The sequence below is a fragment of the Homo sapiens genome, chromosome 13 (genome assembly GCF_000001405.40).
Source record: "Homo sapiens chromosome 13, GRCh38.p14 Primary Assembly".
Taxonomy (NCBI): domain Eukaryota; kingdom Metazoa; phylum Chordata; class Mammalia; order Primates; family Hominidae; genus Homo; species Homo sapiens.
The window spans coordinates 107,151,485-108,261,008 of NC_000013.11; the positions used below are offsets into that span (position 1 = coordinate 107,151,485).

The 1,109,524-nt window shown below is 37.4% G+C and overlaps 4 protein-coding genes, 3 long non-coding RNA genes and 2 other non-coding genes across 21 annotated transcripts, besides 29 other annotated features; 2 read left to right on the forward strand and 7 right to left on the reverse strand.

Moving 5' to 3' along the window:
• Positions 1-12,025: 12,025 nt before the first annotated feature.
• Positions 12,026-716,012, reverse strand: NALF1 (NALCN channel auxiliary factor 1). The gene is made up of 3 exons (NM_001080396.3): positions 714,198-716,012; positions 59,100-59,271; positions 12,026-19,302 (listed from the first exon to the last, which is right to left on the reverse strand). Exons 1-3 carry the CDS (start codon positions 715,110-715,112, stop codon positions 19,013-19,015), a joined length of 1,377 nt encoding a protein of 458 aa, NP_001073865.1. The 5' UTR covers positions 715,113-716,012; the 3' UTR covers positions 12,026-19,012.
• Positions 40,738-41,312: an enhancer, noted in NCBI's record as "OCT4-NANOG hESC enhancer chr13:107844570-107845144 (GRCh37/hg19 assembly coordinates)". NCBI's record gives its function as "activates a minimal SCP1, AML or CMV promoter by ChIP-STARR-seq in naive H9 embryonic stem cells {active_cell/tissue: H9 hESC(naive)}" and the evidence as "EXISTENCE:reporter gene assay evidence [ECO:0000049][PMID:30033119]".
• Positions 107,278-108,477: an enhancer, noted in NCBI's record as "CDK7 strongly-dependent group 2 enhancer chr13:107911110-107912309 (GRCh37/hg19 assembly coordinates)". NCBI's record gives its function as "activates an origin of replication core promoter dependent on BRD2, BRD4, P300/CBP, MED14 and CDK7 cofactors, with strong dependence on CDK7, by STARR-seq in HCT116 cells {active_cell/tissue: HCT116}" and the evidence as "EXISTENCE:reporter gene assay evidence [ECO:0000049][PMID:35650434]".
• On the reverse strand, positions 169,411-169,479 carry SNORD31B (small nucleolar RNA, C/D box 31B). The gene has a single exon (NR_145739.1). It is a non-coding gene; the product is annotated as a small nucleolar RNA, C/D box 31B (small nucleolar RNA).
• Positions 284,097-284,391: a silencer, noted in NCBI's record as "tiled region #7214; HepG2 Repressive non-DNase unmatched - State 24:Quies". NCBI's record gives its function as "represses a minimal TATA promoter and a strong SV40 promoter by Sharpr-MPRA in HepG2 cells {active_cell/tissue: HepG2}" and the evidence as "EXISTENCE:reporter gene assay evidence [ECO:0000049][PMID:27701403]".
• Positions 306,545-307,046: an enhancer, noted in NCBI's record as "H3K27ac hESC enhancer chr13:108110377-108110878 (GRCh37/hg19 assembly coordinates)". NCBI's record gives its function as "activates a minimal SCP1, AML or CMV promoter by ChIP-STARR-seq in naive H9 embryonic stem cells {active_cell/tissue: H9 hESC(naive)}" and the evidence as "EXISTENCE:reporter gene assay evidence [ECO:0000049][PMID:30033119]".
• On the reverse strand, positions 314,500-318,316 carry LOC105370353 (uncharacterized). The gene is made up of 2 exons (XR_931714.3): positions 316,926-318,316; positions 314,500-315,766 (listed from the first exon to the last, which is right to left on the reverse strand). It is a non-coding gene; the product is annotated as an uncharacterized LOC105370353 (long non-coding RNA).
• Positions 372,018-403,832, reverse strand: LOC112268110 (uncharacterized). Its single transcript, XR_002957493.2, has 3 exons — positions 375,784-403,832; positions 372,494-372,552; positions 372,018-372,221 (listed from the first exon to the last, which is right to left on the reverse strand). It is a non-coding gene; the product is annotated as an uncharacterized LOC112268110 (long non-coding RNA).
• Positions 379,687-379,764, reverse strand: MIR1267 (microRNA 1267). Its single transcript, NR_031671.1, has one exon. It is a non-coding gene; the product is annotated as a microRNA 1267 (primary transcript).
• Positions 422,769-423,432: an enhancer, noted in NCBI's record as "OCT4-NANOG hESC enhancer chr13:108226601-108227264 (GRCh37/hg19 assembly coordinates)". NCBI's record gives its function as "activates a minimal SCP1, AML or CMV promoter by ChIP-STARR-seq in naive and primed H9 embryonic stem cells {active_cell/tissue: H9 hESC(naive and primed)}" and the evidence as "EXISTENCE:reporter gene assay evidence [ECO:0000049][PMID:30033119]".
• Positions 450,420-450,589: an enhancer, noted in NCBI's record as "experimental_31732 CRE fragment used in MPRA reporter constructs". NCBI's record gives its function as "activates a minimal promoter by MPRAs in K562 erythroleukemia cells, with activity observed for both the introgressed and non-introgressed 13:108254337 variant alleles {active_cell/tissue: K562}" and the evidence as "EXISTENCE:reporter gene assay evidence [ECO:0000049][PMID:34662402]".
• Positions 467,143-467,312: an enhancer, noted in NCBI's record as "experimental_31763 CRE fragment used in MPRA reporter constructs". NCBI's record gives its function as "activates a minimal promoter by MPRAs in K562 erythroleukemia cells, with activity observed for both the introgressed and non-introgressed 13:108271060 variant alleles {active_cell/tissue: K562}" and the evidence as "EXISTENCE:reporter gene assay evidence [ECO:0000049][PMID:34662402]".
• Positions 505,026-505,195: an enhancer, noted in NCBI's record as "experimental_31780 CRE fragment used in MPRA reporter constructs". NCBI's record gives its function as "activates a minimal promoter by MPRAs in K562 erythroleukemia cells, with activity observed for both the introgressed and non-introgressed 13:108308943 variant alleles {active_cell/tissue: K562}" and the evidence as "EXISTENCE:reporter gene assay evidence [ECO:0000049][PMID:34662402]".
• Positions 511,995-512,164: an enhancer, noted in NCBI's record as "experimental_31790 CRE fragment used in MPRA reporter constructs". NCBI's record gives its function as "activates a minimal promoter by MPRAs in K562 erythroleukemia cells, with activity observed for the non-introgressed 13:108315912 variant allele {active_cell/tissue: K562}" and the evidence as "EXISTENCE:reporter gene assay evidence [ECO:0000049][PMID:34662402]".
• Positions 570,397-570,691: a silencer, noted in NCBI's record as "tiled region #14817; HepG2 Repressive non-DNase unmatched - State 24:Quies". NCBI's record gives its function as "represses a minimal TATA promoter and a strong SV40 promoter by Sharpr-MPRA in HepG2 cells {active_cell/tissue: HepG2}" and the evidence as "EXISTENCE:reporter gene assay evidence [ECO:0000049][PMID:27701403]".
• Positions 570,410-570,579: an enhancer, noted in NCBI's record as "experimental_31889 CRE fragment used in MPRA reporter constructs". NCBI's record gives its function as "activates a minimal promoter by MPRAs in K562 erythroleukemia cells, with activity observed for the introgressed 13:108374327 variant allele {active_cell/tissue: K562}" and the evidence as "EXISTENCE:reporter gene assay evidence [ECO:0000049][PMID:34662402]".
• Positions 581,402-581,571: an enhancer, noted in NCBI's record as "experimental_31927 CRE fragment used in MPRA reporter constructs". NCBI's record gives its function as "activates a minimal promoter by MPRAs in K562 erythroleukemia cells, with activity observed for both the introgressed and non-introgressed 13:108385319 variant alleles {active_cell/tissue: K562}" and the evidence as "EXISTENCE:reporter gene assay evidence [ECO:0000049][PMID:34662402]".
• Positions 618,968-619,521: an enhancer, noted in NCBI's record as "OCT4-NANOG hESC enhancer chr13:108422800-108423353 (GRCh37/hg19 assembly coordinates)". NCBI's record gives its function as "activates a minimal SCP1, AML or CMV promoter by ChIP-STARR-seq in primed H9 embryonic stem cells {active_cell/tissue: H9 hESC(primed)}" and the evidence as "EXISTENCE:reporter gene assay evidence [ECO:0000049][PMID:30033119]".
• On the reverse strand, positions 635,877-683,974 carry NALF1-IT1 (NALF1 intronic transcript 1). Its single transcript, NR_046848.1, has 2 exons — positions 683,918-683,974; positions 635,877-637,626 (listed from the first exon to the last, which is right to left on the reverse strand). It is a non-coding gene; the product is annotated as an NALF1 intronic transcript 1 (long non-coding RNA).
• Positions 638,879-639,048: an enhancer, noted in NCBI's record as "experimental_31956 CRE fragment used in MPRA reporter constructs". NCBI's record gives its function as "activates a minimal promoter by MPRAs in K562 erythroleukemia cells, with activity observed for the introgressed 13:108442796 variant allele {active_cell/tissue: K562}" and the evidence as "EXISTENCE:reporter gene assay evidence [ECO:0000049][PMID:34662402]".
• On the forward strand, positions 715,189-721,888 carry LOC124903206 (heparan sulfate glucosamine 3-O-sulfotransferase 4-like). Its single transcript, XM_047430833.1, has one exon. It carries the CDS (start codon positions 715,413-715,415, stop codon positions 715,974-715,976), a length of 564 nt encoding a protein of 187 aa, XP_047286789.1. The 5' UTR covers positions 715,189-715,412; the 3' UTR covers positions 715,977-721,888.
• Positions 716,480-717,048: an enhancer, noted in NCBI's record as "H3K4me1 hESC enhancer chr13:108520312-108520880 (GRCh37/hg19 assembly coordinates)". NCBI's record gives its function as "activates a minimal SCP1, AML or CMV promoter by ChIP-STARR-seq in naive H9 embryonic stem cells {active_cell/tissue: H9 hESC(naive)}" and the evidence as "EXISTENCE:reporter gene assay evidence [ECO:0000049][PMID:30033119]".
• Positions 723,521-724,022: an enhancer, noted in NCBI's record as "H3K4me1 hESC enhancer chr13:108527353-108527854 (GRCh37/hg19 assembly coordinates)". NCBI's record gives its function as "activates a minimal SCP1, AML or CMV promoter by ChIP-STARR-seq in primed H9 embryonic stem cells {active_cell/tissue: H9 hESC(primed)}" and the evidence as "EXISTENCE:reporter gene assay evidence [ECO:0000049][PMID:30033119]".
• Positions 724,023-724,522: an enhancer, noted in NCBI's record as "H3K4me1 hESC enhancer chr13:108527855-108528354 (GRCh37/hg19 assembly coordinates)". NCBI's record gives its function as "activates a minimal SCP1, AML or CMV promoter by ChIP-STARR-seq in primed H9 embryonic stem cells {active_cell/tissue: H9 hESC(primed)}" and the evidence as "EXISTENCE:reporter gene assay evidence [ECO:0000049][PMID:30033119]".
• Positions 744,379-744,548: an enhancer, noted in NCBI's record as "experimental_32038 CRE fragment used in MPRA reporter constructs". NCBI's record gives its function as "activates a minimal promoter by MPRAs in K562 erythroleukemia cells, with activity observed for both the introgressed and non-introgressed 13:108548296 variant alleles {active_cell/tissue: K562}" and the evidence as "EXISTENCE:reporter gene assay evidence [ECO:0000049][PMID:34662402]".
• Positions 764,159-764,328: an enhancer, noted in NCBI's record as "experimental_32053 CRE fragment used in MPRA reporter constructs". NCBI's record gives its function as "activates a minimal promoter by MPRAs in K562 erythroleukemia cells, with activity observed for both the introgressed and non-introgressed 13:108568076 variant alleles {active_cell/tissue: K562}" and the evidence as "EXISTENCE:reporter gene assay evidence [ECO:0000049][PMID:34662402]".
• Positions 774,374-774,968: an enhancer, noted in NCBI's record as "H3K27ac-H3K4me1 hESC enhancer chr13:108578206-108578800 (GRCh37/hg19 assembly coordinates)". NCBI's record gives its function as "activates a minimal SCP1, AML or CMV promoter by ChIP-STARR-seq in naive and primed H9 embryonic stem cells {active_cell/tissue: H9 hESC(naive and primed)}" and the evidence as "EXISTENCE:reporter gene assay evidence [ECO:0000049][PMID:30033119]".
• Positions 890,257-890,426: an enhancer, noted in NCBI's record as "experimental_32153 CRE fragment used in MPRA reporter constructs". NCBI's record gives its function as "activates a minimal promoter by MPRAs in K562 erythroleukemia cells, with activity observed for both the introgressed and non-introgressed 13:108694174 variant alleles {active_cell/tissue: K562}" and the evidence as "EXISTENCE:reporter gene assay evidence [ECO:0000049][PMID:34662402]".
• Positions 894,207-894,376: an enhancer, noted in NCBI's record as "experimental_32158 CRE fragment used in MPRA reporter constructs". NCBI's record gives its function as "activates a minimal promoter by MPRAs in K562 erythroleukemia cells, with activity observed for both the introgressed and non-introgressed 13:108698124 variant alleles {active_cell/tissue: K562}" and the evidence as "EXISTENCE:reporter gene assay evidence [ECO:0000049][PMID:34662402]".
• Positions 947,837-947,999: a silencer, noted in NCBI's record as "fragment chr13:108751669-108751831 (GRCh37/hg19 assembly coordinates)". NCBI's record gives its function as "represses an EF-1alpha promoter that drives an FKBP-Casp9 reporter gene in an ReSE screen in HepG2 liver carcinoma cells {active_cell/tissue: HepG2}" and the evidence as "EXISTENCE:reporter gene assay evidence [ECO:0000049][PMID:32094911]".
• Positions 1,027,086-1,027,208: a silencer, noted in NCBI's record as "fragment chr13:108830918-108831040 (GRCh37/hg19 assembly coordinates)". NCBI's record gives its function as "represses an EF-1alpha promoter that drives an FKBP-Casp9 reporter gene in an ReSE screen in phorbol 12-myristate 13-acetate-treated (for megakaryocytic differentiation) K562 erythroleukemia cells {active_cell/tissue: K562(+PMA)}" and the evidence as "EXISTENCE:reporter gene assay evidence [ECO:0000049][PMID:32094911]".
• Positions 1,043,075-1,043,575: an enhancer, noted in NCBI's record as "H3K4me1 hESC enhancer chr13:108846907-108847407 (GRCh37/hg19 assembly coordinates)". NCBI's record gives its function as "activates a minimal SCP1, AML or CMV promoter by ChIP-STARR-seq in naive H9 embryonic stem cells {active_cell/tissue: H9 hESC(naive)}" and the evidence as "EXISTENCE:reporter gene assay evidence [ECO:0000049][PMID:30033119]".
• LIG4 (DNA ligase 4) lies at positions 1,055,958-1,066,865 on the reverse strand. 12 transcript variants are annotated; one of them, NM_001352600.2, is made up of 4 exons: positions 1,066,678-1,066,865; positions 1,064,000-1,064,259; positions 1,063,054-1,063,126; positions 1,055,958-1,059,812 (listed from the first exon to the last, which is right to left on the reverse strand). In NM_001352600.2, exon 4 carries the CDS (start codon positions 1,059,782-1,059,784, stop codon positions 1,057,049-1,057,051), a length of 2,736 nt encoding a protein of 911 aa, NP_001339529.1. In that variant the 5' UTR covers positions 1,059,785-1,059,812; positions 1,063,054-1,063,126; positions 1,064,000-1,064,259; positions 1,066,678-1,066,865; the 3' UTR covers positions 1,055,958-1,057,048. The 12 variants fall into 12 exon arrangements, with proteins under 12 accessions (NP_001339529.1, NP_001339527.1, NP_001339528.1 ...); NM_001352598.2 differs by having other exon boundaries at positions 1,063,078-1,063,234; NM_001352599.2 differs by having other exon boundaries at positions 1,063,054-1,063,234.
• Positions 1,063,977-1,064,271: an enhancer, noted in NCBI's record as "tiled region #13792; HepG2 Activating DNase unmatched - State 1:Tss, and K562 Activating DNase unmatched - State 1:Tss". NCBI's record gives its function as "activates a minimal TATA promoter and a strong SV40 promoter by Sharpr-MPRA in HepG2 and K562 cells {active_cell/tissue: HepG2 | K562}" and the evidence as "EXISTENCE:reporter gene assay evidence [ECO:0000049][PMID:27701403]".
• Positions 1,064,115-1,064,254: a silencer, noted in NCBI's record as "silent region_5494". NCBI's record gives its function as "represses an Ori minimal core promoter by ATAC-STARR-seq in GM12878 lymphoblastoid cells {active_cell/tissue: GM12878}" and the evidence as "EXISTENCE:reporter gene assay evidence [ECO:0000049][PMID:35858748]".
• Positions 1,066,581-1,066,910: an enhancer, noted in NCBI's record as "active region_7987". NCBI's record gives its function as "activates an Ori minimal core promoter by ATAC-STARR-seq in GM12878 lymphoblastoid cells {active_cell/tissue: GM12878}" and the evidence as "EXISTENCE:reporter gene assay evidence [ECO:0000049][PMID:35858748]".
• ABHD13 (abhydrolase domain containing 13) lies at positions 1,066,908-1,082,759 on the forward strand. 2 transcript variants are annotated; one of them, NM_032859.3, is made up of 2 exons: positions 1,066,908-1,067,175; positions 1,077,715-1,082,759. In NM_032859.3, exon 2 carries the CDS (start codon positions 1,077,735-1,077,737, stop codon positions 1,078,746-1,078,748), a length of 1,014 nt encoding a protein of 337 aa, NP_116248.2. In that variant the 5' UTR covers positions 1,066,908-1,067,175; positions 1,077,715-1,077,734; the 3' UTR covers positions 1,078,749-1,082,759. The 2 variants fall into 2 exon arrangements, with proteins under 2 accessions (NP_116248.2, XP_011519430.1); XM_011521128.4 differs by lacking the exon at positions 1,066,908-1,067,175 and adding an exon at positions 1,067,256-1,067,463.
• Positions 1,067,191-1,067,430: a silencer, noted in NCBI's record as "silent region_5495". NCBI's record gives its function as "represses an Ori minimal core promoter by ATAC-STARR-seq in GM12878 lymphoblastoid cells {active_cell/tissue: GM12878}" and the evidence as "EXISTENCE:reporter gene assay evidence [ECO:0000049][PMID:35858748]".
• Positions 1,082,760-1,109,524: the final 26,765 nt, after the last annotated feature.

Consider the following 1,109,524-nt stretch of genomic DNA (forward strand, 5'->3'; position numbering starts at 1 on the left):
TATATGTATTTTTACCTCTTTAGTTTACCTAACATATTTTATTGTTTTTGATGCTATTGTAAATGGGATTGTCTTCTTAATTTCCTATTTGGATTATTAATTGTTAGTGTATAAAAACAGGACTGATTTTTGTGCATTGATTATTATATTATCTTGCAACTTTGATGAATTTATTAGTTCTAACAGTGTGCGTGTATCAGTGTGTGTATTGTTTAGGGTTTTCTACATATAAGATCATGTCATCTGCAGAGATAATTTACCTTCTTTCCAATTTGGATGCTGTTTATTTCTTTTTCTTGCCTAATTTTTCTAGTTGGCACTTCCAGTAGTATGTTGAATAGAAATGTTGAGAATGGGCATCCTTGTCTTGTCTTCATGATCTTAGAGGAAACGCTTTTAGCTTTACACCATTGAGTGCAATGTTAGTTGTGGGATTCTCATATATGACCTTTATTATGTCAAGGTATTTTTTTCTATTCTAGTTAGTTATTATCATAAAACATGTATTTATCATCAAAATACATTGAATTGTGTCAAATGTTTCCTCTGCATCAATTGAGGTGATCATATGGTTTCTGTCTTTCATTCTGTTAATGTGGTGTATTACATGGATCTATTTTCATATATTGAAACATCCTTGCATTCCAGGAATACATCCCACTTGGTCCTGATGGCTAATCTTTTTAATATGCTGCTGAATTTGCTTTGCTAGTATTTTGTTGAGGATTTTTGCATTAATATTCATCAGGATTATTGATGTATGTTTTCTATTCTTATATTGTCTTTATCAGATTTTACTATCAGGGTAATGCTGGCCTCATAAAATGAGCTTGAAAAATGTTTCTCTTCAATTTTTTTGGAAGAGTTTGAGAAGTATTTGTGTTATTTCTTTAAATCTTTGGTGAAATTCTTCAGGGACACCATCAGGTCCTGATATTTATGTTGTTGGAAGCTTTTTGATGACTAATTCAATCATCTTACTAGTTATAGATCTATTCAAGTTTTTAATGTCTTCATGACTCAGTATTGATGGGTGGTATGTTTCTAGAAATTAATCCATTTTTTTTTAAGTTACCCAATTTGTTGACATGTAGTTGTCTATGATCATTTTTATTTCTGTGGCATAATCTGTAATGTCTCTTCTTCCACTTCTGATTTTAATTATTTGAGTCTTTTCTCTTTTTCTCTTAGTCTAGCTAAAGATTTGACCGTTTATTGATCTTTTCCAAGTACTAACTCTCAATTTCATTGATTTTTAAATTATTTTTCTATTTTCTATTTCATTTACTTTTGCTCAAATCTTTATTATTTCCCTTTACTTCTGCTTACTTTAGATTTACTTTGTTCTTCTTTCTCTAGATCCTTGAAATGTAAAGTTAGGTTGTTGATTTGTAATCTTTCTTCTTTTCAATGTATGCATTTAACTTCTTTCTTAGTACTGCTTTTGCTGCATCCCATATGTCTTGGTATGCTATATGTTCATTTTCATTTGCCTCAAAATATTTTCTAATTTCCCTTGTAATTTCCTCTTTGACCCATTGGTTGTTCAAGAGTGTGTTGTTTAGTTTCCATATATTTGTGAATTTTTCATTTGTCCTACTGCTGTTTTTAGTTTTATTACATTGTGATCAGAAATGATACTTGGTATGTTTCCATCTTAAATTTGACAAGATCTGTTTTGTGGCCTAACATGTGATCTGGAAGAATGTTCCATGTGTGCCTGAAAAATGTGTATTCTGCTGCTGTTGGTGGGCTGTTAGTTTCAATTTGTCTATAGGGTTGTTTTAGTTCTTTGTTTCCTTATTGATCTTTTGTCTGGTTGTTCTATTCCTTGTTGAGAGCAACATATTGTAGTTTCCTACTGTGATTTATATTACTGCCAGTTTCTCCCTTCAATTCTGTCAAAGTTTGCTTCATATATTTTGGTGCTCTGATGTTAGGAGTATATGTATTTATAATTATTATATCTGCTTAGTGAATTCATCCTTTTATTACTACATAATGTTCTTCTATTTCTCTTATGACACCTTTTGACCTAAAGTCTATTTCATCTGATGCAAGTCTGACCATTTCTGCTCTCTTTTTTGGTAGCCATTTACATGGAATATCTTTTTACTTTCTTTCATATTCAGCCTATGTGTATCCTTAAATTTAAACTGAATCTCTTGTAGGCAGCAGATAATTGGAACTTTCGGGTTTTTGTTGTTATTAAGTCAGTTTAGCCATTTTATGTCATTTGATTGGGTATCTTAATTCATTTACATTAAATTACTAATTTACATTTAGTTATTAACATTGAAGGACTTACTCTTGCTGTTTTATATTTTGTAATCATTAACATAGTTTTATAGTTATATTTTATGTTTTATCTTTTAAATTCCATTCCAAAATTAAAAGTGATTTATGAACCATCAGTACAGTATTACAAGATTCTGTAACTTTTAATAGATTTATCTTTATATAAGAGCTGTGTATTTTTATATGCTTTCACTCTCTTTGTATTTTTATATGCTTTCACTCGTTTTACTCTTGAGCATCCTTTCATTTAAACTTCCAAGACTTTCATTACATTTTTTTAAAACAGGTGTAGTGGTGATGAACTCTCAGATTTTCTTTATCTGGGTAGCTTTTGTTTTACTGGAAAAGTCTCTATTTCTCCTTTATTTTGAGGGTCAGTTTTGCTGAACATAGTATTACTGATTTGTTTGAGAAACCTCCCAAAACAGTGTTATACTTTTTGTTTTCAACAGTAATATTTATTTGAAATAAACTAAGAAAAAATATCTTTTACCTATTCCAATGCTCCTCACTAATTTCTGAAGATTTCCATTTCCCTCTGGTACCATTTTTCTTCAGTCTAAAAAACTTACTTTCACATGTTTTTGTTGTTGTGCAGGTCTGAATTGTGTAAATTCTCTAGACTTCCACTGAAAATGTTTTTGTTTCACTTTAATTCTTGAAACATATTTTTACTGGTTATAGAATTTTTAAGGGGCACGGTTTGTTTTTTTGTCAGAATTTTGAAGGTATTGTTTTGGTGCCCATAGTTTTCAACAAGCTGTTCTCTGTTCTTTGCATGATTGTCCTCTGTATATAATGGGTTGTTTTGCTCTTGTCTCTGGCTGCTCTCAAGACTATTTTCTTCATTTGGTGTTATTTTGGTTTTTCTGTGTGTGTGTGTGTGTGTGTGTGTGTGTGTGTGTGTGTGTGTGTGTGGTATCCCCAGGCATGAGGCTACCACTTCATTCATGCAATTAAAGTGAAGGTCATCATTACTGGAACAGGGTAAAATAATGTTTTACATGATAGGGTAAACATTTCTGATATTTTAGCAAAGATGTGTAACCTCAAGCTAATAATATGGAAATATCAGACAAGCCAAATCAGGAGGCTTTCTAAAATGTAACTGGCCTGTAACCATCCAAAGTTTCAAGGCTATTAAAGTAAAATACACACTGAGGAACTGTTTCAGACTGAAGGAGACAGAAGAGACAAGGCAACTCAATGCAACATGTAATTATAAATTGGGTTCTTTTGCTCTCAAGGTTATTTTTTGGGATAATGAGTGAAAGTTGGATAGGATCTGAGGACTAGATGGTAGTAATATCAGTATAACTTTCTGTTTTTTAATACTGTATCATCGATATAAAGGAGAATGCTTTTATTTTATGAAATGTATACTTAAGATATTCTGAATGATCAGGCTTCAGGTTGACAATTTATTATAATATGGTTTGGGAAAACAGGAAAAAGTCTATTATACTGTTCTTGAAGCTATTCCGTAAGTTAATAATTATTTTGAAGTAACATAAAATAAAAAATAAAAAGTTTTCCATTATCAATAAATAAATTTCATTAAAATAACTAGTACTCTAAATAAAAATGATTGTAATTGGCTCATATTTCTCTCTATATTATTGTATTTAGAAGTATCACACTACATATTTGGGTGAATTCTGATAATTTTGACTAGTAAACAAGTGACCTGATTTTCTCTCCTTTCTGTTTTATGACAAATGAGAATTTTAATTCATTTATTGTGTAGATATCAATTTTCCTTTTGTTATCTAAAATTAGGCAATGTTTTACTTTCCATAAAAATGTGATATATGTCTACACTCTTTTATAGTATATGTTTTACATGGGTTTATTTAGCTGTAGTGCCAATGTAATTTTTGGATACCCTCTGGGCAGGGACATGGTAACTGTAAACATTTTGTGCTCATGCTGTTGTGTGACTGCTGTGGTAGGCAGCAGTTAGCTACTGATATAGTAGGTAGGTAAGATTGCTTTAAACAATTAAGTCTCTAATGCTAATAAAAAATTGTTATTAATTTCAAAATGTAAACCTCACTATATAAATTTAAATTACCATCAGCAAAATCCCTGGTCTCTTAAGTGTATATAGAAATAGAGACATTTTATTAAGTGGGAATAGATTAATATTAATCTGGAAATTGAGTTTGACCTTATATAGATAATCTTAGACAATCTAAATATAAGTTTATTCAACACTTTCTTTCTTCTTTGTTCCTTCCTTCCTTCCTTCCTTCCTTCCTTCCTTCCTTCCTTCCTTCCTTCTTTCTTTCTTTCTTTCCTTCTCTTTCTTTCTCTCTCTCTCTTTTCATTTTTGAGATAGAGTCTCACTCTGTCACCTAGGCTGGAGCACAACGATGCCATCTCAGCTCACTGCAACCTCCACCTCCCAGTTTCAAGCAATTCTCCAGCCTCAGTCTCCCGAACAGCTGGAACTACAGGCACCTGCCACTGTGTTCAGCTAATTTTTTTTTTTTATTTTCAGCAGCGATGGGGTTTTGCCATGTTGGCCAGGCTGGTCTCGAACTCCTGACCTCACATGATCCACCCACCTTGGCCTCCCCAAATGCTGGGATTACAGTCGTGAGCCACCATGCCCGGCCTCTCCTTACTATATTTCATAATGAAAATTATTTAGAATTTCTGCACATAAAACCTAGCAGGCCTTATAAAGATACTTATTTTTGGCTTATTTCCAGAAAGCAGGCTAAAAGCCAGGATAGCCCATGATATCCAGAATCCTCTGTATGCTGGCAGGATGCAGTTTTATCCCTTACTGCCATCTCACAGAAAGTGAGCACAATGCCTAAAGCCAGTTGGTCATGGAGAGGCCAACTACCCAGTGTGCCTAAGTTTAAAACAGTTCAAACCAGAATATTATTATTCAAACTACATATCTTGCTAAAAAGCAGACTGAGGGTTCCTTAAATTAAATGTTTTCTTGAGAAATGAGTGTTTATGACATTGGGTCGAGTTCATGGAGAATCGCTAACCTCCTCCACAAATTACCATTGTTGACACTGAGCTGGATATAATACTATGTTTATAATGAGGCATTCCTTACATTTATAAGTTCTCATTACATCACTGATATTCTCTCTCTTGAAATATTTTTTTCTGGAGAACAGTAATTTTCTTTATCAAGTTTAAGAGAATGATTTCCCATCACTAAATCACTGGACACAAAGATAATTTGTTATTTGCCAACAACAGAATGAGAACATGGGATGAAAAGTGTGCTGCCAATTGTCTTTAAGCCATGTGCCTGTATCCTTAACTAATTTATAAACTTGTCAAAATAGGAGTTAGTGTCTATTATTCATCTTGACCATTGCCCTGAACACCATTTTTCAGTTAATATTGACTGATTTTGTTAGCGATTTTATATAAATGTGATATGATCATCCTTAACCAATACGGAACCTAACCCTTTATTCTGAGGCCAAAGGTTTGAGGAATATAAACCTAAACAATGTTATTGCATTTCTTCCACATTTCTGACAATTAAATTTGCAATTTCTTTTTACTAATTAAGGCTAAATCTTGAATTTTAAGTGATTTCATAGACCCTTGTGTCTTTCCTGATTAGGAGAGCAGGACTGTATTAAGTGTGTTGTTATCGAAAGAACATGGTCCTGGCATGGGGTTTGAGACCAAGAACAGATGTTCCCGATTTATGGGACTCTGACTCATTTTCATACTCTCTCAGAGATTTGTATCTCCTCCAAAAATTTAGGATTAAAAAACCTTTTATGCAAGTTTGTTGTGAGAGCCAGAAATAATTTATCCAAAGTTCTTGGCTCTGACAGATGCCTGAAAAATAAGTTGTCTCTCTTTCACCTTCTTTTCCTTCTCAGTAATATATCCCAATATTATTCCTTTCTCCCCAGATATTTTATTTTGTAAAGTTTTAATCATTGTCATGTTCTCATAGCTCATATCTTTTAAAATATGAAGTCTGAAATTGAACATAAATCTTCAAAAATCTGATGTCATTACTGGATTAATGGCAAGCTTATGGTTACTACCATTTTAATGTTTCCACTGAAATGTTAACATAATTGAGGAACTAATTTTCAACCTTTGGATGGTATTTAGATGATATTTGGAGTAGGCAGACAATGACCTAATTTCTAGGGGTCTACACTATGTGAAATGAAATATATGTACATATATTGTTAAATATGTGTGGATACTATTTCGATTCATATGTAAATTCATTTTATATAATTGAAGTATTATATGATACATAAATATGTAATGTAATGTTTCATATTACAGATTAGAGATGGTCCTCGACTATAATGGTTTGACAGATTATGTTTGACTTAATGATTTTAAACTTTTCGATGGTTTAAAAGTGATATACACTCAGTAGAACATCAATAAATTAAATGAGATATTCGACACTTCACTATAAAATAGGTTTTGTCTGACAAACACGGTGAAACCCCATCTCTACTAAAAATACAGAATTAGCTGGGTGTGGTGGCACATGCCTGTAATCCCAGCTATTTGGGAGGTTGAGGCAGGAGAATCACTTGAACTCAGGAGGCAGAGGTTGCAGGGAGCTGAGATTGTGCCACTGCACTCTAGCCTGGGCAACAAGAGTGAAACTACATCTCAAAAAAAAAAATTGGTTTTGTGTGAGATGATTTTGCTCAACTGTAGGCTAATGTAAGTGTTCCAAGCACGTTTCAGGTAGGCAGGACTAACTATGATGTTCAGTAGGTTAGGTGTACTTGTACCAAATGCACGTTTTACTTGGAATATTTTCAACTTATTATGGGTTTATCAGGATGGCGCCTCATTGTAAGTCAAAGAGCATCTGTATATATATTTCTTGATCAACAGAAACGAATGCTAACTGGTGTCCTAAGGTGTGAACAGGGCCTTTGGATATTTTACATCAAGAAGAGATCCTCATAGAAAAGACGACTAAGATCATTCAAGTTGACCAGTTTTTTTTTTGATTGCTGATAAAGTTATATTAAACGTAGATTTTAAAAATTACCTGATATTTTAAAAAAACACAGCACTTGAAAATGACTGTCCCCTTCCGGTTTAGCTATATTTGCCAATTCTGTGGTTTGGAGACCTGAAGTTGCCTATTCTTGTTTGTCATCTCTTTCCTCAAGAACCCACTCCCAAAGAAAACCAAGAACATAACTACCCACATTTTTACTCTCCTGACGTGAAATCCACAGTTCAGAGAACTGAGTAAAAGGTATGTTTTCATGGTAGAAAGAACTTTCTATGAAAATGCAGCAGGCATGCATGTGTACAGCTGGATTGCTCTGTGCCTTTTGCAGAAATGTTGGTAGGGAAAATTGGAAATATATACCCAAAACAATTAAAGCTCTATTAACCCATAAACTTTCCTTAGAAAAATGTATCTCAAGAAGCCCTCAAACATGTTTATCTGAGAATGGTTATTGCAGCGTTAAATACAAAACAAATCATGGAGCTCTTTAAATACCTCATGATTGGAGAGTGTTAAAAAGCCTGGTTTGCTGACTGCAGAATCCTGGGATAAGGATGATGGGGATTCTTGGGTAAATACTGGGTAAATCCTATTTCTCTCTTACTTTGAGGTCAGTGGGTTATTAATACACATACATACATGTGTGGGTGAACTCACATACACACGTATACAAATACCTACATACATCTATAAAAATGAACCCTTTTTCAAATCTCTTCTGCCCATCTCTGCTGAAAGGCAAAATAGCATTGAGGCATTCCCCACTGTTACTCCCTCTGTTCCTCAACAGATCCTATACCGACATTTGTCTGTCTGTTTTCAATAGGGGTCATGACTTTCTTTCAATCTAAAGGTAATCATTTGTTTTATAAAGTGACTCTTCCCCCAACTTTCTATTTTGATATTTCCCATCTTTGCACATGACAAAATTTCTGTGTCTTTTGCTGGCTGAATTTAGATCTGATTATTAAATTTAAAATGCCACTCTATTTGTGCAACTAACTTCTGTCAATAGGAGTTAAATGCTTCCAGTGTACTCTAACTTTGCCATATTTTTTACATAACATGCATTGTAATCGTATGCCCTTTTTCCACAGTGGTCTAAGAACCCCTGGAAGTCCAAAAATAGGTCTTTTGTATCTATTTCTCCAATGCCTTGCCCAGTCCCAGGAACATAGAGGCTGCTCAGTAAGTTTATTCAGATAAATGAATGAAAGCCATGAATGCAGGTAATTTATATGTCTATTTTATACAAACTAAAATATAGTTGTGCAAGATGTACATACTGTTCTCAAGATGAAAAGCATTAGATATTAATTTTAAGCTTTAGTACATTCCCCCTTCCTGAAACTTTCAATAAAATGAAGAGGAAAAGCTATATAATACTACTTTGAATAACAAAAGACACGTTACTACTATTCAGAAATTTTATTGGTGTTTATTATATGATTTTAGAAAGAAACATCATTCTGCTTTTCTGCCTCTTGTTCCAATTCAGACCTGGTTCCCAGTGCTCTCAATAGCACAGCTTCTCTGATGAAGAAAGGTGCTCTTTGGTCAAGATGAGGTGTGCTGTGTACCAGGTGATGAATGGCCAGCTCACCTGCAACTTTGTGACAGGGAGACAAATGACGTTGTGCCCAGGCTTCATCAATTTCTCTCTAGTATCACAAAAACAAGTTTTCCCTTCATACCCACCTTTGAGAAAAGTTTGAGGGAAAAATAGAAAATTAATTAGCCAAGTTCATGGGTAAAAGAAGGGAGAAAACTAGTCTTTTATTTCTATAAATGAAATCACATGCTGATTTGATACATTAAATATTTTGCAAGATTTTAGCTATTTGTAATTAATTGCACAGGGATACACATTCTGAATAGATTATTCTTAAAATTAAAAAAACTGCTGAATATGTTTTTGTTAGCCTTAGATCATTTAAAACATATCTGCACATTTATAGCAGCAGTGCTACAATTGTATATACAGATAGTCCTTGAAAAATCTGGGAGTTAGGGGCTCTGACCTCTGAACAGTTGAAAATTCATGTATAATTTTGACTCCCCCAAAACTTAACCACTAATAGCCTGCTGTTGACTAGATGCCTTACTGATAACAGAAATAATCAATGAAGACATACGGTCACCTAGGCTGGAGTGCAGTGGTGCCATCACTGCAATCTCAGACTTCTGGGCTCAAGGAATCTTCCCACCTCAGCCTCTCTGTTAGCTGGGACCACAAGTGCCTGCCCCTCTGCCAAGCTAATTTTTTTTTTAATATTTGTTTTTAGAGATGGGATCTTGCTATACTGCCTTTTATATGCTTATAAATTGTGTTCTCACAATAAAGTAAGCTAGAGAAGAGAAAATGGTATAAAAAAACATAAGGAAGGAAAAGTATATTTACTATTTATTAAGGGAAAGTCATATGAAGTCATCATGAAGGCCTTCGTCTTCATCATCTTCAAATGTTGAGTAGGCTTTGAAGGAGGAAGATGAGGAGGGGTTGGTTTTGCTGTCTCAGGGATGGCAGAGGTAAAGAAAATCTTCATAGAAGAGAACTCATGCAGTTCAAACCCATGTTATTCAAGGATCAGCTGTCGTTTGAAAGTATTCAGGTAAACACAAACTCAGTGGCATTGTGGGGGACGTTGTGTCTTGGAAAAGGGGGCTAGACTTGTATTAAGGTGTTAGTTCTCCATAGAAATAGAAAGGTAACAATTTCTTAAGAATTATTTTAAACAATATATGCAACAAAATGGACTTTTGCAGATAATAAATATCCATTTCAGTTGAAACATGATTTTTTTTTTTTTTTTTTTTGAGACGTAGTCTCGCTCTGTTGCCCAGGCTGGAGTGCAGTGGCGCGATCTCGGCTCACTGCAAGCTCTGCCTCCCAGGCTCACGCCATTCTCCTGCCTCAGCCTCCCGAGTAGCTGGGACTACAGGCGCCCGCCACCACGCCCAGCTAATTTTTTGTATTTTTAGTAAAGACGGGGTTTCACCGTGTTAGCCAGGATGGTCTCAGTCTCCTGACCTTGGGATCCGCCCTCCTCAGCCTCCCAAAGTGCTGGGATTACAGGCATGAGCCACCGCGCCCGGCCTGAAACACGATTTTTTTTTAAAGCCAAGATTTGAAAGTAAATTTTTTATATTTTGTTAAAATACATGTAAATCCAAACTGCTAATCTTGAAAAATTCAAAGTCATTGTTTGCAGCTTTACATTTGTTCTTAGGAAAGTATTACCTTAGCATTTTTCCCACAAACTCTGATAGCTTCCCGAAGTCATTTTGAAAAGAATATTTCTTTTTGGGTCATTGTAATACATTACTGCATCAGTTTTTAGTTGAAATTAAAGGTCTTTGTTGCACAACTAAACTTTTTCTAATAATATATTTAATGTGTTTTGTGTATTGTAAGATATTTTTCTGACACAAGCGTTTAAGCTTCTCTTCAATTCTAAGCATCATGAGATAGTTTACATGGTTAAACAACCATGCTGACACCAGTGCAGCTCATTTCAAATGAGATCCATTCCTGCAAGCTGAGTTGAAAGGAAAAGAGATCAGAGAGAAAGTGAGAGAGAGAGAGTGAGAGTGAGACAGACGGTGGGGCGGGGAGAGAGAGAGAGAGAGACCCAAATAAATAAAGGGAGATAATCAAATCTACATCTAACAACATAAGTTTTTTGTTTGATACGTGTTGGGACTAACAAAACAAATGGGTAGGGTTTTAATTGCATGTCTTCCTTAACATAAATATGACTCTGCATAGTTTCATGTGAAATTTGATGAGACCCAGAAAGCTATAGAAAAACCACATGAATTAAATAAAAAACTACGTTTTCTGAAGGGGAAAGGAAAAATGCACACACAAAAAATCTAACAAATATTAGACTCTAAATATGGTGAAGATATGATAATATTTTACATATATTTTACTTATGTAAGTATAATAATCATCCTGATGTGTTTGTACATATTCAAAACCTGATTTTACTGTATCACATTTCAGAAGAAAGAAAATTGAATTAAATAAAAATGCTTTAGCTCAACTTGACTTGCATAGAATTGTAAGAACAATAAGATTTGCATCAAGAATAAATCATGTTTAAAAATTTTGAAAATGATTTTGTTCCTGATAGATTTTATTTACTGACAGCCTCTGAATGCCTTTCAGCTTAAAGAAAGAAAAGAAAAATAATAGATAGAAATGTTAATTCTGCTTTTTCTAAATAATGAAATTCTTGGCAAGTGCTTCAGCAAATGATATCATGAACGGATCCCGTGGCATTGTGGAGTAGATGTTCAACTTCCAAGCTAAGATTCCAGCAAGAGTAAGCCATGTCATTTCAGTTGCCTTCAGTTCCTAATGGTGGCCCACTGGTCTTTTTGTCAAACTGATGAATTATCAAGTCAGCAGAAATTATTAGCTTAACTTTCTGCCCTGTTACTTCAAACCGTATAGAGATATAGTCAAGAGTAAGAAATAAAAATCACACAAGCGAAAAAGAAATTAAGTAAAGCAATGAAAACTTCGCAGTCCTCTAGATAATTTTTTGAAACTCAATGAGCAAAATAATCAGCCCTAATATAAATATGTGCATAAAGGAGTTTAGCCAATTCCGTTTTGGATGAATCAGTTGGGTTAACATAACCACGGTGACAGAAAAAGCAAATTCACCTAAAACGAATAATCTAGGCAACCGAAGAAATAAGGCGTAAACAAACTTTAGCAGTGGCCTCTATATCTTTTTAATATTTGTATTTTAATAATTTTAGAAGTTGAAATTTAAGATCCAAGGCATTTCTTTAGCTACTAATATACTCCGGAATGTTCCTTTCCACATTCTTAGTCTCTCATAATTAACTGGTTTTAGTACTTTTATTCCGTGTTCATATTCACATAAAAAAGTACTTGAGTACATTCAGAAAAACAATTTAAAAATAATACATGAGTTTATACAGTCCTTCCTACTTTTAATATGCCACACAACATCAACAAATCTAAGAAAAATAGAAATAAGGAAAATTAAGTGCAAACATGAGAATGCTTATCATGATATGAAAATAAATGCCATATGCAGAAAAAGGTAGAAAAAGAAAACAAGAGAAAAAGGAAGAAAAAGAAAGCAAGAGGTTTTCTTTTAACGTCCATATAGAGCTTTAACTTTTGCTGTAGTTTATATTTCCTATTGTTTTATCCATTTTGCAGTGAAATGGTCAGTAGAAAATGGCCATAAGTTGAAATTTGCGTTTCGGTAAAAATGACCTTCTACTTGGCTAGCACGCCAATAACTGGAATCTTGAAGCAGCAGTGCTGCGGTGAGCTGGGAGTTTTAGGGGAAATAGTCACTGAAGAAAGTCTGTATTCATAGATCAATGCTCATTACCTGGTCTTCACTGAAGTTGTAAATTTATTTCACTGATCCTTCTCGCCACTGATTCTATGCAACTCTCACCTACCTAAATAGATACAAATCAATGAAATAATTTACTCAAGAGCCCTGCTTAATCTATTTCCATATACTTTATCAAAAACTGAACAGGTTTTCTAACTTTTTCACTGTTATTTCATTCTATAATAATTATAGTGTTAATTAAAATATATATTAATTCAGTTTAATTAATTTTCATAATAAATGTTCCAATTTAAACATTTTCATGTTTAAAATTACTATAGTTTTTTTAAGGAATTCAGAGGCATCAAATATTTATATATATTTTTTGATCTATGAGTGCCTTAAACAACCACTTTGAAGTTGCATCATTATTTCTACTACCACTGTTGATCAATTTACACTTGCTTGTAGAACCACTTCAATTTGTGTAGATGCCTTTAACTTTTGCTTGTCAGTAGTAGCCTTTTGGGAGTGGAAATCGAAAATAGCCAATGCTGTTTATATTAAAAGTCATCAGAGCTCACTTTAGTTCTGTAATATATGTTAAGACTTTCAAACTGTATTGAAAATCTATTGATGGTCAGTCTGCTAGCTTAAGGATGTGAGGTGTTGTTAAAAAAAAAATGTAATTAAGAGATAAGCCAAAGAAATTCAGAAACTCTGAACAACTTCCAGGAGCAGTCCCTATGAGCAAGCCAATCCAGTTTCACTTTGTGAATGAATAGTCATGATAACTAACTACTACTGAGCACCTGTTTTGTCCAGGCACATTTATATTACTTATCTCTTTTAAGCCTCCAATGTTGCCACGAAGTATTCTTCTTGCATGAGGTGTCACGTACAAATACATCATTGACCTCCCTGTGTCACCTGGAGCCAAAGCTCATCCCTAAACCATGGCTTTGCCCTAAGATCCTGTGCCTTTTCTCCACATTAAAAATAAAAATTAAAAATCTATATTTTATTAAAATATTCCCATAGACCCTCTTCTCCTTTACCTCCAAAATATTGAATAACACAGCAAAGTCATGGAACAAAATGTAACATGACAAACGAACTCTGAGACATTCGCTAGATCTTCCTGATCATTTTGATTTTTTCATTTAAGATTGAGTGATTCTACAAATATCTTGGAGTATGAAGAAAATCCATTCAACTCTTCAAGTGTGTCTGAGACCTAGGGATCCCACTGTGCCTCGGAGCCAGCTTGTGTAATTTGTAATCAGAAGATGCTTGAGTTCCATCATTTGCATTACCTACCTGTGTGACCCAGGACAAAATAACCAGGTGATTTTCTTCTGAGTTTAATCTGAATGTCTTGTCTGTGGTAAACATAGCCCTGAAGTACAGTATCTCAAGAATAAAAACCATAGTTCATATTTTGTTTCATGCCTTAAGTTTTATTCCAAGGCTAAGAAGATTATCTATACATTTTCTCATTATTTGGAGAATTTCTAGAATTTGTAGCTGTTTGATAGTTCTTATAAATGTCATGAAGACATTGCTTGAAAACTATACTTAGTTATTTTCCTTCCCCCCCACTGAAAGTCTTTTTATTCATTGTCACCCAATACCTACCTGCTATATTAGGTTTTTTATAAACATTGTTAAAGCTTGGAAGATGGAGATTCTGCCTGTTTCAAAATTGTGATTTATTCATTAATGGAGATATTTTGAGAGTCTGTTTCCCTTGTCAAAGTAGATATGGTTTTTAAATGACCATGCTGCTCTAACTTTGACAAACAAGTAGGATCATTCATCATTATGGTATACATGTGCTGTTATGGACTACATAATGTTTTGGTTGAAGTTTTATTTGCAAGCGATGTGTGTGTGTGTGTGTGTGTGTGTGTGTGTGTGTATGTATATATATCTTTATATCTCTCTAAAGATATGCCATAGTATATAACCCTAACGCCTCATATATGCATATGCACACTTATGAAATTAAATACCTGGCTGGGTGTGGTATCTCACGCCTGTAATCCCAACACTTTGGGAGGCCTAATCGGCGGATCTCCCAAGGTCAGGAGTTCAAGACTAGCCTGGCCAACATGGCGACACCACGTCTCTACTAAAAATACACAAATTAGCCAGGCGTGGTGGCACAAGCCTGTAGTCCCAGCTACTCGAGAGGCTTGAGGCAGGAGAATCGCTTGAACCCAGGAAGTGGAGGTTGCAGTGAGCAGAGATCTTGCCGCTGCATTCCAGCTTGAGCAACAGAGCAAGATGCCATCTCAAAAAACAAACAAACACACAGAAAAGAAATTAAATACCTGACTGCAGTTCTAAATAAATAAAACAAAATGCAGCTTTCAGTTCTGTGTTGATTTAATGCTTTGAGTAGCAGGAAAATTGTAAATGTCTTTGTTACTGAGAAAGAATGTAAATCATGCTTCAGACTGGTTAACGTTTTTGATGTTGTTCAGATATCAAATACCATATGCCAATTCAGGTATTTGGCACATGGGTCTGGCATCCAATTGCTTATTTCATTTATGTTTTTTTCCCCCGGAAAAAAGTATGTACTTATTCATTCATATGAAACCTCCTTTCCCCCTCATTCCCCGACTCTATCCCTCCCTTCTTCCCTCCCTCCCTCACTCCCCTCTTTCCTTCCTTCTTTCCTGTCATTCTTTTGTTTCTGCTATCTGCCTATTTTCTTTTGTTTTAATGACTACAGGTTCTAGTACCTAAGGTACCAATTTATTGGTAAGAAACCAAATTACTTTTTGTAATGATGCCATTTAAAAGAACAACTTTCACTTACTGCCTTGTGAGAGAGGGGAAAAATACTATCTTTTTAATGCAAGAAAAGTTCAATATAACGTATCACCAAATGTAAATGCAATAAAGAATGACATTGAACTCTATGTTATTTGCCATTTAGCTTAGCAGTACCAACATATTCCAGAAACTGAAATTTCTCTATTGCAGATAAAAAGAATAATAAACAGGGAAATCTATGCCATACATTTATGAAACAAATATTGTTTTCTTGGTTTTCAACTTGCTTGCAGAAATAATTATTTTAATATTGTAGTTCATTAGCCAGTATACGGTAGACATCCTCTACAGGAAAAACTAAACAAGATGATGATTACAAAGGAGCAGGGGCTGAACTTATTTGTTCAAAATGAACATATGCACAACCTTAAGCATGCTCAAGTGTGTGCCAGGAAAACTACTACAAAGAATCAACGGATGTAGTGAAATCTGCATCATCAGTGATTGTTTCTGAGCTTGGGAAAGGAGTCGTTGCCTATTTGGATCCTCTGCCTGACCCCAGAAGAAGCTGCTTTGCTTCAACATGTCCAGTGGAAATATTGCGGGAAAGTGGTTACACACTTACACTAATAAATACTAGGCACTGAAATCATTCTCCTGTAATAAGAATAGATGAACATGACAAAGAAAATATTCCGCCAGAATTAGAGACTATTCCAATGCTGGCTGACTTGATGGGGAGAAAGGACTCATTCCCCTTCCCTCCTTACCGTTCCTTCCTCACCTAAATTATCACTTTATATTTACAATGAAGACTGCAGTGTTTCTCCCAACTTTCAAAGCTGTGTTTTTTTTTGGGGGGTGGGGGGCAGTGTGTACCTCTTATGTAAAGCAATGGTGGTTTTAGTTTTCCACCTTTTGGTTGGCATTATCTCCAAACAAACGCTAAAACACGGGTAAGTGGAACCTTCTGATCCTCTTGTCTTTGTAAAGAACTTTAGTCAGTTCAAAATATATTGAGAAAATGAAAACCTATATTTTAAGGAATACTGCTTTTCGTCATTTTGCTAAGTGTTTAGAAAGAATAATTTATTGTCATACCAATAAAAGTGAGTGGAATTTGCACTTGCATTGTCATTTTCCTGCAAGAATGGAAACGCCTATGGCACGGGGAGAAGCAGCATGAGGAACGCTGAAGAGATGGTGAGATGGCACATGGAGTGGCCTTACCACAGCAGAGGTAGATAAAGGTCAGAACAGACTCCTTCCTAGCCATTCCCTTAGAGGTCATCTGAATAAAATCACCCTGTGAGCTCTTCCTCAGGAATCACTTGCAGCCTCAATTCCTCTGCTTCTCGTCCCCCCAGCGCCATTGAAATCTGTATTCCACCATTGGTTGGGATACCAAAGTGCTCATTTCTACAAGTGTTTCACAGTCAACAATTCCATGCAATTAATGTGTCTCCCCCGAGCCATTCACTTCCTCAGCTTGTGTCCCCAGAAAAGCACCATGTTTCCATACACTAAAATATGATGCCTATGTGTATGTATCTGTCCACATGTGAATGTATTTGCATTTGCAGAAAAAAAAATTTTAAAAAAGGAACAAAAACGGGAGAATTTTGCATTTTTGGTGTTTTCTTTTTTTTTGTATTTGCGCAGACCATTTTAAGATTTTCAGTCTCAACAAAACACTATTAAAACAAAGAATCTAGTAAAATATTGTGCATGTACTGCTAAACAATTCTAGCAATTTTATTAAGCAATACCTTTATTATTTTTGAATATTCTTAACAGACTGGAACGAAACATTTTTTTTCAAAACAAAATATGCATACTGTACGCATGTCGCAGGGTTAAGTATGATGCAGAGGTTAAAGTCTGTTTGAACAAAAACAAATGCCCGGGGAAATTTCATAGCTATAAAGTTAATAACTAAATTTTGTTCACTAAGAGGACCTTTTCTATGGATTTCCTTCATCTCTCAGTCACACTGCAAACTTATCTGAAGTGCACTTCCCAAGTGTAGTTAGAGAATAGGAAGGAATGTAAAATTTTTTTTTTAATTATTTGTTTTGTTTGTTTGTTTGTTTTTTTAAAAACAGCCCTTATTAACTCTTCCTTCCACTGATTCTACTGTAAACTCATAAAAGCCTTTTATAGAAAGCAAATTCATGTACACTCAGCAGGTGAAATGTTCCCACAAAGAAAATAAAATACAAACAGTGATCAGACCTCTTTTCCTCAACTACCTAGAGCATGTTAGAGTGATAAAGTTTTTGCACGTTAATAAAAATGGCTGACCTATTTATTTTTTAAAAAAGAAGTTGTTCCTCTGTGATAATGCAGAATTGCATACACTGTATACCTGGAATAATTTTAAACCATATGTTAGGGAAATACTGGAATAAAATTGTGTATATTCTGTATATTGCAGGTGTTTGAGCATTTCTAGTGTCTCTTCCACAACAATAAGGGAGGAAAAGAAGTCCAGATATGTGTCCGCAATCCCTTTGTTTGTTCCCTGTAATTACAATGGCCAAAATGTGCTCCTATATTACTGCAACAGAACAAAAATCACAATGAAAGCCCACCTTCATTGTCAAAAGAAAAACTTCCTCACTCCCCGCATCCTGATTCTAGATAGCTGCTCCTGTCCAACTGGACCAGCAAGAAAGGGCTGGGCCACTTGGGGATGGGAACTGGAGCAATACAGTTCATGATAGTTTTTTTTAATTTTTTCCTTTTATTTTGTTTTCAACATAAAAATGTGTTAACTGTCTGATTCCACCTATTATGGAGAGCACTTGTTTGTTCAGCTAAAAAGGAACTCTTGTCAGGCCCCCTTGGCTCCGCTCTGTTTCTGGTTTGTGCAACAGGGGCTCAGAGGCCCACCAAGCGTGCACACCCATTCACTGTGGTTACACAGACAGAAGCAAGCGGATGTTGTTTGCTTAGGGGACGAGAAGAGGGCGAGGGAAAGGAAAGGCCGGGAAGGGTGTTGTTGGTTCTGTGGGTAGAAGGGAGACTTAGGGATTTTTTTTATTTTTATTTTTTTGTTGTTTTCTTTTTTTTGTCTTTTTTATTTTTTATTCTTTTTTTGTTGTTGTTTTTTGCTATACCATGAGGTCATAGCAATCATTCCTCTAATAGAAGCTGACAGGACATAAAGACAGAACTATCTGATGAACACACACAATGACTAGAAATATATAGAGAGATAGAGACAGTGAAAAGACTTAGTTTACCTCTGAGAAACCATCCCCCAAAATAAATCCTGTATTAACAAGTGCAAAAAATAAACAAACAAATAAACCCAAACCAAAACGAAAGCAAATAAAACCTCCAAACATTAAAACACAGTGTATAAAATGGTGTGAGAAATTTAAAGTCACTTTCCAGCCTTTTAGTCAATAAAAAGCTGTGGTTGTGTCCTTGTTTGGATTCAGGCCCATCTGTTTAAATTTTACCCTAAAGGCCTTGCAATAAGTAATTCGAGGGTAAAAGCACCCAGTTTCTGTTACATGAGACAGCAGTTGCCATTTTTCACGGCGGGCCAGCTGCTGCTGTGGTGACACTCGTCCTTCCGTTACTCCTCATTGGTTGAGTTTTCTTCCAGCGTGTTGATGCCTCCAAAGCTCAGTCCGGCTGTGTTCTGTGCTGCCGAGGCTGTGAGCACTGTGTGTAAGAGAATCAGTACAAGAACACACAGCTTGAGTCTGCTGTTGCACAGTCTTGTTGCTGATGACACTGTGAGCGATGTCCTGTGACAGGAGCCACTTTTCTCTACGGTCCCTTTGGATGGGTTATTTGATTTTTCTTCTCTCCTGACGTCACAGCATTCTGGTTCATCATTGGTTAGAAAGGTTTCATAAAGCCCTGTAGGAAGAAGGAAGTAGAGTGTCAGCAGGAAGGAAATACATTTGCGACATAGTAGAGTGAAGCTGTTGCTTTAACATTCTAACCCACAAAATCTTACAGGCAATTAGACATTTATTTAAAGGAAAATCAAGTCAATGCAATTGGATAAAGAGTCACCCATGGTCTCAAACCAGTATTGTTAGATTCCTCAAGTTGTTCTTTTATATTCCTGCCAGTCATACCATGAAAGTTCTGGGTTGTTGGGAATACAGAATAGAAGATTTCATTAAGTCAAAATCAGAACTTGAGGTTCCGGATCAACTTGGATATCAAGTACATGCAGTCATCCTTTCTTCTTTCACAGGAATGTGACCAATTGATGCACTGCGTAAACTGACATTAGCTAGTTATGCTGAGTGAAATAAGCAACAGATCATAACGTCATAGCTCTAGGAACCATGTTATCATCGTTTCCTCTCAGAAGCCTCATCAAGTCTTCTCTCCCCCTCTCTGGGAGAATGGGCAAAACCATCTATATGTCCAGTGGGTGATCGGGTCATTTTGATTTATTTTCTAAACATTTCTCTTATTTTTCTCCATTTTCTCCATTTGCTTTCTACAGAAGTCTGCCTCAGTTGAGGCTTCATTATCTTTTGCTGGGACCATCACAGAAGGAGTCTCTCTGCTGTTCATCTTCTCATTTGATCTGTCCTCCAATTGTGCCTATCAGGAATTGTCTGTCTCTCTCCGCTTCTCTTGTTCTCTCTTCACTTTCTTCCTCCTTGCTGAAACTCTTCCTTCCCTTTTTGTCTTCTTCCTCTGATAACACACATTGTTCTTATTTTAAAATTGACAGATGCATATTTTAAAACTTTGGAAGTGGTGAAAAGAATAAAACAACTGTGTATCTACAATCTTTCCAATCCTTTACCTTGCTGTATTACATAGAATATTTTTATGCAAGCTATATAAGTCATAGTGTATTTTTTTTCTACTTGACTGAACCATTTATCCATGGGTGTTAGAATGAACTTTCTACACAAATTTTGTCATATTAATGTCATGCATGAAAAACTTAAAAATGGGGATAATAGTAGAGTTGTTGTAAGGATTACATGAGATTTTTCATGTCACATGCTTGGTTCAGTGCCTAGCACATAGAAATAACATGAAAATTTGGGCTGCTGTGAAAAACAATAGTTATCAATGGTATCTCATTGCTTCAACCTAAACAATAAAATCTAAAGGTCTCTCCTCTCTCTCCAGGCTCACTGCTCAATGTTCCCGCAATCCTGAAGCATTGGCTCTTCCCAGAGCACCCAAGCCTGTATCACTCGCCAAGCTACTGTTTCTTCCTAAAATGTCCTCCACCAATTCCTCTACATACTTCTCATTTATCCTTCAAATGCGGTTCAAGTGAAACTCCCTGTATGAAGCTTGTACTCATACCCCTGGGCTATTAGCATTTTGCTTAACTCTTAATTATAGCAATTATTCTTATTTTTCTTGTAATCACAATTGCTCATTTTAATTTCAATTTTCTTACTTATCTGTCAATTTAAAAGCATAAACTATACATTCTTAGTTTTGTATTCCCAATATGTAGCAGAATGCCTGAGCAGAATACTTAATAAGCATTTATTGCATGAATAAACTCAGTATACCTATTTATTTAATTAAAAATAATCTCAAATAATATACACTTCAATCTTCATTTTCTTTTAAAGAAATGAACAAGATATCCTTATAATGATGCTTACAATATTCATTTCTTCTTAGGCATTCAAAGGTAAACTTCACCTTCGCCTAGGTAGAATATAAAAAAAAACTGAATTAATGAGGTCTTCAGCTCTGACATTTTTATTGTATGATATTTTCTTTTTTCATATAAGATATCTCACTGCTAGACTAATCATTTATTGAAATATACGTTTCCAATACTACATTCTACAACAAAAGGAGTTTACAATAAGATTATAAAAATAGAAATCTAGAAGTCCTTTAGATCAACATTTTAGAATGCTAATAATCAGAATATATTTAACAATGTTAGGTAAATAAGAAGCTCTTCCAAACTTGCTCAGAAACTGGTTTGCTGATCTACAACTACAGTCATCGCAGAAAAAAAAATGGAAGCAGTTCATTCAGGCCAATAAATGAACCCTTCTTTTTGTCTGGCACAATTAATATTCTTTCTTTTTTCTCTCCTGTCCATCTTTTTAACAAGTTTTTACTCAAATTTATGAATAACATGCATCTATATTAAGATAAAATAATTCCACAGAGTATTTTACAAAATAACAAAAAAAATCCTCCACCTCCCACATCTCAAATTCTTCTTTCTCAAAGGCAAATATTTGCATATCTTTCAGCTGCTTTGTATTTAGCTGCATTTCTGAGAATAACATGTTTTATGCTCTTCTTGATTTTTCATTTTTAGCATTATCTGTAGATTCCCCTCAGGAAGTGTGGAGATAAAACATTTATTCTCCTCCTCCCTCCAGCAAACATGCTTCCCCCCAAACCCTCACCCATTCCTCCATAAATAGTAACTTTGATACCTGCTGTTCCATTTACAGTATAAGGATGACATAAATGTAATTCTTAGCTCAACCATGTAGTAAAGTCCAATTTTCTATCCCTATACCACTTCGTTTTTTTTTCTACAGATAATACTTGTCTTGTTATTTTCCCTCTTCTAACTCATTCAACCCAAATGCATTGCCAGTTCTTTCAGCTGCATGAAGTGTTCTATCAGTTCTTTTCTGAAGAAATATCTCCTGCAGCCTCCCACCATCTGGACTGGTTGCCGTCATGCCTGATGAGTCTCCACTGCTCCGTGCACTGCAGTGCTGGATCCCCTGTTCCCTGTATCCTGTGCCTCGTCCCCTTCTTTCTCCTTTTGAGGGTTTACAACCTCTAGTGTCTTCAGTAGGAAAAGCTCATGAGGGCGAATTTCCAAGATGCCATATGCCTTAAAGTGTGTTTATTCTACCTCATATTTAATTGATTGTTTGGCTGGGTATGGAATTCTAATTTAGAAATGATCGTTCTTCAGATTTATTCAAGCACTGGTCCTATGTTTGGCTGTTGGACCTTCAGAACTTGTCCTTTAATTTTCTTACCTCTGCTGTTAATATTTCATATTACTTCATCCCTTAACTCTGCTTTCAGGGAATTTGGTGAGTTTTCACGTGACATAATTTCACTGAATTTTGCTTTTTTCCCTAGGATCAAGTTCCAAGAGCTCCTTTGTGTTATCCGAATGTTGCTTTTCGAAGCAACTGTTCTTATTTTATGGTTACCATGTTTATGTTTTTCTCACTCTGAGATATTTGGGGTACGCTTATTTGTTGTGTTTCATTCCCTCCCTGAATAAATTCCCTCCATTTTCTCTGTGTTGCCACCCTTTTGTGTTTGTTTGTCCCTTGTTCTTCTCATGGAAACACCATGCATTCCTAGTTGTCTGCACAAAATAACAAGCACAGGAAGTCTGGGCACCTAAGGAGGGCTGCGGCCTGTGAGCTGCACGTGAGATGACATGCCTGAACTGTTAGAATGGAGAAACTTTTATTTTTATTTATTTATTTATTTATTTTTTTTTTTGAGACAGAGTCTCGCTCTGTCGCCAGGCTGGAGCTCGGTGGTGCAATCTCAGCTCACTGCAAGCTCTGCCTCCCGGGTTCAAGTGATTCACCTGCCTCAGCCTCCCCAGTAGCTGGAACTACAGGCTCCCGCCAACACACCTGGCTAATTTTTTGTATTTTTAGTAGAGACAGGGTTTCACCATGTTGGCCAGGATGGTCTTGATCTCTTGACCTCGTGATCCACCCGCCTCGGCCTCCCAGAGTGCTGGGAATACAGGCTTGAGCCACCGTGCCCGGCCAGGATGGAGGAACTTTTGAAATTCTGTCTTTAGGTTGATCAGACTTCCCAGAAAAGTCTATCCAATATCCATCCAGGAAGCAGAAGGCCAGGGAGCAGGAGGGAGAAGCAGGATGTGGCTGGGGGAGTCTCAGCTTCAGGGTGGAGTTGTGCATGGAATCCTGGTGGTCAGAGTGGTCCCCCGCCCTGAACTCCTCCTACTGTTGCTCAGATCAACAATCTTTTCTTTTTCTTTTTCTTTTTTTTTTGAGACGGAGTCTCGCTCTGTCGCCCAGGCTGGAGTGCAGCGGCGCGATCTCGGCTCACTGCAAGCTCCGCCTCCCGGGTTCACGCCATTCTCCTGCCTCAGCCTCCCGAGTAGCTGGGACTACAGGCGCCCGCCACGACGCCCGGCTAACTTTTTTTTTTTGTATTTTTAGTAGAGACGGGGTTTCATCGTGTTAGCCAGGATGTTCTCGATCTCCTGACCTCGTGATCTGCCCGCCTCGGCCTCCCAAAGTGCTGGGATTACAGGCGTGAGCCATCGCGCCCGGCCCAACCTTTTCTTTATCATCTCAAAAAGAAAAAGTTCCCTCCAGGAAGAAATATGCCCCCAGTCTCTGGGATGGGAGTAGGGAATGGGATTTGGGGACCTGACTGCCTCTTAAAACTGACTTCCACCCAGTCTTCCTTATTTTGCTCTTTCTTCCATTGCATCTCGTGTTGTCAATACCTGACTCTGGATGTAAATCGAACTGACTCTGTTTCCTCTCTGCTACTTCATATTACTTTTTCTAAGTTTCAGCAAATCTGTTAGCATGCATCAACTTTCTAATTTCTAAGAGGTTTTGATTATTGTCTCCTTACCTATTCTTTGATTCTTTTGGATTTATGCCATAAAACAATGTCTTTTTGGTTGGGACTGCCTAGAAAATTTTCCAGCTCTTTTTTCTACATCATTCTTCTCTGACTTGAATTCTGACAGATGCCTTTTTCTCTGTCAAATGCATTTCTGAATAAGCAAGGACATGCAGCCTTCTAAGGCCATTATTTCTTTGCCTTATATAGAGTCAGTAGGTCACATAAGCAGATCAATGACACCCTTGGGACCTGGGGGCACAGACTCCTCCAGTTGGCAGTGCTACCTACAGATGGTTTCACCCTGCATTCCTCCCGGACACTGCCCTTGGTTGAAGTTAGCAGTCTTGACCTATTTCTCAGGCCCTAGGCAGCCTCCTAACGATGTACAGGTCCCAAGGCTGGGTCCACTTGACTCAAGTCAAGGCATCTCTCAAGGGCCATCCCAGCTTCAGATTTTTTTCCCTCTACCAAATTTCTCCTTCTTCACCCCCTCATAGGTAGCATGCCTGAGAGTTCTCCCGCAAAAACCACCTGCACACAACCTGCTGGGACAAATTTCCTAGGAAAGCCTACCTACAGAAATGACCTTTTCCTCAGCATTGAAGAAATTATAAAAACATATTTCCAAACAAAAATAATTTCTCAAACAAGAACCTCCTTGCACAAACAAGTACAATTGCACTAATTAGCATTAGGAAAAAACAAAAGCAAATTTTCCGGGTAGTGAAATGTTGTTCTGATATATTTTGCTTATAAGCTGTTCTATTTGAAATCTCTAGTGAATCATTACCTGCTGTTTGACATTACAGTACCAACCTCACAGTTTTTTTTTTTTTTTTTTTTTTTGAGAATTAAATAATACACATGGGCTGGATGCGGTGGCTCATGCCTGTAATCCCAGCACTTTGGGAGGTCGAGGCAGGCAGATCACGAGGTCAGGAGATCGAGACCATCCTGGCTAACACGGTGAAACCCCATCTCTACTAAAAATACAAAAAATTAGCCAGGCGTGGTGGCGGGCGCCTGTAGTCCCAGCTGCTCAGGAGGCTGAGGCAGGAGAATGGCGTGAACCCGGGAGGCGGAGCTTGCAGTGAGCCGAGATGGCGCCACTGCACTCCAGCCTGGGCAACAGAGTGAGACTCCATCTCAAAAAAAAATTAAAAAAAAATAATAATACGCATAAATTGTTTAGACCAGTGCATGGCAGGTAAGAAAATCTCAAATAATATTAATTACTCATGTTGTAAGTAGAGATAAATACTAAAATCAGAATTCATTATCAGGGGAATTCCTACCTAGAGGAATCAGGCAAGAGAAAGAAGAGCATTCAATTTGACTTATTGGAAAAGAATAAGTCAAATTATTCTTTGCTGCAGATGATATAATTTTGTTTGTTTTTAAATTTATTTAAATTTATTTTTATTTTTCTTATATTAATTATCATCCAGCCCCAAATGTCATAATTTCATATATGGGAAAAACTAAAAACTCCACCAAAAAACTGTTAGAACTAATAAACAAATTCAGTAAAGTTACAGGATACAACATCAACATACAAAAATCGGTAACATTTCTATATGTCAACAGTGAAAAATCTGAAAAAGAAATAAAGAAAGTTATCCCATTTATGATAGCTACAAATAAAAGAAAATATCTATGACTTAACTAAAAAAGTGAAAGATCTCTACAGTAAAAACTATGCAACATTGATGAAAGAAAGAGGACACAAAAAAATGGAAAGATATTCCATGTTCATGGATTGGAAGAATCAGTATTGTTAAAATGTCCATACTACCCAAAGCAAGCTACAGATTCAATGCAATCCCTATAAAAAAATTAGGTTGGTGCAGAAGTAATTGCAGTAATACCAATAATGTTCTTCACAGAAATAGAACAAATAATTCTAAAATTTATATGGAACCACAAAAGGCCCAGAATAGCCAAAGTTATCCTTAGCAAAAAGAACAAAACTAGAGGAATAACATTATCTGACTTCAAATTGTACTGCAGAGGTACAGTCACCAAAACAGCATGATATTAACATACAAAGACACATAGACCAATGGAACAGAATAGAGAACCCAAAAACAAATCCACACATCTACAGTGAAGTCATTTTCGACAAAGGTGGCAAATACATATGTTGGGGGAAAGGACAGACTCTTCAATAAATGGTGCCAGGAAAACTAGATATCCATATGCAGAAGAATGAAACTAGACTCCTATTTCTTGCCATATACGAAAATCAAATCAAAGTGTTTTAAAGACTTAAGGGGCCAGGTGCTATGGATCACACTTGTAACCCTAGCACTTTGGGAGTCCAAGGCAGATGGATCATTTGAGGCCAGGAGTGTGAGACCACCCTGGCCAACATGGTGAAACCTCATCTCTACTAAAAATGCAAAAATTAGCTGTGCATGGTGGCAAGCCTGTAATCCCAGCTATGGGGAGCCTGAGGCAGGAGAATCGCTTGAACCCAGGAGGCAGAGGTTGCAGTGAGTCGAGATTGTGCCACTGCACTCCAGCCTGGGCGACAGAGCAAGACTGTCTCAAAAAAAAAAAGATGACTTAAAGACTTAAATCTAATATCTCAAACTACGAAATTACTAAAAGAAAACACTAGGGAAAGTCTCCAGGATGTTGCTCTAGGCAAAAATTTCTTGAGTAATACTCTACAAGCACAGGCAACCAAAGCAAAAATGGACAAATGAGATCACACCAAGTTAAAACGTTTCTGCATAGCAAAGAAAATAATCAACAAAACGAAGAGACAGCCCACAGAATGGAAGAAAACATTTGAAGAATACTCATTTGGAAAGGGCTTAATAAGCAGAATACATAAGGGGCTGAAACAATTCCACAGGAAAACATCTAATAATTCAATTTAAAAATTGGCAAAAGATCTGAATAGACATTTCTCAAAAGGAGACATACAAATGGCAAACAGGTATATGAAGAAGTGCTCAACACAATTGATCATCAGAGAAATGCAAATCAAAGCTACAATGAAATATCATCTCACCACAGTTAAAATGGCTTTTATCCAAAACACAGGCAATAACAAATGCTGGTGAGGTTGTGGGGAAAAGGGAACACTGTTTGTGGGAATGAAAAGTAGTACAGTCACTATGGAGAAAAGTATGGAGGTTCCTCAGAAAACTAAAAATAGGCCAGGCACGGTGGCTCACGCACCTAATCCCAGCACTTTGGCAGGCCAAGGCGGGCGGATCACGAGGTCAGGAGATCAAGACCATTCTGGTTTACACCGTGAAACCCCGTCTCTACTAAAAATACAAAAAAAATTAGCCGGGCGTGGTGGCGGGTGCCTGTAGTCGCAGCTACTCGGGAGGCTGAGTCAGGAGAATGGCGTGAACCCAGGAGGCGGAGCTTGCAGTGAGCCGCGATCCCGCCACTGCACTCCAGCCTGGGTCACAGAGTGAGACTCTGTCTCAAAAAACAAACAAAAAAAAAAAACAAAAAATAGAGCTACCATATGATCCATCAATCCTAGTGCTAGTTTTATGTCCACAGAAAGGAGATCAGGATACGGAAGAGATACCTGCACTCCCACGTTTATTGTGGCACTATTCGCAATAGCCAAGATTTGGAAGCAACCTAAGCATCCATTGACAGATAAATGGGTAGAGAAAATGTGGTACATATACTTCATGGAGTACTATTCAGCCATAAAAAGGAATGAGATCCTGGTCATTTACAACAATATAGATGGAAATGGAGGTCATTATGTTAAGTGAAATAAGCCAGGCACAGAAAGAAAAACTTTGTATGTTCTCGCCTACTTGTGAGACCTAAAAAATTAAAACGATTGAACTCATGGAGATAGAAAATAGAATAATGTTTACTATAGGCTGGGAAGGGTAGTGGGGGGTTGGTAGTGGGGATGGCTAATGAGTGCAAAAATATAGTTAGATAGAATGAGTATGATCTAGTATTTGTTAATACAACAGGGTAACTACAGTCAACAATGATGTATTGTACAGTTTAACTAAAAGAGTATAATTGGATTGTTTGTAACATAAAGAAAGAATAAATACTTGAGGGGGTGGGTACCCCATTTACCCTGATGTGTTTATTACACATCTTATGCCTGTATCAAGATATCTCAATAATGTTATACCTATTATGTACCCACAAAAGTTAAAAATGTTTTGAAAACTAAAAAAAAAAAAAAACCACAGCAGAATATTTTCTGAGTTCTAGAGGCTGGAAGTCTGAGATCAAGGTGTGGGCAGGGCTATGCTCCCTCTGGGGCTCAAGGGGAGGATTCTTCCTGGGCCCTTCCCAGTCACTGGTGGCTACCACCTATTCCTGGAGCTTCTTGGCTGGCAGGCATCATTCCAGCTGCTGCTTCTGTCCCCACGTGGCCTTCCCTACATGTCTCGGTGTCTTTGCTGTTCTTATAACGCACCAGCATATTGGATCCCAGGCCCACCGCAATCTAGTATGGCCTCATTTTAACTTAATGAATTCCATGTACAAAGACTCTATTTTCAAATAAGCTCATATTTTGAGGATACCCCATTTAGCCTGATGAGATTATTATGCATTATATGCTTGTATCAAAATATCTCATGTACCCCATAAATATACAGACCTACTATGTATCCACAAAACTTTAAAAATAAAATATAGAACAGAATTTAAAGAACATCTATTTTAAATCATTTTTTTGTTTTCCAATTAGTCAAAGCCACTTACCAAAAAGTCCTCATTTTTCACAGCTCAAAACAATTATTCAAGTATAGGCATTACAAATACTATGTAAGCACAAGAAAGTCAATAAAGTTCCTTTATTCTAAGGAAATCTTAAGGAATCTGAGGGATAAATATTTTCGTTATATCTAAGGAATAAATATTTTCTAAGGAAATCCTTAGAATAAAACATGGCATTATTTAAGTACGATCTTTATCTCAGTAATTTACATTTTGACATAGAGTCCAAGAATATATGAGACAAAATTTTCAAATGTTTAAATTAGTAATGCACTTTAAAATTATAAAATAATTCTGATTGCTGAAGCTTAGAAAACAGTAACATAGTCTTTTTCATCTGAAAAAAGAAGAAACTACTGCAATTTGTTTTCTCAATCTTTTTTATTAATGTGAAGATGCATATATATACACACACACTACATGCATATAATTTGTGAATCTCATATATAAAAATATATTTAATGTGAAATTGTAGCTACTTTGCTGTTCTTTGACTTTCCAGTATTTATTTTACATCTGGCATGTTTATTATCAAGTGAGATTATATAAAAATATATATAGTGATAGTTTTAGAAAGAGCAATTTTTAAGTATTTTAACCGTCTAGGATAGTTTATATGGCGTGAAATTTATAAAGCATTGTGGATAATGTTTCCTAAAGGTAATTTTCAAACTTTTTCAATTTCTTTCATGTTTATTTATCTGTCATGGTTACTTTGCGTCAATTTTGATAGTTCATATTCTCTAAAAATAGCTTGTTTATAGGATTAGATTATTATAGAGTTGTGTATAATATTGTCTCATTTTAAAACCCTTAATTTGTCTAGATTCTCTTCCTCATTGTTAACATTTTATTTCTATTTTATCTTTATTTTCATCCTTGATTAGACTTGAAAGGTTTCTTAGTTTTATTTGTATTATCAAAGATACAACTCTTGAACATATCAGTACCTATTCTGTTTGTTAGTGAATTGGTATCTTTATTTATGTGAATTCTTCATCTTTCGTTTAATTTTCTTTTACTATTCTCTTTGTAACAATATTGAATTGAATGCCACTTTACTCAGTTAAATTGAGTAAAATATTCTTAAAAATAAAACACTTACTGCTCTAAATGTATTCTTAAAAATAAAACACTTACTGATCTAAATTTCCATTTGATAATAGCTTTAGCCAATTCTCTTATGTACGTATTTTGTAATTGTATTTTATATTATCTTTTGTACTTAAATTACTTGAGTGCTTTTTTGCTGTGTTTTGTTTTAGTTTTGTTTGATACATTTTATAGAGTACTTTTATAACTTATTTTTCATTATATTAAGTTCAACAATGTGATCTTTAGAAAGTTTTTTTTTCAATTGTTTTCCTTGTGTCTTACTATATAGACTTTTTTTTTTTTTGCAAATGTTAGTATTGGATAACCATGCTTAATCGCTATTTTAATGTATTTTTCCCTATTTAAAAGTCATCAAATGAGACATGTATGTTTTACAAATGTTTCTAATTATTTTGCTTTAAATATTTTGTTATTATGTCTGTAGGCACAGAAAGTTCATAAACACATTTCACTAGACATTCATCACTAAACTAGGAAAAATATGACATTCTTTGTCGTTATAAAGTGCAATTATTGGTTTATATTTGTTGAGGTTTTTGTTATTGTTTTATTGTGATTTTGAATGTATTTTGTTTGGCTTTCTAGTAATCTCTATACATACTAGCATGCTTGTCTGATATATCTTTGTCCATTATTTTAATTTTTTAAATTTTTTTCCATAATTTTTCTTTATACTTTTCTCTGTATCACATTCTTTATCTAAGAGTTTCACAATGATTGAAAAGGACAACCCAACTCACTTGCTCTTACTGTCAGCTCTGAGTGCTTGTCCCTACTTTCGTCATCGCCTAATCACATTTTTAAATATCTGAAAATGTTTCTTTACCATTCCTTTTGTTTTCTGTCATTTGCAATATGAGCATATTTATTTATTTATTTATGCTGTGTGTGTGTGTGTGTGTGTGTGTCCGTGTGTGTGTGTGTGTGTGTTGGTTTGTTTGTTTTGAGACAGGGTCTGGCTCTGTCACTCAGGCTGGAGTGCAGTGGCATGATCTTGGCTCACACTGCAGCCTTTAGCTTCCAGGCCCAAGTGATCCTCCTGCCTCAGCCTCTCTCAAGTAGCTGGGCCTACAGGTGAATGCCACCACGCCTGGCTAATTTTGTATTTTTTGTAGAAGTGGGGTCTACGTTGCCCAGGCTGGTCTCAAACTTCCGGGCTCAAGTGATCTGCCCACCTTGGCCTCACAAAGTGCTGGGATTACAGGTGTAAGTCACCACACTCGGCCCTATGTGACCATACTTAAATGTATATTTTTTCATAATTTGTGAAATTCATGCTGTTATTAATTCTATTAGAACTTATCCTTTAAAAAATCGCACACACTTGAACTTATATTTGTCTACTTAATGAAGATCATTAATGAGAAAATTGACGAAGTTTTACTTTCTTCAACAAATCCCTCACCACTTTTTGGCTACAATCAGATGTTTCAAATCTATTTATTTTCAAATTATTAACATTTCATATATTCCCTCCATCCCATTTTGTTTTATTTCTGTCTTATTTGGGGGTGATTGGGTTGTATTGAACAGAAATTCACTGGAGCTAATTTAGGCAAACAAAATAAAAACGGGGGATGGCAGGAATATTAGAAACATCCAAGTCTATTTTATGAAATCCAAGGGCAGAGTTATTTTTGCTCCAACATGAAGAGCAAAATTAAGGTATTGTATGGCCATGAGAAAGGAGTGCTCCACCTCGGTGGAGAGGTGTGATTCATCCCTGCTTCCTGCCACGTGCCTCCCTCGCCATCTCCCACTTGGCAGGCAAGGCCTTGCTGCTTTCCATCCATATCCGCCATACAGCAGGGAAGACTGGAATTGTGGATTTGCTGGGTCCCAGCGACACACCCCTGGGGGAACAAGTCCAGTTGGCTTGCTTCTCTTGTCCATGCCAGTCCAACCCTCCATGCCAGGGAGGGATTCTCACAGCTGGCAGTGCACACGTTGGTCTACTCTCCTTGAAAGAAAAATCTGAACATTAAAAAGTTAGGAAACAACAGATGCTAGAGAGGATGTGGGGAAATAGGAACACTTTTATACTGTTGGCGGGAATGTAAATTAGTTCACCCATTGTGAAAGATAGTGTGGCTATTCCTTAAGGATCTAGAACTAGAAATACCATTTGACTCAGCAATCCCATTACTGGGTATATACCCAAAGGATCATAAATCATTCTACTATAAAGACACATGCACATGTATGTTTATTGCGGCACTGTTCACAATAGCAAAGATGTGGAACCAACCCAAATGGCCCTCAGTGATAGGCTGGATAAAGAAAATGTCGCACATATACACCATGGAATACTATGCAGCCATAAAAAAGGATGAGTTCATGTCCTTTGCAGGGACATGGATGAAGCTGGAAACCATCATTCACAGCAAACTAACACAGGACCAGAAAACCAAACAACGCATGTTCTCACTCATAAGTGGAAGTTGAACAATGAGAACACATGGGCACAGAGAGGGTAGCTTCACACACCAGGGCCTGTCGAGGGGAGGAGGGCTGGGGGAGGGATAGCATTAGGAGAAATACCTAATGTAGATGACGTTTTTCCAACAAATTTTTCCAACTTTACCACTGTCTGGTTTCAACACCACTTGCATATTTTCTATTTTCTTTTTCTTTTTTTTTTTATTTTCTTTTTGAGACAGAGTCTCACTCTGTTGCCGGGCTGGAGTGCAGTGGCATGATCATGGCTCACGGCAACCTCTGCCTCTCAGGTTCAAGGTTCAGGTGGTTGATGGGTGCAGCAAACCACCATGGCACGTATATATCTATGTAACAAACCTGCACGTTCTGCACATGTACCCCAGAACTTAAAAGTGTAATAAAAAAAAAAAAGAGAAATCTGACATCCGTGTTTTTCTTCTCAGACAAATATATTTCTCCCTGTTGTAGCTGGTAGGATATTTTATTTATTCACAAAATTCAAGAATGTTAGAAGTTGATCTAATTTCTTTAATTTTGCCTGAACGGAGAAAACCATTTTAATGCGCCGATGGAAAGGTAGTCCCTATTGCTTTATTTCCTCCTTCAGTTTTGCTTTGTGTGTTTCAGTTTATTACATTCCCTCTGATCATTTTTATATTCTTAGTCTCTGCCTTGGACTTAGTCTCTGTTTTCCGGAGAGCTCTTCAAGACTGTCCTCCACTTTGCTTTTCTAGGTCCCTATGATTGAAACTGTATGTGTATAACATATTTGCATGTTTTCCTTTTGCAATTTTTCCCCATTGCATTGCAATATTTTCTTTTTCTATCTAAATTCATTTTCATGTTTTCCTGCATCCTAGCTAAATTCCGTTTCACTCTTCTTCCCTAGTTTAAAGGGCCTTTTTGTCCTCAAATTGTATTGAGAGCTGATGCTATCTAAAACTACTCCTGTAGTAATTTGTCTCAAATATATGCTATTATTTTGTTTCTGAATTCCTGTTTTCCTTTTTTATGTCAAGTATATTTTATTAGCATCCATATTTAATTTTCTGTGTTTTATAGGTTACACTGAGTCTCCAAAACGATATGTTAAAGTCTCAACCCCGAATACCTCAGAATGGGACCTTATTTGGAAATAGGGTCTTTACAGAGATAACCAAGTAAGAATGAGGTCATTAGGGGTTCCTTAATCCAGTAAGACATATGTCCTAATAAAAAAGAAAAGATGTGGACACAAAGACAGGGAAACACAGAGGGAAGATGATGTCAGAGACATACAGAGAAGGCCGTGTGACAGCAGAGGATTAGAGCAGCGCAACTACAGGTCAAGGAGTGCCAAAGATTGCTGACCACCTCCAGAGGCTGAGAGGCCTCCAGAACAGATGCCCCGCATAGCCTCAGGGGAACCTATCCTGCTGACATCTTGACCTCAGGCTTCTAGCCCTCCAGAACTATAAGAAAATACATGTCTACTTGGTTAATCTATCTAGTTTGTGGTACTTTGTTACAATGGTGCTGGGAAACGAATATACTGCATATTCATCTTAGAACAGAGATGTTTATCTATTTGCCTCCAGAACAGTGCGTGTTATTCCCCCCACCCCCGCCCCTCCCTGCATGCCTCTCTCTCTCTCTTTCTATTTTTGACACCTCACTTCCCCTGTGGATACTATTCAGAGTGCTAAGAGATCTAGTGTTCTGGGTTATCCTACTCCAGTTAGTTCTCTTCCTCTGAGTTTCTGTCTGTGTTACATTTCATATTAGAGATGATGGGGTCTTATTTGTACCCATCAATATCACCAATATTGAGGTCCTATGTTGCCCTCTTTCTCCAATAACTCTTTTGTTTGACTAGCATAAAACTTTAAATACTTTTTCAGATGGGATATATGAAACATAAACTTTCCACCATGTATATATTTATTTATTTTTTTAAATTAGCTTTTAAAAAACTTAGTTCTCTTATTCAAAAGATATTTTGCCTAGGTATAGGATTCCAGATTCACAATCTCCTTTTGCATTTCACTATAAGCAGCAAGAATCAATCAGGTTATACCTTCAACACTTTGCTGAGCAGTCTCCTCAGCTAAGTAGCTGAGTTTATCACTTACAATGTCCACTTCTTTCTGGAGTTTCATTTACCTGTGGCCAACCACAGTCCAAAAATGTTAGATGCAAAATTCCAGAAATAAACAATCCATGAATTCTAAATTACATGCTGTTCTGAGTAGTGCGAAAAAAGATCTTATGCCATCCTGCTCCATTTTGGCCAGGAAGTGAATCATCCATTAGTCCAGCATGTCCACACTGTATATACCAACCTCCTGTTAGTCACTTAGTAGCTGTTTTGGTTATCAGACTGAAAAAATATAGTATACAAAGGGCTTGGTACTAACTATACATAGCGTTTGACGGGGTTTAGTATCCACCGGGGGATGCTGTAATGTATCCCACACAGATGAGAGGGGACTACTGTATCTGTGAACTGCCTGTTCAAGGTGATCTGGACTTTTTCTATCATGCTCCACTAAATTTTTCCAACTTTACCACTGTCTGGTTTCAACACCACTTGCATATTTTCTATTTATTTATTTATTTATTTTTGAGACAGAGTCTCGCTCTGTCGCCAGGCTGGAATGCAGTGGCATGATCGCGGCTCACGGCAACCTCTGCCTCCCGGGTTCAAGCGATTCTCTTGCCTCAGCCTCCTGAGCAGCTGGGACTACAGGTGCGTGCCACCACGCCCAGCTAATTTTTGTAATTTTAGTAGAGATGGGGTTTCACCATGTTGGCGAGGATGGTCTCGATCTCCTGACCTTGTGATCTGCCCACCTCGGCCTCCCAAAGTATTGGGATTATAGGTGTGAGCCACCATGCCCGGCCCATTTGCATATTTTCTAGGCAATTTTTACAACAGCACTCTGCTTTTAGCATCACAATCTGTATTCATTTTCCCTTGCTGTTATAAAAAATTGTTACAGACATAGTAGCTTTAAATGATCCTTTTGTTATCTCATAGTTCTGTAAGTCAGAAGTCTGGGATGATTTAACTGGTTTATCTACTCTGGGTTTCATGAGACTGAAATCAAGGTATGGGATTTGATTTTCCAAGCCCATTCAGGAAATCAGCAGGATTTAATTCCATGTGGTTGCTATACTGATGTCCCCATTTTCTTGTCGGCCATTGGTTGGAAATTCTCAGCTTCTAGAGGTCACCTGCATTTCCTGGCTCATGTCTCCTTCCTCCATCTTAAAATCCAGCAACTGTGGGCTGAGTGCTTCTCATGCTTCCCATCTCTCTGATCTCTTCTTCTGTCTCGTCTCTTTGACTGATTCTTCTGTCCTCTTCTTTCATGATTACATTGGGATCACCTGAATAATCCTGGGTAATCTCTTCATTTTAAAGTCATCTGATGAGCAATCTTAGTTCCATGTGCAATGTCCCTTCTGCCACGTAATGTAGCATATTTACAGGCATAAACCAGAGAGAAGGTCACTGGGGTCAAACTCCTTCCACCACTTCAGGCCTTCCACCACTTCTACCTTTGTGTTCTTTTCTGTTGTGTCTTATTTTCTTCAAAATGCTTATATAGGATGGATCCTGGCTCTTCTACATAATACTCTTCTCTCATCACCTTTAATTGTCAAGTCTCTCCAACAGGCAGAATTATCTGCAGGGTGAGGGGATGGGAAACAAGTAGGCCCATTGCAGCAACCTTCCCAGTACTACCCAAAGGAGGTAAGATGAAGACTGATCCTGAGGCTCCTGACTTCCACCCCACACACTCATTCAATGTTTGTTGAAAGAAGAACCCTGGTTTTATGGAGTGAACAACACCACGCATACGTGGGAATGGAGACAGCCGGGCAGCTCAGATGCCTGCTTATCATTTTAATCTATCAGGTAATTCCTGGCCCTTTTTGTTCTCTTTCTCTCAGTAATTCCCCCAAACAAATCCTGATCACCCATGGGTCCTATGGGAAGAATGGTTCCCATTTCCTCTGCTCTTTTTAGAGCTTACTCTGAAGATTCTCAACTCTGGCCTCTGTCTTTTCTCTCATATACTTTTTTATTTTTATTTTTTAAAGTATCAATTCAGTTCTATTAGGTTGGTGCAAAAGTAATTGTGGTTTCTGCCATTAAAAGTTATAATAGCATCCCACTTTCCAGGCTTTATGGCTTCTGTGAGTATATCTCATTTTATGGTTTTTCATTCAATCATAATAAGATTTACAGAGAGACGGGAGGTAAAATTTTGGCTTCAGATCATCAGCTTGAACCAGAATCTGCCACATCCATAACTTAAATGCAATGATTTACTCATCACCAAGACAATTTATTTTTTTGCCATCATGTAAATCCAAATTTAGTGTTGCAGAAAATGATCTTTGAAGTTAGTATGTTGACTTTAATATCTCTTCATTTTATATTTGCTATGATAGTGATTTCACATGAATGTTATCTATAATTTACTTAAAAATAACTTACAAAAAATTAAAAACATCATCAGGATCCAAATTTTGTCTATTATTTTTCTCAAAGGTAAAAAATTGTAAAATAATCTCTAGAGAATTTGCTAATTTTCTAGGGTTATTTATAATTTGGCAGGTAAAACAATAAGAGAGGCCAATCTAAGAAACCTAGAAAAAAAAAGTTCAAATTATAGTGACCATCTGCAGAAAGAATTCTGCAAATTTTGGATATCTATACATTTATAATTTTTATCATATCTTTTTAAAGTCAGGGCAAATTTTAAGTAATTAAGGAATACATTTATAAACAAGTAGTTTTTGGGAGTAATGGAGACAGATGTATCAGATCTGTAATGATGAATAAAGGCTAGCATCATTACATCTAATATTAATAGAATTATATTACTCTTCTTCCAGTTGACATTAGTGAGAGTAAGGATGAGTCCTCCACTCTCTCCTATTCTCAATACCCAGCTGTATGTGGACAAGAAGCTCTACAAATGAACAATATATATTTGTTTAATGAGGGAAGGAAGCAAGGAATAATGAATGCGCTAATTCACTGAGTTATTAGAGGATGCTGCAATGAATTGAATGTAGTAGAACACAAAGCACCTAGATGTAGCCTAAGAGTAAAATGTAATGCAAGTACAAATAACAGGAAGGGAAGTGACACAAACTCTTAAGAAAAGGCCATACTGACCTGATTATGCAAAAGCCATTCAGAGCTGAAAGCTAACTGCACATTAGATGGAATATAGATTGCTCTAAAGACTGAAAAACGATACTAAATGAAATGAAAATCAAAGGCCCACATTAAAATGGCAAAGAAGTTAAACAGAGAATTTACTCATTCATTAAGATCATAAGCTAAGTTGAGGAATAAATTGGGCATTTGAAATGTCTTGAAGCTAAGCAGACAATTTCCTCAAGCAATATTCCTAAAGTTTTCCAGTATTTCACCAGGAGAACAAAGACTGTCTGCAGCCAAAGAGAATATAGTCTAAACAGAAATCTAACACACACTGCAAAATATCACATTTCACATTGTTATTTTCCCCAAAATGGTCACACAGTAATTTTTTTAATTATGAAAAATGTATTCTAAGAAAACAGAGAAGAAAAAAATGGACAAAGAAATGTACACTCACCAAATATATCATTTAATTTTCCTCCCCCTCTAATGAACCCTTAGAGGGTTGTCTTAGTGATCGTTGGACTTTATAGGATGGGGTACAGGAAAGTCACATGGATTCCCGGAGAAGAGGTCCGTGCTCTGTAGCTCAGTTGTTTGCATCTGCACCAACCATCCAAGCAAAGCAGGACTCAAAGCAGTGGGCATTGTCAGGATTGAATGACTTGTGTCTTTCCTTCCTACTCTGATAAGTTACCAAGTACCAGGGACTCCGAGTGGAGACTGGCAGTCACCTGGGAAAGGAATAAAAATTGCAACTCCTTTCTCTTTTATCACTATGAACTAACCAGTATGGCAAAATGCTTTTACTTTTCAGGTTAGATTACTCTCATAAATGGGAAGGGTGCCTAAGGAGTTTCATGAAGCACATTTAGGAATTTGGAATAATTTAAGTGTTCCACATGAATTTACGTTACAGGAGGGTGTAAACAAGTCGGATCTCTCATAGATGTCTGTGTGTCTTCGTGTTGAGTGCTAGCTACCTCAGCACTGGTTTTATTCACATCATTGCTCAAGAAGCCATGTGAGGGGATTTGTGTGTTCCTTGTTGAGAACATTACCTATTATGTTCTCCTTATATTTATTTTTGTTATTTTCCTCTGTGAAATGGCACTGAGGGGTCCACATTTTGTAAATCAGTGTTACTGTTTAGTATATTGCCCACAGTTATTTTTACATTGGAAATCCTTGGTAACTACAACTCTGCAAAGGAAATATTCTAGAACACAGGAAACTATAGAAATAATTCTGTGGCTGCAGTATCTCAACCCATAGGTTGTAATTGAAGAGACAGTATTGCTAATGCTTTGATCCATCAATGTATTTAGAGTACAAAGACCATTTCCTGCTTTTCTTTGTAAAAAGAAAACCAGACTTTCTGTGTAATGACAGAATGCATACAAAACTACCCCAATGTCTGTGTACACTCACGCATACACAGAACAAGCTAATGGCTTCAAGGCATGTAAACACCTCATAAATAGAGTTGACTTCCAAAATATGCCTTATTTTCAATACTTAGGGGAAAACTATTTTCCCAATTTGATCTGCCAGTTTTTAAAATGTTAAATATTAAAATTAAAAGTTGTGATTTTAATCAAAATGTTTTTACTCAAAACAAATGCTAAAACTTAAATGAGTAATCCTCTGGCTCTGAAGAAACACAATGATATTTTAAAGCAAATGTATTAGAAAATGTTATAGAACAGATAAGAAAATCATTCTCAATATTATAAAGTCAATATTAAAATTTGCAAAAGGAATATTAGTTAGAATAATCTGTTACCTTTATTTTTCAGACTTGAATTGAATGGACTTCCAGTAATTTTAATATTTCCAGTAGAAAATCAAATGAAAATAAAGTACTATAGCAATTTTCAAAAAGAAATTACGAAAGCATTGGAAACAGGGACATCTCTGAGAGCAGAAAGGTAGAGTTTGGGGGATGGGGTGTAGCTTCATTTGAAGAGGATACTATTCATTAGAATTGCAGCATTCCATTGAAAAGAAAGCTGTAGTTATGCATATTTTTCACTGATTGATGGAAAATAGGTATTTAGTTCAGATTCTGGCATGTCAGTTGCCAAACAGAATAATGTCTCAGGTAGTATATTGTTTCTTCCCCTAGTTACAGGGCCAGGTAGAGTGGCATCATTATGATTTACTTCATCTGACGGCTCCTTGGATTATTTCTCTGTTTTGATTTCCAATTGTTGACCTCAGAGGTCATTGGTTTGCACCTATTTTTGAAGACACAAGAACCTATAAGGTTTCGACATAATGGAAAGGACTCTGATAATGCTCACTAAATAGTAAAAAAAAAAAATGAGTTTGAAATGATAAAGATAAAATAACAAAATTAGTGATTTTTTTGAAAAATAACAGAATTTAACACTCAGTTGCAACTCTTACTTGAAAGACCTAGAAAATATTTATAATAAGAAAAGCAGTCATTCTTGTGATAGTTTAGATATTTCCTGTCTTGATGCAGATTACATTTTATTTCAAAAAATATATCTGAAAGTCTTGGAAGACCTATTAAACTGAGAAAATTTTTAAAAAATGTAAAAATCAGTTTTTGAAGTACATGTTTCCTAGAGGCGATGAAGAAGCTGATATGTTAGAAGCCGGGGTCCTAGGAGCTTCTCCACGACTTTCACAGTGTTGGCTGCATCAGTCACTCTACGCCATGTGAGTAGAACACATTCTTAAAATTCTTAATTTTTTTTTTTTTTTGAGATGCAGTCTCACTCTGTTGCCCAGGCTGGAGTGCAGTGAGTGGTGCACTGTTGGCTCACTGCAACCTCTGCCTCCTGGGTTTAGGCAATTCTCTTGCCTCAGCCTCCAGAGTAGCTGGGATTACAGGCTTGTGCCACTATGCCTATTTTTTTTTTTTTTTTTTTTGTATTTTTAGTAGAGACGGGGTTTCACCATATTGGCCAGGCTGGTCTTGAACTCCTGACCTCAGGTGTTCTGCCCACCTTGGCTTCCCAAAGTGCTGGGATTACAGGCATAAGCCACTGTATCCAGCCAATTCTGTGTTCTTATAAGAAATACAGATGCAGGAAAAGAAGAATGTGCATGACCGATGATGAGAGAGAGAGAGAGACAGAAAGGATTATGTATTGAATGAACAATTAGACATTAAGAAGCAACATAAAAGAGAAATAAGAAGGACCATGTAAAAAGTTTAAACACAAATATTTAAATAATTGACAAAATGATGTGAAACATTTTACTTATAAAAAGGAAATATTAATTATAATAACCTGTGGTAGCGCTCCTGACACGGGGCACCAGCTGTGGGGGTCTGACCCAAAGACCCTGACCCAAACGACGGATGAATAACATGCACTGACACACAGATATTCTGCTTTGCCAGTCCAGCTGAGTGTGTCTGGGCCGCTTACAGACTCCCTGGAGAGTACTGTAAACAGTTGCGACCGCGGCCCTGACCAGCTAGTGAGACTCACATTAATTTGGTAAAGATTAATTGACAAAGGCTTGAGTCAACACCACTAGAGGGTAATTGACATTGTGGACTTCCCGAGAATAAAGCGCTTAAGCACCCGTGGTACATCAAAGGTTAGTCTTAGGACCACATGAGTAAACAAGCTAGCTAGCTAACTTCCTCACATTCCTTTGTTACTACTCTAATTTATTTAACTAAAGGTAAAGATCAGGTTGCCTTTAACCATATCTATTACTGAAGTTATGCAAACTCTCAGGCCTTCCAAGAGGGTTTGTGGCTATCATAACTAATATTTTTCCCATCAGCCTGACTGAACCCCAACAATAACCTATGACTACAAAGGAGTAAGAAAATGAGCCATATAATATACTTCTGGTGAGAATCCATGTAGTTATAAACTTTTTGAATTTTTGGCAATAAATATCAAAAGGCTTAAGCTTTTGCATACCCTCTGACCTTTCCACTCCAATTCAAGTTTGTTTTAATGAAATCAATAGTAAGTACATGGAAATAAGTATGTTTATATATGTTCTTAGTAACATTTTTTATGTAGCAAAAAATAAAAAAGAAAAAATCCTATAATTAGTAAAACATTTGTGCAATTTACATTATGCTTATATGCTGTACTGTTAGTCATTAAACTAGGCTGTGAAAGCATATTTAATGGTTTGAAACACTATTTATGGTATAAGATGACATTTTCCTCTTGGTGGTAGCTGAAGGTTTTCCTTATCTTCTTTTGGCTTATCTGCACTTACTAAATATTTTTAAATGATTAAGCATAGATGTTTCAGTATAAATAATACAATAAATATGACTTTGCAGAAAGAATGCTTTGGCTTTTTAGGATATGTGAACAAAACGGCTAGAATTTTCAGAGACCGTTTTTTACTGTCTAGAATAGGCAGCACATGAACAGTAAGCAGGGTGTTAAACATGCGGATGGTTTGCAGTGCATCCTTATTACTAACAACAACAACAAAGCAAGGATGGTTTGGGCTTTACTTAGCCACTTTCCAGAGGAGACCTGTAAGGAGATTCATGTAGGCATTGTTGGTCTCATTAATGGCAACACATGTAGGGTAGTGGGCAGCTTTTGTTTAATTACCCCTTCTGGGAAAAGCACCCAGATGTGGTTTTGGGGAGCAGTCCTCCCCAGTTCAATGGATGCAGTTCAGGTGGGGCTAATCTAACCCCTCCCACATGCAGGAGGGGCCCCTGACTAACCCGACCGACCAGAGAATTCCATTCCTGGGTTACATGATTGCCCAAGTGTGGGCATGCAGCCCAAGTCAAGACATGAGACTCTAGCGCCACGTGTCTATGAAAATTAATGGAAATGAGGTGATAGCTTCCTGCTGCAATTTCTAAACAGAGAAGTTAAGACCTGTATCCCCTGCTGAAATAATCTAACAAACAGAAAAGTGGAGCTCAGAGATAGGGAGAAAGAGAGCTAAAGCTAGAGTTGGAGCTGGCACTAGAGAGAGAGAGAGCTGTATTTATAAATCCATATTTATATTGAATCTCTCCATGTACATCTACCACCAATACATCTTTATATATCTCAACTTATATACCTATCTATCTTATCTATCTATCTATCTATCTATCTATCTATCTATCTATCTATCTATCTATATATCAATCTATCGTTTTAATGAATAATATACCTTGATGTTTATCTCTGGATTTTTCAGTTATATAAGCCAATGGAGTCTGTTTTTGTTTAACACAGTTTTTGTTTGATTTTTGCCACTTGCAAGAGTCCTGACCCACATGCATACTTTCCTCACATAGACATTGTGAAGATGTAATGAGATCATTCATCTTGAGCGCTTGGCTGATTGTCTTATACATAAAAAGTATTCAAAATTGGAGACATCATATTACCCAACTTCAAATTATACTACAAGGTTATAGTTACCAAAACAGCATGGTATGCATAGAAATAGGCATGTAGATCAGCAAACAGAACAGAGAACCCAGAAATAAAGCCAAATACTTACAGCCAACTGATCTTTGACAAAGCATACGAAAATATAAATTGGGGAAAGGACATCCTATTCAATAACTGGTGTTGAGAAAACTGATGGGCCACATATAGAAGAATAAAACTGGAGCCCCATCTCTCACCTTATACAAAAATCAACTCAAGATGGATCAAAGACTTAAATCTAAAACCTGAAACCACAAAAATTCTAAAAGATAACATCAGAAAAACTCTTCTAGACATTGGCTTAGGCAAAGAATTCATTACTAAGACCCAAAAAGCAAATGCAACAAAGATAAGTAGATGGGACATAATTAAACTAAAAGCCTTCTGCACAGCAAAAGAAACAATCAGCAGAGTTAACAGATAACTCACAGAATGGGAGAAGATCTTCACATTCTATACATCTGACAAAGGACTAATATCCAGAATCTACAAAGAACTCAAATACATCAGCAAGAAAAAATAAAAAATCCCATCACAAAGTGGGCTAAGGACATGAATAGACAATTGCCAAAGGAAGATGTACAAATGGCCAACAAAGATAAGAAAACCTGCTCAACATCACTAATCATCAGGGAAATGCAAATTAAAACCACAATGAGTTAGCATCTTACTCCTGCAAGAATGGCCATATTCAAAAAGTCAAAAAACAATAGATGTTGGCATAGACGTGTTGAACAGCAAACACTTTTGCACGCTGTTGGGAATGTAAATTAGTACAACCACCATGTAAAAGAGTGTGGAGGTTCCTTAAAGAACTAAAAGTAGAACTCAAGTGACGGGTGCAGTAAAATCTCAGAAATCACCAGTTAAGAACTTATCCATGTAACCAAAACCCACATGTACCCTAAAACTATTAAGATTAAAATTTAGAAAATTGTCTTTCCAGGACTCTGCTTTCTCTCAAACAGACAAAAATTAGTGGCTAGTAATAATGCTAGTTACATTTGTAATGGCGGTAACATACTCAAGGGAGCCCAGAAGCTATGAATTAAACCTTCACCATGGATTTCATTCTTCCTTTGCGGAATAAGCTGTTTAAACTCAAGGAAATTTCATTTCTCTGTATCGCCTTTTCACGTCTGTAAGTTTGTGATAATCACACTCTCCACACTTACTTTCAAGGTTGCTCTCTGCCTCCTCTATACTTTCTTAATAGTTATGTATAAAGCCTGCAGGCTAGCATCTGTTTAATTTGCCTACTTCTGCAGATGAATATGCATTTCTTAGTTTATGAACCAACTGAGTTTGTGGCAATTTGTTAAGGCAGGAATAGAAAACTAATACAATCGGTTCTTAGTAAATGTTTGTTGACTGAGTAAATTTCAAGAGAAAATTCTCAGAAGAAAAGAAGGCAGAATATACTTCTTAGTAGGAAAAATATTATACAAGAGAAAGAATATAAACTTACACATATTCACCACATTTATTCTTACAATGTCTCCCTAGAACAGCAAGTCTAGCAAAGTATTTTATAATAACAGCAGGGAAATCATCAATGGTAGGCTAGATGAAGAAAACGTGGTACATATACACTATGGAATAGTATGCAGCCATAAAAAAGAACAAGATTATGTCCTTTGCAGAGACATGGATGGAGCTGGAGGCCATTATCTTTAGTAAACTAACACAGGAAAAGAAAACCAAATACTGCATGTTCACGCTTATAAGTGGGAGCTAAATGATGAGAACACATGGACACAGAGGGGAACAACACACATTGATGTCTTTTGGAGTGGAGAAGGTGGAAGAAGGGAGAGGATCAGGAAAAATAACTAATGGGTACTAGGCTTAATGCCTGGGTGATGAAATAATCTGTACAAGAAACCCCCATGACATGACTTTACCTATATAACAAACCCATGCATGTACCCCTGAACTTAAAATAAAAGTTTACAAAAATCAGGGAAATCATTTATAAGTCTCTAGAATCAAGCTAGTAATGAGAAAGTTACTCCAATTCCAAAATAAAGTTCAGGTGAAAAGAAAAAGCATTCTCAACAGCCAAGATGTAGAAACAATTAGAGTGTTCATCAATGGACAAATGGAAAAATAAACTGATATATAAGAATATAACATAGAATATTTTTCAGCCTTAAAAAAGGTAGAGATCCTGCCACTTGCCACAATGTGGATGAACCTAGGGGACATTATGTTAAGTGAAATAAGCCAGACACAGAAATAAAAATATTACATGATGGCACTTACATGTGGAATCTAAAAAACCAAAAAAGTTCAAATATAGAGAGATGATAAAACAGTGGTCTCCATGGTGGGGGAGATGGGGAGATGTAGGTCAAAGGATGCAAAGTAGCAAATATGGAGGATGAACAGGTTGAAGGATCTAATGTAGAACATGAGGACTAATAATAGCGTATTGTATTCAGGATTTTTGTTAAATGAGTAAATTATGGCTGCTCTTGCCACAGGGGTTGGGGGGAGGTGACCAAGTGAGAGGATAGACATGATAAATTTGTTCCACTATTAACCATTCTCCTATATATATGTTTGCTATGGTTTGAATGTGTCCCCTGAATCTCATGTGTTGGAAACTTAATCCTCAAATTTATATGTTGATTGGAGGTGGGGCCTTTGGAAGGGACTTAAGATCACATAAGGTCATCAGAGTGGGGCCCGCTGGTAGAACCTGTGGCTTTGTAAGAAGAGGAAGAGATGCCTGAGCTGGCAGGTATGCTCTTGTGCTCTGGGCAAATGATGTCCTCCACCACACTACAACACAGCTGGAAGACCCTCACTAGAGGTGTCGCTAAACCTTGGACCTCCCAGCCTCCAAAACTGTCAGAAATAAATATCTTTTCTTTATACATTACCTAGTCTTTGGTATTCTGTCATAGCCACATAAAATGGACCAAGACAATGTATCTTATAACATCATATTGTATATCTTAATGTACCCTAAATACGCAAAATACAATTTATTTATTTTTTAAAAAGAGCATAGAAAAGCAATGGACCAAGCTAAGTGGGAAGTCAGATGTGCTGGCTTTTCCTGTGGGCTTTCCTGTGAACTTGGGAAAGCTACTGAATTTCTCTATTCTTCAAATTTATTTATTTGCTAAATTTAATTGTTGAGCTACCGTGTTAGACAAATATGACCAAGAAAGTCCCTGCCTGCTTCTTCATGTGTGGCTGATGTTCCTAGCCGTTCACTGCATCCACTCTCGTGTCTGCATTCTCCCTTCAGGCTGAGGCTAGCAGTCCACAGTAAACAACATGGCACTCACCTGCTGGAGTGGGGCAGCAGCTTGGCCCCTTCCAGCTCTACAGCTCTGTGATTTTACGTGAGGAATTTCTTTAATCATTTGTCCACACTTGCTTTTGTGTGTGTGCGCAAATTGATGGAGCTCTTGATTTTTTAATAAATTTGAAGTTTCCTCATGGAAATTTTTATATCCTTTAAAATGTTATTCATCCCTTTGTGGAAATAATGACGGAAATGAAGGGAGATAGAAACCAATTTTCCTGGTAAGGATTAAGGCTGAGAATTTGAAAGCTGTCCAGAAATTAAATAAAACAGTTATATAAAAGTATTAGTCTATATTTCCTTTCAGAACCTTAAATATGAACCCATAAAATAAGGCTGGGAATGACAGAACAAATATACTTTCAAATGGAAGAAAATTTTCCTAGAGATAGAAAGTTTATCTGGCTAGTTTTGAGATTTTCTTACTCTTTCTTTTTCTTTTTAAATAGGTTTAATTTTTAGTGCAGTTTTAAATTTTCAGCAATATTGAGCAGAAACTACAGAGAGTGGCTTGATTTTTCAGAGGAAAAATTCCCTAACTGCAGTTTCCTGAGCTGATGGGTTTTCAGATTTAGGTCTAAAGTCTTCCAATTATTAAACCATGATTAATGGGACATAGCACACACAGCAGCATTGCAAATTGATTGTGCTTCTAAATTCCTTCAAAAGGAGATTCATAAAATTTACAAAAATAATTTTACTTTACAATTAAAGACTATCTGCAATGTTAATACCCTTTCTTCGTTACTACTCTCTGCGTAATTATCATCCTCTAAATCCTGCTGGCTGAGCTCCCTCGATGCCTTTGTAATTCCTTTTTATTTCTTCCTGTCCTCTAATCCTCCAGAACTTCTGAAGCATGCAGAATTCGCCTTCATACAAGAGTTGGAATTTGTTCTTTGCTTGAACAAATAACATTGAATATGTCTGTTTTACTCCAAAACTTAAAGGCATTGCTCAGCGTATTCCTCTGCTAGGGGAGTCATCACAAAATCCCACATACTAGGGGGCTTAAACAACACAATTCAGCTTCTCTCATTTCTGGGGCTAGATGTCCAAAATCAATGTGTTGGCAGGGTTGGCTCCTTCCGGGGGGTTTTCAGGAAAGCTCTGGTATGGGCCTTTCTTCTTGGCTTGTAGACGATCATCTTCTTCCTACATCTATTCACATTGTTTTATCTCTATGTGTCTATATCCAAATTTCCCCTTTTTATACGCTGTTATGGGAAGAATTGCATACTCCAAAAACGTACCTGTTGAGGCCCTAACTCCCAGTACGCTAACATGTAAATGTATTTCACAATATGTGTGTGTAAGGCCTTCAAAGGGGTGCCATGAGGCTTTTAGGGTGGGTCCTAGTTCAATAGGACAGATGTCATTATTGGGGTGCCATGAGGCTTTTAGGGTGGGTCCTAGTTCAATAGGACAGATGTCATTATTGGGGTGCCATGAGGCTTTTAGGGTGGGTCCTAGTTCAATAGGACAGATGTCATTATTGGACACAGAGAGGAAATTTGGACACACAGAGAGACCCTAAAGATGTGCTGGCATGGAGGCAAGACCATGTGAAGACACAGCGAGAAGGCAGTGTCTACAGGCCAAGGAGAGAGGCCTCAGAAGAAACAAAACCTTGATCTCAGATGTCTAGTCTTCAGAAGGGCGAGAAAATTCATTTTTGTTGCTGAAGCCCTGTAGCATGTGGTATTTTGTCACGGCAGCCCTAGTGGACTAACACATACACTAATTACATTGGACTAGGGCTCATCCTAATGACCCATTTTAACTTGAAGAGCTCCATAACCAAGTTATTTCCATATACGGTCACATTCTGGGGTGCTGGGGGTTAGGATGTCAACATCTGAATTTGGAGAACAGGGGATACAATTGAACACATGACACTGAGTTTGGGGTACCTATTCAAAATGTAAGTTCCATAAGCTTAGATGCCACATCACTTTTCAGCCTTTGTTTTAAGTTCCAGCATTCCAGGTAGCGGAGGTGTGTGGCGGCGGTGTGAACTCCATTCAGCAGAAGCCTCCATACTGCATTGACAGGAGGGTGGGATACAAGGACAAAAAACAGCTTTGACATGAAATACTGAGATGCTTCTTTCTGACTCCCAATGGAGGACACTTTGTTAAAGTGCATCCAACCATCAGCCCCCTTGCCCCTTCACAGCATTGCCACAGACACCCGTGGGCGGGAGCATTGCAGGCTGTGCAGAGCATGGCTGACCTTCGCTGCTTGTCCTGAGTGACACCTCCCACCACAGAGCTTCTTCTTGCTCAAAGGACGGAGTTGCTACTCACTAATGAACTCATCCAATGTTTGCTTATTGAACACAAACAATGTGTCTGGCACTTTTTTGGTGTCCTGTGGACACACCAGAGGACATAAGTTCTTACCTTAACCCAACTCACCAAAACGAGAAGGAGAGAGGAAAGTGTCCTGTGATTAAAATGCAGCCCAGTGAGCACCACAGCAGCAGAAGCACAGGGTGCTCTGGGCACACTTGCTCTAAACTCCCCCTTGGGGGTCAGGGAGGACCTCCTCCTGGGAGCCACAGTTACTTCAGGATTAGCCAGAGGAAGCTTTGACAGACGGGCATCCCAGGCAGTGGGGCTTCACATGCTGGGTGGCTATATCTGGGGTGTTGGGTCCCAAAGAGGAAGTGATGATGAATGAGCTCGGGGGGCGGTGGGAAACAGGTCAAATCAAGCCAGGTTAAGGAGCTTGCAGACTCTCCTAAGGGAATTAGGACTTCGAGCGAGGGGCATGATCTGTGCCAAAAATGGGTTACATGGCAAGCATCTCCCACACGATGAATGCACAGACTCTTTCATCCGTCTCTACTTCTTGGTAGACATTTATTTTACAGTAAAATTCATAAGCTGTGGTAAATGATACAGCAACAAAAATATGCCTTGCAGAACTGCATTTAATAACAGATGGCTAGGAATAACTCAAATGGCCATTAGTCAGGAACTGAGTAAACTGAGTAAATAAACAATAACAAGTCTGTAACCCATGACATCAGTCGCCAGTTGGCTGGAGGAGGTGACTTGATCTTGCCTGTTTTGGGTCTTTTGGATGTTGTGTCATGAGCACCACTTATCAATTCAAACATAAGCATGCACACTTTATTTCAATATTTCGAAAGTATGTAATATCAACTGCTGTAGTCCCGGTGACTTTAGTGCGGCCACAGGACCTGTTCCTACTCATTGGTGGCATCAGACGTAACTCTGAGGTTGAACCTTAAGGACCCTGGAGCTGCGGGGCCAGGGGGACCGAGTGAAAATGAACACTCATCCAGTGAAATTGCCTATTTACCACATCGGCAGACACGCCACTGCAATGAAGAGATGGCGACTGAGAACTATTTTGGCTTTTGTCTCCAGTTCTCAAAAACTGGCCTTTCCATGTGATCCCTTCCAAGGTCTATGATATGTGCATGTACGTTGATATCTATCTATCTATCTATCTATCATCTATCTATCTATCTATCTATCTATCTACCCATCCATAAGTTGATAAGTTGATAGATATCTCTCAATGTATAGGCACATATCATAGGCCTTGGAAGAGATCAGAAGGAAGTTTCTCTAGCTCTTCACAGTTCACAATGAAATGCTACATCTTAAAATTCCCTCTGGGGAGGCCCAGGTGGGCAGATCACGAGGTCAGGAGATCGAGACCAGCCTGGCTAACACGGCGAAATGCCATCTCTACTAAAAATACCAAAAAACCAGCCGGACGTGGTGGCGGGCGCCTGTAGTCCCAGCTACTCGGGAGGCTGAGGCAGGAGAATGGTGTGAACCCGCGAGGGGGAGCTTCCAGTGAGTCGAGATCGTGCCACTGCACTCCAGCCTGGGTGACAGAGCGAAATTCTGTCTCAAAAAAGGAAAAAAAGAAAGAAAAAAAAATGACCTCTATGAGAAGAATTTACTATGCAGCGAGCAACAGGTCCTATCTTGGGACAATTATTTCCCTTGTGATTGAAATTATTTTCATTTCCCTTGCAATGTTTGTTCCCGCGTACTTGAAGGTGGACTTCCTGGGGCTTTCTCAGCCCACTTACACACAAAAAAAGACTAAAACATGGCAAATGTCCCTAAGACAAGCCCAAAAAGACATCTCCCTCACTCCCTCAGGTAATGACATATTCCGTAAAGGAGGAGCTATTAGTGAAGGTTGCCATGAGCCTTACTTTCTGGCAGGAGTGAGTTTCGGTGGCGAGGTCGGCATTTTCAGACTCTCTATGCCTGGGTTCGTCACTCTTTTGACCCCATAAATTGGTTAATAAAGGTACAACATACCATATTTAGGACTGAACCAGTAGTGTCAGATGATAACATAATAACCGGAGAACCATCATCTTAAAATAGCATTCTAGAAGTTTTATTCCTAACTGAACTTTTTATTTTCAAGTTTTCTTCTTGGAGAATTTACACATTTATTCCATCAGTGCTGCTATGCCTAAATTAAATTCACTCTTTCTTTTTTTAATTTGGAATTAACTTTAAAACTAATTTTAAAGTTCTGCTTACAAATTGGTCTTCAGTTTTTAAACCTAAGGTATTTCTTACTTATTACCTACATTATCTGGAAATTTAGCTATTTTGATTGTATCTATATATAAATTGGATATTTGAATGATGTATAAATTATATAAATATATGTTGATATGGTATAGATATTATATATTATATATACAATCTATTATATATTATAAAATAGCTATAACACAAGGATAAGGTGATTTGGATTCATAATAATATTCACACAGACATTTTAGAAACTTTAGCTCTGTTCTTACCCTTTATACTAATTTATTTGTGTGTGTGTGTATTCATCCTAAGAATCTCACTAACCAATCTGACAAAATTAGCCATCTAAGCAAAAAATTTTCCTGAGAACAATGACCTAGACAGTCTTCTTTTCTTTATTTAACCAGAAAAATGTCTATGTTCCAAAGTGCTTGTAACATTCATTTTTAATGTGACGTGTGATGTTGAGAAATCAGGACATGTTTGTTGAACAATGAGATTTGCAATGCAAAGACAGCAGGCTGTGGGCGTGATCACCTTCCGTTAACCTACTGACTGACTTTTTCCAGCTGTACATAGCAAGGAAACAATGGCTTACACATGAATTTCAGGATGGGCTGGCTGGTCGTTTCCTGTTCCACTACAAATGCTGGACTAAGAGCCAGGAAATGTGGAGCTATTCTTGTTTCTGCAATTGCTTGTTTTGAGGGAGTGGTTAATCCTCAAGGCATCAAACTAGATGACTTCAGTAATTTTGGTTTGTCTAAGATTGACTGAATCTATAATTGCACAGGATAATTTCATTGTTCAAATTAGTCCAGTATCCAGAACAGCTACCAAGTGGGCATAAATTCTTACAAAGAATTCGCGAATTCTTCACATCTTCACAAAGATGTCTTACTTGCAGACAAGATAGGTAAATACTCTCATTGAATAAGATTTCACCTGTTCTGGGAAATCTCACTTGGCCATATTCTTCCTAAACTGACATTCCAGAATTCAAATCTTTCCTTTGGCTTCCCGCTTTGACAGCCACTGTGTGGTCAGTAGTTCTAAGTTCACTCAGTCACGTTGAATGCAGGGAAACCTTTGTCACGGGTGTGTGTTATCGCCTCCTGGCTGTAGAGGAGATCACTACATGCTTTGATTCAGCTTCCATCTAAGAAGAGACTCACCAGCTCAGCAGTGCAGGCGCTGGCACTGCCTCTCTGAGGGCAGTGCGCATAGTCTGGCTTGAGCAAAGGGTGACTTTCCTTCCAGAGGGTTCAGAGGGCCTGAAAATATTTGCCAGACACGGTGTCACTTCTGTGCAAGGTCAGCGAGTGACATCTTCCCTCAATGGCATCAAAAAGGACAGCCATCAGGTGCTGTGCTCCATCCCCGTGGTGCCCCCTGACATCGTGATGGGCCCTGACATGGCTCAGGCTGGGCCCTCAGTGGTTCCCTGGGGCAGCTGGCTCAGGACCCACCACTGAAGCACAGACACTTCTCAGGGCTGATTGAACTCCCGTCCCTGCAAGTGCTCCTGGCTTGGTTTTCTCCACTCTCCCTGGTCTGATGCATTTCATTTCTCCTCTTAGACCAGGCAAGGTGTAGCAATGAGAAGCAGAAGGATAACTTGAACTACGTTAGAATTTTCCCCAAAGGCTGTCGAGGTGAGCAAGCTCATGCAGGGCCTGCCCAGTTGTCAGCATGCCTGGAGGCAGAGGGGGGCAGAGGGAGGCAGAGCTCTCCCTGCTCTCCAACAAGTGTCACCCAGGTGAGCTGGAGGCAGAGAGGGGCGCCCACAAGCTCTCCCTGCTCTCCAGGTGAGCTGGAGGCAGAGAGGGGCGCCCACAAGCTCTCCCTGCTCTCCAGGTGAGCTGGAGGCAGAGAGGGGCGCCCACAAGCTCTCCCTGCTCTCCAACGAGCATCACCCAGGTGAGCTGGAGGCAGAGAGGGGCGCCCACAAGCTCTCCCTGCTCTCCAACAAGTGTCACCCAGGTGAGCTGGAGGCAGGTTGTCTTCCTCTCCCCACACAGACAAGCGTAAAACCTCATTCTCCTCTGCAGCTGCGCCTGCCGCTCCGCAAGCACCACCAGGCTGGACTACATGGGGTCCCATCTAGCTCGGGCCTCTGCTGTCAGCAGGCCTGGGCACTGTGTTCTGGCACTGGGCTCAGTACTCTTAGCCACTTGTGGAGGTGAGGCAATGAGACCTTACAGTGGGGGCGATTTTCCAAAATTCATAGCTACTGGCAGAATCCAGACATCCTAATTCCTCCTCTATTCCCTACATACATTCTCTTGCCAAAGGCAAACTTGACCTGCTGGGATCTTTATGAATATAGAATTCAGAAAAAGTAATCTTAAGTAGGAATGATCTGAACTCAAACCTAAAGATATTAACTGAAATAAACCTCAAAAAGTACAATGTTTTAATGGAAGAAGATGTCACGAACATATGAAGTTACTACATTTTACTTGGTTTTATAATCTACTCTCATTTTTTAAATTTTATTCTGGGCATACCATCTCCCTTCCCGTTTCTTTTTTGCCTTAAACTTTGACATATTTATTAAAATATTTTGTATGAGATTAAATGATGCTATAACTACACTGGTCTTTTTATTATTCTGTTTTCAGAGAAAAAAAAACCTGATTTTAAAAAATTAAATGAACATACGCATACGCAGGGGAAAATAAATAAATTGAAACGGCATAAATGTTCAAATTAAAATCTATAGAGGTATTTTTTTTTTCTACTGAAATTTTCCTCTAATGAGAACATCTTTTTTTTTTCTTTTATTATTATACTTTAAGTTTTAGGGTACATGTGCACATTGTGCAGGTTAGTTACATATGTATACATGTGCCACGCTGGTGGAGCTGCACCCACTAACTCGTCATCTAGCATTAGGTATATCTCCCAATGCTATCCCTCCCCCTTTCCCCCCACCCCACAACAGTCCCCAGAGTGTGATGTTCCCCTTCCTGTGTCCATGTGATCTCATTGTTCAATTCCCACCTATGAGAACATCTTTGTCTTTTAAAAATCTTTCTCAACTCACTGGTCATGTGAGGACTGGATTTTTGCAAATGTTTTTTCTTTTGCAGTTGTGAAGTCACTCACAAGTAAACCGTGAGATGCCAAACATTTAAAAAAAAAATCCTTCGAATGTGATCAATATGTAGATCAATGCATTTCCTCCCCTCAGGTTATTCCCTTCCGTTGCCTGCAGGCAGTGAACGTCCTTTCAGACTCTCTGCAGGCGCGCAGAGTCGCCACCAGGGGGCGCCCATCTCCCATTGCAGCCTCAACCGCCTGTCAAGTAAGGAACAACAGCAGCCCACAGTATTTTCCCCAGAGACAGAAACATAACCTTATTCCTGTCACAGCTCAAAAAGAAAGAAAAAGAAAAAAAATGGAATGCAGAATTTACATAGAATTCTTAAAATATGTTTTATCTCCATTGTCAGTAACCCCCAGCAGACCAACTTTTACTTTTATTCCTTCAATAATTTCCCTCTGTAAGAGAGCAGTAAATCATGGCTGGTCTATTTTATCTATCAATCAAATGATAATTTTCTTAATGTTTGTTACCATAGCACCCACAGCCTGTGCTCCTCTGCTGCCTCTGTTTTCTTCAGCTTGGTTCACTGTTAAAGGTAAGCAATCAAGGATTTCTCCAGGGGACTCTGGAATGAGGCGAGGGAGTGTGGAGAGGGAAGCCCACGTAATTACCACGATGACGGGTTGACATCGTAGAATCCAAAAACGACTTCCACCCCCTCACTTTAAAGATGAAGCAACTGAGTTTCTAAAATAGCACTGCATTATGCGAACTGAGCTTGCAAACCCAACAGAACCCACCTTGACAAATTTTAGCTCAATAATGCCTAACATTAAATGACATGTTTCACCCTGACAGCACCTCAGAATTTCTTTCCAATTAATTTTTAAAACATTTCTTTAGTCACGTGTCAGTTTTATTCTTTAATAGAAAAAAATTCAAGAGAAATCTCAGGCAAAGTGTCTTTCCTTTTATCTCCTAAGACAGAATTGGAATTAAACATATGCACGGGGATGCGCTTGTCATCAAGATCCGTGGTTAGAACATTTGGTCATGACCTTCTGTAACATCCTCAATCAAAAGCATTCTATAGTAATGGACATGCATTCTCAGATATTTCATTTTTTAAAGTAAGTTCCTGGCTTACTAAAGGATCATAGGTAGCAGATGATCAAAAATATATACATTTAAAACTTTCAAATTTGGTACATGGTGATGTGAGCACCATAAAGAAATGATGCACGAGATACTGAATTTAGTAAGTGTGACCAAAATGGTAAATAACTCCTGATCATTTACAGAAATTGTTCATTGATTCCAAGGGGTGATATTCCCTTTTTTGTGAATAATAGGAATCCTAGGTATCAGTATATAGCCAATAGGACAATGACAGGAAGAACTTGAGATCTCTAAGATTCTGGGTACAGAGAACGCTAAGAAAAGGAATCACCATGCCACTGGTTTGTCACTAAGGAGAAGCACCTTGAAGAAAACTGATGCTCACATGGACAGTATCTGTCATCAGGCCATGTGCAGTTACGTGCTTACAGAATACTTTTTTTTGAGGTCAATAAGAAAAGTAAGTGAAGAATCCTCGATATCCTAGAGGGAATTCTCCGTCCTTCTGGAAGCTGTGAATTGGATGCAGTTCAAATAGTAGGAAAACCATTATAATTAAATCTGTTGAATTTGAAGGAAACTCCACCTATTCCTTTAATTCTTAGTGAGAAATGATTGCATTTTAACATCTAGAGTGGAAATCAAATGCTTGATGATTTTTTTCAAAAAGAAAAATTGCTGGAGGCAAGAGGAAGGTCACCTTACTTGGTGAATTCTTTTTGATGAAGTTACTGCATTTTACTTGGTTTCATAACCTACTCTCATTTTTTTATTTTATTCTGGGCATACCATCTCCCTTCCCATTTCTTTTTTCCCTTAAACTTTGATATATTTATTAAAATATTTTGTATGAGATTAAATGATGCTATAACTACACTGGTCTTTTTATTATTCTGTTTTCAGAGAAAAAAAACAGAATGTAAATGGCTCACATTTACTTGCAAACTTATTTATAATGTAAACTATTTAAAAATCCGTGTACATTTGTAGGAGACGGACATCCAAAAATGTGCAACTTAAAATCTGGGAACAAATTATATGCACATATGTCTTACTAGTTTCCTTAGACGCATGACAAGCCACTCCACAGTTTAGCCAGTGGTCCTCTGGGAGCTGTCCTCTATTCTAACATCATCCAAGATGAAACCCATTCTGGGGCCCATGTCTGGGACTCTTATAAGCAACGGGCAGGCAGCTGTGATGGACAGGAGTAGAAATCTCCTTGCTCAGGTCCAGCAGTGCACTCTTTCATTTTCTTTTTCATTTGAGACAGGGTCTCGCTATGCTGCCCAGGCTGGAGTGCAGTGGCAGGATCACAGCTCACTGCAATCTCCAGCACCTGAGCTCAAGCAATCCTGTCTCTGCCTTCCAAATAGCTGCGACTACAGGTGCACATAACTGTGTCTGGCTAGTTCTTTTATTTTTAATTTTTTGTAGAGGCAGGGTCTTGCTACGTTGTCCAGACTGTCCTCAAACCCCTGGCTTCAAGCAATTCTCCTATCTCAGCCTACCAAAATTGTGTGGATTACAGGCATGAGCCACTGCATCTGGCCTCAGCAGTGCACTCTTAAGGGACACCTGTAACCGATGATGGGAAATGATGGCTGCTAGTTATCAACATGAATGAGAATTCTTCAAAGAGGCACAGGTCACACCTTAGAAAAGAAGATCAATATGAAAATTATTATCTTTTTCTGTCAGATTGTTTTACAGAACTTCAGGGTGAAATAACCTCAGAATTTATTCCATATATTTTCGAGCAATTTAAACATAAAATGAACATTAACCCAACTGAAAGTGACATAAGAACTACTGTTCTTAGGTTTCCAAATGTTCAGTGATGAGATTATCCTAGGGGGCCTCTCACGGAGATGGCACTTTTCTCTGGATCTGATAAATCTCTCTTTTCCTGCCACTTTTCCTTAATGACGTAGCTATGTCTATGAAGAAGCTGTTTTTACCAAACTCGAAAACAATTAAAACTGCAGACTGGATTCTCTGCCCATGTTGTGAAGTGAGAGATTTAATTCTACCCTGGCATTCTGAATGTGTATGGAGGAAGTGGGTGAACATTCAAACATATATTTCAGATTCACAAATACAGATACATGTAGGAAAAAGAAGATAAACGCAAACACCTCGCCCTTCATTTGGGTTTTTTGTCTACTTTGAGAACTTGGTTCAAAAACTATTGTTCTTCTCTAGGACAAAAGCCAATGTGAGTGTAAATGCATAAACACAACCTGTACATAAAAATCGAATAGCTTCTCTGAAGTCCTCATGTCACAGACACCTCATTGTCCCACAAGAAAAAAAAAATGAAGGCCTTATCTTCATGGTTATTTGTGGAATGTTGTATGCAAAATTCAATATGAATTAATAGCCTGTGTCTGGTGAATTTTGTCTCAAACTCAAAGCAAGAAGATATTGATATCCTCCTTCCCTCCTTCCCTTATTCCTTCTTTCCCTCTTCCCTCCTTCCTCCCCCTCCTCCCCCTCCAGCAGAGAGGAGCTACATAAAAAATGACTTGAGCATCAAGTCAGTAGAATAACACACAGGCCTGTGAAATCATTCTGCATTTCACTTTCTCGTGTGCAACGGCTATGGCTGGTCAATGACATAACTTGCCCTTCTCTCTTATCTGTAATCCTTGCAGCATATCCACATGGGGGAGGGTTTGGCCATTGCACTTTCTAATTTACTAGTGAAGGGGTGGTGCCTCTGAGAGAATGTACAATAGAAACAGGATGAAGGCCAATGCTCCTGACCTTCAGTCACGTGTTCTTTCCACAAGCTTGGGCAGCATAAGAAATACTAATCCAGGCTGGGCACAGTGGCTCACGCCTGTAATTCCAACACTTTTGGGAGGCCAAGGAGGGTGGATCACTTGAGGTCAGGAGTTGGAGACCAGCCTGGCCAACACGGTGAAACACCGTCTCTACTAAAAATACAAAAATTAGCCAGGTGTGGTGGTGCACGCCTGTAATCTCAGCTACTCGGGAGGCTGAGGCATGAGAATCACTTGAACCCCGGAGGCGGAGCTTAAAGTGAGCCGAGATCACACCAGCCTGGGTGACACAGAGCGAGACTCCATCTCAAAAAAAAAAAAAGAAAGAAATACTCATCCAGTTCTTAGGGCGAGCTTTGGCAGACTATCTCTTGATAGCTTATCACTTAGAACACTGTGGCTAATGAATACGTATGTAAATAAGCGATGCTGAAATAATTTGATAAATTCTCATGTTGAGCATCTTAATATGCTACTCTGTTTTAGAGGAGTTTGGCAAGTCTAATGTCAGAAGAGCATTTTCATGTGTCTCTACACATATGATGGTGTTTTATCCTTACACTTGAAAACAAAACGTGCTACAGCTTGAGCCACGTAATTCCAGGGACGCCTTATAGCATTATTGTTATAGAAGAGAATGCAGAGCCACCACTCGGATTATCACACCACCCTGGCAAAGTATCTTGTTCTCACCATTTAATTATCTTTTTATTTTTTAAAAAAAGGCTCTTGCTCTTTATATCTTATTCTGTCTAAATTATGTAATGCTTATAAATATCCAGAAAAGGAGTGCTGATATTGGTGTTTTGCCCAGTCTGACTCATTTGCTGAAAGAAGTAAACATCGTTTAATGGATAGACTTGTTGTGTGGCTCTAATAGACACACACACACACACACGTACAATTTAGGCAGATATTTTTAATGCTCTTAATACTTTTTACAGATAAAGTAACATAAAAATTCTCAGAAAATAAAATAAAAGAAAATAGGCAAGAGAACATAAACTTCTGACTAATTTGAAAAGCATTATTTCACTGGCCTTAGCACATCTCCTGTTCTTATGGAATTCAAAGGCAATGCAGGCTGAATCTAACCTATACTAGGTCACATGTAAGTATATCTAATGATTGCTAATATTTTGCCATCAGATTTCTTCTTTCACACAGTGAATAACTGTGGTCTCAGTTACAGATAGACCATGTGGTACAGAAGCTGAATCATTTCCAGACCTGTTGAGGGGAGCTTTCGGTGCTTCTATTAGTGAAAGTGCGGAAAACTACCAGCCGCATCTTCAAGGTTATATCAGTGAAAGGAAACAGCAAAGCAAACAAACATCACACAAGAAAGCAAAACCACCGGAGACTGGTGTACAGACTCCCACCCGGCACTGTACCTGTACAGATGAAACTGGAGAGGCCTCCGTAGATGACTTCATCATTGTCGGGCAATATAAATGGACACCTCGTCTGAACCTCCAAACAGTATTGCTTGCAAGGAATTGTCTTTCTGCAGTTAAACTGTGTGACTTCAAAATACTGGGAACAGAGCCAGGCTTTGTAGACAATCTGAAAAAAAGAGAAGAATGAAAAATATAGAGGCGTGACAACAGTTACAGTGATAGAGGCACTGTGAGAAGCGTGCAAGCGTGCTGTGGTTTCAAGTGGATCCTAAGAGAGCCCTCATTGTGAGAAAGCGTATTTACACAACGACAGCTGCAAGTGATAAAAACACAGCAACGAAAGTCTCCGCAATAAAAGCAAAACAGTATTTGATTGCATCCCTAATAGAATGTAAAAGGTATTTTGACCTTTAATTTTATGTGGCTTATTTGAAAATCAGTGGATTTAAGCAGGAAGTTAATTTTTCAAAATTCAGCGATATCTAAAGTAAAATAAATAATTGACTCTATTGCTCTTCTGTGCTGTAGTTACTTGCAACGTGGCTGATGAGCCAGTTCCCTCCACACGGAGTCCCACGTCTATGCCTCCATAGGACGCTAGATGGCGCGAAGCACTTTATAAAGATGGCCCAGCAGGGGTTGGGAAACTGCTGTTTAGATCTTGGACTTTGAGAGGCAGAGAACAGGCAGATATGGACATTTACATTCATGACTCACACCAAATGCATTAAAAATCTCACTGTCTGAAAGCCCAGAAACACCCGACATAGAGCAGACATCATATGCTGTGGTGTGGTTGGGAGTAGGAGGGAAGCCTCATCAGAGCCACAGCTTCAACCTTCTGGATGATGTGCAAGCCACATCAATGTTTGCTACGTATTTATGTAATTTCATCAAATGTGAAAGGACTGGGACTTCATTCATCTCTTTGTTTTGGTGGCTATTTGGGAAAACAAACATTGAAAAAATTGCCTTTTTCTGACACGAAGGAATAAGCTGATCTTAAATTCAAATACAACAATGGCAGATGTACCAATTTGCAGTACAGGTTACTGAAATTCAGTTATTCTCCAGGTCCTTGGCACTAATGGCTTTTACTTATCTATTTCTAGGGTTAATATTATCCAAGTAACATTTTGCCGGTTATATTTTACCTAGAAAAATGGAGGCGCAGCAGTTAAAGGTAGCCTAAGAGATTATAAATACCTAATAATAACAAGAATAATAGCTGGTATTTATCAACTTTATACTCTTTTCTAAGTAAGCTGTAAACTTTTTTTTCCATGTGATTCTCAGCATGCACTTTTGACCATAACTATTACTCACATTTTGAACAGGAATAATATTAAGTAATAGTACTATTAGGTAATGGAAATGGAAAATCCAGACTTCAAACCCATGTTCTGTAGGGCTCCAAAGACTGTGTTCCTAATAGTTATCCTATATTTAATCTGAAAACTACTTTTAAAGCACTTATGAAATCACAAGGGAGTTTGCAGATGAACCTAAAATCAGCATGGCCTTCCATGCCCCGGGTCAATATCTATTTGGTAGAAGGAGGATTGTATTTTTTTATTCATAACATTAGGTTGATCAAAATGACGCTTTATTCTGTGATCAAGGTGACTTGGTAGAGGTAAAATGAGATAAATATCAAAGTGAGATACACTTTTAAATGGCCAAAAGTAATTTTTCTTTGCCAGTCATCAATGGCTCACAATCACCATGTAACTTGTTAGTAAAACCTACAAATAATTAGAATTCTTATAGGTCTTTTGAATGAGTCTTCTCGTAACAGTGTACACTGAAAAACTGCACTAGAAGAAAACGTTACAATAGCCGAAGAAACCTCTAAGAATTCTTATGCCAACTGGGAAACGGAGGTGGGCTGTGGCTGTGTGCCCCAGGAGGACAGCAAGAGGCTGCCTCAGGGGGACAGGTGAAGGTGGAGGTGGTGCCGGCAGCAAGAGGCTGGAAGCACCAGCTTCAGAAGAAAAAGTGAAATGATTTCTTAACCAAACCATGGGGAAGTTGAAAACGTTTGTCAAAATGCCATAGACATTGACGTTTGTGTAATATGACATGATACGTAATATGACATGACATTTATTATGTAAACTAAGCTGTAGTATAGGAATGAGCCATGTATCCTCTGATTCCTGGGCTTAATAACCTTTCTCAGGTACTAGAGGAAGCAGGATAGGCTTATACCTGCAGTTCAAAAAATAACATTCCATTATGAGGACAGCTTGCTTTCCGCACATTTCTGGGATTCTAAAGTCTAGAGTTGCCTGTTTTTCTTTAAGGAGTGCCCTATGTAATGCCAGAAAGTGGCTCATGTTTTCATTGGCCAAATTGGGGTCCCCATTCCCACCGCTCCCTCACACGTTGCCTTTCCACCGTTATTCCAGTTAAAATGGGTTCTGAATAGGGAATCGCATCCTGCAGCCATAAAGTCTTAAGAAACAACGTCTCCTCTCTCGCAGACGGTGGGGCGTCCAGTATTGGAGTCTCTTCAGATCTAGCCATCCTCTTTGCAACCACTTTCCTCAGCATTGCCCGATGGGAACATATCCATTTTTATTCTGGCTCCTTAAATTCTATTTCCGCTATATTTCCTTTGCAGATTTTTTTTTAACTCAAAAAAAAAAAAAAAAAAAAGAAAAGAAAAAGAAACTAGTAAGAGATCACAGCATTTTTTTTTAAGTATCAGGTAGTAGTTAGTTATGAAGAAAAGTGATCGAGCATCATTTGCAAAGCCGCCGGCAGAATCCCAGACCTTATACACTGAGCTATGACGACCTCTCCGGCCAGGCTCCACGGTGGCATCCGTTATGAGCTACCTCCTGGGCTTTGAGTGTGCAATGAATATTCCTCATTTGAGTATTAAATATTTTCTAAAATTTTAGCTCTAGGGGTAAGATACATCAGAAAACAAGTGGGGGAAACCATGTGAGCTGAATCGAAATCCGAAGGACGGAGGAGAAATATTTTATTGCTACTTAAGAGATTAAGGATGAGAAGCAGATGTTACATAACTAAAGTCTTTATCTTCTCTGTGTAGATGTGTTTACAATAAAAGAGGCAAAGCATACAGCACATTTGCTAAAAATATTTCAGAATAAACTGGTAAAAGTTCGCATGGGAAGTAAACAAAAATTCTTCTAGAATCTTGAAAATGATTACTTGAAAAGTGAAATAGCACGTTAGTAAACACCTGAAAACTGTGTTATGTGAAGAACGGAGAATACCTGAGAATATACTGCGGCTAAGAGCAAACGAGGGGTGAGGTTCTTACAGTTATCTCGTGTCTGAGAAACGGCCAGGTGCCAATGACGATGGATTTAAACAATAAATTGTGGAATCACAAAACAAAGACAAGAGAAAAAACAAACAGGTAGCTACCAGCGTGATATAAAGACGAGCTTTCCTGCCAGAAGAGATGCATAGAAATACAATGAGCTATCTTCAAATGTGCCGAGTTCTCTAGAGCTAGAAAAATTCCAATAGACTTTCAATACCTCTTGTCAAAACACGATGAGGAAGATTCCTATGTTAGGAAGGTGAGAGAAGGCCATGGCTCCAAGACACTTCCCAACGTCTTTCTAGAAGTTTTTGCAGGAAGGGGTTGAAAAGGATGTTTTGTGGTGGCACCGGGCTAGAAGAACAAATTGACTAAATCTTAAAAGTAATAAAGAACTTCAAACAAAAGCACATCATGAAAAATGAGTATATTTGTCTTATTTCATAAGAACTATGGAGTACAAAGAAGTCTAGAAATCTTTTTTATAATGGCTTGGCCTTCTCCTATAGAGAGAAATATTAGGTAAATTGCTTTTCTATGTGTCACTGCAGAGTATAAATAATTATATGAAACGAAAGAATAACTGTGGGAAGGAATAAAAATGTGTGCGAGGTCTCTGGTGACAGAGTAATGGCTCGCCGACATCCACCCACTCTTCCCCTTGATGGCCAGTGCCTCCATCTACCCAAGAAGCAGCTTGATTTGTCAGGAAATTATGCTCTGAAAGGGTATTTCAAATGGCCCACCGCCCCCACGCTCCTCCACTGTGTCCTCTGGAAATGACTTATTGACTGTCACAATCTTTGCTGGACAGCTGCCCACCATACAGTGTTCTCAAGGTGCTGTCTGCAAGAGGAGCAGACTACACTAGAAAAATGGTCCAAATGACAGCATCATTTTTACTTAATACTTGAATCGATTTTTCTCTTTTTCCCCTGAAGCATTTTCTCTCTTGCTATCTTTCCTCATAAAGCCCTTGAGACTTGTTTGGGAAATGTTTTACAAATAAGGAAACGTATACAGGGAAATTAGGCATCAAATAAGTGGAATTCAACTCTCTCCACAGCCCAGTCCATAGTTTTTTTCAGTGGGAACTCTTGTAACAGGAACTCTTCTGAGAGGACAGAAAGTGAAGGGAGCATTGGATACGTCGGGGTCTCTGGAGTCACTAAGGTGAGACATTCCAGGGTGGAAAGCCTTAGAGACCACCTAGCTGAGCCTCTGTTAACGTCGGAAGTGGGGTCTAGAAAGATGCAGATGACAGCTGAGCAAGGTAGGGCCCCTGGGCGGCTGTTGAAATTACACTCCATGTTATTCGGAAGGTATCACTTGAGTATTATTCATTCCGAACATATCCTTTTTCTTTTTTTCTTTTTTGCAAGTCACTTCATTTTGAAACTCACTTGCAGTTCTGCAGAGTGGGCTGTATGAGCCCCCACCCTCTACCTCCAGACCTACGTCCACATCTACCCTGTGTTTGGATTCTCAGCTGAGAATCCCTTGGTCACACAGGCCTGTTTGAAGAGGTGATCAGGGAGAGCAAAGGCTGAAGAGACCAAGGAGAACCCAAGAGAGCTCATCTAGCAAACTCATTTTCACACTCTTAATGAAGATTTTTTTTTTTTAAAGCTTTGGTTATAACGGCACAGCCTCCGGAGACAGACCGAGGGGGAGTACTTTGCTTCCTGATTACGGGGAGTGATGTGAAGCCACGAACTCTAGAAAGAAATGCGTTACATGCAAATCTGGACAATCCTGAAGTAGCCCATGCATTTGTGAATAGAAATACTACACGGGACCAGGATCACCATGGTTAACAATGGTGCCATATAGACAGCTGGCAGGTGTGCTTGTGTGGTGTCCTCATGTCCTCTCTTGGTTCTGGGCATTCCATTTGAAGATAGCTAATCTGTGCAGAACCTTTCAAAAAATGCCCTATGATTAATATTTTTCCAGCAGAAGGTCAGCTTCTCATTACTTTTTAAATATATATTACCCCCATCTCCAAAATCCATCTCTCTATTTTAGAGCAAGGTAGAAGATTGCTAATGTAAATATATGTTAGCCTGCTGAAAAAATATCATGTTGGCTATATATTTTATCACAAAGAAAAATGTCAGATATTAAAAATGGTTGTCAGCTTCAAATCAAGAGGCTAAGCAGCTGCTCTCCCTTTTCCCCCACTTATTAGTAAGGACTAACTTTCCTTTCACATTTGTAGCATTTGTTGATACATTTTATTAGATCCATTTCTGCCAGCTCTAACCCCGCTAGCGGCCTGAGTTTTGGGTATGTGTGGGTGAAATAATTGGTTATGTAAGCATTAGTCTGCGACAGCAACCGCCTCAGGCTAATGCACTTTGACGCATAACGCATGTTGCTACAGTTTTAAGTGAGGGTGAAACTCAAAATAAATTTTCACGTTCCTATGTCTGAATGTCTGCTTTCTGCTATGTCTGTGTCAGTGTCTGGTGAAAGCACATTGCACCTAGAAATTGGAAATCGTGATATATTCTGAAAGGGAAACAAGAAAGGCCCCACTGCTTGAGGCTGAGCTGAGTCTGTGAAGTAAGCTTAAGGATGGGCGGTAAGCAGCGCTCTGAGCTTCTTGATCCCTTGTGGGGGGTCTTATGACATCAGCACCCCTTGCCTTCTAGGGCTTTGTCTTGGCTCCATTTCCTGAAGTAAAACGCAAATGTCTTCCTGTTTTCTGGTGGTGACCCACTTTTTGAATCCTGTCATCACACTTGGTCTATTCCCTTGCATTTCAGGGCCTCCTGAGCTTGTTGGCTCTGTCCCACATTTCCCAGTCCACCCAAACCATTCTCAACACCAAAATGAGGCTCCTGCAGTGCCCATCCACGCCAGCATCCCAGACTCCATTTATACAGGAGAGGGAATCAGTCTGAACATCACAGGGCCAACGCAAGCCCAGTTGGCCAATCAGGGTATGGCACCACGGAGCTGCCCAGACATATGATTGTACAGAAGGTGAAAAGCAGATCAACTCGGCTGTGCTTTCGCAAATAGAGAATGTGCCCATCCAGAGATAATCTGCACAGGGCTTAGGAAAAAAGGGAAACCTAAGAAGCATTTGTCAATATGTCTCCAGCGTTATGCAAAGGAAAACGTGTCCTAACTATGACACAGAGGCAACTTAGTTTTCTCTTTTTCTCTCTTCCTCATTAATAAACGTCTCATGTAACAGTCAATATCTTCCTTGTTTTATCTTTCACTTCATCTCACTATGATTTGGCCTCAGCTCGAACCACTCCACTGAGATTGTTCTTTCCAAGCTCCTTGGCCCCTCTGCTGACAAATCCAGCTGGAAAATCAGTTGTTGTCTTATTTGACCTCTTGCCAGCCCTGATCATGGTTGATTGAACAGCTTCCGGAAATGCCACTGGGACTTGTTTTATCCTGGTGTCCCTCTTAGTCCTCTGCCCCTCCTTCTCCATCTTCATTTGTTTGCTGTTGCTGTTGTTTGTTTGTTTTCCCTGCCATTCCCCAAAATGTTAGTATCCCTCCGGCTTCTGTTCCAAGCTTGTTTCTACACATTCTTTCTGGGCAACCGTCCATCCTCGTGATTCAATTGTAGTCTTTAAAATAGTGAAGCCTAAATCTTCATTACCAATGCTGATCTCTCTCTCTCTTTCTCTGTCTCTCTCTTTCTCTCCCTCTCTCACTCTGTTTCAATACCTCAAGCACTACAAACTCTAAAGTGGAATTCGGCCTCTTCTTTTCGGAGGGAAGCAGGTGAGAAACCTGGGGGTCATCCGGGTGCCTCTTCCACGCTCCACAGCTCTTCAATCACCACGCCCTGTGAGCCTGCTTCCTCAATAGCTCTATGTCTGCCCAAATCTCTTGATTTCTACTGACACCAGTGCTGCTCGCGCCATCAGCATCTCTCACTTGGATTTCTGCCTTGGATATACCCCGTGGAGCCTACCCTTGTGCCTTCAGTTGTGAACTCCTGCTTCATGCTGCAGTTAGAGCAATCTATAGAAAATTAATTTGATTATTCCAGATTATTCCACTACTTCATTTTTAATAATTCAGCACCCCACCCCATCCCACAGCAACACCCAGGAGAATGTTCAAAGCTCCTAACCGATTCACAGCTCTGCGACCTTGCCCTGCTGAGCAGTCGAGACTCATCTCTGCCCACTCCCACCCGGCACTCTGCTCTCTGGCCACAGGAGTGACAAGCAGGTCACTCGATGTGCAGCGTGCCCTCGGTGGCTCTGCACCAGGCTCTTCCTTCCACCTCCCTCACGAATCCCTCAGCCTATTAATTCCTGTCCATCCTGTGTGACCTCACTTGGAAGCCTTTCCTGCATTCCCTCTAGACCCTGCAATGAGCTCTTCTTCGGCAGTTCAGTACATGTGATGCTGTCTTCTCGTCTGCCTCCTTCCCAGACCCTATGCTCTTGGAATGAAGGCCAAGCTTTGTGCCTTCTTGTATCCCCAGTGCCCTGGATGTATCTGGCAGAAATTTACCGTCAGTGGAATGCCCACTGGAAACTAGTAACATGGCCTTTGGGCTTGCATAATGATGCCCCGCGATTGGTTAGCGTGAGAGCCAGTCCACCTGGCCCTGAGATCCTGCCCAGAGCAGAGACTCAAACCAGGAACCCTGATGAGCCCCCAACATATTAAATCCTAAGAATCCCTTTTCATATGACCAACCCAGTGGCCGTTATTGAAGGCCGAAAACAAAAACAAACAAAACAAACAAACAAACAAAAACTAAAGAAATAAATTTTTAAAAGTCCACTTCATGAAGTGAACCTCTCCTTCCAAAAAGACCCCATGGTTCAGGTCCTAAAGCACAATATGGGATTGGGTTGCAAGCTGAGAAAGATTGTCACACAAAGATGGGGAATGGTGTGGTTTATTGTTCTGAGCTCATGGAAGGCCACAGAGCTTCAGAGGGCAAAGTATATTTTATAGCTGTTATTTAAACGGACACACTACTTTGGCTGGGATTGTGGCAAAAAGTGTTGAGCAGAGAGGTTATACTAATTCATACCTTTCCAGAACAGTTCTATTATATATCCAGAAATGAATATTAACGATGATAATAACCAGTGAATTAACTTCACAGTAAATAAGGAAGCGTTTCCTTTGGTGTGAAGGAAGATCTCTTTTAACAAGCTGCCTTCACCGGATTATCATGTTAGTGACGAAGATGGTGGGAGCTCTGCTGTGGGCATCAAAAAAGAAGAAAGTCACTCCATAAGACTACTTCTGAGTGTTGGCCGTGGATGGATATAACTCAATAGCCTTATCTAGAGTCGGAATGGGCCCGTAGTAAATGAAAGCACCTTTTGTGGACTCTCAGCCAACAAGCAATGCCTTAGAAGTGCAGAGTATTACATGTCCTCTAAACATACCACTTATTTAACCTGGCCTGTATGGACTGTCACAAAAGTGCCAGTGATCCTATTAAAATTTATATCTCTAAAAAGGCAGCAAGTGAACACTTCAATATAAATTCAATTTTGGGCTCCACATCTTGAGTGAGTTGAGAATGTTGAAAAGGGTTTAAAAAGTGGGAAATCAGTCTTCTAAAGAAAGGGAAATGGAATTGAGTCTTAAATAAGAAATCTGAAACTAATCTAAGGATATAAAGGGATAATATATTCACCAAGGATAGGAGAAGAGAGAATGTGTTAGGCTTTCCTTCTTTTCCAGAACTCATATAAGATTTCATGGAGCACTTGATGATTAATAAATGAATGTTATCTTCCATAATCTACAATCTATTTAGAAAATACCAATAATACCAACGCACTGAGTAGAGCTATAATAAGTAATCAGTAAATTCACTATAAAATGCAGATGTATTCGTTTCTTCATAAAACCAAAGAGAAAGGAACTTACTGTAACAGCCTCACTTAGTAGAAATGGGCAAAAAAAAGAGTCTGAAGAAAGTTAATGCATAACTTTGTCATATAATCCAAAGTAAAGGATGGAAAATGTGACATAATAAACTATAGTTAGTTATCTAAGAATCTGATACTTTTACATAGCTGTGCACATTATAGAACTAGAATATATAATGCTTTTGGTATGTATCTAAAAGTTTTACTTCTTGGCCATATTGTCAGGTCACTTGTGTACCAAGAGTGCATGATTGCCACCCTACTTTACCAATGTCACAGTCACAAAAATTATAATTGAAACAAGAATAATCTGCTTTTGCTCAAAGAAAATCTGCTGTTCCTCAGTGGAGCAGGCTCTTTGCATTCTTTGTTTTTCCCACAGATGCCAGCATTTCTGATTTTGTCATTGCATTTGCTCCTCAAGAAACAGCAGCTAACACCACACTATCTTTGTTGTTTTCTGCATTATCTTAATGTGTCCTGCTAGTGAGAAGCTGGGAAAGGTATGAATGCAAACCCCTTTTGTAAATTAAGAGCCAACCGGCACCCTGGGAATGGAGTAGAATTGTGTCACGTGGTTCTTTAAACATGTTGCCTATTTAAACCTGGTCTGCATTACTGTCAGAAAAATGCCAGTGATTCTATTAGAATTTACATATTTAAAAAGTCAGAGTGAACACTTCAGTATTCTAATTGAAATACAGACTTGTAGCCTGTTACCATGAAACAGAGGACTGGCTGCCTAGGTACCATCCAATCTGTCTGTTAATCCCACATTTTTCACTGAGAGCCAACTTTGGAGTCTGACAGTAGATAGGTGCCTTGGGGAGCAGAGGTGTAGGGCAGGTTAAAAATTTCATCATAAGACATTTTCCCTGGCATCAGAAATAGTGCTGTAAAATTTGAGGAGCCAGGGTAAGATGAATCCCACTGTGAATGCTCCCGTCAGTGCACCTCCGTGTGGAGGGAGCAGAAGTCAATGGGGGCTGAGGGTTTCTGGAGAAGAGAAGAGGACGGCATGTGAGGGAGTGAGATGGGCATGTCAGAGAGAGGAGTGGGGTGGAGGTTAGTGTGCTTCTGATATGAGAAAGAGAGGGAGGAAGGGCAGAGCATGGGAGGAAGACAGCAAGGGAAGGAAGGAGATAATGAAATGTATATAATATAAACACCATAGAATACTAGTCAGCCATAAAAAAAAGAACAAAATTTCTTTTGCAGCAAGTTTGCATTGAAGTAACTCAGGAATGAAAAACCAAATACTGCATATTCTCATTTATAAGTGGGAGCTAACCTATGGGGTATGCAAAGGTACACAGGGTGATACAACAGACAGTGGAGACTCAGAATGGGGGAGTTTGTGAAGGGGGTGAGAGATAGAAAACTACCTGTAGGGTACAATGTACACTACTCAGGTGACCGGTGCACTAAAATCACAGACTTCACCATTATACAACTCATCCATGTGACCAAAAACCACTTGCACCACTAAAGCTATTGAAATTTAAAAAATTCAAGGCCAGGCATGGTGGCTCATGCCTGTAAGCCTAGTACTTTGGGAGGCCGAGGTGGGTGGAGCACCTGAGCTCAGGAGTTCAAGACCAGCCTGGCCAACCTGGCAAAACTCTGTCTCTACTAAAAAATTACAAAAATTAGCTGGGCGTGGCGGTGCATGCCTGTAATTCCAGCTACTTGGGAGGCTGAGGCAGGAGAATCACTTGAACTCAGGAGTCAGAAACTGCAGGGAGCCAAGACTGCACCATTGCACTCCAGCCTGGGTGACAGAGTGAGACTCTGTCTCAAAAAATAAAAAGTAAAAAAATAAAAAAGAACTATTTACTATCAGTTATTTTGCCAGGTGTTTTCAATGCACGGTATCTGTGATGTGAGTGATATTATTCTAATTTATGAATATGAAAACCGAGACTCAGAGAATGTAAGCAATATGGACAAAGTCCCACAGCAAAATGTAACAGAGACAGGGTGGGCTTTTAGGTCATTTTACCCTACACCCCGCCACCCCACATCAAACTGTGTTTTATTCTATACCAGTTATGCAGAGGTAAATATTAACTCATGATACTGTAAGTGTAGAGTTGTTTGTGGCTTGCAAGAAATATCTTTTCTGGGGTTAAGCTTTGGGGATTCAAACATGTTCTATGCTGCTCTCCATAGCTCAAAGAAAATGCGGCTGTTTTCAAAGAAGCTCAAAGAAGGCACTTCGGCAACTGTTATGTGCGTTTTGCTTTAGAGTGAAAGATTTTAAAGATGGCAAAGGCTCACAATGTTTGTGATCTTATTAACACAAGCTTGAAACCCTGCAAATTGGTGACATGAGTAACACTAATCTTAATTAGGAAGGAGCCAGAATTATATCTGGAAAAAACAATCGCCTATCACTAGAAGTAACCGCCGCCTCCAATTAAGAAGCTTATTTTTCTGGTCCCGGTCTTAAGACCTTCTTTCTCTCTGTGGCTTACTATTCCCCATAGAAACAACTATTTAACTATTAAATTATACAGAAGTGACACTAACTTGTATATGTTTTAATTGTACTTGCTAAACATTTTTAGTAGTTATTCCACCCATTTAAGATTTTTAGCATATTTCCCTTACATAAATATTCATTTATATACACATGAACTGTTATATAATGTGTACATTATACAACACACACAGAGCACAAGTGATTGCAAAGGTTAGGATAAAATTATAACTGCAAGTAGAATTTATTATTTTCTTGTCATACTTTAACAGATTATCTTGTGCATGTCCTGTGTGTGTTCGCCCCGCTTAGGAGAAGCCCGACTGAAGTTAAACAGCGATTGTCAACTTCTTTAGCACTGAAATAAATTATGTAAATTGTCAAATTGTGTGGCACAGACATTTAAAACTGAGCACTTGCTTGAATTATGTAAGCAAATTTTAATGAACTTTATATAACTGACTAGGCAAGACCCGAATATTAACATAAGGGCAAGAACCTGGTCTGTCTTTAGGCAGCAGTGAACTCTCCGCAGGAGGGGCCTAGCCTCTGGCATGACTCAGCCATTAGTGCCTGAATGAATGAATGAATGAATGAAAGAATGCCTCTAAACACAAGCTCAGGGTGAATCCAAATGGCCTTGGTCTTAGCAACACATTCCTGTTCTATTTAGTGGGATTTGTTTACTTGATCAAGGTTTTGCCATTATTATTATCAGTTTAATCTACAGACTAAACTAATGGCATCCATTTTCTCCGATACATTTTTTTAAGGCAAGCAATAGAAATTGGGCTAATAAGTACAATTTTGTATAAGCTGTAATGATGCTGAATTTTATTAGCAGTGACAGTAGTGAAAGCTACTATTTCTTTGTTCTGGTTGGCATAGCATCAGTTTCTAGAGCCAAAGAAAGATTTAGATATGTAAATGCTCATACTAAATTTATTGGCATCTTGTGAAAGTGTTGTTACATATAAATATTTATAGTTGTTAAATATATATGTATACATACACACACATATATATAAGAAAGTCAGAGCATCTGTTGAATTCAATCAAAACAGTGTTAATAACTCATTTTTTTTTGCAGTCATAAATGTTCCACCAACTTTTGTGGACAGCAGAAAAAGGAAACATTTTTCTTCCTAACTTTTGCCATGTTTCTGTATTTCCTCAGTAAATACTGAGATTCAGCAGAATGTATTATTTTGACATTTTAGATCATGTTATTGTCTAAAAGCTGAGAAAACATATGTCTTTAAATGGGAAGATTCAGAACATAAAAATAGATTTCACTCATGAACAATGGTTCCATAATTCAAATGAAGATACACAGTTAAGTTGAAAGGCAAGACTTTAGAATTCCTCCCTAAAACATTTTCAAGGACAGTTTCTCGTTGGGTGCTCCCTGTGTTCCATTGACTTGCTGCGGTCTAACCCCTGTGAAGTTAGTATAATACAGTGCATTTTCTGTTCTCTAAGTGTGTTGTGTGTATCTTAGAGAAAAATGAGCATCCTCCTACTTATAGAGTTAAGAATATAAGTACACACTCTGCAAGTCTTTGAACCCATCCCTGCAAATGTGCTTAGGGCACAAAACTCTAGGAAAGAAGACTTTTCTCTGCTACTTTGGCAGAAACAGAGGGCCTATCTTAGCCCATGTCTTCTTTATCCTGAGCTAAACATACCATCAGAAATATGTTTTTAGTATACAATAATGGATTATGAATAATCATAACATTATTGTTTAATTGATTAATTAATTAATTATTGATTATCAGTTGATTATTGATTAATGAATAATATTATTCATTATTATTGAAAACTATAATCAATGGAATTAACAATCCTTAATAATAAAATTGGTGGTAACATTGGAAGGTGCAGCTTTGGAGCAGACAGTTGATCATTATATATTTGGAATTAAATGGCAGCACCCAGTTTTATGCTCAGAGTAAAGCCTGGCAAAAAATGTAGAATAATACTGAAATATGCAAAAATCAAATTAATAAAGCACATATATCATGATGCAAAACATGTAATAAAATCTGGTCATTTAATTTTAATAATTTTCTGTCTTGAGAATGCATGTTTACATTCATCAATAAGATATGTCATTGTATATACAAATGATACCTCCATTTTTGAATTATGTATATAATATAAATATAATACAAATTATATATAATATAAATATAATACAAATTACATATATTTATATTTTCAGCCCCAAATTGGCAATTGGTAAAAAAGGTAAAAAATTGGTTAACTGGTTAAAAAAGCTAATAAATTTTATGTCCGTAGCAATGTCTTAAAATTTAAAACTAACCATTTACTTTCCTAGCATGTGTTTTGCCGTGCTGACTGCCATGGATCCTGAAATAAGCACCTTAACAAATTATTTTCATTCAATTGCAAATATATCAAGGCTCAAAGATAATTTTAAATCAATAACAATGATAAAGATTTATGGCTTAGTACTGATTGTGATACAAATTGCACTTTTTAATACACAAATCTCACACTGAACTTTGGTTTAAAAATTAGAAAAGAAATTAGTTATTAGATTATTCTTAGGTAAATGAGAGTCTCCACAGCTAATAATTTGATATTTTTAATGATTCCTCACTGAAAAACAACAATAACAACAGAAAGAACAAATGGAAATAAAACAAAGCAAGCACATCAATTTCATACCTAAGTGGGAATATTCAGGTAACATTTATTTTTATTTTATTTTATTTTATTTTGTTTTGTTTTTTGAGATGGAGTCTCACTCTTGTCACCCAGGCTGGAGTGCAGTGGCACAATCTCGGCTCACTGCAACCTCCGCCTCCAGGGCTCAAGTGATTCTCCTGCCTCAGCCTCCCAAGTAGCTGGGATTACAGGCACGCACCACCACACCTGGCTAATTTTTGTATTTTAAGCAGAGACGGGGTTTCACCATGTTGGCCAGGCTGGTCTTGGACTCCTGACCTCAGGTGATCCACCCGCCTCGGCCTCCCAAAGTACTAGGATTACAGGAGTGAGCTACTTACTGTGCCTGGCCTTATTTTTTATTTTTTGTTTTTGTTATTGTTTTTATTCTCACTGTAGCCTCAGCCTCCCTGGCTCAAGATCTTTCTGCCTCAGCCTCCTGAGTAACTGGGACAACAGGTGCATGCCACCATGCCTAGCTAATTTTTAAATTTTTAATAGAGATAGGATCTCACTGTGTTGCCCAGGGTGGTCTTGAATTCCTGGCCTCAGGTAATCCTCCTGCATCAGCTTCCCAAAGTACTGGCATTACAGGCGTGAACCACAGAACCTGGCCTCAGGTGACATTTAAACTTAAATTTCAACCAACGAAATGGTGGGGGATGGGGATGGGGATGGGGTGGGACCCAGACAATCAACAGTGTGTATGGAATAGATCTTTAAATGCTCACTCTGAAAGCTCAAATAACAAAGTAAACTTAGCAATCAACCTGCTCTTTCCATAGAGATACTGAACACACAAACCAAAGGAGCATCACATCCCCTGAATTCTGATTGCCATACTCTCGCCATATGCACACACACGCACGCACACACACACGCATGCGCACAGACGCACTTTCCATACATTAGGTCAGATGTCGTTAGCTTATCAAGGAATGAAACACCTTCTGCTTGTTTCCCTTACATTGGAACTGGACCTGAGCTATTCCTTACACATTAAAACAAACAAACAAAAACTTTCTACTTGCCACACACGTGGACGTTTCTAACTTTTTTTTAGAACTATGGCTTCAATAGTCTTTACAGAATTTAGTCCCCTGCATAAAGGTCGTTTTCTTAAGAGTCAGTGAGCTGGAAGGAAAACTATTGACCTTGGTATGTTCCTGGGGTTTAAACACACACCACTACCTAAACAGCAGAGCCTCCAGAGAGCAGGCTGCATTGGATGAAGACCTTGGATAAGGCAGACAGAAAGGGAAGCCAATTGTATGTTATGGAAGGAGGCGGTCAGAAAACCCCGGCAAAAATACGGTTTTATTTTATTCCTTAGAATTTAAGATACTCACTATTATTTAAAATCAGGTCAAGCCAGAAAATATCTTTTACATTTTTCAGCGTAAGCACAAAATAACGTTAACTATACATTTATTAGAATGTGTAAATGCTTAGATGGAAATTGTTTCTTTTACAATGAAAAATTATCCAATAATCTGTTTCTTTCACATGGTATAAATGCAAAAGTTCATTTGAAACAGATTCTTATTCACTGTGGAACAAAATGAGTACATGACAAAACATAAAATCCTGTTGCTCGAATTTCATAGACTATAATGTAAAACATACTTAGCATCGGGTTTCTGACTTTTTATAACCACTATCAACGCACAGCAATATAAATGATCATAGTGAATTTGAAACGGTGATTTCAAATCTCACCAATGCAACATATTTACAAAAGCAGAAGATAACTACTGATGCTGGCATAGCACTCACTGCATGCCAGCAACTAGATAAAGGTCTTACATGTAGTAACTCATTTAATTCTTACACAAACCTCTGAGGTAGACAGTAATATTTTTCCTCTATTCCATGGGTTTGAAAATACGAGGCCCAGAAAGTTTAAGTCCCTGACTGAAGTGAAGCCAGAGTTCATCTCCCAGAACTGATGCGCCCAGACATTGGGCCACATGACTTCTATAATGACTGCTAGATATTTGTATTAACAAAAGTATGCACTTCATTTGTTGCTATACATATTGTATCCAGACATTCTTGCACTATCTTATTTCAAGAGATTTCTTTTGACAAAACAGAAGAAAAGTATAGACTGAGCAATTCGGCACACCATCAGAATAGCACAGAAAATTCTTCTGCAATCCTTAGCCTAATGCAAGCATTACCGAAGCTTCTAAAACCTGCCATTCTGTTTGTGCATCATGCACCATTTCATGATACCCGCATTTCGGCTGCCTTGATTTCTCTTTTGAAATGAAATAAAGTTAAGGCAGTTTTTTACCTATGAGATTCTTCCTTAGAATAACCCTCGATACTTCCAGAGAGCCCTCTGTGTCTAGCATTGAGTGTGCCTATATCTGCACTAGTAGTAACTTTGATTACTCCAAGCTGCCACAAATGTTTAAGACACAAAGTGTGCACAACTCCTTCTTTAAAAAATGTGTGGTAAACACCAGGTCTATAGAAGGGCTTTTAAAGCATCCAAACAGTGATTAAGAATGAACTTGAACTTTCTGATCAAATATTCTTGATAACTGCATAAGGTTAAAAGTTTAGCAAACTGCTTTTCTGAAATATCTTTGTCGCACAAGTCAAGATCGTGTAATACTGGTGATTTTTATGCCTTGATAGACAAGAAAGTACTTGTGGTTAAAGCAGTCAACATCCCTCCCCCATTCATGCCAGTTTTACATGGTGAGATTGACAATGAAGTGGAAAAGAACATACCTGAAGAGGTAAGAGTCCTTCAAGTGAGAAAGCCTTCAGCATTTATTATTTGTGATGTGCTGGAGAAGAGAATGTATTTGCACTTAGCTTATTTATTTGAGCTTCAGTTAGTAACCGAATCTCATAGGATTTTAGGAAGTATGAAGTAACTATATACATATCAGAAAAAGTAAAATATAATCAAGTCTAACAAGACTTTGCTAATAATAAAGTCGGCAAAGAGCAATATTTCAAAATATGAGCTCTTCATATGTAACATATAAGGAACCAATGAAATCGCTATTTAATTAACTTATTCATTCCACCAACACTTACTAAATATGTTATGTAAAGAGCATACACCAGATATATTGCAAGGAGTGGTGCCATTATTGATCATTTATATTCATTGGTTAATTTCGATTAACAATTGTATCAATGGAGGTTAATCTCAAAGAAGGTTAATGGCAGCTACCATCTCTTATAGGCTATTTGGAAAAATATACAATGAAAGGTAATGAAGCAGCATGGAATTATGACCCTAGTTCCTGTCATTCTACTGACATAGTCATCTTATTGCCAAATTGACAGTCTAATTCAGTGAAATCAGGCCATGAAACATCTTTTGAATAATGTTAGACAATCCTGCATATCAAAGAAGTAGAGGGTGGAAAGAACTCAGTTATAGGAAAGTAGTGAAATTGGAAAAACAAGCAAGAAAAGGTAATCCCATTATCAAAGAGAAAAGGCACCTAGAAGTTCAATGTAAACCTCTGCCTGCAGGGTCGGGAGGGGTGAATCAATGACATCAACCACTCACAATGCTCCGTTGTCACATGTATCTCAAACATATGCCAAGAAATAATTCAGTCCCTTTGCATTATTGATATTATTATTCGAAACAACATCAAACCCATAGATAAATCTAAGGGTGCCGGTAATTCTTTTTTTTGGAGACAGAGTCTCGCTCTGTTGCCTAGGGTGGAGTACAATGGCCCGATCTCTGCTCACTGCAACCTCCGCCTCCCGGGCTCAAGCGATTCTCCTGCCTCAGCCTCATGAGTAGCTGGGATTAACAGGCATGCGCCACCACACCCGGCTAATTTTTGTATTTTTAGTTAAGACGGGATTTCACCATGTTGGCCAGGCTGGTCTTGAACTCCTGATCTCAGGTAATCCACCCGCCTTGGCCTCCCAAAGTGCTGGGATTACAGGCATGAGCCACCACGCCCGCCTGGGTGCTGGTACCTCTTGATTGATGATGCTTCTGCTTGTCTGCATGAAAAACCCTCCATTTCAATCATTATGGTTCTCTTCGTAAAACCGATTATCCTCTGTGGTTTAAGCCAACCAGCTTCTTAGAAGCTATGTCGTCTGAATGTTTTATGGTATTTACTAATATTGTTGTGCTTATAGCTTCCAGCGTAATAATACTTGAACTAGCAGTATCTCAGATAAAATATAAACCACATTTTAGACACACACACTCAAATATTTTGAAGTAATAATACATTTAGGTGAGCATATTCATTTTGGATTTCATTTAAAAAATTTTAATGAGGAAATCTATTATGAGAAATACATGTTCATCTACAATCAATACCAATCATGATGATGGGACTACGTGGGGCTGGAGAAAGGCACTTTTGGGCAGGCATTCTCTCTCTGAGCATAAGGAAGTTTCATTATGTCAGTCTTGTGATAAAGAGAGTGTCAGGATCATTTCTCATGCTGGGGGACGTGCAACACCTGCAGCATAATTAGGTACTCAAAATCTGTTTGTATTTTAAAAGTGCTTTATATAACTGTTATTATGCATCAGGGGACGCCTTCGGCTCAGCTGCTAACCTTTCCATAGCTGAGTTCAAGAGAGCAGGGTAAGGAGTCCACAGGAGATTCAAAGTGGGTGAGGAATTTGGAGGAAGGCTGGTTTATCGAGAGAAAGCAGCACCCCACACCCATGAACATTTATATTTTTATCCCTGGTGTTAAATCAATTCCCCTCTCTCCACCCTGACTCAGGGAGCAGAGATCATTAAGAACACATTTAAGTGCTTAATTGGGTTTTGAAGGAGGTTTCTCCATTAACATTAATTAAAGTCTCCCTGGGCTCATGAAAGCTCATTTGCCAGGTAGGGGTTTCCCAGGTTCACTCCTCTTTCCATTGCTGCCTCAGCAGAACTATTTTTCTTGCCTGGATTCCATAGGAAGCTTCCAGTGCAAGAGGTAAGAAAAACAGGGTAAAGCGAAGGGACACCATTGCATTCTGCGATGGAAGATTGGGCCAAGTAGAGAGAAGTCCTGTTGCATATGATTTTACCCTTGAGGGGAAGGATAATTAGTATTTTGGTGAAATCACGGGTCAGCTACTGCCAGGTGACTATGGGAAAGGCACCCAGAGATGCCTCATGCAGATTCGGCCTCCTCTCTTTATGGATAGAAACACTTTTGAATGAAAATTAATATTATGTCATGAGTACATTAACTTTATTAAGTTGAGCCATATGAAATTTCTGATATGCAACCATTTTTGGTCCATAAAAATGGCAATTTCATATGGTTTAATCTAGTAAACTAGAAATTCTAGATTTTAAACAGGAAGAAAAAAATGTATTCTACTCATAAAAGGTAGGGCACCTTTATTTTTCTCTCCCTCATCTCTATACTCCCTTAAATTTCAAAAGTAACTCTATATCTATGCATAGGAGCTAAAAGCATAGAATAAGGTCAGCATTATCTGTGGTTGCATGTTGAAGTGAAAAAGCCTATATTGATTGTGAATATATTGACGTTGTATTTATCTCCATCCATCCTCATTATTATTATTATTATTTTTATTTTGCCTTTCAAGATGTAAGAAATAGAATTATGGGGGGAAAATTACAAACTTCAAGATAATAAATAAAGATAATAAAAATTTATTACTTGCCTAGTAGGTATTGTGAGAAATACAAAGAAGATGTGCCAAGAGAAAATAGAAGCACAGAAAGCACTAAAGAAAGAGGAAGAGAGAGAAGAGAAGATAGCTGGGCCAGGAAGAGATAACACGAACGACTGGGGACACTTTGATAAACATTGAAAAAAGCAGTGTTAAGCCAGGTTTAGTGGCTCATGGCTGTAATCCCAGCACGTTGGGAGGCCAAGGTGGGAGGGTCACTTGAGACCAGGAATTCAAGACCAGCTTGGGGAACATAGTGAGACCCCATCTCCACAAAGAATTCAAAAATTAGCCAGACATTGGGGTGTATGCCTATAATCCCAGCTACTCAGGAGGCTGAGGTGGGAGGATTGCTTGAGCCTGGGAGGTTGAGGTTGCAGTGAGCCCATGGTTGTGTCTCTGCACTCCAGCCTGAGCAACAGAGCAAGACCCGGCCAAAAAAAAAAAAAAAAAAAAAGGAAGAAAAGAAAAAACAAAAAGGCAGCTATAGCTGTGGTTCTAGATACAAGCGCTTATAATTTACCAAAGGAAAGTAAGTAGAATTTGCTTTGAAATGAAAAATTGGCAAATATAGGTTTTGTAAAAATATTTACCCCACTGGAGTAAAGATGGGAATAGAAGAAAGATGTTCATGTGAGACAAAAACTTTTAAATAAAAAACTTCGTATTTCCTCAGTTATTTGCATATTTTTGCCAGTTTTATCTCAAATATCTTTTACAATATTAATGATTTTAAACATTATATAGGTATAATTTATTGGACAGTGGAGCCTTCAGATCGTGGTTCTCTTCATGGTTTATAATACTGGTATATTTCCCCCAACCCGTGCTGTGAATAATTGTAACTATTTGAAGTTGCATTACCTTCAGACTAGGAAAAAAACGTCTTTACATGGAAGAGTTTCACACAACAAATCTATGTCCCATATTTTTCACCTCTCGAATTTCAGCATCTCTATGAACCAACTACATTTTGGTTTTACTAGCAGCTCTTCTTCAAGGTCTTCTGACTGTAATATACAAAAAAGCTATTTTTGAGCTACGCAAAAAATTATCTTTTTCCTTGATGGAGAACTATTAATTGTTTTGTGACTTGGAATATCAAAACTGATTTGCGCATTTGAAATTAGCAACCCTGGCAGGGCCACAGAATATGGCATGAAGTTAAAGGGGAAGGAGAACTGAAAATGCTAGTTGCCCTTTAGAAACCTTTTAAATCTTCTGCTGGTCGGACGACTGTAGATAGCTTCCCTAGGAGCAGGAAAGTTTTGATGTTTCATCTCATAAGAAAGTAGTCCAGCATTTTTAAGCACTTCTAATCTATTTCTTTTTATTTTCTAAAAATAGAGTTGAAAATGGCTGAGTGTCAAAGACATGGAATTACTATGAAAGTTAGGGCACTTCTAATAAGCAAGCCTTGATCAAGCACTTGCATCTATATTTAAACATTAACAAGGCAGGTCTGGGAAGAATGGAGAGACGATATGTACGTCAATCCTGCAAATGACAGCAATTTCCTCCTTTGCAGTCGCCATTACGTAAGCGCTCTGAAACAAAGCCAAGGTAATTAGGTAGGTAAGGGCATGCCCTGTTATTCCTACCCTGGATGCCTGGCATCTACATTAGAGGATGTACAAATGGGAAGTTCAAAATCAGGGGAACAATGGAGCGAACCGGTAAGACTATCTGATAAAGGGGAGTCTGTTCCAGGATGGAGAGGGTCGCGGTCACTAGAAATCATCTTGGAGGTTATAGAAAACACTAGAGATTTCCATTATGAGCGAACTGAGAAAAGATGATGCAGTATTAACAGATTCCTCCTATCTCTAAGATTCGATGTTGATTCTCCTTAACCAACTGACCTAGAAATCAATTAAATACATTATCCTAATCACAAATCATCTTAGCCAATCCTTTAAGAACTGTCACAAAGGAGCTCTTCTTCACAATAGCTACGAATCAGCCCAAGTTGCTAAATATGTACTTAGAATTTCCGATATCACATTATTTTAATAATATTTCTTGCTTCATCGGTGATCTAGGCTGAAATGATGAGGCACTTGCTTGGGCTGGATGCGGAAGACTCAGAAACAGGGAGCTAAAATTCCATGCTAAGAGATTCTGTGCACAGTTCCTGGACAATTAATAAAGCAAAAGATAAAAAGAGCCTGCAATTTTTTTCGAGCACTCACTCTTTTTCAGTGATTGTTCCAGAAGCTTCATATGTTGTGCTCCTACCACATTCCAGATAATTCCATGCAGTAGGCAGTGTTGCTTTCCCCATCTTTATGGATACACGAACTGAGACTCAGAGAAGCCAAAACACTTGCCTATGGTTACACAGGTAGTTAGTGTCAGTTGCTAGTTGCAAGATTGGATCCAAACGGACCACCTTCAGTCCCCATATTCTTTTCTGACCGGCTGTACTGCTTCTCTTTCTGGGAAGTGTTTTGGGTTGAAGGGGAAGCTTTTAATTCTATGCATTTAAGAACTGACATAAAACAACTAAAACAGTTAAGTTGAAAAGGGATCTGCTTTAATTATGTATTTTGAAAAAGTACAAACATAAACACAGAGATATCTCCCCAAGTCATAATTTGAACACTCATATCAGAAAAATTCCATATACCAGCAAGAAATTTGGAAATACAGGTACAGGAGAAGGTGAGACACATGATAACACAACCAAAGGACCATAGCAAGGCAGTTTTCTCAGTCATCGATCAGTAGTGGTATCATCTTTTTTCAGTGAGAAAAGATTACAAGTTAAAACAAGAAGCATTTGTACTCCACTGTGTATGAAAACATAAACTAGCCATTTAGTAGAATGTATGAAGGTATCACGTTCCATAGTGTGGACTCAATAATTCTTTATCCATCTTAATCTTCATAAAATCTTGACTTCAAGGACCTCTTTGGGTATTGAAATAAATATCTAAGTGGAAAACACCCCCAACAGGCAATTGCAGCCAAGATTTTGGGGGAAAAAGAGGAAAAAAATATATGTAAGTGATTTGCTTACAGAGTTGCAAAGGCTGATTTCTATCTGGCTCTGCTACATGTTACATAAGCAGATCCCAGGCAGGAAGAGCAGAGCAACAATCAATACTGTACTAGCTAAACTGAATTCAGTGCCTGAACAACTACATTTACCACACAATGCCACAGCGAGAGCGTGAGGGAGAGAGGAAAAGCTTAAAATACATACATACAGAGTGCTTTTTAGTTACATCACTGATCAAATAATAAAGTCAGCAGTTATAGATGATATGACATGATTATTACACCATGCAAGCTTATTCTATTACTACATTGTTTTTATGACATTGTTATTTGAATTATTACATTACTGTACAATTTATAGGAGAAACAGAACAGCAGTAGAACTGCAGAAGTATCTTGCTGAAAAACCTTGGATTTTCCAGTAGTTCATATTAACTGTGGTTTCCATATCCAGAGTTTCGAATGAGAAATTAAATACTAGGGCCAGTGTTATATTCTAAACTCCAGCACAATTAAATAGAGGTTTCTGTATGCTCTGTTTTTAAAGAGTGATGAATTGACATGCTCTTTCAAACGTTCTCTGTCTTTCCTTCCTATATTTTTAAATAAGGCAAATGTGCACCTTGTTGGAATCAAGTGGAAAGGGCAACTTTCCCCGGGGCTTAGGTGAGCCCCTCTTTCACCAGGGAGATGCTCGGTGACTTTGCCTGCTTTCCCCAGGCACAAGACAACAACCTGCACAGCAGATTCTGTGACAAACAGTGACCTGATTATCCTTTCATGAAGGGATACGTGTCCTTGAGGTGGCAGGATTTTGTGTTCTCTGCTTTAATGAGGATGCCATTTTTATAAACATCAAAGACAGGCGGGACAGCCAGCCCCGGCAGGGCTGCGAGGGTCCGCCCAGCACTGCCTGTCAGCCGGCCCTGAGCTCAGCAGTTACTGGGTCATGTGAAAAAGAAACAGAAGAACCTCCGAGATCATCTGCTCTCCCTCACCAAAGGTTATCTGGCTTTGCTAAGTCAGGGATGGCAAGTGACGTCCCCCAAGTCCTTGCTACTGTATCCAGCATAAGCTTAGAAAAAAAAACCAAAACAAACAAAACAAAAAACCAAGAGCATTTTCAGCTCTTCTCCTTTGCTTTAAGAATTTTAAATGCCTTCCAATATGGTTATACTTAAGAACTGGCCTATGACATCTCTATTTTTGGTAATGACAGTTTGACTGATTGACACACAGAATCCCTTCCTAACATTTCAGGCAGACTTGATGACATGAAAATCCTCATGTTCTGCTTTCTTGAATGCTAACGAGCCACAGTACAGCTCCCATGCCCCACCGCCTCTCCACCTCCTTCAGCTTAATGATTCTCATCTCAGATTCATCCCCATTTAGCCTTCCTTTGGATAGGAAAGCCTGAAAATATCCATCATGCCCACGTTTTAGCTTTTACATTCTTTTTCTGTATAATTCTGCTTTTAATTACTTCATTGACAAATGCACCACAACACCATTCATCGTTGTATAACTTATTAGAAATCTTAGTAGAAATCCATAAAACAAGTAATATTTATGATCAGAATGCACTGTCTTCCTATTATTCAAGTTATCCCAGAAAGGAAATAGTTAATTATTATGTATGTGCTAATAATTGCCTCTATTGAAAATTTCTGCTGCCCAAACAGCAACATAAAAATAATCCAGGTTTGTCAACACCTACTTTTCTTTTTTTTTAAAAAAAGCCATTGCATCCAAATGCAATGTACAGTTATCCCTTGATATACACAGGGGATCAGTTTCAGGACACTGAAAGGATACCAAAATCCATGAATACTCAATTCCTGTCCATGAAATTGGGGTAGTATTCACATATAACCCATGCACATCCTCCCATATACTTTAAATCACCTCTGAATTACTCATAATACTAAAAACAAAGTAAGTTCTATGCAAATAGTTTACTGTGTTGTTTAAAGAATAATGACAAGAGAAAAGTCCGTACATGTTCAGTATGAATGCAGTCATCCATTTTTAAAAATACTTTCAATCTGTAGTCCATTGAATCCACAGATTTGGAACCCATCGATACAGAGGGCTGTCTGTCATTTGTTTGCCTGTGTGATTCAAAGAAACACCATTTTCAGGAACACTTTCCATCAAGCATTTTCTAAAGAGTTATGACAGAATTACACGAAATCACAAATGGTGGTGATTGATATGATTCCAGTCATTCCATTAGTGTTTAGTGTGGGTTTACTAGATGAAAGGCATTGTGTTTCTACTATCATCTCCCATGTTTTGGGGACATGTTAAGGCATTTTCTTCACTTGTAAACACTATTGTAGAACGTGAAGTCATTTTACAGAGGAAAGAATACTCCAAAAGAATAGCACAAATGTCATAGATGAGTTCAGTCCCTCACTGTCTCCTAATAGTGCCTAGGAGCAATCTGCAGCAGGAATGCACCCACTTCTGACTTCTGTCCCTGCTTGAGATAGTAGGAAAGGCTGGCGTAGGCAGACTGCGGTCCCTATGGCCTGCTATTGTTGGTTGCTCTCTAGCTTGTGCTGGAGCTTGTAGGTCACAACATTCTGTCTCAGACATGCTGTCTGCAAAAAGGACACAGAGGATGCTTACTGGATGGGGATAAAGGACCAGCAAAGTACCAAAATTTCTCAGGCTTTCAAAGCAGGGAGCCTCAATCTCCCCTATAGAGGAGTAACTTTCAAATGTTCCAGAGTAGCTGCATTTGGCTGGAAAGTCACTCTCTTCGGACACTGTGCAAGGCTCCTTTTGGGATAAAAAATAGGAGCATGGTTTCTTTCCCTGGCACAGTCCAGAGACAGCAGATCTCTAGACTCCCAAATCAGAAGAGTCCCCAGAGCGCATAATAATTCCAATTTGAAAACTAGAAAACAAATGTAAAGAGATGTGTTTCTTAATGCTAGACATCAAATTAGTATCAAATCCATGGAATAGAAACTGTGAATCTCATCTCCCTGTTTGGTAGCTTAATTATGGCACTATCTATCTATCCATCTGTCTGTCTATCTATCTATCTATCTATCTATCTATCTATCTATCTATCTATCTATCTATCTATCTATCTATCATCTACAGTCATCCCTCCATATCTGTGAATTCTGCATCCATGGATTCAAGCAACCTCAAATAAAAAATATTTGGAAAAAAAGGATGTTTTTGTCTGTACTGAACATGTAGACTTTTTTCCTTGTCATTATTCCCTAAACAACATAGCATAATAACTATTTTACATAGCACTTACATCATATTGAGTATTATAAGTAACCTGGAGGTGATTTAAAGTATACAGGAGGATGTATGTAGGTTATATGGAAATATTACACCATTTTATATCAGGGAACTGCACATCTTTGGATTTTGGTATCCTTGAGGGGTCCTGAATCAATCCCACACAGATACCAAGGGAAAACTGTATGTGGTTTTTTTTTTTTTTTTCTGTTTTTGATTATAGGGCATTATGATAAACACAGACAAAATACGTAATTTATATATCATAAATAATTTAGACTAGAAACTTAATTATTTTGAAATTACTGAACTAGAAATATATAATGAGAAAGGCTGGATGGAGAAAGTATGAAGAAAGTTAAACTATGTCAATAGTTAGTTCTAAAACATATATTTAGAATATAATAACGTAGAACATTAAAGAACTAAGTATGAAGAAAAGCAAAAAAATCAGAAGTATGCAGTGTCTTGCCTCCTAATTTTGTTGTACTTATCTCACTTATAACCCAAAAACGTATATAGCTGTCCCTTGGCATCCTCAAGGGACTGGTCCCAGGCCACCCCTTGGAAACCCAGATCCACAGATGCTTAAGCTTCCCATATAAAATGGGGTAGCATTTGCATATAACCTAAGTACATCTTTCTGTATACATTAAATCATCTCTAGATTATTTATAATACCTAATACAATGTAAATGCTATGTCATTAGATGTTACACTATATTGTTTAGGGAATAATGACAAGAAAAATGCCTGTACATGTTCAGCACAAATGCAACCATCGTAGGCCTGACTACATAGTACACATCAGCAACAAGATTTTCCATCCACAGTTGAATTCAAAGATGGATGCAGAGGGACAACTTTGTATCATTAATATATAATAATCCACAGGATTAATATTATATGCATATATGTATATTGGGTGAAAAGAGCAGTGAGTCAATTGGACACATTGGTTTATTAAACATCAATCTCTCTCACTCAGGAGAGATATATTCCCTATCTCAGCAGAGAGATTGGTGTTTAATATACACATCCTGGAGCCATTAACATACACACTAGAAGATAGAGTGTATGTGTATACCTGTGTGTGTGTAAAATCTCCCATAAGGGACACATAAACCATGATGATGAAGAAATTTGTTATCTCGAATCCAGAGGTCTATAAAATGTACAAGCTAACCGTTTAAAATAAGGCTCAGTTTTTAGGATGGAGCTAAACTACCTACAAGAAGGGCTTTGCCTGTTAAGCAGATATGACTTGTTGCAGGGGTCAAATCCATATAACATAGAGCCAGCATGGTGCAGCACAACCCATGGAGGGTGTGAAATCACTGCTCACCCAGCATGGGGTCTTAGACAAATCATTTAAATTCTGAGCCCTCATCTTCCTCTCAGAATTAGAGGAAGGGCACTTTGAATGGCATCCAATCAGTAAATGCTGTTTGCAAGGTGAGAAGGACATGAGTAGCACGGCTTTTTGTTAAGATGGGTGGATGGAGTATTAGTCAGGCAAGGAGTCAGGTCAGGTAAATGCAGCTCTGCCGGGCCCTCTGCTGACTGGGGATGGCTCCTGCCATCAAGGAGCTCTCAGTCCACTGAAGAGTGTGACAAAGACAGTACCCATTTAATCGAAGGTAAAAATCTGTGGGAGCACATGCGGCCAGGACAGGGCAAGTTCAAGATGCCTCATCTGAGCTGAATCAAGGATGATGAGTAGGTGTTAGCCTAGGAAATTAAGAAGAAAAGGGCTTTCCAGGCAGACAGTACAAAAGCAACAAGGAAAAGTCACAGGAAAATGTGCTTTTGAGTAGGCTGATAATATCAAATAACTAACTGTTCTTGTAAATTGCAGGGCAGGCAGCAGGTTCTATGAAACCCAACGGTGAGGTCATGGAAATAGGGCCTTTTAAGTCATTCCAAGAAACTTGGACTTAGCTTGACTTTGAAGAGGAGTCACAGAATAATACAGGATTTTTAAAAAGGGGGACCGTTATTCAGAGATATTTTTTGTTAGATCATTTTAACAGCTGTATGGGGGATGGATTTTAATGGTGCAAGATTATAGAAAGAGAAATAACATGGAAATATTCAAAAAGAAATATGAAAGCTCAAACTAGGGCAGAAACTTTAAGGATGAAAAGGAGAAGACAGGTGGAATAATTTACAGAAGGTCAAATTAACACAGGACAAAGTGATTGATTGAATGTGAAAGATGAAGAAAAAAAAGGAATTTTTAGATTGAATAATGTATCAGTTTCCGAGGGCTGCTGTAATCCAACTGAGTGACTTAAAGCAACAGGAATTTATTCTCTCACAGTTATGGATGCTAGAAGGCCAAAACTGAAGCGCCGACAGGCCATGCTCTCTCCAAGGCTCCTGGAGAAGCTAATGTTCGGTGCCGCTCTCCTGCCTGTGGTGTTGCCGGTCACCCTCAGTGCTCCCTGGTTTGCAGGTGCTTCACGCCAGTCTCTGCCTCTCTGGTCACATGGCCTTCTCCTATACGTTTGTGTCCTCACATGGCACTTCCCTTTTCTATAAGGACACCAGTCATATTGGATTAGGGCCCATCCTAAAGACATCATTTTAACTTGATTACATCTACAAAGATCCTATTTCCAAACACGGTCACATTCACAAGGACCAAGGGTTAAGACTTCAACCTATCTTTTTGGGAGAAGACAATTCAACCTCCAACAAGTATCAAAATTTTAGTTTGGATAAGTTAGTGTTATTTATTGTAAGAAAGTATTAAAACATGGTTTAAAGAGGAAGCCAATTAATGTAGTGGTCTTACTGGGTGAAAATAGCTTATTGGGTGAAAAGACATAGTGGTCTAGAGCTCAGAAGAGAGACTGGGGATTAAGATGAAAATAGAAACACCACCAACACACCCCAAAATACGTATTTTCCCAATAGGTATGAAGGGAAAGAAGAACAGCAGCACAGCCTTTGGGAAACAAGCACTTATGAAGCAGGGAGAAAGCCACCTGCTGGAGAGGGACCATGGGAAGGAATCCACCACAAGGGCATCATGGTGGTCAAAGACACCTGGAGATTTCTAAATTTCTGAATTTTAAGGCTGCATTAAATCAAATCTGGTAAGAAAGTTAATTTCTGTTGGTAGGAATGTCACTTACAAGTCACACACTTAGAAGTCAAAATGAAGGGTGAATGTAATAATTGTGTTATGGGCTGGATTGTATGCCTACAAAGTTGATATGCTGAAGCCTTAAGCCCCAGTAACTCAGAATGTGCCTGTGTTTGGAGATGGGATTTTTAAAGAGGTAGTTAATTTAAAATTCTCCCATATGAGGACACAGAGAGAAGATGGCTATTTATGGACCAATCCAAGGCCTCATCAGACATCAAATCTACCCATTCTTTGAATTAGGACTTCCCAGCCTCCAAAACTCTGAGAAGTAAGTTTCTGTTGATTATAAGCAACCCAGTTTCTGGTAGATTTTTATAGTAGTCCAAACACACTATAACAGCAAGTTCACTTCATCTCTATCTCAGTTTCCTAACCTACAAAATGAGTATGACAATAACAATGGGACTTTTGTTAGATTTAAAGAAGTTCATGGCTTTGAAATATGTATTTAGTAAGTGGTTATCTATTATCATTTGTATAATAACTGAGAAAACTGAGATGTAGAAAGATAAGGGCACTCCATTCAGACTACACCTTGGCTCTTAACTATAAAACGTGCTTTAGAAAATACACGTGGAGAACCAACCTGATCTAAGGTGAAACTCTGTAGTATATTGTATCAGGACACATTTTTAAGAATTCCATTAAAATATAAATTAGATTTTTTGGTCAGTATGTTTGAGTGTGGTTTCAAATTTTTAAGTGTTTACATTATTATTCAAAGAGGAAACTGTCAAACTAAAGATATTTCACCTTTTTTTTTTAAGACTGAATTCAAGTGGAATGGGAGAGTGTTGCAAGTAAAGGTATTTTAAGTACAAGAACTATGTCTTAGAATGGTGTCTTAGTTCTTTTTTTGCTGCTAAAACAGAATGCCTGAGACTGGGAAATTTAAAAAGAACTGATATTTCACTTTGGGAGGCTGAAGTGGGCAGATCACCTGAGGTCAGGAGTTTGAGACCAGCCTGGCCAACGTGGCGAAACCCCATATCTACTAAAAAAAAAAAAAAAAAAAAAAAGCCGAACTACTCAGGAGGCTGAGGCAGGAGAATTGCTTGAAACCGGGAGGCAGAGGTTGCAGTGAGCCGAGATTGCACCACTGCACTCCAGCTTGGGCGACAGGGTAAGACTTTGTCTCAAATATATATTTGACTTCTAAGTGTGTATATATATATGCACACACTTCCAGCATAGCCAAAAGCCTCATTATCATCTCCTCAATCTTTCTCATATCAGATATGAAGACCACCTGAACTGAAAGGGGCCGTGGATGTCCTCGCCGAGCACCACACAGTGATGTGATCTCTAGCAGATTGGAGTGGGGTCATAGAGGAAGCTGCGATAATAACAGCAGGAAGCTGCTAATAATTCTCTGCAATTTTAATAAAGTTAATGGCGCCTACTCAATGAGAGCATGAATTCCCTTCAGCTCCTGGCTCAGTAGCCCATTAGCTGTGTAACCACGAGCACGTTCCTTAAACCCACTGTGCCTCAGCTTCTGCCCATGTATAAAAACAGGCTCATCATGACACTTAGCACTTCAGTTGCTGTGAGGATTTAAGGATCGATACAGGCAAAGCCCTTACAGCAGTGTCTGGCGTACACTGGGTGTCTGTACTGCAGTTGCTTAGAAAGCCTGGCACAGATTTTTGCAGTTCCTTACTATCTGTAGGATCTTGTTAACATCACTTATTCTAACACTCGGTTCCTTTACCTGCAAAGTGGGAATGCCTGTGTCCCAGGCTTATTGAAATTGGTTTTATGAAACACATAAATATGAAGTGCTGTGCAGAGCAGTTAGCAGAGGGTTGGTGGAGACAGCAGTCCCCTTCCTCCTGGAAGACATACCCCACGGAATGGCTCCCCAGGCCCTGGCAGCAAAGCATCTCATAAAAAAGTGCCTTGGCTGGGACACTTGGGAGGGCCTGCTGACTCTAGATGATATTGGGAAACATTATTTTCCTATTGGCACTGCTTCTGCTATTGAAAATAAAAACAAGTTCTTAAGCCCTTGGAACATTTATTCACTGCCCTCTACTTTTTAAATTGGTTTAAATTGGCCTGGATAACCTGTTTCCTATCCAGCATTCCCAGCTCAGAAGAGTCTGTAAATATATCTTCAAAGAGGGTCTTCGACAATCCTTGATCAAAGACCTTGCGGTTCTAAGCACAGAGTTGGCCTTCCTCCTCCTCTCCCGTTTCCACCCTCTCCTGCAAGCAGCCGAGTGTCCTCACAGTGCGGCCATAGAAGCTGGGTGGGAGGAGGAGGCCTCATGCTGGGAAGGCCCTTCCCTTCTCCTCCTCAATGTCCTGCTCCAGGTGAGTGCCCAGCAGGCGCTGTCAGGCTGTGACCTCCAGGAGGAATTAAAGGGAAAGGTGGAAGAACAGGCACCTCTGGGACAAGGGGGTTTCTTTGGCCTATCTTATGGAATTAAGTAGCATGTTGGTTTTTTCCACTGGTAAATTACAGCCCTTACATAATATTTGAATAAGTTATGAATGATATGTTTTGAATTAATTTACATTTATTTTTAATTAATTGATTAACATTAATTAACACAATTCATAAATAATTCAAAGTGACAGCCGTCTGCTCATTACTTATGCCTTTTTGTTTACCTAAATGATCCATTTTGCAGTATGCCATTGTGGAAACAAGGCTCGGTTTATAGTCTCCGTCTCTCTTTAGGTGAGAGACAAGTTCTATATAACCTTGTATAACTTGTAGGTTATACAAGTTCTCTGGGTTTTCTAAGTGAACTCAATTTGTTGGACAGGTGAGCTCTCAACTACCTTCCAACTTGTACTCTATCACAAAATAGACTAATATTCTTCCCTGTCAACCATACCCTCCAAAGAACATTTAGGAAGTCTCCAAGGTGTCTCTTCCCTTTACCACCATGACAGTTTTAGGCCAAGCCACCCTCCCTCTCAGCCACCCACTTTTATTCTGGCCCCAGTGCGATTCATCTCCACACAGCAGGAAGCCAGGATGACCCAAATGCCATCGTTCCTTCTTTCAAGCCCTTCCTGTCCACTCATTGCACTTGGAATTGCACCCAAATGTCTCCCCTGTCAGGCCTCGTCCTGACCTGACCGCTGCCTGGGGCTCCACCATTTTCTAGGATCTCTCTCCCTAAAGTCTGCCGCTGCGTCTATTTCCTTTCTTTGAACAGGCTGAGCTCTTTATGCATCTTACATATTTTATGTGTTGAAATGCCACCTCCCTTGTCCTCTACCCCTTCCTTCTCCTTCTTAAGATCTCAACTTAAATGTCATCTCCTCAGAGTGAGCCCCTGCCCTGGGCCACGCAGGTGATTTCAGCGCATCCCCAGCCCTGACCCCCATTGTTCCCTGGCACAGCTGCCACCAGTTCTTCCAGGGCACGTATCACAATGCATGCCGTTGATGTATTTGTGTACTTGATTCCTGCCTGTCCCCATCCAAACCCTATCTCTAAAAGACCTAGGACCAAGTCAAGACCGTATCTGCCTTTGTTGATACAGAATTCTTGGAACATGGTAGGAACTCAGTAAATATTTCTGGAAGCAATGAATGGATAAATAAATGAGTTGTGCATCTGTTTGTAGAGAAAGAACTAGAGACATTTAACGCTACCTCCTCTTCTGGTCTCCTTATTTGTTTTAAAGCTTTATTTTTTATTTCTTTTATCTATCGTGTTAGATAAGCAGGTCATGCTGCACATATGAGCAGAGCTGATGGGGATCATAAACAAAAGCATAGCCTCTGCTGTGGCTACAGGAGGCGGCGGCAAGCAGGACACAGAGAAGTGATATTCCCATTGGATTCCATGCTGTGAATTCTGTGATTCACCCAATTTAGCCAAAGAAATGGGGGGCTTCCACCTCCTACCCTAATTAATTGGCTGGACAAAGCAATACCAAAAGCTTCTGAAGTCACAAAAATCAGGTTAGCCTCCTGGACTCTGCAGAAATTTGCCTTTTGTAGTGAACTCATCAATTAAAAGGCATATCATGGACTTCATAACAATCTGTGCCATTATTTTGTATCAAAATTAGCTATATAATTTTCCCTCCACTGGAAGTCATTTCACATTCTGCAATAAATTATTCTCCTGTTCATACTGACTCTGTGCAATGACATTGCAAAACACGGGGAGAGAGCAAAGTTTGGAATTTTATAAAATAAATAGGAATTGCCATAGCGATTTTTCAGGGAAAAGATGTTTCTTGTCATTTTCTGATGGTCTTACATTCAATTCAAAGAGGCACACCATTGATAGAGTATGTGCTGTCACTTTCAAGAGTTGTGAATTAATGCCACATCCCCTATTTACTTCTTATGTAAAAGCTATATGAGCTTTATCATAGTGACCAAGCATATTATGAGTTGATTCATTTGTTTTCGTCTGAAAGACAAGATGAATATGACCTTTATTCTTAAGATGACTGATGAGTTTTCTGCAAGGGTAGATGTGTCTATTTTTCTGAAAGAAATCCTCTGTGTCAATCTAGTTTTTTTGGAGCTTCTGTGATTTGCTTTTTGTACATCTTTTGAAGCTAATCTCTCAATTACCCCCTCCCTTTAGTCTGAGTAGTCCTATTTTTGTAGCTGATGCAAACAAATTCTTCATCGATGAAAACAGTATCTCTCTACCTTTCACACCATGTTTTTGAAAAGAAAACACAGAAAGGCAGTCTATGGTTGGTATATGAGAAACCATTTTACACATTGTAAAACTATTTCCAAGGGTAAGTTGTTGTTATAAAGTTCAAAGAAAGACATGCTCAATATTTGCCTACTAATTTTTTTAGCTTCCATATACACTGAGTTACCTCTGATCCTAATTGATCATCAGTAGGTAGTGGAGATAAATATGTGTTTCCTATTATTTATTTAAGACCCAATGAACTCACTAAGAGCCATTCATACTTTATAATGTATTGGCTGAGCAAGAATATTGTCATTTTTCAATTTAACACTAACTTTAATTTATAGAGTAGCTATTACAATAGCTGGAGATAGCAATTTTAGTTTTGAGGTACCAGAATCAGAAAGATGCATCCACAGTGCCCATGTGGGATAATCATTATGGCTTTGTAATATTGTTTGTTTCTAAAATTGGCAATGTATTTACAAAGCGACTAAGTGAACACTACTTTTTTGCTTTATTTAATGATAATATAATGATAGCTACTTCTATATAATGAAAAGCATGGTTTTCACGTGGATCACTGGAAAGTCAAAAATTTGTCAAAATTTTAAAATTTACTTTTCACGATGTCTCTAGTATAAAGTGAAGTCCAGAATAAAGTGTTTTTTTAAATTATGTTTCATGAATTACATGCAAGAAATGCCTGTTCCCTGGATCATAATTTTTGTCTACATTTAGGCCTCCAAGTTATCTGGCTCAGCCTCTTATCTCACCAAGTAATAACTCTGATTTCCAAGTCAATTCATTTTCAAAATAGTTGCATCTAATAATAAATCCTTACTGTAAAATAAGTCCTAACAAGATCATTTTATACATTGATAGCTTAAATATTCTTTTTGCTGTTTTTCTCCTTTGTATATTTCTTCCAAGAAATGTTTGCCATAAGAGGCTGAAAAAATCATATCGATTAAAAGAGCCTATCACCCAGGCGGGAAGAAGTCATATTGTTCAATTGTTTTTTCCAAAATAACTTTCTTTCAAAAATATTAAAATAAGGGATTTCTTTTTTTTTATATTCAGCCCAAATTAAGCACCCATTCACCATTGAAAGAGATTTGTCACTTCACTGTAGATGACTCCCAAATTCCTACATCTCTTTCTAATACTGTGATTCTACTGAGATCTGGCCCCACATCCTGAATGGAGTGTGCATGGTTCCTCCTGAATGAGCACCCCACCCCTACCTCCAACTTAACACTCAGCACCTGTAAGATAAGAGTACACTACCTTTCTCCACAAATCAACTCATCTTGTCATCTCTGCTGGCTTCGCAGGTACCCAAGCGTCCTCCTCTCTCTCCGCCCACCCTCCTCTATCTCATTCTGCACAATGAGGTTCCTGAAACCCAGAGCATTTTGCATATTCTTCATCTGTGTACTTTTGATTTAATTATAAGATAAGCATCAGGGGTAAATATAAAATATTTTCTTACAAATTTTCAGGGGTAAGTTTTCCTTACAACGATAACAACAACAAAATCATTTTCTGCACCCTTCAAGGCCCAGCTCCTTTCTGTCTTATATTCAGTTCACATCATACAGCCATTTCTTTACATTTTATCTCAATAGTTATTAAGTTGTGATTTTATTATATTTAACAATCTTTTTTCATGAAGAGAACAAAACAGATAGACTTAGACTCCTGCTAGAGTATTATAAGCTAAAGCTAAAGCTTGAAACCCTGTTAAGGAACGTAGAGTAATTTTATTATTTCATCTTCTTCACTCCCTCCTTCTAAGAAGATCGATTTTTAAAAAAAGTCTTTTTCTGTTTTTCAGAGCAGGGTGAGAGGCCACACAGCATTCTCCTGATATATCCTCAAAGATGCAGTTCAATCCTGTTTAAATACTTTGATTAGTATTAGCTGAAGATTGTGATTTGATCAAGAACATTTTTCTATTCAGAATGATTCTGCCAGAGCTTTTTGCCACTGAAAATATGAAAACGAACAAGCCTATTTAAACAAAAGAAAATTATAGTTTATATTTGCTCTCAAATAAATATGCCACATTGAGGATTGTTTTTTATGATAAATTGCCAAACATCATACTTATGTTTGGACATAGAAAAGAGGAAAGGGGAGAATTTCATCTTTCAATGATACTTTTCAAAATTATAATAAACAACTAATTAAGTGGTAATTTTCTGGATTAAAAATGCATCTCTATCACAGTTGGGTCACACGTTAACAATGGTTTCCATTGGAGTACTTTTATTTGAGAAATTCTAGTGTTTCCATTACAAGACCTATTTGTAAGGATTTATTTCTCATCTGTAAAAATTTACTCAGGGTTGCAACTGAACATTTACTAGCCAGGGAAAAAATTCTTCTCACCCAATTTGTATTTTAATTAGCTTGGCCTTTTTATCACTTTGGATTAACATAAAGGAGAAAAAATAGATGGAAATGCAACAGTGAAAAATAATCTATTTGTTGACATACATATTGGCAAAATATTACCAGTTACCCTAAGCATGGATTCCTTTATCTTCCTTAACATTGACAAGGGCAAATTTTAAGAGTCAAGAATAAAAATCCATTTATTTTAAAAATGTGTCTAGTATCCTCTATTAGAACAAAATTCCTGGAAAGATGACAAAATCTGTGTGCTTGCATTATCTTGACAGATATGAATAATCAGTGTTTTTGATGATACACCCCAAAGGGGTTTGATTTGTATATATGACCAAAGCGCATGAGAAAGAACAATGCAATTTAGTCATTCTGTAGAAATTCTAATATAAAGGCAACTTTTAAAAATCCTTAGCAAAAAGATGTTTAGTGGGAAAAAATATGAGCTTTCTCAAATAGGAGGGAAAAATATTATACGCTGAGGTTACAAGTTAAATGTACACTTGAATCACATATACTTGAAAGAGCTTTCTACATCTTAAGGGACACATGGGGATATCTGTTATTTGGACTGAAAGGAAATTTAATTAATTCAATGTAGCAAACAGAAAGTAATGATGATAAAATGAGATTAGGATAGTAGAAGGGAAAGCATGGATATTAAAAAATGACTTTGGGATTTTGAATTCACAGAAGCAGAAACAAATAATAACAACAAAACCCCTCTATTGGCTCAATCTGTCTGACTTCCATAACATAGAAACGAGCTGAATATAAATCAGTTTTCATTATGCAGTGTCTGGAGAGGTCACATCTGGGGCATTTTGCTCAAGTTTAGCGCATTATGGTGGCTTAGCAAAGACGTGAAAAGCAAAGCCAAGAGCACCAACAATGATCAAGCATCTTGGAAGATACTCACATTGGCAGGAGAGTTATGCACCTGGGAAAGAAAGGTGTCCTACCCCAAGTGCATGATCATTATCACAATGTTATCACCACTCTGCTGTAGCAGCAATGAATGAGGGAGAAACATTATTTAGAAAGGCAAAGAAAAAAGAGGACAAGAAGACAATAGAATGTGAGTTCTTTAGAGGGAACAGCAAAGGAGATCGTCATAGGGCAAAAAAAAAGGAGAAAAGGCCCAGGTAATCGTTGAAATTTGGAAGGAAATTTTAGGCAAACGCTTTCACTGTACCACATCCAGGTGTTCTCTGTAGCAAAAATTCCAGGCATAGAATTCAGGTTAGAACCTATCATTCCTGCTGAGGTATTGCTGGTTTAGTTATCCAACTGCTTATGGCTTACTGTTGGTATTGTAAACAACACCTGAAAGTAATCCATTCATAAACCTAAATTCTTGCAAAAATTTAGCAAGTCAAAACTTCCAAAATTCCCTGTGGCCTAAAGAAAGGTTAACAGTAAAGCTTAAGTTAATAGCAATTTTTTTCTTGGAACTGTATCATCTAGTATGGTAGCCAGTAGCCACATGTGGCTTTTTAAATTTAAATTCAGATTAATTCAAATGTAAAATTCAGTTCCTCAGTTGTACCAGCCACATTTCAAATTTTTGATAGCCACTGTGTTAATATTGGACAGCACAGACACAGAACATTTTTATCCCCACAGAAACTTCTAATGGGTAGTATTTTCTAGAATTTAATGGAACATTTTGATAATATACAAATTTTGAGTATATGGATTAAGGTACAGCCTTTTATTCTCATAATACAGAGTTCAGAAATAGGCAATTTCTAAGTGAATAATGATGGATATGAATAAACAGTACAATACAGACAATTCAAAAAAAATTTCTGGAGAGTTGATTTAAGATAACATATATATATATTTGTACACACACATATATATATGTATATACACAACATATATATATGTTGTGTAGACTCTAAAACATGTACTAAAAAAAACAGTAATGACATGGGACAAGTTGAAATGTCAGAACATTTCCTGATTCCAGAATCTGCATTCTTCCCCTTCATCTCCAGCCTACTCAGAGGAAGATTTCTACTACATTTAAAATCATTTGGAAAAATGGCAGAAAATTATTCAGATTACTATCAAAGCAAAATTTATTCTTTGAGATTTTAATAATTTTAATAAAGATATGATAGGGAGATAATTTTGCATTCAGTCACAGTTTTGTACTTAGATTATTGTGATGATTTATAGCGAGGAAATCTACATTAAGTAGTTTCTTGAAAATCTTATTTTCTCATTGTTGAATGGATCTAGAAGAATACAAAAACAACATTATCTCAAAAACTTACATCTCAAATGGTCTCCAAAGTTCAGACAAATAAAATTGCAAAAGAAAATGCCAGGAAATTGTCTACACGAAGTGATGTTTTTATTCTAATGAAAATATCAACTTTATGAAGCCAAAAATATTTAGTGAGTGACCGTAGGTTGGGTATCTTTGTATAAAATGAACTCAGGTAATCAAGAGCCACCCTGAAGGGTGGCAAACTCTTATTAATTTTGAGTACAGATGTAGAGAGATGGCCAAAACTATTTCACTATGTCATTTTCACTATGACATAGATAATTGAACTTTTATTTTGTACTCTAACTTCCTTCCTTCCCTCCAGCATCTCTCTTTCATAAAACACATCATTAGTAAATCAAAATGTCTTTTAGGTGTTGTTGAAACATTTTTGTTCTATAAGATTTTCTTTTGGAATGGTGTTTGTTAATTAACCTAACAGTTTTGATTTTTATGTTGACTATCAATTAATCACTTTGTAAAAACATGCACCAGGCTTTAAGGGACACGCAGTCAATTAGTATACAATTAGTACAAATCACTCATTCTCAACCATGGTCCTCAACCTTCCTTAGTATCACTTGATGAGTTTTAAAATAAAATAATGTGTTGTCTCCTAATCAGAGCAATTAAAACAGATTCTCTAGGGGTTTTAGAGAATCTGTTGATTCTCTAAATCAACTGATTTAGAGGTTGAGCCACTGGTGTTTTTTTTTTTCCCAAGTTCCCTAGTTAATATTAATATGCAGCCAGGGTTCAGAAGTACAGACGACATAAATTCTTCACCACTACTGGGGCTCCAAATTAGAATTACATGCAATGCTAGTTATACACCAGAAACCACATTATCTGTTTATTTGAGAGATATTTTCACTGAAACAAAAATACCATAGGAAAAATATTTCTACATAATTGAAATTAACTAGAAACTATTTTATATTATTAACCAAAAAGTTACTTACTATGCTTGTATTCACAAAAGAAGTATTCAAAATATTGCCCTCAGCTATAGTGACATGAATTATTAATTTTTTTTTTAAACAAAGGTATTAGAGAAGAGCCTGCCAAAAGAAAGTTGATGATCATATCTTATTTCTCACACAGGACTTTAATGGTGGTTTGAATTACAGTAACACTGGATGATAGAGATATGTGATAGAAATATTATGCATATATTTTATTTTCATTAACTTCTTTGCTGTAATTTTCAGAGAGGATAGGAAAATGCAAAATATATTCTTCATCAGTTTCGGCGCATTGGTAGAGCTGAGTCTTCTCTAATAAACAGTATGGCATTAAACTCTCTCTAACTATACCCTACTGATATGGTTTGGATTTGTGTCTCTGCCCAAACTCATGTCCATTTGTAATTCCCAGTGTTGGAGGAGGGGCCTAGTGGGAAGTGATTGGATCATGGGGTCAGACTTCCCCCTTGCTATTCTTGGCATAGTGAGTAAGTTCTCGCTGGTTGTTTGAAAATGTGTAGCACCTCCCCCTTCACTCTCTTCCTCCTGCTCCCAGCCATGTAGTATGTACCTGCTTCTCCTTCATCTTCTGTCATGATTGTAAGTTTCCTGAGGCCTCCCCAGCCATGCCTACTATACAGTCTGCAGAACCGTGAGCCAACTAAACCTCCTTTCTTTATGAACTACCCAGTCTCAGGTAGTTCTTTATAGCAGTGTGAGAACAGACTAATATACCTGCATATGTTAATATTGGCATGCCTACATATTTACCACTTTGTAGACTGTGTAGAGTGACCATTCAAAAACAAACCAGGAACTGCTGTATATTTAGCTATGTTAATCAGAAAAAATAAAACAGGCAAGATTTTCCTCCCCAAGTCAGTTAAGAGCAGTTGTTAAGACCAGACGCCTCTATTTCCCCCTCATTATTAGATGGAGTGAATTCTGAAAGCACAAACTCAGAAAGTCCACAAAAGTCACATTTCTGGCAGATGAGACAAGAAGCCACAGACTTAGCAGAATTTTACAAGATGAAAATTTCCATTTTTGTCTCAGTTTTAAAAGACACGAATTTGGTAAAAGGTGAAGAGAAGATTGTGCTTTTTTTACAGCTGCTGTGGACTTGCTGCCTTCGCCAGTGATGACTCAGTGTCTCATTAAAGAGAGAAGCCCCTGCCTACAGCTACATCCCACAGGCTGAAGCCTCGGAGACGGGTGGCAAGGAGAGGTTATAAACTTTGATGTAGCTTCAAAGAGAACTCTTAGCTGAAGGTAGGGGAGTGCAGAATTCTGTTATGGAAAAGTCAAAGAAGATGGAGTAATGGACACAGTGCAAGTTAGCTATGTCAGGAGGATAAATGGATTTATTTGTATTCTGCTACCAAGAGGGCCTTTTCCTAGCCATGTTTAAGTGGGTATTACACAGTTGGATTTTGAAAGAAAAGTGAGATCACATATGCCTGTTAAAGAATGGAGCTTGGAATGTGGAGATTTTTATTTCTTAGTAATATCTTTATTATTTTATAGTCTGATTTTTCAAAACTAGTATTTAAAGTGGTAATGTCACATGCTATGGAGAAAAGCAGAGAAGGGTGTCTGAGTCTGCCTACAGAGTGTCCCCTGACCCCAAGTCCTCCTTCCTAAAACCAAAAAGCCCTGGAGAAAGCCCAGCATGCAGAGGGGGACTCTGGCAGTGGGAGAGGGCAGGAGGCCCTGGGAGGGCCTGGTGGAAGTGGAGCCTCTACCACCCCCACTGGGCATGGGAGGCCTGGCGAGGTAGTGGGAGGTGGGCTTGGTGTCACTCCTGGAGAAACACCCACCTCCAAGCCCAGTCACGTGGTGTGATTGCTGGAAGGTGTCAGTTTGTCACAGTTTGCTGGATGAAGAGGCCTCAATTCCTATGAGCTGTTGGCAAAGAGTCACGGTTCCCGGCCACAGCACACGGGCCTCTTCATGGAGAGGCTCACAACGTGGAGAGTTGCTTCTCCTGGGACAGGTGGTGGGAAACAGGAGGGAGAGAGAAAAAGAGGAGAGAGAGGGAGAGAGAAAGATAGAGAGGGGAGAATAAAGAGAGGAGAGAGGAAAGGAGAAAGAGAGGGACAGACACAGAGAGGAGAAAGAGAGAAAGAGAGAGAGGAGAAGGAAGGAGGAGGGAAGGGGAAAAAGAAAGAAGGAGACAGAAGACAGAGAAGGAAGGAGAGAGTGAGCCCACTCTGGAAGCTGCTTTCATAGCCTCACCTCCACAGGTGCATGCCATTACTTCTACTGTATTCTAATTCCTTGCAAGTGAATCACTAAGGCCAGTCCACACTCGGGGTGGGGGAAAGAGATTAGACAAGGGCAGGAATGCCAGGTGGGACCACGGTTAGGTTTGTTGTTACTGTTACTACTTTCATCCCACTTTAAACAATATAAACAATATTATTTTCTAAATATATCTCAAACTTACTGCAGACACCTGTTCTTAAAGCCCAAAAGGCATGTGTATAAGCAGTTAAAAGCACAAAGACAGTGAACATCAGGGAAGGTATAGTAGAAAATGTTATCTTTGAACATTATACATATTTTAATATCACTTAGAAGAATATTATAATGTACAATTTCATACTTCGTTGTCCTTGTCAAACTTAATAGATTACCCCAAAATAACACATTTTCTTTTTACATTTCTATTATTTAATGACATAGTTATGAAAAGAAGTATTCTGTAAAATATTAGTGAGTATGAAATGTAAATTTAAATAATAGTCAACCTTTTATTTTACAAAAAGCAAATTTGAATCAATTCATACTTGTGAAGATCTGAAATACTGGGACTTCTTTCTTTTTTTTTTTTTTTGCAGTAATCCCTTCTTTCCTTGTTCCTTCTTATATACTTTCAGAGTTATTTCTTATTTCCATTCATCAAGTGATAACTTTGTTTTTGGAGCCCCAAAGTATGTCTACAAAGTAACAAGCTAGATGGCCAGGAGGTCTTTCCTAAATGCATTGCCCATAAACTCAGAAACACTCAGTGATTGATTCCCTGTCCTCTTGGCAGCAGGCAACACTGGGACTGCTTTTTAGATGCTCCCATCTCCTGGGGAGACCCCTCACCCCCAGCAGAAGGCCACCTTGCTCCCTCTAGTGAGTGCCTATGTGCCACATTGAGCTGGGGAAAGTCCTCTCCGTGTCCTCAGCATCTCTCACACTTGTTTACATGATGGAATTCAGGTCGCATACTTCTGAAAGATTAATTCTATAGCAAGGCCTATAACAAGCTGGGCTTATTCAGCACCAACTCCTCAGCACAACTCCTGCCTATTTATCTAACTTAACCTCCCGTTCCTCTCTACCTTGTATTTGTTTCTCCAGCCACACGGGTCTTCTCGCATCTCTGTGAATACCCCAAGCTTGTTCCTGACTCAGTACCTTTGTGCATGCCACCCTTCACCTCATCTGTTCCTCTCCCGGATCTTCACGTCATTAACTTCTGCTCAAATGGCACCTCTTCAGAGGGCCTTTCCTCTCAACACCTCACACTGTCACTCTGCAGCCGTCATCGCTTAGATCACTACCAGTTGTTGTACGATGTAATCATGGACTTACTTGTGTGTTGTGTCTCTCCCATTAGAATATGAGCTTTATGATGGCAAACACTTTGGTCGCCATGACACCCCCAGTGACAAAGTAGTTCTCTTTTATAACAGATGTTTAAGGGAGCAAGTACTAAAATATATATATATATATTAAGCACACAGGAGCTTTCCATGAATAAAATGAGTTAACAATCATTGCAGGCCAATTACACACAGGCAAGACATTGGACTTTTTATGCGCTCCAACTCACTGAATCTTCACAGTTGTCCTGTGAGCAAGAAGTTGTCATCTTCACTTTACAGAACAGAGATCAACAGCATTAACTTGCCACGGTAACAGCTAGGAATTAATAGTCAGAATTTCAACTCTGGTTGTTGGGTGGAAAGCACGCACGCTCAGCCTTACGCCATACTGAACAGCATTTTGTGAGAAATGAGACTTAAATTTGGCACTGGACATTGCATGGAGATGGCACGATCTGCAGGGCTGGAGGAACTTTGTTCGTGTTCCACAGTGGGGATAGAGGAAGGAAAGTAGTTGCAAAGGGATAGTGAATGTTTCCGACACCATAGTCCACAAAGCACTCTTGGAGTGGGGAATGGTCATTTCTATAGCCCCTACCACAGCTGTCCAGGCTCACTGATGCTTGTAGAGAAGTGTCCTCAGAATCACCAAATATTTGGTATCTGCCCACTTGTAAGCCTTGCCCTGGGTAAATAAACCACCTAAGGAATGTGGTATGACATAACCTACACAAGACTTTTCCTTCAGACGCTTGTCATCATGACAAAACCTCTTTTTCATTACTACTGATGTCAACATCCCCAGTGCAATTAGAATTTGGGGAAATCATATTTTTGTTGTATAATTCAGTCAGGCAAATGCTATAACTACAGCTATTGCTATTAGCCCATTGACTTACAGCCCTAAAACACCCAGCTTAATTATACTCACTCAAGGAAAACACACAGTAGTGGTAAGTAAACATCACTGAACCTATGGAAGGCCATATTTACTTCATCTTTCCTTTCAAAGATGTTTATTTTTTAAACAATATAAGATTGTTAAACTCAGGATGTATTCAAAATATCTTAATTTTCTCACTTGCAGGGACTTTACAAATACCCCTTACAATTTCCTACCCCATAGAAAAAAGGATCATAAGTGGTACATGGGAAACATGTGTCCATTTCACTTACAGACCTGCCATTCCCATTTTAAAGCAGGACAGATAGACAGCTCTCTCATGGGTTGCATATCCTCAGCCTGAGTGGCAGTGTGCTGGCAGAAAACACAATCGACTGCTTCCCGCTTTGCTACCTCTTTGTTCCTTTATTGGCAGAAGGTTTTTGTCTTCCTTCATTTTCCACAAGAAAGTTCCTTTGTGTCTTTCTTTCTATTCATCTCTTTATGTTTTAGTATCTTCTAATACTGAAATAACCCCTTTTAAATTACAGTGTGGGTCTGTATTTAATGTCTCTGTGACTGCTGAGGATGCTGCATAAAATAAGTCCCAAATTAACAGCCGGACCCTGCCCTCTCCAAGTTACAGAGTAACATTCACAACCTTGTTGAGTTCTTGGCTGACATCCTTACCGGGTTTGGAAGGAGCAAGGATAATCAATCCGTTTTATAGATAAAGAAAGTCCATTTTGATATAAACGAATGGAGAGGACTAATCCACAATGTACAGTAATTAACATTTATCATGTTCTCAACATATACCAAGTATATACATTATATACAGTATCTAATGCTCACAAATGCTCATAACAGCCTTTAATGTTGTTATTATTATTACAATTTAATAATCTGAGGCAACTTGGGCACTGTTGAAAGGTCTGTTTGTCTAGTAAGTGACAGAGCCAAAAATCTGAACTCAGTTTTGTCTGTTCTGAAGCCAACCCTTTAATTGCATTTCTTTATTGTCTTTTAATAAAGGAAGGTAGAATCTTATCAATGGATGAACACATTTATTGGTTATCTAACATAGGAAGGTATTATTAATATGTTAAGAACTTGGAGAAATTGGATATCAACAAAAGCAATGATAATGAACATTATTTGATAATATATGTTCAGTACCAAAATATGCTTACTCACAACAGGGATATTCAGAGCCTACTCATCCCGGCTCCAGAAAGCCCATTTTTAAATTTTAATGAATTTTTCAAACTAGTTGTTGAAAACAGACGTTATTAAAAGTTAAATTATATAAATTTAGATTATATTAAAAACAAAGATAAATATGTAAATCACATTGCTTCCTAATTATTGTACTTTGTTGTACTGCTGTCTGCGCTCTTGAGATTTATTCCACTAGGCATTGCTGTACAGTGGAAGTACTACATAACAGCACGCTGCTGTGCCTCTCTTCCTAACCCTGTGTTCAGTGATGCCACATAAGGAGCTTGAAGTCAGCCATAACGGGAGTATTTACACCACAGAAACTGGCAAAAAAATATAGATCAGGGCTTGACTTATGATTTTGTTGACCGTCTAATCTTTAAGTGATGGAGAAAATGTCAATAAACCACATTAAATTAAAAAGTGCTTCATATATGTAGCTGTTACAATTTGAGTAGCATGACAAATGAGGAAATCTTCCTCCAGTATTCAAAAACCATCACCTAATTTGGGAAAGAATTTGCTGATATCATTGACTTGACAAATGAGTAAAGTTTTAATACATATCTTCAATGCTTCATTTTCTTCTTACTTGTTAATGTAACTGAAAATAACAACCAATAAAAGTTGGGACTACCCTTGTTTGTCAGTTGCAACTATCCTTGTTTGTCAGTTGCAACTACGGTTTGACTACAGATATAGGAGTTTGCAAGAATCAGCAAAAGCATCCATGAAAATCAATGGACAATATGGAATTAACCATAAAGATTATTGTATATTTCTATTTTTGTAAAGTGCATGCTACACATCCTTCATATCAGTAAAATGTATACTAAGCTTAGGGATGCATCTAAGTCTGTTGTTGTATTAGTCTGTTTTCACACTGTTATAAAGAACTTCCCTGAGACTAGGGAATTTATCAAGAAAAGAGGTTTAATTGACTCACCATTCCACATGGCTGGGGAGGCCTCAGGAAACTTAAAATTACGGCGGAAGGGGAGGCAGGCACCTTCTTCACAAGGCCACAAGAGAGACAGAGAGACAGAAGGGGGAAGAACCCCTTACAAAACCATCAGATTTCATGAGAACTTACTCCCTGTCACAAGAATGGCATGGGGAAACCACCTCCATGAGCCAGTCACCTCCCTCCCTTGACATGTGGGGATTACAATTCGAGATGAGATTTGGGTGGGGACACAGAGCCGAACCATGTTAGTTGTTAACCATTTATGTATTCATACCACAGGATTTGGTAGGAATAAGACCGTTGTGACTACTGTGATCTCTCCTCCCATGGGGCATAAAGTCATTTAACTAATAATAGGGAATTTAGAATACTTGATCCATCTAACATATTCTTAATATTTGGAGAAAATATGAGTGTGTAAAAGAGCTATCCTGAGCACTAATGAGGCTTCAAAATTGTTTCTTCTGCTTTTTTTTTTTTTCTGCTTTGAATTTGATATCATCTAGGCTCTAGAAGAAACTCTGGGATAGTTTTAAGGGCCCTCAGAGAATCATTGAAATGGGTATCTCTCCTTGATCTTGAGAAACTGTGGTAGGGAACTCTCCTATCTGTGAAGAGGTCAGCGACCCATTTCCCATCACTGGAGGCCCTGAGGTGGCCAGGCATGTGCAGGTGTTTCTGCAGAGCAAACCATTGCCTGTGAGTCATGTGACCACAGAAAGGCTGGCTTTGGAGGACTGTAGGGACTGTGATGGTGGTGGGAGGTAGGGGATGGGGGGTGGTGATGCAGCACTTTGGAGAGCTTCAGAGCTTTCCTGTGGCCTCTGCAAGTCTTTCTCCTACCAGGAGTAGAATAAGAGGGAGAATTCAGCTCTCAGCAACTCATGCTTCGCTAGAAGTATTTAGCAAGTTGCAGAGCTCCTTTACATAGTGAAATAGGCTTCTGTTGCAATTAATAAATAGTGAAAGGTCACATTTTATATAAACAGTAAACAAATATATAAGTGAGTCCAGTCCAGTTCATATTGAATGGGAGTAGCTTTGGGAGAAGATAATTTGCTTCACATAGAATATACTTTTGGGAAACAATGTACCCTCTCATTTGGTAATGGCAAAAGACCGCAAAGCAAATTTTGTTCTGACCTTATTGGTCATCTCCATACATCTCCATGTATCTGATTATAGGTAAAATCAATAGAAATTAGATGATATTTTAATAACTTCTAATGACATAAATGTGGGCATTATTTTTATATTTTATTGTTAATTTTAGATTGCTAAATCTGTATTTCAAGCAAAATGAACATCGTTTTGTTTTTACAATGAAGGATCTAACTCATATTGCCTCCACGACACATTTGAAATCTAAGATAAAACACAACGTTTACATTGCCATATCCCGTTCCTGCAGCTAGAGAGAGGTAATGGCCTCTGAGTCAAAAGTTCATAATTAGTTGGTAAGATTGGTCAAATCTACAATCACAAAATTTAATTAGGCTAAGCAAAAAGTCCCTTCCCCAGCCCACAACCTAACTGTGTAAATACATGAAATGTTATGTATTTACCCACAGCTAACTAGATAAGCTTGATATAATCCATCACGGTGATGCAGAAGCCAATATGCTGCAGTGATCTTGGCACTAACGACATTGCACGAAGAGTACTGAGCTCCTTTCTTATCCTATATTGACAAAATAAAAAAGCTTCCAAAAGCAGGAAGACTAGAATGATGAGTGGCCTACAAAAGGAAACATGTTTATGAAAGGCTTAAGGAATTGAGGATGTTTAGATGAAACATGTTTATGAAAGGCTTAAGGAATTGAGGATGTTTAGATGGCACAGACACAGAAAGAACTCTAAGCTGCCTTTCAATACTTGAAGTATGCTCATGATGAAACAGGATGTGTGGCTCCCTATGACAGGCGTGAGCCACTGCGCCCTGCCCAGGTATTTCTTTATAGCAATGGGAGAACAGACTCATATACCATGTATATGACTCATTGATTGTCACATGTTTAAGGAAATCTTTCCTTCATTACATTTCCACGATTACATCTCCCCTGAACTTCTATAACCCCAGGATTTCCTTTCTGCATCAGGGGAAAGTGTGCCCTATGCTTCTGAGCTGCTCCTGGCCACGTGTGCCTTTTCCCCTTTTCCTCCATAAGCTGATAAACTTTTTGATGTAAAGTCTTTTTCTTTATTCATCTTTGCCAAGCAGAGTGTCTTACAAGTAACGGATCTTCAATAACTATTTTCTATAACTTTACCTGGTAATCAGGAGTCCCAGGGATCTATCACTGAAGAACTGAATTCATTGAATTTCTGCGCTGGATCCTCTGGCTTTTGTAGGTCAGAGATCAGGAAAAACCGCAAATGCTGTGTACAATGTCCTCAAGATCTGTCACTGAGCCTCTGGGGTCTTGCAGATTTGTCTGTCCCCTGAGCCTGCTATCATGCCCACAGGACATTGAGAGGCATGAGGACATTGCTGGAGTGAGTGAGTGAATGCATGAGTTTCTTTTGTCTGACATTAGTCTAGGCCTAGACTTGTCATAGAAAAGGGAATGAACAAATCAGTAGAAGAGTCAAAAATGACAAGTCAATTCACAATAGTTACTACCAGAAGTAAAATTAGTTGCAGTTACCTGCTTTCAAATGGTTTCCAATGTTTTTATTAAGGTAGAGGAGGCATATATAGTTATCTGAACTTAATAACCAACTGACTAGTTTCTCACTTAGCACCTATGAGTAGTAGATAGTCCATGCAGACAGTACAGCAGCTACTTGAAAGCGAACAATACTCCTCATCTTCAAGAGGTTTGAAAGTATCATTTACATACCAAATCACATATTTAACAATGAAATCCACAGCTCTACACTCCATGAGAGCAAGCACTATGTCTATTTCACTCTCTGCTTTACTGTCATTACTTGGTACTTGATAGCAACTCAATAAAGATTTTCTTCATGAATAAATTAGTGGTATTTGAAGAGAGGCATAGCTCTGAAACATGGAAGAGACATGGAAAGTTTAATCAAGAATATAGAACTGAATCTGGGTCTTTGTACTGCATCATATACATAAGCTAAGATAGGAGTAGAAGTTAAAATGAAGTCGGGTTGTCATGTTCATGACTAAACCTATATCTAAGCATCCCACAGACTCCAGTTAAATTAGGGATAATTAGTTAAGATACTCGGGATGAAGTCATCGTTAACATTGTTGCATATAGCCAATAACTAGTTCTGTGAAACTGTCTGCTGTGAATGGTTGCAAATGCACTCCAGAAGACTGAGGTTTAAAACGGTTGTCTTCTTTTGATGAGCTGCCATCATTTGTAACACAGACCCTGCATGTTGGAAATACAGTACTGTCACATTTTGAAAGTCAGGTAAGATTATTTGATATGGGCAATGTTCTGTTAAAACATGAACTTTTTCAACTTCAGTGCAACTCGCTAGCAGAGTTTTGATTTTCAGAGCACTCATGAATTTGTGTTATAATAAAATCCCCCACTCTGATTTTCCAGCTCTGTTTCTTCCATTCCTTAATTTAACATGGAAGCAGTGATGCTTTGTAAACAGACTGATGTATTGGCTTATTTAGGATAACTTAGCAGGTCATGAAAATGTTCCTTCTCTCCTCATTGTCCTTACATTTTAAAAATCCTGATTCTGAAGTCAGATGACCTGGACAACCATGATTTTCTGAAATTACACATGCTAGCTATCTGTGGCTGACAGCAGTGTGTGGCTAGCTCTGTTTTCTCCTTTCTTCCAGGGTTCTAATTTAACCACATTACCCAGGGTTAAGGAGTTAAGGAGTTCTATAAGCCTGGGTTCTAGCCGATGGAATGCAAATGACGTTAACATGCTTCTCTTCCAAGTCTGGGCTGTAAAATTTTCCCATGCACGATCCTCTCTTCTTTTCTTTTCTGTCACATTTCGAAGATGGTTATCTCCACGGGCTTATTGGAGCCTGGGTTCCTGAATCACTTCTTAGGAGAAGGTCACCTGCCCTGCATTGAATGGAAGAGTTTATTGTGCGAAGCCACTAAAATTTTGGACTGGTTTGTTAGAGTAGTTAACCTATCTGAGCTAATTCATGGGTAAAATTAAAAAGTAAATAAATACAAATGTTTTAAACTTACAGTCCTGCTGTCTGAGGTTCCCAGGGGAAGGAGGCAGGTGACATCAGGGTGGAATTAGATAGAAATCTCTCTCTCATTTTACCTTCCCTCTGCTCTTACTCCACACTGTGTACCTTCCCTCCATCCCATCTCCACGCCCATGCACCTTCCAACCTCCAGTCCCATCCCTGGATCCTGCCACATCACATGTGACCTCAGTTCCCTCGATGAATGCTGTTGGCTGCGTGGCCATTCTTCTCCTCCCCTATCCCATCAGCAATGATTTTAATTTTGCTCTACAATCTGACTCATGTACTTTGGGAGAAGCTGCCCCCGTCCTCAAATCCTGATGATGGTCAAGTTCAAGGGTACTCATAGGACCAAAATGGTACAATCAGGTAAATCTCCGAACTACTGCTGGGGAGTCTGGAAGAGTGGGCTTCTCTCTCTATTTTTATGGACAGCATGATGTGCAGGACCTGCTGAGAGTGTTTTATCATCTGGGGGTAGGCAGCCTGTGAATGAAACCAACACATATTGAAGTCACACTGAGAAAATGGCAGAAGATACAGAGAACAGGGGCAGTAGCCACTGATTAAGCTGACCCTAGAGATGAACCTGCCTCTAGATTTCCAGTTACTTGAGCAAATAAATCACTAATTTCATTATCAAACTAATAAAATAAATATATTAGAAAGGAATCTTTACTATTGCAGTTCCAATTTGGAAATTTCAAGGCACAGGTTTATAGGCATAAGGACTTGTCTCTCCCCGCCTCTCCCGCATCCTCCATTTCAAGAGTATCCAGGTATGGAAATATATCAGGGGCAACAAATCACATTAATTAATTTATTTGCTATTTCTGAAATTGTGTACAGGCTTAAGATCCAAATAAATAAATAAATGAATAAATAAAATTCAGCATGCTTCTACATATTGTAACAAGTAAAACAAGCTATCATGAACAGCATATGGAAGGCCAGGCATGGTGGCTCATACCTGTAATCCTAGCATTTTGGGACATCGAGGTGGGTGGATCACCTGAAATTAAGAGTTCTAAACCAGCCTGGCCAACATAGTGAAACCCCATCTTTACCAAAAATACAAAAATTAGCCAGGGGTGGTAGCATGTGCCTGTTGTCCCAGCTACTCAGGAGGCTGAGACAGGAGGATCACTTGAACCCAGGAGGCGGAGGTTGCAGTGAGCTGAGATCACGCTGCTACACTCCAACCTGAATGACAGAGCAAAACTCTGTCTCAAAAAAACAAACAAAAAAGCATATGGAAGCTGCAGCATTTCTTTTGGACGATGTTGGACGATGCTTATACTATACATCAAACCAAAACAATAGTCATCTCCACGTATCTGTTTCTCTGGAAGAGTTAATTCACTTCCAAAATGTATGTGTTATAGGCACAAAAACAATCATTTCCCTCAGAAAACATGATTTCTTTACACACATGCAGAAATGTAACTTATGATAAGAATAAGCACTGTTAATACAAATACATCAAATAGGCTACCTGATGGGATAGATGCTCCATTTTTTCCCCAATATTATCAGGGTGAAAGACATCCCATGGAACCATATTAAGTTGCATAACCCACAGGCGCTCTCTCTCTCTCTCTCTCTCTCTCTCTCATTCTTAAGCAACATCACTTCATTGTACATGGGGACCAAAACAGATCATGGAAATCAAGGTGAAAAGTCACTTTACAATGTTTGCCATAATTGTAACGTATGCACATGGTTCCCAGTGTGTGAGTATTTGGTTAACAAAGAGAATCACAGACTCGTTGCGTGTATAGGAATGATTCAGGGCTGTACCTTTAAATGTTTAATAGTAGGAGCAAGGACCTTTAATGGGTAGCAAAGGTGAGGAAGAGTTGAGGGGTTTTGGTGACCATCTGTCCTGGCTTGCCAGGGACTTGCCAGAGACTTTGGAAAAGTACTGCATCCCTTGAAACCCTTCAGTCTGTTCCTGACCAAGATCATTGGTCACCCTAGGGGAACTCCTTTTTAACCCAGCAGCAGGGCTCAATTCTTTGTGTATAAATGTGTAGGCTCCCAACACCCCACAAAATGCTAACAGACACACACACACACACACACACACACACACACACACACACACATCTCAGTGGACTCACAGTTGATGTGTCTATGAAATGAATCTTTGCTTGATTATTACAGAAAGCATTTTGATTCACTGAAGTTTCTGAGCATGCAGGTGACCACATATTTTTATGGCCACTATAACCAATTTATTTATTAATGGTTGATACGGTTTGGCTGTGGCCCCACCGAAATCTCATCTTGAATTGTAGCTCCCCTAATTCCCACATGTTGTGGAAGAGACCCAGTGGGAGATAACTGAATCATGGGGGCAGTTCCCCCATACTTTTCTCATGGTAGTGAATAAGTCTCATGAGATCTGATGGTTTTATAAGGGGAAATCCCTTTCATTTGGTTCTCATTCTCTCTTTGCCCGCCACCGTGTAAGACGTGCCTTTTACCTTCCACCATGATTGTGATGCCTCCCCAGCCATGTGGAACTGTGAGTCCATTAAACCTCTTTTCCTTTATAAATTACCCAGTCTAAGGTATGTCTTCATCAGCAGTGTGAAAATGGACTAAGACAATGGTCTGTACAACCCATCCAATTATATCTCTTTCCTAGGAAAATTATCCTAGGCCCTTTTCCTAGATTAAAAACATGTTGGATAAACTCAAATTTTCCCTCTGCCTAATTGATACACACAGCTACCTCACAGCAATAGCTGATGCCAATCTTTTGGTTGTGTTGGAACATGGTTCACCCGGCCTTATGGAATTGTGGCCAGCTTTAATTTGATTAATGCAAAGAGTACATCTGGTAGATTCAGATACAAATATTTTAAAAAGAAGAATGTGTCTTTAAATCTTTTTCTCCATTCGTGATATTCAAATCCCCCAGTGTGAGAATGAGGTCATTATTTTTGTGTTATAATTTTTATTTTCCATTATGACTTCATAGAATCTTTTCAATTGTGGCAAATTAAATTTTTTATCAATTATATTGCCAACTTAATAATTATCATGGTCATTTTATGTAAGCAATTAATTAACAAAACTGGTTTATAATCATTGGTTTATATACAGAAATGATTTGTTTCTCAGCATGTTTGTTTTAAAGACTGAATTAACTAACTTCTATCAGAAAGCCATTGGGAAAAGCATATGAGGTGAGGGAATATGGGTTGTTTTGTTTTGCTCTCCTTCATAGCTACTGCTATTGTGTAAACTTTATACAATTTACCATAAAGGGAGGAATGTGTCTTTCTTTTATTTGTTAATTACACAAAGAGAACATAATTTCATCTTCACTAAAAATTGTTTGGTCAGAAATATAGGGGTATATGTGAGGAAAAAAAAGGAACAAAGTGCCCTTTGCAGCAACCTTCACCGCAACCCAACATCAGTTTCGACCCCTTGCCTTAGAAGGAACAACTATTAATAGTTTGATATTTATCTTTCCAGGTGTTTTCCTGTGCATTTGTGTTTATATGCATCTGTGCAGCTACTCAGGTTTTTGCCTTTATCATTTCTAACATATGCATCGAATTACATTACTGTTATTCTATTGTTTAATTTGCTTTTTGGATTGATGATGTTTTAGACTTTGATGGACTTTGACATTGTTCATTTTAAATAGCTGCGTGCATGCTTCATAATCTAATTAACCATTCCATGATCACTGGATATTCAGGTAGTTCCTGATTTTTCACTCTTTCAAACACTGTTGCACTAAATAGGCTTGCATGAAAGTTTTTGTATCACTGTAGGAGAGATTTCCTAAACATTGTCCATCATGTGAGAAGGCAATTTACCTTTTGAAAAATGTAGTCAAACACACCTTTATGAAAGCTAGATGTTATCCACCTTTTTTATTTTGCCAATCACTTGATTACCAAAGTGTTTTGATTCTGGCTATTTGATTATTACAAGATTAAGTAACTTTTTAATATATTTTTCACCAATTACTCTTCTTCCATGAATTGCCTATGCATAACTTTTTCTAACTTTCTATTGAGTTGCTTGTCTTCTCTGCATTGATTTGTTAAATTTCTCTAATATTCTTTATCTAGCCATATTACAGAATTTGGTTATTATTAATATTTAATTACCTTTGTTCACTGTATTTTTTAAAACATTAATTTAACTGCCAAATGTAAAGATTCACTTTAAACAACAATTTTAAGGCATGCTGTAGACTTTATTTTTTATTTATTTATTTTTTTAGACAGAGTTTCACTTTTGTCACCCAGGCTGGAGTGCAGTGGCTCGATCTTGGCTCACTGCAACCTCAGCCTCCCAGGTTCAAGCAATTTTCCTGTCTCAGTCTCCCTACAGGCATGCATCACCACACTTGGCTAATTTTGTGTTTTTAGTAGAGATGGGGTTTCACTATGTTGGCCAAGCTGGTCACAAACTCCTGACCTCAGGTGATCCACCCGTCTTGGCCTCCCAAAGTGCTGGGATCACAGCCATGAGCCACCATGCCTGGCCTACTTTTTTTTTTGTTTTTTAATGGAAACATATTTAAAGACATTTTTACAATACTTTGGTCTATGAATATGAGGTAATTTTACCCATGTAATTAATATATTGAAATTTTTTGGTCATTTTTTTCCATAAGTAAATTATATAAACATAGACTAAATAAAAAGTATCTCATAAAGAAATCAGTACCGTAGCATCTGTGTGGCAAAGTCTAAAACTATAGAAAGGATATGATTTGCGTTTTCTCTAGGTGCTGGGAAATAGTTATTTCAGATGCTCTCTTGTTTCTTCTCTCAAGCTTCCTGAAAATAGTATAAAGTGTTATAGCCTCTATTCCTAAGATCAGTAAAGAAGACATAAAGGTTAAATGCTCTTGCAAAGCAATCTAACAAAAGGCAAGGTTCAGCAATCAGGGCGACGTAACATACAAACTGCATAAGCGAGCTGAAAAGGTGGTGAGAATCTCCTTCTTTCCATTCAGATAGCTTCCTTCTATCACACTGATGGGTGTACTCACCTGGCTAGTCCCAGGTTTACTTTGGCACAGGTAAGAAATACACGTGTTTTGTGGGTTTGTTTACATAAAGACCTATCCCTATTATGTTATCATTTAAAATTAATGAAATTACATTTTTATTCTACAAAAGGATATAAGGTTGTTCATCACAGGTTGAGTGCTCTGTGTACACCCCACCTGGAAAATAGATGGCTACCTGTACTGTTGACAAGGTTTCACACCGTCACGCAAACATTCATTTCCTTTTTGGCATCATTTCTTCTTATTTAGGTTATTTTCTCACTACTCTTAAGTTTCCCACCCTCTTGTTTTTGGCCTTCATTCTGTAGAAGAATTAGATCCCTATAACTACGTGTGTGTATGTAGATAAATAAACACACACATACATGGATACACAAACATAAATACTTATATATCTAAACTATGAATACAGAAGTACAGTGTTATGGGAAAAGCACACCACAGAGGTTGACCAAAGTCCCAGCACCTCACAATGCAATTTTTAGGGTCAAAAAAACCCACAGGAAATAAAAGTATGCACAAAATCACCTATGCAAATTATTAACACAACTCCTGTCTATTGCTCAATAATACTGCAAAGTTTTCTTCAGATTAGGTTCACCATGAGTATTTCCCAGAGATATGCATGACTGTAGCATGGGCTGGGCTGTCTGGCAATGCCTTCATTTCTGATATGGGATGTACAGTACAGCCTGGCTTGTAGTGTCTCTAGAACTCAACCCACCCAACTTCCTACACCAGGATGTTTACCGAGCCAGTGTTACTTCATGTTCTCATCTGTTTTGTTTTACACCTGGGTTAACTGAGGTCCACAAGTCAAGTGTTCCACTGTAGGGCCAGGTATACAATTCAAGTTTCCCCATAAGCACTTGGCTCTTGGCCAAGACTCCCCTCCACCATGCTTTGTGCATTTTGTTTTCCCTCAAAATAGAGCAAGCAGTCAATAAATGCTCACTGATCACGTATTTGGACCTAACAATATGACAGAACCTAGAAATACAGTAGTTAATGTAAAGCTTACAGCCTAGGTGAGAATGTAGATACCACATAAAATTGGACCAAAGAGGTACAGTCAAGCAAAGTGATGTAAGAAGTACAAATTGATAAAAGAGAGTCTAAAGGGGATTGGAAACATGAAAGGTTGCCAGGGAGGTGGAGGGAAGGAGATGGAGGTGGGCATGACCATAAAAAAAAACAACATAAAGAATCTTTATAGCGAGAGCGCTGTGTGTTGTCTGTGGTGGTCTATACAGTAGTCCCCTGTGTATGTTAAAACACATATACAGTAGAGACCCTGTCTATGCTAAAAAAAATGTATTCCACTCATTGGAGAAGGATGCATTCCAGGATCCCCAGTGGATGCCTGAAACCACAGATGGTACTGAATCCTATATGTACTGTTTTCTTCTTGTACACACATACCTACGAAGAAGTTTAAAAGATTAACAACAATAATGAATAATAAAGTAGAACAATTATAACAATATGCCAGCCTCACTCCACCCTTGTGCTTTGGGCCATTCTTAAGTAAAATAAGCACTACCTGAACACAAAGACAGCAACACCACACCAGTCGATCTGATAACCGCGATGGCTACTAAGCGACTAACAGGCTGGTAGCATAGACAGCCCGGACAAAGGGAGGATTCACGTCTCGGGCAGGACAGAGCCAGATGATGTGAGATTTCATCACACTACTCAGAATGATGAGCAATTTAAAACACATGAATTGTTTTTTTCTGGAATTTTTTTTTTTTTTTTTTTTTTTGAGATGGAGTCTTGCTCTGTCACCAGGCTGGAGAGTAGTGGCGCGATCTCGGCTCACTGCAACCTCCGCTTCCCAGGTTCAAGGGATTCTCCTGCCTCCGCCTCCCAAGTAACTGGGAACACAGGCATGCACCACCACCACACCCAGCTAATTTTTGTATTTTTAGTAGAGACTGGGTTTTACCATGTTGGCCAGGATGGTCTCAATCTCTTGACCTCATGTTCTGGCCGCCTCGGCCTCCCAAAGTGCCAGGATTACAGGTGTGAGCCACCGCACCCAGCCTATTTCTGGAATTTTCGATTCAATATTTTGGGACCATGGTTGATGGAGGGTAACTGAACTCATGGAAAGTGAAACCACAGATGAGGGGGGACTACTGTGCCCAAAGCTACCTATGTGATAAAATTGTATACAACACCCACACACACACACATACTCGAGGAGTACAAACAAATCAGTAGAAACACGAATATGATTCTTGGATTGTATCACTGTCAGTATCCTGGTTGTGATAATTGTACTATATTTCTGCAAGATAATACTGTTGGAGGAACCTGGGTAAAGGATGTGTAATATCTCTCTGTATATTGTTACAACTACATGTAAATCTACAACTATTTCAACAAAAAGCTCAATTAAAGTGGGACTAATAATTTATCCTGATGAATTAGATGATATTCTTTAAAAAGTCATATTTAAGCTAAGACCCAGAATTAGAAGTTAGGAGGGTTAAGAGAAGTCAGGGTCCAGGGGACGGTATTCCAGTCAAAAGAAGCAGTGTGTTTGGAGGCACGAATAAAAGTTTCATTTGCCAAATGTAGGGAGAACAACAGGGTAGTCAAGAGTAACTGAAGGGCCAGATTTTTTAGGGCATTAAAACCATAATAAGTATTTTGTTTGCTTTTCTCTGAGGGTAGTTTATTTTAAGGATGATAGTAATGTGATTAGATGAGTGTTTTTCTATTATCTCTCTGGGTGTAGAGTGAAAATTGGATTCGAAATCAGGAATAAACTGGGAGTGGTGGTGCACGCCTGTGGTCCCACGTCCTTGGGAGGCTGAGGTGGGAGGATGGTTTGAACCCAAGAGGTCCAGATTGCAGTAAGCTATGATCACACACTGCACTCCAGCCCGGGAGACACAGTGAGACCCTGTCTATGTTTAAAAAAAAAAAAAGAATTTAAAAAAATAGAAATTGAGAAATTGTGGGTGGGAGTACAGTACTTTAGTAGCTACAGCAATAGTCAGGGGGGTTCACGAGAACTAAGCAAAATGATGGTGATGTGGCTGGAGGAAAATGGGTAGATTTGGGAGGTCTTTAAGAAGCAAAAGACATGGAGTTGGTAATTGATTGGATAAATTTATATCTTGCAGAGTGGATAGTAAATGTTATTTACTATAACCAGAAACACCTGAAAAAAAGTCAGGGGTCCAGGGATCAGATAGTATGATTGATTGTGGAAAGGCTTTGGAGATGAATATGTTTATAGTATTTTAAAATAGGTCCTGTATCAAGGTTTGAACTTATTTGTATTTCTGTATGTGAATTTCTGTGTTGCAAATCACCCATGGTTTATAGAGTCATATTTAGAACAGAACAACTAAGAGTGTCCTTTTTTCCCCATTATATTGTACTCTACACAGGTAATGACAGCAAGTCACCCAAAGATGTAAAGTCATGATCATCGTTGGTCTATGTCAGGCAACAGTTCCAAGAGGACAGAGACCTCCAGAGAGGGAGGAGACGTGGAGAACACTTGTGATGTTACAAGCAATTCTGTTTTATTATATAAGGAAGAAATATGTTTCTTTTTTTTTTTTGCAAGCTCCGCCTCCCGGGTTCACGCCATTCTCCTGCCTCAGCCTTGGAGTAGCTGGGACTACAGGTGCCCACCACCACGCCCGGCTAATTTTTTTTTTTTTTTTTTTTTTTTTTTTTTGTATTTTTAGTAGAGACGGAGTTTCTCCGTGTTAGCCAGGATGGTCTCGATTTCCTGACCTCGTGATCCGCCCGCCTCGCCCTCCCAAAGTGCTGGGATTACAGGCGTGAGCCACCGCGCCTGGCCAGAAATATGTTTCTTATAACATCACTTTCAATTGTGAATGATGCAGGATTATTTGAAACTGACCACCTATATGAGGCCATCAAAATGTAAAAGTTTCTATTCCAGGAATAATCAAGCTTTTTTCAGAATATTGAAAATTTATTTTCTATGTCAAACTTTTGATCATTCCTTGAACTGAATTATTAATGGTTTCCAAGAACAAATCCTAAAGACCAATTTTACTGCAATCTCATTTATCAAGGCAATACATGCACTATACACTATGTTAATTTTTAAGTGGGGATCAAAATAGGAAAAACTATACATTTTAATACATTAAAATATTGCATATATTTTGGTAAATGTACCACCTGGACTTAGTAAAGTACTAATATGAAGTTAATAAAAATTATGTATTTAGCAGAAGAGTGAACGAATGATTAAGTTAAAGGTATTTCAAGATGTTAGGTGTGATTTTCAGTATAGAAATTCATATTAAAGTATAACTTTAAATATAAAACTAAATTATTTTGATTACATTAATTTTCTGTGAGGTTTTAGTCAAGGATAAAAATAAGGAAAACTGGAAACTTTGTTGATAGTTATATATATATATATTTTTATTATTATTATACTTTAAGTTTTAGGGTCCATGTGCACAATGTGCAGGTTTGTTACATATGTATACATGTGCCATGTTGGTGTGCTGCACCCATTAACTCGTCATTTAGCATTAGGTATATCTCCTAATGCTATCCCTCCCCCCTCCCTCCACCCCACAACAGGCCCCGGTGTGTGATGTTCCCCTTCCTGTGTCCATGTGTTCTCATTGTTCAGTTCCCAACTATGAGTGAGAATATGCGGTGTTTGGTTTTTTGTCCTTGCGATAGTTTGCTGAGAATGATGGTTTCCAGTTTCATCCATGATTTTAAAAGAAATGTTAAAGGCAGTATCAGCTATGCCAAATTTAAGTAGTATATTCTTAGGTACGTTCTGAAGCATCCGTCTCAGATTTCTTATGTATGAAATAATAATATTCTTCTTCATTTGGTAGTTTGTAGTAGACAGAATTCTAAGATGGCTCCATGACCTCTACCACTGATGTTACTCTCAAGATTATGTAACATTACATGAAAAAAGGAATCGTGCAGCTGTAGTTAAAGTTACTAATCATTTGACCTTAATATAGAGACATTATCTGGGTGGGCCTAACTTAATCGCACTCCAGTTTCAACTGGCTGGCAGTAGAAGAGGAAGTTAGAAAGAGTTGAACCCTGCAGGGGTGGTATTTGATGTGTAAGAAGTTCTGGCCTTTGAAGATGGAGGAGTCACAAGACAGGAAATGTGGGAGGCCTCTGCAAACTGAGGGCAGCCCTCCACTGGCAGCCACAGGCAAAGGAAAAGTAATTACTTGGGACACAGCCAGGGACAATGGAATTGCTCCAATAGCCTGAATGAGGCTAGACGACTGGGGCTGCAGAGGAGGATGCAGACTGGCTGAGACCCTGAGCTGAGAACTCAGCCAGGCTGTGCTCAGGTATTGCAAGATAGCAAGTGGGGGTCATTTTAAGCAGTTAAGTTTGTGATAATTTGTTAGTCAGCAGTTGAAAATGAATATATAGTTTTCAAGATGGTCTAATACAAATAAGGTAAACCCTCAGAGCCCTGTGTCTGTACAAGTGTGTGCTTAATAAATGTAGTTCCTTCTCCTCTTTTGCTACTGGACTATATATATATATATATATATATATATATATATATATATATATTTATATATTTATATATACAAATATCTCACACTCCAATTTCAAACCTAAGCTTCATGGCAAACTATGCTTTGTCGAGGAACTTTCTGACAAATGAATTAATATGAGCACATAACTCTCTATATGTTATAAGTAAGAATAATCATGAGACCTCAGGACTCACATTCAGGCGGGTCTCCAACTTCCTAAGCCAGTGCTTGGGTTTTAGAGAGAAAGTGTACTTCATTTGAAGGCTAATAAAATAAGCATAAAGTACATGCAAAGACATGAATGTCTCAATATCATATTTGTACATGTATATAATATATGCACACAAATGTATACACACTGGTACGTATATAAAATTAACATGTTTGCTGACAAAATAAGCAGACCTTAGAATTTTTTTTTTTTTTTTTTTTTTTTTTTTTTGAGACGGAGTCTCGCTCTGTCGCCCAGGCCGGACTGCGGACTGCAGTGGCGCAATCTCGGCTCACTGCAAGCTCCGCTTCCCGGGTTCACGCCATTCTCCTGCCTCAGCCTCCCGAGTAGCTGGGACTACAGGCGCCCGCCACCACGCCCGGCTAATTTTTTGTATTTTTAGTAGAGACGGGGTTTCACCTTGTTAGCCAGGATGGTCTCGATCTCCTGACCTCATGATCCACCCGCCTCGGCCTCCCAAAGTGCTGGGATTACAGGCGTGAGCCACCGCGCCCGGCCTAGAATTTTTTAAAAAGGGAAATTCATTGCCAGTATTTTTTGGAGCTATCTCTTCACTTACATTTATATGATTCCTTATAAAATTCTGTTCATTTCATAACTGTAGTGAAGTCAGTTTGCTTAATAGTTCCTGTTTTGTGTGATACAGTTCATGTAATGACTTTGTAGGATCATCAGAAAGTATAAATGAGTATCAAAATATATTTTCAGCCATCCAAAGGTAGTATTCATTTCACAGACTCTCAAAATCATCAAAAGCCTTGAGAAAACTTTCAGGCAAGAAAACAAAGGGTGTAAATCGTGCGTTGCCTCAAAATGTCAACACATTTGTTAAAACTAAGGAAAGTCGGAGTCATATACACATATACGTGTATAAACTACAATATAAAAATGAGAATAAAAAAGGCATTTGCAAGTCTTCACCAATGAGAATGTACATGGCATTAGCATGCCTTTGATGGGGTTCAGGACATGCTACCCAAAATATGACATCTTGGCATTTGAGAAAACAGCAGAAGCCGGAAGGTCACTCACATCTTCCCCTGTCTCTCTCCTTTGAGGCTGGTTATAAAACCTAGGAAGAACGTTCTGAGCTTTCCCTGAAGCAGGTCATAATATTCTTATGCACTCCCCCAATACACAGAAGAAAGGAGCAGAAGACACAGGGAATCCAAGAAGAATCTGAACAAACAAACAGACCTTGTTATGTTTCCCCAAGTCCATACCAATAGGTCATAATGTTTTGTCCTCCTATTTCTCCACACTGTGTATTCTTAACATTAAACCTGGCATAAAAATACTCAGGTTTACCTGTTCTTTTGGGGGGATGCCTTCATTTTTGTGTGAAGGCTCCAGTGTCACATAAAACTTACATTAAATAGATTTGCATGCTTTTTCTCTTGTCATTTGTTACAGGTGCCTCAGCCATGAACCTAGCATAGAGGAGGAAAAATATCTTCCATCTATGTTACAGACATTTTATTAATATCATTCTCAAATTTACTTTCCTTTTTAACAATGGCCCAGGATTATTGGAAACAGCATCAAGAATTAAACTATCACAAAAAGCTGTCCTAGAAGAGCTGCTCAGAACATGATGCTTTTGTTCCTAATGACTGAATAATCATTTTTAAGAGACTCTTCTATAGCACATATATCAGGAGAAGAATGATGAAAGGCACATTATGTGCTAGACACTACACATACTGTTTGAGTATTTCTGGTGAAATAACGGCTCTTTTTGCTGGTATCCATAGAACAGAACAGGGTTGGCCTTTCTGAGAGAGAAGAGGGCACTTCTTAAAGCAGTGGTGCTGAGCATGGCATCTTCCAACCTCCCAGGGTCCCAGGGCATGCATGGATACCCTCAACCATTTGCAAGTTTTGGTGGGTAGTTCCCTGCAGCTTGCTGGGGAGAGGAATCGTCATGCTCATGAGCTTCTGTAACATCAAAAAAGTTAATAGTCACCACCCTAGGGACATCTGAGAAACTACATTCACTGAGGTCCAGTGATCTGTTTTGATTTTTTTTTTCTAAATTTTAATAGTCAATAATTCACTTTCGTACATAATTTTTATATGTATGAAACTACATCCTGGTGAAATTGCAGTTTTTAAATAGAACCCCACCAGTGACTATGCAAATGGGAGACAATATGTGCATTTTACACACTTGGGTAACAACAGAGTCATTTTCTTTTTAGAACATCTACGGCACCAAATGCACCAGCGAATGACTGTGGTAACGCAACTGTAACAGGATAAGATCATCTTGCAAAGCAAGATGGTGGCTCACACCTGTAATCTCATTGCTTTGGGAGGCACAGGCAGGAGGATCACTTGAGGCTAGGAGTTTAAGATCAACCTGGGAAACGAAATGGGACCCCATCTCTACCAAAAAACATTTTTTAAATTACTTGGGCATGGCAGTGCCAACTCCATGGGAAGTTCAGGCAGGCGGATGGCTTGAGCCCAGGAGTTCAAGGCTGCAGTGAGCTATGTTCGTACCACTGCACTCCAGCCCAGGTGACAAGACGAGACCTTGTCTCTAAAGTAAATAAATTAATTAATTTAAAAAAAAATAGTATGGCAAAGCAAAACAAACAAAAGGTTAAAGTCACATGATCAGTAGTTATTACCTACAGCCCAAGTATTTTTCTGCCCTTTCTTTGGGTTATGGAAAGCAACAAAAGTTTTTAGAGTTGGGAGTGGTATGGTATGATAATTATAGTATTTTAGAAAGATGGACCCTTTAGTATTATATTGGCACACTGGGTATGTAAGAGAATACTGACAGGGAGATCAGTAAGCAAACTGTGGTCATGGAACAGGCAGAATTTGTAGAGGTCTTACCTGCTTGGAAGCCAAAAAAATAAGAAGAGAAACAGAGGGAGGGATTTGAGAAATGTTGCCAAGAATTGGCACAATACTACTTCATGACTGGTTAGATAAGAATGGAGAGAAAAGGGAAGATTGAAAGATGTTGCTCTCCTGCGGAACCTGGATAACTGATGGATTAGTGTAAGGTGCCCTACATGCAGTATAAAATCTTTGATTTCAACAAGAGATGATACGTATAAGACATGCATACGGTTACAAAAATTATACAAAACTACTATTTTTGCCTTCAAAATAGCCAGTGTCGACCTTCTTTAAGTGTTATTCTATTAACTTTTTTGATCTCCTTTTTTAAAGTAAATTATTTTAAAGATTAAAATTTCAAAAGTATCTATATTTTTTTATTTTTTTCACCAAACATCTCTCTAATGGGGTAATGAATGTGTGTATCAATTAAGAGGGTTTAAATGCAAATTATGTATCTCATCTCCAAGGTAATAAACTGTCATCTGTCCTGGTGAGACAGGCAAAGTCAAAGTATAATCACGGGTTCTGCACTTGACAGACCAATTAAAACACAGTCAATCAATTCTGTCAACCTTGAGAGCCTGTATGGACCCTCACCCAATTATTAGGTAATATATTAGTTGTCTATTATTGCGTAACAAATTACTCCAAAACTTCACAGGTTGAGCAGTGATTTTTTTTTTCTTTATCTCACAATTTCTGTGGGTCCGGAATCTGAATGTGACTTAGCTTTGCCTCCAGCTCAAAGTATCTGATCTCCAGGTCTTCCAGGTAAAACATAGATTAAATTCAAATGTCAGATACATAACAAATAATTTCTTGGTCTAAGCGTGTCTCCAACATTGCATGGGACATACTCAAACTTTTAAAAATTATATTTGTTTATCTGAAATTCAAGGTTGTCAGGGTGTCCTGTATTTTTGTTCACTAACCTTGACCACCTTACTTATGATGGTGCATGAAAATGCTGGCTGAGCCTGCAGTGTTTAGACCTGACTGGGGCTGAAGGAGCCACTTCGAGCTCATGCATGTGGCTGTTAGTGGGCTTCTCATAGGACGTTGAGGTGAGGTCCTCAGGTCCCTGAGAGCTGCTCAACTGGGGGGTCTCAGTTCTTTGTTCTACCACGTTGGCCTTTCCATAGGGCTGATCCCAACTCCCCAGCATGACGGATCCAAGAGAAAGACCAACTGGGAGCCACTACCTGTTACTCTCCTAAGCTCACCAGCGGCATCCCACCCCTTCTGCCATATTCTATTCATTAGAAATGAGTCAGTAAGCCCAGCCCACACTCAGTGGGAAGAGATTACATGAGGAGATCAATACCACAAGGCAGGAATCGTGAGGGAGCATCTCCAGGCAACCTACCACAGGCATATTCCCAATCAATTACATTTTCTGATGTCCAGAATAGCTACTAAACACATAACTTCATCTCTTTAATCAGAAAATTAAATTTTCTGATGTCCAGAATAGCTATTAAACACATAACCTCATCTCTTCCTGAGGTTGTTCCTTTCTTCCCACAGAACATGTCCCAACAGGAAATAACAGATTACGTAGTAGATGCCAATGAATCTAGCATATACTCAGCTATTTGTATTTTGTAGAATCGAACAATTAAAAAAAGGTGGTTTCACACTGAAATACATACACATAAATTCTGGGTCTAATAAAAAGGTATTTAAAGCCTACCTGTCATGTAGGCTGAGTTCAAAAGAAGAAGATATTTATATGCCTGCTGTTTTGATGATTATAAGAAAAACTTCAACATATTCCATCTCATCTTTGTATAGAATATAACAAAAAATTAAACTCTTTAGAGGAAATAGTTGCAGACTTCCCATCTGACAAGGGATTAATAATCAAACTGTATCAAGAGATAAACACATCATTTATAAAAAAGTAAAAAAATTATGCATTTATATTTAAAATTTAAAAACATTCTATAGTTGGAAAGCCATATTTTTAACTTAGCTAATATAAGAATTTTAACTACTAGATATTTATTTACTGAAGATGTCTGATTTGTTGACCCTAACAAGTCTATTTTCATTAAAAACAAAAAAAGAGAAAAATATTGTTCAAATCCTCCCAAAAACACTTCCAAATTAACAAAAATTACCTTTCTCCTAAACGTTATGTAAGATACAGAACATTGTATTCACATTCTAGTTTTTCCCTGGGTTCCAGGAAATTATTTGAGCTTTCTGGTAATTTGAAATAATTGTTTTCTTCAACTGTGACTCACAAATAAGGAATACTGAGTATCTGCCCGGAAACTGCCAATTTAATACTTAAAAATTACAGAGTCACTTTTTTTCCTTCATAGCTGAGAATTATTTTGAAGACTATATTTTAAAATATCTTAATTACTTGTGTCTCCTTGTCTATATAAATAATTATCCTAATTATTAATACAACTATAATGTTAGCAAACAGTATACAATTTTAAGAGTTAGAGAATAGGCTATTATTCTCAATTTTGCCTCAATTTTCTTCTCTCAGGAAAGAAAGCATGACATATTCAATTTCTACTCTAGGCAATTTCCTCTAAAAACTCAACTACCCAGAAGGAAAGCTTTCTATCCCTTTCCTTGGTCAAAATTTGGCTGTTTTAGGATATCTACAGGCCACGAAGAGCTATTATCAGTATCTAAATTTGGATCTTGACTGTCAGTTTCTCATTGGCATTGCTTTGGAAAATGGCTAAGTGAAGTCACTCATTCTACTAATGAAAGGGTTTTCTAAGGCCAATGACTAGAAGATGAACCATGTAAACTATTTCGGCTTCTCTCCTTCTCCATATTCCCAATTTCTAACTGGTTCCCACCCACCTACCATCAACCAATTTCTAGCTTTTTAATTACTCATCTGTTATTTTACAAAGTATCAGTGAGAGAGTTTAAGGAAATGATTCTAACCTATAAGCATCAAATCAACATGACTTTAAAATAATAAGCAAGCTGGTAGGAGTTCAGCGGATGTGCCAGACACTGGGTAAGTGCTTCACTTGTTCTGTCCTGCGTTCTCCCACAAATCCTTTTAGATGAATGTCCATCCCACGTGTTACTATCTCTGTGCCTCTGACCTTGCTGCTTTAATAATTAAGAGAAAAAAATACTCGTCAGAAGCCACCATGTGTTTCCATCTTATACAATGATTTAAAAATAAGAGCAGTAGTTTCTACAGGATGTTCAGACATGGATCTGAAGTATCCGTTGCCTTGTTAATCATAGACCACATTGATGATCAGGTCACCACTCAGGCACATTTGTGGTTTTAAGGATATTTCGCAGAAGGTAGAGTCTATCATTGGCTGGATTGTTTTATAGCTTTTCTAGCCCCATTCGTACTCAAAATAGGTCTTGATCAAATGTTAATTTTTGCCATTCCTAAACATGTGATCTCATGCTCTTTCATTTATCGTCTGCCAAATTAGACTTTTTAAAAAATTGGAATCACTCTTGACAAGTCCATATTATTTGCTATTTGTTTATGGAGTGTATATGCAAAGAAGATAATGTAAGGCATCAGACTGTAAGCTCCCTGGAATTAAGGATTATATGGGGTTTTGTTTTTCCTCCTTTTGTTCTCTGACTGTATTATAGTCCTTAACCCTCATAGCACCACCCATGTGATGGATGAATAAATGAGTGAATGAATGAATCTATCATATTTTTCATAATCTAGGAGCCTAGAGCAAAAACAAATGCCATATCTTCTGAATATATTAATTTTAGATGTCCAATAAAGTAGCTTGTTTACATAAAATGAAACTGCTTACCAGCTAATTAAGGGACAAGCATTGTTTGTTTTTTTAAAAATCTGATGATAGCATTTTTGCCTGATCCTAGTAAGCTACAAACATGTAAAATAACTAGCTATGAAGCATAAAAGCTTAAAGAATATGCTAGAAGAAGATCATTAGCTTTTAAAAATATTTTAAATATTTTTCACAATACATTGGAATTTGTTATCTATTTTAAATATTCTGCCAAACTTCCCCTTTTGCTCTACCAAATTATCCTTTCCATATTGCAGTGAGGTTACTAAAGAAGGTCAGAAGTAATGATGATTGGCTTCAAAGAAAATGAATGTCATCTATCCTTAACTGGTTACCCGTCTATTCATTCATTCAGGTCTTTCCTTTTCTTTTCTTTTCTTCTTTTTTTTTTTTTTTTTTGCACAAATTATCTGCAGTACCTCAAACTCTGAATTTCTACATCAGTTTCTAACTAAACTGAGCTTAAGGCCGTCTTAATTTGAGCTCTAATTTTCTTCTCCTTTTCTCAAAACATTCATCTACTCTGTACTTCCCCTGGACATGGAGGAAGAAATTGCTGCTTCATGCCTCAACCATTTTTCTCTCTGTTTTTTTTGTTTTGTTTTTCTTTGAGATGGAGTTTCATTCTTGTTGCCCGGGCTGGAGGGCAACAGTGCCATATCAGCTCACTGCAACCTCTGCCACCCGGGTTCAAGCAATTCTTCTGTCTCAGCCTCCCGAGTAGCTGGAATTACAGGTGCATGCCACCATGCCTGGCTAATTTTTGTATTTTTAGTAGAGACAGGGTTTCATCATATTGGTCAGGCTGGTCTCAAACTCCTGACCTCAGATGATCTGCTCGCCTCAGCCTCCCAAAGTGCTGGGATTACAGGCCTGAGCCACCGCACCCGGTGATGCCTCAACCATTTCTAAAGTAAAATTCTCCAGAGATATTCTTGATCCTTCCTCTCTTCATACTTGCATCATCAATCATGTCCTATCTCTCTGTCTTCAATCCCTCTATCTCTAGGCACTCAACTTTGCCTACAAATGCTTCCTAGTCTTAAACACATGCTGCCCTCAATCTTGCTTTTTTGCAACATGCAGTTTTATCTCTTTCTCCTTTTCTATCATCAAACCCCATGATCTCCCTTTGCTACCTTCATTTCCTTTCCACCTGCTAAATAATATCTTGGAATCAACTCCCACAATTTAATGGAAATCATTCTTCCCAACGTCTTCAGTTACCTTATAAATACCAATTAGAATTGCATTTGCTCAATCCTTTTTCTGCTGCTTTCTATAGCACCTAAGCTAGTTTGTTTTGTATTATAGAGATGAGGTCTTGCTATGTTGCCCAGGCTGGTCTTGAACTCGTGAGCTCAACCGATCCTCCTGCCTTGGCCTCCCAAAGTGCTGGGATTACAGGTGTGAGCCATCATGGGTGGACACCTAAGCTAGTTTATTATTCTATATATTCTCCATCCTGCAGATAGACTGAACTATCACATGATCAATACTGTACTTTTTATGTCTGAACATTAGAATCCTTCCATGGACAGTCTCCAACTGTTAAACTTCCCTCTTTACTCCATAGGGTCCAACTCAAATGCTTTCTTTCCACGAAAATAATTTCTGACTACTCTGAAATTTCAAGGCTTGTAGTTTTCTCTCTTTTTAAAAACTCGAATTATGCTATTAGTTACTTGCACAAATGTTATATCTCAGTTACATACAAAACCACATGAGGTTTGTTAAACTTTATATATCATTTTTATCTTTTCACCAATACTGTGATAATCAGGTTTTCATCAAACACTCAAGAGTGCCCCATGTTTATCCATTATGTATTTCCTCATTGACTGAATGATACATGCAAACATTTTTTGATTAACTTCCAAAACATAATCACAGAAGGTCCCACCACACTATAATCTAGAGTCTTAATGCCTTTATGTTTAATGGCAAACTATTCTTAGCATAAAATTTTTCCCAACTAGCTCATTTACCTTTATTTTCATGAAAACTCAAGAAACTTAAGAGTCTTTCTATTCCGAATTGCCACCTTTAGGCAAATTGTGACCAGTCAGCTCTAATTAAACGGCAAATAGTCTCGAAAAAAAGTAGTTTGTATCTCTTTATTTGTACTCTTTACCTGTGAACACTATGAGATTATACACTTTTGTGTCAAACCCGAAAGTCCCACAACTCAAAATTGCATCCCTGATTTTTCTAATGAGCTAAAGGAAGGCACATGATCAAAAAGAGAAAGTTGTATCCCTTTGTATTACAGTTTGGCATAATGGAGCTTTATCTTTGTTTAATTAATTTAATATTTTCTATGAAATAAACTATGATGCATGTCTATCTTTTTATATGTCCATAGCACATGCAAATATAAAGATCTGTATCTATTCAGGGACTGTATTCCTACAAATATTCATTGGTGAATTTTTAAATTTATTCCAAAAATATCTATTGAGTGCTCGACACATGCAAGGTACTGCTAAATGCTTTGGGGAACATAAAAATGAATTAGACAAAAACCATGCTCTTAAGGGACTCACAATATATTAGGGAATGTAAGAAATACACACAAATAACTCTGGTACATGGTTGACGATGATAAGTCCCATATGAGCATTACTGATGAAATGCCATGGGGATTCTTGAAATAATGAGGTATTTTGCACAGCAGGAAGGAGCAGAAAAACTATCATAGAAAATGTGGAACTTGAGCTGATCCTTTAGCAATTGGCATAATTTGAGCATGAGGGGAAAATATTTCAAGGAGAGCAAACAAAATGAGAAAAGACATAGAGGACATTCCAGAGTGTGATGGTCCTGCTATAGGCCTCATAATGCCAAAAGAAATAGAACACAGGGGCACAGAAAGGGCTGCAAAAAGTGACGGTAATTAGACACTTGAGAAGGGATGAGTTATCTCTCCAGGCCTAAGTATATGAAGGCGGTGCATCCATTGTCCTGACTTCTTCGAACCTGACTGTATTAGTCCATTTTCACACTGCTATAAAGAACTGCCTGAGACTGGGTAATTTATGAAGGAAAGAGGTTTAATTGACTCACAGTTCAGCATGGCTGTGGAAGCCTCAGGAAACTTACAATCATGGTGGAAGGGGAAGGGGAAGCAAAGCACCTTGTTCACAAGCTGGCAGGAAGGACAATGAATGGAGGAGGAACTACCAAACACTTATAAAACCGTCAGATCTTATGAGAATTCACTCAATATCACGGGGCAGCCTGGGGGAAACCACCCCCATGATTCAATTACATCCACCTGGTCTCTCCTTTAAAACGTGGGGAATATGGAGATTATAATTCAAGATGAGATTTTGGATGGGGACCCAGCCACACCATATCATTGACCCAGAAAGCTTTTCAGTCTGCATTGATGGTGTTGACCACTGAGCTGGTGTGCCTGCATGAGCAACAAGGGGAGGAAGCAGCGAAGGACATACGCTTTCTGAGTTGTAAACTTATGTGGTATAATGCATACCTGACTCTGCTGGTTTGAGCAACCTCATCCAAAGTTCAAGTTGTCATATGTACACCAATACTCCATCCCAGACTTTGAGGTCAGGTCTAACACATATGACAAATAATAGCGTGAATAATAGCAGTGATAAGCGAATGCTTGCTATGAATGTTATCCAGAGAGCAAATCCTATAAATGAAACATCAAATTTTATTTAAGTAATACCTGAATTAGGGTCATAACAAAGAGGATGGACTCTGGAGGAAGCAATGAATAGGAGAGGGAGAATTGGTGAACCTGTTGACTAAGAGGATATTGGCATGGTAGCCAGCCCCCAAGGTGGCCACTAGTGAATCTGGCCTCATCATATCTCTATGTGGTTCCCTTCCACACTAGTAGGGTTAGACTTTTTAACCAGTGGAGTAGTGCAGTAATGACAGAGTGCGACTTCTCAGGCCAGGTCATCTTGTCCTCTTTGGGATCACTCACTCTACAGCAAGTATGTTGTAAGGACCTTCCGGCCAACTTTTGGGGAGGCCCCTGTGATGAGGTCCTGCGGCCTCTTGCCAACAGCCAGCACTAACTTGCCAGTCATGTGAGTGATCGACCTCGGAAGTGAATCCGTTAGCTCCTGCCAGGTTTTGAGGGGACTGAACCTCAGGAGAGATGCTGTGCCTGTAGAAGCCAGCTAATCTACTTCCCAAATCCTCTTATGAAAGTTGGGTGAGATAACAAATATTTATTCTTGTTTATGCCACTAAGTTTTGGGGGTAATTTTTAATGTAAAAGAGCTAGATAATTCTTCCATTAAAGGGAAATAATTAAAAGTTATACTCGTCAGATTACACACTGTAGAAAAACTTCAGTATTCACTGGAAACATACTTCCAATTTTAGACGGAAACGGTCAGTACAGAGGAACGGACGGGAGCCCTAAGGAGTTGATGAGGAGTCCCTCAGTGGTGGGAGAAACTTGTTAGAACCACATTGGCCGCACTGAGATTATGATCATGGCCTAAAAGTGAATTGTCTGGCTGGCTGTATTAACTAACTCATATAATTAGGCTGTATTCCTTGGGAATAGGGAGAGGGTTGTAAATCACTGGTGAAATATTTATTTATAAACAAGATCACCTTACATGTGTGCCAATAAACATGTACACAAGTGACATCAGCAACATGGTGAAGTACGGCAGCTCCAGACTCCTGTCTCTCCTCAGAGACATCAAAAACAAGGAGAAACTGCCAGAGCAAACTTTATCATAACTCTCAAAAATGGGCAAAAGTTGACAGCAACCAGGTGAATGCTGAGTTAAAAAAAAAAATTGGCAACACAAATCGGTTAAAAAAATATGAGTGGCGCTTCAGGTTGCTCTTGCCTCACCTGCTCCCTGGCTTGGGGGCAGTTTTGAAGATGGCATCCCGTGTTCCCAGTTTGGAACTCTGGTGTCTGGTTCTGGATGAAGCAGAGCGGATCTTCATTATTTATTTATTTATTTATTTATTTATTTATTTATTTATTTACTATTTTTGTTGTTGTTGAGACAGAGTCTCGCTCTGTTGCCCAGGCTGGAGTGCAGTGGCGCAAACTCGGTTCATTGCAAACTCCACCTCCCAGGTTCACGTCATTCTCCTGTCTCAGCCTCCTGAGTAGCTCGGACTACAGGCGCCCGCCACTATGCCCGGCTAATTTTTGTATTTTTAGTAGAGACGGGGGTTTCACCGTGTTAGCCAGGATGGTCTTGATCTCCTGACCTCATGATCCACCCACCTCGGCCTCCCAAAGTGCTGATGTTCTAAACTGTCTAGGAGTTCCCTAAAAGACTGAAGAAAGACACTCATCTTTGTTTTGCCTGACAGATAAATCACTTAAGATGAAAAAGTGGTGGGCATTGCTCAAAAACATTAAAAGACAAATGAAAAACCTACAGCTACATAGGGCAAAGGATTATGGCTGACATACGATCACAGCCTAATGTCTGGGAGAAAAGCAGGTAAGCATTTCTTTGGAAAATCAGGCGTTTGAAAGCACTTAGATATACAGGGGGAATTTAGAAAGCTACACATATGCCCAGGGAAGGGCACATGCTTACAAAGACCCTGGAGAAGGGGGAGAATAGGATTTCCAGTTAGTATATTTAATACTCAAATGTCCAGTTTTCAATGAAAAAACATCACAAAGTATATGAGTAAGCAGGAAAGCATGACTCATTCAAAGGAAAACAAAACAAAACAAATTGACAGAAACCATCCATGAGGAAGAAAGGAACTTACCAGCCAAAGACTTTAATTAACTGGCTTAAATGTGCTCAAAAAGCTAAAGGAAGCCAGGAACAAAGAACTAAAAAGAACCAGGAAACAATGTGTGAAAAAAACTAAAATATCAGTAAGAGATGGAAACCATACAATGTAACTGCTATGGACTGAACTGTGTCCCGCCCTCCCCCTCAAATTCGTATGTTGAAGCCCTAACTCCAATGTGATGGCATTCGGAGATGGGGCTTGGGAAGTAATGAGGTTTAGATGCGGTCATAAAGGTGGGCCTCCATGATGGGATTAGTGTCATAAAGAAGCAGTAGAGAGCTTAACTTCCTCTCTGCTCCAACGTGCACACAGAGAAGACGTCATGTGGGCACAGAGCATGACGGCAGCTGCCTACGTGCCAGAAGGGGCCACAGAATGAAACCTGCCATGCTGGAGCCTTCGTCTTGGATCTCCTAGCTTCCAGAGCCGCGAGAAGTTCATTTCTATTGTTTGAGCCACCCATCCTATTTTTTTTTTAAATGATAGATTGACTTGACTAATACAATAACCAAATAGAAATTCTGGAGCTGAAAAGTGTAATAACTAAAAAATTCACTAGGAAAGTTCAACAGCAGATTTGAGCAGAGAGAAAAAATAATCAGGAAATTTGAAGATTGAAGCATAGATTCAATGATTAGGACCTGTGGCATATATTATATGTCTATGTGTACTTTGAAATAGATTTATGTTACTCTGCATGCTTATTTATCATGCAATGCAAGTAGGTAAAATATAAGAGAAACCTACAAATCTCACTATTGAGATTCACAGATTCACCTGTCTTCTCTAGTCCTGTATAATACCTAAGAGAAGCTGCTTGCACTTTCATGACACATATGCCCTAGATATATGGGTGAATAACCATGTGGTTATTCCCATACAACTTCTGAGGAAATGAGAAATATTCAACAACCATTGGAAGACTGCCCTAGGGCTTGCATAGAGAGAAGGACATAGGTACTGCCACCTCTAAGCCCAGGACAGCATGGCTGTTCTTAGACTAGACAGTCTGGCTTTAAGTAGCTAATGCATTTTTTCACGTTCTCATGTTGCACTTCCAACAAATGAAAACCCACTGTGTACACTTGTACACCATATAGACATCAAGTCAAATGGAACTGAAATGAGTGCAAACCATATATGTGTATGTATAGGTAATAGATACCATGGGTATATTGTTTTATATATATGTATTCATATTATAGTGTATAGCATATATATGGTATATAGTATACAGAGGATGCATGTAGTATACAGTATATATTATACATAGTATATATAGTAAGTATTAGGATTCAAGTGAATGAAATCTAGAGAAACTTCATGAAAAAGAATAAGCAAAGCTGCTGCCCAGGGGGCTGAGAGAGAGTCAAAGATTCCTAGAAATAAGGGTGATAATATGTGAAAGTGTCCAACCTGAATAATAGAAAAAAAAGTAAAGATAAGTGCACAGAGTGTAAGGGATGGATGGAATACATTCAAATGGACCAATATATGCATTCTGGGAGTCCAAAATGGAGAACAGAGGGAGTAAAGGGCATGAAGAATATTTGAAGAAATACTGGACAAAAACTTCCCAAATTTGTTGAAATAAATAAATCTACACATCCAAGAAGCTATATGAATCCAAGTAGGAGAAACACCAGAAGTCCACGCAGATACTTTATAGTCAAACTGTTGAAAGTCATAGAAAAAGAGAAAATCTTGTACATTGTTGGTGGGAATATAAAATGGTTCGGCGGCTGTAAAGAAGTTTGAAAATTCCTGCAAAGTTAAACAAAGAATTACCACGTGACCCTGTAATTCCACTCTTACGTATATACCCCTCCAAAATTGAAACAGATACTCAAACAAATACAGGTACACACATGTTCACACAAGCATTATTCACAATAGAAAAAGATGGACATAGACCTGGTACAGTGACTCGTGCCCGTAGCTCCGGCACTTTGGGAGGCTGAGGGAGCAGATCCTTTATGCCAGGGAGTTTGAGATCAATCTGGGCAACATAATGAAACCCCATCTCTATTAAAAAAAATACAAAAATTATCTAGGTATGGGTGGCACGCACCTGCGTTCCCAGCTACTCAGGAGTCTGAGGTGGGAGGATGGCTCGAGGCTGGGTGACAGAGTAAGACCCTGTCTCAAAAAAAAAAAAAAAAAAGAAAGAAAGAAAAGAAACAACAAAGCTGGAAATAGCCCAAGTGCCCATGAATGGATATATACAAATTGTGATATATACATACAATGGGATACTACTCAGCCTGGAAACAGAACGACATATTGATACATGGATGAAACTTTGACAAACATGACTGAACCTTGAAAACATTATTCTAAGTAAAAGAAGACAGATACAAATATCCCATGTTAAATTAGTCTGTTTATATAAAACATCTGGAAAGATAAATCCATAGGGATAGAGAATGCATATTGATGATTGCTGAAAGTTAGGAGGAGAGTGAATAGGGAAAAACAAATTGATGTGTAAGGGGTATAATTTTAAAGAGATGTTTTGGACTAGACAGAGCTTGTGGCTGCACAGCAGTATGAATGTTCTCAATGCCACTAACATAACTGCTCACTATAAAGTGGTTAATTTTAGGGTAGGTGAGTTTCACCGAAATAAATTATTCTTAAAATTGACATGCACGCATAAACAGTATTCTGAGGAAGGTGTGCAATAATTTCCTTGCTGCAGAATTGAAAGTGCTGTTAGTGACTAAAAACATATGGTAACCAGAACCTTCACACCGTCTCCCCAACCACCCATCAGCATCAACAGTTGGGAAAACTGATGAGGTACAAACATATCCAGACTTTGTAATTATCCGTGGAACATCACAAGCATATACAATGCCACATAGTAATCAATCTGGTTCCCTCTGTTTATGAGTATTTGCTTTACAAATACTTTCTAGTTCAGGTATTTCCCATTCAGCAGCGACACACACAAATGCACATGACAAGCTGGTGGCCTCCTGTGCCTCTTCATTACCCTCTCAGGAGCCTGGGTGGTTTTATTTTCTTAGGGCTTCTCTAATACTTTGAAAACGTCAAATAAAAAGTAAGTGACTCAAATTTCTCCCAGAATTTTTACAGCATTTCTGAAGACAGGTTTATTTACCTATACGGAATTCTGATTACCTAATAAGAAATGTATCACCACGCCTAGATGATCTGAAATTTGTTTAAATTATACAAGATCATGACTAGTATATTTAAAATCCTGTATGTTTTTCTTTTCCTTTCTTTTCTTTTCTTTCTTTTTTTTTTTTTTTTTGAGACAGAGTCTTGTTTTGTCGCCCAGGCTGGAGTGCAGTGGCACAATCTCAGTTCACCACAACCTCCACCTCCCAGGTTCAAATGATTCTCCTGCCTCAGCCTCCCGAGTAACTGGGATTACAAGCGCCTGCCACCACACCCGGCTAATTTTTTGTATTTTTAGTAGAGATGGGGTTTCATCATCTTGGCCAGTCTGGTCTTGAACTCTTGACCTCAAGGTGATCCACCCACCTTGGCCTCCCAAAGTGCTGGGATTACAGGCGTGAGCCACCACACCTGGCCATGTTTCTGTGTCTTCACTGTGATATACAGATAATTCAAAAGACTTCATTCTTCCCATATAGGTCCTTATTTTAGTTATTAAAAATTTCCTGCTATAACAAAATTCATAGCTATTTAAAATATTTGAAGTCATATCTCAATTGACTAAATAAATTATATTTAATAGAAGATTAGTTTTGTCTCTCATTAAGAAATATATATGATCTGAAGACTTTTTTTTTTTTTTTTTTGAGACGGAGTCTCGCTCTGTCGCCCAGGCTGGAGGGCAGTGGCGCGATCTCGGCTCACTGCAAGCTCCGCCTCCCGGGTTCACGCCATTCTCCTGCCTCAGCCTCCCGAGTAGCTGGGATTACAGGCACCCGCCACCACAGCCAGCTAATTTTTGTATTTTTAGTAGAGACGGGGTTTCACCATGTTGGTCAGGCTGGTCTTGCACTCCTGACCTCAGGTGATTCACCCGCCTCAACCTCCCAAAGTGCTGGGATTACAGGCGTGAGCCACCGCGCCCAGCCTGAAAACTTTTTTTTTTTTTTTTGAGATGGTGTCTCGCTCTTGCTCTTGTTGCCCAGGCTGGAGTGCAATGGTGCGATCTCTGCTCCCTGCAACCTCCGCCTCCTCAGTTCAAGCGATTGTCCTGCCTCAGCCTCCGGAGTAGCTGGAATTACAGGTGCCTGCCACCACGCCCGGCTAATTTTTTCTAGTTTTAGTAGAGTCGGGGTTTCGCCATGTTGGTCAGGCTGGTCTTGAAGTCCTGACCTATGGTGATCCACTCGCCTCGGCCTCCCAAATTGCTGGGATTACAGGTGGGAGCCACCGCGCCCAGCCCAGAAAACATTTTTTATGTTGGATAGAAGCAAGCAATGATGCAGCTAACACTCTCTCTTATTCCTAGTACATGTTCTTTATGTTCTTTATTTGCTACATTTTGAAGTTAAAATAGTAAGTCCATCAGATAAGACAAGCAGACACATCAAAAAACTGTCAAAGTATGAAAAAAACTATGTGAAACATAGATAGCCACCCATTCTCCTTAACAGTGTTTCATTAGCTGTTCATAAATCCTGTTTGTTTCAACTTTATCCAATCCACCACTGTCACAGGATATTGTACTTTTTATTTCCTTTGCTTTAGAGAGTTTTCTCCATTCTCTGCCCTTAGCAAGGTCTTTGCTCCAGCGTCCCTGCCACCCTATATAAAATCATAACCCCTCAGTTCCATCACATGAACACATTCTTCCCTTTCCTCATACTTATCACTGACACTATGTTGTATATTTACACATGCCTTGTCTATTTACCCACTAAAATATATGCTCTCTGAAGCATCAAAGTTTGTCCTGAACACTGTTTAATCCCCATGACTTAGAACAGTACCTGGCACAAAATAGATGCTCAATAAATACTCATTGAAAGAGTTAATAAATGACTTCTCCTAAATATTCCGGATTTTTTTGGCATTTTTTGTTTTATAATGTAAGTAAGTAATATATTACAGAGGTATACCATGTATGTTAGGGTATGATATACATTATATATGTCTACACACACATACATACAGTACATATATTGGGAAGTGCTCACTATTTACTGATGGTTTAGAAAGCAACGAATGAGAGGATAATCAGATTCAAATGTGCTGATCTTTTCAGGGAGTAGGCATCTGAGTGTACACATGAAATCCACGAGTCTCCATCTGCAGTCATCCAGCTGAGAGCCATTTGGGGATAAAACGAGCTATTTCCTGGATGAATTCATCACCAACACTCCACCAGAATAGCTTGGAATATAGATGTTTCAATGACTAAAAGAACATTAAAGAAATACGGTCATTCCTCTGAGTCACATAGAATAAATGAATGGATACGGAAGAATAAATGGAATTAAAAGACAAGCTATTTTCTAAGAGCAGCAACCCCTGTAGTGAGCCTGTTCAACTGTGAGAACCTGTTGAGTCTCATCAAGGAACTTTCAGGAGAACAAGGGTGGCAGGTAACAGGATGTTTCCACTTCGGGTTCTGATAGGATAATGGCAAAATTACACTATATTCAATGGGTGCTTGGACTTAGTAGACTTTATCGGTTGATTCCCTTTGTTAAGCTTTTGAATTTGCTAAATATCCCCCTCACGGTATCCTTTGCTCATGACCCCTAATCCCCCACAAACCAGCAAAAAAAAAAAACAAAAAAAAAAACCAGAAATACATTTTGCCACAAATTATGTTCAATGAGTTGGATGATTTCATATCATGAAATTCATGACAGTGATTTTAGTAACCTGTGTAATTCCCTCCTCCCTTCCAAAATAGGAATAAAGGGAGGAAAAAAGATGTCGATACGGTTTGGCTGCATCCCCACCCAAATCTCATCTTGAATTGTAGTTCACATAATTACTATGTGTTGTGAGAGGGACCTGGTGGGAGATAATTGAACCATAGGGGCCGTTTCCCCCATACTGTTTTCATGGTAGTCTCACAAGATCTGATGATTTTATAAGGGGTTTCCCCTTTCGCTTGGCTCTCATTTCTCTCTTGCCTGCTGCCATGTAGGATGCGCCTTTCACCTTCTGCCATGATCGTGAGGCCTCCCCAGCCATGTAGAACTCTAAGTCATTAAACCCCTTTTTCTTTATAAATTATCCAGTCTCGCGGGTATGTCTTTATCAGCAGCATGAAAACAGACTAATGTGTGAAAACGGACTAATACAGATGTATTTCTTGTATCATTATTTTATTTTGAAATAAACTTACTGCAATTTAAGTAAACAAATTGACACTGAGGTGTGCCTTTATGTGCTACTTATACACATTTGTGTACATACTGTCTACAGTTTTTTATAGGCTGGAATAGATTTCTGGGTTTATCTTCAATTTGCATGTCATTGAATAAAAGGAAAAATAGTGCCACCCTTAACTGACAGATTTGGAAAACAGTTATTAATTGAAGATTTAGAGTATCCTGAAGTCCTCACTTGAGACTGTGAGGCAAAATCAGAAAACAAAGGCTTTTGATTGCTCTTAGTTGGCTAAAGCCTACTCTTAATTAACAACATTGTACCTCTATCATTTCTTTCTCCTTAGGCAGATTATCTAGTTTGCCATATTTTGCAGTTTGATTATACTTAATAACTAGTTCAAATATACAATCAAATACGTAAAATCCTCTTCCCAAATATATTTCTTTATTCTGGAAGTTGATTCTTTTCCCATTAACTATATTGATATGAAAAACAATTGACAAATTATGCTCTGATTTAGTGTTTCCTGGTTCATGTGTTTAGGTGCTAAGCATAACATAGGTTGAGCATCCCTAATCCAAAAATGTGAAATCTGAAAAGCTCCAAAATCCTAAACTTTTTGAGCACCAATATGACACAAGTGGAAAACACCACACCAGACCTCACGTGATGGTGCACAAGACACACAGTTTATTTAGCATCCCCAAGGGGAAAGTAAAATTACTTTCAAGCTATTTGTAAGGTGTATACAAAAAAAAAAAAAATGAACTTCATGTTTAGACTTGGGTCCAATCCCTGAACTATATCTCATTATGTATATGCAAATATTTGAAAATCTGAAAAAAAAGGTTAATTGTAAGCACTTCTTGTTCCAGATACTTTGGATAAGGGATATTCAACCTGTAATAATAAAAACTCCCCTCTGATATGATTTATCTGATATAGTTTATATTGATAAAAGATAAGTTAAAGCTGCCTACAAAATCAAAGATGTAACATTACCTATTTCTTGAATAAAAAATAAGAAAAACAGTTTTATGCTTTGAATGAAAAGGAAAACATTTTTAAAATGAAATGTTTTGTTTATCTCAACTAAATATTGTAGATATTTTACTTTAACAGTACATATTCCAAACTGATTTAATTTTCAAGTAGAAGATAGTCATAAAACATTTAGCTTCTTACATAATTCAGGAAGAACACTGAAATGTATAAGTGACATAAAATATCCTGCTCCTATTGATACACAGTCATGCATTGCTTAACAATGGGGATATGTCCTGAAAAGCACATTGTTGGGAATTCCATCACTGTGCAAACATCAGAGTATGTGATCCCTACTACATTCCCAGGCTATATGGCATACAGCCCATTGCTCCTAGGCTACAAACCTGTACAGCATGCTACTGTACTGAATACTACAGGCAAATGCAAAACAATGTTAAGTATTTGTGTATCTAAACATAGAAAGGTACTGTAAAAATACAGTATAAAAAATAGAAAAAAAACTGATACACCTGTATAGGGCACATGCCATGAATGGAGCTTGCAGAACTGAAGTTGCTCTAGGTGAGTCAGTGAGTGAGAAGTCAATGTAAAAGCCTAGGATATTACTGTACACTAATTTTTTTAAACTTTTTTTCTCTTTTGTAATAACACTTGGCTTAAAACACAAACACATTACACAGCTGTACAAAATATTTTCTGTCTTTATATGCTTATTTATAGCTTTTATCTATATTCCATTTTTAATTTTTAAACTTTTTGTTAAAAGCTAAACACATGTGTGTATTTATACGCACTAACCTAGGCCTACACAGGGTCAGGTCATCAACATCACTGTCTTCCACCTCCACTTCTTGTTCCACTGGAAGATCTTCAGAGGCAATAACAGGCATGGAGCTGTCCTCTCCTGTAACAATGCCAAAGCCTTCTTCTATAATACCTATTGATGAACCTGCCTGAGGCTGTTTACAGTTAAAATGTTTTTAAATAAGTAGAAAAAGTATATTCTAAAATGATGAAAAAATATAGCAAATATTTAAACCAGTAACAATTATAATCATTATCAAAGATTATATACTGTATATAATTAGAGGCACTAGACTTTTATATGACAGACAGTGCAGTAGGTTTGTTTACCCCAGCATCACCATAAACACAAGAGTGATGCCTTGTGCTACAACATTACAATGGCTAAGACGTCACTAGGCAATAGGCATTTTTCAGCTCCGTTATAGTTTTTCTTTTTCTTTTTTTTTTTTTTTTTGAGCTCTGTCGCCCAGGCTGGAGTGCAGTGGCACGATCTCAGCTCACTGCAAGCTCTGCCTCCTGGGTTCACGCTATTCTCTTGCCTCAGCCTCCCGAGCAGCTGGGACTACAGGCACCCACCACCACACCTGGCTAATTTTTTGTATTTTTAGTAGAGATGGGGTTTCACCTTGTTAGCCAGGATGCTCTCGATCTCCTGACCTCATGATCCACCCACCTTGGCCTCCCGAAGTGCTAGGATTACAGGTGTGAGCCACCGCGCTCAGCCAACTCTGTTATAGTTTTATGGAGCCACCATCGTACATGTGGTCCATTGTTGACTGAAATGTTGTTAGGCGGTGCGTGACTGTATGAATCCTAAAGTAAGCATTCATTTTGGTATTTTTTAGACCTTTCCCTGGAAATAGAAAATGCTATGCTATTATACCACAAACCAAGGGCTATGGAAAACTTTCCTGTGAATCTCTAGGCCTCACTTCCCTACTCCTTTCTCACTAGGATTTGCCTGATCTCCAGCATAGACACTAACAAAAGGCTTCCCAGAAGAAACAACTCCACTTTATATGTCTGGTGATAATTAATACTGAGTCATCCTCATTGTAATGGTCACTTGAACTGGCCATTTCATAGGCAAGCTTTAGGCAGTGGCTCTGAAAAATTAGTATTCTCTTACATCCTTGTGAAAAACGGGGAATTTTCTTGGAACCAACCCTCAGAACCTCAGGAATAGAGCCCAGGAATGTACATTTGCAAGAAGTACCTTCCATTGTTTTGAGCTACAAGGCTCCAGGGGAAATAAAAACCAAAACCAAACCAGAAAATATAAGGCATCTTTCAAGAAAGGCAGTTTTATTTCAAGACTTGGAGAAAACAACCGTATTGTTTTATATTAAAATAAGCACAAGTATTTTATGGCATAGAAGGCAAGAGTGGCACACAATTGGAAGATAAAACAAGGGAGGATTTCAGCTTGCCTTAGACCATGTTAGCTACGTCTCTAGATGCGGAGAGCACTTGTTTTGCTTTCCTTAACTGTGAGATAAACTTAGTGTTGGAGAAGGACTCTGCCTGCAGATGGCTACTGCTTGTATGTGCTGTCTAGCTATCTCGAAGAACTACTGCCAATCTCACCCCCATTGGGCACCAGTCCAGTCAAGGAACATAGGGAAAGGAGGGACAAAGGAGAAGAATGCTGCTTCAGATGCTGCAGATATCTAAAATGAGTTGAATCCCAGGCACCATTTTTTTGCTTTCAACCTTCCTAATTTTCTCTAATCCTTAAAATAAAGATTATAAGGATTAGTAGTGTTTTCTCCCCATTCATTATAGCCAAAATGAATCTTAGGTTAGATAACTCGTCCACGGTCACATATTTACTAAACTTCAGATTCAAAATTCCAATACAGATCTTTATCACATACAAGGTGTAGTACTTTGAAGGAGCTACCTAATGATAACTATAACAACACTGCTACAAACAAGAGCTAAAGTGTATTGAAAAAGTCATTCATTTCACAAATATTTATTTAGTGCCCTAACATGTGCAAGATTCTCTTCTAAGCACTTTCCAGATTTTCATTCATATAATGCTTAACAACGCTATGGGGTTTATACTCATATCGTCCCCATATTAATGTGGAAACTGAGGCAAAGAGAGCCCGAAAAACTTGTCGAAGCTCAGAAAGCTGGTAAGCGACCTAGCTGAGAATGCAAACCTCAGACTATCTATTAATATCTCTCTGTGCTGCCCAAGCTTCTCATTGTTTCTTTAGACTGTATCTCAGTAAACCTAACTTCCTTAAGTTAAGGATAAGAGTAAAATACGTACCTCACGTGGTTATCGAGAGGATGAAAATGAGACCATGTACAATGTTCAATAACATTTCACTGAAGAAAGAATATTGGAAATGAGACTTCTCTCTGAGCTTCTGATGGGTTGGAATCTTGATTGTTGCTACCCATGTACTGAATTTCTTTTTTTTTCTTTTGACTTTTGTTTTAGATTCAGGGGGTGCATGTGCAAGTGTGTTACAAAGGTAGATTGTGTGATGCTGAAGTTTGGGGTATGATTGAACCCATCACCCAGGTCGTGAGCATAGAACCCAGTAGGTAGTTTCTCAACCCTTGTCCCCTTCCCCACTCTTGTAGTTCCTGGTGTCTCTTGTGCCCATCTTTGTGTCCAGGTGTACTCAATGTTTAGTTCCTGCTAATAAGTGATAACATGTGGTATTTGCTTTTCTGTGTCTGCATTAATTCACTTAAGATAATGACCTCCAGTTGCATCCATGTTGTTGCAAAGGACATGATTTCATTATTTTTTATGGCTGTGTAGTATTCCATGGTGTACATATAATACATTTGCTTTATCTAATCCACCATTGATGGACGCCCAGGTTGATTCCATGTCTTTGCTATTGTGAATAGTATGCAGTGCATTTCTTTCAGTGACATCTCAGATTCTCCACCTCTTGGTAGTGTCTCTCAGGTGCCTCCCCCTGCTCAGTGTCTTCCCTCCCAATAACATCCACTGCCTTCTTCACACTCAGTGAGACGACAAGTTCCTTCCCAGAGCTGGCATGGCTCTCATGCTCTCTATTGCTTAAGGCTTCCCCCAAACATTAAAATGGAAGGAGTGGGAGGAGGGTGGAGGAGGTGGAAGAGAAGCAGGAGGAAGCAAACAAGAAATGCTTGGCTGCAAAATGGAAGCATTGGATTACTTTGGTTTTTGAACTAAAGTAATGATATTTTAAAGTCAAATGTTATTTTATTTTAAATCAAAACCCTATGGGCATAAAATTCATGCTCATCTGTCAAAATCTGATTATTTTAAAAAAACACTACTTTAACAGTTTCTCAAAGCTACCCACAGAAACTACTGGTTATTCCAGCTCTTTTGCAAGTCGGTATTGTGAACTGTCAGTGTAAATTCTGACTGAATTCCTTTAAAATGCAAGAACTTAAGGAATTGAAGAAAAATGCTTGCCAGAATACATTGTGAAAATTGTTCAGCAAGATGTGGGCAACATTGAAAACATTTTTAAAAGCAAGTCATTGCCAACTTGGCACTATTTCCAATTTCACATAAATTTCCCTATCTAATTTAATAATACATGAATTAATGAAAAATATAGAAAAATTACACAATATCATCACATTAATAGCAGTTCCCCAAACTGGATTTTCTCTGCCAAACATACATTGCCAAAAGAGTATTTGTAATACATCCAGCTACATTTTCAGATTTAATCCGTGATAGTGTTTATTTTTAAAACTTTTTCAAATGTATCAGAATAATAACTAGAAGAAGATACAGTAGCCTAGTGGTATTTAAAATAGTTATAGTTAAATTTGTTCACAGCTTATTTTTGTGGGACTAACTTTTTAAAGAATATCTACTGAATATTCTTCAGTAAAATTAAAAAAATCTAGGAAGGTGTAATATGCTACCTGAAAGATGAGTGGAGTGAGGGGCAGAGAGCAAAGATGCAGGAGGCTTTAGCTGCCAACTTCAAAACTACCATGGTCCTAGAAAAAAATATTTTATTCAAGCTCTTATTTCAAATTGTTGGTTTCAGCTATACTGAAGAAAATTTTAAGGTAAAGTACTTCCCTTTAAATTGATGAGCAATGAGCTATCAACTGACACTTAGACTTCACTCGGTTAACATTTATTAAGGAAAGACTCAGCAGGCAACATTCCTAGTTGCAATGTACAAAGGCGATGGTCTCTGTAGCAGGAGAGAGAAAATCAACAGGTAAAAAAGAAAATATATATATATTTTTCAGAGTGGCAAGAGCTGATAAAAACACGATGGTATGATTGAAAGTGTTTGCAAATTAAATTCAAAGGTAGGTAAGGGTGAATGTCAAGGCAGAATCAACTACACAGTTACTGGGAGCAGCTGTCATCTTAAGTTACACTCAAGCACAAGGTATTCAGAAAAAAATTTGAAAATTAATGTATCATGATGAGTCACCACCCAGACCTACATAGATTAGAGTTTTTTTATTTTATTATTTATTTATTTATTTTTTCATATTCTACTGGAGCCGTGGTAGAAAAGGCAGATGATTTATATCCACGTTGAGCACCCCGAGCCTCTCAGTCTATGTAATGGGCTTCTCCTCCACAATTTTTATTACAATATTCTTCTGGGCTTCATTATAACTTGATTATCTCCTTCTCTCACTAAATGGTAGGCTCTGTGGGAAAAGGATAGTGTCTTTTTCATTGTTTTTTACCTCCAGTGTTGAGGACGTAGTAAGCACAAAATGAATGTTTGCTAGAATGTTTTAGTGACTAATTTGATAATGAAAAGAAACAGTATTTTTCTCAATTTACCAGTAAAATCATTGAGATCTTGTACAATTAATTTATGTCTGAGTCTCATTTTTTGCTCTCTAAAATGAGCTATAAGACTAAAGTTACTTCCATTTCTACAAGTTAAAGGGAAGGATATCTGACTTCAGAATATTGAAAGGAGGGGGCCAAACTTTATCTTTTATTTTAACCATGAAGACAGCCAGTTTCCCAAAGGCTACACTTCAGAAAATGTAATTAAAACAAAGAAATAAAACAAAATCAAAGGCTCTCAGAATTTTTGGAGAAAGACAATGACTGTCAGAGTGATCACACATTTGAAAGGAGGCCTAGCCCGATAGATATAATTCAAACTGAAGTTAAACCCACTTACTGCTTAAGTTTCTACCTTAATAATCAGGCTTATTTTTATATTTTAATAATGACTTCTTAAGTTATTTAACAGAAGGCAATATGGAGCAGACTAAATGAATTACTGTTGAATAGATTATAGCCACATGGATGTTAACCGTACATACCTTAGGAGTAAAATGAGAAAGAAGACATATTTATAAATATTTTCATAGATTCACACAGGTCAAATACTGTTACCTAATTCTGTGAAGAGTTCCTGAACCATCAAAGGGAGCACATCTTACAGTAAAACCCATCTGCTGTCCACCCAAATATCTCCCATACTGTATTCAAAACCATTTCAATATTTTTGCATTGAAGTTTGGGCAAATTTAATAGATCAGGCTTTTATTGTAATGTGTCAAGAAATACACACACACTCGGGAGGCCAAGGCGGGTGGAACACGAGGTCAGGAGATCGAGACCATCCTGGCTAACATGGTGAAACCCCGTCTCTAATAAAAAATACACAAAATTAGCCGGGTGTGTTGGCGGGCGCCTGTAGTCCCAACTACTAGGGAGGCTGAGGCAGGAGAATGGTGTGAACTCAGGAGGCGGAGCTTGCAGTGAGCAAGGATGGCACCACTGCTCTCCAGCCTGGGCGACAGAGAGAGAGACTCCATCTCAAAAAAAAAAAAAAAAAAAAAAAAAAAAAGACAAAAAGACACACACACACATACATATACACGTTTCTTTTTTATTTTTATTTTATTTATTTATGTTTTGAGACAGAGTCTCACTCTGTCGCCAGGCTAGAGTGCACTGGTGCAATCTCAGCTCACTATAACCTCCGCCTCCCGGGTTCAAGTGATTCTCTTGTCTCAGCCTCCTGAGTAGCTGGGATTACAGGCATGCACCACCACACCTGGCTAGTTTTTGTATTTTTAGTAGAGATGCGGTTTCACCATGGTGGTCAGGCTTGTCTCGAACTCCTGACCTCAGGATCCACCCGCCTCAGCCTCCTAAAGTGTTGGGATTACAGGCGTGAGCCACTGCACCTGGCCACACATATGTTTCTTTATTTCACTGTTTCTTTTGAAATAATTTTAGATTTACAGAAATTTCCAAAAATAGTCCAGAATTTTTAAATATACTGTTCGCCCAGCTTTCCCTAATGATAACAACTTACATAACTACAATGCAATTCTCAAAAACAAGTAATTAACATTTGTGTAACACTCTTAAATCTGAGAGTCTCTCCAAATTTTACCATTTTTTTCCCCTAATGTTCTTTTTCTGCTCTGGGATCCAACCTAGGATCCTATACTCTATTTAGTTTTTATGTATGTCTTATTCTCAATCAGTGACAATTTTCATTCTTTCTTTATCTTTCATGATCTTGACAGTTTTGATGAGCACTGGTCAGTTACTTTGTAGAATAGCTCTCATCTGGGTTTTGACTGATATTTTTTCATGCTTTAACTGACATTTGGCAAGACTCCTACAGCAGTGAATGTTGTCCTTCTCAGCGCATCCGATTGGAGGGTCATGATGTGATGTTTTATTACTGGTGATATTAACTTTGATCATGGACGTCTCTACCAAAAATACAAAAATTAGCTGGGCATGGTGGCGCATGCCTGTAATCCTAGCTATTCGGGAGGCTGAGGCAGGAGAATTGCTTGAACTGGCACCCAGGAGGCGGAGGTAGCAGTGAGCGAGATCCTGCCACCGCACTCCAGCCTGGGCTACAGAGCGAGACTTTGTCTCAATAATAATAATAATAATAATAATAATAATAATAATAAATAAATAAATAAATAAAAAAGAAGGATATAATTTGAGGCTACACTAACATCCTATTTTTCCTTAAACTTTCGCTGGCTGATTTTCCAATTGATAAGTGGATCTTTCCTGCAGCAATTATCACTGCCACATTGACAAAGAGCAATTTTATATTTCACCTATTTCTTCTACACATATTAGTTGAACTCATCTGTAAGGAAGAACTGTTCCTTATTTATTTATTTATTTATTTATTTATTTATTTATTCGATTATGTATTTGAATAACGTTGTTGTCTTGGATTTTTGTTGTTGTTCCATGAATTATAATCCAATTCTGTCATTGTTTGATTGCTTAATTGTCCTACTTTGTCCCTGGGAATTTCTCCTGTTCATCTGGCTTTCTTTGGACACACCCGTTCCTGTTTGAACACCTCATTTTCTGCAGCCACAAAAAGCTTCAGGCTTATCTTGCATTTTCCTTGCCCCGACCTGAGCATCAGTCATTTCTATAAAGTGTCCTGGTTCCTGTTCTTGGAGACTGGTATTTACAGAAAGAAGGTATTGTTTCCTAGTCCACAGAAGATACTCCCTGGGAATTCCCCTAAGATTTGCAGGGGGCTGGAGGTCCCACTGGGACAGTATGTGGTCACGAGTTCCTAAAATTTGGACATAAATACCAACTGAATCCATTCTTAACCACTGTCTGGCAAGGTTTCAGGACCTTGAGGTTATAGGATTAAAGGCTATGGTGCTAAAAAATTAAAAATACAATATCCAAAGTTCCTGTTCTGATCATTATTCCAGCTACCGTCCTGTTCTCTCATCTCTACTCAGTGAGACAGCCAGGTTTTAAATTGATCTAGAAAATTTCCAAACCAGGATAAACACACGATATGAATATATTCCCTGCATTTGCAGCCTCAGGCCCAAGATTTAATCAGATGTGCTTGTTGTTTCATTAAACAAGGTGAGTTATCATTCACAGTGTTGCTTTAATTAAGCTCATTTGGACAATTAGAATGATTCATATTAATATTTGCATTATTTCTAAATGACAGAAAATGAGCATACTTTACAAGTATACTTGTTTATTTATTGCCATTTCCAAAGTATCCACACTTAGTTGGTTGTAATAAAAAATAGGAAAATATTATTTTCATCTTAAATTTTAACTGTAAGCTAAAATTTCATTCTATTTGAACATTTTAGCAGTTGCCATTTCCTTATTGATGGGTCATGGAATGAAATATAAAAGTACAGCATCTAAATGACAATGAAAAATGGTGCAATTGACTTAATAAATAGCTTGTTGAAATGTCTAATATCCATGAAGGTTTACCTACCTCTGGCAGGTTTAAAATGTATTAGCTAAACGAGAGGAACAGATTCACTGTTCAAATGTTAATTTATTTCAATAAATCCCTCAAAGCTGGAAGAAGAAATATCTAAAGCAATCAAAATTCAGGTGTTGTTAAATACATTAAATTCACATTACATAACAAATCTTTCTTATGCATTCTTAAATCTATCAGGTTACTATATAAAATGGAATGCTGGAATTCAGAGTTTGCAAAATACCCAACCAATCTTGCAATATTTGCTTGTTTCTTTATATTCCTCTTTTTTATGTATGTTGTATTGTAAATTATGTTTTTCATTTTTTGTACAAATTATCTCTAAAATATTTAACCAAGGCTACTGAAGTCTAGTTCCCCACTGTAATTCCTCAGTTTACTTTTGTGGTTACTCACTGTGCTGCTGTATTCCAGATATAGCCTGTTCAACATCCATCCATGGATTTAGTCATTTGTGTATTCATTAATTCATAGACCAAAACAAAGGACCACTCAGCAATCTGATATTAAGAATTAAAAAGCGAAAAAGAGAACGCAATAGCTTTATAAAGCAATGGCTTTCAATGTAGTACAAAATATAGGCAGCTGTTGAAATTATTGAAATATAATCAGTAACATAAAGTAGTAGCCTCCAAAACATGGACAACAAAAAGTGCTGTAAAGAGAAACCAAAAAATAACAAAAGCAAAACCTTCTGTTCTACATTTACCTCCGAGATTACTATGTAAACTTGAAAGGAATTATCTTCTCATGTGCATTTTTCCTCATCTGAAAATGAGAATATTTTATGGGATTATATGTCCTGAACTAATTTTATTACATACGTCTACATAATTATTTATTAGAATGTAGTTATTTCCTTTAATTTATTTTATAACTTTTTTTCTATAGTTCCTTCTTGAATTAACATGTTTTGGCCACTACTATAATGGTCTATATTTGATATGTATTATTCTCACATATTTTGGAAAGTAAAAATAAGCAAACAAACAAAAACAATAAGAAAAACCCTGGTACTTCACATCCTGACAGCTGTGGTGGATTAGGCTGTAAGAGATCAACCCTACAGCCAAGAACAACTAGAAAAGCTGAAAAAACAACCTATTTACACAATTAGAGGGCGCTCTAGTTTGAATGTTTGTCCCTTTCAAAACTCATGTTGAAACTCATTCCCTAATGAGGCAGTATTAGAGGAGAAGCCTTTAAGAGGTAATTGGGTCATGAGGGCTCTTCTCTCATAAATGGATTAATCCATTCATGAACTAATGGATTGATAGATTAATGGATAAATGCATTATCACGGGAGTGGGACTGGTGGCTTCAAAAGAAGAGAGACTTGAGCTCGCAAGCTCAGCCCCTGCACCATGTGATGCCCTGTGCCACCTGGGGACTCTGCAGAGCCCACACCAGGAGAAGGATTCCCACCAGACGCAGTCCCTGAACCTTGGACTTCCCAGCCTCCATAACTGTAAGAAATCAATTCCTTTTCTTTATAAATTACCCAGTTTCAAGTATTCTGTTATGAGCAACAGAAAACAGACTAAGACAGAGGGCTACCAAGGAAGTGAGTATTTGAAGGCCTCAAATCTTAGAAGGAGTCAAGGCCTAGCAGTGAGCCCTTCATTTCAAAATTTTTTTTTTCTCTTCCATGTTTGCTTGAAGAATTTGCTGAATTATAAGCTGTGATGCAGTGGTGGATAAAATGAGCAATAACTGGTATGCAACAGAGTGATAAATTACAACACTGGGGCTCCAATGGAAATGAGAGGGGAAAATATCAGTTTAGCATCTAGCAAAGAGAATGAGATCTGGTGAAGACCTCAAAGCTAACCAAAAACAGATCAAATGAAAAAAAATTAATAAAATAAAATAAACCTAAAACCTATGTTCAAAACAATTGAATCTGAATTGGATCAAGGTGATCCTCCCCAGACTAATGTGCCTGCCAGGGCAAAACTAAGTACCAAATAGTAAATATTTTAGGCACTGCAGGCTACATATGATTTCTCGCCACATATGACTGCTCTCTCTCTCACTCTCTCACACACACACACAGACACACACAGACACACACACATTTTAAACATGTGAAAAACATTGTTAGCTTGAAGAATGTGCAAAAACAAGCTGTGTGCCCGATTTGGCTTTCAGGCTGTAGTTTGCCAACTTGTGACCTAGGCCTTGAGTTGAACTTGCATGACGTGCTCCATGTCCTTGTCCATACTTGTCACCTTCTATTTTATTTTTTGTTGTTGTTTGATTTTGTTACAGCTATCCTGGTGGGTATGAAGTGGTGCCTCACTGTCATTTTTATTCGACTTCCCTAATGTCTGATCGTTTTAAGCTTTTTTTCATGTGTTTGTTGGCCATTTGTGTATCTTCTTTGGAGAAATGTCTACGTAAGTTCTTTGCCCATCTTTGGTATCTTTTTGTTGTTGAGCTGTAGGATTTCTTTATATATTGTGGATATTAAATCATCATCACAAAACTATAAAATAAAATAATTTACAAGATCGAATGACTGAAGAGCAAGAGAAGAAACATATCAAGCGATATACAATGTATGTTTTATTTACTTCTCTATAGATATATTATATTTCAGCCTAAATTGTATAGGTTAATAAATAAAAACATCAGAATATTTGTGCCATACATAGTGTTATTTTAATTTCCTCTTCATTTCATGTTTGAGATGTTTGTTATTATAGCTGTAGAGTAAAACAGATCTGAAATGTTTAAATCAGATTTCTCAAGTTCCTAAAAGCTGTAAGACTCGTGGACTCAACACCATCCCCTGTTTTCATTATTACAAACTCCAAAAGCAATGTAGATTTTTTTCCCACAGTCCCATTCCTGTGACACAATTACATAGCCTATGGCCACATTAATGAATAAAATTCACGAAGCATTAAGTGTTCTCTTCAAGAAAATTTTTTTTTAATCTCCTGAACAATTTAATTTAGAAAAAGCCCACTCAAAAATACAGTAGATACTATCTTTTAGCAGACTGAGTTTTTTTTTCTAGGAGATATTCAACTAGTTGAGTAGTCTAAATACTACTGTATTTTTAGTAACTATGTCTGAAAGTATTTCCTTAATTTATTATTCAATGTCAGAGTACTTTTGCAAAATCAATCCAAATATAATCTATTTCTCTGGGTTCAGTTTTTCATTCAAGATGTACAAATAATTAGAGACATATTCCTAATTTCTTCTGATCATATCATTTGAACCATATCGTTTAGCCTACATGATTCAGGAGTGACACAAGTGGATAATTGTGAGTTTAAAAATCCAATTTGGTTATATTAATATACTTAATATTGTAGATCTACATTCAGAGAGCATCACTCTTCTTAAATTAGGCACCCTGTATTTCCATCTGACCACCTTCATGTGCTCTGACTGTCACAACTGGTTGTTTGGTATTGAATTTGAGGTATTAGTGAATATACACATGTAAGTCCTGGAAATAAAAATTGGAATTTGGGCCAAAACTTTAAAAGATTTAGTTTTGAATTTAGCAGTCATCAACAAATAAACGAGAGATGGAATTGTAAAAGGAGACAAATTCACTGAAACTATACAGACAGCATAGTAAGTGCAGCATCTCCAGCTTGCATTTTCCTTTAAAGAACTTGGATGTGTTATCTCAACTGATAATGACAGCAATCTGTGGAATTAACAAAGAAAATATGAACATGCTCATTGTAGAACTGCAGAAACAGCTTGAGAGGTTTAATGACATCCACCATAAATGTTTAAAATGTGGATCCAAGACCAGAAATTGTATTTTCTCATTCCTAGTCTACCGCTTCTTAAAGTACGTGAATAATAATTACACTTAAGAGCAGGAGAAAAACATCCAATTAAAGGAGACAGAGTTAAGTGAGAAAGTACATCCACAAGATCTTGGTCAGCCAAGGGAGCAGTGTCAACAAGATGGCAGTGATAAGAATGTCAATTGCTGGAGAGAGTTCGGGGCTTTGCCACCTTGGTAGCTCTATGCAAATGTTATGTATTATTTACCACTGTTGTTATTATTCTGTGAACACACTAAAGACCATTAAGTAATTATGAACACAGGCTAACTCCTGGAAAATAAATGCAAAAGTCTTAGGAGGTCTTATTGGAGTCTTTTTCTGAATACAAAATGACAATAACCAAATGAGGTTTTTCAGTATGCATGGTGATAATAAGCTATTAAAATGAATGTGACCAATAGTTTTCAGAATAACAGTTGCTTGAACAAAATCAACATTTACATTCAAACTTCTGCTTACTCCTTATAGTCATAGCCTCACACTCCCCAGTTAGCTGGTTGTAAGTTAGTAAATCATACCTCATTGCAGAGTTACAGACACTCACAACATCTCTACAATGTGTCCAACACTTTGCTTTAGGGACCCCCAAAAAGCATATTTTTTTCTTCACTTCTTTTAGTCTGATTGCATTAAAGAAAACCACATAATAAGTCATAAAATCTCATATTTATCAGTTCCTTCTTGAGAAATGTCAGAGTAAAGGTTGTTTTGGTAATTAAAATGCTGAAGTTAAAAATGCTGATTGCTTACGCAATAATGGGATTTCTAAAACAAATGGCATCATTATATCCACAAACTTTTTTTTAAATTTATCAAAGTGCTCATTGTATTTACTCATATTAAGTTAAAAAATCTCAAAGTCTTTAAACTTATCTTCTGCTTATGCTTTAGATGTTGTCATGAGAGGATAATGCTTGTAATCCATGAAATTCTAACTCTGACACAGTGAGGATGGCAGAAAAGAGCCTGAGTCCCATACAATGTCATGGCACTGCCAAACTAACCCACATGGTCTCATTGAATACTATACAGCCATAAAAAGGAATGAAGTGGTGACACATAAAACAACATAAATGAATCTTACAGACTTTACATTGAGCAAAAGAAGTCAGACACAAACAATATATATACTGCATCTTTCTTTACACCTAAAATTCTAGAAAAGGAAAAATAATCAAAGGTAGAAACATAAGAGCAGTGGCTGACTCTGGAGGTTGAGGACTGAGAGGGAAGTAATATGTTGTGAAAATGTGTAGGTTACACCAGAACATCCATTTGTCAAAACTGCACTGCTAAGATATATGTATTTTGATGGATGTAATTTTTACCTTAAACACTGTAAAATAATAAGAAATCAACTAGCGGTGAGGGGAGTGGGTGGAGGTACAAACTAAGAATGGCAGAATGTTGATAACTACTGAAGATCGGTGATGTGTGAATAAAAACGCATTAGTTCCATTCTTACTTCTTTATATATGTTTGAAAATTTCTAGAACCATAAATTTAAAATTATCCCACAGTAATTATTTATTATAACTCAAAGAGCTCTTTCTTCTTTGAAACCAAAGAAAAGCCACCAGACAGACAAAAACGACAAAAACAACATGATATGACTTCTCACATTGACATGATCGCTGTTGGACCGTGGTAATGGAATCAAATCACAAAGATGTTCCTGCCTCCCATCTGCGGCTGATGGGACAGACTTGAGGATTGTATAGCAACAGTCAAATCCCACCATCGGGTTCCACTGTAATTTTTATGTCTGAATTCTGGCAACAATTTTGTTATTATTTGGTATCAGTGATGATTTGGTATTAATAATGAAATCTGATACTTCAATGATTTGCAAACAGGGTTGAATAAACTGTCATTTACCGTTTTGAGGATTAAGGGAAGTGGCTCCGATCATGTTCTATCAACAGCAACTATGGCCACAACAAAAATGAACGACATTTTATTTTCAATAAAAAACTGGTAGAAAAAAATGTTACCTGATATTTTTACCATAAGAATTAACAGTGACTTTTGTTTGCCAAAGTACCATGTCAGCCAGGCGAGATGGCTCACGCCTGTAGTCTCAGCGCTTTGGGAGGCTGAGGGAAGTGGATCGCTTGAGCCCAGAAGTTTGAGACCCACCTGGGCAACGTGGTGTGACCCTGTCTCTACAAAAAATAAACAAAATTAGCTGGGTATGGTGGTGCCTGCCTGTAGTCTCAGCTACTTTGGAGGCTGAGATGGGAGAATGGCTTGAGCCCGGGAGGTCGGGTGTGCAGTGAGCACACCATTGCCCTTCAGCTGCAGTGACAGAGTGAGAGCTTGTCTCAAAAAAAACAAACAAAACAAAACAAAACAAAAACCCCAAACACGTTTTTGCCATGGGAAGTCTCATCTGAAATGCCTGACTTTATATGTTTCTTTTCTTAATAACACGTTTTCATATTTATAAGTCCATTTACTTCTAAGGCAGATGTGCCCATTCTTCTAATCAAAGCCATGCTATTTCCAGGGCTCTAAATCATTTTAATTGAAAGTGTGCCCACAAGTGAATGAAGTGTAAAACCTTAGACCAGTTATTCATAACCTTTACTGCCATTAGACTCACCTAGGGAGGTTGGAAATCCCAGTGTCCACACTGCATACCATTAAACAAGAACCAAGATGTCTATTACTTGAGACAAGAGATGAGAGAACAGAGGGAAAGAGGAAAGTTATAGTTTAATTGACTACCAGGCACTGTCATCAGGATAGCATCCCTGAATTAGGCAGAAAAAACTAACTTAATGGGAGGATCATATTTTCTGATTTATTTGATTGATTCATTTGGATGATCTCTCTTTTTTATTTTTATTTTTATTTTTTTTTTGAGACCGAGTCTCGCTCTGTCACCCAGGCTGGTTGGAGTACAGTGGCGCGATCTTGGCTCACTGCAACCTCCGCCTCCCGAGTTCAGGCGATTCTCCTGCCTCAGGTTCCTGAGTAGCTGGATGATTCCTTTTTTATTAAAAAAAAAAAAAAAAAAAAACTTGCTGGTGCTATAATGGCATTGAAATGGATAACAGAAAATTGAACAAGGAAATGGAATCAGTCTTAAGTCTCTACTGTTCTTTATCATTCTTTGCGGCACTAAAGACAATTCACCCTTTAACAATTAAGAGAATTAGGTAATCTTTTAACACAAATAAAATGGTTTTGTGACTAATTGCTAAAGAGTACTTACAATACACTTAAAGAAAATCTGTGTTCACTTAATACAAATATTGTAAGTGGATATATAAACTTGCTGTGATTCATGATCATGGGCAGTTAATTACCTCAAAGTGATATTTTAGACTGTAAATTGTGATGTAATTTACAACTGGCATTAACGCTGTCATGATTATCTTCTAAAGAGCCATTAATATTATAAAATATGTCATGTGACACCCTTAGTATAATACCAGTGTATTGGGGTAGGGGAATAAATACAGTGCTAATGGCATTGCATTCCTCCATTATTTTTTACCCAGGAAATCACTGGAAATCTCATTAAATTTCTGTATTACTTTTTTGTATTTTGTGTCTATGCTTTTTTTTTTTTTTTTTTTTTAGACAGAGTCTCACTCTGTCGCCCAGGCTGGAGTCCAGTGGCGTGACCTCGGCTCACTGCAAGCTCCGTCTCCCGGGTTCACACCATTCTCCTGCCTCAGCCTCCTGAGTAGCTGGGACTAAAGGTACCCGCCACCACGCCCGGCTAATTTTTTTGTATTTTCAGTAGAGACGGGGTTTCACCATGTTAGCCAGGATGGTCTCGATCTCCTGACCTCGTGATCCGCCCGCCTCGGCCTCCCAAAGTGCTGGGATTACAGGCGTGAGTATCTATGCTTTTCGGCACTTTAGTTCTTGAATGTCCATAGCAATCATAGCCAAAATTTTAAAAAGGAAATTGAGAAATATTGCTAACCATATGAAAAATTGCCAGTAGTTTTCCATGAATTACAAATAGACTGTCTATGTTTCTAAAAATTAATGGATAAAAGGCGTGAAACAATAATTTGGCACAAAGGAAATACAAGTGCTCAGTGATTGAAAATATATTCAACCTCAACTGCAATGAAATCAAGCCAATGTCTCTCCTGAAAATCAATCCTGAATATGAAAACTATTTATTAACCACAGATGAATCGCAACATGACTTACAATAGCAAAAGGATGGCTTGCTACAGTAGATATAACCTATAGGTTGTTTTTCTCAAGACATTCCTTTTTCCTGCCTTAGCAGCCTCTTCAGGCTTCAACTCTGTCTTATCTGCTCATTATTTTAATTCCTGAAAAACATTTGAGGTGTTGAGTTTATTTGATTTCTAATTCAATGGAAGGCATTTAAGCTGTAGATCAAATACGTTTTGTCTGCTTGTTTATCTATCTCCTACAATGGCGCTATTCCAATAGAAATGTACCTGTCTATTTGTCTCACTCTACTTTTAATGAAGCAGGCAGCTCATTAATGGTGAGTACGTCATCTTACTTATTTTTCTAACTGTTGAAACCTTGTAGGCCCTCAAAAAATGTTGATGGATGAATAAACAATTCAACAATGAGCAAAAGGAACACCTGTCTTTGGTGAGATGCTTTCTCTGTACACAGAAGAGGTTAGAAACAAAAGACTTGGACAAAGTGTTCTTCAGTATGATGTCATTCATCTCTTCTGATTTCTCTCTCACATTCACTGGCATACAGAGTTTTTGACCACTTGAATTATGACCAAAACTATTTCTGCTTCTAAATGCCAGAGGGTGATCACTATCATTTTACTTTTCTTAAATTTCTGAGAAAAGTCCTGAGGCAAATAAGAATCATACACAGGCAAGAAAAGTCAGAGTTTATTATTTGATTCGGGAAAGTGTAAGCTGACATTTAATCAACTAGCATTATCCATAAAAGAGGTCTACACGAAGGTTCACGGGAGGAACAGGTGCAAGGAAGGTCGAGCTGAAGAACACATTCAAATACAAGGCAGTGTGGCTTAAACTTAATGTGGAGATTGGTGGTTAAGACAGAATCAGCCCCATTTGGTGTGATTATTCTCAATTCTGAGTCTCAATTAACATTTTGCTCACCTGAGAATTGACTATAATATAGTTGGAACACATAGCAAATTCCTTAAAAGCACATTGCTTATTTAATGGATTTGGTTAGTATGCAGCTTAAATTTCAACTTCATGTTGATGGTAGTACTGAGTGTTTTCTTTTAAATAATTTTAAAATTCTAATACTTGTCCTCGAAGTTTTACAGTAGTGAAGATTCCTCTTAAGCAGTCCTTTATAGCTATTTTATGTCTTCATTTTAAAAGCACAATACTCTGATGTATTAGCTCAAACATCCCAGATGCCAATTCCACATGGCGCTACCAATAAGTTGGTATGCAAATGTTGGGTTAGGTTTTATTTGTTTTGTGTGTGTGTGTGTTTAGCTTTTAATGTCTTGATACTTCAGGTATTAAGATATAACTTCTGGGCTGGGTGTGGTGGCTCACGCCTGTAATCTCAGCAATTTGGGAGGCCCAGGAAGGCGGATCACTTGAGGTCAGGAGTTCAAGACCAGCCTCGCCAACATGGTGAAACCCTGTCTCTACTAAAAATACAAAAATTAGCCGGGCGTGGTGGCGGGCACTTGTAATCCTAGCTGCTTGGGAGGCTGAGGCATGAGAATCACTTGAACTCGGCAAGCAGAGGTTACAGCGAGGCAAGATCATGCCACTGCACTCCAGCCAGGGAGACAGAGCGAGATTCCATCTCAAAAAAAAAAAAAAAAGTAATTTCTCCTAAAACATTGAAAAAATAAGTAGTTTTATTTTCACCAATAATGTTTTTACATCAAAGTATCACCAAAGTATTACCATGAATTTCATTACATCAAATATATAGTAGAAAGGTGATTATCTTGACATGAAAATAATGCTAAAATAACTAGAAGAGGAACAACAAAATCCTGGTTTTCTTTGTATATTGAGTTATGGACACATATCAACCACTTTATCATAAAACACAATACAATTATTTATTATTATTATTATTATTATTTTAGATGGAGTCTCACTCTGTCGCCCAGTCTGGAGTACAGTAGCGTGATCTTGGCTCACTGCAACCTCTGCCTCCCAGGTTCAAGTGATTCTCCTGTCTTAGTCTGCAAAGTAGCTGGGACTACCGGCACCCACCACCACACCTGGCTAAGAGATGGGGTTTCACCATGTTGGTCAGGCTGGTCTCAAACTCCTGACCTCAGATGTTCCACCCACCTTGGCCTCCCAAAGTGCTGGGATTACAGGCGGGAGCCACAGTGCCAAGCCATCTGGATTATTTAAGGCCATATATGAGTGAAAAGACTAGTGATAAATTAGAAAATATGGCTAGGGAAAAAAAGGTATCAACTTGTTAAGAAAAGAAACTCAGAGCTGGCCAAATATCCTAAGTGACGTTATAACACATTTTTTTTCCCCCAAGAAATGAGATAGCTCCTCAGCTGTTCCCATCTCCACTATCAGTACTGTTTGTATTATTTTTTTGCTTGAAGGTACTTCATCTACAGTCTACCTGAAAAAAGGAACAGTAAAGGATGTCTTGTACAGAAAGATAATTCCTGTTCCATCCCAGTATGCTTCTTTTAAAGATAAACATATTTACCATTAAGTTTAAACTACCATTAAAACTGTATGTCAATTCTAGAGCTATCTAAAAATTAAAAGGATTGATATTGCTTCTTTAATTTGAAAACTGTCAGATCTTAAAACATACAGTATCTCAGAACTTTAAAACCTTCTAATTAATAAAGCATTCATTTTTGTATACAGAGGTTTACTGGCTTAGATGTAAAGGCTGTTGTCCATTAGACAAAAGGGTTTTCTTAACACTAAACTGTATTTAATCATTTATTAAATTATATTTAATAAATGATATAATATAATAAAAATAATTAATGAGCTAAATCATCACAATAGAGTTTCCCAAAAACTATTCAGTAAAAGCCTAAAAATGGGAGAAAATTTTTGCAACCTACTCATCTGACAAAGGGCTAATATCCAGAATCTACAATGAACTCAAACAAATTTACAAGAAAAAAAACAAACAACCCCATCAACAAGTTGGCGAAGGATATGAACAGACACTTCTCAAAAGAAGACATTTCTGCAGCTAAAAGACACTTGAAAAAATGCTCATCATCACTGGCCATCAGAGAAATGCAAATCAAAACCACAATGAGATACCATCTCACACCAGTTAGAATGGCCATCATTAAAAAGTCAGGAAACAACAGGTGCTGGAGAGGATGTGGAGAAATAGGAACACTTTTACACTGTTGGTGGGACTGTAAACTAGTTTAATCATTGTGGAAGTCAGTATGGCGATTCCTCAGGGATCTAGAACTAGAAATACCATTTGACCCAGCCATCCCATTACTTGGTATAAATCCAAAGGATTATAAATCATGCTGCTATAAAGACACATGCACACGTATGTTTATTGCGGCACTATTCACAATAGCGAAGACTTGGAACCAACCCAAATGTCCAACAATGATAGACTGGATTAAGAAAATGTGGCACATATACACCATGGAATACTATGCAGCCATAAAAAATGATGATTTCATGTCCTTTGTAGGGACATGGATGAAGCTGGAAACCATCATTCTCAGCAAACGATCACGAGGTCAAAAAACCAAACACTGCATGTTCTCACTCATAGGTGGGAATTGAACAATGAGAACACATGGACACAGGAAGGGGAACATCACACACCAGGGCCTGTTGTGGGGTGGGGGAAGGGGGGAGGGATAGCATTAGGAGATATACCTAATGTAAATGACGAGTTAATGGGTGCAGCACACCAACATGGCACATGTATACATATGTAACAAACCTGCACATTGTGCACATGTACCCTAAAGCTTAAAGTATAATAATAAAAAAAAAGACTGCAAAATTAGACATCTCCAAAACTGTTTTCTGCACTTAGAAATTGTAGCAATAACGTCAAAGAAAATCAGAGGAGAACCCTACATCTTTTACGAAATTAAGAGATATCTAAAACCTGTAATCACAACACATGAAGAAATAAAAGAAAATGGAGAAGGGGTAACTGACCTAGCAGAGTAAGAAAGCTTAACTCAAGTTAATGGCCACTCTGGTGAATTTGCACAGAGTACTATGGAAAAATGTGAAAATTCTCATCTACCAATATAAAATTATCCAATCAGCTATTTTAGTGCCTTACTCTTAACTAAATAATAATAAGTACCACAAGATATTTGAGGAAAGCTCCCTACATAAAGAGACGGAAAGCAAAACAAACCAACAAGGGAAATCTTGGAGAAACTGTCAACATGACATAAACACGAAGTATTGTGAATAAACTAGAGAAGTAGTTCTCTTGGAAATTTAAAATGTAATTGCTGGAAGTTTTTAAAAAACAGAATACTTGGAAGATAAAATGGAGAAATCTCTAGAAAGCAACAAAGAAAAGAAAAGTAAAAGAAATGACCAAAAACAGGATCAAGAATAGGAGACAACCAACTCATGAAACTCCCAAAAAAATAGAACACAGGGAAAAAGGAACAGGAATTTTTTTTTTAACAGAAATGTATTTTCCAGGACTCAAGGCATGAGTTTTCAGATTGAAAAGACTCTAATCATAACGTGATAGGAAAATAAATTTCTGGACCTCAAAATCACTACATGAAAGGGAAATGTCAAGCAGGGAACTATGTCAGGCAAACCTGCCTCCAAATTATTCCTAAATAAGATAGCTACAAAGATTAAAAACAAACAAACAACAACAAAGAAAAATAACCACATACCTCCCTCACAATTTGTCCACAAGAAAATTCCTTGTGGACCTCAAGATCTTTACCCTAAAACAGTTCTGTTGGATTTCACCCTGGCAATGTAAACTGGTAGCTTGTCTTCACAGGTGTGGGAAAAAGGACAGAACTCAAAGTCATCCCTCCGCTCACCTGAGACAAATGCATATCTGATTGTTTTCTCTACCTTAATATGCTTATGTAAAAATGTAGATTCACTGAGCCTGACTAAGGCATAAGTGACTATTCCTCTATCCTCCTCGCACTCGTAAATTGTATATTTAGTGAAAGGCAGATCAATGACTCAAAAGAATGCAACCTTTTGTCTATTATCTGTGACCTGGAGGCCTCCACTTCAAGCTGTCCGCCTTTCCAGACCGAACCAATGTACATCTTACACATATTGGTTGATGTTTCATATCTCCCTAAAATGTATAAAACCAGGCTATGTCCCAAAAACCTTGGGTACATGTTGTCAGGACCTCCTGAGGCTGTATCAGGGGTGCGTCCTTAACCTTGGCAAGATAAACATTTTAAACTGATGGAGACCTGTCTCAGATACTTTTGGTTCACAATAACTACAACTTAAAATAACTTTACAGCAAAATTAGAACAAGGAAACCAAAAGGTACAACAGCAAGTCACTGACTGTGATTTACCACCTGACCATCTTCTAAATGTCTCTCAGGTCTACTCTGTTTCTCTCCAGCCCCACAATCACTACCCCTGCAAAGGCCATCGGCATCCCATCCTAGAACTCTAGGATCACTTTCTAATTAGGCTTTAGGCCCCCAGCTGGCCTTCTGGAATCCGCTTTCCACTTAATAGTCTGAATAATCTCCTTCAAATGCGAGTTCTTCCATTTTTTCCTTGCCTTAGGATACTGTGCTAATTTCTTAATGAGACTCTGGGAGTTCCCTGTCTTAGCCCTTCTTAGTTTTATTTTGCACCACTGTCTATACTCCCTGTTCTCTTCTCCTAGTTCCACCTCATCTTGATTCTTCAGAAAGATTTATTTTCCTTTAGATCCTACATTGAACAATTTTACCCCATCTGACTCCTACTCCTCATACATGACCCTCCCTTGAATAGAATGTACTCTTGACTCTTCCTCTGCAAGATTCCTATTCCAATTATCTCAGTATTAACATAATTTTCTCTTGAAAACTTCCTCCTGCCCTAGTCTTGGTTAGGTAGACACTTTGTTGGCCACTGAGCTCATCCCACAGGGTTTCATTGTCTTTCACCCATTTATGTTCCCCATTAGACTGTCTGCCCTGGAAGGAACCCTGTTTATTAACTGCTAGCATCTTCAGTGCATAGCACAATGCAGCACACTTAGTAGGCACTTGAGAAGATTAGCTGAATTGAGAAATGAACTGACGAGTGAAAGCTCACGCAATTCAAATAGTGGAATCCAAGCCATAAAGTTGTCATCTGGTGGTGGTGGAATGAGGTAATGAATCTGAAAGCATTTTCACTGTGCTCCTTCATTTTTCTATGAAAGTATCAACCCAAATACTCCTAAGGGGGTTACCCTGTGGATTCTCACAATATGCTCCAACAGTTAACTACTCTGTAAGAATTCTCAGCCCTCACTTTAAATTAAATTCAACTTAAACAAAATTAAAAATATGACCTTTTCCCTCATATTGGCTCCTTTCTGAATGCCCTTTCTTTGTATCAAAATAAAAAAGCGAAAGAATTAAAGAATTCTACTACCTTTCATTTGTATACAGTAATACATTCTTTGTTTTCTTATAAATATAAATTTCTTATAAATATAAAAATATAAAGATGTACCCTGCTTCACTCTTATCCCTCTGAGCCAGACCCTCCGCACTAAATATTACCTTCTAATACTCATCCCATACCCATGTGATGGATGCAGCCAAACTCACTTTGTTAAAACGCTGCTTTTCAGTGGGTATTTAAAAAATAATATATTCTCGTTGCATGTGTAGCTTTCTCTTACTGACTTGGAAAGTCTTCTATAATCTACCTTCAGTGCTTTCTCTTGGATACTTACTTTGTCATAAAATGTAAAATACATAAAAACTACAGGCAATTTCATATTGGCACTGAGCAAATGCAATTTCCAAGGTACTTTGTTGGGTTTTCCTTTTTTTTGATTTTCTTTTGAGTAAGTGTTTTCTGTATGAGACATTGAAACGTAATCCTTTCAGGTCTTCCACCCTTACCAAGAGTCAGCCATGAACATTTTTGCAGTTATTTTCTATGCTCAGCTTGCTTCTCTATTTTTACTTAGCAGGGTTTTTTAAGTGTTTAGCATCTCTCTTTGCTTAAAATTATTTTTGTGTTTGGCTTCTTTCTTCCAAGGTAATAAAAATGGGCATATCTCTTTCCAATAAAAATGATAAATGAATTGAAGCCCAAAATATCTTATTTTTTATAGATATATATATATATTTATTTATTTATTATACTTTAAGTTCTAGGGTACATGTGCACAACGTGCAGGTTTGTTACATATGTATACATGTGCCATGTTGGTGTGCTGCACCCATTAACTTGTCATTTACATTAGGTATATCTCCTAATGCTATCCCTCCCCTCTTCCCCCACCCCACAACAGTCCCCAGTGTGTGATGTTTCCCCTCCTGTGTCCATGTGTTCTCATTGTTCAATTCCCACCAACGAGCGAGAACATGCAGTGTTTGGTTTTTTGACCTTGCGATAGTTTGCTGAGAATGATGGTTTCCAGCTTCATCCATGTCCCTACAAAGGACATGAAATCATCATTTTTTATGGCTGCATAGTATTCCATGGTGTATATGTGCCACATTTTCTTAATCCAGTCTATCATTGATGGACATTTGGGTTGGTTCCAAGTCTTCGCTATTGTGAATAGTGCCGCAATAAACATAAGTGTGCATGTGTCTTTATAGCAGCATGATTTATAATCCTTTGGATTTATACCCAGTAATGGGATGGCTGGGTCAAATGGTATTTCTCGTTCTAGATCCCTGAGGAATCACCACACTGACTTCCACAATGGTTGAACTAGTTTACAGTCCCACCAACAGTGTAAAAGTGTTCCTATTTCTCCACATCCTCTCCAGCACTTGTTGTTTCCTGACTTTTTAATGATGGCCATTCTAACTGGTGTGAGATGGTATCTCATTGTGGTTTTGATTTGCATTTCTCTGATGGCCAGTGGTGATGAGCATTTTTTCAAGTGTCTTTTGGCTGCATAAATGTCTTCTTTTGAGAAGTGTCTGTTCATATCCTTTGCCCACTTGTTGATGGGGTTGTTTTTTTCTTGTAAATTTCTTTGAGTTCTTTGTAGATTCTTAAGTCTTAGGACTTAAAGCTGAGTTTTCTCTTTTTAAGAATCCACTTCTTCTGCTTATTGCTGACTTACTTGCAACTGGCTGCCTACTTTTACATATACACTGGTCAAAGAATAACACCTAAATCTTCAGTTAAGTCATCATTGCAATGAACACAATAAGCAATACATGGGAAGTACTGAAAATCAAACACTTTAAAAGATTTTTAGAAATGTAAATGAAAGATCTTTTCTAGGAAATGAGAAAAACTATTGATTGCTATTTAGTAGATATAAAACTTGCCTAACATTATTGTAGAGACATTAGTAACCAAGACTATAATTCTGATTTTGCAAGAACTCAAATAATACTTAGTTTTACACTTAATCTTTTATCATCTGTGACAAAACGTAGCAAAATGAAAGATTATCTAGAAGCAGAATCAAGGTTGTAATATAACTATTTTCAAGAGTTAGACGACCCATGCATAAAATCATTTATTGAGACATGCATATGTGTCTAAGAATACATTTTAATACACGTTTAATAAACTATCATTAAAGCATATCTGTACTGGGGTGCCAATCACCGATTTTTAACAAAACCATTCTATGATCCCATTGAGAGAGGTATTGACTTTTATCCATTTTGTCTATAATATCCTAACAATTTTACATATGGGAGGTTTAAACAAATTAGAGGTTTAAAAACATGTAGAATTCCTGGGAATAATCTTTAGATGCAAATTTTAAAACCAATCTATCCCCAAATTCTGATACTAAAACACAATGTTCAATCTTAGTTTGGAAGAAGTAAGAAACATGCAAAACAGATTACACTTCTAGTTTGATTTAGATCTTTAATTCTTAACTTATATTAAGAGCATATACTAGACTATTATAAGAAATAGTAGCATATAACATATGAATGTTTATAATATGTACAAAATAACTTATTAGAAATAATTGAATTATAATATCCACACCACAAAGACAAGATATCTGGGAGTTATCCAGAAAAACTGAGAGAAAACAATGAGATAAAATTGAGAGAAAATGAAGCATTAAAACATAAGATATAGAATTTTCTAAAAATAAAATGTCAGAAAATTTTCAAGGTAATTAAAGAAAAGAAGCAAAAACTAACAAATGAGTAGAGCATTAAAATGTTAAATTTTTGGAATAAAAATGCTTAGAAAGCATTCAAAATCCAGTAGCATCAGTTAATAGAACTGACACAGGTAATAATCACTGAAGATTCTCATACTTTTCTATCACTGCTTTCCATAAAAGGCATGCAAATACGGTAAGGAGATACGACTGAGCATAAGAACTCTGTCAGAAAAAAGCAAAGGAAGCAAATAATCTTTTTTCTATTAATTTTGTTTCATTTTATTAAAAAAGTCCTAAGCAATTATTTACAAATGACAGTTTTCTGACAAAATATGTCAATCAAGTAAATATCATTCAAAATATAACAAAGCTTTTTGAAAATTTTCACCTGTTTGTTATCAACTGCACAATTCCGGCTTTAAATAAAATGGTAAGCTAGAATTTGTATTCGTATCTTTTTGCACAGAATGTGTCACTGCCCTAACATGGCTCTTTAAGTTACTGAGTTATTGAATGCTTGCAAATTGCAAAAAACTGTAATTCATTCTGCGGTGAGCCATGTTATGAGTACCACTTTTTTCAAACCTTAAAAATATCTTAGGAGAGAGGCAGCATTTACAAAGTATGAGTTTCAAATGGGAATTTAGATTTCTACACATTAAATTAAAAAGCCTATATACTTTGAGCGGAAGGAGAGGAGTAATGGAAACTTTCACGTATTGTGGTGGGACTAGAAACTGGGGCTGCCTCTTGATAGCGCAACTTGGAAATACTCATCAACATTTTGAACATTCACACCCTTTGCCCCAACGATTCTACTTTTACTAATTTTTCCTACAAATGTTCTTGTACATGTAGGCAAGACTATGCACAAGAATGTTCATGGTGACACTGATTATAGAGCAAAAAGATAGGGGCAAACTAAAGGTTCATTAATAAAGAATGGTTTAGGTAAAATTCATAAAACAACAATAAAGATTCAATTGACATGGTCCACCTATGGCATAAAGCAAGCACAATGCATACAGTATAATTGCTGCCATTTGTATGTCCATTTATAAGTAAGTGAATTTGTTTTTCCAAGACTCATCTTACATACATGTTTCTACATAGACGTATGATTGTCCAGAAAATTTTGGTTAAGCAGCAGAGTTCAAGGAGTTCAGTTTGGTAAGTCACAGTCCTAACGTCTTAAAAAAGTGCTCAAAGATGGAGGCAGGGTGTCTCTCAGCATTGTTTGATTGAAAGATGTGAGGGAGAATGTGCCAAGAGATAGGGCTGGGCCAACTGGTCCTCCGGCCATCATAAACATCCCATCAAAACCATCAGGGTTGGGGTGGTGGGCGTTAGTGATAAAATGATGAGTCACAAAAGAATGTTGAACTGGTGAACGTGGGACAGAAGAACGCTGTGATTAGATGTATATTAATATATTGGAAGATCACTCAGCCAGGAGCATGAAGGAGGTATTCAGGGAAAGACCAAAAGCAGGAAGGTTATTAAAATGACAATTGCAGTATTTAATGGAGATATGACAAGAACCTGGATTCAAGCACTGACAGCCAAGAACACCACTGGATAAACAGGATGGAACAGATAAAGGCGCAATATAAGGAGTATACTTGTTAAAAATTGGTGATTAATTAGATATGAGAAGAAAGTGCTTATGCTATTTTCTGCCTTGTTCTTAGAGGTTCATAAATATAAAAAGAAACACATATAAATATTTAAGATAATTATTAATTCATTAAATGTGCATAACAACTATATAAGGTAGGTTCTAATACTCTCAACTTATACAGATGAATAAATAGGAGTACTGAAGGTTTAAATTACTTTTCCAAGTTCATGCAGTCAGTAAATGGTGGGCTCAGAATTACAAACCAAGGCAGTTGAACACCACTGCCTGTACATTTAGCCACTACATTCTACCTCCCCTCAGACTCCCCTGATCACTTTCAGAGCTTCTAAGATGATGCTTGGATTCCAACTTAGGTGAGTGGGTGAAAAGAGCCACCACTAATCTAACGAGGGGAAGCTGGAGTTAATGGAATGACCACAAGGCCAATTTAAAGGGCTGAAATTTGAAGTACTTGTGACACACCAAAGTTGAGGCATTTAGCAGGAACTTACAGAACAGAACAAGGCACCAGTTATAAACTTCAAGCCTCTTGGTAAAACCATGGTATATTGAGATATAGACATGGAAGAGATGTTCTAGAAAAGGTAAGCTCCAGTCTTTTGACTTGCTAATTGTATGACATATATACACTTCTCTAGGGGGTCTTTTAAAGATGTGCCTAAAAAATAAACAGACATTGACTGGCAGTAAGAAAATATGGCCATTTTCATCCTTTAAAATAAATCTGAAAACTATGCAATTCAGGAGAAAAACACCCCATCAAAAGCCTTTCCTTTGGAATTATTTCCTTAGTTTCTCCCATGCTAACACACAAAAAACAAAACCAAACAAAAAAGACAAAAAACTTAACCAACAAAATCATCTTCTTTTGACCTATTCCACTGTTAATCAGTGAAACCCTCAACTTCAAACGGACTTCTTCCAAATCTTTGACTCATTTTCTTACTTCCTCACATCAACTCCTTAGTTGCAGAGAATGAGGTCAAGGGACCGAAATAATATTAAACAGTTAATCATGATGAACCTAGAATGGGTAATAAAAAGCAAATCTTGAGATAATCAGGAATTATTCCTATAATCCCTCCATTATTACTATTGAACGAATAGGGCTCCTTTGAGTAAAGAATGTTGGTTTATGGACATTCACTAAGTACTATATCCCAGGCCCTGTGAAAAGGATCTACGACAGGACAAACTCACTCATTGCATTGTTATCGATTGCAGGATTTCCTCTTATAACAAAAGCATAAGGTGACCTTAATAATCTTATGATCTCCAATGCTCCTTTTGGCTGTGAATATCTCTGAATTTATATTAATAAATTGTCTCAACAGGAGCCATTATATCTTTTAAAAAATTATTTTTATTTTTCAAACTCACAGCTCAGAAAATATCTTTCACGCATGTTGATCAGACTGGGGCAGTATTCAACTCATCACTGGTGGTATCATTAAGAATGGTATTTCCTATCAACATTTATAAAAAAGAATTTATGTGACTAGAAATAAGCTAAGGAAGTCTAAAATGTGGAGAAATGGAAAATATTATTGCACACTGAATTTTAACATATATAGAAAAAGTTAAAGTGGGTGAAGCAAATCTAGAAGACCTTTATCAAAAAAGGATAGCAAATGTTTTTATTTTTGTGGGTAAAATAGTCATTTTACTTTTTCCCATCAATATTAAACATCCTAATGATGGGCCTTTAAATTTGAAAAGTGGAGTTTCCAAGATAAATTAATGAGCTGAAGAGAACAGGCTGGCTAAAGGAACAGAACAGAAGCAATTTTATTTTTCCGAATATTGAGAAAAAATATGAGAACATCGCAAGAGATTGATATTGAGTATTAATCATTTCCCTGTAGTTTGTGCAATTTTCCCTGCTAGAAGAACATCCTGATCTCCACTGGAAACATAAAATTTGCTTTGTGAGTTGAAGAAAAAGCTAAGCTTAACAAGTTTGTTCCAGGTGTTTAAACACTGATTTCAGGAATAATTAGTGAGATGACTTTCTGAGGATTAAGATATTTGCCATTTTTTTCTACGAAAAGGCAGCCTATTTTCAGATCTCTACATGGTAAAAAGTTGCACTCAACTTGAACTGAACTTTGGTTTCCACCAACTTCCATGGGTTGTTCCTGGCCCTGCGTCTAGAACTACACAGATTCTGCCTGCAATGTCTTTCATAACACATCCTTTCAAGTGTTTAAAAAGCTCCAGGTCCTCCTAAATGGCATCTTATCAAAAATAATCATTTCAAATGTGGCATCATTTTGAGATGCTGTACCTGTTAACACTTTTTCAATCACAATTCTATCCATATCCTTGTTTAAAATAAGAATTCCAAAACCTAAAAAAACGGTATATATTTCATTTCTGTCACATCAGAGCAATTAAGGTAGAGTGAGATTTTTCCTCTCTTCTCTATTAATGGAGCCTTAACCCCTTAGTTTCTGGTTTGTTTTTCATACCCATACCACCCACCCTATTAGCTTATCATGGATACAGAGTGTTTGCTAAACTAGGACTCCTTGTCTTGTATTTGCGAAGATTTTACTTAAACTCAGGCGAGATCTCTGTATTTTTCCAGGGATAACAGTTATTTCCATTGGCTGGTCATGTGAATCCAACCTTCTTTTGTATATGCTCTGTAATTCCTTATCACCTTCAAGTTGCTATTTTTCCTCTTCAACAACATTTTCTAGGATAAACTTTAAACAGCTCTATGCTCACCTACATGTAACGTGGATAAATCTACATACATATCTATCTCTTATTCAAAAGACTGGTTAATATACCTTGTCAGATGCCTCATTACAAACCATAAAGAAGTCTTAGAACATAAATAATCCATGGCATCAGACAGCATATGCTAATTTTAGATTCTCGTGATGACTTATTATTAAGTAAATACCAACCAATCATTCAGTGCTAGAAATTAACTATGAGTCATCATTACACTACCTGTTCTCTAACTCCTTTTGTTCTCCCTTTTGAATTAAAAAAATACTCCATTTGTGATTTTCTGGTACCTCCACCCTAATCCCTGGTTTGTGAATGAACACCAAGGATGACTGAAGACCAGCCTAAGAAGGGAGTTCTTCCAGCAGCTTCCTGGATGTGCTCCTCTGGTCCTGGGAACCTCAGATTTTGATGGGCTCAGTACATACTTTCTCTCTCCTCACACAGTTTATGCTTCAAATTTCATAACCATCCTTTGTCCACTCTTTCAAGTCCACAATTCTGTAAGGAAGGAGACAGGCAAAGTGGAGGCTGAGTTGCTTTACCATTCATAAATTACCTCCTTTCAAAATGATCCCCAATACGATGTCATTTCTGCTCCAACAGTAACATTTGCTCCACCAGATTCCATAGAGTCAAGGGTGTTCCTGTTCCCTTGGAAGTCTGCACACCTTTGAATGCCACAGACCACACCTGGATATACCCAGAGCTTTTATTTTTTGAGATCCACCACAGACTTCACTTTCTCTTTTGAACTAATATAAAGCTTAGCTGTTTGTTTGCAGAACGCTTATCTTTTCATGAATGAAGTTTTCTGACTTTATTAATAGACCATTGGAGTATTGACAAGCAAGGACCAGTTAAGAGACCACTACTGGACTGTGACCTTCCAGATTTTCAGTAGCAGGATTCAAGTCTCTATCTCCACAAAATTGCAAATGCTTCCGTGCTATAGAACTTCTGATTAGTGTGAAAACAGTTCCATTAAAAAACATTGTATCTATAATTCCTCAGTGTCTGTTGAATAGTTCTAACAGCTCCACTCAGATTTGAAGACACTTCACCAATCTTGCTTCATTTCAGGCTTTCATCTTCAAATCACTATTTTAAAATTATTGAGAAAATTCAACTGCACTGTTCAATTTCAATCTTACATGACTGTTGTTTATTTTTGGAGATTGAGGGAATGATTATTTGATCTGCCTCTGAGTTTATTTCTGATGTTGCCACCTCAAATTTTTTTTCTCTATTTTTTTCTCATATAGCGCTTTTTAAAAACACAAATCTGATCAACTTCCTCTGCTTAAAGTCTTCCAATGACTCCTAATTACTCACTTACCCCCAATCAGACTGTGAGGGATGAAATGAAAGCCTGCCTGTTTTCACAGCCCAGAGCAGACTCTAGTACCTGTACTACAGTCGACCTGCAATAAACATTTCTCAAACAGAAGGAATGCACAACAACTAAATTATGAAAACATTCCATTGTGCTTGTCCCTGGTCTTATGTTTATCCTTCCTTCTTTGCCCAACTTTTTGTTTTAAATTGTAACTTATCCAAGAGACTGTTTGAATACACCTGCCTTTATTTTCTCTAGGAATCCAGGACTTTGGGAGGCTGAGGCAGAAGGATCGCTTGACCCCAGGAGTTGATCAGCCTGAGCAACATAGCAAGACCCTATCCCTATGAATAATTGAAAAATTAGCCGGCATGGTGATGTGTGCCTGTAGTCCCAGCTATTCAGGAGGCTGAGGCAGGAGGATCCCTTGAGTCCAAGAATTCGAGGTTACAGTGGGCTATGAATGTGCCACTGCACTCCAGCCTAGGCAACAGACAAATGAAAACAAAAAATATTTTCTCTAGAAATTTTTTCACCAGTAGGAAATAAAAAAGTGGCTTTAGAGTGTTTTCATTTGTATTATTGTCCTAACACTTTGACAGTATTTTTCAGTCCTTCCTATTATTTTTCTGAATCATGGTATCTCATACTTCTAATCAAAGACGTATTTCAAAAGGCCTATCATTTTAAAATATTTTGCTTTATATCCATGAAAATCCTTTTAGAACTTATTTTAATATTTCTTTCCTCTAGATTTAATACGCTTACCTAAACTCACCAGAGACAACCTCAATTTGCATTTCTGAGATCTGTTTTAAGATACTTGACCTTGTACTTAACTTTCTGGTTAACAGATTAAAGTACTACATTTCTGGGAGTGGGGGGAAGAACAGTATCTAGGGCACTTGTGCACATTCACATGCAAAATTCTAGAAGAAAATCCCTAAATTCCAAGAAAGTATCCATCTGCTAGATAATATCATTGCATAGAGGAGTAACTGTGGGTTAATCAAAACATTCTATTTCTTCACCATGCATTGACTCATAGAATGTTGCGTATCAGTTGTGTTTGTGTGCCTGTGTGTGTGCACAGTAGATATACTTGTAAACTCATGAAACAGTGGCCAAACTTTTCTGAAATATTTCTAACTTTTCAATAGTTTTTATTACTTGTAAAGAAATTATAATTCATTACAAAAGAGCTGAAGTTATATTGATTGATATGTGACAGTTATGCCAAAGTATCTACTATCCAATAACTCAAGGTATATTATTCAATGCCATGTAGATCATTTCTACACTATGATATTAACAAAACCTGGATGAGTCAATTTGTTCACTTTAGCCTTCTGAAATGATTTATGTCTATTGCCACAAATTTGATTTACTGAAGAAACTGAATCAATTGTAAAGATGACTATTGCAATCCACTCCCTCCTGCCAAAGGCAGTCTATTCAATCAAGAGCTATCTTGAAATCATCAGTGGCTTCTCTAAAAATATGGAAGTACTCAGTTAACATATGATTTATTTTTCACGTCCTAATATTATTAGGACACAACCATTTACTGTATTTTTGAGAAGCATAGTGTGCATATTATAAGACAAAATGGCATAATCCAATATCATATGCATAAAAAATAAAATTAAAATAATACAAATAATATAAAATCATATAATGGCCTGAAATCAGAATGCATGATGATGATGAGCTAATTTTTCCAAGTATTTATTTTTTCCAAATTCTTTCACATCTATTTTAAAGTTAACACTCAAGACAATCTTATGAGACATTTTATAACCCCTTTTTGACTAAAGACAAATAATTCATGGAATATAATGGCTTGCCCAAAATTAGTATGTTTCAGAGCTGAGGAAAAGCAAATGGAAGACTTGATTTTTACACTGACTTCCAATATTTTATTATACAGTCACTTATCTTTTTAAGAATATAATCTGGCTGGGTGCAGTGGCTCACGCCTGTAATCCCAGCATGTTGGGAGGCTGAGGCGGGTAGATCACTTGAGGTCAGGAGTTCAAGACCAGGCTGGCCAATATGGCAAAACCTTATTATCTCTACTAAAAATGCAAAAATGAGCTCAGCATGATGGCATGCACCTGTAATCTCAGTTACTGGGGGCGCTGAGGTAGGAGGATTGCTTGAACCTGGTAGGCGGAAGTTGTAGTGAAGCAAGAGTGTGCCACTGCATTCCAGCCTGGGCATGAGAGAGAAACTGTGTCTCAACACACACACACACATATATATATATATATATATATATATATATATACACACACACACACACACACATATATACATATATCACACATATATACAACACACATATATACATATATATACACACATATATACAACACACATATACATATATACATATATATGTATATGTGTGTGTGTGTAATCCTACTTTTCATCAAATCGTTTCATTAGCCTCGAGTCATCCAAAAAGGAAAATATACAAATTTCCAAACAATTTTTTTAAAAAAATCTGTGGTAGTGAAAACAATTTTGAAGGCAGAAATGCTAGGAGGCAGGAATCAAGAGGCTGGGATTGGAGTCCCACCTAAATAATATAAAATCTGGAAAAATTAGCATCAGTCACATCTTAGTGCACCTGAAGCAAAGTTTAATGGAGATGAGACCTGCTTACACTTCCTTCCATTCTCCTTCTGATAAATGAGAATGTTGAAGCATAGCTGGTTTGAACAGAGCTTCTCGGGCATTCCTGGTGCGTGAAAATCTGGCCAGTCACAGGTATTAGAGCGATGCCATGTAAATTACCAACTTTATTAACGATTGACCTTTCCTCCATGCAAGACATTGTAATAAGTGAATTATATGCATCATTTTAATTAATTCTTAGACCAATTCTCCATTTTCCCCATTTTATAGCAATGAAAACTGAGACTGGGTTAAGGAACTGGTCTACACATAGCCAGTAGATTAGTCCAGATTTGGACTCAGCTTCCTTATGGAAGATCACACTGAGAGGATTGAGTAATATAATGGGCGTTGTATTACTTTTCATATTAAAATGAGTGTTGAAGGTTTGTGAATTGTCTACAGAATACTTTAAGTGGGCTTTAGACCCTGCAGGGACAGAATATAAGAAACCAGCAAGCAAAGAATGTGGCTCTTCAGCATGGTGCCCAGGGATAGTGTCTCCACTGGGCCTTGAGGGTGATCTTAATTAGAGGATTCCCTCACATGATCCAGCCAGGCTAGCCAGATCCTGGTCTCCACTGGGCCTTGAGGGTGATCTTAATTAGAGGATTCCCTCACATGATCCAGCCAGGCTAGCCAGATCCTGGTCTCCACTGGGCCTTGAGGGTGATCTTAATTAGAGGATTCCCTCACATGATCCAGCCAGGCTAGCCAGATCCTGTCACAAGAATGCCTAACCCCAAAATCACACATTGAAGGTTTCTGTCATCAACAAAGGTCAGAACAGAGAACTGGGACTTTCACTAAATTTTTAGATGTTATGACTTTCTTTAGGTCTAGTTGATAATTTTAAAAAGTTATAGTTCTTCTTGCCTGCAACTTTGCTATCAGGCAAGGAGAATTATAGCTTTTACCTGCCTCTAAATACCAGCAGCCACCAAGACCTACAGAAAGGGGAGCCTGGCACCTAGCTTAGTCCATTGGCTATAGCTAGCCTGGCCTCTTGTCCTCACTCAGATGGGCCTTGGCCTGCTGACTTGTAAGAGGGAAGGTGTTGGGTGCTGCATTCTTCCACCTTGCAGCTCTGTTGAACTACATTCATTTCAAGAGAGATCATTTTATAAAACCAATTCAGTATGAATGAGGTTCCTGTGGCCAAACCATTCTATAATGGGCGATATTCTAATAGACTGTCATTCACATTATTTTAATACATTCTTTTCTATTATCAGGCTTTTGGTATAATTACCACTTAATCAAATGTCACTGAGTGTCCTAGATATGGTAATTTATCTGGCTTGTGAATAATTTCAGCTTGATGAAACATGATAGCAATACTTTTAAAAAACTTTTTACTGACTTGAGCTACTGGACCTCAAGTGCATCTTACTGAGTGATCATTTCCGCTTTTCTTCTCTTTACCTATTTGTGGTTGCAATACCAGCATTCAAATGGCTAATGGTTTGCTCTTCTGTACTTGCTAATTAGCCTGAACAGCCATCAGATATTAAAGGTATCCTGGTGACTGATTATGGGTGACTCTATAAACCTTTGTCCTTGCCATCCCTCTTTATAGAGTGGTACTCCAGCCACCGAAATCCTAGTTATCCTTCAGATCTCAGCTTAAAAGTGCTTTACTTTTTCCTTTTTTTTTTAAGACAGGATATCACTGTGTCACCCAGGCTGGAGTTCGGTGGCAGGATCACAACTCACCACAGCCTCAACCTCCAAGGCTCAGGTGATCCTCCCACCTCTGCCTCCCGAGTAGCTGGGCCTACAGGCATGTGCCACCATGCTAGACTAATTTTTGTAAAGATGGGTCTCACTATGTTGCCCAGTGCCCAGGCTGATCCTGAGCTCCTGAGCTCAAGGGATCTACCCACCTCGACCTCCCAAAGTGCTGGGATTACAGCTGTGAGCCACAGTGCCTGGCTACTTTTCCTTTTCCTAAACACCCTTTGACTTCTTCCAACTTTTCATCTCCTGCAATACACACACACACACACACACACACACACACACACACACACACTTTTGTTTGGCTCTCACTATTCTGTAATTTTCCTTTCCAGACTCATCACACTCACATCCTCTGTGCTTAGTGTATTGTAGGTGCTTAAAACAAACTTTTCTTGTACTTTGTTCAAATTATTTTTTAAAACAATTTCTAATTTATCACAACTTAAACTCCAAAGTGCAACTAGTATGAGAAGTCCTCCCATAAAGCATTTTCCTTCTGTTAAATAAAGACACTTTAAGAAATGGCCTTGACAAACCTTTGGTTTCTCTGCTCTCCTCTCTCTCTTCTATTGAGATACAGTGTTTTGAAGAAACAGAATGAATTTCTAAATGAATAGTACAATGCCTCAATCAATCCTTTTATCCATGTCCTGGAAAAACAATTTTCTAATCTCATTTTTTAAAGGAAGAAATAGAAGAATAACCTTGCAATCCATATGCTAAGCCTCTAGGTTCACAGCAGGAAATCAGGGTGACAGCACTTAGGGTCTCCAGGCTCAACCACAGAGTGGTGGCCAACGCTATCAAAAATTTACCCCTTTTGCAGAATCTTGAACCATCACAACTCCAATGCAAACCAGAAAGGGTTTCAGGAAAAACACTAACCCAATAGGTCTACCAAAAATGTTGTAACTAGGTTTTAAATTAGAGGTACAGTGTTTCACCAGTGTGACACTGTAACATCTTAGATTATATCATGAGGAAGAGCTTCTCAATGAGTTATCAAAATGAGGTACAGTGTTTCACCAGTGTGACACTGCAACATCTTAGATTATATCATGAGGAAGAGCATCTCAATGGGATCAAGAAATGTGCAACATTCAAGAACAAACGTGTACCATAAATATAAAATAACTATAATTCCTTAACACATTGCTTTAAACATAAAATTTTTAGGAACTGAAAATATGCCTTCTGGAATTTAGAAGAGCACAAAGAATGAAGGCATAATGAGCAGTAAAGTTTGATTTAATAACAAAGATTAAAATCTCAATGTAAGAATTTTCTAGAAATTCATATAGCAATTTAATAACAAATGTTGTGAAAGGAGCACTCTACCTAAGTCATGGCAATCTGATCTCAACTATCCAGGGAGCACCATGTTCTGACACAGATAAGTGTTTTCCAACAAGCCTCATTTTCACTGTCCAGTAGCTTCACTCCTGGGAATACCTGGCTTCACTCTCTTTTTTTTTTTAAATTTTATTATTATTATACTTTAAGTTTTAGGGTACATGTGCACAACGTGCAGGTTTGTTACATATGTATACATGTGCCATGTTGGTGTGCTGCACCCAGTAACTCGTCATTTAACATTAGGTATATCTCCTAATGCTATCCCTCCCCCCTCCCCCCACGCCACAACAATCCCTGATGTGTGTGTGATGTTCCCCTTCCTGTGTCCAAGTGTTCTCACTGTTCAATTCCCACCTATGAGTGAGAACATGCGGTGTTTGGCTTTTGTCCTTGCAATAGTTTGCTGAGAATGATGGTTTCTAGCTTCATCCATGTCCCTACAAAAGACATGAACTCATCATTTTTTATGGCTGCATAGCTACTTTTCCAGAGAAAGAAATTGTCCTTACAGATTTTATTGCCTAACTTTACCTTTTAAAACTTTAGACGATTTCTGTCCTCCCTGCTTTCATTTCAGGTCATAGGATTTGGGGAAGTGAGGTGTGCGAATGAAACACTCGATTTTTGCTTCAGAGTTGCCTTTGGTTCTGGAGAACTCAGGAGGGATTGTTTAGGGAAAATCATGCAGATCTCCCTGCCCAGGATGGACCCTAGGCTCAGGCCTCCTAGAGAAGGCTGCACTGAATAGCTACACGAGGCACTTCAGGGCTGTAGCCTTTGTTAAAACCACAGTCTGACTGGAACACTTGTGGTATAAATTGAGGTGGCTGGCTGCTCCCAGAAGTGAGAGGAGCTGATGTGTTTATTTTGGCTCTAATGATGAGGAATTTGAAACGTTGTCTACTTGATGTCCAAAGAGAAAAGATGCTGAGAAATATATGAGCACATTGTCTCCATTATACGTAATATTCAATATTTGTCAATATCACCATAACGGAATATTTAAATTTCGATCTGTATTCCTGGTCTTATTATGAAATTGTGGGGAATCACACTCTGAATCAAACTAATTCTCATTTGGTTCTCAATTTGGGTAAAAAACACATCTTGGTAGCTATTAAAGTAGTTTATATTTACAACCCAATATTAGTAAACACAACATAAGGGACACTGGATATTTTGGGGTTTCACCCTCTTCCTAAACTGATGTTTCAAATACAGAATTATCACATAAGGTCTTTTTCACAGACTCTAGTCCTGTGCATTTTTGCAAGCCGCGGGGCTGTGTCACCATAGTTACAGAGGGATATTGGAATAAATGTGCTTCCAGGAATAATTGTTTCATATTTGTGTACAAACAGCTGAACTGCATATTTCCATTCCAAGTGCGATCAGTCTAAATTCAAACCCTGTCATGAGGAACACCATAGAATGCTCAAACAAGAATAAAAATGAAGGTTTATGCTAACAAAATTCTTTCAAATACATGAAAATGTTTCTATTATCTTATCTTCTTGTGCCATAGCCTTTTTCTATGTCTGCATTTATCTTTTCTCTACTTATGAATGACTTTTTAAAATAGTTGACTATAACCTGTTTCATGAATTACAGGAATGCAAGATGGCCCAGAACATTAATAAAATAGGTAATAATTGCAGTGAATATAGATTAGGATGGTAAAAGAAGATTAAGAAATACTATTAGTAACAGTTTTAAATATTCACTTTTTCTAAAATTGTTTATAGAACAATAGTAAATACATATTTGGAAACTTCAACTTTATAATATTGAATGAAAATGACTGCTTTATAAAACTTTTTTTAGCAGTTAGAGAAATTTCATATTTAACTTTTTTTCTGGTACGGTATCATTCTCAGTAATGTAATATTTTGAAGACTGTAGTGCAATCGTTCAATTGCTTGTCAAGACGGAGGATCAATTTGTTAATAAATAATAGAAATGTTTTAAGAGATAAAGGCAATGTTCTCATAGCACTGTAATGTTTACCATGTTCTTATGATCCTATACTTTCCTCAGAGGTCATGAACCATAGAGGACACCCAGTCTCACCGCTGTGTTTCACAACTGGAGAAACAGAGGTCCACAAAAATTAAGTATTAGGTTGACGTAAAAGGAATTGTGGTTTTTACCATAAAAGTGATGGCCAAAACCGCAATTACTTTTGCACCAATCTAATACCTTGTAGACGTTTACATGGTTAACTAGTAGCTGAGCCAGCATTAGAATTTTGTTCTCCTGACAGTCATTCTAATCTGTTTTCTCTATACTTTATCACGAAATAACAATAGGATTTAGATAATTGTTCATTAGAACATGAAGCAATTTTTATATAATAGATATAATTTTCTTTCAAATAAATTAGAGAAAAATATTATGCATATTTGTAAAGACTCAGAAGGGATCGGACATTTAGAAAAGAGAATCAAAATGTTTATAAATGTTTTCATAAGACATTATAATTTTATATATCCTAAAATATTAATTATTAGATGCTGAAGAGGACATATTTCAAAGGACATCAAAATAGTCAATGAAAAACCAAGAGCAAAATTCACTCAGCATCCTATGTATACTGTCTATTTTTGAAAATAGATTCATAAAATATGTTCTTTAGAAATAATTGCCAGTAAATTTAAATTATATTTCAGTAAAAGAACAATTCCTGGATATGGACATTAAGGTTTAGTTTCTGATATTAGGTCTTTGCAAACAAACCCATTTTGTTTATAAAACAATTAGCTTTTGAATGCATAGATTTTGTTAAAGTAGCAATAAAGACCCCACTTTCAAAAACATTCATTTATGAGTCCCATAACAACATAGGAATGACCCTTCTCACCCCACTCAAATCACCCAGCTTGCAGAAGGGGACAGAAACACATTCAGCAGTGTGCCACCTGGCATACAAATAGAGAATTTAAGCATGGAAGGGAATTACATCAACACTGCTTAAACGGTGAGAAAAAAAATCTGCAAAGGAGCAGCAGGAGTAGAAAAATACAACTAGAGGGTGTCCTTTTCACTTACTGTGATAGTTCACAGAGCTACAGCCGGAGCAAAGCCCTTTCCAGTACTGGAGGCGGCCCTGGGTCAGTGGAATACAGACCCAGTCTCTACGCATGGCCCCTCAGGAGCAGCTGTGGGGCCAACATATTTCTATAGAAACAACTGCTCAAACTGAATTCCAATCTGCTTTCAAAAATGATTTAAAAACAATATTAATGGGATTCTATTTCTGATAAACAATTTAAATAAAAAAGTAAATTTAAGAATGCAGCTGCCTCTTTCTTATGGTAGTTATGCTTTAAAAAGTCACTGTGAACACCTAGTAGTGGATATAGAGCCATTGCTCCTAGTAAATTACATGGGTAAGGTCCCACGAACCTTTGTTCACATCTCCCCCAACCCATCAGTACATTCTTTTTTTGTTTGTTTGTTTTTGTTTTTGTTTTTTGTTTTTGTTGAGACAGAGTATTGCTCTATGGCCCAGGCTGGAGTGTAATGGCATGATCTCGGCTCATTGCAACCTCCACCCAATGGGTGCAAGCGATTCTCCTGCCTCAGCCCCCAGAGTAGCTGGGATTACAGGTGCGTGCCACCACACCCAGCTAATTTTTGTATTTTTAGTAGAGACGGGGTTTCACCATGTTGGCCAGGCTGGTCTCGAACTCTTGACCTCAAGTGATCTGCCCGCCTCGGCCTCCCAAAGTGCTGGGATTACAGGAGTAAGCCACTGTGCCCGGCCTACATCCTTGTTTTATGCCTGTTTCTGATTAAAGACACCTGATTCAATATATAATGTTGATTCATGAACATTGAACTCATGGCCAACAAACTATAACCCATGCCCAAATGAAGCTTCTCTAACATACACTCTGTAAGCCACATCACAGAATTCTTGGGCTTAGGAATACCAGACAGTGCTTCAGCACTCCACTTGGGAGTCATTTAGGCTGTAAAATCACCAAAAAAAGCACAAGAAATGAGAAAAACATGGCACTCATAGGCTTCAAAAAGGACGCATGCTTACAATATGAGAGCTGGCCCCAGCCAGCAGGGAGGGCATGGCTCTGTGCGACCTCAGTTGGAGACAGACCTGTGGAGGGACTCACATTTTTCACTGCTCTGGGCATGTCCATGAATGACAGAGGAAGTTCCGTGAGTATTGATGTGGGGGGCAGGTACGAGTAAATTTTAGCAAGTAGGTGAATTCACAACTATAAAATCAGCGAACAGTGAGAATTGGCTGGATCTGGAAAAAGACCAAATACTCATATACTTGAGCTGTTTTAAGGAGGTTGATCCATAAAATGCATTACTAATGTATAGTGGCTTCAATCCCAAAGCAAGTGAAAGTCGAAGTGAAAGCAATCAGCTGTTACTTTCTCCTTTTACCTGAGGGGATAGAGAATGTTTTCAATTTGTAGATGGAATCATTTCTGTTCATTGACATGGGTGGTATTTTCCTTGCTATTCACAAACTGACTGTGATTTGCAAGTTTCAGAATTTCTCACTGATGAATAATTCAGAGAAAAGGATATATCTTTATTTTTGTATATTTTCCTTCCAGTTTCCCTTAAATAAAGGGAATGTATTATGTTCATTCATGCCACTGTTTCATTCATGAAGTTATGTTTAGAAGTAAAAATAAAAGTCTCAGAAAATTTAGAAACACACATTTTAAAGGAAACTAAACATAAATTAAATATTCTCATTATAATTCAGTTGCTGTGATGGCAGATCAAATTCAAGGAATTCAGACCTTTTGACAAACCTTTATTAAGTATGGTAGTAATAGTCTAAAGATTTGCATAGAGGGACATCATTTTAACCTGGGGTGCTCTTCCTAAACAGAAACCCCAGAATATGATTATAAAAAATGCTTTATTGGTGAATCTGATCATCTGATTTGCTCTTTTAGTTGAGAACATCCTGCCCGAAGGACCAAGGCTGAGGCCCAGCTTAGCTCTTCAGCTCAACCCTCCCTTTTGTATTCTTTTCCAACCCCTCCTTTCCAAGCACTCTGCCCAATCAGCTCTGGCTCTCTAGAAGGATCCTTCATATCTTCTTTGATTTGCACATTCTTCCAGAAGGTTCTTTCACCCTCTTAATGAGAGAGCGCCTTTAGGAGTTCACCAGTAGTAAGGTTATTTTTTCAACAATGAAAAGTGAAAGCTGGGGGGAAAGATTGTATTTAGAATTTACAAAAAGTTTTTTCTTGGTAGAAATGGAGTCTCTATTTACATTTAAAGCTAAGACTTTTTAAAAAACCTTTTAAATGGCTCTCCACACTAATTTACATTTAAAGCTAAGATTTTTTAAAAAACGTTTTAAATGCTGTTCACACTAATTAGAAGCAGTTACTTTTTGGGGGAAATGTAGTGACGCTTTAAACACATGACTAAGGAACACAGTGAAGGATTGCTCTCTAAGTTCTTGTTGAGCCTATCAAGTTGATGGTGCTTTGTCTTGCTGGGTGAAATGAAAAGCAATATTCTCAGGCTCAGGAAGAATTTGGGATAGAGGCTCATGTTACTGCTTGTTATTGCTGGTAGTGTTTTTTGTGGTTTTGGTTTTGAGATTTTGAGAGTTGCCATCAAAGATGAGGAGAGGATGAGGACACCTAAAGACCTCTGAAGTCTTCGTGATCTCCTCAATACCACGGTCAGGATGAAGTGCGGAGGATGGATTTAGAGAGAATGCCGTTCCCTCCTCATCTGCCCCACACCCAGCATCAATATGCTTGCACACAAGCTCTAGACGAAGTCTTCTGCTAAAGGAAGGGAGGATAAGAAGGAACTAGGCACCAATTTCCATGGTCTCATCTTAAATCTGCTGGAAGTTAAAATTAGTGGCTTCGGTGCTATGAGAACATCAGATTCCTCAGGCCTTTGTATTAAGTGATACTTGACAACTTCTATTGGGCACTGTCATTAAAACAACAACTCCTGAATCCCTCATATTATCTGTACTGCAAATAAAACGGATCAAGTGTTTTGAAGCTATAACTAATCTTCACCAGTCTTCACAGGTGCCAGAGAAAGCACGTATAAGACTTCCTATTAAATCCCACAGAGAAATGACCTTTTCCATTCTTTCATCTAAAATTGAACATTTTCTTTTAATTTTCCACCACTTTAAAAGTAATTTGAAAATCCCAATCATGAGACATGTTTGTGACTTTTTCATGGCTGTCTCAAAATCTGTAGCCATTTAGAAATATAGTTGATTGTACTTCTTTTAACCTCCAGCAAGGCATTTTTCACCTTTCTGGTAAATGATAATGTACTGTTTTTGATTCATGGGTACCATCACTACAGGCAGCTGGAAAAGGAAGGGCAGATGGCCTTGGCCTCATTTACCTCCACCTACCTTTTCAGTCGATTCTATCCCACGATTCAACTCTAGAATATCCTTTACCGTAAGTGGGATATTGGGATAGATTTACTTTACTCAGAAATATAACTTCTAAATCTTATCTTGATCCTTTTATTAGTTTTATAAATTGCATCTTTCCAAATATTAATTTTTTTTTTCAGTTTTAGGAAATGCTTTTAAGTAATTCATTAAGCTAGTACGTCAGGGAACTGTGAAGTGATGGTGAATTTCTTGTACTTTTCCTCTCTCTTGCAAAATTAATGTCTTACTAGTATTTAAAATCTAATATCAGCCAGTCATGGCGGCTCACACCTGTAATAACAGCACTTTGGGAGGCTGAGGCAGGCAGATCACTTGAGGCTAGGAATTCAAGACTGGCCTGGCTAACATGATGAAACACTGTCCTCTATCAAAAATACAAAATTTAGCCTGACATGGTGGTGCATGCCTGTAATCCCAGCTACTCCGGAGGCTGAGGCATGAGAGTCACTTGAACCCGGGAGGTGAAGGTTGCAGTGAGCTGAGATCATGCCACTGCACTCCAGCCTAGGTGATAGAGCAAGACTCTGTCTCGATGATGATGATGATGATAATAATAATAATAATAATAATAAAAAATCTAATATCTTCACGAGTAGAAAAATTACATTTCAGGAGCTTCACAGTATACATTCTACAATAGTTGAATTCTTATCTATATTTATTTGTTGATTGCTATCAATGCAATAGCCACTGGAGTTCTAAATGAATATGCTCCCATTCTACAGAGGAGAGAACAATCTTTGTGTCTAACATTATCAGGAAGACAAGCTGGGCAAACTCACACACTCTCAACCAACCCTGTCCTCCACTTCCTCCGTGGTATTAATGGGATCTGAATGTTAATTTCATGTAACATAAAATTGTAAGTAAAGCCCATTTTCAGTAGTAGTTTCTTTTTCTTATTAGGAAATGATCCTGAAAATAATCTACAGTCTAATTATAAATTTAGGTTCATAAATGAGTTGATTTGAAGTGTCTCCAAGTCATTTTATTTCCCCCTTACTCTATTACACAGTTACAGCAGGATCAAGGAAGAAAATGAGGAACATCTTTTGAAGTGGCTGTTTCTAATCAATATTAATCCATTCATGAATAATGATCAATTGAATGAAAAGAAAAGCCCCCCCAAAATGACAGAAATCTCTGTTAGAAACCCGCATTGTTCTTCTTTTATCCCAAATAATAGGTTTTCCTAAAAATAAAATATATTCTTTCATTCCCCAAAAAAAAAAAAAAAAAAAAAAAAAAAAAAAAAATGTCAGAAGAAAAGAGACTCTTTAGGCCACATCACGGCATGGCTTCCACTTTGGAAAATGTAAGTATCTGGGTGGTCAGATATTTGTTCTGTTGGATCAGAAAGCCTATAACTGGTTTTTAAAAAGGTCTGATATTGATTTCCAGTGCTCAGACCCAAGTGCAATATGAAAATGCATAATTCTGTTATTTCTTTAAATACAAAGTTAGATTACTTTGCAAGAGGATAAAATTTACTGTGTAAATTCTTAAACATTGAAACCCAGTGTTATATCTGTATTGCTTTCAAATATAACATTTTTAAACATTTATGTTTAAATTCTCTTTTTTCTTTTAAATGTATCATCTCTCTTTGCAATTCTTCAGGGAGTTGAGGTGTATTTTGGGGCTCCTTATTGATTGCTGAGGCTTGTCGAAATGTAATGTGTCCCCTGAGTGCCATTAATGCTGATAAATAAGAAGAGATGAATACTTTTCCTTCACATCATGCCTGATACTTCACCACTCAACACTCATGTCCTTTCGTGCCCTTAATCCTATGAAAGCTATTTGAGGCCATTATTGTATAATTTCCTCTCTGAAAAAGTCAAGAGCTGGGAGCTGACCAACTTGCACACAGAAAAGAGTTAAGAAAAGTATCCAGGGATTAGGGATCATGGATGTATCATAGCACATGTCGAGATTTTGGGGTCAGACAGACATGAACATCAGTCTTGACTCTACCACTTCCTAGGTTGGTTGTTGCTTAACGTCTCTAAGCCTCTATTGTCTTATCTGTGCAATGCAATAATAATAATAATCTTTGCAGATTGCTAAGAAAAGTAAAAAGAAATATACATCCCTACCACCGTGTCACGCAAATAACAGCAACATAAAAAATTGTGGTGTCTGTGGTTATGCTGGGAAAATCTGGCATTCATCAGTAACTAAAAAGCTGTTACATACAAAGTGTCATATTTCATCCACTATATGATGTGTGCATTTGCGTATTTTAACATCTCCAAAATTGGGATGTTTCTTCGTGATGACATCTTTTTAAACTTAATGAAACGCAGTATAATCCTTGTATACTTCATTTAAAATAATAATGAAAAATATTTGCTAAATTTGAGCTCTTACTATGTGCTAAGCACTGAGCATTTTACATAGATTGTCTGACCTAATTCTTACAATCCCCATGGGGTAGAACCCCTTTATGTAAGAGGCTAAGTACCTTTTACGTGGTTGGTGCCTGGGTAGGGAGCTGGAATAGGGGACTGAGTACAAGTATGGGAAATGAGGTATAACTGGATTGCCTCTTAGCAACAATGTGATTTTAGGAAAGCATTTATCCTTTCGCCTTTCTCAACAAAAAAATAGTGTCAATATATTTACAATAAAGTCACTGGACTTAGTGATTAAAACATGTCCTCTAGAGCTAGGCTGCCTGTGTTTGAATACTGGCTTTAATTGCCACATATATGACCTTGACCATCGATTGATATAACCCCCTGAATAATTGTTTTCCCATCTGTAAAATAAAGACAATAATTGACCAGCCTCATGGGTCTGTTGTGAAGATTAGACACATTAATATTTGCAAGCTCTTAGGAAAGTCCTTGTCACCTATTAAGAGCCATTCGGATTAACTTCTATTATTATTACATAATACAGTTGTGAGGTATAAAAGGAATTGTTTGGAAAGTATCTGATGCTATGTAATGTTGGACCTGTTTGCCCCGCGTGTTTCCCGAAGATGTGGGTGCAAAACAATTCTAAAAAAGTTACAGCTTGACGGCCGGGAGCTGTGGCTCATGCCTGTAATCCCAGTACTTTGGGAGGCTGAGGTGGGCGGATCACGAGGTCAGGAGGTCGAGTCCATCCTGGCTAACACGGTGAAACCCCGTCTCTACTAAAAATACAAAAAAAATTAGCCGGGCGTGGTGGCAGGTGCCTGTAGTTCCAGGTACTCGGGAGGCTGAGGCAGGAGAATGGCGTGAACTCGGGAGGTGGAGCTTGCAGTGAGCAGAGATTGTGCCACTGCACTCCAGCCTGGGCGACAGAGGGAGACTCTGTCTCAGAAGAAAAAAAAAAAAAAAAAAAGTTACAGCTTGAACTCAAGACATCTAGTAACTGCAATGAAATAACCTGAAACTTATTTTATATTTTAAAAACCTTTATCTTCTTCTTATTGTTTGGTTGTTAGCTTTGAGACTTATGTGTTGGGTTTATTTTTAAATGTGGTTAACTTTCCCTAGGTACTGAGGCAGAAAGCAAAGGTGCTGGGTGGTCAGACCCTACTCATCCCTTTGGCAATGCTTCTCATGATTTAATGCACGTGTGAGTCATCTAGTAGGTTTGTGAAAATATAGCTCCTCCCACCTTCCACCTCTGATTTTGTTGGTCTGAGATAGGGGCCTGCAAATTTGCATTTGAACAAAGCCCGAGGGATAGTGATGCTGCTAGTTCGTAGACCACTCTCAGAGGAGTCCGGGACTCCCCAGAGCTGTTGTACAAAAACCATACCCCAAAAGAAGCAGAGGAGTATGTGATTTCTAGGAGCACTGGCACAGCGTCCCATATGCACATTTTGGAGAACTGAAGGGTTAGCAGCACTGGATAATTGCATCATTTATTTTCTCAAAATGAAATTCCACATTTTACTTCCCAGTAATGACAGGCCATTTCTCCATTAAGGCAAACACCAATTTTCAAAAATAAGCCATTTACTTTCTCCTTTAACTCTAAATAGATTTGTACTGTTTTCAGAAGATATTGTGTTTCCGACCTTGACAAGTCCTGTGAGCAATAGAAATGTTATTCTATAGATCACAAACATATACACAAATATACATGTATTTCCTAATTGTGTTCCACTATAAATTTTATTTAAAAAATTTCCTTTTCAATTCTCTCATTATATTTCCTATTCTCAAGTAATTGTCATTTGCAGTTAGACAACATGAAGACAGATTTGCCATGTAAAAACTGCTAAAATAAAGGTGGTGCTGACCTGCCCATTTCAAAGATGTAGGATTTATCTGTGTCTCATGCTCAACTGTTATTCCTCCTCTGTTTGCCTGTGGTTGTATACATTCCTTTAAATGCCTCACTTACATTCCTTTTTTTTTTTTTTTAGACAGTGGTGCAATCTCGGCTCACTGCAACCTCTGCCTCCCGGGTTCAAGCGATTCTCCTGCCTCAGCCTCCCGAGTAGCTGAGATTACAGGTGCCCACCAACACGCCCGGCTAATTTTTGTATGTTTAGTAGAGACAGGGTTTCACCATATTAGCCCAGCTGGTCACAAACTCCTGACCTGAAGTGATCCGTTCGCTTCAGCCTCCCAAAGTGCTGGAATTACAGACATGAGTTACGGCGCCTGACCTTTCTCTTTCTTTCTTTCTTTCTTTCTTCTCTCTTTCTTTCTTTCTTTTTGTCTTTCTTTCTTTCTTTTCTTTCTTTCTCTCTCTTTTTTTTTTTAATATCAAGCTAGAAAATAAAACGTGAAAGGAAGAAGGGATTTACAGGAAGAGAGGAACAGTTGTGTATATCACTGGCAGTGGAATACAAATAGAGTCATGTTTGAGGATGTCCAGGGCCATGAGACTGCATTCAACTCCACTGTCTCCTTTTCATTTCCACTGTGGCCATCCGAAGTCTTCATTTTGTCCATTTTCAGTTTCAATGTTTCAATATTTTCTTTACATTCCTGATCTATTTTCCTAATGAATCCAATTTTAATAAACAATGTTATCTTAAATAAGCTACTCTACTTTATCACAAACTGCAATGGGACAGCCTTTCAACAACTATATCTGTGAAGCTTGGACAAGTCATATGATCACAGTCCTGCAGCCCAGAGAAGAAATTTAGGTGAGAAGTTTGAATCTGCAGAATGCCAGCTGATTTATAGAATCAAAGGTAGTCAGAAAGATTCAAGAAAAGTATTGTTACTGCCCAATTTTTTCATCTCCTAGTATCACCCCCCACCGCCCCCGCCGCCCCGAACACTTGCATATATCTTTCTTTGGCCAACATGCTGGATAATGGCAGTGATTTCTAACAGATACTTGGTGCTAAGGACAGAAGCCCTAGACTCTATCAATTGACAAACACAGGAGATGTCTCTTGACTGGATGAAGATTAATACTTCTCATCAGCCTACTTTGATAAAAGTAAGACAGTGAGCAGATTGTCTAGGTGGTGGAGTGGTCTTTCATTTTTGGTATGTTTGAAAACATAGAATGCAATGGAGAGGCACAATAAGCACAGTTAGCTTATGCAAAGTAACCGAAATACCCTGTGTGTGTGTGTGTACATATGATCGAGCCAGCCTCCTCAGTGCCTTGCATTGCTGTTAAGAGGGGAAGTTCTAGGCTAAGACTTTGTGAGTTTGGATTCCTACTATGCTACTTGACCTTGGGCAACTTACTTAACTTCTCTGTGCCTTGTTTTACTTATCTGCAAAATGGCAAAAATAATAGTACTCATGGAGGTGGTGAGGATTAAAATTATATGTATATCTAAATTGTGCAGTATATAATACATATACATATATAATTGTACATATATTATATATATACACTTGGGTACATATATATGGTTTGTTGTATATATGGGATATACATGTATATATGATAGATACATTATATATAGTATATATGGATAGAGTATATATTACACATTATATATTAACCATCTATAATGTGTGTGTGTGTATATATACATATTTATAGGCATTTTTATCTTCAACATTACCCAGGGTAGTAGTATTTCATATATATACATATACAGACACACAGATAAACTATATTTGCACATGCAAACACACACACACACACACACACACACACACTGATGCATATATACAGTTTAGAATGTTTCTCACAGAGAGTAAATTCTCAGTAGGTGTTTGATAGCTAGGAAATATCAAGGGTTCAATATGTAGCTAAGGATATAACTCTATTAGCAAAACAACTAGACATTGCCATAGCCAGCCAAGCAACACAATTAGCTTATCAAATACTATAGATTTTGCCATAATTGGTCCACATGCCAATGTCTGCCAATGGAGTTCATTCATTAGCCATGAGCAATCCAAACCAAGAGAATGAAGACTAATGGAACAAACAAATCATTTGTATTTTCTATAAGCTTTTTAAAACAGTGGTAATGGCAAGAGCTAATGGAGACAATTCAAATATACTACAGTTTATTAAAAAAGTAATTCTACACAGTTGAGTGAAACTATTTTTGGCAAAAACAAATTGACAAAGGGACCAGATAGTAATAACCATGTTCTTAAGTATATTTTAATTGAATTACTTTTGCATTAAAATGTTACAAAACATGAAAAATGCCTCAGGATATCAATAAGATGGTGGAAAAGTAAGTCCCAGTCCTTATTTCCACAGCAATATACAGCCCAAAACCTTTATGAGAACTCCAGAAAGCAGAGAAGAAGTGGCAGAACCCTGGATGAGTACAACGATGAACAGCCTTATTGAAACAAATACACAGCATATGCAGATGCCATTTGTTACATCAATAACATAAAATAAGGGTGGAGAGATACAAACGAGTAGAGTTTTTGTGTACAATTGAAGTTAAGTTGATAATCGCTTAAAATCAATTATAACCATAAAATGTTTTATGTTAGCCCCATGGTAACTATAAATAAAACACCTATAGAAGAGATATAAAAGGAAATGTAAAAGGAATCAGAGCATGTCCATAGAAAACAAGAGTCAATGACTCAAAAAGGAAAGCAGTAAGAGTGGGGGAAAATACATGTATCTAACATCAAAGCTCCCAAATGTATGACGCATACGTTGACAGAAGTGAAGGGAGAATTCAACATTAACACAGTAACAGGAGGAGATCTTAACACCTCACTTTCAACAATGGATAGAACAATCAGACAGATGGTAACTAAGGAAACAGAGACTATAACGACACTACAACCAATTGAACTTAACAGACATGTATAAAACACTCTACCCCATAAAAGCAAAATACACATTTTTCTTAAGTTCACAGAGAATGTCTCCCAGGATAGATCACACATTAGGCTACAAAACAAATCTTAACAAATTTAAGAAGATTGAAATCATACCAATTATCTTTTCTGCTCACAATGAAATGAAACAAGAAATCAATAGCAGTGGAAAAATGGAAATTTCCAACAGTGTTAAAATTAAACAGCACACACTTGCACAACTGAGTTAATAAAGAAATTGAAAGGGAAATTGATATGGTTTGACTTTGTCCCCACCCAAATCTCATCTTGAATTTTCACATGTTGTGGGAGGGACCCAGTGGGAGGTGATTGAATCATGGGGGGCAGGTCTTTCCCATGCTGCTCTCATGATAGTAAATAAGTCTCACAAGATCTGATGGTTTTAAAAAGAGGAGTTCCCCTGCACAAATTCTCTCTCTTTTCCTGCTGCCATCTATGTAAGACGTGACTTGCTCCTCCTTGCCTTCTGCCATGATTGTGAGGCTTTTCCAGCCAAGGGGAACTATAAGTCCATTAAACCTCTATCTTTTGTAAATTGCCCAGTCTCGGGTATGTCTTTTTCAGCAGCATGAAAATGGACTAATAAAGAAATTAAAAGATATCTTGAGACAACCTAACAAAGCTTATGGGATGCAGCCAAAAGCAGCACCAAGAGCAAAGTTTATAGTGATAAAAACCTGCAATCAAAAGAACGATCTCAAATGAATAAGATTTATACCTAAAGGAATTAGAAAAAGAACGAAGTAAACAGGTAGCTAACAGAGGAAAGGAATAAAAATTAGACCAGAAATCAACAAAGTAGAGAACAGAAAAACAAGAAGAAAAAAAATTAAACACAGAGTTTTTTTTTGAAAAGATTAACAAAATTGACAAACCGTTATCTAGACTAAGAAAACAAGGGAAGACTCAAGTAACTAAAATCAGAAATGAAAGATGAGACATCACAATTGGTGCCAAAAAAGGAGATAATAAGCGACTACAGAACAACTATCTGCCAGCAAATGGAATAGCCTAAAAAAATGGATATGTTTCCAGAAATATAAAGTCTACCAAGACTGAACTATGAAGAATTAGAAAATCGCAACAGATTTATAACTATTAAGAAAATTGAATCAGTAATCAGAAACCTCCCAATAAATAAAAGCCCAGGACCAGATGGCTTCACTGAAGAATTCTATGAAACATTTAAAGAATAATTGCCAATCCTTCTCAAACTCTTCCAAAAAACTGAAGAGGAGGGAACACTTCCAAATCCATTTTATGAGTCCATCATTACTCTGATACAAAAGCCAGACAACGATACTAACAGAAAAGAAAATTACAGGACAATATCACTGATGCATATTGATGCAAAAATCCTTAACAAAACACTAGCAAATCAATTTCAAAAGTACATTAAAAAGATTAGACACTGTGACTAAGTTGGATTTATTTCTTATGTACGTGATGGCTCACACACAAAAATCAATCAATGTAATACACCACATCAACCAAAGAACACAAATCACATGCTCCTCTCTATGATGCAGAAAAAGCATTTGACAAAATCCAACATGCTTTCATGATAAAAACACTCAACTAACTAAGCGTAGAAGAAAATTACTGTAACATAATAAAGGTCATATATGAAAAGGACACAGGTATCATTATATTCAATGGTTAAAAACCAAAGCTTTTCCTTTAATATCAGGAGCAAGACAAGAATGCCCACTCTTACCACTTTTATTCAAAATGGCATTGGAAGGCCTACCAAGATAAAATAGTAGAAAAATATATAAATAAAATCATCCAAGTTGGAAAGGAAGAAGTAAAATTATCTCTTTTCACAGATGAGATAAACTTACACATAAAAATCCCTAAAGATTCTACCAAAAAAATTGTTAGAACTAATAAAAACAAATTCGGTAAAGTTGAAGAATACCAAATGAACTCTCAGAAATCAGTTGTGTTTCTATGTGCTAACAACAAACAACCTAAAAATGAAGAACAATCTCAGTTATAATAGCAGCTACACACACACACACACATACACACACACAAGACTTGTACACTGACAACTTCAAAAACATTGCTGAAAGAAGTTAAAGACATCAGTAAATGAAAAACCATCCTTTGTTCTTGCATTGGAAGACTTATATATTAAAATGTTTATACGACTCAAAGCAATCTATAGATTCAATGCAATTTCTATCAAAATCTCAATTGCATTTTTTACAGAAACAGAAAAAAATTCTAAAATTCATATGGAATCTGGAAGGACCCTGAATGGCCAAAACAATCTTGACAAAGAAGAGAAAAGCTGGAGGCCTCACACTTTCTGATTTTGAAACACATTGCAAATTAAGAGTAATTAAAAGGGTATGGTATTGGCATAAAGACAAAGACATAGACCAAAAGAACACAATCGAGAGCCCAGGAATAAACTCTTGTATATATGGCCAAGTGATCTTTGACAAGCATGCAAAGTCTACACAATATGGAAAGAAGAGTCTCTTCAAAAAATTGTACTGGGAAAACTGGATGATCAAGAACCCTTATCTTACACCATATACAAAACTAAGTCAAAATGGATTAAGTGCCTACATGTAATACCTGAAACTATAAAACTCTTAGAAGAAAACATAGTAAAAGAGCCTCATGATATTAGAATGGACAATGATTTATTAACTGTAACTCTGAAAGCACAGACAGCAAAATATAAAAATAGACAACAGGACTACATCAATCTTAAAACTTACACCTATGGATTGAGAAAAAATATTTCCAACCCTTTATTGGGTGGAGGGTTAATATCCAGAACTTACAAAAAGATCTTGCAACTCAACAACACAAATAGTAACAACGAAAATCAACCCAAGGAACATATAAATTAAGAATCTGAATAGACATTTCTCCAGAGAATACAAACAGATGGCCAACATGCATAGGAAAAGACGCTCAACATCACTAATCACCATGGAAATGCAAGTCAAAACCACAATGAGCTATCACCCCATACCCACTAGGATGGGCAGCATAACACAAAACAGAACAGAAAATAACACACATTGGTGCATATGAGGAGAAACGGGAAACATTGCGTACTTTGTTGGGGGCGGGGGGGCAGATTGTAAATTGGCATAGCTATTATGGAAAACAGCAAGAAAGGCCCTCAAAATTAAAGATAGAACTCCCATATGATCCAGCAATCCCACTTCTGGGTATATATCCAAAAGAATTAAAAACAGGATCTCGAAGAGATATGTGCATACCCATGTTCACTACAGCATTATACGCAATATCCAAGAGGCAGACGCCACCTAAATGTACATCCACAGATGAATGAAGAAAATATGGTGTATACGCATGCAATGCAACATATTCTGCCTTTAAAAAGGGAAGTCCTGTCATGTTCTACAACATGGATAAACCTTGAGGAGATTATGCTAAGTGAAATAAACCAATTAGAAAAATACTGCATGAATCCTCTTATATATGACAGATGGTTATGAAGTAATCAAACTCATAGAAAGTAGAGTGATGATTGCCAGGGTGTGGGGAGGGGCAAATGAGGAGTTGCTCTTTAATAGGTGTAGCATGTGGTCATGAAAGATGAAAAATTCCTACAGATATTTTGCTCAATGATATGCATATAATAATACTGTACTGTACTATTAAAAACTGCTGACAGTAAATTTATGTTATTTGTTTTTTACAATTTTAAAAATCCTCATTTGATGGATCTATTACCCACAGCCACATGAGGACAATCTAAATTATTATCTTATAAAGCATAAACAGATGATTTTTAATATTAGAGTATGTAATCTAAGACAACTGCATATTTTTTCTTCCATCTGGAAAATTGGGAAGAAGGCTCACAGTTTTACCAATGGCCTTTAAAACAATATTTATGTTCAGAATTAGGTTTGTAAATTCTGATTTAAATTAAAATTTTCTTATTTCTTTTTTAAATTAGGGGTCCACTTTTTTAAATTAGAAAAATGGTGGATTATATTTATCTTCATATAAATGAAGTTATAACATAAAAGTGTTCATATTTTTTAATGGAGCAAGGTACCCACAAGCGCCATAATGAGGCCCTGGGACTGGACACATTTCTTTACTTTTGCCAGACTCTTTTCCAAAGATCCTCAAGTTGATGGCTTTCTGAGGCATTCTGCCCCACCTGCCTTGGGGTCACATCATCACTCTGTGCTAGACATCAGGTGCTGCTCACTTGCCTAGGACACCACCAACTGTGTAGCACCCTTGCCTTTGTATTCCTCCTCAGCCCTGCTGAAACAAGCACCCTTGGGCATCTTATTCTGAAATTTCAAGAGGACAGGTCTAAACTCTCTGCTTTCCTAGCACAACAAACATAACCAGCCATGCTTTGAGTTATGAAAAAAGGTACGTAGAATAGTCCATGTAATTATCACAAGCCTCAGACAGGCTCTCTTTATTCAACTACAGTACAGTCTATTTTAAAATTCCATCATCTTCTCTTTCACGGGCAGTCTATCCAGCCATGTCAAGTAACAATGAGCATGAAATGCCCAACTGTGAATCGATGATCCTATCCTCATTTCCGCAATCTTGTTTAATAATGCATTACGCAAAAGAAAAAGTCTGTGTTAAGTCAAATGAAAAGAAAAAAATACTTTCTAATTACCAACCATACCTCTGTAAGGGACCGCAAATATTTTACTTCTGCTAATAACAATGTGTAAACTCAGACTTAACAATGTCCACTGAGCATGTGATGACGATAAGAGTTAATTATTGGTTGTGCATGAAATGTTCCAAGCTTTTAAGATGCGTGGGTATCATGACGCAAATCCTGCCACAAGAACGCTCCTGACCCAGCAGCGACTCTACGCCAGCCTGGACTTGGGTCTCGCTTGTCACACCTCTCCGCAGAAAGCAGAAAAACATAACCATCCCTTTGGATTCTAAGGGTCAGACCCCATGGACGTTTTCCCCAAGGCATCTAGTTCAGAACATGCTGGTTAGTTTATTAGTTGTCCTTAGTTATCTAAAAGCATTTCTCAATTGTTCTGAGATTGCTTGAAACTAGTTTTAAATGTTATTTTATTTCAGTTCTGTGGAAATTACAAAAGAGCTTCTGGTTGATTGAGCAATCAGAGGCATTTTCAGAAGAAAATTAATAATCAAGTTACTGTGTACTTTATGGATCAAATAATTTAATTTAGCTCTTAAAATTATAAATTATTGGATTTTTTTAAAGAAACATTTCATTTGCATTAAAAGTGTTACGTTCACTCGGAAGTAAATTTAGCACTTTAACAAATAGCAATAATTGTGTCAAATTATTTGGAAAATTTAAAGTGCATATAATGAAAATCTTAATTTTTTTTTAAAATTTTACTTTAACTTCTGGGATACATGTGCAGAGTGTGCAGGTTTGTTACATAGGTATACATGTGCCATGGTGGCTTGCTGCACCTATCAACCTGTCGTCTAGGTTTTAAGCTCCATATGCATTAGGTTTTTGTCCGAATGCTCTCCCTCCCCTTACCTCCCACCCCCCGGCAGGCCCCTGCGTGTGATGTTCCCCTCCCTGTGTCCACATGTTCTCATTGTTCAACTCCCACTTATGAGTCAGAACATCTTAACCATTAACAGAGTGTTTATCTCATTTAGTGACAAGTCATATATTTTCAGACGAAGCAGGCATTTAATATTTTAATGGTTTTTATAAATATGTAGTATAGTTTTATATCACTTAAAAATATAAGAATAAGAGTCACTGAAAGCTGCTACAATTCAACCATAACACCTTGCTCATTACCGTTTCCCTCATGTTAAACCTCTCTTCCATTTCAGATGCCAGCTCCTCCTTTGTAAGATGCAAAGATGCCAATACCTGGACACTGTTCATCCTTCAAGAGAGTGTTTTTGCTATCCTTTGGCAAATGAGAAATCAAGCTGAGTGTTATAAATGACACAGTCACTCCAGTACTGCACACTGTGTGTGGTGGACACCAGTCATATACAGAGCATTTGGCATTTAGAGACATCTGTGAATCATAATTGTGAAATAGGATTTCCTGGGGACATTCTCATTAGCCTGATTCTATCTTACATTTTCTAGCCTGTGCATTTTCAGATATTTCGAAAGAGAAAAATCGCTTCTTTCTTCATTCCCCTCCTTCCCCACCTGGTGTCCTTTGCTGAACTAATCACAAGCATGTCAAAAGGACTCTGAATGCCCAACTCATGGCTCCTGGCCTTGTGTCTTATCTCTGTGGCTCTGAAATAAAAGTGACGTCTGCCCCTTGTTGACATCAAAGGGTCCTCAGTTCCTAGTATGTCCCCTTGGAGAGTAAAAGTTCTGTGGAAGGCACAATTAGTTGTGCCTTGAGAGGAGATAAGAAACTGAGGGCCGGGTGCAGTGGCTCACACCTGTAATCCCAGCACTTTGGGAGGGCGAGGCAGGTGGATCACGAGGTCAGGAGATCGAGACCATCCTGACCAACATGGTGAAACCCCATCTCTACTAAAATACAAAAAATTAGCCAGGCATGGTGGTGTATGCCTGTAGTCCCAGCTACTTGGAAAGCTGAGGCAGAGGAATCACTTGAACCTGGGAGGCAGAGATTTCAGTGAGCCGAGATGGGGCCACTGCACTCCAGCCTGGCGACAGAGCGAGAATACGTCTCAAAAAAAAAAAAAAAAGAAACTGAGGTAGCTGATTTATCTCCTCCGTGCAAGATAGCCATAAGTAGACCCTCTGACCTATTCAAGATTTAGGTTTTATGTGTATCCCTTGTTTATATTCTCTATTGCAGTGGTCCCCAACCATTTTGGCACCAGGAACCGACTTCATGGAGGACAATTTTTTCATGGACCAGAGAGGATGATGGTTTTGGAATGAAACTGTCTCACCTCAGATCATCAGGCATTAGAATCTCATAAGGACCCTACGACCTAGATCCCTCACATGCGCAGTTCACAGTAGGGTTCATGCTCTTATGAAAATCCAATGTAGCCACTGATCTGACGGGAGGCAGAGCTCAGGCGGTAATGCTCCATAGCCTGCTGCTCACCTCTTGCTATGCGGCCCAGTTCCTAACAGGCCACGGACCAATACTGCTCCTTGGAACTGAGGGTTGGGGACCCCTGCTGTATTGTACGTAAAACAGTTCTGTGCAATCAAGACAAATTCAGTTACTAAGACTCAAATGTATTTTCATAAACTTAATTGTGTAATAATATTTTAACTGAGTTCCTGTAAAAAAAATTAAAAAGCTTTATAGATGAAAACTGCTGAGCCTCATGGGAACACCTATAGCAGGTGTATTTTAAGTGCTTCACATAAAAGCAATATTCTTTTTAAGAGTTAACAAAAAGTAGTTCCTCACACAGCAATAAACCCGTTGCTAGTCCTCTTTTGAATTGCAAAAGAGAAACTTAAAACAATCAGTGAAGCTGAGGGGACAGCTACTAACATTAGCTTTGAAATCTCATGCTAATCCTACTACGTGATAGAGAAAAACAAATAGATGTTTACTTGTTTATGCATTAATGCATATATTAGATGATTTGCCTTACATATGTCTTCATTGAGGTAGAATGATTCTAATATGTGTCTATTTTTCCCTTTTCCTGAGCGTTTCCTTACTAGAGGTATTATTTTGATTGTGGATTTTTAGGCTATTGCAGTGGTTCTCAAAATGCATCAGAATCACTCAGAAGGCTTGATGATGCACAGACTGCTGGCCCCAGCTCCAGATTTGCTGAATGTGTGGGTCTTGGGTAGAGACACCAGAGACTGCATTTCTAAGAAGATCACAAGTGACATCAGGTGACACTGATTCTGTGGTTTGAGAATCACACTAGGAGACCACTGGGGTATGACAACTACCAAAGAGTTACTGACTTCAGCTCAATTCTGCACATCTGTAGTCCATTAAGTGATCCCATGCTAAAAGGAGACATCGTTGAACTCTAAAATATCAGTAACTATCAAGCTTTCCTTTGTTGCTGAAGCAGATATCAGTGGCCGGTAAACCTTCCTATATGCTGATTTGGTTTGCATAACAAAGTCTGGTGATAAATGCAAGATAAATAAGTTCTAGAGATCTGTTATGCAATACGCGTCTCTGATTAACGATACTGTACTGTATACTTAACAACTTGTTAAGAGGGTAGATCTCGCGTTAAGTGTTCTTACCGCAATAAAAATAAATTGTGAAGGAGATTGTAGTGATGGTGTGAGAGTTGCAGATACCAAGATGAAATCACTTTTTTGAAACCCAAATAAAATAGGACCAGAAATGCGCGAAGGAGAGGAGGTTCATGCTTACGGGTCTGAGATAAGACCTGTTTCCCAGGACTTTCTCCCCTTTCTCATCCTTCACGCATCTCCTGCTTTGATAAGGCTTATCACAGACATTCTTTAGGACTGCAGTAATGCAGATAAGATGCTCCCGGAAGAACACTTGCCCAGTAACAGCATCTCCACCAATGAACCGACAACAACTCTGGCTTTGAGCCTCTGGAACCAATGAACTCTGTTTCTAAGCAGCTTATGCAAATCTCTCCCTTTTTGCTAATAAAAGCTTCCCTCTATCCTTCCCTCACCGGATGCACTGGTGGCGTGCCATTCTATCCATTCCAGATTATAATCCTTATTTCTTATTCCCGAATAAACTCAACATATTTAGAGACAATTTTCTCTAGTGTCTTTTTTTAGGTTGACACTGTCAACTGAGGAATTGCAAGGTTCATACATTTGGAGAGGAGAGCTTCATTTCTTAGAAAGGCTTGCAGCCTGCGGGCTGGCCATCCTGACACACTGGGAAGCCACTGGCAGAAACCAGAAGCGGGCACTTCAAAGGAGGGAAGAGTAAGATAGGCACTGATGCTAAACACATTGGCTAAGTACCGTATCAACAGGTTATAAGAAGAGCTATGAATATTTATGGAGGGGGTCTGCACCTCATAGTGAGCAAACATACATGTTACATATGTCCTATATTCACTTTAGGGTGAAGGCCTTACATTTACATGCATACAAATTCGGTTGTATATGTCAAAAGGTGAAATGGATGACACAGAGGAACCCTGTGTGCAGTCTCTGTAAACCGGCCAGAATCACTCCACAGTCAGGAATGCTGGTAAGTTGTGTTTCATGGGAAGGAAAGTCTAATGGTAGTTAGCGAGGGAAGGAGTATAATGAGGTGTGTCTGACCTGCTGTTCCATTGTGGGCAGGAAGTAAGTTTTTCAGGTTTCTCTGGGGTCCCCTTGGCCAGGAGGGGTTCATTTAGTTAATTGGGAAGCTTAGGATTTTATTGTTATTTCTCAACAGTGTCGTAGTCAGTTTGGGCTGTTGTAACAAATTATCATAGGCTCAGTGGCTTAAATCACAAACACCATTTCTCACAGTTCTGGAGGCTGAAGTCCAAAATCATGTTGCCAATGTGGCTGAGGGCTGGTGAGGGCTATCTTCCAGGTTGCAGGGTGCCAACTTCTCCTTGTGCTCTCACAAGGAGGAAAGATGGCAAGAGAGCTCTCAAGTGTCTTACTATAAAGAACTAATCCCATTCACAAGAGCTTTACCCTCATGACCTAATCATCTCTCAAAGCCCCACGTTCTAATGCCATTACTGGGGCTTGGAAAGCAATACCTCAAACACTGGCATTTTGACATGTTGAGGGGCCTTAGCTGCTTCACAATGAAGGTTCTTCTAATTTTTGTCTTGTCCCAGCCACCCCAAATACAAGAAGAGACCTTTTCTTTGAGATTTCCTTATTTGACCAAGAAAGCTTCTTTCCAAAAGGCATGAAGTTGTCTTAAGACTTCTTCCCTAGGAATCTCGTCACATAACCAGGAAAGATTAATCTCCAGAGAAGAAGAGACTGGGTCACAATGCTTAGGTATTTTTTATATATTTTTCTGAGGGCAACCCCAAGAGACTTCCTGGGGAACTTACCTGCATAACGAGACAACCTTTGTACCCATGCAGCTTCTCCCCTCACCTTCCTTCTGCCTCCTGACTGTTCACTCTCCCTCCTGATTTACCACTTCTCAAAAAAATTGTCTGCAGTCCTCATCCCCCCACTTCCCTACGGAAAAGGGTACATAAGCTTCTCTAACACACTGGATGACTAGGTAGTCACTCTGTCACTTTCCCTCCTGCACACTAATAAAATTGTATTAATAAATTTGTATCCCTTTTCTTCTATGAATTTGCCTTATGTCAGTTTTTTAGTGAACCTTCAGAGAGCAAAGGGGAAAGTTTTCCTTCAACCCTAAACCATTGCATTGGGAGTGGGTTTTCTAAATATAAATTTTGGGGAAAACAAGCATTTTAGTCCACTGCAGACGGAAATTTTCTTCTGAGACTTGATGCTTCATGAGAAGCCACATTGCCACCTGGCAAAGTTCTCTAGTCAAAAGCTGTCTGTTTGTTTGTCTTGTGAAAAGAATCACCAACAATCTCTTTTTAGAAGTACATGTGCTTCATAATAATGTCGAAATTCATAAGAAGTTCATAATTCAGAATTCAGAAGTTCATACTAATGTGGAAATGGTCAGAAGAAAAACAAGATCTGCCTGCTATAAGACTCAGCCAATGAGGACATGTGGCTGACATAACTGTGAGATAATAAATTTGTGTTGTTTTAAGTCACAAACTTTGTGATGATTTATTTCGGCAGCAACAGAGAATTAATCCAAGTGTTGAGTGCTCATGTACACACACCAGCAACTCTGCTAGATTTAACCAGGGTGGCCTAATGTCTAACACAGGAATAATCCATTAATTCATTAGTAAATGCATAGATATTTATTCCTATACTTAAAAAGAGGAAGACTGGAAATAGCATTGACTGAGCACCTAGTACATGCCAGGAATAATTCTAAATGCTGAACATTTATTGGTAGTTTTACTTCTCATAACAACCTCAAACTAGATGAGACAGCCAAGGTTCTGAAAATATGAATACTGCTCTAATTCACGCAAAAATCAGAAGCTGAGTCCCCTCAACATCAAAGCCCTAATTCTTCAACTACAACTTAAATTAAAAGAAGTGCTTCAAATTATAAAATAACATAAACAGCATTTTATTTTGTTTACTTACTTCCCTAGCTATGTGTCACTGTAACTTGTGGACAGGGCAGTGCTGAAGGAAAGGCATTATGAGCCAGCTGGACTTTAGCATGGGTGGAGGTGAGAACCAGAGAGAGAGTACACTTGTGCTGCACGACATGTGAGAGGTGGTATTGGGGACCCTGGGCCATGCAGGAGGAAAGGGTAAAGAATCAAAAAGGTATGGTGGAGAGAGAGGAGAAAAAACTCAGAAACCTGGGGAACTGTGTGACGGTCAGCCAGACAGAGGTCTACTCTTGGAGATGGCAGCAAGAGAGAAAGAGAAGGAGGAAGTGCTACATGCTTTTAAACAACCAGATCTCATGAGAACTCACACTCATGAGAGCAGCAAGGGGGAAACCTGATCCACTCACCTCCCACCAGGTCCGCCCCCGAACAATAGGTATTACAATTCTATTTTAATGAGATTCGGGTGGGGACAAGAGCCAAACCTTATCAACATGCATCTTCTTTGGAAATTTCAAGAATAAGTACTTTTTTAGAACCTGTCATCATTTTGCTCAGAAGAATTTTGGAGGCTCCCAATTTGGACTTCTGTTTCTGTAGTCCCTTCCTAAGGCCTTTGGTTCCTCAGTAAAGTCCCTTATATTTATAAACTATGGTGGGAGAGGGTTTTGTTTGTGTAAAAGCCCCTGATAAATTTGGCTTCCCATCTGCAATGGCATGAGGTCCAGCAGCAACTGTGCTAGAGAAAGAAGATTCCGGAGAGTAGAAGACATGAGAATGAGAACGTGATCACCCACCCTGGCTGAGATCCCCAACCCTAGGACGTCACTCAAGGTTTGGAGAGGACTAAGGATTTCAGCAGGGCATGGATTTGAGACCTTCAAGCCAGTTTCCTGGCAGGGAGGCTGCAGGGGGCATCTGGGCACTGCCTATCTTTGTTCTCAGTGATCTTTGCTTGTGGGCAGCCCAGTCTTTGGGCCGGTTGCCCTCATCCATCTGGGGGCAGCAAGTTACAGTGAGGTGACAGGTCGCACAGCAAATAGTCTCTGCACAACGAGGTCTGCAAACCCCAACGTTACAATTTGTCATCTTAGGGAACAAAATGTAATCACACACAGTAATAGAGTTTTTGAAGCAAAAGGGAAAAAAAGAAGGGAGGAGGGCAATGAATTAAGTTACAAGGTGTTCTGTGGAACATTATGCATGAGACTTGGTCTCTAACTCTAGTTTGAGAAATCTTGGTCTTGTAATCCACTAATTTTGGCAAAATGATGACAGGTTCTAAAGAAGTATTTATTCTTGAAATTTCCAAAGAAGATGCCTGTTGATAAGGTTTGGCTCTTGTCCCTACCTGAATCTCATTACAATAGAATTGTAGTTCCTATTGCTCGGGGAGGGACCTGGCGGGGGGTGAGTGGATCAGGCTTCCCCCTTGCTGCTCTCATGAGTGTGAGTTCTCATGAGATCTGGTTGTTTAAAAGGCGTGTAGCACTTCCCCCTTCTCTTTCTCTCTTGCTGCCACATGAAGACTTGCTTGCTTCCCTTTTGCCCTTCTACCATGATTGTAAGTTTCCTGAGGCCTCCCCAGCCATGCTTTCTGTACAGTCTGTGGAATGATGACCAAATTAAACCTTTTCTTCATAAATTACCCAGTCTCAGGTAGTTTTTTATAACAGTGTGAGAATGGACTAATACACCTGTGCAGAAAATGTTGACTGGAAATTGAGAAAAATAGAAGATTAAAGATTTTAATATGGTAGGACATCTGTTCTCAAGCAGGGTATGTTAGTGCATTTAATCATTGATAAAGGTTCTGGCCCCTAAAAAATTCAAAAGAAATCTAGGATTGTTGGCTTCCTAACTTCTGTCTGAAAGCTGTCTTTACTATGTCAAGTTATTGCCTTTCTTAAAGCCTGTGAGTTGGGGCCCTGGGTACCCACTCCTTAACAAACACAGGAGCCGATGTCATGCTGCTAATACAGGTACAGTTAGCAGAGTTTAACACCTCAGAAACTTCAGAGATTTTCTGTGAATCTCTATAGATGTGACCACTGCTCTGAAAGTAACTAAATTTCAACACCGACTCACATTTATAATTTAGTTCTTAAAGATGATTTTCATTAGATATTTTAGGATATCTGAATCTATGTCAGATTTAACAAAAATGTAAATCTACAACAACATAAGGATGCTCAATAAACAAATATTTAAATATATGAAATGTATATAACAAAAGAGAAACTTAAATCTCAAATGAACTCAGTAACAAAGTGATTTACTAAAGCTTAGATGCTTTTCGATTACTATATAACACCAAAGAAAACTTAAATTGCTTAGAAAGCAAAATGACAGTTTGGATAGTCTTTCTAAACTACAAATTAAGACATTCTATCTATACGATTTTTCTAGTATTTGTTCCATAGTCTGCTGTTTTCCTCAATTCATCCCCTATCCCTCACTTAGAACTCATTCTCAAGAAATGTGATATTAAATACACAGATCATGCAGTTCCCTTCACCAGAGCAAAGTTTTAGACATTAAAAGACTTCAAGTAGTAACTGGATTAGTAGTTTTTTGAAGTTTATGATTCAACAGAAAACAAAAGTAGCTAAAACTCAAACAGAATAATTTTCTGGTTAACAGGTGTGGATATGGAAATGTTCTGTTGTGGAATCAACCAGGACCAACACATTTCAAAACAATTGCCTAACTCACTATGAGAAATGTAGTTGGCCTTTGAACAATAATTTGGAAAACAAATGTCAACCATACAAAGTTTACTGTTTCTGCTTTATCTGGGCCTTTACAGTGTTACCATTCTACTGTTGCAACAAACATTTGGTGAATAGATAGTGGCCTGGTCAAAGTACATACACATCAAGAGGGAAAGGAGGATAAATCAAACACAAAGGGTTCTGAGATACAATGGAGAACATAGGAGATATAATACAATTGCATTAGTCCATTTTTACACTGCTATAAACAAATACCCGAGACTGGGTAATTTACAAAGGAAAGAGGTTTAATTGACTCCCAGTTCCACATGGCTGTGGAGGCCCCAGGAAACTCACAATCATGGCAGAAGGCAAACGGGAAGCAAGCACAGACCTTCTCATATGGCAGCAGGAGAGAGAAGAGAGCAAAGGGGGAAGAGTCCCTTATAAAATCATCAGATTTAGGGAGAACTCACTCACTGTCATGAGAACAGCATGAGGGAAACTGCCCCCATGATCCGATCATCCCCACTTGGTCCCTCCCCTGACACATGGGTATTATAGGGATTACAATTCAAGATAAGATTTGGGTGGGGACACAGAGCCAAGCCATATCAATCACGTAGAAAGCAATAGCTGCCTTAGGAGATACGTTGTGTTAAAAACAACAACAACAACAACAAAACCAAACCTTACAGCAGGTCTTCAGAGAGAGAGAAATTACTTCTAGTTGAGGGACCAGGAAACGCCTTATAAAAGGAGTAGCTTTGAAGTATTTGAACAGATAAATGAACAGGAAGGGCATGTCAAGAGAAGGATCCCTTTTCTTTTTTCCAGGACTTCATTCACTCATAAAAAAATGTTGCTACTAAAGAGCTGAAACATAATCTGGAGACAATGATGGCAAATATTTCCATAAATTCCTTGCAGAAAGCAATGCAATAACACATGGACATAAATTAGAGACGTTAGTTTAATGAATCATTTCTTGAGGGGTTTTCAAACAAACAGCTCAGCAGGGCTCACTGATAATTCAGGGGTCATTGCGAGGCTCTCCATGGCTCATCTCATTATCTGCATGAACAGTATCAAGTTTAGGTTGATAATGATTTCAGTATCCCATTTGGGCCATGCATAAAAATATATATTTGCAATAAATAAATGACTACATGTAATGAATATATGCACACGTGTGCATATGCATATTTATATACGCATATATATATGTGTGTATATAGACATGTGTCTGTGGATATATATATGTATACACATTTACACATGCATGTTTATACCTATTTTATATACGTAACATATGTGTGTGTGTGTGTGTGTGTGTGTTTAAAATAAAGCAAACTGCTGTTACAAGTGCAAACTCTGGAAAAGACAATTTCGACTGATTCTTGGTTTTATCACTTGCCTGCTGTATTACCTTTAGAAAATTACCCAACCTCTCTGAGCCTTAGGCTCTGCAGTTGCCAAGAGAAGAGTAACATGATAACTGCTACAAAAAGTACTTGAGCTTCAGTGGGATCCAGGTGAAAAACATTTAGCAGTGCATGATATTTAGTAAATGCTCAGAAACAGACCCCATCAAAATATATTTTTAACCTCATTTATTGGCTATGTAGTCATGTCTACCATATTATAAGAGATATGGAAGAGATTTGTGAAGCAAATAGAACTGTTTGGAACACTAGGCCTCATTGTGTAAGACGGGTTAAAGAAGAATCCCTGGGAAGCATGTTTTTTAAAGACATTCAATAAAACACAGTGTTGGAAATTAAAAATGCAATACCTTCTGCCATCATCAGAAGAGTAAACTCTATGGATGACCCCTGAATCACTGAACTCAAGATATTCTACAAGTGGATCTTATCAACATTCTCCATGTGACATCTTGAAATCCATCACAATATGCACGAGTGAAATGTTGATTTCGATGAGTCCCATGTATTTTTTCTATTTACACACAGGTTTCTTTGGGATTGGGTGCCAAGCAATGCAGGAATGGTTCCTATTGGCAGCTACTCTTTATGAACATTTCAACCACAAAAGCGTATTCTGAAAATGCCACTGTTTTTTGTTAGTTTTTGGTTTAAAAGCAGCTAAAAATTCTGGACATTTTTGGAGATCCTGAACTATTTTGCCAAATCTCCCTTTAATCTTATATTCTCTACTATCAGGGAAGCTTTCATTCCAGGCCAGCTGGTCCAGAAACTCCTCAAAACATGCTTTGAACATTCCCCTCCCTGAAATTCTGTTCATTCCTCTGTCACTCTTATAATTTATTCTTCTCTTTTTCCCAGATCAAATCATTCTCATCCTTTTTTCTCAGTTCTGTTTCTCTTGCTGCAATTTCTCCTTGAACACTCAAACCTACAGTGAATATCTCTCATGTCAACATTCATGTATGGTACCATGGATTTGCTGGGTATTGTTAACTGATTTATTTTGTGTCTGCCATGTCTTTTTACCAGACTCTTGAGGTCTGAGATACTATGGTCTTTGCCTTCCCTTCCCTCAATGTCTAAAATAGAAAAATGCATTATCTAGCCATATTTATAACTGAAGTGTTACTTAATAACTGCTGTGATATCATTCTATAAAAGACAAAAACTGAATATGCTTTTAAAAGTGGACAGTTTAATAGATATTAAAGAAATATTAATATTCTGTCATATTAATTACAAAAATTATAAAGTTTTGCTCTCTAAAAGTTTTGTTTCCCTTTCCTCCTTCCTTCATTTCCTCCCTCCCTCCCTCCCTCTCTTCCTTCCTTCCTTTTGCTTTCTCAGTGGCAATTTCTCTCTAGTTTAGGAACCAAATAAAAAATGTTGCTGCCTCTAGGGGGTGGCATTTTAATAACTTTTTAAGTGGGGTCTAAATCAAAGAGCGCTTAAGGGCTTCAAAGATTCTGTCTTTGTTAGTTTGCCTTCAGAACAGAGTGTGTGTTCCCAGACAACAGTGGCAGAAGGAAAACTATGCAACCACCTTCAATTATAATTTGTTCATTTGCACCTTAATGAATGAATTAGTATGCCACATCAGTTCTACTCCACTGTCATGATAAAACTTGCATTTATATAACCTGTAATCATTTTTACTATGGGCACAAGGGAGAAATTGATTTCTAAAGTTGATGACAACAAATAGGTTATGCTATTGCAAAGCCATGAGAATTTGCAAATGACTTGTGGCAACATGCAAGAGACAAGTTGCAATTAAATATATGCCAATAGAAATAATTGCTTTGATGATGGCTGCTATGGCACTAACAAAGAGAAAATAAATGTAGGCACTTGTATGCTTTTACAAGTAAATAAATTGCAATGGAAATAAAATGAATCAGAGTCAAAGGAAGTGTGCATAGAGTTGCTAGTCATTTCTGACTCAATAGCAAATTAGAGCCTAAACTTTGTTTGAATTGCAGCACAATTTCCACTAAACCACAACGCTCAGATCCCCAAAGAATTCAGACCCCAAATTGTATTACTCTTCACTTCAAGATCAAAAACCCATTGGAATCATCAAATCCATTTGAGGATAAACTACTAATGAAACATCTCACCCTTTCACATCATGAAAATTGGTGGAGTCTTAGTTATTTGCCAAGTTCAGCCAATATCTTTTTAATTATGAAAAATTTCAAATATATAAAAAGAAAATAGAATAATAAATGAGCCCTCACTTATCATCACTCAACTTCAACTCATACCAAATCCTATTTAATGTATATTCCTACCTGCTTTTTCACATTCTGGATTAGTTTGAAGTAAATAACCGACATTATATTAATATACTTCATTTGTAAATCATATTTTAAGCATAATTCTCACCTGAGTATCATTGTCACAAATGTAAATTAAATACCTCAATGTAATCAAATTGCCTTTATCACAATTTTAAATAGCTTGTTCAAACTAGAATGCAACAATTGTAATAGGCTGGTTTTTAAGTATTTTCTAATCTATAGCTGCCTATCTCTTTCTTTCTTTCCCTCCTCCCTCTCTCTCTTATTCTCTTTTTCTCTTGCCATATTTTTGGCTAATAAAGCCTACTATTTTTCTTGTAGAGTTTCCTACAATCTTAATTCACTGATTGCTTATCAGTGATGTTTAATACATCTTTTCTCCCACATTTCCTGTAGGTTTGTAGTTAAATGTAAAGGTTTGATCAGTTTCAGCTTCCATTTTTCTCAGTCAAGTCTTACACATATAAAGATTTTACTCTGTAGAACAACAATGGATCAGCAACCCAGAGCTTGCATTCTTCACTTCTCAATTCATTGTCTAGCACTCTATTACCATAAATATGTGCTTAGACAGATAAACAAAAAGCTACTAACTGCTTAAGTATCATATACAAATGAGCTGGAGGAACTGAGGAAATGACTATGGAAGGAAGTGACTTTTCCAAGTCTTGAAGCCTATTGGTGGAGGCTACTGCAGGAAGTCCACCGAATGAACAAGAAACTTGACTGGCTCAGGAAATAGTAAGTAACAGGTAACTGGAAATTTGGCTCTGTTGCTGGTGAGTAGTGAAAGACCAGAAGCATCTACATATATGTAGACAGTACACGCGGTAAAATATGTGGAGAAGACATTCAAGGCAAAAGGACTGTAGGGGAAAAAAAAGATGTTAGAAAGAATCCAGATTTATGGATCTGGAAAAGAAAAATGAGCCATGGAAAAAAAGTGAGGGAGTTAAAGAACCAGAAAAGCTAGAGAAGAAATAATGCAGGAGGAAAAGTTTCCCATCAGAAGATGGTGCAGCAGAGCCGGTTTTGCAAAGATGCAAGATAAGGTGAAAAGTGAAGGAATTAATATTTGTTGTGAGTCTACAACTTTTTATTTAAATCACACGGTAACCAAATACATATTAAGATCTCAATTTATAAGTAAGAAATCTAGTTAAGCCATTATCAAATACAGTCAGCTTGGCTGGTGATCCCCAACATGGTCAGCTCTTCGCTGGTCTTCGCACTTTGCACTTTCTTATCTCCTTAAAGTTAGGCAAGGCCAGATGATTCACTTTAGGCAATGGAGGGTGAGTAAAAGAGGAGGCGTGAAGCATTTAAAAGCCAGTGTATGATTTTCTATGCCTTTTTCTCCTGTCTAGGAAAAGATGAATCCTTGTTCTGAGATGTTCTGGGATGGCACCATCATAAACTGGGTCCCTGAGAAACTAGTAAACAGAAGTCGCACTGCCAGCCTGCAGTGCATAGGTAGAGATGGGGGAATTCAACTCTTATTTTCTTAAGCTACTGAAATTTGGGGGCTGGTTGTTACTCGAAAATAATCTACCCTTATTGACTGATTCTCCAAATGACAAGGTTACCTGATGGTGGGGAAAAACGGGGTCAGGTGACAGCTTTATGATATTCATGTAAACAGGAAGGAATAGTTGTATTCATTTTCTAGGGCGTGCTGTAACAAACTATGATCAACTGAGTAGCTGAAAACAAGAGAAATGCATTGTCCAACAGTGCTGGAGGAGAACAGTCTGAAATCAAGGTGGTGTCAGGACCATGCTTCCTCTGAAACCTGTAGAGTAGCATCTTCGCTTGCCTCCTCCTGACTTTGGAGGTATCAGGCAATCGGTGACATCTCTTGATTTGCAGCTGCATGACTCCAATTTATACCACTGTTGTCACTTGGCATTCTCCTGTGTGTCCTCGTCGCGGGGCATTCTCCTCTCCTTATATCAGACACCAGTCACACTGGATTAGCGCCCACCCTAATGACCTCATCTTAATCATCTGTGAAGGCCTTATTTCCAAATAAGGTCACATTAACAGATTCTGGGAGTTAGGACCTCAACATATTTTGCTGGGGGGACACAATTCTACCACCGACAAGTGTCTGGAGGGATGTGGAGCTCCTATGATCCAGCAAACACCGTGTGTGCTTTTACAACTTTCCCATAGGTGAGCATGTACCTGTCTGAGTGGGCACACATATGGAGCAACCAGGATGAATGTGAGCTTTTGGCAGGTCTAAAGTAAGTGGAGGGATTGGGTTATCTATACATACCTTTAGGCTCATGATAAAGGTAGAAACTATCTTCTTATATCCCTTTTCATAGAACTATGATGTCCCCAAGACTCAAAAGCTTACCATATAATAATTGGGATCGTAAAGTGAAAAAAATAGATCTTAACCAGGAAACAACAGAACACATAAACAATGCCTGAAATTCTACTAGAATAATTAAGTCCTTCAATACTGTGCATGTTTCAAAATCCTTAAGTCAAGAATTTTTATTTCATTTGTTCATTTCTATTGAAACTATCAGATATCCCTCTAAAAATCTTAGGATTTCTAACAGGCACTAAACTTAGCATTTTCCAAATGTTCAAAAAGAATTGCATACAATCTTATTCAGAACACTGTGTTGATTCTTGATGAGGTTGGTAAACTTGGATTATCTGATTTGTTCATAATAAAACATGGTTTTGGCTGGGTGTGATGGCTCATTCCTATAATCAAAGTGCTTTGGGAGGCTGAGATGGAAGGATCACTCGAGCCTAGGAGTTTGAGATCAGCCCGGACAACATAGTGAGACCACGTTTCTACAAAAATAAAAGTAAAAAGATTATTGGGGCATGGTGGCACACGCCTATAGTCCCAGCTACTCCAGAGGCTGAAGTGGGAGGACTGTGTGAACCCAGGAGGTTGAGGCTGAAGTGAGCTGTGAACACAACACTGCAGTCCAGCCTGGGTGATGAAACAGTGAATGGACTGTTTAAATCAAAGCAGTAAATTTATTTAATATTAATTAATTTTTTAAAAGAAGAGTATATGATTTTAGTTTTGGCTTGCTTATGTTTAAGAGCCATAGTAAATAAGACAAATTTTTGTCTATTGAAGAACTGGCTTCAAAATTTGCCCTAAAGTTTTCTTGGATCAGAATTTCCTCAGTGGTCTTGATAAATAAAAGCATAAAACATTCTATTTTGTTTCAAAGTGAAGTTTCAGTAAAATCCAGTTCATGTTGTGTTTTCTAACCTTCTCAAGAAATGGCAAGAGGTAACTTTGGGTTCTGAGTGATTGATAGGTAGCTTCTTTTACTGAGAACGTGTAGTTGAGTAAGAGTAGGAATAGGCATAAATAAAAATGAAATAGCCTGGTTTTGCTCATTGCATTTTCTGAACGTTCTAATCAGTCTATACGTAATAAGAAGCTAGAAAAGTACTTATGTTTTTAGTACCATTTGTAAGATCATATTTGGAATGTTTTTCTTTTTACTGAGAAACAAAAGCTGCTCAGTACTGTTTTAAAGTATCTTCTTTTTATTAAACAATTATAGAGCTTACAATGCTCAAAACATTTGAATAGCATGTCCATTCAGGCATTCAAAATAATTTTGATAAATGGATCTAATTTTGATCTAATCATCTTATATATGAGCATTTGTTATTGATCTTGAACAACAAGATGGAAATTACTTAATTTTTTAGATGATTATAAAAGCAGGGAGGATGCAGTGCCATAGCTGTGTGGATGTGAAATGCAAGGCACAGAGTATACATCCAGGCTAAGCCTGTCCACATATGTAACATATTAAAGGGGTGAAAACACTGGCAGTGACATCGTCAGCATTGCTGAAATAGGTTTCCTGTCAACTGCCCGTCTTCACTTTGGTGTTCAAGGCCATCCAGACACGGAGGAGTGGGGTCTGCTCTCATGCTCCTTAAGAACAGAAAAGCCAGGCTGCTGTGTTCTCAGCACCCAGTGCAGTGACTGCCATAGAGTACCGACCCAATACACCATGTGTTATAGAACAAAGAAATAAGTGATTGAACAGTAAAATGTGGTTTTAAGTAAAGGAGTCAAAATTTCCCTACAACTTCACCTTAAAGTTAAAGGATCTTCACTGTAATACAGAAAGGGGGTCAGACACAAGCATCTACCCCAAGCTCGTAAGAGCCTGACAACCTGACCTAGGATAAGGTGATTTTGACATTAAGGGGAAAAAAAGGCACATTTCACCATTTCACCAATATCTGATTCTGTGAACAACTTCTTTTTCTTCCTTCTTTCTTCTCCTCTCCCTCTCCCTCTCCCCTGCCCCCTCCCCCTCCCACTCCCCCTCCTCATTTTCTCTCTCCCTCTCCCCCTCCCCCTTCCCCATCCCCCTCCCCTCCTCTTCCTCCACCTCCCTCTCCCCCTCCCTCCTCCTCCTCCTTCTCTCTCTCCCTCTCCCTCTTCCTCTTCCTTTTATTCCTTCTCTTCCTCCTCTACCTCCTTCTCCTCCTTCTTCCTCATCTTTGCCTCAAACAATTACTAATAACAAGATCCCTTGAAAACGCTTACCAATGTGTATGATGATGAACATAATTTTATTGTGAAGGTGCTCAGGCGACGTTTGAAAAGGCACAGAAAAAGCCACAAGTACAGAAATACTGCTTTACAACCTACTAATAATTTATCAGGTATTAGGGAAAACATGAATGGGTGGTCTCCTGCTTAATTAATTTGGAGAGGAACCTGAATTTCTCTCCGAAGTTCAGTTCTGAGCTCTCTCCAGTGTACTTTTCCTCTGACAGCCCTGCCGAGAAACTTCTTGCTACAAATACACATCTCTCAGTTCAGTGTCCTTCCTTCACTTTAGGGCTTTCTCTCTAAACTTTCCAACCCAAAGAAACATGGAAAAACGTGCAGAAGCAGAAAAGAACAACACATGTATGGATATCATATTTGTGGTCTTTTGTTGTTTTGATGGTCCTTATCAAAACTTACATTTCAACGGTTCCAGGGAATGGTTACTGGGGAATGGTTGACCTCTTGCAGAGACATTTTGACTAATAAGTAGTATCCCTGTAATCTCATTCCATTCCTGGGGTGAGTCAGGCAGTGAATGGACTGTTTACATCTAAGTAGAGAGATCCTCTTTTAGAAATATCACTAATTAAATAGATCTTCTGAGCTACAACATTATCGACTTAGCAAATACCCTCAAACTGCACTAAAATATATTTTGCCTACTCCCGTTCACTATGCAGCATTACTAGTTCCCACAGACTGCTTGCCTACATGTCAAGCACCTTGCTGTTTTAGGTTAGAATCCGATGAAATCGGAAGTTCAATTAGCAAGCAACAGTGAGATGACAAAGCCTCTCGTGGGCTCTGTTTAGAATTTCCCTGTGTGCTAAAAGCAACACAATAAGTTACGCCACTAACATAGAAATCATCCTAATGCAAACAAAGACTCATACAGGTGATGACAAATCAGGATTTACTTTGATAGAAACAATAAAGTCATTCTTAGCATATGCAGAGACTCAATGCCAGTGAGAGAGAGTATAGCACCCTTATTCATGAAGTGTTTCTCTGGGACTGATGGTTTCTGTGAAATCTAGATTTAAATATACAGAAACTGCGTACTATGCCATAATCTTAATACAAAAAAAATAGGTTATGCATTGAGATTCATCTATCCTTGTGATGAAGAATGATTTTAAATATCTAACCTTGAAGAAGGCATTATAATCACTTTGGCTTTATTCTACATTTTGCTTCCCCTTTTTAGCCTCTGCTGTCTATGAAATTCTCCAGTGCAAAGCCTGCTGTAAAACTGCAATCAAAAAAAGGCCTGCCTATGTGGATGAGTAAGTTCATGATGCATTTACCAACAAAAGGGGCTCAGCCCAATTTTGGAGGCAAGAGCTTCTTATGATAGCCATCATTTTCCATTTATTTTATTCCTTCCATGACACACTGTTTATCAATATGATTAATTTGGACCACACTTTCAACTCTGCCGACTGATTTTTGCTTTGGAAAATAAATTAAACTGTGGTTTACAGAAAATCCAAAACAACAGTGGCTAAGCAATACAGAAGTTTCAATAGTTCTCATTTAGTCGTAAGCAATTTAGGGTTGGTCCGACATCCCATGTTGTCAGGGACCTCCACTTTCTCTCTTATTGTTGATCTGTTGCCCTCAATATACAGTTTCCACATTATTTTCCAAGGCAGGTGTTCACGTTCATGCTCACAAAGGGGAAGGAATGGCAGAAACACGTACATACTTTTAAGATCCGAACTGGGTATCCTACAAGGGCTTCTAGTCATACGCCATTGGCCAGAACTTTCTTATGTGGGAAATGAAGCCTTCACTCTGAATGCCTCTGGATACAGCTAAACTCCAGGCGTTATTTTAGAGGGAAAAGAGAAGAAGGAATATTGGGGACAACTAGTCCCTTGCACAAGGATGAAAACAAAAGGGCAAACGCAGAAAAGCGAAAAGTAAGGCAAGGAAAGAAACACTGCAGGTAAGCTGTATGTGCTTACACTTGGAAAATTAATTTAAAAAAATAAAAACTGAGGGATAACTCTTCTTACCACACACTTCATCTCCTTCATAAAACACAATTCAAGCATTAATTATCATGATAAAAGACTGGGTTGTAAAGCAAACCTCTTAGAGAGAGCCACTGATCACTCTCATACAACCTAGGCCTGGGCACCACCAGCGGGCAATTACTGAGTATGTGCAGGTTCTGGGGCCTCAATTAGACTGACCTGAATGTGGTCATTCTCCTGATGTCTTGTTTCCGGCTGAAGAGCTGGAGGACAAAGTCTTGTCCTCATTTCCTGCTTGGATGTATGAATCAGTCATGCGTTTCCCATTTGATTCCCGTCTCTCCCAGCTGAGAGAGAACTTGGAGAGGAATTAATTACAGAAGTGGCCTGAGTGTTGCTCCACGTGGAAGCAGGACACACACAAGGCCTGCAGCTTCACCGGGAGCCTCGTGGGCCTCTAAGCAGGCTGCCCCGCAGATTTCCCTGACACTTGCTGGAAGGGCTACACGGGCAGAAGCGTACTGATGCCCCTTGTGCAAAATAATACAACATTTCATTTGACATCATGGCTACCTTGAGAGGCAAAGAGGGTAAAGATCATTATCCGTTGACCATCTACTAGGCAAACATTCAGACAGACTAAAAATTGCTCAAATCAGGATGGAGTCTAGGGAACTCATGCAGACTAGTTTACTGTACTAAAAAGAAACATGCATTTAGGTAAAGCACTCTTCTTGTAAAAGGGACATCTTTCTGAAGATGCTATCTTTGATTTCAGTGCAAACATACTGAGCATTGTGGTTCTTTATGATAATAAAAGGTGGATGGTGGGAATACTTTCATGTGAATAATTTGAGCGTTTTAATCCTATGTATATAAAATATGTGGTTCTGTGTACTTATTTTTAGGTACATTCCTAAACAGTCATAATTTGGCTCTTTATACCTCATTATAATTCTTAGAAAAATTCATGAGTCTTTGCATCTAGGAAACAAAGGGTTATTGCCCCATACTAAAAGTTATAACACCAATATGGCAGTATGACTCTAAACTGAAGTCCATAGAAAGCTCTCCACTATGTGGCATATAATGCCCTTTGTATTAGTTTTCTTGTCTGCTGTAATTAGCACAAACTTGCAAAGATAAATCACATAAATACTTTTTTTTTTTTTTGAGATGGAGTCTCACTCTGTTGCCCAGGCTGGAGTGCAATGGCCCAATCTCGGCTCACTAAAACCTCCTGCCTCAGCCTCCTGCGTAGCTGGGATTACAGATGTGCACCACCACACCTGGCTAATTTTCTTACAGCTCTGGAAAAAGCTCAAAGTACCATCAGCAGGGCCACGCTTGCTCCAGAGACTCTGGGGGCAATTCCACTCTTCGTCTCTTCTGGCGTCCGGTGGTTGCAGGCACTTCTTGGCATGCCTCGGCTTGCAGCCACTTCACTGTAATCTCTGCCTGTCTTCACAAGGCCCTCCTCTCTGTGTCTTCTCTTCCACCTGTGTCTCTTATAAGGACATTTGTGATTACATTTAGGGCCCACCCTGACCATCCAGAATAATCTACTCATGTCAAAATCCTTAACTTCATCACATCTCCAAAGACCCCTTTTCCAAATAGGCAACGCTAACAGGTTCTTGGAATTGGCCTGTGGACATATCTTTTGGGGGCCACTATTCACGCCTCTGTTCCCTTTATGATATGGATCTCCGTGTACATTTTAACTTCACCTCCTACAATGCCCATCCCCTCAGTGCATCATACTCTACCTATTAACTCACCATTATCAAATAGGTCAGGTTGTCACTTTCGTGCATTTGCACATTCTATTCCCTTTACACGAAATGCAGTTCCCTGCCTGCCTAACTTGCAAGCTTCTGCTCATTGTGTGTCAAAAATTCCCAATTATTGCCTCCATGTCCCTTTCTCCCAAGAAAGTAGAGCACTTTTCTTCGGAATTTCCATAGCCCCTTATGTACTACTCTATCAGAGTATGTATCAGATGAACTCCAGTAGGCATCACACATGTCCTCATCTGAGTGTGGTTCCCCTCCCACAGAAGCTCATGATCCATCTCTATATTTATGTTTCAATATATGAAGTATAATAGTTTTTAGTATGTGCACTATAAAAAAATCTCAGTATCTTTCCTTATTACAAGGAAATTTAGGTGATTTAAATACACATAAATGAAAAAATAGAATTGCCTATGTCAAGTGGTAAAAACAGGACACATTTAACTGGTGTATATCTTTCCAGTATTTATATATTTTTCATTATGTATACATCTGTGTATATATAAAAGTCACTAAAATCAAAATAATCTGTACATTCTTTGTTCTCCTGAAACCTAGTATATACTTAATAATAAGTTTAATAGATTAATGAAATAATAAATTAAAGATTTAAAACCTACCACCTAAACAGAGCTAACATGATCACAGAATAAATGATGTTATTACTTTGGCATAAATATGGGTCTCTGCTTGGATTTCTAAGCAATTATTCCTAAGATTCTATCAAAAAGGGCTTTATTACTATCCAAATGTTATACAGTTTTTAAGAAGAGAAATGGAAGAATCCCTTTGGACAGTGATATTATGAAAATAATTTATTCTTGAAATCATATAATATAATGATAGTTGGTAAGTTTTCTTCACATTCTTAACTTCAGTGTCTTTCCAAAGATGGCTTTGAGGCCAATGTAAGATGATAGTAATTGGGGCTTTGTTGTAAATGTCTAATTCGTTCATTTCCTAATCCAAAGGAGAAATAGAAAATATAAGAGCTATAATGAATTTTTATTTCTTATGAATTCAAATTAACACAGATCACCCTGCAGGAGAAAAACTCGTCATGGAAAGCTTGCAGTTAGAATGCCATTCTTCCGAATCATGCACATGTTACTTTGGGAAAGCTAAATGCCTATTAACCTGAGGCACAGAAAGTGCAAATTTGTAAACTTGGTTTGAGGAAAAAAAAATACCTCTACTTTCATATTCTGCATTCCAAATTGCAGTTTGGGGGACGTTAGCTTTCCTGCAAACACTTGTCTGGAAGGAATCAGAGGGCTTCCTATCCGGTGAACAGCACATGCAGTGGATGAATCAGCACTAGCTGTGAGGCATACATCCTTCCCGCCCCAAAACAGGCTGCTTTCTTCACTTGGAAAGATACTCAAGTTTCTGGAGTTTGCTTGGAGAGTACAAACAGGCTCTTGCAAAGTTCTATCACCCTGTGTTCTAAAACTGAGGAATCTCAAAACTTACAAAGCCTAAATCAGTAGACCCTGGACCACTCCAGAGCCAAAATCTGTCCTGGGTGGTCACAGTGAACTGAAATCAACATAGCCTTCAGTTAATGAGGCTTAAACTCTTCTGCAGATAGATCCAAAAGTAACTTATTAGTTTTAAAATTCTTAATTTATCATCCATTAAATGACTTACATCCTCCCACCACGCCATGCTGAGCTGCTTCTTTAAAAAGAGTCAGAGGGTATACTGGAAAGCAAAACAGTTGTATTAGTCCGTTCTCATGCTGCGAACAAAAACATAACTGAGACTGGATATTTTATTTTATAAAAAAAGGTTTCACTGACTCACAGTTCAGCATGGCTGGGGAGGCCTAAGGAAACTTATAATCATGGCGAAAGGGGATGCAAACACGTCCTTCTTCACATGGCAGCAGCAATGAGAAGTGCAGAGTGAAGTGGTGGGGGAAGCCCCTTATAAAATGATCAGATCTCCTGAGAACTTGCTCATTCTCAAGAGGACATCATAGAGGTAACTGCTCCCATGGTTTAATTACCTTCCACCGCATCCCTCCCACAATGCATGAGGATTATGGGAACTACAATTCAAGATGAGATTTGGGTGGGGACACCGCCAAACCATATCAATAGTAAACTTGGAATTCAGAGATACACATTTCAGTCCTATTATCTGGGCCAGAATTTCAACCGTGAACCTAGGAGAAAGTTCTGAAATAAGAGTTTTGAGATATTGGCCAGGCACAGTGGCTCATGCTTATAATCCCAGCACTTTGGAAAGCCAAGGAGAGAGAATCGCTTGAGCACAAGAGTTTGGGACCAATACAGACAACACAGGGAAACCCTGTCTCTACAAAAAATTGAAAAATTAGCCAGGCATGATGGTGCATGCCTGTAGTCCCAGCTACTCGGGAGACGGAGGTAGAAGGATCGCTTGAGCCCAGGAAGTGGAGGCTGCAGTGACTGTGACTGCAACACTGCACTTCAGCCTATGTAAGAGAGTGAGACCCTGTCTAAAAAATAAAAATAAAATAAATAAATAAATAAATAGTTTCAAGATATCATCACAGTGAAAACCCCAAATATAAAACAGCAAAGGTGGTACTTCATTAGACTAAACTTTTTCTTAAGAGTCTCCTTAAACCTTTTGTTATGATAAAGTCAACTAACCACAACAAAGAGACTCTTTCAACAAAGATGTCTTTTTTAAAATTAGTCAATTAGTAGTTATCATTGAGGTTGCTATTTTACACAGGTCTTAGCATCTAACTTATTTTCTGGTGGTTGTACAGACCTTGAGAAGTCGAGATCAAAAAGATTAGTAATTAACCTCCCAAAATCAGCTATTCTTTATTCAGGTAGAAATGGCAAAAGTTAAACTTGCAGCATCAGTCAAGGGAAAAGTCATAACTGATGTGTTAACATTTTATTACAGTTTTAGAAATGTCTAAACATATCTTTTGAAATAAAAATTTAATCAAGCTTTTCCAGACTTCCCCATCCCAGAATCGTATATACATTGACAATAAGAGAGTAAGAAGGCTGCTCAGATCTCTCCCACCCCGAAGAGGCCGTGATTCTGTGTATTTATTCTTTGAGCTGAATAGGGCACTGTTTTGTGAACTCCTGCCTTGGAGCGCAGCAAGATGCAGAGAGGTCTCCTCATAGCCTGCACAGCCGCAGAACAGGAAAGGTGTTGAAGGAAAAAAAATCATTACGAGATGAACTAAAGTCCCTGTTTCTTTCGTCTTTCAGACTCACACAATTTCTTCCAATATTCATGTTTAAACAATGTACATGGAATTCAAAAAACATTAAAATTTCTTTTGGATCAAGTCCTTCTGACAATACTGTGATGTCTGTGATTTCTATTTTAGATACCCTTCAGGGTAAGATATGCCATGCCTCTATTGCAACAATTAAAACTTCTATGGGACAAATGACATGCCAGCCATGAATATTGCAGGCACAGAGAAATATAAATTATAATTTGCGTATAACCACATCATTTTACTCTCATAGTCCACAACTATTCACAGTATGCCTATTCATTGAAAGGCACTATACTCATTTGCAAATTAAGTTCTGCCCTCTAGGCATTTGAAATATAGCAGAGAATAAATATTTAATGAAATTTCAACAACAAAATAAATAGTATAGTATCATAAAAGATAGTCATACAAACTTGATTTCAAACAATAGCTCTTAGAGATGGAGTAAATCAATGAAGATCTTCAATTAGATAAGATAATAGAAAACATTTGGTGATAGATCAATGCTTTAAAAATGTGTTCTACAGAATACCTACCAATCTGTTATCAAACATGCTTGAAAAGTTGCAATAATGTATCATCATGAAGGTTTAGATATCAAAGGTCCCAAGAAACTCTTAAGAAAATCTTTAAACACTCATTTAGCTCAGCATTTCCCAAATACATGTAACTATTAATCTAACTCTCTTTTTCCTAGTAATACCAATTACTGGGATAGCAAATACAACTGAATCGGACCCTAAATTTTCTACTGCTAGCATCTGTTAATGAGGTCATTTAATCTCTCTGAACCTTTCTTTCTCTATCTGTAAACTGGGGATGATAATAATACAGGCTCTGATCCCTTTGGGATTAGTTCATGTAATTATGTGAGTTACATAATCATGACATGAGCAATTATGCATCATATAAGGTATACAGAGCATCTAACAGAGAACAAGGTTCTTACTAGCACCTCACTAAATGTTGGGTCCCTGTTCTCTCTTCCTTTCATTCTTCATTAAGGAAGAATAGACCTAACAGGAACGTCATATTTTAAAGATCACAAATGAAAAGTAGATGTGAGACTAGCACCAGGTTCTCTTGATAACCAGCTCAAAATTCTCTGGAGATCGAAGATTTTGAATACCAGATGTTGAGACCTGGAGAAGGAGAGTAGACCCAAGAAAGGTGAAAGACCTAACATGGAATGGATCAGAGTAAATGAACTGACTGAGTTTCCAGTGTTTTAGTGTCTCAGTGACTTAACATTTCAGTGAGAGCTGGGATTCCGATCCCAGTCCCTGGGATCACTTTGCCTTGCTCTGTCCCTCCTACAGCAGATGCAAGGTGGAGCCCAAAAGGGGCCACAGCCAATGGGTCCAGCTGTATTCCTAAACAGACTGAATAAAAAGGGCTCTACACATTTCCAGGGCTACTCCATCTGATTGCAAAAGATACTCAGCACTCACGCCTTTCTAAGCATCAACCTGGTCTCTGAAATAGCCACAAGAGGGCAACACTATCATCTCTTTCTTTTTCTTTTCTTTCTTTCCTTTTTGTTTTCGTTTTTTTTGGGACCATGAGATTTAGTCTGACTCACCACACAAAAAGCACATGTTTCAATGTATAAAGGCCAAATAAATCTGGCCGAGCATGGGAGAAGGTCAAGATTACTCATCAAAAGAATCTACCTTCTTTAGAGCAAGTTACATTCATTGAAAAAATTATGAGACTGCCCATGGTGATCAATAGTTTTAACATACTTAATATCCCTTAAAATGGAACATAGTTTTTCCTATTGCCAAAGCAAAAATAAAAACATTTGGGACGTTTTCTTTGTAATGAAAATTATTGATTTATTAAAATATTCACTTCTCTGAATTTTCCAATGATTCCTTCATTAGCATGTTTTCCATGTTATTTTATAATTATAAAGGATGCATATTGTAACATCCATCAGTGTCGTTTTCTCTGTCTACTTTCCTACGCAAGTACTTCTCTGCTGTAGTCAACCTGGACCAGTCACCATCCCACAAACACATCATTCTCCCCAGCATAGCTTGCTTACATCATCCCTCTAAGGTATGTGAGGAAATTCTGTCTAAAACATTCACCATCAGGAGCAGGGAACTATTTTCAGAGAAGAATTTATCTGCTCTCATTCAGCACATGACTTCAGTGGACCCTTTTTATTGGGTTAACTTCCCATCCAATAGGAGATCAATAAGTAGATCCTCTATCAAATTCTAAAATATAATTTATTTCTCAATGTTTCAGATTTTATATTACAAGCTAAGCTGTATAAAATAACTTATTATTGATATTAAGCAGCTTTCCCTTGAAAAGACACATTTTATAATCAACATGGTATTGCTCACAGATATTCTGAATGAGACGCTAAGACTTACCCTTGTCTTTTGGACCTAGAGGCTGAGGCTGTGCCGTAGTTTCACTAGCAATACCACGATGATTATAATCCCCAGAGCAACAGTGTTGGGAGGCGGGTTGTAATGGCAGGTGTTTAGGTCATGAGGCCAGAGTCCTCATGAATGGATTAATGTCATTATCATGGAAGTGGGTTTGTTATGAAGGTGAGTTTGGGCCCCTCTTGAACTCTCTCACTCTCTCTCCCATGTTATGCTTTCCACCATGTTAAGATGCAGCAAGAAGGCTCTGACCAGATGTGGGTTTCTCAGTCGTGGACTTCCTTGCCTCCAGAGCTGTAAGTCAAATAAATTTCTGCTCATTATAAATTACCCAGTCTGTGCTATTCTCTTAGAGCAGCACAAAACAGACTAAGAGAGTATCCTCCACTGGTTTAAAAAATTAACCTTAATATAGCTTCTAACTGTATAAACTGCTCAATTATATTTTCCCTAGTTTTATAGAAAAAGAAGTATTACATAAATTCAGTTGCATTAATTTGAATAGGATAAGTATAACACATTTAAAATTTTAGCAACTATTATCCAAAGAATAAAAATAAGTAAAAGCAAATAAATGTCTTCGGCTGTGATACCATGTGTGTATGTGCATATGTATTATGTGTTTAGCTTTCAAGTATGTGGTTTCAAAATCAACAATTCTTTCCTGCCTAATCATATTCAATAAACATATGAAAGCTTCATTTGACATTTTCTATTTGAACACTAATGAAGACAAATTGAAAGCTATTTTAATATTTTTTCATGTTCTCGAAGAGACTCTGGAAAATACTTGGTCACATTCTACAGAAATATTTTTTATAAAAAATGTATATTAAACAAGCAAAGTCATTCCAGAAAGTATCTATCATGTAAATAATTAGGAAATGTCTCATTTTTGTGCTTTGCTCAATTTCAGTTATGATTAACTGCTGCTCCGTGTAATAATATATTGCATATTTTCCATCAATTGAAAAAAAAATGGAATAATAGGTATATAAGGAAATTGACTTAAGCTTTGATTTTGAATTATCAGTTTAATTTCTAATAATATGAGAATGCTATAAAGAAAAGAGCCAATAGAACAAAAAAGTAACTCTAAGTTTGAAGAAAGTATCAACACAGGATATTATCCTCTCATCCTGATAAACTATCACAGTAAAAAGAAAAGAATGTTCTAGAGAGGATTCAGAGAGAATTTACCCAACCTGGGTAGGGAGTAGTATTGGGAAACAAGGAAATAAATGTGAAAGCCAGCCTCCAAAGTGACCTGATGCCCCCTCCCGATAGTCATGTTCTTATAAAGCAACCTGCTATACACACACACACACACACACATACACACACACACAGAATGATGAATGGGGCCACCAATGGGATACTACAGAATGGTGTTTTGAGACTCTGAGGCTAGATCATGAAGAATTTTGTGGCTTTATTCTTGCTCTCTCTGAATTGCTCATTTGGAAGCCAGACCTCATCATTTGGACAATCAAGCAGCCCTTGGAGAGGCCCAGATGGGAAGGAAATAAGGCCTCCTGCCAACAACATCAGAACTTTGCGCGCCCTTTCCTGCCATCCAACCCCACAGCTCCAATCAACCCTTCAAGTGACTGCAGTCCAACATCTTGCCCTAATCAGGCCCCTGACCAGAATCATCTAGTTAAACTGTTGTTTTAAGGCACTAAGTTTTGGGGTAATTTGTTGTGAAGCGATAGATAGGTGTGTGGGATTAAGAAGAATTTACACGTTTCCTCCTCCACATTCTTCAACTGTTTTTTAGGCAATTAGCATGTATTCATGGGCAGCAAACTTGCCTATGTTGCTTCCCCCTGGACTCCCACCCTTGGAGCAAGCTCTGGTACATAATTGGCTCTCAACAAATGCTGAATAAACTCAATGAGTAACTGCTTTCAATTAAAATTATGCCACAGGCCACCTAGGAAAATGGCCAGAAGACTCTCTGCAAATGTAATCTGCCACCATCTCTCCCCAGGGAGTTGCTGAAGACTAATGTAACAGAGTCCACGAATTATGTCCAGTATTTCCAAAGTAACTTAGGTCTGATCTGCAATGAATTGAGCTATAAATTCATCAAGTGTTTCAACAACATAAAAAAGAGTCCATTTACTAATGATAAGGCTGTAACCCACACATATCCTAGTGAAAAGAAGGATAAACATTTAGCTACTTTATCTTATATGTTTTAGACAAAAACGGAGAGAATTGCACAGCCCAGAAGACTGACTACACTGCAAATTTGTGCACTGACCTCAGCCAGGCCCAGGAAACTGTCCAACAATTGTTCTGTGATTCTTCTGTCAACTCGCTCCTGTTCAGCACAATGATGGCTGTAAAACTGCCTTCATTCTCTGGCCGCATTTAATGCCAACCGATTTCTCTGTCCCTTCCCTCCCAGCAGATTATGTTACCTTGCCTCCTATTGTGTAGAGTAGACAAAAACCACCAGAAAGCAGCTCACACCTCCTGCAGCTAAGTCTACACATCATCTGCTCCCACCCCACCCCCAGTGAAGAAGCAGCCATTGTCTGGTGCCATGTCCACTCACCACCCTTCTCCTTAGGACCCGGTGCTGATCAAAAATGAGGGTTGGTGTGTTCATCTGCTCTAAAATGTGTTCTTTCTTTTGAGGAAAGAGGTGGGACTGGGAAGGCGTGGAGTTGCAGAGCTAGAGAAGAAGGATCTGGAGGCAGCTCTGTGTCTAGCACTTGGGTGAGGCTCAGCAGATGGGTTTCCTGCTGTTTCTACACTAGTCACTCAAGCAAGGACCTGCGTTAAAGCAGGAGGATCATGGAGAATCTAAAAGAATGCATTTTGCATTTTGCATCTTCCCTTGGCAAGGGCCTTATCAGGAGGTCATAGAAATAAAGTATCTTGGTAGGCACAGTGGCTCACACCTGTAATCCCAGTACTCTGGGAGGATCACTTGAGCCCAAGAGTTCGAAACCAGCCTAGGCAACATAAGGAAATACTGTCTCTATGAAAAAATAAAAATAAAAAATAATAATAGTAATGAAAGGAATCTAAGATGTTCACAGAGATAAGAAAGGAAGAGGTCAAAGGGACTGGAGAATGCCAGGGCCTTCTCCCTGATTCATGTCCCTGGGTCCTGCCCTGATTCTCAAGCTGTTTTTCAAAGTTACATGGAAATGCACAGAATAGAGATAGGCATCTATTTATTTTTAAAATGATCTAGCAGTTTGTACTACATTTTTTAATAATAAAGGTTTGGATGAGCTCTAAATTATTTCTGACTTTAAATATGAATGAGAAATGAAACCAGCCATTGTTCACAAAGTATGCATGTTATTATAATATTCCTCTCTCAAAGCATCCTTTGTTTTCCTCCCAGTTCTCTCCCTTTGAGCTCTTATCAGATATGATTTCTTTGCTAAAATGCCATCTCATCCTACTTTCTGCTTTTCCTTTGTGGCCCCCTCAGATTTTAAACAAAGTTAGAACTTAAAATGTAACAGGCAATAGATCCTGGGCTTGCTGTGAGCCCGAGTTGCCTGAAAGCTCAGAGTTACAATAGTCTTTATTTTACATTCTGTATGATGCTAGAGAGAATGATGAAATTTTATCCCCAAAACAAACCAAGAGGTTCTTACAAATATGAATAGTATATTTCCCTGAAGTTCAGTTCTTCAAGAAATATCACTAATGCCAAGGAGTATTGGCTTTGTATACTTGAGTTATATATGAATAGTGAATAGTGGTTATTACAATGTAATTGATTTTTAGTAGGTAAATAATTTGGAGAGACATATATATATATATATGTATGCATGTCTATATATATAAATGATATTGGTAATACAGTCAATTTTAATGAAAAACTACACGTTCAGATTAAACATACATGTACATACTTTACCAAGAGCTTTTGGGTATTCTGAAATAGAAGTCAATTTCTAAACTTTGAGAATGAGCTTTCTGAGGATTGTTTCTCTTTTTATAGCCATAAATACTATGAGATTTTGTCACAAATTCTGGTTTCAAGTGACAAAACATTTAGCTGAGTATTTAAAATCTAAAAATTTGAAATATTGAACATTTGAAATATTTTGAGATATTGAATATGAAATATTGTCAAATGTATTTCCGTTGAACAATATAGGTTAGAAAGGAATTGAAAATATACAGTTAGCACTGCAAGAAATGGTGGGTATTACAGCATATTTTTTTCCAAATTTTAAAATATTATTGTTGAAAAATAAGACATAGAGGCATTTACTGTTTTTAATGAGGTGTTATGGACAGAAAAACAAATAATATACTGATTATCCTGAAACACAGAACAATCAGGGTTTGATATTTTCAATAAAACATATAATTAAGATCTCATTAATTTGGACGCTTTTATTCTTCACAGCATTTTGAACAAAGTAATGATCACCACCGTGGCTTGATAAATCACTAACACTATTTATTGTACCCTGAAGAAATAATAGCTGGTAACTTACAGGGCCCCTTTAAAAGGAATCATTTTATCTTTATAGACCACCTTGCAAGTTACAGATGCTTCTAAATAGGGTTGGCAGATTCCATTTCTTATGTAGCTCAAAAAAATCACTTTATGTTCTGTTGAGTGATAACCCAGAAATAACCATAGTTGTAGGCTGTTAATTAATTATAGCTTGTGTTATCACCAAGGAAACAGCCGGAAACCAGCAACAATGACTTTAAATGCCCTAGTCCCAAACCAAGCCTGGGACAATTTTCTTATTGCTATAGTAACTCTCCATTAGTTTCTCAAAATGCTCGAGAATTTCTATGTTTCTACAAAGTCAAAATGCTAATTTACTAATAGGATGTTTCCTACCCTTTACATTTTTCTGAGAGTTCACAGCAAGCTATAGGAAATTTAAGTCTGAGATGCAAGTTGGGGCAACGTCAAAGGAATACAACGCAGAGGGAGCCCAACTCTACACCTGCACCACGTTGATCAGGAAACCCACACCCTTCTCAGGGAATGTTGCTAATGACAGCACAGCCTCTGTGCTCAGGACTCCAGGAGTCCTGCTGCTCAGCTGTAAGCCACCTAGAGAATTCTCTTTCTCCTCTGCTTCACTTCTCATCCAAGAACCTTGTTTGATGAACTCTACTCCAGCCTGATCGCTTCTTATTCCACACCTGCTCAGAACTAATTAAACTTCAGACAAATGGCACATCTTAAGACAACTTATCATAGAATACACTTCCATTCAGAGGGAAATGATGGAGTGGGCAGATCACATGGATTTACACTTAAGGCTGAGATTGAAAAGTCTCACTGTTAAATCACTATGACATGGAGATGCCAGACATGTCGAGACACAGTTGAGTAAATGCTCTCTTCCAGAGGCACAGGCTTAACTGGTAATTTATTAACTGTTATTGAGTTCGAAGAAAAGAAAGTTCTACACAAGCCAAGAAGTTTTCCTTAATGGGCTGATATGGCTCCTTTTTTTTTCTATGATACGGGAAAAGTAATAGCATCTTTTATAGTTATAGTATCAACTAGCATTAGTACTAATTTGTTATTTCATTATTTGTGGCATTTCTGAATCCTTAACTAAATATATCTACTAAAACAACAATTTTTAAAAAGCACTAGTATTTCTAATGTTCCTAGTTCAGAAATGTTAATTTTTGCACACTTGAAATAACGTTTCCTTTATATTGCGTATTTTTCAAGATCTGATTATTTATGTGATAGTGATTACAAGAACAAGAAATCATAAGGCTTTATATACAAATTGTCTTGAGAAACTCTTGTATAAGGACAGAGAAAGAAGTATGACTTGAACGCTTTAACCAAGGAAATATAAAACATGTGTCTATATTTGTGTAGCACAGAGTCACCCGAGTACTAAGTCAAAGCAGTTTTGAGACATCAGAGCGATCTCCTTCCCTGAAATTCTCCCCGGCCCCCACACTCTTTTTCAGTGCAAAGGACATGGGGTGGTTTCCTTCTTGAGAAGGTATATTCCAGAAATAAACAACAACTAAAAATATTCTATTTTGAAGGAAAAGATAAAAGATTTTGTTAAAAGATGGGGATTTAAGAATACATACATTTTAGTGGGCCGGGAGCGGTGGTTCACGTCTGTAATCCCAGCACTTTGGGAGGCTGAGGCGGGCGGATCACGAGGTCAGGAGATCGAGACCATCCTGGCTAACACGGTGAGACCCCGTCTCTACTAAAAATACAAAAAATTAGCCGGGCGTAGTGGCGGGCGCCTGTAGTACCAGCTACTCGGGAGGCTGAGGCAGGAGAATGGCATGAACCTGGGAGGCGGAGCTTGCAGAGAGCAGAGATCGTGCCACTGCACTCCAGCCTGTGCCACAGAGCCAGACACGGTCTCAAAAAAAAAAAAAAAAAAGAATACATACATTTTAGTAGAACTGGTTTATTTTCATTTCATATATATGTAAAATAAAAAGTAAATATTCATATATACATGACATAATATATTCATATATATGAAATAAAATATATATTCATATATGAAATAAAATATATATTCATATATATATGTATTTAAAAGTTCGTTAGAATAGAGGGGAAGAGGACTTAAAGAAAAAAATAGAGTTTTTTTTTTTTTTGAGACAAATTCTTGCTCTGTTGCCCAGGCTGGAGTGCAGTGGCATGGTCATAGCTCACTGCAGCTTCAACCTCTTTGGCTCAAGCGATCCTGCAGCCTCAATGTCCCAAGTAGCTGGGACCACTGGCATGCACCACTACACCCAACTATTTTATTTTTCTGTAGAGATGGGGTCTCACTGTGTTGCCCAGGCTGGTCTTGAACTCCTGGGCTCAAACGATCCTCTCACCTTGGCCCCCCAAAGTGGAAATTATAGATGTGAGCCACCACACCCGGTAGAAAACAGATTTCCAAAAAAGGGTATTATAGCCCTTTCTGCCACCTGCATCCCTACGCACCGCCCCACCACCCCACCCACTCCCACTCTTCCTAAAGAGACCAAGTTCCAGATAAAAGGGCTGGGAATGATAGACGTTGGGGACTCCTGAATAATGGATGGAATATCTAACAGTAAGGGAGTTTCATAGATGGTGTCAAGTTCCTCTGATGATGCCTGGGGGCACCAGGAGAAAGGTGACTCGACTCTTGCTTGTGCTTAGCACTTTTTAGTAGCTGTTCTCAATACTGTGTCGCTACCACTCATCCATCTCTGGGGATGAGTGCTGCTTAGCTTTCCATCCTGATCTCTTCCTCTCTCTCCCATTGCCTCTCTTTAAGATGCATTCCCAGCTTTACTTCCACCTGCCACTACTGGCTGCTCCTCCCCAAGCACTTTTCTCTGGGGAGAGAGTATGACCACTCACCCTACTGCTCAGGGAGAAATAACAGGAGTCATCTGCAAATTCTCTTTTTCTTCTACCTCTCACCTAATCCATCAATATAAACTTTCTGCTTTTCACAATGGTACTGCTATGCCACTATCATCTCTTGCTGGGCTTCTGAAAGTACCCCCTCATTTCATTTCCTGTGTTCATTCTATTCTTTCTATTTTCTTCAAATTTATAACATTTGCTGCACACAAGTGTGAATCCACTGTAACACCATGACCCAGTTGCTATATAAATGATATGTACGTGATATATACATGGTACATGTATGACAGCATATATTGGCATATAAATTATGGCTTAAAAGCAAAAATCGTGTTTGAATAGTTATATAAACAACTCAGTGAAAAGAGGGGTTTGGCTAAATATTCTCATTAATATTCTGTAATCATACAGATACAAACCTATCATCTTTAATGAGTTTTACTTCTTAATTTTTTCTACTTTATATATTGAAATAAATTTAGACTTACAGAGGAGTTGCAAAAATGTTACCCTTCACTCAGCTTCTCCTAATGTTAACATTTTACATAACTGTAGTTTATCAGAACTAAGAGAAATAAATACTGTTATAATGCTGTTAACTGCAATCCTTACTTTTCCCCTTAATGCCTCTGTGATGTCAGGGACTGATCTGAGATCCCACATGTTTTTTCTTCTCCTGCCTCCTCAGTTTCCTCCAATCTGGGACACTCCCACTGTCCTTCCTTGTCCTCATAACCTTGCCATACTTAGAGAGTGCTGATTGGTCGTTTGGTAAAATGCCCCCCACTTAACCAATGGACACTATGAGTGGTGTTGTCTGATGTTCAGTTCAATCTTTTTTCCCCCTGAACTCTTTTGCCCTTGTGTGATCCATCACCTTTTGGCTAAGTGGCTGGTGTTAGCTCTGCTTTAGGGAATAAACAAAGGGTGTGAAACAGACAACAGAAAGCTACAGCAGCATGAAGAATTGATTGCAAGATATCCAGAGACAGCAGCTCTGGAGCTCAAAGCTGCAATCAGCAGTGAGAACTGAAAGACAAACCCCAGATTGATACCTGGGACATACAAGCCTTTCTCAGATTTCCTAGGGGTTTAAATACTGCAAGTTAGTAGTTGGGTACAGTTTGAATATTTTATGACCTTATTAAACTCTAAGGATTCTTTTTAGCACATGTTTGCAAGATCCCTGCAGCTTCATAAAAGTGAATTTACCTCAGTAATAATCAACAATAGCTGAAGGTATTATGTGATTGATTATTGTTATCTAATACACAACTTTAGGAATAAAAAGACAAGATAATTTTGTGACAGTTTTCTTCCAAAATATAGTCATTGGTTTTATAACCTGAAAATGAGCTAGTCAAATTTAGCTTATTTATAGTATCTATTATGTGATTCACCTCATTTGCAAGCTACAATTTTGGTGGCGTTCTCCTGACCTGATTAGAATTTAACACAGTTATTCAATTCACATATCTATCAGCCACTGTGTACATGGACTCTGTATACCTAAGGTGCAAGATTAATTCACTTACGATCTTTTCACATTACTTTTCCTGAAACTATCAACCACTGAAGTTCATTATTCTTACGAGGACTACATGCTTAAAAAGAAAAAAAAAAGAAGTTATCTGCTTTTATTCTTGGGAAGTAATTGATGTTTATACCTTTGTCATGCTTAAAAATATTCTGGGAAACAACTAAAAGATTTTGGGAATAATATTCCCATTCCTTGCACCAGAAGACCAATTTGCCTGACAACATGCACTTGTTCCCTTAAACAAGAACAAATTCATGGCATGTAATTATAGCCCAGTTTAAGAAGAAAAAGCCTTTGAAAAATTAGTAACATAGGAAGTTAAGACGCAACTCTCAAATAAGGTTATTTACCTAAAAGATAAATTGGCTAGTCCATTTCTAATGCACATTCTTAATGCAAGTATGTATTACTTGCCTTACAAATTCAAGTTAAATGCAATTTAAAATGGCATGCATTAAGCCAGGTTTGGTGGTTCACACCTGTAACCCCAGCACTTTGGGAGGCTGAGGTGGGAGCATCACTTGAGCTCAGGAGTTCAAGATCAGCCTGGACAACAATGCAAGGTCCCATCTCTATAAAAGTTTCTTTAAAAAATTAGCCAGGCATGGTGGCTCATGCCTGTGGTCCCAGCTACATGGGAGGCTGATGTGGAAGGATCACTTGAGCCCAGGAGGTTGAGGTTGCAGTGAGCTGTGACTATACCACTGGACTCCAGAATGGGCGACTGAGTGAGATCCTGTCTCAAAAACAAAACAAAACAAAACAAAACAAAAACAAACAAAAAAAACCCTGCCTGCTCTGTATTAGAACAAGTACATCTAACCTCTAATGTCCATGTACCTTTACAGAAATCTAGATTTGGCCTTTAGTTTTGCTTTTCATACAGTCTGCAAGTTTAGTAACAAAGCTATTAAATAACTACGAAATTTCAAACAAGCAAATTACTCCTTCAAAGTTTTATCTGGAGTGTGAAAATCTGTTTTTGGTGGTTTTTTTTATTTTTTTGCTTTTATACATATAATTTATATCCCTTTATCGTGACTAAAATAAAATCATATTTCTTATCAAATTAGAAGTGAATAAATTATTATTTAATTAAATAAAACCAGGCAAGGCATCTTTTTTTTCTAATCAGGCACAGATAACATATGAACCTTTGTGTGCCTTATATTGATTTTTAAATTAACTTTCCTCACTTTGAGCGTAAGTGTATTTGAAACAAAAGAAGGTGAACCATGGTGGTGAACAAAAATCTGAAGAAAGATCTGTCTTTATCCATCTGATACAAAAAGAAAAGTAAACCAAACACATGTGTTACAGACTTTGCTTTCTCAGGCAGGATGCAACAGGGAGTGTGTTTCCCACTGGTTATACCATTAAGATTGGGAGTCAGGCTGCCTGAGTTAAAAGCTCAGATCCACTGCTTAGCTCTGGGACTTCAAGCAAGCACATTATTCCCTGTAAATCTGTTTCTCCATCTACAGAAAGTGGGTGGCAATATCCATACCCACTTCATGTGGTTGTAAAACTAAATTATATAATCAACATACGGTGGTGACCAGTGGCTTTGGCACATATTAAGGAGTAATTCAATGTTAGCTATTATTCCTATCATTATGATTTCAAAAATCTCTAAAGCTAACAATAACAATATCTCATTTTATAAAGTTCAGTTAAACAATAAGTATTTCCTCCTCCTTTGGTTCTTTTTCTTTTTCCTTTCTAAATAAAAACGTCTTCAATTGTCTTAAAAGCGTATCTGGCAGGGCGCAGTGGCTCACGCCTGTAATCCCAGCACTTTGGGAGGCCGAGGAGGGTGGATCACTTGAGGTCAGGAGTTCAAGACCAGCCTGGCCAACACGGCAAAACTCCGTCTCTACTAAAAGTACAAAAATTAGCTGGGTATAGTGGCGCGTGCCTGTAATCCCAGATGCTCAGGAGGCTGGGGCAGGAGAATCACTTGAACCCAGGAGGTGGAGGTTGCAGTGAGCCAAAATCCCACCACTGCACTCCAGCCTGGGTGCCAGAGCGAGATTCCATCTCAAAAAAAAAAAAAAAAAAAAAAAAACAAAGAAAAGAAAAAAATGCATATCTATGACAAAGAAAGGAGGTAAAGGCAGTTTAAGTTCTTAGAAATTAATTACACTGAAAGTTTCTTAAAATAACAAGGTATGCGGCTATTTGAAGAACAAGATTCTGTTTTGTTCAATAGTTTGCAATCTGTATATGCCAATTCTTTAAAAATAGTATTAAAAGGAACAAATTCGATATTTCTACATTTTTGTCCCATTTATAGAAAGTGCTATTTCATAGCATATTTTTAAACATTTTTTTCTCACTCAGTTATAATACTGAAACTTAACAGAATGGCCCTTGCTTTGTTAAATCCAAACAATGAATTAGAAAAAAATAATACCTCTTGGAAGATAAGCAGTCCATTATTTCACAACTGCAAAATTAAAAGTGATGTTTTACACAAGAAATCTTGAAATGGGTGAGGATACCTTAAGGTCTATAAAAACCAGATACTTACCAATTTTAGTTTTAAAATAGAGCTTCCACCTTTAAATGTCTTAAAATTTTATTGAATGCTATAGAATACAAGATTATCTTCCTTTACATGTTTTGTCTTTTTAGTGAGAACTTGTTTAGTAAACTTGGCATTCAGGCTGATAGAAAAATCACAATTCAAAGATATCATCATTCAGAATGTCTTTTCCTATAAGTTACATTAACATAATTTCTAGATTATTCACAAAATAAAGTGTCTAAAGGCAACCCCACCCCCTCTTGGTTGACTGTAAGTCAAATTGCTTAGTATCTTCTTCAGTTCTAAGAAATGATGGTGGAAATTACATTTCTCCTTAAGTGAACATGCAATTTGATGTCTCTGGAAACTTGGCTTTTACACAACTGTTTCCATGACTTGGAAAGTCCCTCCATAGCTCTTCTCCTAACTATTCATTCTCTAGAATGCCACTGAGCTGCCACCTGTTCTGGGAAGAGTCTTCGAAATCCCTAAGCCCAGTAAATTCTTGTTTTTGTGATAAGCACTCCAGTGCTTACCCTGGTTTTGCAGTAGCTAACTGTGTGATCCTTGACAATCACCTGCCTCTGCCAAACCAGGGAGATGGCCTGGTGACCTCAAACTTTAATATGCTGATGCTGATGCAGTTATTATGACACTGTCACAAATATGGCCACAAATCTTTCACTGGCCATTTCCTTAAGTTATCTGAGCTATTTCATTCTAGTACGTCCACCTGTACCTCGAAAAACACTTAGGTTTCCATGCCGAGAGCTTAGAGGCCAAAGGAAAGTTATATAAGATGATGGATATTCCAGGAAAAGGGTGAGAACAAAGTTGTCTTTTAAGTAAAAGTGACATGTTGGAAAGAAACTACAAGCAGCTCTCATCTAGCAGTTGGCATGCCAGACTAAAGAATGATATATTTTCTGAGTCTGGAAAGATTGCAGTTCATGTATTAGCTATGCACAAAAAAATGAAAAGCAACAACAACAACAAAACACAAACCTTTCCCAAAAACTTCAGTAGCTGCTTCAAATAAAGACGACTATGATGGGTAGATGCATCCCTGGGTAGAAAAAGGAAAATGCCCAATAAAAGGCATTTCAGCCATTTTAAATGTCTTAGAAATTTCGACGGTCCTAATGGAAATTGAATTACTTTTTGGAAGGGATCCAAATGTGAACCTTTGAAAACTCAGAGATGTTTCGCAAATCTATATTACTCCTTGTATGAATTGATTTCTCTAGTTCCATGACCACAGGTGGGATAACATCTGACACAGAGCTTCCGTCCCAAGTTCAACCCCCATTACACAGCACCAAGCAGCAGGTTCCTTCATTCCTTCACAAAGCCGAAGCCTCCCAAATAAGACATGACTTACCTTCATGCATTTAACGAGTTACTGTCAACCCCCACTGATTAGGGTTTGTGGCTGCCGGTCTACTGCTGTCTTGTTCAATTGAAAGCATGCTGCTAGATTAAAAAGGAGTTTTCTGGGATGGTACAGAGTATCTGTTCAGTGTCACAAAAATGAACCCCCACCTCCCAAAAACGACACCATTTCAATGATCACTTCTGATCCGAGATGAGAGTTATATAACCAAAATGTCCTAAAAGGCCAAGCCTTCCCAAAAGCTTACAGCAGAATTAGAGAGTCAGACTGCATGCAAGAGAAAAGTGCTGACTGTGCAAGCCCAGAAAGCTAACAATTGGTGCAGCAGCTGCCCTCATTTTGCATAAAACTGCTGAAATTCATAGGTACTTGTACTTTTTTCAAAACCTAAGTCATTCTTCAGTATGATTAAAATGCTACCCTTGAGTAACTCACAGTGATGGTATTTTCAATGACTTTCTTAGCATAGCTGGTCTCCTTTTTGCTTTTCTTTCTTGTCTCTTCATTCTCACTCATTAAAATGTACCAGTTGCCTGTCTATTGTACACCCTCACTGTACACCTGTGTAGCGGAACCCTCCCTGAGTGAATGTTTGTAGAATGTCAGTAGCACCAGCCTCTGTCCATTGCCTTTTTCCCCTTGCAAAGTGGCTTTTAGCAATAAACAGGTTGCTAATCTCTGGTGTAGTTATTAAAAGATCAGAGGCATAACAGAATGTTCCCAGAATTTCCCTTATAGTACTTAATCATTTATAATGTACGTCATTTGAAATACACTCAAAAGAGATTTTTTCCAACTCTGATCTCATGCAAGAGAAAAGCTATCAAGTATTTGTTATGCAGAATACTTTATGTCTACTGACCAGGGTACTGGACCAAAATATAAAAGCTTAGACATCTCTCTTTTCCAAAAGCCCTCTGCTAAAAGCTCCATTCTCAACTAGGTTGGAAACTGTAAAAGTAGTGTGGCCTGGGGAGCTATGCTGGTGCATAAATCTGTGTTAGATTCTTATTCATATGTTTGTCCCAACACTGCCTCTTTTTGAATGCTTCAAAAATTAGGAAGAATGGCCCCATATATCTGAGAAAGCACACATTTCATACAAAACAAGACCTCAGTGCCACACAAGACACATCAGGTATCGTTCAACACAAGAGTTTACAAACTAAAGAAAAAATAAATTTCCCTAGATAGAGACACTGCAGGTTTTCCAATGAATGTTCTTTAAGCAAGTAAGTGTACTCCATCAAGAAAAAGTAAAATGTATTTAAAGGGAATTGAGCCTGCATAGCCACAGCTTCATCACGGTATGCAGAATGTGGGGGAGCCTAGAAAGGGCATCAATCCAGGAAACAACTGTCCTTTAACCTGCACCACGGCAGGGATAGCAACATCTTTCCAGTCAATTAAAAAAAAAAAATCTCAAGAATTGTTGTAGAGCAAAAACAGATGTAAGGATATACTGATAATACATTACACATTCATGTAAACTATTTCTAAACCTGCTATAACTTGTAAATATCTTTAAAATGTCACTTCCCATGATAGAAGGACGTGTCAGCAGAATGCAATTCTCAGGCTTCAGGGGATAAAATAGTCGCCGCACTGAGACAGCCACCAGTCCACCTTCCGGTGGTACCTGTGCTTTTCCTGATACCTGACATTCAGAGACAGGCCAGAGCAGCCAGGAGGAGTGAGAATGCCACATAATTTACTATGTTACACGGCTGCTTCTTCAGCAGTAGCCAACGGCTCACTTCGACACTCCGGGTAGCTGTCAAAACTACTTACCACATTGTAACACACTGTTATGAGTTGAATTGTGTCCCACAAAAAGATATGTTCGGGTCCTAACCCCCAGTACCTCACAATGTGACCTCACTTGGAGACAGGGTCTTTACCGAGGGAATCAAGTTAAGATGAGGGCATTAGAGTGGACCCTAATCCATTATAGTTGGTGTCCTTATGAAAAAGAAGAAATGTGGATACATGTGTAGAAGAAAGACGACATAGATACAGGGAGAAAACAGACATCCACAAGCCAAGGAGAGGGGCTGGGAAGCTCTCAGGAATCGATTCTGCCAGTACTTTCATCTCAAATTTCTGGCCTCCAGAAATTTGAGACAATCATTTTCTGTTGATTAAGCTACCAAGGTTGTGATACTTTACTATGGCAGCTGTAGCAAACTTGCACAAATGCCATCTATTTAGCTATTGATTACTTCATGGTTTGCTGTATGTCCACCCACACAAACACACATACACACTGGCATGCGAGCTCATGAAGGCAAGATCATGTCTCTTTTGTTCACTGAAGATCCATTCTAACTGCATAGAACAGTGCCTGGCATTTAGCACTGTTCAATTAACACTTATTGAAAGAATAAATTGTTTCAAGGACGTAAATTTATAATATATACGTAATTTGATGTGACAGTTACTGCAAAAAATTAAATCAAAGAACTTAGATTTAATAGCCCAATTATTTCTTAATTATTATCTCTAAAACATGCCTTGTCAGATGTTTAAACATGAGAATAAAACTTCTAGGTTTGATTTCTCTTTCTCAATATAGCTATATCTACCTCACAATTTCTAGGTGAAGTTAATGGTTGGCCCACTTTAGTAGTAAAATATATTCACTAGTAGATTATTGGCCGGGCAACATGGCTCACACCTGTAATCCCAACAATTTGGGAGGCTGACAGGGGCAGATCGCTTGAAGCCAGGAGTTTGAGACCATAGTGAAACCCCATCTCTACTAAAAATATAAAAATTAGCCTGGCGTAGTGGCATGTGCTCCTCAGGAGGCTGAGACATGAGAATTGCTTGAGCCCGGGAGGTGGAGGTTATAGTGGGCCAAGATCACGCCACTGCACTCCAGCCTGGGTGACAGAGTGAGACTCTGTCTCAAAAAAGAAAAAAAAAAAGGAAAGATTATTAAAAGGTTATTAAAAATACCTTTCCTTTTTGACCAGAAACATAAATTGACATTAGAAAGCTTATAATCTTTTGAATTCTTGAATCAATAAAGTATCTTAAAACATAAATAAGATGCAAAAGCCAAAAACATTAGAACAGTAACAGATAAGCAATGATATGTATAAACCAGTGGTATTGCCTGGGCGACAGAGCGAGGCTCCATCTCAAAAACAAAAAACAAACAAACAAAAAAAGCCCAGTGGTATTTTACTTGAGGCAAAGTTTTACTTGAGGCAAAGTTGATTAATAGACATAATTAGTTACTATCCACGGCCAACCTTGGACAATGCTGTCATTTCACAGATAAGAGAGGGACGGCACAGAGAGATAAAGTAAATTGCCAGACTTCACATAAAAAGGGCAGCCAGAAGTTGCAGGAAGCTTTAGATACAATAGGGTATTTGTAAAACAATCCTTTTTGTACATCTACACGACCAAAAGTCAAGACCTGCAGCCAGAAGGTTAATAATAATAATAATAATAATAATAATAATAGAGGCTGTTTTAGAAAATGAAAGAAAAGACAGACACTGATCACTGCATTTAGCATTTCTTTTTAAAAGTTACTGAGCATCTACCATGTGCCAGGCATCACAGTGAATTCTGGGAATAAAGTGTGGAGGAAGGAGCATCAGTGCAGATGTCACTACTACCCAGGACACAGGATATTTGGGGATGTCATTGGAAAGCAATCCTTTTTCTTCACTTCTTTATTTAAATCTCTTCCATGTAAGAAGTTTTTCCTAGCTCTGGGGATAAAGTCCAAGATGGGTCCCTGGAAGCACCTCCTCCTTCTCAGATGATAGAAAACTGCTGAGGACTAAGCTCTAATTTTTTATCTTGCCCAAATTCCTACCTAAGGGGTCTAGGGAGTAATGCCCTACAAACCATAAATTCTCATCAGATGGGTTTTCTTTGACCCTATAAATCGTGACTTACTTTTCAATCTGACTCTGGCATAATGTTACGAGAAAAGGAAAAAATATTTAACCCCCAAATACATTTCCTTGCCATACCTTGAAATTGTCCTGCAAAGTCCCTTGTGAGAAAAATCCACATCCTATAAAGAATCTTCTTGGCTCTTTGTTTTCCTTCCTTTCTTTCCAGATCCAGAAGATAATCAACTAAGAGCCAGGCACCCTTTTAGGTCTGATAAGAAACACTTACAACCCTCTCTCTCTCTGAAGTCGTCTATCTGAGAGCTTCCTCTGCACAAGAAAACTTTGTGCCCACAATCCTTTACCTTAACCTGAACATTCCTTCTCATTGATCTTGTCTTCAGACAAATTCAACCGTCAACCAGAAAATGTTTAAATTTACCCATAGCCTGGAAGCACCCGCCCTGCCCCCGCTTTGAGTTGTCCACCTTTCTGAATCAAACCAATATATTTCTTAAATATATTTGATTGATGTCTCACGCCTCCCTAAAAATATATAAAACCAAGCTGTACCCTGACCACCTTGGGCACATGTTCTCTGGACCTCCTGAGGGCTGTGTCACAGGCCACGGTCACTCTTATTTGGCTCAGAATAAATCTCTTAAAATATCTTACAGTTTGAGTCTTTCTGTTGACACTGTTGTAGATCCTTTGCATCTCAAAGTCATGGTCTCAGTTTAGGAATTAAAATCTTAAGCCCACAAAATTATAAAAATTGTCGAACTTTATTTGAAATTGTGACTGCTCCCTGCCTCTTATCCTCAAATTGTCTTCCCTTGTTTCTGCTTGTCTCCCTTTGTTGCTGACCTCTAGCATTGGACCCTTAGGAAGGACAAGTGAGCTGGGAGTGAATCTTTCTTTCATGGGGTGCTTTTGTGCAATCTTCAGAGATTCTTTCCCTTCCAGTCCCTGAAGATTCACCCTTGCAGGGGCCCTCACCCTGGGAAGTGCATCACCAGCACAACTGCTTGGTTCTGAGTCCTTGCTCAGTCCCAGGAAACAGGAAGCTCCTCCAGCTCTTTACTCAGCACCCTCAATCTCTTCAGCTGCTCCAGTTCACAGGATCTGCTAAACACTCATGCATCCTTTTCCTAACAAATTCTGATAGCAGAGATAGCCCTCTCACGCAGCAATTTTTCTTGGTTCTGTTTTCAAAAGTGGCCAGACAGGTTCTCACTGTAAACATTTCCAAGGGCAAGGGAGACACCAAGGTCTCTCTCTGTCTTTATGTTATCTGGCTGAAGTCTCCAAGATTTGTGGTGATGGGCAGGTGTCTTTAGGGGTGAGGGTGAGACTTAAAGTATATCAAAGATTCTTTCTCCAAGCATGTGTGTGTGTGTGCGCGTGCATGCATGTGTGTGTAATCTCAAGTAATACACTGGGGTCTTTCCGCCCTCTTACACAGACTGGAGGTGACTGGTCAACCAGCATCACAAAACCTGTTTGGTGCTGTCCCCTTGCAAATTATCTGAGTGTGACCTACAGTCTTAGTTTGGAAGGTGCCATCTACCATCCTGGACTCTTGGCAGAACTCCTGGTGAAACAGCTCCATTTTAACAACCTGTTATTCTGAGATTGCAAGAAGGATCTAACCACAGTGGACATGGAGGAGTCAATGGTCTCAGGTGGGGCATGGGGTATGGACAATGCTAAGGAGATAAATAATGGCTCATTTTAGGAACTAAAGGAACACTAGTGTGTAGCACAGCATCAAGTCCAGAGGAGGAAAGGAAGCAAGAAATGGAGGTGGTGAGGAAAAATAAGCACGAAGTAAAATTCTGTTATCCACGCTAACTAAATAATCTATTAACGGGATTTTAGGTTTGCTTTGATATTTTTAGTTACTATAAAGAGTTACAGGAGAAAGAAGAAGGTCCCTTAACTTCAATTTATAGCTTATTCAGCTTTCCAAAATTTTAGATTTAAAATCTAAAATCTAAATGAGAGTATTTTTGTCAAGAAGAAGGAGGAGAAAGCTAACTTCTCACTATTCTAGGTCATCCAGTTTAGTCATTTGGCTTCATGGAAATTTATCCAGATTCTATACAATGTTTTCAAATTTATCAATATTTGGTGCAAGCAGTGGGGAAATAAAGGTCTTTGCTCTGAGACACGAACAAATTAACTTGCTATTTAACCTGAAGCAAAATGTCTAGCCTCTCTAGGAGTCCATTTCCTCATGGGGAAGGAGATGTTATTTAATTTTCAAACACTCCATGGCTCAGTGGGCCCGCCCATAGGTTTCTCCCTTCAATAGAAATGAAAAGACGGAGACAATTAAAAGGAAATAGCTCAATTAAAAGAACAGGGTAGGGATTATGTTAATGTTTATGTCCGCCAGCCATCATTATTGATGATTAAATTAACCACAATAAACAATATGATTCTTTGAGAGTTATCTAAAAGAAATTAACAATGGGAATCAGTCAAGGTGACTTGAGAGGACTTATTTTCACAATAAAACTCTATATAACTCTAGGCAGTTTACATAAAAATTGATAAAAATGAAAAAATAACATAATATTTCTGCATTTAGAATGTTGAGTATCACAAATGAGAAAGAAATGAAGAGGTACTTTCTAAGATATTTAGCTAAAACAATAAAAAGTAAATTGCTATATAATACCTGTAGAGATTGGTAGCTGAGGAAGTAGTGTTAAAACGTATAGGAAGTAAGTAATCAACTGGAGGGATCTTGTGAGAATGTAACAAACGCATGATGCCAACACCAAATCCACTTTTGGATTTATATGCAGCACTTTAGTATATTGTATCATCCTTTTCCTTATTAGCATTCTATCTAATAAGTTACTATTTTAGTGGATGCTCAAGGGAAGGTATTAATTAAAAACTGTAATCTCTATTTCACTAGAAGTCACTAGTTCAGTAACTTATTAAAATGATACTGGGAAATATTTCCACAGCTTTCAGACGAACTGTGGCAGTGTATAGCTAATGTACCTGAGAAAATCTCAACAGCTTAAAATAAATAAGGTCTGCAAATAATAGGGTTATTTTTGGTGTTTAAACTCTCTTCTAAATGTATAGAGTATATGTGCTGTGACTATATAATTTATCCTTCAGACTGGGACACCTTTGAGAGTGAAAGAAGGAGCTATTATTAGGTAAGCCAAGACAAAGTTGTAAACTGGGGCCATCACAGGCCTGTGTATAGACATATCTCATTACCAGGGTAGTAAGGCTGGTGATACTGCATAGTCCAATTTCATCACAGAAAGGTTTCTTTAAAAATCTGTTTTTCAAATAAAAAGGTACCAAGATATAACATATTCTTAACATTATTGAAATTTGGGGCAAATTCCATTATTAGACTTTTTCTCATACAAATGCCTACACTAAGGCAAACTTTTCATAGGAGAAAAATACAATGAGAAAATTATGGACAATTGGGCATTGTCAAGAAATATATGGATCATGTTGAGTGGATGCTAGCAGCCAAAAGATGGCCTGGAAGGAACAATAGGAGAAAAAACAAAAACAAGGAACAGGGAAGGAGGAAGGAGAACAAAACAGTCTCTACCATTATTTTGCTTATGGCAACCAGAAATGGCAGGAGATGTCACCAGTGGGGCCCTCCAATGGGGACATCCAATGATATCCTGCTTCATTAAATCAAACAACATCATTTTAACTTCACATTATGTGCTAGATGCTAGGAGAGAGATGACAATATAAGGCATAGTCCCCTTGCTAAAGAAATTAAGGGTCTTTTGAGGTGCTACATGAGAAATGAGAATGTTAATGTTCTCAGAGAAGTCCAGACAATAATAACTCATCTAATTAGTAAATGTTGGTTGCCATTCTTTTCATGACTGCAGTCTGTTGACAGGTGATTTTTTAAAAACAAGATCATCTTATTGATCACACTAAATGAATTGATTACATTCATTACACTTATACCTTCTGTGGTGGTTGCTGAATTGATTATGTTCACTAGGTCAGCCCTGGAGATGATTCCAGGAAAAGCCAAGATCTTCCCAACACTAAAGGCAGTAATGGCCTCATTCAAGGCCATAGACATGGGAAAAAGACAAATGGCAAGCCTCCTAGTACCTCTTCAGAGCTTCCCAGGAAGACGCAGTCAAATCAGCACCTTCTTAGATTCACCTTTAAGATTCCTCAGACTACACAGCTGGGTCGTCGAGAAGTGTCACCGTGGACTCATAGGCGTGTCTGCTGGGGGTTTATCTTCCTACGTCATTAGGGCTTTGGTTGGACAGCAAGTTTGCAGTTCTCTCTGAAACTGCATTAGCTTGCTAGGGCTGCCATAACAAAGGATGACAGACTGAGTGACTTCAAAAACAGAAATTAATTTTCTAACAGTTCTTGCGGCTGGAAATCAGAGATCAAGTGTCAGCAGAGTTGGTTTCTTCTCAGGCTTCTCTCATAGACTTGTAGACGGCCGTCTTCTCTCCATGTTTTCACGTAATTTTCCCTCTGTATGTGTCTGTGCCCCAACCTCCTTTTTGTAAATAAGGTTGCCGATCATATTGGATTAGAGACCATCCTAATGATCTCGTTTTATCTTAATAACCTCTTTAGAGACCCTATCTACACATATAGTTACATTCTGAGGGGCTGAGGTTTAGGATTTTGTCTTAGCTCAGGCTACCATAAAAAATCTCTTAGACTAAGTAGCTGAAACAACCAATATTTATTTTCTCACAGTTCTGAAGACTGGAAGTCCAGGTTCAAGGTGCCAGCAAGGTCCATGTCTGGTACGAGCTCTTTAATTGGGTGGCAGACAGGCACTTTCTCACTGTGTCCTCCCGTGGCAGAAAGAGACATTTTGTGTCTTTTTCTTCTTATAAGGGCACTGATCCAATCAGATTAGGTGACTTATGTCCTCATCTAACCTCCTCACAGGCTGTATCTCCAAATATAGTCAGATTGGGGGTAAGGGCATCAACATAAAAATGTGAGAGAACACAGTGCAGCTCTTAATGGAAGCGTTCTGTGTTCGCAAAAGATCTCTGCTAAGGCCAGCGCCACATCCAGTTCTGTAGAAGTGCAAGAGAGAACATTCAGGGAAGTGCCCCTGTGTTCGTGCTCTAATAGGCACAGCTGTGCTACCAAGAACATATACAGTGAAAGCTCTTTACAATCAGGAAAGCATCTCAACATCCCATTCTGATATTTAAAGCACTCCGGGGGACTGAGTGGCTACTGACTGATTATCAGGACAGCCATGACAGCAAATGATCATTCTGCCCCTGAGTAGACTACAGCTTGTCATGGAAACAAGCCTTTTAGGCAAGGCCAAGTACTCATGGAAAATATTCTGAAAAAGCACATTATTAGCACTTACTGAAAGAACTGTAGGGCTGTAGTGCTATTCTCGTTGAGTTATAGCTTATCAGGAGAATAAGCACAGTCCTCTCTCACCCTGCAGTAGAGATGGGGTTCTCAGCAGTCTATACTGCTCAACTCTCACATCAGGAGCTCTGCGGATTTTTTTGTGACTTCTGAATGAAGATTACAAAGTAGAAAAGTATCAATAATACTTGGCTGATTAGTATTAATCAGACTAGACGTGTGTGTTTACGTGTTTATATGTTTGCATGTGTAATATACATTTAAATAGTACAAAATTACTTAAGATCATGGCAGAGGCCAAAGGAAGCAAGATGGCCTGGAGGCATATTTGGAGGATAGAGCACTACCCTTGGTGGAAGGTCTAACACCTGGGACTAGGGATCCAAGGTCTGGTTGGAACTCTGGCATGCAGCTCAGTTGACTGGCACTGAGCACTGAGCCAGCCAGCCCAGCAGGGAAGCTGCAAGGACTATTCCTGAAGTTGCCATTCCAGAGTCCATGCATAAGAGCCTACTTCTCTTGCTCATCCTCTGCAGCAATGGGAGCTGAATCCCTTCTTCCTGCCCATTATATTTCCCTTCTCTCCAGGTCTGAGAAATGATGAGAGGAGGAAAAATAATTACTTAGAGATGCTCCAGGACTCAACCTTTGTTCTGTGTGTTCCTGATGTTAAGGTAAAACTGCATGCACAAAATGCCAAAGAATCTTGACAAGGATCTTGAAATGCTTTTCAAACTCACTGCACCCACATGGTACTGCTAAGTTAGGCTGACATGCCCATGAATTACATATACTATCAACCAACAAAAATGATTGGCGGGCACATCTTGTCCTGAGAGGCAGTCACGTAGGATTCTAATCTTATTGTGTCTACTGTGCTCCACAGTCTGCCCTGGTTTCTGTCCATATTTGAAAATTACTTACTGTTAAAATGTGGCTTCCTACATTTTGATTTTTTTTTTATCTTCCAAGAGGTAGGGCCTTGAGTTCATCTCTTTGCTCCACATTTGTCAAGTAGAATAACCTATTATAGTTTCCAACGTTATGCCCTAGGTACCTAAGCCCTGGTGCTAGCCTCATTAACTAGTGGTCATTAAAAGGAGGGGAATAAAAAAAATTACTTTGAAGTTGAATATTAATCTATCTTCCTATATATAGAAAATTCTTACATCCTAAAAATAATCCAGGGATTGGCATATAAGGCTCATGATATAAATGATGGCCATTGTGAAAAGTGGTTAAAATTGGAGTGGTTAATATGCTGTTACATAATTAATCATGGTACAGATGAACTTGTCTGATATTTATTCATTCTCCCTCCACCAGCCTGACAAGGTTCCAGAAGCAGATTAATAATAAGCAATTCATACTTCATCCTCATTGTCCTTTTCAAAAAACAGAATTGGGCATTTTTTTCTCCACATTTCATTATAAAGGGCACAATCTCCACCTTTAAAAACCCATTTTGAAGGAATAAGTTTAGAATCTTGCTCCTTGCAAAACGATCATTGCTTACGTATTTTCTTATTATTTTAGCTATCTGGATCAACAACCACAAAAGCTTAACATTGGTAGAGTTCATGTTTCTCCCAGTGTTACAATGGATTCAGAAAAAAGATTTTCCCTTAACCAAATAAAGGCGATATGGAATTTTAGATGCTGGCAGTTGTGACTAATTCACCTGTAAACAAACATCCAAAAAAAAAAAAAAACCCAAACAGTATAGACTAAACAATGTGAACTTTAATGCTCAAGGATATGTATGTGCTCTCTCATGGATACTTCTGGAAACTGAATGAAAGCATGTTAAAATGCTGGTTCTTCATTATTATTCTTGGATAGAATGAGTAAATAAATATTATAGTAGGTTTTGCTAGGTTGGAAATTGATTTTTTTCATGTGTGGTTGTTCCCAATGCAAATTATGTTCATATGGTACTGATAATAAGCAAACTTGACTTTAATTCAGAGTAACTAACTTTATAACCTCATGTGCTTCAATCATTGATGCGTCTCTCAACACACAGCACAATGACTGGTAGATAGCTGGAACTGAACAGGTATTTGTCATATGAATGAAAGAATGAATTGATGGTTAGGAAAACGTAAGCAATACATTTATCCAACTGTATGAGATGGGAATATCAGAGTCATTATCTTCAAATATTTTACCAGTTAGAAACCAGTTTCTTCACTGATGGCCAGGAGCATTTCTACATACGAGGAAGGCTGAATTCAAAAGATTATAAGGAGCTTCCGTGTTTGGAGCAGAAAGCTATGCTGGTGCTTAAAAATGTTCATTCTCCGGCCTGATGACCATCTTCACGAAGTGACATGGTCATAGGTTAGAGCAAGCACAGCTTTCTCAATTATCCTGGTAAAACCAATACTGTTATAGATTGTGCGCACCGTATTTACTGTAGAAGCTGCAGACTCGGGGAGATGGCAGACATGAGAGACCAGCATAAAAATTTCAGAGACCACTCTCTCACCTTTTGGTCACTGGGAAACAAATGGAGGTAGGGGGTTGTATACAAATTATATAACCTAAGATAGAATGTATTATGCTCTGGGAAGGAAGTGTTGTTGAACGTTTTATGTAAACATAGATAATTGTGTGTGTGTGTTTTTCAGAAAAATGAACAGCTTATTACAAAAAACAGAATACTCATAATAGAGTAAAATGATCAACATTCATAACGCATCTAACCTATACTGTACTTTCCTAAAATAAATATCTGAAAATAAAGCACACACACATTCACGTACACACACACACAGCATAGAGGGAAGAAATCAATCCAGTTAATGAAAGAGAGAGGTCCCCCTGCTGCCGGCTCTGCTCGTGTCCTCCTCAAAGCTCTGTGGCTCCTGCCATGTCACCATCATGAAACTTTCATCCTAATCCTTTTACCTACAAAATGCTTGTTGATTCAAATTCCTTGGTTTCCCATTTCCTAAACAGTGCAGCTCTTCACACCCCACCAACACCCTCAGAATTTAAAGTAATGGTATGCACTACCAAGAGGAAAACGAGTAGCAGAATACTCTAATTCCCAGCATGGATTTCTGTTAAAATATCTGTTTAACAGTTCTGGTTCTTCCTTTACAAACATGTGATACAAGAGCCCAAACTAAAATGAATGCAGAAAAGAATAACGAGGTACACATAATTATAGCATTCTGTGTACCATATTGTTGAAAAAATGAATTATTTACATAAAATTATCTATCAAATAAAATCATTTCATAATAATGCTCTTTTTAAAAGACCATAATGTTTCATTACAAACAATCAGACAAGACTATGGTGTATAATAAAAAAAGACAATAGAACTAAAATTTTTCTAATTGTCTTCCATGACATTAACTTAATACTATGTTCACTTTATACCTCAACTTCAGAACTGTACCATATGTCTCATGCAGGTAATTGTTAACTAAAGGATTCACCAGTCATCTGATTTTTAGCATTTAGAATGCAATCAGGCATATTAACATATATGAATTTGGTCTATTATCAATAATTTATGCACATATAGGCATGGATTATTAAAGAGTAATTATTTTTAAAAATAGTAGGTGATTAACTTGGTGGTTAGTATTTTCTATGTAATTATGCTTATCTTAGGCAAATTTTAAGAATAATTTGAATTAGAGAATAAATATCAACAAGGAGGAGATGGCCCTCAACCTTGCTTTTTGGCAGTAGTTCTCAAACCTGAGCATCAGAAGCATGTTGTAAGGGTGGGCGTGATGGTTCACACCTGTAATCCCAGCACTTTTGGAGGCTGAGGCGGGCAGATCACAAGGTCAGGAGATCAAGACCATCCTGGCCAACATGGTGAACCCCATCTCTATTAAAAATACACAAATTAGCTGGGAGTTGTGGTGTGTGCCTGTAATCCCAGCTATTCAGGAGGCTGAGGCAGGAGAATCAGGGAGTCAGAGGTTGCAGTGAGCCAAGATCGTGCCACTGCACTCCAGCCTGGGTGACAGAGCGAGACTCTGTCTCAAAATAAATAAAATAAAATAAAATAATGCAGACAAATTAAAATTTACCTCATGTTTAACCTGCATAAACACTTAGAAAACTTCACTTGTGAATCTTGAAGAATATCCTAAAGTCTTTTGTAATGACAGTTTATGCAACAAACCTTCATATATCACTGGGCTCAAAAGCAATTCACTGGGCCAGTTTAGATGAGATCCCACATACACACTTTTCCCCAGTGAAATTATTTAGATACCTGATTAACTCAATGCCACAGAGATGGGCTCCAAGAACTTTGAAGCATAAATGCAGTCTTAATTATGTGGATACAGTAGTGACCCTTATCCATGGTTTGGCTTTTTGCGTTCCAGTGACCTACTGTCAACCATGCTCTTAAAATATTAAATAAAAAATTCTAGAAATAAACAATTCTAAAAGTTTAAATGTTACTGCATTCTGAGTGGCATGATGAAATCCTGTGCCATCCCCCTCAGTTTCACCTGGTAGGTGAGTCCTCCCTTTGTCTAATGTGTTCTCACTGTACATGCTGCCTGCCCATCAGTCACTTAGTAGCTGTCTCAGCGATCTGATTGAAAAATGCTAATATATCTAGGGTTTGCTACTATCCCTGGTTTCAGGCATCCCTAGGAGTCTTGGGGTATATCCTCCCCTCAAAAGGGGTTACTACCATATTCTGATTTGGCCAACGTGGAAATCTTTGCAGAACATGGAGAAACTAAGCTCAGACTTGGGATACTGAAAGGATTTAATTTTCTTGCCCACTAGTAATGATGCTGCCTCTTTAAAAATCAAATCTGAAATATCTTTATCACAACAAATACTGGAGATAAATTAAAGCAAATTATTATTTTGTCAAATGGTTTTTCTATGACAGGCTTTTCTCTGGAGTTGTTCATTTCCATGTCAAAGAAAAAACAATATTGTGCATTTCTAAAATAAACAAACCATTTATAAATTATTCTCACCCAACAGAAATAGTTGTTACTTTGAAAAAAAAAAAACAATGTTGAATTTCTTTTCCTGCTGTAATAATTGCCAGTCAGCCGAAATGGCACGTGGTTGCACATATGTGATTGCATAATACATTTAGGATAGCAATAAAGTCACAATCAAACCCATGTTGGATGGTTTGCAGTTAAGAAATACTTTTTATACAAATAGTTTGATTTTTTAATTGTTTGCTAATTATTTAATTATTTATTGTAGCATCATGCTGAACAGTCATTACACTCATATCATTTCTTATAAAAAGTCACTTTACTCTCCAAATCAGTTGAGGGCAGACTCTAAGATGGCTCTCAGTAAGCTTCACCTCCTGGTATTCATGCCTAAGAGTAGTCCCTTTCTCCTGATCATGGGCTAGCCTAGCAAAGCTGATGGGATGTCCTTTCCCTTCTTAGGTTTCAAAAGGTAGTGACTTCAGTCTTGCTAACAGACTCTCTCCTTTGCTGGCATAGTGACTTCAGTCTTGCCAGCAGACTCTCTCCTTTGCTGGCTTCGATAAATCAATCAGCCATGCGGAAGAGGTCCGCATATTCAGGATCTGAGTGAAGCTTTCAGCTAACAGGCAGCAAACAACTGAAGATCTTAGTCCAACTACCCAGAAGAACCAAAATCCTGCTAGCAACCACAGAGCTTGGGAATTAATCCTTCCACAGTCAAGCCTTCAGGTGAAGCCTCAGCCTTGCCCAACCACTTGAATGCTGGCTTGGAGAGATCCAAAGCAGAGCTTACTTAAGCTGGTCTAGGACTCCTAATCCAGACACTGTGAGATAGTAAATGAATGTTGTTTTAAGCCACTGAATTTGTGGTAAATTATTACACAGCAATAGGTAACCAATACAGTGTCTTTCATTATTCACTGGTTTTCTTTCAGTTATGTATGTTGTCACATGGTTTTAACTTATGTGTATGTTAGCTGGAGGTATTCTGCATCATTAAAATACATTTTCATTGAGAGATGCCACTGAAAAATACAGGCTTTGGAGTCAGAGAAGAAAAATCCATATTCCTGTGCAAAGAATTTAACCTCTCTTGGCCTCAGTTTCCTTGCCTAGAAACGGGATTACATTATTATTACTTCAGGGTTGTAGCAGATATATGAACTGACCATATGTTCACTTAACAGGGTGTCTGAAATTACCACTATTAAAGTTCTGAAGAAAACATGATAATCAATGACTTTTAGGATTTTTCCTTATTGGTAGCCACTCTGTCATTCTACCAGGCCAACTCATCACCTCTTCCACACAATCTATTACCTCAGCAATAGATTTTTAGGCCTCAGCCAGGACTCTGTAAGAATTGTCCTACTGGAAGTTAGAGCTTTCTCACCATCAAGATGTGCCCAGGTTTGGATGTCCACAGGCCTGGTGATTTAGCCTCTGACTTGATGGATTGCAGCTTTTTGGCTCACAAAGGACTAGTGTCCACACTTGACCCCACATTTTAGTACTCACTTCTGCTTGGTTTCTCTTGTTCGGGCTTTTTTTTTTTTTTTTTTTTTTTTTTTTTTATCATTTTCGTAATCCCTTATGGTTTGGATGCAGAGAGGGGTGATTGTGAAAACAACTCAAAATACAATTTCTAGTTCTTAAAAACTCTTTTAAGCCAATTTTTGGTTGCCTGGTATGCAGCTCTCCTGTGGAATGCATGTGCTTGCTCTGACAGAGCAAATTTTCAGTAGGTAAGAATCCCACTAATTATGGAGCTATTCTGCACACTGATCATGTCTGGGAAAAAAGTAGCATGCTTGAAGTGATTAGATTTTCAGACTATTCCATTACTCTGTTTATTTGGTCCTTAAAGTACATAATTCAACATTTCAGATTTGCTCTGAAAATGAAAAAGTATGCATTTTTCATAGTTTACATGATATGTTCAATATGATACTTATGCAAGTTGTTAAATCAATTCTGCAAAGCAGCAGTAAAAAGTGGTCTACAGTTTTAATACATGCTAAGCACTGAAGACAAGTTCTTCCACAAGGAAATAGAAGGCCTTCTTTTGCCACAAATTTTAAAAAAAAACTCACCTTTTTTAGAAACATATTTATGAATGAAGTTACACACCATTTTAGCTTTAGTTTTTTATCTGAACAAGCAGAAACGTCTTCTTTCTTCACATAACCATAATCTCACAGTATTGAAAAAGTGGTCACAAGATTGTTTTTGTCCATGGAAAAGAATAAAAGGGAGGAGTTACTATTATGTTTTCATCTCTTGAATTCTATGACATAAAACGAAGCCTGATAATTAATCAGTATTAACAGATGTTTTTAACCTGTATTTTCATGCATCAGGGTGCAATCAATAAACACTTAAAAATAAAGATTTAGTTACAGATCTTTCTATAAGGCACAGATAATGAAAGTATAAACATTGTCATGAGAAAGGTAACCTTAAAATGTAACTTCACTCTAATTATCACCTTTTGAAAGAGATGTGGGATCAAAATAGTCGCTTTACCCAAGGGTAGGTTTTCTTTTTGACTAAAACTTTATTCTTAAAGATTATTTCGATCATTTCATCGTTGTGTCATTTGCAACTTAGAGGCCAAAAGGCCTGCTGAAACCTGCATTAACCATTTTGAATGGGGATAATTATAAAGTAAATGGTCACTCTAGTGCTCTCAGTGACACCATGATAACTTCCCGGAATTAATGATAGCTTCAAAGATTTGTCCCATAAGAGAATATGGTTTATATTTGAAAAAAAATATATCTTAACAATTATAGTAATGGTCACACAAACCACTGAAAGCATTTTTAAATTAAAATTGACCTACAGAAAGAAAATTCAAAATATCAAAATAAAAATTCAGTTCCTAACAAGGTAATTATTTTAAAAGCATGCAATTAATGCTCATGAAAATTGTAGGGAACAAATTTGGTATTGAACAATACACAGAGATGTCAGAGATGATATTAGAAGGTCAACAAATATTTCATTATTATCTATCATGTATACTTCAGTAGGAATTATAAGTTTGCTACAAAATGAGTTTTATGAGTCCTATTATTTATTTATTATGCATTTTTCAGAACTATATTCAGGACCTTTTCTCATTTTTCATCAATATTGGGTGAATAGTCCAGTTACATGGCTAGTAAAAAAGTCTTTTACAATGAGAGTATAATTTAGTAGACTGCAGCAAGGAATGTAACTTGTGACCTCAGTGTCCACTGCGTGACAGTCACTCAATAAAGTTTCATCTATGTGTGCCTATGACAGTAAAGTTGCAATAATTATTTTAAAATAAAGCACCCTGTGTATGCAGGGTAACTTCTTTTGGATATGGGCATATTCTATGCAGTTTTTACAATTATCCTTTCAAACCTGAAAAATATATAGGATCTGTGCACTTTATAATATGTTAATATCCATCATTGATTCCATTTGTTTATATTTTGCTAATAAGTATAAAATCAGGTCTGCTATATGGCAGCCATTCAATTTCCCCTCCCCAAAAATTGAGGCACCATGTCTGAGCTCTCACAGCATCTTATAATGAAAGTAGAAATATAAATGAAAATATCCAGGATTCATTAAATACTTTCAGAAAGGTCCTCTTAGCTTTGTTAAATATGAAGTAGAGATTTCTGCAAACCCATGCAGAATATGAAAAAGGTAAAAAAAAGATCTAACATCTATCCATCTCACTATATCCATTATTGGCTGGTGGATGCTCTCTTTCTACATGTCTCTAGTGCCACCCCAAGTCTAGTGCCTTGAAGTGGCCTTTCTGTTGATTGATCCACATGTAGCTGCAGCACCAGACTTCAAGATTATTCATTTCTCCTCCTTTCAAGTTGGCCAAAATTCCCTTTTCTTTTGAGCAGCTAATCTTGGGCAGTCAGGAGTTCAGTGTCTGATTAAAAATTGTGATCTACATTAGAACTCCAGACCCTTGGGAAGTGCTATTTGTATTTTAAAAGATCATCTTATAAATCAAATTCTTCCAAATAGGTCATACTGTGGCCACACTGATTAAAGAGGAAGGAATGAGGTCCACAAACACCTCAACTATGCCATTGAGAGGACCATAAAGCACTAGTCTTATGTGTTAAAAAAAACTACAGAATGGAGGTTTCTGTGCTGGCAAAGAGAGTTATTTAGAATAGATAAAAGAATACACCAGTAGATTAAAGCCAGGGATCACGCAGTAAATCAGGAGACCTGTGGTTCATGTTAGATTGGCAATTAGCAAATTCAGCCAATATAATTACCTCAATACTTCTCCCATTTCACATATAAAATGTGTACACCTCTCTGGAGATGTATAGAATGAGTTAATTCCAAAGCAAACTTTTCCGTGGTGCCTATCTCTCAGACGATCACCACCACTACCTAGAACCACTTCTTGTCTTCTGACTGACAAGGCTATCCAACCAACCAACACATCATTTAGGATACAACAAACACATCTAGGAAAAGAACATCACACACTTCCTTTGTGAAGTCACTTGATTATTTAGAAAAAATTTTATGGCTATCTTTAAAATTACATTGCCTTTGGAATAAGTTCTTACTTAACAATAATAACATTTAATGTAAATAGATTAAACTTTCCAATCAAAAGACATCAAGTGGATGAATGGATAAAAAAAGACCCAATGATCTGTTGCCATATAGAAATGGTAGTGATTTGCCATATAGAAACACCAATAGTGAGCAACCTGAAAACAAAATCAAGAAAGTAATCCCATTTAAAATAGTTACACATAAAGTTAAATACCTGGGAATTAACCAAAGAAGTGAAAGAACCCTACAATGAAAACTATAAAACACTGATGCAATAAATTAAAGATGACATACCAAAAAATGAAAGTATATTCCATGTTCATGGATTAGAAGAATCAACATTGTCAAAATGTCTATACTACCCAAAGCAATCTACAGATTTAAGACAATCTCTATCTCTATTTTGATAGAGATTAATAGAATGCCATTCTTTACAGAAATAGAAAAAACAGTCCTAAAATTTATATGGAACCATCTCTATTCATTTCTATTTTGATAGAGATTAATAGAATGCCATTCCTCACTGAAATAGAAAAAAAAATCCAAAAATGTATACGAAATCACAAAAGACCCAGAATAAACAAAGCTATCATAAGCAAAAAGAACAGAATGGGAGAAATTGTATTACCTGACTTCAAACTATACTACAGAGCTACAGTAACCAAAACAGCATGGGACTGGTATGAAAACAGACACATATATCAGTGAAATAGAATAGTGAACACAGATAAATCCACACACCTAACAGTGAACTCATTTTTGACAAAGGTGTCAAGAACATACAGTCTGGAAAAGATAGTCTTTTCAATAAATGGCCCTAGGAAAACTGGATAGCCATATACAGAAGAATGAAACTCAGACCCCCATCGCTCACCATATAAAAAATCATATAAAAATGGATTAAAGACTTAAATCTAAGACCTCAAACTAAGAAACTTCTAAAAGAGAACATTGGGGAAACTCTTCAAGACACTGAGCAAAGATATCTTGTGTCATACCCCGCAAGCACAAGTAACAAAAGCAAAAATGAACAAATGAGATCATATCAAGTTTAAAAGCTGCACAGCAAAGGAAATAACACAGTGAAGAGACAATCCACAGAATGGAAGGAAATATTTGCAAACTACCCATCTGACAGGAAATTAATCACCAGAATATATAAGGAGCTCAGACAATTCTATAGGGAAAAACATGTAATAATCTGATTTTAAAACGGGCAAAAGATCTGAATAGACATTACTCAAAAGAAGACATACAAATGGCAAACAGGTATATGAAAAGGTGCTCAACATCAATGATCATCAGAGAAATGCCAATCAAAACTACTGTGAGATATTATCTTACCCCAGTTAAAATGGTTTATATCCAAAAGACAGGCAATAACAGATGCTGGCAAGGATGTGGAGAAAAGGGAACCCTCATAAACTGTTGGTGTAAATGGAACCTACCTGGAGAATAGTTTGGAAGCTCTTTAAAAAACTAAATCTAGAGCTACCATATGATCCAGCAATCCCACTCCTAGGTATATACACGAAAGAAAGAAAATTAGTATGTTGAGCAGATATCTGCCCTCCCATGTTTATTGCAGCACTATTCACAATAGCTAAGATTTGGAAGCAACCTAAGTGTCCATCAACAGACAAATGGATAAAGAAAATGTGGTACATATACTCAATGGAGTACTATTCCTCCATTTAAAAAAGAATGAGATCCTGTCACTTGCAACAACACGCATGGAACTGGATGACATTAAGTTAAATGAAATAAGCCAGACACTAAAAGACAAACTTCACATTTTCTCACTTATTTGGGGGAGCTAAAAATTAAAATAAAATAATTGAACTCATGGAGATAGACGGTAGAAAGATGGTTACCAGAGGCTGGGAATGATAGCCTGGGAGTGCACAGGGGACAAGTAGGAATGGTTAATGAGTACAAAAAATAGTTAAAAATAACGAATAAGAACTAGTATTTGCTAACGTAACAGGGTGATTATAGTGAAAAATAATTTAATTGTAGATTTTAAAATAGATTTTAAAATAATTAAAAGTATACAATTGGATTATTTGTAATCCAAAGGACAAATGCTTATGGTTATGTATACCCATTTACCCTGATGTGATTATTACGCGTTGCATGCTTGTATCAAATTACCTCATGTAACCCATAAATATATACACCTACTATATACCCACAATTTTTTTTTAATTATCCTGCCTTTAGCTCTTGGGTTATCCATGTGTTTTGCCATTAGAAGATATTTACGAACTTCACTGTTAGGCTGTAGTTGATTGTAATCGCTGCTAGAGAAGCAGGGCACACAGAACAGTGAACAATTCTGAGAGCTAGTTCTGTATGGACACAATGGGTAACACAATTTTAACAAGTGATATTCTTCATGCCTCCTGGGTTCCATTCTGTGACAGATGACAATCATCAGCTTAATGAAAAGTCATGATCAGATTGGCTTCCCAATCCATGATCCTTCTATGTGCATTCACAAAGCCTTATTCTACTGAGAGAGAAAGGCATATGGTAAAATACTACACAGTGAATAAATGATATAGGGGGAGATTGTTATGGAGAGGTTTTGCTTAATCACATGAAAATAAATGCCAATCATAATGTGAAATATAAAAATCAGAACCAACCTTAAATATATTTTTTTACTAGTTTTTCTAAATCCTGTTCATATTAAAATGTACCAACTATTTATAGAAAACCAAGAAAATTCTGTTTTCCTGAAACAAATAGCAAAATAAATTTGAACAGTGTTACAAAGAAGAGCTTAAAAGATAAACATACAAAGCCCAACATGAATAGACTGTCAGTTTTATGTTGAAAGGAGTTCTCACATACAGGAGGCATGGCTAATGACTAGGCCCCAAGTGGCAGAGATCAGATCTCTCAGCTCAGTTTAACAGGTTCTTAAGAAAGATTAACCACCCAACCACCACTGCAGTAAAATAATGAAAAATCAATTCAACATCATTTATTTATTTACTCAACAAATAGAGATGCAAGAATACCAGGCTCTATGCTAGATGTTGGAGATACAATGATGAACCAAACAGAACTGAACCCTCTTTGAGTTTGTGGTCTTGGGAAGAAATTAATCAGATCATCACAATAAATAATGCAGAATTGCAAACTGTGAGAAGTGAAGGAAAGGTAGAGGGAAATACGGGAAAGAATAATGAAAGGATCCGGCCTGTTAGAGAGAATTCTTGGAGGACTGGTGATGCTTGAGCCAAACTATGGAAGACGAATGGGTGTGAATCAGTGAGGAACATTGGGGCTCAAAAATCAGTGTGGGACAAGATCTCAGAGTGAGAGACAATGTGGGTACATTCAAGGAAGTAAAAGGACATCAGTCGTGGTAAATCAGATTTGGGAACTGAACCTACACTAGAGCCTTGTGCATGTTGTCTCATTTGACAATCACAATGACCAATCAAATTGGTGTTAATATGATTTTCATTATGCATATGTAGGAACCAACACTTACAGAAAGTGTAAGCAACTTATCCACAGCTACCCAGAAAGTAAATTATAGATCTGGATCTGATAATCTCGATTAGTCTGAAATACATAAAGACACCATACAGCTAGACTAGGGAATTTCTACCCTTGCCCTCATCTCTTGAGTACTACTGCCTCTTTTAGTGCCCCAGCCCATAGCTGCATAGTTCAGGGCAAACCCAATCATTGCCAGCAAAGCATTTTTTCCTATCTACTGATTAAGCATATGCAGTAATGCAAGGCATCCATTAATTTCTATAAATTCCAAAATGCTAGAAAAGGATGGTGAACCATCAGCTCTCAAGGATGGAGTTTTATGGAAATTTTATGAAAATATTCTCTTTCTATATTCTAAAGTAACAATGCTTGGTGCTTGTCCAAGAAGTGGTAAATATTTAAAATAGAAGTGGGCTCAGGAAAGATTTTTTTCTTTTAAGTTGGGTTGATGCAGCCATGAATGCTCATTGCTCAACTGATTTAAATTCTCTGTGGCAGCTGATTTCTCTCCATTCCACACCTTTTCCCCTGGGCTTTCAGAAGGCCACACCCTGCAGGTTTTTCCTTGTTCCTCAGGCTTCCTGTGTGTCTCCTTGTCTTCCCTGTTGGTGTGTCCCATGTCTCTGAACATTGACACACCCATGTTCTATCAAGGATTGGCCTATGAAACCAAGAATCCGTACCTTCCACTGAAAAGACATTGGCAATATCCAACATTCCTATGTGGTTATTTATGCAGGCATAAATTGTTATTTAGGACTTGGAACAATTATACAGATACTTGAAAAGAATCAAGCAATTAAAAATACACATACATGTGCATGCACACACACACATACACACACGACAATGCTGTTAAAACTCTTGAAAATTTTCCCAGAAAAACTAGGGAGAAAGACTTTAAAGGTATCAGGAAGAACAATAAAGCAGATTCTGTGAGGCACCTACAATCTGGATTTTGTCAACAAGTCTCAGAAGACTTACCTCAGCTGTACCCTATGTCTCTCATTTAAAATTATAAACGTTGGGGGCCATAAAAGACAAGGACAATAATGATTAATATTTCACATACTCTGAAAAATATTTATGCAGAGCTACAACCTCTGTCTGAATTTTATTTCTAAACCAGAGTTAAAGACTTTTGGTGTGGAAGAAATTTTAAAATGCCCAGTTCACGGGAGTTCCACAGTCCTCAGATTTTCAATAATAGTAAGATTGGGGACTGGAGATGGCACAATAAATTCAGAGTCGACAAACTAGCAATGGAAATGCTTGCAACTGGTCATCCAATTTGTTTAGGCTGCATATTTAGGATGTGGAAATAATACGTTTCCTTTAGCAGCAAGGTGGCATCTCAGCTTTCAAGACCTTAGGGGTGGTTTGAGCTGTCTTATAAGCCAAGGACTGTTGGAAAGGAATGCAAATTCGAGGACATGTAAGGATGTTTAAGAAAGGTTGTGGATTTTTCTTTGTTGCAGTGCTCAGAATACATTTCTTCTCCTGGGAATGCCTTGTTGTAATCCTGCCCACAGGCTGAAGGTGAAATGTAGAATCTTGTTTTTTTTTTTTTTTTTAATCAAGACAGGGTCTTGCATCTTGCTCTGTTGCCCAGGCTGGAGTGCAAATGGGAGATCATGGCTCACTGCACCCTTGACCTCCTATGCTCAAGTGATACTCCCACCTCGACCCCACAAAGTATTGGGATTACAGGCATGAGCTTCCCAGCTGAAATGTGCAGTCTTAAACTGACTTGAAATCATGGGTTTATTCCTCATTCAGTTGTTCAGTTGTTCAACTCTCACTGAGCTAGGTGTGGGGCTGGGCACTGCAGATGGAGCACTGAGAAGCCGTCATTGTCGTACTCTTCACCATGCTTCACTACAGCAAGCAAGGCAGATATTTACAAATAACTCCAAGTCTGACGTGTGTCACTAAGAATGGCAGGACATTCGAAAGAAAGAACTGTTATGCCAACCCACTCCCCTGCAACGGCCTCACTACTGAACTGGAATAAGTGGGGTCTGGATCGACTTCCTTGAAGAAATTACATTTGAAAGGTTGAGACCAGGACCCGGTAAATGGGAGTGGAAAAGAAGGGGCTATTCCAGGCAGAGAGGACAGCTTGGATGGATGTCAAAGCAGAACACGCCCCAGGCTGGCTAGGAGTTTGAAGATGGGAGGTGGCAGCAAGGTGTGGCAGTGAGGAGGCTAACATGGAGGCCACAAGGTTGACCTCTCTTTTTCTATATTAGATGAGAAAAAATGAAACCCACTGGCATGATCTGATTTGCACTTTATGAACCGCACAATCCTCAGCTTATGAGTGTATGTTAAACTCACATCCTCACAGCGAAATGAGCTGTGACTTCAAGTGACAGAGACAGAGACACCAGTAGGTCCAAATTTCCACGCGCTTAAACAATAGTTTCCCACGTGAACCTCATTTCTCTCTGAAAAAACAATAATCATAGCTGACACTTACTGAAAATTTACTTATACCAAGCACCAGTCTAAGCATGTCACGGAAGTTGTCTCATTTAATCTGAGTTAGATACTATTATCACTTTCATTTAGTGAATAAAAAATTTAATAATAGTAATTTTTTTAAAAAATTGCCCAAATTAAAAAACAATGGCAAGTAGTCATCCTGTTTTGGTGTCCACTAAAACCTTCAGGGCTCCAGGGCAGTGATTTCATAGATAATTTCACATCACTGACTTGTTGTTGCTGGCACTGCAGTATTCACACTGAACTCATAGATTGCTGGATATACTATATACCATCTTCACCAGTACCACATGTTTTCATGAAGAATGATAGTAGTAAATTGCTTGCTATATTTGTGCCCCTGCAGCAAGTCACAATTGCTGAGTTCATATTGCATTTCATATGTTTTTCATGTCACTGTCATATTATGTTATGGCTGTAACACAGCATAAGACAATTGTTCAGTCAGTTGTTGCCTCAAGAATATTTACAATAGTATCGTATCAAAAAAATGCATATCTACCCATTCACACATTAACCAATGTTGTGAGGGCACCGGTTTCAGCCCTATTACAAGAGAGACACTTGGCGTAATAAAGTTGTCTTAAAAGGGAAGTAATGAATTTTAGACTGCATGAACTTACACAATCTTCCCTTTTAATAGCAAAATAAATATGATTTTGTGGAGGTAGAGTATTGCCTTGTTTTACAGCAAAAGTACCATATTTTATCAGGAAAATATGATATGAAGAATTTCACATTAAGGATGATCTATGAAAACCACATGAAAAATTTTAAAATGTAACCTGGAATTGTTGAATATGTTAATATTAGCCTTCTTGCCAAAAGCAGGAACATCTTTTCCAGAACTGGGTAGAAGGGAACACAATGTAATCAAGTAATAATCCAGGGTCTATCTTCTGCCAAATTGAAAAGTTGCCTTTGATTTTTCCATGAAATAGTTAGTATTCATTATTGCACAATAGATGTTTATGTACTAATATAATATTTTAGAAAATGGTTATGAATAAATAACCTGGACAGAATAACTGATAACCACACAATTCTAAGTGCATGCTATCTGCTATAATAAAAATGTTCACTGCTACATCTTAAGTTAAACCTGGAGTACAAGAAAAACAATCTACATTAAAACCTCATCTATTAAAAAGACCTACATGCATATTATAAACAAGTGATAAAGAAAATGCTGAAAACTCGTCAATTTTAAATATCTAAAAATTTTTAGATCATATATATTTAAGAAATGGGAGTGACACAATTGAATTGTAGATGCTGGTTAATTAAGTAAAATTACACGATGTGTAATAGGTGACTATCTGTTTGTTGGTCACTTATTTTTCTTCTTTTGTGAATTAACCCTTCATGCATTTTAATAATGTTTCCATTTGAGCCTTTTTTTCTCCACTACATTGATCACATACTGAGACTACACATTAGGAACACAAAGACTACTGTATAGGTTGCTAAAATGTTTTTCAATCTTTCATTCAACTTTCCATCATTAAATGGAATAGTAATATATAGAAATATTTTTAATATTTTATTTTTTGTGATGGAGTCTCTCTCTGTTGCCCAGGCTGGAGTGGAGTGGCGCAATCTCAGCTCACTGTAACCTCTGCTTCTTGGGTTCAAGCGATTCTCCTGCCTCAGTCTCCCAAGCAGCTGGGATCATAGGCATGCACCACCACGCCCAGGTAATTTTTGTATTTTTAGTAGCGACAGGGTTTCACCATGTTGGCCAGGCTGGACTGGAACTCCTGACCTCAGGTGCTCAGCCCACCTTGGCCTCTGGCCTCCCAAAGTGCTGGGATTAGAGGCGTGAGCCACTGCACCAGGCCAATATTTTATTTTTAAAATGCCATGTAGTCAAAACGATCTATTAAAAATAATTTATTATTATAAGCATATAATCATTAAAAAACTTCTCTTATTGAAAATAATTTGAAAAACATATATATATAGAACTTTTATGATGCCAATTTTAATAGTTAAATATTGATTCCACCTGGAATTAATTTGGTAAAACATCTGAAGTAATAATCTAGTTTTCTTTCTTTTCTTCTTTTCTTTCTTTCCCTAACTCTCTCTCCTCCTCCCTCCCTCCTCTTTGCACATTTTTCAAATGTATATCTAGGTATTTTATGAGGAATTCTTATAGTTTTCAAATGGAATTTGTAGGCTATTTTTTTCTTCTATTATATTCGGTAACAAATTACCATATATACATAGGGAATTTATTAATTCTATTAAATATAATTAAATTTAATTATAATTAAATATGTTAATTATATAGTCAGCCTCATCATTGCTCACTCTACTATTTTCCCGATTAGATTTTCATTAAATTACCTTGAGTTTTCTGGGGATAAAATTACATTATCTCTAAATAATAATATTTTCCATCTTCCTAATTAAAAGGAATAGTTCTATCATCAAATGCATTTCTCCCATGATCTAAGTTGTTATTTATTTTTTATCATACAGATTATTTCCATAAAATTTACTTCTAAATCTTGATCATGAAGTTTCTGTAAAATTACAGTTGTGTGTGGAGTGAGTGAGTGTGTGTGTGTGTGTATGTGTTTAATCAATTCTTAGAAGTGGGAGTCATAAATATTCAGGCTATAATAAATATCTTAAAATAGTCTAATTCTTAATTAGTATTTGTAAATGTGTTTACCCTTGCACAGTGTTCTAGAAGCAAGCGTTTCAAAACTTCAGCATAAAGATAAAATCAAAATTGCCATTGCCTGATAAAAATCCAAAGATAAATTATAATGCTTACCTTTAAAATCAACATTAAGCAAAATAATAGCCTAGCAACATTGGCATTGTCAAAATAAACTTCAGGACATTTTACTAAGTATAACTTGACATAATTTTTAAACTTAGTCTTAAAACTCATATTTTAAATACATATCGATGAAATTCTCTGCTTTACATACATCCTATCTTCATAAACAACTGCCTTAATTTCTTTTATTATGACGCTGAGGAACTGAAAGACTAACATAGTTAATCAAAGAATATATACACTTTCAGTTTGTGAAAGATATACTGGATTTTATGTCCACCTCAAAATGCTCAGCATCCTAAGGACAAACCGAGGGCCATAAGGAGAGAGTTTTTTTTTTTTCTTTTTCTGTGTGAAACAGACTTTTCTGCTTGAAAGCAACAGTACATACTGTACTACCTAGACTGAAACAGATTTAGGATTAGTAGTGGGTGAAAACTGGCAAGTTTTCCTTCATATAAATCTTGCTAACAACATAGCAGATTTCATTATCCTGAAAAAAAATCTTAAAACTTTCTAAAGCAAAAGCAAAACAAAATATGTATGACTTTTCGCCCAGAATAATTATTGCTGCCACAACAGTCAGTTCACTCTGAATATGTGGAGAATTGTATAATCTCATCAGGGGGCCTCAGAGTTATCTGTCCTCTAGCTGTAAATAAATAAGAAATTGGATAACCAATTTTGAATTTTACTTTCCATTTAAAGTTATCTATCACGTTCTTGGAAAGAGATACCCAAATTAGGTGATACAATGTGATGTGGCACTTTAATAGGTTTTCCATTTTCTAACTACAATATTGAGAAACTTTACTTGGACACATCAACTCTGAGTTTATATCCGACATGTAAGACCTTCTGCTCGATGTTGACGATCTACTTCCCGGTGTTTTCTACAACTATATTTGTCCCTTGAACAACACAGGTTTGAACTACAGACCACTTATATGCAGATTTTTTTTTCTTTTTTTTTTTGAGATGGTGTCTCGCTCTGTCGCCCAGGCTGGAGTGTAGAGGTGCAATCTCTGCTCACTGCAAGCTCCGCCTCCTGGGTTCACACCATTCTCCTGCCTCAGCCTCCCAAGTAGCTGGGACTACAGGCACCCACCACCATGCCCGGCTAAATTTTTTTTTTTTTTGTATTTTTAGTAGAGACGGGATTTCAACGTGTTAGCCAGGATGGTCTCGATCTCCTGACCTCGTGATCTGCCTGCCTTGGCCTCCCAAAGTGTTGGGATTACAGGTGTGAGCCACTGCACACGGCCTAGATGCAGATTTTTTTCAGTGAAAGTTACAGAGAGTATGCCTGCTTCTCCTGTGTCCTCTTCTACCTCTTCCCTCCTTCAGCCTGTACCACCTCTGAGGCAGCAAAACCAGCCCCTCCTCTTCCTCCTTCTCCTCATCCTACTCAAAGTGAACACTAGGAGGATGAAGACCTCTATGATTATCCACTTCCACTTAAATAATAGTAAATATATTTTCTCCTCCTTATGACTTTCTGGAAACCATTTTCTTTTCTCTAGCTTAACTTGTTGCAAGATACTGCATATAATACATACAACACACAAAACATGTGTTAATGGACTGTTTATGTTATCAGTACAGCTTTTGGTCAACAGTAGACTATTAGTAGCTAAGTTTTGGAAGGTCAAAAGTTACATGCAGATTTCTGAGGGGGTCTATCCCCAACCCTCACGTTGCTCAAGGGTCACTTGAATTATTGTATCCTCCTCCCAAATATGTGTTCTTTAAAACAGTATTTACATATTTACATTACATATCAACTCATAGACTGCTTTTTCTCTTGCTTGCATTGCCCTATTTCAACTCGACTTTATTCAAAGCACCATGAAGGAAGACACCAGTCCTTACACCCTGTCTATAAAGACCCGATGTGGAATTGACTTCCCCTCTCCAGTGAGGGTGGGTTCCCATCACACTGATGCTCACGGTGGCACCTTGTGCCAACTTTCATTCAGTCAATGTGGGAAAATGTTCATCCCATCCCGACATTATCCATTCTCACCTCCTTCTTCACTCAGTTTCTTATGTGGATCTGGGACACAATGCATACTGTTGTTTAACTCTTTAAGTATTTTTCTTTCTTCCTAACATCATTTCTAATAATGCAGAAGTTTTTTCCTGAAGCTAGGCTGGAAGACATTCTGAGCACCCTGTTTTATCTTATACTCAAACCATTTTTGTCCTGGGTCCCTAACCATTGTCTGTGCTTTTCACTATTGACTCAGAGTGAGTTCTTGTTCTATCAGGTATTGATTTTGTTTGCACAACAGATATCAACCACATCAGACTTTCCAAGAGGTATCTCAGGTCTTCATAAAAGTAGGTATCTATTATCTTCATCTAACAACCCCAAATTTGTCTAGTGTAAAAATGATCAAGTGCAGCTTAACATTTCATTATATCAAAATTCCTCTGATATTTGTTTGTGGAATACATTTTTAATATTTAATTGTCTCAATATGCTGAACTTTGTGTCTTCCTGGCCTAGATGTAGACTGTAACATCTACTGGGTGTGTAAGGTGCTTATTTCTCTATAAAGCAATGGGATCCATGTACGGCAGTAACAACTCCACTCCAGTCCTTGTCTTCCTTCCTGCATCCTGTTTCGTAATATCACCAATGTATTAAATGGAAGGATTTTTAAGAATTCAAATATGGCCTCTGGCTCTTTTCCTTCTTTATTATATTCAAAAATACATGGGCTAGCTGGGCGCAGTTGCTTACATCTGTAATCCCAGCACTTTGGGAGGCTGAGGCCAGCAGATCACCTGAGGTCAGAAGTTCAAGAACAGCCTGGCCAACATGACGAAACCCCGTCTCTACTAAAAACACAAAATATAGCCGGGTAGGGTGGCACATGCCTGTAATCCCAGCTACTCAGGAGGCTAAGGCAGGAGAATCGCTTGAACCAGAGAGGCAGAGGTTGCAGTGGGCTGAGATCACGCCATTGAACTCCAGGCTGGGGTGACAGAGCAAGACTGTGTCTCAAAATAAATAAATCAATTAATTAAATACATGGGCTTAAATAGAAGACATTTTTCTATTCACAGTGGTACTATTTGTTCTCTACGAGTTTGGCCCAGTAGAGGTAAAATTACTGTCTCTAATCATGTGACTGTTGTGTGCTCTTTGGAGACTATCCCTATGCAGGAAGTCTCTACAAGGGTTCCCAGCAATTCCTGTCTCCAGCATCCATGCCCTGGAGTAATCCCCTCCCCTCGAGTGTGAGCAGGGATCACTTACTGCCTTAGTTCTGATGAAAAGGCTATGGCAGAAGTGACAGGATGCAACTCCCAATATGAGGCTGTAAAACGATTGTGCTTGTGGCTTGCAGCTTGGGTTCACTCTTTTTCTCTCTGTCTTCCTGGATTCCTGACACACAGAAACGATGAGATAATAAAGATTTGTTTCTCTCGGTTGCTAAGTTTTGAGATTATTTGTACACAACTGTAGATAATACAATCTATTTCTTTTTTTCCCCCAACTTTTATTTTAGGCTCTGAGGTACATGTGCAGGTGTGTTACATGGGTAAATTGCATGTCAGTGAGGTTTGGGGTACAAATGATCTCATTGCCCAGGTAATGGAATAGTACCTGCTAGGAAGTTTTTCAACCCTCACTCCTCTCTCACCCTCCCCACTCTAACAGTCCCCAGTGCCTATTGTTTCCATCTTTGTGACCATGTGGACTCAATGTTTAGTTCCCATTTATCATTACAATTCATTTCTTACACACATACATGTAATACCCCTGAAACACAAATCACTTACACGTACTCAAAATCTAAAATAAGTAATCTCACTTAAGAATTCTTAACTTTGTTCCAGAAAATTGTTGACTAACATTGAATTTTATCTTTTATTACCTGAGACGGAGAAGAAAAGTAGATGGCAAGAATATCACTTTAAATAAAGCTGAGTATATAAAATCATAATTCTACCCAATGCAAATATAAACAAATATAAATAAATAATATGACAGCATCAGTGAAGTTTCTTGTGCTTCAGAGGTTAACTGGCCTCACATACAAAGTGCAGATTCACTAAGCTGCATATGTGTTGACTAGATTTATTTTCTTCACAGGAATCTACAGTTCTTTCTAATTTTCGTTTGGAGATTTGCATGATTTATTTAAAAGTGATTCCTCAATTAAAATTGGATCAGATTAAAACAAAGGTAGGTTTTTCCCCAAATTATATACGTTTAAAGATTTTTAAAGCTATATTTGTTAATAAAGATAATATTTATTGTTGGGTGTACCATATGTGCCTGTCTCTAAACCCAGGCAGTTTTCTGCATATAGGCCATGATTCACACAATATCGCTGTAAAGCTAATCCTGTCATGAACAGAAAATGAGATATAAGTTTTGTACAGAAAAGGATGAAGTTGAATAAAAATAACATTGACTCTTGCAAGAGGCGGTAGATTTCATATCACTGAAGAGGTGAAAGTCTAGATCAGAAAGCCACCAGGTGAGGATGCTGAGGCACAGGTGGAAGTCCCCATTGGGAGATTGAACTCTGTGGCCCCTCCCCTCTGTAAAAACTACGATTCTAATAAAATAATTAAGTGGTGCTAAGATTTTAATTTTTTATGTAGCCTTTCTAAATTCTTTCAAAATCTTTAATAAGCATGATGTATGAAATATTAAAAGAGGGAAAATTATAAAATATTGTAGAGGTAATCTAATCACATGAACAAGTGGAATAAGCAAATTGATAAACTATTTCTCTGACAGTGCAAAATAGTTTTTGTTTTTATCTGCAAGTGCAATTGCTCATTAGTTAATTCTCAATCTCTCTGGAAAACTGAGAAGCCAGTTTGCCATGCGGTGTTGAGACAACAATTTACTTATATGTTACATGTCTGATTCTTCTGAAGACCAAGCTCGATGGTACTTCAAAAATGGAACTGAAAAGTAACAAAAATGGAAGTGACTCTGGGTTTAAACTCCGGGAAGCCATTTTGCCTCTTACTTTCTATTTCTATCCTCAATTTTTATTAGGACACTATGGCTACAGAATTCAATTTCAGTGTTCCCCAGAGAGAACTGAAAGATGAATGCTACTAAAGAGAATTCCATTTTGAATCGGTGCTACTTTGAATTTCTTACATGTTTTTATAGTCAGCAATAGCAATAAAGATATTTTGCTAATTTTGAAAGACAAAACAAAAAGAGGAAGGTAATCATCAAATTGTTTTAAAGCCAAACTTTAGATGGTTCTTCTAGTATAAAACTTCTCATACATTGCTAACGTGATATTATAAATACATATTTATTCCTTTCTAGAGGAAAATAAACTAATAAAATAATAATTATGTTAATTGTATAAAGGAAAAACAAATACATCATGTTTTAGCATTTTTTTATTATGAAGTCAGATTTTCTCTCTCTCTAACTGGCAAAAATTAATTCTGTTAAAACTCAAATGTCTTTGACACTTTTCCTAGAGAAATTTCAGCTGACAAGTAACATCATAGTGGTAGTCACTTAGAACAGGATGACTCCACATATGCCTTCATTTCAGAAGTGACCCTGTCTCTTTAGGATTTCTAATTTAATTCATTCAATACATTAATCTAGGAAGAAGCAATCATACATATACCCATACAAATATATGCTTTCTATTTATTTATTTAAGCACAAATTCATCGAGTACATGTGCAATTTTGTTAAATCCATAGATTATGTAATGGTCAAGTCAGAGCTTTTGGGGTATCCATCACCTGAATAACATACATTGTATCCATTAATTAATTTCTCACTTTCGTTTTTGTGTGCCTTCTTTGTCATTAGCTAGAAGACATTTCATAACTTCTTGCTTTTCATGTTTCTCGTATTTCTAGGCATGCTATCTAATATCACCTGTTGTTATATCCCCATTATCTTTATTTGAGGGGCTGTCTTATCTACTATTACCAAACAATGCAAATAAAAGCTCATAATGGGAGTTTTGGTTGGTTTTAACTCATCAGTATATTATGCTACAGGCACTTCAAATATGGAAAGAAATAACACTTTTATCCAAAAATACTGACTTCGGGGCAAGGCACCCTCTATTCTAAGAATGTAAAAGTGAAACATCAATTTCACATACACTCACCATCAGCATTGAGACCTTAAATAAACATTGGTCTTCGTAGAGCTCAGATGATTCATAACCTTCCAAAGCCCAGATTTGTTCTGCACTTTCTCTGGTGCTTCCTCCTCAGATATATCTCAATACTCATTAACAAAGAGAATTTTAACTGCTCTAGTATATCTTACTTGCCAGATAATCATAGTTTCATATTTCTTTACTGAGACTATGTTGTGTAATTTATGGAAATAAAATATCTATTTGTTAAAATGGGGCATTATACCTTTGATTCAAAAAACAGTAAATTATAAATGAGAGATAAGATGAATTATGCCAAGTATAATTTATTTCATTACATAAACATAGAAAACCAGAAAGACAGATCACAGGGTAGCTATACTGTTTTTTATAATGATGCCTCCTTACCCTGACAGTTATCACAACATAAACATAGAAAACCAGAAAGACAAACGAGAGGGTAGTTATGCTCTGATTTTATAATGATGCCTCCTTACCCTGACGGCTATCACAAATGCAGCAAAATGAGGTCAATGATGTCCCCTTGGTAGACTTGGTGATGGCTGGGAAACTGTCAGTAAGTGTCACAGAAAGCTTGCCTTGTCAATTTTTGACCTTTCTTCTTTTTCTGCAGTCATTGAAAACATGTTCCAGGATGGCATAAAAGGTCAGTATCTTGCTGGTTTTTAGCCCAATCTTCAACAAAGTCCTAGTACAAAACTTTGGAACAGGCAAAATGACAACACTGGGGATTGAGGAGCAGAGCAACATGAATTGTGTTTTCTGAAGGTGACAGTGAATAAGGCATAAAATCCTCTTTTGGCATTCTATTCCTTGTGAAGTAGCAGTTCTCTTCATGTCACCATTCAACCCTTACCCATAAGATGTATTCCAGGTACTTTATAGATCACTCCTTGGGGTGGAACCACTGTTCCCATTCATCATCATGGGAACAATGACTCTTATGAAAAGCATTCATCAAATTCCTCTCTAAACATGACTGTGCTGGGCATCGTAGCAAAAAGTGAAACTTGTATTATTCTCCCTGTTAGGAGTTTACTATTTACTGCTGATAAGATTGATACAAAAATATGCTCTTTATTGTTTATAAGCCTTAAAAACTCAACTGCTTTCATGCTCTTACCTCAGTACATGGACATGATGAAGAAAAGCTTAAATCAACAACTGTCCACTGACCACACTTTGTTTTAAACTAGCCAGAGAGAAATTCCACGACACATTAGAGTTTCATAAAATAGAGTTTAAAAACTACTGCATGAATAATAATAATCATAACAGTCATCATCATCATCATCATCATCATCATCACATTCAGGACATTGATGGGCCCAAGTAGGGTCGGTTATTTTTACAACTTCAACTTCCTGCTTCATGTTGTCTTTACTGCATAATGATGGCAAATTAAGCATAGCAGGCAGAGTAATGGCTCCCCGCAAAAGCCACTTCCTTATCTTTGATTCAAAAAACAGTTATCTCTAGAACCTGTGAAAAGACAGCTTACATGGCAAATGGGACTTTGCAGATGTGATTAAGTTAGGATTTTGAGATAGAGAAATTATCCTATATTATCTTGGTGGGCTTAATATAATTACAATGTTCCTTATAAGGGAAAAGGAGAAGTCAGGGTGTTGGAGGAGAAGATGTCACTAAGTAAGCTGAGGTCAGAGAGACAGATGCTGTTCCTGGCTGGGGCCACAAGCCAAGGAACAAGGCGGCCTCTAGAAGCTGGGAAGGCAAGGAAATGAATGCTTTCCTAGAGCGTCCAACAGGACTGCAATCCTGCCGACACCTACATTTTAGTTTAGGGAAACCTATTGTGACCTTCTGGCCTCTAGAACTGTAAGATAATAAAGTTGTGGTGTTTCTCACCCCTACATTCGTGTTCATTTGTTATGGCAGCCATGAGAACCTAATGCAGTGATGATGTACTGACTCTGAAATACATCAGTTTTGTTCACATTTGGGATATGAAAACATTAATCCCTGTGGTGGAAGTCTACAGCATGCTAATGCATTTCTTTTTACTGTTGACTTAATGAAGGAAACTCAATTGAAAATTAGTGACAGCTATTAGCACAGTCTGAGGAGCAGAGGTCAGGAATGCTGGGAAAAATAAGAAGGAAAGATAATGTGGGGTAAAAGGTCCTAAATTCAGGAAGTCTAAGACACAGTGAGCAGAATGATGAACAAGAGACAGGAAAGAAAGCTTTCGTCGGTGGAGATGTCCGTCTTGCCCTGTTCTGCAGCCCTGTCTATTGTCACTGGCAGTATTTTATAGAATTTTCCATCTTCTCTGGTGGGGAAATCCAGTGCTCCCAAAAGAAGCCTTCCTTACAAGCAGCAAATATTATTTCAAAAAGAGGAAAAAAAACTCGGGTTTCTGAAAACAAAATTTTCTTTATTTTCTTCTCAAATGATAAAAGAGAAAAATGAGGAGACAGAGAAGATGTGTGACTAAACCCTGCCTTAAGCTTTACTGGTATACCTCATTATAATTTCTTCTGATGAGAATCTACAATATTCTCATACTGAATATTTTCAGCTTATTTGAAAAATAAAATCAATCTTGGAGACCAAAAAGCATTTTGAGCTTTGGAATTGCCCTGGAAAGCCAATAAATTATGAGTTAACATAAGACATATGTATGATCATGTATATCTTCCAAAAGCTTTAGAATAATTCGCCAGGCTGATTATTAATCTTCAAATTATTTACTTGCAAGACATTTTTTGCTGCAAAGTAAGATTGTATTATGTGCTTGGGATGATGTGTTTCAGTAGTCCTCTACTGTAGGCTACTAGATTTAGCATCCATTGATGGGAATGGTCTGAAGCAATTACTACCGGGATGTTTGCTAAGTGTGACTTTCTATTTCAATAATTTCTCCTGTACTTATTAACTGTAATTCTGCTGTAATGAGGAAGATACAGCTATTTACTTGTTTATTTATTTATTTATTTGAGACAGGGTCTGCCTCTGTTGCCCAGGCTGAAGTGCAGAGGTGCGATTTCAGTTCACTGCAATCTCCACCTCCCAGGCTTAAGCCTTTCTTCCGCCTAAGCCTCCCAAGTAGCTGGGACTATAGGTGCACACCACCATGCCTGGCTAATCTGTCTATTTTATCTAGAGATGGAGTTTTGCCACATTGCCCAGGCTAGTCTTGAACTCCTGAGAACAAGCAATCCGCCCCACTCAGCCTACTAAAGGGTTGAGATTAACAGGCAGGAGCCACCGCCCCTGGTGTCAATATTCCTTATAATCAATGTAAACGTGATGGGGGAGGTGATAGGGATACTGGCATTTCTATTTTGAAACATAATAGCCAGCTGCATACCTACCTCTGCTGCTACAAATCATGACAACCATGTACTTGAGAATAAAATATGAAGATTTATGAAGCAAAAGCAAGAAAGGGAAGGAGAAGAAAAACAGAAGGAAGGAGAGCAATGACAGTCACTTGTAAAATGAACACATTCTGATTTACTGGTGGAGAATACTGGCTAACTTCAAACCAAAAGCATGGGAGAGATACTTGATATTTATCATCTACTACTCATATAAATGTAGCATTGTTGGTTCTATGTATCTACCTCCTTTCAAACCATCTATCCATCTCCTTCCTTGCAACCTCTTATGATTCGTACATAACAGTGCATTTACATGCAACTTTGGTATTCTAGGTAAATAAATAAAACTTTACTTGGTATACTTGTCTATGTTCCTTAGCATTTACATATAAATGGAACACATCAAATATATCATCCTTTCACTTGTCAGTCACAAAGCTCCTCATTCTTCCTCATTCAGTGAGAAAGAAGTATTTGCTTTTAGATTGTCGCTGTTAGACAAACCACGTCTTCTCTAGCAAATGAAAGTCGTATTTTGCTCCTAATTTTTCTACTTACAACATTACGAAAGAAAGTTGATTTGAACAAAGTCTAAGCTGCTATTAAATTTTGAGAAAAGAATCCTCCCTCGCCAAAGGTGAAGTTTGGAGCTATGGGTTGAAGCAATATGCAAAACCACAACTCAGTTGTGGGTGAAAATTTAGATATGTTCTTCCTGTTAGTAATTCATCATAAACTAAGTGCGTTTCTAAAGAGAAAAGCCCCATCAGTGAATCTAGCCTAAAATACTATAAACGTGTTTTCCCAAATAGCATAAAGACAGCACATATTTAATATAAGTGTATGAAAGAAGGAAAGAAAAGCCCAACTTAGAAATGTTATTCAGAAAATATTGACTCATTTATTATTTTTTAAAGAACATATTAAATATCAATGTACTATGATGTTGACTAGGTACTATGATATTTAACATCTATGTACAAATGATGATGTTGAATATTTATGTACTGTGATATCAGATATCCATGTACTATGATATCAGATATCTCTGTACAATGATGTTGGATATCTGTATATTACGATGATATTGAATATATATGTACTAAGGTATTGGATATCTCTCTACTATGATTTGGAAATCTACATATTATGATATTGAATACCTATTTACTATGATGTTGAATATCTGGGTACTATGATATTGGATGTCTATGTACTAAAATATTGGATCCCTCTGTAGTATGGTGTTGAGTATGCACTATGATATTGGATATCTATGTACTAAGATATTAGATATCTCTGTACTGTGATATTGGATATCTCTGTACTATGATATTGGATGTCTACATACTATGATATTAAATATCTGTGTACTATGATATTAAATGTCTCTGTACTATGATATTGGATATCTCTCTGTACTTTGATATTAGATATCTCTGCACTATAGTATTGGATACCTCCTTTCTGTGAAACTATGTTAGACATCTTTTTCCTCAGGACCTTACTCGCTGCTGTGCACTTTGTGGCCTCCTCTTGCTCCTGGAAGATCCCAGGCTCTCCCCTCCACCAGGGCGAGGTGCTTTCTGTCTCCTCTGCAGAAATGCTCCCTGACAGTTTGTATCCATCCCTCACCTCCAACTTTACTTTTATTCATTCCTCAGATTTCAAAATTACTTCCTCAGGAAGGCCTTCTTTGACTTTTGAATCAAGATCAAGTTTTTGTTAGGTGAGGTTGTAGAATGAGGTTTCTTTCCCTGTGTGTTCCTTCCTATACTTACTTAATATCTGCCACCTGTGCTTGACAGCGCCAAGAGAACAGGCGTTGTTGAACAAATGAATAAATATGGTATAAAAAAGTTTAGAAAGTTTAGGAAACTGACGGACAGGACAAATATTTGAACCTTCATATGACTGCTGTTAGAGGCCGTGAGATTTTCCCCATATCTGAATGCCCAGGCCCCTCCACAATCTTTGAAATTTAGAAATGTGTTTGGGTTAATTATTTTTTACCATATTTTCATAAGCAATCAACCATAAAAAAGGAAAGAGCTTGCGAAGGGTCAAATCACATGTGCTTTTGAGATGAACTAAAGAATGTGGCCTCCATAAATTGCTTGTATATAAATAGGTCCTAGTCTAGAAGTGTTAATGTAGCTTCAACATTTCTCAATTTTTTTCAACAAAATAAGCACTATTTTAAAATACACAAATCAAAGGGTTTAATTAGACTACTTCTAGATATTTTTTCTTTTTTCTTTATTCATAGTAGCATACTGCTTGGAAAAACTCAATTGATGGTATCATGTTATCTTGAGTCATAAAATAATTTAAATTTCAGGCTCTTGATATAACAGAATAAAATATCATACAGTTATTAAAATGAATAATTGTAAAAAGCAAAAAGCTAAAATAATATTGGTCATCTTATATTAAGTGCAACAAGTACATAGAACATTATATAACAAAAACAATGAAACAATGTTAGCCAATTACCCCAATTATTATTATATATTCTAACTTTGCATGTAGAAGAAATTAATACACAAAACTAAAATTGTGTGATATGAACATGTGTTAATGTTCTTATAATTTTAAAAAATAGGCATATTGACATTTCAAGTAGATAAGTACACAGAAATTAAGTAGTTAAAATTTTCTTTTTCATTAAGTAATTTTTAAATTCCATCTCACACACATAATTACACTATTTTTCCATTGTTTCTTAGAATAATCCTGGCTCTAAAATACTGTGCATTTTGTATACTTTTTAATACTCTTACTGTATTTCTTCAAAAATACTTTTTGTCTCTAGAGTATAATAACAGAACTTCAATTTTTTAAAGTAGTCCAACAAAATATGGCAATGATCTATTACAGTCATTTTGACTGTTTGGAAGAATTTTATTTTCATTTTATTTTATTTCTTAAGAAGAACTTCTTAAGAAACAGAATATTTATGAATCTAGAATATAGGTGTCTAAATTATTTGATCATTTTTCAAGTGAGTTAACTTTTCATGGGAAGAAAAAAAGAAATTAAGGTTGCAAAAAGAAAAGAAATACAAAAATTTGAACAAAAGTTTGTGATGATACATTTGCTTTTTAAAATTTGAAACAAAAAGCTTGCATTGTGCTTTCTCTTCAAGTTTGTTCAGGGCTATGGCTATTTGGCACAGAGAACTGGATTTCCTTTTCAGACCCAATCACCAAGCTTCCTCTTTTGAGTAGCCTAACAAGAGTTGTTCATAAGCTGGCTGAGTGTTTCCTTCAAGAAATATGAAGCCTCCATCTAAATACTATTGAGGATAGAAAAAAAGATAAAAGCTACCTCTAAAGTTCAATATCCTAAAGAACAATGCAATTCAATTTCACAAGCATGTATTTAACTTGAAATATTCTATAGGGCCTATTGCACAAAGAACCTTACTTAGGGAGAAAGACATCTAGTTATTTAAAGCAGAATGAAGTAATTGGCAAGACAGAATTTTGAGGGAAGAAGCAATTGAAATTGGTTTGAAAGATCTCTTCGAAAAGAGGGAGGATGAGCTCATCCTTGAAGGAGTGAAGTAGAGCAATTTTAATAAAACAGAGCTGCCTCTGGCTAGCAAGTGGTGTTTCCCATGAGCAGGGCCCTATTTCAAGCCTTTCATAACTATTAACCCAAGTTAAGCCCTGCAACAGCTCTGTGAGGTCAGGGATATTATTGTCCCATTTTAGAGATAATAAAACTGAGATTTAGAAACGATAAGCCTCATGCCCGAGGTTGCACTGCTGCTGTAAACAACTTAACCAGGACTGGAAGACTTGCAATCTAGACCCAGCATTTGGGAGCTTTGAGGCGATCTATGCTGCCTTCTGTATGGGAAATCAGGAAATGTGGATTCATTAACATATCTGTAAAAAGTTGTTCTCTGGATTTCAATTCTATCTATAATTTGAGCAGTGTATGTGACTGTATTATTTGTAGGTTCTCCTCCAGCCCTAAAATTCTGAGGACAGGGCCTCCCAGAATCAGGAAACAGCCCTAGAGAAGGTGCCAAGCAACAGAACAATAGGAAATGTTAGGATGGAGAGACAGTGGTGTATTGTTAAATTCTGGATTCTCAGATCTCTAAGCAAGTATTTTCAAAAACAAAACAAAACCAAAAAACACCTTTACCTCTAGCTCCTCTAACTTCACTGCTTTTGAGGAAGTTTTGTGATAAATATTCCATTGCTAATTGTCTATGGTGGCTTCTTGGTCTTTTAACAAACTATGTATGTTATGCTTCAAATTAATAAAATTTCAGCTAATTACAATCCTCCATCCTTTTACACTATTTGAAGAACCTTCCATATAATGGCTTAAGTGAATCATTAGACAGTCAAAGGTCAATTCTTCAGTCTTGTTATTAGGTGCTTAATATGAATAGATTATTTTTGTGTCCTAATAATATAACCATATTTTTGAAATGCTTGCAGTCTGGATTATTCACATCTTTAAAAGAAAAGAGATTAGCCGGGCACGGTGGCTCACGCCTGTAATCCCAGCACTTTGGGAGGCTGAGGTGGGTGGATTACCTGAGGTCAGGAGTTTGAGACCAGCCTGGCTAACATGGTGAAACCCCCCTCTCTACTGAAATATAAAATTAGCCGGGCGTGGTTGTGCAAGTCTGTAATCCCAGCTACTCAGGAGGCTGAGTCAGGAGGATTGCCTGAACCCGGGACATGGAGGTTGCAGTGAGCCATGATTGTGCCACTGCACTCCAGCCTGGGCAACAAGAGTAAAACTCAGTCTGAAAAAAAAAAAAAAGATTAGAAAGCAGTCAAAATAGTTCCATGTGTTTATTATGCTGACATGCCAAATATAAGTTAATATTATTTGTAGGGAAAGCACCAATCGCTAAAATAATGGAGGGAGAATGGAAAGGACACCTATCCCTGCTAAGATACTGTTTAGATAAGGCAATAAAACCAGAGCATGGTGACAGCACTATTGAGCTGATGTGCTACTCACTGGAGAACCAGTCTCACTAGTGTTTGATAAACTAACTAATATTAAAGGAGACAAGAGACTATAGTGGTGGGCACTGAACTCTTGCCTTCACTCCTTCTTACTCAACAGGGTTATCAATGACTTAAGACTACATACAGTGCTTTGAAACTAGTAAGAAACAAGATGATAAAGACCGAATCAAAATCCAAAGTAATCAAATGTGGAAGAAACATAGAACTAAAGTGCCTGAGATTAATTTAACAAGGATAAATGCAAAGATCTGAAATTCAATCTATAAATACATGTACAATCTCTATAAATACATGTAAATACATGTTCAATCTCAAAAACATGTACAGTTTTTGAGACAGTATTGTTTCACAAAGACCTGGAATTTTTCTATGCCCTAGCTTATTAAGAGCAAAATTCAATAAAGCTGTTATACAAACACATAACCTATGAGACTGCTTAACTTTCCTATACAAGAGCTGATAGATCATACTTGAATTTAGGTATTGAGTTCTGAGCCTTGATATTAAGAGAGATATCCATTTCTGCAGAATATATTCCCAGCAGGGAAAATCAACTGAAGAAAGATTCTAGAACTTATTTATTCATTCATGTATCCAAACATCCGAATACATTTATTGAAAAGCTATTTCATAGCAAGCGGTTGGAATATAATAGTGAAAAAGGCAGAAAATTCAGATAACCAGCACTGGCCATAATGAAGCTGCAGAGCTAAGAGATTTTTTTTTTAATATTTTAACTTTTTTTTTTATTATTATACTTTAAGTTTTAGCGTACATGTGCACAACATGCAGGTTTGTTACATATGTATACATGTGCCATGTTGGTGTGCTACACCCATTAACTCGTCATTTAGCATTAGGTATATCTCCTAATGCTATCCCTTCCCCCTCCCCCTGCTCCCTCCACTCCACAACAGTCCCTGGTGTGTGATGTTCCCCTTCCTGTGTCCATGTGTTCTCACTGTTCAATTCCCACCTATGAGTGAGAACATGCGGTGGTTGGTTTTTTGTCCTTGCGATAGTTTGCTGAGAATTATGGTTTCCAGCTTCATCCATGTACCTACAAAGGACATGAACTCATCATTTTTTATGGCTGCATAGTATTCCATGGTGTATATGTGCCACATTTTCTTAATCCAGTCTATCATTGTTGGACATTTGGGTTGGTTCCAAGTCTTTGCTATTGTGAATAGTGCTGCAGTAAACATACGTGTACATGTGTCTTTATAGCAGCATGATTTATAGTCCTTTGGGTATATACCCAGTAATGGGATGGCTGGGTCAAATGGTATTTCTAGTTCTAGATCCCTGAGGAATCGCCACACTGACTTCCACAACGGTTGAACTAGTTTACAGCCCCACCAACAGTGTAAAAGTGTTCCTATTTCTCCACATCCTCTCCAGCACCTGTTTTTTCCTGACTTTTTAATGATCGCCATTCTAACTGGTGTGAGATGGTATCTCATTGTGGTTTTGATTTGCATTTCTCTGATGGCCAGTGATGATGAGCATTTTTTCGTGTGTTTTTTGGTTGCACAAATGTCTTCTTTTGAGAAGTGTCTGTTCATGTTCTTTGCCCATTGAGCTTTCTATCAAACACAGTTCTGTCTGACTCCAGAGCACATACTCTAGTTACTCTACTGCTTTCCTTTTCATAATTTGGTGCTCTTCATGTTGTCCTAATAAATTCATTATCTTATTAAAAAACAGTGTCCTTCCTAATGACACACCTCCCTGTGCAGCACTAAGATGAGTGGGTCTCTCCGTTTGCTTGAGGAGGTCTCACTTGATTGATGTTTCAGTGTAACTATTAATGGTTTCTCCTAAACACACACACACACATGCGCATGCGTGCACACACAAACACACAATCTCAATTTGGACAACAAATAATTTGTTCTCCTTGCCTAATGCCATGATGCCATTTCATTTGAATGCATAGCATAACTTGAATTGAATGGCTATTCACTGCTAAAAGGAACGAGTGTTAAGTAGGACTGTGTGGTAGAGCTTTGGCTCAAGTTGCAAGAGTGCCATCACCAGTTAGCTATGTTCTTCCTGGGCACAAGAGTGAGGGATGCTAGCCCGTCATGGTCTGGGCACCCAGGACTTTGCACTATTCCAGGACTAAGTAATGTATCTCAAATATAAGTCATTCTGGACTTGCTGTTTCACTCTCTGTAATGCTCCTCTTCTGTCTACCAGACTTTCTTAACAGGGGTTCTGTGAGGAAAATTAAGTCCTAATGCTCTAAAAAGGCCATTGTATGTAGTGAATTAACTTCTCTAAAGTGCATCTAGAATGGCAGTAATTATATCAGTCCTTGGAGAAACCAAAAAACGTTGCTAAAATTAGTTTTGATGTCCTGCGGTGAACATGAGGGACCACTTCATTGCACCTTTTTATCAATATATTTTCTGTCTGTGTTAGACACTTTTTGCATTGTTATAAAGGAGTACCTGAAACTGGGCCATTTACAAAGAAAAGAGGTTTATTTGGCTCACAGTTCTGCAGGCTGTCCAGGAAATGTGGAGGTGTCATCTGCTTCTGGGGAGGCCTCAGGAAGCTTTCAAACATGGCAGAAGGTGAAGGGGGAGCAGGCATCTCACTTGGCAGGAGCCGGAGCAACAGCATGAGGAGGCGCCACAGTCTCTTAAACAACCAGGTCTCTGGAGAACTCACTCATCTCCAAAGGGCTGACACCAAACCATTCAGGAGGGATCTGCCCCATGATCCAAACACCTCCCACCAGGCCCCACCTGCAACCCTGGGGATCATATTTGAGATGTGGAGGGAACAAATATCCAAACTATATTACTATCATCACAAATTTCTTGGCAAAGTAGCTCTAGATCAGTGCCTCTCAACCTTGGCTATATGCTACAATTATCTGGAAGCTTTAAAATAGTAATGATGTTCAGGTTCTATCTAAAAAACTGTCAGAGTCTCCAGGGCAGGACCTAAGCATTGGAAAGTGTCAGCTGCTTCCCCGGGTGATTGAAATATGCATTCAAGAAGTAGAATGTCTGCTACGAATGAGTGACTGTGAGGAAGTCAGGTGTCCACTACACCCCAGCCTTCAACCTCTGGATGTGAGGAAGGGGTGGCTCCAAAATTTTATGATGTCAATGTAAATTTAAAGCCCTCAACAAGATACTTCAATTTCCCTGGGGGTCTCATGTTCCCATAGTCATGTCTGGTCCCAGCCTGTTACCTATGCTATCTTCATTTTTCTTTGGAATTTCAATAATTTGCCCATTCATAACTTCAGATTATGATTGGTTTCATTTATAATTGTGTGGCAATAGTTAAGGTAAAAAATAAACTTATATTCATGGTGGCAAATAACTTATGGTAAATTAGACATTCATCTCCTGAAGTCTTCTTAATCTACTCCCTCCACAGCAGCCCAGGGAGTCCCTTAAATCCACACCTTTTGACTCTTTTTCCTCAACCCTCTCATTCACCCCTTGACCTTTTCTTTCTTTCTCATCTCAAGATAATCTTTAATGTCTGACCTTATCCAGAAATTTGACTATTATCTTGTTGTTTTTGTCACAACTAGACTACCTTTAAGGAGGCATCTTATCAAAAACAGCCTGACCCTAGGAAGAATTCTGGAACCTGTAGTTAATATGACCAAATGGCCATTTTGGTAATTCTGTGAAGTAAACATTGATTAAATTAATTTTTATTGTACATTATAATAACTTTATGCTGGAAGAGAGACCAGTTGCCATACATCAATGACTAATAACTGATAACTGTCTATGGTTAGAATAAATGTGTCTTCTAAAATAAATCAATTTAAATTGTTTAAGCTGCATCTTCTTAACTAGTCACAGATTTGGTTTCTAGGGTGATTGCCCATTATATATCAAATTAATCTAGAGTTACAGATTATGGAAAGGATATTAAAGAGATAATTAGTTATTTTTTAACTGGAAATACACTTCCCATTTCTTCAGTTTAAAACTTCTAACCTGCACATTGTGCACATGTACCCTAAAACTTAAGGTGTAATAATAATAAAATAATAAAAAAAGAAAGATAATATATGTGCAATAAAATGATGTAATACAAACATTTGCTATTCTACACATTAAAAAGTTAAGGCACAAATTCAAAAAAAAAAACTTCTAATTTTGTGTCGTGATAGAAGCACCATCATCACAGATTATATACTATCAGAAATTCTCAGAGAAATAATAGATTTCCCTAGAGATCATTTTTCACTTAGCTTACAAGGTTAAATGAACTCCCAGATGCTCTGCTGGAACACAGACCCATCTCAAGAAACACACAAGCAGCAAATTTGCTGGTGGATGTTGAGATGAACACTTAGGAGCTGGTAGATTGCTGTGTGTTTGAAGAGGACCCAGGATCTCACAGACAAGCAAGGCTTGTCCACTTATTGCTATGTTACTAGAAAATGTGAACAAATCAATTTTCCATTGAACTAGGAGGCTGTAATAGAAGATCAAAAAAATCAAGTGAGAACTGAGAAGCTGCATATTTCTGCTCTACTAAAAGATGAAGTAAATTGACTAAGGGCATAGCCAATTTGAGAATTCTACAACTGTCATATTCTGAATAAGAGGTCTAGTTTCAGTGGTGTATAATCTCTCATTTTATATTGAGTTGACCATTATTGTGTTAAAATGCAAAGAAATCTTAGTCAGTGGACTCTCATTTTTCAATTTCTATATTTGTGAAAGTAGGAATTTTATACCAGTTGACTGTAGCCTGATTATCATTGACACATAAGAAGTTAATGCTCACTTTTACTTATTTCTCAGTAAGTGAAGTGGGATCTTTTCTCTATCTATCCATAAAGACGGAGAATAGGTGTAGTTTACACTAACCAGAAATTTATGTTAACTGGAATTGTAGGAGACCATACGATTTGGATGAGGTTATTGGTTTAGATTTTACACTCAGTTTATTTTGCCAGCCTACCTCTCCTGAATCACTAAGTGACTTCTGCTTTTTCCAAAATAAACAGCAATAAATGCTCACAGATAGAGTACAACTTGCATCACTGGACCTAAGTCATGGGAATAGAGCTATGCGAAGAGGCAGCATCACAGCGGAAGAAAACATGAAGTTGAAAATCAGCAAATCTTTCTTTAAATTCTAGCTCTGCCACTTAAAAGCAAGGCCCTTAAAAGACTGTAATATCCTCTCAATAATACATTTGCCCCATTTTGCAAATGCAGAGAATATTTTATCTCTAAGAATCCCTGTAAGATTTCAAGAGCTTAGCTGAAGGCCCAAAATGTAAACCATGCCCAGTAAATGTAATTATCATTATGAATCTTCACATGAGAGTGGGATACACACACCCTGACGTGGCACAGTGACATCCCCTGGCTATATTCTTTTTTCTGTGACATCGATCTTCTCAACTTCATTGGCCTCAAAATGGTCATATTCACCAAATAACAGGTGGATTTCTGGAGGCAACAGGTATGTTTAAAAGATGCTTGTTGCCATTAAGTGTCCTGCTTTGGTTCTATGATGGGTTTAGTAAGATTTGGGGGTGGGGGGTAGTCTTAGCAACTTAGCACCATTTGTAATTTGGCCTCTATAAGAAATACACAGACAAAAAGCCCAAAGTGTCAAAAAGAGTCCTATCTGTATAGGAACAAAATAGGCATGTTCCTATAGGTCTGGCCCTAAAACAAATCGTTGAGATGTTCCATAGGTTCTAAAAACCTTTTCCGGCTGTGGAGCTGAGAAGATACTAAAATAATAGCATCTTAGAGGTTGATTAGAAAAAAAAAAATCAAAAGTCTACTTAGCCCCAAATGACGTCAGCGTCAGCAGACCCACTTGAGGTGTTTTCCTTCATTAAATTAATACACGCAGACAGCTGTTTTGGCTGTTTCATTTCTCTCAGCGGTGAATCTGTTTCTTAAACGGCTACTCCAGGATTATATAGGGATGTAAAAGTTTATCTTCCACTCATGAAATAATTACATTTTAACTTGCTGACAAACCTATCAGTTTCAATGCAGTTATTAACCCAGCCAATTCCTACCTTAAAAAAATTATTACAATAGTACTTGAGCTTTTTTACTTCATTCAAACAGGCTGATGGTACAGTGTTCTCAAAGATGAAAAGGAAGCACTTGAAATAACTAACAATTTGATGCCTGAGATGTGGGAACTTTTGATAAGTATTTACATCTTTCATAACAAAAGAGTGTGAGAAAGAATTAAGGGGGAAGGAAAGCGGCGGGGGAGGGGGGGAAGATACTGCATAAACAGAACAACCATCTGACAAAAGCCACTTCTCCATGTTCTTAGGAAGCCCTTTCTGCAACCTACTTAACCTGGGGCTGAGTTTTCTCATTGCTATGAATACCATGGCAGCAGTTCCACAGAGCTACAAAGCTGCAGCCCAACACTGTTGAGAAACTGAGCTGTCTGTCACATACAAAGCTGGGTAAGGAGTTCACCCCATTAGGGGTGCCATCTTTATAAAATCACTAGGTCAAAAGTTCTCCGAGGGCAAGACACACCAACGGCAACAGTAAGCTATTAGCCAGTGAATTTTGTGCATGGATTAATATATTTCTTCTGTAAGTCATTTCTTCTTAAAACATTTTTAAATAACTGCCTAAACCTAAACCTGTTCTCAGAAATAAGATTTGCAGTTACAATTAATAGGTCAGAAAAATTTCCAAAGAGAAAATTCACTTTGCTGAGAAAATAAAGGAAGTAAACAATTTACAAAACATCTCCTTGAATCTAGATTTTTTTAAAGGTAGAATCCATTGATGTATTAAAAGGGTAACCATTATGACTAAGTGGAGATCATCCCAGACAATGTGACTGGTTTAATATTTGAAAACAAATCTGTCATTCACAGTATTAGCACAAAAACAAGAAAATAAAGCAAAACAACATGTTTTTAAACCTATGATCATTTTAGTCAATGCAGTAAAAGCATTTGACAAAATTCAGTATCCATTCATGACAATAACTGTCAGGAAACAACGAATAAAAAGAAACTTCCTCTATTTTATAATAAGCATCTACCAAAAAATTAACAACTGGCATCATATAGTTAACAGGGAAATATTGAACATTTTCACCCTACAATTAAGAATGAGATAAGGATGTCCACTTTCATCACTTTTATTTATCATTGTACTAGAGTTCCTAACTAGTTCTCTAAGGCAAGAAAATTTCAAAAAAGCATAAAGTTTAGAAAGAAGAAGTAAAACTGTATTTGCAGATGACATGATTGTTTATGTAGAAAATCTAATTAATCTATAAAACAATTATTAGAATTAATGCAGAATACAAGGCCAGTAAGCAAAAATCTATTTTGTTTTATGTACTAACAATATATTTTTGTTCATCAAGAGACTATATTAAGAATATAAATAGCCAAGACATGACTTGTCAAAATATTTTAAAGACATATATCTGAAAATAAGTGGTATCCGGGACATACAAAGGACTTCTACAACCCAATCATATAAACGTAAGCAACCCAATTAAACAAATAGGCCTAAGATTCAAGCAGACACCTCACTAAAGAAGAGATGTACAAGAAAGCACATGAAAAAATGTTCAGCATCGTTATTCATTAAAGAAATGCCAATTAAAAGCACAATGAAACACCATCACATACTCAACAAAAGGGCAATATTTAAAAAACAAAAACGAATACCACCAAAACCTGCCCCACATGCAGGGGTACACTGACTATCCTGTATTGTTGGTAGGGTAAAATAGTCCGATCACTTTGAAAAATGACCTGGCGGCTTCTTATAAAATGAAACATATTCATGTCCTTTGACTCAGTTTTTCCATACTTAAGTATTTCCTTTAAAATAAAAAAAGGACCACACAAAAACTTGTAAGAGAATGCTTATTGCAGATTATTCATATGGTTCATAATTGTCAAAAACTAGAAATCATCTAGGTGTGCCTCAACAGCACACTGGCTGAACAAATCATGGTACACATACACAAAAAGATGTCTAGACATAAAAAGGAAGCAGCTACGGACATACAACACCATGGGAATATCTCAAAAACTTTACAGAAGAATCCATCCTCTACAATCCAACTTAGAAAAAGTGTCAGAACAGCCAAAGCGAACTCAATGGCAGACCATGTGAGAAAAGGAATGGCTATTGCTAAAAAGGGGCAAGAGAACATTCTTGGGAGCAATGGTAATATTCTAAAAATTGATATTTGTATTACACTGGTTTACACATTTGTCAAAATACAGTATTAACTTAAGATTTGTGCACCACTTCATTTAATATACATTTTACCTCGAAAACAGAAAGGGAGAGAGAGCAAAAGAAAAGCAAATATTGACCTTTGAAGCATTTATTGGTGAAGTATACTGATGTCAGTTTGAAATACATCAAAATTGATAGAAGAACAAATTAATGTATGTATATAAAACAAATATAGTAAAATGTTAATTATATAACATATGTGATGGGTATGTGGACATCCAATGTATTTTTCAGTTTTTCTACATGGTTGTAAATTATTCTGAGTGATCTGAATATGTTTTAAAAATTATAAACCTTGAAATGTACACCTTATATTGCATGACTTGATTATAAATGGAGAATTCTAGAAATACTCACCAAGGTTAACACAAGTCAAATGTTCCTTAAGAAAGAAAATTCATCTTTGAGAAAGAACTAAATCCCAATATTTTTTTCAGATGTTCTAGATATCCTAGTTTGAAGAGGAAAATGTATACTATTTATTTTGGACAAGAATATTTAAAAGTTTATCTGATCTGCTTAAAGTTAAGAATTGCTGGTTTTGTAAAGTGACAAAGGGATTAGAAACATTATTGAAAAATAACTTCTATAATGCTTGCCAAATTGCCCTAGAAACAGAAGTAGGCAGAAAAGTATCTCTTATGTTGCAATCTGACATGAGTTGTTTCAAATTTGCAGAGCTGAATTTAAGAATAATATAGGCTGGGCCCAGTGGCTCATGCCTGTCATCTCAGCACTTTGGGAGGCCGAGGTGGGAGGATCACCAGGTCAGGAGATCAAGACCATCCTGGCTAACACAGGGAAACTCCATCTCTACTAAAAACAAATAACAAAACAAAAAAACCCAAAACCAGCCAGGTGTGGTTGGTGGTGGGCACCTGTAGTCTCAGCAACTCAGGAGGCTGAGGCTGGAGAATGGTGTGAACCCAGGAGGCGGAGTTTGCAGCAGTGAGCTGAGATCATACCACTGCACTCCAGCCTGGATGACAGAGTGAGACTCCATCTCAAAAAAAAAAAAAAAAAAAAAAAAGAATAATATAAAGGGTGTCGATGTTTGATTTTTAAAAAAGACTACTTGACAAGGTATGCCAGCAATAAAATCTTAGATATATCACAATCATTCATTTTAAGGTATATTTTTTATGTTTTTGGTATTTTTATTTGAATTCAGAAATGTCATGTATTAGAAATAAAAGTTGAGAGAAAGAAACTTCACACAACGCATTAGCTAAAACACACGCATATTTTAAAGAATTCACAGATAGTTATACTTTTATATTATATATATTTAATGCTTAGCAACCACAGTTCTAGGGTAATTGGTTATCTCATTGTAATCGACTTATGTGTTAATTTAGTATCCAGAGCCTAAAAACAGAGAAAATATTTTTACCATACTCTGAGAACCTCAGTCCTCATACTTAGTGTGATATCACATCCACCTGGCTGATGTTGGGGTTATAACATCTAACGAAAAATACAAATCAATTTCCTGGAAGGAAAATGGTGAGAACATTTGCTACCTATAGGACCAGCACTAACAAACCTTCCTCTGTTCTTCCCCTTTAAACCTGGTTTTCACCAATACTCAGTTCTTGCCACTGCTCTGGTTCTGCTGTTGTGGATATTGATATGTTGGACTAGGTCTTCACAGTGAAGAATGACATTTCCCAGCTATCTTAAAAATACTTTATGTGCCCTTGGGTTGTGGTTTTAAGAAAAAAAGCCTTATCTACAGAAAGAAGGGCTCCTCTCCAAATGCAATATTGTCCCATCCCCTTTCCATATTCTTTCTCTCATGAATTATCTTTCTCTAATTAGATAGATCTCATTGATCTGAAAAACTCTCAAATTTCTTGTTAGGTAACTTTTCTTTCATGTAGATGGAGGTAAACCAGAGTCACTCCACTTTCAGAGTACGTGTCATGATTTCAGCACTTCTTTGTCTTCTGACAATAAACCACCTTCACAGTGACACTAAGTTTTTGTTGCCAAAGTCAATAAATTTACCTGGAATATTGTGAGTTGTTTCTGAGTAGGGGAAAGAGAGGGTCAGAGCAGAAAGCAAAATATCTCACCCTTGGCTGCATTATTCTTTAACTGTTGGAAAAAGGTCATTGACCATTTAAGAGAAAAAAAACCTACCTGCTTTAATTTTATGTATGTTTTAATATTTGGACTTAAAAATACTTTCACTTAATATTTTGGAATATCTGATTTTGTCCATTATAACTGCAGTTCGGTTTATGTAGAATTAGAGAATAATAGAAACAAGACATCCAAGGGATTTTCTAGTTCAACAACCTTAGGTTATCAATGAGGGGCTTGTGGTATACATTTTGAAATTCTGAAATATTGACTAATTTCTCTAGGTATTTTTGTAATACAATTAAACACTTTGTCGACAAGAGTGGAGTACTGTACTTATCTGAGTTGAGGAAAGGATTTTATGGAAGACGTGGTGGGGGTTGGAGTAGCTGTGGAAGATGAGAGAAACGTATTAACTAAAGCATGGAAATATCAATTCAATACATTCCCTCTGACTGAGATGTGTTAAAGTTTCGCATAGGTGGCGCGACGAAGCCAGCTTGCAAGAATGTGCCACATTCCTTCATTTATTCAACAAATAGTTACTTAGCATCACTCTATGTACTGTTCCAAGGGTCAGAGAAGCAGCAGAAGACATTTTTTAAAGTCAGTCATAATGTTTGCGCTGAGTTTTGAGAGAAAGAGAAGAGGACACCGTGTTCTCTGAGTGAGTAGTAGATCGATTGTTGAAGCCTAATGCGTGGAGGAGAGGTAATTAAATACTAGAAAACTGAGCATCTGCTGATTCTGCACGTGTTTTTGTGGTTTATTCTTATTTGAGAGGATGGTAATACAGAATCTTGCCTGAAATTGGATTTTTGTGAACTAACCGAATTCTCCAAGTTAAAATCTAGGTGTTTTCGTCAATTTCTGTCATCAGGCTGAACCTGTCTCACAGTTCCTATGCTGTGTTGTTGTCCAAGGAGCTCCTTCAGAGATGGCCTTAATCTAAGTTTATGGCAAGCTTTTTAGTTATAATTTTCGGCAACTTCGGTATAAATAAACAAGACCGCCCCTCTCTTTAACCAAAGCAAGCTGGTCACGAGATTGCAATATGTCATCTAACCACAGGTAGATGCTACCTAAAAGATCTCTCTCCAACCTCCAAACCAATGTTTTCAAAAATTATGTTGCAAGGTCTGTTAGGATACCCTTCAAGTATCCACTTTTGTATAATTTGTCATATTGGCCAAATCCCAGAAAATTCAGCATATTAAAAAATATCAGACTGACTCTATCTCTTGCCCCCAACACCATCTCTGTCAGAGACAGAAAACTGTGACAATATTTGATATCTGACAAGATTGATATATTTCACTGTTGGTCCAACCAACAGAAGATGAGAGCAAGTCAGACCAGACATGACCACCTGAAGTATGTAAGTCAATAACTATGAAGTTGTTCATTTCTATGACTAGACTGGATCTATTGAGGAATTTAACCTGAGGTAAATTAAGGCAACGTGAGGATCATTACAGTATAAAATGAGCAAATGGCCTATTCTAGGCTTTTGCATCAGGTGATGGAGAGGCAGAGTCTGCTGTGAGTAATACCGAAGAAGTGTGAATAATGGGACTTAGTCATGAAAGGAAAATGAAGCAAAGAAGTCAAAGATTCACTCCCTGTGTGGGTGAATGGGAACATGATACTGCTAAATACAGAAGTGGAAGGCTAGAAATTCCAGGGAAAGGGAGGAGAAGAAATATTATGAATTTAGAATTTATTGAATGTGAGACGTCAACAGGGCACTCAGGAGGGAATGGTTAACAGGAAGTTACACATTTAGGACTAGAGAATTGTAGAGGGCAAAGGAATGGGGTGATTTCAGCTGGCACCCTTGGGAGGTAGAGATAGGTGCAAGGAGACCAGTTACTACTTAGTGGGCAATCTGCCCCTCTAGGGGTATTAATAGGCAAAGACTCCTTTTGGTGGAGCACAAAATCCGTAGGTTTGATCATATAAGTGAATGTGCAATAGGAAATATTCAACTGAATAAAACCACATGAGGAGGAGGCTGAGACAGAGAAAACAATATAAATAAAATGATAAAATAGCAATGTCAAATACAGTAAGAACTCAAAGTTAAAGTATTAGAGACCAACATATATTTTTAAGAGAGCCAAAATAGGATGGATTGCCCCAAAGAGTGCTATTTGGGGAATATTTCTGGAGGGTGAGATTTGAAATAGAGCTTTAAGTGCCTGGTGAGCATGGCAGGCAGCCTATAGGCAGGAATAATAAAGTGTTACCTGAAAAACTCGTTAGGAGAAAGAGGGAGAGAGAGGGAGAGCAAGAGACTATGAGCCTTGCTCTCTTGGTGGCCCAGAGATCCTAGCAAGATTTAGGTCTCAGTAAGAACAATTTAGAATTCAGACAGTAATTTTGTCCATTTTGTTCACTGCTATATACAAGCACCTAAATACATAGTTGTTCCATAAATTATGTTTTGCATAAATAAACTATGAAAAGCAAAGCAAAAGACCAGCTTTGCCAATTCACTTGGCTCTCTTGTTGTCTGTGTACCCCTAGTTAACAAGTCTGCTGGCCTGGGAGTATCTTTCAATTTTTCACATAATGAAAATAGGCTTTTGTTCACTGCACAGGTAAATGCGTTTAATGAAGTTGATGCCTGAGACGAGTGGAAGAATTTTTAAAGACAAAGATACCTGTCATTGGATGTGATCAGGGTCAAAATAATGATGTCTCTTGATATTTAACCACAATTGTCCTCCAGCAAACCTTTTGAATTATCAATTTTTTAAAAACTTTTTTAAGGAGAGATATTAAGAAAACCAATATTTTTCTCACTTCAAATAAAACTTTGGTTCATATTAAAAAGGTTTTAAGTCACAATTTTTAAAATGCTGGTGTAAAAAAGTGAATCAATGTGACAAATCAAAAGAAAATGGCAAATCGGCATTGATATAATGGTTAAAGTTTTAACTATTGATATAACGGTTAAAAACCAAGTGAAGAATGCAGACTCATATAACGCAAGAGAATATTTTAAAATTGTGTCTAAAAATAGGGCATAGAACAACAGTTTATTGGAGTAGTCTATAAATAACATAAAATAGTGAAATAAAAATGTTTTAAAATAAAAGTTACTGGATGCATTATAATAATTCATATTAAGAAGGCAGCATTTGTGGTGGGTTAAAGTGCGAAAGAACATGCAGCAAATTTACCTCAGAAAGAAAAATTCATTACAATAGTATCAGAAACATTACAACATAAATTTATTATTTATTTATCTAACAATCTATCTATCTATCTATCTATCTATCTATCTATCTATCTATCTATCTATCGATATGTAAGTTTGAGACGGAGTCTTGATCTGTCACCCAGGCTGGAGTGCAATAGTGCAATCTGGGCTCACTGCAACCTCTACCTCCGGGGTTCAAGTGATTCTCCTGCCTCAGCCTCCCGAGTAGTACGGATTACAGGTGCCTGCCATCACACCCAGTTAATTTTTTGTATTTTTAGTAGAGGCAGATTCTTGCTATGTTGGCCAGGCTGGTCTCGAACCCATGACCTCAAGTGATCCACCCACCTCGGCCTCCCATAGTGCTGGGATTACAGGCGTGAGCCACCATGCCCAGCCTACAATATATATTTAAATGTTAATGTTTATTTGTGAGAAAAATTCTCACTTAAAAATAAGTCCAAATATACAGAAAACTTTCTCTTTAAACTAATTTTTATTGATTTGCAATTATGCTTAGCTATTGGTAAAAGTTTTGGAGTCATCCACTTGCAAATGGGTGTGTTTAGAAAAGGTAATCCCAGTCTAGTTGTGATTAAACCATGACAGTATGTAATAGGTACTGAGTGACCATGATTGAAATAAATATTTGCTAGGTTGGTGTTATTAAATTTATGAGAAGGGGTCCTAGAGAAATATTTAAATAATAATATTTAATTTGTTTGTAAATGTGCTTAATGTGCTTAGCATAATTCAAGCAGTTCTTCTGATAATATATTTAAATTTGCAGCTTCCGATTTTATTAGCAACATGAGGCATTTCATTTTCAGTGTTCATATTAATCACACAAAATGATTTTCTTTTTAGTTTTGGTTCTCCTGTAATTATCTTTTCCCAGTTTTTCTTGCATATACCTGAGTACTTTGATATGTCTAAGACAAAAATTGATAATAAAATTAGGATTATTTTACTGACAGAATAACCACAAAAATCCTTTACTAATTATATAATGAAAACTTTCAGCTTATTATGCTAAGATAAAGAAAAAGACATTTGTACTTGGCACATTACTTTAACTGGGCACTTTTACCTAGTAATATTATTTTATGCAATGCAAACATAAATTTTCACAAATGTTTTTACTATTTAGAAAGAAAAAAAGCTATGTAGAGCAGTCTTTGACTTGGTCTCTTCACCCTGTAGCAGACTTACATTGATTGATGGGTTTGAGCTTGTAATTTAATGTGGCAAATTTTTGTTGTCCACAAATATCAGGAGATTGTATGAGCTTTTCTATAGGGAAGGGGAGTGGCAACTATGAACTCAGCAAACCAGAGTTAAACTTTATTTTCTCATATCTTAGTATACTTATTCTATAAATAAGAGAGTTGGAATAATGCAAAAAATCTGTTAATAACAAAATAAAACATAATTTATGGCCCAGAATAAACTTGAATGGACCCACATGATCAAACAATCCCTTACTTGTTTTGACGAGCTATAATAGAGCTATGTCATGATTGCAGAGTATGTTTATACAGCTTTTTCCCACTTTTCACAAGAAGTTTTCTTTCCTTAATTATTCTCTAAAACAAGGAGAACACCATATTTATACAAGTCTTGTGCAGAATAAATAATTTTAGAAATTTTATTTTTAGTACTTAACTTTTTAGTGTTTTATTTTGGATTTCCACATACATATAATAGTGTAATTATCCTGCAGCTACTTTTAGGTAGTTTCAACAATATCAATATTTTCCCAATCTTACTTCATCTACTCCTACAAACACAGTTGCAGAAATTTTTTTTATATTTTGAAATAATTATAGATTTACTGGAAGTTGCAAAAAAATAAATATACAAGGAGATTCCATGAGACGTTCTTTCAGCCTCCTGCAATGTGGTGATATATTGCATAATTATAGTAAGGTATCCAAATCAAAAATTTGACTTTGGTGCAATCCACAGCATTTTCAGATTTCCACAAGCACCTATGGGTGTATATGCATGTGTGTGTGTGTATGTTCTATGCAATTCCATCACTTGTGTAGTTTCAAGGAGTCACCACCACAATGAAGGTACAGAATGACTCTGTAGTCCCTTAAAGTAGCTCTTTACAGCCACCCTCTGCCCTCTCTCCGAAGTCCCTGACCTAATCTAGTCTTCAGTTTTCTAATTTTGTTGTTTAATGAATTTTACACAAATGGCATCATGTCATATGTAAACTTTTGAGACTAGCTATTTTCCACTCAGTATAATTCTCTTGACCTCCATCCATTTGTATCAATAATTTGTTCCTTTCTATTGCCTAGTATGGATGCGTCACAGTTTGTTTAACCATTCACTCATTGAAGGACATTTGGGTTGTTCCAGTTTTGGGCTACTACAAATAGAGCTATTAAAACCATGCGTGTACAGGTATTTGTGTAAATACAAATTCGTCTCTTTGAGACAAATGCCCAAGATTGCAATTACTGGTTCATATGGTAAGTATGTGTTTAGTTTTAAAAGAAACTGCCAAAGTATTTCCAGAATGTCAGTGACATTCTGCATTCCTACCAGCAATATGTGAGTGATCATTTCTCTGCATTCTCATTAGCATTTAGTGTTATTTTTTCATTGTAGCCATTTTGATAGGTACATAGTGATATATCATCGTAGTGTTATCTGTCTCTCCACAGTTTGCATTCCCAAATGGCTATTGGTGATGAGCAGAAAAAAATTATTTTTAATTGGCATAATGCCACCAATTCACCTGTGATTTATTCTTTATTTGGACTTTTTATTATAATGCTTTAAAAATACTGGTCACATTTATATTTGGGACAGATTTTTTTTTTTAGATGGAATCTCGCTTTGTCGTCAGGCTGGAGTGCAGTGGCGCAATCTTAGTGCGCTGCAACCTCCGCTTCCCGGGTTCAAGCGATTCTCCTGCCTCAGCCTCCCGAGTAGTTGGGACCACAGGCACACGCCACCATGCCCAGCTAATTTTCGTATTTTTAGTAGAGACAAGGTTTCACCATGTTCGCCAGGATGGTCTCGATCTCTTGACCTTGTGATCTGCCCACCTCAGGCTCCCAAAGTGCTGGGATTACAGGTGTGAGCCACTGCGCCCGGCTCACATTGCTTTCTATAGTGAAAATAAAGTTCCGATAATTCTTTTTTCTAATTCTGTTCATCTTTTATGTTCTATTTCCTAAACATTTTTTGTGCTTACACAACAAGGAAGAGAAGTAGCAAGAAAAACACATCTGAAATCTCTACTAGTAACAATGCCATAATTAAATTCACACACACACACACACACACACACACACATATTTTTACTAAATTGGAATTACACCCTGTATGATACTGTGCTCGTTACTTTCTAGAATTTAACATACTATGTATCATCTTTTTATCCACCATTATTATTCCACATTATTATATTTCATGGCAGCATAGAATATTTTTGTGATATTGTTTACTTGTTTATTTTTAAGGTTAATTTTCTGAAAATTGTATTGTTTTCTCAAAATTTAAATATTATTTATAGTGGTGACTCCTAACACTTTCTGTTTCTTAATTTTTGTTCATTCACACTTTGATATAAAGACATCTCTGAGAGAATACATAGGATCTATGTCAAAATTCTCATCTTCCACATTGTTCTGCAATCTTACTATTTATGTCCTATATAAGAAAAAAAGAGAGCCCTGCTAAATAATTGCAGAGTAAGTCATTTGTGCTGAAGCATTAATGCTTAAAAATTCTGGCATGTCTGAAACAATCACATGAATATTAAGCCAATAGATACATGTTTGACTCCATGAGACTAAAAACAGTGGTCTTTCTCTCACCATTGTATGCTTAACACCTAGCAGAGTACTTGATAAATTGGAGACATCAAATAAATATTTGTCTGATGAACAAATGAAGTACCGTATTGGGATTTGCATTTGAAAAAGTGTTTGTTCAGCCCTCACTAATGCTCTCTATTCCCTCTTCCAAGTTTGCTAAGCTGGTTAAGGCCGGAGGGGCCAGCAGCTCCTTCCTCCTTCCTCTTCTCCTTGGCCTCCTCCTCGTCCTCCTTCTCTCCTTCTCCTTCTTTTCCCTTCTCCCTTCTTCTTTCTTCCCCTTCTCCTTCTTCTTTTTGTTTATTTGTATTTATCTCAGCAAGATCACTCGATAATCTGGCTGATTTTGTCCTGCCTTGGCCCTTCCCGTGCAGAGCTCACCTGAAAGTCCTGACCACCTACAGGTGTTGTTACATTCTTAATTCCATCTCTCCTTTCTTCAACAAAACCTATCATTCTGAGTCCAGTCACCATAAGATGCTCATTTCTTTTACTAGGTGATAAAATCTGCTGGATACCCACAGGTTTCTGCATAACACATAGGAATCCCGGGAGCTAGCTTCTACTGAGCTTTACCAATATGCTAGGCATCATTCTGAGCTCTTTATGTTTTAGCTTCTTTATTCCTTTTTACAGCTCTTTCAGGGCACTGTCATTATTATTCCCATTTCACAGTGAGGAAGCAGGCACAGAAAGTAGAAGGAAGTGGCAATGGATCACTGATCCAAAGAACAGGATCTACACTGTGTCTTCTGTCCAGCTAATTCCGTGGCAGCAGCTGCAGTCAATTCTACTCTCCTGCACGACGCCAGACACCCAGAATCAAAGCCCAGAGTCATTACATTCTTCCAAGTAGCCACGGAACCTGCATCATCAAAACCTGCCAATGATTTACCAATGGTAAATCACTGTGGGCTCTCTGCATTTGACTTTGGCTGGTCTATATCTTTGGAGGTAGTTGTAGAGTCCTGCTGAAGTCAGAAACATTTAAAAGTCTTCTGATCCACTTCTTGGTTCTGGGGAACTGATGCCTGCTCTTTCAAATACAGGGCAACTTTGACCCCTCTGCCTTGTGCCTACATTCTGACAGTTTCTGTAGACTTAAATCTGCTCCCTTCCTCTCTTATATAATGTGTTCATTAGCCCGAGCCCCTGCCTCTCAGTCAGGCTTTCTGCTCTTTCTTGAGTTCTACATTCAGCATGTGTCTTGACCCCACTTTCCACATCACTGGCTCATACCTTCGATTCCTGGCTGAGGGTCTGTATCAGGCCACATTTCTGTCCACCTGTGCCCAGCCACTGTGTGACGACTGGAGCTAATTTAACCAGAAAAAAAATCCTGCAGATATATTAAAGAGATAATTTGAATTTTTAGCAATGGCCATCTGTTTCCAATACCTTAAGGAGAATCCCAGTATTAGGAATTTTAAGTCTCATGTTATGAAAGTATGAGAGATGATTTTTGACATGCTGGCACCTTGGACCACGTCATTCTATTTTAGCAAAGAGTTGGTCTTGTCTCTGCAAGTGGAGAAGTAGGATATTTATATAATATTTACATGGAAGTTTTGGGAAGGGTAATGTCCAGGAGGGGTCATGTCCAGATTAATGGTCATATGCATGTCACATATACTGGCATTTTCGTCATGTATTTTTATGCATTACTGATCATTCACTCAAGAAACATACAATGAGCAACTACTATCCCCAAGGAGCTGTTTTAGGTGACAAAGCATTTAGTACTACATCACGCACCCATATTTGTATATAGAAGTAGCCTTGGAATTGCCTTTGAAAGTGTCTGAAAGTGGCACAATAGATATACAAATTCGAGTCCCAAGGACACAGAATATTATCATATCCTTCCCTATGGTTTATGTAGGTACCACTTTTCTCAAGCTGATGTGAGAGGAGCTGACGGGACTTTTGCTAGCAGTCCTCCCTCTGCCAAATGCCATGTAACTCTCCTGCAGAGCAGAGCTATGCTGTCAGAACATCACACGACTGCCAGGTGCAGTGGCTCATGTCTGTAATCCCAGCACTTTGGGAGGCCGAGGCGGGCGGATCAAATGAGGTCAGGAGTTCAAGACCAGCCTGGCCAACATGGTGAAACCCCGTCTCAACTAAAAATACAAAAATTAGCTGGGCGTGATGGTGGGCACCTATAATCCCAGCTACGCGGAAGGATGAGGCAGGAGAATCATTTGAACCCAGGAGGCGGAGGTTGCAGTGAGCTGAGATCATGCTATTGCACTCCAGCCTGGGCAACAGGGTGAGACTCTGTCTCAAAAAAAGAATAAAAAAAAAAGAACATCACACGGGTGCAGTGTGCAAGACCCAGGGGATGTCTTGGGTGGAGTGTGAAACTGGAACAAGAAGAACAGGTTGAGAGACTTCCTGAAAATCAAAAGTAGGAAGGATGACTGACCTAGATTATTGACAATGGAAACATAAAGAAAGAAATGGATGAAAAAGGAAGAGGTAAAATTGCAAAGGGTGTATTTGGACGACAAAAGAGATTAAAAAGAATAAAAGTGAGGCGTTTCAAGCAAGAAGTCTGGTAAAATATAGCATGCCTTTTAAAAAAGAAGTCTAGGAAGATAATGCACAAGCGGATATGTAGAAGTCGGTAAAGAGAAATTTTATTTTGAATCTATTGTGAAGATCTTGGGGAACCTGGAGGTTAAGACATCAATCTGGCCTTGGAGTTCAGAAGAGAAATTGGTCTAGAAATGTAGGCTAGGCAGCAAAGTTGCATTAAATAATAATAGCCAATTTTCGCACGGCACTTAGTATGTGTTGGAGGCTATTCTCGGTCCTTTAAATATAGCACATAATTTGATTGGTGCAATAACCTGAAGTAGATGTTATCAACATCATTCCAAATTTACAGTTAAGGAAACAGAGTCACACAGAGCTGGATGCCATGCCTAGAATTCCACAGCTAGTAAGTAGGCAGAGGAGGCTGTCTCCATGAACACACTCTCATTTGCTAGGGTACTCTGGCCAGAGTTGGCATCAGCAATTTTCTTCAAAGTGTTTGTGCAGGAAGAGGTGGGGGTGGATAAACGGGTGATATATATAAGGCCAAGAGATTAAATAATGACATAAATCATGGCAGGCCTTCTATCATCTGTCCCCTCTGGAGGCCAAGCTAAGTGATTCCTTCCAGTTAGTGCTTTGTATAGAAGACAGGACTAAGGGCTGGCCTAAGGGAGAGATGAAAACACAGGGGAAGAGTGGCCAGAAGCTAGACCAAGAACACCCATATTTGAAGGACTGAGGAAAACAAAAGGGAGGAATTGAGAAAGATAGAAAAGGAGTCACCAAGAAGAATGTGGGAAAACAAGAAAGTGCCCATCATAGAGCCACGGGGACTGGGGGCCTTGGGGAGAAGGTGGCTTTTGTGGCCAGCATGGGAGGGAGTGGTCAGGGCTGAAAAGACAAGCCAACACAAGCCTGTGGGAGATCTGGTGAGTGTGAAGGCTGAGATGTGAATAGAGCTGTTTTTGCAGTGGGGTTCAAGAAAACCAACTGCAGGAGGATGAAGCGCAGGAATAAGATGTGAAAAGGGAAGCATTAAGTTTAGGCTGCTTCCTGGAGTACTTCCAAGTGTGAGAATGCTTAGGAGACAGAAGAGTTTTTGATGCAGGGAGAGGGGAATCAAGGGCGAGAAAGGCTGCAATGTGCAAGGCTTCTTGGGGATGCCATGGGTGAATCCCCAGCGTCTGTGGCCGGAACTGGTTTAAAATGGAGAAATGAAGTGGGGCTGGTCGTTGGAGAGGAGTCCTCATTATTGCCAACCTCATTAGACAACACTAATAGTTATAAACAGATAATTTGCAAGAAGACGAAAGAATCCAAATTCATGTTGCCAATACTAAATATTTAACTAATGGAAAATATAGGCTTTGAATTGGCTGTGAAAACCTCAAATGACGAGTTAAATTTTAAATACTTTGTGCCCTGGAGATGATGTTTCCATCCCTGATTTTCCCAGATGGGGTGTGAGTCACAGCACAGGAAATAACACTGGATTTCACATTATTTTGCTTATACAAAGGATGTGAACCTTCTGAAACCAGCCGCCCTGTAGATGAAATAAAAACCCAAAGGGAGGCAATTAGGATGACTGTGCTCCACTGAGTCGACCCCACGTGTCCAGCAAAAGCCGGGTCAGAGCTCTGTGGCAGGAAACCAGGGATGGTGAGAATCTGCCAGCGCGGCCACAAGCGGAAATGTTTGCTTCTCCCCACGCCAGGAGGCAGATGCCAGATAGAAAGACCCGCCAGTAAGATTCATAACTGTGGAGACTTGAGCGTGGTGAGAGGATGATCTAGCATGGCTGTGAAGCAGTCAGGTTTTCCTGATTCCCCCTCCTATTTATTTCATCTTCTTTTGAGGCACATGTGCTAAATTAGACGGATTTAAACCTTTATAATAAAACATTGTGTCCTGGTCATTTGTGGGTTATAGTTCTCAGAACAAACAGCAGTTATGGAGTCGTGAGTGTGTGGATAAAGAGTGTTAGCCATACACGCTTATGAAATAACAGGGCACCGTGTGATGTTAAAGATAGCTAGGATAAGCAGCATGTCTGAATACATGCTCCAGGTATTTCAGCTCCTTTCTCTTCCATCAGCATTTTTATTCTCTTTCCTCTTCACTGGTTCTCTCACTTGTGCTGTATACTCGAACAGATTTCCCTTTCCCAGAAAAACATTATGCTTCTGTTCACATTTCTGCTCAGTTTCTTTAACTCTCAAACTTCTTAATACATTGCACATCGCTCTATCCAATTTTGCACCCTCTTTGTCTATCCCTCCTCTCTAAGTGACATCTCTGATACTTCTGCTCTACTAAGACCAGACTATCAAAGGTCGATAATAACGTTACTGGCCAAACCTAGTGGATTCTCTTCTTTCTTACTGTGGAGATGCAAATCCCAGAAAGAGGGTATGTGTTTCCCAAAGTAATTCACCCCATCTGCAGGACCTCTGTTTTACTGGTGTCCCTGGTTTCATACTGATTTTTTTTCTCTCCCTCTCTTATCCATCTATCCATATCTAGCTCTCTGTCCTTTCTATCATGTGTCTATCCATATAGTGTATTTCTTTGACCTCACTGAGGCTTCTTCCTCCTCTGCTCCCTCCTCCTTCCACTTTTATGGATGGGTGTTTCCTAGCTCAGCTCTTTGTGCTTAGCCCAGGATGCCTCAACAATCTCTTCCTCCTGCCCATATCTTACTCTAAAATGTAAAACCCTGGTGATCCATAGGCACATGGCCTTACGTGTGTTATTAGTCCATTTTCATACTGCTATAAAGAACTGCCCAAGACTAGGTAATTTATAAAGGAAAGAGGTTTAATTAACTCACAGTTCAGCATGACTGGGGAGGCCTCAGGAAACTTAAAATCATGGTGAAAAGTGAAAATAAAGCAAGGCATCTTCTTCACAAGGTGGCAGGAAGGAGAAGGGCCAAGTGAATGGGCAAAATCACCTTATAAAACCATCAGATCTCATGAGAACTCACTCACTATCATGAGAACAGCATGAAGGTAACCATCTTCATGATTAAATTACCTCCACCTGGTCTCTACCTGGACATGTGAGGATTATCGGGATTACAATTCAAGATGAGACTTGGGCGCAGACACAAAGCCTAACCACATAATTCTGCCACTGGCCCCTCCAAAATCTCATGTCCCTTTCACATTTCAAAACCAATCATGCCTTCCCAACTGTCCCCCAAATTCTTAATTCATTCTAGCATTAATCCAAAAGTCCAACTTTAAAGTCTCTTCTGAGACCATAAGCCTTCTGCCTATGAGCCTGTAAAATTAAAAGCAAGTTAGTTTCTTCCTAGATACAAAGGGGGTAAAGGCCTTAGATAAATACACCCATTCCAAATGAGAGACATTGGCCAAAACAAAGAAGCTACAGGCCCCATGCAAGTCTGAAATCCAATAGGGCAGTAATGAAATCTTAAAGCTCCGAAATAATCTCCTTTGACTCCATGTCTCATATCTAGGTCAGGCTGATGCAAGAGGTGGGCTCCCACAACCTTGGACAGCTCCACTCCTTTGGCTTTGCATGGTACAACCCCACTCCTGGCTGCTTTCATGGCTGGCATTGAGTGTCTGCGGCTTTTCCAGGCACACAGTCCAATCTGTCAGTGAATCTACCATTCTGGGGTATGCAGCATGGTGGCCCTCTTTTCACAGTTCTACTAGGTCCCTAGTAGAGACCCTCTGTGGGAACTACAACCCCCCATATCCCTTCTTTACTTCCCTAGCAGAGGTTCTCCATGAGGGCTCCGCCCCTTCAATACATCTCTGCCTGGACATCCAAGCATTTCCCTATATCCCTGGAAATCTAGGCAGAGGTTCCCAAACCTCAATTATTGTCTTCTGCACACCCACAGGGCTAACACCACATGGAAGCCATCAAGGCATGAGGTTTACAACCTCTGAAGCCATGGCCTGAGTTGTATCTTGGTCCCTTTTAGCCACAGCTGGAGCAGCTAGGACACAGGGCATCAAGTCCCAAGGATGCACATAGCAAGGGGCCCCTAGGCCTGGCCCACAGAACCATTTTTTCTTCCTAGGCCTCCAGGCCTGTGATGGGACAGGCTACCATGAAGACTTCTGACATGCCCTGGAGACATTTTCCCCATTGTCTTGATATTTAACATTTAGCTCTCTGTTACTTATGCAAATTTCTGCAGCCAGCTTGGATTTCTCCTAAGGAAACAAGTTTTTCTTTTCTACCACATCATCAGGCTGCAAATTTACCAAACTTTTATGTTCTGCTCCCCTGTTAAACATAAGTTCCAATTCCAAACCCTCTCTTTGTGAATGCATAAAACTTAATGCTTTTAGGAGCACCCAAGTCAGCTCTTGAATGCTTTGCTGCTTAGGAATTTCTCTCACAAGATACCCTAAATCATCTTTCTCAAGTTCAAATTTCCTCGGATCTCTAGAACAAGGGCAAAATGCCACCAGTCTCCTTGCTATAGCATAGCAAGAGTCACCTTTAGTTCCTAACAAGTTCCTTACCTCCATCACAGACCACCTCAGCCTGAAATTCATTGTCCATTTCACTATCAGCTTTTTGGTCAAAGCCATTCAACAAGTTTCTAGGAAGTTTCAAACTTTCCCACATTTTCCTGTTTTCTTCTGAGCTTTCCAACTATTCCAGCACCTGCCTGATTCCCAGTTCCAAAGTCACTTCCACATTTTCGGGTATCTTTATAGTAGCACCCCACTGCTGGTACCAATTTACCATATTAGTCCGTTTTCATACTACTGTAAAGAACTGCCCCAAACTGGGTAATTCATAAAAGAAAGAGGTTTAATTGACTCACAGTTCAGCATGTCTGGGGAGGCCTCAGGAAAATTACAATTATGGCAGAAGACAAAGGGAAAGCAAGGCACCTTCTTCACTAGGTGGCTAGAAGGAGACGTGCCCAACAAAGTGGGAAAGAGCCCCTTATAAAACCATCAGATCTCGTTTGAACTCACTCACTATCATGAGAACAGCATGGGGGAAACCACCCCCATGATTCAACTATCTCCACTTGGTCTCTCCCATGACACATGGGGATTATAGGGATTACAACACAAGATGATATTTGGGTGGAGACACAAAGTCTAACCATATCACAGTTGTATATGTTTTGGCCTGCAGGATTTTTCTTAATGGTGAGACACAGTTTCAAATTGAGAGGTTTTCACACTTCTCTTGAAAACTTTGAAAAGCTAGAAATACTGAGCCTGTGTTTTGTTTCTACCTGAAACCAGCTGCATAGCACCCTTCTGGATAGAACATGGTCTCTATGACTCATCCTAGAGTTCTCTCCTAGGATTGTCAGCCATTTAGGCTATTTAACTGGGCCCTATAGACTCTTTTCATGACTACTGTGGTTACTATTACTATTGTTTGCTAAGAGTTAAATCTTTAAGTATGAAAATGAAAATGTTTCTGAAGAATTGATATGGTTCGACTTTGTGTCCCACCCACATTTCATCTCAAACATTAATTCCCATGTGTCAAGGGAGTGAGGTGATTGGATCATGGGGGCAATTTCCTCCATGCTGTTTTCATGATAGTCAGTGAGTTCTTATGAGACCTGATGGTTTGAAAAGAGGCTCTTCACCCTTTACTCGCATATCTCTCTCACCTGCTGCCATGTAAGATGGTGCCTGCTTCCCCTTCCACTATGATTGTAAGTTTTCTGAGGCCTCCCCAGCCATGCAGAACTGGGAGTCAATTAAACTTGCTTTCTTTATAAATTACCTAGTCTCTGGTGGTTTTCTTTATAGCAGTGTAAAAACGGACCAACACAATAATCATAACTAATATCAGACACCTCAAAAATTCTATGTTTAAGAAAATCTTTTGCCTTTTAAAAAAAAATAGTTTCAGAGCATGTTTAGTTTCACAGCAAAATTGAGTGGAAAGCATAGAGTTCCTATATATCCTGTGACCACACCCATGTACAACCACCCTGCCTCTATCTGCTATGAACATCCCACACCAGTGACCTGTTTGTTACAGCTGATGAACCTGCACTGAGACATCATCATCACCCAGAGTTCATAGTTTACATTATTGTTCACTCTCAGTGGTGTACAGTATATGGGTTTTGACAAATGTTTAATGACATGTACCCACAACTATAGCATCATACAGAGTAGTTTCACTGCCATAAATATCCCCTGTTCTCCACCTGTTTATCCTCCTCTCCCCACTAACCTCTGGCAAGCACTGATCCCTTTGTCTTCATAGATTTGCCTTTCCCAGAATATCATATAGTTGGAATGATATGTAGCCTTCAGATTGTCTTCTTTCACTTCATAATATGCATTCAATCTTCCCCTGTGTCTTTTCTTAGCTCGATAACTCTTTTTTTTTTTTAAGTGCTGAATATGGGTTCATTGTTAGGATGTGCCACAGTTTACCCATTGAAAGGTATTTTGGTTGTTTAATGGCTTGGGCAATTATGAATAAAGTTGCTATAAACATTTGTTTACAGGTTTTCTTGTGGGCAAAAGTTTTAAACCCATTTGTGTACATACCCAGAAGAACAACTGCTAGATTGTATGAAACATTTTTCATTGCTCTCTTTTTGACTGAAGCCTTATTGAAGGGTAGGATAGAGGGATAGAGGAGTTTTTTTCAATAGAAAGTTCATCTCAGAAGGCAGAAAGCAACCTGAGTGGGAATTTGACAAGTTCAGGCTTTCTCTCACCTGACACTAGAGTGCCTGTTTAATTCAGAGCTAGAACACAACTTATTATTTTTTCTGTGAAACTACAAGGCATGAAAGTAAAAGCAATGGTAAACTTTCAGAGCACAATGCTACCTAGATTTATGTGGCCCATGACATTTATAATTAATTTTTCAAAATTTATTTCTTATTTGAATCATCGTCTGTGTGACAACTTAAGAAGTCATTGCTAGGGACCAGTAGGAATCAGCTAAATAAATCATATCATATCTCAATGAAACTCTCCATTTGGCCCATGTTAGATTAATGAAATACTCAGGTATTCTAAGCTGTGTTTACTGGCTTTGTGTCAGGTAACACTACTTAGTATACTAATGGAGAAAACTTTCCCACCCTTTGTGGTTTCACAGCAGTTTTATTTTCATGGATGATATGTAATGTGCTGCCAACACTCTGACCTCTCGTTACAGCCTGAAATTTCTTATCAGTTTTATTTTAGAAAAATAAATTGCAGAGAACACTTCCTAGACTTCAATGCTAGGAAACATGCTGGCACGTGGTAAGTTTATTCTCATATTTCCATTTTTTAAAACATATTTGAAATTACCATAAACTCTAGGAAATGGTAGCATTTCCTTAAGAGGTAAGAGTTGATAAAGGTGAATCTTCACCCACAGTTCCTGTAAAAAAGAGGGATTAGACAAGTTATCTATCACCTTCAAGAAGTTGTATAAATTACCTTGTTTTTATTTAGCTCATGAGCTTTAATTAAATTTTTTTATTAAAGCTCATGGGCTTTAAATGATGACATTCATATGGCATCTGTTGATGTGAGAATATAAGGCCACAGTTAGAACACTGGTAACATGCAGAAAAAAATTCTAAGGTTTAGATAAAATCATTGGAAAGAGTGTTTCTTACTTTCTTACTTAGCTTTTCCATTCAAGATGAATAAATGCTGCCTTAACACTAAAGAACTTTATTTTCGAATAGTTTATGGTATGATTTAAAGTTTTTACTTTAAATCACAAATGGTAATAGCATTGTCAGGAGACAATGACACATTAAATATATTCAGAGCTTAGTATTGGGAGGGAATTTCGAGGCATTTGATCTAACTACCTCAGTTTACTGGTGAGAAATCCAAAATCCACAATGGTTTCAGATTACCTATGAATGTAATATTGGCCTCATAGGTAATATTGGCCTCAATCCAATTCATGAGATAATTGGTTAAGTGAATGTGTGTCTACAAACACAGTGCAGAAAGCCAAGAAAGTGTAGCAAGCACAGGAGAAGCAGGAAGGCATTCTATTCCCTGGCTTAGAACATTTACTAGAATACAACCTTAACATTCAGAGTTTTCAGATGATGCTTAAGGTTTCATTTGCTAAACTAGTAGCTATATCTTCACAGGCAAAGATAAATTAAAACATATATATGTTTTCTGAACCCACTGCTATTTATTGATGAAGGCTAAATGGCCAATTGAAGACAAACACATGGAAATTAAAATCTCAGATAAAGTTGAAAACAAATGTTGAGACATTTGTTTTGGTTACTGAAGCCCAATAAACAAACACTTTCCAAGGAAGCTTCCCTGTTCCATTTATTTACTTATTTTTGGCAATCTCTGTTCACGTTTATTTTTCCACTTGTGCAACTACACAAGAGCTGCTCTTAAAAGACATTTCCCAGTGCAAACAGAGCTGTTGCTTCCACCTTTTGTATTATTTCTACGTTGTTAATTCTTTTGTAAAGTGGTTTAGACCACATTGATTAACTGACAAACACTCCACAGCCTGATCTTAATCTCTCATACTCTATCCCCTTGTCCTCTCACTGCCCTCAAAACCCAAAGCAGTGAGAAGGAAACAATACATAGGAAAACATTCTTCATTTATTCATTTGTTCTCTCTTTCAAAAAACATCTCCTTCATGCTAATTTCCTGCTGCATGCCATATTAGAAAATAAAGAAACAGTATATTCTATGTCAGAAAAAAACAGCATTGAAGGAAAAACGTAGACACCTAAGTGACCAGCCCTCATATTTGGCATAAGAAACATTTTAGAGCCGCTTTGACAGGAGACCTAAAGGACACTTTACTCAGAGAGGGGACCAGGAAAGCTCTGGCAGAGATAATGGGCCCCCACTCAACAAGAGTGCTAAAAATAGCAGTGAGAACAGGGACCCCACACAGGCGGAACAGTGTGTGCCAATGCGCAGAGGCAGGGGCCGCCTGACATGGTAACCACTGTCGCCGGCAATACAGGGATGCCCAGTAATGGCCATGAGAAGCAGGCAGGTATTCCTCATGTGCAGGAAGTGCACGCCTGGGCAAAGCCAAGGGCAGCAGGTCCTCAGGGAGTGATGGGAAACGAGAGAGAAGCAGGCGAGCACAAGGTGAGGTTAAACAGGAAGACGCACAACGTTTAACAAACCCCTGGACTTCACCACCACTGGGAAAATCATAAAGAAGAGCTGCCTTGATTTACTCACTGTTAATGTTAAACATTTCTAAAGAGTAGACCAACAACGCAGAAACATGTATATGGAGACAATAGCGAGCCTGGGAGTAATTTTTGGCGTATGACAAAAGTGGTATTTTAATGTAAAGAGAGACATTATTTAATATTTTTTGTTGGCTCAGTCAATTTATTAATACACTATTTTTTGGATCAGGGTTTGGTTTTCAGAAAAATGAGCAGAAAGTGCAGTGTTTCTATACACACCTTCATGCCTCATCCCCCTTAGTAAGATCTTGCCTGAGAGAGGTACATCTGTTATAATTGACGACCTTGAGTTTGGTGATGGCTTTTTACATACAACACCAAAAACACAATTCAGGAATTAAAAAAAAAAGGTAAGCTGCACATCATTAAAATTAAAACCTTCTGCTCTGTGAAGACCATTAAAAGAATAAGAAGACAAGCCACAGACTAAAAGAAAGTATTTGAAAATATACCTTTCTTATAAAGAGCTGGTATCCAGTTCCAAAATATACAAAGAACTCATAAAACCCAGGAAAAGAAAACAACGAACCCAATGAAAATAGGGGTTTTTAAGATCAGAACAGACACCTCATCAGAGAAGATATACAAAAGGAAATTAAGCGTGTTATTTTTAAAAGAGTTGTCTTCACTTCGCACCCTAGAGCTAGCAAATTGTAAATTGATAAAAGCTTTTAAGGTAAAACATACAAATATATATATATATAAGGCCTGTTTTGTTAGTATACAATAAAAAAGCCTTTCTCAGCCTTAGAAGACACAATAGAGCCAAAGACTGATAAGTCTTACTGCATAAAAACATAAGAAAAAAACATTTTTTTCATCAGAGACCACAATAATATTGTCCTGCAGTATTTTTATAGTACACTGCACATATTTTCTCTGACAGAGTTCAAGAAATATTTGCATTCCAAGACTTCAAGATAAAAAAGCCACACAGGCCCTGAAGCAGAGCTTACGTCTCCTGGAGCGAAAGTAAGTAAAAATCCCCTGTATGTAAGAAAATCCCTTCTAAGCCATTCTTGTCATGCTTCTTATTTTTTATTTTTTATTTTCTTGAGTCAGGGTCTCTCTGTGTCTCCCAGGCTGGAGTGCAGTGGTGTGATCTCCACTCACTGCAGCCTCGACCTCCCAAGGCTCAAGTGATCCTCCCACCTCAGCTTCCCAAGTAGCTGGGACCACCTGCGTGTGCCACCACACCCAGCTAATTTTTGTATTCTTTGTAGAGATGGGGTTTCACTATGTTGCCCAAACTGGTCACAAACTCCTGGGTTCAAGGGAGACGCCATCCTTGGCCTTCCGAAGTGCTGGGATTATAGGCATGAGCCACCTCGCCTGGCCCTTCTTGCCATATTTCTGACATTCTTTCTGTGCATGTGAACTGAAGTCTTGTATTTTGGAACCAAACCAAATGTTTAATTAAAAAGTGAAATGAATACTTCTTTATATCTCACTTCTTTCATCTCAACCTCAAAGAAGCAAGAGTGGGAGGGTGACAAGATGATAAATTAAAAAGCAAGAAGCCCAGACACCTCTAGGGATTCACAACCTCCACATTTGTCCCCAAGTGGCACAGCTGTGTGATCCTCAAACAAGACTACACACAGAGGTCCTGTAGATGGGAGCTCAGCAACGAGGGTTATCTACTCTTTACATAACATCCAATTATTTTTCTAATTCTGAGACTTGGCACCTTCCTCCAATATTATGAGCTAACAATTGACATTCCAGGTATTATTCTCTGCTAGGAGTAGATGTGCTCAGTCCCAATGTGCTGACTTCTTTCTAAGCCTTTTGTTCTATAAAAGATGTTCCTGGGCATCAAATTCAATTTTTGTAGAAGGTACACAGGATTCTGTGGTTAAGAAAAGCATTGATATGTTTTGTACCTAGCAAATCTCAACACAGATTTCGACCTAGTGCTGTCTTCTGCAAGGTGGTGCATATTACAGGTCTAGAACTTTACAGATATTATAATTGTATACAGTACGATATACACTAAATTCTCCATATTGATAATACATAGTCACTATCAATTTGTTAATGATTTTGCTTTTCTCTCAATTCATATTTATCAAAACAAAATTATTCTTAAAATATATTTCTTCTAAGGATTCTTTGCAGACTATATCAAATTTTGCCTTTAAATGTAAGAACATCTCTGACTAATGGCAATGTAACCTAATCAAGGGTATTAGAGGTGAATAAAAGACATTAAGATTGTCTTTAACATCATCATGTTTTTGGAAAAGAAATCCATTTGTACATGAGGAGACACCTTTTAATACTTCACTGTGGGACCTAAAGCCACCTTTAAAATATAGAGTAAAAATCAGAGTATTCATCCTTGATTTTAACTGTCCTTCTAAAAGACCAAAATTTAGAGAATTATTTTGTTAAAAGAACCCATAAAACAAAATCCTGAAGGATAAATAAAGACCCAAGCTATGGATTAAACCCAAGGTCTAAAATTTATCATTAAAAATTATAAAAGGATAAATAATTTATATGCTTTCTTCTAAAAATGAGATCTTGTCCATTTTTTTACTATAGTCTTTTCCTTAGTAGAAAAAAGAATTAAATATAATTTAGAAATGTCCTTGTATTAATCAAAACTATTTATTAACATGAAGTAATTAAACTTGAATGAAATCGTGCTATGATTTGCATAAATATTCACATCTAATGTCATTTATGAACTAAACAATTGAGAAGAATATTAGACACATTTTCCAGTTGCAGAAAATTAGTGTTAAGAAAATGCTATGAGAAACATTCCTTTTCCTCTGTATCAAACTTCCAAAACTCTACTCTCTATATAAATTCTCTAAACACTTCCTACCACCATGATGTAAAATGAAAAATCATATTCTTTTCTGACATGCATATTTTGTTTTCAATTAGGTCAAAAATATTTTCAAGTTTTCAAAACTTTTTTTTGAATTATGCTAGCAAATCTCAACACAGATTTTCACATGGTGCTGTCTTCTGCAAGGTGGCATATACCGTAGGTCTAGAAGTTTACAGATATTGTAATTGTATATGGTATAATATACACTAAATTGTGCATATTAATAATACAAAGTCATTGTGGATTTTTTAGTGTGATTTTCCTTTTCTCTCAACTCATATTTCTCCAGGCAAAAAGAGCCAACAGAATTCTAAATTGAACTAAGAAAACAAACAGACACTGGCTCTTTTCCCAGCTTTTGCCCTGGTCTCAGCTCCCAGCCCTTCTCAATCATCTCAAAGACTGAGTTAAAAAAGGCAGTAGGTTATTCACATTCTTATGTTAAGGTAGTCCCTTATTTACCCGTTACATATTTTCCTTGGCTTTTCAAACATTGGCTTTGACCCTCATCTTCCTAGTATTTCCTGGGAGGCTGAACCCTACTAAGGAAAGTTTTCTCTATTTACCCATAAATGTGTGAATTCTGCCATTTTGTGTACTCCAAGTTAAAGATCATTTTTTTTGTGTGTCCTACAGTAACTATAAATCACCAGCAACCTTCAAAAAACTTTCTGATATTCCAAAGAAATGCAAATACAAAATGTGAAGTTCGAGCAAATACAAAGTTCGTATTTTGCCTGGTTCTCTAAAATGAAAGAAAAAAAAATAAACTTGTGTCTGAATTAATGAAATAATCTAATTATCAACTAACATACAATGCATATTACATATATTTGAAGAAATGTTAGATTACATCAGAAGTTACATAAGTGCATTTATTTATACAACCACCCAACAAAGATCAATTGCATATGAAATAAGTAAGAGGAAAATAAAAGAAATGGGTATGTGAAATGGGTGTAATGACACATGGCAGGTGGTGAAGGGTCAACTCAGCAGGCCCAGGCTGCCCAAGCCCTGCCCATTCAAAATAAAGGCCTGTTTCATGAGGACTGGCCCCTGCCTGGCTCCTGGGACATGCCCTCTCAGTCACTGGAATACTCTGCCCTATGAGAGCAGCACTATGTCTACTCAGCTAGTTCCCAGAGAAACCCTAGACACGAAGGCTTGGGTGAGCTTCCTTGGCAGCTACACTTTGTGGGTGTTGTCTCACTGCATTGCTGAGAGAAGCATGTGCTGTCTATAGAATTTCACTGGGAGACGGTAACTGGAAGCTTGCACCTCATTTCTCCTGGGCTTGCCCTATGCACCTTTTCCCTTTGCTGATTTTAATCTGTATATTTTAACTGTTGTAAACCACAATCATCAGCAGCATACAGCTTTTCCAAGTCCTATGAGTCCTTCTAGGAAATCATGGAGCCTGAGGGTGGTCTTGGGGAACCCGGACACACATGGATGTGCATAGGATGGGCAGACACATAAAAGCAGAGATAGTTCCGACGGATTGAGGGAAGAGGTCAGAAGATGTATGGTCTGAATCTTGAAGAGGAAAAGAACAGTACTTTCATCTCTGCGTATCTACTAATACCAGATACAGTGCTTTGTGATTTTATATAAATTATTTTATTTAATATTCCTAAATGTTTTTTGACATAGGAATTATTATCCAACTCTATTTTACTAACAATTAGGTTTACAGTTAGAGTTAATCTAATAAGAATCACACATAGATTAAAGAAATGGATTTAAGGTTCCAAGCTATGTCTGTTAGACTCCAAGGTTTGTGTTTCTACACAATTCTATGGGCCCAGAGGGCATTATTCTATGTAACCTGTTAAGTAAATTGCCAATATCTGGGAGAGGGTACAGAATAGAGAGGAAGGAAAGGATGTTGCTGGACCAAATAAAAAGCATGCATATCAAATTTTGAAATTTACTATGTAGGAGATACAGGTATATTGAGTAAGAGAAAGTTTTGTTGCTGTTGTTTTGCTTTGTTTTTGCCTCCAATAAGCTTCTAAACTGAGAAGCATGAGAGTGAAAGATGAAACCGATGTACAGGTATTATAATATTAAGTATTTGAGGATAAGATACTTATGATATATGACAAAAGCCTTGTTACAGAGGTTCAAAAATAAGGACAGGTGTTTGTGGAGAGCAGACAACATCCACAGATTAAAGAGTATTCAGTAGAGAACAGAAGATGTAGAATATTTATATTAGCAAGGAAAAACAAGAGGAAAAGGCATTCCAAAAAAGCAGATACCATTGTTAATGCCTTACATCAAATCAGAAACTGTGCTTGTTGCTTGATATAATGATAAGGAAGGCTCAGTTTCTTGCCCTTGGGAAGTTCATAATCTAGTTTTTAAAAACTGATGTGTAACCAAATCGTTTCAATAATAGATCTTTATCAGAAAAGAGCTAAGAATGAAGGGCTATCCACATTGGAACAGAAAACCTACTAGTTAGGTGTAGAATAGTAAGAATGTCTTTCCAGGTTCCAATCCACCTGCCTGACCCCAAAACTCATGCTCACAACCAGGCAAGTGGGTGAGATTTCCAGCTCTACCATTTCCCAAGCTATGTTACCTTTGGCAACCTATCTAAGTTCCATGAATGTCTATTTTTCTCATATGTAAAACAGAAATGCTTTTATTTACCAACTCACATTAAAAAAAAACTGTCATAGTACAGTGAGTGATATGCAACAAACACTCAATAAAAGTTTGCTGTTACTATTAATACACATGAAGATGAATGAAATTTAAATGAGAAATATTTAAGTGTGGAATAGATGGTATGGATTTTAGAAGGGGGCAGCACCAAAGTCACACTGAAGTGTCAAAACTAGGGAGCTGGAAGAATGTATTAGACTGTGAGCTCTCAATTACTGTACGACTTTTATATGGATTTTTTGTGTTTTCAGAAATCATGCCATTGTTTAAATAAATGCAATACAAATTTTTTTTTTAATTTTTTTTTGAGACGGAGTTTCACTCTTGTTGCCCAGGCTAGAGTGCAATGGCGCAATCTCGACTCACTGCAACCTCTGCCTCCTCAGTTCAAGCAATTCTCCTGCCTCAGCCTCCCAAGTAGCTGGGATTACAGGCATGAACAGCTACGCCTGGCAAATTTTGTATTTTTAGTAGAGACAGGTTTTCTCCATGTTGGTCAGGCTGGTCTAGAACTCCTGATCTCAGGTGATCTGCCCGCCTCGGCCTCCCAAAGTGCTGGAATTACAGGCATGAGCCACCACACCCGGCGGCAATACAAATTTTTAGACCATTTTGTTGAGGTATGCTCAACATACAAAAAGCAGTATATATTTAATGTATACCACTTGATGAAATTTCAAGTAAATAAAATAAGTATTACCTAATCTGATCTCTATTCTGGAGTCATTATAAGATAGGCTTTATTTATTCATTTATTCATTTTTTTTCACTATTGATTGATCCTACAGGTCACACTTTGCATTTTTTATTAACTTTACATTTTGGTATATAAACTTTACTTTTAACATTTATATGTTTAATTACAGCATAAAAATCAGCAAGTCTGCTTCATGATTTTTAAATTATTTTTAGCTTCTATTAACATTATGTGAAACTTTGGTACGGTCACAGAAGTTTTCAATTTAGATTTTTTTAATATAAAAGGAAATGCTACATGGTCCCTTGGTTTATTAAATATCTCACTTTTTGGTTTGTTAAATATTGTCATGTTTTTAATATATACTACGAATCAAACTGTATAATTATATATATATATATATATATGTCTCTTTGTTTACTTTTTTGCCTAGCATTCTTTATAAATCTTAAAGTTTATACAATTTTTTTTACTCTTTCTTTACCCTCCTAATTTAAGTACTTGTTTTACCTATCTTAGCACCTGCCTGGGTCTCTGTGCTCTGGGAAAACCTCTATCACACAAGATTCTGATGAGCAAAGTAGTTCAGAGGAGATCTATCAGACTGCTGTCTTCACTGGTATATATAATGTGCTAATGCATTCCTTATGTAATGAGCTTCATTTTCACCAACCAGAACTTGGAATGGAATCCTACTCCACACTGGCAATGATGCTATGGCTGTTGATGAGATGGGGCACTGGGGAGTGTATTTGTCTGGTGGGGCTGTCATAAACAAATACCTAACGCTAGGTCATTTATACACAACAGAAATGTCTTGCTCACAATTCTGAAATCTGTGAGGTCAAAGATTAAGGTAGCAGATTTTGCATCTGGTGAAAGCCTGTTCCTCATAGATGGCCCCTTTTAGCTGTGTCCTCAAATGGTGAAATGGGTGAGCAAGTTTCCTCAAGCCTGTTTTAATAAGGCACTATTCACATTCATAAGGGCTCCACTTTCATGACTGTATTAGTCTGTTTTCACACTGCTGATAAAGACATACCTGAGACTGGGAAATTTACAAAAGAAAGTGATTTATTGGACTTACAGTTCCACGTAGCTGGGGAGGTCTCACAATCATGGCAGAAGGTGAAAGGCACGTCTCACATGGTGGCAGACAAGAGAAGAACTTGTGCAGGGAAATTCCCCTTTTTAAAACCATCAGATCTCATGGGACTCATTCACTACCACAAAAACAGTGCAGGAAAAGGGCTGCCCCCATAATTCAATCACCTGCCACCAGGTCCCTCCCATGACATGTGGAAATTGTGGGAGTTACAATTCAAGATGAGATTTGGATGGGACACTGCCAAACCATATCAATGACCCAGTCACCTCTCAAAAGTCCTCACCACTTAATTCTATTGCATATCAGTGATTAGATTTCAAAATAGGAATTTTGGAGGTCCACACACATGCAAAGTCTATAGCAGGGAGCAAGTTCAATAATGACATGGATAAGGTAATAAGGGTAAGAATGGCTGAGGTGGAAATCAGGGTTGCAGGACATGGAAGATCCACTCAAATGCAGGTCTCAGGAGTGACTCATCTGGGGAGAATGTCTGCCAAGCATGTCAGAGACAGGGTCTGGAGCAAATGAGTCAAGGCACTGCCTGCTTCCAGGTAGGACAACAACTGCCTTCGTCCTTGTGGTCTACAGCATATGGAAATCTTATAAAATCTTCAGATTTTTAGTTGTTTCATCCATTCAACTTCAGGCAGAAGCAGAGATTGAGAGAGTTTATTTGATAATTCAGAAGCACATTTCTTGAAATAAAAAGAAATTAGGCTAATCTGGAAAGGAGATCTGAGTTGTAGAAAATGTCTTTGTATTATAAGATTCTGGAGAATTTCTTGTAAAGTGCTGTTTCTGGTTTTGTTTTCTTTCAGGGTGTTGTCTCGGTTTTCCTCCCTATTTTGGAGTGTGTGGTCAATGTGCAACCAGGGTATGGGTGTGGAAAACGGCTTCTTGCTTCTTTTAAATTTCTCTGTCAACTTTATTTATTCTGGCTTTTTCATTTATGTATGTCCATTTTATATTGCACTTAACTGACAATGATGCATAGTAATTTCTTAAAGATTTTACTTCCCCACCAAACTTCACTTGAAATATTTGACCACTTTTTCTAAGGAGTTTTTTTCATCTGTTAATTCAACATATTCTTGAAATGTATATATGAATTCTTGATCGACATTTTAATACATGTTGGTAGTCTTTTGAATTTTGAGAGCAGATTACATAATTCCATGTTGACATAGAAGTAACTGAATCCTGATGACATTTCTATTACAAGTAGAAATGATAAATATCAAATTAAAATCTGTCCGATTTTGGCACCTAAAATAGATATATACTTTCATTACTAAGAGACTAAGGTTAAAAACATTTCATCTTAATTTTCTTAATTTGAATTAACCTTAATTTCATGGTTAAAAAAACAGTTCCCCAGAATAATTACCACTACTCCACATTCTTCCATTTCTATGTGAAATATATTAAAATTTTCATGATCTACCCACAAAGGGATAGCAGCATATTCAATCCTACTTGCTCTTCTTGAGTGTTGCCATAAAGTCAAGCTACTGAAATCCATAATAAAAATTTCATTACCTTCTCCTAATTTTTTATGATTAATAAAAACAAATTAGCAATTAAGAAATTTATTTTATTAATATTGCATTTAGTAGGGGAAATAGCCATATGAGAGGCAAATAAGAACAGTGAAAAGTCAAATACTTTAAACCATCAGTAAAATTCTTATACGATTTACAATCAATATTCAAGAAGTATTGGCCGGGTGCGGTGGCCCACGCCTGTAATCCCGGCACTTTGGGAGACCGAGGCGGGTGGATCATGAGGTCAGGAGACGGAGACCATTCTGGCTAACATGGTGAAACCCCATCTCTACAAAAAAATAAATAAATAAAAAAATTAGCCGGGCGTGGTGGCGGGCGCCTGTAGTCCCAGCTACTCGGGAGGCTGAGGCAGGAGAATGGCGTGAACCCGGGAGGCGGAGCTTGCAGTGAACTGAGATCGCGCCACTGCCCTCCAGCCTGGGCGACAGAGCGAGACTCCGTCTCAAAAAAAAAAAAAAAAAAAGTATTAAAATCAGCAACTGTCTGGCAAAAACAGTCAGAGGCCTGTTCTGTACCTCTGTCTGTTTTTCTGCCATGGAAAGGCACTTGATTATCGCAAATAACAAACAAATTTCTGATGTATTTTACAATTCACAGAAGAAAATTGTAGCGGTTATTGCTTTAATTTAATTCAACCCTAATTCATTAAAATTTACTTGTCATTACCTAAGGCAAAATGGAGGCCACTATGCCAAAAAGTTTGATTCCATTCAACAAATATTAACAGGTACAAAGATGTATACATGACCGTTTTTCCACTCTCATAAACTTTGAAAGCTGGAGGAAAAATAGACAGCAACACTCACCTGTGTACATGGAAGAATGAAAGGAAGGCTGACCACCCACTGCTGTCAATCTTTATAGCCACAACTGGTTAAGAGGGGTTGATCCACTTCAATTGTGTGCAAGTTGCCTCTTTTTAAAACTAGCCATTGTAAAAAGTATGAAACTACAATAAAATAGTAAGTAAATCAATTTCTATTTTCAACAGTATAGCTGACCAGACATAATTTTAAAGCTCCGGATATAAAATATGTAGTTTCTGATTAAAATTATTATGTAACAAACACTGTCAAATGTTTTAATGAATAACTGAACTTCTGGAAGAGTAAGAGAGGAATCGAATATGCAAACAAATAGTTATAATAATGGGTGATTTTAACATTGGGAGTATGAGAAAAACATTTTGGCAACAAACAAGAGAGAAAATCCTAGTATTTAAAGAAGATAATTATTTTATAGGTGTATTTGCATGGTATGGAGTCAAAGTACACACAGCAACACAGGCATAATTACCTATTAAAATAAATATATTTTATGATTATCTAATAAAGATACAACAGCATGATTATAGTTGGTATGTCTTGCTGAATTTTGAGAAAATTTTCTCAATAAAATTTTTGCCATAAAATATGAACTTTAATATTTTCCAAGGTCTCTGAGGTTTTACTTTTACCGATATACTCACTTTTCTAAAATGAGCTTCAGAATTCTACTTTATATTTTTATACTCAGTTTTAAAATTCTACTCTATATTTAAAAATCAGTCATAAAAAAAGGTGTCATAAATTTCTCCTATTCAACAAGGTATTCTATTTTAGAGCGCATTTATTATTTTTCAACCTAAGCTGCATATAAATTCTTTAAATATGACCTTTGAGAGAGAAATCAAAGATTTTATCATTTACAGATGATACTTCTCATACGTGATGCTTCTTATAGACGATGCCTCAAGTTTTATTTTAACAGTTATAGATAAGAGACATGATTGTTATATGCCCAATTATGGCAGCAGAAAAAAAATGGAAGTGTCCACCATGTGGTTGTAAAGTACACTTGGCCCTACGTGTCCATGGGGATTGATTCCAGAGCCTCCCTTGGTACCAACATCTGTGGATCCTCAACTACCTTACATCAAATAGTGTTGTATTTGCACACAATCTAGGCACATCCTCCTGTACACTTTAAATCATCTCTGGATTACTTATAATACCAAGTACAATATAAATATTATGTAAATAGCTGACACACTGTATGTTTAAGTTTTTTTTATGTTTTAATATTTTTTATCTGTAGTTGGTTGAATCTGTGGATGTAGAACCCGTAAATGCGATGAGTCAACTGTGTATCTTTTTTTTTTTTTTTTTTTTTTTTTTTTGAGACAGCGTCTCGCTCTGTTGCCCAGGCTGGAGTGCAGTGGTGCGATCTCAGCTCACTGCAAGCTCCACCTCCCAGGTTCATGCCATTCTCCTGCCTCAGCCTCCCGAGTAGGTGGGACTACAGGTGCCTGCCACCACGCCCGGCTAATTTTTTGTATTTTTAGTAGAGACGGGGTTTCACCGTGTTAGCCAGGATGGTCTCGATCTCCTGACCTCATGATCTGCCCGACTCGGCCTCCCAAAGTGCTGAGATTACAGGCATGAGCCACCACGCCCGACCAACTATGTATCTTTTTAATCAAGATAAGTTTATGACATCCCTCTTAGGTAATAAATCAATATTTATAATTGAATCTCACAGTAATTGTCAAAAAAATTTAAAAATGCTAGAATAATAAAATCTTGTCTGGAAAGGTCTAATGGTCCCTAACTTTACTTATTTGCATATGGTTGTTCTTAAACTATTCATTTTAAATTTACTTCCTTCCTTATTTGACACTTTAGTGAGGTAGCAGAGAAAGGATCCAAACATTCAATGCTTTAGGACACCTATCCTCAAAAGTTCATGGTTGAACATTCTTTTATCTTTCAGGCAGAACATAAGTCTCATCTATGCATGCAGATAGTAGAGCAAAAGTCTACTTGGCTACAGACAGTCAGACACATTTGTTCATATGATATACTGTAAATCCAGGGAAGTCACGAAGTTTTCTTTGCATTGCTCACTTTTGGTCCACTACCAATAAAGTCAAAGGTTAACTGAGGTCAACGTTTCACTTCTAGAAAGCTGTCCTTCAGAAATAGTCACACAAATACACATACATACATGTACAAAAATGTTTGTTGGAACATTATTTGCAAAACTGAGGGAGCTGGAAAAACCAAAGTGTCCCTTAATGGCCAATGCTTAAATGAATTGTTTTACATGCAGTCCATGACATACGATGAAGACATGAAAAAATATTAACATAATTCTGTTTGAACTGTTGAAATGTTTTGGAGTCAGATAATGATTTTATATAGTCATATTATTATAATATAATACACATATACATGTATACTTATGTATACACACAAAATAATAATATAAGATTATTAATAACTACGATCGTTAATAATTTAAAGGGTGACTTTCACATATTTTACATGCTTTTATATTGTGTAAGTTTTGGCAATGAGTCTAGTTTGCTAAAATGAAGGCCAAAAAACTGGTTTATGATTGAGCAAGAAAAATCATTCCCACAGCTGGAAAATATTCTTCAAGAACTATTTGCAGCATGGTATATTATGATATTGTGATATGAAGTCACTCTTATCCAAACCCATTGATAAAGCTGGCCATCCTACTGGAGAGGCTGAAAGAGAAATCCATGCATCTCTAGACTGTATAACTTATGGCATGTGTGTGCGCATAACGCTATTTATTGCCGTAACCAAATTACCATGTGAGACACAAGTTACATTGTGATCATCAAATTGGCAATTTTTAAAAATGCGGATTATATTCCTTCTAAAATGCTAATTTATCTACCATATTTCTTAAAAAATAAGACACATGTACATATAAGAAAGAGCATTTTGGCCATGTAATTTTAGAACTGTCTAGGGCAGAAGCAGGTGCAAAAGAAGGGAGGGATGGGGTTTGCAGTTGGGTCAGGGGATGGTGAAATGAAGTGAAGGGTAGGCAGGGGCAGCTGGTCAGGAGGCAATTACAGCACAGTTTCTGCTGTACATATTCTAATATTGTGGGACTTATTTAGAAAGTGCCATGGCGTGGATATTATGTAAGTTTCCAGTATGACTTTTAATTACTAAGAAATTATTGGTAATTTATTATATGTTGGCTTCATTGATGTCTTATTTTGACTTTTTGTATCCACTATAGAAACCTCAAAAATAAGCTCTCTAATCAATGTGCCATTTGGGAAGAAATGTTTCTGTTTTGCTATCTGAAGAATTAGATCTCTTCATTCATAGAGGAGCAGGGGATAAAATGAAAATATAAGATAAGTACCCTTCTTAAAACATGGGGTATCCCTGTGGCACTTAAAATTATTCAAGTCATTTATGCATTATGACATCTCATCCCAATGTATTATTTTCTTTGAAAATGGCAGAGAAGAAAAAGAGAGGAATATGTTTTTGTCTCTCCAATTATTAAAACAGTCAAGAAAAAAATGTATTAACCTATTCTGTATATCCCTGTGAACTTACCAACAGTACTTTTTCTGTGATTCATCTAGTGCTAAAATACAGGCTCCAAAGTAATCATAAATACTTCAGATATAGCCAGGCGCATTGGCTCACGCCTGTAATCTCAGAACTTTGGGAGGCTGAGGCAGGCAGATCACTGGTCAGGAGTTCGAGACCAGCCTGACTAACATGGTGAAAGCCCGTCTCTACTAAAAATACAAAAATTAGCCAGGCATAGTGGCGGGCACCTGTAATCCCAGGTACTTGGGAGGCTGAGGCAGGAGAATTGCTTGAACCTGGGAGGTGGAGGTTGCAGTGAGCTGAGATCGTGCCATTGCACTCCAGCCTGGGCAACAGAGCGAGACTCCCTCTCAAAACAAACAAACAAACAAATAAACTTCAGATAACACTGGGGCTGTGATGGTTAATATTGAGTGTCAACTTGATTGGATTGAAGGATGTGAAGTATTGTTCCTGGGTGTGTCTGTGTGTGTGTTGCCAAAGGAGATTAACGTTTGTGTCAGTAGACTGGGAGAGGCAGACCCACCCTCAACCCAGGTTGAGGGTGGGTGCCATCTAATCAGCTGCCAGTGTGGCTAGGATAAAAGCAGGCAGAGGAACATGGAGAGACTAGACTGGTTAAGTGTTCTGGCCTCCATCTTTCTCCCGTGCTGGATGCTTCCTGCCCTTGAACATAGGCCTCCAAGTTATTCAGCTATTGGACTCTTGGACCTATACCAGTGGCTTGCCAGGGGCTCTCGGGCCATTGACCACAGTCTCAAAGCTACACTACTTCCTGACTTTTGAGGTTTTGGGACTGGGACTGGCTTCCTGGCTCCTCAGCTTGCACACGGCCTATTGTGGGATTTCACCTTGTGATCATGCAGGTCAATATTCCTTAATAAACTCCCTTTCATAGATACATCTATCCTATTAGTCCTGTCCCTCTAGAGAACCCTGACTAATACTGGGGAGAAACAGAAGCATGCTCCTCTTTTGCTGCTTTTTTCCTTTTCAACCTGGAATTTGTCTTTTCTATTCCCAAGCACTGCTCACTTTCCCACTTTTCCTGAAATGCCTTCATCCTTTCCTCTTGAATGAGCATACTTTCCTCAAGGATCAGTTCGAACACAGCATCCTGTATGAAGCTTTCTTTTGTGTTTACTTTCACCTTACATAGATTCTCCCTCTGGAATACCAATGCTTCCCTTGTGTACCACAGGCTTTTCTGTTTTTACACTGACTGATCTTTTTCATGAGTGTAGGTCTAGATTCTTCAGCGCCAGGGTCCTGGAAAGTAACAACCATTTTACTCATCATCTCTAACATTGGGGTTTTGGACACACCTGGAATTTGATAACAAATTCACCTGTTTGCTTTGTTGACTTAGAATACAGGAACGTTAATTTCAGTAAGCTCCTTAGAAGTCTCACTCTGATTGTATTTCATGTATGGCAAGTGTTCTCCGCGTTCTCCACCAAAATTAAAATAAAACGCAAGGTCAGCATTTTAATTACTCTCTAAGTCACCCAAGATACAGTTATATTGTAATATAATTTCAACAAATGGTGGTTGTTTCTCTGAAGAAAACAGGACATATGTCTCATAAAATACCATGGCACTGCCTAAGAGAAGGTAGAGGGAAGGACCATTGAAACAACAATTTGCTTATGGAAAAGAGAGGCCAAAAGATAGTAGTAGAATTACAGAAGCAGACCATCTCAGATTTAGATTCTCATAGTCTTCATTTTCACTCCATTCAGCAGACGCCCTTCCACCCTGCTCCCTGCCCCAATGGTTTGTACTGATTTACATACAAAATTCTACCCAAATAGTTCTTCTTATTCTCCCACATTCAAGGGGAAACAAAAGTGCGACTTCTCCCAACCATCTGGTTTCAGTGGCTGTTGGCTCCGGTGATGACAGCGGGGCCCTACACTGTCCCTGCACCTGCTTCCTGTGCCTTGTATGTGTTTTTCCCTGTATATGAACAAGGAGTGTTAGGAATAAGGGATAAGGACATGGTCTCCCCACAGTCGTACACTGGGACCCTTGCAGCTCCCTCCCTACCCTTTATGAGAGACAATTTCTACTCCCTTCTTCTCTCAAGTGTTGCTCCTTTGGGCACACTCTATTGACTACTTTTCTCAATAAGAACATTCAGAACTGAATAAAATTTTTTTTTCTGAAATTAAGGGACAGTATAGGATAACAACAGGCATATAAGTTATTATAGTAACTCAAATCCCTAACATTGTCAATGGAACAAGGACTAAATTTCCCTTTTCAAGGGTATAAACTGGAATGTTACAGCCAAATACTAAACAAAATACTTTTGATGTGGTCCAAACACAAGATAGAACTATATTTCATACTATCATCCAGAAACTGTACTTTTAAGAATTGTGTTAGTTTTTAGCTCCTGCCCCACACTGTTGTTGGAATAAGCTGGATTTCTATGTCATTTGTTCACAAATTGCTGTCAAGTTCTGATCTTTCTCATATTGATACTCGTATGGTTTACTAGAACTAATACTTAACAAAAATATGCTAGATTATTTGAGAGAGAAATGTAATAATGTCTTCAACATACTTTAAAATGGGTTAGAGAAAAATACACATACATACATACAGAGAGAGAGAGAAAATGTAGCAGAATGTTAAATGTAGGTGTTTATTGTGTTATTCAATCAATGTATCTGCAGGCTTGAGATTTTTCATAGTACACAGTCAAGAACAAGAGATTTAATAGTTATGGGAGGCACTATCCAAGTACGTATATGGGTAGAGACAGATCCTACCATGGAAGTTTTTTTTGTTAACAGAAGGTAGACATTTTTGAAATGAAGTGTATAATGTCTGTGCCTGGGTTCTTTTGTATACTCACAAGTATAAGACATATTCTCTAAGAAGTTATTAGGCAAATATTGGTCATATGCTTTCCTTCTTTCAGGGTCCCTAATTTCATACCAGTTTGAAAGCTTTCTGGTTCTTTTAATGAGGCTGTCACATTTTCCTGAAACACAAATCAGAGCACGTCATCTGCTAAGTGTCAAGTGGCCAGCAGGGTACAATATCTAAACTTGCTACCACCCAGGAAAATAGAACAAGAGGTTCTCATTAGAGAACCAAGAAGGGCACTCACATTTGAGAGAAGAGGCCAGAAGAGCTGAAATGTGAAAGGGAAACAACACTACAGGCCCCATCATTGGAAGGTTTGTCATCCGAACATTATATTTGAACTCGGCTATCATTCATTGAACACATGTGGAAAGCACTCTTCAATTCTGCGTATAGCATTTTGTGTTCATACAGCCAGGTACTGAACAAAACACTTTTGATAGGGTCCAAACACAAGACAGCACATTACTGTATTTTATACTATCTTCTAGAAACTGTACTTTGAAGGTTTGCGTTAGTTTTTAGTGTCTGCTCTACTACTCTTGAAATCAGCTGAACTTAGATGTCATTTATCCACAAATTGCTGCCAAGTCTGAGCTTACTCAGTTTGATACTTGTTCTGTTTACTAGAACTAATGATGAACAAAAATGTACTGGATTATTTGAGGGAGAAATGTATTAAATGAATTAAATGAGGGAGGATGTTAATTACTATAAAGTTCTTGACCAAGTTGGAGATTTCTTGGGGTAATAAGAATTCACATTTCAAATCAATGATTTAAAAATACTTGAAGAGCCAAGGAATGAACTAATAAAACTAGGCATAATTATAGCCTAATTTTATGGTAGAAACTACTAAAGAAATTCTCAGGGAATTCTTGTCTCTTCTAGTCAATAAAATGAACACAATTAAATCAATAAAGATTATTTCCTCATATAAACTATTTATTGAGAGTTGTTCAACCAATACTATGTAGGAAACCAAAGACAGAGACACACATACCTAAAGTCTTCATCCAGTGCTGCCCAAATACAATTTCCCTCTTTTTTTCCCCATGGACCCAGGAGAGTTATAAATAGTAAGAAAGAATGTGAGAAAAAGCAATCCCAAAACCTATAAATCACTGGACATAATGCTTCTGAAGACAGATTCATTGAGAAGAAGAGATTTAAGGTATGTAAACATCTATATTCTTTTGAGAAATGTATCAGTACTTGGGTGACAGGTTTAGATCTTGAAAAAATAGATATTTGAAAGGTATAATATTTTAGAATTCATGTAATTCCTTTTGAGGACAGCATCTTTGGATTACAAAGAGTGTCCTGCCATTGCAGGCAGCCGACTTCTTAAGTCTAATTTGATGTCTCATGCACGCAAATAACCTTTCTTATCAAATCCACTCATCAAAGGCGGTGATTATAAAATAAAATATTCCAAACTAGCATGCAATGTGCTATAAAGAGTTATGATACAAAGCTTTAGAATTTCTGATTTCCCTTACCAAATGTCTGACTAGATCCTTAACCATCTGAGCATATTTTTTTCTCATGTGTAATGTATAAGAAAATTAAATTAGATTAAGAGCTATTTTGGCTGAAAATGTATATAATCCTGCCTTTAAAAACAGTTGTATTATTAAATCTATCTAATTATTTTAATATATTTTAAGCAAGTTATTCATTCTAACAGTAAGAACTCTATTATTTTGATACCTGAACAGTATCAAACCATCCAAAACATTTAGCATAATCTTTCTCAGAGGAGTGAATAAAGTTCAGATACTTTTTGACAATTTATTAGTTCTATTTATAAATACACCTCACTTGCAACACGTGGAGCTGCAAATTTTTGCATTTAATATCATAAGGTTGTGATTATAGATTTATATGGGAATCCTTAATGGACTCACCTAGTAGAAATTCTCTGGCAGCAGAGACAACCACAGAGACCCTCTGCTGGGTCAATTAATACAAGTGTTCTTCTAATGAGCCAAGAGGTATTTAGAAGCTCAGGGATCAATTAATTTGTAAGTCAATAAACAATTTAGGAAAGTAAGTAGAGAATTAAAATGGACAATATTTTTTTAGAATACTAGTCATATTAATATGACCTTAAAAATTATTTTTATGCAATGCTTGAAACTCTCACTAATGGCATTTGCAGTCAGGGAAACTGAGTCAATAAAAAGTCTAGTGAAATAAAAGTCATCTTTGTCTTCTATTTCAATTTCTGAAAAATAGAAATTTGTACACTTGAACTTTCAATAACTTACTGTGAACTGAGACCTCAAGGAGTCCCATAGTTTAATAACGAGGACCAAGAATCAGGGTCTTCTGCATCAACCTGACTTTACTATCTGTTTCACAAATATTTGCTCAGGAAGATAAAGCTGTAAGTCAGTAAATAACTTCATGGTTGGCTTCAGGAGCTTTCCCCAAACCAACAGATTGCTCAAACAGCACCCCTCTCAGCAAATTGCTCTTTTATAGAACAAATGTTTATTTATCAATATTTGCTTCAAGACCCTCACCTCTAGGAGTCCACTAATCCTAAATCACAAAATCAGGACCTTGGGCCAATCCTCCTAAGGTCCCTATAGGGAAAGATTTATCTTAAATAACTTGAGTCCAGACCTCAAAAAGCCCACAAATATCCATTCCTAGGCCCTCCCTTCTGAAAATTACTGAAAGTCATCTTCTTGTGATCTTCCTTACTGGAAGCAATAAACTGAGCTTTGCTTGATCAACAGGTTACTCTTGGTAGTTGCTCAAGACAACCTTCATATCTCCTCCGTGTGACTAAATTTCAGACAAGTTTCTTGATTCCAGGACTCTTTTTTTTAAAATAATTTTTAAGAGCATTTATTTTAGGATTGATTAGGGCAGGAGGCTTTAGAAAACCTGTAACTAATTTTTTTTCCTGCCGCTTAAAGGTGTATGTCTTCTTCCAACCTGCTGCCAGGTTTTCAACCCAGGAATGTCTTTCTCAAGGACCTACAAGCCATTCCTTCGAAAAGTAATCATCAAAGAAGATAGAACTTCTATCTCCCAGTCCTTATAGGAGGGTAGAAGCCTAACTTCAGCAGATGCCTTGCTTCAAAGTATAAATGCCTCCTGTCACAGAAAGTGTATGATTTCTCCACAGAAGGTTAGTACACTCAGACAACCTACCATCCTGCTCCCTGCTCTCTGCGTTTAAAACTCTCCAGCCCTTTGTCTTAGCAGAGTTAAGCTCCTAGTTGGGTTTAGTCTGTCTAACTCTTATTGCAGTAACCTTAAATGAAGCCATTCTTGCTGTATAACTTTTCTGGTGCAATTTTTGCTTCATCATGATCCTTCAGGGAGTTGGCAGTCAACACTCATTTTCTCACATAAGAAATGTGCATTTTTGATGTGAACAGAGTATTTGCAAAACTCAAAATACTTGTTGAAATGAATGTTGAGATTCCTAAATGTAATTTTTATTTCTAGTTGGACCTTATCTTTTTCTCAGAGAATTCAACAAAATCTAATCATGTAATTTGGTTAGTTAACATTTTAAAACGATTCAAAACAAAAATACCTAGAAAATAAAATTTACAAATAAAATATAACATATCAAACAAGAAAAAAAGTCAGTGTTGAATATTTTTAAATACCAGAGGCTGTTCTTTGCATTAATTTACTATTTACAAAAACACTATGGGGTTGGTGAAGTTACTATTTTCATAGTACGGATTTTTCGGAAAGTCAAAACAAAAACAAAGTGGACATAGAACTTACTCAATGTCACCTAAAAGAGTTCAACAAAGAGAGTCTGGTTTTCCATTCTGTGTTTAAACCACTGTGCTGTACTTAATCGCTGGTAGGGATAAATGCTTATATTTGTTTTTATAATTTTTTTTTGCATAACTAGGAAAATTAAAGAAACAGCCTTTTTTGATTTTCACTAAAACCTCGGATTTGTGCCACTTCAACACAAAAAGTCACTATTATGTAACGTATTACAGAGTTTTATTGTGTTAAAAATACATATTTGAGAAATATGTGGAATGTTTAGAAAGAAATGTGCTTGTTCCAGATCCTAAAATAAAATAATTTCTGACTTTCCATGAAAGTAACAGTTCAAAAGTATCTTCAGGGTTTCATCATGCAGAGCACCTGGCAAACCAGGAGAATTAAAAATTCTTCACATCAAAGTTGCTTTTTAATTCAAATGAATGCAGAGTGCCAAAGGAATGACTTACACTGTCAGTACCAACCTTCCTTAGAAGATGCCCTTAAAGTCAGTCCATTAAACCAGATGAGAGGCAGCTGCTGCATGTTCTGATCCCACTGTCCTCTCTCCCTGCCCAGACACTCTAGTTTTTCAAAGTTTTTCCTGAACATTGGAAACATCTGCATTGGCAGTGCAAAGCCCTCAAGAGAGCTATCAGGGTCTGACTTCTGGGAATTTTGAAACTCCTGGCATCATAACTATTACCCTCTTATGATCATTTTGCTCCATAGTATCTCTTTGTTTTACTTTTACAATGATGTTAAAAATGCCAATCTTATATTCATCTCCTATATTTTAAAATATTTTTATTTCTGTTACATATCTATCAAAGAAGACTGATTCTCATTCTGCTCTAACTCCTCCACAACAACTTTTTTAATATATAACATTTGTTGCTGGCACATAACCTATATGTATCCACCTTCATAATTGTGACTTTCGTCCTTTGGAATTAGAATGGTTAAACAGTTAATTTCTAAACAATTAAAGTACTAGATGAAATTTTAAGGGAGATTTGCTCTTGGAAAAAAAAATGTAAGGAGGAGGAGCTAATGTCTTTTGTCTAATTACATGCACCACCAATTAATATCCAGACTTTCAAGGAAGATATTATGCTCCTATAGTTTTAGCCTATTGTAAAACAATATTTGAGACCCATGAAATGTATGACAGACATATTAGAAATTTGCCTGTATAACTTTTTAAAAATTTAAGTAGATTATATTTCAAGAACTCCAGAGGAAATTAATATAGAAGAAATGGCTTTTTTTTGAAAGTCACACACAGTTACTTCCATTCAGTTTCTCTCTCTGCAATTTTTACCTTCATGAAAAGTGGTTGCAATACCAAGAAGGAGATTGACACTACGAAGATGGGTCATTTAAGTAATTTCTGGCTTGATATAGGAAAGGGAAAAATATGTTTCAAAGGATCCAATTTCAAAAAATAACCTAAAATACTAATCAGTAGAGGGGATCACTTACTCATGATTTGGAGACAAAAACTTTAAAGCCAAATTTAGTTATTAAAATCTAACATTTTTAAGCACCGTTTCTGCTAGTATTAAACCCATTTTATAGTTGAGGCCAGATGAGGGCCTCCAGTAAATGTACCAAGAACACATAGCTAATGAGTGGAGGAGCTGAATTGTGAAACTTGGCACAATGACTTCAGAGACCCCTTTTAATAGTAAAACATGTAGTGCCTTTCAGGTGGTTAAGCTTACTCATTAGCTTACTCACTAACTTCTTCATTTATTAAGTCATTATCTGAGTAATTCTAGCATATCTGCCTTGGAATATTTTGACTCAAATTGATTCTTCAGTAAAATTCCAAATTGCTACATGTCTTGGATGTTTCAAGTCTCTAACAGGGGTGTCCAATCTTGTGGCTTCCCTGGGCCACAGTGAAAGAAGAATTGTCTTGGGCCACACATAAAATATACTAACACTAATGACAGCTGATGAGTTAAAAACAAAATCCCCCCAAAAAGTCTCATAATGTTTTAGAAAGTTTACAAATTTGTGTTGGGCCTCATTCAAATCTGTCCTGGGATACATGCGGCCCACGGGCCGTGGGTTGGACAAGCTTACTATAGAACATTTAAATCTGTTTATACTAAAGAACTGTTTTATTTTTTATTCTAGTCTAAAATGAAACATTGTAGAACACAGATAAAGTTATATGAGATAAGGAAAGTCTAAAGCTCGAACGAAGCAATAATATTTGCTAAAAATAGTATTTCGACTAAATCTCTAATTTTAAACAAAACATACTGATGAAGGCTTTCTCATATCATTTGGCTAATACTTCTACGAAACCCACTAAAATCTTTAAAAATATTCCAAAGTAAAACAAACTGGGTTGAAAAAAAAAACTTTGATCGTTTGATAACTGAAATAACCCAGGACTTTATTGAACAAGATCAAGATTTGAATATGTTAGCCCTTTTGACAATCTGAAGAGGTTTTGAGGCAGCCCTGGCTTTTTGAGGATGAAGATTTTTCTCTTTTACTAATTACTTTTAAACTGCTTTGACAAACATATTACCACTGGATTGATTGCTGAGAGCTTAATTAGTGCAATTAAAGAGCAGTTCTATCATAATGTCATTGAGATCAAGATGATGCTGCTGAAAGATTCCATATCATGAAAAATCTCCCTGAGACTGAAAACTGCCCATCCCTAAAATGCCGAATAAATGACATACTATCTTGAAACAGTTTGCTAACGATACATCTTGTCACAATAATATATCTCAAGTGACTTAATAGTCTAAAATTCTTTCCTACAGCCCTTTCAAACTCAAATGAAAAAAGTTAATTTCTTTGCTATTAAAAATAAGTTATTATAAAAGCAATTAAACTAAAATCAATTGTTTACTACTCTCCAAAGCATGTAAACAGGTACTGAACTTGACTTTTTATAGTTGAGTTTGTTAGTGAGTTAAAAACGATCTATTAATCACCTACTTGATGGAAGGTACTGCTCTCAGAGGACAAAGGATGAAAAGACACAATGCTTTCTGCCCGAGAATCTCCTGGTGAAGCAGGATAAGTGAAAATCCAAGGGGGAGGAGTGTGTGAAGTGTTATGAGGGCTTCAAGGGTGAAGTGGGTGCATCTAATTAACAGCATAAGCAACACTTCTTGGAAAAGGTGATATTTGAAGGGCCCCTAGAGGACAGGAAGTTTTTGAGAGGAGTCCTCTGCTCCAATATACTGTAGTCTTTAAGTGTTTTTACCCGATCAAGGCATAGAAATATCATAAGCTTTAGTAGAAGTAGAGGAAGTTGACTTAACTAATGAGGGAAATATTCTTTTATCCTTAATTCTGCCATTTGCATGACATTGATTATCTTAGTGTGATGGTTAAGTTTATGTGTCAACTTGGCTAAGCCATGGTACCCAGAGAGTTGGTCAAACACCTATCTAGATGTCACTGTGAAAGTATTTTTTTTAATGAGATTAACATTTAAATCATGGACCTTGGGTAAAGCAGATCACCCTCCATAATACGAATGGGCCTCATCCAATCAGATAAAAGCTTTAAGAGAAAAGACTTATCTCTCCCGAGAAGAAGGAGCTCTGCCTCCAGATGGCCTTTGGATTTGAGCTGCAGCATCAGCTCTTTCCTGGGTCTCCAGCCGTGGCCTCCCCTGCAGATTGAGGACTTGCCCACCCTCACAGTGGTATGAGCCAATTCTTTACAACAAATCTTTCTGTCTCTGTCCATGCACACACACACGTCCTATTGGTTATGTGTCTCCAGAGAACCTCGACTAATACACCCAGGGGCCTCGCTGAGGATGTTACTCCTCAATGAAAAGCAATTTATAATATGCTTCCATATCGACAGCAAAGGAGAAAACTCAGATATAGTTTGGTGAGCATTGGAATTAAAAACAAGGGAAGAAAGGGAGAAACTGCAATAACTGCTATTTTAAGAAATGTAGAAAGGCACATTCTGCAGAACACATGAGAAATAAACATAGCTTTCAGCAATATAATAAAAATAGCCCATTAAATTAATTTTCAGCAATAGCATGGGAAATGGTCTTGAATAGTTGTCCTGGGTAAACAGAAATATATTTTGGCCTGGCTCAGGATGAGAAATGGATAGAGGTCATACACAGAAGGGAAACTGTGAGGCTTTGACAGTCAAGGAGAAGAATATGAGAAAACGCAGTCCCAAAGCAGTTCCCTAGCCATACTGGCAACGTGCACTATGAATAATAAATTTTAATATGTAAATCACAAGCTACTTCTTCCCCTTCTCAATTAACACTCTGTCATCCTCCTGGCCTCAGCCCCATGTAACTCTCCCAGAGAGGCCTTCCTCAACTCCATGCCAAACGTAAGCTGTCTAAATGCCCTCCCAGAATGACGCAGCCCTGGTAGTACTTAGGGGTGTTGGAGTTTTACGTTTATTGGTGGGATTATCTGATTGATGTCTACCTCCCAAATACCTTGTGAGCTCCCGTATGTAAACACAATGCACTGATTATGTCTGTTTTTATTCACCTAGCATCATGCCTGCACATAGGAAGAAATCACTATCCATAAGCTAAATGAACAGATGAATTAATGTTGTATGACCAGCAAAATGAATGCTTTAAGCTAAGCTAGGTAAAGTGCATATAAATCTCATTAAAAGTCCCAAATTTCCGTGATTCAAAGACAACTTTATTCCTCATGTCTTATATCTGAAAACTAGAAGTATAATAAAGTCAATGGCTTGTCACATTTTAATTGTGTTCTTCTCTTTTGTAGTCTCAAAATTGACAGCACATTAGATTTGGTAAAATGAAATGTATGTTTGGTTTTCATATAATCAGATTTCCATCTATAATACTTATGATTTTAATAAATCTGATTTCTATATGTTACAGCAATCTATAAAGAGTATTTTTTATTTTTTAACCTGCATACAAAACTGTAGGCCTTTTGAGGAAGAGATCACTAGACAAAATAGACTTCAGATTATTTTAGAATAGGAATAATTTCTTAAACTGTATAATTTTGGTTCTAAGAGCTTTGAACCACTGACTCTTATTAGATGTGAATAAGATTTACAGAGAGAGGAATCAGAGCTTCAAGTTGGAATCTGAGATTTAATCTCTTACACTTGTGACATTACTATACTATAGCATTAAAACTAGTATTCAAAATGTCAGCAATCTGCATTAAATATAAATTAATATAACATTAAATTTTAAATTAATAGCATTAAATATAAATGCTACATAAATATAATAGTTAAAAAAGCTTTAGAGATAAAGAATACTATTTTAAAGCAAATATATAAAATTTTGTAAGATTCACATAAAAATTCTAAGGAATAGTTACTATTGGTATTATTATCATAATTTTCACGATTTTGAAGATTAAATGTTTTATTCACCGTTTAACAGCAAGTAAATGGAAAAGTCAGCATTAAATGTAAATTTTCTAAATGTAAAGTCTTGTTCTTTGTCCACCAGATCACTATAGCACAGTACAGAAGGCCAAAAAAGAATGAGAAAGTCATCATTTATGATAGCTTATTAACAATAGGATGGTAATTGAAATAAATAAAAAATATGCCCAATATTTCAATATATTGCAGTAATTCTAAAAAAAGTGAATTATCTATTTTTCCTGCATATTCTGTATTCAATATGAAATTGAACTAGTTTTGTGTCCATTTTTGACTCTTTTGCTTTATAACACTTTCTGGCAAATTACTCTGGGGAATGGTCATGTTTTCAATCATGAGAACATATTAGATATCTGAAACTGAAATTATTCTTTCATATTATGAAATCCCCATAAGGCTTTGACAAGGAGAACCAGTTTGGCAGGGGAAGAATATATGCTCTGAAGTGAGAGGGACTTTCTTCTTTTTTTCTTCTCCCTCCTCCAGCTTAAGTAAAGAACAATCAAGACTTTAACAGGGCTTTTTACCACCCATCTTTGGATTCCCAGTGCCATCCAACACATATTGTTGAACGAATGACCATATGAATACATGTCCCCAATTCCTTGGTAGCTCTGAGTGCAATACAGTACACTTGGCATTATGCAAAGCAGAGAAAGATAAGGAGGAATAAAATCCAGAAGATATTCTGATATTTGTACAGAGTTCTACATGGTAGCATAAGGGTACCATGAAGTTCCTGAGAACATCTCCTTTTATGGACCACAGCAGGCAATACTTATTGTTTGAATCAGAACTCCAGGAACATATAAGCAGGGAAAGCCAGCAGAGAAACTCTAGTTCATAGACACGGTAATCCATTTTTTGCTGGAAAGCCTCTCAGAGAAATCCCTTTTGCAGAGTATTTGTCTTTAGGGTATTTCCAGTGGTCAAAGTACTTGAGCAGTGGAACATAATGGGATATCAAATTCTGCTTGTGTTTATAACCTCACAGGACATGATAGCCTCATAAATGCTAGGTAACTCACATAAGGATTGAAAAGACCTGATTTTTCAGCAAACTTCCTAAACGTACAGCTATGACCTAAGTGTTATGAAGCAGGGCTGCATTTGTAACTCCCATCTTCCCAATGATGAAGGCTCCAGAGCTGCTGTGCATGTCTGTGATTGTTTTGGAGATGAAGACAGTGCCTTTCACAGTTGCCTCTCTTCGTGATTGCCAATTAGACTCTTTGGTGTCACTCACTTTAATGATTGCTAATTAGTCACTTTACTGGCACTTCTGCTAGAGCCTCAGCAACCTCAATACTTGGATCCCATCAGTTCCTTTCCTGTTTCCCAGCATTCTAAAGTTTCAGACTTATGCAATGACATCAGTCCTCATGTTTTGTAAGGTGCTAAGCAGTTTTGCAGGCCACACATCTCAATGGACAGCAACACATTTTAAACAAGGACTCTACCTTCCACCACATCAATTATATCCATTCCCCACATCTCATTTACCATCAGATATTCAACAATATTATTGTAAGTAGGTTGGGAACTGAACTGCTTGGGAACAGGCAGAGGTCATGCCTCATTTATTTCTATATTTCTTGTACTCAGTAGAGAACGAAGTTTGCAGATCATTTTCAATAACTATTCATTGAAGGCAAAAATGAACATTTGCTCTACAAGAAATATAGATGCATCTGTACACAACTTCTTTAAGCAATTTTGCACTATGTTGCTACCTAAAATTTAACCAAAATCAAAAATCTTTTATGTACACTCAGGGTCTTTGTTTAGGTGGCTTTTCTCAGTTCCCTCAACTCTTCTGCAGGGTATAGAGGATGGCTTTGCACATGCAAATGATCTCACCCTTCCTCTCCATCACTTCTTTTCGTTAATTCTAAGATAATTACACTCTTGAGAAAACTTGCCCAGATCTCTAGATGAGGACAAGTTTTTCTGTTATATGTGCTCATGGCACTTAAAAGTCATATTTTTCCATACATTTGTGAAATTGTTTTATGTATATCTTCCTCCACCTCCCACCCTTCTAAATCCTACAAGCCTACAAATTTTTACAATCCATTTTATCTCTAGAATCTAGTTCGGTTACAGGCATAAAGTTGAGTGCTCGAAATATTTATCAACGTTAACAAGGTTCGGTTTCCTCTTGGCCAAGATTGCACACACACAGGATATTCATCTGTCCTTACGGATCGGAACAGAGCTAAGCTGATTGGACACTATGGGCTTTTTCTCCAGGACCTGGGTCGATATGTACCAGACTCATCTCATAATAATTAACTGGTGAAGAAAAAAGACCTTCACTTTTTAGCTGAAAGGAATTCTTAGGGGAAAGATCATAGAAAGAGTTGCCGGCAGGTGAACAGGGAAAGCAAGATCTGAAAAATCTAGGAAGAAGGAGCTTTTGTATTAAACCATGGCCCAAATCTCCCTCTTTTCCGGATCCCCACATCTCTGAGGCTACAGAGCAGGTCTGGATATCAGGGGACAGAGATGCTAGACGCCCTCTTACGTTAGTGCTGTGTCCTGGGCTGCAGTAGGTGAACCTTGCTGCTCTCACATGGGATGTGGGAAGAGCCAGCCAAAGACTGGCAGAAAATGGAGGCACACAAGGTGACAAAAGGAGGTTTCAGTTTTAATTTCTTACATCTTCTTTCCAATCTCATTTTTCCTGAGAAAGAAGCACAAAAATGAGTGTGGCCTCTCTTTGCTTCTCCTCATTCCCTTCTTTTCATATAATATTTCAACTCCCTGCTTTTGGATATTGAAGGGAGTTCATTTTTTAACATGATTCATGGAGGTAAACTTTTTTTGAGAAATAGTAGTATTTCAGAATATTTTCTTAATATATTCCATACAAAGACTTCACTAAGAGTCTACAAAGAGTTATCAGTCCATAAAGATTCTGAAACCTACTTTTAGTAAGGCCTCTAGCAACTTGTAAACAGAGAGACCTCATTATACATAAAGTAGAACATGATATAGTTATAGACACGAATTCCTCCGTGCAGCTTCTGTCTGTGTGTCCCCAGATGACTCCCATCATTTGATGAGTTCCAGACCACCCGTGGGTGAGGAGCATCATCTACCACCTACTCCCACACACATCATGACATGTTTGCCACAACACATACAATGTCTTATTTTTAAGAACATGGACATTGAATTCTAGATGGACAATATTAATATTTGAAAATTATCTGGAGTAACTAAGAATGGGCAAAGCACTGGTAATTTTCACTCGCAATCCCACAGAGATATCACTTGGCAAACAACTTTCCAAGTGTCAGGGCATATCTTATTCTTCTGGATGATGAATATATTGTTGATAAGGTACTTACAAATAAATAGAAGACTTTTGTTTTAAAAAATGGGGATTTATAACCAACAGTTTGAAAACTTTGATTACTTAAAATACATTAGGGTGTGCACCACACAGTTATGCCATGCACAAGACCTGTGGAGTGGACATGTGTATCCACTGGGTGATAAACACTGTGCAAGATTTTGTTATTTACCTACAAGAAACAAATTTTAAAAAGAGTGCCTATGTTGAACCAACCTTGGATTCCGCAGATGAAGCCTACTTGATCATGGTGCATAAGCTTTTGGATATGCTGCTGGATTCAGTTTGCTAGTGTTTTTTTGAGGATTTTTGCGTTAATTTTGATCAAGGATATTGGCCTGAAGTTTTCTTTTTTTGTTGTGCCCCTGCCAGGTTTTGGTATCAGGATGATGCTGGCCTTATAGAATGGGTTAGGGCGGACTCCCTTTTTTCCCATTTTTTGGAATAGTTTCAGTAGGAATTGTACTGGCTCTTTGTACATCTGGCAGAATTCAGCTGTGAATTTGTCTGGTCCTGGGCTTTTCTTGGTGGTAGGCTATCACTGCCTCAATTTCAGAACTCATTATTGGTCTGTCCAGGGTTTTAATTTCTTTCTAGTCCAGTCTTGAGAGTGTATGTATCTAAGAATCTATCAAATTCTTATAGATTTTCTAGTTTATATGCATAGAGATGTTTATAATACTCTCTGATGGTTGTTTGTATTTCTGTGGGGTCAGCTGTAATATCCCCCTTATCATTTCTGATGGTGTTTATTTGAATCTTCTTTCTTTTCTTATTAGTATAGCTAGTGGTCTATTATTTTATTAACTTTTTTTTCAAAAAAAAAAACACCTCCTGAATTCATTGATCTTTTGAATGTTTTTTTCCTGTCTCTATCTCCTTCAGTTCAGCTCTGATTTTGGTTATTTCTTGTCTTCTGCTAGCTTTCGGATTTGTTTGCTCTTGGTTCTCTAGTTCTTTTAGTTGTGATGTTAGGTTATTAACTTGAGATCTTCCTAACTTTTTGATGTGGGCATTAATGCTATACATCTCCCCCTTAATACTGTCTTAGTTGTGTTCCAGAGATTCTGGATGTATACACAAATCAATAAATGTGATTCATCCCATAAACAGAACTGAAGACAAAAAAACCACATGATTATCTCAATAGATGCAGAAAAGTCTTTCAATAATATTCAACATCCCTTTATGTTAAAAACTCTTGATAAACTACATATTGAAGGTACATACTTTAAAATAATAAGAGCCGTATATGACAAACCTACAGACAATATTGTACTAAATGGGCAAAAACTGCAAGCATTCCCCTTGAAAACTGGCACAAGAGAAGAATTTCCTCTCTCAACACTCTTATTCAACATACTACTGGAAGTTCTGGCCAGGGCAATCAGACAAGATAAAGAAATAAGGGGCATTCAAACAGGAAGAGAGGAAGTCAAATTATCCCTGTTTGCAGATGACAAAATTCTATATCTAGAAAACCCCATTGTCTCAGCCCAAAAGCTTCTTAAGCTAAAAAACAATTTTAGCAGTCTCAGGATACAAAATTAACGTGCAAAAATTGCTAGCATTCCTATACACAAATAACAGTCAAGCTGACAGTCAAATCATGAATGGACTCCCATTTACAGTTGCAACAAAAATAATAAAATACGTAGGAATACAGTTAACTAGGAAGGTTTAAGATCTCTCCAAGGAGAACTACAAACAACTGCTCAAAGTAATCTGAGATGAGATGACACAATCAAATGGGAAAAAAAACATTCCATGCTCATGGATAGAAGAATCGATATCATTAAAATAGTCATACTGCCTAAAGCAATTTATAGATTCAATGCTATTCCCATTAAACTACCAATGACATTATTCACAGAACTAGAGAAAACTGTTTTAAAATTTATATGAAACCAAAAAAGTGCCTGAATAGCCAAGGCAATCCTAAACAAGAACAAAGCTGGAGGTATCAAGTTACCCAACTTCAAACTACACTAAAGAGCTACAGTAAACAAAACAGCATGGTACTCGTATAAAAACAGACACACAGACCAATGGAACAGAACAGAGAACCCAGAAATAAGACCTCACACTATCTGGTCTCTGACAAACCAGACAAAAACAAGCAATAGGGAAAGGATTCCCTATTCAATAAATGATGCTGGGATAACTGGCTAGTCACATGCAGAAAATTGAAACTAGACCACTTCCTTACACCATGCACAAAAATTAACTCCAGATGGATTAAAGGCTTACATGTAAAGCACAAAACTATAAGAACCCTGGAAGATAACCTAGGCAATACCATTCAGAACACAGGCATGGGCAAAGATTTAATGATGAAGGTGCCAGATGGGATCTAATTAAACTAAAGAGCTTCTGCATAGCAAAAGAAACTATCAACAGAGTAAACAGACAACCCATGGAATGGGAGAAAATGTTTGCAAACTATGCATCTGACAAAGGTCTAATATCCAGCATCTATAAGAAGCTTAAATAAATTTACAAGAAAAAAACAACTCCATAAAAGAAGCTGGCAAAGAACGTGAACATTTCTAAAAAGAAGACATGCATGTAGCTAACAATCATCTGAAAGAAATCTCAACATCACTGATCATTAGAGAAATGCAAATCAAAAACACAATGAGATACCATCTTACACCAGTCAGAATGGCTATTATTAAAAAATAACAGATTCTGGCAAGGTTGTGGAGAAAAAGGAACGCTTATACACAGTTGATGGGAGAGTAAATTAGGTCAACCATTGTAGAAGACAATATGGTAATTCCTCACCTAAAGACAGAACCTATCATTCAACCCAGCAATTCCATTACTGGATATATACCCAAAGAAATACAAGTCGTTCTATTACAAAGACACACACTCGCATGTGTTCACTGCAGCACTATTCACAATAGCAAACACACAGAATCAACCTAAATGCCCATCAGTGATAGACTGGATAAAGAAAATATACCATGGAATACTATGCAGTCATAAAAAAGAACAAGATGATGTTTTTTGCAGGGATATGGATGGAGCTGGAGGCCATTATCCTAGCAAACTAATACAGAAACAGAATACGAAATACTGCATGTACTCACTTATAAATGGGAACTCAATGATGAGACTAGATGGACACACAGAGGGGAATAACACACACTGCAGCCTATCATAGGGTGATGGGTGGGAAAAGGGAGAGGATCAGGAAAAATAACTAATGGGTACGAGGCTTAATACCTGGGTGATGAAATAATCTGTACAACAAACTCCCATGACAGGCGTTTACATATGTAACAAACCTGCACATGTAACCCTGAACTTAAAAGTTTTTTTTTTAAAGGTCAATATCTGTATAGTCGTCACACACTTGGGGTTTACTCTTCAAGTTTATGGTGTAGAAACACAATATAATATAAGAAATGATGAATAATAACATAATGTACTTGAGAGGCTAATAGAAATATTTAATCAATTTCACTAAACTCCTGCACATTCTGCAAAGACAAGACACTAAACCTTCCAGCAACAAGGACACCTGTGCCCCTAACCCAGCTTGCTGTTTTACCTCAGCAAAATTAAGCCGTGTATCTTCCACATTCAACTGAAAAAAGCCACAAAGTTCTCTATCTTAAAGGTATCTGATGAACTCCTTATAAGTCTAACAAGCCTGTGGATTACAGCTGGAGGTGTTTGTTTCAAGAAGACAGAAAACATGAAATTGTGGCAGACAAAACATCCTGAGTTGATTCCTGGCACAATGGAACACCTAGTTGAGATGGAACCAACTGAAAGGATGGTTGTTCAGGTGTGGTGGCAGACCAGGTTCAGAACATTTATAAAGGCTTACAGAGTTTGTCTATTTTCCCCTCTAGGGTCACATAGAAATGACTTTGTCAGTTACAAGATGTGACAGACATTGCAAGAAATTCCTCCAGGTGACTGACTACAGGTTTGAGAATGAAAAGGAAAAAGTGAATGATATCTGTGGAGACGACACAGTTTTCAGAAGCATATAGGATGCTGACTTTTTAATTGCATGGTGTTTGGAGAGTTCGGGCTCCACTCAGGGAGCTGAAGTCCAGTGATTCAGAGACTGAGCCTACTAGAAGAGCATCCCTGATCCAGCTCCCCAGAGGTACCCTGTGAGTGAGGGCAGCCCTATCATTCTACCCCTGCAAAGATTAATGATACAACTACGGAAGCAGAAGTAATAACTGGAATGTGAACATCATCAAACCAACCACATCAGAAACTACTGTTAAAAAAACTCATCTGTCTCTACCTTGCCCCATATTTAATGTCTTGTTTGTGCCATATTCTCACTACCTTTGCCCTCCACCAACACTCTCGCTCTTTGCAACATTCCATAAGTCGTTAGTAAATGTAAGATGGTATAAATTATAGTGCACATTTAATTCTTAGAAGGCTATTGTAAAAATTAAAAAGAAATAATTTGAAGACAGACAATAGGAGTAAAAGAGAGGAAATAATAGGATCAATAATTTTAAATGTTAATGATAATATCATTCAAATTATTATTATTATTATTATCCTGCTGAAAGATGCCTGGGCACCTGTTATCTTTTAAGGCACTCTGGTAGGCTCCAAATGTACACGTGTTTCATTTTTACAAGCCTGTCTGGGTTTTTTTTTGTTTTTTTTTTTTTTTGGTGAGGCAGAGTATCACTCTGTCGCCCAGGCTGGAGGACAGTGGGACAGTGGCACAATCTCGGCTCACTGCAACCTCCACCTCCTGGGTTCATGCAATTCTCCTGCCTCAGCCTTACGAGTAGCTGGGATTACAGGCTCCCACCACCACACCCGGCTAATTTTGTATATTTAGTAGAGATGGGTGTCACCATGTTGGCCAGGCTGTTCTCAAATTCCTGACCTCAGGTGATCAGCCCGCTTCGGCCTTCCAAAGTGCTGGGATTACAGGCATGAGCCACTGTGCCCAGCCACAAGCCTGTCTTAAACTTACCCTCATATGAAGAATTAATGGCTCCAGAAATGGTACCAGATTGATGGTCTACGAACCCTACAGTATTGTCCTCTTGTTGCCGCACATATTCTTTCCCGCACCACAGCTTCCTTATATTCCTTACATTTCTCATTCTATAAACCCTCTCTCAGTTGATGGTCACCTCCTCAGAGAAGCCTTCCTCGCCTTACTCAACAGCTTGCTATGATATCCTATCCATACTCTGGAACTGCAATTCTACAGTATTTTTCTAATTGGCTATTTAATTTTCTCTCTTCCTACTTTTCTATCAGTTTTGCACTGTCTGTAAATAGGATTTTTTTAATACCAAAAGGAATAAACTATGATTGAAAAAAGATTAACTTATAAGACTTTGATAATGGCTGTACATCATGGATAGGCAAGAATAGATATTTCTGTTTTTCTTTAGACATAAAACTGGTTCAATCAGAACTCCAAGGAAAAAAACGTACACAATTTTGTTTTCTTTGAAAATAAAACATCTGTGACCAAAAAAACACAGCTGTTGTAATGACTTCACAGGGATATTAATATGTAGAATAATTATGAAAAACAGAGCAATCTGTTATTAAGAACAAGTGTGGCTGAATTAGAATTTGTTGCTAGAATTTTGTGCAACAGTGGATCATCCACTGTTTTATCATCTTTAGAATTGTTGGAAGTGCTTTCATAACCATTATTACAGCTTGATGGCTTTATCTTCTCATGATAGCCCTGATATGCCCAAAAAGATATCTCCATTTCCATACATTTTATGTGTGAGGAAAATAAAAATCACTCTGGTCAAGAGATTTCTCAAAGCTGAGGCTCCGTGCTGCTGGATAAAGCAGAAATGGCAATGAATGAAATGGAAAAGGAGTTGTCTGGAAATCTTTGTACAATAAGAAATAACTCCAGAAAAAAAAATAATGGAAAGTTAAATTTACTTAGTGCCTTTTCCTGTACATCGTGTGAACTCCTGGAAGCAGGTAGACCAGGCTCTCTTGGGTGTGCTGCAGTGTGGTGGCATTTGACTTGGAGTCTTAGTGGATGAAAGTGCATGAGGTTAACTATATCACCTTCTGTCTACAGAAGGAAATGCTATGTTTATTCTACCTGTAAAAATATTGACCGCAGTAAAATCAGCAGTTAGGAATGTATAGAAATAAAGAAGTTTACAGTTCTGAGGGGGTTGGAACAAATTGCCAGTAAAAATAAAACAAAAATATTCTGGCCAGGTGCAGTGACTCGCAAATGCAATCCCAGGGAGAGTAAGGCAGGAGGATCACTTGAGTCCAGGAGTTCAAGACCAGCCTGGGCAACGTGGTGAAATCATGTCTGTAAAAAAAATAAAAACAAACAAACAAAAAATAGCAATGCGTGGTGGTGCATACCTGCAGTTCCAGCTACTCAGGAGGCCGAGGTGAGAGGATGGCTTGAGCCCCAAGTGTTCGAGGCTGTAATGAACTATAATTGCACCATTGGACTCCAGGCTGGGAGAAAGAGTGGGACTCCATCTCTCAAAATTATATATATACACACACATATACATGCACACACACAGTCACACACATATATCCATTAGAGAAAACGATGGTCTGTGCAGAAGACATTGTTTTCATTATTTAACACTTTGGTTGTCTATACATAGGTCTAATGATTTGATTTCAGTACACTAAAATTTATTTCTACTTCATAAATGTGGTTCTGAAAATTGATATGATTTGAGACTCAATTGTTAGAACTACTGATAAAAACAGAAGATTGTGACATATAATAAAAATATTCATACAGGACCAACACTTGTCTTCTTGCCATGCTGAAACCGGTAGGCGAAAATTACCAAAAGAATCACTTTTTGATAGTCATAAGAGGACAAATTAATTCAATAATTTGGGTAGCTAACACCAAAAGGCAGGTAGACAGAAGGGTTAGTTGTGTAATTATTCACATTAATAGCTCCAAATAGAGATGGCTTGGATGGAACCAGGCACTTGCTGACTTTGTTGATAAACAGAAAAAAGCAACAGAATAAAAGGGCAAAACCCAAATGGACGATGAAAAGATGAGAGCTGAAATCAACACTGCTTTTCATCTCGAGTAGATATGGCATAGAACGGTCTATCCATGGTTGCCTGTGCTGTTTGTCCCCAGGCCCTGATGTTCACGACCATGATTTGTGGTCCAAACTGATGGATCATTCATTGCTGCATAACTGAGCAATGAGATTCAAGTGCATTGGAACCATGAGTCTTGCAGTCTGTTTGCTTTACCTATGGGTTAACTACTGTGCTTTGTATCAAGGTGTTATTAGTTTAATTTCTGACATTATAAATAGCATGACAGTGTTTCCTAAAAGTTCAAATAGTGCAAATGGGAATGACCCAGATATCTCTGTAAAAGTCTAAACGACTGTGTGATTTTTAATGACAGATAGAAGAACACATACAACCAATTGGATTAGGGGGAACAAGTAAACAAAACAGAGAATACTGAACAATATATGGAAATAATTTGGGTTTGGGCATTGTGAAGAACAGAATGTAAAAGCACATATGGAAACTAAGTCTCACGAGTAGAGCATAAGACAAGCAACTGCTTCTAAACCAAGCAAAAGAGTTTGTCTTCCAAAAGGACACCAATTCCCAGATGGACATAGAGGCGTTACTGTTTGAGCACACCACACAAATGGATACATCATCATATCATTCTCTTGATTGCTCAATGAAACTAAGTTAAGTCACATTTCCTGCATCAGAAGTTGCAAGTAAGATATTTCTAGTTTGAACAAAAGGGAAAATTTTGACAACAGATGTGTTGGCCTATATAGTGTAGAGCTGATTTCATCAGATACTACAAACAATTGTGCTTTTTGTGGTACATAAAGAGATGCGCCAAATTACAGCAACAACAATGTCAACAAAAATGTGAAAAATGTTCTTAGCTCTTAGGTACTTTGATTTAGAAATGGAGTTTAAGTCATCATCTTGATTTCTATGAAGATTTTAATGAAACCACAAAAGCATAAAATGAAAATAGTTGATTTTTGATATCTTGTCCAATGCCAAATAGACTCTGCTAGTTTATCTGCATACTTGGCAGAAAGTACACATATGAATGTTCACAAATTCCATACAGACTATACATTCTATACGCCAAACCCCTCCCTGGAAAAACCTTCTAAGTGTCTTGTATACCCTGTAGACAATACTACTAACACAGGGTGTGATTTGATTTCCAGTGGTGTTGAGGTTTTCATAATTAAAGTTGTGGTTACTGTTCAGTTTCCTCAAAACATAAAGCATCATTTTTTTGAAATCACACATAGGAAGAAGATAGCCTTTGTAGACAAGATGGTTATCATTGTTGTCAGCCATAGAAAATGTGTTAAAATACTGATCTGCCATAAGATCATACTTTCAGAGTTTGAGACAAGAAGGGTGTCCCTCACTAATCTGATGTTCATTGAGGATAAGAATAAAGAAAATTACTAGAGTAAAAACCAGAAACCTACATGCTGCTTCTCCAAAAGTGTCTGATGACCTTTGAAGAGGCAAGGAGACTTGAGAGGGATGAACTGTCTACATCTTTGTTCAATGTTATGTGTAGGTTATGAAAAAAACTCATAAAATTACATATATTTTTGAAACATCACTGTTTTAGAATGGAAATATATGTATATTTTAATTCTGGTAATATATATTACCAGAAATGGGCAAACAAGCTAAACTGTTCTTTCTCAATTTCTTTATTAGAATTGTAAACTACCTTGATTTAATAAGTTCAAATTATCTCTGGGTTTTAAAAGTATTTTCCCTGAGAAAGAGCAATTTGAGATACCATCCCATGTGTTTTGAAATGTTAAAAATATCAGACATTTTAGGCACAAATAGTATGATGAGTTTATAGATGCAAAGGACCTGAATGACAAACAGCTGGTCTCCCAAAACAAGCCTGTAGATACAAAGTAAATGGAAATTTTTGGAGAGCAGACAACTGATTCCTACAGGTCTAAAACTTGCTGTTGCTAGTAAACGAAATCATCAGGATCCCAGGCTCCAAAGCTATTGCTGAGACGGTGTTTAGCTTGATGTCCTCACACTGGACTGACATCTGGAAGCAGTGCCATGAGTGTCTGGTAGGAGTAGAGCTGCCAGTCAGGTGAAATTTCTGTTTAATCATGTTCAGTTTTACCACAACATGTAAAACGATGTGCTAAAGGCTACAGGCAGTCCCCAGAAGCATTATTGGAAAAGGAAATGTATTAGTCCATTTTCATGCTGCTGAAAAAGACATACGTGAGACTGGGCAATTTACAAAAGAAAGAGGTTTATTGGACTTACAGTTCCACATGGCTGGGGAAGCCTCAAAATCATGGTGGAAGGCAAGGAGGAGCAAGTCACATCTTAGATGGATGGGAGCAGGCAAAAAAGAAAGAGCTTGTGCAGGGAAACACCACGTTATAAAGTCATTAGATCTTGTGAGACTTATTCACTATCACGAGAACAGCATAGGAAAAACCTGCTTCCAGGATTCAATTACCTCCCACCAGGTCCCTTCCACAACATGTAAGAATTCAAGATGAGATTTGGGTGGGGACACAGAGCCAAACCATATCAGGAAACAAAGATTTAAAATATTCTACTGGAGCATGGACAGAATGCAATACATAATTTTTTAAATACAGGCACTAACTACTTAAGCAGTCCTATTTTTAAAGTTTTCTTTTTAAAATTCTTAGATTTATCAATATTATCCTTCCATAATATATACAGCCTAATAAATTTAAACATCCAATAAAAGGTTTAACAAGAAGTTAAAATAAATTGCTATATCTCAGAACATGAATGAATATAAAAATAGTCTCATTTTTGAGATATATAATTTTAGTTATACTCTTAATTACTATTAACCGACACTGATATGAGTTTTACTGTTTTATCTAAACACAATTTATGTAACAGAAAAGTCATATAGAACACTATATAATTTCTAATAATGACCTAAACTTATATTTTTATTAAAGCCATAACACCTCTGTATATCATGATTCATTATGTAATATTGCTGTGTTTTCATTTATCTTACATGGCTATATGGTCATCTCTACAAATATGGTCGTGCTGATCACCAGGTTTATCTGCCATGCTCAGGAAAGTTACTCCATTCCTCTGATGTACACTTTCTTCAAGTACATCTTTCAGAATGATTTCAGATCCACATCCAATGCTATTCTATCAATAAAGGCTTTTTAAATAAAAGCAAACAAAATTAATAATCCCCAGTGTCCCTATAGCACTTTGGATACAGCTATCTTATAACTGGATTGACATTATAGATACGTGTGTGTATACAGGTTTTTCTCATCTATTACAGAAAGTCCAAGGTCAGAAGCCCTGCCTCGTGTAACTTCATATGCTTACAGCTCCTCTGGTAGACGGAGGCATTTAATTAATAACTAAATATGTTTTTGCTGCATCTGATAATTAAATACAAAACAACGAAATCACAAATTAGCAAATCTGCCATATGCATGCAGATAAAGTCAATAATTGTAAGCTTTATTGTTTCCAGATGATCAGAATTTTTGTCCTTGTTAGAATATGAAACATAACAATATTGTTTGAGTGCCTTATAAGTTCTGGTTTTCATGCCAAAAAATCAGATGAAGCTAATAACGTGATATTTTATTAGTTTGATGTTAGACTAGATGAAATATTGATTATCTAATTTAAGAGCTATCACAGAAAGCAAATCATGTACACATAATCTATGTGTAAACAAGAAAAAAGAATGCCTAAAGCTACATCTGGTGATGAATGTATCTCATATCAAAATGAGGGAACCAGGAAAATATTAATCACATGGCAAAAAAATTCAGGCAGATATCATGTCAAACCGTAGAAAGTTCAAACATAGAGTCTTCTCATTGATAGGTCCATGACAGGCTAACTACCAGTAAGGAATTGAAGAGCTTGGGAGAGGACTGTGGCAGATTAAGAACAATTTATGTTGGGGAAAATAAGAAAGCCCTGGAGATGTCTGCTTTCCTGTCATTGTTAAAAAATGGCTTTGGATTCCTAAAAGTCAATTGAATTTTCATGTGATTTTGGAGGTTAAGCAAGTTTTGGGCAGAAAGAGATATGGGAATATGATGATTAATGATCACAGGGAAAGATATCTGTTGATGCAATTCGAAAAGAGAAAATGGTGGAAAGAAGACAGGGGGAGAACAACGTGGAATTAAGAAGTAATTTTAGAACTGAGGAATTCCTGGCAAATGAGACAATCTCAATCAGGAAGGGAAGGAAAATGAAAGAATATACTTATGAAAGTATTAAGTAGGAGTTTGAATTTTATTCTTGTTCCTTTTATTGTTTTGACAATGAGTTCAATGTTCTTTGACAAGGGAAACGAAAACAGTAATTCTGACAGTGGCCATCGAGTTAGAGGCTGAAAGGGATTTTTTCAGGTTAATCCAAAAAAATCTCTGAGAGAACAGCTAGAAGCGCAGTTTTCATTCAGAACCATTAAAAATGCATATATGTAGGAAGAGTAGTAGATAGGCAGTGATAAAATTTTAAATGTCATTAGGGCTTCATCAAATGTGTATTCACATCTGTCTATATGGGTGTTCAGTACATATCTAACACACACACATAAACACAATGCAGCTTAATGACAATTATACTTCACCAATAAAAAAACGATCAACACACTCAGAAGCAAAACTGAGATGTCTGATTTTTAAGTGTTTTCATTATTTTTGTAAATGAATTAACTCCAGAAGTTAAAAAAAAAACACATACCTATGATCACCTTATAAAATTTATTAATATAGGACCTAAAGGACAATTCATAAATACTGAAAGTATTCATTTTCTCAAAGATTTTGAAAATTATAGACCTCTGGAGTTGATAAACTATTAGAACTAAATCCCTGTCTTCCGTTTAAAAGTTATATATACAATAAAGTTTTTTTTTTCTTTTTCTGAGAAAGGGTCTCACTCTGTCACCCAGGCTGGAGTGCCATTGCACAATCATAGCTCACTGCAGCCGCAAACTCCTGGGCTGGGGGATCCTCATGCTTGACCTCCCAAACTGCTGGGATTGCAGGTGTGAGCCACTGGGCCAGGCCATATTGAAGTCTTTTGAAGACACTTTGTCTCAGAATAGCAGAAATTCAACTTTTTGGTTCAAAATCCTAGGTTATATACCACACACATGATCTTAAGTCACTATTATACTATTTCAATAATATATTTTACAGTATCATTCTGCAAATTAAGGACATTGTAAAGAAGGCAAAGATTTGAAGACCCAAGGGAAAAAATAATCAGTTACTTCCTTACGGCTTGCTTTTTTTCTTGTTATTCTTAATTTAACATATTCCTAATTATTCTACATTTCTTTTATGAGTACGTATTGTCTCTTTTTCTTCAGATTATAGGTGACTTTGAGATTTGTCCATACCTTATGCCTATTATCTAGTACAATTTTTATTTGTTATTTTAAAATAATATGCTGATAGACAACTCTATTGTTTCTCTGAGGGAACTCATTATCTTTAAAACTCATTCTAATATTCCATTTAAAACGTCAGATATAAAAGTAGCATCAAAATTATCATCCCATCAAAACAGATCACACACAGTTTATAAGTCAACTGAATCAATTATTATGTATAAGATTAGAAGTTTACAACTGGGCTTGTCAGCTTTAAAAGCACCCTGGAAGGCTTGACAATTTTACATGTATTAATTCTAAAGTGGGCAGGGATGCAAAAAAACACTCCACTGTTTTGGTTTTGTTGTAAAAATTAATGTCCTAACACATCATTTTATACCTTAGTCCATTTTGTGCTGCTACAACAGAATACTTGCGACTGGGTAACAAATAAAGAATAGAAATTTTTTTTTAATAGTTCTGGAGGTCACAAAGGCCAAGTTCAAGGTGTTGGCAGGTTAGAGTTTGGTCTCTGCTTTTAAGATAGTGCCTTGCCATCAGAGAAATGCAAATCAAAACCACAATGAGACACCATCTCACATCAGTTAGAATGGCAATCATTAAAAAGTCAGGAAATAACAGGTGCTGGAGAGGATGTGGAGAAATAGGAACACTTTTACACTGTTGGTGGGACTGTAAACTAGTTCAACCATTGTGGAAGTCAGTGTGGCGATTCCTCAGGGATCTAGAACTAGAAATACCATTTGACCCAGCCATCCCATTACTGGGTATATACCCAAAGGACTATAAATCATGCTGCTATAAAGACACATGCACACGTATGTTTATTGTGGCACTATTCACAATAGCAAAGACTTGGAACCAACCCAAATGGCCAACAATGATACACTGGATTAAGAAAATGTGGCACATATACACCATGGAATACTATGCAGCCATAAAAAATGATGAGTTCATGTCCTTTGTAGGGACATGGATGAAATTGGAAATCATCATTCTCAGCAAACTATTGCAAGAACAAAAAACCAAACCGCATATTCTCACTCATAGGTGGGAACTGAACAATGAAAACACATGGACACAGGAAGGGGAACATCACACTCTGAGGACTGTTGTGGGGTGGGGGGAGTGGGGAGGGATAGCTTTAGGAGATATACCTAATGCTAAATGATGAGGTAATGGGTGCAGCACACCAGCATGGCACATGTATACATATGTAACTAACCTGCACATTGTGCACATGTACCCTAAAACTTAAAGTATAATAATAATAAAATTTAAAAAAAAAGACAGTGCCTTGGACACTGTGTCTTCTGGAAGAGGAGAAAGGTCATGGCCTCACATGGCAGAACAGCAAAAGAAGGAGAACTCACTCCAGTATGTGCCTTTAATCGGGACATTAATCTATTCCTGAGGCTCCACCCTCACGACACAAACACCCCCTAAAAGACCCCACCTCCAACACCACAGCGTGGGGGATCATATTTCCAACCCAGGCAAATGCATTCAGAATATAGCAATGCCTAACTTTACTTTGCTGCAACTCTCATTTCTTTCCACTTTGTTTAATTTTTTTTTATTTCCATTATGTCACATCATGAAGATGTCTGCTAAGAACTAAGCTGCTGGAGCAGCAAATATTTTGAACAATGACTCAATAAACAGAAGTTTTTAAAGAGAAGATCTGCTTTCACAGTGTCAAACATGTCAGGTAAACGGTATTTCATGCATTTACCAAGTCAATGTCCTCACACAATTTTAAGCATAGGGGTGTGCATTATTTAAGGTGTCACTGATGGGATCAGAATTTTACTTTCTGTTGAATGTGTATGGTTTAAGAAGGCTAAATAAAATGGTGATTTATTAGAAAATAAGAGAGAAGAAATGCTGGGGTTTTTGCATTCTTCTACTCTGCAAAATATATGATTTCAGGCACTTATTTTAATGTGAATATGTCTTTTTAGTGTATTATAGCAACAACTAACAATTTATTTATCCAACTGAAAGGATGGAACTCCTGAAGTTCATTTCATTGTTTTTCAGGTAAACAAATGAAAAACGATTTTTGTCTGGGGCTCTGTTTTAGTGAAGGCAGAAAAAATATCCTCTCATTTAAAAGGACTGAATAAACCTTTTGTCATTTGCAGATAATATTTGACTGAGAACAACATGCAGATTGGTTTTAGACCCCAACTTTCAGCAGAACAATCTATATTTATTGCTAAGCACCTGTTTCATTAAGGTCAAGAATACAAAGAATGCATTATCCCGAATGAAAAAAGAGATTATACCCTTTGTCTTAATTAATCCTTTGGAAATTTTCATGAAAATACAAATATGAGAAAAAACACTTTGATAAGTCTTCCTATTAGTAGTGTAAGATTTAGAAAAATACAGTTCATATTATGTTTTATTCCAAAAGGGACTTTTAAGAGATGTTTGAGATTTCTGGGCCCCCCTCCATCCCTCAAGCACCCCACCCTGTAGCAAATGCAAACAGTCTTTCTCCTATAATGCTCTGAGTTAAATTCCTTGGTAGATTTTTATTATGTAAAGACATCATATTGTTTGGCTTAATTGTGATTAATTTAGATAGGTAAGCTACATTGAAGGATTTCAACAATGATCATAAAACAAGTGAGAGCTATGATGGCCTTGATGAGAATATACCTCCATGGAAACCACCTGTTCCACATGGTTACCATCACCACAGGTTACCTTGAACATTCTAAACTCCTTAACCCTTCCCCTTGGGGCTTTGGATGCATCCCTACCTTTGAAAACTTCCGTCAGATATTATGCTTCTTCTAACCATTTAAACAACACATTCCAGATATTACATATTTTTTCAGACCATGAGAGAAAAGTGAAAACAGGCACATGATTAAATCTAGATGTTTCCCCTGATAGTTGTGTTTTTCTGTAAAATTTAACCTCCTAAAAGCTTTCAGGAAATATAGCTGAATTAATTTTGACACTGTTAAGTAATGAGTATTTATTTTTTCTTTAAAAAAATACAAATGGAAGTGCAGATTGTCCATTTCTGTATTTATGAAAATGGCCATCAAAGAGTGACAGTTCCACAGAAGGCAGCCCCACATCCCACAGTGTATCCAGCCCAAGAGGCAGCCCAGTTAGTTAACTTCAGCTTTGAGAGCACTCTTGCAGGCTCAGAGCCCACAGGCTCAATTCTACCAGCAGACTGGTTATGTTTACCACCAAGCTCAAAAAATAAAACTGAATGTGAATGGTGTTTGGTGAGGCAAGCCATCTCCAGGCTTAGATTCATAGGAACTTCAGCCAGGCCAGCTCATTCATTCAGTTTTCCTGCCCAGTTCATTCTTTAAGGCATTTGAAACTGTGGCCTTTGCAGAAGACAGAAATGTTAAGACAAAATAGACCAACATTTTAACGGGCCCTTCAGTAACTAGTACTGCTTAATAATGTAAGTTTTCAAAAAAAAATCCAGAAGGTAACAAATGATCTTTAAATTCCAACAGGTATATGAAAAGGCACTCAACATCACTAATCATCAGGGAAATGCAAATTAAAACCACTATGAGATATTACCTCACACGCACAAAAATGGCTCTTATAAAAAATACAGGAGATAACAAATGTTTGCAAGGTGTGGCAGAAAGGGAACCTTAATACACTGTTGGTGGGAACGTCAATTGGTACAGTGATTATTAAAAAGAATATGGAGGTTCCTAAAGAAATAAAACTAGGGCTACCACATGACCCTGTAATCCCTCTTCTGGGCATATACCCAAAGGAGATGAAATTACTACCTTGTAAAGATACCTGTATTCCTATGTTCATTGCAGCATTATTTACAAAAGCCAAGATATGGAAACAACCTAAATGTCCATCCGTGGGCAAATGAATAAAGAAAATGTGTGTCTGGTGTGTGTGTTTGTGTGTGTGTGTGTGTGTGTGTGTGTGTGTGTGTAATGAAGTATTATTCAGCCTTAAAAAAAGAAGACCCTGCCATTTGCCACAACAGTAGTAGACCTAGAGGACATTTTGCTAAGTGAAAAAAGCCAGACATAGAAAGAAAAATATTGCATCTTCTCACTTACATGTGATTTTTTTTTTTTTTAAAGAGCTCAAACACACAGAGATCAAGAATCAAGGAAGAGCACGGTGGCTCTTGCCTGTAATCCCAGCACTTTGGGAGGCTGAGGCGGGCGGATCACTTGAGGCCAGGAGTTTAAACCAGCTGGCCAACATCGTGAAATCCTGTCTCTACTAAAAATACAAAAATTAGCTGGGTGTGGCGGCACGTGCCTGTAGTCCCAGCTACTTGGGAGGCTAAGGCTGGAGGATCCTTAAGCCTGGGAGGCAGAGGTTTCAGTGAGCTGAGATTGCACCATTGCACTCCAGCCTGGACTACAGAGTGAGGCCCTATCTCAAAAAAAAAAAAAAAAAAAAATCAAACTCTGTTACCCATGGGCAGGGAGTAGGGGAGGAAATGGAAAGATGTAGGTCCAAGGATGCCAAACAGCAGATTTGTGGGATGTACAGTGAGGATTAATGTTCATAAGTTTATTGTGGAGGGATTTTTGTTAAGTAAATAGATTTAAGCCGCTCTTGTCACAAAAAGTAGCTATGCGAGACGATAGATATGTTAATCTGATTCACTACAGTATCCATTTTGCTATCTACATATCCCATAACATCACATGATAAACCACATATGTACACAATAAAATTTATTAAAAACTCAATTCCTTTATTCGTTTCCATGTTGTTTGTAACATAAAGTTCAAAGTTCTTGATACCGGTATCGAAGGCCCCCCTAAATATGACCTCAACTTTTCAATTTTATTCTACGCACTAACCTCAGCCCCAAAAATCCTATTTCTATTGAATATAACATATCTTTTCACTCAGGTCTTTCTCCCTATTCTGTCTCCAGTTGCCATCATTGCATCTGCTGCCATTCTAACTTATTCTGTTCATTCTAGGAGAAAAAGATCATCCTGGGTGAAGCTGCTGTGAGCCCTCATGTCTCCTTAAATTCTCCAGACACGTCTGTCTACTCAACAAATATTTAGGGAATGCCTACTGTATACCAAGCCTGGTTTCAGGTCTGGGAGATCCAGTGTCCAACAACACAAAGGACCTTGACTTCAGAGAGCTTTTGCTCTAGCAGGGAAAACAGACAGTGCATAGATAGACCAACATGTATTTGCTGTAATTGCAAGAAGCAGTAAAGGCTATGGAGAGAAATTCCAGGGGCAGGGATTAGAGATGACTTTGAGGACTTCAAGGATGACTTTGAGCAGGTAAAAGTGGAAGACAGGAGAAGTGGCTGGGGTGATGGCAGCACCATGGGAATATGTGGAAGGATGTTCCTAGCAGACAATACAGAAAGTTGGAAATTATTGCAGAGAGCATAGCATTGGTGAGGAATGCTGAAGGCCTGGGAGAGGTAAAGTGCAAGGACAAGAGGAGGGAGCAGCAGGTGCAGGCCTGGAGGGCATGGCAAAGAAGAGTGGGTTTTATTCCAAGTGTGAAGGGAAGCTGTCAGAGGGTTTGAATCAGAGAATGGTACATAGTCTATTTTGTGGTTATGAAGGGTCTCTCCAGCTGCTGTGTCGGAAGCTCAGAGACAACACTGCAGTGGTCCTGGTGAGAGCTGCTAGAGGCTGATTTATATGGAAGGAAGGATGGCAGGATCTGCTGGTAGACTAGATTGGAGGTGGGGAGTGAAAGAAAGAGAAAGTCATGGATGACTGCAATGCGTGGCCTGACAACCGGGAATGAGGAAGAATTAAGTAACAGCGAGAGAAGAGCAAGTGTGGTGGGCAATGGAGATTAGGAGTCCCATCAGGCATGTGCAAAGCTTGAAGTGCCTCTTACGTAAATAAACAGAGATGGTCAAGAGAGCTTCATAGTAGGTCACTGGATGCTGGTCTTGAATTTCCAGAGCTGAGCATAACTTTGGAAGTTACCAGTTTTGATTATTTCCATATTATTGTGAGAATTATTTTAGTCTTATTATCTCCATTGTATGTGGAAAAATCTGTTTTCCCACTATATTAAAAACTCGGTGGAGAGAGAACATCATCGGCAGAGTGGTTTGCCTCGTGACAGATAAATGCAAGTAGATAGTATAAAATGAAGGCTCAATAAATACTGATAGAACTTGTGATAATACATTTTTCTTTATGGGTAATTTACTTGATATAATAATTTTTGTTATAAGAACAGTTTTAAAGACTTTTAAACATGTTTAATGTTGTTCCACTGGCATTATTTATTAAGAATTATGATGTAAAATACCTTATCACTCAAAATATCAAACTTCAGGAATATTTTTGTTGTTGTCATTGTTAACTTATGACATGAGGATGCTGTATATGAGAAATTAAAGATTTCAGTTAGTCCAGAAAGGCCTTTAAGTAGTATTAATTTAAGAAAATATTGTAATATGTAATTATCTTTCCCTGAAGTCAAGCTACCTGTATGTATTTTTTCTATTCCTTCACTAATACGATTTTTAAAAATATACTAGATTTCAAAACAAAATAGTACATTTTAAAATAAATAGCATAATTGAGATATAATTTACATATAATACAGTTCACCTGTTTAAAGTGTACAATTCAAAGGTTTATAGTGTAATCACAGAGCTGTACAACCAACACCACATTCTAATTTTAGAACATTCTTGTTACCCTTAAAATAAAACATGTACTTATTAGCAGTCACCTACCCCAGCTCAAGGCAGCCACTGTTGTGCATTTTTCTCTATTTATTTTGGAAACTTCATATGCATAACATGACTAATTATGGGTCTCTAGTGAATGACTTATTTCATTTTACATAATATTTTCAAGTTCATCCATACTGTACCAGGTATCAGAATTCATTTTTTCTCTGAATAATATTCATATACATATTTTTATTTATCCATTTATCTTTATCCACTTATCACTTGCTGGACATGTGGATCATTTCTACTTTTTGGTCATTGTAAGTAATACTGCTATGAACATTCATTTAGACATTTTTTCAATTGACTTTTTTTTTAATTTCTCCTGGCCATATACATAGGAGTGGAATTGTTGAGTAATAGTAACTTTTTAAAGAAACATCTATTTTTAAAAACTATTATATAATTCAGAAAATATTTTTAATTATCAGGAAAAATTATCTTCTTTTACTGATAAAATATGAAAGAAAAAGACTGCTGAATTTCTTGTGTATGGCCAAATTTTAATTGAATAGTTGGTTCTTTCACGAAACTTGTGAAAAACACAAGTACTCTTCATTCAACATTGAATGGAGATACTAAGTTGTTTTCCAGGGAGAAAATAATTATTCAGATCTGTAATAGAATTTCATGTTAAGCTGACCTAGGTTAGGCATTTTATTAGGGATTTTCTAGTTGGCAGGTTGTAGGTAACTACAGGTTTGTAGGTAACTGAAGGTTTTTAACTATAAAAAATGGCAGTGGTATCTAGCAGGAAGATAGGGCTTCTTCAAGTTTTCTTTCCTTCATTTACTTAGAATAGAGGACATCTGTTTCTAACTAGCCCAGAGGAGATTCATGTATTTTATATGGTAGCTTTTTTTTGTTTGTTTTTAATGGAAAGGAAGTTAAATGAGAAACAAGCAATTGAGGAAACTTAGGGTTAAGAAACCTGTTTATGTATCGTTAAAAGCCCATATCACATCCTTTTTTTTTGCTTTTTATTTTAAACATCTCCCATCATGTCCTAGATGCCTAGATGTTTATTCTCCATTAAAAAAAAAAAAAAAAAAAAAAAAAAAAGGGGCAAACACACCCAAGACAGTAGGGATTGCAGAGCGACTTTTTCTAGAGTGCCAAAATCAGGCCTTTTGGTTCTTACATTGTCTCAGCCTCTTAATATTGAGATTCTTTCAAACAATAGCCTGCTATATTTATTGAAATCATAGGAAATAACTAGACCTGATGCTCAAATTGATAATTGAAGAGCCAAGTGGAAAAATAAGCTTAGAAATCTCGAACTGCATTAAGTAGAAGACTAAATGTTGCTCAAAGTAACTGAATGCTCTTCCAATGCAATGCAGCGTGGCTCCACCCTGTGTCATCATCTCCCAAGCCACACACTCTTGCTAGCCCTTTCTGCTCCGAAATCCCACTTTCTGCATAAAAATGAATTAGCCTCAGCAATTAGAAAAAAATAGTAATAAGCTATCCTGTTCTGTCCTATACAAAAACATTACATGACTTTTGACAACTGGAAATATTCATAGGAATATTTGGCCATTAATAGAAACATGAAATATATTATGTATTATTATTGTTTTATGACACTTGAGATGGTAAATGTTAGAGGATATTGTGCTTTTTTATGAAACCTTTAAAAGCAATGTTTCAGCTCTTTATCTTATCTTGTATAAGAACAGTATTTGGATATCTGAGATTAGTCATAAATGCTCTAAACTAATGCATAATCTAAGGAACTTATTAATATTTGATATACTCATGTATATTAATGTACATATTACATATCATATAGTGGTATATTAATGACATTAATATAATGTATTACTATATATTATATATAACAGTAATATATAATCATTGTAACCATTGATGAATAATACTAATGATAAAAGGAAGTTTAATAATAAAAAACAAGCTGAATTGCTTGCCTGGTAGAAGCCAAGTCACTAACCAGGTGTGAATCTTGAGCAAGTCATTTAATCTCTCTTAAACCTTTCATTTTCATCCAGGAAATTAACTTTCACACATTGACAATAAAATGCAGTTCTAGTATTCTGACTTCAGCATAACCTTTCAAATTCAAGTTGTTTTTTCTTGAGCAGTTTGCTAAAAAAGCAGCTTCACAGATGAGGGAAAGACAAGCCTGGCTGTGCACGATTACAGGCTTGCAACTACGCACACGCCCCCAATCTCACAACTGATGCAAAATCAGAAAGAAAACACCAACCAAACCAGTCTCATCACCTGAAAGCAGGGCCAAACCAATCTTTCACTTATTAAAAAAAAAACAAAAACAACAAAAGCTGGAAAATACTACGCTTTCCCTGCTAAATTTAAAACTTGGATTTAGGAAGCTCATTTGCCTTTTGTTAGAGAACACTGTGATTATTCATTGTGAAAATAAGCCCAACATCAAAATAAATGATTATTTGCGAATTGTATTTTAACAAAATATATTTTAACAGCTAGTAAATTCAATTATAAATTTGAGATGTATATATGCCTGTTTAAAAAATGATTTTCTATTTCAAACAGAAATTGGCTCAAATATACAAATTCAGCCTGCTGTTTATACAAAAGTGATTTGAGATTCTACTGTTAGCTTATATATTCTCTTTTAGTAGTATATTTACATATTACATATTGTTTTATAATATTATATACAAACGCATACATATGTACTCAAACACACCAGTCTTGGAAATCTTATTCCATATTCATCAAATAGAATTGATTGCTCTATTTCTCACTATTCTAAGGCTTTAGCTCCAGGAAATTTAAATATTAATTATAAAGCATATTAATAACTACGAAACCGTTGTCTAGGTTTCCTGGAGCCAAACTCTCACAACAATGATTTTTGTAGCAAAAGATTTATAAGAAATAGATTTAAATAGAAATCCAGATGTTAGAAAAATGGGTCTTTGAATATTCAGTCTTCAACGACCAAACACTTGTCAGTTTGTCCTTGAGCTGTAGGTACTTCACACAATGTCTCTTTTACAATGTTATTTCCAGTTTTCTTTTCAAAATTTCAGTATATCTTATTATATGCAGATTCAGCTCCTCACTTTAGCCACCATAAATGGAGAAGGGATTAATACAATCAGAAGTCAGCAACAAGTTATTAGCCATTTCAAAAGACTGCCTTATAACTGTCAGATTATAAGGCTTTCAAATAGACTCTCCTTTGAAATTCCTGAAAGAACAACTGGTTTCAATTGGTTTAACTACAATTATTATTATTATTATTATTTTTTGAGTTAGGGTTTCACTCTGTCACCCAGGCTTGAGTGCAGTGGTGCAATCTCAGCTCACTGCATCCTCCACTTCCCAGGCTCAAAAGATCCTCCCACATCAGCTCCCCAAATTAGCTAGGACCACAGGTATGCGCCACCATGCCCAGCTAATTTTTCATGTACTTCATAGAGATGGAGAGGTTGCTATGTTGCCCAGGTTTGTCTTGAACTCCCGAGCTCAAGTGATCCACCCACTTGGGCCTCCGAAAGGGCTGGGATTACAGGTGTGAGCCACAGCATTTGGCTTGCAATTAATCTTATATTTTCCTTTTATAAAATCCATATCCCGGTAGAACACCTAATTAAAGCTCAAATATGTTTGTGATGATCATATTGCTATTTGAGTGATAGCATTCATTTTCACTGATGTTTTCACACCCAATTCCTCCTCTTCCCCTCCATAACTTTGGGGAAAATCAGCAATTAAGCTCAGTTCATTTCATGATTCTGAAGAATTGCTGCCCAAAGACACTGTAAACAGAACAGAAGAGGAATGCTATCTCATTTGAGCCTACAACGGAGGGTCTGATTTCATTACTTTTAAATGGAAAAATCAAGGAAAATCAGGGCCAGAATCACAACAGAGGTCGAAAGAGTTTTGTATTCTACAGATTTCTAAGGCAGCACCAAAATACAACTAAATTTTATTAAGTACTGAATATTTTTCAGACACCACATTACATACTTTAAAACCTGTCTAATTTAGTCCTTACTATAATCCTGCAACATTATATTTTATGCCCAGTGTATTGATATCAAAATAGTTGAGAAAGTAAAAAGCTAGCTCTGCCACCGTAGAGTTTGCCTTGTGAGGCCTTGATACTCTGCGGCTGAACTCAATTTCACAGAACAGCAACGCCAGACAAGGACATTCTGTGACCATGATGGACCACGAGCTCTGCATTCACACCTGAGCACAGACAAAAACACAAACTTTGTTCATACCACAGAAATGGTCAAAATTCTCTCCATCCTGGCTCATGGGATGGACTGTTGCTTCCTTAAAAATTACAGCTTTAGTTTCACTCGAGTACCCTCTCCTTCTAAATAAGATTTATTAAGATTCTCCAGTTATAGAAATTCCCACGCCCATCCTATGTTCTGCTTCCTGACAGCATCTAGCCCAAAGCAAGGCTCCACTCTTAAGCCCTCCCCAAATCCCCTGACCTGCCCTAAACCGTCTGAGTCCTCCTAATACCTTCTTCCTGAGATGTCCCATGCTTTCCCACGCTGGGTTCCTCTTTGCTGCTGCAGAAAGAAGGCTGTTCACAGTGACACCGGATGGAGGGCATCCACAGTAAAAGTCAAGAAGTTTGAAGTGACTTCTTCAGGGGACAGATATTTTAGTGAGCAGAAGCAAGTCTCAAATCCGACTCTTCCGTTGTCTGTACATAGTGTGACTAGATCGTATTGTCGCCCAGTGCTTATTCTACATGGCTTTAAAATATATGACATGTGATTGGGGTCACTAGAAACTCAAATATTAGATTTATAGGCATTCAGAGGAGAGAGAAATTACAGACGTTTGGTGGAAGGGGTTGGCAAGCAAAATCTATAGAGGAGGAGAAAACATATGCAAATGTGCAGAGGAGAAAAATAATAATGCACAATGTTACAATACTTCATAAATTCCCAAATACCAGCCAATACCAACAAGATGATAATATTTAACAAGTCTGCTACGGTGAGCTCAGTCCTAAGTGCCTTACATGAATTAACATGCTTTCTCATAACAACATTATGAGTCAGGTAACTATTTCTATTCACACACTACAAATGGAGAAACTGAGGCAGGGAGACTTTATCTTTGCTAAGGTCTGATGCAGCTACTAGATGGCCACTCCAGGGGCCAATCTTGTATAATAGAAAAAATAACTGCATATCTACTCAGAATATTGATGTTTCATTTCGTATGTTAAAATTAACTACAATCATATTGTGATTTTACAAGTATTGCTGTTTCAACATTTTATGAAAACAAGGTTATTCCTCTCTTCACCTCCGTCTAATGGCTTCATTGTTGAAAAGCATTTTGAATACCTGAAAGCAGTTACCCCAAGCACATCACCTTCACTTCCCAGTCATCTGAGTAGCAATGTTTCTGGCTGTCTTTGATGGCTTTACTGAAAGTCAAATGCCAAATATGTGTAATGTTAGTACATTTGGTTGGTTGGTTCACTTCTCTCTGGAGTTTATCTGAAGCATACATTGCACTAACAAAGTGATCTTTAGAAAAACCTGGTTTACTTTGGCTGGGTGTCGTGGCTCACGCCTGTAATCCCAGCACTTTGGGAGGCCAAGGCGGGTGGATCACGAGGTCAGGAGATCGAGACCATCCTGGCTAACATGGTGAAACTCCGTCTCTACTAAAAATATGAAAAATTAGCCAGGCGAGGTAGCACACACCTATAGTCTCAGCTACTCTGGAGGCTGAGGCAGGAGAATCACTTGAACCTGGGAGGCGGAGGTTGCAGTGAGCCAAGATCATGCCACTGCGCTCCAGCCTGTCCACAGAGTGAGACTCCATCTAAAAAAAGAAAAAAGAAAAACCTGGTTTAGTTCAATATCTAGACCTTGACGTTGTAAAGTCACACTGAGGCAGGACAGGTGAGCCCCAGCTTGGGACTCGGCTCATGAGGGTCCTTGGCTTTGTCCAGGAAATAATTCAAGGGCCAGTGGTGGAGCAGAAGAAAACAGCTGTATTGAAGCAGCTGTGGCACAGCTCCATGACTGTCCTACAGAGCAGGGCTACCCCACAGGCAGGGAGGGGCAGCTCAGGGCAGTTCTGCAGTCATATTTAGTTCCGCAGATTGAGGGGCAGTTTTTGCCGAAATTTCTAGGGAAAGGGGCAGTCATCAAGGGTACTTCTGGTTCATCAGGTCATTGTCATGGAAAGGGGTGGTAAGTAACTCCAGAGTGTTGCCATGGCAACGGTAAACTGACATGGGACACTGGTGGGCATTTCTTATGGAAAGCTGCTTCCACCCGCTCCCTTTTTTAGCTAGTCCTCAATCTGGTCCAGTGTCCAAGCCCTGCCTCCAGAGTCGAGTTCCGCCTCTTACCTCAATACCCCAAAAGACTAAATATTATACCACATCTGTATTCCATTGTGTTGATTTTAAAAATTCTTTTGGCCACCTATTACAATAGACATCAAAACAGCACCACTTGAATTCACTTCAAGCCAATATGTCTTCCAAAATAATATTTTCAAAATAAGCATTCAAAAGAACACATCCTAGTGTGAAGGACTGCATAAGGATTCGAAAATAAGACAACATTTTTTTAGGGGTTTTCTTTTTGGAAAATAAACCTATCTTTGATATTGGGGTCTATATTTGGGGAATTATTAATTACTACAAGCTTACCAATTATCACTGTCCTAGATGATGCTTTCTGGCAAAATAATTTATTAAAATGTGAATCTGAAGTTATTTTTTCAACTTTTTCACTTGGACAAAGACTCAAAACTATAGAAAAGTTGCCTTAGCGATCTATTTTTGTGTTGTTCTTATGCTACACATCCTTCTCCCTCTCCCATTCCAAGTACTCAGCAAGTCTTCCATATTTCCTTGCCTCAGAGGAGGTTTGTACTGTGGGAAACTAGCCATTGTTTAAGACTGAAGCATCCCATCTTTTTTTTTTTTCTGTTATCTGAGCTAACTAAGGTTTATTACTATTGCAATAGAGGAAGGAAGTGTCTTTGAAGGATGAAGGTAAACGTAATAATAGAAAGCACAAGTATTGCCTCAAGCCTAGATCAATGGTGGGGTTCCATGAATAGAAGAGATCACAGATTCTCTTTTTCACATTGTCCCAGCACTAGCGCTGGCAGGTCTTCCAGGAGAATGGCTGAAAGCACATGAAGGGATGCAAAACCAGAAAGAGGCTTGGACCTGCAGGAGAACAGGATGTGCCATCCCAAAATAGAAAGAATTTTGAGCTGAAGACAATTAAGGAGAAATAGATGCAAGAAAGGTCTCTGCCCGCTATTTGCCTAAAAGCAGGGCATAGTTTTTCAAAGACAAAAGGTATCCATCCCTCCTCCTTACCAGGGAGAACAAAGATTAACCACTGAAGACAACTTTAGACCTTTATTTTATGGAGAGGGCACCAGAAGAATGTACATGGACAAGCTTTGCTAAGGAGCCTTTATCTGCCATTGTCTCTCTTCCCACAAGCAGCCGCTCCTAGAGACTCAGAGTCCTTTTCCTTTGTCTTATCATTGCCATAAAAATTTACTGTTCTCTTTTGCAAATGCTACGTAAGCTGGAATTCAAAGACATCTTTTTGAAAACTATTCATTCTCTGGTTGTTTCCCATGTATAGGTGAAATGTACGTGTTAATAACCTTTTATTTTCCTCTTCTTAATCTCTCTTTTGTTACAGGGATCCTTCCAACTAAGAACTTATGGAAGCTGAGAAAAAAATTACAATTACTTTCCTACAGGTCCAAGGCAGTATGGGAGATTCAAGACATCAGACTTACGGGACACATGTCAATGAACAAATGGGTGTTTGGGTGGTTATTGGGCCTATGATTTGAGAAGCTTCTCCTATATCTATCTATCTATCTATCTATCTATCTATCTATCTAATCTACCTATCTATAAATCAATTTTTTTTGGTTCATCATAAGAACCTTTGAATGGGCCCAGGTTTGAAGGCCAGCCGTGCCATCAATAAAACTGAGTACAAAATACATGGCTCTGGCATGATTAAAATAAATGTAAGGTAAATTTTCTTGCACACCTGAATTGTTTGAAGAAGAGTTACACCTTTCACATGGAAGTATAGAATAAATTAATATATGTTACTTTTATTAACTGAATCCTGCCCTTCTTTGCTCAGAGATGTCAAAAAATGTGCTCAAGATCACACAGCAAGTAAATGGTAGAGCCTGGTCTGTATGATTTAAAGCCTATACTCTCCCCCACTTATCTGCTGGCTGTAGCCTGAATCATTGCATAGATGACAGGATATTATGGCAAAACAGCAGTCAAGCTAGTAAAGTATAGTTTGTTGGTAGGCAGCAGAGAATAGAGCAGATCTGACCTTTGTTTATTTAACAAGTATTTATCCTACAATTCCTATGCATAGAGGAGACATAGACTGTAACCTCAAAGATGTCCAGAAAGATTAAGCTGGTTATGTGACCTGCTAGCTGTATGGCCATATGCAGGTTATTTAAGTTCTCTGAGCAACATTTTATTCACTTACAAAATACAAGAAATAGGTGTACCCCTCTAAATGGAAGCTTTGAGGGTCAAATGCAGCCCTTTTGCAAAAGTGCAGTGTAATCACTATAGAAACTACTCCAGACTGAGAAAGTACTACCCTCACAGAAAACTGGGTGGCATCTAGTTCCTGAATGATGACAGTGATGACAGTAAGATTGGAAAGGTTAGGTGTGGGAAATGGTTTGAGAGTAAAGGAAAACAATTAAGACCACGAGAAATTGTATCTTTGGAAAACCAGGCTGATAGTATGTTGAGTATTAAATATCAGTATACTGAGTTCTTACTATGTGTTAGACACCATGCAAAGTTCTTTAACCCATTTACTCCTTATAACAACCTGTTATAAGGTTGTATGGCTATGATCCATATATAACAGGAAAGGAAACAGACTTAGCTAACCAGAGACCTGCCCCACATTACATAGTTTCATGAGGAATAAACACTGGGTTTGAAACCAACTCCATACAGCTGCAAAGCTCATATTCTTATCTGTTCTCATTACTAATAATAACCAGGTATTCTTACGCATGTATTCTGTAACACAGCCATCTGAACTGTGAATCTGAGGAATTTACTCCATGCTCTCCTTGTCAGCATCTTCACAACCCTGTACATTACGTTTCCCACACCCTAGGAGCTGAGACAGCTCCTCTGTCAGCCTCATTTGTGGATTGGTTGGAGTAGAAATTACCCTGGTGTACTCACTGTTTTAGCACAGATTTCGGGAAGAAAGAATAATTTCAGGACTTGCAGGATGGAAACGTAGGTAGCTTCATTGTTTTAGAAGAAAGTTGTATCTCAGGCATTGACTATGTCATGAAAGGAACTGAAAAAATCTCACAAAGAGGACAATGAGTTGATGATTCTGGGCTAAGTAGAATATAGAATGAAAGTAGCATGTGATAACAGAGTGACCCATTTCCAGGATGGACTAACTCAGTGGTTCTGATAAGAAAAGGAAAATGTTCACTGGGGGTTTGAATATTTAGGGTTTCAATATTAACTGGAAAGGTTGAAGCTCTTAGGTATGAACTGCAGGGTTTTAAGGAGAAAATGGCTGACATCTGATCCACATGCAATAAAGAGTTCTCATCCAGCTTTCTAAAGAAAACAAAGATGACAATGAGCGGAGTCAGGGTCTGAGAACGCAGACGTGGAGAAAGAAAAAGCAGAACGCAGAATAAAGGCCATATAAACTAACTCATCAGTGTGGCAGAAAGCATTGTGTGAAGGCAAAAAGCATGTGGTATTTACTTGCTGTTCTGTGCCTATTAAGTGTACCATATTAACAATCAACCAACATTCCACCATGTGAGGAAGTTGACTTTAAATATAAGCACCTACCATGAAATGAGCAAAGGAATTTCATTTAATTTGATGACTAAGTTTAAAATGTTTTTCAGCTTTATTAATGTATGCTGCTTTCACGACATTGCCAGCCTTCACATTGTTTTATTAAAATAATAAACAAAACAATTTAAGTAATCTTGTAGCAGTTAGCAATTGCATTTAGAAAAAAAAAATCCATAGTGGTGACTACTCTTTTAAGATCTCTGCTATAAACAGACAAATTGAATACAGCATGCAGGGACTCTGAGTGCAATCACATTCCAGCTTTCCAAATTGAGCACTACAGGGAAACTCTGAAGCCCCGCCCACCATGAATTCTGAATGTCTCGTGAGGGATTTACTAATATGGAGGCATTCACTGATATTTTCCCAAATAAACATTAAAGTTTGTGGTTTGTCAATTTGCAAAAGTGGACATGAATTCTTTAATAAACGCCAGACTTCAAATCTTCTAAATATCAACATGTTGGAAAATCTCATGTTGGATAAACAGGTTTATCCATTTACTAGGCTGACATCTGTGGATGAAGAGGTAGGATGGTGCCAGGCTATAGTTGGAAATGCATTCATTTACGTGGCCTAGGAAGATGGTCCTTACTATTTGTATATTCCTTCCTCATTATTTATTTTCTTATTTTTAAGTTGTATATGTATATGTGTATATCTGGGCTTCAATTCTGACTGATATTTTATGATATTTAGCTAAAGATTCTATCCTATTTGGTACAAAACCTATTGAAAATAGAGTTTAAAATATCAGAACATTTTATAAAATAGAGAAAATAGTCTTGAAAAACTAAAAGAAAAGAAAAAAATGAAGCAAAATATTGGCAAACAACATCCAGGCTTAATTTACTCCCCCATGTTACTGGGAATTTTTAAAAATTAAAACTTAAGGCCAGGCACAGTGGCTCATGCCTATAATTCCAGCACTTTGGGAGGCTGAGGAGGGTGGATCACAAGATCAGGAGATCGAGACCATCCTGGCTAACATGGTGAAACCCCGTCTCTGCAAAAAAAATACAAAAAATTAGCCGGGCGTGGTGGTGGATGCCTGTAGTCCCAGCTACTCGGGAGGTTGAGGCAGGAGAATCGCTTGAACCTGGGAGGCGGAGGTTGCAATGAGCCAAGATCGCGCCACTGCTGCACTCCAGCCTGGGTGACAGAGTGAGACGCTGTTTCAAACACCAACAAACAAACAAACAAACAAAAAACACTTAAGGCCAGGCGCAGTGGCTCATGTTGTAATCCCAGCACTTTGGGAGTCTGAGGCAGGTGGATTATCTGAGGTCAGGTGTTCGAGACCAGCCTGGCCAATGTGGCGAAACCCTATCTCTACAAAAAATACAAAAGTTAGCCAGGCCTGGTGATGCATGACTGTAATCCCAGCTACTCAGGGCTGAGGCGGAGAATCTCTTCAACCCGGGAGGTGGACGTTTCAGTGAGCCGAGGTTGCGCCATGTTGCACTCCAGCCTGGATGACACAGCGAGACACCATCTCAAAAACAAACAAAAACTTAACGTAAGCTCAAAAACGTAGTTTGGAGTACAGCAGAACATAACCTAGACAAAAACAACCCATGAGTCCTGCACAGAATAGAGAATGAAAGAGACAAAGTTGAGAAGACTCGATGCACTGAAATAAGTGAGAGATAAAATGATATAGTCAAATATGGGAGGATGGTAGTTTAATTTCTTTTTCCTGTGAAAATAAGTTAATTTTCATTGTCTGATTTCAAGTTAAGGAATTCGGTACTGGCACAGAAAGAAGAGGAAAGAGGACAGAATAGATAAGATCAAATATTATATTCAAATAATTAAATATAAAGAAGATCATTCCTTGGAGAGCTACACATGGCTCTGCTTTCTTAATTGTTCACATTTAGTCTACTAAACAGACTCAGCTGTTGGAATTTTGGGGCATCTAGGAGTTTGAGGGGTGAGAGGAGTTTTTTTGAAATGAGTGAAATGAAATTTGACTAATACATGTACTTAAAAAGAAAGGAGCTCTCCAAGGTACTTGGAGATAAATATTGTTTTTCACGTGTGCATTTGTCCACCTACTCGACTGCTATTTATTGGTTGTGTTATGTGTCAGTCAATTTTCTAAGTGCTCGGGATATTTCAAGCTACAAACCAAAGGTACCTTTTCTCCTTGAGCTGCCATTTTAGGGTAAGGGACAGTAGATACACATAAACATGATGGATGAGTAAATGTATAGTATTTTAGAGAATGATCACTGCTTTAGAAGAAGAAATAAAAAAAGCAGACCTAGCCAGAAATTGCCCATTTACTTATTTGGACATTCAGGAAGCATGCTGATTTTCAGACAGAACATTCTAAACAAATTTGAGAACATCATGGTCATATATTTGGAAAAGTGAATTTGAAGTAGAACTGAACGAGATAACAAGGCCAGAGTGATTCACAGGAGAAATGAAAGTGGGATTGAAATGCCAAGTGAACCATGAGGCCACAGTGATCCTGTGGGAAAGCAAATTGGAATAAGGTTGAAGTAAACTAGCAAAGCAAATGCACAGGGAAATGGCGCAACACTCAGAGGATGTGCATCCGAGTCAGCCTTCAGGTGGGAACTTGCGCAAGGGCATAATTTAGTGTCTGCCTTCAGGAGAGCTCTGCTAATAGCTGATAAAAATCACTAAGGAATGACTTGTGATATGTGTTTACAATCAGTCACAACTTACAGAATTAAAAAAATATATTATTTACAGGGGTCTCCAACCAGAACCACAATATTCAAAATTCTCAAAGAGGAAAAAAAAATTCTCTGGTCACTCAATTCCAATTTATTTGATTGCAGGTTATTAACAATAAAGTTGTATTGTGCACAGAATACTGAATGAAGAAGAGAATTCTTACGTTATACTGTATCAGAGGATCCGGGAGGAGGAAAAAAAAAAAAACTTTTCAAAGAAAACACATTAAAGGATGTAACTACTAAAGCCAGTAAAACTACTAAGTAATGGTTTCCAAAAAACCTACTGTTTTAAGAATGGTGTTCATGCCCCAAGGATGTCCCAGGGCACTGTTTCAGGAGGACAGCACTCAGTCCATGGTTTATCCAGGGGTTTCCGTCTGTCCATTATTATGAAGGCAATGGAAGCTGTTAAACAATAGCTGCTTTGGGTTGGGAAAAGGAAGAGTTGCTGAGGAACCCCATTAACTCTTTATCAGCCAAACAGAAGTTTCAGCATATAATATATAATATCAAAACATTAAATGAAATTAAATCTACCTGACCTAAAATAATGAACACTATTTTCTGGCCAAAGAAATGGTTTTCTTCCATTACAGCCAACTGTCTTGATATTACCAAGATTAGCAAGTAGAGAGAAAAGAAGTAGCTTGAGAAAGAGTTTTCAGGTATTATTCAGTTAGAATTAAGTATCAGTTAATTCTAGAGATAGTAACTATCTCAAACTACAGAGAATGGACATTTTAACAAATGTAGTGCTCTGGTTAAAGTTGCCAATAATATCTTGCATTAATTTTTATGAAATATGCTTTAAAAATTGGAATTGCGGAAGTAAAATGAATGCTGTAAGGATTAATTTTTTAATGCTTTATGATGATCTTTAGTGTCTTCTGTCAACATTATAAATATTAATTGTAATTTTTACATGAGAAAATTATAGCACACAGAAATTCATTTGTACTAGCTCAAGTTATACTTTTAACATTGTTTTTGGGGGTTCAGAGAAATATAATTGTTTTCTATATGTATAAGAAAAAATGCACATGAAAGCAAAAATGATCAGTTGCTAAAGGGGTCAGTCACACTGGTTCTCTGATGAAGATTTTCTGTTCTAAGAGTTTGTATTGTATTTCATGATTGAAAGAGTACAAATGAATTTCAGGCCTCCCTAAGCAACTTACATTCCTTCACTCAGTGTATCTTCACAGTAAATGTCTAGAAATAAAATGTTGAAGAGCCACGATTATTACAACAGAAAGTAAGGAGAGGATTGAAGCTATACCTGAAGAAATGAGCTCAGAGATTATGAGATGTCTTTTGACATAAATTGGAAAGCAGGGAAACATTTCATAAGGTAGGATTAATTGTGACCACAGTAGCTAACGCTTATTAAAGAGTCACACAGTGCCTGGCACCCAAATAAGCTTTCTACATTCAATTCCTCATGCATGAAGTTTATTCACCCAATCATTAATTTATCCAACCCTTATGATGTGATTCTCAACAGGGTTGCTTCTGTCACTGGTGGACGAACTCTTCCCTGTGTACGACTGCCTGCCCGTGCATCATAGAACGTTTGCATCACCATCCACTAAATGCTGGCAGGGTGCCCCAGTCTTCTAGAATGCTTCCCCGCATATTTTTCAACACATGGGGTAAGGTGATGCCAAGCCCAGGGTAGACCCCTGCCTGTGAGAGCTGAAAGAATATGACCTCTGACCCTGAGAGTCCATGCAGCAGTGGGGTCCTCTCCAAATCTCCACGGGATAAGGCTAAGAAAGACGTACCCAGTGATCTATGCTTTACACTGTATATTTTAACATACATTGAGGTACTTTCTCTAAGGTGTGAGGTCATACATCTAAACATTAAAAAATAGGAATATATAAAGTAAGCTTTATAAGAAGTGATTTTGCATTCACACAGCATGACTAGAAGGCCCCAAACTCACTGGATAAAATGCCTGCATCTTTAAACTGCGATGTGATACTGGCTCTAATATAAAGAAATGCATCCATGAGGACAAAATATGTGCCATTTCAATTAATCACAATTTATGCAATTGGAATTTCATTTGCAACAGAAAATTCATCCAGAGAAAATCTGACTTATAGTTCATCCCACCAAATTAAAACAAATAGTAAATCCCAGTAACTTTATACATATTCAAAGAAAAAACACTATTTACTATTTTACAATTGATTTCTTAGTGTAATAGAAAACCTATATAGTTTTTCCCCCGATCTCTACTTAAACTTAGTAACATAAAATAAAACTAACTTTCCAAGTCCTGATAAAATGTTTTCTTTCATTATAGTTTCATACAAAACGGTATATTAAGTTGACTATTATATCCCCCCTTATAAAGCACTAGTTAGAATAACAAATTCAAATGTATTATTCTATCTTACATGTAATGGTTTTAGTAGCTTCACTATTAATAATTAAATTATGCTTTGCTTTTGTCTTTTAATGGGGGTATATACAGGTATATCGTATGTGCTTCAAGAGGAGTTGCTCTCATCAGCTGGTTAGTGGGTGGCTAGCCCAGTGTCCCACAGTTTAAAGTAGCCCATTGCCAAATAAACTATATATACCTAGGAGTACAAGAAAGACTTTTGAAAAATACATAGGCATAGACCACTTTTAATTCTGTACTCTCCTGAAATTGGTCTGTTCAGGATCTTGGTGGAGATAGAAGAACTGGTTCTCCTTTTCTACCTCTGTTTTCACAAGCACCTTTCTTCTTCAACTTACACACACACACACACATACACACACACACACACACAGAAACACACACTCACACACAGCGTATCTCTCACATATCATAAATCTTACTAGGTCCCTATCTTAAGGGATACGATTTTCCAGGTTGCATGTAAAAAAGGAGACAATTAGAGATACTGTTAAAGGTAATAAAGAAATAAATCCTCTTCCGCTTGCAACAAAAATGCTTTTGCAATTGAAGGAGAAAATAATGGATTTATCTGTTGACCACAAAGAAAAACCTCATTTCCCAGAGCTGGGCCTTATGTTCCCTCTTAATGCTATTGGATATTTTTCTCGTATTTCGTATCCTCTCCCCTACGCCACTGAAACAAACACAAATACTTATTTTTCCTTTAATTTCTTGGACCCTTTCTCAATCTCTCCATATAGACGGCTCATCTTATACCACTTCTTACAGTGTTTCTCTCCAATATAGTTTTAGGTGTCTAATCTTTTTGTGCATCCTTTAAAGAAATTCATCCATCCCTAAAGTTTCACTGATAAATATTTGTCTTCTATCTTTTCCAGAATTTATCTGTATATATGTGGTTTCTTCTCTACAGGCCACCTACTAGATTCAGTTTAAGATAAACTTTCCTTCAGTTCATATTTGTCTGGTGAATGATATTAAATAATTTTCATTTCCCTAGGAGATTTGAAATATCCAGATTTTTTTTTTTTTGAGACAGTCTTGTTCTGTAGCCCAGACTGTACTGCAGTGGTGTGATCTCGACTCACTGCAACCTCCGCCTCCTGAGTTCAAGAGATTCTCCTGCCTTTGCGTCCCGAGTAGCTGAGATTACAGGTATGTGACACCATGCTCGACTAATTTTTCTTTTTTTTCTTTTTTGTATTTTTAGTAGAGACAGGGTTTCTCCATGTTGCAGGCTGGTCTCCAACTCCTGACCTCAGGTGATCCACCTGCCTCGGCCTCCCCAAGTTCTGGGATTACAGGTGTGAGCCACCGTGCCTGGCCCCTCCAGATTCTTTGAAAGGAAGTTCTGCAAAAATGACATGTTGAAGAAATTTAGGAGTGTGAACTCCTAAGCTCAGTATGTCTAACTGGATCTATCATTGGTTTCTCATCTGAAACTACCATTTGGTAATTGTTACTATATGAATGGATAAACCAGTTGGCAGTTGCAAAGGGAGATGGATGTCAGAGGATTAAGGAGAAGAACTAATGAGGTCATTCTGAAAATTATCCAGGAAATGGTACTGGATATCATAAGGAGGGAGGAATTCAGAGCCATTGTTCTCCACATTTGCTATTCCCCTGGGTCATCAAAGACAGCAAAACATTGCCATCAAACATTGCCTTCAATATGCACTGTCATTCTCCAGGTGGCATAGTTTAATGTTCACGGGTATTTTAGAATCTCAGTAGCAAAAGTGCCCTTGTGCACCACTGCACAATAAGAAATTTTTTTTAATTTTATTATTATTATACTTTAAGTTTTAGGGTACATGTGCACAACGTGCAGGTTTGTTACATATGTATACATGTGCCATGTTGGTGTGCTGCACCCATTAACTCGTCATTTAGCATTAGGTATATCTCCTAATGCTATCCTTCCCCCCTCCCCCCACCCCACAATTTTATATGCATATCCAACTCCAACCTTTCTTGGGAATCACTGATACAGAGTTCCAGTTGTCAAGTCTAGTCAATGAGGTAACGGTTGGAGCAGGAGAGATTGCCTTCTTAAGGGTGGCTGCTCTTAGTTTTCAAGTCTTGGTGTCTGGAAGGTTGGTAGTACCTATCTATGGGAATAAGGCAAATCAGAATGATGGGTACATTTAAGATAAAAATAACAAATTATTTTGGTTTGAATTTTATCCCTAAAATGAGGATTGATTTCTTTTCTGATTATGAAAATATGTGATGAATCCAAAGAAAACCAATACTAAAAAAGAAGTAATTACATGCTATGTTATAACCTCTTATTTTCATTTTAAAATATAATAAGGATGCATTTTATATCAACAAATGTAAATCTACAATGGCTATATAAAATTTCATTATATGGAGTTACCTTTAATTTGTGTAGACAATTCCCCACTGCTGAATATGGAAGAGTTTTCAACGTTTTGGCTGTAAAATAATGATGAGCTTTGATTATACCTCTCTATACATATTTTTAAAAATTCTAAACAGTGCTATTATGGGGTCAAAGGGCAGGCCATAGAAACTTTGGGTACTTCTTAACAACCTGCACTCAAAAATTTCTTCCAGTTTAAATTTCCACAAATAATGCATGAAAATTTCTATTCCAACATTCAGAAGTAATATGATTTTTCAAATGCAAAAAGTTGAAGATGTTGGAAAAGTCAAGTGGAAGTGAGCCAGTTGATTGAAAATGATTGTCTGCAGATCAATAAAGAGGCCAGAGCAGAAGTAGAGGTTTGAGAGCTACTTCTTTGATTATTCGAGAAGTCATTAAAATTAATGTAATTTTTCAAATAAAAAAGTATGTGAAGGAAGATGACATTTCTAGGTTTCTATGTTAATACAATGTCAACATTTAAAGGATGGTACGAAACGGATCCACAGAAAAAAGTTAGAGCAGGATGATCAACCAAGCAGCAGGAAGAGGATAAGGGGAAGTATAACAGAAAGCAAGGTAGATGGGATGATTTTTAAAGCAGAATTAGAATACTGCATAATAATAATTAGCACTTGAAACATTTTGCCTCCCAAAGCCTCAAAGCACTTTGCAGCCTAATCATTTGTACCCTTGGTACAGAGATAGTAACTCAATAGGAAAACTTAGGGAAAACGAATAAGATGGATGGCTCAAAAGTTTACTCGACCTTGGCAATTTCAGGAACTCAAAACCTTGGGTTAAGAAAGGAAATGTTGACTCTCAGCTAAATTACTGTATATATAATATTTACGCATTCTCAGTTTCAGATGATTTCTAGAGCCATAGTTCAGCAGCTGCAGCTTAAAAGCTGTGAATTTAAACATCTCAGTATAACAGCTGAGGAACTTGTTCTCAGAGAGAGAGAGAGAAAAAAAAATATCCCAGGAGACATAGAGAGCTTCCAAGCTTCCAAGTTTAGCCCACCAGTTCTGTCCTTGTTTTCAACATGGGGTTTTGGCAAGATTAACCTGTAGAAAATCCGGCAAATCTCAAACATTTCAAGAAACTATATGAACCCCTATTTTTTATTGCATTTTAAATTAACATACAGTAAATTTGACTTTCTTAGTGTGTATAGTTCTATGAATTTTAACACATGGAGATTTCTGTAACTACCACCATCAGGATTAAGAAGAGTCCCGTCACCCCCAAAAACTCCCTCATACAATCCACTTACTGTCACACAATCTCCTCAATCCTGAAGTTGATGGTCAATAATCTGTTCTCATCTTCATAGTTTTGTCTTTTCCCAAATGTAATAGAAGTGGAGTCATGCAGTTTGTAACCTTTTCAGAATGACTTCTTTCACTCAGGATATGCCTTTGAGATTCATCTATGTTGTTGCTGCATGTATCAATATTTCATTTCTTTTTATTGCTGACTAGAATTTCATAGTATAGTTGTACCACAGTTTGTTCATCCTTTCACCCCGTGGAAGATGCTTGGGTTGGTCCCAGTTTGGGGGCATTATAACTTCTAAAAACATCTATGTACAAACTTTGGTATAAACATATATTTTTCTGTCTGTCTGGGTAAATACTTGAGTGGGATTTTTTTAGTCAGATGATAAATTGATATTTAATTTTATAAGAAATTGACAATCTGTTTTTCCAACGTGGCTCTACTATTCTGTGCTGTTTACTATTTTGCTTCAACAATGCACGAGAGATCTAATGCTCTGCACATTTACCAGCCCTTGGTATTGTCTATATTTAAGTGTCTGTATTATAAACACTTAATTTTAAATCATTCTAATGGGTTGTGGTATTCTATAGTGATTTTAAATTGCATTTTTGTAATGGCTAATGATGTTACATTTTGTGCTTATTTACTATCCATATATCCTATTTCATAAAGTGTCTGTACATGTTTTCTTCTCATTTTTTAATTGGTTTGTTTCTGTTTTCTAAACCATTGAGTTTTAAGTGATTTTATAATATTATACACACAGACATATTCTGGATACAAGTTATTTGCCAGATATATACTTTGCAAATAATCCCCATCCCCCTAAGTTGATGGTTTGTCACTTTACTTTTAACTGTCTTTTTTTACCATCTCAATTTTCATGTATTTTCTTATTATTGTAAGAGCTACTACTTCTCCATCTCTATTTTCTTTTCATGAGCATCTGTATGTTCAGATAAATGGGAGTACGATCTTAAGATAGCTTGAATTTTAAGATATACCTACCACAGTGCCTCTGAACTCACCTCTTCTGTGAGGATTCATCTACTGAAAGCTTTTCCTGGCAGCAATATATGTACCTCTTTCTGATGCCTTTATCTCTTAATTCTGTTTCAATTGATTGTTTTATGTTATCTATGTATCCCTAGCAGAGAAACTGAGGACTCCTTGTACAGGGTAGTTATTTGTGTAGATCATTTAATATGTATTATTCATCTCATCCATTATTTTCCAAGGCAATACAGCAAGCCTGACAATCTTAGAGGATTGAGTTGCATTCTAATGACAAATAAGGTTACTGTAGAAGGACGAACACTGGTAAATTATTGTTTAGCAAGGGGACTCTAACAGAGTGTTAGGAATTGCTGTTTTATCAATATAATTGATATGATTTAAAGATCAAAACAACAGAAGATAAACTGAAACTACAGGCAGGAATTAACCATGGGTAGAGATACAGCTCATGCGTGTGTTTAGAGAGCATTAAACTTAAGATACTCAAAATCAGTGAAAATCTATCCAACTTCTGAAGATCCTTTATGATTAAGAAATAGCATCTGCTGTTCAGTAAAGAAATGAGTCCAGAAAAACACTTTCAGACATGAGACAGCTTGGAAAGCGTTTGTCTACTAATGACAGGATGAAATTAAAGTGAGAGCAAGTATAGTCTAACCTAGTTTTGACACAATTGATCTTAGGCTGAAGAACCATGAAGTCTCTTGAATAAGGGCACTAAGAAATTAGGACAAGCATGATTCATATAAGCCCCAATGTTTGCAATGTGTCTTTCAGAGTTTTCTAATTAACCCCAGTGAAATTTCAAACACAGTTTTTTCTATTGCCTTAAGTGGTAAGGAAAAAAATAAATGTCAGATAGGACTATGATGTGCTAGTTTTTACTTGGGGAATTACAGCTGCTGACCCGCTGTCATTAGATCACTTTGATGTGTGGAAGCATGAGTGGATTTCTGCTGATCTCTCTCTAGGCTTACCTTGGCTCCTTTGTGATAAATTAACATCAGCGAAGCGTTCAGGGGATATCTTTGGGAACATGAACAGAGAAATTCTGACAGGCCAGAAGAAGAAAAAAAGCTCTGAGAATGGCATAGATATGTTCGATTTTGGAAGTTTAAATCTTTAGTTTTCAAAGAGTTAATTAAAACAGTAAAACGTTTTAATTACGCATATGCATGGGGCATGCAAGTATGCACACACAAACACAAACATACACGTTTTCCATGGCTGATAATTAAATACAGATTTATACGCCTCAATTTAAAATGCTCTGGGCACGTAAAGTCTGATATGGTTTGGCTGTGCCCCATCCAAAGCACATATTGAATTGTAGCTCCCACAATTCTGTGTTGTCTGAGCCACCCGGTGGGAGATAATTGAATCATGGGGGTGGTTTCTCCATACTGTTCTCCTGGGAGTGAATAAGTCTCACAAGATCTGATGATTACATAAGGAGAAACTTCTTTCGCTTGGGTCTCATTCTCTCTTGTCTGCTGCCATGTAAGACGTACCTTTCTGCTTCTGCCATGATTGTGAAGCTTCCCCAGCCACGTGGAACTGTGAGTCCCTTAAACCTCTTTTTCCTTTTAAATTACCCAGTCTCAGGTATGTCTTTATCAGCAGTGTGAAAACAAACTAATACAAAGCCTAACTGAATTTTCTTATTTAAAAAGAATTCTTGTATTTCAAAAGAAGTTAGTTTACTACAAAGTAATATAAACATATCTGACAAAATGAATTGTCATTAGGAATATAACTGAAAGAACACCCACTGCTATAAAAATGCGAGTATATATAAACATAAACATGCTTAAATAGTCAATTATTTGGTAAAGATAACTGAAAATGGTCTCTGCAATTAATCTGGACAGTAATACCATAATCTGCATGTTGGTAATAGCAATTTTTAAAATTAACATGTTAGACCTATTAGAAAAAAAAATAGTTCCACAATGGGGCCAATATGTTCATGTAAATAACAGAAACTTTGTCATAATAAACGTTATGTCATAATAAGTAAGTTAAAACTATATATTCTGGTTAAAACAAAAGCCTATATAAATATATTCTAACAAGTAACTGTGTGACATATCAGTTACTTGTAACCTTTAATGGATTCATACGTTCTTTTAGATTAAAACATGTCCCTTTAAAGAGGAATTCACTGACTGGGTCACATAAACTTTTGTTTCTTTTTTACATTATGAAATTATTCAAATTATCCCAGGCTCCAAAACCCTCTCTCTAAAACAAGCCTCGAGGGGAATTGCCTAATTTCAAAGGTGTCAAGCATCCGGCAGGCATCAAGGGATAAAGGCCTGTTCTCCAGGTGCGCAAGCCAGAACTGAGAATAAATTTGGGTCAACATAGATAACATAGTAGGTCCTGAGGAATTACCCCATCAGAGAAGGACAGTGGATGAGACAGCCTCCTGATACAAGCTGATGTCAGGAGTCTCTGATGTAGGTAGAAGAGTCATTGAAAAGATTGCTTGTCATCACGACGATTCATTAATACGTACAGTAAAGGACCCAGCACAATCAGTTAAAGAACCAAAGAGACCAAATACTGCTACCAAATAACCAAAGAAACAAAAGCACAATGAAATCTTTTAATAAACAGAAAAGGACACAATTCTTTCTATCATGAACTGTTAGGTACATGGCCTCTGCCCATGAAACGTGTTCCTCTTCCTGGCTAACCCTGCTTATTTTCCAATAAAAGTATGAATTTTGGACCTTTTCTACAGTGTTACTCAGTCTCACCTCTGTTTTCCCACGGCACCCTGACCAGAGCTTTATCCATTCATTTATGTTCTATTTCATTTGCTTAACAAGATCTTCCCACCAGAGAGAGAGAAGCCTAATGCTGGAGACTTTGTCTTAACCATGTTAGTTCTCTCAGTGCTTAGCATATGGCTGGCTGACTCTCAGCAAGTGAAGGAATGGGTGAATACCTGCATAGTGAATAATTATTCAAGAGCAGAGAAACGAGACCATAGCTCTGGTATTAACAAGTTGTATGACTTTCAGAATCACTTCACCGATCCAGGCCTTCAGATAAAAAAGATGAGTAGCAATTGGGTAGGCAGTCAGGAAAGAGAATGCCCCAGATGGCAGAAAGGGAATTTGAAAACGGAGATTTAAGCAAGCAAAGTACATTAATGAAACAGCAAATTATTTGGTAATCTTAGATGTTCCTCAAACTTTCTGCTTTTGACTTTTCATACAACCCTCAATATTCACACTATATGTCCTAGATGTGTGCAATTCAGTGGTCTAATCTGGACTTCCAGATAAAAGGCCAGCAAGGCTGACTTCCAGCTCTTCCAAGATGGCCCCGCAGGACAGTAGCCAACCATTCACCAGCTTGGCTCCCATTGCAATGTGTGTGTGATGATTGGAAGATGTGATGAATTAATTACATCTTTTTCCTTTTTTTAGATCTTCCGTAAGCTCTGACTGCCATGTGAGAGAGGAACGGGCATCACCTGAAGGAAAGGATGATGTCTCAGGACTTTCTAAGAGCAACAGAATGTTGGAAACTATCCATGGTAGGGATGCAGTTGGCTAGTTACAATGCTTGACATCCCTTCATCTAGTGGCCATGGGACTCCAAGGTATCTTTCCATAAAGAACCAAAGCCAAACTCACAATCTGCCTAAACTGCTATTCTCAGCTTTCAAGAGGAAGATGACTGTTAATACCCAAGAGTAAGAATAAGAAGCAAGGGTTCTATAGCTAACTCATGCCTTCTTTCCACAGCTCACTCTTATTCAGCAATATGGGCTCCCTTAGCTCCAACCCTCAAATCCCCACCTGGGCACCTTTACCTTGTTCTCTCTCCACCCTGGGACACTCTCTCCTGCCTATTAATGAGGCAGGCTCAGTCTTATGCTTTATAGCTCAGTCATCTACTTAAGGAGGCCTAAAAGCTCTGTCCAAAGACAAAACCTCCATCCTAGCAAGATAGTCTGCCTTTGTTTACTTCATAGCATATATCCCAATCCATAATTATTTTTATATTTGTTTCCTATTTACTACCTATATCCACCACTAGCATGGATACTTTTAAGCTACTTGATCATCTACTATATCCCCAGAGCCATGAAAACATCATACATAGTAAGTGCTCAGCAAATTACTTGCTGAATGAATGAAGTATATCCATATAGACTGAAGCAAAATCTAAGACATTCCTCTAAATTTAATATTTGTAAGATTTTTTTTAAATGACAAGATTTTTATGTATGACCTGTGATCATTTTAGTATATTCATAACATGTGGATGTATGCAGAAGATGGACTCATTCCACACAAAAATGCCATTGTACAAATACTATCTGTTGAGGCAGCCCAGCAGGTACTACATGACAAATAGGAGGCAAAAATAATATTGCAAATCACCACAGCTATAGAGAAAACATAGTATCACTTACATCATATTGATGTAAGCTGAAATCTGTCCAGAGCTGAGGCTAATCATTTGTGAAAAGCAGCTGACAATATAGAAAGAACAAGCATCTAAGTTATATATGAACTATTTTCACCATTCTCCTTATAAAGTTTTAAAAATAATATGAAAACCAGCAGGATTGCCTGAAATGTGAAAAGAACACTGACGATTTTTATTGTGATTTTTAGTGGAAACATTTTAGTTATGTAAAAACTGTTAAAGGGATAGTCTTTGTACCCTAAAAAAGAACTCTGCTGAACATTGTCATTCACATATATATATATATATACATCTGAGATATTTTATTAGGATGCATTCCTATATTAGGAATTACAGAACTAAAGAGGATGGACTTTTAACATATATTTTAACATAGCTCTCCAGAAATAAAAAGTTCTTGACCACTGATGGAGTCCGGATATTTGTCCTCATCCAAATCTCATGTTGAAATGTAATCCCCAATGCTGGAGGTGGGGATTACACTTCAACAGGAGATTTGGGAGGTATTTGGATCACGGAGGCAGATCCCTCATGAATAGCTTGGGCCATCCTCTTGGTGATGAGTGAGCTCTTCTTCTGAGTGTATGGCACCTTACCCCCAACTCTCTCTCTTTTGTTCTGGCTCTGGTCACGTGACAAAGACTGTTCCTTCTTCACCTTTCACCATGATTGTAAGCTCCTGAGGACTCCCCAGAAGCCGAGCAGATGCCAGAACCATGGGTCCTATAAAGCCTGAAGAATCATGAGCCAATTAAACCTCTTTGTTTTATAAATTATGCAATCACAGGTATTCCTTTATAGCAATGCAAGAATGGTCTAATATAATCAGTGACACTAATCATCAATATTATCTTATTAATTTTCCCAGTTTATTCAACATCAAAACCAGTACATTTTAGTTAAACTCACATTAAATGTTTGTATTTTTTTCATTTTATGAGTTGTCTGTCTGTATTTTTTTCCACTTTTATCTCAGTATGCTCATCTTCTTTTGTTGTTGTTTGACTGGAATACGTGTTGCAAGTAATTTTTCCAGCTTCTCATTTGCATCTTTTTTATGATGGTGTTAGATATGCCAAAGTTTTGTGTCATGTGAAGTATTATCTACTGATACTCCCCTTAGAATTTTTAAAAATTAATTTTATGCTTATAAACTTCTCTGCCATTTTGCAATCTTCTATTTACGTATTTGTTTTCTAGATGACTAACATGGCTTTTTCACAATCAAGTTCATAACGCAGCTGAATTTGCATACTTACCTAACTTGAAAATTTTCTCTCAAATAGTGAGTTATCCTAGAAGCATTTAATAGAAAATGCTTTGTTTCTTAACTGACTTACAAGCTACCCTTTTGTATACTAAATCCTTTGATGTGCTAGGTTCTCCTCCAAGTTTCTTGCAGACAACCAAGAACAAAATGAAAGAGAAAGAAAGTGAACAAAAGTAGAGTTTAAAAAGCTACAGCCTTTCAAGGTCAACATTTTAAAGTAAAACAGCATCTTTTTCTTTGAAATCTTATGGATTCCCACAGTGTAAAACATGCTTCTATCTAATAATCAGTATTAAAGAATCTATTAAGAAATTTCAATGATTTTTGTTTCCCTTGGCTGAGCTCTCATTATGGACTGTTTTGCTGCTTCCTTTCTCTATGAAGAAAAATCATTCATTGCTAGTGTTTTCTCAGTGTTACAATGCTTTTCCAATAAGCGTTCATTCTAGTGGTGTGTGCTTCCTCATCAACAAACATGAAATTTATCTTCTTAAATATCAAGAGTTCAGGTTATTACAAAACCTAAGGCTTACAGTGTGGTATAGTCCAAAATCATACTCCATAAACTACTGGAAAATTAATCAAATTATATTACATGAAGTTTTTATATACTCATATCTTTTGACTTGAGGTATTTCAAATATTTGAGAATCTCTTATAGACCTCATTTCAACTTTAATTTTTCTGTCTCATGTGTTTGGTCCATTTATGTGATTTGCCTGGGACATTAATGAAATTCTCAAGAATGTTAATTTTCAGAAAATATAAATCCCTGAAAAGTTAGCAATTTAGAGATTATTCAGGAATATAATTTTGTGCTAGTTTCTAACGTAATATTGCAATTATATTAACTGAAGACAAAATATTGCCACCTAGACTTCAAAAAACATCTTAAAGGTAGTTGCAGAACTGTTAAGAAAACAACCTAAAAACAGTAGCCATTAACATATTAAAAATGATATAAAAATTAAGAATACATGCTAAGCTGGAAATTTAAAACATCATTTAGAAACCAGACACTTTGACTGGAGGCAGCTGTTGCCTCTCTTTTTGACTTAAACTTTTATTTAACTCATTCTACTAAAATTAATATCCCCACGAAAAGAGAGTTATAACCATAACTTTTAATGAGGCTCAGTTTTGCCCCTTTCTTTTTTCTCTGTTTTACATATTTTGTTTGTAAAGTGACTGTTAGAAACATTTATAGAAATTTACACATTTGAAATGCAGAGTGCTATAATTACGTGAGTGTAGGTTCTTTGCTATGGTTTGAATGTCAGATCCTCCAAAATTCATGTTAAAACCAAATCACCACAGTGACAGCATTGAAAGACAGGGCCCCTGGAAGGTGATTAGGTCATGAGGCTCCTTCACCATAAATGGATAAGGCCCTTCTGAAAAGGGCTTTCAGGTCTCTGCCATGAGAGGACACAGCCTTCCTCCCCTACAGAGGAGGCAGCCCTCATCCAACAACCGAACATGCCTGCACCTTGATCTTGGACTTCCCTGCCTTTTGAATGGTAAGAAAATAAATTTCTGTTCTTTATAAAGTACACAGTGTATGGTATTTTGCTACAGCAGCACAAACAAATGAAGATATTCTTTAATAACTGTTCAAATTAGAGATTCTGTGAATCACATAATTACCAGGAAAGGACTTGAGGAAGTATTCCAAAGGCCATCTTTCAGAAAACAAAACAAAACACACTCTCCAACAAAGCAACACCCCCAAATCTGTCTTTTGTTGAGGGTCTGTGATGCCTAACATGACACCATCCAGGATCATGTCTTCCGTTAAGGTCTCAGGAAAAGCTCAATACTTCTAAGGGAGTGTCTTTGTCATTGAACATAGGTAAAATCAGTTCTACAAACTGTTTGAAAATATAGAGTTAACATTAATGGGAAATGGGGAGGGGGAGAGACAAAAAGATCTATTATGACTTGGGGAGAACCAGGGGACCAAATATCCTGCAAAGAGGAAAATTACCTGTAAAAGGGAGAGGGAGACTGAAGAGAGCAGAGAGAAATGGAACGTGAGAGGGAAATCCAGGGTAATGATATAAAAATGTGGTCATTGGCCCAGTGGCATCAGCATCACTTGGAAATGTGTGTGAGATACGTAGGTTCTGGGCCCTCCCCAGACCTATGAAATCAGAAACTCTGCCGTGGTGCCCAGAGATGTATTTTCACAAGCCCTTCAGATGACTCTGGAAAGTATGATCTTTTTAGAGCCACAAACATGTTTACTTCAGAATTTTTGCCTCATCTTCCAATTAAAAACAATTTTAAAATTGCTAAAATATGTTTATATTTATTTTGATGCATATTAACATTTTCCTCTAAGAAAAACTATTTGTAATTCAGTTAAAAAAAGAACAAAAGGAGAGAGATGGGGAAAAGAGGAGCAATAAGGACAAAAGTTAATATGAAATACTAATGTTATTTTTTGTTTTCTTCCATCTTTTATTAAGTTCAGGTGTACATATGCAGAATGTGCAGGTTTATTACATAGGTAAATGTGTGACACAGTGGTTTGCTGAACAGATCAACATATTACTTAAGTATTAAGCCTGGAATGTTAATTTTATAATATACAAATAAGCCAGTATTTCCTACATTTTAGCTGAGGAATTTGTTAAAACATGCAGACCTCAGGCATCTCTCTCAGGGATCTGGGTTAAGCAAGTACAGTGCTGATGCTGACTGTATTTCAGACAAAACACTAACAGTGACTCTGAAGCAGGAGACCCCTGAACTACTCCATGACAACCACTGACCTGAAGCTTCTCCTCTGGATGGAAAGATAATTATTCTTTTGATTGTATGGTAAAGTACAGAGTATTCAGTGTGAAGCATTTTTTTCTTCTGACTCAAACGCATCCACATACCAAGATTTCTGCAGGTTGTTGGTGTATAATTATTTGCCTCAAAGCTTTTAAGCATCCAGATCAGCCATTTTTAAAGGAGTGTTTCTGTTATTGCTGTATAAGAATGCTTGTGATTTTTGCACATTGATTTTGTATCCTGAGACTTTGCTGAAGTTGCCTATCAGCTTAAGGAGATTTTGGGTCAAGATGATGGGGCTAAATATACAATCATGTCATCTGCAAACAGGGACAATTTGACTTCCTCTTTTCCTAATTGAATACCCTTTATATCTTTCTCCTCCCTGATTGCCCTGGCCAGAACTTCCAACACTATGTTGAATAGGAGTGGTGAGAGAGGGCACCCCTGTCTTGTGCCAGTTTTCCAAGGGAATGCTTCCAGTTTTTGCCCATTCAGTATGATATTGGCTGTGGGTTTGTCATAAATAGCTCTTATTATTTTGAGATACGTCCCATCAATACCTAATTTCTTGAGAGTTTTTAGCATGAAGGGCTGTTGAATTTTTTCAAAGGCCTTCTTATACACCAATAACAGACAAACAGAGAGCCAAATCATGAGTGAACTCCCATTCACAATTGCTTCAAAGAGAATAAAATACCTAGGAATCCAACTTACAAGGGATGTGAAGAACCTCTTCAAGAAGAACTACAAATCACTGCTCAACAAAATAAAAGAGGACACAAACAAATGGAAGAACATTCCATGCTCATGGATATGAAGAATCAATATTGTGAAAATGGCCGTACTGCCCAAGGTAATTTATAGATTTAATGCCATCCCCATCAAGCTACCAATGACTTTCTTCACAGAATTGGAAAAAACTACTTTAAAGTTTATATGGAACCAAAAAAGAGTCCACATTGCCAAGACAATCCTAAGCCAAAAGAACAAAGCTGGAGGCATCATGCTACCTCACTTCAAACTATACTACAAGGCTACAGTAACCAAAACAGCATGGTACTGGTACCAAAACAGAGATATAGACCAATGGAACAGAACAGAGCCCTCAGTAATAATACTACACATCTACAACCATCTGGTCTTTGACAAACCTGACAAAAACAAGAAATGGGGAAAGGATTCCTTATTTAATAAATGGTGCTGGGAAAACTGGCTAGCCATATGTAGAAAGCTGAAACTGGATCCCTACCTTACACCTTATACAAAAATGAATTCAAGATGGATTAAAGAATTACATGTTAGACCTAAAACCATAAAAATCCTAGAAGAAAACCTAGGCAATACCATTCAGGACACAGGCATGGGCAAGGACTTCACGTCTAAAACACCAAAAGCAATAGCAACAAAAGCCAAAATTGACAAATGGGATCTAATTAAACTAAAGAGCTCCTGCACAGCAAAAGAAACTACCATCAGAGTGAACAGGCAACCTACAAAATGGGAGAAAAATTTTCACAACCTACTCATCTGACAAAGGGCTAATATCCAAAATCTACAATGAACTCAAACAAATTTACAAGAAAACAACAAACAACCCCATCAAAAAGTGGGCAAAGGATATGAACAGACACTTCTCAAAAGAAGACATTTATGCAGCCAAAAGACACATGAAAAAATGCTCATCATCACTGGCCATCAGAGAAATGCAAATCAAAACTACAATGAGATACCATCTCACACCAGTTAGAATGGTGATCATTAAAAAGTCAGGAAACAACAGGAGCTGGAGAGGATGTGGAGAAATAGGAACACTTTTACACTGTTGGTGGGACTGTAAACTGGTTCAACCATTGTGGAAGTCAGTGTGGTGATTCCTCAGGGATCTAGAACTAGAAATACCATTTGACCCAGCCATCCCATTACTGGGTATATACCCAAAGGATTATAAATCATGCAGCTATAAAGGCACATGCACACGTATGTTTACTGCAGCACTATTCACAATAGCAAAGACTTGGAACCAACCCAAATGTCCATCAGTGATAGACTGGATTAAGAAAATGTGGCACATATACACCATGGAATACTATGCAGCCATAAAAAAAGGATGAGTTCATGTCCTTTGTAGGGACATGGATGAAGCTGGAAACCATCATTCTCAGCAAACTATCACAGGGACAAAAAACCAAACACTGCATGTTCTCACTCATAGGTGGGAATTGAACAATGAGAACACTTGGACACAGGGCGGGGAACATCACACACCAGGGCCAGTCGTGGGGTGGGAGGAGTGGGGAGGGATAGCATTAGAAGATATACCTAATGTAAATGACGAGTTAATGGGTGCAGCACACCAACATGGCACATGTATACATATGTAACAAACCTGCACATTGTGCACATGTACCCTAGAACTTAAAGTATAATTTTTAAAAAGTTAAAAAAAAAGGGAGTGTTTCATATGCACTTTCTTAGCCCAATTTGGAAACTAACTTAAACATGTATTCCCCTCTTATACATGCCACTAGTTTTATAACTGAGATGTAATATTTGATTAATATTTAGCTTTACTAATATAACTTTTTATTTAGTGAATGGAATCAATTTTTCATCATGCCAATGAAGGATATGAATGGAACTGAGATTTGTTGAACACTTGATTTCTATAGTAACAAAGTAATTTGTTTTTCACTTTGTCATTGCCACAATATTTTTACAGATTCATGCTAATAATGATACAGTTGTCGTCTTATATCGGAATGTGAAACTCAAAAGCCTTCAGGGACCATCCAGACAATAAGAATGAGAAGCAAACTAGGAATCCACAGAGACCCTGAGGATGTGGTCAGCTTCACAGTCCAGACTCCAGGCAGTGGCACTGAGTGTGGCAATGCACAGCACACAGTAAGTGGGGCCAAATTCTTCAAACTTTCAGATGGGCATGGTGGCTCATGCCTATAATCCCAGCACTTTGGGAGGCTGAGGCAGGTAGATCACTTGAGGTCAGGAGTTCAAGACCAGCCTGGCCAACATGGTGAAATCTTGTCTCCACTAAAAATACAAAAATTAGCTGGGCATGGTGGCACATACCTGTAATCCCAGCTACTCGAGACACTGAGGCAGGAGAACTGCTTTAACTGGCAGGTGGAGGTTGCAGTGAGCCAACATCGAGTCACTGCACTCCAGCCTGGGCAGTAAAGTGACACCCCATCTCAAACAACAACAACAACCACCATCACCACAACAAATTCTTCAAACTTTCCAGAGCAACAGTAATCTTAATTAATGTAGTGAAATTGTCTGATTTGTGAAGATTTTCCAGATCCAATAAAATATGATTGAAGACCACAATTGACTTTCAATTCTTCTATTTTCTACATCTGACCAACTTGTGCCATATATTCCAATCAAGCCATGTAATAAATGCATTTCTTTCTATTTGTACAATCCATATCCTTTATTTGGAAAACTTCTTTTCACTCTTCATGCTACCTTCTCTGTAAGTCTTTCATGGATCGGTAATCCTTGAACCATTTTCTTTTGAATCCCCCCTTACCCACAAAGTGTATTTTATAAAACATTTCCATTTGCAAAGATTTAATCGGCATAATCCTACAACATAGAAAATGTTACTTTTCTTATGTTAAAGGTGAAACCATTGGAGCTCAGGTTAAATTACCTTTCAACAAGCCAAGTAAATGAAGGACCTACATGGAGTTCTAATCATATGATCTCATAAATTCTGTTTGTCATTGGACAATATATCTCAAGATTTTGTCATTCAAATCAGACCTCAGTTCAAACACTGATTCTTAGTTCTAATCATATGATATCATAGATCCTGTTTCTCATTGGACAATATATCTCAAGATTCTGTCATTGGAATCAGACCTCAGTTCAAACACTGATTCTTACCTGAAAACTTGAGAAAAATTGCTTAATTTCTCTAAGCTACAGTTTACTTCTCACTAACATGGGGATCCTATCTGTTCCACAAGATTGTTTTAAGAATTATAATAGATAATATTTATAAACGGTCCAGCATAGCACTTTAAATATAGTTAATGGTCAATATAGCTTAGCTTTCATAAAAATAATTTAGAAATTACTTAATAAATAGTACCCATTCTTATTATAATTATGATCATCCATCCATCCATCCATTCATTCATTTTGCTCTCAAATATCTATTTAGTATTTATCTCACTCAAGAAATTTTGCTAAACCCTTGGTAGGTATACATTAGTAAACAACACACATGTGAACTTCTTATTTTTAATACATCACTGGAATTTGGGTACTAGGCTGTGGTAGGCTATTTTCTTAGACCATTTTCCATTGCTCTAACAATGGAATATCACAGACTGGTCAATTTATCAAGAAAATAAGCTCATTCAACTTATGATTCTGGAAACTGGGAAGTCCAAAATCATGGCATCAGCATCTGGTGAGGGTCATCCCATGACAGAAGGATGGAAGGCAGAAGCAAGCGTGCAAGACAGAGCAAGAAGGAGAAGCATACTCACTTTTACAACCATCCATTCTCACAACAGCAAACCCACTCCCACGATAATGAAACATGAATCCATTGAAGAGGGCTCTGCCCTTGTGAGTCAATCACCTCTTATTAGCCCCGCTTCTCAACACTGCTGCATTTGAGATTAGATTTCCAACACATGAATTTGGGGAACACATTCAAACACCTTCAGCATAGGGTTGACAATCAAAGAATGTTTGCTCAGTTCAACTTAATTTTCTAAACTTATTTTTCATCTATAAAATGGGGAGAAATAAGAGATGTTTTATGAGATGACTATTAAAAAACAATACATTAATATTCTGAAATAGTATAAAATACACAAAATATTTTATATAGAGTTAATTAAATGACTGTGTTGACATTATTTGGATATTTACTGACTTGCAATGGCTCTTTGAAATGTTCTAAATCATATGACTTATATGTTTACACTTGCAGTGGTTATGACTTTGTGTCTAAATCATAATTGGTGAAGCTAAGACTCAAACTCAGTTCTATGACTCCAATTCACAAATTCTTGACTAGTATGAAGTGCTGGTTTTGCTATACATTACTGAGACGTATAAACTTACAGTCTTATTTCTAATGTTCCTAAAGATAGCATAACTGTAATAGTTGATGAATAGCTCTAATTAATAATTTCTTAAAATATCATTAAAAACAAAACAAGAGGAAAACGACAATAGATACCCATCAGCTTCTGATGTACACACACACACACACACACATACACATATTAGACAATTTGTAAAGCATTATGATTCTGTAGGCAATTCCCATCAGAAAAACACAGCTAAGTCGTTGCTTGTTATGATTCAAGGAATGCTCTTTATACCTTTGATGGTTGTGAATGGCATTCTCTTTAAGTATAGTAGGAATAGGATTTTACATGGAATGTTTGTCAAGCTCTAGTCTACTGAGAGGAAATGGAATTCCAGATTCTTCAACCTCTGCTAAAGCTGAAATATCTAACATATAAAAAATATTTTTATTTTAATAAACTTGAATAAACTGCCTCTGGGTTTGATTTCAGCAGTTTTTTAATATACTTATACTACATAAACAACATTTAAATTTCTAACTTCTCTATCATGACCAAAAGGTTGTATCATATATCCTAAAGTTGCATTCTTGATTTCCTAAAGTAAATATTTTATATGTATGTATATATGCTCACTAGAGGCAGAAAATACAGACCTTTTAGAAAAGGGAACAATTTGCTTTTGAAATGCTGGATCAATCGAAAGCTCTGGCGTTAATTTCCACAGTGACTGCTGGTACTCATGTTGCCTGAATTTTAAAATGTTGGTTTCATTAGGAGTAAAAATCATTTAGTCTTCTCCTGCACTCTAAACATTTTATACAAACTAAAGTCATCCAATTTCCAAACTCCTGCCAGCACAACAAGCATTAAAGTCTGGGATACATATGTATGTGGTGATGTATACATTGGCCAAAAAAAGTTTTTGGATATTCCTAAACAAGAAACTTTAAAAACACACAAACTTGAATACATAAACTTATTTAGAAAAGAGTAGATTCTGCTTAAGAATCCATGAAACACTATGGCACCCTTTTTAAAAAGACAATTCCAGTAACACTTCATTAGGACATACCCCTGTTAAATTAACTTTACAGACTTCTAATGGATTTCTTAATTAGACTTGTTATTAACAAGAATATTAAATGAATTAAAAACAGCTCTGACAGCCTCTTGTAATAAACAAAAACTGAAAAGCAAGATTCATGCTCTTTACTTTTCCCTACTCAATCCAAAGCTTTTAATAACCTTACAAATGTACTGCAATTAATTATTCAACTGTCAAAAAATAAAAAGCTTGGATCGTTACATGTCTGTTTGAAAACACATTTTTGTTATTTCAAAGATGAGGCTGGTTACTGGAGCTGCTCTTCTAGTCTTGCTTTTGAAGAGGCTGTTCCAGCATGGATGGTACATTGTCCTAAACACCGTTGTTGTTTAAGGACATTAATTCAGTATGTCTCTGTCTGCAGAAGTACCCCTTCTCTTCCTTCATTTGCTAGATAAAAAGAAGGGCATTTAATCAAAAGAGAAGAATAGTCGAATTCATAACTCAGAATTCTTGAATGACCAATCTCTTTTGAGTTTAAAAAGAGAAAGAGAAGGAGAGAGGAAGAAAGGGAGGGATGGAAAGACAGAGAGGGCACAAGATTTTCCCCTGTGGACCACACCAAAGCCCTTATGATCTGATACTGACTTTAAATGCATATAGCTTTATATATGCACTGTGCCCTTCAGTTTTATTTTTATTTTGGTGATATATGTGTGTGTGTGCAGGTGTCTGCATGTGCCTTTACTGATAATGACATGATAGTCTTCTACTATAAACATGGAACAACAGATACAGAAAAGAAAAAATATTGTTTCCTTAGGATAAAGAAGAGCAGCAGACTCTGCTATACTTATTGATTGAACCTCTATTCCTCAATGATGATGGCTTTGTTTCAGTGAGATTTTAAGTATAGCTCCAAGAACTAAGTGTGGCCACCCTCCAGAGTTCTATATACTTTGCCAAGAAGTCCAAAAGATTCCTTGATAACTATGAATAGAGAAGTTTCAGAAAACAAGCACTGTGGAGCTGACCACAACCTCAAGGTCTCTGTGGAGCCCTAGCTTGCTTCTCTCATTCTTATTGCCTGGATGGTCCCTGAAGGCTTTTGAATTTGATATCCCAATGTAGGAAGTGAAAACCACCCAAATGCCTATCAAAGGATGAATGGAAAACCAAAATGTAGTTTATCTGTACAATGGAATATTATTCAGTCATGAAAAAGAATGAAGTACTGATACATGCTACCACCTGGATGAACTTGGGAAGCATTGTGCTAAGTGAAAGAAACAAGACACAATAAACCACATATTATATGATTCCATTTATATGAAATATTCCAAATAGGCAAATGTATGGGACAAAAGTAGGTGAGTGGTTGCTTCAGGCTGGTGGGGGAGGGGGGCAATGACACTGTAGAAAGGTAGTAGCTAAAGGAAACTGAGTTTCTCTTTGTAATGAGAAAATGTTCAGAAATTGACTGTGGTGATAGTTTGACATATCTGTGAATATATTAAAACCCACTGAATTGTATATTTCAAATGTGTGAATTGTATGGTATGTCAGTTATAAGTCAGTAATGCTGTTTTTAAAAAATTAGTTGAATCAGATATGATCCAAATGTACTTTTTCACTTAAAAGAACCAGACATCAATATCAGTATCTCCACTCAATCAAATGTATTTATTTGACATGTGATTAGTATAAAGTCTGAGCCCAAAAGTTTCCATCAATAAACCATGTCAATTAAATGTAAAATTAAAACAATACGTTAGTAGTTCTATATGTATTGCTGTTGGAATATATGCTGATAATTCCATATGGCTACTCAGCAAGTAAATTTGAATTCTTAGCTTCAAATTTTTCTTAGAAAATCTATTAACATATTGTAAGTTTAGTCAACTAAAAAGACACTATCATTTATCATTTTAAGTCATGTTTCCAAAACATTAGAAACCATGGCATCAAAATAGTTTATATTTCTTGATAATTATATAAATGTTCTTTTGTCCATTTGTCACAACTTTTCTCCTCACAGTTTATAATAATCACTGTTCTATCACCTTCGCAAACACTATTGTCATGTTTCTTATATCTGTTTACTAAAGACCCTTAATTCATTCAGACAGATATATTAGTTGAAATCACTCTACTTGCATTCTGAACAAAAGCTACTTAACAGACTACCTGAATATTAACTTAAGAGCCAAATGATTATCTTTTGAAAAAGATATTTACATTTAAAAGGGCTATCACTAAAACTAAACTTAAATGTAAATTAAGGTATAAGGAAAAAATATAAATTAGGGTATGTTTAGCATGGAAACTTAAAACTAATGCTACATAATATGTTATGATTTCATTTAGCCCACTTTATATAAAATTACAACAACCATAAAACAAAACAAAAAAACCACATGTCATGAATTCAATTGTAATTAACTTAAGATACTATTCAGGCTCACTCACAGAGAAAAGGATCCACGTCTGTCCTGTTCTTTTTATATAAAGAGGCAGTTACAATTCAGCCATAATAGGTATTCACTTATTAGATATCTTCCTAGAAAAAAATCTGCCATATATACACATATGCTCCTTGACTGAGTTGCATCCCAATAAACCCATCACAAGTAAGAAGTATTCTGTCAATAAAGTATCTGATCCTTTCATAAACTCATCACACAGTTGAAACAGTGTAAGTTGAACCATAAATTGGGAACGGTCTGCATATAGATGTGTGGGTATATATATACGCGTATATACACGTATATATATACACACACACATACATACATGTATATATACACACACATTTATACATGTATATATACACACACATTTATACATGTATATGTGTATATATACACATATATACCCACATATATACACATATGTACCCAACTCTAAAACCTCTAGAGTTCTCAAACTAAAGAGCGATTCAGAGGTGCAGAGAAAACTAGAAATGAAATGGTGGAAATATAGTGGCAATTTAGTGTTAAAATATCTATGGTTGATAAAATATTTTTATCATCAATTCTATATAACCAATTTTTTAAAAAATCTACCTGTGGAGTAGGGGTGATGTTTACAGTCGGAACAACAATCTAAAAGTCAAAACATAATGTATTTTGATACTCAAACATATCAGAAGGCACCCTTCTGCTAGAATTAATGAGATAATTGAAATGTACAAACATGATAATAGCATGCCATATGCAGAGCAATCTAAATTATGAAATTCATTCTAAATAAGCTATCTCTTTCACTCACATAAAGAGGTGGGCTGATGCATGCTTTTAGCTAAGTGGCCTCAAACACAGACACTCTCTAGGATACCGAAAGAAAATACCATTTTGACTTTGCAATATCATTGAGTTAGGAAAGCTTGGCATTTGTGATATTTTAATATGCCATATATTCCCAGTTCAGAGACTACTTTATTTCAAATGACTCAAGCCATAATTGAAAATAGATGTGTTAACTATTAAAAATAAAGAAAAACTGCAATTTTGCCCAACTCTTTCACTAGAATAAACAAAATTATATCTCAGAGACAAAATAGAAGCATGAGCAATTTCTGAAGTCAGAATTCTAGTTCCATCTAAACCATTTTTGCTGCTAAACTTAGACAAGTTTAGAACCCCACAGTCCATATCCTGATTTAACTGGCCAAAATGCCACCACGGGCACTCGATAGCCATGACCCTTCACAGGACCCTTGGTTCTATAATCATCTCAGTGTAGCAGCTTTTTAAGTTTCTTTTCAGATCCAGGGAGAAGCCTATTATTGACACCAACTAATGCTTTGTGACAGGACTTTCATCCCTGCCTTGAAGGAGAAAAAAAGTGGGGAGCATTCAGCACATGACTAGAGAAGTAGAAAAGAGATTCATTCATAAAATATTTGGAACATCAATTCTGTGTCAATCACCATGTGAGGAGCTGGAGCTACAGGTGAACAGAATGGAGATCACCGTCCTCTGCAGAAGACAGGCTCATGACTGTGCGACAACACAGTCACAAAAATAAACATACAGTGACACACTGTGCTGAATTCTCTAAGGAACACACACAGTTTTGTTCTGCGTTATGGGCTAAGTTGCCCCCTCAAAAGATATGCCGACGTCCTAACCCTTAGTACATATAAAGGTGATCTTATTTGGAAATAGGTCTCTATAGATGCAGTCAAGTTAAGATGCAGTTCCTAGGGTGGAGCCTAATCCCATATAAAGAGCATTCACATAAGATGAAGAAACATAAAGACAGATACATGCAGAGGGAGACAATATGGAGAGACACAGGGGGAGTGCTGTGTGCTGACAGAGGCAGGGATTGCAGCAATGCACCCACAAGCCAAGGATAGCCTGCAACCTGGAAGCTGAGAGTGGGGCAGGAAACAAATTCTCCTCTGGAGCCTTCAAAGGGAGCACAGACCCTCCAACACCATGATTTCAGACTTCCAGCCTTCAGAAGCAGGAGAGAATACATTTCTGTTGTTTTCAGCCACCTGAATTCAGGTGTTTTGTGATGGTAGCTTGAGAAAGCCAATAGACTACAGCAGAGCAAACCAGAGATGTCTGTGTTTATCTCAGGAAGGAAGGACTAGGTCAGGCAAGAACTCCCTGAAGGACAGTTGGAGCCTGAGATCTGAAAGACCCATAGGGTCAGAGCAGATATGGAGCTGAGGGTCAAGTGTCATTTCCAAGCAGGAACCAGCATGGTCTGAAAAGGTGAGGAAGCAAGACGTACGACGCATCCCAATGGGAAGAGGTGGCTGTGAATGATGCTGGGAGAATGTGGGCAGTGTGGGGTGGAAACAGGCAAGATAGGCAGTGCGAGATGGTATAGACTGAAAAAGAAAGCCATTGGGTGGATTCTATGTATGACTCTCTTCCTGAACCTCCTAACACCCTGGAATTGCATGAGTAAATGCTAATCTCCCTAATAACTAATATCCCTGATAACTAGTTTGCCTCTGTACAGACTTCTTCCTCATAGCAAACATCTTAAATGATGTTGCATTTTTCCAGGCTTGTCTTTGTTAGATAAAAACAGGGGCTTTCTTTATACTGGAGTGTTCTGGGCTCTGGGTCAAGCATTGGAGAACATTTTTTCAGCTTTCCCCAGGGTCCTCGGCAGATCACCTGAAACCGCTGGGCCTTCATTCTTCCCAGCAGTTATAGCCAACAACCCGATAAACCTGCCAACACCCACTTGGCCTCTTGCACCCTGGGGCCAGTGTGCCAACAAAGCCCATTGCGATTTATTCCATCCTGCTGCTCTGCAGACAGGCCTCATGAAAAGAGGGAAAGCTGCCACTTGAACTTAGTGCTCTTATAATAACACACACCTACTGCATTTGTCCTCAAGGCAGGAGGAATCAATACGAAGCACAAACACACCCTGCTAAGGTTTTCCAGGCTAGGCTTTCCCAGCACAGGTTTGCCCAGAAATCCTCTCACATGTTTCCTCTTAATTGACCTCATGGGTGATATGTCCAGAATATAATGGGCTGAGTTATTTCATTTTAAACTAGGATCAGCTCTCCTAAATACTGCATTCATTTGTAGATTCAAGTTCTACATTGGCCTTTTTCTTTGCACTTCCAGGGGGCAAAAGAGCTCGAGCTAAAACCTGAACCATTGCTAATACAAATCAATATTTCTCTATAAGGCAAGCTTAATTATTTTGTGGTTTCTCTCTCTCTCCCGCCCTCTCTCTCTGTCTCTCTCCCGGCTAGCTTTCCATCTATGCCTAAATTTAAAAAGTAAACAAATTCCACTGATGTAGTATATCAGTAAAATTACCTTTTAGGAAATAATACAAATATTGTGATATACGACTACCAAGCTGTGTGTGTATACTGCATTATACATCTAAGTAGCACTTCCTGCAGCACTCAGTATACTTGAGTGCCTAATATAATAAATGCCATTTTATGGTATTGGAGGAAATATGGGAGAATAATTTACAGATAAACATTGGCAAGCCTAGTATTCTAAACCCAACTCAACTATTAGCTGTGTGACCATTATGGAGTCACCTGACTTCTCTTACCATCTTAGGCTGCTCATTTGCAAGTGGAGATAATACCTGTATCATAGTTTTGTTATGAAAATTAAATAACATATTTGTAAACATCTTTGTTCAATGCCTGACACTTTGAGAGTGTCCAATAAATGATGAGCATTGATAATCATCACAATATATAAACAGAAAGTACAAATAACAACATTCATTCTTCGACTTCAACCACATCAGAAGAGTGCCTCATATGTATAATAACATGATTTCTAATATTTCTGTGACAGAGGGTGAAAAAGTTGTTCAGGTGTTTTCCTGAAAGAAACTGTTCTATTGAAACTGAAATCCAGAAAAATTGAATTTTGTTATAAAATCCCAGATTCTTTAATTTGACATTATTTACTAGAATAATGTTAAATTTCAATTACTTTGGAACTTAAGAGTCTATAATAAATATCATCTGTTGGTTACCAAATTTTTAAACAATTGTTGAATAATAACATGGTTAATAATTATTGAATGTTTCTCATTGGCTAAGGACTCTGTAAAGTACTTTTCATGGATTAGTTTAATTAATCCTCACTACAGTTTTATGAGGTGGCAACTACCATTATCCCCATTTTACAGATGAGGTTACCAAGGCACAATTTGCCGTTATGATACATGCAGCACATGGTGAAGCCAGTTTAGAACACAGGCCTATGCTCCTGGCTCACACACACTGTCCTTGCATCTATATCATCCTAAGCACTTGGGGCCACATTAGAGCAACTTCACCCAGGACAACACGGCATTTAACAGAGTGGTAATTACCCACTTCTCTTAAATTGAAATGTATTCATATAGTCTATAATCTGATGAGATTATTGGTAGAACAAAACAGTGTTTAAAAAATTTAAAGAGAAGGGTTGCGACTGCAAGACCAGCAGTAGTAGCACAAGTAATTAAGGAATAGTGAACACTCTATTAGGAAAAAATAAATAGGAGATGGCCCATGCTTGTCTAGAAAGCCCCTTCCTATTTTTTTTAAATTTTAGGTTCAGGAGTGCACGTGCAGGTTTGTTATATAGGTGAACTCGTGTCACAGGCATTTATTGTACAGATTATTTCATCACCCAGGTATGAAACCCAATATCCAATAGTTATTTTTTCTGCTTCTCTCCCTCCTCCCACCCTCCATCCTCGAGTAGCCCCCAGGGTCTGTTGTTCCCTTGTGTTCATGAGTTCTCATCATTTAGCTCCCACTTATAAGTGAGAACAAGTGGTATTTGGTTTTTTCTTCCTGTGTTAGTTTGCTAAGGACCACGGCCTCCAGCTCTATCCATGCTCCCACAAAAGGCATAATCTCATTCTTTTTTATGGCTGCGCAGTATTCCATGGTGTATATGCACCACATTTTCTTTATCCAATCTGTCATTGATGGGCATTTACACTGATTCCATGTCTTTGTTATTGTGAATAGTGCTGAAAAAACATCTGCATGCATGTGTCTTTAGAATGATTCATATCCCTCTGGGTATACATCCAGTAATGGGATTGCTGGGTTGAATAGTAGTTCTGTTTTTAGCTCTTTGAGGAATCACCACACTGATTTCCACAATAATTGAATGAATTTACAGTCCCACCCACAATGTATGAGTGTCCTTCCTCCCCCTCCACAATCTATCAACTGCCATACTCTGCTGGAGATGGTTCCTTAAGCTTTCCAGACTGTTCTGGGCCCTGACCTGCTCCCCTCTTAGTTCCATAGCAACCCACAGGTAGCACCAAGCGTGTTCTGTTGGACCCATTGATGTCCTTCTTGACTATCTACTTGTAGCCTGTGAACTTGTAGAGGAATATCTAGCCATACACACACACGTGTGTGTGTGTGTTTGTATTATACATATAAATAAAATAAAAAATTTTATTATAAAGACAGCTTTGGTCATATTTTGGGAATCCAAATATAAGTATTATGCAGTTTCTGGGTGAGAAATGTAATTGTGAAAAGTGCATCTTGGTCAAGAAATACCATAATTGCACATCGGCCAAGTAATTTATTAACATATTGACTATAGATGTGTAATATGAGCTTTTACCTCCAAAATCCTGGACCTAAGATGATTTTTACATTCTACCACCTCAGATAATAAAGGTTACCTTACAAACATGTTCTTTTGCCAATAACAGTGATGTGGAATTGCTAAATGCAAAGAAGCTTAATTACCTTTGAGCAAAATCAGTAGAAGTTAATATCTCTGTTGCACTAATCTATGACATCATTCCTTACATTTATCAATTGAGGGTGACAGTGGGACTGGCAGTGATTACAGTAAAGAGAATATGAAGGATTTATATACTTTTAAGTGGAAGAAATATAGAGCTACTTGCTGTATTCATATTTGTATATTGAATAAACCTGAAATTTTTAAGAGGTTGCCATTAAGAGTCTCTAAGAACATAAACTAAAAATTAGGTTTCACATCAGGTGAGATTAATCAATACAAAGGTATCAAATTCAGCTCTGAGAACTACATACAAATTTCAGTCTTTAATTTTGAAGACATGTATCTTCCAGAAAAGTTGCAGAAATAGTACAAAGAAATGTAATACATCTCTCCACCAGATTCCCCAAATGTTAACATGTTAGTTCATTTACTTTATTATTCAGTGTGTATATATGGTTGTGTATACATATTTTTTGTATACTAATTGAGAGCAAGTTCCAGATATAATGCCTGTTTACCACTACATACTTAAATGTTTATTTAAACAAGAACAATCTTCTCATAACCATACTACAAGGATCAAAATCAGGAAATGAATATTGTTAAATTTTATTATCTAACCCATGGAGCTTATGGAATTTTCCTCAATTTCCCACTAACATTCTTTATGCAACTTTTCATTTTTTTTTTTCTGATACAGGATCCAATCCAGTTTCCAATAAGAATTGTATTTCCTGTCAACTATTCTGTTCATTTGGTCTAGAACACTTACTGAGTCTTTCTTTGCTATTCATGACCTTGGCATTTTTTAAGAAAGATAGACCATTAAATTTTTAGAAACTATCTTTGCATTTGTCTGATGTTTCTTCATCAGACAAATGATGACCCATAATCGCTTAAGTAAAATGACCACTTTAGACAGCATTGAAACCATCACATCCTCAAAGCCATTCCAGATATTGCTACTTTTGAGGGACTTTACTGTACATTTTTACAACATTCTTGGATAATGATTCCTCTCTTTGTCTTAACGTTCTTCCTTCTGTGTCCTCCTGGTTAATTTCCAGTTCATTTAAATTCAGCTCCAGAGCTCACCTCCCTCCCAAGTCTCACTGTCTCTGAATCTATACCTTGGGCTAAGGACTTCTCTGTGCTACTAGGGCTCCGATTGTTTCACTCATTATGAATTCATCCATCTTTATTGTTAAAATAAATATAAATGAACAACTGAGTGAAGCTTTGAGATTTCTAATCATTTTTAATACATAGAATAATTTATCATTTTGTTAACACTTTAACACACTGGGATGACATCTGATCCTGTCCCCCTTTCATAATTATAGTCTAAGTCACCAGAATGTCACAACCTTGTCCGCCAGCATCTCTCTCATTGATCTTTTCCTCGTTATTCAAAATTCACTACCTCAGTTCAGACCCTTCATTGTAGCACTTCTTGAATACTAAAAGGGGTTTCTGAATTTTCAGTTATTCTTGTTTCAGACAATTTTGTAAATAAGTCATTAGTCTTCCTTAGACATTTCTTTGATTAAGAATGTGAAGAGCTGAAAAGGAAAGAAGGGTGAGTTTTGCATACCAAAGAGGATAACTAGACCAATGAACTATAATGTTAGTTTAGGTCCTGGCTCAGGTGACCTGAGATGAAGTTCAAATATTCTGATCTGGAATTGAAGTTTTTCTCTAACTTTGAGGTTATTTCACTATTTATTGACATTCAGAAAAAAAAAAAACTTATTGTTTGTGCTGTTGTTTCCCCTTTAGTCTCTCTTTTTATCCTTATATGTTGTTCTTCCTGTATAAAGTACATATACCTGTGGCCCCGTATGTGGTACCTGTAACCTGATTTTTTCCTGAAATCACTGCTGTGTCCTTTCTCACTTCTACCTTTCCACTTTCACTATCACCAGAACCTTGCTGTATTCTTCTCTCTCTCTGGTCGTACTGCGTCTGAAGTACATGTGCAGAATCAAGTTTATGCACTTCTTGTGACGTCTCTTCTATGAACGAAGACATCTGTTACCTGAATCTCAGGTTTAAGTAACACTCTATTTGTTAGTTATTTGAATCCTATATTTACATACCATTGCATTTATGTCTTATATTTATGCAAATTCCCATTTATTTGTGTTTTAGCATCTCAGTTTTGTGTGCTTTCTGAAGTCGATAATCATATCTTTATCATCATTATGTGAATCCACAGTAATTTTAAAACAATAATGACAACACAACAAACCCTACCTCTTCACTGCTCCTTAATTTTGAGCTAGGGACAGAAATGAATGAGATACAATATCTGCAATTCATAAATGTGAAGGCAATTATATAAATATGTAAAACTTCATTTTATTTTATTAAATAGAATATTACATCGAGTAAAGTTATCATTTCTTGTGCCCCTACTATTATTTTTTCAACTGTCAAGATTGACGGTTGGGAAGCTGTCATCTTTATAATCATAATCTGAGGAGTGATTCATATAATTTCTGGAGTTTCAAAATCATGAAATATGTGACTCTTGCCCTTGATGTTGAAATTAACAGTAACCTCTTAGTGACCTCTTTTCTTAAACCTCTCTCCATAATCCTTGCAGTATTTCTTCTGTTCTACTTATTTCTGTTAAAGTATGAATATGTTTCTAACAAGGTTATTTATTACACTAATCAGGTCTACTCTGTACCTCTTAGAGTTATTCTTCAGTCATTAAATTTTCTTTCCTAAGAGCAAGTAGTTAATAAAACAATCAGAATCTATTTAAGCTTTTGTTTTAATTATAAGAAAATAGCCTCTAATTATGCTGTTAAAGGTTAATAAACATCTTCTTCAAAGTGTCAAGAAGTAAAAATTATGAAAGTAAACAGACATTTCTTGACAAGAATATATCCCCTCCAGAGGTGTACTAAAGGAAAATGCATGGGAAATCTAAGATAAATAGACCAATATCTTCAAGCTGCATTATATGAGTTAGAAATTAATTCTGAGATAGACATATTCCCTTACTACATTCTATGCAGAATGTAAATTTTTGGAAAGTGAGACTCTATCTATTCTTTTTAGTATATTCTCAGCACCCAGGTCATTGCCTGCTACAGTCAACAAATGTTTCCTGAACAAATAAATAAATAGAAATGCAACATGTGTCAATAAATATACCTCATGGTTACTATTTAGTTTCAAAATATGATATCGTTATTTAAGTAGATTAATGCATCGGGCAAATTGTGCATTAGCAAATTAGATAATATTAGGAAAACGCACAGCTAATTTAATAGAATTTCCTTCTTTACAGGGGAGAATGTGGTGATTTTAAATGTTACTCCAAAAGATAAGAAAATCAGGAGTCCATCAGTCTACAAACACACACTGGACTCATTTATGTGTATTAACATTCTCATAAGCTGAGGATCCAGGAACACCACTTACAGGCACCACGGAGTCCCCACCTCAGTCTTTCTAAGGGTCAGTCCCACTTCACTGTTTGATATTCAAGGCACTATAACACATATATTCATAATGATTCGGACTTTATTATAAAAGGAAAAAGCATGAATAATTATATTCTAGTTTTGTATAAAGTGGTGCAAGTTTTTTATTGTTCTTTAATCTTATGGTACTTAGAATATGGTTGACAGAATTACATCACATTTTTAGGAAGTAAAAGATGTGTGCTTTACCAGTGATTTACTGTCGTTTATATAATATTAAAATATTGTGCACAATATTAAATAGAGCTTAAATGTATAAACCCATTAATTTTCTCTTAAATACTCTGAATTGTTATCTACGAAATCAGTAGTTAAAATTTAATAACTAAAATTTAAAATGAAAGGCCTTCCTTCAGTTTATAAGATTTACAGGCTCAGCTCTCATAAATATAAATAGATGAATCTTCAATATCATCAATATATAGTAAATGAAAAGCAACACAGGCAAGATAAAAAAAGCTGAAATGGTTTGCAGAGGAAATTCTACCTAAAGTTTAAAGATAAGTGGTGTTTCCTGGCTTATAAAATTTAGAAACGCATTGCTAAATCTTTTCATAAAACTGGTTTATAACACGTAACAAATCCCCTTGTAATGAATGTACTTCACATTTCAGAAAAATCACATTTTTGTTATGTCTTGAGCAACTATCCATAATTCACCCCATGACAGTTTAGTAGACTTATATACATGTTACCTGACCCGTTCCGTATTAGACTCATTAAAATTGCACTGTGCTAAGAATATAGCTACATTTTAGGCAAATGTTTATACTGTATATAATATGTTCCAGGAATTATAAGAGAGTATTTACATGTGTAATTTTATCTTCGAATAAAACCCTTTCAATTGCTTCTGAAGTTAGCATTATGATTTACTATAGATTTTTATGATCTAAAGTGTATTTACAAATTAATGTAATTTGCTTCTCTTAATGTCCTAGTTGAATTGTCATATCAATAAAATCTCACCAATCAAAATATTCATTTGGCATTTAAATTAAGTTAATTAAGCTTCATTAATTTATAGATACCTTATGGATATACTACAGCAAATAATTAGTTAAGTCACTTAAGTTATGCCAAACAGAGCCTCTTCTGTCTCTGCTTCAACTTTAAGAATCCAAGACGCGAGTATCTCAGAGCCCAGAGGAGCAATTGCGCTTCCTCCATCCCTACTTTGCCTCTCAGGGTTCATGTTAGTACTTATCCTATCCCCAATTCTACTTTAGTTAAGTAAGTGCCTGGCAAAGTCCACATCGTCTTTAAAAGAGCATATCCATGCACTGACACAGCCAGAGAGTCATCAGTCAGATTCTCACTGTCCCCGCTTACTTCATGGCTACATGCCATGGAGCTATCCAGCCCTGAGAGCCTTAGTCCCACATCTGCAAATGCAGATAATCCTGTGAGCTCATGCAGCTGTATGGGTAAGTGGGTGACATGACAGCAAGCTCCTGACACTACGTAGGGTTCCTGATGTATGGCAGACGCACTCTGAGCTGAGCCCGGAGCCGAACTCGAGGCTGTGCCACAAGATGCAGCTGATGGAGCCCCAGGCTTCTCTTTGCAGGAAGCTCCATTTTCAGATTTCTGTAGAGAAATTCAGAGTATAGAACTATGTCTTTCCTTCTGTCCCGTTCCACAGTCAAAGGCCAGAAGTCCGGGGGGAAAAAGCTAGAAGGAAAATACTCCTTTAGTGAGAGAGTTTGTGAGGCCTGAGTCAGAGAATCTGCTACTTCAAAAAGAGGGTGAAGAAGGTTAATGCAGAGTTAGTCAGTTCTGCACAAAACACAGGGTGCCGCTGGCCAAGGAAAGACCCAGGCCAGGCAGTGCAACCAGTCCTCAAGAACCTGTGCAGCCCGGGGACCCAGGGAGCCTTCCCCTTATCAGAGGCCCAGAGAGGCTGAGAGAGAACGGAAGCCCAGACCCAAGAACTGGCAGGGAGTTGCCAAAGCAGGCCCTGGCCCCCATCAGATTGGATGTATTATTTACACAGGTTTTAATGTCAGAGTTTGCAATGTAATCTCCCTTTGTAATTGCTTCTGACAGTGGCTCACCATTCACATTTGCTACCCGCAGTTTTATGTTGTGTCTGTGCAAGTTTCTCGACCTCTCCAGCCACCACTGAAGCATGATAAATATTGCCCTTCCTCCCATGGAGGGAAGGTTTTGGTCTCTGCAGAATTCACAAGCAGGCTGGCTTGCAGGGTATAACTCCAGAGTACGGAAGGAGGAGTGTAGAGAATGTCTAAGTAGAGGAGGAACTAACAACTGTGCAGAAGAGCTTTGAGCCTAACCTGTCCGGGGAGGCCTCTGCTGAATAACATTTTTCTCTCTTCTAAATATCACAGGTAAAAAAGGCAAGGTTGTGCCGTAAAGCAATCACTTTAATTGGAGTGATCATTGCAATTCTCTAATTACTTAAATTGGCAGCAAACAAAATAATCCAATTGATCATTAAGCAGGCTGCTTAATTATATTGTAATTCACCACCCGAACCACGAGAATAGGGCTCCAAACTGGATATTACGCATTTCTTCATGCAAGTCATCACTCAAAACTTACGTTGTGAGGGGAGAAGATGTTTGATTTATTATTAATTAATTAATTAATTAATTAATTTTGAGACAAAGTTTCATTCTTGTTGCCCAGGCTGGACTGCAATGGTGGGGTCTCAGCTCACTGCAACCTCCGCCTCCCGGGTTCAAGAAATTCTCCTGCCTCAGCCTCCCAAGTAGCTGGGACTACAGGTTCCTGCCACCAAGCCTGGCTAATTTTTTTTTTTTTTTTTTTTTTTTTTTGTATTTTTAGTAGAGACGGGGTTTCACCATGTTTGCCAGGCTGGTCTCAAACTCCTGACCTCAGGTGATCTGCCTGCCTCGGCCTCCCAAAGTGATGAGATTATAGGCGTGAGCTACCACGCCCAGCCAGATGTTTGATTTTAGTAACAAATTTAAAAAACAAATGTGGGAAACTCTTTAGAAACCCAAATTCACTTTGGGTAACAATCATTAACTTTTTTCTGCTTATTCAAATTGCTTTATTGTTAATCAGTGCATCATTTATCGGTGTCATCATCTCTATGTATAATGAAAAAAATGTCACTATATTGGGGAAAGCCTCTTTCAAATAAAAAACAAAATATGCTTATTGGAAAATTTTAGAAGAAATTCTACCACCTGCAAGCTTATATGGTTATATAAAAATCAATACCCAGCAAAAAAGATAATATTTTGAGAATATTGTTGAAATCAAACTAAGAGCCTTAATCTTAAGTAAGTAAAATAACTTCCTTGAGAAATAGTTTAAATTTTACTATAAAATTATTATTGAATATTCTCATATTCTAAATCAATAAATTTTATTTAAGTCTATGAATGTATTATCTCTTCAAAACAGAGATATATTATTCACTTGAAAGTAATTCTGGTTTTATATTTAAGCTAAACTTGTTTCAACTGAAGAGAACCTGACCAATTTTATACATATAAGATCTCTTATGAAAGAGGGACATGGAAAGATGGGGTATTGGACACAGATGTGGGACTGATAGTCATTCCTTTTGCTTATCTTCAGAGATGTGCCTCTCCTCTCTCTCTCTCTCAACATATATATATATATATATATATATACACACACACACACACACACACATATATATATATACACACACATATATATATATAGAGAGAGAGAGAGAGAGAGTCTTAGAAAATAATATTTGGATCAGAACTTTTTTCCTAGTTTCCTTTAACATTAAAACTCGAGAACTTGAGGCCTTGCAGAGCCACACTGAATTCATTATCTGTTTATTTTATTTTTATTTATTTACTTATTTATTTTGGGATGGAGTTTCACTCTTGTTGCCCAGGCTGGAGTGCAATGGCGCCATCTCGGCTCACTGCAACCCCTGTGTCCCAGGTACAAGCTATTTTCCTGTCTCAGCCTCCCAAGTAGCTCGGATTACAGGCATGCACTGCCCTGCCCAGCTTTTTGTATTTATTAGAGACGGGGTTCACCATGTTAGTCAGGCTGGTTGCGAACTCCTGACCTCAGGTGATCCACCCGACTCAGCCTCCCAAAGTACTGGGATTACATCATTATCTGTTTTATTGTTCAATAGTTTCTTCAGAATAGGCTCTGCTTATCTGTCAAGTGTTTGGTGGAATATGATGAAGAAGAAAGACAAAGAGGAGGAGGAGAAAAGGGAGGAGAACTAGGGGGATTAGGAGGAGGAAGAGGAGATGAGAAAGAGAAGAATTAATCTCCTAAGAGATGGAAGAGAAGCAAGTGTATTCAATACTACACAAATTGTATAATGTGATTTTTCAACCTCTGAAATATCATGTGTTGGGTTATGATTTAGTGTACAACAGTACATCTTCCCCAAAATAGCAGAGCAGTTTAATCAGATTTTTACATATTTCAAAAAGGTAGTATCTGTTCTTTAGTCATTTTTGATGGCCAGAGCCTAGCTTCTTGAAAAAAAAATGTTTTGTTAGGTTTGTTAGGTGTTTCCTTGAAGAACATTCGTTCACTGAAATTTAGGGCTTACTATGCATTGTAACCCTTTTAGCACAGAAGTTACAGCAGCAAACAATGCAAACAAACAAGCACAGTCCATGTTGAATTCTTAAATGTGACTCTTGTAGAAGCAATCTTGATGGGGTGGTAATGCTAATTTCACATAGCCCCTATCACATTTGGGGAAAAGATGGAAACTTTGGAAAGGGGATGGGGTGACGGTTTGCATACCGTGGGGAAGGCAGAACCTGCTCTTTGCTGACAGAGCCAGGAGCAGTCCAGCAGTGTTGTTAGTAGGTTTGGCCTACTAACAACACTGCTACCAGCAGAAGGGACACTGGAAGCCCCTTTTGTGCTGGCACCAGACCACTGGACTGCTCCTGGCTCTGTCTCTGCTGCTCTGGAAAACTGATAATGGTCATTTCTCTTTGGATTATTTTGGTTTCTCAGAAGCACAGCCTTTTTGAGATGGAAGAAAACACATTTTGTGGAAAGGAACACTCAGACCCAGAAAGTTTCGGTGGTTTACCTAAAGCACAAAATCCATGGGTCCCAAATCCCATCTCCATATGCATTCTCCATGCCACACTGTTTTAAAAATACAAGTGAAAAAGCAAGCACGGACACCCATGCAGCTGAGGAACCGAAAAGAGGCTCTACATCGACTCTAATTTTTCTTTATTCTGAAAATAATATATTTCAAGTTTTATCAAAAATGCCTACTCTCAGTACCGTGTCTGTGCACTAATGTTGTGCGTTGGTATTCTTGTGGGATGTGTCACTGTTGTGCTGATTGTTCATACTGGAAAGGTGTCGGCATTCAGAGAGACTGAGCACAGGAAACACAACCCAACCAACCCAAGCTGCGTCCCTGTTGTCTACACGCAGGTCACTGGCCTAATGATTCTGAGATTTTTCCCTGAGAATCTTCCAAGAAAAAAAAAAAAATTCAAATGTTGATGAAGATGAGTTCAGAAGGGAGAAATTGCTCCAAAACATCACAGAAAATTAGTGGTAAATCTGTGAATATTCCTTGAGTCTCTTTTTTTTTAGTGTTTGTGTTACCAATTATTTTATTTGACATATTTTCATTACTTCTAATTGTACATTATTATTTATTCATTTTTATCAATCTTTTTTAGAAGTAAGCTCTTCTTTGTTCTTTTCAATAGCACAAAAATTATCATTGAAATTGGGCCAGTCTGACAGCTATATGTATAGTATAGTATTCCAATTTGCTAAAATTTATCCCCAAATATGGTATTCCACATTTCTTGAAAGAAAATACTAATGATCCCACAACAAATAAAATACTAAGAGCAACCGTGGTTGCCTATGCTTGTTTTCACAGAATATAACTAAATCACTCCTTACTCTCACCTTTGGTTTAAGGTATGGCTTGAACTGGAATTTGGTTTGACGAGGTAGAGGTGGTGGAAGACATCCGGTGGTAGTAAATTTTATGTGTCCATTTGACTGGCTAATGCCCAGATCACGGGTAAAACATGATTTCTGGGGTGTTTCAGGGCGTTTCCCAGAGAGATTAGCATTTTACTCTGTAGACTGAGTAAAGATGACCTGCCTCGCCCCTGCCTGTGGGCATCAACATGTCTGTCGAGGTCCTGGATTGAACATAGGCAGAGGAAGAGCGAGCTCTCTTTCCTCTTGAGCTGGGACATCCATCTTTCCTTGTCCTCAGATGTCAATGCTCCCAGTTCTTAGACTTTTGGACTCAGACTGGGACCACACCCTTGGCTCAGTGCTGTGGGGTCAGTGGGCCTGGGCTGGAAGGAAACCGTGGGCTTTCCTGGCCCCCCACCCTGCAGGGACCAGATCGTGGGACTTCTCCGCCTCCATGATGGCAGGAGCTGATACTTCATAACAGATCTCTTTCTGTACATGCATGTATCCTATTGGCTCTCTTCCTCTGTAGAGCTCTAATACACACCCCATGTGGAGGAGACGGCAGCAGAGAGGAGACGCCATGCTAAAAACTCAGCCAGTGTTATTAAAGAAGGGGTAGTAGAGAAAACTTCAGGGAGTAACTCCCAAAGTTTGCATGGTATAAAAGACACAGAAAACAGTCCGGATAAGGAGTGAATCTTTCATTGCTCGCTTATGTATTTTGCCTCATGACAATAACAACAACAAAACAAAACAAGTTAAGGCAGCTAGCAAAAATAAAAAGAGTAGACTACAATGTTAGAATAAAGGAAGAAATAATGAGAAAGGGAATAAATGCAAGAGAAATAAGATTAAATCAAGAGAAAAGTAAAAAACCAATAATATCTCATTTGTTTCTATCTGAGCTTCCTAGACTCAAAGTAAGGAAGGGAACCAGCTCAGGCTGAGGAGGCATGCGGTCTGCAGAGGTTGTATACGGTGTCCCTGTGCATCCTTAGGTGTTCTGGGGAGGAACAACTACTCATCAGGATAGACATTTCTCCTCTGCGTCCTTATAAGCGCTGTCAAGGCCATGTAACGAACTATCTATTCAGCATCAGCATCAAACCTTTGCAACAACAGCAAAAGCTTTAGGGTTGCTATTTGAATGTACACTCACACACACTCATTCCCAGTCCGAGTTTAAAAGTCCATTATTCTTTGATGTTCATTAATGGTAAACTCAAATTAAAAACTAAAATTAACACAGAATTTTTATCCTAGGAAAAAGATAACAACGTGAAATATATCGCTATTGGTGAGATATAAAGGAGAGACATGGCAGAGATGGAACCAGCTTGGACTAAAGGGGGATCCACCGGCCGAGGAAGGCAGGTAGCCCAAGGAAGGAGGCGGAGATCTTCCCAAGGCTTCCCTCCATAGAAAGGAAGGAAGGAGAAATCATTAAGCAAGAGAAGGGCCATTTAACCAGGGAAATCACCAAGTTTTTTGGGATTAGGGCTAAGAAGACAGTCAGGGAAGACAAGCTGGTTTGGAAACATTGACTTTGAAACGCCCGTAGAATTTTCAAACAGAGATAATCGAATTCACAGGTTTCCAGGAATGTGCATTTGGAATTGGCAAAGGAATCTGCTGAAGAAGCTAAAGTCAATAGTGGATTCCAGAAAAGGAGGAAAATGAGGATGGGTCTTCTGCAATGTAGACTGGATGGGACTAGGGGGGAATGTTTGGAATCCAGAGAGAAAAATGATAAACCACTGAATTGAATAAAATACCCAAGGACTTGTCTGATGATTTCTTCCAAGAACACTACAAATAAAAAAGCAAACTAGATACTGAAATTATGTACTTAGAAATGTCTTTCTCACTCCAAATGTAAATATATTTTATGGTTTCTTTCAGTACTTTAAAATTTTATTTTTCATTTAGTTTTTTAAAGGTTCTGAACTATATTTTTAATATAGTATGATGTACTACATTGTCATTTTAAATGGAGAGCAGTTCACCAAAACTATGTCATTATTAGTATGTTCTTTCTGCTCATGTGTTTATCATGTAAATTCACATACAAGCACACATGCACACTCACACACACTCACACAGAGGTATTTGTAATCTATGCTCCCCCACTGGTCTACTGGTGTTCTGCCAAGGCCATTTATTTTTATATTTTAACATCTTTATATTTGTTAAGGCACAGAAACCAACCTTCTTAAAAAAGATTGTTTGAAAGTCTTCACTGTCAACTTTGTGTGTACAGGATAATCTCTTCACCACGGTTGTGAAGAATGCTAAGAAATTATTTTCAACATTCCTTTTTCTAGTTTTGTTTCCTAATACCACCCACCATTAACCCCGTATGTTTTCCAAAAAACAATTTTTAAAACTATTCTATGTCAGTTCATTATTTTGTGTCATTATACACGTGTTCTAAGTGTTAAATGTTGAATGCCCTTGTCAGTATTTGTTTCTCTGAAACATTTATGCCTTAATACCCACTAAGGTCTTATTTCCCAAGAACAAGGATATTCTCCTACAACAATGCAGTTATCAAAGTCAGTAGATGTAACAGTCACATGATATTTTCATCTAAGAAACATTTCATATTGCAATTTTAACAAATATCCCGAAGATTTCCCCTGTTCTGATGGAGAATCGAGTCCAGGCTCACATGTTGTACTTAGGTGCCATGTCACCTTCGTCTCCTTTTAGTCTGAAATGCCTCCTCAGCTTTACTTGTTTTTTCCTGACATTGACATTTTGAAGGCCAAAAGTAAGTTATTTTATAGAACATCCTTCACTTTGGGTTTTTCTTATGTTACCTTGTGATTAAGTGCAAGTGTTATGTTCCCCACCAGAATAACAAATAACTATTATTTGTCAGAGTATCATATCGGAAGGACTCAGCGTCTGTCTCCTCCCATCAGCAATGGTAATTCTGAATTACTCAGCCAAGGTGACGTGTGAGATTTCCAATACAGTCGCTACTTTGCCCTTTAACTAATAAGGAATCTTTGGGGAAAAACTTTGAGAACATGCAAATTGCCTATTCCCTGCCAATCTTTTTAGTTTGCAAATTCCTACCTATTAATTTTTAAGATTACCATCTCCTCTGTATGAAAGTTTCACCAGTCACAGATAATGATTATTTCATCTTCCCCACTTCCTGTGAAGCCTGTCCATGTCCCTGTCATAGGACTCATGGTAAACCTGTGTTTGCATAACTGTCTCTTCCATATTAACTTCTCAAAGGCAGAGACAACATATTGCTAGCCGTTAACGTGCTCAATGTTAAGAACTACTTGCATTATTTATTAATGGACTTAGATCGTATCAAAAGAAACTTTCCTAGGTTTGTCATTTTAGATTAACAAGATAATATGCAAAATGGAGCCTGCTTTGTCATCCCTTGAATTTAAGAATATTTAGTAAAACTGTATTCCTAATGTATAACAATGGTTGCCTAGTAGTCTATCTGAACTTCTTTCTAAATATGATTTTGCTGTTTTGACCTTGCCTTGACATCTTGGAAATGCAAATATTATATTTTACTTCAGGATCCACTGCTCTGTAGGGACACACTTTCTCCCATCTCATTTCAAAGGTATACAACTCATGAAATTCCTGCATGCTGGCATGCATGTGATCTTCATTGTCATTCTGTAACACAGGCTATTTTGAATGAGTCTTATGCTAGCATCTGTGCAGTTTTATTTCTAAGAGAAACGACAGTCAAAGGCGTGCTTGTAATTTGTATATTGTATCCTTATGTGCCACTCATGTCTGATCACAGGACTGTTCTGGAAGATAGGAGATTGTAAGCTCTGCAGTCCCTGGACTCCTGCTGGCTCCGACCCTGCTGTGCCTCCTCTCCTGCTTTGTATGCATCCCAGATCAGTCGCAGCACAGGGGTCTGTGAAGATACCTGATATCAATACAAACGTTTCCATTTTATTTTGCTCTGAAAAAATCAGTTGATAAATGCTGTGGATGGATGTGGATCTTTAAGCTGTCATCTGCTTCTGTAGAATCTCCAGGTGTCAGCTGACAAATGTGAACTTCAAAATAACAAACATAATGCCATTTGTTTCCAAGACCATACGAACTCATTCTTTAGACATCTTTTGACTATGCCTTGTGCTCCTGGCTAAAAGAGCAACCAGAATAAATTAAATGTGGTTCTTAACATGAAGGAGTACCATGCAATAATCTGATGAAACAGGAGTGAGTGCTATGAGTGCTCTTTTTCATTTCACGGAAAAAATTACCTTCCAGGCATTTCCCAGTTCCCATGAGGAGTTTCCTCTGTGTTCCACTTCCTAACTGCCAAAGTTGACTTTTGAAATGTTGGAGCTGAGTCCTTCTTAAAACTTACATGAGTAGGCTTTTTGAATTCAGAGGTTGGAAGGCTTCTTCAGATGAACAAGTTAATGTAAGTAAAATAGGTTTAATGAGTTTTTACAATTGTTTATTCACGTTAGATTAATAACAACAACAACAAAAAACCATTTACTGAGCACAAAATTTAAGCACATTCCTTGCTATTTGAGCAGTGAAAAAAAATGAAGGAGAAAACACTTTTGCCGCAAGGAGATTCCAGCCTGCTGGGGAAAATGGCAACTTCACAGGGAAGCTCAGCTGTGGATGACAGTCAGAGCCCCCAGGTCAAAGATCATCTCTCACAGACTGTGGCCTTAAAAACAGGCCAGAGCACATTGATCCGTTGTGACAAACAATCACTGCTGTATTCCTACTGCCGAAAGTGTGATACAAGAAACACCAGCATCAACATCATTAGAGAGCTCCTCAGAAAGGCAGCATCTCAGCCCCCAACTGAGAACTTGAGATGGGAATCTGCATTTTAACGTGTTTTTCAGGTGATTTGAGTGCAAAATCCTATTTGAGAAGCCCTGACACAGCAATTGTATTCTTTTATTTACACTTCAAATAGTGACAGATATTTGCAAAGCTGATTTTGTAGAAAAGATTGTGACGTATCCTGCAGAAATATCATTTATGTATTCCCACAAAGCACTAGTGTCCTTTACTTCTGTCCCTCTTTACTGAAAGTCTTTGAAGACATTGCAGCTAAATAGCCCTGTGCAGTTACAAGGAAATCAAAAGAAAACATTACCATTCTGGTCACTGGCAGCAGCACCAGCTGTTATGTAATTTTGTTATAAAGCTATTTCCTGCTACTGGAGGGTTTGAAATAACATTTACTTGTATAATTTTAATTCCATTTAGTTGATCCATCCGGGGCCAAATAAAAAGCATAAATTAATCCACTATGAATATGTCAGGCAGATAACCATTTTAGAATACGAGAGAATTAAAAGTTGTTTACAAATAATTTATAGCCTTATAAAAGTACCTTTACAAGGATCTATAAACATTCACTGAAAGTCCCATATTTGGCCCCTTATTGTTCAGGAGAGCAGCATTTTCCAAACTTTCATGGTTCTTAGCACTTTGGAATATACGAGATGTATTGGGAAAGATGCTTGGAAAGAAGAAACAACTGAAAGAATGGAGATAATGCACCATCCTGATGGAGTCTGGGGTAATGAGGCTTTCTCTATTTCTGCAATCTAAAAGTTCATCCCTCAAATTTAAATATGCAACTGATCAATTTCAAGGACTTTGTAGCTATATAATCCAATGATTCTAACTTTATTTTTTTGTTTGTATATGTGTGCATGAAAGTGAGAGACACAGATTGATTTACCAAAAATCTTATTCCCTCATATTGGGAAACTGGACAAAAGAGCAGCAGTTGCCAGTCATTCTTCCAAGGTCTCCCTGTCTTCCCACCTGTCCTGGAGTAAAGCAAACATCAAACCACAGCCTTTCAACACGTAGGTCGTTTTAAGTGGGTGCACCTTTCCTAGTTCACCCTGGTTGTTCTTGCTCATCCCCAGTGTAATAAAGACCAAACCTAGAGTCCAGGCCCCTAGTTCTTGGAGTTTTATTCTTGGAGGCTGGACGCTGATATTCTTCTGAGTAACTCAGACAAACGCTCCACATATAAAGTATGGATGCCACTTAAACACTACAAACTGCTATGGTCAAAGCCTCCATACACCTTCCTCCCTCTGTCCAAGAAAGGCCCACTGGCTCTAAATCAGCTGAAAGTTTATTCTTCTCTCAAGCTGGAAGAGTGTTGGTGGCAATAGGACAGGGCTTCTCTTTGGGTCACTTTTCCAATCTACAGTTCAGCTAGCAGCAATACAGTCTCTTCACCCTCCGGTCTAAGAGCCATTAGGGACCTCAGCCCAAATTCCCCCATACAGGTGAGGCTGACACAAAGCTTGAAAGGCAAAGAATTAAGGTTGCCTCTACTACTGGGACCACGTGCGGCCACTCAGCACAAAAATTTCCCCACTTGAAACATGGGCAGGAAGGAGGTGAAAGCAGGAAACAAAGCTGCTGTATAAACACAAAGAAGTAGGAAACAAGGGGTGATATCTGCAAAAAAAAAAAAAAAAAAACCTAGCATAAGTAAAAGACAAAAAAAAAAAACAGACATAAACAACCATTATAAAATAAGAGTGTCATACAACAAAAGATATAGGAATTCAAAAGTTCCTGAGAGAAAAGACAAAAATGACCCCAAATAAGAAATTTTTAAAATTAAGGGGCATGGCCAGGAGCAGTGGCCCACACTTGTAATCCCATCACTTTGGGAGACTCATGCCAGAGCGTCCCTTGAGACCAGGAAGTCAAGGCTCCAGTGAGCTGCCATCGTGCCACTGCACTCCAGTCTGGGTGGCAGAGCGAGACCTTATCTCAAAAAAAAAAAAAAAAGTAAAAAAGATTAAGGACTATAATAGGATAAGAGCTCTAGGAAGGTGATAAAGTATGCCCAAAAGAAAGCAATGTTCTAATAAAAACAAAATAAAACAAAAACTCTATTTTCCATGAACCAGAGAAGAAACACGAAGATATTTTGAGAAGAATGCAGTCCCGAGAGTTGAATAACCTCTTTTCTAGGCCTGATCTGACACAAATTCATTCTCTGATTCTAGCAAGTGGTGATTCTCAGTAGGTTTCAATTTCCCCATCTGCAAAATGAGACCGTGCCCATGAGTCTAAATCATGTGTGTGTACATACATGTGTGTATGAGTGTATCAGTCTCAGGTTATGGCCTCTGTAACTTACAACCATTAATTAGAGCTTTCTCCTTAATCTGATTGTTCTTGAATGTTATGAACCTATAATACTTTGTCCAGGCCAATTTCTGAATTTTCCTATGAAATTTAAAATGATTTAACTTGGAACTCCTAGCAGCCTCTTGCAGGAAAACATCTCCATCATTGAAATTTCTGTTTAAAACAGAAACGAAATGTTCCCAGTCCCCAAAGCAGTGTAACATATCACTGGCTAGAACGTAGATTTTCAGTTAAGAGATAATTATATTTTTCAAGATGGGGTAAAACAATATGATATTTATTGCTCAAACATCATAAGTTATAATTTACCTCAGTGTAGGTCAATATATTCTTTCCTGTTGAAAGGCATTTCTCACCTGAAGGCAAGAATTGCTACAAAAACATTCATCCACAATGATAGGGAGGCTTTTATAAGAGGCATTTCACAAAAGATATTCACAATGTTACAGGCAAGGAGGGGTTTTATGGGAGGCTTGAGCAAAGTACATTATTTGGGAAATAAGGTAACCTGCCAGCATCTTTCGCATGCTGCAGATTTGTGCAATAACTAATATAAACATAAATAGCTACCATAACAGAGAGGTGAGGAAGTCTCTGTAGTCACAGAAGAATCTCTCTGAAATGTAATGACTGTACTGGGAGCAACTGTAGTGGTGCAATGGCCCTGGAGTATTAGCTCAGTCAGCCAGAAGCACCCAGTGCTGTCTAGGTCCATCGGCTGGATACCCTTTCAGAACACTAAGCAGCCAACGTGATCCAACAAGAAGCAGGTCCAAGGGCACTAGGCAGGCCACCCTAACCAGAGCCTCACCAACCTCACGGAAAGGGGTTCGCACGGTAACACCAGATTCACGTTGTGGTTCCGTTTCAGACATCTTCAGAATGTGCTTTAAATATGTCTTTTATTTGCATACCATTGATCCAGGGATGCTTTTAATCCTTTCTAACGAATGATTTTGTCATATTTTTTTCCGATTTCCAATTTCATAGAGTACCATTAGGTAATCCTAAAGAGAGCTGTGTGAACAGAGTGGATTTGACATTTGCAGGCATGATCCACTTTTTAAGGCTGGAGAACCCCGAGGCAGTGCCCTGAGCGGCTTCTGTCCAGGCCAGCTGCCCAACACGGATATATTAGTACATTTTGAGTCAATGTATTCAAAAGACTGCTGTATTTTGGTCTACAAGTTGATGCCAGGGTTCATTTTATTTTATTTTTCCTATATTTTTTCTGATTAAAAGAAAAAATTACAAAGGCATAAAAATAACAAATATTAAAGACAAACATAATGAAAGAAATGAAAAAATGCTACACTCCTGAAATAACTGTCTTCAACAGTTTAATGAACATTCTTCCAATTTTGTCCTTATATGTGATAACGTAGTTAAAATTATTTTTTAAAAACTCAGTTTCATATATTTGTTTTAAAATTAAAATGAGCTATATGTACACTATCTGTATATATACATGCTGAATATAGATTCTTCCCCATACTTACCAAAATGTATTAGACATATTTTAATTGATAGCAAATTTTGACAATTTATGACGATCTCATCTAATGTTAATATTATATTTAGCCTTTTTAAAAAATAAAAATAAAAGACTTACTAGGACCTCAAGTCAGAAATTAATTAGACATTAAGCAACAACATATATTGGCCTGATTGTCTACTTGACATGACACCCAACTTCACATTTTCTGTTAACTTTTCACTTTGAAATAAATACAGATTCATAGAAGGTTACAGATGACTACTCAGAGAAATCTTGTACATATTTTCTACAACTAAGGTAAAATTCAAAACCAAGAAACTGACATGTCTAATACCCCTAGAACTTGTTAAGATCTCACCATTACACATGCACTCTTCTGTACTTGTGGTTGAATGGGTGTGTCTGTAGCTCTATGCAGTTGTTACAGGTGTAGCTTTGAGTAACCACCACCAAAATCAAAATACTCTATCTAGCATTAACACGAATCTCCCTAAAATTACCCCTTTATAGCCAAACCCACCCTCCCATCTCTAACACCTGCCAATCCCTAATCTGTTCTTCATCTCTGTGATTATGTTAGTTCAGAAACGTTACATAAATGAAACTACGTGATTTGTATCCTTTTGAGAAGGGCTATTTTACTCTGTAATTTCCTTGATAGTGATCCAAGTTGTTATTTTTGTATACCAATGTTTTGTTCTCTTTTTATTTATTGTTTATTTTTGAGACAGTGTCTTTCTCTGTCTGCTGGGGCCCAGGTGGGATTGCAGTGGTGTGAACAGGGCTCACTGCAGCCTTCACCTCATGGGCTCAAACAATCCTCCTGCTTCAGCCTCCGGAGTAGCTGGCACATCACGCATGCACCACCATGCCTGGCTAATTTATTTTAATTTTTTCGTAGAGATGGAGTCTCACCATGGTGCCCAGGCTGGTCTCTAGCTCCTGGGCTCAAGGAATCCTCCCACCTTGGCCTCCCATAATGTTAGGATTATAGGTGTGGGCCACCATACGCAGCCTTGTTCCCTTTTTATTGCTGGACAGTTTTTCATTCTGTGGATATACCACATGGTGTTCAACCTTTCTCTCACTGAAAGACTTTTGAATCATTTCCTGTTAGGGGCTATCACAAATACAGCTGCTATGAACATTCAGGTTTAAGTTCTTGCATAAAAATCAGTCTTTATTATCTGGAATGTGTGCCTCAGAGTGCAATTATTGGGTTGTATGGTATGTCCATTTTTAGTTTTGAAAGGCAGTACCAAACTATTTTTGGAATAGCTGTACCATTTTACGTATCCACTAGCACTATATGAGAGATCCATTTTTTATATCTTTACCAGCATTTAATGTTATTCCTATTTATTATTTTAGTCACTCTAATAGATATGTACTAATTTCTCATTGTAGTTCTAATAGCCATTTCTCTACTGGTTAATGATGAAGATCTTTTTATGTGCTTATTTTCAAACTGTATATCCTATTTAGTGAAATGTCTGTGCATGTTTTTTGAGTATTTTTAACTGGATTTTTTGAATGTTGAATTTTGAAAGTTCTTTATATATTCTAAATACAAGGTCATTGTCAGATATGCAATTTGTAAATATTTTCTTCCAGTCTGTGATTTTATCTTTATAACAGTCTTTTGCAGAACATTTTTTAAAATATTGATTAAACACAATTTATCAAGTTTTCCTCTATGGATTATGCTTGTGATGTCCAATCTAAGAACTATTTGCCTAGTTTTAGGTAGCAAAGATTTTCTCTGTCCTTTCTAAAAGTTTTATAGTTTTATATTTTAAATTTACAAACTATTTTGAGTAAGGCGTGGGATTCATATAAAGTGTGAGATACAGGTCAAAGTTTATCTTTCCTCTTTTGAATATCTAATTGCTCCATAACCATTTATTAAAAGTGCTACCCCACAGCCAGGCGTGGTGGCTCACGCCTGAAATCCCAGCACTTTGGGAGGCCGAGGCGGGTGGATCACGAGGTCAGGAGATTGAGACCATCCTGGCCAACACGGTGAAACCCCGTCTCTACTAAAAAAAATACAAAAAGTTAGCCAGGCGTGGTGGTGGGTGCTTGTAGTCCCAGCTACTCGGGACGCTGAGGCAGGAGAATGACGTGAACCCGGGGGGCGGAGCTTGCAGTGAGCCGAGATGGCGCCACCGCACTCCAGCCTGGGCGACACAGCGAGACTCCGTCTCAAAAAAAAAAAGAAAAAAAGGGCTACCCCTCATCCACCGAATTAGTTTTGTTCTTCACCAAAAATCTGTTTGGCATAGTTCTGTAGATCTATTTCTGGATTCTTTATTCTGTTCCATTTATCTATGAGTCTATCGTTCTGTTGGGGGTGCACTGTATTGATTACTGCATCTATCGAGTAAGATCTAACATCAGGAAGAGTGATTCTTCCCATTTTATTCTTCCTTTTCAAAATTGTCTTGAATATTCTAGAGTCTTTATCTTTTCACGTACATTTTAGAATTAACTTTAAGTTGTCTGTTTATAAAGAAACATGCTGAGATTTTAATAGCAGTTGCCTTAAACCTGTCTATCAATTTGTTAAGAATTGACACCATTAGTATATTAGTCTTCCAATACATGAACATGATATATCTAATTGTTTAGGTCTTCTTTGATTTCATCATATAGATCCTGTACATGTTTTATTTTCCTTTGAAAAACTGCAAAGACATTGTATTTTTTTTAAAAAAAATCTCTGTTTCAATTTGTTCCTTGATAGTATAAAGAAATTCAATTGACTTTTTTAGGTAACTTTTGGTTCTATGACCTTATTGAACTCATTTATTAATTTTAAAAAGTTGTTTTAATTGCTGTACACCTTGGTGTTTTCTATAATCATGTCATCTACAAACAGAAAGTTTTACTTCTTCCTTTCCAATGTATATGCTTTTTTTTTTCTTGCATTACAGCTGAGACTAGAACTGCCAGTGCTATATTAAATAGCAGTGAGAAAAGCAGACATCCTCATGTTAATTCTGATCTCAGAGATAAATCATTCATTCTTCCACCATAAAGTATGATCGTAGATACAGACTTTATATTGATGTTTTTAATAAAGCTGAGGAAGCTCTCTCTATTCCTAGTATAATGACAATTTTTATCATAAACACGTACTGAATTTTGTCAAATGTCTTTTCTGTGTAAATTGATATGATCCCATAATTTTTTCCTTTAATTTTTTGATACGATGGATTAGATTGATTTTCAAATATTGAACCAGCCTAGTATTCCTGAAATAAATCCCACGTGCTCCATATTTATTTTTTTCTTTTATTTATTTATTTATTTTATTTTATTATTATTATACTTTAAGTTTTAGGGTACATGTGCATAATGTGCAGGTTAGTTACATATGTATACATGTGCCATGCTGGGGAACATATTTATTTTTAAAAGCAAAGAAAGCATATCATTGGTACATAAGACTTTAAAAAATTATTACCTGATATATTTCACAGAGGAAATATTGTGTAGCTTTAATATTAATAGACACTTGCAGTAAAATCAGAATTTATATTTTGTACATATATTTATTTTAAATGAATATAAACAGCTATATCCTTTGCACTAAATTTTTACAGGAATTTTAAAAGAGAATGAAAGGCTCCTTCCATTGCATGTTAGACATGAAAAAAAGATAAAGAATCTTAGGATTCTTCAATGAGATTTGTATATTTTAGTTCTTATGAATTGCTATGGCAACACAACCCTAAAATTAGAGCTGAAATAGATGGGAAAACATTATTTGAAATGAAAATACTTTTACAAACATCATGTATAAGACAAGAAATAATACTGTTGCAGCATAATAAGAAATATATGTTTGGTTTCTGCCCCCAGTTCCTGACACTTAAATCATAAAATCCTTAGAATTTCCTGAATGGTCCAGGTGAGAGAAGTGTCTTTTTTTAATTCATAATAACTCCTTTTTGACCATACCTGAATTTATACTAATCAGGTGACCCTTGGATGCTTGGGACTCATCACTGGAAAGACCAAAGTATGATTAGAGTAGCTGGACATTTTGGTCCCAACCCTGGACCTCTGGGGAGAGGAGAGGGGCTGGAGATTGACTTGATCACCAATGCCAAGTGATTTAATCAATCATAATTAGGAAAGGAAACCTCCACAAAAACCCTAAATAATGGGGTTTGGAGAGTTTTTGGCTTGGTGTACACATGGAGGACCTGGGAGAGTGGTACGTCTGGGTAGATGGGAGCTCCGTGCCCCTGCCCCATACCTTGCCTCTTTCATGTGATTTTTCCTAAGTTGTGCCTTTTGTAATAAACTAGTAAGTAAAGTGTTTCCTTGAGTTCTTTGGGCCATTATAGCAATTTATTGAACTGAAGAAGGGGTTCATGCTAGTCAGAAGTTACAGGTGACAACTTCGGACTTGAGACTGAAATGGGGAAAGTATTATAGAAATGAGCCAATAATGTGTGTGGGATCTGTGTTAACTCCAGGTAGCTACTATTAGAGTGGTACTGAATTGTAGGGCACCCCAGTTGGTGGGTAAAGATAATTTGAGAATTGCTTGGTGTGCAAATAACTTACACATTTGGTTTCTATATGAGTAGAAGTGTTATGTTTGAGTAGAAGAGTAGTTTTTTCTTTAATTGCCTTTTTAAAATCCAAGGTGCTCCAAATCATCGATTTGTAGAAATCATATTGAGAAACGTGTGTGTAGCAAATTACAAAGTATTCTCAATGCTTCTAAGGTACCTTAGCACGTCAACTATCACTATAAATAGCATTTCCTATTAATATCCTAAAACCATACACAAAAATCTATAATTCACATTAACATGATAATTGATAAATAATATAATTGGTATATCTTGCATAAATACATTCATATTAATATCCTAAAATGATACTACTAAAATTGCATTTATGGGAAATAATTCTCCAGAAGCTCTTGCCTTTCTGCATATCTTGTGAGGAGGCACTGACTCTCTTGTTCTGGTCTATTTTTTTCAACGACCTTCTGGTAATGAACGACCCTGGGAGGCAGAGAAAGTTTGTCTCCATGGAGCAAACAAAGGGCAGGGGGATACTTACTGCCCATTATAAATGATTTGTTTTCCTAATTTCAAGCTGCCTCTGCTGTAATGCAATGCACTGGGTGGGCAGGGGTCACTTGGCTCTCTTGATGTTACCCCTGTGGGAATTGGGGCTCAAAAAAACTGTCACAAAAATGGTGGCAGTCTGTCTGTTGCTATTCTGTGAGTAACAAAATTCCCTTTGTGCCGATCCAGGATTCTCGTGACTTCTACCAGCATCCATTAAACTGTGGCAGGAGAACTCGTCACATTGCAAGGAGGGTAAAATCTCAGGCCTTTCATTGTTTTTTACAGACATGTTATTTCCTTAGCCCTACTTTGAGTGAACTAATTAGCAAATAAACTCTTCATTTTGGGAGACAAATGGCACTTTTGAAGTTCCGAGAACACGCTAATTTATAAAATGGCATATCTAGGTCGAAAACCAAATTCATCATTCATTTTTATGTTAATTTATCTCTTTTAAAAAATAATTCATACAAGAGATACTTTTCTTTTAAAACATATGTCAAATCATGTCACTCTCTTCTTCAAAACATGCCAGTGACTTCCTCATCCCACTCAGGGTAACATCGAAAGTGCTACCCACAGCCTACGGGGCTCTTCCAGACCCCATCTCCTGGTACTTCTCGAAATTGTCATGAGCCTTGCTCCCCACTGTCCACCCTGCAACCATCCGGGACTCTTCCTTGCTCTTCTTCAAACACACAACACACACCTTCTTCTGAGGGCCTTTGTGTCTGCTTCCTGTCTGTGAAACGACCTCCCTGTTTATCCTCCTGTGCTATGTTGCTCTAGACCTCTGACCACAGCAGCCAAGAGCCCACAGAACTAGTATTAGAACAGAATTGCTTCCAATGGTAGTAAGCACACCAAATTGTTTTAACACTTTCCTAACATACTTCTGCTCTTATTTATCTAATTTTTTTATCTTGTACATTTTGGTGTAGATCTCTCTTAAAATTTGGCTTTCCTTATAATTCTTATGTTGCTAAGGTATAGAGCAGTAAAAACTGCTGACCTGGGGAATAAGAACACCCACAGTACTTGGCACATAATTGATGACTGGGGCAAATACCTACTGCACCAAATATACCTCTCTTCTTTTTACCAATGTTCTCAGCTAAAAGACTGCACTTCTGCCTCACTGTTACATCCAGATATGGAAACGTAGCTAATTTCTGAGTAGTGATTTATAGCAGAACTTGTAGGTGATGTCCAGGAATGCTACTCAGAGAAGGTTTAGCTACTCTTTCCTTGATATGATTTGGTTGTGTCCCCACCCAAAACTCATCTTGAATTGTAGCTCCCACGATTCCCACATGTCATGGGGGGGACCTGGTCGGAGGTAATTGAATCATGGCATCTGGTCTTTCCTATGCTGTAATCATGATAGTGAGTCTGTCTCATGAGATCTGATGCTTTTATAAAGGGGAGTTCCTCTGCATGTGCTCTCTTGCCTGCTGCCATGTAAGATGTGACTTTGCTCCTCACTCACCTTCCACCATGATTGTGAGTCTTCCCCAGCCATGTGGAGCTGTGAGTCAATTAAACCTCTTTCTTTTATAAAGTACCCAGTCTTGGGTATGTCTTTATTAGCAGTGTGAGAACAGACTAATACATTCCCCCATCGCTCTTTCTTGCTACAGTAAAATCATCTGGGACACAGAATAGTAGAACATGAAAACAAAAAACAATAAAGGTATATGGTATTTAGGTCCCCAGTGTAAGAGTTCTGTCTACTTCTACTAATATATGACATAAAAATATATGACATGCCTACTTCTGCAAATATATGAGATGAAAGAGAAACAAATTTTTGTCCTGCTTCAGCCAGTATTGTTTTGGAGTTTCTGTTTTATGCATCAAAATATAATCTTGAATGAAAAACTACTCAAAGAGATTTGAGTAGGCTAATGTCATAGCCCCATCATTCTCTGTTACCCTATCCTATACCATTTTTATTCTATCATTTATCATCACCTGACAATGATGCCTTTATGATTAATTGTTCACTTGTTTGTTGCCTATTTCTTCTCTCCAAACCCCAACTAGACTACAAGTTGCAGGAGAACAGAAGCTCTTTCTTGATGGCTGGTATATTCTTAGCATCTGCAAACACAAGTACTCAGTAAATGTTAAATATGGTCATTGAATCTTTACAAGTGATCTTGTGCAATGAATATATAAATGAGGACTCTTATTTGGAGGTAAGACCATTACTTCTGCATTAAAAGCACTTACTGGAGATCAGGCTTCACTTTTTCACATTAAGTGAGGCTCAAAGATAAAATTGAGTGACCTGTTGGTAGCAGATCAAAGTCTTACAATCATAAAAGGCTCAAGGGTCCTATTATTCTGCAGACTTTTGGTTGATTCCACAGCTTGAAATCCCTAAAGGACACGCTGATTTCTCAATCTGCATATCAATGAACAGCCTTTCCTTAGCAAAGATGTTATCTTTAAATTACAAATGGAAACTTGACTCCATGTAAAACAGAGATTTGGAAAAGAAAGTATATACAATCTAGGGTAGGCACATGAGAAGTTTTTGACAACTTAGAGATAGTAAAGTGACCAATAATTATTCTTACAGTTGAAATATCTTGCGCATTATGACTACTATCCTCAGCCAACAAAACTCCTGGATGCATGCCATAATATATTTCCTGAGGCTTAGGAAGCGAGTCTAACTATTTTCACCGTACGAGGAGCAAGGGCATAATCAAGACCTAAGTGCACAAGGCCCACCGTGAAATTCCATTTTCCACTAACACTGGAAAATTAGGATGATAACACAGACTTAGATAAATGGGTCATTTGGTAATAGAAGAGAGCCTTAGAACTTTGGTGAATTTTTCACCTTATCAAAACTGGTAGAGTTCAGGGGAAAAAAACAGAACAGAATCTTAGACAAAGGGACTTCAAGTCCATTTGGTAGGATCCACTCAATTTGCATTTAAAAAGATTTAGGTGCAAAGCTATGGAGTGAGTTGCCCAAAGTCAATCTGGTCAAAGAGGAACTAGAACCAGAGCCCATTCCAGAAAGGCTCTTGTCTCTCCAGGGCACCATCCCATGAGCCCCTTTCTACAATTTTAGCAGAGAGTCCCTGACCTGGTTCTTCTATACATCCTGAAGAGCAAAAATTACCACAAAATACTAAGGCTGGCAGCACACTGCCTAGGAAATGGAAAGCCAAGAAGGCTCCATATAAACAACTTGCCCTCGTCACCCATGCTATGCCATTCCCTGCTAGATGTAGCCCATTTCCCCCACTCCCTTTGCATTCCTCGGGATCCTTTCTCTCCCATTTTTCCATTTTGTTAAAGATGGACTCCTGGCTGTCACTTTCAGCCATCAGTCTGTAGTGGGAGAGGGTGTGTGAAAAAATCAGATTTTGCAGTATTAACAAAATTGTAGCATCTAAGGTGATTTTACTTTTCATCTGTAACATAAGCCTTGGAGTCCGGATTTCAGTTTGAGATTGCCATAGAACACAGTCTGGGTATAAAATGAAGTGCAAAGACGTATGTTTGGGAAGAGGTGTGTGTGTCTAGGCGTGTATGTTTATATGTGTGCATGTGTGTGTATGTGTATGTGTGTGTTGGGTGTGTGTGTGTGCATATGTGTGTGTGCATGTATATGTGTGTGTGTGTACCTGTGTCTGTACGTGTTTGTATCTTTGTGCAAGTGTAACACATTTTGTGTCTCAGTCCTGATCCAGAGCAGAGGGATAAATAAAACAGTGACAGGATCAAACCTCATTATGTTCTCTGCCCTACTTGAGTTCAGGAAATGCGCTCTACCATAGTCTTTAGCTTTATTATTTAATGATGAAAGAAAATTTCTCTGACAGGTCTTATCATTGCAGATAATGATTGGCTCTTCTTATAGAGGATAACCATTGAATTGCTAATTTATACATGTTTGCTAACATCCTTCCTTCCCAGCTTTAAAATTCCTAACAGTGAAAGGATCTTTACCTGAAAACAAAGAAAAGTGTTTTTTTGTTTATTTGCTCATTTGTTTTCTATTCTCTTAAGAAATCTTTGCTTGGACTAAGTTTATACCCTACTACATGTCAGGAACTCTAAAGGGTGAGGGTGGGAAACCACAGATAAATAAATCATGCTATCTTCTCAACAAGGAGTCCATTCTGTAGAGAAAACCAACATCAAAAAATAGTTACCACTCTTGTGATAGGCTACAGTAAGACTACATACAGAGTCTTGCATGTGGGTCACATACATATGGGTCAAGGAAGGAAATGATTAATTTTCTAGGTGACTCAGGGAAGGCTTCATGATCTGGACTCTGTGAAATTCGGTAGAATCAGCCAGACAAATTGGAAAGGCCATTCTAGGAGGAAAAGAATCACTGGCACAATAGAGGCAGGTGTGAAATGGGATGCCATGTATTAAAAATGACAAGTGACAAGGAGTTTGGAAAAACAAAAGTGTAGAAAATAAATATTTCGTAGTCTCAGTGTAGGATTGACTTACCAATTGTTCCTACTCTGTCAAAATCTTCTGCGAGCAAGCCTTCTCATGGGAGTGAGAAAATAGGAGCCAGCATTACAAGGAAGGGAGTTAAGTAAACTCGGGGTCAATTCCCTTAAATAAATTAGAGAATAGGCACATTTTTATAACAAAAAGGGCCTACTATTCTCTGACCTAAGTAACATAAACTTGTTTCTTTTTCATATAATAAACTGGGAGTGGGCAAACCAGGCTGGCATGAAGGCTTGGCTCCAGAAAGATATTTTGGAGTCCAGGTTAGTTCCATCTTCTACCATTGACATCGTCCAGTTCCAGAGGTAGAAGGCGAAACTAACTTGGACTTTAAAATTTCATCATTCTCATCTGCATGTTGGAAGGTGGTTCACCATCAAGTCTGAGCTCCAACTTTAAGATGTGGGGAAAGGTGAAACACAAGGCAAGCAATTTCAAGCAAGGTATATGCAAATCTCACAGATCTGCCTGTTCCTCTAAAGTTGGTTGGAAACTGGTCAGGTGGCCACACCTAGGAGCAACAAGGGGCTGATACATGTTCTTGGAGACTAGCATGCAAAACCAGGAAGAAAGGAACATAGGTTTGGGAGAGAAAGCTAGATATCTGCAATACCCCCAAATTATCAAGTCAGTAGAAAACCCCAAAACTAGGTAATCTGTGATCCAGGAAAGGTGTGTTCATAATTCTTTTGAAAAGCGATCTACATATTAACCCTCACTGAATTTATTAGCTCTGTGATTTAAAGAATGATCCTAAGTGTTCTTGCCTCTACTGGGAAGATCTCCTTATTAGCTGATTTGGAAGATCTATTTTTTGTTACATTTTCTCTCCCTCAAGTTTTCTGTGACCTGTATGTTGTAAAGACCACCCCGTTCTTGAAACTCTCCCACCCAAGCCCATAAGCTTCTTAAATGCTGCTTCATCCCGGATCTCTTCAAGTTCCATTTTCACCTCCCTGTGTACGTTCTGGTTCTTCCTCTTCCTTCATCGCTTGAGTGGGCTCCTATCCTTGCCCACCTTCTTAGGCTACCCTTTCATTGGTAGCCTCCATCCTTTCATCATCAAGTAGCAGTTCTAATTTTTCCCTTTAGATGCAAATTTCCAGCTTAAAACCCTTTGAGATTCCATTCATCTAAAAGTATCTCCTGTGGGGTTTCACCAAGACCTGAAATTCTACAGGTCTAAAATTGATTGGTGCTATCTCCTCTTCCCAATTCTTGCCTCCTCGTTTTACTCATTGTGTATCCAATCTCCAGTCACTGGAACTTAACATTTGAATCTCTGATAGTCTCCACTTATTTGCTGTTGTCATTCCGTTTGTTGACATGTTCTTCCACCTTTTCTTTACAAATAAGTCCTAAATCCATCAACTTTTATTTTTTTCTGGTTGTTTCTACCCTAGCACAGTACCCTGTTCTCTCCCTCATGGACAATTTTTCTAAGTGGTTTGACATTAGTCTTGCCGTGTTGAAATAAATTTACTCATTTTGGACTAGTCCTTTTGATGTGTGTCAAATTTCAATTCATTCAACATTCTAATAGAGTAATTTTTCATCCTTTCTTGTGATGTTTTCATTGGCCTAGGATGCTTTCCTCTCTTATACTTACTTGAATGGAACAAATGTTTTGAATTCTGTCTCAAAACTTCTTTTATATCCTCTACCACAACAACCTCAGCCCAGGCAATCATTCTGGCATTTAATTCATACTCATTATATATTGCCTTGATGCTTTCCATAAATGAAAATCTTATATATTACCTATCAACTAGATTGTTGTATCATTGTGATATGAATCTTATTTATTTTTACCTGTGTTCCATAGTACATATTAAAATGAGTTATCTTTAATATAAAAATAATAAATACTGCTAATCTTCTAAGTAGCATCTGAATTTTGGAAGACGGAACCACTCGTATGAATATGTAGAACTATACTGTGTGTTGAAAATCACAGATTCTTAACTGATTTGTATTTCATTTCTTAAGTATGCTGCTATGTTTGTACCCTTTAGAGCCCCAAGCCAAAGATTATTCTTATTGTGGATTTTGCACTTCTCCCATCTTCCATGTATAAGCCATCAGCAAGTCCATTTATTTCTACCATATTCCTTCTCAATTACTGTCACTCTGCTCCAAGCCATCATTGTACTTTGCCTGAATTACTACAAACCCTAAGTTTTCTCCATGCTTTCATGCTAACATTCCATAATCACCTCTCTATTTCAATATTCAGTTTTTTTGAGACAGAGTCTCACTTTGTTGCCCAGGCTGGAGTGCAGTGGCACAATCTCAGCTCACTGCAACCTCCACCTCTTGTGTTCAAGTGATTCTCCTGCCTCAGCCTCTGGAGTGGCTGGGATTACAGGCACACGCCACCACGCCCAGCTCATTTTGTGTGTTTAGTAGAAACAGGGTTTTACCATGTTGGCAAGACCGGTCTTGAACTCCTGACCACAGATGATCCGCCTGCCTAGGCCTCCCAAAGTGCTGGGATTACAGGCATAAGCCACTGCACTTGGCCATAATATTCATTTTCATAATCAATATCCATTCAGGTCTTCCTGAGGGCACTGTGCCCCCTCCTTATGTGGTCACTGGAGACAGAGCAAAGAGAAAAGCAAAGTCTCTGTTGTGAGAATCCAGGCCACCCTCTCCCCTTGGCCACATGGCCCCTTGTGTCTCTTTCCTGCCTTCCTTTCACCTCACAGTCTGATGCCTTTCTTTTCTTTTCTTTTTAACCTTAAATATGTCCAATTTTTATTTGACAATTAAGCTATTTTTCTTTTTTTTTTTAGCTGATTTCATATTTTTTTTTTATTATACTTTAAGTTTTAGGGTACATGTGCACAATGTGCAGGTTAGTTACATATGTATACATGTGCCATGCTGGTGTGCTGCACCCACTAACTCGTCATCTAGCATTAGGTATATCTCCCAATACTATCCCTTCCCCCTCCCCCACCTTTTAAACTGTTGGTGGGACTGTAAACTAGTTCAACCATTGTGGAAGTCAGTGTGGCGATTCCTCAGGGATCTAGAACTAGAAATACCATTTGACCCAGCCATCCCATTACTGGGTATATACCCAAAGGACTATAAATCATGCTGCTATAAAGACACATGCACACGTATGTTTATTGCGGCATTATTCACAATAGCAAAGACTTGGAACCAACCCAAATGTCCAATAATGATAGACTGGATTAAGAAAATGTGGCACATATACACCATGGAATACTATGCAGCCATAAAAAATGATGAGTTCATGTCCTTTGTAGGGACATAGATGAAATTGGAAATCATCATTCTCAGCAAACTATCACAAGAACAAAAAACCAAACACCGCATATTCTCACTCATAGGTGGGAATTGAACAATGAGAACACATGGACACAGGAAGGGGAACGTCACACTCTGGGGCCTTTCTTTTCAAACACCAAACTCCATTAATGTCTTCCTTTTTCTCCATAATACTTTTACCTATTTCCCACCCCAGGGCTTTAGCATCTGCCTTTTTCATGCCTGGAAAGCTCTGCCTGAATTGTGTGCAGGGCCCTATCCTCTTCATCATTCATGTGTCAAGCCCAATGGCACCTCTCCCACAGGTCTGCTCCAGCTGACGGTTCAAAAGTAGCACTTCCCACCCCACATGCATGACATCAGCACCCACTTTAATTTTCTTCATTGTCCTCTTTACTCTCTCATATTATTTTCGGTATGTCAGATTTTTGACTCTTTCCTTAAGACTCTCAGTTTTATGAAAGAAAGAATGTTTTCTTGCTTGTGGCTTTATTTCTTGGGCCTGGCACAGCAAATAATGGATCAAATTAATCATATATTCTTTCAAGTTTTGAGGAAAAAGCTTAAAACTTTGGAGAATCATGTTTAATGCACAGATTGTTTTCCTCTTCCTGAATTATAACTAAACATTTTAACAACAGTGGAAAAGACAGCCAGGTTTTGACCAGCAAGGACTACAGACTTGGTGATGATTCAAGAGTCAAAGAGAAAGAGCCAAGGAACAAAAAGAAAGAAAGAGTCACCTTAACAATGGGAGAAACACTGCCCTTGTCGGTGCCAGTCTGAACAGGAGCCAAGAAAGGCTTTAAATGAGTTGGAGACCAGAGAAAAATAGTCAAAATACGGTAAACCCAGATAAGAGCAACGTAAAAGGCTCTGGCTGTGAAAACTAAGACTAGGAAATGATTTTTTCAAGAAAAAATTTAAAAATAGAGTTACGTCTCCTGTTTTGTTCACGTTGTTTGTTCCTCGGACGCATTTTGATTCAGCTAAGGCAAGCTGACCACTGTTTCAAGACGGTATTTGTCAAAGGCTGGGCAACTGCTGTGTCATTGTCTCTTCTTGGTATTATGCAAATGTGACCATGTGATATGTTTTTGTGTAAACAAAAAAGTAACACCATTAAGGACCAGAACAGGGGGAACAGAATCAACAAAGGAAAGCTCTGTAACTTAGTGCACTATCATTCCGTATCTGATTCATACCTTTGAGCTTCCTACTTAGCATTTGTCTTAATTATTATATATGTCTTGAAAGCATAATATAGTGTTTATCTGTTCTGTCTAGAGGAAAGCAATCACAGCATATCAAATAAACTTCCAAAATCAATGGTCTTGCTAATTTAATTAAAAACTGACACATAAAACCTTGTGTACTACAAGAAAATTGTGTAAAGAGAGAAGGATCCAAATTATGAAGAAGGAAACATCAATCTAGTTCTGGTTGGAACTAAGTTTTAATAAAACAAAATGAGTGTATATTCCAATACATGTCTGGATAATGGATATATCCTTGCAAGCAGGTCCTTGAGCCCTGTACAGCTCATAAGCAAATGGCATCTATTACAACTAGCAAATTGCATCTATTTTTCTTCATAAGCAAATTGTATCTATTTTTCTATTCTGACACCATATCAGACCCTCATCAATTCACATACAGTTCATTAAAATAGTCTCCCATTTTTGGTGACTGTTCTCACCTATCGTCTTACACAAATCCATAATAATAATTGTTCTAGTTCCTCGCAATTTCAGCCTATGGTGATCATTCCCACAAAAGATGCCTTTGGACATTTACTTTTCATGTGACTCATTTACTCCAGAATTATAGGCTTGCTTCTAGGAATTCTGTGTTTCATTCTACATTCTTGTTGAACTCTCCAGTGCTGTAGGTTGCTTAGCCAAAATCTCTGGATATGAAACACATTATCTACACTATATATAAAATTTCAAAAATAATGAGAAAGATAATTTTGTTGACTCATGGTGCCTAAATTACCATAAATGACATAAATCCTTTAAAATAGATTCATTTTTCAAAGTCCTTAATGACTCCGAAGTAGACATTAAGAAAGGCATAGGGCAGAAGCCTGGATAAGGCATGGGCCCTGCTTTGTCCATAATATAACACTACTGTGTGAAGAAACACACAAATACCACAGAGGGTAACAAACATGACAGTGACGCCAGAAATACACGTGTTACAGAAGTGCCACTGCATTGTCAGAGAAGCAGGAAGGGATTCACAGGCAGATAACACTTGCATCTAGTCCCAAAGGCTGAGAACATTCCAGTTCCAAAAGATAACCCTTGCAAACTATCCAGGAGCAAGAGAAAATCAGGAAATGTCAAAAATCAAGCACGGTGCAGTGCCAGTTGAATTTGGGGCAGGAGGCATGACTGGCTATGGGGTCAGAATTTAAAGAAGATTGTTTCAACTTCAACCTATGGTTACAAATTGTTTCTTTTCTTAAAATTTAATGTAAGGAAAGATTCAAAGTAATTTTGAAAATATATACATGAAATATTTCTTGTACTTTTAAGCAAATGTGCATACTTAAAATGTGGAGTTCATATTTAAGATCAAAGAATTCTAAGAATAATACGTTCATTATGACTCCCTTAAATAAAAAGAAAATCCTGTATAATTCAGTTTGAAACTTTCATGTGTAATCAATGTGTAGCCTAAAATGAGTCTACGCGTGCACATCCACACACTGCTCCATACACTGCTTTCTCACCTGGGTTTTGCTGTTGAGAAATCCAAAGCCATTCTGACCTCTGATTCCTGGTATATCACCTTTTCCCCCCTCTCTGGAAGCTTTTGGAATCATCCTTTCATCATTTATGGCTTGAAATATCTCAGCAATGCATATAGGAGTAGGACTAGTTTCATCATTTACAGGAACACTTCTTGAAAGATTTCATTACAATTTCCTCCCTCTTTTCTCTGTCTCTTTTAGAGAGTCAGAAGGAAATAAAGATTCTGAATTTGATAGATAAGACATATAGACATATAACATTATGCTATTTATGAAACATAATGTTATATAAATATATAATTTATAAATTTTAAGATTTACAATGCATATGTATTTTTGCAAGAATGAGTTTAATGATACGCTTCTCCACTTCAGGGTCTAAATAAATGTTCAAATAATGTTATCAACATTTTTACATTGTCAAACAAGTTAAATTTTTATTCTAAGATATTTTTGTTCAGATCACTTTTAAGTTATGAAATATGATTTGGTAAAAGAGGCATGACCTCTGCTTTCATATTTTAAATATTTTTATGTCTTTTGGATGTGTGGCCAATGATATAATGTAGCAGGAGTGATCCATCAGAACAAGACTATTACAATGGCTATTGTGATTTTAAGACCAGTTTCAAGATGTGAACTTTTAGAAATAAACAAATTGTTTGAGCTCTCAGTGTAACTGATATTAAAAATACACTGTGAGCACATATGACTATCAGCATTCTCTTACCTAAAGAGAGCCAGGATTCTTTACCTGGCATCAGTAAATACACATTTTTGGAAGTACTTAACCTCCAAGGACTATTACAAAGAGTGTGTTTATAAGTTTGAAAGGGGTACAAATTTTCAAAGCAATATGTGTCTCCAAGAGTTACTGTCTAGCAAAATACCCTGTAACCTTTCTTTCCCCTGCTACAGAATGCAGCTTTTTCCCTGGCCCTGTTTCTCTCTTTTCCTCATTAACTTTCTTCTTTGGCTCCCAGGTAAAGAGAGAGGTTTTCTACACCCCTATTCTAAGGACAAAAAAATCATCTTAAATACCCTTTATCTTTCATAAGGGAGTATATAGCAATGAGGCATAATTGCCATCCAGGACTTTAGGTGAAATTTTGAAGGATATCTGGTACCTGAACATATAGAATCTATACTTTAAATTTATGGAAAATCGTTTAAAAATGTGCTATGACCTAGGGACTCTCAATAAATAGTCTCTCTATCCTGTGAAATATGCATTTTCTGAAATGAATGAACATAGGGAAAAGGAAATTGGTCAAATAATCATCTGTGAATATAAGATTAATACGTACCTGATACACATGAAAATTAGACATATATCACAGTTATTTAAGAGATTTAACAGAAACTGTGATTTGGAAAGTTGGATAGTCTAAAGCTATCACTAATAAGCAAGGTCCTTCCAGGGTGAAATAATTGAAAGTATTTTAATGCATGCCTGTTTAAGAATATGAGTTTTCTTCTAAATTTTAGACTTGAAAAACCCTTATTTTTCTGTATTCATTCATCAATTTACACCTGCAGTTTAACATCATAAATCAAACCTAAAGGAAGCAGTGATTAATATGTTAAAGATGGACAACAGTTAGAAGAGGCTTTTAAATGATTGCTTCTTATGGGAATGTCAAGTATCAGATTATTCTCATCCCTTATTACTGTATGAAATGATGTTAAAATACACTGTAATGTTGACTAAACTGCCCTCATACTTTTTATTACTCGTATTTTTCACTTGTGATATATGGAGCAGTTCACTTCTAACAGCAAGTAGATCTCACTATCATTTCCGTAGCCACTCACTTGGGAGGTCCCTGTGCCATGCCTCACTCCACGTGAAGCCCACAGGCTGGGTGGCCATATCTGCTCACACTTTCCTCCCAACACAGTCCTTCAGATTATTTTGCAGCCTGCTTCTTTCACTGCCTGGTATTGCCATTATTATTATCATCATCATCATCACTGTTACCATCACTACTTCTTCCTATTAGGCTACTACTTCTTAATTACCTATTACATGCTATAAATGCTGCCTTCTAAAAGGCACAGAAAGATAAAGTAATCGGCAGTAGACACACAGATAAAATGTGACATAACTGCAATTCTAATATATTCTGACTTTATAGTAGAAACTTGCCTACCATATTAAGATATCAATCTCCTTTGAACGAAAGAGATATGTTTTATCTATCTTTTAATCCAACCCGGTCATTTTTTTCCAAAATATACTCCTAATAATCAGTTGTTTAAATAAATCAAATAAAGAATATCTTTTCTTCTTTTACCTGAAAATAGATACAGATAAATTTGAGAAATTACTAGATCACACTTTTAACCAACCAAACAAACCAAATCAAGGCTAGCATGGCAAATGCGAGTAAAGAAAAAAAATACTCGGTAAACCCAAGTGCTTTCTCAGGAAAAAAAATAGAATAGAAAAAAAAAATCCAACGTATCTGGGAAGAAATATGAGGTTTCACCCTTAGTCAAGGCCAATAATTTTGTTTTAAGGAACCAACAAATTACTGTCAGTTTTCTGAAGGTTTCATAGAGGCAAAGGAGAAAGCTTCTGTGTTTTTCTTTTCTTAAGGAAAAAATATGAAATATTGGACAAAATTCCAATGATGATGTTTTAGCCCAGCTTTGATTCATTTCAACAGCACCTTCTGGATGGCGGCTCCACTATGGGAAATTACCAGCCATTTATCATCACCTACTTCCTGCTTGCTGGGGCCTCATAACCCAGCTGACAGCCTCTGCCATCTGTTCTTGGATAATAGTCAAGGACAATAAATACCTCAGAACAACAAAACATCACTCTTTGTGTTTATTTTTTCGGCCATTACCACATACCAATTTCATAAACACACTCTATGGTATTTCATTAACTTAATCACTCATTTCACAAAATCCTTTCTATTGAGGAAAAATATCAATTCTCTGAAATATCAAGCAAAGCATGTATTTAATTACTTTTGACCATATGTTTAGCACTGGAACATTTGCTTATGATAGAGGTAGGATTCAAAATTAGTATTCTGCACCATCTAATGTGAAAAGTTGAGATCTGGAAGAATGCCTGTCACCTCAGCAGGTGACAAAAATGGAGATAAGCAATGGCATTGATTTTACTTATATTGAATATAGAAGGCTATGTGTGAAAGAGAAAAATGGAAAGAAAGGGAATTCATGGCCCAGGTACCTCATAGAATTGTGGCACCCTTGGAAAAGTGCTATCTATAGGGAAAGCTGGTTTGAATCTGCAGCTTCATCACATACTACTACTGAATCTTAATCCCACTTTTCTCATTTACAAAGTGGGGCAATACCATCTTACCAACTTCACAGGATGGTTAGTAAAAGACGAAAACACTGTAAAATGCAGTCTTATACCCCTTTACTAATAAAGATCCTGGCAGTCAATGCAGCTTGAAGACATATGAGTCTACAGTTTGCATGTGACGGCCCTGTGATTCACTGGGACTCCAAACAGTAAATTCAACAGCTTCAGCATGCTTTTAGAATACCATTCTGTTATGAGTCCATTTCAAATTTTTTAAAGGCTATTTAAATAAATCATTGTATTTATCTATTTATGGGAAGTAGGTTACTCAACTTGTATTTTAGGAATATATTTTCAAAAAGTAATCACTCAGAGATCTCTTGCCTACATTTAAAGCTCCCCTATGGAGATTTTTTTTTTTTTTGCTAGGAATGAGTCTACAAAATGCAGGAGAGCAAACCAAATAGACAAATGTAAGGAATATTGTCTAAGGGACTACCAGATCTCCAAAATGCCACTACTTTTTGTATCCTACTATTCTCAACATTCTGTGTCAGTTACCTGTGGGCTCTAAGATTCACGTACAGAGAAGAAAAAATGGATGAGCATTAAAGACAAAAAATGAAGATGTCATAGTAGAAGGAGAAATAGTAAGTTATAAGGAATAGATTAGAAATAGATTTACCATGATTAATCTATTATGCTAGCAAACTTATATAGAGCCATGCATTAGTAGATTGATTAGATAAATCTTATGAATCTCTTTATTTGAAAACCAAAAGTATTACATTGCCACTCAGTTTTGGACCTTTACTCACGAGTATCTGATTCTTGCTCCTGGTTCTGAATGATACTTCTACTTAGAACTGTGCCTCAGATGTCACACAGCTCCCAGATAAATGAGGGTAATCAAAGTTCTTGAACATCAGTGTTTCTGATGTTCAAGATAGTAGGTGTAGGACAGTCAGGAAGGGAACACAGACCTCTCACAAGGCTTATAAGAGTTTCTACATATGAACTGCAGAGATTGAGGTGCTTTCCCCAACCACACGTGGGTTCCTTAAAGACAAAGACCTAAAAAATGAGGCACTGCCAAAATCATAAACAGTCTCTTCGGAAGATCAGTTTATCAGTGTACAAATACACTTACTGCTAAACTATATCTTTCAGGGTATTCTTTCCCTATTTCAATTGTGACTTGATTTTTAACCTGTTTCTCTGTAATGAAAATACAATTCCAAATATAAATGTCATTTTAGGAATAATAATTGTGGACAAAATCACAATCCAATTTGTTATAGCTGGGCAGAGGGAGAATAAAAGGAAAAGCAAGAGTAAGAATGGATAAAAACGCACTCTTATAAGTGAGTCTGAGAAAGTGCTGTGTTTGCATTTGATATGAGGAAAAAGGGATTACCAGGTGATTTTAAAAAAAGTCAATAACATGGGCAGTCTGAGATGCAGCATTCTTCACAACTTTGTCCAGAGACGAACAATGAGAGGCATGTGATCTGAATCAACACTTGACTAACTTATTATTTTTTTATTAGATTAATTGTTGTCCATAATTTTGTTTTCAACTGGGCTAGAGGTGAGCAAAACTGAACAGGTGCACAGCTCTCTCACATGGATGCATCCCTGCTAGACTGTAAACCACACATGGAGATGGAGTGTCTAACTCCTCTCTTCTGTATCTCCAGGACCTAGCACAATAAAATGTACTGAACAAATGTGTGCATGGAAGAATGAACGACTGGCCAGCTTATGAATATTCTCTTGCTTACTTTACCAAGAGACTTTATTCCCAGAGTGCTATTTAATGAACCCACCATTGTCCATCTATGAAGGACTGTTCTCACAATTCTCGCATCAAGTGGGCACATTCCTAAACATCTTTCTCTACTCTTTCATGGTGACACCATCCAAGAGCTTCCAAAAGTGGACTGTCCATGGGAGGCCCCTGTTGCCATACACACATTTCAGCTGAGAATGAAAGAACAAAGAGCCTTAACAGAAATTAGTTTATCAAATAAGTTAGTGACCCAAACTGCTTTAGGCAATGTTGAGTCCCTGTCTTGATGCCATGTGATGTAGAATTGAACATGGGTATGTTGGAGAGTCTGGAAAGACTAAGCTGAGAAATGAGACTGTGACAACTTGGATATCTAGAGGCCCTAAAGGGAGCCCTGGGAAACCAGAATGACCTAAGCATGCCTGGGAATAACACAGAGACCCCAAATAATTGGGTACAGAAAAAGCACCTGCAATTATGAGGGTTTGGGCATACGTGAAAGACAGAATGAAGTCATCAAAGAGCCACACTGGGCATTTCATTGTTTTGATGAAGGCTGTTTGGTGCCTGTAAATCTGCTGTCTGTGAGTGTAAAAGGAAACATGGAGTAAGTAAACTTTACTTGTGTATTTTTTGACATGTAGTCTTTTAAATCCACATCTGCATAATTTTGACTGTGCAGAAAAATATCCTTTTAATTTTTATTTTTTCTAAATAGGGCATATTTGGCATCACGTCAGTGGCATTCTGCATAGGTACAAAACTGAATCAATCATGTTTTCAGTGAATAAATGCGGGGGAAAAAAGAAAGCCGAATCCTTAAGCATCAAGAGCATGTAAACCTCGGTAAATGGCAACGCCACAATTTGTGTCATTTTAAGAAATAGTTTAAGCATTTGAAAATGCTGAAATGATCAACTTTGTCAAAGGTTAAGACACATTTCTGCCCAAAATAATTTAATTGCAATCCATTTTAATTGAAAGTTAGCCTAAAATATTCAGGACAGGGGAGAGCAAACACATTACTGCCAAGATATTTCAGACCAGAATTTTTGTTTATGGTTTTCCTTATTTTTGAGGAGTAGCGTATACAATGAATTCTCAAGAAGTCAAGAATGAAATACCAATTTACGAATTATCCAAATTATTGTTTATCTTGTGTCCTTTCTTCTGCTTTTTAACATTTTTTATGAATACTGGCTCACTCGGAGTTTTTAGAAAAATCAAGAAGATAAATCTGAATGTACTACTTTCATCACCGTTAAAATCTTGGATGTTCTTCGGGGTCACGAGTGAAGCCAAAAGCAAATTCCAAGTGTCTAAATTTTGGTAGCTTTTTACCAAATGGCAATGGCAATCTTTCTACTAGGATAAATTTGTGTATAAAAATAATTGCTGAAACACCAAGATTTTACAAGTGCATTGAATCAACAGCAAATTCAGTTAAGTTTTGGGAAGGTTTAAAACTTCATTTTAGGAATTCTTGATATATTCAAACAGTTATCTGTGACTTGAGGGTAAATGATCTATCCAGGGTATTTTTTTCCCTGTGCATTAAAGAATAGCTGGTATTTGCAATTAAATATTAATTTTATTAGATCACACCTGTTTAGTTTTCATAAAAGTTAACATAAATTTATCTGAATTATGAGTAATTAGATGGCAATTGTGATACAAAACATGAAATTAGAATATTTCCAAAATACATGTATAATTGAATATTGATTAAAGTGGTAAGTTATCTAGTAAACTTGTATCTTCTTTCTTTGCCTGACTTTTGGAATTTCCCTTGAGGCAGGGCTTATATGATATGATGGGACTTGAAATATTTGCTAATAACATATCAGGCAGGATAACCAAACAGATTGCACAGCTAGTCAGCTGACATCTCAGATGAAAGATGGTACTGGTAGCTACTAGGCACTTCCACCACTTCTATTACGAATAGATTACTATTTCTTGCTTTTTTACTTGAATGGAATTAAATTTTCTTTGTGTACTTGTTCTTGGTTGGCAGGAGAGACACTAGACATACAGAAAGACTGTAATTATAATAGTCATGAGTACTATTTTTGACAAATATCCTTATAGTGAAAAGTACCACCATCATAAAGTTAGAAAATGTTTAATCTTTATTTAGCACATAAAGATAAATGAAATGATAAAAAATTTCAAATGAGTAGTAAGAAATCCATGAAAATTATAATATTCAACATCTGACTTGCAAAATATTAATTTTATTTCTATAAGTTGTTTTTATAGGAAACAGAAATGAGTTCATTAACTTCTAAATTTCAAAGCATTTTAGAGTCACTTAGAAGAAAATGCAATTTACGACCTTCAGGATGATTATTGTATTGTGAGATATTGTATTGCCTTAAGTATCATGTGCTCAACAAGTTTGTCCATTGGTGGAAAGAAAATAGTTTGAATTTTAGACTGTTAAATATATAATAAACCATCTCCATTTCTATTAGTAAGAAAAACCAAAAAGTCTTCCTAGCTCGCACTGTACAGTATAATAATGTTTTGTATATTTGGTGACATCAAGAAAGATTTAGAACAGAGAAGAGTTTGCTATTTAAAATGGAGTTATTCTCGGAGGTTAGAAACAAGTCTCATCCTTTTCTAACTCCTTTCTTTGTCCATTTATACATCTATCATGTGTGAATTTCTCTAAGCTGACTTCTGTTGGAGTAAGTGGGTATCAGTTTACATTGCCTTATGAGGAAGACGTTGAGCCTGTGTGTCATGTCGCAGTGGTAACTGAGAAGAGGCCAAGCACCTTTCTCATGTACAGTTTTGATGACTCTCCTGCTCAATCATCATCCCCCACCCTCCACACTTCCTTCTGAGATATGCCTTTGTCTTACAGACACCTGAAATCCCCCTACATTAGCTGTAGTTGATGGATTAAACATAGAAGTCATAGGATAGGTAGGATTGTTTGTAAGCATTCTATTAGAAACTCTAGCACAGAGTTTATAAAGACTGTTATAAAACTTACTGATAGAAATAACATGTAAATGTAAAACTGAGAAACAGTAAAGAGAAAAGAGACCAACCAGTGATCCAAATGCCTAATGGAAGTAATAAAGATGAGAGTAACAATAGAATTCCCATTAAGATAACTCAATAGTTTCGTGATGCCAAGTAATAAAAAGAAACAGTCAAATGAGCATAAAATGGAAATGAGTATAAGATCGAGTATGGATGGAAATATTCCAGAGACCTCTTCCCTCCCGCAGCTTTAGTAAATGCAGTGACATATGAGTAACAGTCTTCATTTGAGTGACCAAGTTTAATACGTATTCTGCACATAATAGGCTTCCATCATTCAGCATTGAGACTTCTTCAGAGACTGACTGAAAGATTTCAGTACATCCAAACCTATCTTTTAGATAAAATGTCAGTATGCAAATGTAAAATTTGATTAGAAGATTTTTACTTACTTTATTATACACATCAATTAAATGCCAGATGCAACATAAGGAGTAATTCAGAGTCATTTTCTTTAATTTTTATTATGGGGTTGACTTTGCCTCCAACTGAGTGAAATGTAACTGGATTTAGGTCTGTTTGATTGTACAGCCCTTCCCACTACTTTCATAAAAAGAAGAAAGCCATTTAAATTTTCTTCACTCACTTGGAGTTTTAGAATTGCTTCATGCTGAAAGAAACAAAGTATGAAAGAAAACTTTGTGAATGATTCTCAGTATTTGCTTTTCAAACGCGAAGATATATTTAACTCAATTAAAATATTTGGTAAAATAATTTCTAAAAATTAAACATTGTCTGAACATTTTCCCTCAACAGTCAACATAGACAAAGAAGGACTCTTATTTCTAATAATACTGAAGATGGATGGAGACCGTATGATCCTTGGGACAACCAAGTAAATAATTGACAGTGTTTGACCTCCGATTTCAAATATTTACCTAACCACGTGCAAAAATTTTACTCAGATGACACTTTCTAATGATTTTACTCAGTGTTCCTTAGAAATCTGCTATACTATCATCTCATTTTTATCTGGCAAAGAAAATGTATGTGTGTGTACATGTGTAAATAATTTTTTAAATGCCAAGTAAAAGTATATTCAGTATTTTTAAGCTTTGAATCTGTATGTAGCTAAAAATATTCTTAATGACTTGTTAGACTCTCTCAAATAAATAATTTAAATTACTTTTAATCTACCTCAAAATGTGATATTTGCTATGATGACTAGGAAAGAAAAGATGGAATACTGGCAAAACTAGTTAAACTTCAAATATTTAGAAAATCTCATTAATCTGTGGAAAACTTAATTCACTGATCAATTAAACATTGCATAGATCTGTAGCTTATTCTAGCAAGAGGAAGAATTCATTTAAAAAATACCTTAAAATATTATTCCAACTATTTTTATTATATAAGAGAGTTTTATTAAAAGTATGGTTTGTCCTTTGACATTATTTACACCATTGCTATGAAAAAACATTACTTAGTTCTAAGAAGAAGGGAAGTACTGGCATAAAACTGGCATGTCATAAAAAATTAATAAATTCTACTAGCAGAATAAAAAATAGATAACTTTATTTCATGGCAAAATAACAGAATGCCTTGATTCAGCTTAACCTAGGCTCATCTTGATGTATATGAAATTGAAACTCTATAGAAAACATTTACTCATTTTTTGGTTGTTATCATCAACTTCTAAAATTCAGTAATTATCAAGGTCCAAACAGATCATTCATACATTTTAGAAAAACCTTCTTTGCATGACTTTTAACAGCATTTGTAGTTACCGATAAATTCTTAAAAATAAAGATACATAAAAATGAAATCCTCTCTGGATGCAAATCATCTGTTCTTTCTGGCATCTATACACATTCTTTATTTCTTTTTCCTCAATTCAAAAGTTTTCAATGTTTTAGCATTTGGGTAGCAGTCTAAAGAAATATAAGCAAGCATAAATCTTTTATAGATATATAAAAATATTTTTAGTTAACGCTGTTGATCTCTTTAGCAAAGGTCATCTTTTAATATATTTACTCTAACTGCATTAGAGGGTAATTTTTAGAATTAAGGTGGTCCTGCATCTCCTTGACGAAGTACATATTGTGTTCATTTTTAAATTAATTAAGCAATAGATTTCAAATAAACACTTTCAATACACTTAGGACCATAAATTTAATCTAGGAATTTAAACCTTAAGAACATTTAATGCTGTACATTATTCTAAAACATCTTATTTTATGCATATAAGTCAACTTCTAAGACTAGAATTATTTACCTGATGAAAATGATATTAATATTTTAATCAAATATTTATCCATGGTTTTATTATTTAATTTTTATGGCTACTTTTTAACCCTAGAATTTTATTATAATTCTTGAGAAAGAGTATGCATTGACAAATGTTGACTGAATTAAATTTTACATGGTACTAGGTCATTATCCTCTAGTCACCATAATTTCCCAGAAGAAATAAGCAAGTTTTTAATAAATTCAATTAGCAGATTATACCCCTAAATGAACAGTGATAAACACACAGGACTTTAAAACTGCTGAGAGACCTAAGTCTATCTCCCCAAATTTTGTCTTTCACACCATTCAATAAATTCCAACACTGAGATCCTAGGAGTCAAACGATGTGTTTGGGGCACATACATCATTTGCTTGACATCACACAGCTCATGATACCATGAATCCTCGAGTAATAATAAAACAACCGTTTAATGCTATCACTGCATATCTAGAAAAATATCAATTATGATCAATGACCAACTCAGGACTGCTTCTGGAATGTTTTCAACAGGAAAAAAAAAAAAACAGAAACGGAAACTTGTATTTGTTTAGAGATTGTCTTGGATCAGGTGCCATAGAAGGTCTTTTCAAATATATTTAATCTTCCTAACAATATTTAGGGGAGTCCATGGCAGGAAGTAGAAACTGTAGAATACCGAGCTTTAGGCCCACAGATAACATGACAAATTTACAGCTAAATAAAACCTCCTTTATCAAAAGCATGACATTATGTCAACCTTCTAGATAACGATCCATTCATTCATCTCCTTTTCTTCAAATCCAAATCCCTCAAAACTGACACTCTAACAAGCCCTTCTGTCCACTCTTCAATTCATGGAAATTGAGCAGAAAGTGGGCTGTAGTCTACATAATCTCCAAATCCCAAGTCTGCGTTGTCATCCGTAGCTTCCAGCATGACAGCAATAGTGCAAAATTTTACTACATCAATTCCCCTATTAACACTCTCTCCTTTACCTTATTATGTGAAAATTAGGCACTCAACAAAGATGAATTGATTTATGAATAACACATAAATAAATGCTTTACATCAATTTGAACAGTGAACTATGTAGTCAATTAGTTTGCACAATCAATATTACCAATCTCTCCCTGTGTCTCTCCTTCCCTCTTATCTTCTCTCTTTTGTCTCTTTCCCCCAATCCCCTGTGTCCCTGTGTGCAGGTTCGCATGCCTGTATGTATTTTTTCTGCTAAAGTAATCAGTGTGGCATATTATCAAGGCATTGTACATTTACTGTCCTTCAAAGAAACCTAAAACAAATACTCCACCCAATAGTGTTTATGAAAACAGGAAACGATAAAAATAGTGATGGCCAAAACAATTTTATATATTCATATAAGTTTGTGTTTAAAGCATAAAACCTCTTACAATAGTATTTGAGTGACCCAAAATCAACTGTGACAATTTTCTTTATTAGTGAGAAAACTAAAGTAAATTAATATTGTTTTTCCTTTTAGAAGGATATGTTGAAATGGTGCTGTCACACTGACAACTCTGTTAAGCCCAGCATTCACAATGTACCCTTGTAACAAATCTATACACGTATATCTGAATCAAAAATTAAAAATTAAAAAAATAGAAAAGGAAAAAAGAAAATTTTGGCAAAATATTTGTGTCCACTGAGTTGCCTGTACACTTTCAGATCCATAGTTTATCTTTTATGATTATATAATTTCAAATTTTAAATATCCCAATAATTAATTTAGCATGTTATTATTTTAGCATGCATACAGATACACACATAGTTAGAAAGCGTTCAAGGAACATGAACAGACAAGACAGCGACCACGGTCCCAGAGAGGTTTAATATCAGAGTAAGGGAAAACAGAAATCTTTCAGTCTCTTTAAATCAACACTTTCAACCTAGTCATTTGGAAATTGTCAAACCATCCATAATCATGGAAAAGTTTATCTTCTAATTAATTGGAGTCTATCTAATCTACCATATAATGAGAACATTATTCTAATCATAAGAAACACAATTCTTTTACAAAACAATTTAAATAATAAGAATGGGTTCAGGGCATCTCTTCTCTTGTCCATAAATTTTAGTATATTAAAATTGTTAAAAGAGAGTATCTCATATGTTCTACTGATGGCACTAGAAACACAGTGGTATAGAATGCTGAGGAACATTTTTCTAATATTGCCTGGAAGCTTATGCTTTTCATGGCCCACCATCTACACATGCTTCATTTCATAACAAGCCAAACTAGTACTAAATAATTGCAGTTGCATAGCTGATTTCATTTTTATATAAGCAAGAATGGGCTTATTTCTAATGCATACTTTCTAATTGCTATATTTTCCAGATAATTGCTTTTTAAGAAGATAAATGCAAAGATTTTATAAACATGCCCTGCCTAATATAGCTGTCACATGCATCATCTGTGACCATGAGTGATGGAAAAGTGAAAACTCAGAACAATTCCAAATAACTGCAAAATCAAGGCTCAAGTAATGCAGCCTATTTTAACAGAAAGAGTTCAAGCGTCCTGCTCAATAGATGATCATGTGATCTCTCTAACACCATTTTCTGAAATTTGCCCCTTACTGGCATAGTGTACCCTCTGACTTTTCTGCCTAGGTTTTGGATATTGCTGGGGCTCCAATTGGTATATTTAGCCACTGGTCACTGACATACCAAAACAAAAAAAGAGTAATATTAAAGGTTGTGGGGTGGAAACTGCCAAAACCCAGCTGTGTATGTGGAAGGGGAAGGTATCAGTCTTCGAGGGCAATGGAGAGAAAATTATCTTCAGTGGAGGAGGAATGATCTGTGGGAGAAGGCACCTCAACAAATACAAAGTAGTGGGAATCTTGCAATATTAAGGTCTCTGTCAATCTCAGGAAGCTACAGCCTCTAAAGAAACTCAAGTGCCTCCTCATAAGAAAAGGGAATTTTCTAGTTCAGCCATTGTGAAAGACAGTGTGGCGATTCCTCAAGGATCTAGAATCAGAAATACCATTTGGCCCAGCAATCCCATTACTGGGTATATACCCAAAGGATTATAAATAATTCCACTATAAAGACACACGCACACATACGTGTATTGCAGCACTATTCACAATAGCAATGAATTGGAAACAACCCAAATGCTCATCAATGATAGATTGGATAAAGAAAATGTGGCATATATACACCATGGAATGCTATGTAGCCACAAAAATGTATGAGTTCATGTCCTTTGCAGAAACGTGGATGAAGTTGGAAACCATCACTCTCAGCAAACTAACACAGGAACAGAAAACCAAACACTGCATGTTCTCACTCATAAGTGGGAGTTGAACAACGAGAACACATGGATACAGGGAGAGGAACATCACACACCGGGGCCCTGTTGAGGGGGGTGGGGGACTAGGGGGAGGATAGCATTATGAGAAATACCTAATGTAGATGATGGGTTGATGGGTGCAGCACACCATATGGAACATGTATACATATATAACAAACCTGCCCATTCTGCACATGTATCCCAGAACTTAAAGTATAATATATGGAAAAAGAAAAGACAATTTTCATTCGTGTTCATTTCTATTTTTTTCCCATGTTGGCAGTATGCTCAATGTTATACTTATTTAGAGAAAGATATCATGCCTGTTATTTTAAGGAACTGAACTTTTTGAAGTCATTTCAAGTCACTTAAAAACACAATGATGATTGGAACTTCTAGGTATGCAACTCTATTTCCCCTGCTTCAGTTTTCTATTTGCTTGAGACATTTCGATATATTCAAATTGAGACAGACCTTAAATGATATTTTGCATAGAGGGTGTTACGTTTCATACATGCCCTCAGAAAATATCAGCAGTGCTTTTGTAGATAAGGTGAATAAACAGATTTTTCAGTCAATCCTTGAAGAAGTCTATGTTATCAAAGACATTAGCATAAAGCAGCAGGTGTATTACCTTAATGCTTTATGGCTTCTACAAATAATGCACATACACACACACACAAATGTGTACTCGCACACGTACACACATGACCCTCCTGCATAGGTACAGGAGGTAAATTAAGAAACATAATTCAAATTATGCTTTCTGTACAAGATTTAAAGAATGTCTACAGTAGGTTCTCCTATGTAGTATTTCATCTCCCACATAATTACTTTGAAGCCTCTCCTTTTATATAATGACAGTGACAATGCATGAATTTTTGTGTGTGCATTAAGGTCTAACCGAGACTATCAATCTCATACACATCAAATTATATCTTCCCAGGGCTTTTGTTCTTATAAATAATAGAGGTAACATAAAGGGTACTGAATTGTGTAAATGGCTTCCTTCTAGCAAAATAATATAAAAGCTTACAAAAGAAAAAATAGTCAATATTAGATAGTACAATACAATTGTAAACGACAGTAGAAACTTACTGAGACCAAACCTATGAATATCTAAATTTTAAATGAAAATCACTTTTGCTGCTAATTGTAAGAATACATAATTATTTTAAAAATCAATCAAAAAGAATAAAATAAAAAGTACAATTTATCCACAACATTATGTAGAAAAATATCTCAGTTGTTTTTCATCTGGTAGTTAATTACTACTTAAACCAAATTTTCATCTCTGTTAAGAAGCTGTAGGAAACTAACCCCTTCAGGAAGTACAGATAAGAAAATCATCATGACATTCAAAATTCAAGGTTGAAGATTATATGTTACAGTGACAATTACAAGACTATAACTTGGCAATCAAATTAAACTAAATTTTTCTAGGTAATGTGATAGTATCCTCTATAAGACTTAGGGATATGCCTAGATGGTAAAACCTAGGTTAGTATTTTGCTCTCTGTCCAGAATTTGCTCTATGGACACACACAACATGCACACACAATACACACACAGGCATACACACAACACTAATTTGTCATAGATGTGTGATTTCCTTTCTATTTAACTTCACATTTTGAGCACCAATCCCTCTTGGTTTTCCACCTTTATCTTTGGTAACAATCCCTTTTTTCTTTGCTGAATCCTCATGTTCCAATTTCTTAATACACGAGTAGCTCAAGATTCAGAACTGAAATGCCTATGCTCATGTTTTTAAGTAATCACTGTCAGTCCCGTAGTTTTAAAATAATTTATAGACTGATGTTTCCCAAATACATACCTCCAGTCCTGGATTTTCTTGCTTGAACACCAACCTCATAGACCCAGTTGCTAAGGAAAATCATTAACGGGATGCCTAATGTGCATATCAAATTTAATGTGTCTAAAACCAAAGTTATAATTCTTCCTATCTCCAGAATGTGCCTTTCTCAGACTTGTTTATAAGCAGAGTAGAAATTCCATTATTCTAATTTCTCTGGCTAAAAATTGCAATCTATAATCCTCTGACACCATGCTTTGGAACTGGTTCTTCTGCATAGGATCATCTTTCTTCGTGTCATTTCATGGTTTGCACTCTTACTTACTCAGGTCTCTGATCAGCATCATTTTATAAGAGAAGTCTTAAAAGGCCACCTTACCTGAGGCAGTGGCCTTCTCCCTCCATTATCATTATTTACTTACTCTAGCTTATTTTTCTTCTCACTTATCATGATCTGACATAATTTTCTTCCAAGCCAAATTACATTTGGGACTTTGTGTTGGTGTCTTCTTGCTTTTTGCTGCTCTTCCCGCCAAGACTAGAAAAGTACATAATGCTCAATAAACATTTATCAAATTAAGGAATCAAATCATTTTGTCTTATGTCCCATAGTATGAGTTTGTCCTAAGTTATTTTACTGAACATTTGTGTTGTTTCCAAATTTTCACAACAAAGATGCCTCAAGGAATTTCTTTAGACATGATTCTGAGCACATGCAAGAAACCATCTCTAGGGATGTGCCTACAAGTAACATTATATTGGGAGGCCGAGGCGGGCAGATCACGAGGTCAGGAGATGGAGACCATCCTGGCTAACACGGTGAAACCCCGTCTCTACCAAAAAAATACAAAAAATTAGCCAGGCGTGGTGGCGGGCATCTGTAGTCCCAGCTACTCGGGAGGCTGAGGCAGGAGAATGGCATGAACCTGGGAGGCGGAGCTTGCAGTGAGCCAAGATTGCGCCACTGCACTCCAGCCGGGGCAACAGAGCGAGACTCCGTCTCAAAAAAAAAAAAAAAAAATAACATTATTAGGGTATGGTGTATCCAATCTCATCTTTGAAAAATACAGCCAAATTGCTCTCCAAAATTTTGCACCCACTCCAGCAGTTTCTGATGTCCCATTTTTCTACATTTCAGCCAATATTCGTTATTGCTAGATTTTTTAATTTTTGTAAATCTAATGAGCATAAACTAACATTTTATAACTTATTTTTACTTCAAATTCATTTCCAAATTATTAGTGAAGTTGAACACTATTTTATGTTCTCTTGTTTCTGTTTTGCCTATCCAGTCTTCTGTGAATTTTAACTAGTATAATGGGATAAGAAGCTAAAAATATTAATTATCATAAATACAATAAAATATGACTTGGTTTCTTTATCTAAACAAGTTGTATAGAGTATGTTAGGGTAATCATACCTGCATTCCTGTAGGCATTTGGTAAATCCCAGGCTAATTACATGGGTCATAAAATATATCTAGTTGTGTACAACGAGTCATATTTAAATAATTTTGATCATTTCCCCACTATATGGCCTAACTCTGATATAATGTTATTATTACTTGAATGATACCATCACAGCTTATGAAACAAGATCACAAAAACTAGATAAATATCTCAGTTGCTTTTCATCTGGTGGTTAATTATAACTTAAATAAAATTCTCATTTTTGGTTAAGAAGCTGTAAGAAAGTAGCCTCTTCAGGAAATATTGTAGGTAAGAAAATCACCATGGCATTCAGAATTCAAGGTTGAAGGTTGTGTGTTACAGTGACGATTGGAAGACAGCAATGCAGCAATAAAATTTCATTACGTTTATCTAGGTAATGTGATAGTATCCTCTATAAGACTCAGGGATACACAATAGGAAGCAAACAAGAACAGGGCAATGTTAGCTTTGCAATGTCTTCCTTATATTATCAATATTTTAGAGTTAGAATGACTTAAGATTTTCATCCCACAAGGAAAGACGCCAATTGTACAGAAAGTTAATAAAAACAGACCTCCTCAAACTATTATGTAGGTTAATGTCTTTTAAAAAATGGCCAGATATTCTAACTATGTTATTTTAATAAGGTTTTAATTCAATATTCATAAAAACAAAATATTTCAATGTTTTTTTGAATAGCTAACTTACTCCACAAACTGAGATACTGGCTAAGTCACATGTTTATTGTGTATCAGTTACTTACAGTGGTCGGTGCCTGTTGGATGCTTACCTAGGCACTAAGCCTGGCTCTAGAAAGAGAGGTAAATAATATTAACTTATATAGACCCTCATTCAGAAACATACAGGTGAATAAGAGATAAAAACAATAAAAGTAGCTTGAGATTTAAAGGAGCACAATGAATGATTGCTATATCATTAGTACTTTGAAATATTCCTGACACTTAACTTGACCTCGATAGTATTTGTTGAATGAATGCAGAAAATTACATGACTGCAGGGACTTGAAGGATGATTAGAAGGTATTTTAGGCAAGTGCCTAGTAAGAAATGAGTTTGTGCTATTGGGTGGGTCAGGGCAATCCCAGAGGAAGTCCTGACAGATGGAGAGCTGATAAAGGAAAACAGATATAAGGGAGAGGTATAAGTCACGGTAGGTCTTCCTAATCATGTGAAGGATTTCTCTCTTTACCTAAGAAAAATATAGAGCCCTGAAAGCAATGTCAGTTGGGGACCAGCATGTGTGACTGCCCTTTAGAATGATTGCTGTAGTATCCATTAGGCAGTGGGCCAGATTGTGCAATGCTCCCCGACCTCAGATTGAAGAAACCCACAAGGAGTCTAAAGCCCCACTTCAGGCTGGAGGTGATGGGGAACTGAGCTGAGACTGTGCTGACCAGGATCGAGGTGGATTCCAATGTAAGAATTCCCCTAGAACACTTAAACGCAAATTTGGGAACTTGAAACAATCTTGTAGATTATTTTACTCTCTTTTTAAAAGAGAATTGTGGACATTGGGCTGAGAGATGGAGCGACTTTTCTTGAGATATGTATCCAACTTTCCTATCAACACTACTTTCCTGTGCTCTTCTGCAAGAATGGATTCAGCTCACCTCTAGGCGCTCACTACAGACCAACCCAAATGCAGTTAGAATTCACAGTTTTTATCAGGAGGCTTTGTTTGTATTTTGTAAGCTAAATTATTAGATTACCTCCTGACTATAATTTCTCAGGGTGTAGGAATATCCTAATAAAGCCAATGTCTTCATCACACTTTTCAAAGAACTAAGGCAGTGTCTCATTCGCAACTGTTTTAGGGTATTCTCTTTTTTCATAAGTAGTGTTTTGGGGATTCAGAGATGAATACAAAACAAAACACACACACACACAATAAAAAAAAATCACTATTGGTAGGAAAAAGGTGGAAATAGAGTATGTTTCTTCATATAGACATATTCTTAGCTAAAAAAAAAATGCTGTTACTTAAACCCAATATCAGTTTTACCCAATCGGAGAGAAATTACTGAGGCTCCCTCCCTTCCTTCCTTTTCCTTCTATTTCTCTCTCCCACTTCCCTATCCTTTTTTGTTTTAATGCGACAAATTTCCCATTGTTTCCTTGAACATTTTTTCTTCAAATTCAATATGACTTGGACAATTTCCTAAAAATAAAGCTCATGATTTAATTGTATAGAAAGGTCTCTGAACTGCATCCAATACACCTATGTTCTAACTTCAGCTTTTCAATCAGAAGATCTATGTTTTTCAGTGAGTTTTAAACTCCTACGGCTTTAATGATCTTATGTAATAAATGACAGGTTTGGCCAAGAAGATCTACAGATTATTCAGTTCTAACCATCTATGAAACCAGGAAAATTGAATCTAAAAATCTATATACTCAGATCATAAGAGGGAAGTCTTTGTAAGCACTGTGGTTAGAAAGCGGCTGAGAATAAGCTATTTAGAGAGAAAACATTGCCTGTTATAATGTAAGGCACACTCGACTAAAATAACATCTGAGATCTCTCCAGAGTGTCTCTGCCACCCCTACTTTGGGGTCCTTGGCCCAGTCACTCAACCTCCCTAAGATAGTTTTCCCATCTTTTAAAGGGATAACGTAAAGTTGTTTCTCTGTCTCAAATACTTCAGGCAGATCAAATAAAAAACAATGATAATCAATAATGCAGGTATTTATATCATGGTGACATGGCTTATTAATATTTTCCTATTTTCCTTAAATGTTACACAACAAATTTCCAATTGCATTTGAGTTTGCCTTTAAATAATTAAGGAGTGCTTAAAAATTTAACACTTAGTTTGATTCTATAAAAGGTTTAATTCATTAAATTATTCCTTCGCGTCTAACCCTGGAATCCACATGCTTATATTTGCTAGTTTTCATATGGATCCATCCACCTTGCCAACGCCATCGATAGCCTTGCAGGACCAATAAGCATAAACAAAGACACAGAATTCTCTATGCTTATATGTCATTATAAATACATCCATATATGTATATTTAAAATTTTATCTTCTTGAGTAATTTTGTGGCAAATCTTTCTCTTCTGCATGAAGAAGGCCTAGTTAGTGGAAAAACGGACAGGGCAATTTCGCAGCTCTCTTAACATAGACAGACTCTCTGGTCTCAGTCATGTCTATAAAAGGAACTTTTATTAAATTGAAAATCATTTCTGATTAAAATTTCTTTTTATGAAAATCTTACTGCTTATTGTTTTATAAAGCAATGCTAAAATTAACAAAAACGATCATTTTTATTTTTCATTGTACTGATATGCAATTTAATTATTAGTTTTACAATTTAGACACTGCTGAAATGTTATTGCAAAAAAAATTTCTAGTTAAAACACATTTTCTCTTCTCATTTTCCAGGTGACTTTTGGACTCATGACTCCATTTGCTGTTAGCTGAAAATTTATAGAGGTAACAATTCATTTCCTAAGAAGAAAGATTGCCATGTGCTAGCCAAAATTGCTCAAATATAAGAACTTACTCTCAATCAGAAAAGTTGGCTAAATATGAGAGGTTCTTTTTATAAATTTGAAGCAATAATGAGTTATTGTTTTTAGAGATAAAAGTCATCAACATGCACATAGTACAGTCTAAAATTAGTGATACAGGCTTATTTTTAATATACCGAAGTATATCAAAACAAAAAGATAAAAATGGATTAGCCATTATCATATAAAATGTACACTCCTCTCCTTTTAATAACAGATGAGTAATGAACACATTAACAGAGAGGCAATTTAAAATCTGACTATAAAAACTAAATTGAAGAAGATAGTGAAGATTAAAACTAAAATCCTTGGACTATCATGTGGGGCACCAGTGAACCATGGTATCTGTGTCTGCTGCTCCATTTTCTATATTTCCATCTGTGACTCCAAATGCCAGCAGGATTCTGGTGAATACACTTATCTGTTTTAAAAATGACTTGCTTTTTGCACGTTTAGACACTCTCATGACATACATTTCTTAAGCTGTGCATGAGGAGATTGTTCCACTTTGTTGCCCTGGAGTAGGAGGAACATAGCAAGAGGTGACACATACCAGTCACGTGCAGGAGGCTGTGTTTTAACTCAAAGAATTTATTTTTAATTGAGGTAAAAGTCATTCTCAATTTCGGATCTTCCAGAAATAATTGGTTCTCTAACCATATTCAAAGACAGAAATGATTCATGTAGCTAAAATATGTCTAAGCCATCAAAAAAAGCATTCGAGCACACAAAAGTTAAAATATTAATACCGTTCCTCCCCCATTTTCTAAGTCAGTGACCTTTAGATCAGAAATGATGTACTCCTTATAACTGCATTCTTGCCAATAATCGTTTCCCAAATGCAAGCATACTAAAATTGCTTTCATGCTGTTTAGAGGGCTTAGGGGCTACATTTAAAATTGGTGGCTTTTAATCCAAATAATTATTTTGTCTTTTTTTTAAATCTACATTTAGAATTCAGTCTTTTTCCCCCTTTCTTTCTAAGGAATTTAGAAACTATTTTCTCATTTGTATAATTAGGCATTTTAGAAGAACCAAAATGAAAATACTCAAAGCAGTGTAATTCCAACCTGAATGAGTGGATTTTTCATTTCTTGGGAAACGTATCTGAACAAAACATTGCTGATTTCAGAAAAGTATAGGATGCATTTCAGTTAACATGTCTGATATTCTTTTGGAACTCAGTTGAAAAGGCAAGTAAGAAAGTTATTCTCCACAATTAAGGCTGGAGAATTAAACATGATATGAAAGAAGAGGGAGAATATGGCATGTTCCCTCATTAATATTCCATAATGTCTTTATTTTAGAAATTTAAGCTCACAGTATGAAACTTATCTCAGAATAATTTCTGTGCTACTTCCAAGCTACCCGGTGGTGGTGGCCAGTGGGTGACATCATGAAGCTGTGCCGCAGCCTCAAGACCATAGCTGAATTCTTGTAGGAACAGACATCAGCAAGTCCCCCTCTCAATCTCATGTTAGCCATGAGATCGTGATAATACTACAGGTAATAATTGTGAGAGCTTTCATTTTTCTGAGTGCTTACTATGTGCCAGACCCTATGGCATGTGTTTTACATGCATCTTCTCATTACAAGAAAGTATACTCCAAACTTGATACAGTATGTTTGCAGTTTACAGGTAAGAAAACTGATGATTAGAAATTCCATCATTTGTCCCAGGGCGCAGAACAATTGACTCATGGAGTTTATCACACATTGGCTCTAGAAACGAACTCTTAGCTGCTGCAATACCCAAAAGGATGATTTAAACAAAAAGCTTGTCAAGGCATGGCTTTCATTTGTGACAAAGACATCATTTAATACAATCACATTAATAATATTCTGTGTTTTCCTTAAGTCAGAATTCTAAGAACTTGAATGTGCTTCCTTTCCAGTGAAATAGTTGAAGCTATTACTGTTCATGGCATTAAATATGTAATACATCCTCCTGCTCTCTTTCCAGCTTCATCAGGCGTCATAACCAACTGTTCCTAAAAGAAGTGGAGACATTCTCCTTCCTTCCGGTTAACTAATTCGGGACTTGGCTTTGCAGATTCATAACAGAGACGACGACAAATTCATTATTAGGCCTATTTACTTAATAGCATATTATCATGTTTTTGTTTTTATTATTTCTATTATCTATTAGTTTTTGTTATGGGTATCACTTATGGGTTTCACAGGAAAAAAAAAGATTAAAGAAAGCAGAACTTTATTCCTAGGAAGGAAAAAATTCTAACTTGATCCTTCTTGGAAATTTCCATCTATGTACATATGACACTAAAATGTTCTATAGCCTAAAAATGTGGCTTATCTTTCCATATGGTGCTTTTCCAAAGAGCTAGACAAGGGTGTTGCAGATTAAACAAAGTGGGCTCAAGTCCCTGCTGCTGGGAAACATCCTCTCTGTACAGTGAAACATATTAGTTGAAGAAAACATTTGTTGAAACATTTTCCAGCAGACAACCTGTTCCCACGCTGAGAAGCTAATGTCTTGCCCCTTATGCACCAGTTAATTCATTCCAAAAACACAGGTAGACCCAGCCAGGCTGTATCATTGAAATAATTATCCATCAAGGGATGCAAACCTGGGAGTGTTTCAATTTTGGGATTCAATAGCCAGATCTCCAAAAAATTTCCCGAAATACCCTACAGCACACAAGTCTTCATTTATATATACAGTGCAGGCAAAATGTGTTTTCCATTGCCTAAATTCACATGTACATTCAAAAGCCCCAAAATGAGCATTTTACAATCCTTGTTACAAAAATTATTATGACAATGGTACTAGTGAGCACATGGATCAAATCAGGTAGTAGAAGTGGATCTGCTACTCCCTAAGGAAACATGCTCAATCTTACCAATGTTGTGTTCCTTAACATCTCATATATATATATATGTGTGTGTTTGTGTGTGTATGTATACATATATAGATGTGTGTGTTTATATATGTATATACACACATATGTATATCTTATTTATTTATATATATATATATTTTGAGATGGAGTCTTGCTCTGTCACTGAGACTGGAGCGCAGTGGTGCAATCTCTGCTCACTGCAACCTCTGCCTCCAGGGTTCAAGCGATTCTCCTGCCTCAGCCTCCTAAGTAGCTGGGATTACAGGTGCCAGCCACAGTGCCCAGCTAATTTTTGTATTTTTAGTAGAGTCAGGGTTTCACCATGTTGGCCAGGCTGGTTTCGAACTCCTGACCTCAGGTAATCCACCTGCCTCGGCCTTCCAAAGTGCTAAGATTACAGGCATGAGCCACTGCGCCTGGCACCTTAACATCTCTTGAGAGGAAACATTTCAAAAATATTTGTTGACAAATTAAAAAAAAATTACACTGTAAACTTAATGCAAAATTGGCTTTCAAGCTGAATAGTGAGTTGGTTGGTTGGTTGACTCCATATTTTCTGTGCTATGATATTACTGAGGCACCAGTGATTTAGAGTACTTGAAAACAAAATCTATCTGTCCTGAAAAGTGAAATAATTGATTATTCCTGATTTGTCTCTATTCCACAGAAATTTAACATTGCTAACATTATCAAAGGTATCATTTGCACTTTGCTCTGCTCTAGGCTGCTTATAATTGGAGGTAATTCATTTTCTATTATTCTGAAGGCAGATTCTTATTATATTTATACATTGGTGCAAAAGTATTTGTGGTTTTTGTCATCAGTTAATGGCAAAACCGCAATTACCTTTTGCACTCAATCTAACAGATTTCAGTCATTGCATTTCTAGAAAATACTACAAGGGCCCAAAATGTAGGAAACCTAAATCCAATCCAGGTCGAAGACAAAAATCCTATTGAACTTATAAAGTAATTCTAATTGAACAAAAATAAGAGTACTGCATAGTAAAACATTAGGAATTTAAGTACGCAGGTCTTAAAAGATTGTAGGCTTAAATTAAATAAATGAAAGATTATAAATAAGCAAGCCAACATTTAATTCACAAGCCTGAAAAATAAACATATGGATAATGCAGAGAAAGAAGGAAGAAATAAGTAATGAAACGAATATAGATTTAATAAATTAGAAGGCAAAATAAGAGATATTTTCAAAACACCAGAGGAAGGTTCTTCGAAACTAGTAGTAAATTAGAAAATCTTCAAGCCAAAATAAAGTTGTTGTTGTTGTTGTTTTTCCTTGTAAAGAGAAGTCCAAAATATACACTAAACAGAGGGTTATTATTTCTTTGGCTTAAAGACACCCACTTAGGAAGCCCTCACTCCTCCCTCCTGCTCTGTGATATCGGGGTGTCTCCCTCTCAGAGGCAAAATAATGCCTCGGAGTTGAGAACCCTGGGTTGGAGTCCTGGTTCTCTCACTTACTAGCTGTGTGACCCTGGGCAATTTACTTAACTACCCTTGCCTTACTTATCATTTCTTTCAAATGAGAAAAATACCGGAAGCCACCACACAGGGCTTCATGAGAATTTGATGGGCAGCATTTGTAAAGCAGGGAAAACCACACCTGTAACAGTGAAAACATAATTAGTCTATAAATCCATTCCCCTAATCTTCCTCTACAGAAGGATGAGCGTTCTGTCATGGACTTCACTGTCTACACTGAAATGCTGGACTACAAGCACCTCTATGTGAAACTCTGCCATTTTCTTAATTTCCATCTCATTATTTTAAAACATTTCTACTAATTCTTGACATTTCTCCCATTAAAAGGTAAGGTGTAATTTCTCTCCCTCTAAGTATGAAACAACTTTAATGTCTTATTTTGATGAACAGAATGTGTTGGAAGTAACGTTACGTGGCACCTGAGATTAGGTCATTAGAGGTAAAACAGCTTCTCCCAGCTCTCTTGTGGGAATCATGCCGTTGGGATCCAGACATAATATTGTGAGAAACCCAGGACACGTGGAGAAGGCACATGATAATGTTAAGCCAAAAGCACTCACTACAGATCCAGCCAACAGCCAGTGTCAATGATCAAATACATGAATGAAAGAATCTACAGATAATTCCAGGCCCCCTATTGCAAGTTGGAGGAGAAATGAACTGAGCCTACAGAGATCTGCCCAATATGCAGACTTATGATAAAATAAATATTGTTTTTAAGCCATTAGGTTCTAGGGTGGCTTGTTACACAGCAATATATTACCAGCACAGACTTTGTTACTTAAAGGGGAGTTTTGCCATGTCCAAAACCCTAAAATACATACGAGTAGCTTCCTGATTGGGTGGTTGGGGGAAGCCACACTTGGTGACATACAGCTAATTCTAGAAGTGTAAGCAACGGTTGCAGGGCACTTACTATATGTCGAATATAATTAAGCAACTTGAAAATTGAAGAGAAAAAACATATGATTGTGTTGACTCCGAAAAAAATAGAATTCATCCCCAAGGCTAAGGATGAGGCTACTTCGCCAGTGAAGGAAGAGGTGAACGGCATCCTTTGAAGCAGGATCAGACCCAGCCCGCAGAGATGGAGAGTGACTCTGCTGGAAGGAAGGCAGGTGAGGTTAAGCTAACGATGCTGCCGTGGGTTCCACGCACTCAGCAAGAGTGGGACACCTGTGCTGGGCCGGGCACCAGGGATGGTGCCGAGTGGGGCAGAGGCCTGCCTTCAAGGAGTTCACAGTGAACAAGATGAGAAGGGCTGGGCCCTGCAGGGTCAAGAGCCCCAGTTGTGTACAAGACACTTTGGGAGGAAAGAAGACTACCTTTTCTTTTCCCCCTGCCGTTGGTATAGCTGGTGCCCCAAAACTTCCACCTCCCTCCCTGGCCACCTCTAAAATGATTGGTATAGGTCCTGCCCTACCCCTTAGCTCCCCTATCCTGGGCTAGAAGGCCAGAGGGGCTGTCCTCTAGAATTCTTCCTCCCCTCTCCCACACCATTCATTCAGTTCATGAAACAAATCTTCGCCGAGAGCAGTTTATGTGCCAGGAACATCATTCTGTCCTTGCAACCTGGAACAAGACCAGCTACCACCCTAGCTTCATCCCCTACTTGCACCAACCAGTCCCGGGTGAGATCTCAAATGCTAGAAGCCAGGGATGCCCAACTCTGGGCGGCCCCAGTCAGAACCTCTGGGATCTCAGTGAAGCTGGCCTGGCCTCTGCTCCTGCTCTCAAGGGGCTGCTTTTCAACCAAGAGCCTTGTGAGCCTGGTCTGAGCCTTGCACAGCCACTGAGTATTTTTTATTCCTTAGCCAGTGTACCTCCTACCTCAGTCTATGTGAGAGGAAGAGAATGTGTGTCCCTGTGGGTCTCCGCAAGTGACAGACGTGTTGTTTTTAACAGTATTATTAGGTTATGATTAAAGCCTCATGAAATCCTCCAAAAAAAATGTTGAATTCCATAAAATTTCCCTCCTTAAAGGAAAATCTTAGCAAACTGTTGTCAAAGAATATCATAGATTCAAAAGACAAATAATATACTTGGATAAAATAAATGCATGTATATCCACATCACAGACAAATAATAATTACCAAAGATGCATCTATATTTACATGAATTAACAGGCATATACATATGTGTGTGTGTTTCTCAAAATCAAAATTTTAAAAGGGGAAAAATAGAAAAACAAATGACAGGAGGAAACAGAAGAGAACTTCCAAATAGCAAAGAGAATATAGATAAATGATGATGATTGATAGACAATCAACTTTAGAAGTGATGAAATGAATACAAATGAAAATTACAATGAAATGCTTCCTGTCTGCTCTCAGATTTACACAAACGTAAATGGTCTAAAAAATTAAATGAGGATAAAGATATGGGGAAAAATAAACTCACAGCTGTTACTAGGGAAGAGGAAACTGGTACAGCTACTTTGACAAGCACCTGGGCAGTATCTAATGTAACTGAAGATGTATGTATTACATATGACCTATCTGTTCTCCTTGCAAGAGTATACACTAGACAATCACTCACATTGTACGAGAAGACTGGAGAGTTAAACAAGAGTACCCATTACACCAAAATTTATTAAAGAAATTCCAAAATATCTACTTACCTTAGTGGATGAATAGATGATTTAAACACTTAAAAGAAATATTGTATATATTAATGAAAAGATCTCTAAAACATAATTTCAAGTAAAAAAAAGACAGTATGATACAGTGAGCATTTTGTCATTTATAAACTTTAAATAGACATGAAACCATGAAATATGTTGTTTCTAAATACAATATGTGTGCAGATGTTTGAAAATTGTACTAGGACGATACATGTCAATTTATGATAATACCAGCCTCTGGATTCTCAATCATGGTTTAAGAGAATTTGAACATTATTTGTATCATTAAAGTTAAGTTATATGAAAATACTTGAAAATAAATATTGTTTAAGTGGAAATGAAACAGAATGGTCTCTGGAAAGTAGAAAATGGGTTCATGAGCCTATGCGCAGGGAATGATAAACCTACGTCCGTTGTGAAAAATCCTTAATTCTAAGAATATTATTTGAGGATGGACAGAGTCAACACGGAGGTTTCCTTTTCATCAGTGGGGGACCAGGGGCTGGGCGAGCTGACACTAGTGTTGAGAATGACATTGGCACTGTGTGGAGGAGGTAGGTGTCAATAAAACCCAACCGTATGTTTTGAAAATGATGCTGCAGGCCACGTATAGATGAGTAGGAAGGTGGAAGGAGAGAAAGAAGTAGAGGACAGGGAAAACGGAGCACTCTCCGTGCTACAGTCTAGATATCACAAGAGCAGAAACTGCCCTGCAGGTGTAACCATTTTTGTGTGATACTTTGTGTAATTATTTCATTTTGTTCCCCTCCTGGTATTTAGCAGTCCTTTAAAAAAAATGTCAGTCTGTCTCAGCTGTGCTAAGGGAAAACAAGGAAAGGCGTTTTAGTCAGAGCTTGAAACGGAGTCCTCTGTCGGTAGGATGGTAAAATGGTGCAGCTGCTGTGGAAGACAGTACTAAAGTTCCTCAAAAAATTAAAAATAGAATTATCATATGATCCAGCAATCACACTTCTGGACTTATATCCAAACAAACTGAAAACAGGATCTGGAAGAGAGATGTGCACATTCATATTCACGATAGCCAAAAGGCAAAAACAACTAGAGTGTCCATTGATGGATGAACGGGTAAAGCAAATGTGGCACATAAATAACATGGAATATTATTGTAGCATTTAAAAACAAGGAAATCTTGTCATATACTACAAAAAAGATGAATCTTGAGAATGTTATATTAAGTAAAATAGGCCAGTCACTAAGGAAAACTAATGGGTTGAGTGCAGTGGCTCACGCCTGTAATCTTAGCCACTTGGAGAGGCAGAGGTGGGAGGATTGCTTGAGGCCAGGAGTTCAAGACCAGTCTGGGCAAAAAAGCAAGACCAAATTTCTACAAAAAGTAAAAAGAAGAAAAAAAAGCAAGAGAGAGATAAAAAAAGAGAACAAAAAATTAGCAGGGAATGGTGGCATACACCTATAAGCTCAGTTACTTGGGAGGCTGGGTTTGGAGGATTGCCTGAGCCCAGGAGTTCGGGGTTACAGTGAGCTAAGATTGCACCACTGCACTCCAGCCTGGATGACACAGCCAGACTCTGTCTCAGAAGAAAGAAAGGAAAGACAAAAAAGGAAGGAAGGCACGAAGAAGAAAGAAGAGAAGAGAAGAGGAGAGGAGAGGAGAGAGACAGGGAAAGAGAGAGAGAAAGAAAGAGGAGGCAGAGAAGGAGGGAGAGAGGGGAGTGGGGGGGAGAGAGGGGAGTGGGGGGGAGAGAGGGGAGGGGGAGGGAGGAAGGGGAGGGGGGAGGGGAGGAGGAGTGGGGAGGGGAGAGGGTGGGAGGGAGAGAGGAAGGAAGGAAGGAAAGAAAACAATAATGCATGATTCCAATTATATGAACAATCAGAAGTTATTAAACTCAGAGAAAACAGAAATTTGCCAGGGGAGGGGAAGAGGAAAAAAGCAGGGTTGCTGTTCAGTAGGTATGAAGCTTCAGCCACGCAAGACAAAAACGTTCTAGAGATCTGTTGTATAACTATGTGCATATAGTTACCAATACTGCAATATACATTTAAATGTGATTGGGGGTGTGATTCTTCATTTTATACGTCGGCTTGCCTGGGCCATGGATTGCCCAGACTCTTGGTCCCACATTGTTCTGGGTGTGTCTACGCTAGTGTTTCTGGATGAGACTAGCACTGGTATCGGGAGAATGAGTAGAACAGCTGGCCCTCCCTGCTGTGGGTGGGCCTTGTGCGATCAGTTGAAGATCTCAATAGAACAGAAAGGCAGAGTCAGAGAGAGCTCCTCCTCCCTGAATGAGGTAGGACATTGCTCCTTCCTGACTTTTAAACACAGGCGGGTATACTGGCACTTCATGGACTTCAAGGCTGCCAGCATTTGGACTGGCACTGGCCCTCCTGGTTCTTAGGCCTTGAGACTCCAGCTGGAAATATTCATTGACTTTCTTGCCTGCTGCAGATTTTGGGACTTCTCTTCCATAATCACACGAGACATATTTTAAAAATAAATCTCCCTTTCTCTCATAGGATAACTATTTGTCTATCTAACTATCAAATAGGACATACACCTCTATTCACAGCCTATTGGCTCCATTTCTTTGGAGAACCCTGAAGAACAGAGAGGGCAAATTTATGGGTTTTTTTGGGTTTTTTTCCCACAATGAGAAAAAAAAAAAAGAAAAGAAAAGAAAGAAATGAGTCCCGCCTCCCCTGGAGGAAGGGAGCAGCCACAGGGATGGGCATCAAAGGTGAGGACTCAGATCACAGGGAAAGGTGAAACTCCCGGGGAAGATTCCAAACTTGCAGTTATGTTTTGTTTCCTGCTTGTTCTACTCACAGACACTAACTTTGGAGCTTTTTTCCTAATGAAATTGCAAATATTTTGTTATGTTTAATCTTGAATGAAGAGGCAGACTGTTATATTAAGAGGCAACCAATGTCATTCCATCTTTTCTTACTACTGAAAACATTACAAAAAAGAAACCTGAAAATTGGCAGGTAGGCGGCCTCCGCAATAACCCTGACTGGGTAAATTCTTTCTCTCTCCAGGCCAACTGGGGAATGCCTTTCTTGAGGGTGCTGCAGACTGTGGTCAACAGTGGGATATTCAACTCATCATTTTTCCTCCAAAGTCAATGGAATATAACAACCAATTTACTATCAAAATGGAGTGATTGAAATTAAAGTATAAGTTTTATAAAATAGCTCTGTACTTCTAGATTTCAGTCCATGTTTTATTTGAACTACCTTGGTTTTCTTATTTCTGGGCCCTGACTCCATCCAGCCACATCAGAAAAACAAATCACTACTTTATCTGTGTGCCTGTAATTATTTGCAAGGATTTAATCCAGTTACTGCATCAAGTTATTTCAGTTAACACAGCATAGCGCTTAGCACAAAGTAACTATTCAATAAATAGTTGTCAAGACAAACTGGAATAGGTTTTCTTGGAAACAACATAGAATGTAGAAATAAAAATTTTATCCTATTTCTTATTGGGCAGAAAATGGAGAACAAGAAATCTACACTCATGGAGTGACCATTCTATGCAGGTGCTACGTTCATTCCTTCCTGTTGGCAAGTCACTTAGTTCTCATAGCAACCCTGAGCAGTAGACACTATTGATATTTCTGTTTTAAAGATAAGAAAATTGATACTCAGAAAGGGTAAGTACTGACCTAGCTTTTCCAAGATGTTTTCAACTGTGTTCATCTGTAATATTTCTTGTTTGTTCACTTTGCTCATTAGATTTGAGAGGAGGAGTTTAACGCCAGATGTTAGATGACTTTGAGTATGGGCATAGGGATGAGACCTTTTGTCAGAGAAAATACCAAATCTCTCATATCACAGCAAGATCAAAAAATCTTGAAACACATACTCACTTACCTAAAAGTGATCATTTTAAGCAACCTAATAACGCCGCCTTGTCTAACATCATCAAGGATTGGAGAAATGCTTCTCTACATCTAGTCTTTTTGTAAGTACATGTGTTCTTGTTAAACAGGCCAGGTGTTGTCTGCATCTGTCTCCTATATCCTGAGATTCTACTATGAAGACAGAAGACACAGTTTGCATCTTAGGTCTTTTACTTACTCTTTGTGTGATCTTAGGCAAGTCACCTAAACCTCCACCCACATTTCCACATCTATAAAATGAGAATAATAATGGAATACAATAAGGCTGATATGAAGATTTGATAAGCTAATGTTTATAAAGTCCTTAGAACATTATAAGTGCTGGGAAAATAGAAAACTGCTGTTTAAATTTTCATTAAGTAAACAAATATACCAACTATTCTCTGGATAAAGATGGGAGTTTGTCCTTGGATCACATATACTCTTATTTCTACTCTGAAATATTGAAATGCAGGCACCTCTTTTTGAAACTTTGCCCTTTCCCTAATTTCAATCCTGCATCTCTTTTTTTCTTTTTTTTTTTTTCTTTCTTTTCTTTTTTTGAAGACAGAGTCTCGCTCTGTCACCCAGGCTGGACGGCAGTGATGCAATCTTTGCTCACTGAAACTTCCGCCTCTCGGTTCAAGTGATTCTCCTGCCTCAGCTTCCTGAGTAGCTGGGATTACAGGCACCCACCACCACATCTGGCTAATTTTTGTATTTTTAGTAGAGAAGAGGTTTCACCATGTTGGCCAGGCTGGTCTTGAACTCCTGAGCTCAGGTGACCCACCTGCCTCAGCCTCCCAAAGTGCTGGGATTACAGGTATGAGCCACTGTGCCTCGCACATCCTGCATCTCTTTGTTTCTGACCATAGACATCTGAATATGATGCCAACATTACAAAAATAAGTTGACATAAACTTGACCTATTCATCGTCCTCTTTCAGTTCAACTAACACTTTATACATTCATATTTTTTTCCTATGAAGGGACAAAAATGACATCTCTGAAGATGCCTGTCCTCTCTATAATGTCACAGTCCTTTGTCTACAGTAGGTACTCAATAACAATTAGCCTCTATTTTCCATTCTTTTGCCCCTGGTACCATGTTGGCGGGTCTGCTCCCTTATGGCTTGCTCTTACCCTGCCTTTCGCATAATTATTTTCCCCATGACTATCCCCCTGTCAAAGTCTCATGATTGTTTCACAAACCCTGCATGAATTCACAAGGTCACCTCTGTTTCTTATAATTATCTCCCCGTCAACTCTGGTGGCACCTATGGCCTATAAGATGATGGTGTGCCAAAATATTGATCCCCTTCGCCTTCAGAGCGAGGTCATAACCTGGAGTGTGTGGATCCCATAGGCCAGCCACTTCCTCTGAACCAGCTTCATTAACATTGTGTACACACAAACTAACTCTCTGTGTGCCCTGATATAAAAAGGGTGGGGTGCACTGGTCCATACTAGTCATTTGATGCTTAGAAATTATCTTGAATATATTTTCTTTTACACTAGGTAGGCATTCTTCTAGGTTAAATTATAAACCCTCCTAAGAGTGATAAATATTATCACTTATATCTTCATCGAGCAGCAATATGGTATCTGCTTGGTGAAATGTGTTTCTTAAAGCAAGTCTCCATGGCATGAGTGTAAGTCTTAACTTTGCTAGTTAAAAGCCTTATGGTAAGTTAGACATCCATAATGCCCAATCTGTAAAGTCCTAATCTGCTAAGAGTATAAACTGATGTCCTCCACACAGGACTGGTTTGAGAATTAAATGAGCAAGTGTATCTGAAGGTCCTGTCGCACAAAAATTTGCAATAAATGACACCACCTCTCTTAAGTAACTTCAAAACTATTGCTGAAGATAAAGAAGATGTGAAATTAATACCTGCATAAACAAGATGGAAACTTCCTGGAAAAGAAACATCTATTTAAAAGTTAAAAATAAAAGTTTATCATCATAGAAAATGAAAATGTAAATGTTAAGATTAAAATTCCAACACACTCACACAGCGTTTACGTTTAAAGTGGGCATCATTCTCTAGCTGATTTCTGTCAACACGCTTTCCTAATGATTAGCCTATTCTTTGTGAGAACTTTCCCCTCACACAGAGATCCCATCACATTGCATAATAATCCAAGGACATTTGCCACTTTTAACAAAGTCTAAGTGTTTGGGGTTTTCTTTTGCCATACAGGTTGTAAGCAGAACTTATTTTTAATGTCTATTTCAAAACCATTTATGTGTTATTTTTGATGGAAATGTGTTAAAATTGAAAACAAAATACAGATTTGGTTTTGAAACAGAAACCAGGAAAGCCTCCTGCAAACACACAGGCTACAAGATTGAATTCAGATAACAAGATCCTTACTCTTCCTTCTTTTAGTCCAAAGCAAATGTCAGTAGCTGCTATTTCATCCCTCCTTTGTAGAACAAATGCCAGACAAGCTGACATATGGAAGACACACAGTGCTTTGAGGTCATCCGAATATTGATAGAAGTAAAAGGACAAGTCAGTCCCCATGCAGCCCAGTACTCCCCACCCCACAGTGCATTGAGCATGGCCAGCAACAACCAACTCCAAAACGCCTTGCTGCATCCACCTGCTCCTGGATGACACTAAAACTAAAAACACTCAGGTGCTGTCTGTGGATTGAAATGCAGAAATAACCGCTAGGTAAGGAAAAATAAAAATCTCTTATAGAGCAAATTTTTCCATATATAATATGAAACATAATGTCTACAAAGAATTATTTTCAATACAAAAATGCCATGGTTTATATAAAATAGTGTTTTTCCAGTACTATAAATAGATGCACATTTAAGCTAACTTCATAACAGATATCTTCAGTTTGTCTGGAATTTAATCATCCAAATAAAAGAAATAAGGTATTTTACATCTTAAATCTTGCATCTTTAAATTGGAACATATTCATATCCTTCAGAACTGAAGCATAAAGATGTTTTAAAATACAAACCTGGTATCCATCCTAGGAAGCAAGCTGGGTATTCTCTAGGACATGGGGCCCTGTTTTGTGAAGAGGGAGAGGGAGAGGTCTGATTAAAGGGGTCATTTAATTTATGATCTGTAGATTTCATTCAACTGTCTTACCAGAGAATCATTCGTAACAGTCAATCTACCAAAGGATTCTATGTTTGGCTTTTTTCTTTTTGCATCAATAAAGAAGAACAACATCCTTCCTAGGCACATTATTTACTTAACAACTTAAAGAAGCTTATTGAAGATTTTGATCCTATACACCTTTATGTGAGATAAGAAAAATCTGTTCTCAAAAATAAAAAATATCTGACCACCACCGCAGTGAATGGTGAAGGACCCATGAGAAAGAACTCAGTGGGTTGAGAAGACAACAACTAACTCAAAAGCCACCAACTGAATGAAAACAATAGGCTAAGGCAGGAAAGCCTGGTAGATAAAGCAGCATAGGCAGGACAAGTGCAAAGAAGGCAGCTGGAGAGGAAAACAAAATAAATCACTTGTTTCAGGAGTGCTGACAATTTTTCCATTTTTTTCTCCTCCATGTTTCTTTTCAGCATTTCTACAGGCACACAAGTTATCAGTATTTCCATGCTGACCCAATCGACCATAATTCACCACTCTGAATGACACAGATATTTGTGATCACTTCCCCTTGAAATTTTGCTTTATCTCATTCTTGGAATTGCTTTATAACTAAACTGACAAATGCATTTTGTTCATTTGTTTATTTCTTCAACATATATTTATTGAGATAGTCCACAATGAATAAAATAAGCATGCTCCCTGCTCTCATGTAGCTAATAATTAGAAAAAGAACACAAATGCATTTAAAGCTATTGACAGATCAGGCTAAGTGCTGTGGAGCATATAAACAGGGCACCGAGAGAGAAAATAAAATAAGGTCGAAAGTAAGACTGGCTGGAAAAAACTCTGTTGGAAGAAAAGAGATTTCAGCTGAGATAGAAACCAGAAGAAACAAGCTATTCACAGTGTGGGCAAAACACTCCTAGAGAAAGTAAAGGAAATTGCAAACAGGAACTGTTCAAGGCAGGAAAGAAATTGTTATAAACTGGACCTGGTGGAAGGTCACTGTGGCTGCAGTGTTGTGAGCAAAGGGAGGAGGTTGAAGAGGGAGATGGGGCTAGAATATTGTGTGCATTTGGGTTTTGTTTTATGATAAGTGTAAAGGCAAGACCCTTGAGTTTTCAATAGAAGACTTATCCTAATTTTTACCTTAAAAAGATGATTTGGCCATTGTGCAGAAAATGAATTAGAGTCAAAAAGACTGAAAGACAGGAGACCACTTTGAAAGCTTTTGCAGCTCTCAGGTTAGAGAGATGGCAGTGGCCGGACCGGGATGCTAGCCAGGAGCGAAGACGATGGGTAGCTGAATTTGAGATGCAATTTGGAGGATTTGCTGGAAGACTTCATGTGTGTGTCAGGGATAGGATGGAGAAGACTGTGAAGGAAATGAAGGAGTAAAGCACTCTGACTGACCACTTGTTAGGTGGCAGTGTCATTTAGGGATACGAGGGATATTGGGGATAGACTGAGGGTCAGGGAAAGTATTGATGCTTAGTCTGCAGGGGTGGAAAGGAAACCAGACTCACAGTTTGGAGATGGGCTAAGATATAGGAACAATAGCAAAAGCTAAACAACATATTGCTTTATATTCTTATGTCTGCCCAAACCTCTATATTCCTAGTATTGCTACCTTAGGGGATCCTCACTATCCAATATCAGGAACAGTGCGGTTACACAGAACTTACTGTGATGATGGAAATATTCCCATTTGTGCTGTTCACTAAGGCAGCCACTAGCCACGTGTGGCTACCAAGCACTTGCACTGATTACTGTGATGGAGGAATTGAACTTTTTACTTTCATTTATTTAAATGGCAATAGCCGTGGTGTCTGGTGAACACCTTACCAGGGAGGTACATGTCTAGAATATCACCAATGGATTCTATTCCAGAGACATGAGGACGTTATGTTTATGCGCTCAGGTCGGTTAAGATGTGATGATTCCTCTTTTCCGCACCCTGTTAGAGTGAAAGCACTCAGGCAGTGAGACAGTCAAGATGTGTACAGAGAGGATGGAAGAGCACTGACCTGGGTTTGTGAGAATCAGCCTTTTGATAAATCAAGAACTTTTATTGATTTGGAGAGAGATCCCATCATGAAGTATCTCATTGCCTTGCAGCATAGCCACAGCCCCATGGAACCCTGGTAATCGGTGGGCATTTTGGAAGGAACACAGCTTGATGTCAGAAAACTCAGGGATGCCTGATAATGTAAAACGAATTTTAACACGTTGCATTTTTCTTTATTAGATTATGGTAAAATGTGCAATCTGTTGCAAACCTCAAATTTGTAAAGACTGTAAAAAGCATCAATCATCTAACAAACTTAATTTTTAGAGCAGAATCACAGACTATTCAAACTGGAGGTACTTAGAAATCATCAAGCCTATGACTTGAAAGAAGTTGAGTGACTCCCTCAAGTTGCACAACTAGCTAATAGCAGAACTACGACAAGAATGTAGGTCTCCTTATTCTTGGTGTGTACAATTTAGACCCTCAGGTAACCATGTCATATGATACGATTTAGCCAAACAACACAAACTGAATCTTTTCATTTTTCCAGAAAAGGCCAATATAAAAATTTTAGAAACTTGAATGTGTGGGCATCCTGTCATTCTGTCAAATTTCCCTTATGAATAGATTAGGAGTGGAAAGAAACAGGTGTCCTCTTTTTTGTGTGTTCATTATTATGTAATCTGTCACATATTAATTGAACACTATTTCTGGTGTTTTCCAATTGGCTTTTATCAGGCCTTTTAAACTGAATAATCCCTAATTGTGATGTTTGAAACCTGTTTCAAAAAAATTCTCCTCTAGGAGAAGAAAAAATAATGCCAATGCTTAGCCAGGAAGCTTCTCATTGAAGTCTAAATGTCCACATCAGAACCACAATTTGATGGTGAGCCAGAGAAGAGATTTCAAAAGAATGGTAATGATTTGGACAAAGGGGAAATACCCCTGGTACTTAAAGCCATCAACATCTGAGCCACAAAGAGACCCATCAAACACTAATAGAGATAATCTATGCAGAGAATAACGTGCTATCATTGGAGTGATACAGGAAAATCTTTAATTGTGTGTGCCATTTGAAAATTCTAAGAGGAACAGAAAAGGCTTTGCAATTCTATAATTAGATGTTCACAAATCTGATTCCTAATCAGCTAGACTTTCTCACCTTTATCCACCATGGGATGTGTTCCCTATGCCTGGATTCCCTGGTATTGGCAGGAGGTTTCTGATACTGTTGCACCAAAATGACTTGGTCCCAGCAGTGAGCACTCTGGCATCTGTGTTCTCTATTCCACTACTCTTTGGCCAGTTAGGATAGAAATTGTAACCACTGTGCATGTTTAGTATACAAAAACACTCAACCTACACGTGACAGATATATATGGGCCTAAATATTAAGCGTGTTTCCACCTCCGCCACACTTGTCTTTGGTATTCCATTCCCACTGGACTATGTGACAGAGAAGTCTGGAATTGTCTGTGCAGTGAGGGAATGAGGGAGGTGTCCGCCCATTCTAACTCAAGGCTTCTCCTTATCCCAGTTGATCACTATCCGTGGCTCTTTCTAACTTTGACAAAATGTGTTTGGTTTATTTGAAGAGAAATGTTAAACCTTGGTACTAGAAGTAATCATTTCTACTGCTGTGTGTGAGTGTGTGCGTGTGTGTGTGTGTGTGTGTTAACTTCAGTAGGCAAGGATGCCTGCTACCCAAATCTTCATATTGTTCATGGTACCTGGCTTATTAGGAAGTCAAGTGCAGCATGCGACTGACAAGTAGTTCCGGATGAACTTGCAGTTAGTAGTTACATTCTGACTGTTTAAACTCTCCCAGCAACTCCATCACATTCTTCCCATCCTAAATTACAGTGTTAACACTGCAGTCCATTATTAACTAGTTAGCACATTTCAAGGACAGTAAGAATATTTCACTATTATCTTTTTAAGTTAATTTTTTCTAGTATTAATATTACTTCAGAATGAAATAATTGTAAATACATGTGTGCACATGCCTTTTATTAATGACAATGTTAAGTTTTCTAATATCTATCAAGAAGCTGTGAACTGTGAGAAGATGGCAAAAAAATTCTGTTTGATGAACTCTTTAGCTAGGTTGGATGGACATAAAATTATAAAGAACTATTAAGTCATCAGAAGAACAGTCCTAGCAACTAGAGAACCATGTTTCATAAGTCTGCTATCCCAACTTAACATGCTACTGCTAAGAAGTTCCAGCTTTCAAATGATTGCGTGATTTTTTCCTCTACTATAGGTGTTATTACTTTCTACATCTAGGTATTCTCGTTCCTTAGGGACAATGCACATTTCTCCCAGTCATGCCTGATTGTAATGTCTGGCTCTCTGCCCTGTCACTCTACCTAAATACCAAACACAATAATCCATGAGAAAAATTGAGGCGCTCTGCTCCACTGACACCATGAGGAAGACCTAGAGGAGGCTGTGGCCTTCTGATCACAGCTGAGGCCGGAATTCAATCCCTGGGTGTCTGATGCAAGCTTAAGTCTAGATAACTGAGTCGGGCAGGGCTCTATCTCCCTCTTTGCTCCAAGGTTGGTTCCACCACGGATAACTGGGAATGAGATCCTTCTCTAAACAGAGAAATTTCTGTGATTCATGGAATGACATCTGGAATATGCCCACAAAGCAGTTTTTTTTTTCTTTGAAACTGAGTCTCACTCTGTCAAGCAAGCTGGAGTACAGTGACGCTATCTCGGCTCACTGCAACCTCTGCCCCCCAGTTTCAAGCAATTCTCCTGTCTCAGCCTCCAAAGCACAAAACAGTTTTTCTAAGAATCATGGCTGGGTACGGTGGCTCATGCCTGTAATCCCAGCACTTTGGGAGGCCAAGGCGGGCAGATCATCTAAGGTCAGGAGTTCAAGACCAGCCTGAACAACATGGAGAAACCCCGTCTCTACTAAAAAAACACAAAATTAGAAAATTAGCCAGGCATAGTGGCGCATGTCTGTAATCCCAGCTACTCAAGAGGCTGAGGCAGGAGGAGAATCGCTTGAACCTGGGAGGCAGAGGTTGCAGTGAGCCGAGATCGCACCGTTGCACCCCAGCCTGGGCAACAACAGCAAAACTGTCTCAAAAAAACAAACAAACAAACAACAACAACAACAAAAAAAAAAAAACAGAGAGAAAAGAAAAGAAAAAAAGAAGCATTACTCTGTTCCATTGATAATCTGTCTCTGCTAAATTTTGCCTGCTTAACAGAGAGGTAAGCTACTGAAAAGAGAAAAATATACTGTACAGTACCACAATGTTGATTTCACCCCAGGGGCTTGCAAATCATTCTGCTCAGATGGGAAATTTAATAATTCGTCAATGAACACACTGCTCTTAACCAATGAAAACCATTCCATTTCAGATCCAGCTCAGATTAATTTATTTTTTATTTATTTATGTATTTATTTATTTCGCTTTCTGTAGACAATGAACCCTTTAAGGAACAGTTCTCAGGAACTATTATGGTAACTAGGCATAGCAGTAGAAATAAGGTATTTGATCCCATCTACGGAGTTTTCTATCAAAGTGAGAAAAATACATTTATATGAAACCATGTCAATCTGGGACAGACATTTACAGCACCATATAAAATTGTGGAGCTATTAAACAAACCTGCTTTAACCAACAATATCTACAGTACTCTAGTATGTCAAGAACTTGTGTGAGAGGTTACCACTGTTTCCCACGACATGCTCTTAAGAATGTCATGAGTTCTCATCCAAACTTTATTATAATGGTGTCAGTCACCTAGATCTATAACTCCCTCATAATTTTGCATGGTAAACATAAATAAAAAGACACATACACATAGTCAACTCTATATTACCTGTTAAAAATTTTCAAGTTCTTATTAATATAATTTTGTTGGGATGTTTAGAAATCTTCTACTGTTTTAATGTCTCCTACCATGACTTCTCTGTATAGCCTGAATTCTGAGTAAAGAAACAAGCAAACACCAATTTTCCTGACATGAATTTTCTTCATGGAAATATTGTTTTTCTTGCAAGATTAGGTTATTTAAGGTGACAGTTACATGCCTAGAAAAAACAAATCATTTCCAGGCTTGGAAACAGAGTAAAGAAATTAGAAAAAAAAAAAAATATTACTCCCCCTGAGCCATCTTTAAAGTTCCTCCTGAAAATGTTTAGGATGCCTAAGACTTTTAAGGTCAGAAATATCCCAAAGTCTTATATGAAATATAAGTAAATGTGCCACAGGCACTATTGTTTCATTCTGTTGTATGCATAGTTGAAGGGCATTGCCCAAATCATATGTAGAAACGCAAAGATTTGGCTTGTTTGCTGTGAACTAAGGGAAGTGAGGTGGGATTGGCCTTCTGTGCTCCCTCAACATCTCTCAAGAAACCTAAAATGGTCAGTTCATGTATAATAATTAACTAAGCAAATGAAATGGGCACAAATAGAAAACAATAATGAGGAAAGCCTTCATGAACTAGATAATACTTCGTCAGGGGCTCAAGAAAGGAAAGAGCTTTGGCCCAAAAGATAAGGAATTATTTTCTAGATGGAGAGAAAATGACATGCAAAAGCATTTTGCAGCAAGACAGTGGATGAAAGTGTATATGGAGATGTGTATAATATGTCAAAACATAACCTGACTGAAGCATCGGTGTATTCCAGTTGTCTGATGAAATAATAATCTCATCAGCCCCTATTTGCACAGTACTTTAACATTGGTAAAAATGTTCTGGAATATTATGGCACTAGCTTCCTGATGGAGAATAACTATGATAGAGGAAAAATCATCCTCATTTTACAAACAAGACAACTGAGGTTCAGAAATGTTAATGAATTATCCAAAGCTACCTACACACAAGAAAATGGTAGAGGGAGTATTCGCCGTTCTTCTGACTTTGTAGCTAATGTTCTTCTACTAAGCCACTGTGTGGTTTACATAAAGGTTAAGTACATGTTACATGTGGATAGTGGGGAGCAAGGATGGGAAAAACATAAGAAACAAATGAAAGAGCTCTTAAAATTCAATTTATTTTTAATAATGCTTCCCTTCCATGGTATATTAAAGTTCTCATAAAAATTCTTAAGAAATCAGAAACTCCTTAATCTGTAGTTCTGGAAAAAACCACAGGATGTCATCCTGTATAATACTTTTTAGGCAAATTATTGTGAGTTTTGAGATGGAGAATACAGATTTTTAAAGGACAGCATAAAGCTTCACTTCTTAAAGTAAAACGTATCATTTTAATAGCAGCAGAGCACTTTAATATATAGATGTTTATAGAAGGATGCTTGGGTTCTTTCAAATTTTTGCTGTGAAACTTTTGAATAGTAAATTATAAACACAAACATAACTAAAATGTAGTTTGATTTATCCATAGCAACGGCCTTTGCCATGTAGCTACCAGTACTACTCAATTCCTCACTGCATTAAGCTCTTCCACTGCTTTCTCAGCAAGGAATAATGGTTGCTTATCTTCCTAATAAAGGAGGGGGGTGCAGAAAGAGATATGAGATTATGAAAAAGATGCTCATGCTCAAAATCTTGGAGGAAAACACTAGGTTGTATTTTTCCAGAGGAAAAAGTAAATCACTCAAATGTTCTAACCCGTAGACATTTCCAAATCTCTATTCTTATGCACAGTTTTATTCTCCATAACCCAAGGCTTTTTCAGCACACATTCATCTAACTCTATGAATATGATTCCAACTGTCTACTGTGGCCCCTAATTGGGCTGAGGAATTGGCATCCCTTATGGGCAGATGCAGAACTCACACACGGAGTACCACTTTTTCTTGCCTTTAAAGATTACATTTCCACTAGCACCTGATAATTTGATCTTAGCCTATCTCTACTTGCAGCTTTAGGTAGACACAGCACTAGATTCATCTCCACCCTCAGGCAATGTACTTGAGAAACAATGAAATGTGGTTCAATGTTTTTGATAAAAGGGGCTAAACGAAAAGCACCTTAATGATTAAGAAAGATGTTGACTTTCTTGCGTTTAGCAGAAAACAGCACAAAGAGATAAGCTACCTACTACAAATTATTAGCTGTGTCTTAAGTGATAAACTATTTAATGTAGATGTTATTATTAAGGTGTTATTTAGCACAGCATGTCAAAAAGTATCTTAGGGACATTGCAAAACTGATTTCCCATCTTTCATGTCTATATATGTTAGTGCTGCATTTTATGTGAGGCACCAACAGTCTAAACAAAATGTTTCTAGATCACAATTTATGAATTACATGCTTGAAAAATAAGTTATAAGGTCTTATTTGCTCCAATATCCATTTGATCCTAATGTTCATTTCTTCTTCACCATTCCCTCATATAGCCATTCATCTATCTTCCAGGCCAGCAGAATTTTATAGTTTCCCCAAAAGGATAATATTTCTAAAATAAATAAGCTTCCTAGACTGGAGCTACACTACACCAACAAAACCTGTTGAAAAATGAAAATTCATTTCTACCTGACACTAAATAACTGTTTTGACTGATTATTTTCTCTGAACTGACAGGTTGTTCGGGCAATGTAGACACAAGCTTAGTCAATTTAGCACACGAATGATACATGAGGGGTTCCATATTCAAAGCAGAAAAACTGTACAGTTATTCACTGAATACTGAGGGCATTTGCTGGGCTCAATAATGCTTATTTTAAAAGAAGTATTCATGATGTAGATTATGAAGGTCGTTTCTTTTTAACTTGTTAATCTTATGAACAACATAAGATTGGAAAATATTGGCAATGGTTAATAGATTTCATTAATAACTGATGAGGTGACATCTATGTCAAAGACTTCAAAAACTATACTGAGTTACCACCTTCATAAGTCTATCATAATCACGTACACTCTATAAAAGTTATATGCAAAACTGTTCCTTGCATTATTATTTATAACTGAAAAAGTAGAAACAAGCAGAAAGATCTACAATGAGATACTGGCTAAGGGAAACCCTCATACACAGTTGGTAGAAATACAAATTAGTACAGCCACTATACAGAACAGTATGAAAGTTCCTCAAAAAACTAGCAATAGAACTACCATATGATCCAGCAATTCCACTACTGGGTATATACCCAAAAGAAGAAAGGAAATCAATAGATAAAAGAGATACCTGCACTCCTGTGTTTTTTGGAGCACTATTCACAATAGCCAAAATATGGAATCAATCTAAGTGGCCATCAATGGATGAATGGATGATGAGAATGTGTAAATATATAAAATGGAATATTACTTAGCAATTTAAAAAGAATAAAATGTCATCATCTGCAGCAATAGTAACCTCTGTTTCCTTGGATGAAACTGGATATCATTATGTTAAATGAAATAATCCAAGCACAGAAAGACAAATATCACATGTTCCCACTCATGTATGGAAGCTAAAAAAGTGGATCTCATGGAGGTTGAGAGTAGACTGGTGGTTCCCAGAGGATGGGAAGGGGTGGGAGGAGGAGACATGAAGGGCCAAAATGACATAAATGTATTCATTACCACTGAACTATACAGGTAAAGATGGTAAACTATATATGCATACTCTACCACAATAAAAACAAACACCTAAATTAAGGAACATTTTTATATCTCATTCTTCTCTGCCACATACTTCAATGATGAATTTGAAAAGCTGAACTCAATTTCAAAGTGGCACATTGTTCCTCATTCTTCTCTATGACATTATACAAGGAGCAATTCTCCAAGTTGAGTCAATTTCAAAATGGCATAGTACACTAAAAATTGAATCACATCCTGTAGACTAAGGGGATTTTTGTCCCTTGTGGAAATATTTCTAACCCAATTGATTTAGATGTCACTCTGTGTTCCAGTGAACTCAGGAAAGTTTTAATTACATAGAAAATATGTTATGATTTCTCACAGGAAATAATATATGGGAATCAGAGTGTGATTTTGAAAAGAAAAGTATGAAAGAAAATGAGTACCTTGTGAGATTAAGCACTACACCAGCTTGATTCTATCATACTAATTTATCAAACCCTGTGTTATTAAAGAGAACAGATTTCTTGAGGCTTTGTTCTCCTTACGATTATTATTAGAAAAGCCTATAATGGAGTCCATGATTCAATAGGAAGTCATATTCTTCTCAGTGTTATTTACCATGAGCGAGGAGAAGGCTGTCTTAATGGGTGCTAGTGAAACCTTAATGAGGAACCCCTTCTGTACCTGTATTTTCTCTGCATGAAAGCAGCATGGGTGTCAGCAACTGGGGCGTATTCTTTGTTATAAGCCTAGAAGTGCAATTTCCTATAAAACGTATATTTTAAAGCCCGCACATAAGGCTTTAAAAATGTCACTTAAAAGGTTACATGCAACAAAAAGTCAAATGGAGAGAGAACTGCAGTGGTGGGCTCTATTTTCCACCCTGTCATCCCATAGGCTATTATTAGAAATATCAGCAGTCTGCTTTCCAGAGAGAAAGTAAAATTTGACTGCATTCAATATAAATACTTCTGTAGATTTGCTCAATTTGCCTTAATTTGCTCTCACCTCTGAGTCCCTCTGAAACCAAACTCGCTGGACAATAGGAATGCCTTGTAAAGGTTTCTGCCTTGAAACTAAAAAAATAATAATAAATAAAAAATTTAATGACCAGTCAAAGTAATTCTACTTTCATTTACTGGTAAAGTTATGTGGAATTTATAAATCATACGAGAACACAATTATGCACTCATAAATCTGAAAATGGACAGGTGATCACACAGATCAGACATTCTCTGTCTTCAATGACACAGAGTTCTTTCTATCCTGTATGACTGCTCAGTTACCACACGTGCAATGTTTGTTTTTAATGAACCACCACGAAGACCAGATGCCCTTGTAATGGACAGTTGACATCTTCCCAAAGCAAGATGTTTCCCTTAAAAAGACAGTCAAGATGCATGATCTGGTCATTCGGTGTTATAAATTAAATGGCACTTCCGACTGCCTCACTTTGCATCCGTACAATGCATTTTAGCTGATTTAAGGCCAAATACAAAGGCCTTCTAGCATAATGGACACTATATATCCCAGTTCCCACTTTTGCTTTCACTAGGGTACCCCTTTATCTCATTATTTCCTTCAAGGAGAATGCCAAGTGATACGCTAATGGATCTCCTGCTGTTAGAGGCTCAGTTGGAAACTGAGGCCACTGGCAAAATTATTAGTTAGTAGGTTTCCACTCAAGATACTGTACCCATTACTTCTCCTTTCGTGTCACAGATAAGCGTGAGCAATACTTTACTGTTTTTACATTTCATGAAATATGTTTCACGTTAAAGAAACCATTGTCTTAAGCAATGCCGCCAATTCCCAAATCTTACTAAAAACAAAAAATCTAAAACAAACAAACAAAACCCTGGTTAACTTTCACATAGAATGCCAAATGGCATAACTTTTTACAAATTTTATTCATGTTTATACTTCAAAATAATTTATTTTAAAAACCTGGGCAATTTTTAATAATCATGGCATCTAGACATCAGAGTAGTTCTGTGACAAACATATTTAACCAGGAATTAAGAAGTGATGTTAATCTGCTCTTTCTTCGTGAATCTTTTTCTTACCTACCTGCTCCCCCATTAAATTTCATCTCTCTTAGGGAATGCCTTTTTGTATGTTATTATAACTAACAGTGTACTTACAGTCTGTTCTCCAGTACATAAAACTTTACTTAGAAGAAGTTGTATTTCCTACTTTCTTATCCACGTCTTGTACTCTTACAACCACACAGTGTTGTGCCTGGAGCTGAATTAAATTTCATAAGACTAATGTGCACTAAAGAAGAAAAATTTCTGGACATATAATTGAAGGCCAAGTTGACACTATGAAATATGCATATTTATACTAATAGTCAAAACACATCTTCATTTATTTGACAATTAAGTCCAAGATGCTATTTGTAGGAGTAATACTAATATAGCAGTAATCACTAATACATCATTCTGTTCTCACCCACTGTACACATACTTATTCAGGCAGACATGACCAAACAAAATCTTTGAGATCTACTTTTAAATACCTATAAAGAATGTATCATATTGTTCTCTATGGCATGGAATCATATATCTGAAAACTGAGACTGAGATTTTTGGCAATTTTCTAATTCCAACTAAACTATGCTTTTGATGCATTAGGCTTCAAGTCTGATAATTCCTCTTAAGACACAGTTCTGTGTTTTCTGATTGTCTACTGAACATCACTTGTTGGGCAGTGACTTGCTTTTTCGAAAACCGTCTAAAACTCAGTATCTCCCCTCACCCTTCCAGTTGCTCTCTCTTCTCACTTTTTATCTTGTCAGAAAGCAACAAATTTTGGAGTCCTTCTCGATAACTCCTTTTTCTTTACTGTATTTCAGTTGATCACCAACTCTTATAAATGCTACTTTAGATAGATATAGATAGAAATGTTTTACAGTTTTTACACTTCATGAAAGATATTCTCTTAAATATATTACTTGAGATATATATGAATGAACTATTATATGTATGTGTATGTATTCATTTCCATCTTATTTTCTTTCTGTTTTCAATGAAACTCACATTATCACTTTCTGGATTTGTGTTACAGCTTCTGAACTAGTATCTTCGCATTCAAGATCTTCTCACTGTAATCAGTCAAGATACCGTTTCTAAAATATCGATCATTCATCTGTCTATTTGTCTAATCTATCATCTATCTCTCTCTCTTCTATGGCTTGGATAGACTCTCTTCGCCTAGTTAGATCAACCCATTTATGCCAGGTGTTCCATTATTGGAACACTAAGCTTGTGAGAGTTATTGATAGCCTACTGCTCAAGGTCATCGCCAAGGTCTGATTTTTCATAAAAAATTTGCAACCTCTGACATAAATGGGTTAAGTACATTCTCTTACCGTGACACAAGAGTTACTTGAAACTTTGCTATCTGTCCACTCTTACCTCTGTCCAACTCTTTGAATCCACTGCACAATTCCAGGCAGCATTCTTGTTCACTCATTATTCTCTCAAAACACCATGGGGTCTGTGACTTTAGGGCCCTTTCTGAACTATTTTTTCTCCCTGAAATGCTTCAGCATCCCCACCTGACTGGGAAAACGCTCAAATATCACCCCCCGTCCAGCAAATTGCATTACACCAGAGGCATTTCTTATAGTACTCAAAAGTCATCTTTGTACAAATATATAATTTTTAACCATTAGAGCCCCTAAAAGCAGAAATACTGTTTTTACCATCTTTTTACCTGATGTCCCTGCCATATGGTAAGCTCTCAACAGTATCTTTTGAATGAATAATAGGGGAAAATATATTTTTCTTATAATCGTCTAATAGGAGGTTTAGATATTTTGCATATACAGGTATGATCTAAATCTGGCATAAAAAGGCAGCCGTTTGAAGACAAAAAGGAGTTCTGAAATACGGTTTGTAAAATATATATATATATATTTATACTAGGACATAATTCAACACTCTCATCTCTTAGATGATTGAAGATCAGTTGTTAAGCAGAAACGTTGAGGATTTATGCTTACTTGACTGGCAGCTGCGGACAGCTACCTAGGTAACTGAACTCAAATCTTCTAGCCTTTTTAATCTAGGGACCTAAATGTGTAAATATAGTAGTCTTTTGGAAATATTCTCTTATGTTGGAAAAATAGCATTTTTTCTTATTCTTTTGTTGTACTTTCATATATTATTTTATTTATTTAGAGACAGGGTTTCCCTCTTTTGCCCAGGCTGCAGTGCAGTGGCACCATCATGGCTCACTACCTCATGGGCTCAAGCAATCCTCCCACCTCAGCCTCCCAGTAGCTGGGACTACAGGCTCACGCCACCACACCTGGCTAATGTTTTTCATTTTTAATAGAGAAGAGGTCCCACTTTGTTGCCCAGACTTCAAATATTTTTAATGCATAAGTAATAATAAGACCTGCCAAGATTGTGCTTGCTATACTGGAGACCTGGGTTGAAGACCTGCTTGCTATACTGGAGACCTTATGCACATGCCTTCCGACTGTGTAGGGGTGGCTCCCATTATTTTACAAATGAGGACCAGACTCTGAGAATATAAAACTATAATAATGAGTCATATATTTTAAATGGGGAAAATTATCTTTTATGACAGCAGCTAAATGATCACCTTAGTTTTGATTTTTAGTTCGTTGAATTATGAGAAAATTACTTCCAAAATTTGGTAAACATAGCAGAAACAATGCCACTGAGTTTACTAAATATCCAGAATTCAGAGAGTAAGTCCCTCTTGAGAGCTTTTTATTACAGAGGGAAGCATGAACAACCAGGATGCACAGCAGGACTCGCTCCTGAAAATCACTTGGCTGGCCAATTGCATTGACTAGTCATGCACAGGCTTGCCGAGACCTCAAGCAGCAAGACAATTGGTTTTCTTTATGATAAGCCTCTACATATGCTTGCTGAAATCAAATCAAGAGAGAATTCATCTCACTTGATGCAGATTATATATATAGCCAGAAATATTAGAAGTATTTCATGAGTACCTTTTTATTTTTCAAAGCCAACCAGAAAAACATCAGTTAAGCCACATAATTCTCTCTCGTGCCACAGCCTCTCTCTGACTCTGTCTTCTTCAATCTCCCCTTCAAAGACTTAAAAAAGATAAAAACTCCTACAGGTTTCAGAAATTACAATGATGCATGTTTTCATCCTCCACATGTCATAGTCTACAAAGTATAAATTTATATGTTAATAAAAGTAAATTATACCTATTGTATTATCAAAGATGTTTGGTTGACAAAACATCTTTGCATATGCTATTTAATTTAAAATGAGTTTAATGTGCCACATCAGGGTATTATAAGTGTCTGTAATAGGATATCAGCATTTTAAACGCTCTGGTGGCAAATACTATATCTATCTCTGTATCCATCTCCATATCTGTCTATCTGTCTATCCTTCCATCCATCCATACACACATATATTTGACTGATTCATCTCTGCCTTTACGTCCTTGGGTAATTCAACTCCTGTGTGATGCTTCTGGATTCTGGTTTCTGAGGAAGGAAATATAAGAGTATGGGCATGAAGGTCCTGTCCTTGGCTGATATCTGCAGAGAAGCCTTTATAATTTTTTTCCTACTCTCTTCTGTCTTCCCTTCTCTCCCCTTCCTAAGGAACCCACCTCCCTAATAACACTCCCAACCTCTATATTTTCCCCATGTAGGCATTCTCCAGAACTACTGATCCTCTCTTACTTTCTCTTTCATTCTGTCCCACCTTTTAATGGCCTCCGTATCCTGTCTCCAATTATCTCTGTAGACTAATGTCACTTGCTCCTACTCCCTCAACAAACACAACAACAAAAAGTAAAAAATCCAAATTTTAGCTACATTTCATTCATTAGGCTTAAAGACTAAATTTGGTATCACTTATGTTTAACCAGATTATAATGCAAGCACACATAGTTATATATAAGAAAAATCTGAAAGTAAACATTGCATTTTGAAATGAATGAGGGAATAAATGGAATATGATTATTGTATCTTGAGTTCTCTAGAGGAAAAACAAGCCCAGAAAAAGACGGAAATGAAGGCAGAAATTTTTATAACAAGCCTCATGAAAAAAAAAAAAAAGGAATGGCAAGGTGTGTGGATTTCACTTGGTGCAGCTCCCTTAAAAATTAGCATGTGTCTTCAGGGAGGATTAGCATGCAAAGTAAGACATGATGCATTTTTAGAAAGAGAGAATAGTTGGTCTGGTGATCTTAAATTCATGCCCCTCTTTTTTGTGTTTTATTTTTGGAAACAGTCTTTGTTTATAAGAGAAAGAATGTCTGAAGAGCGTATTCAGATGAAATAAACATGCTTTTATATTTTCATATAAAGGAAGAAAATTTTAGGAGTTAGTGACTTTTAAAATAAGTGTTTAAAGCTCTTCATGTATATGAAATACATATATAAAACACAATATAAGATGTTCTGAAAATAACATAAAATATTTTTAAAAATTGTGTCAGAGTACTCAAGAACTCATAGATAATTGCTGACCCTGAGAAAATCACGCATCTCTTCACTCCACAGTCACCTCACCAAGACAAGGAATAACTAGAATTGATCATTTCTGAGGTCATTTCAAGCTCAGTTTTTCTATCATAATGCACCATTTTATAGATGATCTTTGTGAATGACCATTCTGTTTTTGATGCTAAAATATTAGCCTATCACTTATTTTATTCCTGTCCAAGTTATTTACCTCCTACTCTGGTCTTTGTGATATCGTACATCCTGGTCCTCATAAATACCACATTAAACCCGTATAAACTTATTTTCTCTTTTATTTCCTCTTTATTAATAACAGTGTAAAAACAAATCCAGTTTTTTAACTTTATTATACATTTGTCCAATATTTTATTTTTCATATATATGTGTGTGTATATATATATATATATATGAAACACATATATATGGAAAATATATATATTTATATATGGATATATATATATTCTATATATATGGATATACATACATATCCTGTTTTACCAAATTGGTCTCATATATTTGCTCACATATATGTGTGTGTATGTGTGTGTGTATATATATATATGAAACACATATATATGGAAAATATATATATTTATATATGGATATATATATTCTGTATATATGGATATACATACATACATCCTGTTTTACCAAATTGATCTATTTGCTTTAGATACTATTATGTGCAGAGTTATTTGAATTTTCATATTTTAAAATAATCAAGATACATGTATCACGAATACTTTAGTCCTTTATGAAATTGTGTAGAATTACCAGGCTGATACCAGGTAGAGAACATCAACTGATTAATCAACAAGCATTTATTCACCAGAAAAAATGTATTTAGTGACAGACCTCTGGAAAGGGAGGCAAAGATGGTGGGGAGGCAGTGACTAACTGCCTAGTTTACTCTCCTCCCCCTTCTACATATTTATATTCCATCTAGAAAAGGTTCAGGGGTGATGAGAAATTACTTAATGGGTACAATGTATGTTACACTGGTGATGGATACCCTAAAGCCCATATTTCACCACTACACAAGCTATGCATGTAACAAAATTGCACTTGTACTCCATCAATTTATTAAAAAATAAAAGGCAAATGTAAGCATGAATTTTTTAAAAAATTAATGTATATGAACATGTCAGAAAATAATTTTTTTCCAAAATGTAGTATTTGCAACAGAAGCTTAGGAGAAGGGGAAAAGATCTTGGAGTAACATAAAATACTTAGGAAGTGGGACTTCAGCTAATGTGCAAAGGATTCAGAAAACCAGACAAAAGGAGGAACACAAATGGGAAATGATATGAAAACAGATGGAAAGGTAGTGGGTTTTTTCCACATTTCAGGGAGAGAAGGCTTAAGAAGGAGCAGAGGCAGAACTGCTGTGGTGAAAAATGTTGGGAGAATCAAGAAAAGTCAGCAATTCTCTCATCAAGAAGGAAGACAGACAGACCTAAAGGGAAAAATGCAGTGTTGATGTCACATGCTATAGCACTCTACAGAGAGCAAATGGTCTACAATGGGAACTGGATATAATGAGGGAATTACAGTCAACTTTAAGTAGAACTGTTTTAGGAAAGTGCTAGGAATAAGTCCCACAAGTAGGAGTATAAGATTATAGTTACACAAACAAGCTGAAGGGTGACAGGTATATTTGTAAATTACCTTTTCTACTTCCTATTAATCTACATCACAAGCATTAGTACACACAAGCAATAATTAATATGTTTTGGCCAAATACGAATATGTGAGTATCTTCACAATTGGTGTTCCCTCTATAAACTGGTGGGCTTTTGACTTTCACACACCTGCAAACTCAAATTCCTTTAGGTATTGATATTTACTATATTAGTTCATCCTCATACTGCTATGAAGACATACCTGAGACTGGGTAATTTATAAAGGAAAGGGGTTTAATTTACTCACAGTTCCTCATGGCTCGGGAGGCCTCAGGAAACTTACAGTCATGGCAGAAGGGGCAGCAAACATGTCCTTCTTCACATGATGGCAGGAGAGAGAAGTGCCAAGCAAAGGGGGAAACACTCCTTAAAAAAAATCAGATCTCTTGAAAACTCACTATCATGAGAACAGCAACATAGGGGTAACCACCTCCCACTGGGCCCCTCTCATGACATGCAGGGATTATGGGAACTACAATTCAGGATGAGATTTTGGTGGGGACACAGCAAAACCGTATCATTTACCCTTTAAGGCTAGCATAAGTTTCTAATGTGTTCTCTGTATGCAAGCCACTATTTACTAGCTGATTATCCTTGGACAATTCTCTTAGCCTTTCTAAACTTCAATTCCTCCATCCATAAAATGGGAATGATAATAATTGTAATGAACCTGTAGCTTTGTTTGAAAAATCAAACATAGCCATGCATGGACGACACTTAGCCCCATAAGCCGCACATGACTGTTACTTAACGTTAGTTGCAGTTATTAGCAATAGTTCCTATCAAAGCACAACCTACTAGTTGCACAGTTAATTGATTGGCTTGAATAGGGAATAGAAGCCTATCCCAAATTTGCAAGTATAATTTGGTCTTCTATAGCTTATTCAGTTATTAAATCCTAAACCTCAATAAAATTGGGGGATGTTTAGTAAGAAAAATCACATAAGTGAGCTGTAAAGAAAAGCATTTTACAGAAGTGAGAAAAGTATTTTATGGAAGGGAAAATAAATAGGGGAAGCTACCTATTAGGTTGGTGCAAAAGTAATTGCGGCTTTTGCCACTAGAAGTAATGGCAAAAACCATGATTACTTTTGCACCAGCCTGCCCTCATCAGTGCACTTGGAATCTGCACCAAAAGAAGCATGAAGCAGGTGAATCACATCCCTCCTGCACAGCGAAGAAGCAGAAGCTGTCACTACATCACACGGCCGAATTATTGAATCCATTACCCAGAATAACTTGATCAAAACCAAAGCCGCCAAACAAGATATAAACTGAAATAAAATATAGCTGAGTTTGCTCGAGCATCCATTCATTGAAAGCTTTAAAACAAACACAAATCGTTTGGAATTGTCTGGTACCAATACTATAGAACTCACAATATGGAACATTTCTTCATTGTATGGTTTTAAAAGATTGATTTGTGGGTGCCCCATCTAGACACTGATCAAGAAGACTAACATTTAACCATTTATTTTCAAGGAAAAAATGCTAAAAGATAAACCCTTTTCACTATTTCTAATTCTAGCTTCTTCTATATCATAGTCCATTTGTTCAGCTTTCTGATTGCTTTTTGAAGCAACAGATGCTTCTTACTTTTTAACTCTTCTTGTACAATTTTGTATGGTAAAGGGAAATAGACTTTAAAGTACAAAATTATAGTATTATTTAAATCAGTCTTAATTTTATAATATACTTGGTAGCCTCTATACTTTTTTCCAGTACAGCAAAGTTATTTTCTATTTTTCTTAATACTGCCCAGTATTTAAATTTCACCTTTTCTCGCACTTAAAAGTACATAATATATGAGGTAAACCTGATCCATTGATTTAATTTTGTTGTCTTCTTATGAGACTATGCTAATCTATATTATATATATTATATTATATTATATTATAGTCATGATCCACATGAAGACATTTTAGTCAATAATGAGCCACATTAAGAACAGTGGTCCCATAAGATTATAATGTAGCAGAAAAATTCCTATCATGTAAATATTATCACTGTGTTGCAACTGCCTACGGTATCAGTACAGTAAGATGCTATACAGATTTGCAGCCTAGGAGCATTAGGCTATACCATATAGCCTAGGTGTATCATAGATTATAACACCTCATTTTGCTTAAACACACTCTATGATGCTGGCATGACAAAATCAGCTAAGGATGTATTTCTCAGAACATATCTTTGTTGTTAAGCAATGCATAACTGTATATTGTATTTGTTGTGTGTGTGTGTATATATATATATAATTTATTAAGGAAAACTTTATTTGTTAAGTTGTTGGGGAATTTTATTCATGATGTAATTATTCTATTTGGGGAATTTTTATTATATTTCTCCTATACTTACAACTCAAACCATAACCAAACCACAACATAAATCTACTACTATTTCAAGGTACTTCCTTCCAAAAAGAAAAGCCTTCTCTGTGTTATATTCTAACCCCCCTAAAATGCTGCTACCTGAAGATCCCTGTGTAAACAGGCTTTAAAATCTTATTTTCTTCCTTTAGTGAACAATTAAGCTCTCAGTCAACGAACACTGCTGTGGCAGATTCATTATCCTTTTTGCCAAAAAGTACTGTACCTGACTGCCACGTGCTAGTGTGTCCAGTGCAGCCTGTGCATTCGACTGAAGCCCCTCTTTCTGCAGATCATTTTATCTTCCAACCCATGTTGGAACCAAAAGTATGCAAATGGGAGGGCTGAACCAGCCACAAATAATCCAATAAAGAGTCGCATGTGGGATGCTAAAATGCAAGTTTTTGAGAAGAAACTGAGTAATGATCTAGAAGTCTTATAAACCTACACATGTTACATGGGATCCAAAGGACCATCCCATTCTCTGTCTACCTCATCCATTTTCCTTACTTGTCTAATGTTCACTGGCATTTTAGCTTGTGATTCTTGACTTAGAGAGTCAAATTAGCCTTAGAAACGTCACCATGGTGAGTGCAAAGATGAAAACTCAACAGATTTGGTTTTAACAACTCTGTACCATACAGTGCCTTAATGACCGTAAGTCATCTTCCTGAGTTCAACTTTCCTCATAAGTGACATCTAAAAACGACATCATCTGTTCCTGCTAGAGTGTTTATGGAAATCAAACATAGCAATGAACCTATATATGAAAGCACTTGGAGTATATATCCCTATCTATATAAAGATTTATATATATATATATATATAATTTAAGATGAACATTGGGAGATATTATTTAAGATGAACATTGGCAGACTGCTTCTACCTTCCATGAAAGTGGTATCATTTATTTCCAGGAGTAGATTATTTTTTTGTTTAGCAAAACATATTACTAGACCTGTTTGTTTATGGGAGTGGAGAACTCCCACTGAGTAACCTAGGTAAGGAAAGTATGATTCATTCATTCATTCATTCATTCAACAAGTATTTATTGCATGCTGACTATATGCTGGACACCACTCAAGGTGCTGGAGGATAGCAGCGAATGAGGCAGAGGATGTCCCTGCTTGAAGGAGTCTCATAACTTGGGATAGGACAGAGGGAGAAGAGGATAAGGGACAATCACAAAGTGAGCTTATTGCTGAATAAGACAGTTTCAGAGAGTGATGCAAGCTTTGAAGGAAAAACTAATAACAGTACAAACAGCAATGAGGCAAGAGAGTAGCTGAGAAAGTTTCTACAGTAGAGTCAGGAAGACCTCTCTGAAGAGCTGGTACCTGAATCATTCAGAAGACAGCTATCTGAAGATTTTGGAGAAAAGCTCTCTGGGCAGAGGAACTGGGCTAGGCAAGGGCTGTGGGATGGGATCGAGATCCATTCGACTGAAGCACTCCAGAAGGCTAGTGAGGCTGGAGAACAGTGGGCTACAGGAAGGTGATGAGTGGTGACTTCACAGATGTAAGTGGGGCCAGATCTCGCAAAGATGGAAGAATCAGAGACACTGATGGCTGACGTCTGGCTTCCCTATATGCACATAACATGTAAATGCTTTTCATCAACAGGAGCTCAATAAAGAATTGCTGATTGATTATTATTACAACAGCTGATGGATTACAGTACATCCTCAATAAAAGCAAATTGTTCTCCTGAGAGAAATAATGAAAAAAAGCTGCTCCTATGAAGAGATAATTTACTTAATATAAGGTATTTATTTTGTTGGAAGTCAAATGGAATCCTTCTAATCCATCCTCCATGGCAGCTCAACTGACTTGCAAGGCAAAGTCTAATGCCATTCCCCTCTGCTCTTTCATAGTATATGGCCTGCAAGCTGCAGCCTGAAATACAAGACCCTGCAGTGATCTGATCCCTGCCAACTTTTTCAAACGCATCTCTCAACAAACTCACCTTCCTTTCTCCCCGATGACCCAGCCAAAAAAAACACGATAGTTCTGTAGACACTCCATGCCATGCACGCATTTGCTCATAGTATTTACTCATCCTGGAGTGTCCTTGCACTTTACCTCCAACTTACACTTTAAAAAAGTCAGCTAAATTTGTGCTTTGAATTTTTATCTAAAACACTTCCCTAACTACCCTGTCTGTACTAGCTGTTCCACTCCACGCCCTGTGCCCTGATTGCAGCCTGTGCATAGCCCCATACCACTGTGTGTTTAGGAATGTATGCTCTCCTTCTCAGACCCCAGGCTTCTTCAGGACACAGGTTTGGGGTGTATAAATCCTGGAATCACTAGCACTAAACAAACACTGACAAAGAGCAAGTCTCAACTCAGGCATGATGCCATGCCTGAAACCTCAAGTAAAGAGGGTCATGTCCAGCTCAGGTCCTTGCTGTGCTCATTGCATTCTTTTATTCTTATTTCTGTAACAATCTACAAAGTGTTATTATGAGTGATATTGTGCTCTACTCATGCTGGTATTCCTAATACCTGAGAAAGGTAGTTGGCACCTATTATTTCTTGAATATACAAATATTTGAGAATTATTTAACACATCTTATATTACAGCTGTTTTGAATTCGTCTTTATAATCAAACATCATCCAGGCAAATGCTTGATAAGATAAGGGCAAATCTTATATTCAAAAGGATTGGAATCATTGACTGTTTTAAAATATTTATTATTTAACTTGCCTTCTTGTTTTTACAGCATTGCTTTGGTGAGTGAAAAGGAAATCATTTAAAATTATAATTAAAAGAAACTTCTGCCAAAAAAAAGAAGAAAACAACTTTACACAGTGTTAAAGGTTATAAACAAATTCTATGTCTCAACCACTAAGTACTACGGCATTAGTCAGAGGAACAAAATAAAAATTATAACCTGCCCTATATAACACAGTGTACAGCTAAACTGATGAGAACATGCCTGTTTATGCTGTAGAGCAAATTTGTTAGCACTATAAAGTCAAGGCAGGGAATTTTAGAATTTAAAATAAAACGTTCCTAAATTTATAAGCTTATTTGGTTTTATTTTATTTTAACATAACATTTTTAAGATACAGTAAAATGGCATCCAAACTATTTTAGCCAACTTTCTCAGCAGCATTCTCATAACCTTTAATTTCACATCAGTTTTACTATATAAGATTTGGGATTAATAAATATGAAACAATCTATAGACCAAGTGTTCTTCAGAGATGACTTTCATCCATCACTCCATGGAAATATATCAGCCAGGGGACAATATTTGCATAAATAATTTTATAAGATTACTTTTATCTCAAGATTTCATTTGCATGAGTATTTTTTCTAAGAATAATAATAATCCAAGAAATATATTTGGTATTTGTGTTATATCACTCTGTGTGAGACCTAGGAACAATAATAATAAAAGACCCCAAAGAGAGAAGATAGCAACATTCATTGTGTTTCTCTTAGATCTTGAGACCAGTATGAGGCCCTATGGCAAGATATAAAAGATTACAAGGCATACAACTTATCTTTAAAAAGTCGGCATCCAGCAGTCTCACTGCTTGGTATACACACAAAATAAAGGAAATCAGTATGTCAGAGATGTCTGCACTCCCAATAGCCAAAATATGAAATCAACCTATGTCCATCAATGGATAAATGGATAACTAAAATATGGTATTGACACACAATGAAATATCTACTTGGTTATAAATAAATGAAATCATCTTATTTACAGCAACATGGATGCAACTGGAGGTGATTATGTTAAGTGAACTATTTTAAGAACACAAAGATAAAAATCTCATGTTCCCACTCATATGTGGAAGCTAAAAAAGTAGATCTCATGGAGGAAGAGGATAGAGTGGTGGCTCCCAGAGGCTAGGAAGGGTCAGATGGAGGAGGATGAAGACAAATCGTTAATGGGTATGAAAATACCATTCGATACAAGGAGTAAGTTCTAGTATTCAACAGCACAGTAGAGAGACAACAGTTTGCAATAATTTGTTGCTTATTTCAAAATAGCTAAAGGTTAAGAATTTGAATGTTCCCAACCCAAAAAAAGATAATTGAGGTGATGGATAAGTCCACTATCATTATTTAATAATTACACATTGTATGCATTTATCAAAATATCACTTGTGCCACTATTATACATTCATTTAAAAAAATAAACATGAGTCATAATTTTAGTTGGAAAAAACAAATAGAGATTTGGAGATAAAAATAATAGTAACATCAATAATAGCAACAATGGGCAAAAATGATGGCTTAGTTACCACCATAGGCAAGATATTACTATTGTAAGGCCTTGAATTGAATAGTCGGAGTCTCTAAGTCTCAATTTGACAGGTTCCTGGATGGCAGATCTTGTATCAGGCCTCACAACCTGAACCGTGGCTGGGGGCCAACTCAGCAGGAGCAAGCGAGATCAAGAATCTAGGGGGATTTATGAACCAGGTTTCAACACCACATGGTACTTCTCAAGCGTTTCTGTATATTACAACCCCCTGGAAAACTTCAGCAAACCCCAAACCCAAATCTCATACCACACCCATTAAATCCAGATATCTCAGGGATGAGATTTGGCATCGGTAGCTTCTATATATAGCTTTCCAGGTGACTGCAATGTGCAGTGAAGAATGACAAACCCAGTGCTGAGACCAGGTAAGGTCCTCAGACCAGCAGCATCAACTGGCCTGGGAGCACGTTGGAAAGGCAGCATCTCCCCGACCCACTGGATTAGAATCTGTATCTTAATACAATCCCCAGGCAATTTTTATGCACAGTAAAAGCTGAGACGCTCTGCTTCCAACAACTATGAAAGGTAGGAGGAAGTAGTTGCCATAATTCATGGAATTACATTTTCACTAAAAGTGAAGGCAGAGTTTCACTTATTTATTTCTCTATTATTCAGTTAACTGAGCTAAAATATTGGCTATGCCCACACAATAAGAATATATCTGAATTGAAGTCAGCATTTATCCATGCATCCAACAAACGTTTAAGTCAATGCCATGCATCTGGCACTATATAAGGCATTATAGAATTTTGGTTTCCAATGAATAAAAAAATAGACATCATATGCCCAGCATATAAGATGTTAATCATTGCATACATTGCATGTTGCTGAGCTGAAATGGTCTATTTTGTTTATTCACAACAATCAATTCTTGATATTTAGCTATGTCAACATATAGCTCCTGAAAATATCACTAGGATTCATCTTAGTCAAATTTCTATTTATCTATTTCAGAAATGTGTAGTTTTTGTGGAAGGACAGACACCAGCACATCACAGAGGGATACATACATAGGTAAAAAGATCACAAAGACCCACGTTAGATGATAATGGGGAAAGGAAAGAGAGTTGAGCATACAGTCAGTGCCTAACACTTAACATAGCTATAGCACATTGTTTATCGTGAACAAATGCCTTAATCATTCTCCTTATGTTGTATGTGCTCATGCCAGAACCCCTTTTAACTTCACTTAAAGAGCTGGCTATTGTGTTCTGCTCTTAAATTGGCTGTTTCAGGAAAAGGAGCTGATGCAGAAGCATCGCATTGGAGTTTCTGCCTTGCCCTAATTTCCACATGGATGAGGGTCACAGCACATGCAGGCAGATGGCACATATCATGGAATAAGACAGCATCCCACACAGCTGACTGTTGGCTGAAGAGCAGGCGTATGTCATCAGGTTTCGCAGTTCATTCTCCGTTAGGGGCACCCAGCCAAAGCACACTGGGAAATGCATTCACCCATCCAGACAGAGTCCGCCATGGGTTATGGTCTTCACTTAATTCCCAAGAAGATGTTTATGGCCTGGTGATGATTGTACTCAAGAACACAGTGATGTTATACTTAAGTTACAAACACAAATGCTTTTGCTAAAATGATTATTTCCATTGATGAGGTGGCTAACTGAATGAAATTAGAGATAAGAAATAATAGACTTAAGGTATTAGTATAACCAAAGAAGAATGTGTCAGCGAGGAGGGCTAGCAACCATAGTTTAATAAACTCTTCCCATTCAAAACTGGAATATGACACAGTTATTTATAATTATGGTTTCAAAGATGTGTAAGTTACAGGAAGGGCTTCCAAATAGAGATAAGAAAAACTCAGGACATAGAAATGTAAATACAGTATAATTTCCATATACAGTGTATTTGGTGGGGGGGGGGTGAAACGAAATGACAATTTAAAATATGAAATCGTTTTATTTGGATCAAAGGGAACAAATAAAGGGGGAGGATTATTAGAAAAATAAGCAATTTTATTTTCTTAATGGTTTTTTAGTTTTCGAGTCTTTACATGTTACTTTTTATGATGAGAAAAAATACATTTTCAATTTTGAAAGTGGAGAAGGTTTGCTGAACCACAGAGGAAGTAGTACCATGCCTAATGCCAAAAATCATTTGACTCAAACTAAATCCCTTTGTGCATCCCCTTCTGATAATTCACTTCCTGTGCAGCCTCAAGGGAGATCCAGGTGGGTCAGAGCTTGGTCTGCCCATCAGCTAGATTTTCCATTGAGAGAGAGAAGTTGAGAGTCAGGAGACTGAAACTCCTCCTGCCACTGAGTTTCAGATGATTTTTTTTTTTTTTTTTGCCAAAATTTTTTATTTGAGCACATGCAAATTTCTGAAGAATTACAAATGTGTAATTTATTTACATGACTTATTTTTGACAGATATTTATTTTTAAGTAGAAAAATCACAAGTCTATATATGGATGAGGATAATTTATAAACCTAATACCATAAAATTTACGTCTTCAGAAATACTCATCTCAAGAATATCTCTTTAAAAATACATGTAACATTTTAATACAGAATAAAATACAGAACGCCAAGGTGAATTTTTAATGATAGGTTTACACAGTTGTGTGATAGCTTCTGTTGACATAAGGTTTACACAGTTGTGTGATAGCTTCTGTTGACACAGGAAACACTACTACATACTCAGAAACATACGTCTATTACTTCCCATTTTCACAATAGCAACCAGGTTTAATATTATTTCCCCTGTTTACAGACACGGAAACTCAGGTTAAAAAAAAAAAAAATCTATCCAGTGCTAAGTAGCCAATAAATGGCAAAGACTGAACTTGAACCCATATCTAATTAACTTTAAATCATGTGCATTTTCTACTCAACCACTCTCCACTTGGCTACTTAATGCATTCTTCTAGTTAATTTTAGCATCACAGGACAGAAAAAAATACCTTTAAAAAAGACATTTAGAGTGTGTGTGTGTATACATACATACATACATACATATATATATATATATATATGCTTTCACTTAAGTTGCAAATCATAGCATGCTCCAGTAGTATAAGGAAACTGTTCATAGGTCTAAAACATGGTCTTAAACATATTTTTAAGTGTTAATGTTTAAAGTAACTCTTTAACCGTACAGAAAGAAAAGTGAACACACCTCTGGAACCACCACCCAGATCAGTGATGATCCTTGCCTCATACTGCTGTACAGCAAAAATAATCACTGCCGTAGATGTGTTTTGGCTGTCTTTTGATCTTTATACACACAGAATCATATATTTTATTTTCTACTGTGTCTATCTTCTTGCTATTTTGTGTATTAAGAGGTCATCCAATTGCTTTGCTTTATCTTATTGTATAAATGTACTACAATTTATTTGGTATTGCCACCACTGATGAGCATTTAGAGTTTCCAGTTTTAGACTATTATAAATAATGCTGCTATAAATACATGTGAGCATTTTCATTAATGTACCTAGGAGTCAAGTTGCTGAGTCTTAAGGATGTATATATTTGGCTTTAATAGGCACTGCCAAACTGTTCTTCAAAGTGATTGCTGACAACACCACAAGCAGTTACAGTTGCTCCACATCCTCACCAACACTTAGTATTGTCCTTTTCATTTTAACCAATCTGAAGGATATAGAAGTATCAAAGTGTTTTTCAGTGTGCATGTTTTTGATGACCCTGGTAGCCAGAATAATGTCCCCACCTTCAAAGATGTTCACCTTTTCATCCCCAGAATCTGTGAAGATTTTATCCAATTTGGTACTAATTGCCAAATGGAATGCTGTTACTATTTATATGTTTTACTGATTTTAATCAGTTTAACTCACCCAATTGTTTTGGGTTTAGGTATGCTATATTAGTATTTACAACCTGTTTATCCTATCCACTTAATACAATTTTTATCTCTTTTCTTGTCCTGTTTTGACAACAGAGAGCCTGGGTAGTTTTCTACAAATTCTCCTCTGCAAGTTATGAACTCAAATTTCTCTGTCTCTACCACCATGCAAATACTGGGAGACAAAAAAAAAAAAAAAAAAAAAAAAATCCCTGTTTTACTCTCCAGCTGTTCTGTGCCTGGTTTCTTAGACTTCTGCCCTGAGCAGCTTAATCAGCAAATAACTGAAGGCAAAACCGGCACCATGTATTGACTTTATTTCCTTGTGCTTTTCTCCTCTCTGGGATTTTAATTTCTCATTCCCGAGTATCATAGCAAAATTCAATTCCAGGTTTTTGCTCCCAAACTCCAAGAGGTTGCAGTAAGTTCAGATGCTCGTTCTGACTCTTGGTAGCCACTCTCAACCTGAGTTCTGGGAGTTCTTGGTTTCTTACCCTGCATCAGCAATCAGCAAATCACACTATGGGGAAAACAGGATGCAGCAAACTTGCCTCACAAAAACGGGCTTCCCTGCTCTTGGTAACAGCCCTTCTAGCACTGACCAGTCAGCACTGAGAGTTTTACACATCTTTTAAAATTGCATCTAACGTTTCTAGATGTTCTCAGTGGGAACGCTGGTCAACAAGCTATTCCTTTATAACTAAAATAGTAATTTTACCTTTCAGATGAAGAACATTAACACTTCCTATCCTGTACTCTTTCACATACACTCCCTGGAAAACTGCCAACTTCTTAAAAAAAAAAAAAAGCAACAAAATGGTGTAGACAGGTAAAAACCTTTCACATTCACATCCTAACATAATAACAGTAGTATCTTCCAAATGATGCAGTGAAATAAAATGTCATCTGATGGGATTTTCGTCTTTTCTAAAATTGAGAAGCCACTGCCTTAAAATAAACTGCCTGAAGAGATGCTGATCCCTTCTTTTCTATTGTTTTTCCTTCTTATCCTATATTCTCACAGGTAAAACGACCAGTGACTCAACGCATTGTTGATTAGAGGACCTAGATTATTTCCTTATTCTTAATTACTGAGTAAAATATTTTCACATGAATTTTTTCTCTATTAATGTAATCTGTATAATAATGTGTTTGATTTCTAATATAAAATAAGTAACACTCTACATCAATCAATTTGATGAGACTCCTGAATTTAGCTGTATTTAATCATGGCATAGGTATAATATAAATCTTTTTACATTGACAGCTATCTTTAAGAGCTTGTCAGTAAAATTTATGAGGTTAATTTATGAATATATGAATTCATTAGTTTAAATCAGAGTGTTCTCATTAGGAAAGAAATTCATATGGTGATTCTTTTTTATTTTCTAAAGGACAATGATTTGTATTTACATAATATTTTAGTAAAGATTTGACATCACATCAAAAATTAAAATGCACTCACCTGTTGACCAAGCAAGTCTACTAATATGAATTTACAGATATTACCACTCATTGGGTAAAGACTTACATACTAGAATGCTTATTGTAGCTTTATTTATAAATCAAAAGTTTGGAAATATCCTAAAGAGACTGGTTAAATACATGATATTATATGTAATCAGTGAATCACTGTGCAGATTGAGGTAATTTATATATAATAATATGAGCAATCACCAAAATGTTGGTAAAGAAAACAAAACGAAAATGGAATTAAATGCAAAGGAAGCATAAGATGAGGATGTTCCCTGGAAAAATACAAGAACATGAATAAATCCTGTCTCTTCCCTCACTCTATGCCCTCAGTAAAGAGTTAGTTTTCAAAATTTTGTCCTTTTTTACCATACAGACAAGATGCATTTTCACTAAAAATATTCTACTAAATCAAAAAAGAACCTCATCATGTTGACACTTGCAGCTCCAGTTCATTCCTTTTAAATTCTTGCATGGTGTACTATGTTTTATCGAAAAAAAAAAAAAACTTAAACCTTCCCCTACTGATGGACATATAGATTGTTTCTACAAAGGCAGAATTGCAAACATAACAATCCCATGAAACCTTAATAACATAAGATGCTGCTTAAAATTAATAAACTTTTGTATTAAAAAAGGTATGTACTTTAGAATTAGTAATGTCCTCCGGTGACAACTTGTATGGCCTGAACAAGTTACTAATATCTGAGTTCAATTTGTCATAAATAAATAGAGGAGAAAAATGTAAAAAGGAATTACTTTAAATATAATTAAGGAATATTTATATTATGGGTGTATAGTAAACATTACATAATGCAAACAACTGAGTTAAATATTACATTTTCCAAATTTTAAGCCATTGAGCTTCTTCACATATTTGAAATGGGGGAATATATGTTATTTCAAAACTGATCTACCTAGGCATTTATTTTTTAAAACTGAGCTTAACAAATTTTAAAAAGCTACCCTAATTTTTACCTGAAGATTATAGAAAAGAGTAATTTGTTTCAAAATTATGTGTATTACAAAAAGCTACAAATGATAAAAACAAGTAGTATTGTTTTTTAATCAATGAGTTACATTTTACAGATTTCAGTATACAGAAAAATTGGGCAGAGTATACAGACAGTCCCATATGTCACCCCCCATACACATCTCCCTTGTTGTCATCTCACTACATTTGTTACAACCGATGAATCAATATTGACAGATTATGATTAACTGAATTCCCTCATTCACATTAGGGTTCACTCTTTGCATTGTGCAGTTCTATGGGTTTTGACAAATGCCCATCGTCATGGGTCCACCATTACAGTATCATACAGAATAATTTCACTGTCATAAACATCCTTTGTGCTCCACCTGTCAATCCCTCTTCTCCCTCCAAATCCACGATAACCACTGATTTGTTTACTCTCTATACTGCTGCCTTTTCCAGAAAGTCAGGTAGTTGTAATCATGCAGTACATAGCCATTTCAGATTGGCTTCTTTCACTTAGCCATATGCATTTAATGTTTATCTGTGTCTTTTCGCAGCTTGATAACTCATTTCTTTTGAGCCCTAAATAATATTCCATTGTATAGATATACAAAAGTTTGTTTATTCATTCACCTATTGTAGGACATCTTGGTTGCTTCCAAGTTTTAGCAAATATAAATAAGCCTGCTATAACACCCACATGCAGGTTTTTGTGTGAGTATAAATTTTTAATTTATTTGAGAACATACCAAGAAGACTGATTGCTAGTTAATATGGTAAAAATGTTTAGTTGTGTATGAAACTCTCAAATCATATTTCAAAATAGCTGAACCATTTTGCATTCTCCCTAGCAGTGAATAAGAGTCCCTGTTTATTCACATCCTTGCCAGCATTTGCTGTTGTCATTGTTTCCAATCTTAGGCATACTAATAGGTGTGTGGTGGTATCTCATTATCGTTTTAATTTATGTTTCCCTACAACATGCAATGTTGAGTATCTTTTCATCTGCTTATTTGTCATCTTAATATTTTCTTTGGTGAGGAGTCTTTTCAGACCTTTTGCCCATTTTTAAATTTGTACTGTTTGTCTTTGTTGTTGAGTTTTAAGAGCTCTTTTTACATTTTGGATAAAAGTCCCTTATCAGACATATGTTTTGTAAATATTTCCCCCAACCTATGTTTTATTTCTTCATTCTCTTAACAGCACAGTTTTTAAATGTTAAATAAATAGTATACCACCAGTTATACTATTAACTAACTTTGTTACTTTCCTTTTCATCCCACCATGTGGGAACTGTCAATCTTCACTGTTTATGCAGATATGCAGATTCTCATACACAGATTTTTACATCTTGAGTCATACCTCTGTAGATTAAAACATCAAGAAGCATATGAATATGGAATTCAGCAAGAGCTGTATTCTGTTTGGTTTTCAATGCTATGTGATAAAATTTATATAATCTTTTTTTAAGATGTACTGGCTATGCAGTTGTGTTTTCTCCAGTTATATTTTATTTTGTTTAAAATGATTGAATCAGATATTTTCTTTGCCACACATGTACAATTAAGTCCTGGGTTGTAGAGTTAATTATTTCATATAAATTACCTTTCATGAGAGGCATATTTAGTGAATGCTACATATACTTACCTTTATTCAATCCTCTTTATGTGCAAATAAAGGTTTTCAAGTAAGTGGTAAGTTGAACAGTCACAGAAAATAAAAACAGTGTATCCTGGAAAATTATTTTTTAAATGTCATGGCCACCTTGAATGATAATTAAAAGGAAAGCTACAATATAACTGAGATAGTACAGGGTATTCAACTTTGTATATAAGAGACTTTCTGTCTTTTAGGAAACTATATTTTGTGGTGTGCTGTGTCCTGCAGTCTATACCAAAAAAGGTGACCCTAACTAAGCATCGTGATTCAAATACAGGTTAGGCCCTGGCCCCTACCCGTCAGCTTGCCATCCAAAATGATAATGCTACATGGACTGTTATCAATACTTGTAAGTTACTTTGGCCAATAAATTATAGAACTTAAAGAACTACAGATTTTAAAAAATACTTGAAAAGGCACTCTGGATTTTAAGCAGATTAAATTTGCCCTGCTGATTCTCCCATTTTCAAAATGAGTATTTTAAAAGTTGCCTGTTAAGTCAAAGATCGGAGTTTTTGTCCCTGGTGGCATATCCTACACTGTCATTAATGATATAGTTTCGATTTATCTGATAAGGTAAAGTCATTACAGATGCCCCCCAAGTCGATAGTGCCTGTCTAGGAAGGTCACCTGACAGAACCAGGGTACCCCTGGCCACCCGGACCTGGCCTGAAGGGGGCGAGCGATGAGGCTGCGCCACCTAGTGGCTGCGACTTCGAGTCTCCTCTAGCAAAATCAGATGTTCTTGGCCAACGTTGCCATTTGAACGGTAATCTCTGCAACCATTAAAAAAAAAAAAAAGGAACAAATTAACAGCATTTGCAGTGACCTGGATGAGACTGGAGACTATTATTCTAAGTGAAGTAACTCGGGAAGGGAAAACCAAACATCGTATGTTCTCACTGATAGGTGGGAGCTAAGTTAGGAGGACACAAAGGCATAAGAATGATACAATGGGCTTTGGTGACTTGGGGAGAAGAAGAGAGGGGAAAGGGAAAAAAACTGCAAATATGGTGTGGTGTATACTGCCCGGGTGATGGGTACACCAAAATCTCACAAATTACTACTAAAGAACTTACTCGTGTAACCAAATGCTACCTGTACCCCAATAACTTATGAAAAAATAAAAATAAAAAATAAAGAAAGAGATCATGTCTTTTGCCAGAATATGAATGGAGCTGGAGACTATTTCATCCTTAGCAAACTAACACAGGAACAGAAAACCAAATATATCATGCCTCACTTGTAAGTGGGGGCTAAATGATAACAGCTTATGAACACAGAGAAGGAAATAAGAGACACTGGCGTCTACTTGACGGGGGAGGGTGGGAGGAGGGAGAGGAGCAGAAAAGATAACTACTAGATACTGGGCTTAGTACCTGGGTGATAAAATAATCTGTACAACAAACCCCTGTGACATGTGTTTACCTATGTAACAAACCTGCACATGCACCCTCAAACCTTAAACAAAGGTTAAAAAAATAAAGAATTATAAATTCATTGCTTTATTTGATTTGTTTAATGATGAGATAAAAGGAAAATGAGTTACTGTGCCTGCTTCATATGTGGAGAGAGAGTAAGACCTTGCTGAGAGCCACATGGTACATAACCTCTGGCCTTTGACATTTAGTCCCGGGCTGTTTCTGTTCTGTATTCTTTACTTGCACGGAGCAATAGTCAGGAAGCAATGACCATAGGTCATGCCAGGGATGCTTTAAAACTCTGTGCTTTTCTAATTACACAACGTCGAAATGTCAGGCCACAAAACTCAATTTTTTGTTACCTTATTTGAATAAATATCTGAGATTTTCATCAGTATTTTGATGTCCTAGAGACTTGAGTTGCCTCTTTTTGTGAGGGTTGGGAGTTCTCTGAAATAAGCAAAACTATGTTTGAAAGTATTAAGATCATAATGCTGTTGCAATAATGAAAACCTCTACTGATACATGTATTAAATGAATATTTTAAAACTAGCCTGTTCCACAGGATGGAGTATTAATTAGTTTTGAAATGGAGCAGACATTTCAGCTTACTTAACTCTTCTCAGCAAATAAAACTGATGTCCCACCCACACCTTCACCTTCCAGGACTTCCCGCTGTCTCTGAACTCAGCTTGTTATGTGAGGTTCCTAAGGAACCATTCCACAAAACTGTTTGCAATATACACTTGAGGATTACTACAGTTCAAGTATTGAGATCTAGTCTAATTAAAATAAGACATCAGAATAGAGGGAAGGATGGAAAGAAGTAAGGAGGCATCTTACTCTCTGATGTTCAGTTCTTCAACCAGGACTCTAGAGACTGCTCTTTGCGAATATATCAAAGCTAATTTTAAACTTGAAAGTTTTCCATTTTAATGAATGTGAGATCATAAACTAGAAGACTTAAAAAATCTTTATAGATATAAACATGTTTAACTCTATAAATAACTTTATTATGCTTTGCTGAAGAAAATACTTATGATGCAGAACTGACTTCAATTTCTAGCTTTAGCACTAAAAAAAGACGGAGTACTCTTCTGTTACTTGGACTGGGACTTTGGACAATTCACTTAAGCTTTTGGTCCACAGTTTAATCAATGCAATGGGGAGATTGGATTACCTAAGGATTTAACTCTGTCCCATTTAAATTTCTGTGATTCTGAGTTGTGTGCAATTACACTGCTCTATTTGTCATTCTGGCCTTTGTTATTAAGATTGTTTAAAAGGTCATTATGTGCTTAATGACTTTTAACATATTTAAATGTTATTATTAGAGAAATAGTTATGGTTCTTCAAAGTTGAAGATAACTAAATATAATATTGTTTTAAATTTTAAGCTTTCTTTAACATATACACAATACATAGCCAAAGTCCCTTCTCCTATGAAATTCAACATATTTACAACTTTTGGAAATTCATGATTGGACATCTTTGAGTGGCATTATTTTGCACACAGAAGTCAGCCTCCCTAGCCCCAAAGGATGGTGCCCATCCCACATGTAAAATGAATCCAATCCCATCCTAATATCCCCCAAATCTCAAACCATTACAGCATGAACTCAAAATCCTAAGACTCGTCAGCTCAGAACTCCCAAATTTCATCATCTAACTCATTAGGCATTGTTCGGATATAGGCATGGGCTGTTTCAACTGCAACATTCCAGGAGTGAGATTTTACTTCCATTTTATTCTGCCTGCCCCTGTGCCAACAAACTAATCATCCTTATGTTATCAGTAAAGGCCTTTCTCCTTGGAATTACTTTTAGATTATCTCTTTTCACAATATGGAAACATCAATGATTAGAAGCATTGTGCCATTTGGTGCCTCAAATTGCTGGAATCTGAATTTATCCACAGTCTCTTCTATGTTCTAAGTTGCTATTATTTATTTTTCATAACTTCTGCCAAAAATGTTTCAACAAAGATACACGGGGGTTGAAGGACACTTCATTCATAAACAATGGCAGAAAAGATGGTAAAACACTCCTGGTATCTTTATGTGTTGCTTTTAGTTTTAGACTACCATGAACAAAAATGAACATTTTTAAGTATTTGTAAGAACATGACATTCGAAGGAAAAACAATCTATGCTTTATTTTACCACATTAAATTAGATTAAACACATTAAATTTGTATATTAAGTTGTGTATTTTCATGTTAGTCCAATAACAAACGAATTCTCTCATATTCTGTTTGTTTTATCGTAGGGGGAGAAGGAAATTGGGAGTTACCCTACAGGGACCAAATTCACTGAAAGTTTCCTGACTGTTGAAAGAGAAAATTAGGTAATAGAATTATCTGCCTACTTTTACACTGAGGAATCATTTATTTTAGTCCCTAGTCATCTAACACCAATAAATATAATCAAGCCTCTGCTGTTCTTAGCAGAGAGGTATTTTTTTTTTTATTATAAAATAGTGTGGAGAAATGTTGGCATCTGTCAGCAATGTCACTAGCTCTAGTTTTTTGTTTTTCATTTCAATGCATTTGACCTCTTCATATAGATAGGCCATCCCTGAATAGAATATATTCTCTCTACTTCTACCACGGTGCACAAAAAGAACAGGAATCTATGAGAGATGACCTTCATGACTCTAGATCCCAAAAGACCACCTCAGCTGCCCAATTAGAAACAACTCCAGAGCTATTTTTGAGGTCAAAATTACTTGACTCTCATAGGGCTCCCCATCTCACACCACACACACAATAACAGAAAGAAATGGTAAATAAAAATAAAAAGTTTAAGCAAGTAAACTCCTATCTAACAAAGGTAAGGAAAAATACAACAACAAAGTCCTCAAAAATATCTTCTTTCATTTGCAACTCAGAAAACAGCATTAAAGAAAAAACTCAAGCAATTATTTGATTTTCCAAGTTATTTTGTTTCAAAAAATTAGTGACTAATAAATCAAAACCCAAATCCATCAGAAGGAAGGAAATAATGAAGATCAGAGCAGAACTAAATGGAATTGAAACAAAAATATATAAAAGATAAATGACACAAAAAGCTGGTTCTTTAGAAAGATAAATAAAATTGACAGACCATTAGTGAGATTATCCAAGAAAAAAAGAGAGAAGATCCAAATAAGCTAAATTAGAAATGAAATGGAAGATATTATAACTGACACCACAGAAATACAAGATTATTCAAGGCTACTGTAAACACCTTTATGTGCATAAGCTATTAGATTAGTGAAAAAGTAACTGTAGTTTTTGCATTACTTTTAATGGCAAAAGTAGGCGCTTAGCAATGCCATTACTTTTAATGGCGAAAACTGCGATAACTTTTGCACAGTAGAAAACCTAGAGGAGACGGATAAATTCCCAGAAATGTACAACCCTCCTAGATTAAGCCAGGAATATATAGAATCTCTGAACAGATCAATAACAAGCAGTGAAATCGAAATGGTAATAAAAAAAATTGGTCAACAAAACAAAGCCCAGGGCCAGGTGGATTCACAGCTGAGTTCTATCAGACATTCAAAGAGTTTGTACTAATCCTATTGACACTATTCCCAAAGGCAGAGAAACAGGGAATCCTCCCTAAATCATTCTATGAAGCCAGTATCACCCTAATACCAAAACCAGGGAAGGACATAACAAAAAAAAAAGAAAACTACAGACTAATATCCCTGAAAAACATAGATGTAAAAATCCTCAATAAAATACTAGCAAAATGAGTTCAACTGCATATCAAAAAGGTAATCTACCAAGATCAAGTAGGTTTCATACCAGGGCTGCAGGAATGGTTTAACACACCTAAGTCAATAAATGTGATACACCACCTAAATGGAATTAAAAACAAAAATCACATGATCATCTCAACAGACGTAGAAAAAGCATTTGACAAAATCCAGCATCCCTTAATGATTAAAACCCTCAGCCAAATCGGTATAGAAGGGACATACCTTAAGGTAATAAGAGTCATCTACGACAAACCCACAGCCAACATTATACTGAATGGGGAAAAGTTGAAATCACTCCCCCTAAGAACTGGAACAAGACAAGGATGCCTACTTTCACCACTTCTACTCAGCATAGTACTGGAAGTCCTAGCCAGAGCAATCAGACAAGAGATAAAAATAAAGGGGATGCAAATCGGTAAAGAGGAAGTCAAACTGTCGCTCTTTGCTGATAATATCATTGTGTACCTAGAAAACCCTAAAGACTCATCCAAAAAGCTCCTAGAACTGGTAAATGAATTCAGATTCAGCAAAGTTTCAGGATACAAAATTAATGTACACAAATCAGTAACACTGTTAATCACCAACAGTGACCAAATTGAGAACCAAAATCAAGAATTCAACCCCTTTCCAAATAGCTGCAAAAAATAAAATAAAGTACTTAGGAATATACCTAACCAAGGACGTAAAAGACCTCTACAAGGAAAACTACAAAACACTGCTGAAAGAAATCATAGACAACACAAACAAATGGAAACACATCCCATGCTCATGGATGGCTAGAAATTAATATTGTGAAAATGACCATACTGCCAAAAGAAATCTACAAATTCAAAGCAATTCCCATCAAAATACCATGATGATTCTTCACAGAACTAGAAAAAATAATCCTAAAATTCACATGGAACCAGAAAAACAGCCTACATAACCAAAGCAAGACTAAGAAAAAAAAAATTGTGGAGGCATCACATTACCTGATTTCAAACTATACTATAAGGCCATAGTCACCAAAACAGCATGGTACTGTTATAAAAATAGTCACATATACTAATGGAACAGAATAGAGAACCCAGAAATAAAGCCAAATACTTATAGCCAACCAATCTTCCACAAAGCAAACAAAAACATAAAGTGGGGAAAGGACACCCTATTCAACAAATGGTCCTCGGATAATTGGCTAGCCACATGTAAAATAATAAAACTGGATCCTCATCTCTCACCTTATACAAAGATCAACTCAAGACGGATCAAAGACTTAAATCTAAGACCTGAAATCATAAAGATTCTAGAAGGTAACTTTGGAAAATCCCTTCTAGACATTGACTTAGGCAAAGGCTTCATGACCAACAATCTAAAGGCAAATGCAAAAAAAAAAAAGATAAATAGATGGGACTTAACAAAACTAAAAAGCTTCTACACAGAAAAAGAAATAATCAGCAGAGTTAACAGGACCACAGAGTGGGAAAAAATCTTCACAATCTATACATCTGACAAAGAACTAATATCCAGAATCTACAAAGAACTCAAAATAATCAGCAAGAAAACCACAAACAATCCCATCAAAAAGTGAGCTAAGAACATGAATAGACAATTCCCCAAAAAACATATACAAATCATCAACAAACATATGGAAAAATGCTCAACATCACTAAAGATCAGGGAAATGCAAATCGAAACCACAATGCGATACCACCTCACTTCTGCAAGAATGGCCATAATCAAAAAAATCAAAAAATAATAGATGTTGGCATGGATGCAGTAAAAAGGAACATTTTTACAATGCTGGTGGGAATGTAAACTGGTACAGCCACTATGGAAAACAATAGGGGGATTCCTTAAAGAACTAAAAGTAGATCTACCTTTTGATCCAGCAATCCCACTACTGGGTATCTACCTAGAGGAAAAGAAGTCATTATATGAAAAAGATACTTGCACAAGCATGTTTATAGCAGCACAATTTGCAATTGCAAAAATATAGGACCAGCCCAAATGTCTATCAATCAATGAGTGGATAAAGAAAATGTTATACACACCATGGAATACTACTCAGCCATAAAAAGGAACAAAATAATGGCATTCGTAGCAACCTAGATGGAATCGGAGACTACTATTCTAAGTGAAGTAACTCAGGAATGGAAAACCAAACATTGTATTTTCTCACTCATATGTGGGAGCTAAGCTATGAGAACACAAAGGCATAAGAATGATACATTGGACTTTGAGGACTGTGTGGGGGTGTGGGGTTGGGGGAAGGGTTGAGGGTGGTGAGGGCTAAAAGACTACACATTGGGTACAATGTACACTGCTCAGGTGATGGGTGCACCAAAATCTCAGAAATCACAGCTAAAGAACTTATTCATGCAACCAAACAATACCTGTTCGCCAAAAACCTATTGAAATAAAAAAAAAATTAAACAAAAATTTAAGTTACATTTTCAGTTTCAAACTTTTTCCTGAGCCCCAGACCCATGTATCCAGTTTACTTCTGTGTGTATATAGAGAGAGAGAGAGTGAAATTATACAGGTACTACAAATATTTCTTAAAACTAAGCTAATTACTTATTTCCCCCTAACCAGGTATGCCATCATCAAATAGCAGCTATTTAGAAAGTAACCTGTTCAACTATTTTCTTGCTGGTATTCTAAGTATTTGTGCATATGTTTGCACGGGTGTGTGTCTTTCTGTGTGTGTGGATGCATTCATACATGTGTGGATTTGGGGAACAAACAGCCTGATCAATAATCATAAAGAGAAAAGAAAGTTTACAGTGGAAGTTTTGGGGAGAGGATCACATGTATTGAGTATGACTTTAACGCTGTGGGTAGGAAGTATTTACCAGTCTTTGTGGGGATACTGCCTTGATATGGCTGAACAGTGACTACTCTGAATACTCAGGAGACATGTGCTCTTACACAAAAACCTGTTGCCCACTCCTAATTCCATCTAAGAAGGGCTACTGATTTTTGTTATTTCGAGGTATATGCATAAAACTGATCATATGCTAACAACTGAAATGTCAACGCCAGGCATTACTTTGTTGAGATTGCTCACCCATTTACATTTTCCTGGTGCACGGTTCCGTCTGACACTTTAGACCTGCATGAATGTCATGATTTAGAATTCCTTTACTTTAGTGAGGAGCTTTGGTGGTAAACTCTGTTTTTGTTGAACTAAAAAAGATTTTTATCTTGCCCTCCTTTTTGAACCAAAATTTTCCTGGGTGTACATGTTCGAGACATTAGTTATTTTTGGAGGCACTTTGTCTCCTGGTTCCCAGGGACCCTTTAAAATGCCGATTGTTGGTCTGACAGTGGTCTTCTTATCAGCTACTTGTAAGACTTGACTCTTTATTGTTTTGCAGTTTTAGGATGTCTCTGGGTGTGAATTTCTTTTTTTATTTCCTTTTGTTGAGATTGGTGAGCCTCCTAAGTAGGAAGATTGGTGGATTTATCTTACTTAGTCTTCAAAATTCTTATCTATCTTTAATTTTTTCCTTCTGCCAATTATTCTCTCCTCTCTCTTGCAACATTCATTTGCTTATGGAAGAGCCTCATCTGTCTACTTTCCATGCCTCTGGATCTCTTTTTCATATTCTTCATCTCCGTCCCTGCTTTTTAATGCTTATGGCTCTTATCACCTTCCTTAATAATATCTACAATTCTCAGGTCATTTCGTATCAATTATCAACACTCTGTACCTCAAACTGTACTTCAGGTTGAATAATGAATTTGTGCTTTACCTCTAAGCCAAATGAATTGGTCTGGTTTAGACTGGTCCCTTTTTCTCAATCTCTGTGATTTCTAATAGTCCAGGGGCATTTTCAAACTCTATTTCTTGTCATCACTTTAAATTATTATATTTCTGAAAACTCAAATCCCAAATTTTCATTCTTGTAGCTTTGTATTGCTCTAAACTCAGATTCCCTCACTCCCGCTCCACTATTCTTTAACCTCATTGAAGCCTTCTTACCCTTGACCCACTCATCACTTCTTACCAGTGTTATTAAAATAATCCCACTGCCTTGAATCATTTCCCAATTCAAGTTCCTCTGCCTTAACACCACGAAAATGGTATTTCTATAACAAAAGTTGATTATGCCCTTCCCCTACTCAGATTGTTTGTTCAGTAGGTCCCCAGTCAAGGAAGGTAGTGACCTGAAATGTGACCGCTTCTCCAGATCATTATTCCACCTGCTCCATAAAGCTCCATGTTAGTGGAAACAAAACTACTTCTAGTTACCCATGTGCACCATTATTTCTCCTCTTCTCTGTGCATTTTCTTGTTAAGTATTTTATTTGGAATACCCCCCTCAACTAGCCAGCACTGACACACTGACACACAGACACACACACACACACACACACACACACACGCACTCAAACTTGTCTTCCTAATGCAGCCTCTTCATTGTTTAAGAATCCACTGAAGTGTCACGTTCCCCTGGGAAGCCACCCACCAGGGTGAATCAGGAACCATTTCTTTGCTCCATACCATTCATTTATACTTCTTGCTTATAATTTGCATGTAATCTATTGCATTTATCTTTTTTTCCCACTAGATTGCTGCCTTATCAGTGGAGTGTCTTCTATCTTTGTCTTTGGTCTCAAGTAGCATGTCTTCCACATTTTTGTCATTTAAAAAGTTTAGATCTAAAATCATCCTTGTAATCCCTCAAACTAACATTTACTTATTTCTAGAGACCTATTCTCCCTCCTTCCCCTATAGCATTTATTTGGCATCTTTTTTTTTTTGAAACATACAGTAGTCTAACTTGTATTATAGTAGAATTGCCTATCTCTCGTATTAAATAATAAGAACCTCCATGGCAGTGAATGTGTTTTTTTTCTTTTTATATGGTGCTTAGAGTGGTGCTTTCTAAATATATAAAATATAAAATCAATAATATATACTTTTAAATTTATAAATGACATGGATTTGGCCGCCACTGAATTCTAAGTAATATATTCTTCTCTAAACATTTGGCTATAAACCAATTACAGGTGGTCCCTCACTTTTAAAAAAGTATAAATTGCCAAACATTTTCTTTTTTTTTTTTGAGATGTAGTCTCGCTCTGTTGCCCAGGCTGGAGTGCAGTGGTGCAATCTCAGCCACCACACCCAGCTAATTTTTTGTATTTTTAGTAGAGACGGGGTTTCACCATGTTAGCCAGGATGGTCTCCATCTCCTGACCTTGTGATCCGCCTGCCTTGGCCTCCCAAAGTGCTGGGATTACAGGCATGAGCCACCGCACCTGGCCAAATATTTTCAGTAAAGTAGAAGAAATTCTGAGTCTAATGAAGGCTTGAAGTAATATCTGCCTTTCAAATTAAGATGATTTTGATAACACAAACCATAGTCTCTTCACGTGATTTATAAAAATCTTAGGTTGGGTGTGGTGGCTCACACTTATAATCCCAGCACTTTGGGAGGTCGAGGTGGACGGATCACGAGGTCAAGAGATCAAGACCATCCTGGCCAAGATGGTGAAACCCCGTCTCTACCAAAAATACAAAAATTAGCTGGGCATGGTGTGACCCTGTAATCCCAGCCACTCGGGAGGCTGAGGCAGGAGAATTGCTTGAACCTGGGGGCAGAGGTTGCAGTAAGCCGAGATTGCACCACTGCACTCCAGCCAGGTGACAGGGCAAGACTCTGTCTCAAAAACACACACACACACACACACACACACACACACACACACACACACACACAACAAAGAAACAAAAAAACAAACAAAACAAATAAACAAAAAACTTACTGTTCATATGAATGGTTTAATTTCCTAATTATTTTCTACTTGTAGACACAGACTTGGCCATGATCTGAGAAAATTATCAAATCTACAGTTAAAAAGCATGATTTTTAGGGCACAGATTATCTTTAGGCCATTGAAAAATACTCTGTGAGATACACTATAATGATGAATCCATGTCATTATACCTTTGTCTAAACCCATGGAATGTACACCACCAAGAGTAAGCCCTAATGTAAACTATGGACCCTGGATGATGATGATGTGTTGATGTAGGTTCATCCACTGTAACAAATGGACCACTCTGATGAGGGATACTGACTCTAGGGGAGGCTGTGCCTTGCTGAGAGATGTGGTGTGTAGGAAATCTCTGTACCTTCTGCTCAACTGCACTGTAAACCTAGAGTTTATCTAAAAATTTGTCTAAAAAAAAAGTAAGGTTGCAAATATCAAAGGATTACTTTCTTCATTGCATAATTTTATTTGGGAAAAAATCCGTAAGTTGAACTCAGAGTTAATAAAAAACTATCTCTAGTCATTTTATCAGGAGCGGGATTGGAGCACCTCTCAAACAAGACGTTTTCAGTGCTATGAGCTTCTAAATTCTAGGAACTTTCAAAAAACATTCGCATTCCTCATCAGAGGAAATTTCTTGAGCAACTTTGTGTGGATTTGGGTTTCAGGATTTCTCACCAACTTCCAGCCACCCCACACTTGCCTTCCTCTGAATCTTACTAGCATTAAATGAAAACCTTTTCATCACTAGAAATGGGTGCTGGCAAATACATTAAACTAGGCTGCATCATATACTTCCAATTTAATCTATAAAGCATATGCCTTATTGTTAGCTTGGGAAAGCACTTACATAGCTTGCTTTTACTTTCATATCTTGCTGTTTATGACATATTCAAGGATGTAGAGAAGACGTTATCACAGAATGTCCAACAACCAAACTGGAGTCACGTCTTTTGCGAGCGGCCAACTGAACTAGTAGCACAGGTAACTAAATATGAAAGGCCTAACAGAGAAGCTTCCTAACAAATAAAAGCACTCGGCATAATACCTTAACCAAGACATGCCACATAACCTGAGGATTAATTTAATTAGCATTACATAATGTTCTGTGAAAACTGAATTACCTCCCATCTCACAGTTTGAGATAACATCCTGTCATCCATCATCACTGGGAAAATCATGGGTTCTCCAGCCCAATTCACATTGAGGCAATTATGCCTAGCTAATAAGAAATGTCAAGGAATAAATATATTCTACAACACTAATTTTATACATATTTTAAGCCTGATACTTAACACCTGCTATAGCTCTACTCAGAAGAAGAAAAAAGATGATAAATAATAAATAAATCTACATAAATTTCTTATTTTTTTCAACTCTTAAACCCAATCCTGTAAATTTATTTCTATGGCTAAAATCTTTTAAAAAATTGTATGAGGATGTTATTAACACTTACTTCTGCTCCAAGAAAGACTAAATTTATGAAATCTTCCTAGATTAAAAGAAGTCAGGGTTGGAGGAGGACAGCAGAAAAAGCTCTATTTTCCCATTAAAATCAAATCCTTCCTCTTGCCATTTTTGGACATGGAAGTTTTCTGACATATGCTGTTCTCTCCTCTCCCACTTTGGCAACCACTCTTCTCCTTCCCTTGGTGTCCCCTGGCCTGGACATCACAGCCTGGCTGGGTGGCCATGATTGTGCTAGAGGTCCCGGGGTCACAGGGTGCTCCAGAAAGCATCCACATGGAGTCCTGGACCCTGGATTCAACTGCGTGGTGGTAGAACTCATTGTTTCCAGGACATGTTGCTAAGACAGAATAGAGCAGCCAATAAAGTATATCATCTACCAGCTTCCACATTTTATTTAGCAGACTTTTAAAAGTATTGAAAGCATGAACAGTGTTGCCTGTTAATGCTTTCTGTTAATAGGGAAAATTAACCCTGATAACTAGCAGATACACAAATACCTGGGAAAAGCATGGGAATCATTTTTTCTTTAAAATTGGAGTTGTATTGTTTTTAGCCATTTTGATATTCCCTGCTGGTATGTTTCATGCAGTTCTCAAGAACCACATCCATTAAAAATAACTTGAAAACAGAATTATTGTCACATAATTCACCTATTATGTATTATAATTTTAAAGATTCAAAAAACAAAAAATGTTAGCAAATTAACAGTAAAGAAATTTTTAAAAGGGAACTGTATTTATCTACATTTTCTAATGAAGAGATAATGATACCATTATTAGTTGTAAAAAGACACTCTCGTTTTACAGAGGCTCAATGAACATGTTTACAATTGAAAGACTATTAGCTCAACTAAAGACTATGCTTTTTTGGCTAAGTATGTTTTAGAGATTTTAGAAACAAAATTAACTTACATAAATCATTAAATATTAATTTAGAATTTTAACTTGATTTTTAACTTTGATATTTATATATTATTTAATGTGTCTACTATCTCAACTTAAATGACTTAATTCATCTAAATTAACAAAACATATAACCCCCTCCTCACTTGTTGTGATACTACATATTTGGTTGAGTAATTTCTTTTCATTGAAAAATTGATTATGTTGGTACTATATAACTATCATATGTCTTACAGTAACAAGACTTTGCAAATGAAATGTACTAAGATATTTCATTCTTGAAGAATGTTCAACTGTGTTTGAAGGTGGAGATAAATTCCAGTGACTCTTTTCATAACAGCACATAAAATTCATTCATCAGTTCCTTAGGGGACAAATGTTTCCTTTTTGTGTCCAAGGGTAATAGACCTGAATAGAAAACTAATGAAATAGAAATTGCTTTGTCCTACAGCCAAAAAAGACCTTTAGAAGGTATGTAGCGGATTTATCACCAGTGCTGGAAAAACACACAGTTAAGGCCTCTTCAGCATTTGAGTCTTCGGTTAAAGGTTAAAAAGACCTTTAAAGATCTTCAAAGCAGAAAACCCTGCAGAAGCCTGTCAAGATAATCGTATTTTCATGTGTTTTGTTTTGTTGTCATTGTTGTTTTTCGTGTGTGGATTTTAATATCTCATACCACAGTTAAACCATAATTACTCATGCTAAATTCTCCATATCACCAGCTCAAGAAATATAATCTGTTTCAGAACTTAGAAAACAATACAAAGTATCATACAAACTGATCTTGACAATGTCATCACCTCATTACCAAGTTTCGTAGTGAATTCTCAGTTATCTTACTAGAGCTATTGGCATGATTTTCACAATTGATCCCTTCTTATTTCATGCACTTTCTTCATTTGGCCTCCTGGATACCACAGTGTCCTTTCCTTTCTCCCACCACTTCAGGTACTTTTGCTCATTCTCTGTTACTTATTCTCCTCAACTCCTTAACTTCTAACCTCTTCTCTCTCTTCACTCCCTCCTTTGTGACTGCACCCACTACCATAGCTTCAGACATCATCTGTGTGCTGATGACTCCCAAATGTATACCTCTAGCTCAGAAATCTCCACCATAGTCCAAGCCCATATGTGTACCTTTGGCTTGGCACCTCTGGTTAATATTTAATAGACATCTCAGAAAACCACCTGACATTTTCTCCATCAAACCTGCCTCCCACTCTCCCATTCCCAAAGTCGTCTTCATTTCAATTAGTGAGGACTCCATTCTTCCAGTTTGCAGGACAAACCTAATGAATAGCCTCTACACTTCTTTCTTTCACATATACAAAATCTGTCCACTTATCTACTGTGTTGGTTCTACCTTCCGGTGAGACTTACAACCCAATGGCTTCTCATCACCTTCCATCACTTTGTACAAGCCCCTCTCCAGCCTCACCTGGATCATCACATTAGCTCCTAACTGATCTCTACTGACACTCTTGCTACGCTTTCCTCAGTCTATTTTCAACACAGTGTCAAGTAAGACAGGTCGTGTCCCTCTTCTAAGCATAACCCTCCATTGTTTCCTATTTAATGCAAAGGAAAAGCCAACACCTATGGTGACGCCCTCTAAGGCCTTATCTGATCTGCCTTCCTCACCGCCACTCCCCAACTTCAGTCTATGAACCTCTGTCCCATCATTCAGAGAAAATGACTTCTCTCCTATTCTACTCATCTCCAAGTTTCCCTGGTTTTTCATACTTTTACACAAATACAAACACAAGGAAATGTTTCTCTTCAATGCATTCTGTGGAGTTTTAATACCCACATAGCTTGTTTTTCTTTTTCTACATTGTATTCTTTTAATCCAGTGAGATACTATACATTCATCCTTTTTTAATTTGACCCAAGCACGTTTTTCTGTAAGTACTACTGCAGTTTTCCCAGGGTACCTTGAATTTGGTGTGTCTCTGCCCAGGGGTTTTTGTCCTCTTCTTCACATCCTACTCCAGCTCTTTGGTTTCAACTGTTGATCATACAAACCACTCAGAACAACACGTAATAATGATGGGAAAGTGAAACAAAAAAAAAATGTCAAAATTTCCAACAGACAATATGGTACTTAAAAGCAAACATATAATGGTTACTATAAGAGGATAAAAAAATTAGCTTTGAACTCCCTAATATCATTGTAAGGGAAACATTTGACTAGTTAGGTCATTCCAATTTTCTTACTGTAGAAGAAATGTCTGTACTCAAGATTAATTTTTTTCTTCTATTTAGCACTGATATTCTGTAGAAGCCACATCTATACTCAAGGTTTATTTTTTCCTTATACTTAGCACTGATACTCTACATGTAATATTTAAAGGGAGCTTTAACAAGCAGCCAATGAGATTTATCATTGTGTTTGTTTCAGGAGTGTTGAGAATGTCTCTAAAGGCATTAGACAATAGACAACAGAAGACTTACATTGTCAGTATCATGATAGTTCTTACTCTTAGGCAATAGTTTTGTTTTTGTTTTTTACAATACAGGCACTGTAAGTATTGTACCTAACCAGTTTCCATATTAGCTTTTGCTACAATGAAGCTTAAAGACAAATTTGTCAGTCCTGTCTAATAAATATATAGTATTTCATGGCATGGTAATTCTACAGAAAATATATTTCCCCCTCTCCATTTCTGCTCTCAATTCTGAGTAAACTATAATTGGATGCTTTACTATGAAATATGTTGTTCTTTTATATTATTTTTCATATTTTATCTCATCTTGACATGTTTGTGTCTTGTAAGTTGTCTTAAATGCTTTCAAAAATATTGGAAATAAAAGAAAAATATACAAAGGGACACCGAATAATATGAGGGGACTTCAAAAAGTTTATGAAAAATAAAATTAAAAGATAAAAATGAAAAAGATAAACTTTATTTTTCAACATGAGCTCCATCAAGGTCAAGACACCTTTGTAAGTGATGATGCCAGCCATTTAGTCCATATCTAAAGAACAGAGGGTCCTGGGAATTTAACCATATCAATGCAGTCTTTGGCACATTATTAACTGAATAAAACTTGATGTTCTTTAAAGATTTTTTTAAAATTAGGAAACAGAAAGAAGTCACAAAATGCCAAATTAGATCTGTAAAGTAGATGTCTAATAATCTCCCATGAAAACTCTTGCAAAATTGCCCTTGTTGGATGAGAGGAATGAGTAAGAGCATTGTCATAGTGAAGAAGGACTCTGTGGTGAAGTTTTTCTGGGCATTTTTCTGCTAAAGCTTTGGCTAACCTTCTCAAAACACTCTCATAATAACCGGATGTTATTGTTCATTGACCCTCTAGAAAGTCATCAGGCAAAATGTCTTGAGCATGCCAAAAAACTGTTGCCATGATCTTTGTTCTTATTGGTGGTCCACTTTTGCTTTGACTGAAACATTGCCACCTCTCGGTAGCCATTGCTTTGATTGTGCATTGTCTTCAGGATCATACTGGTAAAGCCATGTTTCATCTCCTGTGACAATGCTTCAAAGAAATATTTGGGGATCTTTATTACACTTGTTTAACATTTCCCTTCAAAGTTCTCTTTTTGTCTGCAGCTAATATAGGTGCCACCGTTTTGGCACCCACGGGGTGGAAAGTTTGCTCAACTTTAATTTTTCAGCCAGAACTGTGTAAGCTGAACCTATTGAGATGGCTATGGCCTTGACTATTGTTTTGACTGTTAATTGTGGTCCTCTTCAATTAGGACAAACGAGATTAATTTTATCTTCACAAATTGATGTGGATGGCCTGCCACTGCAGGCTCATCTTCCACATCATCTCATTCCTTCTTAAAATGAGTTATCCATTGTTAAACTGCTGATTTATTTGAAGCATTGCCCCCATAATTTTTTTGTAAAGTATCAATAATTTCACGTTTTGATCCAAGATTCGCCATAAATTTGGTATTAGTTCGTGCTTCAATTTCAGCAGATTCATGTGGTTCTTTTCAAACTGATGTCTTATCATTCTCAGTGCCTCAGACTAGATCCTGTTCAGGTATGTTAGAGCAAGTTAATATGAGTTTCTTTTAGTGAAAAACAATTTTGAACCATGCATAGCTTTTTACATAATATGCATTTTCCACGAACTTTTTGAAGACCCCTCATAGAAACAATTACACTATTTCAAATAATTATACTCGTGCATTTTTTAGATTTTTATAGTTTCATCTTGATCCCAATTCTCCTTCCACCTAATTTAATTGCTCAATAAATGCACCCTCAATTAATAAACAGATACCCAACAATTTAATTGTATTTAACCTTGTATGTAATTACCATAAACGACATTTTAAAGTTGGAGAGTCAATATAAATTTTATGAGAACCCCAATACCCATAAACACACTAAAAATTAAATGCTGATATGTCCTGAAAATATTTATATCCTTCAAGTCACCAAATCCTCCTATAAGAGGAGATCCTATCAACACCACCCCCACTAAAAAGTTTTACTTCATATAATTTTAAAATACAAGTCAAAAGGAAAAGAGGCCCCCAAATCAATGTTCTTTTGGTTATTTAAAATTTAAAAAGCTGAATATTTGATTTTCATTTATTTATGTCACTAAATGGTTTAGGCCTCATTTTCCTCACTAATTATGTGAGCATTCAAACTAAATGATTTCTAAGGTTCTTAAAGCATATCTGAAGGTAGAGAAGTAGTATGAAGGAAAGTGCAGTGTTAATATTCTTGGTCCAACAGATATGTTTTCCGAGTTTAAAGTCACATTTTAAATTCAATTCTTCTAATTTGCTTCTAGAAAAAAACGAATGCCATCCATTATAAACAAAGTTAATTTGTGTAACTTCTACAGAGATCAGAAATTAAATCCCTACAAAACATTTGGGCTGCTATAATAGTTTCACAGCAAAAGAGGCACCTAATGAAACCACTATACAATCATAGAAGAGCATTCAAATTTTTGAAAAATCTTCTCTCCATATAATGGAAAATATTTTCTTATTTCTTAAAATGGCAAAAAGTACACGAACCACTTTCTTGTTATATATTTATCTCTACATATATCTGCATACCCAATTTAATTAACATATTTACAATGGAAAAATATGTGTCCATGTGGAAATTTATATCAATTATTTTTTAAGTAGAAATGATGTGTCCCAAACTTCACTGAAAACTTATATATTGGTAGTTCAAGTAGTTTCCAGTCTATTTTGAAATAAGCCCTTTCAAAAGTCACTGGACTATGGTAAGGCATATATCACCTAACAATCCACCAAATAAAATAAAAACAAATATTCCATTTTTGCCTACCCAAAGAATAAACATGCAGGGTTTAAAGATGGGAAAATAGTATGTAATTCTCTGTTCTGAACTTTCCATCTCAACTACTAACTCACTTCTGAGGTTTGGAAAGTCCCTGATCCTTTCTTTCCTTCCGTATCTTGATGAGGCCCCAAACTCAGGTAGTTTTGCTCCTGTTGTCCTGCTTGTGGGTGAGTACAGGGATCCGAAGAGCTGGTGGTGCCTCTTATCTTCCTATCCTGAGAGTCACTCAGCTTCAACTTCTCTAGGGAACCCACTACTGAGAAACATTTTGCAAGCAGAAGCTAGTTGGTTCTTCTGTTTGTCTGATACCTAGATAAGTAAATCTTCCTTTGTTTGTTTCAATATTTGCAATATTCATGATGAATAATTATATTTCTTAGGGGTTTCTGAGTTAATGATGGCATTCTCTCTTCCATACCCTAGAACTTACACAACAGCATACACTAAACTCAGGAGCAACTCTGTCCTATGATATCTGAGATGTGCTCATGTAGAGTCCAGGCCTCTCTGCCCTATGAGACTCCATCCATGAAATACTCTATTATAAATCTAATAGCTTTTCATTTATAATTTAGTTATGGTTCATAACCTGCCTCAGAGAAACAGCATGAAATTTAATGAGATCAGACCTAGGGGACGCTGTGAGCTTCATAGAAGACAGACAGCCCATAAATATTGTACCAAGTATTAGAATGATCTCCTAAGTTTTCAACACATCTTAAAAAAAAGATACCTTCGAAATCAGAAATCAGTAAACCGTCCTCAAAAATTCTTGCTTTTAGACTTTGCTATTAATACTTATACACTTTTGCAAAACTTAATTACATAATACTGATATTAAGCTTTTTGTACATTCTTACTTATATTTATTTATATAATCAACATTTTGCTGATAATCTACATGCTGAACATTACCCTAGGCCTAATACACAGAAGAAAGGAAGAAAGGAAGGAAACTGATGTGATTCTAGTTTTCAGGAGAGACTCAATATAATTGAGAAATGCTAGCCATAGCTTTATTTAGATATAATTTTTGCATATGAAAACACTTTATCCAGTTATAACCAGTAATCAGAATTTACTCTTAATAGTCATTGCTTATGATTGTGCAGAATTGCAGCACACGCTTGAAAACTAGAAAATGTGAAACTCAGAATGCTACTGTAAAACTGCTAAGTTCCATCTTTCATCCAAATAAAAAAACGGGAACACGTGATTGTAAGCTCATGCCATTAACAGAGCAAACCAATTCAATACAACATAAATGAGTCATAGGGACCTGCTAAAAATATTGGATTCTCTGAAGAAGCACGGAGCCACTGGGAGAACAATCAAACATCTGTTATTTACAACAGGTTCACAAGCAGAGCTTGTGTGAGCTCATCACAAAGGTTCACCAACACAACCACATTTTTCAGAGATGAACCGCATGAGAGCATATTTTTCTTCCTTATTTCAATAGTGTTTTCTGTTGATGTTCATGTGCTCATTGTAGTAACTAAAAAATAAGCAAGCAGTCCCTTGGCTCTTTTCTGAAGAAAAGCTAAGTGCGAGGGCTTTGGAAGACACTGCAAGCCAGAACAAATGCAACTGCCTAGAGTCCTATTTCAGCATCCACCCTCCCACTTTCCAGCCCTGCACTGTTTTATTATTCTCTCTGGGTCACGGAATTATATGGATAATGATGCTGCAAATCCTCCCTTATGAAAGCTCGACTCAACCGAAATGATGTTTGGAATTATTTGGCTTCACTCTATAATTTTTAATGATTCACAGAAAATGCCAAATAGTCACTCTTAAACACCTTCAGAAAATGCATCCTTTCTACTTCACCATCTACTGTTGCAGTGATATGTTTATGCTTTTAGTTCAGAGTCACATTAAAATTACTGAAAAGGTTAGTAAGATTGTCTCCAGAGAATTTGCTGGTGTGCGTAAAGGTGAATTCATTATACAGAAGAATGTACTAAAACAGGCATCAATTAGGTGAATTTAAATGTGGTCTTATTGACGAGTAAAATAGTCCTACCGGTAAAACTGTTCTTTTATATACACTACGTATACAAACATGACACACAAGTACACACACACACAGGCACACACATACAAGAACTTAGGAAGGGTCGTAGTATCTCACTGATCTTATTTTCAAGAAAAGGGAACATAAGGGACTTAAGTGAGACCTCTCAGAAAGATGGGCTAGAGTTCAGTCCCCCTTTCTTATGGAAATCAGTGATAAGACTATCTTTTCTCGAGGCTATAATAGTAAATGAACTAAAGTATGTAAATGTCCAACATCTCTCCTGAGACATGGAAGGTGTTACATCCACAGAGGCCAGACATAGCCTGGTTGTTTTGTTTTGAGACTCTTTACTATCATTGTAATATCCCATGGGCCACGTATAATTTCTTACCAGCTCTTCTAGATTACAGGGCCCAGATCTGTTCAATATTCTTCACAACCACTGATGGTATTCCTTGTTACGGTCTGAGGAGCATTTATGGCACAGTGCTGCTCATATTGAGATTACAGCCTAAAAACCCTAAGACGTTTTCTGAAAATTATTGTTAAGCAAGGTCTCCTATACTTGCTTAAGAGTAATACCCAGTGCTGGTAGAGTTAAAATTTGGAAGTGAGATTTTCAACTACACAGCCAGTCAAGACATTTTTGGGTCTTGAGATTCCATTGTCTAGCCTCTTCTCCATCCTTTCGAGTTCTCTTATGGACAATACACCTAGGATCATTTCCCAGCTCTGTTGATTTTTAATTCTGTCACTTTGAATCAGTCATTGAATCTCTCAGATGTGCAACTTCCTTATCAATCGAAAATGTTGTATGTTCAACTCAAATTTTAATGGAGTAGAACAAAAGTAAATAAAATTTTCACTCACATTTTATAAAATTATTATTTAAAACAATGAATAATAAGTACTTAAAATAGTGAAGAAAATTTGAGGAACATGGAAGTGGTACTTTCTTAAGATAATAATATATCTTGTGAACTCATAATTAAAATATTGGCACCAGTAAATAAATGGGCAGAAAGATCCATGATAAAGAATACAGATGATAAAAACAGAAAGAATTACACAGGGGAGTTTTTCATATAACAAAAATATATTTAAAAGCAGAAGGAAAGATGGATTATTCAAAGTTGGGGCTGGGACAACTGGATAATCATTTAAGAATGAAAAAGAGTCAGATCTATAGCTCATAAGCATAGTCTCTTACACTGCATTAAATTAGTAATGTAAAAATGATTGGAAGAAAATCAATGTACATAGTTTTATATAAGCTGCATGGGAAAGGCCTTTGGAATCTAATATCAAAGGTAGAAACAACTACACAAAAGACTGATGAACGTTACATAAAGTTAAAACTTTTATATAAAAACATACTTTAAAAGTTAAAAAGTAAATATTTGCCACATATAGGTGAACAAAAGACTTTATTTTGGAGAATAAATTAAATATGGTAATATACAAGACCAGAAAACCCACAAAAATAAAACAACCAATGACAAATAATTACATGAAAAATGTGCACACACAGTACAGTAGTGAAGCAGGACAGGTTAGGTTGATGCAACATTTCTTGTTCAGAAGACTGTCCTATGCCTGGAAGAATATATATTAAAATGTGAGTAGCTTCCTGTTGATAGCAAAGGTGTTTTTTACTGTAATTTCTAAGCTTTTATTTTCCAAGAGACATAATGGTTTTCACAATAAAAACAAAAGAAATCCTACTTCTATTACAGGGGTAAAATTGCCTTGAAAAAAAAAATCTACCTCATTGGTTCGTAAGAATGAAAATCAGAAAAGGCTGTGAAAGCCCTAACATGTTCGGAGAACGTGAGCTCTCTGTTTTCCTGGACACTCCGGGGTCCGCATGAGCAGGTATTCATCAATTAACACTCTGTTGAGTCCACCAACCAGCTATGAAGCATCTTTAAGCCTATTATCCAATCCACTTCTCTCCAATCCTTCCATAAAGGTGTCATGAGACTTTCTCAAATAGCTTGCCATAATAGAGGAAGATTGACTATTATAGCTATTACACTTTCAATCTAATAATATCTCACACATATTCGTCAAGGCGTTTACCTTTGAGAAACTGATGCAACATGTATTGTCTTAGAATGCTGCGGTTCAGGTCTTATCCACAGAGTCTAGCATAGGGTAGCACATAGGGGAGGTGCTCCCTGTAGACACGGTGGTGAAAACACAGTCCTAATATCAACTATAGTCAGGCCTGCCTCATCCTCAGCACCACTGTGTAGAAAGAAAACTGATATCAGAGAAGATACTGGGCGAGAAGAGAGTCAAGGCTGCCCAGCTGGGAAACTTGGTTATAGCTAACATAACCCTTAGCAGAACAGGCAATTATTGCCTTTTTAAAATCTGTGATTCTTTCACATTATTCTTTTTCTCATTATTTCAACAATTTCTTCTCTTTACTATAATCATCACCAGTATTAGCAAACAGCAATTCTGTCAATACTTTGACTCCTTCACAAACTCCCTACTTAAACTCCAGTGACCTAAGGTGATTTTAAATTATCTGAGGTAAAAAATTTTCCAAGGTCACTAGTGACCTGCGAACTGTGGACTTTGTTGTCCCCAACACGATGCTCATCAATGTTTGACATCAGTTACTACCTCATCTTCGCCTTTTTCTCCCCGCGCCCCCACCGCCCAATACTTCCCTTTTCTTTCATTGGTTCTCCCTTTGTTCCTTCACATGGAGATGTATTTATTCCCCCAAATCTAGATGCTCACTTCTAACTCAAGAGTGTCAACAGCAAATGCACACCCATATCGAACAACAAAGGTACCTATAGCAACTACACCAAAAACACCTTTTCTGTTTCCTCTCCTTTCTGTATGGGTGCGGCTGCATGTTTGGGCTTTGATCTTGTGTTCTAAAGACTTTCCAATAGCTTATTACTATGACTCCTTTTCCTTCCCCTTCTCTTTCCTCCTGTCTTCTCCTCTGCTGTTAAAGGATTAATTTAATGAGATTTAGTTCTCAGGGGAAATGCTTTAATGAAATTAGTAGAGGAAAATAAACAACCACAAAATAGCCTGATGCACCATACCCCTCTTATAGCCAGGGATTGGAGCTTGTCCCAGGGAGGCAATGCAGTTGCTGTCTTCTGGAAGGTAGAGGGGCTGTTGTGTTTACCACAGGAGAATTTTAGTGATTGTGCTCAACTTGACGATATGGTGCTATTCCTATTCTCTCAGGATCAAGCTATGAAAAAGAATCCATGAGCTCAGATCATAGCGTTTTCCAACTAAAATAAATAAATAAAAATAATCAGGGATGGGAAGAGCTTTGTTAAAGGATGCGCAACTGCAGCTAGATACAAGGAATTGGTTCTATGTTCTACAGCACTGTAGGGTGACTATAGCTAGCAATAATATCTAGTTTCAAACAGCTAGAAGAATAGTGAATGTTCTTGACATGAAGAAATGATACATGTGAGATGATGGAGATGTTAATTGCTCTGATGTGATCACTATACATTGCATGTATCAAAACATCACTAGGTACTCCATAAATATTTATAATTACTATGTGTCAAAAATTAAAAAAATAATAGTAATAATGAAGAAGAAAATGAGGTGAGGGTCACAGAAGACGTCATTCAGTTGTACTTGTTGGATCTGGTCCACTTGAAGAAGCAGAAGGCACAGATGACTTAAGTGTTCTCCCCACACCAAGGGCCGGCTCCACATGAGCTGGGCAGCAGCTATTAAGTGTTCTCCAAAACACATTTACAGTTCTCTTTATTACTGGCCCAAAGACAAGAGCAACACCAAACCATCACTTAATTTTCACTTCAAGTTCCAGCATAGATTTTAATATCTAATCTGATTTCCTGGCTTTGCCTGCTCCTTAGCCCTAGTGTGATCAATGGAAAGGTTAAAAAAAAAAAAAAGTCTAAACAAAATCCCTGCCTCCATGTTCTCTGCTAGCCTACTGTCCTGCATTGCAGTCCAGATATAACCCACAAACAAAATAGGGTGCACACATAACTTTTCCAAAATCTGCATTATAGTAAATTCTATTATCCAAAACACAAGCATGCTATCAAGCATCTTAAACAAACCAAACACTCCAGCCTCTTTTCCATTTCATCCTGAGTGCATCCTATTACTTAGCCCTCGCTGGATCACTCACAGGTCTTTGAATATGACCTGTGCTTTCATGACTATAAGGTTTTGTTCATGCTGTCTCCTCTGAACCTTATGCCCTTCTTTTCAATTGACTTCTATTGGGAGATTGGCATTTATTCATTATTTTTTCTTAAATAGCATTTATTGAGTCCATTCTACTTGCCATGCAATGTGGTAGGCCCTGTGCCTGTCCTCAAGGGGCTGAGACTCCAGACTGGGAAGAGGCTCATTAAGGAAACAATCACACATCTACAATATACACTACAATACATACACAGACTAAGGCAGAGACCTGAAGGGACAATGCAAAATTTCACTTTAAATATATGCAAGACCATAAAACACCATTTCAAAAGCATAGAAGAGGAAGGGTTTCTCAATTCAGAGACCAGGGAAAAGTCCAGGGTGGCAAAAGTGAAGGTCAAGTTGGGGAAAGTGTGTTGCCGAAATGTTTCTTTTTTGCACTCTCACTCCCTCCCCAGCGACTCAAAGGTCAGATTCTGTTGGAAGCTTGGAGTTCAATGATGTGGACTGTTCTTAGTCTCAATGAGGAGGCTAAGAAGTAGGTAGATGAGGATGTTGTGATAGGATTTGTTACAAAGTGAGGACGACACCTTGAGAGAGGCAGGTTAGAGGTCCCCTGTGGTAGTGGACTCAGCAGATAGAGGCCAAGGAATTGGGGCTGGAGAGACATTTCTATGCTTTTTTAAAGGCTCAATTCAAATATCACCTTTCATGTTAGATTTTCACTTCCCAAAGGAAACTGACATTCTGTGTACCATTTCCATAGCAACTTGCTCATCCTTCTGCTCTTACGTCCCTGGTATTTGTCCCTGGATGTTATCAGCAGGTTTGAGCTTGCCCCCCACTGGGCTATAGGCTCTGGGGCTGCAGGCTCACGTCTGGATCCCAAAATTCTCACTGTACCTGCGCATAGATGGCATCACCGCCCAGAAGATGCTTGTTGAAGAAATGCGATTAGAGTTGTTCTAGAGGCTTTTCTGCGGATGGGGGGGAAGGGAGGAAATCTTTATGTATCTGTTAAAAATGTTAAACCATCTTCATCATGTTGCATTATAACTTCTTTATCTCGTTTCTTTTTCTTGAATCGCTAGAATTTGAAAATGTATCTTCAATCATATTGAAGTCCTCAAATAAGTGTTTTTGTTTCATTAAATGATTTCTTTGATATCATGCTGGCATTAACTAGGCTGAGTCTACTGTGGTCAAAAGAAACGTGAACCTAAGGTTCTTTGCCTGGGGTTTCTATCTCCCTAGCTACTGCTGCCTGGTTCTATCACCAACGTTTTAAATACTGGTATTAGCGCATGTCAATTCTTGTCCTCGTACACTTTTGAATTACTTTGACAAGGAATACCAAGTCACTATTATAGAGCCAATCCAGATGAGGCAAGGAATGTCACTCATACATGGGGATCTAAAAAATGCATTTTCCATACCTTCTTCTTGGCTCCAATTGAAGGTATGGAGGAAGGTAAGAACTTCCCTTCTCAGAGTGAGGAGCCACTTGCTACCAGATTTCTAGAGTCTCATCGGAAACTGTCAGCCACAAGCAGAATTCCAAGGCTTGTGAAATTACAGGTCAACTGCCTCCCATGCCAATTCTTCTTCCTTCCCCAAAGGTACAAAGGTTGTCATGAACTTTCACCTGCTAAAACAAGAGCCCTAGAAAAACACTCAAGCCTGCTCTGAGGAGTCAATACTACTTATTCCTTCCTTCCCTTGAAAAGAGTATAATCAAATTAAACAAATGCACACTATGACCAAATGACCACTCCAGACCTTATAACCTTTCCAGTATATTTGCCTTAAAAATACTATTTATTCAACCAACAGAGTCATATAGACTTAGGTCCGGTGCCTAAAGATGTCAATGGGGCAGTCAGCATTCTGGGAATTCCTGTGTGAAGATTTGATCTTTGGAGAGTCTAGGTATTCAAGTGGAGGAATAGTGGGAAGAAAAATCCACAGCATGCTTCCTTTAGGCATAGGACATAGTATAAAAATATGTGGCATATTTGGCATAGGTAAAATCACCTGTCAAGGCTAGAGGAATGGGGCTAGCTTAGGAGGGCTGCCAGGCCCCATTACAGACATAGCCCTTTGTCATACAGACAAAACGTTGTTATCACAGCATTTTATGTGATATCATTAAATCATTAAATTAATTTAATTTAATTAATTTAATTAATTAAATTAAATTGTGTGTATCTTTACCTTAGAAATGCAATTCTAGCTACAATTTACAGAAAAGATGAAAGGGGAAGATATTTATCTTTGAAATATATCTGTACATGTATATACCCCACATTTGACATTTGAATGCATACATACATATTTTTTTAAAGCTGGTATAAAATAGTACTTATGTTTATTTTTGTTGTAAGCCTACAAAACTATTTGACTTTAAAAATCATATAAATCATCTCAATAAAGTCAAAGAAACGAAGGAGAATAGAATAATAAAATACCAAAAGAATTCTGAAATTCATCAGGATACAAAATATCTACCTGCTATAACACCCTACAGATTTATGGCTTTGATGAGACACTGTCTCCACTTTGGGGTCAGAATCATATATATGACCAGATAGAATAAATAGTCCTTGTTTGTTTTGTTTGTTTTTGTTTTTATGAGACAGAGTCTCGCTCCTTCGCCCAGGCTGGAGTGCAGTGGTGCAATCTTGGCTTACTGCTACCTCCGCCTCCCCAGTTCAAGTGATTCTCATGCTTCAGCCTCCTGAGTAGGTGAGACTATAGTCGCACATCACCACACTCAGCTAAGTTGTGTATTTTTAGTAGAAACAGGGTTTGTCATGTTGGCCAGGCTGGTCCCGAACTCCTTACCTCAAGTGATCTGCCTCAGCCTCCCAAAGTGCTGGGATTACAGGCATGAGCCACCGTGCCCAGCCAATAGTACTTCTGAAGCCACAGATGTGTAAATGTGTATAAACACAATTGAGAAAAACAGAAATATCAGGAGCCTTAATAAGGTTAGACAGTTTTGTAACTCTCCTCCTAAAATTCTGTCCCAGGAATAATTAGAATTGGGCATAGAATGTATAATCAATTATGCTGAGCACATTATTATTTATAATACCTAAAAATCAAAACTAAATTTAATGTTCAGAAACAGGAGAATAAAATATGTCATGGTAAATTCACATAATGGAATATCACATACATTAAAATCACTTCTTATGAGAACATGTAGAGATATAATAAACTGTCAAGTGAGAAATGAAAGACAAAAAACATAAAGTATGATCAAAATATTGCTTTAAAATTTTTTATCATCCACCTATTGTTTTTTCAATCATATTATTCTGTCAATGTATCTATAGTCTGCGATTATACTGTAAATAATTAAAATGCAGATTGTGAGATAATGAAAGCAAACACAAGCAAACAAAACAAAATAGTAGAGACCTGTAATTCAGATGGTTGAAGGAAGCTTGAGTTGAATTTTCTAGAATATACATACTTGAGTTTAGAGAGGCAGCTTCTTATTCTGAAACCTTTAAACGTCCATAGCATATTTCTGCCATGGTATATTTTGAAAAAACTTCTATATAAAGCCATGGCCCAAAATCTTTTCAGTTAATTTATTTATTTTTGGATTTCTTAATAACCAGGCCATAAACAAGTACAGAAATCTTAAAGTCTATCCCTTTTGTGTGTCAAAAGGAAAAATTATCCTGGCTAGACTATTTGCGAAGTCAGTGACCTTCTTTGAAGTATTTACTTTTAGCTTGCACTTTACAAGCTTTCTTTTTCCTTCCAATGAACTCCACAGACAGGAGGACATGGTGAACGGGAGGGATGAACTGTGTGCTCAGCGTATGGCCGGCAGGAGGTGTGTGAGGGCCACGACAGGGAGGGGAGATGGGTAGGAATCTCAAGGTTTCAGTTACACACACAAAATCTAGAATGACCTACTCATCTATATAAATGTTTACAGGGCTTCTGTTTTTGCAAAATGCCATCGTTACCCACAGACATGGTGCCTGAGAAGTGAGCAGGGGTGTCCAAAGAAACAGAGCTGTGTCCTACACCGTCCTAGGGACAAATCCGAATCTCTGTGACCTCGAGCAAGTCACCAGCTTCCCTGAACACTGCTTTCGTCTGCGGTTTTGTATTAGTTCACTTTCATACTGTTATAAAGAACTGCCCCAGACTGGGTAATTCATAAAGGAAAGAGATTTCATTGACTCACAGTTCAGTGTGGCTGGGGAGAACTCAGGAAACTCACAATCATGGTGGAAGGTGAAGGGAAACAAGGCAACGTCTTCACAACGGGGCAGGAAGGAGAAATGCTGAGTGAATAGGGAAGAGCCCCTTATAAAACCATCAGATCTCGTGAGAACTCACTATCACGAGAACAGCATAGGGGAAACCATCCCCATGATTCAGTTACCTCCACCTGGTCTCTCCCGTAACACGTGGGGATTATGGGGATAATGGGGATTACAATTCAAGATGAGATTTAAGTGGAGACACAAACCCTAACCATATCAGGGGCTTCAGGAGGCTATAGATAAAGTGTTTGGCAAATAACTGGTGGTTTGAGACGTATTTGTTCCTCTTTCCGTAAAAGGTCTTTAAGGCCCTTTAAAGGATTGTCAGCTGTACTTCTCACTCACCTTCCATTGTTCTGACTTTTCTCTCTAGGCCCATATATTTTGTGTAATCTGGGATAGCCTCAGTTTCCTATAGTTTAAATATGTTAAAATATGATAATTGCATCTAAAATTTAATGTATAATTTTTCATAACCTTGTAAATCTTCACATCAAAAAAAATTATGGCAGGAAAATATGCATTTTTTTCACAAAACATTTTCTTAAGTTTTTTTTGAAAATGTGAAAACCTTTAACTATAAACGTTCCTATGATAGGATACAAAGTGTTTTTCTCCTTATTAAGCCCTGCTAGGTACATCTAGGGCTTAGCATATAATAGTTGCTCAATAAATATTTGTCAAAGAAGCGAGTGTTAGATCCCGGGGGCTGGGTGAGGGAGGGGTAGTTACAGAGCCAGCCCTCACTGTGCAAGTGACTTTTATGCAGGAGAAAGCAGCTTAGAATCATGATAAAGATTATAAAATGTAACTCCAATTCCTCTGAGTGGACATGGGCTCTGTGCCCTGATGGAGGGCATGCACCTTCCTCAGGACCTCCTCAGCGCCCCCCACGGGGTCAGGGAGGTGTCATTGCTCAGTCCAGAATGCCCCTCATCCAGGAGGTCCTCAGCTCCCACTGTGGTGCTGCACCATGGGCAACCTGGCCTTCCCTGGTGCCTCCATTTTTACAACACCAAGCAACCTCTAGGGGGAAAAGATGGATCTTTCCATGGAAGCTCCACCCAGCACACTGCCACTCCATTCCCAGGTGTCTCCATTTAGTTACTGAAGAATTAGGTTTCTTAAAGCCTCAAAGCTCTGCACCTGGGTGTATTTGAATCCACTGACTCCATGCAGCTGTTTCTAAGAAGCAAAAACACGTTCACAGCTCTTCTTTTGCTCCCATTCTTTTAGTGATGAGACATGCTTCCCTCCCTCGACATCCCCAGGACATCTGAGTGTCCCTTCGGTGGCCATCAGAAGGGGTGGGAGACCTCCCAAGCATGGCTGCTTCAGAGTCCCTGCCTGAGTGCCCAGGTGCCCATGTGCCCAGGTGCCCAGCTGCAGGTACCCAGCTGCCCAGGTGCCCAGCAGCTGTGCCCACACAGGCTCTGCATTGCTTTCAAGAGGAGCCAATGTTGCCAAGCTCATCTCTTCCCACGATTTGCCATTTGACTTCCACAGAGAGGAACTGTTCTCTCTGTACAGATGCCAACCATGACTGTGATGACACCAGGCTAACAGGTTGCTCCTGAGGAAGCTTCGGCACCACCCAGTGGACAAGAACAAGCATTCTCTGGGTCCCTGAAAGCTGAATTATTTTTGCTCTCATGCCGGCTCTTACGTTCATACGTGTATGAGTGTGTGTGCGTGTGAGTGTGAACATGTGAGTGTGAGAACTCAAGGGTGTGAGTGCATATGAATGAGAGTGTGTGTATGAGGATGGGCATGTGTATGCACGAGTGAGGGTGTGTGAGGAGTGTGTATGTGATGGTGTGTGGTGTGTGAGAATGTGTGTGAATGAGGGTATGTGACTGTGTGTGAGGATGTATGTGTGCACGAGTGAGGGTGTATGTTTGTGAGAGTGTGAAAGTGTGCATATGAGTGTGTATGTGTAAGGATGCAAATGTAAGAATGTGTGTGTGTGTCCATGAGAAAGGGTGGGTGGTGTGAGAGTGTATGAGTGTGAATGTGCATGAGTGTAAGAGTATGTGAGTGTGCAAATGTAAGAATGTGTGTGTCCATGAGAGAGGGTGAGTGGTGTGAGTGTATGAGTGTGAATGTGCATGAGAGTGTAAGAGTATGTGAGTGTGCAAATGTAAGGGTGTGTGTGTGTCCATGAGAGAGGGTGAGTGGTGTGAGAGGGTGTATGAGAGTATGAGTATGCATGAGTGTAACAGTGTGTGTGTGTGTGTGTGTGTACACGTCATGTCAGTTAATTTTTCAGTTTTCTGCCTGTTTTTTTAAGTGCACATTTCACATTCTGCTAAAGCTGAGTGAATGAAGGCTTGTTTTCAGCAGTCACTGACAATAACGCCATTCCCTGTTGATGGTCTTTCCCCCTACTGGTGCATGACCCTATGTTACAGGGCAAAATACCCGGCCATACATGTGTGACATTCAAGAGACGAGTGGCACTAACCACGGAAATATGTCTTTGAAGCCATGTGTCTTTATCAGCAAAATAAAGAATTTGACAGAATCAGGAGCCCAAAATAGTTATTTATTTGATTGTTGGTCTGTGTATTTTAATAAAGATTGGCCACACTGACTTCAAATGAAATAAGTGGGCAAAGTCCAACACGTGAATGAGATGAAAGGGTCACTGGTCTGGTGGAGCTGGGGCTGGAGGACGGGCTGCCTGATTCACCCCCTGTCGCTCCCTAATTGCCCTGGGGTGCATCTGCCAACTCTATGGTTTCAGGGAGAAAAGTTTAAAAAAAAATCACTATTTTACATAATCCCTATGCCCAGTTAACCTCTACATTTTAAAATTCAAATACCAACCTGCAGACATCAGGGGAGGCAAGACTGTCCCTGAGGTGAGCTGGGGAGACTTAGTCAGATGAAATGACCGGAGCGGGCTGTCCATTTCCCCAAGGCTGGTCCAATCTTGTGACACTTAACGCCGACATCTGGATCCTGCTCTCATCCGACGGCTGCAGGTGCCTAGGGGAGGCCATCCTCTCAAGGGAGCCCAAAGGACGGTAAATCCCCCTCCTTCCTCCTGTCACCAGCCCTGACACTGTGCTTGTTCCAGAAGCCTCAACTATTTATAGATGCAGAGGCTGAGAAGCAGCAAAAGAGAGCAAGCTGAAATGACAGAGTGGCCTCGTTATTCCTCCTCCTCTCCACTACCCCTAAACAAGCTTCCCAGTCGGCTCTTCTCACTATCTGTCCCAGGAGCATGTGCACGTTGGACTCCTGTGGAAATCCTACAACCACAGTGCACCCAGATGACCTCCTGGTCTTTTATTTCACTAACAGACATGAATAAACCAGGCACTGGGAACATATTAAAACACAATTGCTGGACAAGTTACAAGGTTGAAATATGCTGGTCCTAACCAGACCCTGCTTTCTCCTAGGTCGTGCAAACTTCTCTTCAGGCCCGCATTGATTCCTCTAACCCTCTAACAACTCTGTGAAAAGACAAAGCATTGTTGCCTTCATTTTGAGAAGAAGAGGAAAAACAAATGCTCTAATATGCTTTAAGAAGCCGAAAACAGCCAGCAACTGTGATGGCGATGTCATCTATAAGGAGGAATCTGCCCTGCTTGCTCTCTGGCCCGCCTTGGGACTCACGGCCCACCCTCCTTGCACTCATCCTGAGGCTCTTCTAGTTCTTCAGACAGGCAGCACTCTCCCCTCCTTCCTCAGCGCCTAACACAGGCTGTTCCTGCTGCCAGCATTGTGCTGTTCCCAACACACTGCCTATCTGTCTGTGCCCCATCCACATTCAGCTCAAATATTTCATCCCGAACGAGGCCCCCGGGACCTCCCACTCAAAATTAGGCTGCACTTTCAGGCTGTCTTGTGATTCCACTCTTTTTTTTTTCCATTTTCTTCCTCAACACTTTTTAAAATGGGTACTCTTTTGAGTGAAGATGCATTCATTATTTATCTTCTTCTCATGCTGAACTACAAGTTCTGCGAGGGCCAGCCAGCCGACCTTTGCCTTGCCTAGGTGTCCTCCTAGGCAGGGGTCCTCCACGAGATGTGCTGCATTGGGGCATGAATCAGGATGTCTGAGACTTACACTGAAAGCCAGCTCAGCCCAGGTGCAGTCGACTTTCCAATGGCCTCTGCCATAGTATGGTCCCAAACTCTTTCAAAAGCCTATGTTTGTTTTAATTATAAATGCAAAATTAAATTATGTTTAGGGCCAATTTTAGTAACAAATTGTTCTTTATTCAAATATTTAAAATGGGAAGTGGGCATGGTAGTTCACACCTGTAATCCCAGCACTTTGGGAGGCTGAGGAGGGAGGATTGCCGGAGCCAGGAGTTCAAGACCAGCCTGGGAAGCAAAGTGAGACCCTGTCTCTACAAAAAAATTCAAAAATTAGCCAGGTGTGGTAGAGTGCACCTGTGGTCCTAGCAGTGGGAGGATTGCTTGAGCCAGGGAGGTCGAGGCTGCAGTGAGCTGTGATTGTGCCCCTGCACTCCAGCCTGGGTGACAGAGTAAGAGCCTGTCTCAAATATAAATACATAAATACCATCAGTAAGTTGAACAGACATAATTGCAGACATAAGAAAGCATAATTTTATTTTGTTTTCCTACCACCTTTAAAAAAATATCTGATTTAGTAATCTTTCTCAGACACTGAACAAATCTTCTGAGAGAGTTCCCATGCCATATCTGCCTATATGTAGTCAAGAGACAGACTTAGGGTCACTTTATACTGCAAAATAATTTTAATTCTGTGATTAGAATCTACATGTAAAGATGCGCTTCCAAACTCCAGAATTAACCGAGCATTAGGTCTTCCTGTTTTCCACAGCTCATGGCAGGAAGCCTGCAGTGGGGACGGAGAATACAGTTCTTTCACTCCCTACGCTTTGCTCCATGTGGCTGCTTGGTTTTGTCCTTTCTTAGCTGGAAAGTTGAATGCTGGGGTCCCCAGAGAGGCCGTGGCAGGACTGAAGCTGACTCTAACTCAATGCAGGGCCTCTTCAGAGCTCTCCTGCTGGGCTCCTCTCTCCTGGGATTCCCTTATCCTGCACAGATGCATTTCTGCTCTGGAAGGGTCACTTGCGATTTTGTCCTCTGTCGCTGGACTCCCAGTGGAACACATCCTGTGGGGTCTCCTGGACACCTGCTGAGGGGACCCACATCAACCCAATACTGACTTTTGCCTGTATGGCCCAGATCTCCTGCAGGAAAAGTACTCAAATGTCCTTGCTCCACAAACTCTGGCAATAGGCCAACCCTGGAGCCACCTCCAAAGCATCCTTTCATCCATTTGTTCCCCATCTCGGCTGCCCAGAGCACTCCGGATTCAGGGCACCTGCACCTCAGGCCACAGCCCTCCTGACATTCCAGGCAAGGGCGAGCCACCAGCCATCTGTGGCTCCCAAACGCAGAATCCACCTCTCAGCGCTCTGTTTTACCAACCTCCAGCACCCGCAGGAAGATTAACCCCCAGCTCATCACTTCACAAAGGGTGCAGGGGAGCACCTCGCTCCTTTCTGAATCTTCTTTCTTATCCTTGACCTTGCTAAGGGGTCTCAGAAGAGTTTCTTGATGCCACTCCCTGTGTAAATGTGAAAGGTCAGGAAGAGGAAACGAGTGTCATACTTGCTTTGGCATTTGGCAGCTCCACAAAAATAGGAAGCTGAGAGGATCTCAGTCTCACATTTTCCTACAATCATTTAAAGTCAGCTACTGTAATATTAACATGATCGTCCTCAGCAATCCTAGATAAATATGATTTGCTGCAGGAGGGATGAGTCCCAAGTGGAATCAGAGAGTACCCAGGAGGACTCTGGGGATAGAGTGGGCCAGGAAAGAATTATCTGCCCAATGTTCCTTTCATCCCCAATTTAACTTTGGAACACACTTTTCTAAAATAGAATACTGACAATAGACTCTCTGGCTGGTGGAACCCTTTTAATTGGAAAGACATGAAAAAAACCTATCATTTCAGTTCAGTTATCTCTAGTGAATTACTTAGCTAACAACAATGAGGAATTTTGGGAAAACTCAGTACTTATCAACACGCACAGATGTTGACAAATATCTTCAATTTGGTGTAAAGTTCCTAATTAAAATAACACCTATCCCTCTCTTTGAATAACTGGCAATATTAATCCTGAATGTTCCTTAACACCCAGAAATGCCTTTGCCACCTAGTTACACCCTTTCCTTCCCATTGCTAATTGGGGCTTCATTTCCCCAGGACTCCTGTGAGTCTGGGGACCAGGTCATCTACCGTAGTTACTGGTGACCGTCTCATCTTCCTTCCTAGTTAAAAACAAGAAGGCTGGGTGCAGTGGCTCACGCCTGTAATCCCAGCACTTTGGGAGGCCAAGGCAGGCGGATCAGGAGGTCAGGAGTTCGAGACCAGCCTGGCTAACATGGTGAAGCCCCATGTGTACTAAAAATACAAAAAATTAGCCAGGCGTGGTGGCGCACACCTGTAATCCTAGCTACTCAGGAGGCTGAGGCAGGAAAATTGCTTGAACCCAGGAAGCCGAGGGTGCAGTGAGCCAAGACCTGTGCCATTGCTCCAGCCTGGGTGACAAGGCGAGACACCGTCTCAGGAAAAAAACAAACAAAAAAACAAAAACAAGAAGGCTTTTTAAGGATACAAACTCCCACTTTAGCATTTTTGTTTCCACAATACTACCAAAGGTAGGGTAGGGGAATGATGAGTCTTACTGAATTGGTTTTAATTTAACACGATTATTGTTAAATAATTGATCATTTTCAAATAATTAAAAATTATATAGTAATGAATAAAAGATAAAATCTTTTTTAAAATGATTAAAAGATTATATAGAAAAACATATGTTGGAATTCAAGCACAGAATGCTAGTAACTTGAAATGAAGAGCAGTCTTTTATGACATGGAATATATTGATTTTAAAGAGAAAATTTTATCTTGACCAAAGTTGAATTTTGTTTCAGCAGTAGCTCTTGAATGGATCGATGGATCTCTAAATGTGCTAAACTCAGACCTAATAAAGAGCAGCAACATGGAAGGAAAAGGGGTGATTGATTCGTGAATGCAAAGTGCAGAAATGCAAATGATTAAATTCCCCTGTGGATTCATGTTTTGAGCAGGATATTTTGAGCAGGGAGTCTCTACGGACTCTGTTCTGAGTCCTCGGTGTTCCGTGGTGTGTATGTTGATAGGTTCCTCTCATACAAGACTTACTTTCTAGATAGGAGAAGGGCAGAATATAACAAACAGATAAGCTACAAATATCATTTACGATGGTGCCATGAAGAACATAAAATAGGCTGATGTGAAGAAGCGGCAGAGCAAGCAAGGGTGGAGCAGCTGGGCCTCGAGGGGAGGACGGCGGGGGCCGGGGGCCAGCCTCTGAAATGCTAAGGGTTGAATGAGGACCACAGGAAAAGCCAGGGAAATGTCTGGGGAAGAACTTTCCAGAATGGTTTCTCCTGTAGTATGGTAGAAGCAAGCTGGGAGTATAGGGGAGACAGCAAGTGGGTGACAGGTTTCAGATGAAGGCAGAGGGTAGGGAAGCGCCCACCTGGTAGGAAGTTCAATTTCACATGATTGAAAGTCTCTGAATCTTCCCACAGTATAATCAAGCAACTGTATGTTTTTGTTTTAGAAAATAGGTCACATTATTATTTATTTATTATTATTATTATTATTATTGTTATTATTTTGAGACGGAGGCTCACTCTGTCGCCAGGCTAGAGTGCAGTGGTGGAATCTTGGCTCACTGCAACCTCCACCTCCAGGTTCAAGCAATTCTCCTGCCTCAGCCTCCCGAGTAGCTGGGACTAGAGGCACATGCCACCACACCTAGCTAATTTTTGTACTTTCAGTAGAGACGGGGTTTCACCGTGTTGGCCAGGATGGTCTTGATCTCTTGGAAAATAGGTCACATTATCAACATTAACAGGTACTTCTCCAAAGAAGACATACAACGGCCCACAATCGTGACAAAATGCTCAATATAACAATCATCAAAGAAATGCAAGTTACAACCACAATGAGATATCATCTCATACCAGTCAGAATGGCTATTAATAAAAAGTCAAAATAATAACAGATGTTGGTGAGGGCGTGGAGAAAAGGATACACTTATATGCTACTGGAAGGGATGTAAACTAGTTCAACCCCAGTGGAAAACAGTATGGGAATTTCTCAAAGAACTAAAAATAGATCTACCATTTGACCCAGCAATTCCACTACTGGGTATCCATCCAAAAGAAAAGAAATAGTTTTAATCAAAAAGTCACCTGCAATCCTATGTTTATTGCAGCCTTATTCACAATAACAAGATCACGGAATCAACTTAAGCGTCCATCAATGGATGATTGGATAAAGAAAATATGGTGCATATACACCATGGAATACTATGTAGCCATAAAAAATGAAATTATGTCCTTTGCAGGAACATGGATGCAGCTAGAGGCCATTTTCCTAAGTGAATTAATGCAAAAACAGAAAATCAAATGCTGACTGTTCTCAGCTATAAGTGGGAGCTCAAGAGTGGGCACACATGGACATAAAGATGGAAACAACAGACACTGGGCACTCCAAGAGTCTGGATGGAGGGAGGGAAGGAGGGAGGGGGAAGGGCTGCAAATCTACTTCTTGGATGCTATGTTCACTATTTGGGTGACGAGTTCAACTGAAGCCCAAACTCCAGAATCACTCAATATGCCCATGTAGCAAACCCGCATATGTAACCCCCGTGAATCTAAAAAGAAAAAAAAAAAAAGAAAGAAATTGATCCAGTGCACATGCACACACACACACACACATCACCTGGGAGCCAAAAAAGAAAAGAAGATGGGTCACAAACCGAAGTGTAGGGAAATTAATTACAGTGATATGTCTTATGTCTTATATATTCTTATTGAATTGGGATAATAATTTTACCTACTTTAGCAAAACGAGTTGCCTAGAGCAACACTGTTCAATACTGTGGGCACTAGTGACATGTAGCTATTTCAGTTTCTCAGATGAAATACTCTGTATAAGTATCACCCACACAACATTTATACTAAAAAGTGAAATAAAATTAGAAATTCAGATTGTCAATTGCACTAGCCATATGTCAAGTGCTCAGTAGCCACATGTAGCACATGGCTGCCATGGACACAGAGCATCTCCATCAGTGCAGAGATGTCTTTGGAACAGCACTGGGAAAAATGCCTGAAATCCCAAAACCAAAAATTAGGCAAAAATATATTTAATTTTCAAAACAATAACATTCCTCAACAGAATACTGGCATAGAACTTTAACATTTTAAAAATAAAGTACAACAATATTAACTAAAAAAATTCTAAACACTACTACTATTATTAATTATAATAGTGACTAACAATTATGCATTGCCTTATATGTGGTAAATGTGTGCTAAATGTCTTAACCACATTCTCTTATCATTTTCACTTAAATCTAATGACACAGGCACTGTTATTATGTGCACTTTATGGCTATGAAGGTGGAGGCTCAGAATAGTTCATTAACTTCCCCAAGGCTAGAGAGATATTACATGTGGCCCCAAGTGTCAAACCTAGGAAGCAGACCCCAGAGTTTGTGTTCCCAACAATTTTTCCCACCTGATGTTACTGTAAGTTTAAAAACCTTTTACACGGACATATGGTAGGATTTTACTCTGAGTACTGACAAGCTTAACGTTACTAAATTCAAATTATATGACATTTCTGTTAAATTGGATGAGCTTTAAATAATCACAGAAATACCAGCTATAGAAAAATATATAACTATGTTTTGAACAGTATAAAATGTGTCAGATGTGCATGGCAAAGCCCTTTTCAATTGTTTTTAGAACTTAACAGGAAAAAGAAAAAAAGGGTGAGGAATGAAAATTCTAAAGCAGTTTTCCAATAAAATAAAACAAGACTTCTTTTTTTCTATATAGGAAAGATTTTTCAGGGGAAAACCCACAGGGGGTGTCAAAGACAGTGTATCTCTGTGCCATTCCAGGGTTCATGTCGAAGCAGTCCTACCTCCAAAGACCACGGACCTATTGCCAGAGAACTGAATCAGAAATTTCAATGCATGGGCGAAATCCCTCTCTGAATACATAGAGGTCAGAGGCAGAGGTTGGCAGAAATGTGGCTCCTGGGTCAGGTGACCGAAATGCATTACCTAATGAAAATGACACCAAAGTGCTGCAGACAAGAGTCTCGAAACGGAGGTCACTGGCGAGGATGATGGTGATGAGAAGCAGGAGGGCACATTTTAAATGGTGTCGAAGGACAAATGGCACGGAACAAAGAGACCCAGCTCCAGGAGTTTAGGATTCTGCTCTGTCATGGACTGGACAGGAAGGCTGATCAGACAGCTGGCTTCCCTGGGGAGATATTTTTTGTATTCCCCTTGTCAACAACCAGGGAGAAGTCACCCTGCCCGGAGTCACAGCGGTGCAAGAACCAGATCTGCGCGCTAGTAGGCAGATTCTCAACTCAACCCAGCCAGTACTTTTCACCTTCTCTGACTCTGTCCTTCATCTGTTCGCCCTCTTCCAACGACCTTGTCTCCTTCTTCTTTTTTCTCGTCTCTTTTCTCTTTTCCTGTACTCAGATGCTACTGACTACGTTTTATGACAGTTTTTAAATAATTGATATGATATAATCCATAATTTTTGACTACTTTCTTTTTAGGATCCTAGTAAATCAAGAATCACACTGGAGTTGAATTTTTGTAGTTGCTTTCTCAGAAATGAAATTAAAACAGTTTTGGTAATAAATTGACACTGTAAAGAATTATACCTTGGTTATATGGACCTTGGCCAAATGGAGTTTCAAGAGACTGTTGTGTGAGCCTAAATTTGAACTCTAAAAATAATAATATTGAAATACTTAATTTTTAAAAACCAGACATCAGAGTCATGGCAGATATTTTTGGAAAAAAATATAATTGGGGGATTTTCAAATTCTCCATGTGAATCTGGGAATGGGACAGTGATGCCAATAAAAATACGTTTTTCTTCTAGAAAAAGTCTTAAGATTCTTGGTATGTGTAAGTGAATGAGTTATGGCAACTTTGAAAACATTTCAGGCTCTGCTTCTTAACTTAGTTTTATTTATTTGTCTTCATTCCCTTTGGCAAATTGAAGACATAATCAAAAGTAACATCTCATAAAGACTTTAAGTTACAAACAATATAGCTCCCTGCAGATATAACTAGAGCTTAACTTGCACCTTTTTTATGTAATTACCATTTAACTTTAGCATTTAAGTAAGTGACAGTGAACAAATTATGCAAGAAAGTTTAAGAAAGGAGCTAAATGTATATTAATTGCCTTTCACTGTTAAATTTAGCCGATTTAACACTTAAAGCAATCCTTGCAAGTAAGTCTTATTGTTCCTATATTTTTTACACATGAAGAATATGAAAAAAGAGAAGAATTAGAGAACTGTTTGAGAGTTAGAATAAAGAAGAAACTGCACTGAGACTGTTATCCAGTTCTGCTGTGCTCCTAACTCCATACTTAGCCATGACATTATGCTTTAAGGGTTAATGCACTCGAAGCTTCAAATGAGAATGTTTACAATTCAAAAAGAAAAGAAAAAGAGTTACAGTGTTTTGTTGGCAGAGAAAGGATGCAAATTAGGGAACATCACATTCTTAGTGTGCAATTAACAAGTTCAGTAACATCTAAAAGTTTCCAGGACTTGACTTCCCCAGGGAGAATTCAATGTAGGACATCTGGAATGATAGATTTTACGTTTGTTCAGAGAGTTAAAGTGGTTTTTGCATTGTCTCCTGGGGCAGATTTACAGCTACTTTGTTTAAGTGGAACAGATCAACTCTGTACACTGAGAATGCTCATCTTAAAATTTAGGAAATGAAAGCTAGAGAGCAATGATACTATCTCAAGGTAGGATAGAGTGTTAATGGAAATAAAAATATCTTTTAGACTAGTTTACTAAATATGGTCAGAACAAACACTTTGAAGGAGATGGGAGAGGAATGATTGATGAGTTTCTGAATGATGTCTTAACCAAAGGATCGAATGATGCATTGAGGAGGATGAAGAAAGAATGAGGGAAATTTCATTATTCCTGCTATAAACGCTCGTGCAGAGTTTCTAACAGTCATGGAGAAGGTACATTCAAAACATGATGGCAATAATAGAGTTCACCCATGCATTCTTACGGTGATGTGGAAAATCTATTTAGCTTTACATAAATCTGAGCCAATGCAATTCATAATCTGTTATGGGTTGAATTGTGTCCCTCCCCTAAAATTAATATGTTGAAGAACCTCAGAACTTTAACTTACTTCGTAAATTCAGTTAGTCAAGGTACGATAAGGTCACACTGGAACAGGGTGGTCTTCTAATCCTTTATAACCAATATCACTTATAAAAGGGGAAATCTGGACTCAGATGCATACACAGTGAGAATGTCAAATGAAGATGAAGGCAGAGATTGAGGTGATGCTTCTGCAAGCCAAGGAATACCAAACATGGCCAGCAAATGGCCAGAAGCCTGGAGAGGAGAGCAGCACAGATTCTCCTCACCGCCTCAGAAGGAGCCAACCCTGCCAGCACCTTGACTTTGGACTTCCCAGTCTCCAGAGCCATGAGACAATACACTTCTGTTATTCAAGCTACTCAGTTTGTGACACTTCGCTACAGCAGCCCTAGGAAACTGATAAAGTATCCCAGGACATACTTTCCTTCTGATGATCGATACGGACTGAATCAGATTGTAAGGATATGGCCCACACGCCCTTTGCCTTTGAGATCTGAATCAAAGCAAAAACAGGTCATCTTCCTTCTCACATGCACAGAAATCAGTTTTTCTTAACACCATATGTTCAAAGTCAAATAGGACAGCAACAAATTAACAACTGAATATTGACAGGAGCAAGTATCTAAAATCCATTTATACTGTGCAATTTATTCTCATATACTATATATGAATGTTGTGCTTTGATGGTTTTTGTGATATATTACACCAATGTGAAAATGAGAAAAAGGTCATACGAATAAAAATAATAGTCAAGAAGAGTCTAAAGATTCTGTAAAAACAAAGAATAATGTACAAAAATAACAAAAAGAGTATGTCAATAAAATAAACAAATGCAAGGTAGGTTTAAACAAGATTTGGAGAAGATGTATGTTTTCTTAAAAACTGTTTAAGCCACAACACTAAACTCTCCATTATTTTGTGGAACAACTGAAGACATGACATATATCATATCTATTCTTTTTATCTTAATCTCTGAGAACAGACATTAATATATTGTTCTTGTTCAATAAATGTTTCTTAAATCTCTGAATGAATGAACAAATGAAGCAAATAAAATCTTACGGACAAATGAGAATACGACTCACCACATCAACCATAATTACTTACATTAAGAAGAGATGAGCAGATGAGACATATTAAGATTTATGGAACATTCTTATTACTTAAAATCATTAATTGTTGATTTTGAATATGAAAAGTTCAAAAATAAATTAAAAGCCTAATTCATCTCTTTTCAAATTAGACTCTAGTGAGAATGGGTTGCAATTAATGCCAATTTTCCTAGCTTCCTTTGATCAACATTGAATACCTGAATTTAGTACATCTAAAATAGAATGGCAAGTTTTTGAAATATTAGTTCTGTGTGAAAAAAAAATGAATTTGTTAAAGCAATCTATGGGGAATTATATTTTGATACAGATACACAATGTAGCCAAACACAAACTTTTTTTTTCATTTAAAACCTCAATTTTCTTGAGAAATCAAATCTAAATTGACTTTATATTATGCCAATCTGGCCCAGCTTGAAGCAATCTAGAAATTACTTTAATTCTGGCTATTTATGGATTAACGTGTTATACTTGCTGCTAAAGAAACCCAGACTATGTGATTCTTAATTGTTTCTTCTGGGGTCTCAATCATAATCAAATAAAAATGTGAATCTGAAGCCAAAACTATGCATTATAAGTAAAAATTTTCTCACAAACCTGGAAAAAGAATGGTGCAGCTGACATATTTAAAAATAATCTTCTTAATTTGGTATATATTTATGGCTATGCCAAACCAACAATATCTACTCACTATGGTTGTATGGCTAGAAATCTCCCCATTCACTGTCTGCCTGAACAACTAGAAGAGCAGGAGCAGTTATTAAATGAACTTTAATTTCAGAATTTAGATAAAAAATAACAGTATACTTGGGTTGGTTCCAAGTCTTTGCTATTGTGAATAGTGCTGCAATAAACATACGTGTGCATGTGTCTTTATAGTAGCATGATTTATAATCCTTTGGGTACATACTCAGTAATGGGATTGCTGGGTCAAATGGTATTTCTAGTTCTAGATCCTTGAGGAATCGCCACACTGTCTTCCACAATGGTTGAACTAGTTTACACTCCCACCAACAGTGTAAAAGAATTTCCGTTTCTCCACATTCTCTCCAGCATCTGTTGTTTCCTGCAGGGACATGCATGGAGTTGGAAACCATCATTCTGAGCAAACTATCACAAGGACAGAAAATCAAACACCACATGTTCTCACTCATAGGTAGGAATTGAACAATGAGAACACATGGACACAGGGCGGGGAACACCACACATCAGGGCCTGTCGTAGGGTAGGGGGGGCGGGAGGGATAGCATTAGGAGATATACCTAATGTAAATGACGAGTTGATGGGTGCAGCACACCAACATGGCGCATGTATACTTATGTAACAAACCTGCATGTTGTGCATATGTACCCTAGAACTTAAAGTATAATAAAAAATGAAAATAAAAAAACAGTATACTTCTGGAATAAACAAGAGGTAGGAAACACTTTTCAGTCACAGGTGCACGGAATCTCTGCCACGCTTATTAGGTGAGGCAAGGTTACTTTAGAAAGGCATTTTTCTTTTTTTTTTTTTCCTTTATAATGGTGGTAAGGGAAGTATTCATTGCACCTAGTTCATTATTGTTGCTTATTTAGTACTTTCTACTATATCGCCATTCTAATTGCCACAGAACTTGGACCATATGAATCGAATATAAAATGTTTCCCCCTCAAAAAGATGTCATAAATGTACACACTGAACAGAAGACAGTCTCAGAAATGCTAAGACATAACTCAGATTTGGAGGCCACGGTCCTTTCTAAGTGCTGGGCTACTTGTTTCACACACTGACTTCATGGTTTGCTTGCAAGATCTTATTAGGTAAAAATTATCACCTTCATTTTGCAGAGGAGGAAACTGAAGAGAGGGAACCATTAAATCGTACATGTAACGTCACAGTATTGGAGATGGTGCCAGCCACCCCTTGATCATAACACCTGACTTTGTACTTTACCATCAGAAAGACAGAACTCTCCAGAAAAATACTTTTGGCTGCAAGTAGGAGAATTACTGTATGTATCGACCTGTAGCAGGAAGCAGTACTTGTTAGAAACACGGATGAGGGGTTTTACAAACAGCTGTTAAAGCTAGAAAAGACTAGGAGACGCCGTTTCAAATCCTACTCAAGTAAGGAGTTTCTCAGCCTCGATCCATGTTTTCAAATCAATTGGCAAGTTATCTTTCACTTTCTACTCCTCCATAAGCTCAATACTATTCCACCTGCTTTATACATTTTTTTTTGCCTCTCTCCATTGTTTTGATTCGACAATTTAGTAAGCTAAGGAAAGGCAGGCTGCATTTGCTTCTGCTCTCTCTCTCTCTCTTTATATATATTACATTGTTGAAGTCAAAATCAATTGTCAAGACAATGACTGGTTTGCATAGGAATGAATTATTGAAAAATCTGATATATTTTGTTTTACTTGGGGTGGGAGGTGGAGATCTGCATATAACAGAGACTGGGACCCCACAAAAAAGTATTTAGGTACTGTTAAATCACTGACAACTTATTGACATTTGAGATACAGTCCTTTTGTCAGTTTTTGAAATTGTGTTGCTCAAGCCTCAGGTCAAAATTTAATTTTATCAAAATAGTCCTGATTTCTTAAGCAAAAAATATTAATACTGCATATATCAAACTTCACTTAGAAAACAGATTTATTTTCCCTCCTTTGCAACTTCTCTGTATCTATGACATTATTTTGAAGTCAGTTCTTTTTTTTTTTTTGAGACAGAGTCTTGCTGTGTTGCCCAGGCTAGAATGCTGTAGCACAATCTAGGTTCACTGTAACCTCTGCCTCCCAGGTTCAAGCAATTCTCCTGCCTCAGCCTCCTGAGTAGCTGAGACTACAGGCATGCTCCAACATGCCTGGTTAATTTTAGTATTTTTAGCAGAGACGGGGTTTCACCATGTTGGCCAGGCTGGTCTCAAACTCCTGGCTTCAAATGATCCATCCACCTTGGCCTCCCAACACGCTGGGATGATGGACGTGAACCACCACACCTGGCCTGATGTCAGTTCTGATTATAGGTTCTACTCCTCAACTAACTTGAACGTTGAGGAAGTTCCTTACCCTCTAAGCCTCAGTTTTCTCAGATATGATATAGAACCTATAACTATATTTAAAATAGAAGGAATTAAAATCAGAAAAGCACCTATCCTATGTCTCAAAGTCAGAGAAAAACTAGTGCTCCAGAGAGTTGACAGACAGTGATCATTACTTTAGATGTGTAAAGTAGAATAATTTTTATAACATAAATTTAGCTTTGTAGAAACCAATATGCATTAAAACAAACAAACATAAGTCGACCGTAAGGTTATAGTCACTGTGACACAAGAAAACATTCAGTGACTCCCCTGTCATGTATTTTTTTCAACAGGTTAATACATCCCTTTAAAGGCAGATTCATGGTTTTATACCCAAATGATTTTGCTTATTCCTTCCTACTTAGACACCTACCTAATTTAATTTTTGTGCTTGTTCAAAGCCCAAAATGATTAATTAATTTAAACACAGGAATTTTATTTGGGGCTTTTGGAGAATAAAATAACACAGGTAGAGAGAATGAGCAAATAATACCATTCTCCTCGGTTCTAGATGAGAACTCTCTCTATTATAGCACGTATCCTTGCTTATGATATCTGTGCTCCTCTAACATATTCTTGTAACAAGGCTGACACAATTAAGCACACCTTTATCAAAAGCATAAATAAGATGCAGTTTTCAGCACACTGCCTGGTTCAATCAATTTTGTCCAATGAATTAGTACAACTCAATAATGGAGAATATGAGTTATGTTTGCTCATCTATATTCTTTTTTTTTTTTTCCTGAGATGGAGTCTCACTCTGTCACCCAGGCTGGGGTGCAACTGCACAACCTTAGCTCACTGCAACCTCTGCCTCCTGGGTTCAAGCAATTCTCCTGCCGCAGCCTCCTGAATAGCTGGGATTACAGCCATGCACCACCACGCCCAGCTAATTTTTGTATTTTTAGTAGAGACGGGGTTTGCACAATGTTGGCCAGGCTGGCCTTGAACTCTGATCTCAGCTAATCTGCCCTTCTTGGCCTCCCAAAGTGCTAGGATTATAGGCGTGAGCCACTGCACCTGGCCTATAAATTCTTCTTAATATAAAGCCTTTATTTGCTAGTCATCTTTGAGATTGTGAGACTTAAAACAATAAGAAGCTAAAGATTGCCTCTGGTAAAAGATATACTATTGTAATTTACATTTCAAAATTTCCAACACCTTGCAAATGTTAATCATAGTGGACATCCATTTGATAAAGTGTGATTCAAATCTGATTTCTATTTCATAACTGACAACGTTACACAAATGGGAAACTGTATAAACACAGGCAGACAAGGGTAGCTTTAAGGACTTGGGAGTCAGACACAGTCTTAAATACCAACTCTACTGCCTACTAGTTAGGAGTATGTGAGTGAAGTACTTAACATCTCCAAGTTGAGTGTGTGTGTGTGTGTGTGTGTGTGTGTGTGTGTGTGTATTTCTCTTATATACATTTGTGTGTATATACACAAAATATCAGAATTATTAATGTTTTACAAAAATGTTGGGGACTTATATTAGGTAGTGCATATGTAAAAGAACCAGTAGCGTTTGGTACACAAAACGCTTAATAAATAGCAGCTATTATTTCAGTTTTCTAATTTAGATGGTGTTTCAATTTGGAAACATTTGCATATCTTGCATGATTTTTGCTTTTCTAATTGGCCTGGGTTTTGTATTTTGTAGATTGCGTCCTTGCCTTTACCCTACCCTACATGCATACTTTTACATTCATATACATTCTTACACGTATCATTCCTTAAAATTATTAGAATGTTTTATTATTAGAATTAGAATATGTATAATTGCTTAGAATGTTCCTCTCCTATAACCTGTTTTTTTATTTTATTTTATTCATATGGTCAAGTAGCTATTGTGTTTAATGATCAATTACAAGGCATAAAAAAAACAAAGAATTTGCTATGTTAAGATAATTTTGCGGAGTTTTAGAGAAAGTCTAAATAATGATGACACAGAAGTTAAGTTACTGCCTAAGGTCACATATCAAGGCTATGGAAACTGAAATAGGAAATAAAACAACCTAATGCCTCACTTCTAAGTATCTAACCCTTCAAAAGAATGGCTATTCCACAGGACACATATGTATAAAAGAGTTCTGTATGTTTTATATGGCTCTGCTAAAAGATTCTTCATAGCATTGGATTGTGAATACCTCACATGAAGATTCTAATTTGCCAAGTATCTAATTTAAGTGAAAAAAAATCAATTCCAAGGGTTAGAATTAGCCCAAAACATTAATTTGAAATCTTATCAAAATAATTTTATTTTGAACTTTATACCTTCATGTTCTAAAACTTGATTGGTATTGTACAATATTCAATTGTGTTTTTCACCTATAATTAGTTTCCTACATTAAGCATTTTTATTTTTTAGGCTTACATAAAATTTTCTAATTAAAAGTTGTGTCTTTTGTTTGGTCCTGAAAATTTTATTGGTTTGAAATACCTTTTATTTATCAAGTAAGCTCTCTATCAAAATGCTTATCAAGAAAGAAGGAAAAAAATTCATTTTTCCCACAATATCTACACACAAATATGAAAGTAAAAAGAATCAAAAGTATTAACATTGAAGTCGCACATAAATTAAAAACCTGTTTTCCTTTGCATTTTATTCTTGACTCTGACTAACACTTTGTACTTAAACCATTTCAACCTTCGTTTAGCAAAGAGCCAACTTCTTTCTAAACTATCTTTAACATAGTGGCAAATTTAAAATCTCAAACTAAAGTACATATGGGGGAAAGTTCTCCTCACCTCTAATCCCCTTGCACCTACTTCTGTAGTTTCCAATGTGTAATACACATGCAACTGAATTATATACATTCCCATTTTTATACCAATGGTAGCAACACCATACACACTGCTCTATATTTTGTTCTTGCTTTTTTAAATTTCTTCTGGAAATCTCTTCATGACTATTGGTAAAGACCATCCTCATTCTTTTTACTGATAGCAATTACTTGCTACTCCTTTCTGTAAATTTATCTTAATTTGTTTAACCTGGTGATAGAAATTTAAGTTGTTTCCCACTTTTTGTTACCAAATAAAAGTAATATAGTCAATATCTTTGGGCATATGTAGTTCCCAAATGTGCTAGTATGTCCAAATTGTTGGTCAAAAGGATATATGCTATCTAAATTCAGGAGGTACTGCTAATTATTCTCAAAGTAATTGTGGCAATTTACACATCCAAGAGCAATTCTAATCTAAGCTTTATTCTGGTGCTTCCGATTCAGCCAGGGAAAATCTTCAAACTGTTCACCATAGTACTAACTAGTGTCACTTTTCTGTTTACAGAAGCTTTGTCCTTTAACTATAGCTGTCTCCCACCTACTCCTATACCCCATATAATCCATTGCATTATATATAGATTTACATGTATATAGAATATATATTTCCAGTATATGCTCTTTACTGATTACTTGTTTCATGACTAAAATGTTCCCCAAGACATTTTTGAATATAAAATATCATTCTCTGAGATCAAGACTACAAATTGACTCCAATTTGTTCATAATGATTGGGATTTTCAGATGGACACAACAGTATGCAGAATAAGAACTACATTTCCCTGACCACTTTATAGCTAAGTGTGGCCCTGACTCTAACGAGATATGAGACAAACTGTATCCACTTCTGGGTCTTGCCTTCAAAGGGGGAGCACACCCCTCCTTTTTCTTTCTGTCAGACATACTGCTGATAGAGTGGTGACAGACATCTAGGGTCATCAGCATTGGGAATATCAGAGCAATAAGATTCAAGAAGTCTGGGATCCTGATGACTTCATGAAGTGCAATTGCCTTAACCACTTGTATTTTTACAAGTGGAAGGAAAAAATAAATGATCCTATCTTACTCAAGCAGCCTGTCATTGTAGGTCTTTGCCATTCATAGCTGAGCTTATATCACAACAAATATCATTTCCTTAGCGTTTGCAGAGAAAATACATTGTTACAAATTACAAAGTCAAGAATTATGGTTAATATTTCATGGAAGTAATGTTAATGTGAACTTTTTGGTTTGGAGTAACACTAATTTTTGTCCTCCTAACCCAATATTTATTGAATCTTTCTCAAATAAATATGTCATTATACTCAGTATAAAAAAGAGAGACACTACTTGGAAAGATACATTACTGAGAACTGGACTCTGTTTTGATAGAGAGAAGTAAAGAAAAGAAAAAAATATTACAGAGGACCAAGTCTTAAATAGAAAACGGGTGTTCCATGATATAAAACTCAATTATTCTGAATTACCTTGAAAAATGTATTCAGACATCCTTTCTAAAACAGGCCACTGAAAGGACTTTCTCTGTCCAGCAACATTTATGTCAAGCAAGAACCCCCACAGACAGTGCAAATATGTTGTCCCAGTAAGAGGGGTATGAGGGACAGAAAAACAAGGGGAAGAAATATTCGGAAAATCTTCATTTGTTTTTATGTCCAGTTGAAACTGGCACTCATTACTATTCAACATAGTACTGGAAGTACTAGCAAAAGCAATCAGACAAGAAAAAGCAATAAAAGGCATCCAAATCAGAAAGGAACAAGTAAAATTATCTGTATTTACAGATGAGATAATTCCATATGTAGAAAACCCCAAATACTCCACACACAAAAAAACTGTTAGAATTAATACCTGAATTCAGTGAAGGTTCAGAATACAAAATCAACATAAAAAAATCAGTAGCATTTCTACACACAACCTACCTGAAAAAGAAACAATCCCATTTATAATAGAATCAAAGCAAAAATATTAATTATGAATAAATTTACTCAAGTAGGTAAAAGATTTGCACACTGAAAACTATAAAATATTGCTGAAAACATTAAAGACGCAAAGAAATAGGAAGCTATCCCATGTTCATGGATCAAAAGAATTAATATTGTTAAAATGTCCATACTACACAAAGTAATATATAGATTCAATGCAGTCCCTATCAGAATTCCAATGGCATTTTTCACAGAAATAGAAAAAAAAGCCTCAAAATTTATTCAGAACTAAAAAAAACCCTGAATAGACAAAGAAATACCGAGGAAGAGAAACAAAGTTGGAGGCATCAAAATTCCTGGTTAAAAATTGTATTACAAAGTTACAGTACTCAGAACAGTATGGTACTGTCATAAAAATAGAAACAAAAACCAATGGAACAGAACAGAGAGTCCAGAAATAAACCCAAACATATATATAATTTTGAGAAGGACATCAAGTGAACATAATATGGGAAAATAGTTTATTAAGTAAATGATGCTGAGAAAACAGGATTTTCACAGGCAAAAAAAAATTGAAATTGGACTACCATACACAAAAATCGACTCTAAATGAATAAAGGCTCTAAATGTATGACCATAAAATTCCAAGAACAGATAAGGGAAAAAGCTCCTTGACATTGGCCTTGGCAATGATTTCTAAGATATTACACCAAAAGTTCAGTCCACGAAAGCAAAAATACCTGAACAGGACTACAGCAAACTAAAAAGCTCCTGTGAAGCAAAGAAAATAATCTACAAAATGAAAAATCAACCTACAAACTGGGAAAAATGTTTGCAAACCCCATATCTGATAAGGGGTTAATATCCAAAATTTATAAAGAACTCTTACAACTCAACAGCAGAAAAGCAAAACAAAACAAAAAAACCGATTTAAACATGGGCAAAGGACCTGAACAGATATTTCTCCAAAGGAAACATAACAATGTCCAACAGATATATGAAAAGGTGCTCAACATCACTAATCAAGGGAAATACAAATTAAAACTTCTATATCACCTTAAGCCCATTTGTATGGCTGTTATCAAAAAGACAAGTCATAATAAAAGTTGGTGAGTGTACAGAGAAAAGAGAACCCCAGGACACTGTTAATGGGAATGTAGGTTGATACAGCCATTGTGAAAAGCAGTATAGAGCTTCCTAAATAAAAGAAAAATAAAACTACCATATAACTCAGCAATCCCTCTTTGGGGTGCATACCCAAAGGAGATGAAATCACCACCTCATAAAGACATCCTTCACTCTCATGTGCATTGCAGCATTATTCCCAAGAGCCAAAATATGGAAACAACCTCAAGACCCACTGAAAGACAAATAGATAAAGCAAATGTGGTATATATAATACAATGAAATACTATTCAGCTTTTAAAAAGGAGATCCTGCCATTTGCCACACATGACTGGACCTAGAAGATATTTGCCACACATGACTGGACCTAGAAGATATTAAGTGAAATAAGCCAGATATCCAAAGAAAATATTGCATAATCTCACTTCAATTTGGTATCATTAAAAGAAAGTTTAAATATACAGAAATAGAGAATAAACTGTGGTTACCAGGTATGAGGGAGGGAGGAGGAAATGAGATACACGTGGGTCAAAAGACACAAACTAGCAGATATGTACTGGGGTGGGGTCACAGAAGAGGAAATGGGGAGATAGATGTGGGTCAAAAAACACAAAGTAGCAGATATGTACAATAAACAAATCTAGAGATCTAGGTAGAACATGAGGACTATAGTTAATACAACTGTATTGCATTTGGTGTTTTTGTTAAGTAAGTAGATTTTAGCTGTCTTCTCACAAAAAAGTAACTATGTGAGATGATAGATATATCGATTTTCTTCACTATAGTAACCATTTAACTATATATAATTATCACATAACATCATTTTGTAAGCCTCAAATATACATAATAAAATTTACTTTAAGAAAATAAAAAATAAAACAGGCTTTAAAATGAGCTCACTTTAATGCGCTTATCATATTGGTTGGAAAGAGGAGGGCTTCTGAAATTACACAGCCATCTGGAGAAAATAAATTAAAAAATCACAACTGGCTACAAAGTATAATAAATGCATTGACAAACTTAAATGGTCAAATGTATCTCTGAAAGCAAATAATGCTACACTATATACTAAAACAGAGAAAGAGTAAAGGTAGCTATACATATATGGAATTGTTGACAACCCTGTGTAATATCGAGAGTACGGAACTTTGGTGTCAGATCTGATGTAAATTATGGTCCTTTCACTTATTATTTGAGTGACATTAGCGAATTTATTAAACTTTCAGGACTTCTGGTTTCACTCTGTAAAAAAAAAGTTATAAGTAGCAATTACTGTAATTAATACAAGCAGTGGAAAACTTAAAATAGCAATTTCTATTACAAACCTTTTTATGAAAATGTCCCCTATATACCTCTTCTTAATAACCAGTCACGTTTCTCAGAAGCAACCTGTTTTAGATGTTTCTCTTGTATTTAAATTTATATTTACATATAAAAAGAGCTCTTATATAATTCTTGAATTATATATTTTAGAAATTTTCTACTAGTTTATTGTTTAAGAAGTTTTGTAGTTTTATGGTGTTTTGTTTTTTGGTCTCCAACTTTCATTTTAAGTTCAGGGGTACATGTCAGGATGTGCAGGTTACATAGGTAAACTTGTGCCATGGTGTTTGCCGCACAGACCATCCCATCACCTAGGTATTAAGCCCAGCATCCATTAGCTGTTCTTCCTGATGCTCTCCCTCCTCCCATCCTCACAGTCCAACAGGCCCCAGTGTGCGTTTTTCCCCCCATGTGTCCCTGTGTTCTCATCATTCAGCTCCCACTTATAAGTGAGAACATGCAGTTTTTGATTTTCTGTGCCTGTGTTAGTTTGTTGAGGATAACATCATCCAGCTCCATCCATGTCCCTGCAAAGGACATGATCTCCTTCCTTTTTATGGCTGTATAGTATCCCATGGTGTATATGTACCACCTTTTCTTTATCCAGTCTGCCATTCATGGGCATTTAGGTTGGTTTCACGTCTTTGCTATTGTGAACAGTGCTGCGATGAACATATGTGTGCATGTATCTTTATAATAGAATGATTTATATTCCTTTGGGTATATACCCAATAACAGGATTGCTGGGTCAAATGGTATTTCTGCCTCAGAAATGTTCTACTAGTTTTCTATTATGGTGTATGGGTGGATATTCAACCCTGTCACTCTTCTTATTCACCTACTTACCCATTTATTATCTTCCTCCAAATAAATACTTTATACCAATATCTTAGTTAAATTAATAATTACCTTATACATTTTCTAACTATTTAAATACTTTTTCCTGCTATATCCAAATAATATGTTTCTTCTTTGAACAAATTTTGTTTTCCTTAGATTTGACAAATGCCTTGCATGTCTTCATTTGCTTAGTTTTTTTTTTTTTTTTTTGGACAGAGTCTCGCACTGTCACCCAGCTGGAGTGCAATGGCACGACCTCCGCCTCCCAGGTTCATGCGATTCTCCTGCCTCAGCCTCCCGAGTAGCTGGGGTTACAGGATTACAGGTGCACATCACCATACCTGGCTAATTTATTGTATTTTTAGTAGATATGAGGTTTCACTATGTTGGCCAGACTGGTCTCGAACTCCTGAACTCGTGATCCGCCCACCTCGGCAACCCAAAGTGCATTTGCTTAATTTTTTAACAGCTCCACAGTGAAGTTACCTCAAATCAGTAAAAGCCCTATCAATTCTAATCCATTTATTTTCAAACGCATCTGGAAACTTACTTCTTTTCTTTTTCCCCCGGAGTCCTTCAGTCTGGAACTTTAGTAAACCTGCAGCATAGGGAAACTCTCTTTCCTGCCCTGTCCGTGAAACCCCCTGTTCCCTACATTTCTTGCATTTTCTTTCATGGTTTACTCCATAATTTTGGTATCACATAGCATCTGTAGCTTCATAACAAATATTGAAATAGAGGTAAACATTTATTTGATATTTTACATGGCCAAAAGGTTTTGGTTCTTTTTTTCCTCTTACTCTTATTAATAGTTTGGCTGTCTATAGAATGCCAGGAAACATGTCCATTTTCCTACCTTTGGAAATTAAAAAGGCACTCCTCTCTGTCTTCTAGAGTCCAGTGCTGTTCTCAATGCATGTAAACCAATCTGATTAATTTGCATACAGCTTTTTAAAGAAATTTTTGGTCCTTGATCTTATGTTTTGCTATGTAAAATTTTATTTTAGTGTACATTTGTGCGAGTTCCCCACTACCCTCTATTCATTGTTCTGGTTGCTTCATGGTCCTTTTCATGCAAAGATTTGTGTTCTAATACTGAAATGTATTATTGAATTATTTATTTCTTTTATAATATTCCATCTGTTTTCTTTTGTTCTTTCTTTTTGAATTCTGAATCATTAGATCTAAGACTTCCTGATTATTTTCTCTCATTCACCAATCTTTTCTATACCAATGTCTATCTCTTTGAATTCATTATATTTTTGAAAAATTTCCTCAAATTTAGATTAACATTTTTCTGTTAATTTTTTTCAGCTATTGTGTACTTAACCTCCCAAAGTTATTTTTTAGTTCCCTGGCAGTTGATATTGGTACCTCACAATGCAATAGTGTTTATTTTGAGCCAGTTTTATACAGTGTGGATTCTAACACTCCAGTCTCAGTATCTTTTGTTTGGGATTATTGGGTTTATCCTAAAAAAAATCCTATAATCTCCAGCTTTTGGAACTATCTGCATGGCTACAGTCATTCTCAGGTAAAATAAGAGGACAGGGAACCCCACCTTTCAGTGTGTAGAATATGATATATTCATCATGTTTTCATTTCTAAACTTTACCTTAGAATTGAGATGCCCTGCGTCTCAATTTCTCTAGCTCACTATTTCACAGGTTACATTGGGAGAGAGTGTGGGAAAGGGGAAAGAATGCTCCCTGTCTGTTTACTTCATTACCTGTTTGTCTCACTATTATGCAAACAGAATTTCAATCAGTCTTTCTATTATTAGTGTCATGCCTGGCCTATATAACTTATGGAAATATGTTCTTCCAAATTCTAGGCCTCCTTGTCCACACGATGTGCCAGACTTTAAATACATTCTCTCATTTCAACTTTATATCAGGCATATTAAAAAGTACATATATTACTCCCTTTGATATACAAGAAAACAGAGGTACTCTTAAGTACAGAGGTACTTCCCAAGACAGACAGATGTAATCTCAAGACACTGTAAATTGGTGGGAACAAGACCCAAATGTAGCTTTGTCCAACGAAGAAGTTGATACTATTAACTTCTACATGTCCCGCCTCCCTCACAAATGTGCAGTACAGATGTGCTTTGCCACAATGAATTCTCAGTGCAGGATGCAGTCATTACTGAGAGTTTTAAAAACAAACTTGAATTGAAAGAAATGAAAATCATTTACTGCAGTTAGAACCAGCAAAGTACTTGTGAGACAGCGTGCACACAGATGTATGCACTTGCTTTTAGATATATTGGCAAATTATATCGTCTAATGCAATGAGCTGCAAAAGGTTCATATGCTAAGTCTAAAGATTTTATACATATATATATATATATGTATATAATAGTCCAAGTTTTACCATGCTTACACAGTGATGCATAAATAGAAAACAATACCGATTTGTCATTGATCACAAGATTATTATTAGACATAAACAAAATACTGGCTTAGGAAGAAGCACAGTGAGAAAGTAATAAAATTATCCCTATGATTTGTTCCAAAGCCAGGATTATAACATAAAAAACAGGGTGAATTAGCTACCTATCTCTGCTGAGGACAAAACAAAAACAATTATGCCTTTCAGCATAGAAAAAAACAACAACAGATGCTTTAGTGAACAAAGTGTGCACATTTGGGAGGTTTCGCTTTTATTTTTTTTTCATTGACAGCTTATATTTTGTCATATATTTATAGGCATAAGAGAGGAGTTAACTAGTATTTTTCCAGCTAATACATAATGCAGATATTTAAGAGAGAGAGAGAGAGAAAGAGATAGACTCTTTGAGCTTAGTGGTGCAGTGCTTTAAAACACTGAAGACCTGTCAAAAGCTTAACTCAAGAAAGAATCAGTTTTATCTCTAGTATCGCCAATGACTATAACTTAGATATCCGGATAAAAGGCACATTATTCAGCTTAAGTACACTTGTTCTATAGCCTGCTAAAGTGCAGGGAAAGGCAAAGCTGGGTGGCTGCAGTATTCTGAAACAATAGGAGTCAATCTTCGGTGGCAATAAAATGTCAAAAATGCTTTTCCGCAACTCCCCACATAAAGGGGAAAGTCAATTATTAGTCAAAAATGCAGGCAGAACTCTGCTCCCTTCTGGACCCTATAAATTTCATCTTTTATCTTCTATTTAGGAAGACATATTATTTAGAATATGTGGACACGCAGCTCTGGAAGACAGATTCTATCAGCAGTTACTTCACTAAGCCTAATAAGACATTATAGTATATTAAGATTTCTCACATGCATTCTTTTTAAGAAGATGAGTTTTATTCTAAAGTAGATTTTCTTATCATATTTATTTCTTCATGTCTAATCTGCCTGTTCTTCACCACCTAGAACTGTTCTCAATGCAAATTTAAATTTGGCATTAAATGCAGTCTATTTCATTTGGTAACTTAAAAGCAGGATCAGTCTTGAACAAAGCACTGTCGCTCAGAGAAATAAAAGATTGGATTTTTTAAATAGAATGTAAGCCAAATCCCCACTCACATAAAGTAGGCTGTACTAGAATGAATGGATATACACAGACTGGCTCAATGATTGGCTATACTGATTCAATTCTTCAACTGTAAACATCCTGCTTTCAAACTTAAAATACCAGTAAGAAAATGTTTTCTGTTAATAATTCTAACTTCATTCATAGTTGAATACAACTGCTTAATTGTTGAAAACATATGGGGAGAGGGTTATGTCCGCCAGTTTTTAAATCAAGGGCATTCTTTTTTTTTTTTTTTTTTTTTTGAGACGGAGTCTCGCTCTGTCGCCCAGGCTGGAGTGCAGTGGCGTGATCTCGGCTCACTGCAAGCTCCGCCTCCCGGGTTCACGCCATTCTCCTGCCTCAGCCTCCCAAGTAGCTGGGACTACAGGCGCCCGCCACTACGCCCGGCTAATTTTTTGTATTTTTAGTAGAGACGGGGTTTCACCGTTTTAGCCGGGATGGTCTCGATCTCCTGACCTCGTGATCCGCCCGCCTCGGCCTCCCAAAGTGCTGGGATTACAGGCGTGAGCCACCGCGCCCGGCCAAGGGCATTCTTATGATATTATGTCACTAGACATTTCAGGTAGGCTGAAATAAATCCAATAATCTGGAAGACTTTATTTTCCTTCTTGAGTCATAAAAATGATGCATCCAATATAAGTGGTAAAGGGATTTAAGTAGATTTTATGTGCAATAGGACTTTTAAAATTGTTTTGGCCGCCTCACTTTGGAATCCCTTTTCATGTTGATGATGTCTCTCCTACCTCTAGCAGACCCCAACCCTTGGAACTGAAATGGAAATTCTAGATACTTCCTTTTCCATCCCATCCCACAGCTAGGGCACAGGCATGTGACTTAGTCTCTGCCAACCACAAGCACCGACTCCCTACTTTAAATAAGCAATTATTGAGCCAAGCGGGCAGGAATGCACAGACCAGTTGTGGTCACTGTGTGCAATGTCAGGATATCAACTGTCCCTGAGGTGGAGATGGTAGTATCCTATCTGGCTAGATATTTGAGGGTAGACTTCATTGCTCATAGCTATATAGCCTTCATGCTGGGTTAGCTAGCTTTCTGAGAGTTTCTATTAGCTACCCAAGAGCCTTAAATGCATTTCACTTTTCTGCTTAAATTAGCCACACAATTAGCCAATGTCTTTTGCTTGCAAATAATAACTCTTACTGATACTCTATATTTTCTGTTTACTCCAATTTTTCATCTTTGGGACTTCCAGACCAAAAAGACACACAGTGATCTCTGGTTTTTTAAATGCATGCTGTTCTCATATAAATAATTATAATCCACCCTACCCCCCACCCCACCCCAATTGTTTGCATGAATAGGTGTATGTGTTTTCTGGATAGCACCAAAGAAATAATAAATACAGTCAATTTTCTATCTAGAAAACGCTCCTATAATTTTTTATATCAAGGTAAAAGCAGGGACCTTTGAAAATCATGATAAAATTTGCTTCTAGGGAAGGGTCAACCCTTGCTCTACTGCTCACATTTTTTCTCCATTATGTCTGAAATCAGGAAACTCTTACAAGGCAAGAAGAATGATCCTTATTTAGAAACTACAACTGTCCCTTTAAGTCACCAACTTTTTTTTCAGCCATAATTATACTTATGGATGCTCCCTCAGTTACCGATGTCTTACCTCTACTGGATCTCCTGAAATGCTCTCCATTCCTAACAAATGCAGTCACAAACGTTAGGTATAGCAGGTGCCACATAAGGTGCTAAAAGGAAGGGGACAACTAGGTCACAGTCTTTGCCTTCAAGGATCTTAAATATCTGGGGTAGGACTAGTATATAAATAATATTAATAAAAGACAAGCTGTAATTATTTTAAGAGAGATATAGGTCAAGTCTCACTGTGGTTTAAAGAAAGTACTCACCATTTTTGAAAATCACAGAAGGAATCATGGATATCACTCTGGACAGAGTTTACAAATATGCTATTGTTGAAAGAATTTCAACCACCAATTTGACATAACCAATTTAACACCAACCAACTACTTTATACCTTTTCTCTTTATTTATTTTTTTTTTCCTTCAACTTCTAAGTTCCAGGGTACATGTGCAGGATGTGCAAGTTTGTTACATAGGTAAACGTGTGCCATGGTGGTTTGCAGCACAGATCAACCCATCACCTAGGTATTAAGCTCAGCATCCATTAGCTATTCTTCCTGATGCTCTCCCTTGTTTTTCATTTTAGTTTTCTATTTCTAAGTAAAGTGTGTTTATCAATAACTAGCTCATTTTTCCATTTATGTTTACCAGAAATGCATAATCAGCAGAGCTTTGGGGACAACATAAAATAAGTGTCATACTAACACCAAATAACCACAACGATAACAACAGCAATGGTATTCTAAAGTAAAAAATAAAGAAAAATTCAAAAAGTGTTGTCATACTTTAGAGTATTTGTTTCAGTTGTGTTGAAAGAGAACTCATTTGCATTATAAAATGTTAAAAATGAAGTAGTGTAGAGTCCATAAATATCACTTCCAAGGGCTCAGTGTCACTTAGATCTAGATTCACAGGTCAACTCAATTTCATGAAAAAATATACTTGTGTGTATTATAACAAAAAACCAGGTTGGTATAGTTAAATTTTCTACGGCAGAAGAGGAGATGGGGCATGGGCATTTGTTCATGCGTGTCAGCACGGTCTGAGGAGCTGAGCTGACTTTCTGGTTAACAGGCAAGGTGTGCTCTGCAGTGAGAACGTGGATAATTCATGACACCCTCTGTCAGGCCTTCAGATCAAACTTATCTAAAAGCTTTCAACTCATTGCATGCTAACCAACCATCTATCTAACCACAAATGTGCTTCACAAGGAAACTAGTTCTGGAAAGGAGATAGTCTAGATTGCAACCATATCAATGTAGCTGCTGACAAGATGCCACCTTTAGAGTAAAATACTTTTTAAAATTCTGGTTTATCAATCAGTATCTTGTGTAATTGATTTCCATCAGTCAGCAACAGAGTTGCATCAATAGTCTCAACATGCATATGGATTTTATCTAAGCAATTTATCTCACCTTTTAGGAAGCTCAGACTAAATATTCAACAAACCTTTTCCCACACAATTTGATATAATTACAACGAATAATTACAGTGCTAAGATGACGATCTCAAACAGTTGTTGGCAATATACCATGGCACATTTTCCCACATTTATGGTCTATTCCATAGCTCTCGGTCTCAAATATAGAATATTTCTAAAAGTTTTAGCCAAACCTCAGATTTAATTGGAAAGAGCTCAATATAAGTTTATGCACTTGAGCCAGGAGTAGCAGTGTGCAACTCTGGTCCCAGCTACTGGGGAGGATGAGGTAGGAGAATTGCTTGAGCCTGGAAGTTCAAGGTTGCAGTGAGCTATGATGGTGCCACTGATCCAGCCTGGGCAAAAGAGTGAGACCCAGTTTCTTAAGAGAAAATACAAGAAAAGAAAAGAGAAAAAAAGGAGAAAAGAAAAGAAACAAGAAAAAAAAGAAAGAAAGAAAAGAAAGGAAAAGAAAAAAGAAGCACCAGTATCTATATTGCAGACATACCAAACCTCTCGGTATCTACTCCCTAATTTAAAGAGTTGGCAACAATTGCCCATTAGATAACAAGAAACCAAAACCAGACTGGCTCATTCTTGCTAAGAAATTCATATACCATCATCATCACCACAAGCCCATAAAGAATCCCCAGGAGACCAGGTGTTCTGGATTAGGGCTTGCGTTAGTTCGTTTTCACACTGCTATAAAGAACTACCTGAGACTGGGTAATTTATGAAGAAAAGAGGTTTAATTGACTCACAATTATGCATGGCTGGGGAAGCCTCAGAAAACTCAGAAAATCATGGCAGAAGGCAAAGGGGATGCAAGGCACCTTCTTCAGGTGGCATCAGGAGAGAGAGTGAGAGGAAGTGCTACACTTTTAAACCCTCAGATCTCGTGAGAACTCACTATCGCAAGAAGAGCATGGGGGAAACCACCTGCAGAATCCAATCGCCTCCCACCAGGTCCCTCCCTCAACACGTGGGGATTACAATTTTTATATATATACATATCATATATATACATATATGTATACACACATATGTGTGTATATACACATATATGTATATATACATATATGTGTATATATACACATACAGAGACACGTATAAATATACACAGATATGTGTATATGTATATATACACATATATACACACAGACACACATATATATTAATATATACACACACACAAACATATATATACACACATACATTCCTAGTAGTTATGTATCGATGAGTCTTATTTGCTTGGGAATGACTGAATCTAGGTGTTAGCAATCATTTTATGAAAGACTGCTTCAAATAACATCGATTTATCCTACAGTTTCTTTATCCCTCCAACTAATGTGATTTCTCCTTCTGAAATGCTCAGTAACTGACCACTCACAGATCTATTTCAGAATTACTCTTTATGTACCTCATCTCCTCACTACCTTGTTGGCAACCTGAGGGAAGAGCGTGCATCTTTCATGTCACAGTGTTACCCACACGTGCCAAAAGAGTGCCCTTTTTCCAGTAGAGATTCCAGAAATGGTTATGAAATTGAATTATGCATCATATTGTGATACTAAACCAAACTCATGGTCCTTGTTTGTTTGTTTGTTTATTTATTTATTTTTGAGACGAAGTCTCGCCCTGTCTCCCAGGCGGGAGTGCAGTGACGCAATCTCAGCTCACAGCAACCTCCACCTCCCAGGTTCAAACAATTCTCCCGTCTCAGCCTCTGGAGTAGCTGGGGCTACAAGCATGCACCACCACGCCCGGCTAATTTTTGTATTTTCAGTAGAGACAGGGTTTCGCCATGTTGGCCAGGCTGGTCTTTATAGTGTTCTCTTTAACCTAGTATAAAGTAGATGCATTTGCAAAGGAAGAACCAGTCAGTTATATAAAGCACCCAAGAAAAGCACCTGCCTTCCTTAGCACATTGGGAATATCCGTGTTCCATAAGGTCTGTGTGGTAGATTTTCTAAGAGGAAATATCTTATTAATCTATGACAACAATAGGGTATTCAGCAGAAATTTCAAACAGCATTCTCAAGACTACTTCTAAAAACTACTACTTCTAGAAACGGAGATAGTCTAAGAATGTATGTTTTTTACTGTAGCTATTGATCTTGTTTTTTATGTTCAATTAATAGGAAACATGCTTGATAACAACAGACTAGTTCTAATGAAAACTGTACTTGAAGGCTGCTGCTGCAATATAACTACACAGACATCAGGCAAGTTTAGATTGTTTTCTCAACCTGAGAAACAGGTTTTTATATGGATTATCTAAAATCACACAAAGTCCCAGCAAGAATATACAAATAAAACCATGATTATATCAAATCCTTCCACACTAAAAAAAAAAACCTTTGAATTGTTAACCTTAATTAAGTAGTTACATTTTAATCCTACAATACACACACACATTATAAATGTTGCCTCAATTTGGCAATTAGGATCTAAACACATTGTCCTAATTGACCAGTGACTCCATTAAACTCAGAGGTTTACATTTGAATTTGGAGAGACCTCAGTGCCTATATTCTTCCTTTTTCTGCTCTCTCCTAAAAGAGGTATTAATAAACAATGGCATTCCCAGAAAGGATTACAAAACAGGAAGGAATGAATGCAAAACAAACAGGCAGTAATCACCGCAATAAAACAGAGGACAAGGCAACCCCCAGCCTGAAAAAACACATTAGATGTGAACAATAAACACAAACTGAATTTTGAGAGACTGAATTAAACTGAAGCCCAGGATGGTGCATGGAAGATTTACAAGCCACAGAGATTAATATAGAAGGTTCTCCTTTCAAGATTTGATTAAAAAGTCGAAGAGACAGCATGGGGTCACGCAGATGCAGAAAAGCAGACCCATGAACCACAAAGCCGAGCCCCAGCTTCGTTTCGGGGAGAATGACAGTCTCGCCAGACAGTGGACTGCTATACTCATAATTTTCCTGTAGCATGTGCTGGAAGGATAAAATAAAAGAAAGCAGTGAAATGTCACGCAGTGTGAAAGGCGTGTATGAAAAGGTACAGAGCTGTCTTTCAGTAGACAGTCTACAAAAGCTTTTCAAATTGTTGCCTCATAACAGCTGCAGTGGTTTGATTCCCTAAATTCAAAAGACTTTCTCTTGTGTATTATCAAAGACAGAAGCTGACTTCGCTAACCCACAAGGAAAATAGACACTGAGTCTGAGGGTCCACCAGGTTTCCTTTCCACCTGTCTGGAGGTGGACTGTGTCCAGCATGTTAACCTGACACTGGGGAGCGAGCCCTTCTCCTTGGCTCCAGAACAGGACATTCAGAGCTGAGGTGTCCCTGCCTGCAGCTCCAGAGAACGCCTTCCTGACCCACATCCACAGGTCAGAACCACGTCCACACATCAGGGGCTACGGCAAAGCAGCAGCAAATTTTCTTCGGAAGTAGCTCTCTTAAATGGATCTTTTAGTTTAATTATGTTCTTCTAAGCCCCCTCTCCCTTCAGTAAGTAGAACATTTCACATACGGATTATCCTCTGCAGGAAATGAACACAAACAAATGGTTTTTAGTCTTTCAGAACACAATCATATACTTGGGCATTGTTCCATTCTGAATTCATTACACTTCCCCTCTATCCTGTTTTAAGGGCTCTGATATTTTTTACTGAATATAATGATATCAACATGTAATGATATGGCTCATATTTCTGGCTTGTGTACTACATGCCAGGTGCTGTGCCAAGTGCCTTACATGAATGATTTCCTACAATCCTCACAATAGCATTGTATGGTGGACACTGTCATTATCTACATTCCATAGATGAGGTAACTGAGGGATAAAGAGATTATATCATCATCTGAGGTCACATTAATAGATTTAAGAGTGGATTTTACAAACTGGTGTTCTTAACATTGTGCTATTATACTCTTACCTCAATTTGGCAACTCAGTCTCTGTTTTACTTAGTAAACCATGTAGTATGAAGGCAAAAGAATGATAAAATGGAGCTGAAAGTAACCAGCACATACATATGTGCTATATATTTATCAGTAATTTTTCTGTATCTGTTTTATTTCAAAAGGGGGCAATTCACAGCATCACCCAATATCCTAATCCTTCCTAATGCGCAAGTACAGCTCTGCATGATTAGAAACAAAACCTTGAATTTTAAAAAATGCATTATAGGCAGTATGCTTTAGAGACTGAAGGAGAGAAGTGTTATTAAACGATTAAATAAGAAGAATGAAAATAGATGAAGGAAAAGAAATAACAGAGGAGAAGAAAGGGGCTCATGAGAAGCCTCGGATGTGAGTCCTGCTTTTAGCTTTCACTGCCAGTGAGGCCTGCCACAAGCTACTTCAACTCTCTGATTTCAGTTGACTTCACCATATAATGAATAGAAAATCAAAATTCAAAAACTTTCACTTGTATGTTATCAAAGAAAGAAGCTCTTTTGTGATGACATATGTTGATATAAAGAATCTTTTTCATGACAAAGATTCCATTTATGGTTGAATATGACACATAAGTGCATTTGTATAATGCTTAGAATTCACAAGCTGCAGCGCTGCTGTCCTTCAGATCACTTGTTGGCCTCTGCTTCCTGGCTTCACACCATGAGACTTGACACTATGAAATCCCCCTAAGGCACCCCTTTCTCAAAACATTAGGAAACCAGGCCAGGCGCAGTGGCTCACGCCTATAATCCCAGTACTTTGGGAGGACGAGGTGGGCAGATGGCTTTGAGCTCAGGAGTTCGAGACCAGCCTGGGCAACATGGTAAAACCCTATCTCTACAAAAATATAAACGCTAGCCAGGTATGGTGGTGCATGCCTGTAGTCCCAGCTACTTGGGAGGTTGCAGTGAGCCGAGATTGCACCACCGCACTCTAGCCTGGGTGACAGAGTGAGGCTTTATTAAAAAAAAAAAAAGAAAGATAAAATTGGGAAACTTTTTAATCTGAACAGAGCATTTCCTCTTTTGTTTGTGCTCTGTTTTGACACTTAAGAGTTTATTTCCTATGAGTTTGATACAGATGTGTTTGTGTCATTGTTTTTCCTGCACAGAAATTCTAAAAAATTAGGTGCCGTATCCATGACATCATGCTCCACCTACGTTTTCCACACCTGAGTTTCATATTTTGAATTATTTGAAAAATTAACCAGGTTATACCATAAACAGTAGTGCTATTCCAAATGTGGATATTAACAATGAGTTACTATTCGTAGCAAGGGAAGAAACAAAATTGAAAGTGTTTAGAAGGGTTTTTTTTTGCATTTTCTCTCATTTTTGAATTTTTTTATTTTTGTGCTTATATAGTAGGTGTATATATTTATGGGATGAATGTGATGTTTTGATACAGCCATATCATGTGTAGTAATCACATCAGGATAATCGGCATTTAGCATTTATCATTTCTTTGTGTTTGAAACATTCCAATTCTACTCTTTCAGTTATTGTAAAATATTTTTATAATAATTTCTTTCTTTCTCTCTCTTTCTTTTTTTTTTTGAAACAGAGTTTCACGCTTGTTGCCCAGGCTGGAGTGCAGTGGCATGATCTCAGCTCACAGCAACCTCCGCCTCCCGGGTTGAAAAGAATCTCCTGCCTCAGCCTCCTGAGTAGCTGGGATTACAGGCATGTACCACCACAACTGGCTAATTTTGTATTTTTAGTAGAGACGGGGTTTCTCCATGTTGATCAGGCTGGTCTTGAACTCCCGACCTCAGGTGATCTGCCCACCTCGGCCTCCCAAAGTGCTGGGATTATAGGCGTGAGCCACCGTCCCCGGCCTTTTATAACAGTTTAGTAAGGCTATGGAGTTCCTGTGCCCGATCAGGGAGTCATTTTGTTGAAGAGGCTATGGCAGAGTTGGAGTGGTTTCAGATTCATGTGATGAGCCGCCTGTGGTGTGAGCTTTGTAGAGTCACGTACAGGAGGACCTTGACAGGTTGCAATGCAAGGGGAAAAGTGAGCCCTTCAGCAGAGATGGCTGTGAAGCACGACACCACAGTGTGCCCTTCTGGCACGGAGGCCTCTCACGTCTTTACACTTGCCAATGTGTTCAGCCCCATATGAGCACAAATAATTATGCTGGATTAGCAATAAGGAACCTTTTTTTGAAATGTTTTTAAAATGAAAACAAAAGTTCAGAAGATTGGGATGCAGGTTTCATAAAGGGGGATAGAATTCTTTCCTTATAGTTACATGTGTCACTCCAGAGAGAGAGGAGTAAAATGGAGCAGTTAAAGAGGATGGTATGCTTGCTGTTTTTTCTGAGTTTGCTAAGTTCGATGTATGGAACAACTTTGGGAAGCTAAGAAGGAAACTTAGGGTGTTAAACTTAGGGTGTCCATCTCAGGCAGTAATTCAAACCCATTTATGTCACCTTGCAAGGCAACATTGATACCTTAGATCCCCCATCAATGCTTCCATCAAGGCCATTCAGATGTTCTCAAAGGCGTCAGACTCATTTGCACTTTCTAGCTGGAGTTATTACCAAAGATAAGAGAGTGCTGAAAGGTTCAAAATTCAGTCTTTGCATTTGGAAAAGAGAACTTTCAACCACTCGAGAGCAGTGCTCCCTGATTTCAGACAGGTGTAAAATTCACCCAGGGAAAAACGTCTGAGCATGTTTTGTTTCCCGGTGCCATATATTGCTCTTTAACCCGCCCTGCAAAGGCTTCATCAGTGCTTAATGCCGAATACAAGAGAGAGGACCGCCTGATTAGCTTTCCCTCCCAATCTCATTTTCAGTTCATCCAGGGGCACAGCTTGATGTGGGAGAGAATCTCTGCACTTACATTTACAGACAAATTTGTTGGGCCACTGCTTTCTCTTCGCTGTCCATGTAGGCAGGTGACACATTTACAAATCTTTACAGGGCATTATGCTGAAAATACTTCCTTCCCCAAAGTGGATATGCAGTGTCCAGCTTAGCTGGAGACAGGAGATGTGACTATATTTAAACACAGGATTTTTCATTACATGAAGTGTCTTTAATGCCTGATAAGGTTATCACACAGCTGTTGCATGCCTCCCTGGAGAGTGTCATAAATGTTGAATTTGGTAGGAAGAGCGCTCAGACACCAACTCTTGTTACTGACGGCAGTGGTAGAGGAGTGGAATTATGAAGAGAAACACATCTTTACACCTTTTTTGGTTGTTATTTTGATGGCGGGGTTTCCGTAAAGAGAAGACAGCCCAGGATACTTTGAATAAAAATGCTGACCTTGGAAAAACCAAAATCACTGACTCTCAGAGTTGGGAGTAAACTTAAAGATCATCTCTTCCAACTGCATACCCATGCTAACACCTGCTCCAGTGTGCTTAGCAGGTAGATATTTCAACTGTCCTCAAAGCTCACCCACATCACCCACATATCCCATGTCAATGCTTCCTCTCTTTGACCTAGGTGCTTTATGTTGTGCCAGTAAGATTTTCCTTTACCCTTCCCTCATTAATTCTATTTGTATCCAATGAGAATAAACATGAGTAAAATCTCTCTTCTAGCTGACAAACATTTCAGTATTTGAAGCAGTCTGTCTAGCATCAATCCAATAGGTTTTTAATCTACGAGTTCCCCAAGTGTGGTGCCCCAATCGGCAGCATGAGTATCACGTATGGACATATCAGAAATGCAAATTCTGAAGTCCCAGCACATACCCACAGAATCAGAAACTCTGGGGGTGGAACCCAGCAAGCTCTGGTTTAACCTGTCCTCCAGATGATCCTGATGCACACTGAAGGCCAGCGAGCTGGAAAATCATTAAAAGTGAAAGAGGAGAAGTCGAGAAACCCTTGGGATGTGGAATCAGAATGTGTTCATTAAGGTATCTCGGAGATGTTAGGTAAAAAGCTACGTCCAGTGCTCAGGGAACTGCAGTTCTATAATCAAGAGGTGAAAAAAAAAAAGATGCATCAGTCTTAATCTACACAGAAAAAGACTAATTTTCAAAACGAAAAGGAAAAAAAGGAAGGTTTTTACCTTCTGAAAGCCAGGAGTGGGGAAAGTAAGGCAGCACCCTCCGTGGCTTCCTTCTCTTTCTCCCCATCCCAAATTTCCAATCTTAGCCTCTGTTTATCCTTTCCTGATCTTAGTTACTGAAGCAGCCACAATCAGGGCACAGAGATGATTGGGATATAATGTATCTAGATCTGCTTCAACTTTTCTTTTTTCTTCGCCAAGTAATTTTTAGCTCTTTCTTTTTTCAGATCCCCAACTCGCTGGTCCACAGTGCTGCTCACTAAGCTTACTCACTCTCAATTAGACCCAGCCCTCCACCTGCTGTTGTTCCAGCTGATAAAACTGGCTTTGGCTTTTGGTTCCTACATTCTGGCAAGGAACCAGATTGGAAACCAGGTGTCTCTTCAGCGAATGCGTATCCCTCATCCCGAGGCGAGAGCCCTGCTGCTGTAAACATGTGTCCTTGATGGCACTGTCTCCCTGCCTGACCCCTTCTAGAGTCTTTCCCACTCTAGATTTCTGACCTTGATGTTCTTTCTCTCTGTTATGACCCTATTGCTCTGTCTCAGAAGCTCAGTTATAATGCTTTATGCAGTTCCGGATAAGATTGTCATGGACTTACGGGGAGTAGTCCCTAAAAGTCAGAATCCTCGTCATACCATCACAGTCAGCAACTGCACCAAACCAGTTCCCACAGAACCTGCCTCATTAAAGGAAGAAGACTCTCATCCCACTTCCTCCCCACCTACCTAGTGGCTACCACACCTATGATTATCCTAGCGAACTGTGTCCTCAGATATTTTTCCTGGGGAGAAAATCATCTCAGCTTGGCTTGAGCAAGGAGAAAAAATAATAGGTGGATTTTGTGGACTAGATGAGGAAAAGGCAGTTCTTGAGAGGAGTATTTAGAGCTTTAAATGAGCACCAAACAAAGAGTTGTGTGAAACTGGTGAATAGCTGCCCCATGTAGTTGAAAGAACACAGTCTTTGAAGCCAGTGTGATGTAGATCCAACTCTGGGTTTCAATGGACTTACTCAACAAATACTTATTTCACCCCTACTCTGAACCAGGCCCTGCGCTTTCTAATATGGCAGCCAATAGCTACTTGTAGCTATTCAAGCTTGAACAAGTTGAAATTAAATAACATTAAAAATTCATTTCCTCGGTCACCTTAGCCACATTTCAAGCACCTAATAGCCACATGTGGCCAGGGGCTACTGCATTGGACCAGGCAGATATAGAACATTCCCTTCATCTCAGAATATTCTTTTGCACAATGCTAGGAGCTAAACCTTTGGTGGTTTTGCATAAGCATTTGATCTCAAATTCTTCATCTAAATAGAAGCATAGTTTCAACTGCTTGTATTTGAATTAAATGAGATAATTTACGTAGAGTGCCTGGGTCCCTAGTAGATACTCAGTAAATGATCATTATCATAATTACTTATATTCTGTTCACCAAAAAGATTCTTCAATAACCATTTTATTTCCATGTGATGTTCTCTCTGTAACTAATGAAAATCTGCTGAATATCACAGAGATTATCAATTACCTTGTTGTTTTCTAGTTAGCAAGGTTTCTTGAATTTTCTAGTATTTAATCTTGTTGACCACTGGCAGTTCTTTGAAATATTCTCTTAGCTGTCTCAACAAGGCCTTTCCTGTTTGCCCACTGCTTCCATCATTGCCCCCATGTAATCTCTCTAAAGTCTCCTGTTTCTACTAATCTATCATAAATGTTCACCATTCTTCCTTCTACAGTTGTACTTTTTTTTCCACTGACACAATCGTGCTTCCCCTTTCAATAGTCACTTTGTAAAGAAATTCCCAAAATTTATTTATCCTTTCCTGACTTCATCCTCAGCTCCAAATCCATACTTCTACTTGGACATCTATAGTAGATGTCCAAGTAGAACTCAAAGCAAACAACTACAATGAAACCACGGCTCTTCTCTCACTTCCAACTATTAATCACTGTGCCTGTCCTCTGAATATCTCATTGCTCATAATGGTGTGCTACCTTGGGATCCAGGCTTGAGAGTCTGTATTCTACTCTCAAAGTCATATTCTACTCTTTTCCTTTTTCCCCCAACATTGATTCCCATGCTCCTGTCTCATTCAACCCTTCATTGCCTCTAACCCAAATAATACCAACAGTCTAATGGGTGCTCCTGGGCTCCCCTTGCCGAACTTCATTGCAAATATGACTGCATGGCTGATTTTCCTGAAGACAATGTCAATCATATTTCTCTCTTCTTCCTCAATAATCACCGTTCCCTCTGCTCATGTTTCTCTCTTTGCTTGGAATGCCCTCCCCATCTCCACTCGCTTTGTCACCACCCCAATATACTCCCATCTTTCTGGCTTCTCTTACTTGTCATCACCTCCATGGAGCCTCTCCTGCCCACGTGCAACTAGACAATACTTTATTCCATAGCGTTTTGGTGGCCTCCACCCTACGAACTTGCCACTCATTAAACATGTACATGACTTATCTGCCTTAATCTCCTTAAAGACAATAATGTGCTCTATTCAATTTTACAATACGCATAGTTGGCTGGGCACGGTGGCTCATGCCTGTAATCCCAGCACTATGGGAGGCCAAGGAGGGCAAACCATGAGGTCAGGTGCTCGAGACCAGCCTGACCAATATGGTGAAACACGTCTCTACTAAAAAAATACAAAAATCAGCCAGGCGCGGTGGCGCACACCTGTAGTCCCAGCTACTTGGGAGGCTGAGGCAAGAGAATCGCTTGAACCCAAGAGGCAGAGGCTGCAGTGAACCAAGACTGCGCCCCTGCACTCCAGCCTGGGCAACAGAGTGAGACTGCATCTCAAAAAAAAAAAAAAAAAAAAAAAGCATATTTCCCAGAATAATACACAGTGAGTATTGTATGGAGTCCAGTAACATGTGCAGAATTAAGTTTTTAAGTTCTGCATTTGAACACCTAAACTATTGAAGCAGCCAATTAGCCAAATCAAATAAATAAAATAAAAGGAACTTAGCTAGGGAACCAGATAGAATTTGTTATTTTCACAAGCATTACCCAACTGCCTGCACTGTAGTTCTAATCCACGTCCTTTTACTGACCGATCACTTTAGAGCACAATCAAGCTGAGCTGAAGGTAGTGTTTACTCCTTCCTTCTGGATAAACACAGGTTGAAACACATCTGTTTACGCCAAAGGTTGCATATATGCATTTTTATCCATGCTGGCAGGATGATCCAGCACATTCTATTTGTGTACAGCCGCATCTGATCCAAAGACTGAGCTAACAAAAACATTATTGCTAAATCCATTTGTATCCATATGGATGTCAAGGCTCTCTGTGGGCATCGTGGATATCACATGAATGGTACATTGGAACCTGAGAACTGAGTTATTCACTCCAAAACAGACAGTAGTTTAAAACTAGTTGTCATCAGATCTCAATACACACACACACACACACACACACACACACACACACACACGTAATGAAATAATCATAACTCTCATTTATGGAATAGACATGAAGGACAGGATTGTGAGTGCTCTGTGTATCATGCACCAAATTGTATGAAATGAAGTTAATACATGTAAAAATGATACCGGTTCCTAGGGGACAAAAACATCATCTTCCGCCAGCACCCAGCAACAAGGAATATCCAGCCCTCACAGTCCAGCCCCTCCACTGTGACAGTCCTTCCAGAACACAACTGTTGCTCATTTTGACATATAAGCTGTGCAGGGAGGCAGAGTCAATACCTACAGATGGATTTTCAATGCTAAGCTACATTTTTGAATGGAGCAGGTAAAATTATTTCAAGTTCTATATGTTTCTGAAACAATATGAGACTACAGCTCTCTCCACGGTGTAGTGCAAATCTGGCTTTCTCTCTCTCCGTGTGGCCTCACGCTGCAGGAAATTGCAGGCAGGCTCATCAATCCCCTTTGACGGGATTTCCCTCTTCTGGGACCTGCCCAGAAGGTACACTGGCTGTTTTTCTGGCAGAATCCAAACACCTAATTCCCAGGGAGGGATGGACGCTGGGGAGATCCCCCATTTGCATTTCTGCTTCTCATTATAATGATCGTACTGCCTAGCGGTGTCAAGCAGAATATATAAAATCCTCTCTGTTCTCTCCCGGAGGAGAGGGAACTGCAGCGCGGTGAGGAGATCTGATTTCTGATGTCTGATCATCACAACACATCCCTACCGCAGATTCATGAATATTTTAAAACTTTTTTGAACGAGGCTTTTGGCGTGCTCTGTTTATTCATACATGCTGGCTAGTGATAAATAAGAAACATCACTGAGGGTTCCCCCCCTCTTGCCTTTGAGTTTAAGACGATTATTAACTTAAGACAAAGCATTCAGCAAGTTAGGAAATAGAGATATCCTGGTAGAATTCTATGCAGAAAATGACCTAAATCCAGAAAGGAGGAGGGAGGGAGAGAAAGGGGAGCAGGTTAAAAGTTCGGTAAATCTACCTTAGAACACATGGTCTTATCATAAAGGAAAAAGCAGTATGCGTCACTCATATCCTTTCTGTATTCAGAATCCAAATTAAAGAAAACAAGGAGAAACCTAAGTTTCTCCCTTCTTTAAGGGAGAAACTCTGAGAACCTAGATCCTTTTCACATGTGTTAACTTCATTTCATAGAATTTGGTGCATGATACACAGAGCAGTCGCAATCCTTGATATCTATTCCAGAAATGAAAGTTATAATTATTTTATCACCAAGAAAACTGGATGATTGATGGTTCATGTCACTGAAAATGAGGAGCCTCAGGTACTTCCTGCACTGCTCTGGCCACCTTGTCTTGGGTGTTCTGGGCACAGGAATGGAAGCAGTGCCACCCTGACTGGGAATGGCACAGGAGTGCAGCCTCTCCTGCCAGTGCCTCCCTAGCGGGCCCCTAGCAACACTACCACGCTCCTTCTGAAAACGGTTGCCTACATCTCTCCTAGGACAGTGAGGGAGAAAGGCTTTGGATCCAGAGAGACCTTAAATCAAACCTGGGCTATCTCCACTCGTGGGGGGTCAGGGCACCTCTCCACCCCTCATTTCCATCTGTAAAATGGAAGTAATCAAATGTGACTTCAGAGTTGCCATAAGAATCACAGATGCTGCAGAGAAAGCACTCAGCCCAGTCAGCTCAGATTGTCACCACATGGATGGGTTTCAGCGCGCACCTTCCCTCTCACCTGGGTCCCAAGCGTAAGGCATTGCTGTACATGGCGGCTCTGAGCACAATGCTGGTGCAGGCCCTAAACAGAAGCTATCATGACTATTACACAATTCAGAATTAGAAAATGTAGAATTTTCCACGTATTTATCAGAATTTTTCAAAACTGAAAAAATATCTTAAAAGCCATCTCGTTAGAATTCACATCCAAATCTTAAATTCCTTGGGATACATCCTGATTAATTATTGCCTTCATTCATCACATTCAGTCAGCGGATTGGGCCCCAAGAAGATGATAAACTGAGCATGCGATTCCTGGGATACATGTTTATGATGACCCAGTACCAGAATCCCTTGCTGCTTTTGTGGTTCCTGACTTTTCTAGATATCTTTTGCCCTGAGATTCCAATTTCTAGATGTGTTGGTGTGGTCTACACTCTGAGTTCTATTTTTAGAAGTTTGACCTGGCTTGCATTATACACTTAAGACCTGGCAAGCTCAAAGATTGACTACCCTGTCTAAATTGTGTTCCCATCATTTTTTTATGTAACTTCATAGTCTTATCACCCAATTCATACACACACACACATACGGTATACACACACATTTTTATTCAATAATTATTTGCTGAATGAATGAGAGCATGTGACATTTAAAGAGGGTTTTAAACCAAGTACAAAAGATTATCATACTGAACTTGGGGGCTAAAAGGAAAACAATAAAAATAAGAAAAAGTCATCAGGAGAGAATATTGCAGGCCAGTGCATACTATATACTGAAACAAGAAGTGTTTGATTCAACATATGACTGAGGGCAATAGGGCCCGATAAACTTTCTTAACGACCTCTTACAGCGCACATGCAAACGAAGTAGACTTGTGGAGAAGGAAGAAAATAAAAGGTCCAACTCAGGTTAAAGAAGGTTGGATAAATCACGGAGTGAAACTGTTGTCTAGCTTACAACTTTTACCTAATTTTTTCTAGTTAGATAAATCATTTCATCCTGTTTATCTAATTTTAACATGAGAAACTGTACAAAGAGCCCAAATATTCTTATATATTGTTATATTTAACAATATTCTTTAATTTTTTCATGCAAATATTTGATTTCTACATTGATAAAGTTATGTTCCAAGTTAAATTTTAACCTAAATAATTTAAGTTAAAATAAGGGATTCATCTTTTCACAGGAGAAAGATGAAAATTAATTTGCAAAGACGTAATACTGCTTACAAAGAACACACAGAAGATTAAAGATGAAAATAGGAAGCTTGTTCCATTTTTTTAATGAATAAACTGAAGACTATTTTTTTACCCTCAATTTCCAAACACTTCTGCATCAGTTGCTTTTCCCTTTTAAGATCTGCTTTTGTCAAGGTTTCAAATTTTGCTCTTTTTTAATTCTTCACTTTTATTGTTCCTACTTTGAAATTCATGCCTGCTTCACAATGTTAACTCATATTGCTAAAGTTTTACCTAATACAAAAAAAAATGATTAAAAAAGAAATCACCTTCTAGAAGAAAAATACATAATCCTGATTTTTATCTTATTTCTTTTTAATGTTGTAAAATATCTTGATAAAACCCAGAATATAATCGTTCATTTACGAAATGATTTTTCTCCTCAGTTTGTCTGCTTCAAGATTTTGACTGAAATGAAAAACAATGTATACAACACTCATATACCATCCCTCCCTCCCTCCCTCCCTTCCTTTTACTTTGCTCGTTTTTGAGACAGGGTCTCACTCTGTAGTCCAGGCTTGAGTACAGTGGCATGATCTCGGGTCACTGCAGCCTTGACCTCCCAGGCTCAAGCGATCCTTCCACCTCAGCCTCCTGAATAGCTGGGACTACAGACATGCACCACCATGCCCATCAAATTTTTGTGGTTTTTTTGTTTTTGTTTTTGTTTTGTAGAGACGGAGTGTCACCATGTTGCCCAGGCTGGTCTCAAACTCCTGAGCCCAAATGATCCACCCACCTTGGCATCCCAAAGCTCTGGGATTACAGGCATGAACCACCGTGCCTGGCCCAAACCTGTATTTTCTAGGAAGTCCATTTCTAGCTCTACAAACAATGAATATAACTCAGAGGTTCGTTTCACTGATACTTCTCATTCTAGCTTCCAAGAACTCACTCTTAAGAAGTTAACCAGAGATAGAAGTTAATAGATAATTTATTGATAAATATTTTGTGTTTGTCTTACTTCTGGATAAAAATACGAATAAATACAATTGACCGTTGTTTCACATTTTAAAACTTTTTAAATAAACATTTCCTCAGCCTCATGATAATCAGATTTATTTTTGTATAAAATACAGCTCAATAACTTAAGACAAATCCTTCAAATTGCTTCCTCTGTATTTCTCTCTTCAGAGAAATTTTTCTGTTTGGGATCAATTTTATAAACACATTAGTTTTGTGGACTACATTTTAACCTACTAAACTTTTTTTAAAATTCTAATTGCCCAGTAATTATAATAATATCTATGATGTGCTGTGAATTATGAGGGAAAAAAATGTAATTTTTATTCTTGCCAAGATGGACAATTGCTAAGAGTAGAAAAAGTGAAGTAGGGCTGGGCGCAGTGGCTCACACCTGTAATCCCAACACTTTGGGAGACCGAGGTGGGCAGATCACCTGAAGTCAGGAGTTCGAGACCAGCCTGGCCAAAATATAGTGAAACCCTGTTTCTACTAAAAAATACAAAAATTACCTGGGCGCAGAGGCGCACGCCTGTAGTCCCAGCTACTTGAACCAGGGAAGTGGAGGTTGCAGTGAGTCAAGATCACGCCAGTGCACTCTAGCTTAGGTGACAGAGCAAGACTCTGTCTCTCAAAAAAAAAAAAAAAAAGTGAACTGAACTGCCTTAATTCAACTCACTGACATATTGCAGCCCTAGAACGTGATTGTATTCGGTAGACAAAAAATAAAGCAGTGGATACATTTTTTTGTTTAACCTGATATGAGTGGCCATAAAGTTCCAGATTACAAGGAAATTCAACCGTTTTGGTTTTGTAATTTTTTTTCATATTGCCGAGTATCCCAGGAAAAACCCATTCAGCTGGGTGTTTCTTTGATCATAAAGACTTTGGTGTTGAAGAAAGAGCAGTGACAATTGAGTAGACATTTTTCGCTTTCTGTGACCACCTGGTGGATCCATGCACCTACTAAGTGGGGTGGATGGGTGTGCCTGCATGTGGCCTCATCTCTGTCTCTCTCTCCCTATGACCTATTTCTCTGTCATCTAGGGCTTACTGCCAGTTATTCAGTCTTAGTGATAATTAATACAAAGACACAAAAATTGACAATTTTCATTTCATTCTATTAGTTTTTCTTCATCTTTATCTTTTTGATGTGCAAAAATGCAACTCTCTTATGTTTTTTATTTTACCAGTAGTGACAAGAGAAATGGGTCCTTTCATATTTACCAAATAGGTTAGCCAGAAACAAGATGAAGTGGGACTTACATTTCAGCATCTCTTCTCATTTTTCTTCTTAATCTGTGATGGAATATTTATGTCCTTGAAGCCAAGTAAATTATATTATGCTGTCTCACAAAACCAAATAAAAAATTCCTTTTATTTGAATAAACCGAGTTCACACTAGATACATGATACTAAGGTGTTCAAATTCAACATGAAGCTATGTGATGTAAAGAAAGGCTCTTGCCCTCATGTATATTCAGACATTTTTAAAGTTTTGTGAAAGTACTGCCTCTTATGTGTTTCTGGATCTTATGCTATGTAAAGGCAAATTCTTTTTTTTTTTTTTTTTCCAGATGGAGTCTCACTCTGTTGCCCAGATTAGAGTGCAGTGGCGCTATCTCTGTTCACTGCAACCTCCGCCTCCCAGGTTCAAGTGATTCTCCTACCTCAGCCCATTGAGTAGCTAGGACTACAAGGCACAGGCCACCACATGCGGCTAATTTTTGTATTTTTAGTAGAAATGAGGTTTCACCATGTTGGCCAGGATGGTCTGGATCTCTTGGTGATCCACCCTCCTTGGCCTCCCAAAGTGCTGGGATTACAGGCATGAGACACCACGCCCGGCCGGCAAATTCTTGTGTGTGTGTGTGTGTGTGTGTGTGTGTGTGTGTGTGTGTGTGTGTGTGAAATGAAGACTCCTTCTTTTGTATTTTTAGGAGAGACGGGGTTTCCCCATGTTGGTCAGGCTGGTCTCGAACTCCTGACCTCATGATCCTCCCTCCTTGGCCTCCCAAAGTGCTGGGATTACAGGCGTGATCCTTCAATGATACAAGAGACTGCCCATGGTAGTAAAGGATATCGCATATTTAAGGCACAGACTCGAGACCAGTGTGTCTTTTGCTAAAAGAGAAGCCCAAGGCACAGCTTGCCATGAAAAAAAAATGTGATAATACACATAAAGAAACAAACTAAAATAATCTTGTAAGAATGTCATCTGAAAACATTAAAGTGAGTAAGATGCATTATTTCCTTATATCTATGTGACATTCTTTGAGTTATTCCCAAAAAGTCTCCAGGAAGAAATTCTGAGTGTGGTGGCACTTCTCATGAGAGTTCCATAGGCTGAGGATTTTCAGAACTTGGGAGCTGCTGTACACCCCTCTAGGACCTGCCTCACATGACAACCCATACTCTGTGGACAACAGGGAAAGATAAAAGGCTTCCTTGAGTCCAGCAGTGGGACTCTGCTACAGTCCTTGCTTTTGGCACCAGTTCCTGTAATTTCATCAGCTTCTAAACCTGAAGAAAACCTACGTGACGCCATTCAGGACACAGGCATGGGCAAAGACTTCATGACTAAAACACCAAAAGCAATTGCAACAAAAGCCAAAATTGAGAAATGAAATCTAATAAAACTGAAGAGCTTCTGCACAGCAAAAGAAACTATCATCAGAGTGAACAGGCAACCTACAGAATAGGAGAAAATTTTTGCAATCTACCCATCTGACAAAGGGCTAATATCCAGAATCTATGAGGAACTTAAACAAATTTACAAGAAAAAAACAAACAACTGTATCCAAAAGTGGGCAAAGGATATGAACAGACACTTCTCAAAAGAAGACATTTATGTGGCCAGCAAACATATGAAAAGACAAAAAGCTCATCATCACTGGTCATTAGAGAAATAAGAATCAAAACCACAATGAGATACCATCTCATGCCAGTTAGAACGGTGATCATCAAAAAGTCAGGAAACAACAGATGCTGGAGAGGATGTGGAGAAATAGAAACACTTTTACACTGTTGGTGGGAGTGTAAATTAGTTCAACCATTGTGGAATACAGTGTGGCAATTCCTCAAGGATCTAAAACCAGAAATACCATTTGACCCAGCAATCCCATTACTGGGTATATACCCAAAGGATTATAAATCATTCTATAAAGACACATGCCCATGTATGTTTACTGCAGCACTATTTACAATAGCAAATACTTGGAACCAACCCAAATGTCCATCAATGATAGACTGGATAAAGAAAATGTGGCACATATACACCATGGAATATTATGCAGCCATAAAAAAGAATGAGTTTATGTTCATTGCAGGGACATGGATGAAGCTGGAAACCATCATTCTCAGCAAACTAACACAGGAACAGAAAACCAAACACCACATCTTCTCACTCATACGTGGGAGTTGAACAATGAGAACATGTGGACACAGGGAGGGGAACACCACACACCGGGGTCTGTCAGGGGGTTGGGGGAAAGGGGAGGGACAGCATTAGGACAAATACCTAATGCATGCGGGGCTTAAAACCTGGATGACAGGTTGGTGGGTGCAGCAAACCACCATGGCACATGTATACATATGTAACAAACCTGCACGTTCTGCGCATGTATCCCAGAACTTAAAGTAAAATAAATAAATAAATAAATAAATAAAAAAGAAAAAGAATCCAGCCTTGAGGAGACGGCAGAAGAGACTTTCCTCTTTGAACTGTACAACCTGGTTTGAAATGGAGAAAATGCTGTCTTCGTCAGAGGCTGGCATAGCTGAGATGTCAAGTTTGAGGGCAAGATAAAGGCTCATAGCCAATAGGTCAAAAAGACATCTGCTGAACTAGCTACAACGAGAGAGAAAGATAAAGCCATGCAATTCTTGGAAGACATTTTGACTTTCTTGAGACTAAGAAGTTGCCCATATTTGATGTATTTGTTCATCATTGCATAGAATGGCAATTTAAATAACTTTTTAGGGGAAGCAGCGAATAGCCTTTGAGGAGAAAATATTCACTCTATGGACCACCAACTACACACTGAATTTGATCAAGCTGGCAAACTACAGCTCCATGTCTGAATGCATCTGTTTTTGTACAGCAATAATCTAGGGATATTTTTTATTTAAAAAATGTATAAAAATATACTTATAAACAAACATAAAGAAGAATATGTGAAACAAGCAAAACAATGTCTGCAAAATCTAAAACATTTACCATCTGACAATTTATGGAAAAAGTGCCAATTACTGACCTAATACAAAATTTGGCCTATTAAAAGTCTCCTTTTCTGCTTCCTCCTTTAGCTCTAAAATCTGTAATAGGATGCTGTTCTTTGTTGTGACACTGTAGAGTGCCACTGAAAAAAAAATAATAAATATGGAAATGTAATGTATAAAGTTGCTATTAAAATGTTAGGTATTGATGCTTTTTTTTTTTGAGACAGTGTCTTGCTCTGTCACCCAGGCTGGAGTGCAGTGGCGCGACCTCAGCTCACCACAACCTCCACCTCCCAGGTTCAAGCGATTCTCCTGCCTTGGCCTCCTGAGTAGCTGAGATTACAGGCGCCCACCACCACGCCCAGCTAATTTTTTTGTATTTTTAGTAGAAACGGGGTTTCACCATGTTGGTCAGGCTGATCTCAAACTCCTGACCTCAGGTAATCCACCTGCCTCAGCCTCCCAAAGTGTTGGGATTACAGGCATGAGCCACTGCACCCGACCCTTTGATGCATTTTTAATTTAAAAAATAGTCTTGAATGAATTAAACTAACTCGGAGGGTGTAGCTGCCGTGGCCACATACAGTTAGTTATTTATTAGATGGACCTTGATAGATATATGCCTAGAAGAAATGACTTGGTCTACCAAAAATATTTATTGAGTGTCTCCTCTTTGCAATGTAGTAAAAAATATTACATATTCTAGATCTATAGAACTCTTGGCCAATATAATAAAAGTCACTTCTGCTGATTATCAATAACATAATCTATCTCTACAACATCTCTTCTCTAAGTCTGCTACGAAATTTGCTACAGGGAAGCTCAAAGATCTGTCTGTACCAAGAAAAATGAAAGGGCATATCTGCAAAATAGGCTTCTAAATACAGAACTACTGTCGAGAATCATTACATTATTTGTATTATTGCTACTTTGCTCTAAATAAAGTGATTTCTTTTCCCAGAATTATTGAAAATATTGCAGATACAAGAATGCATTTCCCACACTTTGCATATCACAGTGGGATTCAGGCTCAATCAATACTCTCCTGTCTAACAACCTAGTCTTATCCTCTGTAATACAAAAATTATACAGGACTCTGCTTCCCAAATTAGTTTCCATTTTTCTGGTGACTGACATGAGTGGCTTAATTAAAAACAATATCTAAGCACAATGTAAATTAAACTTGAGACTTTAATTTACTATAATGCTTTCCCTGTACTTCTGTGTTCATCGATTTAATTTATTGGCTGGAATCGAAATGAGTCTCTAATAATTCCTAATGTTCCAAACTAATACTTGCTTTTCTAAGAAGACATTCAGTATTTCATTGTATTCAGCTATGACAGCTCAGAAACAATTTTTACATCACATGGAAGTCATTTTCTATGTACTTTTCAATAAAAAAAGTCACACTTCTTTAATGTCTTGGGGGAACCTGTTATGACTGCATGGACTTAGGCAACCATCTCCAAATGAATCACCACCAATTAACCTTTTATTATAATTGAATAAATGAGTAACAGTCTCAAATAAGTGCTAGTGATACTTCAGGAACGATGCAACATACTTCTGACAGCATATGCCGAAATCCCTGGCTTGAGTCTGTATCCCATTAAAGACAACATAGCATATAAGCGCTGAAAATTACCCCTAGGTTTTCAGCTCAGACAAGGGATAAAGTGCTCAGCATTACACTCCATCTGGGTGCTACGGGAATGTCGATCTCTGAGAGAGATTTGCCTACAGAAGATGTTGAGTGAGCATGAAAGCTGTTCAGACAGTATCAATTACAGGAACGAGGAATGTTAGAGCATTAGAGCATTATGCAATGTTGTTTTTGCTGTGGTCTTTCTTAGGCAGCTAGTATGCTGATTAGCTCTCCAGAAAACAAGATGTGGAAGGAATCTTTGCACAGAAGTGTGGAAAGTATCTCATATCTTCACAAAGAGATGATTAAAATGGTATCTTTTTGTACTAAAAGGAAATTTCACTTCAAGTTAACATGGCAAAAATATCATTTTTTACTCCCAACAGTAGCTTTTATATATATGTTCATTCACAATAAAACATTATACTTTGGGGTAATAACTGAGGAAAATGTACTTGAGAATCCACAATTAATTATTTTTTAACTTTTATTTTAGGTTCAGGAGTACATGTGCAGGTTTGTTATATAGGTAAACTTGTATCAGAGGGGTTTGTTTTACAGACTATTTTGTCACCCAGTATTAAGTCTAGTACCCAACAGTTATTATTTTCTGTTGCTCTCCCTCCCATGCACCCCCGACCCTCAAGTAGGTCCCACTGTGTGTTAGTCCCCTCTATGTGTCCATGTGTTCTCATCACTTATCTCCCACTTATAAGTGAGAACAGGCAGTATTTGTTTTCCTGTTCCTGCATTAGTTTGCTAAGGATGATGGCCTCCAGCTTCATCCATGTTCCTGCAAAGGACATGATCTCATTCCTTTTTATGACTGCGTAGTATTCCATGGTGTATATGCACCACATTTTCTTTATCCAGCCTGCCATTGATGGTCATTTAGGTTGATCCCATGTCTTTGCTATTGGATAATCCACACATTAATTTATGCTACAGTAAATTTTAGAAATTCTTAAAACTCTTTCTCTGCTGCTTCCTTTGTCCTACAGAATTCTCCATAGAGCTATCCTAGATTTAGGACTGTAGGAATTTGTATGATGAAGAACAAGCAAAAAAATAGTGGAATTTAGAATTGTTGGGGCCCTGCTGTTCCAAACTGACTTAGTCCACGTAGGTTATTAACTTCTCACATATTATCACCCTCATTTCTAGGAATCTTTGACTCTCTATCAGCCCCCTGGGCAGCAGCTTTGCTTATTCTTTTTCATGAAGTTTCTCCAGATTTCATTCACTTGAAACCTAATACTTACTATATATACTATGTATAATATATACTGTATACTACATGCATCCTCTATATACTATATACCATATATATGCTATACTCTATAATATGAATACTTATATATAAAACAATATACCCATGGTATCTATTACCTATACATACACATATATGGTTTGCACTCATTTCAGTTCCATTTGACTTGATGTCTACATGGTGTGCAAGTGTACACAGTGGGTTTTCATTTGCTGGAAGTGCAACATGAGAACATGAAAAAATGTATTAGTTACTTAAAGCCAAACTGTCTAGTCTAAGGACAGCCATGCTGTCCTGGGCTTAGACGTGGCAGTACCTATGTCCTTCTCTCTATGCAAGTCCTAGGGCAGTCTTCCAATGGTTGTTGAATATTTCTCATTTCCTCAGAAGTTGTATGGGAATAACCACATCGTTATTCACCCACATATCTAGGGCATATGTGTCATGAAAGTGCAAGCAGCTTCTCTTAGGTATTATACAGGACTAGAGAAGACAGGTGAATCTGTGAATCTCATAGTGAGATCTGTAGGTTTCTCTTATATTTTACCTACTTTCATTGCTATGATAGATAAGCTTGCAGAGTAACATAAACCTATTGCAAAGTACACACAGACACATAATATATGCAACAGGTCCTAATCATTGAATCTATGCTTCATTTTTCACTCTTCGTCCATAAAGACACATATGGACAAACTTTCTACCCGTCTGGTAAAAAGAAACTTGACTTTTTTAAGTTAATGATTTTAAGGAAGTTCAGAAAAAGGTAAGAGGTTTGGGGTGACGGCACCATTGTGGGTAAACATATTGTGCTAATTTCATGGATTAATATAAAGAATGTATGAAATAAATCGGCACCCTGGAAAAGAAGGGACACTTGGATTAAAAGAATCTTCACTCAAATCCTGTAAATATATCGGACATTTCTTTAGGTTAGTAAGTTATTCTAGTAGGATAAAAAAAAGTGCCAGTATCACTAATCCATTATTAACATTTTAGCATTTATGCCTTATGCCGACTTAAACTGTCTAGTCTGAGCCTAGCAACCTAGGCAGAAGTGAGAGGCTCCAGCAGTGACAGCAGCACATTGCAAAAGCACTTTCTTTTTCTTGTCCTAAACAGACCCCACCTATTTCTTCTCTGGACACTCCAGGACCACCATTATCAAGAGAGTAAATTCACACTGTAACAATTGTGAGGGCCCCTGTGTATTCAGAATGGCTTAAATCTTAGTTATTTTTCTTCTTTTGGAATTTCTATAGGCAGTGACAGAATTTTGGCCATATGGAAGATTTCAACAGCTTACAACAGTAGTTTTTAATCTAGATGTATCTTTAAAAAACAAAATTATACAAATAGTCAAAGAGAGTAACACATCATATATCTATTACAGTTCTCTAAAAATCAGAGGCATTTATTAGTATTAGTGTAAAATAAGGAAGTAATTTTTATTCATTTCTAATCTACATAATGAAAATAAACCAATGACAGAAAGAACTAGTAGGAATATCTCATGGCATTAAAAGCCACTAGAGTCATTAGTGAATCTTAATTTATTTAGATATCTTTAGATATTATGTGAAGCAAAAAATTGTTGCTAGGACACAACTTATATCTATTTCCTGGAAGAGGAAAGCATAAGAACAGAAGAGATACTCATGCATTGCTTAAGAAGGAGGATATGAACTGGGAAATGGAACATTTTCTCATTGTGTAAACATCATACAATTTACTTACACGAACCTAGATGGTACAGCCTACTACATACCTAGGCGGTGTGGTATAGCCTGTTGCAAACCTGTACAGTATGCTACTGTACTGAATATGTTAGGCAACGGCAAAACAGTGGTAAGTATTTGTGTATAGAAACTTACCTAAACATAGAAAAAGTAATGTGTTGCACTACGGTGTTATGACGGCTATGATGTCACCAAGAATAGGAATTTTTAGCTGAGCTCCATTATAATCTTATGGGCACACCACTGTATATGCAGTCTGTCCCTGACCAAAATGTCATGGCAGGGCACATGACCGTCTACGATAATGAATCTGGTCTTGCCACCACATCACTTAATTATGCACCTCATGCGGTGGTATCAGCCGGTATTAGCCAATGAATTCTACAATGTAACTTTGGGAAAGGTCATCACTAGGGATCATCTGCAATGTTGCACTGAGGCAAGAGAAAATCTATGGGTATTTTTCCTTTAAAAAAAAACACACACACACACACACACACAATGGAATTAAGGAAAGAACCCAGAGTTAGATGCAGAGTCATGAAAATATATTTACTTTCCTCCTGCAATACCAGGAGTCTTTTATAAATAAGTCCTCCTAAGAGTTATTATTTTTAAAGCCGTGGTACATAGTAAAATCTGTGGCATAATGGAAACAAGTTTTGTCTCTAGGAAGATGCATTTTCAAATCCCCGTTCTTTCTGATAATAGATGGGTGACTTGATTAAGACATTTATGTCTTTGAGCCTCAGTTTTCTTATTCATAAAGTACAGATAATGCTTATTTCATGTGAATATTGTGAAGATGAAATAAGACAGCACACATAATGGGCTCCCATTAATAATGATGATGATGATAACTACCATTGACAGTATACGCACCATATACTAAGAATTTGTATGAGTAATACTGTATTAGATCCCCCAAATGAGTTCTCTTTTGCTCTCCTTTCTCCACTGTACTCCAGCCCCACGTTTAGACATTGCTATGAATCCCCTTCTACAAGTGGAAGTAAATTGGTGGCTAACCAGTGAAATAAACTCCACTTAGGAATGCATGGGATCAAAGACTACTGCTCCTGGGAGGAAAAAATGGAGTTGCAGATTGGAGAGCCTGCCTTCCCACCAAGAATACAATATTCCACCAGGAAGCCTCGTGGGCTGAGAGCCCAGAAACACTAAAGACTTGATCTAAATCCAATTGCATGGGCCTGTGGTGAAAAATAGTAACCCAGACCACACAGTCACTTCAGAGTCCCAGGAAAGAGGACTGTGATAATAAATTTCTGTTTTGTTAAGTTGTACTCCACATATGACAACTAAACCTGGGTAGTAAAGGCATCCTGAAGCCAATAGCCTCTGTGACAGACTAAATGACGAGTATTTCCAAATTCCAGGTGATCAGGAATATAACATGGTTGGATGAGTAAAATAATTAATTTGCAGAGAATGGCCAAATGTTTTCAGCCAGGATTTGAGTTTTGGCAGCTTGCCTGTTTCGGCTGGCTTTAGAATGCTGACTAGCTCTCTTTATCCAGGAAGGTACTATAACATCAGAAAAAACTCACCTGTAAATTCCCCCATCTGCGCACACATATGTTTAATTTCTCTCTTCTCTGAGATTAAGTTGGAAGAGGTGTAAGTGGCAAGAAGTAAACAGAAATGTGATATCCGTACGAATTCAAAACAGACCCCTTAAGGAGTCATGATCAGAAAAGAATCTTTTGGACTGAAATACCCAATCGCTTTAGTAAAAACAGTAAATATTGTACAAATAGCTGCAGTCTTATAGATTTGAATTTACATTATTAACAGATAAAGGTAGTTGCCTCTATTTTGGCATCTCTTTACCCACCAACTCTTCTTGGTGTAGGGGTAATGGGGAAATACCGCAGGCTTTGGCCTGCAAATTACATCATCACAGCTAATAAGATACTTAAGGCAGTCTTACTAAAGAATGAGAATTGTGCATTCTTGAGCTTCTAACTATTTTTTTAGTAACTTTTCTCTGCTCTGAGTTATATGCTTCTCTTATGGCATTTGCCTCATTTTATCTTGTCTGACATTATTTTATGTTGATTTTATATTCCTTGCTAGACTATAAAGACTTTGAGGGCTAAACCAATAGACATGCGCTGACTGGATCAAAGTTATCATGATGTGACTTACAGCCCAATAAAATGTAACAAAACAAAGATGATATTTTCAAGGCTTCTCTGACAATTGCACCAAGATGCATACGCATGCATACACACACACACATACACACACACACACACACACACACACACACGCGCGCGTGTACCTAATAAGCTGTATCTAAACAGCTGCACTGTGTTTGTTAGAAACGTGGACACTTCTGTAACAGAGTGCAGTGGCGGCGGCGGCATTTCTTAGGTTGCATAATGCTTTCTTGTTGGAGTTTGCTTGTTGAATTGTTGATGCAGGTTGATTACACCCCTGTTGCTGCTGCTGTCAGTAGGTTTCCCTGAAAATAAGATGCTGCAACTCAGTAGGTGGGAATAAATCAGCACAAATAAGCAGCACACGTACTCATTCCTTTGTGCTTAAAATACTTAGTTATGAATCTCTATGAAACCTACATACTGTTAGTTCTCGAAAGAACTCCAAACTACAGAGCACAGCACCAAATTATATTTTACACTCCCACTGTTCAATTTGGGTGTTATATTAGCATTCAAATGTTTGGGGGTTTAAATGGTCTCTTCTTTTCAGCTCAATCCTGCTGCCAACAAATTCTAGTCATTTAAGCTAGTGCTTTTAGTTAACAAGTTACGGAAAAAGCCAGAGTGAATCAAAGACTCATAGCTAATTTGGGGTGTATAGAGGCACTGATAGATGAGAAAAAGAAAGGCTACAACAGAAGTGCTGAAGTAGACAGCAGCAGCCTCCTTCTCCAACATTTGAAGCTAAAACAAAATGAATGCAGCTCCACCATATTAACATTGTTTTTCCTAGACTAACTTGGCAGGGGATTCCCACACAGCGAGGAAACCTTAATGGCCTGCCAACCATTGGAGCAGTGCTGCCTTTCTAATTACACATATTTCCATGAATTATAACTGGGTGTTTTATCTGTTCAACCAATTTGGAAGACAGCTGAGAACCACATCAACTTTTCCATGTTCTTCTTTGATTCTGAACATTAAAACAACATTATTAAGTCTTCGTAAATGGCATTATTAATAGCTGCATGAGTATAGGATAGAGAAACACCAGTGTCTTCTTAGTAGCCATTATATAATTTCCAGTATTTTATGATTATTATTAATGATTTCATGACACCATTTCACAGCAGTTGGTGGTGGTTCTTTCTACAGTCTAGCTAACAATAAACAAAATTCCTAGGTCAAAAGTGATGAATATTTATAAGCTTACTAAGCCAAATTATTTTAAATAGTTTTATTAACATTCCAATGTGATGTGGAATTCCTATTCACTGAATCCTAAATGGCATCAGATATTCTCACTTGAAAACTAATTGATTTTTAAAACAAATTGATGGGAAAATTGGAAGATCACTCATTAGTAGAATTTACGTTACTTTGGAAATGATAGGTGATTATTTCCCATGTTTATTAGCCATTTATATTTTTTACTTTATAATCATTTTTTCTTAATCCAAAAAAAATTGCTGGGGTTCCTGGAAAAAGGAGTCAAAGTAGAATGTAAATTTTACGTAGCTTCATTGCATACTTTTGCATAACTAACTTTCTGAGAAGCTCAAGGGACGGGAATAGAAACAAATTTCCTAATTATTTGTACATTTACTTCTGCATTTCGTAGGAGCATATCAGTTAGCTATAAACTGTTGAAAAATGACCCATTGTATTGCAGAGTACCCTGCTGTCTGGGGTTCTGTATGCCTAATAAAAACAATTTCCTTCTTCCATTTATAATATAGAGTCAGAATCATCTTTCCGAAGAATAGAAAATGCATCCACGTACAATTCGGGCAGAAGGGTATTAAAACATGTGAAATCACTTGGAAAACACATATTTTTTTCAGAGTCATAAATACAAGCATAAAAAAGCAGCAAAGATGGGTCTAATTCAGTCAGTTTGATACTAAGACACAAAACTATTTAAAAACACGGCTCTTTGCAGTCAGCACTATTTTACTGCAGAAGTACAGTGAAATGAAACATAAGTCACCATTGGTCACTTATCATCCGTCTCATTTAAGTGTTTATTTCTAAGAATAACTGTGACATTTTTGGGAATGCCCATTAAAATTATTAATAGGATATCCAGTTCATTTATGTCTTGCCAGAAAAGGAGGTGACCGAAAACACTTTCTAGAATGTTCCCCCAATTGATATTGATTCATGCCTATGAGAAGTTTCTTCTGGATAAGAGGTCACCACTTCCTGTTCTAAGTGGCATTTACGCATTCTGTGGACTCATGATCTTAAATCCATTGGTCCAATTGAACAACTATGTTAGTCTCATAAGATTCCAATCTTAAGCCTGGACTTCACAAAATAACCCATTTTCTCCCCGTTCCCTTGTCCCCAGACACTTTCTCATTCTTCTAACAGTCAATTTGGATCAAATAATTAATACCCTGAGAATAAACAAAGAAATAACTACAATATCACTTTGTGTAATAAAAGTAGATTATTAAAAACTTTCCCCCTTCATTCTTAGAATGGGTCAATAAAAGGACACTTAGAAATGAAATCAATACATTTTCAAAAGAGTTCAGTAAAATTTTCTTTATTTTATTTTTGAAATGGAGTCTAGCTCTGTCACCCAGGCTGGAATGCAGTGGTGTGATCTCGGCTCACTGCAACCTCTGCCTCCTGGGGTCAAGTGATTCTGCCTCAGCCTCCCGAGTAGGTGGGACTACAGGTGCCTGCCAGCATGACCAGCTCATTTTTGTATTTTTAGTAGAGATGGGGTTTCACCATGCTTGCCAGGCTGGTCTCAAACTCCCGACCTCGTGATCCGCCTGCCTCTGCCTCCCAAAGTGCTGGGATTACAGGTGTGAGCCACCTCGCCCAGCTGAGTTCAGTATAATTTTCAATGAGAAAACTGAAATTCAGTTTTATAATCAAAGAGCATGTTTGCTGGAAGCCATCATTCTCAGCAAACTAATACAGGGACAGAAAACCAAACACCGCATGTTCCACTCATAAGTGGGAGTTGAACAATGAGAACACACGGACACAGGGAGGGAAACATCACACACCAGGGCCTGTCAGGCGGTCAGGGGTAAGGGGAGAGAGAGCATCGAGACAAATATCTAAGGTATGCGGGGCTTAAAACCTAGATGATGGTTGATAGGTGCAGCAAACCACCATGGCACATGTATACCTGTGTAACAAACCCGCACGTCCTGCACATGCATCCCACAACTTAAAGCAAAATAAAAATATATATATTTTTCATATTTTCATATATAATATATAAATATATAATTAAGATAAAATATTACATATTACATATGTATAAATTCATATATAACATATAAAATATATAATATTATATATTATATACATGTGTATATAAAATCTGGCTGCGGAGTTTTTGATCTATACATTGAACAAATTGTCTCACCTACTGATATTGACCCTCACTGATTCATCAGGAAAATATAGTAACAAATACATACACAATGACTAATGCCATGGACAAATACACGGACTAATGCCATCCCGAACATACAAAGTATAATAGCAATTTATTAAGACCTCAAGAAACTGAACTCTATAGTGGAGGAATCCCCAACCCCAGGTCCATTAGGAACGGGGCCACACAGCAGCAGGTGAGCAGTGGGTGAGCGAGCGGAACTTCATCTGTATTTCCAGCTGCTTCCCAGTGCTCACATTACCGCCTGAGCTCTGCATCCTGTCGCATCGGTGGCAGCATCAGATGCACATAGAAGCGCAAACCCTATTGTAAACTGCACATGTGAGGGATCTAGGTTGTGTGCTACTTATGAGAATCTAATGCCTGATGATCTATCACTGTCTTCCATGCCCCCAAGATGGGACCATCTAGTTACAAGAAAACAAGCTCAGGGCTTGCACTGATTCTACATTATGGTGAGATCCATATTATGGTGTAATAATAATAGAAATAAAGTGCACAATAAGTGTAATCCACTTGAATCATCCTGAAACCATCCCTCTCCCCCAGTCTGTGGAAAAATTGTCCACAAAACCGGTCCCTGGTGCCAAAAGGTTGGAAATTGCTGCACTGAAATCAGTATAACTCAATATATACATTGCACAATTTATATCTGAGAAATATTTTTATTTATCTCAAGTAAAATTATATTTATATGAATATATAGAAAACTAGGCATTTTCCAATTGGAAATGACAAATGCAGAATGGGGCCACCTTATTACAAACAGAAACAAAACCATAGAAGATGTAATAGAATCAGAAGAGATACAGTCTGTGAGGCATCTGTTGGTAATATTATATCTGTCCTCTTTATCTTTGGAGATTAGAAGATAAAAATTGCAAATTATTATTTTTGCTTTGGGGGATTTAGTATGGAAATACTTAAAATCAACTAAATATAATTTACACTGAATTTCTTGAAATTACATAGCATCTATTATTAGATTATTCATCACAATCTTTCAGACTCACAGGCAAAGGATAATAAAATAAACACATGTAACAGAAAACTAAAAGTGTTTACCTATTAATTTCAAACATTTTTCCATAAATCAAATTATTAGTAAGCTAGGACACTTCTAGATATTACTGAATGTGCTCACTTTGTTTCTGTGATCATTTTATAAATGGGCATCATTTTCCATGCTTCACTGGCTCAAGAACAGTTTGCCAAATTGGTGGACTACTTTGCCAATCCTTGCTAGCTTTTTTAGAGATCAGAAAATGAAAACCCTGCTGGAATCTCCATTGGAAGGAATAAAATATATGCTTTGGAATATGTACAAGAGAAGGATAAGCTATTTCTTTTGGTTAAAGGAGGAGAGAAATGAAGGCAGTAAAGAACAACTGTAAATATCATTAAATTCAACAGCTAGGGGGCAGTGATCATGATGTTTATTCATTCATGTATTCATTTATTCAATACACATCACTGTGGTCCTACTACATACCAGGAATCACATTGATTCTCTTGTTTGGTATCAGTAGCGTTTTGTGAATTATAATACAACAAAATAAAATCAGCATTAAGACAACTAATTTGTGAAAATATGTCTGGGCTCATCCACAGCACATTTGACATAAAATTCTGAGACCTATTATTTACATTTCATTCTGGTGCTAATTGGATTCTGGAATTCCACTAACTATGGAGACCTTCTCTCAGTGTTGTTTCCCCAAATAGCAATGTAGCAAAAAGTATTTTCCTACCCTAATTCAGCTTCCCCTAGGATAAATGTTTGCCAAAGAAAACAATGATCAATGAAACAATCAATTTATTGTTAATTTACATATTGTCTTGTGGATAAAGTGAAGATATATAAAGGATAAATGCTTTCATTATTAATAAGAAATGCCTACTGAGTACTTACCTTAACCCATTCACTATCGTATGTAGGAGCAATCAGGTGAGAAAGCTTGAATGATGACAGGTATTTAACACTGAGAAAATGATGGTACTATAAACGGGAAGAGAAATATCTTGCAATAATACAAGGGAACTTTTAGCACTTCTAAGTTCATTTCTGAAACACTGCATTTAGAAATTGGTATACTGTCTAGTTGGAATTGACAGGTGTAGGACCAACACACAACTCAGGAGCCAGGTCCAGGAGTCAGCTCCAGGACCCAGATGGTACAATTAAGAGTGACTGAATGAGAAACTGGCTGAGATAATTTGGCTCATGAGGACCTCTGAAGGAGAGAACTTAAAGCCAAAAGTAACCCAAGACCTGAAAATGGGTTATTCTCTAGTTTATCAATGAACAAGGAAAAACAGAGCAAGTTTCCAGAAAGACATGGACGTGGATAGCTATGACCACAAGCTTGAGGTAAGGAACAGTTCTCAAACTCATCCCTACAGAACTTTGGTCTTATGTGGCTAATAATAACAATAACAATCATACATTAAAAATTAAGTTGATACCATCAATATCCATTACATATGTTTACAATGTGATTTCTTTAAGTAATGGTGCACCATGTTCTCAGGAAACAGCACGAGAAGTGGATGGGAAGTCAGTCTCCCCTCATTCAGCGGGATCCAGTGCCTTAGCCTTTGGAAAATGTGTGGGTCACATGGCCAGCTCCTGCAATCGCCTTGTCCTTTGATGGATCACTACCACCCCGGCTATTCATGTGCTGCCTCTTTCTTATTCTAGAGGTCTCATCTAAAACATCATTTCCTGTAGACCAACCAACCTACCTACAGTGAACATCTCTCTGTTCAAGTTTGTTATGGTTTGGCTGTGTCCCCACTCACATGTCATCTTGAATTGTAGTTCCCATAATCCCCATGTGTCCTGGGAAGGACCCAGGAGGGGATAATTGAATCATGGGGGCGGTTACTCCCATGTTGTTCTAGTAATCCTGAGTGAGTTCTCACAAGATCTGATTGCTTTATAAGGGGCTTTCCCCCCTTTACTCAGCACTTTACCTTCCTGCCGCCATGAGAAGCATGGGTTTACTTCCCCTTCCACCATGATTGTAAGTTTCCTGAGGCTTACCCATCCCTACAGAAATGTGAGTCAATTAAACCTCTTTACTTTATAAATTACCCAGTCTCAGATATGTCTTTATTAGCAGTGTGAGAATGGACTAACATAAGGTTATTCCCCTGGTTATTTCCTTCAATGATTGCAGATCTTTTCTCACTAGAGTGTGGTAAGCTCTATGTGAGCAGATGCCAAGTCCATTTTGCTCATGGGTTATACTCACAACCCCCAGCAGAGGGTCTGGCACCCAACAACCACCAGTGTTAAATGAACAAATAAATGAATAAATGACACCATGCTAAGAATTGTGGATGCTACGGAGAATGTAGAGATAAATCCTCAAGTCTTTGGCCTGGAGGAGTATGGCAGTGGTATCCCACACCAATTTCCTCAGCACACAGATTTCTCAAGCACACCAAGTGGCTCTCTGCCTGAGCATGTTTGGTGACTGCTGGACATGCTCAGTCTGTGCTGGCTAGGCTGGGAGGCCTGGGAGTACTTTGACAGGGAGTGCCCCTCAAATAGTACCAGAGGGAATTTAGCATGTCGATATCCCAACTTCTTCCCTAGCTGGGAGGCTAGGAGGTCTTACAGAGATTCCCAAAGAGATTGAGTCTCAAGTTTTCAGAGCATTAACTTGCCCCTTAACACACATCCTTTCCTTCCCTATCTCCTTCCTTTCCTGCAGTTTTGTATAAGTGTGTAAGTGATTCGTAAGATCAGTTCCCAAACACAAACCATGTTTCAGTCTCAACTTTCAGATGAATCAGCCTGTGACAAGAAACTTACTTTCTGGTAAGAAACGGCATGCTTATATTGCTCCAGCATAATGTTAAAGGTAATAAGGGCCATAGCAGAGAATACTGTTGAAGGTAATAAAGGGAATAAGAATGAAAGCACAAAGCAAGGGCTGTGGAAACTCAAGAGAAGAACTGTACCTACAAGAATCCGTTAGAGATGATATTTAAAGAAAAACAGAAACATGCATTATATACACAACACCTTCCCGAGTCAGTTGCTACAGTTTACACCTCACTTGGGTTAAGCTGAGAGAGAAGATTTGAAGATAGCCACGAAGCAATTCCTAACAGGAGGATATTCCTCACAGAGTAAACAGTATAGCAGATTTGTATACAGAACACAGTGAGTGCTTCTGTTTGCCTATGCGGTATGCCTTGCAAAAAGGATTAGTAAGAGGATAGGTTATACAGGAACTGTGAAGCTAGACACAGGGTAAGCTGTATGTCCAACCAGGAATTGAGATTATTTTGTATAGGCAATAGGGAGTCTTAATGATTTCTTTAAAGGTAAACAGCATCATCAGAAAGTGCTTTAGAAAAAAATGATCCTTTAGTTATGCAAAATAGATTAGAATTGGGAAAGGGGGTTGTGAAATCCTTGTAGAAGACTAGCCCAGTAGTCCAGGTAACAAATAATAACACCCAGACAGACTTAAGAGTACAGCAGTCTGGATGAAAAAGAAAAGACAGAGGTATATATTAGATTCAGCCTGGCTGACTGTGAGGCAAGAAAGAGACTATAAAAATCCAGCACAGAAAGTACAGCAGACAGAGAGACCTTTGAGTCAGACAGACTTGGGCTTAATCCAGTGTGAGATCTTGCAAGCTGTTTAAGCCCTCTGAGACGCAAGAATTTTCATTTGCAAGAAAGGGAAGAAGACATAGCCCACAGGCTTGTGATGCTTCAAACAGATAATGCATTTAAAGTCCAGCAGATTGCCTCGAGAATTTTAAGTGTACAAATAATCGATGGTGGTTACTGTCATTGTTGTTAAAGGACAAATAAGTAAGCGAAGTGTTTTAAAAAAAAATGATATCCCCAAGCCCGAAACTTAGCCAAAGGTATTAATATATTAAAATAAAGAATTGACCAATTGGAAGATGTATGCAGTTTCTCAGCCTGGAATTAACCATTATAGAAAGAGGACAAAAGACAGATAGGTGCAGCCCTATAGTGGAGTCCAGCACCTGAATCTATAGAAATCATGTGATTTACGCTCCTTCCTCTTCTTTGACATGACCTCAAAACAACCTTGAATTATATAATTTGATTTCCCAAGAAGGTCTGTCTACAAGGACACAAGATGCTGGCCATGCCAGCTTAAGAAATGTGCTTTCTATGAAAGTGATATTTTTATTGAAACATAAAAAATTCTTACTTTAAATTTATACAGGTTTTTTTGGCATGGTATAACATAATTAAACTCTCAACAGTAAGACAAATTCAAGTGTCTAAGAGTGAAAGCCTTAACATGAAACTCTAGGTTAAAAAGAATTAACCAAAAATATCTGTTTATTTATATATTTCATTCATCTCACCGTGACTGTCACACAGTGGACTTTGAGAGTCCTGAACGTACGACTCTACCACACAGGTTTTTCATTCTACTGCACTGATATTCACAACCAGTATCAACACGAAAGTTAGAACTATTGTCAATTTGAATAAAAGGTCCTTAGCAAACATGATCGAATAGATATTCCAGTCCACGGTGAGGAAGGTCTGTAGCACTAATACCTAGAGGGTACATAAACAAATTTTTAACTGCAACTAAAACTTAAACAAAATAGAAACAAAATAACCCAGATATTTTTATTGTTTTAAATAACTTTTGAAGCACCTGTAGAAAGTGACACAGAAGAAGAATGAAGGTTGACCCTATTACAGAAGAAAAGCACTGGATCAAGAGTTAAGAACCAAGAAGGGGGACTGGTCTCTTGTGTTTCCTGCACTAGCCTTGTGATATTAGTCAAATTATAGACACCCCCTAGCTGAGTTTCAAAAAATGTTCTTAAGATTGTTGGATTAAATGATTACAAATGTCTTTAGCAGTTCTAGTATGTTGCCTGAAACTGCTGTTATTCCTTAGCCAACACAAATTTGATTCCATCACTCACTCTTTTTTATTTCATAATGGGGTTTACACAGATAAATAATAAAAAATAAAACATTTACAGTGACCTACGTTTATTTTTCTGTTGTAAACACTCAAATCAAGGAGTAGTTCTGCTTGCACATGGTACCAATATTTATTTATTTATTGTTTATTACTGCCAGCAAGGCAGAGCAATACCATAGATCCAGGGTGATATGGTTTGGCTGTGCCCCCACCCAAATGTCATGTTGAACTGTAGCTCCCATAATCCCCGCATGTTGTGGAAGGGACCTTCTTGGGACCTCATCATGCTGTTCTCACAATAGTGAGTGAGTTCTCATGAGATCTGATGGTCTTATAAGGGGCTTTTCCCCCTTTGCTCAACAATTGTAATACAACAAAACAAAATCAGCATTAAGACAACTCATTTGTGACAATATGTCTGGGTTCATCAAGAGCACATTTGACATAAAATTCTGAGACCTATTATTTACATTTCATTCTGCTGCCTATTGGATTCTGGAATTCCACTAACTATGGAGACTTCCTCGGAGTGTTGTTTCTCCAAATAGCAAAAAGTATCTTCTACCCTAATTCAGCTTCCCCTGGGAGAAATATTTGCCAAAGCAAGCAATGATCAATGAAACAACCAATTTATTGTTAATTTATGTATTGTTTTGTGGATAAAGTGAAGATATAAAAATATCTTCTGTCACCTTGTGAAGAAGGACACGTTGGCTTCCTCTTCCACCATGATTGTAAGTTTCCTGAGGCCTCCCCAGCCATGTAGAACTGTGTGTCAATTAAACCTCTTTATAAATTACCTAGTCTCAAGTATTTCTTCATAGCAGCGTGAGAATAAATTAATACACAGGGTTTAACCCAAGGTGCTTAATAAATATCGATAACTGAATCTATATATATATTGTGTTGGAGAAAAATAAAATCAGGTTTCTTTTCAATACATTGTGGAAAACATTCCATTGCCAAACGTGATTTTTCACTGTTTAGTACTCTGTTTTAGCATAGGCATTTTTGAGATCAATTGTCCTTTAATTCATTCACAACTTTATATTAGCATATAATCTGTAACATTTACATTAAATAGGAATTTTACTATCAAGAAACATCTGTATTCTTAAGCAGTTATTTTCTGCATCTTTGCTGGAGATGCACTAAATGTAGAAGCTTCTTTTCAATGTTAACAGGAAAGGAACACTTGGTTTGATAACACTTTTAAAAGGGCCTTCAGCTGACTATAAATCAGTGCACATATTTCTGGCCCCTCTTTTCTGTTCCAAGATCATATAACAGAGAAAGGACAGTCTTTTCAAGAGATGGTGTTGGGAAAACTGAATATCCACATGCAGAAGAATGAAACTGGGTCTGTATCTCACTTCATATACAAAAATGTACTCGAAATGGAATAGAGACGTAAATGTAAGACCTGAAGCTGTAAAACTCTTAGAAGAAGACACAAGGAGAGAAAGCTTCCTGGCACTGGTGTGGCCAGTGATTTTTTAGACATAGCCCCAAAAGCACTGGCAACAAAAGCAAAAGTAGACAAATGAGATTGCATCAAACAATGAGATACTGGAATGGAATACCAGTGATGGAGCCCACATGCATGTACGTTATTGAACACAGCCCAGCATTGTACATTCTTGGGCAATTTTAATTTCACTGCCAATTTACAACATGGCTATAATTTCCATCTTGAGCCCTGTTTCCTTGCATTTCTTCACAGCATTATTTGCTATTCCTGATGGTGATTTACATGTTTTCCCTTATCCCTACATGTTTGCAAGTTTTCTTCTCCATCTCTATATTTAAAAGCCTGCCATCTTGTACAACTAACTTCAAATGGTGCTTCTTTTGGGATGCTCAAACTTTCCACCAGATGGGATCTTACTTCCACTATGGTTCTCATCCAGCAGTTATGAAATGTACATCCATCCTTTAGTTTTTCTTAATTCTATGCATGTTGGTCTTACCTCCCTCTGTCTCCCATTGTCTCAAACACCTACCTCAGTAAAGATTTTTACAACCAACTCATACTTTTGCATAATGGCCAAACTCTGGTGTAAATCTAATGTTTGACAGGGAGTCTTGGGAACTAGTGGAGAATCATATGGCCACACTCGATAGTCTATGTGTATTACATCTTTCACTTTTGTTAGATATAGATAACTAAATTATGTCATGTAATAGTCCTCTTTTATAGAAAATAAGGCTTCGATAAAGAATTGTATTTACTCAAGAAAGGATCTGGGCTTTTTGTTTGTTTGTTTGTTTTTAATCAAAGGACACACAATTAAAATGTATAAGACTCCCTGTGATTGTAAACACACGCACACATGCACATGCACACGCACAACTTAAGGTAAAATATTTCATACTAAATGTAATTATTTCTGATTTGTCTCCTGTATGCAATCAAGAGTATATAGGATAATCTTATGTCTCACCAAATATTTTCCCCATTCTGATTACTAATAAGGAACATCGTAAGTAAACTATTTATAACTGAAAAAGCCCATGTTATTTCTGTAACTAACGTTTTTCATTCTAACGTAACAACAAAATTCAATCCCAACTACAATAATCTAGCTGCAGCATCCTCAGTTTCCCTCTTTCTCATCAGGAATCAAATGGGATGTTATATGCTAAATCACTCCAACAGTTGTGAAAAGGATAAGAAAATGAAAAGCAGGGAACTCTTACCAAGTAATAATAGTCAATCTGCTGTCTCAGTAGGCAATTTTATATTCTTTATTAATTTGAGTTGTATAAAAATAACTCAATTGCAGTTTACAGCTTATAAGACAGAAAATTCACTTTTCTTTAATGTTCCTTATGAGCAAATTGTTGCTTTGCAGTTCCACGTAAATTACCTTGTTTAATATAAGGAGAAAAAAGTCTCAAAGTAATAATAAATGAACTAGTCTTTATACCACACTGGCATTGACTAGTTTTGCTACATGTATAGTATTTATAAATGAACACGATTATTCTCCATTAGGTCAGATTATTAAATTCCATGTGTGCCTATTACTGACGAATCTCCAGTGTCCAAAGCACAATTGCTTGAACAATGTAAACTCTCAATAAATATTTATTAACTTACCTGACAATTAATTAGTACCCATTAGTCAACAATATATTTTGAATCAGTAGCAGTGAGCATCCTCTGGTATTTAATGTAATGTCTTGAATATTTAATTGAAGCTAGTGATAAAAATTAAATATGTTTAGCATATGGAAATGCATGTACTACACTGGGATAGGGATTTCACACACATTATTTGATTAATTATATTATTTGGGTTTTACCCACAAAGGATGAGTCTGAAAATGGGAGACAGAATGAGAGAAGGAATTGGAGGAAGCTAAAGCTGGAAAAGGCCACTTAGCTGTGGGGAATGGGCACCAGATAGCCTGAGAACACACACAATACACATGAGGAATGCTGAGAGGTCCTGAGGCTGGTAATGTTGGAATAAAAGATGATCAAAATAATGAGTCACATAACTATCATTATGCTTCCCCAGTTATGATCCATAGAATGCTATTCCTGAAAGATGTTCCTTGGGAAATGGGTGATGAGCTAAAATCAATTTAGGAAATGACTCAGACTATAATGTCTATAATTGTGTGTGTGTGTGTGTGTGTGTGTGTGTGTGTGTGTCTACGTGTCTGTGTGTCACATATTAAAACGCTGAGAAACCTTTCTAACTTTAACTTTGTGAAACACATATTTTTGAAATTTCTGCATTTTAAGGCAGTTTTCTCTTAGTAAAATGCAAAGGAGCTAGAGAAAAATTTAAATTTTGTGAAAATCCGCTGCCAAGTTCACTTTTATGAAGAGAACCGTCACTGTCTCCTTCCATGTGAATCACCACAGCAGCCCCGCCTAGCAAATGCAGTGCAAACCACATAGGCAGGTTTAAATGTTCCAGGCGCCACGTAGAAAAGTAAAAACAAAAAACAAAAAAGGTGAACTTAATTTTAATACTGTATTTTATTTAAACCAACCTATCCAAAATCTATCATTCTAGCATATAACCAACATAAAAACTATCCTTGAGATATTTTACATACTATAATATACTATGTAGTATATATAATATACTATATACTATTTTACATACTACAGTATACTGTAGTTGTTCATAGTATATCTTCAAAATCTTGTTCTTTACATTTACAGACGATCTTAATCAGACACTAAAGTTTCAAGGTCTAAGGTAAATATAGTCGTAGCAAATCAATAAAGTAAACTTGATATGAAATTATTTTTTACTGTATCAGTTTGGTTTTTTTGTTGTGGTGGTTTGTTTGTTTGTTTGTTTGTTTGTTTGAGACAGAGTCTTGCTCTGTCTCCCAGGCTGGAATGCAGTGGTGAGATCTTGGCTCACTGCAACCTCCACCTCCCAGGTTCAAGCGATTCTCCTGCCTCAGCCTCCCAAGTAGCTGGGACTACAGGCGTACGCGACAGTGCCCGGCTAATTTTTGTATTTTTAGTAGAGACAGGGTTTCACCATCTTGGCCAGGCTGGTCTTGATCTCCTGACCTCATGATCCACCCGCCTCAGCCTCCCAAAGTGTTTTTAAATTTTCATTGATTAAAATTAGATGCAATGATTTAAAGCATTGCCTCGGCCTCACTAACCTCACAGTCAGTGCATGGTCGCCACTTGCCCAGTGGCTGCCACACTGGGACGTGCGGACCTAGAGACTCAGTGTGTCCCCTGCACCTCTGGAGAGCCAGCTCCACACAGGGCATCGTCCCTGACTCCAGAACACGGAATACGGTCTTCAAGCTGTCAAAGCGAGTGTCTATCTTGGTGTTGCCTACAGTAACCATGGGAAATGATTTCTCAGAAAATACAGGAAGCTATGTAAACAATGTTTAACTCATATTCAACTGAGCTGCATAACCATTTTTAAATCCACATATATTACAATTTTCCTGAAATTTTATATCTGGATGTGTTTTGGAATGAAAGTGAATCATATAAAAGCATGCAGTTAGTTTTTTAAAAGATTGAGAAAGAAAAAGAAAAAATAGAAAAATTATAATTGATGTTGGATTTTATTAACATGAAAAAAAAAAAGAAAACAAAGAAGAGCAACAAATGAAACAAACCCACAAGTCATGATGTGATAGTAACAGGTAACAGTACGCTACAGTCACTTAATCCAAAATTCTAGTGAAGAGTAGCAGATGCTATAAAATGTCTTTACACTAAAATCTCTAAAATAAAATACCAAAATTGGAAAATAAACTTCTTGAAAGAAATGTTTTAGCTATGAAACTAATAGACGTTAAAGTTGAAATAACTGAATGTTTCATGTGCTCTGTAAAGTACACTAACCTCCAACTGCCCTCCCCAACCCTGCCCCCACAGCCCCCGGCCAAAATAAAACACAACATAGAAAGCTTCACTTAAAGACTCCATTCTGGTGTACACAAATGAAAGTTGGACAGGTGGAAACCTTAATTTGGAAGCCTCTTGACTGAATGATAAAACAGGCCAGAAATTGATTAATCTCTTTCAACTACAAAATGGAATGCAATGTGCTATTAAGCATATTAAAGCAACAATTTCATTTCCTCCAGTGCAAACTAAGGAGGAAAAGCTGCTTTTCCAGAAAATTATCTATTTTGTAGGCATAGGAGGTTTCAGTTGAGTGACCTGCCTTACCCTTTTTGGAGTGGGTAAATTATCGTAAGACTCACAACAAAACATCCAAATGTGTTCCAATGATATTTCACATAGCTTTGCCCACGGTAGAGGTAAACAGAAGTCACATTTCTGCACTTATGGAAACCTTTCTGTGTTAAAAATAATGGAAAACTGACCTTGAAGAATATTTGTGCCTTGTAAAGTGTTAGAGAATATCATTCAGGTAAAATAGTTATAGCTACATGATGTCAAACAGCTGGTGTTCGGACCAAACACAAATAACTAACTGGCTTGACTATTTTTCTTCAAAAACTTTTATCAGTTAAAAAGTTAGGTCAACTCACTGCATACATGCACAATTTACTGAACTAAACAAATTAGTTATTCCTTAAAACAGACCTAATTAATGTTAATGGACTTTTCTGCTGCATATATACAAATATATATTACCTGCTGAATGACACTGAACGTGTACAAATTGAAGGCCTATTAAGATACTACTGTAAAATAATGGCTGTAAAATAATGTCTGAAATGCTAAATCATGATGAGGAATGTAACACAGAAATTTATACAGTTTACATTCTGTAACCGACTGCTTACCCTAAAATAGACTTACAAGAAACCCAAGCCTAGCCAATGTTTTACTATTGACTACTAGCAACATACATGTGCACACACACATATATTATAAGTATTCAAAATTTAAAATAATATCAAAACAAATTCATGTCATCAAGGTGCTTGGAATTTTACCTCTGCTTATATTAATAAAATATAAATTTTACATATTGCAAAGCATATTCATTTTTAGTATTCTATCAAATTTCAAACATATTAATATTTATATTAATGTTTTAGAAAAACATTAATATATGGGGGAATGATTGCATCATTTTTATTTGGTACACATGAAACAGAAAATATTAAATAATTTAAAAGTAGTAACATATTGGCATGTCAGATGCCTTGCCTACCTGTTGAATGATATATCCATTACAAAAACTACACAATAGTATTTTCCTTTCTTCTACAATAGATTGCCAATTCATTGAATTTTCTGTCTTTCACCATTGTATTAGCCAACATTTAGATTTTGGCTATCACATGAGTATTATGGTTTAATAAGATAACGTTCTTTATTGAGACTCAGAATTCCTTTTTGAAATTTTAAACTATTTAATTAACAAATAAAGACTGTATATACACAAGGTATACAAGAAAATTTGTTATACATATATTGTATAATAAATATCATGATCAAATTACCACATTCATCACCACCCATGATATTCATTGACAGATAAATGGATAGAACAAAATATGGTGTGGGTGTGTGTGTAATGGAATAATGGAATACTATTCAGCAAATTAAAAAGGGAGGAAATGCTGTCATTTAAGATGAATCTGCAGGGTATTATAAGTGAAATAAGTTGGGCACAGAAAGACAAATACTACATTATTTCACTTATATATGAAATCTTAAAAAGTTCCTTCTGAAGGTCAATCTAGTTTATTTCTAAGCCCTTCCAAAGAGACTACAGACTCTTAATAATTTGTTCACAGTAAACTCATCACCTTTTAAGTAAATGCTCAGCACAAGAAGGAAACTCAAGTAAGTCATTGTATAATTGGACATTAGATAATTGACAAAGGCCAGGACATACGTAAACCTGTTTGTGCTTTTCTAATAGTGAATCTATAATTATACGTATAAAAAACAGAAAGGAATAGAAAAGGAACCATGCTTTTGATCACTCTCCCCCACATTAGTACCATGCGAAAATTCCAAGTAGACTTGTGTTACCAACTTTGTTGTTATGAATTATTTTGTTCCCCACATGGATGTTTAGTAACATAAATATATGCACTGTGTCTTTGAAAACCAGGGTTGTGAGTGTCTTACACAGAGGAAAGGAGAATGGTTAAAGAGCCATTAAAGGCATGTCCCTGCTTTCCTCTCTAATGCTCCTTGCAGCCCTGGGTTTGGCCATCTGCCCTTTGCTTTAGATATCTGTCCACTCATCCACAGGCCTTTCCTATTATCTTGAAAGATTCCAAACTTCTTCAAGTGATTACTTTTCTAAGCTTTTATAGTCCATTTTCTCACTTTTAACTGGTTTATGATGAGAGGTTCTTTCATTAATTGTGCAATAAGGCTTCAATCCACACAGGTTTTCTGAGATTACAATGAATTTTTTCCCTGGGTCTTTCTGACTCTAAATCACTTGTGAAATTTCTTGGCAGTAAAAGAACAAATCTTCTTTGTTGTTGTTGTTGTTGTACCAATGTAAATAGTGTGTTTGGTCATAACAAAACCAAGGCAGTCTTTTTTTTTTTTTTTTATCTTCAAGGGATGATGACGAAATACAAAGCGATGTTTGCAAAACCTCAACCTGGGAGAACTTTCTTAAAGCACATAAAACTCATTTGGTTTTTATTCACGTCAAGGCAAAAAGAAATGAAATATTACGGATACACAGAATACTTTCTGCATGGGATTTTATGCAATTTTCCTCTTCATTTTTTTTGAAAGGCTGAGGACATTGAAAGTAAACTTTATAGGTATACGTCATTATTTTTAAAGTTCTCAACAGAATGCAATACTGGGCCAAAACTGAAAAGATGGAGTTGAACAAGGATCCATATAAAGTGTAGCTTTTAGGTTCAAAAAGCTAATGGTACAAATAAATCTGTGATGCAGCAGGACTGGGAGTTTCCATTTGGTTGCAGATGAGAAAAGAGTGATAACATGGACAAACGGCAGAGACTGCACTGGAGGGTGCTGTGCTCAATTCCCATCCACGTGCTAAAAAGAGGTACTGACAAAACAGAGGTCACATAGAAGAATGCTTCCAAATGTTGGGCAGCTGAAAATAAAGAGATTTTCTCTAATCCATGGGGAATAAAAGAGAAAAACAAGGACTATATTCTGCTTAGGTTTGCTAGGTGTGATACAAATAAGTCGTCAGATAGGAACTCTTTCATTCTGATATGACTTTCTTCCTACTTTTAAGTAAAGTTTATTTTTGTACTTATTCAGTAAAGGTGAGATTAGTTAGATGGTAGTGATGTCTTTAATGCAAATCCACAAACCTTTCATTTGATTTGATTTTAGTGGTCCATTAAATTCAAAAGCCAAAAAGGGAATACCAGGTTACCTAGGAATTGTATTTTTGTACATTGTGAACACACACACACACACACACACACACACACACACACACACACACCATATATGGAACCGCTGAACAATCTGAGCACATTTAGCTTAGCAAAATTCCAAAGAGAAGCATGATAATTATCTGCGAATCGATCTCAATGGAAGGAATGAAAGTGTTTTTGCTGTGGGGCAAGGTGGGCAAACATGTAGATCACTAGATGGTTTTTTTTTTCTTTAAAAATAACTTTCCAAAATCTGTCTTGAGGAGTTGAATAAAACTGTCAGCACATGAGTTTAAAGAAAACCTGAATGAAAACCTGCAAGGAAGTAGAGAGCATTTCGGTCCTTCATATGAAAGTTGGAGAAAATGATTCTCCATGTTTTCACTGTAAGATCACATAATTTTGTAATTTAACAAGTTTAAAAAGTGTCTTTCCACATTTGTCTTCTAAATTCACTTAAATACTTCCATCCACTAACACTGACAAGAACAATGCCTTCACATACCCACACTATTAGAAAGGAGAGAAGAAATTGTAAATCCTGTGGATGGGGTAAGTACAGTTTTACTCTTCAATGTTTAAAACTTCTTTTCATGTTTTCCTCGAATTTATTTTATTAAGAATTTCAGTTGTTATAGTTAAGGTCTTCTGGTAAATTGTATGTGGTAGTAATCCTGTGTCTCCTTCAGTAACTGTGTAATAAAATTTCAAACCTCAGCTCTAAAATTGTTGATAAATTGAGAAAAACTGCAAAGGCATAAGGAGTTAAAACCTTTAAAAGTACAAAAACAATTGTTATTTTTTTTTTGCTTGTTGACAGATTACTTTGCTATGGGCTCAGTTTAGATTCCATGTTGCTCCACACACAGTCCTGCCTACGGCTCCCTTTTATCTTGTAAATGAAATTTAAAGTTTCAGTTTAGCATTTGACATGTAGAAGGCACATCTTCAAATTATCTCCATTCACCCACCACTTCACTCTAGCTGCACTTCTCCTCTATTTCTTCTTCAGGCCTCTTAATTTTTGGTGTCCTTACCTTTGCTCACACAGCTTCTTCCATTTCAAATGCTTTTGCTTGTCTCTACTTGGTGGAGTGCCATGTATCTTCAAGGTTCAGTTACATATGAGTTTATCCAAAATGTCTTTTTCATGAGTCCATCTAAAAGTAATCAGAAGCTCTTTGGTTCCATTTTCATGCCAAAATTATTTCTGTTTAATTTATTTTACATACTAGATTCTAGAGGCCCAGAAGGCAGGAACTGTTATATATTTATCTTCTCAACTGCCACAACTCCTATAATGAACATATGTTGATAGACAAAACAGTCAGAGCTGTCCAGAATTAATTCTACATATGTTTGATTGCACATGCTTCACACACATATGTACATACATGCAGAGGAAAAGCTACAATCTACCGCAGACTTGGAGGCAACCCAGAATTTCAAATGGCATCATTTGTCTCATAACAGAAAATCTTGAACACCAGAACCAGGAGCCCTGTTACTTCAGGAGTGAAGAAAAGCAGATTCAGCAAGCTTATTTGCCCTCATATTTTATTTACATACAATCTTATGGCAGTCCTTTAGATTTCTACATGAAAGACAGATGTGATAACTAATGACACAGAGGTCACTAAAGAGAAAGAACCAACTTCAACTGATATCAGAGCTTGGTATATTCACAGTATCTAATGAGGTCTTGCTTCCTAGGTTACTAAAGACATTGTGTCTAATGTTTCTTTGTTATATTTTGTTTGTGTGACTCCTACATGCAATCTCCATCTGGCAGGGAAGAGAAGCTAGAAGAGAGAAACTTTTAAGAAAAATACTAAATTATTATTTCTACAGGGCTCTCACATCCCAAAGATAACGGCAATGTTTCAAAACCAAATGTTAATTCACATCTACAGGGGAAGGTGTCTTTTTAAAATTCAGACCTTGACTCAGTAGTTCAGAGTGACACCTGAATTCTAGATTTTTAACAAGCTCCCCTGGTGATGCCAATGTGGCTGATGCCCAAACACCACCTTGAAGAGCAAGGATGTAGGGTAGAGACTAGCATTTGAATCAATCACAACTAAATATTAAATAAGTTTAATGGCTATATATATATATATATATAAAGCATAAATACACAAATGCATGTAAAACATAAATACATAAATCTTGGCAGAGACTTTACATTTTAACATAAAATAAACATTAGTCTGGGTAGGACTGACACAGCTTTCGTATTGTTACGACTGTCATTTTAAAATTTTTATCCTTTATTAAACACGCATGCTAAATACCTCCATGGATTTGTCACCACTTAAATGATCGCTTATGGCCCCCAAACCATGAATATCAACTTTCCTAAGCACGTCATGGGTCGGAGGCCATCCTCCTACGGAGGTGCAAAAAAGAGGGTGTGTGCTCAATGAAGGCAACAATTAACCCTCGGAACCAGGACCTACGCTCTCCCTTTCACATAATAAACAAGCACAGAAGACATATTGCATTGAAAAATTGTTTGCTCACATAGAAAAGTTTAAGGATATGATTTTGTTGTAATGACATTAGATACACCCATGGATTCATGGGTGCATTATTGTTATAAGTTCATACTAAAGGCTACAAATTAACATGTGTACTGACTCCCAGTTTTCTTCATTGTAAATATTAGCTCAAGGATACTTTGAAAAACAAAAAAAAATTATATGCAGATGTGACTCTGGACTAAAGACTTGTGTTAACACATACAAACCTTGCTCATACAAGCTTCTGATGAGATGCAAGAAATAGCCCATGCCTTTAAACAAGGAACAAGGCAGTGATTGAGGTAGTATGTACTGATTTGCAGCAAATAAACACAGGAAGGTGTGAAAAGTGTATGATATATCTGGCAAAGTGAGGTCAACTCCATATTAACATAAGGTAGGAAGATGGAAGACATCCCATAAATGTTACTGGGGTGGGACGGAGAGGGGGAGATTTGTGGAAAATATTGGACATTATTTTGGAGAAACAGCAATTTTGGAGAAATGAAGAGTAACATTATGGAGAGCTTCACATTCCAGTTAACAACACTGGCCCTCATTTCTTTTTTTTTTTTTTTTTTTCAGTCAACAGGTACTATCGAAAGTCTATGTGAATGATAAGGGGCTAGAAATCTATACAAATGCAGGCCCCAACTATGAAAAAGTAAACAGTTTGATAGACAGTAAGGAGCCATGGTTAATATAAACAGTGGTACAGATCATGAATCCCAAAATATCTGTTTCTATTATTTTGAAAAACTTAGGAGAATATCTGGTTATGTGTATACACACACATACACACATACTTTCTCCTTGTGTAACTGATTAAATTCTTGATTTTTGTCACTGAAGCATAAATCTGTCTGTCCTAAGACCTTAAGAAAACTCTTAAGAGTTTTATTGGCTAATGAGTAAAATAAAGCATCTATCAAATGAATCCACTTAACTAATTTGAAGTTTATTCAGTCTGAATATTTAGATTTAAATAATTTGAAAAATTCTGTCAAATCATCTTGAGTTTTGTAATTACATCATCCTTGATGGTTATTGATAAAAAATTATCAATAAGCTTTTATTTTGAACATTATAAATTGTATTACATTATTTTCCACTATCAATTGTTCAGGGGCTGATGGGAGAGACAGATTATCTCTTTATTTGGCTATTTCTTTTATATATCCAACTGATGGTGGCATCTCTTCAACACCACCCTTCAAAAGTGACAAGAGAAAAGTAACATCAAAATATATCTCCTCTATTCTGTTACTGAGGCAATGCAAGAAAAATGTCCAATGGAGAAACTGATTAAAAAGATCAAAAGAACTGTGATTGCATTTTGACTTCAAGTGTACCTGCTTATCTCTATTATTCCTCCATACACGACTATTTCTACATAAGTGTGGGTGTTAGGCTAACTAAACTGAAAATTTCTGGAATAAATGTTTATCCATGTATGTATTCCCACTTACTATAAATCTCAAATCAGCAAAGCTATAAAACAATTCATTTTTAATTTTCATATATTAATAAAACCACATGCATTATTGTATTACAGATCACTTGCTGAGTCCATAAAAAGCATGTATAGGCTTGGCGCAGTGGCTTATGCCTGTAATCCCAACACTTTGGGAGGCTGAGGCGGGCGGATCATGAGGTCAGGAGATAGAGACCATCCTGGCTAACATAGTGAAACCCCGTCTCTACTAAAAATACAAAAAATTAGCTGGGTGTGGTGGCAGGCACCTGTAGTACCAGCTACTCGGGAGGCTGACACAGGAGAATGGCGTGAACCCGGGAGATGGAGCTGGTAGTGAGCCGAGATAGCGCCACTGCACTCCAGGCTGGTGACAGAGCGAGACTCCATCTCAAAAAGAAAAAAATAAAAAGAAAAAGAAAAGCACGTATAATTGCCAAACTTTTGGCTTCTCCACAAAATACAAGTTTGAAATAAGTTCTTATGCACAATGGATAAAATGTTTAGGTATAGAATTGTTTTATTCAGAATCTCAATACAGGTTTTACGAGAATGCACCAACCTAAAGAACAAGACCACTGAAACCCTACCTCCAAATGATAAGACTTTCTGAAGCCAAGCTAGATGATCTAAGCTGAAAGAGTGTGAGGATAACTCTACAACCAATTCCAGTTGCCTGGCCAGGAACCACCAAGATCTCAGGGTAGTGGTGTATAAGGTGCTTGTAGATTTTGTAATAGACTTCTGTCCTCATGTATCCAAGAGTCAATGGGTTAAGAAGAAATGGCAAACAGCAGGGTCAGGAGAAATACCACCCACTGTCTTTTAAGGATATCCCTGTATCTTAGTAGAAATGGGTTCATTTGTGTCTCTGATTTCTTTTGTTTTTGTTTTTGTTTTTTGAGATAGTCTTGCTCTGTCACCCAGGCTGGAGTGCAGTGGCATGATCTCAGCTCACTGGATCCTCTGCCTCCCGGGTTCAAGCAATTCTCCTGCCTCAGCCTCCCGAGTAGCTAGGACTACAGGTGCATGCCACCACCCTTGGATAATTTTTAGTATTTTTAGTAGAGGCGGGGTTTCACCATGTTAGCCAGGATGGTCTCCATCTCCTGATCTCAGGATCCACCCACCTCGCCTTCCCACAGTGCTGGGATTACAGGCGTGGGCCACCGCACCCTGTCTTGTGTCTCTGAATTCTTGCAAATGCATCTGGTTCTCTCGGGTCCAGACCCACATTCCACCTAGTCCAAGAGACAGACTGGTTTTGTTAGTACCTGTCAGGTTTGGTGCTAATTCCAGTCTTCAACATTCACAGAATCCATCAGCCATCACTCTGTGTTCTCCCCTTACCTTACTGTGTTCTTACCTTACTGTTCAGTGTCTCTGTCCATCCTCTCTGTTTGGAGCCTCAATTAGCTATCTTCAAATGGCATTTACTTTGCTTTTTTTTTTTCTGGGACTTAGTTAATTGAAATTGCTGATCTCTTCCCAGAGAATCTGTTATTCTTACCAAATGTTGTCCCCCCCATCCTCCAGCTGTGTCATGCTGGGAATGAAGAGCCCATCAAGACAGCACCTTGTTCTTCAGGGTACGTGAAACCAGAGCAGGTTATGATAACTTTTTTGTCACATTCAACATTCAACAGTGTGAAATATCTATCTAGTAATAATCTGTAATTCTACCAAAATACCAAATTAGTTTTCATTCCAATATACAGCCATTCATGGATAAGGTAGGAATATAAAGTGAATGCAATCAACATAAAATTCAAGCAAACCTTAGCAAGTTATGCCAGCCTTTGCTGTCCAAGCTCAGGACATTTTGTGAAATATGTACAGAGTTATTGCATCAAGGTAGATTTCTCCTTTTTTTCAGAGGGATATGTTTGATTTTCACATGTATACATGCATACAGCAAAGAGAACTCTGGACGCCTAAGGAGAAGAAATAATTCATCTTCCATGGATCAAAGAAGGAGAAGATTTTAAAAATCAACATGATGCTTATTGTGAAAGAGAAGAGAAAGGACAGACAACACAAGGAGGAACATCTGTAGAAGGAAAGCACCACCCCTCCTGATGAGCCCTGGAAAGTCTCGATGGATGTCTGCTATTCTAACTCAACCGAACTTCCCCCTTCCACTCTCAAAAAGGTCTTTGTTAGATGATGAATTATATTTTCACAGAACAAGTAATCTGGAAATCTAATTGCTAGTTCTTAAGTGGACCCTAACTATTCTTCCCTTCAGCAAGTCACTGAGGCTCTTTGTAAAATGGGAATTGTAATATCCTATGATTTCTCTCAAGATCGGTTATGAAACAAACATGGTATCAATGATATGTCCACACCTTTAAAGTTTTAAATGTTACTCAAATACCACGCATGTTGTCATAATTCTAGCAAGGTGTTAGCATTCGGTAACAGGATGTGTTTTCCTCTGAAATTTGTGCTCTTCCTTCTTCTATAGCTCCTATCAATTATACCCCATTTCCTTGGCAGCCATTATAACATGTCTTTGACCTAATTTTTTGCAGTAGTAGTTGAGTCGGACTTGCTGTAATGAAGGGAGCCGAAAGAGAAGAAAGGAGCTAATAGTTACTGAAGATCTACTTCATTCAAAGCATGAAGTACCACAGTAGCAACAGATGATGACAGTAATGGCTGTCATTTGTTGAGTTTTCACTAACAGACTTCTGTCCTCTTGTAGCCAAGAGTTAATGGGTTAAGAAAAAATGGCAAACACCGGCCAGGCGCGGTGGCTGAAATCACACTTGTAATCCCAGTACTTTGGGAGGCCAAGGCGGGCAGATCACGAGGTCAAGAGATTGAGACCATTCTGGCTAACACGGTGAAACCCCATTTCTACTAATAATACAAAAAATTAGCTGGGCATGGTGGCAGGCGCCTGTAGTTCCAGCTACTCGGGAGGCTGAGGCAGAAGAATGGCGTGAACGCAGGAGACAGAGCTTGCAGCGTGCTGAGATCGCGCCACTGCACCCCAGCCTGAGCGACAGAGCAGGACTCCGTCTCAAAAAAACAAAAAAAAAGAAAAAAAAAAGGAAAAAAATGGCAAACAGCAGGATTGGGAAAAATACATGCACCTGTCTTTTAAGGATATTCCTATATCTTAGAAGAAATGGGTCCACTTGTGTCTCTGATTTCTTGCACATGAGTCTGGTTTTCATGGGTCCAAACTGATATTCCACCTAGTCCAAGAGGACTGACTAGTTTTGTTAGTGCCTGTCAGATTAGGTGCTAATTCTAGCCTTAATTACAATTAGGAATTACGGTAATTCCAATTAGGCATTGTGCTAAGCAGCTTGCCATAGATGGAAACATTTAATGCCTATCAGCCATCTTTGAAATGAAATCACTCATTATAAATAAGGAAGTGGGGTTCCAACACATCAAACAATATTTCATAACAGGACTTCATATTCAAAGCACCTGATTCCAATAGTGGTTCTGTTACTTATGAACTGTGTCACCTTGGACAAATCACTTAATATCCCTGTCCTCCTAACACATCTGACAATGGACATAATCATAGTACCTACTGCAAAGAGTTATTATGAGGATTAAATGATTTAATATAAGGATTTAAATATGCCCACTACATAATAAGTGCTATGTAAATGTCAGTGATGGCTGCTACTAGCACTGCTATTATTGCTGTAATAAATATTTTTATTGCCATCATCATTATTAAGATCTTTGTGTACCCAAGGGCACACAACTTGTAACTGACAAAATAAGATTCAAATCTAGGTATTTTGAGCACTGACCCAGTTATTCAGGCAATTAATACTTATTTGGTGTGTGCTATGGTGCCAGGAATGAAATGATGAGCAAGACTGGGCGTCCTTTATATGTAGCTATTGGTTTTGGTTTCAAAGGCTCACATTCTATCAGAAAAAAAAAAAAAAGTAAAAGTTAATTTTTGTGATGGTTGGAAATAACAAGGTGTCATGTGAGAGCACATATTGGGTGTAAATCTCCCACTCTAGGAACGCCTTTTAAGTCTGTATCTGAAAGGTGAGTTATACATATGTAACAAACCTGCACATTGTGCACATATAGCCTAGAACTTAAAGTATAATTTTAAAAAATTAAATTAAAAAAAAGGAAGAAAATAATCACACAAGGGGTCATGGGAGAGCACCCCAGGCAATGAGAAGGATGTGAGTGAAGATCTGAACTGGGATCTATGATGGGAACTAGAAAGACATTGTGTATGGAGGTAAGGCGGAAGGCAGGTTTTGAAATGAGTTAGAGAAAATCAAACAGGAGAGGAGGAGTCAGTTCAAGGAAGTTTAGGAAATGGAATGGTGGTTGCACGGGCTGGAGGGAGGACATACAGAGTCGTTGTTCAGTGGGTACAGGGTCTCAGTTTTGCAAGATGAAAAAGTTATAGAGATCTGTTGCACAACAACGTGAATACACTGAACACTAAGAACAGTACATTTAACAATGGTTAGGTGGTAACTTTTATGTTATGTCTTCCTTACAAATATTTTTAATATATTAAAAAAGAAAGAGAGTCTTAAAAATTGTGTTAAGAAGTTTTAATTTTATCTGGCAAGTGATGAGAAATAATTAGAAGCTTTTTAGAGAAGGAACTGACACAACCAAAATAGAAACAGAATTTCCACCCTCTGGACACCAGCTTTTGTGGAGGCTGCAAGGAATAGCAATGCACACATCTGTTTGATACCTTTTTTTTTTTCTAGTGGGCCACAAATTTAAGCTGAAAGAAAGAAAAATAAACTCATCATTTTTCTGGCATTAAACAAACTTTTTGAAACCATTTTATATAGTTTGTAAAATCTTTTAAAGTAAACATAATACACTAGAAATCACAAAAATGAGAAAATCAATATCCCCGCAAGTAAAGGATATCCAGTTAAAGTGCTCTTCAACCTCCTCCTCCCCAAGAATTAGTCACCAATCAAACTTTAATGGGTAAAAATAGCGACTCCAGTAAATTAAATATCACTAGATGCTATTCTCCATATAATGTCCACTTACAGCCTTAAAATATTTAGTTGTCCTGTTATTATTTTCTTCAGACTAAATCACTAGTTCTCAAATGATGTACTTTCAGAACATCTGGGATCTATACCACTGTGTTTCATATTAAAATTCAAAAAAAAAAAAAAAAAAGGCAAGCCTTTCCAGTTCACTGCAGATAAAAATAGTAGATAAGAATATTTCCACATTAAATGCCCTTCAAAAATTTTTCTTGAAGCTTTGGGGCCTGCTTTTGCTTGTCTTATACAAACAACATTAATGAAAAAGCAGCACATAGATATTACTAGTAAACCTGAAAATAGCTGATGACTTCGGTCATTGACTTATGTACCCATGGTTACAGGGATACACAATGCAAACATATGATATATCTACTAGTAAAATGTTTACTGTTTTGTATCACTGAATTAATACATCAATATTATACAAAGTTATACAGACAGGACTACCAGGTATACAATGATCTGGATGAGATTTCCAACCATTAGGGGTCTACCGTACCTAATCACAAGCTGTCCTATGCTGTGTCACCCTATCCTAAGTGTGTCACCTCTTGTTTTCTTCCTGTTACTTTGCATTATATATCTAAATTGATTTAATAGTCTTGATAATTTGATCTACTTAGTTTGGTCTGAGAGCCTTTCTACTAATGGCCGGCCTCTGGGAAAGTCGACCAGGCATAGAGGTATCAAAATACCAAGAAAATGTATCACTGGTCACTCTTTTATTTTCTTCTACTTCTTACAACTAGGGTGAAAACATTATGGAAACTGGGCATGTTTGAAGAGGAAATAAAAAGGCAACATATTTAGATATTGCAACATATTTAGGCCAAAGTTTATTACTTATTTCAAAATTAAGTAGGTGATGTTTGTATATATGATGTTGCATAATGTTTTAACATTAGATACTGTAACACATTTAGGCCAAAGTTTATTACTTATTTCAAAATTAAGTAGCTGATATGTTTGTATACGTGATGTTGCATAATGTTATAACATAATACATATGTTGTATGTGTATATATTATATATGTGTGCATATATGTGTGTGTATATATAACACTTATACATCTGTGTGTGTGTGTTTGTGCGTACGTATGTAGACAGAGAGAGAGAAAGGAAGACTTCGGCATGAATACACCAATATCTGGTAAAGTATTCTAATGAAGGGACTTTGTCTTATCCAGGTGACACTAAGGTAAGACAAATCAATGAAGGGAATACTGAATATATCTGACTTTGTAAAACCAGCACATACAAATTCCTGGGACTACATCAAGATGACCATTCTGTGTTGTCAAGCGTGGAATGCATCATGGTTAATATTGAGAAGTCTCTCCTATCATAAAACTATTCATCAGATGACCATGATCTGTATGATTGGTGCAAACAGTGCCAAATGTCCAGTGATGGATTGGGATTCACTTTACTGGAGTTTACAGTTTTTTCAGCAAGATACTCCTTGTGCTTAAGTCAACTATATGATCTCAAGTCAAGCTCTGCAGACGGCTGCATTCAATTAATAAGTTTCCAGACATTGAACTGAAAGAATCAACTCAGATTTTAAAGTAATTTATCTTACTACGTGGGTTACTTTATGCATGGAGGACATCCAGTCCCTGCTTTTCAAGTCACTGCAAATTACAGCATCCTTGCTAAGTCCTCTCTAAAACAAGAGCTGCTCCTCACCCACGGAAAGAGACGTCTAGTAGATATATTTGTCACTTCTCTGAATGATCGTTACAACTGAATGGAAAGAAAATATGTTGCTAGGATTAGAATATCCCAGGAATCCCCCCACCACACACACAGCAGCTCAGCCACAGAGATACTGAAATCTCACCACTTTCTTCATTTTTCAGCTTTGTTGTGTTAATTGCAATTTACAGATTTTTCATTGCACCACAAATGTTCAACAAGCCATAAATATCCAATTCAAAGAGCTGGGTCTCATCAGAATCTGTTCTGAATGAATCCAGTCCAACAGGGTTTCTAATTTTCTCCTTAAAATATTTATCCAACAAGAAAACTCTAAGCCTCAGTAAGAGGTTAATGTGCATGGGACAATATTATAGAGTTATATAAGTAACAGCATATGGAAGTGCCATTTTATCTTGATTATCACGATATTATATAGCTCAGCACATAATCTTGCAAGCCTACTTACATAGTATTTGCTTATTTCGTTCTGTTTATGTGGATGTACATAACTGTATATGTATACATTTATCTATTTAATGATAGATTTAAAAGTGAAATTGTTTTCATCTTTAATGAAACCATTTAGTAAATAGGATCCCTGCCCACCCATCCTTTTTATTTATAATAAATGGAAATAGATAACTTGCTTGCATCATTTATGAAACCTGGTCTCACTGAATAGTTCTGAAATACTGCCTTAGTTTATTTAAGCTACTAAGTAAATAAATATTTAAAGTAATAAAGGTTACCTAGATTTTGAAGATTCTGAAGGGAATAAAGTATTTAGAAAACGCCTACTATTAAACTTTTATAAATATTTGAGGAACATGTCTATGACAAATCACATCCTTTAGGGTGTAATCAACTAGCTGTTTTAAATTCCTCTTTATCTAGGTCACATTGCTCTCTTTTTAAAAAAATAGCTATGTTTTAGCTGTTTCTGTTCCTTTGTTCACGTAAAAATAATAACCATAAAGAACAGAAAATCATCTATAATAGGTCCATCGAAGGCAACCACTGTTTACATTTGATGATTGCCTTTCATACTGAGTTAGGAGGTGAATGTAATTACAGATGTACGTGCAGCAATAATGAGGCCTTGCTACAGCCCCATTAGCCTGAGAAGCTTAGCAGGTCTCTCTGAGGACAGTTCTTAAAAGATAAATCTGTACCATCCCCAGTGATCAAGTAAATACAATAGATATAATTCATTTTAGACAGCAATCTAAAGCCAACAGGGACTTAGCAGCTGCGTGAGAAATGCTGCTTTGCAAAAGAATAAATAACCGATAACAATGTGCTCAGAGAAACATTTTTTTTAATCAAATGAATATCAGACAAAAAGAAAACACAGGATTAGGTCACCAGAAATTAATTTCCTTTCAAGGGAAATTTTACTACAAGATTGACTGAAACGCAGAACTGTTCATAATAATGGTGATGGGGGAGAACTTAACTGAAGTCTGTAGTGAATTTATTGTCTCAAATATCTGCTGCGTTAATGATCAATACATATTTAAGCAGATGGGCTAAGTGTCAAACAGGATATTTTAGAATGGGTTTCAACCTATGAGAGAATTTATATCTGTGTATGTAAAACATTTTTAAAAATCCTTAAAGCAACATTCAGACAGCAAATTCAATTGAAAATAGAAGACAAATTTTATTAAAACAAATTCAAAGCAAGAAAATTTCTAACTTTTAGATCATCATAGTTGATTTAAAGCAGTTCACAGAAAGGCAGAGACTGTGGACTCCTACTTCAGTCTTTGTTTTAATGCCATCTGACCCACAATAAGAAAGCTACAGAAGTAAAACCAATTTTATTCATATTTTCATGTTAAAAACAAAGCCTAAAAACTATCCAGAGTGATTTGTTTAAAATTTTATTTTATATTATGGCTAAAGGAAGCAGGCAACTGACAACAGAAAGACTTAGACGTGTGGAGGAAAAACAACCAAACGGGTAAGACAGAGTCAGAGAGAAAAACCTAACAAAACAGGAAAAAAATATAGAAAAGGAAAGATGGATTTACATGCAGAAAAAGACAAGGACACACCTCATGGTGTGTTTCCCTCACAAAGAAACAAAATAAATGTTTCATATGGGGAGAAACCGGTAAATCATTAACAACATTGAAATCTACAACATGTGACCTTTTAGGAGTTTTTCTAAAGTTAAAGTCACATTGTGCTTTGTGACTGGATGCATAATTGGCTTGTCACTTCCTGTCACTTGCCTCCAGGGCCAGATGAAATTAAGTCAAGGACTCAGGATTCCCTCCTGCTGCTGTATGTCCAAGTGTAATTGGCAGCAAAGACCGATTGTCCCCTGCCTTGGTGTTCTGTTGCAGTAACTGGTTATTCAACGCAGTCCCACTGTCCTAAAATGCTCTAGAATGTCTTACAAGGATTTCAGCTGTTGGCTCTCATCAGAATATTTTAGGTCACAGGTCTACATGTAAATTAGAAGACGACTGTATACCTTATGAGAAGAATCTTAGAACTGCAAGTGTATCTGAAAGTTAGGGGAAAGGTTCCAAATGTATCATGTGCTTTCATGGGATAGTATAAAAGTTATCGGTACGCTGCTAATGGTCATTTTTCCCCAATATATTTCACTAAAGTATCACAATTAGGAAACTCTGGGAAAATTATCATGACACTCTGGTTTGACTTTATGGTCCATTATTTTTTAATCTTGCCCTTTTTATAACAGAATTTTTCTCTATTTATATATGATAGCATACCCTGCTCTAGCATATACTTCAGGCCATTGCTAAATCTTTAAAGAGCGTTTCTCTCATTTTCATGTTTTATATGAGAAGAGACACAATTAAAGAGTGGGGAGAGATGTATGAAGTAGAGACACGTTGAGAAAGTAAGGACTACCCGGAATGATCCCCGGGCAGTCAATCCACAGATTCCTCCTCAGAACCCGTCTATGATGAAGGGGGAGAACAGAGCTGGGTTTAGATTGATGTGAATGCAAACCTCAGCGCCCTCACTTAAGAGTCTTGTGTCCTTTGGCCTGTCACTTCAATCGTCTGAGGCTCAGCTTCCTTAATTAAAAATGGAATCCATGATACTTCATTGATCCAATGCCTCCTAGGATTATTTTGAGAATGAAATGAGACAATACATGCACAAGGCTTTGAGCAGTATCTGGCACAAAATAAGCACCCAATAAATGGATAGTAATTTGTTTCTAACATTATGGCTCTGACATGCTAAATACTGTATAATTGTGGCAAGTTATTTCAATACTGTAATCCTTCAATTTTCTTTCACAAAATAAAAATAAATATATTTCCTAGAAGTGAGACTCATTTTAAGGATTAGAAATAATATTTGAAAATATTCTAATACGATGGGACACAATAAACTGGTTAATAATCCACAGTAGCTTTTATAAGAATTTGGAATGTGAACTAAATCTTGAGACTTATTTTTTTCTACTAAGTGAGATTTCCAAAAAGCGTTTATAAAGAACAGGATGAACAATTGGAATCATTCTCGGAATAACTTTCCCTTCATCTTTAACATCTGATAAGCAAATGGAAGAAAATGGACTAAAACCTTTTTCGCAAGTAAGGGCATACAAAGTAATACTACCAATAACATTAATAATGAACAGCAGCAATTGACTGGCAGATACAGCAATTTCTTCAGAGTTTAGAAATGAACACAGGTTTTACAAAATGGGAGAAAATTTTCGCAACCTACTCATCTGACAAACGGCTAATATCCAGAATCTACAATGAACTCAAACAAATTTACAAGAAAAAAACAAACAACCCCATCAAAAAGTGGGCAAAGGACATGAACAGACACTTCTCAAAAGAAGACATCTATGCAGCCAAAAAACACATGAAAAAATGCTCATCATCACTGGCCATCAGAGAAATGCAAATCAAAACTACAATGAGATACCATCTCACACCAGTTAGAATGGCAATCATTAAAAAGTCAGGAAACAACAGGTGCTGGAGAGGATGTGGAGAAATAGGAACACTTTTACACTGTTGGTGGGACTGTAAACTAGTTCAACCATTGTGGAAGTCAGTGTGGCAATTCCTCAGGGATCTAGAACTGGAAATACCATTTGACCCAGCCATCCCATTACTGGGTATATACTCAAAGGACTATAAATCATGCTGCTATAAAGACACATGCACACGTATGTTTACTGCAGCACTCTTCACAATAGCAAAGACTTGGAACCAACCCAAATGTCCAACAATGATAGACTGGATTAAGAAAATGTGGCACATATACACCATGGAATACTATGCAGCCATAAAAAATGATGAGTTCATGTCCTTTGTAGGGACGTGGATGAAATTGGAAATCATCATTCTCAGTAAACTATCACAAGAACAAAAAACCAAACACCGCATATTCTCACTCATAGGTGGGAATTGAACAATGAGATCACATGGACACAGGAAGGGGAATATCGCACTCTGGGAACTGTTGTGGGGTGGGGGGAGGGGGGAGGGATAGCATCGGGAGATATACCTAATGCTAGATGACGAGTTAGTGGGTTCAGTACACCAGCATGGCACATGTATACATATGTAACTAACCTGCACAATGTGCACATGTACCCTAAAACTTAAAGTATAATAAAAAAAAAAAAAGAAGAAATAAACACAGGTTTTAGTCCTAAAAAAACGGTTCCATTAACCCTTATATAATCCACCAGTCCCTGATTAAATCACCAGCTGTGGAAAGTTTTGCTGTCTGAGCCTAAAGTATAATGGGTTACCATCACCACTTAGAGAATTCCATCAATATACATCCTCCAAATATCTCAAACTTCAAAATTCAATTTTTTTTGCTTTGTTTTGTTTTGTTTTGTTTTGTTGAGACGGAGTCTCGCTCTGTCACCCAGGCTAGAGTGCAGTGGCGCGGTCTCGGCTCACTGCAAGCTCTGTCCCCTGGGTTCACACCATTCTCCTGCCTCAGCCTCCTGAGTAGCTGGGACTACAGGCACCCGCCACCACGCCCGGCTAATTTTTTGTATTTTTTAGTAGAGACGGGGTTTCGCCGTGTTAGCCAGGATGGTCTCGATCTCCTGACCTCGTGATCCACCCGCCTCGGCCTCCCAAAGTGCTGGAATTACAGGCGTGAGCCACCGCGCCGGGCCCACTTTTGTTTTTTATAATAATGATAATCTCCAACATTAGCCAAAGTTATCTAAGACGTTCTTTTGATTACTTATGCTGTTTGGAGCTGCCTAAAATTCAGAGGTAGTTGTTTAGTTCTCCTTGAAAGTGTAGATGAGGGGTAAAAGGTCAACTCTAAATTGTCAACTCTTTTGCATGCCTAAAACTTTAAAATGTCAAAAATGATTTAATATTATTTATGCATAACAAATTATTCATAGAATATAGAAATGTAACTCTAGTTTATTATTAAATAAGAGCTCTACGTTTTAAGGAAAAATACAGTTCATAAGTACCTACAACTGGGCTTTCACTTCTGAAACAGACTTCAAGTACCATGGTTTCACAAGTAAGTAATATGAACTTTCTTATCCAGTGATCCTTCTAATCACTCTCAAGCCATTGTCCAAATATGTTTCTCCAAAATGCAGGGTTTACTAACAGCCTTTTGAGAGCTGCCTATTGTAATTAGGAAGACATGTTAATGGCCTGGGTGAAATCTCAATGGGCTCATTGTAAATGTTCATTTGATGGCTTTGTTCTCACAGACTTTGTACTAGTCAATTAAATCTTTAATGACCTGACTTACATTTTTCTCTTCCCTTTTGAAATAACTTGCTGATTTCTTTTTTTGCTTTGTTTTCTTTGCTTCTGGCAATCTTTTGGTTGCATTATTCCTTTTGGCCTAAATAGTCTTTGGCCTTTAGCAGACCTTGTGAGTTTCTGGTCTTTTTCCTTCCTAGGAATGAGGGAGCCTGGGTGTAGCTCCTTAAATAAAATCACCTGACATGTTTCCTCAAAGGGGCATAAAACAATTTCATTTGAAATTGTATGTCAAATATCGATTTATCTATCTATGTATTCTATCTTGCAGATTAAATTTGCATTATGTTAAGGACTAAATTTACAAAACAAATCTTACCAAAATGTAAAATTAACAGAACTTTTAAATTTTACTTTCTGGATGTTTCCAAATCCTAAATTTATATATTGGTTTGAGATGTTATTTTAACATGTTGTGTGTGTGTGTGTCAGTATATGATAATTACTTGAAATCCGCTTTCAAAAAATGTTTTACAATTGAAAATATAAATAAATTGCAGAAGGCCTATAATTATCATCATAATACATAACATACTTAATGGCTATCAACTGGATTGCATGTCATTTTATGCATACACATATATAAAATATTTGTTTTGTTTTCCTTAACAGCATAAATGTATATATGTATGCATATTATAAACATATATGATACAATATATAAAATCTATAATATGTAATATAGTATAATATATAATATATATTAGTGTCAGAGGCGTTCGAACCAGAGCGACTCCATTTTGAGTCAGTGTTGGGAAAATGAGGCTAGGAGTTGCTGGGCTGCATTTCCAGAAAGGCATTCCTAGCCTGTAGATGTTTACTGTTAAGGGAACAAATTAATAATGTTTACTAAATAGACTCAGACTTGAGAGTGTCCAGATATCCAGATATCTGCAGAACAAAAGCATTTCTTTTCTTTTTTTGACGGAGTCTCGCTCTATCGCCAGGCTGGAGTGCAGTGGCGCGATCTCGGCTCACTGCAGCCTCCGCCTCCCGGGTTCAAGTGATTCTCCTGCCTCAGCCTCTGGAGTAGTTGGGACTACAGGCACATGCCACCACCCCCAGCTAATTTTTGTATTTTTAGTAGAGACAGGGTCTCACCATGTTGGCCAGGATGGTATCGATCTCCTGACCTCGTGATCTGCCCGCCTCGGCCTCCCAAAGTGCTGGGGTTACAGACATGAGAACAAAGGCATTTCTAATTTTGCTTTAAAAATAATAATACTGATTCTTGCAAAATATAGTAATTAAGAAAATTAATCCTCTATCACAAACCCTTGAAGCAGAGCACATCTCCCCATATACACACGTATCGTATCTAGGGTGGACCCGTCCCTCCTCTTACTTTCAGGAACTCCTACTCTGTCTACGGAGTAGCTACACTTTGGCTACTTTACTTTCTTAATAAACTTGTTTTTACTTTGCACTGCGGACTTGCCCTGAGTTCTTTCTTGCGCGAGATCCAAGAACCTTCTCTTGGGGTCTGGATAGGGACCGCTTTCCTATACCATTAGTAGTGAAAATTTTTTAAAATATTGAGGTAAGTGGACCATTTGTCTGATCTGTTATGCATTATTAGAGAGTTTCCATATTTAATGTGAAAAAAACAAAATCTTGTCCTGGCACAAACAATACAATATGTCTCTATTTTTTTGAGATAAGTTCAATGTAAAACATAAATTCAGGGAGTTGTTTCAGGAGTTATATAAATGCTATGTGAAAAAAAGTCCCTAATTAAGAATGTAGGTAATATATCAGTAAAAGCTAAATTAGCCATTGTGAGATTTGCAGCATCATTTACAGCAGGCTTTTCTAAAACATGTTCAACGAGAAAAGAAATTCTGGGGTGAAATATTTGTGGAAAACACTGTGAACTATATCCCTTCTTGGGTCACGGCCTTGACTATTAGCCTGTTAGAAGCCTATTAAAAGCTCTGAGAAGCTTAGGTTCCTATGTGAGAGAAACACTTATTAAAAATCTCTGAAAGCAGTTTTCCATGGAACAAGTTTTTTTAATGCCACATTTTAAAATTCTGTATAAAATCTCTACCATATGTGATTATTTCCCCATTAAAAAATAATGTTTAAATTGTATGCAATGTAAAATTTCAGGATAGATCTTTATTATCTATCACATTTGAAAAGAGGGTTTTTTTTACATTTCATATTTGTTTTATTTAAAGAAGATTAAATGAGTACAGTGTACCTTGCTATGCACCAGCAAGGTAACATGAATAATTTACAATTCCTTTAAGAAGCTCAATGTCATTAAGAAGATGAAACAAAGTACTACTAAGGTAAGCAGTATATTGGCCATGTGTTGTTAGAAGCTAGTTGACTATTGTTTTTCATTCAGAGTCTGACATATTTTACCTTGATCATACTCCAGTTTGATAGATTACTTTCAATTTTCTCATCAGAAATATGAACTGAAGCAAAGATAGTACTAGCAAATGTGAAACTATCTTGATACACATGATAAATCATACTTCAGAGTGATAAATCATACTCAGAATAAACAAGCTCAGAAACAGTGCAGAAAAGACTAATGTCTTTGTTTAAAGCTAATATATGGCTAGACCTCAAGTTATTATGGGATAATCTTGTAATTACTTTGCCATGGGTTAAATAAGCTAAAATTCTGATAAAATAATTTCAAGGACTGATTTCTTATTCTTGTCCTAATTCTATTCCTGTATTTTGAATAATTTTTCTAAAACCAAGTATTATTCTACAAAGATCTCTTATTTTTAACAACAGTATGCGTTTTTAGGCTTTGATTTCCTTATCATTTAAAAATAATGAGTGTCCGCATGTTCTCACTCATAGGTGGGAATTGAACAATGAGAACACATGGACACAGGAAGGGGAACATCGCACACCAGGGACTGTTGTGGGGTGGGGGGAGGGGGAGGGATAGCATTAGGAGATATACCTAATGCTAAATGACGAGTAAATGGGTGTAGCACACCAACATGGCACATGTATACATATGTAACAAACCTGCACATTGCGCACATGTACCTTAAAACATAAAGTATAATAATAATAAAAAAATAAAATGAGTGTCACTATTTTGTATAAGTGTACAATCAACTATATTGTAAAGATCATTTTGTGTTTTTGATCCTGCTGCAGATAGATTTCCCCCTTAAATGATCAAGTATTTTAAACTATTAGTTAAGTCAGCCTGTTATGCTTCTATTCATCAAACATTAATTGTCTCTATGCTCCAGAAATTGAGCTAGAAATTGTACTTTTTTATGAAGGTGAGAAGAACAGTTACTTCAATCATTTCTCTTGATATTTCCAATGGATTTAAGAAGACTGATACATGGCAGCAGTAATCCAGTGTCAATTTAAATATGTGTATTTGTATTTAGGTGCATAGGTGTGTTACAGAGCTCCAATTCTGCATATCATGCTACACATTTTTCTCAATGGTTTACAAATATTAGTGTCAGCTCTAAACAGATTCAAGAAATTTATAAATCAGCTAGGGAAATGAAGTCCACAGGCAACACCACTGGATTCCAAAATCAATTTGAATATGATTTTGTTACGGGATTTCTTTCCAATTTAGGACAAAATCCTAAGAAATTACATTCAGCAATTTTACAGTCAGATAGTATATGTTCCGTTATCTTTTCCTGGCTACATTAACTATGTTGGCCAAATTAAAACCTCTCTGAGACTAAATTGTTTATTAGTGAAATGGAGGTAAATACATTTCTTACCTAACACCAGCATATAACTTTGGTTACTACATTCTCTGTAGTTCCATAATTTATCCAGCAGCCATTTCTATTATGTGCAAGGCTTCCTATTATATGCAATACCTATTATATGCAAAGCTTCAGTGCTAGGTAGTGGGGATGGAAAGTGGAGAAAATAGCTCTTTTTTGTTCTTACGGAGTCTCTGGGAATGGATCACTATTAAATTAGCCATGCTATGAAGGAGCTGAAACCCTTCCTTAAAAAAACAGCCCTAAATCTCAGCTCTTATGGTTCTTCCTTCCTCTCTTCCGAGTCAGGAGGGCTCTTTCTTCCCTGATATCTCTATATTATGCACATGTGTCTTAGAGATCACATCATACTACAGTTATAGATGTAAATGCCTATGTCTCCCAATGAACTGTGAATTTCACTGAGATCAGAAACACAAAGCTATACTCTAAGCTAAACAACATTTTAGATGCTTTCACATTTTATTTCATGTATTCTTTATTTTTAATTATACTTTAAGTTTTAGGGTACATGTGCACAATGTGCACGTTAGTTACATATGTATAAATGTCCCATGCTGGTGCGCTGCACCCACTAATTCGTCATCTAGCATTAGGTATATCTCCCAGTGCTATCCCTCCCCCCTCCCCCCACCCCACAACAGTCCCCAGAGTGTGATGTTCCCCTTCCTGTGTCCATGTGTTCCCATTGTTCAATTCCCACCTATGAGTGAGAATATGCGGTGTTTGGTTTTTTGTTCTTGCGATAGTTTACTGAGAATGATGATTTCCAATTTCATCCATGTCCCTACAAAGGACATGAACTCATCATTTTTTATGGCTGCATAGTATTCCATGGTGTATATGTGCCACATTTTCTTAATCCAGTCTATCATTGTTGGACATTTGGGTTGGTTCCAAGTCTTTGCTATTGTGAAGAGTGCTGCAATAAACATACGTGTGCATGTGTCCTTATAGCAGCATGATTTATAGTCCTTTGGGTATATACCCAGTAATGGGATGGCTGGGTCAAATGGTATTTCTAGTTCTAGATCCCTGAGGAATCGCCACACTGACTTCCACAATGGTTGAACTAGTTTACAGTCCCACCAACAGTGTAAAAGTGTTCCTATTTCTCCACATCCTCTCCAGCACCTGTTGTTTCCTGACTTTTTAATGATTGCCATTTAATGAATGCCATTTAATGATTGCCATTTATTTCATTTATTCTTTACAACAATATAGAAAAGTATTATGTTCCCCACACAAAGATAAGGCAACTGAGGTTTGGATAAGCTGAATAATACCTCTGAGGTTAGTTAGGAAATGACCAAGCTAGGCTGTCAGAGCAGGTTTACTCTTATGCACCTGGCCTAAGAGCCAAATGGTGATATCATAGTCCTAAAGTGTCCTAAAATCACCCTAAAGTGAAAGTTGACCTTGTTTTTCTCTCAAGTCAACTGTACAACTTGCTGGCTTCAGCAGCAAGAGGGAAAGAGGACATGGCATGGCCAACAGCTGTAGCTTTTGAAAGCAGTTGGGAGAGAACAAAACAAATGCACAAACTGAGCTAAATCTGGAGCATTTTTAAAATCATTACTATCATTAGACACATTGATTTGGCAGAGGCAGAGGCAATAGAGGGCAGTGATGAATTGTCTCAGCTATGGAGTCAGACAGGCTAGGTTCTAGTCCTGCTCCATCTCTCATCAGCTGGGTAAGTTTTCTTGGGTAATTTTTTTTAATGTCTAGGTACCTTGGTTTCCTCATCTGTGAAAAGGGATTAGTCATTGACCCTATCTCAAAGTGTGGCAGTGAGAAGTAAAGGAAAAATTGTACACAAGCTGTTTCTGGCATATGGGAAGCTTTCAGTAATAATATCATTCTTAACGCATAAAGAACAGGTCACAGATTTATACCAGCATGACAACGCGGTGAACACTATCACTAAACAAGAGTATAGCCTGACTGATGAACTCTCAAACTGCACCATATCCACACTTATTAATTCATCTATTACATTAATTTCACAAGCATGTATTGAATACCTACTGTGTGCTAGAAATCATGATAGATCTTATGAATACAAAGTTGAGTAGGAAACAATTGCCTTAAGAACATGACAGATTTTAGGATGTACAAAAATGTAAATGCATACTTAAAATACACATGAAATGTGCTTTGATGTAAATGCTGCAATATAAACTAATACCAGTTTTAGTGGTGGCTTAATAAAAATACTGAAAATTGGCCGGACATGTTGGCTCATGCCTGCAATCCCAAAACTTTGGGAGGCCCAGGCAGGAGGATCCCTTGAGACCAGGAATTTAAGACCAGCCTGGGCAATGTAGGAGGATCCTATCTGTACAAAAAATCTAAAAACTTAGCCAGGCATGGTGGCTCACGTCTATAGTCCCAGCTGCTTGGGAGACTGAGGGGGGGAAGATGCTTGTGCCCAGGAGGTTGAAGCTTCAGTTAGCTGTAATCCTGCCACTGCACTCCAGCCTGGGTGATGGAGCAAGAACCTGTCTCAAACAAACGAACGAACAAAAAACTGGTAACATTTACTGATATTTCTATATCTGGCAATTTTCCCGAAACTTCACATAAAGTATCTTGCACGGCTGTCACAGCATCCTCATGAGGAAGATTTTATTATTGTACCTATTTTATAGGTAAGAAAATTATGTTTAGAAAAAGTTTAAGATTTGCCCCAAACAGACAACTAGGAGGTGGTACAGCCAGAAGTCTGCCTCTTGAGCTTTATCAGCCGATAGCTAAGTATAAAGAAAGGCAGATACACCCATTGACGTAATTTGGATATTTGTCCCCACCCAAATCTCACGTTGAATTGCAATCTGCAATGCTGGAGGGCCAGCCTGGTGGGAGGTGTTTGGATCACGGGGGCAGATCTCTCCTGGCTTGCTGCTCTCTTTATGATAGTGAGTGAGTTCTCGCAAGATCTGCTTGTTTAAAAGCGTGTGGCACCTTCCCCGCAACTCTTTCTCTTGCTCCTGCATTCGTCATGTAAAGTGCCTGCTCCAGCTTCTGCCTAATTGTAAGCTTCCTGAGGCCTCCCCACAAGCTAATGCTGGAGCTATGCTTCCTCTACACCCTGCAAAACAGTGAGCCAATTAAACCCTTTTTCTTTACCCAGCCTCAGGTATTTCTTTGTAGCAATGCAAGAACGGCCTAATACATCCATCAATGCCTTTAAGAACAGAAATTTAATTTTATGTAAATTATAGGAAAGGAAGAAAGTGGCAGTTATTGAAACTTGAGGGGAAAAAAGCTTTCAAAGGCTCCCTGATGTATGTTTATGGAATTTATATGTTTAACAAAAGGGAAACATATTTTTACAACATACTCCCAGAAATGTTCTTCCTTTGCCTTTGTGACATTGTTTTTACTTTCTATCTTGTTCAAATTCTCTGCTGATTCATTTGCTGATGAATTAAAAATATAATTTAATAAGATAGATTCAAATTGCACATTTTACTTTTTAAATAATTGACTCCAAATCCTGCGATGAGGGAGACCTGGGTAAATGAAATAACGTGTGAAAACACCCAGGACTTCTGGGGTGACTGTTTAACAGGAGTGAACAGAGAGACTGGGCTGCCAAAACTCCCCTGCAAACTGAGGCTGCATGAATGGAATGACAGGATTCAGAACAAAGGAAACATCTGTCTTCCTCCATCCCTTGGTGTAAAGGAATGTATTTGGAGCATCATGCTTAAATCTGGTCACCATGTTTTAAGAAGGAATTTAATTAGAGTGTGCCCAGAGGAGGAAATCCAGAAGAGTGGAACATCTAATGTGACACTGTGTGAGGAGTGGTTAAAGCAACTGGGAATATTGAACTTGAACTGAATTCTTAAAGGGGGTATGATCACTGAATTCAAATTTTAAAGACCTGTATGTGGAACTGGAATTGGAAAAGATATGACTCTTGATGGCAGAACTAAAGTCAATGGCTGGCAGTCTGTTGAAAGCAGGTTTCAGGCTAGGATTAAAACAGGAGTTGTTTTTTTTCTGTTTTTTTGTTTGTTTGTTTTTGTATTTGTTTGTTTGAGTAAACTGCCTATGTTTAGAAGGGCCTAAGCACAAATTTTCAGTGTGGACAGGAGATGGAGACCATAAACCTTAGGGTCTCTCCCTATTCAAAGGCCCCATGACTCAGTTTTCATGCTGAACCCTCTTTCTTCCCTCCCCACTCATTCATCAGGTCAGTAAGGGCTCCCTCAATCACCTGTTGTTACTTGATGATTCCCTGAAAACAGCCTGTGGCTCTCAACATCAGTTCTCACTATCCAACTATCACCTCCAAAACCTATATGTATTAACCATAAACTATCAGATTTTTCCCAGGATCAATTATTTTTATTAAAAAAGTATTACTATTTAACTATTTAACTCTTCTTAACCTTACCTTCTCTACAGTCAATAGTCAAGTTCTGCTGCTTCTTTCTTTTATAGGTCGAGATTTATGAGAAGCTAATTATTTCATATTTTGAATATTTTGGCTGAATTACTGTAGAGAGATGAAATATTTTTGCAGCTTTATGCTTTTCTCATGCATAAATTTCACTGACCTTTCATTTTTCTGCTATGCATTATGTTGATCTAAATAAGGGATGGATGTGTTTACACCTGCATTCTTATAAAATTAATTCTAATATCCTAGTTTGTGGTTTCCTCTCAGGCCATTTTAATCCTGCCAAAGTTTGCTCAGAACCAGAAAAGGCTACCTCTGATATCACCTTCATGACTACATGTGGAAAGGCATTATCACATCTTTAAGTCATTTTCTTTCCATATGTCCTTTAAGGAGTATCCAGTTCAGATCCTATACATTATCTGAGTCACACTTATGATGATATTGCTTCCAAATCGGATCCAGTGGCTTTCAAACATTCCTGTATTTCCATGTGCCTTACAATGCTTACAGTGAGTAGGGTGAAGGAGATTCTCCTCCTATTCCTCCACTTGAAATGCTCTTCACTGCTCACACTCCCTTGGAGCCAAACCATTCTAGCTGACAAAAGTGCGTTGATTCCTGGCTTGCCAAGCACTCGTTCTGTAGTCTGCCTTTTAAACTAAGTTTGACACTGAATTTTCATACATTAAGCTGAGATCTCTACACAGTTGGATGAGTTAATTAATACTTTGAAGTTTCCCATTGAATCCCTTCTTTTACCCCTCTTGTCTCCACCTTCTTCTAAAACCTCAGTTCTAAAACCTCAGGAAACATATTTTTACTTATTGAATAGATACAAACAACTCAATATCCCCTTTTCATTTCATGCTTGGAACCCTGAACTTGGACAGTCTCTGCTGTAAATGTTAAAGTACGCTTCCTGGTCTTAAGCCATTTGGAAAACAAAATTGCATTTTTAAAAGTTAGTATGGAATGTTTATCTTCATACAAATGTACTCTTATTACTTTGTTCTCTATCTCCAAGACATACTTTTTTTTTTTTTTTTTCTGAATGTACTTTACAATTGCTACTGCGGTTTTGTTGTTGTGGTTGTGTTGTTGTTATTGCAGAAACATTTGTTTGTGGCCCGTGGCAATCTCCTACATAATTTACTGCCCTTAGATTTAAAAACTCCTTGCAGTTAGCCAATCTCAATCTTCCCTTACACTTATATGTGTGATCCTTTCACTATTTGTAGTTTGCCTTCCCTTCTTAATTTCCGTATTTCAGCTCCCACCCAACTAAACACTTTACCTTTTACTCAGGTTCTCCACTTTTTCACAGTTTTTGCTTGCGTTCAACACTGACATTGGGCACAATTTTTCTGTGCCTTAGAAAAAAAGTCCTGTCTTTGCTCAATTTTAAGTTTCTGATGTTTAATATAGGAATGATTAAAATTATGGTTATTTCTCACAGGTGTTGAAAGTACCCAATGAGACAACGTATTGGAAAAGAGTTTTAACTTTTTTTTTTTTTTTAAGACGCAGTCTCACTGTCACCCAGGCTGGAGTGCAATGATGTGATCTCGGCTCACTGCAACCTCCTCCTCCCGGGTTCAAGCAATTCTCCTGCCTCAGCCTCCTGAGCAGCTGGGATTACAGGCGCCCACCAACAGTGGTGGTGGCTCACACCTGTAATCCCAGCACTTTGGGATGCCGAGGCAGGTGGATCATCTGAGGTCAGGAGTTTGAGACCAGCCTGACTAACATGGTGAAACCCTGTCTCTACTAAAAATACAAGAGTTTTAATTTCTGTAAAGTGCTAGGCAATGATGATTACTACTCTGTAACCATTTTACATGGGCCCCCAACTGACTTCATAATCTTTTTGTAGTGCCTTTACTGATAAAAATCTGAGCTCTTGAAAAATGGAGACCAAGTTTTTATTCATCTTTATATTCTTAGCATTTAGTATATTGCTGATGGCATTTTAGATGCTTATTTATTGAATTGGATAATATATGCTAAGTGTTTTATCAGTTGCACAAACTGGAACATAGGAGAAATGTCAAATACTTATCAAATTTATAGTGGATTTGCATCACTTTTTACTGTTGATAACACTAAAAATTTCTTCTTGTGCCAGGAGAAAACTAATTAGTATTGTCTATGCTAATATTATTATATGGTTATCATATGAAAAATTTCATTTTGTTTCTGTGTTTTTTGAAACCAGAGATGCCTCTGCAAAAAAAGAATGTTCATTTTTAATTTAATAAATCTTTAACATACTAATCATTTAAAGGTAAAACAGGGTGCTATATGACAGAGTATCTACTTGTAGCAGAGGCTGTATTACATAAACCTTAAGAGATTTAAAAATCAACATTCCATTGAAGAAACAGCCTGAGTATAATTTACAGATTTTTTTAATCTGATCTACATTTTGGATCTATACAAAATATTACTTCAGTTTGCTCCCACCCCTACATATAAATACTCTGTCTCCTTTCTAACTCCAGGGGCTATTTAAATTTATCCACATCTATCCTTCCCTTACTAATAACATTACATATTTGAATTGTGTTTTGAGAGCTTGATGTTTGGTCAAATCACTTAAAAATGTATCAGCAACTCTCACTAAATGACAGAATCAAAGATGTGCCAGCTTACTAGATCACATTAGATCCATCCTCAGGATCTCTTCTTTGCACTGCTTCATTTGGTGCACAATCTCATTTTGAGTCAGATGTCACTGCTATACGCCTCTAAAAGCTCTATTCTTTGACGTTAATTGTTTATTTAATTGCATGTTGCTGTTGCCTGCATTGCCTGTAATCATTATGTGGACAACTAATACAAGTTTTATTAATTATCAAACCCACACTGCCTAGCTTAGTATAGTCTGTTGAATGAATAAATGAACCAAACACTGTTTTGTTATTGTTTTGTTTTATGTTTTGCATTATTGCTTAGTTGGTGATAAAAATTGTAAGGAAAGGCTAAGTTACACTTCTGTGCAATGGTTTTATAAGAAAATCTTCTCTCCCTCTCCCTCTCCCTCCTCTCCCTCTCCCCACGGTCTCCCTCTCCCTCTCTTTCCACGGTCTCCCTCTGATGCCGAGCCGAAGCTGGACTGTACTGCCGCCATCTCGGCTCACTGCAACCTCCCTGCCTGATTCTCCTGCCTCAGCCTGCCGAGTGCCTGCGATTGCAGGCGCGTGCCGCCACGCCTGACTGGTTTTCGTATTTTTTGGTGGAGACGGGGTTTCGCTGTGTTGGCAGGGCTGGCTTCCAGCTCCTTACCGCGAGTGATCCGCCAGCCTCGGCCTCCGGAGGTGCCAGGATTGCAGACGGTGTCTGGTTCACTCAGTGCTCAATGGTGCCCAGGCTGGAGTGCAGTGGCGTGATCTCGGCTCGCTACAACCTCCACCTCCCAGCCGCCTGCCTTGGCCTCCCAAAGTGCCCAGAGTGCAGCCTCTGCCCGGCCGCCACCCCGTCTAGGAAGTGAGGAGCGTCTCTGCCTGGCCGCCCATCGTTTGGGATGTTAGGAGCCCCTCTGCCTGGCTGCCCAGTCTGGAAAGTGAGGAGCGTCTCTGCCCGGCTGCCATCCCATCTAGGAAGTGAGGAGCGCCTCTTCCCGGCCGCCATCCCATCTAGGAAGTGAGGAGCGTCTCTGCCCGGCCGGCCATCGTCTGAGATGTGGGGAGTGCCTTTGCCCCGCCGCCCCGTCTGGGATGTGAGGAGCGCCTCTGCCCGGTCGCGACCCCGTCTGGGAGGTGAGGAGCGTCTCTGCCCAGCCGCCCCATCTGAGAAGGGAGGAGCCCCTCCGCTTGGCAACCGCCCCGTCTGAGAAGTGAGGAGACCCTCCGCCCGGCAGCCGCCCCGTCTGGGAAGTGAGGAGCGTCTCCGCCCGGCAGCCGCCCCGTCCAGGAGGGAGGTGGGGGTCACCCCCCGCCCGGCCAGCCGCCCCGTCCGGGAGGGAGGTGGGGGGTCAGCCCCCCGCCCGGCCAGCCGCCCCGTCCGGGAGGGAGGTGGGGGGTCAGCCCCCCGCCCGGCCAGCCGCCCCGACCGGGAGGGAGGTGGGGGGGTCAGCCCCCTGCCCGGCCAGCCGCCTCGTCCGGGAGGTGAGGGGCGCCTCTGCCCGGCCGCCCCTACTGGGAAGTGAGGAGCCCCTCTGCCCGGCCAGCCGCCCCGTCCGGGAGGGAGGTGGGGGGTCAGTCCCCCGCCCGGCCAGCCGCCCCGTCCGGGAGGGAGGTGGGGGGGTCAGCCCCCCGCCCGGCCAGTCGCCCCGTCCGGGAGGTGAGGGGCGCCTCTGCCCGGCCACCCCTACTGGGAAGTGAGGAGCCCCTCTGCCCGGCCACCACCCCGTCTGGGAGGTGTGCCCAACAGCTCATTGAGAACGGGCCATGATGACAATGGTGGTTTTGTGGAATAGAAAGCGGGGAAAGGCAGGGAAAGGATTGAGAAATCGGATGGTTGCCATGTCTGTGTAGAAAGAAGTAGACATGGGAGACTTTTCATTTTGTTCTGTACTAAGAAAAATTCTTCTGCCTTGGGATCCTGTTGATCTGTGACCTTACCCCCCAACCTTGTGCTCTCTGAAACATGTGCTGTGTCCACTCAGGGTTGAATGGATTAAGGGCGGTGCAAGATGTGCTTTGTTAAACAGATGCTTGAAGGCAGCATGCTCGTTAAGAGTCATCACCACTCCCTAATCTCAAGTACCCAGGGACACAAACACTGCGGAAGGCCGCAGGGTCCTCTGCCTAGGAAAACCAGAGACCTTTGTTCACTTGTTTATCTGCTGACCTTCCCTCCACTATTGTCCTATGACCCTGCCAAATCCCTCTCTGTGAGAAACACCCAAGAATGATCAATAAAAATAAAAATTAAAAAAAAAAAAAAAAAGAAAATCTTATAAAAACCATTTACTGTGAGAGATGCACTCACTTCTTCTTCTACCTAGTATACTTTCAGAGCTGAGCTCCCGGGAGGCAGTAGGATTACTATGTGCTGATTCCACACAACCGCTCCCCTCAGTGAGTGACTGAGAGAAGACGTCTCCTTCCAAGAGCCATGAAGAGGTGCCAGCTGTAGATAGTATTTTAGATGCCAAGCTGCATGGGATTTCAGGAACACTTGTACACAATAGGATCTACATATACTTGTTTAGTTTAGAAAAGTAGATTTCCACAAAGACACGCAAAGAGTAGCGAAATAACTACTGCCCCGCTGACTTTCAGTGATGGGTCTCAAGTAGAAATTGTGTTTTTAAACAACCCGAACAGGAGGTGAAAGCATGGAAACCGCATGCTGCAGGTAACTACTGAAACAAGCAATTATCCTGTGCTATCATACAAAGGCATCCACAAATACCAGCATAGCTGTTCCTAGTTGTCAGTTCATAAAAATTTTTCCTAGTAAATTATTCACTCATTTTCTTCTTTATATAGAATAGAAAGCTCCTCGGATTATCTTAAAGTGTCACAGATGAAACATTTTAAGGTCTGTTCTGATCAATATTTAAAGTCAAATTAAAAAGAGGTTGCTCCAGTAGGAAAAAAACAAACAAACAAACAAACAATTCCCTCAAAAAGTGGGCTAAGGACATGAATAGACGATTCTCAAAAGAAGATACACAAATAGCCAACAAACATATGAAAAAATGCTCAACATCATTAATGATCAGGGAAATGCAAAATAAAACCACAATGCGATACCACCTTTCTCCTGCAAGAATGGCCATAATCAAAAAATCAAAAAAAAAGTAGATGTTGGCGTGGATGTGGCAATTAGGGAATCCTTCTACACTGCTGGTGGGAATGTAAAGTAGTGCAGCCACTATGGAAAACTGTGTGGAGATTCCTTAAAGAACTAAAAGTAGAACTACCATTTGATCCAGCAATCCCACTACCGGGTATCTACCCAGAGGAAAAGATACCATTATATGAAAAAGATACTTGCACACGTATGTTTATAGCAGCACAATTCACAATTGCAAAATCGCGGAACCAACCCAAATGCCCAAATGCCCCATCAATCAACGAGTGGATAAACTGTGGTGTGTGTGTATGTGTCTGTGTATGTGTGTGTGTATGTATATATACACACACATATATATGTATGTATATGTATATATATATTCATATATATGTGTGTGTATATATATATGGTTTTGTAAGTAAATCTTATAAAAACCATTTACTGTGAGAGATGCACTCACTTCCTCCTCTACCCAGTACACTTTCAGAGCTGAGCTCCCAGGAGGCAGTAGGATTACTATGTGCTGATTCCACAAAACCGCTCCCCTCAGTGAGTGACTGAGAGAAGACGTCTCCTTCCAAGAGCCATAAAGACATGGTCTATATGATGGAATACTACTCAGCCATAAAAAGAAATGAATTAACAGCATTTGCCTCGACCTGGATGAGATTGGAGACTATTATTCTAAGTGAAGTAACTCAGGTATGGAAAGCCAAACATCGTATGTTTTCACTAGGTGGGAGCTAAGCTATGAGGATGCAAAGGCATAAGAATGATACAATGGACTTTGGGGACTTGCGGGGAAGGGTGAGAGAGGGGTAACAGATAAAAGATTACAAATAGCATTGAGTGTATACTACCTGGGTTATGGGTGTACCAAAACTTCACAAATTACCAGTAAATAACTTACTCATGTAACTAAATACCACTTGTACCCCAATAACCTGTGGGATAAAAAAGAGATTGCTCCAGTGAGATGCAAATAAATACCTATAATAATGGTTCCCCTTTACAGACTTTTTGAAGGCTGTACTTTGATGACAGTGGTTCTCAAACCTACAGAAACAAAGAATAATTTTCTGTAATCCTGGTGAACGTGTTATCAATCAGGATCTTACAGGCCACAGAGGACACTCAAATTGGGACAATGTGAGGAGGTTTTATTTAGAGAGAGAGAATTGTGGGCAAGAGGTAGGGGTACCATGAACTTTGGTGTAAAAGCCAGGCAGAGTGTTCCCACAGCCAAGACTCAAAAGACAAGACTATGGAGAGGGCTCAGAAAGAAAGTCACAGAGTCCCAGAGACAGTTTCTTTTAGAAGAGCAAAGGTTTTGTTGAGGACTTAGCCAGGACAAGGAACCCTCACAGGAAGGAACTCAAGAGAATTAATGGGCAGGGTGAGGTGCTCATGCCTGTAATCCCAGCACTTTGGGAGGCTGAGGCGGGCAGATCATCTGAGGTCAAGAGTTCGAGACTGGTCTGACCAACATGGTGAAACGCCATCTCTACTAAAAATACAAAATTAGCTGAGCGTGGTGGTGCATGCCTGTAATCCCAGCTACTTAGGAGGCTGAGACAGGAGAATCATTTGAACCTGGGAGGCAGAGGTTGCAGTAAGCTGAAATCGCACCATTGCACTCCAGCCTGGGCAACAAGAGCGAAACTCTTTCTCAAAAAAAAAAAAAAAAAAAAAAAAAAGCCGGGCGCGGTGGCTCACTCCTGTAATCCCAACACTTTGGGAGTCTGAGGTGGGCGGATCACCTGAAGTCAGAAGTCAGGAGTTTGAGACCAGCCTGCCCAACATGGCGAAACCCCATCTCTACTAAAAATAAAAAAAATTAGCTGGGCGTGGTGGCGGGTGCCTGTAATCCCAGCTACTCGGGAGGCTGAGGCAGAAGAATCACTTGAACCTGGGAGGCGGAGGTTGCAGTGAGCCAAGATCGCGCCACTGCACTCCAGCCTGGGCAACAAGAGAGAAACCCCATCTCAGAAAAAAAAAGAGAGAGAGAGAAAGAGAGAGAGAATATATGCCTGACCTCAGGCTCTTCTCTCCCTCTCATCTCCTTCCAAGGCAATCACTTTTCTCGCCAAAATGACTATGAAACTCACTGAAATCTAACTCACTGATGCTACAGGTCCACTTCTAGGAGCTGAGAGCGGAGCAAACAATGTTGGAAAGTAGATCTAGTGGGGACAATGGACGCCTGAGATATCTTCATTTCTGAAGTAAGAGCACTGAAGTTCAGAGAGATTCATACCCTGAGTGGTAGATATACCTGAGAATGTTTATATAATCATTTCATGCTATTATTTCATTTAGTCTCCTACACCTACTCCTGACCTACAAAGAAAATATTAGATCTATTATGTACATCTAATATTACTCTTTTAAGATAATATTAAACTATCATCACTATTCATTACTGAAGATTTAAGAAAATACTTTTAACCAGTTCTTTGTACACCCATAACAGAATATATTCTTATGTTGATGAGAAATCCATATATATGCATAAACACTAATTTTTTTCAATAATCTAAAACTCTGGCCTTAAATTTTTCCAATAATATGTTTACAGCTGAAAATATTATCATCACAATTATATGGTAAGAATGTCTATGTAATTGGTTTATTTAAAGATACAAACTTTATTAGAAGCTCAAAGGTAATGCAAAGTCAGACACATGGGTTGAGTCCCAAATATGCCTTCTGTTCTCTTTATGATTCACAGTTTATGGGTCTATAGTTTTACAATCAATGACACCAAACCTGTTGTTACGTGGGTCACGGTAAAGCAATTAATTAGCTAATACCAATATTTCCGTGTCTTTTTCTGACTTTCAGAGAATGGAATTGAGAGCTACCTGACTCTTGCTACATTCCCGTAACTAGTATATCATTTATTCTAGTAAATGATTAAGTACAATTAAGTATTTCTGAAGTTATGTTTTTAGAAAAAATTACTACCAGTATAAAACCTCTTGCAAACTAATACATCTGTCTCATAGAAAATACTTAAAGCCACTCTTTCCTGAACACTGTAGTATATGTGCTTGAATAATAAGTGCATCTACTGATAAATAATAAGTGCATCTGCAAATCCAATCTTCCTAGGTAATATAATTCTTTTTTTAGACCTTGATAATTTCATTCATTGTTAGGAATTGAAAGCTTTATCTTATATTACATCCTTATCCCCAGGTTAGATGTGCATCTGCCAACCCACGGTTTGCATGAATTGTCCCTTGAATCTCTCAAAGTCAGCGTGTCCTGAGTTGACTTCACCATTTCTTTAGCTTGCCCAGCGGAGCCACCATCTAGACATTTGGGTCAGTCTGTACTCTGGATGTCATCCTTAGCATTTAAATCTTCTTCATCCTCCTTGTTTGAATCCTGTCTATTGTAACTCCTTTTTTTTCTATTTTCTTCATCCTATCATCCCAAAATTAGCTTATCCTCCTTGTTTTTCAACTGGATCATTGTAACAGCCTCCCAGTTATTATCTGCGTGTCTCATTTTGCCCTCACTGATCTGTTGTCCATAATTGGGCCCAAATGTTATGTTTTTTAAAGTCAATCTATCTGATAACAAAGTTTCCCTTTTTAATTTTTCTATTTGGGACATTCATGGTCTGACATCATCTCTCTCTCTCTCTCTCTTCTTCCTGCACTGGTGGATCTTGTTGAATAAATGCACTTTTCCAAATGTGTTCAAGTCACTACCTTTCTTCCTGCAATATCTTCTTCCTCTCTCTTCCCATGGCCAATCTCTAGTTGAAATTTTGGATTCACTCTAGCCCTTTCCTCTTCCAGTAATGGTTCCATGACTGCCCAGTTTTTCCTCATGTGTGATAACACAGCACTTGGAATCTACCGGCACATGGCCGCAGTCATTACACAGCTCTGCTGAACATGTCCATGTCACCCACTGCAGGGCAAGCTCCAGAATGCAGGGGCTTATCTGGAGGACCCCAGCAGCTCATTTAGCAGCTAGAATATATCTGCCAATCAATGAACGCAGTTTGATTGTATCCTTTTTTTAAAAAAAAAAAATTTTGTCACATAGACAGAAGGCTTGCCCAATTGCTGAAGGATAGTGGCAACCGGAAAGCGTTTGTGGAAAAAAAAAATCAACAATATATGATAATTATTGAAATTCTGGCCTGGAGGTTGGCCATAATAGAAAGCAAATATGGTTAACCTAGTTAAGTTAATGGAACCTTAATTAGATAGCAGAGAAACTCCAGTGTCTGTCACAAGTGCCATTCTGACTGTGGTGAGGAAACTGTCAGGGGGTGACACAGAGCTCTGTGTGACTTGACCTCTCCCTCGGGTTGCCGTGGAGTGGATCACAGGCTTATCTGAACTGGATCAAGAGAAGAAATAAGAATTAGGAAACACGATGAAATAACAGAAGGAAATTTTGTGTGTGTATACAAGTAAAGGACAAGAGAGATCATGATACTACAATTAAAATTTTAGTGGCTTGGCTTGAATTTACTAAAATTAAATTTTGATAAGACTGTGATCTCTACTCCACAGTTTAATTACAACAATAAGTACAGAGTGATTTCACAATTTTTGAAAATCTCTTTTGCTTTAAAAAGTACTTCATTAATTCAGTTACAAATGGGTATGAATGTCGTCAGGCAATTCCTGTCTTAAAATCATAAAAAGTTCCACCTTACAGGATAAAATCTTTATACACAGATCGTTTATTGTTGGGAAACTATGCTTACTTCATCTTTATCTCATCATTTCTTTGTCATTCTGGATCATGAGATATACAGGCTAGAAAGAGCAAGAGTGAAAAAGAACAGAGACATAGTAAGCAATGGCTACACCCCAAACACCATCACTTTTTTGTTCTTTTTTAAGCATCAAAATCATACTAAAATGGAAGCAAACATTCTTTTTCCATGTTAGAGATAATAAAACTGAGACTCAGACAGATTCTTTTTCAGGGTGATATAGCTACAAAGTGGCAAAATCAGAACTGGCACCCAGGTCTCCCAGCCGAATGCCCATGCTCTCTGCACGGCAATATGCTGCCAGGGAGTTGGTTATATTCACCTAAATTCCTGGTGAACTGTAATAATCTGGACAGAAACTTGTCAACCAACTATTATGTCTTGAGTTACGTATATAGGCAAATAAGGATAAAAGAAACTAAACTTTTGTTTAGGAAAATTAAAATGGCAAATTGTGCTATTCAGGACTCATTCACTCCCTTGTACACTGTACACAATATTTGAAAATGTTCAATAGTGCAGGTTTACAGTGCTGCCTCCATAAAATTACTGCTATCTTACAATGCAAAACCATCAAGACTCATAGACCATAGGCTAATTTAGGAAACTAGAGTGGTTCAGACATAATATTTAAGAATTTTCCTGAAGCATTTACAGAATGGCAACCATCAATGTTTATTAAGTACTTTATACCAAGCACTACTCAAAGTCTTTCACGTGTATTTACATATACAACTTGGCTAAAATAAAATAAAAAGTATTAAACATAACATGACAAAAAACATTTACAGAAAAAAGTGGAATAATACAGTACAAAGAATATGTCAAAATTAACTCTTAAATAGGCAACAAATTGAAGAAAGCATAAAGGGTGGATACTAAAATATTACAAAGACTAATTTTATTTTGGAAGCTTAGATGAAAGCATTTATAGAATAAACTATACATTGTCTAATTAATTTAAATCTGTTCTGTAAGTAATCATTTACCCATCATCTCCTATATGATGAAGTTTTACTGATGATGATGAAGATAAATTGAATAAAACAGGGCTGAAATCTGTATGTCAGATCACATACACATAATTCACTAACAGCAACATGAAATGAGTCATGGCAAGATGTGTCTATTGCATAGTTATTAAAATAGCATAGCAATTCTGCATACATTTATGCGAATAAAAGAAGCAGCTGTTTCACCATGTTCATAGTTAACCAAGGAGTGTTAATTTTTAGCCATCTATGGGTACAGTATTAAATGGATTTGGGGAAAAAATGCATAGAAAATGGGTGCAGGTTAGGGCCTTATTTTAGAGGTCTTTTAGTTATATAATATACAGGCTAAATAAAAATCTATAAACATAGACTTATAACAGTGTTACATCATATTAAAAATACAGGATTCTTATTCTCTAAAGAGCTTACAGCACCATTAGGAAAAATCATAAGACAGTATAGCAAAAACAGCATCTGATCCTAAGATAATCCTGGAAGGAGATGGTGAAAACTACCCACAAACCTAAAAATGTTATTAGTCTCATATACTTTTTAAAAAGGTTGTAAAGGTGGCAAATGGAAAAATAAAATCCACCTTTTCCTATTTATTTTGCTTATTTAATATAGAAAAAATGTAAAGTTACTAATATTCAGGTTTGTTGCAACTACAGTATGATTGGTGAGAATATAAAATGGTAAAAATGTTTTTGCCAAAAGTTTGGCAATATTTATCAAATATTCCCTAAAATTTGTAATAGCTTAAAATGGCTATGCTGTTAATGGAAACAGCAAAATTAAAAGTATCATCTACAGTACAATCCTGATTTTTCAAAAAGACAAAAACTATGTACCTGTCTATCATATCTAGCTAGCTAGCTAGCTATCAATCATCTATGTCTTCACTCTATAGTGATTACTCCTGGGGCATGGGTGATTATCGTTTTAGACTTTAGGCTTTTGTCAAGTTTTCCACAAGGGCATGTCATACTTTTGTAATTAGATATATTTTTAATGCAGAAACCCAAAAAACATTAGTTTAGGCTATATGATGATCCTTTGGTTCTTCTAATGGATATTTTATTTTTAAAATTCCTTTTGCAGTAAGTCATAAAAAGAATTGTACTCAGAATTGACAAAAATATAATGTTGTGAACAAATAATAATGAGTTTACCAAGAATCCTTACATTTGAAGCACATGAAACACAGACTCACACTTTGGGAGGGTGAGGCAGGTGGATCACTTGAGGTCAGGAGTTCCAGACCAGCCTGGCCAACGTGGTGATCCCCGCCCCCCCCCGTCTCTACTAAAAATACAAAAATTAGCCAAGAGTGGTGGCGGGTACCTAAAATCCCAGCTACTCAGGAGCCTGAGGCAGAAGAATTGCTTGAACCCGGGAGGTGAAGTTTGCAGTGAGCTGAGATCAAACCATTGTGCTCCAGCCTGGTGAACAAGAGCTAAACTCCATCTCAAAACAACAACAACAGACTCTACAAATTTGCTATGTTTTAAGTTACAAAAAGAGCTGAAGTCTATTTCAAATTAATTTTTTATCAATATGCAAATGAAACACATAAGTGGAATTTTAAAATGTTGTCCCACTTTGGCTCTGAGGAAGCTTGGGTTGAGCCACAAGAAAGCAGGTCTTACTATGCTCAAAGACCAAGAAGCTATCTCAGAATTTTGTCTCTCTTATCAAGTACACTACTAATCCTATTTGATCCATACTAAAACTTTGTAACCTATCATGATGCATATTTTTAAAATCTTTACAAACGTAATTCCAGACATGGATTATTTTAATACCATACATATGACATTTAGTAAAATTATAATAGATTTTTCCTCAAGTCCATGCCACTTTTCAGGAGAACTAAAGACAAAATGTGAAAGTGTCGCGGTGTCACTCAGCAATACTCACAAGATCCACTTCTCCCCCACAAACAGATCTTTATAAAACACAAATTTGTACAAATTTATAAAATTTACATCTTGGTATCTGAGCCTAGTAAGATCTGCTTTCCTATGGCTCAACCCAAACTTCCTCAGGACCAAAATGGGACATTGTAAGTGCAGTGTCCACATACTCTGACATTAAATTGCCAAACTACTATCACCATGACAATCTTTCTAGACACGAGTTTGACTTAATGAAATAAAAATGTGTTTATAGGTTTCCAGATGTATGTTAGTTAAAGTTCATAAAAGAGTGAAACACTTATGTAACAGTCACACTAACTAAAGGCTTTGGTGATATAATTTCATGTTTTATAATGTACCCAAAATTACACTTTTTAAGCTTAATTCTTTTTAATCATTTTGTTTGTTTGTTTGTTTAGACACAGGGTCTCACTCTGTCACCCAGGCAGGAGTGCAGTGACAAAATCATAGCTCACTACAGCCATGTATACTGGCCTCAAGGAATCCCCCGCCTTGGCCTCCCAAAGCACTAGGATTACAGGCGTGAACCACTGAGCCTGGCCTCTTTTTGATTCTGTAGCTCCAATGTCCTTAATTTGTAAATAATATTTATGGACATCAGTGAGATTTGTAAATACAACCACAAATAAAACCTTTCTTTTATTTGGTAAGATCCAAAGTATCATGTTTTTGGTAATAACTTATATAGTTTGACATTAATAAGAGACAGTTGAAGGAATACAGAAAATAATCAGAAAGCTTGTTCTGTGCCCTTTTAACTCAAAGTGATCCAGTTTATTTCAACAGGATAGCAGGGCTGTTGATTTTTTCATACGCTCCATATTATGCCGCAATGCCATTAGAAGAAATAGTTATCCGTGAATATCTTATGTGTTGATAAGCACTCTCTACAACAACAGTGAAAAATTCACATTGTCAACACTAGAACTGGTTATGATGCAAGAATTGTCCTAACATATAGCTAGGCTATGCATTTAGGGTTAGTCAATGCCATCTTAATGTATTTATCAAATATAATGATTCCACACACCCAATACCATGCAAAATGCTATTGTGAACATTTTACTTAATCTATTTTTATAATTTTCGCAAAGACACCAGTTGATGCCAGGTACACATCAAGTATCTCCTGCTTCTATTAAGAAGCAATGCTACTTCAATTAAGGAATAGGTTTATGTCAAAATTTTAATATTAATATTTCTTTTTAAACCTCAACTTCAAACTTTCTGTCATTAACATGTCATAAGTTTGAGTCAGAACTAGTTATTCTGAATCAATTTCTACTCTGATTTTGGGTTATAAAGTCTCTTCCACCCACATAGCCTATTATAAATTCTGGTATCCAGACACAAATAAACCCACTTCAACTTAACTACTTTCTTTAGTCTGTAAATTGACAATGAATCACTAAAAGTTTTTTTTTTTTATTTTAGTCTTTGAAAGTTGCTTGAAATTGTCTGAAGAATAAAATGAGTGTGACTATGAATTTCACTAACTCATCTTATTCACTCTTATTTCAGATGAGATCAAGCACCCTCAGGACAATATGTCTGTAGACCTATTCATTCTTACTTCACAGCAAGGTAAAACGTAAACCATTCCAAACAGGAGAGAGAATTTCACTGTTTTAAAATATGTTCAGTCAAAGAGTTAAATGTCTTATTTATGTAAATGATTCCCACAGCCAATTTATATGTAACCTACAGCCAATTCATACTTAACCTGGATCCACGGGACTGCAACTTACACCTCATTTCCTGTTCTATGCCCTTGGAAATGAAGAACAAGAACAGCTGCCTGCCACTTTTACATTCAACATGAAAGCCCCTGGTTACGTCTCTAACTTGACTTTTCCTTTCCAATCTAAACCAGGGTTATTTTCCTGTAGGCTTTTGACTTGTCCCTCTTGAATAATCGTTGAGTCCTTTTTTCCCGGTACTATTAGAATTGCTCAGCCCTTGAACTGGAAAGAGGGAGACAAGGTATGAGAATGTTAATGATGACAGGGTAAATCTATTGTTCTCTAACTAGCATGCAGTGTTTTTTTTTTTTATTGCAGGAATTATAATGCTTAACAATATGTCAAAATATTATATTATTGAAAAACAAAAAAACATTTTCACCCACCAAAAAAAGAAAAAAAAAGAATCCTATTAACACCTGATATGCAATGCCAGTTTCTACAAGTATTCTTAAAGTCCACATAATTGAGTTAAAAAAAAAAAAACCTATCATCCCCATTTCCTACCTATAGGACATTAGGAATAATGGCAACTCTATTACAGGATCATTGTAGGAATTTCAGATACTGTAAAGCAAACTTCTACCACATAGGAAGCACTGAATAATTATTTTTATCTGTCCTTTTTGAGTTCTAATGTGAACGTTTGTACAATGTAGTCATGTCTAAAGCTATGTTTAAATTACACAAAATAATTGGTTTATTTTAATAAAAGGCAAATATTTTTCTGAACAAGTTCTTCTAACATTGAAGAGATAAGAAAATCTTTTGATGTACTGATTACCTTATTGCCTGAGAGTATAATAATGAGGACAAAAAGAAAAAAATATTTAAGAGGCACATTAATGTGTATACACATTAATTTCATAAGATGTTTATTTGCATACAAAAGTAATTGTAAAAAAGAATACACATTAAGTAAAATGGGTAAAAATTAGCTAAGATAATGTTAGACACATGCATTCGCAGTTTCTATTCAGAATGCAAGCGTAACTACAAACCATGCCTGTGTTTCTGGATAAAATAAAACATAGCCAAGCTAAATTTAGGTCAATCTCATTTTCTCATTCTCAGGCAACAACAACCAAAAACAAACAAACAAAAAACATCAATACACATCTTGCAAAGAAAGAGGGGGGAAAGCCACTGATCTGGGGAAGGGAAAAATTTTACAAAGCCTCATCATTCACGTGTAACTTACTGAGTTAGGTGCTATTTTTTTTTCACCTTAACACAGAGATTGGAAAGTGTCATTAAACAAATCAGTCCATCCCTCTCTAGTTTAAAGTTGTGCTTCCTCCTAGAACCTCACAGTTCTGCCATTTTAACAAGTTAGGTCCAAATTGCTGGAAGAAAATCCTTTACGCTTTTCTGTAAAAAGCTACTCTCTTCAAATCAGCTCAAAATTCAGAAGGTAGAAGGCTTTGTTCTTGCAGGATCTCCAGGTATTCCATTTATCTTAGCACAATGCTGTATACAATAATTATCATTGTTATTATCCTTAATAATACTATAGTTTATATAGCATTTGAATTTTACAATTTGCAAGCAAAGTTATCACAAGTTAGCTATGAATGGAAGTTTAACATACGTTTCCATTATTTCACTAACTATACTGTCCCTTGAACATAAAAGAAATTATTCTTCTCTAGTTTCATCTCAGTAGCATTGTGTTATGCCAATAGCAGTGAGGAATAATCCCCAAACACCATTCTCTTGCCTTGTTAAACATACATTTTTTCTTTATTTTCTTATTCTCTGTTTGAATATGGAGAAAAATCACCTATCACAGCAGATTGAATACTACTAGGCTTAAGGGATCTCAGTGTTGATATTGGTGAGTGTCTTATTGTAGTCCTAAGCCACGATTTTTTAAAGAAATCAAATATTGATGGTTAAGGCATTTTTTAACAATCCAACAGGTTTAATGCTAATATAAGGTAATCTTTGTGTGTGGTGATGTATAGATTAATAATCCCCCTTAAATATATTTCCCTCTTCAAATTTAAAGCCATAATTATAGGATTTCATTTCATGTGTTTTATGTAGTTTGGGTCTTCTAACTTCTTGAGCCCGGTAATAAATTCACAATAGTTTTTGTTCACATCAAATAACATCCAATTTGTCAACATTTATCTTTTATTTTTCTGGGATTGCTCAGCTACATTCATTAATTGAATTTTGGAGGCCTTGATGTAATACTTTTGTGTAATGTTTTGTTTTAAGATAATCTTTTTGCCTTCATTATTTTCTGAGCATTTTTATTTTCTCTCATTCGATGTGAACAAATGATTGAGATGTATTTAATATCACTTTTCACTGGTCAAGATTTAATTATATTTTGTGATTTCAACTCCATCTAAAATTTCTGTGAAATTTGTATTTCTTCCAACAGTTATTAATAAGTCTGAAAGTACTACTCTCGCTGCTTTATTGATCCTTTGTGTCGTTCCCCTTCCCTGCATGTTGGTGTTACTTCTCTATGCTGTTAGGGTGGTCCTTCCTCCTTCACCAATCATAAAATACCTCCCTGCTATCTTCCCAACAGTCCCCATTCCAACTTATTCTCCATGACGTTATCAGAGTACTTTTCTAAAATATCATTCTGAATTATCAGTTAGGCTTACCTGAATAAAAACATAAACGACACCCCTCTAATTACAGAATGAAGAAAAACTCCTTAACAGAGAATACTAACCTCTGGCACACTCATACTCTTCCATCACCTTATTTTACCATATTTTACACGTGCCCAATACTTCTGTCATACTCATACCTTTATTCTCCACAAAACACCAAACTTCCTCAGCCATTTCCACAAATGCATGCCCTTCACAACCTGAAATGTACTCCAGCTGCTCATGAACCCCATGTTTGTTTCAAAGATCATGGCCACCAAAAAGCTTTCTGAGCCAGGAGGTGATCGTGTTTCCTTCCACCAGATCCCCTTGCTCCCTTGACTCTGACAGGTGAGCATGGCGTTTTGTTTTTTTATTTTTACATTTCTATTCCTCATCACCTCCCATTTTTCTTTTCTTTTCTTTGTCTTTTGAGACGGAGTCTCGCTCTGTCACCCAGGCTGGAGTGCAGTGGCACAATCTTAGCTCACTGCGAGCTCTGCTTCCCGGGTTCATGCCATTCTCCTGCCTCAGCCTCCCCAGTAACTGGGAATACAGGCGCCCACCACCATGCCCGGCTAATTTTTTTTTCGTATTTTTAGTAGAGAGGGGGTTTCACCGTGTTGGCCAGGATGGTCTCGATCTCCTGACCTCATGATCCGCCTGCTTCAGCCTCCCAAAGTGCTGGGATTACAGGCGTGAGCCACCGCGCCCGGCCCACCTCCTGTTTTTCAACCCCAGTCTGTATAAACATTTGCTTAGTAAGTAATCCACAAATATTTACTAAGAATGTACGATACATGAGTCAGTGTTCTGGGCACTGGGGCTTTATCAATGAACACAACACATCTTCATGGACGTTCCAGTCTGGTTGAAGAATGAATGAAACTCACAAGCTAAAATATTGTTGATTTTCAGATTTTATATTTGAAGATAAATTTCATTTAATTTATTTTCAAATATCTAATTTTGGGGAAGATAAAAAGAATAAAAGTAAAAAAAAAAATTTTATCAATCCAAAGAATCAATCTTATATTTGAATAACAAATGTGAACCATACTTTTTGTTATTTTTCTATTCTTGACCTAAGAATACTTTCAATGGAACTAATGAAATGCATTTTAATATAAATGGCCCAAGATGGCTTTTCTTTTCTACATTTAAAAAATTTGAAAGCAATTTGAACCAATTTAAACAGCATATCCCATTTTCCTCAACTTGGAATAAGCAGATTGTATTCAGGTATATTGCTATGCTATGAAAACCAATATTTTTGGCCACAGAGACATGATGATGTATAATAAAGGATTCATAATTTTCCCCATGATTTAGGCTTTCTGGTTTCATTCTTTGGAATATGGGGCGCTACGGCATCTGTCCATTCAACAACAATGAGTAGAGAATATCAATGGTTGATTGCAGCCAATTTTAGTTTTGTGTATTTTCTTGTCCTTTGCATGCAAAATTACTTTTCAGAGGGCACAATTAGTAAAATGTACATTAAATATATGTTGCCAGTTTAGTATGCTAACTTCTTCTCTCTAGAGGTTAATACATTTTCCATTCAGAATTGAGATGCTATTTATAAAATTAATAACAAAAATTCTCTAATATATTAACAGAATTTTCTGAAACTAGAATTGCAAAATGTTACAATATTATGTTGAGGTAGCACAATTATTATCAATCTCTTCTTTCCTTCCCTTATCAATCTCTTCTTTCTTTCCCTATCATCTTATATATCCTTCCTTTACTTCAGTTCTCGTGTTTGTGTTCCTCACCTTTTCTTCTGAATTTTGAAATATATTTAAGAAGCAGATTAACAAGTGATTACAATTTAATTTATTAGAAAACAACCCCAAGGAATTCAGACCAAAAATTCTATCAGTTTGGAATGTATTTACAGTTTTGTCTTAAGCATTTCTAAATAGAGTTTGCCACTATGAGATAAGACAATACTTCATTTGCAGGCTAAGTCTTTCTAGCTAAGTCCTACTTTGAATACAGTCTGTAGTCCATGAAATCCTGGCAATAAGGAAAAACAAACTGCCCCCAAATATTGTAGAACAAAACGCAACTTTTTCAAAATAGAAATAACAGTAAACACATACATCGTAGCCTTTTGAGCACCTATATATGTCAGGAATATTATGTTTTCTCTTTTAAGCTCACAAGTGCCTTATAATTAGTCTCATTTTAGAGAAATACTGAGCCTTAGAGAGCCCTATATAATACAAGTCCTGTGACCCGGAAATTGCAGACTTAGTAGTCCACATCGGCTTGCTCATTCCCCAAAGCCTCTGCCCTTAAACACTGTATATCCACTGTCTTCTACTTAGTACCTAATCCACACACAGTAGATCAAGGGAAGCCTCGAAAAAATGAGTGTGGCGTCAGACATTTCCTGTAGTGATTTTAACAGCTCTGTAGGGATATGAAAGCATGCATTACAAAATCTTAAAATATTATGTTGGTTTAGCCACAGACTCCTCTCATTGTGCCCTGTTTACAGCTCCTTTTATGAGGCTGGCTCAGCAGAAGATCCCTTGCAGGTACGGAGATGAAAGTGACATGCCTGTAAATGAGGTGATATGTGGGAAAGTGCTCACTGAGCTCAATGCCACGTACATGATATACACTCAGTAAACACCAGTTTTCTTGAATCTTTCTTTTCCTCATATATTTGAACATGGAAATGATGAAGTCAGCTTTTCTACATCACATCCCCCCAAACACCACCATCATTGCTTAGAAACAAGAAGTTTGCACTCACAATTCACTTTTACAAATAATTCTTACCTTTTAAAAGGCTTGTTTTGCTTATAATAAATCTTATGGTAGAAGGATCTATGGGCTGATTATTAGATGCTTTAAGAATAGAAACTGCAGATGTTAAAATGTTTAAAGACAAAAAGCAATCAAAAGAATATTGATAATTTGAAAAGTGTGTTAAGATTAGGTCAGTGGATGAAAGCAAAAGAGCAACCTCGGGGTTCCAGATATTTTTCAGGTTCCCTTTACTTTGTAGAGGAAGGTAAACACAACAGCAATAACAATGACAAAAAATCAGGTGAAAAATCTCTAGAATTTCAGTTACATATTTTGTAACTAATTACTGTAGAGAAACAGGAATGTATGAGGAAGCAAAATGGATTGAAGAAAGCTGGAAAAAGAAAAAAATATTGAGAGAGGAAGAAAACAAGGATGAAGAAAAGGAAGAAAGGGCGGAGAGGGAGGTGCTAATGTTTATTCTGAAGAACCAAACTATGCCTAATTCTTCTTTTGAAATCTCCGCACTTAAGGAGCATGTAGTTGATAATTGTTGGTGGGTCGAAATACAGAACTAAGGAAGAGAAAAAAGAGAAAGATACAAAGAAAAGGGAAGCAGAGTGTGGTCTGAAGTTTTGTCTCAGGTGTCATTTACAATTGCACTTTGCCTGGCTGTCGTGAACATGAAAATTAAAGACTGAGCAAAGCAGATTGTTGAAGATACTTTACTTGCAAATTTGACACTGTGTAGAAAACCAACTTGAATGATTTTATCGTATTTTTATTGTTATTATTATCATATCACTTTTTCAGGAGTTCTGTCATGATTTACACTCATGGAATTAAGTAAAATGAATTTAAATATAGTAAACTACACTAAGTTTAAATAGAAATAAAAATGAGTCCCTAAACAACAAATTTAATAAACTTCAATGTGTACCATCATAAACCAAGCATTTGCATCTGAATTAACTAATTTAAGTCTCATAGTAATAAGTATAGTTTACTGTATTTAATATAATATACAATATATAATAAATTATGTAATATAATATATATATTATATAATTATATAATACATATAAGATATATAATATATAATACATCATATTGTATTTTATTGGTAATAAAATATATTATGTATCATATAATACATATAAGATGTTATAATTATATAATATATGATATAATATATAATACAGTGTATAATATAGTTTATTATATTTAAATATAGTACAGGTAATTTCTAAGTTGCTAATGAAATAACATCCCCTAAACCAAGCATTACTTGGTTTAAGTTATAGTATGATGTCTCTTGCTCAAATAATAAGCTATAGATAATTGAGACAAAGCCTTTTATTTGACAGATGACATTCAGAACTTCTTCTATCAATGAACTATCTTATACTAATTCAATTTCCTCAATCGCATTTCAAGGAAATTAGTTTGTATAATTTATCTCACTACAAGTCCTACACAATCTGTCAGTTAAACTATTTAAATGTCCTTAAATAACACTTGCTTTCATTTGCTTTACTTAGCAGATTTTTCTACAGATCAATACAAAACACAAAGGTACATCACATAGCGTAGCATTAAGATGTTTGTTAGGGAAGTATTGAGAACTATAAGAGTGCCATTTGCTGTCACAGAATTCTAGACGTTCTAGATGAGTGAATATAATTATATCATTAGAACACTGTCTCATAGCTAATTTTTCTTCTGAGGTACCCATGCATAGAAAGCATAGCAATAAGACATCGCCCAGATATTTTAGGACAGTGGATTAAATGGTGTACTAGGATGATGTCGATTTGTTTTAAAATATTTATAAGAAAGGTTTTGAATAGTTGAGCAATTACTAAAGGAGGCTGGCATAATTGTAACACAGTCAGAGGCAATGCTCGGGTGGTGTTCTTATATATGAGAAATTTCAACGAAATTCAGTAAAAGGCAATAATAATAAGACAGATGGTTTTGGTAGAGCCTTGGCAGCTGTCAATGGAAAATATAAATCAGTGCATCCATTCCTTACAAGGTTTTCCTAGAAACTGACTGCAGAAAATTAGAATCCTGTCGGGGCCAACTAAATATGTGCCCTATATTGCTGACATAATATTCAGTTGGATATGAGCAGATTTTAATTTCATATCCTAATTAACATTGATAGAGAGCAATTTCAAAAATGTTTCACCAGGATGAACTAAGTCTACTCAGTCGCTCTCTAAAATTGGCCATGAACATTTGCATAAACAGCCTTCCGAGTCGCCTTCTTCCTTCCCCTTTCCTCTTCGCACAGCCAGCGCTGCACCGGTTGAATGAAATGATTCCGAATTACCCTCTGCCTTTCACACATTTCACGGTCTAAATTCTATGACTGTCTGTGTATCAGCAGTTTAAGGAACCATGTTTTTTGCCTATGATTTTAGGTAAGAATTTGGAAATTTTTTAAAAAGAAAGAAACGTGTGAAACCTGTTCTATGCAAACACCTCAAGATGAAAGTCTCTTTGCTATAAAAATCCTATTAACAAAAAGTTGCTAAATGTCTCTTCTCTGATAAACAGAAGACATTTGTGTCAAATATAAATGTAAACCATCATTTGTTTGTGTAATAATTTTTGTAATTGCTTCATTTCAATTTGTAAGACTCTCCCTATATTTTTCACCAATTACTCACTTCACATTACTATAAGTTAGTTTGCTGTGTAGATACCTCTAGAAAAATATTTTATTACCAAAAGTAGAAATGACGAAATTACTCCTTCCTAAACATGACTTTGGGATAGTTTTATTTTTCCATTTACAGCCTTTAATTTACTTGTATATATTTCAGATTGTTAAACATACCACTAAAAATACCAAAATCATATTATTTATAAATTATGGCCTTCTAAACATTGTGCATGTATATTTTCTTCTTGTAATTTGCAATTTTACAAATCTTAGAAAAATTATTGTATGCTTATTTTTTTCTGTAACCCTTTTTAAATTTTCATTTTTCCATCAATCATTTAAAATTTACTGAAGCCCAAAACTGCTAGAGACATAGTTCCCAGAATGGAAAAGAGATGCACAGAACAAGTTCCTTAATGACAAGAGCCATGTTTTTTTATATATCAGTGTGTAATACCCAGCATGATGCTTAGTAGAGAGTATATATAAAATAAATGTTAGGGTGTAGAAGGATAACTGAACGAATAAATAAAAATTGCTGAACGTGGTAGACAGAATAAAAAAGAAAAAGCCATTTTTATACCATTCCCATTACTACATTTTATTAGTTTGAATGCTTACCTTTAAGATTGAGGATGATAATTTACTTAATAGCCCTAAAGAAAAAAATCTCAAGGGAAAGTTGGGGTCACATGAATGGTTATTCGATGACCAGTAAATTCAATTGTGCTGGATGGTCAAGCCTTGGTCAGCACCCTTTGGGTAGAAATGGAAAAATCTCTTGCACACAACTGCCTGAAAAATCTCAATTTTGGTGTCATTCGTTTATATATTCAGTTATCCAAAAATACTTCCTAAGCACTTTCTAAATTCTAGCATTGTGCTACTAGGGAATGACCATCGCAGACATGAAAGAAATGGCCCTGCCCTCTCTGAAGGAAGGTAGCTGAGCTGTGCCTATTATTTGAAAGAAGCGAACAAATGGCCTAGAAAACCTGAGGAGACTGGATCCAATAGGTAAACAATATTGATACGAATTCTAAGGGCAATTACAAAAATTTAATGACATTATATTTCTATATTAAATATAACGTGGTCAATTTTTCTCTTAGGATTCTAGTTGGTTTCTAGAAAATATTAGTGAGAGCCAACTGGCATCTTGCTCAAAAGTAGTAATTTTATAAGGTCCAATTACTATTTTGTGACCTAACATGGATTAAGAACCTTTAAAAAAAATGGCATCATAATATTCAGGGTCAAAATCATTAAGAAATATTTGATGAAAACTTTTCATCTTTAAAATATCACGTTTTTATTTTGCTGTTCTTTTTGTACAGAATTGTATCATGTTTTCCAGTGCAGAGCGATTACCTTCCCCAGGCAAAGGCTGAACTCTTTGAGCTAAAAAGTTCCCTTAGAAAAGTTACCCCAGAAGTATGGGGAGTTGCTTCATTTATGGTTTTGATTTGTAAAACTAAGTACAAATAAAATGAGTCCCTAAACAACAAATTTAATAAACGTTAATGAGCACCATTATAAACCAGGCAATTGCATCTGAATTAATTAATTTAACTCTAATAACACGATGGTTTCAGAGGAGGCAGTGCCTTGCCCAAGGACACACAGGTAAAATGACAGTGCCTGATTTAAATACTGGCTCCCAGAGTCAGTCCATGCACCATGGAGCTGCTTCTATTATTTCGGCCCAATCTCAGTGAATTGCCTAAGACAGAAAATGTAGTTCCATTGACTTCTCCTTCCCTGTACCCAGCATCACAGTCAATTGCCACATCCGGCCCACTCCCCCACCCCAGTGTCACAATTGTGTCCTCTTTTCTACTTTCCTGGAATTATCTTTCCTAAACAGGAACATAAGCGTCCTTTCTAAAATCCTGCCTACAAGTGCCTAACCCACACCCTGGGCTTTTCTCTCGCCTGTCCACCTTGATCCAAGCAGGTATCCTTCCTGAAAGGCGCAATTTGTCTTCAAGACCTTGTTCACGCCCATCTTCTGTCTGGTATGCTCTTTAGTCATTCATTTAAAAATACCTTTAGCATCAGTTATGCTCCAGTGCTTCCCTAGTGCTGGGGAGACAGAGAGAAAAAGACAGACACGGTCCAGTTCTCATTCCTTCCCACTTCCCTTTCCTTGAGGCTGGAGCTCAGAGGCCATTTTTTTTTTTTCTCTGAGAACTTTCTCTGGTCTCTGCCACTATAAACATGTGTCCTATCCTCCTCATACCCTCACTCTAGCTCCCTGCAGTGGAAAGTCCTGGACTAGTCCCCAAGCTCCCTGAAGACAGGGACAACATCCCTCCATCCTGTGGCACTCCTCACCTCACCAAGACCCAGCATGCAGTGGGTGGCGCTCAGCAGGTACTTGCACTGAATGTGTTCTTTTTCCCCACAGGAGAATATCGGCACACTGTCACACTCTTCTCAGTATGAGGGCACTCGGAATGTCTGGACATATCAGCCATTTTGAAAGATAATATGTGGATATTATAATCTTTAGAATTCAATATGCACTGAAAGATTGTGGTGTAATGAACAATACCAGAGTAACTCAAATTTGTTCATTTGTCTATAAAAGTATATATATTTCTGTTCAAACCACAGGAATTTTTGCTTTGAACAAGAAATAGAAAACAAAATACTTCTTTGTTAATGTAAGCAGATAAACTGTGCCTTATATATTTAATCATAATTATTTTGCTTCAAATTACATTTACTGGGACTTAAGTAATTGAAGACAATAACATGCATCATAATTTAAATACCATAAATATAGCACAATTTAGGTCACTGAATATATGTCACTGACTTGGAGGGTGACCTAGACACCTGACATAAGATAATCACTCTCAAGTCAAGCAACTAAAAACAGTAATTGAAATATGTTTACAGAAGTGTAATTATCCTAGGTTTATGTTTTATGAGTCTAATTATGTAACATTAAAAATGACATTAAGTACATTTTACTGTAAGTAAATTTCATAGGTCACTTCACTATTTTTTAAAGATTTCTCAGCGCTTACTCTTACAGATGATATGCAGTCTCCTTAAATTTGCATATATATCATCAATAATTGACCCTCAAGTGAGCCAAAAACCTATCAATGCTATCAGTACTTGTTATTTCAGACATGTTTGTCTATGCATTGTGTCACTTCTATGCTTACGGAAGAAGCATAGATGATATTTTAGGATGTCCAAGATAATTTTACTCCTTAATAATTGGAAAATAAACACATGCATTCCCCACTCTCCCAGGAGCTCTTTTGTTCTTACAGAGGGATAGAAATGGAGGGAATATAATCCACTGCAGAGTTTATCTGCCTTCTTATGACCCTTGCTTTATTCCATCAGAAAAAAAAGCATGGTTTCAAAATGTCTAACTTACATGAGTAAATAAATATTAAATTGAGAAATGGGATGCTTTATTTAATCCTATGTGCGGTTACCTTCAATTAGCGATCACAGGAGCAAATGTACACAGAAATAAATTATTTTCTACAATCTTGGAAGTCTTGAATATACATTTTGCAAGTGTCTTCTTAATGAACTGGTAACAATTCTCACTAGTGTTGGTGCTGGCCTTCACCTGTGGCTTCTTCCGCCCAGATCCCTAAAGCCTGTGGGCTGTTAATCACAAAATCACGGAAAAAATATGATGCACCAAATTAAAAGGTCAATCCCAACATCTGTAGGTTTAAAAAAAGTGTTGCCTTAAATATTTTCTTACTGTCATTCATAGTTCTAAATAAGATTTTGTAGAATTATATAGAAAGAAACGAAGAAAGATTCAGAAACCTCATCCCTTTTGTAACAGTTTCAGATTGCAAGCATTTGAAGGAAGCATATAAACCTCGAAGTGACCTAGAGAGAAAAAGCAATGGTTGGGAAGGCACATGCGTTTTAGAGGGCTGACCTAGATTCCAATACCAAAGACTCTGCTGTGCTCCTGGGTTCTGTTGCCTACAGTTTTAAAATATTCTGTGCCTTCAGGTAATTTAATGTAGTCACTACTGATGTGGCTTAAATATTGACCTTTTCAATTGTGAGGAAGATGAAATACTTGCAGTATTTATGAAAACATTAAAAGACGGAAATGTTAAAACATTCTAGATCAAATTAAAGAAATTACATCAGAAAAGAACCCCAGAAAAAAAATGAACATTCAGACACACCTATTTTTTTAAAAAGCCAATTACATATTTTGTCCATTTCTTAATCTCTCACGTAACTTAGAAATGATAAGAAAATATGATGAGCTTTGAACAGCAAGGGACTGTTAATTTATCTTTAAATATGGTGTCAAAATGTGACATCTGGTCAGAAAAGCAAAAAATGTCTATACATAAGGTTGATTCAATACACTAAGTTGATGAGAAAAGTTGAAATGTACTTTCAGAATAATTCTTCAAAAAGTCACTCCATAATCCCTGACCTAGGATTATGATAGTTTCCAATGAAACTGAAATCTTTGCATTTTATTTACCAAATGTTTCTCCAACCAACTACAAGAAACGGAAAACAGACTTTTTAATAGCTGTTTTGTTTAAACCCCAAGAGTTTCAATGCAATAAATCAATAACATATACTTAAAAACCCCTGATTCATGGGCATCATGCTTCATTTCTTTTCTTTCTAAATCATTCTTATAAATTAAATTACATTTGCTGGTAGACATTCTATAATTCTTCTTCAAAGTTAAAACAATTTTTGGCTGGTCCATCTTATTTTCTATTTTGGTGAATTCCAATGTGTTTGAAACTCTAAATATCACGCCAGTAGACACTTATTAAAATACCAAATACTGACATGCACTTCTAAAAGTACATAATAGTATATTCACATTCTTTCATTATTAATCCCTTAATGACTTATCCTTTTTAAATTCAACTATAAAATATTCAGTATGTAAATATGATTATATTGATATGAAAATGTGTTTATTCAGCTTCGTAAAAGTTTGTATTGTTGCAAAATATTATTTTCAATATCTAAGATATAATATGCACAACTAAATACCAACTATTACCATGCATAAAAATATACTGTCATGCATTTTTGTATAATATTACTACACCTGGATGACTCTGCAAGAACTAATAAAATCAAAGCAGTAAAAACAAAAGGCTTAACACTTCAAATAGGGGAACTATTTGCAAATGTCTAAAATGACACACCAATATGTGAAAATTTTCAATGCTGATGAGCATTAGTTTTCAACAACAGGAAAAGTCATTGAGCCAGTAGATGGCTGCCAGCCAAGAAGCACTTGTAGATTTTATATTATTCTTTCCACACTGCATTACCTAACTATTGTGATAACACGGAAAATGTACCAATGATAAATGAACTCAAAATATTTCAATGTGGTTCCTTCTACAAATAATAATTTATGCCAGAAGCAAATGTTATCTGGTGAGTTCTAGGTCTCTCTCATTAACAGGCTGTCTGATTTAGGAAAATTACTTTTTTCTCTTCAGGCTTCATTTAGTTTATTTATCAAAGGGGACCATAATGACTGCTAATTTGCAGGGGTATTGTAAAACGCAAATGTTTTTGCAGTCTAGATATATACCCCATGGGGAACAGCTCACACGGACTACCATATAAATGACTGTACCAAACAATGTTTACAATGAAATCTTTATGATATTTATTTAGATTGCCAAGCCTAAGTAACAGACAGAGAGGAAGACTATAAAAGAAAATTATATTTATTTGGAAATAGGCATTGCAATGGGAATATATGTGAGTGTGTTCCAGGAGGTAAAGGGAGGCAAGAATCTTTAAGAGAAAAATGAGGAGGGTTACATAAGTTGTTGTGAGACAATTATACTTGGCTACAAGAATCGATAACAAGGGTGGCATCAGTCCAAGGTTGGACAGGCAGTTGCGGGGCCGATGCACTCACAGAAGTATATATATTTTTGTAAGGTTGCAGTAGCCTTTGTGGGTTATAGGTTTTGCAGAGTCTTTTGTGGCAGCCTTGTTATCAGGCATACATGAGTGAGAATCCTCTCTTCTTAACCTTTCTCGGCTCCATCTGTCAGGCTTGAAACACAAGTGACTCCATTCTAATTCTGACAACTTTTAAAAGATTCTTCCATATGAAAGGAATATCTATCTTTTTCCCCTAGAGAATATAAATTTCACTTAGTTTTTTGCACATTTTTCCCAAGATTTGTCCTACTTTTGGCTTATTAAAATCTGTCTTTCCTTCTCCTGACTTCCTGCACAACAGGGTAATCTTAACTTCAATAGCTCTTCTTGCTATGCACATCAACTATGAACAGAGGCTTTTACAGAAACACTGATGACTCGAGAAAAGAAAGTGTAGCTGAAAGAGGGAGTGATCTTTCTTATCTGTATTTTCCTATTTGCGCAACTTTTAGCTGTGATCAAATTTCCACTATACAGATTTAAAAAAAAAAAAAAAATGACTGCTTAGATAGATTAGGAGAACAAAGTGGAAAGCTATGCAGTAAAAGAAAAGGCAGTTTGGAAGTTTACTTCCCGATATCTCACAAAATGTATCTCCCTGCCTCAGATCATAATATTACACATAACTGGGAGGGAGATCAAGAAACCTTGCAATACACATCCAAATCGAAATGCCTTTTCACTAGATGGTCCTATACAGAAACCACTGTCACTCCTGGAAATAAGTTACTAATAGGCCTGTGACTATGCAGACCTGCTTATATGAACTTCAAGAATAGGGCTAACAAACCTTGTTTTCTGAAATCATAAACTATACAAAATTTTCAGTGAAAACCTATGACTAAAGAAGAAACAACTCACTCTAGAAATCCGAGCCACCGGAGTCACTTTGACTCAGGGAAGCAGATTCAATTTTAAATAAGGTGCAGAGTTTCAGATATGGAGTTTGGGGATTCAGCATTTCACATTTCTCTTCATTATCTAGTTTGCAAAGAAACAGAACCCCAATCCTATGTTCACTTCTCATACTGCGGTTAATCAGGCCATGACCTAAATATGTTTTTACCTAGACGTGGACAAGGCTGTTTTAACCATCTGTCTTCTCAAGCCACATCATCCCTCCTCTTGTGCAATCGTTGCTTTCTTTCCAATGATGTTCCTACCCCTCTTAGTGCCTCCCAACTCTTGAACAATTACTGAGATAAGCAGTTACTGTAAAGACTCTGTCTCATGACAATATCCAATGTGAAGGCATTTGCCACTTCACTTACACTATATGTACCATAATTCAGCAAAATTTCAAACTCTAGAAAAGCCCTTTTCTCCTCCCTCTAACTGACGCACCCACTGTTCACATAGGGTGTGCTTCCTTTTCTGCACAGCAAATTTAAAATGCAAAGGTTGCCCTTGGCAGTTGTTGGCTGGTGGTCTTTATCACCTTGGGGAAGCATGAAATGTGCCCTCAATTTTTGGAAGACTTATTTTTGCTATAATTAACTGTCTTGTATGAGATCTTAATATCACGCCCACTTTATATCCTCATCATGTCTTTCCCAGATAGAACGTTCACTATAGTCCACCCATACACGTGTCTAAGAAAACAGAATCCATACTCATGGAAACGTCCACCAGATTTCTCAATCACACCTCACCTTTTTCTTTTATCCTCATTTATCAACTGCATTCTGTCTCAAGGAAGAAATAGTTCTACCCCTTTTAAGGCAAATCACTCCATCAGAGTTTTAATCTTATCATGTCTCTCATTTCCATTCTCTCTCTCTCCTTTCTTCTTCTCTCCTATTTTACCACTTTTTCCCCTTGATTTATGCATATCCTAGGACCGCATCATACTACTATTTCATCTAGCTTTCTTCTCTCAAATTTTTCCTAGAAAGAAATTTACATTTTCTACTTCCTTACCAATCCTCTTTCCTAAATATGATCAAATTGGTTTCTTTTTCATTTCTCCATCTCTGTAGAAATTATTTTCTCCAAGACCAACAACCTCTTCCCAATGGAAAACCCATACTCTACATATGACTCAATATCTCCTCAAATTTGACACTTTTAAACAGTCATGTAATTGCCATTTTCCTGCCCTTTTATAATGATTCCTTAGCACTTTTCCTTCTCTGTCACTAACAATTTATCTCAGAGTCTCTTCATCCCTCATTCAATGACTGGCCATCCTGAAGTCTATCTCTCCCAGATTCGGGCACCATTCCTCTTTTCTTCTTGCTCTCTAGGTTCTTTCCCATAACTACCTGTCATCACCTCTATACAGATAAGCCCTAAGTCTATACATTTCTGTTGATCTCCTTAATTAATTTGATATCCATGTTTCCAATAGCTTCTTTTATATTTATACACAAATGTCCTGAAAACATCTTAAACTGGGTAGATATAAAGCTAACATTATTTTTCAAAAAATCTTCTTCCGTTCTTGTCTTGGTTATTGGCAGATCATTATTTTTATAACCCAAGCTAAGCCATCATGCTTCTCTAAGATTGCTTTGTCTCTCACATTTACTTCATTCCATCAGTCACAAACTCCTGTCAATATGCAGTTCAAAGTCTGTCCCATCCTGTTCTTCTTTTTTGCATGCAAAAAAAGTCATTCTGTGAACTAGATCTTCAAAGTCTCTCCATAGAGATGTTGCTTTCGCATATTGGTCAATCTTCTCATTAATCTCTTGCCTCTCTATTCTGTCCTCTTCTCTAGAACCAGATTAACTTCTGTACAATTCTCCACTTATATGTGCAAACATACATTATTCATAAATTATGTATATATTATTCATAAATTATGTATATTATGTATCTAATATATCAATAACGCACAATTATATCCTGTGATGTACTGTGACACACTACACCTTTACTCAGAAATATTTATCTATAGAGTCCAAAATCCTCCTTATGAAACTCAAGAGCTTCTGTTAAGAGGCACTTTTAAGCTTTGCATTATTCTTTAAGCAGCATCCATCTCCCTACAGAACACTATCTAAGCTGCAGGCACACTGGATAATTAATTGCTACTGAAACATAGTGTACAATTTCATACTTGTTTTTACTTGTGCTGTTTCCTCAGGGGAGATGTTATTTCTCTTTTGTCCACTTAAGAAATTCTACCAAACCATCAAACCTCAAATTAAATGCCACAGTCTATAAATGTCCCTGATTCCTGAAATAAATGTTTCTTTGACTCTGATTATGTGCCTTTTAATCTCCAATGTGCCTTTTAATCTCTGTTACAGTTCTATATCTTACATTGATTGACATTCTATGTGTATGTGGCATATGTATCCTCTTTATTAAATTATGAGCTCACAGAAGACAGGAAATGCATATTATTAATCTTTATGGCCCCCTAAAGTATGTGTTTGACTTTGGAAAACAGATACTTTAAATGCTTTTGTGTTTTTGTATATTTATACCTGTTTTAGTTCATTTTCTGCTGCTATAGCAGAATGCTACAGCCTGGGTAATTTATAAAAGAAATGTATTTGGCTCATGGTTCTGAAAGCTGGTAAGTCCAAGAATATGGCCCAGACATCTGGGGAGGGCCTCATCTCATGGTGGAAAGGCGATAACTAACCTACTCCCATGATAATGACATTAATCCCTTTATAAGGGCAGAGCCCTCATGGCCTAATAAGTTCCTGAAGGCCTCATCTCCTAATACGATGGGAATTAAGTTTCCAGCACATTAACTTTAGGGGACACATTCAAGCCATAGCAACACCTTTCATTGTCTTTATTGATATGCAGGGAAGTTTATCATAACAGTTAAAATTTTTCCTCATTTGGTATTTTCATAAGACCTAAGAACTAATGGAATCTAAGAAATAGAAAATATTTTAATGGTGGTTAGTATTAAGGGTTTAATACTTAAACAGAATTATTAATAGCAGCATTTTAAAATTGATCAAATCTTAGTGAAGTTCCATGAAAAACTAAAGCTTCATTCATTTCACCTAGATGTATGTTAAATGAATGAAAAGTCTACAGGTAGCATAAATGCTGACATATCCAAATATTACAGTTTCATTTTCATGAAGAAAGTATAACTACCAAGTAAATTTTGTCATTATAAATACTACTGGCCTCAAATGAATTAAATGTTTTTATTATAATAGTATTTGTTAACTAATCAAAATAATACCACTATAATATTCTAAAACAGTTTGATCTTAGACTAGTGAAAAAGACCACTTGAAATGGGTTCTTTTGATTTATGTGCAAAGAATATACAACATTGACATATTTTATCTTAGGTCTACTTAGCAATGTGATTTTTAGTCATGTCAATGAAAAAATATTTCTAAAAATAGCTACAAAGTTTGTATCATAATATTAATATTCAAACTTCTCTGTATTGATGTACATTTTAACCCATAGATTTATACAGAACTTTATACAATTAATTTCATATTTAGCATGTAAAACTTCTTATGATTGTAAGTAGTTAATATTTATTTGTATTTTTATCAAGCCATGGAGTCTGTTTTCAAACAGTATTATTTTCTGAAAATTTCTAAATAATGCTACAATTTCTATCCATGTTATAATGAGAGGGTTTTTGTTGTTGTTTTTCATTTTTTTTGTTTGTTGGTTGGTTCGTTAGTTTGAGACAGGGTCTCGCTCTGTCACCTAGGTTGGCGTGCAGTGGTGTCATCTTGGCTCACTGCAACTTTTGCCTTCCTACAGGCATGCATCACCACACCTGGCTAATTTTTGTATTTTTTGTAGAGAATAGGTTTTGCCATGTTGTCCAGGCCAGTCTTGAGCTCTTGGATTCAAGAGATCTACCTGCCTCAGCCTCCCAAAGTGCTGGGATTACAGGTGTGAGCACCACGCCTGGATAACATTATTATGATCTGTTTTGTAAAGCTTATTCTCTTTTGCCCTTATTGCAAGAAGATTAGCAAGTTTCTTATTAGATATTCACTATGAAATAGGCTTGGTAAAATTTTCATAAATTGTGAGTTACTGAGCTTTGAATAAATATGCTTATTTATATGTGTCATTTCCCCATAGCAAATTATCACAGTGAACAATGAAACCAAAGCTATAATTAAGTTGATAGAAAATGACTGTTATATTCTGCAACAGCATTATAGGTCTTGAAGGTGACTGGTTTATAAACACAAGCTTAAAACGTAAAGAAACAACACATGGAACATATGAACCAGCCTGAGGAAAGCCAAAGTATTTAATTCCTCCTGTAACATTAATTTCATGTTGTAAAGCTCAAAAATAAGTTTTGGAAAGCTCAAACTTGTTTTGTTTATTTGTGTGTTTTCCCATTTTCTCATAAGGTTGGCTATATAACAGGTACTATTTATTACAAATTATTATTATATTACACATGTACTAGGTGTTATATATTTCATGCAGGGTAGATACTTACTGAATTCAACTGGCTGTTAATAATAGAAACTTTCTGTTGAAAATTCTAGCAAAGTGCATAAAGAAGACCAGCAAAAAAAAAAAAAATTTATATTCTGACATCGGGATGGGGCTTGTGGGTTCAAACAAGAAGAAGAAGAAAGTATTAAATCAGTATAAATCCATCAGACCTTCCATATACATGAATAAGATAGACACTGAATGGACACTGGAGATGCAGGTGGGTCTGTGTTGCTGAGATTCAAGATCATGAGTTTAATTAAATAATTAATTAAATTGCTGTTGTTATTGTTGCTATCATTGTTTAACTATTCTAGTTGGATTTTAGATATAAACATATAATCAATGTAGGTATCCAAAATACATAGGTTTTTGAGCTTATGGCATGAGAAGATAATAGGGGGAGTACAAAGAAGGAAACTAGAGGAGTATTATCTTTTACCCTGCAAACTGTGGAAAAGAAACATAAAAGGGAAACTCATACAGCAGACCACTGATTCCTATTTCAGGGGAATATCTTGTGGCTGGACAAGAGTTGTACCTAAGGAACAGGGATGGATTTTCTGATGTTTATATTAAAAGCCACTAGAAGACAGGACTTTCTGATAGAATTCACCTTGCCATGATATTGTCAACTCTCAGTCAAAGGTAAGAAGAGGTATTTTTAGACAATACCCCTATCCATCATCCTCAATCTGTCTACACCACCAGCAAAACCAGTCGCACACGGAGGCTGTAGACCCTTCCTTTTACTGGCCATCCAGGTCCTGGAAGAGAAGGAGTACTAATACGCATTTTGGATTTTCCAAACTTTTAATGCAGTATCTGCAGGAGACACTTCAGATGGAAAAATACAAATAGTTTAAAAGTAAAAGGCTGGAGAAAGGTATATTATGCGAACAGCAACTACAGGAAAGCTGGAGTTGCTATACTGATATGAGAAAAAATAGACATGAAAACAACAACAGAAGAAGTTACTAGAGATAAAGAGGGATACTTTATAATGATAAAAGGGTCATCTCATCAGGAGGCTATAACAAGTGGAAAATATACTCACCTAACAGAGCCTTCAAATACATGAATCGAAAACGGAAAGAATTGAAAAAAGGAAAAGATAATTCAAAAACAATAATTGGACATGGCAATACTCTATTTTTAATAATTGATAGAACTAAGCAGAAGATGAACAGGGAAATGGGGGACCTGAACAAACCTATAAACCACCTAGACTTAGCAGACATCTACTGAACACTTCACCCAACACAGCAGAATGAAAATTCTTCTCAAGTGCACATGGAAATCTCCAGGATACATCATGTCTTGTGGCATAAAACAGAATCCAATAAATATAAAATGTTGGAAGTCATACAAGTATGTTCTCTGATCATACTCAAAAATTAACTCCAAATGGATCATAGACCTAAAAAATAAAAGCTAACAATTTAAAGTTCGTAGAAGAAAACATAGATGTAAATTTTTGCAATCTTGGATGAAGCAATGGTTTCTCAGTTATGACTCCAAAAGTCCAAGTAATAAAATAAAAAAAAGATACATTTGATTTCATCAAAATTAAAAACTTTTGTACTTCAAAGGGCACTATCAATAAATCTAAAAGACAACCCAAAGAGTGGAAGAAAACATTTGCAAATCATGTAACTGATTTTTTTTAAAACTTTTATCTAGGATCCAAAAAGAACTCTTATAACTCAGTAACACAAGATAAATAACCCAACAAAAATTAATCAAATGATCTGAATAGAAACTTTTTTCAAATAAGATATACAAATGGCCAATAAATTCTTGAAGAGCAATTCAACATCACCAGCAATCACTGAGATAAAAATCAAAACCTAAATAAGATACCACTTCACACCAATTAGGATGCCTATAACCAAAAAGACAGATAATAACAAGTATCAAGGAGAATGTGAAGAGATGGGGACCCTTGCACATTGCTAGTAGAAGTGTAAAATACAGTTCTGCAGTTCCTGAAATAGTCAGAGTTTCCATTTGACTCAGCAATTCCACTCCTAGGTATACACCTAAGAGAAATTAAAACATATGTTCACACAAAAACCTGTTCTTGGATATTCACAGAAGCATTATCCATAGTAGCCCAAAAAGGTGAACAACCCCAATGTCCATCAACTGGTGAATGGATAAAAAATATGTGGCATAGTCATACCATGCAATATTATTTGGCAATAAAAATGACTGCAACACTGATATATACTATAACATTGATGGACCTTGGAAACATCAAGGAGTCAGTCACAAAGGACCACACATACTGTATCATCCAATTTATGTAAATTGTTCAAGACAGGCAAGTCTCTAGAAACAGAAAGTAGATTAGTAGGTGCCTAGGATTGGGGGTATTAAAAGGAAATGGGGAGTGGCTGCTAATAGATATCAGGCTTTCTTACGGACAGAGAAAAATGTTCCAAAAGCGTTTATGGTGATGGTTGCCTAACTCTGTGAATAGAACTGAACAAAACATTAACAGGGAAAGAGGAGACTTGAGCAAACCTGTAAACTAACTAAACTCAGCAAAGATCTACAGAACACCTCACCCAACACAGCAGAATGAAAATTCTTCTCAAGTGCAGGAGACATTCTCCATTCTCCATGGAACATTAGAACTTACTTTTTAAAAGAGTGAATTGAATGATAGATGCATTAGTCCATTTTCACGCTGCTGATAAAGACATATACGAGGCTGCGAAGAAAAATAGGTTTAATGGACTCACAGGTCCACGTGGCTGGGGAGGCCTCACAGTCATGGTGGAAGGCAAAAGGCACTTCTTACATGGAGTATGAGGAATGAGAGAGAATGAGGAAAAAGCAAAAGCAGAAACCCCTTATAAAACCATAAGATCTCGTGAGACTTATTCACTACCACATGAACAGTAAGGGAGAAATCAGCCCCACGATTCAATTATCTCCCACTGGGTCTCTCACACAACCCATGGGAATTATGGGAGTATAAATCAAGATAAGATTTGGGTGAGGACACAGAGCCAAACCATATCAATAGGTGAATTATATAACAGTAAAGATGGTATACAAAAGTTTTTATTGACAACAAAGCATAGATTATTGACAAGCATATGACAAAGTTTGCTGAACTATTGCGTATTGCATTAAAAAAAAACCTTAAATTAAACGTACAACAGAATTATGTTGAATTTTCTTTTCATGCGGAGTGTGTCCACCTGATTCGTAGACCTCTCTCTCTCTTCCCAGTCCAGGAATAGACAGGGATATTTAAAACAAAACGTAGGTCTGCCAATCAAGCAAATACATTCACAAGTAGCACTTCCAACTTCATTTTATCATTTCACCTTTTCCTTTTTATACATATGGATTTTGGAGAATTTAATATAAATGTAGGGTTTTTTGTATTTTTAATCTCTTCAGAACTTAACCATACTTGGGAGAAAGAGACTGAGCAAAAGTGAGTGTGAGGGAAAGAGCAAGAGCAATTTATATGAACTATAAATAACCATATCAATAAATGAAGAGGCAAATATGTGATGAAAATAGAAGTAGGTGAGGACACAAATAAGTAAATAATGTGATCCTCATTACAAGGTTATCTAAAATATATGTCACTGCTGAAGACAAAAAGCATTCACATTAATAAAAATGTGAAATGCAGTATACTTGAAATTGTGGTTTGCACAAAATCACACATTTTGAGTATGAAAACAACAATGCATATAGGTGTGGTGTCCTTGTGCTACTTAGAATGATGATTCTGTAACTTTTGGTAGACTTAAGCAGAGATCTGTGATGTAAGAAGTGTAAGCAAGTGAGGACACACAGCCAGAGCTATATAAAGAAACATACTGTGATATCTTCAGAATGTTCTTATCTTTAAATCATTCACTCTAGGGAGTGCCGGGATTTTAAGCCCTGTAAATATCTTCTGTTTTCTCTCCCAATTCCCTCCTCTTAAAGAAATCCTTGTTTTCCTTTTTAGGGTAAACCATCCATCTGTGCCTTTTCACCTCTTTTTAAAATTTGTTTTCAATTTATCACCAAATATAAAGGACATCCCATCTATCTGCTAAAGGACTCCTGCTCAAATATGCTCAATTCTAAATGATTTATTTCACCCTTTTCACTCCAGGGTGCTTCCATGGTACGCTGCACTTCCCCACATCACTGCCAGCTCCTCCAAAGGGCCCTCTCTTTGTGAGTCCTAAACCTCCTCAGCACACCATCCCTTGCAATCTGGCTTCCATTTGTTTATTTGCATCATAGTAGCGCAGCCCAAAGGCTTTTGTTTTTATATCCATCCATCCATCCACCTGAAAAAGATTTATTGTTAGATGCCTGTTAAGATTTATGAATATGCAAAGGAATAAGGCAAGCTCTTTGCTTTCAAGGGGATATTTGTTGGTAGAAACAGACATGAAATAAAAGGTATATCCCTATCCTTCTTGAATTCTCCCTTCAGGTCATACGGTAACCAATGCTGATTTTCTTCTATGCTGTCTTCTCTGGTATATGATGGCATCGGAGGGACATCAACAAGCATTTTCTGACTAGGTCAAGTGCATTAATCTTAGGGGAACATCTTGAGGAGAGGTAAGCTTGCTCCCGTTCAGTTAGACACACGGAGGGGCTGTGATCCAGAATAACTCTGCCCACCTGCTGCTCTTCCTTTTTAAGGGATTGGGGGACATCAAAGTGGGAAAAGAGAGCCAAGTTCTCTCTGAGTGCCAAAAAACTTTTGCTCAGGGCCACATGTTTACAGGAGTTTCTGGGGACAGCACCTGGCCAGGAATTGGAGACACTGGAGGAAGTAGGGTCTGCACATAGCTGCTCCTATTGGAAGGGGGTTTGTGGAGGTTGAGTCCCAGTCCCAAAGACCTCCTAACCAGGGAGCATGGACTACTTGGTGGTGAGTGGCAGATTGTAGAGTTGGAGTTGCCTGTGTCTTAACACATGAAATCAGAATTGGTCTTAAAAATCCAGTTGAGGCCGGGCGCGGTGGCTCACGCCTGTAATCCCAGCACTTTGGGAGGCCGAGGCGGGCGGATCACGAGGTCAGGAGATCGAGACCATCCTGGCTAACACGGTGAAACCCCGTCTCTACTAAAAATACAAAAAATTAGCCGGGCGTGGTAGCGGGCGCCTGTAGTCCCAGCTACTCGGGAGGCTGAGGCAGGAGAATGACGTGAACCCGGGAGGCGGAGCTTGCAGTGAGCCGAGATCGCGCCACTGCACTCCAGCCTGGGCGACAGAGCGAGACTCCGTCTCAAAAAAAAAAAAAAAAAAAAAAAAATCCAGTTGAGCAAATATGAGACTTCCAGTGTGAGGGTGAAAAGATCCAACTATGTTCTTGCAGTGTGAGAATGCTGAGGACTTATAAAACATGAGAGCCTGACTACTGAAAGTCACACTGGATTATTTTCTTTCTGTTTCCCATAAAGTGGGCAAGCTCTTACAGATGCATACTCCCATGACAACCTGTAACTTTTGTAATGTTGACCATGAGTAAATACTTTATAGCTCTAATTCCTCAGCTTAACCTGATGTCTTGAAGATAGTAGGCTCTGAATAAATATCTACCAAATAAATAAATGATTTGTAATCACTTCATTGAATAAGCCTTTTTCATTAGAGCATAAGTAATATGAAGCAGGGTGTAATGTTTACCCTGGACTCCCAATGTTAACACAATGGCTGGCACATAAACAACAGGCACTCAATAAACACCTTTAAGCAAATTAATGATTACATGACTAGTTCTAATTCGTCAGATTCTGCCTCAGCAGCATTTCTGGCAACTGTGTCATCTTTTTTCCAAACTTAGGGCATCATGATCTTTTGCTCATACTTCTTAGGTGGGACGCCCCATGCTCTACACACCTGAAAGCTATTTTATAAACTTTGGCCAAATGAATCTTCCACAAGTACAATTCCATTTATGTTCCTTTACTACTTACAAATATTAATCACTTCCCATTGGCCACGGAGCAAGGTCTAGATTTAAATGACTTAAAGAATATATTAATTGTGCTCTGCCACTACATTCCCATAAGATGAATCTGCTGTCTCCAGCTGGAAATTCTCTCTCTCTCTCTCTCTCTCTCTCTCTCTCTCTGGAAACTGTCTCTCTCTCTCTCTCTCTCTGGAAACTCTCTCTCTTTCACACACACACACACAGCACACACACTTCTTTCTCTTCCTTCCTCTTTTTCTCCTCTTTCTTCTCTCATATTTTATAATCTGTACCTTGTAGTAGCGCTTGCCACTATCTATTTTTTAGGCTTTCTGATGTGCAGTTATTTGCTCATAAAGTTGTCTAAATTGGGTCTGGCATATTATCAGTTTCTTCTCCAACGATGTATTCATCCACAAGGAATCTGGAAGCCAAATCCTGAAGACAAAGATTACAGACTTCTTGCTTCAGACACTGCTTTTCTTTTTCATTACCCAGCCCATTTCTTGTGACCCAGGAGGTAGAACCCCAAGTACCCTTCTTTCTGCAGGAAGAAGTTCTGCTCCTATGCTCTTATTCATAAGCTCCTTGGCGGTTGACTGTTTATTGTCTATATCATTTGTATACTCTACAGTGCCACAGATAGTATTCTGCATAAGGTAAGAGATCAATAAATAAATGTTTCATGAATGATGCATTCTGTGGTGTTTTGTGAATGCAAGAATTTCCTGTTCTTCCAAAGAAATTTTATAGTCAGCTGGACTCGTTGCTAACCATATATTTTCACGAGCATGACTATCTCCAATTGCCTGAATTGCACTCATATTTTTAAAATTGAATGCACACACAGATCTGACATTTTCTTAGGATGAAGTACCCCAAACTCTTTTTGTACATCACATAAGCAGACTGAAATTGCCCTCAGCCTTGCTACCGGCAGCTCCTAATCTACCTTGTCAAGGTACTGACATGCAAACTTATTTTTTCAAAACCTTCCAGGCAGAAGCTTATGGTGTTTAGGGAGTCCAAAAGCCTAAATGACAATTTCCAAATGAATATTGGGAGAGTTAATCTATTTCCTCTTATCTGCTATGTAAATCTTTCCTTTGTGCTTAAATGCTTCACATTTTAATGAAAAATACATGTTTCCCAGTCCTCACTAAATTGATATTTCTGTCACAGTGCCTGCTGCTTACAGCGATTTTCCAGTTCTAGTCTGTGGCTTAATAACCACAGGAGACACTGATTTGGCAAAATATGATGTTATTTCATGATCTAGTCCATAATCCATATTAGAAACCCGGCAGCAAAATGCCCCTGCCATGTATTTATTCCAGGTATTGGCAAACATCATCCGGCACTACCTGCATTCTCATATATGTGGACAAAATGCATAGCAATTAATTCTGCATACTCCCTCCCTTAGAATTTTATCCAACTAGAAACACAAGCACGAATTCCAGTCATAATATGCGCATGTGCATCCATCACTGCCTATGCCCTTCAGGAAAAATTGGTCTCTAGAGCTGAAAACAAATGTTTCCTTAAGGACTGAAAGTATTTCAGTGCTTAAGTATTATTTTTTACTTGTTTATTTGTAGTTTTGTTGACATAGTTTACCATATTTTGCTTTATTACAACAATATTTAAAAGAAAGAGAATTGTCTACCTGATTTGCTGAGGACTTATACCCCAATACCTTTCAACTACTGAAATACCAATGTGCTCAAATGTTTACAATTATGCACGTACAGCGACTTAGCATCAGTAATGATTCCTACAGTTATATGTCTTTTAGGCAGAAATCTAAAAGTCATGCTACTGTAATGTCATGCTGAGATGACGCACCCTTTGAGATGACGCGTGAGGGCTCTAAGGCCATGTCGAGATTACGCGCCCTTTGAGATGATGCATGAGGAGGACATTTCTTCTCTGCAGAATTCTTTCCAAAAACCCATAACCTTAGTCTATTACGGAGAAAAATATAGACAAAGCTAGAGTCAGAGACATTTTGCAGGATGGCTGGGGAGCACTCTTCAAACTGTCAAGTCATGAAAAGTAAAGAAATACTGAGAAACTGTCACAGACCAGAGGAGACTGGGGAGATATGACAACTAAATGCAATGTGGTACTCTGGATGAGATCCAATGACAGAAAGAGTACATAATAGGGTGACTAGTGTAATCCAAATGATGTCATACCATTAATTATGTTAACAACAAAGTAAGATTTTAAGCGAATCACTGAATGTATTTGTAAAATACTGTCATTGTTATTCTTCCTTAAACCTTTAAACAACTTATCTGTATTATATAATAATTAACATTTACATTCAAACATATTTTAGAAGGACTATGTGAATTAATTGGCCATGGCACAATATAATCCCCAAAATAACTTTAAAATTACAACAGATGTGGACAATGGTGATATACAAATGTATTTCCTTTTGTCATACCTTCTATGCTCTCCTGTGAACATAAAATTAATCACAACTATGTCTCTCTCTTAGAAAATGTATATGTGTATCATTGAGAAGCATGCATCCTTAGAAAGCTAGCTCACTTTTTACTTAATAAAAAGCCTCTTGTTATAAAAGTGGCAGAGTAGATAGGAAATAGGGTCATCATACTGACCTTCTGCAGCAAAAACAATAAAGCCCAGTTTGACTTCCATTCCTTTTTAAGAAAATGCACTTGTGTGGTGGAGCTACACCATCCCTCCAACCCAAGCTGTTGCCTGATGTCATGCAAAAGTATTTTTTTTTTTTTTGAGACAGAGTCTGGCCCTGTCTCCCAGGCTTGAGAAAACCACCTTTTCCACTACTGCTTCTCAAAGCTTGGCCTCTACACTGTCAGCAGCAGCAGCACCTGAGAACTTTTTAGAAATGGAAATGTAAGACTTACTGAATCAGAAATCCTGGAGAGTGAGGTACAGGAATCTATGGCCTAATGAGCCTACAGAGGATTCCACTACACACCCCAAAATGAGAACTACTGCTTTATCATATAAGCAGGTTAATGTGTTACAGCACAGAAGTAGTCAGCCATGTAAAATCTCAGCATTGCAGTTGATAAATCATGAATACTGTAAAAGTGCTGAGATCCTTCTTTTTATAACCTACTTCACGTTTCTTTTTATTCTAGCACTAACGTGATTGAAAATCCTCCAAATTTTGGCACTAGAGTTAAAGGGATAAGTTGAATTAGCATTCTGGAAAGATATGAAGATTTAGGAAAATCGTTAAATATAAAAAGAACAAGGAAAAATTTAGCTTAAAAGATGAACCCAAAGATTGAAATGGTCAGTTAAGCTGCTATAGTTAAACCAAAAATTCATGGGGTGTGAGTATTAATTCATTTTTCTGAGAAAGTCTGCTCTTCCTTCAGTTGGGTTTCAATAATGTGTTTGCCAGTAGCCATAAAAAATAATCGGGTACTGCTGAGGTCTGCTGAGAATGAGAATCTCTGTAAATGTGCTTGGACACGGCTGACCATGGGAAATGCTGTTGTCAAAAGCATTTGTTTAGTTTTACTGTAACAGTTCAATTTACCCTAATTTCCTCATCAGTATCTACCTCTTTCCACTATTTAGAATAGTCAGTTACCCTCCTCATTTGTCTGGCAAACCCCTGCCTTTCAGGCCTAGTGTGGCTGCTACTTCTCTGCGGAGTTCTTCTTCAACAGAGAACTCTAATTCAATTAAAAGCTCCATCTTACTGTGGTCACTGAACTGTTGAGTTCAAGACCCTCACCCTTGCTCACACTACCATCCTCTCTCACCTGGGTAAGTCCAATAATCCCCCATTTTACCTGCCAGGAGCCCCTCTGCCCCTGGCTGACATTTGTTCTCCGTGCAAAATCATGCCAACTCCACAATTTCCCAGTTTTCTTAGGTTGAAGGCACATCTCTTCACCACGGCCAAGAACCCATGTCTGGATTTGCCTCTGCGTACCCCTCCAGGCTCACCTCTGCCAAGGTCCTCTGTGCTCTGGTCTCACTGGCTTTGGTCAGTAACCCCCGTGGCCTCCGCTCCCACTCCAGAAGGCCTTGGTACTCTCCCTTCTCCAACTTATGCCCTACAAATCTTTCAAAGGTTAATTCTTCAAAGAGGCCTTCTGTGACCTTCCAGAGAGCTTTCATGCTCCTCTCTTGACACAATTTTATATATGTTCGTGTGACAAGTACATACAGATTTTGGAGCCTGACAGCCTGAGTTTGAGTATTGGTTATGCTGCTTACTAGCTGTGTGATACTGGGCAAGTGATTTAACCTGCTTGCTTTCAGTGCTCTCATCTGCACAATGCGGATAATAGTAATGCTTACTGCATAAGGCTGTTGGGAGAAATCAATGATTTAATACATGTAAAGTGTTTCTTGTAGTGCTGGCATCTAGAAAATTTTCAATATTACCATTGCTGTTATTATTATTATTATTATTATTATTATTGGTCCCCATCATTCCTTAAAGGCAAAGGCTGTTCCTGTTTTCCTTATCCTGTGTACCAGCTCATGGTATATGGATGGCTTTCAATAAATGTTTGTTGAATAAACAAATGAATATTTCCATATTATATTGACCACATATTAAAATAAGTGTGGTAAGCACATAATTCCATCCATCTGCTTTCCACTAAATTGTCTGATTGTTAATATAGGGACCATATCACTAAATTGTCTGATTGTTAATATAGGGACCATATCACTAAATTGTCTGATTGTTAATATAGGGACCCCTAGATATATTTGTTTTGACTCTAGTGCCTAACATAGCCCCTGCAAAAAGTATTTGTGGAAGGAGGAAATTAATGAGAAAAAAAACTATGAATAGATGAATTTCCCTAAAGCTATTTTCTCCCCTAATTTTCTTAGCTACCTGCATTTTGGATGATGCGTGGTTGGATTAAGGCTGTAATGGAATTCTTTCTTCATCAATACAAAGCCTGGGGAAATGGTCCTCAGATTGGAGAACACAAAATCAAGGGAAGAACAGAAGTCATGAGTCTGATAGTCTAGACAGGAAATTCTGGCCTGTACTAATCCAGATTGAGGAATTTGAATAACTGATTCAGACAGAAAATCATTGGTCTCTCAGCTCCATTATGCATGTGTAGAAGATTCCCCCATTCTGTCTATACAAATACAGGTAATCACAAAATTCCAGGTAAAGAAGCCAGAACTGCAAGTGCAGCTTGTTTTTGATGAGAATCCTGACGAGCATGCAGGTGCACGTGGTGTTCAGTGAGTATGGACTGGGCTCTTCCATCGCTGCGTAGTCATAAATCATGTTTGCTTTGCACCACTGCTCTTACGAGTTTCAGTTTGCCACTTCACTGGCCAATGTCAGATGTGTGAAAGTAGAAGACAAAGTACTAAAATGCTTTCCACCTTTCCCGAATACTAGGACATGATCCCAAACCACGAATCTAGTAGCTACAATGCTTTTGTTGTTGTTTAGTTACTTGTTAGTTTATATTCCAATAGTATTTTGGATATTTAGAAAGGAAAGGCAACACTACTAATAATAAACCAGCTTCATAAAAATAAAACACAGTTATCAGTTCTTAAAACAATATAAAGTAAACAAAATTTGGAATGCGTTATAGTTACTAACAAGCTTTGGCTTTGTTTTTTTTATGTGATAGGTGATCTAAAATCTACCTTCCAAAATTCCCTCAGCTGCAAAGTGAGAATGTTGGTCTGCTTTGGATGTCCGAGTAAAGGGTATTTTAACTAAAATATCTTGTGTCTCTATATAATTTTCTTCTCTAACCTAACCTAAATGAATAATGCTATTTGATTGGTGAAATGACATTTTTCATATCAAATGTCATGTGACATCAGAAAAAAAGTTGATGCTCATTCACTTTTAAAGAACGGATGCATAATCTGTCATCAGAATCTTCTGTCCTTAATCTGATCTCTTGTCTCAATCCATAATTAGGCCTCAATCCTTATGCATCATGATAGAAAAAGCACTTCACAGAGAGCATTCGCTCAATAACTGCTGGAAATATTATTTCATAATAAAAGTGGGGAAGATATGGAAAATAAATAAATTCCTGTACTTGTAGAACATAATCAACTCCACATATCACTAATATAAAGTTCTTCACCCATGAAAATCTGTGAAAAGAGGAGAAACTTCATAAACCTTTTAATAAGCAGTTATCACAAAGGCCAATAATGTATCCATATTTTGACTATAACTAGTACTATTTCTTGTTTGTTTGTTTGTTTTTGTGAGGCAGTCTCGCTCTGTCACCCAGGCTGGAGTGCAATGGCAACATCTCGGCTCACTGCAACCTCCACCTCCTGGGTTCAAGTGATTCTCCTGCCTCAGCCTCCCAAGTAGCTAGGATTACAGGCTCCCGCCACTGCGCCCAGCTAATTTCTGCATTTTTAGTAGAGATGGGGTTTCACCATGTTGGTCAGGCTGGCCTCAATCTCTTGACCTCGTGACCTGCCCACCTCTGCCTCCCAAAGTGCTGGGATTACAGGCGTGAGCCACCATGCCCAGCCTTATAACGAGTACTATTTCTTAAAGAGTAAAACTATCCAGCTGATGGTCTTTTAAAGGGAGCCACATTACTGAAGCCTGGAGAAGAATATCTTAGACTGAGGAAAAGCAGAGAAAGAGACGGAACATTCATTTGAGATCCCTGAAAAGTGGTCTTTCTGAGTTAGTCCATTTCTGTGTAGGTGCCAGAACATAGGTGCATGTATTTGTGTGTGTGTGCATGTGCACGTGTGTGTGTGTGTGTGTGTAGTTCCTACCAGAGTTCAAAGTCACTCAACCAACAACACAAGCTGACAGGGTGTTCCTCAGGAATGCCCACAGTTCAAGAGCTGCCAAGCCCACCCAATAGCATGTGCATGCTTAAAACAGAAGAGAGGGGCATGAAAGAGCGGGAAAAGGCATCATGTATAACAGTCCAGTATGAAGAGGAAGACGCCAACGGGGCTCCAGGCTGAATGGTGAAGCAGAATGAAAAGTTATTTTTTAGAAAAAGAGGATGCAGCTTATAAACACTTTTCAGTAAGTTTAGCAGACTCCTTTTAGCATTACAGTGGGTGATGTCAGAGTGAAATGTGCCTGCATAAAACATACATAAGACCAGTGGAGAAGACCACAGTCAACTCACAAAGAGAACTTTTCCTTCTGAAGAGGAGGCAGGATTTGGATTCAGAAACATTTCAATTAAATATTCTGCTTCACTTCCTTGTTTACATGACCTTGGGGAAACTAATCGAACTCTCTTAGCCTCAGTTTTCTCATTGGAACGAGAGGCATCATTGGCCTCAAAGGACTGCTGGGAAAAGATATGGAGTGAATTGTGCACCCTGCCTGACACAGGGTAGGTCTTAGTTTATGAGAAAAGCAAGTCCTTATACAAGTGGTAGAAAATTATGAGAGGAGAGAAAGCAAGTTACCATGTTGAGTGAAATCAGCATGCCTTCGACTACTGGTCCATGTACATTCATTTATTTACAAGATTTAGCACCTACTATGTTTAGGTTTCCAAGCTGTATGCTGAACACAGTCTCTTGCATTAGGATTTATGACTACAGACTCCTAAAACTACAAATATTGTAATATACTTGTTTTAACCAATCAAATCAATATTATTTGAGTCATCTTAGAAACGCAAAAATAAACATTTATGGAGTGTCTGTTAAACATTAAGGCATTTTCTTAAGCTGATACTCCTTGTAGTCTTCTCAACTAAACTTGCAGATTTACTTAGCGTGTTTCTTTTCTCTTTTTCTTTTCAACTAGATTATGGTTCATCTGACCTGAAAGATCTGAAGGATTCCTCGTTAATTCATTATGTCTTTCCTTCAGGTCATTCCAACCAGGTACGCAGGAAAAGCATCTGTCAGAGTCAGACGGCTTGTTGCAGGATTGCTACAAACAGACCCTCTCCTTGGAGCTAAATCCAGTGCTTCCCACAAACATCCCAACATGGGTCTGGCCATCGGGCAGTGTTAGAATCCAGCCAACCAAACCCACCTTCCCGGGTCAGCAGGCACCAGCCACCTCTAGATCAATTTCGTTCCGTCTGCTTTTAAATAATCGCTGTTCATTTTTGTTTGTTTTTATATTTGTTTGTTAATATAGATATAATCTTTGCCCCACAAATCAATAATCTAGTTTTATTCCACGAACATTTTATTAAAAACACTCTGCTTTATTTTCCACCTAAAAATGAGATACATCAAATGTTTCTTTGTCAATGTAGTACTGAATTGAAAAACAGTGGTATTATAATTACTGGTTACAATTTTAAGAAAATTTAAGTTGGGTAAATTTTGGAAAGGGCGATTAAAAACATGTCTTCTAGCACAAAAATGAGAAGAAAAACTCTTCTGGGAATATTATACTCTTGTATTTTTATTTGTACAAAACTGCAGCCGTCAGCGGTAGGAAGCGTTTTGTCCCTCAGTCAGAACCTACTTCTACCCTGAAGCTGGCTGTGCCAATGTATACTCACAGGTGACAGGGATCTCACAGTTAGAGTAAACCAAAGGGACTTGTGAGTTCGATTTCACATTATTTCTCATTTGGGCAGTTTTCAGCTTAAAGTGCCGGTAACACTTTTATTAAGCCATGCAATCTTATCTTTCTTTTTGAAAAAAAATTTTACGAGTAATTTGAGTGAAGGTCCCTTTTAGTAGCACTGACATTCCAAATTTTTGTTATTGTTATCTGGCCCATATCCACGTTACTGCGTGTGGTTCTAATCTGCAGTGACTACAGTAAAGTGCATAAACCACGTCACAGAAGCACAGAAAAGGCTTCAGGTCAGGCCCTGCACGGCAGCTGCAACTGCATTCATACATCAGTGTGTGCTTCTAGAACTCATCTCATTTAATTTGATTAAATCAAATCACTCAGAAAATAGAGTGCTTTTTGTAGTTGAGCCACTGACTTGTTTTTTTTTTTTTTTCTTTCAAAGAGAAGAACACTGTGAGGAAATTCAGAATAGGTAGAGAGTCATATTAAATTCTATCTATCTATCTATCTATCTATCTATATCTATATCTATACACACACACACACACACACACACACACACACACACACACAAATCTCCCACAGCAACAAACATGATTTTTATTTTAACTATATTCCAATGCAGTATCTCTTTTCAGAGAAGATATATTTCTGCTTGGAGAAGCAAATAAAACAATAATGGCTTAACAATTTGTTCACCTTCTCAAAACCTACAAAAAACAGATGTGGATTTGTATTTTCACTTGATAACTAATACCTCAATCTATACAAATAAAAACATGGTTTCAGATCAGCTTGGGGGGACAGTACCAATTTCACCATTTTGGTTATACATGAATCATTACCTGGACAAGGACATTTCTCTTTAAGCTATTAGATTATGTGCACTGTTTTATTTTTTCTGACCCAAAGTTCAATAAAACCTGTATCCATTGTCTATCTTAGAAGAGCTCCAAAAATAGCCTATCATGAACATGCCCCCTCTTCTCTGCATTTCATATTATAGCTAGCCAAATGAGCAAAAGTAGACAAGCAAAGGTCAGAAAGAAAGGCATATGAAATACCAGAGAGATCACCCATTATTTCTACAAAGCAATGTGAAGAAAGCACTTTGGAGGATGTGAGAATGACATGGATGTGAAATAAGTATACCCCTACATCCAGCTTCCATATTTGTTCTACACTATACCTAGGAAACACCAATATTGAGCAGTAACGAATAAAGTTTCTAACTGCATTGGTCAGTCAAAGCCTGTGACTCTGATCACATATACCACAGACACCATAATAACTATGTGCATGCCTCAGAAATTTTCTAGACCGAAAATACTGTGGAGAACCTGACATTTAAATGTTGACATAAATATACTCCCACAATAGAAATGAAATAACTTTTGGATCTCATGATTTTTTTTCCAGTGGTGAAATAAAATCAGATCTTCAAATTCTTTCAGACAAAGGCACTGATATTTAAGGGCCATGTTATGAAGAGAACCTCCTTTTTGCATTTTAATATTATTATAATTAATAATAATTAAATTTAAGACAACTGTATTAACTGCAAATCTAAGTATTATTGTTGCTTCAGAACAATTTATGAAAAAAAGATCATGAGTTTACTCGTGTCTGAAAATTCTGCTGCTCCATAAACACGGATGACAGGTTTACATGGTTTTCCTCATCAGTGAAGTTGGCATTTCTATACTTTTTACAATTACTTATTCACAGCAGTCTATAAGTTTTGTATTGTAATAGGAGGGTACATACGATTTTTTAAATTTCTCTTTATGCACTATCATCTGTACCAAAGATGTATAACACTTCCAATTCATGCACAGTATCACTACGTTGAAAGGATATTGATGTCACATTCGGGCTTAGCAGGAAGTAACAACAAGAAAGTCTGGCAACAGATGCCAACCCTAACTCACAACCCTAACTCGCAGAAGATTACCTTTTTATAACCCAAGAGTGCCATTATTACACCCGGAACCCTCACCAAATAAGTAGGAAAACTACACTGAGAACAATTCGGCCCAGCTGTCTCTGGCCCATTTCCCTTTCTACCGCCTCTTGTGCATTCCAGCAATCTAACTCGATGAATGATCTTCCAGTTGGAAAGATGGGGACTTCACAATGTGCAGACCCAAAGATCTGTCTTCCAAAGGCCAATCACCACTGTATCCTTCGTTCCTTTAAATGTCGTTGTTTATTTGAATATATTAAGAATAATATCAAGGTAATTATCTATGTATAAAATGTATGTTTAATTTTTTAGGAACCATCATACTGTTTTCCACAGTGGCTGTACATTTTACATTCCCACCAACAATGCACAAGGGTTCCAATCGCTCCATATCCCTGCCAACACTTGCTATTTTTTGATTCTGGGACAGCGAACCTAATGGCTGGAAAATGGTAACTCACTGTGGTTTGGATTTGGGTTTCCCTGATGATTAGAAATATTTCACATCTTTTCATGTCTTTTGGCCATTTGTGTATCTTTGCTGGAGAAATATCTATTCAAGCCCTTTGGCCATGTTTTAATCAATTTCGGGGAGCGGGGGGAGGATTCTTGTTGTTGAGTGTTTCCATCCCTCCTCTTTTTCCCTCCAAACACTCTCTCCGTGTGATCTCACCCCTTCCCATATATTTAAGCTCCTTCTGCACCACAGGCCTCCAAAGGGAGGTCAAAGAATGCGATGTGCCACTGACGCATGTGTGTGTGCAGAGATGTCTTCCTTTGCCTTTTGTATTAAACTATGAATGGAATTAAGACTTACTCATATTTAATATGTGGATTAAAATGGTACCTTCACCCCATCCTTATCTCAGATAATCCCATGTCCTACATGAAAAATGAAAGTCCTGGGGGAAATAGGATGTTCCGCAAAGAGCATGGGCTGACAGTGCTGACCTCACTCTGGCTGTGCGGATTAAAGGAGCTCCTTATAACCAGAGTTGTAAAAGATTCCTGCAAAGAAACTGGGACTGAAGAGTGTCCTCAAAATAGAAACACATAAATCAAGAAGAAATCGCAATGCTGACACTTTTCCTACTCTGAATAAGAAATTTTCATTATCCACATTTCAAGGTAAAAACCAAGATAGTTCATCCAGACCTGAAAAACAGACAGTTTAAAAATTCAAATGATCAAGAAGACGATTTGACCTCTGGATTACATTGACTATTGCTAACCATAAACTTTACCGTACATGTATACTGTGCCTTGAGAAACTAAAGAAATCAATAAGATTAAAACTCTTAAAAAGTAAGCCTCGGCACTTAATAAGATTGGCAATTATTCATAACTTAAAGAAATAATATATTAAAATATAGCAGCATTGTATAATAATTTGCAGAGATGGAATGTAGTCATGGCAACATCTTGGGCCCTGCAGAGTTTCGCTGGTTTGGCTTAGGTCAAAGTACAAATAAACTATTTTTCTTAAAAAAAGAAAAAAAAAGACATGTTCTAAAATTACTGAGTAGTGCTGTGATTCAATAGAAAAAAGAGTAAAAAATCTGGAACCAAGCTTGAAATGTAAACATACTCAACGGCACTTCTGAGAAAGGTGATTATATAATGATGAGGTAGAAATGACAGTAACTGATTTCAGGGAAGACATTTAAGCTTTGGAAAGAGTATTTTGTAACAAGATGTTTGCGCGTATTTGCAGCCCCTGGGATTTTGTTGTTGAAAACAATGTATGCCACCTCTCATCTCTGCCCAGACAGAGAACTTTCTAACATATTTCAAAATATTCCAGAGTTTAGCTTCGGTTTAAATTCATTTGATAATAATGCAAAAATTCAACATTCTTTTAGTTTGTAAAGACAGTTAATTTTAAGGAAGATGGGAATTCAAAAATCGCATTTCAATTGTTTGAGGAAAAAAATTTTTCATAATTTGTGGACATCATTAAAATAAAGTCTAATGATTTCATGAAGTCCATATTGTCCTTCCATTTAGAACTACACATTTTGTGATTATCTTTTAAACTATTATATCTGGTACTGAAACCAAAACTGTGACATGAACTGAACCTACAAGTAAATTTTCCAAGCACTTTATCCTAAATATTAAACTAAGATTTTAGAAATAATGATGGATATTCAATCCTATTATTCTACCTTCAAGCTGATAATTAACATGTTATCATTAATATAATATTTATTATATTTAATCCATTCTATTTAAGTAAAAAAGATATTATATATCATTCATAGGCAAAAATGTTTTAAAATATTGCTTACTTCAGCTTTATCTCATCTTATGTAAATATTTTGTATATATACTGAATGTGCATAAATATATACATGCACATTAGTGCTAATGTATTTATATATACATAATATAGCAATAAAATATTCATATTTGGGGTATATAATGAAGATTTGCTAACCCCAGTTGGATCCCACAAGCACCTCAAATCTAATATGTACAAAACTGAACTCCACACCATCACCCTTCAAAAACTTGTTTGTCTGCCTCTCCCGTCTTACGAAATGATACCACCTGCTGCTCACTTGCCTACATTGGAAGGGTCAGGGTCCTTCGCAACTCCTCGTTCTTCCTTTCATTAACATCCATAGAGTCCTGTCCATTGTGGCAGCCAGAAGCCTTTGTCCTCTTCCTTCAACCCTTACAGGCCCCATCTGGTGTGGCTTCTGCTCTCCTCTGTCTCGCTAATTACAAGAATCTCCTAAGTGACCTTCCTTCCTACAGTGCTGCTGTCTCCTGACCCCCAGTTCAAGCCGCAGAAGACTGATCTTTCAAAAACAACAAATCATAGGCTGCATCTTCTTAAGAGCGCTCAGTAGTTTCCCAATGCCCTTGGATACACTCCAATCTCTTCTTCTTCAGCAGCACAGCGCCTGCTGGCATCTGTAGCCTCCCCTCCCTCACACTCTACCATGGAGCTAGTCAGCACTTTTTCCATTCTTCCTGTGGCCCCTGGCCTCTCTGGTGCTCCACGCACATGCCCCATCTCCTAGCTAATGGTACCCGCCCTGCAGTTTTCTGTGCAGAGGGCCCTCGCTAAGTGAAGCCCTCTCAGATGGTCCCTGCGCCTCCTTTAGCATACCACTTTGAACATACGAAGACACGTCTGATGAATAATTTGAACTGCTTCCGGAACAAGAACAAGGTCTACATTGCTCACCAGGGTAGACTTGGTGACTTGCACAGTGTCTTACCTATACCACACCTTTCCTTAATTGATATGTATTGAATACACATATGAATACTACTGGTATGATTTTACACTCGGTTCAAAATAAGCTCTCTGTTGTCCAATGTGCATTCATGGGATGAAAGTCACCTCCTCTTTTCTTTCTCCATCTATAGGATTATTTTTGGAAAACTATTCCTGCTAGCTGTCTTACACTGTTACTTCTAGCTCTTAAAACAGATCTTCTACATTCAAATCTCCCTATCATGAAGTACCAAATATATTTACTTTCTTGGGTGCCATGTTTAAATGTATTTTTTACTCATGTTCAATGATCATCATCCCCCTTCTCAATCCTTTCCATTACAAAGGTGTCAAAAACAAGATACTTGACATACGAAAGCAATGGGGAAACAGATTAAATCATGAGTCAAAAACTTCTCAACCAATTAGTTAAAATGTTGAAAGAAAGGACAAGCTTTCTGACCACCTGTTACCTAAGGCCATGATAATGCTTCTCATGTAAAGGTATTATTCCATAACATCCTTTTACTTTTTTTCTAATAATAGTATTTTAATTTCCAGTATTTTGCATATTATCTTAATTATATTAAAGTACCTTAAAGCTGTTTTTTTAATTTTTAATAATGCCATTCACTAATATATAAATTTGTAAAACTATGGAAACTTTGAGGAAGAAATTTCAAACTTAATATGGTTGGCCCTCCATATCTACAGGTTCTGTACCCATGGATTCAACTGAGGATCGAAAATATAAAAATAATAATGATAGTAATCATAATAATAAATAACAATATGACAATAAGAATTAAACACCAATTTTAAAAATACAGCCTAATTACTAGTTATATAGCATTTGCTTTGTATTCGGTATTATGAGTAATCTAGAGATGATTTAATGTACATGGGAGAACATGCATAGGTTAGATGCAAATACTATGCCATGTTAAATATGGGATGTGAGCATCTACAGATTTTGGTGTCCATGGGGATCCTGGAACCCAATCCCTCTCAAATACCAAGGGACAACTGTGGTCAATTAGACCACTTAGGACAACTGTGGTCAATTAGACCACTTCTGCATTACATTTGAGCCAGAGAGCAAGAGACTGAATTTTTAACGTTTTTTATAACTGCACAGCTCTTACCATCAATGTCAAGAGTATGGGGAAAAAATGAATGAATCATGCCTTTATTTATCAGCCAAGCTGTGAGAGAGTAGTCATCAGAGTACTGGTCCAACAAGGTTGGCAATTAATGATGCAATAAAGGGTAAACAATTAACTAGTGTAATTAAAAAGATTCTGAATCTCATGTCTAAATGTTACCCCAGACAGCTGGATCATTTGCCTGGAGAAAAATTTACTGTGATTTTTTTACAAGAAAAAATAGACTCAATTTTCATTTTCATATTCCCTGTTTAGATGATAAAGAACGTTCTCCAGAAAATATACATTAAGATATTTCAACTCTGCTAAGGTATGGTATGCAATTTAATTTTGAATATTCTGTCAAAACATTGTTCATCTGTAGCATTGCTTTCCTAACTGTGGGACGATAATTTCCTGTGTAACAAATTCCTCAGAAAGGTTCCTAAGGAAACGAGGCAAGAACACCAAACTAATTCCAGGTTTAACATGACAGCAAATGGCACAGAGGAGGGAAGGGAAAGCTCACTCACGGGAGACACGTCATAAATGACAGCCTCTAAAGACTGACTGTGGAATAAGGCAGCTGTCACATATACACTAGCATTAATACTTGCCTTTCTCTTCTGTTTCATCCTTTTGAGAAAATATGCAATCACGTATTGTCCATGATGTTCTAATATAGGGTTAGTTATATTTTTCTTTTGATGTAGCACGATATTTATTTACAAGATGGTTGTAAGGATATAGTGTCTTCAGGGTTAAAAACAGAGGTACCAGGAGCCTAGAAGAGCATGGATTCACACATAAACTGGAACAACAGATTTTTCCTTTCTTTCCTTAGATACCAGAAGATTAAAAAGCCTTACAATGTGTGTACTGTCCTCCATATCTCCCCTTCCCCAAATGGTGGAAGGATCGATTTGCCTCTCTCTTGGCTCCTAACTCTCACAGACAAGGCTCTTACAAGACAGCATGACTTACCTTCACTAATAAAAGAGCCATCAGTCTACCAGCCACTCCTCTGAAAGCAGGAGGAATAAACCTCCTTTTAGGGACTGCCCCTTTCCTCAGCTGGTCCTGTCCTGAGAATGAGGAAGTGAGGGCTTTTGTCACTTGAGGCTTTTTTGTCACCTATTATGAGGCAATAGAAAATACAAAACTACACAGTTAGGTATTCAAGTGAGCTTAGGGGCAGGCACAAGACCCACACACACACCGGTGACTCAGGGCTTAGTTAGTTAATAACCACATTTCTGAAGTATATTAATAATAATATTCAAGCAATAGTGACAGGAAATGTGTGAAGTGACAATATTAACTCAAAGAGCTAGCATCCCTGAGGCTTACTCTGTGCCAGGCTGGGGGTTTCGCATTCTTATTTTACTCATCACAGAAACCCTCTGGAACATGCACTCTGTGGTTACCATCTTATAGATGAGGATCGGGGTGAGAGAAGATTAATACATTCCCCACAGTCTAGATCATCAGGAGAACCAACAAATCTTGGGCAAGGACCCAGGAAGCAGAAGCAGAAGCAGCACAGAGCCGGTCTGCTTTTTTGTAGTTGTTGTTTTTGTTTTTTTCTTTTTGAGACAGGGTCTTGCTCTGTTGCCCACATTGGAGTGCAATGATGCGATCATACCTCAATGCAACCTCTGCCTCCTGACTCAAGCGATCCTCCCACCTCAGCCTCCTGAGTAGCTGAGACTACAGGTGCACATCACCATGCTCGACTAATTTTTGTAATTTTTGTAGAGATGGGGTTTCATCATGTTTCCCAGGCTGATCTCAAACTCCTGGACTCAAGCAATCTGCCCCCCTTGGCATCCTAAAGTTCTGAGATTACAGGTATGAGCCACCATGCCTGGCCTAGTCTGACTTTAAACATAATACACAGGTGATTTTATATAAGTTTTAGGAAGCACTTTGCTTTCAAAGCTGTCTTAAATAATTTTTGTGTTTGATACAAAAGGCACTTAGGAGAGAATAGTAAGCCTTGAAATTAAGATCGTTAAACATTAACATTCTGTAGGTATTATTTTGCTAAATATTTCAATATCATTAAAAATGAGGAATTTCTCACTGAAAAAAATGGATTAGCCCTTCTGCTCATGAGATGGGATTTTTTTAATTTTATAAAAAAATAAAATTTAATTAGGAAAATGGAAATATTTTGTAACACAAGGAAGAAAAGCAGAATCCAATAATATTCTGAGTTAAGTATTATTGTGTATATGAAGGGTACTTAACAGTATTTTTCTAGCTATGAAAGTCCTCGCCTGATTTCAAAATATCCTTTAAAATATTCACTAGCCAAGTGACCTCAGGTGAGTCTCTCTAATTTGTTGCTGAGATAATTTAAGTGAAAATCTTTGGAAATGGCGAAGCTCTTTATGAATGTCACTAACATTAGGTGATGTTATTCACAGCCCTTATAAGCCCATCAATCTCAACTTAGCATTTACGTGACGAACAATGGGAGGCAGATAGGATGACACTAACGGGAAGAATTCTCCCCAGTTCAAGTTCTGATTTACTGAATGGAAAATATATCTGGGCAAGGACAACTCTTAATCACAGTAAAGGGCCTTTTCTTGCTTTAGAATGAAAAGAACATAGTCCTTTTCTGCTACGATCTCTTTAATCCATGATAGAGCTTGGATGCATGTTCATACGGGCATGCTTTCCACCAGCTACCGGTTACATGCAACAAAATTTGAAATGTCTCAGAAATGTGTCCCCTAGCCCCCTTTAAACAGGAAGAGCAAACTGATTTACAAATGCAGGATGCTCTATACAGTGTAACCAATTACAGGAAAAAGAAAATATTGTAGTTGAAAAGGAAAAATAAAAACATTCAATTTCATTTTAATGTATTGTTAAGGAAAAGGAATGCATAGCAGTGCATCTCAGATGTTATTATGCTTGGGCATCCCCTCCAGAGCCTATTGAACCATAGATTCTGATTCATGGGATGGCGTTGGGTCTCAGAGTGAAAAAGACAATTCCATTTCTTGACATCAGTGGTCCTTTTCATTCATACCACCTCCCACTATCAGATGAACTGCTAGAATTTTCCTTACGCATCTACCTGTTACATGGATTTGGGGTGAGTTCTGTAAGTACAGAGGACATAATGCACAATGGTCCTGAAAAGAGAGGGGAGATGCTGAGAACACAGGGAAATATCAAAGCTTGAGTGACACAAATAACCTGAAATCATCTGGGGAGGGTTTTGGGACCCCGGATGCCCCACCAGCTGCGCAGACTCCCAGGAGTCAGCGTGACATCTGCTTTCTCTCCTCCCCTGCAGCACTTCACAGAGCCACCCGGGTGTGAGAAAAGACATTTGACGAGGATGATGAATGAAAATGATACTTTACCAGTTCTTTCTGCAAAAAAGCCTGAAATACTCTAAGATCATTTGATGGAGGTTTCCCTGTGAGAAAGCAATCATAACTGACTTACAAGGGATCCTCCATCAATACAGTATACAGATTAAAAAAAAACACGGTAAAAAAACTCATCATAGAACCATAAGGCTTCAGAAATGCACTATGGTTTTATATTTTTCTTAATTAGGTGCTCGAAATGTGAGTAAAAGCGACTACGACTTCTGTTCAGACTGAACTTCCAAATGCTGGAAGCACGGTAAACTCGGCACAAGAAGTACTTGTGAAGGAATGGGCTTCTAAAGAGCCTGCCATGGACCCTTTCCACATCTACTAAGAAGTTTTGGCATTATACCATAGGCCCTCTGAATGTAGCCAGAAACAAACAAACAAACAAAAAGCCAGCATCATCGGCACCTGGGGGATTGTCAGAAAAGCACCCTCAGACCCAACTCCATCCTATGAATCAGAGTCTACAGTTCAGCAGGGTCCCAAGGGGATGCTCAAAAACAATAACATCTGAAATGCACCGCTATGCATTCCTTTTCCTTAAGAATAAATTAAAATCAAATTGAGTGTTTTGATTTTTCCTTTTCAGTTGCAGTATTCTTTTTCCTGTAATCGCTTACACTATATAAAGCACCATGCATTTGGAAATCAGTTTGCTTTACCTACTTAAAGGAGACTGGAGATCACATTTTAAGGCATTTCAAATTGTGTCGTACGTAACAGGTAACTGGCAGGAGGCATGCGTGTATGAACATGCATCCAGGCTATATCAGAGATTAAAGAGATCTTAGCAGAAACAATGGTGATAGCAAGAGTTGAAAAGTGCTTTAGAGATCTGTTTTATTCAAGCTATCATTTAAATTCATGCCAAACACACCTCCACCCTAGTCTTTCCCTCCAGTGATCTCACTTGGTTTAAAAAAAATACATGCTGTTGGAGGTTCCAGTTACTCCCTGAGCAGGTGGGAGGATGGCGCAGAGCTCTTCAATCACTCATCTGCAGAGTTCGGGGATGTTTTGAGTATGAAAGTCATTATACGACAACAAATCCTCTTCTATCACATTTCACTTGTGAGTAATTATTGTGTTCTAGCAAGTGGAGGATTAACAGTTCTTCTTCACAGTAAGAGAGAGCACAGCAGGTGCTTCCCCCTCACCTGCAGGGGCCTCTCTTTGGTTGCAAAATTCTGCCTGTGTTTGAGTCCATATCTTGCCCTCTCAGACAGTGAGGATACATGGTGACCTCCTCCACCCTGAATTAAACTAATAATTTCTATCTTCCTAGAAAAAAATATATTTGCTATGTAACAAGACTAGGGGTAAGGGGCTGACATTTAGTTGGCCTACCGAGTTTAGTGCTTAGTTTAATTCTAATGAATGCCATGCAGATGAAGCCATCTTCCTGCTCCTATTCCAGTCACACCATGTAAAATCGTAGGTGTTATTTAAGCAGTGTCCTAACATCTTCACTTTATCCTTCTTCCAGTCCATCTTTCAGACTCCAATCTTTTATCACCTACCTAAAATCCCAGTTTCCTCATCTAGTATGCTTCTGCTTCCAATTTAAATCACTTATTATTTTATATACAGATAAAGTCTAAGCTCTATAGCTTATCATGAGAGGATCTCCTTTATAAGAAATGCTAGTTATTTCATATTGTTTGCTGTTGCCAGGCATTGTACAAGCACATTCCATACATTAATGCAATCCACTGTCTGATATAAGTTCAATTATTCCCCACCTGTGAGGAAATTAAAGGAGAGAAAGTTCAAGAAACTTGCCCGATGACACACAGTGAGAAAGCAGCAGAGTATGACCCCAATCCTGGGTTTAGAGTGGGGAAAATGTGGTCCTGCATAAGAAAAAAAAACTCTTAAGTATTATTTAATTTTTAAATAAAGAGATATTTTTGACCCATAAAACATTTGGGAGACAAGGAATAAAGTGGAAAAAGTAAATTAAAATAGTGAAATACCACTTTTTATGTCTTGTATGGAACTTAGACTACTCTGTGAATAATTTCAACTGGTGAAATAGCATAGTCTACAATATTCAGTTTGCACTTAAACTTGTATCTCCTTCCCTTTAATATATAAAAACAAGTCACAAACACAAATATTCTACAAATGCATATATACCATGGACTTGCAATGCTCTTATGTAGACAAAGGGAGATCTACAAGTTGATCCTATACATACCCTAAGATCTAAATATAAAAGAAACTAAAAGAAGTCAACACAGTTGATAAAACCCTTTAGCAATGCCACTGCGATATGTATTTCCAGTCATTTCTTCACGCATTCAATCACTCATTCTTTAGTCAGTTAAATGCAGTCGGCTGTGTACCTAACTCTATACATGCAACTATACGAATAGGAAAGAAACAGAGGATTGAGTCTTTGGGACTGGAAACTGCAGAAGGATTGTGATCTATTTGAAGAGTATGTAGGTCAGGGTTATTGTTAGCTACATATAACAACAAAATCCCCAAAAATAGTGGCTGCAAGCAAACAGTTTATTTCTTGCATTTTAAAAGTGGCAGTAGGTGGTCCATATTGGTTTAGGAGACCCAGATATTCATCAGGTCCCCTGGAAATTGTACCAATCTTATAACATGACCTTCCTGGTCAAGGTTCAAGGTGTCTGCTGGAGCTCCTGAACATTACACTTGCATTTCAGGTGGCAAAATGGAGTGATAAAAGGAAAAGGAATGTGCCTTCCATTTAAGATGATCCCCCTAAAGGATTACACCAAATGCACACAGACATTCAGTGTACTTGGTCTCACTGACACATGCAGCTGCAAATTAGTTTCGGATACTCGGGTTCTATTCCTCGACAGTGAAGAGAGAATGTCTATTGGGAAGCAGTTGTCAGTCTCTCATACATGGAGACAAAAGAACTGGACCAAAACCAACTTGAAAAGGTTTTCAGTACATCAAACCCATCAGACACAGTAAGCTCCTTCCACAACACACCCTGGTCTTTCTAGTCTCTGGGTTTTTGTTCTCGGTATTCTGTCTACCCAGACTGCCCTTTTTTCCTTCATATGTTAAGATTCTACTCATCTTTATTATTTGATTTAAAAGCTACTTCCTAACTGAAATCTTTCCTAATCCTTCCTTGCTGAACTTGACCTTTCCTAGTGATCCCTAGCATCCTGGCTTGGAAAATAAATCATTTTAAACAACTCTATTTCTCTAATTATATTATATGCTCTTGAGGGGCAGGGGTCATCATCCATGTATTCACTCATTTACTCAACAAAAGTGAATTGCACAACTATTATGGCCACCTCCATCCCATGTTTTGTATATACAAGATATTTTTTAAAATTTGTTAAATCATGCAATTACACTTATGCATATTTGAAATAAAATTTTAACAGCATTCTAGGTTTTACAGACCAGTGAGGAGTCAAGGCAATCAGGGATCATCTGGGCTTCCATCTGTCACTGCCCAAACTACTGGCTAAAGAGCTTGCATGAAGAGACAGCCCTCTCGCTATGTGTGCCTTCAAGGTACCATCCTAAAAGGGACAGAGCTGGTCAAAGACAAAGATGATTATTTGGCACATTTGATGACATGAAGAAGTGCTCTTCAAGGGTATTTTGCTTTAAGTAGAAAAAATTCATATTAAAATGTTTGAGGGGAAAAAAGGGGGAAATCCCCACCACTGGAATAATGTAAATAAATATTATAAGTCATGGATGTTTACTCCTGTTTAGTAGGTCTAGGTTCTTCCCAGAGATAGTTACTCTGGGCTTTTATTGCCCATACAAAAGAGAAATGCAAAAGAAATGCTGGAATATCCTTAAAAAAAAAAAAACATAAGAAGTTTTCAATTGTTTGTTTGACTTTGTTTTGTTTTATTTTGTTTTAACAAATCACATTTCACAAAGACTGTTTTTTACACTGCCGTAGGGAAAGCATATTGTTTAAATAAGTTATGAAAAAGAAGTCAAAATGTACGCCTTTTTTTATAATATTTCCTGCATACTTGAAGTATCACTGAAATCCCAAATATTCTTGCAAAAGAATGCTTTCTGAAAATCATACGGAGAAATATGCATCTATATATAATTACTATTATTTTAGAAATAGACAATATGTAGATAAAATATTAATGAGTAGCCACATATTAAAAATAAAAATATGCTCATATCTGCTTATATTTAAGAACTCTTTTAAATTTATTACTTGAAGTATCATATTCATTTATACATAATAAATTTTTAAAATTTGATTCCATTTAGAACATTTTAGCCAATTTAACCTCGATGTGTATAATAAGGTAAAACAAGCAATTGATTATTTTATTTCTTTAAAATACCTGATATATCATTGATATAAACATGGCCCAAAATCCATATACTCACAGATATCAGAGTTGAAAAAAAATTTTTTAGATGTTTCATCATTTATATGTATGAAAATGAAGTATGCCTATTTTATAGATGAAACAATCAAAACTGAGAGAAATCAAATTATTTGTGCAAGATAACAAAGAAATAGTGTGTTTATTACAGAAATTTAGTATATTGCCTTTAAGAACTCCTTCAGTAATGGCTATGATTATAATACAAAATTACAATTGCTTTCAAAATCAAATGTAAAGATTAAAAGTAAATTACCTAAAAAGGTTAAGGGTATAAATTTGTACATTAACCAACAAGTAACAGTTTTTGTGGTAAAGTATCTTTAGAGTTTTTTTTTTATTTTAGTGTCTCAAATTGTAGTGGACATAAGTCCCTCACAATGCCTTATAAAAGAGTTTTATATTTAAATAAGCTTGGAGATTCAAAAGCACATGATATACAAAAGAATGGCCTTTATGGCAGGTCTACAAAAGTAGACCTGCCATAAAGAAAGTAATTAACTTTTTTTAAAAGCTAATAAATCTCTGACAAACGAGCAAAAATTCCTTTATCTTTCATCAGCTCTCAACTTCCTAGGTTATTAGTCATTCCTCAGCACACTCTTTGGAAAAACTTGAGAGTGATTTAATCCATCTTGGCAAATCTCTGGGAAGAAGACATCTGCCGGTGTGATATTTCTGTCTGGCTTCTTATTTAGGTAACACTAGGATACGGCCCCCTTCCCCAAGAAACTGATGTGTTCTCCTCAATAAGAGGATCATCCAGATGTTCCCCAAGCCATAGAAGCACTCAGGCTCCATGGGTCATGTGCATATTATCCAGGCCACTGATACCTGCCTAGGCAGTAGAAATACATTTAACATTTAGATAACAATGGCCAGCAGACCATTAATGAAGACTCATGGTGGGCTGCTGTGTTTTACATGCAAAGCATATTTTATTTATCTAACAAACACTTCTATGATACTTAAAATGCTCCAGATAGTATTCTAAGCGTTTTATTTATCTGAATTTATTTAATCTATACAACAATGCCAAGAGGTAGATGCTATTATTGTCATAACAGAATGAAGCAACTGAGTATCAGAAAAGTTAAGGAAATAGCGTGAAGTCACACAGCTTTTAAATTGCAGGGATGAAGTTTGAGGCTAGACATTCTGACTGCATATAGTTCACGCTCCACTTAGAGAATCATCCACATTCTCTGCTGCTCTAGAAAGGAAATGCTAAAAGGACCTCCTCGAATCTCCCTTTGTCAATGGTCAAGTCTTCCTGCTATCACTTGTAACACATCATGACCTGGAAACTTATCTGCAATGCAGATGCTCAGCCCCACCCCAGACCTGAAGAATCAGGCTTAGCATTTTCGCAAGATCCCCAAGTGCTTCCCCTGGTAAAAGTAAATGAAATTTACTGGGAGATGAACCTAATCACTCCAATTTCTTATTTCAGCTTTGTTTTCCAGCAGATACACCCTAAAACTTCTGAAGTGCACATGGATGACCTCTTTACTGCCTTCCCTGGTATGGAGGCCAGAATGACCAAAAATCAGTGAAAGAAAGAAGAGCCAGTAGAAACATAAGCCATCTGCGAATGGAATCAGACCAAAAAATAAATTGAGAATAAACTTAACAGCATTTTAAAGATGTTTGGAGAGAAACGAAATGTTAGCTAATGATAAAAAATTATATTGTGTAACATAGACGTTGCCCCTAATAGCAAATGCTATTGCTTCCAAAAAGATACAGTGTTGCAAAAGTAGGTTTCATTGAGTTATTTCCACTCAGTACTGAAGCATCAAAAAATGCTTAGTCTTTACTTTCTGCATAATTAAATCTTTTATGAATCAGTTAATAATGGACATTAATACTCACTCTTCTCTTACCCAATCTCTAAAGAAACCTCTTTTTTGAAGGGTTCTAAAAATAGTTGATTAGGGTAATTAGAATAACTTAACATTCCCTTTCCTAATGTTTATTACTAGAAATAAAGACAGTCTGTTGAGTAGCAAGTTGTTTGTAGCCACAAATAAAATACAGATAAGAAAATCTAAAAAAATCAAACTATACAAGAGAATCTTATGAAACAACCAGAAGAAAACTAATAATAAAAAACACAAATTTAAACTGAAAAGCTGTCATTATGTCAGGGTTCTTTTATATTTTTGCAAGATACTAATAAGAATTTGAAAATTCATTATTATGTAGGTCATTCTTAAGATATACTTCAATGAAGTTTTAAGGAACAAAATGCTTTACCTTTGGATTCAGTTTTATTAAAAGAATATTCCACAATAAGTATAACTGAATTCAATATTCAGTAGTTCTTGCTACAGACTAGCTCTTCACAGTTAATCTTTTTATTCATCACAAACCATTAAAATAACTTCAGTCCCTTAATAAAGCTAATCATAATATAGTAATTGTATGAATCATCCTTTGATTTGAAGAAATCCAACAACCGATAGTTTGACAATGGAATGAATACATTTTCAAATGAAGAGATGGATTTGTTTAAATTACTTTTTCCCTAGTTCAAACAAGATTTTGACATTGTGATCCAGCATGACTTTAAGAACCACACAGAAAAAGACCATAGCTAAACTGTGCCTAATTTCCTCAAGAGCATGACCTTAGGGATAGGCGTTTCTGAGAGTCAAAGCAGGCCTGGATACCCAACAGTTGGTTCTTTCCTTTTTCATGTTTATGATACTAAAACTAAATTTTTCCAAGTCAAATATATCAATTTAACAAACATTTAATGAATACTTAGGTATCAGATATAATGCAAGAATAAATAAGATTTAGAGTTTTGGAAATTTACAACAGCACATTAATTCTAAGTCAGCAATTACGCATAGGAAAAAGGCACACTATACACATAGCTTAATAGTTCAAAATATCTGGGAATATGGTGATTTCATTTATGGCAAAGAAAATTCCAGAAAGATTTTTTAAATTCTTAATTTTGGTTGAATGCACTAATTTCTTTTGTCATTTTGGCATGACCCAAGTCCAGATGAAAGATTGCTAATTCCATTGTCTCCATCAAACATCAGTGTAATGCTATTAGGCGGCATAAGCTTGAAATCCTTTTCCAAGTGGTGATGATGTATTTGTAGTGATCCATTTACACTTCCTGAAACAATCAGAATGTCCAGTGTGTGCTGTGGAATGAGTCTACCTGATGATAAGGAATAGGTGGATGTTGAGGTGGGCAGGGTAATGGTGAACCTCAGCCTTAGTCAGCTTGCCCAATGCCCTAACACGATTCACTCCTTCTCCACAAAATCCATACCAGTCACTCAGTGAGCATGAATCCAGAATCTGAAACATTATCCCCACACTGTGTCTTCCATTTTCAATACAAAGCATTCTATCTTTCTCCACTTATTTGGATAACTTTAACTCATGAAACCATAGTCATATAGAGATAATGCAATTGAGAATAATCTCTCAGATCTCGGGATCCTTTAACCCCTAGGCTTTTTGGGAGAAGACTCCAAAATATTGCTAAACACATACCTCCATGCTAACTTCCCCACTCTCTTTTAAACTACTGACATTTTAAAATTACAAGTGAACAAAGTCTCATCCATCAGCTCTATCAGTTTTAGCACCATAATACTACCCAAAAGAATGCCACTACTAAAGAATTATTTGTAACTCTTTCCTGAGAAAGGACAGCTTGAAACCTGGAAGATAATGGTAGAGTTGAATATAATTCAAATTCATGTACCTAAATATAATTCAAATACATATGAATATATATATTAGAGTATACAGCAAAAAAAATAGTACCAATCATAAGCAAAGCCCTGAAATGTACAAATCTATCTTCTTTGAGCCCAGGTTCTCTGCATTTTGCCCTTATCCCCTGGTAGATTGTATCACTGCTTGTCACACATTCCAGGTCCCTCCCTGCTCCATTGAACACAGGAGTGGTGACTTGACTTGCTTCAGTCAGTGAAAGGTAGCTGCAAGCGTCCTGTATCACTTTTGAGCTAGATTTTTCAAAAACAGAGTATGGCCCTGTGTCTTTTTTCTTCCGCCATGAAACCCACCATGTTCTAGATAGAGACTGTTCTGTCAGACGGGAGTCTGGAATGAAAATGTATACAGAGGCACTGCTGAACCACAAAAGGCATAGAATGTTAGCAAGAAAGAAACCTTTAGCAGAAATTGTTGTAAGCCAGGAATATTTGGGGAATGTTCATTAGTCAGGGAAACTTCGTCTATCCTGATTGATAGACCCACCTGCCTTTCCAGCCTGCCTCAGTACTCCCATTCCTACCCCACTCTCCCTAGCAAAACCATACAGTAAACAAAATGTGGGAAAATCTTACTTTAAAGTAAATGTGTAATGAGGATAGGCATGTAGAATCTATGCTTTAATGAGGATCAAGGACTAAAGACAAAAGATGCATCTCCTAGAAGAATTAGAAGAATATCTAGCATTCCAGAGTTGGTGAAAAGAAATAAATCTGCTAGTAGGGTCAGAATAGCTGAGGAGGAGTTTCCAGACTTCTATTCATAAAAGGCAGTTGTCCTAAAGTGCCTTCGTGTTTATTTCAAATCCCATTGCTGAAACCTTTAATCTGGATTTAGCCTTATGGGCAGCATTTCAGACAAATGAGATTTAGACAGATGACTAAATAGGCATATATGATTACTGCAATGGCCTAAGTAAGTCAATCTAATTATGAGAGTTCTAAGTCACCACTTAGAAACTACAGGTTCCAAAGATTTATTAATTTGCTCCAAAATACATTTTTAGGAAACAGACTTCTAAAGCAATTATATAACATTTATTATTCTATAATGACAGCAAATTTCTTAAATTAAAAAAAATTAAAGGCAAACTTTAGAGTTGATTTTATACATTGTTTTGGGGAAAAAAAGAAAACTTGAACATGACCTTTTTTTATTTCATTAATTAAAACTAAATTTTCCTTATGCAGAATAATGCCTAATAAAATTTAATTTACCTATTTGCATTTAATAATGGGTGATGGTCTCCTATGTTTACAAATATTTATCAAACATTTCTCTTTGATTTATTGACAAAATCAAACAAAAATAAACATGTATTTTTCCTTAGCTGATTTTACATTATGTGAAATTATCTCTGATCATCTAAAAAATAATGTAACGGATGTGCAAACAGTCTTTAAGGTGGGCCTCTGATTTTTCCTCTTGAAATTCATGGCCTTGTGTCATCACCTCTCCTTGAATGTGGTGAGAACCAGTGAGTTGCTTCTAACAAACAGAATACAGCAAAGGTGAAGAATGTCAGTCTCGTGATGACATTACATAAGATTGAAACATCTGTCTTACTGAGAAACATTCCCCCTTGCTGGCTTTAAAGAAGCCAGCTGCCAGATTGTAAGCTACTTTGGAGAGGGTCACAGGCAAAGAAGTTAGAGACAGCACACAGACAGCGAACAGCTGAGATCCTCAGCTCAACAGCTCGCAGGGAGCAGGATTCAACAACCACGTGAGCTTGGAAGCTGATCTTTCCCTAGCAGAGCCTCAAATAAGACCCCAACCCTGGCTGACACCTTGACTGTAGCTTTGCTGAGGACACAGCTAAGCTGCGTCCACATTTCTGACCCACAGAAAGTGTGAGATAATAAACACGACTTGTTTTAAGTCTCTATATGTGTGAAAATTTGTTACACAGCAATAGATAACTAATGAAATTCTCTACTTTTTTTGCAAAGCAAGAAAAATAAACTGAACCTGCTTCACTTTGATCTAAACTTTAAGAAGAAATCAGATATAATATTATTCCACTTTTGAAATTATCTGTGAAAAATGGCAACCACTCTATTGAATCAAAAGTGTACTCAATCAGTCAGAAAACTAATTCATGCTTTCCTTCAGGATAATTCATTGTTTGCCACTTTCAGCTGTTAGATGATGCCTTTTGTTGCTGATTACAACACAACGAAGTTTCCTTTGGTGGTTTCTACAAACTGTTAACCTTTAACTGTTCCCAAAATATTTCAAACAAATCAAATGAGCAAATTTGCACTAATACTCTTTACAATGTTCAAAAGTATGGTTGGTAGGTACATGATCAAAGAGGGGATGATTTTAATATACGCATGAAAATGTAACTTTTCTCCTAAAGAACGACAGAAACTCTAAGATGGAATGTTTGATGTTATAAATGCAGAGTAAATGATTCAATTTCAAGAGGAATAGTTTACTATGGTTCATTAATTTGAAAACAGCAACCAAACATGATTTCAAGTAACTTTCCCAAATAATGCAGCCTTAAAATTACTTTTCCCTTCAAAATGCAAGCAGCTGTATTTTGATGCTTTAATTATTTGGACAGCTAATTTCCTTGTTACTTGCCACATGTGGACAAACAGTAACACATATGAGTATAATTCAATGAAAAATGCAAAAAGTGATCTATCCTAAATTCCCTAAGCATCCTCTGTGTCTCTCCGTGGCACTTCATGTTCAGCCTCAAACTGTATCTACAACCTGTCCATAGGCAATTACCTTTTGGAAACATAATATTTCTCATAACTCTTCAAATGAAAAATTGTGCAAAATGTCTGACCTGTCATATTTGATACTAAATGATTTAAATGAACAGGCAGGGGAAATTTCTGAAATACCTTCAAGAATCTACTTACCAGCATTACCGACCTGACAGGAAAAGAATTCAGTCAAATACACGAGGCCACATAGGTTTATTTCAATTTTCATTAATTTTACTCAGTGGAACCTCTCACATAATGGAGAATCATTCATCAAAATATTATGGAACACTGTCCACTTATCTATTGCTGCATAACAAACACCCCAAAATGTAGTTTACAACAACACCCATTTTATTGCGTTCTAGAATTTTGGTGGCTCAGGAATTAAGATGTTGTGTAATTAGAGCATAATGATGACCATTAGGGATTTAGCTTCTTCCTCATTTTACTGGTAATACTCTATCTCATTTCATAATGTGAAATAAATACAGAACAATGTTTGGAAAGTGATATTTAAAACATTTGCTGTGAGTGATTTGAATTTTTGGAACTATATGACCTGCCTAGGTGACTTGTCAGAGGTTATAACAACCTTGCTTCTCTGCACATCCTAGGGAAGTTATCTGAATAAGATTGTGTAGTAAAGAAAAATATTGATAGTTCTCTCCTCTAAAGTTTGTAAGACTTTGGGAAGATTTGAAGCGGTCAGTGTGATCTAAATGGCTGGGTGGTAAGTTAATCTGCAAGCTTCACCCACATGTCTGGTGCATGGCCTGGGAAGACATGAAAGCTGGACTCAACCGAGACTGTATGAAGAAGCCTGCCCAAGGCCTCTCTATGAGGCTTGGACTTCCTAGCAGTGTGCTGGCCTTGGGCTAATTGAACATCTTACAGGGCAGCTCAAAGCTTCAAGAATACTTGTCCCAGTAAACAGCATGAAAACTGCATGGCCTTTTATCATCTACCTTGGAAGTCCCAGAACATTATTTCTGCCCTACTCACTCTCAATTGGAGGAGTGTCAAAGAACCTGCCACTGTGTTTCGTAACCACCCACCTGCAAGCTCTCTTCTTTTCCTTTTTTCTTTCTTTTCTTCTTTGCAAGTGATTAGACAAAAATAATCAAGAAACAATGCCTATCTTTAAGAGTACTCTCAAAATCTAACAGGAGAAACAAAGGCACTGGTATATAATTCATTTTATAGCTTTATCATGTAAATTATTCATGTGTTGCTAGAAATTGTCTTCAGGCTAATACTTTTAGTAATTTATTATTTTCTTCCTTTTCAACAATTTGTATGCAACCTTTGAAAATTAAGATTGTTTCTACACCAAGTAATATGACAAAAAATAAATGTAAAATTGTGTTAAAATGCCTTAGTTAAGAATGCTGTGCCCTAGGCCTTAGTTTTCTTATCTGCAAAATGGGATAATTATCAGGCCTACTTCACAGAATGAAATAAATTGGCCCGGCATTATCACTAAGTGCTAATTGTTCACTACCACTACCTACCAGAGGAAGAAATCTTCCCTCCAGCTTAGGCATAATTTTGCTGTCTCTCCACATATCAAATTAAAATAAAAAGATAAAATTTGATTAAATCAATTATATTTAAAAAGACAGAAGAATGTTTTACATCACATACCTTCCCTGTACTTGGGTTGTTGCCTGATATTAAACTGTTTTCAAATCAGATGACAAAAGCAGTCATAGTATTATACTTGTTTATATTGGTTTCTATTATAAGTAATAGACTTTACATGCACACATACACACGAAAAGCCGAATCATGGCCATTAGGGATTCAGTTTCTTCCAGTAACAGCTTCTTCCTTGTTTTACTGGTGATACTCTAACTCATTTCATAATGCGAAATAATACAGAACAATGTTTGGAAAGCGATATTTAAAACATTGGCTGGCCAGGCACGGTGACTCACGCCTATAATCCCAGCACTTTGGGAGGCCAAGGTGGGTGGATTACCTGAGGTCAGGAGTTCAATACCAGCCTGGCCAACATGGTGAAACTCCATCTCTACTAAAAGTACAAAAATTAGCCGAACGTGGTGGCATGTGCCTATAATCCCAGCTACTTGGGAGGCTGAGGCAAGAGAATCACTTGAACCCAGGAGGCAGAGGTTGCAGCGAGCCAAGATAGCACTCCTGCACTCCAGCCTGGATGACAGAGCGAGACTCCATCTCCAAAAAAAAAAGGAAAAGAAAAAGAAAAAGAAAATTGCTGTGAACAATTTGAATTTTTTGAACTATATGACCTGCCTAGGTGATTTGTCGGAGGTTATAACAATCCTGCTTCTCTGCACATCCTAGGGAAGTTATCTGAATAAGATCGTGTAGTGTGTAGTAAAGGAAAATATTGACAGTTTACCCTCATGGTTGAATTAATTTTTCAATTATGTTGTCAAATAGTCACTTTTTCTGTCAAGTGGAATCTTCTCTCTTTCAATGTCGTCTGAATTTTTTACCGGACATGGTAACCTTATAGTATCTTTTCAGTGTCTTCCAATTCATAAACTAGGCAGCAGAATGATATAGTGACATATTTTGCTAACAGCTTCTAATTTGGAAAACAAGTGACATTAGCTTTAAAATTGCACATCTGGAAAAGTTCACAGATGAACAGTTTTTTTTTTTTTTCTTTAAGTGGCCAGATTAAGGAGACACATCCCCACTGCAAGCTATGGAGTGATCACATCACTGTTTATTACTTTTCAAACCCATAATTAGCCATAAAGAAACATGTACAAATAAAATACTGTATTTATATTTCCCATATAAAAGACTCTGTTGTTCAGTCATAAAGTTATCAAACACTATATTTTATAAAATTACTATTTTGTAATTATCTGACTTAGAGCTTACTACATTTTAGAAGAGAAACGACGACCCTTTCTTAAGCAAGGAGAAGGAACAACTGTCAGGTTGAAATTGCTGCACTGTCTTAATTTCAAAGATCTGAGTAAAATCTAATTTTCAGTCACAGGTTGGAAGTGGGACCGTTTGAAAAGGGAAATGTGTTAACTAGAATTTTTAAGTAACAGATTAAGAGCACAATGCTTTTGGATTAAGGGCTTTACAGGCCCTTTCTTTTTTTTTTTTTTTTTTTTTGAGACAAATTCTTGCTCTGTCATGCAGGCTTGAGTGCAGCGGGACAATCATAGCTCACTGCAGCCTCTACCTCCTAAGCCCAAGCAACCCTCCTACCTCAGTCCCCCATGTAGCTTGGACTCAGTGCATGCCACCATGCCCGGCTATTTTTTTTTTTAATTTGGGGGGTGTCATTATGTTGCCCAAGATGGACTTGAACTCCTGGCCTCAAACAATCCTCCTGCCTCAGCCTCCCAAAGTGCTGGGATTACAGGTATGAGCCACCTCACCTGACCCATGCCCTTTAATCTTGTTCTAATTAATGTGCACCTAGAAAAAGAAAAGCAAGTATTCTTCTAGGTTTTCCATTATATTCTTTTCTTCCTTTCCTTTAATAAGCATCGTGTTTATATATAAATGGCTTACATTTTTCCATGTCCATATATGAGTCACACATGATGAAATGCTTGATGACTTACTCCTTTTTAAACTAGGTGCACTGTGGGACACCTTTTATCTCAGTGCCTAAATTACCATTGCCATATAATAACAGCACTCAAATTAAGAACCGTTTCCACTAAAATTCTATTTTTAAGAAGCAATATTCATTTGTTGCTCTACTATGCTTCTTTTTCCATGCAGTACACAACACTTGTGTGACAAAATGCATTCCCAGAGAAAATGATCACAAATTAAGACATTAAAATGTTTCTTTATGCAGCATCCTTTAATGACGCTGGACAATGATCATATCCTTTGCACAAAGTCACTGTGATCATTTCGAGGAAATGCATGTGGTCTTTTCAGAACTGACAGATCTTGGTCTGTCTGATTCATGTGCTCATTCCACAAGCATGGGCAACCGAGAAAATGGTCCTTCACCATTACTTGAAGAAATCAGAAGAACCAGGTTGAAAAGCCCCTTGGAAAATTATTTTTCTTAAGTTTCCACATTAAGTACATTATCTGTTGTCATGGCATCAAAAAAACACAATAGAAAAAGTATAGGTTCAGGGCCATACAAAATAACCCACAATGGAGATAGCATTCCACTGATAAGAGAAAAGTATTATAATCGGTCAGAGGTAGGAAACAGGAACTCTCAAACATCATTTTGCGGTTTTCCTGGCTTATTTGCAGCATCCTTTCAGCCACTTCATCTTGTCCCATGCATTTCAAATGTCAGACTATTAAGATGAATTAATTAAAAGTCATATTTGAGTGAATATGATTTTTTCCCAAAGCCAGCTCTATCATAAATTAATTTTTCTAAAATTATTCTACTCTAGTCATCACATGGAAAAAAAGGAAATTGTTGAGTGCTGTATAGTGTCTTCAGCTATATTGTTTTAATATTATTAATGTTCTCCAGTTGTAAAAGAAATGCAAATTTGCACGGCTCAGATTTTGCATTTAATCTGACTAAAGTTGATATTGTGAGAAAATTTAATATCCATCTAAGTAGGTTGTAATATTGAAAACCTGAGCTTCATTTCCTTATCAGTGATTTACCATATTTCTGAGAAAGATTATTAGCCCCAGAAAATTAATTGACAAAACAATGTTTTAAATCTTTGCATATTTGTATTTGTCTCAATTGTAGTTATTTATGGGTCTTAGTTTCTTTTCCTGTGGACACAGTCAAAAAGGGAACTAGGAAAAACTGATAAGCATTGTAACCACTCCTGCAATTACAGCCTTTTGTAAAGTTGCTACTTTTATGAAACAATTGGGAACACCAAAGATTATCCCCACAGCTTTAAGAACACTTTGAAATTTTCACTATGAAAAAATTTGAGTTCTTAGTATCACAATACTGCAATACCACAAATTAAAATTTAAACTAATAAATTTAATTCTAAATGTACAATTAAGGATTTAAGACATAAATATCAATAGACTTTCCTAATGTTCCACAGATTCTGCAGTTATTTAGAAATGAGAAATGTATTTACCAAAGACTAAATAAAACACACAAAAATAGATTGGGTACTCTTTTAAAAAAGACTTTAAAACTTTAAAAAGTTTGATTTTTTCAAAAAACAGCTCCTTTGACTCACTGCAGGTGAAATAGCATAGAAATAGTTGGACTGTTTCACCCACTAAGTTGTAAGGACAACAAAATACTAAAAAATACTTAAAGATTGGATCAACTATTTTAATCATCTTAAAGAGCTAATTCATTTAATGGAGAAATCCAATTTAGTTGACAGCAAATACTCCATTTTCTTGTCAATGAAGCAAAACTATGCAGATAGGATTTTATTCACTCAGAGCTGAATTCTCTCCTCTTTACTAGAATTTGCAGGCACACTGAATAAAAACGAACATTCGGTGTAAAAAAAGCCAAAGCTGAAATGATATAAAAGGATTCATCTTTTCATAAGTGACTTTTAATATTCAATATATATATTTAGAAACTTTCCGGGACCCATAGAATATATCTGAAACCTGCCATACTTGGCCAAACCTCCAGAAAGCAGGTCACTTGCATTTTCATGCTTGTGGCCTCTCTTTTTTCTCGCTATTTCACTATTTCATCTGGACTGTGGCATGAGGCCATTGCCTGAGAAGGCATACCTGCCTGACAACTTGTTGGCTAGTGGTCCATAACCACCAGTCTGCTGTTCACTACGGCCGGAGATACCCGATTTTAAATGATTTAAGATTCACATTGACCTTTTTAAAAACACTTGCTTCTCTCCAAACTCTGCAGCTATCTAGGGTCACTGTGATTCCTGAGGTTAAATTTATTACCCATGCCTTTTTAAAAAGACCTATTTGGGGTCAGCGGCGGTGGCTCACGCCTGTAATCTCAACACTTTGGGAGGCCGAGGCGGGCAGATCACGAGGTCCAGAGATTGATACCATCCTGGCCAACATGGCAAAACACCGTCTCTACTAAAAGTACAAAAAAAATTAGCCACGCACGGTGGTGTGCACCTGTAATCCCAGCTACTCGGGAGGCTGACGCAGGAGAATTGCTTGAACCCGGGAGGCGGCGGTTGCAGTGAGCCAAGATGGCGCCACTGCACTTCAGCCTGGCGACACAGGTTCCATCTCAAAAAAAAAAAAAAAGAAAAAAAGACCTATATGGAAACCTACTTCAAAACGTCTGTGAGGCAGTTCATTTGGACTAGGAAAAGGCCAACTTTTGGTAAGAAACCAATTACTGAGATTAGGCAGATAACCTCGTGGATCTTTTCTACCTGCTCAGCATCTAGAGAGCAGGCACAGTGGAGTGCTGGTGAGGTGTAGCAGGGAGTGGTCACCTCTTTGCAGAGGCGTTTCGCTGACAGAAAGGAAGCTCTAGCCACATTTCACCACATGCTTGCTCCATTGTATCTCTGGGTGCTGCCTTAAACTGGATGCACCAATCCCCATTTTACAGGAACTGGTGAAAGCACCCTGGGAATCAAGGCCTCTCTGACTCTTAAGCCTATGCTCATTCCTTACACCAAGATTGTCCAACCCCCGGCCCGTGGGCTGCTGGCAGCCCGGGAGAGCTTTGAATGTGGCCCAACACAAATTCACAAACTTTCTTAAAACATTTTTGTGATTTGTTTTTAGCTCATCAGCTATCATTAGTGTTAGTGTATTTTATGTGTGGCTCAAGACAATTCTTCTTCCAATGTGGCCCCCAGAAGCCAAAAGATTGGACACCCCTGCTTTACACCAAGCTGCCACAACAACACACATTCTGGATGAAGCAAGTTACATTATCTTTTATGTACCAAAGAATTGTACACTTTATCCACTCCTGCTGTTCTCCTCCACCTCCTTCCCTCTAAAACAAAAACAAAAGAAACAACAGGGCAACCAGACATGGGCAAAGACTTGCGGCACAGTGAGCAGTATAAGGTAATAGTGAAGGTAAACCCAAGAGATTAAGAGCCAGGTGTTCCTGGGTTTGAATTCTGGATGTGCCATACTTACCTATGAGAATGTTCGCACACTCTTAACCTAAGTCTTAATTACCGCTTTGATAAAGAAAACTGAGTTTGCCCATGATGTTGAATTTTTGTGGGGAATGAATAATATATGGATGATAACATTATTATGACAGAACTTGTTTATTGAATAAGTGGAATTCCCTAAGAGCGAGAATTTTTTTTTTTTTCAGACAGGTTGTTGCCCTATTATCCAGGCTGGAGTACAGTGGCACGAATACTGCTCATTGGAGCCTCAAACTCATGGATTCCAATGACTTCACCTCAGCCTCCTGTGTAGCTGGGACACAGGTATGCACCACCATGCCCGGCTAATTTTTAAAAATTTTCTTGTAGAGACAGAGTCTCACTATCTTGCCCAAGCTGATCTCAAACTCCTGAACTCAAGCGATCCTCCTGTCTTAGCCTCCCAAAGTGCTGGGATTACAGGCATGAGCCACTGCACCTGGACAAGAGAAAGAATTTGTATACAATGACTTCAGTTCTTTTGATAATGTCCCCAAAGAATTGGATGTGGACATGAATAACTGTGTGCAAAGAAGTGCTGTGAAACCAATGGAGAAAGGTCATATGAAAACTTCTCCTTCCCAGCACCACCATAATGTTGAGTCCTGCTTTGCTCTAGAGGGTTCTTTGAGAGTTTATAATGCTTGATGTGTTTGTGACCAGAAGAGATGAGACAGTATATATTCTCGATATTAGCAAGAGCAAACAATTACTTATTCATTAGTTTCACTTCCTGTCTAACTCTAGGGTAAGTATATATACTTTATTCATTATTTTTTAAATTATTCTCACTGATAACATGGATAGGAATCAGAGAAATAATTTAAAGTTGAAATTGGCAAGCTTTCCTTTTTAAAATCAAAGTACTACTACTGTGAGCAAGGTGTTAGGCTAAAAAAAATAGTTATTTTTTTATGTGATGGAATTTTATTGGCACTAAGTACCATCTCACCATGCAAAGTCACTTCCGGGTGCCTCATCTTATGCCAAAGGATGTTGGATGGAATGTTTAAAATTATGTAGCCCAACCTGCAACCCACAGGAAAGATGCTCTCTAGGGTGGTGGCCGACAGCTCCCATCCCATTTGTACATCTTCTGTGGAAATGTGCTCTTGAGTTCCTGAGACAGCCCTTGCTTTTGTAGGAGAGCAACTCCTTTCATAGAACACTCTTCCTTATGTAGAGCAGAGATCTTCTTGCCAAAACACCTGCACACAGAGCCTCACTCTCACCCCTAAAGCAACACAAAGCATTGGATAGTAAGACTTCCTTCCACAGGACAATTTTCGTCAAGTTAAAGAACCTTGCTGTGTCTCCCTGTGTCTTCTCTATCTCAGGGTAATCCTGTTTTCATTCATGCAGCACAGCTTCCAGGCTTTTCTTCAACCTGCTCCATCTTCTCTGTCATGGCTACCAGGTTTGCCTTGTCTGGTAGCTCTAGCTCGACATCAAGGATATCTGTTACCCACTTCATCTCAGTCCTCAATCAATAAAAATACTAACTATGGCTGACTGGATAAATGCCGAGTGAAGTAGAGAACAACAGAGACAACCAACCATAACAGAATACAAAGCTGAAAATCTAGGGTGCAGGACAAAGTTCACATCTTCTACAGTGGAATCTGGAGGCACATGGCTTTCCAATGCCTGACAGACGACATAACACAAAACGTTTCCCAAGACCATTTCTACCCACAGGTTTACAGGAGATGGAGGATCACTACAATGGTTTCTCCCCTTGTCCTCTCAAAAAGGCTGTGAACCAAAGTGTTCAAGGCCTTTGGTTACGCACCTATCAGGATCCAGTCAATCTAAAATGTAGCACATGTTAATCTCTAAATTAAAATAGAGAAAAAAATTCCAGCCTTAGGAATGAAACATTTTACTCCAACTGAACTTATGTTTTCCATTTTACTCTACAGTTGTTCAATAATTGAATCATCTTTCTAGAGAAGCACAATAAATGTAGGTGCAATAAATCAGAGGATTTTACCATACAATATGCAAAGTCTGTTTATAAAAGTCTTGTAAATCAGTCTTCTATACAGAAAATTTATATGAGATCTCAAGTGAGGACTATATTAATTTTATTGATGTTTCCCGTGGGTTTTAATGAATTGCTCCCATTTACTGGGCATCATCAAGCCCTAGGCAAGGTCTTTTCATATACCAGACTAAAAGACTCTGCCATATTGAAATTATGAATTCATAGAAATTATCGCCAATCTCCAAAGTTTATTTCCATCCCACCAAAACCATACACACATCCTTTCTCTACTCAGCTCTAAACGTGAAATCAGAAACCTTCGTGTTCTTCTGATCTTCACATTATTCATTCATATTCAGGTTACCTAAGCCTTTGACATGATAAACCTGGCCATCCATCCTAGTTGCCCAGGACTCTCACATTTCTGTCTTCTTTGCTTGCTATATCATCGAAAAATGTTTTCAATGATAAATTAAAACTAAATAGAAGTAGTAAATATGGCAAAATTCGTAATAATTGTAAAATGTATAAGACAGTTACATGTGGGTTTATTATAATAATGTCTTAATTCTTTGGGATGTTTGTAAATATTTCTAATCAAAAGGAAAAAGAAAACATTTACAGTGATGAAGTGACCCTAATATTTAAATTACCCATCTCGGCTGGGTGCGGTGGCTCAGGCCTGTAATCCCAGCACTTTGGAAAGCCAAGGTGGGAGCATCACCCGAGGTGGAGAGTTCAAGACCTGGCCAACATTTGGAAACCCCATCTCTATTACAAATCCAAAAAATTAGCCATTTGTGGTGAGGCACACCTGTAATCCCAGCTACTCAGTGGGCTGAGGCATAAAAATCACTTGAACTGGGAGACAGAGGTAGCAGTGAACTGAGATTGCGCCAATGCACTCCAGCCTGGGCAACAGAGTGAGACACTGTCTCAAAATAGATTAATTAATTAATAACCCATCTGTTTGACCTTGGGATAGTTAACTTTATGTCCTCACATTCCCCATCTGTAAAATCTGTAATAATACTTCCCTCATAAAGTTGATGTGATGATTAAACAAATTAGAATAGTTTCTGACATCTAATAAATTCTGAAGCTTGTTACCTGCTATTAAAGATTGCTCTAGGGCTTAAATTTCTGGGTGATTTAAGTCATTTTCTGTAAGAGTTAATACTTAATAATGATCGTCTATTTAACGTCTTAGTTCAGTTTTCTATTCAAATAAACAAAGTCAGTGACAGCTCCATAAGAAAGAGATCAATCTTTTTTGATGGAGGTGAAGGTACAGAGAAGAAAAGAAGAATTCTGAACTTCGAGTTCCCCACGGTACACAGGCTCTGGAAATGCAGCTAACAAATGGCAGGAGAGGACCCAGCGATGGAAAGAAGGCACATTGACAAGGAGGAAAGGAAAACTGAGAGGTGAAGAGGCTAAGTCAGCAATTTCTTAATGTTGATAGAACTCATTTTTCTTCTTGTGCAAAATGAAGCAGCTGACATACAAAATTCCCATGTATTTCCGAAGAAATGATTATTGCATTCACCCACCACACATGTTCTACTGCTAAGATCAATAACGGTATTTAAACAGGTATTAAACATCTATCTTTTGCAGGATCTTTAAGCATCTGAGATAGCTTCTATAAATTTTGTTTGTAAATGACTCAATGTAGAAAGAAAACTTCAAGTGGGGAAAATCAACTACCATATTTTAACACCTTAAAAGCCCAAGAATTTTAAAAAACTACCCAAGAATTAAATATTTTCATGCATTCCAGTACAATACAACTGTAAGTCATTAACAATTTGTTGACAAGAAAGAAGTCATGTTAACCATCTCTCATTTCCAGTATTAAAGAATCAGAGTAGGCGGGTGCGGTGGCTCATGCCTGTAATCTCAGCAATTTAGAAGGCCGAGGTGGGTGGATCATTTGAGGTCAGGAGTTCGAGACCAGCCTGGCCAACATGGTGAAACACCATCTCTACTAAAAATACAAAAACTAGCTGGGCATGGTGGTAGGCTATAATCGCAGCTACTGTAATCCCACCTACTCAGGAGACTGAGGCAGGAGAATCGCTTGAACTCAGGAGGAGGAGGTTGCAGTGAGCTGAGATCACGCCACTGCACTCCAGCCTGGACGACAGAGCAAAACTCCAACTCAAAAAAAAAAAAAAAAAAAAGAATCAGAGTAAATTAGAGCATTACATTGAAGAAATTCCACTATGTAGCTTACAATGATGCTTGATTTCTTATTAGATAAAATTTAAATTTAACTTTATATAGTATCTCATGAATTAAACTTAAAAAATAAAAAAGATGACTGATATTACAACCTTGGCTAAAACATAGAAAATCCATAGTTGCCTGACACAACCTTAAACAGTCAAAACTCTGGCCCTCCACACATCCATCTCCTTCTCTCCATGATCCCTTCTAGCACATTCCCTAACTCTGAGACCCAGTTAGTTCACTTCTCATGCACTTCCTCAGTCTCATCAATAGAAATTCGTTCCCTGCCCTTGGGATATGTCTTACTGCCATTACCACTTTTTAAAAATATCTGAGTTATACTTTCATCAGTTGAGCAAATGGGATTATGATGTACTACTGAGATATAGGAGCTGAAAGGTCATTCTATATCAATTGTCACTGTGAACCAGAATGGTGGTTCCCAACCTTGGCTGCACATCAGAATCACCAGGGAGACTTTGACAGAGCCCAGACCCATGACACCGGCAGGACGATAAAATCAGAATCTCTTAGGGTTGGGATGCCCTGGCCTTAGCGCCCTCAAAGATTTCCAGGATGTTCCACTGTGACCCCAAAGGCCACTAATCTAGAGTATATGTTAACTGAAAAAAATATATTTGCAATGTAGATCAATATAAACAACAAAATATTTGGTGCTTAGTCATTGTGAGAGCAACACAGCGGATAAAGATTTTAAAAGAAATTGAGAAATAAAATTAAAGCAATAGTTCACATCATTCAAATCAAAATAGTCTTTTGTTTGAAACAGTTATCCATAAATTTGTTCTCGTACATTAAACCTGGTAAAAATATATGTTAATGAATTATGATTTACATGTGGAGGAGAATGAGAGCATTGCTTGATTTCCTTTGTTAATACTTTAATTCATCATGTATATGTGGACACTAACTTCATCTAATAAAAGAGGTTAAAAGCAATATATAACAGCAATTATTTAAACTTTGTGATCATACCTATGTAGCCACTAGTTTGACCCAGTTACAAGTTCAAACTAAAAATATGTATTCCATGGTCTGTGAGAAAACAAATATCTAATAATAAGATATAATGTTGGATATCTTTCTATAAAAATAAAACACAAATCATAAATCAATAGTTGTACATGGAGCAAGAAGATAAAAAACATAAACCATAAACTAAAATGATTATGATATTCTCTTCAACCTCATAAATAGCTTTACTAATGGTTAAAGAAATAAAAATACATATAACTATCATGCATCAATAAAAAAAAATTTTAAGTAGTCATCTGCATGGTCAGACTGATCTTCTAGAGAAGCAATTCCACTATAAAAATTATTTGTAAATAAAGTGGTAGAATATTAAAATGTTCTATTTACAGATGTGTACTCCACACTTCTGAACAGTGACATGATATTACAATAGCACTTAGTCAAGAGCAAAATATTTTTGGTTCAAAATTTAAGTGATAAAAAATTGTAAGATACTTGATTTCTTCTTAAAAAACTATTTCTTGGCCAGGCGCTGTGGCTCACACTTGTAATCCCAGCACTTTGGGAGGCCAAGGCGGGCAGATCACGAGGTCAGGAGATCGAGACCATCCTGGCTTACATGATGAAACACCATCTCTATGAAAAATACAAAAAATTAGCTAGGCGTGGTGGCGCGCACCTGTAGTCCCAGCTACGAGGGAGGCTGAAGCAGGAGAATCGCTTGAACCCGGGAGGTGGAAGTTGAATGAGCCAACATTGCGCCACTGCACTCCAGCCTGGGCGACAGAGTGAGAACTATTTCTTTATGAATCTTCAGTGTGTAACACTAAAATACATAAGAATTTAAGAAATGCATTTTTTTTTCTTTTCAAATTGTACATTATGTAACCAAACTCTATGTTCTCAAACTAGTTGGGTAATGTTTGTGGGTGATGCAAATGAGAAAGCCCTGCTATACATGCCTAATACTTGCAAGGTATCCTTTTGGTCATAGTCTGTTATATAAAAATAAGCAATATAATCTGCTTTAATATAAGATTGTAAAAATAAAAATGTGAGCATTCATACATTCTTGAGAGAACAAAAATTACAATTTATACTGAGAGAACTAAAGTACAGATGGTACAATGGTTTATTTTGCAATCTAATCTCAAACCCACTTACACTGACCAACTGTTTGAGGGAATAGTAACTAAATAAAGCTATCAATGACTTTAGAAGTTTGTCTGTAAAATAAAAGTTTATATCCCATAAATTCCTCACTTTTATATTCATTTGCAAGAATTCTCAGGAACTAAAGAATGGCATGTATAAGAGAAAATATGTATTTAAGAAAAATCAAGCATGTTTATAATAAATATTTGTACTTTTGTAACTTAGAATATTTCATTTTTTAATATTGTCGAACAACTTAAAAATTTTGGTAGCTTTGTCAGTTTTTTATTATGCATCAAAAACATTGTTTTAAATAACACTGTAAACTACAGGGGAAAATTTCTGCTGTAGTATTTACTACTCAATTTATGTAATGTAGCAAAATGCTATAGTATTAATGATATAGTCAACATCTCGTGTTCTTTATTTATCCATAAATAATTTCCCAGATAAATGCATATATTTACATTTATCAGAATATTTAAAAATATTGAGTGAATATTTTTTCTATGATACATTGCAATACAGAAGTACATCCAATCTATATTTGACCAGCAATTACTATAAGTTTGAGACACTATAATTTTATTAGGTCTATTCTAAGGGGTTTCTTCTGAATAATTGGTCAAAAAGCCTTTTAAACAATTTAAATCAAAATGAAATTTAATTTATTCTTATTTTATATGAAATGTAGCAGTTTTGAATGAGGGCAGAATATGTAACCGGAAAGTAATAATTCATCCTAACTCTAAAATTTAGAAATCACTGCATTACTCATTTAATTATAAATGAGTATAATAAAGTTAATATAGTTTTTCTAAAATATGTATCCCAAAAATTTGTGGTGCTAACATGATTTTATGTATTCTTTTCTCTACAATCTTAATAAATATATTTATAAATTATAAATTAAAATTAATTTTAATGAAAATATTACCAATTACAGAAATATAATACATTTACTTTTAATGTAGCCTATGACTTTGCAGATGCCTTCAGAAAGGAAAAATTTTGCATAGAACTTCTATCTTGAACAAGGCTCCTAATGATAGTCATTTCATAGGCATAAGTCCATCTGAAATAAGTAAAAGTGTTCAGAAAGAAACTCAGGCATATCTTTCAAAGACAAAAAACATTTTAAGTAATGTGGCATAGTTTATATGTGAATGTGTTTGTGGCTTTTTCAGAATCAAAGAGAAAATATATGTTAAACTAAGAAACTATGCTTCTACTCCCTTTCTACATATAACCAATTGATTTGTGAGTCTTAAACCAAGAACACCACACTTCAAATTTGCAACTGTAATTTTTGACAACAGCTATTATGGAATAAATATTTCAAGTTTACAAGAAACCACAACAAAAAAACACCCCACAACCAATAAACGTCTGCACGACATAACATGCAATTAATTCTCCATTGCGGTGATAAGAAATCAAGTGTCTGCATTTACTTATCAAGGCGAAGACTAAGTTTTTAAAGAAATTAAGGTTTTCATAATGTGCTTTTTTGTGCCTACAATTAACTTCTACTTTACACAAAAACATAATCCAGAAGTAGGCAATAACGTTATAAATGAGTTAACTTACACTATACTTTATCGCTATGATTATGTAAATGATGTAAATATACAGTTGAGAGGTAATTTAGGTTAAGGGGAAAGAAAACTTTTTAATATATTTACTTGAACATTTAAATTAAGATGTATTTGGCATGCTCATTTGAAAATACGCTGCAGTCTATTGTCAATACAGACTGTCTTTTAAATACTGAGTTATACAAATGGAAATTATCAGAAATTAGGGTTTACATGCAGGGAAGGAGGCAAATATAATTATTACAGGGTACCACTCTTAAACACAACTAAACTGAACCCTCTGCAATCCTTTTATTACTAGTAGAATTAGAAGACGTAGAGTTTCCTTTTCTTTACAATTTCAATGCAACATATCTTGTCAAAATAAATAACTGCAATTATTGCAGTAGTTATTCATTATTAATTTCTACCATTAAAGTTTTATTCCCAGGCATAAGTTAAAGTGATATGGTTAAAAAAATAGATAAAAAAGTTTAAGATACACTTGTCTAGTGAAGTATCACTCTAAATTAATGTTGTAAATTCAGACTTACTATTTTCAGAGAGCTGTGTTTCTGGTCTTGAAGAATGAGAATAAGGCAAGGTCAGTTTGAGTTTAATTTAACTGTCAAAAGCACAACTAATCCGCCCAAAGTAAAATATGGCCTTTCGACTGTGTTCATTTAAAATAGGCATCCCTTAGTCCAGTTCTTTTATCAAAAAAATCACAAAATTATTTGATCTATACCACCCTTGACTTTATTTTCCCAGCAGAACGCAAGTGAGACAGAGGAACAGTTGTTCTGCTTGTATATGGGATTGGGAAAGTAGGAGAGAAAGAGAGAGAATGTGGTGTATTATTTCCCTTGAAAAGCAGTACCCGTTTATTGTGTTGTGTAAGAAATTACCCTTGGAACAAAACATTAAGGCTTATAGAGATACTGTCATTACATCTTCCCTACTAAAGGTCACTGCAGTATCTTCATCTTCAGTACAGCTCTTGGGTAAATCTCATTTCAGCACCACGGACAGAGACGCTTCTATTAAAACCTGCGCCTATTGTTGCATTTGCATCGACCAATTCTTAAGAAACTTGCGCAGGCTTCCCATTTGCCCATCAGCAAGGGTTATATTCTTTATTACACTGAACAGGGAGAGCTTAAATATAATACAGACTATTAAATATTTCAGTAAATTTTAACTACATCATCAACGTTTTGCTATTTAATACTTCTGGAAAGCATACTGAAAATCAAGCTAATTACATAGTGTGTCTGATAAATAGCCTATTGCTAGTCAATCACTAGACACCTAATTACAACTGTTCATTCATAGTGAGTCCCAGATCAATAATTATACAAATGTCCAAGAGGAAACAGAAAACTTAAAAAAAGTAAATATCCTCAGGTAGGCCCCCAGACTTTCTGAACAACCAGAACTACCCCTGTAAAAACAGGTAATTCTTTTTAACTACCGAAACAACTACAACCACTTTCTCTTGCTCAACCAACTTAATGATGTCACTATGAGAGCGTTCCTGTGTGCAGATCTATATTGCAAACCACACATGCCTGTCTCGAACTCTTCTGACTTTACCTGTGAGCATCAGTGTGCAGTCTCATTGCTATTTTCCTGACAAGACTTTTTCAACTTCCTTTTCTTAAAAGATGTAACAGAGTTTGAGCCAACTGCATGAATGTAAGAAACAGTTAAAGTGCCAGCTTGATTATCTCAGATAACCGGGGACTTCCCTGATCTTCCAAGGACTCCCAGAAGAAGGCATCAGTCAGTCCACCAGCAATCCACCAGGTATTCTCATCTCAAACAGCAAGCCAAGCTCTTAATAACCGCAGAAAACACAAAGTAACAAAACCATAGCCAAAAAATAATAATAATAAACTTGAGAAGACACCCCAACCAAGCAGAGATAGGAAAGTGCAGGAAAGGGGGAAACCCCCGAGGGTTCCTACCTTACAGTCTTCAGGACAGGATTTCACCGAGTACTCCTCCGACTGTAAATATTTGTGGAGCACGCTTTCAAACTCTTCGTATTTCTCCTGAGCATGGTGGTCATAGTCCTGGTAAGCCTCGACGCACTGCCTGCAAGTGGTCATCTCGCCGCCTTCCTTGAGCACCACATCCAGACTGCAGTTCAAAGTGTTGGGACTGGACAACCCCGAGAACAACTCCCAAAGTGTGTAGGAATTACAAAACGAAAGGTAAAAATCCGACAAGTTCCAGAGCGGAGTGGGATGCTTGCTCCTCACCTCCTGCCCGTCCCCCCCGGCCGCCCCCCGACTCCAGTTCCTGGCGCACACCGCGTCCGCATTCTCCACCGTGAAGCACTGGCCCGAGGACGCGCCCTGGGGGTAACAAGTCTCCAGGCGCCACACGGGCTTGGCAGAGTTTCCTAGAAAAAGAGCCTTGCCCCGGTCGTCTTTGCCTCGGTTGCCCTTGCCGCCGCCGCCGCCGCCGTCTCCCGGGGAGGGGGGCAGGGTGGGGGACGAGGAGGCGGAGAGGAGTCTGTGTGCCTGGGCGGCGGGCGAGGACTCCCCCATGCTCGCCAGGAGCGCGGGCCAGGAGGGCTCCTGCTGCCGCCGCTGCTGCTGCTGCTGCTGCCGCTGCCTCTGCTGCTGCTGCTGCTGCTGCTGCTGCCGCTGCTGCTGCTGGTGCTCCTTGTCCCGGGCCCGGGTCAGCTTGGCCTCGGCGCAGAACCACAAGTGATCAGAGAGCAGGACTGTGAAAAACAAGAGAGATGCCAGAGACAGTCGCCATTTCTGAGCCCTCTCGGAATCGATGAACGGTTTCTCGTTCTCTCGGGGTGCTGCCAACCAGATTTTTAAGCCGTCGTCATACTGCCGACACATCCAAGCACCCCTGGTCATATTTTGGGAACGCACAGCCCTGGCCGACTCCACCGTGAGGGCGCCTGTGCCGGTGTCACCACAATATGCATTGACTTAAAGGGTTTAATTTCCTTATCCCCTCCTCCCGTTTCTTCTCTCTCCTCTCTCTCTTTCTCTCTCTTCCCCTCTCCCTCTCTCCTCTCTCTCTCTCTCCCTCTCCCTCTCTTTTATCTCTCTCTGTCTCTTTTGCCTACATAAATATTACCAGGCTTTGAAGGAAGGTCTGACTTGCTTCCTAATCATCAGCCGACCCCATCCTCTGTAGAGTGGGAAACAATAATGGAGAGAGAGAGAGAGAGAGAGACGGAGGAGGCTGGTGCTGGTGGCCGGCGGCGAGGCTGGGTGCAGGGGGCGATGGTGGAGGTGACAGGGTGGCTGGCGCGGCTCCGGTCACCCAGGCATTGTCAGCGCGCGGGTCCCCATGGCCCCGCGGAGCCCAGCCCGCTCTCCCCTGCCAGGGGCATGCCGCGCCTCCGCTGCCCACTGACGGCGCCCGGAGCGCCTCCCCTCCTCCTCCTCCTCCTCCTCTTCTTCTCCTCCTCTTCCTCCTCCTTCCTTTCCTTCTCCTTCTTCTTCTCCTCCGCCTCCCGCTCCTGCTCCGCGCTGGCTCTCCCAGAGTCCGGAGCCTGGGCTGCCTCCGGCGGGGCGCTCCCTCCCCCCCACCCCCCACCCCGCGCTCTAAGTGCTGCCGCCGCCGCCGCCGCCGCCGCCGCTGCCGCAGGGCCGCCCGCGGGCGCCGCCGCCGGGGCTCCGACTGCTGACGCCGCCTCCCGCGGAGCTCCGGGCCGAATCGCCTGGGCTGGGCCTCCCGAGAGCCACAGTCATCTTCAGTCCGCGGGCTAAGTTGCCGCCATCTTCGTCCTGGAGAAACACTTTTTTGGGGGGAGCGCTGGCTTTTGCGTCATCTCCTCCCGCGCCGAGCTCGCTCCATCCTGGCGCAGTGGCGCCGGCTCGGCCCGGGAGGAGGGAGAAGGCGCGCGGGGGCGGGCGGCGGCGGGGCCGCGGGGCCCGGGGGCCCCCGCCCGGCTCCCCGGGCTCAGGCGCCTGCTCTTTCCTTTCTGTCCCCCTGTCCACGATATTTTGTTTTAATCACTGAAGAGAAAAATAAAAGTCAGACTGCGGACGGCATGGCCGGTGAGGCTCCTCGCGGCCGCGCCGCCCGCACGCTCTGGCTCCGGGAAGCGTCCGAGTTGCAGGCGCCCGGGCAGAGGTCTCTACTGGTGCGAGGGTCTGGGCAGAGTCCTCTCAACTAAGGACCGAGCCACTTCGGATGGAAGGTGGGGGTCCGCGGAGGAAGCTCGAATTGGCTAGAGGAGGGATGAGGTGACATTTGGTCTCTGAATGCGTCTCGGATCCCGGACCGCGAGATCCATCGCTCCCAGTGCGTGCAGTTATTCCGTCCTGCTGTGTGACACGGGAGAATGGCGCGCACGCCTGTGCACCTGCATCGACCGTGTAGCTGCCTGGGTGACAGCCACCCATTTGTCTATGTTTTCTTTCCTATTCTAAAGTAAACGATTAGAAGTGGCCTCATAGAGTCTTAGGAAGAAACAGTAAGCCCTGTGCCACCCGGGGTCACTGCCTAGCCCTGCCCTCCGCGCGCACCGTCCGCGTCTCCGAGGGCTCCTCCTCGGACCTGGACCCTCTGGAGCGGCTTCGACCCTCCCTCTGCCCCCGCTGCCTGCGTCCAGACCCCCTCCCGGGTGGGCTCCTCCGAGGACCTCCGCAGCCGCGGGCGAGCTGGGTGCCTGCGAGTCGCCGCCGCAGTCTGAGCCTCTGGTGCCCCTTAGCGTTGGCTCTCGGAGTTCTGAGAAGGGAAAGGAGACAGACACTCTGGGAAAATCTGGGGTCACCTCGATTCCGGCTCCTACGCTGGATGCCGTGGGCAAGCATCGGTCTCCTTTGATCTGAAGATCCTGCCCACTCCGCCCCTTGCCCCTGCCAGACCCGCGGGAGCAGCAGGTGGCGTGGGTGCCAGACGCTGCCGGTGCGCACCGAGTGCAGCGCTGCCCCGGCTCGCCCCGGGGGTCGCGTGGGACAGCGGTTTGCGGTGTCGCCCTCTCTGCGGTGCTTTCCAAGGACCCTCATGCCCCGCCCGGGTGCACATTCACCACATGGGTCTTACTAGGTGACCTCTTTCTAAGTAAAATGCATTGAGAAACCAAAGGGATGGGGCATCCGTATCCATTTTCCTTTAAGGAGCGCTGTGGGTGTTGGGGATGCGGGAGAAGTAGGTGTTTTTTAAAGAGAAAATTGCAAAACCTCTTGGGCAGGATTCGACCTACTAGCCTCTTCTGCTGCATAATAAGGTACTGTATACACTAAATTTTACCCCTAAAAATTTTCAGTTCTTACCAACTATAGGTAATGATCATCCAAAAGCCGCGTCCTGTTTGATGGCTGGTTTACTCAAGTGTCATGTAGTGTTTTAAAAGACGATTTGTGTAAGTAGATCATTCTAGTACTTTCGATTTCAGTGTGTTGAATTTCTGAGTAATGTCAGTTTTTCCTCATAATACAGACAAAATTATTATTTATTAACCAGATTGTTTATTAATCAGGACTGTACTGTACATGCCACAATATTTCTTAACTAAATACGAGTGCATACATTCTCGCTGACATAACTATTATTATACAAGTACAGTTTGTGCATTGTAAAAAAGGTGTAAAAATCAGAAGAGCAATTTAAAAAGTCATGGTGATATCAACACCCAGATATAATCAGTATTTTCATTTTACAGCATCTTCCTAACATTTTTATTTTGTATTACTAATTTCCTGTTTTGTGATATTCACTAGTCCAGCATTTTCGAAGGATTGAAGTATGATAGAATACACATCCACACTTATTAGATAATAATATATTTCCCTTCAATAATGCATTAATTTTAATCAGACACAAACATTTTAATGGTGGCTGAGATTATTAGCATCCAATGTCTTACTCTGCATGTGTGATTAAATCAGAAAGAGAACGAAAACTAGGGGAAATAAAATAAACAATATAAATTTAAAGGTTCATAATTATCAAACAAGGAACCGAAGCAAAAGAAGACTCTGTGACTTATCTTATTACTATTCAGATCTAGTAAAAATCATGTCTCAGAAGGTAGTTCAGTGATACTTAGTAAAAGTCTTATATACTGCATTAAAATAATAGTGTTTAATCTATTTTTACTTTATGTAACAGACTATAGTTAATTATTTTTAAGTAAGCTGGGCCTTGCCTTCCTCTAATGTTTCTCATGAATTAGGATATTTTTATAAAAGACAATTTTAAGGACGCAAGCCCACTGAAAGTAAACTGTTGAGAACCAATTTGACTTTTGTTTGTTGTGTGTTGGTTCTAGAATGAACTGTTGGAAGACAGATAAAAGACCAAGTCTGGCCTCTTGAAGCTTAGTCAAGGGGCAGATAATACTAACTAGGCCAACAATTACAATACAAGGTAATCTGTGAAGATTAGCATGTTTTGAGACTTCAGAGTAGAGCAGTAAACTCCAGTTGGATTTTAAGAGGGACTAGGGATAGATAGGAATTGGGGACATTTAACGGGAGCAGAAAGAAGTCTTCTAGGGAGGAGAAAAGGACAATTCAGAAGGACAGCAAATTTCAAGGACTTGGGACCTTGAAGGAGCCCAGGGCACTGGTAGGACTACTGACAGATAAGTGGGCTGTGTTGTGTGTGACCTGTATATTGGGAGGGGGTAAGGGAAGAGGCTGGAGAGAAAGGCTGGGGCTCTGTTATGAATGATACTGTATAATACTCAAAGGAAATTGGCTTTTCTCCTGAAAGAGATGGATTCATTAAGGAAATTTAGATTGTGACTTCAATGTTCGTTTTCATGAACATCACTGTTCACTAAAATCAAAACGAGAAATATGTTTGGAGAAGGCGTTAACTAGATTAGTAAATGTTGATTCTTATTAGCTTATCAGCTAAAATATTGCATAGTGGCAAGGAAGAGCAAATAGCTTGGCTGGAATGTAGGTTTCATTTATATCAGGAAAATCAGGCTGTGGAGTCTAGAAACTCCTACGTAGGTTTTACCTAGGAGTGTGACTAATGGAATAGAGAAGTTTAATAGCACCAGCACATTTCAGAAGGCTGCTGAATAGTAGACAGTTGCAAATACATTATATTGAGGGATCTGCTAACAGGATGTACTCTGAACAAGAAAACATTGCAGAAACAATCTACATGTATATCATAGCTCCAGGATTACTGTTCAGGGGGTCATTTATGTTTATAACCTTCAAAAATTCAAAGCTCTTACGTTATTTGATCATGCTTATTTTCATGGGAATCAGTGCTTTTATTCCTATTTAAATGGCTAAAGTTGTTATGCATTGGGAGATGGGTTTCTTATTCTGCCTTTACGTTATAAAAACAACAAAATGATATATTTGTTGTCTTCTCAAGTATTTATCCTTATCCCTTAAAATTAACATCTGCCAAATAATTTTACCAAAGAAAAACAGGCAAATCCAGAATATCTTCTTATCTAGTGAAGGCCATTGCTTAAATATGTCCACTCCATAAATCAAGTAAATAACAACCCCAAGATATTTTCTTTTTTCACACTGAATGCATCCTGAAAACACGAAATTAGGTACACCCTTTGTTGTTCTCATATACTGTTTATGTGACACATATAAGTGAAAATGGATTATGCTCTTATATACACATTAATCTCAAAAAAGACTTTTGTGCTTTTAGAATTCACAGGCAATGTGCAAATTCTTGATGAGCATGTCTACATTTTCTACTTATTTTTGTGGTTGTAGTTTTGAGATGGAGTCTAGCTCTGTCCCCTGGGCTGGAGTGCAATGGTGCGATCATAGCTCACTTCAGTCTCAAAATCCTGGGCTCAAGAGATTGTCCCACCTCAGCCTACCGAGCAGCTAGAACCGCAGGTGCATGTCACCATGTCCAGCTAATTTTTATTTTTACTTTTATTTTTTGTAGAGATGTGGTCTCCCTGTATTGCCCAGTCTGGCCTAGAACTCCTGGCCTCAACTGATCCTCCTGACTCAGTCTCTCAAAGTGCTGGGATTACAGGCATGAGCCACCACACTGGCAAATGTCTACATTTTTTAAAACAAATTAAACATAAAGAGCTCATAAAGAATAGTCAAAGTTTATTTGTGGAAAAATATAAGACTGATCTATAAGCTTTTAATTCCACTATAATTTGTGAATGTAAACCTCTCTTTAAGATAAAAGCAGATTCTAGCATCATGAGGTACCTGAGGGCTCTAGTTAGTTACCAAGATGGGAAATGTGCCTGGGGCTTTCTGTAATTGCATTTCCACCTTGATTTGATAGGGTTGATTTGGCAAACTAGCATTTTCTCTCTATCTGTGTACTTCCACCATGCTCCAGCTCAGTGATTTTCTAATGTTGGTGGGCAGAGAATCAAGTAGAGACTTAGTCAACTTGGGCCCCTCTCCAGAGACCTGCCTCAGTAGAACTAGGCTGGGGTCCAAGGAAACTATTTTTAACAAGAACCCCTTAGTAACTTTTTCTAACCTAAGAACGCTTCTACCTACAGTATTGGCACTGCTGGATAGAGTGGCCGGTGTGAGTCAAATGAGGGTGCATGCTCTAAATTCTAAACCAGTATCAAGATTCATCTGTGGAGAATATAGTGTTAAATAATGTTATTTGTGATTAAGCATTAGCGTGTATAGAATTAAGTCATGAACACTTTTCATAGAATGCAAACAATGTATACCCCACATGACATTAAAAATCTATGTCATCATTGTCATCATCAAAATTACTATTTGACAAACTCTTTTAAGAACGTGTGTACATACACACCATTTGCAAGCAACAAAAGTGACAGAGGGAAAACGCTTCACTCAAGATACACAGAACGAGGCCCATATGGAGAAATGGACAGAAGTTACTGACAAATAAAATAAAAGATTTGAACAGTAAGAAAAATCTGCCTGTGTCTACACAGAAAGTTGGCTATTATAAAGATGAAAATTCTCCCTAAATCAAGTTACATATTCCTGAAAACAAAACGTGATTATTTTTCCTGAAAGAAACTATCCTCCAAAACAGAGGGAGCCATTTTATATTTGACTTCTTACAAAATCTCTCATAACGTGGGGGCCTCTCTCTATTTTATTTCAAACTTCATTTTGGGAAGACACAAAGGCTCTTGAAATGAGAGCCACCAATGTTTGTTTTAGATGCTTATAAAGCTTACCTCATGGAGCTGTTAACATAGCAAAATAAATTTTTTAACAAAGGAAAATTTGGTAACTATTTCTGGGGTAAAGATTTTACAATAGCAAGTATTATCACTAGACATTACTTTAAATGTGGATTTTTTTAAATCATGGTAGAAAACAATATAAAAAGTGTTCATGTGGCAGTTGTTAAGAATACACATCTTCAGGGTTTTTTAATATAAAAAGGGGAAAGAACAGTCTCATTATTATATGCATAGTTTCTCTGATTTGGTACAAAATTTCCCAGTGATGTCATTGTGGAATGATCCAAGTGTTGCCTGTCAGCAGAGATAGGAGTGAAGTTGATGATGATGGTTAGATGGCCTCACAAGGGACTCTAGTGATAGTAAAGGTTCCAGTGGCAAACACACAAGTGAAAAGTTTGAATATAGTTTCATAATGTTTGAGAGTGTAAAAAATGCATTTTTAAATTAATGCATTACTTTCTGTACTATTTTAAATAAGTGTGTATCTAAATAAACACATAAAATGTTATGAGTAAACATTAGGCTATTTAATTTCATTTCATCCTTAAATTTGGGAAGTACAAACCAACAGGGCGTGGTGGCTCAAGCCTGTCATCCCAGCACTTTGGGAAGCCAAGGCGGGTGGGTGGATCACATGAGGCAAGGAGTTCAAGACTAGCCTCGCCAACATAGTGAAACCCTGTCTCTATTAAAAATACAAAAATTAGCCGGGTATGGTGGGGCGCACCTGTAATCCCAGCTACTTGGGAGGCTGAAGCAGGGAAATCACTTGAACCTGGGAGGCAGAGGTTGAAGTGAGCAGAGATGGCATCACTGCACTCCAGCCTGGGTGACAGAGTGAGACCCTTTCTGAAAGAAAAAAAAAAAAAAAACTGATAGAGACCTTTTCGGAGTTAGCTTCTGATGCATCAAAAAGTATGATGGGCTTTAGACCTATTATATTTGGGCTTGCCTTATATGTGTGCATAAATATGATTTGTTCAGTACAACTTCAATTAAAAGATTTTTTATAGAACCTGACAAATTATAAAGTTTATCTGAAATTATAAATGGAAACTAGAATGGAGCCTCCGTAACCACGGTCCTACAGCAGCTTGCAGCTGTCGTGGGAAACATCAGGCTCCCTCTTCAGACAGCCTTCCTGGTGCTCTGGCACTAATTTCAGTATGCTCACAGGGAAAGCAGAGTGGACAGGGTAGATAAATGGTGACTCCCTCATTCCATTAATATTTGATGCAGGATCCAGCCTCTGCCCTCCAGCTCTAAGAGAATCTCCAGCCAGAGCATGGATGAGGCCAGCAGGCAGATCTCAGAGACATTTCCTGGACGTTACTATATAGTTGGCACTGGTTCCCACAATACAGCACAGAGAATAGCTTTGTGACACTAGCTACGAATTTGATCATAATTTGAGATCAGATGCATCCATAAAAGAGTGGACTCTGATATATTTCTCTCCCTACTTCTCAGACTTCAAAACCCACAGGGATGGTAACAGCAGAGGTCAGAAGAAAATTAATTGCCAACAGAGAGGAGGGAAAACACACCTAAGATATCTACATCCAAGAGGACAGGCCACCCATTTGGGGAGCATTTCAATGCAGGTAGATTTTAAAGTGAATAAATAAAAGTAATGAGGTGATAACCCTACCAGGTGCTAAAACATATGTTAATGATATAATAATTAAATAAATGTTTAAGTAGGTAAATAGCAGTAAAAACTAGAAATGACAGAAAAAAGGCCTAGTACATGTAAGAATTTAGTATATGATAAAGGATAAACAAAAGTATTACGTAATATATGTTTCTGGGACAATAGTTTACACAGTGCGATATACGTTCACTTAGATATTTACTTTCTGAATAGTTTCTAGACATGTTAAATAATTAAATATTAAAATAATCAACTGGAAAAATAGATAAGACTTTTTTAAATGGAAAAAGCACATAATAAATTTATAAAATTAAAATTTATAAATCCATACAACTTTTGTTTGTTAAAAATTTATACTCTGGGGGACAGCCAATATGGCTGACTAGATGCAGCCAGGAAGAGCTTCTCCCATAGAGAGAGACCAGACCAAGTAGACTGGCACACTCCAAACGGATCTTTGGAAATAAAGCATTGGGAGTGGACAGAGGGAGGATGCAGACCCTGGGCTGAAACAGAAGGAAACTGGGAACTCTTCACAGGGTTGCCAAGTAGCTGGTCTCGTTCCTGGCCTTGAGCAGCTCCTAGGGGTGGGTGAGTGACCTAGGCATGGAGTGGCCTACTCTTGCTGTGGACCTCCAGGATCCCAGCTGTGGGAGACCCCACAATCCCCAGCGACATCTGAGCTGGCAGGGAGAACTGTCCAGAGAGTTGATAGAGACAGAACTCCAGCCTGTGTGGAGCCCAGAGTCGCATGGGAATGGCTGCAGTGGAGCAAGGCCATAGGCGCCCATCCCCCAAGGCTCGCCATAGTTCTGTAGGTGTTTCTACCCATTGTTGGCTGCCAGACTTGGACAGAGTAGAACTTTCTTGCCCATGGGACAGGGCCAGTCTGATCTGAGTGACCCCCTCTCTGCTGGCCTCTCCCAGGGTCCCTGCCTGGCCACCACACCTGCTTGCAGCACAGCCTCAGCTTGCCAGTAGCCACTGCCATAGATCTTTTGCAGGCAGACCCCACCTAACTGTCAGCGCACTTTTGCAGACAGACTGCCAACAGTGTGCATCCACCCACAGCGTTCCCCTCAGGGGACATGCACACACCCATGGCCTCCCCCTGCTGCCCCACCGGCACACATGTGTGTGCGGACCCCTGGCCAGCACACACATGTGCAAGGACCCCCACTGTCCTACTAGTATGCATGTGTGTGGGTACCCACAGCCACCTTACTGGAGTGCTTTTGCCAGCAGCCCCTGTCACAGTGTTGTTGCCAGCAGACAGGGCACACCTCAGCCAGTCTAGCACAGCAAGTGCTTAACCTTGAGGGGCCAGAGAACAAAGCCACAGGCCTAGTCCCAGCCCCCCAGAGTTAGAACATGTAGCCTACGAGTGCTGAGCTGAGGCTTGACCCTCTGAAATCATCCAGAAATGAAGCCAATCCACTAAATCCAACTTATACGATGGTCATATCCTGGAGGGCATCAAATAGTGTGAATGCAAAAAGCCTCACCCAAAAGATAACAACTGCAAAGACTAAAGGAACATCAGCCCACATAGATGAGAAAGAACACGTGCAAGAATTCTGGCAGCTCTAAAGGTCAGAGTGTCTTCTTACCTCCAAATGACCGCACTAGCTACCAGCAGTGGTTTTTAAACAAACAGAAATGGCTGAAATGACAGCTAATTCAGAATCTGGATGACAAGGAAGCTCATCTACATACAGAAGGTTGAAACCCAATCCAAGGAATAGAATAAAATGATCCAAAAATTGAAAGATGTCATAGACATTTTAAGAAAGACCCAAACTGAACTTCTGGAAATAAAAAATTCACTACAGGAATTTCAGAATACAATTGGAATCATTAATAACAGAAAAGGCCAAGCTGAGGAAAGAATCTCAGAGCCTAAAACCACTCCTTTCAATCAATAGAGGCAGATAAAAATAAAGATGAAATAATGTTTTAAATGAATGAAACCTCCAAGAAATATGAGATTATGTAAAGAGACCAAACCTACCATTCATTGGCATTCCTGAAAGAGATGGAGAGAGAGCAAGCAACTTGGAAAACATATTTGAGGATATTGTCCACAAAAATTTCCCCAACCTTGCTAGAGAGGTTGACATGAAAATTCAGGAAATTCACAGAACCCCTGTAAGATATTAAAGGCAGCTAGAGAGAAGGTGCTGGTCAGATACAAAGGGAACTCCACTAGGCTAACAGCACACCTTTCAGCGGAAACTTCACAAGCCAGAAGAGATCAGAGCCCTATATTCAGCATCCTTAAATAAAAGAAATTCCATCCAAGAATTTTATATCCAGTCAAATTAAGCCTCATAAGCAAAGGAAAAATAAAATCCTCTTCAGACAAGCAAACGCTAAGGGAATTCATAACCAACATATCTGCCTTACAAGAGGTCCTCAAGGGAGTGCTAAACATGGAAGGGAAATATCAGTACCTTCCACCACAAAAACACATTTAAGTACATAGCCTACTGATACTATCAAGCAACTGTACAATCAAGACTACATAACAACTAGCTGACAATACGATGACAGGATCAAATCCTCACATATCTATATTAACCTTGAATGTAAATGGGCGAAATGCCTCATTTAAAAGACACAGATGGTGGCTGGGCATGGTGGTTTACACCTGTAATCTCAGCAATTTGGGAGGGCAAGGCAGGAAGATTGCTGAGCCCAGCCTAGGCAACATAGCAATACCCCATCTCTACCAAAAAAAAAAATTAAAATTAGCTGGGCATGGTGGCACATGCTTGTAGTCCCAGCTACTTGGGAGGCTGAGGTGGGAGGATCATTTGAGCTTGGGAGGTCAAGGCTGCAGTGAGCCAAGATTGTGCCACTGCACTCCTGCCTGGATGGCAGAGACCTCATCTCAAAAGAAAAAAAAAAAGACACAGAGTGGCAAGTTGGACAAAGAAGCAAGACTGAACAATATGTTGCCATCAAGAGAATCATCTCACTTGCAATGACAGCCATAGGCTCAAAGCAAAGGGAGGGAGAAAGATATATCAAGCAAATGTAAAACAAAAAAGAGCAGGAGTTGCTATTCTCATTTCAGACAAAACAGGCTTTAAACTAACCATGATTTAAAAAAAAAAAAAAAGACAAAGGCATTACATAGTGATAAAATGTTCAATTTAACCAAAAGACTTAACTCTTCTAAATATACATGCAGCCGACACTGGAGCACCCAGAGTCATAAAACAAGCTCTTAGAAACATATGAAGAATCTTGGATAACCACAGAATAATAGTGGGAGACTTCAACACTCCACGGACAGTGTCAGACAGATCACGGAGGCAGAAAAGTAACAAAGATATTCAGGACATAAACTCGACATTTGAACAAATGGGCCTACCAGACATCTACAGAATATTCCACTCAACAACAACAGAATATACATTCTTCTCATCTGCACATGGCACATACTCTAAGAACGACCACATGCTTGGCCATAAAGCAATTCTCAACAAATTTAAAAACCTCAAAATCATATCAACCCCACTCTCAGACCACAACACTATAAAAATTGAAATCAATACCAAGAAGATCTCTCAAAACCATACAATTACATGAAAATTAAACAACATGCTCCTGAGTGACTTTGGGTAAAGAATAAAATTGGGGCAGAAATCAAAAACTTACTTGAAACTAATGAAAATAAAGATACAACATACTAGATAATACAGCATTAAGAAGAAAGTTTATAGCACTAAATGCCTAAATCAAGAAGTTAGAATGATCTCAAATTAACAACCTAACATCACACCTAGAGGAACTAGAAAAATAAGAGCAAACCAACTCTAAAGCTAGCAGAAAATAAGTTAAGCAAAAGCAGAGCTGAACTGAAGGAAATTGAGATGTGAGCATGCCTATCAAAGAATACAAAACCAAAAGTTTGTTATTTGAAAGAATAAATCAGATTTGATAGCTAGCTAGATAGATTTTTAAAAAGAGAGAGATCCAAATAAACACAATCAGAAATGCAAAGGTGACATTACCACTGACCCCACAGAAAAGCAAAAATAGTCAGAGACCATTCAAACACCTCTGCACACAAACTAGAACACCTACAAGAGATGGATAAATTCCTATAAACATACAACCTAAGATTGAACCACGAAAAAAGTGAAATCGTGAACAGATCAATAACAGTTCCAAAATTGAATCAGTTATGAAAAAAAAAAGAAAAGAAAAGAAAGAAACTACCAACCAGAAAAGGCCCTGGACCAGATAAATTTACAGTTAAATTCTACCAGATGTGTAAAGAAGAGCTAGTACCAGCCCTACTGAAAATATTCCTAAAACTGAAGGAGGGGGGACTCCTCCCCAACTCATTCTATGAGGCTACCATCATTCAGATGCCAAAAGCTGATAAAGAGACAACAAAAAAGCAAGCTTCAGGCTAACATCCCTGGTGAACATAGATGCAACAGTACTTAACAAAATACTAGCAAATGAAATCCAGCAGCACATCATGAAGCTCATTAACCACAATCAAGTAAGCTTTATTCCTGGGACGCAAGGTTGGTTCAATATATGCAAATCAGTAAATATGATTCATCACATTAACAAGACTAAAAACTAAAACCACATGCTCATCTCAACAGACATAGACAATGCTTTCAATAAAATTCTTCATCTCTTCATGTTAAAAACCCTCAACAAACTAGGTGTTGAAGGAACATACCTCAAAATAAGAAAAGCAGTCTATGACAAACGCATAGTCAACATCATACTGAATGGACAAAAGTTGGAAGCACTCCTCCTGAGAACCAGAACAAGACAAGGATTCCCACTCTCACCACATGTATTTAACATAGTACTAAAAGTCCTAGCTAGAGCAATCAGGCAAGAGAAAGAAAAAAAAAATGGCTTCCAAATAGGAAGAGAGAAAGTCAAACTATCTCTGTTTGCAGGCAATATGATTCTAGACTTAGAAAACTCCATAATTTCTGCCCAAGGGCTCCTAGAACTGATAATCAACTTCGGTAAAGTTTCAGGATACAAAATCAATGTACAAAAATAAGTAGCATTTCCATACACCAAAAAACATCCAAGCTGACAGCCAAATCAAGAACACAATCTCATTCACAATAGCCACAAAATAATAAAATTCCTAGGAATACAACTAACCAGGGAAGTAAAAGATCTGTACAGCAAGAGTTACAAAACACTGCTGAAAGAAATCAGAGGCGAAACAAAAGAAAAATCATTCCATACTCAGAGAGAGGAAGAATCAATGTTGTTAAAATGGTCATACTGCTTATTTACAATGGCAATTAGCAATGTATAGATTCAGTGTTATTCCTATCCAATTACCAATGTCATTTTTTTCACAGAATTAGAGAAAACTATTGTAAAATTTATGTGGAACCAAAAAAGCCCAAATAGCCAAAGCAATCCTAAACAAAAAGAATACCACCTGAGGCATCACACTACTCAACTTCAAACCATATACAAGGCTACAGTAACCAAAACAGCATGGTACTGGTACAAAAATAGACACCTAGATGAAAGGAACTGATTAGAGAACCCAGGAATAAAGCCTCACACCTACAGCCATCTGATCTTCAACAAAGCTGACAATAACAAACAATAAGAAAAGGGTTCCCTATTCAATAAATGGTACATGGATAACTGGCTAGTCATATGCAGAAGATTGAAACTGGACCCCTTCCTTTTACCATATATGAAAATCAACTCAGGATGGATTAAAGACTTAAATGTAAGACCTAAAACTGAAAAAAAAAAAACCTTAGAAGAAAACCGAGTACATACCATTCTGGACATAGGCCCTGGCAAAGGTTTCATGATAAAGTCTCCAAAAGCAATTGCAAAAATAGACAAGTGAGTCTAATTAAACCAAAGAGCTTCTGCACAGCAAAGAAACTATCAACAGAGAAAGCAGACAGCTACGCATCTGACAAATAATCTATAAAAAAACTTAAATCAACAATCAAAAAGCAGACAACATTAAAAATGGGCAAAGGACATGAACAAACACTTCTGAAAAGAATACATGCATGCAGCCAACAAGCATATACAAAATGCTCAACATCACGAATCATTAGAGAAATGCAATTCAAAACTACAATGAGATACCATCTCACACCAGTCAGAGTGACTGTTATTAAAAAGTCAGAAAGTAACAGGTTGATGAGGTCGTGGAGAAAAAGGAATGCTTATACACTTCTGGTGGGGATGTAAATTAGTTCAGCTACTGAAGAGTGAAGTTTGGAGATTTCCAAAAGAACTTAGAACCACCATTCCACACAGTAATCTCATTACTGAGTATATACCCAAAAGAATATAAACCATTTTACCAAAAAGACATATGCACTCGTATGCACATCACAGCACTGTTCACAATAGCAAAGACACGGAATTAACCTAGATGCTCATTAATAGTGGACCAGATAAAGACAATGTGGTACATATATACCATGGAATACTACATAGCCATTTAAAAAGAACAAAATCATGTCCTTTGCAACAACATGGATGCAGCTGGAGGCCATTATCCTAAGCAAATCAACACAGGATCAGAAACCCAAAACGTGCATGTTTTCACTTACAAGTTGGAGCTAAACATTCAGTACATGTGGACACAAAGAGAGGAAAAATAGACACCAGAGCCTACATGAGGGTAGAGTAGGGGGACAGGAAAGATTAAAAAAACTACCTATCAGGTACTATGCTCACTACCTGGGTGATGAAATCATTCGTGCATCAAACTCCAGTGACACACAATTTACCCATATAACAACTTTGCACATGTACCCCATGAACCTAAAATAAAAGTTGAAAAAGAAAAAAATATATAGCTAAACTGAAAGGAAAATAAACTCTTACCTGTTCAAGTATTTTATAAGTATGGCAGATTAATTTCCTGATACTGATACACATATCCTCCCCAAACTTACAAACATAAAGGATTAGAATTCCAAAATATTGTGTAATGTGTATTCATTCATCAGTTCATTATGAAACATTACTTATTCTACAACCACTAAGTATGAAATAGATGTCTTGTTCTCCTTGACTCAAGGGTGAACAATGTAAATATGTACTTTAACCACATGGTACTGACAGTCCAGAAATATGGGCGGATATTTTTATAGTTTACTTTCAAGGGCTTAAAAATTAAATTTTAGATTATGTAAACTTATCATCACGAAAGAACAAATACGTTCCCAATCCAGTTTGCCTTGTAAATTCTGATTCATTCATTGAATTTCAACTTACACATTGATTTTTCCCTGATGTCTTCCTTGAGTATTCCAGATCCAGCTAGTTAGTCTTTCATTAATTCATTTCACCAATAGATATTGAATAGCAACTATGTATCTTTCTAGGAACAGAAATATGACCATTTCCTTAACATGTTCTCAATGTAGTTACAATTTTACTATTGACTTTTTAAAATTTGGTGTTTCTACAATAATATATTCAGTAATTCTTAACCATTTCTTAAAGTATCTCTTTGCTTTTCTGATGACAGCTCTGCACACTCTCTCTGAAATCGGTTTACAGGCTCATACACTCAGTATTTTGCACAAAATTTTACAGGGTTCATGGACTTCCTGAAATTCCATCATGGATCATCTACATCAGGTCAACCATACATGCAATGGAACCTTCCATCTTGGCAGGTACCCATAATTATTGCCTGCATTTGTTCATACATCTTCCCTTTTTGTTCTTTTTTATCTTCTTGTAGGCTCCTCTTGGGCAGTGGGCCTTTTTGTATTTACAGTGGCTAACAGAGTGACAGCACATATCAATATTTATTGAATGAAAGTGGATATGTGTAAAGACAGAATTCAATAGGATCTCACATGGCTTTTATTCTAAAACCTGCTGCATGAAAGTTGCTTATGCCTACATAATTCAATCTCCCCTAGGAACAACTAACCACGTAGAGCATCAGTTAGGATTCTTCTGTTGAAAGCAATAGAAAAAAAGTCCTAAATAGACTTAAGTAAAGATCAATGTATTGACTCATGTAACTGAAGAGTCCCATGGTAAGCTTTCTTTCAGACATAGCTGGATATGCAGGATTAAACAATGTCTTTTTTTTTTTTTTTTTGCCAGTGTTATTTTCCAACTCTCTGTTCTGTCTCCTGATGTGTTGGCTCTGCTTACATGTGGGTGCTTCATTCACATGGCAGGGTTGTGTCAGCCGCCACCATCCCACATGCTTCAAAATTTAAGACCATTAGAAATGACAGATTCTCTTCCAGGAGCTCCCACAAAAGTCCCGAGTTTCACTGTGGTTGGAAGGCTTAAGCCAAGTGCTTACTCTTGAACCAATCACTGTGGCTTAGGCTGCTTCATGTGATCCACACCCGGAGCTGAGATTGATCCACACCCTGGCTGAGTGTGCTGAATGCAAGAGTGGTTGACCTGCATGTGAAAATCTGAGGCCATCACCAGCATTGGGGGAATGGATGCAGAGCTCTCAATGAATGGCAAGCATCCATGTATCCTCCTTGTCATCTAAACCCCTTCGAAAGACACAGGTTTACATAAGCTGCCCTCTCCCCTCTACAAATACAGACAATCTCTGTAAAGTAGGTCTATTTATTGGCAAATAACAGAAAAGTTGCTTAAAACTAATTTCAGAAAAGAAAAATGATTATTTTGTGTTCTATTACCAAAACGTCCAGGAACGGAGCCGAGCTGGCTTTGTGTGTATTTATATTTAACTCAGTCTCTCTAATTCCCTCAGCACTGTGCTGGCTTCGTTTTTAAGGTCCATGTTGTGGCTTCTGGAGATACAAGGTTGAACATAAGGTCCCTGTAATTGAGGTATCTTACTCCTACTGAATCCGGCTTGGTCCTAGAGTCCATCCTTGAACCAATCAGCATGACCAAGAGGATGGAACATGTTGAAGAGGTTAGTCTGGAGAATGTGTTTTATTCAGAAATCCAGCAGTGAAGTTAGCTTTGCAGAAACTACATGGGTTGAGGAGACCCGGAATAAAAAGACGGGGTACTATAATCACAAGGAGAAAGGGGATAGTGAGAAGAAAAAAAGAGTATTTATTAAAATAATATAACCTACTTTTTCATCTTGGAGTCCCAACGTCTGCCTCCATGTCCAGGATCTCTGAATGATATGCCATAACATTGGGTACAGATGCGACTTCTCACGGTCTGGCAACTGTAGATAAGTAACAAGCCTGACTACTCCCAAACATACCCAGCACAGCACTGTGGAACACGAACGGCCATTTATCAAAAGCGGAGAAACTTCCACTTCCATTGTTGAAAGACAGGCTTCTTCCAGCTTGGAAAGCCAAATAAAATATAAAATATATCTCTGTGGCAGCTGTGACACACCACGGTAAGTCCCACATTCCAAACTGCTCTTCAGGATCCTGTCAATTCAGAGCAACAGTGAAGAGGCTTTCTAGCTAAACTGAAAGAAGCAACTGTGGGAGTGAGGGGAAGGGAAGTGACTCAGGTCCACCAAAAGGGAGAGACCACAGTAAATATCTCAGGCGTGTAGTCAGGAGCCTCAAACATTTACAGAGTAGAAGATGGAAAGAGAACTAGAAAAATGGCTGGCCTTTATAAGGTCTGAAGCCTAAATTTGAAGCAGATTGATCCCTGATTAGATTGTGGTGCTCTGTGTCTACCCTAACTGGCTACCTGGTACAAACGAAAACCTCCCATGAGAAATATAACATCACTTAGATTTTAAAATTATCTCTATAGTGTTTCACATCATCATTTGGAATGTAATAAGCAAATGATCAAGTCTATCAAAAGACAGCATAACAGAATTTTTGGAGAAAAATCAAACAATAAAAACAAATCTACAGAAGATCCAGAAATTGGGCATAAGATTTCAGATGCTTTTTAATTGGCGTGTTCAATATGATGAAAAGTTGTATCAGAGAAACCCTAAAATTGAATCAACCATAAATTCTAGAACTAAAATGACAAAAGTAAAAGTAATAGATGCATGTATAAATATCTAGAGAAAATACAAAACAATAGTAAATAAATGTATTACCAAGCTAGTATTTTTTCTGGTCATTTTCATAAGATATTGACCAAAGCCAAAACTCTTGCTCAGTTGTAATCTCTGAATTTGAAATCTGGCTGGTGAATGTCCATTTCTTTGCTCATAAGTATCTATGCTCAGGCCCATGAACTGGAGGCATTTAATTGAGCCCATACAACAGGGCAATATGAATCAATGGCATGAAGTAAAGAGGTATGGGTCTTCCTCTGACCCCCAGGCTCCATGCCAGCAGCATCCCAACAATGAAGGCAACTGATTCCCCATCTGGTAGAGATGGATAACAGGAGGTGCTAAGGATTGGCCTTGAGAAACAGGATTCTCTCAGGTTCTAAAATATTAGGTTGGTGCAAAAGTAATTCTGGTTTTCACCATTACTTTCAATGGCTGGCTTTTCTTCTAGCCTTTTTCTTCTGCCTTTCCTTCTAGCCTGTATTTTCTCTACATTTAGCTTAGGACTGGGGATTTGCTTTTTCTAACCATGCAAATATCCCAACTATTAGAGGTCTGATTCTTTTCCATCACAGGCTGAAAGCAGAGGCATCACTGTTGTCAGATGGGCTAGTTTCAACATCAGCTTGGCACATGTTTCTTCCTGTTGACTGTAAGATCCTGACTTTTTTCTACTATGTTTTTAATGCTTACCCTCCCAGGTGTATACCCTCCTAGATGTATATTTCTGGGACTCAATATTCACAAGGTTGTGCTCAAGTGTCTACTGTACCTCCAAATCACAAGAATTCCCAACTTTCCGTCTTCGGATATTGCCTACCTCGAGAGATACCCCAACTAATTTCATGATTTAGGCAGTCACTCTCATATTTTACATCATCACTACTCTTACTTCAAAACCCTATTCTCAATTTAAAATTCAGTATCAATTGGGATTCTTTCACTCATGTAACTAAAGTTACTGGCTTCAGATTTGTGGGATTCAGGCCACTTTTTATTCTTATCACTTGGCTCTGCATTCTATTCCACTGGCTCTGTTCTCAGACTGACTCCTGATCACAGGTGCTTGAGCCTCATACTCTCTCAACTTCAGCCTCAGCCAAAGTTCCACTGTATTTCCTTGACTCTGATATGATGAAGTGCCCATTTCTAAACCATTTCTCTAATGGAGTAAAATTTGGAGAAAGAGTAAAATTTTCTCATTTACCAGGGCTGTCAACAAGTGATAATCATTGTGCTATAGCTAAAGCATAAGAAATGAACGAGCATGGCTCTGACAAATTAAAGTTGTGTGGTTCTCTACAAAGAAATGGAGAATGGAGGCTAGATTGTACAAACAAGCCTATGCCTATTTCACCATATTTAGACTTTACTCTGCACACAAGAGAATGTCACTAAAGTAATTGGAAAAATTCTGAAATAACAATCGGATTTTGCATTTTAGACATTTGATCTTAGTGGCAGTGTGAGAGAGGCTAGTTTGATAACATCACAGTCAGGGGTATTTGTAGGAGCACATTCTAGAAATCTGCTCCACAAACTCTCAGAATTATGCACACAGAAATGTCATTTCAGAATTTAGCTTTCAGTGTGTTATTAAAATATACTCTTTTCATGACTGAGGCACTAATTCTTCAGGCTGCAGGGAGCATTGGATACTTTCAGTATTCAGCTGAACTCCTACTTAGGAATTGCCATAACTCAAGGCGAACTTCCTTGCCCAAGGTTATACCCCATTAAATAACCAGTCAGTGTAAAGGAATGAAGGATTAGCCCCATTTCCTCAATTAGGGCAATTCTGATGGACTTGCCCAAGTCAAGAGCTCCTCATTGGATTGTCTGAGGCTTCTAACTACAGCACAATCCAGCTCCTTCCTCTGCCCAACCCTGCTTCTCTCATTTCCTGGAGGTTTTGTTTCAGGGTGCATTCCTCAATAAAACTTCTTCATACAAACTTCTCCCTTTGAGTCTATCTCCAGGGACTCTACGTAAGATAAGTGGCAACAAAAGTAGTCCAAGGAAAATAACACAAAATGGGATTAGGATTTCTGACAAGATGGCTGGCAATGAGGACCCCATTGGTGGTAAGTGTTAAACTCTGCGGCGGTGCAATTTTAAAAATATTTACTGATGCAAAGTCTGAAGCTGTGGAAATAAATTCACTAACTGATGAAATAGCCAAGGCATTTGAGAAGTATGAGTGAAGCACTAGCTATAAAGACCATGAAATCGGACGGCCAATGGAGCCAAAACCAAGGGTATTCTGAAACAGTGTGGAAGTCAGAGGCTCTCCAAGGCAGCCATAAAGAAACTTTATCCCCTGCAACCAAAAGGTGAAAAGACCTGCTGATGACACCTCTATTAGTCCATTCTTGCATTGCTATAAAGAACTACCTGAGATTGGGTAATTTTTTTTTTTTTTTTGAGATGGAGTCTTGCACTGTTGCCCAGGCTGGAGTGCAGTGGCACAATGTCAGCTCACTGTAAGCTCCACCTCCTGGGTTCACGCCATTCTCCTGCCTCAGCCTCCTGAGTAGCTGGGACTACAGGCACCTGCCACCACACCTGGCTAATTTTTTGTACTTTTAGTAGAGATGGGTTTTCACTGTGTTAGCCAGGATGGTCTCGATCTCCTGACCTCATGATCTGCCTGCCTCGGCCTCCCAAAGTGCTGGGATTACAGGCATGAGCCACTGCGCCCTGACGACTGGGTAATTTATAAAGAAAAAGGCTTAATTGACTTACAGTTCCATAGGCTGTATAGGAAGCATGACTCGGGAGGCCTTAGGAAACTTATAATCATGGTGGAAGGCAAAGATTAAGCAGGCATATCTTACATGGCTGGAGAAAGAAGACAGAGAGGTGGGAGGTGCTCTGCTCCCATGATCCAATCACCTCTCACCAGGCCCCTCCTCCAACACTGGGGTTTACAATTCAACTTGAGGTTTGGGACACAAATCCAAACCATATCATTCTGCTCCTCCCAAATCTCATGTCCTTCTCACATTGCAAAATATAATGCTTCCTTCTCAACAGTCCCCCAAGTCTTAACTCATTTTAGTATTAACTCAAAAGTCCATAGTCCAAAGTCTCATCTGAAACAAGGCAAGTCCCTTCCACCTATAAACCTGTAAAGTCAAAAGCAATTTAGTTACTTCCAAGATACAATGGAGGTACAGGAACTGGGTAAATACACCTATTTGAAGAGGGAAAAATCAGGCAAAACAAAGGGGCTACAGGCCTATGCAAGTCTGAAACACAGCAGGGCAGTCATTAAATCTGAAAGCTCCAAAATAATCTCCTTTGACTCCATGTCTCACATCCACACTGATGCGAGGAGTGGACTCCCAAGGCCTTAGGCCTCTCTGTCCCCATGCCTCCACATGGTACAGCTGCTTTCATGGGCTGGCATTGAGTTCCTGTGGCTTTTCCAAATACATGGTGCAAGCTCTCAGTGGATCTACTATTGTGGGGTCTGGAGGATCTACCACTGTTGGGGCTGGAGCTTCTCACAGCTCCACTAGCAGTGCCCCAGAGGGGACTTTGTGTGGAGGCTCCAACCCCACATTTCCCATCTGCACTGCCCTAGAAGAAGTTCTGCATGAGGGCTATGCCCCTGAAGAAGACTTCTGCCTAGACATCCAGGTGTTTCCATACATCCTCTGAAATCTAGGCAGAGGCTCCCAAGCCTAACTCTTGCTCTCTGCACACTCACAGGCTTAACACCACATGGAAGCCACCAGGCTTATGGCTTGCACCTTCTGGAGCAGTGACCTGAGGAGTATCTGGGGCCCTTTTGCCACAGCTGGAGATGGAGTGGCTGGGACACAAAAAGCAGTGTCCTGAGATTGCACAGGGCAGCGGGGCCATGGGCCCAGCCCATGAAACCATTCTTTTCTCCTGGGCTTCCAGAACTGCCACAAAGTTCTCTGAAATGCCTTCAAGTCATTTTTCCCCTTTGTCTTGGCTATTAGCATTCAGCTCCTCTTTGCTATGCAAATTTTTGCAGCCAGCTTGAATTTCTCCCTGGAAAATGGGTTATTCAGACCCATTTTTCAAACCTTTACACTCTGCTTCCCTTTTTGAATATAAGTTCCAGTTTCAGGTCATTTCTTTGCTGATGAATATAAGTATAGGGTGCTAGAAGCAGCCAGGCCACATCTTGAATGTTTTGCTGCTTAGAAATTTCTTCTACCAGATACCCTAAATCATTACTCTCAAGTTTAAAGTTCCACAGATCTCTAGGGCAGGGGCACAATGCCTCCACCCTCTTTTCTAATGCATAACAAAAGTGGCATTTCTCCACTTCCCAATAAGTTCCTCATTTCTCCTGGACTTTATTGTTCATATCACTATCAGCATTTTGGTCACAACAATTGAATAAGTCTCTAGGAAGTTCCAGGCTCCCTCATCTTCCTGTCTTCCTCTGAGTCTTTCAAACTGTTCCAACCTCTGCCCATTACCAAGTTCCAAAATCACTTCCTCATTTTCATGTATCTTTACAGCAGTACCCCATTCCTGATGCCAATTTTGTGTATTAGTCTATTCTTGAATTGCTATAAAGAACTACCTGAGACTGGATAATTTCTAAAAAGAGGTTTAATCAACTCACAGTTCTGCAGGCTCTGCAGGAAGCATGGCTGGGAGGCCTCAGGAAACTTACAATTGTGTCAGATGGTGAAGGGGAAAGCAGATACATCTTACATGGCCAGAAAAGGAGGAAGAGAGAGAAGAGGGAGGTGCTACATACTTGTAAACAACCAAATCTCATAATAACTCACTCACTATCATGGGAACAGTAAGGGAGAAATCCACCTCCATGATCCAATCACCTCCCACCAGGCCTCTCCATCAACACTGAGGATTAGAATTTGATATGAAATTTGGATGGAGACACAAATTCAAACCATATCCATGCCCAAGTGTTAATTACAAAGTTAGAGAATCTCCAGAGAAGATTAAAATTTCAGCTCCAGCAGATCTGCTACACAAGTTGGAGGTCTGATGGACTCTGACACTTCGGATAAGAACATCTGGGTCAATGCACCAGAAATTCTGGACTCCGTAGATTCTTCCAAACCCTCTGCACTGAAGAATGTGTCCCTGTTTCTCCTTTAAAGGCTAGTGCTCCCCTTGCTTTATAATGGCACAGAAGCCTCTGCTTTGCAGACTATAAATGTTTCCTTAGAGTCTACCTATATATACCTGCCTCTTTTGCTGACCACCAGCCCCAGAATTTGGAGTAAATCTAAGCATATTCTAATTGAGAAATTGCCTGGCCTCCAAGGGGAGAATAACTAGAAAAGCTGTATTACCTCTGCGAAACTCTCAGGATCCAGGAACTGAATCAAGAGGGGCAGAAAATAAAGTTGTGTAAGGGATAATTTATTAAGATGGGAAAACTCTCTTGGGGTACAAGGGTAACACCTTGGCATGATCTCCTGGAAAAGGTGCTAAGCTGCTACTAGTGTGGCTCTTGGAAGCTTGTAAGAAATGGTGGTTGGGTCTCAATGAAAGAAAAATGCAGACCCCCATGGGAGATGATGGAGGAAAGCTTACAGGCCCTGAGGAGTGGGCATGCTAGTGAATACAACACTTGAGGCCAGAACCCCGGCTGAGCATAACCCATGGGACATCCCAAAGGATGCTCTATATACCAAATAAAGAGTGTGCTGTGTGTGGAAGGCAGCATTATCAAGACACTCAGTATGGCGGTCCTCCGTGGGAAAGGCTGTGATGGAATGCAGCTCACAAGTAGCAAAAGGAAGAACAGAATCTCAAAGTAACAGAAGCTGCGTAGCACACACAAGTGAAAACATGCAACAGACAGAAAAATCTGGAGGTCAGAGAAAGGTCAGAATGGTGAAGAAAGGGAGTAGTAGGGGCTGTCCTGTATTCGGTGGTATTTTAATTTGGCATTAATTTTTGCAACTCCAAAAATTCCAATTCCACCATCTCCACAGTTTGGAGTAAATCTCAGCATATTCTAGAACTATACCTTTTAGCAAGACTTTTCCATGTGAGCCAAAAGATATGTATAAAGATGTGTAAGATAACAGCGTATTTAATTGATATAAAAAGTGAGGAAAACTCTAATTTTCCATTAACAGAAAACAATTAAATAATAGTTAATGATATTTTCTATGAAGTGTGGCTATTAAGTTAATGAGAGCCATGGAAACTGACATAGAAAGATTGTGAACACGTATTCTTAAAGGGGTAAAAACCAATAACTGTCAACATAAATTGATCCAAATTAAAATTTTAAAACCCTGTATGTGCATCTCTTCTATGTATATTGGAAAGTTTAGAGAGGAAACTCACCAAACTATTCCCAGGACATGGCTCTGTACAGGTGAGTGAGTAGGATTACGGAGATGAGGCAGTAGAGGGGAAAAATAATGTGATGAAGTAAATACCTGTTTTTCATTGTGCTAAAATACACATAACACAAAATTTACCATCCTAACTATCTTTAAAGTTACACTTCAGTGGTATTAAACATACTGCCATTGCCATGCAACCATCATAATCATCCATCCCTAGAACTCCAGAGATGTCATATAAGGAATCATAGGGATTATATTTCTTCTGCTTTTTTTTTTTTTTTTTTTTTTTTTTTTTGAGACAGGATCTCTGTCACCCAGGCTGGAGTGCGATAGCACAATCTTGGCTTACTGCAACCTTCACCTCCTGGGCTCAAGCAATCCTCCCACCTCAGCCTTCTGAGTAACTGGGACTATGCTATGCCTGGCAATATTTTAGTTATTATTTTTTGTAGAGATGAGGTTTTGCCATGTTGCCCAGTCTGGTCTCAAACTCCTGGGCTCAAGTGATCCTTCTGCCTCGGCCTCCCAAAGTGCTGGGATTATGGAAGTGAGCCACTGCATCCAGCCTCTTTTCTGTTCTTTATCTGTTTATCTTTTTTCCTGAGTTTTTAATCACTTAGGGTGTGTCACGTATGACTTTTTGTAATTGCTTTAAAAAAAGTTATATGTAACAGTAACTTATGCTGTCTGTGAATGAATAATGAGAAAACACGTTTACAACAATAAGACAAGTCTTTATTTGAAAGTTTAAACTATCGCAAGAACAAAAAACCAAACACCGCATATTCTCACTCATAGGTGGAAATTGAACAATGAGATCACATGGACACAGGAAGGGGAATATCACACTCTGGGGACTGTGGTGGGGTGGGGGGGAGGGGGGAGGGATAGCACTGGGAGATATACCTAATGCTAGATGACGAGTTAGTGGGTGCAGCGCACCAGCATGGCACATGTATACATATGTAACTAACCTGCACAATGTGCACATGTACCCTAAAACTTAAAGTATAAAAAAAAAAAGAAATGTGAAATCAGTTAAAAAAAAAAAGAAAAATAGCTTAATTGTCAAATAAAAATTGGACATATTTAAGACTAAAAAAAAAGAAAAGAAAAGAAAGGCATCAGACTGTGAGGTGAAAGGAAGGCAGGAAAGAGACACAAGGGGCTCTTGTGGTATTTAATGGGGGTTCCCAGAGGTTGGGAATTCCCTTTCTTTCCATATTGCAGCATGGGCATGTAGGATTACATAAGCATACTTGCTATCTGTATATACATTTATTCTTTTTCCCTTTCCCAGTTCTAAGGCTCAGGTAAGTGCCACTAGTTCTGCTAACTGGGCCCTGGTCCCTGGAGGAAGAGGCTTACTTTCAAGTACGGTTACATCACTAACTATGGCATAACCTGCCCTTCGTATCCCATTCTCCACATATGAATTTCCATCGGTATATAGGTTAATGTCAGGATTCGCTAAGGGAACTTCTAAGAGATCATCTTGGGCTGCATAAGTCTGGACTATAATTTGTTGGCAGTCATGCTTGATTGGTTCCCCATCCTCTGGGAGAAAAGTGGCAGGGTTGAGGGCCGTGCACATACGTATTTGAAGCACTGGTCCCTCAAGAAGTAGCGCCTGGTATCTAAGTAGGCAGTTGTCTGATAGCCATAAACTTCCTTTGGCACCTAGTATGCCATTTACATCATTAGTAGTCCAGACAGTGAGATCCTTTCCTTGTATTATTTTGATAGCCTCTGACACTAAAACGGCCACCACCACAACTACCCTTAAACAGTGAGGCCAGCCCTTTGCTACTACATCAATTTCCTTACTTAGGTATGCCACTGGTTGTGGGGTTGTCCCACGAGTCTGAGTAAGGACTCCAAGAGCTATCCCTGCTCTCTCTGTAATGTATAAAGACAAGTTTTGTCCTGTGGGAAGGCTTAAAACTGGAGCTTGTACTAGGGCCTGCTTTAAGGTTTTGAAGGCTGTTTCTGCCCCTAGTTCCCATTCTACTAGATGAGTATTTGCCCTCTAGGTCTCCTTGATTAGAGTATAGAGGGGCCTGGCTATTTCGCTGTATCTGGGGATCCATAGTTGGCAAAAGCCAGTGATTCCAAGGAACTCTTGCAACTGTTTTAATGTCTTAGGGTGAGGATAAGCCAGTATAGGCTGTATTCATTCCTTGCTGAGGGTCCTGGTCCCTCTGGCTAAGATTAGGCCAAGATATTTGACCTGAATTAGGCAAAGCTGGGCCTTCGATCTAGATGCCTTGTACCCTTGATTAGCTAGAAAGTTCTAGAGATCTAGAGTAGCCTGCTGGCATGAGGCTTCCAAACTGGTAGCCAAAAGTAAATCATCCACATACTGAAGAACCAGAGTGCCTGGACTTGAGAAGTGGCCTAGATCTTGGGCCACTGCCTGACCAAACAGGTGAGGGCTATCCCTAAACCCTTGGGGCAAGACCGTCCACACAAGTTGGGACATGTGGTCTGTGGGATCCTCAAAGGCAAAGAGAAGCTGGGAGTCAGAGTGTATGGGAATACAGAAGAAGGCATCCTTGAGGTCCAGAACAATGAACCATCCTGCTTCCTCTGGTATTTGAGAGAGCAGGGTATAGCGGTTGGGTACAACTGCATATAGAGGAATTACTGCCTCATTGATGAGTCTAAGATCTTGCACTAGTCTCCACTGACCATTCAGTTTTTGTACTCCTAGAATTGGGGTGTTGCAGGGACTGCTGCATTTCCTTACTAAGGCTTGAGCTTTTAAATGTTTAAAAATATCGTGTAATCCTTTATGAACTTCAGTCCTTAAGGCATATTGCTTTTGATAAGGAAAAGTGGTGGGATCTTTTAGTCTGATTTAGACCGGGCGGGCATTTTTTGCCTTTCCAAATTGTCCTTCCAATGCCCAGACTTCAGGGTTGATTCCCTCCTCAAGTAGGGGACAACAAATGGGTAACTTGTTCCCCATATTCATGTAGATAATAGCTCCAGCTTTGGCTAATATATCCCTCCCTAATAAAGAGTGTGGGACTTTCAGGCATAACAAGAAAGGCACATGAAAAGAGCAAAGTCTCCCAATTACAACTGAGGAGGTAGGAGAAATACCTGGTTACAGGCTGTCCCAGGATTCCTTGGATGGTAACGGACCTTGAAGACAGTCGTCTGGGACAGGAGATTAACACAGAGAAGGCTGCACCAGTGTCCAGGAGGAAGTCAATTTCCTGGCCCTCAATGGTTAAACATACCTGGGGCTCAGTGAGGGTGATGACATGAGCTGGCGCTTGCCCCGGGCACCCTCAGTCCTGTTGTTGGATCATCTGGTTGGGGGCTTCTGGCCCAGGGAACCTTCGTCCTCTGGGGCAGTGTGCCTTCCAGTGATTGCCTCCGCATAGCAGACGTGGATGAGGGGGCAGCTTGTTTCTCGTTGGACAATCTTTTTTAAAGTGTCCTTATAAACCACACTGATAACAAGCCCTACGGGGTGACTGGCCTGCGCCATTTTCTGTCCTCTCTGAACCAGCAAGGTTTGTTTGTCTGAGGGACATGACTAAGGCTACAGCTTTTCTCTGATCTCGCTTTTCCTTTTGGGCCTGTTCCTCTTGGTCCCTATTATAGATCACCGAGGTTGCCAGGTTTAATAATGCCTCCAGATTTGGTTCAGGGCCTAGGGCTCGCCTTTAGAGCTTTCTCCTGATATCTGCAGCTGATTGGATAATAAACTTATCTTTTAGGATCAATTGACCCTCGAGTGCGTCAGGTGACAGGGGAGTATATTTTCTTAAGGCCTCCTGTAGCTGCTTGAGGAAGACAGAAGGATTTTCTTCCTTTCCCTGAGTTATGGTGGACATCACTGAATAATTCATGGGCTTTTTTCTAATTCTCCTTAGTCCTTCTACAACACAGGTCAACAGATGTTTATTACTCCAGTCCCTATGATCTGAGTCAAGGTCCCAGTGGGGATCCATACTGGGGATTGCTTGCTGACTGGTAGGGAATTTGTCCCTTTCTTTGGCAGTCGTTCTATCATTTACTTGGCTAAGATACCAGGTATCTCCAAACTCTTGGGCTGTAGGTAAAGCCATATTCTTTTCATTAAAAGCCAGGGTTTGATCTAACAATAGCATGACATCTCTCCAAGTGAGATCGAAGGTTTGCCCTAGACTCTGTAGGACATCTATGTACCTATCGGGATCGTCTGAAAACTTTCCCAGGTCTTCACTGATCGGCTTTAAATCAAGAGAGGGAGAAGGGGACATGTACCCAGGTTGGGCCAAATTTGCCTCCCCCTACAGCTTGAAGGGGACATAACAGATAGCCCAGGGTTTGTTGTGGTCCTTTGGAGATTTCTTTGCTTGTTTCCTTTTGGGCAGGGGAGATTAGAAGAGGCTTATCATTAATAGGAAGGGGAGCTATAGGGAGGCTAGGATAGGGGGGTAAGCTGAAAGGTCCTCCTGTGGGATGTAAATTCAAAGCTTTGCATAGTTGTGTATTCTCCTTCAACGAAAAGAAAGCTTGGACATAAGGTATTTCACTCCATTTGCCTTCTCTCTTACAGAAAAGGTCAAGCTGCAGGATAGTATTGTAATTTATACTTCCCTCAGGTGGCCATTTTTCTCCATCAGAGAGAGAATATTGGGGCCAGGATGTAGTGCAGAAAAAAATGAGCCACCTCTTTTACAGGATTTGCAGGTCAAATTGGTATCAAAGGCTTAGGATGCATTTCAAGGGTAAGCCTGTTGATGACTGAGTGTTTCCCATCTAAAAGACAAAACTGCCCATGGTTTTGGTTTGTTTGTTTCTCCCCCTGCCCCAAAACCCACAACAGTCCCTGGACCCTGCTGATCAGAATAGTTGCACTCACCGATGCAGCAGCAGAAACACCTCTTGCCCAAGAACCCTGGACCCTCTGATTGGAATAGTTGTGCTCACCGATGCAGCAGCAGAAACACTAGTTTTCCTCCTAGATCACAAGGAGGACCAAGGAATGTTGGATTTAGTGGCCCTTGCCAATGCATTCTCAAAAACCTGCACCCTTGCCTGTCTTCCTAGAACACAAAGAGGACCAAGAAAAATCAGATTTAGTGGCCCTTACTGACGCATTCTTGAAAACCTGTTAAAGAGTCCTAAGCATTCTCCTGTTAGTATTGGGCCTTTACCCATGTCCTATAAAGATGTTATGCCCCAAAAATGAAGTTGAGGGCCATACCCTGAGGGAGGGAAGGGATCTCTAGAGTTAGAAAGGTGATGCCTTTTGTCCTCACTTACATGAATAGGAAGGATACAATTTCTGAGGCTCCCCATATCCTAGATTCAGGAATAAGCTTTTGTTAGGCCTGCTTGTCTGAGGAGGGATCCTAGAATTCCAGATAGTCCCCCCTACGATGGGGCTTTGGGCAAAAATTATGTCTTTCTGATTGGTGAGCCCGGGTGCCTAAAGAAGGTAACAGAGTCCTGGAGTTTATACTAGAAATCATTCTTATAGGAGAAACTAGAAAAGCATCAGAGACAGCGAGTGGTTTTTAGAAGCGGGACTAGCCTCGGAGAAGAGAGGCAAAAGGAAGTTTGTCTGACAGGCATTAGGACCCAGGAGGCAAGGGTCAGGATAGATAGGATAGATGGGCGAGTCTCACTTGGGCGACATGACTTTGAGAGTTCTGCTCATGGCTGCAGGGTCAACCAACTTGCTGTCGGGACCCCGGAGTTGAATGGCTTTCCTATCTGTCAACCCTCGGCTCAACCCAGAAGTACGAGAAAAGCGGAAGCTGGTTCCAGGCAAACGAACGCTCCCAACTCCAAAGAGTTAGGAGTTGTTAGAAAGGCCTTTCCCAGAAAACCTGACAACCATGTCTTTAGTCCGGCTTCCACGCTAGTAGCTTTTAACTGGCCGACAATTGCCCGGTATTTAGCCCCCGAATTCTAAGGAAAAATAGGACAGAATAGCAAGTGAAAAAGGTCCGATGGTACTCACCATTTGGTGATTGTACCTTCATGGTCGCCAAAATGTGTCCAGAATTGGTTCCTTCCTTCCAGTGGCTTCTTGGTCTCACTGACTTCAAGAATGAAGCCGCAGACCCTTGTGGTGAGTGTTACAGTTCTTAAAGATGGTGTCTCCAGAATTTGTTTCTTCAGATGTTCAGATGTGTCCGGAGTTTCTTCCTTCCGGTGGGTTCGTGGTCTCGCTTGACATCAGGAGTGAAGCTGCAGATTTTTGCAGTGAATGTTACAGCTCTTAAAGATGGTATGTCCGGAGCTGTTTGTTCCTCCTGGTGAGTTCGTGATCTGGCTGACTTCAGCAGTGAAGCTGCAGACCTTCACAGTGAGTGTTACAGCTCTTAAAGGTAGTGTGGACCCAAAGAGTGAGCAGCAGCAAGATTTGTTGTGAAGAACGAAAGAACAAAGCTTCCACAGCATGGAAGGGGACCCGAGTGGGTTGCCATTGCTGGCTCAGGTGGCCAGCTTTTATTCCCTTATTTGGCCCCGCCCATGTCCTGCTGATTGGTCCATTTTACAGAGTGCTGATTGGTCCATTTTACAGAGTGCCGATTGGTGCATTTACAAACCTTTAGCTAGACACAGAGTGTGCTGATTGGTGCATTTGCAAACCTTTAGCTAGACACAGAGTGCTGATTGGAGTGTTTTTACAGAGTGCTGATTGGTGCATTTACAAACCTTTAGCTAGACACAGAGCGCTGATTGGTGCACTTACAATCTTTTAGCTAGACAGAAAAGTTCTCCAAGTCCCTACCCGACCCAGGAAGTCCAGCTGGCTTTACCTCTCAGGAGGACTAAGAACCACAGGCAAAAGCAGAAAATTCTCATAGTCTACAGGTTGCTGGCAAGCACAAAAATCTGGGAGGGGGTGCCCTCCAATAACACCTGACTGGAATAAGCCCTTGAGAGTCTCAGAAATACCAGCAGGCCCTCTCCTCCAGAAGAGAACCTCATCCCAAGGGAAGACTAGAGACTCAGAGTTCAAAGTCAGCAGAGAAAAAACACTGACAGCAAGAGTGAGAGAAGGCTCAAGGGGCCCAAAAAAGAGAAGCAGATCCAAAGAAGTGTGGGGAAGAAATGAGGTGCCTGAAGCTGCAAACCTGCAGACCAGGAGAAGCAGATCCAAGAAGTCTGAGGAAGCAATAGGGTGCTTGAGCCTGGGAGGCCACAGACACTGCAATGCCCGTGAGCCTGGGGCTTGGGCTGGGGCAGAAGGAAAATAATGATCTGGAGCATATCAGTTGGGGTTCTCCACAGAAACAGAACCAACAGGCTGCATAGAGATCAATAAGAGGAGATTTCTTATGAAAATTTGCTCACACAATCTTGGAGACCTGGAAGTCCCACTGTATGTCATCTGCAAGCGGACAAATCAGGAAAGCTGGTGATGGAACTCAGTCTGAGTCCAAGACCTGAGAATTGGGGCAGCAATGGTGTGACTCCCAGGGTCAGAAAGCCCCTAGAACCAGGAGTTCTATGTCAAAGGGCAAGAGAAGCAGGATTTCCAGTTCAAGGAGAGAGGGAGAGAACGAGAAGGTACACTTCCTTCATCTTTTTGTTCTACTGGAGCCTTCAAAGGATTGTATGGTGCCCACCCACACTGGGAAGGGTGAGGTGATCTGCTTTACCCAGTCACTGATTTAACCACCAATCTCTTCTGGAAACACCCCTGCAGACACACCCAGAAATCGTGTTTTTTTTACCAGCTATCTGAACATCCCTTAGCTCAGCCAATATGATGTATAAAATTAACTGCCACACTGGTCAAAGCTTCCTTTAGAGAGACCAAAGTGGCTTCTCAGAGAGGGTGAGGTTATATTGTGAATCCTTTAGGAAAACAACAGATGAGGGAACCCATGAACCAGAAAACCAAGAAAGCTGCTCTAGCCCTTCTGTTTCCTGTCACCTCATGCAATGGGATGACAAAAAAGAAATATACTGTAATCCATAAAAAGCTACTCTGAGGAGAAAAATTAAAGTAACCCTACTCACATGTTAACAGATAATGAAAAAACACCAGAAATCCAGGGTCACAAAGTGAATGAACTGTAATCCAGTATTTTATAATGATCTGGAAAAATTAAGAAAACAATCAGAGCTCTAAAATAACCAATCAAAAACCACAAAGTTCAGAGATGATGTGGCTAAATCATACGGATAATAATCTTACTGAGTTATTTTATAAACATGTTCTCTAAAAATTGATTCCATTTTGTTTAAAATTGGTTGGAAATCTTTAATCCAAGTATTTGGTGAATAGAGTGCTAAGAAACTTCAGATTTTGAATAACTGAGTGAACTGCAATTGTTGGAAATAGACCTTGCAAGCAAAAAGACATTGAAAATTACCCTGACAAAAGCAAGGGAGGAACTGAACAAATTGCAGAATGAGAGCTCAGATGGTGCACAGAATTTAATTCTCAAGTTCTATGAGTGTGATTTGGAATATCTTGGATTGTGAGAAGAATTTCTGATGAACTTCCTATTTTAATTGGATAAAGTTATGTTCTGAGTGGAACAGAATGAAACGAAGGTCTATGATTTTCCAGCATATAAATGTAAAACATCCAAAAGAATCATAAATAGAATCAACCAATTTTCCATGTAAAAATTCTTTTCAAAGAAAGATGATCTGAATAGAGGCTGAAAAGCAGTACCTAAAACATATTTTGGCAAAATATTTATACATTTCATATTGTTTAAAATGACAAGGAAATCCTCCCTGAAGCAGAATTTTCTCTGAGCCTATTGGGTAACTCAAACTCTGAAAAGAGTATCTTCTCAAAACTACTTGTGTATTCAGGGAACATGGAATCAAGTTTTCAACAAACATAAAGAAGTTATTAATTATAAATTAAAAATTTGAAGATTACAGTGAAGTTTATAACAAATTATACATGATCATATTCAAGAAAAAAAAAACCCTTATTTCTGAGAAATTCCAGTGACAAACTCATACAAATAGATGTAGGTAAAAAATAATTTTGCGAATGTTACAAAAATGAATTACTCTGCTTTCTCATCTTTGAGGCTGAGAGTCCATTTTTAAAAATTAAAAATTTGCTTTGCTATACACAATGTATACATTGTATTATGTTACTTCATTTTTTGGGACATAGTTTCATTTTTAAAAACAGTTTTGAGGAGAATTCTCTTCAGGTTCACCAACAGCATAAAATCAAATTACTCATGAATAAATGAATATTTCTAAAACTCAGATAGTTTGATTTATTGGGCACCTTCTCAAAATAATCCTAGTTTGGAAAATAAATTATATAGTCACCTTGATTATTAATTGATGATAATTATTACAATGTAGAATTCAATAATTGAGATTCATAAAGACCCAAGCACAGGATGAAAGGTCTGGAAACAGGAAGAGATCCCTCTTATATGGGTACTTGACTTATGAAAGACACAGCCATGCAGAGCAGTAGAAAATCTTCAATAAATCTTTTGACAATTGATTTCAATAAGTGAATGTTTTGGGGTAATTATAATAATATATGATAAAATTCATGTTTGAGTCTAACCTTACCAAAAACCAATTTCAAGTTGATTAAAACCAACTGTAAAAGTGAAAATTATAAAACCAAGAACATAGGAAAATAATTTCCTCACTTCAAAATAGGCAGTAATTGTTAAGCAAGACACAGTGAAAACAACACCCCTAATTTATGTTATTTAGGCAGCAATGGATTAGTGTTATATTACATAAAAACTTATTAAATCTGTGAAAAAAGAGAGAAAGCATGTACATGAGAAAGACATAAAAATCAATAAAAATAAACGTGCAAACCAATAAAAATGTGCAAAAAGAAAAGAAGTATTTTAGAAAAGAGAATATTCACATGGTCAATAAACATGAGATAAACTATTTAACTTAATTACAAATCAGAGAAATACAAGAAATACCAAGAAAAAAGACATTTTTAACAATTATATGTAAACATGTTGACAAAATAATTTTTAAAATCTGACAGTATATGAAGTAAAGATGTAAAGCAACAGGACTTCTCACACATTTCTGTTAGGAATGTACCTCATTACAAATACTTTGAATAACGGTTTGGCCTTAGCTTCCCAATTTAAAAACATGCACATCCTGTGACTCAGCAACTCAGTTCTAGGCATACATCCTAGAGAAATGTGTGCTCTTCATGGAAGATATACGTATGTGATTGCCACATTTTTTTTGCACTAACCTCAGAGTGAAAACAAAACAAAAAAATGGTCTATCCTTACTATAGTGGATAAGTATGGTCTATTCAGAAGAGAGAATTTGATACCTCATCAATAACAATGAATAAACCACAAATACAATCAATACTTTGCATAAATCTCACAAATATAATATTGAGCTGAAGAAGCCAGTCAGAACATAATGTGTGTTATTCAATTCCATTTATATAAAATCCCCAAACAGCCAATGCCACAGTGTTTAAGGATTCATAGAAGCAGTAACACTATAAGGAAATATAAAAATCTAGAGAGCAGTTGTTGCCAGTGGGAAGAAAGGGAATGGACCTCATCACTCCTTCACAGTCCAACATGAACTTCCATATCATCCAGAGGTGAACACATGACCAGGCTTGCTCAGTCAATAGCCCATCTGATTAGTGGGAGTGATTGTGTAGTTCAAAAAGAACTAGTGAGGCTCAATCTTAGAATGTTTAGAACTTCTAGGACGAGAGAATGGTATGTAAGCCCTGAGCTAGCCGTGTTGTCATAAGAAGAGAGACATTCTGACAACAGACCCCTGAAAAGTACAGCAAGCTCAGACATGGCAGAGATGGAACCGTGTCCTCACGAGAGCTTCTCAAGTTTTGAATCCATAATAGACAAAATAAAACCTGTCCCCGGCACTGAGTGTTTTCTGAGTCAGTAAGTTGACCTTCTTATCACAACTTTGATTGTCTCTTAAGGCCAAGAGATCTAATATTCCATAAGTCATCAAAATGTCACAGCCCACAATTTCATTTTCTAGTATATACAGCTCCAGGATACTGCCTCTCACACTTGTATGTGGTACAAAATTACTGAATCGAATAAGACCCAAATCATTTCTACTTGAAATGCAGGGAAGCAAAGTGAGTCTTGAACTCAAGTTTTCCTATAAGTCTCACCTACCTCTTTGACAATCATTACTAGTTACATTCACCACAGATGCTAGTCTCATCACACACTACAATTACCTTCCCTTACATTACTAATTTGAAGCATAATTAACACAAGCCTCACATACTTGGTAAAGTTTGCTATGTTATAGTTAAAGTCTGTCTTCACAGATCACTACGTTTGTGACTCATTGCGAGTTCAATAATCAAAGTTCATGAACTCGAGGTGATTGATACACAGTGTCCTCATCAGTGAACCTGGTGTTAATGTAGTATTTGTTCATAAAGTTATTGTAAGGACTGTATAAAACACTTGCAGAAGCTCACACTGAACTGGTTAATGGTACCAATTCTGAAGTCAGTCAGTGTGTGTTCAGACCCTAGCTGTTTCACTACTACCAGTGAGACCTTGAGCAGGCTAGTGCTTCAGGGTTCTGACCTGTAAAATTGGATGATAACAGTAGCAAACTCCCAGTATTGCTGTGAGATAATAAGAGTACTTAGAACAGTGCTTAACACTTAGTATTGCATAGTCATTATTTGCTGTTATTAAAGAATAATGTTTTGGAAAGGGCCTGGCACATAAAAAAGCTATTAATATTAAATACTATTATTAGTATCAAGAATAAAAGATTAGATATCACTACTGGTTCTACATTCATTAAAGAATAACATGATAATTTACAAATAATGTTATGACAATAAGCCTGACAACTTAAATAAAAATGACAAATCCCTTGGAAAACAAAACTTACCCAAACTAACACAATAAGAAATAGAAAGTGTCTATCAATGACCTTTAACTCATAATCAGAAACATTTCCCCAAAGAAAATTCCGGTCCCATATGGATTCACTGTTTTTGTTTTGGGATGGAGTCTCGCTCTGTCGCCCAGGCTGGAGCACAGTGGTGTGATCTGGGCTCACTGCAACTTCAGCTTCCTGGGTTCAAGTGATTCTCCTGCCTCAGCCTCTTGAGTAACTGGGATTACAGGTGCCCATCACCATGCCCGGCTAATTTTTGTATTTTTAGTAGAGACAGGGTTTCACCACGCTGGCCAGGCTGGTCTCGAACTCCTGACCTCAAGTAATCCGCCCACCTCAGCCTCCCAAAGCGCTGGGATTACAGGCAGGAGCCACCGAGTCCAGCCTACACTCATTTTTTGAGGGTTTTATAACTATTATGAAAACCTGCCAATGATATTGCAAATAAAAATAAAAGAAAGCTGCAGATCAAGAGCTCTCGTGAATGTAACAAAACACTGAAGAAATCAAATCAAACAATTTAACTGTACAATCCATGATGACCAAATAGATTTATCCTTGAAATACAAAGTTCATTTAACAATTGAAAATTAATAAATGAAGTTCAGTATAGGAAAAAAATAAAAAAATCACAGATATCTATCAATACATTCAGAAAAAAGTATTTGACAAAATTCAATACTCATTCGTAATAAAGACTCTCAGCAAATTAGGACATAAGGAAACTTCATCAACCTGACTAAGGGTATGTGGTAGATTGAATGGCGGATCCATAAAAGATATTTCCAATTGTTAATCCTGAAAACCTGTGATTATCATCTTATTTGGAAAATTGGTTTTTGCAGATATAATTCAATTAATATGAGATCATTCTAGAATATCTGGTTGGGCCCAAAAATCTAATGAGAAGCATCATCTTAAGATACACACAAAAGAAACACGACACACAGAAGAGGAGGAGGCATTGTCATCATGGAGACAGGAATTGGAATGATACAGCTGCAAGTCTGGAACCACCAGAAAAGGGAAGAGGCAAAAAACAGTTTCCTCCTGGAGTCTCCAGAGGGACCATGGCCCTGCCCGTACCTTCATGTCAGAGTTCTGGAAGCCCAATTGTGAGATCACAAATTTCTGTTGTTTAAGCCACTCAGTTTGTGTTAATACATTAATGCAGCCATAGAAAACTAATATTGATCATTTATGAAAATTCTATAGCTAACATCATACTTAATGAAGAATTATTGAATAATGCAAAGTTATCTGAAATCCCCACTGCTACTCATCATTTTAGCTGAAGGTTGTAGCTAGTGCAATAATGCACAAAAATAAAGGCAGAGAAAGGAATAATTAAATTATTTTTATTTGCATAAAATATGATTATCTATGCGGAGACTCCATAATACATACAAACATTTCTAGAACCAAAAAAGAAATTTAGCAAGTTTTGCAGAATACAGAGAAATATAGAATTATCATATTGTTTCTGTTATAGATAAATGCAGAATATTTTCTTTATGATAATCATTATCTGTTACATATAAATACTGAATATTTTTTTGTTAATATATAACACAAACAATATGATAATTATTGTTATCTGTTATATATAAATACAGATACATATTTGTGTGGGCAGAAGACCTGCCCCCATGATTCAATTACCTCCCATATCAGCAAAACCATATCAGGTGGTAAGTTTCAATATTTATAAATATTAGAAATACTTATGTTATATATAAATATTCTGTATTTACATTATATATAAATATTCCGTATTTACATTATATATAAATATTCCGTATTTATATGTAACAGAAACAAATAACTTTAAAATAAAATTTAAAATTTTTATTTATAATAACATACAAATATATGCAAAAATAAATTTAACTTGCACGTTTTTTACACTAAAAAAAATAAAATTTACAGAGATTAAAGAAGAACTAAACAAATTGATTTATGTAACATGTTCATAGATTGGAAAACTCAACATTGTTAATATGTGAAATACCTCCAAATGTACCAGTAGATTCAAAGCAATCCTAATCAAAATCCCCATAGCCTTTACAAAAGAAATTGACTAATTCTAAATAAAAAAAGGAAGTAAAAAGGATCTAAAGCAGCCAAAGCTAGATGATAAAAGAAATTTGAGGGATGTTAAGACTTCATGTAGAACTAGAATAATCAAGGATGACATGACATGAGGGAAAAGATAAAGCCATTGAATGGAACGGAACAGAGGATTCAAAGTGTAAAAGAAAATGCTTTCAACAAGTAGCACTGAAACAACGGAATGGAGAATGGCTAAAGAAATGAATGAATAAGGAAATTGTGGTATATTCACACAAAACAATACTTCTTGGCAATAAGATGAAACTATCGATACATACATGAACATAGATAAACCTGAGAAACATACTGAGCCATACACAAGAGAGTACATACTGAATGATCCCACTTCATTGAAGTTCAGGAAAACAATGAAAAAAGCCTAGTCTATGGTGATAGAAATAAGAACAGTGGTTTCTTATGATGGGTAAAGTTTACTAAGAAGGAGAAAATAAAACTTCCTAGGATGGCGGAAATGATTTTTATATTTTGAATAAAGATAGAAAGATGTACTATATGTCAAACATCAAATTTTACAATACTTAAAAATCCACATAAAAAGAGTGAGATGGGAAAAAATATTTAGTAAGACAAACACTCAAGGGTAGTAAGAGGGAAACAGACCCGCAAAATAATGGGACACAGCAGTTGACTTCTTGCGAAATTTGGTGGATTGTTTTAGAAAAGTCCTCACATTAAATATATCTCAAAATATTTTTACAAAGGAAAATCCAGGAAAGTGAGATTGATATTTGGCATGATTTTTTCTTTCAGAATATAGATAATTTAGAACCTGCAGCTAAGAGACTTCGTTTTGTCAAAAATACAAAAACACCTAAGAGGCTAAGCAGTTGAGCAGAGCTTTAGGTAGCTGCACAGGATTTAAGAGATAAAAATTAGAGATGGTGTAGGACAAATACATGCTTCATAAGACCATCTGCAGAGTTCTTTTTTTATTTCTAGGACTCACCCTACAGTTACTGAAGTCTTGTAGGAACCAGGTGGTGTTATGGCCTGCATGTTTGTGTCCCACTCAAATTCAAATGTTGAAATCCTAATTGGATATGATACTATTAGGAGGCAGGGCCTTTGGGAGGAGATCTGTCATGAGGGTGCAGTCCTCACCAATGGGGTTAGTGCTTATAGACAAGGGACCCCAGAGAGCTCTCTCGCTGTCTTTCCACTATGTGAGAGTACAGAGGGAATTCACCAGTCTGCATCCAGGAGGAGGTTCCTCACCAGAACCTGACCAGGCTGGCACTCTGATCTTAGATCTCCAGCCTCCAGAACTGTGAGAAATAAATTTCTGTTGTTTATCAGTCACCCAGTCCATGAGATTTTTGTTATAGCAGCCTGAAAAGATAGATGGTGTATTAGTCTGTTCTCATGCTGCTAATAAAGATGTACCTGAGACTGGATAATTTGTGAAGGAAAGAGGTTTAATGGACACACAGTTCCACATGTCTGCAGTGACCCCACAATCACGGCAGAGGGCAAAAGAGAGGAAAAGGAATGTCTTACATGGTGGCAGACAAGAGGGCTTGTGCAGGGGAACTCCCACTTATAAAACCATCAGCTCTCATGAGACTTTTTCACAATCACGAGAATAACACAGGAAAGACCCGCCCCCATGATTCTATTACCTCCCATATCAGCCAAACCATATCGGATGGTAAGTTTCAACGAGGTCAAAGCCTGCCTTTTTTTGACCAGCTCCCCATATCAGAAAAAAATCATTGGTTTAAGGCCAGAGTACTGAGCAGGAGAACCAGCAATCGGGGGGTGCCATTATCTCCAGGATTTCTACTTGTGGCTGAGTCAAGCTTGTGTCAACCTCAGCTTCCAGATCCAGGTTGTTGCTTCTGATGCCGACACACTGTGAACTCTTGCTTTTTTTCCATTCAGTGCTACCTTGCACTCTTATTCCTTCTGAATTAGTTTCAATAATTTCAAAAATTTAGGGATATTCTTGAGTCTTTCATGGAAGACTTTTTTTTTTTTTTTTGAGTAAGACTTTATTCAATATACAGAGTTTGGTTTCACAGCAGCTTTCTCTAGCCAGGGATGATTTTCCAAACACCTCACTACAGCAGTTTGTGTGAGGGCTGAAGCATTTTTTGCTTTCTTTGCTATGTGGAAGAAAATTGACATCAAATTTCTGTCAGCTCTTCCTATCACATTATACTAGTTCAAGTACACTGTGCAGCAGTTCAGAAATGAAGGGAATTTGAGGGTATGTGACCAGATATAATTCCTAATGCCAGGCCCTGAAAACTTTCCATTTATATCTGTCACTTCTGTCTGAGGCCTGTCATTTCTCTGAAAGTTCAGAGGCATATTGTAACGCCAACTCAAAATTCTCCACTTCTGTTTCTGGCAGCGTAGTTCCTGCATATGTTTTTAGGCTCTGGTTACACCAGGAGTTCAGAACTGTGCGTGACAGACGACCCACCTGCAGCTCCCCAGCCGAGAGGTTCTCTGAGTCAGAGAAAAGGGCTGCAGCATGCCACTCGCGGCGGCCACAGACATCCTTTCCCACGGCTGCACAGCTCCAATTTCGTGATACAATTTTCACTCACAAAGATGGATTGTACCCCATTTTCCACTTTTCCCACTTACCCAATGTGATAGAATTTAGATATTTTAGATATTTTCTCTGCCCAAATCTCACATTGAAATGTAATCCCCAATGCCGGAGGAAGGGCCTGGTGGGAGGTATTTGGATCATGGGGCAGATCATTCCCTTGCTGATAAGTGAGTTCTCGCTCTGAGTTCACATGAGATCTGGTCGTTTAAAAGTGTGGGCCCCTCCCTCCCCAGTCTCACTTGCTCCTGCCCTGCTCCCCCTTCACCTTCTGCCATGGGTGTAAGCTCCTGAGGCCTTCCCAGAAGCAGAGCAGATGCTAGCGTCATTCTTCCTGTAAAGTCTGCAGAACCATGAGCCAATTAAACCTCTTTTATCAATTACCCACTCTCAGATATTTCTTTATAGCAATTCAAGAAAGGCTTAATATACCATGGTTTCTTAGCCTTTTCCTAGTAAATTCACACAGTGATTTAGGGCCTGGGTCTGTACCTCTCACATCCATCTTAAAACATGCAGTTCACAAAAGTTCCAACTAAGATCTCAGAGAAGTTTTCAACATGTCCCTGACTTGGAGGTAGTGCGTGGAGAACTTTCACAGATCCTGCCTGATCTGTCTCAACTTCTAGTCACCTCACATCCAAATATTATTATTATTATTATTATTATTATTATTATTATTATCATCGGAGACAGAATCTTGCTCTCGTTGCCCAGCCTGGAGTGCAGTGGTGTGATATCGGCTCACTGCAACTTCCACCTCCTGGGTTCAAGCGATCCTCCTGCCTCAGCCTCCCAAACACCTGGGATTACAGGCACTTGCCACCATGTCTGGCTAATTATTGTATTTTTAGTAGAGATGCGGTTTCGCCATTTTGGCCAGGCTGGTCTGGAACTCCTGACCTCAGGTGATTTGCCCTCCTTGGCCTCCCAAAGTGCTGGGATTACAGGTGTGAGCCACCGTGCCTGGCACATCCCAAGATTTAACGTGTGGTGAGAGGCCATTCTTAAATTCAATTATAAAGCATGGTTTAATCTAACACATATTTAGGTATTGCATTTTAGTATGAAAATCCTATGTGAAAAAAACACACAACACTTAAGATTCCCAGCTACTTCAAGATTTGGAAACATTTAGCATTAAGCGCCTCTTCCATAGCTTTGAAAATTAAGCTACCCCCAGAGTTTCTCTGAACCCTTTAATCTTATTTTTGTATGCACTCTGCTTCTATGTGTGTGCCCAGGTTGCATTTCTGCTCTGCCTAAGCAGGTCTCAATCATTGTGCCCTTTCCCCAGCCATACTTTGGATATTGTACATCCCTGAGGAGGTGAAAGCTTGCAGGAAGGTCCAATAGAGCAGTGCACAGCCTTCCAAAATCTCCCTGGCCCTCTCCTGCTGCACCGCCGTCTCCAAAGCCTCCAGCTGCCTTCTTTCTGTGTTCAAAAGCCCGGGAAGGGAGTGTGATCTAATCTCTTGCTTCCCTGCTCCCTTTCGAGTGGCTGCCTCTCCTTGTTGGTCATCCTTCTACAATTTTGTTAAAGAAACTATTGTTCCCTGACAGTTGTTGAGCACCAAATTGTAACAAGTTTTGCATAGTGAGCACTTAGGAATTTTGTTGTTGTAGTTGTTATTTATTTATTTTTTTGAGACAGAGTCTTGCTCTGTTGCCCACGCTGGAGTGCAGTGGTGCAATCTCGGCTCACTACAACCTCCGCCTCCCGGGTTCAAGCAATTCTCCTGCCTCAGCCTCCCGAGTAGCTGGGATTACAGGTGCATGCCACCATGCCCGGCTAATTCTTTTTGTATTTTTAGTAGAGATGGGGTTTCACCATGTTGGCCAGGCTGGTCTCAAACTCCTGACCTTGTGATTTGCCTTCCTTGGCCTCCCAAAGTCCTGGGATTACAGGTGTGAGCCACCGTGCCTGACCCCACTTCGGAATTTTTTATTCTAGTAAGGAAAATGTGCTCATTTCTTCATGTTCCCCTAATTTCCCCAGTCCAATTGTTACATTGCTGATGGCACTGTTGACAATCTTAAGTGCTCTTACCCGTTATTTTAATGGCACCTTCTCCATTATCCTAGATTTCTAAATTCTCTCCACCACTCCCCACCCAGCTCGGTCAAGAAGCTCAGAACACAGTGATCAAATGGGGATCTCACCCTCTTCCTCTGCCTGCAATTCATTTTTATGTTGTTGTCTGCAGTTCACAGAGGAAGAGATACAATCAAATTGGTTTGTTCTATTACAGATCTTTGTTTTTTAAATTTGATTTTGCCTTTTCTACTATTTTAACCATTTTATTCACCCTGTTTATTCCCAATCACAATGCTCACAGCACCTGATCTATATATTCAATTTTTGTATTTATTCTTCTAATCCTTTTTAGCAGAGGAACCTACATAGCACTCTACATAGAACCCAAAAATAAGCGGTAATAATCATAGCCACAAATCACCTTCTCCTCTGGAATTTTCAGTGCTCCTAGACTACCTTCGAATATTACCCTCTCTTACTGCAGTGTCCTCAGTGGTGAGTACAATCTCTCTCAAACACAATAGCCGGTAGTATAAATTGAAAGAAGCTTCCTGGAGCCCAGTTTGATCATATATGTCAAAATGTAAAGTGAGCACAACACATGATTCAACAGTGGTGATTTCCATGAAATACTGTAAATGAAATAATCCAAGAAGAAAAAATTTTAAAATAATAGTAGCAAGTAAAGAAAAATCATGGTCTAAATAGCAAAAAAAAAAAGGGGGGGGGGCATGGCTGAGTAAATTGCAATTTATTCATCTGTGGTAGAATTAATTTTGATCAATTTATTGATGTCAAGTGTTAACATTTCTTGTGGCCTTGTGTAATAGACATTTTTCATAATTTGGATGAGCAGCATCCGGTCTTATTTCTGTTTGTTATTATGTTGGTTACTTTGGGGAAGATAGTGACTGCCTTCCTCTACAGAAACCAAAGATGCTTAGTCCTCATTTCTACACATAGCATAATCAAGAGGTATATAGGATAATACTTAGTCCTAACCAGTTGGGCGCTCTCTCAAGGGATTTTGAAACTGAGCTACTAACAATGGATGGCTTGGAAAGCAATTTCATTATGATTTAGTGCAGAATCTGACTGTTTCCTGCACTTCACTGTAGTTACAGCTGCCTGATGTTCACAGAGTCCTTGATTCCCAGGCCTGGGCAGTTAGTTTCCAAGAAAACAAGGAAAACAATCCTTACCAAAGGTTGGAAACTCTTCCAGGTATTTGATAGGTATAAACCTATTTACTCTGTACAAAACCCCATAAGTAAGTTCAATTATTATCCTAAGGGAGGAAACCACCCCTCATATTGTCTTATGCCCAATTTCTGCCTCCAAAGAAAGAAAAAGTTAAAACTAACAGGCACAAATGAAATCCACAAGCAGACAGCCCGGCGCCACACCCTGGTCCTGGTAGTTAAAGATGGACCCCTGACCTAATCGGTTATGTTATCTATAGATTACAGACATTGTAGAGAAAAGCACTGTGAAAATCCCTATCCTGTTTTGTTCCGATCTAATTACCAGAGCATGCAGCCCCTAGTCACGTACCCCCTGCTTGCTCAATCGATCACGACCCTCTCACACGTACACCCTTAGAGCTGTGAGCCCTTAAAAGGAACAGGAATTACTCACTCGTGGAGCTCGGCTCTTAAGACAGGAGTCTTGCCAATGCACCCAGCCGAGTAAACCCCTTCCTTCTTTAACTCGGTGTCTGAGGAGTTTTGTCTGCGGCTCGTCCTGCTACAATCCCATTTTGCAGGTAAGAAAACAATCTCAGAAAGGTTGTATGACTTGCTCAGGTATACAAAGATTAAGAACAAGAATGCTGGCTGCAGAGTCTGTGACCTTCACTCTTCTTATTGCCCTTACTCTTGCCTAATTTTGTAGTCCCTTGAGAGCAAAAATTGTGCCTGAAATGTCTTACGACCCTTTCCAGTTAAAGCAATAATTAGGCTGTTCTATGCTGTTGGCCTTAGGAGATGGATGGCACCATAGCAGGTATCATGTTTTGTTTTGTTTGTTTGTTTTGCTTTTTATAGAGATGGGGTTTCACCATGTTGCCCAGGCTGGTCTCAAACTCCTGAGCTCAGGCCATCTACCCACCTACACCTCCCACTGTGCTGGGATTACAGGCGTGAGGCACTACACCTGGGGATGACACAACAGAATGCAGATTATAAAAGAATCAAGTTTTTGAATGCCAGTTCAGCTTGGGTGAAAATGCCAGTTCAGAAAGGCAAAAGGCACAGGGCATACGTGAAAGGTGTGGAGAGTGCAGGTGCCCTTCACTCAAACTCAATATAGGTTTTCTCATGGTGGGGATGTCAGGGTAACAAAAATCTTTTATTAAAAAGGCTTGTACCTTGACACAATCCAATCCAAAATCCAGGTAAACAATGACAGGGGAAACCACAGAAATCCTAGAAAGTGTGAGCTCAGAAAAATCACAGTCTGGGAGTAATACATACCCTATGAATAAGATGAAACTGAAATAGACCCTCCCACCCCCGATAAAGCTAAAAACCAAGACCCAAGATTATTAGGGTAAACTGCTATTAAATTCTGATAAATAATTGAATGAATGGAAACCTTTTTGAGAAGAGACCACAATTGATAGATTCTACAAGGAAACCATCTAGAATGTCATTTGGAGTGTCATAGTGTTACATACCATTAGAAATTATTAATTGTACAAAAAAGCAAAGAGAAAGATTATTAATTGATAGAGAAGATAATGAATAGAAGCAGATGCAGTGATGATTAAGATATGGGAGTTAGCACGCAGAAATTTGACAATAATGATAAAAATATTAAAAAAGATAAAAACATACAGCCAAAATAGATGAAAAGATGGATAATTTCAACTGAGAATGGGATGTATTAAAAGATGGATATCATAGGATGGGTAAGTGAAATAAATGAAAATTAAGAGCTCATGGATGGTTTTAACAGCATATTGAAAACAGCAGAATAAAAGATGAGTGACCCTGAAGGCCAAGTAATATAAAAAGTCTAAACTAAGGAAAAGAGGAAGAGAAGAAAAAATATAACAAAGCATAAAAATATGTAGAACATGGCCCAAAGGTCAAAATGTGAACCTGGAGTCTCGGAAGGAGAGCAGAGAGAGAATGAGGCATGGGGAATTCTTCAAATCTGATAAAAAATTACTAAAGTTTGAAAATTCAATAGCACACTTCTACAAAATCCATAGCTTAAAAGGAAACAATAAAAACTTGAAAATATTTTGAGCTGAGTGATTAAATATATATAAAATCTGTTGTGGTTTGGCTTTGTGCCCTCACCCAAGTCTCACCTTGAATTGTAATAATCCCAAGGTGTCAAAGGTAGGACCAGGTGGAGGTAATTGTATCCTGGGGGTGGTTTCCACCAAGCTGTTTCCATGATAGTGAGTGAGTTCTCAGGAGATCTGATGGTTGTATATACATCTCACATTTCCCCTGCTGACTCTCATTCCCTCTCCTGCTTCCCTGTGAAGAGGTGTCTTCCACCATGATTGTAAGTTTCCTGAGGTCTCCCTAGCCATGCAGAACTGTGAGTCAATAAAACGTTTTTCCTTTATAAATTACCCAGTCTTGGGTATGTCTTTATTAGCAGTGTGAGAATGGACTAATATCATATCAACTCATGGAATTCTCCTTAAGGGAAATTTTTAGCTTTAAAGCGTATATTTGAAAAAAGGAAAGTTTTGTAGTAATCAATCATTTAAACTTCCAATGCAATTAGATTTTTAAAAGTTGAATGAAAAACAGAAAAAAATGAAGTAATTAAAAATAAATTTAAAAATCAATGCAATACAAAAAATATAATAAATTAATAAAACTAAATTTGGTACTTGGAAAAATTAGTAATACTGGTACTGAAAAAGAAATCGTCTATACAGAAATTAAAAAGAAGACATTATCATAAATACAACAGATGTTAGCAAGAAAATAAGATGTTATACAAAGTTTCATATAGGTAAATTTGAAAATTTGGGAAAATGGATAAATTCCTTAAAAGTAAAACCTACCAGCCGGGCGCGGTGGCTCACGTCTGTAATCCCAGCACTTTGGGAGGCCGAGGCGGGCGGATCACGAGGTCAGGAGATTTAGACCATCCTGGTTAACACGGTGAAACCCCATTTCTACTAAAAACACAAAAAATTAGCCGGGGGCGGTGGCGGGCGCCTGTAGTCCCAGCCACTCGGGAGGCTGACGCAGGAAAATGGCGTGAACCCGGGAGGCGGAGCTTGCAGTGAGCCGAGATAGCAACAGCGCACTCCGGCCTGGGTGGAAGAGCGAGACTCCGTCTCAAAAAAAAAAAAAAAAAAAAAAAAAAAGGTAAAACCTGCCAAACCTGGTAGAAGAAAAAATAAAAGGCCAGGCGCGGTGGATCACGCCTGTAATTCCTGCGCTTTGGAAGGCCGAGGTGGGCAGATCAACTGAGGTCAGGAGTTTGAGACTAGCCTGCCCAACATGGTGAAACGCTGTCTCTACTAAAAATACAAAAATTAGCTGAGCGTGGTGGCGGGCGCCTGTTATCCCAGCTACTTCGGAGGCTGAGGCAGGAGAATCACTTGAACCCGGGAGGCAGAGGTTGCAGTGAGCTGAGAGCACGCCATCGTACTCCAGCCTGGGCAACAAGAGCAGAACTCCGTCTCAAAACAAACAGATATAAAAATGTCTACATAAGTCAACATTTACTAAAGTTGAATTTATAATTAAAATCCTTCCCATTAAGAAAATTCCAGATCCAGGTGCCTTTATTTGTGAGTTCTTTCAAGCCTTTAGGAGTAAACACCACCAAATTTTACATAAAATTTTCCAAAGAATAGTGAAAGGATTCCAACTCATTTTATGGAGCTGGCATGATCTTGATACAAATACCTAAAAAGAATATTACAAGAAAAAAATACTTGTTTATATGTCTCATATATGAAGATATAAAACTTTCTAAATATATATTTTTAAAATACAATTAATGAAACACATAAAAAATATAATCATGACCTAGCAGGACTTCAGGAATTACTGCATTATTGTAGGAATGCAAGGCTGGTATAATATTTGAAATGAACACAAATCTTTGCATTAAAAGAATAAAAGAGAAAAACATTTGATCACCTCAGTCATTGCAGAAAATAATATTTATGAATGCATAACTCAGCAATACAGTAATATGAAACCTCAGGGACAAAATAATAATAATAGTAGTAACAACATCAACAAGAAAGCACTAATCCAGTGACCAATCCTGTGTGGCTGTTATTTAGGGTTGATGTCTCACCCTTGGTTATTTAGAGCTTTGATTTGAGTGGGCTGTGAAATTTGATCTGAGATAAAGTCCAGGGCTCCAGCAACCTGGATATTTGCATCAGGCTACCGCAGAAAATCAGAACCCCAGAGGTTGCTACTCACTTTGGAAGTATGAGTTGAGGTGGGAGGAGCAAGTGTTCTCCTATTAGAAGAAGTAAATAGAGTCAGAAGCTACAGTACCTATTCACCTTCCCACTTCTTTATTTTATTTTATTTTATTTTATTTTATTATTATTATACTTTAAGTTTTAGGGTACATGTACACAACGTGCAGGTTTGTTACATATGTATACATGTGCCATGCTGGTGTGCTGCACCCATTAACTCGTCATGTAGCATTAGGTATATCTCCTTCTTTCTTCTCAAATGGAAGTAGATGGAGAGGAAGGTCATGCCTGGTCCCTGGAGATTGGGTATTCCTTCACATCTGCTGAAACTTTTTTTTTCCCTTCACATTTGCTGAGATAATTGGTTTAATCCTAAAGTGAAGAAATAGGTTTTCTAAAAGAAATATTTTACTCCTCTCTTTTCACCTGAATTTGTAGACATTTGTCTGGGTAAGTCACATGCCAGCAGGGATGGCTAAATTGGATTTTACAGAAGGAAAAAACATCTCAATAAGGTTATTATGTCTGAAGAACTTGCAATACTTTATGTTAATCCAGAAGGAGACTAACTAGATTATCTGGTCACAGCCAAATCTGTGTAGTTTTCACGGGCTGCAGTTTGTGAACTTAGCTTCTTCTGAATCTCATTCTGGGCTCACAATCTCATAATGGCTCCTTGTAAAAAATAAGTATTCCGTTAGACATGAGCTTGACAGATATCCCTGGGTCCTCCCCATATTCTTCTGTCATCAGGCTTTAGACAAAAATTTTCTTTGTGCTCTAGTAGGTTTGGTGCTTACCCAGATGATCCTTACCAGTTTTCTAAAGATGATCTCCATCCTGCAGACCTCACAAAACTGTTGAATAATAGCTGGTTTTTAATAATCAACTGCATATTTTAAGTCGATCTACTTCTATATGAACTTTTCCCAGAATCTAGTAACTTCTTCCCAAAATGAAAGCAAATTCAAACACAGCCGACCCCATCTGGTTGCGATGATTTATTATGACATAGGTTTGTTTGTTTGCTTGGTTTTTTGGTTTTTGGTAGTTCCATCACTTTCCCTGTTACTTTGCTTCAGCAAAGAAAAAGGAGAAAAGGATTTTGTTAGTGGACCCTGGTACCCTATCATGGGCAGTAATCCTGCTAAGAGTGTCCTGTGAGCACATCTCTGAAATATTGAGCGCTCACTGTCCATATTTCCTGTCTTCCTCCTCTAAATTCACTATCACTTAAAATCTTTTAAAAACAAAACAAACAAACAAAAAAACCTCTCTGACAGATCATACTCCTTAAAAAAGTACATCTGCCCTTTCTTATTTTATTAAGGATGATTTTTCTTCTTTTAAGCAAAAGAGAAACAGATAAAAATAATTAAAAGTTTATTTTTATTTATTCATTCATTTATTTATTTATTTATTGTGAGACAGAGTCTCACTCTGTCACCCAGGCTGGAGTGCAGTGGCACGATCTCGGCTCACTGCAACCTCCGCCTCCCGGATTCGAGCGATTCTTGTGCCTCAGCCTCCTAGTAGCTGGGATTACAGGTGCCTACCAACACACCTGGCTATTTTTGTATTTTTAGTAGAGATGGGATTTCACCATGTTGGCCAGGATGGTTGTGAACTCTTGACCTCAGGTGACCTGCCAGCCTTGGCCTCCCAGAGTGCTGGGATTACAGGCATGAGCCACTGTGCCCAGCCTAAAAGTTCTTTTTTACAAATAAGTTTTAAAAAATTTAACATTCGAAGTGCTTACGTTTCTGATTGTCACATAGACCAAATGTTTTCGCTTCTTAATGTAGAGTTTCTATTTGGTATTTTGTAAGCAATGCTCCTTCAAGAAATAATAGGAGAGTGGAGGAAAAGCCCTGTGGTCCAAGAAACCACATTCTTAGAAATGCAGATTGTCCATTTGTGTGCCAAAACTTCAAAATATCCTATTGTGGAAAAATGTGCTTAACTTTATTTGAACTAGCCTTTCCTAAATGTATTTGATGAACAATTTAACTTTTATTTTAGCTTCAGGGGTACAAGTGCAGGTTTGTTATATAGGTAAATTGTGTGTCATGGGGGTTTGGTGTACAGATTATTTTGTCATCCAGGTAATAAGCATAGTACGCAATAAGTAGTTTTTGGATCCTCACCCTCCTCCTACTCTCCACCCTCAGGTAAGGCCCAGTGTCTGTTATTCCCTTCTTTGTGTCCATATGTGCTTGATGTTTAGCTTCCACTTATAAGTGAGAACATGTGGCTTTTGGTTTTCTGTTCCTATGTTATTTTGCTTAGGATAATGGCCTCCATCTCCATCATGGTTCTGGACACAACATGATCTCATTCTTTTTTATGGCTGTGTAGTATTCCATGTTGTATATGTACCACATTTTCTTTATCCAGTCTACTGCTGATGGGCATTTATGCTGATTCCATGTCTTTGTTATTGTGAACATACACATGCATGTGTCTTTTTGTTAGAATGACTTATATTTCTTTGGATATATACGCTATAATGGGATTGCTGGGTAAAGGGGTCATTCTGTTTTAAATTCTTTCAGGAATAACCAAACTGCTTTCATCATGGCTGAACTAATACATTCCCACCAGCAATGCCTAAGTGTTCCCTTTTCTCTATAACCTCACTAGCATCTGTTATTTTTTGACTTTTTAATAATATCCATTCTGAGTTGTGTGAGATGGTATCTCATTATGGTTTTGATTAAAATTTCTCTAATGATTAGTGATGTTGAGCATTTTTTCATATGCTTTTTGGCTGCGTGTGTCCTCTTTTAAAAAATGTTTATGTCCTTTGTCCGCTTTTTAAATGGGGTTGTTTTTTGCTTGTAAATTTGTTTCAGTTCCTTATAGATGTTGGATATTAGACAGTTGTCGGAAGCATAGTTTGCAAATATTTTCTCCCTGGAGTATGCATTAGTTTCTTATTATAAGAAGTCTACTTACATCCTTTGTATTTCTTTCATCTAGCAACAGACCTAATTCTTGGTAGGCATTAAATGCGTATTTTAATGAATATATTGAGTAGATGGTCAACTGTATATACTTAATTAAAAGGCAACCAACACATTTCTGTTCTACTTCTGTCTGCTTATTTCCTGAAAGCTTTCTAATTGAGTCTAGTTAACCCTTTCATTAAAAGTCTAGGTAAATCTTTTGTTCTATTGCACACTGGTATCTGTTGACTGCCATGCCTGTTACATTTTGCTCTACAAAATGGAAGTTCCAACACTTGTTTTCCTGTTGCAGACATAAATGAAGATACTCTATGCATGACATACTTTCCTGATATACCCAGGTTTACTATATCCAAAACCACAAATTTTGTTGGGAACTCAACCTGTAATTATTTTGCCATAAATGCTAAGGGAACAACTGTATTCATCAAAATCAACTGATTATGTATTTGTTATTTTTATGCATATAGTTCTGTATGTTGTGTTAACTACTTCTTTCTCTCCCATTCAAAAAGGCATCTCCACATGCAAATTAGAGTGCTATGATATGATGAAATACTTGTGCGTTTCTGTATTTAGTAATTATGGAAAGGCAAACAATTCCACATATTCAGTTGTGAATTTCTTATCACATACGTGACAGTGATTATGTTTTGATTTTATTTTCTCTTTTCCTCTGTTTTATTCTTTTTCTTTCATGTCCATTCTTACGATAAGCAATTCTTCACTCATTAACTAAAGGAAGGGAATTTTCAATAAAATGTGTAGACCAGCAACTGAGAAACATAAGAAACCTAATGTATCTCATCTCCACCCTCTCCTGGACCCCAGTTTTTTACAATGTGTAAAAGACTTTTGCCATATCCAGTGTGTGAAGGGGAAATTTTAAGGATAATGTGTCTGAGCAGAATAAAAGCTTTGAATTAAATATTAAGTTGAATAACAGAAGAAAGTTATGTCTTTGGCACAGCTGAAATTATATACTAAAATTTTTATCTTCTCCACACATCCAAGAACTGATCAAGACACACAAGTGGGTTCTGACTCACTGCTAGGAAGAGATGTTCTAGAAGGAAATGACAGCAGTCAATACTTGAGCCTTGAGATTCTCCGTTACTAAAACATCTGCTTCAACTGCTGTTCTGCCATTCTTAGTGGACTTTTCCAATTAGAGTGTTTCATAGTGAACGTCTATACACACATACTAGTTTAAGAGGGTTTTTCTTATTTAAATTAGATTCCATAAAACTGAACTTTTTTTTTTTTTTTTTTTGGTCAAGGCACTAAATAGGTTGCTTGATCAAACTTAGGTTATTTTATTTTATTTTATTTTATTTTATTTTACATTACTTTAAGTTCTGGGATAAATGTGCAGAACATGCAGGTTTGTTACATAGGTATACATGTGCCATGGTGGTTTGCTGAACCTATCAACCTATCATCTAGGTTAAACTTAGTTTTGAAGGGCTACTTATGTCATGTCCATATTACAAGTAAGATCAATTACTAAGTTGGAAAGAACAATTGATGGAAAAAAACATGAATCATTATCAAATGATAGGTCATGCTTTTACAGCCATTGCAGGTGATCCAGATGACTGGGTAGGCAGGACTTGAAGAAGGGTAATAAGCGTGGTGGGTTCATTAAAAAGCACTCTTATGACCACAAGTCCTGAAACAGTAGGCAGAATAGATTGTAACCTATTTTACCAAGTTGAGTATTTAAACAACAGCGGATGTGGAGTACATGCAGTTTATTAGAGGATTAATTATGGAACATATGACTGTGTCTGTTTTATGCATTTTGTCAACATGTGAATATCTACCTTAGGCAAGGCACTGTGACTTTCCTGGATTTGAAAAGATTAATACTTTTGTGTTTATGTCAAGAAGCTTCCTTCCTGTTAGGAAATACAGACACAGAAATAGCTGATAGCATATACTTTTACATATTTACATTGTTCAAAGAGTTCTTCCACATCAATAGGAAATCTAAAAATGGGGCAATGGCAAAGTGTATGGGCAAATATCGTGGCCTTTAAAGGGGAATTTGTGTTTAATCTCACTAATAAATAAGAAGATAAAATGTTAAGAGAAACAAGTAGGGGAAGAAATTAAAAACTTTGTCAATAACATCATTAAGAAGATGGAAAAGCAAACCATAGTCTGGAGAAAATACTTAAAATTAATGCTAATTAATTGAAAAATAATATAATAGATCTACTCTATCCTTAGGTTTACTTCTTGCATGTTATAGCTTTCTTAACCTTTTACAATCAAAATATCATGTAGACAGTAAGAGATGTAATTCTCACTTTTTATCTAGACTGGCAATCTGTGGCTTTTAAATAAAGTGTTAAAAACATTTATATTTAAAATAATTAATATGGCTGGATGTTAACACATTACTGCGCTATTTGCTTTTTATTTGTCTCATCTGTTTTTTCCCTTTTGTGCTTGTTCTTCTTTATTTTGAGTTAATAAATATATATTATAGCATTTCATTTTAATTTCTCATTTATCCTTTTAGCTAATACTTTTCCAGATGTTTTAGTGGTTCTGCTAAAGATTATATTTTTAACTTAGTTTTAATATTAGTACTGTACTATATGTAAAAATATAGGAATCCTATAATGGTACAGTTTCATTTACCTCATTTCTTTGCGCTACTTTTGTCATCCATATATGCATGAATCATATAGAATATACATGTATATATACACATATGAAATCTTTACATTCCTTGTAAACCCCACAATGTACTGTTAGAGTATTTTATTTTATTTTTTTTTTCAGTAACTTCTTTTTTATTTATTTATTTATTTATTTATTATTATACTTTAAGTTTTAGGGTACATGTGCACATTGTGCATGTTAGTTACATATGTATACATGTGCCATGCTGGTGCGCTGCACCCACTAACTCGTCATCTAGCATTAGGTATATCTCCCAGTGCTATCCCTCCCCCCTCCCCCAACCCCACCACAGTCCCCAGAGTGTGATATTCCCCTTCCTGTGTCCATGTGATCTCATTGTTCAATTCCCACCTATGAGTGAGAATATGTGGTGTTTGGTTTTTTGTTCTTGCGATAGTTTACTGAGAATGATGATTTCCAATTTCATCCATGTCCCTACAAAGGACATGAACTCATCATTTTTTATGGCTGCATAGTATTCCATGGTGTATATGTGCCACATTTTCTTAATCCAGTCTATCATTGTTGGACATTTGGGTTGGTTCCAAGTCTTTGCTATTGTGAATAATGCCGCAATAAACATAAGTGTGCATGTGTCTTTATAGCAGCATGATTTATAGTCCATTGGGTATATACCCAGTAATGGGATGGCTGGGTCAAATGGTATTTCTAGTTCTAGATCCCTGAGGAATCGCCACACTGACTTCCACAATGGTTGAACTAGTTTACAGTCCCACCAACAGTGTAAAAGTGTTCCTATTTCTCCACATCCTCTCCAGCACCTGTTGTTTCCTGACTTTTTAATGATTGCCATTCTAACTGGTGTGAGATGGTATCTCATTGTGGTTTTGATTTGCAGTTCTCTGATGGCCAGTGATGATGAACATTTTTTCATGTGTTTTTTGGCTGCATAAACGTCTTCTTTTGAGAAGTGTCTGTTCATGTCCTTTGCCCACTTTTTGATGGGGTTGTTTGTTTTTTTCTTGTAAATTTGTTTGAGTTCATTGTAGATTCTGGATATTAGCCCTTTGTCAGATGAGTAGGTTGCGAACATTTTCTCCCATTTTGTAGGTTGCCTGTTCACTCTGATGGTAGTTTCTTTTGCTGTGCAGAAGCTCTTTAGTTTAATTAGATCCCATTTGTCAATTTTGTCTTTTGTTGCCATTGCTTTTGGTGTTTTAGACATGAAGTCCTTGCCCATGCCTATGTCCTGAATGGTAATGCCTAGGTTTTCTTCTAGGGTTTTTATGGTTTTAGGTCTAACGTTTAAGTCTTTAATCCATCTTGAATTGATTTTTGTATAAGGTGTAAGGAAGGGATCCAGTTTCAGCTTTCTCCATATGGCTAGCCAGTTTTCCCAGCACCATTTATTAAATAGGGAATCCTTTCCCCATTGCTTGTTTTTCTCAGGTTTGTCAAAGATCAGATGGTTGTAGATATGCGGCGTTATTTCTGAGGGCTCTGTTCTGTTCCATTGATCTATATCTCTGTTTTGGTACCAGTACCATGCTGTTTTGGTTACTGTAGCCTTGTAGTATAGTTTGAAGTCAGGTAGTGTGATGCCTCCAGCTTTGTTCTTTTGCCTTAGGATTGACTTGGCGATGCGGGCTCTTTTTTGGTTCCATATGAACTTTAAAGTAGTTTTTTCCAATTCTGTGAAGAAAGGCATTGGTAGCTTGATGGGGATGGCATTGAATCTGTAAATTACCTTGGGCACTATGGCCATTTTCACAATATTGATTCTTCCTACCCATGAGCATGGAATGTTCTTCCATTTGTTTCTATCCTCTTTTATTTCCTTGAGCAGTGGTTTGTAGTTCTCCTTGAAGAGGTCCTTCACATCCCTTGTAAGTTGGATTCCTAGGTATTTTATTCTCTTTGAAGCAATTGTGAATGGGAGTTCACTCATGATTTGGCTCTCTGTTTGTCTGTTGTTGGTGTATAAGAATGCTTGTGATTTTTGTACATTGATTTTGTATCCTAAGACATTGCTGAAGTTGCTTATCAGCTTAAGGAGATTTTGGGCTGAGACAATGGGGTTTTCTAGATATACAATCATGTCGTCTGCAAACAGGGACAATTTGACTTCCTCTTTTCCTAATTGAATACCCTTTATTTCCTTCTCTTGCCTAATTGCCCTGGCCAGAACTTCCAACACTATGTTGAATAGGAGTGGTGAGAGAGGGCATCCCTGTCTTGTGCCAGTTTTCCAAAGGAATGCTTCCAGTTTTTGCCCATTCAGTATGATATTGGCTGTGGGTTTGTCATAGATAGCTCTTATTATTTTGAGATACGTCCCATCAACACCTAATTTATTGAGAGTTTTTAGCATGAAGGGTTGTTGAATTTTGTCAAAGGCTTTTTCTGCATCTATTGAGATAATCATGTGGTTTTTGTCTTTGGCTCTGTTTATATGCTGGATTACATTTATTGATTTGCATATATTGAACCAGCCTTGCATCCCAGGGATGAAGCCCACTTGATTATGGTGGATAAGCTTTTTGATGTGCTGCTGAATTCGTTTTGCCAGTATTTTATTGAGGATTTTTGCATCAATGTTCATCAAGGATATTGGTCTAAAATTCCCTTTGTTCATTGTGTCTCTGCCCGGCTTTGGTATCAGGATGATGCTGGCCTCATAAAATGAGTTAGGGAGGATTCCCTCTTTTTCTATTGATTGGAATAGTTTCAGAAGGAATGGTACCAGTTCCTCCTTGTACCTCTGGTAGAATTCGGCTGTGAATCCATCTGGTCCTGGACTCTTTTTGGTTGGTAAACTATTGATTATTGCAACAATTTCAGATCCTGTTATTGGTCTATTCAGAGATTCAACTTCTCCCTGGTTTAGTCTTAGGAGAGTGTATGTGTCGAGGAATTTATCCATTTCTTCTAGATTTTCTAGTTTATTTGCGTAGAGGTGTTTGTAGTATTCTCTGATGGTAGTTTGTATTTCTGTGGGATCGGTGGTGATATCCCCTTTATCATTTTTTATTGTGTCTATTTGATTCTTCTCTCTTTTTTTCTTTATTAGTCTTGCTAGCAGTCTATCAATTTTGTTGATCCTTTCAAAAAACCAGCTCCTGGATTCATTAATTTTTTGAAGGGTTTTTTGTGTCTCTGTTTCCTTCAGTTCTGCTCTGATTTTAGTTATTTCTTGCCTTCTGCTAGCTTTTGAATGTGTTTGCTCTTGCTTTTCTAGTTCTTTTCATTGTGATGTTAGGGTGTCAATTTTGGATCTTTCCTGCTTTCTCTTGTGGGCATTTAGTGCTATAAATTTCCCTCTACACACTGCTTTGAATGCGTACCAGAGATTCTGGTATGTTGTGTCTTTGTTCTTGTTGGTTTCAAAGAACATCTTTATTTCTGCCTTCATTTCGTTACGTACCCAGTAGTCATTCAGGAGCAGGTTGTTCAGTTTCCATGTAGTTGAGCAGTTTTGAGTGAGATTCTTAATCCTGAGTTCTAGTTTGATTGCACTGTGGTCTGAGAGATAGTTTGTTATAATCTCTGTTCTTTTACATTTGCTGAGGAGAGCTTTACTTCCCAGTATGTGGTCAATTTTGGAATAGGTGTGGTGTGGTGCTGAAAAAAATGTATATTCTGTTGATTTGGGGTGGAGAGTTCTGTAGATGTCTATTAGGTCCACTTGGTGCAGAGCTGAGTTCAATTGCTGGGTATCCTTGTTGACGTTCTGTCTCGTTGATCTGTCTAATGTTGACAGTGGGGTGTTAAAGTCTCCCATTATTAATGTGTGTGAGTCTAAGTCTCTTTGTAGGTCACTAAGCACTTCCTTTATGAATCTGGGTGCTCCTGTGTTGGGTGCATATATATTTAGGATAGTTAGCTCTTCTTATTGAATTGAGCCCTTTACCATTATGTAATGGCCTTCTTTGTCTCTTTTGATGTTTGCTGGTTTAAAGTCTGTTTTATCAGAGACTAGGATTGCAACCCCTGCCTTTTTTTGTTTTCCATTTGCTTGGTAGATCTTCCTCCATCCTTTTATTTTGAGCCTATGTGTGTCTCTGCACGTGAGATGGGTTTCCTGAATACAGCACACTGATGGGTCTTGACTCTTTATCCAATTTGCCAGTCTGTGTCTTTTAATTGGAGCATTTAGTCCATTTACGTTTAAAGTTAATATTGTTATGTGTGAATTTGATCCTGTCATTATGATGTTAGCTGGTTATTTTGCTTGTTAGTTGATGCAGTTTCTTCCTAGTCTCGATGGTCTTTACATTTTGGCATGATTTTGCAGCGGCTGGTACCGGTTGTTCCTTTCCATGTTTAGCGCTTCCTTCAGGAGCTCTTTTAGGGCAGGCCTGCTGGTGACAAAATCTCTCAGCATTTGCTTGTCTGTAAAGTATATTATTTCTCCTTCACTTATGAAGCTTAGTTCGGCTGGATATGAAATTCTGGGTTGAAAATTCTTTTCTTTAAGAATGTTGAATATTGGCCCCCACTCTCTTCTGGCTTGTAGGGTTTCTGCCGAGAGATCCGCTGTTAGTCTGATGGGCTTCCCTTTGAGGGTAACCCGACCTTTCTCTCTGGCTGCCCTTAACCTTTTTTCCTTCATTTCAACTTTGGTGAATCTGATAATTATGTGTCTTGGAGTTGCTCTTCTCGAGGAATATCTTTGTGGTGTTCTCTGTATTTCCTGAATCTGAACATTGGCCTGCCTTGCTAGATTGGGGAAGTTCTCCTGGATAATATCCTGCAGAGTGTTTTCCAACTTGGTTCCATTCTCCCTGTCACGTCACTTTCAGGTACACCAATCAGACGTAGATTTGGTCTTTTCACATAGTCCCATATTTCTTGGAGGCTTTGCTCATTTCTTTTTATTATTTTTTCTCTAAACTTCCCTTCTCGCTTCATTTCATTCATTTCATCTTCCATTGCTGATACCCTTTCTTCCAGCTGATCGCATCGGCTCCTGAGGCTTCTGCATTCTTCACGTAGTTCTCGAGCCTTGGTTTTCAGCTCCATCAGCTCCTTTAAGCACTTCTCTATATTGGTTATTCTAGTTATACATTCTTCTAAATTTTTTTCAAAGTTTTCAACTTCTTTGCCTTTGGTTTGAATGTCCTCCCATAGCTCAGAGTAATTTGATCGTCTGAAGCCTTCTTCTCTCAGCTCATCAAAGTCATTCTCTATCCAGCTTTGTTCCGTTGCTGGTGAGGAACTGCGTTCCTTTGGAGGAGGAGAGGCGCTCTGCTTTTTAGAGTTTCCGGTTTTTCTGTTCTGTTTTTTCCCCATCTTTGTGGTTTTATCTACTTTTGGTCTTTGATCATGGTGATGTACAGATGGGTTTTTGGTGTGGATGTCCTTTCTGTTTGTTAGTTTTCCTTCTAACAGACAGGACCCTCAGCTGCAGGTCTGTTGGAATACCCTGCCATGTGAGGTGTCAGTGTGCCCCTGCTGGGGGGTGCCTCCCAGTTAGGCTGCTCGGGGGTCAGGGGTCAGGGACCCACTTGAGGAGGCAGTCTGCCCGTTCTCAGATCTCCAGCTGCGTGCTGGGAGAACCACTGCTCTCTTCAAAGCTGTCAGACAGGGACATTGAAGTCTGCAGAGGTTACTGCTGTCTTTTTGTTTGTCTGTGCCCTGCCCCCAGAGGTGGAGCCTACAGAGGCAGGCAAGCCTCCTTGAGCTGTGGTGGGCTCCACCCAGTTCGAGCTTCCGGGCTGCTTTGTTTACCTAAGCAAGCCTGGGCAATGGCGGGCGCCCCTCCCCCAGCCTCACTGCCGCCTTGCAGTTTGATCTCAGACTGCTGTGCTAGCAATCATCGAGACTCCGTGGGCGTAGGACCCTCCCAGCCAGGTGTGGGATATAATCTCGTGGTGCGCCGTTTTTTAAGCCCGTCGGAAAAGCGCAGTATTTGGGTGGGAGTGACCCGATTTTCCAGGTGCATCCATCACCCCTTTCTTTGACTGGGAAAGGGAACTCCCTGACCCCTTGCGCTTCCCAAGTGAGGCAATGCCTCGCCCTGCTTCGGCTCGCACACGGTGTGCGCACCCACTGACCTGCGCCCACTGTCTGGCACTCCCTGGTGAGATGAACCCGGTACCTCAGATGGAAACGCAGAAATCACCCGTCTTCTGCGTCACTCACGCTGGGAGCTGTAGACCTGAGCTGTTCCTATTCGGCCATCTTGGCTCCTTCCCCCTGTTAGAGTATTTTAAACCAATTTCTTTTTAGCCTGCAGAATTTCCTTGCATTTCTTATAATGAAGTCAGCTGTCAGCACATTTTCTTAGTATTCATTTATCTGAAAATATTTTTATTTCACTTCATTAGCTAAAGTTAATTTATGGATTATGTTTTACATAAAATGGATAAATTAGTATATAATCAGATAAATTTTGTCAGATGTTTGCAACTATAAAACCACATCATTCAATATACAGCGTGTTTTTATCACTCCAGAAAGTTATTTGTACCTCTTTGAATCCAGTCCCAGAGTACCTCTCACCTAAATAATTTATTTGATTTATGTCACTATATATTATTTTCCCTGTTGTGGAAATTCACATAAATGGAATTATAAGGTATGTACTCTTTTGTGTCTAGCTTCTTTCATGTAACATGATGTTTTTGAGATTCAGTGATGTTTCATAAATCAGCATTTCATTACTTTTTGTTGAAGAATATTTTATTTTATAAATATAATTTGTTTATACATTCACTTCTGGAAGGATATTTGGATTATTTTTATTTGAGTTTATTATAAGTTTTTAAAAAGCAGTACAAGTGTGTATAAGTCTTTTGTGGAAGTATATTTTTATTTCCTTTGAAAAAAACTTCTGGAAAAAGTTTCTGGGTCCTATGGTAAATGTATGCTTAACTTTAAATAAACCACAATAAAGTCATCAAAGTTGTACCATTTTACACTACTATTAACAAAATTTGAGTTTAGTTGCTTCACATTCTGGCCAATACTCTTAATTATACTCACTTTAGTGGTTATGAAATAGTACTATGTCATTGTGGTTCCATTTTGCAATTTGCTAATCACTAATGAATTTCAACAGTTGCTCTTGACTTATTGGCTATTCCTGTGTCTTTTTGCAGAGTTGTAAGAGATGGCTATATATTCTGGATATAAGTCCTTCAACAAATGAATATATTACAAATATTTTTCTGATGTCTGTGACTAGAATCCTTTTCGTTTTTTAGAGACGAGTTCTCACTCTGTTGCCCATGCGGGTGTTCTGGGGCACCTTCTTAGCTTACTACAGCTTTGAACTCCTGGACTCAAACAAACCTCCCACCTTGGCCTCCTGAACTGCTAGAATTACAGGCATGAGCAACCGCACCCAGCCTCATTTTCTTACTAGTTCTTTTGAAGAGCAAAATTTTTTAATTTTGATGAAGTTCAATTCATATTGTTTTCCCTATTCAATATTAGTAGAATTTTGTTTGTAAGATACCTTTGACAACTTCAAGGGTGCATATATTTCCTGCTACTTTTTCTAGAAACTTTACATCTGAGGTATGTATCTAATTAATTTTGTGTACGATATAAGGTAGAAGTCACAGGTAATTATCCCCTCACACAAATATCTAGTCATTGCAAGTCTATTTGTTTGAATGACTGTTTTTTTCTCATTGAATTATGTTGATACTATTGTTGACTATCAGTTGACTATTAAGTCTAATTCTGGACCCTTTGTTTTGTACCAACTATCTATGTGTATACATTTATACTGTTACCACACAGTCTTGTGTACTATAGCTTTATAGTAAGTTTGAAGTCAGGTAGGGTAGATTGTCCAGATTTATCCTTCTTTTCAAAGTATTTTTGACTATTCTACTCTTTTGCCTTTTGGTATTTTTTTTAGAACCAACATGTCAATTCCTACCAGAAAAATAATAATTGGAATTTTGATTGGGATTTTGATGATCCAAAGATTAACTAGAGAATAGTGGACTCTTACTACTATTATGCCTCCTAGTCCATGGACATATTATATTTCTCTATTATTTAGGTCTTATTTAACTTCTCTCAACAATGTTTTGCACATTATTCGTTTGATTTATTCATAAGTTTTTAAATGCACTATGCTATTGGAAATAAAATAATTTAAAATGTAATTTTCCAAAGTTCTATTATTAGCATACATAAATGACCAATTTTTGTATATTGACTTTGTATCATTTAATTTTGCTAATCTAACTTTAATTCTAGTAGTTTTTGGTAGGATCTTGTGTATTTTCAATATAGACAGTAGTTCATATATCTATCATGATGGATAATAATATTCAATCCTAAAAACAACTCATCCTAGTAGACTCTATTTTCTTTATTTCATAAAAAGAGAAAATGAGTCAAGTGTTACGTGACTTGCCTGAAGCCTCCTCACTCACAGGTGCTAGAGCTGGGATTCACATTGGATACATCTGACCCCACAGCCAGAGCTTCTTGGGCTAGGCTGCGCTGCACTGCCTCTGCGTGCTCCATCCCCTGGATGTCTCAGTATGACAACTGAGAGGAGAATGTTGCCTCACCTTGTTCAGTCTCAGCTGGGGGTGGTGTGGCAACTCAGATTCTTGGTTGCTCTGTGCATATCTGCCAATGACCACAAAGACACTGCTTGAATATTGATTCTGTGGTCACAAATAAATTTTAGTTGAACTTTCAAATGTAGAATCTATGAATAATGGGAATGGACTGTATTTAGCACTCTAAATCCAGATAGCACTTATAAATAAGTGAAGGTAGAGCTAAGAAGAAATACAAATATTGAGTCTTGAGGCATTTAACACATAGCCACACCCACCAACAGAGAGCACGGGAGAGGGACAGGGAACATAGCCTGCACAGTGATCTGGGAAGACCCAATACGTGATGAGGAAAACCGGAAGAGTGTCTTAGAAATTAAACAAGGAGTTTCAGGAAATGGCCAAAGAGAGGAAATTCGAGAAAAACAGATTTTCGTCACATGGAGGTTGCTGGTAATCTTGGCAACAGTAGGTTTAGTGGATTTGTTGAGATACATTTAAATTAATATTCCAGCTATCTATTGCTGCCTAACAAACCACTCCAAATTAGTGGCAGAAAACAACTTTTTTAATGCTTATGATCCTGGGAGTCAGAAATTTGGTTTGGACACAGCAGAGACCATTTGACACCTCTCTATGTGTCCCACCTAGTTGGCATGGCTCAAATGGTGAGCAATGGCTAGGGAGGTTGACTGGCTCTGTGTCTGGGTTCAATCTTGTGGCATCTGCTGGAGTTGGGTTTTCCAACATGTCTCCTGCACTACACTGGCTGGCACTGCTCCTGCTCTCTATACACCCAGATTGGGCTTCCTCGCAGCATGGCAGGCTCAGGACAGTTGGACTTTTTGCATCCCAGCTGCATTTCCCTGATCTAGCATTCAAGAAGACAAAGAAGGAAACTAAACGACTTCTTATGACTCAGCCTCAGAAGACATATATATAGCCTGGAAATTAGGGATACGATTCAACTGGAAAAACAAAAACATTGTGGGCAAGAGTAGATGAGATTTATTCCACAAATGGAGAGGTTATAATTAGCTTTCAGCTTAGTAGGTCTATTTATGATCACAGCAGGAAAGGTAGAACACATGGGCATAGTGGCGTGAATGTGGGGATTTAGTAATGAGAGAATAGAAGTTTCTCTTCTATTTGACTCAATTTTCTCTGTTAAATGAGAAGAAAAGCCAACAGTTGAAAACAGGGCGTCAGTGGGCTTGAGTTAGAAGATGGTAAATGTTGTTTGAGGGTTATAATATGTGAACCACCTAACAACATGAAATAGCAGGACTCTAATAAAGGATGTTATATAATTCACTGTGCACTATGTTCTGTCCCCTGCTTCTCTGGGGTCCTTCTACTTACTGACATGAAGCCAGTAGGCAATGTGAGTTTTCTCTACCTACCAGCCTACCGAGAGCATCCTCTTGAAAAGTCTGCACCTTATCCCACAGCTACATCCAACTCTGTCCCGGATAGCTGCCCCTTCTAGCTCCTTCCTCATTAGAGGGTCCTAGATGATGGTCCTCCTATTACATCACTTTTCTGGATTAAACATCATTCTATTTATCATATTTCTTTGCTCATTAAATTTTTTTTGCTAGATCTCATACTAGAACAACAGCAACATTATCTGAAGTACCAGCCCATCCCAACTCATTTACTAGTAGACGCATATTTTAACTATAGCTATAAAGACCCATGAAAGAACCACTCCATCACACAAACTGTGTAAAAAAAGGCACAGTTTGGGCTTTCTGAAATGGACAAAGATTATTTCTTTTCTCTTTTTTCTTTTCTTTTTACCTTTTAGTAGGTGAAAAAAAAATGAGTTCCTGCAAATTCGTGAAATATGCTGGATCACATAGGAGGTGGTAATTTCTGAAGGGCTGACTCAAACCTAGTTCCTCTGTCCCCAGAAAAAAAATTATCTTTCCACTGTGATCACGTTTAAGCCCATTCTTGAAATAAAGTACAGTTTATAACTTCAGATGTTTTCAAAACTGAATTTGCAAAGAGGAGAAAATGGGCAATCCTTGTCCCCAGCCTTTAGGCACCATCACCTACTTCTCTGCATTGTGGAAGAAGGCAACGACACTAACATTTAAACTACTGCATGAGAGGATGACGGCTGTAAGTTTATTTCATATTAGCATTCATTTTATAGATTTTCCTCTCTGACTAGAAATATCGCTTGAACTCCACTCACCATGGCAACAAAACAGCTGAAGATTCTTACAGCTTGCCTAGTGAAGAAAAATACTTGAAAATATCCTTTGATGCTAAAATTGGTTTTGTTTTCACAGTAACACATGAAGCAACTGAGGGACAAGGGATATCACCGTGTATTTCAAAAGATGGATTCACCCAGAAGGAGCATTGAGGGTATATCAGAAAGAGAGGAAAAGAGTGAAGGAACAAAAGGAAGGGAGGAAGTACAAAAAGAAAGAAGGAAGGAAGGAAGGAGGGAGGGAAGGGAAGGGGAGGGAAGGGAGGAGGGAGGGAGGGAGGAAGGAAGGAAGGTAAGAAAGAAAGGAGGGAGGGAGGAAGGAAGGAAGGAAAGTGAGGCAGACCACAGCATGTTTATATCCTTGAAGGCACATTTATCCACACACGTGCTCCCCAAAATCATTCCTCATCCATACCATTGCACACACTTTGTTGTTGGATATCTTCACTTTGTTGTTTATCTGGCTGTTTCCTACAATTGGATTGTTATTTCCTTGAGAGCAAAGACCATGCTTTACACATCTTTGAACTCCTATTGTTCTTTTTAAGTGTGTGCTGGGTAAACAACTAAATTAAGATTTTTATCAAATAATCAAAAAACATAGAAACTGAAAAACAGTTAACTTCAAACAACATTAAAATTTTTGGCATGAAAGGAATGGTCAGAGTAGAATTTTTCTTGAATTTATTATTTCTGGCAAAATGTATTAACCAGTCTATTTTCCTTTTTCTCCCAGGATTGGTTGCAGAGTCCTTCTGTCAAAGGGTATTTGTGGAGGAAGTTAATAAATACCTGATTAACTGAATTAAACTAAGCATATTTAGATAGGTAAATGCATTGCCAAATAGATAAAAAATTACAAAGTCATATTAAATGACTGTTCGTTTTCATCATGAGAAGTCCTTGTTAGTATATAACTGAGATCTGATTACATATCTTAAATAATGGATAAGTGGCAGATTGCCATGCTTTCTTTGAAAGAGAAAGTTTTTCCCAGGAACTTCATTCTCAGAGTCTAATGACCATGTTGATATTACTCTGTTCTTGGCTGCTAGTCATCAATAAATAATAGTCTCCATTTTGGGGGAGGTATGTCAGTGATGTATTATCAAGTGCTTAATAATCAATTTTCCAAGACAAAGAAAAAAACAAAGCCCATGCTTTTAGTATGTGCCAGTTGCCATGGTGTAAATACTCCTACCGTGACCAAATTCAGGATATAAACACAATGCCATTGAATGCAGAGTTGGGAAGAAATGTGCAGTAGTGCAATATGGTGTCACAGGTCCATCATACAGATGCAGCAGATGTAAATACTCTCAAAAGCACAGATAGTAGCAAAATAATTAGGAAGTCATGAGTCTTGAGTATTTTTTGTTTTAATATAATTCATTTAATTGTAAGTTTATATAATGTAGTTTTTAATAAAGGTTGCATTTAAAAACTTTAACAGTCATCTCTCCCCTGTGGAGAGGAGACAGCTCCAGCACACCACAGGATACTGTCTCTGTAGTTCTGCCTTAGATTACAGTGAGCCGGAGGTATGATGTGATGTTATTTAACATGGCACCTCCTGGCCTGAGTAAGGAGGTATGCAGTCTTTGCCTTATTGTACAATGTTAGCACAGACACACAGCAACAGGTGTGCTGTGCACTGTAACTGTAAAACAAGGGTGAGTGGGGAAACGGAGGCAGAGAACTAGCAGAGCACGATGTTCCCATGTTTTTTGTGTTTGTTTGTTTTTTGCCATTCTGCAGGGAGGCAGCTTGTGTTGGCAGGAGCTTACAACACCAAAGAAGTACACCACTAGAGAGACCCAACCCTTCACATTACTCTGCATATTACAGAGAAAGGAGGGCAGAGACCATGCAGTCTACTGGGTAACAATGGGTGCTTCCTGCTATAGATATAACTTTATTTAAAAATAAGAGTTTCTGGAGATGTTCTTCCATTGAATCAACTGGAACATGCTGAGCTAGATTCTCACCAGAAAAGGAGGAGGAAATGAGGATTTAGAGCATTCAGGATGTGCTTTTCTTCACCCCACACCAACTTAGAAGGTTTTCAAAATAAAGTAAATGTGGTTCCACAATGTAATTGTTTTTTTCTCTCGCTAGATTTTAGTTTTCCCAAGTCATCCAATTTTTCTGTATGGTGAAGCCAGAGCCCAAAAATTCTTGGATATCCTTATAAGGTAAATAGTAGGGTGCAGGTCTTCTTGTGAATTCTGAATGGTCTAAGGAAAGGGTGACTTCACAGTCAAAGCTGTGCCACTGATGGCCTGACCAGAAGATGAAAAGAGGGACTAGAGGTAACTGAGAGAGGGTTAGGGAAACCAGCATGATCCCAGGTGTGTAATATCAGCTTTGGAAGATGATCAGGCTTTCATCAAGCTAAAAGGAAATGGGCTACCTGCCTTACCAGCCAGAATCTTTAGCAGAATTTCCAGCAGAATGACCAGAAAGCAACTTTAACCAAGTACTCTACAGAGATCAGTTGGAAAGCACAGAACAGGGTGATGAGTGGAAGACCCCTACTCTTGTACTGCCAAGTGATAGAGCAAGCCCCTCACAGACACAAGGCACCATCTTGGATAGAGAAATGAGGATGAGGGTAATATTACGGTGAACAATTTCCCCTAACAGCATTGAACAATTCCTCAAAGGACTGTTTAAATTATCCCTGAGACTGAATTGAATACATTGGGTTTAAATTGTATTTTTCCAATTCCCAGTGGGAAGGGAAGCTATAAAGTAAAAGGATCACTTATAAAAAGAAAAAGATAAAGAAAGAAAGAAAGAAGAAAGAAAGAAAAAAGAAAGAGAAAGAAGCGAAATCTCCTTTGCACATTTGAGTATGGTATTGATAAATCCATGACTTTCTATAAAATATTCTTAGCAATCCATGGCAAATTTTCATATGTGGGTAGTACCAATATTATTCCACCCATTGTGGTGTGCAAGACACTACATTTTCCCTATCATTATTTCAACTTATTTAAGCATTCTTCAAATAGTGGTGGAAACCAATTAATATATGAAAATCTTCCTCTCCCCAGTTATCTTCCCATTGAACAATTGAAGAATATGAAATTCACACACACACACAAACACACCCAAAAAAAACAGTAAATTATTGCTCAAGGACAAAAATGGTCACTGGGTAATGAAACTAGTACATAGCTCAAGTTTCCCAATGCCTACTGTAATGTCATTTCCATTTAAGCGTGTTACTCTCATTTACTAAAAACAGCTACTGGGCTGCTACCCATTTGTTCAAAGCCTAGGAACCCAGTTCTTTTAGAGAATTTTCAGCCAAAATTCACAGGAGGCTCTCTGCCTCTCCAGCTCTTCATTGATTTAATTGGTGCTTTTTATAATACTTTAAATGCAAGATTTAGAAGGACCAGAATCAGATGTTAGAGGGGAAAAAAAAGCTTGTTCATCAAAGTTCCTTTCATTTCTACAAAGGAAAATATTAATAACTTAGATATTTCACCTGAGCTGATTTGGTAGCTTCCTGCTGGTGAAAGCATCTGGAACTAAAACATCTTTCAGGTGACTACTGGCTGAAAACTTTCCCAATTCTTCTAAAGTAATCGTCAAAAGTAATTCTTCTAAAGTAATGTATGTTTAGAATTCCTGTATCTTCTTTGATTAGTTTTGGTGGATTGCTAGATTTCTTTTTATTATTATTATTATTGTACTTTAAGTTTTAGGGTACATGTGCACAATGTGCAGGTTAGTTACATATTTATACATGTGCCATGCTGGTGTGCTGCACCCATTAACTCGTCATTTAGCATTAGGTATATCTCCTAATGCTATCCCTCCCCCCTCCCCCCACCCCACCACAGTCCCCAGAGTGTGATGTTCCCCTTCCTGTGTCCATGTGTTCTCATTGTACAATTCCCATCTATGAGTGAGAACATGCGGTGTTTGGTTTTTTGTCCTTGCAATAGTTTACTGAGAATGATGATTTCCAATTTCATCCATGTCCCTACAAAGGACATGAACTCATCATTTTTTATGGCTGCATAGTATTCCATGGTGTATATGTGCCACATTTTCTTAATCCAGTCTATCATTGTTGGACATTTGGGTTGGTTCCAAGTCTTTGCTATTGTGAATAGTGCTGCAATAAACATATGTGTGCATGTGTCTTTATAGCAGCATGATTTATAGTCCTTTGGGTATATACCCAGTAATGGGATGGCTGGGTCAAATGGTATTTCTAGTTCTAGATCCCTGAGGAATCGCCACACTGACTTCCACAATGGTTGAACTAGTTTACAGTCCCACCAACAGTGTAAAAGTGTTCCTATTTCTCCACATCCTCTCCAGCACCTGTTGTTTCCTGACTTTTTAATGATTGCCATTCTAACTGGTGTGAGATGGTATCTCATTGTGATTTTGATTTGCATTTCTCTGATGGCCAGTGATGATGAACATTTTTTCATGTGTCTTTTGGCTGCATAAACGTCTTCTTTTGAGAAGTGTCTGTTCATATCCTTTGCCCACTTTTTGATGGGGTTGTTTGTTTTTTTCTTGTAAATTTGTTTGAGTTCATTGTAGATTCTGGATATTAGCCCTTTGTCAGATGAGTAGGTTAAGAAAATTTTCTCCCATTTTGTAGGTTTTCTGTTCACTCTGATGGTAGTTTCTTTTGCTGTGCAGAAGCTCTTTAGTTTAATTAGATCCCATTTGTCAATTTTGGCTTTTGTTGCCGTTGCTTTTGGTGTTTTAGACGTGAAGTCCTTGCCCATGCCTATGTCCTGAATGGTAATGCCTAGGTTTTCTTCTAGGGTTTTTATGGTTTTAGGTCTAACGTTTAAGTCTTTAATCCATCTTGAATTAATTTTTGTATAAGGTGTAAGGAAGGGATCCAGTTTCAGCTTTCTCCATATGGCTACCCAGTTTTCCCAGCACTATTTATTAAATAGGGAATCCTTTCCCCATTGCTTGTTTTTCTCAGGTTTGTCAAAGATCAGATGGTTGCAGATATGTGGCATTATTTCTGAGGGCTCTGTTCTGTTCCATTGATCTATATCTCTGTTTGTTTACAAAATTATTTGCTTAGCGTTGAATCAGAAGTCTCATGAATCAAAACCCGTCTGTATCTGTGGTTAGATTGTCCTGATCATGTCTTGCTTTGAGTAGTTGTGTTTTGCTTCCCACCACTCGTTTTCTTTGAAAAAGTTAGCTAACAATTTCTGTACTTTATTGTATCTTTTTACTTCAAAAATCAAGCTCTTAGATATATTTCTTTTGACAATTTTATTAATGTCTGCCTTATCTTTACTAAAATTTACCTTTTACTCTCAAATTTTTGTCTTTTAGGGTTTTTTTTGTTATTTTTCTAACTCCTTTAGTTGGATTTTTGGGTAATTATGTGTTCTCAATTGATAATGCAATTATTTATTGCTGTATTTATTTCTCAATTCTTCTCAATTGATAATGCAATTATTTATTGCTGTATTTATTGCTGTATTTATTTCTGGAGTGTGGCTCTATCTAATGTAATGTAATATTTTATTATAATTACTTTGGAGATATTGAGCAACAATCCTTTCTGCCACTAACTCTCCCTCCTCAGCCTTAGCCAAAAGTCATTTAAAGAGAATGTTCAAAGTTTAAATAGTGGATATTTTAGTTTCTAGTTTTTCTTCATTTATTGTTATCATATTTTGATAAGAAAATGTCTTTGTCATAATGTATTTTCTTCCTGTATAAATGGTTTGGAGTTTTCTTTGTTAATTCTTGTAGCTATTTTAGGATGAATGGTCATTTCATTGACAAGAGTCAACAGTGGGTAAAAACTGTTGAAAATAACAGAGATTCTACAAGGATAATTCAAACATCATTTAATTATCTAAAAGATACAAATATAGCAACTCAATACTGGCAGGTAGCAAAATGATCAGTAATATTTTTACAAACATAGTGGACATTTGGCGCTAAAATTCCTCACTACAGAAAGCAAAGCTACAGATGACAACATATAAATGAACAAAGTTTGCACTAGAACTCCTTAAAGTATAAAAATTTCTCTGATTCCAGTTTGGTACAGATGACGCTTTAGAAATCCTGCTAGTAGTCACATCTGAATCCATGCCAGAGAATAGCTCATCTGGGCCAGGTGTGGTTCATCAATCTCTGAGATAATCCTGTGCAATTTATCACTGCAGGAAAATAGCACCCTCAGACATGAAGAAGTCCTCATCTGTCACTCATAGACTTGGGTTATACAATTTGGCCTGAGACAATTCCTGATTTTATTGTCTGAGAACCAGGACAGGGGGCAATTTTCCAAACAGCGTTTAAGAGTCATGGTTAAAATGTCTTAGACCAGTTGCAGTACTCCTTGGACAGGTGGTTGGGCATATGGTTACTTAACAAAAAGGCACATCCTCTGTTTTCAGGGTACAGAATTCACTGTACTGAGTAGATATTTTTATTCATCAGATTACCTAGGTCTTATTCATCATTATTTTGTTCACATGCTGTGCTGCAGGAAAGATATGAATCAAATTGCCTACTACATCACTTCAATTTCTCTTTATATTGTCTGTGGTTTTGTTTTATAAATGTTTATGATATTTTATTACATGCATGGATATTCACAACTATTAGATTTTAGTTGCAGATTGCATACTTAATCAATATGAATTGCCCTTCTTTGTGTCCTGTAGTGTTTAGTAACTCTAAATTTAATGCTGACTGGTATCGTGACTCTTGATCTCAATTTGTGCCTGGCATGCTATGTCCATCTGACTATTATGAGTCACTTCGCTTTCCTGACTTACATACAATAATATGCAGTTGCATTTTATTCTGTAATTCCAACTGGGAGTGTTGGTATAATAAATGCAGTGGTTCTTGATATAATAAATGTGGTGGCTCTTGGTTTTAAATTCATATTTTGTTATTATATTACTGTTTTATTATTGTTTAAAATTATTTTTTAACTTAATGCCTGTGTTGTTTGCATGTGTTAGTGTGTGTGTTTCTTCTGATTGTTTGGAAGATTTGAAATTTTGTTCTGGCCAAATTTACAACTAAAATTTTATGTTACACATGTCCTCTGATTTTACTTTTCTCTAACAAATCAATTAATTATGTAAAGTTAAAAACAAATGCAAGAAATATCTTGTAAAATAAATGCAGAATTAATAAATGATGATACTGAATAGTAGTTATGTAGTGATATTAAGTTATTTTAGTTATAAAGACTTCTTCCTACAAGATAATTCTTTCTACATTACAAATTTTGCTGGTATTCCACATAAATGTGTGGTCATGTGTATGTTTCTTTAGTCAATTCTCAGGAGACTGAGGGAACTGGAAGTCATGAGTGGGGCTTCATTGAATTTTGATGCCAAGAAACATGGTAGGTCTGAATGAAAATAAGTCACAGTATGGTTGGCATAATTTGACTTTGCTTCTTTTGCTGACTGAAGCCTTCTCCTACAACCATTTCCCCTCCATTCCTAGCTCACCACTCTCATCTCCCTCACATTCTCTAAGACAACTCTAGAGTTTGTGTAGCTTGTTTTCCCTTTCATTCTTGCCTCTCCCCACGCCCTGACTTTCTGCTAATTTATTAAGTCATGCTATTCATCACACCCCAACTCAATTTTATAAAGAGAATGTAGTGAAAACTGTAGTAACTGAAGAGGAAGTAGAGCATTATAAATACTCAGAAAATGCTCTGGATCAAAATCTGATTCGTAAGCAAACAATTATTACTGCTGAGACATTTAATCTTATGAAGCACCAGAAGAGTTTCACAAGCTTTTAAAATTTTGTGCATATAAATGCAAGGAGAAAGAGCTGAGTGCAAGCACAAATGATACATATTTTTAAAATATCTAAGCAAAGAACAAAAGATGACTACCAAGCTCTTAAAGTTATTACTTTAGAATACTTAGTATAATGTTGCTTAATTAGAAGAAATAGAATGTATTTATCTGAGAAATAATTTTTCAGAATACTAAATTGTTATTCATTTATTCATTCTTTAAGTATAAATTGAATGCCAACAATATTCTAAGGGACATGTCATCAATATAAATATGACATAGCCTTTTGAACACATAGAATTTATAATAACAAAAGGAATCCATATGCTTACAGAAAATGTAGAAAAATGACATAGAAGAGGAAAACAAAAAAATACAGCATAGTGGATAGATAGATGGTTAGATAGGTAGACAGAATTAATGTTGTATTCATTGTACTATATAGCTCTCCATTTTTTACTCAGGTGAAAAATAAACCTATATTAAGCATTTACATCACATTTATATATTGTATAGGCTTTTCCCCCTTACTATGAAATACAATAATTTTCCATGTCATTAAATGGCTAATTTAGTGCTTAATACTAATCTATTAAATAGAAACATCTAATTTCCTCAAATGACCCACTATCTTTGGACCTATACACTGAATCCTACTCCACTGCTTTATGAACAATTGGTTCACAAACTTTTTCAGCTCTCCTTCCTGTAAGATGTTTTAGCATAAATTTAGCATATAAATATGTATATATAAATTATACAAAAATTTGTGCACTAGTGTTTAATTAATGAAAGTAATTTTAATTATTTTCCTCAAAATTGTATAAAGAACTGGATGAGAAATTAAAAAAAATCTTACAGTGAAAAATTTTTACTGAAAATCTTCTGTGTCCCCTTTGCAGACTAATTGCACATTTCACTAGTGTGGGCATGAAGCAGCTTTCACTCCAGAGAAAGTTGTGCTCTTCTACAAGGTGTGACTATTCTGGGGTTCTGCTAAAAGCCTCAGTGAATGAGAATTAAGGATTCTCCAGTGGGTCTGGTGGTGATTTGGACATCCTTTTACCTTGTGTGAGCTCTGAGCAGTGTTCCACTTAACCATCCCTTGCCCAGCCTTTTAAAAATCTACCTACTCTATGTAGGATGGGATAGTATTCAGCAATGCCTCAAGGGTATTTCTGTACTCATCTGTAGTGCTCTTTCACCATAAGACTCCTTTCCCAGAACTCTGTCCCACAACGTCCAGCCCTCTCAACCCCTTTAATTTCCTCCCCCATCTTGTCAATCCAGTGAGAATGCTGGGCTCAGTCTGTGTTCTCCCTCCTTATGCTCATGATCCAAAAACTCTCTCAGGCAAACATCTGAATTATGATCACAGGACTCACTTCATTTGTGTGTTTCCCCACAGTCCCCACAATCACAGTCCCAGGCTGTCTGTCATCTTTTACCTGAAACAGTTGTTTCATGTATTTTCTCTATTCTTTTAATTTTTAATGACAGTGGGTTAAGTTCAGTCCTATCACTCCATCATGACTGGGAGCAAAATTCTGTGCATTTAAATTTAAGTAAGAATATAAAATTTGAAGGATGCAACAAAATACCCTCCCAAGGATGGCTGGCTAGATGTAGCTGGGATGTACCTTTTTCCTGGGGAAGAACCCAAATGTCAAGTGAACCTTCACACATTGAACTTATCTTTTGAGAAAAAAAAAACACTGAAATTCAATAGAGAAGCAATGGGAGACACCATGATAGAAGCAGGGAGCAAGGCTTCCTGCTCACCTCACCCCGCTCCAGGACCAGCCCCTAGCCCAGACTAGACCCAAAAAAGGGGTGAGTGAAGGACCCTGGTGTACCTCATTCCCATCGTGGACCTCTGAGATCCTAGCTACAGGAGTTCCCATGATCGCTCCAGACATTTAGCATGGGAAGTTTCCTGGGGAACACACAGAGCACTGCTTGAACCTACATGGAGCCTAAAAGGCAGCAATCAGTGTGCTGGGCAGATGGAGCAAAACGTGAATCTGGGCCCCACCTCCCAAGTCTCTGTCTCCTGCCGTGAACAGCTGCAGCTCTTGCTGTATGTTAGGTTGGGAGAGAGTGTGGCCAGGGTATGCCCACATACCCAAGACAGGCCTCACTGACATTGTCATGGGACCAAGGGGCATCTGATCACATGCCCCCTTGCCCGCTGGTCCTTCCCAAGACTGCCTGCTTGGCCTTTCCCACCATGGAGGGAGTGGGTAGAAAGCATGGCTTCCATTGCCCGACTCAGTGGTTTGTTCACTGCCTGAGAGCAGTTCAACACCCCATCACTGCTGGTACTTGACCCCGAGGAGGCAGGGGACAAATCTGCTGGCCTGGTCTCAGTTCCCCAGGACTTGAGCACACCACCCACGAATATGGGGATGAGATATGTGGCCTGATCTCCAGCAGGGGAGGAGCCCCCACTGTTAAAACACAGAAGAGTGTGACTGGTTTCTGCAGCAGGTCTGGAATGTCTAGAATGGCACAGCAATCTGGGTGTGGGAGGCTTGGAACTAACCTAACCAGTCAGGCTTGTTGCCATGAGGATACCAGGGGAAACCCTCTCCCCTCCAGGGTCTGGAGTGTGGAAGCTGGGGGGACCCACAGCCATCTTTTTGCCTGGAAACCTGGAAACCTGGGAACCTGGGCTGCCCCTCTTCCCCTGAGCAGGCTCCATGGCACAGAAGAGGCACCTCCTTGCAGGGTAGCCCAGCATGCTGAGAGCTACCCCTAGACCCTGACAAGCTCAGTGCTTGCACCTGCCTCAGAGAGCCTGGTGGTGCTGCTCACCAGGCCCAGCCATGACCAGTTTTATCCCCTCCAGCCACCTTGACAGCACAGCCTGGGGTAGAAACCCTGAGAACCCCTTACCTTGCTCATTGCCAGGGACACCTAGATACTTCTCCCACCAAGAAAGGCCAAGTAAGAATTCCACTGTTAGCACTGCAACTGTCTCTCACTTGCAAGGACCACCTACTGGCCAGGAGGTCAAACTTTCCAGCCCATCACAATTGCTGACGTCTTTCTACAGTGCTCAGCTTCTTGCTCACAAGTATCACCCACTGAACCAGTTGAGCACTATAAAATGATGTCAGCAGTTGTGATGGGCTGGGCACAACCCAATGTAATTCCTGCTGACAGAAGTGCACAATGCTGGGTAATGAGATAAGCCCGCTGAGACTTCCACCTCCTTATCTCTATAGGAGACAGTGAGCCTGACCACATGCACAGCACAACAACGTTACAACCTGCAAACAACTAGCAATTGAGAAAACTGCTACAAGGAGGCTACGTCCAAGAAAATCATACAGAGCCTTGGTCTCCTAAAGGCACAAAGACACAAAGCCTGAAGGGTCCCACCCAACATACACAACAGTTGCACCCTTAAGGGAGGAAGACAAAAACCCCAAACAAATGAAAGTAAATGCAAAAATTAGAAGTGACATCTTCTACAGATGAGAAGGAACCAGCAAAAGGACTCCAGCACCAAGAAGAAACAGAATGTTGTGACAATCCCAAAGGACCACACTTGTTCTCTAACAATGGATCTTAACCAAAATAAAAACTTTGAAAGGACAGATTAAAAAAATCAAAATGTGAATTGTAAGTAAGCTCAATGAGAGCCAACAGAAAATTGAAAACCAACAAAAAGAAACCAGGAAAACAATCCAGAAGATGAAAGACAATTATACATATATAAAACAGAATTTTGAGAAATGAAAGAATTCACTGAATGAACTTCAAAACAGAGTTGAAAGCTTCAAGAACAGACTAGACTAAGCAGAAGAAGGAATTTCAGAGCTAAAAGACTAGCGTTTTGAACTATCCCAGACCAAAAAAAAAAAAAAAAAAAAAAGATTTTTTAAAAATGAACAAAGCCTTGAAGAAATACAGGATTATGTAAAGCCAACCAAACTGAAGACTTATCGGCATTCCTGAGGGAGAAAAAGAAAAAGTAAAAAGATTAGAAGTATATTTGAGGGAATAATTAGGGGAAATTTTTTCAGACTTACTAGAGATGTAGACAACTAATACAATAAAATAAATTCAGAGAATACATGTAAGATATTATACAAGACTAACACCACCAATGCATACAGCCAGCAGACTATCCAAGTTCAATGTAAAAGAACAAATCTTAAAGTCAGCTAGAGTGAAGCATAAAATTATCTATACAGGAAATAACTTCAAAGTAACAGCAGACATCTCAAAATAAATCTTCCAAGCTGGAAGAGAATGGGGACCTATTTTTTGCCCCCTTAAAGAAAAAATAAATGTCATCCAAGAAACGCATACCCTGCCCAGCTAAGCTTCATAAATGGAGAAATAGATTCTTTGCCAGATAAACAGATACTAAAGGAATTTGTCAAGACTAGACTGGCCCTGCAAGAAATGCACAAAGGAGTTCTAAACATAGAAACAAAAGGACAATACTTGCCATAATTAAAACACACATAAGGAGAAAGTTCACAGATCCTATAAATTCCTATAATTCACAGATCACATAATTCCACAATTGAGACTCCAAGGCAACTAGCTAATAAAATTATGACATGAATAAAACCTCACATATCAATTTTAACCTTGAAATTTAAAGGCCTAAATGCTCTACATTAAAGATATAGAGGGCAAATTGGATTTTAAGACACTATCACTTTGCTGCCTACAAGAGACTCATCCAGTGGTTAAAGATATCCACACTCAAAGTAAAGGAGTGGAAAAAGGCATATTATGCAAATGTAAGATAATAGTGAGCAGAAGTAGCTATTCTTATATCAGCTAAAACAGACTTTAAACCACAACAGTAAAAAAGAAATACAGAAAAAGCATTATATAATAAAGTTTTCAATACAACAAGAAGATTTAACTATCCTGATTATACATGTACTCAACACTGGAGCACCCAGATTTAAAAAGCAAATACTACTAGACATAGGAAATAGATTGCAAGCAATACAATAAGACTGCAGAACTTCAAAATCACACTGACAACATTAGACAGGTCATCAAGGTAGAAAGTCAGCAAAGAAACTCTGGACTTAAACTGGACTCTAGACCAAATGGACCAAATAGACATTTACAGAACATTCCACCTGACAATTGCAGAATATACATTTTTCTCACCCACACCTGGAACATTCTCCAAAACTGACCATGTGCTTGGTCATAAAGCAAGTCTTAATGAATTTAAAACGTAAACTGAAATCACATCAAGTATCTTTCTGGACCACAGTGAAATAAAACTAGAAATCAATACTAAGAGAAACTCTCAAAACTATGCAAGGACATATAAACTAAACAAGTTTCTACTGCATGGCTTTTGGGAAAACAACAACATGACAGCAAAAATTAAAAAAGTGTTTGAAATAAATGAAAATAGACACAAAACATATTAAAACCTGTGGGATATAGCAAAAGCAATGGTAAGAGGAAATTTATAGCATTAAAGGCCCACATCAAAAAGATGAAACTTTCAAATTAACCAATCAATGTTGCAACGGAAAGAACTAGGAAGCAAGAACAAACCAAATTGAAAGCCAAAAAATAAAAGAAATAACAACGATGTAAAGACGATTGAGTAAATTAAGACTGAGACTAAAAAATACAAATCAACAAAATGAAAAATGTTTTCTTTGAAAGGATAAACAAAATCAATAAACCATTAGCTAGGTTAACCAAGAAAAAGGGAGAGAACATTCAAATAAGCACAATCAGAAATAATAAATGTGACATAACTGATACCACAAAAAGGCAAAAGATTATTTGAGATTCATCTCTATGTGCACAAACTAGAAAACCTAGAGGAAATGGATAAATTTCTAGAAACATACAACATCCCAAGATTGAAATAGGAAGAAAGAGAAATTCAAAACAGACCAATAACGAGTAATGAAATTGAATCAATAATAAAAATATTAAAACAAAAAAGCCCCAAATCGGATGGATTCACAGCTGAATCTTACCAAGTTTACAAAGAAGAGCTGGTGCCAATCTTACTGAAACTATTTCAAAAAATTAAGGAGAAAGTATTTCTCCCTAATTCATTCTACAAAATTAGCATCAGCTTGACACCAAAATCAGGTGAGGATACAACAAAAACAAAAAACTACAGGGCAATATCCCTGCGAACAGAAAAGCAAAAATCCTCAATGAAATACTAGCAAACCAAATCCAACAGCGTATCAAAATGATTATTCATCTCAATCAAGTGGGTTTTATTCTAAGGATGCAGAGAGGATTCAACATGCACAAATCAATAAATGTGATTCACCAAATAAACAGAATTAAGAACAAAAACAATATGATCATTTCAATAGATGTAGAAAAAGCATTTGATAAAACACAACAACGCTTTATGATAAAAACCTGCAACAAACTAGGTGTTGAAGGAACATACCTCAGTGTAAGAGTCATATTGACAAAGCTACAGTCAGCATCATACTGACTGGAAAAAAGTTGAAAGCATTCCCCCTAAGAAAGAATAAAACAAGGATGTCCTCTCTCACCATTCCTGTTCAACAAAGTATTGGAAATGCCAGCCGGAGAAATCAGTCAAGACAAATAAATAAGAAGCGTACAAACTGGAAAAGGGGAAGTCAAATTGTCTCTCTTGATGAAACAGTCTTATGCCTAGAAAACCCTAAAGACATCTCCAAAAGACTCCTAGACTCGATAAACAACTTCAGTAATGCTTCAGAGTACAAAATCAATGTATGGACATCAGTAGCATTTTTATACACTGATAACATTCAAGCTGAGAACAAAATCAAGAATTCAATTCCATTTAAAATAGCCACAAACATTGAAAAGAAATAACTAGGAATACATTTAACTAAGGGGATAAAATATCTTTACAAGAACTATAAAACACTGGTAAAAGAAATCATAGATGACTCGACAGTGACACAAACAGGAAAACATCCCAAGCTCATTTCATAATATTGATGTGAAGAATCAAAATCATTAAAATGATTACCCTGTCCAAAGCAATATATATATATATATATATATATATTCATTTTATTTATTTATTTTGAGACAGAGTCTTGCTTGTTGCCCAGGCTGGCATGCAGTGGCATGATCTCGGCTCAATGAAACCTCCGCCTCCCGGGTTCAAGCAATTCTGCCTCAGCATCCTGAGTAGCTGGGATTACAGGCATGCGCCACCAGGCCCAGCTAATTTTTGTATTTTTTTTTTTTTTTTTTTTAGTAGAGAAGGGGTTTCACCATGTTGGGCAGGCTGGTCTCAGACTCTTGACCTTGTGATCCTCCCACCTTGGCCTCCCAAAGTGCTGGGATTACAGGCGTGAGCCGCCGCGCCTGGCCCCAAAGCAATTTGTAGATTCAAAGCAATCCCTATCAAATTATCAATGTAATTCTTCAAAAAATTAGAAAAAGTCAACCCAAATAAGCCTATTTAATATTAACACATTTAATAATCAAAATCCCAAAGGTCAAGAATAATGGCTGGATTCTAAAAGCAACAAGAGAAAAGAAACAAGTAACATACAAAGGAGCTCCAATATGTCTGGCAGCAGACTTCTCAGTGGAAACCTTACAGGCCAGGAGAGAGTGGCATGACATATTTAAAGTGCTAAAGGAAGAATTCTTTTTTCCTGAAATAGTATACTCAATGAAAATATCTGTCAAACATGAAGGAGAATTAAATACTTTCCCAGACAAACAAAAGTTGAGAGATTTCATCAATACCAGACATGTCCTACAAGAAATGCTAAAGGGAATTCTTTAATCTGAAAAGAAAGGACTTTATTAAGCAATAAGAAATTATTTGAAGGTACAAAACTCACTGGTAATAGTAAGTTCATAGATAAACACAGACTATTAAAACACTGTAATTGTGGTGTGTATTCATATTTTGAGTAGAAAGACTAAAAAATGAACCTACCAAAAATAATAACTACAACAGCTTTTCAAGACATAGAAAGTGTAATAATATATAAATAGAAACAACCAAAAGTTAAAAATTGGGGGAATGAAGTTAAAGTGTAGTTTTTATTAGTTTTCTCTTTGCTTGTTTGTTAGTGTGGTTTCACAATCACTGTTAAGTTATAATCAGTTTAAAATAATGGATTAAGATATTATTTGCAAGCCTCATGGTTACTGCAAATAAAAAACACAACAGATACACGAAAATAAAAGCAAGAATTAAAACATGCCACCAGAGTAAATCACTTTCACTAATAAGAAAGCAAGAAGGAAAGAAGACAAGACCAGACCACAAATCAACCAGAAAACAAATAATAATATGGAGGGAGTAAGTACTTACTTATCAGTAATAACATTGAAAGTAAATGGCCTAAACTATTCAAAAGACATAGAATGGCTGAATGGATTAAAAAACAAGACCCAGGGATCTTGAAATTCACTTCACCTATAAAGATACATAGAAACTGAAAATAAAAGGATGGGAAAAGATTTTCCATGCAAATGGAAAGCAAAAAAGAACAGGAGTAGCTATGCTTATATCAGACAAAATAAATTTCAAGGCAAGCACTGTAAAAAGAGATAAAGAAGTTTATTATATAAAGATAATGGGGTCAATTCAGCAAGAGAATATGACAATTGTAAATACATATGCACCCAACACTGGAGCACCTAGACATACAGATCAACTATTAACAGAGCCAAAGAGAGAGATAGACCCCGATATGATATGAGCTGGAGACTTCCAGACCCCATTTTTGCCACTGGACAGATAACACAGAGAGAAAGTCAATGAGCAAACATCAGTCTTAATCCTCACAAATGGACTTATTAGCTATTTATGGAACATTTCATCCAACAGCTGCAGAATGCACACTCTTCTCCTCAGCACATGGGTCATTCTCAAGGATAGGCAATATATATTACACAAAAAACAAGTCTTAAAACATTCAAAAAAGTTGAAATTATATCAAGTATATTTTCTGACCACAATGCTATACCTCTAGAAATAAATAACAAGAAGAGCTTTGGAAACTACCTAAACACATGGAAATTAAACAATACGCTCCTGAATGATCAGTGGGTCAATGAAGAAATTATGTAGGAAATTAAACAATTTCTTAAAACCACAAAAAACATGAAACTGTGGAAACACAGTAAACCATAACCTATGGGATACAGGAAAAGCAGTACTAAGAGGAAAGTTTAAGCTGTAAGTGTCTACATCAAAAACGTAGAAAAGCTTCAAATAAACAACCTAATCACGCATCTTAAATAATTAAGAAAGCAAGAGCAAACCAAACCCAAAATTAGTAGAATAAAAGAAACAATAAAGATAAGAAATAAATGAGATTGAAACAAACAAAATTACAAAAGATCAATGAAAGAAAAGATTAGTTTTTTGAAAAGATAAAGCAAATGACAAACTTTTAGCTAGGGTACGAAGAATAAAGAGACCCAAATAAATAAAATCTTTGATGAAAAAGAAGACATTACAACTGATACCACATAAATTAAAATGATAATTTGAAGCTACTTTGAGAAACTATATGCCAATAAAATGGAAAACCTAGAAAGAAATGAATAAATTCCTAGACATATACAACCTACCAAGACTGAACTGTGATGAAATCCAAAACCTGAGCAGACCAGTAACAAGTAATGAGATTAAAGCCATAATAAGGTCTTCCAGCAATGAAAAGCCTGGGACCTGATGGATTCACTGCTGAATTTTACCAAGCATTTAAAGAAGAACAAATACCATCCTACTTGAACTACTCTAAAAAATAGAGGAGAGAATAATTGAAAACTCTTTCTATGAGGCTAGTATTACCCTGAAGCCAAAACCAGACAAAGACATTTAAAAAAAGGAAAGAAAAAAGAAAAAAAACTACAGGCCAATATTTTTAATGAATATTGATGCATAAATTCTCAACAAAACTCTAGCAAATTAAATTCAAAAACACATTACAAAGATCATTGATTATGACCAAGTGGGATTTTACTTAGGAAGTTTCAACATACACAAAAATAATCATTGTGATATACCCTATGAACAGAATGAAGGACAAAAACCATATTATCATTTCAATTGATGCTGAAAAATTAATTGGTAATGTTCAAAATCCCTTTGTGATTTAAAAACCATCAAACAACTGGGTATAAAAGGAACACACCTCAACACAATAAAAGCCATATATGACATACTCACAGCTAGTATCTGTGATAAAATGGGATAAAACTGAAAGCCTTTCCTCTAAGACCTGGAACATGACAAAAATGCCCACATACACCGCTGTTATTCAATACAGTCCTGGAAGTCTGAGCTACAGTAATCAGACAACAGAAAAAATAAATAAATAAAGAGAATGCAATTGGAAAGGAAGAAATCAAATTATCTTTGTTTGCAGAGGATATAATCTTATATTTGGAGAAACTAAAGACTCCACCTAAAAACTATTAGAATTAATAAACAGGTTCAGTAAAGTCGCAGGACATAAAATCAATATACAAAAATCAGTAGCATTTCTACACACCAACAGTGAACACTCTGACAGAAGATATCAGGAAAATAATATCTATTTACAATAGCTACAAATAAAATAAAATACCTAAAAATAAACTTAACCAAGAAGTAAAAGATCTCTAAAATAAAAACTATAAAATTTGATGCTACAAGTTGAAGAGAACACAAAAAAAGGAAAGATATTCGATGTTCATGGATTAGAAGAATCAATATTGTTAAAATGTGTATACTATCCAAAGCAATCTATGGATTTCATGCAATCCCTATCAAAATACCAATAGCATTCTTCACAGAAGTAGAAAAAACAATCCTAAACTTTATATGGAACCACAAAAGACACAGAATAGCCAAAGCTACCCTGAGCAAAAAGAACAAAACTGGAGGAATTGCATTACCTGACTTCAGATTATACTACACAGCTATAGTAACTAAGACTGCATGGTACTGGCATGAAAACAGACATACAGACCAATGGAACAGAATCGAGAACCCATAAACAAATTCATACATTTACAATGAACTTATTTTTGGCAAAGTGGACAAGATCATGCACTGAGGAGAGGACAGTCTCTTCAATAAGTGGTGCTGGGAAAACTGGATGTTCGTATGCAGAAGAATGAAACCAGACCCCTGTCTCTCACCATATACAAAAACCTTATCAAAATAGATTAAAGACTTAACTCTAAGACCCCAAACTATAAAACCACTAAAATAAGACATTGAAGAAACTCTCTAGGACATTGGACTAGGCAAAGATTTCTTGAATAATACCCCTAAAGCACAAGCAACCAAAGAAAAAATGGACAAATGGGATCACATCAAGTTTAAAAGCTTCTATAGAAACAATGAACAAAGTGAAGAGACAACCCACAGAATGGGAGAAGATATTTTTAAACTACCCATCTGACAAGAGAGTCAAAATCAAAATATATATGGAGCTCAAACAGCTGAATAGGATAAAAAGCTAATAATCCAATTTTAAAATGGGCAAAAAGTCTGAATAGATATTTCTCAAAAGAAGACATACAAATGGTAAACAGGCATATGAAAAAGTGCTCCACGTCATTGATTATCAGAGAAATGGAAATCAAAAGTACAGTGAGATATCATTTCACCCAGTTAAAATGGCTTTTATCCAAAAGACAAGCAGTGACAAATGCTGGCAAGGATGTGGGGAAAAGGGAACACTCATACACTGTCGGTGGGAAAGTACATTAGCACAATCCCTATGGTGAACAGTTTGGAGGTTCCTCATAAAAACTAAAAATAAAACTGCCTTATGATCTAGCTACCCAACAGCTAGGTATTTACCTAGAAGGAAATCAGTGTATCAAAGAGATATCTGCATTCCTATGTTTATTGCAACACTATTCACAAGAATCAAGATTTTGAAGCAACCATAGTGTGTCCAGAATTGGTTCCTTCTGGTAGGTTCTTGGTCTCACTGACTTCAAGAATGAAGCCACGGACCGTCGCGGTGAGTGTTACAGTTCTTAAAGATGGTGTGTCCGGCGTTTGTTCCTTCAGATGTTCAGATGTGTCTGGAGTTTCTTCCTTCCAGTGGGTTCGTGGTCTTGCTGACTTCAGGAGTGAAGCCACAGACCTAGTGTTACTGCTCATAAAGATAGTACAGACCCAAAGAGTGAGCAGCAACAGGATTTATTATGAAGAGCAAAAAACAAAACTTCCACACTGTGAAAGGGGACCCAACCGCGTTGTCACTGCTGGCTCAGGTGGCCAGCTTTTATACCCTTATTTGGCCCTGCCCATGTCCTGCTGATTGGTCCATTTGACAGAGCACTGATTGGTCCATTTTACAGAGTGCTGATTGGTGCTTTTTTACAGAGTGCTGACTAGTGCACTTACAAACCTTTAGCTAGACACAAGCGCTGATTGGTGCATTTTTACAGAGTGCTGATTGGCACATTTACAAACCTTTAGCTAGACACAGAGTGCTGATTGGTGTGTTTACAATCCTTAGGCTAGACAGAAAAGTTCTCCAAGTCCCCACTCAACCCAGAAGCCCAGCCAGCTTCACCTCTCAATAGTGTCCATCAACAGATGAATGGATAAAGAAAATGTGGTTCAAGAAAGACACATAGACCAACAGAACAGCAAAGGGAACCCAAAAACATATTCATATATTTACAGTGAACTCATTTTTGACAAAGGCGCCAAGGACATGCAGTGGGAAGGAAAGTCTCTTCAATAAGTGGTGCTGGGAATACTGGATATCCACATGCAGAAGAATACAACTAGACCCCTATCTCTCACCATTCACAAATATCAAATCAAAATGGATTAAAGACTTAAATCTAAGACCTCAAACTATGAGACTACTACAAGAAAACATTGGGGAAAACATCCAGGACATTGGACTGGGCGAAGATTTTTTTCAGTAACACCACACAAGCACAGGCAACCAAAGCAAAAATGGACGAATGAGATCACGTCAAGTTTAAAAGCTTCTGAACACCAAAGAAAACAATCAACAAAGAGAAGAAACAACCAACATAATGGAAGAAAATATTGGCAAACTACCCATCTGACAAGGGATTAATAACCACACTATACAAGGAGCTCAAACAACTCTATAGGAAAAACTCTAATAATCTGATCAAAAGATGGGCAAAAGTCTAAACAGACATTTCCCAAAAAAAGACATACAAAATGGCAAACAGACATATGAAAAAGTGCTCCACATCGCTGATCATCAGAGAAATGCAAATCAAAGTTACAATGAGTTATCATTTCACAGAAGTGAAAATAGCTTATATCCAAAAGACGGGCAATAACAAATCCTGGCAAGGATGTGGAGAAAAGGGAATCCTTGTACACTGTTGGTGGGAACGTAAATTTGTGCAAGCACTATGGAAAACAGTTTGGAGGTTCCTCAAAAAACTAAAAATTGAGCTACCGTATCATCCAGCCATCCCACTGCTGGATATATACCTAAAAGAAAGGAAATCAGTATATTGAAGAGCCATCTGCACTACTATGTGTGTTGTAGCACTGTTTGCAACAGCTAAGATTTGGAAGCAACCTAAGTGTTAGTCAACAGACAAATGGATAAAGAAAATGTACGTACACACAACGGAGTACTATTCAGCCATAAACAGAATGAGTTCCAGTCATTTGCACCAACATGAATGGAACTGGAGATCATTATGTTAGCTGAAATAAGCCAGGCACAGGAAAACAAACATGCTTGTTCTCATTTATTTGTGGGTTCTAAAAATATGGACATAGAGAATAGAAAGATGGTAACCAGAGTCTGGGAAGTGTAGTGGAGGGTGGGGAGTGAAGTGATAATGGTTAATGGGTACAAAAAAATAGAAAAAATGAATAAGACTTACTGTTTGATAACACAACCAGGTGACTATAGTCAATAACTTAACTGTACATTTTAAAATAACTTAAAGAGTGCAATTGGATTGTGTGTAACTCAATGGAGCAATGCTTGAGGGGATGGATACCCCATTCTTTAAGTTGCTTATTTCATATTGCATGCTTGTATCAAAATATGTACCCCATACACATATATACCTATTATGTGCCCACTAAATTAAAAATTTAAAAAGTAATAATGTTATCTAAGAAGTCGTTGCAGAAGTCACTTTGCAATAATCTAAACTAATACATTCTTCCGTATGAATAGGTTTCCTTTACGCAGTGACTGCTCAGAGAATAAGCAGCAACCACACACTCTGTTTCCCTTTCCAAACTAAGTCCTAGCGTAAAGGAACACAATCTTTCTCCTTTTCTATTATTTTAAAAGGGAATTTTTGGTAGTTTAACACATTCATTAAAGGTTTTTTTTGTATCGGTGTAATTATATGTTATTATTTATAACAGTTAAAATTTGAAAGCAATCCTAACATCTGAGTACTAGAAAATCCCTAATGTAGTCAATCAACAAAATGTCCTGAAGCTACTATAAAACATTTTTTATAAACTAGATATGAATATATGGTTATGCTGGTGATTCAATGTTAAATCATAAAGGTAGAATTATGTATAGTATATGGGTATGTATATACATGCATATATATGCATATACATATCATATGCTATTTTCATATGAATCTTTATATGTACTCAAGGAAAATAGATATACACCACAATATTGCATGGTGAATATCTTTGGTAATAGTTCATTGGGGATTTTATTAGTTCAATTTATTTTTTCAAAGTTAAAAAATAAACACATATTTGGCTGGGCACCATGGCTTACACCTGTAATCCAAGCACTATGGGAGGCCGAGGCAGGCAGAGCACTTGAGGTCAGGAGTTCGAGACTAGCCTGGCCAACATGGTGAATCTCTGTCTCTACAAAAAATACAAAAATCAGCCAGGTGTGGTGGCATGTGCCTGTGGACCCAGCTACTTGGGTGACTGAGGTAGGAGAATCACTTGAACCCAGGAGGTGGCAGTTCCAGTGAGCCAAGATCACACCACTGCATTCCAGCGTAGGCGACAGAGCCAGACTCTGACTCAATAAATAAATAAATATTTATTTTAATTTATTTAATTAAAATATTAATCTTAAATTCAGAGAAAAAGTTTTGTGGACCAAGTACTACTAATTCTAGGAAGTTGTTTTTTATTATTATTCTATGCTTTTGGCTCCATTAATCCTACGGATCTTTTTGATGTATTCTCAGTTTTAAGTACAGATTCAAACAGCATTTTTGATGTACATATACACACTCATATATGTTTGTGTATGTGTATATATGTATGTATATATATATATTTACATTATTTTTATTCTTTTACATAATCCTGCCATGTGGTTTCTAAGTGGCATTGCTCTTTCTAGTGCTCTCTTCTCTCTCTTTTTGTAAGCCTTTGGGAGCAGCTCAAGGAAGAAGTAGAGGAGATAATTTGTTTTTTATTATGTGAAAAACACTGACAAATGAAATAAGACAACTTAGAAACGATCTCCTCTTTTGCAATTCTTTATACTTGATACATTTCATAAACAAAGACCAATTTTGTTTTCAAAGAAAGAACGAAATTTCCCTGGTGATGAATTACCAGGGTAAGGGGTGAATTACCACCCCTTACCACGGCAATGATCCATTTGATGCAGGGCCAAAATGTTTTCAAAATGTTTCTTGTTGCCAGAGTCACCAAATTTCCCCATACTTCTCAAAATTCATTTCGAGGCCTGAGTTTGGCATTACTTCAGATCATCCAACTCCATATACTGCAATGTTTAACCACAAATTTTCCATGATTAGGAAATAAGTTAAAATACATAACACATCAAAGATTTTAATCCACCAATTATAAAATTATCATGGTTTCTCCATTTTAGTAATCATTTTCAGTGAAAAATAAAAGTTTCAGAATGTTTTGTCATAATTGACCATTTGTTTTAACTCATCATTTCCTGTTGGGAGTAAAATCATGGATATAGGCTACTTAAGTGTTCTATTATTCTCCTTTTTATCCTCATAACTAATGCTCTACTCCTAGACTACAATAATTGATAGAACCCTAGATGCTGATAGACATATACATAGACAGGAAGAAATAGAACTATTGGGAATGTACATTCAGATATTTTTCAAACTTTAATATCTACTACACTCTGTATAGTAGATATTGTGCTCCCTTTTATAGACATAAGAAAACTAAGATTTGCGCTAGCTGAGAAATTCGACCGGGGTTACATAATTTACAAGTTAGGAGTCATCTTGCAGTTTCATGCTCATTCCAATGCTCATTCTGGGTTAGGAGGTGGGAACTGACTCCAAAGGTAGGGCTCAGACACTGGACCAAATTGAGGACTAACTAAAATAGGGGTGAGGTGGAAGCAGCTTTCCATAAGACACGCCCACCACTAAGCCATGGCAACACCTGGGAATTACCACCCCTTACCATGGCAATGACCCAATGACTCAGAAGATACTACATCTTCCCTAGAAATTTCTGCATAAACTATCCCCTAATCTATATGTAATTAAATGTAGGTGTAAATATGACTGCAAACTGCCCTGAGCTGCTACTCTCAGCATACTGTCTATGGGGTAGCCCTGCCCTACAGGAGCAGTCATGGAGCTGTGACACCCTGGAGTTGTAACACTGCCACTTCAATAAAGCTGTTTCCTTCTATCCTACCACTGGCTCACCCTTGAATTCCTTCCTGGGCAAAGCCAAGAACCCTCACACACTAGGCCCACTCTGGGGCTCATCTGCACTGCATCAATTCTATCTTTCCTCACAGTTAAATGAGTCTCTTGAATCACTTAAATTCGCCCCAAATCTTGATTCTAGATTAATGTTTCTAAAGCATAGTTCTGAGATACTAGTCCCTGGCTCAAAGCCATCATGAATACCTTTGCTTTCAAACTAGACTTGCAGACTCACTTATCAATCTTTAAGAACATACACATATATTTTAATAGAATGAGGCTGCATGTGCTCTGGTGCCTTATATTTTTTGAACGTGTTCACACTTACAAGTAAGCCATTCTGCTCTCCACAGTTCTCGAGATAATTTCATTCATTAAACGTTGTCACACATGTCCCAACAGTGTAGCTTATCCGATCACCTCTCATGTCCCACTAAACTCATGGAACCTTTAACTCCACATTACATGATAAATATTTGTGCACTCTTTGTGTTGTTAATTTATACCCCACCTTGTATTAAAAATTTTAAATGTATGGTTTTCTTCAATGATACCCTTAAATAACAGTATTAAAGATTAAATAATAATGTATTCTACAGACATCCAGCTCTGAAGCCATGAAGTATTCTCTCTCCTTCCTATCTTCTTCTCCTTGTGTTTTTAAACAGTATCTTATTAGACGTGTGGATTCAGGAAATGCCTGTTAACTTCATTTCAACTTAAAAAAAAGCACTCCCATAAAATGAAGATAGGATGAACACACAGTTAATTATGTTTTAAATATTTTGTGCTTTTTTTAATTCCATTTTTTTCTTCTAGTGATTAATGCCATCCTCAGAAGACCTGCCCATTTCAAAATAGGGGAGAATTTGATACTTAAATTTACAATATGTGCTTAAATTATTTTTACTTATATGTGAAATTCCATTTTTAATTATTTTACTTCAATCTTTAATTTTATAATGAGAGAAGAAAATGTTCATTACATGGAGGTGGACATAATCATTCTGTTATGAAGACAAGTCTCTTCTTCCCTAAAGTCAACTAATAAACATGTTTGCAAGTCATTCTGTGATTGGATCAGGCTGGCATTATGAGGCTGGGCAGCACTTTCCTTGTACTTCCTTCCTCTCCTCCATGTACATAACCCAGAGGGTTTCTTCATGGTTCCAGAGACACTCAGGACTGTTCTTTAACCAAACCTTCGACTCATTTTGCCTATTTCCCTCCTGCAGCAACCCCACACACCAGGTTTCAATCTTACACCCACCAGTTCCCAGGAAGAAAGAGGGGGAAAGAAACAAGAGCCACTGGTCAAAATTGGCTGAGATTGTGAGCTGGACCCAGAAAGGAGCACCCCATTGGCTACAGCTGCCATTCATCTTGCCAGAGGCCACGCCCCTTCTTGGGTGCCCAGATGCAAACACAAATTGATACAAGATTGCAAAGGCCTGGTCATCTTGATTCAATGTCAAATAATTACAAAGGGATAATCTGTATCCATGACCTAATTCCCTGTGTGTTGCAGCTTAGGTTTTTTAGCGGGAAGAATGTGCCCATGAGATGAATAATTTCTGGAAATCTAATGTACAGTATGGTGACTACATCTAACAGTATTGTATTATATACTTGAAATTTGGTAACAGAATAGATTTCAGATGTGCTCACCACACACACACACACACACACACACAAATGGAAACTGTGTGAAATGATGGACGTGTTAACTCACTTGATTGTGATCATTTCATAATATAAACATATATGTAATCATCACTTTATCCACCTTAAATATATACAATGCTATTTGTCTATTATACTTCAAAAAAGCTGGGAAAAAAAAGATATGCCCTTGGGACCAAACTCTGTGGAAAGGAGGAGAAGAACAGAATCAAAAGAATGTCAGTCCCCTATTGTGTGCTCCTGTATGTGTGTGTGTATGTGTGCCTGGTGATTAAGTGGTTTCTGCCCCATCATGGCAGAAAAAAAAAAAATCAAAATGAAGGTTGATTACACTCTAAGCTATTTTCAAGCCTCATGCTTGAAGGGATGAATACCCCATTCCTCATGATGTACTTATTTCATATTACATGCCTGTATCAAAATATAGACTTACTAGGTACCCACAAAATAAAAAATAATCTAAAATAAATAAAAAGTATAAAACAAAAAAATGAGGCTTGATTATATAAAAGTGATAATATTTCCATGTCTCCATAATATTCTGGGGTTGCTGACTATTGAGATTATCTTGTGCTTCTTATGATGTTAGGTGATAGAAGTCGTGTCTCAAGGCATCATTCATGCAATTATGATTGAGTGTCGCTATTTGCACACTTGCTTATTATCTTCCTCTACCACTAGGGTGATGGTTGTGAAAAGTCAGGGACACTGTCTGACTGTCCATTAACCGGAAAAGTTTGTCACCTAAAATTATCAATAATTATTAACAACCATTGAATAAATTACCAAATTAATATTTTTTATAGGATTGTGTGAATAAGTGATACGCCTGTATACCCAGTCTTTATTATCTGGGGTTCTTTTTTTGTGGTTGTCTCCTTACAGTTTAAAAAAATTAGACAGTACATTGCCCCAAGACACTTTTGTTAGATGATTATTTCCGGAATGGTGAGTGCTTAAAATGTAGAATCATGTCTGCAGCAGAAGAAAACAAATTGGATGCAGAGAATGTCAAAATCCAGTTTCTTCACATTAGAGCACTGGCAAAAGAATAGACCAAAACTGGGCTATGCTGAACATGTACCAGAGATTGCCTGGTGTTGTGTTCTTCCTACCATGTGATCATTTCATTGTGGTATATCCCTCCTCTGCCCTTCTTTACTGTAAATTAACATCCATATTATCACTATAAGTTATTTTGAACATTAGCCTTAATAAAAGAAAGAATATTAACTTCAGACGAAATTATGGCAGGCTTTCTCTGGCAGCTTCTAGGAAAACAGAAAGAACTATTATGGACCAATTTATATTCTTCCTGTTACAAATATTTTTCCAATAACAAATATAACAACTCCTAATTGTAGAAAATATAGGAAGCTATGAAGAAAATGATCATTTCATTCACTCCCACTTAGAGAATTTTTTCACATTTTCTTATTTTTGATATGTTTTTCTTATGGTGTTTTGTGTGTAGGTACATGTGCATATGTGTGTGTGTGCAGGTGTATGCCTGGTCTGAATTTATCTATCATACTTAAAGAATGAGTAATGCTACCTTTTAATTTATGTAATCAACATTTCTACCTTGCAAACCTTCTCCTCTGTACTGGAGAGAAGTGTAGTTTTCATGGATGCCAATCATGACCTTTCATCAAAGACACCTCAGAGTTTATATCAGGCCAAGCCTGGAAGTCCCCAGTTTCCAGTAAGGTCACTGTACTGACCTTATTGCTGGGCTTCTGAACAAAACATGCAAATCTACTTGGGGGGGGGACAGTTTCACAACAAATGCAACATCCACTGAACCAAACTTTGAGCCAAACTCAACATTTTTTGAGTCACCTGAGAGTTTTACCTCAGTTCCTAGGACTTCTTCGATCAGTTCCCATTCTCACTCTTAATTACATTTTATATTTACACCTCATTTACAATCCCTAAAAAACAAATTTTGAACTATTTATTTAAGAGCTAATGTTATCTTCCCCTTCTTCAAAAGTTTCCTTTAACTCTCCCATTGTAATTATTTATTGATTATCTATGGAAATAAAAATCTTACTTTACCAAAAGTAAGCCTAGAGTTTGCCCATGGCTGGGATTTCTGACCACATTCTCTTAAACCTCCAGTTGGATGGCACAGTGTTATGGAATGTTCCCAAATGATTTCTCTGTGTCTGGAGGGTTTTATCTAGTGCTGCTTTGCCACTTGAGATAGGATCATCTTCTACCTCAAATGTTTGAGTGTGTAACGCACTGAATGAATGGCATGTAGGTATCTTATTACTATTGTCATAAGATTAAAAAATAGGTACTGAAAAAGAGAGCATGCAAGTATTAACCAACGTAACTCCCCTCTTCATCGATCATCGAGAAAGGGAACATAAAAAGATAAAAAGTCCATTTATCTCAAGCTTATCAAGCAATGGGCTTAGTATTTCTCATATTGTTGAGACAAAAGGGAGGCCCACCCCCATGCCAAACAGCTGGAGTGAGATGGATGTGTTTGGCAACTAACAAAAGACCTGTAAGAAGTATTAATATATATATTAGGAGACAGAAGCATATACACACACACACACACACACACACACACACACGCATGCATATATATATGTGTGCTTCTGTATATATATATGCATATACATATATATGCTTCTGTCTCCTAATATATATATTAATACTTCATATATATATGAGTGAATATATATATACACACACATATATATGAAATGATTGGGTTTATAGTGTGGGGAAAGCACAGATCAAAATGAAAGAGGGCTAGATCTAGGGAAGGAGCACCATTATCTGTGAATCAAGTAGTTAAAGAAGTTTTCAGCCTGTCAAGGCATGAGATGGTTTGCCATACCAAGACCCAATTTATAAGCACCCTTGGGGATAGTAGTTTAGTAAGAAGAGAGCACATAATAGGAGTCAAGAGAAATAAGGGTTTCATATAACTTAGTAAATTTAATGTTCTCACACAAACGAGGAGCATAACAAAACAAGCAAAGCAAGCAGCAGACACATATCTGTAAGAAATTAGATCTGCAGTTCTAGATGTTGTTACCCTGCATTGGCTAAGGAGGAGTGGAATGTGTGGGGGTGGAGGAAGAAACCTGAATGTGAGAACTGGGAAGCATACTCATCTTTGCAGGGGGCTGGGGGATGGAGGGATGGCATGGGCATGATAAACTCAGATTGAAGGGAAAATAATTTTAGTATGCATTAAGAAAACAATAAAAAGATGCTGAAATCAAAAGGTTGGAGAGTCACCACTTGTGAGCAATGAAAATGATTGAAATAGGGCTACACAAATCCTCATTGCTAAATCTGAAATCAATGCTGAAGGATAAAGAGAAGGTCAGAGAAGAATCAACCCAATGTCAGCCTATTATTATAAAGCTCACAAAAAAAGCAAAACTAAAATATGTACATAATATTTAGGGATATCGATTACTGTGATAAATCTACAAAGAAACAGGAAAAAAAGTTACTTGTTGTGAGGGAATGTTGGAAATGAGATCAGGGAGTGTCCCATGAGGCTCTGCAAAGTACTAATTTCTTCTTTCTTTAGCAAAGTGTTGATTCATGAGGTTCATTTTATTATTCTTTAACTTTATATGTGTATTACAAACACATTTTAATGCATTTTGCCCTTCTAATGCTAAATATAATTACTGAACTTTCTCTGCTTAATGCATGTCAGCAAGTATAAATTTTCATAAATAAGAAATTCCATGCTAAAGAAACATTTTCATTATTGCTAATAATAGCAAATGTCATTCATGGAGGTGCATTGTTATTTTATTCTGAGACGTTGTGTACATTTGTAACTTATAATGGGTTTGACCAGTTTGTGCAATGCCTTTTTGATGTTTTGTATATACGAACAAAAAAATTATTGTATAAGATTGCCAAACTGTGATAATACCATAGTACTTGCAAGGTGAGGCATACGAATACTTTGGAAACCAAAGTAGACTTAATTAAAATATTGTGAGTGGTAAAGAAATAATAATTATTACTTGTTTGGTTCTTCTTTGAAATTTGAAACAGCCCTGTGCAATCTAATGTGTTCATAGCTAAAGAGACCATCTTGAATACTTAGAAAGATGTTCTTTTATTTTGGAATGATCTTCATGAGGTTTGGTGGATGTTATTCAATCCATGTATTCATTCCACTAATGTGTATTGAGTACCCTTCCTCTACAATGTGTGAGGCATTATGCTAAGCCCTTCACGTGTCATTTTAAATACAAGGTTGAAAACAAAGCTATGGGATAGGTATAATCTCATGAAATTGAGGCAGATGAGATTCCTGATACACTATAGGTTGTATTAATTTTAAAAAATGATTTGTGATTAAAAAATAAAAGAATACATTCGAAATTGACCAATATTCCTCCAATGAATAGGCATTAAATCTGGGATTTGAGCCCTCTGTTCTCTGAAACTTTTATATATGTGCTTTCTTCAAATGAATTGTATCTGAATCCCTAGACCTGACTGCTGTTTTCAGAACATGCCATTGCTATTTGTTTGTTTGTTTCTTCTGTTTGCATTAAGACTGTCCTACACATTAGAAGATTAGTTGAAATGAATCAACCTATTATTAGCCTACTCTAAGATTCCAAGTGATGTCACTCCTGAGTGTTAGAAATAGATATTTGAGTCAGTGCAAAGTCTGTATCAACAAATGCATAAAATGGTTGGGGGTGGCTGATGGGATGTCTGAGGAAAGAGTGCATGACTAAATCTCATAACAGTATTTTTAAAAATCACATCTGAGATGCAGATTTAACCAAGAGTCTAAACTTTTCACTGATACTTGAAGTTTGCCTCCATAATATTCTGACTCATTCTGCACACCATGTTAATAAATCAGTAGGGAGATATTTTCATGATAAGAAATGTATTGAGGGAATATGAGAGCAAACTGCCTACCTTCGTTTATGCCAAAGACACTGAATGTTAAAAATGCAAATAGACACACTCTTTTCTCTGCATGCCTAAGACTATGCAAATACAAACTTAGGACAAGGGCCAATACAATGTAAAAGAAAGTAAATAAGCAAGCACAATCTCTTGACATATTTTGTGCTTCAGTGATACTAGTCTTCTGTTTACAAAAGAATTTCAAAGTTCTGATCTTCATGTTTACCCCCTGCTGCAAGATGTCTGGTTTGGAAGTATTTTTTTTCCAGTGTGTTTTTACACAAAGCACACATGAGATTACTTATCTAAAATAAATATAAATATTCGTGAGCACCTACATGAATATGGGTAAACTTTATTATGAAAAGAGCATTAGCCAGCACTGCAGGCTAATGTTTAATACACACTAAAGGAAGGAGAAATCGTCAAGAATTTAAATTTAATAAGTGATCCGTGATATTAGCATATGTTGAATTGTAATGAATATTCAGTCATTCTGGTCGATTTTACCCTTTTCTAAATGATATTTTTCATTATTTGACTATTCAAAATATCTTCTTTAGAATTTATAATACTTATATAAAGAGTATGTATACCAGAATAGTACAGTTGTCATTATGTATGCATAAACACATGAATGTGTACAGGAAATAAAAATATTCTAGAGAAAGACATATTTAATTCAGAAGAAAGTTGTTAGCATTTTTCTAAAATGTAGTATTTGAAAAGTACAAGCCAGTATTATATAATACTATATATATAAAATTTATATTTTACAATGGAATCATATTTGCATAACTGGCTTAAACAAAGCACACTATTTTCATGTCATGTCCCAAGGTCTCTGAAGAATATGAAAAATATTAGAAAAATGCATCCAGATAAGGAAAAAGCTTTGTACTTGAGATACATTATTTGTCAGTGGCCTTAGGCTCACCCATCTCTGATATATCTTCCACACAATCCTCAGAGTCCTCTTTCTAATATGCAAACATAGTTATGTCATTGTTTGTTTTTACCAAATGTGCTCAATGTCTCTTTTCTACAGGACAAACCAGATTTCATTTCTTACATATCACGATCTGGTTCTGTCCACTTATCATACTCATGTTTTTATTTCCTCAGGTGTAAATAATTGTTTGGGTTCTGATTTTCTTTTGTTTCTGTCCTTTTTACTGCTCATAATCCATTTTGAAGGTTATTCTTATGTAATTTTAAAATAATCTGAATTTGAATAATTCATTTTATTTGCTGAGAAGGAGTTTGGCACTGCCCCTGCCATGCATAGAGGTAAGCATGTAAAATCAAACTCAGCAACTCAGAGCGCCCCAGGAAATATAAAATGACCAAATATGAGCCAGTCAATCACCTATCCAGAACTTTTCATACGGTGTTAGGAAAAAACAATGACAATAACAATAGCAACAAAAATTCTCATCCTCTAGGGTAACTAAGTTGATGGATGTGAGTCACCAGCTTTGGCTACCATCTTTGTCAACTCTACTGAGAATGACGCCAACACACAAGAAAGAAGAGGCAAGGGGTGGAGACAAAAAGAGAGTCCAGATGGTGTGATTTGAATCCCTGGATATTGCTATGCCAGAAACCATAATATTTTAAGTTATATGAGTACAAGTCTTCCTCTGTTTCTTCTTAAATCTAGTTGAAGCAAGTTTTCACAATTGTAACTGATAGAGTCATTATTAGTACATCCTTTCATTCTCATCTCAAATAATAATATCCTGTAATATGCAAATTCTTATATTTTCCAAAACAACTTATGTTGCTTTGGACTTTCATGACTTGGCACAAGAACCCCCATCTACAACTCTTTTCCATTGTTTCTCTGTCTAATTCACCACTTTTCAACATTTTACTCACAACTAAAATGGTTTATCCACAGACAAAATTTCCCTGACTCCATTAGAAACTTAGTTTACCCTTCTACTAATCTCCTCCTACACACAAGGCATAATCTGGGTCCAGGAAAAAATGTCCTTTTGCTATAGCAATTGCTACATAGGTTGAGAGCAGGAACTGTGAAATGTCATGCAAATCTTTACAATGCCTGTAAAGATACATATATAAACTGAATAAATAAATTTATTGCCTCACAGTTCTGGAGGCTTAAAGTCGGAAATAAAGTGTCAGCAGAGCTCTTTCCTCTGAAGCCCATAGAAGGGAATCATTTGTTGCCTCTTCCCAGCCTCTGGTACTTTGCCAGCAATCCCTGATGTTCCTTGGCTTGCAGCTGCCAGCACTTCAATCTCTGTCTCTGACATCACATGATAGTTTCCCTGTGTGTACGTCTTTACGTAGCTATTTTCCCCCTCTTATAGGAACGCCAGTCAAATTGGATGAGGGCCAACCTTAATGACCTTGTGGTAACTTGATTATATCTGCAAAAAAATCTATTTTCAAATAAAGCTATGTTCACAACTACTTGAGATTAGGACTTCGACATATCTTTGGTGGAGACACAACTCATCTGAGAGAATTTTTTAAATGCAGGCAACAATAATTATAAATTACATTAACAAGTATGTAATGTATGAAGATTTAATTTGTGACAATAACCACAATAAAGAGAAAGATGGAGCTGTAAATGGGCAGGAGTTTTGTATATTATCGTAGCTAAGTTGGTATTAATTCAAACTAGTTCGTTATAAATTTAAGATGTTAAAATGTTAATTGTAATCCTCAGGATAAATGCTGAGAAGTTTACAAAAAAATAAAGAAAATGAGAAAGAAATCAAAATGGTACATTGAAAACAATCAATAAAGCACAAAAGAAGAAAGTAATGGAGGAAATGAGAAAAAAATGAGAAATATAAAAAAATGGGAAAATAAGTCACTATAAATGAATTTATCTTTTCAATTAAAAGGTGGGAATAGGCAGAATGGATGTATAAATTTATCCAAATATGTGCTATCTGAAGAGACTCACTTCACATTTCAAAACACAAGTCGGTTAAAAATAAAATAATAAAAAAGATATTCAAATCAAATTGTAGCCAAAAAAGAAGGGATGTGGCTATATTAATATTTGAAAAAAAAGTCAAAAATTGTTACAAGAGACAAAGAAGGATATTATATATTGATACAAGTGTCAATTTCACAGGAAGTTATAACAATTGTAAACAAATGTGCACCAAATGAGAGGGTCCCAAAATATATGAAGCAAATCTTGATAGAATTAAAGGGACAAATAGTTCAACAATAATAGTTGGATACATCAATGTCCCATTTTTATTAACGGATAACCAACTGGACAAAAGATCAACAAGGTACAAGAGGACTTGATCACACTATAAATCAATTAAATTTAAAAGAGATACACGGAACACTCAACACAGCAGAATACACATTTTTCTTAGGTACACATGAAATGTTCTCCAGGATAGATCATATCTTTGGCCACAGAACAAGTTTCAATTATTTAAAAACATTGAAATCCCCAAAAGTATCTTCACCAAACACAGTGGAATAAAATTAGAAATTAATAACATAAGAAAACATAGAAAATTTAAGAATAGTTGGAGATTAAACAATCTGTCCTTAAAACACCAATGAGTCAAATAATAAATCATAAAGGAATTAGAAAAGGCTGTGAAACAAATGAGAATGAAAATATAATAAAAATTTGGGGATGCATCAAAAGCAGTGCTCAGAAAAGAATTTAGAGCTGTAAACACCTACATTCAGATGGAAAAAAAAATCACAAATCAATTACCTAAACTTCTACCATAAGGAACAGGATAAGTAAAGCAAACTAAACCCAAAGCAAGTAGTAGGATGAAAATATAAGAATTAGACTGGAGATAAGTAAAATAGAGAATAAAAAATCAATAATCAGAAATCGACATTATCAAAAGCTGGTTCTTTAAAAGATCAACAAAATTGACAAACCTTCAAGTAGACTAACCTGGGAAGGAAGAGAAAAGACTTGATTATTAAAATCAAAATGAAGCTGGGCATTTTAATAAACTGTACAAAAATAAAAAGAAATAAAAATTAAAATGCCAAGACCACTTAATGGGAAAAGAATAATCATTTGAACAAACAGTGCTAGGACAACTTAATAGCCAACTGAAAAAGAATAAATTTGGACCCCTACCTCACACCATAGATAAAAATTGCCTTAAAATGGATCAAACATCTAAATGTAAGAGCTAAAATATCAAACACTTAGAAGAAAATATAGATATAAATCTTTGTGACCTTTTATTAAGCAACACTTTCTTAAATATGACACCAAATGCACAAGTAACAAAAGAAAAATAGATACATTGGGCTTCATCAGAACTAAAATGTTTGTGCTCTAAAGGTCACTATTTAAAAAGTCAAAAAGCCATCCACAGAATGAGAGAACATATTTGCAAATAATATATCTGATAAGTACCAAGTACCCAGATTATATAAATAATTGTGCAACTCAACAACAAAAAGACAAAAAAAGCAATTTAAAAATGCGTATATATTTGAACACAGAGATTTTTCTAACAAAGATATACATATGTCAAATATGCACAGTTAATAGTCTTACCATGGAAAAACAAATCAAAACCACAATGAGATACTCTTCACATTCACTAGGATGGTGATGGTTAAAACAAAAATAAAAGGTAAATTGGTGCTGGCAAAGATGTGAAGACATTGGAACCACCTCCTGCCCTGCCATACATTGCTGGTACGAATGTAAAACAGTGAGTTCACTTTGGAAAACCGTTTTGTGATTTCTGAAATTGTTAAACAGAATAACCACAGGATAAGCAATTTTACTCTTAGATACGTACCCAACAGAATTGAAAGCAAGTATAAAAACTTGTAACCAAATGTTCTTAGCAGAATTATTCATAATCACTAAAAAGTGGAATCAACTCAAATATTTATCATGTGATGAACTGATATACAAAAAGTGATACATCAATATAATGGAAATTATTTGGCCATAAAACACATAAAGTACTGGTACATACTACAACATGAATAAACCTTTAAGACAATATGCCTAGCAAAAAGGTTAGGCATATAGATTATTATTCCATTTATATGAAACTCCCAGAATAGGAAAATCCATAAAATGAGAAAGCAGATTAATGGTAGCCAGGGATTAAGGGTGGGGCAAAGAATGGAGATCCTCTGTTCAAGGAGTACAAGGTTTCTCTTTGAAATGGCAAAAATGGTATGAAATTAGGCAGTGGTGGTAGTTGCACAACATTGTGCAGGTACTAAAAGCCACCGAGCTGTACACTTTAAAGTGTTTTCGGTGGTGAATTTTATGTTATGTAAGTTTTACCTCAATTAAAAAGAAACAGTTCAAAAGACAATGGGAGTGCAGGGCAGAAGTGCTGACAAATTATGTTAACGATTTCTTATTTACCTAATTAAATACTGATTTGAGGTGACTTCCTATATTATCTACATCTTTTTTTCCATCCACTTACCACAATAGCTTACCTTTGCATATTTACATAAATGTAGCATAAATTAGTACTAAACTGTGTAATTACTTTGTCCTTTTTTGCCTACTTGAAGTATCACTTTAATATTGACAAATTACTTCAGTTTTCAGGCTTTGCAAATACATTTGTTAAGCTGTAACAGCTACAGTAAATATTTTTTGAAAATGAGTTTAGTTGACCTTTTATTACAGAAACCTACTAAGCAGACATTTTTTCAAAGAATATGTGGCAAGAATTTTACTCCCTGAAAACGGTATTTTTTTCTTTCTATGTTATCTAGATTAATTGATGAATTTTGAATATTTAGGGGATGCTAAAGAGAGACCCTGGAAAATCACTATGGGTCACAGAAATGTGTGGAAGGAAAACGACATGAGAAGATTCATTTTCCAACACGATTGACAATAATGTAACCAGAATATGTCAGGAGCACATAACAAGTAGCACAGTAGGCAGGGCAGGTTCTGGGTTTCGGAGGGATTCAGAGGCTTCCAATCACACAGGAGTTCTTTTGTTTTTCTCTTTGTTTGAGTTTTAAACATATTTAAAAACAACTGTTTGATTTATTTTGTGATTTTAAGGTGTCCTGACGGAGATTTTTGGAGTGAAAAGTGTTCTAGAAGCATGTGGTGGTTCTTTTCATGGATTTCTCATACCCATTCAATCCTCAGATCTGGTAGCAGGTGCCATGGGAGAAAGAGAAGTGGAATAAAACTAGCACAAAAGACTCTAAAACCTCTGAAAGAATGCAGCTTTTATTTTTCCAGCATCCAGGTCATTTAACTAAAAAGCATTTTCATCTTACACAGCTGACAGTCCAGGTATGGCTGTATTTAACCACTTGTGATTATTCCACAATCAGGCAAGTGCCAACATGAACAATGAGAAGCACAGCATTCTGTCTGTACTTAACATTCTTTAAAATACTGTTCAATGATTAGTCAAAGCCCTATGGGAAAAATACGTCATCCAAGAAAATAAATAGTTTGAAGACTTAGAAAGAAAAGTATCTATTCAATAGAAGGCAATAAGATGAAATAGCACTACCCTTTTAACTTCCATTTCATGGTGCAAGTAAAGTGTTCAGGGTGCCGTTTGAGCTTTTCTCATAGTGAGTATATTGGCAGGTAAACATAAAAGTAAATATGGCTGGTTATACTCTTCTCTTCAACACATGATTATCTATGAAATAAACTTCACATATGCACCTTGAGATGAAGGAGCTCTTCCCCTACATACAAACATTCACCTTCATTAGAAAATGAGGCAAATAAAACAAAGATTTTTCTAAAATAATATCCTACTTTGAATGACAACTCCTCCTACTTTAGCTCCTTTAAATATGTTATTTCCATTGTGTAACATTCAGCTAAAAACGGGAGGGTTGATGTTGTAGTGAAAAGCAAGGTAAGTGTAGCATTGTAATATTTAGAGGACTGATGACAACAAAAGTCCTGTCTACTTTGAAATATGTGAGAACTAGGCTTTGCATCTGGTCATCAGATCCACAGTACCTCACTGAAAGAACAAGACATACTACTACTTAACATTCTCAGATGTGGTTTATAGACATTAATTATTAGAAGCATTCTTCATGGTTTATGACCCCAAATGTAATACGTGTTACTAACAAGTTCTAATTGCATCTAACACTGTTTATGTAAGAGAAGAAAAAATACCTATTTTGTAGCTAATATTAAAGCAGTTGACAGAATAAATCTAAAGGATAATTCAAGTTAGGTATATAGAGTTTGCACTGTAAATTAAGGTAAATCAATTCTTAGAACTCACAGATAGCTAGGTTACATCTTAAAAGATATTCGTCTTATAAGAGATATTTCTCTCTTTCTCTAAAGGTTGTCTGTTTACTGGCAAGTTAACTCAAAGGGCCAGATGGCCAAAGCCATATGAGATCATTAGACAGTTCCTGTTAAAATTTTGGACAACAATTAACAGAAGCCCAGCAGGAGTTCCCCACTGTTGACCCCTAAAGGGTGGCTAATCAGCAGCATATGTGTTTATTTATACCAGCAGGCCCTTTTAATTAACAGCTCTGAGGTGTGTACTTTTTGGAATTTTGTACAGTCTATTAGGAAACAGTTCTGAAAAGGCCCAGTTATAAAGCATAAGTTATATTAAAATTGAAGTCAGAAGACAACAAAATGTCAAGATGTCTAGGCATAATACAGGTGGACCAAATATTAATAAGATCCCAACCAAAAAATCTCTTTGGCTGGATCCAAGGGTTGCCAAGAGTTGATGCTGTTTTCACTTTCCCGCCCCAATCTGGATAAATTTACATAATCCATAACCATAGCACTGCCCTGACACTTGGAATGTTACTGATGGTTCTGAATCCAGACTATTCCCCTTGCTGCTTGATATGGTTTGGCTGTTTCCTGACCAAATCTCATGACTGGTTTTGAAATGTGAGGACATGAGATTTGGAGGGAGGGGCCAGGAACAGAATGATATGGTTTGGCTGTGTCCCCACCAAATATCAACTTGAATTGTATCTCCCAGAATTCCCACATGTTGTGGGAGGGACCCAGTGGGAGGTAATTGAATCATGGGGGCAGGTCTTTCCCCTGCTATTCTCATGATAATGAATAAGTGTCATGAGATATAATGGGTTTATCAGGGGTTCCGCTTTTTCTCTTGCCACCATCACGTAAGAAGTGCCTTTTGCCTCCTGCCATGATTCTGAGGCCTCTTCAGCCATGTGGAACTGTAAGTCCAATTAAACCTTTTTTGTTCCCAGTTTTGGGTATGTCTTTATCAGCAGCGTGAAAATGAAATAATACACTGCTTTTTGCAATTAGGCTTTTTATCTACACTGATGCAATTAGGCTTTTTATCTACACTGATGCTTTTTATCTACACTGATGAGATCAGCACTTATGAACTGATCTCAGGTGGGCCTTACGCTCTATGCAAAATATATGCTAGGCAGTGTCATACATACTGAAGATCTGACAGCAATACTCCTTTATTTTTCTCCAAAAGATAGACTTAGTGTAGGTAATTTCCTTACCATCATTGGGAAAATTATAAATATTCAACAGTAAAAGATTAAATAAATTTCCCTTCTTGGTCCTAACCTCATATTTAATCTTTATGCACATGGGTTGTTACAGTTGAAAACTGATACATAAAGAAGGAGAAACACCAACAACATGGAATCTGCTCCTGTGTAAGTCATTGAGATGATGATGATGTCACAGTGTGGCTTCATGACAAGAATTCCGTAAAGTCTTGATTCATACAAGCTCCTGAAAAATCATTGACTTACTTTTGAGCTCTCCATAGGCAAAAATAACCAGCAATATTAATAATACAAATACATTAATATAAATCAATGTTCTAATTATTCATTTTACTTTAATTTGGAATATTTAATTTCATCCTTAATGAAGTAATTTTTATTCTGAAAGTACCTCTGAAATACTGGGATCGGATCTTTCTTTGGTATGCCTTTCTTTGATCTTCAAACATGCATTTCATTTCCAAATTTTCAAAACTGATTTGACAACTAATATTTCATTAGATTTTAGCAGTAGCTGTAGGAAATTGTCAAAGCAGATGTCATTGTTCTTCTTTTATAGGAAAGAAAGAAGGAGTCTTATAAAGCTCCCAGCATGTCAAAGGATTCCATCCCGCGTCCCCTGGTTCCATGAGAAATGTTTTCCTCTCCTTACTATTCTATCTCCAGAGCATCTTCTGATGTCCCAAACCTCCTTAGGAAACTGCAGAGTATCTCTAACTTCTAGAATAAGGAAACACATTTTCTTGGAAGTACTAATTATTCCCACATCCTTAAATCCTGAGGAAGTTAGTCACAATACTTGTTTTAAAAATGATTTAATAATATTGTTAAAGATGCAAAAGGCATTCTGTAGGTATATTTATTTACTGTTGTTATGTGAGATAAGAGGTTCTGCATGATCCAGCCTAAATATAGATAGATAATTCTCATGTTGTAACTACAATGTGTAATTAATGTAATTACTGCTTATAAGTGATTTAGTGAGGTTGCTGAAGAGAACTAACTCCAATGTGAATCCTCAAATTGAGTAAGACCCATATGTTGTTGGCTTTGCTTGAGATTAAATAACAGTTAATGAGTTCAGAAAACAAGGCAATAGATGATTGTATCATATTAAATGGGATTTCAGTATTTTAACACAATAATGGTGAATTTTACTTGATATTATAGTTGGCAAAGATGAAGTTTCAATTAACCATTACTATAAAACAAAATAGTATTGCTCAATTTTGAATGCTAAGGGCTGTAATTCTCAGTGAGTTTATTTAAAAAGAATACTGTATTTATTTAAAAATAAAACAATTTTTACTTCTTTGTAACCTCACTAAATCACTTATAAGCAGTAATTACATTAATCATTTGTAAAATGTTTCATTTGAGGAAGAGTACAAGCATTGGGAGGAGAGCAATTACCTACCATAATGGTGAGTTATACATAAAGAAGACGAATATTGTTACTTGTGGTGTTAGTGTAACTGATTAGTTCTAGATGCGAATTGCATTTGGGCAAGTCACCATTTTCACTTCAAATAGATTAAATGCTAGGATGATGTCAAGAAGTTCTGGGCTTCTACATTCCTTAACAATGCCTGCTATCAGGCCCTTACATTCTGCCGAGACTGAATTGTATATATAATCGTATTTTAAATGGGTAGACATGAAAAAGGCTACCATAATATATCTTTGGTATCAATGTCACACATCATAGCAGAAGACTCTAAAATCTTACAAGGTTCAAAAAAATTCATACTGGGATCAAAGGATGACAATGAGCTCCCATCTTTTATGCTGTGGTTACATTTTAAAGTCCATTGCCTTGCATTTTTATAGATTGATTAATAATGCTTTGCTTGCATAATGAAGCAGACAATCCTAATCAAACAATATAATAATAAAAGTGAAAGTACTTTAATTTTTATATATTTAGTAGAACAGTTTACATAATAGAATCAGAGGCTTTAAATACTATTAGGGATTAGAGAAATAATCCAATCAAAATCTTTTAACATCTCTGTAACTTCAAGTTCTTTTTAGTTTAGTAATTTAGCCAAAAGCCTACAACTAATTTTGGTAGAAAAAAGATTGAAATCCAGATCTTATGAGCTATTCAATACATCTTCAACCACTATAGAAAGTGCCCTAAACATTGAGTGACCCATTAATTGTGTGGGCTCAAAAACTAGGTAAATCAAAGTGTCACTTTTACAATATAAACTTTATGAGAAAACCATCTGTATGCTAGTGATGGCATACTTGAGATAATTCTGTAAAGAAAATATATCACCAGAGACTCTCAATATATGAAGACAATGTATGTTTTTGAAAAACGAATATAATTTTGATAAAGTATAGTTTTTAAAAGGAAGTGAAACTTTGTTAAATAGATCTAAAGTTAATTTACTCGTAATTACTCAATTATGCATTTGTAGTTTAATATATTTATTTAGAAATGGTCATGCTTTTTCCAGGATTTAACTTGTTTTTCAGTAACTTTGACTTCTTATGGCCACGTCTATCAGAATTTTGAAAGACAAATATTGTAGTGGCAAAGATATATGAAAATTAGGAAAATATTTTTGTGCAGGTTTCTTGAAATTCACTTCCTCTGTTCTCAAAAGGAATATGCTATACCATTCTAATGTTAGCAGCTATGTGAGATGGTGAAACTCTAAATCACATAATTACGTATCAATTTTAAAGATCAGAGATGACCTAAAGTGACTTCAGTTGATGTGGTCTATTTTAAAGCCATGTGAAGAATAAATAAAGGACAGGAAACAACCTCAATAGTGACACAGACAAGCTTCAGTAAAAATGGGATTTCTCCAAATGTAATGGATGTCTGGCCATGGTGGGGTAACGATGTCTTTTGCCTCTACAGAGGGTGTCTCCTGCTTCCCACATTAGTGTCCTGTCATAATGTTGGGTCTGTTACTCTCTGTGTTTGTTTTTATTGGCTCTTTTCTTCTGACCACTACCAAATGTTTCCATTTCCTCCCAATTAAAACTGTCTTTTGGGGATGGCTTTGATTGTTTCAGCCAGTCTTCATCAAGTGTAGGGTGCCTTATTGTGCACACATTTTCTAGGGCAACTTACAGAGCCTTGATTAGCTTGTAATTGTTGCAATTGGGTAGGTGATTACATTTTGTCCAATACCCTGTGACTAGGATGGCAGACTCACAGGAAAAAAAGCATAATAATATTTTGGAAGAAGGTTTACTCATGTTCTAGGGCATTTGAAAGGGAAGTGATGAAACTTTCAGACACTGGTGTTAAGTTACTAACACTGACACCTACAAAATATTAGCTGTCATCATAGTCACCATAATGATCAATGTGATGATGAGGTTGCTATATACAGGCTTTTTCAATTTAAATCTCTAAGAACTCTAAGACATGCTAACATACTAATAATTAAAACACCCTTTTTGCAAACTTTTTTCACTGTTTATAAAATAGATTCACACTTCAATTTGGAGCTTGGTCCTCCAAATCCATGCTTAAATTTGGAGCTTGGTTTACTCTTTTCATTTTTTTTCCTTAGATATGGATGTGCTAGCACAAAGGATGCACCCAGGTAAAGGAAGTTATCAGCTGTTACAGCTGCTTCCATTGTTAGGGTTGGTTCCTCTCATCTTAAATTACAGATCACACATTTCCCCCATATTAAGCTAGCATAGTGGTATAGTGGCTATACCATATGGGGCAGAGTGACTGTCATATTTTTCATTCTTGTCTTGGTCGCAGAAGGAACGGCACATTATCATCAGCCCTCCTGTTGATTTTTGTCTGAGTATCCAGGCTTCAGTGATTGCCAGCATGGCTATTAGCCACAGAATCATTCAAGTAATATGATACAGCTATTTTGCTGATGACTGTTCTTTGAATTTTAGCATTTCTTATACTCAAGAGTCTTCAAAAATAAAAAAGTAATGCTCTCTACTAGAATTTTGTTAAAGAAAATGTAATAAATATGCAAAATATAAAATAGAAACCAAGGTAATTACTTAAATAATAAAGGCAAAGCAATGCAATATCCAATATCCGAAATAATATTCATGAGTATATTTTAAACTATTCAAAATATTCATTTTTATTTTATTAATATCCTGTGGAATATTTGATGGTTTTCTTAATAACATGATGCGTGAATTTTGCCCAAATGTTTAATGTTACTAGTAGTAACATCAGCAAACCTGGATTTATTTTTTAAAGGGACTTCATTCAGAAAGACTTTATAACAATACATAATCATTGACAATGTATACTAAATTATTCTGACTTATAAGCATGCATGATAGATGTGTTGAATTTTAGTAAAGTCCGGCTATGTTTTTAAACTCAGAAAAAAATAAAATAAGGTAATTTTCTCTAATAAACTCATATGATCAAGTTAGAGGTTTTGATTAATATTAACAAGTCCTCCATTTAGAATTTAAGGCATGTTCTTTGCTGAAAGTAGGAATTATTTTAGAAATATTATATAAAGATGAATATAAATAAAATTCCTAAAAAAAATTATGAATTAAATAATCTTCTCAAAAAAGATATATTGAAGACCTAAACCCTGCTATTTCAGATTGTAACCTTATCCAGAAATAGGGTCTTGCAGATATGAATCACATTAAGATGAGGTCTTATTAGAGTGGGATGGGTCCCTAATTTAGTGTGACCTTGTCCTTATAAAACAGTGGCCATGTGGAGACAGGGAGATCACTATGTGAAGAGAGAGAATTGGAGGGATGCATCCTTGGAATACTAAAGAGTGCCAGCAAACCACCAGAAGGTGGAAAAGACAAGAAAGTATATTCCCTTGTAGGTTTCAGAGGGAGCATGCCCTTGACAATACCTGAATTTCACACTTCCCACCTACAGAACTGTGAGATAATACATTTCTGTTATTTTAAGCCACGCAGTTTGTAGTACTTTGTTATAATAATACTAGGAAATTAATACAAAGTCATTCATAAATAATTAGTAAACATCTACCAAATTGAAACGTTGTGCGATATATTCAAGAAGATTAATCTAGAGAATATCGGTATATTGAAGTATCTTTCTGAATCTCACCAACATACTACTAAATGTTTTAATACTTCTTATTAATGCCCTGTTATCTATAATAAAGTTATATTGATAATTTAGTATCAAAGGTCTTTGAGATTCATGTTGAGAGGTCAAATTAGACCCTTCTCTTAACAGTTTTTTTTTTTGATAAATGCATTTTCCTGAACCCTGTTATAGGTCTTACTCAGTGAGCCTCACATTGAGAATGGAAGTCAGTCCTTCATTTTGTTTCCTTAGAAATGAATATGCTAGCACAAAGGATGCACCCAGGTAAAGGAAGTTATCAGCTATCACACCTGCTTCCATTGTTAGAGTTGGTTCCTCTCATCTTAAATTGCAGATCACACATTTTCCCCACAGTAAACAAGCACATTATTATTGACAGTAAAAAGAGCAAAAATAAAAGCATATGGGAGGTGAATTTAGCAAAGGTAAGAGTACAACGACCTGATTTGGAAAAGGCAGTGATAGCTTACTTAAGATCATTTCTGAGATAAACTTTAAGAATGAATGAAATCATTCCACGAACAAGAGTATTCTAGAGGAAGAAAACACGTGAAAAACATATGGAGGCCTAAATATTCCTCCAATTGGCTTTTGGCTCATCATGCTCTGCACTGCCCAGGGTTTCAGTGTGGGTTATAGTCTTATTTCCAGGTTTCACCTTTGGAACATCAAAAGAGTTTGTGTAGCCACATGTTGTTTGAATGAGTGTTTTCTCAAATGAAAGCTTCTGCAAGAAATAAAAAGAATTGTGAACATGAGGGCGTTTGGCTGGTTGGAAGCAGCGAAACAGATCCTCCTTTAAGATCAGCAAATGCATGAAATACCTCCCCTGAACTCCCTCCCTATATCCCTAGATCCCACCAATCTCAACATGCTCCATCTACGGGAAGACATCACTAATGAATCACAACTTGCTTTCCTGCTAAGAAGTGAATAAAAGTTCTCATCTCAGTACCGATGCAGTTAATCAGGGGTGGCCTGCATTTGTGTGTGTGTGTAAGTGTGTGTGTGTGTGTGTGTGTGTGTGTTATGTTTATGTCAGTAAAAAGGGGATGTGCATGTCTTACAACTGTAGATTCCTTCAGAAGGGCAAAAGAGAAGGACTGGGTAAAGGTTTCAAGAATGTGAAAAGATGGAGAAAGAAAAGAGGCATTGTTTCAAATGAAGCTGGGGGAAAATAAATGTTTTACCTTTTAGAAAATACTCTCCAAAATACTGTTTATTCATGTACAAGGAGCTTTTGATAGCCTTCATGCAATTCTACAGCAGCTAAACCATCATTAGCCGATGATGCCAGCTTGCTTTCACAAGTGTGTTTAATATAGTATAATTTATGGATTTTAGTTTCAAAATAAGTACCACTTATCCTGTCTGGCACCTCTTCCTCCTTCTTCTCTGTCACAAAGTGTTGACTGTGAGCTGAGTAGCCTCCAGCCAGGAGAACTATGGACGGCTGTTCTTCCCTTTCCTACTCAGCAAAGCCACCTGCTGTTATGTCGCTCCTGGCTACTCTCAGCAAAGCGGATGCAGTGCTGGGTGAATGCCATGGTCAAACATTTGCTATGATAATAAATGTTTTAATAAGAAATTGATTAGTATCCTCTAATATCTGCAAAATATTCAGTAAAATGAACATAATGGCAATTCTGAGCTAGAGGGCTGCACAGATTCTTGCAGCCATTTAAGTACAGCCATAGAAAGGCACACATTTTTATCTATAGTCATCTAACTCTAAGCAGAGAGACAAACATTTCAATACAGAACAATTAAAGCAGAACTAACCTGGAAAAGAGCCACCTTACTTCAGGTACCTACGGTCTTCGTGTAGTACTGGCCACCTAATTTGCGGGGCCCAGTGCAAACATGAAAATATGGGGTTCCTGCTCAAAAGCTATTAAGAATATCAAGATGGCAAGAGCAGAGCATTAAACCAAGTAGGAGCCCTTTTGAGTATGGGCCTTCTGTGACTGCACAAGTCCTGTGCCCACAAAGCCAGCACTGCCTTCACAGTTTGATTCTGCCATGTTACGTGTTTATTTCATCATATTTAGATGTAGCATTTTCCTTTACCAGTTATCTATTCTCTTTTTTATCTTATGATGGAAGAACTTTTCTTCTATTTTTTCAGTCTTACTTGAAAGTGACAAAATAAATGTTATACAGTTTTGATTTTATCTACAATTGACAGATCATCAAATTCTTTCTAGGCATAAAATTCAGAATTCTGTGAGTTAGAAAAAAATCATAAATTACTTGATTATCTGGGTGTGGTGGCACACTCCTGACTCCTGTAGTTCCAGCTACTAAAGAGGCTAAGGGCAGAGGATCGCTTGAGCCCAGGAGGTCCAGGTTGCAGTGAGCTGAGAACATGCCAGTATACTTAGCCTGGGTGACATCACAAGACCTTGTCTCCAAAAATTAAATAAATAATTTAATTTTATTTAAAATTACTTGAAAATTAATATCTATTTTTAGATAACTCTTTAGTAATAGTATATTACACAATAATTCCAAAGTTACTTGTATTAAACACCATTTTTTCATTGATTTACCATTCTGAGCTCAGCATTGCTAAGTAGAGAAATAATCTCCCCAGTTATTAAAATATTAAAAATCTTAAGAGCACAGGAAGTAAAATTTTCCAAACCAAATGTGTTTCAATATATCAGCTTTGTGTTCATTAATATGCAGATTTGGGCTTCTGCAGATTTAATAACACTGATCATTTGTGGCATAAAAAGTTCTGATTCTATTTATTGAGAAAAAGACAGCAATTAATATCAAAATTAATTAATCTACCATGCATATATCATTTTCCTTAATAATTTCACTGAGATATGTTTTTATATATCAAAACATTTTAAGTATGTACAATTAAATGAACTTTAATAACTTCACCAAATGGTGAAGTTATCATCAAAAGTCAGTTTTAGGATGTTTACCTAATAACACCCCCCATTCCTATTTATAATAATTCTCCATTCCCACCTTCAGCCCAGAAAACCTCTCATCTATTTCCTGTTTCTATAGTTATCTATTCTGGACATTTCATGTAAATGGAATCATATACTTTGTGTTCTCTTGTGTCTATTTTTTTTAACTTGGCCAACATTTTTGAGGTTCATCTATGATACAGCATATGTGAGTAGATTGTTGTTCTTTTACTGTTGAATAGTATTCTACTATGTGTTTGTGTCACATCTGTCTATCTACTCCCAGATGATGAGCATTTCGGTTATTTTCAGTTTGTGGGTATTAAAAATAACGGTGATATGAATACTCACATGCAAGTTCTTAATATGGACACACATTTTCATTTCTCTAGGGTAGACACCCAGCAGTGGAATTGCTGGGCCATATGGTAGCTTTATGTTTAACTTGTTGAGAAATTGCTAAACTGTTTTCTAAAGTGGCTACACCATTTTACATTCCCAGAAAAATATATATGAGGACATTTGTTTCTCCACATTCTTGCCAATATTTATTTTAGTCTGTCTCACTTATTATAACCACTCTTTCTTTGATTTCTATTTTTTTATTTGTGCAAATTTATGGGGTACATGAGAAGGTATTTATGTATACAGAATGCACACTGATCAAGTCAGGATATCCATTCTTGTAGGTATGAAATTGTATCTCATTGTGGTTTTGATCTGCATTTTCCTAATGGGTAATAATATTGAACTTCATTTCATATACTTATTAGACATTCATATACCTTCTTCTGTATGTCAGTTCACATTTTCTTCCCATTTTATTTTTCTTTATGTTTCTTCTTGATTTGTAAGTGTTCTTTGCAAATTCGCACTGCAGATCCTTTATTGGATAAATGTTTTGCAAACATTTTCCCCCAATCTGTTACTCGTCTTCTTATTTTCTTCATGGTCATTTTTAAAAGGCAAAATTTGAACTTTGAAGTTTGGTGAGGTTATTTTTTTCTTTTATGAACTATGTTTTTAGTGTCATATCTAAGAAATTGTTGCCTAACCCAAGCTCTCAACATTTTTTTCCTATTTTTTTCTACAAGTTTCACTGTTTTAGCTACTTCATTTAAGTTCATGATTCATTTGGAGTTAATTTGTGGGTGTTGTGAGGTGTAGGTCTAAGTTCATCTTTTTGGATATGGATATCCAATTGTCCCTGCACCATCTGTTGAACAGACTGTCCTTTCTCCAGCAAATATTTTTGGCAACTTGGTCAAAAATAAATTGACTATAAATATAAATATGTATTTCTGGATTCTCAATTCTTTTCCATTTTTGATATGTCTATCCTTACCATCTTGATAATTGGAGATTTATATTAAGTTGTGAAATTGTTACATAAAGCCCTCCAACTTTTTCATTTTCCAAATTACTTTGGCGATTCTATATGTTTTTCATCTCCATATAAATTTTTAGATTTGTTTGTGTATAGCTGGTGGGGGAAGCCTGTTGGAATTTTGAAAGGGATTGAATTGAAACTTCAGATTAATTTGGGAAGAAATGCCACTTAACAATATTGAACCTTTCAATTCATGAGCATGGAATGTATATTCACTTATTTATATCTTCTTTGATTTCTCTCAACAGAGTTTTGTGATTTTTAATGTAGAAGTCTTCACTTCTTTCTGTTAGACTTAATTATTAGCATTTGTTTTGATACTATTATGAATGGAATTTTATTCTAAATTTCTTCTTTGGATTGTTCATTGCTTGTATGCATATATCACTTTTTTAATGTACAGTTGTGCACTGCATAACTTTTTGATCAATGATAGACTGCATATACAACAGTGGTCCCATAAGTTTACAATGTAGCAGAAAAATTCCTATCTCCTAGTGATGTCTTGGCCATCCTAACATCCTAGTGCAATGCATTACTCTTGTGTTTGTGGTGATGCTGGTGTAAACAAACCTACTGCACTGCCAGTCATATAAGAATGTACTATGATGTCATACACCTTCACATTTACTCATCAGTCACTCACTGGCTCAACTAGAGCAATTTCCAGTCTTGCAAGCTCCATTTGCGGCAAGTGCCTGATACAGGTGTATCATTTTTAAATCTTTTATACTGTATTTTTATTGTTCCTTTTCAATGTGCAGATAGGTTTACATACACAAATACTTATCATTGTGTTGCAATTGCCTACAGTATTTGATACAGTAGCATGCTGCACAGGTTTGTGTCCTACGAGCAGTATGCTATACCAGGTGTGTAGCCTATGTGTGTAGTAGGCAATACCATCTAGGCTTGTGTAGGTACATTCTGTGATACTCGCACAATGACGATGTCACCTAATGATGCATTTCTCAGAATGTATCCCCATCAAGAAGCAATACATGACTGTATTTTAACAGGAGCAGAAATTTCTTTTAAACCCTGTATTTCTCTTTTGTACTTTTTTGAGCAACAAATATTCACTGTGGGAAACACAGTTATAATACAAGAGTCACTGGAAGCTACCACATCAGGCAGTTGAGTCATATCTGCATCCACTGTAGTTCTCTGGTTCCATCTCGCTACACATATGCAGGTCAGCCAAGGCTGTGATGTTCAACAATTCCACAGTTTTATTTTTTGCCATCTTTTCTACAAATATTTTCTGGGCAGGCTAAAGAGCTTAGTGGTTAAGCGCACGAGTTCTAGATTCCAATCCTAGTTCACCACACACTATTTGTGAGAGCATGAGTAGGTTCCTTACTCTCTAATTACTCTCATTTCTTCACTTGTAAAGGACGTGATGTTACACTTCTTTCCAGGTTCCTTCTTTCTTTCCTTAACTCCATCCTTTCTTCTTTTTCTTTACTCCCTTTCCAACTCAATTTCATCACTCTAGTGAGTTCATATCAGGCCCTCTGTCTAAAATAACTGCTCTTGAACAGTACATCCTCTCAAAAACTGGGACGCCAACCTCATATTTCACATCTTACCTCTGATTTGGAAACAGTATTCCAAGGATCAATACTACCTCCTCTGAGTCCATCTCTAGTCTTCTCAATATGCCTTCCAGTTTTCCTCTCCTCTGACCTCCAGATATAACCCAGATGCAATTTGGGGCGCCCTAACTCCTTGGAGTGAAAGGTAAATGCTCAATTTCCCAGCTTTTGTGACTTCAGCATCTTCCCCCAATGTTTTCTCTGAGTGCTTGGTCTTGGTCTCCACTTCTGCATCTGTGTACAATGATTTAATTCAGCTTTGTGCTGATTGTTATGCAGATCTGGGCTCTGATACTATTTTACTATGTTAAAAACCCAATCACACTCATGTTTTCATGAATTTAATAACTTCCATGAAGATTCAGAAAGATTCAGGGAAAGCTTGACTCACAGATCACAGAAACATCTGCAGTTTTGCTGTCTCCTTGCCTTGGGGAGCCCACATTTCCCAATGTGAGCAACGCACAGAGGCAGCCCATCTCCCCCAACACCCCTCTTGTGGGTAGAAGCTCTGCCAAACACACTGGCCTTCCCAAGCCCTCATGATTTTCTGAAAGATGATAGCAATGTATGTAAAAGTCCACAAAAGAACCAAAAAGAAAAGAAAAGCACCTGCATTTTTATTATCCAGAATTCAACACCATTTTAAAAATATTGTACATGCTCTTCCTTTTATATAGTTTTTGAACTTTTCAGTTATAACCTAGTGTTTTAAGATAATTGGGGCTCTACCTATATTTTGGCTAAAGCAATCAGATGATTAAATCACATTATTGTAACTTCCAATAAATCAGTGAATAAATTGAACAAGTTACTTTGATGTATTATTATTATTGTTATTTTGCATGATATCAAGATGGCACTATATTATAGCAATTACTTAAAGTCAGAAATCCTAATACTTTGCCAGGTACCAATTGCATGCCCTTGAGTAGGTTACTTCAATTGGGGGGCTTCACTTTCTCTAATCATAAAAAGAGGAGGTAGTTCTATTTAGACTTCAAGCCTTCAAGCCACCAGTGTAACAATGGACAGATATATGAAATATATGTGCTTGTACTAATTTCATTCAAACCTAAACTGAAAATGATGTCTTCGTTTTGAAAAAGAATAGATGCATTTCCATTATTCAGTCTGAGTTGAAATGTGGAACCATGGATAAAGATAATTTTATCATAGTATTTTATCATTGTATGATCCTAATATATGCAAAAAGTTTAGACAATGTAATTATAAAAGTAAACTGAAAACTAAACTGTTGCAAATTTTTAAAATATCATAGATAATTTCTATTGCAGATAGAAAGGAGGCCTATGTGGCACGTTAGAACACTGGTACTTGATTTTGAATGTAGAGAAAGGGTTTAATGGGTTTATACCACGATTTCTCTGTCTTTTTCAATAGAAGAGTAATTGCTGGTTATTTCCATGAGCAGTTTCATATGTTTGGTGATTTAAAATGATTTTAGAATCCCAATGACAATTATTCATCAAGGACAACGTGTCCTACCACCACTCAAAGTAAAAATGAGGCTTAATCGGTTCAGAGGCCTAAATGAAAGTATTTAAAGTCAGTGTTTTTCAGTGACACCAATCTTGATGTACAGTCTTTAGCTACTGCATGGTGGACATTTATGCAATGGTTCTGCATAATAAATAAGAAGCTAGGTGACAAAAATTTGCTAACCAGTAGTAAACCACTACCCTCCTTGTAAAATGCCTATTAAGGCCAGCCATTTTTGCTGAAACAAACGATATAATTTTACCATTTTTTACTAGCTTCCATTCTGTAGCTCATGGGTTAAGTGCCGTTACTAAGCTTGCCCCTAAAACCCACCTGCCCTTTTCTACTTACTGGCTTTAAACTATTAATGTGCCTGGAAATCTTTGTTCTTACTTTGTAAGAACATCTATGTGGTAATTTTTTGAATGATAGCTGGTGCCAAAACTAAGATCCGTATGGTATGAAAACAGCTTAATTGTAGAGATTGTATAAACAACTCAAGTGGGGAAGAGAACATAAGCATCTTCGGAGTTCATGCAGCATGAAGAACAGAGCGACTGCTGAACAGTCTTCCCCAAATGTACAAGCAAGCCAATCAGGGATGTGTGGCAAACTGAGAGTGAGGCAAAAACAAAATTAGACACAGCGGACCCCAGATTATAATGTGAATCTAGAACGTTTAGGACTGCTGTCAATTGCCCTGGTCACCCACCCCCCATCTCCCACCCCACCTAATGTACCAAAACAAGACATTTTGAAAGTATAACCTAAGATATTTATTTCAAACTTCGATGAAGTCAAGATTAATCTCTGAGGCCCCTGTGAGCTGTAACATCTTGTAGTTTTATAAAAGAGATGTGTAGGGTGGTCAGTGATGGCTTCACAGGTGTGTAACCTGAGAAACCACATAAGGCTCTGCACTTAGAAGGCACCATGCTTAGTATAATGCTCTGGTGTTGTTGTTTCAAAATTTCTAATAATTTTCAAACAACCCTCCTCCCCACACACATATTTTCATTTTGCACTGGATCTTACAAATTTTGTAACCAATCCTGGGTATAGTATTTTTGTTGCAAGTTTTAGAACAAATTCTGTGACTGTGTACTTGGAGAAGCAACTAACTTTTCTTGCATATAAGATTAGATGAGGGTGAACCAGTTACAATCAAAGGGTCTTCATGAAACTTGATCTTTAATATTGAACTTCCTTTAATATTTGTAACATGAAAATTATGGTCTGTTTTTAATTGATTTCAATGAGACATTCTGCGTCTTACAGCAGAATAGCAAGTTTCTAGAAATAGCTGTATCCAAATAGACTTATTTTTTAGAACATTCCCATGTATGTTTCAGACAGTGGAAGAATGAACGTGTGTGAAAAAAAGGAGTATACTTTGAAGCTAGATAGACTTTGGTTTGGTCCTTGGTTTGGTCCTTGCCTTCAATGTAAGTTATCTGTAAAAATCCTATAAATGAACACTCTTGTTTATGGTGAAATATTTAACACCCTCTGTGCATAGTCAGGAACAAGGTAAAGTCCACCATCACCATTTTATTCGCACCATATTAAAGTCCTAGTCAGGTGTTACTAAGAGGTTCATAAGAGCCTACATTGCCTGAGAATATGTAACATACTTAAAAACAATGTATTTAAAAATTATAAAATGTTTCTAGGATAATATAATTAAACAAAATTGACTCTAGACTCATTAGAAATTTAAATAGGTCAATTTTCATAGGAAGAGTTGTTAATGGCATCTTTATCAAGAGTATCAGATCTAGATTGTTTTAAGGTAATGTCTATAAAATTTGTTTAAAAAATATTTTATTTATTATTTTGATTTTTAGAACTTTTATTTTAGGTTCAGAGGTACATGTGCAGCTTTGTTATATAGGTAAACTTGTGTCATGGGAATTCGTTGTATAGATTATTTCAGCACCCAGGTACTAAGCCTAGTACCCAGTAGTAATTTTTTCTGCTCCTATCCCTTCTTCCAGCCTCCACCCTCCAATTGTCCACAGTGTACGTTGTTCCCTTCTTTGCATTATGAATTCTTATCATTTAGTTCCCACTTATAAATGAGAACATATGATATTTGGTTTTCTATTCCTGTGCTAGTTAGCTAAGGATAATACTCTCCAGCTCCAACCATGTTCCTCATACTTTTTTATGGCTATCTAGTATTCCATGTTGTATATGTACCACATTTTCTTTATCCAATCTGTCATTGATGGGCATTTAGGTTGATTCCATGTCTTTGCCATTGTGAATGGTGCTGTGATGAATACATACATGCATGTGTCTTTATGGCAGAATGCTTTATATTCCTTTGGTATATACCCAGTAATGGAATTGCTGGATTGAATGGTAATTCTGCTTTTAGCTCTTTGAGGAATCTCCATAATGCTTTCCACAATGGATGAACAGATTTACATTCCCACCAACAGTGTATAAGCATTCCCTTTTCTCCACAACCTCGCCAACATGTTATTTTTCGACTTTTTAATAATAGCCATTCTGACTGGTAAGAGATGGTATCTCATTGTGGTTTTGATTTGCATTTCTCTAATAATCAGTTATATTAAGCTTTTTTTCTTATGCTTGGTGGCCGCATGTATGTCTTCTTTTGAAAAGTATCTGTTCATGTTCTTTGCCCACTTTTTAAAGAGGTTGTTTTTCTCTTGTAAATTTAAGTTTCTTATAGATGCTGGATATTAGAACTTTGTCACATGCATGGTTTGCAAAACTTTTCCTCCATTCTGTAGAGTGTCTGTTAACTCTGTGATATTTCTTTCACTGTGCAAGTAACTCTTTAGTTTAATAGATCCCGTTTGTCAATTTTTGCTTTTGTTGTGATGCTTTTGGCATCTTTGTCATGAAATCTTTGTCTGTTCCTATGTCCAGGGTGGTATTGCCTACATTGTCTTCCAGGGATTTTATAGACTTGGGTTTTATATTTAAGTCTTTAATTCATCTTGAGTTGATTTACAGATATGGTGTAAGGAAAGGATCCAGTTTTGGTCTTCTGCATATGGCTAGCTAGTTAGCCCAGCACCATTTATTGAATAGTGAGTCTTTTCCATATCGCCTGTTTTTGTCAGCTTTGTCAAAGATTGGATGATTGTAGGTGTGTGGCCTTATTTTGGGGCTCTCTATTCTTTTCCATTGGTCTATGTGTCTGTTTTTGTACCAGTATCCTGCTGTTTTGATTACTGAAGCCCTGTAGTATAGTTTGAAGTCAGGTAGTATGATGCCTCAAGCTTTGTTCCTTTTGCTTCAGATTGCCTTAGTTACTCAGACTCTTTTTTGGTTCCATAAGAATTTTAAAATAGTATTTTCTAGTTCTGCGAAAAATGTTGTTGGTAGTTTGGTAGGAATAGCATTTAATCTATAAATTGTTTTGGGCAGTATGGCAATTTTAATGATATTGATTCTTTCTATCCATGAGCACAGGATATTTTTCCATTTGTTTGTGTCTTCTCTGATTTCTTTGAGCAGTGTTTTGTAATTCTCATTGTAGGGATCTTTACTCTCTCTGGTTAGCTGTATTCCTAGGTATTTTATTCTTTTTGTGACAATTGTGCATGGAAGTTCATTTGTGATTTGACTCTTGGCTTGACTCTTGTTAATGTATAGGAATGCCAGTGATTTTTGCACATTGATTTTGTAACCTGAGACTTTGCTGAAGTTGTTTATCAGCTTCAGAAACTTTTGGGCTGAGACTATGGGGTTTTCTAGATATATAGAATCACGTCATCTGAAAAAAGGGATAGTTTGACTTCCTCTTTTCCTATTTGAATGCACTTTATTTCTTTCTCTTGCCTAATTGCCCTGGCAAGAACTTCCAATACTATGTTGAATAGGAGTGGCAAGAGAGTGCATCCTTGTCCTGTGCCAGTTTTCAAGGGGAATGCTTCCAGCTTTTTCCTATTCAGTATGATGTTGGCTGTGGGTTTGTCTTATATGGCTGTTACTATTTTGAGGTATTTTTCCTTCAGTACCTAGTTTATTGAGTGCTTTAAACATGAATGGATGTTGAATTTTATTGAAAGCCTTTTCTGCATCTATTGAGATAATCATGTGGTTTTTGTCTCTAGTTCTGTTTATATGAGGAATCACATTTATTGATTGGTGTATGTTGAGACAACCTTGCATCCTGAGGCTGAAGCCCACTGGATTTTGGTGGATTAGCTTTTTGATATGCTGCTGGATTCAGTTTGCCAGTATTTTGTTGAAGATTTTTCCATGAATGTTCACCAAGAATATTGGCCTGAAGTTTTCTGTTTTGTTATGTCTCTGGCAAGTTTTGATATCAGAATGATAGTGGCCTCATAGGATGAGTTAGGGAAGCGTCCTCTCCTCCTCCTCAATTGTTTGGCATAATTTTAGTAGGAATGGTACCAGCTCTTCTTTGTACATCTGGTAGAATTCATCTGTGAATCCTTCTGGTCCTAGGCTTTTTTTTGACTGGTAGACTATTTATTACTTATTCAATTTCAGTGTTCATTATTGGTCTGTTCAGGAAATCAATAGTTTTCTTTGTTCAGTTTTGGGAGAATGTTTGTGTCCAGGAATTTATCCATCTCTTCTAGGTTTTCTAGTCTGTGTGCATAGAGGTGTTTGTAGTAGTTTCTGATGGTTATTTTTATTTCTATGGGGTCGGTGGTAGCATCCCCTTCATAATTTCTAATTGTGTTTATTTGGCTCCTTTCTCTCTTCTTCTTTATTAGTCTAGCTAGTGACCTATCTATCTTATTAACTTTTTCAAACAAACAACTCCTGGATTCATTGATCTTTAAGTCATTTTTTTTGTGTGTCTCAATTTCCTTCAGTTCAGCTCTGAGTTTGCTTATTTCTTGGCTTCTGCTAGCTTTGGGATTGATTTGTTCTTACTTCTCTAATTCTTTCAGTTGTGATGTTAAGTTGCTAATTAGAGATCTTTCTAACTTTTTGATGTTGGCATTTAGTGCTATACATTTTCCTCTTAACAATGCCTTACTTGTGTCCTAGAGATTCTGGTATGTTGTATCTTTCTTCTCATTAGTTTCAAAGAACGTCTTGATTTCTGCCATAATTTCATTATTTACTCAAATGTCATTCAAAACATTTGCTTAATTTCTATGTAATTGCATGGTTTGATTTTCTTAATCTTGACTTCTATTTTTATTGTGTTATGATCCAAGTGTGTGTTTGCTATGATTTCAGTTGGTTGATTTTAGAGTATGTGCCATGTGGCAATGAGAAGAATGTATATTCTATTGGTTTGGGGTGGAGAGTTCTGTAGAGGTCTATCAGATTCATTTGGTTCAATGTTGAGTTCAGGTCCTAAATATCTTTGTAAATTTTCTGCCTTGATGATCTGTCTCATACTGTCAGTGAAGTGTTGAAGTTTCCCAATATTATTGTGTGGGAGTCTACATCTCTTTGTATGTCTCTAAGAACTTGCTTTATGAACCTTGGTGCTCCTGTGTTGGGTGTATATATATTTAGGATAGTTAGATCTTCTCGTTGAATTGAGCCCTTCACCATTGTGTAATGCCTTTCTTTGTCTCTTTTGATCTTTGTTGATACAAAGTCTGTTTTGTCTGAAATTAAGATTGGAATTCCTGCTTTTTTATTATTTCCATTTGCTTGGTAGGTTTTCCTCTATCCCTTTATTTTGAGCCTATGGGTGTCATTACATGTGAGTTGGGTCTCCTGAAGACAGCACAACATTGCATCTTGCTTCTTTATCCAGCTTGCCATGCTGTACCTTTTAAGTGGAACATTTAGCCCATTTGCATCCAAGGTTAGTATTGACATGTGTGGATTTGATTACACCATTGTGTTGTTAGCTGGTTATTATGCTGGCTTATTCGTTTGGTTGCTTTAGTGTCACTGGTCTATATATTTAAGTTTTTGTGTTAGCTGCTAGTGGTCTTTCCTTTCTCTATTTAGTGCTCCTTTCAAGATCTCTTGTAAGGCAGGTATGGTGGTAATGAACTCCCTCATTATTTGCTTATAAAAAGAATAACATTTTAATGGCAATTACACTTTTCTAGTTTATATAAGAGAATGAAATCTAACTTATATGAAGAAAAATAAAAGAAAATAAAAATAAAAAATTAATCCAAAAATACCTTTCAGACCAATTTTTTATAAATAGTAAACAAAATTCTGTTAGCAGGTAGAATCCAGCAATACTTTTAAACATTAATAAAACATGACAAAATTGAGGTGAATTGAATAATGCAAGAATTTTTTGGAACTAGGGAATATATTAGTCCATTGTCACACTACTATGAGGAAATACCTGAGACTGGGTAATTCATAAACAAAAGACTCACAATTCTGCATGACTGAGAAGGCCTCAGGAAACTTATAATCATGGCAAAAGGCATCTTTTCACAGGGTAGCAAGAGAGAGAATGATTGCTGAGCCAAGGAAGAAGCCCTTTATAAAATCATCAGATCTTAAGAGAACTCACTATCACAAGAACAGCATGGGGGAAACTGACCCGTGATGCAATTATCTTGACCCAGTCCCATCCTTGACACATGGGGATTATTATAATCCAAGGAGAGATTAGGGTGGGGACACAGAGCCAAAAGACATCAGGGAATCTAGTAATATAATTCATCCTATTCATAGCCTTATAGTAAAAATTAAATGATCTTCATTCATACTGAAGTAGTATTCTAAAGTTCAAAATATTCTTTGTAAAAATGTGTGATGATAAAATAGAAGTAGATATGTTTTTAATATAATATACAATAAGATTAAAAGCAACAGTTGCAAATTTAAATTAAACATTAAATACATCAGGAAAAGGCTAAATGTACTATTTAACCTTGTACAGAGTACTATTTAACACTGTTCTGGTCACTATCACTGCAGTCTGATGAGGGGAAAAATTAGAAGCATACAGTTATAAAAAAGAGGTAGAATTATTATTATTATAAGACAACATAATTTCATTACTGAAAAGCAGAAAAACAAATTATGATAAGTAGAAATCAGTAAATGGGCTAAGTGAAAACAATAATATTCAGAAATTAATAGCCTTCATTAACACAAAAAAACTTCTTGAAGACAAAAGTCAAGTTAAGGTCCTATTTAAAATAGCAAACAACAACAAAACCAAGGAATGAACTTAAAAATAGTGAAGAAAACTTAAAAATATAAAGAAAGTTTTTTTAATTTTTTAATTTTATTTCTATTTTATTTTATTTTTTTGAGACGGAGTCTTGCTTTGAAGCCCAGGCTGGAGTGCAGTGGTGCGATCTTGGCTCACTGCAAGCTCCACCTCCCGGGTTCACGCCATTCTCCTGTCTCAGCCTCCCAAGTAGCTGGGACTACAGGCACCCGCCATCACGTCTGGCTAATTTTTTGTATTTTTAGTAGAGACGGGGTTTCACCATGTTAGCCAGGATGGTCTCGATCTCCTGACCTCGTGCCCACCCACCTGGGCCTCCCAAAGTGCTGGGATTACAGGCGTGAGCCACCACACCCAGCCAGAAAAATTTTAATGTTTTGAACAGATACAACAGGGTAAATATTCCTAACATGTAAAAAGTGCTGATAAATCAATAAAAATACCAACATCCCCATAGAAACATGGATAAGGGCTGAAAATCTAGAGAGAGTTTTTGAAAAAGGGAGACACATTATTCTTTAACATAGGAAAACTTCAATTTTCCTTGTTACATAAGAAATGTAAAATGAAACCATAGTGAGATACCAGGGTTTTTTTTGATGTTCAAATTAGTAAGCTTTTGAAGTTTGATGTATTTTTCCCAAAATTTGGAAATACTCTTTATAAATGATATTCACTTAAACTATATTGTTTTTAGTAATCAAAACCCAGGAACTTGCCCATTAGAGTCTAAAGAACTTTCTTGTTTGTTTTACTGCTATATAATAAATCATTGTATGAATTTCAAAACATTTAATTTAATGTATCTTGTCACATTGAAAGAAAGTAGTCATTGATTCTTATTTCATTGAGTTTTTCTTTAAAGAAAAATTGTTGGAAAATTGGTCAAATGCTTGTATATTTGATTTCTATTTTTTGATATCCTGTATTGAAATCATCTTGCTTTTGAAAGAGATGTTGATAGAAATCTTGTTTTGGCCAGGTGCTTTGTATTAAGGTAAAACATTGACAATTGCTCATATAAAATGAAGCTGGTTAGATTTTCTATCATTACTAGGATTATTTTAGAAACTCAAATTTTTCCAATAATGTATTATGTATTTATTTCATCCAGTATAAACATATATTAGTAACATATTAAGAAAATTATTCTACTATGATTTTTTAAACTTATTCTAGGGATTTCCTGCTATCCTATTTTTTTCTTTCTTCAGCGCTTAATAGTTTAAACCTGATTTTTTAAAATTAAATTATGTAGAAATGCTATGTTTTGTGAATGAATTTTTCAAAAATTCAGCTTTTAGATTTATTTATTCTTCCCATTTATTCTGCATTAGAAAATAGAGATAATTCACTAGATAACTCACTAAATTTTATCAATATCTATTCTTGCATTCTCATCTCCTTTCCTTTATTTTATTGCTCATTCTCCAAAATTTTGAGTCAAATATATAATTTGTTAATGTTACGTATATTTTTGTTATATAAAATGTTATGTAAAATATATGTATATTATAATTGTGTGTGTATATATAATATATATAGGCATTTTCATACGAACTTTTCAAAGAATACTTGTGCTATTTCACAAAGGTCTCCATATTAATGGTAATTTTATTATTAAGTTAAACAACTCTCATACCACAATATTTTTTTCTTTTTAAAATTTTCTCACAGAATTATTTTCTGATTTTATTATTATTTTTTCACACCGGAGAATAATGTCAGTACTACTTCTATTTTACAAGAGTTTGTGGTTTTCTTTTAGTTAAGTTTATAGTGAATGTTATTTTGGCCAAAGAAAATCACAAGAACAGTCTAGATTTCAGCTGTGAAAATAATATATTGCAAATATTTTGTCCACTTTTTGGCTGTGTCAATTAGGAGGATAAATCTTGTTTTCATTACTCCATTTTTGCCAGAAGTGGAAGCCTCATCAGAATGCTTCAATTTAAGAGAATTAGCTAATTGATTACAGTATCTCCAGCAAGAAAAAAATAAATCAACATGCTACTAAAATAAAGTTGATAAATGTAACAGCAAAATGTTTAAATCTGGAGACCAAAAACCTGGATCTTGATGTAAGTTACAATTTTGTAGAGTCATAGCTTCTAATCGTTACCAGATTGATTCTCAGAACAGAGCTCCTGATTGAAATGTAGGCCACATCCCCTTGTGAAAGAATCATGTGACACAGCCAAAGTACACTTTATAAATACTCTTTTAAGCATTGCTCAAAAGAGGTGTGGATTCAGTTAGTCAGCTTACTGTGCTGTGGGGAAGGGAACTATCTGGGCATTCCAGGGACACGAGACACTGGCTGTAGGTGCACTGGCTCCAGGTAAACAAAGGCACCCCTGTGGTATGACAGTCACAGTGGAGCACAAAGGTGGTGTATTAGTCCATTTTCATACTGCTGTAAAAACTGTCTGAGACTGGGTAATTTATAAAGGAAAAAGGCTTCATTGCCTCACAGTTCAGCATTGCTGGGGAGGCCTCAGGAAACTTACAATCATGGCAGAAGATGAAGGGGAAGCAAGGCACCTTCCTCACAAGGTGGCAGGGAGAAGTGCCGAGCGAAGGGGGAAGAGCCTCTAATAAACCATCAGATCTCATGAGCACTCACTCACTATCATGAGAACAGCATGGGGGAACCACTCCCATGATTCAATTACCTCCACCTGGTCTCTCCCTTGACACCTGGGAATTTTGGGGATCACAATTCAAGATAAGATTTGGGTGGGCACACAAAGCCTAATCACACCAGGTCGTCAGGTGATGAATGGAGTTTTGGCAGAGGTTTGGATCACAGTGGTTATTTCCTCAGTTCCTAAATATAATTTGAGTAGCTGTACTTGGTAACTGACAGAACCCCTGTACTGACTCTCTGAACCAAGGAGTGAAGACTGTCACAGTAGGGAGAGAAAAGTCAACGGCATGAAATGACTCTGCTCTAAGTATTGTACACAGAGAGCAGTACTGTGGCTCTGGACAAACCACAGAGACTGTGACCACAGTGAAGGGTTAAAAATGCAAGAGAATGGTGATTCATCTCAGAATTCTATTTAATTTTCCTGCTTTCCTTTGCAGTAAATAATGATCTTAGAGATTCTAACTGCACATATAATTAAAGTAACCAGAGATTATTCCAATATTAGTTGTTGTTTCAGATGTGGTATCTTAATGGAGAAAATCAGCATAGGTCCTTAACCTTGCATTTAATCTGGAAAATATTCATCTTCCCCCTGACTAATTTACAAGAACCCACAGAAACAGCCCTAGGCTAGGCTGTAAAAGTTTTCACTACAGAGTATTTCACTGCTCTACTTCATTAATGATGTCACGTTAATTGAACCTGGTGAGCAGGAAGTAAAGAAGGCTTAAAATGCCTTAGCAGAAAATATAAATGCCAATGTCGAGGTGGGGATAAACCCTGTGAAAATTCAAAAGCCCAGCAGCTTGTAGAAATGTGAGTATCCAGGCATCTGAGGTATATTTAATCTACCCCTCTGTCTTAGTCCATTTGGGGTGCTATAACAAAATACTGTAAACTGAGAAGCTTACCAACAATAGAAATTTATTTCTCCAAGTTCTGGAGGCTGGGAAGTCCAAGATAAAGACACTGGCAGCATCAGCACCTGATTAGGGCTTGGTTTCTGATTCATAGGTGGCATTGTCTTACTGTGTTTTTACATAGCAAAAAAGACAATGGCATGCTCCCTTGGGCCTCTTTTATAAGGACACTAATTCCATTTATGAAGGTTATGCCCTCATGACCTAATCAATTCCCAAAGACTCATCTCCCAGTACATCACACTGGGGGTTAAGATTTCAACATATGCATTTTGGGGGTGGAGGACACAAACATTCAGATAATAGCACCCTCCAAAGTGGAAGATAAGGTACTGCATGTTGTATCTCCTGTTACTAAAATATAGCACAGTATAGGTAGATTTTTTAAAAAATTGTAGACAACATATAACATGTTCTGGGAGCCCACCCAATCAATTTGCCATTTATCTCCTTAGGCTGCAATTTTGAGTGAGACATAGAACAAGAAAAGGCTCTGCATTAGGCCCAGGTTGGTAAACCTTCTTTTATATCTGGGCCTTGAAACCCACAATATCCCATGGTAACCAAAGCACTTATGGCAAATGGGATTCTCTTCAGAGCCTCCAGCAAACTCCAATAGGATAGGATCATACCAGTACAGACCCCTAGATGTTTGGCAAAACAGTCATCTCCTTTTTTGCATATACCCATGTTCCTGAGTTCTACTAGAGGTTCAGTGCAAGTCCCATAGGACTTTAAGTAACTGTTGCCTATCATGAGAGGATGATACCATGAGACTGGGTATACTCAACAGCAATCCATCATCATGTGGAAATAATATTAAGGAGACCAGGCTTGAGCAGATCTAGGAGGTCCAAATTAGTGTGCATGAACTTTTGGCTTGAATGTGTTTCTCCTCGCTTTCAATCTAGCCATGTGGCCTTCTGTGGATTTCCATGTGAGCATCTGACTGAGGAATAAAAATGTGCGCCTTTGCAGAACAGTGAACACTCAATGTGATGTAGAGTGCTGCACATTATAGCCCTCTCAATAATGTACCTGAAAAGTAATGGTGAGGACAAATCTTCCCAGTGGGCAGAATTTCTAGCTGCATAGTTAATTGTTCATTTTCTGTGGATTGAAAAGTGGCAAGAGTTATAACTCCATATTGATTCGTGGTCAATGGCTATTGGCTGAATAGTTAGGAATTTAGGAAGAACGAAATTTCATGACTGCCATGAGGAAATATGGGAAAGGTGTATGTCAATGGACCTGCCAGATGAAGTACAGAGTGGGAAGACTGTTCATCAAAGGGCATTTGTCTACTCAGGTGTAAAAAAAAAAAAAAAAATGCCCAGGAGCTCTCACCCAGCTTCTGTCCCCAGCCACCCAGTATGTAACCAATGGGCCAAAGTACAAAATGTCTATGATGGCAGAAATGGGTACTATTTATAGACTCCATACATTGACTCACCTTCACTGAGGCTGCTCTGAAGACCGCCACTGTTCTGTTCAATAGTTAATGGGCCCACAGCAGAGACAAATTTTTTTGGTCCCCAGTATAACCTCATGTCTAGAAGGGCTAGCCACTCATTTTTTAGCAAGTTGATTATATTGGACTTTCCAGCAATTAGAAGGTAGCATTTTGTCCTCATTGGAATAAACTTGTATTGTGGAGATGGGTTAACTTTCCCTATATTTAATGCTTATGCCAAGACCAACATCTAGTGGATGTACAAAAGGCCTTATTAATTGCCCTGGTATAGCATCAAGCATCTTGTCTTATTGCTCCAGCATCTTGTCTTATTGCTCTAAGATCTTGTCTTATTGCTCTACTAGGGACTTTCAGTACTATGTAGACTAACAGTGGTGACTACAGGCATCATTGTCATGTTTTAGATCCTAGAAAGGCTTTCAGATTTTAACTATTCAGTATGATACTCACTGTGGGTCTGTCATATACAGCTTTTATTATGTTGAGGTGTGTTTCTTCTATATCCAGTTGTTTTAGGATATTTTATCATGAAGGAATGTTGAATTTTATCAAATGCTTTTTCAGCATCAATTGAAATGATCATTCAGTTTTTGCCCTTCATTCTGTTGATATAATGTATCACATCGATTGATTTACACCATACTTGCATAAGTGAGATAAATCCTACTTGGTCATGATGAAGGATCTTTCTAATGTATTGTTGAATTCAGTTTGCTATTATTTTGTTGAGAATTTTTGCGTCAATATTTATTATAGATATTGGCATGTAGTTTTCTTTTGTTTTTGATGTGCCTTTGTCTGGTTTTGTTATCAGGGTAATACTGGCCTCATAGAATGAGTTTGGAAACACTCCCTCCTCACATTTTTCAGAAGAGTTGCAGTAGGATTGGTATTAGCACTTCTTCAAATGTGTGCTAGAATTCAGCAGTAAAACCATCAGGTTCTTGGATTTTCTTTACTGGGAGCCTTTTTATTACAGTTTTGATCATCTTAGTTATTACTGGTCTGTTTAGGTTTTAAATTTCTTCATGGTTCCATTGTGATAGGTTGTATGCATCTAGCAATTTATCCATTTATTCTAGATTTTCTAACTTATTGGCATATAGTTACTCATATTAGCCACTAATGATCCCTTGAATTTCTGTGGTATCAGTTGTGATCTCTCTTTTTCATCTCCGATTTTGTTTATTTGGGCCTTATCTCTTTTCTTCATAGTTTCTCTAGCTAGAAGCCGTCAATATTGTTTAACTTTTCAAAACACAAACTTTTTGTTTTGTTGATCTTTAGTATTATTTATTTGTTTCACTTTTATTTATTTTTGCCCTGATCTTTATTATTTCTTTTCTTCTACTAACTTTAGATTTGGTTTTTTCTTGTTTTTCTAGTTCTTTAAGATGCATCATTACGTTGTTTATATGAAGTTTTTCTTCTTTTCTGATGTAGGCTCTTACCATAATAAATTTCCCTTTTAGTACTTTTTTGCTGTTTCCCTCCCTTAGGTTTTGTTATGTTGTGTTTCCATTTTCATTTGTTTCAAGAAATTTTTCAATTTTCTTCTTAATTTTTTCATTGATCCACTGGCCATTCAAGAGCATATTGTTTAATTTCCATGTGTTTGTATAGTTTCCAAATTTCCTCTTCTTATTGATTTCAAGTTTTATCCCATGTGGTCATAGAAAATGCTTGATATTATTTCAAATGTTTTACAACTTGTTTTGCAACCTAAAATATGGTCTATCCTTGAGAATGACTATGTTCTGATGAAAATAATGTGTATTCTGCAGTAGTTGGATGAAATATTCTGTAAACATCTGCTAGATCCATTTGGTCTATAGTACAGATTAAGTCTGATGTTTCTTTGTTGATTTTCTGTCTGGATGATCTATCCAATGCTAAAAGTGTGGTGTTAAACTCACAAGATATTATTGTATTGAGGTCTATCTATCTGTTTAGCTTTAGTGTTGGGTGCACATATATTTATAATTGTTATTTCATTTTGCTGAATTGATTCCATTAATATATAGTGACCTAATTCATCTCTTATGGTTTTTTGTCTTGAAATCTACTCTGTCTGCTATATGTATACCCACTCCTGGCCTGTTTGGTTTCACTGGAATAGAATATCTTTTTTCATCCCTTTGTTTTCAACCTGTTTGTCTTTATAGGTGAAGTGTATTTCTTATAGGCAATAGATTACTGGATCTTGCTCTTTATCATTCAGCTACTCTGCATCTTTTGATTGAGGAATTTAGCTCATTTACTTTCAAAGTTATTTTTAAGTAAGGACTTACTTCTGTCATTTTGTTATTTGTTTTCTGGTTGTTTTGTGGTCTTCTCTTACATTTTTCTTCCTTCCTGTCTTCCTTCCGGTAAGCGAAGCTGCTGTTCTCTGGTGGTATGATTTAATTTCTAACTGTATTTTTTGTGTGTAAGTGTTTCTGGGTTTGACCTTACCATGAAACTTGCAAATACTGTCTCATAACCCATTATCTTAAGCTGATAACAACACTGTTTGTATAAAGATACAAACAAGCAAAAAGAAAAGAAATAAAAAACTATGCACCTTGACTTCTTCTCCTTGTTGTTAACCTTTTGTTGTTTCTATTTATACCTTACTGTATATGTCTTGAACAGTTGTTGTAGTTGTTATTTTTGATTGGATCATCTTTTAATTTTTCTATGTAAGATAAGTTATAACAATCTGTGATTTTCTGCGTACTTACTATTATCAGTGAGTTTTGTACCTTCAGATGATTTCTCATTGCTCATTAACGTTCTTTTCTTTCTTATTAAAATACTCCCTTTAGCATTTCTTATAGGACAGGTACAGTGTTGACAAAATCACTCAGCTTTTGTTTGTCTGGGAAAGTATTTCCTCATGTTTGAAATATATTTTTATTAAATATACTATTCTAGGTAAAAGTTACTTTCCTTCCACATGTTAAATATGTCATTCCATTCTCTCCTGACTTACAAGGTTTCCACTAAGAAGTGTGCTGCCAGACATATTGGAGTTTCTTTGTTTGTTATTTGTTTATCTTCTCTTGCTGCTTTTAGAATCTTTTATCTTTGACCTTCTGGGGTTGGATTATTAAATGTCTTAAGATAGTCTTATTTGGGTTAAATCTGCTTGGGGTTCTATAGCTTTCTTGTACTTGAAATTTGATATATTTCTCTAATATGGAGAGTTCTCTGTTATTATCTTTTTGAATAAATTTCCTACCCCACACTCTTTCTCTACCTCCTCTATAAGACCAATAACTTAGATTTGCCCTTTTGAGGCTATTTTCTAGATCTTGTAGATGTGTTTCATTATTTTTTATTCTTTTTTCTTTTGTCTCCTCTGACTGTGTACTTTCAAATAGCTATCTTCAAGCTCACTAATTCTTTCTTCTGCTTGATTGATTCTGCAATTAAGAGATGGATTCCTTCTTTAGTATGTCAATTGTATGTTTCAACTCCAGAATTTTTGCTTGACTCTTTTTAATAATTCCTTTCTTCAATTTGTCTGATAGAATTCTGAATTTCTCCTCTGTGATATCTTGAAATTCTTTGAGTTTCCTCAAAACAGTTATTTTGAATTTACTGTCTGAAAGGTTACACGTTTCTGTTTCTGAAGGATTGGCCCCTGGTGATATATTTAGTTTGCTTCGTGAGGTCATGCTTTTCTGGATGGTCTTGATGCTTGTGAATGTTGTTGGTGCCTGGGCATTGGAAGTTAGGGTTTTATTCTATTTTATTTTATTTTTAGACAAGTTCTGCTTTGTCACCCAGGCTGGAATGCAATGGTGTGATCATGGCTCACTCTAGCCTCGACCTCCTGGGCTTTAGCAATCCTTTCACCTCAGCCTCCTGAGTAGCTGGCACTGCAGGCATACACCAACATGCCCAGCTAACTTTTGTATTTTTTGTAAAGACAGGGTTTGCCATCTTGTCCAGCCTGGTCTCAAATTCTTGAGCTCAAGCAATCTGCCCACTTCAGCCTCCCAAACTGCTGGGATTACAGGCATGAGTCACCACACCTTATTTTAGTCTTTGTATTCTGGACTTATTTGTACCTATCATTCTTCAGATGGCTTCTAGGGTATTTCAAAGAACTTGTGTGTTGTGATCTAAGCAATATCTGCATCAGGGGACATCCCAAGCCCAGTAACACTGTGGTTCTTGCAGATCCATAGATATACCACCTTGGTGGTTGATATGGTTTGGCTGTATCCCCACCCAAATCTCATCTTGAATTGTAGCACCCACAATTCTCACATGTTGTGGGAGGGACCTGGTGGGAGGTAATTGAATCATGGGAACTGGTCTTTCCTGTGCTATTCTTGTGATAGTGAATAAGTATCAGGAAATCTGATGGTTTTATAAAGTGGAGTTTCCCTACACAACTTCTCTTGTCTGTCATCCTGTAAGACTTTCTTTGCTCTTCCACCGTGATTGTGAAGCCTCCTCAGCCATGTGGAACTGTGAGTCATTAAACCTCTTTCTTTTGTAAATTCCCCAATCTTGGGTGTGTCTTTATCAGCAGGGTGAAAATGGACTACTAAAGTAAATTGGTACTGGTAGAGTGGGGTGCTGCTGTAAAGATATCCAAAAATGGCCGGGCGCAGTGGCTCATGCCTGTAAACCCAGCACTTTGGGAGGCCGAGGCGGGTGGATCACAAGGTCAGGACTTCGAGACCATCCTGGCTAACATGGTGAAACCCTGTCTCTACTAAAAATGAAAAAAAAAAAATTAGCCAGGCGTGGAGGTGGGCGCCTGTAGTCCCAGCTCCTTGGGAGGCTGAGGCAGGAGAATGGTATGAACCCGGGAGGTGGAGCTTGCAGTGAGCCGAGATCGTACCACTGCACTCCAGCCTGGGTGACAGAGCGAGAGTCCATCTCAAAAAAAAAAAAAAAAAAAAGATATTAAAAAATATGGAAGCTACTTTGGAACTGGGTAACATGCAGAAGTTGGAACAGTTTGGAGGGCTCAGAAGAAAACAAGATAATGTGAGAAGGTTTGGAACTCCCTAGGGACATGTTGAATGGCGTTGACCAAAATGCTGATAGTGACATGAACAGTAAGGTCCAGGCTGAGGTGGTCTCAGATGGAGATGAAGAACTTGTTGGAAACTTGAGCAAAGATGACACTTGTTATGTTTTAACAAAGGGACTGGCAGCATTTTGCCTCTGCCCTAGAGATTTGTGGAACTTTAAACTTGAGAGAGATGATTTAGGGTATCTGGCAGAAGGAATTTCTAAGCAGCAAAGCATTCAAGAGGTGATTTGGGTGCTGTTAAAGGCATTCTGTTTTAAAAGAGAAACAGCATAAAAGTTTGGAAAATTTGCAGTCCGGCAATGTGATAGAAAAGAAAATACCATTTTCTGAGGAGAAATTCAAGCCAGCTACAGAAATTTGCATATGTAAACAAGGAGCCAAATGTTAATCGCCAAGAAAATAGGGCAAATGTCTCCACGGCATGTCAGAGATCTTTGTGGCAGCCCCTTCCATCACAGGAAAAAAAATGGTTTCATGGGCCGGGCCCAGGGTCCCTCTGTTGTATCCAGTCTAGAGACTTGGTGCCCTGTGTCCCAGCCATACTAGCCATTACTAAAAGATGCCAAGGTACAGCTCTGGCCATGGCTTCAGAGAGTACAAGCCCCAAGACTTGGTAGCTTCCACGTGGTGTTGAGCCTGCGGGTGCACACAAGTCAAGAATTGAGGTTTGGGGCTGGGCATGGTGGCTCACACCTGTAATCCCAGTAGTTTGGGAGGCTGAGGCAGGCAGATCACTGAGTCAGGATTTCTAGACCAGCCTGACCAACATGGTGAAACCCCCTCTCTACTAAAAATACAAAAATCAGCTGGGCATGGTTGCAGTACCCTGTAATCCCAGCTACTCGGGAGGCTAGGGCAGGAGAATCACTTGAACATGGGGGTAGAGGTTGCAGTGAACTGAGATCGCACCACTGCACTCCAGCTTGGACAACAGAATGAGACTTCATTTAAAAGAAAAAAAATTGAGGTTTGTGAACCTCTGCCTAGATTTCAGAGGATGAATGGAAATGCCTGGGTGTCCAGTCAGAAGTTTGCTGCAGGGACGGGGCATTCATGGGGAACCTCTGCTAGGAAAGTGAGGAAGGGAAATGTGGGATGGGCACCCCCACATACAGTCCCCACTGGGCTGCTGCCTAGTGGAGCTGTGAGAAAAGGACCACCATCCTGCAGACCCCAGAATGGTAGATCCATCGACAGTTTGTACCATGTGCCCAGAAAAGCCACAAACACTCAAGGCCAGCTTGTGAAAGCAGCCAGGAGGGAGGCTATACCCTGCAAAGCCACAGGGGTGGAGCTGCCCAAGACCATGGGAACCCACCTCTTGCATCAGTGTGACCTGGATGGTGAGAAATGGAGTCAAAGGAAATCATTTTGGAGCTTTCATAGTTGACTGCTCCACTGGATTTCAGACTTGCATGGGGCCTTTAGGCCCTTCATTGTGGCCAATTTTTTCCATTTGGAATGGGTGTATTTATCTAATGCCTGTACCCCTGTTGTATCTAGGAAGTAACTAACTTGCTTTTGATTTTACAGGCTCATAGGCGGAAGGCACTTGCCTTGTCTCAGATGAGACTTTGGATTGTGGACTTTTGAGTTAATGCTGAAATGACTTAAGACTTTGGAGGTCTGTTGGGAAGACATGGTTGGTTTTAAAATATGAGAACATGAGATTTGGGAGGGGCCAGGGGTGGAATGATATGGTTTGGCTGTGTCCCCACCCAAATATCATCTTGAATTGTAGCTCCCACAGTTCCCATGTGTTGTGGGAGTGACCTAGTAAGAAGTAATTGAATCTTGGGGATGGGTCTTTCCTGTGCTATTCTTGTGATAGTGAATAAGTTCCACAAGATCTGATGGTTTTATAAAGGGAGTTTTCCTGCACATGTTGTCTTCTCTTGTCTGCTACCGTGTGACATGTGCCTTTCACCTTTGGCCATAATTTTGAGTCCTCCCCAGGCAGGTGGAATTGTGAGTCCATTAACCCTCTTTCTTTTGTAAATTGCCCAGTCTCAGGTATGTTCTTTATCAGCAGTGTGAAAATGGACTAATACAGTGGTCTTGGTTAAGAAACAAAAGAATTTTCTAGATTACCAGACAAAGACTTTTATTCTCTTCCTCCACTTTCCCCCAGAGTCTATCTGTCAGTGCTAAACTACCTGGAGCTAGGGGTAGAGTGACATAAGCACCCCTGTGGCCACCACCAGTGGGACTTTACTGGGTCAGAACCAAAACCAGAAGAGTCCTGGTTCTCATCCTCAGCCTGCAGTGACTATTGGCTGACTACTGCCTATGTTCACTGAAAGCTCAAAGGGCTCTACAATCTGCAGATGGCAAAGCCAGCCATACGTGTGTCCTTCCCTTCAGGTAACAGGTTGGTCCAGGCAGGGTTGGTTCAGAGATACCAGCCAGGAGCTAAATACTAGAGTCACAAGCCTTAGCAATCTGCCTGTTGTTCCATTGTACTGAGGCTGAGCTAGGCACTCACACCATGAGACAAAGTCCTTCCCACTCTTTCCTCCCCTTTCCACAGCCAGAGGATCCTCACCCCACGGCCACTGCCACCACAGACCCATAGGAAGTACTACCAGGCCACCACTGATGTTCCTTTAGGATCCAAGCTCTCTTCAGTTAGCTTGTGGAGACTATTGCTTGGTCTGGGACTCACCCTTCAGTGCAGTGGGGCTCCCTTTTGGCCCAGGGAAGATTCAGAATGCTATCTAAGAGCCAAAGCCTAGAACTGGGGACACCAGAAGCCCACTTGGTGCTCTAAACCACGTGGCCAAACTGGTGCCTGAAGTGCAAGACAAAGTCCACTTTACTTTTCCCTTCACTTTTCTCAAGCAGAAGTCTCTCACCGTAGCCAACGCAGCTCACGATGGTCTGGGTCTCACCTGAGGCCAGCATGTCAGAGTTTCACCCTTCTCTTCAAGGCAGCAGCTTCCCTTCTGGTCCAGGGTATGTCTAGAAATTTTATCTGGGAGCTGGAGCCTGGAATGGGGGCCTCACAACTTTGACTGGTGTCTTATTTCACTGTGGATGAGCTAGTATCCAAGATGTAAGACAAAGTCTTCTTTAATCTTTCCTTTCTTCTCCTCAAGTGGAAGCAAGGGGTCTCTTTTGGAGTCATGAGCTGCGCTGCCTGGAGCTGTGGAAGCAGGTGTGCAAGCACTCCCTTAGCCTGCAGGCTAGTGTCTCAGTAGGTCATGTGCCCTCCAACTTCACTGGCTCTGAGCCCAGCTCAGCACAAGGATTTGTCTGGGAGTTGCAGTCCTTGTGTCCTAGATTGCCTTTCAGGTTTATTCATGGCCCCAGGGCACTTTAGCACACAGTGGCAAGACTTGCCAGAACTCAAGTTCCCACTGCTGGGATGTGCAATTTCCTTTTAGTTAGGGCTGCTCTACATGCTCCCTCTGTGGACAGGTGTCTGCGGAGTTCAGCCTAGTTTTGCTTTTCGCTGTGACAGGGTAGCCCTGAGTTCAATGTAAAGTCTCACAATCACTGCATTCTTCCTCTCCCAAGTGTACAGATTCTCTCTTTGTGTCATGCAGCTGCTGCTGTAGATTGAGGGAGGAGTGGCATCAGTAACCAAAGACTATCTTTCCTACCCCTTCAGTGCCTCTTTCTGTGATATGAAGTTAAAACAAGGTATGGTGAGTGCCCACTTCACTTTTGGTTCTTACGAAGGTGCTTCTTTGTGTGTAGATCGTTGTTAAAGCTGGTGTTCTTGCAGGCGGGACGATCAGTGGAGCCTTCTATTCAGCCATCTTGCTCCACCCTCTCTGCTAGGAATTCCCAATCCAGGATTTATCAGCAACCATATGACCATAGGTTATTGACTGTATACTCAAATTATCTCATATTGTTGCCACTATATTTTTGGTGCTAAGCTAAATAGTTTTTTCCTGCTTTCCTAGTGATATATATTCAACTAATTTATTGTTAGTCTTAGAGGTTTTTTTCCCCAATTGTTGGCTTTCATACAGCAGAGTCACTGCAAAATAGAATTTTATAAATAAAACTGTGTCTATAATCTAAAGTGTGCTTATATATCATGGAAGGGTAGGATCGTTGCTCACTGGTTTCTGCGCCTCAGCACACATACAAATACATGTTACTATATCATTTGAGTAAAAAGGACAATATTATAGAAGAACCTGTAATTTTGAAGGTAAATAAGGAGGACACAGCCTATTAAGTGCACTGAAATTTGTAAATTGGGTAATTATTCACAACGGGCAGGAACACATTTAAACACTAGTGTAGGCTTTTTAGTCTGAAGGGCAAGGCAAAGTAATATCACCTGCTGTTAGTTTACAAAAAACATAGAGCTTTGAGAAGTTCAAATATTTGCATCATGAAATAGTTGAAGTCAGGTACTGTAGAAGACAAAAAGAAAAAAGTGAAAAGTCACAGAAATTAGGAAAAAAAATTATTTTATTGTATAAGAATAACTATTTAATATCTAGTGAATCAGAAAGTTTAAGGTGTTCGCCCCCTTATATGACAATGTATTAAGAAATATTATCTTTACATTCTGTAAGTGAACAGAATCTAATTTTTATATTTTGCTTTGGCAAAGCCTGTGCGTCTATTTAATTTTATTTCAAGCATTTAAAGAACAGATTGCTATAGATGTGTGGTAGAAATATTAAGAAATGTGGTTTGTACTTTAAAAGACTTCTTCTAAGGTCTTAATTTAGGGGCCAGTGTAAGGCAAATTGCTTAAAAGACTAAATTTCCATCTAAATTAAATTCCTTTCAAAATAACAAGAACAAAGCTTAAATTACTGCAAAGGGAACAATAGTTTGATTACAAAGTCTTTGGGAGTACTATTTTGGAAGTGGTGTCTAGAGCCAATAACTGCCATGCAGCACCCACCTCCGCCTCAGCTGTTCAGTACTGTTCATAAAACCCAGGCGCTAGGAAGGAAGTTAACCCTTCGGGATTTTTTATCAGTGTACTGCCAAGCCTGATTTCTTTATGTTAAAGTTTTTAACAAAATAGGAACATTAGAAAAGAAAAGTGTTTTAGTTGAATATTTCCTACTCACTGAACCTCCTCCCAGGAATTATTGGCAGAATGAATGAAAGTGGAAAAAATTAACATTTCTCCAGGGACTATAGATTTTTTTCAGTAATTCTTTATGTTTTGAATTAAATATACTTGTCATTAAGAAATTTGGAAAAAGGAACTCACAATGGTTAATAAGGGCCCAAGATCACATGCTTGAAATGTAACAGAATTGAAATTCAATTTCAGATTTGTAATAATTCGAAGTCTGTAATCTTTATGTTAATATTTTTTGATGTTATAAAACTATATATGTATTTACAAAATGTCATACATGTGTTATATTTGTATGACATATCATAACATGTATATGCACATACTTAAAGAATAATATTAATTGATATATTTGTACCTACCACTCGGTTTAAGAAATTAAAAATTATCTGTGTTTTTGAAGACTCCTGAATATTGAAATTGCATTCACTCTTTCTTCACTCAATGTAACAAATAGCTTCAGTTTTGTTTTAGTCATTTTTTCCTATTTTATATTTCACCAAATGTTTAATCCTTAAACTGCATATTCTACACCTGGATCTGTTTTTAAGTGATATAAGTGCTTTATCTATTTTCATCGTCATATTGTACTCCATTTTCTGAAGATACAATTTATGCATTCTTGAACATTTGGATTGTTTACTTTTTTCTTTCCATTTTTACTGTAAACCATGCTGCTGAGAACATTCTAGTAGATGTCACCTTGTACACATCTGTAACAGTGCTTTGGTGAATATACAGATTATTGGAATTGCAAGGTCATAGAATATGTCCAACTTTAGCCACACATTAATGCAAAACCGAAAATTTGGGAAAAGCAGTATACAATTTCAGAAACAGAAAAATAGTTTTATTTATTTCATATCCTCACAAACACTTGGCTTTAAAAGACTTTTTATAATTGACTAATTTGGTAGGTGTGGAAAAAATGTGTCACTGTTTTTCATTTTTATATTATTGGAATTAAATATTTTAAAAAATCTTTTCATATAATTTTCTTTTTTTCTTTTACATTTGAGGATAGCCAAATGCTTATTTACATTTTTACCCATTTTTTCTATTGAGTTGTTAATTTTTTCCTCAACGATTATCATAATTCTTTTTTTTGAGACAGAACCTTGCTCTGTCACCCAGGCTGGAGTGCAGCAGTGGCGTGATCTCGGCTTACTGAAAGCTCCGCCTCCCAGGTTTAAGCAATTCTCCTGCCACAGCCTCCCGAGTGGCTGGGACTACAGGCGCATGCCACCTCACTGGCTAATTTTTTGTATTTTTAGTAGAGACAGGGTTTCACTGTGTTAGCTAGGATGATCTCGATCTTCTGACCTCGTGATCCTGGCCTCTGCCTCCCAAAGTGCTGGGCTTAGAGGCATGAGCCACTGCACCTGGCCGATTATTATAATTCTTTATATCATAGATATTAAACTTTCTGCAGTCCCATATGCAGCAGGCTCTTCTACTCGGGCGTGAGTAGTGTTTTGTCTTGTTTTCTTAATTAAATTTTAATTTGAACTCAGTGTGGATTGACCTTCACTTGAGGGAAATAATACAGAGAGATCTTGCATACCATTTCCCTAATTCCCCTTTATGGTAACATCTTGCAAAAATATACTACAATATCATAACCAAGGTATTGACATTGATACAGTCAAGATACAGAACATTTCCATCAACACATGGATTCTTCATGTTCTTTTGTAACCACATCCAGTTCCCACTTGCCCCATCCCCTTTTTAATCCCTGGCAACTAGCGGTCTTTTCTCAATTCCTATAATTTTGTCGTTTCAGGAATGTTATATAAAGAGGATAGAGCTGCATGTAGCCTTCTGAATTGGCTTTTGTCACTCAGCATAATTACCTGTAGGCTCATTAAGTTTTTGTGTGTATTAGGAGCTCCTTCTGTTTTATTATTGAGTAGTGTTCTGTCGAATGGATCTATCTTATTTGTTTAACCATTCATCCATTGAAGGTCCTCTGGGTTTTTTTTCTAGTTTTTATTAATATAAATAAAGCTACTATTAACATTTGAGTACAGGTTTTTGTGTGAACCTGAGAACCTGTGTTTTTACTGCTCTGGGATAAAAGATAAATATCCAAGAATGTGATAACTGGGTTTTATGATAGCAGCATATTTAATTTTTTTTTTTTTTTTTTGAGACGGAGTTTTGCTCATCACTCAGGCTGGAGTGCAGTGGCACGACCTCAGCTCACTGCAACCTCTACCTCGTGGGTTCAAGCGATTCTGTACCTTATCCTCCAGAGTAGCTGGGACTACAGGCATGCACCACCACACCTGGCGAATTTTTGTATTTTTAGTAGAGACAGGGTTTCACCATGTTGGCCAGGCTGGTCTTGAACTCCTGACCTCAGGTGATCCACCTGACTCAGCCTCCCAAAGTGCTGGGATAACAGGCGTGAGCCACTGCATCTGGTCTATTTAATTTTTATTAAGAAACTGACAAACTGTTTTCATTGTGGCCATAATATTTTACATTCCTACTAGCAATATATTATTTATCTAGTTTCTCTGCTTTCTTGTCAGATTTTTGTTTTCTTCTTCTTTTTTTTCAGATTTTAACCATTCTGACAGTTACACAGTGATAGTTCATCTTTTTTTTTTTTTTCAGAAGGAGTCTCACTATGTTGCCCAGGCTGGAGTGCAATGGCACGATCTCGGCTCACTGCAACCTCTGCCTCCTAGATTCAAGCAATTCTCCTGCCTTAGCCTCCCAAGAAGCTGGGACTACAGGCACACACCACCAGGCCTGGCTAATTTTTGTGTTTTTAGTAGAGACAGGGTTTCACCATGTTGGTCAAGCTGGTCTTGAACTTCTGACCTCAGGTGATCCACCCACCTCAGCCTCCCGAAGTGCTGGGATTACAGGCGTGAACCACTGCTCCTGGACTTCATCTTGGCTTTAATTTGTATTTCTCTGTCATTCATGATGTTGAACATCATTTCATGTGCTCCTTTGACATGTGTATATCCTCTTAATTGAAATGTCTCTTCAGGACTTTGGCCTATTTTCTGGATGGGCTATTGGATTTTTTAATGTAGAGTTTTGAGAGTTCTTTATGTATTCTAGATACCAATCCCTTTTTGGATATGTAAATGCAATATTTTCTTCCAGAAAAAGTTTGAAGATTTTAAAAATTGTTTTCTGCTTGCTTTCTCTTTTTCTTGTTCCTCTGTTTTCTTTTCTTTCATCCTTTTGTGCTACTGGAACATATTTTTAAAATTTCATCTTGACTTTGTAAATAATGTTTATCCCTTTGTGTAGGTTTCTTGGTGGTTATTCTGAGTATTACAATATTATTACAATATAAATATATAACTTATCACAGCCTAAACATTCAAGTTTTATGACTTTGAGTGAAGTATTTAGGACTTGCTTCTATTGAGGCTATTTTACCTTCCTGCTTTGTCTTGAAAATTATAATTTCTTAGACTGCGTTAAAATTTTTATTTCAATCATCACATACATTTTAGATCATGGTATAATTTCTGTTTTAATCACTACATATGATTTAGAAAACCTATGATGAGGATAATCTATGTATTTACCCACAGTTCTGCTCCTTCTGTTGCTGTTTTTTTTTTTCTTCCTGATGTTTCCAGACTTCTTCTTTCACCATTTCCTTTCCTTTTAAAGAATTTTCTGTAACCATTCTTTAAGGATAGATCTGCAATTGACAAATTATTTTACATTCTATTTGTCTGAAAATGTCTTTATTTCTACTTCATTCTTGCTGGATTGTTGTAGCTGATATACAATCCATGGTTGGTAGTTCTCTGCTTTCAGTGTTTGAAAAATGTTGTGCTACTTCCTTCTGGTCTTCACAGATTCACATGAGAAATCCACTGTTTTTAAAATCAGTGTTACATCTAGGTAATATGGTATTTATCTCAGGCTGCTGTCAAGACTTTTGGTCTTTAGTTTTTAGAAGTTTAACTGTGATAGTTCCTAGTGCAAACTTCTTTTGGTTTATTTTAATGAATACCTGGTTGGGAGATGAGGGAGAACATTCTGGAGCTAAAACCCATGAAGCGTGGGGGCCCCCATAAAACTTTAGCCCCCAGGAGTATCTCACTTTCAGGCTAGCCCACTTCTTCTCTAAGAATTCTTCAGAGGCACCATACACATATTCTGACTAGTTTGTGGCTCTAGCGACTTCGGCTTTCGGTAAGCTGATCTTAGCTGTAATTCCCTTATTGATCTGTCTCTGTAGACTTTGTGGTGACCTGAATTCTGAAAGATTGAAGAAAAGTCATTGAATTTCAGTCTTCTTAGCTTTTTCCTTTGCTAGAATGAGAGTGATGACTTTAAACTCTATATGTTGAAGCTGAAACCCAAAGTCCTATCATCTTTCTTTGTATTTATTTCCATATGTACCAAGTATAGCAACTTTGAATAATGATGAATTCCCTTTTACCTTACAATTCTTCTCATTTTCATCTATTTTTCTTGTCTTATTTCGCTAGCTAGTATTTACAGCACAATGTTAAATAGAAAGGGTGAGAGCTGGTTGTCTTGACTCATTACTGATATCAAAGGAAATATTTTTAAATTTTACCATTTAGTGTATTATGAACTATTGGCATTTTTGTAGATATCTTTTTTGAGGTAAAAAGTAGCCCAAGTATTATTTTAGCTCTGAATAATTATTATAAATTGATATGTTGCTTTATCAAATGCTGTTACTATAATCGTTGAATTATGCATCAGTTAATACATTTATATGTATTTTAATGATGAACTAATTTTTCACTTCAGGAATTAATCCAATTCTGATATAATTTGTACCCATATCTGAATTCAGCTTGCCATTATTTTGTTTAGTATTTATATATGCATGTTTGCTAGCCTATATTTTGTCTTTTTGTAAAATTTTTGTCAGACTTTTATGTTAATATTATACTAAGTTAATGAGTTTCAGTGGTCTTTTTATATATTTTGAAAGTCTTTGTATAAGAACTATCTTTTTTTTTTACATTTTGGAAAGAACTTGGCTATAAAACCTTTGTATTACTGCTTCTTCATTTATAGAAATATTTTAAACTACTGATGCAATTTTCCTAAAGGTTAAAGGTACCATTTTTATTTGTTCTTGAATGCTTTGACACATATTTTTCTAGAATTTTTTCCATTTTTTTCTTGTTTCTAAATATATTGGCATAAAGGTATTTCTTCTAATATTTTCTTATTATCTGTTCAAGTTACTCAGGATCTATAATATTGTTCCTTTTTATATTACTAATATTAATTATTTTACTTTTTCTTTCACTTTTGTTTTTGTTGGTGGTGGGTTTGTTGTTGTTGCTGTTTTTGACAGAGTCTCACTCTGTTGCTCAGGCTGGAGTGCAGTGATGCAATCTTGGCTCACTGCAACCTCCTGCCTCCTGGGTTCAAGTGATTCTCCTGTCTAAACCTCCCAAGTAGCTGGGATTACAGGCATAAGCCACTATACCCAGATAATATTTTTGTATTTTTAGTAGAGACGGGATTTCACCATGTTGGTCTGGCTGGTCTCAAACTCCTGACCTCAAGTGATCCTCCCGCCTCAGCCTCCCAAAGTCCTGGGATTACAGGCATGAGCCACCGTGCCCGGCCTATTCTTTATCTACCTTTCTTTTCTTTGTCTTTATTTTGTGATTCCTTTTCTAACATTTTACATCAACCACCTCACCTGGCCACTTTCACATTTTTCTTGATTAATCATAAAACATATTTCATTTTAATAGTCTTTTCAAAGACACTGGTTTATGTTTTATTGTTTCTCTGGTTTTTGTTTGTTTTGGTTTCCATTTTATTAATCTTTATTATTATTATTACTTGAGATGACGTTTCACTCTTGTCACCCGGGCTAGAGTGCAATGGCAAGATCTTGGCTCACTGCAACCTCCGCCTCCTGGGTTCAAGCGATTCTCCTGCCTCAGCCTTACAAGTAGCTGGGATTAAAGACACCCACCACCATGCCTGGCTATTTTTTTTGTATTTTTAGTAGAGACAAGGTTTTACCACGTTGGCCAGGCTGGTCTTGAACTCCTGACCTCAGGTGATCCACCCACCTTGGGCTCTCAAAGTGCTGGGATTGCAGGCCTATTCTTTATCTACCTTTCTTTTCTTTGCTTTTATTTTGTGATTCTTTTTCTAACATTTTATGTTGATTATACTTCATTAATTTTCTTCTTAAAAAACACAATATCTTCTTAAGATTAAGATGTATTTATATTTCATAAATTTTTATGATTTTATGATTGTTTTACACAATGTATTTTAACATATCTATGTAGGTCTCTTTTTCATTGTTAGAATTTTAAAAATTTTTCAATTAAATGAGAATTATACAGTTATATTTTTATTAGTAATTCTGTCTTCATTTCATTTTGGTGGGTGAATAAATTATGTATGTGATATGTTTTGGCTGTATCCCCACCCAAATCTCATCTTGAATTGTAGCTCCCATAATTCCCACGTGTTGTGGGAGAGAGCCGGTGCGAGAGAATTAAATCATGGGGGCGGTTTCCTCCATACTATTCTCGTGGTAGTGATTAAGTCTCATAAGATCTGATGATTTTATAAAGGGAAATCCCTTTTACTTGGTTCTCATTCTCTTTTTGCCTGCCCTCATGTAAGATGTGCCTTTTGCCTTCCACCATGATTGTGAGGCCTCCCCAGCCAAGTGGAACTGTGACTCCATTAAACCTCTTTCCTTTATAAATTACCCAGTCTCAGGTATGTATTTCTCAGCAGCGTGAAAACGCACTAATACAACATGATATGTAGCTCATTTGAAATGTTTAAGACATAATTTATGCCATAGCATGTGGTCATTTTTTATACTTGTTTCTTTTTGTAATTCTCATTTTATAAGTGTTCTGAAGAGAAAGTTTACTCATTTTTTGTGAACTGATTTATATTGTCCATAGTCTCAATTACTGTGAGAAACGAATTTAAAATATACCAATATAATGATGGATTTGATCATTCCTCTATTTTGTTTTATACAGCCAATTTTATTAGACTTAATCACAGTTTGCTTCTTTCTTGGTTTGTGTTATGCTTTCCTGCATGTCAGACCTTGCTTCTTGCACCTTTTCCTCCTTTTGAAACTATTTTTTTGGTATTTCTTTAACGACAGACTTATGGCAATTAAGGTTTTATTTTTCTGATTATGTCCCTGTGTTCTCCATATTCTGGAAATAGAGTTTCCTTGGTATGAAATTCTAGGATGACAGTTGTTTGATACTGGAGTTATAATTTTACTGGTTTTGAACTGGCTTCCGTTATTGCTTTGAAAATCCTGTGTCTACTTGTAGCCTGTTACTCTCCTTACGATTTGTTAGGATATCTGAATGACAAGTTTGGTATCTTAAGTAGGCAGAATAATGGTCCCCAAAAGATGCCCCTGTCTTAATTTCCAGAAACTGTAAATGTTTTATATGACATGACAAAAGAAAACTGAAGTTGCAGATGGAATTAAGGTTGCTAATCCTTGAGATGTGAAGGTTATCCTGGGTTAATTGCGGGGGCCCAAGGTAAAGGCCAGGATCTTTGAAATTGAAAGATGAAGGCAGGAGAGTCAGCGTCAGGGTCGAAAAGAGCTATGCTGCTTGTGTTGAAGATGGAAAAGGAAACAGTGAGTCAAGGTACGTGGGCAGTCTCTGAAAGCTGGGAGAAGAAAGGAAACATTCTTTCCTAGAGCCTCCAGAAAGAACGCAGCCCTGCAGACAGCTCAGTTTCAGCCCCATGAAGCCTCGTGAAGCCCCGTGAAGCCACGTGAAATCCCGTGAAATCCCGTGAAGCCCCTTGAAATACTGTGAAATCCCGTGAAACCCTGTGAAGCCCCAGAAAACCCCCCTGAAGCCCCGTGAAGCCCTGTGAAATCCCGTCAAGCCCCGTGAAGCCCCGTGAAACCCCGTGAAGCCCCTTTTTGGCTTCTAACCTCCAGAACTTTAAGATAATAAATGCCTGTTAAGTTTCTAAGTTTGTGGTAATTTGGAAATGAGAATAGTCATTCAGAAACAAAGAAAGTTAATACAGTATCCTTCATCAGTTCTGGAAAGTCTCAACTATTTTCTCTGCAAAGTTTTTCTACCTGATTCTCTCCATGCTTTATTCTTGAAATTGGTTTAATAAATGTTATGTCTTCAGCTTTGTCCTACAATTTGCTAAAATCTGTTATTTAATGTTTTTGTATCTTTGCTCTGAGTTCTGTATAGTTTATTCTGATGTTCTCTTTACAGGTATCTAATGTGCTCTTTAAAATATTCACCCAATTTTTTGTATGTTTACATTTTCTAGAGTTCTAATCTTTTTTCTTTTTTCTCTATAGAATCCACTATATGTATGTATGTGGATAGATAGATAAATATCTAGATAGATTAGATATACATATCTACATAGGTAAATAAATACATATAGATAGATAGATAGATAGATAGATAGATAGATAGATAGATAGATGTGGAGACAGAGAGAGAATGAATTTCTCTGTTGTCCAGACTGGAGCATAGCTCATTGCAGCCCTGAACTTCTGGGTTTAAGCAAGCCTCCCACCTCAGTTTCCTTAGTAGCTGGGACTACAGGCACGAGCCACCATACCTGGATAATTTCTGTATTTTTTGTAGAGACAGTAGTTTCGCTATGTTGCCTAGGGTAGTCTCAAACCCCTAGGCATAAGCAATTCTGCTGCCTTGGCCTCCCAAAGTGCTAGGATTACAGGCATGAGCCACCACAGCTGGCCTACATGGTCATTTTCATAGTCTTTTCCTCGCTGTCTCTTTTTTTGAAATACTACTGACAATTTTATTTTTTAGCTCTTCAAACATACTAAGTAAATGAATTTTCATTTAATTCAATGTTAATTCTGACATTGTAGTCTGAAAATCTGGTTATCCAGTTTGTGTTTCAAAACAGTCCCACTTACGGTTTTGCATTTATTCTAGCATTTTGCTATTTTGTTATTTTCTTGAAGCCTCTGATTTTTGGAACCTTATCTGTGCCAATGTTTTGAAACCTAGGCTTGAATTTAGTTATGCCTCACAGGAATTATATTTGCTTCTTTTCAATATTTATGAGTACAAATCAACCTAGCATTAGCTTATATTTTAGTTTGGGTTTTTCTAGAGGGGAATCCACAAAGATTTTTTTGATTGACATTTCAAACCTTCACAAAAGTGGGCTTGGATTGTAGTTAGAAACTTTCAGAAAGACATTTTCCTTCAGAACTATGATTGAGAAAGGTAGCTATCTCCACCGTCTACAAAGAGGATGTTTTTGTTGTGGTGGTTTTGTTGTTTTTATGTTGCTGTTGTTAACAGTGTTGGCTGTGTCTTTTCTCATGTGTCTCAGCTTTCTGTGAGAATGTCTGATCAAGCTGCCCACTTTGTGCTGGCCCTAGGTTCTACACTACATGTGTTTCATGGAATCCTATGAAGACAAAAGTTCTGGGTCATTAGGTTGGGAGATGCCACCACAAGCAAACAGCAGTTTTAGTGTCTGTTTTTCTTACTAAATTCTCACTTTCATGTTGTTTATGACCCCAGAATATTTCTTTATTTTCTTGACACATCTATGCTTACAAAAGGACATTCTTCAATATTTTGCCCTGATGTTTTATTATTCTAAACAAGAAGATTTTATGGAATGTAGTCCACTGACATGCTAGAAATATCTCCAAGTCTATGTGTTTCAAGCCAAAGTAGAATGAGAAACATTCTGAAGTAGTTTCTGAAGTCTTTCTCTTCTAATCATAAAATTTAACAATTGTGATTGTGGATGCTGAGTCCTCTGCATTTAGTTCTTTCCCCCTACATCAAAAATTTTTATTGGATGAAATTATATAACCTCTAAGATTTGTCTCAAAATTTTTTGAGTATGGAGAAAGTGGATGAAATGTGGATGAAACCAGAGTGGACAGAGTGAATGGGTCATGGTCGAAGGTGGGTGATGGGTACGTGGGGATTCGTTGTATTTTTCTTTCTCCTTCATGAAATAAATTTAAAATTTCCATAATAAATGGTTACAAATAAATAACACTTCTGAAATCCTACTATGAGTCCATGCTTTGGAATATACAGAAGGGAATTCCTTTTCAATTTAGTAAATAGAATGAATCATCTTCAGTCTATTCATCATCTAATATAGTATCTGGCAGAGTGCTTAGTGATTATTGATGAAAATAAACATTCTAAACAGCTAAAAACATTTGATAAATATGAACTTTTATATACAAATCTGAAAAGAGCTTGAATATAAAACATATTAAAAATTGTAATTATCCAAGATTAAGCCCTGAAAAGTAGAGCCAGACTGTTCCTTAACTTTTTAATCTTTTGATCTTAGACTTTATTGAAGAACTACAAGATTAAGTCATTACCAAATAGATATACGATTTTAGTGAAAATATCACTTATGCAACTTATAAAAATGACTAGACATCAATTTTTCTATGGCAATAATTATCCTTAAACTTAGTAGAAAATGAGTAGATTACCAAATATACTGAAAATGAGTAGATTACCAAATATACTGAATGTTGAGTAGATTATGTTCTCGTCTAAGTAGGCACTTTGTATTACTGGACATAGATTGAGCTGCTCAGGAATGAAGTGTATCTCAATGAAGCCTCAGTAATTGGTTCTGTATTACATTATTTCCTTGGTACACATTGACTAGTAACAGTGTCCTATAGGAATTAACACACTTTATTTCCCATAATTATATTTTACTTTATATCTTGCTATTTAATTATACTGCATAAGTGCTTTTCCGTATGTTTGTTAAAACTTGTGGAATAGGGCATTTTACACTTAAAAAATAGCCAAACATTTGTTTTGCAGCTCATACCTTTCCTTCAGCACATTTCACATTATATGATTATTGTTTCATCAAATCATTCATATCTTTTACTATTTGAGTGCAAAATTAACTCTCATTACAAAAAGAATAGGGAGAAGAACTACCTTGGATTTTTATTTCAGTAACCTGGCTTTCCTTCTGAGCAGGCAAAACATAATTAAAGGTCAAACCTGGTTTAAAGTATGTTCTAATCTGATCGTTAGGCAGTTTGTCTCCAGTGGATGAGCATTCTTGCACTCTGATTGTTTCATGTAGGTGGTAGCTGGTTGCAAGAAAGGAGGTGGGTGGCTGATATGACGGGTGGGTTCAGATTTTATGACACTTCCTCATTTCCAGGTAGCATTCTTTTCCTACATGTTGTTAACTAAGTATAATCCTCCTCCTGCCTCCTGGGTGTGGCTTGTGCAGGAGTCATTCTTGACAGTTATCTATGTTTGGTGCCACTCGTGAGCTGCCTCCTTTCAATTTGGAGAATGCTCCAGGTGTGCTCTTTGGCTTCCCTGGTGTTGCAGGAAGTCAGGGACCCCGAATGGAGGGACCGGGTAGAGCTGTGGCAGAGGAACATAAATTGTGAAGATTTCATGGACATTTATCAGTTCACAAATACTTTTATAATTTATTTTGCCTGTCTTTACTTTAATCTCTTAATCCTGTTATCTTTGTGAGCTGAGGATGTACCTCACCTCAGGACCACTGTGATAACTGTGTTAACTGTACAAATTGATTGTAAAACATGTGTGTTTGAACAATATGAAATCCGTGCACCTTGAAAAAGAGCAGAATAACAGTGATTTTTAGGGAACAAGGGAAGACAACCATAAGGTCTGACTGCCTGTGGGGTCGGGCAAAAAGAGCCATATTTTTCTTCTTGCAGAGAGCCTATAGATGGATGTGCAAGTAGGGAACATATCGCTAAATTCTTTTCCTAGCAAGGAATATTAGTATTAATACCCTGGGAAAGGAATGCATTCCTGGGGGGAGGTCTATAAATGGCCGCTCTGGGAATGTCTCTCTTATGCGGTTCAGATAAGGACTGAGATACACCCTGGTCTCCTGCAGTACCCTCAGGCTTACTAGGATGGGGAAAAACTCCACCCTGGTGAATCTGTGGTCAGACCGGTTCTCTGCTCTTGAAACCTGTTTTCTGTTATTTAAGATGTTTATCAAGACAATACGTGCACCGCTGAACATAGACCCTTATCAATAGTTCTGCTTTTGCCCTTTGCCTTGTAATCTTTGTTGGACTCTTATCAGTAGTTCTGCTTTTGCCCTTTGAAGCATGTGATCTTTGTACCTACTCTCTGTTCTTACACCCCCTCCCCTTTTGAAACCCTTAATAAAAACTTGCTGGTTTTGAGGCTCAGGTGGGCATCACGGTCCTACCGATATGTGATGTCACCCCTGGTGGCCCAGCTGTAACATTCCTCTCTTTTTACTGTCTCTCCTTATTCCTCAGCTGGCCGACACTTACGGAAAATAGAAAAAAACCTATGTTGAAATTCCGGGGGTGGGTTCCCCCAATACCCTGGCTCACACTTGACTTCACACAGGTGTTGTGCCTTCCTCTGGATTCTGGATGTGACTTCGATTCTGTCCCTGTCCAAGCAGCACAGTTCCCATCCCTAACTACAGTCATCTTACTGCAGTCAGTAAAGTGTAACCCCTGTACATTCCACATAGGAACTAGGGGCAATATGGAAAGACATACCCCAAATCTCCCTCTCCTTGTCCATGTTACAGTGCCTCGTGTACTTTGCAGAGATTGTTCCCCAGGTTGGTATATGATTGCCATTGAAGAAACCACTAACCCAAGGTCTAAAATGTAAACCTCAATTGTACAACGTATTTCCCTCTCTCTGTGCATCAGGAAATTGAACTTCCTCCATCTCCTCCCTTCCTTATTCACTTTCATGGCCTCTCAGTTTTTAAAAAAATTCCATCCATGTTATACCCGCTACTTCTATGCTGTCTCTCTACAATGTGAGAGAATTCTAAGGGCATATATCATTCAGCATGGTTGTTGATTCACAAAGTTGATGAATAGGCAAAGAAAAATGGCAGTCTTTATCCACACAATACATGAGCTTGCACAGCTAATTGTTTTGCTGCAAATTCCATTTTGCACAGAAGAAACTTTTTATTTGTATTCCTTCTATAACATTACTAATCTTCTCTGCAGGCAAATGAACCGCCTGGGGCAACTAAGCTTAAAGTGATGCATTAGTAAAGACATTTCACAAAGACACATTAATACTTCTCAATTTTTTTTCTTTGTTGAATTACATGTGTTGCAAATCTGTTGTGGATCAGTTTTTGGTAAGAAAGTTTATACTCAACAACAGAAAATAAGAATGGAATAAAAAATGTAGAATAAGATAAACACTAAAATGCAGCAGAAATTCCTGTGTAACTTAGGCATTGTTATGCTCTCAGACCAAAAAATGGAAGCAAGAGCTCTAAAACTTTTGTAAAAACGTCTGCCCAGCAACTGTCTATCAAACCTTGAACTGACATCTCCCTTATTATTGATCCTTGTGGCCAAGGATAATTGTTTCACTTGAAAACCTTCCTCTTGCTTTACCTCCCTGAATACATTCGCATATTTCATTGTAACGTTCAATACTGAATAAACATTATTTTCTTTTTAAGAGCCTTTATGTTAATTATTTAGGTTTAACACATATATGCAGTGTCTCACTGAACAGAAAACAAGATTTAACAGTTCTCTATTACTCTGTATTTCACAAACAATTCTCTTTACTACAGCACCTTTTTAAAATCAGCTGAACTTTTTTCAATTTTCTAGTGCTACTCTGTCCAATACAGTAGCAATTGAACACTATTATGTGGCCAGTAAAACTGAGAAGTGCTGAAGATGTGAAATATATACTGGTTTTTAAAGGCTTAGTATCAAAAAGTCATGTGGAATATTTCAATAATATTTATGGTGTCTATTTGTTGGCGTAATAATGTTTTAGATATTTGGGGCTAAATAAAGTATGGTACTAAAATTACTTTTATGTTTTTCTTTTACTATCTTAAATATATCTATCAAAAAATTTCAAATTACACATGTGGCACTCCTTTACAATTTGCATTATTATTCTACTAGATAGTTCTGTTCTAATATATTAATTCTTCTAACCATGTTACCTAAATAAAATCATGCCTTTGCTGGGATGTGTTGGATAATCCTTTATGCAAACAAGAAAAAGCATAACTGACACTTAAATAAAGCAATTAAGCAAAATGCTGAAAGAATAATCTTAGTTGGGTGTTTTAAAATAGAAATGGAATTAAACTTTTGATTAGATTTTTTCCCCAAGATGGCAGATTAGAGGCTTTTAGCATGCTTTATCTACTTGGAAATAGCAAGATAATGCATAAAGATCAACTCTGTGAGATTCAGTTCAAGAAGAAAAATGGGAATAAAGAGGAATCATGAAGTACACCCAGATGCTATGGAGGAGAACACTGGCAAACAGCCCCCATGATGGTGCCTGGCTGATAAAAGCAGAAATCCAGGTATATGAACCTGCTTTCCTGGACCAGCAGCCTGAGCCACCCTAGATCACTGAGCCACCACATAGATCACTGTGCAGCAGGGCTATCTCTGCTCCACATCTGGGCAGCTCTCAAAGGATTTGGAGGACCCATTCACCTGGTTCAGCAGCCTGAGCCATCCCACCCTTCCTGGACATAAATCATGGCAACGAGACATGCTCTGCTCCACACCCAGGCTGATCTCCAGGCGGTCAGAGTACTTGCTTGACTGGTTCAGCAGCCTGAGTTTCCCCGTACCTCTTGTGCAGGGATCTTGGTGCAGGGGAGCCCTTTCTGCTCCAAGACTCATCCAGCCATTGTTTTCAAGAAACCCATCTCACACATAATGGCACCCATAGGCTCAAAGTAAAGAGTTGTAGAAAGGTCTATCTCACGAACAGAAAACAGAAAAGAGCAAGGGTCACTATTCTTGTATCAGATAAAACAGACTTCAAACCAACAACAGAAAAAAAAAGGACAAAGAAGGGCATTACATAGTGACAAACGGTTCAATTCAGTAAGAAGACATAACTATTTTAAATATATATATGCACTCAACATTGGAGAACCCAGATTCATAAAACAAGTGCTTCTAGAACTACAGAAGACTTAGACAACCACAAAATTATAGTGGAAAATGTTAATATCCCACTGTCAGTATTAGACAGATCGTTGAGGCATAAAACTAACAAATTCTGGACTTAAACTTGACACTTGACCAACTGGACCTAATATACTTGTACAAATAGTCCACCCATCAACCACAGAATATACATTCTTCTCATCTGCACATAGAACACACTCCAAGATTGACCACCTGATTGCACATAAAGCAAGTATCAGTAACTTTTTTAAAAATCAAAATCATATCAACCGTACTCTTGGACCATGATGGAATAAAAATAGAAATCAATATCATGATCTCTCAAAACCACACAATTACATGGAAATTAAACAACTTCCTCCTGAATGACTTTTGGGAAAATATAAAATTAAGGCAGAAATCAAAAAGTTATTTGAAATGAAAACAGGGATACAACATTCCATAATCTCTGGGATTCAGCAAAAGCAAAGTTAAGAGGAAAGGTTATAGTGCTAAACACCTACCTCAAAAAGTTAGAAAGTTCTCAAATTAACAATCTAACATCACATATGGAAGAACTGGAAAAATAAGAACAAGCTAACCCCAAAGCTACCAGAAAAAAAGAAACAACACAATTAGAGAACAACTGAATGAAATCTAGACCCCAAAATTTACATAAAAATAAATAAGACCAAAAGCTTGTTCTTTGAAAGCTTAAATAAGATTGATAGACCACTAGCTAAGTTAATAAAGAAAAAAGATAAAATCCAAATAAACACAATCAGAAATGACAAAAATAACATTATATTAGATCCCACAGAAATACTAAAGATTTTCAGAGACTGTTATGATATCTCTACACACACAAATTAGAAAATCTAGAGGAAATGGATAGATTAACACACAATTTCCCAAGATTCAGTCAGGAGGAAATTGAAACTCTGAGCCATCTAATACTGAGTTCAAAATTGAATTGGTAATTAAAATCTACCAATCAAAACAAGCCTTGGACCAGACGGGTTTACAGCCAAATGCTACTAGATGTACAAAGAGGAACTGGTACCATTGCTACTGAGACTGTATCAAAAAAATGAGGAGGAGTAACTCCTCCCTAATTCATTCTATGAAGCCAACAGCATCTTGATACCAAAACCTTGCTGAGACCCAATGAAAACAGAAAACTATAGGCCAATATTTGTAATGAACAAAGATACAAAAATCCTCAACAAAATACTAGCAAACTGAATTCAACAGCACATCGAAAAGCTAATTCGCCACAATGAAGTAGGCTTAATTCCTGGGATTCAAGCTTGTTTCAACATAGGTAAAACAATAAATGTGATTCACCACATAAACAGAATGAAAAACAAAAACCATGTGCATGTGGTCACCTCAATAGATGCGGAAAAATCTTTTGTTAAAAATAACAGAAAGGTACAGTGCTTCTATAACCTTATTGGGCTTATGAATCACTTGGGGGTCTTGTAAAAATGTAGACTCTCATTCAACACAGTATGTCTTGAGTGGGGCCTGAGATTCTTTATTTCTAACAAGCGGTAGATGATGCCAACAGTGCTGGTGCTTAGTGCCATGTGATTGGTTTTAATCAACAAACAACAGCAATTTGCAGAATGATGAGATTTGAAAGGTTATTTGTGCACTGGGACTTTTTCTCTCTTTCTCGTCTTACCTTCCATCACCCCCTAATTGCACCTGAGTTAGCCTGTTGGAGGATGAGAGGCCATGGGGAAGAGAACCCGGGTACCCCAACCTAAAGTCAGTCAGTTTAGCCCCAGCCAACAGGCTGCTAGCTGCCATCACTGTAAGTGAAGACATCCTAGCTTCACTCCAGCTAATCTTCCAGTTGACCATAGACACCTGAGCAAGTACAGTGGCTCTCAGTCAACCTGGTTCATACAGAAGATCTCCTCAACCAACACACAGAACCATGAACTAAATAAAATTGTTGTTTTAAAAATAAATAACAAATTTTTGATTAGAGAAAATTAAATCTGAACGATTTAAATTTAATTTTCTTTTAAATTATTTTAATGCCATTATACATATTTGTCTTTAAACAAGTATATATAATTATACATAATTGCATGAATAATCAAATTATTTATCTTTTAAGTGCTTTTATGCTTCAATGTTCCTATCTTCATCAGCCTATCTTTATCGTCATCTTCACAGCATGTTAGCAAAATGGACAAGCTAATATGTAGTCATCATATCTTTTCATGCTCAACTAATTATATATATGTATATGCATATATTTTCATACAATGTATGCATATATTTGTTTATATATGTGCATATACACTTGCCATTTTGCTTTGCAAGAAATGGGTTTTTATCATGCATACTTTTCTTAATCTTTCACTTTCCACTCATACTTTCTTGTTGACATCATTCCAAGTCAACTTGAAATACTTGAATTTATTGTTTTTAATGGCTGCCAGTATTCCAAGGTGTGAGTACAATGTAACGGTAATATATTCAAGTGTCCCTCTATTGATAGGCAATTATATTGTTTCTGGAGGTTTTTTGGGGGGTCCATTTTTTCTTTTCTTTCATCGTTATTTTATTTTTTGCTATTACAACCAAGACATTCATAAATATCCCCATATCCATGTTATTTTGTAATTGGACTTTTATTCCTATGGGAGATGTTTCCAGGAATGATATCACTGTGAACAGATTTATATCTAATGCATACATGCACACACATTATAAAATGGTATTAAATAAAGATTGTTCTTTTGCATTTAAAAATAGTAGGATGATTTCTAGTTCTGTGGTAAGGCTGAGGATGCAGTAATCTGATCCATATATGTGAATAAATGTGTGTGAAAAGGAAATAATACTGTTTTCAAGTTTTGCCAATTCAGTGATTGTAAAGTAATACTCTTTGTTACTGTAATCACTGTTTCTCAAACTACTAGTGAAACTGGACTTTTTTTTTGTTTACTTATTGAGCATTTGTATTTGCTCTTCTGTAAACTGGCAATATAGAGCAGGAATATTTCATAGAATTTTCAAAATAAGTAGAAATTTTTTTTAATGTTTTAAGTGGCCACACTTTGTCCACCACTTGCCATAGTGGACTGTGCAGATTTAGATTTCAATCTGATTTTAATTTTTTCCTTTCATTCTCAAAGAATACTTTTGATATTACAGAAATTAACAGTTTATTATCACTACTTTTTAAAATTTTACTTTAAGTTCTGGGACACAAGTGCAGACATGCAGGTTTGTTACACAGGTAAACATGTGCCATGGTGCTTTGCTGCACTTATCAATCCATCATCTAGGTTTTCAGCCCCACATGCATTAAGTATTTGTCCTAATGCTCCCCTTCCCCTTACCCCCACTCCACCGACAGGCCCTGGTGTGTGATGTTCCCCTCCCTGTGTCTATGTGTTCTCATTGTTCAACTCCCACTTATGAGTGAGAACATGCCATGTTTGGTTTTCTGTTCCTGTGTTAGTTTGCTGAGAATGATGGTTTCCAGCTTCATCCATGTCCCTGCAAAGGATGTGAACTCATTCTTTTTTATGGCTGCATAGTATTCCATGGTATATATGTGCCACATTTTCTTTACCCGGTCTATCACTGATGGGCACTGATGGTTCCAAGTCTTTCCTATTGTGAATAGTGCTGCAATAAACATACATGTGCATGTGTCTTTATAGTAGCATGATTTATAATCCTTTGGGTATATACCCAGTAATGGGATTACTGAGTCAATGGTATTTCTGGTTCTAGATCCTTAAGGAATCACCACACTGTCTTTCACAATGGTTGAACTAATTTATACTCCCACCAACAGTGTAAAAGCGTTCCTATTTCTCCACACCCTCACCAGCATCTGTTGTTTCTAGACTCTTTAATGATCACCATTCTAACTGGCATATTATCACTACATTTTTTAACATTTTGTTTTAAAATATTTATTATATTTTAACTTGTGAAAGGGGTTAAAGTGATATTGTCAAATTTCATATTATTCCATTTTTAAATTTTATTAATAAACTTTGATATGACTTCACATTTTTATAATACATTTAACAAACAGGGTGAAAAAAGAGATAGTATCTTGATAGTGCTTTATTATTTTTCTTTAATCATATAGACTATATTTTCAAACTTTGTATTTTAATATTTACTATTTAATAAATGCTATAGTTTTCAAACATCTTCTTCCATTCTATTTTTTTTAAACTAACATTTCTTATTTGCCCACTTTAGTAGTTTTCATCTAGTTACGTTTACTAAAAATACAAACATTAATAACTTGTTAGGATTTGAGATGAAGCAGTATAACTATGATACAAAGAGTCAATGTTTATTTTCTCCCTCAAATGTCTTCTTGGCAGTTGTATTCTTTATTAGGATATATAGGATATAAGAAACAACTTGTGGCCCCGCACAGTGGCTCACACCTGTAATCTTAGCACTTTGGGAGGCCCAGGCAGGTGGATCATCTGAGGTCAGGAGTTTGAGACCAGCCTGGTCAACATGGTGAAACCCCGTCTCTACTAAAAATACAAACATTAGCTGGGCGTGGTGGCAGGCGTCTGCAATCCCAGCTACTCAGGAAGCGGAGGCAGGAGAATCGCTTGAACACACAAGGAGGAGGTTGCAGTGAGCCGAGATCGCGCCATTGCCCTCCAGCCTGGACGACAAGAACAAAACTCTGTCTCAAAACAAAAAACAAAAAATGAAAAACAAAAACCTGTGATTGTATTTCTTGACAAATCAAGCCACCATATAAACTAGAAACTCATGTAACAGATTGCTAGTACTAAGTTGAGGTTATATGGTGTAAAAAATATATTTTCAAATTTATGCAACTGATTGGAAATTTTTCTGTGGCATCATGTAACTGGAAGTTTATGCAATGAAGGCAGAACTGATTCTGATTTAATCTCTTCTAACATGCAGTGAATTTACATGATTTAGTCAATTGCAAAGAAGTCATATGTTTATTACAAAGAAGAAGCAATAAAAATAGGGCAGTTGTAATTTTTTTCATATCAAGAATGGGAAATGGGTTCACATATATAAATTCTTTCACATATGCTATCAAGATTTTATTTGTGCAGAAGACACGATATCACATTCTTTCAAGGTTGTAATTCACTGTTGATTTGACCACATAGTCTAGTTATATCATTTCACCAAAATAATTGTTCTTCATTTATTTTGAGTTAATGGATTTTAACATTTATCTCACATTTCACTGTTGTTTCAATAACAAAATAAACTTCCTACTTATAAAATTAATGCTTGCTTATGGTAGAAAATTTAGAAAATGTTAAAAAAAAGTAAAAATTAAAAGCTAGAAAGTAAAAAATGTGGAAAAAAACACAATGAAATAAGCCTCAACTGTTATCATCAAATAAATACAGATACTTTTTTATTTATAGAAACTACATAGCATAAACTATTTAAAAATGTTTAATAAATTGTCTTGTAACTCATACCTTTGGAAACATAGTTTTGTTTTGCTACATGGTATTTCATACACTGACAAGCCAAGAATGCCAAATCACCATTTCATTGGTGCTGTCATATACAGGTGACAAACGAGATTCTACCCATGTCAGCAGACTGGAGATTGCAGTTCTTCAAACCTGAGTGTTAGGTGTCTCAGAGCAGTATGGATTGCAGACAAAGGTAGGTTAAAGTGCTATTTGCCTGGAAATAAAAGATTTTGTTAGAATAAAACATAATCTTTAAATTGTCTGAGTCAAATGTTAATGTGTGCAAGCTTCTGGGCCACACATTTATTCAGGTTCCTTTCAAGTCCCTTTACCTGTGTTTTTATTGTTAATTTTTTTTTCTTAAAGTTGGTTGTATAAATTAATTAAGCTGCAGGCCCCATAAAACCAGGATCTACCTCTGGTATCAGTTAAATATCTGTTTTTTCCCTACTTTTTAGCCTTAGAAAACAATGCTGTCAATCAAAAGTATCCTGCAAACTATGAAAATATTAGTCTTCTCTGATATAAGCTGCATAAAGCATCATAAAATGGGTAAATAAATTTTATAGGAGATCTTCTATTATATAAAACCAATAATTCATTTAAACATATTATTTGTTCTTTATCTACTTTGTTGCTTTCTGCTTAAAATTGTCCTTGAGGACATTTGAAAATTAAACAGGCAAAACATTTGCATTTAGTATGCAAGTCCCACTTTTGTATTCATTTTCTCATTCATGTGTTAATTATGGACATCTATGCTATGTGAAACAAATGCTAGACACTGTGCTTGTCAGTTGACCTATTAAATCACATCCCCCACTTAAGGGATCAGGAAATACTATTTTTCTAGCTCTATTGCTCCTATGTAGATTCCCCGAACTGTCTACTTGAGTTTTCATTTTTTGTTTTAGTGATTCTTACATGTCCTCACTCAGTTTTTAAAAATTTCCTTCCTAACCCTGAGTTCGTTCTCTGGAATGAAAAAATTATATTAAACTCCTCCATAGTTTACAACTACCGCTTTACATAATCATGAGAGAAATCTGAAAAAGAATGTGAAGTAAAAGCTGATTTGTGGCAGCTAGAATGGCTGCTTTACTCATGCAGTCATTTATTAACCAATAAATAACCAAGGCATTGTAATCTTTAGGAATGTGAGCTTTTAAGTTACATGGGGGCCAAAATCTTGGCTTTATTGATAACTAAAAATTTGACCCTGGATAAGTCCTTTAAATTAAGTTGCCATATCAGTAAAATGACATAGTGTTTTGTGTGTGTGTGTGTGTGTGTGTGTGTAAGTCATAGAGAAAGTATTTCTATGTTTTGACACATCTATGCCTTTCTACACAGATTTTACTGAAACTTGAGATCTGAATTAAAAACCAGCCTTAGAAGTTAATTTACAACTCTAAAGATAATGAGAACTTCAGAGAGGCTCACCCACCTCCTGAGTTATGCATGGACATTTTGAGGGAGGTGGCAGGGGGTGCAATACTGAGGCCCAGGACCATGGAGGCATCTCTTAATTGTGAAACTGAAGACATAGGACTTACCATGTTTCCAAAACAGACTTTCTCAGAAGGGAGAAGAGAGACAGTTGCCTTACTCCCCACTATAAGCAGATACAATTCATATTTTTCCATTCCTTGATTACCATATAGACTTGGTGTGTTTAAGATATTTGACCTGGCTTTCATCACAATGGCCCTGGCATAAGAACGAAAGCACGGGGGAATCACATGCTTGTTTTTTGCTGTAAATCATAAAAAAATCTGTCTCTGGTCCAAAAACTTTGTGGGTGCATTTAGGACAGAATCAATAAAGATGAATATTAAAAACCTAACAGTTGGTTGTGATGATTAAATATTCTGATACATGACAATGTTATCATAGTGGTACACATTAAGTGCTCAATTATGGTTTTCTACTCTTACAACTGGCTTCTTTTAAGCTCCTGTGAGTGAAAAGCCATCTTCCAGGTGCTATGTCACAGTACAACTGATAGAAAATTGAAAACAATGACAGGATTACTAAAAGTTGTCCACATTCTTTATATCATTTCAGAATGCATTCATGAGGACTCTTAGAAAAATGGCTATGAGTCTACCATTGATCTAGAGAGTCATTTTTATCCACTTATTTTCACAAACCTGGGCGCTTCTCTGTGGGACTGTGACATGGGTCATTTAATTGCCAGTTTCAATGTTTACAGGTATAGAGATATCGAACGCAAGTTAACTTAATTTCAGAACTTCATGTTACCATTGTTTATATCAATAACATATGCCAGCAAGAATAGTACCAACGTTTTCTTAAGATGTAGCTCAAATCATTAAAGTACAAAGGGAAAATATGGGACAGTCATGCACAGCTGTTGTTTAAACACAGAAAGAAATCACATTAGCAATCAGAACATTTTAACATCTAAAAATGGTTCCACGATAAATTTAAACACTTCTTTAAATACCCCATGCCTTTGAAAGTGATAAAAGATAACTTAAACAAATGAACAATTAAAAGAACTTTGGGTCTGAATATAGATAATTACAGCTACACCAAAAAAAAATCCTCAATTTTTATTTGTAAATAAAATACTCAGTACAGTTCTAACTTAGGCATATGAAGTAAAATAAAACTCAGTCTTCAATTCTACAACTGGGCTTCTAAATGCAATCTCAGTCCTATGGGGAATACCATTTTTTCCCCTCGAGGATTGAATCTTGGCTGGTAGCAGGGCCAAACCCAATGCTAGGACAATGCAGAGGTAGAAGTGGGAGGGTTTCTTGTCCTTGATGTCACAGGGCCCAGCTGGCATCTACTGAGACAGCCATTGGCTTCTTTTAGGATTTGGCCATTTATCATTCGGAGTGGACTTATGATCTCTTGAGGATCTGTGACTCCTTATGCCTCTGAGGAGAGAGTGTTATTTCATAATTTCATGCCACACTGCAACCAGGAAATTCTGTCCATCTTTCTGACTCTTACTTTATTGGACTCTACTTTAAGCTATGAAAACTATTTTGTTGCTCTTGTACACTGCTGGGTTAAGGTAGAATATTTCAGGTCTGCTTTTGGTCCATCTTTCTGAATATAAGCCCATGCCATTCCTCTGTAAACTGTTCACCTCCCCAGGACTCCAACCAAGGCGTTACACACATAAACACCCTCCGTTCTCAGATCTCACAAACCTTTTTGTCCATTCCAGCTCTCCTTACTCCCCACCTCCACTTCAGGGCGCTGTTTTTCAGGACTCCACCAGTTCTACACAATTCCCATTGGTCGCTGATTCTCTCCCTTCCATCAGCCCAGAGAATCATTAAATGGGTTGGGGGTGGGGTGGTGAAAAAATGTGCACATATTATCTCAAACCTATGAAAAGACTCCCTTTTCTTCTTTTCTCCTATTTTGAACTTTTCTCCAGAAAAGGAATGTAGTATTTTAGCTGACTAAATGGTGAAAAGGCCATTCTGTCCTTTCTGCTCCTTGGCCCTTCTACTTCTTTCTACTTCAGACCTTTCTACTTTCAGTCGTTTCTACTTCAGGCCTTTCTACTCCTTGGCCTGAAGTAGAAAGAAACAGGAGTGGAAAGAAATACCGAGAATTGTGACATTAGAGAGATTTGGCATGACCCCCCAGACTTCAGCATGTTACCTAATGCAATCCTAGCCCTCAGAATGTCACACAGAGAGATGACTAGTATTTCTTGAGTTTGGTTTGTTAAACAAGGAAAATAGGACCCCATATTTTAAAGAGAGTTAAATAAATATTTAATGTATTATGTAAAATGTATTTCAAAATAACTATCTCAATACTCAATTAAAATAGTAATACTAATCACTAATAATCATTAATTATTATAATGTATCAATATTGGTTTATTAGTTGTGGCAAATGCATCAGACTAATGAAAGATGTCAATAACAGGTGAAACTGGGTGTGCAATATATGGAAACTCATGGTACTATCTTTGCAGCTTTCCTGCAAATCTAAAATTATTCCAAAATTTTTTTAAAATCCTTGTTTTTTTGACTTTTATTTTCAAGGAAAAAGTGAATTTGCATAAACTGAGAATCATTATTCAAAGTTTACATATTGTGTACCAGACAGAACCCAAATGAACACTTTTCCATAATTGAATCAATGATAAGAAATAAGTCCACCACCAGAGAGGAGTTACGCTTTCATGCAGATTTCAGTTTGGATTTCAAGTCAAAATTAAGGTTGTTGACATGGTCAAAAGGGGTCCCTCTGAAGAGTTTGTAGGTGTGTTAGTCCATTTTCACACTGCTGATAAAGACATACCCCAGACAGGGAAATTTACAAAAGAAAGAGGTTTAATGGACTTACAGGTTCACAGGGCTGGGGAAGCCTCACAATCACGGTGGAAGGCAAGGAGGACCAAGTCACGTCTTAAATGGATGGTAGCAGGCAAAGAGAGAAAAGACCTTGTGCAGAGCAACTCCTCTTTTTAAAACCGTCAGATCTCATGAGACTTATTCACTATCACGAGGACAGCACAGGAAAGACCTGCCCCCATGATTCAATTACCCTCCCACAACACATAGGAATTCAAGATGAGATTTGTGTGGGGACACAGCCAAACCATATCAGTAGGCATCTTTTTCTATTTCATTTCTCTCATATAAAAGGAAAAAATTCCATTGTCCCATTTTGTTTATATTAGTCTATATGATCCTTTTTCTTTTTCCCATGCATTATAATATATGGGCTTTTAAATACGAGCAGTAGTTGAGAGAAATAGTCCTCAGGTGAACCCTGAGCCTCCCAAATGATGTGTCAAGTATCAGATGCCTGCTGCCAACCCTGGACTCAGGGGACTCCTCCCTTGAAGTCTCTTCTGGTTTTTCTGTGATACCTTCCCAGAAAGCATTCATTTATTTCTCCTGTCAGCTAGAATCACTAGAGTTTTAAATCTGTGAATTAAACATGACTGATTTTTCTTTTCAGAAAAGATAAAAACTATGCTAAATAATTCTGCCATGCTTCATCTCTGGGACTTTAACAGGATCAAGTTCTGGGGAGGGAAATGAATTATACATTTGGTAAAATGCCATTTGTTTTGGAGTCTCTAATTTACTTCATTTGATTGTGGAGTTTTCTTCCTCCCCTAATTAAATAAATGAATAGAAAACAACACATTTTTAAATGTATTTTTCAGAGTTTTGTCCTTTAGGAGAAACTGAAAATAAAATAAAATAGTTGCCCACAACCTCTAGTTTTACTAATGAAAATGAATCAATTTTCTGGTTTCTGGTAGCTTTTTTCTGTTCTGAAAATTGTTGTTTGATTATCCATTAATTTTTGATGAATAAAATAATTAAGAAATTTCACTTCGTTTTAACCAGAAATGTTAAAATCTACCTTACTCCAGTGGTGAATTGATATGGCAAACAGAAAGCTTTACATTGCAATTTTCTATTAGTAGTTTCACAGCATTTGTGTTTTCCAGACAGTTATTTTCAGTGAAACTTTTGTAACAGCAGGATCTTGACTTGTTTAGAAATAGTTGGTTCGGCCAACATTGACTGATACTAATTAAAGAAAGAAAAGAAGGAATAAAGGTGGGGAGAAGAGAAGGAGTATGAATAAATAAAAAGAAACAAGCTGTACACTTTAAGAAACAGTGGCTGGAGATTTGGTAGTTCTTCTGCTACATATTCAAGAATTTTAAAAGAATTTATGGAGACCTGCATTTCAGGTCAGAATACAGTAACTGTTTTCAACACATCGGACAGCAGGTGAAAAGGACATTAACTCTGACAGACAAGAAACAAACTGAAGAAATCCTATGAGTCCTTTATATTTGTGTTTTGCGAAAGCTTCCAGGCAGTGGTGTAGGAAGCGGAAGCCCAGCAAACACACTGAGTTGAGGAGAGAGAACTGAGAGACCAAGGAGACACAGTGTCCAGGTGTTACAGAAAACAATGCAGAGGAAGAAAGAGCCAGAGGGGGAGAATTCCAGAGAGCTACAGAGGATTCGGTTGAGTATTCATCTATTCAGCAAATGCATATGGGAAAAGGACTTGTGGCCAGAGAAATAAGCCACTAGGAAGAGAATTAGGAGGGGTAATAGAGCCCTGCACTTCCACAGAGCCGTCAATAGTGCCTGTTCACGCCAGCCAGAATGGAAATCCCATGGTTCATGGGACACTGCATTGAGTTTGCAGAAGGGTCTTGCCTCACTAATAGAAAAAAGTTGGCTTTAGACTCAGCACTGTCCTGCTCCTGCCTAACAGGTATTAAAACCAATATCTGAAAGGATCAAACTGTTTATAAGCAACTTATGTCCCAGAACACAGGTCAATAATAAGAGTTTAAAATCCTCCAGCACTGAATAAGGTAAAACTCACAACTTCTGGGATGCAGTAAAAAATCAGCAAACGTAAAGAAACAGAAAAATATGGCTCATAAAGGAGGGAAAATCTCTCAATCTTGACAGATGTGAAAATTAACAGACATTAAAACAGTTATTGTAACTGAATTCTATGTGTTACAAAAGTGCAGACAGAAAAGATATGAAAAAAGCCAAAGCAATATTTCTACAAACTGCAATGTCTAAGATACAAAATGCATCGCATTATACCAAGGACAGATTAGACACTGTAAACAAAACGATTAGAGAACTTAATAGCTAGTGACAGAAATTAACTAAAATGAAACACAGAGAGAAAAGACAACAATTTTTCCCATTTTAATCCTTTTTAAGTATACGGTGGGGTGGCATTATTTACACATCGTTGTGCAACTATGACCTCTGTTTATCTCCATAACTTTTTCAGCATCCCAAACTAAAACTCTGTATCTGTTAAACAGGAATACTTCATTCTTCTTATCTCCCTACCCCCTGTTAACCCCTATTCTACTTTCTATCTGCGAATTTGACTATTATGGGCATCTCAGATAAGTGTAATCATACAATACTTATCCTTTTGTGTCTGGCTTATTTTACTTGGCATAGTTTCTTCAAGGTTCACACATACTGTAACTTGCATCAGAATGTCATTCATTTTTTAAGATTGAATATCATTCCAGTGTTTGTACATAGCACGTTTGGGTTATCTATTCATCTGTTCGTGGAAACCTGGGTTGTTTCTACCTTTTGGTTGTGCACAATGCTGCTATGAACATGAGTGTACAAATATTTGTTTGAGTCCCTGCTTTCAGTTTTTTGGGGGTATATGCCCCACAGTGAAATTGCTGGATTATGTGGTAATTCTACGTTTAAATTTTTTAGGAGCTGCCAAATTGTTTTCTATAGAGGCTACACCATTTTACATTCCCATCATATATGCACAAGAATTTCAATTTCTCCACACCCTCATCAACACTTGGTGTTGCTCATCTATTTGGTGTCTTTTCAATGAATGGTGCCAGAACAATTCAATATCCACATAAACAATAATTTCAATCAATACTTCAGACCAGGAACAAAATTAACTAAAATTCATCGTAGATCAAAACATAAAAAAGCTATAATACTGTGGCTGGCATAATATTTCCCTCACAAGCCAAGAAATGCTTCTAGAAGCTGGGAATGACCCTCAACTGTCAGCCAGAAAGGACTTGGGGATCTCAGTCACATAATCGCAAGGAATTGAGTTCTGCCCACAATTCAATAAACAAGGAAACAGATTCTCCCCTACATTCTACAAAAAGAAACACAGTCCTGCTGACTCCTTGATTTAGCTCAGTGAAATCCATGTTGGACTTCTAACTTAGAGAACTGTAAGATAATAGATAGGTGTTACTTAAACTACCAAGTTTGTGTTCATGTGTTATGGCAACAGCAGAAAACTAATCCATCATATGAGTCAGCAGTCTTACTCCTGTATATTTATTTATCCAAGAAAGATGAAACATGATTTTCACAAATAGCCTATACATGCATGTCTATAGTGGTTTCATTCATAATTGCCAACAACTGGAAACAAATGTCCTTGAGCTGGTGAATGGGTAACAACTGGGTCATAGCCAAACAATAGAATACCATTCAGCAATGGAAAGCAGCAAAGAAACAGAGGGTATGATTGTAAGATACTTTAGTTCATTTAAAAAAGAGAAAGCTAATTAGTTTTTTTCCTTTTAATAACTGGTGACACAATACAGTTAATGATAAACAGATGAAATATTCTGGTGAGATATGAAATCTCTGCTACCTAGGAAGATTACATAAAAGGTAATTAATAACCTTTATTACTCATTGTTAAGAACTCTGAGCTCAGCTTACAGTTTTAACACGGCAAAACAAAAAAACTAAATTCTGGTTTTGCATTAGTAACATATTTGGTAACAAAGTTTCACAAACATTTTACTTTTTATGAATAACTGAGTCAACTTTGGCAACATTTAACTCATGTCATTTCTTCTTTTCAGTTTCATTATTTAAAGTTATTATAAATGAAAGCAAATAAACATTTCCTGTCTGTGTACCTTCTGCAACTTCTTTATCCATTCGGTCTTTGTCACCACCCTGCTTTATTCTGGGAACACCAAACCTTATGACAAAAGTACACTTTTCTCTTTTGAAGAACAAAACCCGTCTTAATAGATTGCATACACAACTATATGTCTCTGTCACTACAGCTTCTAATATAGTCTCAACCATCAATAATAATTATAACTTTTACCCAAAATAAGTCACTTATAGTTTACAATGTAAAATTGGTACTTGCATAATTGAGCACTTTCTGTAATATACTGTTACCAACAAAGCTGGTCCCCAAAAAGTTGGGGGACACCTGTTTGGTGTCACAAAGCCAATACACAAAACCAGAAGTGAGTGTCAAGAAGTGTTGGCTTTATTTGATGGCCATGGAAATGAGAAGGGAGCCATGGCTCACAAATCAGCATCTCGACTAGTGAGAGGTAAGGGGGTTAGAATGTAGGGTTTCTCTAATGAAGGAGTTGGATGTTAAAGGCAAGAGAAAGCATATTCATGTCTTTTCTGGAAATGGGTGGTGAACTTCTCAGAACTAGAGTGCTGCCTTCCTTTTTGCCCTTTTATGGCTTCTTCCCGTCATTGTCATGGCGATTGTCAACTGTGATGACACCGCTGGGGGTGCTACTAAGCATGGAAATGAGATTATCATGAATTCTGAGGTCTTCTTGAAGTTGTTTGGTCAGCTCTCTTGATTCTAGTGTGTCTCAGCTAGTTTGGTTACAAAGGGAACTTTTTATCACAGGTGTCCTGTTTCTTAAAGATAGGCAGGGTAGAAATTCAACTATGTCACATAGGCATGACATCGGGCAACAAGGCTATCATTTTACAGACTAGCAAAACTTCTGACACTGATTATGCAACCCTCTACACCTACGGATATCAGGTTTACACCATGTTTAGTAATATGACCCAAAGATAAAGTCACTTTTTAGTGGGCATAAGAAAAAATGTGCTTGAGCTTAAACAGCCCATGAGAAGCACTTCCTAAGAAATGCGGTTTGCTTAGTTCCATCAGATGAGTCCCATGGGCTTCTTCGTTGAAATTCTAAAACTATTAATGTGTAATTTTAAAATATGCTTTAAAAAAGACATTTATAAAAATAAGATGATCCAATAGAATATCATGTGAGTGAGAAAAAAAGATAAATATATGTCAAAAATTTATTAAACTCATTAATTAAGGGCACTAGTAAGATATTATGACCAGTTCAAAAAGTAGTTGAGAAACTAGGTATAAATAGGCAATGATAGGATAAAATTATTGGGTCAGATACAGAACTGATTAATGCCCCCAAAAGGCCATATATATAACCTTCAAGGTTATCTCCAGAGAGAAATCGTTTTTATCTCTACCAGAGAAAACTCTACAAGATGAGATGTAACTTAGTGCAAGACCTTTAATCAATAAAAAACAGTGAATTGAACTGTGCACATTCCCCTGGCCTTCAGCTTCATGTGACATTAAACGAATGTACCACACACTTTTTTTTTTTTTTTTTTTTTTTTGCTGTATTTCAACATTTTGGACAACACTTATGCACGCTCATACCACCACCTCAGCAGCTATTGAAAATTTACTTTCTTTGGAACCCTAATGGAATTTCTAAATATGTAAATAGCACAATCAAAAGATGCCTGAACTCCTGAATCACCACAGCTCCTTCCCATACCTTTCCCCATTCCACACCCACACTCAAAAGTCTAGATCTTCCTATCAGCATCAATGTTTCCTCTCTTCCAGGAAAACATGTCCTAGTACAGTGATAGCACTGAATTAGATAAGCTCAAGTCCTAGATTCACTACCAAATAGCCTTATAATCCTTGGCAAATTATTTAATTCTCTAAATTTCAATGAACTTCTTTTCAATATGAACATGATAATCCCTATCATATAGAGATTGTTAAATAAAATTCACATCGGCTGTTCTTTCTGCAGGGAAAGCTTTTCCCCAGTTTTTGCATTGCTGACCTCTCATTACTCTGTCTTTAGCCAAGTCATTTCTTGGTGAAATTAAATAAGTCTTGTCCAGTAGAATTTGCTGAAATGACAAAAACGTTCTATATCTGTGCTGCCTAGTACTGTAGCCACCAAACTGATTTTTAAATGTTACTGCATTTTAATTTACTTCAGCACCACACGTGGTTAATGGATAACACACTGTACAGTGCGCATTTTGAAAACAGGCAGCAACTAAGAAGAACAAGAGAGCATAATGGTTTAAACATCAGGCTATCAAATGAATAATTCATTTCTAAAGTTCAGAGTTAAATAATTGAGGTAGAAAAAAAACCAGCAATTAGGTCACCTGATATACATAGTTGAATATATAGAGTGTAAGATCACATTCACTTATTGAGTAGAAACTTTAAAAAAATCTGAAGTCAAGCTCCACAGTTGGGGAGGGAGGGGGCACTCTTGGTTCCTGGGAATTTGGTGAATTCAGTCTTCCAAAACACTTAACTTGTCTATATTTATTATTTCCCCTCTCTATCTCTTTGTTTCTCTCTCTCTCTCTCTTTCAGTTCCTTTCCCTGACTGCCTTTTAAAAAAATGTTTAGTCCCAAAATAACTTAAATGAATTCTTTGGACTTTGTTTTGTCATTCTCATTTTGCAACTGCTAAGTATTAAATTGTCTCAGCCAGCTGAGGATGTCTAAGCTGAAGGTTACATACAGTATTATTTAGCTTGAATGTGTTAACAGTTCAGCTAAAATACTAAATTTACATTAGGGATAATTAACACAAACACAAAAAAGAAGTCACTTAAGTGTATGACAAATAGGTTGGGCACACTGGTCCATGCCTGTAATACTAGCACTTTGGAAGGCCAAGACAGGAGGATGACTTGAGCCTAGATATTCAGGGCCAGCCTGGGCAACACAGGGAGACCTCATCTCTACAAAAAATAAAATGATTAGCCAGGCTCGGTGGTGCACACTTGTGATCCCAGCTACTCAGCTGGCTGAGGTGGGAGGATTGTTTGGGCCCAGGAGGTTGAGGCTGCAGTGAGCTATGATTGCACCACTGCATTCCAGCTTGAGTAACAGAGTGAGATCCTGTCTCAATAAAAAAAAAAAAAAGATGACATATAAGAATCTTGGTTTTCAGAAGAAGCCTTTATTTCAAACATTTTGTTTGCTTTCCTCCATAAAACATTCAAATGTGGGATCAAATATTTTAATTCCTGATTTTTGGTTTGGAAAAATGCAGACCCCTTATCCATAGGTGTGGTGTGGTTATATGTCAATTTACACAGTTAGTAAAGTAGAAGATTTATAATTCATTTTATTTTAGACATTTACATACAGAAATAGATTATGAAGACTGGTATTATCAGAATTCAAAAATTTCAGGGAAACACACTTGAACAGTATTTACATCAATTTAAGAGCCTTGATAAAAACAGAAAAATTCAGTTGGCTGTCATTTGAGAAAATGTAGCGTCACGTAGATACAGCCTAAAATGTGTTTAGTTAAAGTAGTGCCACGTTCATTTCTTTACTCACCGTCTACTGATTGGGGGCCACCAGGCATCAGAGACCTGTTACATGTTAGGGATGCTTCAAAGGACAAAATAGTATTTATTTCGACTTCCATTTAATACACTTTATTATTTTAAAAAATCACCTGAAATTCATTAGATGAATCATGTTCCTTAGAAACTACCTCTAGAGCCTATTGCAAACTCTAGCTGTTGAAGCATTTGCTAATTTTAGTTACTCTTTAACTTAACAACTAAATTATAAAGTTACCTAATAATAAGTTACCCGTAACCCTTATGTAAATTGATAAGGGGAAAGAAGTAGAAAAACTTGGTGTATAGATGACAAGTAGATAGATGATAGATTAGATAGATAGATGATAGGTAGATAGATAGATTGATATAGACATAGAGATAAACGATAGATATGCACCCATATACTCAGGCACATACATAAAGAGAAAACAAGTAAGAAATTGGTACACACACAAATACGCCTGCATCAAGCAAGAAACGATTCATAGTAGGTGCTTCACTCCTAGCCTCTGTAACTGAGTACTTATAACTTCCTTCTTCCTCTACCCATTCCATGTGTCCTCTGCCCCCTCCTGGCACCTCAGATCGTGGGTTTCTATACCCAGTGCAATGACTGGAGAGTCTGGATCCTCAGAGGCTCTGCCTTGCTTTGCCTGCTGTAGCTTTCCATGAACTTTTCCTACATGACATGGTAGTTTGAGAGGTGTTCCAGAGAGTCCCTGAATCTTAGACACATTCCTCCTTCTTGCCCACATTGTGTAGCAGCAACCTGTTTTGTTTTTTTTTTCTACCTCCTCCCCCAACTTTTTTTTTTTTTTTTGAGAGAAGGGAAGAAAATGGTCATTTGTACAAAAGATATTTTCATCTTATTAGGCAAAAGAATGCAATTGTTTTAATTGTTGCATGGAATTGAAAATATATGTGGAAAGTTAAATATGGATGCTGAGTGTGCAAAATGGTGGATTGTACTGAGTATTGGGATATTATGCTATTATCCTTGAAACCACCTAAGCAAAATCACAAGAGAAACCTGACATAATTGACTTCATCTTGCTTCTAACCTCCACACTTTCCTTGGTCATTCCTAGGCGTGGGCCAAGTAAACTTTGAAAGAAATTTAGTCTGTAGTTTAAATAATAACAGCCCTTCCCCAAAACTAAACCATCCTTTTAAAACTAATGAGAGGCCACCGGGTTAGGAGGATGAGAGGGAAACTACTGCTGCCATTGTTCCAGAGGTCACAAGATTTGCAACTTCCCCAATTACACCTGTCAAAAACATCACTATTGTAGAACCTAAGATTGGCCATTTGAGATGTCTTTTCAGGCCTTTGCATTTCTGCCTACCAGGTGGCCCCGCTGGGACCAGCAACTCCTCTGGTGGTTCCTCCTTAGGAGCTCACTCAGCACACAAGGACTGGTTTTCACACCCCTACGATTGCACCCCCAACCAGTCAGCATTCTTCCTTCCCTAGTCTCCTGCCCATCAAACTATCCTTGAAAAACCTTAGCCTCTGAATTTTCAGTGGGATTGACTTGAGTATTAACTCCACATTCCAGGTAATGTGGCAGGCCGTGCATCAATTAAACTCTTCCTTTACTGCAATGCCATAGTCTCAGTGAATTGATTTTGTGCAGCAGGCAGGAAGGACCTGATGGGTAATTACATCCTCCTCCTCAAACTACCTCTCTATTCTCTGCTCTGTGATGCTGGGGGTGAACTGCAAACTACACTTGGTTGCCAGCAAGCTTTCTGTCAATTTATGCTGACAGGGGGTGCTAGGGAGACAGTGGAAGGCAGGAGGCTTAGAAGGGCTTGTTGCTTCCTAGATCTTATTGTCCTACCAAGTTTGTCCCAGTAAGGACCCTTCCCTTTGGAAGGATTTTTGGATTTTAATAGCAACTGGTTCTATTTCCAGATATCTTCCTTAATGCCATAATTGGCTTCTACGTGATTTTCAGAAATATCAGCACCAGCCTAGAGGCACCGCTCTTTCCTCAGAATTCTGGGTCCCAATTCTGTGATCCCTTGTCTGAGAGACTGAGGCTCCAAAAGCTGTTCAGAAGCACTTCTCCTCAGAGGTCTAGGTCCCAGCTCAGCAAAGCCTTCTCCAAGCTCAAAACGTTCCAGCCCCAGCCAGACAGTATCTCACCTAGGACATCTCAGACTCAGTTCATAGGACTCCTCAGCCAGTGCTGTAGGTTCTAATCCCAACCTCACCCCTCTTTTCCCAGCTCTTGGAGTAATGTCTCTGTGGCTCCTCACCAGTTCCTTTAAGTCTTCTGGTCCTCTCATACCTGTTTAACCAATATCCTGTATTAAATTCTCTCTGGTTGAAAAAAAAAAAAAACAAAAACCAAAAAAAACACCTATTTTGCTTGCTGTGGAAAACAGAAACTTGATTTTGACTCCAAGCTCCAGTATGAAAGCTCATTCGTTAAAGCAATATTTAATCAGAAACACAGCTCAGTTGTACTGAATTGTCCTTACTGACACTAAAATGCATCATAATTTTTTCCAGTATTCTCTTTGGAAATTAAACTGAGCCCTGTGATATTCCCTATTCCTTGGGCAATTACGTTAGTAGAAATTATGGGTCAGCAGATGAACTTGTTCTTGGATTGTGGACATCAGATGGATGATTCACTTTTTTTCTTAGAACCAAATAGATTTCTAACAATAATGTAAGTTTGATATTATATTGAGTTTTTAAAAAGGAAAAACAGTGAGATGTTACCTCAATTCAGTACCATCCGAATTTACTTTTCTTTTTTTCATCAAATTTTATTTTAAGTTCCAGGGTCTATGTGCAGGATGTGCAGATGTGTTACATAGGTAAATGTGTGCCATGGTGATTTGCTGCACAGATCAACTCATCACCTAGGTGTTAAGCCCAGCCTCCATTAGCTATTATTCCTGAGGCTCTGTCTCCCCATGCACCCCCGACAGGCCCCAGTGTGTTGTTCCCCCCACTCCCGATGTTTCTATGTGTTCTTATCATTCAGCTCCCACTTATAAGTGAGAACATGCAGTGTTTGGTTTTCTGTTCCTGCATTAGTTTGCTGAAGATAATGGCTTCCAGCATCATCCATGTCCCTGCAAAAGATATGAATCTCATTCCTTTTTATGGCTGCATCGTATTCCATGTTGTAAATGTACCACATTTTCTTTATTCTATCTATCATTGATGGTTATTTGAGTAGATTCCATGTCTTTGCTATTATGGATAGAGCTGCAATGAACATGTGTGCATGTATCTTTATAATAGAATGATTTATATTTTGGGGGATATATATTCAGTAATGGGGTTGTTGGGTCAAATGGTATTTCTGCTTCTAAGTCTTTGAGGAATTGTCACACTGTCTTCCACAATGGTTTAACTAATTTACATTCCCACCAACAGTGTAGAAGTGTTCCTTTTTCTCCACAACCTTGCCAGCATCTGTTGTTTCTTGACTTTTAAATAACCACCATTTTGGCTGGCATGAAATGTTATAGCATTGTGGTTTTGATTTGCAGTTCTCTAATGATCAGTGATGTTGAGCCTTTTTTCATGTTTGTTGGCTGCATGAATGTCTTCTTTTGAGAAGTGTCTGTTCATTAGACCATTACTTCAAAGAATAATGAAAGCTAGGAGTGCTGAACTCAGGGATCTAAAGGAAAAGGATCATGAGATGACCAAGTTGAGTTTCCTGGAAATGAATGAGTGTGCTCTAAGTTAGTGACTCATTGAAACGAATCTATATTACTGTGAAAGGAAATTAAATTTTGGGACCCCAAACTCATTTAGCCAAAGGGAAAAGCCAAGCTGGAAACTGGGTCATGAAAACCTGCCTCCTGCTTTTAGTTCCTAAATAAGATGGCTACAAAATGAAAAGCTACACGACTCCCCCATATTTTGCCCACAAGGAAATGCCTATTGAGCTGTTAAAATTTTACCATGGCAATGCAAATTGATAGCTCATCTTTACAGGTGCAGTCACCCTGGCCCACCAGACACAAATGCATATCTGATTATTCCCCTGCCCCATTTTGTCTATGTTATCTTATGTAAAAATGCAGATTCACTGAGCCAGACAAAGGCATGAATGACTATTTTCTCTACCCCCATCCCACATAAAACTTGTGTGCTTTTCAATATCCCGTCCTTTCCTGTTTAAATTTGGAGCCCTCAAAATCATCTTTGGAGAAAGGCATAGACCTGTCTCCCAGGTGCATCCTTTACTTTGTCAAATAAATCTCCTAAAATGATTGAGACTTGTCTTATCATTTTTCTCCATTGACATTACTGTACTGGTTGTCCCATCCCTCCAAGTTCTTTATATTCTGAGGAGAATATTTAGACAGCTTTGTATTGATAATATTTGTTGTGGGAAGTCAGGGACCCCGAACGGAGGGACCGGCTGGAGCCATGGCAGAGGAGCATAAATTGTGAAGATTTTATTTTAATATGGACATTTATCAGTTCCCAAATAATACTTTTATAATTTCTTACACCTGTCTTACTTTAATCTCTTAATCCTGTTATCTTCGTAAGATGAGGATTTACGTCACCTGAGGACCACTGTGATAATTGTGTTAGCTGTACAAATTAATTGTAAAACATGTGTGTTTGAACAATATGAAATCAGTGTACCTTGAAAAAAAACAGAATAACAGCAATTTTTAGGGAACAAAGGAAGACAACCATAAGGTCTGACTGCCTGCAGGGTAGGGCAAAAAGAGCCATATTTTTCTTCTTGCACAGAGCATGTCTTCTTAAACAGACATGCAAGTAGGAAAGATATCGCTAAATTCTTTTCCTAGCAAGGAATATTAACATTAATACCCTAGGAAAGGAATGCATTCCTGGGGGGAGGTCTATGTGCACCGCTGAACATAGACCCTTATCAGTAGTTCTGCTTTTGCCGTTTGTCCTGTTCCCTCAGAAGCATGTGATCTTTGTTCTGTTTTTGCCCTTTGAAGCCTGTGATCTTTGTATCTACTCTCTGTTATTACACCCCCTCCCCTTTTGAAACACTTAATAAAAAAACTTGCTGGTTTGAGGCTCAGGTGGGTATCACAGTCCTACTGATATGTGATGTCACCCCCGGCGGCCCAGCTGTAAAATTCCTCTCTTTGTACTCTTTCTCTTTATTTCTCAGCTGGCTGACACTTATGGAAAATAGAACCCACGTTGAAATATTGGGGGTGGGTTCCTCTGATAAATATTATGTCTACAGCACACAGAGCTTTATTTTTTATCATTCAACTTAATTTCTGACTCCACCTTCAGTTGTTCCTGATTCTTACCCCATAGGATTGTGACACATTCCAAATATCTTATGTTAATGCCAAGCATCTTAGTCCATTTTGTGTTGCTATAGAGGATGACCTGAAGCTGGGTAACTTGTAAAGAAAATGTTTATTTGGCTCACAATTCTGATGTCTGGAGAAGTTCAAGACTGGCCATCTCATGAGGGCCTGAGGCTGCTTCCACTCATGGTAAAAAGCAAAAAGGAGTTAGTGTGTGTAGAGAAAGAGAGAAAGAGCGAGTGAGAAAAAGTGGGGGAGGAACAACAGAGATGCCAGGCTTTTCATAACAAGAAGCTCTCTCTTGAGAACTCACAGAGTGAGAACTAACTCACCTCACCCTTGGGAGGGCATTAATGTATTCCTGAAAGATCCACCCCTAGGACCCAAACACCTCCCATAAGGCACCACCTTCAACAACGAGGATCAAATTTCAACATGAGGTTTGCAGGGGACAAACATCCAAACTCTAGCACCAAACATGACAGTCAGAAAATGTGCTCAACTGTTGGTCCACAGATTACCAAAGAGGTCTGTAGTGCCTGGTGGTGTGGCCCATTCAAGCTCCCTGCAGTGCTCTTGGGCCACAGAAGTCTCTAATGAGGCAGCCGGAGAGGGCCATGGACCTTCCACTGGAGCACTTCTATCAAGGCTGGCTCTCCATGGCTCTGTCTGGACACACAGAGATACCGCTCATGTCTCCTCCCTAGCCTCAGAGAACGTCTTTACGTTGTATGTGTGCAGTCTTTAAAGTTTCATTTTTTGTGTGGAGTCCTCAAAAATGTATCAGTTCTCTCTATTCTAGATTATCAGAGTTATAAGAGCCAGTAAAGTTGAATCCCATCATTCATCACATGCTTCAATTGTATGTATTATACTAATATAAACATTGAAAAATAAATCTCTGATGTGAGAACCTTGTGACACCTTTGAGGTAAGTGTTTCTCTAACTGGAGTGATTCAACATCAGTGGTTTAGGTTTTTTTTTTAACTATTACTTAAGTGAGCACTGAAAATGTTAATCTGGATTTCAAATGTGTTTCTGAGAACCACATGAGACTTCAGGGTTTGAGTTTGCATTTGTTTTCATTAATCATATTTGCCACTATTGCTTTTTTTAGTTTTAACACACATGAGTTTGTTAGTTAATGTTGCTTAATTTTGGAGCATTTATGATGGAGAAAATTTCATAAAGTGAGTTTATAAAGAAAGATGAATTTTGTTTCTAGTATTTAAATGATTAGAAAATGAGGAGTTTAAGATGTCTTACCTAACAATGCATAATATTTTAACCAAGTAATCTCCATTCTCTGCCAACTGAAACAAGTTTTATAATGTTTATAGTAACAGATCATTGGTCTTCTTGAACACCCCAAAACTGATTTCTATCACATCGTTAGGGGCTTGGCTTTAAAACCATGACTCATATAACAATTTATAATTACAAAAATAATTATGAGAAATCCACAAGAATTTTACAAGATTGCAATACATCCATCACCAACAACAAGCGTTAAGGTGAGACTTTCTACATTCTCTGAGACTTATGTAGTCATACAGGGTTGCAGCCAGTGTAAAACTAAAAGCAACAACTTAATGAATCCATTCTCAACATTTATATCACTTCCTGCTTGGATTTTGCAGTTGTCTGAAGCAGCACTGCATCTTGTGGATATGGAGAAGGGAACACAGAACAGCAGGTCACAGTGCTCCCTCATGTTTTGTTTATCACTGCAGCTCTGAGCTGTTAACAGCTGTCAGCCCAGGGAGGGGCCTGGCGGCAGCTGGGACACCTCTCAGACCCACTGCAAGGTGCAGTAAATTGGTGGTGAAGTAGCATCCTCAGCAGAGACTGGCTCATGTGAACTGGAATAATTGGTACAAACAGGCTTTTGGTGACAAGCTACTCCACTTAGAGGAATAAACTACCTGCCTTTCACACTGCATGAAGTTATTTTCCTCCCTGGCTGAAACATCTCTAATCCCATTTCCAGACTCTGTCAATCTAATTATTTCTAGCATATACATAGAAGTGGATCAGAACTCTGGTTAGGTTCTGATGCTGAATTTTTGTGGTATTTCATTCCTAAATCTTGTATCAGAGGGTTTCTTGGATCAGCTGTTCCAATATAATCTATTAATCAATGTTTTCTCTTACCTTTTGTTAACATTTTAATGATTTTATTCTTGTCCAAGAATGTGCTTCAATTTCCTCCTTCCACCCTCTGTTTTTATCTTCTGTTAATGACAAATTTCCATTTCTTTACCTGAAATATAGTGGTAGTTGGATTAAATACTAATGGATTTTATGACCTTGTCAATAACAAAAATCATTCAATAGGAATTTGGTTTTCTAAGATATTCTAGTATCCTAGAGTGATTTACTTTAAGAATCGGACACCAGATTTAGCCTTTGTGGAAATAATCCTTGGGAAAATATTCTTATATGTTTACTATAAAAAAGTTCTAAAGCTTGAGCTATCCTAGCCATGTTCTCTTGCCTGCTAATTCATATGCAGTTTAGGCCTCAGAAAACATATAATAAACTTTACTTCCCAAAATACAATTTTGAATAGTTTTGAATTAGTGTCTTGATATATGATAGGTACTTTTTATTATATAGGATAGGTTACATCAATAAGGTAGAAAATTAGGTGCCATTCACCTACGTAAGGGGAAAATCAAAGCAAGTTGAAAATATATACATTTACAAGATTTGAAACTGTTCTCACATTTCCAGACCATTTAATTTATTTTACTTCTTCCAGGACAAATTTTTTCAGCATTTCCCTCTTACCATAACAATATAAGTTCGTCTCGGGTAAAGCTCTGGGTCATCCTAAGTGCGTTTGCTGCTTTAGTAGGCAACTAGGGATGGCCCAGGGGCAGCTTATTTGTGTTCACATCTTCCTTGCATGCTACCTCGATCCTGGCTGCGTGGACTGTGTGGCCCAACGTGTGTCTCCCGTTGCACGCAGGTTGCCCCTGGTTGCCCACCTGTGAGCAGATTGTGGGCAGCTGGATGGCCCCCGATGTCCTCTCTCTTTTATTGGACTTGACACTGTTTAAAGTTTTCCTTTTATTCTCTTAAACATTTTTCACCCGCTGTAAGCAAATACCTCTCTCCATTCTACATCACCCCTGCCAGAACCTGTCATAAAGATTTAGAGAAAAGATGGAATTTCAATGTTGCGAGACCACAAGCACCCTGCTCCTGCCCAGTGATTTCACAGAGCTGCTTTGACACAGTGCAAACCTAACAAGCCTAACAAGGGGAAGCTACTGCTTTCTGAAAAGCTGGTGATTTTCTCCTAGAGAGATCTCAGCAGTCCTATACAAATTAAAAGACAAACACCTTCTTCTTTAGAACCTTACAGAGTGATGACTATACGTTTATAGGCAAACACAAAAGTCATTTTACTTTTTAACATAACATCTAAGCCCCAGTGTTTGGGAAATGATCCATGCTTTACTAAAAAACAAGTGTCAGTGCATTTAGGTAAAGGATAATAAAGTTTAATTTTAGAGTGTACACATTTTGAATTAAGTTTTAATAATATAACCAAAATTGAGATAGGGCTTCTTAATACCAACCAGTTTGCAAGTTAAAGGTCAATTTTCAATATGATCCGAGCTAAAAAATTTCCATTCTAAATGCCATGTAAATACAATATATTTTGATCTTCGTTCTATAACCACCTTATAATATGCTAAGGGAATTATTAGTGCTATTTCCAGGCACATTACTAAATCAATCACAGCAGTACACACAGTGAGAGACAAGAGCCCAGAACCTTAATATACACAAAAACAGAAAATAAATATTTTAATATTCATAAAAATATGAAGGCATGTGCCAAGCAATATTTCTGACTATTTTATGTTAATGGAATGCCTGCTTCTAACTTACTATGACATAATTTTAAATGTATAATTTTATATCAGATAAGTAAAATATTTATTTGTGATATACAGAAATAAAGCATACAATAAAATGTTAGTATCTGCTTTCATTTTGGATCTAACATAATCATTTTTCTGAAATGGTCAAGTCAGCTTCAAAGTAATTTTCATAGGTTTCAAATACTTAATAGTAATTATCCTGCCTACAAGATATATTGTGTTGCCTGTATGGAAAATGCTCAAATACAATTTTTCCTTGTGTGTTTTCATTTGAACGGACAGCCAATAAAGGCGAAACTACAAAAATGTCATGTCCCTAATATGAGGTTTTCTAGTACAGAGATGTGTCTTCAAAAATATAAGTCATCTTGATGAAAATGGCATTCATGTTCTTAATAGCAATCGTTTACTTAAGAAGTATCCTTGAAGCTGAGTCTTGGTATAGCTTTTCCCTGACACACAACAAATCACACACATCAATCAGAATGATATTAGAAGCATTTCGGTCTTTTATTCAATTTCTCTATATAAGACTACCAAGGAGGGAGGGGTATGTGTCTGTTGCTGGAAGTGTTTAAATCTTCTCTTCTTTTGCAGCCCAGCTCACCATCTTCCCACAGGCGACAGCTGCTTCAGGTGCTCTTACTGCCACCCTCACCTCAAACCTCACTACGCTTTGCTACATTTTATAATCACTCTCTAAGCCTCCCTTTAGCCTGTCTATTTTCCTTGGATTCTATCTGTAGACTCCTGCCTGGTTCCTTCACATCAACCTATAGTTCCAGATCCAAAATGCCATTCAGAATTTGAATCTCTAAGCTTGAAATGAGGAAGGGATATGAGAATGCTTTATATTGTATATGTATGTTTTCTATAATACAAATAGTTTGCTTTTGACCATGTGTCACACAAACATGTATTCCTTCCCTGACGCACTTCCTTTCCCCCAAAATAGATCACCCGTTCCTCAGCTCCCAGACTGGTACACACACATGACAGCCACCCCTTACATTGGGTAATGATGCTGCCCAATGTAAGGTAATTGTAATACATTTTACCCCAGTAATTCTCCACTGGTGATGCTATTAACCTCAAAGAGCATTTGGCAATCTTTGTGTCTGGTTTGTTCATTGGTAGGTTTTTATCCACAAAAGTTAAAAATTAAAAAAAAATTTAAAAAGATATAAGCAAAATAAAATACTGTCACTCTGGGTTTCCTTTCCAGTAGTCTAAACATGGTCATCATCTTTGAACAGAAAATTCTGCCCACCTCACTGAAGGTGATATAACACATAAAACCAACCCAATGAAACACCACATAGAGAATTTCCAAACAGGGCTGGGGGTGAGGGAATCTAAATCTCTCAATGTATTAGTTCCTCAGGGCTGCTGTAGCACGGTATCAAACACCAGGTGGCTTAAAACAGTAACTATATTTTCTCATAGTTCTGGAGACCAGGTGTCTGAATTCAAAGTGTCAACAGGGCCATGCTCTCTCTGAAGCCTCTAAAAGAGAATCCTTCCTCACCTCCCCTAATTCCCAGTGGTGGCCATCAACCTTGGCTTGTAGATGCAGCTCTCTAGTCACATGGCCATCTCTTCCCTCTGTGTCTTACTTTGCCTTCCCTGCGTGTGTCTGCCTCTGTGTCTAAATTTTCCCTCTTTGTTAGGACGCCAGTCATAGTGGATTAGGGCCCAACCTAATGACCTCATTTTAATGTGATGGCCTCTGGAAAGACCCTATTTCCAAATAAGGTTGCATTGTGAGATACTGAGGGTCAGAAATTCAATACATCATTTTTGGATACTTTTTATCTAAAAAAAAAAGTTTCTATTTTTAAATAGAAAATCTTATACCTTTTTCAATTACATTTTAAATTATTTTATTTATTATTGGAAGGTCAATAATTTTTAACTGATCTCAGAAGACAAAACTTACACAATATTCTTTTGTCCTATCTGACTTCATTGTGTACAGGGATTGAGGGAATCCCTGCAAAAAGCAAAAATTACCAAAATAAATAAATAAATAAAGTCACATTCCAGCTGTGAGATTTAATCTTATGTTTCAACTTGACTAGGCTAAGGCTGTCTGACTGCTGGTAAAACATGATTTCCGGGTGTGTCTGTGAGAGTGTTTCTGGAAGAGATTTACACACCGTCACGAATGTGGGTGGGACTGTCCAGTCCATTGAGGGCCCAGATAGAACAAAAAGGGAGAAGAAAGGTGAATTTTCTCTCTCTTCTTGAGCTGAGACATCATCTTCTCCTGCCCTGGGATATTGTGTCCTCTGGTTCTCAGGCTTTTAAACTCGAACTAAATTATATTACCAGCTTTCCAAGGTCTCCAGCTTCCAGACAGCATATTATGAGATTTGGCCTCCATAATTGCATGAGCTAATTCCTATAATAAAGTCATCCTCTCAGCTCCCTCTTTCTATCTCTCGCTCTGTCTCTCTCTCACTCTCAATTTTATTTTAATTATATAAATATAATTAACATAAATATATATTATCATACATAATTAATTATATAACTTTATACATATATATAGAATTGAGAGTTTTCCAGATCTTTGAAATAAACAAATCCACAGGTTCAAAAAGCCCAGTGAATTACAGACAGAATAGTAAAAATCAGGACGTATTTTTAATACAATCAAAGACAAAGAATAACTTACATATATTTTCTGGTTTTATCCATCTGTTTAATATTTTTTGCTCTTTAGCTCATTGATTTTCTTCTTAAAGATAATGTGTTTAGTTTGCTAATTGAATGTCTTCATTTCAGCATTCTGAAGAATTACTGAATCAAAAATTTTATGCTGTCAATCTGGATATTTTCCTTTCATAGAAAATGAATGGCTTATCTTACTCTACCTTCATTTTCTAAACCTACATCTAAAATGACATTGTCGATTTTGTCTAGAATTGTAAACTATACAATTGTGATAACAACATGAATGATTTTGTTAAGATTGTTGCCTTTCGCCATTCTATTTTGTCATTTTAATTGATGAGAAAATCTTTGATATTTATGATTTCCACAGCCATGACTGATCTGTTTTCTTGTATTATATTAGTAATTTTGACACCTTTCAAATGGCTCAGACTTCAAGTACTATTTTCAGGAACTACCCCTAGAAGCTAAGTTTTATGAATCCTAAATATCTGTGATGGGCATGGACATTTGGGGTCAAATATTTTCCACTCCGCAACTGTGGATATCACATTATCTTTCTGGTCTGTTACATAACTATGAAGAAATCTATAGCCACTTTAAATTTGTACCACTCTGTTGGTTCTATTTTTTTAAATATGAATGCCAGTAAAATGATCACCCAATTACAACCAGGTGCAAATAATTTCTTTATTTTGTCTTCAACCTTGATAAGCCCCCTGCTTCTAAAAATTCAGAAGGTAATGTTTTTCTCACCATAAAATCCTTTGGTTCCTCCATATACTTGATTGATTACATCTTTTCCTTCAGTTGTTTCATTTTCTCCTTGTATATCATAGAAGGATAAATTATACATCCAAGATCTTTTCTCCTATCTTACAACTTTCATCTACTTATTCTTTTCTCTCCTTTTTGTGATTGGTTCACAAATATGTTCTTTAGATAACTAATTCAATTTTTGATATGTCAGACCTGTTCTTTAAAGCTTTCCACTTTTTTTTTTTTTTTTGGCTTGGTTTTTTACCATTGCCAACATTTTTCATGCCAGCTATTCTCAATTTTGCTTTTTGCTTTTACAGTCTTTATAATGACCTACACTTTTATCACAGATAATTTTCCTTACTGAGAACATGAAGAAACTACATTAAAGTCAATTTCAGAAATATGCATTTCTCCTCTGTTCTTGGCATATGCTCTTATTTCTTTCTGGGGCCAATTAGATTTTTCTCTGTTTACTCAACAATACAAAAAGACACGTATTTTGATGGTTGACTACTCTCTTGTCCTTCTCCCACAGCATCTTTCCAGACAACAGCAGCATGCTATAGAGAGAACAGTGGAGCGAAGATGATGCATAAGTTTTTTTTATTTTTTACAATGATCTCTTTGCTGGGACCACGCAGCAAGAAAAAAAAAATGACCAGCAAAAGCCGTGCCCAAGAGAATCTTAAGAAATCTCCAAGTTCAATACATTTCTGTTTATCTGTCTTGCAGACCATTTCCTCATTAGTTCAGGCATTTTTCTCTACATGAATCCTCCAGAAATGTGCCTCAATTCTTCCTTCTCTTGTGGTTGCAAAATCACAAATTCATTCCTTTCAATCACTGCATCATTTTCACATTTAAAAGTATCTTGTTGAGTGAGTCTTTTCCACCATATCTAATGACTCAGGTATTCTATTTTTACAAACAAAATATAGTATGCACTTATGTCCCCAAATATGCAAGACCAAATGGTGTGCCTCTCACATCTATATGGCTTGACATAACAATTTTTTTACCTGATATTACAATAAGGTTTCTAATGTGACCAGGATGGCTCAGCAACGGTTTTGTCCTTGGGATAGTTAGGATGCCTGGATTACTGTAGGCACTGGAAAAGTTGAAAAAACTTTGAGTAGAGCAAATCTCTTTGAGATAATTGAAATGAATTTATTAGTTTGAAAGATAGGCAAAATGTTTGAAAGACAAAAATAAATTAGGTTTTAATTTCAGAAATAAATTAGGAGACCTGAAAACAAGAAAGATTAATTTCTTCAATTAAAATAGAACATGTACTATGTGCCTACATCATAATAAGTGTAACATTTGGATGTGGATATAGCTGTGGTTATGGTTTTCTTGCCTACTGAGAAGGTATGCTGACCTTAAGACAAACGGGATTTTGAGAAAAGGTTTTCTCCAATAATTTATATATACAAATGTTATTCAAGACAAACATTTTACTATTTTCCTTAACCTACATTGAATATGGCTGGCTATAGATTAAAAAACAAAGTGACCCTAGAAATCAACTCACAAGCATTTGATAACTTTTCTCATCAAGGAAAATGTAAGCATCTATGGTAAGGCACCTAAAAACCCCCAGTTTCTAGCTCTGAACCTCTTTATGCTCTTTCCATAAGGTCTTTTGGTTTCACTCTAATAACTGAAACCACAGGAGGGTTTTGAGGAGAGGCGTGGTGTGAACAGGTCTGCTCTGAAGTCAGGCAATGGAATTTGCTGCTGAAAAGTTCAGAGGCTGTTGCAATAATAGAACTGAGAGATGATCATGGCTTGACTAGGATGGTAGCAGTGAATGTAGAATTAAATAGACAGATTCTGTATGTACATTGAAGGTGGTTTACTGATAGCATTATATGGAAGAGGTGAGAGAAAGAGATTTGTTGGTGATGAGTCCAGTAACTTTTCTTGAGCAACAGAAAGAACATAGTTATCATTTACTGAGATGAGGAAGGCCATGTGAAGGACAGGTTGGGAAGAAAAATCAGGATTTTAGTTTTGAGTTGTTTAGGTTCAAGATGTCCATTTAATATCAAGGGGAAATGTTGAGAGGTCAGTTGGATACAATGTTTGGAATTTAGAGGAAAGCTCTGGACCAGAGATATACATTTAGGTATCATTAAAATATAGATGGAATTCGAAGTTCGAAGACTGGATGAGATGAGCCAGGATATGAGTCTAGCGAGGGAAAAGAAGTCTGAAAATTGAGCCCTTAGACTCTACAACTTTAAGATGTTAGATAATGAGAAAGAAATCCAAGGGAGACTGATCATCTGAAAGTCCAATGAGGAGAGGTTTGCAAGAAGTGATTAATGGTCATATGCTGACGATGGCTTAAATTTAAAAACAAACAAACAAAAACAAAACAAAAAACCAGACCAAGAACTGATCATTGGCTTTGGCACAATGAGATTATTGATAACATCTGTAACAACTCTTTGGGTGAAGCTATGGAAGTGAAAGCATACTTGGAAGGGAACTGGAGACATGTAATATCGACAAGTCTTTTGACAAACATCACTAACGAGATGGAACATAAAGACAAAGTTATAGCTGTAGATGGACCTAGGAGTTAATTATAGTTACTAAGGTGTACAAACGAAAGGTTGTCCTTAGAGGGGCACTGACAGTCAGTCCTTGGAATGTGCGGTGTATTTGCCTACATGCAGAGATATTGGTGTACATCGTGGTGAGAATGAGTGGAGAATTTATTCTGAAATTTTCTATTTTCTGTAGCAGCTGAGAATGAAGATTGGGAAGGATGTATGAGAGATTTGAATAAAATTAGAATAAGTATGAAATAGTGTGTAGTGCATCAGTCATCTGTTGTCACCTAAAAAACCACCTTAAAATCCAATGGCTTTAAAAAGATGATGAATTCCACTTTAGTTAACAAGCTCATTGTCTCTGTTTCATATGCTATCAGCTGGGGATGCTAGATTAGAGACTAGAGGACCCAATGTCAAGGTGGCTTGCTCACATGGTGCATAAGTGGGTATCGGAGCTGTCAGTGAGTCAGGTGCCCAGCCAAGATGTGTGCCCCAGGCCTTAGCTCTTATGTACATGAGCCTCTCCATAGCTGCTTGGGTTTCTCTGAGACATAACAGCTAGATGCTAAGAGCAAGCATCTCAAGAAGAGCAGGCAGAACCTGCATCACCTCTAATGGCTTAGTCTGAGATGTCGCATGACATCAATTTGTCCACCATCTATTGATTAAGGCAGTCATAAAGTTTCACCTAGGTTAAAAGGAAGGTTCAATTCCATCCCCAATTCTATTGGAAGGGTATAAAGTACACATTTCAAGAAGAAAATATGATGGGATATATTGTTGCTGCCATCATTGAATAAAATGATCTGTCATCAAAAAGTCATCTAGAAGAGTAGGAGAATAAATAGACCTGGGAAATGAGATATGATTGCTAGATGGTTCTAATAATCCAACTAAGATTGTCACAAATTGAAAGAATCTAAATGTAAGTATGTGTTTTGCTATCCACATTCAGGTATGAGAATACTCATTTGAAGCAGATAAAGATGCAAAATTTAAGTAGCCTTTAGATTTTCATAAGCAAAGTGATGAAAGATGCTCATGCGAAAGCATAGAACATCCAAGCTCAATAAAGAGGGAAGGAAGATCATAAAGAAGATGAGGGGCTGGAACAAGGAATAGTGAACAATGGATCATAGATCTCACAGAGACAAAACGTTGTTGTGTTTGAGATATTAGAATTAGCTGGCAGTGTTGATTTGAGAGTAAGATGCTTAAAATTGAAATTAAAAAGGGACAAATAGTATTGATAATGACAGTATGTATGTAAGCTATGACTATGATAGTGAGTAATTTAAATTGAGAGGAAGTCAAGAGAATAAGAGGCTGGGATTTTACTGGGATAATATACATGAGTATAGAAAACACCAAAAATAATACAGGATACAATAACCATGAGTCAAGTGTTAGAATCTTTATGTAAGAAGGAGTAAACCAGAAGTCTGTAGGTGACTCTTATTAACCCCAGCTTGCACAAGGAGTGATTGAAGCACAGAGACATTAGTAACTTGCCCTAAAAGAAGTAGAGCCTAGATTGGATTCCAGAAAGTAGCTCAGCTCCAGAACCTGCACTCTTAGCTTTCAGCTCCCCAAGAACAAGAGGATAAAGTGTGATATAAACCCAATCACCACTTTCTTTCAAGAGTAGCTTTTATCAAATTAAAAAAGGAGAATATTATTGGTAATGACAACCTATAAGCTACGACTATGGTTGTGAGTAGTTTCACAGGGAACTCTATAATATGGTATTTACACCTGAGTCTATACAAACTGACTTTTAAAAATCCATTAGCTTGATGCTGTGGCACCATATTTACATTCTAAAATATTAAATGACTTAGAGATTATTTTAGTCATTTAACAGACTATTCTTCAGTGTCAGTAGAATATATTTACTCATAACCATATTAGCCAATTGTATTGTAGAGAGTACCATATAAATGATTGCACACGTCCACCTGTGTTGTTGTGAAGGAATGTCTGAGACTGGGTAAATTATAAAGCAAAACATCTATTTGGCTCACAACTCTGCTGTTTGGAAGATTAGGCCTCTGGTGAAGGCCCCAGGCTGCTTCCGTTTATGGTGCAAGGAGAAGAGGGGCTGGCATGCACAGAGATCACATGATGAGAGAGGAGCTAAAGAGATGGGGAAGCTGCCACACTCAACTCAATAACCAGCTCTGGAGGGAATTAACATAGTGAGAACTTGCTCACTTGTGCTTCCCAGAGGGGGGATTAATTTATTCATGAGGGAACCTTCCTCATGACCCAGACACCTCCCATTAGAACCCACCTCCAACACTGGGGATCCAATTTCAACAGGAGATTTGAAGAAGTCAAACCAACCATGTCCACAGTATAGCCACACCCATTTGTATATAGAAATGGCTGTGTTTACATTTATAGGTGTGTTTATGTGTGCCAAAACTTATGTATCTCTACAAACACAGTGAAAAGGTTGGGCTTGCTCAAGTAATGATAGGGTCAACAAAAAGGCACGTGGCCCTAGCTGGGGGCCTGGACATGCTCCTCTAGCAGTAAGACCCAGGTTGCCGACTGCCCGTTATGTTGTTCTGTGTTTTCTTATAACAAGCCAGACTCTGCTCACATTTATTTGATTCAAAGTACAGTGTAGATCTGGAAAAACAGAAATACGAAGGTAGTAATGTAAAGACTGCAAGTATAATTTTTAAAAATCTTTCTGGGTATAAAGTTCTATGAGTATTTAATTGATTTAATCCAAATAGCAAAGACCTCTTTCCTTATAATAGTTAACCTTTCAAAACCCTGCACATTTCTAAGAATAAGAAGTGTTTGGTGAGTGCTATAAGAAGTAGCTCAAAAATAGATAGAAACACAGAAACAAGCTCACCTGGCAGAATATTACATTTTTCCCCAAAAAACTTTATAGAAATACCACGTCTTCTTTGCCTTGTGTTTTTCTGTTGAAACCAAAGATTGCAAGATGTCATGTTTGCACCCAATTTTAGAGCACTGTAATGTCAAGTAGACTCCATTTTACATGAGATTCCAAAACCGTGTGCTGTTTTTTATATTCATCTTTCTTCTTTGTAACACAATTAAAAGCATCCTGCTTTCTTCACAGTAATCAGAACATGAAATATTACCTTGTGCTCCAAATGCAACCCCTGGGGGTGTTTAACATGTCTCTACAAGACTCTTGGGAATTCTGCACAAATGTTGGAAAAATGCATGCTGGCAATGTCATTAAAAAGGAAGAAAACAGATGGTTCTTTGGCTTGAATTTATGCCGGCAGTTTTATGTGTTCAGGACAAGTTTGATTAAACAATAATTTCAGTAGGATTTTAGCTAACAAATAACTGTCCAACCATTGTCTGTTTCAGAAAAAGTAGTTCTGGCTTTTTTCCCCCTTTTCCCCTAGCCTGGTGAAAATATTTGACATTTTCAATCCTAAAATAGCAAAACTTGAGGAGTTTGCTTTTCTCTGTCATAATGTCATAAATTCTAATCATCTGTGACATAGGAAAGCAGCATAGCACTGTGGTTAGAAGTGTGTGCTTTGGGATACGCAGGGTGAGTTCAAATCCTTGGACAATTAACCCTTCTGTTGCCTCAGTTGCCTTATTGTTTACCATGAGGCATAATAACAGTATCTACTCCAAAAACCTTTTGTGAGAAGACAATGTTTGAAAAATAGTGCCCAATACCTAGGAAGCAATCAACCAAACATCAATGTCTTTACAAATATGTATGTGTTTGGAGATACAGGCACAGAGCAATGGTATATTTTCCCTAGGCTTTCTGGTTCTCTAATAATGTAGTTTAGAGTAAAGAGATGTAAAGAGATGACGAGTTTAACCTCATCTACTGGAATATTCCTCTGAATGGTTCTCCATTCTGAGACCCAGTGTCTTGTCTATAACTAAAAGCAAATGTGTCCAGTGAAAACATGAGATGATAGTGCACTGAACTTTCTCACCAGAAATGAGCTTTTAAAGATCTCTTGGTGCTTTCTTGGCCCATCTTTTGTCTCACCAGAGTATCACAATTTGAGAAGGAGAAATATAATAGAGTTAATAATTTGCTAATTATGAGTAGGGAGATGTTTTTGTGCAGCTGTATGTTTGTCTATACCCATGTAGTGTTATCAATGACCAGCTTTGTGAATGCATGTTAGAGTTTACAGTTTCAGTGGCTTGCCTTATGAAAACATGCTAATAAAATATGAGTAGCAACAAAAAGGGCTATTTTCCCCTCCTTTCCATACAACAAATAGTGGATCCTCCTGAAAATCTGTAGATCCTTCATACGAAGCGACTGTACCTGCCATATTTCTAATGGAGTCTGATTAGGAGGATGAAGGATATTATCTGCATTGTAGTCAAAAAAGTGGATCTTCCTGAGTCTTTCCCAATTTAGGTTTAGGGAAAAACCTATGTTTTTAGCTGAGTAAAATAACAAGCCAGTTTTTTCTACTTTATTTTTCCATTTTCTAAAAGCTGAGGAGGATTAGGAACTGGTGCTAGGTGAAAAGCATATTGATTTTATATAGTGTCTTAAGGCAACTAAACATGAACCCTCTTTCCAGAGCTTGAGTTCATCTTTTGTACTTACTTCTTTTGAAATGGAAATATACAACCATAAATTCTGGCCTTACTATACCAAAATAAGTGTTACACTGAAAGATTTTATATTTGCAGTGCTTCCCAGTTTTCAAAATGTTTTCAGCCATAATGCAATAGAAAAGCACATTTCTTGGAATAGTTTATATCTGGGTATTAGACTAGGCCATTACATTAAGCTATTACATTTAAAATGATGTAAAACTAATATCTTCAGAGACATAGCTAGAAATGTAGTAATGAAAACCAATATAATGGTGCAACCGGCCAGGCGCTGTGGCTGATGCCTGGAATCCCAGCACTTTGGGTGGCCAAGGTGGGTGGATCATCTGAGGTCAGGAGTTCAAGACCAGCCTGATCAACATGGTGAAACCCTGTCTCTACTAAAAATACAAAAATTAGCCCTGCATGATGGAGGGCGCCTATAATCCCAGCTACTAGGGAGGATGAGGCAGGAGAATTGCTTGAACCCGGAAGGTGGAGGTTGCATTGAGCTGAGATCATGCCATTGCTCTCCAGCCTGGACAACAGAGCAAGACTCCATCTCAAAATAAAATAAAATAAAATAAAATAAAATAAAATAAATAAAATAAAAATGGTGCAACTATTGATGCCAGAACTTGGATTTAACAGTAAGATATTTAGTATTAGCCTAAGGACAGACACCAGTGGAAAAGAGTTGAAAGTCTAGAAATATAGCTAAAAATATATTGCTTTTTTTTTTTTTTTTTTGACAAAAGCTCTAAATTCAATGCAGGAAAGGATAGTCTTTTCAACAAATGGTGCTATAAGAAAAGTTGAGAAGAAAAGAAAATGGAAGGAAGGGAGAAAGAAAGGGAGGCAGGGAGGAAAGAGGGAAGGAAACAAAGAAGGAATGAAGTCAATCAAGGCTCAAACTAGACAATAAAAAATAAAAGATAATCCATACAAACAGATCTAAAAACAGTCCTGAGAGAACATCTTTGTGGCCCCGTGATAGGCAAAGATTTCTCAGGATTCAAGTAGCACTATAAAGCGAAGGAAAAAAATAAATAAATAAATTGGACTTCATCAAAATGGAAAATTCTTCAGGAAAGACAATTAATGAAATAAAAAGGCAAGCCAAAACAAAGAGAAAATATTTATAATACGTGTGTCTAACAAAGCAAGGTGTCCAGATCATATTTTTTAAGGTCTTACAACTCAATAATAAAAAGACAAACAACCAAATTGAAGACTGGGCGTGAAGGAACTTAACTGGAATGACAATCATATAGGTGTATATTTTGGTCAAAACTCACCAAACTATACAGTTAAAAGCTTTGTCTTTTATTGTATGTAAATTATATATGCATAAAATATAAAATATATAAATCTCACTAATATTCTTCAGTTTACTAACCTCTATTCCTACTGTGAAATTGAAGTTCTAGGAGCGAATTGGGTTAAATATTTTAACAAAAACACATTTCAAAAATAAATTTGTGTTTTTTATATTAAAATTTGACTATACTTGAATAGAGATTCTACTGGCTTTATATTTTTTCACCCTTCATCATTCTCAAGTCAAAATATTTTTAATAACACTCACTACACCATATTTCCTGGGAAAGATCTCCGATCACTAGGGCATATCATTATATACTTCCCAGTTCTTTTGTCATTTGAATTGATATTTGGAAGGCTGATCTCATGACACAGAATTTTTCTAAGCTTCTCTCTTTTTGTTTACTTTTACTTTAATATTCCATAATCTGCAATAACAAAATCTGAGTAAAGAATCTATCAAATTAAGGAAACATGTGCTGCATAAAATCTATATTGCAGTGAGAAAGAGTGAATTAATCCAATGAATGATTGGACTTACATTAAGAAATACATAATTTTTAATAAGTTACATACATATTAATAGAGCACCTTTTTTTTCTTGAAACATTTTTGTTTCAATTTTCAATTACTCATGTCAAAGCCTGAAAATATTCCCTAATAGAATTAAAATATATCTGTCGAAATGTTCATGGATTTTAATTAAAGACTGCTGTTGTACCTTTAGGTAAAGAAAATATAATGATGACTTAGACAAAATGACTAAACATTCTTAAATTAATTTAAAATATTTACTTTTTTGAATTCATATTTAAAACATTTTTTATCAGTCAAAATAAAAGTGTTACCATTTTTAAATTTTAAAAAATAAAACTGAAAGCATATTAAATAGAAGTTTGACAATAGAAATGCAGATTACATTCCTACCAATTCACTAGGAAACACTTAAAAAATTTACATACCGAGAGTGCAGTGATTGTAGGACTTCACACTGGAACTCAGTGCTGCCTATCACAATGGAAGCAACACAGGGCAGAATTCAGCCGTCGCCCACAGAGGGAGCATTTAGACCAGCCCCCGGCACATGAAAAGCATTTAGACGACCAGCCCTAGCCACAGGGAATTCATCCATTCCAGTAGTGGGAACCTGAGTTCTGGGAAGGCTCACCAACATTAGCTAAAATGCCCTGGGGTCCTAAATAAATTTAAAAGGCAGTCTAGGCTAGGCCACAAGGATTGTGATTCCCAGGCATGTCCTGGTGTTTTGCTGGACTTGGAGCCAGTGGACTTGAGGTGCACGAGACCCAATGAGACATCAGCTGGTGCAGCCAAGCAAGGGTTCACATCACCCCTCCTCCAACACCAGGCAACAGAGCTTGCAGCTCCTGCAGACTCCTTCCTTCTGCTCAGGGAGAGAGGAGGGTAAAGAAGATTTTCTTGCAACTTGGATACCAGCCTTGCCTCTGAAAATGGGGTATTTTCCCTCCAGGCCTTAGCTCCCAGACAATACTTCTGGACACACCCTGGACAGAAGGAAACCTATTACCTTGAATGGAAGGGCCCAGCTGTGGCAGGATTTATCACCTGCTGACTAGAGAGTGCTTGGACCTTGAATAAACATCAATAGCAGCCAGACAGTACACACCATCGACCTTGGGTGAGAGCTGGTGCTGTGCTGGCTTCAGGTGTAATCCAGCACCTTCCCAGCTATGGTGGCTAGAAGAGACTCCTTCTACTCGGGGAAAGGATAGGAAAGAGTAAAAGGGACTTTGTTTTGCAGCTTAGGTCCATGCTCGGGCACAGTAGTGGAGAGCAGCAACCAGGCTCCTCGGGTCTTTAATTCCAGGCTTTGGCTCCTTGAATGCATTTTTGGACCCACCCTGGGCCAGAGGGGAGTCCCTGCCCTGAAAGAAGAGATTCAGGCCTGGTAGCATTTACCACAAGCTGATTGAACAGCCCTTGGGCCTTGAGTGAACATTGGTCGTAGAAAGGCAGCATTCACTATGTGCCTGGGGTGGCAGTGGCCATGGGGAGAGACTCTTTCTGCTTTAAGAAAAGAGGAAATAGTGGAAAGGACTTTATTTTGTGAGTCAGTGCCAGCTCGGCTGCAGTAGAATAGAATACCAGATAGATTCCTAAGGCTCTAACTCCAGGTCCTGGCTCCCAGATGGCATTTCTGAACCTAACCTGGGTTGTAGTAGGAGCTCATCACTCTGAAGGGAAGGACATAAGACTGCTGGACTCACCACCTGCTGACTGAAGAGCACTTGTGCCTTGATTGATGTTCAGTGGTGGCCAGGCAGTGGGTTGCTGCAGGTTTTAGGCTTTGGGTGGGACTCAGTGCTGTGCTGGCTTCTGGTTTAACCCAGTACAGTCCCAGTGGTGGTGACCACAGAGATGCTTATGTCACTCATCCCCCAGGTTCAGGGAGCTCAGCACAGAGAGAGAGAAAGAGAGAAACTGTTTGTTTGGGGGTAAAGTAAGGGGAGATAACAAGAGTCTCTGCCTGGAAATCCTGGTAATTCTCTAAGGTCTTACCCAAAACTACTGAGGCAGTACCTTCACAAGTCTGCAAGAGTCACAGTGTTACTGGACTTGGAGCAGATAAGGCCACAGTGACCAAATAATTAGACGACGACACTCAATTTACTTTGAATACTTGGAAAGCCTTCCTAAATAGGATAGGTACAAACAAGCCCAGACTGCAAAGACTACAATAAATGCCTAACTCTTCAATGCCCAAACAGCAATGAGCATTTGCAAGCATCAAGACCATGGAAAACATGACCTCACCAAACAAAGTAAAGCACCCATGACCAATCCTGAAATGACAAAGGTATGTGACAGTTCAGACAGAGAATTCAAAATACCTGTTTTGAGGAAGCTCAGTGAAATCCAAGATAACACAGAGAAGGAATTCAGAATCCTATCAGATAAATTTAACAAATAGATTGAAATAATTCTTAAAAACCAAGCAGAAATTTTGGAACTGAAAACTTTAATTGACATGCTGAAGAATACATCACAGTCTCTCAACAGCAGAACTGATCAAGCAGAAGAAAGAATTAGTGAGCTTGAAGATAGGCTGCTTGAAAATACACAGCCAGAGGACACAAAAGAAAAAAGAATTTTAAAAAATGAAGCATACCTAAGGATCTAGAAAATAGCCTCAAAAGGGCAAATCTAAGAATTATTGGCCATAAAGAGGATGTAGAGAGAGACAGAGTGGTCGAAGGTTTATTCAAATGGATAATAATGGAGAACTTTCCAAATCTGGAGAACGATATCGATATTCAAGGACAAAGAAGTTATATTAGTAAAACACCAAGAAAATTTACCTCAAGTAAGGCTACTTCAGGACATTTATAATCAAACTCCAAAAGGTCAGGACTAAAGGGAATTCATCAATCTAAAAGAAAACGACATTAAGGAACAATAGGAAATCATGTGAAGGTATAAAACTCACTGGTAAATACTAAGTACACAGACAAGCACTGAATATTAAAACACTGTAATTGTGGTGTGCAAACTATGCATATCTTGAGTAGAAAGACAGATAAATCTATCAAAAATAATTACAAAAACTTTTCAAGATATAGACAACATAATAAGACTAAATAGAACCACAAAAATTTAAAAAGCAGGAGAGATGAAGTTAAAGTGTGGAATTTGTATTAGTTTTCTCTTTGCTTGTTTGATAGTTTGTGTTTCTTCTTGCAATCAGTGTTAAGTTGTCATCAGTTTAAAATATGGGTTATAATATGTTATTTGCAACCCTCATGGTAACTTAAAATCAAAAAACATACAACAGATACACAAAAAATGAAATGCAAAAAAATTAAAACATAGTACTGTTGCAGAACTTTTCCCTAGTTCAGCTAAAAACAAGGTTCTTTGTCCCATGCCCATGAAAATTCAGGCTTGCAGACAGTTTGAATGGTAAGTGAGACAGAGTTTTGTTGGGTGAAAAGGAAGAAAAGGGGGAAACAGGGACTCTTGCTAGGCCAGAGTCCCTGCTAGAGCACTTCCCACCTGCCATTCAAATCCCAGATACCACACAGGAAGAGGAGGGCCCAGGTTCCTCCCTGCTGCAAAGGGCAGGAACCTCTGTGGCTCCACCTCAGTGCACAGGCCAGTTGGGGTTTTTTCTGGGAAGCCCCTCCCACCTGGCTATCTCAGGACCAGAGACAAAAGGGTCCTTCACAAAAAGGAAGACAGGAAAGAAAGAATGAAGGAGGAAAAGACCACAAAACAACCAGTAAGCAAATAACAGAACAGTGGAAGTAAGCACTTACTTGACAAGAATAACATTGACTAAATGGACTAAACTATCCTATCAAAACACATAAAGTGCCCAAATGGATAACAAATCAAAACAAAAGCTAATGACCTGTTGCCTACAAGAAACACACATAGACCAATGGAACAGCAAAGAGAACCCAAACACATATCCATACATTTACAGTGAACTCATTTTTGACAAAGATGCCAAGAACATATGCTGGGGAAAGGAGAGTCTCTTCAATAAATAGTGTTGGGAAAGCTAAATATCCATATGTAGAAGAATGAAACTAGACCCCTGACTCTCATCACATACAAAAATCAAATCCAAGTGGAACATATAATTAAATCTAAGATCTCAAACTGTGAAGACACTGGAGAAACCCTCCAGGACACTGGACTGGGCAAAAAGATTTTGAGTAATACCCCACAAGCACAAGCAACCAAGGCAAAAATTGACAAATGGGATCATATCAAGTTAAAAAACTTCTGCACAACAAGGGAAACCATCAACAAAGTGAAGTGACCACACACAGAATGGGAGAAAATATTTGCAAATTATCCATCTGACAAAGGATTAATAATCAGAATATATGAGGAGCTCAAACAGCTCTACAGGAAAAAATCTAATAATCTACTTATAAAATGAACAAAAGATCTGAATAGACCTTTCTCAAAAGAAGGCAGTGGTAAATGGCAAACAGATATATGAAAAGGTGGTCAACATCATTGATCATCAGAGAAATACAAATCAAAGCTACGATGAGATATCATTTCACTCCAGTTAAAATGGCTTTTATCCAAATGCAGGCAAGGATGTGGAGAAAAGGGAACTCTCATATAGCATTAGGGAGAATGTAAATTAGTACAATCACTATGGAGAATAGTATGGAGGTTCATCAAAAATCTAAAAATAGAACTACCATATGATCTTATGTTATACACTGCATATACCACTGCTAGGTATATTCCCAAAAAGAAAATCAGTATATTGAAGAGACATCTGCACTCCCATGTTTACTGCAGCATTATTAAAGACAGCCAAGATTTGGAAGCAACCTAAGTGTCCATCAACAGATGAATGGATAAAGAAAATGTGGTACATATACACAATGGAGTACTATTCAGCCATAAAAAAGAATAAGATTCTGTCATTTGCAACATGGATGAAACTGGAGGGCATTACGTTAAGTGAAATAAGCCAGACACAAAGAGATAAAAATCACATATTCTCACTCATTTGTAGAGCTAAAAATTGAACTGACAGAGACAGAAAGCAGAATTATGGTTACCAGAGGCTGGGAAGTGTGGTGAGGTGGGGGGTGTGGGGACACTTAATGGACACAAAAATAAAGTTAGTTGGAATGAATAACATTCAATGTTTCATAGCACAACTGAATGAATACAGTCAATAATAGTTTATTGTACATTTTAAAATAACTAAAAATATTGGATTTTTTTAATACAAAGAAACAATGAATGTTTGAGGTGATGGAAATCCCATTTACTCTGATGTTATTGTTACTTATTGTATGTCTGTATGAAAATATCTCATGTAACCCGTAAATATATACACCTAGTATGTACCTATAAAAATAAAAAGTAAAAAATGTGTTTTTTTTAATTTAGATACTACAGAAGAGACCTCTATGGGAGAAAGGAGACAATCTTGATATATCACTTTTTTAAATATTCACACATGAAACAGGTATATATAACCCTAGTAAAAAGGAAAACACTATGAAGAAAATATGAATGTCACAAACATAAATGAAGGTTAAGTACATAGGGAGATATTTTTAACGGATAAGAAATGCTAATATAGTTTCAAAAGATTAATTCATAAGGTTTGTGATGATACAATTTATGTAAAAGGAAAAATAATATGTAAACTTATGGGAAAATTCTCAAATACTTAAAAAAGACAAATGTAAATTATAATTGAAGTAAACTTTCAACATATTGGCAAGGCATTTATAAAAATTTAAATGCCTAATGTTTGCGGATCTGTGGTGATCCTGGTTGTCTCAAACTTTACTAAATAATGTTATAAAATCATAAAAATAATTTTAGATGCTAGGACCACACGCATTGAGTCACCATAATGTTCATGCTATTTGATTAGTAATCTCATATCTTGTCATTAATTCAAAAGAAGCACTATTAAATAGGGAAAATAAATACATTCAGAAAGATGGTTTTTCAACATTTTTAACATAATTAAAACCAGAAACAAAATGATTGTTCAATAATATAAAACATAGAAAGAAATTATCTGTATTCAGTAGGACCTTATGATAACATTTGAAATGGTAGTTAAGACGCTCAGATGGTTAAGAAGATATGATATATTAAAACAATAGGCAAAATGTCCACCTAAGACCAAATCAGTGAAAGGAGCATATTTGTTCCTATAATTAAAAACATATTAATGAAGCTTATGTAAGGGTGGTTAGGTTATAGGTGCCCTTTTTAAAACTTTGTCTCATCAAAATCATATTAAAATCATAATAAAAATTATATATAAGAGCAAAACAAAACTAGCTGTTATTAATACATTTATTAGTTTAAAAAGATAATTTATTCAAGAGTCATATTATAGGTACCACAAATCATCTGTATTTAATAAAACTTTAATTAAAACTATCCAGCAATGGAACTAGATAAAATGAGAAAAACAATCTAATTACCAAGACCTTTAAAGGGAGAAAGATTTTTTTTTTAAATCTTCCTTTTCTTCCTGTAAACTCGTGAATTTTATTCCTAATGTTTCCATGTGAACTTATTTTTGTAAATGTGCTAAACAAATGCAGAGTTAAAATAAACCATCTAAGTCTTTGCTTAAAAAAAAAATAGAATTAAACACCACTGATCTCTCTAGTAGTACATGCATCTACTAACATCTACTCAAAGAACCCAATACACTAGAGAGAGAAAGAGAGAGAAGGGAGGGATGGAGAGAGGGACAGAGGGAGACAATATTGATCTATCAGTTTATTACATTTTTAAGCATTTACTGGGACTATATCCTTTATTCTATGTTCATTCATAATATTTATATGATTAAACAGCATAAATATAAAGCCAAAGAATTACTACTAAATATCTAGAGTAATGGTGATAAAATCTTTGATATTTAATAATCAGTTGTGCCTATATAATATTAATATTTGTAGTTTTGCCAAGCCATTAAGGTTATTTCCAGAGGCAGTAATGGATGCACAGCATGCTTAGGAAGAAACCAATGCAGATATTGTTGGATGCATACCCTGATGCTTGACCCTGTTACATGTATTTCATTTTATTCTCACACCAGTCCTTCGATATAGATAATATTACATGCATTTTACAAATGATGCAATTGGTCTCTATAGAGTTAATTATTTGTCTGAGGTTATAATGAAAGAAAAACAACTAAGTCTTCATATCTCAAGACTAGCAAATTTTTTGCTATATTGAGCTACATTGGAAGTTTCATTGTTGAGATAGTATACAACTTTCAAAATTCAAAATTATTATTTATTGTTTTACTGAAAAGATAAATGTGAAAGAATATGATATATTGAAAATAATGCATTTCCTTTCCACCTAATTAGCTCATAAACTCAATGAAAGAGTGGGTAGATAAAGATATCTAGAAGAGTTATTCCTTCTTTCTCATGTGAATGAATGTGAAAATAAGAGAATATCACAAATATTGTCTTTGGAAATAATTCTTACATGTATTCTATGGTGGTTGAAAATAAGGCTCTTCCTAGAGAGCAGGGTAATAGTACATGTCATATGTAAAGGAAAGAAAAAAAATAGATATATAAATTGTGTAGGAAATTCAGTGTTGTAGTAAACGGGAGATAAGACTGGTGTCAGAGGAGTGGAAGTCAATTATAAGAGAATGCAATCAGTTTCATAATTCACTTCATGTGCCCCAATAAACAAATAGCAAATATTTGTTATTTCCTTAGCTAATGAAAAGCAAATAATAATTTTTAAAAATAAATCACATTTGAATTTTTTATTCAAATGATGATAATAAGAAATGTGAAAATATGAATCATATTACATATAATGAAGTGCTATCATAATTCTAAATTACTTTCTTTAAATAACAATACTGAGATACACACAAATACCTCTGAGGACTAATCTCTGATTTTTTTTTCTTGTCCAGATTTCTATCTGAGTGACCTGGGGAGTCATGCCCTACAAACCATAAATTCTCATCAGATGGGTTTTATTTAATCCTATATATTGTGACTTACTTTCCAATCTGACTCTGCCATAACATTACGAGACAAGGAAGAAACTCAAAATACTGGGCTGGGCATAGTGGTTCATGCCTATAATCCTAGCACTTTGGGAGGCCAAGGCAGGTGGATTGCTGGAGCTCAGGAGTTTGAGCCCAGCCTGGGCAACACAGTGAAACCCTGTCTCTACTAAAAGAGAAAAAATTAGCCAGGTGTGGTGGTGCATGCCTGTAGTCCCAGCTACTTGGGAGGCTGAAGCAGGAGAATTTCTTGAACTCAGAAGAGGGAGGTTGCAGTGAGCCAAGATTGCACCACTGCACTCCAGCCTGGGCAACAGAAAGAGATACGGTCTCAAAAAACAAAAAACAAACAAACAACAACTACAACAAAAAAACAAAATCAAAATACTTTACCCCAAAACATGTTTCTCTGCTATATCTTGAAATGGCCCTGCAAAGCCATTCTTTGTGGAGGAAAATCTGCATCTGTAAAGAATCTCTATTAACATAGATCATTGCCAGGTCTGTCCCACCAACCCTGGCAGAGAGACAGATGAAAGGAGTGCACAGACACAGGTATTTTGCCTGAGAGCGTGGCTAGGGGACTGCACAGCATAGCACCATTGACAAGAGTGCAGCCCTGATAAGATGGAGCCATTTGTATTTATTTAGTACAGATTTAATGACAAAGGCCTGGAGCAAACACAACTTGTGGGTAATTAACACTGTGGACCCCCCAAGTTAGAGAGCTCCTGAGTGCGAATGATCAAAGGCTGGTTTCCAGGGACATAAGTAAACCAATTTATCTAGCTAAGTTCCTTTACATTCCCTTGTTACCTACCCTTTACCCTTAAGAGAATTTAGCTGATGGCAGAATTTAGCTGAAAGCTTTTGCAAAACCTCCCAGCCTTCCAAGGAGATTTGCGTCTTTCCCTAAAATTTTTTCTTATAACTTTTCCCACCACCCTGACTGATGTCCTACAGATCTTTTTGTTCCAGGTCCTCCCAATTCTGAAGAGATTAACTAAAAGTCTAGCACCTTTTAAAGATCTGAATAGGAAACATTTGTCATCTATTGTCTCTAAGGCAGCCACTATAAGACTTCAAAAGAACCTTGGCCTCCACAGTCTTTTCTCTTAACCTGAACATTTCCTTTCTATGGATCCCAGGTCTTTAGACAAACTCAACCAATTGTCAACCAGAAAACGTTTAAATTTACCTATAGACTGGAAGCCCCTCCCCCCAACCCCCTCACCTCCCCACCCACTTTGAGTTGTCCCGCCTTTCTGAACCAAACCAATGTATTTCTTAAATGTATTTGACTGATGTCTCATGCCTCCCTAAAATATATAAAACCAAGCTGTACCCCAAACACCTTGGACATATGTTTCTTGGGACCTCCTCAGGGCTGTGTCATGGGCCATGGTCACTCATATTTGGCTCAGAATAAATCTTCTCAAATATTTTACAGAGTTTTACTCTTTTTGTCCACACCTCAAAACCCTCCTTGTCTTTTAAAATTAAACCAAATTTGTGTAAATGCTCAGCTTATTCTGAACGAACTTGTTTGTGAGTTTTATTATACATGTATTTTATGGTGTGTGTGTGTGTGTGTGTGTGTGTTTAGCATATAAACTCCTAAAGGATAGGGAAACTTTTTACAGTGGCTTCTTAAAATAGTTATGTGTGTATACCTTTGATGAATGAAAATATGCAAATTTTAAAAACCCCAAATCAAGTTCCGTTGAGCTTTGGATTATAGAGGAGAGCTGAAGGAAGTTCATGTCCACTGTGAAAAATTAAAAAAAGAAATTCAATTTTAACCTAACAGAGACCTAAGGTGTTAGAAACAAATGCTCGGTGCTGCAAAGAAAAATCAGCACTCTGGCAAAAAGCTTTCTCAACAAGGCGATTTACTTCTGCAGAAGAGTGCCACTTGTGCCTGGTGTGGTTGCAAGAGCACATCAAGTGGGGTGGGGAAGAGGTTTTATTCCAAACACAGCAGCTCCTGTAGCTGTGTCCCTTTCTCCATTGGCTGTAGTTGGACTGCACAATCTAAGCTGACCCAATTGGCTACTGTTTAAAATTGAATAGAGTTAACTAGGTGGGATGGGAGAGGCTGTCCGTTACAGTTTTAGGGTGCAGTAAAGGCAGGAAGGATAGTTCTAGGGGGAAGGTCAGTTACAGAGTGGGTAACCAAGGGAGTAGATGTGAGTTTTAGAGTAGGACTGGCAGGAAGGTTGTTTACCCTAACTAGGGGCAAGGAGGCACAAAGAACGAGGAAGTTAGACTTTGAAAACTGAGATCAAAGAACAAGGAAGCTGAGCAAGCTGACTCTTTGAAGAGAAACTCACTGTACCTCACAAAGGTCACAAGGCAATCAACTGGCCCAAAATATAAGGAGATGTGAGTACCCACAGGGAAAGAAAAGACAGAAGCACTTCCCTCCATGGGATAGATAACAATCAGATATTAGAAGAAAAGAGTTCGGCTGGGCGCAGACTCTAGTTAAAGTATCACCCATGTAGTGAGAATTCAGTTACCACCCGATTAAGTCCTACACTGAAGGCTACTGTCATAGGCCTAGTCTTTAGAAGTTGATCCTTGAAGAGGAGTCCTTGTTTAGGAGACATGGAACAAGGGAAGCAGTTTAGGTCAGGGGGAATCTAAGCCAGGATTCAGTCTCCCCTGTAAACTGGCTTCCCTGTGTTCCCAGGCAAGCGCTGGGGCCTGGCTTTCTCTGGAGATCATTCTAAAGCCATCCGACTTTCAGCACCCCTGTCTTTTACCTATTGACCAACTGCTTGCCTCAGGGAGGCCTTAAGGGCATAATCTTCTGGGCAAGGTGACTGCCATTTTACTGCACAATGTTCTGCCTGGCAATTAGCAGGCTCTAAACAAATATTTGTTAAATGTTATTCATGTTATTTATTATCTGTTTAAATGCTCCCCCCCGCCACCGCCACCTTGCCCACCTCCAGTGACTCATGTTCAACATAGTCTGAACTGAGTTCAGCATTTCTCCACCCACGTATCCTGTCTTAATCTTATTATTATCCTCCCCGACACAGAAGCAAGAGATTTCTAAGTCAAATTTACTTCTTACTTGCCTTTATTCACTCATAAATAATTCATTAATTCTACAAATATTGCTGCTGAAAACTAAAATAAGTGCTGGTGACACAGAGTCAAACAAAACACAGCCTCTGCTTTCAAAGATAATTGTACCTAGTGGAAAAGGGAGAAAAGTAAATCAAGATTTACAGGACAACGTGGAAAGTGCAATGGCAGGACAAAGAAGAGAGGCCAGGAGAGGAGGGGAAGTCATCAGGAAGAAGTGAAGCTTAATCCGAATTAGAAAGAATGAAGGGGAGGGAACCAAGATGAATCAGGGAGAGGGACAGAGGAAATGGGATGTGCAGAAGCAGGGAGGGCTCCGTGGTGAATGGTTCCAGCCAGGATGCCAGTAGTTCACAGTGGCTGCTTGGAAGCCAAACATCAGGAGAGGCCAGCGAAGTCTCCCAAACGCAGACATCCTGTGGGGCCAGGGAACAGGCACTGCTCTGATTCTACAGAATTTGCAGAAAGGTCATTTGTCTTATTTCAGAAAGCTCTGGAGAGTGGTTGAGGGATTTTATGCAGGGTTTAATACTGTGTGGGAAGTTGAGGGGGGCAGGTGTGCATGCTATAAAGAGTATATTTTCTCATTATGCCATGGGGATCTAGTGAGAAACTTTGTCAAAATTGTATATGATTTATATAAAATCATATAAGAAAAAGAATGCAAGAAAAATGTATATACTATGCTTATAGCAATTCTCTTTTGTTTTGAACTAGCTCAGAATGGAAATATCTGATTTGTTCTAGGCACTGAGGATCCAGAGGCACATAAGAACCAGCGCCTACCCTGGGAAAGCACCATCCATCAGTAGTAAAAGCATGTGCCAATATAATGTGGTAAGTATCAGCACAAAGATGTGAATGGGTGGCTGAGCTAGGACAGCAAGGAAAGGCTGACTGCCTGAAGCTGACTCTCCTCCCGATCCATGATGGGTCCTGGTGACCAACTGCTTCCTTCTCTAACTACTTGCCACTTTTGTAACCCATCCAAGAATCCAGCAGGATAGATCCATTTGTCTGTGGATAGTGAATTGTCTTTCACATTTCTGTTCAAATGCAAACTTTTAAAAATTAAAACATTGAGAATTTAACATTTTGTTGGTGTGAACATTTAAATGGTGTGAATACTCCTTGACTAAATAAAAAGAATAAAATAGACTTTGATTATAAATTCACTCCTGGTAGACCTGAACTACAGTTATTAGGTACTTCTACTAGTTGTGGTGAGATCAAGCTAAAAATTATATACAATAAATGTCATTTGGGTCTAATTCCTCATAGCAGTTTCATGTAAGGTCAAGCATTCTATATTTGTGTGTTTATTATGCATTTGATTTTTATTTGTTTTTTAAGTAGAGAAACAAATAAGCCGAACTCATGTGCTATAAAAATTCAACAAAATAATCCTTATACTACTTTGTAATACTTTGGAAGATTTAATTACTCATGTTTCTTAAATAGTCTCCATAAACTCCTATTATACATTTGACACATTGATAATTGTGAGGTCAAAATAAATTTGCATTTTTGCATTTAATTGTTAATTCAAAACTAAAGCAGTTCCTAAAGAAAAAATACAAATGGCCAATAGGCACATGAAAAGATGCTAAACATCATCAGTCATTAGTTACGTGTAAATCAAAACCACAAGACATCACTTCATACCTTCTAGGGTGGCTATTATCATATAATGTAATATAACAATACAATAAATGTTGGCGAGGATGTGGAGAAATTGAACCCAACACAGAAGAGCAGATCCTGATAGTAAACCCAAAAATTGCTCAAAATAAGTGTATTAGTCAGGATTCTCTAGAGGGACAGAACTAATAGGATATATATATGCATGAAAGGGAGTTTATTAAGAGAATTGACTCACACAGTCACAAGGTGAAGTCCCACGACAGGCCGTCTGCAAGCTGAGGAGCAAGGAAGCCAGTAGCGGCCCAGTCCAAGTCCCAAAACCTCAAAAGTAGGGAAGCCGACAGTGCAGGCTTCAGTCTGTGACAGAAGGCCTGAGAGCCACTGGAGTAAGTCTAAGAGTCCAAAAGCTGAAGAACTTGGAGTCTGATGTTCCAGGGCAGGTAGCAAGCAGCACGGGAGAAAGATGAAGCTGGAAAACTCAGCAAGTTGGCTTATCCCACCTTCTTCTGCCTGCTTTATTCTAGCCATGCTGGCAGTTGATCGGATGGTGGCAACCCACATTGAGGGTGGGTCTGCCTCTCCCAGTCCACTGACTCAATTGTTAATATTCTTTGGCGACACCCTCACAGACACACTCAGGAACAGTACTTTGCATCCGTCAGTTCAATCAAGTTGACACTTAACATTAACCATAGCAATAAGCTTTTAGATTCATTTCTATCTTTGTCACTATAAGAACATTATTTCTTATTGCTATCAAAAATAATTTCAGACTTTAGTGATAGAAGTTATGTTTTAATGCTTGTTAGTTGAAAACATGTAATGATAACATTGTACTACAAATTCAATAATATTTTCAAACATTTGTAACTATAGTTACAATATCATTTGTTTCCATTAGAAAAGCACGTGTGTGTGTGTGTGTGTGTGCATACACATGTCTGTGTCTCTAGGTTTGTGTCTGTGTATTATGGGTATGTATAGAAGAGATATTTGTAAGAATTATTTTAAACCAATGCTTTAAATGTAATAACAAAGTAGTCGATGTGCTTAGGGAAAACAAAAAGTTGACAATGATTTCTAAAGGAGGAATAAAATTCAATGAGAAAATTTAAAAAGCAGTAAAATGGATAAGCACATTTGAAATGCTCTTGACAATTGTGGATGACGCATGCTCTTACAGACACTGCTGAGTAAGTGCCAGGGGGTAGGCAAAGTGTTTTTTTTATTCATTATCTCATTTAACAGGATGAAAAGGGTAGAAAAAGAATACAAGAAAAATAAGTTCTTTACTTTCAAATAGGTACAAGATGTATCACATGGTAGGAGTAAACGAATAGTGGGGGTTACAGGGAGTCAGATTTTTGTTTCCAGAAAGAAAGAGTTTTCTAACAATGTGACAGACAAAAATAAGTCATTTCAAAAAATAAGACAAAAATGTCTCTGCATTAGTCAAGGTTCTCCAGAGGGACAGAACCAATCGGATATGTGTATATTGGAAAGGGAGTTTATTTGGAGGAATTAGCTCACACGATTACAAAGCAAAATCCCAGGATAGGTTGTCTGCAAGCTGGGGAAAGACAGAAGTCAGTAGCATGACTCGGTAAAGTCTGAAAGCCTCAAAACCAGCAAGCAGCCCTCAGTCTACAGTCAGAGGCCCAAAAGCCCCTGGGAAGCTTCTGGTGCAAGTCCCAGAGTCCAAAGTCCAAAGAACCTGGAATCTAACCTCCAAGGGTAAGATGAGTGGACGAAAACATTAGGCACGAGAAGAAGAAAGAGAGCCAGAAGACTCAGCAAGCAAACTTATCCCACATTCTTCTTCCTGCTTTGTTCCAGCCACACTGGCAGCTGATTGGATGATGCCCACCACAGAGAGGGTGGGTCTTCCTCTCCCAGTCCACCTACTCAAATGTCAATCTCTTCTGCCAACACCCTCACAGACACTCCCAGAAACAATGCTTCACCAGCCACCTCGGCATCTGTATTAGTCCATTCTCACACTCCTAATAGACATACCCAAGACTGGGTAATTTATAAAGGAAAGAGGTTTGATTGACTTACAGTTCAGCATGGCTGGGGAGGCCTCAGGAAACTTACAATCATGGTGGAAGGGGAAGCGAACACATCCTTCTTCACATGGTGGCCACAAGGGGAAGCGTTGAGCAAAAGAGGAAAAAACCCCTTATAAAATCTTTAGATCTCATGAGAACTCACTCATTATCCCAAGAACAGCATGAGGGTAACCGTCCCCATGATTCAATTACCTCCTACTGGGTCCCTCCCACAACATGTGGGGATTATGGGAACTATCGTTTAAGATGAGATTTGGGTGGGGACACAGACAAATCATATCAGCATTCTTCAATGCAATCAAGTTGATACCTAATACCAATCATCACAATCTCTAGGTACAATTGTTAAGACTATTTTGAGAAAAGGTAGTGAGTTTTACATCTGATTTATAAATCTAGTTAAACATAGTTTTTATTGAGGAAAAGTTTAGATATATAGGTTACAATAATTTCGACATTTCATATACAAAATGTTCCAAGAATATCATGTTAAGAGATTTAGCAAGTCTACAGTAGAATCTACCACCTATATTTTTATAAAACTCCATGGATAAGTTTGGCGTGCATCAGCAATTGAGAATATATGGCCTAGATGCTAGATTCAAATTAAATAAGTAAGGCTGTGGCCAAAAAGAATTTTAAATAACAACTAAATTTATGACTGAAATGATACTACTGTTGTCCCTTAATACCAGGCAAAGTACCAACAGGACTCTTAATAAGTGGAAATGTATAACAGACAGTGAGAATACTGATAAATATCCAGGAACTTGCTATAAAACATACCATTTCTGAAATATTTATAGTAATAACATTTTTCTCCTATAAGGCTGAGTATCTCTTCTGATTTGACAAGTCTTCCCAGGCAACCATAATAGTAACAGATCAAATCAAATGAATGTAATTATTCCCAGCACTTCTCCTTTTATAAGATGAATTAGCAAGTCTCGGTGATTAAGAACCCTCCAGGAAAACCCAAAGCTACTTTTAGATTTAAAATATACCCTGAAAATTATATTAAATTTTTCTATGTTTAGGATTCCATTTGGGAATGAAAAATCAAAAAGTTTGTCAGAAAAAACTTGGACTTTTGATTAAGACAGAACTATGGATGCCTTAGAGGCAGCCCTATTTGCCTATGTAATCAAAAGGACAATAAAACATTTAAAAATAAACCCCTCCATGTCATCAATAACTAAAAGATATCTTAGAAATGTCGAGATCTAAAAAGAATGTCACATTCTACAACAAGGGAAAAGGCAAGACAAACTGAAAATTAGTGACTTTCATTGAACCTACCAGAGAATTGAAGACACAGGACATTAAATTCTCCTGAATTCTGAAGAGACACATAAGCTTGCAGAAAGAAAGAAAACCTAAGCATTTGCTTAGGGGCAGACATCACTGGATGAGATATAATCTGGAAGGAAATTTAAACTAGTAACTTGTAACCAATTGCTAAAGGCTGAATATGAACTAACGTCAGAGTGTGAAGCTGAGACGGGCACTGACATAGAGGTCTCATGCTTCTACAGGCCTTTCTGCTGGGACACTTACTCTGATAAATCACAGAGAAGCCAGAGGAAGAGGCCCTACCGAGACTCATTTGCTTCTATTTCTCCTAAGCATGAAAAGGCTGATCTGCAGAAGAGGAATGATAGAAGCATTGTTTGAGGACACTGCAGCTGGCTGAAGACAAATGGTGGAGTAAGAGGTGCTACACCTATTGGAGCCACAGAAAATCTTGAGAAGGCCACACACCCAAGGGCTTCCCTAAGTCTAAAACCTAATGAGAATATTATAGTGAACCCGCTCGCTCCTTCCACCCCACCTCATAACCATGCTAACAAGCTTCAAGTAAACAATAACAGAGGAAACATCTAGAGAACTGCAAAAGGAAAACTCTCTCCAGGGAGAAACACAAATTAAAGATGCAAAGCCAACCAGAGAGAAAAAATCCAAAATATCACTAGAGAAACTGCAAGTCTCCTGTGCCCATAACAACAACTAATTCCAACTCTGGTAAATAGAGCAATGGAACACTTCAAAGTCAGCCCAAATCCTGACAAAATTAAAACAAATGCCATACTAAATGCATAGCAGAAGGCATATAATAAATACTTGCCTTGACATCTCTTGTCACATACAATACATCCACCTTTCAATACAAAAGTATAGGGCATACCAGACAGCAAAAAAATAAATAAATAAATAAATAAATAAAAATACAGTCTTGAAGAGTCAAAGTAATCATTATAACCAAAATCAGTCCTAACACAGATGTTGGATATATCAGACAGGGAATACAAAATAATAATAATTAGTATGTTAAAGATTCTAATAGAAAAAGTAGATAACATGCAAGAACAGAAGCCAATGTGCAGCACAGAAGGCTACTACAAAAATAGTAAAATGAAAATATTAGAAACAAATGAAAAAAAACCCACAGCAACAGAAACTGTACAAGTCTCATTAGTAGATATGACACAGCTGATGAAATAAGTACACTTGAAAATAGGTCAACATAAGTTACCCAAACTAAAATGCGAAAGAAAAAAGTATATTGATAAGAACACAACACATCATTCAAGGGCTGTGGCACAATATCAGACCTTCTAACATACATATAATTTGAATACCAGTAGGAGATGACAGGGAAAACAGGATGGAAGAAATAGTCAAAGAAACAGTGGCTGAGAATTTTAGAATTTTTTATTATTACTAACAGTAATCAAACCACAGATTTCAGAAACTCAGAAATGACCAAACATGATAAACAACAACAACAATAACAATAACAATACACACACACCCCTCTAAACATATCATATTCAAATCCCTGAACCAAAGATAAAGAGAGAATCTTGAAGGTAGCTAAGAGAAAACAACACTTTTCCTGCAGAGAAACCCGGATAAGAATGATGACATACTTCTCACCAGAAACCATGCAAGCTGGAAGACAATGGAATGACATATTTAAAGAGTTGAAAGAATAGATCTGTCAACCTAGATTTCCATATCTAGTAACAATATTTTCCCAAAATGAAGAGAAATAAAAACTTTCTTAGGCAGAAAAAAACTGAGGGGATTCATTGGCAGCACACTTCTACAAGAAATGTTAAAGAAGTCCTTCAAGCTGAAAGAAGATGATAAAGGTTATTAGAAACCCAGATCTACATGAAGCAATGAAGAGTATTTGAAATGGAACAAATGAAGGAAAATAAAATATTTTATCATGTTATAATTGCTCTCAAAGAAAAATAATATTTTAAAGGTATAATATTAACAATGTATTGTGTGATTGTAGCATAAGTAAAAGTGAAATATAAGACAAAATTGGCATAGGCAATGTGGGGAGGAATGAGGAATATGTGGATGCTGCTGGACTTGCGATGGGGGCACTTCTATCAAGATGTAATCTCATCATAAGTTATATCTGGACAAAAGTAACTCCATCAACTTAAGTCAAGAAACTTACTAAATTCATTTTGCATTTGCAGCATTGTAAAGTTGAAAAATTATGAGTCAAACCATTGTAAGTTGGAGACTGTCTGTACCGATATAGGATCCTTACACTACACTTGATGAGGTATAATATTTCCGGGTGAACTTAGATTATTTGAAAGTGTATTTTGTAAACTCCAGGGCAATCTCCTCTTCAGATGAAGCAGTTTAGTCACATATTTTTCTCCTTTCTAGCTACAATTGCATTACTTGCACACTATCTTTCTCATAATAAAACCATTGTGATGAAGAGAAAAGTCATGCTTAGTTGACAGGTAAGCCCCAAGTCCATTGAATTAAACTATATTCTACAATGTATTACTCCTAATCTGTTTCTCTACATTGCTTTGTTGACCAGTATATCTTTCTTTAATATGCTGACTTAATACATTATGAAACTACTAACTAAATCTATCAGAATTTTCCTTGAAAAATCCAACATTTTCTTTCTGATTAAGATTACCTTATAATATGAGTTATTCTTTATTGTGTTTCCTGACCACCGATGGCCAGAGACCTGACCACTGATGGCCAGAGAAGTTCACTGCTCAAATCTCCGTCAAGAGAGCCCGCTGTGGGGAGCATCACTGACCAGCTTCAACCATTGACACTTGAGTCCATGCTGCATTTCCACTGATGTCACGGCCCCTCTGGGTTACTACCAGGCAATGACCATGGTGGTGGCACTGGTGTTGCCCATATCTAACTGACATGGGATCCTTTCCACAGGCAGCCTTTGCTTGGAAACTCCTCATTTGCCTGTGAAATTTCCTCAGGACTCCACCATGGTCACACACTCTTCTTTCTAATTTGCTCTCCCGCTCCTTTCACAGTCATCTGCATCATGATCTGAAGACTTTTCCTGCCTGTTCCCAACTGAGTCCTCCCCTTTTATCCTTCACAGACATTTCTCCTAATAAACTTTTTCCATATCTAATCCCATCATGGCATCTACTTCTTGGAGAACCCAGAGTAACACACTATCATACATTATATTCTTGGCATTTGTTAAAGCTAATTTTCACAAGTTAGTGTTACTCTTCCACAGTTTACAGTGATAAAACTACTTCAACCTTGAAATATGGAGCCAGAACATGAACTTGATTCTGCTTCCTCATTTGCTTGTTCTCAAATTTCATGCTTTCTCTACTATACAACACTGCCCCCAAAGACAAGCACAGTCCCTTTCAAATAAATAAAACGATGCATGAAGACTGAATCATATCATTAGGCAAATGAACATCATATATATTTGTATATCTCCCCAAAAGTCCTATAGCAATTCAGATGTGATCAATTATATATGTATGATCTGTCCCAATCTATTTTTATCTTTTTTTCTTCTGAGAAGTTTCTGGAATTGACTGTCTCAATCTTGACGAACTGCTTAATGACATTGATGAAACCTTTCAGAAGCCTAGAAATCTGAACAATTCCATAAAGTACAAATATCTCCTAGAAATACTTAAAGCATATCTTTGAAATCCCTGCTCCACCACTGCTTAGAGATTTTCAATTTTATCTAATAGGTTCCATAAAAAATACTACAACATTTCAGCTCCTGTGTATGATGGAGAGACTTATAATGACAACCCTAAGGCCTAGAATTAAATCCTGAATCAAAAGTGGCTTGGAATCCAAAAAGATGAGATTCCAGCCTTAAGGAGCAAAGAAACTCTATAAATGTAAGTGATGATTATTAAGAAGTGACTTTAAAAAAAAAAAAAATGGAGTCTCGCACTGTTGCCCTGGCTGGAGTGCAGTGGCACGATCTTGGCTCACTGCAACCTCCACCTCCTGGGTTCAACTGATTCTCCTGCCTCAGCCTCCCTAGTAGCTGTGATTACAGGTGCCTACCACCACGTCTGGCTAATTTTTTTGTATTTTTAGTAGAGATGGGGTTTCACTATGTTGGCCAGGCTGGTCTCAACTCTTGACCTCGTGGTCTGCCCTCTTTGGCCTCCCAAAGTGTTGGGAATTACAGGTGTGAGCCACTATGCCCGGCCAAGAAGTGACATTTTTACACCTGGACTCACTGTGTAAGAATAGAGCAAATTTTCCATCTTCAAAATCTGGGAAATTTCTTAAAAAATGAAGAGCAGCACCCATGTCTCCAAATTCCAACTGAGGTAGTGACAGGGCCAAAAGTGCCAAACCACCCACCACTAACTACTCTCAACCAATGGACAGGCTGAGCTTCCTCAAGTGTCAGGCCTGGGATGTGCGTTTAGCTTGCTGTTTGGTAAATGAGACACTGCTCTCTCTTTGACATTAAAAAAAAAAGTATAAGCCATGATTAATACATACCCTGTTTAAGAATGCTAATGCCTTCTGGAAAACAAAGAGTCATGAGCTGCTAGCACACTCCAAATTCATATGTTAGTATCCTAGTTTGAAAAAGAAAATGTGCCACTATATCAGCAACAGTTACATAAGATTTTTATTATGTCTAGCAAAAATTTTAAAACTCTAACTAAAATGGAAAGGAGGAATTGAAGCAGGATTTTAAAATATGGTGGTTCAGGAAAAATACTAATCGAAGTGTGTAAGGTTCATTTAAAGAAACACTTGGTATTTAATTTGTATATAAAACAAACATTATCATTATTTCAGCATTATCAAAAACAATAAGCTCTTCTTTACAGAAAGGTTATTGATTCACTATTAACTACAGATATTAACTAGTACTGTTTTGTCCTAATAGTAATTTGTATGGCTCTTTTAATGATCTTACTGACCAACTATTAATATCTCGTAATATTGCCTTTTTATTATCATCACTATCATGATCACCATCATTATCATTACTGTCTTAGTTCTGAAAGAAGAGTTAGTAATCATCTTTATCTACTTTATTTTACCTATGAGAGGTAATGTAATTTTCCCAAGATAATAGTCACAGCCATTTTAGTTATCCACTTAAGCAGTTTTTCTGTCTCTGAAGTTAATGTTATTTCTCATACAAAAAATAAATAAATGAAACAGGACAAAGTATGCTAGATTGTCCATTATTAGGAAATATTCACTGGAGTATTTACAAACAAAGAAACATTATTCTTGCCTCTAAAATAATTGAGAAAAAATTTTTAAATGCAGTAAAATATTAATATTTGAGGATTCTGTAAAGGATATCCAGCAATTATTTGAACCATTCTTCTATATTGCCCATAAGTCTTTAAATATTTTTTTTTTAAAAACCATTTGGAAATATTGTGCAATAAATAACTTTCATTAAGTCTATATAAACTATGATAATTTTTTTTTCTGATGATTAACAAAGTCACCAACATCTTGTAGGACCTTGCCTCTCGTATAAATATGAATAGTATTGATAATTACTGTATAGAAATGTAAGAAACATTAGGCAAGAAATGGAGATATGTTTAGTAAGGATTTCCAAATTAGAAGTATTTTTGGTTATTGCAATGTTTATTTTAATTCAAAATAATGTGTGTAATAAGAAAGATATTACTTTACTATGCATTAATATTTCAAAAATTGTAAGTAGAGTCAACATGTGTTAAATATCTGCCAAGCTTTGTGCTGTATATTTTAGATAGCTTTACAGATAATTCTATCAGAACTTTTAGAGAAGTTTGATACTAAGCCCATTTCATAGATGAAGACATTGCATGTTGGAGAAGTTAAATAACTTTCCCAAGGTCACAGGCATTAAACAGTGGACCAAGTATCAAGCACAATTATATTTTCCCCCTATTTCTAAGCACCAAATAGTAGCACTATTGCAATGTGTTTGGCAAAGGAATTGGATGCTATGCCCTATAAGTTACATTTAAAGGAACTAGACACATTAAGTCCTGAGATGAGATGACTTGATGGTTATGATCTCATAGGCCAGTCTCTGGGATAATTGGCAGAATTTGCATAAACATAAGTTCTATTCTTTCAAACTATTGCAGAGATCCATTAAGTTTCTATTAGTTAAAAAAATACTAATAATGAGATTCGACTTTTTTTTTTTTTTTTTTTTTTTTTTACTGTCGGAGAAAGAAGCTGTAGTAAAGCAAGGAGGAGAAGGCTGTATTAAACAGTGTGGCACAAGATCAGATTCAGAGACATCAATATGAACTCAGGTTTACTTTTATACGTATATATGATAAATGCAGAAATAATTATGGATATGTGTGTATGCATAGGTTAGAAAGCATGCATCTATTTCCTAGCTCTGTCTGCTGAGAGACCCTAGAGGCAGCTATGCTCAGTATAGTGGATATACTCAGCAACCAGTTCTTGGTTTCTAAATATCATTCTCTACGAAAAAGGAACGAAGACACCTTGGAGAAATGGCTGATGGAGGGGTGGGGCAGGGAAAGTATAAGATGACCCCAGAGTATTTTGGAATCCCATAAAGTAAAGGCTGAAAACCAACCAAACAAACAAAAAGACAGGGCTGCGTCAAAAGAACACAAGAGCCAATCTGAAACAGCTCCCAATGGACAAAGCTGAAACAATTTAAGCAACAAAAAAAAAAAACAATGTAAAATGAGTTTATATAGAAAAGTACTTAAAAAAAAAAAAAAAAACAAACCACAGGCGTTTATACTAAGACAGGTAAATGGGTAACCAGAGGCAAAACTTCATTACAGAGGAATTTCAAAGAGCATATGTAGTTACTCTCCATTCCAGAGGTGGAACTACTTACTTCTCCTAAAGCATAGGGTTTATTTCCTGCCAATACTGCCCCCTCAACCCCGCAAAAAAAAAAAAAAAAAAAAAAAAAAGAAGGAAGGTAAGAAAGAAAGCAAGCAAAAATGCAAGCAAACAAGCAAGCAAGCGAGAATAAGGAAATACGAAACAAAAAGTAAAAAGCCATTTATTTGCACTATTGTTTTCTCTATATTGCTACCAAAACTTTTTTTTATTTTAATGTCAATATACCTCATCAATCAACAATATGGCCCAAAAGGCCCTCAAAATATGGACTGCTTTCTCTACTACATTTCAATTTATTGTCACCATTCTAATAGAATCCTTAAGTCACCTAGAAAATTTTAAAGGAAATCCAGATACTGTAATGCAAAGTAAAAAGCAAGAGGAAGATGGTCAGCTGGTCAGCTCTGAGAAACTTGTTTATTTTAAGAGGAAAATGCCATTGTTCTTTCCCAGAGTCGGGTTTAAACACAGGTAGGTAAATCATAGCAGAACAGAACCTCAATAATGAGTCATTTTAATGTGAATAGAAGCATTCTTCATTTACAGTGGCAATTTATGCTTGGCAGGACTTTTGTTCTCTCATTACTTGAGTTTCAAAAGATCCTAGGAATGTGAGCTGCACGTCTAGCATGGCATATATAGCATTTTTCAACCCATAGACCATTTTCCCAGGGCTGGTTGGTAGGCATAAAAAGAATATCTGATAAAAGGGGCTTTTTCATTGGTTCACTAATTTACTTAATATGAAAGAAAATTAAGCTTGAAACTTAACTTTAAAATACTTGGTCATTTGCAAATGCTTTTTGCAATGTCCCATAAGAGCTAAGTACTTAAGATGCAAAAGAAAAAAAAGACTGATGTTCAGACGTCATGAAGAAACAGGCATTCTAAGTCAAAGTAATTTGGAAAAAAGAATTAGTCAAAGGTTCTTGGCAAAGTTCCTGTGTGATGGGAAGCTGTCAAAATGATTGAGAACTAAAGAGGTTATGACAGTTTAGTATCTCCAATTAATTTCATTATTTTATTGAACTTAGAAATAAGGTTGCAAGTATGTGCTTATCCATATTCCTACTCTCTAATTTTGAGCAATAATGTCGCCTGCCAAAAATAACCTGTTGTTTTAACCCTAGCCATTTCTTTCTGTGCTAGGGCTACCAATTAAGATCACATGAGTACTTTAAAACTAATACTTATAACTACTATAGCTTTCTGGTTTATAGATTCCATTAGGCTTACATAAAATATCTTAAAGTTATAGCAATCTATTTTAAGCTGATGACACCTTAACTTTTATCACACAAAATAATTCTGTGCTGTTTACTCCACACTCCCCAACATTTTGTATTTATGATGTCATAATTTGTACATATGTTAAATAGCTTGGTTAAGCCGTTCCACAACTTATACATACATCAAAACATCATGTTGTACGCCATAAATATATACAATTTTTTACTTGTCAAATAAAAAATGTTTATATAATTTGCCATGTGTAATTAGCTGTGCCCAAGGTGATATATATAACCACATATATTTTTAAATTGTAGTTAAAAAAAAAACAAACTCACATCCACATAACATAAACTTACCCTCTTAACAACTCAGGTGATACCTTCAACTCCTGTATTTTTACATTTGTTCTTTGTGCCTAATACTGTGAAAACAAGTTGAAATAAATCAAAGCCTCAGTAAGAGTGTTAGATATGAGTTCTAAATTTCTCTTCAAAGAATCAATATGTCAGTATGTTCAATTCTTTGCCTTCTACTTTTAAACTTAACTTCCTCATAAAGCAACCATTTTCGATTACCTGCTCCACCCTGACTCATTCCGATTAACTGCTCTGTCATAACCATTTTTCCTGCCAAACCACTCACCCCGTCACTCTCTTTAAATTAGCCAGTTGGAATTAGTTTAGCCTGTACAGTCTAACCCTAGCCAATAGGGGAACTACACTGCAGCAGGGGCCATGTGCGTCAGGGACAAGAACGCCTTCCCCTCCCTCATCCAAGTGTGCGCTCACAATTGCTCCATCTGTAAGGGTGCACCCTTCTATAGAAGTACATTGCCTTGCTGAGAATTAAAAAGAAAATTTTATATTCAAGTGCTATTTCTTTTGTGGCACCAAGACTTTATTTATAACAAGAGGTTCTATATGCTTTTGTCCCATGATCTTGAATTGGAGAAACTCATTTGAACCTCTTAAATGATTGTCATAAGCTCTACAGTCTTGTCATAGAAACACAACGCAGCCTGGAGCATGCCCTCTGGGGACTACAAGACTGCCAGTGAGAGGCCTTGCATCTGGAACATTCAGGATTTTGAAAGGAGTTAGCCAGCTTGCTTCAGGCACACTGCAAAGGGAGGGCCCCTGGAGAGCCTCCGCCCCACCTCTCAGGTGCTTGTACCGGATGTTTTCTTCACATAAGGCAACTTGCAAAGGGGGCTTGCCTAAATATGCCCACAGTGGACTAAGGGCCCACATGTACACTGGGGGAATGGGGTGGAGCTACCAAGAATTCACACCTTACACAAATAGGGAACCCAGCCCCATCAGCTTATATATAAAAAAGCCCTGGCATTCTACTGTAAAGGGGGCAACCGGGAACCTGCTTTCAGGACCCCTGTCTTTGCTGAGAACTTTCCTTTTCGCTTAATAAATTCTACTCCAGTCACTCTTTGATGTCCATGTGCCCATTTCTTCCTGGCAATGAAACAAGAACCCAGCCCTGGCTGAGCTAAGGAGAAAAAAATCTTGCGTCAATTTCTCCACTGACACTAAGGGTCGCTTACAATGGGAGTCAACAGAAGTTGCAAACCCAGATTTATATGGAAACTCTCACAGTATTGAAATGTCAGTCCAGGGTGTTCCTTAAACAGTGTGTGGAATATATGTGTGTGGATAACAGTTTGCATTATACTGTATATCTCTTCTCAATCAAATCACAGACTTCCTGTGAGCAGAGGCTATTTTTGTTCAGGTTTGTTTGACGCAGCCAATGCAATGCCTTATGCAAAGTGACCATTTGTGTTTGTAAACTTGAGTTTGGCAAAGACCAAAAGAAACATCCAAAAAAAAAAAAAAAAGAAAAGAAAGAAAAGAAAAGCATTATGCAACTTTTCCTTCAAAGCCCTGAAGGTCTCACATGGTCTCACCATAAATATTTTACAAAATGAAGTGAGCTATAAATTCTGTCCATCAGTGGTCCTGATTTGGAACTAGGGATGGGGACTAGGAATAATTATGGCAAAGGGCATTATGATTGACAAATGATTTGTTGCAAACCAACAGTGAAATAAGCCCTAAGAAATCATTGCATTTAGCTAATCAACTGGGTTTTATCAATTGGCTTTTGTTATTCAGTTTTGTGACAGCTGGTTCTTTCAAGAGGTTATTTTTGATATTGTGTGGCTTTGCTTTACACGATATCACATTTCCAACAAGTCTGTGTTATTATTTTGTATTTAATGGTTCTAAAATGAGAAAACACTTAACCACTCCAGAGGTAAAAAATAAACTTGCATTCTTCAAGTCTGTTTGTATAGCATTCTTGCAACTCATTGTGCTTTTATGAAATAGTGTTTGGGTGTTCCCTTGATTTTCCTTGTTGTTTATGTTATTAATGAGACACTTATAAATTCTTGTACAAGGGAGCTAAGAAGTATAAATGTTATGTGGGTGGTATGCAATCAGGATATATATGAATGACCACTTTTAAGAGTGGGAATGATCAGACTGATTTCTCCATGTTATTATGTTAATTAATTCACATCATAAAGTTTTAGTCCATTTCCTTTTATTAAGAAAACTTAAGACACTTGGCATACAGATTTAGATTTAAATATAGGACAGGGTCAATGGTCACATCATAGCCAGACGATAGGAGCAAAGCAGAAATCTTTCCTCAAAACTAGTAGCAAACTAGTTAAAGAAGAGGAAGTTGCATGAAACATAGAAGGTAAAGTGAATATCAAGGTTATGTAGCTGTTGTGAATAAAGCTGTTTTAATTTTCTGAGTTAGGGCTCCTTTAGTTTCAGATGACATATTCACAAAGTAAAGCAAATTTCATGACATGTAGCTGGCAGTCCAGGAGCTCCGTGGGACCCAGAAGTTGAACCAGTCTTGTTCTCCAGAAGGCTGCCCTCAAGTGGTGGCCAAGATGGAGACAAGAAGTTCCTGCTCTCTTCATTCTTCTGGCTGACAAGCCCAAGGAAATCAAAATCACATTCCTCTTGATGGTTCCAGCAATGACCTCGGAGCATTTTGATTGGCCCTGCTTGGGTCAGTGCTAATCCACTGGCTACTTACTGTACCCCAGGCAAACTTTTGTGAGCTTTTCCCAGTTTTTCCCCACTCTGGTGCAAGAGAGAGAAAAGAGTCAGAACTTTCTAAGCCATGGGAAAACAGTTCTACACAAAGGCTTGTTTGTTACCAGAAGGGGTATGGAGTCTTCATAAGACACAACCTGTGGTCTACCTGAGTGTAGCCACCACCAACCACTACATCGTTATTACCTCTGGGGAGGCTGCTGGAGCTCACAGCCTTTGACACAGACTCCTGAAGAATAGGGACAATCAAGAGAAGGCAGATACGTTATGTTCAAGCCCATTGCTTCAGCAACTTGATCCTGGTCTCCACTGCTCCCATCCTCAATTTATATTGGCTGTGTCTGTTTCTTTTTACCAATCTTGCCATTCTGATGCCAGTCCACAATCTGATTGCAATTTACCCCTGTTCCAGGGTCTCAGCAAAAATGACCCAAGACCCTTGTGTATATATATAGAGAGAGACTACTTCCTGCTTTGTTTATTGTTTTCAATTTTCTGATCTGTAAATAGTCATTTAAGTATTTTAGAGACAGGTGCAATATTTTATGTTAGCTTGAGTTCCCTGTAGGATCCTCTGTATTCTACTGAATGGTTCAGTGTTCTTTCCTGTAAAAACAGACAAGATAGATTCTAACTGAAGAAATCAGAGAGATTTTAGATTAGTTCCCCTGGTAGATGAAGTCTAACTCAGCATTTAAGGTTCAGATTTTTCATCTGACTTTTAAAACCCCAATGGATTATTCTATCCAAGACTCCTACGGGTTAGTGTTTGTATATAAAAGCCCTTCTGCTGAATGCTTTAAATCTGCCCTACAGAGTTTAATATCTCCCTTGATTTGAAGAGAAAAACATTCTTAGAGTTGTATATTTCTGTATCCTAACTCTGGGGCCAGGGCTGGCACTCTGGCAGAAGGGTTTGAAACATGGGCTGAAAATAGCTGACTTCCACAGGCTTGCCAGGGATATCAGATGAGCTCAGAGGACTCTCAAGAATTCTCTTAACAGCGTTTCTGCTATTCCTGGGAGGACGAGATAACCAACAGTGGCTAGTTTTAAGTTTTATAGCTTTTCTGATTACTATTGGTATTAAGAAATACTGTTAATGCCTCCCAGGGTAGCATTTGAAAGGGACCTTCTCAGTGGGATGGCATCTTGGAACTTTGTCTTTGCTTCAGTGCATAAACAGTCTGGCTCAAGACCAGCATCATATTATATATGATGAGCAGAATGGTGAACGCTGCCCTTGGGTGAACATGCAGAGTGTCTGAACTAGAGCTAGATCATCTTTAGGATATTTTCTGGATATAAAATTCTATTATATATCTATTCTGTATTCTATTCTGTATATTTTCCCCCAAATTAGGCACAAAGGCAACTTTTTAGTATATTTATTTGTAAGATATGAAATGATTGAAGGAAGGCCTAAGTCACTTCTATAAATGGGCACATACTTTTAAACAATCTAGACACTTGAAAGTCCCTTGAGGGGCTATCAAATAGAGGGGCCACATGCCAGAATGTCTTCAGAAGGGAACTACACACGGGGGGAAAGTCCACTCAGTTATTTGCTTAAAATGCAGCCATATAGCCTTTGAATCAACTCTCTGAACCTAACACATTCTGTTCATAAGATAGCCTAGACCTACTGTACATGTAATACAAATGAATGAGTTAAGAGCCTTTCGAGTTCTGTATACGAATTCTATAAGTGGTTTTGTTGGCATTAAAAAAAGGATAATTTTCTTGGAGCTCAAGCAGTTAACCCCTTTATAAGTAAAATCAATTGTCAAAAATAAAAAAAGAGAATCTGATGCTCTCTATACAGACAAGTGAATTAAAAATAACAAAACAAAATAAAACATGGTCTTCCCTACATCAGCAACTTTCACAAGCATTAAATTCACTTTAATGGTTTTAACTCTGGACATGTCCAGTGGCATGCTGACTGTGACAAAATCACGTGAAACCTACACGTTCTTTCATAATTGTTTCAACTCTATAAAAGAGAGATGACAGTTTAAGGATGACTCCACTCTGCTGAGAAATGATAGAAGAGAGAAGGTTGACAACACATACTTCCCAGACTGCATTCACCAAAATTCCTTATAATAGAAGGAGATCACAAGAGTTGGAAAAAGTTTGACTCCAGCAGCTTTCAAAACTCTGTTTCATCTTATTCTCCCATAGTGTTCTCTATAGGAAACGGAATCTTTGGAACTGTATTTAACATAACTTCTCTAGAAAGTACAACAATTTCTTAATGGTTTCAAGTATCCTTGCAAGTTATAGATCTAGAATGGAGATCTGCACACCAGCCAAATCTGGCAATGCCTAAAAGATGTAATTATCACACAAAAGGTAACAATGGGCTCATGTCATCCTGAGTGCTGACTCCAGAAGCCACGTAGATGAGAGAACAGCAAAGTCTGTCAGCTGAGTCCCCATGAGTTGGTACAATGTATCACTTATTTCAACGTTTCATTAACAAAATTAAGAAATTTATTAAAAAGCTAGAAAACCCTAAATCCTAGTTAAAAGTCTAGTTTTTCTACTGCCACATTTTATAATTTTACTCTAAAATTCCAAAATTGAATGTATTCTCAAGCACAGTTTTTCTACAAAGTTTTCTTCAAATGCAGAGGCATCTTGTGGTGGCTTGAAGTGTGGCCACCAAAAGGCCTATCTGCTCGGGACCTCAGAATGTGACCCTATTTGGAATGACAGTCTTTATAGGTGTAATTAAGGTAAGGATCTTAAGATGAGGTCATCCTGGATTAGCATGGGCCTTTATAAGAGACAGGAAGGAAGAGATGCTGAGACATAAGAAGAAGACAGTGTGAAGTAGAAACTGAAGTCATGCAGTCCCAAATGAAGGAACACTTGGAGCCACAAGAAACCAGGAGAGGCAAGGAAGGACACTTTCTTGGAGCCTTCAGGGGCACTGAGGTTCTGCTCATGCTTTGGTTTCTTTTGTACTTCTAGCCTCCAGAACTGAGAGAGATAATACATTTCTCTTGTTTGAAGCTAACCTGTTTGTAGTAATTTATTACCACAGCCCTAGGAAACTAATACACATCTTTAAGTAGTTGATGCATTTTTAGCAGAAAAACTATATAAAAATGAAATCACTTCTCTCAGGGTCTGGTATTTGCAGGAGTCAAAAATTATAACAAAAAAGATTCACTGAGTACAATTATCTAAGTGCATAATCTTGCAATTTCTTTTCAAATATTTTACCTAGAACTTAGGAAGATGTTTTTAAAAGGCCATTCTGTAAGGGTCTCCTGAAATGAACGAGGCTGAGATTGTAGATGCATGATGGGCAGTCAGTGATGAGAATATTCTAAGCAAAACTGAACATCTGAAGTGTGGACAAAAATCACTAAATTCTAAACTGTGTGAAAATGTCTTTCAAGGACAAGGGTAAAATAAAGACAAATAACGATGAAATCTACTGCCAATCTTTCCTAAAAGAAATCATAGAAGGTAAAATTCAGAGAGAAGTGAAATTACTCTAGAGAGCAAATCTGAGATACAGAAAAGAATAGAAAGCAAAAATGTTAGAAAATGGGTGAGTAAATCTGGGAATTTATGGAATCACTAAAGCAATCATAGTAATTTCTAATTTGTGATTAAAAAATAGGCAATATAGAACCAAGATACCGGACAAAATTAACAAGAATGTGAGAAAAGGTGAAAGGAGTTAATGTTGTCTGTTATTTCTACGGAGGTTAATTTTCATAATTTTAATTAAATAGGCATGTTATACCACCTATGGTAACTAGTTAAAAAATAACAAGGAGAGTATAACCTTCATACTAATAGGTGAAAAATGAAATGTGAAAACTAAACAAATAAACAACAAACCCTCAATTAATTTGAAAGAAGAAATGGGGTAAAAGGGGAAAAACAGAATAAATCACAAGAAAAAATGTGAAAATAAATCAATACATCAGTAATCGCAATAGATGAAAATTACTCCAAGTTTACCTTTCTCATAAATGTGGATTAAATGCACATTTTCAAAAATGGCCATAAATAGTGATACATTTTTTTGGGATGTGAATATCTGGGGACTTATTAAACTTCTCCAGAGAGGAGGTATCTTTCACTTGAGCGTGACATTAACTTGTGGAAGGCTTTGGACAACAGACTTGGATTGACTGATGTTCTGGGTACACTCATATTTTACATCCATTTTCTTCCTTTCTTTAAGTCTTTGTTTCCTTTTCTTCTATATGCTCTGTCTTCCTTCTTTTCCCCTGATAGCACTATTGTCTATTGCCAATAATAGGTTTCAAATTTAGGATACCTAACAGATTCTGAGAAAACATGTATACCCTAAGTGTTCGTATCAAAGGTAGTCAGGTTTTAATGCATAAGTATGAGAATCATTGAGTGTTCCAATAGTTCCCTTTGCATTTGGAAAGGAGAAAACCTGACAGACATAGGAATAGGAATTTTCTTCTGCACTCATGTTACTGCGAGGTTAACACAGCTTTGAGGCAGAATTTTCGTTCCAGTAGAACACTTCCCAGGTACATGGGGATGAAGAGTCACCATCTCTTCTACGCAGACATTTCAGAGTGTAAAGCAGAATAGAGAGCTCATTACCTGAGGGTTCACATAAGGAAGAAAAGTTGCCTGATATAAAATAAGAAATAGTATTTATTCTGCAGTTCAGACTCTGGTCTTTGCTTAAAAACGAAAATGGAGAGGCTAAAGTTCTGGAGGAGAATGATCTCAGTTCACCATGGTGGGAAGTCATTAGAGACTTACATATAAAGATCTAAGAAATGTCTTTCAAAAATATCAAATATAGTCGTTTCAGAAAATAGAAAAAGAAATAAAAGATTCTGGATCCTACTTTAACATTTTGAGCAATACAGGCATTAGAAGGATGCTTAAGGGCTGTGCAAGTCAATGATGAATGCCTGCTGCCTGAGAGTTGGGTAGCTCACCTTGCCTCTCCTGGTGGCCTGCTGAACGACAAGTTTTTAGAACTAATTATTTGTTTCCACTAGCAAATGATGCCTAGATACTAACATTATTGTATAAATTTTTACAATTAATATTGTAATAAATATAATGAGTCTGTTATAAACGTATTCCATGTTTTCCATAAAACTCAAAAAAGCTGTCTTAACCTTTTTGAATGAAAATAGCCACCAAAGACATATTTTCTTGTTCACAAACTACCCTTTGCAAAATAGTTACTCATTAAATATCGAATTCATCTCTCTCATATAAAAATGCCTGCAGGTGCAAATATATTTAAACAACTTGAGTGAAGGAATTAAGATTTTAAGTTGCTTCTCTTAAAATACAGAGGCTATTATATGGGTCATACATTAAAATTTTTTCTCCACTGCTATTTTAACTTTCTCTGAGGAATCTCCTTGCTCTTTCTGCCACTGCGGTAGAGCCCAAGACACATGGAAGCTTGGATGGCACTGTTGGGTGTGTGGCCTGCCCTCCATCCCCCTTCTGCTCATACAGGTAGAGGAAGCAGAATGTTACCAAGTTGATGAGAGTAATGTAGGAAAAAAAGAAAAAAAATTTTAAAAGAGTTAGCAGTGTAATTGAGACAAACCCCCTTTTACACAATTTATGCTAGATAAAATCTAGCTCTTTTGAGAACAAGGTTCTGTTGGCATATGGATGGAGGAAGATAGCTGGATGGATAGATAGGTAGATAGACAGACAGACAGACAGACAGACAGACAGACAACAGATAGGAGTTGTATGTTATTTTAAAGTGCTACCACCTGGAATAACCCTTAGTTTCTTTACACAGCCTGCTTTATAATATATTAGTGTCCTTTAAAAATATCCGTGGAGTCAAGGTTATCTTAAAGGAAAGACTATTTTATAACGATTATATGTTCTATGTATTAGGGACTGCATTTATTAAACCTAATACACCTTAACAGCAAATAATGTTAAAATTAAGTTTATTTAAATATAATTCTAAATCCCAGAGATAGTTAAAACTCTCCTTCTGTGATTCTTTTTAGAGAGGTGATACCAGATGAAGAAGAAAGTGATTAAAAATTCTTGTTCCTCAGAAATTAATTTATGACTATTATCAAGAAAACTACACAGTTTTCTTTAAACGCTGCATTTTCCAAACCATGGGATAAGCATAAATGTTCTTTAAAAGAAAAAGGTAGGTTTTTTGGGCAATATCAATTGCAAAATGGCATAGATATTTAATGTTCAAACAAAAAAATCAAGAGTAATTCACTAATTATTTTCCTATTTTATGAGATATTCGTAGAGAATTTAATAAATTATGTAAATGGAAACTCCTGATTTTCCTCCGTAGACATCTCTTCTCTTGCTTATATCATGAAAATTTGAATAAAGTATATTCATTCCCATGCCCGAAATATATATTCTGGTAGTTGCTATTTTAACAAAGATCCTTATTCTTGACTCAAGCATAAGTGTTTTATTGATTATTTTTGGAAAGCTATAAGTAAAAATGCGTCAGGTTAACTTAGTAAACAAAAAGAAACTTAATAGTAGGTGATTGAGTCAAAAATCAAGAACCACAAAATTTCAAAATACATTGGCTGGCAGTGGGAATTTAGCTTTAAGCACCCTTCCATATCTGGAAATGTGTAATTGATAAAAGAGAATTATATGTTTAACTTTTATTTCATTCTTATCATACACAAACAAAAATGACACAACCACTTTGAAGTGTTAACCAAAACTGAGTCACACTAGATATTAGCAACCAGCAATAAACTATCCTTTGAGTGGTTATTATCAAAAGGCTAGACTGAGTCACACCATTTTTACAATCAAATTTAACTCAAGTCCAATTGTTTGTCACAATTATAAAACGGTGGAATTTATTTTTCAAGTTTTAATTTTCTAATTTTCATCAATTCTAATCCTTGTTTTTACATTTTAGCATCTGTGATAGATGCATAGTAGCATTTAATATCACTGATAATCAGGTGCTTTCTGTCATGGACATGCAAGCTCTCCATATCACAGTTTAATTGGCAGTGCCTTTTCTTTCTTGGTGGTATATAACATAATAGAGTAATTTTTAAATAATATCATTTTAGTTTTCATTAAATATTATGTTATTAAGACTTTCCTTACCTCCACTCATTCACACTGTTTAGAAGGAAACAAAAAAGTATGATTAATAAAGCATTTCAGGAGCAGAAGCCACAGGTTCAATTCTTGCATTAGCACTTGATTAGAATTTTTATAAGTAAAACTTGCTTATACATTTTTATCATAATATAGATGAAGTTGAATGAAAATTAAATGAGACATATGAAAGTATTTTGACTATAGTAGGCTTTCAATATATAATAGTTCCCTTTTCCTCATGATTTAAGAAAAATATATACTTGGATAATTTTAATAGCAATAAAGTAGTATAGTAAAATAAGAGTAATGATAATTATTATAGGGGTTGATAATTTCCCACTGTTTTGGATTTCAAGAGAAAAATCTTTCCCCCAATCCTTCCAGGACTCTTGTCAAGGAGGCTGAGTGAGGTATCTGATTTGCGGATGACAGTCACTGTTTATTGTTCAAGCAATAAAGTAGTATAGTAAAATCAGAGTAATGATAATTATTATAGGTGTTGATAATTTCCCACTGTTTTGGTTTTCAAGAGAAAAATCTTTCCCCTAATCCTTCCAGGCCTCTTGTCAAGGAAGTTGAGTGAGGTATCTGATTTGTGGATGACAGTCACTATTCATTGTTCAAGTAGTAATAACTTCCTAACAGACATTTCAGCCCCACTTTCTCCTTGGGCCCTCCTAAAGATTATTGGGGAAAAAGCATCCGGTGAGAGAACAGGTGTCATGGTGCTGAAATAGCTCTGCCAAAATAGATGCCTCCAGCCACTATAGTTTACCTCGGTGAGTTAGTACGGCCCATCTCCGCAGTACCACTGAACTAAACAAGGCTTAGGAGAACATTTTCTCCTAGCTCTGCTCATTTTAGGTTTGATTTCCATTGGCATAAGGAAGAGGCATAGCATGTGAACTTCAGGTGAGTCCTTCATCTTCAGGAAACGTGCTTTTTCTTAGGCTTTCTGAACTCTTCTTTGTTCTGCTTTCAATCTCTTCCTGTGGCTTCTGCCCAATCTTAGCTGCTTTTAGCAGCTCTTAAAAATGTTTTGAGATCTGTGGTCTTGACAGGAGTAGAGGTCTGTTTTTCTCATTCTCCTTTTTGCTTTTGTGTTGTTTTCAGCAGAAAAGGCAGTATCTAACCTCTGCAGCCATATTTCACCCGGAGTCACTTATTCATACATAAAAATGTCAAGTGCCATGTTCACAGTGAATCTGCCATGGCCATCCTCTGAGAGATTTTCTAATTATTACAATCTGCTCTCAGTCCTCAAAAAATTTAGATTAAGTGAGGATGTATATAAAACAATAACAAAGAAATTATGTGCAGAATTCTGTTGTTTGGACCACACGTGAAAAAGATTTCAGAAAGGAAGAAGTCAGTGTGGCCTAGAGAAGCCAGGAAGTACCCTGGGGAGGAGGCTGGCATTGAGAGTTTCTTGAATTAAAAAAAGTAAAAGGTACAGAAAAGAAGGTTTAACAGGAGGATGACACTACTTTAAAACTGCACATTACAATGAAACCTGGAAAAAGAGTTTTCTTTACTGTAATTATAGAAAAAATTATTTACATTGATACCCTGCTTTAGAAGTTTCCGATCACTTTCCCATATAATATTTGAGCAATCCTATTAGATTCCCTCTGGATTTATGTACAAAAATTGGAGACACACTTTGGGAGCAACATGTTAGTAAATATGGCCAAAAACTAATTTGTATTTAAAAGCAAACGCAGTGTGCTAACACAGTGTTTTGATTACGTGCTTAGGAAATTGACTGAAGATAATGGTGATTTTTTTTTTTTTTTGACAGTCTCCTTCAGTTGCCCAGACTGGAGTGCAGTGGCACGATCTTGGCTCACTGCAACCTCTGCTTCCTGGGTTAAAGAGATTCTCCTGCCTCAGCCTCCCCAGTAGTTGGGACTACAGGTGTGGTGTTTTTTATTTTTTATTTTTAGTGGATGGGGGGTTTCACCATGTTAGCCAGGATGGTCTCGAACTCCTGACCTCAGGCAATCCTCCTGCCTCAGCCTTCCAAAGTGCTGGGATTACAGGAGTGAGCCACCACGCCCGGCTGAAAACAATGTTTTCATGGGGTGGGAAAGGTTGGTTATAATCGGATTCATGCTGCAACTTCTTCTCATAGCTAATATTTACTTTTGTGATTAAACATAGTTTTCTTCTATATAAAAGCCTATAGGTGTTATCAATCCAAATCAAATTACAGAGTGACTGATGTTGAAACAATTTTCTGTCTCTTATGCAAAATCAGTTGCTCAAACTAAGACACAGTCCCTTTCCAATGAAGGAAAAGTCAGGCTGTGCATAAAAAGTGAGACCTTGTTAAGTTGACTCTCACTGTTGACTTAAGCCCAGTGGCTTCCTGCTCCATCTCTTCACTTCTTAACCGAACCTTGCTCCAAGCTTGGTTTCCCTTCGAGAGTCTTTGTAAAACATGTCCCTGACTCCACTTTGTGGAATCTAGCCACCTCTACCAATGGGCAACTCTTCCAGCTCTTAGGCTCTGGCTCTGTTACTTGGCTGCGAGTCTTGGCTCTCCTTTCAGCCAAGCTTTTCATCCACAAATCGTTTCTTGGTGGCAATGTTCTGGATGTAACAGAAATGCACAAAAGTCAGGATGTGTCTGGATGTAACAGAAATGCACAAAAGTCATGCCTTGCTGGAAGCTTCTCTGCAGAGTGACCTTATTCTATTACCCTTATGATAGTACCACGTTTTTAGTCCCTTAATCATGAAGAATTTGAAATCCTCTGATCCAGAGTTTTCACTGGTCATAGAGACTTGGATATTTAGAGAGAAAAATTGGAGAACAGTTTTTTTTTTTTTTTGCTTTCTTAGTTTCTATTGTCTACTGTTTTATATACATTTATGCCCTTTTATATTTTCAATAAGCAACCCTGAGATCCTTCACGGTGGTAACTACTATTAGATAGTCACCAATTTAGGAGCCTCAAAATAGTTTGTTCCTGAGTAATTTCAGTATAGACCAGCGCTATCTCATTCTCTTCTATTGCCATTATACACACCAAGGTTACCTACAAAAAAGTGTTTAAAGATATAAAGATTATCACATTTTTAATGTCCGACTGTGCTTTTTAAATGAAAATATTCCAGCTCATGACATGATTGGCTTTCTTAGTGCCAAAGATCTTCACCTAACAGAGGAAGTTTAATACATCACTATTTTCCTGCAGATAGAAAAGTGCAGGGATCACTGATACAAATGAATATATTCTTTACTCACAAAATTCATAGAAATTCAATTATGACACAGGAAAACATAAACCCAAGTCAATTCTTTTAAATCAATTACAATTGTACAAAATGAATTTATCATAAAATCAGAGTTTAAACGTATTGTTTTATTTTAATTCTAGAGAAAACTTCACCAGTGAGTCTTATTTCTACTGGCTTATGTCAGACTGTGTGTTTTAGTCTCACAAACAGCATTAATACAAAAGTGATGGGTTCAATCTGATTTACTTCCTTACAATAAGCAAATCATTTGAAATTTGAGCATATAATAAATTTCTCATTACTCTCATTGTGATGTTTGTTTCTTTTTCATAGTTTATTTCATGACATGCTTAAACTTTAACCTTTATAAAGATTTAAAAGTGTGATAAAGGTCAAGTGTAAAGTGGGTTATTTTGGCTGTTGGGGCTCAAAAAATAAACCCCAAAAATATGGTGCTTTGATGTGCTGAACTAAAGTAGCAGCTTCAAGGTCTCTCTGACATCCTCCCAATTTTCTCTCTCAATCCTCTTCCTCTCCCAAGCCACAAGATGAGGCTGTTCTCTGAAATTCCCTTATGCACCTAAAACCAGGTCCCCCAGAGAGAAACGCAATTGCCTTCAATCCCTTCCCTGACATTTCGTTATCCAGAGAAGATTAGAACTCATATCAAAGAGGAAGAGATTGAAAATTGAACACCACACCTAGAGCCCAGAAGAACTGCATCCCAAACTACTGTCTGTTCTCTGGTCCCATTTAATTCCCAAAGAGAATTATTTATTAACCATGATCTAAACATTGGCTCTGTTTATCTCTCCTAAAGTCCTAAAGTTCTACTCCTACTCTCCCTCATCTTCCCTTCCCTCATGAAAAAGGATGTATAAGCACCTGGACCTCCTTGCATTGTTGGACAATCACTGTCTGAGACTCCCCTGTGCTATGCATGTTCACTAATCTGTACGGCCATTTCTCCTATGAATCTGCCTTTTGTTGGTTCATTTTCTGCAAGCCTTCAGAGGGAGAAGGGGAAGCTTTCCCTCTGTGTCCCCACGGTGCCCTCCTTTAATTGCCATTTTCCTGTTGTCATTACATCCTTCAAGTATCTGCCTGGTTTTCATGCTGCTAATGTTAGGCTAGTTTTATCAGGGAAAAATATGTTTTTTTTTTAATGTAAAGCACTGCTATTTTATGTTTTTATAGCCTGAACAAATACATCACCCACTCATAGCTCTTATTAATTAATTAATTAATTTAGGGCATGCATACCTGGGAAATGTGACTCAGGAAATGAGCTCTAGAGTAGGTTAGAGCTAATGAGTTATTCATTATGGGTTGGAGAGTTCTTAGAAGCTTTTGGTTTCTCTCTGTCCCACATAGGTCATCAGTTATGTGGACTTCAAGCTAAAATCAAATTGCCACCTATGTACTAAAATATTTAAGTTAGCTAACATGTGGAACATTCTTTTGTATGAACTCCCAGGAAAGAGCATGGAGATTGATAGACTGGACAAAAAGTGAAAATTGGATCATTATTTAGTTACCAAAATACAAATTATTAAGAAAAAATACAGCATTATTTGTAAGATTTGATGTGAATAGAATTGGCCTAGAATAAAGGGTAGATTTTGATGGAAAATTCTGATCATGAGGAACAATTATTGCATTAAAATAGAGAGACATTATAGGTTTATCTGTGGAAAATCTTGTAAATTTTGTAAGAGAAAAACATTGTGTGTGTGTTAATGCACAATGGGCAATATTTTATTAGAATTATTTTGGAGAAATATGAATCAGTAGAATAACAAAAATCACTGAATCCTTTAAGAAAACATATCTGGTTAATGCAGTTTTCAGACATATGGAAACCAAATAAAAATGACAAAGAGACAATGACTGTAATTTTGGCAATTTCCCATTCCCAACCATGATGAATTACAGACTGGATTTCGGGAGCCATGTGTGCAGGAACCTGGGGTTGAGATGGATGGCTCGGGGCCTGGGCTGTGGGTAGGGGTGTGTGCACTGGGCCAGTGTGTCGGCTCTGAAAGGCCTCCACAAGGGACCAAATCAACGCTGCATCATCCATGGAGATGTTTCATGCCTTGTAGTTCACCATCCTGGCTGGGGAGGAAATCCTAGAGATAGCAGTGTGGGACACTTACTTCTCCTTAACACTGACTTGCCAGGTATAATTCTAAACTTAGTTTTCTAAGTTTCATAAACTTTAACTCACAAAACACACAATGTACACACACACACACACATCTCTTCTAGGGGTTGTGAGTAATAGAGAGAGATTGAGATTTAGATGTACCTTGCTCAGAAAAATGCCTGACACAAAATCAATTCTTTCCTGCTGTTGTTGTCATGAATATTATAACTGACATTAAGACTAATGTGGCAAATTAGAGATATTTATATGTGGAAATTAAACGTAGTGGCCTACATTTGTATTAAATAAAGTATTATGCCATGACTCATTCTGTTATTAGGAGCAGCCCTTTTTTATGGGGCTATATTTAGAAATCTAAAGCCTTAAAAAAAATCCAAGGTTTCACTTATGTTAACAAAATGTGGTTTTTAATAATACTTTTATTCTGTGTATCATTAAGTGTAATTCAGTCTTTTTACAAGAGAAAAACAGTCATTTTAGTTTGTTTTTCTCCCCATCAAGATGAAGTAAGAATGGTTGGAATAAACCTGACGTTGTCATGTAAACCAGTTGTAACATATGAGTGACAGTACAGCTAAGTCATTTAGAGCATGGTATTTGGAGTCAAACAGAACTAAGTTCAAGCCTGTTTCCACCCACCAGTGGGTAAATGATGAGTCTGAGTAAGTTACCTACCACCCTTAAGGCTCAATTTTCTTACATGTTAAATAGAGATAACAATGTTAATATTTACATTAGATGGTACTTGTGAAGGGAAAAATGTGTTTAAATTGCTTGGCACAGTGCAAGGAACACTTTTAAAATTTTGATAAATGGTATTTATTGTGCTAGTATTGTTTCCCTTCCCTTTCCTCTTCTAGTAAGCAAGAGTCTGAGTATTTTTTCCCTCGAGAAATTTGCTCAGAAATGAAATAGCAAAGAGCCTGAGGTCTATCAGCCTGAGAATGAAGGAAGGGGCATTGGTCTTTCTTGATAGCTCCTGGCGGGTCTAATGAGAAGCCAGGGGTGAGAACAACCACTTTCTGGCATTGCCATTAGATGAAAATATCCCATAGTCTTAACTTTTTTCTAGGTCTTCACACAAGGCTCCGATTCCTATGTGAGAGAAGCTTTTGTTGTTAGTATGAATAATGTCTAATCTCCATGCTAAGATTAGAATTCCACTGACCATGTTAGGGGACAGAGGAATGGTTTCCCAAAGAAAGGAAAGCTTGTGGGACCAAAATCCAGATGGGCACTACTGTACCTAATACTAAATAGGGTGGAGCATTTTGGGGTTCTATAAGTGAATTTCAGAGGATGATGGAAATGTTCTAAATCTTATTTTGTGTGATGATTACTCAGATCAAAACTCATCGATTGGAATGTACTTTATTATTTATTCCACGTAAATCCAAATAAATCACTTCATTTAAATACCTCAATGACTCAGTTAAATTATCTTCAATAGTTAAGATGCAATTTATAATTAGTCTTTCAGTAGTCTGCTATATCACAGTCTACCAATCAACATAAGGATAGAAGAAATTCAGAAGGAAGAGACACGCACAGTGGTTTCTCTTGATATCTTTTATTTCTAAATTCAAGTTAAGAAATAAAAGATTAAGTACTGCATATACGCATTAATTTATAATTCAAATAATTCGTATGCAATATTAGGTAATAGCATCTATTTTCGTTTTCATTTTAAGTAGGTTCTCTGTTGCTAGGTGCTTTCTAAAAGTGATTTTAATAGTAATATGGTAAAAGTGTTACATAGCTCCTCTTCTAAAATTTCAGTCTCATTTATATCATTTTTAAAAACTGTTTCTGGGAACAGTATTGTTATACTTATTCCTCTTTGAGAAAATGAAGTGAGTAACATTTAAGTCATTTAATATAGACTAGAACTCAAAGAGTTGTGTTCTGTTATTACTTGAGGCATGCAACAAACATATTTCTATAAGCACAATGTTCAAGAAATGTATGGACACCATCGCTTCCTGATTTGAATTTTTAAAAAGGAAATTAGAGAAAAAGTGCATAGAAAAACTGCATTTGTCTTGTACATTATCCCATGATTTCCTTTATGCAGAAAATTCCTAGTTTATGTATTCTGTAGTAACTCTTAGAAATGCACATCTTTATGTTTGCAGCATTATTTTCATATTTAAACAGTCATTCACATATATACCCATATCTGTGTACATCTATACTATTGTTCATATATTTAATAATCTGTAAACTGAAAATAGTTATGATTGACTAGTTTATATACTCTTATTCAACACACCTTTACTAAGCATCTGCTATTAGTTAAGCACTGTGTTTGAATCTATAAAGAAACCATAACCTCATAAATAATCTTAGTTCAGAAACTCTATTACTTGTTTTGGAAAACAGGTGGAAAAATTTCAAGTGGAAAACATAGTAAAAGAAACTGTGAGGAAAATTACTGGAAGAGAGCAGCTTGGAAGACAGACAGCCAAGAGATAAGGCATGACTAATGAAAATTGTAGCAGAAGAAAGCCCCAAATAATACAGAAAACTAGCCAGAAGTAAAAGAACACCTTGAATCTGTCATTTGAAAGGCATCCTAACATCCCAGGATAATTTTGAAATCTATCGGGTATAATTTCTGAATTCCAAGAATAAAGAAAAGACAGCACACACATTGCAATGGGAAAAATAAAATGAGAGAATAAAAATGAAATCCAATTATTTATGGAAAATCCCAGTAGCTAGATGGTAACAGAGCAATGTTACAAACTTTAGGGAGACCAGGAATAGAACCAAGAATTCTGGGCCAAACCAATATAGATTCATGTATTAGTGCAAAATAAAGATACTCTTGGAATTGCAAAGCTCAGAAAGTATTCTGCATGCGCTGTTCTTGGCCTGTTGACCCAAAAGCCATGCCCTGCCCTTCCCCAGGGTCTATATTCTGCAAACCAAGTTTCCCAGCCTTCCTCTCTAGCTGGCTTCTCACTAGATTCCAATAAAAGGAGGCCCTGGCAGGAGAATGGAAAGTAGCAGGAAGGGAGAAATCAGAAGCTTTTTTCCTGCCTGTTACTGCAGCAGGTTGCACCCTTGGCTGTCACTATCTCTTCTGTGGTTCAACTCCATCATGGTTCTTGTAAGACCACCTGTTCCCTTACCCCTCCAACCCTTGTGGAAATAGCTGCTTAGAGGAAAAGAGGAAGAGGAGGCAGTGTAACAGAGACTTTATAATGCATTTTTTTGCAAACCTGACTCTCTGCCAAAGCTGCTGATTGAGGAGACAGCGGTGTCTTCAGACATGTGGAATGAAGCAGCAGCTGTACTGATAAAGGATTTGGCTTTCCGGGCTGAGGGATGAGAGTAATAAAGCAGATTTCCGTCCGTCTCTGCAAACTTATTAAATGAACATAGAATTCTTGCCAAAGTAACAAGGCTCCTGTGAGTCATTGACTGAGTGTGGGTACCAGCAGTCCTTCATGTTCATATCCGGTAGCTGAAGAGTTCTTTCAGGTGTGCACCTTTGCCTGAAATGGTGGTGGTTAATCAGTGCCAATCGAAGAAAAAAGCTGACCCCTGCCTACTAAGATAAAGTTCAAATGGTTTCCAAAGATTTGTTGCAAGTACAGCAAATTTATAGCAAAATATCCACCAAACCACATTTACACATTTGGAAATTCAAAAATATTTTTCAGATCACAGAAAAGCTGGTTACTTTTCCAGCCTAGTCCAAAAGACTGTAACCATAACAAAACATGCAAAACTTTCTTGTGTACAAGTGATCACAATCAAAATTCTTTTCAGTGGTATGCCCATATAGCTCTCTTAACCTACAAATCCCCTCTTAGGTTAACACTATGAATTTACTTCCTGATTTATTTTACATATTAGGAAGAAGGATAGCAATGAAGGAATCAGAAGTATTTGGTGACTGAACGGATATAAGAAGTAAAAAGTGCAAGATTTTACTTTTAAAGCTTCTTAATCAGTTAAAATTATTTTAAGTTCTCAGACCTGTATGGCTAAAGAAATGTCCTAGCATTGCTACTGTGAGAAACAGACTTACCCATCCAAATGCAAAGAATGGACTCAGAGATCCAAGAACAGCAAAAGCGAGACTTTTAATAATGGTCTTGCAAGATCGGGTGTTTGATGAGCAGGTACACCCAGCGCAGTTTTAACAAGCAAACTATCCCCTAGTGCGCAGGTCCCTCCCCCAGTTCCTCATAGGCTGAGTCCTATGGGGTCACAGTCTTCCAGAACATCGCCTACAGATTGTTGGATAGGGGCTGTAGGTGTTTTTATTTTTATTTTTTATTTTTTGGGGGTGGGATGCGGTGGTTATTTTGCTGCATTTTGTTGCAGCCCACAATGCATTGCAATTGTAGTTAGCTTAGGGGCTTTTCAAGCATTTGACTTATGATCTAAGTAGCTGGGCAGGCTGATAAGAACAGACGAAATGAGCTATTTTGCAGGCTAGTAAACTTTCATTTTAGACTAAACGTTTTTAGTTCGGGTGAGAGCACCTAAGAGGCGGGGGAAGGTGGGGGAAGGGGGAGGCCAACAAGCAGGCATCGGCTATCCAAGCAGGGGTCTAGTATATCCTGTTTCTTCTGTAGTTTGCTGACCTAAGGAGATTCAAGGCACTTTGTCTTGGAAATAGACCACTGTGTACATTATCTCCTTCAACAGAAACAAAGACAGGACAGTTAACTTTCAAGAAAACTAATATATTGCTGTGCAAAAGCCGGGCAGCAATGTTCCTTGCCTCTGGACAATAACACTCATTCTCAGAAAATGGCTCAAGATTTAGGATGTGGAAGTGGGAATTATTTGCATAAAAGGCTGGTTGGAGTCATGGGGATGTGATAGTTCAAGGCAGAATGCAGCACAGATTTCAGGACAACTTGGGGAGAAGTCAAGTGAGAAAAATCACCTAAGTAATCCGTTTCCCTGTGTGCAAAGTGTAATGTGTACTAAAGAACATGTTATAATCAGAAAGCTGCATTTTACCAAACCTTTCTGTGCTCATCCACAAAACATTCACACACACATTTAGAAAAAATTAGAAAATATTTTCATATGAAAAACTGAAAAGATAAAAACTCATAAAATACAAAGCTAGTAAAGTCAGTTGGTAAATCATGCTCTATGTTAAAGTGAGAAATACTGGAATGGAAAAAAGGCAGCTCTCCTCATACTCATCACAATCCTTTTCAGTGGTTGAAAAGTATTCAGGTGAAAAATTCATGTAAGTACACTCAAACAAATATAATTTCCTTCAAATTTCTGAGACCTTTACAGAACAAACATGTAATTTTTTTTCTGTTTCTCACTTCCCGTTTCTTCCTTCAATCACACACACACACACACACACACACACACACACAAAGTGTGAGCACAAAACACTTCTGCTCAATGCCATCAAGTCCTGATGGGTATTTGCTTTGTCTGTTTGCTTGTCTTTTATAAAAATTTTCTTCCCTGAACTGTAACTCCTTGAGGGCATGAATTATATCTGTTTCTTTCATCTTCCCTACGTTTAGAAAAGTTCCTTGGATATTGAAGGTTATGTATATAGATGTATGTTATATATGTATGTATACATTTATGTATGTATGTGTGTATATATCTTCATATATTTAACATATACATGTATATGTAACATATATACACATACATACACAAACATAGATGTGAATATATATGTATAAAAAATTAGAACCAATGCATTTGATGACTCAATAGTACCATATCATTTATGATTGAAAACACTGGATCATTTGGAACATCAGATTTTAAGCAGCTAAACTGTAAAAATACAGTGAGAGCAGGATACCATTTGTTGCACAGTCATCAAGATTGTGGACCACTGTATATCATCTACTATTAATGCACAGAAAGACATCATCTGCCAGGGAAGACAAATCTGGAAAGAACCCATAGATTGTTCTAACACCAGACTGAAAGCCAGAAGACATGTCATGAGATCGTAGCTCTCACACTTTCTAGCTACAGTGACTTCAATTCTCTATACTTAAGTTTTTGTTTTTTGTATAAAATAAAAACTGTGGATATTATGAATCCAGGATCATTCACAAATCTAAAGATTTTTCTATTGCTAGAACATATGTACAATAATTAAAATGGAGTTTTTCACAATGCCATGATCAATAAATTGTTGTTTGAGTAGGTGGCAGAGAAGGACATGTAGAACTGAGTCCCTTCCAATATTGGAAATTCAAGATCATAGTCAGGAAAGCTTAGAGCAAATGTTGGGGGATTTGCCTAAAATCCCTGTCCAAATCATTCCCATTGGGAAACAATATCTGTTTTCCTAATATTTTAAAAAATCAAATAAAGATCTTATTTTTAGACAATATGTAGCATACAGACAAAGAAAGATTCATCTAACCAGGAGTTTCTTACACAAGATCAAAAATACGTTCTTTTTTGTCCTCTGCACTGAGTGTAGTACAAGTTAAACACTCAATGTTACTCAATTACAATATTTCTTTAAATGAAATAAATTGAATTATGTATTTACAAGGATTAATTGTGAATGTACTAATTAATCTTTATTATTACAAAATCAAAGATCTCATCTTAAATATCTTTGGACACCATATATGAAAGTTAACTTAAAATGGATTAAAGACTTAAATATAAGACCTGAAATGGAGAAAGTACTAGAAGAAAACATAGGGGAAAAGCTCCATAACATTGGCATAGGCAAAGATTTTTTGAACAAAACCTTAAAAGCATGGACAACAAAAACAAACACTGTAGAAACTAATGGGATTGCGTTGAACTAAAAAGCACAACAAAGGAAACAATCAGCAGAGCAGAGTGACAACATCTATTTTAGAGAATGGGAGAATATATTTGCAAACTACATATCTGATAAGGGGTTAATATCCAACATTTTAAAGAAACTCAGACAACTTAACAACAAAAACCCCAAATAACCTGATTTGAAAATGGGCAAAAGACTTGAATAGACATTTCTCAAAAGATGACATGTAAATGGCCGACAAATATATGAATAAATGCTCAGCATCACCAATCATCAGGAAAATGCAAATCAAAACAACACTGAGATACGACCTCACTCCAATCAGAATGGCTACAATCAAAACATCAAAATATAAGTGTTGGCAAGGATGGGAAGAAAAAGGAACCCCTACACACTGCTGGTGTGTAGCAATTATGGGAGACAATACGGAAGTTCATAAAAAATGTAAAAAAGAACTACCATATGATCCAGCAATCCCACTGCTGGGTATACAGCCAAAGGAAATGAAATCAGTAGGTTGAGGAGATGTCAGCATTCCTATGTGTACCTATGTTTATTGCAGCACTATTCACAATAGCCAGAATATGTAATCAATCTAAATGTCCATCAGTGGATGAATGCATAAAGAAAGTGTGTTATATGTACAAAACAGAATACTATTCAGCCATTAAAAAAAGAATGAAATATTGTCATTTGTGGCAACATGACTGCACCTGGAGGACATTATGGTAAGTGAAATAAGCCAGGCACAGAAAGACAAATACTACATGATCTCACTCATATGTGGAATCTGAAGAGTTGTTCTCATAGAAGAGTAGAATGGTGGTTACCAGAGGATTAGGAGAGTTGGCGGGGACGGGAGGATAGTGAGAGATTGGTCAATGAGTACAAAGCTACTGTGAGATGAGAGGAATAAATGCTGGTGCTCTATTACATAATATAGGACTAGAGTTAACAATAATGTGTGTTTCAAAATAGTTGCAAGAGAGGTTTGCGAATGTTCTCATCACGAAGAAGTGATAAATATTTAAAGTGCTGGATATGCTAATTATCCTGATTTGATCATTATATAATTTATGTATGTATTAAAAAATCACATTATATCCCATAAATATGTATGATCATTATATCCCATAAATATGTACGATCATTATGTGTCCATCATAAATTTAAACAAAGAAACCATTAAAATAAATATAACAAATATGTATGTCAGAAATAAATATAACAAATAAATATAACAAATAAAATAAATATAACAAATATTTAAGTCAGAAACTTCCATACATCTACTCTAATTAGTGTTGGCAACGGTAGTGCCTATCTGAGATTTTGGACTATCCGGCATCCCTTCCTTTCAGAAACAGCTCCTCTCTCCTTACACAAGTCAGCCAGGGCTCTAAGCTCAGGAACCCAGGGGTAGAGAAAACACCCACACCAAGATAATTAGATTCCATCACATGGGAATCGGAATCTTGTATGAAGACTCATAACTTTCTATTCTTTTTTTAAAATTTTATATTTTGTTGAGTAGTGGTTCTTACTGCATTTTGTAATTACTTGGAGAGCACCCCAAGAAAAAAATGTGGAAAGAGAGAGAGAGAAAGAAAGGAAGGAGGAGGAGGGGGAGGAAGAGGAGAAAGAAAAGGAAGAGAAAGGGAAGGGAGAGGAGAAAAAACGTACCAAGTTCAGCATTGGAATGCTGACGTAATTGTCCCAGGACGAAGCACAACCATTAGTTTTTATTTTTGTATGTATATATTGCTCTCCCCATGAAAACAGTAAAACAAGATCTTTGATTAAGAAAGAGCTACAGTTCATTTTCTATGGCTAGCCTGAGGTCAGCATACATTTCTATGACTTTTTCCCTTGCTTCTTCTTCTTTATAAGTAATACTAAAATCATATATGTAAAATATTCTGCAATGAATATTCTAATGTATATATACATACATACATATACACACACGCACACACACAAAGTGTTTCATACATTATAAAAAACACTCTATCTTTCCCTACTTCATCGGAAACTATTCTGCTTAATATATTCTTCTTTAAAATGTATATATTTTTAATCCTGTGTGTATGCATTTTAAATCCTCTTAATGGGATTGTGCTAAATATGTTGCATTGTTTCTTTCTTCAGTAAGCAAATGCTTTTAAGATCTATGCGTGTTGCTATGTATGCGTATCCAACCCATTGTTTCTAACTGCTGCACAATACTTCTTGGTGTATATCCTCCAAATTTGACTGTCCTTTCTCACATGGATGGACAGTCAATTTGAAATCAACTCACTGTAACACAAATATCTCTGCAATGAATATTCTTTTTTTGTTTTGTTTTGAGACAGTCTCACTCTGTTGCCCAGGCTGGAGTGCTGTGGCAGGATCTTGGCTCACTGCAACCTCCACCTCCCAGGTTCAAGTGATTCTCCTGCCTCAGCCTCCTGAGTAGCTGGGATTACAGATGCGTGCCACCACGCCTGGTTAATTTTTGTATTTGTAGTAGAAACGGGGTTTCGCCATGTTGGCCAGGCTGGTCTCGAACTCCTGACCTCAGGTGATCCTTCTGCCTCGGTCTCCCAAAGTGCTGGGATTGCAGGCATGAGCCACAATGAATATTCTTAAACATTTTCCCTTAGGGACATATGTGAGAATGTCTTTGGAGTATATGGCTAAGAAAGGAATTATGGTGCTATGTGAATAATTTGGCTAAATAATGACAGATTGCTCTTCCACATGGCTATGCCAATTCACACACCCAATAACAAGGCATGAAGTTTTATAAATGCTCACATCCTCACTAACCCTTGGTAATACCCAACTTGTTAATTAATTGTCATTCTAAAATTGTAAAAGGGATAATTTCATTTAAGTCTTCATCTCCATGTTTATCAGTTATTCCAAAGATGTTTTTATGTTTGTTAATTTTAGCTTTTTTTGTTAGAGATTGCTCCTTTATAGCCTCGCTTTTTTTTTATATAAGTGTTGCCTTTGATTTAGTGTTAATTTCCAGCAATTCTTGGCACGTTCTAGATATGAGGTGCCAGATTTAGACTTGAAAATACTTTCCTTGTATTTGTTGTTAATTTAATCCACTTGATACTTTATTTCATGCTTCAAGTCTTCCTTATTTTCTGCAGTAGTGCTATTGAAAAGTTCTGTAGATGATTCGTGGTATAGCCAGGTTTGATTCACAGCTCAGAACCAATAACCAAGATAGAGGTTCAGTAGTTTTGCTGCTCATATCTCAGCTGTTTTGTTCTCATCCTCCCCAAGGCCTGGTTGTCTATAAGAACAGAGCTTAGAAAGAGCTGATGGTAAATGTAGTATGACATTTATGCTGAGAGCCCCGTGGCATGCCAAGCTCACCTTATAATTGTTTTTCCTGTGACTGAGCCTGTAGTGGATATCCGCAATAATGTACAAATATTCCACATTAATTTCTGTCATTTGTCATTATAGTTGGAAAGGCAGAAGGAAGAAATTAAAGCTTTGCCTTCCCCATCAAAATAGTAAAACATGGTCTTTGATTAAGAAAAAACTACAGTTCACTTTATATGCTAGCCCATGATCAGTATAAATTACTGTGACTTATTCCTTTGCTTCTCCTTCTCTATAAGTAAGACTAAAATCTCAGTCTCCTCAACTTGCTCCAACATCAATTGTGATATCAATGGAATTAGATCCCCAAATAGAAGCGGCTACTATGATCTGTTTAATTCCTGCTTAAGGGATCAAGTTTCATCCTGGCCAGTGCATAGGCTTAGAAAGTCACCATAGTGAAATAAAAATACCCTAGACTTGCTTATAGAAAGAAGTTTCTAGGTAAGGCTCTGCCAGTTAACTATGTGTACGTGTACATTATATTCTTAGCACATAGGAGTATGTGCAGAGAAATATTTATTGCTTGAGTGACCGAATTTGCTATATGATCTTGGTTAACTACCTGAGTCCACATTTTACCTAAACAAGGGAATTAGGCCAGATGATATATAGAGTCTCTTCCAGCTCTGTGATCCCAGTATATTGAAAAATTTCTACCAAGTTGTTACCATTTATACAGCATGGAGCAATATAGTCTCAAAGTTTTACGATACATAGTCTCCTTTTACAGGAAATAAAAATTCTCTGGTGTTTTAATTTCATAGAGACTTAAATCCACACAACCTGGTATAAATTTCTTAACAGTTCAATGCACCTATGAAATTTAAAAAATATATAAAATAAGTGGAAAAAACTAGAAAAGTAAGTTAATTTCAAATCAATAACATTTATTCAACTAGATTGTTTTGTTGAAATTAAATTACAAATGGTGGCTTTAATAATAAAGTATATGTGTTTGATCATAAGGAACATTTAGCCCAGCACCTATTTCTATTTTAAAGTTTTCTCCTATGTTGAATTAAATATACTATAATTATAGAAAAATGTCTATATGCATTGGTATGTGTTATAAAATATTAATAATATTAAGACTTGATTCAGTGAGCTAATTAATGAAACTCTGGCGTAGGAAGTTCTCTAATGCCAATTTAAATTAGAAGTCACTTATTCTGTACTGTTGTCTTGTCTACTTACATATAAAGTTTGCTTTACTGAATTCTGCATTGCATGAGTGTATGGTACAATCACTGCCACTATCTGGAGCAGAAAACGTCTTTATTGGCAATGAACAGTTGCAAATTAATATCTATAAGCAAAGGAACCAGGTGACATGCCTGCTGTCAATATGAACATGGCAATGTCTGCTGTGGCAGAGGTTGTTTTGGGCTTACCTACCCTTACCAGTGAGAGACGCATTACGGCTCAATTCCTCCACCACTTTTCTCGAATTATTGCAAAACCTTCATTCCTACAATGTACCACAAATATTTACATTTGGTCTTTACATGGAATGAAGTTAAATGGAAAGGTAATTATTGGAGCAGAAATAGAAACAAGATTCAGTAACAGGCGGCAATGTAGATGATCCACAATATATTTACATTGAATGTTTAATTAAAGACAAAGTCAAAACACTTAATGGAAAAACCTGAAGGCCTCTGAGAATGTTTTCTGGGCTGGCAGGGGATTGTAGACCACAGTTTGAGAAATACTGAATTCTGAGCATAATAGGCAATAAAAATATTAAGTCTTTTTCTAAGTGAGCACTCGAAATACATTTCTTCTGTTGAGAAACTTAAAATTAGAAAACCAGTGGAAGAAGCATCAAGATTCTAAATAATCCTACTATCTATTGCTAGCTACACTCCGATTTTCCGATGGAAAATATAGCCTGCAGAAGATATAGCTAAATATTCAGCTGGGGATTTTCAAAATTGATGTAGATGAGAAACAGCGTAAATATATAGGAACATCAGACACTTTCTCAGATTCTTGTTTGATTTATTTGCCCACTCAGCTGCTTTGGAATGGGCAGGAAAAAATGCCCTCTCTCCATTCTGCCTTTCCTCATTGTGCAATGATGATGCTAATGAGCAAAACATGTTCAATGAGAAGAGAACAAGGAGATACAGAAACCCCAGGGCACTGAAAATGAACTAACTGGTTGCCCTGTTCCCCTGCAGAGAGCTGATGATCCCACTAAAATAATAAGGCAGAATATTTTTAAAAGTTATACATTTATGGCATTTTGGAAAAGGTCAGTGTTTGTCGGCATGATACTTGTACAATATAAAAGGAAAATTGTTAAGTGTACAATCCTTTCAATTAAAAACAGGTAAAAATGTTAATGGGCAAACGATCAGGGTCAACCAGCAGGCCACCCCCACTGCAGCACATCCCTGGTCTCTATATGACAACTGAAAAGTTATATTTAATACCAAGGAGATTTCTTTGCTTTTGTTGTTGGTGGTGGTGGTTTTATTTTTTTATTTTATTTATTTATTTATTTTTTTCAGACAGAATCTCACTCTGTCGCCCAGGCTGGAGTGCAGTGATGTGATCTCGGCTCACTGCAACCTCCACCTCCCGGGTTCAAGCAATTCTCCTGCCTCAGCCTCCCGAGCAGCTGGGATTACAGGCGCCCACCACTACACCCGGCTAGTTTTTGTATTTTTATTAGAGATGGGGTTTCACCATGCTGGCCATGCTGGTCTTGAACCCCTGACCTCAGGTGATCTGCCGGCTTCAGCCTCCCAAAGTGCTACTGCGTGAGCCACTGCGCCAGCCCCAAGGAGATTTCTAAAATGGCATGCAAAGCTTTGAGACCAGTTCACTGTAGTTTTCTCAGGGGAAAAAAAGTAAAACTTTCAAGAAAACTGGATTGTCAGTATCTTAACCGTAGAGTTAGTTCATGATTCCTTTTAAGAGACAAACTTAGAATCAAATCATTGATTATTGTAGCTGGGAGGAAGCTTAGACATGGACTAGTCTTATCAATTTATTTCAAAGCTAAGCCTGACTGCAGAGTATACCTTAGTCGTTAGAGCATGGAATTTTTCATCCAATAAAATTTGGGTTGGGGTTTTAATTCTATGATGAATTGTAGGATGGCCAGGGTTAAAGGTACTAACTTTCCATTGCCTTTATCTATAAAATATGGATGATAGTATCTATCATATGAATGTGCCATGAAGATTAGGCCAGATATGAACATAAAGCACCCTGCATATGAAAAATACCTGAAGAATGGCTGTTAGAATTATTAATGCTTGAAGTCATGTAATGAATTACTACTCTGATAGTAGATGCCACAGAAAACATATGTTCTGCATATTATAATGCTTATTTAACACTAACCGCTACAAACAATTGCAGAAAGACCACACCGGTGTTCTTATCCTAACTTTGATATCTGTGGTTGCAGTATGTCATTATAAGTTCTCTCAATCTCTGTTTCTCATAATTAAAATATAAGAGAAGCCTACATATCCTTTTCAGTGCTTTTCTAGTGATACATTGTCTGAGTTCCTAAACTGTGAATGGCATGCAGCCGCCTCACTCCTTTTATACAAGGTGAGAGGAGAGACTGCACTTGAGTTGACACAATGCTGTTACCACAATGGAAAGAATGAACTCAAGCTTAATTTTTCCACCCCCTACACGTTTTCTATGGCTCTATAGAAGATCTGCCAGTAAAAAATACTGTGTAATAATTATGATGAGCTAAGTTGATGGGTCCTGTGGGAGATCCAAATTTGAAGAAGTAAAACATACGCATAAGAAGAAAATGAACCTCATTCAACCCCAGGCATAGCTTATGGCAAATAAGAGCTGCTAAATTCATGTTGAGTCCTGCATATGAACAAAAGAGGAGGAGATGAGACATTAAGTGTTTTAAAGATGGATATGACTCACAAAAAATGCAGACATCCAGCGACAGGTAAATATGTCTGTCTTTCTGTGCTGTACTATGCCCATGTACACGAACTATGTAGATGAACTGTACAATTCATTTACAGTCACATTATATTTTCTTTTTATAGTCTCAGTCACCGTAGATGTTTATGCATTCCATTATTCAGGGAGACCGAGAAGATATATGTTTGTACACAAATAAAAGTATCCAAGAATAAAGGAAATAAAAAAAACAAGTAGAAAGTTGCTTTTTCTTAAAAAGTTCTGAATCTTTAAACATGTGTTTCATCTTTAAATTGGTTTATATACTTAGAGAAATTCTCTACCTGAAATGCAGATTCCTTTTGTCTCTGACAATACATGCAAGAAAGATGAGCTGCATGTATCAAGATCAGGTGCTGAGTATGGCTCAGGCCTCCACCACATGCCAGCTTGACACAATCTTATTTGAATCTCATATTGGTTTTACAATTCCATATTTGACCTCTCACCAACTCCCTGCCAAGGATGTAGCATGGTTCAATTAGACTGCTTTTTGTTGTTGTTGTTTGTTTGTTCCATTCATTTAGTAAATATTATTGAATGTCTGCTAGATTCTAGGCCCTGTGAAATCTCTTTGTGATACAGTCATGAACAAATGAGCCCCTGAGTTCAAATCTTACAGACAACATATCTTGTGTAAGATATAAGGAACACAGAAAATTATGCTGCGATAATCTAGGAACCTCTTAGAAAATTGAGAAAATGTTCAACCTTATTTCTCCCCATGGTTTCAAAATAAGTTGTAAAATGCAATTTCGGTCACTGTCCATCAAAATGCTACTCAAGGCTAAACTTGGAATGTAACTATGGAAATGGGAAATATTCAAGAAGAGATAGGAAATCATAAGTGCATAGAACTCATTGACTATGTAAACTGTAATACCCAACATACATGAACATATGTGAACCTGACCACCACTTTCATGAGTTTAAGTTCTTACCTAAAAGAGTTAGGTCAATCCTACAGAAGTTGATATAGTTTGGCTCTGTGACCCCACCCAAATCTCATTTCAAATTGTAATTCCCATAATCCCCACCTGTCGAGGGAGGGACCAGGTGAGAGGTGAGTGAATCATAAGGGAGGTTTCCCCCATGCTGTTCTCGTGATAGTGAGTGAGTTCTCATGAGATCTGATGGTCTTCTAAGTAAGTGTTTGACAGTTCCTCCTTCAGAGGCTCCCTCTTGCCTGCTGCCATGTAAGGTGTGCCTGCTTCCCCTTCCACCATGATTGTAAATTTTCTGAAGCCTTCCCAGCCATGCAGAACTATGAGTCAATTAAACCTCTTTTCTTTATAAATTACAGTTTCTTTATAAATTGCAGTTCTTTGTGGCAATGTAGAAAAGACTAATATGGAAGTGAAAATTTGCATTACCCAAACTAATAATAATATTTTAGAGTTATTTTTTAAGAACATAAATTTTAGTATTTCTTTGTTGACTCATCTTATGTGGATACTTCTTAGTACATGATGAGATTCATATTCTAGCAGGAAACCTGACCGATATTCTTCATAATCTTACTCTTGCTAATCTTACTCCTGCTGTTTTTTTCTAATCACTCCCCTGTCATACACCATCATTCAGCCATAATGATGTCTTTCCTGTTCTCTGGACAAATATGCTGTTTCACACAACAGTGCCTGCACATATGCTGCTACCATTTGTGAGAAATGCTCTATCATTTTCATGTACTGGAAAAATCCCTACTCATATTTCAGAACTTCTGCAGATTGTTCTAGTCTCTCCTCTCGCCCTTAAATATTCACTAAGACCATCTATTAGAGCCTTTACCAATTTATCTTGTAAAACATTCTCTAACCTAACTGGGTCATGAGTTTTCAAAGGACAATGTATTGTTCATTTTTGTATCAACAGTAAACTTTGTTTGAATCAAATGTAATGACAAAATTTAGAGTCTCTCTAAACTTCAAAGAACAAATGTAGGTATGTTCCAACAGCAGGAGACTTTAAAAGGGAAAATGATTCGAGAATGATGGGAGGCTCTCAAAATGAAATTCTGAAGATAGCCTAACATATAACCTTACTAAGGAAAAAAAAATGCCTCTATTTGAAGAGGCTTATGTAGTTGTACAGCCTGTTGGCCAATGAGTTAAGATATTAATGAGCAAGTATACAAAATGAAAAAATAACCAGAAGCAGAGATAAGATGGGAACTCAGGAGTTAGGTGATTCATTCTAGGGCACTAAATTACTCATAAAGCTTTGCAATATCCACTAGGCCACAGAAGATGTGTCCTGTGGTGACACTGTCACTATCCAAGGGGACTGATTAAGCTGATGAGATGGATTATTGAGGCAGGAACAAGATTTTTTGGAGAAAGAGATTAGCAAAGGATAGACAGGATGTTAGAGCCCCAGCTGAAGGAGTTAGTCGGAGTCCCATTTCCTGTAAGGTACAAGAGTGCAAATCAGGGCCTACAGAGGTGAGTTATTGGGCCAGGAAATTATAGAGTGGAATAATTGAGGATAAGTTGTTACTGGGTACTTGCAGGTACATAGGAGTAAACAGAGGGGAAAATACCCACTAGGGACAAGAGATACCAAGATTACAAAGTGAGATCAATTCTCCTCTCACAGTTGGCAGTGGTGACTGTAATATATCATTGGCTGTTTCAGCTGTGTCTTGTAGCAGGGTGAGGTTATTAAGACAAAAATGGATTATAGCACTGACAAGGTAACACAGCTACTATAGGCTATTCAGACCTAATATTCATTAGTAAGGGTACGTTTATAGAAATGTATCTAGAGCAAAATATGTGATTGACACTCCCTACTTTTGCAGCCTTAGGTGCATACTTAGAATATCATGTTATGTTCTCAGCATGAATTTTAAGGTAGAAAAGGACACTAGAACATATTGAATGAAATCAAAAGCCAGAGTTCAATATAACATCAAACTCTGTCTGTAAGTACAGGGTTACTTTTTGCCAGAATTGATATAGAACAATTTAAATGTAGGCAACGAATTAAACCTAGAATATGTGAAGTTGGAGGAATTAGTATCAATAATTTGAAGTTGCAGAAAGCTTATACTAAATTTAAAGACCTCTCCAGAGGTAGAGCTGCAGAAACAAAAACAGAATGGTTTGCCTTGTGCAAAATATATACTGATATAAATCATGCTCATTGGTCAAATACTTTGTTTAATATATTAATAGATGAGAAAGAAATTATAATTCTTAACTCACAGAAATCTATGATTTTTAGGAATCAGTTCCATGTTATTGCAAACAATGTTGTCATGACCATTAGGTTCCATGAGTGAAAGTTTCTCAGGGGACATAACTCAGAGAAAATGTTCTTATGGTCAATAGCAGGCATTTCTAATTTGCTCAGCAGTATATGAATTTCCACCGCTCCATATCCTCAGCATTACTTGATATTGTTGGATTTTAATATTTGACTACCTGTTGAATGTGAGATAATAATTTTGATTTTAATTTTCAAACCAGTAAGGTCTCATTTTAATATATTTAATTGTCATTTGTATTTTTTTCTTTCATGGAATGCCTACTCATTTCTCTACTTATCTTCAATTGGGTGGTCCATCTTTTCTTTTTAATTAGTCAAAGTTATTAATATATTTTGCATAATAATCTTTTGTTGGTTAAGCATGTATCAAACATCTTCTCCTAGTTCATGGCTTATTTTTGCAATTCTATGGTACCTTTTAACAACAAAATATTTTTAAAATAATTAGTTATTTTTAATTTTTTCTAACTTGTTTGCATTTTTCTTTTTTTCTGCGTCTTCTTTAAGAAAACTTTCATTACTTTGTGGTTATAAAAACACACTGCTAATACTGTTTTGTCATATTTAGTAACATAACCCAACTGAAATTGCTTTTTCTATATGGCGTAAAAAAGGATTCAGGTTTATTTGTCTGCATATGGTTAACTAGTTGACTCAGCACCAGTTATGGAACAATCTTCTTTCTCAGCTATGTTGTATGCTAGGTTTCTCAGAGGCACTGGCCTTGGTCTGTGCTATTTTGTTTCAATTGTGTCTTGGCCTACCCATAAACAATACTATGTGGCCTTAACTATTAAGCTTTAAAATAACTTGAAAATACATTTTAAGTTCTAGTACACCAAATCCCCCAGCCATTTCCTTCTTCAAAATTATCTTGACTCCTCTTGGCCTTTTTCAAGCCCATATAAATTTTCAAATTAGCTTGCCAAATTTCATGAAACACCCAGGTTAGTTATAGATTGGCATGACTTGATTGTATAGATTAATTTGGGGAAAATTGACAACTTCGCCATATTGGTTCTACTTACCTTGAATGTCACATGATCTTTTGTTTATTTGAGTTTTTCTTAATATTTTTCTAGGCCAGGTGCGGTGGTTCACACCTGTAATCCCAACACTTTGGGAGGCCAAGGTGGGCGGATCACCTGAGGTCAGGAGTTCAAGACAAGCCTGGCCAACATGGTGAAACCTCGTCTCTACTAAAATACAAAAATCAGCCAGACATGACGGCAGGTGCCTGTAATCCCAGCTACTTGGGAGGCTGAGGCAGGCAGAATCACTTGAACTCAGAAGGTGGAGGTTGCAGTGAGCCGAAATCGCGCCATTGTACTCCAGCCTGGGTGACAGAGCGAGACTCTGGCTCAAACAAAACAAAACAAAAACAAAAACAAAAAAAAACTATAAGCTTTTATAGTTTTCTTTGTAATTGCCTTGGTTTTTATTTATTTTTATTTTTTTTAGACGGAGTTTGGCTCTGTTGCCAGGCTGGAGTACAGTGGTGCGATCTCGGCTCACTGCAACCTCCGCCTGCAGGGTTCAAGCGATTCTCCTGCCTCAGCCTCTGGAGTAGCTGGGACTACAGGCGTGCGCCACCATGCCCAGCTAATTTTTGTACTTTTAGTAGAGATGGGGTTTCACCATGTTGGCCAGAATGGTCTCGATCTCTTGACCTCATGATCCACCCGCCTTGGCCTCCCAAAGTGCTGGGATTACAGGCATGAGCCACTGCACCCCGCCAGTTAATTAAAAAAAATTTTTTCTGCTAGATATACCCCTAGACATTAGAATTTCTTGCTTTTTCTTTTTGCTACCATAACCATTATCTCTTTTTAAATTACAAATCCAGATAGCTTATTATTAGTCAGTGGAAATAAAACTGATTTTCACATATTGATCTAATAGTCAGCAACACTGACAACTATCTTATACATTCTAAAATGATGTCTATCAATTATCTTGAGGCCAAGGCAAGAGAATCGCTTGAGACCAGGAGTTCAAGACTAGCCTGGGCAACATAATGGCACCCCATGTTAATTAAAAATAATAATGATAGATAATTTATTTGTTGTTTCTATAAACACAGTGGTATAATCTTAAAATAATGATAGTTTTGATAGTTTTATTTTTCTTTTTCCAATTCTTATACATGTTATTTATTTTTCTTATACTGAACAGAAATGATCAGGCATGTTTGTCTCATTTCTTATTTTAAAGGAATGTTTCCAACATTTCTTCATTAAAAGATGTGCCAGTAAGGGTTCTGTTATAAGAAAAAAAGAAAATAGCTTATCCGATTATCTTAAGCATAAAAATAGTTAATGTAGAGCATTAGGTCCTGGTAAAATGTTTTAAAACACTGGAGTAGTGGACCTTGACTGTTTATCCAGGGAAATACCCACATGTCCTGACCCAGCTTTCCAAAACAGCCAGGAGTAGAGCTTCCACTCAACCTCCACTTCCTATGCCTCATGTAAGTTTATCTAACTGGAAGAACTTAATTCACTTTCAGGACCCTATCTGTGAGAGATGCTGGGAAGTGCAGCTACTAACTTTAAAGTCTTTGCAAAGACTCACTAGAGTGTACGCTCTTCCGCATCTATACTTACCCTTCCATTTGCATTTGCACTTTCAAAAAGTGTGGTCCAAATTACATTTCCCCACACCCTGAAAAGGGAACTCCATAGAACTATCAATCACCGTGCACATCTGTGGATGATGCTTTTCCCTCCTCCGGGTCAGTCCCAATCCACTTTTCTGTCCTAAAACCTAAGGATTTAGTTAAAAAGTTAGCCTCCATCAACAGTCCTTTTATTGATCTTACAAAAATGAGAGAGAATAAAAGAAAATTGTTTAATTTTTAACAAGTATATGCTTAACAATGCAAGAATAAATAAATGAGTAATTATTAAAGTCTTTGTTCCTGTAATTTATCAAGAAATCTAAATGACATCTAAAATGTCTTATCCCTCTAACCATTCCATGTTTCCATTGCCTCATTCAGCACTTCAGGAAGATTGGTTCTTTATTTGGGAGTGTAGGTGGAGGACCCAAATCTTCATTTCCACAGGGTATGAGCTTCTAATGGTCTTGTATGTATAAGATTGCAGAAGTCTTCCATGAATTTTTACCACTGGATATGACATTAGAATGATGAACCCCAAATGATTTCCTGGGCTCCTAATTCTTTCCTCCTATCTTACCTTGCCAAGAGCAGCCCTATTGTTACAGGAGTTACTGAGAAATTACTTTAGGCAGACCGAGGGGAAAAGGGGTCCTTGGGAAGTTTTCGTTTCTTTTAAAGCAGCTCCAGAAACGTTTCTTGTCTAGCAGGGAAAGCCTGGCTCTGACTCTTAGAGCCAGGCTGGCAACCTTTGATATGCAAATGTTGGTCATTAGAAACTGGGTCCACCCAAACATGACGATTCCTGCCACTTTCTTCTTGCATTTGTCCCACATGTGCCTGGCAACATGGCTGCCCCCACATAGCCCTACGTGTGTAGAACATCATGGCACCCTGCATTTGCATATTAAAGTTAGGGTGGGAGGGCCAGTTTTTTCAGCAGCTACGTGAGTGACATGCCTGGTCAAACCAATCCCCTGAGCCCTATGCAAATCAAACACCACCTCTTCCCGCATCCTCATATAAGCAGCCACTTTTCCACCCACTGCACACGGGGTTTTCTCTTTGTTTGAATCCCCCCCTCCTTCTGTCTCTGTTTGGGGGAGCTGTTTTCTTCTTCCTTCCTTCTTTCTTGCCTATTACACTTTTTGCTTCTTAAAACCACTCCACATGTGTCCATGTAGTTTTATCCGAACTGGCGCGAGAACCAAGAACCCTGCTGTTCCTCCACTCATGGTAGCTGTATCACTGTTTTCTCTGTGCTATTCAGGATTTACAAGTGCGGCGGATGCAGAGTATTTTGGGGCTTATTTACGAGTGCAGTGGGCACAGAATATTTTGAGGATTATTGGATCAATGGCATAATGAGCCAGAAATGGCAAGTTGATAGTCTCAGTGGAAACGTTTTTATGCCTCTGATGAATCATCTCTCCTTTGTACCCTGACTTCTGACCAAGCAGAGGCTAAATGTACGGTGTCAGGAAGCAAACATTTGCATATGGCTCGCAGGTCTTAGAGCGGCAGGTGCTGCTCCTCCTTTCACCCCTGGGTTCCCCAAACCAAAGTTCTAGTTATGGAAAAAACAGAATTTTTTCTTCACTGATCTTTCAGTATATACACTACATCCTATAGGACAACCCCCCAAACTCTCAAGGTATTTTCCCTCAGTTGATGCTGTAACAGAACTGTCAGTGAGTCAGCTGCATCTTATAATTGGTACATGGTAAGATGTGTGAATGTGTTATGGTGTCAGTCTATTGCTTAATTTTTTTTTTTTGTCATTAGAAAGAGACAGAGAGGAACTTGATCAGAAATAACGCTATGTGAAATACCATGAAAGGAATAAGGCATTCAGTAATTTTACAGTGGTAACCCTGAAAGACATAGAGCAGGCACTTAAGTCAAATTCATATCCAAAGTCAGTATATGGTTCAGCAAAAAGTTATCAGAGCCCTGGCTCATAATGGACTTGAGCCAATGGAATCCACCTGCCACCAGAGGGCTGGTGTTCTCCAAAAGAATGGTGTCACTTCAGGGGATGAGATTGGTCTCTGTTTTGGTAAAACAGGCACTCAACAGTGTTGGTAGGCAGTTTAGCTTTGTGAAATTAAGTCCACATAATTGAAGGCTCTATTTAAATTGATTAACTTTGAGGTCCTTTTTGGTTTTTGTTTATTTTTTCCTGATAAAATCGCACTGCAGTCAAAATGAATGTTACTAGTTACTTTATTTGACATTTGTTAATACTTGCTTTAGGACTCAGCCAACATTTTTATAAATGCTTTACGTGCACTTGAGAAGAAATTGTTTTCTGTATGTGCATATGTATTTGTGCACATATATATACACACATACATATATATACATATATATTCAAAGTATATATATGTATACTTTGAAAACAGGCTATATGTGCATGCTATTATTAACTTTTAAAAATATACTATATTCGCCTACAAAAACTCCAAGATGTCCTACTAAAAAAAAAACTTTTTGAACTTTAACACTGAACTTGTCCACAAAAGTTTGTATATGTTCTATGAAACTCTTATGAACTATATATTCTTATGAACTATATAATGTTATTTAATTTTTTTGTTATCTTTGGCTCTTCCTCTATGGGCATTGGCAGTAAAATCTTTACCAAAAAATATGTTGCCAGCTTTTGAGAGAGGGCAAAGTGGCTGAGTTTCCTGAGTCTGCTGGAAGGAAGAAAAGAAAAAGTTAGGGAAACCATTTACAGAATGAGAAAGAGCCAAGGGACTCATTTCTTTGAGGCTCTATCTTCTCTCTGCTCAGAGTCTCTAAAAGAGAAATAAATAAATTCCAGTGTCGCTGAGAAGTCTGGAAAATTTAGCAACTTGACTAACACCTTTGCTAAGAACCAAGTCAGAGAATCTTGCAAAACTTCACCCGGATTCCATGAAAAAATAAGCCAGTGGGCTTCTGTTGAACAGCCTATGGACCAATTCCTTTAAATTTCCTGGAAGTCCAGTGTTTGATATAGAGGACGTGAGGCACACCCTTCATCTCGTTAAAAGGCCTTTTGTCTGACAGATATCTCTAGAGTGCCACATTTGGTCTTTCTAAGGTTTGAACAAAACATTTCACAGTAACATCTTCATCCTCGTCTTTAGGCCATGCTTTCTTGGTGGTGCTTGGATTAGATATTTGCTCAGAAGCCATTTTTTAATTTTGGTATCGTTCGGCATGTGGAGAGTTGAGAATCTTCCAAACCAGCAAGTCATGATTTATTTTTGTTGAACAGTCGTTCCTTTACTTACTCCTGTCCTCTCACCGTTTGTTACAAGCAGCAGGGAAACCAGGTGACGCTTGCAACACCCTGGTCAAAAATCTCCTCAGTTACATAACCCAGTGAATTAGATACATTTTATACCTCCCACATACCTGCATTTGACAGTGTTGCCCCCTGTATCTCTAAAATAACAAACCCACACCATCTTGTCATTTTAAACCATGGTGCCATTCCCTGGATGCAGGAGGGTTTTTAATCTCTAAAACCCCACACTAAATTTCCTGTATTATCTCATCAGACAGTCAATCCTCGATGAAGCCTGCCATTTTCAGGCAATTGAGAGCAAAATCCAATGGTAACACAAGAAGAGGGAGAGCAGATGGAGGAAGGAGGAGATGGTAGGAGGGTGAGGGTGGAAGCAGCAGACCAGCGAGACAGATGTCAATAAATGGAGTCAAAAAATATTTAAAAACTCCCACCTGTGCCTATCATGTCTACTAGGGCCAGTGCAGAATCTAGAAGATAATTTTAACCCATTAAGATACCTGCTTTTTGTCTCAGGTCCAAATATGATAGCACCTAATGGTGTGACTTTGAGAAAATCAGTTTATCTCTTTAGGTCTCAGGTTTCTTTTCTGAGAAATGAGGATCTACAGTGTCCCTTAGGTTAAGTTCTAAGCTTGTGATTCATTGGAATAGTTGTGCAAAGAATAAACTATGCATTCTTCATTATCTTCAGTATCTGAGGATGAGTGTCTGACAGAAAACAGCCCTGAGCAAGCTGCACAGTTGTGTGTTCCCCTTCCAGTCTGGTGTTCAGATATCATAAATGCACTCTCTCTATTCATATTCAGGGAGACATGACCTATTGGTGCTGTCGCTGTTCTTGCCCTGTTTGTTTTTGTTTTAGCTTTTCCACCAGTACAGCCACATCAATTTTGACAGTTCAGTCACTGCAATCACATTTGCCTCACTATTGTCCCCTGCTATTGATAACATATTATTTAGTGTTGAATATATCTTCTAACACTTAGAAGACAAAAGAGAGTTGCTATTCTTTTTCTTCACACCACGGTGTGTCAAATATTCTGCTGGAGACTAATAACACTGAATACTTTTTGAAGAAGTAAAAAATAAAATGGATATATTTAATGCCATATTGATACAGGAGTTAAGATGAAATCACTTAGGCAGAGAGTAAGGGTATGGGATTCCTCAGTAAGGCTTTTCTCTTTAATGAAAAGCAGTCCCAAATCATTGTCTAGCAAAGAGCAGCCTGTAAAGTTGAGCTGAAGACATAGTCAAGCAAGATGGGAGCTTGCACGGTGAATGCCAGCAGGAACAGAGGACTAGACATGTTCAAGATGGTGGCTCCATCTTCCCTCCTCTTTGTCAGCTATCTGTACAGTAAGGAGCAGATAAGATGGCACCAATCAACTGGAAAGCCTATTTGCAAAATAAGATTAGAGTGGGGCCACCAGCCTTCCCCTCACACTGTGTAAACATCATACCTGATCCAATTAATCTGTGAGTCTTACCTAAATCGGACACTGCCTCCTCAAACCGGACTATAAAATCCGGCCCATTCACTTGCAGCCAGTCTTTTCCTCTTTGAGGGCCCTCTCTCTATATAGAAAGAGCTGTTTCTCTTCTGCCTATTAAACTTCCACTCCTAAACTCCTCACGTGTGTCCATCTCCTAAACAACAAACTCCAGGGTATATACCCCAGACAATGTAACCACTTCAATATTATTAACACTTTTTTTGATCTATATTTTTATGAAGAAACATTGAAAATGTTGTAAACCAGTAACAACCATCCTGGAAAGCTATAAGAAAAGAAATTTTATGTAATGAATTGTAGTAATTTAGAGATGGAAAGAAGAAAATAGATCCTGAAGAAAGTTATTAGTTAGGAAACTTATCTAGTATTAAGCATGCAAAAAATCATCTCTGAATTTCTAAAAGCTTCTTAATTCTCATTCCATTGGCATTTATCTCAAATTTATTTCTATCATTAGATTTATCCTGAAGTATTATACTTATCATAATACATTTGAAAGAAGTTTATTTTAAGTACTCAATCCATATATTTCTTTTAATTGTTAATAGTTATTACAGTTTTTGAGCACTATGTCTTGTGTAGTGTGGAAATAAAAAATAAAATGTCAGGTTTCTAACATCAAGAAGCTTACAGCTAATTAGACTAGTGTGTCAGGTGAGTGTATGAAGCTGGGCATCACTTTAACTCCCCACGGAACACTGGTCCTGCACAAATCACTGGCTTCTTGCTCAGTGGTTTCATCATCTGTAGAAAGGGGCTTGCACTTTGCCTCAGAGCCCTGAAAATGGCATAGCTCAAACATATGTGGTGTACTGAGAACTTTCATGACCATCAACAAACATCAGATTCCATCTGTTCTTTTCTGAAAACACAAGAATTGCTTGTTTTGCAACCATTTATATAATCTGTTCTGTGCCAGTCAATGACATGAATGCATTCTAAATATCAATTCAGTCTTCACAATTACCCTACGAAGAAAGCCCTCTTATCACCCCATTTTACAGATAAGGAGAGTGAGGCCTAGAGGTGTTAAGTATCCTTCTCAGGTTCATATAAGTTGCAGAGCTGGTACTTAAAGTCAGTCAGTTTGGCTTCAGAATCTATATTCTTAAACACTAAGGTATACTACTTTGGTTTACAAAGCCATGTATTTGTGAGAAGATATTCTCCCAATGTAGTCTCACTTCTGGTTTTTGAGTAAAAATTTTAAGTTGCTGATTTCCTTCATTTTTAGTTTATTACGAGAGTGAATTTTTTTCTTTTCTTTTTTTTTTTTTTTGAGATGGAGTTTCACTCTTGTTGCCCAGGCTGGAGTGCAATGGCGTGATCTCAGCTCACTGCAACCTCCACCTCCTGGGTTCAAACGATTCTCTGCCCTCAGACTCCTGAGTAGCTGAGATTACAGGCACACACCACCACGCCCAGCTAATTTTTGTATTTTTAGTAGAGACGGGGTTTCACCATGTTGGCCAGGCTGATCTTGAACTCCTGACCTCAGGTGATCTGCCAGCCTCGGCCTCCCAAGGTGCTAGAATTACAGGAGGGGGCCACCGCGCCTGGCCAAGAGTGAATTTTTTCACATTTACGTTTCATGATGCTTCCCTTAAAAATTTCGAAATTTCATTTTCCTATAAAATTAACTGTCTATTGTCGATGTGCTATACATATATATTCTCCACTGATTAAAATTAGTAAATTTTGGCTGTCATAGTTTGCAAATATGTATTTCCATTCAGTTATTCAACAAATACTTATCAAGGGTTTATTATGTGCAAAGTCTTGTGCCAAGCACTTAAGACCTAAGGAAGAGGCATTCCTTTTACCTGCTGAGGGATTAAAGTCCACCTGCAAGCACAGATATTTAAACACAGCAATATGTTAAAGGGACTATCTGGATGAATCCTTTGCATCTTCCTTTCCTCAGTTACCATCTGAGTGACATTGACAATATGCTTAGCAACTATTGCTTCAGTTCTCTTATGTACAAAACAGAGGTGGTGGTGCTGTCTTTCTCCGGGGGTCACACAGAAGATTCGATGGGGAATCCTTGTAAAGTGCTTAACAAGAAGGTAAACTGTGGTAAATTTTGCCTATGGATGAGGGGGCGGTGTTTCTAAGCATAAGATACGAGTAAACAAGAAAAGTGCTGCAAGTAAAGGTATAAATAAGCATCTGAGAATAAACAGACACACAGATTCATTATGATTATCCACACCAGAGCAGGTTTAGTGAAGGAAGTTCATGAGAGTTGGGGCTTGTATGTTGAGCAGCTTTCATCCCCCAGAAATCCACGTGAGAAAGGGAATTCTGGCTGAAAAAGCAGTGCAAGGATGACAAATGGCACTTTCAGAAGTTATCTGAACCATGGGACATTTTAAATGGGAAGAAGACAGGGCTAAACACCAAAGATATTGTGGTTTTAGGTTGAGAAATAGAAATATGTATATTCAAAGTTATGCTTGCATTTGTATTACTTCCACACATTGAAATATTAAACTCTGAGAAATAAAAATTTTTCCATTGGTAATTCTGTGAATGAATTCAGAACCGGCACATTTTTCAATAATCCTTCACAATGCTGATTGTTATTTAGAAAAGAACAAGATTGATATAGCGATAACTTCATGGAGATTCACCAGAAATCATCATACACATTATTGAAATGTGTCACTGCCTGTGAGAACAACACCAGTGTCACCGCCGTGGGGTAACCCCGCATTTATTCTAATGAGTGCTGGGAGTCAATACGCATCCAAAGATTCCAACAGCTTACACTGCACCAAGGTCGCAAATGCTCATAGGACTTGGTGCACTTCCTGACTACTTTTGATACTAAAAGTAACAATATTCCTTGAACCTCCCACAAATATTGGGTATAAGGATTTAAAAAATAATTTTATTATACTCATTTTCAGAAGAGGCTCAGGAATATTAAGTGATTTGTCCAAAGTCACATAGCAGGTAAGTGATGGAATTGGCACTCTAGTTTTGATGTTTTTTCTACTACACCACAATGCTTAAGCAGGTGCATACACACACAAACACACATACACACCAACTCACAGTATGATTGAAAAAAAATGCATCAATCAATGCAATAAGCAAAGCTTTGAAAGTCAGTAACCCCCAGAGGGTAATTCACTAATAATGCCATAAATTCTTATCCCACTGCTCTCAGTTACTGAATCTATAAAATGTGATTTATTTTAGCCAAGTTGTAGCCCATAATATTGTCCATGACAGAGTGAGATACATTTAAATTTTCTACATTTCTTCAGAACATAACTCTGAAATATAAGAAAATTTCAATGATAATTTAGAAGAATAGTAGTTTATAATGTACACTACCTGGTAAGTGCATTTTCTCAGCTTCACTGAGGTATAATTGACCAACAATGAGAGCTCCCAATTTCAATGTGCAATTTGATGAATTTTACAGAGGTTCATAAGCACTGAAATCATGACATTGAACTTTTCCATCACCCCACAGTCCTCGTGATGGTTCATATTGAGTGTCACGACTGGATTGAAGGATGCAAAGTATTGTTCCTAGGTGTGTCTGTAAGGGTGTCGCCAAAGGAGATTAACATTTGAGTGAGTGGACTGGGAGAGGCAGACCTACCCGCCATCTGGGTGGGCACCAACCAATCAGCTGCTAGCATGAAAGCAGACATGGAAAGAGCCGACTTGCTGAGTCTTGTGGCCTCCACCTTTCTCCCGTGCTGGATGCTTCTTGCCCTCGAACATCAGACTCCAAGTTCTTCAGCTTCTGGACTCTTGGACTTACACCAGTGGTTTGCCAGGGGCTCTTGGGTCTTCTGCCACAGACTGAAGGCCGCACTGTCGTCTTCCCTATTTTTGAGGTTTTGAATCTCGGACTGGCTTCCTGGCTCCTCAGCTTGCAGACGGCGTATTGTGGGAAGTCACCTTGTGATCCCATGAGTCAATTCTTCTAATAAACTTCCCTTCATGTATTCATCTATCTTCTTAGTTCCATCCCTTTAGAGAACCCTGGCTAATACAGTCCCTTCTTGTCACTTTGCAGTCGATCACTTCCCCCTACTCCTTGCCCTTTAGGGACCACTGTTTTGCTTTCTATCTCCATAGTTTTGCCTTTTCTAGAACTACATGTAAATAGAACCATAGAGTGAATACTCTTTTTTGTCTAGACAATTAATAATATTTGAATGTTTATTAAATTTAGGACCCCAAAAGGGGCCAATTCCTGGGGGCCTATTTAACAGAATTGGTAACTTTACTACTGTACCGCCAACCAAGAAGCAGTTCCTCCAGTGATTATATCATTTTTTGAGTACATTTTCAATGTTTTCTAAAAAACATAACCTTAAAAAGTCATTTTCCTGTAGCTCTGGAAGTTCATGAGATGGAGGAAGACTGAGACTAGAAAACACTGTTGATTTTGGCAAAACCTCATCTAACTGTTGAGATGATACAAGCATTTGTTATACACTTTATTGCAGAAGAAGCCAAAGGTGGTTGATGTGAATGAAGAATAAAGAACATTTTGCTCTTGTTTGAGAAATCACAGGAACATTGTATTATATAAATACCTATAAGGTCATCCCAATTCTCCCACATACTGACATGTAATCAATTGTTATTTAAAATTTATTCCATTTGTGCCTCAAAAACCTTTGTTTTACCAAGTATTTGGTTTTATTTGCTATCATGTGTTTCATGTGTGGCTTGAGTTGTCTATTCATAATTGAACCCACATCAATTTTATGACATTCTGCCTTGGGCTATGAGTGTAACCATTAAGGGGGTCCTTATGGTGGAGGCCAGAGAAACCAGAAAAGGTTATGTTGAGAAAAGGGACTCAGAAGAGAACAGATTCAGAGAAAAGGGTGGATTTTCTCTGTGCCTAAGTCCATCCCCCTCCTCAGCAAAGGGCAACCCAAAATATCTGTATTCACTGCCCCCATCATCAATCCAGAGTTTCTGATTGCAAACTTCAGTTTCCTTTCAGACCCTAGGAATTCTGGGAAAGAAGAGGCTGAGGGCGGTGGGCGGACATCACAACTTTAGGGTTTACCGGGCTAGTCAGTGGACAACAGAGTCGCTAAAATGAAGCTGTTCCTCTAGTGGATCTGAGTTTTATGAGGCCTTTTTGTGTTTGAGACCTTGCCCTTCTCGCTCTTCTGTTTTGGGCGTATTTCTTAAACTCTTAGTTTATTTATGCACTCACACTAACCTCTGGGAAGTTTGAACAACTGCAATACGTGATTCCCGCCCTACTGGGCCTCACATGGAAAGAAAACACAAACATAACTCCTACTCTAGTGCTAGTTTATAAAGATCATAACAGAGACATGTACAATCATACGAATAAGAAGAGTGGGCTCCTCACCATTCTCTGCGTGGACTAAAAGGTCATCCAGGCTAGATATGGCATTTGAACTGAGACTCAGAAGAAAGACATGGCAGGCAGGAGGAACGACCTTATGCAGGCAGAGAGAAGAAGTTTTATCCTGTGTTTGGAGGGGAAAGTGGGTAATTCACTTCATCATTCTAACCTTCCCAAACATTAACAAATTACACTTTCATTTTATTCCAAAGCTTAAAGATAGGAGACGGTTAAAAATGATTCCGTCCATGCACCTAGAAAAAGAAACAAATTCTCAACCTATTTAATATTGTTACCAGCCCCTCCATTATCTCCAGTTAAATGTTCTTTAATTGACATTGACCTCTATTTCGTGAAACCCGGAGAATATTAAGTCCATCAACACACTTGGGAGGCAGCAGAAATCAAGGCGCCTTCTCCATTCTGTTAGCGCTGGCTCTGCTGTGGGGCCTCTTGGGTACCCTTTTCACCAACATTCCCTTCTGTTTCATTTTCATTCATCCTCTCATCCCACATCCCACAGTCTGCTACTGACATCAGTTCCTCTTGCTTTTGTTCTCTAATGAGGTCCAGGTCTGTCTGTCTTTGAGTTTTCTGTTCCATCTACCTAATATTAACATGCTGTGGGAGGTAGAGTTCTGACTAAGGACCATTCATGATTAGGCTAAAAATTGCCTTCTGACTTTTTTCCCTAACCATCTTTTTAACATGAAATGTCATTAAAATATAGCTGAACTCTGCCTCACTCTCTTATAGCTTGGAATGGAAGCTAAGCTCACACGTGTCCCCAGATATTTTTAATTTCAAGGACAAATTCTTGTTTAAAATAATTGAAAACTAAGAGTAAGATGAACAGAAAAACAATTATAGCACCTAGAATGATAAATAAGGCAAAACAAGCTTCCCGTGGACACATCATCAGCATCATCCCTAGAGATTTATGGAGTACTATCTGCATCTCTACATTGTCACAGATACAGATATAAAATTAGGCTCCTAGACTTGAAGAAATTGCAACCAAAGCTAGAAACAAGATATGATAATATGAAACTTAATCATGAAGTACGTAAAAACAGTTAACATCAATGTTATACATATGACTCATTGCTTAATTAAAATTGTTGTAGTTCTCTATAAAAGAAAAAAAGTCACTCGAGGCTGACATGAAAATGCATTAAATTATTATACTCTTCTCTAAAATCTACATTATCAAATGCACAGCTTGCTTGTTTCTTGAAGTCACCGTCATTTTAGTTTTTCAGTTCATAATGTTATTTTCTCCAGCCATGGTTGTGTAGGGGATGACAGGGAAACTAACATTTATTAAGACCCTCCTTTATGTCTGGCATTGTGTTCATAATAAACAGATGTCTTTTAAAATTCAAGTTATTTATTTGTATTTATTTATTTTTTAATTGACAGATAAAATTGCATGCATTTATGTTGTACAAGATATCTTGAACTATATATACATTGTGGAATAGTTAAATCTAGCTAATTAACAAATGTATTTGTTCACACTGTTATTATTTTTGCAGTGAGAACACAATATCCACAGTATGGGGAGATGTCGGTTAAATGGTATATAATTAAAGTTAGACAGGAGGAATAAGTTCAAGAGATCTATTCTACAGCATGGTGACTATAGTTAATGATGATATGTTGTATTATTAAAAAATAAAACTCAAGTTAGATTAACTTCAAACCCATCTCAATTCCTAAAAAGTCCTATCCACAATCTCAGTAGGAATTGACAAATATCACTTGAATTATATGGAGAACTAAATAAAGTATTTTGTAATGTTTGACTATGACACAAAGTAGCTATTCCATTTCAATTCCCATTGTTTATTCCACTGAAAATAAAGCTAACAAGCAAACAAAAATTGTCAAAGAAAGCTAAACTGACAAACTGTCCAGCAAAACAAACCCTAAACAAGCAAATCAAACCATGTCAAAAGTTGTAAAAAAAAAAAAAAAAAAAAAAAAAAAGAGGGGAACGGAGATACATGTATGACAATTTTTTATCTCTGTCTACTCCTGCACATTATTAGGGGCTTTAACTCAGAGATCTGCAAAGTTGAGTAGACATTAATTTAGTGAAAGAAAATTCTTGTAATACAAATCATTTAAAATTTCCATGAATTTTACTGTAATGAGATTTTTGCTACTTTTTTGAAGCTATGCTTTTTTAGTTAGAACAAGTAAATTTCTAGCATTTGAATATTAGAGAAATTACAGTTTTTATTTGAAAATTGTAATACAATTTACAAACACATACATACGCACTCTTATATAGATAAGGATTTGCATGCAGAGTCACAGTCCCCTAAAATAATGACTTTTTAAACAGCAGGATTCTCCTACCCTTCAAAACCTCCTGACTGAATTTAATTATTAATGTAAATATATTCTAATAAAATGTTGATAATATTTCAATGCAAAATAAAATATACATACATGTATATCCTATTAAATTTCCTTTTTGTGCCCTCATTTTGTGAAATCTCTAATTACATGGTTATGATGAAAATTTTCACATAATTTGCATTTTATTGACAATGATGCCAAATAGATAATTTTTCTTGAGTCTTAAGTTCTTTTATATTTTCTTAATTTTGATTGGTAGAATGCTTATTCTGTTGAAATAATAGCAATTTGAATTTTCAGTCCCTTAAAGCAATGCTAGATTTGTAACTGTCTTATAAATTTTGTTTTATGCTTATTGTAATAGGAATACATATGATAAATTATTATTATTGCAGAAGTTATTTCAAGTTTTTTTCATCATTTAAGTGGTTTTTTATCATTGAATGGTGGTTTTTACCATCAGTTAAAGCAATACATAAATCCATACAGTATCTTAAAACATTCTGCTTTTGACTTTTTTAGTGTTAACACCATTATTACAGGCTTGCCATCAGCAATTTCTGAAAATTGTTCTTGAAAATTGGAAGTTATATTTTTCAGTTTTTGACTTAAGTCAATACCTGTACATTTTACACGTGTAAAAAGTATGACCATGAAGAGGGTTCCACTGTCCTGGGTGTAAATGAGGTACTAACAAAATGTTCAATGAAGCCGGAGAAGCTGGAGAGGGTTCTGGCATCACATTCTGGCCTTTTTCCTATTAATGAAATGATACAGGGTCTTGGGGATCTGGTTTTAACCTAGAAAGTTCAATAATCCAACTTTCTCTCCTCTAGGGGAAAAATACCAGACTAACACACTTTTTAAATTTCTGAATTATATTTTTATTATTATGTAATGATGTGACTTTGTTTTTACCAAATAAACCAAAGAAAAATAAATTATAAAATGGACCGTTGTCAATCATCTTTCAGTATTCCACACCCCCCCAACCTCTCTCTCCTCTTTCTTGCTCTCTCATCTGTACATTTTTGTCCCGTGTTGCTAGAATTTGGCTTGGGAACCTGCCTCTCTTTTGGCTCCGCAGGGAGTTCAGTCTGTATGTCCTGGCCAGGTGCTCTCCGACGTGGACTAGTCTGGGATAGAAAGTCTATTTTCTTCCCCAGGGTTCTCCATTCTGGTCACAAATGGTCTCTGCTTTTGCATTCTAAACCAGGAATGGCAGGGTCATGTTTTGCATCCTGTGCGTCCTGCCGAGGGCTCTGTCTACTGTTCCTGAGCAACGCCCTTTCATTCTAAACCATCGAAGTTCTCTTAGATGACTGTGTGGTCCCAAGGGGTCGGGGTCTTTTATGCAATGTCTGGAACAGCTAGTGGGACATTTTAAAGCCCTTTTGATAGGAAAAATCATCTCATGTTCACAGAGAAGCCAAAAATGGGCCAGCTATTTGCAGGACAGCATTGCCACTCTTTGTGTCACAGCAGTAACTCTAGGGTAAGTCAGAGTCAGAATGCAGCTTACACCTAGCAGTGTGTAGGTCACACACATGCAGTGCACTGGGCTTGTCGCTGCTAATAACCATTGTGGCAACACAATTATTGTTAATATATGAATATTCCACGATTGTCCTCTTTACTTGTCCACCAACGAGGGCCTGCCTGGCCTTGCTGGCTAAGTGCGTTTCTTTCCTTACACTCCCTGGCCAAGACTCTGCCACTTGGGTTTTGCATTGAAGGAGGAAAGGGGTCTGGGAAAGAACTCCAGAGATTTTGAATTGAGAAACAGCAGAAAAGTAGCAGAAGGAGAGACAAACAGGTAAGAAAATAAGAAGGATTTTTAGAAATATTGCTTGAGCTATATAACCATCCATAGTTTTTGAAAACTATTTTGAAATTACTCTTTGGTGCTGTATGGTTCTCCTTTGTTCATATTTGAGGCTGAGCCGTAAGTTCAAACCTATAGTTCAACAGAAAAATACTAATAATAGTAATACAAATAGTTTATATTTATGTTGTGCCAGGAAACCTTTTAAATGTTGTGGAAAAGAGGAGTGAATTTAAATCTTATGGCAACCTTGAGGGTAAGTTTTATTTTATTCCTACTCACAGATTCAGAAACAGCCTTCTGGAACTTATTTTCTTTAAGGTCACTCAATAAATACACATCCTTGCAAGCCTCAACACCGGTTGTTCTGACCCCAGACTCGAGGCTCCTGAAAGATACACCCACACTGCCTGGTGATCTTGGACATTCAGCCGGATTCCATATTGCTTTCTCGCTCTGGAAGAAAATGCCAGATAATGTAACCAGATTCTTTTGGGTTTTCTGTCGAATGAAGAATAAACCTTTGTGAAAATTAATTCATCCTGAAGGATTATTTGTTCCCTTGAATATATTGTATTTTTAATCTAGGAATAGCCTGTTTTTACATCAAAACCCACTGTTTTAAGCTGAAATGTTGTCACCTTAAAAAAAATGATATGTTGGAGTCTTAACCCTCAGTACTTCAAAATGTGACCTTATTTGGAAATAAGGTATTTACTGAGGTGATCAAGTTAAGATGAGGTCAGCAGGACGGGCCCTAGTACAATATTATATAAAAAGGAGAAATTTGGACACAGACACACAAGTAGGGAGGTGACCTAAAGACATTGAGGGAGAAGATGGCCATCTACAAGCTGAGGAAAGATCCCTTCCTCACAGCCCTTGCCAATACCTTGGTTGTAGATGCCCAGCCTCCAGAACTGTAAGACAATAACTTTCTGTGGTATAAGCCGCCCAGTTTGTGGTACTTTGTTACAGTAGCCCTAGCTGACTAAGACGTCTACCATATTCTCCCCTTTTACTGTCCTCTCTTTCTCTTGTTCTGGACTTCAATACCCTATCTGCAACTCACACTCCCATGAAAGGAGCAAGATCATCCTAGAATTTTATCCACCCCAAGGCTTTTGATATGGCTTGTGCCCCAACCTGGGACTTTACTTTATGAAATATAGACAGCTCATTATTTGTGTCAAAAAGCAAACTTCAAACGTTGTGATTAGAAATAAAAACACTTTGAATAGAGAGATTAGTATGCCTAATCAAGTCATTTAGCTGCTTGCCTTTCTTACATTCCACATGTTCCTTACTGAGAAAAATCCAGCATTTGATATCAAGATTCTTTTTTTATTCATGTTAAGCATAAAAAGATATATAGTATTAAATATATTATTTGTCATTAAGTATGGGTTTAGCTATTTTCAACTAATTCTCTAATAGTCTACATAAATTACTAAGTATAAAGAAACCTAGATAAGGTTGTATAGTCAGAGAAATATATTAAAGATGCAGCATTGTCTGATTCTCCAGTTTCCTTCGTCTATCACTATGGCAACCAAGAAGGTGTTGAGTTGAGATGGCGCAAGCACAATACCAAAGCATCCTAGATAGTGGTGTCATTTAATGGAAGGTAATCATGCTGGTGATTTGCCTTGATATCAAGCAGATTTTACCTAATCAAGAAATCAACTTGTGTTAGGTTAAGTAACTGATATTGGGAAGTTTTACCCCAGCAAAGCCTAGTTCATCTTCTTTCTCATTAACAGTCTAAATTCGATGAATACAAGTAATTCACAGCTCTGTATCTTCATCTACAACCATTTTACCCTTCTCCTATATCAAACAATTAGGGTTCTGCATCCACACATATCTATATCCATTTTGTTCCTATGACCTTGTTCTCAGAAAGTCTTCTAAAACTTCATTTTTTACACAGACTCTCTCCCAAGCCTCAGATGTGGCCTCACACTGCCAGCAATGTGCTCCTGAACCCTAAAATCAGCCAAGTGCTATTCATCTGATATTGATGTCACATGAACGGGTCACCAACTGAGAAAAAAGCATTCAATATTAAATTATCTGTTTGTGTATCTTATCTTCTCCATTAGACTACAAGCTTTACATGTCATTTCAGACTTTTGCAATATGTGATTATAATATGTCAAGGGGGAATCTTTGGGCTACCATATATCTAGATACATTTAAAAATCCCCCAAATTGTGACTTTTTTGTCTTTTACTTTTAATTTGTGTCCTCAGAGCACCTTGCATAGTTCCAGTGGAAAATGAGCACTTTATATATATTAGTAGACTTGACTTGAATAATGAGTTTTGTTATAATAGGGTTGTATTATATAAATAATTAAATTTTTAGTCAAATCCTGTGATAGAGAAAAAGGCTTAATTCACCTTAGAAAGGGCACAAAGCCCTTGATAATGACAAGATTAAAGGCCTATTAATATTGCAGGAAAAGTATGACCAGTAACACTTATCTATTATGCCTCCGAATTTTAATGCTGTGTCACTTTAGGATTTAATGTGTTAGCTCTATGAAATCCAGTTTTCACTTATTTTATGTTTCTTGGTTTGATGTCTATTGGAAATTAATAAAAACAAATTTGGAGCTTTGGAGTACACAAAAGTGGAAGAAATGGTTTCTTCTCTAAAACAGCATCAACTTGCAGAGAAAGAGCAAGGATAAACTAGTGAGCACCCATAAAATGAACAAATTGTGCTTGAGGGACAAAACCTGAGATAAAGAATGAAACACAAATTTCACTTATGAGAAATAGTCAAATAGAGAAAAAAGTCTCTTAAAAAGAGATATCTAAAATAATAATAATCATGAGTAAAATAATACCCGACATCCTAAAAGTAGTAGATGTTAGAAAACAAAATCACTAAAGCAGATGACCTACATAGAGGCATATGTGATTCTTGTGTTGTCTAGTATTTCACGGAACAGAATACTATCTGCTTTCTTGTAAGTGAATAAAATATAATTTCTAGGGCTGAAAATTCATGTGTAGAGAATCCAGTATGAGAATATAACTTTTCAAGAGTAGAGTGATAATTAGATTATTAACCAGGCACAGGAATTTTTTCACTATGGACATCTCCCTCTCTATAATTTCTGCTCACCTTGTACTTCAAAAACACATATTTCTTAAAGCTGACAGTAAACTCCATACTTGAATGCACACTTCAAATAAGGTCTCACATAAGCTTGGAAAAATCTGAACATAGGTCCATATTTTGACACTTGCATATATTACAGTGGGTTGGTTTGAAATATTACCACAATCAAGAGAAAAGAGTAGTGCCCAGCATGCTGGCTATAAATTGCTAATTTAGTAAAAGCCATTATCATTCTCTCTCAAAGACTGCTCTGTGTGTGGCCCTGAACAAAGTGCTCTGTGTGTGCAATCTCAGACAGATTTCTTATATGACTTCTGTAGCAGCCCCATAGTCAGATTTCCGTATGGTTAAAGAGAATCAGCAAATTAGCCAGGCCAGGATAGAACAACTCATTGAAGAATTACAGAGAGAACTACATGGGAATAAACACTAAACTAACTCAAATCTTAACATATAAATAACCAATGCATATTATATACAATGATGAATAAAATTAACATTTTGGAGTAGTATTTAAACTATATAAATATTTCATATGCATTATTGCTAATTTAATTTCACTCTAATACTTCAATAAAGTACATTTGCTAAAAATAACTACCCCATGATGTTTTGTTGACCAGTTTTCACAGGCATGACTCCAGTCTTTGTTCAGATAGTCTATGATTGACCTGTTATGCTAATTGAAATGAACCTTGTCTCAGTTTTCTAGTAATTTACAAAGTTCTTACTGTTTGAATAGAATGGTTGCAATAGAGGTGAGGAATTAAGAGAATATGTTTTAGAATCAGAAGACCTGGATGAGAGTACAACCTCCACTGTAGTTTGACTCTTAGAAAAGATTCAATTCCTCTGAGCCTCTCTTTCCTCAGCTGTAAAATGAGCCAAATAATGGTGTTTATAGGGTTGTTGAAAACATAAGTAAAATTATACATGTAAAATACTTCAGAGCATGAGTTATTATTTTACAGACCATTTAAAAAATTCAGCTGCTGAAATAAATGGCAATTGTACTGTAACTTAAAAAAAACAAAGTCTTGCTCTGTCACCCAGGCTAGAGTGCAGTGGCACTATCTCCGCTCACTGCAACCTTCATCTCCCGTCACCATGTTGGCCAGGCTGGTCTCGAGTTCCTGACCTGAAGTGATCTGCCCTCCTCGGCCTCCCAAGTGCTGGGATTACAGGTGTGATATACTGTAAATCTTGTACCTTGAACAAGTTCTGGGAATTTCAGTCTAATTCTTAAACAAAAGAAAACAATGATTACAGTTGTCTATAATCGAACAAAATTAAAAGAACAGTGACTCTTCTGCTCCAACCATGGTGTTCCCTGGCTGTTCTCTTTAAAGGGATGGCCACTCTGTTCCTCAACCCTACCAGCCTTACCTACCGCTTCTATCCAACTAGACTACATCCTTCTTCCTCACTCACTGAACTAGAGCTTCCCTTTCTCTGAACCTATAATGAACTTTCTGATTCTACTAACTTAATATTTCCAGACACAATCCTGAAACAGAAAAGAAGGGTATAAGCAGAGAAAAATATTTTTAAATGAACGCTCAATAAAAGAGATGTAATGAAGCAAGAAATTTAAGTCATGAAAAATAATCAGGAGTTGGTTGGTGACCAAAAAATCATGTGGCTTCTATGCATGCATATTATAGCATGCTAGGTGTATACCAAGAGTATGCTTACAATACATATACACAATATATCTTAGTTCAGGCTGCTGTAACAAAATAATCTTAGGCTGGATAATTTATCCACAGCAGAAATGTATGGCTCACCGTTATGGAGGCTGAAAAATCCAAGATCAAAGCACCAGGAGATAGGGTGTCTGGTGAGGGATTGTTCTCATAGATGGTCCCTTCTCTGTGTCCTCGTGTGGTGACTGGGGTGAACAAGCTCCCTAGGCCTCTTTTATCAGGGCACTAATTCCATTTATGAGAGTGAAGCCCTCATGACCTGATCACCTCCCAAAGGCCACACCTATTAATACCACCCCTTTAGGGATAATGTTTTCATATACAGATTTTAGAGGGACACAAACTTTTAGATCACACCATAATATGTGTACACAATAGCTTCTTCTGGGAAAATCTTTCATTAAATGAGAGGTGTATGAATTCTTTAATTAAGTGAATGATTTATAAATTCTCTTTTACTTCAGAAGTGAATCAACTTATCTACAGATATCAATAGGTATTCCAACCAGAGGTTTTTCAGCTTCTTTAAGATAAATCAGAAAGAACTATTTAATAGTCCTAATTTTATCTCAACAAATTTTTGCAGAGCAAAGTTTATTATGGGAAAACTATACTAGTAATCCTGAGCTAATATTTTTTATAAGAATTGATTGCTACCCTCAAAAGGATTATGGTTCATTTTCTTTTAGAGTAATCTTATCTCATATATGTTTTCTAAATATATTTTATTCTGAAGATGTAAATATCACTTTACCTGATTGTTTTCTTCAATGCCTAGAGTTCGTTAAGAAATTATAAATAACTATCACAAATTCCATCTTAAGTAGTGTAGAGAAGTCGCTGATCAGAATTTTATTTGATGTTTTTCCAAACAGTAAGGGAATAAAAGAGTGTAAATAACAAAATTTAGTGATGAAAATAGGGCCTGGCTTATTTAGCTAAAACCTAAAATAGATTGAGTTTAAATTAGCAAGTACAGTGAAAGGCTTTAGCAAACCTAAAGGAACCAGAGCAAGGAAGAAAACGACATGAACAAGTGATCCCAGAATGAAGAGTGAGTGGAGGGAGCTGGTGGGGGTGCTGAGGGGGCTCCTGGCTTCTCATGGGCATGGTCCCTTCCAGGTCCTGTCAGAGGCCCTCACAATGTGTGCACGTGGTAATCTGGGACTTTGAAAATGTATAATCTTATGTTCATTTATTAAAGAGGGGCCTCCAATTTTTTTAAAGCCCCATATCCTCCCCAGGAATCCACTATGATAGAGCTAGGGGAAGTCTTTGTTGAAAAGATTCTAAAACAACAAGGTGGTAGGAAATTTTAAATACTTTAGCTCATTCTAATTACTCAATTTGCTCAGATTTCCCCATCCAGCAAACTTCTGTTTGCCCCTCTTTGTGGATGTTTAATTCCAGGATGCTGTGTGCAAGCACCGACCCTCCCAGCTGTAGCCTTCACTCTCCCTCTTCGAGATTATCTTGTGGTGGATTCATTGAATCATGTGGTTTGCTTCACGACTTTGCCCATTTCTAGTTTAGAATTAATGTTTCTTGCTCATGCAACATTAGTTACTGCTGTACATCTGCTATCCAGCTTCCAAAATGATGTTGGTGTTTTCCCCTCTCCTGTTCTCTCCCTCTCTCTATGGTTTATGCTTTTGAAAATTCCCAACAAAAATATCCACTGGATTTTGGGGAAGCTCAGTATTCTGATATCAAAGACATATGGGAGAAGAAACTTGTCAAAACAGCCAGACAAACCCTGGAAAACTAACAGGGGACCAGATATTAATGCCTATTTTAGGGCAGCAATCATCAAGACAGTGATGTTGTTAGAGCAGCTCAAGAAAACAGAAACAAATACCAGAAGGCAGGAAGGAAAAGAGCAAAAAACTTGAACACGCAATAATGTTCTCAACTATCATAAGGCAAACCCCACCATAAATAAAGTCAAAAGGGAAGCACAAATTAGAGAAATATATGTTTTCAAGCCAGACCAGGCCAAGGGCTAATACCCAAAATGGATAGACTGTTCTTATAAACCTATAGGAAAAGACCAATACAAAAAAATAAGGCAGACATGCAAGGAGAAAGCTCACAAATGAAAGACAAATGGAATATAAACAAATGAAACATATGAAAATAATGTTGTTATAAATATGTCACTAAACAGACACACATTTAAAAGGGTAAGATCCTTGTTTTTCCCTTTCTGTTGGCAAAGCTGAAGTGTTGGACATGCAGTTTTAGAGTCCAAGACACAGCACTGCCCTATCTTCTCACTGGGAAGATGTGATCATGTAGCCTCTTTGCAGGGCAATTGAGCTCTCCAAAACTCAACATATATGTATCTTCTGATCCAGCTATCCACCCATAAACACTATGTCTAATAATTTACTTGCACATGAATGAAAACATATTAAAACAGGGGTTCCCACGCCCTGGGCCATGGACGAGTACTGATCTGTGGCCTGTTAAGAACTGGGCAGCAGGAGGTGAGTGAGCATTACTGCCTGAGCTCCGCCTCCTGTCGGATCAGCAGCAGCATTAGATTCTCAAAAAAACTTGAACCCTATTGAGAACTGCACATGCGAGGGATCTAGGTGGCACACTCCTTCTGGGAATCTACTACCTGATGATCTGAGATGGAACAGTTTCATCCCTAAACCAGCTCCCTTACCCCCCGAGCCTGGGGACCCCTGGTCTGTGGAAAAATGGTCTTCCACAAAACCAGTCCCTGGTGCCAAAAAGGTTGGGAACAGCTATATTAAAAGCATGAATGTTCACTGCAGCATTATATATTAGCAATAATTTTTAAATGTCCATTAAAAGAGTGCCAGTTAAATAACCTATAGCACATCCATAAAGTCATACACTCTGTAACTACTATAAAGAATAAAGTAGATTTTTTACCTGCTGCTATAGAAATAGTTTCCACATGTTGTTACTGTAAGGATTGTGATTTAGAACAGTGTGCAAGGTAAATTCCTCCTTGTGTATTTTTACGCGTATGTGTGAATGAATGAATTGAAAATTTCTGGAAAGAAATATAACAAATTATTATCTCTGGGAAACAGCATTGGAGTTTTCAGGCATAGAAAGGAGATTTTAATCTTGTTTATCCTTGATTTAGAAACCACCATGTAAATATTTTGAATTTACGCCAAAATACAAGCAAGTTAAATTTTTTAAAAATTGATTAACAGGCAAACAAAAGTTATAGTAGAAGAACAGTCAATAAATAAGCAAAGCAAAACAAATACCGAAATGACATACAGACATGTTAAGGAAAATAGCACAAGAAGAACAGTTTTTCAATGAAGAATGATGAGAACTTAGAAAAAGTGGGAAAACATAAAGTCTTCCTGGATCCTCACTTCACATTATACCAAAACACATTCTAGACAAATTCCAGACACAACTAAGCAAAACACTAAGCTATTAATTAAACCAAAAATAATTTGAAGAAAATATAAATGAGTCCATAATAAAATTCTTGGAGACGGATCCAATAAACTTCAAAGTAATTCAAAAAGAAATGCCAAATGAAATTGATCTATTTGATAACAAACTGCTGAATTTATGTTTGGATATTTCTGATAGAACCCACCAAGCTAATCACAAAGATAATTTACAATGGGAGTTGCCGGGAATGTCCTCTCTTTGCTTCCTAGCATAGCTAGCTACTTGTCCTTCAAGAAATCGCTATACGCAGGTGGTTGGGGCAGGGCTGAGCCAGCTGAGCTGCAGGGGTTGAATAAAGGAGAGCTGACTGCCTTCTAGCAGTCAATGAAGCCCATTTTCTGGTCACACTGATTGGTTTAGGGAATATCCAGTAACCAAAGGAGAACAACGAGGTATGAGATGTTTGCTGAGGTTTTCTAAGAAAAAGAAGTTTCCTCCATTTTTCAAAGAAGATCCTGAGAGAGAACTTCTCTCTTCTTTTGAACTATGTGATGTAAGAATTGAGGTCTGGGACTGTTAAAGCCATTTTTCTGTGACATCAGGAAGGGCTGGAAGGAAGAGTGGTAGGAGCTGGTGTCACACCCACAGGGCTAGAATGAAACCACCACAGAGTATAGCAGAGGGAAGAGTCAGAATGAAACATGGCCCCAGATACACTGTTTGAGTTGGGACATAAAGGGCCAGGATACACTGAGTTGGGACGTAAAGGCTCTTCTAATGTCAGACTTTTAGTTACAAAACACAGTAAATTAACTTTGTTGTTTAAAACAAATGTGTTTTCCATAACTTCCAACACAAAACATTTCAAATGATGCATATTTAAATAGATGTTTTCTCAAGGCAATGTTTTGGATTTCAAAGAGGGTTTTGTAGTCATCCACAGACAGCCCAAAAAATATGAAACCCCACAGTTATACAACAGGAAGAAATTCCTCACTTTATAAATAATTCATGACGGGACTCCACTGAATATAATCCACCCTAGTGCACTTAAAATGGAAACTGACTTATAAACGATTTATATTCTTCTAATGTGAAAGCAATAGCCTTCATCTCTTAGGATTTTGCAGTTTGTAAAGCTGTTTTGTATGCATTATCTCATTCGACCTAGGAAAGCAAAAGAAGCTCACATTGGCCAGGACCCCAGGAGTGTGTTTGTAGCAAGAGTTGACATCCATCTAATACATCTGACATTGATATTGATTTACTTTGCAGCCTTCCATAATTGTGCCAGTGCCATACTTCCTGAATAACTGTATCCCACCATTCACATGTTGCCTCCTATCTTACAAAGCAAACCCACAACGTGTTTTGTTCGATGGTCACTGGTTCAGTAGCCCCATTGCCAAGTGAGAAGCTCTTGGGCTCATTGGGAGACAGACGGAGCTTGAAACTGCCCACATTTACTAAGTATATAACATTTGGAAAAGATATTCAAATACTCTGAGTCTCTGATTTATCATATGAGAGTGGGAATAATAAACACCCACCTCACAGATTTTTAAGTACCAAGCAGGATAATTCCCTTTACACTTTTTATTCTTCCTTTGACTGACTTTATCTCTTTCAAGTCTTCTTTCATAAAAATATGCAAATATTTCTACTTTTTAAATTTATAAATTTAATGGTTTCATTCCCATGCTTAAAATCTTTCAATGATTCCTTGTTCCTAAAGCATGAAGTCTGATCCCCATATCAGGACTTTCACGATTACCCATGATCTGGCCTGGACGCCTTCTCACTTGTCACTTGGCCACCTCTTCCGACCAGACTCATGTGCCCCAGGGTGTGGATCCCACCTAAGACAGCCTTAATGATCCCCTCAGCGTGATCAAACTTTAGTCCTGACCCTTTATTTGGAGGGATTACTTTAGAAAATTTGTAAATTATTTATCCTTTCCTCTGTGATGTACGTAAACTTTTTAAAATGCCTCTTGCCAATTATTATCATCCAGAGCTGTCTTTTTCAAGGACCTGGGAGCCACCTTTTAGAAACATAAACATCAAGGAAGATGATGGCCCTGTCTCCCAGTGCCTCCTGTAGGGTAGGAGCCCAACTTAGGGGGTGCCTTTTTCCAAGTTGTAAAACTACCTGCTTTCACTAAGATATGAGAAAGTTTGCTTTTCCTTTGGGTGAAGCTAATTAGCCAGCCCAAACAGCCTGTACTCTCTCTCACCCAGTTCTTAAAAATTCTTATGTTCTTCCTTTCAGTGGAGTTAAATTCAGACTGAATCTGGCCTCTTTCCCCTAAGACAATAGCCTTGAATAAAGTCTTCCTTGCCTGTTCACCCTTGTCTGATGCAATTCTTGTTTTGACAATCCCCAAATGCAGCATGTGGCTATGCTCATGCCTGGCTTGGCCCATTTGTTTTTTCAACTTGGAACAACTTTCTCTCTCTTATCCACAATAATTTATGCATTCTTGCGTCAAAGGATTAACATGTTGTTAAATGTGTTCCTTGCTTGGACTAGGGACTTCTTGAAGGCAGGAACTATTTTATTCAAATTTTGGTTCTAGGGATTAACCCAATGTTAGGTGCTTAGTGTACTCAGTGTACTCCCCACAAATGCTTGGTGTCTGTCAACCAGAACAAGCAACATTGCATTTAGCTCCCCATTCAACTGAGCATGAGCAAATAAATTAGAACAAAAAATAAAGAAATAAATAAGCTGGAGGTCAGAAGGAAAATCCCATAAGCAGACCAGGAACAAAATGTTAGCATTGCTGCTCAGCCAAGATGGTGAGAAAATGTGAACATTATGCTTTCTTCCAGGAAATAAACTCCCCTGTGCAAGAGAAGTGGTGGCAAAAAACAACAGGTTATCTCTAAATCTCCAAAAGTGTAGTTCTCTTTCAAATAAACTGAAAATATCTCTTTGATATTTCCAGGTAGGTTAAAACTGCAACTCTTTTCCTAAGTATAGTTTAAGTATTAATAAGACAGATGTTGGGGCTGGGCACAGTGTCTCACACCTGTAATCCCAGCATTTGGGGAGGCCAAGGTAGGAGGATCACTTGAGCTCAGGAGTTTGAGACCAGTCTGGGCAACATGGTGAAACCCTGTCTCTACAGAAAATACAAAAACTAGCTGGGCGTGGTGGCACATACCTGTGGTCCCAGCTACTCGGGAGGTTGAGGTGGGAGGATCACTTGAGCCAGGGAGGTCAAGGCTGCAGTGGGCAGTGATCGCGCCGCTGTACTCCAGCCTGGGCAACAGTGCAAGATGCTGCCTCAAAAAAAAAAAAAAAAAAGGCAGATGTTGAAACATCACACTTATAAAAATAATAAGACGAAGAAAAAAAAGGAACAAGGGAAAAGAAAGAATACCAAACATATCAGGCACTTAAATTTTCTAGAAACTGTTCTCAACAATCCCAGTGTAGTCCTGAAGTGGAAGCTTTTATACTGAGGGAGCAGGTGAAGTAACTTGCCCCGGTTTGGTCAGCTAGTAAGCAGCACAGCCAGGATTCAAAACTAGATGGTCTGACTATGATCTTGATTAGATGACCTGTGATCTTGCACATTACATGATAATGAAACAACACCTTTACTTGTGAATGAATTCAGAAATTGTAATGCAAATGATACTGCTAGTGTTAAAGATCAATTGACCAGGTGGACGTACATTTATATATTGTAATGAGCTTTACAGAAAATAATCACTGATTTTGACCACACACTACCCAAGATTTTGGGTAGAGGATTGTGTAAAACTTTTCCCAAATATTTGGGAAACATAGATGCTCAAAGAAAAACAAAAGCTGAGCACATGTAAAATAATCCAAAATTGTCTGCACTTTATTTTTATGGGCCCTAAAAAAATCTTTCAGAGCAGAATAAAGTAAATATGGATGCCCATTATTTTTCTGCACAAACTGCTTGTAATTTATAGCAAAAGCATTTTCAGATCAAGCAAACCAGAATTTTTTTCTTCCAGTTGAATATAAGTACCTAGAATGTTATATTAACAGCAAAGAAGAATCAAATTTTTACAAGAAAAGGGCAGTCTGCTTGTATAGACTCTATCCTGTTTGGAGAATGATAAAATCCTCAGAGGAAATAATTGCATTGCTGCAAGGTGCTCCAGCAGCTAACATTGTGTGGCACCTTGACATTAAATTACTAAGGGGTCCCACTGGTCACTGTTTGTTAACTTACATTGAGCCAGAAAGGAACTGGCAGTCAAAAAGTGTTTTCAGAGGAGCATCAAAGATACTCATTTAGAATTTTAATTTTAAAAAAAGAGAAAGCTTCAGAGGAAAATTCTTAAATTTAATTTATTTCATTTATTTTATTATATTTTACTTTTTTAAAAAGGAAGATGGGAAAGCAGCTTAGATGGGAAATAAATTAATTTTATCCTGTATTAGAGACTTCACGTGGACATTAACTATGACCTTTTGAATACACATGAGCTATGTCTATTTTGGAATGAGAAGTAGCTAAGAAGTTAAAAGCCAAAAGTAGTAGTGGGAAAAGATAAGCTGAACCACATCCAAGCACTTAAAATGTTGGCTTGAGGCATGTACCAGTAAGTCTAAGATCACATAACCAACCTCTGTCTATGACCTGTAATTACTCTTTCTGCACAGACAGAAGTCTGCTGACTTTCCAGTAAAGTATCCACTAGATAATACACTTCTGGATAAATATATTGAACTTCTATGACGAGGTGTTAAAAATGTTTTACAATGTTGTTAACATTGGCAAGAAACTTGTGTATTCCAATTTATTGTTCTATGCACTTGCTAAATTAATTGCTTAAGGTTTTGTCTTTATATTAGCTGGCTTTTCTCTGGAATTTGACACTATCTAATGCTCTCCTTAAAATCCCTGCCTTCCACGTTCAAATATATGTATATTCAAATCCCTATGCAACAAATCGGAATGAATGTTCCTCATTCCTGTGTGGCAGAATTTTCTTCTCTTGCTCTTATTTTTCTTTCCAAGTTGAGTTGACAGTTCACCATCCATTCAGAAATCCAAGGCTGGAGTCATTGTCCACCCCTCAGCTCCATGTATTCAGCATCCATGATTGGAGTCACTGTCCACCCTCCATCCTCCATCTATTCAGCCATCCAGGATTGGAATCACTGTCCGTCCTCCAGCCCCCATCTATTCAGTCATCCATGATTGGAGTCACTGTCCACCCTCCATCTTCCATCTATTCAGCCACCCAAAATTGGAATCACTGTTCATCCTCCATCCTCCATCTATTCAGTCATCCAGGATTGGAATCACTGTTCATCTTCAAGCTCCCATCTATTCAACCACCCAGGATTGGAATCACTGTCCATTCTCCAGCCCCCATCTATTCAGTCATCCAGGATTGGAGTCACTCTTCATCTTCAAGCTCCCATCTATTCAACCATCCAGGATTGAGGTCACTGTCCGTTCTCCATCCTCCATCTATTCAGTCATCCAGGATTGGGGTCATTATCCATCCCCCATCTTCCACCTATTCAGCCATCCAGTATTGGAGTCACTGTACACCCTCCATCCTCCATCTATTCAGCCATCCAGGATGGGGTCATTGTCCACTCTCCATCCTCCATCTATTCAATCATCCACGATTGGGGTCATTATCCATCCCCCATCTTCCATCTATTCAGCCATCCAGTATTGGAGTCACTGTCCACCCTCCATCCTCCATCTATTCAGCCATCAAGGATGGGGTCATTGTGCATCCCCCAACCTCCATCTATTCAGCCAACCAGTATTGGGGTCATTGTCCACCCTCCATCCTCCATCTATTCAGTCATCCAGGACTGGGGTCATTGTGCATCCCCCATCCTCCATCTATTCAGTCATCAAGAGCTTCTCACTTGGCACTGGGGCTACTGAACCAGTGACTGAGAAGCTCTTAAGTGTAATTAGATCCTATTTGTCAAAGACGTGAAAAGCAACCACAACAAGAGCAAAAAATGACATCTTTACCTATTTACTAATGTCTTTAATCATTTATTTATATCAGCCTAACTCATGGATATTTATTTTCTATCTTGTTTTATAATGCAATACTACTTTATAGATTTTGTTGCTCAAATTGTACCAGCTTTGATTATTGGGAGCTTTTTGGGGTGCCTCTTGTGTGCTTTGGCTAGCTCACCACTGTGGGGTTTCAATGGTTGTTTACTGTTTGTTTGTTTCAAGCACTTCCATACTTTCTGGCACTACAAGATGCCCAGGCTCATCTTATGTAGTCCCTGCCCCAGTCCTAGAATCAGTCATTTCTCCAAGGGGCCCTGCTTTATTTGATTAAAGAAATTTTTTAGAAACCAACGTCTGAGACTAGCTAGGTTCATCGCTATGGGGGGTGTCATTTCTTTTAGGCTCTCTCAGCTGACAGAGCAAAGAAATATATGTGTATATACTAGTTATGCATACACATATATCTATAAATACTTCTAAATGTAAACACCTGTATTTATATTAAACCAAACTGAGTTTTTTCTGATAACTCTAACTCTTGCAACATGGATCATTGTAGCCTCCTCTCCCTGCTTCTCTGCAAATTCCCACTCTATTCATGAAAGATTCCCACCACCCACTATCCATATACTTAACTGTTCGTGTACACATGTACAGCAGTATCTGAATTGTTAACCTGTACCTCCATCGGAAACAATTTTATCAACTAGAATACTAAACTTACGTGCAGTTTCTTATGCGTTTAGAATTACAGTTTCTACTCACATCCATCTTTCTTCTACCTTACGCCTTTAATGAGGCTGGCTATATATTCATTTATTTGTAATACACCTAGATTTTCTTGTTGCAATCTATAGTCTTTCCTAGGATCCCCTTACTTCCTAAATGACTTTCTAAATTTATATACAGTAAAGTTTACTTTTTATACCATAAATTTCTATGGGTTCTGACAATACATAATGTTATGTATCTTCCATTATAGTATCATTATCCAGAATCATTTCATCACCCTAAAAGTGCCTTGGGTTCCACCTATTCAATCCCCTTGCCTCCTGCTGAAGCCATGGAAACCACTGATCTTTCTACTATCTCTACAGTTTTCCCTTTTAGAATGTCATATAATTGAAATTATGCAGTATGTAGCTTTTCCTGACTTTTTTTTTCACTTAGCAATAGGCACTTAAGTTTCCTCTATGTCTTTCTGTGGACTGATAGCCCATTTCCTTTTATCAAGGGATAATATTCCATTGTATGGATGTAGCACAGTTTGTTTATCCATTCCTATATTGAATAAGAACATCTTGATTGCTTTCAGTTCTGGCAACTATGAACAAAGCTATTATAAATTCTGTACAATGTTTTAGGTGGACATAAGTTTTCAACTCAGGTAAATACCTATGAGTGTAATTGCTAGATTGTATAGTAAGACTATGTTTAGGTGTAAGAAACTGTCAGTCTTCCAAAGTGGCTGTACAATTTTGCATTCCTACCAGCAATGAATGAGAGTTTCTCTTGTTCCACATTCTTTCCAGCATTTGGTATTAAATATAATCTGCAATAAAATAATTTATTCCAGTTACCATATTTTTTCAGTAGAAGATTTTCTTTGAATTTGTTTTAATACATTCTAATTCTTCAGTGAAATTCTCTTTGCTGTCACCAATTTTCTTGAAGCTAATAGTCACAGTTATTTTAAAGACTGAGCCTAACAAGTCTAATATCCGGATCACCTGTAGTTTGACTTCTATGGTTTGTTTGCTTCTCTGGGTCTTGATATATCTGGAAATTAATGATTAAATATTGGATTGTGAGTATAAATAATTGTAAAATATCTGGGTGAGCACTTTGTTTTCGACAAGCAGTTAGAATAGAGAACTGAGTTCTGAAACATGGATCCACTTCTCCATCTGGGCATGATTTTCTTTTCTCTCTAGTCTATGGGTACAAGAGTATAACTCCAGATCTGAAACTGATTTTGAACTTGAAAAGTCATAGTCGATTTCTGGTTTCCACATTTCTGACGATGTAGTCCTTCGGGCATACAGGCATCTCAAATGAGTGTCTAGGATGTTGAGTAGGGCATCCAAGTTTATTTCCCTAGCCTTGTGAAGCTTACAAAAGCCCTGCTTCCCCTCAACCTCTAAGCTGAATTTTCTTTCTCTCACTGTCTAGACAGTGAAGAAACCCTCAAGTGGAAAAGTGACTCTGATTTTCAAATTCGACTTTTCTAAAACTTCTTTCTCTTTTGGAATTGGCCTCTCAAATCCTCACTGCTTTAATAGCCTGAATTTCAATTTTAGTCTCCCGGTGCTGTGAGATAGCCAAAATCTCTGCTTAGTCACTGGCTTCCTGCTTAGATTTTGCCTTGGTTTCTCAGCCTCTTGTCCAGCTTCATTTAAAAATCACTAAAGTGTTTCAAGGGATTTTGAAGGAGTATGAGACGCCAGACTCAGCTCAATAATTTTACTTTCAGCAATCTTTGCCCTCCAAGATTTGGCTACCATGGGTGCTTTCCATGGATAGGGTGGTAGCTTAGAGAATGTTGTTTTACATGTAGCTTAGAGAATGTCATAATAAAGGATGGTTTGTTTTCCATATAGAATTTCCTATGTCCTCAATTTGCTGATTGCGTCCTTTGGTTGCCATTTAACTTGCTCCTCTACTCCCCACGTAACCAGGAAATTGGAAGTTAGATATAGAAGTTTGATTATATTCAAGCTTTCGACAAGAATAATTCAGAGTATTCAGGTGATTTTTGATTATTCTTCTCTTTAAGATGTTTTATATTGATCAGCAGGCCCAGGTGTGGTCATTGCAACATATTTTTTAGTGAAAAAAGACATTGTCAAAGACATATCCTAGATGATCCATACTGTGATTTGCATATAATAACTGACTGTCCTCAGGTGATATCACTGAATGCTTCTGATGCCTTTTTGTTCTTATTATATTTTACTTTTAGTTATAGTTGCGTTTTTATTCAGAGAGTTTTAAAGGAAATATAAATTTATCTGATAATATTCAATTACTGTTAGAGAAACGGTGCTTGCTGTCAAAGAACTATCATAAAGAGAAAGAAAAGAATGGCACCATTTAACAAGATGACATAGAAGTCACCACAAGAACTCTAACCCTGACATTAAATTTAAACAGTGGCTCTTGAAGGGGTGGTACTACCCTTGGTGCCATCAACTGAAGAATGACAAGGTTCATAGATTTGGAAAGGAGAGCTTTATTTCCCATAAGAGGTTGCAGCCTGGGCCAGGTGTGGTGGCTCATATCTGTAATCTCCATGCTTTGGGAGGCTGAGGTAGTACGATCCCTTTAGCTCAACAGTTCAATGTTACAATGTGCTTTTATTGTGCAGCTGCACGCCAGCCTGGGCAGCAGAGTGAGACCCTGTCTGGATATGAAAAACAAAGGTTGCAGCCTGCAGGGTGGCCATTTTCACAGGCTGGGAAGCATAGCCTCTGGTCAGAAGCCAAAAACAGGTATTCTGAGGGAGGGGAAAAAGAAACAGGAGTTTATGCTGAGCAGGGTGTCTCAGTATACATATTTAATAAGCTATAGGAGGAGGCATGAATGTTTATGAGAGGAGAAACGTACATAGGCACAACTGAGCTTCATGCCCCATGAGCTGCATGTACAAAAAATGGCAATCTTAACATGATCTGAGCATGAAGTTTTCGATCCTCTGACATCAAAAGGTGAAGCAGAGGACACAAAAACCCTCACCATGCATCCTCCATAGATTGGCCAGAGCCACTTTGTGGTCTGTGATCTCTTATCAGAAAGGACTGCTGGTCAGTTGCTGTGAAAAACTGAAAAAAAGAGGAGTGCCATCAGGTGGTTGGTTTAAATCAGCGGTGGAATCTTTTGAAAGGGCTGTTTGCTGTTTAGACCTTAGGGAAGAAAGCCTAATGGCAATTAACAGGGGATTGGACGTTAATGCAGTGTGGATTTGTGTCTCTACTCAAATCTCATGTTGAATTGGAAGAGGGAACTGGTGGGAGACAATTGGATCATGGGGGTGAATTTTCCCCTTGCTGTTCTCATGACAGCGAGTTCTCACAAGATCTGATGGTTTAAAAGCATGTGGCACTTCCCACTTCACTCTCTCTCTCCCCTGACACCATGTGAACAAGGTGCTTGCTTCCCCTTCACCTTCCACCATGATTGTAAGTTTCCTGAGGGCTCCTATTCATGCTTCCTGTTAAGCCTGCAGAACTGTGCATCCATTAAACCTCTTTTCTTTATAAATTACCCAGTCTCAGGTAGTTCTTTATGGCAGTGCAAGAACGGACTAATACAGGCATAATGTATGTTCAACGTTCCATCAAGTCATGGCAGAAAAGTCAGTTTTTAACTTTCTCTGGGGTACCCTTGGACAAAAAGAGACACATTCAGTCAGTTGGGGGGCTTACAATTTCATTTTCATTTCTCAGTGGGTATTTTGCAAATTTGTGGAATTGTTTTGTCAAAATAAATGGAGGTGCTACTGACATTTTGTGGACAGGCATTAAGACTTCTAGAAGTCCTGCAACACACAGCAAAGGCTGCCAATGAACCTGCCTTTGCAAAATTATGATGGTAACATAAATCTGAGGTAGTTGACTCCATCTTGCTTCTAACCTCCAAAGCTGTTCTTGGTCATTCTTAGGGGTAGGCCAAGCTAACTTTGGGAGAAATTTAGTTGATAGTTTAACCTTAAAGCGAGGATAATAATTAAAAGTCCAAAAAGTTAGGGTTATCAGAGGGGCCTGAATTCTGCCACTATGTAGCAGAATGTATGTAGGCATAGTTAAATGATAACCAGCCATTGTTCCAGAGGTTGCAAGATTTGTAACACCCCCACTTACGTCTGCAGATAACACCACTGACGTAAGACCTAAGATTAGCTTTTTGAGGTGTCTTTTCAGATGCTGGTATTCCTGACAACTAGCTAACCCCACCTGGACTCATGGCTCATGACTCAACTGGTCCTGGGACTCTACCCAGAGGTGGACTCAGGGCACAAGGACCATTTTCCACACCCTCATGATTGCATCCTCAACCAATCAGCAGCACTCATTCCCTAGTCCCCTGCCCACCAAACTATCCTTGGAAAACCTTAACCTCTGAGCCTTCAGGGAGAGTAATATGAGTAATAACTCTGTCTCCTGCAAGTCCTAGCTGGACTTGCACAAATTAAACTTTTTCTTTACTGCAATGCCATGGCCTCAGTGAATTGGCTTTGCCTTGCAGTGTGCAGGAAGAACCTGCAGACAATTACAACAACAAGAAGACATTTTAGTATCTCTTCAAGTGTAGCTGCTCTGAGGACTAGCATGTCAAAATGGATGGTACCTTATTATATATCACTTTCCAACTTTTCCTTCAATATACAGTTAAGGCACTCATACTGATTTTTAAAAGTTATATATGTAGGCAGTTCATATTATCTTTAAATTTCATTCCACAGATGACAGAAAGCACGTTTTATTATTGGCTGGGTGTGGTGGCTCACGCCTGTAATCTCAACACTTTGGGAGGCCAAAGTGGGTGGATCACCAGGTCAAGAGATCGAGACCATCCAGGCCAACATAGTGAAGCCCTGTCTTTACTAAAAATACAAAAATTAGCCAGGCGTGGTGGCAGGCCCCTGTAATCCCAGCTACTTGGGAGGCTGAGGCAGGAGAATCGCATGAACCCAGGAGGCAGAAGTTGCAGTGAGCCGAGATCGCGCCACTGCACTCCAGCCTGGCGACAGAGTGAGACTTTATCTCAAAAAATAAAATAAAATAAAATATTTATTATTAACAGGGAGCATTGAGTCTGCCAAGATTAAGAGCCAACTGTTCTGGGTGAGAGGATTTGGGCCTTACTCTCTATTATTTACTGTTCCTACCTTCCTCCTGAAGCTCATTTAATAGATAGTTTCTCCTGAGCTCACTGATCTTCCTACCTGTGCTACATATGGACAGATCTCCTATGCTTGAGTGTGCTTTAATTTTTCTTCTAGTCTATAGGTAAGAAAGGGGACTACCTCTTGGTCTTGAGAGTGGCCTGCAGAGCATATCTGAGCTTATTCTTTATTTTGTAAACTGTGAATTTTATCACCTTGCTATTCTTTTCATATATCGTGCAGCTGTTTACTCTCTCTCCAAAGTTAGGAAAAGAATCTCTGCTTGATTTTCACTTATCCAGCCTCCCTGTTGGCCCACAGCTGCTAAAAAACAAGGTGAGTGGTGCTTAAGTTCAGGCTTGATAAACCACAACTGAGCTGGACTTTGCACCACTTCACCCTCTACAGCAGTCACTGAATTCCTGCTGGGAGGAAAGTACTATGTGAAGTATTAGTAGATAAGGCTGGGAGGTGCAGAAAGTTAACTCATATGTGGCCTCACCTCTCAAAGGAATTTATAATCTAGCTGGGAAAAAAATGTTACGCCACAGAGTTAACAATGCAAGAGAAGGCTTTGTTGCACTGGTTTTAAAACCTATGCTGTTATTTATACAAGACCCTCAGACACTCTCCTGCCCCTATGTCCCTGCCCTCACATGCTGCTTTTCCTTTGGTCAATATTGACATTAGTCCAGTGACCAATATTGAAAGGGGACAGGGAGAGATGAGCTGCCTCCAGGTTTAGAAAACAAGATAAACAAATACGAAGAAGGAACTGAAGTAAGAACTGTATTCAGAGAATAGCAAGTACTTCAGGGTGAGAATAAAGTTGCAGGGAGAGAGGACACTGGGAGATTTGTCAGTAAATACATTTTAAAAATGGAAGAAAAGGCAATCTTTAAATGTCTTTACTCCTCCTAATGTTCACACAAAGAAAAAAGTATGAGTATGAATATTCCGTAAACTCTAACATCTTCCCCAGTAGTGGGGTTCTGTTATTTAGTCACAGTGCAGATCCAGCTAAGAGGAGGCAATCAGCTTGAAGTTAGATAGAGCCCGTGGAACTCAGGGACACAATAAAGATAGTTTTGAATTAAGTTTAACATTCAGGTCTCTTTTCTAAAAACTAGTATTTTTCCTAATACTTTTAATTTTAATCCCTTACATTTCCAACAGTTAAGCAACACTAGAACCAGACTGTCTGGTTTCAACTCCCACCTACTTCACCTAGTAGCTGTGAAAACCCGGGCAAAGTCCCTGCCTCAATTTTCTTGTCTGTAAAATGGGCACAGTCATAATATCAACACAAAGCGTGCTGTGCGCAATGATATGTATTAGGTACTTAGAATGGAAGTATGGAATTAGTCCTCAGTAAAAGTCCTATCGTTATGACTTAGTGCCCTATATTATCCCCATTCTGAAAAGTTATTTTATCTTTAACATAGATATACATTTCCTTTTACATTAAAGAGTGGAAAAACTCAGTCACATGAAAAAAGAGAGCGCAGCCTTGGCACAGATTTTTTTTTTAAGTGGCAATTCTGTGCTTTCGTGATACATGCTGCCACCTGCTGGACCCATCAGGAATTGTTCCCATCGCGGGATGTGATTAACATTGCTGTGTTGTTTGACATAATTTTATATTTACGCAAAATAAAGAAAGCTAAATATATTATTCAAATCGTTCAAAGAATAGCCATCTGAGCAATTTCTGTCACTAGGTGGCACTATTAATAACTGCATGTGATCTTAAGACCCTTGGAAAAGCTACATAGTCGGCTGCAAGACCCCAGTGTGATGAGGAGCTTCACGGCTTTTAGGATAATGACCATAGACACTCGCTTAGTTACAAATCCACACTTCAGGGGGCATCATAATGAAACTAGAATGTGAAATAAACGCAGCATTTAAAAGATCGGTTTTCTTTTAAATTAAAAGGAATTTAAATTATTGATATCGTAAACCATTTCTTATTTAGAAAGGCTTTAGTATAAAATTTTTAAAAATGAATAAAAGAGTAGCTGACACTGAGATTTTAAAAATTAATAATCTCAGAATACTAAGGAAAAATATAAAATGTATTTTAAAAATCTTTCATTAGTTCGCCTTAGTTATCAGACTTATGTTTCAGAGTGTGGGATTCTATAGTGGGAGACATGTTTTTGTTAGATAATATTTCTAAGCTTGGATCCAAAGTCAGAGATAAAAATGCATATGACAGCTCAGAAGATAATGTGGTCGAATTTTATAAAAGATGCATAGAAGACGTAACTCTGCGTGATTTAAGAGTACTTAACTCCAAATAGGATCTTAGGACATACGAGATCTCTCATAAGATGAGTACTTAAAGACGTTGAAGTGCCCGTCCCCTGAAGGGGGAAAATCACGAGTGGTGGGGGTTAGGACACATTTATAAGTGTCATTTATGACAGTGATTAGCTCAAATCTCTTAATAACCACTAGATTACTAAATGCTGGACTCTGTCTGGAAGGAACACTAGGCCAAGAACACCAGATGGGAAAATATGGAGTTCCCTCTAGTTGTAGTGTTAAAGCGTTGTGTGTCTGAGCACACTTCAGCCCCACTGAGGGACTGCGCTGCATCAGGCTCATGTACTGAGTGTCAAGGACCCCACTGAGAGTGATATGAAAGCTACAAAGCTCTTTCCGGAAGAATCCTGATATCCATCACACACACGCACACACACACATGCACTCACACTCACACACACAGTCACATACACACACAGACCCACTCACACACACACTGAAACACACTGTCTCAGACACAGACACACACACATACACACACAGACCCCCCCCACACACACACACATACACACTGACACGGTCACATACACACACAGACCCACTCACACTTACAGACTCATACACATACACATACACGCACACATTTACGTACACAGGCACACTCACACAAACACACTAACACTCACACACAGAGACCTACTCACACATACTCACACACACATTCTCACACACTCACACACATGCACACACACACCCACCATTACCAGAGCCCTGAATCTCTTTCTTGGGCCCCTTTAAGGTAAACAATCCATGAACCATATCACATCTACAGAACTTTCAAATGCTGAAGTTCAAGTGGTAAATTCAGTCTTAAGAAAAAAAATCATGAAGGAATTTGGGAATCAATTAATTATACATTATTTCAAAAATGTTAAGAAAATGAACCCAGGTCATAGTTAATACATGCTTATTAATGCACTTAAGAGTCTCAAGATATGACTTCCGGTTAACTATCTGAATTTATTCTTCTTTGAGCTAGGGAATGAATTCTTCAAAAACAGTTTTAAAATTTCTGTCTTATATATTACAGAATATTCTAACCTAAGACTAGTCTAAAGTGCCATTACTCATAAAAAAGAGAATTTATTTGTATTTTCTACATGCAATATAATCACTATAGAATATTATTTTAACATTTGCTTTTTAAACTATTGTCAAATTTATGTATATGATATAATATTCATTTTTGGATATAAGTAGAAATCTAAATCAATCCAATAATCAATCATTTTGGCTATTTATCAAGTCTTGAAATCTAAGCAGAGAAGTATAGAATTTATTTTATAAGTGTTAGGAAAATGCAGAGAAATATCATGAAAAATAAATATTTAGGGTGATTTATCTGGTAGTGATATGCAAACTGCCAACTGCCCGTGAGGCACTTTTAAAACCCTGGCTTTACTAACGCAGGAACGGAAAACCGAATACCACATGTTCTTACTTATAAGTGGGAGTTAAATAATGCAAACTCATGGACACATAGAGGGAAACAACACACAGTGGGGTCTAATGGAGGGTGGAGGGTGAGAAGAGGGAGAGGATCAAGACAACTAATGGATACTAGGTTTAATACCCGGGTGATGAAATAGTCTGTACAACAAAACCCCATGACACACGTTTATGTATGTAACAAACCTGCACATGTACCCGTGAACTTAAAATAAAAGTTTTAAATAAATAAATAAATACCTGGTGTATTAGTTCTCACGCTGCTATGAAGAAATGCCCAGACTGTGTAATTTATAAAGGAAAGAGGTTTAATTGACTCACAGTTCCACGTGGCTCGGGAGGCCTCAGGAAACTTACAGTCATGGCAGGAGGGGAAGCAAACACGTCCCTCTTCACATGATGGCAGGAAGAAGTGCAGAGTGAAGGCTGGGGAAAGCCCCTTATAAAACCATCAGCTCTTGTGAGAACTCACTCATTATCATGAGAACAGCAGCATGGGGGTAACGGCCTTCATGATTAAATTACCTCCCACCAAATCCCTCCCATGACCTGTGGGGATTATGGGAACTACAATTCAAGATGAGATTTGGGTGGAGACACACCCAAGCCGTATCACCTGGCTTTGAGGTGACTCCACAGCAGGGAAGGAGGTTTCTGGGGCAGCGGGAAGGAAAGAAGCAAGGAGGAGGAAACAGAAGGGGAGAATACACACGGTCTTGGCAATTGAGAAGCTGGATGACAATTTAAAATAGCTGCATGTATTCCCCACAACAAGGGATGGGGGTCCCACTGGAATACAGGACACTTTCAAAAGATCAAGTTGATCAAGTTTTCCCACAATCTGCCTTTAAAAACAGGCAGGCTTGAATGCCCAGAACATGGAAAATCACAATAAAATGCATGTGAAAAGTAAATAAAGGCGATTGTGGGTGTCCCACCTTTTACAGAGTAACGGCGCTTCCTTTAGTTTCTATGCCCCTTGTCCCGCTTCCTCGGAGCACAGCACACTGCCTTACAGCGTGCGTCTCTGTGGGAGGCTTATCACGTGCTCCCTCGTCATCTCCCTAAGGAAGGACTGGTTAAATAGCATGCGACCCAGAGCTGGGCCACCCAGAAGCTTGCCTTCTCCTTCACAGCCATTCTCATATAATGGTCCAGATTTGGTGTTTGACTCTTGTCCCCACGTTTGTCTGAACTCTTTACAATACCTGAAAGCTTCAACCTCCTTGTGTCCATGAAAACGGGCATAGAAGACTCGGATGGCTGTCGGAAGAATCAGGCGTCACAGTAATAGAAAGCACTTAGCCCTTAGCTGCTGGAGAAACCGGGCTCAGGCACATGACCTTACCTATAGCCACACCTGCACATTCAGGTTTCCAGCTGAGAAAAGAGGAGGAAGGAAAGATGGAAACCGAGCAAGAGCACAGTGACAGAACCTTAGAGCTAGCGGGAGAGTCCAGAAAGTAAACAGTACACAAAGAAGCGCACTGCTTAGCTTTCGAGGCGAAGGAATCTGCCTTAGGAAGCGAGTAATGTTCCCAGAATTACAACACACATCTGAATTCTTCCAACCCAAGGCTCTTGCCACTGAAAAGGGAAGAAGAAAGTGAGATGAGGGAAACTTAAAAAAGAGGAGATGAGGCCGGGCGCGGTGGCCCACGCCTGTATTCCCAGCACTCTGGGAGGCCGAGGCGGGTGGATCACAAGGTCAGGAGATCGAGACCATCCTGGCGAACACGATGAAACCCCGTCTCTACTAAAAATACAAAAAATTAGCCGGGCGCGGTGGCGGGCGCCTGTAGTCCCAGCTACTCGGGAGGCTGAGTAGTTCCAAGGCTTCTCAGCAGTATAAGGAAAGGTCTTTCTATACACATTAATTTTAACTCTGACAACAGCTCTGCAAGGGAGGGATTACAGTTGAGCAAACTCAAGCTCAGATACTTTAATACCCTATTGGAAGTCAGATAATTTGCAAACTGCTGAGTCAGGCCAGTAATCTAGGTATGCCTGGTACCAATAGATCCTATATGATATCTATCCCCATAGACAATAGCTGAAACTCTGCAGGATAGGGTCGAGCATCTCCTTTTTTAATTCACTAATATTTTAACTTCACTGAAGAAGAGAACCTAATATTATTATAGTAGCCAACTAATTTGAATTTGTCAGAAAGAAGATGTTACGTAAATATCAAACAGGGTGATTTCTTACAATAAATCTAGTTGATTTGTTCTTCTGTTTGACACTGTGTCCTTGTACTTAGTTTCCATTTTTTAGTATCTATATGGGGAGAACAACTGATAAAATACCAAGTGACTTTTTTCCTGACTTGTTAATGCAAATAATCAATGTTCTTAGCAACAACAACATGATAACTGATTTCCAGGTATAAAACTTCTGAATAGCTTATGCTTTCCATGACTTCACTGGAATAGGTTTCTGATGATAAAGATTGCCATTTCTTTGTGATCTTTCTCTCAATATCCCTTAGCCCCCCATCCCCAAGAAGTAAAGGCCCATATAGGGTCCTACCGGCCAGCCTTCTGTCTTTTGCCATCGTGAATACAAATCCAAATGGAACCATATGTTCATACATCCATCTTTCCTGCCTCAAAAGATAAAATCCATGCAATGACACAATGTTAAAATTCAAATTAAAAAGTGCACTGTGAGATCCAAGATTTCTCCACGCTAGCAGAGTTGACGTTTTGTTTTGAGGCCCTCTTGCCCTTAACATTTTTATGACAAATAATCATTTTCTACTTGTTACCAAAACCTTGCTTTGAATCTTTATGTAACCATGAACAGCATCACTTCTCCAAGACAGAAGAAGACAAGAAGCAGAACAACTGATAATGTTCTAGATTGGCCCTACCTTATGGGGCATTGCAGAGAGATTACTATTATCAGTCATTAGGTTCAGCCAGCTTTGTGCTCTTCCTTTACTGAGTCATTCTCTAACATCACTGGGGAATCACTCCCTCTCTGGAGAACACACTCCTTGACAATGATGGCATCGCAATTTCTTCTCACTTCCAAACTGAAAAAGAAACGAGTCCCTTTACAAGCAAAGACTCTTGACACATTTTTTTGTTGTTGTTGCTTCTGTAACTCAAGAAGTTTTCTTGTCCATGACAAAGTATGAAATAAGGACTGGGCGCAGTGGCTCATGCCTGTAATCCTAGCACTTCGGGAGGCTGAGGCAGGCGGATCACTTGAGGTCAGGAGTTTGAGACCAGCCTGGCCAACATGGTGAAATCCCGTCTCTACTAAAAGTACAGGAAAAAAATAATAACCGGACATAGTGTCACGTGCCTGTAGTCCCAGCTACTTGGGAGGCTGAGGCAGGAGAATCGCTTGAACCCGGGAGGCAGAGGTTGCAGTGGGCAGTGATCGTACCACTGCACTCCAGTATGGGTGACAGAGCAAGACTCCGTCTCAAATAAACAAAAAAAAAGTATGAAATAATACAATTAATAACAATATGGGAGTAGACGAACATATGGAAACAACTTCTCTTTACAGTAAAGCAGCTATTTGAAAGTGAAATGCATTGTTCTCTTAACTTGCACTGCAAAACTGGAGGCATGAATAGGATGTCCTGAGTTCAAGTTCTAGTTTTTAATGCAAGTTATCCAAACGTTTAATTTTTCTTTTTTGCATCTCCCTCCTGTCAAAATGCATCCAGGCTCAATCCCCGAACACTGACTTCTTACAGGATCTTATCCAAAATCCTAGTGTTGAATACTATCTATGTCTATGTGTTGCTGACTTCAAAATTCACATTTCTGTCTAAACTCCAAATTCTATGATCACCTTCTTAGTCGACATCTCCCTTTAGGTTTCCGATAAACATCTACAACTTAATATATCAAAACAAGTTTTCTGAATCTGAACATTCAATGAATATTCGATAATATTAGGAAATAATAGTTCATTTCTTGGAGATGACAGTATTGTGCTTGTTTTAAAAATATTTCCTATAATATAAAATAAATGATAAAAGTAAATCATTCAAAGTCTGAGATTTGCTTAAATAGCCCCATGGTGGTGGTGCTGGTGTGGAAGGGAGAGGAAGGAGAATCAAATTAAAGTACAGACGAAACAAGAATCTCAGGGACTTGATGCTTACTATTTCTGGGTGATGATTTTGTGGAAAGTTTTTGTACTGTTCTTTCTAATTTTGCTTATGTTTACATTTTTCCCTAATTAAAAAAAAACAGCCCCCTCCCCTTCTGAATAAAGGCATCATCATTAACTCAGCTGCTGTGAATCAAAATCTTGGAATCATTGTTGCCCGATCTTTTCTCTCACAGGTGCACAGACTCTGAGTTAAGAGTGTGTCAGGCATGTCTGGGGAACAGCAAAAAGGCTGAAGTGCTGTAGCCATTGGAAGTGGGGTCAGAGAGATGTCCAAATGATTTCTACACAGGGCCTAAGAGGCCACAGTAAGCATTTGTGTTTTATTTTGCATTTTACTCTGTGTATGCTACAAAAATTACTGGACAATTTTGATGAGAAATGCAAAACACTGAGATTTACATTTGACTAACATCGCCACGAGTGGTGTTTGAATAATAGATGATAAGGGGCCAAGAATGGGAGAGGAAAGGCAACCAGAAGCAATTTCACTAGTACAGGTGGGTGGTGGTCATTCAAAACAGTGCTTCAGTGGAAGTAAGGGGGACTTGATTTCAAAGGTATGGCTGACATGATTTTCTTTATATATATATATATTTTTATTATACTTGAAGTTCTAGGGTACACGTGCACAACGTGCAGGTTTGTTACATATGTATACATGTGCCATGTTGGTGTGCTGCACCCATTAGCTCGTCATTTACATGATTTTCTAATGTATGACTAAGTGTAAATTGACAGTACTGGATTAAAAATTGTCCTGTAGCCCTAAAATGCCATGGATGTCCCCAGTCCTGTAAGATGCGGGGATTGTATGCACCGTTGCTTCTGTGCCTTCCAGGAGTCACCTTCTTGCAGTGTACATGGCAGAAAGAGCACAGCCTTCAGAGTCAGAGAAGATAGGCTAGAATTGGTGTGGGTCATGCAGTGTGCCCCACAGAGCCACATGAAAATGAAAGGGAACAGCGTGAAAATCTGTGTCCAATGCAACATAGCAAGGGGCCTTAACGAAAACCCCCCTTTCCTCTCCAAAATGCCTGCCCCTTACAAGGGGCACTCTCCTGTGTCACTGCCCTGCCATGAGATGTCAGCCTTCCTTCCTCACATGTTCTTTGACTCCATGCATAAGATTTCCACAATGGAACCTCCCTTTCTTGCCCTCTAGGCTGCATGTTTTTGTAGATGAGAGCTCGGTTTCCAAATCAGAGTTTGCAGAGGGGTGACCCTTACGTGGGGACTAAATTGATAATGTCTTTAGTTTAAAATTTCAGGCCTTTATTACCTGATTTTATCATATCTAGGTCAGGTTTTCTCATATAGTGTCAGTCTTGCCTTGACATTTTGATGAAACTTCTAAATTCAGAATCAATAACATACAATAAAGCTTTTATCTGTGCATATGTAAATAATTTATATTTCTCTGTATTTTTCCCTCATTTCTTCCTTCTTGGTAAGCATTAATTACTGTTTTGCAATCTCATGTATATCTAGATAAGCAAAAAAAGGGGTAGGAGAAACTGAGTTAACAATTCATATTTTCATAAAATATTGACTGATTGCTACCTTCATCTTACTAATATTGGATACATATCATTTGGCGGTGAGCACCACAGAATTTTTCTTGGGAAAGTTCAGTCTCTTTTTAGCTTATCACTCAATATCTCATTGAAGAGATATTTAGGTAAAATTAGCTAAAAATCCTTAAGTTATTAATGTAATGTCAGCGAAGTTTTGGAAATTATGCAGGTTAGACAGCTGACTTCCACCCATGCACAATGACATCTAGCTAGATCCTCAAAATCTAGTACGAAAAAGGACAAACGGATGTTTACACAGGATAGCGACAAAGATAATAGAATGAGCACACCAATAAAATCCACCACACCAAAGGTAAAGAATTTTTTTCCGGGGCAGGTGCGGTGACTCACACTTGTAATCCCAGCTCTTTGGGAGGCTGAGGCGGGCGGATCACGAGGGCAGGAGATCGAGACCATCCTGGCTAACAAGGTGAAACCCCATCTCTACTAAAAATACAAAAAATTACCTGGGAGTGGTGGTGGGTGCCTGTAGTCCAAGCTACTTGGGAGACTGAGGCAGGAGAATGGCGTGAACCTGAGAGGCAGAGCTTGCAGTGAGCCGAGATTGCGCCACTGCCCTCTAGCCTGGGCGACAGAGCAAGACTCCGTCTCAAAAAAAAAAAAAAAAAAGAATTTTGTTTCTGTGCTTCCTATTTATTTACCTGTCTTCCTTCAGTGGGCCTTGTGGGAAAGAAATTCCTTCTTCAGTGTTCTATTTAAAGTTGAATTGTCAATCAATACGCAATCAATTGCCACCTTCTTCTGCACCATCTCTTCTCTAATTTCCAAGTTGTAAAATACTTTCAAGTATTTAATGCTAAGTATTCCAATTTTATCCACTTGTTGCAATTATTATTTTATTTTTATTGCTAAGTAACAATACCCTCAATCACAAAACTATCAATTTATGCATCTTACACTTTTTACACATGCACAAAATGCACGTGACATCAAACTCCACCCTATAGCACTTTCTGGAGGTGAGGACCAGCCTTGGATATATGTGAACTAGGGAAGGCCATCCCTGTTGCTTCACTCTCACTGTCCCCTCTAAGTTGTGTTTTTATTCCACTCCAACTAATTCTCCCCACTTTGATAAAGCGAGGCTCAGCTGTGATAATGAAGAGTCCCAAAAGGTTAATGGTGCCACACAACAAAGTAGTTGAAAAAATGGTCTAAAATTGATATTCCCAGGCACCAGACATCTTTCCCTGATGTTAATTCAGGGTCCAGTTTCCTTGCATCTGTGTCTCCTCTAGGGAGCAGGAGGGAAAAGGAATCGAAAATGAAGTCCGCTTCTTAAAAGTCTTGGTTTGGAAATGCTACACACTCCTTCTGTTAACATTCTATTGGAGAGCTAGTGACATGGCCAAACCTGCAGGCTGAGGGGCTGGGAATTGTGGACCATGGGGGCAGCTGCCCCCAGCCACAACACTAAAGGATGGATGGGTCATGGATGGCAGTGCAGCCAGCCATTCCTGCCACATCATCTGTTCATGCATCAAATCATCATAATGAAATATTAGCAGCTCAAAACTGTGTATGAAGAATTCCATACCGATAGTCACACTCTAAGTTTGAAATAAAAGTGTGAACACGCTAATAAAACCTTACAGCAGTTCACATTTAGTAATTCTATATGATACAGTTTCTTCCGTTTCCTACGTGAACAACTAGCTTATTCATCACGTAATACTAAAGCTTAGAATATTAACACAGACATTTCAGGTTCCAGAGAAAACATCCCTTTCATCACAGTTATAGCCCAATTCTAATGAGCATGTAATTTTCTGTGATAAAAGTGGGAGGAGAGTGCTATTGTGAGCCCCGAATGGGAAGCAAAGGTGGCCTTCAGATAATGCTGTTGCTCAGAGCCATGTGCAAACATCCCAGCTCAGGGAGTCAAAACATCTTGGCATACATTATACAAAAAGCAACACAATGATAATCTCATGTTGAAATACTCAGCTTTGAAGCTCATAACAAACGAGAACAAATTTCATTTCCTTTTGTGTCTTTCTTATTTTCATTTGTTGACATGAAAAACCTCACCTCAAATGTGATTATTTAAAAGAAATGGAAATTTTTTAAAACACGAATTCCCCACAATGTGAATTTACAATCTGCACCTTAAAAAGTCAGGCACACTGTGAATTTCAGTGGGCATCAGAGCTTTGTCTCATTTTTATTGGAATAACTACAAGTTCTAAAGTCCAAGTAGTCTCAAGACTGTAATATTTATTTCACAAAAGAACCTGTACAATGTATTTTCCTTCAGTCATTTTAAAAAGTTTTAAACTACTTGCAAAATATCTTTAACATCATATCTTAATGGCACTTTAAATATTTTCAGCAATAAAACAGGATCTAACTATGTGACATTTTCACTTTAAATATTCTGTGAGAAAGAACATTTTACTGGTACATAATAATATAAAACTGGAGTTTTCTCTTTCCTTATATCAGGGGTTAAAATTGTACAGTATTGTACAGAGAACATTTAAAAATACGTAACTCTAAGTCCTATCTCCAGAGTTTCTCATTTAGTAGGGGTTTTTGGTTTTGTTTTTGTTTTTGCAGGGCCTAAGAATTTGCATTTTATTTAACTCACACATCAGGAAATTCTGACGTAACCAGGCCACATGTTTGTGAATTACTGATAAGGAATTTGAGAGATTTAGAACAGTGCTTCTAAAACTTTATTGTGCATACAGATATCAATGATCTTGCTGCAAAGTTGATTCTATTCAGAAGGCCTGGAGTGGAACTGAGGTTCTGTATTTTTAACAAGCTCCCAGGTAACCTCATGCAGCTGGTCCACGGATCACAACCAGAGTGCCAAAGATGGAGGCTCCCTAAAAGATAGGGTGAGTTAGGTGGCTGTGGATGTTAATATAATGGTTTTCAAACAGGAATGACTGTCTTTGAGTGCGTTAGGACTCCAGCAAAGAAGTCACACACTCTAAATCACCCTTTGCCAAAAAGAAATATTTGTAGAAGGAAGAACAGTAAGTGCTCCCTTAGCAAAATGTTTCATCATTAAGTCTGGTTCTTTTTCCTATATAACAAATCTTTAAGAATTCTCAGGGTGGACCAGGGGAGAAGCATATGCTCACTGTTCAGTCAAATTAAGAGAAAACTCTGACCCTGCATCCCACGGCACTGACTTTACCCCACCCAACACAGCACCATCTCACTCCATTCGCGTGCTCCCAGGTAGTCCTAAGAGGCTCATTTAGATCATTGGATGAGAGCATGGATGATGAGGCTGGGTGCATATTTCAGCAGCAGCATTGACTGAGTGAGTTTGTTCAAGTTACATGCCTTTTCCAGATCTCAGATTTCCCACCTGAAACATGGAGACAGCATCTGCTTCAAAGGATTTTTGTAAACATCACAGGAGAACACACAGTATCTTGCACATAGTGGAGCTCCAAAAATGTTAGATGTGATTATTATCACTAAAGGCCAATGAAGAGCTAGAAAAAACAGAAAAAATATTCAACTAACGGGATAAAACAGAAAGAAAACCAAGTGTAAATGTCTAAAGCAAGTAGATACGAATTAAAAGGTAGGTAGGTGATGCCATATACCAAGGCTTTATTCTCCTAGGGTGTACTCATTTTAATTCCTGAAGGACAGAAAACAAATAGCCACCAAACAAGTAGCCCTGTCTCCATCTTGCTTTTTCTCTAATGTATTTGCCACACTGGAGCCAGATAGAATCTTCCAGCATGCCAAACCGAATGCATCATTCCCCTTTAAAAAGCCCTCTTTGACTTATTGCCTTTAGGATAAAAGTAAAAATCTTCAACAATGCCTGTTGATGCTCTTCCTTTTGTCTAGGAACCTCTTTCTCCACCCTTCCTCACCAATCTCTATTCCCAATCTAAATATTCTTCCTCTAGGAAGTGTTTTTCAAGCTCTATGTTTCTGGAATCCAAATATTTTCACACTTTATTGCAATTTATATGAAAATGTCTAGTGTTTTCATCTAAGTCCATAAGAACAATGAAGGCAAACATTTTTACTGTCTTAATCATTATTTACTACACAGCAGCTATGTCGTGCCTGGTACACAGTTGGTTCTTAATAAATATTTGTTAGGGTTGGTGGCCCAGATGGCCAACTAGAAGAAGCTAGTGCACACATCTCTCACAGACAGGAACAGAAGGGGCAGGTAAGTATAGCACCTTCAACTGAAATACCCTGGTACACTCACTGAGACTAATCAAGGAAATAACTGGACCCACGGAAAATGGTGAAAATCAAGGCAGATTAATGGCCCACCCAGAAGTGACACAGAGCCAGGGGAACCTCCTTCACCCGGGGAAGCAGTGAGTGAATGAGTGATCCCAGGAACCCACACTGCTTTCATGGATCTTTGCAACCCTCAGGTCAGGAGATTCCCCTGTGAACCCACTCCACCAGGGCCTTCAGTCTGACACACAGAGCTAAGTGGAGTCTCGGCAGAGCAGCCGCACAGGCACATACTTGGAGACCCAGGAGCCTTAGAGACCCGGACTTTCTGGGCTTCCCATCAAAAGTACTTGCAATTCAGGCAAAGTGGGAGGTTAGACCCCCATACATACCCCTAAGAAAGAGGCTGAATCTAGACTGAGCAGCAACAGTCTGCAGACCCTGCTTCCATGGCACCTCACAGGATAAGGCCCACTGGCTTGGAATTCCAGCCAGACACTGATAGCAGTGTTGCACCACCCTGAGACAGAACTCCCAGAGGGAGTGGCGGCCACCATCTTTGTAGTTTGGGCAACTTAGCCATCCAGCCTTCAGGCTTTGGAGAGTCCAAGCCAACCAAGGGTGGAAGTGGTCCCCTAGCACAGCCCAGTTAGATATGATTATTTTCACTAAAGGCCAATGAAGAGCTAGAAAAAAAACAGAAAAAATATTCAACTATTTGGATAAAACAGAAAGACAACCAAGTTTTCTATGAAAACATGGCCAGACTGCTTTTTAAAATGGATCCCTGATCCCATTCCTCCTTGCTGGGCAGAACCTCCCAACCGGGATCTCCAGTCACCCCTGTTGGTTTTCTCTGGCCAACAGAGATTTGCAACCTCTCTGGGATGAAGCACCTAGAGGGAGGGGTGGGCTGCCATCTTTGCTGTTTAGGTGACCTTAGCCATCCAGCCTTCGAGCTTTAGACAGTCCAAGCCGACTGAGGGTGAAAGCAGTTTTCCAGCACAGCACAGCTGCTCTATCAAAACATGGCCAGTTTGCTTACTTAAATGTGTTCCTGATCCCATTCCTCCTCACTGGGTGGGACCTCCCAACCAGGGTCTCCAGCCATCTCCTACAGGTGTATTTGGACTGGCAATAAGCCCATAACTCTCTGGGAAGGAGCTCCCAAAGAGAGAGGCAGGCTGTCTTTCTTGCTGTTTCATAGCCTTTACTATTGATACCTCCAGGTACTGGAAAATCCAAGGTGACTAGGAACCGGAGTGGGCCCCAGCATACCACAGCAGCACTGCAGAAAAGTGGCCAGACTGTTACGTGGGTGCTCATTTTTATATGTCCTCACTGGGCAGGTCCTCCAGACCTAGGCCTCTAGCCACCCCTGCCAGAACTACTGCGCCAGCAGGAGCTCTGCAACTCCCTGGACAGAGTTCCCAAGGGCTCAAAGCCTCTCTGCCACTGCCTCTGCTGTGGAACTGCCCTTGCTACCCTCAGATTAACAAAGGAGCAAAGACCCTGCGTGCCTTAGCCACACCTCCAACAAGCTGTAGTTGATCCAAGGAGAGGAGGCCAGTCTGTCTTCCTTGGGTTCCAGCCAGTGCCCCCACTGCTCATCACTAGACAGAGAACCCCCAGCTTGGGCCCACAGCACAGACCCTCCATCCTGGGATGATTGCACTGAGCAATTTCTGACCTCCATTTCTCTGGAGTGGACCCCCAGGAGACAAGCAGAAGACCTTTGGACACAACCACTACTAAGGTCCCTTCCTCTGCTGCCTCCAAGTTGGGGAAGGAACATGAACACTGAGATCACCCCAGAGCAGCAGTGCGGGCAGCCAAGGAATGCCAAGCCGTAATCTACAGCCAGCACTCAATGGGGAGAAGAACCCACACTTTGAGAACATTGAGAGGGACCATGGCTGTAACATGTGAAAACATCTAGAAAAGAAGTCTATTGGGTGCACTCAATCTACACTGTAGGTAAAGGAATGACAACATGCAGAGATGAGAAAGAACCAACACAAGAACTCCAGTAGCTCAAATGACTAGAGTGTTATATGTCCTCCTAAGAACCAAACCAGTTCTCCAACAAGAGTTTTTAACCAGGCTGAGTGGGCTGGAATTACAGAAATAGAATTCAGAATATGGATAGGGATGAAGCCCATTGAGATTAGAGGATGGCAAAACCCAATCCAAGGAAAGTAATAATCACAATAAAATGATAAAGGAGCTGAAGGATGAAATAGCTGGTATAATAAAGAACCTAACAGATTTGATAGAGCTGAATAACACAATACAAGAATTTCACAATGCAATCACAGGTATTAACAGCAGAATAAACCAAGAAGAGAAAAAAATATCAGAACTTGAAGATTGGCTCTCTGAAATAAGACAGTCAGACAAAAATAAGGAAAAAATAATATAAAAGAATGAACAGAACCTCTGAGAAGTATGGGATTATGTAAAGAGGCCAAATTTATGAATCACTGGTATCCCTGAAAGGGAAGGGGAGAAAGCAAACAACTTGGAAAACACATTTCAGGATATCATTCATGAAAACTCCCTAAATTTTGCTAGGAGGCCAACATTCAAGTTCAGAAATAAAGTGAACTCCTGAAAGATTCTACGCAAGATCATCCCCAAGACACATATTGTCAGATATTACAAAATTGAAATGAAAGAATGTTAAAGGCAGCTAGAGAGAGAGGGAAGGTAACCTCCAAAGAGAACACCTTTCATTTGAGAGGCTAACACTGGACCTCTCAAATGAAACCCTATAAGCCAAAAGAAATTGGGGGCCCATGTTCAACATTTTAAAACAAAAAATCTTCAACCAAGAATTTTATATTCAGCCAAACCAAGCTTCCTAAGTGAAGGAGAAATAATAAGATTTTTTTCAGATAAGCAAATGTTGAGGAAGTTTGGTACCACAAGACCTGCCCTACAAGAGATCTTGAAAGGAGCACTAAACATAGAAAGGAAAAACTACTACCAGATACTACAAAAATGCACTTAAACACACAGACCAGTGTCACTAGAAAGCAACCACACAAACAAGCAAACATAATAACCAGGTCACAGCTCAATGACAGGAACAAATGCACACATATTAATACTAACCTTGAATATACATGAGCTAAATGCCCTCACCTAAAAGGCACAGAGTGGCAAGCTAGATAAAAAACAAGACCCAATAGTATGCTGTCTTCAAGAGACTCATCTCACATGTAATGATATCCACAGGCCCAAAATAAAGGGATGGAGGAAAATCTTCCAAGAAAATGGAATAAAGAAAAAAGCAGGGGTTGAAATCCTAATTTCAGACAAAACAGACTTTAAATTAATAAAAATAAGAAAAGACAATGAAGAGCATTACATAATGGTAAAGGGTTCAATGCAACAAGAAGACCTAACTATTCTAAATATATGTGCACCCAACACAGGAGCACCCAGAAATAAAGCAAGACCTAAGAGACCTACAAAAAGATATAGACTCACACACAATAATAGTGAGAGACTTCAACACTCCACTGACAGTATTAGACAGATCATCGAGGTAGAAAATAAACAAACATATTTAGAATCTGAACTCAACATTGGACTAAATGAATTTGATAGACCTCTGCAAAACTCTCCATGCAAAAACAACAGAATATACATTATTTTCATCACCACATGGGATATACTCCAAAATCAACCACATAATTGGACCTAAAACAATCCTCAACAAATGCAAAAAACCCAAATCACACCAAACACACTCTCAGACCACAGTGCAATAAAAATGAAAGTCAAGACTAAGAAAATTGCTCAAAACTATTCAATTACATGGAAATTAAACAACATACTCCTGCATGATTTTTGGGTAAATAATGAAACTAAGGAAGAAATCAAGATGTTTTTTTGAAATGAATGAGAACAAAGATACAACATAACAGAATCTCTGGGATACAGCTAAGACAATGTTAAGAGGGAAATTCATAGCACTAAATGCCCACATCAAAAAGGTAAAAAGATCTCAAATTAACAAGCTAACACTACAACTTAAGGAATTAGAGAAGTACAAGCAAATAAACCCCAAAGCTAGCAGAAGACAAGAAATAACCAAAATCAGAGCTGAATTGAAGGAAATCAAGACATACAAAAACCATTAGAAAGATCAATGAATCCAGGAGTTTTTTTTAATTAATAAGATAGATAGACTAGACTGCTAGTTATACTCATAAAGTAGAAAAGAGAGAAGATCCAAATAAACACAATCAGAAATGATGAAGGAGATGTTACCACTGAACTCACAGAATTAAAAATAACCATCAGAGACTACTACAAACACTTCTATGCACACAAACTAGAAAACGTAGAAGAAATGGGTAAACTCCTGGAAACATACACCCTCCCAAGAGTGAACAAAAAAGAAATTGATTCCCTGAACAGACCAATAATGAGCTTCAAACTCGAATCAGTAATACATAGCCTACCAACTGAAAAAAAACCCAGGATCTGATGAATTTACAGCTAAATTCCACCAGATGTACAAGGAAGAGCTGGTACCATTCCTACTGAAACTATTCCAAAAAAACGAGGAGAAGGGATTCCTCCCCAATGCATTCTATGAGGCCAGCATCATCCCGTTACCAAAACCTGGCAGAAACACAACAAAAAAAGAAAACTTCAGGCCAATATTCTTGAGGAACATCAATGCAAAAATCCTCAAAATAATACTTGCAAACCAAATCCAGCAGCACATCAAAAAGCGAATCCGCCATGATCAAGTAGGCTTCATCCCCGGGATGCAAAGTTGGTTCAACATATGCAAATCAATAAATGTGATTCATCACATGAACAAAACTAAAGACAAAAACTACATGATTATTTCAATAAAGGTAGAAAAGGCCTTTGATACAATTCAACATCCCTTCATGTAAAATACTCTCAACAAGCTAGGTATTGAAGAAACATACCTCAAAATAATAAGAGCCATTTATGACAAACCCACAGCCAACATCATACCAAATGTGAAAATTCTGGAAGCATTCCCCTTGAAAACCGGCACAAGACAAGGATGCCCTCTCTCTCACCACTCCTATTCAACATAGTATTAGAAGTCTTAGCCAGAGCAATCAGGCAAGAGAAAGAAATAAAGGGCATCTGAAGGGAAGAGAGGAAGTCAAATTATCCCTGTTTGCAGATGACATGATTCTGTATCTAGAAAACCCCATAGTCTCGTCCTAAAACCTCCTTCAGCTGATAAACAACTTCAGCAGAGTTTCAGGATACAAAATCAATGTACAAAAATCACTAGCATTTCTATACACCAACAACAGCCAAACCAAGAGCCAAATCAGAAAGGTAATCCCATTTATGATAGCCACAAAAAGAATAAATTACCTAGGAATTATAGGGAGATGAAAGATCTCTACAATGAGAACTACAAAACACTGCTCAAAGAAATCAGAGAAGGGTTGGACACGGTGGCTCACGCCTGTGATCCCAGCACTTTGGGAGGCCAAGGTGGGCAGATCATGAGGTCAGGAGTTCGAGACCAGCGTGATCAACATGGTGAAACCCCACCTCTATTAAGAATACAAAAAAAAAATTAGCTGGGTGTGGTGGCACATGCCTGTAATCCCAGCTGCTTAGGAGGCTGAGGCAGGAGAATTGCTTGAACCCAGGAAGTGGAGATTGCAGTGAACTGAGATTTTGCTGCTGCACTCCAGCCTGGGAGACAGAGTGAGACTCCATCTTTAAAAAAAAAAAAAAAGAAAAAGAAATCAGAGAAAACACAAACAAATGGAAAAATATCCCATGCTCATGGGTAGGAAGAATCAATATCATTAAAATGGCCATATTGCCCAAAGCAATTTACAGATTCAATTCTCTTCCTATCAAACTACCAACAACATTCTTCACAGAACTAGAGAAAACAATTTTAAAATTTATATGGACCCAAAAAAGAGCCTGAATAGCCAAGATAATCCTAAGTAAAAAGAATAAAACTGGAGGAATCACATTACCTGACTTCAAACTATACTACAGGGCTACAGTAAACAAAACAGCATGGTTCTGGTACAAAAACAGACACATAGACCAGTGAAACAGAATAGAGAGCACAGAAATAAGGCCACACACCTACAACCATCTGATCTTTGACAAGGCTGACAAAAACAAGTAATGGGGAAAAGACTCCCTATTCAATAAATGGTGCTGGGATAACTGGCTATCCATAAGCAGAAGATTGAATCTGGACCCCTTCCTTACATCATCTACAAAAATCAACTCAAGATGAAATAAACACTTAACTGTAAAGCCCAAAACTATAAAAACCCTGAAAGACAACCTAGTCAATACCATCCTGGACATAGGAACAGGCAAAGATTTCATGACAAAGACACCAAAAACAATCACAACACAATAAAAACTTAACAAGTAGGGTATAATTAAACTTAAGAGCTTCTGCACAGCAAAAGAAACTATCAACAGAGTAAACAGACAACCTACAGAATGGGAGAAAATATTTGCAAACTATGCATCTGACAAAGTTCTAATATCCAGCATCTATAAGGAACTTAAACAAATTTACAAGAGAAAAACAAATAACCCCATTAAAAAGTGGGCAAAGGACATGAACAGACACTTTTCAAAAGAAAACATACATGCGACCAACAAGCATATGAAAAAAAAAGCTCAATATCACTGATCATTAGAGAAATGCAAATCAAAACCACAATGAAATACCATCTCACTCCAGTCAGAATGGCTATTACTTAAAAGTCAGGAAACAACAGATGCTGGTGAGGTTGTGGAGAAAAGGGAACTCTTATACACTGCTGATGGGAGTGTAAATTAATTCAACTTGTGGAAATTGTGGAAAGGAGGATGATGATTCCACAAAGAGCTAAAAGCAGAACTACCATTTGTTCCAGCAATCCTATTACTGGGTATACACTCAGAAGAATATAAATTATTCTACCATAAAGACACATGCATGTGAATGTCCATTTCAGCACTATTCACAATGGCAAAGTCATGGAATCTACCTAAATGCCCATCAATGACAGATTGGATAAAGAAAATGAGGTACATATACATCATGGCATACTACACAGCCATAAAAAAGAATGAGATCATGTCATGTGGGGGAACATGGATGGAGGTGGAGGCTATTATCCTTAGCAAACTAAGGCAGGAACAGAAAACCAAATATTGCATGTTCCCAGTTATAAGTGGCAGCTAAAGGATGAGAACTCATGAACACAAAGAAGGGAGCAACTGACACTGGGGTCTGCTTGAGGGTGGAGTGTGGGAGAATGGAGAGGAGCGCAAAAGACAACTATTGGGTACCTGACTTAATAAATGGATGATGAAATAATCTGTGCAACAAACCTCCGTGACACAAGTTCACCTATGTAAGAAATTTGCATATGTACCCCTGAACCTAAAATAAAGGTTTTTAAAGGTGAAATAAATAAATAAATATTTTTGAAAAATATATATATCGCTCACTTTTAATGAACTCTTGTGAAGAAAAATCTCTTTGATGTTTTTAAAAATCCCTTCTGTGATTCACACTGAAACCACCGCCTTTGTGTTTCCTACAAACCTTGCTACTTGATAGCTTTATACCTCAATTTATGCAATTTATATAAGCCATACTTTCACAGATTATAATTATTTTTCCTCCTTGTTACTTTTCATTTACAAATGAGAACTCAATATTTGAGTTCTTAGCACATGGAAATATAACAAAAGTAAAACCTTTTTCTTATAAATTATTGGGTTTTCATAGGAAAAGGGGCACTTCAGTGCAGCTTAGAGAAAGGGATAAAATATAAGGTACATTTTGGTGAATAGTGAATACAGATGTTGCTAGAAACAATAATATATCCACTGATATGGCAAAAATATAAGTTGAATTGTAACTTGGGCTTTCCCAGGCTATATGGGAGAACAACCAAAGACAGCAGGGCAAATACTCCTCTTTTCTGCCCCACAACCCTCCCAGCCCTCGGAAAACAAGCCGAGATGGCTAGGGCATCCCTTTCCTTGGGGGTAGCCCAACTCCACTTAGCCTTGGGGAGCCTTCCTCACCCGGTGTTGCCAGTGGTGATGCTGTTGCTCACCAGTTTGATCCTATTGCTAGTCTGTGATCTCACTCCAGCTTTCGATTTTCTCATTAGTTGGTGAATTCCACTCTTCCTGTCAGTCAGTGAATGACCAAACATTTACTAATCTCTGTGCCAGTCACCAGGCTGTGGAAATGCAGTGTGAGGGAAGTAAGGTGTGCCCGTTCTCACAGTCCCTGAGATGTGGAGAACACCCGTTCTCATTGGAGTAGGGAGGACCTTGTTTCCAACAGTTACAAATACATCATTGATGCCAATCAATCAGGTGGCCTGAATTCTTCTCTTCCCTATAGTCCCTTCTTATAAAGACTGAGTGGCCTGGGGCTGGATCACCTCCCAGGAGGTCACCAGATAATCTCCCCACCGTAGCTGAAGACCAACCTGTACCCCAGGGTCCATGCCACGCTCTCTACTTTTTTATTCAGGGTGAGTTCTCCTCCCCCAGGAACCCATCAGGGAGACTCTGAATTGCTTTGATCCTTGGTCCCGTCCATGAGATTTAGCTTTGCTGAGTTATTGAGAGACAAACTCGTAACACCAATATTGAGGCCCGTCGCAGTGGCTCACACCTGTAATCCCAGCACTTTGGGAGGCCGAGGCAGGCGGATTGCCTGAGGTCAGGAGTTCAAGACCAGCCGGGTCAACATGGCGAAACCCCGTCTCTACTGAAAATACAAAAATTAGCTGGGCGTGGTGGTGCACGCCTGTAATCCCAGCTACTCAGGAGGCTGAGGCAGCAGAATCACTTGAACCCAGGAGATGGAGGTTGCAGTGAGCTGAGATCACGCCATTGTACTCCAGCCTGGGCTACAGAACGAGACTCAATCTCAAAAACATAAAAACAAACAAAAACAAACCAAAAAAAAAAAAAAAAAAAGAAAAAAGAAAAAGAAAACGAATATTGAAACAGCAATACCAGAAGGAAATTCATCCTCAGCCACGAGGTGGCGACAGTGAGAAACTGTCAAAGAAAAGGCCTCTGTTCTTCCCTCACCCCCCAACCGCCCTCCCGTCTTGTGTTAATAAATTTAGTTATTCTTCTCTAGATGCCTTTTTCCAGCACCAGAAACCTAAAACTGGGTTAATTATTCCATAAGTAATAATATTTCTTTTGTATCTATTTCCTCACTAGCCTAAATTGTAAAAAATTGTATTTTCAAAGAACTGAAGAAATGGGTTTATATATTTTACTGATCTAATTAAGTCCAATGTAAATACCTTTGTAATGCATGCCCCAGTTTGAAAGTATGCTTTATTATTCTTGAATGTTTGGGGCTTGAAGAAACTCTGCCTGTAACGACTTAATATTAAAGGAAAACAAATTTATCTAAAAGTAGAAACTTTTATTACCAAACAAGGAAGAGGAAAATGAATGTGAAGACTGTTCCTCCCACATTTGTTTATCAGCCTCCCAGTGCTTCTAATAAAACTACCTAGACTAGGACTTCTCAAGGTTCTCAGTGCGTAGGAATCACCAGAGGTCTTGTTAAAAGGAGCTTCTGATGCACTGGGCCTGGGGCAGAGCCAGAGATCCTGCATTACTAACTAGCTCCCAGGTGAGGATTAGGGCACTGGACCACACACCACAATTTCAGCAGTAAGGACCTAGAGTACAATTATTTCCAGAATGTTAAGGACAAGAATAATCTGTGCCTATAAATTACTAGGTGTCTGATGGCCCCTGGTTGAATCTTAAGTAATTCTAAATTATACTTTGACCTAATATACTTAGTTGAGTTAGTAGGTTAATTTTTGTAAAAGCAGTCATTTCCTGAAATCAATGTTAGTTCTCTTCCTAAATTGATCCAAAGTATAATATTCTGATTTTCTATTGTTGCATAACAAATGCTCCCAAAACTTAGTGGCTTCAAGCAACAATGCTTTTATTCTATCTCATGGTTCCGTGGGCCAGAAATTCAGGCAGGCATTGGCTGAGGTCACCCAGTGGTATGCAGCTGGCAGCTCATCTGGTCTACAGGTCCCAGAGGGCTCAATGTATATGTCTGAAGAGTAGTGACTGGAAGGCTGCACTCATCTGGGCCTCTCTTTATCCCACAGTTATGAGGACTCACTAGATGGCCTCTTCATCAGGGCAGTTGGATATCTTACACAATGGTTCAGATCCTAATGAGAGGTGAAGCCAGCTGGGTTTCTGGATTGGGTGGGGACTTGGAGAACTTTTGTGTCTACCTAAAGCACTGTAAACGCACCAATCAGCACTCTGTAAAAACACACCAATCAGCACTCTGTGCTTAGCTAAAGGATTGTAAACGCACCAATCAGCACTCTGTAAAATGGACCAATCACCAGAATGTGGGCAGGGCCAAACTAAGGGAATAAAAGCTGGCCACCCGAGAAAGCAGCCGTAACCTGCTGGGGTCCCCTTCCACGCTGTGGTTGGTTTGTTCTTGCACTCTGTGGAAGCTTTGTTCTTTTGCTCTTCACAATAAATCTTGCTGCTGCTCTTCTTTGGGTCCGCACTAACTTTGTGATCTGTAACACTCACCGCGAGGGTCTGAGGCTTCATTCCTGAAGTCAGCGGGACCACAAACCCACCAGGAGGAGCAAACAACTCCGGAAGCACCACCTTTAAGAGCTGTAACACTCACTGCGAAGGTCTGTGGCTTCACTCCTGAAGCCAGCAAGACCACGAACCCACCAGAATGAAGAAACTCTGGACACATCTGAAGGAACAAACTCTGGACACACCATCTTTAAGAGCTGTAACACTCACCACGAGCGCTGGTGGCTTCATTTTTGAAGTCAGTGAGACCAAGAACCCACCAGAAGGAATAAATTCCGGACACACTAAGACCAAGCTGCTAGCCTTCACACAGGTGAGCATAGAACTGGAATCATGTCCTTTACAATATATTCTCTTAGTCAAAGCCTTCATAGTCCAGCCAAGGTCCAGGGAAGGAGAGATGGTCTTGGACTTTTCTCGACGAGAATGCCAAGGGTGTGCAGTCGTCCTGAATCACCCACAGTGGTTGTAAGACAGCAAATCAGCTTCCCAGAACCTGTGCACATCTGTACACCTCTTGAGAAGAGGAGTAGCAAGGACTGGAATATTCATATTGATTGTTTTCCTTTAAAAATCTTCAAGTTGAATTTATTTCAATGTCTCTTCCTTTCACTTAGCTATTGTACTAATACTATGAAACACATTTGGGTTTGTAAATATGCTTGTTACTATTGAGAAATGCACATAACCTCTCAGGGTCTCAGGTTTCCTAGGTCTCTAGATTTTTTTATTTATTAAATTAAAAGTAAGAATTTACATGATTGCTAAGCCTCCCTAAAACTCCATGATTCCACCTGGGCGAAGTGGCTCATGCCTGTAATCCCAGCACTCTGGGAGGCCAAGGCGGGTGGATCACGAGGTCAGGAGATCGAGACCATCCTGGCTAACATGGTAAAACTCCGTCTCTACTAAAAATACAAAAAATTCGCCGGGAGTGGTGGCACATGCCTGTAGTCCCAGCTGATGCAGGAGAATCGCTTGAACCAGGGAGGTGGAGGTTACAGTGAGCCCAGATCGTACCACTGCACTCCGGCCTGGGCAACAGAGCCAGACTCCGTCTCAAAAAAAAAAAAAAAAATCCATGATTCCAACATGTTTAATCTATTCTATTATCTCTTGAGTAATAAATTTATAGTTAATTTTTAATATTAATATAGTTAATGTCTCAAAACCATACCAAAGAGTGTATATGTATATATACACATACAAATATGTGTGCGTGTATATACATATATATACACATACGTAATTAGCAATTTATACCCTAACTTCCTGCCTCATCTTTATTTCCAGCAAGTTCTTCAAGAGCTTCTGCATAATTTAATTACTACTTATTTAAAGATTTACCACTTTAATTATAGACATCCTTGCTCTTTCAAAATCCTTTAGATGTTTAGAGAAAACTTATAGCTTATGCAAACCCCTGTAGTTTATTTATATAACATAATTTTAAAGCTTAACTAAAACATTCCCAGTTCAAATTATTATTATTTTAAATCCTTTGACATTTTTGTATTTCCTAATAACATTCTCTTGCAGCTATAATTTCCAAGAAGTTAGAACCTCAGAAAACAGCACCCACCTGAATCTTTGGATTCACCCAAGACCTAGGATTAGCAAGGAAAAGGAAAGTTTAGATTATCATAAAAATGTCATCAACATTTCTAGGAGTATTTTTAAAACTGCTAGTACATACTAACTTTTAAAAGGGATAGAAAAAACAAAAATCTAGTAGTAACTAAATGGTAACAGTCTCAAAAAGAAGAGGGCTGGGGTAAGGAAAGAACATTGTTAGACACTTGCAGGTAAGGGCTGAGAATTGCAATGAGAATAAAACAAGTTGAGAGAGAAAAGCCTGTGTGCAGAAGGAAAGGAGAAAACACAGGGGTCTGAAGATGAGGGCTGAGCGGCCAATGCCAGGCAGAGGCCCCGGGCGCCTTAGAGGAAATGAAAAGCAGGGCCTGAAACTTCAGTTAGGATTCCCACACAATTAGAGCTGCCAAAGTATCGTCCATCCCTTTGAAAATGGAACATGGAATCATTCTTAAATAAACATAGTTTTATTCCCAAATTTGGAAAGTACCTTTTATGGACTGAGTTGTGTGTCTCCAAAATTCATACGTTGAACTTGACCGCCCCATCCCCCAGCCCCCGCACCTCAGAATGCATTTGAAGATTGGGTCTTTAAAGAGATAGTGATGAAGTTAATATGAGTTAGCTAGGTCGGGCCCAATCCACTAGCACTGGTATCCTTACAAGAAGGGAAATGTGGACACAGACACCAGGATGCGTGTGTAGAGGAAAGATCATGTGAGGACATGGCTAGAAGGCAGCCATCGGCAAGCCAAGGAGAGGTTTCAGGAGAAACCCAACCAGCCGATACCTGGGTCTCCAGCTGCTCTCCAGCGTCAGAACCGTGAGAAAAGTTTCTGTGGTGAAGCCACTCAGTCTGGCATTTTGTTCGGGCACTAATGCAGTAGCTTTGTATAATGCAAACACTTTGAGTCTGAATATCAATTCCCCCGCATACTAACTATGCCCCCAGGTTCTCTGGGGGCAGATTTTTAAAAATAAACCTTTTAAAATTTTAGAATAGTTTTTTTTTTTTTTTTTTTTTTTGAGACGGAGTCTTGCTCTGTCACCAGGCTGGAGTGCCGTGGCGCGATCTCGGCTCACTGCAACCTCTGCCTCCCAGGTTCAAGCGATTCTCCTGCCTCAGCCTCTCGAGTAGCTGGGACTACAGGTGCGTGCCACCACGCCAGGCTAAGTTTTTGTATTTTAGTAGAGACGGGGTTTCACCATGTTCACCAAGCTGGTCTACTCTCCTGGCCTCGTGATCTGCCCACCTCGGCCTCCCAAAGTGCTGGGATTACAGGTGTGAGCCACTGCACCCGGCCTAGAATAGTTTTATGCTTACAGAAAAGGTGCAAAGATAGTAGAGTTCCCATAGCCCCATTCCCAGTATCCCCTACTATTAACGTTTGATGTTAATATGGTACTATTAAAATAGTATTGTCACAATTAACAAGCCAAGGTGGATGCATTGCTATTAACTAAAATTCATACTTCATTTGAATGTTCTTAGTTTTTCATCAAGGTAAATTTTCTGTTCTGGATCCCATCCAGAATGTCACATTACAATTATTCTTCATGTCTCCTTACACTCCTCTTGGCTGTGACAGTTTCTCAGACCTTTTTTGTTTTATGATGGCCTTGACAGTTTTGAGAAGTATTGGTCAGGTATTTTGTAGAATGTCTCTCTATTTAGATTTGTCTCATGGATTTTTCAAGATTATGCTTGGATTATGAATTTTGGGGGAGAAAATCACAGCAGTAGAGTGTTATTCTCACATATCATATCAAGGGTCCATGCTATCAATACGGTTCATCACTTTCCATGTTGACCTTGACCATCACCTAAGACAGAGTCTGCCAAATTTCTCCACCATAACATTAGTTGTTTCCCACTTCCTTTTCTTTCTTTCTTTTTTTTAATTTTTTTTTTTTTTTTATTTTTGAGATGGAGTTTCCCTCTGTTGCCCAGGCTGGAGTGCAATGGCACAATGTCAGCTCACTGCAACCTCCACCTCCCTGGTTGAAGCAATTCTCCCACCTCAGCCTCCCGAGTAGCTGGGACTATAGGTGTGCGCCACCACGCCCAGCTAATTTTTGTATTTTTAGTAGAGACGGGGTTTCACTACATTGGCCAGACTGCTCTCAAACTCCTGACCTCAAGTGATCCGCCCGTCTTGGCCTCCCAAAGTGCTGGGATTACAGGCATGAGCCACAGAGCCTGGCCTGTTTCCCACTTTCAATACAGTAAGGCAAGATTTTAACCACCCCAAACCTCGGTTTCTTCTTTTTGTAAAATAAAGATAAAACTACCTCAAAAAGTTTTGGGAGCAATTCTACAAGCTGTTCTTAAATAACTTCCCTGGATTGCTGAAGCCTTTAGTTAATTAACAGCATGCTGAAAAGGTTGATGTTGACAAGTTACCAGTGTTTACATAGCTTTTGGAGGGGAGGATGTTTGAGGTCTTTACTCAGCCTTTCTCAGTGATATCACCTGATCTCACATCTAATTTTACATTCTTAATTTTTGAAAATTTTGTTATAGAAAGGCTGGGAAGTTGTATAAGTTTCAGGCCTCACAAAAGTTTAACTGTCTGTGGTATCAAGCGGTTATTTTAAGTTCTTGACAGGTATTCACACATTTAATCTTGACAACAGTCCCTTGAGGGAGATCCTGTGTTGTCACAATTTCACCTACTCGTACACTTAACCTTGGAGTTACTAAGTTAACAGCCCAGAATCACACAGCTTTTTCTTAGTAAACTAATTTCCCAATGTCACTCAGCCAGCAATATTACTCAGGCACTCTGGCTCCAGAGTCCAAGCACATAAACAACACTGCAACAACTTAAAATTGGTAGCAGGTGCATCCAGCTATTGCCAATACCAGGCCCCACCCAAACATGTTAAATCATTTAGTTTCCGCAGTTCGTTTTTGGATATTTCTAAAGTTAACTTTATTTCCTCCTCCACTTATCCTTGCTGGCCCAGGATTTTTTTCCTTTGAAATTAGACATTATTGACCTACCATGGAGCTTCTTTTTATCTAAATATTTATGAAAAATCAGCACTCTTATAGAATATTTACTTACCAACTTGTTTTTATGGAAACACTACTAAAACAAAAATACAAGCATAAAAGTTTAACAGAACAATAATATCTAGGCAATTTGTTAACAGGTATTTAATGTATACTATTATACTGTAAGTTACAATTAAGGGAGAAACCTAAAAATGTATATAAAAGACTGAATTTCCCCCAAAGAACTATTGAGACTATCTAGATAAATCAGAGAGTGATTAAGTACCAAATTACATGTGTTATGCTAGAATCACAACGGCAGTTCCAAGAGGGGGAGGTTTAGAGGGGCGAATGGAGTAGGTGAGACTAGGACTGAGCCATGCAAAATATTATGGAGATTTGCAGGCAGAGGGGTGGGTCAGGGGTGCTCCGGAATCTCTGTGAACATAGGCAATGATAAAAATGGTAATACATGTATATTTCCTGTATTTTTCCAGGAATGATTTATTGTAGACTGGTGAGGGAGCTGGACCAATGGAGAGAGAGCCTGATGATTAGAACAAGGATATCATGTTGAGAAATGGAAGCATAATTTGAGTGTTGAAGAGGAAGCAATGATGAATAGATAATGGGGATCATTACATGAGGTGTCTTTCATTACCAGGAAATGAGGTTCTCTGGTTTCTCAGCCCTAAGCCATTTTTTAAAATTGTTCTCTCTCTCTCTCTCTTCTGATTTTTGTTTGTTGCTCTTAATAGGCATGGTCTTCAAGCAAGATTTATGATCTACATGGGGGTTAGGAATGCTAAACTGCACCAAGTTATCAGGCTCATCCTAAGGGTTCCATAGAGAAGACAGAAAACAGGTATCACATGATTTGGTTACAATGCATATGATGTATGTTGCTAGCTTCATAACTCATAGTTTCTACCATTTTCACAAGGAACACCTGGTGAATTTTCACTTTTTAATCTTACTTCATTCTGATATGTGGTGCTACAAGATCAGTTCTTTGTTTAAAGAAGGTGGGAAAAAATGCGTGTATTAGGGCTCATTCCCTTAGAATTCTTCTTTGTAGACTGGGCCACGTCATCATTTTTACCTTAGACTTTACAGCAGAGAAGAATAAGTGAAGCTCTGTGATATTCCAATTTCTATTTGGTGTCAGCTATACTATCAATAAATTACTAGATTATGCCTGACCACATACAACTAGAGAAAACATAACTCCCACTTTCCCGTTAATAAAAACATGAAATACATAAAGGAATTGTTAAAAAATTAAATCGTTAAAATTAAACTTAACTTTTTAGTAAATTAACTTACTGAACAATTAAAATGAGCTAAGAGGAAAAAAGGACGTATCTTAAGAATTCTACTTGGAGAGCAAAATAAGATTTCTGATTTTGGTCTTTAGTTTCAGTACCCAGCATCATCTTTGAAGTTCATACCAGTTCCATTTATTTAGAACTTTTGCCTCTCAAAAGTATTAGAAAAACTCAGAAAAACACAAAACAAAGCACCCATAATTACATCACTTATATATAGTGCTCACATTTTGACATATGATTACAGTTCTATTTTTCTATGCATTTAAAATATACTTTTTAACTTACATATTATATCAACTGTATTGCACGTATGTGACTAAATCTTCCTCAATAGTTCCACAGTTATGTATCATATGAAATGTTCTATTTTCATTCATCTGTTTAGATCACCCTAGATTTTTTCCTATTGCGAATAATACTGTGATAAACATCCTTGCATATACTTCTTTCCATATCTGTGGGATTTCATTTTAAAGAGTGGTGCTAACCAAGAACTAGATCATGAAAACTGTAATTCGCTCTTACTCTGTTCAAATAAATGAATATAATTAAAATTATGCATATCATCTCCACCTCTCCCATCAGGTTTTCAATAGTAACTGATAATTAGCAACTGCCTCTACAGTGACCTCATTTACATAATTAACAAAATCCAATAAGGCTGAAATTTATTGTCCTGTTCAGTGAATCATAATCTGGCAGCTGTTACTACCAAGGCAGGCATTTGTGCCTGGCTGTTCACAGCTTGTCTGAAAAAGCATTTTGCTGGTGATATCCTCATGAACTTATTCTTAGGGGGCAATATGATAAGAAACACATCACTAGATTTCTCTATTGAAAAAAGTTCAAATTCATTTTACACTGGGGATTCCCATACAAAAAAAAGGACAACTCCTTCAATTAATAAGTGTACGCTAAAGAAAACCAGTATATTTGGAGAACTCCCATTTTGAGAGACACTCTAGAGGGAAACTATCTTACCCAAGCATCTCCTCTGTGACATTGATCAGAGAAAAACAACACTGCTGAGAGGAAACTGAACCCATTTGGCAAGTTCTTCTTTCATTTCCCATCTCAGAGCCAATCTGGCGTATCCATTTTTGACATGCCAGGTCTTATCTTTTTATTTACATTTACAGTACAAGAACTAATGCCCAATTGTGTTCATTGTCAGTGCAATAGTAGCAAGAACAGAAAGCAGTGAATCTCTGTTGTGATTCGACTAAGTTCTTAGAATTATTACTTATTCCTGAAAAATAAGACAGAACATCATTTGAATTTGGCTTGTTCTGATGTCAAACATGAATGCCAGCTAATTGTAATCATTATAAAAATGTGTCAAGAATATAGTCAAGTCTTCTTAATCCTGGCTGTTTCAGTTAGGTGACACGCCTTAAACCCCAACAGAACTTCCATGTGATTAAAATCGCTTTTTCATGCTATTTTTAATATTTTTAATAAACATGTTTTTTATTTTTAATTTCTACATATTAAATAACCAAATTGATATAGCTTCTCAATACTACAATTCATACAAAGATAACACTTTTATATTAGAAAGATGGTGACTGCACAGTCACACAGGCAAGGGCAATAATGTTTCCTACGCCTCTATGCAGACAACAGGGCCTGTGTTTTGGAAAGCTCGAAGGACAGCAGCGATTATAATTATTGGTGTAAATAGGTATTTCATTTGTTGGTCCTTTTTATTTTCAATAGATAATACACAAACATGGAACAAAATTTAGAGGGTACAAATGAATGTGTAAAGAGAAAGGCTAAACTTCTGTTTATCACCTCTGTCTCCCAAGATCCTCAGTTTCCTTCTTTGGAGGGGACACTTTGACAGTTCCCGTGCACCTCTGAAGAGAGCTGATACCATGTGTGAGCACACTCGTTCATTCCTCTTTTATAAAACAATGCAAATGGTGAAAGCCTCCACATAGTGTCTTACACCTTCTGTTTTTTTCTACTTAATGTATCTTGAAGATCCTTTCATAGCAGTACACATCAAAATGCCTTATTCTTTTTAAATACAGTCATGTGTTGCTTAACGACAGGGATACATTCTGAGAAATGGGTTGTTAGGCAATTTTGTCATTTTTAGGAATGCCATAAAGTGTATGACACAAACCCGGACGGTACAGCCTACTACACACCTAGGCCATTTGCTACAGCCTATTGCTTTTAGGCTATAAACCTGTACTGCATGCTACTCTACTGAATACTGCAGGTAATTCCAGCATAAAGGTATGCATTTGTGTATCTAAACATAGAAAGGGACAGTAAAACTACGGTATTATAATCTCATGGGATCACTGTTGTACATGCAGTTCTTTGTTGCCTGAAGTGTTGCTATGCAACACATGACTATGGTTGCATATTATCATTGCCTGATATATCATCATGTATTTAATCAAAATTCTGTTAATTAACATTTAAATTACTTCCTCTTCTTCAGCATTATAATTCTACAGTAACTAACCTTGAAAATATCTTTTTGTACATGTGTAACTATATTTATATGATAAATCTCTAGAAATTAAATTACTTCGTCCAAGCATAAATGCATTTTAAATTTTGATGATAGGAACTGCCATGCGCCCCCCGATAGTAAATCAGAATCAACACATAATATAAACATAAATATTTCTGTCAAAAAAGGATGAGAGTATCTATTTTTCTCACGCCCTTACCAAACAAAGTATTATTAAAGTTTTGCTTTCCAAATTTGATAACAATAAGAAAAATATGACTTTCGTTTGTCTTATTTTGTTATGGATGGTATGGATATCTTTTTATAAATATTATAGTCATTTGTTTTCTTTAATCTATATTTTATGGTTTTGAATATTTTTATATATCATTTTCATTGTTATTGTTTAGTAAATAGCCTTTCTTACAGATGCTCTGCCTATAATAAAGAAAAATGTCATTATTCTGCTATTTTAATACAAAATTTTTCCTATTGCATCAACTCTTTTGATTTATTTATGATGTGTACCACATAGCATTTTTATGAATTTTATACATTAAATTCAGTCACCTTTTTTCCTCTGGGTTCTGTTTTTTGTTTTGTTTTATATATTTAATGCTTAAAATAGTCTTCCCTAAATTTATATTATTTGTATGACTTTGTTTTCTTTTAAATATCTGTTTTGTCTAAAATGTACTTTGGTCTAAGCAATGAGAGAGGGTTCCAAATTTACTGTCTGTTTTCTAGATGACTACACAGTTATCCTCAAACTGTGTATTAAATAATACGTGTTTTCCGCCATGACATGAAATGTTGCCTTCATTATAAACTGAAGCTCACATACAATTAGGTTTATTTCTGGAATTCCTAAGTCCTTGATCTGTTTAGTCATGTAACAAAACCACAGTGTTTTCCTTACTACAGCTTTATACTTTACACTACCTTGCACTGTTTTCACTAATGGAAATCAATTTTGTAATCTGTGTAATATTCCTCTTCATTTCTCTTCCTTTTCCAATATTTCTTGATATTCTTTCATAATATTTTTTCAAGTAATATTTTGAATCCTATTTTCTAGGTTAAAAACTATTTAAAACTATTTTTATAATAAGTCTCTTTTTTCTGACATATTATTTGTTTTGGTTGGGGAGGTATAAAAGCTACAATCTCTGCCATCCAGGAATTTACAATCTAATGAAATGAACACAGATACAACTTAAACATCATTTGGGCAGCTGGGCAGTAAAGTGTGTCGCTTATCTGGTTTACTTACCCAGGGCAACATAATTTAGACCTTGACAGTCACGTAAGGACCAACCAAGAAGAAATAGGAATACGTAACAATCATTTGATATCTATAACATGAATCTTTAGGAAGACAATAAAAACACAATCTGGAATAAGGTCTATGTACATACTTTACTATGTTGAAACACTAAAAATAGAGACAAAAATTCTAAGGATATTATACAACAGAATTGTGATCATTAACATCCAGCATTTCTTTTTTGAAGACCTGTAGGAAACTCTTAGTGTGTAGCCCAGGAAGTAATTTCTGCTTTAGTCTAGCATGGATTTCGTTTCCTTTAATTTCTGATGATAGTGCACATTTCATTGCAGGCAAATACTCATAGGACAGGTTTCTTTTTAACTCTGATGCCCATTACCATGTTACCATGGGTGTACACAGACATAATATTTTTACATAATGGGTTTTAGTGTGATTAACACCGTGGTAGGGTTTAGCCAATGGCCAAAGTTAAAGACACATATTTAATTTTTAGTTCACAAAAGTGGCAAAAAAGAAAAAGGGATAAAATTAACTAAAAAATACAAGGGATAGTTGTATTAGAGAAACTGAGGATGTAACATTTTGCATGCAAAACGGCTGATGCCACGTATGGATCAGGGTATAAACTGGACTTGAAATATTGAGTGCATTTAGGCAGTGGTGAACTATAGAGATGGTGAAGCAGATGTCTGGGTTAAAATCCTGAATACATACATTACCAGTTTTCTATACTTGAGCAAGTTATGTAACTTATCTGTGCCCCTATAACCTCTTCCATAAAATCAAGTTTAGAATAGTACTTATTTGTGCTTTGGTGTGAGGATTAAGTGAACTAATAGTGTAGGTAAAGAATTTAGGATAATTCTTGACACACTATAAACACTCACTGAAGAATAGCTATTTATTAGCATCATGTATGTCATGTTACAGATTTTGGACTAAATTTTATAACAATATATACATACATAAAATACATAGTATTTTAAAAAGGAAAATGTAATGGCAGTATGAAAAATGATTCAGAAAGAAGGTAGACAAGTTAAGAACACTGTATTTTATTAGATGAATAAGTCTTAGGTTACTCCTTCAAATGGGGAACATAATTACACCTATCTCCCAGAACAAATGAGATAAGATTCATTTAAGTTATTAATAAACTGAGATATTATGGACAAAATGTAGTTGCAAATGTAAGTAAACAACACTATCTTGGTTGGTTGGTATAAATGGTCACTCCCAAATGGGATGGAAAAGGAGGAGATACAGAAAAGATAACATGAGTGAGATTCTCAGATTTAGAGGTAAAATGAAGCCCCCATTCCTTTGCAATTTTTTTTTTTTTTTTGAGACGGAGTCTCACTCTGTCGCCCAGCTGAAGTGCAGTGGCGCGATCTGGGCTCGCTGTAAGCTCCGCCTCCCGGGTTCACGCCATTCTCCTGCCTCAGCCTTCTTAGTAGCCGGGACTACAGGCGCCCGCCACCACGCCCGGCTAATTTTTTGTATTTTCAGCAGAGATGGGATTTTACCGTGTTAGCCAGGATGGTCTCGATCTCCTGACCTCGTGATCCACCAGCCTCAGCCTCCCAAAATGCTGGGATTACAGGCGTGAGCCACCGTGCCCGGCCTCCTTTGCACTTCTATTTCCCCGGTGTTTAACCCCAAATCAGATTAGAATCTCGTGGGAAGAAGGGAGTCGTATTTTCCCTACTCTATAGCTGGACATTATAAACTGGCAGTATTGTGATTGATTTAATGCATTTGCAATTGTTTCTGGGGGACATTTGTTTTTGTATTCAAGAACAAATAAACATAACTTCCCAATCTGTTCAATGTTGGTGGTATCAGAAAAACACAACAGCAATTAACAAACGAGGAGAAAAATCCATATGTCATTAATGCCTAAAATTAGGTGTGTTTGATGCCAAACCATCATTTACTCTTCCTGAGTGTGAGGCACTATGAGTGACAGGAATAGGGAGAAAATGTGGATTCTAGAGTTCACCCAGACCCACACCTGATGCTCAGCGTCATTGCTCTGGATGTGTGTGGACATTCCTGCACTGCAGTGCTCCTGAAAGCAAGACGCCATAAACAAAAACCAAGATGGCACCTCATCAGTGTTGCTCTAATTAGAATAAAATATCCCCATTTTACAAATTGATCTCATACAGTGTAATTGTAAAGCTTTAAGAACAATGTAAACTTAATGCTTTTAAATCTTAAAAAAAACAGAAATAGAAATACTTTATTTCTTAAATCCCTTTGGGAATACACAGCCAGGTTTTTTGTTTTCTTTTTTTCTAAAAAAAGGGGTGAATTTCCAATTCAAGATAAAACTTTCCTTAATGTAGAAATGTTAGAGAACAGCGCTCTCAAAGGCAAAATTCTAAATGTGTCTCCTGGAAACACAAGATGGAAGCAACAACAAAAGAGATAGAGCTTTCAAGTCTTATCTACATTATTCATTAAAACAGACAGAACAACTAGAATTACCAAAAAAACTCCAAAATGAACATTTTCAACAAAACTAGGAGGAAAGTATCCTACAAACTGTGGCATATAAGGGGATGGGGTTATGCCAATTACAACACCAAGAACTGTGTGGACACAGCAGCTGTACTAGACAAAGAAGAAGGAAGACAAGGGGGACTTCTGATGGTTCTAACAAACTGGAAATTCAGAAATTACCAACACTCACTTTCAAAAAGAGGAGTCCCCACTGAAGGTGAAGGATCTGAAAACAGTGCTTAGAATTTGAAGGGACATTTGAAAGCTTGGATGTCAGTGGAGCATTTAGGGCTGGGCTATGGAAGCCTACGTCATTAGGGATTTCTGAAATTCTCAGAGAAGGACAGAGCCTCATATTGAGGGGGATCTGTGGAGGAACATGTCTCCCATTTAACATAACAGAAATGCTGGAAGTAAAGAAAATAGGAAGTTTAGTGATGGAGGAGACAAGAGGAGATGGATAGCTTAAAGTATTGGAGAGGTGGTTACATGAAAAGGCTGCATTTTTAGTATGTTGCAGAAACAACAAGAGAGGAAACCCCGTAAATATGAAGCTAGCAAGTTCACCCTGGCTCATGTCCAAATCTTGAACAACAGAAGCTTCTTTCTAAACGTACAGGAAAATCAATCTTACTTTACTATAATAGCACCATACAAGGTCTGCAGCCCAAATCCATACAAAGATGTTGTAAGAAAGATGAGGTCAAAATATGAGTAACTATTTTAATCTGTTTTAATGCTCCTGATAAAGGCATAACCAAGACTGAGTAATTTATAAACAAAAAGAGGTTTAATGGACTCACAGTTCCACATGGTTGGGGAGGCCTCACAATCACGGCAGAAGGTGAAAACGATGTCTTACATGTCAGCAGACAAGTGATAATGAGAATGAAGTGAATATAAAACCATCAGATCTCGAGAGACTTATTCACTACCACAAGAAGAGTATGGGGGAACCACCCTCATGATTCAGTTACCTCCTACCAGGCACCTCTCACAACACATGGGAATTATGGGAGCTACAATTCACGATGAGATTTGGGGCATAGCCAAACCATATCAGTGACATTCTATAGAAAATGAAGACACAGCTAAAGAATACAACCAAGAAAGAAAGAAAAAACATATAATCTATCATCTCAAAGAATGCCATAGTAAATTATGAAAATAATTAAATATATGCAGGAAAAGCAATATACATCAAAATTAGAAAACATCAGTACTGAGATATCTGAACAATAGGAGAACATTAAGAGAGAGTTGAGTATGCCCAGAAAATATTTTGAAATAAAAGAAAATGTTATTTCAGAAATTAAGCCTAAACTAAAAGGAACATAAGAGCATAGAAATTATTGTATGAGAAATCAAAATAGAAATAAAAATTTGAAGAAAATGAATCATAAAGCAAGGACATAAGAGATAAAAGGTATTCTAGAGAAAGTGAGAGAAATGGAAAATAAAGAGTAGTCAACATACATATAATGGGAGTCTCAAAGAAGAAAACTAAAGCAGTATTAGAAAAAGTGCTTAAGTGTATAATCCAAGAATCTATTTTGGATAATAAAAGACTTGAACTTATATTTTAAAGAGGCATACAGTGTACCTGGAAGAACTAATTCTGAATGCTCAACACCAAAAAACATTCTAAGAAAATAACTGAAACATTTGAAAAATAAATTATTTTGGCATCTAGGGAAAATCCCTTCCTTAAAAGAAAAAGATACCAAGACTTTTGATAGCAATGCATTATGCTAGATACAATGAAATAATGAGTTAAGATATTTAAATGAAGAAAATGTGAGCCTTTGATTTTATTTCCTCTTAACTAAACTTTAGACATAAAAGTCATGGTAAAGCTATTATAAAAATGAAATAATTTGGGAAGTTGTTTCCATAAGTATTACCTGATGAATCTGTAGAAAACAAGTCTCAATCCACCAACAAATAATCAAAGAAGTTTTGACACAATAATATTCATTGAAACATTTTAAAACATGGACATAAGAATGACAATACATATAATGCTAGATATATACAATTATAAAAATGGGAAGAGAAGGGAAAGAATGTAGGGAAAGTAGAAGGTATTTCATTTTAGGTGCTAACTGAAAGTAAAGAATATTCTATCAAAATACAAGCCAGAGGAGACAAAAAAAAAAGTCAGGGCCATATTTAATTCCAATATAGCCCTAATAGAGAACTAAATAGCTAGTACATTTTAAAAATGTAAGAGAAAAATAAAGCATTAAAGGTATTATTATATTTAGTTGTAAAGTTCACTCATTGAAAACAAAACAAATATTTCAAATTGCCAAAAATAATTGTTGAGAGGCAGTTAAAACATGCAAAAACAAAATAAATCATTCTTTGTAAGACTCAAACCACCTTAAAATATTAAAATCCAACAATGCAGCAGGAGGCCTCTTTCTGACCCATCCTTATCAATTCCTCTCTATCCTTAAAGTACCAACTCAAGTGCCACTTTCTTTCCTGGATCATCTCAGAAAAAAGAATCTTCCAAATATGGACACATCACATTTAATATCACTCTGCTTAGTTTAATATATGATCAAATATTGCAATCATATTTCTTTTTCTAAATTAAAAACTCTTAGTGGATAAAAATTTTCTGATATCTGAACCCACACTGTGCCAAGCATCATGCTTTTGCACATAGAAGGTATATAATGAACCTATTCTGAGTTAACCTGTGAATGAAAATGGGATTACATCACAACACTGAAACAGTGTAAATAAGCTAAGCTGATAGATAAAGAACTTTTCAGTGACTGGCCATAGAATGTAGAAGATCAAAAGCTTCTACGAGAAGACTCTTATCTTGGGATTTTAAGAGAACCCAGTCTAATTAGGGAGAGCTAAGAATGACTAAAGAAAAGCACATAAAAACTAGACTATAATGGCAAAAATCTCATGGACATATGAGACCTTAAATGCATGTGTCCCAATCTCCCATGCTTTGTTGTTTCTGTCTGCAGAATTCAGCGGGCTTGGCCACCTTGAGTGGGCTTCCAATATACAGATAACTCAGCTCTGGAGGCAGTTCGTCCTATACTTAGTCTGATATTCTGTTCTCCTATTGTGGAAAAATCTGCCATTTTCAAATTTCAGTATTCCTATTCTCCTCCGGAAGTCATCAGGAGAGAACACATTCCCTCTGCTCATGTCAGTTCCTCAGAATTTAAAGAAAGTTGCCATGTACACTGAAAATTTTCCTGGTCAAACTTCAAGGCTTCCCTGGTAACTGTCCTATCACTGTTCTGTATTTCAGATTTCACCCCCAAAATGAGTTACCCAGGAATGAATTCCATCAGCATGCATGTGAAGCTGATTCATGCAGGTAAATATGTTCCAGCAGGATTTGACAAAGCCAAACTCTACAGCTCTGACTTATGCCTCAACAAGGACACCTAATCCAGTTTTACCCCAGTATGTTGCTGATGAAAAAAACCCAACCCTGTACAACATTTGAAGAGATTTTTTCAGAGCCAAATGTGAGGGCTTTGACCTGTGACACAGCCTCAGGAGGTCCTAAGAATATGTGCCTAAGGTGGTTGGGTTAAAGTTTGATTTTATATATTTTAGGGGGCAGAAGTTAAAGACAGACATCAATCACTACATGTAAGGTGTACACTGATTTGGCCCGAAAAGGTGGAACAACATGAAGCAAGTGTTTCCAGATCGTAGGTGGATTCAAAGATTTTCTGATTGGCAATTGGTTGAAAGAGTTAATTATCTAAAGACCTGGAATCGATGGTGGCTGCAGCCTATTTGAAGCGGCCACTGTGAGGATGCCAGCTGCAGTGGGGGAAGTGTGGCTGGGCGCTCTGTGGAGCCAGCAGGGGCCGGGAGCAGGAGATCCCAGTGGGAGCCCCATGCCCTACCAAGTTGGCAGGGTGGGAGCCCATGCTCCTGGGTGCAACTGCAGCTGCCTAGCCATGGCTCTGGACCCAGGGATCCCTGCACTCTCATGGACCTGGGAAAACCCCTGCCCCCACAGGCCTAGAAGTACCTGCTCCTGCTGCCTGGCCTCTCCCTGCTGTCTGTGCCCACTCCAGTGCAGAGCCAAGTTGTGGCCAAGCCCAGGCACTGTCGTGACCCAGCTAGGTGTGCATACACTTGGGGTGGCACTGACACACCATCCACCTGCTGCCTCAGCTCCCTCTGGACTTTGGACACCAATCAGCATGGAAAGGAAGCTATGGGGCAGAGGGAGGCTCAGCACGGGTTTGAGGGTTCCACTCAGTGCAAACAGACTGGGCACTGTGGACAGAATGTTGATGGTGGCAGGAGGCAGACAGATTCCTAGGCAGGAAGGGGCAGGTCCCTGTGAAACCTCACCTTCAGGCCAGGGATGGCCTGAAACCTGGGGTCCAGGCTGCCAGTTCCAGGTTGAGTCTGACCCAGAGTAAGAATTTCACTGATGCCTTTTGGCCAATCAGATGGTGCTTTTTCCAGGCCCACCCGTGGTTGCCCATGGATCAATCACACACTTCCTCCATTTTGAGCACATAAAAACCCCAGACTCAGCCAAACTTAGAAACTCATCAGGATGACCTGCCTGTGGAAAGGAGCTACCCATTTTGGGTCTCTTGAGAGCTGTTCTCTTGCTTAATAAAATTCCTCTCTTCCTTGCTCACCCTCCAGTCGTCCATATTACCTCATTCTTCCTGGATGCAGGACAAGAACTTGAAACCTGCCAAAAGGTGGGAGTGAAAGGCACTGTAACTAATTCCTGGCTGGTCAGCTCACCAAGCTGCAGATAGTGACATGCTACTGGACTGCAGGAGTAAAGAGTGGTGACCTTTCTGGGGTCCCAAACCTCACAGTTCCTCAAGCCAGAGTTGCTGTAGCACTACAGGCCTCCCACACTCCACTGGCTCCAGGCGGCCACCCCACATGATGGGAAGCAGCGGCAGGTCTGGGCCAGCCCAGGAGCTATGAGCTGGGGTGGGGCAGTGGGAATGAAAGAGGTGCAACACAAACAGGTTGAACCCCCACTGAAACACGCCCCCACCAATTGCTGCACTGTGGGCAGCAAGAAGGAGAGAAGAGCTGCAGCCTTTCTGGGGGCCCAAATGTCAGGACTCCCTGAGCCTGGGCTATAACATACTGTAACACCCTCTTTGGGGCTATGAGGTTCCTGACATCTCCAAGCTTTCAGGCGCCACTTTATTCAAAAGTGCCTGTAGCAGAAGGCACTTGCGGTATGACTGGTTCAGCTGCAGCCTCGCATGGAGCCAGGTTGCTTGTGCCAGTGCCTAGAGCTGCCTGCCGCACTGCAGCTGAAAGGCCTGGCTGTGCACAGTGGCCAGACCCTGTGCTCACTTACCCACACACCCCTTGCCACTCAACACCTGGCTTGCCCTTGGCAGGTGTGGGATCCAGGCCTTTAGTGCAAGCTGAGCCCAGCCTGCCAAGCCGAGTGGGTGGAATGAGCCCAGTGGGCACAGACAAAACCCAAGCACAGGTGCCACCAGCCACAGAGGTTTCTGGCTGGCGAAGTGACTCCCAAAGGATCATGTGACAGAATCAATAGAAAGGAATGTCTGGGTTAAGATAAACTGTTGTGGAGACCAGTGTTCTTATTACACAGGTGAAGTCCCATAGGTGTCTGTCCTTAGAGGGAATAGATGGCAAATGTTTCCTATTCAGACCTTTAAAAGGTGCTAGACTCTCAGCTAATCTCTTCAGGATGAGAAAGAAAAAGATTGGAAAGGGAAGGAGATTCACTATAGTATGTAAATTTCCTCCACGAGAGAGCTTTGCAGGGCCATTTCGAAATACGTCAAAGAAATATAATGTTGGGTAAAATTTCTTTCATGGTTTGCTATCTGTCATGTAATGCTATACTAGTGTCAATTTGCAATTTGGTATCTTATTGCTATATAGAATATGTTTTGTCAGTCTTAAGATCTCTGTTTTAATGTTAATGCTGGTCAATTCTGCCTGAATTCCAAAGAGTATAATGAGGCGTGTCCAAACCCCACTTCTCATCATGGCTTGAACTAGTTTTTCAGGTTAACTTTGGAATGCCCTTGGCTGAGAGGAGAGGTCCATTCAGTCAACTGGGGACTGAAAATGTTAGTTTTGGTTTACATTGTCACCAACAAGTCCTTTGTCCAGATTGATACTGAGTTAAAAATAGGGCTACAGGCATTTTAGCAGATCACAATGTAATTGCTGTATAAATCTGTAGGGTTAGACTCTGCCCTAACAGGAAAATGTCGTAATCATGAAGAACAGGAGCTATCTTAAAATGTAAAGATATTTATACAAAGTATAATATTATATTTACATGACATGATTGATTTATACTTCATATAGAAAGAAATTTTATCATACCTTGTATCTTCTTTTAAAGTTTTTGTAAATCATTTTATTGTCTTAACAGACAGACACACTCCAAATAACACAGTGACTCATTGGCCAGAGAAAATCAGTTTGCAATATAAATAATATAAATGTATTTCTATAAATTATTTTTGCTTGTTTATAATTATTTAAATTTGTATTTTAGATTCTTGCTACCACCCTCTCTGACATATACTATTGTAAAATTGAAAGAAATGTACTCCAGTATAGCAAAAATCCCAAATCAAAACCTATAGTTTTCTTGATCTTAATGAGCCAATTTATATACAGTCATATCCCAGCTATCTAAAATTGGCTTAGATCCCTGATGTCTGTCTTTCTCATTATCAATATTCTAACTTATCAAAGATAATTCAGCATTGCTCAGGTCTTTGAGGCTTGGCTCTACTAGGGAACAAGTAGGGTCACAGTGCAGTTCTTCCAGAATGGTAATTAATAATAAGTAGTATTTACATAGGACTTTACATCGTCAAAGGAGTTTGCAAACACTAATTAACCTACATCCTAACCCCTTAAAAGGAAATAAGTAGGAATTAGCATTTGTTTTATGAATGGAACACTGATTTGCAATACAGCTGTGAATATGCATGATTTAAAAGGATTACTAACAAGTAATATAATGTCTTTTCTCATGCATTGCAGAAGATTCTAGAATAAGTTTTCTCCACTTCAGTACTATTGACATTTTAGTCTGGATAATTCCTGTTTGTGGGGGTTGTTCTGTTCATTGTAAGATATTTAATAGCATTGCTGGTCTCTGCTTACTAGATGCTAGTAGCACCACCAGTCTTGACACCCCTGCAGGTGGCAACATCTGGATACTTTTTGATGGTCATCTCCAGTTGTGAACCATTGTCTGGAAGAAAGAAGGGGTTTAGATCTTTGAGGCTATGAATAATTCTATGTGAATGAATCTTTTATGCTTCAGTGCCTCTTGTGTTTACTGAATGTTTCATAAATATATTTGGACTATGCCTACACAGTCTTGTCTCACCCCATTTCTTTTTGAAACTTTTCTTCTTTTGTTATCCATAGTATCACTGTTGTTTCTCAGAGATTAATACTGACGTGTGTGAAATGATGTCCACTGCTGAAAACCTCTCTGCTTGAGAAAGAAAATGCATGTGTAGCTCTGTGATAAAGAGTATAGACCCTGGAAATAACGAAACTGGATTTGAAATAGGGTTACTCTACTTGGGCAAGTTATACAACTTCCCATGCCTTAGCTTCCTCTTCTATAAAGTAGTTTAATAATGGTATCTATTTTATAGAGTTGTTTTTAGGACTAAATGTGCACACATGTGTGTGTATTAGGATGATGTTTAGAATGCTGTGCTGTATAATTAAATTTTGTACATGATGCAAGAAGGAAAAATAATAGATGCAGAGGTGATGTGATATATAGTAATAAAAGGAGGTGCATTAGAGAAAAAATGCATTTGTCCTTTCTTGACTTGCTATGCTTTACCCTTTCAAAATCCGACTATATCCTGTTTCCTCTATTAAAATGCCTTCTTTGAGTACATACCATGGCAGTCCTCAAACTTCTAAAATCTATTCATCTCTAAAGTCACAGATCATATGCCATTTTTGGTTCTTTTCTTTTCATGAAAGAAAGCAAATGTTTGCAGCTGAGTAGTTTTCTGAGACTGCTTCCCACCAGTAGAATTTTTATGGTCCCTCAGACTCCTTTTATTTCATAGTCTCTCTGTTCCTTGTACTCCAAGCTGGTAGTGTTTATGCTAAAATAATTTTCTCAACAATATTGACTCCTGAAGATTTTAATTGAGCTTGTTCCACTAAACAAAAGCTACACAATAGATCAGCGCAATATAAGTCTTCCTCTACTTCATCTTCCTGCTGAGATGGTGTATTAATCTGTTCTCATACTGCTAATAAAGACATACCCAAAACTGGGTATTTATTTTTAAGAGGTTTAATTGACTCACAGTTCTGCAGGGCTGGGGAGGCATCAGGAAACTTACAATCATGGAGGAAGGGGAAGAAAACACGTCCTTCTTCACATGGCAGCAGGAAGGAGGAGTGCCAAGCAAAAGGGGAAAAAGCCCCTTATAAAACCATCAGATCTTGTGAGAACTCACTCACTCACTATCATGAAAACAGCATGAGGGTAACCACCCCTATGATTAAATTACCTCCCACCGGGTCCCTCCCATGACATACGGGAATTATGGGAACTACAATTCAAGTTGAAATTTGGGTGGGGACACAACAAAACCATATCAGATGGCTTAAAGACAACATACTTAACTTTCCTACAGGCCCCATAGCTTGCTTGTGAAAATCTAAGAGGATCTCTTGAAAGGACTCTGTGAAATTGAATAATCTGATCTTTAGGTATATCTGAGGTTAGAGCAAAGTTTGCACGATCATACCTTTGGAATTTTCTGCATACTGTATTTTTGGAAGCAATTTCTTAATTTCAGCAGTTTTTGCTTTCTGGAGATGCTGGGAATTTTCAATATCATCAACTTGCAGTTCTTTTTTGTTTAAAAGACAAAAACAGATTTGTTTAAATCTTACCGTATTTTATAAGCAACAAGAAACCAGCACTTTGCTTGAAAATCTCTTTGGCTCTATAACTGAGTTGGTCACCTACAAGTTCTGATTTTTACATAATTACAGGAGACAATTTGCTTAAGGATTTTACCACTATATGACAATGATCCCTCTTCCCCCACTTTCCAATAATATGTTCCTTGTTTCCTTTTGAGACTTCACTGGCAGTGACCTTGAAATCCAGACTTCTAATAATAGTATGCTCGGTAACTTACCCTTCTTGTGTTATACACCTCAACATTCCTTCTGACTCTACCGTTTACTCTTTTCCTAAGTCACTTTTTAGGTATTTGTTAAGTAGCACCCTACTTCTGGGACTAAAAATCTACGTTAGTTTTCTATTATTGCTTTCTCTTCTGAAGGTTAAACTAGGGAACTATCACTCCCCTACTCTCATGATTGTTGCCTGAACTCAGTTCTTGGAGGCCGTGAGATCCATGTTCTGTCACGTCTTCAAAGCCAGCAAGAAGTGAGAAGAAGGTTACACCCAGCTAAGTCCCCAGACATAATAGAACCATGTAAGACATTCCTGCTGTGAACAAACTTAATACCTGACCATAATTAAAATGGCTTTTTATACCACTAAGTTTTGGATCAACTTGCTGTGTAATAACAGTAACTGGAACGATATTCATAAGTCCAATTTTTGTTTCTTTAATAAGTAAACTCAGTGGAATTCTCTTTAAATAAATTATGAAAGTAGCCATGCTTTGTTGAAAAAATTTTAAAATAGCATACTATATCCTCTTGCATATTTAAATATATGCTAAAAATTAACTGTATGTTTCAGCACCAAGAATATATTAAAATACTTTAATTTTCTGATTTTTAATTTTCTCAAATTGGACTTCCAAAAAGTCAAGTGGACTAGATTTTTGAAAAACATCATGGTTTTTCTCTAAGTGGCTAGAAAAAGAGAATGTTTGGAGTTCTTTGTAAACACAACTCTACAAATAAATACATTGAGGTTATGAATGGTGTTCTATTACTAACAAGTAAAAGGTAAACTGGATATGATTACCAATATAGTTTCTCCTTTGTCTAACATTGCTTTTGGAAGTGCTAGGAAAAATTTGATATGATATATAGGAATTTTGATCAGGTGAATACAATTTATTAATCTGGTGACAATTATCTTGATATGTATTTGTAATATTATTATGCACATGCTCTTCATTAACTTGTGTTATCTTAATGTACCTTATTTTTCCTTCTTTTATTAAATGTATATTATGAGACAAATTAAGTTGTTTATGATTAGGAATAAAAACAATTCAAAACTGAATAATGGCCATAACCTCTGTGTCAGCATGGGATGTTCAGCTGAATGATGATATGATTCAGTGAATGAGTCATTCGCCACTTGTCAGCCTCAACTATTACAAGTGCTTACTGAATTTCTACTCAGAGGCTTTCAAATTACTCAATTTTAAAGGAAACATTAGTTATGTATCAATTTAGGTAAAAAGCCAAAGATATTAAAACCATTACTAACTTTATATGGAAACTTCTTTGTACACCCTTGAGGTTCCCAAACTATCTGTTGGAAAATGATGCTCTACCCCAAAGCCAGACACACTATAAATAGCTTGTTGTCACTTAAGACTAAATTACATAACTCACAGAATGCTCTACAGCTATTACCAATACCAACTTTCCAGCAGAAAGGAAATAATTAACAGAATGAAATGGAAAAAAAATCAGTACACTTCTTTCAGTAATTTAGTTTCAGAAACCCCAAAAGTCTTGCTCCAATAATTGTAGAAACCACTGTTAGAGTCATAAGGAAAAGAATGTACCTTATTCCCTTAAATAATATAAAGTACGAATTTCAGGAATTCATAGTGCTGAATGATATTTTTGTCCTTAAATACTAAGATATATATTTTGTAAGAATTTGAAGACTCATGTTAGTCACTGAATTCAATTTCCTTTTAGATCTTGCAAGGGTACACCTTAAATCTAACAGTAGCTGCCAGATGTCTATCTATTCCTTAATCAGCAAGTAGAAAAATCTAAGAAATGTTAGTGCTCTTCACTAAGAGCATCAAAAGCTTTGGCCATTTTACCATCATTATTTCAAACTGGGTAATTAAATTCCAGCTCATCAAGATTCTCAAGAATTCATGATTTTCGTTTCATTTATTTATCTTATCCCATAACAGAAAGCATGTTAACACTAATATAGAAACAACACTTACTATTATTTGAGCAACAATCCTCTGCCAGAGTTACGTAAGTAAGGCTTGGCTTTTCATCACTAGGCAATGCTGCTCCTGAATTTTTATACACAATCTATCTACAAAAGGGAGAGAATTCCATCTAGTTGTATTGTTGGGAAAAGGACATGATTATTTGTCTTGAAGGTGCATTTGTTTAGGAAGTGGTTTGTTCATACATATACTGATGTTAGAGATTAGTGAAAGTATCAAATCTATGAAAGACATTTTATTTACATAAGATAGAAGAATCTCATATATCCAAACCAAAGGTTGATGGAAATGAAGAGCCGTTCCTTGGAAAAACCATGACTTGAAAAAGCCATTGCTAGATGCATGTATACAGATTCCCTCACCTCCCCAGGATCACTCTATCAGCTGGCCACCCAGTCCCATCTCCCAAACCAACCACGGATACTAGCTTAAGATCTCACCATAAAAATAAAAGGTCAGGCGGCTGAGGCAGAAGGATTGCTGAAGGTCAGGAAGTTGAGATAGCCTAGACAACATAGCTAGATCCCATCTCTACAAAACATTTTTTTGAAAAGTTATAAGGGCATGCTGGCATGTGCCTGTAGTTCCAGCTACTCGGGAGGCTGAGGTAGGAGGATCGTTTGTGCCCAGGAGGTTGAGGCTTTAGTGAGCCATGATTTCACCACTGCACTCCAGCCTGGAGGACAGACCAAGACCCCCATCTCAAGTAGGCAGGTAAATAAATAAATATAAAAGGTGCATTCATAAATTAATTCAAGGTTGCCAGTAAATGGTTCTTGGATGTACCACAATGTTAAAGTTGGAAAGGACCTCAGAGATCCTCACATTTATGTCCTACTGAACTACCAAGGACCAGGAGGTTACATGCCTTTTAATGGGTTAGATTTAGGGAAGGGTGATGTCGGAAGAAGGTAGATGTCCCAGACCTCTTCTTGCTCCACCCCCACCAATGCTGACTTAATGATATTTTATATGTGGTTCAACATTTCATGTAGTTTAATATGTTTTATGTTACACATATTAATTACTTCTATGGGTTTAAGTTTCCAATAGCACATAGATTTTTTTTCTTTTATATCTAGTTCCTAAGTTCTGTCAGCTAATTTCTGAGTTTTTCCAGTTCTGAAATAAAATGTTGTTCTTTCACATCTTGTATTTAAAAAAAAATCTTTCAGATGTTTTGAAGCTACAGGTTACAATTTTGATCTGCTTTAGGGGCTTTTCTTTCTTATGTGAGTTCATTCTCTGTGGAAATGGATTCTTTCAATCACACTATTTTCTTCTTCTTTGTGTAAATTTAGCCCCCATTATCATTTGGTTCCTCGTTGTTAGGTTAGTTTAGCTTCACTGAACATCTAGAAGAAAATGTAGTTAATAGTAATTTTTCTAATGTCACAGAATTCCTACTTCTGTTGCTTTTCAGAACCATAATGGTTTGCTTCCTAAAATGTTGGCTGCTTCCTCTTCACCTTCATGTGGACCTTCTATTTCCTTTGTCTTTCTGTTGCCCCTATTTTGCTCACCTTTTATTCCATTCCCACCAGTGTTTCTTCATTATGAGGTCCTGAGCTGGAAAGCATCAATGGTGGCTCAGTTCTGAGAATTCACAGTTACTAGGCCCTTCAGATTTACCTAGGGCTCCTTTCCCTCACCTGCTATTCCACTGGACAAAATCCCTCTTAGTTTCAGGTGCTGCTCTCAGTCTTGCCCACTGTGCTTTCCAGTAAATCCTTGCTAAGGAGTTTCTGCTTTTCTCAGGTCCCTCTGTTTTCTTCACACACATATGAATGTCATGCAAGTATTATGGCTCACCTGTCTGTTTTCATCTATTCATCACTTAGTCCTATTGTAAATGTTGTTCATGGGTTTTTGATTGCTATGCAGTTGTGTTTCATTCATGTGTGGGAATTTATAGGGATTCAAAAACTGTGATGCCACTGCCACCATCATCCTAAAATCCCAAAAGCTACCGGCTTTTTTTTTTTTGTAGCATTATCTCTTCTAAGAAGTCTCCAATTTTTATTTAAATTATTTTTGTTCTTATTGCTTAAAAAAGAATGCTTTTGAATTTCATATACCAATTTTTTTATTGCTGCATTTAGTCTATTAATACAGCTACATGCCATAATATATATATAATATTGTATTATCCTCACATTTCTTAAAATATTGAAAATATTTTCTTGCTCCTCTTACTGCAATATTAATTTAAATGCATTATTGGGATGTTTTATCTATGTAACTATACAATCAATAGTTGTTTCAAATATTTATTTAAATAATTTTTTGAAGTACAATTTACTCAGAGTAAAATGAGCACATCACATGTTTAAGAGTCTCAGAGTAGGTATATCACTTTAAAAATTACCAGTTTTCCAAAGTGGCACCATTGCATGTTCCCACTAGCAACATATGAAAGTTCTGGTCACTCCACATTCTATGCTATTTTTGATAGAGGGTGATATCAAGATTACTAAGCCCTAAGAAATGATTTTGGAAGGCTTCCATGTTTTTTCTATGCTCCAAAATTTTTCAAATATCAAAGGAAGCATGTGTTCCATCAAAGGCAACGTCCCCATGATGTCTATCAGTCAGAATCACTAATGCTTATTTGGTTCATCTAGCTGACTAGTTGGGTGGATTATCTTCTTCCTTCAATGTTCACTCCAAATACATAACTTCAGAACATGGTTATCGTTTCTTCCCGGTGAACGCTATGTAAGTGCCTGTGTTCCTATAGTGGAACACCCAACAAGCTCTTTAACATTTATGGGGTGTTATCAATGAAGAGGTCAAAGACTTTGTTAGAACATTATATGTGTAATTTTAAGAGTGAAAAGCCAGAAAGTGAAACTAGAAGTTTAGACAATTCTTAGAAATGCTTGCATGTGAAAAGAAACATCAGCCAGAAAATACATGGTTTTGAAATGCTGAGGGAAATAGCCTCCAAAGACGGAGAATCAGACAGAGAAGGAAACATGAATTTTTCTCTTTCCTCTCTTTATCCACTAAAATGGAAACTCAACGAAGACAGGAATTTCTGCCCACTTTCATTACTGCTGTTTGTCCAGAACTAGGACAAAGCCTAGAATTCAAGAGGCACTCATGTTTGTGAATCATTAAATAACAGAACGCAAGGTGGGGACTCAGTCAATAAATACTGGGGAAGAAGATAACTTTTGAAGCTGATGGATAAGTTTATGACCTGAATGTGGTGGTCTCAAAAGGTGTATACTTACCTCCAAACTCATCAAGTTGTATGCTTCAAATATGTACTGCTTTTTGTATGTTTATCATACTTTAAGTGGTCTAATAAACAAAAAAAAAATGAAATTAAAAAAAAGCCTTACACGAGAGGCTAAAATATCTTGCTTACAATTCTTCATGCATTTATCTTGAGCACACTACATATTCCGTAGTGTGGCATTTCAGACCTTTCAAAATCTACCCTAGCCTACTTTCACCTATCTCTCTCCCTCACCCCTAAATCTCAATGCTTTACAAGTATTTCCACACACTTTTGTATCCCCTATGGCTTTATTTATAATCTCTCCTCCGCCAGGAAAAACCTTCCATACCACTATGCCTGATGAAATTCGACCCATTTTCCCTCAGTTACTCACTTACTAACCTGGGTGTGGGTAAGAATAGCAGGTAAAATCTAGAGTCCTTAGTATGTGCGGGGGAGCTATGGTTCTGTCCTCAAACATTCTGATAAGACAGGTGTCATTTGCATTTGAAACTTGAGAAACTAAGTTTCAAAGAAGTTGTGATTGCTCAAAATAACAGATAATTGGTGGCTGAACTGTAATTGAGCCCAGAATGACTTGATTCTAAAGTTTGTGCTCTTTCCCCTACACCATATGACTTTCCAGGACAATCCATCATTCCTTTAACTGGGAATACACTTACCTTTTGTATTCCAATTATCTTTATCTGTCAATACACTGTGAGTTCTTTGAGGGCAGGGATTGCTTTATCCCCCTTTTTACCCAAAGGGCTACTAATGAGAGTAAGAACTTATTCTACTGAATGAAAGTGAATTGTAGTGTTGTTTACAGGATAAATTCTAGGGCTCAAATAATTCCATGTTAGACATTTTAAACACAATGTATTTTCCCAAAAGTGAGAATTCCAAGGGGCCAAAGGAGCCCTGTTCACATAGATCCCAGGTCAAGCACACGAGTATAATGCAGCTACTCTAGCCACCTGACTTTCAAAGAAGTTGCCGTCAGCCTGAAATGAACTCCTTGAGGACACTTCTAAATCATCAGATATATGGAATAGGGTGGAGCAGCTCTTGGTAAATCTGCTGTCCTGTTTTCCGGCAAGAAACCATAGCCTTGGAGAATTAAGAACCAAGTGTGTTTTTCAGTTGGCTTCAGAATATTTATCCTGTAAATAGTTGACCTAGTGCCTTTATTCATGTATTTTATTCTAGTGGAGCCTGTGATCCCAGCTATTAGGGAGGCTGAGGTGGGAGAATAGCTTGAACTCAGGAGGTGGAGGTTGCAGTGAGCTGAGATCACACCACTGCACTCCTGCCTGGGCGACAGAGTCAGACTCTGTCAGAAAAAAAAAAAGAAAAAGGAAAAAAAAGGTGGGGGTGGCATGGTGAAATAGTCTAAAATTTGAACAATAATGGGCTACATAACAGGGCATTCAATGAAATATTGCACAACAATTTAAAATGATGGAGCTATATTTTAGAGAATTGTAAATATTTTCAAAATTCATTGAGAAAAGCTGATTAAATGAAACACATACTTTGCTTTATACATATGTGTTACACTAAATATTTATTTTGTACTTTTCTTAAGTTTAAAATTTTAAATACAGCTCATGGGTAATGTGAAATACAAAGACTCTTAAAGAGGAAGTAGATTGGCACCAGTCAAAAATTTTACTGACACCTGGCCGGGCACGGTGGCTCACGCCTGTAATCCCAGTACCTTGGGAGGCCGAGGTGGGCAGAACACGAGATCAGGAGATCGAGACCATCCTGGCTAATATAGTGAAACCCCGTCTGTACTAAAAAATACAAAAAATTAGCCGGACATGGCTGGGCGTGGTGGCTCACGCCTGTAATCCCAGCACTTTGGGAGGCCGAGGCGGGTGGATCACGGTCAGCAGATCGAGACCACGGTGAAACCCCGTCTCTACTAAAAATACAAAAAAAAAAAATTAGCCGGGCACGGTGGCGGGCGCCTGTAGTCCCAGCTACTCCGGAGGCTGAGGCAGGAGAATGGCGTGAACCCGGGAGGCGGAGCTTGCAGTGAGCCGAGATCGCGCCACTGCACTCCAGCCTGGGCGACAGAGCGAGACTCCGTCTCAAAAAAAAAAAAAAAAAAAAAAAATTAGCCGGACATGGTGGCGGGCACCTGTAGTCCCAGCTATTCGGGAGGCTGAGCCAGGAGAGTGGTGTGAACCCGGGAGGCGGAAGTTGCAGTGAGCTGAGATTGTGCCACTGCACTCCAGCCTGGGCAACAGAGGGAGGCTCTGTCTCAAAAAAAAAAAAAAAAATTTTACTGACACCAAAAAAATCTATGTGATACAACTATTATGAATTGTTTTAAAAAGAATAGAACATAAGAAATTATTTTAATAGTGCATTAAATATTTTATTTAAATTAAGAAGTATAACAAAATCACATACATTTGTTCCACGGTTTGAATAAAATTTCCAATAACTTTCAAATAATGCACACATAGTATCGCATGGATCAAATTCCGTACATTTCAATATGGTCATGAGATAGGCTGTATTCCAAAATTTGGTATATAAATCCATACATAATATATACTATATACATTGACTTTAAATAATCTAACTATGTCATTTTTAAAAGTCAAAGCAACTTATTTCTAATGAAAGTTACAATATGCATGCCATATTGACACCTATTCAATAGATAAAATCTAGGAAAATCTTTTTTGTGAATACTATTTATACTGGAATGCAAATTCACATAAAAATACTTCCTTTAAAGCATGTTCTATTTCACACAAGAAATTAAATGTGAGCTACTTTTAAAATTGCAAGCTTTATTTTTAATCAAACCAATTCAATTTTAAGTTTTTAGATCATTAAGTCTCATACAACTTCCTCTAATTTAGCTAAAACCATCGACAGGGTTTTATTGTTACATTTGGCCTTAACCTTAAAAAACAAATTTGTTTACATTTCATATTTAAATGGGACATTTTAAACCCTGAGTAAAAAGACATATTTTTACAAGTCCAGCTGTAACAATTCTACCCTATTTTCTTGCAGTGCTTTTATTAGATAAAAACTATTGTTAACGTTTTGACTTTTTAGAATATACTGTTTAGAAGGTTAATGCTTTTTCATGACTTTAAAAGTTTCTAAATGTATTTTATTAGTATCTAAGTAAAAATTCTAGATTTCTATATGGATATTATAAAAACACCTCTTCTTTAGACTGTTTATTTCACCTTGATCATAAAAAATCATTGAATACTACATTCAAGATAATTTTTCTTTCTTGGCTTTGGGCTATTGTCTTTTCAACCTTAAAAGTTAAAATTATTGTTTTCCTATATGTAATGATACTTTTTAGGCATAGATTTTTAAGATACAAAAATAAAATGTAGTTTAGTATTTTATCATTACCACCTGCTGCAATGAGTCTGCCAGATCAGAGGCTTTCCTCACTAGGAAACCTAGCTTTAAATCAAATACTGGTTTTCTTCTTGTAATTCACACTTGTCTATTGAATCAGTTACCCAACTTTCTTTTAGGATTTTAAACTTTCTCTTAAAAGTTCTTCTAAAAGCTTTAAAATCTGCAACACGACTATGATCTTCCCCAATTATTACATGAGACACTCCCTCAGCTAAACAAGAAACTACTTTTGCTCCATGAAACCGAAGCTCCAAGGCTTTAATAGCTAACCTTGTCCCCTCATTTTTGGTACTCAGGTCATTAATAACAGCATACGAGTCCAAATAAACGGTGTGGCGTCGAAACATACTGAGAGGAGAGCAATCCCAGGAATACCGATATTCTAAATCAGCAATCAGAGAAGCCATTTCTTCAGGAGTCTGCTCGTTAGAATTTTTAATTCCTGAGAATACTTCCTTCAGTTGGTTCAAGTCTGTATCAATGAAATAACTATCACCATAGCAATCATATTCACGGGCAAAATGTTCTTTGGTTGATGGGCACATATGAATCATAAAGCGAGGCTGCCATGGTACAAAGCTTTTGGTCTTAAAACATTCTAAAAGCCATGCAGGCTTGACAACATCATGTTTATTTGACAAAATTATGTTTTTCACTCTGATGTTCTCAGACCCTGCAATTACACAGTACGTGTCTGGGCCTGGATTTTGTACTATATAACCACCAAATTCTGCAATTCTGTTCTCCAGGTCAGGCTTTGGCTGGCTATCTGTTCCACTCATAACACAAAACTCTACATCTTCAAATATATTAGAAATTTTGTTAACGTTAGTAAGGTTAGGTGCTTTTAAGTGCTCAATAATTCCAATAACTTTCTTCATCTTTGGGGCAGCTTTCCGCTTTTTTTCTTGTGGTTCATCATCACCACCTATATAAAGGTGTTTAGATGCGAGCTTACCAGATGCCTTCCCCCTAAGTTGTTCTAGGTCGTCCAGGGTCATGCACTCATGCCACTCCTTGTCATCTCTTATCTTTTCAATTCGTGGAAAACGCAAGGTGCAGCCAGTTTTATACATATCACTGGGTACGATCTCTGCTGCTTTAATCTGAACAATGACAGAATTACAAGGTTCAATGTATACTTCTGGCTTCTCTGTTCCACATAAAATGCTGCTTGGTGGAGCTTTTCTATGAAAAGGCTTCCAATACTTGGCCAATTTCAAACCCAGATCATACAGTTCTTTCATGGTGCAGCCAGACCCAACACGAGAGAGAGTATGAAACACAGATGGCTTCTCACCAGGAGGGGGCTTCTCTGCTACTGCACACAGAAAATGAGACATCATTCCACCCCGTGATCCTTTACCCCAATATCCTCCAACAATTAAAATGTCCAATTCATCCATTAGTCCACTGACATACTCTGGTTTAATTTTTAACCACCCTTCACCTCTTTTGTCTGGCTTGTAGATGGATAGAGGTTGTTTTACCATAATTCCCTCTTCTCTTTTATCTATTGCTTCATTCAATGCATCAATTACTTCATTCTTAGTATGAGCTTGTGTTTTCTGCACTATTTCTATTCTACCTGGAATTGGTGTAAAAATACTACTAAGAATCTCATACCTCTTTCTCAGAGTCTCATGCCCTAGCTTTTTATTATTAACCATCAATACATCAAAAACACAATAACAAGTTTGCAGATCAGAATCCTCTACCATTCTTTTAATATCAAACTTAGTTCCCTTTTGCATGAAAGTTTGTGTATTAGGATTATAGGCCATCATCTCACCATCAAGAATACAGATTTGTATATCTGCTTTGAATGCATTATGAATGAATGGGGTAAGAGAACCTTCAGTAGGAGAAGCACCAAACTGATCAGTGTAGTTATATCCATTTCGAGAGAAGTATTTATATACATCTCCATCTTTGTGCATTTGCATACGTTCACCATCTAGCTTGGTTTCTATGTAGAAACTCTGATGTTTCATATCCTTCTCAATGTGCTCAATATCTGCAATAGCAGCTAGCATTGGTTTAAATGCAGAAAATAAAGTGATAGAAATATCACTGAGTCCTACAGAAGGATCATGCAGTTGCCTACAGACTTTTTCCAGATCTGTAGTGACATTATGCAACTCAGCAGCATCATTATGAAAAACAGAAAAGATAGTTTGCTGACTAACACCAAGCTTTAAATCCTTTATGATCATCCGTATAAGCCACTTTTGCTCAAGTGCTGAACTCTGAGTTATAAGTTGAAGAAGGCTCTTTTTTATTAGGTCTTTTCTTTTAGCAGAATTATTGCTGGCAATTGAGTCTAAAAGGTCGTTTACTTGCTGTATGGTTAAACTTCCTTTCTGTAAACATCTTGGCTTCAACACAAAATATGCAATCATTGCAAAGTCTCCAGCATCTCCATGAGTTCCAGTGGGTGTTCTGTAGTTTAAAAGTTTGAGGGCATCTTTTCCATCTCTAGGTAAATTAAGCAACTCAATATAAAGCTTAGCAAGCATAGTTTCTTTAATTCCATAGGCCATTCTCTCTCTTTCTAGCTGAGGAAGAATTAGTCTCATTGCTGGATAAAAAGAGTCTGTGACATCTTTGTGGTTCTTATGAAGAGCATCATGAAATTTTCTCCAAGAATCTAAAAATTCCCTGAAGTGTCTGATTTTTTCTGCACGTCCTTTACTTTTCTGTATTCGTTCTAAAGTTGAACACAAATCTGCAAAAGGAACGTGAGATGCAACAGTTTGTGAAGTTTGTGAGGCAGCCATCAAAGCGGTGATGAATCTTCTCGTTTAACTAGTAAAGCAAAAAGAGAATAACTTTAAGTAAAAGATAAGATTCAACTAAATATTTAATGTAAAGATCTTACAAAGATCACTGAGATCATAATAAATGTTTATTAATGTTTACTAAAAAAAAGATCAATGCTCTAAATGATGTATCTTTTCAACCTCTACATTTAATAACTGTTTTGCTCCAACCCTAATTTGAAGTTATTATGAAAAGTATCATCAGCTATATAGCTGTATTTCCTGTATTTATAATACAGAAATCATTTTAATTTTCTCTTTAAATTCCAGTTATTCTATGTATTAATTATTTAGCACATAATACAAACAAATATTGCTAATAATGGTGACAAAAAAACTCATCAGGCTTAATTCACTTCACTTCTGAGCTTCTGAGGGAAGGCCTTTCATGTATGTCTCTTCTTTCCCTGTCAGACTACCACATAGCACCAGAAATGAACTTGATCTTCGAACAGATATTTTTAACAAATCACTCATTTGCTGAACTGAAATTTGACTTCCTAGAAATCCTAATCATAGGCAGGGCCCTTGACCAAAAAACAAAACAAAGGAAAAAACAGGTACCCTCTTCTTCCAGCCAAACAAAGCCTACGTCTATGTTTCCTTTCACTTCTTCACTGCTAGCTATGCCAAATCACACCAGCATTCGATTCCAACTCAAAATGCCCTACCCATAAAATCCTCACTTTATCTATTTTACCATAGTTACTTACTGTCTTATAAGTATAAATTTATTAGTATGCTGCTTTTTTCATATTTCCATGCCAGTTATTCCCTGAGTATTTAATGACTACATATGAGATGTGCTACATACACTGTGCTAGGGGAAAATACTGCATGTTTCTGCTTTAAAAGAAAATATATTCTGTAAAAAAAAAAAAAGAAAAAAAAGAAAAGAAAAAAAGGGGGGGAGTGTAGTGGAAACTGAGTATAATAAAATGCCAAGTGCTTTAACAAAATAAAACAAACGTAAAATGTCCTGAGGGGAGAGCTTTTCCCTAAAGTATCTGCTAAAGTCAGAGAAGAAATAATGGGTACCTTGCTAAGCTAGGGCAAGAATATTTCCTAAAATTTCACAAGTGTAAATTTCTTTAGTTTTAAATATTCATACAAGTTCTACTGGAAGATAAATATATTAGAGTAATTTTAATATGGTTTAAACTATGTAATGTTAAATAACTTTTCCAAAAAAAGATTTCAAGTAAAATGTATGGTCCATGAATAGAAACTATGTTTTATCCTGTGGTTTCAGACCCCTCCTGGCACACCACCATGTATCCCAGGCAGTGGAGTTGGAGAAGTTTTGCTGGGAGTGGGGAGATCTATTACAGTGCAGAAAATATGTGACTCCCCATCTTCCAATTCGCAAACAAATGAGCAACACACACATGCACAAGGCTACATTATCTAGTATCCAGTAAAATAAATCAAATGGCTAATTACAATACTACATTTACTATACTGTCAGTATCTAGAGGCCAGGAATTGTGCTGTAATTTGTGCTCTAGTGGCAGACATGTAGGAGGTTTGCTGAATGAATTACTGAACACCTAGAGTTGACTCCTGGATAAGCACACTAGGGAAAGCTATGGTCTGGTTACATACCACACACTCACACACGCACGCAGACACACAGTGGGTGAGATTCAGTTTGGTTAAAAATATTCAGTAGCTCTGACTGCCCTGGCAATGGTTTACAACAGCCATTTGGTGGCCTATAGAGAAAAAAGGTGCACTTCTCAGTCTAATTTCTGACAAAGGAAACCCAGCTTCTACTGAGTGGGTTAGATCGAGGGATAAACGCATGACAGACCACTTTCCTGAAACTTTTATCTTTGAATATACTGTTGTTTCCTCTCTCTGAATCTGGTTTGCATAACTGACTGTAACACCTGGTTATGTATGTTCACTGCCCTATCTCCCAAAATTTGCTCCCTCAAGGGAGTAAACAGGGTACACAATGCTATATCTACAATTTCTATATAAACTATGTAAAATAAAGTAGGTTAACTAATATTTCTTTAATATTCAAATATTGGTATATAGTTTCTACAGATATATCTATAGATTCTACATGGTCTCAAAGTTAAAGTTTCGCTCAACAAATCCCAGGCAAGGACTTAAATTACTTTATAATGACAAAATGTAGGTAATGGTGTGGATACACATGTATCCTAAAATGGCTACGCCTATAACAAGGATTCCAAAATTGCCATAAACTAGTCGTAAGTATTTTTGCTCATTACAACGGCATAAAAAGTCAAAGATTAGGACTTCCATTCATTTTTACATGCTAATTTTATTTTTTGGATTCTGAGGATTTTAGCTGATTCATTCCATTTGCAGTAAGACAAATGAGGAGGTTCCTGGTTAGGGCTCAGGTTTTAGACTCTAATAAATCTGAGTTCAAATGTGGATGGTAACATTTAACAGCTGTGTGATACTGGGCAATTACTTAATTTCTCTAAGCTTCAGTTTCCTAAAGTATAAAATGGGGTTAAAAACTATGTAGAAATTAGAATGAAGATAAAAATCAGATAATCTACAAAATGTGCTTTAAAAAGTAGTAAGTCTTGATAATTTTAATACTATAATGCTTGCTGATCCAAGCAACATTTAAAATATAAATATTGCAAAATATTAACGAGATAAAAAGGTGGGAAGAAGCTTCACTCTTTAACAATAAGCAAAGCTTTCAGGAGAATGAATGCAAGCAATTAGTACACAATAACGATTCATCATTCATTCAGTTCTGACTAAATTGTCCTGAAGTGACACATGAAAATAAACCGGCAGGTTTTATTCAGTGACTATGGAAGGTGATTAAGTGCTATGCTATTGCACTTAAAAAAGAGAGAGGAAAAAAAGGAGTAAGTGACGAATGCAACTGAAGTATCCTTCATGCAACCCTTGACAAGCTGTGTTTCCCTAGGAAACAAAGGGTTTACAGCTGCCTATCTTCCACAGCACTTAGTGACAATTTGGGACAATCTCAGCAAAAAGAAATGAGCAGACAAAGACGCTAGAAGGGCTTTGGGATCCCAAAAGTTAATGAAAGACCAAGTGTAAGAAGAGAAATAAAGTAATTCCCTCCAAGCCTAAAGTCTCTCCCGCTCCAATGCCCCCTGTACCCTCTCGGAAAATGGAAAATCCCTAAGGAGTCTACATCATTCCTCTGCCCGTTCCCCCTACTCTCCCCCAACCCTTCACGGATTCCCAGTGAATACCTGGCCTCGGGCAAGCTCCGTTACCTCTGTGAACCAGAGAATCCCAGCTGTAAAATGAGATCTTGATGGTTTCCTGCGGGGTTGCCATGAGAAAGAATCAACATGTACGCAGGTAAAGCAGGCAATACAGTTCCAGGGAGTCAAAAACGGGAGAAATCGTCCCACGACCTGGGGCTTGGGTCTAGATGAAGAGCACAGCATCAGGAGGCCAGGCTTCTAATGCGGCGCAGTCTACAGCGCTGTGGACTCGGCAACTCCCATCACCTGCCGCTGCACAAACACCCTGCTTGCTGCCCCCATAGACCGACCCCCGCCTGACGCCTCCCAGACCCCCCCACCTGACGCCCCTCAGGCCCCCCGCCTGACGTCCCAGACACCCCCACGACCGGATCCCCCAGACCCCCAATCTGACGCCCCACTTCCCCTACTTGACTCCCCACACATCCCCCGCCTGACGACCCCCCGACCCCCGCCTGACGTCCCAGACACCACCCATCTGATCCCCCAGACCCCCAATCTGACGCCCCACACCCCCCACTTGACTCTCCACACACCCCACACCTGCCACCCCACGTAAACCCCGCCTGACACCTCACAGACCCTAACCTGACGCCCCACAGACCTCCCCCGCCTCCTGCCGCCACACACACCCCAAACCCCGCCCCGAACACCCCCCACCTGCCGCCCCACAGATTCCCCCCTCTGACGCCCCACAGACCCCCAACGTGACGCCCTACAGACCCCAACCTGACGTCCCACAGATACCCCGCCTGACGCCCCACAGACCTTCCCCCGGTCTGTTGCCCCACAGACTTCTCGCCGCCTGCTGGACCACACCTTCCACTTGACTCCCCCCACACCGTCAATCTGCCACCCCCCACCCCCCCCACCCCAACCCCCCCCAACCTCCCAACCGCCCCCACCTGCCACCCCACACCCTTCCCACCTGACGTCAAGCCTGAAGCTCAGCCGCTAAGCCGGAAGCTGGCGCCAGAAGATGCCGGTTCCGCCAGCTGCTCGCCGCGCAGGCGCAGGGGAGACCCGGGGCCTTGCAGTCACCGGGCTCAAGCACGCCGGCGCAGCCAGGCTCGCGATGGGAGGTGGGGGGGCCGGCAGCCCCGTGGGGCTGCGGAGGCGGGACCTGCAGGATCCTGGTTAGGGTCTTGAGTACACACGGCTCCTATTGGCCTCGGCAGCAGATGCTCTCTGCAAGCAGTTGATCCACACGCCAGTGGATTTTGTCTCGAGGGAGACCTAAGATCACTTTGTGCTCTGGCTAGTGATAGCCTCTAATTCTTGTTCTCTGTACGTAAAACAGTGGTAACTATACTGATTTCGCTGGTTGTGAAAACTCCCAAGAGAGAACAGGACATCCTCCCAACTCAAAACGTTGGTTGTTTCATTTAAACTTTTAAAAAATAGGCTTTTGCAAACTATATAGAGCTGTTTTTTTTTTTAAATGATGTTTGCTACTGTGGTCTCAGTTCTCTTAATACAGAAATAATACATAACAATACATAACTTACAATATAGAAATAAACCGTTGCATGACCAGAAATCAACTATGGACTCTTCTAGTATCTGTTTAAGGTTTAAAAATAAAGTTATTTAACAAACCTTTATTGAGCACCTATTATTATATAGTAATGGTGCTAGATATTCAGGGTGGAGAGATTATAAACAACCCCAGTTTTTGTGTTCCAGGAGCTGTTGGTTTCCACCGAATTTTTGCTGTGGTCAGTCCTCTTTCGCCATGGAGAAGTGAGAAGTTATTCATAAAGAGGGGTGGAAACAACTTTTAGAACTATTTTATTTTAGCATAAAATATTGCTTTACAATAAAATAAATTTTGCTGCAGTGGGCCCTGATAAAACATATTAGAGCTGTTAAGTGCCCTTAGAGGTTGTGTAATGTATAAAAACCTCCTTTTTCAAAACTGACACATTTCATTCAGTGCTAGTTTGTAGCGGAGGTTCCGTCTAGCCCAAGAACATTCAGTTATTTACTTCGTATGTCTAATTGACCTAATATGCCTGAATATCTAAAATCATCTGTGATGTTGTAAAGTCTCATGATATTGTTTTGTGAGTATCTGCTCTTCAATTTAGTTATCAATTTATTTTGGAGGAAAAATGAATAGTGTTAAGGTAGAGGAGCCTCCACTTGCCCATCTTAGGAGAGGGTACCTATCCGTGTACATTTGTAGCTTGTTCAACCTCTACTGAGCTCCTACAATGTCAGAAGCTGGACTTTGTATTAGTTACATGAGAAGAACCATGAATTATGAAACCAGGCAAACTCCAAATTGATTCAAAGCCCAGTCTCCATTTCATCATGTTATTTTAGTTGATTGGTTCAAAGACAATCAAGGGTTTTTTTCACTAAGTATCTTCTAGAGTTGCCATGATTATTAATTTATTTATGTAAATGGTCTACTTTATATATGCTTGGCACTTATTCCGTGATCAAGATTAGGAAGCTATGATTCAAGAACCCAGCTTTGACCTGGAGCTCTCCATCTGGTAGCAAGACACATATGTTCAATAACAACAACACCACAGGCCGGGCCAGTGGCTAATGCCTGTAATCCCAGCACTTTAAGAGGCTGAGGTGAGCGGATCACTTGAGGTCAGGAGTTTGACACCAGCCTGGCCAACATGGTGAACCCCCGTCTCTACTAAAAAATACAAAAATTAGGCCGGGCCTGGTGGCTCACGCCTGTAATCCCAGCACTTTGGGAGGCCGAGGTGGGTGGATCACCAGAGGTGGGGAGTTTGAGAGCAGCCTGGCCAACATGGTGAAATCCCGTCTCTACTGAAGAAAAATACAAAATTAGCTGGGCGTGGTGGCGCATGCCTGTAATCCCAGCTACTCCGGAGGCTGAGGCAGGAGAATCGCTTGAACCCGGGAGGCGGGAGGTTGCGGTGAGCCGAGATCTTGCCATTGCACTCCAGCCTGGGAAACAAGAGCGAAACTCCGTCTCAAAACAGCAACAAAACAAAAACAAAAAGTAGCGGGGCGTGGTGGCGGGCACCTGTAATCCCAGCTAGGTCAGAGGCTGAGGCGAGAGAATCGCTTGAACCAGGGAGGCGGAGGTTGCAGTGAGCCGAGATCACGCCATTGCACTCCAGCCTGGGCGACAAGAGCGAGGCTCCATCTCAAAAGGAAAAAAAAAAAAACCCACAGATTTATGAAATATCCTCTGTATATATAAAATAGGGGACATAGAATAAGGAAAGCCCAAGGGAGGGGAGGCACACATCTGTAAACAAGTGTGTACACTTCAGTGCACAGGGGGGTTGACAGCGAAGCTAATGAAGCCCAAGTTTTAAGGGCCCATTTTTGCGAACACTTCCAAGGCCTTGAGAGGGGCCCTAACGAGGTGTTCCCATGGTCGTGTACCTCGGTAAAATTTGCAAAAATAAGACAATTTTACATTATTTTTCTTTAAAAGGGCTCTCCAAATGGCACAAGGTTCAGGCCTCACAAAACCTGCATTCGCCCTTGACAGTCCACTCTCGTAGAGGTAAAAGGAGAAAAATAGTTATGGAAGCGCTTTAAATCGTGGACCTCATTGCGACACCCTTAACAACCCTATCAGGCAGAACAAATTGCTCCGCAAACCTGCGGCTTGCAGAGCGATGGTGGACTCCCGAGCTCATCGGGTCCGGCACCTCTTCACCACGGAGGCCTCGGGTACGGAACTGGAGGGAGTCCTGGTGCTCGGAGGAGGGTGGAAGGCCAAGATCCCTAGGTCCTGGAGCAGGGAGCCGGGCCCACGCCGCCGAGGTATCTTTTCCGTCCGGGCCACCGTCGCGGGGGCTCACTGGCAGCGGCTTCTGCGCATGCTCGGAAGAGCGGGCAGGGTTCCCACTCCGGGAGCGGAGACGGAGAACAGGTTATGTGGGAGCCGGCGGGGGCATTTGCCGGCGACACCCGAGCGGGGGCCGGAAGTGGGGCCACAGCTCGCAGCAGGAGCTCCGGGCTAGACCGTGGCGCCGGCAGCGGCCCCTGGGCTGGAGGAGGATGATGAGGAGCGACGGAAGCGACGCGGGGGTACGCTGCTGCGCGGCGCCCGGTTTCGTGCCCGCGGCCGACTGCGCAGCCTGTCCGCGAGTCTGAGTAAGTGCGGCTCGGGGACCCCGAGCCCGCGGGGCCCGAGCGCCGGTCCGCTCCTTCTAGGAGGGTCGCGGGGAGCCGCCGGCTCCTCCAGGCGGGCGCGAAACCCTCCCGGGAGGCTGTGGGGGGAGCCCCGGGGCTAGTGCGGCTTCCCCTGGGGGTCGTGCGGGGGCCGAGCGCCGGGGGTTGTGGAGGACCAGCCCGGGGTGCAGCCCTGCCGGCCGCCCCGACTCCGCTCACCACTCACCAGGGGAAGCAAACTGAAGCCAAATACCTGTTTTGGAAACTAAGGTGCGCGCATTGCCAGAGGCTCGCCGGGTGTCGTTTTGTAATTGGAACCTAAAACGTATCTTAGTGTTCTATGTCAATTGTATTTCCAGTAATGTGTACAAACCTAAGATCCCTAAAATCCAACCCTCCGCTCCCCCACCCTCCCACACAGACATGAAAAGTAAAATAGAATAATTCCAGCTACTAGGTTGGAGAGAGGGAGAGCCCCGATCTAATCACGACAGTAACAGGTTTAGACCTGTGAATATCATGACAGGAAGTTCTGGGGTTATTCAGGAAACATCAAAAAAGCACCCCATACAATCGAAGTCAATTTTGCTGTAGATTTTAGTCAACATTTAAGTAAAATGAATTACTAGTATTACTACCCAAGGTATCGAAACCAAAAAAAAGTCCGTCCCCATTTAACAACTCTTATTTATGTTTACTATGTGATAGTAACTGGATAGAAAGAGATGAGTATATTGGCTTTGTGTGTTGATATTGGATTTTTCACTGATCTCTTTTGACGGGAGGGGGTTCGTGGATCAATACTTATTTGTATGCATGCTTAGGGAAATCACTCGTCTTTGACTAAAATATCAAATTTTATTTTACTGTGTAAGATTTCTTGATTGCCGATTTAGTGTTAATGTCATGATATCCTACCTAAGACATCAGCTGCTCAATTAAATAATCGTTAATAGAGGCCCACTATGCATCAGGCACTGCTGCGTACAGAAAATGTAGAGTTGAATAGGACGAGGTCTCTGTCATCGAGGAACTCACAGCCTGTGTAAGCAGGTTAATTACGCTGTAATAGTAACTTCTGCCACGTAAGTTTGCACAAACTACAGAATGTGGAATGGGTGGCAGGAGGGAATAGGGGTCCAAGGAAAGCTTTCTAGAGGATCTACTACCTGAGTTTGGTTTTAACAGAGAAAGAGTGCATTGCTCTGATTACTTCCTGTGTTCAGATACGGTACCTCTAGGGAATCATATCCATTATTTGATCTAGGACTAATAGGGCTTCTAGTTGTCCTTACTTTCACATACTCTGCTATAGTACATAATTAAGTAATTTAAATTTTGTCTCATAGAAGTAGCTGCACTTAACACACTATTACATTTTATCTCAACAGTAGTTCAATTTAATCTTTCATCCTCCTTTTACATACGAGGAAATATATATTTAGAGAGGCTAAGTGAGTTGGCAAAAGCTACCTATCTCTTAACAGACCATGACTCAAAACACTGTCTCCTTTCCATTGCACCACACTGCCTCCCACTGACAGTTAACTTGGAATGATTAAAGCAAGCCAGGTACCTACAGGTAGCCCTTGGCACACTGCCCTCTTCTTGGGCACATCAAAGACCTCTTGGCATGTGGATAAGAGGGTTTACTAACCAAATTGCCCTGGGCTAACAATATAACTTAGTGATAGGTGCAGGAAACTGTTGGATCTAACATTTTCCCATGATCTCTTCTCATAACTTATCTCAGGGGAATCTATTTCTGTTTCTCTGTTTAATGTATTACCCAGATTCTGAAATCTTTCTAATCCTTGTTTAGTTGCCCCAGGAAAGTCTTAAGACCTTTAAATAGCCTTTTTTCGTGTGGACTTAAAAGATGCTCTAGTTCTTCTAAGTAAGATATTTTTCCTCAAATGACAGATTTTGTAATACATTATTATATTTTATGTTTCTGTTTCACATGGTGTGAACTCCTACAACAGTATATTCTGCTGAAATCCCTTGCAAAGATGTAGTATTTCCAGTACAGGGACTACATGCATTTATGAGCTAGCCTGAGAATCTAGATACTTCTAGTAAGGCTTCTAGTTGTACTTACTTTCACATACTCAATGTTATATAACACTGGTTTTATACAAAACAAATATTCTAAGTTTCATCCATCTAGTTTATAGGTAAAGTTTTAGAACATTGCCCATTTATAAATTGGAAACTTTGTGAATTTCATTATCAGTCTAACATCACTACAGTTTTAGGCTAGTGGATTTGTTTTAAACATTTCAGATATTTATAATCTCAGAACAAATTGTGGTTGGCTTCCATAGTAACAATAATCTCTCATTTTACTTCTGCCAGAGTTGACTCTATTTGCCAAGATTTTCAAGCATGAAAAAGCTACTAAGTAGCTGCCTGGTATAATTTTTGAGCTATCTGCTCATACAGATTTAAATCCTAGTTAAAGATGCTGTCTGAACCATCCAGTTATTATCCAGCATCTCCATAGGCAGTTACTGTTCATTTGTCCCATAGGACTATTAATACACACTTTTTCATTATTGATGGCATGTGGGTAACCATTAGGGAAATAGATAATTCATTCTGTGGTGTCTCCAACACCTTGATAGCAGCTATTTGTGTTTCCATTTCAGCTGTGCAGCTGGCATGGTTTCTTAACTTCCCAATGCTTAACAGAAGAGGAGAGAGATTGATATAAGAATACTGAATCTGAGTTCCACATTACTTCACATGTGATTGGAAGCTGTGATTCACCCAGAGTAATTAATGAGCCCATGGGGTGTGGGGTCCTCATTCTCTGCTGGGATGTGGATGTCGGCATTGACACACGAACTCCCTTTCCACTTTTTACAGTCTTCACTTGAACCTGCACATTTTTTTTAAATGTATGAACAGTTTTTATTTTTAAACAAGCTGTTCCCAAAATTATCAATCTAGGATGGACTTAAAGATCTTTAAAGAAATAATAGTGCCTTTATGACTTAGGACTTTTTAATTGTATTTGAAATTGTTTAGCCTTTTGCCAAATTGTTTTTCGGAAATTCATTGTAATTCACTATGGGTAATGCACTTTTTTGTATTTTTAAAAGACCATTTGCTGGTGGCAGAATCCGTAACTCGATATACAATATGCAAAACAATGTACACTTTTTTTTTTTTTTGAGACATAGTCTCACTGTGTCACCCAGGTTGGAGTGCAGTGGCACGATCTCAGCTCCCTGCAACCTCGACTCCTGGGTTCAAGTGATTCTCATGCCTCAGTCTCCCTAGTAGCTGGGATTACAGGCACGCGCCACCATGCCCGGCTAATTTTTTGTAATTTTTAGTAGAGACGGTGTTTTACCATGTTGCCCGGACTAGTCTCAAACTCCTGAGCTCAGGCAATCCACCTGTCTTGGCTTCCTAAAGCGCTAGGATTACACGCATGAGCCACCATGCCTGGCCCAATGTACACTTTTTAATTAAAAATAATTAGAATAACTAGAATTTAATTTGTAGGGCAGTTCTGACCTTCATTAAAATACAATTTTTATTGTAAAATGTTATCTATGATACAATAGATTTGTCTAATTTATTCTCCTACTAACCTTACGGCAATAATTACAATGTATTTACTCCTATACTTTTGAGTTTCAGTTCTTGATATATATAAGTTTTTATTTATTTTTAGTTTTTGGAGAAAATATTACTGGGTAAAAACCTTAAATATATTTATATATGTTATAATGCAGAAAGGATTTAAAAAAATGTAATATATCTTTCTTAATTTGAAGAAGGCAAGTCTCTGGGGCATAAGGCAATACAGTTATATGGTTAAATAGTATGGAACCGTGGTTCTCAAGCTTTTTGGTCTCAGACCGTTTACATTTTAGAAATGTAAAGATCCCAAAGATTTTTTTGTATGTATGTGGATTATATAGATATTTATTGTGTTAGAAATTAAAACTGGAAGTTTATAAAGTGTATAAATTAAAATTGGAAAACTGGAAGTTTATAAAGTGTATAAATTAAAATTGGAAAACTGGAAGTTTTAATTCATTTAAAAATAGCAGTAGTAAGTTCATTACATACTCACATAAATAAAATTTTATATAAAACAATTGTAATTACAAAAAATAGAGGTGTGGGATTATATTTTTGTAATTATCTTTAATGTCTGCCTCATAGAAGACAGGCAGATTATTAGGCTCTTAAAGTGAAACATGAAGAAAGTCAGGCTCACACAAATTTGTAGTTGTAAAGGGAAGAGTATTGTAGTAGAGAATTGTGGGTACTCGTTGGTACGACTCCATCACCCAACAGGAGGCACTTCCTTAAAGGTCAGTTATATTGTGCCATCTGAAACCTACATCAGAGAAATTGTTGTCTCTTGTTACATCAAAATCTGTTGGTTTGTAGTGAATTTTTTACTCACGTTTGCTTGATTTTGTGACACCATTCATTGGTCATTTGGAATATATTGGTTTATGGAGTTATGCAGATTTTTCCAAATGGTGACATGTTTAATATTAATAGATTACCACAGTGCCATCAAAAAGGTCCCTTAAGTGTCTAGGAGCTATTGGCAACCTCATTCATTTTCTAGTAAATATCTGCCAAACCTCTAAGTCTGAACAACCATAGTTTGTCAGTTGTCTTTTTAAATAAAAATGTTGTTACCTGAACAAAGCAGCTAGTTCAGCTCACAATTCAAATGTATTTCAATACATAGCACAAAATGCTTTATGTGCACTTCCAGTGTTGTCACACATTTGTCACACAATGTGTTAAAAAGATGTGTACTTGTTAGTTGAGATAAAATAATTTTTACTGCTTCTTCTTTGACATTCTTAAGTAAAACTGGATTATTCCCTCATTTACCGTGAGCTCATGGTGATAAAGAATACAGTGACTCCAACACGTGAGGCCACTACCTTGATTCTTACAAAGGCACCAGCAATTTTACCCATCATTGCTTATGCATCATTAGTGCAAGTGTCAAACAGTGAAAAAAGTAAATGATATTTTAGTATTATTATGAGCATAATACTGATCTTGTGGACCCCATTAGAGGGTCTTGGGGACCCTCAGGTTTCTGACCACCTTTTGAGAACCACTGGCATAGAAAGATCTCAGATTTAATAGAGCCCTCAAAGTTCATCCAGTTTAACAGCTCTAAATTCCTCTATGCTATCCTTGCCAAGTATTTATTTAGATTATGCTGAATACTTGCAGTTTCTGTGAATAATCGTGCTAAATGAATAAAAATAAGTGTCACAGACAGCTGTTTGATGGAAAGTAATAGAGATTCTTAATCCTGGAGTTATGTTTTGTCCTGCTTTTAAAACATTGCATAAGTTTCCACTTGGTTTCTCTAAGTAATCAACCTTGATGAAATCCAGAGACTACTAAAATTATGTTGTGAAGGAAAGATACAGCTAAGGTTTTGATTTTCCTTTGCTATATGTAATGACAATTGTCATCTTTCTTTGATTTTTCTTTGTCTGCTCTATAATTAAATGAACTTACGTTAGGTATGTAGTTATTTATATCCATATCTGTCTCCCGAGTACCTCAAGAGTTGCTTGAACGTTACTGAGTAGATCACAAGCTACTTGAGAGCAAGGACTGTATAGTATACTAGGATGCATTGGAATCTGATGACCATCTCTTACGGAAGAGGCTGGGAAATCAACTGTAGGCCTGCTTCAGTGGTCCACGCTGGGTTTCACAGCTCCCCTGGGAGCCTGCAGTGATATTCTGAGGACTCATACCATTCGTAGTGGGCATGACTTCAATATTGATCTCTTTTTCTAAAGCATCAGTTTATAAAATAGTTATTTAAATGAAATATTTTTCCTTAAAAATGGAACCATTCGTGATCCTATATGAACACAGGAGATGATTAGTAGACATCAGAGAAGCATGGCCATCACTCATGCCCTTAGCTGACTTACCATCCAGCTAACACTGTTAGCCAGCAAGGTGGTCTGAGAGCTTTACAGTTCTAGACGGCTCTTATTTTTAGTCTCAAATTGTTTATTGTATACCCGTCATGGACTTAAATTTAGAGACAGTAAGTAGGGAGCACTAGAGGTGACTACAACCAGCCAATTAGGACCATAAATCCTCAAGATGAGCACCATATATTAAATTGCATCAGATGATCAAACTACTTATGTAGTATAGCAGGATGTCACTAATACTGCAAAACCATTCTTGTAAAAGGAAAACAATCATATCTAATTTATACAGTACATGATAATAAAGATTAGTTATGCTTTCAGTAGATTATTTTTTGAGACACACTCACTAATATCAATGTGACACCTCAAACCACTTCATTTAGAAAGCACAAAAGTTGTTTCTAAGGTTGATTTTTTTTTCATTCAAATACAAGACTGGTACAGGTTATAATAAACTGTAATACTTAAATCTTAGCTACATATCCTGGGTTTTTAAAAAATGTATTTGTTTACACATCATGCTTTTTTTGTGTATAATTAGCATAAAGTCTGCAAAACGTTGGGAAGGGAGCAGGATGTGTTTAGTTTTGGATAAGTTTGAAATATCAGTGAAGCATCAGGTACGTGAGGAACAGGTAAATTGAGATTGTAGATGAAGAGTAGACTTGTAGATTGGGAATAATTCATACACAGGTGTGATAATTGGAGCCATGAAAAGGAATGAAATCACTGAGGGAAAGAACATAGTATCCTAAATGAGTGGAGAAGACCTTGGAAAATGCCTGCTTTTCGGGGTATAGGGCAGAGAGAAACAGCAATTTGAGTGTAGAGGAGAAGCCAATAGCAGATGACACTTTGGGGGTCTGGTGTTGCAGTGTGGATTGAGAAAAATCCACTAGATTTATTTTAAAGTGAAGTTTACATTGTATGAGAGATCATTATGAGAAGTCAGTCAGCAAGTTCTCAGATAGTAAATGGTTAAGGAGTTACTGGCGGTGGTTAAAACCACAGATTGGTGGGTTTTAGAAATGTCTGACATGTAATACCAGATCTGATAACATAGCAAACAGAAAATTGAGAAATGGGACTGTCAGGTATTCATTTAAGATGTAGACATAAGGTTAAAAATACATACAATAATGATGTAAAAGAAGACTGGAAGATGAGAAGTTATTGATTATCTACATTTCTATATTCTACATGGAACAGGTCTAATTGGCTCTCCTACTCAGCAGCCCTTCTAGTTGGTATAAGTTTGAGTGTATTAAATGCATCCTTTTTCCTGATTTTTATGATGCCAAGATGTTATCAGCAAATGGATTTCACATGCAGAAGAACCCAACAAATAATACATCTCCTCTGAAGACACGTTTTATAGGTGTTTTACCACATGGGACATACTTGATTGCTTCACTCATTCTTCATGACTAGTAGCAGTGGTCTTGGGGTCAATTGGACATTGATACTCACAAGACCCAGTATACCATAGTGGACCGTACTGTGCATCAGCCTTTCTGCTTTTTTGAAAACCCAACATGTCAGTGTTAGGTATATTGTTCCAGATGATAGCTCAGGTCTAGTGGAAAATGACACAAGGGTGGGAGTGAGCACCACCCTGGCTTAGCTGCTTCATGCTCCACAGGAAACAGTGTCTTTTTGTGACAGCATGTGAGTATAGCATCCAGGACTAAGCAAATGACAAGCCAATTACAGGTCGTATTCAATTCAGAAAAGCCCCTGTTTATACTTCCCACTGGGCATGTTTAGCCCTGCTCACTGTCCTCTCAGTCCAGATGTAGCTCATCAGTAGGAGCCATTTTTACTACACTGTTGCTTAGAAACACAGCTGATATCCCACCTTTATCAGGTTTCCAGGGAAACAGTGCAGGAAGGTTAAGGAGAGGTCATTTTTTATCTGAAGAGGGAGAAAGGTTTTGTTAACCGTTTACTCACACTAATTTATTGACAAAATCAATAGAAAACATAATGCTGGCTGTAGGATCCATGCAGTCGACTTTATTAGAGGCAGTGTTTGTTTCTATTGACTGTCATAACATCTGGGTATGAAGTTGTTTTTACATCTCAGCAGATGGTGCATGGTAATTATGCTTTGCTGATACTTTCAGCAAATTCAGTAAATTAAAAATCCTTCCTGATATTGTTCACTTGTCCTGGTTCCTTTAAGATCACCTTTGAGATGGAAATATATATCATACAGACTAGGGAACAGAGATTATTAGCAAGTGGGGTTAGGTAAAAATAAGGCAATCCGTGAGTGGAGTTCTTACTCTAAACCAGCAATATAAGAATATGTTAAGGAGAAAACACACCCATACCCACGCACTCCGCCACCCCAGAGCAATTTTTATTAACCTGTTCTTAAAAATGACTTCCATTTGATATTACTCAAGATGAATGGACTTTTATTCCGACTTCCATAGTGCAACAACTGATTGTGAGATTATGATTGTTTATCACAAAACAGTTTAGTTAATGTGACTTTTCAGGAATGTTTTGTGGAAAACGGTAAGTTTATCCCTTATTATTCCTAGCCAGTAATAGACCCAAACAAATACGCCCATTTTTCTGATGTTGTTTTAAACATATATGCCCACTGCTCAGAATACTTTTTTTAAAATAAATTGAATAATTCGTATATGTAATTAGATTATTTTAAAAATGTTTTAGTCGTAAGTATATATAAAGTGCTGTACTAGATATTAGAGATGCAATAGTGAAAAAGAGATATACAATTCCTAGTCTTATAAATTTTAATTCAGTATTTGCTAAAATTAGATGTTAGAGGCTACTAAAACGAAAATAACTTTTCAAAGTTCATTAGTTGAAAATTTAACTATGTAAATTGATATAAATGTAAATATAAGATTCAAATTTTAAAATATGCCTTATTCGTGTATTTGGAGCTATTTTATCTGGTTTTATATAATTTTTTAAGTAAGAACTAATTTGAGCAGAACACAGTAAGAAAGTAGTAGAGCCAGAAATACCAGTCACAAAAGCAAATAAAGTTAACATGTCTGTAACATTTATGAATGATCTCATTATTAATCTTACTTGATACTAATGACCAGCCTCATAGGTAAGCATTTTAAAAACTCATTCTACTGAAAAGGCAATTGAGACTGGAAATAAGTGATAAATAGTTATTCAGGGAGGATGTGATACTGTAATAAAACTTGCTACCACTGGGTGGCAGTGTTGATTTCTGGGAAATCAGAAAAATGTTGGTTTATGCTCAAAAAGGTTCAGTTCATTTGAATAATAATTCAAATGTAAAAGTCTATGTTTAGTGAAATAATAGAAAAAAATCAAATTTGTTAAATCATCCAACTCATTATTTGTATAATCAATCTATAACCTCTTTATAGCAGTTTGGTCAGTGGGAAAGAAGGAAATGTAGTATTTTTAAAAGTTCAGTAAATAAGCATAAGTAGACGAATAGTACATAAGAAAATTTGTAACATATCTCAATTCTTTTGCCTTTTTAAGACAACATGTATAAACCTTTTGATAACAAAAAATTCTCTTTTAATAGTTTTTACTTTCTTTATATCAGTTAACATATTTTAGTAATCTTTTTAAGAATTGTTCTCCAGTGAGTCATTTTACTTTATTTATCTCTGTTTCTCAGAGGATTTCTGTGTATTTGTTTCACACTGAACCCTCAAGTATTTATTGCCTTATCAATACATTTTAGCAATCTATTGACCCCAGGACGTGAAACTTCATTAAAGAGTATATAAAAGATACTGCCGATCTCATGACACTAGCAATATGATATTTATTTTTAATTACATATGAAAGATAAATCATTAATAATTTTCTTAAAACTAATACAATATTAGAATCTAGTGTTTAAGCAAATTATTTAAGTTTAGTATTAAAACTTCGAGGTAGAGGGGGGATACTTTTATTCTTTCTTTCCCTAGTTGTTTTTTTTTGTTTTATTTTGTTTTGCCCAACTCCTTACCCTAGTTTCTTTAGTTTTTGCTACCGTATGTGAAAAAAATTGACAAAGTATATTAGATTGGTCTTGCTATGTTGGAATTTCTGAACTGCCTTTTCAGTACAGTTTGCCCTGGACATACGTAACCTAACAGCAGATGTACCACAATCTCTAGAATCATGCTTGTTTGCCTCCCAGCTCTTCTACATTGAGAAGCAGATGATAGCCAGTCTACTTATGCCCCTGAGCTTCTGTTTTCTCATTAAAAAAAAAAAATGACACTATCGCATCAACTTTTTTTGGGTCAAATCCGTGAGAACACGTATATGAAGAATAAGCACTTGTTAAAAATGAGTTAATTTGAAGAATATTAGTGTTTCCTAAATATGACAGTGGAGGGATATGGTAGAAAGGAAACTGTTGAGAACAGAAAGGACAAGGGAAATTATAGCAGCTACTTTTGTGGATGGACTGTACCTATTACCATATTTAACAATTACATGTGGCCTAGTACCATAGTTTATTATATTGTGGATTTTTAAAAGAATAGATAGACGTTGAATTATTGATATTCTCCCTCTCTCTCTCTAGGATACTTACAGAGAGCTACAATGGAAAAGTCCTGGATGCTGTGGAACTTTGTTGAAAGATGGCTAATAGCCTTGGCTTCATGGTCTTGGGCTCTCTGCCGTATTTCTCTTTTACCTTTAATAGTGACTTTTCATCTGTATGGAGGCATTATCTTACTTTTGTTAATATTCATATCAATAGCAGGTATTCTGTATAAATTCCAGGATGTATTGCTTTATTTTCCAGAACAGCCATCCTCTTCACGTCTTTATGTTCCCATGCCCACTGGCATTCCACATGAAAACATTTTCATCAGAACCAAAGATGGAATACGTCTGAATCTTATTTTGATACGATACACTGGAGACAATTCACCCTATTCCCCAACTATAATTTATTTTCATGGGAATGCAGGCAACATAGGTCACAGGTTGCCAAATGCATTACTTATGTTGGTTAACCTCAAAGTTAACCTTTTGCTGGTTGATTATCGAGGATATGGAAAAAGTGAAGGAGAAGCAAGTGAAGAAGGACTCTACTTAGATTCTGAAGCTGTGTTAGACTACGTGATGACTAGACCTGACCTTGATAAAACAAAAATTTTTCTTTTTGGCCGTTCCTTGGGTGGAGCAGTGGCTATTCATTTGGCTTCTGAAAATTCACATAGGATTTCAGCCATTATGGTGGAGAACACATTTTTAAGCATACCACATATGGCCAGCACTTTATTTTCATTCTTTCCGATGCGTTACCTTCCTTTATGGTGCTACAAAAATAAATTTTTGTCCTACAGAAAAATCTCTCAGTGTAGAATGCCTTCACTTTTCATCTCTGGACTCTCAGATCAATTAATTCCACCAGTAATGATGAAACAACTTTATGAACTCTCCCCATCTCGGACTAAGAGATTAGCCATTTTTCCAGATGGGACTCACAATGACACATGGCAGTGCCAAGGCTATTTCACTGCACTTGAACAGTTCATCAAAGAAGTCGTAAAGAGCCATTCTCCTGAAGAAATGGCAAAAACTTCATCTAATGTAACAATTATATAATGTTTCCCTTTTTGATTATTGCATTGTATTTTAATTTGTGCAGAATGATAAAGAATGTTCCTTTTAGAAGTGTGTTATGTCTGTACCTGTCTGAAGAGTGACATTAAACTTTGAAAGGACTTCACTGCTCCTTTACGATATTCCAAATAGTTTTTTACATTGGAAAAACTAATTCTTGGGATTCTTTCATACATTTTCATCAAAACTTTCAGTGTGATTATGTATTCATATCTTCAGTTTAATATGTCAGTATAATAGATATTGTTCAAAAGTTTCTTGTTGCTAAAGTGGTGTAATCTGTTACACAGATGAATAGCTAGATGTGGAAAGAGATATGTAAACAAGAAACCTTTGGGTATTGTTTCTTAAGTAAATATTGGGACAATCATGGTAAGCAAACTTAGTTCTGTAACTGCATTTTTCACCTTAAAAGTTAAATGAAATGCATGATGGTATTTTATTCCTTGAATTATGCAATGCAACATTTTACATGTAAATAGCACTGGTCATATACTGATGTATATGGTTATCTGGGTTATATCTATTTTTATGTAAACTCTATTTTGTTTTTGGCAAGAAGTGAAATTGAGACTTATGTGCAGGTTGCCATTGAATTTTGCTCTGGTGAATGCTGAGATCCAGCTTTTTCTTACAAATAAATGGGACCCTGTTTTCCAATACAAATGTACCGTGTTTTTGTTAGGTACAGTCTGGATCATGGCATGTAGAAATAGAAATTTAGAATTTTACTGCAGCTTTGATGTGCATATTTGAACTTTTTAACATTTGTAACTTTGGTGGCAAAGAGAATTTTAGCTTCTATCGATTTTGTAAGTCTTCAGCTGAACCACTAATAGCAGTCATAGTGAAGATTAGCACTACTTAGAATTAAATTAGGAAGTCTTTTATCATTGCAGGATTGTACATACTACTTTATAAAAATTCTCACCTTTGATTTTAAATCCCAGTACCTAGTTATATCTAACCTATCAAAGGCAAGATATCATTTATTGGACTTCTTGAAAATAAAAGTTACAAAATCCAACAACAACAACAACAAAACAATGTTCTTGGTTTTAATGTTCCAGTTGCTGTGAAATAGAACTCCTACAATCAAAAGACAGTTTTAGGAAGTCTTATTTATTGATTTTAAAAGTTTTACATGTAGGAGTGTGGGAATGAAGGAATTCTGGAGCTTTTTGACACAAAACCTATTACCACATTTAGCAGTTAAATGGCTATAGGTGGGAAGTAGGATTTAGATGTATAGAAAAGTAAGAAAATCTTACTTAGAAAAAAGCCCCTTGAAACTTGCAGGATTTACTTAATAAAAATACACGCTATGAGTCATAATTGTGCCAAGTTGTTTCATGCAGTCCTCAAAAATTAGATGTAATTGAGCTTTGTGTAATATTATGTCAGCTTTAACATATAATATTTTGAATATTTTAGCTATATTTAGTGGCTTTCTGCAAGCAACTAGAACAGAGAAGTAATGGGTCAATAATCTTGACCTTAATTTAAAACTTTCAATGGAGATAGGGCTAGAAATACTTTTGCCAAATAGCATTCTTATTCACTTTATGCCGGTATTTAGAAAAAATAAATTATAGCAAGTATGATTTCTAAGAATGTTTTTCTATAAATTACTAATTGTAAAAAGTCTTGCTTTTTAAAACAAGTTGGTAATGCATATCATGGAAGGCATATTTTGTATGTATAAATTCACCACAATTAAAGATTATTCTTGTCAGTCCTTGCTATGTAGAATGACTATTCTAAATATTAATGTATTAAAAAGAAAATACAACAAAATGTATATTTAGACACGAGCTTACATGGCATACCTTATATTTGTATCATTCTTTAAAGTTTACAAAAAAAAACCTTATGTTTTTATGTAATCAGTCATTACACTAGGGAGAAATTTATCAGCTTTAGTTCTAAATATGCTCATGAGGTATAAAAGCTATTTCTTCATCAGTATTTTGCTTTTATGCTGCTTTTTCTTTTTGATACTCCAGGTTTATAAACTATCTTTTAAAATTTTAAGCCAGGACTTCAAAAATTGTAGAGTACTTGTTTGGCGTTCCCTACCTTCATTCTCTTAGGGTTAAGGAGCCTTTCTTTCTGCAGCTAAGGGCAGAGGCTGTGCCTAGGGCTATACCACCACTAGCATCTGTATTTGAGACTGTTTCCTTAGATGGGTAAGAGGTGGAAAACAAACTTAGTATCAGGGGTCCATGAAGCCCATGGCATCATTTTTGAAAATATTTCTAGTTTTGTAGCCAAAGCAATTGGTTTTAGTAAAATGAGACTTCTTCAGGAGTCACTCCTTTACTGTGGACCCATTGCTTAGTGGGAATGGAAGTATATGTATCTATCTTGTGTATTAACTTCTGACTTATTTATACAAGAGCAGCTATAGGAGTTTACAAAAGAACTTTAAGTTATTAAGTTACTATAAATTTGGGGATCCTAGAGTGATCTTAAATATGGCAAGATACAGCTCATTTAGAATAAAATCTCACATCCATTATTTTAAAGGGAATGATTGGGGGGAAAAACTGGTGAAAAAGAAATATAAAAAGGACCCTAAAAAGAATTCTGCAAAATAAGAGAAGAAATAATTTGTGACAGGTAATAGAATACTAGTAGGATAGAAACAACTAGAAAGGAAAGTGTGACACAGTTTTTAAATTTAGATGTAGAAAATAATGAATTAATGAGATTGGTGAAAGGAAATCATGCAAAACATTTGAATGCAAAGCATTTCTAACAAAAAGTGACTGGAGCACTTGCCATTGCAACAACCCTGTTTTTGCAATTAGGTTTTTGACTGTTAAAATGGATATTTTCATAAAAATGGTGTTCTGAATTTTGCTACAGGGCTGCTTAAATTTATGATTACCTGTAGACACTTGATATTTACATAGATTACAGCTTTGGTAATATGTCACTGGAGTAATTACGCTGTAATACCTGTTGAGAATTCATACCATCTGATGCTTATATATTAATTTCTTATGTTTGTAAGTTTGGCTTTGTGGGAATAGGTGTGGAGAAATTAAAGAGTGAAGGCCATATTTCATTTTTTATAAATTATCTTTCAAGCTCAGATAGCTTAAGAGCAGTTTATATTAAGGAGACCCTTTTCTCCTTGAGGATAGGGATAGGTAAGGTAAACTTGTAAAAAGGATGTCACAGAAGTCACTTTTTAATTAAGTCATGATTGAGATACTGAACTCTTCCACTCATTCTTCTTTCCCATTTTCCTATTATGTTTGATAATTATATGTATTTTTAAAAACTGTGAGAGGAAAAATTAGTCATAACCCTTTTGGGTTATCCACTTAAATTTAGGTATTTTCATATTACTCAGGTAAAGATGGAAATGACAGAGCACAGACATTTATTTTTTAAATTGATAGGGTAGAAAATGAAATGTACTTCTGTTTATTCTTAATACTATATATATATATACACACATAGTTTTAGCAAATTGGAAATAATATATTCATTTGTATGGCAAGATAAATGCAGTCATCTTAATACTAGTCTATACATTTTTGCCAAATGGCGCAAATATACCTCCATTTATATTTTGTATCTTAAAATGTAGTTTAAAAATAGGACCATGTATGAGACACTTTTTTACAAAAAGTGCCGTATATACATATGTAACAGGTGAGTGTGTGTTTAACATAATTTATAATTATTTCTGTCAGTACAGCGTATATGGAAAATTCAAGTTGTTTTTAACATATTCAAGTATGTTCAGTATAAAATAAGTTAATCCCATTTCATAATGTAAATCATATTTTTGTTATTTGCCATATTTTATTTGAAGTGATAAAATTTTATAACTCAAATTTGAATGTCATAGTACATTGTGTGCTAACCATGGCAAGCAAACATTTACATTTGTTTTTTACAATAAATTTCTTTTAAAATATACTTTCTATTTTTCTGTACTGACATATGCAATAAATTGGTACATTAAAAATTTGATTAATGTCTTCAGATAGTTTGTATTCAGTCTTTTTTTAAAAATTGTTAATCTAGAATTTTATGGTAGGACATTAAAATTTCTTCAATGGTTACGTAAAATTCCTGAATTTGCACTGAAATTAATGAATTTTATTCTAGTAATGGTGTGGATAAAAAATAGAAGTTAGATTTATATTTCCTTCCCCGGAGAGTATTATCCTCTTACATATATTTAATTTAGGCTAATATTAAAACTATACATAAACCACTGGTGAATGACTAATCCCTAATGCATTTCTTTAGTTAATTGAATCTAGGAATGAATACATTTTAACTTCATAATTATGTTGCCTTCAGATTTCATAAAATGCTTTTTTTTAAAAATTCTGCTTTTCCCCCCCTCTTGTTTGTATTTTAGTTAATGGTTTTTAATGATCAAAAAATGACCTGATACTAACTCAGCCTTTAGGGGCCTATACCTTGCTTTTCCTAACAAGAAATGTGCATGCTTGAATATGTCAGAAGGAGTTGGATCATAGGAAGTGTAAGATGAATCTTAAATGGTCCCCTGAAAGGGAAGATGAAGAATTCACGTATTGGAGCCCATCTTTGTATGGGTAGATCTAGTGGGAGCTAGGGTCTCTCATGTACTACCCTGAAAGATAGCCAACTTGAATCCCAGGGTGAAGTCATTTTTAGATTACTATTTCTTAAATTTGAAAGATAAGTTTTTTTCACATTCCCATTTCACTCTCCAACTCTTTCATTACATTCTGTTACATACTAAAAAGCATGAACAATTAGATCTGGCTAGAGACTATAACTCCTATCTTACTAAGGGGAGAGGAAGGTAAAGAAATTTTTTGAGTATTTTCAAATATAAGGCCCAGGTGTTGAATGTGTTAATGTCATTGAATCCTCACAACAAACCTTAGAGTGATTTGTAGTCCCATTTTGTAAGAAATGGCTCGGAGTGGTTCAGTAACATGCTCAAGGTTACCTAGAGTGAACCAAGATGTCAATCCAGGTCTCTAATTCTAAATCGAGGACAGCTATTCATTTGCTAATTTACCCAAACAATTTGAAAATTTTGTTCATGTTGGAATAGATTAGAAATATTGAAATGGGTTACAAGTTGGTCAGTTATTTAGGAATCCAAAAGAATTGGCTGTGAATTGAAATAAGTATTATACAGTAAAGTACATGTTTTCAAAGTCATTAAATGTGTGTTTCTATAGGAAAATCTAGATAAGAGTTATCCTCTCAAAAAATCTTGGAGTTGTCTTTTTGTTCCTGATATTTTGAAACACATCTTGCTGTTTTTCCAATAAGATTTATTTTCCCAACATTTCCACTACTACCATACTAGTCCCTGACATTATTTCATAGTAGTCAACATTTTTATTGGGTGATTTTTGTGTTCAAAGTATTGTTCTGACTCCTTTTTGTCGTTTATTCTTAATAACTGAATATGAACTGGATCATTGCCCCATTCTTTGTAACTTACCAGAAAAACTCCTTATCATTCCCTATCCAGTGGTTTTCAGTGGCTGCATTTCTCAGTAGATCAAAGTCAGAGTTCTCATTCTATGGGGTCCTTTACAAACTAAACCTTGTAAAGGGTATCCGTTCTTTCTCTTTCTTGAATCAAACTTACTCCTCTTCTGTGCATTTATTTATATCTGGTGCTTTAACCTCTAGATCCAGTGCCTCCCTCCCACCTCTCTAGGCCTCTGAGTCCCTGACCAAATTTATGGTAGCTCTACCAGTAGCTTTTTTTTTTCTTTTTCTGAACACCCATTGCATTCAAAGCATTTTGTATTTTGATACCTGATTATATTCAATTCATTTCTTTATAATATATTGTCTTTTGATCTGACAGGAATGTCATGTGATTCCTGTCTTACATGGCACCTGGCACAGTGCTGAGCATGTTGTGGTACTAGATACATTTTCTGTATAGAATGTGCACACTGATTATAAAGTTTGTCCAAACTTCCATCTTTAAGAAGAAAGGCACGAAGGCCATTACTTTAATACTTTACATTTCTTAAAAGTTTAGACCTAAAATAGCAACAAACCTGGAAGTTACACACAGCCCAAAGCAATAATTAAAGTGGAAACATTGGAAGTTACCCGTAATTACACGGGTCTGCAGAAAATAAGAGGGGCAATAATTGTGCAGGTCGTATGTTCCCTGAGGGCTCCTTCTTAAGCAGAGCAGAAGAGCCTAGTAACAGTAAGCTCAGGGAGGAGAGGAGCAAAGAGTACAGATGGTGGATGTGAAACAGAGATCAGTGGAGATCAACAAGTGTGGCAGTATCAAGTAGATCTGTTGGATAGGACAAGAAGAACCAGAAAGTCAGGTGGGCACATTAGTGGAAGGGCAAAGAAGCCCTTGTCGTGGGACATCCAGTTTGGGAGATAGTGACTGTCCCCAGTTTTGATTTCTTTCCGTAATTTTTTTTTTTTTTTTTTTTTTTTTTTTGAGACGGAGTCTTGCTCTGTGGCCCAGGCTGGAGTGCAGTGGCGGGATCTCCGCTCACTGCAAGCTCCGCCTCCCGGGTTCACACCATTCTGCCTCAGCCTTCCGAGTAGCTGGGATTACAGGCGCCCGCCACCAGGCCGGCTAATTTTTTGTATTTTTAGTAGAGACGCGGTTTCACCATGTTAGCCAGGATGGTCTCGATCTCCTGACCTCGTGATCGCCTGTCTCGGCCTCTCAAAGTGCTGGGATTACAGGCATGAGCCACCGCGCCCGGCGTCTTTTAACCCTGTACCCATGGTTCCCTTATTAAAAATTTATCATCATCATTACTTTTTAAACAAATGAAATGACACAGACAGTTGAATTAATGTGACACTGGCATTTTTCTTAGCCTTTTGTTCCAGAGCCTATTTCTTGAGGTATGAGTGAGTTCCAGGCTCCTCTATGCAAAGAGCATGCATGTCTCAAAACACAGGACAGACTGCATTAGGGAGTGTGTGGGAAGGGCAAAATCTCTGGAGACAGTAAATGCTATGGAATGACTATTTGTGCTCTCCCAAAATTCATGTGTGAGATCCTAATCCCCAAAGCAGTGGTATTAGGAGGTGGGGATTTGCGGGGCAGTGACCTTATGAGTGTGGAGGAATGAGGGCTCTCATGAAAGGAAGAGGGCTACTCCTACCTCTCTCTGCCATGTGAGGATACAAGGAGATAGCTGTCTACCAATCAGTAAGAGAGCCCTTACCAGACATCGGGTCTGCCAGCACCTTGATCTTGGACTTTCTAGCCTCCAGAAATGTGAGAAATAAATTTCTGTTTAAGCCATTTAGTCTCTGATACTTGTTACAGCAGCCCAAAGTGAGTAAGACAATAAACAATCCTAATTCTTTCTTAAAAGTGGCCCTGGAGATGAATGAGAGCTGATTTAATAGTTTTTCTTTTTATTATTATTATTATTATACTTTAAGTTTTAGGGTACATGTGCACAATGTGCAGGTTAGTTACATACGTATACATGTGCCATGCTGGTGTGCTGCACCCATCAACTCGTCATTTGGCATTAGGTACATCTCCTAATGCTATCCCTCCCCCCTCCCCCCAGCCCACAACAGTCCCCAGAGTGTGATGTTCCCCTTCCTGTGTCCATGTGTTCTCATTGTACAATTCCCACCTATGAGTGAGAATATGCGGTGTTTGGTTTTTTGTCCTTGCGATAGTTTACTGAGAATGATGATTTCCAATTTCATCCATGTCCCTACAAAGGACATGAACTCATCATTTTTTATGGCTGCATAGTATTCCATGGTGTATATGTGCCACATTTTCTTAATCCAGTCTATCATTGTTGGACATTTGGGTTGGTTCCAAGTCTTTGCTATTGTGAATAGAGCCGCAATAAACATACGTGTGCATGTGTCTTTATAGCAGCATGATTTATAGTCCTTTGGGTATATACCCAGTAATGGGATGGCTGGGTCAAATGGTATTTCTAGTTCTAGATCCCTGAGGAATCGCCACACTGACTTCCACAATGGTTGAACTAGTTTACAGTCCCACCAACAGTGTAAAAGTGTTCCTATTTCTCCACATCCTCTCCAGCACCTGTTGTTTCCTGACTTTTTAATGATTGCCATTCTAACTGGTGTGAGATGGTATCTCATTGTGGTTTTGATTTGCATTTCTCTGACGGCCAGTGATGGTGAGCATTTTTTCATGTGTTTTTTGGCTGCATAAATGTCTTCTTTTGAGAAGTGTCTGTTCATGTCCTTTGCCCACTTTTTGATGGGGTTGTTTGTTTTTTTCTTGTATATTTGTTTGAGTTCATTGTAGATTCTGGATATTAGCCGTTTGTCAGATGAGTAGGTTGCGAAAATTTTCTCCCATTTTGTAGGTTGCCTGTTCACTCTGATGGTAGTTTCTTTTGCTGTGCAGAAGCTCTTTAGTTTAATTAGATCCCATTTGTCAATTTTGGCTTTTGTTGCCATTGCTTTCGGTGTTTTAGACATGAAGTCCTTGCCCATGCCTATGTCCTGAATGGTAATGCCTAGGTTTTCTTCTAGGGTTTTTATAGTTTTAGGTCTAACATGTAAGTCTTTAATCCATCTTGAATTAATTTTTGTATAAGGTGTAAGGAAGGGATCCAGTTTCAGCTTTCTACATATGGCTAGCTAGTTTTCCCAGCACCATTTATTAAATAGGGAATCCTTTCCCCATTGCTTGTTTTTGTCAGGTTTGTCAAAGATCAGATATTTGTAGATATGCAGCATTATTTCTGAGGGCTCTGTTCTGTTCCATTGATCTATATCTCTGTTTTGGTACCAGTACCATGCTGTTTTGGTTACTGTAGCCTTGTAGTATAGTTTGAAGTGAGGTAGCATGATGCCTCCAGCTTTGTTCTTTTGGCTAAGGATTGACTTGGTGGTGCGGGCTCTTTTTTGGTTCCATATGAACTTTAAAGTAGTTTTTTCCAATTCTGTGAAGAAAGTCATTGGTAGCTTGATGGGGATGGCATTGAATCTATAAATTATCTTGGGCAGTATGGCCATTTTCACGATATTGATTCTTCCTACCCATGAGCATGGAATGTTCTTCCATTTCTTTGTATCCTCTTTTATTTCATTGAGCAGTGGTTTGTAGTTCTCCTTGAAGAGGTCCTTCACATCCCTTTTAAGTTGGATTCCTAGGTATTTTATTCTCTTTGAAGCAATTGTGAATGGGAGTTCACTCATGATTTGGCTCTCTGTTTGTCTGTTATTGGTGTATAAGAATGCTTGTGATTTTTGTACATTGATTTTGTATCCTGAGACTTTGCTGAAGTTGCTTATCAGCTTAAGGAGATTTTGGGCTGAGACAATGGGGTTTTCTAGATATACAATCATGTCATCTGCAAACAGGGATAATTTGACTTCCTCTTTTCCTAATTGAATACCCTTTATTTCCTTCTCCTGCCTGATTGCCCTGGCCAGAACTTCCAACACTATGTTGAATAGGAGTGGTAAGAGAGGGCATCCCTGTCTTGTGCCAGTTTTCCAAGGGAATGCTTCCAGTTTTTGCCCATTCCATATGATATTGGCTGTGGGTTTGTCATAGATAGCTCTTATTATTTTGAGATACGTCCCATCAATACCTAATTTATTGAGTTTTTAGCATGAAGCGTTGTTGAATTTTGTCAAAGGCCTTTTCTGCATCTATTGAGATAATCATGTGGTTTTGTCTTTTGTTCTGTTTATATGATTTAATAGTTTTTCAAGCCTGCCATCCCTCCCAGTCTATTACTGTATTTCACCATTACCTATATTTGGATATCCTGCCATTAGTCATTAACTAGTCATTAACACCTTGAGTTATAGACACACAGGCACCAAGTATAGAGTTTCACCCAATAGATTATAAATTTTGTGAAGGTGGGCACAATACTCTTTCCTCCATGGAAAGACCAATGCCTTTGACACATAGCTGACATTCAATAAACATTTAGTGAATGAAAAAATTCCTGGCATACAGAAAATATTCCACTACATAATGATATTGATGGAAATATATTAATATTTAAATACATTTGCACTCCAAAGTCACTTTCTGCAGGAGTGGAAAGCTCTAGAACTTTCAGTAGTCTCCATTTGCATCACTGTGCACCCCACAAGCTTGTAAAGGCTGCAGTATGCCGTTGGATTAATCTGGGTATTAAACTCAAGGTAATCATAAAGGTGATAACGCAGTACAAGGTGATGGTTACACTTATCATTAAAACACAAACATGTAATTAAAACAATCATGTTAATAATTGAAATGCAATCATTAAAGGTTGGTTTACGTGCCATTTTGTTTATTGGAATACAAGGTAGTTGGGGTAGGTGGCCAAAATAATGTTTTATGCTGTTTTTCACTTAAAAGAAAAACAATAGAAGGCTTTTTTGAAGGGAAGGAGAATTCAGATTTTTCCATGTGCAAATTTTACCTTATATTTGGAATATATATGTTTAATAACAATGATTTGTGTTCCATTTTATAAGGGGAGTAGCTAATCTAAAACATAAACCATTTTTGTTCTAATAGTGCAATTTATTTCCCTTATTAGAATCATTATTTATGCTTAGAGCCTCAAATTCAAGAAAACATATTAATGAATAATTCATTGCCCTCTAATTCTTATTTATGTGAGTAAAACCCGAAGAGAGAAAAGGCAAATCATGGAGAATTTTTCAGAAGAAGGTCATTTTAGCAAAATGTGCTATCTCCTACTAAGAGATGGAAAAAAATGCAAAGGAGTAGGAATACTGGAATGTGAGAAAAATATAGGCTTAGATTACAATGCAGCTCAGAAAAGAGCACACTTTTTGATATGCCTTGGGATTAAACAGTACTATAGCATTTTGTTGAATTTCCCTTTCTGCTTGAACCTCTTCTTCCTCTGGAGATATTAGTAGTCCCTCAATCCGGTCCCTCTTCTTTCTTTTTTTCTCCATTCACATTTTTTATTGTTGTTACTGTTTTTAATAATCACAAACTTACAGAAAGTTGGAAGTACAGTAAAAGAATTATTTTTAAATCATTTTGAAAATAAGTTCCTGAACTAATGCACCATCACCTGTGAATATTTCCATGTGTATTTACTAAAAATATGCTATACATTCATAATGCAACCATTGCAATCAAGAAATTAACAAATAATTTCTTGATCCCTAAGATCCCTTTCAAGTCTTGCTAGTTATCTTGATAATGTCCTTTATATTAAAAGGACTGAGTTTCAAACCACAAGTTGCATTTAGTTACGAAATCTCTTTAGTTTCTGTATTGGCTGGATAATGGCTCCAAGGTAGCTGGTTCTAATCCCTGGAATCTGTATGTTACCTTGTAAGGAAAAATATTTTGCAGATGTGACAAAATTAAGGTTCTTGACTTGGGAAGATTATCCTGGACTATCTGGGTAGGCTCTTAATCCAATCATAACTGCCATAAGAGAGAGGCAGAGGGAGATTTGACACACACAGAGAGGAGAAGGATATGTGAAGATGGAGGTGGAGACTGCAGTGATGAGATCACGAGACAAGGAAGCCGAGGAACACCAGCAGCCACAGAAACTAGAAGCAAGGAAAGACTCCTCCCCAGAAGCCTTTGGAGGGGGTGGTCCTGCTGGTGCTTAATTTCAGACTTGGGACCTCCAGAATGACCAGAGAATGAATCCCCATTGTTTTAATCTTCCATGATTGTGGTAATTTATTACGGCTTTCATAGGGAGATAATACAGATTTTGGTAGAGGAAATGGGGAAATAGCTTTGGAGTTAGTGAACAGGGCTAGAAGAATTTTGAGAAATGTACTACGAAAAATGTAGATTGCCTTAAAGAGACTGTTGGTAGCAATGTGGACATTAACTGGGCTTCTGGTATGGATTCAGAAAGAAGTGAGGGGCATGGTAGGAGTGCCTCGATCATCAGCAGCATTTTGGAGAAAGCTGAGGCCTATAGTCCATCCGGTAACATTACATGGTTCCTTTGAATATCACTGGACTCTTTCACCAAAGGTGCTGTGCTTCTTAGGTCCAATAAGAGGAAGACAAGCTGAATATTAGATTAGATTAGAATTACCTTGTAAGATGTCAACAAGTATACTTTACACAGAGGAACCCTGAAATTAAAGAGCCTGCAATCTAATCTTCACTGTTCCACATATAAAATGAGAAAGTTAAATATAGTATGTGGTGAAGGAGCCTTATATTTTCCACCTTGTTTTTGGATTGTCAAAATAGTGACGCGGTTAACAATTTAAAGTCAAGCTATATAAAACGTTTATTTTTTGCCTACAAATGTGGTTTACAATTCTATCAAATGTCACAGTTTTCTCATAAAAAGTCTCATTTTATTTAATGAGCTTGTAAATATGATTGAACTGCTATTGAAAGTGATTCTTTCTTCTGTAATTTAAGAAGTTGTGTGACCTTGGGATGATATTTCACCTTTCAGGGCCTTGTGAAAAGTGGGCGTTTGGCTCAGTTGGTTCTAGTGGCCGCATCCAGCAAGGGCTTTCTTTTCTTTTTTTTTTTTTGAGATGGAGCCTCGCCCTGTCGCCCAGGCTGGAGCGCAGTGGCGCAATCTCGGCTCACTGCAAGCTCTGCCTCCTGGGTTCATGCCATGCTCCTGCCTCAACCTCCCTAGTAGCTGGGACTACAGGCGCCTGCCACCTTGCCCAGCTAATTTTTTGTATTTCAGTAGAGACGGGGTTTCACCATGTTAGCCAGGGTGGTCTCGATCTCCTGACCTCATGATCCGCCTACCTCGGCCTCCCAAAGTGTTGGGATTACAGGCATGAGCCACCGTGCCCGGCCTAGCAAGGGCTTTCTATGATTCCGAGTATATAGAAATCAAAAGCATTTTAGATTCCCATAAGGTTGATCAAAAGTATAGGATGTCTTCTTTAAAATATATGAATTTACTTTGAATAAGAATGCTCATTGTAGTACATTATGGATAAATGCACATTCAACTTTTGTTTACCTGGTTCTTTAATCCAGTCATAAGGAAAAAAAGACAGTTTGTCAGCAGTGTTTAAATGTATGTGTCTTGGATCAATTTAAATGCTATAGATACTCCAGTTTTACAGTCATATTCTAGAGCAAAGTAAACACTTGGAAGATGGCTATGGCATGGGATAATTTCCTTTTTGTAAAAACAGTTTTTACATCAAACGGTTTTACATCAAACTGTCTCTGTTTGTCTCATCAGAGAAGTATCAAAAGAGATAGAAATTATTTTAAATAATGAACTAACTGGAAATTCTGATGTTGAAAGGCACAATCACTGAAATGAAAAATTCACTAAACAGGCTTAACAGCAGAATCAAACTGGCAGAAGTAATCAGCAAACTTGAATATCGACTTCATAAAGTTTATATAAACTTGATCAAGACTAGGCAATCTGAAACACAGAGATCAAAAGAAGAGTGAAGAAAAATGAGCAGAGCCTCAAAGAACTGCACCAACATGCACATAATGGTAGTGCCAGAAAGAGAGGAGAGAAAAGAGCAGAAAAAATATCCAAAGAAATAATGACCAAAAATTCCCCAAATTTGATAAAAAACATCAATCTATACACCCAAGATCAAGGAACTCCAAGTAGGATGAGCACAAAGTGATCCATACCTAGAAACAGCAAAGGAAAAATGCTGAAAAACAAGAGAGAAAATATTGAACGCAGCAAGAGTAGAACAACTCATCATGTATAAAGAAATCCCCAATAAGATTAACAGCTGACTAATCTTCAGAATTGATTAGAGGAAGACAGAAAGTAGTGGTATTAAATATTCAAAGTACTGAAAGAGAACTGTCAAACAACATCTTATATTCAACAAAACTTTCAGAAATGAACATGAAACAAAATATTCCTAGAAACAAGAACATAATTTTTGTGAGCAGGACCCACCTTGCGAGAAATACTAAAGGAAGTCATTCACACTGAAAGTAAGTAATCATATATGGTAATTTGAATCCACACACAAAAAAACAAAAAGCACTGGTAAAGATAATTATGTAATTAGAGAAGACAGTATACATGCATATTTATTCTCCTTTTCTTAAATTATGTAAATAACTTGCATAAAATATATATGCATAATTGTATTATTCAGTCTACAACAAATAAATATGTAATTTGATGATAAAAACAAAGGAAGTGGGTAGGAGGAAAGCTGCCATGGAATAATGAAATGACATCAGATAGTAACTTGAATCCACAGGGGAAAAAAAGTGGACCTAAAATGGTAAGTAAGAAGACTATTATAACAAACTCTATAAATATACTTGCTTTGCTTTTATCCCTAAGTCTCCTTAGTAAATATAAAAATTGTATAAGTAAAATTATAAGAATTTATTTTGGTTTTGGTTTTATAATATGCATAGATGTTTACATGTATAACAATATCATCAAAAGAGGAAAGAGGGAAGAGAGCTATGTAGAAGTTACATTTCTGTATCTCACTGGAATTAAGTTAGTATAAATTTCAAGTAGATTCTGATAAGCTATGATAAGTATGGTAAGTCTTAGAGAAATCAATAAGGAAATCACTTAAAAATATATTATGAGGCCAGTTGTGGTAGCTCCTCTAGCCCTTTGAGAGGCTAAGGCAAGATGGTGAATTGAGGCCAGGAGTTTGAGAAAAACCTGGGCAATAGCAAGTCCCCATTTTCTACAAAAATAAATAAATGAATAAAATTTGCTTGGTGAGGTGGTGTACACCTGTAGTCCAAGCTACTCAGGAGGCTGAAGCAAGAGGATGGCTTGAGCTCAGGAATTTGAGGCTGCAGTGAGCAATGATTGTGCCATTGCTCTCCAGCTTGGTCAACCCGGTTTAAAAGAAATATATATGTATATTAATATAGTAAATATAGTGAAAAAATATATACATCGTGAAAAAATTATTAAAGGAATTGAATTAAATAACGCTACACTCAAAAACATTAATGCAAAGTAAAGCAGTAAAGGAGAAATAGAGAAAATAAAAGATATGAGACATGTAGAAAACAAAAACTAAAATGGCAGACATAAATATAACTATACCAAATGATAACATTAAATGCAAATGGATTAAATAGTCCAATTTAAAGTCAGAGATCGCTGACAATCAATTAGGGTGGGCAATCGGATTCAGCAATGTACTCTCTAGAGGACATACTTTATATTGAAAGATACAAATAGGTTTAAAGTAGAATAATGGTAAATGATATAACAAATGCAAACAGTAACTATAAGAAAACTTAAGTGGCTATACTTCTATCAGACACAGTGGTAGGATGGCTGAATATTCCCCAGATGAGATGGGGAGATTATGCTGGATTATCAAGTGAGCTTCATGTAGTAACAAGAGTCATTATGAGGGGTACCAGGATGTCAAAGTGATAAGTTAGAGATACAACAACAGAAGCAAGAGATTGTAGAGATATGAGGAAGGAATTACAAACCGAGAAATGCAGGCAGTTACTAGAAGCTTAAAAAAGGCAAGTGAACTAATTCTCTCAGAGTTTGCAGGGGAACCAGCCTACCAATATCTTGAATTTAGCTCATGAAACTGATTTTTGATATCTGACTGCAGACAAGTAAGAGAAGTAAGAGAATGAATTGACATTTTAAGCCACAAAATCTTAAAAAATTTGTTATAGTACCAATATAAAATTAAGACAGGCAGGATAGATTGTAAAAATAAAATATTACCAAAGATAAGGAGGGTTATTTTATATTGATAAAGGGTCAATCCATCAGAAAGATATAACAATTGTAAACATATATACACCTAACCATAGAGCCCTATAATACACAAAAGAAAAACTGACAAAAGTGAAAGAAAAAAATAGACAATTCAACATGTCATAGACTTTAGTACTACACATTCAATAATGGATAGAACAAATCAGCAGAAGACCAACAAGAAAATATAAAACTTATGCAAACTATAAACCGAATAGACTTCACATACACAGATAAAATACACAAAAGCAGCAGAATACATATTCTTTTCAAGCAGACATGGAAGATCTTTCAGGATTCCATAGGCTAAGTTATAAAACCAATCTTAGAAAATTTAAAAGGATAGAAATAACAAAGCATATTCACCAAGCAGAATGGGCTGAAACTAGAATTCAATGACAGAAAGAAATTTGAGAAACTCGCAAATATATTGAAATTCAAGAACACACTGCTAAATAACCAGTGGGTAAAAGAAGAAATCACAAAGAGAATTAGAAAATGCTTTAAGATAAATGAAAATAAATATAAAACACACCAAAACTTAATATGCAGCTAAAAACAGGCATACAGCTTAGTGGGAAATTTATAAGTGTAAAATACTGTATTTTTTAAAAGTTCTTAAATTGATGGACCAATATTCCATCTTGAGACACTAAAAGAAGAGCAAATTGAACACAAAGCAAGCAGATTAAAAATAATAAATATTAGTGTTGAAATTAATGAAATAAAGAATAGTAAAACAATAGATAAAAATCAGTGAAACAAAAAGTTGGTTCTTTGAAAAAGACCAATAAGGTTGAAGAACCTTTTACTAGACTGATGAAACAAAAGAGAGAGAGAGAGAATAATTATGTTAATAACATCAGGAATGGAGGGGACATTGCTGCTGAAATTAAAAGATTTAAAGAAATGTAGTAGTAACGACTTATCTGTGGGAGATATGTTCCAAAATCCCAAGTGGATGCTTGAAACCACAGATAATATTGAACTCTTCATATACTATATTTTTTCCTTATTATACATACCTGTGATAGATTTATCAATTTCGCTCAGCATGAGATTAACAATAACTAATAAAAACAGAATAATTATAGAAATATACTATAACAAAAATATGCAAATGTAGTCTGTTTCTCTCTCTCAAAATATCTTATTGTACTGTACTTGCCTTTATTCTTCTTGTGATAATGCAAGATGATGAGCTGCCTACCCACTGAGAGAAAATGAGGTGAATGACTTGTGTGTTGTGGCATAGTGTTAGGCTACTACAGATCCTCTGGTAATGTTAGAAGGACCATGTGCTTTGGGTTATCTCAGATCACTGAGCCACGACAATATCAATGGTTGGATGTCAGGATGATCTGATAAGCAAGACAGCAACTAATTGACTAATGTGTGGGTATAATATGCAGCACAGGGTATGATTTATGTCCTGGGCAAGATGAAGCGGGATTGACTAGGTGTGATGACACACATTTGTAGTCCCAGCTACTGGGGAGGCTAAGGTTGGAGGATCACTTGAGTCCAATAGTTCAAGGCTGCAGTGAGTTATGATTGCACTACTGCACTCCAGTGAGACCCTGTCTCTATTAAAAAAAAAAAAAAAGTGAGGCAGGATGACATGAGATTTTATCACACTACTTAGAATGGTGTGCAATTTAAAATTTATGAATTGTTTATTTCTGGTGTTTTCTATTTAATATTTTTGGACTGCAATTTACTGCAGGTAACTGGAACTATGGAAAGTGAAATGACAAATAAGGGCAGGACTGCTGTACCATCAACAATCAACAAATTAGATAATTTAGATCAAATGGGACAAAATTTGTAGAAAGATACAAGCTCTCAAAACTGACTGAAGAAGAAATAAAAAATCGGAATAGACCTGAAACAAGTAAAGAGACTGAATAAATAATCAAAATCCATCCAACAAAGAAAATTCTAATTCCAGATCCTTCATTAGTGAATTGCTCCAAATCTTTAAAGAAGAATTAACAGCAATCCTACACAAACTCTTCCAAAAAATAAAAGATGAGTGAACATATTCCAAATTATTCTATGAGGTTAGTGTTACTCTGATACCAAAGCCAGACAAAGAAATTACAAGACAGAAAACTAAGGATCAAGCTACCCATATAAATATAGGTACAAAATCCTCATAACATACCAGCCAACTGAATCCAGCAATATATAAAAGAATCAATTGCCATGACCAAGTGGCATTTATCACAGGAATGCAAAGATGGTTTAAAATCTAAGCATTAACTAATGCAATACACCATATGTTTTACTCCACTCGGGCTCACATGACTGATTAGCTTAAAAAATAGACATTTTCTCACAGTTCTGAAAGCTAAAAGTCCATGATCAAGGTGCCAACAAATTCAGTTTCTGGTGAGGGTTCTCCTCCTGACTTGTAGTTGATCACCTTCTCACTGTATTCTCACATGGCTTTTCCTCTGTGGAGGGAGGGAGGGAGGGAGGGAGGGAGTGAGGGAGAGAGAGAGAGAGAGAGAGAGATTTCTCTTGTCTCTTCTTCTTTGAAGGACACCAGTACTATGGGTTTACAGCCCACCCTTATGCCTTCATTTAACCTTAATTACCTCCTTAAAGGCTCTATCTCCTTAAAACAAAACAAAACAAAACAAAAAACCGTTAAAAAACTAGGAATAGACAGGAACTAACTCAATATCATAATAAGCATTTAGAAAATACAGCCAACATCAGACCCAATGATGAAAGACTGGAATCTTCCCCCTAAGATCAGGAACAAGACAAGAATATATACTCTTGTCACTTCTAATTCCACATTTTACTAGAGGTTCTATTCAGGACAGTTAGGAAAGAAAATAAAATAACAAAGCATATAGACAAGAAAGGAAGAAGTAAAACTATATTAGCAGATCATATGATCTTGTACATAGAAAACCATAAAGAAATCCACTAAAAAACATTGGAACTATTATACGTATTCAATAAGGACGCAGGGTTGAAGATCAAGATGGAATATTACTTTTATTTCCATATATTGTTAAAAAATCCAATATGATGGGAAGTATTGAGGATTGATTTGTTTATGCCAAAAATGATATACTGAAATTCTAATTTCTAGAACCTATGCATGTGACCGTATATAGAACTAGGGTCTTTGAAAATATAATTAAAATGTAAGTTGAGATCCTGCTGAAGAAGGATGAGCCCTTAATTCAATATAACTGGTGTCCTTATAAATAAGAGTAGAAGAGAAATGGATACATATACACATAAAGAGCAGAACACCACATGAAGTCACATAGACACGCACACACACACACACACGATCGCCATGTGACAATCAAGGCAGACACTGGAGTTGTGCAGCTTCAAGCCCAGGAACCCCAAACATTCCCATGAATCATTTAGAAACTACCAGTGAAAGTATGGCCCTGTTTACACCTTTATTTCAGACTTCTCTCATTTAGGACTGTGAGAGAGTAAATTTCTGTGGTTTTAAGTCTCTAAGTTTTTGGTTATTTATTATGGCAGCCCTAATACAGATAAGGGAAGACTACTATACTCTCCAAAGATAGACCAATATGTTCCCCTATCAAAATCGAAGCTGGTGCTTTGTTTATTTTTCTAGAAATAGACAAGCTGATCCTAAAATTTATACATGAATGCAAGGGACCCAGAATAGCCAGAATGATCTTAGAAAAGAAGAACAAAATTAGAGATCTTATCTATGCTTATTTTAAAACCTACTGCAAAGCTACAATAATCAAGACATACAGGCATAAGAATAGACATAAATCAATGGACTAGGGTTGAAATTCTATAAACAATCATATATTTACATTCAATTGATGTTTTGGCAAGAGTTCCAGGACACTTCAATGGGGAAAGGAAAGTCTTTGCAATAAATAGTGGTAATGTTAATATTCATGCAAAAGAATGAATCTGGATTTCTACATCATGCCATCCAAAAAATTGAATCAAAATGGAGCAAAGACCTAAATTTAAGAGCTAAAATGATGAAACTCTTTGAGGATAACATAGGCATCACTTTGTGACCTTGGGTTAGACAATGGTTTCTTTGATATCATGACAAAAACGTAAGTGACAAAAACAAAACAAACAAGAAAAACAGAAATTGGGCTTGATTTAAAAATTATGCTTCAAAGGACACTATCAAAAGTGTGAAAAGACAACCTACAGTTTAGGAGAAAATTTGTGCAAATCATATATATGATAAGAGACGTGTTTGTAGAATATATAAAGGACACCTACAACTCAATAATATAAAGACAAACAAACCAATTTAAAAATGGGCCAAGGATTTGAATGCACATTATCCAAACAAGATCTACAGTTGGCCAATAAACACACAGAAGATGTACAGTGTCATCAGTCATAAGGAAATGTGAATCAAAACAATGAGATGCTATTTTTATACCTATTAGGATGGCCATAATAAAAAAAGATTAGCAAATAGCAACTGTCAGTGAAGATGTGGACAAAATTTGAACAATCATGCACTGATGGTAAAAGTGTAAAATGGAGCAGCCACTTTGGAAAACAGTTTAGCAATTCATAAAAATCTTAAAAATGCAGTTAGCGCATGACCCAGGATTTATACTCCAGGAGAAATGAAACATATGACCACACAAACCTTATACCTGAATATTCATAGCAGCATTATTTGTAATAGCAAAAAGTAGAAACAACCCAAATGTCCATTAACTGATAATAGGATAAATTAAATATGGTAGATTCATATGATGTAATGTTATTTAGCAATGGAAATGGAGTAATGATAGATGCTGCAACATGCATGACCATTCAAAACATGCCAAGTGAAGGAAGCCAGTCCCAAAAGACCCATACTGTGTGATACCAATGATTCAAAATGTCCATAATAGGTGACTCTACTGAGACAGAAAGAAGATCAGTGGTTACTTAGAACTAGGGGCATCGGGAGAAATGAGGAATGACTGTTAATAGACAAAGGTTTCTTTTTGGGGTGATGAGAATGTTCTAAAATGAACTGTTGTGATGGTTGCACAACTCTCTGAAAATACCAAATATTGAATTGTACCTTGGAAAGATTAAATAGTATTACATGTAAACTGTATCTCAATAAAGCTGTTATAATGAATGAGACCATTTAGGGATATTCTAGGTTAAAAAAAATGTTGAATTCAAATGATTGTAGTGGATCTGGAGAGTTGTAGAAAGATTCAAGATATACTTGGAATGTAACTGATTGGGAGTGGTGCAGGAAAGTATAAAATTAATACTTCTATAATTCTGCCTAGGAGAACACAAGGATTTGTGAGAAAGATGAGAAGTTGAAATCAGGTTTATGATGAATTTGAAATGCCTATAAAACAAGGTAATGAACTTTTTTATTATTTAAAATGGTCAATTCTTGTCCTCTGCTTTGGCAATTATTCCACATAATGGGTCAGAGCCCATCTCCCACTATGGGATGCCCCTCTCACAGATAAGGCCCAGGTTCCATATGTGACCTAGATTTTTTATTAACTTTCATTTCAGGTTCAGGGGTAAATGTGCAGGTTTGTTATATAGGCAAATTGCATGTCACAGGGGTTTGATTTACAGATTATTTTGCTACCCAGGTAATAAGTGTAGTACCCAATAGGTAGTTTTTTGATCCTCATCCATCTCCCTCCCTTTACCCTCAAATAGGCCCAAGCACCTGTTGTTCCCTTCTTTGTGTCCACATGTACTCAGTTTTTAGCTCCCATTTATAAGTAAGAACATGTGGTATTTGGCTTTCTCTTCCTGTTCTAGTTGACTTAGGATAATGGCCTTCAGCTCTATCCATGTTGCTACAAAGGATATCATCTCATGCTTTTTTATGACTGCATAGTATTTCATGGTGTATATGTACCACATTTTCTTTATCCAGTCTACAGTTGATGGGCATTTAGGTTGATTCCATGTTTTTGCTATTGTGAATAACATGCAGGTACATGTCTCTTTATGGTAGGATGATTTATATTTCTTTGGGTATATACTGAGTAATGGAATTGCTGGGTAGAATGGTAATTCTGCTTTGAGTTCTTTGAGAAATTGCCAAACTGTTTTCCACATTTGCTGAGCTAATTTGAATTCCCACCAGCAGTGCATAAGTGTTCTCTTTTTTCCCACAACTTCACTAGCATCTGCTATTTTTTGACTTTTTAATGATAGCCATTCTAACTAGCATGAGACGGTATCTCATTGTGGTTTTGACTTGCATTTTGCTAATGATTACTAATGTGGAGCATTTTTTCATATGCTTGTTGGCTATGTATCTGTTTTCTCTTCCAGGGTTTTTATAATTTTAGGTTGTTCATTTAAGCTTTTAATCCATCTTGAATTAATTTTGGGTTATAGTGTAAGGAAGCGGTCCAGTTTCAATATTCTGCATATGTCTAGTCAGTTATCCCAGCACCATTCATTGACTAGAGAGACCTTTTTCCCATTGATTGTTTTTGTTGACTGTCAAAAATCAGGTGATTTTAAGTGTGGGGCATTATTTCTGGCCTCTCCATTGTGTTCCATTAGTCTATGTGTCTGTTTTTGCACCAGTACCATGCTGTTTTGTTACTGTAACCTTGTACTGTAGTTTGAAGTCAGGTAATGTGATGCCTCCTGCTTTGTTCTTTTTGCTTAGGATTGCCTTGGCTATTCAGGCTTTTTTTTGGTTCCATATGAATTTTAAAATAATTTTTTTCTAATTCTGTGAACAATTTCATTGGTAATTTGATAAGAATGTCATTGAATCTGCAATTGCTTTGGGCAGTATGGCCATTTAAAAAATATTGATTCTTCCTATCCATGAGCATGGATTTTTTTTTATTTGTTTGTGTCATCTTTGATTTTTTGTGCAGTGTTTTGTATTTCTCATTGTAGAGATTTTTTTTCCTCCCTGGTTAGCTGTATTCCTAGGTATTTCTTTTTATGGGTAAAGTGAATCAGATTACATTCTCGATTTAGCTCTCAGCTTAGATGTTGTTGGTGTATAGGAATGCAATTGATTTTTTTACATTGATTTTGTATCCTGAAACTTCATGGAAGCGGTTTATGCCATCTCAGAGCTTTTGCACAGAGACTGTGGGTTTTTCTAGGTATAGAATCATATTGTCTGAAAACAGGGATAGTTTGATTTCCTCTCTTCTTATTGGATGCCTTTTTTTTTTCTTGCCTGATTGTTCTGGCCAGGACTTTCAGCACTGTATCAAATAGGAGTGGTGACAGAAAGTATCTTTGTCTTGTTCCGATTTTTAAGGAGAATGCTTCTAGGTTTTGTTCATTCAGCATAATGTTGGCTGTGGGGTCGTCATAGATGGCCCTTATTATTTGAGGTATAGTCCTTCAGTACCTAGTTTATTGAGAATTTTTAACACGAAAGGATGTTGAATTTTATCAAAAACCTTTTCTGCACCTATTGAGATAATTATATGGTTTTTGTTTTTAGTTCTTTTTATGACATTAATCATATTTACTGATTTGCATAGGCTGAACCAACATTGCATCCCAGGGAATAAAGCCTACTTGATTGTGATGAATTAGCTTTTTGATGTGCTGCTGGACATGGATTGCTAGTATTTTCTTGAAGATTTTTGCATTTATGTCATCAAGTTTTCTCTTTTCTGTTTAATTTCTATTGCCTGAAGTTTTCTGTTTTCCATCATATCTCTGCCAGATTTGGTGACAGTATGATTCTGGCCTCACAGAATGAGTTAGAGAGGAGTCTCTCCACCTCAAATTTTTGGAATACTTTCAGTAGGTATGGTTCCAGCTCTTCTTTATACATCTGATAGTATTTGGCTCTAAATCTGCCTAGTCCAGGGCTTTCCCGATTGGCAGACTTATTACTGATTCAATTTCAGAACTTGTTATTGGTACGCTCAGCGTTTCATTTATCCTGGTTCAATCATGGGAGGTGGTATATTTCCAGAAGTTTACTGATTTCTTCTAGGTTTTCTAGTTTGTGTGCATAGAGGTGTTCATAGTACACCCCGAGGGGTTTTTGTATTTCTTTGTGGTCAGTGGTAACATGTGCTTTGTCATTTCTGATTGTGTTTATTTGGTTTTTCTCTCTTTTTTCTTTATTAGTCTAGCTAATGGTCTTTCTCATTAATTCTTTCAAAGAACAAATTCCTGGATTAATTGGTCTTTTGTATTTTTTTTTCACATCTTAATTTCCTTCAGCTCTGATTTTGTTTTTTTTTATTTTTTTATTTTATTATACTTTAAGTTTTAGGGTACATGTGCACAATGTGCAGCTTTGTTACATATGTATACATGTGCCATGTTGGTGTGCTGCACCCATTAACTCGTCATTTAGCATTACGTATATCTCCTAATGCTATCCCTCCCCCATCCCCCAACCCCACAACAGTCCCTGGAGGGTGATGTTGCCCTTCCTGCGTCCATGTGTTCTCATTGTTCAACTCCCACCCATGAGTGAGAACATGTGGTGTTTGGTTTTTTTGTCCTTGCGATAGTTTGCTGAGAGTGATGGTTTCCAGCTTCATCCATGTCCCTACAAAGGACATGAACTCATCATTTTTTATGGCTGCATAGTATTCCATGGTGTATATGTGCCACATTTTCTTAATCCAGTCTATCATTGTTGGACATTTGGGTTGGTTCCAAGTCTTTGCTATTGTGAATAGTGCCGCAATGAACATATGTGTGCATGTGTCTTTATAGCAGCATGATTTATAGTCCTTTGGGTATATACCCAGTACTGGGATGGCTGGGTCAAATGATATTTCTAGTTCTAGATCCCTGAGGAATCGCCACACTGACTTCCACAATGGTTGAACTAGTTTACAGTCCCACCAACAGTGTAAGTGTTCCTATTTCTCCACATCCTTTCCAGCACCTGTTGTTTCCTGACTTTTTAATGATCACCATTCTAACTGGTGTGAGATGGTATCTCATTGTGGTTTTGATTTGCATTTCTCTGATGGCCAGTGATGATGAGCATTTTTTCATGTGTTTTTTGGCTGCATAAATGTCTTCTTTTGGGAAGTGTCTGTTCATATCCTTTGCCCACTTTTTGATGGGGTTGTTTGTTTTTTTCTTGTAAATTTGTTTGAGTTCATTGTAGATTCTGGATGTTAGCCCTTTGTCAGATGAGTAGGTTGTGAAAATTTTCTCCCATTTTGTAGGTTGCCTGTTCACTCTGATGGTAGTTTCTTTTGCTGTGCAGAAGCTCTTTAGCTTAATTAGATCCCATTTGTCCATTTTGGCTTTTGTTGCCATTGCTTTTGTGTTTTAGACGTGAAGTCCTTGCCCATGCCTGTGTCCTGAATGGTAATGCCTAGGTTTTCTTCTAGGGTTTTTATGGTTTTAGATCTAAAATGTAAGTCTTTAATCCATCTTGAATTAATTTTTGTATAAGGTGTAAGGAAGGGATCCAGTTTCAGCTTTCTACATATGGCTAGCCAGTTTTCCCAGCACCATTTATTAAATAGGGAATCCTTTCCCCATTGCTTGTTTTTGTCAGGTTTGTCAAAGATCAGATGGTTGTAGATATGCGGTGTTATTTCTGAGGGCTTTGTTCTGTTCCATTGATCTATATCTCTGTTTTGGTACCAGTACCATGCTGTTTTGGTTACTGTAGCCTTGTAGTATAGTTTGAAGTCAGTAGCGTGATGCCTCCGGCTTTGTTGTTTTGGCTTAGGATTGACTTGGCGATGCGAGCTCTTTTTTGGTTCCGTATGAACTTTAAAGTAGTTTTTTTCCAATTCTGTGAAGAAAGTCATTGGTAGCTTGATGGGGATGGCATTGAATCTATAAATTATCTTGGGCAGTATGGCCATTTTCACGATATTGATTCTTCCTACCCATGAGCATGGAATGTTCTTCCATTTCTTTGTATCCTCTTTTATTTCATTGAGCAGTGGTTTGTAGTTCTCCTTGAAGAGGTCCTTCACATCCCTTTTAAGTTGGATTCCTAGGTATTTTATTCTCTTTGAAGCAATTGTGAATGGGAGTTCACTCATGATTTGGCTCTCTGTTTGTCTGTTATTGGTGTATAAGAATGCTTGTGATTTTTGTACATTGATTTTGTATCCTGAGACTTTGCTGAAGTTGCTTATCAGCTTAAGGAAATTAAAAACACATGAAAAAATGCTCATCATCACTGGCCATCAGAGAAATGCAAATCAAAACCACAATGAGATACCATCTCACACCAGTTAGAATGGCAATCATTAAAAAGTCAGGAGACAACAGGTGCTGGAGAGGATGTGGAGAAATAGGAACACTTTTACACTGTTGGTGGGACTGTAAACTAGTTCAACCATTGTGGAAGTCAGTGTGGCGATTCCTCAGGGATCTAGAACTAGAAATACCATTTGACCCAGCCATCCCATTACTGGGTATATACCCAAAGGATTATAAATCATGCTGCTATAAAGACACATGCACACATATGTTTATTGTGGCACTACTCACAATAGCAAAGACTTGGAACCAACCCAAATGTCCAACAATGATAGACTGGATTAAGAAAATGTGGCACATATACACCATGGAATACTATGCAGCTATAAAAAATGATGAGTTCATGTCCTTTGTAGGGACATGGATGAAATTGGAAATCGTCATTCTCAGTAAACTATCGCAAGAACAAAAAACCAAACACCGCATATTCTCACTCATAGGTGGGAATTGAACAATGAGAACACATGGACACAGGAAGGGCAACATCACGCTCCAGGGACTGTTGTGGGGTTGGGGGATGGGGGAGGGATAGCATTAGGAGATATACGTAATGCTAAATGACGAGTTAATGGGTGCAGCACACCAACATGGCACATGTATACATATGTAACAAAGCTGCACATTGTGCACATATATGCTAAAACTTAAAGTATAATAATAATAAAGTTAAAAAAAAAGAAAAGATTACATCTTTTCACAAAGAATACAGAGATAAAACCAAAGAGTCAAATGACTAAATGTAGTTGAACAACTGAACCAGAACACATTTTTTTCTGAGTGCTAGTCCGGGATTCTGTGTCACACACTGCTGTCCTCTTAAGCCTTCAACAACACACAGATCCTCTTTGAGGTGCAAAATTCATGACCTGCAGAAGTTTACAAAATGTAATAGGTTCCCTTGTTTGGGACACAGTGAGAATTATAAATTCACAAGTCATTGATATTAAAGAGAAATTGCAGAGTGACTTTTAAAATAATGAAGATGGTAAATTGTATAATATATGTGTATTTTACCACATTTTTTAAAGTCAAAAAAATGCTTTTGATAAAGGATTGAAGATTAGTATTCTGAAATGCTGAATTTTCAGTAGTCACTAGTAGAGTACAGTTTATACTTATTTGATTTGACTTGTTATCCTTGGTTAATTGTTGCTAGTGTTGGTGGTTGATAGTGATAAGATTTTCACATGAATTTTACACTGCGCCACTTGTCCTGAGTGTGGAAATATCAACATTGGTCTGGATTGTGTTTAAATTTTGAAATTGTTGAAAGCTCATTATTCAATTTAAAGTATGTAAACAGCTGTTGCCATGAGATAACAGATTATGCTTTTGGTTAAAATTCTGGGAATCACCCACCAGTTTTTGTTTACTTTTTAATAACCAGAGGCTTATATTTAAAATAGACAAAAAATTAGCAAGTGCATTTTAAATTTAGTAAATTTAGAAGTAACCAACGACAAGTACAATTATGAACTCATACTGTCTCCACTACTAGACATGTTTTATGACTGTCTGAAAGTATCTAAAACAGATTTTATGAGTTTTCATATAAAATTATATTTCTGTTTTAGCAATCAGTCATGGTAATCAAACAATTTGAGGACAAGAGTCTTTATATTTGAGTAGCAGAAAAACACAAGGGAAATCTTTGATCCCTGATAGATCATTAAACAAAATAGAATTTAATTTTACTTAACATCATGTGTACACACACACACACACACACACACACACACTTTTTCTATTGTTTTTTTTTCACCATGGATACCGTGGATAAATTCTCAGTAGTGAGACTGTTGAGTTGAAGTGTAGATATGTTTTTAATATTTCTAGTATCATTAGATTGGCTTCCAAAACAACCTTATTATTTTACATTTTCAAACAAACCACCATGGCACGTGTATACCTATGTAACAAAACTGCACGCTCTGCACATATAAACCAGAACTTGAAGTGTATATATATATATATATATATACACACACACAAACACACACATACACATATATGTGTATATATATACATATATATGTGTATATATACACATTATATATAATGTGTATATATACACATATATATATGTGTATACGTATACACATATATATGTGTATATATACACATACCATAAAGCTGAAACCACTAAAAAATTATAGCATTGAAGACAAAGCTATAATATAAACACAATGATGTCCAAAAGAATTAATTCTCATCCAAAAGAATTTAAAAAGGGATAAGCCAAAACAATCCAGGTAATGAAATTAAATAAAGATAGCTAACACTGATGATTAATTATATATTGTTAGTTAAAACGTGAGCAAAAGTCATTCTTTATATAGACATATGTATATATAAAGAATGACTTTTGTATATGTATATGTATATATGTATATGTATATATGTATATGTATATGTATATGTATATATGTATATATGTATACATATATATGTATATGTATATGTATATGTATATGTATATGTATACGTATACGTATATATGTATATATGTATATATACATATATATGTATATATAAAGAATGTATATATAAAGAATGTATATATAAGAATGTATATATAAAGAATGACTTTTGTATATGTATATGTATATATAAAGAATGACTTTTGCTCACGTTTTAACTAACAATATATAATTAATCATCAGTGTTAGCTATCTTTATTTAATTTCATTACCTGGATTATTTTGGCTTATTCCTTTTTAAATTCTTTTGGATGAGAATTAATTCTTTTGGACATCATTGTGTTTATATTATAGCTTTGTTTTCAATGCTATAATTTTTTAGTGAGTACTGCTCTGGCTCATATGTTTGGTATAAGTTGTTTTCCCTTTTGTGATTTTCTAGGTAATTTCTAACCTCAGTTTCGCATACTTCTTTGACACAAACTTGACCTATGAATGTATTTTTACATTTTCAAGTAAGCAACTCTTTGATCACCTTTTTGTAATGATTTCTATTTTTATGAGATTATAATCAATGAATGGGATATATCACTTAGGTATTACTAAGTAATAAACCACCCTACTTTAGTGCCCTGTAACAGCTCCCCTTTATTATTTTTGTAATTCTGTGAGTTTTTCAGGTGGCTCTTGTGCCAGCTCCACCTGAGTTCATGTGTGTGGCCGCATGCCTCTGACAGCCAGGCTGGCTGGGGGTTCAAGATAGCCTCACCCACACATTTGGCAGTAAGTGCTGGCAGGTGGTTCAGGCACTTTAGTGGTTTTCAATGTATCTTCTCATCCTCCAGTAAGCTAGACTGACTTTCTTGCATGCGGGTCTCAGGGAGGCAGTCCTGTGTGTTCTACTGGTCAAAGCAAGCAATTCACAAGGTCAGTTCAGATTTAGGGGATAAGGAGACAGACCAACCTTATTATCAGTCACATTGCAAACAGGCATGCCACCAGAGAGTAGTTCTTCCAGTCTTTGCAAACTATCCGTCATGGTAGCCTGTAAAAGACTACTTTTTAAAGTTGTCCATTTTGATTAAAATTTTAAGTATCACTTGTGCATTTGGGGAAAAAGTTATCTTTTTGATAGACATAATTTATTATCTCCCTCTCATTTTTTAATATCTTTGCACTAAGTGTTATAATGTTAAATAATATAGCATCAATAACCATAAAGCTGAAACCACAAGAAAAACACCTGGAAATACACAGGAAAAAACATTAGATATGGGAAATTTTACTCATCTCTATTATTCTATGACATCATATAAACAAAAATGCAGATATTGTAGACTAAAATAATAAAATTATTAAGGATATCCCTTCTTTTCAAGTAGCTATGTTACATTCACACAAATGACAATACTATTAATCCCTAAAGAAACTCTGATTAAGCTTTATAAGTAGAAATTGTGAGAGAAAATTATCTGAATGCAATACGATAAAATAGAAGTTAGTGAGAAAAATGAAGAAAATTTCTGGAAATTAAAACAAATTAACAAATATCTCTTAAATAACTTTTAAGTCAAATTGGAAAGCCAAACAAAATTTTTAGATTAATTTATATTATTAATCGTTTCTAGAAAATAATAAGCACAATATATAAAAAACACAATAATAATAAAACACAATACATACCTGATATCATTGAATTTTACTAAGCAATGCTCTTGGGAAATTTAATAGCCTATCAACAAATAAGAAAAGAAATGAATGTTTGAACACTCAACTGAAGAAGTCAGACTAAAGAAAACAACAAAACAAACAAGTAGAATGAGACAATTCATAATGATAATAAACAGAACTATCTGCTGATTACTTATTTGACACTAACAAAACAGACAAGTTTTTGCTATTCTTTCAAGAATAAAAGGAGAAATTGTATGCAGACAATTTTTAAAAAAAATGCTTAACCACAGATACAAAAGAAATGGAAAATCAGATGAGAAACTGTTTTGTATAAATTTATCAAGTAAAAATTGAAATCATTTAAAATGATCTTATACAATAGAATTTAACTCCATGACACAGGAGTTTTCTTTTTTCTTTCTGACTTTTTTTCTCTCTGTTTTAATTTTTGTATGCCTAGTACCTAGAACAATACTGAAAGAGTGGATGGTGAATATCCTTCCTTTGCAATTGGTTTAGCTACTTTGTTATTTCATTTTTTTTTTGTATTCAAGAGAAATGCATGTATACTCCAATTTCCCCTTAATTTTACACACAAATTTATTCATAATATCCTCTTACCTGTTTAGGATCTGTAATAGCTCTAAAATGTCCCGCTTTTAAAATTTCTGTTATTGAAATTTCATACTTTCTCCTTTGTACTGTGTCTTACTACAAATTATTAATTTTATTTGTTATG

Coding starts and splice junctions, on each gene's coding strand:
- LIG4 (NM_001352604.2), bottom strand. CDS start 1,063,141: ATGGCAACCCCGCAGGAAACCATCAAGATCTCATTTTACAGCTGGGAT. Junction 1,059,733..1,063,053: donor CGGAGCTTGCCCGAGGCCAG/GTATTCACTGGG, acceptor TTCCTTTTGCAG/ATTTGTGTTCAACTTTAGAA.
- LOC124903206 (XM_047430833.1), top strand. CDS start 715,413: ATGGAGAGAGAGAGAGAGAGAGAGACGGAGGAGGCTGGTGCTGGTGGC.
- NALF1 (NM_001080396.3), bottom strand. CDS start 715,112: ATGACCAGGGGTGCTTGGATGTGTCGGCAGTATGACGACGGCTTAAAA. Junction 59,272..714,197: donor CCTGTCCTGAAGACTGTAAG/GTAGGAACCCTC, acceptor TCTTTTTTTCAG/ATTGTCTACAAAGCCTGGCT. Junction 19,303..59,099: donor CTCCAGTTTCATCTGTACAG/GTACAGTGCCGG, acceptor TTCTTCCTACAG/GGCTTTATGAAACCTTTCTA.
- ABHD13 (NM_032859.3), top strand. CDS start 1,077,735: ATGGAAAAGTCCTGGATGCTGTGGAACTTTGTTGAAAGATGGCTAATA.